Raw genomic sequence first — 1,153,433 nt, forward strand, 5'->3', positions numbered from 1 at the left:
AATTTTGTCGAAATGCTTTTGTCCTATTAATTTTAAATTGCTTTTGTTTTTGAAAACCAAACAACCTAGGCACTAACTTTGTTATTTTTGAGTATGTAACATAAAATCTAAATCGGTTTAGACGTTTTGTAAAAGGCAATGCAGAAACATTTTTTTGACATAATACTCATTACCGTAATAAAGGTAAATACCAGATTTTTCTAAGTTAAGTATGTTGCCAATTATCCTCTTCTGAATATGAGTCTTTGTACGCTTCTTAATAAGGTCATAATATATCACTTGTTCCAACAGCGAATGAAAACTCATTGAATCACGATGATTCAAGCTTGCACGCCTGAGAGGTCTTTAGGGCAGTTCTTGAAGGTATGCAAACTCCTCAGTCCGTAATTGTCTAGCGTGGTGGATTCCTGGCTAAACCCCCTCATTATGGGAGAAGACCCTTGCCCAGCAGTAGGATGCTATTTTTTAATAATTTCATATTCTTCTTTTGGATAACAATTTAAATGTACAATTGCACCAATTTATCAAACCCACTCTAACTAGAGCGCAATAAACAAGCGATACTAAAAACGCGTTCCCGCGAAACACCAACGAAGCTTATCGCTATTTCGCTACAAACTGTTATTCCTTGTTTTAATGAAGTGAATTAAGCGAGAATTCCTCGCTCTAACAACCATTGTTTCCTTAACAAATAAAAGATGAGACTAAAGGGTTTTATTTGCTCAATTGTATGCAGTCTTCAAATTATTTTAGCGTCGTTCGTAGAGCTTGCAGTTTCGTTATTGCGGGGTGATTATGCGGTGGTAAAATTTGTGAGCCTTTTTCTTGTTTGGGAATTTTTTTATGCAGCTAATTGATATGGACTTTCGTATGATGGGTTGGCTTTTTGCATGTCTGTGATTTCGTTTTATCGGTTGTTCAGTTTTACTAAAATATCTTGTTAGAAGCTATAATCATATAAATGATTTTTTACAATAATGTTACTAGAAGATCACCTAAGAAAACCAAGCTAATGCTTTTTGTCTTTATATGAACAAAGCGTTATTATAAAGGTATAAATCGTCTCTATCGATCAACAATAATTTTCGACAATAATTTTTTTTTAAATTTCAACATTATTTTTTATGTAATTTTTCAGAAACTCCCCAGTATCCAAGCCATCGCACGACAAAAGCGGCTTAAGAAAGTTTTCATCAAATTCGCTGGCTTAAGTTTCTGTTTTTTCTCAAAGAGCTTGACACTAAGCGCTAGATCTCTTACCGACTTAAGCAAGATCACGATCTGAAGTGGCAAGTTCGTTTACCTACGAAGAAAATTAATACTTAACGAAAAAAGTGTTTTTCTCGCTGAAATTAAAATGGTTAGTAATATTTTTTATGTGACTGATTTGAGGATTATTCAGCTATCATACCATGGGTTCAAACCTTAAGCAACACGTTAGTAGTTTTAGAATTGGAAATTTTGGACTTGGATTGGAAAAATTGGACAAATTATCACTTGTCCAAACGATGAAGGCCATAAAATAATAAAAATCCTACAGGTGCTAGAAAGTTCAAAGTGCCAACTGCCTCGACTGCTTGGTCTTAAAGCCTTATCTCTACCTCATTATGAAAAAGCCTGGCTCAGTAGTGAACAAAAATGTACTTTTACGTAACCTTCTCAAACGTTTTAACTATAGGGCGATTCTTAGATTCAGTAGTCGGTACTAACGAGTATTAAGAATTCGACAGTACTGAAAAATTAGTTCTTATGGCACCCACATAGCTCCTATAATCCTATTCCTATGGCATCAACATAGAGTCGATCAGGTTTTCATACAAATTTTCTCGATAGTTAGCCGGTTGTCGATACTTAATAGTAGTAGGTAATCGCCTCTCCGGTAAAATTTTATAAACCTGCTTTATTACTCGATCGGTTCCTCCACGACTTATATAAACTCGATAAAATATTAAAGATCTTTAATATGAAATGTCTGACATCGCAATTTTAAAGTCTCAAAGGCTTTATTCTGATTAGACTGTTTGATTCTCAAAGGACCAAGATGCTGTGGTACTTATTAAGTTGAGAATTCTTTATGAGTAAGGTTTAATCGTGGATTAAATTACTTAGGAACGTCTTGATTGCTAGTGATGAACTAAAGGTGAGAAATGGGTGCCTTATTGACGTAACCTAGTCAAACGTAATAGATAAATATCTATTCTTTAAATATAAAAGACACAATCTTATTATATTATTACCGATTTCATTGCATTACAATGAGTATGACTATACCTATGCAATAAAAAACATTTTAATCAAATCACCAATTAAGTTGCCTGTAAACTCACGTTTTCTCGTTTCAAATATCTGTAGTAGGCTTACAGCGGTTACAGCCATAATGCTGAACACATCCACAAATTCCCAGCTACTATAGACGATAATATTTCTTTTTCTTGAACAGAATTTGACAAAACATATAGCATTTCACCTGCCCCAATCATATGAGACATGAACCCAATATGAGGACATAAAGCACAGCATATCCTTAACGTTTAAAAATATATATACCGATAGAATAATATGTTTGTATGTATGTATACTTCGTAAACTAATGCCCGAATTCGACCATTCAATACTAACCATGAATCTTAATACAAGTTAATAGTAGCAAGTGATATAGTGTCAGCACTACCTGGTCTTAGAATATCATACAATGTGTATCCAGGGCACGTATCCCGGCGTAATAACAATAAATCTGTGAATGTTTGTGTGTATCGGCCACGAACTGTGATGCTGCAAGACAATTGAAGGTGTCCCAGTTTCCCTATATCTTTGGTTACGGTGTGGTTTAAGGGAGAATTTGCAAGCGTTTAACTAAAAGCTAATAACGCTACTTTTTATTCACCATTGCAACCTATTATTGGTCTTCACTTGGCCTAGGTAAGAAATTAATGATGTTAAAGTTAACAACATTTGGCTTGTATTTTACTTCCTTAATCCATACTATATACTATATACTATAATATTATAAATGCGAAAGTAACTCTGTCTGTCTGTCTGTCTGTCTGTCTGTCTGTCTGTCTGTCTGTCTGCTACTCAATCACGTCTAAACTACTGAACCAATTTGCATGAAATTTGGTATGGAGATATTTTGATACCCGAGAAAGGACATAGGCTACTTTTTACCCCGGGAAAATGACGCATTTCCCGGGAAAAGTCATAAAATTCAACGAAGTCGCGAAAAATCAATATTATAATGATATTGAATTAACAAAATTCCGTTGCCATGGCAACTGTTTTAATGGCGGATATGCCTTAGCGCGACTTCGTTATACTAAGAGATATAAATAATTTTGAGAATATTTTTCGTGAAAAAAAAAGCATATTTTATATCATCACGCTACGACCAATAGGAGCAGAGTAGGTAACAGTAAAAAGTGTTACAAAAACATGGAAAATTCTGACCCATTCTCTCTTATGTGACGCAAGCGAAGTTGCGCGGGTTAGCTAGTTTAATTATAAAAATTCTTGCCGTTTGCTTGCTGTTGTGCATGGTATCAGCCAACCCAAAAGCCTCCAAAGTTTCAAAGTTGCTTACCAGTATTTGAACGGAGGATTTTCCCACTCCAAAATTCTACTTGAGATATTGTGATCATTATTATGACTAGACCACGGTTTCGATTACTAAAACATTTTTTTTTTGGTTTCCCAATTATTTATAAAGTGAGAGTACAATGACCAACTTTGAACCCTTTGAATATTTTAGACTTTGCTTTGCAGACAGTTATTTGTTGTAGTAATGCACGAGGAAAAGCTTATCAATGTACAACCCTCGCGCTTTCTGCTCATCCCTCGTCCCCAACCCAGACAATTAACCCGTGCAGTGAGAGGTGCAAGCGATTGAGATAACAATGCACTCCACCCGAGCTCTGATTACTTACACCGCGGGTCTCACAACACACATAACTAGATATTGAACTGATACACCACCTCTACCTTGTTTAATTACTCCTCATTTCAAGTTTGTGATACCTTCGTGGATGTATTATACCCTGGTACTTGTGCTAATCAAAATATGATTGCTAATAACGCTATTCACTGTATAGGAAATATTTACCTTATTTACTATAGTCTGGCTACTCAGTAGAGAACCTTGGTACCAACAAATTATCAAGATTATACTCAATAATACTATGTATTTCCAAAGCAAAGTAGCCATATTAAAGAGGCCATCCTGTAAGACTATGAGTCATTGATGTTATGTTTTTGATTTAGTATAGTCGCAAACCTTACATGTAAAGCCATACTAAGTTGTTGGACATTAACAGGATTCTACTCTGAAATTGAGAGAGGTTAAGAAAATCGATGAGGTGGACTCAATTACTGTACCAAATTGGACGAGTATTTATTTCTAGGAGAGTGCACCATGGCAACATGCAAAATTGCTTATCTCAAATATTTTGCGGTGGAATGCAAAAAAGAGTGATTGTTCACATTGCCGATTCATATAAAGGATAGGCAGTGATGCTCTAATATTAAAACAAAACTAAAATAATCATAGTCAGTCTGTAACCTTTGTTAGGTTAAGTATTTAAAATCATAGTGCGTAGTATAAGCTGTAGACAAAGAATAAGTTAGAAAGAAGCTTAATGTATCTTTTAGATGTTGGTCTTATGAAATTTCACAAAAGTTTTGTATGTCTAAGCAAGAGTATGCGAAGAAAGGCATAACTCAACCAAAAGATTTTATTATTTAGGACCGCGATTAAAAAACTTGGTTGGTATTTAGGGGATATTAAATTTTGGGATTAGGTATACCTTAGCGACATGGCGAAAGAATTGTGGACGGAATGTTTCAGTTTTATATTTCTTTATAGCTTTACAACGACAATTGGGGATAATTGTTATATAATATTGTACGATTATGTGAATAATATAATTTTACCTCGGATTGCTTTATCTTACCCAAATGAAATTTTATCTATAGAATATTGTTTTCTTAACAAGGTGATCAGAATCTGATTTTCTAGTCTGGAAAATATAATTGCCGCAAGATTCAGCGTTTGATTCGGAACTTATGTTTTGATTTGCGAAATATATGTTCAGTAGCTTGATTGAAAAAGGCTTGCCATAGCAACCATGAAAAGGATTGCCCCCTTCCTATTAGGCCTAAGTATAGCATGAAATATGAGTGTCAGTATGGGGTAAAGCTGGGTGATACAAAAAGTTTTCACGAAAATTCTACTAATACTTGAGGCGATAGAAATTTCGAGTTCCCATAGAATAAATGTCCCATCATTCTTTTAAAATGGGTTCAATTTTCGCTATACTGCCTAGTAACACGCATGACGATTGGACAGCTAAACAATATGGTACCTTATTACAATCTATATAAGGTGTAATTTTGTATGTGTGGGAGGGAAATTAGAGAAAAAATTGAAGTGTGCTAAGCGCAAATCGTGCCCAGCGGGAATTTGAGAGAGTTATCAATCTTGGTTGGGCGATACTTGGATGTCAAAGTGGCTGGATAAGAAACTGATAAGATCTGGGACCTTCCTGATTGCGTATCTTTTATCAATACCAAAAGGTAAGGATTTGAGAAATGTAAAGACGTTGAAAGGTTTTGCCAAATTTTTTATTTATAGCAAAATGTCATGTAGACTTACTTCTCGAAGCAATTTGGGTCAAAACTAAAACTGCTCATATTTTAATTCTTGTGGGTCTAAATGATCAAATTTGAAATGATACCGATTCCTAGATCAAATTATTTTAAAATTTGGCGTATTTAAGAATGAAATCTGTAGTAATTGCAATGATTTCAACCGTACCCATCATAATCACTGCGCCATAGGCGTTTAACATGCCTTTGAACTACCAAAACATCTTTAAGAGCAACTGTAGGTATATTAAGAGTAAAATAATCCGAAACATTTTACTTAAATCCAAAATGGAGTACCACTTTATCTTATCCAAAGCTAAAGATCTAAGCGGAACCCGTTTCAACGTTTATTTATGTTTGGTCAACGGTTTTTCGAAAATGAAATAGATAAGGGAAGGGTCCCACTCGTTATCTGTTGCGTTAGGGTCCGGGCTAGGGTCTCGGAGACCCTTCGATGCGTTTCGAGTTGAAAATTGCGTCTTTGAACCGAACTTTGAATGCCTTTGATATAAGTTTTTAATATTCTTTTGCAAGTATAAGTGAGGATTCGAAGCAAAGGATGGTATTGGAATCTTTATTTTCAAGGGTTATGGAGGTCGGAGTTTTCTATGGTAATATTATGTATGTGTGTAAGGTTTGATCTTGTTTTCAGAACATTTGGTGCTTTCTGACTATTAACTTCTGTTAATATTTATTTTCAAATCGGAGTACAACGGTCTTTTGGTTTTAAGAACATGAAATATCCTGTTTGGTGTGAAATGCCCAAATTTTAGAGTCTTCTCGAGATCGCGATTTCACGCGTAAATTGTTTTATTTTTTAAATAAACTGGATTGGCCACCTTTTCAAAGTTCATACAAATACCTTTTAAGACCTTTTTTTTTTTTTTTTTTTTTTTTTCGTCAGGGAAACCAATCGGGGTCGCTGTAAAGGTCGACCCACCGGCTAGGTCCCCGCCGCACTGGGACGGGGTATGTGGTCCGCCGTAGAGCCCACTAAAAACCTGACGAGTGTCCAACCGCTTCCGCAAAGACGTGCGCCGGGATAACCGCAATAAGCTAGTACCGCAAGACGCACGCCATGCGCGGCTCGCCCCCCCTAGGGGGCCCTACCTTGGGTGATGCCGCCTGGGTGGATAGTGACGGCATCAAACACCATAGACGATGGACGTGACACCACCCGCCCATCACCTATCTTGGGAACCTCACCTCTCCTGTGGGCGGCGGAAGTCCCGATTCCGTCACCCGGAGGTTCCACTTAAGGAGGAAGGCGGCGCAGATGCGCCACCCGCCTGCGCCCGACGCGGCGTCGGCGGTTTGGGTCAGCGAGGGGATCGAGCTCCCTGACCCGCTCCGCTTCCTCCTTGCGCTTGATCACCTCCTCACAGAAGGTGACCATGGCGCTCCATGCCTCGCCACTGTCGACCATGGCCCGGCACACGGTCGAGAGTGACAAATCGGCTCCGATGGCGTCAACAAGCGCCGCTCGCGGCTCCGACCACGCCGAGCACACGGCGAGTGTGTGTTCCGCCGTGTCCTCGGCACAGCCGCAGTGATGGCAAGCCATCGTCGACTCCCTGCCGATCCGGCACAGGTATCTCCCGAAGCAACCGTGCCCGGAGAGGACCTGCGTCAGCCGGAAGGTCATCGACCCGTGTCGCCTGTTGACCCATCGATCCAGGACCGGTCGGATAGCGCCGATGGTCAAAACACCGGCGCTTGGCTCTACCAACCGCTCGGACCACTGCCGGAGGATCTCGTCGCGGCACTCACGCCGTGCGAGTGCCCCCGTTGGCAGTAATCCGGTCCCCGTGTTCCTCTCTGCTCTCGCCTGACGGTAACGTTCCGCCAAGGCACGAGCCTCGAGGTCCCATGGGGGAGTCCCGGCGAATACCTTTTAAGACCTAGCGCACTCCACAGGATTTATTTTTAAATATCAAATGTCTACGTGCTACTGGAAACAATGTTATGTAACAACAAAACAATCCGTAAAGGCTTCGAATACAGAACCTCGGCCACTAAAGTGAGTCGTACAGTAAACGAATCGATCACCGCGTTATCGCCGATCACAGATTTAGGATCCAATAAGACTCCTTTTTTCTATACTCAACATTTATCTCGCGGAATGGGATCCATTTAGAACTGTTGTGTTATGTATCTGTTTTATATTTAAAGAATTTTGGTTAATACTGCGAAAATATAACACAAAGGACCGATGTTCGATACACTATCAAACATCGAGTAGTTATCGAAACTTAAGAAATTGAACAACTTTGACACTAGGTTGACCACTAACCATACGATGAAGATGAAGATGAAGATTAGCACCCCTAGCTTATTCATAAACACACTTTTCTGTATAAATGTTATCGATATCATAGCACCAAATATAGGAAATCGCCCTACAGTGGCCAAATGCTAATGTATTTACCGACAATTTCATTTCGAACAAAAATATTTAAAGAAGGTTATAAAATATGTTCTTACATCTGAATTTAGCTTTTTTATTGTGAACTTTAAACTACCAAAAACAAAACCAGATTATAACAAACACACCAGATTCATAGGAAAATAAATACATTTCAAACCTCGATAAAGTTAAAAGAGTTTCTTTGCTACAAAATGTGTATTTTCATAGGAGAGGCAATGTTGGTTTCCAAATGATTTAGCCCGTTGCCACACTCGTCGAGCACAGAACACTGAATCAACGTTATATTTAAATATTTTTCAAGAAAATTGTCTGGTTTTGAGCGAAACATATTATTCTTTTTGTACGTTTTCGTGTTGCGAATAATGTGAGTTGTATTTTGTTCAGTGCAGTGTCTTGCCTGATACGGAAGTAAAAATGTGAACTTACTATAAAAACATGGTAAATAATATTTTTTTTATTTAAAAGCTGTTAACATCGCTGTTCCTTGACTGATGGGTACAAATCTCATGAAATGAAAAAGAGAAGTTACGTTTAACACACTGTAAAGTCCTTTAAAAGTGGCTGACACGCTTGGTTTCTATGTCACCTTAAAATATTTTTTTTATTGGTGATTAGAAATGTGTACTGTAGCTGTGGCGCGCTCGGAAGTGTATCCGATTACTGATCATGGGGCTGCGATGTTAATTCCCGGGTTGGGTTAGGTTAAGTTATTGGTCCTTTTCAATTTATGTCAGAATATTTCTCAGTAGAATTCTCGAGTTTGGTGACGTACCCGATACATGGGGCTCTATAACAGGCTCGCCCACTGTTACATAGAACTAACATTATTAATAGCAAAACGTGGGACTATTTCATACACCTCTGCCTACACCTTTGGTTATAACAGGCGGGTATTGTTAGGTCTCCTACAAAGCTGTAATGAACTGATATCTATTTTGGTAACTTTACATATGTAAACGTAAAAGAAACCATAGCTGGAATCACACGAATATTCTTTCTTCGTCGAAACAAAATCGACACCCTGTTAATCTTTGCGTCATGAACACCAGCATGCGTTTTCAAAATTATATCAGCTTAGCCTTTTTTTTTCCAAACTATGTTGGAGTCGGCTTCCAGTCTCACCGGATGCAGCTGAATACCAGTGTTTTACATGGAGCGACTGTCTATCTGACCTCCACAACCCACTTATCTGGGATATAACACTATACCCTTCGGTAAGACAGATTGTCAGACTTTCAAGCTTCTGACTACTGATAACGACTGTCAAAGATCTTCGAAAATGGCAGTCGGGACCCACACGTGCCTCCCAAAACACGGAGGAACTCGACATGTGTAAGATGGTCACCCATCCACAGAACAACCTCGGCAAGCGTAGCTTAACCTCAGTGATCGATGCGCTCGGCTGTCGTTAAGTAAGCCACGAGCTCCTCAAATGCATCAGCATGCGTCTTCAAACAAAACAATTTTCAAACGCCTAAAGTATGAACAGTAAACTAGATGCCATTAATATCCCTCTAGGGGTGTACTTAACAGTACGTTGCATTTTATTTAAAGCACACTCGATGTTTCCACGTGATTTAACCGCGGGGAGTCGTTTCCGGCTGAATTTATAATATCCACCGTCACTTCCGGGGTACTGCTTGACGTATGTAACTTCCGGTATCGTGTTTTATTGTTCAAGATGTTTTGTTTGATATTTGTGTGGGGATTTTGGAGTTTTTCATTTATTAGTGAAGTGTTTTCAATTCCTTTGGCTGTTCGAGACAGGAGGAAAGATTTTTTCGGTGTAGGTGAGTTTAAAAAACGTACCTAAAAGTAGATTTCAAAAATTAATTATAAGTACATCACTCCCATATTTATTTAATGGCGAATCTCTTGTAATGTAATGTAATTAACGGTATGGAGAACCTCTTAACCGTTGCACAACAAGACAATCAAATCTGTTTTCAAAAAAATACAAGATTTAGAAGGGATAAACTTCAAAAAAGTTGATAGTGGGTTTATATACTAGAAAAACAGCCAGAACTAAACCGTGTAGCAAACTCTGTAAACAACAATAAGCAATAACATACTACCAAAACAACATACCAAAACGTAAAATATTACCAAACACTTTCAAATAAAAACCAAATAAAAGCAGCCTAATAACAGAGTAGAAAGTTGCAATAACTATTTATGTGGCCGTAAGGTTCCCCTAATCTTTCGCCTCCAAACTTACTTGGGCTCAATTCACTAAATTGCTCCAGTACAACCATTTCACGGCACTGCCCATTTTTTACAAGCGCCAAATTAGGAGTAACTACGTAACAAGAAATACCTGTATATTTTTGCCGTTCCACCGGTTCCACATTCAGTGGGAGGATTTCTTCGTTTCGTAAATCTTGGTAAGACTTGAGTTATGATTATTTTATGTGATATTTTGTTTTTATTTATATATTTACGGCCTGTTAAGGTAGGAAAAAGGGTTAAAAACTAAATTAATTATGAATTAATTTTGACCTTTAACTATTTGCAGTTTTCATAAAATTCGTGATATTTTAGAGTTGTGTTGCAAAAATATCCAAAAGGGTGTTGTTTGAAGGCAAATCTTCAGGTGACAAAAATTTTGAACTATAAAGCCACTGATCGTAGTTTGATCTTGAAATACTCATACGATTTCGTTATTTATCGTTGTATTATAATGTTTAAAAAAAATCAGTAATTATTATAAACTTTCCCTCTTTATTAAATCAGTTTCTGCACTTATCCATTTTTTCCTGCAAAATATGTGTTGCAACAACAATAAGACATGTTACCAAAGCAACACTTGCAACACCACATCCTTTATACGAAATCAGAAATAAACTAGTGTCAAAGAAAACAAATTTAATATTGTTCAACAAACAATTTAAATTATAACGTCAAAGGATATGAACCCGAGTCACTGATCCTATTATACTAGAAGAGCAAGCACTAAAAGGTTGCCTAAAAGACCGGAAGAATTTTTAAAAGCAATACTCTAGCCAGGTTGAGGTACACCAAAGGTATAAGTTAACCTTTTAAAATAACAGAATTATTCACTGGATAGTACAAGTGGTTTGTTTAAAACAATAAAAAAAAAAACATTCCTACACACGGAAACAGTTTTGGGAACGAGTTTACTAACAGCATGAAGGAGGGATTAGACCTTGAGTTTACGCAGGCCATGTGCAGATTGGGAACGATTCCTTCCAGAAACTGTTTTAAAAGCAAAGAATATTGGTGTTTTAATAACCTCCTCATTACAGTCACTATGAGTATTTATAAATAACTATCAATATTAGTCCAAAAAATATTTTAATTATTAACTTTAGGAGTAAGGATACTACCTATCCAATCTATACCCTCTCTACCAAAGTTTACCAGCGTATCAAATTAAACTATAGCAATAAAATATACAAGCGTCTACAAAACTCATCTCAAACAAACTCTACCTTATAAAATAACACTTTTCTGCAACAACCACACTCGTTTATAATTGCACGTCAAATTCCACCTTCTCGCGACACAAAACCTCAACCCCTTCGCGTGCTACCTTTAACAACAACGTTAGCACAATTAAAATAATTCATTCCATTCGCAGCTGATATCATGGCCTCAGGAAGTTCTCGCTAGCTTCCGAATAGGTCCTCTTGTTTCCAACATTAACGAAATTCAATTCAAACAAACCATTTGAAATTATGCCTTATGTATCAAGTCGTAAGGTTGGTTTTCTATTGTGTGGTGTGCAACCTAATTCATAGTTCCGCAACTAGTCTAAATTGAAGCAAAAATAGCAGTTGTATGCGATAAACTGAACTGTGAATGGCTTGTGTGCTAATGACGTTGTTTTATATGCTGTTTGTACTCATTAAAGTGGTTTCGGCTTGTAGCTAATTAGGCTTTGGGAGACGAAAGATTTTTAATTAACGTTTTGGATCTTTTCACAAAGAATTTTCGCGGGTTATGACCCGTTTTTGTGTTTAAAGTCATTTAAGTTCTTCATGGTTAACATGGTAACAAATTATATTACAGGTCATGGATTTCATTGTGATAGTCACCCATGTGCGAAATTACCTGAGTGACTTTGTCTTATGATAATGCAGTTTGCGGCTCTACATCATAAAATACTCTACATCATACTGTATTATAAAAAGTATTTGCGGGGCTACATTTGCCAGTGTACTTATGCCATTCTTCCATTCTGAGATTTCACATCGTGGTCACAGAAGGAAAGTATTTGATACTTTAGCATAGTTAAACATCAATGTATACTGAAGAAGTTAACCAAATATTTCCAATAGCAGTCGCTTTTAAGCACCTGGCGCTTCTAAGCAAAAACCACGAACATAAATCTTACCTCCAAAGTAACCAACAGTGATTACGGGGCACATTTTCTAAAAACCAACGCGTACCCAGCGTTTTTATTTAATACCGTGTAGTTCATATCACGCCTCATGACTACGCCACTTATGTACTACAAGATTTATAGCTCTGGAGTACGACGACTGCGTCCTGAATTTCAATCTACCCTCAGTGGACCGACTGATTAAATTTTTGAACATGAAATATATGCCTTGTAAGGAGACAAAATTGAATGGTGGAATATGTGGGTATTTGATTAAAATTTGGTTTTTGGAGTGAAATACTGGAGAATATTGGTACCCTGGGCTTCGACAAACATAGTTCCTGAGCGTGTTAACCAACAATATAGCACTAACGCACGTATAGTATCGTCAAAATGAGGATAGCAAAAATACTAGTTTGTGGAAGGTTTTGATTTGGTACAAAATCAAAACAAAAGTAGAAATCCTATCGACCAAAAGTTACGATAAAGAAACTACCTTCTAAGAACTTTTAGTTAAAATGAGAACATGTGGACATATGTACGTGGTTAAAGATCACTCTAAAATAAAGAAAAGTCCATCATAAACTTGACAAATCCTCCAAGTTTCCACATTATTTGACCTAATGTCATAAAACCTTAACAATATGTTAGGAAACTTCCACCAGTATTATCTCCCCATAACCGTACGTCAGCTGAGGTGTCAGAAAATATAAATCATACTAATTCTCGGGCCACATTATAACCACCTTCGCAGGAAACAGGGCTTCCCGGAAGGGATATACAAAGGTTTATGACTGTTTTAAATCCCGATGTCGCTGTATCCTTGCTCTGCTTATAGCCGTTTGGCGACATTATCATATATTTTTGTGTAGCCATTTACTTGTTCTCCCGTAGGCTTGTACAAAATTCAAAAAAATACTGGAAAGGTAGCTCAAAATTAAGTTTACTTAAAGAAAATTTTAAAATCGTGATAAAACCTTGCATCCCTAAAATACTATTCGGGAGGAGATCTTTGGCCAGAAGTGGAATAGTCGTTGAATAAAAAAAATATAACTGATAAGAAAATGATAGCAGAAAATGGCACAATTTAGTGTGCCTTCCGAAACACGGAGGAACTCGATATGTATAAGACCCATCCACATAACAACCTTGGCAAGCGTAACTTAGCCACAGAGATCGATCATCATGTGAGCTATGACTAGCTAAATAACACTTCTTCAATATATTGTTTATTAGCTACTAGAAAGTTTCCAAATCAATATGACATACTACTGCACCTACTTCTGAATAGGCCATTCGACTCTCAATACAAGCTATCCGAGTGTCGAGTGTCGAGCGTATGTTAGGCGCATACAGTCGGCGTGAAAGGCTGGAGTGGCCACACGGCTTCATTAAAATGTCGCGGCACGGCGCGCAGCTCGTGTGGAGAGCCCCTACTGTCCTGCAGGACTTGCGGCCTTTTGAGAGGCTTACGACTTGCGAAGAGCACAGACTAGACGGGTAATGTAAGGTTAGATTTTTAGTAAAGAATTGAAGCCGACGAAGTCTTTGATGGTCGAAATACCAGAAAGCGGAGTTCAGGGATTGGTTTGTGATGACATTCCATTAAGGATTTGACTATAGTGACTTTGAATAATGCTGGGGTTTTTATTTTGTTTCGTATATTCTCATGTTTCTTTCCTTATTTTGGTAATAGTGCCTGTATCTATAGACACTTCTCTATCGATATGCCATATTGTTATCTATAAAATTCGTCAGCCTACTTTTAATCTCTATTCAGTATATGGATCCTTCTTAGGGCGCCGCTTGTTACGGTACGGAACCATTTGAGGTGCTGCAAATTGATTGAGATAAGCACCAGTTGATAACATTGTTACGCTACAAGCTTAACAATTGAATCACACAAAATAAAACCAAAGTTTCAAACAGTTTTTCTCAAAGATTCTCCCAATAAATTTCAAATCAAAAGGCGGGTCTAGCAAATCGTAAGTCCAACCATCACCCGCAGGGTCGCATCATTAAAATGTCGCTACGTACACTCGCGCGAGTGGCTGAACAGCAAAGCACTCAAAGCTCCGGCAAATTTATTATTTTTGTTTCGACACACTTATGTTTCTCATTTGCTTTTTCACTGTAAAGATTTATGGCGGTTCGTGGATTTTAAGAGAATTTGAAATGTTTAGTTTTTGGAGATATGTGTTTTGTGTAGTTTAAGCGCTTGGAAGGTACGAGCGTTTTAGCAAAGTAAAACGGTATTAAACTAGCAGATTACTAAGTAGTAGAAAATTTTACTAGTACATTATTTTAAGCTTGTTATTATTCATACAAGTTGCTGGTTTTCCGTAATGCGGTTACAGACGTTTCAGATTATATTTAGTGTTGGGTAGCAAATGTTTTTTTAGGCGAAATCATAATTCGTTTTGTATTTTGTCTTTATTGAAGAAACAATTAAAACTTTAAAAATAACTTCACAAATGTACCTTAAAACTTTACTTTAAATTCAAATTTGCTATTGGATTAAAATACTATTACTCTATTATTCTACTATTAAATTCATGAGTTTAAAATAATCCTTAAGTTTCAATTCTCATTATTAAACACACATCCTTCTTTAAAAAAACTAACAGTTCGTTCAGTAATTCAAATAAAAGTTCTCTAACCATTTCTGTGGGACGTGGATGGTTTGAAAAAGTGGGAGATTATATTATCATATAAAATATTATGATAATGGTAAAGAGACCGCATTGAAGTACCGCGGGGAACTACGACGTGGTGCCATCGTCGTGCTTTTCCTTTCAAATTATACAATGGTAGAATGTCAAATGTTTTTAGAGTATGTCGTAATACGTAGTATTGAATTATTGAGAAATATGGTGAAATGAAGATAGAAAAAATATTGAAGAGTTATCCGTCTAAAGGAACTATACTGTACCTCGATTCTGTACAACTATCGAGTACCGACAACCGGCTAGCTATCGAAATTTTGACATTTAGAATGTACTGCCAAAATGTTTCCTACGACACCCGCCAGAGGCGCTAATCAGATTTTCATACAAAATTTCTCGATGACAGTTCGGTTGTCGGTAGTCGATAGTAGTAGAGAATCGAGGCACTGTAATTGAGTTTAATTGCATGCTTAAATGTATTATATATTATAATCAAATTTTAAAATGTATATCTGTATCAAACATGCCATCGTCAACTGCATAATACTTTGGGTCACTGAAGCTCTAAATTTTGAATTTCGTAGCTTCGAATGTTACAGACAAAGCTTCCTACTAATTTCTTGGACGATATGTGCAGTGTAGAAAAATAAAAACTTTTGCAATTTAAAAACCAAACCTCAAGTAAAAAGTATCAACAAATTCAATGAAATAATGACCTCACTTAGCCATCAAACGAGCCCATCCAATTACCTACAAAACACCGTTGAGCGATGACTGCTAACAACGTGAACCTCATTACGATACCAAGCCGACGTCAACCAATTTATTATTATTTGCTAACAAAATTAGGACGTTTTATACTATACGGGACGGTGTTGTTACCGAGTCAGCTAGATTTTTAAGCGTTTTCTAAATGGAGAGCGATACCTAAGCAGATGGTTAATGATGATTTTAATACATTTTATTGCGGGATGGAATATGAATCTGAATAAGGTGAAGAATGGAATATCTTAACTCAATATTTTCACTAGCAAATAGTGGATAGAAGGAATACCATGACGCAAAACCGGTTAGATATGTCATTGTGTTAAAATAAAAATATGGCTGATTTTAGACATTCACTCGTAGCATTTACTGTTGTGTCGACTATAAAAAGTACGCATGCTAAATACTAACTTACTTACTCACTGTACAAAGATTACCCTTCACAGTAACAACGAGGATGCATAATCATAAATACAATCATTCTTTCAGTTATGATAATAAACTATACATACTTACTAACTGAGAAGCATAAACAAGCATAACACTAAAAGCAAAGAACACCAACTCGCATTCATTTCTAATCCGAGCGTCGTCCGCGCGTCGCACGTGCTCCGGCCCGGCCCCGCCTCGTCCCCGCCGCGGTCTATTATAAATCATGCTTAATTCCCGCCGATTCCGCCACGACGGTACTAACAGTACGGAATATATTTGCATAATCTCTTTGATTTGCAAAATAATAAACCTCTAGAGTTGTGCTTTTAATAACGTTTCTATAGAAAAGGATTCTTAAACGACCAGTTTAATCGGTGTTTTGTTGTTAGCTTCAAATAGAAGATTGTAGGTACAGGTTTCGCTAATGAAATAATAATATCGGAGCGTTATCTGTTTGGAAGTTTTTGGTTCAGGTATTTGTGTTGTGTCTTCGATATTAATTAATAGAATTGCAATTGGACTGAATTTAATTCTAAATGTTAATTGTCTTATAATAATAATATAGGTAGACTATCAATACACTTATCTGAAATAAATTAATGTGTATTAAGAAGTATATAAGCTTGTATGTCAGATGTCTGTTCAACATAGTACAGGCTTTGCTTATTTTAAAATCTGATGACGGTGTGCGATTGAAACGATCGATCTCTTGTGTCGTGAAAATAGTTGGAATAGAACCCACTTTCCAGGGGTAGAATATAACCTACCAAATATCTATACTATCTATACTAATATTATAAAGCTGAAGAGTTTGTTTGTTTCTTTGTTTGAACGCGATAATCTCAGGATCTACTGGTTCGATTTGAAAATTCTTTTAGTGTTAGATAGCACATATATCGAGGAAGGCTATAGGCTATAATCATCACGCAACGACCAATAGGAGCAGAGTAGCAATAGACAATGTTACAAAAGCGGGGTAAAATTTGATGTTATGTTGTTCTCTTATGTGACGCAAGCGAAGTTGCGTGGGTCAGCTAGTCTGTAATAAAAATATTTCAACACTCAACACACAATTCTGTAGAAAAACAAACTTTGACTGATATGCAACAAACATAAAATATAGCTGGCCAACATTTAACCCGTTTAGCTTAAATTCCGTGTTCAGTTATCGTTATTTAGTGTTGTACTAAACTAGCAAGCTACCGGTGCTTACTGCTATTTATAGCAGCTACATGCTACATACTCTATGACCTGCTTATGAGTAGGTCGGGAACCTTTTCACTGCTATTTTATTACCAAGTTTCGGTTTAAGTTTGTTGCGAATTTTTGTAAGAATTATAAGCTACTTTGTGTTTATAAACATGTATATTGGAGACAAAGTTTTGAATGTTATTTTATATTACTAATTATAGACTTAAGGCCTAAACCCGGTGGCCAGTGCTGCGCTGGAACAGTAACGGGTAATAAATAAATATATGAAATTGACAATGAACAATGACATCAAGAATGTACGTACGTGTACACATGGCTTCAATAGAAATATAATTTTCAGATAAACTAAAATAAGTGTCATGCCATGCGCGATGTAGACAACTATCCATGGGAAAATGATTAATTAAGGTGTGTAGGTATTAACAATATCTTACTGTAGTGTCAGTAACGAATTACATTTACACCACAGTTTATAATTTGCACCAACAAACTCAAATTTCCACAACATCAAGCAAAAGTCACCCTATTCAAGTAAAACTCAAAAATCTGTTGAAATCCATCCAAGTTGTTGAAAGGCGATGAAGTTGGCGTCAACACTTTGGTATAACGGAGGTTTGATGAAAGAAGTTCGCGGCCCGCCGATAGAGCGGAACTGTAAAACAATTAAGAACCGCACCACCGCTTCGGGCGTTCTACACGTAGCTTCTGAAAGTACGGCTAAGAAAACAGCGGGTGAACGTTTTAGGCGTTGTAATTTTATCGATTGACGGGTGACGAAGTTTTGTTACTATTAATTATGGTCTATATTTTACTGTCTAGCTGGATTTTGGTCTCGAAATGACATCTCATGATGTTTAGTCGTGGAATCAGCACCTATTAATAATAAGCCAACGACATAATATCTTAAAAGAATATAATATGTAGCCAAGAGTTATTAGGCCCTCCAGATTACTATGTCTAGACAATTAGAAATATTTGATTAAATTCTAATCATATTCTACGACCATTATTGAACTGAAGCAAGCAAAGCAAATTCAATTACCCGATTCCTGTATCGGACAAAGTACTACTGGTCTTTTCTAATTACAATAACTAACATTATTAATAGTGATTCGTGTAGCTGTGCATCGCCTCTGCTTACACTTTTCTATGTAAGTATTTATAATCCAAACTCTAATTACCAGAAAAACGCCCAATCGTACTTAAATTGTTTTGTTATTATCGCTACAAAATCTGACTTCGTAGCCACACACCATCGCTCAAGCAGTCCACCGCTCATATTAACTCCGGACGGGCAATGATGGCCAACAATTTGTTACAAACGCTTTGTGCGAACATTACCGTCTGCACTGACGTTCATTGTCTGTCGTTATTCACTAATGTTTTTACTTAAGCTCGTAAAGGTTAGAGTGTTATTGTTTTTACTTCGAGCTTTTTGGTGGTTGGGTTAGTTTTAGTTTCTGTTTTACTGCTATACTTTAACAGAATAATTCGCATGCGATAAACTATGTACAAACAAAATGCTTAAAACACCAAATCCAATTTGGTTTGGTGATAGCCCATTTAATATGTTTGGTAAATATTATTGGCTACACCACTGATAGATTTTATAAAATATTTTTATGATTGGTATTTTTTTTTTCTGAAAGCAAACTTTAAATTCACGGGCAAAGTTATTTTTTAGCATATCTAGCCGAGGCCTATACTCAACAGTGGGAGGCGCCCATAGCCAGTTGCGCTTACCGGTCGGTAAACGATCTGTGGGTGTAGCAACCGTTGGCGCGGTCATTCCATAGATGGGTGACCGCATAGTGGTAGTTGAACTGGGCGTCTCCGTGCTTCGGAGGGCACGCAAAAAGTCGGTCCCGATTGTTGTCGATTAAGATAACAGTCGTTAAGCCACGTCAAAGGCCTCTCGGGCGGCTTGAACAACTTTGACACTAGGTTGACCACTAACTATACGACAAGAAGAAGAAGTGGGTGGAATCGGGCTGATTAGATAGATATCTAGCATCTAGTAATTACGTTGTCTATCATTTAAATATTCTCATAATCAGTTTGTCAGTTTCAGAGATAACTCCCTACAACCAAAAAACTACGATACGAGAATTAACGCGAAAGCAAAAGTTATGAAATAACTATCATAATAACCTCAAACTTTAAAAAAGGTAACACCACCTGTAAGTGAAAATGGTATTACAATCCTAAGATATATCTGAGGATACAAATAAAAACGCGATGAGATACGCATAATTCACAACATACCCTCATATTTCATACGATATTGCATACTAAATCATCTGAATCTTTTATTCAATGATTTAGAGAAACAATTTTTAGGACTAGTCTAGGCCTGATTTTTTGTAACCTACCGTTCTCAATGGATTTAGGCTTCAAATTTCGTATTGGAAAACCTTAGCTTAAGTGATCTCCTTTTGTGGGCTTTCAATATAAAATTTTCCGAAAAATAAGGTCTTTAAAAAGCTTAGGAACGAAATATAGTTATATGTATTTCTAGAAAATCCCTTCATTTTACAGCGACGATTTACAAAAGTTTAAAATTTTAAACACGTATTAACACGAAATATTTGTTACCAGTGAAAATTTGGCTTACGACACTTTGCACAAGAGACTTGTAGCAACAAGAGGACCATTCCAAGCATCGCGCGTACAGCTTTCAACTGTACAGTTTTGTAAGAAAATGTAGAAAAAAGGTGCCTCATTATTATTATTAAGTATGTAAATATTTTTCTAGGCATTTATTAACGTAATCATGCCCAAAGTTTCTATGACATTTTTATCATTATACCGCAGGCCTAGAAATTTAATATCAATATATTACGCCAACGTTTTAATAAAGAAAATATTCAAGATACCACTGCCCTAATTCTTGGCCTGGATTCCAAGAAGCTAATATCAAATGCCTTCTATGAAGAATCAGCGTAAAAACTTTTTGTCCCTCCAGAACAAAGATTTGGCAATGGCGGTCCTAATTTAGTGGACCTAAGACAATAGATTTATGAGTTGCTATAACCTTGTGTTCGTCACCATCTTGGTTATAAGATTTTTGTTATGAACACTTCGTTATATTAAATAGCATTTAGATATTTTTAAGCTAATGAATCAGAGTATTCAGAGTCATAAAATCGGTCGATTGCGCTGATAAGTGCAGTTGAATTTCAACGAAGCAAGTGAAATTACGGCTTCTTTGAATTTCTTTATAACATTTATTTGTCATTTTAACAAATATCGTGTACAAAAAGCGCGATAAAATTCAAATATCTATTCCAACACAACATTGAATAACACGCAGCTAATAATATAATCTTGTTTCACAACATTGTACAGAATAAAAGAATCAAATACCCTAATACTTATTCAAAATCTTTCCAAGCCTAAGAAAACCTCCCAACTTCATAAAATCAGGTGAACAATATATGCAAAAAAGGGAAAACAACGAAAAACCATTCCCGAAATACAATTTACACTCAACGGAGACTTTTTTATTAAAACCCTGAGCGAGCAGTAAAGACAGGGGAGGGAGGGGTGAAATTTATTCATTTCGGGACATAATTCTGAGCATATTTTAATAAAAATGTTACTTGAACACCGACTTCGGGAATTTGAATTCTGATGGTGCAATTCCTTATTTCATTTCGTACCACGGATGCTCTGGAGAATGCCGACGTTCCTGTATACATTTTGATGTTTGGAACGCTGCAAATTCAAATATTGAATTGGAATTTGTTCAATTTTCTTGATGGATATTTAAACGCTGTTGAAAAGAATTACGCTATCCAGAACCATCTCTATATTGACCTGAAAGTTTGATAGCTTTAAAACAGTATTTCCTATCCTCATCGCTATTCAGCTTTACAGTGACCAATATTTACCCAGTGTGGATCGTTTTTCGTTACTCTTTTTAGTCATCAAAAAACTGCCGCCATTATAAACGCGAAAGTTCGAGACTATGCATCATAATCCCTCAAACAAAAACTATTTAACGGATTATCTTTTTCTTGCTTTCAACGGGGACACATATTGCTTAATCGAGATGAATACATACTTTTCACAAGAAATATTTCTACACGGACTACCTAGCTAGTAGTAATTATGTAAAATAATAAATAAATATAAATAGTTTTGGACAACTCACACACGGTCATTTGATTCCAAACTAAGCAGAGCTTGTACTATGGTAACCAAATAACTGATAAACATACTTATATACTTCTAAATACATACTTATATAGATACATTAACATCCAGGCTCAGAACAAATACTCGTGCTCATCACACAAAGATTTGTCCCGGGTGGGATTCGAACCCACCACACGCGGCGCTACGGTTGTTGCGGCAAGGTGACCGCTTAAACCACTGTGCCAAACTTGCAGTTAAAAAGTAAAGTAAATATAGTTAAAGTCACATCACCCATCTCTAATTCTATGAACAAATACTTTATAACCTTATTCTTTTAAACTGGGCTTCAGTAATAGGTCTGTTTAGTACCAGGACTACATTATTTTCTAAGCCTAGCTTTCATAGATGCCCTTTTCATTACGTGACACTTTGAGGTCAAGTCGACACTTAAGCTGTAGTATAAGGCCTTAAAACTTTAGCCATTTTAGTCTAAGTACGGCAGTTTACAAAAACTTTAGAAAACAAAATGCAAATTAAGTATAATAAAACACGGTACTAACTGCCGTCTATGAGTTTTAAATAAAATAATTTCGTATATTTATTCGAAGGATTGGACATAGATTTTATTACAGTGCTTATAATACCCACTGGTACTTCATTACACCTACAGAAAAGAATAACTTATTTATATTTATTGGTTTTCAATAGCTTGTTTGTTCAAGCAATATGCAATGTTTCAGGTTTGATTTTCTAATTAGGAAAAGTGTTGTCATTTCATATACCCACATTTGACGAAACATGATCTCCTGCAAACAGTATATTATAATATCGAATCTGCTTGAGTGCCTCTGTAGCGCAGTCGGTATCCGATTCGACTGGTGACCACGATGTCCCGGGTTCGATTCCAAGGTCGGACAAAATACTTATTTGTCTTTTTCTAGTTTATGACTAGCTTTTACCCGCGACTTCGTCCGCAATTTTCCCTTGGGAATGCGTCATTTTCCCGGGGTAACAAGTAGCCTATGTCCTTTCTCGGGTATCAAAATATCGCCATACCAAATTTCATGCAAAGTGGTTCAGTAGTTTAGGCGTGATTAAGTAACAGACAAACATACAGACAGACAGAGTTACTTTCGCATTTATAATATTGGTATGGATTATTCATACACCTCTGATTACATCTTCAGGTATAACAGGCGAGATGTGAATGTATCTAAGTAGAAAATTTATAATCAAGCCCAAGACACAATCGTATCTTATATTCCGCTTTAAGAAAAATATTAAAGGGACTTTATCCTTAAAAGATGTCGTTTCAGCACAGTTATATCAGGGTGGGGGACAGTGGAACATTGAGATGCAAAGACTTGACTTAACTGGATGATATTCCGGTATGAATGGGATAAACCGACGGACTCTTATTTACTTACTGTAAAAACGTCTTTTAAAACTGTTATAATATTTTTTGTTCAGTGTATTTAATTGTTTTTAGTAATTATGTTGGTTTAATCTAGGCAAATCCATAGTTTCGTTTTCTACGATGAAAGCTATTTAATACAGGCAACCTTTTCATGTTTATTATTTTTCATATTAATACATATATCCCATCCTACCAATATTTTAAATGCGAAAATTTGTGAGGATATATAAACAGTATGTAACTGTTTCAAGGAAAAACTACTGAACTTTATACGCAGGATGTATGGAAGGAGCCTCCCCGCGGCGCGCCCTGATAACAAATAGACCGGTAATGCAGGTTCTATGGCGGCCAATCCTCCCAAAAACAAACACTCACACAGGATACTTTTTACATCAGGGAATCGTTTCTTGTAGAAGAAATTGTGGCCAGAAGCTCGTTTAGAATAATATTTTGTTAAGTTTGAATCACCAGTTTGATTCCCATAATTCTTTGACTTGACAATACACCGCGTCTTATACATATTCTGCATTGTACTTAAAAAACCTGATAAGAAATGTTTTCTTTCTTTACCAAGTACGATCCCTCGTAAAATAATTATTAAATTCGTGTATCTTTGCAAATGACATAATTCGCCAAAATATTTGATACATTTGTAGGCTACTTTATAAGCTGAGCTCGTAAACGGATTTCTGTTTTTAACGGAGGCCCGCACTAGTTTTTAAGACGGCTAATCGGCCGTTTATACCAACTTTTATAATAAAAAACTACAACATCATTATTATGAGCTCGCTTGAGTGAATACGGCAAAAATGGATCAGTATACCCATCATATTTTATAAGCCAAGGATACATAGAAGCATATAAAATAAGGTAGATTCTGTTTTATAATAGTTGTTAATGCTTTACCATTGCATATTTTTAAAGAAAAATAAAACTCCTTATCGATTGTGATAAGGAGTAATACACATTTAATTTTACAAATACACGCGATAATATACATTTTTTACTGGCGCCTCTATATAAATAGTATCTGTATCTGAGGCAGCTATTGAATGCTGTATTATACATTATACGCCTAATTCCATCTAGAACAAAATTCAATAATAATTTTGTCATAGAAATGGTTTGTAGAATAGCTAATGAATAAAATAAACTATCTCAAGTTAGACTTCTGGAGCCCACTTTTCTCTATTTACCAAAGTGGGAGAAAGTGGTTACTGTATAATATTCGCATTACACCCCCCTTAACTGGCATTTCTATCGGCTATCAACCGTTGCTCAGCATCTTTGCGGGACTCCAAATGATGTCATTAATGTTTGATGCCCATTTTTCCCCGCCCTCCCCTTTTTAGGGGATAGTTCATTGAATATGTAATAGTTCTATTGATTTTCGCCTCAATTGTGTTAGTTTATTTATTAGGGTTTGACAGCCTGGGAATTTTAGTTTAACTAGTATTAAATTCAGCTCGATAGTTTAAGCCTTAGTGTCCGCCTGAGTGTTATTAGGTAAAGGAGCTGCGTTTTACTAAAGCAATTTTTTGTTAATGAATGGTTATAAAGCTATAACTTACCAAATCCATTGAAATATCGATTTTAATAGCTGTCTTTAAGAATATCTATAATAACTTACAAGTATTTGCATATTTCAAGTAAGCATGAAAAAAGCTTAGTCTCATTTAATTCTGCAAAACCATAAAATAGCTTTACAAGAGCGAATTGTCATGAGTCGGAAAACTCGGCAAGATAATATTTCAATTAAACAAAGTAAATATTTATTTATACAGCGGCTAGAAACGCAGTGGTTTATAAATAAATTTATTTATTACAGGCCAAGCGATGGTTGCAAATGAGATATCCCCTTTTGTTTGCTTTTCTGCGGGCATTAAGTATTGTTTTGTTTTAGTGTGACAGTTTTAACTAATAAATTATGGCTTAGCTTCCACTGTTTGTGAACTAAGTCTGAACGAGAATAGAATTATAAAGCAGCGAAGCGCTGATTTGCATTGTTTTGTAAAGAGTACATTTTTGTTATTAAAAAGAGTTATAATACAGTAGACTGTCCAAAAGATAAGTGTGAGCAAACGTAAACAACTCGTCAGTTTAACTAAGACTTATTAAGAGGTAGAAACATAAATATTGCGTGATGTATATAACTTGGTTAGTGATGATTATAATCTCAAATTACCCTATCTGTTTGTTACAATAATAATGTCTTATTACCAAATTGGTGCAAAAAATACATGTGGACTCAATCTTAGTTAAAATGTTAGTTAAATTTCGATGCTGTTACTAGGAACATTTCAGTATCACATGATATAATGATAATATTTACCAGTATTTCCATAGTAATTATTCTCTGGGAAGAAGAACAAAGTTCTTTGTTTACTTAAACCAACATTATAACTATTCTAAGTCAAGATCGTGTAGTAACTAATATAATCAGTCTAATTGTTAAGAAAACAAAAGAAACAAAGAAAATCCGGAAAAAATTAACACACTAATACTCACACGGAATTAAAACGGATCATTGAAGCGATTGGTTCCGTTCCGTCAAAGATCTGTGCTAATCTGTGGAACCTCGTTATGTGCCTTTATTCCCTATTTGTGTATAGTCCGGCAAATCGACCATAGTTCGCGCGTTAAACATACCTAACGGTTTCAAAGTTTTGTATCAAGTTAATTTTATATTATACGATAAACTAATGTGTACAATGTATTTCTTATATCTTTAATTCTTGCTGATCTGGATATGGTTCTTGCTGATATGGATTCTAGATATGATAATGCCTCTTTGGATCACTCGTTCAAAATTAAGTAAATATCGAAAGCACCTTTCATGAATTGTCGACACTCATACATTATAACAGAAACGGATTTCAATTTTTAAATTAACAAACATGATTTTTCGGAGTTATTGCCAATAGCAATAGATCTGAATATGTTGTCATTCTTTCTTATGACATTTTTACAAAACATTAATTCGTATGTCTGACGACGATTTAGGCTAGTGTAGCTGTCTGTTGTCTTGTTTGGCGATTCAAAATAACATCACAAGTTGCAGTATTACTCAAAGCATCACTCATAAACACTGCATCACCGTATCATGACAATATAGATCTTTTTAGGTACCTATGTTATTAAAGGATACACAGTCAATTTCCACGCGATCATATCACACAGAATTAGATAGATAAGCATCGATAGTCCCCAGATTATCCCGCATTACGAAAACAAACTTAATTTTAGAGATTTTCTTTTTCGTTTGCCGCCTAATCCGTGTCGTGTCGTGATCGTCACGTGCGGTCTAAATGAAATGCTAATACCCGTGGATTAAGTCGAAGTAATGAGGTGTAAAATCCTCTTGTTTAGTGAACTAGTTTCATAGTATATCAGGTAGCTATAATCGTCTTTATAATGTAGGCAATAGGGGTGAAATTACTTCGCACGTATGGCTATTGGAAATGCTTTTAGGGTGTAACGATATGAAGTTGTTAACTAACACATGTTTGTTCTAAGTTTTGATTATGTTTTAGTTGGTACATTTTTGAATTTAATTAGCTTACCAATATTTTGTCCCAATTACTCCAACTGATAACTAGAAGAAACCCTAATTGAATTAAATCCGATAATGAATCTCGAATTTTTATGTCTTTGTTATTATAATGAAACGTTTTCTAGCCTACTGTCTATTTTGGACTATGACGTATACGTTAACAGAATCGATCACATAAGATTCGATTTCGGAAATTTACTGAAAAGTGAATTATTAAGAAAAACACAATTTTACCATCAAAGTTCGGAGTTTTCTACAATTAAGTATACTTCACGCTCACAGCATGAAACACAATTCATCTACTACAACTTTACCTAAATTAGCATCAATATAAAATTCATAATCCCATACTAAACGCTCTATAAATAAAACATTAGCTGCGATACGTGGGCGGTTCATAATAAATTGAACTAGTTACCGCGGTGATGCACATCCGGCGACCGGCAGCGCGGTAATTGAGCCTATAATCATTTTATACAATTTGTCCGAAATATTATTAGAACATCGTTTATTTATGGTGTTTAGAATATAATATTTTCATGCTAGACGGGAGTTAGAGTTATAAATCTTACCTAAAGGCAGTAAATAGTACGTAGCAATATAGCTTCGTTTTCTGTTAACTGTGTAATTAACAGTGATTATAAAAGAAAAACGACAATTATTTCCTAAATTTTCGTGTGACTATTTTAGAACTACTTTAAATTAATCTTTATAATCAAGTTAGTTAGATTTCTGTAAAGATTTTTGTCTTTATCTTAGCGGCATGAGAAATTGAGCCATTTTTCGTTCAAATGCCTTTTAAAAAAACGAAAAGCTAGACCTCAACGCAAATAACACTAACATACATAAACCTCAGTTTTCTTTCACAGACATGACAAAAATGTACTGTATCAAAGAAAATAATCGCCGAAGTTGATAATTCAGTGACATTGTTAAAATCACGCGTGAACAATGTGAACATCAAATTAAGCAGAATACAACAAAATTTAAGGTGGCGTAAATTTTTTATGACCGTTGACGCCAGCTAATAAAGTCTTCCAACAGGCTTTAAATTGTCGCAGCGTTTTAGTGTTAAAGATAGATATGGATTGTGCGACTCTTTTCTACAACTTGCGATGGAATACATAAGTTCAGTCGTGATTCAAATGGAGGCCTACGCATTTTCATTTCTATATGCATATATTAATACACGAAAAGAATTTTGTAGGTCTTTATCAGCAAGTGTATTTGTCACTTTGGAAAAACAGTTAAGTGAGCTAACTTCATTGTTATTTTTGTACAATTGTTAATTTGGATTTAAATAAGTCAAGCTGTAAAAGGCTTGACATAGCAATAGTCTTTTTTCTTTAATGACAAAATTTTAGCAATATTTGGGTGATCTTAATCGTTAATTATGAAACATTGATTAGCTTTTTCGAACAAAAGACACTAGTAGGTAAACAAGAGTATTTTGTGGAGTCAAGATAGCAAATTAATGAGATAAGTCGACAATACGTACAATGAATAGTAAGCCTTACCCATCGTGTCGTTTTACGTACGTTCATACGACATAAAGCGACCTGTTGAAGTGGCGTTTTTGCATATAATTATACTTACTGTTGCGATCGTTTTACGATTGTTTTAATGTCGTAGCTGTTATGTTCGGCGAGGATTTGAAACGTGATATATAGGGTTGCATAATGGTGTTTTGTTTTTACATTCGTTAAAATATCTTTCGAATGTGGCGAGTCATGTCGAGCAAGCAAATACTTGTATACAGAGGCTTTAGATGCGTATTGTTTCTTTATAAAAAAAATGTGTCAATGAAAATACATATTATATACTTAAATAGGTACTATAATATATGGTTACAAGAATTATAGAAACGTTGAAAATTTTTTTTTTTAATTTCATACCGCCACGATCCAAATTTCAAGATAAGCTCAAAGCAGACTTTACAGTTCGAATAATGTAAAATTAGTATCGTAGGTAAGTAACATTTTTTTTCGATACCAATCCGTACACGAATTCTCTTTGACTAGACTGATGATTTCTCAGCTCAAAATATTATAATAGTGACATAATCTTTAACTAAATGAAATAATTCCACATAAACTGCAGACATTTAAACGCACACAATTTTATTTTAAACCCTAAAAAGGCCATCAAAAGCAGACATTTCTAAATCATTCTAATATATAAAGTTTTCTCTTAAACAACGGCCATTACTTTCAGTGCAAACGTTTTCTTTAACTAGTGATGAGAATGATGTATCAAAACAAACAAAACTGAACGTCTAAAACTCGAAGTTACACCGACAAAACAACTGTCAGCATGCGAGGGGTTAAACTCACAAAACACAAGTCAAAATAAACCTTATTGCCTTAAACTTAAGGTTGATGTAATGTGGGACAAGAATGAAAAGCTAACTCAATATTTCATAGCCACGTCGGATACGGGAACTACTAATTGTTCGCGAATTTGAAATATAGTGCGGAATATAAGCAAACTTATTAGTGTATTTGGCAAGTGCAAAAACAGCGCAGTTTGTTAATTTGCTATGCAAGTTGGATGTTGCAGAGGAAGCTGTAATGTTTGTGGTTGTAATACAGTACAGTAGTATAAGCTGTTTTATAGATTAGGAGAAACTTAAGCATTTTTCTGCGTGTATCAGTTTGTTGAAAAATGAGAGGTATTGAACGAGTGATTGGTTTGCAATGGATCAATTGAGGATAATATTTGTATGGATATTAAATACAATAGAGATAATCGTAAAAAAAATCCACAACAAAAGTAACATATACAAAAAATATTATCAAAAGGTTCATTAGGCGATAATTTGTATGAAGATGTAATAAAGGGTTTTCAGTGGAATGCACCAAAGTTTGCTCCACGTCTTGCGTAACTTCTATACGCCATTTTCAGCAAAGTATTTTTAGTTAAACAAGAACCTTGATTTTTAACTAAACTAACTAACTAAACTTTAACTCACAGGATCCCTTATATACCAATACAACATTTGTGATAATAATTAGCGAGTTTGCTTCAAATTCAATTCCTATCATAATCCAGAACAGTTACAAAAGGAGACTCAAAATCAAACATAGTAAGGGTTTTCAAGTCGAAGTTGTAAAGTTATAATTCCATCGTAAATCCTTTAGGACATTAAATTTATAAGTTGGTTCGCGACTCGGAAAGATAACACGCCTGCATTTGTGATGAACTCGGATGAGTTCGGATGGCGGTGAATGAGAGATACGCACTTACAATGTCGGTTTATTTTGTTTATTTTGCTACAGTTATTTCGGAGTAAAAACCGTGATAGACGAATGGAATAAGTATTCATTTTAAGACTGTAATAGACGAGTAGAATAACCATTTAACTCTTATGAAAGCGTTGCTTTTTTATTCTTGATTTGAAAACAAATTAAAGTGTTTTATTATTTTAAATTTCAGTTATATGATCCTCTTTAATTCTTCGTTTTATTTGGTACATGACATACATCATGCCTTTTATACATAAAGGTGTAGGCAGAGGTTAATGAAATACACCCTCGTTTTGCCGTTAAAATTTTGTCCCAATTAATTGGGGTGAGTCTATTGCCATTTTTAGAGACAGTTACTAGATTCCGGGCTACTATTGAGAATTATTCTAAACCAGAAAAGACTAATAGCCCTTCACCCGGATGATCAGCAGGCAGAAATACTACCGACTGTGCGTAGGACAGAGGTGATCACATTCAAATATTATCAATGTCGAAAAATCCACAATATTTAACGCAAAAAGTAATTTATTTCCTAAGGCGTCTACATAAGACCGTCCGCAGTAGCCAAACTTGTCAAGATTTAACTAATTTTCTTATAAACTATGTCTAAGATATAATTTCATGAAACGTATCTTTATGATCCTCGTCCAAACTTTCACTGATAACTGTTATCAACTGTTTGAATTTAAACCAGTTTACGAGCATTTTCAAGGTTGTTTGTGTCAGTTGAGGATTGGATTTATACTTTGATCGTTTATATTTCTTGTTATATAATCGTTTTAACTTAATTTGATTACAATTTCTTAGAATTAGCTATTTGAAAATTCTTTTACACGTTATATTTATGTAAAGATGTCTTCGTCATTTCACGTGCCTCGTAGTTATTAAAGAAAAATATGTAAATAGAATACGAGAATCAATGCGAACACGTAAATAACAACATGTCATATATATGTGAACGGTAGCCATCGACCCAATACGTCAGACAAATGTGAATGCGGCTTAATTCGCACACGGATTCTTGAAAATTAAATGTTAAAATGAAAAAATATGTCTGATTGTTTGAACGATTTTGATGAAAAATATGATGCGTATTTTTAACCGTATACTCTCATTATGTCAGCACTTAATCAAACAAAAAAGATCTTAACTGTCAAAGCCTAAATTAATTAATTATTTCAGCATTAAAACATTAGTTATAAATGTATGCCCTCTCAATGACCTCGCTCGATATTCGTAGCAAATAAGCCGTTAGCTGAATTAATCCTCGACCAGGCAATTTGTACAACGGTATCAATTCCCCTTTTTTAGCTGAGACCCTCTCTGGCCCGGCTTCTTACTTTGATAGACATAGAATTTGGGAGAAATTGAAGAGGCTTGTTATGATATAAAGAGATTATAATTACGAGTTTTTACTTTATTTTTTGGTACGGTTTGTAACGTTATATATTGATTCTTTTTGTGTGGTTCCCGGAATAACCCTTACATCGTGGGGAGCTACTACTATACTAATACTAACAAGAGACTTAGTGTACAACTACACCCAAAGCAAATTATAAAAATCACACAACTTAATTTTAACTTTATTTTCCACTTTTACATAAAAAATGGAGATCTTCGTTATAGTGGTTCCCCACCAAGCAATCTATTACCAAAATATGTATTGAATTGGATAGGTTAATTACCCATAAACACAAAGTAATTTATTTAACACTGCACTACGGTAACCTTTCAACATATAAGTACTTGTGCAGTACTACGGCCGTCTATGCGCGTCAAGAGAAAGTATTCTAAAAGTCGTGTCCATTGCTCTTTCACTTCTAGTGTCACTAATTCAGTGCTGATACCCGCACAGATGTATTGCGAATAATTAATGATAATAAAGGGGTGCTCAACCCACATATATCATGGGGCGGCTGACGGCGTGCGACAAGAAATCACGAATTAAGGGATTTATGATCTACGTTAACTAACGTGCTTCGTAAAAGTACGCTTTACTTATTAGTAGTAGGGAAAAAAACGCCTGATGGATGATGTGATATATCTAAATACTAATATCGTTATTGGCGTATAGTGGGTGTATTTCATACGACTCTACATAAAACCTTGTATGTAACAGGTATTACTCCTGGATTAAATATCTGTATAAATATGACACTTTTGGTAATGATTAAGAACGTAATTAAAAAATGCAGTGAACTTAATTGGTATGTTAAATAAATATTTTCTAGTGTGTATTTCTGAATGAATGCATTTGTTTTCCAGTTCTCTAACATCGTTGAAACAAAATCCCAGAATCGTAAAAACAAACGAAAGGGCAAAGCCTATACGTTTTCGTTATATTTAAAAGAAGACCCCTTTAAAGTCTAATGTCACAACAAACATTTCTAATCCATTTAATTTACAAAGATACTAAGAATTCAATTCAGTCCAACACCTAATTACTCTCACCGCAATTATCTCTTAAATGACTTGTTAATAAATTCAGTATTAACACTTTAAATTCCAGTCCGATTAAATGAAACTTTTGACTCGTGACCTCAAAAATGCTTCTGATCTTAAAGTCAAACTTGCCAAGTTGAGTCCAAGTTACTTTCATGTTAATTAAAAGATAGCTCGAGAACTCTGACATGGCTACGAAATGCACTCAACAATGTTGTAATTATGCTCCTTTTTTCTTTTTCTATATTATAGTTTAGTAAGTTTTTTAGAAGAACTAACTACCAAAATAAGCAAATGTAACTTTGTAACTGTAACAGACATACAAACAAACACCACCATGAATAATAAAACTAAAAATTTTGTAAATCACATAAGTATTAAGTTCCGTCTTACAAAAAGGTCAGGTCCATTGTACTCGTATCCGGTGGTTACGTGGTTACTTGTGTGCCAAGATATAAGGATGTCAATGTTGTAAGGAAAGTTTGTGAGGTACCAAGAAGCGTTTCATAATCGTCTTTACCTACCCCTGAGAGAAGAATGCGTGATTTTATGTATTTAGTTCGGGAGGTATATGTACAAGTATATTGAACTCACAATCCACACACTGACACGCACCATTCGACTCGACTATAAACAAACTCCTCAAAACAAATTTATATTTTATTTTCATAGAATAAAAGTAATATTTTCAATTTAATAGTGCACCGTGTATTTGTTTAGTTGCGAGGTAGACTGCAATAAACTGGCTCCCCATTACAAAAGTTCCGCCATAACTGCTAATAATTCAACCATCATGAATAAAAGTGTACAATTTACTTCGATTACACGTAAATGCTAAAAATAACTGCAAAACTGGGAGAGTCCTTTTTTCAATAAAAGAACAAGTCAAACGAATAAATCATGAAATTCTCCTGAAAGTTTGCGTTGGTCCGGAGTAGTAAGGCTGTGATTTTGTTACCCAAGCGGAGCGATAGTGGCTAATAACAGTTTAATGCGTGCTATATTTTTTTGTTATTGCTTTCTCGTTGACTATGTTTTGCATCCCAGTGTTGTGAAATTCGCCTTAAGCTCTGGTTGATGATTTGTTACATTGTTAGGGAATTTCCTACTGCTGGTAAAAGCTCCTCTTATTTGTCCTTATCCCACATTACGTGGTGTCGACACAACGTGGTTTATCTCAAAAACATGCTGTAAAGCGACTCGGGAAAGTCGGGGTCGCATGCCCGATTGTCTCTCTTTTAGGATCTGACAGATCCTTAGATAGAGGCACTGACCTGACTTACTGCTTATAATTTATAAGGTATATGAAATATCTGGTGAAGCTAAATTTAGCTTAGCTGAAGTTTAGTCACTCTAAAATCCCTCAACGTCATGAATCTAAATAATTTCAAGATGTAATAATGTCACTTGGATAAGCATGTAACATCCTTGACTTCTTTGTCACTTACCATCGGGTGGGATAAGAAACAAACGACTAGGACAAAAGTAAATTTAAGAAGAAAAAATCGCTGCGCTTATGAACAAAAGTACGGCTTGTTCCAATATCAGTCGAGTCTCGTAACTATCGAGACTGGCTAATTTGTTCTGTAAAGAGTGGCTTAACTATTGTTAATTTATGGCAGCACCGCGTGCCACGCGCCACTTATAATATTATTGAAGTACTCTTCTACAAGTTTGGTACTATGTTTCATATTGTATTTTGATTACGATACAATATTGTATGGAATAAACAAAGGTTAGGATACTACTAAAAATACCTTTGAATTTATTAGGTAGATTGTATAACTACGAATTCACTATCATTACACTGAGATTAACATAAATAAGTATACGTTATGCTTACCTTAATACCTTATTGATAGTTATTCCCTGTCTATGGCTAGCCCATTTTTGTACACGCTATTATACAGTTTAATTTGAATGCTTTAGGTAACCAGATTGTTTGTTATGCTTTTTAGTATTGAAGAACAGACCTTTGTGATTTCCCGTAATTTTCAGACTATTTTCAGAATAAAAATGGCATAATATTGTTTATTTTCTATAATAAAACCTTGTCCAAAATCAATCCAGTAGCTCCAAAGACAAGTCCCTACAAACCTCCACAAACATTCTTCACAACATTAGTATCAATAAATCTACACACACATTATTATGATCCGCAGCCTCTATACATAATCATTAAAATCACATCAACATCTGTGATAGCTGGTACACTAAAACCCCTTTATTTACTAAAATAATCGTAAGCTTGTGTTCGTAGGCAGCCGTCTAGACGCGAAGGCGCCGGGCGACATTTAGCGGTCATAATAAGAATTAAAATAAATCTAAAGTACTTATTTATAGTTGTAGTAAAATGTTGACTGCCTCTGCTTTTTGAGCGGTGATGTATGGAAGTGGTGACCGCGATGTCTTAGATTCAATCCTGATTTTAGTCAAAGTCGTTTAAAGTTCATAACTTTTAAACTTTTACGTTGCATGATGAATATACCTGCGCCGACACGTTAGGCATCTCAAGGTAAAATGCTTGTTGGCGTTAAATCCTGTACGTTAAACCCGTATCCTGTTACATAGATTAACGTTTCCGAAATTCTGTTGTATTCTGTATAGTAGCCCGAAGTTAGATGATTATTGACCCTATGGCAATTATTTTAACTCCTTCTTTCCCACCCCTAGGCATGGGTATCCTCTCGAATTGAACGAAGGGTTAAGCTTTGAATCCACAGTGGCTAAGAACGCGCTGGGAACTTTGCACGCCCCTAAAAATGCGTCACACTATTTTAAGGCAAGGTTTCATCTTTCCCCCCTGCATCTTCAAAATTATAAAACGTATATCATAATCAGTTTGGACACAAACATTTTTTGTTATGTAGCATTAATGTAATAATTCTTTAAATCATCTTTTCTTAGTTTCGCCATCTTACTTTGGGTTATTGTACTTTTTCTAGTTAACTACTAAAACTGTATCAAAATTACAGCTTGAAGATTAATCAACTTAATAGGTCTGTAATTCTCTCTCCATTTTGTTATTAAGCACGCACATTGAGCTTTATTTTGAACCGAAATAATTACATAAGAAGAGAACAAATAATTACTCTTAGAAAATAAAATAATTATCGCCTTGAGGTCTTTTATTACTGTTAATTCGAATAAAGTAAGTATAATGTAGGTAGGTATCATTAATAATGTATAAAATGTCTTTTGTATAAAGAAAATTTAAAATTGCTTAATTATTTGAATGAGAGTGCAACTATTTATTAAGACGTCTGAAGATGACATCATTAAAAAATGATATTTAATGTATCTTCTAGTAAAAATTATCGTCTATATAAAAAAAAAATGTTGTAATGAGTATGCCACATAATTAAAAAAAACGTCTCGTCATTGAGTGCCTCATTAAGACATTTGCGAATTCGATTCTCATTTAAAAATAAACACAGTTTTTTATGGTACATACGGGTTTATACACGGGTATTATGAAGTATACCCTGGATCACACTGAATCAAATCTAACGATCAGGAAACCAAAATCTTAATCACCTCCCTAGCCACTGTGCTCCGGTCGTACAGTTCTTAGGTGGAAAGCCGTTTCAGAAAAAAAAATCCTCGTCTTCATAACGAGTCAAGAATATTCTCTACGAAATAATTATTCTTAGCGACTACAATTTCTTGCTTTAAACAAACAAAACACCGCAATTGGCTCACTCCAATTAGCACCTGAACAATACAAAGCTTTAACATCAAAAGTATCAAGTTTATAATGAACGTTCAAGTCGCCAAGTGTCTGTAATGAGCTCTGAGTAAACCAATACTTGTACAAAGAAACGTCAGTGAGACGTGAAATTTCATTGAGAGATGACAAACTATATTCTTGTAGTACAAGCCTTGGAGACAACAGTTAGAATGTGGTACAAGTTATAGACTCTTTTCTTCTTGTCGTATGGTTAGCGGTCAACCTAGTGTCAAAGTTGTTCAAGCCGCTCGAAGGCTTTTGACATGGCTTAGCGATTGATCCCTCCGAAGCACGGAGACGCCCAGTTCAAGTACCACTATATGGTCACCCATCTATGATTGCAAGCGTTGCTTGAACAAACAGATCGTTCACCGACGTGTGAGCGCAACTGGCTATAGCCGCCTCAAAGTTATAGACTGAAAGCGACCTATCACATTTGCTAGGAGTAAAACGTCGGAAGTGCAATGGATAGGATCCAAAACACGACTTTTTTACCGTAAATGCGATGTCTTAGCCATTGACATTTTACCGCACTGCTCTTATTTAAAGTTGACATTGAATTCATTCAGTATCAACTTTTTACAACTGAAGTGAACACACATATTACGCATGTTTTAATCACTGTGCATTTTACAATTGGAATTGTGGTTTAAGTCGTAAACTGTAAGCGGGTTTTTGTCTGCATAGTAAGGGTTTAAGCAGTGAGTACTCCAACGCCTCTCTCACAGGGCGTTATAATTTCTATGATCCACAAATATGTACTAAGATCGTTACGTATCTAAATAAGAACTAAATTTGTTGTAAGTTGTCTTGTCGCACCGACAAAACTATTTGCGTTTAAAATTAGTACACAATATTATCTTTGTAGGTTTATTATAAAGTTAAACAAACTAATCTCGGGTGTGCCAAAATAGACCTTTCATAACTTTCAAACAAATAGTTTAAACTGTACAAGTAATGAGCGCAAGCGATTTTATTACACCAAGACTAAAAGTAATATTTTTTTAAATAACCAAAGGCTTGTTAAAATGTCATTTTTAACTCCTACTTCATTGATTGTTTTTTATTTAATTTTAGAATGTAATATGTGGTAGCCGATACGACCTTATCGTCTACCAAATATTATCATTCATGAAACATGAAACCCAAAAATAACTCGACACCATTGTAAGTCCCGTTTCGTGGAAAATATCCAAAAATACATTCACACCCTTTCCTAATTACCAATTATAACTACTACAATATTCCGAGAAGCGTGTGACAAAACTTTACTAAACATGTACCGCAGGTGTTTATGTACATGTATGTATGTACATAATGTATAATCAATGAGTTGTCTGTTCAAAGAGAGCCAGCGAAGCGTGAAATTTCATCGGAAGCTAACAAACTACGTTCATTGATGTTGCGAAATAGGCCTCAAACTCCCAGACGGTGCTTTGACACGGTGCAAGTTATAAGCGATAGCGAAATGAGTATAAATACTAAATTTATCGTATTACATTATATATAGACATAATATCACTCTTATTTACCCGAAGGTGTCGACAGAGTTTTAATATTCCCGCGTTTCTTCCCGCTTAAGTCCCATGTAAGAGGGGGCGAGTCTATTTACCGGGCACGTTATCAATCTTCAGGCTGCTACTGAAAATAATCTAATAATAATAAATAGATTTTCTTAGCCAATAATTTTATTATTAAATTCTTAAAACCTGGCAACTATATCATCAAGCATTTAAGTGGCACGATAGGCACACTTATTAATATTACTATTCAGGATATTAAATCTAACTAAACAAAAAAATATCATAAAAATCGCAAGTTATTGTTAGCTTTTCGCTTAATTATTGAGACACATGGAGCTCGTGTCCTAAAAAACGCTAAATGATCGATCGCTTATAACTTACACCAAACACCCCAAGGGTAAGGGTTGAAACTTAACCCGAGAACCGCGACTTCTCTTTGAAATATAGCTGTAGTTTATCTCCCGAACTCGGCTACATCTTGATATAATTTGTAAACTGTTGCTTAGAGATAATTTAGTAATTCTCACGACAAATGTCAGGATCTCTCGTGTTAGATTTATGTGTTTCATTATGTGTGTGTTTTATAATTATGTTGTTACGGAATTTAAGGGTAGGGATATCTTGTTTCCTTATATAATGTAGTAAATAAATTGTTTATAAACAGTACAATCTGTGTGAAACTTTTACAAACTAGATAGTTTTGACAAAATTCATCTTTTGATTTTAGTTGTCATATTTGAAAACTGGTTTTGGTGGGTGATAATAAGCCTGGACTATGGAGTTCAGGTGAGTGGTGGGTTGTAGAGGACCCATAGGCTGTAGCTCCATGTAAAATACTGATAATCAGCTGCAGTAAATCACATCAAAATATATAACTTTCTTTTATTTAAGACTGTTTAGATGAAGCAACTACCTATCACGAACTCCATAAATTTGTAATTTAACACATAAAATAAACCATACACGCATTAAACTTTGAAAATTAGCAATTCCCCTCCGATCAATACACACAGGACAAAGCAAAAGGCTTTATTCGGCTCATTTACCTACATTTTAATATTACATCAACCGAAGCAACCCTTTGGGAGGGTCCCCAAACGTTTTTGCGGTCTGATCCGCAGTATCAGTCGGTCATCGTGTGTATTTGAGGGGTAAATTAAATCTACTAGCACAGTTATATGTCTGTATAGTTCAACAACTTAGAAGAGAGTCTTTGCCTGTTTGCATATTTCGCGGCTGACGGAGGTACACAAAATATAGAATTTAGAATATCAGTGAACATGCAGCTTCTTTATCCTGTCAATTGTTTTGTATTTTATTCTTAACTACCTCCAGTTTCTAATGAGTAATAAATAAATAAAGACGGTGATAATATGCAGCCGATGGTGGCCTGTTTAATGTAGCTTATTTAGTTTGGTAATGCAGTCATACATACATAACATCACGCCTTTTTCCCATAGGGGTAGGCAGAGAACAAAGAACGCCACTTGGTACCTTACATACTTCTTCAAATCACATCTATAAATTTTGTCATACAGGACCGCTGGTTACTAGTACGCAACGTTACATACACATTACACATAGATATAATTATTTTTGTTAAGACAAATTGTACCTGCCAAGGCTCTCTACTAAGTTGTTAGACTATAGTAATGTCGTAGAGCGGAATAAGTACTGTTTAAAGTATTAATAGCTGTAGTACATTTATATTGGTGTTTTGGGTTAGTTTGACTTCACATACGCATAAAAACAAGATATTTTCGTGACTAACTTTGTTTAACAGTGACAAGCGAGTGTAAGCACGCGCCTTCCACGAATATGGTCTGGGGACGAACACGAAGCAACAAATTAATAACTTTTTGAACTTATGTATAGCTTATAAATAAATAACACAAATAAATGACATAAAAATTTTGAGGTATAGAATTTGTAAGGAAACCATGATAAGATGTAAAAGTTCGAAACCTGGCATTGCCTAGCGTGGTAGACTAGGCCTAACCCCTCATTTCAGAAGTCATTTAATTACGAAACTGTTACTGTTTGCTTCATACGAAATCGGAGCTTTACTGCATCAGCTGAACCCACTTGAATGAACTTAAACCTTTTCTATGGGGATGTAAACGTAAAGTAATATAAAATAATATAACAAATAGTAAAAAAAACATCGTGAGGAAACCTTTTATGTCTAAAATTTGTTTAATACATTTATTGAGGGCATGCAAAATCCCCAACCCGCACTTGGCCAGCGTGGTGGACTCAAGGCCTAACCCCTCCCTTGTTCGAGAGGATGTAAAAGGTAAAAAAACTACAAATAAAATAAATTATAGTAAGGACGACAGTTAGTTCCTTCATACATATTTATATAGATACAATTTGTTAGTCCTCTGATTGCCACTCTCTATTTTCCTATTAAACGTTCAACCATCAATAATTTCGCCCTTCAGTTTGTTTACCGCTCGGTCGCTTTGATATCAAACATAAATACAACGTTCAATAATTACCCAGTTATTTACTTTAGTATCGGTTTGTATAAATCTAAAACTCATTATCAAATAGTAAACTAATACATCATTTTGTATTTTAAATAAATAAGGCTTTATTTTCATGTTAGGCATCGAAAAACTCAATTACTTGTCAAAGGAATAAAATCTTTACAAATAGTGATGATCGTATAAATAAACAAATAGGAATTTCCTACGAGAAAATGCTTCTCAAGTCTCATTTGATATTAAAATCAATCAAAATAAAAGTTGTGCTTTTTATGCTTAAGTTCAGTCTAAACTAAGATCGTTATGATATCAAAAGTCTACATGAGTACCAAAAATGGCAAACATGAATGCCGTAGTTACCGTTAAATCAAATGCCAATATAACCTACGCTACGAAAAAAAACGACAAAACATTCCCCTTCACAATACAATAATTTCCCAGCAATTTTCTTCTAAAAATTCGTTTCCACCAAAACACCACAACCCGTTCTAAACTGACAACTTAATTGAAGCAAGAATGCACGTTACAGAAATGCCTTGAACAGATATTAAAAACCTCCACTGGATAATTAAAACATCGAATCGTAGTCGAACCGAAAAAAACCGAGACACGGTTGAATAGTCCGAGATTGAATTTTTCATCTTCAGGGCGAACCGTGGAAATTATAATGTCGCTTGCAGCGCCCCCTACCCTCCTTCATCGTCCCAGTCGATTGCTCAATTTATCAATACAGCTTTCTCTCTCAAAGAGTGGGTACTTTTCGTTTTGTGTTCAGATACGACATTGTTTAGAATATTTCAAATAACAATACCAAAAAACATGATAGGTTTTAAAAAATAGTTTCTATTGTAATAAAAAGTTATGCCGGTCATATCATATACGAAAAGAATGAAACTTTTATTTGATGCAATAGAACCTGCGATACTGTTGACATGGATCACTTTTTTGGACGAGAAAAATACAATTCTTTATATGCACCAATTTTTACATTCACTGCGATTGTTGATTACTGCAGCAGTTCCAATAGTATATTTTGGAATCTGTAGTACGATTCATTCATTCGGTTTGGACTTTGCGCTATTGGTTAGTATTGTCATCTTGGCTGTAAAATTTTTGAAGAATTGTTTTTATGCGCTGTTAATTTTTTTCGTTCCAAATTTGTCGATAGCTACGCCGTAGCGCTGTAGCAAAAGTTGTCAGTGGCATAAAACTGTCCCTAAAAAAAGTAAAGTACCTACCCTAAACGCTTTAAGGCAGTGGTTAAAAGGTGCGTCGCGCTAATACCACTGTTTCAGAGGATCTTGGATTCCTTTCGCACTTGAAAGGAATATTTGGAGAAATCATTGATTTGGGTCCGTTTCTATTATAATCTATCTTTTATATGAAAGTGAAATATCTTTTATGTAACAGCAAAAGTATTGCTGAGAGAAAATTCAAGAACAGTTCAACCAATTAGGCTTATTGTTCTTGTAAAACTATTTAAGACTCGTGAAATCGAAAAAAAAAACAAAGGAATGCAGAGAAAATTCACGAGCGGAACTGCGTGGGTCCGCTAGTTGTTCATAGCTATAGTAGTCTCCGTGAAACACATTCTAGTGACTTTTTTGCTAAATCTGCTTTAAATTTCTAAGTCTGTATTCTACCTACTACCACCTCTATGTCTACTTCAAGCCAGGCCGCCAGACCGACCGCCGATTTATTTGGAGCGGGGAGACTGTATCACTTACGTAAGATTTACTCTGACTCCACCGTGGAGATATTGCCTCTGCTGGGTTTGATTGTGACGGCCCACTTAATGAACTATGACGTCATTATTGTGCACTTTTGTTTATATTACTTTTCTAGTCAAAGATTAGGAACTTAGGTTAAATGAGGAAATTTGACGCCTAAGAAAAAAGTAGCTTATACAAAAAAATCTGATAACTTGCAATAAAATTCATATTCCAATTCATTTTTAAAAGTTTATCTCAGGTGTTGATACCATCAATGAAATTAAAAAAGATCGACAGAAGCAGAGTTAACATGAACAATAAAAATGTCCAAAAATTTATTTATTGTGACATTTAAAACAACACCAATTGATAGATATAACTAAGTGTTTTTATAGTAAATTACATGCATAATAATCTAACCTCATTTTGCAACGGCTAGCAGCGACATCATTACGAAAATCCACAACCATTTTCAAATTACTGCTCACCAAAAGTAGTTCGTAAAATGAACTAAAAATTCGTTTAAAACGTAACGCAATTACGCTAAAAGAACTTCAAAAAGCGCTTTAAACCGGTCCCATCCAGTTTTATCTGGTAAATTGCAGTTAGCGCCGGCCGTGACTAGACAACATCTAAGTAAAAACAATGCAAATGTAGTGTGAAATTGGACATTGTGAATTGATTGCGAATTCAAATGTACTTGAGAAAATAAACTTTAGTTGTGTTGAATACGAAATTAGTTTCGTAAGATTGTATTGCTGGTTGTTAAATAAATTGTTTTTTTTTACTTTGCACTTCTTTTACAATATATTAAAGCTTTGCTTTTTCTTTCAGGGGTACTACTTTTAGCACTGTTCAATGTTCGCAACATTAAAATAGAGTGTTGTTTTCTTTCAAAAGATGTTTTGTTGCAGAAATGATTATCATATTCTCAATGCTATTTAGGACAAGCACGAGTATCTGTTCTAAATCTTGAAGAAGCTTTACATACATATGTATGAAAATGTTTCGAATTATAGAAATACGTTTTTACCACTCTGGTTGCCCTCGTCTTAGCTTAATTTGAAATCAACCAACCATGTGTGGGTTGTCCAAAGCTATTAAATTTGATTCACACTCGCGCTCAATTTAATGAGACCTTTGTTATGTAAGTCTATAACTATATTATCAAATAACTTTACTATTTAAACCTTTATCTTCGCATACCATTACCGAAAGCTTTATTAAATATTAATAAAGCGAGGACCAATATAAAGTCGAAAATAACAATCACAACGACATCGTAAGCAAACAAAGTTCCAGCCTACAAAGGCGGCCGAAAAATATTGTCCGGTTCAAACCGGCTGAAAGCCACAAAGTACTGGTAATCTCCGGTTAAAACTGGGTGTTTGCTCGGAGCGATTTATGAGTACCGTAGTGAGGATATTATTTAAATGACCGTATGATTTTAGTTGGGATTTCGACGAACAAATAATGGTATTGCTATTTCGTTCTGTAAATAAAATTGGAGTAAGTAATAAATATTTGAGTCTGTGTTTGAAAAATTAAGTCGTATGTTGTGAAAACTATTTTTGATTGCTTTGAGTTTTATGGAGTTATAGAGTTATATTACGTAAGTTTATTTATATATACTTATTTTTTATGAAAATTCTGGTTTAAATGGAAAAAATTGCATCAATAGAATTTGTATTTCAAAAACTTTGATGTCCTCTCGGTTATTTATGTATGAACACTACAATAAACTTCATACTAAAATCCGTTCAGCGACTAAGTACTGAAGGCGTTATAGATAGACTTTCGCATCTATAATACTAAACGGTAGTATTATTGTTTTGAAAACAATGTTATACCAACATTATGATATTGTACGCGGAAAATGATTTGTGCATTAAAAGCAGATTAATATGCAACTAAATGAAGTACTCTTCTAGGTACCGAACAAAGCTAATTACAGTACACCGAGAGACGTGCATAATGATACTGAATTGATTTTCGTCGAACGCCATAAGGGTGAATGATCAGTATTATAAAGCTGAAGCTTTCTGTGAAACTGTGACGCATTATTGGGACATTGTTGACATATTTATGTATTTACAGCTAGTGGTCCCAGTAGACAACGTGCAAATACAATTTTTTTACCGTTTTCATTTCAGCAACACACAAAACCTTAATGAATTATACACTAAAACTACCGAGAACACTCTGTCTGTTTATTTAAATCCCATAAAAATCTGAACAATTCCGCTCCCACTTATTCTTTTTCCATAATATGTGTTCATACGTATTTTATGTTCTAACATTAGTCTAACAAAAAATAGGAACCGCGCGAACCAGTGTATTCAGCGGAAGACCTATGCAGAGTATAGGGCTAGAAAGCTAACTGACAACTGAATAGAAAGAAATTGATTGATTTTGTGTTCAACACTCCATCTTCAATTACAAATTACAATATGCAACTTTCCGTCTAATTTGAGACAAACCTTTCTACATAAAGCATTCTACTCATAGGCATAATATTAGGTAGTACATAAAATCCGATTTGAAACGAGCTTTTCGTCCGGATTATAACCGCAACCGACTGTGTAGCGGAAAAAGGATTGCGTTTTAAAATTGAGTAATTTTTACAATTTCATTTTTTAAAACTGCTGTTATCTATGCAATTTGTTCTAGGCTTAATTAAAATTTATTGGATGTGGTTTTAGTTGAATAATGTGGGATGTTTTGATATAGTTTACAACGATATTAGGTTTTATTTGTTATTGATATTAGTGTTTCAGTTTTATTGTATCAGATACGTATTGTATTATTTTTAACTGTACGTTTGGCGTAGTGGTTAACGTAGTCACCTCGCCGCAATAACCGTAGCGCCGCGTGTGTTGGATTCGAATACCAACCGGGACCAATTTTTTGGTGATGAGCTTGAGTATCTGTTTTGAACTTAGTTCTTAATGTATAGATAAGTATGTAATTATAAGGAATATAATCATATCCATTAGTTCAAGACCTTGCATACGTGTACTGTGTTACATGACTTTCAGGTATGCTAGGTTTGCATAACAATATTCCTTCACCGTTAACACTAATGATAATTATTTCTAATACAGTCATTACTTTGAAAAGTAATGAGTGTTTTGTGTGGGCTGCGAATGCTTAAACCACTTGGCTATCACTGCTCTATTATGAACATTTTAGCAGGAATTCAAAGATTCTATCAGTATTATTACGAATTCTGTTTTACTAAAATCTGTAGCCAGAATCCGTCTGTAAAGTGAAAGTTGCAAAATTCCGAGTAATTCTTCAATAATTTCCATTTCAATTCACATATTTGAATCAAATCCTTCCCAGAATCGCACCTGTAGCAGATTATTGTAATTAAATCTAAGCCTTTGCGCGTAGCTAAACTAAAGATAACAGTTGAAACGTGTTCTGTGAAATCAGCTGAGAATAACTTTTAATTTGTATGGTTAAGTCTTTTTAATTTTGTTATTGAATTTGATATTATTTATTTAATTTTCTCGTTCTAAATTTAATATATTGTATGTTTTAACAAGTTTAATTCATTACATTTTGAATGTTAATACAAAATCAGTTAAACTTGTCGGAAATATTATCATCGCATGATCAGCCGTTAACAACTTGTCATCGTGTTATTATATAATTATAGTCAAAAAGCTTTATTTTGTAGATAATTCTACAAAGTATCGCAATGTATTAATATTATTCCCCCTTTCATTCCATCTCTTTCTTAACAGGTGACCTCCATATACGACCCCTTATTTCTTCCTCGTAAAATTTCACCACACAAACCTACCTACAAAACTGTAACCCGATTCCCATTCATCTAAAAACAAATGAGGTTACAAAACCAATTTTCGTCTATACAATATCAAATAATTTGACGCTTTCATAAACAAATTACTTACACAAATATCATTTGTATTTGTAATGAGGTGAAACAGCCATGTTGGGGCCGGGGTTAAATATTAATTTTGAAAACAAATTCTTTGTGACAATATACAATGTTAAATACAGAATAAAGCCTGCCATGACCAAATAATTTTATTTGCTATTATTTTACTTTGTTCGGTAAATAATTTAAGTTTAGCTAAAACAATTTTAAGGGTTCTAAGACTACTATCGAGAGTTTGATATTTAAAATGGACGACCTAAATAGTTCCTACGTCGCGGTCGCCCGCTAGAGGCGCTGATTTGATTTTATAGTTAGTTCTAGGTTATATATAGCCTGTTGTCGATAGACAATAGTGGTAGAAAATCGAGCTACTGTTTGACTTATACACTCTCTAAAATATAGAATTACCAGCCAGACATTAAACAATACTAAATCTTGAATTGACAGATTTAATATCGGACCATAAACAAAAAAACTCAATTTTCAATTTCCAATTTCGAATTGCTTGGCACAGGCACTGCACTGAATTCTTTCAGAAGAAAAATTAAACGTACTCGTCGGAATCCGTTTGGATACAGCAATGGAGTCTGCGTCGGACCGCCCGGCATTTTCCTATTAACGTTAGAACATTATTAAATTTAAGTGACCCTTTAAAAAAAATGTCTGGCTGTTTGTGTGGCATTTAATAATGGTTGTAATTTGTTAATGCAAAAGAAAATTTTAAGTAATTAATGTGGTGGCTTGCTTTTCATTTGTTTAATATATTTTTTGTTGAATTGGTAAATGAATGCGTTAATAAAGCTTTTAATAAATCAGTGGACAGACGTCTTAATTTTTTAATCAAGTCTCCGCTAGAGAACTGGGTATAAACGTCAATTTCATAAAACGTAATTACATTTTAAAAAATGAATATAGAAATACAATTGTTGGTGTTTAAAACATAAGATCTACGGAGTTAAAAGGTCTTTAAAGGTATTATGTTCATAATTATGCTTTAGGGTCCGTTTTAAAGCTTAAAGATAAGTTTCACATAAACTCAGAAAAAGTAACACAAAGTGTACAACTACAAAAACTAAAATTAAATGCAAACCAATGCTTACTCAGAAATGATGAAACCGGCCATAAAAGTTTTGTGGGTAATATGAACTAATATTGACGAACCATATTAATAATCAAAACGCTATCAACACAAGTGGAGTTCATAATGATTACAAACAAACGACTGATAAAACGAATCAAAGAAAATCGTCACCCCAAAACTCACAAACAACTCAATCAAAAAACAGTCTGTCACCGGCCTAACACTATTTATTCATCCACCCGTCCAACTACGGTAACAACAAGTAAGGGCGCGCACACACTCATCTATTATTACAAGCACTTAATGTGCGCTCTCGGCTCGACCAGCCCTATAAATAATGTACCACTCGTTTGAAACACCTGACGCTTTAAAACGTCATAAAAAAACATTGCAAGGACGTTTTTACATGTTGATAGGGTGTGACGTCTATATTTAGAATTTAAGAAGGTAATAGACTTATGTAGTACTTTTCAAGTATAATCAAAGAGGCAATTTCGTACAACTTTCAATTATATTAATATGAACAGCCAAAGGTAACGAACATTTTGAATAAAAACCTAGTCAGCACCTGCAGCGTTTTCTGTAGGAACTAATTAATTTGTTTAAAGTAATTTTGAACGTTAATATTAAGCTACTCGGTAGTATCGAGTATTACATGAGAAATTACGCTACGGACTCATTATTCATAGCATTTTCATAAGTAGCGTAATTTACCCATACATCGGTAATGTACTACTCACCGCCAGTATATTTGGAAAATCGGATATCAGTAGAAATGTTTTACTTATTTCTCGAATAAAGTAAATTGATCTATGAAAGGCTTTAATGTGTTCAAAAGTTTTAAATCGAAAACAGTCATCAAAAACGCTCTCCTTCAAAATACTGGCCAGTGTTCATTAAAACTAATTCCAATTTCAAAACCGCCATCAAGATTTAATAGTTGAAGGTTTTAACCTTCTTAACTCGTGGACCGAAGGGTTTTCGGACTAAGCCAACTTAAACCTAATTCGAATGGGCACTCCCATTCAAAGTTTCCAATTATTTTCAGAGGTGCCCAATAACAATATGAACAAAGTCAACCAGTTTCAAAACATCAAACTGTGATTTCGTTAACAAACTAATTTCCCAAGTATAATCAAATTGTTTACGTTTTCATGGATTTGGATTCAGAAAATAGAGTTAAGACTGTAATTAGTTGACAATCCTATTTGTCAGTTTGTTATTTGATTTAAATCTAGTCTCTTAGACGTAATAAAGTCGAGGATCTTTTATCTTGACTGACGACTTATTAGCATTTAATTTGTAACTAAATTTAATTTATTTTTAAATGTCTCTTTAGTACTTTCAGCCATTAATCTCTGTCTTTTTTACAGTAAAATAATTTTCACAAAGTTACCCTCGATATCCATTGTTTTTTTTTATTTAAGCTACATTTTCCCATCAAAGTACTCACAGTACCTAAATCATTAGACGAAATATATGAGATTTAGGCAATAAGTCTGAAAGAGACTGAAAGGTTAAACACCATCGTGGTCTGGTTTTCGTCACTAACAACTCTTGTTTAGGTTTTTTATGTTTCGGACTCTGCACAGGGTCTGTTTGCTTTATTTATTTAGGTCACATTTTAATAACGCGTTTATTACTTAACACAGTACTTATATAAATATCCTTATTACTCATAATAAGCTTTGCTTGAAGCCTACAACATAAAAAAGAGACATACATAATATAAAATGCTCACGACTTTTCACACACAACATAAACATTATCATCAGTCAATCAACTTTCTACCCAATGATCTATCACCAAAACAAAAGGCAAAATAATAATAAAAAGCATAACAGAAAGCCTCCATCGTGTCAGTTTTTCACACAACGCTAATGTTATCCAATAATGTTCTGTAGTCCGAGATTTGTTCGTGCTACGTTTTTTGTACGGCTGACGGACGAAATGATAAATGATCGGGATCCCGTCTGAGCGACGGGTGCTTCAAATTTAATGACCACGGTCGAGGTCGCAATTTATAAGCCTGCTCTATTGTTGAACATAAACACTATGAATATAAAAACGCTTTTTTGACAAAATAAATCATTTATTTACTTTGATCTATTGATGATATTTTAATAGTCACTGTTATTGCAACTACTCTGAAAAAGTAAGTACTACCTATTTTTTATTTCCTTTGCAGTAGTTTGCAATCGAAGCATAAAATGGGCCATAAATGCCTTTTGATTTGTGTTATAAAATATGATACGGAAGCTCGATTCTCTACCACTATCGACTATCGGCAACCGGGTAGTTATCGAGAAAATTTGTATGAAATCGGATTAGCGCCTCTAGCAGGCGTCGCAGGAAATATTTGGGCAATACATTTTAAATGTCAACCTTTCGATATTCGACAGTACCGACTGTAGAGAATCGTGCATCGATCACATGAAATATGTCGCAAACAACTGATACTTAATGTAGTCCTAATAAAACTTATGTTTGTTCAATTTTATAAACGTTTAACTTAGCTATAAAAAAAGTTAATAATATTTTCTTATACAGCGTGTATTTTCTCAGAAGTTTAATATATATCGTGATGAACATAAAGCCTTAATAACTCTATTCGCTTATGCCTTAACAAGTGTGCAACTGAAAAACGATTTGTTTCCCCGTAGATAATTCGCCATTTGTTTTATTTTTACACATCCATCGTATTCACACGCATGTGTCAATCTATTTTTAAACCGCAACAACTTTATTTATTTATTATTTTGGGAGATTTTTTTATTGAAAACTGTGATTTTTTATCATTCATCGATCATTAGGGTTCCGCTACTTAATTGTAGCCATCTGCCAAATCTATTACGGCTTTTTAGCTAGAGCGAGTATATAGGTAGGCACTATGTATAATTATTTATTGGTTTATTTGTGTGTTATGATCCTTACAAACCGCACTGTAGAACAGTTGCGCGACTTCCTACATCAAATGTTAAATACGATGGAGACGCTGAACATTAATTCTATAATCGGTACTATCACGTAACGAGAGTTTGACATTTAAAAAGTTCTGCAAAAATAGTTTCTACGGTGCCCACTAGAGGCGCTGATCGGATATCAGGCAACATTTCGAACGCTAGCAAGTTTTTGATACTCGATAGTAGTAAGGAATTTCCTCTCCTGTTTTCCTCATCGGTAGTCGACAGTGGTACAAAAACGCCTTCACTCAAAAATTCACACACAACGGTTGCACAAACCATGTTGAGAACAAAAATATTGGCACGGACAATACGCAACGGCAAAGCGGCCTTTGACTGGCGGTCAAAGGAACGGCTCAAAAGCCTATGCCATCGGAGCATTGTGTGCGAGTGCAAGCATATTTAGTTGAACGGATTTACGGAATTTACCAAAGGTTGGCCAGTGCGGTTGGAATATGGTGGGGTGCTTGATGGTTGAAAGTTATTCAAGCTTATGAATTACATTTACATTTGCACAAGTAGGATCAAGCATACTTTACACAAGCAGGTAGAACAAATGCACCTCATTTGATATTAATTCATGAAAGGTGACTGGAGAAGGGCCTTCACATAGCCGAAATAAATAAAATATATGTGGGTTATGACTACAAAAAGCAATCAATTTTACTATTTATATGAAACGCTTGATATTAAGAAAAGTATCGAATATTGAATGTTAATATCAACAACCTTTAGCGACGATTTGGACGAACCAATAGTCGGTATTTATGTGCTTTTGTGATACTAGCTAAACAATTTCTACTCCTTTAAGTCACCAAATTATCTCAATTCTTCTTTATTTTCGTTCACTTTAATAATAAACTCTCAGTATATTGCCAAACAAGTTATAAGTAAAACTTATAATCTAAACTGTCTGTTCGTACTTTACCAGCCACTCTTGAACTAAAAGTGTCGCTGCAACTGAAAGTCAGGAGCAGGTATCGGCTGAAACTTTCAATGCACAAGTTTTGAACCCAATACCGTTTAATTTCAACTCACGAATATTATATTGCCAATTACCTTCAATAAGTAAGTAAATATTTCTTATGTTAATAAAGGAATATTTGATTTTAACGGTGCTACTAATAATCGTCGTGTAAACTCTGATAAGTTGTACATTGTTTTGTTTTTTTCACTTATGAGTCACAGGTTATGGATAATACCAAAGATACTGCTAGATAAAACTACAACAAATGTATGAAAACCACTCACACATCTAATAAGCCATCTAATAGTTATCGAGAATTGGTTAACCAGGCCTTATAGATACAAAACACTGTAAATAATAATTAGAACTTACACGACGTTTATTTGTAAGAATATAAAAAAATCTTTTATAAGTTTTAATCACGTTATTTGTTCTGAATGTGATGTCAAACTGACCACAAAAAAGTGTAAAGTATTAAGATCTTCTTTTTCTACCGAAAAAGTTACTTATGTTTTTTTTCCTTTTATAAATAAGGAACAGGTTTTTGTGTGCTTAATATTAAAGTGCTATATTATTTTATTTTGTATTATATATTTCTAAAAGCACTACTTCTTAGTCGTGTACTAGAAAAATCTAATATGTGAAATGGAAAGTTGGGTTGTGGCTAAGAAATAATTCAATAGAACCCAAGTAAGAGCGTTTCCTTAGCTCTATATAATCTAGACTTTTTTGGTGTAAAAAAGGTTGGGCATGGTTTGGAAATACACGGAAAAAGGCTTCAGTATTACGACTACTAATAATAGTTTTCTAGGTCTACTATTCATTCTATAACGTTGGTCGGAGATGTCTCTACCTATGTATCATTCCAATCACAGAATAGTGACCTTCAGGCACGCGGTCCTAACTTACCCAAGCCACTGCAGTCTTTATCAACTTCTACCCCACAGCTGCAATGCTCCAGAGTCCCCACCACTGACCAAATTTCCTCTCAAAATTTTACAGTAAAGTTAGGATTCTCAAAGATATGCAAAAAAAATCTCATATAAATACCTTGACAGCACGTTTTTGTACACATTTTTTTAATTAATATGTCCTCAGTAGGATTTAATTAGTAAACAATAATTAGGATACACTAATACACTAATGTAACATTAATTGAATCTAAATGAGGAAGATTTACGTATAAGCTCTAGTTTAAGGCAATGTACATACTTACCCTCTACACCTGTTTTAAATAAACTAGCTCCTGCAACGGATAGACAACCTACAGATATCCTTTAAATCTTTCATATCTTCAGTGTTGGATAGATCTTGCACTTAAGTATTGAGTGACAAGTTTTTTAAATGCTTTTTTATTCTTCCATTCATTCAGGTTTATAACATGCGTAAGCTAAAGAAAAAAAATACAAAAATAATCGTTGTTCAGCAACCAAAAGTTCTCTTTAATCAATACACCGGTCGTACATATTAGCGATCACATAAACATTTGCGTACACAAAGGTAGGGCATTAACGTGAGCAACACAAGTAACAACAGTCTGCAACTTCTCTCATTTCGCGCGGCGTGTCGTGAAAATCCTTACAACTTTTTATCCGGAGCTCGCGAGCTCATACGAACGAGGTACAAGGAGGGAACTGAAAGCGAGACAAAGTGAAACATTGCCTGTAAACAATGTAAAGTAGTATGTTTTCAGAATGCTGTAAAAAATTGCAATAAATTTATTGTAAGGATTTATTGACCGCTTATAAAGATCAGTCAACGAAGTTAAGTGATCTCAGGGCGGTTGTCTTAAAGATGGGGTGAATTCAATACAAGAAAATTAGTATCAAAATAATTTGTTGAAATTCTTGACAGTTGGAAAAATTTGATGTGGGCAAAGCTGAAAATAGGAGACATAAAAACTATGTTAGTAGTAGTAGACTTCTCCTTCTATTATGATAGTTTTTCAGGCGTAAAAAAATATTAATATGAAAATCACAAAGCATTAAAGAAAATGACTCATTGTTTAACTATCTGGTAAAAAATTGCAAAGGTTTAAAAAAAATAGAGATAGGTACCTAAATGTCGACCTTTTAAAATAAGTTATAAAAAATATTCCAACTACACAGTTCGGATAGTGTTATAACCATTACCGGAACGGTTATATCTACAACAGTTTGTGTACATAAAAATTCAGCTACCACTCATCAAACGCGCCTCAAAATAACGAATGTTTGCACAAATATTTGCGCTAAACTGATGGAAACGCTCCCAACTTTCCACTGTCTACTTTTCCATTATATTTAGATCGTACAAGTTTGTTCCGTAAACTTTCTTATATTGTTGGCTGAAACTTGGGCCAATGGTTGGATCAAACACAGCACATTATATTAATTAATGCAAATAAGACTTGTTACACTAATGGATTGTATAATATTAACATTTGTATTGAAGCACTTGGAATATCAAATAGTATTAATTCTCATCTGCCTGGAATAATTTGGAGTAATCTAGAACATTCTAGGTTTCTGACTGATGTTGTTGCTGTCTTTTGAATGTTAAAACGTATACGTCGAGTTTATTTTATTATTTGTAAATTAATCTGTATCTGTATTTTGGCTCAACAATTTACCCTTAACATAAAACTTAATTTGATTATTTCTAAAGAACACATGCACTAAATCTGTTCCAGAGTGTCTGGACAATATGTAGTTCATTTGAAACTGCAGACTGAGATGGATAGAATAAAAAAGTAATATTGCCACTATTTGCTGTCTTATATAAGCATGGTATTGCTTCCGTAATGATGGCGTTAACTTTTGTGGTACTTAGTAGAAAAAAAAACCATGCTTAGCGGAAATATCGTAAAAACAAAATAAATCTTAATATAAACTTGTTACGTAGCGCCAATAATAAAGAATATACAAAGTAACAGTGTTGAATACCAAGTACTCTTCTATTGTGAACATCACTGGGGAAATAAGACTAATGATACTTTCACACAAATGAAGTGTACTTTATTATAAAAACTAGCTCACGGTACTTTGTACAGATTCGCATAATTTTTTTGAATAAATAAAATATATTTTTAAGATGTTTTGTTAGGGAACTGAAATTGGATTAATGTTTTGTAAATGAAAAGAGACAGAGAGTAAAATATAAGTTGTAAAAAGTATATTGCGCGTAGGTCATAAAGAAATAGTGAACTGATTTAATAAAAAGAATAATGACTTTAAAAAACTTATCGTAATTAGATCATCATGCGTTATCTGTGTTTAAGTTGACAACTAGTGTATGTCATTGTCACTGACACATTTGACATTTTATATTACACAGTTTTATATTATAAAACTAAACAGAATAAAAAAAATGTACGGAATAGTAGATCTCAAACGGCTGTCAACTGAGATACAAAATAACCACCAAACCTTCCTTGCAGCACCCATTCTAACTTGCTTGTTTGTTACAAATATTAAATGAAAATTAGAACCTCAATCTAAATTTAGTAAAAAAATGCGTACGATTGCAAAAATCCTTTAGCCAATTAAATCAATTCCAGATTTTTTTAAACTCTGTATCTTTCCAATTTACTCTTGTGCTATTATGTTCTGAGACAGCGCGACCAGTCGATGCGGTTACTATACAGCATCTTCAGCACATTTTATTTATTCGTATAAAATACTAGCTGACTCGCGCAACTTCGCTTGCGTCACATAAGAGAGAATGGGTCAGAATTTTCCCCGTTTTTGAAACATTTTTTACTGGTACTCGGCTCCTATTGGACGTAGCGTGATGATATATAGCCTATAACCTTTCTCGATAAATGGGCTATCTAACACTGAAAGAATTTTTCAAATCGGACCAGAAGTACCTGAGATTAGCGCGTTCAAACAAACAAACAAACAAACAAACAAACTCTTCAGCTTTATAATATTAGTAGAGATTAGTAGAGATGAAGCATCTTTTACCACAGTTCGTTATAGAAATGTAAAAGCTTGTCGTGTAGTTCTAGAGATTAATCTTGTCAGAGTACGTTGGTGTCTTGTCGACTTGCCTTTTATTTGATGATGCATTGAAAAATAAAGTGCTATTAAAATTTATGAGTTTCAGAAGCAATGAAACGTGGAGGTTGTACCTATAAGTTACTGGCATTTGTTGTGACTTATTTTCATTTCTAAAAAGGAAATGAAAATGACTCGTAACCCGTTGTTCTTCTGGTTTTGTATGGTACGTATAACTCCAGTCAGAATAAGCATATCTAGCTGACAGATTCACTTAGATTAACCATACAAATTTTCAATAGGCGTAATTCCTATGATACCGCAAAGAAAATCAGGGGGGCTGTCACGTATCTCAGTTGACAACCATTTGAAAGCCACTATACTGTACATTGTTTTCTCTCTTAGAATATAGTGATTAACACGTTACATAAAAGAAGCAATGTACTGCAAAATGACCATCAATTTGACGTACACTAGCTGTCAACTGAGATACGTGATAAGCCCACAGGAGCAGTAGCGCAATTCTCTACAGTCGGTTCTGTTGAGTATCGAGAGTTTGACATTTAAAATGTACAGCCAAAATAGTTTATACGGAGTCCGGTAGAGGCGCTAAACAGATTTTTGTGTCAAATTACTCAATGGCTAGTCGGTTGTCGGTAGTTGTAGAGAATCGAACTACAGTAATACAATGGTTGATATATACCACTACCGACTACCGACAACTGGCTAGCTATCGAAAATTTGACATTAAGAATGCACTGTCAAAAAAGTTTCTACGACGTCCGTCAGAGGCACTGATCGGATTTTCATACAAAATTTCTCGATGACAGTCGGCTGTCGGTTGCCGGTAGTCGATAGTAATAGAGAATCGAGTTACAGGAATACAAAAATGTTGGTTGACAAAGAATTAATATTAAAACGCCTATAATATTGCACCGCGATCTCATGATAAGTTATCAGAATCATTAAAGAGGCAGTCAGATAGACGATGACAATCAATCATAATAGCCACAAGGAAACAAGGAAAAACTTGCTGTGTTTGCTGTCCATTGCCAACAATTAATAGAAGATATTGTGCCAATCAGTCGAAGCGCAGGTCGCAGTGATATTGCTTCGTAATTAAGTTGTTGCGTTGCGTAATAGATCGTTAGAGTTTTCTATGTTGTCATTGCTTAAAGGTAATATCAAAAGATTTTTGGTTTTCAAGCCGATTTTTTTTTTGCAATGTAGGGCTAATCGATTGCCGCTTGTAGCTCCAAAGTCCATTATATTTAAAAAAGAAAAAGCGGATATCAAAACCAGGAACTAGTGCAGTATTAGCCCTTGAGTCGTTTTCTAGCTAGAAGTTTCATGTGACAAAGATTGACAATTCCATAAAACTATTCTATATTCTATTGTTTTAATGTGAATATATTCCGTTCAACCCGCATATAAAACCAACATATCTTCCACAACACCAGTCTATTCAAATTACAAAACAATGCATCCTATCCGCAAACCAGCACAACACAACACATTAATATTTATACATCACCGATAATATTCGCAGCACAATGTCCATTACGCATAACAAGCGAGCAATGGATTGGTTGCTAGTTGGTAAACTCGTCAACCTGACTGTTGACAATTCCATCATGGTAAAAATGAATGCCAACACGGCGGCCACTGGGTCCTACTGTATGAATAAATGAGGTGGCCAGTGATTGTCCCTGAATTATTCACAAGGGCGTTCTTTTTTCTCCTGCCAACGAAATACTCATCCGCTATTCAATATTGTAATCCTCTGCTGCTGAATTTAATATAAACTCTACCGCTTTTGATTTTGCTTGTGGAAAATAGGATTATAATTTTGTTGTTCAAGTTTTATGTAAGACTTTGTAAATTTTGTGTTACATTAAACAGGTCAAACTTCTAAAATATTAAATCAGAATTAAACCTGACTATTTGAAGCCCAACATGTTATTAACTGTGATTTATATGTATTCATACAAGTAGCAAGCGAAATTGAAAAATACTTTTTTCTTTTAAATCTGTTGTTGCCAGATTACTAATCGAAACCTGTCTCTTACTGAGGAAACATTGTTGAAACCTGCCTCGTGAGACTACCCTTCGAAGATCAATCAGCCTTATTCATAGCTGCTTACTCGATCGACAATTTTACCAGTTAACTACAATCGTCAGTTAACTCCTCGCTATCACAATCACCTGAATAATAAACATTCAAGAATCGCTTTCAATAATGCGGTTTACCGAATCTGCAATTCGATGCTAAATGTACACGCACGCGCACACATACACACACACAAACACACATACAGAAAGAGTGTGGGTATATACTGTAATAAACCGGTTATTTTACTGTGACAACCAGGCATAGTCGGTAGTAGGCTATTAAAAGGAATGTTAAAACAAAATTTAAAGTATGATAGTGTGTTTTGTATGGAACTATCTTATGGAAGTATTAGAAACTAGAAGAAGGAGCTCATTGGGACTCTAAGGTGATTTCGTTTCTGGTATGGGAATAAATAAAAAATATTCAGATCAGATTATTCCAATTCAGCTATATTATTATATTATACAGCTGAATCGATTGAAAAACATTTAGCACCGAATCTGCAAGTCGATGCTAAATGTACACGCACACACACAAACAGACAGAGACACACACACACACACACACACACACACACACACACGCACACACACACACACACACACACACACACACACATACACACACAAACACATAACATTACATATTAACGTGTGTATAGTTTACACAGTTACAAATGGTTCGATACATCGTTACGGAGCTTAGTCGCGTTACTAATTGAATTCTATGATTTATGGATAGTGTTTCTCTTGTTTGTACTGAACAGATCTTGTTGTGGTTTGATGACTGTATTTAGTAAGTAATTATTGGGAGGGGAATGTTGTGGAGGATTTCTTTTGTTTAACAATATATTGTTCACACCATATAACTTTGTATTTATCAATATAGCACCTAGATACTATAAATACGGCGAAATAAATATAATGCTGTAGCACTCTACACTCTAGTAGATTCTCTACTATTGGAACCATCGAGTATCGAGAGTTTGACATTTAAAATGTACTACCAAAGTAGTTTCTACATTGCCCGCTGGAGGCACTGCACCAATTGTCATACATTTTTTTTCGATAGCTAGCTGGTTGTCGGTAGTGGATAGTAGTAAAGAATCGCGGTACTGTGCCTACCGACAACCGAACTGTCATCGAGAAATCTTGTATGAAAATCTGATCATCGCCTCTGACGGGTGTCGTAGGAAACATTTTGGCAGTACATTCTAAATGTTAAAATTTCGATAGCTAGCCGGTTGTCGATAGTTAGTGTGCAGTTGTCATCTATATTTCTCTGTCTTTAACTTTTATTTTTGTTTTTGCTATATTCAAAGACACAATGAGTTATAGCAACTTTATTCAAACATAATTATGGTATTACGAAGTGATTTTTTTCACGCCAAAAATACACAACACGGTGAACAGTACCAATTTATTTTTAAAATTTTCTACTATTTTCTTATACGTGCGAGATTTTTTCGACTTAACATTGATACTTAAGTGACTCTTTAGGACTTAAAGATAATTACTTTATATAATATCTAATTTCAGTTTTAAATTTACCTAAAATAAAATTATTTTCAAGCACCTACAAAGACTTCTTACAACCAAAAGCCCATTTTGTCCGAGCGTCTCTTAAAACTTGCAACGATTCTTTTATTCAGTCATAAATCACATAGTTCTCCTTTCATCGCATTTTGCACTCAGAATGAGAAAAATAAATGGATTTGTGGACGTGGTGTATTTGAAAAACTCAGTTTTTGTTTGAACAAAAGGGATGCTTGTTTTTCTCAGAGATTTATTATTAGTTTTTTTATTTGTTGCTGAAGAGCTCGTAGGTTAACTTTGCTATGAATGTCCTTCTTAGTCGAAAATATATTGTTTTTGAATGAATAATTGTTTTTTAAGCATCTAGCGCATCTATGCTGGGAAGATTGGAAACACCTGGATTACCAGGTATTACTACTCTAGTCAACTTAGTCAAAGGATATTGTGTTGTGGTGTTTTGAATCTATTCAGCTATATACATTTTTGTTTTACCATTCCAGAATTGAAGTCAAGGCACATTATTCCCGACATCTAAGATACCAATCGACACCAAGATACTTCCATTCAACAACACTGCCGTACTTTAAATTTCGTTTTAACATTCTTTTTAACCGCCTTCTACCGGCTATGTCCGGTTGTCACCGTAAAATAACCGGTTTATACCGGTATATACCCACCGTCTGTCTGTATCACTAAAGCCGTAAATACGTCGATACCGGTTTAACGTTTCATTTGGAGACTTATTCGGACTTTAGTACTTGTTAAAGCATTCTTTTATTTTGGGATCTTGCCTTTTTTGCACAGTCAAGCAGTGTAAATATCCAGCAATATAAGCAAAAGAGTCATTTGGCTATGCTCTTGCTATGTTTTTTTAATACTTACTTTAGATACGCAAAAACTTCTTTCAGCATATATCAGCGAATGTTATTCAATAGTTTATTATTACGGAATTTAAGAAATCACATTACTTCCTTTACTGTTTAATGCATACCGAAATTGTTATACAAATTAGGATTGCATTACAGTTGAAAAGAAACAACTTTAACTCTAGCGAATTTTGCAAGAGCAGCAATTTGGATTTCAGTGAAATATCTAGTAATTTGAGGAGTTGTTTTAGAAAAGAATGTTCTGACATAAAATAAAGTAATTTATTGGCTTCGTCACATTTACACTTCTTCAATTCATAATTTAACAAATCATTTTAAGTGATAGGTGTAGTACCTATAACAAAATAATAATAATAATAATAATATGTTAACTTTTAATAGGTACATTATTAAATTTAATTTTCCTTCGTCTACCCTATAGTTAACATCATTAACTACAACAAAACATCCAAACCAAAACATACTTTCAATTTACCCAACAACGGTGGTAAAAATATCACAGAATAGGTATTTGTAAGTGCATGGCTATAAACGACCATGGGTTTTACTGCGGAGTGGACGTGACCTCGGAACAGACGCCCGGGGGATACCCGGGAACATTTTATTTCACACTGACTTAAAGTGCAAGGTACTACATATTTATGTGTACAAGATTTCACGATTACATTGCTCCGAAATTTTTGGTAGTCTTGTGTTTTGTGATAGATTTATTTTGTTAAGTTTGATATAAGAATTTGATATGTGAAAATGTATTATGGAGTATAGTAAGACAATGTTGTTGTCTTGATTTTTAGGTGTTTACCACCTTTTGTCAAAATAGAGGAAAACACACCGTTGCTGAATGCATTGAGTTGTGTAATTCATTTTTATAAAAAAACAATATTTTTAAGCACTTAATGCTATATTGACAACTTTACTTTAAACATTGTGATTATAATACTCGTAACTATCTTATAATACTAAAAAATAGATAGAACAAAACACTATTCATTCATTAAATTATATTGAAAGTCTTAATTTCTATTTTTGAGGCGCTATGGTTGATTAAACACGTTTATTCAAATTAGGTAGTTTTAATTAGCTATCAAAACTTTACTAATACCAGTTTTCCACTAGCTTAGGTATTAAGCAGTAGTGATCATCATCATAGCCTATCAAACGACATCACATCGTTATCACCATCATGATCTAAAGGATTATCAGCCTCTGAACATAACATAACGTATAACATCAAATTGACTGGCTATTTAATGAGCCATGTTGATTAAAGCTTATTACTTTTGGGTGGAACGTATACAAGACACAGATAGAATCTAACATGAGCTACTATTAATTTCTCCAACTTCACAGAAATGCAGGCAATTTAATCTTCGGTTGTCAGACACATTGAAAATGTTACGTATCGTTAATTAAAATAGAAGCTTGAAACAAATTTTGAATGGGAGAAACTGATGAGATGCGTTATAAGTGTGTTGCCTTTGGTCGGTACCACCGACTACTTACATGGGAGACGGATGCTTGGAAAACGCGGCCACTCACTGTTTTTTCTTAAAACCTTTATTTCTGCCAATCCGTGACTGTCACACTGTTGGACAGGAGTTTCCTCCCTAACGAGAGACGGACTAGGGCTCGCATCCACCACACTTACCCTGTAGGTTTGGACTGTGAAATGTGCTTCCCTTCACCGTTAGTATAAGTAATCATTATGTCTTATACACACTACTGTGAAAAAATATTGGTGTGTTGCCTCAAATTCGGACCATCGACCACGTGCGTGAGAGATGCATAATAAGACAACTCGGTTATCACTGCATTCTCTGAAAGAGGAAACTAAATAACAGAAATCTATTTAAACATTTATTCCAGTACACGACGCGGTTTACAGGTAACTACGGCACAGTGGCCGTTAAACACCTCATCCGTATTACAACTACGGCTATTTCGGTTTATCACCGGTTCGACTCCCGGCCATGCGACATAACCGTTACCTTTATAAGTACTAAACAAATCGTGGACGGAATTGGTATTTGTTTCGGTCTAGATTTTCTAGAATTTTTTTTTTATTAGGATGAGAAAATACATTTTTCAGAATAAAATTACCTTCGTTGTTAAGACGGTATATTATATTTATTAACTGAACATTACAGAAGTAAGACTCGTGGGTTTTAGATGTAATTTTTATACCAAAAAATCATATTTAAAAGATATCTATGGTTACTTATTTCTATTTACAACAAAGTATTAGTAGGGTAGGTCGAAATCAAATAACGCAACTTAATACGCTCTATGCTTATTAAGCTTCATCTATCACTAATACTTACATGATTAAAACCATTATTGGTAAATCTGTCTATTATCTTTTTAGCTAAACTACGGAAGCGATTAGGACGAAATCTAGCAAGAGAATACATAAAGATCTAAGATCAAACATGAGCCCCTTTTTATTTCATCCGTACTAAAAGGAGTGTGGCCCCTGTCAGTTAGATACCTGTGTAATTTCAGCAATATGTAACAAACATAATATAGTAATACCCTCTTATACATAAACACACTACAAACCTATTTTAGTTATAAAGCTGCTATTATATGTTTTCTCTTTTTCATTTCGCTAAAGACTGAAAGAAACAAAACACTTTATAAGCCTTATGAAAAGAGAGTTAGTATTTGAATAGCACTATATATAACATCATCAGATACAAGGTACAATGAACATATGTAAGGCATCTCTAACTCATGGAAGATCACGTTCTCTATGTAATCCTGGACCATTAATCTGTAATGGGATATGTGGGATCCTGTATAATAATATATTACTTAACTATAACTAACTAAACTAATACACTATACATAATGTAGACACTATATCCAAACTAGATATAATCGTATCTAATTACAAATTAAGATAATATGTAATAACAATACCTACATAAAAAAATATTTTTAATCATTAGCAAATGTCAGTCAATGTCACATCTTATAAGGATGTAGGAAATATAAAATTTTGATGCTGAAATTTAAGATTTTAACCTAAAATAGATCTTCGAATAAAATAGTAACTGGTAAGCGTGACTTATGTTCCCAGATCCTAAACCATGGCCATATCTAGAATGTGCATTCAGCGTGTTATTTCCGTCATAGTAAATTGATAATTAATAACATATCAAAAAGCTTTGCAGAATTTTTTGTTTAATTAAACTAAGTTCCCATACTTAAAAAAGTGACTGAAAAATTTTGTAATTCCTTGAGATTTGGCTATAAAAAAATAGGTTCATAATTTAGGGCCAGGCTAGCTTACTGCTTTCCTACTAGCTACCTTTACCTTCTTTTACCGAAAATTCTACAAAAGCTGCAACTCGATTATAGCGAGTCTTATTTCAAATAGACGGTTAAACCCCATAGACGGAATATATTTCGGACTATATTTCAGATTTGTGATCTAATTAACGTTAGTTACCGTTACGTACAATATCTTGACGGCCATAATTATCCGGCTATTAATTGATTCCATTGTCTTTGATGCGTAATCACGTCTAACATGTCAAAGTGAGTGACATATTATATGACAGAATGATTGGAATACATTATATATTACTAGCGACATCTCCCGGCTGCGCCCGGTCTAAAAACTTATTTTACATATCTTTAAAAAAATTTTTCACATTCGCATAAATAAAGTTGCGGGCGTAATAAATACTCTGGTAAAGCTTTTAAACTTTTTCGATGACGAATACGGTATGAAAATGTAATGGTCCGTAGTGGTAGGTACTTCAAATGATAGTAAATCTTGTAAAAGTATAGCCAATATAAAAACCTAGATGGCCTAGGATCAAAGACCATTAACTTCCACAAAAAGACATCAACCTCATACATTTGTTAAAACAAGCACCACTTGAATACAAATGAATTGGCCACCGATAAATATTAGCAGACCATTGCCGTTATTGTTAGGGCAATAACACAAGACACATGATCTATACGCGTAACTGAAACGTTGCAACACGGAAACGCCGTCCAAATAGTTCAGCGCAAATTTAACAAATGGGATTGGCCGCGGGTTGCATTGCAATGCGAGTTTGGTGCAAGGTAAATGAGGCGACTGGAATAATAAGTTTCGGTTTACTTATATAAAGTATGCAAGCAAGCAAGTATGTTTGCATGATAGAGTTAAAAATTATTATACCGATAACTTTTAACCTAAGTACAAGAAACTACCACTCACTGATATGGTGACAGTTCCAGATACAATTTTGTCGTGGTACCTCAGAAGCTTGAAAGTCCTTTTAAATAATCTTCGAGTGAATGTAAAGTCCCGAAGTTACACAACCTTCATTTAACCTATACCATCGGTTGGCTGTTAATCTCTGCTAAATCTGGAATCAGATGTATGTGTAATTTTTTTCTTGACAATATACATAAGAAACTAACTTTTAAAGATTAAAATAATATGAACTTAATTGGGGCCCCAATTTACTTTACTCTTGAAGCAAAACTCAAAATTTCAATCCTTCTTGAAATATATCTCATCTCTTCAGCGTAACTCTTAAACCATACGTTAAAAGTCCGCGGCTTTTCACGCACATTCAACAATTCAAGTGATTTATACAAGCAGTAAACTAAGCCGGGGCCCCGTGGCTTGGGGCTCCGTGCAACTGAACCGAGTCGCGATATTACATGCTACTTTTGAGTTTCAACTGCGCTGTTATTTATACTTCTGTTTATGGCTGTTTAGAATAATGCGATGGGTAATGGTTTTTGTTTGTAGATTTTTGTTGTTCGTGCTTATGTGGTTTTTGGTTTTGTTAGAATTCAGGTGAAATATCCTTTTCTATAACTTTTAAACTATCAAAAAACAGTATGAGAGTTTAATCTTAATATTAGACTTTTCTTTTTTTAAGACAATTTTCTCACCAAGAACAGCTATTGCGTCGTGTGCACTTTTAAAAACGTACAATAACCAGACACAAAGCACGACCAGACCCGACACACTAATTTTGGATTACAAAAATATTTGTTCCATGTGGGATGCGAACTCACAACCTCCCCACGCGCTGGTAGTGGCGTGGCGATGACCAACTAGATTTTTGCTGTTGACTTTTTTTTGCTTACTGTGATTTTTTAAAATTATCACAGTATTAATATTCAACAAATTATAATTATTAATGAAATATATATACCTTCAGTTAAAGGCTAATTTCAATGTCACATTGCACAAGGATTTCAAGAGCAATCAACAGCTATTTATAGCATTGATAAAATAAATATAAACAAGTTTCGCAAGAAGGGCACAGATACAATGCAGTGACATTATTGACCGGATTCAATACTTTTGAATAAGTGTCATTTAGTTTATCAAGTGGAATTTTGACAGTAATTTATATGGACTTTTTTATCACATAGGTTAATCGACACTTACCCATGAGTTGTTAAACTGGCCCTTTATCTAGTTACAACTTTTACTATAACTGCTCTCGAACAAGAACCGTTATATTGGCTCTTATTTCATCGGGGATGTAACTCAGTGGTAGAGTGTCTGCTTCGCATGCTGAAAGTCCTGGGTTCAAATCCCAGCATCTCCAAATGTACTTTTTGGAATTCGTTATTATTATGGCTTGAAGTTTTATTGTAATGTATTTTTTATTGTCACTTTATTTCATGAGAAAAATTGATATAACTTTTTTAATCCATCTGAAGGTTGAAACAGTTAAATTAAAGTACATGTAGAATGCTTTTTATGAACTTTACGTACAGTCAGCATCAAAAAACAGTCTTATATTCCAAAATAATATTCTGATTCGTTTAAGCGATATATATAATTATAATGAATAATAAATAATGAATTACAAATATAATAATGATACGAAGTGCGAACGAGGAAAACGTCTTTACCATAAACATTTCTGAACATTTCATATTTTCACCAAGTTTGTTCTACCATTTAATTGTAGTACAACAAATTGTATTTAAACTTTAAAACAATTACATCGGGCACGTCTAAATTCTCATCGCGATTGTTACAAAATACATTCACGTTTTAAAATAGGATGTCAAACTTTACACTTAAGAATGTTGGAGTTTGTGAAAGCCCCCGCAGGCTCTGTTCGAGTGTCAGCATAAATCATGAGATTTTCACTTTCGTGTTGGCAGCCTCGTAAGTTTGGGTGTTCGGTGACAATTGCTAAGTTAGGTGGAGTAGTGTAGATTCTATTTTGAGGTTGTATTTTATATCTAAATATCGAAACTATACTCCTCATCCTCATCCTTATCCTCATCCTTAATTCCAGGAGGAGGCTCTTGCTTAGCAGTGGGGCAGTAACGAATTAAATTTATCTTATTTAATTGTTTTATTTCTCACCAAAAGAGGATAAAAGCTGTCATACGTTACTTACAAACCAAGTTTTTGAAACGTTTTCTTGACGAAGATACCTATGCTTCGAGCTTGAATTTAATGAGACATTTAGATTTTCGTTTTCGTGAAACATTAATTGGCAGTTATAAAAACATGTGTAGGAAAACCTGGAAAATTATCGTATTTATTATAAAATACTAATTATTATATTTTAAAGTATTCATCATCTGCCTCACCTATCTTTCAACTATTGAAGTTCTATGTATAAGAACTATAAATTATACCGTATTACTATCCTCATTCACATATATTCATTTCATTTGTCGTATGGTTAGTGGTCAACCTAGTGTCAAAGTTGTTCAAGCCACCCGAAGGCCTTTGACATGGCTTAACGACTGTTTATCTTATTGATAACAACCGGGACCGACTTTTTACGGAGACGCTCAGTTCAAATACCACTATGCGGCCACCCATCTATGGAATGTCCGCGCCAAGGTTGTTTAACCCACTTATCGTTTACCGACCGGTGAGTGCAACTAGCCACGAGCGCCTCAACTAGTCACATATATTTTATTCACTAGAAATTATTTTAGTTTTGCTAACTAATTCATAAAACCTAAGCTGCAATAGTAAAATTTAATATCTAATACCACTCCGCCATATTAACACTTAAGCTTTAATGCAGATACACCTATCGTACACAGTAGGAACTCAGTAACAAAACTACGTTATATACGTAACAAAATCTTCAAAATACACTACACTACAACGAATACTAACAGAAATAAAACGAAATAAAGATAATTTGATACCGATCTAAAATTCTGCAACACATATTGCATACGATATTCATACATTGTAGGTGCAATCTTCTGAATTATATGCCTTTGAGATCTAGAGAATGCCATCAGTGTGAAGAACTGAATATTTCAAATAACTCAGCAAGTACAGTCACGGGCCAAAATATCTATGCTATTACGCACATACGTAAAATCACGCCTTCTTCTCATAGGGGTTGGAAACGACTTAGTACGTTCCTTACAAACCTTTCGTCCTTTGCTTCCATGCATCTTGTCATGTAGGACCGTCGGTTACGAGTACTACACACCTGATCTATGACCTCTATATTAATTCTATTAAGGAACGTATTTGCTAACAAGTTCGGAGTGTTATCATCCTTAATTTTAAACTTTTACTAGCTTTTTCTTTAATATATCTCAGGAGCGGTGAGATTAATGTACTGTCTCACTATGAACCATATTCTTATCAGGAAAATAGTATAATTTCTATAAAGTGAAAGTCTATCTAAACCTGACTGTCGATTACGCTCTCACGGTTAAACTTTAGAATCGATTTAGAAGGGAAAATTTAGCATGTAGATAGCCACTTTATTTTTCGAAAAACAACTCTTTTGCTGCTGAAATTATGGCGGAACTTTTTTGCGAAACTGTGAGTGTGTGAGGGCCGTATAGCTTTTTACACATATTTGCTCATGACTGTACTGAATGTTTGCAAGTAGCTCATATACTCATATCGCTGGGATCGCGACGCTCCATGCTTTCAGACGGAAACAATTGAAAGCCTTGTGTGGGAATTTGTTTGTATTGATAGACAAATATCGGGGTTTCTATTGTGTTGTTCAGTAGACAATGTCAGAGAATAATTTTCGAAGAAGGATAGGAATAATTTTAATCTAACATAAACATAATTATTTACTTACAGGCACGTGCCCCTGGATATTCTGCCTTCAAAATCAAATTATTTGATCGAAATAAATAAGTGTTGTTTTACGTTTGATTATGCTATGCTACGTATGCTCAGTTTTTAACTACACAAAACAATTGAAGACAAAACCAGGAACCAATTACCAATATAAACATTCGTCATTTCGTCATGAAATTAATTTAGCTGTTTCTCTCGTAATTCATAGAGTTCGAAAACATAATCAAATAATTTATTTGCTCATATATGGTGAAGATACATAGATGATAATAAGAAAGAGCACATATTCTACCACATGTGACCTGCAAATATTAATATATTTAACTTACAGGAATAATTTACATTTTTTATGCACATTATCATTACTAAGTATAAAAAGTACTTCACTAACTACAACTATTGCTATAGTAAACAGTATAGCATCAAAATTGGCAGCACTTGCAGCAAGACGGTGTGCTGCAAATATTTGTGCTGCCTACAGGTAGCTTGAGGTGTTTGTTCGCTGGAGACAGCTTGTAAATACACACGACTTGATGTCTGACATCTGTGGCAGTGAAATATTTATATTAGGTAGTAAAGTTTGAAAGACATCGTGGATATTACCGATTTCTGCAAAGTTTATAGAGAAATGATGATAAAAGAGGTGTTAAGAGTCTTGTTATTATTTTGTTTTAGTCTAGTACCTTATAACACAATCAACACGATTTGAATTACTATCAGAGATGTTGAGTCAAACCCAAATGGCATTTATCCTACTGCACACGAACAAGGAGGCTATTTAAGGTTTATTCTGGCTTATCGTCTATTTAAATTTATAAGAAAATAACCATTTGTTAATTACGCTAGTTTATCTTAGGACTTAAAGGCGTGATGTATCTACAGACCCCTATCATGTTGAACATATTAAGCCAGTGTTACTTTCAACAATTTTTTACAGCATACGAGACATAACTGTCAATTTGTACAGGCTCTACAAACGTGGTCTTTCAAAATTGTTCCTTTTCTATTCTTCAAATAAAAAAAATTCTCTCACACTCTAGAAAATTCCTTAACTGAATTAAAAATTTCCATCAGCTTGAAGCTACTCTCAGCTGTATAATACATTTCCCAGTTGTCAGCAGCCATGCATCAAGCATCGTGATACGTCGTAAAGTGAATAATATAAAAAGCGAAAAGCACACGAAATCCGTTGGCCAACGCGTTAATGTTTCAACACAATCACTGACGACTTACTTATTCATGACATGACGAGGTCGCCCGTTGATGTACGAGCGGGATATGGGGTTGGTCCTCTCAAACGAGTTGAATGAATCGTTTTAAAAAATATATAATTTTTAAAAAAGTTAATGGCGAGGATGCGATTGCTTGTACATACATTGTTTAGAGCTTAGGTCATTGTTTAGTCATTCTAATGAAAACCCTAAAAAAACGTTTTTTCAATTATAGTTTTAGTTTTAGAATTTATGAATTAATTTATAATTAACTAAAATTAATTTTGTCTGTCTTTAAGTTTATCATTTGAGGATCTATGTAAGTAATTAAATTGTTAAATGCTTGAAATAAGGTATGCCTGGTTTAGACAAATGCGAAGCAAAAAACATTTAACAAAATTGTTTGCTCTAAACCAAATTTATCAAGTGTCAATCTTATCTTATCGTACTTCATGTTCCACATTTCTTTCATTTGCACACTCATTTGTAAAAGTAAATAAACAACAAACACTACATCTCCAACATCAGTACCGCGTCTACAAAAATGCACCAATTTACCAAGACCCCTAACATCACTTCAGCAGCCCCCGCCCGTTCCTTTAAATTTTAACTTGAGCAAGGGGGAGGAGGTCTTGTTACACTGGTCTATTCATGTAGGCTTTCGGGTCAGTCATGAATGTGAGTTGTGTACAAGATTTTTTTGTAGCAGTAAACCAACATACCTGCGGGAGTCAAATAGATTGAGTTTTAGAGAGAATGGAGCCACTCTTTATTATTCTTTTCAAGGTATATTTTTCTTTCTGATTTCAGGATTGGATTGTATTATTAAATTGTGGAAACTTTCTAATCTAGTTAATGCTTTTGTGTAGTTTGTGGGCTTGCGTCAAAGTTTTTGTATTCACTTAGGTATTTGATTTGATTTCACCTCTCTATGATAGGATAGTAAGTAACTTTTAACATAGCCCAAATGGCTTCAATGATTGATCTTGTCTTCATTTGTCTTGTCTCTTAATGATTAACAACCATAAAAATATCACAGCCCATTTAATTTCGCTGTATTATCTTTAACTAACTAATGCGCGGTCGGTAATGTATCCGACTGCTGATCATGAGTCTCTGGTTCAACCCCAGAGGCGAGCAAAGAACTTTAATTCTCTTTTTTTAATTTTGATCAGTATATCTCTTAGTAGAAGCTCAAAGTTTGGTAACCTGCCCGGTAAATGGCTGTAAGCTTGCCTACTATATAAAGTGTGTGTATTTTTTACATCTCTACAACAGCTTTACAACAGACATGATACTATATGTTTAGATAAGTCAATATAACATCGCTTGACTTAATGATATTGCAAGTGACACGTATCAGTGTCGTGTTGGTATTAAGCCGCGGTCCGCTATGTAGGCCGTCACAGACGTGTCACGTCTAAACATCTAGGTCGCAATGTGATTGGACGACTTCTACATCGCTGACGTAACGGGGTGAAGCGATAATCTCGTGTGTTTGAGTTATTGGATACGTATTTGAATTAATTGAGTCGTTATCGAGTTAGGTGAAGTCATAGACACGGTCAATGCTGGGAAACATTTTTTTGTGTCGGAACTGTTTCTTTGTGGTTATGGTATATTTGATAACAAGTAGAAAATTTGGTTTGCTGTAAAATTTTCATATCACCAACAGTAGCTCGATTCTCTACTACTATCGGCTACCGACAACCGACCTGTCATCGAGAAATTTTGTATGAAAATCTGATCAGCGCCTCTGACGGGTGTTGCGAGAAATATTTTGACAGTACATTCTAAAAGTCAAAATTTCGATAGCTAGCCAGTTGTCGCTAGTCGATAGTGGTAGAGAATCGAGTTACAGCTCCCCACGGATTCATGCGCAGACCCGGTAATTACTTACTTCCCAAAGGTCATAGCGTAATGTAGAATAGTTTTCAACGATTTTTAATAATTGTTTGCAAAAATATGTTTTTCTAATCCGGCTAAAAATAAAGAATAGGGCAAATGAATATCAGCATCTCTTCAGAAGTGCGATTTCTACAATTGTTTCTAGCGACTAGCCAACGTTTGACATTTAAAATAGGTCTAATGAAAGACACCAGGGGCGCTGATTAATTTTGCATACAGTTAAAAGTGTACATTTCCCGTATACATTATACTAAATCCGTAGATTATCAATTACAGAAATTTATGCTACAAATATAATTGCTTTCAACAAAGACAATCAGGTCACAAGCTAGCACTGAAACCTGAACTAGTCTCACCCAACTCAACGGGAACATGTCGGCACTAGGCACGAACATGTCTATAATTAATCAATCAGTCGTTTGACGCGACCTGCGTTAGACGTGCTCAGACATGTTGTATTGATACCTTGTATTGTACCTATTTGTTTTGAGATGGGTCGTGCGACAATAGGTAGGTGAAGGAGAAGTTTCGAATCTTTTGAAATAAGGTTTATTTGAGCGTCTAGTGTTGTCTCAAAATTGATAAGTATACATTTACATACCTTTTTTTGGATAGATACAAAATTATGCCTGTTGTATAAAATAGAAGAGATTTATTAATTGCACACTCACATCCGTCGATTAGACGTTGAAATCGAGCAAAAGGAGATAACACAAGTTAATAATTTTATCACTCATTAGAAAGCCCCATCGTCGATCCAAGAACCGACCTCAAGACTAACGTAACTAACATCTGGGCTTTTGTAATGTAAATAAAAAATTCAATGCACCATACTTCCCCAGAATCAAAACCCGTGACGATGCAGTCAAAGGTCACTGTCACTGCCACACGGTTATTAGGCACTAGTATCGTATGTAACTGAACTTCTGATTTGCCCTTGGTGATTGGTTTATATGATTTCCAAGAACTATTTAGTTGTATGTCAGCCTGTACTGAAGACAGAATATAATTTACGAATAGTTCACGTCTGTATCGAATCACAGAGAAAGCCTTATATCTGACGTGTACTGCGAATTCAATTTAAATGCTTCGACGATCATAAATGTGAATGTTACGTGCGAACATAGATTTTAGGTTCTTACAAATATTAGAATTGTGAAGTTCTATGTTAATACCAAGGGATGTTTGTTACTGAAGCACGCTTAAACGTCTGAAGTTCTTTCCATGAAAGGTTCATACATAGTAATATACATATAAGTAGGATTAACCTGGATAAAATGCCGATTTTTATATTTGTTCGATAATATAATTATTCTTCTTAAAGTAGTCTTCTTTTCTTTTTCTTTAAGCTTATTATTTAAATAACCGAAGAGTAAACGTTATTAATAAGCGTCTACAGGAAAAACATGCTTTCCAACAATTAAGATTCCCTGTAAAACAGATTTTGAAAAAAGAAGGTTTTCCAATCTTCAGCTTTTATTTAGCCAAACTACTTAATTTGTTTTTCTAGATACTGTAACGAAGAACAAGTCTTAGCTCTGTATCTTCTCACACAATTACAAAACAGTATGTGGTGTGCATTTCCTCAAAAAAATCTTACCGACTTTATTTTCTCGAATGTACTATGTTCTGTAGTTGCCATGTTTATTTAGCCCAGAGGTGCTAAACCTTTTCATGACGGACCATTGAACTCGTTGATCGTCATAATTATATTACTATGAGTTAATTTCCTATTTATTTACTCTGTAAAAAATATTTTAAAAAGCATTTAAATGAACATTCTTCAAGAGTGTGAGTACACATTCCTGCAATAAATGCATCTTGTATGTATCTTGCTTTCTTTTTAGTCTTTATCATAATTTCTTCTTCAAGCAACATTTTGCTTGATTATAAACAAAAAAATATTTGTAACAAGCCATTAAATGCCGAATTCATTATTTTTTACTGATATCATGTCGTAGAAGTTAAGTAAGGATAAAAAATGGTCACATGTTTTGACTAAAGTTCTGGCTCAACCTGGTTGAGAGCCACTGACTTAACTCGGTACGACTAGTAGAAGTTTTTGCTCCCCACGAGACTACAACGAACTCACAAGTTATATAAGAAAGTAATCAGCGCGCATTTCTTTGGATTCCCTGTTTTCAAAGTTAGAGAATTATTGCGAGACGACCACCTTGAAGGATCCAGTTTTTATTTTTTCTTTAATCTAGTTTGAAAGTTATGAAGTTTATTAGTTAGCAGTTTCAAAAATAAAGAATTATTCAGTTTAAAATAACTCTACTATTGATGAAGAAGAAAAGATAGCTTTATTGAAGATTTCTTTTTAGACAACATAATTTACTGACTGTAGAAATGTTATTTATTTTAGTAGATACTATCTTAACTCAGCAATTTCAGTGTTTGAAAATATTTCTTTCGAACTAGGCGCGAAAGAAAAAAAAATATCCGGTTTACATATTTTTACATTGAATTAAACTAACCCACTAATGAGCTCAGTGCTCATACATACATATATTACATATACATACGTATAATCACGCTTTTTCACATAGGGGTAAACAGAGGCCAAAGTACAGCAGCTACGATCGCTACAAACTTCTCTTACCTCATTAACATCCATACATCTTGTCATGCCATTCTTCTATTTCCATAAACACAAAAATTAACATCTCTAGCCACCAGAGGCAATTTTCCCATATACATATCAAAAGTGTACGCAAAAGATCAAATTAATATAATTATCATCACGCTCGTAAGTACCAAGTAAGTTGGTTCTTACACGCGTAAGTTTTCAGTTAACTTCTATGTTGAATTTGCTTACGATACGTGACGTAATAACTGGGTACAGTTGACAAGATAATGATGAATACCTGTGGAAATAATAATATTAATACTTGAAGGAGTATATGCCTACTAACATTATTTTGCTAAGATTTTTGTTATGAAGGTTGGGTGTACTTAATACATAATTGTGACGTAATTTTTTTATGAAGATAGTAATAACTTCGTGGGAGGTTAAAGGCCGATTTCGCAATTTCTAAATATTAAGGTGTGGTGTACGGAATTTTGACAGTTGTTTTCATACATTTACTATCACTTTATTTGGCAAATAATTTATCTGACGCTTAAAACTAAACTGAAACTGGACTTAAGTTGCATTATAAATGTAAGGTTACAAATTAATTCAAATTATATTTATTGATTTTGATAATACAATTATGTAACGAGGGGTCTAGTAAATTATAAAGACATAACGTGCCGGTTGTATGTTCTACGTTTGATTAACGTCACATGAAACATGACCACTTGAATACGTTTTTAGCAGTTCACGAAAAAAGTAACCTAATGATACATGACATCCATTAGCTTAGAAAACATTTTTCTTTATTTAATTCTTTACAAAGTGTTAAATCGAGCCATTAAGAAAATTAATGAACCGTTACGCAATTATATCCACAATATAAATGAGAATAACATCAAATTAATTATACTCTAACGCCCACGTTTTCTTCAAACGCTACCATGTTCAAACCATTTATTTGCGTATTTAATGCTAGAACATATTTTCAATTAAGGCAGGGATCTAATTAAATCGCAAAAGGAGCCTGTTTTCGACTTATACAACTTCGTCGACGCGTGGCAACACATATGATGAGACCGTTATAACCTGACCTCCCTCACCCTTTCATTGCAAACCAAATTAGTACCTTCCAGGAGCAAATTAATGAGAGATCAGGGGTCAAGTGGACTGGTCTTGTTACGATTTGGTGGGAATACAAACGAGCCCACTTAAAAGTTTTATGGGTTCCGTATAAATTCCATTAACGTTTTATGGTTTTACATTTTAAACAGATGTTTTGTGCGAAATTCACGGCGCCATCGTGTGCTTATGTTAATGTAACTTTAGACAAAGTTCTTAACGAATGATGTGAGAACTAAAAGGATTTATTTACTCTAAAGGTTTGAGAGTCTAAGCACGTGCCGAACCCGAAAATAGTAATCAATCCGTCTGTCTATTTTTAAATTGGAAAATAGTTTTTCTACGCAAAGGTTTCGTGTGTTATTTGCTTTCTAAATATAAATCTAACCTTTGAAGATGTAAGATTGATACAATCTTACAAAATATTTTTTCTCAAATAAAATTATTTTGTAGCAAATGCGTCACATGTTGTCTGGCGATAACAGTCAATTTCAAGATCAAAACGCTAATACGTTGTATTTTTTTTAGCCAGGTTTGGGTTTAGCCACAAAATTTCCTTAACCGGTTTCATTTTTTAAACGTTTGTCAAAGAGGCCACCTTGGCCAAAACTCTCAAGCACATAAGCCATTAACAGTTGTTTTGGGTCTGGTTGTTTGGTTGTACTTTGTGTCCGTTGTTTGTATGTTTATAAAAGTGTCGCGATACAAGAGCAATTCTTAGTGCAAAGGGTTATCTTTTTTAATATAATTACATCTAAATATCTAACGTCTAAATTGCCCCAACACTGTTTCAGTACCTCAATCCTCTATCCACAATTAAAGCTTAAATCACCGATCGGTTACTTAAGCTCTTAGATTTGCATGCTAACTGCAGCATCCATTTGTTTAGATAAACACTTCACTAACATAAACAGTTCATGTGAACTGAGAATGGTAATTCTCGATTCACCTAAATATATCTTGATTGAGGCATACGAGACAGCTAACGACATCTAGTAGCACATGATAACACTTAAATCTCCAAATATATATTTCATTGTCTATCAAAAATAATTAGGCACGGACATAGACATATATGTACAATGTACATAATATATTTATTGAATGTGAAAACTCGATCATTGTAACATAATATAATAGTTTCAACAATTATGAGTTTCGATGTTGCAATTTTAAGGCCACATTTTCTTATACCTACTTTAATCCTACAACGAAGGACGTACAAAATATACCCTTTGGTTATAAAAAAACATCAGCCGTAGTCAAAAGAAATTTTTGGTGATTTTTCGGATCCCAAAAGCAATTATTGTGATGAAAATCCCCAAATCTCTGGTTATCATTGTACAAACTCTGCTCAGTTTAGTTTCTGATGACCGTGTGTGAGTAGCCAAAAGATTTGAACTTTATTTATTTATTCTTGAGTCCTTTCAATTCCTATATATTCATGAAACCATTGTCATTTATATATAGCATTTCGCTATAACGCCCAAAATCCATACAATTCACAATTCAGTAAATGACCTAACTTATTGTTTTAGGACAAACGATTAAAACGAAAGGCCATTCAAATCACGGACATCAGTTGGTACAGACACATGGAAGCGTTTATCGATTCATTTATGAAGAATTTTACACAATAACATTGTTTAGTAAGGATAATACTTCATTGTATTGTTTCGTTGAAAGAAGTGTTAGTTTGTAAATAAACAACAGCGGTGGATTGAGTGACAAGTGATAGTCATTTATTTGTTACCATTGGCCATGGACGGCAGAAAATGGACGATACTGTTTTTATTTCTGATTCCTATATTTGTTGTAAGTAAATTCTACTTTTTATACATTTTTTGGTACCTAATAACGTTTTTAACTGACATTCTGGTAAGTTTTACTAGATGTTGTTTCGACATTCACCCTAAAAGTAAAAGGCACTTTCGCAAGTTTATGAGAAAGCTTACTTAAAGGTGTGTCGATTTTATTCTAACATATTTATTTCGATAAAAATCATAATATTCGTTTGTCCCTAATGAATTAACAGTAATTCTCAATCAAGTTAACATCCGTAAAATTATGTACATATGTGATCTTACATTTATTTTTATGAAAGGATATAAATAAGTGACCGTGTTTAAAAACTGTTCCACAACATAATTTGGAAATGAATGATTAAAGAAATCTTGAAACTCTTGATATTTACCGTGGACACAAGATCTAACTTCCTCACACCAGGTGGCGATACCTGCTTAGCAAGAAGGCAGTAGTGAATTATTTTAAATATATATATGTCTGTTAATATTTTAAACTGGAATTGTTTCCATCTTAAAGGGGGCCTGGAAGTCTTCAAGAGAAGATAGGAGAGGGGAGTCCAGAGAACTACCAGACAGAAGGGAGATGAGACGAGGCGTCCACTACCATAACAAGAGACACATGCTACCAGAGAACGAATCGAAACAAAGACGCTCTACTACGCAGAAGACCAGAGATGTGAGGAAGAAAGTCAAGGTAAATATACCACTTTGAATTTTGCCTGTGTTTTGCACAGCCTCTATTTTAAGTCTATAACTGGTCCAGACAGAAAATCACATGCATACAAAATATTACACCTGTAACCAGTTAGTATAGTAGTATTAGGCGACGAGCCTATTACCTTTAAGTCTATTTTAGTTTTCCGGAATTGTGCTCAACAGATAGCTTGTTAATACAGATATGCAAAATATGCCCATGTTTATATCAATAACTCTTTATCTTTTTCTAATCCTGCAGTTTTGTTGCAACGTAATTGTTTATTTACATTCCACAATACTATACAAGACGGAAAACATAAATCATAACAGTATTAACAATTAATTGCAATAACACACTTACTGTTCTACTCTTAACGATTCATAGAATTCCTAACAATTTCAGCCTTCAGGTCACCTAGCACCTCTTGAAGAAGATGACATGGATAATGATGAAGTGGTTTCTGTAGCTATTGGTCCTCCACCGATCCGTCCAAAATATGAAAAATCTCATTGGAAGCATACCATTACCTCAAAAGTCGTCACCCAGAACGTGACCAATACGACAGCAAGTAACATAGTGAAAGATGTTCTTGTACAACTTGGTAGAGAGCTACTGACGAAACAAGTCAGTGAAGACTTCATATTCGGCCAGTATGTGGGGAATTCGATGAAGAATCTGACATCAGAGATCAAATTGAAGATGCAACACGAAGTCCTGGAGCTGATTGTGAAATACCAGAAGTGGAATAGAGGGGAGACCCCCAAACCTCCTGAGGAGAAACCAGTTCAAGCTAACCCGCTTGTGTTACCGATGCCTCCAAAAGATATTAAGCCTGATAAAAAGTTTATACCAGCGAATGAAACTGAAGACACATGGCCCGATTTTTCGAACCTTGCAAAAATTGTTGGTTGATTTCAATGATTTTGCTATTAAATTCTTTTTTGATCTGTTTATAGCGCTTTGATTCTTTAGCTACACAAAATTCTGTAGTATGTAAGTACGTGATTATTGATTTTACTCGGATCTAAAAATTAAAACCAGTAAGTAAAAATTCAGTCGTCGCAAATCCGTACGTATAAATCCGCATAAATTATAACTTTTGCCTAATTTTAATCTTTCCCTCCAGAAAATTTTAATTAATCTCCTTATTTCTCTAACTTTCGTTCCCAATATCCGCGGTCAGAGATACCAATCCGATTTATTACTGAAATCCTCGGTGACAGAGGCTTATATCCAAAATTTTGTGTAATCGCAAACTGTCGTTATAGCTGTAATGTTTGACTTTGGACCCTCGAAAGTCCGGAGAGTTCACTTATACAGGGTGGAAACTATAGTCGTTGACAGGCCGTTAGTTTTAGCAGATTGTATCTAATTGGAGGTGCTTAGAAGATTTTTTTTTTAGCTTTGTTTGAAAATGATAATGATGATTCCGTTACCTCCTTTGTCATTGCAAGTTTCTCCTTTTTATGGAAGACCTTTTTATACATATATTACTTATATTATTATATAAAAAGTGAGTTAGCAAATGAGCTTCGCTGGCGTCATTATCGTTATTTGTCAGTAATGATAAAATGGCTTTTAAAGTCAAACTATAACTATGTATTAAGTGTTCACTATAAACTAATTAAATTATTAACAAATGAAAATGGCTAACATAAAATTATATCATACATTTGAACACTGAATTTCATAACACAACATATTACAGAAATATCCATAAAATTACAACCAAGCTCCCTGTATACTTTTGTCCAATGAAAATATAACTAGCTTAATCGCATTAACTGTAATAGGATTATAGATGGCCAGTACCATCCAGTAGCGGCCAGTAGTGTTGAATGAAACGAATATAAAGCCATTTCGATTCTATGCCGGGATTTCGTTCTTTTGTTTTACTTCCCTTTGTATAAGGATTAGGGATCCGACGTTTGGTCGAAGGATTTTATACAAGTATGTATAGATTAAAAATCCTGCTTAGGGGCGGTAAATCGGGTGGTTTTTTAGGGATGGAAAAAGCCGAATTATGAAATCATACCAGTCTTTTTGAAATAGATTTTGTGTTCGTTCGTACTTAATTATTTTGATTGATACCTAGTTGTCTTAATACCTTTTGAAGCACCTTATTGGATTTTTATTAAACGAAGCCAATTTATTTTAAAACTTAACCGGGCCTTAATATTTACGTTTTTTTCTCAGCAAGTAGGTATTATCATTATTAAAACATACAGTAGCGCGAATCTTTATCACTTTCGACTGTCGACAACAGAGCTATCAAGAAATGTTATATAAAAATCTGATCAGCGCCCCCAGCGGACGTCGTGGAACTATTTTAAGTACATTTTAAATGTCAAATTCTCGATACTCGATAGAACCGACTGTAGAATATCTCGCTACAGTCTATTGTTTTTTTTACTTGTCAGTGAATATTGACATTTACATTTGTTTACAAAACCACAATAATCTTCGCCTTATTTAGTACAATTCTTTATACATTTTATTGCTCAAAATGACCTCTAAGACCTTGAGGCTCCTTCGGGCAAAGTGCCAAACCCGTGTTCAACTGTCCATAGTCAAAGAAAAAACCTTGTATGAGTATTTTGATTAAATATTACGTTATTTACTATTGCTGAGGCCATTTTAGTGATATATAGACACTTTAGATAATAATATAGTCGTATGTGTTACATAGTTTCGTATTTCAAGTGGTCAAGAGTTAAAGTAAATGCGACATAAACGTACGCTAAATTGAGATATGTTGAGCTGTAAAGGTTCTCGGGTTAAAATGAAACTACGTTTAAGTTTTTAAAAAACTTATTTTCATTGTCATCTTCGCTAGTAGGATTCTAAAGATAATTGTAAACCGTCTAAATCCGGTAATGAAAAAGAAAATATAAGGTAATATTGCCTATGCCATATGACGCATTCCTTTACGCATCAAATAAAATTTTAACGACTTTTAAATAACATCTAATCAGCTTCTTCTCGAAATCGAATAGCAGACATGCCGGTGAATATCAGTATATTGACAATCTTATCCACTAAACGCAAGCCTTCAGCAAATACCTAAAATACGTATTATAATAACAAAACAATAATTATAATCCCAAAATAAAAACTCATTTTAAAATCTACCTTTATTTGCACTACAGCCGACTTTAACGTACCGAATTGCACTATTCGTGTTTACATAATTATTGCTCTAACATTTATGCAGGTAGAGACTGTAGAGTGCTCTAACTAATGGCCCAAGAGTCTCGCCCTGTTATTTTAAATTGCGGCTGCTCTACGACAGAACGAAAATTGCTCCAAATGTAAAATTGTAGTTCCTTGTTTTTAAATGTGGATGCGGATTTGAATTCTTTTTGGAGATATTTTTTTTATTTACTTGTTTATTATGACTATACCTAATAGTGGGTAGAAAAAAGCTGATTAGATATTTAATAAAGATACAGTAGATAGATCATGCTTGAGTGGAAAAAGAAATATTGTAACGCGAAAGAACTAGTCAGGGTAAAGACCCGATCAAAGGAAATACTTATGGGTCCAACAATTAAAATATGTTTCATAGTAATAGTTCGAAAGAATCGTCGTCTACCTTTTCCACTGCCTCTAAAGAGTCTAAAGCCTCTAAATACGCGGCGACTCAATGTTAATAGCACAAAAGCACATTTTAAATACTGTTCAAATGCACAAAACGAAAATCACATTTTCCAAAAAAATAAGAGTTTTCTTTTTCTGGATTGTGACACGTAAGTATAAATGTGGTGCTAGAATTTTCGGGTCTGATGAATTTTTTCGCGCCAACGAATACTCCCATTCTTTGTGTAAGCATAATGATATGAAAATTTGAATTAAAATAATTTGCCTGCTTCCTTTTGTGTTTCGTTCCTGGTGTTTTATCGCAGTCGAATTTCTTTTGTTAAGTTTGTTAGTTTTTTTACCGTCTCGCTCTTTGTACTGGTAAGTGTTTTCGCGCCGATCTAGAGATAATGTTTACATTAAAATACGAAAAGGAGGGAATTTTGTAAATTATTACTAAGACAATTTAATGAGCGTAACTGGATTACGTTGGTTTCATATTGACAATTGTAGCGCAATTCTCTGGTTAATACTGTCGGCATTTTAACAAAAAGTACGGCCACGATAGTTGCAATGGCTCCTGCGAGAGGTGCTGATCGGATTTTCATAAAAAAAGTTGTAGTTAGCCGGTTAGAAGTAGGAAATTTCGTATCCGAGAAGATTCTCGGAAAACAAAATAGTGCATCAGTAAGGTCATATGTATAATTGATGACCTTAGGTATATTTCAATAGAGTTTATGATTTATGAAACACAAATCGTTTACCATAAATATTCTAACATTTATGATCTGACAATGTTATGAAGTAGGCAAACTAAACCGAGTGCAAACTTGTACAGAATTCTGAACTTTCTATATCTTCACGTTTCAACTCAAGCAAATATGACCTGTGGGGATTTGAACTTCACTTCATGAAATATACTGAACTGAAGTTTAATTTTATACTAGATATTTATAATAATATCAAAAAAATAAACTTTAATCATTGAGTGAGTGTCAAAGTTCTACCACACAGGACGACTTAAGTCTTTTGGTTATTTTAAATAAAGCTCTTTAAAACCACATTTAACAAGATAATTCAATGGTAAATAAACAAAAAGACGTCTAATGACACATCTGCGCAAAGTTCAGCAGCGACCACTACCTTAAACACGCTCACTGGGCTATTTACATATGTCACCTAACAGGCATCAGTCAGAAGCGTATCGACGAACCTTTCCGTCGCCAAATATTCAGCGCTAAATTTTCGATAAGTGTGTCTCTACACCTAATGTTCTGTGGAGCACGTCAGGCGAAAGAACAAGGACTTAACATAACACAATCCCTACATGATTTTCCTTGATTTTCATCCACACATGACGTATCAATTACGACGTAACTCAACTCAAACTATCCAAAAACCCCACAATTCAGGAGTGAATTATCCAAATCCTAATAAATAAATAATCAAGGTAAGGTGGGAAAAGTTGCGAAGGTCCAAGATAAACAGATAGAAGGGGATTACAAAACAAACTGAAAGTCAACGTGACAGGCGCTCGGGACAGATTTGGGGACAACTGGCGCAAGTTTTTACGTAAGGATTAGGTATATTGAATCTGTTTAATGGGATGAATGTTATTGTTTACTTTGATAATACTAGATGGCCCGTGTCGCGCGGGATTAAAGTTTAAGCTGTTTCAGCTGCTTGGTGGAAGATTTTTCAGAAAAGAATGTAGTAGTGTCGATGCGCATGACAAACCTGATGTGGGATTTTTAAAACACTTTTCTGGTCGACACTGTTAGGTCGTAATTGTAAACCTGTAAAACCTATAAATTCAGCAAAAGAGTTCTCAAAATGCACTTTTTACTGTTAGCACACCGATGTTTGGTTCTGAGTCAAATTCAGCACGTTGTTTGTAAATACATCAAACAATTTAATTGTATATTAAAAAAATAATGACTATTAAACACTGTACACTTTCGAAATGTTAAATACGCATATATTTATGAAGAGTAAGCACGTGTGTCTCCAAATTAATCGAATCTACCCATGTGTAGGTATTAGTTACTCCGTAAATACCTCTCATTCTATGAAAAAAACTATTTAAAGAAAAGAACAAAGTTTTATAACTAACTATTGCACATATGAAAACTGTCTTCATAATGCCACACAATCGAATGAATTTCCCATTATTTCGAAACAGAAAATTATTTTCCAACGGAATGTTTAAACCAAAACCGTGTTCGATAGAGCAGAAATAAGACAATATTTTTCAATAAAAGCGTTAGTTTTCCTACATTGTCATGTTTTCTATGAAAACAACGCATTCCGGTATTCCACGAACAAAACAAACACACAAACTACAGAACTTATAAGGCAAGTTACATTCTATTTTGAAATTCTCTCGATAAAATACTTTTCTATATTACAGTATAGTTTTCCCAACAAATATGACATCCCGGATAAAAGTTTTCTACTATTATTCTCGCATTATTTTTCTAATAACATTAATTTTTGTTCGTCTGTTTTGATCCTAGTTTCGCGTTAACTATAATACTTTTACGTTCTAACAGTCTGTTTACATTTACTTTTATTCATAACGTGTATATTTAACCTTTTTCTATCATAGAGATAATCACTATTTGCTCATAAATTATGAACATCATGGAAACTTGATTTAAATACCTCCTTATTTCACAGTAGGTACTGTACGACAAAGATTATGTATATTAGAATACGGGAGTCTTTGCGTTAATTTCCCGTGTTTTAATGTATAGTAAACATGCAACGTGGAACTTTAAAAGTTATGACTTTACGATATGCAACTGTACCTACTATGATTTGGTTGAATAATTTAAAAAGCCCGTTTATTTTAAATTTAGTTTCTTTTAAGTCTTCTCATATCTTTTACCTAGTTATTTCCATAATTATAATTGGATTTTGATTACTTACCAATTATTGAACGACTATCATCCATCAGGCCTGTATTATTCTCAATGAATCTCTTTACCACAACAGAACCCCATCATAACTCATCGTGAATTCTCTCCGCGTCAAAATGAACGTCCATTTTGTCCTCACAAAATCGGACACTCACAACGTCCAAAAAGGAAAAGAAAGATAGGTAAAGTCACAAGAAAAACTAGTTATTCGTTTGTGGGTACACAAAGCCACAATAGACTCACTGCGTCCATTACCCGATTAGGGTTCCGTCGGCCGCGAGCGGAGCTTTTAACACTGAATGCAACAAAGGAACCCTGATTTCATTATTGTCAGCATTGTGTTCATACTTTATTGTATTGCGCTTACGTAGCGCTACTTGTCTGACCTTGGTCGACGCAGAATTTTCTTAATTGCTTTGCTTTTATAGATTTTCTCTTTTGTTGTTCATGTTATATTAAAATATCATGTTGATATATAGACTGTAACGTTTCTAGTTTATATTTAAAGGAAATGAAAGGATGCGACTCAACTAAGGTACTATATTCGGAGTACAACGTCAAGGTTTACTCTTTCATGAATAATTCAATCATCGATTAATTTAATAGTCCTAGCGATATGCGACTAATTAATATGACTGGCAAGTATCATTACTTTTAAAGCTGAATTTGAAATATTTTTGAGGTTAATAATTATTTGAAAGACAACGTTAATTTATCATAGCTTTTCATCAAACAGCAGAATAATTGTGATATACCTAAACTAATAAATTAGGTATTTACAGTTTCGATTCAATAAAAATGCCATCTAATAATCATACTATCGAAGTAAAAAGCTTTTTATAAAGGTTTAAAATCCTTCGTTCTCTCATTACTTAGCTTGTCAAAGTTCATACGACAGTCACTAATTAATTACTCCACATTGACGACGTTAATTCACTCTAGTTAACGTCGTCTATTTACCAAAGTTAAATTGAGTTTTTTTACGGCTTTTTTTAATTACCGTCACAACTTTTTTGTAACGATAATGAAGGTATAGGCAGCGGAAATTTAGTCGTTAAGTAGAATAAGTAATTTGTTGAAAAGGAAAATCAATACGTGTTTTGAAAGTATAATAAGGATTTTCATAGAGTAAGTTAAACTTTCTTATCTTGCGCTTCATAAAAAAAATATCTTAAGAGTATTTTTAGTTTTTAAGAAGAAACATCGTATGCCGATCCCGCATGCTATAAGAATAATAAAAAAGGAAATATATGAACTACATTACGGCACCACAACATGGTTTTTGGCCAAAACACTACCATGGTGGCCAGTAGACCCAGTAGTTTTAACGAAACTAGCCAATTGCGCAATAGTTTGTTTACAGTGACCAAGTGTGTGCGCAACAAACTGATACACTCTCTATTCCATCACTGTCATATGCCCAGTTTGTCGTTATTCGAGCACAACTGGCAATAGCTCAGAGTCGGTTATACGCAGGACCAATAGTTACGTTGCAAAACATCATATCTTACTTTTTAATGTCGACATTGTTCGGCGTGACCAACAAATTATTTTAAAAAAATATTATAAGAATAATGGTTTCTCGGCATAACCAACAAATCATAAAAGAAAAAAATTATTAACAAAATCTTTTAAAAGTTTCACCATAGCTTTTTCTCACCTGACCTCCTTCAAAACCACCCTTAAAAAACTCGAAACAGAAGGGTGGCAGGTACAGTGCTCGACCCATTTTCCCTTCAAAATTTGACGGGTACAACAAAAATAATAGCACTCGATCTATACTCAAGGGTAGTCCTAGTCATAATGATGGGTATAAGTGTACGTGAGAGCTGGCTCTAATTAGAGATCGTTTCCAAAACTTTTATAATTGGACTCTTCGCTTGACCTCTGGGTAAAGTTAGGGCACACCGTTCAAGAGGCCGATGATAGGTTCTTATTATTTGATCGGAGAGTTTTCTTGTAATGTCGAGGAAATGTAGGGAAATCTCGGTAAGAAATTTTGAAGTTAGTTTTCCATTGTAATTGGTAGTGCTCACATAGGAAAGATTTTCTATAAGAATTAGAAAGTTCATATACTTAGGTCTCCACGCTTGTATGGATCGGAAATCGCATACTTTCCAGAACTAAAAATGAACTTTTTGTAAAGATTTTTGGGAAACTTTTCCTTCAATGTAAGTATGTAAAAGATATGCTTTAAAACGATCAATCCTGTTTAAAAACGAAGCATGTTACTGTGGATTTTAAAACAAATTAACGACGAATATAATCTATGTACATAAACAACACCAAACACAGCAAGTAATTTCAACCACAAAGTATATTTCAGTATATTCTGTTGGTAACAAAAGCCTGTAGAACCCCACGGGCTATTATTCATCGTTCAAAATTCATTTCAGTCCGTAATGCAAACCGCTTAACTCACAAATCCATTCTAATTAATCATGATTTATTAAAATTAATTCCTTCAATAAAGGTAATTAACTCAACCGAAATTACAAGATGGAGAATATTATCATCACGCTAATCTCTTCTGGGGGTAATCAGGAAGAGAATCATTATGTTTCTACCTTGGCTTTGTGTGAGGATGGTTTTATGGTTATAATTATAGTAGCCTTTGTCTTGGTCTGTTGCATTATTTAGGAAGAGCAAGCTTAATTTATAAAAAAGTGAGACCGCCAATAGAAATTACATAAATTATGGAAATGAAAATAGGTTATCATTTTTAACGGACACTTCTGTACTTATTTAAACAAGCAAAGGAAAACCAGGTCTATGTTTGTTGATTACCTAATACTTACATAAATCTCCTCCGAGTGGACAAATTTTAGGTTTTTTTTTCTAACTGAAATGGTTTCTTAGTATTACTAGAGCTTATTATATTTATTTATTTAAAGGTATACTAGCAAACAAGAATATTTTAAACTCATACTTCAGATTGATTCAACAAACTCGATTTCAAAACGCTCAGAAAAATTTGCTCAAAAATCTACTCAATAACACCACAACGCTCTGCAAAAACACAACAAAGTACCACACTATAATTCCATAGAAAAACCCCTTTCCCTACATTTTCTCCACACTTAACCCTCTCAACTACCACCACACACCGCAAAAAGCATTTGCACATCAAATCTAATGGCGCGCAAACCAATTTGATTTTACAACGCAAAGAGATGGTTGCTAGCTCCGGCCATAATTGCGCTTTAAGCAGACTATAAAATTGTGCCTAAAAGCAAATAGTCATAAAAAGAAAGAAAATTATCGTTTGCACAGAAAGGTTCGCGGGGGCTCACAGCTTTTGTGTGGTTTTATTCTTAGCGTGTTTGAAGTTATATGACGCCTACGTTTTCGTGAGAATTGATTTAGAAAATAAATGTTAGATTTCTTTACATTAATAGTCACTACGATATTTTTAAGGCATGTTACACTATTAGTCTTAAATGTAGTGGAGACGGACATAGAATTTGTTTATAACGAAATTCATAAAAAGATTATACAAACAATTAACAGCAATGTAATCAAGAAAAATGTAATTAGTATAGAAAAGTAAACCATAATGATATTATTAGTTAACAAGACCCATAACATGATACACACATTTTTTAAAGTAATTTTTTGCTTGATACTCCCTGTAAAAGCAACAACATAAAATAACCTTTAAAGTAACAACGACTTTTAACCATTGATGAATTTACTGAAGATTAAAATTAATCGCTGATTTACATACATTTTATATTATTTTAAAATTCGCTAACTCTAAGGCCCCACAAAAAGAACGGCCCACGAAAAACCACCCCACTAAACTGTGTAATGTACTCAGTAAATTAATTTGAAACTGTCAGCCGCGGCTATACACCTTCGAACATTGAACAATATTGTTTTTTTGTTTCGTTCACACACATTTAATGGTGCATATAATAGAGAGAAACGGATTGATAAGTTGGGACGTTGCTTAAAATGATTGGTGTTAAGAGGGTACTAGACAACGAGTATATTCAATTATTTCAAAATAAATTATTTTTATTGATGCTGAGATTAATAACGAAACATTAGAAACTTAAATGGATCAAAATTATGTTTTCATTGATTTGTGTTCACAATAAAATGAAGTGCAAGTTTTTTTGCGTGACTTCTTAGCTGTCTATTCAAGAATTAATAATCTATGAATTGATATATTTAATTATTTAATGTTATTATGTCACTAGCCCCACTTTTCAAGAAAATTCAAATTGAAATACGTACTTATCATACAACCCTTAGAACTGAAAAGCTTGCCTTCATGAATGAACAATGCACAAAGTTGAATGACTGGAACAATTCGTGCTATTTCCCTATATAAAACTCATTCAAAGCCGACGTATAAAATCAAATACATCAGTTTCCATTGTCAAAGGCTCTAGTTAAAAGCACTCTAAAATCTCACTTCAATTTCCACGATCAAATTGCAATTGAACAGTGAAAAGCCTACGATACGTCACCATCGACAGCTCATTCTCAATAGTCACGAAATAATAGCTGTACAAACTTAACGACAGCAGAATCATTCGAAAAACGACCTTATGCTAACGAAATAAGAGTTGATTTAACCGCATGAAAAGGTTTGCAGAATGACATGTAGCGTCCAGCGTAAATATGTCCCCGATTACGCGAACAGCCGTTAAGAAACTCGTACATAGAGTGGTTATTGCGAAATAGGCGAGGGGTCAACGTAGACTGGTCTTTGGAAGCAACACATCACACGTCAGCGGAATCGCAACGTTGGACGAGAACAAAGTGCATGTAGTTAAAGCGGGTTGCAACAATGGCGCCATCTATATTGGCCGGTGCGAACCCCTCAACCCCCGCGATACAAAATGGCGACTGTGACGAGTTGTCGAAGCCTCGACACATTGTGACAGTGAGAATTGTACAGAGTAGGACAGGACAGATCCTGATTCTGATACATTATTTAAGCTCCTGTAGGTGAGCTTGATTTCATGTGGGTGTATTATAGGATTTTCGCAATTAAGGGACTATCCTCGACGTATTTATTTGTTCTTCTTAATACGTACTAATACTACCGAATTATGCTGTGCAAGCTTTTTATTATAAATTTTAATTATGTTTTTTAATAATTCATTGTTATTCTAATTTTCTGAGCTCCAATAGGATACCAGTGAAGATGAAATTATTAGCAACAAAATAAAATAGATCAAATGTAATTTTGGAAAACCTACTTTAACCTACTTTAGTTGTTATTTAAACTTATTTTATGGCAGGAACCTACTTTTTATTTACTAAACAACATATCAATATCTAACAAGAGCTGATACTCTTGTTAATTGCCATTGACTGAAATTCCTGAAAATGTAATATTACCTTAATCATAGGCTATTCTGTGCTGAACCCAGGTCTACAAAATAAAACATGGTGAACGAAACTGTGTCAATATTACCTCGGCAAGTTCAATACAGCTCATGTGCATGGACTATTCAATATTATGGCAACACAAACACATTGTGAATTCTGATCTACGTGAAATAAATATACTGCAGAAAGTTTGTTCTAAGATATCAATTTTAAAGGTTTTGATAAGAAAGCTCGGGCTGAACGGTAGTGTATGTGTCTGCTGATCACGAAGTCTCGGGTTTGATTTCTGGGTCGTACTTTTAAAAGGTCGTGAAATCTTTTGCAATTCTACATAGCAAACTAATTTTAGATTATGTATAAGTAGTAAGTACATTACAATTGTGTATTTGGAAGGCCTGTGACGAATAAATGATTTATACAATTAACTTACTATGTAGTCTAAGCATAATAGATATAGTATATAACTGCTGATCAGATAACATCGATCCTCGAGGCCTGGCGTTCAATTCTCAGGTCAGGCAGTGTTTTGAAAAATTTAATATTATATGGGAGGGACTCGATTCCTTGGCGAGTGGATTTAATACCCAACCTAACTAATTCCTCTCCTTCCGTATCTAACTCATTACGGGAGGAGGCCCTTGCCCATCAGTGGGACAGAAAGGGGTATTTTTTAAAACTGTGTTTACTATTTTGCACTTTTTCAATAGTCCTCACAATACGAAAACGCAGCCTACTTCTCTTAAATAGACGTAATACGTCTATAAATCAATAAATAAGTTCGTGTATTACTCAATAACGTATCGAAGTGTGTTCGGTTGCAAAAAGACAGTAATATCAGATATATCTGGCGCTTTGTCGCAGCGTGTTTGCTCTGTCGCAATATACCAGCGTGTTTACCTCCAGCTATTGCACGCTTCACGTTTATACACTGTTCTAACTTAATGTGCCAGTTTATTGATATTTTATTTGTTTTAAAGGTTTATTTACAGTAACAATATAAGAGTAAAATCTGTCTGTCTAGTACACTTCTATAGCTAAATCACTAAACCGATTTGTAGTAAAATAGATGCAGACCCTAGATTTAATTTAGACTTATCTTTGCAATCTCTCTTTTTTGTTAGTAATTACCAGCAAACGTAGTCAATCTGTCTGTCTGTTTCATTTTAATGGCTCAATTGTTGAACCGAATTTGACGAATCTTAGGACTAAGTTAAGGACTCAGGTCAAGAAAAGGGTACTTTTTAATAGAAAATTATTCAAGTTGAGCTTTGCGTCACCATCGTTTCATAAAATCGGTGTTAATTTTTCAAAGTAGTAAGAGGTTTTCAAATTCCATTAAAATTGGCTCAGTCATTCAGTCATGAAAACATAACCGTGATACACAAACTTTACCATTTATGATATAAGGATACGGTAATATAATTCACTAACTAAAATATTCAATATAAAATGACCATACTACTCAAGTCTCGTCTACTTCACTCAGGGTACTAAGATTTGTATGAGTTACACTTACATTGCGGGCTTAGCTCGTACACCCTGGACGAGCGCCAACGACACGCTGCCATCACAACGCACTGTTAATAAATTTAGTTTTAGAGATGGGACGATGACTTCCGGGTATCGATGGAAATTTAAATACAGTATTTTTACGTTCTTAAACTTCATTAAGGTTTTTAAGATTTTAGCAGTTCATTTTAGAAAATTAAAGTATTTACGGAAGATCCGTAAATACTTTAATTTTCTAAAATGAACTGAACTGAAAATGAACTATTGATTGATTTTTTTATCAATTTTCTTTCAAAATCGGTCAAGCATCTTATCAATTATCTAGCTGTTTGAAAAATTTTTATCTACAACTGTATTCATTTTAAGCTGTTTTCTTACGATTGTCACAAAAATATTTCTTAAACTAATCTCGAGAACAAAAAAGCAATTTCCTATTTTTTGAGATCTCACAACTATTATAAGTCACAAAACGTCTTTGAATAATAGAGCGGCACTCAAAATAAAGTGGCACTTTCCTTTCATATTTTAGTTGAAGTCATGAATAATAATACAATGAGCAACATACTTCTATTAAATCGCTTCAGGCACTTAGTGTCACGCCTACACAGTGTATATTTTGTAGGATACTGGATTATCTGTTAAGCTTAGAAAGGCTCTAAGATGTGATAAAATTATAAATAAATGTATCTGAAGAAATGTGTTATAAACGTGAATTTTTATTTAGCAAGTGTTTTTAATATTTATACATATTACAACGAATACCCAACCACTTATCAATATAAGTGGTTGGGTATTCGTAATAATTCATAATAGAAAGGTACTGTGTTCCAATGAACACAGTACCTTTCTATTATGAATAGAAACGGTATTGATCATGACCCGCATAATGCTAATGAAAAAACTAGTAATGTACACCTACTGTTTTCCTCTATATGTATATGATTTAAAGAAAACCTGAAAAACCTGATAAAATACAATAACCGCTCCTGAAATTTTCCAAAAAAAATTATAAAAAAAATCTAAAATTAAAAATATTTTACCGATATCAATCAAGGACATCCCTATCCCCAGTGATGGCCTCGTCATGTCGAGTGCTCTTCTCCGCTCGGAACGTTGTTATGTTAAAACCACCTCAGCCGAGCACAGTATAAGTAACCTATCAGATTCTGTAATGCACTACTTATCGTAAGATATCGAGTATATTGACTCTAGAGATGGGTAATGGTATCGATGTCTTATACTTAAATTAAATATTTATTGATGAATAAATTTTTATGTTTCATATTTATTGTTTTGTGAATAATTTAAAACTATAATATTTTTCAGGCTCGTCTTAAATGGGTCATTTTTTTAAATTCTTTAAACGTATCTTAAAATATACATACGATAAAAGAAAATAAGCTTTGAGTTGACTATTACGAGAGAATAAATTTGAGGCTTCGGGAATAAATGTTTCGCTCTGCTGCTTTAATATGAACTAACAACTACTCAAGTACATAAATAAAAAATAATATGAAATCATTGTGGATATTACTCAATAAATGAGGCGCCCATAGCCAGTTGCGCTCACCGGTCGGTAAACGATCTGTGGGTGAAGCAACCGTTGGCGCGATTTGAACTGGGCGTCTCCGTGCTTCGGAGGGCACGTAAAAAGTCGGTCCCGGTTGCTAACCATACGATAAGAAGAAAAAGACTCAATATATAAGCCCTACCGATAACATGTATTTCTAAAAATAATTTACAATCAGTAACTACATATTGATATTTTCATGAAACTGACTCATTATCAGGTGATTTGTTTAAATTTCCTGTACAAAATTATCTCCAAAACATACATAGTTTTCACAACAATTCATCGATCATCATAACAAGTCTTTGCTGGTAAATATTGACATCATTATTATAATAATCGAAAAAAACATAACTTAGCTAAACGTGACTTTTAAACTCTCGCGTTGTATGTTTATTGTATAATAGAATACGGGAATTAACTGCGTCTGCAACCACGGTAGTGCAACCTGCGCCGAAACGTTAAGCATGTTAAGGGAAAATGCGGGTTCACGTACTCATCAGGAAAATTAACTAAAAATCTCAGATAAGAAACCGTACAATGCTTGGCACGTACTATTCATCCAGATTTTAAACACTAATTTGTGTAGTTTTCAACTAAAATAGCTGTATCAAACAGGCCACTGTCAGCTTCATAAGCTTGCGAGTCACTGATGTTTTAAATTCAAATATTTGTATACTTCCGCCAGCAGCGAACCTTGCATACTAGGCCCTTTATTCTCTCTTCAAAGACGTATTGTCTTCATGTATTTTATTTAAATACAACAGTAAAAATTGAAAATATAATACTTCGAAGAAAACTATGAAAAGGGGATTTTTTTGTTATCCTTTTTGTCTCAAAGATTTGTACAAACATACAAATCTCGAAGACAAACAATGAAATCAAAAAATATAAACAAGTAGGTTACGCAAATATTTTTATGCGGATTTTGAAGTAAATCAACTTTGAATTGAGACAACAGTGAAAGTGTAATAAAAGAAGTAACTACGTTATTTATATTAAGAATAGAAAATATACAATACAATTAATATATTGGTGCCGTTCTTCTGTTATTTTGATTATAATTTTTTTTATATAAGAATAAAAAAAATACAAAACACCAATTTGCAATATCAGAATTTATTTTTTTTGTACGTAAGTCATTACTAGTAAAGGGTAAGGGGTTTCACGGAAAGGGCCTAACATACGAAAATTTCCAAAAAAATTTAAGGAAGTAGGCTGAACACCCACATTCAAATATAGACTAGTACTATCAAGAAATAGCGAGTATCACAGACCATTTCCTATTTCTATAATAACTCGAACACTCGAAAAGATCCGAATCCTCACGCCACTTCCCTTATTGCGGGAGAAGACCTTTTTAATAACTCGACGAAACAAAATATCCTCTACACAAATCATTAATTTCCCTATAAAACAAACTGCTACTAAACAAACAGAGTGTTCTCAATATAACTAGATCATTGTCTAGGTCATTTATCTCACACTGTATATAGACATTACGACGTTAGAACAAGATAAGTGCTTATCACTGATTGGTCGGCACTTTGACGCAAATAACTCTGATTCGTTCGGACTGTGAGATGGCCAATGATGTAGGATAAAAATGTAATGTTAGAGGCAACATTTTGACAGGAGCTATGTAATTTTTTTCGTGAAATTTAAAAATAATATTTAGGTTATAAAAGTAAGGGCCAATTTCACAACTTATGAATATATTATGTATGTATGAAAACATCTGTTAAAATGTTACATGATAAGCTTAATTAAAATATAAATATTGGTTGACTTATTTAGACAAGTATAATTAACTAGCTGACCCGCGCAACTTCGCTTGCGTCGCATAAGAGACAATGGGTCATTATTTTCCCCGTTTTGTAACATTTTTTATTCCTACTCTGCTCCTATTGGTCGTAGCGTAATGATATATAGCCTATAACCTTCCTCGATAAATGGGCTATCTAACACTGAAAGAATTTTTCAAATCGGTCCGGTAGTTCCTGAGATTAGCGCGTTCAAACAAACAAACAAACAAACAAACTCTTCAGCTTTATAATATTAGTATAGATAGTATATAATATTATAGTATATATAGTATAGATTAAATAAGTATTACAAATTCCTTCTTGGTAAAAAAAAACGTGGAAATCTATAAGAAAATGTCTATGTTATTTCATTTAAACTTTTGTAACAAAACATTACCAACGTCAAAGCAGGTAAATGATAGATACTATGGCTAACCACATTATATAATAATCAATTACAGAAATATGTGATTTACCTAGTTATTTGTTTCATATATTACTAGTTAAAGCTCGTGGGTTTTATAAATGAATATTTATTTATAGATTCCACATTTTTCACTATTATCAGAATTATTTCGCAATATCTTTCTCGTACAAAATACATATTTCTCAGACAATTTTGGTACGCTTACATTGAATTCATAAATTGTAAAATTTAGTCGCATAGCAGAGGTCTCATGAAATTTCCGAAATTGGAATTAAAACTATTCTGTATCCTTTTTCGGGTTTCAAACCATCTTAGTCTAAAAATTTATCTTAATCGGTTCAGTAGTATAGGCATGAAGAATATACAGACTGACAGAGATCCTTTGCAATTATTATATTAGAAGGGATACATAATAATATGTTTGTCCTTCCTACGTCAAAAAACAAACCCACTTGAACTTGTATTTAAGGAAAATACATTATTACAGTTCTGCAACTTCCTTAAACGATAAACTCTAAGTATATAATTAGACGTTTGACTTATATCCCTTTAGTGTAAGAGGTCACACCGTATAGGTCACTACAACGTCTTTCAATATGACTAAAATACGCCTAGTAGTTTTTTGTACGTTGGCTTTCAGCTTCATAAATACAGGGGAATCCGGTTTCCTTGAACAGCTTGCACCGTTTAATTTGGCTTTACAGATAATTGAATGTGAGTATAGATCTCTTTTTAATGATATTCCATATCGTTTACAATGTTTACTTTTATTGTTAAAATTTTAAATTATAGTTATTTATGTGATTATTATGATAGCCGAGTGGTTTAAGTTGGCACCTCCCACGCAAGTGGTCGCAGGTTCGAATCCGAGGCAACACACCAATGACTTTTCGAAGTTATGTGTGTATTAGAAATAATTATCACTTGCTCTAACGGTGAAGGAAAACATCGTGAGGAAACCTTGCATGCCTAAAATTTGTTTAATACATTTATTGAGGGCATGCAAAGTCCCCAACCCGCACTTGGCCAGCGTGGTGGACTCAAGGCCTAACCCCTCGCCCTCGTTCGGGAGGAGACCCTTGCCCTGCAGTGGGACAGATATGGGTTTAAAAAAAAAAAAGTTATTTATGTATAGATATATTATGTTAACTAATCAAATATTTTTTTTTAAAAACGAGTAGTCAATACCATTTTGTCGACCACTTGATAAAAGAATAACATTTTGATTTCTATTCACAGGTGATCACGGCAAATCTGTAAAGTTAAACGTGAGTGAAATGCGTATCTACTTTTACGACTTCGAAAACAAAATAAAGGAATCTTTTCCTGTCGACGAAGCTGCTGAAGGAATTATATCTTTACCAGATCTTGACACATCGAAGAAATTCTACGTGTTCGTCGGTGGCTTCAAATCTGGTATCAAACAAGACACAGAACGGCGTGTAAGAAAAGCCTTTAAGAAAGTAAAGGACAGCTATCTCCTCATTGTTGACCATTCACCGTACACCAACAACGAACTTGGTGCCCAATTGGGCTACGAACGTTCCGTCAAACACGTCCGCTACATAGGAAAAAAGTTGGCCAAAACATTGGTAGAACTTTACGAAGGAGGAGTTTCGCCAAAGAATATGCATTGTATTGGTATAAGCTTGGGCAGTCAGATCTTAGGACACACTGGACACAAATTTACAAAAGCGACTGGTGAGGAAATATGGAGGATAACGGCTTTAGATCCCGCTGGGCCGTGTTACTCGAATGATTTGATTAAAGAGCAAGTGAGGTCTGGTGTAGCGGAATACGTGGAGGTGTACCATTGTAATGCTGGGGGTTATGGAACTTCGAGTGTTCTAGGAGATGTGGATTTCTTCGTCAATAAAGGACGTTCCCAGCCTAAATGTGACACTCCTTTTGTACCTGATATGTTGAATATGTCGAATATAGCTCAGTGTAGCCACAAAAGGTGCGTCTTGGTATGGTTGTCGACTGTGATGGATCCAGAGAGGTATCCGGCATACAAATGCAAGTCGTATAAGAAGTTTAACGATAACAAGTGCTGGGATAATGATAAAACTATGGCCGGATTTCACAACCCTGGGGATGCGTTTGGCGTTTATTACTTTTCCACTGAAGGATATGAGTTTGATTGAGATGTTCTTTCTAGTCACGTAATGGATACACACAAGGAATTATTTCGATAGCCGCTCAAAATGTATGATTATTATGTGTACATATGAAGGGATGTTTACAATGTTTGTTAATTTTAAAATTAAAACTATGCTAAAATATGTAAGTTATCATGAAAACGAGACTTCTTTCATTTCGTTTTACTTTAAATTATTCACTAAATATATTCAGAATATAAACTTATACGACAAAACAGCTGAAAACTGTTTATTATAAACCATTGTTAATTAATGTTAATAAAATATAGTACAATATTCTAACAGTTTGAATAAAAATAATGTAATAATATTAAAAGGCACTTCACTTATTAATTATTTATCCGTCATTTACCTTAAAGGAAACTATATCTATTACTTAAATGAATAAACATTATTCATTGGGCTTAATTTTAGTAATAATAACAAACTGATTTGAAACCCCAACCTTTATCTAAACAGCATTCTAAATTAAACCACTCCCTAATACATTAACTTTAAGTGAACAATTTACCTCAAAACCAACCCATCCTAAAACAAAGAAACACTTAACAGTTGCCCAACAAAATGACTCAAAACGATTTCACGCTTTAAATAGATAGCAGCGCTTGCTGTCACTTCACTTAAATTTAAGCGGTGACGCCGCATAACTGACTCCAACGTCATTGGCGATACTCGTTTACTGCATTTAGTAAATTCGTGGTACATTTTGTGTAGAACTCGAAAAATAATGAGATTGTTAATATTTTTAGTGCTTAGTGTTAGTTATGTTTGTGCTTGGGGTAAAGGCGACTTGGAGAAATATGGACCTTTCAGTATTGCTTTGAAAATGGTGAAATGTGAGTATTAGGAATTTTTTGTTTGTTTGTTTACTAGTTTCGTCGAGTAACTTTCCTATCGTTGGATATCTTGGGTGGAAGAATATTCATTCATTTGATATTCTTCTAGCATTCTATAGGTAGTTAGTTAGTAGTAAGTAATTGATTTGTAAAATCGTATCCAATTTTGTAAGTTTTGTGTGTTAGTTATAAATACTGTCCCTTTATTGTTATGCTGTGTGGTCTACGAATTATATTGTTTCTACAAAAAAATTTAACTATAAAACCACTAGACTGTTTAAGATGCAATTTAATAATAAACATAAAAAGACATACTTAAGGCCACTTTCTATTGTCACGCAAGCCAAGTCACAGTAGTAAACAAAAAAATAAAGCAAATGTAAAATTACTTTCACTACGCGGGCTACTTTTATTGTTAAAAAACAATGCAAATAAAATAACCTACAACCGCACAAAGACGTTTATTTTTACACTATAGGTTCATTCCCCGCTAAAAACATCGAAGGTATTTTTATTACGAAACTCAATGACTCATCTCTTCTCCTTTCCAAATAAGTACGTAAATATTTTGAGGGAAAAAACCTGGCGACAAAATTAAGAACATCCTCCTTTTCAAAGTCGCGTTTAATAATCAGGATTATATTTCATTTTTAGGCGATCGTGGCAAACAATTGGACCTAGACGTAAGCGGCATAGCGGCATATTTCTACGACTTTCCAAACGATGACGTCAGAGACTTCTCCATCAACGAAGCAGCTCAGGGCATACTCTCTATACCAACATTGGACAAAGTGAAGAAATTCTTCATCTTCGTCGGAGGCTACAAGTCGGGCATCACCAAGAACACTGAAGAACGAGTCAGACAAGCCTTCAAAAACTTCCCGAACAGCTACCTCATCATAATAGACCATTCTGCATACACAAACAATAAGCCAGGATACAAAAAAGGCTACGAACGCTCCATCCAACACGTCCACTCTATTGGCAAACAGTTGGCCCAAATGTTGGCCGGCCTTTACCAAGGCGGCATTTCTCCTAAAAACATGCACTGCATTGGCCACAGCTTAGGCAGTCAAATATTGGGCCAGGTTGGTGATAATTTCATTAAAATTACTGGTGAAAAGATCTGGAGAATAACTGCACTTGATCCAGCTGGTCCTTGTTTCTCGAACAGTCTGATTGAAGAACAGGTCAGGTCTGGAGTAGCCGAATACGTGGAAGTATACCATTGTAATGCTGGAGGTTTTGGAACTTCAAGCGTTTTAGGAGATATTGATTTCTTTGTGAACAAAGGGCAGTCACAACCGAACTGCGGGACTCCAATAATTCCAGGATTCTTCGACTCCCCTAAGGCTGCGAAATGTCATCACAAAGCTTGTGTGATCATGTGGCTGGCGTCAGTCGCTCACCCTGATTGGTACCCGGCGTATAAGTGTGATAAGTACAAACATTTCAAAGGAAACCAGTGTTGGTATAATGATAAGACTACTGCCGGTTTCTGGAACCCTGGTAATGCTACTGGTGTATACTATTTCTCCACTGAAGGCTATAAATTTGAATAATATTAATGCAGAAGCAGATTTTTAATGACTGAAATGGAATAAGCAGTTAAAGTAGATGCGATCTCATATACAAACTGTGCTTCTAATTTGCTAGTAGGATAATCACAGACACTGTTTTCAAAGTGCTTTTTGTGTAAAACTGGAGTTTTTATTTATATTCCTATATAAACGATTGACTGATTTTAGTCCATTGTAATTAAGAATCAGCTTATAGTACTGAAGCTACTCGAACTATTACTATAGAAGCATTTTATAATAAAAACTATATTTAAAAAAATGGTTGTAACCTAACACGTACGAAAATATGTTATGTATTTACAAGTATCAAATAATAAAGAGCTTTAATTATTTCAGATAATATTATGTACTGATTTAGTTTGATTGAATCCTGCGATTTTTTATTTATTAAAATCTCTTATAATAATATAATGTAATGTTAATTGAGTAAATTATTATTATGAAGATTTTTTTGTACAACATCTATTTTAGAGCTACTTAGAGGTAGGTATGTAGCTAGTGGTAGTATCTAGATAAGAGCCTTATTGTTCACATTACAATTACAAATAGCTAGACATAATAATCTTCTCATTGCTTTCTTAAAATCTAGAAAACATTTCCTCCACGCATAATAAACGTAAACACAACAGTCTCAAGGTAAGTCATGAACTCAGTACTACAAACAGAACAATCTGTTAGCTCCATTGACAAAGACACGAGATCCGTCGAGACACAGATAAACTACCTCCCACACGCTCATTCATGATCATTGTACATACGAGTGAGAGAGATGGATGATTTACTCGATCTGATGGCAAGACGTAATGAGTGCACGTGTGTATTATGAGAGTGGACACCTCGCGATAGAAGGTAAGAATACTATCTTTATACAGACAACTGATAGATATTGTTATCCCTTTCAAGATAGAATGATACATTCGTGCATTAAATTTCGAACATTTCTATTTAATCACCTAAAGAATTTTACTACTCTAAAACACCGTAAATCGATCGTGATCGAAATATTAGGTAGGTACCAATTTTTTTCCATTTTTCTCTACTAACATGCTAACAAAAGACACTTGTAAAGTACCACAACTAGATACTTCCAAAAATACAAACTAAAACAAAACAAACGTAAACACAAATATCGTAGAACAGGCTAATGGATAAACCAATATCAATTCAACTACTTTTCGCTTTAAAACGCACAAGTAAGTCAATTATTAGGTATTGTACCCCAGCAATACCTAGCGAAACTTTAAAATACCACAACACTCTTACCGAAAAACCAAACTAAAAATAAACAGTACCAAAACATCGTTGTGACGTAGCTCTTACATGCACTTAGCGTCTAAGCACTCCACGTTGCGCCGCACTTTTCTTCAAGAAAAGCCTTTTGTTTTAAAAAATGACATTATTTCTCCTCCTTCATGCCGAGAATGGCTTGAATGCACTCCGTGTGACGGCTACAAGAATATTTTATGCCGTTATTTTACTGTTTGAAGTGTTCCACGAATGTAAGTAGCGGAATTGTGTTGGCAGTTGTTTATGGCACATGAAATGGACTTGTAGAACGACAGATAAAACAAAAATATTTTTTTGGTTAAGAATCAAGGGATCATAGTGGTATTCGAGGTTAATTTAAGAACGTTGTAGATTAGCTCAAGATGTTTGATAGTTATTCTGATTTCAACTTAGTTTCCCAAAACTATTTTAAGTATAGGTACATTGTAATGTAGCAAGGCTATTATTCTAAGCCATGAGTTATAGAAAAATACAAATTTATTGCCTATTTGCCAATCAACAATATTCTTGCAACCAACTGTTTTTCTTTTATTAAAGTTTTCTTAAAGTACAAACTAAACTGTCTTATTATTATGCTACATTTGTCATTATACACGTTAACCAGCAAAAAATCACGAGTTCAACGAACTAAGATCCCATGACACCCAAACATTCACCACGAAATATATTACTCACCACTATTGTTCCAGCAGAAAGCAAGCTTCGGAACAATTTCAATTGAGTGAGCACTATACACAGCCAGTGGCCACAAACATTCAAGTTCAACTCAATATACGTGCGTAGAAGATGTTAAGTATCTGCAGAATTTAATGGAATAACTTGAAACTGTTGAGCATCGCTTCTTTGACCACTTTCATATACAATATAGGGTCGATATTATAAAGCTGAAGAGTTTGTTTGTTTGTTTGTTTGAACACGCTAATCTCAGGAACTACAAGTCCGATTTAAAAATTCTGTGATTGTTTGATAGCCCATTTATCGAGGCTATATTTCATTTCAGGCTACGACCAATAGGAACAGAGTAACAGTAATATACACAGTAAAATGTTACAAAAACGAAAAAAAATTATGACGCAAGCGAAGCTGCGCGGGTCAGCTAGTATACAATATAGGGTCGATAGTTGCTAAGTTCATAAATGACTGCCTTCTTCGCGGGTCGATTAGTTGAAGCTAGGTTTACTGCACTTTTGTACTCAGTGTCTAGTCTCAAGTTTGAATTCTAAGTCAAAGTAAAATAGTGTATCTAAGTTTTAAGAGGCTTAATTTTTGTTCTGAGTCTGGAAATTGGAAGCGTTAAGCTTCGTAGTCCAGGAGGAACGTAAAGCCATCGGCCCTGTACCTGTCTGCTTCAGTAGATATCACATCATAATATTCTAGTCTAACATGATAGGCTTGCTACACACAAACTCGACTCAGCATTAATCGGCGTAGCCGGGCGGCAAAACCGAATATGGATACATGTACCTGATCGGCACAAGCCGAACAAAAGTCGAGTCGCTTTTGTTGTTCCATAAATATTTCCGAAGCGTACGTGCCGGACTGAATATGTGTGTAGCAAGCCTTAAGTAACAAACCGAATATTTGCAAAGCAAGTTTCGAATCTGGCATCACTTGCATAGAAAATGTTATATGTTAAGTATCTCAATTTATGCTTGTAAAACATGAAAGACATAAAAACAGAGGCTTATCTATGCATAAACACACAGTATTGTACTTTGAAGTCTTTTAATTGTGTAATATTTGTGGTTTTTTTCATAAAAACATAATTCACTGTAGGTACTTCCACCCACTGTGATATCAAAGTCCATTCTTAATTACCAAGAAATTTCGTTTTGAAAATAATAATTCAGCTTAATTGTGCGTTTTAAATTTGAATTATAACCGACGTTTTAAGGCTGTTTCGTAATAAATAATATTTAATGTCTTTACGTTGTTGGAGGTGCTCATTCGTTGTAATTATATAAGGCTCGCTTTACTCGAAGGAAATTGACCCTGTTTGTGAAATGAAGAAATACTGGTCTTACGATATTTGGAGGCTAATGAGACAATATTACTGACATTATTTAGGTTGTTTTAAAGGAAGAAATCTTTAAGTTTAAGATATAAACTTGATTTACTGGTTCCGTGATTTGCGAACTTAAATTTAAACTGAACCGAATTTACCAACACAAATATTGATATTGGTTATGGTGGTCATCAGTCGTCAGCATCAGATTAGCATTTTCCAATCTTGTCAATATTTTTTTCTACAATTTTTAGAAACATTTCAAAACGATTTAGTAACGTTGGAAATCGGACCTGAGACCTTAACTGACAGTCACACTTTATCACACTTACAATACATGTAATTTGTAATAGAGCAACTGCATTCATGCATGCAACTTCTTGTAAAATAAAAGTAGTATCGCAAACTCTAGAGAAAAAGAAATCAATAATTTTCAGCACACCAACTACTCGTAGACCAATAGATCTACACAGCGTAGCGTCCGCTACGACCGATCTATCTCGTAGCATACTGCTACGAGTTCGTAGCCTCCGAAAAGCTTTTAAAGTATTTATATAGAGCCGAAGGTATGGAGTAATGATGTACAGAGCTGACTGGAGCTGACCATTACGGTCTGGCGGGATGCCAAGCTTCACGTTGTTCGTTACGTTTTATTATTTAACTAGAGATATGAGTCTGTGGTCTTATGTATGTTGGATATTTTATTAGTATTGAGTTAAGTTATTGTTTGTTGCAAGATATTTTAATTTCTCATGCATTATTGAGAGCAGTGATACTGTGACCTAAGTACTTAGTTCCCAAGAGAATGGTCGAGAATTCCAAACCAAAGGCAACACACTGATCTTTTCCGAGTTATGTGTGGTAAGCAGTAATTGTCACTTATTCATATGGTGAAAGAAAACGTCTTGGTAAATGCTTACATACCTTAAAGTTTATACAGGCAAGCAAAGTCCCCACTGCTCGCAATATACCAGCGTGCTGGACTCAAGACCAAATTAAGGGTCTTCTCCCATAATTCAGAGATGCAACAAATTCAATCAACGGCAACTCATAAGCAATTCAAACGTGATCATAATTCCGTGACTATAACCCTGACAAATTGAGAATGCTCCTTCAAACATCGCTAGTGGGGGGTGAACACCGCGAGTAAATTCAGTGACGGGTTGAATCAAGCCACGTTCTGTTTTAAGCTACATTACGTGATCACGCGCTGTCTGTTCCGAGCAACAGATATTATGTGTTTGCTGTCGTAAAGCTGACTTAAGTTATAAACGGTAATGTGACATTACAACAAGTATTATGAACAAGAATTACTGTGTATAAAGCATGGGCAGTTTGTAAAGATTGTAAAAAGTGGCATTCTTTGGTCTCTGTCTACCCCTGTCGATAAAAAAATGCGTAATGTTATGTGTGTTGTGAAAAGCATTGTTGTCTGTTCCACCAGCTTGCAATGAAATCACAATGGATAATGAAGACATGGATCAGATTGAGCTTTGGATTCGTTTTTCGGATTGCAAAATGTTGGTTTCAATAATTTGAAAGGAGACTAAGCGTTGGCCTATCATTAAAATGTTTTATTTTGCGTCATTGAAAAACTACGCACCCATAAAAGATACCGAAAGTTGAAAAAAGGAAGTTGATTATATTACTATATTGCTAGAACTACCAGAATTTAAAGAAATCTTGTTTCCCGCTGCAGCTCCCAACTTGTTCCATACAAAATAAATATGAGCTAGGTATAATGCCGTCAGAAAGCTCTTTAGACACAGCGTTAGAGATTTCTGAGCGCAACGTGACGTACATTTTTATATGACCACCCAACACGTGACGCTTCCAGTTACTGATTACCGACTAATGTTAAGTGATTCTTGCTTCTTTATGATAATCTGGTAACGGAAAGTGCTGAAATATATTTTTTCTTTTTGTGTTGTAGAAAACGGCAAAATACTTATGAAAAGTTAAATAATATACTCTGAACTTTTTCGTTTACGTTATGATTTTTTTCCGTTGCTGCTAACAACCACTTAAATACTAAGGAGCTTCAAAATTATAAGGAGTGCAGGTCTTCAAATACTCATTTTGCAGCTACATAATACTAGGCGTCGATCTCCTCCCAGAAAAAAGGAGCGCTTGGCTACAGGCAGGCTTCAAAAATTTTATAAATTTTGCGATGGTACTCTTGGGTATAATCACTCAATCACACGAGAGAACATAACTTTTAGATTCAACAACATTCAAGCTGTAATTGCTGCAGCCGTCTATGTGCTACAGTGCGACGTGCTGTGTTGTCTTTAGGGGATAAAACACAAGGCAGAAAGCTCTTAATTTTCTTAAATTATTATAAACTTATATCAAAGATAAACAAATCACTCGCCTGACTGCACAAACACCACTACAATTATTAATATCAACTCAGGAACAAAACAGCACAAGTGCGTATAACGCTGTTTATGTTTGTTTACTACTAAATGCAGTTTCATTAGCGCTGCGACGAAACGAGCCGGATAACTGCCGCCGGGTGAATTCATTAACGTTATTTTATAACTGTTTTAGATACTGCAGTTATTCTAGTTGTGTGGTGGGAGGACTGCTATGAAAGTGTGGGTTCGAATCTCAAATTTTTTGTCGTAGCTTATTTATTTTAATAGAAAATGTTTGTTTTATCTGAACTCGCGTCAGAGGTGTGGCAGAAGGTAAAATACGCTGATGTGTATGGTATTTCATAATTTTGTTCCTATGTAAAATTATGACTATGTTATCACTCCGGGCTACAATGAAGATCATTTCATCAAAATAACACCATACTAGTTTGCCGACTCGGGAATAAAATTCACGATTTCGTTATCGGCAGTGACATACCGTACTGGACCACATAAGCAGCTATTGATTCGAAATAAACGTATCGTTTTAAATGATTTTAAAAACAAACCCTAATCTGGGTTTTGTTTTCATTTCCACATATTACAACTACCATTCATATTTACAAACTAGACACAATCATCAACTCAGTAACCAAACAACCTTGTGTATATTTACCCTTACCCAAATACCCCACTAATTACCGGCTAGGTAAAATAAATACCCCAAACCGGGTTTAAAATCAAATACAAAAGATAAACTAGAGTCGTGGTCATTACCGGGACTCATTACCGAACGGCCGGTAATGTTACCGGACCGGACCGCAAAGCGATTAGAGGTTTCAACCCCTTGTTTATTGCTAAACACTGGCCTTCGTAATTGGAATTTTATTTTTAGGGTTTGTTCGAGAATGTTAATGACTATACGCCTACTTTATGTGACGTAACATTCCGCTGCCTTAGTGTTCCATTGTGTATGCCACGGAAAAACTAGTGCGGAGATCTCGGGTTCAGATGTTGAATGATGCTAAAAATATTCTGTAGCGCGATTCTCTTTCACTTTCGACAACTGACTAGCTATCGAGAGGTTTTGTATGAAAAAGTTTTGTATATAAATCTGATCAGTGCCTCTGGCCGGCGCCGTAAGAACTGTTACAGTACATTTTCAATGTCAAACTCTCGATACTCGATAGTACGGACTGTAGAGATTTAGGTTTATAGGTATTGGTATTCTAATGCAATGTAATGATTTTAAAGAATAGTTAGATCGCCAACAAGAGTCTCTAGTGATGCAGAGTTACAACAACTCTTACCACTTCTGACCTTCAATAATATTCCTTTCGGCAGCAAACTTGTAAAACTCTCTCGTATAATATTCGTACTAAAAACAAAAATTCACGGTAGATTTGACTCACCGACCGCGTTCCGTCGTCATTGGAGTGTTCGTGTGAAAAAACATCGAAGCGACAAATTGAGCGCTTAACCGTTGAGCCGTAAGGTCACCGTTACGATCAGTTTTTTTACAAAATCTATACTAATATTATATTTACGAGAGTCCGCAGGTCTGTAACGTGTTTTAGGCTAACCTGATGAACCGATAATGATAAAATTCAAAATGTATTGCTTCTGCTGCATGTATTTGAAGACCTGGGATTAAAACCGAAATAACTGGGAATTTTGATGCAAAATTTTAATTATTTTTGGATTATTTTTTAAGTAACTGAAATAGGTGTGATGAAGATTTAGCTGAGTATACATTTCAAGTGACCTTAAATTAAGTCTTAATAAAAGAAGAGCAAAATTATTCAATCAAAGTTTTAAATAAATAACATTTTAAACCGTGTAACAAACTGGGTAAATAAAATAAAAAAGCACCGTGGCGTCAAATTGAGCGCACGCCTAGCCGTTCAACCGCGAATTTGGTTTAGCGTGTAAACTAATAAAGTGTCGATCTATTAAATACGTTTTAAACTAAAAATATCTAGCCGCAGTGCGAGGAATTCATGCATACTTAATAAATACTACCTAATACCACACTAAACTTATAATATAAATCAGGAGGTCTGTATATCTGTCTGTGAGCCCGTTTGTCTACGTTACTGTTTCAATGCTAAACAACCTATCCGATTTTTTAACATTAAACACTGGGATCGATAAAAGCAATTTATCCATATAATGAATTAAAAAGAAGTTATATTTTCAAGAACAAAAACTAATTTATGCGGTGTTTATTTAAACCGTTTGTTAATTATCAAAAGTTATTTATATTATTCTAATTATCTGCATAAAGATAGGAAGGTTTTAATTACAATTTAATCCAAACATCTGTGCACGAAACGGAATCTAATATCTTCCCATTAAAACGAAGCAAACGTGTAATGAAATTTCATTCTTACCTAATTAACTTCATTAACCAGATTATTATAATATTTTTTGCCAGTAAGTACAATCATTAGCAAAAACATGTATCTTCATGCATAATAATTGTATCCTTCGCTAAGTAGTACTTTAATAAGACAGCTTTTGACTATATTATACATTGGAGGCCGCCCACTTCGTCCGCATGGAAACCGTTCCCCTGAAAATCCCGATCCCTCGGGAACTCCGGGATAGAAAGTAGCCTATATGTTATTCTGGGTTTTCAGCTAGCTACGTACCAAAATTTAATTGTAATCTGTTCAGTAGTATTTACGTGAAAGTGTAACAAACATACATACATTCTCAGAAACTTTCGCATTTATAATATTAGTGGGAATGGATATTTAATTACTTCTTGAGATATAATATGTCATCTCTCCTTACTGCTTTCTCGTGCTAATCCCATTCAGGCACGCATTGCCTTATATCGTCCACCAAGATTGCTACCAGACACTCCGCATACATTTTGACCGTCATTAGACGCTATTCGGTTAAGACTTGGCTCTGGCTGCCATCACCTGGTCTAGCTGTGTCGTGGCTTATCCAACTACACTTAGATCCCAGTATGCTAATTCTAACGTCTTGCGTGTGACATAGGCTTATGTCATTTTAAATCTAATTTTTATTTACGAAACAGTAAAATGACTGTCGTTTGTTATTGTAAAAATGGTTTTATTTCGGTAGAAGTTATTTTCATACATAGTACCAATAAGAATAAAAACAGAAAAGGTATTTAATGATAAGTTCGAAATTGTAACATTATATATTTTTTTTTATGTTTACATTATTATTTCTCTATGTGCCACTTTTATAATTTGCCATTTTAGAGCCGGACTTAGCAGAGGTATAAATTTTATTTAAAAGAAAGTTTTTATAAGAGTTACCAGTAAAAGTAGTACAAGTTACTGAAAAATATATTTTTATACATAATATATTTTTGCTCACAACTGTATATGATTATAATGAGCGTGCATTATTAACGCGCAAACAATTTGTTCTCGTAGAACTGTATTGTTCTATTAATGAACTTTGTTAGATGATCCCTTGTTTTGTTTATCTATACTCGTTAATTATGATAAATTGTTTTTAGTTTATGTTAGTATTAGTTTGTTTACACGGCTTTGCCTGAAAATATTGATTGAAGCTATTCTTTTCACCAAACATAATCATAAACAGAGAGTCTAGTTAAAGAATGCGTTTTTAGGTGTAAGTTATTACTGAGTTTTCAGTAATTCGTCACATTACTTACTAAAATAGTTTATTTTTTGTTCAAAATTGAGTCACAGCATACTTTTTAAAAACTTAAAAATCAGGTTAGCCTTTATAAATAAAAATAAATTATTACGATCGACTGCAACGCCGAGGGTTGACTTTTCTGTAAAATAACATTTTCTGATTAATATTTTCTTAAAGCTTATATAGAAAAGCCACAAAATAAAAATAATATAACAAAAAATCTGTCCTAAACTTTATTGTTAAGGGTACCCCTTACAAGCTATGAGTTTTAAACAAATCTATAAATCACGCAACTCATAAGTAAAAGGCATCCTTGCCTCATTACCAACTCCGTCATTACCACATGCTCTCATTACATTCCTTACATAGGACTGTATGTATGTATATGTATAGCAATGCATTTAGTTAAGGACGTGAACATGTTGAGAGCGGTTTGTTCTTACAAAAGTTTACAAGAGAAAATATCATTACTAAAAGATATTATTTGAATTGAATTTAAAGGCTCTCCGGTTACAATTCACAGATTTACGGCGATAAAAATAAAAAGGAAGCTTACTTACAAGTGTATAAGATTTTTAATTTGGTCCTACATACGACTCGTAAAATCTTGCTTTCAGTTTACTTGGATTGTGGTGTAAAAATAACCAAAATAATACAGAAACCAATAAATAATTCTGAACTGTACTTCTTTAACAGTTATCGTTACAATAACCAATCCGACAGTATCTAAGCAAACTATTCCTTCATTCAATCTGTTAATCTATACTTAATATTATAAAGCTGAAGTTGTTTGTTTGTTTGAACGCGCTAATCTCAGGAACTGCTGGTCCGAAATTCTTTCACAGTTAGATAGCCCATTTATCGAGGAAGGCTATAGGCTATATATCATCACGCTACGACCATTAGGAGCGGAGTAGTAACGAAAAATGTTACAAAAACGGGGAAAATTCCCATTCTCTCTTACGTGACGCAAGCGAGGTTGCGCGGGTCAGCTAGTAAACTATATTATTAAAATTTGTAATTATGTATATATACGTATGGATTTTTGTTACGCTTTCACGCAAATACTACTGAATCGATTACGATGAAATTTGGTATGTAGGTAGCTGAAAAACCAGAATAACACATAGGCTTTATCTCGGAGTTCCGGAGGGATCGGGATTTACACGGTAAGGGTTTTCACGTGGACGAAGTCGCGAGTGGCCTCTAGTTATTTAGTAATTGCGTAGTCAAAGAGAATTCTTGTCCATATAATCTTCTTTAAAATAGTTTTATTTAAATATCCTAATCACCATCTGTTTACATTACGAGTGGTCCACCAGCGTACCCACACCCTTAGCTCGCCGTTAAGGAAAGCAGTCCCATAAATCTTGGGCCACATGCATTACTGCTAATGTTCCTACAAAATAATTGAGTGCAACATCGACTTTGTACTTCAAAACGAAGATTTAACGGTTCGAGGCACTATGTACTAGTTTCCTGTGTCTTTACTATACTATAAGAATAATTCAATGTTCATTACTTCTTAGACAGATCTTGATGGTTGTGGTTGAAGAAACCAAAATATAAGGGTGGCTTTCGTCCTCCTCATATACACGAAGTCCTGTCATCGCTGCTCCATTCAGCCTGCGACCACGGCGAGGGCAACCTGCCCCGGAATGTTAGGCATTTTAAGGTAAAATACATGTTCGCGTTAGTTTAGTATTCTATTCTATATTAAACATGCGATGCGCAGCTTAAATGTTATGAGATCTTGATGGGATGCAAAGTCATCTCACTCCGGCAAGTAGACTCAATGTAAAGATTTCTCTCAATTAAGAAAGAGACCCGTACTTTTTTCTTAGTCTGTTTTTAACTCTTTTCTGCATACATTATGTACTAATAGCGATATAGATTTTCTGAAATGTTTGTTAATTCTCAAAGCTCAAGAACATTACTTACATAAACATTAGTTTAAAGTTTTTACCATAAACAAAGCTGTCAATATCTGAGGTCAAAAAAATTTACTACTATATATTTATTTACAATCGCAGTGTCACAAAAGTAATCCGAAAAAGCATTTATCCTATTTGAACATTCAACTATAACAATCCTTTTACGAAACAAAGCCGTTGAAACAGTTGCAATCCAAACAATCCGCTCTACATAAAGCTTAACAAAAAAACGCCGCTTAAATTAAACTTTCGTTACAGATTAAATGGGGAATAGTATTTTTATAAAGTTTCGACAGTAGCGAGTACGGTATCAACTCGTGAGGGCGTTGCGCGGTTTGCGGTCGAGACGCCCCTACTATGTGCTTCTAAATACATTATACTAAGCAGTTTTAGTTACAGCTGTTCAACATGTATGTACACTAATGTTTGTTTAGATTAGTCTGTTGTAGCCCTTAGTTGTTCATGAGACGGGCAAGTTACATTACAATTTATGTTTGGTGGGACTCAAATATCCAGTTCTGTGCGAAAACAACTTGTAAAAAATATCCTATAAACTCGTTTTGTGTCGTCTATTAGGTAAATAAACATACTTAAATTTCCATCTTTAGCTATTATATCAGTAACAAGGTTCTATTGGATTATGTACGGAGCCGATTATTTTGCGGATTTTCTTTTACACTGTTTTAAAAAACATTTTGAAGACAAGTTTTTAATCTGTCTGTCTCTGTATTATTTGCGACTGATATTATGCAGATTGTTTTTTAAACGTGGTCCACAGATGTGGGAATACTGATGTCAACATTTGCATCCACATGTGCGACGCTCAATTCGTTCAATCAAATATTATTGCAACAAAACACCCACTACACACAGATGCTAACATTTTTGATCATGTCTGAAGGATATCTCTGCGAGTAAACAATATATCCATAACGATGCTGAATATATGTTTTTGCGTGATCTTCTAAGTAAGGATAGTAAATACCAATAGTGTATTAACTTCTTAATAAAATTATAATTTATTACAGCGCCGCACAAAGTTAGTTCAATCGGAGCGGAACAATCTTTCTCGCTGGCACTGTATACTTAAAGTCTTCAAGTTCCGAAAAAAACGTTAAAATCGGTTTGGTTTTAATCTATTGGCCGTATAGTGACATCACAGGCTCAACATGTCTTGACTTTATGTCCACCAACAACACGCAAACAAAAGAAAAACATCTCATAAGCTACGTACTTATCTTCTTCTTCTATATAAATAAAAATGAATTGCTGTTCGTTAGTCTCGCTAAACCTAGAACGGCTGGACCGATTTGGCGAATTTTGGTCTTGAATTATTTGTGGAAGTCCAGAGAAAGTGTAAAAGGTGAATAAATTAGAAAATGCGCTGTATTAAATAAAAACAAGAAAGCGTGAGCGGAGCTGCGCGGGTCAGCCAGTATAGAATAAATAACTATGTATGTAGAATTATAAAGTTCGCAGTTTTGCACCTATCCTTCACCTTAGCCCAATCAAATCATTAACGTGTTCAGCACAATTGTTCCATTCATGTAGGGAAGTGATTATCCAATGAGACGATAGTAGCATCGCTGGTCAACCGACCTCGCGCTCGAGTTGAACCTGCTAAATTGTTTATTTTTGGACGAATTTTCAATTAAAGTTGGTAGGTACCTACAGCTTTGGAGGGAAAATGCTATAGTTACATTTTCATGACAATTCATACAATAAATGAAAGTTTATTTGCATAATTATATGTTTGATTTTATAGACAGCTAATAGTTGGTGCTTCTAGCCACGGTCGAAGAAGTTTCAAAAAAATATTCCTTTACGGTCTTACCTGAATCATGATGGGATAGTCATAAGCAAATGATTTAGTTACGAATGTTTTACTAAAATATCTGACACACTTATTTATATACTTAAATTCTAGATTACACAAAGAAAGTGACGTGTTATATTTCAACTAGTAAGTCGTTTTAGCTGCAATTTGACGCGATAACTTAAAAATGCAACTACATGGTTCCTTTGACATGATTTTATTCGTTTACCTAATTTATACCGATCGAAAACGTCATCCTGAATTCGAAACTAGCATTTACTTAAAGTAACATCATTCCTCACCATCTTTCAGTCTTGGCACACCACCCAATTCCCAAAACATCTCCAAAAAAACAAATAAGGGATCTTAAACATTTTTCACGAGGTCACATTACGTTTGGCGAACATAAATCTCGCTCACACCATAGCCATGAGTTATGAGCCCCATCATTTCTTCTTCCCTATGTCTTTATGGATGTATGTGTGTATAAATTGAGGGGGGAATACGGCAGATCTTAAATAAGATGTTACAGTTTTTATTGTCTTGCTTCTCTCTGTTATTTAAACGCAGGTTTACTGTGGAGCGGTTATTGCGTCACCCGCGTATCAAATATTTGACATTTTAGAGTACTTGCCAAATGTTAGTTCTTAAAAAAGACGCTAGGGGCGCTGATGAATATTTAGTAAATGTAAAATATCTTGATGGTTGGGTTGATAGTTAAATTAACAAACTTAAATCAACAAATTGGAAGTTTGTAGGGGTACCTAAGTATTTATTTATTTATTTCCTTGAAGGTATAAATGAATTATGGACATTAAATTAAATGGAAATGAAATAATTGTATTACTTACTGCATTCGACTACTTCGAAGTGCTATATTTTGTAGAAAAATCAATAACATTTTGACAATAAAATTATCATCAGAAGTTGTTTTAATTCGATTGTTTCCTCGTTATGTGTCATTGTCTATAGGTACAAACACATTCAGCGAAAAGAATCGCAAATGTAATCAAATAATTGATCATCACGTTTCATTTCAAATATTACGTGATATGATTACAATAACAACTAAGCATAGGCAACCACTGGGCCAAGGGAATCCCAACGTGTTGGGAATCCCTAGCATACTAAACCAGTTGTTTAAACAATATTTTTTTAAGTGAATTAATTTTGAATATAAGAAAGCACCTACTTTCTTATGCGTCATCGTATTATCAAAATTAACTGCCTCTGTGGTGCGGTCGGTAGTATATGCGGCTGCCGTGCGAGAGGTCTCGGGTTCGAATCCTGGGTCGGGCCAAAAAGTATTTTCTGAGATTTTCTGTTAAGAATTTCTTAGAGATTGCCCGGAGTTGGGAAGTTGAGGTCGAAGATCCGTGCCTCGGAGAGCACGTAAATCCGGCGGTCCTGCGCCTGACCTCTCACTGGTCGTGTCGGTTATCCGTCCCACCGAACTATGAGAGTGATGGAATTGATGGACACTCTTGGACACTATAAACAAAGTCCTGCACAGATGGCCAGTTTCAATGAAACTGACCGCCGTAGCCGTATATCGGCTAGGAGGACATTATCAAAATTAATTTTGTTTCACACATGAAGGTACATGTTATACCTGCTAATAAACATCTTAATTCTAGAGTTCTGAACCTCATTTTATGACTATACAAGAGCTCGATTCTTTACTACTATGAACTGCCGTCAACGGTAACGTCCATGAACAACTAATAAACGTGAAATTAATGGTCACTATTCAGAACATTGCTGATTTGACGTGTCACAATAATTAAAGGGAGAAAACAACGTACCTACACCAAAGCGGCTTTCAAATAGTTATAACTGAGTAACAGACATACAAACATACATAATTTATAATCAACTACATAATCTTTTACGTAAGATAATAAGCAACAAAACAAATGATTGTTATTAATAATAATAATAATTAGCAAACAAGCTAACGAAGGTATTATTTGTAAGTACCTACGGTGATTCCTGTAACAAATCTTCAGTAGAACAGGAAAATGCGTTGAGGAAATTCTTAAAACAAACGTGTCTAGTTACTTTAATTTTATTAAAGCGATAGATACCTATAACATTATACCTATGGAGCTGTCCGATAATAATTTGTACTTGCGATACCCGAGCCACTGCAACCTTCACCAACACCTCTCACAGAGCTGTAGTGTCCCATAGTTCCACTCCCACCAATAACCCACATTTCTATACGGGTTAAAGAACCACCACTGCTGTAATGCACGTAGGATTCCCCAAGAGGGTTGGTTTTAACCAGTTGCAAAAGTCTGCCAAATCTCTTTACAACATGTTTTGGAGAACGAAACAATGTTAAACCCTACTCAACGTGGGATAAGGACAGGACCGAAAAGAAGGCATAAGACGTCGCGTTTTTGTAAGTTCTTCCAATCATCTATGATAGATCGAAGTATTTATACAATGTTGTTCGCTGCAGTTTTTACACTTAATTATTCATGCTGTTTATGTGGGTGATTGACTGATACAGAAAATGAATTAAAATACTATAGTTTTGCCCTGCTAGATCTATACTAATATAATAAAGCTAAAGAGTTTGTTTGTTTGTTTGTTTGTTTGTTTGTTTGTTTGTTTATTTGTTTGTTTGTTTGAACGCGCTAATCTCAGGAACTACTGGTCTGACTTGAAAAATTCTTTCAGTGTTAGATAGCCTATTTATCGCGGAAGGCTATAGGCTATATAACATCACGCTACGGTCATTAGGAGCGGAGTAGCAATGAAAAATGTTACAAAAACGGGGAAAATTTTGACCCATTCTCTTAGGTGACGCAAGCGAAGTTGCGCGGGTCAGCTAGTATTAAATAATTTTAAAACATCTCTCTTTTATATGTTTACTAGTTAACCTGTACCAACGTTATTTAAAGCTATTCTGCATCTCTTACTTCTCTTAGTTCAGTCTTTACCCAGTAGTAGTTTAGCCTCGTGCTATACGACTACTGGGTAAATATTGATTATCAACTATTAGAGGCGAATTTGATAACAATACGCCAAAGAAACTACCAACCAGTGAGCTCACCTGGCTATTATATTATACTAATTGAACCTTGAAATAGGAACTTACTTTCTTACGACCTTGTTCTTAAGGAAAACTTTAAAATACATTACTCATAAAAATTATGCGTCATAGTAAACAATATGTAATTAAATGCAACGGTACCGTTCACTTTTATTTGAGTACACACTAGCTAAACCACGCGACACCGCCCGCGTACACACTTTAATCTCTATCCAATAATTCTAGGGCCTGTAACAATCTAACCTTACACCAGTATCGCGGATCTCTACCACTATCGACTATCGACAACCGGAGACTATCGAGAAGTTTTGTGTAAAAATCTGATCAGCGCCCCTAGCGGGTGCCGTCAGAACTATTTTGGCAGCTTATTTTAAATGTCAAGTGCTCGATTCTCGAAAGTAGTGGCTGTACAGAAGCGAGCTACAGGTTTTAAACTATCTCCTTGTAGAATTTCATCAAAATCACTGCAGCGGTATAGGCGTGAAAATCTAACAGACAGAGTTTTGCATGTTTAATCTTTATAAATATTCATTAGTATAAATATGTTTCATGTAATACAATATAACCATTTACATAATGTTACATGTTTTGTCTGGTTTTGGTTTACGTTACCTAAATAATGATATTAAAATCTTTTGCAAACACGTGTTAAGAAATAATGTTTTGCTAGTAATCGTATTCAAACTAAAGAATGTTAGAATAAGGTACAGTATTCTATGCCAATCAAAGATTACAAAATTAAATATGTTTTGTACTATTTCTTTTTATTTGAATGCATAAACAAAATGCAAAAATAAAATATATTTAAAACAACAGTTAAATAAAAGGTAATTTCTTAAAAATATTTATATAACGCGTTGCACCAAGTTACGTTATCACAACAATTTGTTCTAAAAGGCTACCGTGTAATTATTAATCACTATACGATATACATTGTACAATTTCAGCATAAAATTACTTTATGAGCTACCTACATAATTCCTTCTATTTAAGTAATTAACAAATTGCAATGAAAAATAAACGGTTTAGATTCCTATTTAACTTACATTTAAAGTTGAACGTCCAATTTAGGTATCATCTCAGAAGACACAATAAATCTAAGAGAATAAAACTAAAATTAAAATAACTATTCTACAGTAAAATATCACAAAATAACATTAAATCATCACAACTATTCTATACCATACAATTCAGTAGACAAATAGAAAACACCAGTCGCATTCCCTGGGTTATTATAACCAGCAATGGTCACTTCGTTAGCAGAACATTTCCCTTCAGAATAATGGTCGTAGGAATCGCAGGCCCAAGCCAGGAACCCATTCTTCAACTGCACAGACATAGCGTAGTATCTCACACAAGCTTTGTGGCTACATTTCGCTGAATCACTCTCTCCTTTACCAGGGATAATGCCTGCGTGACAAGGAGGCTGTTTCTTCCCACCTTTATTGAAGAAGAAATCTGTATCAGCTAGCACAGATGTAGTTCCTAAGCCTCCAGCATTACAATGGTATACTTCCACGTATTGAGCTACTCCAGATCTGATCTGGTCTTCTACTAATCCGTTAGAGAAGCAAGGACCAGCTGGATCTAATGCTGTGATCCTCCAAATCTTTTCATTAGTTAATTTAGTGTATTTCGTACCAGTATATCCGAGCATTTGACTGCCCAAACTGTGTCCTATGCAATGAATTTTGTTTGATGGGAATCCTTTTTTATGGAGACCAGCTAAGAAGTTTCCAAGAGCTGTACCGATGTAGTAAGCGTGTTTGACTGATCTTTCGTAGCTGGCGATCTTGCCTCCCTTCGCTGATGTGTACATGGAATGGTCTACTATGATTAGGTAGATGTTTGGTACATTGCTGAAAGTTTGTCTGATCAGGTCTTCTGTGTTCTTCGCTATGTGGGATTTGTAGCCAGGATTGAAGAAGATGAGCCGTCTGGTAACGTCTAGATTGTAGCTAGTCGTGATGCCTTCAACTGCACTGTCGATCGGGAAAGATAGGTTGAAATTGTTCTGGAAGTCATAGAAGAATATTTGGACCTCGCTGACACCGTAGTCCAGGTTTTTGTCGTGGTCACCTGGAAAGTAGAACGATTTTCTGTAAGTAAGGTTCATGCCGAAAGTAGTGAGTCATTAGATTGATAAGAGGTATTTCCCCTTTTGATGACGTTAGTTTTTGTTTGTTACTATAGTGCTTGGAGTTACGTCTTACTCATAAGGAAAGAAGCATATCAATAAGCTTATGCCCATTCTTTGACGTAACAAAAACCTTTCGTTTGAGTGACGTTATTAAGGAACTAATGAGCGAAATCTTTTGCTATTACTAATGTAAAATTTCCTAGGATTTCCACTATTGTGCCGTGTTTTATTAAATTTTTGTGAACCCGTGACCACAATCAGTGTTACTCGATCAAAACATTCACAAGGTCAGCGCACTTAAGCCCCGTTGTGCATCTTACATCCTACTAGTATCATGTGTGCAAGGCATAGTTTAAAGTTTAAGTTTGTTTTGATATAATAAATTTTCACAAGAACAGTTTCTTCAAAATCATCTCTCATCGATCCTAATAACTACTCAATAGTCGTATCCATTAGCACTTCATTTTAATATCATCTTTCAAAATACCTAAATTGTGTGAATATTTACTAATTTCCAAGAGTATTGAATTACATACCATTTCACCAAACATCATAACACATCCAAAACAACATTAGCTACATAGAACGAGACAGATTTCCGTCAGCGCTGTTATTTCACAGTCGTAACAATAGCTTATTGAAATCAAGGGAACAATTATGCGTAGTTCCTGACAGATTGATTAGACAACGTTTCACACAATGATCGTAACTATTTGTGGAATCATTTGTTTAACGTGTTTGTTATGTTTGCTCTATATAACATAGAACAAAATATATTCAAACTAGCTTTTGTCCGTCTTCGTCAGCGGGGTTTGTGACTTAAGACATAATTATCGTACAAACTTTCATCCCATATTTTATCCCCTTGGGGACAGAATTGATCAAAATCCTTTCTTAGCGGATGCCTACGTTATAACCTACCTGCATGCCAAATTTCAGCCCGATCCGTCCAGTGGTTTGGGCTGTGCGTTGATACACCACTATGTCAGTCAGTCAGTCACCTTAAACTATCACCTTTGATTTAGACATATATTTAGATATCTACGGTTTGATCTTTAACTGGCAGAGATGGTGCCACAGTCATGAATGCTAAATTAAAGCAGATTGCTTGCATTCATTTTAAATTAGTTGTAGTAGATTGTTAAAATAGTTGAGTAGAGATCTGTCAGTAATGTCCGGTAATTTGGAAGATGGAATCATGGATTGAAGAATACTGGAGAACAAGAATTGGACTTGAGTCTACGTCAGTCGCATGAATTCTTTTTCCCCGCGGCTATGAGAGTACCTAATAGAAAATAGAGTGTAAATAATTGCGTATTACTAAGCATGGCCTTGGGCACGCAATCCTGCGCAGTTAGTTAATTTAATAGAAATTATCTATCCGAATATTGACCGGGGCTTATTTAATTTTCTTTCGTTCGGGAAGAGACCGTTGCCTAGTGAGACAGTAACGGAATAAAACTAAAACTGCATTACTATCAACAAACACAATAACGTTTCAGTTATACTCATTCGAGATAATTGAACATCATTCATGTTTAATAGCTATACATTATACTTTACTAAACGTTCGTTTATGAATAGACAGTAATCTGTACAATTTACTGCAGCTTCATTGAAAAACATCTATTAATGCACTTCATACTAGAATACTTACGTTTTCATTAAGTTAATTTTTAGGTTTACAAAACAATTAAACATAGTTTTACAAAATGTTTTGCTTTTAGATTATGATGTAGGGATTGTCCACCTTAGTTTGCTTGATATTTAGACTATGTTGAATGAGTGGTAGTCTCATAGTGCTATATAGGATCTCGTAAAGTATGGCAGTGATAGCCGAGTGGTTTAGGTTGGCACCTCTCACGCAAGTGGACGCAGTTTCGAATCCGAGGCAACACACCAATGACTTTTCGAAGTTATGTGTATTAGAAATAATTATAACTTGATCTAACGGTGAAGGAAAACATCGTGAGGAAAGGCCTTGCATGCCTAAAATTTGTTTAATATTGTCGATTTCTTTCGATAGTTTATTTTAATTGACTTAGAAACTTGGAGACAAGTGACAGCTTTTACTATACTCCTCATAGATTTGTTATTCTATGCCCACAGCGTACCGAGTTAAAAAATTAAGATTTCGTGATTTATTAGACACGTAAATCTTGATCTTTGTAATTACGACAATAGAGGTAATTAAAGAAGTCAGAGGTCTCCAGGTTTAATAAGCTTTAATAATTCCGACTTATAATTACGTAACAACTATACAAAACTAACGGTAGTTACAATGATTGTTCCCTAATAATACAGAATTAGACGTAGGTAAAAATGCCAAAGGTGCATAGCCATGATTGTTGCCGAGTCAATGAATCTGAGGTGTTTACGGAAAAAGCCTTTGCTACCCATAAACGGCTGCTGCATGGTATAGAACTATAGTCCAACATATAAGGTTCGCGGCTGGTGGATGTGCAGAAAATTCAACATTTTAAAAATCAGTGACCAGCGTGCTTGTCAGCGTTGCTGTTTGATACAGCTACTTTATGTAGAAAATCGTAGAATTCTTTATTCTTATCTAGAAATTGTACCTACACCAAGTCTCTCTACTAAGTAGTCGATCGATATTGGCCTAACGGCCTAATACTCAAACGACACTTAATTTAGTTTTTGATGTGTATTGGTAACGATAACTATAACTTTTAGAGTTACTTAAAATTAAGTGACGTTTTAAGTGTTTGGCTGTAAGCGTACAAAATGCATCTAAAGTTATACCTAAGAAACCAAACATACAATATCTTTCCAGACAGGAAGGAAAACCCACAAAAATACTCTGAATCATAATTATTTACGTTCGTTACATATTTTTTACTTGTACTGTTTTTGATAGGTACCCAAGATATTAAATTACTTGGAAAAATAAACAAATAATTAAATTCCTTTGAGTAATGAGAAACTTAATAACATAAGTAATAAAGAACGGTAGATATTTTAATTAACGTTTGTGTCTACATATTCTCTTTGTGAACATCATAACTGCTGAAAATATTCTTTTGATAAATAACTAGGATTACTCGCTATGGGCTGATGCTTCGCGAACATTTTCGCAGATACCACACAAGGTCTTCGTGTTTGACATTTTGACCTTAACTAGGCTGTAAGTCGACTATAGTGATCACCACGTAACTACTACTGGATGGTCGGTCCAACATGTAGCAAATATTAGAGTGATACTCAAATAGTTTCGAGTCTGATTGTATTTTCTAAACATTATAAAAATCCCCGCGTATAAAGTCAGACATAAACTGTCTATTCATAAAGAAGAATTCAAAACAAAGAAAAAGAGAGTTAATCAAATCTTCTCAGTAACTGGGTGCCAGTTAATGGTCAATGCAGACGCGGTAGACCCAAGCGGAGAGGAAAAGACTTGATTTGACAAAGTCTTTTCCAGCCAAAGTTTTGGGGATCGTAACAGGACTAGACGAAACTAAAAATACTTACGATAAATTAATTAACTCATACAATAAATTGACTAACAAAACACTTTCGTGACTAACAAGTCTATATGTCACAATGATGACGTATTTAATTAATTTTCCGGACGCCTACGGCCTACCTTGATAATGGCCGTGTCATGGTCCTATGGTAAATATGTGACTGGCCTTGAATAAAACATGCTAAAAACTGCTACACTACCTTAAAAAGATGGACTCTCATCGGTAATATTTTTGTTTAAGACTAAGTAAATACGAGGTTTTATTACAAGTCCGATCACTTATTTTAGAATCTTAGCGTGCGTAATTTATCTATATTGTTATTGATAGATTATGTGTATTTTTAAAATAGTATTTATATAGTATAGCTGTATCAAATATGCTACTATCAGCTGCATAAACCTGCAAGCCACTGACGCAACTATATTCAGAATTTTTTATACCTTCCTATTCTTACCTCATATTAGGCTATCCGCTGAGTTGTTAGACTATACGAATAGTTCGTTGTTTGTTGGAATCCAAAATACGAGTTAACGGCCATGTTACATAAAATAATGAACCAGGCATATAAATTACATGATTATTTGTTAAAAAAATGTTTAATTCTTAAATATTGTGTATTTTGTATTTATATAGGTACATGCAACGCGATATTTAAAAGGTGAAAATAGTATTGGTCAAAGATGACTCATGAGAGTTTTGCAATAGCTGTTATTTTTCTGATAACATTATCAAAGGTGTTTAACCCGCCAAAAGAGGTTTGTCAGAGCGTTGTCATTGATAAAAATGAAGAAATATTTAAGATTTAATTTATTTAATTGATGCAACAGCAGTTTTAGTTTAGAAATGCGTTAACAAAAAGGTCATTAAAAGAATAAATTTTATTTTCTTACTTGAACATAAAACGATAGATAATATTCAAATATGTAATCATCTCATTATTATGCTTATGGGCAATTTTATAATCAGTATTAAAAAGCCAAAAGTCGTTGAATTGGAAATAATATAGTTATTCTCAGACGTAAGTATTTTTAGTCGATTATTTATTCTTTAGCGATAACTCATACTTTCTGTTGCTTTGATAAAAGGTTAAAGGAATGACCTTTAACAGATCAAGGCAAATACATGTAAGGAAAAAATGTATTAGAAGTTTTGTCGCTAATCCAGTTAACCGAAGGTAATCGACCTCGTACTATATAAACAGTTCACAAATCTAACATGATTATAATAATGACGTCACTTACATGTTATCCAATCAGAGTAGAGTAACGCACGGAATGGTCCTCCACAAACACACGCGATCAGAGCACTCAGAACAAAACAAAATAAATGATTCATATTGATAACCTAACGACCGCTCCGTCCGGCGGTCTGACGACAAATGACAACTGTATGACTGAGTTTATGCGCGTGCGCAGTTTTTTAACAATCGATTGATCTTATTTGAGGACGTTTGGCGCAGTGGTTAACGTGGTCACCTTGTCGCAATAACCGTAGCGCCGCGTGTAGCGGGTTCTAATTCCACCCGGGACAAATATTAGTGTGAGCACGAGTATTTGTTCTTCGCCTGGTTATAAATTTATCCATATAAGGATGTATTGAGAAGTATATAAGTATGTTATGTTTATCAGTTATCTGGTTACCATAGATCAAGCTTTGCTTAGTTTGGAATCAGATGACCGTGTGTGAGTTGTGTGTATTATTTCAAGTGGTATGTATTTGTGAATCAGTTATCTTGGATGTGATAATGATTTAGATCATCTCGCGGTTTGGTGAGTAAACTAACGGTATGAGTCAGTATGCTGTTTTGTTATGTAAAATACCTGCCTTTTGTAGTGTACAGAATGATTACTTTCCGTGTAAATTACGATTCAATTTAGGTCTATTAATTTAGTGAGGAACACAGTTAAATGAATAGTAGGTACCCGGTAATTCGAAAATATGAAAAGTACAGAGGTAACTGCATAACTGTTATTTCTTAAATTCTTAGGCATCTGGTTCCATTCCCAGTTCAATCAAAACGCATTTCAATTTCCGTCAGTAGTTTCAGAGATTTTTTAACAACACCATAGGTATACCTACCTACCTTCTTCTTCTGGAATAACAAGCGTGATGTTTAAAGAAAAATGTAAAGGAGTAAAAGAGTGCATAATACCTATTAAACTAACAATTATTTTGACTAATATAAACTAAGTAATGTCATCTAGTTTCGTGGAATTTCGTAGGTACCTACTTCAATCAAGATGATCAATGCGTCGCTGCGTCAAACGAGCCAATAATTGGCCGGTCCAATTAAGACTCAATTGGTTGATGGTCGAAGACAAGACGTGACTCGATCAGGTAACTGATTAATAATTAAGTGGTAATTAACCACATTGTTGATGAAATAATAGGAGGTCCGATAGGTCCCAGTAGATTCTATTATACCTACTCGAATTTCAATTCAATTCAAATATGTCGCTCCTTCAATGCAAAAGGGCCACAACTCAAAAAAAAATGAAAATCGTTTTATTGCAAAAATGACACCTGAACCGACTATATTTTATAGTAAAAAAAAACCCCCATCATTTTTGCTTATATTATGGCTGCACTGACTTACTGCTCTTTTTGCATTAGCTCACTTTGACAGGTAATGTCAGTGTAAAACAGCCACTTTGTGAGTTGCGCCCGGAGATTCAACGCAAATGCTCGTCAGTTGCATGAAAAAGTGCCACAATCCATAATATGTCTGTGTTGGGTGCAAAATTTCGAGTTAATGTGATTATATTTTACAATACAAAACTGCCATATTTTGGAAAACGTCCTTTTTGCATTCAAACATTAGTATTTGTTATTTTTTATTTTGTACTACAAAATTGCCATATTTGAAATACGTCCTTTTTGCAATCCAATATTAGTTAAGTATAGTTATATTTTATAATATAACAGTAGCATATTTTGAAATACGTCCCTTTTGCATTAAATTATTGTGGAATAAATAAACATTTTTAGCGTGCTAGAATGGGAAGGCCAGAAATATGACCGTTTGGCATGATAATAATTTTAGTTTTCGTTACAATTTTAAATAAAATAATACATTTTGATGCAGGCAAAGGCAAGAAGCACCCTTTCCTTTCAAATTCCTCTTTCAGGGGCAAGATCCGACCAGTCCTTTTCAAATGCGTCTAGGTCTTCCCGCCATCTCCATTTAAGTCTCCCGCGTCTGCTATGACCATCCTCTGGCATCCAGTTGGTATCTACCAACTGGATGCCAGAGGATGGTCATAGCATGCATTCGGAAAGGTGGGCCCGCATATCTATGCGGGCCCACCTTTCCGAATGCATGTGGATAATGTGGCCAGCTCAGTTTCATTTCAGCCAGGCGGTCTTCTCCCCTACATCGGCTATGCGAGTTTGGGAGCGCAGTATAGAATTTCGGACGTGATCTGTTCTTTTGACGCATAATATACTATGCTCCATCGCTCTCTGGCTCTTTCTGGTTTTCCGTAAGGGACCATGTTTGGGCAGCGTAGGTAAGGACGGGTAGTAGGTATAAACATGTCGACGAGCTTTCACTTCAGTGACAGTGGAAGGTTACCCTTCATTAGCTCTTTCCTGGACCAGGATCTCTTTCAGGCACTTGTGACACGTTTGTCCAACTCTTTGTCCCGTCAAGCAAAGTGCAAGTGCCCTAGCAAGTGTACTCGTCGTCATAGTCTATGACGTGCCCGTCTACCTCGACCCTACGTTTTGTGTTGTTGGTCATAACCTTGGTTTTTGTACGGTTCTTACTCAGTCCAATCTGAAGGTTTGCCGTGCTCAGATCTTTGAGCATTGATTCGAGTTCCGATGCCGAAAAAGAGAAGAGGACTATGTCATCTACAAAACAATGGTTTGTTAACTGTTTACCACTTACAACTATGCTTTTGATTGCCATAACACCGCCAGGCTCCTGAAAATTTCTCTTAGGGTGCTGGTAAATAATTTGGGAGATAGCGGGTCTCCCTGTTTCACGCTTCTTTGGATTTGGAATGATATTGTTGTCTATTGCTTTGATGAGTTTGATGTATGAAGGTTCGATTCTACATAGTATCTTTAAGTAGGACTTGGATGGAGTGATGATTCTATGGCGGAATGAGTAATGCTGTCAAAAGCTTTGGAATAATCCACGAATGCTAAATATAAAGGCTTATAAAACTCAAAAACCTTTTCTATTATCTTATTTCTTTAATACTCCTGCTGCACTTAGTCTACTGGTCACGTAACCCATTGATTGATGATGATGATTGATGTTTAATTTTACTAAATAATGAAAGTTACGCACAAAGTTGATCTCAATAATTTTACTTACTTAATAAAAAGTTAAGATTTTTTAATTTAGATTGTTTAATACAATGTTTTCCTGGTCTATTCAGTTATGGTTTTACTTAGTAATTATTATTAAACTTTTTGATACGGTTTTTTTACCAAAAAAGTACAATTAACCATTTTTATTTGTAAAACTGTGTTTAATTTTTGACATATTTCTCATAATATTGGTTCAAACTTTGAATGCAAAAGGGACTTATATGCTTTTTTCTCTTAATAGGTAACAGCTATTACAAAGTTTATTTTGTAGAAAGATAGAGCTAAAAAATACGCATCTAATGATATATTAACATCTTATATTTAATAAATAAATATATGAAATGTTATAAAAAAACAGTTTCAAAAATTTGTTTTGGCTCTCCTGTAAAATTTATAGATTTCGATTTGTGGCCCTTTTGTATTCAAGGAGCGATGTGTACCTACTTAGGTTGTTACTGCATTTAGAATATCTTTTACAAACTTAAAAAGAAACAATAACGTGATGACAGTCAACTAAAATTACTTATTTCTTCCAGTGGTCCGTCTAGTGGTAATCGAAACCGTGTATATTATTACTATGGCTAGGTATATTAATACACGACGACTAGAAAAGACAATTTTAATATCTAAGTAGGACTCTAGGAAGTAACAATACAATATTTACTTTTCTGCCCAATTCTTCGGGTAAAAGGTAGCACGATGTTATACATTAAACCAATAATCTCACTTAAACAAAATATAGAAAAACATAATCCCAAAAATAATAATTACATTTCGCAAACCAATTACAGATCAAAAGAACGCCATCACGATGAATAATAAAATGTATAGGTAATTTATTAACTTAGCCGCTCAAACAAATTCGTTAGAAAAAAGTTTACAAAGACGCGAACGGTAGGGGAAGGGAGAAGGTAGAACAATTCTTCTAAAACTTGTAATTAAGTCGCCAGAACATTGGCTACGGAAGTTTTAATTGACTTCAACGCGATTTCTGAACTCGAGTTGAGAATAATCTGATTGATTTAATGCTAGTTAGAGGTGGAAGGGCTTTATAATATTGGTTTTGAAAGAATTGAAGCGGTAGTTCTTCAAAGACTAGCTATGGCGTCGGATTTGCGATCGTCAGATCATGGGACGGGTGAAAGACCCGTATTATTTATGTGAATTTGTAAACCCACTCCCAACGCAAACTTTCGACCTGCCCTTCTTCCAACGCTGACGTCGATTAATAATTCCGCAAACTGTGGCATATTCGCAATACGCATCAGATAATGCCTACACGGCAGATATTTTGATGAAATATACGACCGACGTTGCTTTCCCGCCGCTGGGACGATGACGGACATTGGTATGACACGCCGATGCCGACGTGTGCTACCAATGTTAGCGCAGGACGAAGAGAAGCCCAACAGAAGTTTGTGTATTATGTAAACACACAGTGCTGGTATAAGCTTGAACGCTTAAGCGTGGACATTATGTATTAAATGGGTATTTTCTTCCTACTTTTATTCCCCGTTGTCACCCCGGGGGGGTAGAGGGGACCACTGGGAATATTCCGTTTAATAAAACAAAAGCGTTTTTGATAGTCACGTTTATTAATTATGTATTACTATTAGGTATGTATAGATTTCAATTTGAATATGCACGTTACAATATAGTAAGTAGGTATACAAATATCATATAGATTTGCATTTTCTACAACGTTACAGTGTACTTTATATTATTATTATAGATTAGGTAATTAGTAAAAGTTTGAAAAAATAATATATTTTTATTTGTTACACATCTTTACGGGTAGGATATTTAATAGTTAATTTCCTAGTAAAGAGTAGTTACATATACACACATAATTAGGTACATTACACAAATTACTTACTTATTTTTTTATTGTTCTTTGGCTTTATTTTGGTAAAAGGAGTGGTTCACAATGTCGAACAAATGCTTATCTAACATATTAATGTCCTAAGAGTAGGCAAGAGTGTCCCTATCGGAATGATGTTGGGTTACACGATAGGAACCTATATAGATTTGTCTAAAAACTCTTGCAAAGATGAAATTCACCATTTATTATATTTTACACTAGTTCATTTTAGTTTATGATTAATAAATGCCCCTAAAATAAGTGTTAATAGTCACAATAGCCGGATCCACGTCACATGATCCATTTTGGATCGGCGACATGCAATTATACATCTCAGATATCTTGCTCTTCAACTTGGTACTTTGAATCGCACGCGATACGTCTCTCTCTCACACTCTATCAAGGGCTCCAGACCGCAATTGTGGTATGATGGACGTTTGGTTCGAATCTAGCTATGACATTTTATCCATTTCTAACAGTTATGTTTACAAGAGAGCTACATACATAATTAAATACGTTTCCCTGTACTCTTTCATTCCTTATAATGCTTTCACCAGCCTTTATTCACTTCCGATATTGCCGTTCCATTACTATATAGTTATACTACAATATAATAGTCAAAAATATACAGGTCATACAATTTTTTTCAAAGGACAATACATTATACTTACTATAAGAATATCTTAAGCCTGGTTCCAGCGCGAGCGGAACGAACCCATTAATGACTTCGTTAAAATCACAAGCGCAAACTTGTATTTGTACCAAAATGGAGTTCCGCTCGCGGTGGAAAACTGGCTTTAGGCTAGATTACTTCCTAAGGTAGGTAGACTTCTTTTGACGCTGGTGGCGTACACAATGCTTTAAGTGACACTGTATACTCTACGATGTTTCATACGATGCACTGCATCCGATGTTTCCCACGTGCTCAGCGCCAGCGAATTAGTAACACCACGTAATAATCCGGGCCCCGGCGCGGTCCCCCAGACCTCCACGTGCACATACGTACGTGTTCACGGAACGGGTGCACGACGCGGGCGTCCGTTCGACGCACTTTTGGGCCTTAAGCTACAACAAATTATAATTACCTCATTGTATATTATAAGCTCCGATTAGTTATACAGTGTTTTGTCACTTTCAATCAATTTTGAACTTATATAAACTGTAAAGTGATAAAAAAGAGCTCGTGGCTTAATAACACAGCCGCGCGGATCTCTGAAGTTACTACGATTGCCGTGGTTGTTCTGTGAATAGGTGCCCATCTTATACATATAATCATGCATCCTGGCAGTAATTTCCAAAGAACTTTGACAGTCGTTAACAGTTATCAGAATCTTGAGCTGGCGGGATTGCCGCCGGCATGTGTAAGTGTAGTGTGTGCATAAGCTCATCAAACCTGTCACTACCCAGCACTACCGCTCGAATGCTAGAAACGAACTGCCGAAGCCGCGTAACCCGCCGGGGCCGCCGGCCCTACGGGCGGCCATGCCCCGCGGCCCTGCCACTGGCACTGTGTGTAGGAGCCCTTACGTATGGTATCGTGTTTATAACCCTAGTAACTCGTTTGGAGGTTCGATAGGAAGTCGCTCTATGTAAAATATTGGTATCCAGTTGCATCCTGTGAGACCAGAAGCCGACTCTAACTTTGTTGGAAGAGAGGCTAAGCTGATGATATTAGTGAAAAAGACTAAACACTGCATAACTAATCAGATATTACACTACGTTTAATATTAAGACAGTAAAATAATAATAATCATACACAATAACTACCTTTTACTTAACTGAAATCCGAAAAACATAAAATTTTCAAACTTAAACCAAAAAAGTAAAGCAAATAACATTTATTATATAAAATAAATCACAGCGCTTAAAAACATTCATAAAAATAATACATCACAATCACAAAAGCTGGCCTTTTTCCCATTAGGGAAGGCAGAGACCAAAGCAATAACAAATTAATAATATGAAAAATAAAAGTTCCTCGTATACTATGGTTTGACCGCGGCGTCTCTCGACATGGCGTCGTGGGCAGCATCGTGCAGTTCAATCACTTTGTTCAATATTGGCGACATGTTTGTTCGCAGCCATTCGTCTGTACTTCGCTTTCCCGTGATACTTAGGAGATGGGCTGATATGTTACTTTGTAGAGTCTCTAGCTCTTGGCGAAGGCTGAATACGAAAAAAAGTAATAAGTTATTAATTTTAATAAGCTAAGAAAACCGATTTTATAATCTCCTACGGAACAAAATAGCCGGGGGTTTGAAGTCAAGACAACAGAGCAGTTTAAAGTTATGTGTATTTCCCACCACTGAGCAATTATTTACTCCCGGAATGAGTAAGAGCCCAGGTTTGAGTCCAACACGATAACCAAGTGGGAATTTGAGACTTTGCAAGAAAAATTAGGTAATTTAAGAGTTTCTGATACACACATAGCTTCGAAAACCCATTGTTGAGTTGCTTCAGGTTTAGACGCTAGAACACTTGCGTGAGAATTGCATTTTAGACCACTTGGCTATCACCGATTACTATATTACTAGAATTATATTTTAAAACCAATACTTACATCCTAGCGGTATTCTCAATAGCCTGGATATGTGTACATACGGTATACTTGCGCTCCCTCTGCCACGGGTTCAGCCATGTTGCCACCCTGAAGTGAAATTATATATTTATTATTTACCTATCTCTTGATCTGAATGAGCATAGAATAGAGAAATTCTATGATCCCGGCTGACCCGAGCCACTAAAGCCAACTCCTGTCCCACAACTGCAGTATGCCTCAATCCCACCCAAAACCACCTAAATCCCATATTCATATACGATTAACCCGCATGCCATCCCCACCTCCCCCTAATTTTCTCTACAAATTTCCTATTGAACATAAGAATCCCATGGAGGGTTGAAACACGCAGCCAGTCGTAAAACTATTAGCCAAATCTCTTAATTTTTTTTTAAATGTTTATTATTTCTTTATTATGAAATATTTTTGAGAACGAAAGCATGTTGTACTGCCTCTCCTCGACATGGGATAAAGACAAGATAAAGAAATATGTAACTCACTGTTCGCCATTCAACAGCGCAAAGCAACGTTCCCGCAGCTGTAAGAACGAGTGCACGCAACGAGCGAGCTCTTCGCCCGCCCACTCTTCAGATGGCAGCACTTCCTTTACCAACTGATCTGTAATGTGGATTTATTTTTTAATAATTACACCCGATTTTCTACAATCCAAAGCGCGATTCTTTATGATATCGACAACCGGCTAGTTGTCAAAATATTTTGTATGAAAATCTGATCAGCGCCTCTGGCGGGCGTCGTAGGAATTATTACTGAAGTACATTTTAAATTTCAAAATTTCGATTAGCGTTAGTATCGAATGTATAGAATCGCGCTACAGATAATGTTAAGTTAGGAATAATGTCGACGTTTTTGGAGAAAGTAAGTAACTGGAAGGGATGTGTGAAAAGCGACAAATTATGGTTTACTTATCGTCTCAACTTTCTGTGAATTAAGTAGCTGTAATTGTGACAGGCGTAAATAAAAATATTTGAACGAATAGCGTAAATGCTTTAGTTGCTTATGTACCTCTAGGTACATGTTCGGACTGCGTCACCACCCTGAGGCAGCTAGCGAGGCTGGGCAGCATCACTGGCATCAATTCACACAGCGTTGCGAAATGGTCATATCTGAAATAAAACAACTTTACTTTTATAGCTCGAAACTCTCTGTGGCGCAATGGTTTAGGTCGCTACGCCGCTACCAATGCGTGGGTAGGTCGTGGGTTCGATTCCCACACGGAACAATTTTTATTATTCGTGCGATCTACAAATAATTATTTCGGGTTGTACTTTGTGTGTGTATGTCAAAATCCCCACGACACAAGATCAAATCTTAGTACGGGAGTTGTCTTTTAAAAAGAAAGAAAAGTTCTCGAAGAAATTAAAACCCTCTAATGATGGACTTAAAGTTGAAACTCTCGGAAGACCCTCACCCAACAGCGACAATAAATTTACATTTATTTCGTTTTTCTAAGCTATAGTATATCAAAACCAATCTACCTAGACCAGCCGGTGAGTATGATGCCCATGAAATCGATGCTTTCCTTCATAACCTTGATCTCTTGAAGCCACGCGTCGTGGTTGCTTACGTACCGGGCTACTGGTGCCAATATCTGCAAATAAAGTATAAAGAAGAAAAATTAAAAAGTCCTTGTCCATGGTAGTGATAGCCGAGTGGTCTAATATTACACCTCCCAGGCAAGTGGTCGATAGTTCGAACCCGAAGAAACATAAAATATCAATGACTTTTCATAAAATATCAATAATTATCACGAGTTCTAACAGTGAAGGAAAGTTCTTAAAGCAATGAAAAGTCCCCAACCCGCACCTGGCAAACATGGTGGAGCTCAAGGCCTCATCCCTCCCCTATTACGGGAGAAGACCCTTGTCCAACAGTGGGACAGTAATTGGTTTTATTCATTACTAAGTACTAATTAAATATTAATAAAATAATTAGCCAAGAGTTAATAATAATTATTCATGATAATTAGTACTTTTTTTTATACAGGATAATTATTGTAACAGGATATATTTATGTTCATTTCAATAATATAATTATTAATACAAACTATTATCAATTCGATTAATTATTTTATAAATATATAGGTAATTATAAGGTTTTAAAATAAACCTAATTAGTGGTAAAATTATTACTTTCCAAGCAATCTATACTAATATTATAATCTATACAAATATTATAAAGCAGAAGAGTTTGTTTGTTTGTTTGTTTGTTTGAACGCGCTAATCTCAGGAACTACTGGTCCGATTTGAAAAATACTTTCAGTGTTAGATAGCCCATTTATCGAGGAAGGCTATAGGCTATATAACATCACGCTACAGTCATTAGGAGCGGAGTAGCAACGAAAAATGTTACAAAAACGGGGAACATTTTTGACTTATTCTCTTAAGTGACGCAAGCGAAGTTGCGCGGGTCAGCTAGTTATGGTATAAAGCAAATTCGGTTCCCGCGTCTGTCCCTATTTCTGTGTTATGCGGCTTTTTGTAATAGATAAGGTGATTCAAAAGGAAGTTTTGTATGTATAATAACAAGCTTAATATATTAGAATGCGAAGTCGTAAATAAACACATCGAGACAACTCTACGAGATAGATTTACACCAATCATCCCTCAGCGGTTAGAATAGGTGGTTAAAGTAAATTTTTATTTTTTCTAAGTTATAAGCGTGCGAAGCCGCGCAGTTCTACAAAAACATTATAAATCTCTTATGCCTTTAAACATTTAGCATTATATTTCAAAAGTATACCTTACTACTGCCATTAGCTCCTTTGAAAGCAGTCCCAGCCCATATCTTGCGGAAGAACTGGGAGTATCTCTGCCACAGCATGTAGTTTAAATGGAAGTTTTCCTTAGTATTGTAGTCCCAGTACACTAGTTGGATGTTAGACAGGTCGTAGGCTGAAAAATATGTATAAAACTTTTTATAAACAACTTATGTCCATTAATGAAATAGGACAGTTTTGATATTTAGGTAGCTTTTAAGTTCCGGTTCCATAAATATGAGTCTTCTTGGATTACCAAAAAGACTCATATTTATGGAACCGGAATTAAATGGAACTATATGGAAAAATTATTTTAGTAGGGTTATTTTTACAAGCGATCATAACGCCATATTGATTCTAATTCGGTTTAGTATGTAAACATAGTAAAAAAAGCGAGGAGGTTTTTTACGACAAAGTTACTTGAGAGGTATGAGTTGCTTATTTATTCCTAAATATATTTTTTAAGAGTGTTCACTCATCTCTATCCCAAATGTATAAAAAAGTCCATCATAATTTCAGTTGTTAATTTAACCAATAATAATGAGTTATGCAGTAGCATAATGGACTTACTTTTAAAAGCTTCCACATTGACATGACGTAGCATGTCATCCCACATAAGTATGGTCAAATCTGGCCTCTTTTTCTTGAGATATAAGGTCAAGTTTTGTATGTACTCCAAGAATAAAGAATCAGTACCAAATGGACTATTTGCTGCCCTCCGCTTACAATCTGGGCATTCTCCTTTATGCCACACCTGCAATATACAAACACATAATAATGTTCTAGAATTGTTAGTGTCACAGTGTGCACAATGCTAAGGTGCATTTTATATTCCATCACTCTCATATTCCAGTAGGAAGATAACCGACATGATTATACAGAGGTCAGGTGTAAGACTAGGCAACAATAGGTCTCTTCGCAAAAACGATGTTGCACAGCAATAAACAATTCATAGACAACTATCGTAAATGTTAGCGGTATGTTGGGAAAATATTCGTGGTGTGTTGGGATGATATAAGATATTCCTCGGAAAGCAAGTAAGGCTAGCCTCCATGCTTTCCGAGGTACGAAGGTCTGCCATACTCTCATACTTTAGGTGATCAATAAATAATACAGGCTGGAAAAAATCAGGAGATTTATTTTCTTTTGTAGCCCAACACAAAACTTTAAGGTGTAGGCGATGGGAATTTTTGGCAATGTTAAACATCCCATATCTACTATAAGATTTGAGATACCTAAAAACCTGGCAAAATGATAAAATCTTACTTCATCAGCCCCAATATGAAAGAAGCGAGCATCAGGTTGTACTTCCAGTGCTTGATCCAACATAGTCATGACAAGTTCAAATGAGGCTTCCTTAGATGGGCAGAGTACAGCTGGTGAACTGGCAACCTCTCGGAGCCCACGGAATGAAGGGTGTTTGAGAACAAACTCTAAGTGACCAATTGTTTGGACCAACTGGATCTGGATATGATAAAGAAGACAATCATAAATTAGACTTAGTTAAATAATTGTAAATGTATTTATTAAAGGAGAGTAATTATGTATGTTTCTGGTTTCGCAGCCAATAGTGTAACTACCATATAAGGGCTAGGTGTTGTGGTGCAACACCCTCAGCTCCACAGCCTTGTGGGGCCCAAAATCATTTCAACAAACTATACATTTTAATGGCATTATGTATTCAAATTCAAAAATTATATTGCTGACATGTATACCATTAGGCACACATAAAACAAATAAATCTAAAACTATCTACTACTAACCACTTGGCCACTAAATGACATGTAGGGTGGCCAATGCAATTACAAAATTTACTTTTTCTTCTTAATGTGTAAGATACTCACAGCCTCCAAGCCATTTTCTCTTGCAAACTGGAATATCTGCAGGACTTCAGGCATAGAATACATTCCTTCCCCATTGGCGTCCTGATTACTGCCCAGCTCTGATAACTGGGCATAGTAAGGAAATGTGTCCTCCCACTCTATAAGGAAGCCTGTTGCACCCCATGACTTGGCTTTTAGCAGAACCTGGGAAAAATTACTGGTGTTAAAGAATCTGACTGACATACATATTGTGTATCTCAGTAAGTATATTATTATGTATCTTTTATTCTGAGGCAATATTGGATGAACATGCTTTATATTCTTGTATCATAATTTGCGCTAGATAGAATTATGATAAGAAAATTCAATGAAAATTCTATTTTGATGATTATTATAGGTACCTACATAAGACAATGTGCATCAATGTACTGTGCTCAATCAGTCTAATATTAATAGCCCTTTAATGAGGAAAAACAATGCACAACGAAAAATTGACATCTGAGATACATTAGCCTTTGTCTAAGGTCCAAAAGAAAATAATTAAACTTAATTGTACTATTTTGCTAACATTAATTATCTTGTTGAAGTCGCATAAAATGTTTAATATGGCATAACAAGTTACTATGATTCCGCTTAACTACTTTAACCGGCTATGACCTCACTCATTGAAAAGTATAGAAAATCTTGAGATAATTTTTAATGAATGAAATTCAGAAATCATTGAAATTATAATCCAACAATCACCTCTTTTGTTTATAAATTATTGACTAATTAATTATGGTAGAACTATTTTGATAATAATAATCATGTAAAGGAAGAAAACAATCACCAAATGTCGGCGGAACATGAAATGAAATTTTTTATTGAAATACTTGTCTTCCCCTGTACCCTTGAACACCGATTAAAAATAATAGAACAAAATATTCAATTTGCCACTCACCTGCTTCAAATATGGAACCCTCAGAGGAGCGCCTTTCAAATCTAAGTGCACAATTCTGTAACAATACAATTTTATTATATTAATAATTATTTAACTGCAAATATACGGCAGTTAATTTGATTAAATGTGTAAAACATTCAAAACGATTGAACTAACTTATGCATTTTAATCGAAATTTGTTTTCTTTTTAAAAGTACTATACTCTCTCGAGCTTCGAGGAAAGTAACACCAGCCAGTAATAACAACTACTGAGCTGTTTGATCCGTTGCAGTCATTTATTATTTGGCGCAATCGCCGGTAATTTCCTTTTGGTTCATGATATCATCATCAGTTCAATTTGTGCCACCTATAACCAGTCATCGTGACATAATGGATTATTTCGGTTACTTCTTAGTAGCACATTTAGACAGTTTTGCAGCGAGGATAATACAACACTGATTCATTCATTAATAGTTTTTCTTTTTTAGCTGAAACCTGGAAATCAACATCAACAGTGCTGTACTATGCACTGACAGTTTTGACAATTTGCCAAAAATGTTGCCAACTTTAGCACGTTTTAAATAAAACGTAATCGGTTTTTTGTGGGTTTTTTTACGTATCAAAATTCCCACATTGACTCATAGACCAAATTAAATTAAAACTTAGCAGTTCCACATACGAAACGAACTTTATTGGTATTCTAGTTTTGGTTGCCTTTGTGTTATTCGGCTTTGTTATATTACTAAAGATTACAATTCACACAGAAAACGTATGTGTGTTGGGCGCGGGCGGGATGGAAGCAAAAAGTAAAGTAATATATAGTTGGAAGCACGGTAGGTCTTATTAATTGTGTTCGGTAGTCCGGCTTTGGCGGTCCACTTTCTGTGTGAATCGCCCTTTAATGTCGTGGCTCTCGTGCAATAGGCTCGCCATAAATTACATGGGAGCAATACTGTTCATCGTGAAACGTATTTCATGCACTTCTGCCTACATGTTCGGGTATAACAAGCGTGTTATTATATGTGTGTAAATAAAACAAAATATCATGGAGTAGCAAAGTTTAATTTCTATTAATTCGTATATTATAATAATATGTATATAGATAGATACATAATTTTAAGTCTAAGTAAGTAAACAAAACTTATCATCTAAAATACTTTCAAAACATGTAAAGAATATAAATTCATCTGGATGTGTCTGTTTAATGGCAAGTGGTATAAGGCAACAATACAAGATACTCTGTATCTCGTAGTAATATGTTATAGAAACGTACATTCATATATTAAAAGCTTCGCAATCATTATAAAGAAATCTCTGTCACTATAATCACGCTCACTTTAAAGTACGTAACATGTATATCAAAGGCACACGGTAAGTTCGTTTAGATTTTTCTGACTGTGCGTCTGTCAACTCAAACATTTAGTTCTCTGTTGCTTATGCATTACTATTCTGGTGTTAACGGACGTACAATTAGATAAATCCAATAATTTTAAACTTCTAAAGTAACCCTTCTTTGCTTTCGCTCAGTCGGATGAAAATACTAAATCTCCTTAGGAGACTTTTTATGACAAAAGAATAAATAGTATGAGTGAGAACTATACGATTACATATTATTTTTCTAAGATAAAACTCTCAAACACACGTCAGCTTCACAATCACAATACAATCTGATTGACAGCATTCATGTCCTACAATAAAAGAATCTAAAACTAATTAAGTGACACTATTAATTAAAAAAATAAGCACACGATAATAACATACGAATAAAATACGCATTACAGCATCAAAAGTACGTGTAAATTGATTTTTATACTACAGTATAATGTAAGTTACATCAAAATACCAAACCCTAAAGTTATAAAAAATCATCCAAAAACCACAAGCAATAGAATTTATCAAAATGCATTTTAATTTGAAATCATTAACCAAAAAAAAAAATATCGACCACCGAAAAATTGATTTTTTTTGTAATAAATTGACGTTGGATTTTTTTAGTGGGCAATAATGATTTTAACTCCAGGGTCGGGTTCGCCAGCGACATCTTTTGCCAATGGCGCGTTTCCACAAATACGGAAGTTTTCTGTGTAGGGTATAACGCCCACTAGGAATCCGGAAATAATGACCCATAGTCCAGCCACGTAGAATGCCGCATCCCAGTAGCCAGTCACGTCTTTAAGAGCTCCTGAAATACGGAAAAGACATAATTAGTAAAATGTTTCTTACAAATTATTTGGATAGATAAAATTAATTTGGTTGGCTAATGTTTGTTTTTGTATAGGCATCAGAGCCAGATTGCATACAGTTTTACTGCTGTTTAATTATCATTTTACGATTTCAGTTGCCACAGATAAAGAACCATTAAATTACTGTTTTGAACCGCTTTTCATCAGTAAATTGTGATACCTTGGCGCATTTAGCAACAAGGCTCGTTAATATATTGTAGACTTTGTCAGAGCATCTCCCTCGGTGTAACCGAGGTAGATGCTCATTAAGTATCCTTATTTTGAACAAATTAAAAAGTAGGTGGAATATCAAATACTAGGTAACGCGTTGGATGGTGATCATCCGTCCGCCTTTAGATGAAGTTTTTATAAAGGTGTCTCACCAAATGAAAAAAAACCTAGATGAAACTATCACTTACCAGCCATAGGTGGTCCAATAAGATGTCCAACGCCCTGACTGAGGAGTACCAAGCCGTAAGCCATCGTGAACCTTTCAAGAGCAATCAACTCGACCAGAATACTCGGCGTATACGAATACGAACTGGAAAACATTAGGCCGAACATCACCGCGTTCAACGCTAGTATGTAGAAACTGTACGGAGATGTTGGGTCCATGGATCGGATGAGCACTGGGAACAGGATGATGGTGACTCCGCAAAGTATGAGACAGATGGCGTATGTTTTTGTCACGTTCACCCAAGGAAGATCTCCCATCCAGCCTAGGCCAACCTGGAAAAAGAAACGACACACGGGTATAAAAATTTTTTGGAAAGAATAGGATAGTTTAGGGGTTACAGATATTTCATTCACATCATGTCCAATTATACACTACAGTGTTTGATAACGAGTGCAAGGCCTAGCGTAAACTCTTTTCAACTTGCACGCTGTCGTAAGAAATTTGCCGTTTAAGATATATAGAAAAAATTTAATATAACTTGCTGCTGTACAGTACTGTACACTATATGTATATGTTAAGTTTCTCTATTCGAAACCATAAGGAGTATAAGTTCTATTCACTGTCACCGTGAATTCATACTACATACCTAGAATAAGCCTAGAGAATGGAGGAAATAGGCTATTAAAGACCTTGCCCTTAATTATCTCAGACCAATATGTCATCTATCTGGCAGTATTTGGATTAAGTCTATACTAAAAGAGAAATTAATAGGATTAAGCCGACCTCGGCGTTAATTAACGGTTACAACCTTCATTCTGAACTAGGAGACGACATAGATAGATAGCAACGTCATTCGATACATAATTAAATTATTTCTACCTACTACTAACTTTTGGGGTATTATTTTACTAAGTAGAAATCGATGAAATGCTATAATGCTTAATGGATTAGTCTGACGAACAATCCAATCATTGAGAATCAACCCTTTTTACTTGACTGAACATTGCTACAATAATATTGTGTTTACTGTTTAATATCATTAAAAGTATGGTATCACGTACTCACGATGAGCCAATATAATGGATTTAATTTGAACATAAATATTGTACAACCAGAACTCTTCGATACTATACTTACGTACAAAATATTGTTCCAGGTTATACTAACTAAACCCTTTAAATAGCTATAGATTTAAAATTTGAAATTGAAATTACAGTTATAAAAAGGATACTTACAATACCAAAAATAGTAGCAACACCGAACACACTCAACATCCAAGTGCCTTGCGTCTCATTGTAGCCACTCAGTTGCATGAAGTTAGAAATATAGAAGTACGGAACAATGAACCAGATGAACAACACCAGGGTTGAAAGATTCATCATTAAGAAATGGAACTCGGTGAACATGTTGAAGTCGAAGGTCTTGCTTATGATGTCTAGGAGACGCTGGCCCCATGTCTGGAAAATAAAGAAAATATATTTGTAAGGCTAGTGACTTGGAAATGCGATTAACTTTATAATTTTAGTGCCTAAAACTAGTGCTTTTGTGAAAGAAGAAGATGATTATTCTGTGGTTAAAAAGTATTGGTGGATCTCACTATTATTTGTGCGGATTAGGTACCGTCACACACGATATAGGTACAAAGGTTACATTCAGAAATGCGGATTTGGCACAATGTGACTATGTACTTTTTACTCTAAAAAAGACACTTGACATTAGTAGGTATGTATGACAACAACGTTTTAAATTAAATTTCAATTACCTTTTCCTCTTCAACGGACCACATAGAATTCCTATAAATATCAGGACAGGACGAAGCCCTGAGCTTGTACTTAGCAATATTCATCATAGCTCCACGGTGCATAATAGAGTTACGATGCACTCTGATACCTCTCAAGTAATGGTGATCAGTATGGAACTGCCTTGTCCACCAGTCCTGGCGGGGCTGGATCACGGCCGGCTTATTTTCTGGAATAGGCTGTAACAGCTTCTCTCTAACCATATCCAATTTACTTTCGAATTCCTTCTTTCGTTCCTTCTCCTTCTTGTTAAGTTTGAACTTCATAGACATCGTCACTGGTTTAGACTTCGAACCTTCGGGGGCTGGTTCGTTTAGTTTCTGCTCTGAACTGCTCCTCAAAGCTAGGAGGGATGGATAGTTCTGCAAGATGATGTTGTAGAAACGCTTGTTGGAGATCAACTGGTCTAATACTTCTGCGGGAACCTGGAAAGTTAAGGATATAATTAATTATTAAAAAAATTAAAAAAAATTTCTATTTCGTATTGAATTAATAGTATTTTCCTCAACTAAACAGACAAGGTAGTATTTTAATGATAAAATTTACCCCTATGGGAATATATTAATGTAAAACAGGATTGTAAACTATGCCCAGAACAACACCGGGTAATTATAATAATTATCATCATCATAATAATAATAGCGCATAAAATAGTATACAAAATTACCTTTTCACTTTGTTTCAAGAATGTCGGCAGATTGATCACTGAACTGACTTTCTGTTGCGACATGTCAGCATTTCTCTTAGTCGCTGCTTCCAAATTCTCCGCTTCGGCAATAGTACTAACTAAAGCTGTGAGAATGTATTCTGGTGTTTCTCCGCTCTTTAGTAAAGTCTTCAATTCTTCCGCATTCGGATACACGGACTCTCCACCACCAGATTTAGCAGAAATAGACATAGAACTAGAAGCCCTCTTTGACTTGTTCAACTTCCTTTGTTTCTTCTGTTCCAGTATCAACCATTCTGGGTCTCTCATCACAGCGCCACATACGCACACATTAAGTACAGTACCAGCTAATAATATTAAGCTACCTCTCCATCCAAATTCGTCGAGTAAATATGTAGTCAGTGGGGAGTAAATAAAAGTACCAAAACCAACTCCACACGATCCTAAACCAACAGCCAAATTTCGTCGCTTCTCAAACCAATAAGCGATCGACACTACGGCTGTGACGTACAACAAGCCTGTCCCCAAGCCCGCCATTATACCATACGTTATATACAAAACTTCCACAGAATTACTAACTGAAGCAGCCAAAAACCCTATAGTCGACGCTACTCCGCCAACTATTGTCATACTTCTGCATCCATAACGATCTACTAAAGCACTCATAATAGGTCCAGCTATCAATGGTACGGAGATGAATAAACTTCCAATCAAGGATGTCTTTGCTTCGCTTTCTTCGAAAAAGAGGACGAATTTTTCGTGCATCAAGCCGTAAGAGAAAGCGAGTCCGTCAGCCACAGTAGCGATGAGGAATGAGGCAGCGACCACCACCCATCCCCATCCACCGTCAGGTATTTGAGGCGCTTCCGGGGCCGGCGGCTTGCTGGAACAAATACTGTCATTGTCTCCGAGACCGAAGAACTTAACACCCTCATTTGTTGAAACCGCATCTTCTTCACTCTTCGTATCCTTATGATAACCTACAGAAAGACGATTGTTGGGATCCGTTTTCATAGAGTTCACGGTGTCCAAATCGTCTTTAGGCTTATTCACATCTCGCAACTCATTTTTCTCATCATTCACTCCATCGATATACCTGATATCGTTGTTTCTCTGAAGAAGGGGAGACGTAGTCTTCTCCTCTTCAGACGGTACTTTGTGTTCATACTTGGTAGAAGGTTCTTTACCTGGAATGCCATTTGCGTAAATTCTTTGCGATTCCATTAGTCTCTTAAGCGAGCTCTTCTTTAAGTACGGTCTAAGTACGTACTTGTTTGTAGCTAATTCAGTCCTCTAACGGACGTCGTGAAAACTACCAGAATTGGATTGTGAATCCAATTGAAGAAATTTCTTCTACGTCGAAGAAATGGCTAGTTCTCTCGACCAATTTCTTAATCTTGGGTCTCTAGCGGAGTAGCGACAGAGTCTCTTCGAAATACAAAGTGTAAGGGCGCAAGGGTTGTAGCTTGTCGAGTACATCAAGGACCGGCTAGTCCTCGATACCACACTTTTGAAAAATTCACTTTCTATATTGTCACACGTTCGTCCTCTGAACGTCGTGTACCTTCTTGACATTAATTAAAGTTTTATAACTTGGAATAAGTGCAGCATTTCCAAATCAAGTCGAAACAGGGTTGAATCTGAAACAAGAGAAAGAAATTGTAAGTCAAATTTATTGATGCCATTCATTTCAGGTAATAAAAGGAAACACGACACTACCTCAATCTCTGAGGATTTAAAATACACCGTTCTTTCCCGTACCTAACGTTCAACTGAGAGCTGAAATATGTCGAATTAATTATTTATAGTCCACCTATCGTCTTCTCAATGAATAGGTTATTGTTTAAAACCGCAATTTATTAAAATTCTACATCTTTAGTATATTTCCTAAAAGTGTAAAAGGAAAATATAAAACCTACTGACTGGCTGACTGTTTGAATTTTATTTACTGTGTTATTTACAGTGTTTATAATTTTAATTACGAAGCTTTGTACGATTTATTATTCGTTAAAGATAGTACAGACACATTTAAAAGCATAGATTTAGTGCTAAAGTCAATGTACATGTAGTAAAAAGTCAGTTTTATTTAAAAAGTAACGATTTTCTGGAATACATCGCGAAACTAGGTTTTTAGCTTTTATTGTGAAGATAAATGTGTCAGCGTAAAGAAAAACTACAGCAGTGATTTAATAAAATGTATGTATCTAAAAATATATACTTAGGTAAAGGTACTTAATAACACTATTTTATTATTAAAATTTGTGCTTGATGATTCTATTCAACTATGTATTATATTTATATAAATAAAGCGGCAATACTTAGGTATTACAAATAAATTAATACATTTTTATCCTTACAATATTAAGAATTATTTACTATTTAATAGGACATATATGTAAATTAAGACAATTATTACAAAAACTACGTCATTCGTCATATTCGTGGTCTAAAAATAAAATATTATGTAGGTATTGAAGTATAGTCCTGTAGTACATAGTGCTGTACATAATATCGCAATTTATCATTCCAATGTTGCTATATTTATCCTGTTGCAAAAGGGCATCAGCAGGCTTATCAATAATGTATGTTGTTTTGCTAATTAGTGCACTTATGTACCTTTGTGATTTATGTTATATGTCCGCAGAAATACTTTAATGCACTTTTTGAATAACAACTTTTATATTATCTTTTGAAGAGATACTAGTTAAGTATATATACAAAATAAGCTTATTTCCACTTTGCACTTAGAATTAAGATATTTATTTATATTATGTATACCCTGGTACCCTTATCAACAAAAACGATTTCTATTATTGTGTCTTGTAATTTAGGTGTAAAGGGCCCTAGTTTATTTTTTGCACTCAACTGGTAAGTGGTACGAAGTTCGCTGGGTCAATCTATACTAATCTATACTAATATTATAAAGCTGAGGAGTTTGTTTGTTTTAACGCGCTAATCTCAGGTACTACAGGTCCGATTTCAAAAAACGGGGAAATATTTGACCCATTCTCTCTTTTGTGACGCAAGCGAAGTTGCGCGGGTCAGCTAGTATATTATAAAAGAAAACTCCTAAATCACAAAAGCCGTGAGCATTGCGTCCTTGACTCGCAACTAATAACCTTAAAAGTACAATCCTTGTACAAACAAGTTTTAAAAATTAACACTAGCAATAAATACAGTGTTTGTCTACATAAATATAAATGAAAGAGAGCAAACACGAGTGTACGGGACCCGTGTTATCAGTAGTGATAAGGTTTATGAAGCGCATACAACAGTGACGCATGTTTCAATTGGTATGAGCCAACAAGTCTGCGTGTAATCTGTTGAGAATTTGAACGGCTTATTGTGATGAATTGATATTCCGTAAAAGGTAGAAGAGTTTCGTGAGAAAGAGTGATAATGTAAATACTACTTTTTTGGTTGATACTTGTCAACCAATTGTACGTAATAAATACAAGTCATCTATTAACAAATATCATCAAATAGAACAGGTACTAAAAGGTACACTTTAAGTGCATGAAAGCAACTTCAGAGCTAATAAAGTGCTATCAATATTTACCCGAAAGAATAAAAAAAAATATTGAAAATCAGTGGCCAGTCCCATTTTTTTCGATTACTTTACATTTTTTGACATAACTATTCGTTTGTTTCAGAATTGCACAGAACTAATGTAAAAGGCGTCATACCAAACACAAAGTAAAAAGAAACAAATTAGGTAATTATTTGAACCCTAGAGAATCATAAAGTTAACACATTGTCTGGACCAACCCATATTATTATACTCTACCCTACATACTTATATTTATAGTAGTCCAGGTTTTAGTACCAATATTTATTACAATAATAAACTGTATACATCCCTAGAGGTGCGTGCGACCGGTCCCTCTCCAAGGCCTACGGGTGTGCCCCAATCACGGCCCGCTAGTTAAGTAGAACACCAACTTTTGTAGCCTAGCATATGGGAAACCTAGACTTAATCACTATAAATTGTAATTAGGTGTGCTATTCTACGATAAGGCAATTGAGAACATTTCTAGTTGATTTGTTTGGTAATTGCCATTTGCTTTTATGTGGAAATTGGATTTCGTCGGGAAAGTTGTTGAGGCTTCATTTGAGTAATAGGTATACCGTTGATTTGCTGATATTATAGGTACCTAAGTGTAGATATAAGATTAAATTATAGTGGAGGTTCCTTCTCTAGCGCAGTGTTAAATATACTGAGGTTTACTTTATTACTTATTTCTTTACACACAGTTCCTAAACGAACGAAAATTACGACCAACCACCCCTATCTTCGCGGTAAGAAAATCACTTTGAGCACTTATAGCAAAAATGAGTCAATATCACATCCATACATCCTATATAACAAGATGTATGGATATCAATAAAGCAAGGAAAGTTTATAAGGATCATACTAAGTGGCATTATTTGATCTCTGCCTATCCGGAATGGAAAAGGCGTAAATTTATGTATGTCAACTTATACAAAAATGTAAAGTGTTAGTTCAAACTTTGTACGGAAATAATCTATGAAACATGTGCTATCTCAACTCCTAGTAATAGTAGTTACTCACGTACTAGCAGTATAACCTAGTAATTCACAAGTACGACACTGAAAGATAAGGTTTCATGCGTGTTACTAAGTGCACATGAAAAAGAGAGACAAGTTGACTGACTGAATCGACTGGTGTAAAATATATTTGATTGATTAGGGTCAGTTTTTCCATTACGAGATAGTTTTCTTCGAGCGAGTTAAGACTTTTAGATTATTTTTCGAATAAAAATATATTTATAATATATAAACAATTCTGGCTATAAATATTTCGATATGGTACTGTCTAGATCAGCCGTGGTTATGTTTATACTCGTAACAAACAATAAAGCTTTAGCCTGCCCTTCTCACTGTCTGAAAGATTTCCTGTGGTTGTTTCACAGTCCAAGATAACGCCTACCAAAGATAGAGAGAAGTTTTTTCAGTTTCAAACAGCTTCATATAGTATCATAATTACTAAGGTACAACAACAACCTATTTAATGTGTCCTAAAGCCAGTTCACGAGTGTTATATTTCTCAAAATAAGTGGCTAGGGAACTAAAATAATTATTTTCCTATCAGAACAGTCATTTGTATTCAATGGGAAGTAATCAATAGCAATTCTTGAGGTGATTTGGTCACGCGATTCAATTCCCTTGGGGATATTCAAATCAGGTCAAATGGAGATACCAATTGATGGAACGTGCAAAAAACAATACTATTATTTAGGTTTATTTATGGAAATATAAAAGTTCAGACTTCCTTATATTATATGTACTAGGTATCTGACACGAGCAGCTCCGTAAATCGATTTGAAGGTAAATAATTAATGCATTTAAATGTGAATTACACGGATTATTATTAATTTTCTACACCATTTGATTGCTATAAATTAGCTTATAGCTAACACGTTTTTTAACAAGAGTTCTATTCATATATTATGTTAATTTAGACTTGAGATGTTAATGGAGTAGTAAAATAATGCCTCCAAAATTAGCGATGGTCATGTATGCAACATAAAAATAAAACAATGAGACTTTAACCAGTCAATTTGAATAACAACATCGACTATAAGTTCTGCCAGTATATTTCCACTTGCATTCATGTTATTTTGTACAAATTGTAAAGGTAACAACTCAATGCGGCGTAACACGATGAATTTCAAAAATGCAGTGTCAAGCAGCTGTGTTTTGAAATTTATCAGTTGAGAAACTATAACCTGATTATGTGTGTTTACCGAATATGATGTTTTTCGAATAACAGAACAAACTTAAGGTTTGTGAATGAAATTATGTCATGGGAAACATTACAAACAGATTTTTTTTGCAGACAGTGAACTAACCTTAAGCGACTATCTGTAGAGTAAGTACATGAATAATTATTTTCTTGTGATCCAAACTATTCCAAACTCACGAGATCTAATACAATAATAAATGATAGCCAAAAAGGGAACATCTTTGCGAATACCGTTCAACAAGCCAATAACTTCAACATTACATCCAGTAATAATAACAAAACTAACAGCTGATAGAATAAATTGAATCACAGCAGTCAAGGTCGATCGTAATAATGACGAAACTGCGATAGCAACCAAATTGATTGTGTATCAAATACCTAACCTAACGTAACTGATTGTGAGTGTTTCTCGGTCAAAGATTAACAAGCGTTTTAGTACACACCTTTTTAAAGATTATAACATTAAAATTTTCTGTAGTAGCTACTTTGGCTACTAGACCGCAGAAGAGATAGGATGACGATATCAGACAAGTGGCAGGAGTAATGTGGAACAGAGTGGCTCAAGAAAGAACTGAATGGAAAAGGTTGGAGCAGGCCTTTGCCGCCTGGCAATTAGATCTACCAAGGATATTAATTTAAGTAGTTTATTTAGTTTAAGGGTATGTATAGTTTTAGATATTAATTTATTGTAAACATTTAAGATCTGAATAAATGGCTATATTATTGATATTATTTAACTACTTTGGCTAGCTTTTTCTGAAGTAATTTAGGCTTAGGCCTTGAATGAGTTCATATTCCCACAAAAACAAAAACTTGTTAATACTATAGAACATCAACTGTTCTGAAAAACCACGCATTTCTACATAAGAAAGGTACATTGTAGGGACTAAAAGATACTAGACTACGTGAAAGACTCTTAATTAAAATAGTGCCTAAACAAGCACCAAGCAATACAAAAATTATGTTCAACATTACAGTGTAGCAGTTTTATCTTTACAAATTACGCTGTAATGGCCAAAGACCTTTAGTTGCATGATGTCATACAATAAAAATATCCTGGTAGTGCATTTTATGGAGACTGTGCGAGTGATTGGGGAACATGTATGTGTGTTATCAATATAACACTGTATGTGTGTGTGTAAGCAAACAAGTTGTTGAGAAGCGTCGATAAATAAAAAGTATTTTTAAAAGTTCACATTGCAATTATGATTGCATGTTTGCCTTTTTGTTAGTACTTTTTATTTGACTTTTTATAAAATAGCTATATAAGTTTAGGTTCATACGCGACTCTCGCGTTGTGCTTCTTTGCAAAAATTGTAGGAACATAAGTAAATAGCGAACCCTAGTTAGGTAGTTCTACCATTTTGATAACAGAAGGACAAACAGACAAGTACACATTCATTATAACCTACCTACCTTATTGTAAACTAGTAATCAGTTGCCTTTAATTTGCTTCCTACCACATTAAAATATGCCTACTTTCAATCTCAAATAAATCAAGTCTAAATGCAATTTATGCAATTAGAGATGCGCTCGGGAAACCCCGGATCCGAGAATAAAAGGGAATCCCCGGAATCAGAAATCAAAAAACCGGTACCGATTTTGCAAGGCCTAATTATTATTGTCTTACACGTCGGGTCAACATCCTTAAGTAAATAGCAGGTAAAACATTGCGAAACATTTCTGCTAATGATTTGTTTACAAATCTTATTGATGCATTGTTGATGAGTTGTTTTTGTTTCGGTATTCGCGGTAACAGGTCTTCATTAAAACCGCTATTGTATCGGTTCTTGGTAGTTTACGTCATTTAATATGAGATGATTGGAAAGATTTGACGGTGAGGTTTCTTTGAATTGTTATAAAGTCGATTTGGATGGAATCCTAATGCTTTTCTTTTGGTAAATTACAATATTTACTTATTTAAACTTCATGTACCGTAGTGGTACATAAGAGACCTTAATGCATCAAGGCATTCTCCACTAATGAACTATGGGGTTATTTGAAATATAATTTGTTTTGTTACATTTCTAGTCTGGATCCAGAAATTATTTGAAGGAGAGGCACACAGGCAAGAATAGACACCTCTCCTTCCTTATAATATTATATTGATATTATTTTCTTAGCTACCTATTCCTTATAATAAAACTCAAGTGAACGTGGCTTGTTAGCAACCGAACCAGCACTGAGACTAAACAAATACTACAATCTATTAATACATTCCCATTAATATAACATGACATCATTAAACTCGCACAAAACAAGACAATAAAACATATTTTTCATCATAAGATCACAATATTTCATACAAAAACAAATTCTAATTCAATTTTAAACATTAGCCGTACTACATTTTATTGTGTCAAAGCAATTTTTTAAATGAAAAAATACCGGTATTGCGTCAGTGAGCTTGAAAAATACCTAAAAGGTTGGACATTGTCCAAATGGTTCAAAATCTCGTGACTTGTCTAACAATTTGTCTTTGTTTTCAATAGTTTTAACGGAAATTACAAAGGTCGTGAAATATTTTTATGATGTCAGCTTTTAGAGCAGGAAAAAATGTGGAACTATTAATATAATAAGTTTAAAATATTGTTTTGATATTCCTAAACCCATTCTCACTACCAGACGTGTATAAAACATCAAAGTTAATGTAAAATGTCAAATACCTATTCTCTAGTAGGTATATTTGTTTACACCTTAGCTCGATAGATGGCGTTGTGCCTTTTTCTGAATCGCGCTATGGTTTCGTTACCGCGGCGAGTATATAAGCCCCGGTCGGTCCTTGTCGAGCTAACTCTGGTTTCCCTTCAAAACGCATAAATCTTTCGCCTTTTACTAAAGATTTCCGTGGAGGGGAACACTCAAATGAGTCTTTCATATTTTTGTATGTTCTGCTCAGTGCAGAACTAAGAATTACTACTGTATCTTTAGACTGAACGTTTGTTGATTATATCAAGTAAAGAATTGATATAGATGGCGTCACTGGCTCCGTATGTTTGTTCTTCGCTGTATTAAAACTGATATTCTTTTTCAGTATTCCGTACTATTACTCTAAAGTAATTTAGCAATTAAATTAACATTGCACCCCATTTAATAGAATAATAATAATTGTTACTCTGTTAAATTTCTAAACAAATTATTCAGATGAACTTAAGTATACAAAAACGATTTTTCCTTCCCCAAAAATTTTAAACACAAGAATTTATATAACCTGAGAGTACAGGAAATTATATATCATAATACATGATGATAAATAACATAATATATTCGCACGAGATATTTTATTACGAGATATATTATATATTACAAAACCGGTACCGGTCTATAAATACATATAACAATTATTAGTAGATCGACTTTTTATATTCTCTCTTAGCCATAATAATTAATATCCTAAAAATAAACTACAAAGCAGTAAATCCATTAAAAGTTTATTTACAATCCAAACCATATATGTACATAATTTGGCGTCAATATAAAAATAATGTCCTCTTCTTACTTTACTATAACAACACTAAAAAACCGGTACAAAACAATTCCGTTTGTTAATTCCGGAACGGGGTTTTCCCATACCTACAAACACTATTTACGGAGAGGTAAAATCTGCTAGAAATTCTCATTAATTATTACAAGGAAATCTTTCAATAACATTAATACTTATGACGGTATGCCGGTGCCATTATTCTTGTGTAGTTAGTGTAGTCGGATACGGAAGACAATGACTGCATCATCGCTTGTTATAGGCTCTATTTGCATTATAATTGTGTTAGTCAACGTTTAATATAACTTACTTTAACCGATGTTTATACTGACTTGTTATAAAAATAGTTACCCGTCAGACTAACCCCGGTTTCTGTGGTACATTTAGCGGTAGTTTATCTATTCAAACTGTCGTGTTTATGTGATCTTAAACGCTATTGAAAAGATAAACTACCGCTGAAAATGTGCCACAGAAAACGGGCATAAGGCTCGGTTTTATAATTTCTGGATAACTATCAGATTCTAATGACAGTTGTTTCCATACATTTGCTGACACGTTTATCTGACAGGTAAGTTATCTAACATATATTTTAAACAGCGAAACTGGCCTTTAATGCCAGGTTAAGGCATTTAAACAGTGGATAAGAGTTTTGAAGGCATTTGATAGATGAACGAACATTTACACACACTCTCTTTACTAAAAAAGTCCCGTACAAAGACTCATTAGACTGGACCATGGTCGTTATACAGTAAGTAATATAACACAAATATAATTTCAATTCTGCATTCGCACAACAAAGAATAATTCCAACAAAAATCAAAGCAACGTTTCAATTAACCTTGTAAAGGGGCACCCTTCATACAACAAAACTTTAAAATAAAAAAGACCGGCTTGCAAAAAGCTCTATTGAAACCACCCTTTGCAATCTCCACTTAGAACCGTATCATTATCCCCTGTACAATAAAGAGTACCGCACTAACCCAGTTTGCCGTATTACCTTTAATAAAGGAAGCACATAATAGGCATACGGGTAAATACAGTCATGTCGCGATCATTTCAATCCATGCCAGTTTTCGCCTGACAGGGTTAGGGATGTTCCGAACATGTTATACAGATACTATACAGACACCATATTAGCTTATGAAAACGAAAGTAACTATGTCTGTATGTTAGTCACAAAAAAATATTCTGACACATAAAACCATTGAACCGACTAAACTAGGATTTGGCAAGTTTATCGACTTTAATCCGATTAAGGACATACGCTAGTCCACACAAAGCCTACCATACAAAAGTTAGTTGTTAATACTAGGAATGATTTAAGATACAGATACGAACACGAAATTATTTTGATCATCTTTGAGTTTTGAGTAGTATTGTTTATAGACAATTAAGTAGTTCATACAATACTAAATTGCTACGATACCTTGTTCGTTGCCCGACGTTTACTTATAGTAGTTACTTATATACTTCGGATATAAACTACTAGCTTTTACCCGCGACTTCGTCCGCCATTTTCCCTTGGGAATGCGTCATTTTCCCGGGGTAAAAAGTAGCCTATGTCCTCGGGTATCAAAAAATCTGCATACCAAATTTCATGCAAATTGGTTCAGTAGTTTAGGCGTAATTGAGTAGCAGACAGACAGACAGACAGAGTTACTTTCGCATTTTTAATATTAGTATGGATAATTGGTTACACAGTCATATAAAAACTTTTCATTTATCGTCTAGTTTCAATTTCATCACAACCCTGTTCACTATGATCAGCAAGTCACTAGTTATTGGCAGTTGACACACATTGACAGGTGGTTTGTATTTCCTCTACGCATAGTAGTTTCATCTCGTTTTATCCAACATCGTTTACATATCCAACAGATTAAAAGGATGATGTTATCCAATGACTCATGGTAAGTATAGTTCGACAACCTCTTTCGCGTTAACGTAAAACACTTTTACTAGTGTAAACACGTTCTTACAAATTTTGACATTGACAGGTGCACAGTAAAAATAGTCACATTATTATAAGGGTCTACTGGGCAGTTCACATCTATGTATGCTTAATCCTTGAAGTGCTTTTTAAAGTATGTAGATTGATGCTTCATTAAACATTTAATTTTTTTATTAAACATTTTAAGGTTTTTTGCTGCGGTCGCTATTTAGATTGATAGCCGTTTATGATTCACACTACATGACTGCAATTTCTCCAAAGATCTTTTGCGAATTTTGTTAAGCTTAAGTAAACATTTATAAATGCAACTCATACATTTTTGTACAGAAAAAACAACAGTATCGAGTACAAAGAGTTGCGATAAATCGATAACATGTTTACTATAACCTTGCAAAGGACACGTATTGCTCAGTTCCTCGGTTGCTCAGTAACTGTACGTAAAGGAAAACTGCATTATAAGTGGCATTGATAAAAGTGTCTGTTGTATTCAATGTCAATAATAGATTTTGTATAAAAAGGTTTGAGTAATACCAGCTGTTTGTCTTTAACAGGATAAAAATAAAATAAATTATTAATTTAGATATAGTATGTTGCGTAAATAAATACTCAGAATATGTGAATAACAAAATATTTATTTAGGTATATTATGTCAGTAGGCTCGCACCTTCTTACATGGGAGAATATTTTTTTTAACGGCGAAACGTTAGTGTAATTTCGTAAACATTTGCTTACACCTTCGAGCGTAACAGGCTTGATACTATGTAAGTATGGATTTGGTCATAATAGCTAAGACAATAACTGGTCGAAAATAAAGCCGGGAATATTTTTAAAACTGACTAACGAAAACGTTAGATTACGGCAACCGCCTGTATTTTGAAAAATCTTTCGAATTGTATCAACGTACGAACTACTACTAACAAATCAGGCCTCTAATTAAACGGATTAATAAACAAAATAAACTTTCGCAAACACCAAAACAAATCAATAGCAAAAACCGTATCAATAAAAATAAAATCAATAATTACAACTAACCTCAGGATATATTTATCCTCACTATTTATCAGCAAAAAACCAGTTACTATAATCCAAGTTATCAATAACTGCTTTCTCGAACGTTCTAAGATACGAATCGATTCACTAGAGAATAATCTCACGAAGGACTTTTCAATACACTGAAGTACGGAAGGTTTAAGGCAGAGTACACAACTAAAGCCGAAACTGATCAACTCGCTGTTTTATAGGTTTGGTTGATAAGAGCGATGACGTCATTCGACACAAAAAGGCTTATCGGCATGGCTGATTCCTTTTTGATGATTACTACGCGGTTTTTCAGAGTCAAGTTTATTAGTTATGGGAAGCTTGTTTTGGGAATAAAAGTTTATTTTTTAACCATTACTGTCCCACCGCTTCTCCTTCAGAATTAAAGTGAAGGGTTAGACTTTAAACCCACCCACCACGCTGCATGTTATGGACTTAAAGTTGAGTTTTTTACGTAGGCTTTTTTAGTTGCAATTTGTCTATTTTTTGCTATTGGCGCCGAAAACCACATTACCTAAGAAAACTACACACTTATAACAAATACCGTTTATTGCAACTATCGTGAATGATAGCAGAAACTGAACTACAGCATTGTTCAAGATTATCCTTTGCAGCTAAGTTATTTATAATTAAACTTTTTATCTACCCATCGTTAATAAATGAAACATTGATGGCTCGTTCTCGCAGTTATTTTTCATGGATTATTTAAATAATCCATGAAAAATAACTTTTAAAGCTTAAAACATGTGTCAGAATACTTCAATTATTATTAAGTAAAAACATTTCGATATAAAACATAAAATCCTCTTCAAAGCACATCAACAAAAAACTGCAAATTCTTGGAAAAATAAATAAAAAACATTACGGAATCGCTACTTATAAACGAAGCAGATTAATATTTAACTTGACAATTATCAATTATCTATGTCTAGAATGTCATAGACATAATAATCCCGCCATAAAAGGCTTTGTTTGTTTATGGCGAGTAAACCTATGATGATTATCTTTTCCGGTCTTCAGTTTGGCACATTTGCCGTTTACTTTTGCATGGCAATATAAGTAAAACTTATAACATTCAAAGCTCAATTTCATAGTTTTTAATCGTATAAGAATTGTGCTATCTGTTGACAGATAGGCTTAACACAAATAATATACTTAATGCCATTTTATCTATCAGATATGTTACGGTTATTTGATTCATAAAATAAAATACTGATTTAAACTTTTTCTTCTGTTAGAAAGTAAAATTAAAATCCCAAACTATATACAAAATATATTTCAAAATGTTTTCTGGCTTTAAAACCGATAAAAAAGAATAATGTAAAGTTAAAGGAAACTAAAGAAAAGATTCCTAAATAATAATTTCTTGTCACTATTCAACTAACGAACGCTAAGTACCGCTAACTGCTGCAAAATGCACATTGTAAACAAGTCATTGTGTCGTTATATGGAATGTATTGACTTGCACAGGTACAACAGGTAGCCATTTTTTGCTAACAAAATAAAGGCGAGAGTAAATCAGCTTGAAGCCTATTCATGTATAAATAATGCCACCAAAAACATTCTGTAAAAACCTCAAGTCTCGCCGTAAAAAGTTGTGAGATGTATATAATACCAAGTCGATTAATCTATTTAGTCTCTACTTAAAGGACCTTCTGTCTTAAGTTATTACGTATGTTATTATCATGCCAATTAAAAAAAAATACCTTTAAAACAAATAGACCGACCTGGCCATCGCATGATTTAATTATTAGTATGTATCACACTACACAGCACGACGAGAAGTTAATGCTCCTGAAATGTTAATGGCGAATTTGTGTTTGTGTTTTCTTGCGATGGCCAAGTCGATCTATTTGTTTTAAAGGTATTTTTTTTAATTGGCATGATAATAACATACGTAATAACTTAAGACAGAAGGTCCTTTAAGTAGAGACTAAATAGATTAATCGACTTGGTATTATATACATCTCACAACTTTTTACGGCGAGACTTGAGGTTTTTACAGAATGTTTTTGGTGGCATCTCACTTCTTTTTGTAAAGCGAACATAAGTCCAATTTGTATGGAAAGATGTTTTTTTTTTTCATAATTCAACATATTTTCCTATGGGAATGTTGTTTAGTTTCATGGGCTAAACACCCTTACCCACCCTATACCCCCTCCCGTTATGCCTCATATAGTAGGTACCTATTTACACCTATTTATTTTATTTTCTACAGTAATAATAATTCATTAACTGCAAATGTAACCTTGTAATCTTATACATTTATATGGGATTACAAAGTTATTGTTGCAGTTGATGTATTTAGAAAACTGGACCGAAATTAGAAAATATTAAATTTTTCCCATGATTAAGACACTAAACCCTATTTGAATTCTAAATTTTAAGCTTCTAAGTCTGCTAGAAGTACCTTAGACTTTTGATGATCGGTGAGTCAGTGAGTCAGTGAATCAGTGAGTGACAAAATTCAAAATTTTAACAAGTTGTCATTCTTAAACTACTGGTGGAAATTGACTGAAATTTTAAATATACCGTGTTTATACAATGACTAATTAGTTGCTGAAAATCCAGGCTTCTTGTTTGATCCACAACGAAATTATAGGGGTGTCAAAAATAGCCCGAATTGCTTCGAGAAAAGGATGTTACGGCCGTGCCGCTTTTTTTTTGCTCGACTTGCGGGGGCACGGAAGTGCCCCCAGATACTACAGTCAATAGAATAACTTACTGCTTTTATTAAGTTTTTGCTTTTTGAATACATTGAGTCTAAAAGCTTACAAACATACACAAAAATGAAAGACCTTAGATAACTTAATTTCTGGGAATGAGACCCTTGTAGAAATTTTACCTAAGACCCTTAAGGACATCTTAAACCCTTAGTCATAAATATAAAGATGTCAAAGTTCCAAATTTTGGTTTACTTTTCAACTCAAAACATAAATTTAACATTACTGGTTATCGCCTGATGTGAGCAAAAAAACGCCAAAATCCGGTACTACAGAATAGTACAATAGTCCTATAACAGCTTAGAGTCTATTCCAAAATAAAGTAGATGTATCAAACAGGCCATCGTCAGCTGCATAAGCCAGTGGCTCACAGACAGTCACCGATGTTCTTAATTCTGTAGCACGATTCTCTACAATTGGAATCAACGAGTATGGAGAGTTTGACATTTAAAATGTACTGCCAAAATAGTTTCTACGTCGCCCGCTAGAGGCGCTAAACCGAATGTCATACATGACTTTTCCATACTAGCCGGTTGTCGTTACCCGATAGTGGTAGAGAATCGAGCTACTGAATGTTGTATACCTCGAATAACTCCACTAACATTCCACAGAAGGCTCTCTACTAACTTGTTGGACCTTTCTGTTCTAGTCGTCCTTAGTACAAAGTTCCAACACTTTACCAGTACAAATACAGAAATAAAACAGTTATTTTTTATGACTGGTTAGTGTTTACTCGACGCCGTGCTGGCGACGCGCCCGCGCCACTGTTTACTAATATCAGTAATACAAGTACGTGACGTCTTTCAAATTAAACGGCGTTTAAATGTAGTCGTTTTGAAAGAAAATTATTCTGAATATCATTTGTATAACCGAAGGCTTATTTACTTTTTAGGACGGATTTGGTCGATTATTAACAACATTGTAAAAATAAGTTTAATATGAGTGTCTCGCATAAACATCCAGTCATAAAGAACCTAGGTATCCCATACAAATAAACTGAGAAACCAGTACATCTTGCTTTGGTCAAGAAAAAAATACGCTGAAGTAGTCTATATGTTGGTCAATGTTGTAATGGAGCATGCCTTCTAAAGCAAATTGTGATCTGTTCACTGTCAAACTGTTTACACAAGCTTTTTGTTCTTTATTTAGCCGTTTAACAACAATCGTCTTTCTAACACATTAAAGACAACTGTTGCTTTTCAATTTAATCACCCATAAAGTACGGAACTGCTTCACAAAAAAACCGAGAATTAAACATCGTACTGACAAAGAAACTTTACTTACCCTCGGTTTCATTACTACTGGATAAATAGCAGATAACTTGTCAGACGGAATTTAGACAATAGATTGCACACATTTGCCTATATTTTATCTAGCAGGTAGGCTATCTTACACTTACTTATAAGCTGTGAAACTCCTGCAAAGTTTACACAAACTTAAATACCGTAACATAAATCCCTTAAAGACAGTGGTACTGCTGTATATCTTCTACCTGCATTCATAATGTATCAAAGAATGTACAAGGCGCTTCGTCGGCCAGACGGTGAAGCAAAAAACTGTTTTTTTATACATTTTTTGCATGTTTTTTATAGACACTTGACCGTGCGTCTCGCGACACAGTGACTAAAATAGTTCTGTTGCGAATTTTAAAACGTTTTCTGAATAGTTTTAAGGTAATTCTATTGTTCTTGGGTAGTAGATTTATTAGAATTTCGTAGAATGGTAGCTAAGATTTATGGATTATTGTATTGTAAAACGAGTCGGTACACGCATTTTGTATAGTATTGAGATATTTTCTTACAGAAAGTTATAGTTTATCCCGTCTTAAGGCCACAGAAGAAAGGAAAAATAAGTGTAAGTATGTACTTATTTACTTTATAATGGGTTTACTCTTTGTATCATAATTTCTGGAATACCCGTCTATATCCAATACTGTTTAAAGTAACGGACTTCAGTTTTATAATGTATACACTCTCAATAAGATAATAAATAATAAATTTAACCCACTGCTGGGCAAGGGTCTCCTCCCGTAATGAGGGAGGGGTTAGGTCTTGAGTCCATAAGAGAAACAATAAATCAATTAGCAGCTAGGTACTTTCTCTTAATACTAGTGCTAATTAATAATACGAAAACCTCGTGGCTGAGGAGGAAAACTTTAAAGAAAACTCTTAAATTATCTAATCTACTATATCACTAAGGATTAGTCTGAATTAATCTGATTGATCATTACATCCGATTGAAGAAGTATACAAGATTTACTTAATGTAATCGGGCAGTGATTTGCAATATCAGAATGACTGGGCAAAACGTGGAGGCGCTCATAGTTTACTGTCCCACAGCTGGGTATGACAAAAACATAAGCACGTCCACTGCAGGCTGCTGCTTTTTTTTACTCGTTGCTATTCCTCTCCTGGGAAAAGGTCTTCTCCCGTAAAAAGGTAAAGTTCGGTAAGGTCTTACTGGTCGGTAATCGATCACTGGGTGAAGCAACATTCGTCGCGGACATTGCAAAGATGGGTGGTATTGGAGTTGTGCTTCTAATACCTTTAGCTTTACTTCAAAGAGCAATCACAGTCATCATTTACCACGTCCGGTACGTTGACACTCAATGCACTAAAGATGTCATCTCATTTCAAGTGATGAAACGATAATTCAAATATCTTTTGATCTTTGACAGGCGATCAATAACCAAGTAAAATACCTACTTATTTGATTTATTATCTTTTAAGTAGCTGATAATATCTCGTATTATCTTAAGGCACAGCTGATTTTGTTCACATAATAACGTATTATCGCTCTTATGACAGCCTAGATTCTAGAATCTAGATACAAAATTGTAAACACCAAATTTGGTATCTGATGTTGTTATCGATTTATGGATACCTATTTTTTTAGTATTTTTGAGATCAATACCTAACACTATGAAAATGGTTTTATTAGTCTTTATTTTATTATAAATACGGTTTCAATTTCGGGTAATAAATTGTTATAGAAAATTTACCCTTCATAAGCAGAGTAGCAGAGTAAATGCAGATAGATCATTGAAAACGATGGTAGAGACTGGTGGAATAGTTTGGGGAGACCTTTTCCCTACTATGGGAGAGTATATCTAAGTTAAAAAATATATATACATTTATTTGTAGATACAGAGCAAAGACGGAGAAGTTTTACTCTAAAAAGACCTTTGGGTTTTTAAACAATTAGTTGTTGCACAACATTAGAAAATCAAAGAAATTGACGGGTATAAAACCCACATAAGCACTTAATTTCTATATCAATTACCACGATTACGCAAACGATGATTTAAATTAAAGACATTCATTGATAAAATTAGTAAAATCAAAGCCTTGTTATCAATCAATGATAACAATTATGTGACCGCTGATACCAGATTAGTGCTTATCTTAATCTTTGAATTAAATATTTTAAGTCGTTTAAGATTTCTATCAGTTTAGGTATAATTATGCTGATAGTGATCGTGGAAATATTTAAGAAACCCAAGTATTACCCCCTACAGATACTATTTATAGGTAAAATAATTATTGATGGTATAAGATTACAGACTTGATCATTAAAGTTCTAGGTATAATTACTTTTGACGTACTTTCTCTGCTAAGTGCAGAAAGTAGATCTTGTTAAGCTTCTGATCGGTGTAGGATTGCCCGTATTAAAATTGATTTATGCGATCACTCACATATCGATGAGTCCCAGAAATAATTTTCGATTAAGTTTATAACTAAAACATGTGTGAAAGTTTCATTGTTGTCGCTAAAAATCGGACTAAATTCCCATATAGTCCTTCTTGGGAAGTCTATGCTTCCAACCAACAAGAAATTTCGAAGAATTAATTACGGTGGTTCGGAGTAATTAAGTACGGGAGGTTCGTAGTAAGTGGCTTTCTTCGGAGCCTAGCCTTATGAAAAAAAGGCGTGATCTTATGATTTACGACAGTTTTAAATACATGAAATGCCTGATAGTAAAATTGGCACTTGTCTAGTTCAAACAGTTTACTGGAGTCTGGCAATGCCAAAGACGTCACGGTGTCCACTCTATTTCTGAATCGCCTTGAAAACGAAGCTTGTTCCACAAATGTGAACATTATGAAGGGCTTCACGTAGACAAACAAATTAACTGGATTACGTAAATAACGTGTTGATGAAAATATCGTTTGATTTATGGCTGACTTACATACGATGAAACTTCGAAGATTAATTTTATTCAAACCCTTGTTTTGCATAAGTCTCTAGCAGACGTAAACGAAGGTCTCTTTTCTTTTATTTGACTGGTAAAGAGAGAATGAAGCGTATAAAATAGCTCTCTTTTTTATGTTTGAGCGAAATAAAAAGCAAAGTCTTAAGGAATATATCCTTGGCCGAGAAAACTGAATAGAGGATGTAATGAAAATTACTGGGAAGTGTACTTTCAAAGGAGTTTGAAATGACAGTTGATGATCCTTTCTCTGTCATTATTATGCGTCCTAGTTTTTGCCTAGGGCTTGATCTTTAGCAGAAAAAAAGTCCGTAAAGCATTATTATAATAAAGTAAAGACACCTTAATTAAATCGCACTTAATCATAATAATGAATAATAATGTTTGTTTAACATCACATCATAAACAATTACGAGTATGAATAAATTATGTTAATGACTGTACTGTAGTTATATGTGTCATACTTTTCTTAGAAAGAGATGACACGACTATGAGACAAGATAGAAGTATTCTGTATTTTGTACCTATTTATTCATACCTATTGAAGGTGCAACAGTTTAGTGGAATTACAGAGGCGAAGTAACGAATTTCCTGGAATGAGAGCTTAGGTCTTGAATTCACCGCGCTGGGGACTTTCTTCATTTTCAGTTTATAAAGAAATCGGTCTATATCCTTGAATTAGGTACGTAGGGATAACGGTAGGTATATTCATTGACTGTTTTAACATTCCTATCAATGTGCTGACAAAGTGACCCAATGCTAATAGTACTTAAATTTTCATTCATACATTCATATCATTCAAACACTCAATTTCCATCCCGTAGAAGTCCTTCAAAAATCCTCTAATACCATACATTTGAATACACAATTTCGATATTGAGACACTGCATAGACAATTCAAAAACATTTACCTCCGACAATATGATAACCTCTCTTACTCCTCAGGACTTAAGGTTTAAAATTGAATAACACATGTCAATCATCGGCAAACTTTAAAGAAACACCGCAGTTTGTAAAACATTTAGAACAATGCACTTCTTAAAGGACGTTGTTTAAACGCATAGATTATAGACAGTCGATTGTAGAATGGCGTGCGTTTGTAACCATTGTTTTAACAGTGAGTGACTGTCCTTATACATACATACATACATTCATACATACCTACATACACACATACATAAATAAATAATGTCGCGCCTGTTATATCCTAAAGTAGGTAGAGCTGTATGAAATACACTCGCGTTACGCCATTAACAATGTTAGTGCCATGTAATAGAGGGCGAGCCTTTAGCTATATACCGGGCACGTTACAGAACTCCAGACTAATATTGAGAATAATCCTTATACATTTCAAAATGACTAATAAGACCAATAAACAAGATCGGACATAGGATCTAAAAATCAAACCCGGTACCTCGTGGTCAGAGGACACAACTGCCACAGTCTGGTCTTAAATACATTTAAATATGGACCCCGTATACGCGTACATTGATGGCTATCTATTGTATATAATGTGCATGTATTTGCATATGTATTGTATGCTTTAGCCGCTTTTATTTTAATACCATTATTAAAATGGTTGGTATTTACTTATCATTTTATGTAAATGTCGAAAAACTACATAAGTGATAAGTTGTTCTATATGTAGGTGTTTAAAATGCGCTAACCATTAATTTAATTTAAAATAAAATGACTTAAGTTACTCTCTAGAGGTTAGAGACACCTTTATTGTTATTCAAAGTACGGAATAGTATTGTAAATAATTGTATTCCGGATATTCTACAATATCTTACAAATATTAATAACCACAGACATCGACCGTGTTATTATAAAAGGTATATAAAACAATAGATTCTATTTTAAAAGGAATTTTGTACAAAAATTAAAAAATAAATCTTTCCTGCCCTACCTTCGGATGCAACAAGCGTGATGTTATATACGTCGTGTATGTAAAAAAATTGAGTGTATTGTACTCTTTTACAGTAAATGTAAAACTAATATTTCCACGCTATAAATATGTTAATACCACGGCAGACATGTTATATAACATCTGTTGTATTACAATAGTTATAATTATAATAACAACACATGTTTCTTGCAGGTAAATAAACTTTAATTAAATGTGAAAATTGAAGCAAGCGATTTAATACACAAAGAAAATTACGTTGATTTATTAAAAAGGTTTCTTAACACCCTGATCACATACGTGAGCTCTTGGGTTAGGCGTTTATAATAACCATAAATAAGCCTGAAAAATCCAAACAAACAAACTTACAAACTTGAAAAAGCAATAACAATTTAATTGTAAGTAATAATAGAGGGCGAAAAATTTATATTTTTTATAGTCATTCATTATCATTATTAAACATCAAAACAACTTGAAAAACAGTTTTAATCTAAGTAACCCAAAAATATATGTACCACTCAGGCACTCACTACTTTAATTAATAGAAAGACAAGAAAAACAACAAACAATTTTCTTTTTCTAAATTAGGCACACCAACAGTTCGAAATTCAATTCAAGTAACGACGGAAAATACTTGGAGGAAACTGAAGGCCGATAGCAAACGATCAGATGTTACTCTATTTTTATGAGCAAAGGCATCCATTTGACTGCCAGTAACAATTGTCCAATTAGACTACAGAGTGTAGGGTTGGCGATGTTTTCGCAATTTGAGGCGCCACTTACGTCTTTACCACTTACTTCTATAATACTAGCTTCTGCCTGCGAAATTGTTTGCGTTGAGAGGTTTCCTGAGCTAAAACGTATGTAATGTGTTAATCCAAGTTATAAACTATCATCGTAACCAAATTTTATCTAAATCTGTCCAGCAGCTTTTTCATAAGAAAATAACAAACATAGGTAGATCTCATAAAATTTGAACTTATTATTAAATGTTTGTACGCGGGATCGAATCGACGGGGTCAAAATTCCTATGGGAATGGTATAAAATTGTCCAATACAGTCTGCTAAATGTAAGTAGGTATAATAAAGTTTCAATATACATCATTATTAGTACTGGCGCCACTGCAATAATGTACGATCACTCGCCAGCCCTAAACGATATTGGTAACAATAAACGTTTGTCAGCGCGCAAAGCGATCCCAACAGAATTGATCCAACTCCATTCAATTAACCCAGTGTATTGTTACTTTCCAGAACTTTCTGCGTACGTCATAACATGCATACTACTTGTATGCAAATTTTACTACATGTTTTCGAGGCGCCCATAGCCAGTTGCGCTCACCGGTCTGACAACGATCTGTGGGTAAAGCAACCGTTGGCGCGGTCATTCTATAGATGGGTGACCGCAAAGTGGTATTTGAGCAGGGCGTCTCCGGGCTTCGGAGGGCACGTAAAAAGTTGGTCCCGGTTGGTGTCTATTAAGATAACAGTCGTTAAGCTATGTCAAAGGCCTTTCGGGCGGCCGAGCAATTTTGACACTAGGTTGACCACTAACCATACGATAAGAAGAAGAAGACATGACTTCGTCCGCGTTTAAAAATTTCCCGGGACAAGAAACAAACTCTCTTTAACATAGAACTAACATTGTTAATGGCGAAACGTTGGTATATTTCGTACACCGCTGCTTCCACCTTCGGGTATAACAGTCGTGATATTATGTATGTAAAAAGTATACTTTTCGTAGTTATGTGATTATTAAAATCATCATATTATTATCACGTGTTATAACGGTTAAAGAAAATATCTTGAGGAAAAGTAAGCTAGTACTTTCGTTCAATATGTTTATTGGTACCCGGCAGTGGGTAATCTGTTACTATTTTATGTAATAAGCCTTCTATGTTCCATTAAATTCTGTAAAGTAGTTTTAGCGAGAAAGAATAACAAACATCTATCAATCCTCACAAACTTTCACATCTATAAATAGTAGAAGTGGAAAGTACCATAGAAATGATTGGATCTCCAGAAACGGTAAGGTTTGTCTGAGCTAACATTGTATTGGTAGCGAATCGAGAGTTCAATTCAAAGTCCAAAGTACATACTACTTATGAATAAAGAAGTTTACTCTCAATATTGTAGGTATTGCTGTGCCACTCTGCCGGGCGAAGGCCTTTTCATTTGGATTTTCAATTCCTTTGGTATTTTGTTGCATCGTCTGAAAACATGTTCAAGTTGCTTTACAATAGTAATGATCGCTGAAACAGCCAGCAACGTAAATATGCAGGAAAACTTAGGTATTGTAAAAACAATTATCTCGTTGTCTCCACTAAAAACCTAATAAACTATGGTCGTTTGGTTTCTGTGCTACTTTTGCTCTATCTAATATATAAAATTTTCGCTTCACAGTTTTCATTGCCATACTCCTCCGAAACGGCTTGATCGATTCTAATAAAATTTTGTGAGCATATTGAGTAGGTCTGAGAATCGGCCAACATCTATTTTTCATACCCCTAAGTGACATTTTTTTTTATTCATATGGCAAAACTACGTTTGCCGGGTCAGCTAGTATTATCTACCCCTTATCTTTCTGTTCTCTACTTTATCCAAAGATATGTTATTGGGAACTATCGTAATAAAAAACAACCATTTCAAGCAAACTAATTCGTATCTAATAAAAAGGCAGTAATAACAGTAATATACTCATCATTTTACTGACAAAACAATTACTGAAACAGTCCTATTACTAACCCAACCCAACTAGCACACAAGCTGCTTACACAGTCGTTATACAGCCTGATAGTTGCATAAGAGTCGTTCAAATGCTGTACAATTCTCTATAAGTTGTATACTAGCTATTTAAAAAACCCTTTAACAGCTAGGCGGGACAGTAGCCGTTTAGTAGGAAACTAATGACTTATAGTGATATATGAGCATGTAATTGCATCGCTAGACAGCCTAGGGAAGTATAACTGAGTTAATGGAATCTTCTATAACACCGTTAACTGTATAAGGGGACTTTAGGAGATAAAGGAGTTTAAACGGAGTTATGCGTTGCGCTTATAGCGCTCAAGAGCGTAAATAAGCTTTTTGTAATGCCTTAGGTTCTATAACAGATTTTTTTAGGGCTAGTGTATTACTCATCTATAAAAGAGTTGCGTAGGTCTTTAATAGCGCCTTGAGCGTTATATCAGATATTTATATGGCTTCTGTACGGCAAATAGATGTATAAGGTATCATTCGAAACATTTTTACAGCCATGGGGATTACAGAATTATGTTAAGCACCTAAAGCGCTATAACCGAGTAATATACCTTTATACTAAAACTTAAAATTATTATCATAATATATTTAGGTGCAGTGGTGGTTCAGTCTGTCAACTGTTTTTAAAGAAAAAATAAAATAAAATAAAATAAAATAAAATAAAATAAAATAAAATAAAATAAAATAAAATAAAATAAAATAAAATAAAATAAAATAAAATAAAATAAAATAAAATAAAATAAAATAAAATAAAATAAAATAAAATAAAATAAAATAAAATAAAATAAAATAAAATAAAATAAAATAAAATAAAATAAAATAAAATAAAATAAAATAAAATAAAATAAAATAAAATAAAATAAAATAAAATAAAATAAAATAAAATAAAATAAAATAAAATAAAATAAAATAAAATAAAATAAAATAAAATAAAATAAAATAAAATAAAATAAAATAAAATAAAATAAAATAAAATAAAATAAAATAAAATAAAATAAAATAAAATAAAATAAAATAAAATAAAATAAAATAAAATAAAATAAAATAAAATAAAATAAAATAAAATAAAATAAAATAAAATAAAATAAAATAAAATAAAATAAAATAAAATAAAATAAAATAAAAAAGATTTTCAAACTATTTTAATATTCAACGACTGACCCCTAAAAGTACGAGTAAAATGCTGGTGTGCGACCAAAACAGTTATATTGAAGCACTCCTATGCCACAACTGCAAAACCTTGAGGTCTACAACAGCAAACACTAGAGCCTTTGTACAGCTTAAGGCGCTAGAGCAGATGTAACCAACTCTGAGAGCTGCTTGATCGAGACGCCATTATAGCATTTGGTAAACATATTTTTTGAGGTTATTACGATCTTTTGAAGATCATATAAATCTATAGCCTGGTAACGTTAACATAATTAAAATCATTTTTTATTACCTATAACCCTAATTAAATTATCTGTAACCCTCAAAGTCTTATTTATGTTCAAAATACAATTTCCAAATCCACATATCTATATAATTTTTGCACTTAAAACTGAATATTTTGAGGGCGCATGAAAATATTGACGATAATATACATATATATTGACAGCAAACTTGAACTCGCACTTTCATATCACGTACACAAAGAAATAAAAGCGATAGACTACTTGTTATTTTAATAATCCAATCCGTAAAAATAAAATGTCTCCTCATTTGTCACTGATGATTCATTTTAAAAAAATATATTTAGTTTACACCATAATAAACCGACTATATTACTAATTTAGAGCGTTAGCATTTATAACCGTTACACAGTAGCGCTAAAATAAGGTAAAGGTGGTATAATCGCGCTGCAAGAGCTTTTTCGAACGCTCGTGGCGCTAACCACCTCTGTACAACAGCTGGTAAGCGCCACGAAGCTGCGAAAAAGCTCTTGTAGCGCGATTATACCACCTTCATCTTATTTTAGCGCTCCTGTATTACTACTATACTACGTACTATTATAATTACTATTTACGACCACTGTAGATCCAATTTAGAGCTATAAGCTGGACAGTATGGGCCTATTTGACGCTACAAGAGATCTGTAGCCGCTTATAGAACCACTATACTCCTTACTAAGGAGCCTAAGGCGTTATAAAAATCCTTTAACCGGCCATTGTACAGCTTGTTATAGCGCTTGTGTGCTAGTTGGGAATGACATACGAATTGTACGGGTCGTTGCTGAAATTTGATGCCTCATGTAGATCATAAAAACACGATTAGTGTTGTGTATGAGTGGTTCGCAAATTGGACAGTCTGATATGTAAATGTTTATTTAGCTATTAGTGCTTTTACATAAATTGCACTATAGATAAAGAATGGCACTTTCGTTTGATAACAGTCATAAAGTGAGCCCTGAAATGGGAACACTATATGAATTGACGGTGATTGACTGGTCAGAAAAGCAAGGAAGGTTTTACTAGATGAAAACAGATAGTTATTAAAAGTTCTTCAGAGACTATAACGTTCATAGAAATGTAGCTTTTCACTAATATAATGATGAAAGATTTTCTAAAATCAATTCAGTGGTTAATTTAAAAATCTTTACCTCTTTGGGGATCTATTACAATATTTGGGCCAATCAATACAAACGTGCGAAACAATTCCCAAATTGGAGCATTTCAAATTAAAAATAAAGCTCAATGACATAACTTCAGTAACAAATTGTATCTAAAAACTAAGATTTATTGTCGTCTCATTTATTTTACTTGACACAATTAACACTGGCAGTTAAGACAATTTGTCACAAATCAGCTTCAGAACCGTGAAGAATTGCGATTGACTTGCGTTAAATTACTTCTTACACGGCTGTCGTTCAAGTAAATATGTGAGCAATCACGTGATTTTCAATTGTATATAACGTAGACGGAAATAGAGAATAAATTCTAGCATTTTATTATGTGTTCTTTGCAATAAAGTTATACATTTTAAATGACATTGTGTAAAGGACAATAAAAGTGAGTTTAAGTATAGAATAAATGAAGAATATCTTTGTGAACTATCACTATCAATTTGTTTTCAGTACTCAATTGAAAGGATAAGTATATAACCTAGTCCTACTCAACTGATTTTAGGTCTTAATTACAGTTGATGCTGTGCGACGTGCGTCTCTTCGGAGGACATCGTTTGGGAGGATCGCTCCCATTGTCACTTATCAACATACGAGTAAGAAAGGTCTTTGGGGCGTTTGAACCAATTTAACATGAGGTTTACCAGCAATCTTACTAAACGATCACCAATTCTTACTAATATAGATAGTTTGATTTTTTTTACTCGTTTAAATATAAAGTAGAGACTATACATCAACAAAACATCAAGGGAACTAAACAACTCAGGGATTTTACAACCTTGAAGAAACGTCTAAACAAGCAACAACAATCGTTTCCACTCACGAATGCGGTCAAACCCGCAAGACTTAGCTAGTACATAAACCAGTACTAACGTAAACGGAATACTAAAAGCTAAGAGCCAAGGACTGGCCAGTACTTTTCCATTGGATGCTTCGTTACATCAACGGGTCAACGACCTCACCAGTCAGACGACTTGTACGCCAACTTGCATATGTTCTAGGTCAAACGAAAGTGCAAATGAGATGAGATTATATTCAAATAAAGTAATTAACATTATTCAAACGCGTTTTTCTTTTATGGAATTCGGTGAATACTTTTCAAATACGATTGCCTATTTTATTTTAAATTGAAAAAAAAAACATATTTCCTGTATGATGCATGGATGTCGGATAAATGAGGCAAAGAAAATTTGTAAGGATAAGTACCAAGTGGCGTTCTTTGGTTTCTGCCTAATAAAATAATGTATAATCTACTATTTAGAGAGTAAAATGGAAGGTCTTTCAGGACTTGTAAATACGATCTCGGGTCCCAAAAAACCCTGTAAAGAAAAATCTAAAGTTCAGAAACGAAAAAGGAAAAGAGCACGCCGATCAAGTGAGGTTTGGCTGTTTTGTGTTCCTTCAAGAACTGTTAAAAGATGTCTAATGGTAAACCTTACGTTTCCTCATAATATTTTTCTTCATAGTAAGAACAAGTTATAATTATTTGTAATCCGTCTAGTAAATTACCTAGGAAGCAGTAAGATACTAAAGATACATTAAGTTACTAAGTACGTAATCGTTCACTTTTAAACCGTAATTATGGATTTGCTTGCAACGTTTAAATTATGTGATTACGAGATGACAGCTAGTATATTTATTACCTAACATACTATAAAGAATCTTCTAGATATAGGCTTTCACTTTAATAATAAATAACTTAAAGTAACGTAGAAAGTTTCATTCCCTATTTCAGCTCCAGGTGATGTTTATGAAAATAGGAACCTATGGTCCCGGGTCCTCACTAATCTCTACGCTATATTTCACGAAAATTATTCAACAAAATAAAATTGTAATATATTTGTTGAGCAATTTATCAAATAAAATGTTTATACAGAGATCAAAATATATGCTTAAATACGTTTCTGTCGTAGTCATTATCCGTTTAGCCGTAAAAGCGTAATAGACAAACAGACATTTGCGGTTATAATATTAATGGCAATTACAACAAATGCATACGTATAATTATTCTGCAATATACTCATACAAAACGTCAATAAACACCTACAAACAACAACGTAAACTCGATAACTATTATGAAATCATTTTACCCTACTGCACTTGTTATCTCACAGTCCAATTTAGACTTTACTCCCTTAACATAAGGTTAATTTTCTTACATCAGTGTAAAGTATTATGCGTTCAACTTCCGTCCTAGAAGTGAATTATGTGTAGTATTACAAACTAGGCAAGATAACACCGCACGTGTCCAATCACGTTCGAATAAACAGAATAATAACGTAAAGTTGACGATTTGAGACTTAGTGATGTGACACTATTGAGGAAAATATCGATAAGTTACTCCTGACTGTCACCAAGAGAGTCTGTATTGTATCGATACTCTTGTAAGGCCCCGGTACCCATTATTATCGGCCAGATTTTGAGATGACAAAAAGCTATACGTAGGTAGACATTACAACAAAGTTTGAGAAGAGAAGAAAAGTAGTTGGAGAAAGAATTCGCAGCAAGAAAACTACCGCTTCGGTCTGTTTGAGACTAAAGAATCCTTTGCCTGTCCGATAAAGATTGTAAACGACAGGCGTAAGACATTATTTTGACATTTCACGTTATTGTTCAATTCGCAAAAAATAATTTAGAAGGCAGAGCCATTTAATAATTGTGGGAAGCCGCTCTTCACGATTGGTCCCTGTACATTCTGTACACATAGCACAAGTGTTCATAACACAAGTTACTGCTTATGCCAAAAGTATTTGAATAACGGTAGTACACCATGTTTACTTTTATGTTCTAGGCCTACTTTTAGCGCAAAGGTGAAAGCTATAAATCGAGATCTTACGATAAACGTACGATATTGGCAATACGTTACTACGCTTTCAAAATAATATAACGAAAAAGCCTCAATAAAGATGTTCTTCTTTTCATTTTATTAATTGAACCCTTCTATTGTTGGGATGCCAAAAGTTATTCAACTTTCTAATTCTAATTAACCAAACTGAGTCAAATATCCCACATTTATGGAGATAGAAACATAATAATATGAGATAAATAAATAACATTAGTAAAAGTCATACTCTTTTATCAAAAAATATCGATAAACATTTTTCTTTTAACCACATCACTACATCAAACAACAAATCAGCTGTATTGTTAATTACCTAGACTATTAAACAAATATTGACCCAATACAACTCACAAACGCATACATTCAATAAATTACAACAATTACATATTTATGTTGACAAAACAAAATTAATGGTTGCTTCAATTTTACCGGTTAGCAACAGTAATTATAAAGATATCATGTAATTATTGACTTTGGTATTGCGTCCACAGAATGTTTAAGAACTAAATGAACTTTGATCGGGAGACTTTTGAATTAATCGATCGATGTTTTGATCTAAGATTGCTTTTGGAAAACGAATGGATATTGGACCTTGGACGTATGGTATTCGTGGATTATGACTTCATACCTATACTACTGACCTATAATGTTATTTACTAATAAACATATATGATAATATAAATGCAAAACAAAGTAGTCGTTGTCTGTAAAGATTCTACTGGTTAATTACTGGACCCTGCTGTGCCGCAGACTATATTCCAGGCGTTTCCAGGAAAGGACATTCATCATTTTGTTTTCATTTATCACGACCTTTATCTTTCTATAGATATACATACGTAATACGACGCCTGTTAGAAAGGAAGGTTGAGGCAGAAGTGAGAAGTAGTCCATCTAGAGCACCCGTACGAATAGCACCTAGACGAAAAGCCTAGTTCACGTAGGGCACCCATCAGTATATGTATTTGGCAGGTGCTATCCGAACGGGTGCTCTAGATGGACTAACTCGGAAATTACCATATAAATTTAGTAAGACTTTTCTTAGCATGACCCGGCTATCGAGCCCGAGACCTCATGGTTAACAGAACACTACTGTCTACGCCACAGAAGCAGCCTGTGATTTGATTAAAACGAAAGCTATTAACACACATTCGCACCGTTGCCACGCGGTTAATATCAAGAAGCCTGCTAACAGTTCAATAGATAAAATCAATATCATCACATACCTATTAGCCAAATAGGACAATGACCTTTCATACGATTCTTTTAAACATCTTTAGCGTATCAACGATTTGACACTACATATTGTTTTTATTGATATCCCTTATCATACGATCTTTAGCGGTCACAACTGATAAGTTGTGTTTGTTTATGTTTTACATATCAGTGAGTGTCTTTAAAAATATCGAGAGATGGATAAGATGGGGAGAGTTTGATATTCTGTAGCTACGATCACATGAGTTGAGGAATTGCACTTATGAAATACATACATACATGACTTAGTAAGAAAACAGGATTTTTTAGCTTTCAGACTAATTTTATTTTCTTGCTATAGGTACCTAAGTATTAACAACCAAGTACAGGGCCTCCCTTCCCATGGTATGCCCTTACGAAGGCTTGTTCTTGAACGAAACACACATGTTTCGTTCAAGAACACATGAAGCACACAATAAATAGAACGTAATTCATATACGTGTAAATCTGTTTAATTTTTCAGTAGGTTCTATCATTTTCTTTTCCAGTGTCATGCACAAATAGTCAAATATCGTTCCTATTAATATATGTTTAACGCTATCACGACTACATAGAAATCCTCGTTCCACGAACACGTTTCCGTCACGTTGTTCTTGGAAGTGTACGTTGGAAGCACTTGAAGTGTTAACTCGTAACATTACGACTATTACGAGAATCAGCCGTAAGTCGAGGTGACGGCCGCAAATTATTGCCAACATTTAATACACGACCTTTGCTGTGAGAATATTAAATAATAGACTGATAATATTGGATAATGCTTAGGGCATTTCTATTTCAGGTATTAAACATAAATAAGTGTTATTTAAGTGGGTTTTACCTCATTAAATATGCAATATTTAAAGCATTCCCAGCGAATTTACAGTCAATGAATGCAAAACAAGGAAGATTTTCCATTCCTTATCAGGATTTTAAGAGCAGCCAAGTTGGTGCTAACGCTTCGACACTTCATCCCAACCAGTTCCCTTAAAAAATCTTTACCAAGAATTTCATAGAAAATATTATAATTTCAATCACTTCTGACGTCATCATCCACCAGATTTATAACCATGAAGAAACCACGATCTTAAATGGCATATAAATCTGCCCAGATACTCAGAATCTCGTGAAAGCTCGTGCAATATTAAAACGTAAATATAAACAAACAGTTTGCGTCAGGGAAGCGTATCTTCGCTCGTATTTCAGTCAGACCGCGGTCTGGAATCATACAGTCATGACTTATGGCTTTATACTGGGTATTTTGAACGCACGCATACATAAGTAGATGCAAAACTACAGGTACTACAGAGATTAAATGCTGGAAGCCAGTGTTATCATAATAATGAAATATTCTGAATAGAATGTAACTTCGTTTTTAAAGGTAACTATTAACAAAGCTAGTAACTACTTCAGAAAGAAACTCATTTTAAAAATAAACTTTTCCGATAGATAAAAATTGTTAAATCACATAATAATTTTCATATGTAGTCATTGTCATTTCATCAATATACCTAGCGCAATTGTTGCGAAGAAACGCTCTGTTAAATAGACGGAGACCAGAGTGTGTCTGTCGAGTCCAGAGAATTAAATCGTATTAGAGTAAAGTAGGGTAAGTAAAAACACTTTAAAGTCTCTATTCTGTGGTTTGTAGGTCTTATTATACCAAACAAAAGTCCGTTTCAGCCAGCAACAGCGCTGAAATATCCGTCTCTTTTCAATTACTATTAATACAAAAAACAAAACATCAATCAAAATCTATTAACTACTTAATCAGACATATTACAAGACAAACATATCTATTAGCCGACCGTCAAAGCTATAGCCACTGTAGCCAGTATAGTTCAACAACTTCGTAGAAAGCCTTCTATGCAAGGTTCGCAATTGGCGAAAATATCGAAATCCAAAATTTTATATGACAGTTACCCTCAGATTTATGCAGTTGCCGGTAGTCTGTGTAATAGAACTTCTTTATTTTGGAAATACATATAATTAATTATTAAAATCAAGATAAACCGTACTCTATTTACTCCTAACCTATTTTTTTTTTCTTCAAACTACTTTTATACACTTACTTTGTACTACTTTTGCATGAAAAAAAAGATTTTATATTTAATTTTATTTTCTATAAACCGTACTCGGTTAATTTTTTCTTAAAGAATTTATTGTTTGAAGTGCCACTTTGTATCGTAAAGGACAATATAAGCTTCATCTGAAGTAAATCTAGTTACCAAGACTCTCTACTAAGTTGTTAGACTATAATAGCGAAGTGTTTGTATGACATCACTAATCACATATAGATTCAAAAGTTATTCTTTTTAATTATAGTGTGTACGTCAATTGTTCGGGATTACGTTTGAGATGAGGCCCATCTGGTATACCTACACATCTATTGAGGAATAACTAAAATATGTATCGCTACTGTTTTAAGATTTTTTTTTAAGGAAGATAGATAATATATGTACCACGATTTTACTTCCACCTTTTTTAACTTAGGCACGTCAAAGGCTGCTTCGGGCGGCTTTAACCACTTTGACACTAGGTTGACCACTAACCACACGATAAGAAAAATATGTCTTTTGTATTTCGGAAGCTTGGAGCTATTTGCAATAGCACTGGATCCAGTGTTTTAAAAGGTAAACCAAATTTTATAGGTAAACTATAAATTAAACTTAAAACCACGCCTTGTAACCGACAAACGTCACTTAATTGTAACAATCTTTACAAAATTATTTGCTTCAATCACATTAATCTTATCAAACGCGACTACAATAGATAATTTCTTTCAGTCAAAATACCTGTAACATAATGTATGTGCATGTGATTAAATACACATCCACACATCATCTGAGTATTCTAATATAAAACTCCCATATGGAAAATCCCACATCCTGTATCCTAACATACCTAATACAGACATACAGTCAAAAACCCAAACATCAAAAGATTTTAAAAGAACAAACGTAATCTGTCCGTGGACCGTCAACAGGATAATTCTATAACTATGTTCTAAGTTCTAATTTAATTATTCTTAGTTCAGTTTCCGCCTTCCAGACAATGTGGAATAAACTTAAGTACCTATAATAATATATGAATTAATATTATTTATTTATATCCTTATTATTATTGTAAACAATTTTATTGTCGGCTTATAAAATCTAACTAACTTGTCCTAGCGTGTAATTATTAGGTCGGGGAAAAAGTCTTTTCGCATTACAGTATGTATGAACTTGTAATAAAATCTCTTTGGCTTCAAGAATCACAAATGAGTACACGGTTCTTTAGGTTTCTTTCAGTGAGCTCGTGAGGTACCTAAATATCGAGCTTTTTGTGTAGAGAAAATATTTTATTGCAAGTTCATTCGTACTATAATGCGAAAAGACTTTTGTCCCGACCTAATAGAATGAAATAATATAGAATTTGTGAACAGAGCGTCTGATCCCGGATCTTCAGCTATCTTCATGCTAGACTTTGACAAAATCGGTGAGATAGTTGAGCCTTGAAAGCGTAATACACGACACAAACAGTAAAACAAGTAAAGATGTTTTAATTTTAATGTTTCATGATATTTCACTTATACGACTTAATACATAAAAACCAGGACCTCTTCGAAATGTAACATTATTAATTTACTTTAATAATATACTTAATCGCTTAACGGACCTAAAACGCGATACCGTATTTGTTACCCGGAGTTTACTCTTTTCTTTAATATTCTATTTTATTCTACAAGAAAAGACGCTAAGCAATATTCATATCTACTAGTATAGAACTGACGTTTTTAACTTTACTCTCAGACCATACATCGAGTATACCTCCCGTAGAAATCTAAATATACTAACAATACGCGACGGCGTCTGCATATGACGTCAGATGCGAAAATAAACCAAGAATACGTGAAACTGTACGTTTTGTGAACCATAAATTCTGTGACGAAACTACTGCACTGGATTTGATATGATTTCGAAGTAATTTATTCGCGGCGTGTGCATATACCTACTAATGAACATATTTTTTAATACTTTAAAGAGTCTCCTGCGCCGGCGAGCTATGCTATCATAAACTGTAGAAATAATAATGTTCTATTTATTTAATACTTCACGCCTCTCATACCCGGAGGTGTAGGCAGAGTACTAAAATACATCGATCTTATAGGAGAGCGAACCTATTTCTATGAAACGGGATGGTAACCAAATTCCTGACAAATAACCCATTCGCACATTGACCGAACTAGAATTGACCCTAAGACCTAACGATTTGAGTTCGCATACTGAATTTGTAACTAAAGAATTGACTATTTTCTTCATAAAAAAACGTGTATTGTCTAAGAAATACAATTTTATTCTATTTTCTCGGTGTCAGCATAAAAATTGCAAGTCGTTTTTCAAGTTATCTTAATGAATTCATTTAAGGCTTTAAGGACATTCTGCACCGAATGACCGTCACAAAGGACGTGAAAACCAGTTCTTATTTATTTTTACTTAATCTACGTTTAAGATAAAAATAGTTTATAAAAACTTTGTTTATAAACATAGTTTGCACTACAGACACTTAATTAACTCAGGACCACGTGCGGTTCGAAATAATTAATAACAAGAAGAAAAATAACTAGGTAGGTACCTACCGTTTTCTTTGAATTGAAAAATAACTAGGTATTCCTAAGTCCAATGAAAGCAAAAGGTTTTAAGACTGACGAGTCTTAAGAATCAACTAAAGAAAAAAATATGAATGACTCGTTCAATAGCGTGACTAGTAAAATCTTTTTGCTCCAAATGGTAGCACAATAGATGATAAATAACACTAAACAAACTGAACTTTTATACACAGTAGCAGGTAAAAAGCTGTTACATTGAATTAAAGATTACAAAAATACGAGTATTACTGCTAAATATAAAAAAATAAAACACATTTTTTATATTCAGACGATTTTTCTCATGAGCTAAAGGCTAAATGACTTTATTATAGTCATAAATAATTGTTTCAAAATAGATTTCAGTAACCTACCAACTAATCGACAACGACGCATAGGCTTCCTACAGTTATGGTTTTAGACAAGTTAAAAATTATAAACTAACTTTAAAACTATAAACTATTATAATTTCTGGTAACTAAATCTTATAATTCCAAAAAACACCACCCATATTTTTTTTCCTTCTTTGGCCAGTATTCGAAAAAAAACATTTCAAAACATTCAGTTAAGACACTGATCCTATTTAAATAAAGCACGAACAAAAAAATCATGACACTGACATTGAATAAGGGAGCTTACACAGTTGAATGCGCTTACGCATCGCTTATGGCGAGACAAAGAGAGAGCTAAATGTTCTGGAAGTTTCCATTGAGTAGCATTCACTGTTACGAGTTTCTGTAAGCTGCTCTATGGCGGTGTATGGCTATTGGGTTGAATTCGTTTTAACTGTAATTCACAAGAAGTAAGTTGAAATTGTCCGTTTTGAGATTATTCTGTGTGTATGCCTACTGTCTTTAGAAGATATTCATTGCCAACATTTTAAAAACCTTATTAATTTAGAAATTTTAAAAACCTTATTAATTTAGTAGCGTTTAAAAATATTTTAAGGGCATATCACAATGTATATTCTTCGACGTACGTTTTTGTCCTCCATAATACATTTCCAACTATCGCATTGAACACATTGTTCAATGCGAATACGAGAGGTGTTAAAAGTATCGCAGTTTGTACAAACTCTTATTATTTATGATTCAGAAATTGTTTTCTCGCTGGAGCTTAATCTTACCTAATTGTTTTTAAAAAGATAAATTATACCTACAAAATGTTGACTAACTCCGTGACAAATAATAAACAGTATGCCTATTTTGCGCGTTCGGTAGTGTATCTGTATATTGTGCAGTCTCTTGGACACTATAAACAAAGTCATGCACAGTTGGCTGTTTTCAATGAAACTAGCCGCCGTACCCCCAATATCGGCCAGGAGGGACATTTATATGTAACTCTTTACTTGTTATACTGTAGCGTCAAAATCAAAAGAAATAGGGTGCCCTTTGCCATTGACAAAGAAACTAAAACATGAAGGTCATCTAAACGTGTGCGGGGTTTCCCAAATGTAAGATTCATTTATTATTATTTATAACCGTTGGATTCTAAGTATTATAGCTTTACATATGATACCTTTGTAAATATGTTCGTTGTTCAAAGAATAACGCAAGATTCCTCTTCTATGAATCGTGGAATTCGTAATTTTAATACGTTTTCATTAGAAAATCGGTTGACACAAAATACTATCTTTATAGCTTGCTTAAAACTACAGCAAAATTTGAGTTACAGTAACGATATAAGTATATGGGTCAATTTACAAAACAACAGATAGCTTAGTAAGTAGGTAGACTATAGGAAATCCACTCTATACTGGTGATGGTAATGAAAAACGGCCGTAACAGAGCAGTTGTTTTAACTACAACACTATTTAAATCACTGAATAGACAGTCTCATTAGTCATTATAGGTATTGTGTTTAATATAATCAATTAACAATGTAGGTTAAAGCACTTTCGGAAAGATCTTAGCGTGGTAATTGTAAAATTGAAGTGTAATGACACGCAATGACAAGTTTGGCGGTCTAGATGACATGCGAGATGAGCCACAGCATCCGTTCCGTAAGATAATGCTTGCATCCTATTTGGAAGTCTTCCCAGTCAAGTAGGTATTATTTTTCGTTAATTATTATTTTTTACGCAAAGTTAAAAGCCAAATCTTAGTTTGAATGTTTAACATAAATAAACGTCTTTAGTCGGTATTGCTGAAAAACACTCGGATAATAGGTTATTTTTAGTAAGAAATACACATGTATGAGTCAATCTAAGTTTCATGTACCTATGAATTAAATTAAGTACTAATACATTATTAACCTAATGTTATTCAGTAGTTTTAATTTGAAACAGTTAATTTGTTACCGTCTGACATCTTCACAAACTTTTTAATTTATGTAGTAGGTTATAGGATTTTTATTATCTTACTGATCAATGAGAATTTTCCCTTTTAGTCTTCTTTCCTTTTCTACCACACCCTATTAAAAAGAGAGGTAACTAGGCTGTAAAATCAGTGAGCCACTAGAAAGTAGAGAGTGTCAAGTGGGCTGTTATCACTGGATTTCCCACTATCTAATGATAAGGCTTATCTAATCTATATATTGTTTTAGATGTGGCTCTTATATCTTTATATGAATTACTATGGCTTTGTACCTCATCTTGTAAAGATTTGTTGCTTTATCAAGGCTGAAGTAGTATTTTTTATTGTAGGTATACACTGAATTTATTTGATTGTGATAATTGGACTGTCTCTGAAAGATATCGGGCTCCGAATGAGCAAAAAATTTTAACAATCTCGAGGAATAGAGAGGTTGCAGTCGTAAGCCCTTGTAGCTCAGAAAGCAGGTAAAGCAGTCTGTCCGGCACCAGATCTATCTAGTTCTAGGTATTGACGGTTATCTGTTAGTTCAGGTTATTAGAGGGAATAGAGAGTACATTTTGCTCACATCATGCAAACACTTGGACAAACATTCTCCTACTTTCAGTGAAAGTCACCATGGTCGAAAATCGGTTAAGAAGACATTACTATTGCATGAATTTTGTAACCATGATATTAAAAAGAGAAAATAATTCGGTTGTTTTCTTCTAATACGTACAAAGACGTCACACAAACTTTTATTCTTATACTGTATCCGTCACTAACGTGTAATGTAGCGACAGAAATAATTTCGAACGTAACATAAAATACAGTGACGCGATGACGGTATAATTTTTGGCCGTAAAACTGAGAGTGTACTCTAATTCTACGAAATAAATAATATTAGATGAAATATTGTGGGATTCCTACCACTATTCCATTAGTTTGAACTAGAGATGTGCCAACTAGTAGACTCTAGTTTGCTGGTACTGGAACATCCTACTAATATTATAAATGCGAAAGTTTGTGAGTATGTATGGATGTTTGTTACTCTTTCACGCAAATGCTTCTGATCCGAATACGATGAAATTTGGTATGTAGGTAGCTGAAGACCAGAAAAACACATAGGCTACTTTTTATCCCGGAGTTTTCGAGGGATCAGGATTTACAAGGGAAGGGTTTCCACGCGGACGAAGTCACAGGCGGCGTCTAGTAATGTTTAAATACAATACGATAATGCTCTGTATGTGTATAAAAATCAAAATAACTTAAGTCCTAAGTATCAGAGAACGAGAGTATACTTATTTAAGATTCATGTAGAGACGATGTCTCGAAATTGAGTTATTACTTGTGAACAAATTAAAATGAATCGTTAAATTCGACCTTGGTAACGAGACATACCATATCTTTATGTAAATATTATAAGTAAAATTGTTTTACAATTGAATACACTTGATTTTTCCTCGTCCTAAATTATCCTATTAAGATCCTGACTACATGGTAACTATAGCATTTAGCTACGATTGCATAATTACTTTTGATTTAACACACATACAGTTTTATATTAATGTAAATTAAACTCACATTCCTACATAAAATCACGTCTTTTTCTCATAGGGGGTAGGCGGAGACCAGAGAACGCCACTTAACTTCCCATTAAACTTTGAAATAAATATTAGTATCATGAATGAATGTCAGCTGATTTATACGTATAATCTATGCACCTTAAGGTTTTGCTATTAAGGCAAATCTTATTTATTTATGTGATAGGATTCTTTATTGTTCCAATTTGCGTATAAATCAGCGTTCAAGGAAGTAATAACATCTTAGTATCTTAAGTTCCACGAAGACTACGTAAAGTCTATTTATTACCTTAAGATAAATCGATTCGAAAATCATTAGTCGATTCATTTAAGTTTAACCGACTAATATTAACGATTAAAGGTTAGGAAAATTAACAACAAGAGTTAAAAATCGTATGCTTTCTATAAATTTCATGAACTGTAGATTCGATTTTATATTAGAACCGATAGAGCCATGCTCATCAATGATGTCATATCATCTCAATGACAGTCAATCGCGGTTTCAGTACAAATCACTGTTACGTAGACTGTACTTATCAGACAGATAATTTTAATGGCTGGATTTAAACATATGACAGGAAGGAGATAGTACCTATTACAATAATATATGTTTGAAGACTTACTATACAAACTATTTAAAGTAAGTAGGTACGATCAGTTTTTCAATCTAAATGAACAGAATTTCCAAACTTTTCTTTGAGAATGTTTATTCTAGCGATAGTTTAAAACGTAATTTAACAGAGTTCCTATATCACATGAATGAATATAAAATAGAGACGGTAAATAACTATTTTATTCAATTTCTAGGTCAAACTGATCGAGTTATTTCTCGAAGTTTCATACGTTATAAAACGCCGAAGTATCGATAGATAAAAGAAATATTTACATACATTTTTATAAATAACACGCGAGTGAACCCACTGCCTGTAACTAGTTCAATACAAATACTTTAAAGAAGTTCCAGTCAGCTGTTAGACACTCAAATTACAGTGACTCATAAACATATTTTTAACAATCAAGGGCGTTGACCTTATCATTGACTAGAACACCCGAAACACGACTTATCGATCACAAGATAAGCATACAAACAAATACACACATCGAATTTACATTATTTAACTTAATAATGCACAAAATTGAACTTCAAACACACGGATTCCGGTCGAGCAAAACACAGTTCATTCATAAATTCCATGACGTCGAGACAGTATGAAAACATAAATGGAAACATAGTTTTTTAAGTTTCGACGTTCGAATACGTTCAAATATAACGGTACTTACGTCCTTTATCACCACCAACACAGTGTCCACACAATCAGCTGTTTCCACACGAAAAAATCACACAATATATTTGTAAACGAAGGCACGTGCGGCCGGCTTCACATGCAATACACTTCTGAGTGGTGGGCATTCAGTTTCGGTCGCCGCACGACGAGACGCGGCCAACCGCGCCTCTGGCCATTACACACATTTTTAAAAACAAAAAAAAGAAATTTCGCTTCAAAAATAATGACTTCTTTTTTTCAAATGAAGACGCGCACTCACTCCGAACTTCTGTTAACGAATGATAACATTTCGTGTTAATTATTCTACTGTTTACATTTAAGATATAAGCTCTGTTTGTCTGTAATTGAGAGATAACAGCGGAATTTTACGTAATAATTTTAATACGGTTTGCAAATAACTGACTTTTTATATGAATTTGTCAAGAATTGACGGGACAATGACATTGTCGGTGTAACAAGGTTACGTTAAAAAAGGTTTTATTAATTAATATACCATACTAAACGGGACGTTGTAATTATTTGCACTTCTTTAATAAATTAAGGTGCCTTACTAGAGATTAATATAAAAAGAATAATACGGTTCTTCATTTTTAAATCTTTACTGTGCACCCTTAGATAAATCACTTTATATTACAATTCTTAGTCCTGCAATTAGGCCTAAGAAATAGGTAAACGATTAAAAAAGTATGAGAGTATAATTACAGCTCTACCAATCCGATTTAAGAAAATAGGCGTGATAATAAAGAAAAATAAAACTTTTAAAAACTAAACAAAGAACAATAAACCATAGCAAAACGTAAAACAAGTAATGTATTGAATACCAGGCAATAAATTAAAATGAATTATAATTAAAATCCAGTTTAATCTGGAAATAACTAGCTCGAACTGTACTGCACAAAGAGAAGAAAGGAGAGACTACCACTAGTTACTACTGGTTGCATTATATTATGTAATATTATATAGAGTCGTTAATTACACGGGCAATTATTACTTTTACTCTAATTACTTATATTTATTTAATTTGATGATAATGGGTTAAACAAAAAATCTATAAAATATCGATGTCGTTTTATGCTTTTTTAAAAAGGTTTTTAATAGTAAAAATATTTTCCTGATTTTATAAAATCTTCCCATAAGATATTAAGAGCCAGTTTCACAACAAATGGATAAGTTTCCGGTAGTTTAACTGAGAGATAAATTTACTTATTAAGTGATGAAATCCAGATTAGATAAGTAAGTAAGTAAGTAAAGCTTAGAAAATAGTGTATTATAGACATATCTTTTCTAACATTGACTCTTGTGATTCTATCTACATATAATATATCTTGTATCTGAGATAGGTTGTCCGCTAGATTATATCCAGCTTAAGAAAATGCTTCTCATAAAGTCGTGTGACAAACTTGCAAACAATAAATGATCTCATATCTGTTTAATCGTTTTCTGGGAAGCCTACAGATTATGCGATATTCGTCAGTAAAGAAAACCTTATTACTAGATTGTTAGTATTAATAAATTAATCTTAACATAGCGCCTGACAGTATTTTAATAAAACACTGCACGCGACCCTTTACCGTGTTAATTAATAAATATCAAGAAGATCTGAGAAGATTATAACATTAAAGTCATCAGTCAATAAAAAGTAAAATGGTTAGATACAGTAGTAAATACTTAATTTGTTTATTTTTAATTATATTGATAAACAATAAGCAGAACTTAAGACCCGACACTTCACTTTCAAAGTTTTCTACCAACACTTTCTTGATCGTTTTCTATGATAATAATTAACTCTTATTGATAGTCAAAGACTGCAATTATAGTCCGCCCGGGACCAAGATCGCTGTATGATGTGTATTCACCCAAAATTTCGGCTAGCAAATAAGGTACTATAAATCTTAAAATATTATTTAGTTTGAAGGACTGACAACCAGTCTTACCGAGGGGTATCGTATTATAACCCAGGTAACTGTGCCGTGGAAGTCTGATAGGCAGTCGCTGCAACATATTACCTACTGGTATTCATCTGCGACTGTCAGTCTGGAAGCCGACTCCAACATAGTTGGAAGAAAAGCTAGGCTAATTGTTTGAAACCTTTAAATATTTATAGCATGTGAGGCCCGTCTATAGTAGTATAAGTTGCGATAGTTCAAAATCATTAATTATAACATTAGTGACAGAACACAAGTTCACATCGTACAAGTGATACAATTGTATCCGTGTTTGTTCTCATATCAACGTTACTTCAACACAACGATAAATAATATCGCGTGTTATACCTACTCGTGTATTGCTTGTGATAACTGGAGTTTAAGAAAAGGTGAGGTCATATCGTGGATATAATATTGGAAATAGGCTTCTGGCTCAATATCCTATCCAGGTTTGAGTAGAGTATCGATATGTCTGAATACAATCCATGTACATGTATGTAGAGCCTTTCAGAAGATAGGTAATATAAAGATGCGTAGCTAACACAGATTTCTGTTTCAGGTAAGAATGGGGCTAACTTATTGCCTTCAAACTATGCTTGTCCAGAACTTTACTGACATCCTTTCTATCTAACTAAAATCTTATGCAATTCCATCAAAACAACTCAGATAGAAACAGTTTTGTCCTGTTGTGCTAAAAATATGTAAGGTACGCATAAAACAGTAAAGTACTATTACTTTATATTTATATATTTTCGAATCAACTACGTGTTAAGGGGAAAATACGTCTTAAAATAAAAAGAGAGCAATTTAATGAGAAGACGGGAACAAAATGGTGCCAAACGCTGTTTGGAAATCCCGTCCGTAAGAAGCAGTGGCACTTAAAAGTGTCATTGTATTGTTATTCATCGTGTGCTGTTCACAGTGTCCACTTTCCTCGAAACCTTCGCAACATGACACCGAACTATTTGTTTTATGTGTCGAAACTGAGTTCCAGATAAGAAGAATTCGTTGTTTATCGGATTAGAAGTAAATAATGGTTTAGACAAAACTTATTGCAAATCGAAGATGTCTGTGAATCTACGATTTGCGAAAAGTTGTTGCGGTAGAGAAGTCACAGGCAGGGAGAGATAGCTTTTGTATCTATTTTGAAGTAAGGTATCACTATCTTGTATCATTGATAGATTATATAAACACACAACCTATTTATTATAATTGTCTTACAAACTGATTGGAACTCAAATGTTTCCTTACCAATTTTTTCTTTATATATTAGGCTATGTTATCGTATCTCGCTTATCGACTTACCTTGTCTACCAAGTAAACCATAGTTCGTCATAGCAAGAGAGTAGTACTATACATAAAGGAGTCCCCATAATGTTCTTTTTGCTTTTTCTAATAAATTGTATTACCAGACTCCAGGCTTAACCCCTCCTTCATTCCGGGAGGAGACCTTTGCCCAGCAATGGGTAATTTAGTAGTTAAATTTATTATTTTATAGCTGACCCGCGCAACTTCGCTTGCGTCACCTAAGAGAATGGGTCAAAATTTTCCCCGTTTTTGTAACATTTTTCGTTCCTACTCCGCTCCTAATGACCGTAGCGCGATGTTATATAGCCTATAGCCTTCCTCGATAAATGGGCTATCTAACACTGAAAGAATTTTTCAAATCGGACCAGTAGTTCCTGAGATTAGCGCGTTCAAACAAACAAACAAACAAACAAACAAACAAACTCTTCAGCTTTATAATATTAGTATAGATTATTACAATTTTTACATTAATTAAATGTATTTTACAACTAGCTACTCTAAAATATTACTCATTATAAATAATTGAAGCCATCGCGACACCTCATATTTGTTCTGTTTCGTTAATTACCCGTATTATGCAAAGATAACGCTACATTGTGTCATACATCTGATTTAATCTTGTACAAATATGATTTTAGAATTTTTAAGACGTTACATGATAACGTTGCAGTTTCTGTCACTATGGACGTCAAAGTTAATTTCTTTTACGGTTATTCACGTGTTATTTGTCTCCTAAAATCATGATACAAACATGCTTAATAAAAGGACTTTGACCAAGTGATGATTTGCATTGAACTTTAAATTGCCGATACATGTTCCGTCGGTACAGGGAACAGGCCTACCTATGTTCAAATCACAGTTGATGAATCTTTTGTAAATGACTGAGCTGACTAACCAATACTTTTTGTATAAATCAACTGGTATTTATTACTTCTTTAATAAAGTCATCTAATTGTAGAAAATGCGGCCCTTCATTTAAAATATTGTAAGACCCGGCTCAAATGCTACTAAGTTGAATACTAGAAAAAATATAAGAGTCATTTTTCTGGGTTTAATATGGTACTAGGTACGGAATAAAACACAAATAAATCAACCATGCAATTTTATTAACATTTGGTTAATCAAGAATAACAATAACTTTATCTTATAATATTACAGAGATTACACATCAATATTTTATATTAATGTCGTTGGAAATTTTGTGCAACATAGTGTAAGTACAATTCCTTTAAAATTATTAAAATTTTCTAAATTGTGCACTCTCTATTCCTTACGTGTTCTTACTCTGTGACCATAGGCCCTTAGCATCCGAATAATAGATAATTAATTTTCTAAAAATATTAATTTTATTACGAAAATGTATATATAAATAAAATAAGTGTATCGATGGTTTTTGTCGATAATTTTTTTCACACTTACTCAACCCGTACTTGGTCAGCGTGGACTCAGCGCTTAATCCCTCCCTCGTTTGGAAGGAGACCTTTGCCCAGCAGTAGGACAGTACCGGGTTAAAAAATAACACTTAAAATAGTCACAAATTAAATTATAAGTGGAATCACGCTAGCACAGCCTCACACCCATACATCTAAAGTAACATCAAACCTTCACCTTTGAAATAATGAATCATAAAACCTGGTTGTTCTTAACAAAGCTTCAGAAAATATTGTTGTATTATCGTAAAAAATGGCTTCAATTTAAATCAGCAGACGTTTTCATACAATAGCTTTAAAAAAGTTCGGTTATACATCAAGAAATATTTTGTAAAATGTATCAGTATTGTTCATCAGAGTTATTACGTATACTAAAAGTGTATAATTCAAAAATGTATTATAATATGATGAGTTTAAATGTGTATATTAATATAAGTACAAGTAGTCTTAACTAGGGTCTGGTTATAAGTCTTAGTTCTAGAAAGACACCTGCCTTTTGTTACGCAAGACGATTTTTGCCAGTTTTTTACCAATATGTATAATGTAACAAAAAATAAGACCCTTTCCAGACTTAATAATTTTAGAGATAGTAACGTCGCCTACAAACTTCTTACCGACCTCGGCTTGCCCCGGGGTACTCCGGGGTTAACATTTTCTGAAAACCTTCTTCGAAAATCGCTCTATCTGTTGCTAAAAACCGCGTGAAAATCTGTTGATTTTGGGATTCGCAATAACAGACAGACAGAGAGATATAGTGGAGGTCCTTACATAAAAATATATCCCAATAATTGTCGAATCGTCTCCCTAAATCGTCTTACATAACAAACGATTAGCGTCAAAGATTATTATATGGATTACATTTGCTATGAGTACAATACACTGTGTACATATCACTTGCTGCCTAAATACACTCCTCATACGGCGAGGATTATCTAAATTGCCTTAAATTGATGTTTCATTAAAATAAACGTCGCAATTGACATTCTCGCCTCCAATTGACTAACAAATTGAAATAATTATTTGACTACAAAAAATAAGGCAACGGCGACTGACAGTGTTTGATGGTTACATTGTATATTAATTTTGAAAAAGTAGTTTTAGTTTCATAAGATTGTATATTGCTTGAAAAACTAAGAATATACATTATATTATAAAAAAGGAACTGACAGAGATAGAGTTTATTCTGGTGTTATCATAATATTATTCTCAAAAATCGATTATCGGGTTATCCAATGTTAATAATCCATACAAAGATGCTTTTCCGAGACGGTCAACAAATTATAAGACCATTTCAAATACCTACTTTGTACGAAGTTTACGAAATAAAGGATATTATGTTTTATTGAATTTGATCGATTATTTCGATAGATTGATAGACATTTATAAAAGTCGAGTTTAAATAAAGTTCGATAGATATTGATGGAAAAGTAATACGTGTAATTTAAATCTTAAATTAATCGGAATGTGGGCAAGAACATTTATAATCGTTAAAAAGATAACTCATATTTTCTATCGTAACTTTAAGCACGATATTATTTAATACTCTTTACGATTTCAACAATTTGGCATTTGCAGATTTGGTAGTTTCTACCTCAAATCACTTTTAACGTCACTGGCTGCACCAAAATTGGTGAAACAAGTCAAGATTTTTGTTATAAAAATCCTCTTTCACTTTGAAAATTTAATTCAAAATTACCAATTGTAATATCAAGTACAACTTTAGAAATTAGAAATTACTTATTTATGGGAACCATTTCAGTGTTGCTTAGTGAATTTTCTTATACTGAACTCCTAAACTATCAATGCAATTTATGCCTATGTGCAACTCTTTACTTGTCTTTACGTCGTCATTGCAACGTACCTCCAAACCTATCTGTTCATCAAACCAAACTAATTTCTACATTAAACTGTGTTTGTTTCTTGTTCTTTAAAAATCTAAACCTCTAGTCAAAGTGCCATTTTGAATACAAAGAAGACCTCTAAAAATCGGGCTTAAAATAATCGGGAAATTCATTAAAATTTTACCGTTTGGAGAAATCTTATCAAAATGTCAAATTTATTCGTCGATTAAAGACATATGACGGTAGTAAACTTGACCTTTTGAGTCCTTTTCTTTATATTCATTGAATAAAAATTACAATCACGATATTTTCTTGACTAGCATTCTCAAGCCAATAAATTATTTAAAAAGCTGTGCCCAGAAAATGAGGTCTTACGCCATGGTGATTGGTTGGTTGGTTAATACCATATCTCTTCTTTCCTGGTAAGATTTGACTGGCTGTATGAGTGATATTAGTGCTCCGGACACGATGATCCAGCCACCAGCTAGGTAGAATGACAGTTCCCATGAAAATGTCACGTCGAAGATGAAACCTAGAAAAAATTAAAAGCAAGATTAATAAATTACGGTTTTTTGTGACTGCTTTGTCACTAACAATTTCAAATGCCGAAAAGTTGATTAATTATGTCTATGTTATAATAATACAAAAAAATATTTGAAAGTGATTAAGGCTTTCTTTGGACCGTATTAAACAAGACCTTCGTCATTTCGCTGGAGTATCCTTACCTCTAATTTTCATCGTGTTTAGGATCCGTTAAATTATAATATTATGTGTACAAGTCGCGAGAGTTTAAAATCGTTAAAGGAGTAAAAAATATTTTTTATTATGTTGTTTGAGGTTGATTAACTACATAAACTTTAACTAGTTGTCAGTCAGTTGATCTTGATAATAGGTTTTAATTAGGCAGCTTTCCCGTCATATTAAACTCTCGAATTGCGTTGAACATCTTACCTGACAGAGGCGGTCCAATAAGATGTCCGATGCCCTGAGCGAGCAACACAAGTCCATACGCCGAGGTAAAATCATCCAAAGACACCAGTTTAACAAGAAGACTTGGTGTAAAAGTGTAAGACGCTGCGAAAAACAGGCCAAACGCCCCGGCCGCAGAGACGAGAACCCAGTAGTTGGTGGTGGCTGCTGGTGGGATGGCTGCCACGGCTGCTCCACTCATGACCAGGCATACTGCGTAGAGGCCACCGATTGAGACGCCGGGGAAGTCTCCGATCCAACCTAGGCCGACCTGTAATCGAAATGAATTTGTCATTATCATTGACAGTTCCTCTCTTCCCACTGTATACGTGTTTTACGTACGTATTGAGTCTTACCCAAATATTTAGGTGTTTATTTTAAACAATACTTAAATATATAATTGTGCCAATCAACCCATTCTTCTGCGCAATAGTTCAACAATTTTAGCATTCGGGTCTGAATTCAAAAAGCTTACCTAATTTTGTGTGATCATGTATGTAATCAAAACTTTTAAAACGTAGTCACAGTATTTGAAGTAAAGCATGATATTCAGCCTTTAAACGCGAAAATATTTACGTATTTTCATAAGTACATGGAGCATAAGACTGTCAAATACCGCCTTGAAACAAGAAAACGTATCTACACTAAACATCTGCAACAAAATCATAAAACCCTGACACCTTTGTCAAAATAATAATATGACAAACAAAAATAACATCGCCCATTTTCACGTAAATAACACATTTAGAAATCCGCAACAGACGGAATTTGGCACCACTGACCAACCGCCAGACGTTTGGAAACTGGATATTGTCTATTTTAGTTCCACAACAGTTATATGTCAAAGTCATCAGCTTTGAACCTTGGAGGACCTGCGCAGACAGAGTCCCGTGACTCAAGCGAAGTGGTAAATATCAAAGATTTGCTCAAAATAGACCGATTTATCAAAGGGCTGGCGAGGAAACGGGTTTACGTAAATATGTTAATGTGTCAGAGTACTTAAATTAATTCTTAGTTGATTTATGCTGGGCTCTAGGTGTAGAGTAAAACATGAACGAAGATAGATATCTAATATCATTTAATCATTGCATATACATAGTGCCAGTAAAGCTAAACTTTATCGTGTAGCTGGTCTGGAAAAAGTCTGGATTCTCGATTTCTCGATAAATTTATACTGAAGAGTCTACTCTTGCAGAAGCAAGATACTACTTATTCTTTATTATATGAACGATCGTTAAGAGGTTGACATGTCTTAAGGTACTCTGAAAGGTTCAGATCGCATCAGGGCCTATCAATATTATTTTATTAAAGTCAATCTACTTGAACGTATTAACAGTTTTTCAAGAAGGTACTTCGCAAAAATGGGTTTATCTATCATCGTAAAATAACACAAGCAGTTCTAAAATTGATAAAACATTACTCATACAGGAATTGAAGCGTCAAATGTAACGGCTAGTCCCAGCTGTTGCCGCCAAGGTTAAGTTTACATAACGCCGTCAAATATTATACATATACCACGGATTTTTTCTCCAGTATTGGCTGTTCGCCAGACCGGCGTTTGGTAGATTTTCAGACTTCACTACAGACGAGTTAGGCGACAAGCCAATGAATTACACATTTTTGAGAAAACACGTAGCTTCACTCGTGCAAAAAGTTTCATTCCTCGTTGCAATCGCGTAGGGGACGATTTTTTAATAAAACATATGCCTACGTTTGCCGCACTCCAACTATCACTAAGAAAAGTGTCACTATAATCGGGTCAGTTGTTTACCCGTGAAAGGAAAGAGACAGAGAGAGATCTCATTTAGAATATTAGTAAGAATTTGAAAACGAATTGCGGAAAATCTTGGCTAGTCAAGGGAATTTAGAAACAGCAAGCATTTTTCAGTAGATAAAGAAATTCCTGAAGCATTGTTTTACTGTAATCAAATTCTATTAAGGCGAGACTAGAAGCGTTGAAATTCTTTAAATGTAGATGAAGCCAAAACATTATGAATACTTTGGATTTTTATCTGTAAATATTTGTTGTTAATGTGCCAAGTAAAGTAGTAATAAAGTAGAGTATATTATATCAGTATGAAAGAATAACACGTGGTGAAGGAATGCAAGGAATCATAGCTACTTAGTTGTAAATACGGAATTATTTCAGTGATTCACGATGTCATGTGACTTTCAGTTTATAGTCCCATCGTTTAATGTGCGGGAGAATTAAATACTGAATAACTGAAATATTAGTCACAATTAGCAATATAATTAGCAGGTAGTCTCATAGGAATTCTTGGGACTATGAAGCTGAAAGACGTTTGGATATTTTGTTTGATTACAATGGCTGGAAAACCCCGATAACATTTTGTTCGAGTCAAGATTCTAACTAAACATAAAATGTATGGCATGTATGTACCATAGAAGCAGTCTATCTCCTCTTTTTTCGAAAATAAGGCTAACCTTATCAGTATACATAAAACATGGTTTTCCCACACAACTAAGCTGTTTTTAAGATAAGTTAAATTGCTGTGAGAAAACCATATGATTATGAATTTTCATCATCAAAAAATGAGGAAATTTTCCTTAAATCTTACCTACATTTATAAGATTCATACTCACCATTCCTATAGTATTAGTAATCCCAATCAAGCTGAGTACCCCGGCGCTGTCATCCTCACTGTACCCCACTTGTACCATATGCTCAGCGAGATAGAAGTACGGTACTATGAACCAGATGAACAGAATAATAGTGCCGACGCAGAGCAGGTTGAACGTCATCTTCTTAAAGAGGGATACGTTGAACATGTCTGACAGGCACGTCACGCAGTCATCGGACCAACTCTGAAAGAAGAATAAAAGGCTGATTAGAAGAGATTAGAGTGATACTTAGACTATTATGGCTATAGTTAAAAATTGGCGAAATGGTGATCAATAACGCAATTGACGTCCGCAAATCCTGGGCAACGACTAAGTCATTGCCACGAATGATGATGAACGAAATAGTTCTCTTATGACCTGACTGATGTTTTAGTGCGAGAAAGCCCGTAGTAGATTAGATAGTTAACAAGTTGCCGAATTGAGAACCTATTCATTTTTTTAAGGCGGCTAATCTTTTGCTAAACAAGAGAACAGTAAGCTAGGATGCGCTATCTTTGCCTCCTTAAATTAGCCCCATAAAAACTAATAATGCACCTATAGACGCAATTATTAGTTTATAGTCACGGTAAGTATACTATAAAGTTGTTAACGACTATTGTTTATTTCACATAATTTAAGGTAGTACTGTAATACATTGAAGTAATTCAAAGCCTTCGGTAAGTTCAATAATCATATAGGGCTTATAGAACTGTAAAAAAATAGAGCATCTGCACCTCTACCTACCCTTGAGGGTAAAACGTGATGATAGATAAGATAATATTATTTTCTAACCTTGCAAAGTTATGCTAATTTCCCGCTATCGGTCACAATAGTCAAGATCTTAGCAGTTCATTCCGGACATGTTATAATCTTTGCATATTATAAAGTCTTACGAGATTTCCCCCAAGTATAATTGTTGCAAAATTTTCCGCGTTGCGTAATAAAACAATCTTATATACCTATAGCATTTAGAATTGATTCGGTTAATGCAGTTGCTGTGATAAATTTAAATGCTGGAGTAATTAAATCGGCTATTTGGCTAAATCTTCGAATTATTTTAGGGTTGAATGACGTCTTAGGCGATGGATAAAGCAGATAGGGCAAGAATATTTTTGGCAAAGTGTCGAATTTTAGTATTCTTAACAAACCTTAGCCAAGATTTCGTTCGCTCAGCTATGTAAGACTTTAGTACTAATGTATGTAACTATAAATCTATCTTATTGAAAACCTTGAATATTATAAACGGAATCATCGAAATCGCTGTAGCTATTGAACGTATAGGGTACCTATTGGCAATGTGATTCATGTATTATAATCTTAAGTACTTAGAATAAACCTATTAAGTGCTGGGCATGGGTCTCCTCCCGTAATGAGGGAGGGGTTAGGCCCAGAGTCCACCGCGCTAGCCAAGTGCGGGTTGGGGACTTTGCATGAGCTCAAGAAATGCGCTGATCAGTTTTAGGGCATGCAAGGTTTCATCACGATGTTTTCCTCTATGTTGGAAGAAGTGATAAATATTTCTAATACACACATAACTTCGAAAAGTCATTGGTGTGTTACCTCGGGTTCGAACCTGCAACCACTCACATGGGAGGTACCAATTTATACCACTCGGCTATCGCTGCTATAAGTACTTAACTAGTATTATTATAAAAACGTACCTCTTCCTTCTCATCAATAGTAATCATGGAATTCTTGAAGATATCAGGACATGACGACGCCTTCAACCTGTACCCTTTAATATTCAGCATCGCATTCCTATGACCGATAGAACTGAGCGGCATTTTCAAATCTTTCAAGTAATGATGGTTCACAGACAACTGCTTCTTGAACCAATCTCTCCTATTCACTTTATCTTTGACTATATCTTTGTCATCCCTGCATTCAGACTTACAATGTCTTAGCAACTTTTGAGGAGTTTTCAGTTCATACTTGTCAGATGGTTTTTCTTTATCATATCTTTCGGAATTAGTTCTATGTATCACTTGTTTAGTATATTTGACGATAGGCGGGTCGTTGCTGTCAATGCTTGGTTCTTTAGGCAAGAGTTTGTTGTTCCGATTGATGGCAAATGAAGGGTATTTTATTTCAATGCCGTATTCTCCGCTTGTTTTTTTTACTAGGGTGTCTAGAGTTGCCATGGAGACCTGAAAAAGGGAAAAGTTAAGATTAGTGATTAATAGACTTGACCGTGCAGTAGTTTTTATCGAGCCTTTAATGAAGAGGTAAAAGTTTCCTTTGACAATATTAATGTACCTTCATAAATATTTTTTTTCAGCCTTCTTACAGTGGAACACAACTTCATCGATGTAATAAAATATTTTTTTTCGCCACGGTAAGCTACATAAATAATTATTTTCTATTGGTAGAATATAGCATATTTTAAATATCCAAACATACCAACCTTGTCGCTATAAGTAAGGTAAGTGGGAAGATTTTCGACTGATTGTGATTTAGGCGTTACTTTTTGGCACTTCTTTAGCTTCAGTATATCTTGATGACGTATAATGCTCTCAGCCTCTTGTTTGATCACCTTCTCAGGAGACACACCCCTTTTTATCAGCCCTCCCATACTCTTACCGCGCGTTGGAGCATCGAAATCAAATACGTATGGATTGGAAATAGACGCAGAACTAGCTGACTTGTCATCTTCTTTCTTAAGCTTCCCTTCATCTCTGCTGCTTCTTTGTCGTTTCTGTTCTAGTATCCACCATTCTGGGTCTCTCATGATGCATCCACATACACATAAGTTTAACAGCGTTCCTGACAGCAAGAGAATCGTACCCCTCCAGCCGTACTCATCGATCCAATATTGTGTTAGAGGAGCGTAGATAAATGTGCCTACACCTGTACCACAAGCGCCTAAGCCAACGGCCAAGTTTCGTTTCTTCTCAAACCAATACGCAATAGATACAACAGCTGTAACGTAGACCAGCCCAAGACCCAAACCAGCAATAACTCCAAATGTTATCATCATCATTTCTATAGTGGTCGAAATCGATGCCAAAACAAACCCTAAAGTTGAAATCAGACCTCCCAGTATAGTCATACTTCGACATCCATATCTGTCTACTAAAGCACTCATCACTGGCCCAGATAGAAGTGGGACAGCAATGAAAAGGCTGCCAATCCAAGCTGTCGTCGACTTGCTTGCTTGGAACTCATCCAAAAACTCAATGTAGAGTAGGCCAAAGGAGAAACTGATGCCATCCGCGATCATGGATATTACGAAAGAGGATAAAACAACCACCCATCCCCATCCTCCGTCTGGAATCCCTACTCCCCCTTTTTCGTTTCCTTCGTCACACTTCTCAATGTCGTTTGGATTTTCTGTGATTTTAACTTGACTGCTCTTCTTTGGTTGTGGATTTATTTCAACACTCGGTTTGATCTCTGGTTTATTCTTTGGTACTATCAACAATCGATCTTTCAAGCTGATTTCTATATCGGCACTTGAGAAAGAAGCAGTTCCTACACTGGTAGTATCATCTTCTTCCCCTTTACAGATACCTGAAGTAGATTCAGATAACAATGATTCTCGCACTGCACCGTCTCTAACAATTTCTTTATTTTTCGGAGTTCTACTATGTCTCAAAGTAACTGGTTCCCAATTTGGTTCCATATTAAATTTTGTACTAGAAATAATACCTTGGAAATACTGGCAGTTGTAGGTTTTGCTAGGGCTTTATTTAGTGTCTTAATCTTGGGTCTCGGGCTGAATATCGACTGGCCTGTCGAGCCACACTGTTTAGTTTTAAAGTATTGGGCTTGTTCTGGTCAGGTACCATTAAGGACCAGGTTGAGGGTGTCCCGGGGTCTGTGACGTCACCCATACACGCGTGTTGGCGGTAAGTGGCGCGCTGCGCCACACCAAGCTCCTGAATTAGTACACGAAGGTGTAGAGCGCGTATGACGCGGGTTGTTGATTTACCTGTGAAATAAAAGAACATGGTGTTAGACCAGTTTGCCTTTTAATTTAAGGTCTAGGCTAGGCTCTATTCCATCTCTATTAAAGACCTCCCGCCTAAGGATGTATCATATTATTATCATCTGTACTTATTTCATTATACCATACTACGCAGTAATCGTCTACTTAGATATTCGTTAAAATCCTGTTAGGTATCTGTTATTTGTCTCATAAGGTCCATCCGATATTTATTAACGAGCATCTACACCGAGACTCGTTAAAATCCTGTTTAATTATCTAATAAACAATTTATTGCAGTTTTAATTACATTTAGCGATGGCGTCAGATTTTACACTCGTACATTTGAAAGCCATTACTCTATACCACTATCCGTAACTCCGACATAGCGGAGGCCGGCGGTAATCAAATAAACTTGACGACAAGACGTAAATCTATTTAACGCCAAGTGTTTAGGTGTTGACTAGAGTGCTCGGAACTAAGTATTTTTTCTTTATAGAGTTGGAAACTTTTAGGACATTTTAAGATTGGAAACATTCCGGGTAAGTATATACTTATATCAATAAGCTAGTAGGTAATGATCTACTTACAATAATCATATTAGATCCTTATTCGTATTTTTAACGTCCTTATAAGTATTTGTAACATTAATTTGAAGTCACAATTTCCATTACATCGTTTTTTATGTCGATTAGTAAAGAAATGAAACAAATCAAAAATATTAATACCTCACTTTGTAACACATTGATAATTCAAAACTAGCACTCACTTCAAACTAGTCAATACTCATACTATTTGAGAACTATAAGCTCTATAAGAAAGGTGAAATTCAAGGACGGACTTCCCATAACCCCTTTTATCGTTCCGTCCCCTTATTAAAATATAGGTGCGTCTGTAGAACTTAATATCTTAATAGCTAATACATAAGTTTCAAGGTAACCTATAATTATACCAAGTTAAACTGACGTGACCAAGCATATTATTAGTTGCTATGAGATTGTTCATGGCGTTTAAAATAGAGATGAAACGGATATCCGGTAACTATCCGGTATCCGGCCTATCCGGCGGCTTTAATACTATCCGGCCGAATACCGGATAACTACTATTCGGCCGGATAGACATCCGGCCGAAATAAAAAAAGATCTGGATAAAAAAAATTGTTAAGTAATTATTTACTTTATTTAGTAAGACTTAAGAACTTGAAATTTTCAAATAACAATAGCACAATGAAATAATAACCTAAAGTCACGCACGTGTCTGCACTGCAATCGACACAATAAGTCAATGAATGAAAGAATTGCTAACTTCGCTCATCAACGAAAAGACCCGAATCAAACCGAGGCCACCCGGTCGTTCGCACGTCGCCTACGCCAAGTGTGTGTGCGCTGCACCAAACGGCTAAGGTCCGCCGAATATTCGGCGGCCGGATATCCGGCTATCCGGCCAGGTGGTAGGCCGAATATCCGGTATCCGGTATCCGGCCAAACTGCTATCCGTTTCATCTCTAGTTTAAAATACCATTTACGCTTATTACATACATAATATCACGGCTGTTATAGGAAAGTGCATGAAATACAGACACGTTTTACAATGAACAATTGTATTCCAATTTAGTAGGGGGTGAGCACGTTACCAAATTTCGGGCTTCTATCATCATTGCTTAGCCTTTTTTCCAAACTTTGTTGGAGTCGGCTTCCAGTCTCACCGGATACAGCTGAATACCAGCGTTTTACATAGAACGACTGCCTATCTGACCTCCACAACCCAGTTTCCTAGGTTACAACACGATACTCTTCAGTAAGACTGGTTGTCAGACTTTCAAGCTTCTGACTGCTTTTAACTACTGTCAAAGATCTTCGAAATTGACAGCCGAGGCCCACAATGTAACGTACCTTCCGAAACACAGAGGAACTAGATATGTATGAGATGGTCACCCATCCACATAACAACCTCGGTAACCGTGGCTTAACCTCAGAGATCGATCCGCGCGGCTGTTGTTAATTAAGCCACGATAGTTTCGGGCTACTATAAATTACTATTAATAGTAGCCGTAGAAATGACCGATAGAACTTTGCCAAACGCGGGAATATATCCCGAGATCTTATATTCAGCAGTCGGATACACTACGCTAGTTTATGCTTTTGGGAACTACCACCATCTCTCTTGCTGCAGCTAAATAACTGATTAATTGAGATTTAAATATATCTACGTACAATTAATACTGCTAGATATAGGTAATATTCATTTTGCAAATTTATATTCTGAATGAAGGAACAAGCGATAAGAAAGGATTTTTTAAATTTTGGCTCTGAGAGGGTAAATTTGAATACAAATTCCTAGCGTAGAGATCCGCAGGAAAAATCAAGTTATAGTAACTATATTGTGAAACATGTTTCAAGACACACATAACAAAATAAATATGAAAGTTGCTCCGAGATCTAGCCGAAATATCAGGAAAATTAATCCTTACAATCTTAACAGCATTTAAATCTACTCTTGTGGTTAAATAGTAATACAAGTAATATACATATGTACTTACCAGTTGCGATAGTTTAACTAATATCACAATCACCAAGCATGCTCTCAATAATCATAGAAGCCAAAAGTCACGAAGGATAAACATAATTTTTATTATACCTATCGAAAACACCAATTATAATAATGCTTACCGTGAAATTATACATTAAAGAAGCAATTTATTGATAGCCGATTGACCTTTGCCTTCGAAAAGGCCACGTTTAATTAATTAGGAACCGTTTTTGGCGGCTATCTATTTGATAGGCGCCAGGCTGGTATATCAGTGTATTTATCTTAGGCTGTTTCGAACCTAAAGTGATTAATATTATAACTTAGTTTCGATTACTGACTCTACTTTTTTCGTACTGTTAGGGGCCAGTTTGATTTACTCTGAATAATTTATTATTACCGCGATTCGTGTCGATATTTAGCTGAAATGAAACAACCTATAAATTTATATTGGTTTCATTGTTTTTAAATCACAAATTCTAACTAATCCACTGTAAATATTTAATCCAATATTTCATTTTTAATCATTTATTTTAATTTGAAGTCACTCTGAAGTTTTATTTTATGGTGCCTTGTGAAACATAACGTTTTACTTATTACTTTAATCACTAACTGAAAAGATTATACCCATTAATAAAAACTAATGGAAAACAAAACACTATTATTAAGCCATTATAAACATGTAAGGGTAAATATCTGTTATTTTGTAAATCCGGTTACAACCGGTACAACACACGCGGGAAACCAAACAGCTGATCACTTTTTGGACGTTTCATAACCAAAATCAAACAGAAGCACTTGAGAAATTCATACAAAATTGTAGTAATAGGATTTCCCACTTACCTGAGTTAACCTTTACGGAGCAAACTAGACACAAGCAGTCAAAACGATATCCCAATGGTGTATACGGCCGACATAGAACCTCGATCGATACAGGGTGGCTGGGTGGCGCCTCCACTCACAACCAAACATAGTAGACCTCCCTCCCCCTGCTATCACCATCAAATAACGAACAACTGAAGGGAATTCCCACACAGGTTAGGGTTCTAGGCAAACTGGACGTGTCTAGCGGCAAAGCCTTATTACGTAGCCGTGACGTAGCGAAGAAAATATTGCGTTAATGCGAAAATAGGTAGAATTCTTGTTATTTTTATACCTTTTACTAGGAATTGTATGAAGGCACTGAGTGTGTGGATATTTTACATGATTACTAGATGCATATCTTGATGACTTTTTGATTAAGTGTGACCATGTTATGGTTGATGGTTGAATACTAATCGTTTATTGCTGTGATTGTCGGTTTGTTGAATAATATGCATGCAATAACTATTGTTAAATGAGTGAGCATTTGTAGGCACTACTTAACCGTTTTATAGTTCGTTTTTATATTAGATAGGTTTTTGCATTCAAACTTCCAATCACACAAATATAATACATAATTGAATAACCAATCTTCTTTCTGGTGTGTTGGGGCTGGAACTTGAACCCTCCACATTCGCTTAGTAGGGAGCTGCGTGTCAAACCACTTAACCGTGGCAAGGTTGACGTAAACCGACGTCAACCATAAAAATCTGACCTCTAAGGGAAATGCATCTTACATAATAGTACTAGTTTGCAAATTCGTATCATAAAAATGAAGCAAAGCGCCTACCAAAATAAAAATGCAATCTATCGTTTTACAAGTTGCTATAAAAACAGACAATATTTTTTTATCTTTGCCAGAAAATCTTTTGACGCGTGATTATGTCAGCTCCCTTGAGTACATTATAATAAATTGTCTGTCAATATGTCTACATTATTTGCCTCTATATTTATAAGAATAGTGTGTGCGTCATACAAGCCCTCGTTAACTTAAGCACACATAACAAATAGGAACAATTTGTAAGGCGAATTGTTGACGATATAGAAGCCACAGAAATAAATATTTTATATTGATTTATTTACGAAAAATAACCACCTACTTCCGAACAGATACAAATTACGGCTAAAACTGGGCCTTCGGAATATATTACTATATTGATGTTTTACTGATTTGCTATTGTAATTACAACAGGCGTTTAATCTAACGTGCTCAAATTAAATTATATATTACGTATGAAATCAGATTTCTGAAAGTAGGTAATCATTCACAGTTATATTGTTATATTACGTGAGTTAGCGAATCCCTATAAAGGTTTAAATGTGGTTGTTATTTGGTAATGCAAAAAGTACAGGCGCTTTTACCATAGTATAATAGTAATCTCCCTTTATTATCTGTCGGTGCTAAGTTATAGGTGGTTGTTTTCGAAAACTACCTGCATGTTACATTAAAAGTTCATGAACAAAACAACCATTAGGCCGAAACATCACCTCATTAACTGTCTACTGCTGACATTAACTTGTGACCTCGAATTCCCTTGACATTATGACAGTATACTAAGGGAATCAAATAAGTGGGATAGATATTCCTATTTTTGTAAATAATAGGTATATAAGACATAAATTTATTTTATTTATGTTAAGTATTTGTGAATAATTATTCTTATTAGACATTTAATTTGTTTAGCTTGTATGTGGACTAAAAACGGTTTTGCGACATTTTACACTAATGAAATAAAATATGAAATGGATGTACGTATTTAGTAGATTGCTAAGCAACCGATGTGTTTATAGTTTTATTTTTTACGTTGGGTTTATTTCAATGTCATGTTAAGAAAATTTTAAGATTTTAAAATAATACAGGCCGTCATTGTACGTGAACGCAATCTATACAGTAAAAATAAATAAAAAAGAACGTATTATTTTGTGGCATTGCCATACGCAATAATCAAATATTTAGTAACATAATTCTATAATATTTTTCTTGTTAAATTGGTCATATTATGTAAAATAACGCAAATATATTTCTATATTTTATCTGAGAGAAGCATGTATTTTATTCTTATATTTTATCAAGATGATTTCTGGGTATGAATTTGACGGATTCTGCCATTTGTTAGAAAAAATAAATATCTCTTTTATTACTAGCAACATTGGCACGTTCTTTTACTCCGTAAGTTTTGGAGACACGTGCGTCGTTTACGCCGAAATCTCTAAAATAATTAAAAATGACTGAAGGAACTGCGACAATTCGCACGCGCAAATTCATGACCAACAGGTAAATGTGTAATTCGTTGAGTTTCACGGATGTGCGAGTTAGAATCAATGTGAAAACTTGTTGCCTCGCCATGACAGGTTATGTGTGACAACGTTTTTGATATTTTTGTAGATTGTTGGCGCGCAAGCAGATGGTATGCGATGTCCTCCACCCAGGCAAGCCCACCGTCAGCAAAACTGAGATCCGCGAGAAGCTGGCGAAGATGTACAAGGTGACGCCAGACGTTGTGTTCGTGTTCGGCTTCAAGACAAACTTCGGTGGTGGCAAGTCAACCGGCTTCGCTCTCATCTACGACACGTTGGATCTGGCTAAGAAGTTCGAGCCTAAGCACAGGTTAGCCCGCCATGGCCTGTACGAGAAGAAGAGGCCCACACGCAAGCAGCGTAAGGAACGTAAGAACAGGATGAAGAAGGTGCGTGGTACCAAGAAATCTAAAGTAGGCGCAGCCGCCAAGAAGTGATGTGACGGTTAGGAATGTAAGTAAATAAAAATCCAAAAAACTTATTTTGTTTTTGTATTTTCAACATAACCACAACATGTTAGTGATGATAATTTCTATAGTTACTGTGGAGTGACTAAGCTAAGTTATAGTGTTACCACAAGTGCCTTTACATCGTTAACATTGCCAAGTCAAAAGTATTTCAAAGTTCATGTTGAGACTATTATAGTTAAATTTATTGTTTGCGTGGGTGGTTCCCAAATCTTGTCGCCTAGAATTGATTTCAAGAATACCAGTCTAGGCATGATGTTTATGTTAGTTTTTTGTTATAAGTGAAGATTGATATGCTCTGAGTCTTCAAACAGTGACCCAGTGGTTTAGGACTGTTATCTGAAATGCCTGGAGGTGTGACCTGTGTAACCAGCAAGTCATCGGCCCAGCCTTTCTTACGCCTATGTTGGAGTTGGCTGCCAGTCTGACCAGTTACAGCTGGTTAGAGCGACTGCCTCTCAGTCACTGACAACCCAGTTACCAGTTACAATTTTGAAACATGGCACCCTTCAGTAAGACTGGTTGTCAGACTTTGAAGCTATTCTCTTGTACTTGTTATACCCTCAATTGGTTTTCCTGCACTTGCTCTCAAATAGCACTCTGCAATTAATTGACACTTTTTAATTGTTATAATGCCAAATTTCTTGATTTATATAGCAATATTAGTTGTAGTTACCTCACCCCTGACCTCTGACTTTAACTCTTACAATCTTTGTAATATTGGAATTGTATACTGATCCTTAGATCAGAAAGAAACATCGGTAAACAAATAAGATTGCATTATTATTCTGTAATGAGAAAATTGTTACTCTAGGAAAAAGATAGATTTGTTTTTCATATATTTTATTTACAACAATATTTTGACTAAATTACAAACAACTTATTGACTGCTGCTATATCACAGGGTTTTTAAATTTTAATTGAAATTTCGACTTTCAATACTATATTCAATCCTGTCATTTTGCCAAGTTCATTATTTCATGAAGTCAATTCCTTTGCACAATTAAATGCTACTCTCGTCAGATTTTTTTTTACAATGTGTGCTCAAGTAGATCCCTCTTGCTGCTGTCTTAGATATGTAGGTAAAACACCAGGTCTCATCTTAGGGCGATTGTGTATTCTGATCTCATGTCTGCATATCATTTTTCTGAAAAAATAATACTCTTAGTTCAACTTTGGGATGAAACCAGTTAATCATTTTAGATTTATGGTAAACATGCATTCATAATTCCTTCCATTGTCTGAAAAACTTGTAGCAAATAATATAAAATATTCATTCACAAGGAATTTGGACCAACATAATGCCAATTATTTGATAATTTTGTTATAGAAATATCAAACTGCTAATGTCATACCTAGTCTTGAAGGCTTTTCCGCAAGAATTACAAATATGTGGTTTTGCTGTACTGTGTTGTGTTGCGAGATGGTTTCGCAGAGCCTGTGGATATAAAAGAAAAAGTAAAGTATTCGGTAAAATAGGTGACTGCCATATCTATCTTCTACGACCAAGGTATCAGACACAGTAGTATTGTATCTCATTATTAGATCAACATTACAGCATCCAAGAAGTTAATATGAAACCAATATCAGAAGTTTGTCAGGGAATTTTGAACTTTGACATCTACATTGATTTGATAAAGTTTACAAGAATTATATCTATAAGTACACACCTCTTTAAACTTAAATCCCCTGCCACAAACATGACAATGGTAAGCTGGTGGCATATGCCTTCGCCTATGTGAGGCCAAATTGGATGAGTTCAGGAAAGTAGCAGGGCATTGTGGACAAGCCAATGTTCTTATTCCGGTATGAGCGCGTTCGTGGACCAGTACTGCGTACTTAGTGCGCCCTCGGTAAGGGCACTGCGAGCATGAGAACTGCAGATCTCCGGTGTGGATTAATCTAGAAGATGGTAAGTAACGAGTAAGTATTGAGAGAAAGAGGACACAAGCAAATTAGAACTGAAGGAACATTGTCATTGTGTTTCAATGTGAGTTTTTGAAATCTGTACATTTTTGTAATACCTACAAGATAAAATTTAAATCTGAATAATCTTAAGTCTTGATGAAGCATAAAGTTTTTGTGACCTGTATTAAGTCTTGCAAAGGAAATGCCTTTGGTAATGATAGGAACTGTTACAATGTTAGTAATGACTCATTAGTTATTTAAAAGTTAGAATAATATGAAGAAATATCTAAAATTCAGCAAGTAGTAACAACAACTTTACCTATGTCTCTTCAACTTGGTCATGGTGTTAAGTTCAACACCACATGTTTCACAAATAAAACGTCTCACACTGCACTTGGAAAGCTTTTCATGTTCTGCAAATGCCTCCTAAAAACATAAAAATCACAATATAATTCAATATATAATCTAGAGTAGGCACATGTAAGATTGAAGTTTTAACAAGTAAATGCAAATAAAATTAGTACCTACCTATCATCAAGCTCAGTATATAATAGCAATCATACATAATTTATGTTGCTATTAGTAAACCGCCAGGAGCTGCTACATGGACTTCATCAGGTAGGTACCAAAAGAGTAACTTTATCCTCAATCTCCATTACCTGATATCCGTATACCATGATACTGACTTCAAATCTAGTTGTATGTCATAGTTATACATCTTTAACTAATACTGTTATCCAATTAAATGACGATCTATGCTATTGTTTACCTGAGTGTCGAATGTTCGTCGGCATTTTCCGCAAGACCATCGACGCAACATTTTCGAGCCTTGCTCCTCGAAATAACCACCATGATGATTTCTATGTTGTACTGTTTCATCTTCCGACAATGTGTTTGTGACTGAAATATATTTACTATATTATATTTACCTTCTTTTTTAATAATCATTTATGAACATTTTCAAAACTTCATGAAAACATAATTATAATTAAGGCACATATATTATGATGGAATTCCTATCCAATGAAATCATTATAACAGCCAATGTTTTATTTTAACACCCAAGGAGCCGACATTGAATAAAACATTAATTATAGCTCTGATGATAAGCTCTGAAACTTGTAAAAAAGTATGGATAAGCTTATACCTAGTACTGGTAAAATAACTACTTTGTTTGGCAAACCTACCTATTTCTAGCTCTTGTTGCAGTCTCCACTGTGTGACTTCTGCAGTTTGTTTCAACTGTTCAGCTTTCCTTAGTGTCTTATCACAGGCACTGCAAATATGTTGTGGTTTACCATCATCTTCTTTCACCTGTCAATAAAAAAATAAATGATTATAAAGAAGTACTAGACTATAAACTAAACATAAAGCTGGAAAGTTTGTTTGAACATTAAAGTTTCAGGCACAACTGGTTTTTGTCTCTCTTGTAAATATCTTTGTCATCAGCTGCCTCTTCTAGTTTGATAAAATTAAACAAGTCTTTAATACCTGTACCAACTTCAACAAAGTTATTTGTGTTGTATACCTCAATTTGTAGTATATTCTTCACAGCTGCAGCATAATTGAACTCTTGGTCACCAAATATCTGAGTTTCTCCAGGCTTTAAACACAGCCTGCATGTCTTGTTTCTTATCTGTTTTGACAGTACATTCTTTAAATAACTGGAATAGTAAATAGTGTTACATTTAATAGTGATAGTGGCCATAAACTTTTTGGTGTAACTACAGTATTTATTGTAATCACTGCCTAGTTGTTGAGTAAAATTCATTCAATTCAAACCTCTTAGACACACCGGCCTGGATCACCGATATATCATGATAATTTATAAGTTAAAACGTTATCTGGTGGCATTTGTTAATCATTTTAACTAATATAAAAAGTGCTGTGTCCAGATACTAAACGACATAAGTAGTAATAATAAACTGTATTTACTTACGGTATTGTTTTACATATATTTTCAAAATTATGAGCTCTCAGCGTTTTAATTTTCTCAAACTCTTCTTTGCCTAATTTTACAGTCATTAATTTTTGAGCTAATATTGCCGACGTCATTATAAAACGTAATTCGATGAATGCTATGTTGTTAACGTTATTTTATTATAATAGGAAATATCGTCAAGGCAATATTATATTATTATCTCATATAACATACATGAATTCAGACCAAAATATTTTGAACATTTGACAGAATGACAGAATGTGACAACTGATAAGTTTACCCAGCCTTTTTAACACTGTGGGAAATAATATTTTCGTCCAGAAACAAGAATATTAAAATGAAATCCCGTTTGCTTAGATAATGAATTTACTGGGCAATATTTCTACTATTTTAAATGAGCTTTTAAAGCTCATTTTAAATAGTTAATGGCCAGTCCATTGATTTTTTTATTTAGGTGCAACCACTCCAACCGAGTAACAAAATGCTTCTGTTTCTAAACGTCGACTTAATAAAAAAATAACTGAAAAGATTTGTATTTGTCTATGTTTGATGCCGCCGGAAAGGAAAGTCCCGCCAAGATGAAAAATTAAATCAGTTTACAGTTTGTGTTTTTTAAAGTTGTTGCAGAGCTGAATAGTGTAGATTTCAAGTGAATAGCACAACAGGTAAGTTGTAAAAGTAATAGGTATATTGATAGAATATGGATCCGAAGTTAATCAAATAGGTTAGTCTACAACTATTTATTTTTGCGGCTTCAAAGTGATACCATTATCTTAAACATGAATACAGTCATTATTGTCACTTTAACGAAAAGAAGGCAAACAAAACGCAATTCTACGAAATTATTTATTTACCTTCGTACTTTACAAAATTGCAACCGTCATACGTATTCAATAATAATCTACTTAATTTGTTATGTACTTGTGGCCCGAACATCGGGCATTAAAACGACTTGTTTATATTATTATCATAACTGGCAGTCTATAATTTGATACAAAATTTAATTAGTTACAACAATAATTAATTTCAACATCACATAAATAACTTAAAAACAATATTATAATATTTATTTAGGTACACACAACCTTTTGTACTCTTTATTAATACATAGATTTCTATGAACCAAATCGGTCGCCATACATTCCGTATATTGTAGGACAATGCTTTTCCGCCATTGTGTCATACGGAGAACCTTTTTCAATGTTCATGTCGAAAGTGAGTTTGTTCCAAAAATGATGAGTGTAGGCTTGCTGTGCCTTTTCACTGAGTTCACCGGGTTTGAAATAGTCATCTTTTCTCGAGTAGTGAAGTGGAAAGAAATATTCCGGACCGTAAACTTCGAGGCCTGAAATAAAATAAAAGTCATTAATAGTCAATGGAATAGTACCTAACTACTACCTAACTATTTTTATAGCTGGAGAAAAACTTTAATTCGGTTTTTATTTTTAGACACCAATGGCAATAAAACTAGTTTTATTGTTTACAAATAGATACACAATCGTGCAACTACAAAATTTTAAGTTACTAGGTATACTTAATAGCTTTTGTTTTGCTAATGGGACCGTAATCTCATACAGTGCGAGATAAGGTGTGAGTCTGATTTATTATATCAAAATGAGAGGTAGGTAACATACAACAGATGGCTGTTGATAGGCAACGATATCGCGGATTCGATTTCATATTAATCAAACAGCTAGACGATAAAGAGAGCAGAGAAAGAGGTCCGTAGCAACAGCTTTTAGGGATTAGGGCGTTAGATTACAGGCCACGTTTATAATTTTTAATAATTAAATTAGAACAATTAAAAATCATGTGTTATTGTAATCTATGCTATGCTACCTATTACTAAGATAGGTACGTTTATTTGACAGCCCGAAAATATACGAAAAAATTGCAAAATCCATCAGAAAACTATAACTAAGATGATAGTCCTTGTACTCAAACAAAGCAGTCTTGGCAACCGTCAATCAATTTGCCTAACCGAATAATCAATTCCAATCACATGAGTCCTGTGCTGTATGCCTATCAGCCACTCTAGATAATATCTGTAGATAATTGTTTTTAATTGCTTGCTTTTAACCGACATAGAAACGAGATATACTCATATTATTTATGATGTTACACAGACGCAGTTTTGCGCCGTTTTTGATGAGTGACGGACGACGGTATACTTAGGTGTTGGTTATGTCTGGCTGACTTATCTCACGGGGCAGAATTACTGCTACTGTCAAATAATATAACGATAACCACTATTATGATCTAGTGATCGCTGAAAATCAGCGCTGTCAAGCGCTTGCAGTAATGCAAATGCCACAGCATTATGCTGAGCGATCACCATTGTTTTTGTGCAGCTGCGAAGTGCATATCTACACACACACGCCTTGTTTTTTTACCTATATTTAATTCTTTTTTTTGTTATATGTTGCATAAGCATGGTGTGCAAAAAATAAAAATATTTTTCTTTCTTTCTTTCTAATACCTACATTAATTTATTTATGTAAAAATCAGCTCTCTAGGTAGCAACATTATACGATTTGCATATTTTACTACGAAATTCGTACCTATCTGGCGTTACTAGTCGCTACTCCCAATTACCTATCACCTGTGAAAAATTGTTCTATTCATTTATGTTAGTTGACTGAATTCACGTTATTTTTTGCAACTGTAGGTAGGTACTATTTTTAAGCAATTTATAGTCTATCCTTAGATTTTTTTCGAGAGAACTTTAATGCAAGCCTCATGTTGGAAATGCTAGGGTTTGGCTGTTTTATTTCTTGGGTAGACAGATATCTTAATTAAGGATGGGCGAAAAGTGAATGCCCTGAAAAAGCCATCTACACAAACCGGTTAGTACTTGTAGGGCACTTTATCATATGCGATAAAATACTTTTTGCGTTTGTAATCGTGTTTGCACATTATTTTGTAATTGTTTCAGGTATGTCATTATTACATTGCGAATTTTATAGATTAGATTGTAATATAAAGTAACGACCATCTGGCTGATATAATTATCTAAAACAAACAGTTTAAATCTCTCGATTGAGACGAGTTACACACACGATACCGTTATAATTTAGTCGCCGCGTTTACAAATGTGCCCTAATATGTGTAGGTGGCCCTTGTGCTTGCAGACTAATCCCGTCCTATAAGTTCGGTTTCAATATAAGTGATACTAGAAAAAATAGATACATTAGAAAGATTTTTCTATTTTAAGCTATGTACTTTCCGTCACTTTCACGGTCTATCAGTGTAATTGGATAGATACGTCAAGCAAACAAATGTACATATTGTAGATAAGGCAATAGGCATGATCAGGGTAATCCCCGGTATTAAATAAGTGTAGACGTTGATTATTTGGATAGAAGTCTAGCTGCACACTTTGCTTCTTCATGGATTATTTACTATTTAATTAGAATTCAATTGAATAGGCAATTTTGAAAAAAAACATGTCTAATATTTTTGTAATAAAACATGTGTGCTATTCAAAATTGCTTATTCAATGTATCTAAATAGTGTTTCTTAAGACTACTAACCATCGCAAGTTTTAGAAGACCATTCAGCTAAGTCTTGACTAGAACACATCTTATGAAGCACTCGGGTGATGGCTCCCGGTCCATTATGTATCCAAATGTCTGGCCTGTACGTAGTTTTAACCTCGCTGTAAAAAAAAAAAAACATTTTTGATAAGAAATCGCGGCTAATTATGGAATTGGATTGGCATTCACGATAAAATTCTTGCGTAACATTAGAATTTATTAGAAAACTTATTTTTTGAAAAACACGCCTAGTTCTGTAGGGTAGCGTCTGCTCTGTGTTCCTTTTCAAGTATTAATTACGAGTCGATATAAGGTCCATAAAAGTTTCAAATACAAAATAAGTGTTGTTACATTTCCACTTTATTTCCCACAGAAATGTCATAAACGTTAAAATTTATTTACTTTAAGACGTCCAAGAATGAGCAGAGCTTTGAAGGTGTAAGTCGCTAAATAATATTCTCTTCCAAATTTTAGAATAAGAATTCAGAATTGGATTCACTGTTCGACTTTTTTTAAATGAATTGTACTCTAAACAACAGTTCTATTGTAAAATGAAAATAGCATTTGTTTTTATGAGAAACAACTTGACTTTAAATGCTTCGGATTAAAAGGGCTACAATCAATTTCAAAACTCGCCTTCATCTCGAAAATTACTGAACATGTCTGATATCATAATGAACAAAAGATAATTCAAATAATAAGTATTTTTGAAGATTTACTATTCTAACTTAACTAAATATTTAGAAAATTTTGCCCTATATTATGTAGATATTTTATCACGGGTTTAACCATAATAAAAAAATACAGTCACTGAACAGCAATCGTGTTACTAGTAGATACTTATTGTTAGAATTTGGCAGAATTACGTACTTCATTAACGCGTCAGCTAGTCTCCGACCAAGATGATCATTTGATATAGCAATGGCAGCAGCATTCACCCAACTGTTGTCTTCTCTCGCGACCCAGTTGTGACCAAGAGGCGTCAAAGACTTGGTCACCAACATATCCGTATCGAGATATACTCCTCCAAATTTATACAATGTCAAATATCTAAGCACATCAGAAGTATGCTCCATCCACCACTGGCTTTCGGCGAACGGCTTTTTCGCTACCATTTCTTCGAGAGGGGTCTTCTTCGCATATTCCTTTATGTGCACCCTAGCGAACTTTATGTTTTTAAACTGTTGCAATTTCGCAATACAACTTCTTCGGTAGATGAACTCACTGACTGGAGCACTAAACATCACATAAATCTGTCTTCTCGGATGCGCTCTTGCTGCTGACTCGACAGCGCATGCCTGCCGAGATGTAAGGCCACCCTTACATGATGTTTCGTGAAAGAAAATGGAGTTCGGCCTCGGCAAGAATTCCGCATCTTCAGCCGATGGCAGGGCATCCCCATCTTCTAAGTCGTGACACGATACATTAGTATTAACAGATTCAAATTCAACAATAAACGGCTCCCCGTACACATCTCTTTGGCTAATGTAATAAATAGTAACACTACATAATATAAGTAAAGTTAAACATATAATTATGTGTCTACGTAAAAAGAACTGTCTGGACTGTTTTAACGAGTGCATTATTTCATTATTTTTCCGAAATGCGTACAAGAATAAGGAAACGGAACCATTTTAACACCGCATTATCTTCACAAGACAATATTTCTCCATTAGATTTTTAGGTAGAACATGAGATTACTATTAGATTACGATGGTAAATTTGTAACGAACAACAAAACACACACCACTATAGTATAAACTTAAACATAATTCTGATGATCTGGTATGAAATGAACAGTTTTTATATATTTCCCTTATCACAAGGTACGGGCGACAAGCGATTATTACTGAAATTTTTAACAAATATCCTGTGTACAGTTAGCGTAGCCGTTAAAATCCATTACCTATTCATTTATGCTTTCTTTTCCCGAAGTCCACCACGTCGCGCGCCGACCGATGTGGGGTAAAAATGAATTATTGTACGAAAATGTAGGCGGGCATTTATACGTTATGAATAATAATAGAATGCTTCTGTAATTATTCGTAAATAATACCAGTTGAAGGTACCAAACCAAAACACAGTTTATTTTGGTACTTGTGAGTACCTATTTATTACTTTAATAACAGTAAAATAATTTAACTACAAGGCAAAATACAAATTAGGCTCTTTTAATTAACGGTAAAATAGTTTTACGACAGATTTATCGCTACGCGTCTTTTATTGCATAAAACAAGTTTTAAAAATTGTACAAAAATGATTCTAAGAAAATGTATGCGGAGCGTACTCAGATTTTTTCTACTCGTTTCATTACTGCGTATTATAATGGTTTTAATTCAGGAACATGTGTTTAAATCGAATCAGCCGACAACAATAAGTACAGCAAAGAATGTAATAAATGGGTCCGACGAATACGCGTGTTTTTATACAAATGATGAAGACATGCTGTTAACTTTTGATAAAACACTAACATTTCCACATGGTTCCATATTCTTCATAGTGACTTCATGCAGACGCAGTCTGTCTTCTCGTGAAGCTTGTGCTATCGAATCAGCTGCTAAGGCTAATCCTGACCGGCAAGTTAACTTACTATTCGCAACTCCAGTCTCTCCAAATAAGGTGCTACATAGCCCTCTTACGTTATTACTAACAATTCCCAACGTGGAAGCAATGAGGATTCATCTAGAAAATTTTGCCGAAGGAACACCTTTGTATTTTAAGTTTAAACAAGGGCCGGTGTCTCGAGAAACTTGGAACATGGACATCGCAGATGTCCTAAAGTTTCTGACTATATACAAGTATGGTGGAGTGTATATATCACTAGATGTGATTATTACACAATCTTTTAGAGATCTAATTGACAATTGGGTTGTAAAAGAAAGTCCAGCATCAATGTCTTCGGACATATTTTCATTTTCAGAAAACAATAATGGTCGGTTGCTCGCTGAAATAGCTTTGAAGTAGGTATCTCTGCATCATGCAAATTATATACTTCACACGCACCGCACGCCCTGATAACAATTATGGCAAGAATAAATTTTAATAAAGAAAGAATTATATTTTATTTGTCTAGCAATCTTGTCAGTGACTTGGGCTTACCTGAGAGAATGGACTTATGGAGCTTAGGCGGCTTTGATATAATGAACAAACTAATGCTTCTATGGTGCAAGACTGAAAATATTTTAAATTTGGTCACGAGACTGTGCAAAGGTTTGGTTTTTAACTATGAAATTTACTTGGATAGGATTAAATAGTTTCATGACTGCCTCTTTGGCGCATCGTTTGCTACTGTAGCACATATGTTTCGGGCCAAATTCCAGGACGTGTTAGTCTTGTCTTAGCATTGTCTGCCTTGAAATTCTTAATTAATAGTATGTTACGCCATCAGTTATATACCATCATTTCCTAAGAGTAAAATCGCACTGATGAACCAGATTGAGTGATGACTAAAAACACAATATTCAAAAATCGCCTCCGCATGGGCTCATATTCACTACATCTTCTTATTTATTTTTCAATCAGCTAGTAATAGCCAACGTTTGTTCCAGATTTATTAGTCCTAGAGCCGGAGCAGTTCTATCCAATAACATTTTACAGCAGAAACGAATTATTCATACCTGGTCTTCATAAAAAAAGAAATGAACAAAATATCTTTGGTTATCATACTTGGGGAGAAAAGACAAGAAATATGATGATTTTAAACGAATCTCTGTACGCGCATTTAGCGCAAACTTACTGTCCGAGAATTTATGCTTTATATGGACATCGATTTGGTACATGATTGCAAAATAAACGATGATTTTTTGTTGCATTAAATACTGCCGTTTATTTCTTACTTATCAAAATATCATCTTTGCTTAATAGTGGGGCTTAGAGGCCAGAGGGCCAATAGGGCTCGGTGGGCCAACAGTTTTAAAATAAAATTAAAAAATGGTATCTATACATCTGATTCTGTTCACTCACAAGGCGGCTAGGTCACACGCCCAGGCATTTTTCTAATCAACGACCCTCAAGTCCCTCTCTCTTCAAACTAAAATTCTGGATCTCTTATTTCTTGCTGTAAATTGTAGCGATATAAATATTTCCGCAGTAAGCTTAAGCTTTGTACCACATCAAAAGTGATAATCTATATGTATAGCGATATTAGCACGTTGTTATCAATGACAACAGCACACAATAACGAGTCGCTCGATACAGCTTCAGTGCAATGTCCCACTGACTAATTAAACGACCGTCACGTCCTCAGTGAACAATGACACCTTTAAAATAATTTTATTTCAAGTATTGAAGAATACCTGGCTAAGAATTTGCATGGCACGCTAAGTACTAAGAATCTCGGGATTCAAAGCATGGAAGAGGGAGAGAGGTATTGAAGAAAAATCCGTGAAAACGTTACAATTTGTGTGCAAGTGAGAAATGTATTAGAAATAATATGTTATTACGTGCTTTATCGTGGTAAAACTAAAACGACAGAAGGTGTGTTAAAAACCATTTCAAAAAATCCTTTTATTTTGCTTGATATAACATGATATATATTTCGAATAGGAAATATCATAGCAACAATATTTTACCTAAATAGAAATATTACAGTTAGCACGAGTGCAAATACGCAGTGATTTTGTATTAGGTTAGATAGATAGAATCTACATTATATACTAGTTCCGCTTATGTCGTCATACATAGCAATACTACATTGTAACATTTATACTCGGGCCATTTCAAACGTGTGAAATAAATCATGTCATTTTATCGGAGCTTCTCGCTCGCACTTACACATTGTCACATTCCTATGATCCTTTTGATTATGACGTAGTTCGCACGTTTGTAACGGCCTGAGTTATAATCATAATTATGTGGCCTGAATCTCGCCCTAGCCTTCAAAATTTGTGTTAAAATTAAATACAGAAATTGCAGAAGGCAGACAATTTTCCGGTGAACAACCCGATAATAAGGACAAATAGATAGATAATTACAATTACATATCAATTTGTATGAAACGTTAATTAATTAATTTAATGAACACGTCGCTAAATTTACTTTCGTACAGGTAAACCTAAATATAGGTACCTAATACGAATACGGTATTTCCAAAAAATAATGCAGGTTCGAAAACGTCTCCTATAAATTGTTAATTAAGTATTTCAATATTAATGATCTATGTGTTAAAGCACTTTCGTGCCACGGTTTCCTCACAGAATAATTAGCTTTTATATGTTCAAATTATTGGTTTTTAAATAAATGGTGTTTCCGTCGCTCGTATCTTCCATTTTCAGGATTTGTACACTCAATTTTAATCGCAAACTTTTAAAATATTTACAACTTAGTGGGTCAGCGAAAATTCACAATGTTCAACACACTAATAACTTTTCCTATTCTTTATTATTCAAAAGGTTCACAATAAGTTGCAAAACCACTATAAACTTGTTAATCTCCAAAACGGTCCCCGTACATTTTATAGATAGTCGGACAATATTTCCTCGCGAGTTTCACATATGGCGAATCTTTCTCAATCTTCAATCCTTTTGTCAAGTAATGCCACATGTGATGCATGTATATACCATTCGTACTATCATCTATGCTTCCATTTTCGAAGTAAACGAAACGCCGTTCAAAGTGTATTGGGTAGAGTAACTCTGACGATAAAATTTTCACTCCTGTAAAGAAAAGTCTAGGTTAGTGAAGTTTTGGCTACCAATTCTGCTAATATAGGTTTTCCAGTACCGCACTTTCTACCAGTATCGACTACCGACAACCGGCTAGCTATCGAATTTTGTATGAAAATCGCTTCAGCGCCTCTAGCGGGCTTCGTGGAAACTATTTTGGTAGTAAATTTTAAATGTCAAACTCTTGATACTCGATGATTCCAATATTGTAAAGAATCGTGCTGCAGGGCCTTGGGCTCGTTAATTCACTCTTCGCATTAATTTTGTCTTACTTTTACTTTACTTTCATAGAAGTCATAGATTTAAATCTCGGTTGAGGGAAAATAAACATCTTGGTAAGAAATTGTAATAGTTATTTTATTATTGTCACAACATGGTAATCGTTATATTCATCGTGAGTTCGAAACCTAGCTTGGGAAAAGAAACTCAGGAAGAAATTTAAAAACAGTTAAACACACGGACAATCTTACTTATAAACGTGGTGTAAGCTGATTAGTTACACAGTATTTTGTCACTCAATCAATTATCAATGTCTATAAAAGTCCCCGCGTCACAAGAACAGGTCTTAGTATGAGGCGCCCATAGCCAGTTGCACTCACCGGTCGGTAAACGATCTGTGGGTTAAGCAACCCTTGGCGCGGTCACTTTAAAGATGGGTGACCGCATAGTGGTATTTGAACTGGGCGTCTCCGTGCTTCGGAGGGCACGTAAAAAGTCGGTCCCGGCTGTTGTCTACTAAGATAACAGTCGTTAAGCTATGTCAAAAGCCTTCGGGCGGCTTGAACAACTTTGACACTAGGTTGACCACTAACCATACGATAAGAAGAAGAAGAGTGTGGGAGTTGTCCTTTTTAAAAAAAGAAAGATTATTGATTCAAACATAAAATTTCACTTACCTCCGCAATCGCTAGCAGTCTCCAGCATATTAGGACATATTTTGTTCAACACACGACTGATTGACTTCGGTCCTTTATACGTCCAAACCTCTGGATTGTAGTTGTCATGGATCTCTCTGTTGAAAAAAACAGGAAATATGTTGGTATGCTGAACATTATAATGCAAGGTCTATTCCTATTTGCCCCTTTTGAGGTTGTCGTTTAATGTCATCGTCTTTTCCCCATTTAATACTTGAGTAGGAAGATATTTCTTACGTTCTGAGTGTAATAAGAAATCGATTTTTTTAAACATCGTTGTAGAGTAAAACCTAATTTCCTAGTTATTAAATGACTTAACAGCTAGTGGCAAACCTTTGTATAATAATGTACCTATAAGTATTACATTACGCATATATCATTTAGTAAGCAAATACTCATACAATATCAGATAACTATCGCGAAAATTTAAAATATATCATCGCTTATCACGTGTTTGGCACAATGATAATTATAGATCTATACTTTAAGTTGTCTATTTATAAAAACATCAGTTTTTTTATAATATCTGATTTTTAATCCTTTTGCAATCTTATCGTTTGCGCTTCACTCATCCTTTGTAAATGACTAACTGGTAAAAACCAGACAATTGGACGTCAAATAATTTAAGGCTTCTTACTTTAACATTGCTCTTGTTACACTGGTCCCTATACCGTCACTCGTAAACGCCATTGCACCTATCGATAATTCCGTCTCAGTTTCTTTGGCAATCCAATTATCTGGTAGTGTGTCGAAACTTCGAATAACGATACCTTCAGTGTCCAAGTATACTCCACCAAACTTGTGCAAAGTAAGAATTCTTAGTATGTCCGTCACACGTTCAATTGGATCCGAACTTTTCTTGAGACTATGAGCTAATATTGAATCAACTGGAGTTCCTTTTCCGTATCTCTCGATATGAACTCTGGCCAATTTTATATTTTTAAACTGTAGAAGCTTTGCTAGGATACTCTTTCGTAACGTTTTTTCGGTGACAGGGGAGCTGAACATTAAGTTTATCTGCCAATTTGGATGCATTCTAGCGGCTGATTCAACGGCACATGCTTGCCTTGAATCAATACCACCACGGCATGATGTATCATGAAAGAAAATAGCTTTCTCGCCTGGTGAAAACCTTGGATCTTCCGCAGACGGCAGTTCGTCATTCTCTATTGTAAAATAACAGCACAGTTTGTCTTTTAACTCCGGCAAATATAATATCACTGGTGCTTCATAACCGTCATCAACGGTCCTAAGAGACAATAAATAATATAACGCCCATAATAAGAACGAAATATAGAGGAAATACACTAAACTTGGTCTTTTTCGTGATGCAGCAAGTCGCCGCATTATATGAACTTTTGATGCACACACGAGCTATACATGTTACAGATTGGTTCAGTCTAGGATAGGGAATATCTAATCTAACACTTAAAAACCTTCGTTATCAGTTATCTATCAGTATTGCACTCTAGCCTGTTTATATAACAGATTGATCACACATATACCTATTAATACCAAATCATCTAGCCGCCAATATAGCAAAGGCTCCTTTTAACGAGTTCTTCGACCTAAGTTATTTAATGAGATGTTAAACATGTGTCAAGGTATTAAGACATAAGTAACTTTTTATTGATAAATAATACGTTTCAGCGTTGGTAAATATTTCATTAGACATTCAGGCTTTGTAGTGCAAATAAAAACGTGTTATTCAATTATTGCTTTACTCCCAATAAACAACTAACATGTGTACATACGTCTACTCGCCAAATCTCAAGCCGTACATTTCATAAATAGAGGGACAATACTGCCTAGCGAGTCTATAATACGGAGAGGGCTTCGCAATTGTTTTATTTTTCGTCATATAATTCCACATGTGATGCATGTAAAATTCTTCTGCACTTTCTATTGAAGTATCCTCGAAATAAATAAAATCCTCTTCGTAATAAAATGGGTAAAATACATCTTGTCCAAATATTCTCACACCTGAAAAAGAAAGGAGCTTATATTGACTAGTAGGTTCCATTTTTATAGTAGGAATGCTAATAAGCGCGGCTCCCTCGCGTGTTAATAAAGGAAAAAATACAGCTGTAGTAGTATGCAGCTGTGTAGCAGTAGTTTCTAATAAATAATTTCTAACAGACATTAAAAAGTCGTTTGTCCTATCTTAGGCCTCGACCATTTGGTGAAAGATTTGGGCAGGTATAGGTACTGAAGTATAAATAAAACACCTTTCTCCTAAACATTTTATTATTGAATATTTTGTTATAGTTACAATTGGTTTTCTATTCTCCGAAGCGCGCGCCATACATTTGGAAGATTGCGGGACAATACTGACTAGCAAGTCTATAATACATAGAGGGCTTTGTAATATTTTTATCTTTCGTCATGTAATTCCACATGTGGTGCATGTATAACATTTCTGTACTTTCCATAGAAGTATCCGAGAAGTACATATCATTCGCTATGTAATAATATGGGTAAAATAAATCGGATTCAAATATTTTCACACCTGAAAAAGGGAGCTATTTTAATAATTTCGGTACTCGATAAGATGAGATTTTGTGTATATGAAGCAGATGAACATATGTAATATTATTTACAGAGTTGTAGAGTGACGTATCTTTTGCCAATTTCGTGTATCTTTTTGTTAAAGCACATAATCACCTTTAAAATTTACTGCTTGTTTTGTAAATTTACGTTTAATTTCAAGGTATCGTAATATGTGCCTTACCTTTACATTCACCGTAGTTGGACTCCAGAACTTTTGGGCAGACCCTATTTAGGACTCGACCTATCGCCATCGCTCCGTTGTACGAAAACCAATAGCTACGATACGTGTAGAACACCTCACTGTTGAGAAGCAACGATATAGTTACATTAGATCAAACATTATAGGAGCGTTCCTTAAAAAAGAGCGCAGTGATAACATATCATCAATTATAGATATTTACATATAATAAAGAATGTAAGACTGCATACAGTAACACAGCAAAAATGAATTGATGAACATTAATACGAAAAACAATGATAAAACTTTACTCACGTAAGAATTGCCTTCGTAACGTTAGTTCCGACACTGTCCATTGAAAACGCCATTGCGCCTGCTCCCAAAAGTACTTCAGATTCTTTAGCGACCCAATTGGGAGGTAGCGAGTTTATACTGTGCACGAGAATGACATCAGTATCAAAGTACACACCACCGAATTTATGTAAAGTAAGAATTCTGAGAATATCCGACAAATGTTCTACTGGGTGCCAGCTCAAGGTTAATAGTTTATTAATGACCGTTTCTACAATCGAACCTTTGGCGAATTTTTTTACGTGAATTCTGGCAATTTTCACATTTCCAAGTGAGAGTAGTTTCGCTAGATTGCTCTTTCTTAGCATATATTCTGAGACAGGCGAGCAGAAAAGTAAATGAATAGTCCAGTTGGGATGCAGTCTGGCCACTGACTCCACTGCACACGCTTGTCTGGAATTGATACCTCCTCGGCATGTCGTCTCGTGGAAAAATATTGCCTTCTGTCCAGGTATTAGGATTCCATTTTCTGCATCCGGCAGTGCGTCATTGTCTAAATCGTTATAGCAATCTGTGGATTTATCTATTTTTGGCAAAGTTATTATGATAAATTCGTTTTCTCCATTGAAGTAAATTACAAAGAATGTATAAGTCATCGCACAAATAAGACTGAATGAGAAGAAGGTGTATACTAAGTACCGTCGTCTTCGTATATTACCAGCCTGTAGCTTCATTGGAATTCGTAATTATCGTAATCAACAAATTTGACTGATCTTTAACAATACGCAATTATTCATTAAAAAGTTGACTCAAAATGTAGCTACCTCTGAATCTTACTTCTTATGGACAACATAAATGCTATATAAATTTATTGCTGACGGCAAATTAAAGGCGTGCTACCGACCAAGTAAGTAACAATCAACTGTTACTTGAGTGTTATTATTAACGCATGTCGGATATTGTTGTTTTAAAGTAATTAATCTCACTTGTATATAAACAAAATATGAGAGCAGATATTTCAATAACAAACTTATTAATTTACTGAATACTCATACTTAATATGTTTTTTTTCTGTTGCTGAAAGCATATCTTTTTATGTACGAAAGATAACATTTGTAGAACGTGCCAGTTAACTTTGCATTTCTTAGGGTAGCTACAAGCCGTTGAGGGGAAGGCAACGAAATAATAAAAGAGACGAATTTACCTTTTTTTATTAATAGAACAACAAAGTAATGTAATAAAACAGTCCTTTTTAAATACTTATACACTAGAGTGGACTTTTTGAGCCAATCTCCTCGCGGTATTTTTTATTGATAGTAATTACTTGCTTGTCATCAATGGATTAATGAATCAGATAAGCGAAGATTGCTCTTCTACTTATCCTTTCTGTAATGACATGTGAGTCGACTACCATAGCATTAGCGGCAACAGCCTCTATAACACATTCATGTTCCAAAATCATCCCTATAAGCATAATAAATTGTAGGACAGTACCGCTGAGCTAATCTTGCATACGCGGAATTCTTATGAACGACGTAACTAGAAGTGATTGTGTTCCACATGTGGTAAACATAGGGACCATTGACTGGTGGCCCCAGGTCTCTAAAGTATAAATAAGCAAATTCCAACCACACAGGATAGAATAATTCTGGGCCGTATACTCCGAAACCTGGAACAGATTAAAACCATATCTTAAGTAATCTAGTTTCGTCCGCGTGGACATAATTCCAGAAGAAAAAAGTATTATATAGGTATGTAGTTGGAGTAATCCAGTAAGTTTTAAACTTCAACGTTGCTTAGGGCATTTAACGCAAACATCCATAGTAGGTAGAGGTACCTTGCCTTGCCCGACGTTTCGGAGTAGGTTACATGGGCAATGCTAATGCAACGCTGACAGACTCAGCGATGACAGGACTCTGTTTTTATGAAGAGCATGAATGTTAGTTCATCCTAAACTTATTTCTTCCACTATTCTGTCTGCCTAGCCTGTGTTCTTGCCAATGGCATATCATAAAGAGATTTTGTTTAATTTTCGTCTACTTAACGTCTTCGAGACTGTTATGTCTACTCTATACTACTCTATATTTTTTCATACTCCCTGTATCTCTACGCAAAAGTCCCATAAACTTTACCTTGACAAGTAGACATGGACATTTCCCTGACTGTTTTGGTGTTGCAAATTTTGGATAACACTCTGGTGACAACTCCAGGCCCGTTATGGTTCCATATGTCCCCACGATAATTCTCCTTGAAATCCCTGGAAAATGTGTAGATGAACATAATAATAAATTATTATTATGTTTTAGCCCTTGGAGGTGTATAGTTGATTTAGATACCCAGCATATCATAAGCGATACTGCTCGTCGTAGCCATATCTACGATTCTCTCAAGATGAATGAGGGTAGTTTTAAGCTTATTTTTGTATTGACTATATGGTTATGGATCCCATGAAATAATTTTTAACTAAATGTCTCCTCTCCTTATAATTTTATTTTCGGGCATATCAGGAAGAGCTTACCTTAAAGCAACTTCTGCAACGAATTTTCCTAACGCGTCATTAGAAAAGGAAAGCACTGAAGATCCTACTGACAGATCGTGCTCCCGTGCGGCCCAGTTTGGCACCAGGTCATCAAACGACTTTGCGACCACCATATCCAAGTCTATGTACACTCCACCCCACTTGTACAAGGACAGAAACCTCAGACAATCAGACGTGTGTGAAATTCGCCAACGAGTTCTGTTCAGAGCACCATCATTCACTAAACTCTCTAACGGAGTACCCTTTGCATACTCCTTAATATGTAACCTCAAAAATTGTATGTTCTCAAATTTTCTTAGAATGTATATATTTCCTGAGTTATACATTTCTTCAGAGACTGGTCCTGCGAAGAACACGTTGATTTGCCAGGTCGGGTGAGTTCTGGCCGCTGATTCTATAGAACAGGCCCGTCGACTGTTCAGCAATCCCTTGCACGAAGTCTCGTGAAAGTGTATTGAAGTAGGCGGTGGAGCGAATGTCTCGTCTATCGGCGGCAAAGCATCATCTTTATACACGTAGTAGCATGATGTGTTTTCGTATGACCACGTCAAAAAATACAAATCTGGTGCCATGGTTGAATTCATAAACGAGCCTAAAACCACTAATACGAGCGCGGCTATCACAATAGGCTTTTTTCTCTTCGTTTTTGACGCGACCAGTCTTTTGTATGCGAAAAGCATTTCGACACTCTTCGTTACCTTATCTGATCACAGGAAACGGGGAAATAGTATATCAGTGGTGAATCAACTCAAGAAGTGGCGACAGTAATCATTATCATGCAATTTGTGATGTTTCACTAAGAATCTACATAGGTATGCCTTAATCGCCGATTTGTCTTTGGTCCAAGTTATAGTAAAGTTTATAAGCTTTTGCTTTCTATACCATTGTTCTCTAGTTTCCATTTACAATATTACCTCCACCTAACACTTAATCGACGTTGCAATTTTATGCTTTTGATAACTAACAATAAAGGTATAATTTAAAACTAAAAATAATGGGCATTTTTATCACCAATATTATTTTAATAAAGATTGTAATGTAGTCATTTGAACGGTAGTGTATACGACTAATATAACCACGAGATTTCATGTTCGATTGTCTTGGCACAATCATATACCAAAATCATCCCCATAAGCGTAATAAATTGTAGGGCAGTATTTCTGAGCTAGTCTTGCATACGCGGTATCTTTACCAACAACGAAACTAGAAGTGATTTTGTTCCACACGTGATAAGAATACGGGTGATTTACTGGTAGCTCCATGTCTAAAAAGTAGAAATACGCGTATTTCCACAATACAGGATAAAATAATTCAGGACCGTATACTCCAAAACCTGGAACAGATAAAACCAATATTATGAGTACATAAACATGTGTAAAAAGATTTTTTGAGATAAATGCCATTATATTACGACATCAAAATCCATTAAGCACTTTTTGCTGAAAAGAGTATCGAAATGCATCCGTCCGCGCCCTAAAAAAATTCGCAACTATAGCATTAATAGGGTAAAATAATATTGTTTAGCAGAGAAGAGATCTACAAATACTTTAAATATTTCACATTTCAACGTTGTATTCATGTGGTAAATATGTATACAAGAGTATTCTTTTTATTTTGAAGGTTTAACGATGTGGACTTTGCAATTTTTCTCTCGTAATAAATATTAAATAAGAGAATTTATGGATGTGTAAGTAGTAAATAAAATGAAACTACCTTGACATGTAGACGCGGACATTTCACTGACAGTATTGGCGTTGCACAGTTTGTATAGCACTCTGGTGATGACTCCGGGTCCGTTGTGGCTCCATATGTCCCCACGGTAGTTCTCTTTCAGATCCCTGGAAAATATGAAGAGTGATTTGCAGTTCTTAGAAGATTATTGAACATGACACAGTCACTAGTTGAGTTATAACAAGAAACAAAGCCGTAGCTATTTTCAAGTTATTATTATACGTATGTATTACCTCAAAGTAGCTTCTGCAACCAGTCTCCCTAACGAGTCGTAAGAAAATGAAAGCGCTCCAGCTGCTATTAATTCTTCGGATTCTCGTGCGGCCCAGTTCGGCGCCAGGTTATCAAACGATTTCGCAACCACCACGTCCAGATCTAAGTACACTCCACCCCACTTGTACAACGTCAAATACCTCAGAAAATCAGACGTGTGAGAGATTCGCCAACGAGTTCTATTCAAAGCACCATCATTAACTAAACTCTCTAACGGCGTACCCTTTGCATACTCTTTGAAATATAACCTTAAAAATTGTATGTTCTTGAATTTCTTTAAAGTTTGTATACTTCCTGAGGCAAACATTTCTTCAGACACTGGTCCTGTGAAGAACACGTTGATTTGCCAGTTCGGGTGGGCTCTGGCCGCTGATTCTATAGCGCACGCCTGTCGACTGTTCAGCCATCCTTTACACGAAGTCTCGTGAAAGTGTATTGAAGTAGGCGGTGGAGCGAAGGTGTCGTCTATCGGCCGCAAAGCATCATCTTTATACAAATAGTAGCATGTTATATTGTCATACGACCATGTCAAAAAATATAAGTCCGGTGCCATGCTTGAATTCATAAATGGCCCTAAGACTGTAAATATCAGTGCGGCTAACAAAATACTTTTATTTCTCTTCGCTTTTGACGCGACCAGTCTTATGTATTCGAAGACCATTTTGTACTATTATCTATACATCAGTAAATCACACGAGCCATTGCTTATATTGTCCTCGCGTAAAGAAACGACATTGGTACAGTTTTCACCACGTATTTGTTTTATCACCGGCTTGTCTTAGGACCCTGTCATGACTATGTGACACATAAAGTAACTAATGAAGTCACTTCAATCTCGTCCATTTTGTCGAAGACATAGCAGGCAACTAAATAAATCGGGAGTGTAGATGGCTATCAGTTCGGCCAATATTCAAATATTTTAAGTCTACGTTTCATTTCAGTATCAAACATGGATTGTATTCATTTACATTTGTGCGCGACACGTAATCGAGGTTGTAATTTTATGACTATGGTAACTAACAATAAAGATACAATTTAATTCTTAAAATAATGGGTGTTTTCGTCACCAATATTTAATTAAGATTTTGATGTTGACGATTGCTGCCACTGATAGTGTATACGACTGCTGACCATAAGATCTCGGGTTTCATTTTTGGTTCGGGCAAAGTGCTTTTGAACTCTTTAATTTAGTATTATTTTCTTATACCTACTAGGTTTATATGTTATGTAATGAGTCACACCAATGATTTTTGTTATGAGCATATTTAAAAACTAGGTACTTCAAGGACAAAAAATCTGTTTTTATTTTTTTCGTATCTTCAAAAATGACCGAGATATTAAACGTCAAAGTATGGCCTTCGCGCCAAACTCCGGCGAAGCGGCCGCACGGACGTGTGACGTCATCTCACGACACTGCTATTTCGTCAGTACTTGCCGATACCTACATAGGCTCGTTGCGCTCTCGCGGTTTCGCTTTAAATAATTTGTTTTGCTTATACTGGACAAACAAAATGGTTAGAAAATATTGTATTGTTCCTATGTGTACTAACTCCAGTGAAAAAACGCCCCAAAAATTGTTTTTTCCTGTACCATGTAAACTGTTTTATATTTTTGCTAAAGACACCTAATCTAAAACTTAAAGCCCGGTTCAGATACTGTCAAGCGCAAATGTTAAATAGAAGTTTATTGCCTTTTGAACACTTCCTCAAGATCTAGATGCCATATCATGTTCATACCTACCTAGCAATGAACTTCTACTAAACAGTTGATACTATTTAATGAGCAGTTCAATGACCTCACAGGCGGCGGCAAGCCGAGCGCGGCGGTTGAGTTGGCGTTGGTTTTTTGTTTTGAAAAAAGAATAATATCAAAATTAAAATGTTAGTTTAATTAAAAGTTCTCATTACACGCCCAATCATATAAGACTACCTACAGAGTAGATTCATGCGTTAATATGATAGCCATCAACCTGACTAAAGTCAGAGGCAGGGGTGACAATATTTTTTTATAATTTTATTTTAAAACTATGTTTTCCAAATTTACACTTGGTAGGTACGTAACACTCATTATTTGTAATGCCAGTTGTAACAAACTTTCATTTTTATTGTTAACTACACACAAAAATATTATTAGTAGTATACGAGTTCAACTTTCTTTACCTGGGTCTAGTTGATGATTATGTGCGTGGCGATCGAGATCGAGGATATCTTAGTAGAGGCTTATTTTACAAAAACACGATGATTAAATTTATAGCACATACACATACACAGACTCTTTAAATATTAATTACAAATCAGTTTTCAAATCAAAACTCCGCATCACCCGCAGTCGAACAAGCGTGTCTGTCGCGTCGTGACGTCAGCGCATAGCGCGCGAAGCAACGCAAATTTAAAAAAGCAGTGAAACTTTATAACGCTGTAACTTCGGTAATTTTGACCCGATTTTGATAAAACAAAAACTATTATTATCAGCATAAGTACACAAATTAAATGCAGTATGTTTAATAGTCATATTTTGATGTGCTGGTGTGACTCATTGTTACATTCACTTAGGTAAATTTAAATGCAGAGTTAACTAAAACGAAAGTAATCAGATCAAATGATTTATTGCTTACAATTTTGTATGTGTACTAGTAATATGTTAAAATAAAAAATAAATGTGCCTATTTCATATTCAGGTGTGCTAGCTTATGCCCGCGACTTCGTCTGTGTGAAAAGATTACTCGGGGTTAAAGTATCTTGCATGTTAATCCAGGTTATGAGAGTGAACCTTTCATTAAAAATTCGCCTAGTATTTTTTTCGTAAAAGAGTAACAAACATGCATTCAGTCATACTCGCATCTATTTATATTAGTAGGAAGTTATGAGTATTTTCGTTAAGATGAGTTTTCTAACTTTTCCGCAGCACAATCATGTTGATAAAGCGGTTTATACAACGAATAAGTTGCAATTATTTGTGTTCTTACGGCGACAAGACATAGCATTTTTTATTTTTTTTTATGATTAAATGCCTAGGTTTACAAAATTCGAGTCCAAGTCCATGAGGGGGTAGAGCAAAATACAGATTACCTATTCGTTTCAGTCTTTCGTTTCGCTTTTCCGCGTTCTAAGACTAATCTCGTTAACAATAATAATCTTATACCTACGCTAAGCCTTAAAAAGCAACAGTCACAAAGAACAGCTAGTCCCGCAACCAACCACTTCCTTCCGAGTAGGAATATAACGAAATGCGACCACAATTATTACATTGTCATTAGCGACAACGTTAGCCAGTGTGCCGCGCCTGGAGGTCTAAGGTTTTTTAGCAAGAATGTCATTGGAATAAGGCCTTAATTTGTGTATATTATGTTAATTCAAATAATAAAACTACTATTAGATCTACGTAAATTAAATCTTTGTAATTTGTGCATTGGTTCGAGTGAGTTTTGGCCGCTGACTTTACAGCGCCGCCAGAAGACTGCTCAGTTACTCTTAGCACGTATTGTGATAAAAGACTCACACAAGTGAATGCTGCTTCATCAAATTAGCACGCTAAGGCACGACCATATCGCGGCTATCTCAAAGCGAGTTCATGGCTCGGGTTTGGACAGCCACATAATCATTTTCCAAAATTGTCTCCATGAGTATAATAAATTGTAGGGCAGTATTGCCGCGCCAATCTTGCATACACGGAATGTTTACCAATAACTGCTTTGGCAGTGATTTTGTTCCACACGTGATAAGAATAGGGATCTTTTACTGGTAGCTCCATGTCTAAAAAGTAGAAATGCGCTAATTCCCACACCACGGGATAGAACAATTCTGGGCCGTATACTCCGAAACCTGAAACAGATTATAACAATGTTATGAGTAAAATAATAAAAAAAACGTGAAAAAAATACCCGAGGGAAACAGTATTCTTTGTTTCAATCCTAGTTCAAATTGCCTATGTTTTAAATTTCATTGAATCCCTTGTCTAGATAGTGCTTGCGTGAAAGAATACCGATTCTTCTTATATTATGATTAAAATTGATTTTGATTCTGCAAATCTTTTCACAAAGAAATTGCGAAATAAGAAATAGAGCTTCTGTAGTTCAAAAAAGGGGAATGAAATTACCTTGGCATGTAGACGAGGACATTTCACTGATTACATTGGTGTTGCACATCTTATACAATACTCTTGTAATGACTCCGGGCCCGTTGTGACTCCATGTGTCGCCACGGTAGTTCTCCTTTAAATCCCTGAAAAGCATTAAGAGGAAAACTATAAAGTTTATAATTAGTGTCAGTTGTGTAAATACCAACCCACGGGCCCGCAGCTAATCTATTAACACGCTAGGCGCTAGTATGTCACCACCCAACATGAGATTTAAGGTGTACGGCTATGAGTCTAAGTACTACGCTGGCTAAAGGTTTATTGGGAAATTTCCATTTCTTTAATACCTGTGTAAGCATGTAAGGTTTTAAAGTTTTGTTTTTCCGTAGGATCAAGTGATAGTTTTTCCTAATGCAGAAAACCTTAGAAAAGTTTTTGGTGTACCTACTTAAGTTCTAAACACTCTACCCCCTGCGCGTTAGGTCGAAGCTTAGACCAAGTCTTATGCAAAAAGAGACTTGGTCTTTATAATGACAATATTCAAGGTAAAAGGGTACGTTGTGCTATTATAAATTAATAAGTTAATCAATATGCACGATGCATGTACACGTCCATATTCTACGTAAATTGAAGTCTAATTGACGCCATTATTACTATGTGACTTTGTGATCAATAAAAATGACGTTCTTGAAATCGCTGATTGCAGTTCAAACCACATATAGTCACATGAGTTATAATCTGTAATTTTTGAGATAATATCTATTAATACTATGTTTTATGGCCTTAATCAGCTGTCAAATTCACATTAAAAGATTTCTCAAAATTACTAACTTATACATATGCAATGTTATTAGATAATAAGTTTCAAAAATATTTAGTTAATTTATTTGATATGATTAAAATTTTTGATAATGAATGTTCCTTGAATTCCGAAAAATAAAATTAAATAAAGTGTACAACTAACAAAATACTTCACAAAATTCGTTTTTAAAATATTTATAGTATTTTATCAATGAGTCTGGTAACAAGGTTACTACTGATACTGGTCCTTATATCTAATCATTAGAATAATATAACTCAATATGTATTACACGAAAATAGTCGTGTTTCATCGCGCCGTCATATTTAAGTATCGATTAAATAGCTTAAACCTAAGTAAGATCAATACGTGTCGAAGATTAAATTTACGAATATGTTGGTTTGTTTTTTTACATTAAGAGCTATACACGCTAGCTAGAGTACAGTATAAAAACACTGCTGGTAGAAAATCTAAAAAAAATAAAGCAATTATCATCTAGGTAACCCTAAAATTATAGTTCCGAGATAAATGAAGCTTACCTCAAAGCAGCTTCTGCAACTAATCTTCCTAACGCGTCATTAGAAAACCGAAGTGCTCCAGCTGCTATTGTCTCCTCAGACTCCCGTGCAGCCCAGTTCGGCACCAGGCTATCAAACGACTTCGCAATCACTACGTCCAGATCTAAGTATACTCCACCCCACTTGTATAACGACAGATATCTCAGGAAATCAGACGTGTGAGAGATTCGCCAACGAGTTCTGTTCAGAGCACCATCATTCACTAAACTCTCTAACGGAGTACCCTTTGCATATTCTTTCAAATGTATCCTTAAAAATTGTATGTTCTTGAATTTCTTCAGAGTATGCATATTTCCTGAGTTAAGCATTTCTTCAGTCACTGGTCCTGCGAAGAACACGTTGATTTGCCAGTTCGGGTGGGCTCTGGCCGCTGATTCTATAGCGCACGCCTGTCGACTGTTCAGCCATCCTTTACACGAAGTCTCGTGAAAGTGAATTGAAGTAGGCGGCGGAGCAAAATTCTCGTCTATCGGTGGTAAAGCATCATCTTCGTACACATAGTGGCACGTTATATTGTCATACGACCACGCCAGAAAATACAAGTCTGGTGCCATGCTTGTATTCATAAACACTATAACCACAAATATCAATGCGACTATCACTAAAGGTTTTTTTCTCTTCGCCTTTGACGCGATCAGTCTAGTATATTCGAAACGCATTTTGTACACTACCGGTCACTTATCTTCCGAACGTTGGACTAAAATAAACAACTAAACGCGCAGGAAACGGGAGATAGTGTCTATCAGGAGTAAATCAACATACGTTGATAGTGAATAATACCTTAGCACTGATCGTTAGTCGAGACGTTGCCTGTCTGTCCTCGCGTAAAGAATCGACAGCTGCCATTAACATGCAATTTCTAATGTTTCACCACGTACATGTTATATCGTCGGCTTGTCCTTGGCGTTTGTTATAATGCTGTTTATTCGTTTTTTTTGAGCCAATGTTTAAAAGTGTGAGTCTAATTCATAGACTGTACCCGTTATCAATATTACCGTAATTTAACTCGTAATAGAACTTGCAATTTTATGTCTTTGATAACTAACAATAAAGATTTCATATAATACTTAAAATAATGAGCAAGTTCTTTTCTCTGTTCCATTTGAATGTAACGTGGCTTTAGGAAATGTTATTAGGATACATTTTGCAGAAAGGGTTTGTATATGCCTTGAGATGTAGACATTCGATCGAGTTTAGTTAGTTAAAAATTCATGGCGCGAAGACGGACAGCTGACTATAATCCATTGAATCAACCTTGCGATGGACAATAATATTACTTAATGCTACACACGTGCTCTAATTAATGTAGCCATTTTCTATTTGCCTATGACCAACTAGCACTTGCTAGAAAATTAGAAATGAATTTTCCAATGCACTTGCAAAATTTTCAATATCTAATAATGTCATATCGCTCCTTCAATGCAAAAGGGCCACAACTAAAAAAAAAATGAAAATCGTTTTATTGCAAAAATGACACCTGAACCGGCTATATTTTATAGTAAAAAAAAAACACCCATCATTTTAGCTTATATTATGGCTGCACTGACTTACTGCCCTTTTTGCATTAGCTCACTTTGACAGGTAATGTCAGTGCAAAACAGCCACTTTGTGAGTTGCGCCCGGAGATTCAACGCAAATGCTCGTCAGTTGCGTGAAAAAAAGCCACAATCCAAAATACGTCTGTGTTGGGTGCCAAATTTCAAATTAATGTGATTATATTTTACAATACAAAACTGCCATATTTTGGAAAACGTCCTTTTTGCATTCTAACTATAGTATTTGTTACCATATTTTGTAATACAAAAGTGCCATTTTTCTGAAAACTACCGTTTTGCATTCAAACACTAGTATTTGTTATTATATTTTGTAATATAACAGTAGCATATTTTGAAATACGTCCCTTTTGCATTAAATTATTGTGGAATAAATAATTATTTTTAGCATGCTAGAATGGGAAGGCCATAAATATGGCCGTTTGGCATGATAATAATTTAAGTTTTCGTTAAAATTTTCAAAACAAAATTTAACATTTTGATGCAGGGAAAGGCAAGGAGCGACCCTGCCCTTTCAAATCGCCCTTTTAGCGGCAAGATCCGACTAGACCTTTTCAAATGCGTCTAGGTCATCCCGCCATCTCCGTTTAGGTCTCCCGCGTCTGCGATGACCATCCTCTGGCATTTAGTTGGTAAATATGCGGGCCCACGTTTCCGGATACATGCGGATAATGTGGCCGGCCCAGTTCCATTTCAACCTGGCGGTCTTCTTCCCTAAATCGGCTATGCGAGTTTGGGAGCGCAGTATAGAATTTTGGACGTGATCTGTTCTTCTTACATCTGATATACTACGCTCCATCGCTCTCTGGCTAACCTTCGGTTTCTACTTTCCGTAAGGGACCATGCTTGGGCACCGTAGGTTAGGACGGGTAGTATAAACATTTTGACGAGCTTCCGCTTTAGTGACAGTAGAAGGTTACCTTTCATTAGCTCTTTCATGGACCAGGAGCTCTTCCAGGCACTTGTGACACGTTTGTCCAACTCTTTGTCCCGTCGGTTGTTAAAAGAGGTTATCTGGCTCAAGTAAGTGTACTCGTCGACATAGTGTATGACGTGCCCGCCTACCTCGACCCTACGTTTTGTGTTGTTGGTCATAACCTGGGTTTTTGTCCGGTTCTTACTTAGTCCAATCTGAAGGCTTGCCGTGCTCAGATCTTTGAGCATTGATTCGAGTTCCAATGCAAAGGAAGAGAAGAGAACAATGTCGTCTGCAAAACGAAGGTTTGTTAACTGTTTGCCACTAACAACAATGCCTTTTGATTGCCGCCAGGCTCCTGAAAAATTTTTCGAGGGTGCTGGTAAGTAATTTGGGAGATAGCAGGTCTTCCTGTTTCACGCTTCTTTGGATTTAGAGAGATTGTTGTATATTGCTTTGATGAGTTTGATGTATGTAGCTTCGATTCTACATAGTATCTTCTTAAGGTCTTGGTTATGGAGTGATGATTCTGTGGCGGAATGACTGATGCTGCCAAAAGCTTTGGAATAATCCACGAATGCTAAATATAAAGGTTTATTAAAGTCATAAAACTTTTCTATTATCTTATTTCTTTAATACTCCTGCTGCACTCAGTCTGCCCGTCACGTTACCCATTGATTGATGATGATGATTGATGTTTAATTTTACTGAATAATGAAAGTTACGCACAAAGTTGATCTCTATTATATTACTTATTTAATAATAAGTAAAGATTTTTAATTTAGATTGTTTAATACAATGTTTTCCTGGTGTCTATTCACTTATGGTTTTATTTACTAATAAGATTTTACTTTTTGATACGGTTTTTTACCAAAAAATGTACAATAAACCATTTTTATTTGCAAAACTGTGTTTAATTTTTGACATATTTCTCATGATATTGGTTCAAATTTTGAATGCAAAACGGACTTATATGTTTTTTTTTCTTAATAGGTAACAGCTATTACAAAGTTTATATCGTAGATAGATAAAGCTAAAAAATACGCATCTAATGATATATTAATATCTTATATTTAATTAATAAATATATAAAATATTATAAAAAAACAGTTTCAAAAATTTGTTTTGGCTCTCCTGTAAAATTTATAGTTTTCGATTTGTGACCCTTTTGTATTCAAGGAGCGATATGTTTGCTGCCAAGCAGTGGCATTGAACTTTATCACTTATCACAATCAATGGTCATATCTCATAGCCAGATGCTCGATAAACAATAAGATGGATAAACCATTTTTCTTGGGGACATTACGTAGACTTGCGGCCTGATAAATCAAGACTATTATTTTTAAAGGCAAAGCTCTTATTCTATTTCCTGTTAATTTGACATTGGACGTCCCTGATGCTTCTACCTTTGAATAGGTTTTTATAGGTGTGAGTTTTCTGTGCAGAATAATGGCCAATTTAACGCTCAGGTACGCTTTACGTACGTACTTTAACGTAGCTTTAAATTTCGTCAGATTTTTGTCTAAAATAAGGTGTAATGTATTTATCATTAAGTAGGTACTTATCAGTATTTGATCATTTCTTTAAATAAAAGGTATGATTGAGCACAATCAGTGATTCGTTATTTTGGAATTTGTTTAGAGCACTAAACAAATTCCAAAATAACGAATCACTTGTGAATCATACGATTTTAAGCGTGACACATTATAATTTCTAGTACGCGGTGAGATGATGCTCACCCAATATACAGGGTGTGGCGTAAATAATGGATAATCCTTTACCAGCGGATGGGCGACTTCCCGACTGATCTAAAAATTAAAATTTACCTCTGGCACAAGTATCATAGTTTTCGAGATTTTGGCCATTTTGTGTGTTTTTTAAGAAAGCGATTTACGCTCTTAGTTTTTGATGCTGTGATCACAAATTAAGGTTTTTTTTTAATCCGTTTTTTGCAAATAAATCCTGAATAGATGTGCTATTGAATCTAGAACGCGCTTAGCGTGCAAAAATAAAATTAGTCGACCGGCAAAAGTGTTAATAATTTAAGTTCTTTGTAATATTTTGACAATAATCAGTATTAATGCTGCATGTTATACCAATTTAGAATTCTAATAAAATTTAGAAATTATTTATGGCGTGGGCAGTAAAGCCACCATACATTTTTTTTTTTCACCACAAGTGCTCAAAGTTGCACGAAAGTTGTGAAAGATTATAAAATTTAACTTTGAATGCATAATTTAATTAAAAAACAAGTAGTAATAACAAAACAAGATTGTAGATTCAATAGCACGTCTATTCAGGATTTATTTGCAAAAAACGGATTAAAAAAAAACCTTAATTTGTGATCACAGCATCAAAAACTAAGAGCGTAAATCACTTTCTTAAAAAACACACAAAATGGCCAAAATCTCGAAAACTATGATACTTGTGCCAGAGGTAAATTTTAATTTTTAGATCAGTCGGGAAGTCGCCCATCCGCTGGTAAAGGATTATCCATTATTTACGCCACACCCTGTATATGCTATGCATCAAGTAAGGAGTCAAACGTGATTCAGTCAGATACTCGTGCGACCCGGTTACAACTACCTAGCTGACCGAAGTCTCATATCTACGTGAATCAAAATACCCCTAGAAGATGAAATTCGAAAGAAAAGTTTTAAGTTAGTACCTATAGTTTTCTTGTAAGTTAATATGTAGCAGAATGCACAGCGCTTACTCGTGCCTTTACTTTAGCAAAACCCAAGATAAAGATCGAAATCATATGATTATTATTTGATTATTTAGATAAATACTGATTGCATAGTTGTAAGTGCGTCATGATGATTTAAGATTAATTGCGTTTCGTTAAAGTAGGACTATAGAGTTACGAGTACATAACTTGAGAGTCGTTTTTATCTTCAGATCAGTGTATTAAAAAAGTGTCAATGACAGATAACACATTATGTAGATATGAATTTTATGCATTTCAACTAATATTTGATATTCGTACCGTTTCAAATATAACTTAGATATAGAATAGATAAGTATGTCAAATTGAAAATTCATATAATTGATTTGCCCTTTTAACACAGTTTTCTGAGACTGTTTTTTTTAATTGTTAAGATTATAAATAATAAAACATTGTTTATCAAATCAACTTTTAATAGCTCAATCTTGCGATTTATACTTTAAATTGGGCAAGTAATCTCTAATTTAGTTTTGCTAGGTAACTTACATACAAACAATCAACAGACACAAAATTTGTATAAAAAATATAGCTAGCACACTAGTACTGACATGGAGACAGAAACACAAACCTAAATGATAAACAAAATGCATCGAGTTGACTTATTTGGCAAATTATTAATCTATTCGAATAAGATTTTGTTCTTGAGACACAAAAAGTTACTAAACTACACGGGTACTGTACATTTACTAGTCTAGTGCGAATCAAACTAAAGTTGACTATCATCAATTATTATTAATAATGAATTAAATATAGAGGTACATACATGATATCACGATTGTTACACCCAAAGGTGTATAAATCTTAGTGACCCTATTGCCATTTATCAGGCCCTTTAACAAACTTTCAACTACTGCAACTGTTGGTAAATATTCCAATATAAATGATTAATTAATTATACTTTCAAAATGGCTTTCATACATCGTTGGGCAGTATTTCTTAGCTAAATTTGCATACACTGAACGTCTATCCACTTGATACCCTTCAGTCACCTTGTTCCATACATGATAGGTGTACGGCTCTTTTACTTGCAAATCTTCAGTACCGAAGTACAGTTTAGCATCTGTCCATTTGATTGGACAGAACATCTCGGCTGGGTATACCTCAAAACCTGTTGAATAAAATGATTACCTACGTTATTTTTTTACGTTAATTCGGAGTTAATCATGTAGGTTCTTTTTTCTTTGGTCTCTGCCTTTGTCCGATGGTAAAATGCGTGATTTCATATTTACATCAGTTTCAGACAATGGATGTATACTAAGTATATTTATTACACTTTCACGCAAAAACTAAAGACTGGATTTGCCGCACAGACATTTTATAAGGTGTCACAGAAAATGAAACAGTAATAAGATTCATCCGTATTTATTTACCTTTACAGACAGACGAAGACATTTTTCCAATATCGTTTGTGGCACAAATATTCTGTAACACCCTCGTGATGACTCCAGGACCGTTATGACCCCAATCGTCTCCACGAAAGTTATTACTGAATTCCCTACAAAGAATAACGAAACATTTCAATAAGCACGTATTAAAAGACACGAGTAAATATGAAAAGTGTTACCTTATTGTAGCATTAGCTACAGTCCTTCCAACATCATCTTTGGAAATCGCAAGCATTGCGCTGCCAATACCCGTATCACTCTCTCTAGCCGCCCAATTAAGACTCAGATCTTCGAAAGACTTCGCCACAATTACATCCAGATCTAAGTACACACCACCCCATTTGTACAGCGACAAATATCTCAACATATCTGAAGTATGGGATACTCTCCAAAGAGATTTATTCAACGCACCACCGCTCACTATAACTTCCAACGGCGTACTTTTAGTAAACTCTATCAAATTTATTCGAAAAAACTTCACATTTTGGTGTTTGTTTAAAGTATTTAAGACTCCTGTGGTAAGGTGTTCCTTCGTTACTGGTCCTGTGAAGAACACGTTGATTTGCCAGTTCGGGTGGGCTCTGGCAGCTGATTCTATAGCGCACGCCTGTCGACTGTTCAGCCATCCTTTACACGAAGTCTCGTGAAAGTGTATTGAAGTAGGCGGTGGAGCGAATGCCTCGTCTATCAGCGGCAAAGCATCACCGGCACTTGAATAATGACACGATATATCATCTAATGATGTCCAATTTAACTGAACTATAGTCACACAACACAATTGAAATAGCACGAACAAAATTATTATCTTTTTCTTCACTCCACAGTTCTTAAACAGTTTATAAATCATTTTAACGCTATCTGTATTTGAGCGTAGTAAGACGAGCTAACTAAATAAACTTTAGTGGGTAATGTTAAACGTAGTATGTTGAAACTAGACGACAATACCGTCATTTTAAATTGTAAAGACTTGGTCGGGTTTTGCAACAAAATTGTTGTCTTGTCTAACATTCACATTACACTTAACCGAATTGGTCACATTAAGGTAGATAATTATTATTTGTAGAAATTATCTTCAATACACCTCATATTATTTGAATGAGTGGCATTGAAATTAGCATTGTAGTGTCTGCAGACTGCACATATAACTTGTGAATGGACACTTTTTACAATCTATCTTTAATGATGGATAAAAATTATAATGTTTTCATTAAAATAACTGTTTATTAGACCAATGAAAATAAGTACCTACATTATTTTTTGAAAAGTACTCGTAATTAAATAATGCTATGATACAAGTATAAATACAAATGACGAACACAAATATTACAATCAGAATTATAATTGACCTTATTTCAAACCATCGACTACGTACGATTTCGACTGGGAATCAAACCAATTTCCGCGTAAAGACAAACACTTCGACAATTTCGACTACTGCCTTAGAAACTTTATAAAAGACTACTAAATAATAATATAAGGAGAGAGGTAAAAGACATCTAACGAAGTAATTCCGTGACTACTTCGTTTTATCAACGTTATGTAACAACATCCTACTTGAAGGGATCTAGTATATTCAGGTTAATGCGCTATTATAGTAACCGCAATTATATTTAGGTGTTTCTACCATATGTGCGAAGTTAGGTTCCCTAGTTATGACTGTACTGAACAATGGGAAAGTGTGTTTGTTTATTTTTGTTTCAAGTTAAAAATGAACGGGTTTGTTTAGTCAGATGCTAGATTATTATGACGGGAAAAGACTTAAGCTACCACACCACCTTCGTTCTTCGCTGAAAAATAGAACACAGGGCGTGAGCAGAGTGCCATAAAACGTAATATAAATCGATCAATTAATGTAATTTATCTACATAGTTACTTAAAAACGTGCATTTTGATACTTTACAATTTGTACCAGTTTTTCTCAAACAAATGATTTGATTTTTAAATAAGGATCAAAAGTAATAAAACGGGGTCAAAATAACATTGTATAATTTTATTTTTAATCATTCAATAACTTATTCAATTAAATTACATGTTAATTGAATCTTAATTCAGTTACAATGTATCACTGTTTGTATTGGGACATACAAATATTTTTCAAGACAATTTTTTCATAATCATCCTACCTTTTGATTATATTTAGGGAGTAGATAAAGAGCGAATTCGGAGTTCATTTCTGGGTGGCACAGAGGCCATTTCACTTCAATCATATCATATTTTATTAGTCATCTTAAAAGTTGTAATACTCCGTCTTACACACGCTTTCCTCCACGTTTCGGTTACAGTTTCTTTAAGCTGTTAACATAATTATGTAGTTCTTATGGCTAAGGCTTCGAATTAACAACCTCATAATCCATATTCCCTTGACCGTTCTCAACTAAGTTATATGAAGTTTCATACTAATGCATTCTGGCTACGCCAAACATGTCCTGTCCCAATAAAAACAATTAACTTTGGAAGATACGTTACACAATCTTAAAACTAAAATAATATACATACATATTTGTACCAAAATAAATATTACTATCACTGTAATACGTATCAATTTTGTTTAATATTTCACAACATAACGTATTATGTGGATCAAATTATGTTGCTTGTTTTTGCATTAAAATATGAAAAAATAGTATATTGAATAATTTTGCAAAACTATAATTCTTTGACTATTTGATCCAAAGCACAACACGTAATTATTCATATTTATAGAAGGTGTAGGCGGAGAAATGTATAAAACACACTGATATTACGATATTTCAATGTCGGGCCACATGTTATAGAGGTAAGAATATAGCCATTAATTACCATTACATTACCAAATTGAAGAATATTGTCGATAGACCCGCTATCGATAATATTCTAATAGAAATAAGAAAACCCCAACAGCATTATGCCTGAGCTGAGAACCAAACCAGAGACCTCGTAAAAGGTGAACTATGCTTTGGACCAAAGAATCTAAAAATAGTAACTATCTGTAGAACCAGATCTCATGAAAAAAGATACACAATGCCAAAATTACGCCATAATTGTGGTTTCTACATTTAATATGGCGATAAACATAATGTGCGTATACATATAATTTTATTAAAAAAAACACTAATACAATTATATTTTAGGAAGATAATCCTACTTGAAGATATTTTATCACAATTTAACATGAAAGAAACCTATTTTCAATATTACGAATACATTGCTCGCACATACAATTATATTATCCGAATGTTTTTTGCACATTCAACTTGACTTTGCACATTCGAATGTGAATGTTATAGAAACATTCGCTGATATTCTGTGATGATTACATAAGGAACTAAAATTGGCATAATTATACGAATAAAATAATATTATACTAAATATTATTACTACAAATACGCATATTGTGATATTAAAATATAATTCTTATTAATAAAAACCATCTTAGTCTAAGAATTGAAGGCAATTATAATTTAAATTTGAGAATTTTGATAAGACATATCGCGCTATCCTTTACTTTATGCTTCAAAAGAAAAGAGACAGCAAGATTGCGTAATCGGTCTTACATTGAAATCAAGAGTAAAATTAACCGAAAATTAACTGTATGCACTATATAGAAAGTCTATATTACAATGGCGTGAAAGTATACAAAGGACACTTTATGTCATTGAGCGGACGAAAGGGACGCAGTCATATGTGGAAGGGAGATAGCATGTTAGTGTACTAATACTAGCATTATCTACTAAGCCACTACAAAGGGGTATTTGGATGTCTAATGCTAATCACACTACGGTGTCCTACAAGACTAATGCCATGCGACTTTGCAATTGATAAAAAAACGACATCTTGAGTCTTATATTAAAGATGTCAGCGTCGAAATGCGACGGTTAAATATATTTTAACAAGTTGCGTCACAGCAAAGCATATTGTACGCTCCATTTAATTTTATGTATTTGAATATAGCAACAAGCCTGTGAAAATGCGAGAAAATACAAGAGACGTAGATAATTAATGCGACTGACGTGCATAAAAGAACAATGCCGCCCTTTTGTCCTGTCACCCGAACTCCGTTCCTACGTCTTTTGTTTTTATTCAACACTTTCAGCGAAGCGGTTTGTTGCTATATTTAGTCACAATATAAAATTGCACGAACTATACGTTTATCTCGTAGGACAAAAGGAATGATTGGATATTGGGACCACCAACAAAACCAGCATTTTCATCATCTATCTATCTTTATAACAAAGACAGACGCTGTGGTTGGTCGCCGTACTATCCAATGAAATGTAAGGATACCTAACAGTGCTTTTATTTAATATTATTTCTATACATTTCAAAACTAGTATTGCCACATCTAGGTTCAACTACTGGACCATTTTAATACAAATTATTTTCTACTATTTATTAATAAAAAAGCTACATTAATTACAGCTTTTTTTATTTATGATAGATAAAACAAAAATACTTATTAACAAATTTAAGAAACGGACAAAATAACTTATTTTTCCTATACTAAAGATTCAACGCTGAAACGTTCGTCAACTTTTAAAAACTCAATATCATGTTGTGTTTGCCACATTAACTTGTATCGTAGCAACATAATCTGAGTACTTAAAATTTTAAATTCCTGCATTAGTCTGTTAGTAGTCTACCTTGGAAATAAGCTCGCCCTAGAAATTTAATAAAATTGCTAAATAAATATTTTTATTTCCTCTATCAAATAATTCTCAATAGGACTGCGTTAAAATAAACTGCTTGATATCTTATTCAGTACACAAATACAATTCATCTCGCTTCAAAATTTAATTTATTTACTTCTAGAAAATCGGAGTATGTTATAAGTATACGTACACTCATGCAACAAAGATGGTCATACAAGATTTAAAATATTCAGCTCGCGATTTATCCCAGGTATTTACGTTCTAACTGTATATTTCACTTTAGTTCTAGCGAATTTTTGTTTAAGTATACGAGCGAACTAGATGTCACGCAATCCGCATATTCTTTCGTCCAAGAGAGAGGCCCAAGGTCTAATTCAAATTTTATTTCGAAACCAGACCCGTGGCAAGCTCAACCCTACTAATAACATACTCCAATGTATTTGAGCTGCAAATATTTCTCAAAACTAACATTTTTACAGATCACTATAATTAAGGCATTTTTACACGCGCTCTATATTGCCCTTAAGTTCTTAACTCTAGACATTATCATAATAAGTTCGAATATTCTTACAAATTATTTTAATTAATTTTAGTGCATTTAAAACGGCTGGTAACCGAAAATTTTGAAATAATACTTTTACGCAGAGTGGATGAATTTAACTCTGCAATTCTTCAAGAAATAAATAATTAATACATTTTTGAAATAGTTTTGAGATCTGTATTATTTTGTAATTCCATTTGCAAGATAGCCATATTACCGGGCAATGACTTCTATAGTAATAAAAGGTGCTTGGAACCACGGCCGGTGCAATCGACTTTAAAACGTCAGGCAATCCGAGGCAAAATAGATGTCATTAATTAGATAAAGATGCAACGCGAACATAAAAAAAATGATGATATGTTACCTATTTCAGCTAAAATTATTACATTTAATTGCGAAATGAAAATTTTACGAAAAGACCTTTTATCTGCGTTAATTGACACGTCATCTATATTTCTGTAAAAGCGATATTAGAGAAAATTTATTTCCCGATAATACGACAGTTTCATTAGTAAAATGTCAGACTTTAACACAATTTTTGTAAGCAATCTTTGGTATATAACGTCTAAACGACAAAGGGATTGCAGAGTTGTGTTGAGCATTGTGATATGATATGTCCAAATAATCCAAATATACAAGCGAGAACCGTGTCGTGCCTATGACTTCGGTCCATATCGAATCCTGGCAATTGTTTTGTAGTATCCGATTCCCTCTGATTATTATTATTGCTTTTTCTTCATGTAACTCGTTCTAAAATTAGGAAAATTCGGCCTTAAATTTAAATGTTACGCAAGATGCAACGAGACGACTTAATAGGCATGAAAATTCGCTATCAAACATACATTTTTCATGTTTGACATACCATAAAACAAATGTGTAGCCAATATTCGTAACCAAGTTACAATAAAGTTTGACCAATGTTTGTATCGAATGTGTGTGTGGACGTTTGGCCAACGTTGGCGTTAACGTTGGCAGCGTATACAAGTATAAAGTTAGTCGTATTGCTATTGCGCGTTTTGCGTCTGTCGTGTTGGTGAGTGCGCGCGCGCTGGTTCCGAATCCTTTTTGTTTTGAACGCACCTGTAATATAAAAAAGAGCATTAGTTAGTTATTCTTCTTTTTCGCATTTCGAACGATTTCCAAAGTTATCTAAAAGATCTACGATTTCTAAAAGTTATCTAAAAGAGCTACGATTTCAAAAAGTTATCTAAAAGTTCAAGGTATGCAAAGTCAATAACCAGCGTAGTGGATTCAATATCTAGCCCGACCCCTTCCTCTCTTAAAGCAGACTATTGCTTAATAGTGGGATAGTAATGGGTAAAATTCATTATTATTGATGAATGTTTGTTAAGATTATTCTCAATAAGAGTCAGGAATTTGGTAACGTGCCCGGTAAATCGCAACAGGTTCCCTATTACACGCGGCTAACATTGTTAATAGCCAAACGCGGGAGCACGTTTCATCGAGCTCTGTCTACATGTTCGGGTGTGACAGTGTCGTGTACCGGTAGATGTCGTCGGTGGTCTGCAGCGTGCCCACGGCCAGGTGCAGGCGGCGGCCCGAGGCGGGCGGCACGGCGGCGGGCGCCCACCAGTCCACGACGCGGCCCACCACGGGCACGCGGCGCAGCAGCCCCTCCTGCCACAGCCGCTCCGCGTTCTCGCGCTCGATGTCCGCCTGCGCCGCCTCGATGCCTGCACAGACAACCGTATGTAAACATTATGCTTATAACTTAGAGGAGCTCGTGGCTTAGTTAACGACAGCCGCGCGGATCGATCTTTGAGGTTAAGCCACGCTTGCCGAGGTTGTTCTGTGGATGGGTGACCATCTAACACATATCGAGTTCCTCCGTGTTTCGTTCGGAAGGCACGTTAAATTGTGGGTCCCGGCTGTCATTTTCGAAGATCTTTGACAGTCGTTAACAGTAGTCAGAAGCTTGAAAGTCTGACAACCAGTCAGACTTACCAAAGGGTATCGTGTTAAATCCCAGGTAACTGGGTTGTGGAGGTCAGATAGGCAGTCACTCCATGTAAAACACTGGTATTCAGCTGCATCCGGTGAGACTGGAAGCCGACTCCAACATAGTTTGGAAAAAGGCTAAGCTGATATAATAAATATCACTATGTTAACGCGTGTGTAAGGTTTCCTGCTATCAGTGCTAGGTTCTCTCCAATTGGGTGGGCACGTTTTTCGAGTGCTCTGTGTCGCGTAGAGCGGGATGCGAACTCAGTGTGTGCACAGCATTGCAGGCACAATGCAAGTTCGCGTTGCGTATAAAATGGAACGTCGATGTCGCGGTAAATAGTTTGTATAATAAAAACAACTAATAGGCCAACTCCGCATTAAAACAAAATGATGAAACGCGGTAAAATAGTTAGAATTACACACATTTTACTTATTTTTGTAAGTGTCTTCAGAATACAAAAAAAGAACTTTAATCGTACAAAAGTTGCTTTTACACTTAATCGTAAATCTTTATATAAACACATACAAATGTAAATAACACAATTATCTCACCTTTCTTCAATACTTCAGTCATGTTAGTGAGTGCCCGTGAGCTCTCCTCCACTTCTTTACCGGCTGATATCACTAGATCTAGTAGCTCGTCAACGTCTGTGTCTTCCGTTACCATGCCGAATCTAAAACAATGAACATTACACTTAATATCAAAACATTATTGAGGATGACGAGATATTGACGGATTAGTGTAGACTGCATTCGTGTGCTTGGCGTATACTCGTACGTACATCTTATACGTAATATTACGTACATGCACGGCTGCAAAATGGCTCACTTTTTTATTTTGATTACTACTGCTGCAGTGTCATTGTCTTTATAAATTGTCAAAAAAATCGCATTATTGCTTTACCAACCAATATTATAATCCAATAGATACCTTATAACTGTGAAAGTTAACAAAATATTAAACTTTAAAAGCACAATATAAAAGTTATTAGTAATACCTGACGCAGGTAAGTCCATCATCACCATCACCACAAGAGAATGCTCCATCCGTAACTCTGAGTGTTTCTACTAGCTGTCTGTTTAATGAGTTCAGTTCTTCTGCTGATGCGTCCTCCCAGCCTGCTGGCACGTAACGGACGCCACCTAGACCTGTTAATAACAATATTAATAGTATATTAAAGCGTATGTACAATATACAAACTTAGTAACCGCATTTTACGTTTTATTACTTTTCTACTACAGTTAGTACTACTACAGTTTAGGGTTTGATAATTATTTGTACTATGTTAGCCGCGAGAAAAATATTTAAATGAGTCGTTTTTTATCCTACAGACTTATTTAAGCAATCTATAAAAATAAGTAAACATTTATCTGTAAGATTACTTTCGTCACCGTGCGTGAAAACAAATTGTCATAGAGTTCACAGTCAAAATTAACTACGGGGGAAATAGATACGGTGCCTGCTTCGATACAAACGTAACATAATCGTATACGTACCCGCCCAGCCGGGCACGTGCACGGGTCTCAAACAAGCGTGTGCCGTGAGGCTCCTCTGGAAGGGTTCCCGCAGCGCCACGGTGGCGTGCAGCACGTGCAGCTGCGCGTCCAGCGCCGCGGCCCACGCGCCCACGCCCCCCTCGGGCCCCTCCCCGCCCGCGCCGCTCGCGCCGCCCAGCAGGCACCCACCTGCACCCTCCAGCGGGCAGTAGCGGAGGACCACCCCGTGGGACTCCGTTTCGCATACTTCTATGCTTATCTGTGAATTGTAGTATATGAATTTAGTGATGTTTAAAGTAACTTTAATACATCGTGTGTTACGTACACTTGCATAGAAAACTATTATTATAAGCAGTGTTTTATAAACCCGGTGCGTAAAAGTAAAATGTTGGGCCCTGTCATTAGTGAGCAAAAAATATCGCTACTACAATATCTTCAGAATGCTACATATAGTTCGTAATTTCACCAAGCTAATTTTGCAATCGTCAAATAGATTCACAAGAAATAATTCTGATGTTTACGACAGCCTTCCCTGCATTGCTAAAAATGGTTAGAGGTAGTCCTGAAAAACGACCATTAAAGCGCAAATTATTATTTACTTACCATATCAGCTTCCCTTTGCAGTACTTGTCCGAGCCATGAGTTCAGTTTATCGTAATAAGGCGGCGGTTTCTCTGTACCGGCCGGTGCGAACTGGAACGCTACACATGCTGATGCATGTGACACTGCTTCCTGTGTACATACATTATTTCAGTTAATAAAAGTAATTTTACTTGAGGATTATTAGTAAATAAAATGAGTAGAGCATTCTAGCAACGATCTAGTGGACCCGGGAGGAGGGAAAGGGGTTTTTTTAGGGGCGACCAATTTTCATTTGAACACAAAACGGGCTCTTGGCTACAACATTTTAGATATCTACTAAAAAAATCCCACTTCGCAAATGTAGCGAGCGGAAGCAATAGTTTAAAATCTTAAGAATGTAGTATAAATATGCTCTAGAACGTTTTTTTTTTCGTTAAAATGCTTACCACAACATCGACATTTGGTGGCTCGTCTCCCCCTGGCCTTTCGCTCTGTAAAACAAACAAAAATGTCATAAGATCATATAAAGATAGACATTCGACACTAAACAGCGATCATTTGGTTACATTATGGTGCAGGTTCATATCACTATAAGCTTGTATGTATCGTAAAGAAGATTCTAGAGCATTACTGATGCTCTACATACCAGTAGTGTAAGTCCAGCACTGGCTACGACGGCGTGCACGGCCCTCGCGGCTCTGAACGCGAGCGCTAGTCTCTGTTGTAGCGGACGCGCGCCCGCCGCACGGACACACGTCCATAGGGGAAGCGCGGGGAGACGGGCACCGCCGCCGGATAGACCTGCTAATGCTGCTAGGGCACCTTCTCTGCTACCCACCTGAATAAAAAGTAACTTCTTGAGTCTACTCATATACCTATGTGCGCATGATACTGAATGCGACTGATGTATCAATGATGAAAATGTATTGAGGTTAGTGCCGAATCAGTAGTCCACTAACGAATTAGATTTTATAACGGCCTAAGAATTAAATTATGGGTTTCATTTACCGCTTTGAGGTATATTGTAATCCTAAAAACAATATACCTAAGGCTTTCAGTTTCAATTTACCTAGTTATGTACCCAATAAATTACAATTTTCTTATCAAGTCGTTAACCTATATTTGTGAAACTACTGTATTCACACTTTCACTTATAATATAACACTATTAAATTAAATATTGCTTTCTAAAATGTACAACATTTTATATTGCGAACAAAATTCTGATTCTCCATTAATTATCTGTTAAAACCTATCCGCATGATTATAAGCGCGAAAGTCTCTATACTCCTATTTGTAACGCTTATGTGCCTTAACCGTTCAACATTGTCACAAATAGATAGTTAAAAGTCTAGGGTAAAAACATAGGATTCACTTTTCAAACGGGTATAACTTATTTAGTGTCAAAATTATTCCATAATAACCTTAAAAGCGTGGAAAGTCATTGGAATCGGTTTCGAAGGATTTTTTTCAAACTTAGCCATAATTATTTTTAAGTACGAAATCAGTTATAACTATAATAGGCATTATTTCGTAAATCCTACAAGTGGTTTCGTAACACAGTGCGCTGTGGGAACATAACTAAATGTAAGATAACAAGTACTCACCGCGTTTACACCTTTCGAGTGGTCGTTCGCCGTGATTAGCTCGGGTATTTTGTAAAATGTCTGATACGCTAAGGAAATTATATAATACTTATCAAAAGCATAAATAAGTACTACTGATTATGTCCTACTAATATTTTAAATGCAAGGTTTGTGAGTATGCGTATATTTTTCGCTCTTTCTTGTAAAAACTACTGAATGAAATCTTATTAAATTTAGCATTAAAGTAGTTGTCAACCTGAATTAACACATTGCATATCATTAGCCTTAGACTTTTCGTAGAGATAACATCACGCTTTTAAATCAAATTACGTAACAAACCAAAAAATGTAGGCAAAACTATTGTGCTAATTAATATTTGGTTGCTATTGAGAATTTAAATGATGAAAATTGGCATTATTTTTTTAAATTACGTAAAGACAATATTTTTTTTGTAAATGATTAGATTTTTTACGCCAAATAGTTCTGATATTTTATTTATTGGAAAGGATACGACAGTAGGCAGTCCAGGAACTCCAAACCAGGGTCCCGGCGTGAGTGTGACTGAATCTGGTATGCTGAAGGACTGAAAGAAAATAATTTACTATTACAGATGATTCAAATACAAAAACATTGTCGTATTGAGCAATAACCAGATTTCAATATCAAATAATTTATTGATGTAGGCCCATTAATTAATTTTCACCGTAGTTAGTAAATCTACGGACATTTCAGAAGGTAGTTTACCATTCTCCATGGTCCATTATTTTTCCCTATTCTGTACACGCGTCGACTAGATAACCTCTTTTTTATTGGTTAAAAAGGGACGTCCAACTTTGCTTTTTTTACGTAAAAAAACAGCTCAACATACCTCATCTCTGCCCGTAGCCCCGGGCAACGCCAACGCATGTCCCCTAACATGTAAATGTATGTTCCTCTTCTTACAAATAGCCCCCAGCGCGGCGAGAGGGGTCCCCCAGCCGAGCGGCGGGGCCCCAACCTCGCCCAGCACGAGTAACGGTGACCTGTTAGCCGCAGTGTCTTCATCACATAGTTTTTCTAACGCCTCTATGTCCATGCCTCGACCTATTGTACAATTTTTGGTATTAATGTTTGTTATTTGATAGGAGACGAAGTTCAAAAAAAGAAAAAATATACAACGTGCCACTGTAATGGCTTATTTCCTTCAACGTAAGGGTAGAGTTAGGGTGAGACCCGATACAGGGTATATATACAGGGATACGTCGAAAACAATATCAATATGATTGAGACCAGAACATATTGGTGGAAGGTAGTAAAATATCGATAAGAACGAAAACAACGCCTTCGCTCAGAACTGGATAGTCCGTGGCGCAGTGGTTTAGGTCACCACGCCAAAATCATTACGTCGTCGTGGGTTCGATTCCCAAAGGAGCAATTATTTGTGCGATCCGTTAATAATTGTTTCGGGTCTGGTTGTGCTTTGTGTCCATTGTTTTTATGTTTGTAAAAGTCCCCGCGACACAAGAGCAAGTCTTAGTGCGGGAGTTATCTATTAAAAAAAAAATATTATGCCACTGTTCAGGGGCCGAAACAAGTTCCGAGGTCAAAAATACTGATTTTACTGACCAAAAATTCAAAAATACTGACCAAATACAGACCATTTCTAAACCGTTTTTCGGGTGAATGGTGTGAAATAAAAAAAATACAGTCGAATTGAGAAGTCAAAATCCTTTTTAGATGTCGGTTAAAAGCTTATTTTCGGTTATTGGTCTCCACCATCCCCATAGTCAAGCAGCACCGGCTTTATATTGGGTTAAAGCTAGATTTGATTGAGCTAAAAAGCTTTGTTAGTAAAGTTTTCAATCAGGTCTTAAAAATTTTCAATCAGGTCTTACGAATTTTCGGTCAGGTCTTACGAATTTTCAATCAGGTCTTACGAATTTTCGATCAGGTCTTACGAATTTTCAATCAGGTCTTACGAATTTTCGATCAGGTATTACGAATTTTCGATCAGGTATTACGAATTTTCAATCAGGTCTTACGAATTTTCGATCAGGTCTTACGAATTTTCAATCAGGTATTAAGAATTTTCGATCAGGTATTACGAATTTTCAATCAGGTCTTACGAATTTTCGATCAGGTATTACGAATTTTCGATCAGGTCTTACGAATTTTCAATCAGGTCTTACGAATTTTCGATCAGGTATTACGAATTTTCGATCAGGTATTACGAATTTTCAATCAGGTCTTACGAATTTTCGATCAGGTCTTACGAATTTTCAATCAGGTCTTAAGAATTTTCGATCAGAACACGTGTCCTGACGCGAGTTTAGAAGTTTTTACCAATTACAAAAAAGTGCGCAACGGCGCTGAAGAATTTTCACTCCAAAAATATTGATTTAAAAAAAAATAGTAAATTTTAATTTGCTATTCTATTGAAGTCATGTGATGCTTCAAAACATGTATATATTACGTAGATCATCCACAAAATATCGAGCATCCAAAGCAGCCCTCTGATATCATCACTATGCAAATCGAGCGTGTAAGATTGGCCAACAGCAGAGGAAAACAAAAAAAAAGTCGTTGAGTTTGGAAAAATACTGACTATACTGACCGATTTTCGAAAATACTGAGTTTTACTGACCAGGTCCAAAAATACTGACTTTTACTGACTTTACTGACCTGTTTCGGCCCCTGCACTGTTTCTTCTCCTACTAGTCGCTATTTTGGACACGTGTAAATAAGTATAAATGTATAACATCGGTAAACAGTATCTATACAAATGCAATGCCAATATCCGGCCAAGTTTATACTATTGCTGTAAATATTTCAATACAAATATGTACAGCCACAAGCGTAAAGGTATAATCGCTTTTATGATCAATGCTGTTGAATGGAAGTATTTAAATATGTATGTAACGCTCGTTTTCTTTAATTAAGATCGTTAAGGCTGTCTAATCTAAAGTTATTGATTATTATTATCTCCTCTTTAGAAACGGAACACTCTTTGAGAGAGATTCTTTTGTCTGGATATGTTTTCAAAATAAATAATATTAACACCAAATAACTACACCTAGATCGGCTAGATCCGAAACTACACGATACAAAAATGGACCACAAAATGAAATCGAACCCATGACTGCGGTGACTATATTAACTGTTGCAACAAAATACGTTACTAAAATAAAAATCCGCATTTTACGTATTTTCTAAAATGTAATTCTCAGAGTTGTTTACAGTTATCTGGTCACGACTGTACCTATCTACGTCACACGCACAAAATACCAAAGAATATAAGTTTACAAACAGTATAAGAGTATTCCAAACATCTGTTCTCATATGAAATATCGAAGATTTTGGCCGCGAGCCAGTTGTCCATATATTTTTCATTTTACCTACTTTAGTTCTAGTATTAGTATTTTGTTACTTTGGCCTACATATGCGGCCTTGACGAATAATCGTTCCGATCACGATATTTTAGGGTATATTTAGAAATGTTAATATAATCGACTTTTGGAACTTTTGTCTTGTACTATCATGTACAGTAAGAACTATGTCTCCTTTTCAAATTAATGTGATGATAGTGCTACAATCTTGTACGGAGAAGATCTATCTTCTATTACTGCTTAGAGATGTTTGATACTTCGTAATAAAAACTGCTAAGATTTTTATTAAATATGGCACATGTAAAACATATAGACTGATGAATTAACACATTATCATTATTTTTATACTAAGGTATAGCTCCACGTGACCAAAATAGCAGGCCAAAGAAAATGACAGCATAATATTTGCGGAAGCTTAAAATGTTTCACATCTTTTAATCTATACTAATATTATAAAGCTGAAGAGTTTGTTTGTTTGATTGATTGTTTGTTTGTTTGTTTGAACGCGCTTATCTCCGAAACTACTGGTCCGATTTGAAAAATTATTTTACTGTTAGATAGCCCATCACGCTACGACCAATAGGAGCAGAGTACCAGTAAAAAATGTTACAAAAACGGGGGAAATCATGACCCATTCTCTCTTATGTGAAGCAAGCGAAGTTGCGCGAGTCAGCTAGTTTGAAATATAGGTTAACATAAGAATTATGAAGTCAAGTCCCTCTTGGTAGATAGGGCTTCGGCCCTTCCTTTCCAGCTTACCAGTTCTAACAATCTGGTAGATTGTACCTTGCACAGTAGGTTTTATAAAAGTTTGTTCTTACCTGAAGCGTTAACTGGTACAGGTTTGACACACGCCAGAGGTAGTCCGAGCTGTCTGCACAAATGTTGGACGACACCTAAAGGACTGGCCACGCAGCTGTATATGCATGGCAGCCGGTTGGTGAACGCTAGAGCTGTGGAAGGAAGAGTTTTGTCAGATATCGGGTTTGTCAGATTTAGGGTTATTAAGACCCGATCAGGAAAAACAAAAGCCACTATAAAAAAGGTAAAAGTTTATGCGAGCCTTATAACGGTCTTACGGAGTACAGAACAAATTGTATCATTTTATATAGCCAGAGTATCAGCCTTATAACTGCTGTAAACATTTCTGGTGTGTTGAGGCGGTAATTATTAAGTTTGATAAGATGTAGCTTGCATTGTGCAGTTACCTAAAAAGCGCTTATAGAAATGACCAACAATTACGTATTAAGACAGTGGAAAAGGGTGTAATTTTAATTACTAGGCTACCATTTTATATGCGGGAAGACTGCTTAAAAGATTATTTTAGATAATTCTATATTGTATATAGAAATGTACTTCGGAACCTTTTACCCAAATATCAAAGCACAAATCAAACACGATCGCGTGAGTTTACTGGCTTAGTACGGACAGACGTGTTGAACTATCGAACCTTGGTTTACAAGTTCATTGACCCTATCACCTATACATCACGTTTGGCGCATTAGTTATGTAATCTGATGGCCAATAATACTACTGCGTGAATTACGGCTGTATTACCAAATAGATGTTAGATGTATGTAATTGAGTATATGCAATAATCGTACAAGAATCATAATTGTTCGAGGGTTTATCTTGATCTGATAGTTATATTCTGTCGGCAGTTCATTATTTATATCAGGAACTTGTAACCTACAGTTTTTGAAATCAAGTCAACCACATGGTGTATTTATGTGAAGATTCAACAAGATTCGTAAAAGACAAATATTTTGTTTGTAAAGAAAGGCATTACAAATTCTTGAACCACATATCTTTGGAAACGCAAGTATTTTATTATTTTATAAATATGATATCTTCATTCATCTTTTAATAAGTTTTAAATACGTATCTTCTAAAATATCTACTAACGGAATCTAATCCATTTGAAATACTTCAACCACTGACCAACTCAATTGGCATTTACAAGTTGAACTAATTGATTTAAATGTTTTACTAGCGAGGGATCAATACTGGTGTCACAAGGTCTTAAATACCCACGGGAAACTAAAACTACTAGTTTCAGTTTTAGTTTGCAAGGCCAAAACTTCCATCGAGTTTTACATGTGAAATATTTTGTAAATTAACCTAACAAAGTCTGTTAAGAGTGTCTGGTAAGTTCGTATAAGTCTTTGACTGTACCGTTTTAGGTTATAGAAGTTCTTTGTGTTAGTTATTTTTGTAATAGAATTGTTTCTGGGACTTTCAAGGTATTTTACAAACCAGACTACATTATTACGCACGATTGAATGGTTAAAAAACGAATTTAGGGGCTTGTGTAACGGAAAACTTCAATAATTCAAATAAAGATGAGCTTACAAACTTACCACCATCTTCCAAGTATCGTGGATATCTGTGATGAAGCAGCATACGTGTGACTCTGACGAGACCTTCAAGCTGTTCCTGGTGGTAGTATGCATTGTAGTCCGATAATCTGCAGCAAACAAAATATTTATGTTAAATAAGAGACTACTTATCATAGGAACGACACACTATCCTATCCTATTCCAGGCCAGGTTTTGCCAGATATTTGAACAAAATAGTGCTAGTCAGCTATTTTAAGCACTGATTGACTCATGTCGCTTTAATTGCCGGTAGTTTATAATAAAAAATAACTTAAATCAACGATTTAACATCGAATTAGTAGTTCCTAAGAATAGCGCGTTCAAATTAACGAACGATTTCATTCAGAAAATTTTCGTACAGAAGATAAAATTCAGCAAATACAATTCTTATGGCCATGACGTTCCCAATCATTCCACGTGGGAACGTCTATATTTCCACGTGGTTCTAAAACAGAAGTACGTAATACCTACATAATTAGAACAAAACAATACACCCTCAAGTATACAAATGTATTCATTGTCTCAATGGCACGTTTTATCAGCACAGTACAGTACTCAATGGGGCTTTTACATACATTAGCATGACGCTATTACGTAATATTCTAAATGTTTTGACGTAGAAGAGGCAGTTTTTACGCATTATGAATAAGTAGACTGTCCTTCTCAAATGATCAAAGAAGAATACTTATATTTTGGGTGCAAAAGTTTGTGCGATAATATAATGGCTATAATATGGACTTGATAGAATTAAATTTGGTACAAAGTTCGTTTATGACTAAATTCAACACATACGATTTTTAAACTTTACTTAAGAAAGAAAGGCTAGGCTGATATATTCTTTTGAGGCGGACGAAGTCGCAAGCAGTAGCTAATTAGTTGTTTATATTTCCGTAACGGGAAAACTGTTTACTTTCAAGGAAATATTATAAAAGATGGAGGAAAATTAATACAGAAAATTTGTGCTGATTAATGTTTAAGGAAAATATTATTTATTCGTATTTTTTAGTTTCCTCTTTATATTCTTTTACGTGCCGATTGTCGAGCTGTACAGAAACTACAGCCTGGACGTAGATTGAGCCTCGTTGCTTTCATCCATTCGCACAATTTCTTTTGAGTTTGGGTTTTTGCTTTAGACAGAGGTGTATGAAATACACCCGCGTTTCGCCATTAACTATGTTCGTCCCATGTAATAGCGGGCGAACCTATTGCCATATATTGAGCACGTTACCAAACTCCAGACTATCATTACTACATACGAAATATAACTAAAATTTTAACATTATCCTTATCAAAGTGCTGCACCAATCTCGTTATCCGTAATGGGAAATTGTTAATTATAGAGACCTACTTAGTTTGAAGCTCTATAATATGACCAGTTCATGTTGGTTTTGTTATCACTTTATTTACTAGGGGTTTTTTTAAATTTATAATAGTTCATGTAATTCCTTTGATAGGTATGTAGGTAGTGCCTTTATAAATGTCTCTGTTTCTCTTTAGTGTTCTGGAGAACAGAATAATAGCAATAAATCTGTACCAATTATTATAAGAAAACTTATAACTTAGATGGACGAATCTAGAATTTCTGTTTTAATAAGTTTGAGCTGCTATTATTCTCAAAACTAGCTCATATTTGTAATACATTTATTTGCCCACGTTTTTAAAGTCATCAGAAGAATTTCATCTTTTAATAATGGGATCAATAATGTTCTCCATTATTTTTACCTCATACACATAAACCGCATACCTGGGATTTTTCCTGACTAAATGGCAATGCAAAATAAAAACCCATCAATTGATTAATCACTACACTAATGTATGCAGGACGTACAAATCAACGCATATAAGTCACGGCCCTGACCAGTGGCCGTTTAGACAAAAACTGTATGCGCAACACGCATTCAGCTGCACGATTTATATAGTTTAGTGGGGCATGCGGCTACTGCATAATATACTAACGAAAATAAATAACAATACAAAAAGTAAGGTAGTGAGATATATTTCGCGGCAGTTTATCTATTCAATAGCGTTAAAACTCATACAAAAAAAACGCTATTGAATAGATAAACTACCGCTAAATGTACTCCGAAACCGGGGATTAGAAAATAACATATCGGGCAGCCTTATGTTAGGTTAAAATAGTTTATATCGTAATAGATTAAAAGCTGTAATGCTGGCTTATTACATAAATGACCACATTCGACATACACATAAATGTCAAGAGTACAAACTACGTTATAGTTAAAAGTATTATAGAAATGTGTCATCACTTCACACACACAGGACTTCCTTCCAGACGTGTGAATTATTGAAAGTGTGAGTTGTAGATAGTGATAAAAGTTACATATCATGACGTATTTCGCACGTTTGTAATGGCCCGAGTATAGTGAAGACCTTTTATAATAAAACCTCGAGATAAAAATAAAGTTGTAGGTAAAAAGATCAACACCGTATTCTCTTGGTATGGAGTTCCTTAGGCATACTAAAAATGCATCATTTCACTTCGCAAACTCCTCGCTGACGGCTAGGCGTCAACAAGCGGTCGAGGAGCCGTGACGCATTTCCGTTTAGTGCTATGCTCTCCTCTTAGAAGATTTTATATAAGAGTTATTTTTACTGGTCTATTAAAATGTAGTCAATTTATATGTTGTGTAGGACTTTGTCTATGACATCACGCAATTTTTCAATACGCCACGTTAATTGGTTTAATTGAAAACAAGGTAAAATTTTTTATCAAGATGAACTAAGGTGCATAAATTATGGACCACTTTGATAAGAAAATGATGAAATCAAATCATGTTAAGTTGTATCATGTATGTGCATCGCATTTCAATTATGATTCCATGTTTGAGCCACAACTCTTTTCTTCAACCCATCACTGTTGCACTGCTCGGCAAGTGTCCTCCTCCTGAAGGGCGAAGGCCCACCCAACTGCGTAGTGCATGTTAGGGTCATTGCACAAGAACACAAAAAGAACTTTTAGACATTCCAAGTTTCATCACTGTGTTTTCTTCACCATTAAAGCAACTGACAATTATTTCTAAAACACACTGGTAAAATGCATGAAGTTTTTGCAGATAAGGTCAAAGGCAAAGTCACATAAATCCCCATTATACTAATATTATGCTTAATCCTGCTGTTCAAATAATTCATTAAGATGATTACACATGAGTATTGACTTATCAAACAAATTGAGTCACATCATTATATTGATTCATAATTTTTTGTTTGCTAAGTATGGTGTCAATTTAAATTAATTTATTCTGACAGTAGATGCCTTTGTTTATGAAGCAAAGGTTAACCAAAGATGTGTATGGCTGATGGTCCATTATCAGTCCATGGAATATTCTTTGTATTTATTTTAATTGCATTATTATACTAAATTGCTATATTTAATTTGACCAATACTATAAAGAACCTTGCCTTACAATACCTTGATCAAAAACCCAGCTTGAATATTGATTAACAATTAAATAAGCCCTTACTTTGTTCCAAACTAATTAAAATATAATCTAAGTTCAAGACAATCAATATAACTTCAATCAATTTCACATTTACAGCTTTCAAGACATAGTTATTCTTATCCATCAATTAACACCCAAGGTGACTGATAACCATACTGACGTTATCTTGTTAATCTAACCGTCTTAATTGAAAAGATGTGTAGATTATCTGATACTAAAATAATACGGAAATGATCCAATGGAAATAGAGATTAATATTCCGCAGGATGTTTAAGTATTAGTTTGATAAGCAGGTTTTAATATTTCCATCCATAGTGCTTATAAATTTGTTTTATTTTAATTCAATATTATAATACAATAAGACAATATATATTAATATATAATATGATAACAAAATACAATAAGATGGGCATGATTTGGTTCCTCCACACAAGTAGTTGGCATTTAGAACCAGAGGCAACACAACAATGACTTTGACACTATGTGTGTATTCGAAATAATTATCACTTGTTCCAACTATGAAGGAATTGAGTTACAACCTAGCATGCCCAAAAGTTCTTTTAGAACAGTTCTTAAAGATATGCAAAATATCAATTTTTTACCTATTACTGACCCACTGCTGTGCGAGGGACTCTTCCCGAATGAGGGACGCAATTATCACCAGGAAAATGAAATGATGTCCACATACCCAAATATATTCAGCCAATATTTTGTGTGTTTGTTATCTACATTCAAACTTGAATGGTTTAGATATTGTATGTAAAATGACTCATATAAATGGTTAGCGTCAGTAAAAGTAATCTTCAATCATAAATTTCATAAATACAACATTATCAGTAAATACTAAGTGCTTGGATGAAGTTAAGATTAATGTAGTGATAATACTGGCCATTTTGAAAATGCCACTATTAGGCATGTATATTCTAGTTGATAATTAAAAGAGAATTCTTTTTTTTCACAGATGTATTTGACATTGTTCCCATAAAAATTGGTTGATTGTAGAAGAATAATGCCATTTAATGTCATTAAGACTGTTTGGGTTTGAGACAGGAAAATTAGTTAAATATACTATTAATTTATTATCATTTGCATCAAATATCTTTATGCGAATATAATATGTAGGTATGACAATAATGTGTATAACTCTTACCTGAACATGTGAGCCATCCAGCGGGTAGTCTCTGTAGCAATATGAGCACCAAGTCTTGCTGCATGACTCCTTTCAAGCCTTCCGAAAAGTGCCGAAATACTGTGAGATAAAATAGCTGCCCGTGTCACAGCGTCAGTAGGCAACAACGGCGGCTCCACACTCTCACAACTAGGATCAGTCTTCAACACTAACTCCTCCAAAACCTTCAAAATCTCATCCATTGACGTTTCCTCCGGTTCAAAGAAACCAGCGCTAATTTTGCGCGGTTCCCGCTTCTTTTCCTCTTCTTGGGCATCCTGAGCGTTAACTCCCGCTTCCAGACGACCAACTACTTCCGAAACTTGGAACTCCAAACCGCCGAAAGGACGCCGGTCCTGGTGACAAGCGACAAAGTTAACACTGACTGACTTGCAACACAACAAAAGCAAGACACGAATAGGAGGACTTTTTACCTGTTCGGGGGGAACCTCGCTTCCAGGGCTAGGTTTATTGGATTCCGTATCAGAAGCCGGTGCATCTCCCATGCTGCGTGGCGATTTTTTCGCAAATTTACAGCACCGACATAAAAATGTGTAAACGTCACTTCAATTCCAATGTTTTGACGTGGGTGGCGGAGTAGAGTTGACGCTGGAATAGTACGTTTTCTATGCAGCTATCTTTGTCTATGGTTTGTATAAAAATCGTCGAATAATAATTTATAGGTTACCTACACTATTGAAAGTTTTAAGAAAAATGGACAATAAATTGAAAGTAGAAAAATATTTACGTACCTACTCACTGTTGTTACATTAGGTAAGTTTTCCAATTATCTTTAAATCTTTACGATTTTTATAATCTGTCTTCAAGTGTCACTTTGACTTAAATTTTTGACATTTACATTCTGACGTTTAGCTATTATTTTCAGAATCGATTTAGCAAAACGAAAACGGAATAGTGTAATATTTAGAAAATGTCGCTAGCGAAAATATTTTCGGTGTCTTCCCGAGGTAACGTTACTTTTTCTTCTCTTATACTTGAAAGTGCGGTGTTGGTAGATGACAGAGGAATAAAGTTGTTACGCAATTGTTGTTTATAACCTATATCTTGTATTTATCAGGTGATAGAACTGTTTATAAGAGATATATCTACCAGAACACCGCTCTGGATTAATATCAAGGACGTTAAAAATGCGTAAAATGTGTTATTTAAGTCATAATGACATTGTTATTATTGTTGTTTTTAGTCCGCGCAACTGGGGCATCCAGTTTTGTTGCTCGACATGCCCAGTACAGCACAGAGGGCAAGACGGAGAAGGTATACCCTCCTAAGGTACCCGGCTACATGTACGTGAACGCCGAAGACCCTAACATGACGATGAAGGAGATGTCTAACAGAGCGGCACAGACTATGTTCTGGACTGAGCTTGCCAGAGGCTTTGCTGTCACCCTGGCCCATATTTTTAAGGTAGGTAACTTAATTATGGTCAGAAGTAGCTTAAATGTTGCATATCTAATATATTTACTGTTAAATAGAGTACTCTGTTTACTACTTCAAAATTTTGCTGTCTGTGTAACATTTAAAAAAATTAAGTATTCATAGTGAATGGGATGTTTACTTACTGTGAGTGTTGATTTAAAGTGTTACAAGTAGTATTGATCAATGGAGTGTTAATGGTATAAAATTATTTACACTAAGATTAAATGTAAGAACATGAACTATGAATTTAATTTCTGGTTGAATTTCGTTTTTCATTAAAGGTTGTGCCTTGTCTCAGGCAGTAATAAAACAATAAATACTAAATACTAATTATAAACTAAATGTCTAAGGTTAGGTTTATGTTTAGATGATATATCCAAAATATTCATCTTTAAATTGAGACAGTATTTACTATATTTCTAATATTATTCACCCTTAATTTTCAGGAACCAGCAACTATCAACTACCCATTTGAGAAAGGACCTCTGTCCCCTCGTTTCCGCGGTGAGCACGCCTTGCGCCGTTACCCATCTGGTGAGGAGAGGTGCATTGCTTGCAAGCTCTGTGAAGCCATCTGCCCTGCTCAGGTATTTTAACAGTATATTCTACTAATATATCCAATGGTCTAAGATAAGTGTGAAATCAGATCTAAATTATTTACTTTAATACCAATGTTGAAGGCAACACACAATTCGGAGAATATAACATTCTCGAGACAATTTTATAGACCACAAAACACGAAAAGTCAAGGAAATTTCTTAAAGAATCAATTTACTTACTATAATGATAAGCTAAAATCGCTTATAATAAATCTAATTTTAGGCTATCACCATCGAAGCCGAGGAGCGTAAGGACGGATCACGACGAACCACCCGTTACGATATTGATATGACCAAGTGCATCTACTGTGGTTTCTGTCAGGTTTGTTGGCTTCATTTTTATATATTATACTTTTACATCTATATTTAAGTAACTACTTGTAAACAAAACCCTTTTAAGAGCTATTTTACAAAGCAATTTTAACACATTTTCTTGTCTTAAGCATACAAATTGTCTCTGAGGCATGGTTGATTGTGCCCTACTCCTGATTCTATCCTTTTACATGGGACTAACATTTTTTATTGGCGAAACGTGGGTGTATAACGCCTCTACATCTCGGGTTATAATAAGCGTGATATTATCTGTTAATCTGTCTCAAAATGTAAGCTTGACTAAAATTTTATTTCACTTTCAGGAAGCCTGTCCCGTCGACGCCATTGTCGAAGGTCCCAACTTCGAGTTCTCGACAGAAACTCACGAGGAACTCTTGTACAACAAGGAAAAGCTTCTATCCAACGGTGACAAATGGGAGAGTGAGATCGCATCTAACATTAGGGCTGACCACCTCTACCGCTAAACAAATTATATACGCGTTCCGTTAGTGTAAATAGCACTTTTGAGACCTATTTTGAGGCTAAATAACTCTATCTTCCACAATAACAGTCAGTTCATACAGTATGGTACAGTTTGCTTTAAAAGTGCAGGTGATGCAAATATTAAGGTTAAGTATACAAAATAGGCCTCAGAATTAGGAATAAATAAATTATATTGTTTTTGTGATAAATAAATCATCATCTCAGTTTATAATCGTTTTATTTCTCAGTGCACATTATAAGTAATTCATTTTTAAAATAACAATATTTTATAGTAACATTTAGCCGCAGTAGATTTATAAAAAAATGTAGTCTTATTGTATTCAGTGATGGTCATAAATCATAAATAAATTAATATTTATTAAAACTTTTTAAACATTATTATGTAGTCAACTTTAAAAGGTTTTAACAAATTGAATTAACCTTACTTAGCTGCGTTATAATTGTCTAAAATAAAATAAATACTGTTGTTGGTCAAAATAAATATAGTCATTGCAATGTTATAAAATATTTTCTTTGTAGCCTATTAAACCCAGTCATCTCCTTTTTGTAATAGATATTAGTTAATTCTTTGCCATAGTGCTCCATTGTTATTTCATTGAAGGAGTATACTTTCGTTATTCAAGAGTTGTGAATGAGACAACTAGGAATGAATCCATTTATAAAACTTAATCAGTAATAACATAGAACAAAATAACTATTTTAATAAACTAACTTACCCGTTTTTAGTCCATTAGTATCATTCACTGTTTCATAGTGAGCATTTGGTACAGAAGGATTTATTAGCCCAGCCTACTATAATCAACCTTTATCAATACTACTATTTAAACAATATAAAAAAAAATCCTCTCATTAAAGCAAGCTTAATAGATTTAAAAGTACTAAAATATTAATACATTACAAGCTTGCCAGATTTTATTTCAATCTGCATAAATTAAAATAAGTTAGGTTTAGTCATATAAATTCTAGTGGTGTATTTTTTAAGTTAATTGGTGTGATTTCCACCAAGAATTTTGTAGGAATATCTTTCTAAATCTTCAGTGACACAGTCGAGCCCTCTGTCGGCGTCAATCGTCAACACTTCACAGCCTACGTCGGGCGAACTAAGCCAGCGTTCATATGATTCGTGAACCTGAAAATATACCAAATTGTACACCAAAACCTTCCCGGAGGACCATATTATCTAAAGGTAAAAAACTAAGAAAATCTGTTTAATAAACGTTGAGTCAATCGTGAATAGACAGACAGATTCAGCGAGAGGACTTTATTTTATATATATGTAGTGATAGTGAAATCACCATAAATATTAACAGAATTTAAAAAATAACTCCTGTCAAGATCACACTATAGAATTATGGAAGCCTTTTTTTTTAGTCTTTGTGGGTGATCATCAAAGATACAAAAAGGCTAAGAAACCTATAATGTTTGTTCCTATTGAATACAAATACCGGAAGTAGATACTAACCTCTTTTAAATATTCTAAAGGAACTTCAGATTCTTCAGCTCTTCCACGTTTCATCATTCTCTCAAACACTGTCTCAGGTGTAGTCCTCAAATATACTGAAACAAAAAATCTCTCTTACATTAATTTATATTTTAAACTAGAATGTGTAGTTAGAGGTGATTAAATTACATAAACTACACCTGCATTTCCCATAAACAATTTAATTCTGGGACAAAAGTAGTACTTACCAATAAGGTCTAAGCTAATATCCAGGCATTTTTCAGTATAATCAAACCAGGCCATCAGTGTGCAATATTCAGGATCTTCCAAAAAGTTCTGTTTCTTTGCATTCTCAACAAAACAATGTCTGCTATTTTGTACAGACCTGAAAAGTGATTGAAACATAAAATAATAGTATTACTAAAAATAAGTTTTTTAGAGTTTAATCTTAGATTTCTTTTAGGTATAATTACAAGAAGGGTTACATGGCCATATCTAATGGTTAGGGAGACAAGTGAGTTTTTACAAATGATACACCTGACCAATGATCAACTTAGCATAATTTAAAAGATTATGGTTTATACATCACCTTTCAAACATTTTAACAGTAATATTAGGGCTGCTAGGTGGACTAGTTTGAATTTTCAACCGACTGAGGTGTACATAGTGTTGGAACGGGAATGCCCACTTGTGCATGTCACTGTACATGAGGCCCAGTAGGTTGTGCCCGCTGACGTTGCGCCATTCGTGTAAGGGCTCCTGAAATACAAGATAACTTATTGAAATGTCACAACCCACACTTGGACAGATTGGTGGACTCAAGGCCTAATCCCTCCCTCATAATGGGAGGATATCCTTGCCCAGTTTAAAGGGCATTAAAGTTAAAGGGGTTAAAGGTATTTATTATTTTAGTCTATCAGATTTCATCATCATTTCAATATGTAGTAACATCTGGATATTACTTTTCGTCTATTAGGTACACTGGATAGCTTTCATGTACGTATGGACGTGGTCTGACCAACTCAATAAGTTTTTATTGCACTACTGCACTTCCATGAATACTTGAATTAATTTAATACATGAATAAAAAAACATGGATTTCGGGAACGAGTGGCGAAATGAGTCATTATAATAGTAAAGGTTATCTCTAAGTTCCTCTGTATAAAGCTTGTACTTACGCCATGTTTTTCCACATTGGGATATTTATCGAAGTAATTGATGCACGTAGACTTTCCTGAGCCTATATTTCCTTCGATAGAAACCCTGAAAGGTCTCTTGTTTACGGCGCGCGCTGCGGTCGTGATTGTTTTTATATTCGACATTTTCAACGATATTCTTTCAATTGCTCATAAAACTCAGCTTAATAATACATTTATTTAATAGTTAATGATACACTCAGGCGAAAATATAAACTCAGCTCGTGTGCAGCTAGAATTTGGCGCCAAATATTTTAGTTTATTTGGGCAGTTGTCACTTAACTGTCAAATTGCCATTACATCAGCCATAAACAATCTCATGTTTTGTTTTAAATATGAATAAGAAGCATTTTGTCCATCTACATTTTCATAAAAATAAATATGCATTATGTAAGGAGCTCATTATTTAATCTAGTTTTCAAGTAACATTGAGCCAAGACTTGCAGGTTTCAATTTAAAACTTTGTAAAGTTTATAGATAGTTTAGCTGCTTGGATAAGTGTCTGATAGTATATCCGATAGAAAAAGTGAAAACAGTGTAATGTGTAATTTACAATCAAAACAAATAATCCACCTGTTAAGCTATCTAATACTTATTCAGAAGTAGTGGAATCGGAGTTTAATATTTTTCGATAATTTTACGTTTTCGTTCAATCGATAAAAAGATTTTGTTTATTAATTAGTTTTGAGCTACCTAGCAATAAAACAACGTTGATTGTGTTATCTCAGTTTCCGTACAGCAATGATTATGATAGACATTGAGCGCACTGATTGATAGACCATAAATAGGCAGTCGTGGCGTGGGTTCGATTTCCGACCGGGCCCGTAACGAACTTAGGGCTACTATCAAAAATATACTTTTATTGACAAAACAATCCATTGGCAATGTGTTCAACTCAGGAATCGAACTGGACACCCCGTAGTCAGTACTTATCCACTCAAATAACAAAGGGCAAATAATGCGACGCAAAGATGATAGTAGGTACGGACTTTAGGGGCTGGTAGTTGTAAATTGCTACTATCAGTAGATTTTAAGTAGTATAGCTCAAAACAGCTACTCAATGATACTATAATAATAATGTAATATTTAATTATACAAGATTAATCTGGATTTAAAGAACAGTGATTTCTGAAGCTTCACTTAAAGTTAAACATTAAACACAGTTAATTAACCCAAGCAATTTTTAAAGACAAAACATTTTTCATACGGATTATCCAGTGATTTATAACGGCAGTAAGCTCATTATTTAAATGGAATAATGAACGTATTGTCTGTGCCATGGCTGTATACAGTAACAGGGAAGTTCCGCGAAGCTGGGCCTGACGCGGTGCTCTATTGTCTCTGTAATTTTCATACTTCGTTGCACTGTGGATGAGTGTGGGCCTGTGGGGTTCCGTGGGATGTTTATGAAAGCTTTTTTATTTGTCTAATTATTGTTTTGTGGTTTTTTGATTTATGATTCAGAGTTCTTTGGTTTTTGTTTTGATTGCTTTAGTATTTAGTTTGTTTGATGTGAAATTAAAGTCTCCTGTGTAGTGGATGTCGAGAAATAAATTTCAATGTCTGACTACTAATTATTGATTATATATGTATGATTTTTCATATTTTAAACTATTGGCTTTAGGTTTTAAGGCATGTAGACAAATCCGATTTATTTTCAGCAAGAAGTCAGTTGTTTTTGTTTTTATTTCCTAATCTTTGTTCTATTTCAGATACGGAACTCAATACCTAATAATAAAAGGTAAAGGGTGGAAAGCCAATCTAATTTAAATTGAACGATCAAATTAAAACATGCAAACTATAAAAATGCGGAATTAAAATAAATTTAACTTGAAACCCGTGAATCTGACAACGAACCATCAACGAAATATGAAGATTGACAGTTTAATTAAAAAATGGCGGACGCAGGCGGTACTACGGAATGAATTTATTCCTACACTAGACTTGCAAACTGATCCCATGCAAACGCGAAGTAAATGTTAATTGACGTAGTTCGTTAGCGAATTGACATGGGAAAGTTTGGATAAAATAAATAACGTATTACGTGAACCTGCTGAAATAAATTTTCTTGAAATATTTACCACTAGGAGGCACATAGTGGTGTCGTTAACATAATCGTAATCATTAAAAAATGCTATGTTCTACCTAACACGTAGGTCTGTATGAATCACCAACTCGCATTTGACCAGCGTGGTGGACTCAAGGCCCAACCCTTACCTCATTATGAGAGGAGATAATAATATGGCCCAGCAGTGGGACATTTATGTGTTAAATTTATTCATGTTCTACCTAACATTGATGCCGCCAGATAATCGTTGTCATATTGTGTACTCCACAGCAAAAAAAGGAAGCTCAATAAGACAATATGATGCTAGAGTTGATGATAATGAGATTTTGTTTTTGGTCGGTTTGGTTGTAGTAGAGGACCAAGGGTACCGACTGGACGTCTTTGAAGAAGCCTTTTGCTTAGCAGTTGCCGATTATATATATTACTGTCAAGATAATTATGTTGATAAGCTGTTGTAGGTATCAGTTTATTTCAAAAAGATAGAGAAGGTGAAGATATAACTTCGTGGAAACTAAAACTATTATAAGTAATATCATAGGACAGAAACATTGGTACCTACTTTTCAGTCTTTCATATTTGAAAGCCAACTAAATCTAATTTGTCTCACAATAAAAATAAAAACTTTTAGTTGTCTGAAAGCGTGGATATTTCGAGTAAAAATAACAAATTTTAAATGTTAACGCTAACCAGAGTTGAAAGGTTTTCAAATTGAGATTAATGTGTTCTTTAAAAGCATAACGCGGCCAATAAAGGTCTTAATTCAAGCCTAGATCATTATACTACCTAATTATGTTCTCTAGACTGAAAATTACCAGCTACGAATGATTTATTTTAGTTATTTCAATGGAGGATTTTAAGTGATTTTATTCACTTTCGCTTTCTCCGTCGAGGTCTCTTAACATGTTATTAAATTTATTATCTGACGAAACAGTAAATATTTCTTTTATATAAAAAGTAAATTTAACTCTAAGTTAAATAACCATAAATAAGTAGGTACAGTCCCTACAATGGACAATAGAGCGTCTGTCATTTGTATTTTCTTGATAAATAAAGTTCTTACAAAATTCGCTAGAGGCGTTGATTGACTTTTCATGCAAAGTTGATAGCCGATAGTGGAAAATCGCCGAACCCAAATTATTTCGATAAGCTCACAGGTATCGTTATATTTTATTTATAATCATAAAAAAATGATCCTGTACAATAACTGTGAACATTTTTTGGGTGAATGCTCTCAACATTTAATTGCACAACACAATGGTCGCGTAAAATGATTCGCAGTTTCAGTTTCTATTGTTTCGAAATTGAACCAAAACCGTCGTATTGTGTGTTAGATAGAAATTGTAGATGGCGGGAATTCGATTACATACTAAACGCGAATTATTCGCCATTTTCAAATTAATTTTGGATTTATGTGTTCAGTATCAATACTCTTGTTGTGGTTATGGAAATTTGGATGTAATTCAAAATTAATTCGCACCGAAATTGTACTGAACAATAGAATAGTAAAATAAAGCAAGTAAATTAACCAACGCATTATTATGGACAACGGAAAGTGCATCTTACTTAATTGTTTACCAAATTTTGTAGTAAATAGGTAGTCACATTGTAAACTGCGTCAGAAAACGTTGCTATGTAAAAAATTGAAAAACCTTTTTTAAGTGGAACTCATTGACCATAAGCAAACGTATAAATAGGAAATAAGTTTTTTTGAATATCTTTTTTTTTTAATACTACGCTATCATCAAATCGTAATTAAATCATGCCAGTATTCGAATTTATTCTTACTATTTTGTTATGCATTTCTACGGTCCGCAGTAGACGTGTAATGCGTATAATGAAATGCAAATACTATGCAAGCCTTAGTCCGGCGTCGGAACTCGCTCACACATCTACATGGTTGTATGTGTATAAACTTTAACGACTTTGTCTTTCCAATAGGCTTAGCACGCATCTGTGCGCTTTGAACGATGAAAAAAAACATGTTGTGGGGTTTAAAACGTGGATTCTTTTTAATGCTATTAAGTATGTTCTGTTTGCGGATTTATAAACGTATTTGTGATGCTAAGAAGGATTTTGTGTGTTCATAATTTTTGCTTCTTATTAGGCGGAGGCGATTTAAAACGTGTATAGGATGGATCAATGTTTACACTTTTCATGATCTATTCGTATTTACAATTCTTAAAAAGAAAGGCTGTCTTGCTAGATAAAATCATCTCAAATCACATTATTCAACATTGTGTGGGTTTGTTAGTACGTTTACCAGTGGCCAGTATAACCTGCGCCGAAACGTCAAACAATCCAAGGTAAAATGTATGAACGCGTTAATTTCGAAAGTTTCCGAGTATACACATTTTAGTTCACGTAATCAACAGTAGCGCGATTCTTCACAGTCGGTACTATCGATAGTTTTACTTAAAAATGTATTGCTGAAATAGTTCCCACAGCACCCGCTAGAGTTCAATGATTGAATGAGTCGAATAGCTAGCCCGTAATCAACAGTCGTAGGTAGGAAATAGCGCTAAAGACATCTTTTGAAATGTTTTTTTGGTATAAAATAAAAGTCAAGTTAAATAACTATTCTTAATTTCTAGGTTCTACAATAAGCTGGTATCCATCTGCTGGACGTAGTATGAAGGCTCTTGGGGAGAGTCGTGTTGATGTTTCGATTGCTCTCGTCTTGTATCCTCGGAGGAATTTTGTGAGGAACACTTTAGCTGCTAGGACGGCGAAGCGGGAACCTGAGAACGTATTTTAAATAAATAATTATTTAAACCTATTGAAACATTATACTTCATCCCGAAAAGATAACAGAAAGCCAGTACGTGTATATTTTTATAGGACAGTTGATGATTGATTGGAATTGTTTGATAGGAAGGGACTAAGGGTATCTTAAATGTTGTGGTATATTACTTTATCGTTTGATCACTAGATTATTGGGTTACGTTATACATATATTTGCTTAAGAAGAAGATATTATATCTGCTGCATAATACTAAAACGTGGAAAAAAATGCCTGACGGGAACGCTGTAACAGTTTTCTTCCATGTCGAAGGATCGGTTACAGAGAATCAGGAAGTAAAAAAGGAATGATAATAAATTTCTTACCAATACAATGTCTTGGTCCATTTCCAAAAGGCATATAAGTGTATGGTACGATGTCCGCCTTCCGTTCTTTGGAGAACCTCTCAGGTTCACACACGTTTGGTTCCGGCCAGTACTCAGGGTCTCGGTGGATGGAGTAGATTGGCAGCCATACGTGAATGCCGGCTGGGGCCTAAGATATAGCGAAACATAGGTTATTATATAAATTCCATACATATATTGATGGGTGCCCTTCGTGGACTAGGCTAGGTGCTTTTCGTCAAGGTGCTATCCGAACTGGTGTTCAAGATGGACTTCCTCAAATTCCAGAGCTATATTCGCGGTAACCGTTTGTTAAGTGAAGATGTCTTTTTTCCGGAGTCTTCTACATAAAATACTGATGCATAAGTCTCTCAAAGATTTTTTATTCTTAATATTCATTGTAATAGTGAAATAATAGTTGACACCTTATATAACGGAAGACCAAAATTGAAATGCCTTTTTTAAGAACATCGTCCTCTTCATATTTTGCTTAAACTCTTCGGTTATTTATAGTTATTAAAGAGAAGCCAAACAAATATGATATTCTATCGCAATAAAATAACGCGATTTTGACAAAGCAGTCTATTCTGGTCAACTTTGTAATAAGAATGGCAAAGCTCGAAAATTTTCCTTACACTTAATTAATTTTTAATTATCACACTTCAAAAGCAACTCAATGGATCTGACGAAATTGTTACGAAATTATAGTTCCGTCTCGTTACCAAAAATCATCCCTCCAAAAATGTAAACAGGAGTTTTGAAAGGTTTCACCCCCCATTATGTCGTAAACGGGCTATTAACACAGAATAAAGGAATTCTCCCGGGCTATGGGGCTATTACGATGCTAAATTACCTATTATCACGCGCCAATGAAGTTATATTTACGTCCAAAAAGTAACGTCCTCAGTCCCTCGGTGCGGAGGTTCAAATTAAGTCTTTAAGATTCCGTTTCTGATATTGATATTTATGGGTTTGTAGTTTAAAACTGTAATTTGAGTATGTAAATAATAGTTTCACTTTAAATACCCAGTTGAAGACAAAAAAACTAAATCTTTCCTAGGGTTTATGTCAAATTCTAGAATTTGGAAATTATGGAATTTAGAAATTGGAGTAATAGAGCTGAAAAATAATTCTGTAATACGATGAAATTGGTCTGAAGGAGGATATAGTGACATAAATATTTAATATTTACTTACAATAAGCCGGTGTTTACTGCCAGGAAAAGTGGGTCCAAAGTCGTAAGGAGCTACAGATCTTCTATCCGCTGATCCAACCAAAGGCCACAACCTTAAGACCTCTGCAAATTAAACAAATGCTTGTCCTTTACGTTTCCGTTTACATAATTTTTTTTTACGCACTTATCAGAAAAACGGATCATATTTTGGAGTGTGGCATGTTAAGGGTTGATAGATTGTGTTAGCAGTTGCTAGTGTTGTTCCAACACAAAAAGTATCAAAAACAATCAGTCTTGAGTCTAATTCTGATGAATTGATTGATAAAGCTGAATAACAAATAGTTACTACCTATTTCAATTTACACCACAATTCATCATAAATTGTTTTTTAATGACAAATAGTACTTAGATAAATAGAAATGCAGTATAACCAACTTACCATTTACACACATATCTAAATACTCCAAGCCCTGGACACTTTCATACAAATATTGAACCTTCTCCTCTTCAGGTAAAGTGCTCAGTTCTTCATACAACTTATCTTGTACTCGAGGATTCACAGCCATTTCATACAGGAAGTAATAGATGAGATTCGCAGTGGTATCGTAGCCGGCGATGTAGAAGAGCACTGCTTGGGCTACCAGGTCATCATCGGAGAATTCTGAAAGGAACGTATGAATTTAATATTAGGTCAACTTGTAATCAACTTGTAATAAAATCTCTTTGGCTTCAAGAATCACAAACGAGTACACGGTTCATTAGGTTTCTTTCAGTGAGCTCGTGAGGTACCCAAATATCGAGCTTTTTTGTGTAGAGAAAAGATTTTATTATAAGTTCATACATACTATAATGCGAAAAGACTTTTTCCCCGACCTAACATAAAAATAGTCCGAGAGAGTCGGATCACGGAAATTCTTTCCACGTATTTTGCTGTCAAGGTTAAGCTTGAAAGGTGTTTATGAATTAATGTTGGTACCTCGTGCTGTCTTAATATAGATTTTCCGCAATTATTATAATATGATAACAATTTTCATAATATAAAACATAAATAAAACACTACTTAGTTCAAATCCTTGGAATCAAAAAACATTTACCAAAGAAATACGTCCCCTCATTCTTCAAGTCACTTCACTTGACTATAACGCTTCCCAAGTCATTTAATAGTACATTTAACACCATATATCAGTTGGTAGGTAATTAGAAAAGAGCTTAATTCTTAGGTGGGAACGTGCGGCTCCCGTTCACATTGTTCTAGACGAGGTTAACATTAATTTAAGAGGCAATTTAGAGATGTTAGCGGAAGCAGACAAGGAGCGTTTTATACGAGGTTAGGTAAGTGTTTTATGCAAACCGGTGGCAGTTGCTGTAGTTTAAGGTTATTTAGTTGAGCCTATTTAGTCTCTCTGACGGCGTGCTCGTAAGGTGCCGCTATTATCACGCGCGGGTGTCTTGAGTTCGATTCCCAATTAGTAATATTTTTTCAGCAAAGCTAGTTCATAGTAAGCAATGGTCTTTTAACGATAAAATAATAAAGGTATCTGCAACCATATTTTTGGTTACCAGCTTAGTTTTGAATCAGATGACCGTCTGAGAGTTATCCTATTTTTTTGTTTATGCTTTTTATGAACGGTTCAGATAAGTAATACAGCCGTGGAAAGCTCTGTGATTGTATTTTACGCGCAGTGAAAGGCCAAATAAGGATTTTTCTGAGCTCTTAGGCAAGGAGATAAAAATCCTAAACTTCTGAGCATCAAGAATACTATTTTTGTGCCTTTCACCTTTGCCAAAAACAAGGTTTGCATTTAGTCTAGAGCTTACTTCAAAATAAGGTAAACGCATAGTTAAGGAATCTATACAATACTATACATGTCTCCATAAATGTTCTAAATTTTGTATGTTATCTAGTTGTTAAATACGCTTGTAAAATAGCATCAAACAAGCGCGGTCGACAGCCTTATCCCTTTCATACTGAGATCACGTCAGCCAAATTGCGTTTGCTCAGCAAAGCTCTGAAATACAGCCTTCTCATACGAAGAGAATTCAGTTTGAAAACGCCGTATGACGCTTTGGTCATTGTGGTTTATAGTGCTACTACTATTGCTATAGTGCGGGGATGACATACCACTATTGACTAAGTATTGATAATTTTGTATCAGCGCCTCTAGCGCATTTCCAGAGAAGTATTTTATGGTAATTTTAAACGACAACAACTTGTTAGCTTATGATGCCGAGTGTAGAATCTTGTGCTAATATTTGTGGGATTAAAAGTTTCCATCCGTGCCTGTTATCACTCTTTTACAGTAGTATACAGCTAACGAACCTTCAATAGTATTTTAATTGTGTAGGTTTAAGACACTTAAATAGCTCCATTGACTTAAACAGCTAACGAGATGTAGTCATCAATTGTACAGTTAAAAATTCTCAATATGACGAAGTCAGTAGTAATCATTTATTACCGCTTGGTGCAAAGCCCGGGGATCAGCCAATGAATAAACGTACCTTAAACTTCCTCTTTCGCGATACAAAATTACACAAACACACGAGATTTGCACAACCAAATATTTTCTGGTTTCTAACGAATGACGCAATCCGAGCATACGATTGTTACGTCAAGAGCACGTCATAATTAAATTTGGGCGGCATCTCGTCAATCAAAGTCAGGGGCCGTGTTGAAGGCGTGCCGTCTGAACAACGGTACTACGTTCAACAGTCATTTTCACGATATTAGGATGAATACACCAAGATTTTTTGTTCAAATGATGATTAAGTTTTGATTTTGAAAGGACTCTTGGATAACTTTCTATGGAGATATTTTCGTAGATTTAATAGTACAAGAATTTATTTGTAATTAATTATTGTCGTCTGCTGCCCAAAGTGTAAGCACTTATGGCAAGGAAAAGCCCTATAAAACAGTAAATGACGGATAATAATTGAACCAATTACAATATTGGTCAAATACCCTAAATGTACAGCTTAGGTACCTTTTACTAAAAGTATTATGTTATTTATTATTTTAGTATTATTTATTGGCCCTAAAATCCTGATCCAAAAGTCTATCCCACATCTGCTAAAATACCATTTCAGAATAGCAACCTGTTAAAAGTATGGTTATAATAATGATTTTTCTAAATACAATCGTCAGCCACCATACTAAGCGTAGGTTTTAGTAAATCAGAAGTAACAAGGAAACAATTGCAAAGTAAACAAATTAAACTTAATCTTACTTTCTTCGTTGTTCGTGTTCCCGTCGGTATCCTTCGCCTTCCCTGTGAACGAAACACGTGAACAATGGACTTAATATGTTAGAAATTCCGCTTTAACTGACTGAGGAATCAAAAGGATTATGACTTTGCATGTATATGTGTTCTTTATTGCGTTATACTTGCGAGTATTTGGCGAATGTTGGGTACAAATCTTTCTTTAATGTTGGAAGTTTGTGTATTTAGAATTGCGAGTGCGTTACAGAGTAGGGGATCTTTTAGAGTGCTGCGTTACTGTGGATAAATTTAGAAAGAAAACCCATAGATAGCTTTTAGTTCTTCATTTAAAGTTGTATCATCAATTTTTACAGCAAAATATGCTCTTAATAGCACTTAGTCCGATCTGAAAATCGAATCGGGACCTCGTAGTCGGCAGTCGCTCTGACGTCAATAATTCAAGTCAGTAACCTACACATACTTGTTAAATATATAGTAGATGTATGGATAGGAATTAAGCAGTAAAACATGTATGTGATACTTACCTTGAGCAGCATCTACCAATATTTGAATGAAATCAGGTCTTGGTTGTACCAGTTTCTCTCTCCTTGCCTTAAGAGCAGATTTGAATAACTGGGAGAATTGTTCCGCATCTTCCGTAGGTATGATTTTCACTTGCAGGAGCTAAAAGAAAAAGATTTAGGTTTTTTTAAGTATTTGTCTTGCAAATAAGTTAACAGCTAACAATAGTTAGCAAGTATAATTGACTTAGCGTTAGGTATATCAGGTACTAGAGTCTAAACTAAACTAAAAGTTTAGTTTAGACTCTAGTAGTTTAAGTGGTGGTGGTGGAGTATATTATATTGAAGTATACTAGTGTGTCTATCATATAACATATACTGTATTGGTTTCTGGAATTAAAATGTAAAAGGACGGTAAAGTTTAAGAACGGACCAGCCATCTAGTAATTTCGCAGAATACGTACCTTCATAATACTCTTCATATTCTCATATCCGAAAAACTTCATGACTTGATTAGTGTCTTGAATGACAGCTTTCTTGCCAAGCCTGAAGATACAGTTGTCTGGTTCCTTGAGAGAGTTGACAGCGAAGCCGAAGGCGCAGGATGCTATGACGTCATTCACGTATGACATTGTTATCTGAAATAGATTTAAGAAGACAATCATTATTAGTAGTCGATGTATTTGCTCTAGTTTGACAACGATCACCACTGCTTGAGAAGGTCGGCGATATATTTTTGTGACCTAAGAAATAGTCGTTTCAAGTCTCGTTGTGTGTTTTAAATCTGCCCCGCAAAACATATAAACGGTGGGGAGTAGTATTCAAAGTAAAAGATATAAATTATTGGGAAGAGCAGTAAACTATTTCGTATAATTACATGATCAGCGCTCCTAGTGGATGCAATAGGAATTAAGTTTTAAGTACATTTTAAATTTTGAGTATATTTCTGCACTTGGCTTTGTCAACAATTTATTACTTACAGTATTAATGTCCATAGCTTGTTCTCCTTTGACAGTCTCTCTTAGATAGTTGACTACTGCGCTTGCACTGTCAGCCATAAGAGGCGCCATGCTGCGACAACGTGCACCAGAAAACGCGGGACTTAGTGATGCACGCATTGATCGCCATTTTGATCCTATGTTAAAAGAAAACACATTATTATTGTTAAGACATTTTGCTTTTCTTGTACTTTTGTGTCCATTTTATAGTCTACTAGCCGACCCGCGCGACTTCGCTTGCGTCACATAAGAGAGAATAAGGCTTGGGTCATAATTTTCCCCGTTTTTGTAACATTTTTCGTCTCTACTCCGCTCCTAATGGCCCTAGCGTGATGCTACATAGCCTATAGCCTTCCTCGATAAATGGGCTATCTAACACTGAAAGAGTATTTCAAATCGGAGATCCTGAGATTAGGGCTCTCAAACAAACAAACAAACTCTTCAGCTTTATAATATTAGCATAGATTAGTATAGATTTATCTTAATATCGAGTATAGGCCTCCTCCTCGTTACGTGATACGGTCCTGCGCTTGTCTTATCCGTAGCATCTCACACAAAAAAGTTATCATGATTAAACTGTATGAAAAATAAATTATGAATTAACATAATTTGTTATGGACTATTTTGGCTAGAGACTTTACAGTTATTCCATAAGTCAAAAAAAATAATCGTAATATTGTACGGAAATATATGTCACATACCGAATCCAAAAAGTTATTCAAGATAACAAATAGAATAAAATGACCGTGTGTGAGTTGTCCAATAATATTTATACATATTTATTTATAAAATATTTTTCGATAGTTTCGTTTTTGCAACGAATTATGGTAAAAGTGTAGCATACTCATGGTCATAAGAGAGTGTTTTCGATACGGAACGGTTCAAGAAATACTTTTATTGAACGACAAGAAAGTAGTTTATCGACTATAACCTGTTCGAGAGAGTATGCTCTGTACTTATTATTGGGCTAATGAAACAATTCCTTAAGTAAAGGGCTTGTAAAGTAAGGTGTTCAAACACATTTTTGACTTATTTGAACTCCTCCGAAACGGCTTGACCGATTCTCATGAAATTTTGTGAGCATATTGAGTAGGACTGAGAATCGGCCAACATCTATTTTTCATGCCCCTAAGTGAAACTTTTTTTTAAAAATTATTATGGCAAAACAACGTTTGCCGGGTCAGCTAGTAAGTTTATAAAAATTAAACAACAAAAAAATATTTAGTTTTTTCTAGGATTAGAGATGGGACACAAGCGAGACTTGTGGTATTCAAATAAACATTTGCTTACCAGTCAACATGATAAGGTTACGACCAAACAAAGGATCGCAGTCGGCATCAATATGCACTCCTCTATCCGCAAACGAGTTGAAGTCCCGCACCATGATCTGTCGTATCAGCTCCGGATCCCGCGGGATTAGTGTTGGGACCAAGTACTGGTATAGACCGAAGTATCTGGAAAATACGAAGAAGAACTCTAAATCGCCTTAAAATAATTAACAAAGGAAATGAGTTTGGTTCTCATTGGATTGTAAACTGCAGAGTGCAGATACATTGTAAATCATAACTTTTAAACTTTCGCATTGCATGTTTATTATATAATAGAATACGGGAATTAATGTGAGCACGCATTTTGCTATATAATGGTTTCGCAGGTTTCACTGGTTCCGTGGTTGTAGCCTGACTCAGTCAAGCAGTCAGCCTGCGACAAAATGTGTTAATTCCCGTATCCCATTATATGCAATGTGCATGACAAAGTTTAATTTACCATTAGTTACAGCTGCTAATTTCATATTTTTTGGAAGTCTAGATACCGTGTAGATCAAAAGTTAGGTTGCTTATTGTATCAAGAAATCTATTGTAGTAATTAATATACGTTGAATATCTCATGCCAAACAAATAAAATTTTTATGGTAAGAAAGTATGTAATAATCTGGTTGCGTACTTTATCCATTATGTATCATTGCGTTTTCTATCACAAAAAGCGAAATGTTACGCCAGAAATTTAATTTATTAGTACAGGAAGTAGAATGAAATCTTACGCATATTATTACGCTTACTTTCCATAAAAAGGTAGGCATAAGAGGCTGTTAATACGAATTACGAAACGAGAATCAAATATTCTGCCGCTTGAACAGCCAAAAACTGTTTCCAACTTAAATTACATAATAATTTAATAAGATTTATCTATATAATTTACATTATGAGCAACGATTTTCCATCCAAACACGCACTATTTACCTTTGATCTTTGAACGCGTCATAGCCAGCCGCGATTGCCTCCACAAAATTCTCCCGCCCAAGAGTGACAGCTGTCAGGTTCCCGAGCAACGGGACTGGGGGTAGAGTACACACACCCCTAGATGAAAAGTACTTTAAACGTTTACGGGAATAAAAGTAAAGGCACGTCACTAGTAACACTATTAACCACAACATCACTGCTTATTTTTAAAAAGTAAAAGAATTCGAGTTTTGAAAGTATTGATCACTGAATTAAAAAAAATTAATACACAACTTTTCTTTTTTATTTAAATTCCGGCAAAAATAGCCGAATTTTTACGAAATTTTAAATTGAACAGTACGTGTTCGCGCGCTTTTCGTTGAACGTTTACTAATAGAAACTGACCGGCTTAGAGAAAGTTGTGAATGGCCGCGTGCTGACACACAGAATCGGGCTTACATAATACTACGTCATAATTTAACTAGTTTTTGTGAGAGATGACCTCCTTTTGCGAGTAATTTTATGCTTTTAAGGATGTTATAAGATATTTTTTTATAGCGGATGTTTCTACGCACGACTGCGTTAAGACTGCGTGCGATCGTGTGGTTAAGCAATGTATTTGAGGTCAAGTCCTAGATGGGAGAGGACTGGTATAACCAGTATCATCTCGGTTATCCTTTTGGGTCGCAAAGGTTCGATGGCATGTGTTCCGCGTTACAAATTAGAATATTATTTATTTAATTTTTAATTCTTGTTGTTTTCCTATTGCTTGAATGGCTTTTATAAGCTGCTGCTTTATCTCTGTCTCTAGTGTTGTTGATTACATTTTTGTTTCAAAGAAAAATATAATTATTCAGCATAAGATGATTACTTTTTTCCCGTGTTGAAAGGTTTTTCGTTATAATCCGTCTATTTCCAGGAAAAAATACTTACTTTGTGTTAATCGGAGACGTAAGACTATCGGTCAGTGACTTTGTTTTTTTATGATTTTAAATATCGTATAATAATATGATTTTGAATTATGTATTATAGTAATGGTGAATTTTAGTTTCTGTGTTAAAGGACCGATGATTCAATGAGACTATCAATATGTAGGTGGCAGTTTAATCAAAATATAAACGTACTAGCTGACCCGCGCAACTTCGCTTGCGTCACATAAGAGAGAATGGATCAAAATTTTCCCCGTTTTTGTAACATTTTTTATTGCTACTCTGCTCCTATTGGTTGTAGCGTGATGATATATAACCTATAACCTTCCTCGATTAATGGGCAATCTAACACTGAAAGAATTTTTCAAATCGGACCAGTAGTTCCTGAGATTAGCGCGTTCAAACAAACAAACAACCAAACTCTTCAGCTTTATAATATTAGTATAGATTTGTAAAAACTCGTAAAGTATATTATAACACACGGTACAGACAAACTAATCTCCTGCTACTCCATATCTAAACAACAAATCAGAACAACACACTAGCATACCGAGTATATTTTATCACAGGCAGCATGCAATCGCATCCAGAGATGGTTTATGGTCACAATAAATGCTGGAAGGAGTCTCGCAAAGAAATAGCCGTATCTCGAAACGTATACTAGTAATAAACTAGTGAGACAGACGAGAATGTCACGACTGCCGGATTGGTTAGGGAATTGTTTGGAACAACGCGATTTTGTCCCCTTTATTTATTTTTAGATTATGTCTTTCAAACTGGCTGGTGAGATAGTGTTTTTGAAATCTGAAGTAACTGTAAAAGAACTATAATTCTCGGTTGTCTTAATGTTGTTATGATTTTTTAATCCGTTGCTGTCCTACTGCTGAGCAATGGTCTCCTCCCGACGAGGGGTTAGGCCTTGAGTCCACCGCGCTGGCCAAGAGCGGGTTGGGGACTTTTCATGCCCTCAAGAAATTTATTAAACAAATTTTTAAGCATGCAAGGTTTCATCATGATGTTTACCTTCACCGTTAGAGCAAGTGATAATTATTTCTAATACACATATAACTTCGTAAAGTCATCGCTGTGTTGCGTCGGGTTCGAACCGACGACCACTTACGTGGGAGGTGCCAACTTATACCACTCGGCTATCACTGCTTTTTAAGTTAAATACTAACTTATTTTAATCATTCAGCTTTTCGAAAAAGTGGTGAAAAGATAAAGCCACATTCATTTTAAATTTCAAATTATTCCGCCAAAAGAGTCACACAACTTTTTATTCGTAAACATTATGATTTCGAGGCAAAGGTATTCAATCCAGTATGCCATGAACATAAAACATGCGTTCGTGTCCGACACAATGTTCCACGCTCAATTGAATACAAAACCCTTTTTTGGGTTGACGTTGTGCCTATAACTCATGGACGATGTAACAGGTAGCGTACGATACAAATGTTTGACTTATTGCTCTGTATTTTTCATTCCTGTTGCGTATTTTTTGTTGCCTTCTTTTACATTTGTAAGATTGTACAAAGATTAAAGATTTTTGCCTGAAATTTTGAAATTATAGAAAGCCTAAAAATGATTCGGCTCCCAATGTTTAGTTCTCCCACTATTACAATAAATGCAAAAGTTTGTTAGAATGCATGTATGCAGGTATGTTTGTTACTCCTCCAAACTAGAGAACAGAACATTTTAATTAAATTTGATACATAGATATTTTTTATCCTAGATAACCACATAGGAGACTTTTAACCGTGGGAAATCGATTCCCGCGGACGTAGTTGCGGGCGGACGCTAGCAATCTAAATCTTTACAAATTACCTCATATGTGAGCTTAAGAAAGTTACACACAATTTAAATTTTCATAACACAATTTTAAATCCATCCATCTAATAATAAATCTACGCGTCACAAAAACATTTCAGACATTTAATCAGTTAAATTAATTCCACGTCACATAATATACGCATTAATTATATCTGTGAAACAAAACAAAAAGTTTTGTTTATAACACAAGGGATGGTCGAGTGTCACTCTTTTCCATTAGCCGAACAACAAAACTGGAACATTATTAAATCAGAGCATCCCTAAAGGAAGTTGGGTCGCTTTACTTGTACCCTGTATGCTAATGTAGTATACTTATACTGTATGTACATTGATTTATGTGCTTTTAAAAATTTGTTGTGTAGCGGGAATGTGTGGGTTGTTTTACATAATAAATGTTTATTGCTTGCTAAAAATTACTTGTATTAAGGTAATTGTGTCCCGTTAACCTCCGGTTTCTAAGGTACATTTAGCGGTAGTTTATTTATTCAATCTGTCATTTTTATATGAGCTTAAACGCTATTGAATAGATAAACTACAGCATAAATGTACCTCAGCAACCGGGTAAAGGGTTCAAATTTTGTGAATTTATATGTAACGTAGTAGGTACTGTATTGCCTTAGTGTATCAGTCATATTTCAAGAAGCCTGTCTTAACCAAAGATTATTACTTTTTTTTATCATAACCGATTACAATCCTTCTACTGGGCAGGGTTCTCTTACCAAACGAAGGAGGGGTTAAGGCTTGAGTCCACCACACTGACCAAACGCGGTTTAGGGACATGGCATGCCCTCAAGAAATGTGTATAATATCGTAACCTCTAACAACTTGCCATTTTTCAAACGTTATACAAATAACAAATACACAGAAATAACTAGTCGCAGTACATTAAAAATAATAAATAAACAACAAACAAACTATCTAACGATGGTAACTGTGTGTTCCCAGCTTGTTATATGTACGATACAACTCTATTTCTATTGCTGTTGAAATTGAAACTACCTCAACTTTGTTGTGAAAGCCAGAGTGTCTGCTGACTCCATTTTGGCTTAGTATTTTATAATAGAGACTCTAGTAACCGTTTTCAAAATTCCAAGTAAACTAAATGTGTATAGGATTAAAAGTTCCACGTAATGTTGAAAACAAACCTTACAAAAAGGGACTTAGTGACAAAATTATAAGTATTTGCTTTGATAGTTTCTGTGCTTCCGGTACTTCTACATAAAGGGGTCATTTACTATACTGCCTCGAAATGAAAAAATCTTTTTTAAAATGTAAATATAAGGTATTGGTTTCCTTCTCATCCGATGGTTAGTGACGATGAAGATGGGGATGTTACACGCTTAACCAATCTTTTGTAAAGCGATTACCTCATCTATCTTTTCATAACCAAAAAGATAACTTCCTGATTTTTGTAATGTTTCAATAACCGTAATAAAAAATAAATGCGTTGTTTCATCTGCATACAATCGTATTACATCACCGTACTTAAAGTCTCTCCTTTTAAATGTGTTCAAAGTAATTTACAACAGGTAAAAGCCGTCCTATAATAAATAAACTCTGTCTGTCCTTTCAATATCTCTGCAACTACAGCCGCCATTACCGATTAACACGGAAATGTTGCCGTAAAACACTCATTATAGCTTTCAACAGCCTTTTAATTGAGTTTCTCTTAATGATATACACTATATGTTATTTATTTCTTATTGACGTAATATTAATACTTTCCTACATTATACATACAAACATTTAGACATACATACATAAATATTATGTACATAAGATACATGCATGTATACATGCACGCGCCTGATATACCCTGATATACCCATATAATTGGAGGCGATTCAATTGCTACTTATCAGGCACATTACCATACTGCTGGCTACTAATTTTATATTAGAAAAGAACTTGCCTAATACTAAGATACACAACTAGCCTTACGTGCGTTTAATATTTTGAAGGATACTTTATTTATTACCCTACTTTTTGATCGATAATTGTTACGGGAATGAAACTCGAGACCCCACGATCAGCAATCGGATACACTAGCAATTTTGCCACTGAGGCAGTCCTCCTAAAAGATACAATAATTATTTATATCATTTCTCATTGACGTTATATTAATATGTGTAATGAATTATACAGGCACTGTGAATGAATGCCTTTATACGTGTGTTGTGAGATCGTGATGGATTCGATTGAGCCGTGTGTTCCGAAGTGTTTGAGTTTAATTAAATATGGCTGCTTAGGTGATATATCCGATACAATTTAATTAAATTATTGTTATTTACAGAATGTTTTGTTATTTTAAGCGGCACATGGCAGAATCGGCAGATCTATAAGAGAATCAGTATTAAATTGTTACACAAAAAACGTTCGTTTGATATAATCTCAGTGAAGAACGGATCAATTTTAAATACATTTTTTTCCTAAATCTTAGTAGCAATTATATAAGATCATATTTATTGTGCTTTGGAAATCGAAAGTATACGGGAAATTTTCAATTTAATCCTCATACATTAAAGAATTCTTTGGTTTAAATGTATTAAATCGAGGGTACATAATGCGAACCTAACCCAGTACCGATTCCCACTTAGCTAAAAAAAGAAAAGGTTTTATTTTATTAATCACTAGCTGACCCGCGCAACTTCGCTTGCGTCCAATAAGAGAGAATGGGTGAAATTTTTCCCTATTTTTGTAACATTTTTTACTGGTACTCTGCTCCTTTTGGTCGTAGCGTGATGATATATAGCCTATGTCCTTTCTCGGGTATCAAAGTATCTCCATATCAAATTTCATGCAAATTGGTTCAGTAGTTTAGGCGTGATTGAGTAGCAGACAGACAGACAGACAGAGTTACTTTCGCATTTATAATATTAGTATAGATTATTACTCTCTTTTCATTTTAAACCCTGTGCTACTTCCACATGTCATCCTCATATGCTCTTTATAATCGAAAACTTTATAATGAACGTATCTGCAATTAAAATATCATTACTTAAACCTATCAATGAAAGGCACCTGAATAAGAGCTGTTTCAGATATTTTACAGTCATTATGTAAGTAAATGAATTTAAATTTAATAAGTGTGCCATTCATAGTCTTGTGGAAAACTAGCTTACGTGTATTTATGCTTTTGAAGAAGATTTTTGAAAAATATTTGTGCTCTTATGCTTAATATTTATATGTGAGAGTATTGTGGTAATGTTTTAATAAATTTAACCCATTTCCGTCTAACTGCTGGGCGAGGATCTCCTCCTATAATGAGAGAAAGGCAACGCTTCACGAGTCCACCAAGCTGGACCAAGTGTGGTTGGGGCTGAATGTTTATTACGAATATAGTAATACAATTTCTACCCCTCTATATGATATACAGCCATTTTTCGGAGATAGTTAGATTTCTTTTATTCGTAACCTTAGCTTTTAAAATTATTTTGTGCCTGGTGCTGTGTTTTCAGGAACATGCACAAGTAATTCAATAAAGAAAAAAATACACCCCGATCTTCGGCTATATCAGTCTATATTTTGTATACAAACCTTTTTGGTGGATTACATTTAATTATTGTCATTTGTTTCGTACATTGAATAATTGGGGATTTATATAGACTAATGAGAATGTAGGCCAGTATTATCAATGTATCGCTTCGTTTCAAATTAATATCAACATTATAATGTTTTGTTTTCGATAAATGTTTTGATTATAATCGACGTTTACGTTTTAGAACGGTTTATTTTGTAAAGTTTGATATTTTACGACAGAAATTCGAGCGGAAAATATATTAATTGAATCGGGAGTGATTGTTAAACGGTTGATTTTTTACCATTTATTTATAAGTTACATGGATCTGCCGTTTCATTAAACCATTTCCTGAACATGAAGTGTAATCTTTGCATTGAAAAATCTAAGCGATTGGTTTTATTTTAATTAATTAAAAGGGCTAGAAGTTTTATGCTCTTAATCGAGGCAAACTTGATATATATGGTATGGTAGTAGGTATTATTTTTCTCCACAAACCGTCAAAAATTACGTCATCAAATCATTTTGCATATAAAAATTCGTATTTTACAGAGCACTCAAATATAAATTACGTTCAAAATAAAACCAAACTCGCACTACACCGCATGTGATGCAGTTTAAGACTTACATAGATTCTGAATACTAAATATCATAATACCAGAAAAGAAAACACATTGTAGCCAAGCCAAGCATGATTCTCATCACAAAATCGATTAGTTACATTCCTCCAAAACTTTCGCTTCAAACTAAATTTTTAATCAGCGTATGTAAGTTTGGAAAATCCATGTTCCCTTTCGAGTGAAACTCAAATTCATTAGTTAATTCAAAGTCTTGGGAGGTAAGACTGAAGTATAAGAGGCTAATAATTCATTCCGTTTGTTCTAACTAAATCTCGAGTTAAAATCGCAGTATAATTAATACTTACGTCTACAATCTCGATGTAGTGAGTAATGTGCGTAATTTTACTCACTCGCGCAGTAATTCCCGGTAATTCTTGGTAATTTGCAGTAATACCTAGTAATATAAGCGCGCAGTATTACTGCGTAAACGTGGAGTCAGGTTATATGGGTAAGCTATATTTGTTTAATGTGATTAGGCGTTATAACTTCTATGCTAGACTTTGACTTGGCAAACTTAAAGTCAGTTTGAACTCATTACTGTCCCACTGAGCACGTCCTACACACTTCCAGTAAGGGTTAAATAAGTTTCGAATATGCGAGGTTTCTTCACAATGTTTCTTTTTAATATTAATTCAAGTGACTCTTTGTGTCCTAAAAATAACTTTTACTAGAAGAACCCGGTAGTTAAAATTAAAAAAGCTAGTAAGCCTCAAAGCTATTAACCTTATCAGGTATAGATTATAAAAAATATGTAATGAATTCTATGTGGAGGAGGATTTTGCACCGCATGGATAGTTTTTTTTTTAATCAGCCTGTTTCTATGTCCCACTGCTGAGCAAAGGTCCCGAGTTCCCAGTCCCTTCCGTTGATTGTTGCGTCTGGCCATCCACCCAGGAACGCATCCAGGACATTGTTACTGAAAAATAACTAGTCTATCTGTAAAGCCCTTTCTCTTCACCGTATTAGTCATTTAGCAATTTTTTATCAGTGTTTTACTATGCTTTATAGCTAGAATTATCCCTATATCCGTGTACTAAACCAAAAATGATAGCATCAAAATGTCGGCAGGCTACCGAGCCTTTCTAAGTAATTTCAGTAAATCAATTCCGTACTAAAAGCGTCACAGGTCCCAGTAACACAATTACCATATTAATATACATTATGGAAACCGTTCGACATAGTGATGTCGCGTATACTCGATGAACGAAGTTTAAGAAGTCTAAAGTAACTTATTTCTACTTATTTAAATGCGAGAATTTATGCATATTTATGTTTAGGAGTATGTTTTGTTTTTCTATCAAAACGGAAAAATATATTTAGTTTATTATTTTTAAGTACTCTTTCTCCCTACCCTCCCTTGTGTCGCAAGAGCTTTTACAAACGTAAATAGAACCAACGAAGTACAACTAGACCCGAAATATCTATCTGTGGATCACACAAATATTTGTTCCACGTGGAAATCGAACCAACGACTTCCCGACGTAGTGTTAGTGGCGTAGCTACCTTTGCAGCCTCTACATCAAAACAGAAATAAATAATTGACTTCAGAACATTTTATTTCTATGTAAACTTTAATTTCGATTTTCTAACGGGAGGACTAAACACTCTAGGTCAAAACTAATATAACTGAAACCAACCTCACAAGTAACGTTAAGACACACGTCAAACATTCAGAATGTATAAACAACCCTCACATCTTCATATCTCAGTCGTCAATATAATTAATTCGTCTAACACGTCGAGTGCTCAGTTCTGCACTAGGCCGGATGCCCCGTCCACGGGAGACATATGCGCCACACTGTCCCACAGTTATGATAGCGTACTCCGCGGGGCGTGAAATTGACACGGCCTCCCTGTCTTCACCGTTTTAATTCACAATTACGTCAACATACTGACTTAGTACCTTATTGGTTGAAGAATTGAAAGCTTGAAGGTTATAGCGCGATTGTTATAGTCGGTGTTATAGAGTATAGACAGTTTGAGATTTAAAATGTACGGCTAAAGTAGTTCCTAGCGTGGCCGCTAGATGCGCTGATCAAATTTTTGTACCAAATTTGTCGATAGCTAGCCGATTGTTAATAGTCGTAAGTGGCAGAGAATTGCGCTGCAGATACCTTTTCTATTATAGAAGACTAATTAAAAAGTTTTTCATCAACAACTTTACTTTGTAGGTAGTGTAAATATGTTTCATACTTATCATCACTGACAATTTTGGTAATCCAGACCTCCATATAAGTGTAATACATTGCTAAATTTCGATACGAAATAAGATGAAGATGAGAAGACGAAATGATAAAATCTACTCGAGAACACAAACTCACTATTGATAAAGAAAGTAAAAAAGGGATATAGAAAACCTGACTTCACGGTTTGTATTTGCTGATATAGTGATATCCATGATAACGCCAAACTTCTATAGAAATAAACTATTCTAAGACCCTTCTACAAGAAGCTCCTATTCAATAAGAGCGTTGAAAATAAAAGCAGTTTGCAAGAAGTAGTTCGTTTCATGCAACTCAATCCTTGAGAGCGATATCAAATCACTAGCCTTTGAAAACTTCCTGCAAACTTCCTTTCTCGTTTTACGGCCTTTTGAGATTTTTTTATTAAAACACGGGCTGCACTGCATGTTCAAGCAATCAGTGTACCACTATTAAAAAGGAAGAGGGCCGTAAATTACATATTTTGAATGTATGTTTAGTATAATGGTTGATGTGATCACCCCTCCCGCAACGCGCGTCGTGTTGTCGATTTCCAAATAAATATTTGTTTGGCGAGCACGTACTGTTATGCGATTGCATGTTTTAATTCTAAATGCAATAGCGAGCCGCCCCGGCTTTGTCCGGTTTAAGCAGTAATTTTACAACTTTTGCACTTAAACGTTCCTCTTGAATCACCCTATCTACTAAAAAACCGCATGGAAATTCGCTCCGTTGTTTTAAAGATCTAAGCGTACATATTTACATACATATAGACATAGGGACAAACGCGAGAAGCGACTTTGCACTATGTTGTGATGATTTTATGTATGTATTTAATAGACTTACAGATACACTACACAGGTCAAAAAAATCAGATGCTTAGTACTTGCAACAAGCGGTCTTGTATAATAAGATGTGTGTGAACGAAGCAAACAAAAAATGGTAGGGAACGTAGCAAATGACGTTCTTTGGTCTCTGCCAATTCCGATGTGAGACATTATTTATGTATAAACTATCTAGTAACCTCTAAAAGGTCTGTTTAGTTTGAACCATATCAGTAAGTTGTCCAAAGATACAAGGCGATGAAACGCAACTTTTTCTGACGGTAGACCCTAAATCGCTTTTGCTCGTCATTGTACGGCTACTAAAAGGTATAAGCGAAGAATTCCGTAAGGTTACGATGTTCCAAAACTTCATAACTCTAGTCTATTAACTTTTCTTTGTATATTCGTCTAGACTTTTCCATTTCATTCTAGCCTTATTTTGCCTGAATTATGACTTTAGTTTAGGCAAAAAAGCAGGTGGATTTGTTCAATATTGCGATGGAGTTAGGTGTTTGGTAAATAAAGATCTATATATGACTCGGTTTCATAGCTAAGTTATTTCTTTTATAATCATTACGGTATAAATTAGGACTGACTAGGCTAGGCTAGCTTCAAAAGAGAATTTGATCAAAATTATTTTGTCTATGGAAGCACTATTAAATTTAAATTCTCTATTGCGGACTTTATTCGGAGATAGGCTACAATGGAAATCTATGGGGGAGGCCTTTGCCCAGCAGTGGGACGATACGGGCTTATAATATAATATAATATATATTGCGGACTATGTGTACAGAAATAAAGGTTTTAACAATAGGTATCGGTTCTTAGAACATAGTATAGTTAATCATAAGTTCCGAATGAAATAGGTTAATTAAATTCAAAGATATAACTAAATTAAACAAATAATCCAAACCAAAGCAAGAAACATAAACTCAGTTGAACAATCAAAACAAACATCTCGAATCGATTACGTTTAATTACATCTAAACACCATTGACATTTCGTAGCCGTCAGCTGTTAGTACGCGCGCCATCTTGCTTTCCCGCCAAAACCGCAGGCGTGTCGTTGACTAGGCACTTTCACGCAAGTTTACACATCTCCGCACCTGTGCGAGCCTGGTACTTGGGAATGATTGGAAGCTAATTTACTGTGATTATTTGTGTGTTCGCTCTTATTGGGTCAACGGACTGTAATTATTGAGTTTCATTATACAATTTCGTGCATGGTTTGGTATGTAAAAGCCTATTATTGAGGATAAATCTAACGTAATAAATTTATATTCTGTTTACAGAATAAGCACGTATTTTTGGAGGGTGCATAATTTTTTCGATTTTTTAAATTTATATTCTTGTTTAGAGCAGCCGTGTTTTTGGAAAATGGATATTTTCTCCGCCTTAGGTATGGTAAATTAGTCAGCCGTATATGATTATGCTTGCCTGTACTTGCTAAACTGCTTTGATTTTGCGATGACGCTACGAAAAACTTAATTTTCCGTGGGTTAAAAGTTTTTCTAGTCATTTAAAGTTTCTATTCTAGTTTAAAATATGCCAGAAATGGACATGAAACATAAAATAATGGCTGGATAACGCAGATATGGTTTTTTATTTCGTAGAAATAATTCCGCACGTTCTATTTCCCTTTCAAATATTTGCAGCTCAAATATTGCGTTTACAAATACATTTAGCGAAAAGAAAACTCAACTTTTCAACGAAAACGTGCCGTGGAGTTACGAGAATCCGTTTTTTAATTCAATGACCGTATTTGATGGACACACGAATATTTTAAACAGAATGTATAGGTACAGTCAGTTTTAAATAGGTAATTTCAATATGTTTTCTTGATATTTATTTTGTTTCGGTCCGTTACGGCTTCGTCTAGGGTGGTTTGGCTGTTTTGCACACACATAATAGCATCTTCTCGCTACTCCACTCGTGTGTAAAGATTCATCGGTACAAAAAAAAAAACTACGAGATCATACAGGTTATAAACTATCCAGGTATGGACCAAATGTTATCAGTCTTTGCTTAAAGGAGTAAACACCTAACAGTAGAATGAAACCTAAATGCTTTCACTGTAAATTCCATTACATATTTATAACTACAGTTATGCACTAAAAGTTATAATTTAGTTTTTGAATACGAGATTACCGCAATCATGTAATATTTACCTTAGCTCACCCATCCAATTTTGAAAATTTACAGACGGACAGCTACCCCAGTCCCAAGTGACATAAAATACTTTTTATTCCGGAAAAACGTACGTTCCCCTCGGGTGAAACCGCAGGGCGCAGCTAGTAATAAATTCAGCATTGTTATTAAAGCCGAGTGGAATAATATATTAATATTTAGAACCAAAGGGAGTCGTATTCATAAGATAGTTAGCATTTATGATTCACAGCCACTGTACGGACGATGTTCTGCTTTGTGGGGTGACCACGAGTTATGGGAAGTTACTATGTATCTGACTTAACATATGTTTAGGTTATTTACCAGTTTTATTATTGATATTTTACATGAATATAATAAAAAGGTTACACAGCCATTTTAACTTTTCGTAACACGTTTCTTGCTTTCGTCCTTTACCTTTTTTTTTGCCTTTTGTGCAGTGGTTTGATGCTTTTCACTCAAAAGTTAAATAGCACAACATTAAAATAAATAAGACCAATAGACAAAGAACTAAAATATAATAGGGTATGCTCGTGATGAAAGTCAGCAGTTAGTTGGCATGGCCTATACATAGCAGCAAGCTAATAAATGGTTTGTAAGATGAGTATCACACCGCATCCGAAAAGAGTACTGGACTACGGTCGTAATCTATAAAGTTGCAGATTAAACCCCTTATTTAACAATACTTGTCATGTCTCCCCTATATTATAAAACATAATTAAAAACCTTGAAACCTAGCCCACTGAAATTGTTTCTCCTCAGTTTGACACAGAAACTACGTTTAATTTAATTAAAGCTAAACTCTGAAGGAATTCAAAAGGTATTTATCAATATCCCTATATTTCTTGGAAGCCCTATTTTGTTGTAAACTTGTTAACTTAAAATAATAACAAAATCTTGTTTGAGGGAAGAAACTTTCTTAGTATAAAACAAAATAGTAGTCTAGACAAAATGTAATGTGAAATAATAGAGCCTAATTAGAATACGCTATGTTTTTAGTGGCACGTGTAACAGTGGAAGATTTCATGCGCCTGATACGGTCACAATAGCAAATCGCATCGCAGGACATAAAAATTACTTTTTAGATTATGATTTATGATTTTCAGTATCCATTATATAAAGTGTAGTATAATAGCTGCCTAAAGAAAGAGGCCTATTTAGTGTCCGAATAACCTTTCCAAAAATAAGAATAAATTTTAAACCTAGTAAATCTAAACTGAACGAAATAAAGCACAAAAGATTCACCGTGGCCCGCACTAAAGAATAGACGTAGAAAATCACAGCATCAATTCTTAACTGTCACGTTTTAAAAAGTAAAGACTTCGGGGTGTTGTAAATCATTTGTGATCACGATGTTTTTAAAACCTCCGAGATTGGCCAGACAATGGGGAGAAAAAGAATGGAAACTTATTGGATTTTTCAGTGTCTTGCTTCTTTTATCGAGAAAATTGGAATTGTTATTTTCAATGGACATTTTTAAGAGAAATTTGAGACTGAAAAAGGTTCTTTAAAATATAGATAGTACCATACGATTTTGTATTATAGAGCCAAAAATCAAAAAGAGAAACATTATTGGACTCGTAACCTGTCAAGATATTTAAATTTACAGTCACAGTAGAATAAAAAAAACTATTCTTAGTCGGTCGGCTATATAGATTAAAACCAAAAGTTACCTTTTATACATGAATATTTTCGTAAAAAAATAGTAAAATACCAGAGATAACATTATCTCACGACCTTTCATCGAAAAAATGTCCACACATTTCAAATTCACTTTCGCAAAATGAACCGCAGCCGCCGCAGTAAAATGATTTAATTAAATTCAAAAAGAGCGACGAATTTCACGCATTCAAAGTGGGAAAGCTATACATATAGTTGAACTTTTGACTAGCGCAGCGTTGTCGGAAATACAGAGTTACAGAGGCAACGCAATCTGTAAAATAAATTGCCGTCATAATTTAGCAGGACACTGTCCTAAATATCCCGTTAATCATGGTAAACACAAGCGGGGTAAACAACGCTTTTGATATTCGCTGTAAGAACACTAAACGCGCTTAGTTTGCGCTTTGAAAAATGTGTGATGCCACTTATTACGAGTGCGAATGTCTGATGTCGGGTTTTGAATTGCAAACTGTTTGTTACACGTTGAGATTTACGGTTTAAGAACTTGCTGAATGTCATTTGAATTCTGTTACAATTCCGGTCTTACTTTAGTTGCTAGTTTGTAAAAAAAGAGGAAGAAGTGAAATTGGATAGAGAAAGTGCTTTAGATAAGTAGACTTATTTTGCAATTAATTAGTTGTTGAGATATTATCAGTATGAATTACATCAATCGTCAATGTATGAATTTATACTGATAATTCATGCAGAGAAAAATGTTAAATAAAATGTCGCACCCCATAAAAACGTAATAATGAATGACTGATTTACGTAGGTCAGGAAGGTTCTTGTGATCGACAAAGTTTCACTATTACTTCTAGTTAGGTGGAAATCTAATATAAACTTCCGTAAAATGAACAAGAATATTTATTTCCTTATAAATCTGTAGCACCTATCAGCCCTCGACATGCAGTAGAATGGCCTTAATAAATCTTGTACATGATAGAGAGCCCTCGCACGAACGACACGCATCCAAGTGATCTTCACTTCAACTCTTTATCTGATATTATATTTTTATCGTTGCTGAAGCCTTTTTGTGAGGAAATGGAAAATGACTTCCGCTTAAAGTAATGTATTATATTCAGGTTTTTGACAAAAAACCAGCTCGAATATTTTGGATAATGCATAATGTTAATTGCTAGACAACTTACCAGGTAGAAAATCCGAGATTTTAGGACTCATAAACGACGAAATTAATGTAAGTGGATTTTACACTCCAAATACACCTTTAGGTACGACACGTCTTGTTACAAAACTGTCAAGTCAATGACGATTTTGGTGAAACTAAAATGAACACTAACGTACTCGTAGATAGCACTTGTATATATCCCATTTGCTTTCTCCCCTCCAAGAAATATATTATCCAAGACTACACAAAAACGTCTTCCACCATCAAAAGCGCCTCACATAAAGTCACGAACACATTAATTACTCAGCAACGCAACCACAAATTGGCTTGTCGGCTCAAAACGTCATTATACATAAACCTCTTATACTACAGAAGGGAAATCCATTTAGGTTTGATACATCCCGTTGATAATATCATCATGTAATAATCTCATTAGGGTGGAAATGTAATCGGACGTGAGAAAAGGACAGGGGTCGGTTATGAAGGGGTTGGAAACTCGTTAGCGACTAGTGGCAGGGGATTAAAGTTTCAGGTATGGTTTTTTGATTGTGACTTTAATATTTAAACTATTACCCAGTTCATAAGCAATTTCATTCGCTGGTAGATAAATTATCTCCCAGTTAAGGAACCTTTGACCCGGATATTCTGTAGATGGGTAGACGCTTGCCGGCACTTCAATCAAGCTAGTCTATGCTTGTTAGAGCTTAATATTGCTCTTAGTGTAGCTTGATTCTTGGTTGAACAGTAATCGTTCAATTATTTAATATCCTACTCAATTTTACCACTATTAGTGCAAATACAAAACAACAAATAACGTAAAAAGAAACTAGACTTTAAGTTTCTCGAGCGAATCTTACTGTTAGATGACTATCTTAATTACGCATTACGAACTATGACAAATTACTTCTTAATCTAAAATAGAACAATGCTAAAAGTAATGTAAAAGGAGCTAGAGTTTTGTAAAGCCTGCAAACTGTTGTTGTCACGTATTGTATAAATTAATTAGTCTCATGCATTGTGTTAGTGACATGCTCGCTTTGCAGCCCACTGTGAATAGGATTCTTGACGTTTTATCCTTTGCTAACCTAGCTTCAAACGTAGCCCGTTGTTTATATAGTACGATATTTGACCTTTTATTATTTATATTTTACAACATTTAGAAAATCAAAAATTCAAAATGTAAAATATATTTAATTCCAATCTTAAACAAAAAAAATAGAATGCACTACATATCGCATTTTAATCAATGTTATTCTTATTTATTGTTAACTGAAAGCAATTTTTTTTAAACAATAACAACGCGTTTTCACGCGGCAGTGTAATCCTGTTTTTTTTGCTTGCCACTTTATGATAACTCTTCGCTGTTCATAATCATGAGCCCCATGTACTAAGAGGCGTCGCCTGGCCCGGGCTTCTTATGAAAGTTCCATCAAATGTTAAAATGAATCGACTATACAACAGATCTCAAAATCGAACCCAAGGGCGTGATTAGTAGACACATAAGCTACTAAGGCTTGGATAGCAACCGAAACATTTCTATAATACATAACAATAAAGCTATTTTTAATTTTCTGTAGTGAGTAAATAAGTAGATTAATTGTAATAAACAATTAATTAATCCCTGATCTATTATAACAATACATTGCGATTCTATTTCTAGAAGATTGTCTTTGAAGTTTATCTCCCTAATCAGTTACATTGTTAGATCTGATTTTATAACTGAATTCTGTCTCAAATATTGATCAATTTAGTTTCGTGAGAACGTTTTGAATAATATAGCTCGTCAGACTGGGCTAACTTTATTAGCCGTTTATTTACTTGCACGTACTACTGTGCCGAATATTTCTTCGACAAACTTTGCTAAATAGATATAGCCCATAACTGCCCCACTGCTGGGCAAGGGTCTCCTTCCGTTACGAGTAGGCCTTGAGTCCACCGCGCTGGCCAAGTGCGTGTAGAGGACTTCGCATTTCTTCAAGAATTGTGTTAAAAAACTCTCAGGAATACAAGCTTGCATCACGAAGTTTTCTTTCACTGTTGGAATTAGTGATGATTATAACTTGTACCAACGGCAAAAATTGTGATGAAACCTTGCATGCCTAAAAATTGTTTGGGCATGCAAAATCACCAGCCCGCATTAAGCTAGCGTGGTGAGCATTTGTTCAAATTTCGCGGTCCTTCAAAAGTTATGGTCTATACGCTAAAGTCAACGGAGAGTAATCACCATAAACGCAAATAAAATTGAAAGGCACAGTTGGATGTTTGTACAAACAGAATATCAACGTCCTCCATTCCAAACGAGAAGTTTTAAAGCAATTTTCTTTGTCATTACCAAGTCAAGGGCAGCAGTCCGTCAGGCGTTTCTTCAAAACTCTCTGACCCGAAAACTCGGGCCTTGAAATTCTTTTTGATGCCTCGAGCGAAAGATAAAGACAGCAAAAAATCACCCCTTAAGAAATGCAAGGACAACATTCGTTCACATTCTTTTTAAACCACTACTATTGCTCTGATGAACCTAGGCGACTTCTACCGAAATTAGAGTGGTTGGGTTTTGGGGTTTAAAAACGGTGGCCAGATTTAAAGACCTCTCAGGCAGGTATAGGAGATTTTGTATGCCTTGATTGTCTTAATAATTCTCAGGAATTGCTTAGTCACAATGTTTCCCTTTATCTTTTGGTAAGTGACGATTTAAAGCATTCAAAACTTATAAAATACATTCAATTGGTGTGTTGTATATAGTCTTACATTCTCTACAATTATCACTGAAGGCGAATGCTTACATACACTCGCGTACACACACATTATTTCATGAATATTTTTTGAATACCGTTTGATGTTATTCAGTATTTTCGTTTGTTTTTCAGTCTGTTTTGTCTCTGTAATTGTGTTATGGCATTTAATCTTCATTCTTCCTTTGCTCGGAAAACATCTAAGGAGTTATTGAAAATTTTTTTGCCATGTTTCTCGTATATTTTTTTCTCTTGTTATGTATTTATCGTCATGAAATTAAGGTACCGTGTTCTTAGAATTTAATAATACCGTACCTTTGCGTGAATTCTTATGAAAACAAGATGTATCAATAAATTTATAATAATAACGTTATTTTAGAAGAATATTTAATATTTCGTGGATCGGTGTAATGAGGAATACCTGAGGAAAATGTAACATGATGTATTTTCACTTTGAGCTCTATAATAATTTACCTTGTGGGAAAGAAGAGAGGCCTTTGATAAATTGCTAAGGCGGAGTTAAAAATCTCAAAAATTTCAAATCAAGTTTTAAACGTTTGCTCTTATGACCTTTCAAAAGAATTGAATAAATGACCTAGGAGAAGAACAAAAAAACTTACTATAAGTCTTACTTACTAAGTCGAAGAAATCATATGAAGGCATTTCGATACTAAAAACGGATAAAGCGATACAGAGGTTTCGGCGCTATTACACCTGCATAGTAGTACGGGTAGCACAAGCACGGATGGACCTTTATATGGACATCGTATCGTCCCCGTGTCGTATAAATTAAACAGTCTTCTAGGCTTTTAGGTGATGAGTCAACACAACTTCGTTAGGATGGAAACACATTGTTTATCCATCTTTGTACCGGTCCGCGGTGCCCCGAACCGGATCCAATATAAGGCCTTTGTGCTCCCATCAATCTGAGAGCGTTTCAAATGGACTTATTGACTTCAAACAAAATATTTTAGCCGCTATTTTTCAGGTGCTTTTAGAACATGCTACGTTTTTTCCGATCGGTTTAAGCCTTTGATTTCGTTTGTTGTAGTTCTGTTTTAAACTAAAAAAATGCTTTATTGGTTATTGCAGCACAGCACTATACGTATTTAGTAAGATAAGAAATAACTAAGAACCAATCATGGTGGAATAGAAATATTTTTCTGTACGTCAAAATATTATTTGAGTTCTTGTTGTACTTTTTGTCACTTATTTGTATGTTTGTAAATGTAACAGAAAAGATCAATTCGTAGCGCGTGAATTATTATTTTAGAAACGGAATAGGTTTCTAAAATATTGACATCAAATTCAAATTCAAATCAAATTCAAATTATTTATTTATCTACATACATACAATAAAATGTTTGCAGCCGTCCCTGCACTAAGCCTGTGGTTAGTATCGCAGGGGCCAGATAATACATTTATGCATAGAAGCCTATAAACAGTATGCGCAATCACTATCCTTAATTTGTGTTTGAAGCGCAAACCTAATTTTATTCTTATAATTTTGTTAACAAAAGCGTTTCCACTCCACTACACACTCCATATGTTTACATGAAGGTTATTCACATTATGCATTACAGTCTCTTTGTACTGTTTCACGCTACAAAGTGATCCTTGTTTCGTATAAGAACCTAATTTTAGCTCATTGGACACTCAGGACAGTGCTATATACTTATTATTTCATTTGTCAGCTTCTATGCCCTAAACGGTAGTATTATACTAATTACGAGTTCCGAATAACTTGCGCCAATTTCGCTAAATATAAAAATAAACGAACAAAAATCGCTCAACAATGTCATATTCCCAAAATTTCTTTATTGCAAAATTTTAATTGATACCTGAACACAATCATGAAAAATTTTCTTCGGTTATGAAAAATTTAAAATGGTTAACGACTTTAGCAGATATGGTCAAGAATAATCCAGGATTTTTTATAGTACTCGCTTGTAATACATACTTATGCCATTTATAATGCAATCATGAATATGTATTAAAAAAAGATCAATGTGCTGAATTATGACGTCACCAATGAGAATATCAAGTTACATCTGAAAAACAAGAGTCAACTTCGAACGAAAACACTAGCCCAGTTTTTACAACCTCACCGTCGTAGGTAGAAACTTTTATTCAAACTTCACTGTAGTATTGCTAAGGTACTGTCGAAGACAAAACACACTCAACACACCATTTTTGGGACTGTGATTTTTCTGACTGGTATAAGATTTCATACAATTTTATTACGTAGTGTTTTTCTAGGTATATTCTGTAATATACACGTTTTGTAGTTCAGTAAATAAGAAAACATTATCCATACTAATATTATAAATTGGAAAGTAACTCTGTCTGTCTGTCTGTCTGTCTGTCTGTCTGTCTGCTACTTAATCACGCCTAAACTACGGAACCAATTTGCATGAAATTTGGTATGGAGATACTTTGATACCCGAGAAAGGACATAGGCTACTTTTTACCCCGTGAAAATGACGCATTTCCCGGGAAAATTCAAGTGAAGCCAAGAAGTCGCGAATAATCAATATTATAATGACATTGAAATAACAAAAATCCGTTGTCATGGCAACTGTTTTAATGGCGGATATGCCTTAGCGCGACTTCGTTATATTAAGAGACATAAATAATTTTGAGAATAATTAAGCTTTGTATTAGTAAAAAAAATCGTGAAATAATTCAGTAGTTTGAGAGAAAACCCCACAAACGTATTATACAAAGTTTTTATTAACTTAAATGCAACATTCTTTAACGAGCTGTGTTAAACAACTGTCAGACATGTAATTCCTCATGATTGTTTCTTCCAAACTATCTTCACACAAGAACTATTGAAAAACTTTGATGAAATTTGGTAGACAGATCCTACTAATATTATAAAACCAGACACAAAACAATTATTTGTGGATCGCACAAATAATCTACACTTATATTATAAAGCTAAAAATTAAGGGTCCGATTTGAAAAAATATTTCAATGTTAGATAGCCTGTTTATCGAGGAAGGCTATATATCATCAAGCTACGACCAATAGGAGCAGAGTACCAGTAAAAATGTTACAAAAACGGGGAAAATTATGCCCCATACTCTCTTATGTGACGCAAGCGAAGTTGCGCGGGTCAGCTAGTAATTATATAATTATGAATAACAACAGGAGCTTGTGGCTTAGTTAACAACAGCCGCGCGGATCGATCTCCAAGGTTAAACCATGCTTGCCGAGGTTGATTTGTGGATGGGTGACCATCTTATACACATCGAGTTCGGAAGTTTGTTTCGGAAGGCACGTTAAATTGTGGGTCCCGGCTGTCATTTTCGAAGATCTTTGACAGTCGTTAACAGCAGTCAGAAGCTTGAAAGTCTGACAACCAGCCTTACCGAAGGGTATCGTGTTATCCCAAGTAACTGGGTTGTGAAGGTCAGATAGGCTGTTGCTCCATGTAAAACACTGGTATTCAGCTGCATCCGGTGAGACTGGAAGCCGACTCCGACATATCTTCGAAGAAAGGCTAAGCTGTATAATGTATATATAATTACTAGCTGACCCGCGCAACTTCGCTTGCGTCACATAAGAGAGAAAGGGTCATAATTTTCCCCGTTTTTGTAACATTTTTCGTTGCTACTCCGTTCCTAATGGCCGTAGCGTGATGTTATGTATGCCTATAGCCTTTCTCGATAAATGGACTATCTAAAACTGAAAAAAAATTTCAAATCGGACCAGTACTTCCTGAGGTTAGCGCGTTCAAACAATTAAACAAACAAAAAACAAACAAACTCTTCAGCTTTATAATATTAGTTATATAGATGAATAACAACTTTCTGAGCTAACTTACACGCTTAAATATTGTTTAAACAGCATGCATTGGTCTGAAGAACTATCTGTTTCTTATTTCGGTTTAAATGGGTTAAAGATGTGACTTGAGCCGGCTTCCACTTCATACCAAAAATGGTAGACAATGAAGTGTGGTTTGGTATAATTCAGTAAAAACGTGCATTTTCAAATTATTTTATAGCGAATAAATGTGAGATAGGCTTTATTGACCAAGGTTTTTTAAACGTTTCTAGTCACATCATGACCAGTAATTGATTTCTTTCTTACAAGTACAGCTGTTCTTCGTTACAGCTGTAATAAATCTGTCGTTCACTGTACCAAGGTGCTAGTTATTATTAAAACGAATAACACAAAAAACCTAGAACTTTTCACTTGTATATTTTATGTTTTCAAACTTTGTTACTACTTAGAAAAGAAAAGGTTTTAGATATATTTTATTATGATTTGTTGTTACTAACTTGGCTTCTGTCTTTCTTAGATTTGGCGAAAATATGTTTCCACTTTGATTTAATATAATTTATAGTTTTAACGGTAACTTTAGTGCTCCAGTCAATGTGTTACTGTTTTATTATTGTTGTTAAACAAGAACAATCTTTTTGAAGTTTTACTGCAAACAGTAAGATTGTGTTGTGGTGTATTAAAATTCATCAACATTGGTTCATTAGTTTAGTAGAGAAAGTGTAACAGCTAGACAGACATTTCACATTTCATAGTTTATTTAAAAATGTATGTGCGTTTATCTTTATATATATAATTCTTCTGTAAGTGTGTGTCACTGAATTTCTCTTAAACGAGTGGACCGATTTTGATGAAATTTTTTGTGTGTGTTCAAGGGGATCTGAGAATGGTTTAGTTTCACAATTTTGTCCGCTGGACAATGCTTTTTTAATTTATTAGACAGGACAACGTCTGTCGGGTCCGCTAGTATCAATATAAATAATAAAAGATTTTAATGGATAAACTTAAGTATAGCTGGTCATAGTTGCGTTGCTGTCAAAATGTCAACCTCTATCATAGTTGTCTATCTTATCTCCCATCTTGTTGCGGTTGCAGTCCAGTCCTCAAGTGAAGAAGGTCCACATTGAAACAATAGTTCGTATCTACTATTCACAATAAGGATATAGCTTTTAAGTTTTAAACGAACCAGCAATAACAATGAGTTTTGACAAACACATACTACAACAAGACACAAAACATTATTTTTGTACCATAAAAGATGCCTAATCCAGAGAGAGACTAGACTGCTACGAGTTCAACTCGTTCGTAATACTCTTAACCATTGCGTGTTATAAGCTACTTCCTTCATCGAAGATGCGAAAACATGTAATCGCGAGCATACATACATACAGGTCAAACTGTACCCCCTTTTTTGAAGTCGGTTAAAAACAATTAAACGCCATAAACAAACACTATTCAAACATACAGCAATTGGGTCAGTGTTTGAAGCAAACATTAATTTAGACTCCGCACCGGGTAAGTAGATTTATGCTAGCGAATTCTCAGCTAAATTCAGACTGTCCGAAGTCAGGAGGCAAATAAGTAAATTAAAATATTCAATTGATACTACTGTTTTTATTTTTCCGGCCAGCGTTAGGGCTTATGGATAAGTGCCGGCTAATCTATCTTATAGTTAAATGGGTGACAAATGTATATATACATAAGCCTAGCCTTCTGTCAACTATGTTAGAGTCGGCTTCATGTCTCAGCGTGTGCAGCTGGATAACGGTATTTTACATGGAGCGACTGTCTAACCACAGCTATAAGTCGTGATACTGTCCTTTAGACTTGACATTATAAGCTATTAACCCCAGCCTGTACAAGCCGGCCTTTTTTGCAGCCTAGGTATTTACCTAGATAATCTGCCGCTCTGTCAAATTTCGTCTAAATGGCTTAGTAGTTCAGAGTGGTGAAAGCGCGATACACAAATTAGAAAATATATTAGATTGTGTAAATATATAAGGGATTACTCCCGATTTTTGTGAATTCGAATTCTGTATTAAAGGGTTGCACTCAAAATTAATTTAAAACAGCCTCTCCGGTTTCAATTAGCAAGCGTGTGGACCTTTTAAACAACTTTATTAGGTCCACTTGTAAATTAGCCGGTCATGTCAGCGTCCACGATTCAAAGATAAAAATCCCAGGGACAGCGGAGATCCGGCCCGGGTGCGGCATAATCGACAAACCCGATTACAGATTTCCCTCGACGACGTTTCCCATTGATCCCAAGTCACTAAGAGCATTCGACACAAACTCACTTGCGAGTTCTACACGGTTTTCTACAGACAGTACTATCGACTAGTCAGTACCGCAATTCTCAACCACTACTGACAACCGGCTAGCTATCGAATTTGTATGACATTGGGTATAGCGTCTCTAGCGGGCGTAGAAACTATTTTGGCAGTACAATTTTTTTTTGTCAAACTCTTGAAACTCGAATAGTAGAGAATCGTGCATTCCACATATAAAATCACTCAAAGAAATAGTTCTTGCGGAAAACGCTAGAGGCGCTTATCAAATTTTAAATACAATATTTGTCGATAGCTACTCATTTCTCGATAGTCGACAGTGGTAGGAAATCGCCTCTCTCGTCACGTTTATTATTGAATTTTATTAAAAGTGTTCTTATGGGTACTTTCAACCGTTTGCCTGATTGGGCGTGATGCCGTTTCGAATTAATGGAATCTAATCTAAATTTAAAATTTTATGGCGTTTTAATTTTCTTTTTAATTACGCTTTTGTTGATTTGTTCGCTTCAGTTTTGATGAGCTTTTTGAGGTTAGATAACTTAGTGCATTTTAAACCCGTAGGAGTTAAAGAATGAAATGTGTATGTTTATCTAGTAAATAATAAAATATACATTTACGTGAATAACCATAGTCATGAATTATGAAAATGTATACTTTCGGTGCCTAGGTGGTAAAAAATCGTCGTAACAGTGGTTGTATATTTTGAAATTCCTTAGTACTGAATAAAATTTTGATGATGACTTGTAGGAAATAAATCCATAAAGTAGCAATTTTCTTACCGACCATATTTTTAATCTCATAACAGAAACTTAAGCATTTAAAAGTACTATCAGTCAATTTCACAAATATCTGTTAACAGAGTACAGGTGTAATGAGCTTTCGTGTACAAAATTACGTTTAGTTGGAATAAATCATCACTATTCCGCGCACTCGGCTGGTGCTGTAATTAACTTGCATTTCACGGGCTACGTGACGCGGCCCTGCTGCCCTGTTGTTTTGTATCGAAGGCTGACTGTAGGTAGGATTATATACCGTATTCTCGACAATTTGTTATTTGGACTCTGTAAATTATAACTACATAATATAAAATTAAGTCCCAACGGCGCGTCTCAAACTCAAAATGTACTGGACATTAAAATTTGTTCATTTTTGAGTTTGAATGATTTATTTGAGCATGCTTATTATTAGCAATGTTTCAACACATGTGCTACAAAGTAGCAAATGCTCTATAGTGGCATGCGTTTATACTAGAATTGAGCATCTGTAACTGTAGCTTATTTAAAAATTTACTTTTATTTGTGTAAGAATCAATGCTTTTATACATAAAATCACGCCTTTTTCCTGCAAGGGTAGGCAGACCCCTACAAAAGTTCTTTACTTCGTTCACATACAAAAACATTCCCATACAGAAACATGCTAAATAATATAATGATCACAAAATAAAAATGATAAATCTGTAATAATTTAAATGTTTAATTGAAAGCCACAGAATAACAGTGTCACGTGTTTCACAATCATTTGGACGACCTTTGATAAGTGTCAGTAGTTCAGTACCCTGACCAAAATAATTTGATTTCAACCATAAATTGAACCATATCACGTTATAAACATGGCCGGTCGGTTTGAAAATTGGCAAAGTTGGCGTAGTAATTGACTATTTGGCAGACCGCGGCGTATCAGTTAGTTGTATAATTCTAACTCTTGCCAGTTGTTAGTATATTACAGTGTACGTATTTATTTCATTGGAGCAAATAATAACATAAAAACAATATTTCTGTATAATTAGATTATAGAAAATAGATGCCTACAAAATGATTGAATGCTTGTATAATTTAGAGTAATCTTATAAACTCCAGGGCTGACTGAAAAAGTAAACTATTGAAGTAATATAAATATATTTATTTATATTTTCGTTGGTTAAAAAGTTGTTGGAAACCTGGCAGCGTACAAATCTTTTTTACTGTACTTCATGAGCAACATTTGCACTTAGTATAAATCTACTGTAACAAAAAAAGCAAAAATAAAACCTTCCTAAAAACCTTTTCCTTAAAAGTATCAATATCAAATCGAGTTCGTATTCCACAAGCGAAAGGTCCGTGGTTGCCCCCCCAAAGTGGGGATTTACCAGTGGTTTCCCTTTTGTGTCAGAAATAATAAAAAAGGGATGGACAATCTTCGTATACGTCTCAGTCGGGAGGACCCGAGCTTTGGGTTCCATTATGTGCTTTTTTTTTTCTTGCAAATATTACGCAAATACGGACGTCATATTTTTGAAAAGTTTGTAGGAGTTGGGTGAAATTAATTGTGTTAATATTTTAAAGTCTTGTTATCTAGTGAGAGGGGACTGAGTATGAGTCTGATTTTATTACCAGGTCATGCAAAACGTTATGATGTTTCAAATTTCAATGGCGGTAGAAAATGCATGCTGGAATTACATAAGTATGTTTCTGCGTGCAAATCTTTTCTAGGATAATTTTTAACTGTTATATAATTAAAAGGATAGTGGCATTTTTATCGACACATTCCACATATTACAAATTTCCAAAATCTTCTTTCCGAAATTTAAATAACACTTTACGCGGGACTCGTACGACTCTTCCTCCAGATTTACTCACACGTATTACCGCTCTTGGACCACGAAGACACTTTCAATTACTACAAAATTACAACACTAAAGCAATTTGAACACAATATAATAATATATCATAAGAATGAACAAAATGCAGCTGCCTCTTACAAAGTCCTCCGTATAAAGCAGCCCTGTTTGCATGGTCGCTCAAACATGCGAAATTGTCTAAGTGACTGTCCCAAGCACTAAGTAAACGAAGTGGCTCCATAATAATGAATCAGCTTGGAATAAACGGGGAAGACTATAATGCAAGGAAATACTATAGTCTGACAACTTAGTATAGTCCGACAACTTAGTATAAATCCTTTTATGCAAGGTCTGCGGCTGGCAGAGGGATACAAATTATAGATTAACATTACGGTGGTATGTCAGCTGCGGTTACTTTATTTTAAACATACCAGTGTATATGTGTGAATTATTAATTATACCTTAGATAAAACGTAAATTGTAAGGATCAAGGCGGGCGTCGTAGAATCTATTTTGACAGTTAGTTTTTATTTTTATTTTTGCTCAAACTCTCGATACTCTCGGTGGTTCGATTATTTGCTACAGTATCTCTATTATTCAGAGAAATTCATTCAAACAAAACGGAACGCAAACAGCACGTCGTGACGTCACCGGCAAAACAAAATAAAAACGTCTCACAAAACATTCAGAGAGATACATTCAAACAGGAAAATGGAAAACAAATGGCATTGTTTATTAATATAATTACAAATGAAATGTTCTTTTATCCTTGTTTAAATTGAAGAGGGGGAGGGAGATGGAATGATTGGCGTAATGGAAAGTGGTACTTTAGTTACTGCTTTGTTCTAGGAGTTCCTTGAAGTTATGTTTGTCAAATTATGTGATTGTTAGTTAGTTGTAATTCCAAGTAAGCAATTACCTATTATGACTAAGTTACATTGATTTCAAGTTACAACACCTGTAGCTCGATTTCCCAGTATTAGTATTATTGAGTACTAAATGTTTGGCATTTGAAATACAGTTCCTCAAGAATACGCTAGCGGCGCTGATCCAAATAAAAAATATCCTAATAGTCAATAATCCTGATAGTCTTAGGAAAATCGCTTTTACCTTCATTCTGCGTTATTAAGATTTAAATCTATATTATCGATATTAATAACATTCCGAATGTTTTTTTTTTTTTTTTTAATAACCCATATCTGTCCCACTGCAGGGTAAGGGTCTCCTCCCGAACGAGAGGTAGGGGTTAGGCCTTGAGTCCACCACGCTGGCCAAGTGCGGGTTGGGGACTTTGCATGCCCTCAATAAATGTATTAAACAAATTTTAGGCATGCAAGGTTTCCTCACGATGTTTTCCTTCACCGTTAGAGCAAGTGATAATTATTTCTAATACACACATAATTTCGAAAAGTCATTGGTGTGTTGCCTCGGATTCGAACCTGCGACCACTTGCGTGGGAGGTGCCAACTTAAACCACTCGGCTATCACTGCTCGATCATCTCCGAATGTTATGTACTTAAAAAAGTTTGTTTGACTTTTAGTAAAAAATATTCTTATAGGATTGTGTATGTCCTAGCTGATTGATCAATGTCATTGCAACTGAAGCTTTAATTTTTAAACGTTCGTGTTAAATGTAACACGAACCGTAAAAATTACACGTCTCATTTCGAGAGAAGCAACGGGTAAATTATAAGTAATTATAGATTTACGTGGGTTAGATTTCCACTCGGAACAATACATTTGTGAGATCAACAAATAGTCGTTTCGGGTATAGTTGTACTTAGTGCTAAAGTTGTTTTTTAAAAAAGAAGAAGATATTACTAGATGAAAAGAGAGAGAGAGATAGAGAGAGAGTTGGTATCTAAAAATTCAAAAATACAAAGTTCTCAATAGGCACAATGCAATGTTAATGAAATGAAACAGTTACAGACGTGATAGGTAAACATCGCGGAGTAACATTACATGGACACTTAGGCAAAGTGGGGAACGTTGACGTTTCTTAAGAAACAACTCATCTTTGCAAACTGTAGCGCGATGTGAGAAAAACCGCGCTTTATGGATAAGGAATAAGTTTGGGAAAGAACCTTTAAACATTTTATAACCTTTAACTATTGTTATTGCATAGTTTCATTTTATAATCAAGATTGATTATAATCAAGGTTAATTATAATATATAAGGCGACGTAAATGTGTAATACAATTGTGTAGAAATAAATATTTATTGTACCTAACAAAAATCAGATTTTAGTGAATCGTGAAGTTGTGATATATTTACAAAAGTACGCGACAAATTTGAACCTCCACTTTTTTAGAGATGGTTAGAAATAACATAAGTATTGCTATTAAATGTCGATATTTAGCATAGCCATCATACGATTCCTTATAAAGAAAATCTAATGATCACTACACTTGTGACGTCACTGCGTTAATATTTTGCTAAAACGCGTTTCTACGTTTCATAAAGAGGAGCTGATTTGACGGGTAGTAAAATTCCCGATTTGCATTGTCATATAAAATTTCACCGAAAGCTCACTAAAAATTTAATCGAGAAATATTCACGTCAATACGGATTCTAAAACGTATCATCAGCATAAAACACTAGCATATCCATCGGTTCTTCGTTCACAGTCGTAAAGAATGGAGTCAAACGCTTGACGTCACGGTTCGTTACCCCCTGCCGACATTACGCTCCTCATCAAATTTCCACTTTATTCCCCTTGCCATTCCATTTACCTATAAAATAAAATAATTTTTATGTACATCCCATAGCTTGGTGATTAATCTTGCGGACAGATTATTTTCGTAAGAAAGTTTTTGTGAGCGGCAAATGTAGTGGAAATCTTCTTTGTGTGTATCTTAAGATATATTGTAAGGTCATTGGGTGGTTTGTATAATGTTTTTGTGTTGAGAAAAGTATGTAAAGAGAAATAGTAATGAACGCTTGGGATAGAGATGTTACCGTCGATACAAGACGACTTACCTATGGTAAGTAAGATACTATTTGTCGCATAGTGTTATGTTATAAGACTAAGGATACCCCATCCATACTTCCATACTAATATTATATATGCGAAAGTAACTCTGTCTGTCTGTCTGTTACTCAATCACGCCTAAACTACTGACCCTATTTGCATGAAATTTGGTATGGAGATATTTTGATACCCGAGAAAGGACATAGGCTACTTTTTACCCCGGGAAAATGACGCATTTCCATGGGAAAATTCAGGTGGCGGACGAAGTCGCGGGTAAAAGCTAGTTTTTTTATAAATAGTATCACGACTATTTTACCCAAATATACGTCTATAAGTATTCAGTGTATACGCCTATATACGTTACTAGCTGACCCGCGCAACTTCGCTTGCGTCACATAGGAGAGAATAGGTTAAAATGTTACTCGTTTTTTTAACCTTTTTTACTGGTACTCTGCTCCTATTGGTCGTAGCGTGATGATATATAGCCTATAACCTTCTTCGATAAATGGGCTATCTAACACTGAAAGAATTTTTCAAATCGGACCAGTACTTTCTGAGATTAGCGCGTTCAAACAAACAAACAAACAAACAAACAAACTCTTCAACTTTATAATATTAGTATAGATACGTTATTGTTAAGATGTACATTTTTGGATACTCAATGTAACTTACATTTTGTCAATTTAATATTTCTAATATCTTGTTTTCTGTTTGTTTCTGATTTGTTCTTAGTTCTGGACTCGTTGCGGCTTATGCAAAGATACTATTAATCTAACAAAAGCTTAACTCAATAGCATTTCGTCCAACTGGGGAATGAAAACCAAGATTTTTCAACATTTTCGAGCTACACTACTACTCTGACTATCACGTTAAAGTGACGAACAAATCATAGAAAACTAGCAACTAAAAATAGTTCCTTTTGAGGTTGAATTTAGTCTCACGGGCCTTAATGTTTACTAAACATAATCAGCTTAGTGAAGTGTGGAGGTTTATTTTTAGGACAGCCTCGAGTCCACCGGGACATTAAGGGAACATTTTACTCAATCCGGGTTCGGGCCGGTCCCAGTGTACTTAGTGTAATCATAACCTATGTTTGTTTTCCGGATATTCTCAGGTATTTTAATAAAAAAATATCTATATCGGTACTACCATAGTGTCTAATATCCATTTGAAGTAAAGATTTCTCGGTTTGAGGCCGAAGACCATTACAAAAATCGAGTACCCACAAATTTTGTATGAAATACTGATCAGCGCCTCTGGCGTATTGAATAGGAACTATGTATATTCTTCAAGCACTTTGCTCTCCTGCATAGTGAAGTCTTAAGTCCTAGCCCTAAAAGCTAGTACAATTATAAAATTAAATTTACTTTACAAAATTAAACGAATGTGCATTCAAAAATGTACACAACATTGAAACGAAATTTTCTCTTAACTGTTTGCATACATGTATTGCAATTTGAATTGCAAATGTAAATTAAGCCAAAATGCAATTGCGACGTCCAAAAAATGAATTACAGTGTCTAACAGATGTCTAGTCACGACTCACTGAACATTTATAAAGTTCATAAATTATTTACCACTTGTACCAGTGAGCTTTTTCATGTGGAATTTAGAGAAATTCGATGTATTTTTTATTTTATAAGGCTGCATATTGTTCGTTTGAATGCGCTATCGATAAAAGTACGCATGAAGGATTCTTTTACTATTGGAGGATGACCACTATTCCTAAGCAATAGTTGAAGTAGGAATGCTACTTTTTATGTTATACTATTCAAGATATAATTATGGTTTGTATCAACATGCTGTTGATAAATACTGACTGCCTCTGCGCAGTGGATAAGTTCACCACGCCGCTACCAATGCGTCGAGAGGTCGTGGGTTCGATTTCCGCACGGAACAGTTATTTGTACTATCCACAAATCTTTATTTCGGGTCTGGATGTGCTTTGTGTCCGTTGTATGTAAGTTTGTAAAAGTCTCCGCGACGCAAGAGCGGGAGTTGTATTTTTTAAAAGAATAAAATAATAGTCTGTAATTGGTAGGAATTGGATATTTTATCTCTGAGAGAGGGTAACCGCTGCTAACGTGGGTCCGTGGGTGGGATATAATAATTATAAAAAATATAAAAAGAGAATACTTCTTTCAAAGTTGCTTTAAGACCCTACCTTTTTCTTCAAACCTTTTATTTTTTAGCCTCATGTCAGGAGTCAGCTATATTGACATCTATCGGGTCAGTTTCCGGGCTGCTTCTGAGAATTTTATATACACGTCTCGTTCAAAAAGGTAACACGCTTTCAAAGTGGACTGAATGAATGGAATGGATGGTTCATATGGTGTAAAGTTTATAACTCCTTTGACATTACAAAATAATCAGTTTCACAATTTTAGAGCCACATTTTCCGATGGAAAGAGTTTCAGTGTAGTCTACCAAGCTGGTTAAATTCCGATTATTAGACGTGATAATATCCACGTAAAATTTATTTAAAAATATTTATGTGCATATGTATATTATATACATACATTTCTACAATAACAATAGAAATTAATGTTACTGTATACAGTTTAATAACACAGTAAGCTACAAATACAACCAAAATCTAATTTCCTACTCAACAAGATTATACTTGGTTCAAAATTCCATTCAGTAGTTCACTCACTTAAGACGGGGATATGTTCGGGAGCAAACGCCGGGCAAACCGTTGCCGTTAATACCTGAACAGGTAAGCCCGCAAACCTATCCGTATCTCGTGTAAAACCACTGTTATGCATGTACCTAACTTGGTTAGGGCTGGCTGGAGTGTACAGTTTTATTGGGAAGTATTTGAGAAGAAAATGGGCTTGAATTGAGGGGGTGTTACTGACTAGCTGTTTAAAGAATCCTCACGTACTTATAAATGCATATATTATTATATGAAAGTTTATTTGTCAGCATTATTGCACTTATTGGCTAAAACAATGATCTAATTATAATGAAATTGAATACAGAGAATTAATCGATAAGCCGATATCAAACAAAGACACGACCATTGGGAGGCGCAGGACCGACGGCGTTACGTGCTATCCTCGGCACGGAGGTTTACGACCTAACTCCATAACTTCATAACTCCGGGCAATCTCTGAAAAAATCTTAACAGAAAATCTCAGGAAGTACTTTTTGGCCGACCTGAAGTCAAATTCTAGACTTCTGTGCAGCAGTCGCATACACTACCGCAGTTAACTCTCTAATAATACAGTATCGTACTTACATTATTCACAATATACCATAAAAGCACAATCAATAGCTTCTAATGTTCCGACTGTTTCCAATAGCAGTACAGCCCTATAGCAGGGTCAGTGCATGTTTCACACAACTACAGCAGCCTATTAATTCAGTTTACATTGCAACTAGCCGTACAGGTGAACTGCCCTTCAATTATTTATAAGCTGTTGTCTGTACACTACTGTACGTCATAGCTTGTATCGTATTCTGATATGAATAACTGTACATACTAACCATACACTGAATATATTATTATTAGCTTAGCCTTTCTTCCAACTATTACCTCCTTTTACTTTCGACTAGGCTTCCAATCTCACCGCATGCAGCTGGATACCAGTGTTTTACATGGAGCGACTGCCTATCGGACCTATACAACCCAGTTACATGGGTCATACTATACATACGCATAACACCTTATATACTTTCAACACTCTTTAATGGATAGATGTTTAAAGTCGTATCGCGATTTTCTTTAAAATTTGAATAAAAACATAGTTCTTGTGTTATACAGTAAACTGACATGACATGTGGTATTGAGTGTTCGATTGCTTAATAAATAGTTCCCGTGGAGTACAATTATCATGGTCGCTTTGTACTGGTAATTTTAAAGATTGGATCTGTGCAGTGGTCAGAGATTAGGTCACAGCTTATAATTATATCCAGGCGGCATATAATTTAATAGTCTGACTTATTTTAAAACAACGTTCATTTAAGTTTGATTATAACGATTCGACAAGAAATTTACACAAAATCATCGGTAAATTTGACAAAATATTACCTGGTAATTTGGTCAATTATACAGCAATGTGTTAAAATAAGATTTCACAGAATTGCGATAAATTAAATTAATTTCACTGACATCGATAATTTTAATTTATTTCGCAAGAAAAAGCTTTCATAAAATAATAATACATACTTTTACAACTCCGAAATTAAGCAGATGGATTTCCTTTGTCTCTTTTTTCGTACAGCCGGCTCAAAGGTAAAACGCCATGCTAATGAAAATTCCACTAAAAAGGTCTAAAATATTACGTAACTTTGGACACATTTCACAATTTAAGAAACCGTACAGAATTCACAAAAAGCTTCTTTATATAATGGGGGCCATTTTTAAGACCTTTTCATTTCTGTATCATTCGACAAAGACTGTCCTTGCTAGTTAAATAAAATCTGTCAAGCGTGATACTCGCTTGTTCTGGGTTCCGTGAAACACTTTAAAAGAGTTGCCTTTTATTTTCAATACAATGATTTGAAGTTGATCGTAGAAATATTTCGTTCTCGAGAAAATTGTTATATAAGTAATGTTTCTCAAAGTATGAATTGATATAAAGAGGAATATTCATATTTCTATTTATAACAAAAGTCATTCATCATCTTTTTTTTTTTCTTCGGATCATCCTTCGGATTAGAACATCCAAAGCACACCTTCTAAATCCAAACCAATCAAATTTATTCAAGCGATTTTTTCTCAAACTGTGTGTAAATTATCATCAGTATTTGCTCAGTAGATTTGGTTTTAAAGAGCAACAAAAAATCCATCTAACCATCTAAACTTTCGCATTTATAATATAAGTACAGTAGTAAGTATTAACATAAATAAATGATCTAGTTATCTCACATTCATTAATTCTAGCAAATTAAAGCAAAGGAGAGTCCATTTTTCTACTTTTTACTCTATAAAAATATACATTATCTACCGATGAGGTTTCCCCATACATTTAATATTACAGTATCCGTGTGCTCATAATATTTCACGATCCTTATTAAAATCTTCTATTCTCTTTGTTTGAACTATTCATTTTCTCCCGAGCGGTATTCAATAGCAATGGATTTATAACATAGGTTTATTATTTTCTTAAATTATGTGGAGAAAGGTAGGATATTGGTTGGCAGCGATTTGAGGCAAATTGCAAACGAAATTTAGGTTAGATTCCTATGTCAGGCAATGTTTATTGTATGTATATTAACATTAAGATGAAAAAAAGCCATGTTAAATACTTTTATTTTTGAAGTCAATAACCGCAAAAAGAATTTATCGAAGGATACGATTTTACATACATACGATCAACTGAAACAAAATGTTTCGTGTTGAAACCAAACCTAGGAGTCCAAAGCAGGAGTAGCGGTGTTGAATGCACACAGCTATTGCGACACTGATACTTTTTGTGTTTTTTTACAAGAATATCGAATTGTTTAATAATAGAGTACTTAACCTATTCTTAATAAGGAATATTAGCCTTATTATTCCTAATTTAAGTCTAGTATTATTAGATCTAGTCATTAGAATATTGGTTATACCCTTAGGTTGGGAGGTCTGAAGGCAGACTCGAGAAAATCTGATATTCAGCCTAATCCAGTTAGATTATATGCCGACCCTAATACTGTTAGGTATAGAGGAGGAAGCATTAAAATTTAGTTAGCTTTCGTCTTTAGTGTAAATTGTCTTCGCTTATAGGTATTATTTAGAAATTAAGGATAGCGGAATATAAAAAAAGACTCTTGGTTTATGAGTAGACAGGTTCAATTAATTGTTTGGGTGAATAAAGTTTGTAATTACGGGCTTTAAAAAAAATTATGGATTATTAAAAATAGTAATTTTGAATGGAATTCAGACCAATATTTTCAAATCAGAATTATATTTCACCAGGCATGCTTCGTACACTTTACCCACCATCGCATTGAAAATCGTAGATAAATAAATATTCAAATCTATACTAATATAATAAAGCTGAAGAGTTTGTTTGTATGTTTGTTTGTTTGAACGCGCTAATCTCAGAAACTACTGGTCCGATTTGAAAAATTCTTTCAGTGTTAGATAGCCCATTTATCGAGGAAGGCTATAGGCCATATAAAGTAAAAGTAAAGTAAAGTAAATCTTTATTGTATTGACTGAGTATAGGTACAGGTGTTATAATACATAATACGTTCTAGTATCAATCAGCCTGTTTAAGGCATACAATATTTTATCTTAAAACTAATTCTTAAATCTAGGTAGGTACATAAGTAAGAGGTAGAGTAAAATAATATAGTTTATAAATAGGTTAGTTATTTCTAAGATCTAAAAATTCTTGGATGGTGTAAAAGCATTTTTCAATTAGCCAATTCTTTAACTTTTTTTGAAAAAATTGAAATGGTAGCTCTCTCAGGGTCTGGGGAATTTTATTGTAAACTTTGACACACATAAATATACAATTTATAACATCACGCTACGGTCATTAGGAGCGGAGTAGCAACGAAAAATGTTACAAAAACGAGGAAAATTTTGACCCATTCTCTTAGGTGACGCAAGCGAAGTTGCGCGGGTCAGCTAGTTTTAAATATATTTCTATCCGTAATCCGAATGTTTCAAAAGTTCTCCTTTCAGATTCATTTCTAGCTAGAAAGTCATTAAATTTCCCTTCAGTGCACCCCTTCGGCAAGAGGCCCTTGTCCAGCAGTGGGATAGTGGTAGGTTAAAAAAAAATTAAATGAAAGTTGATTGATGTATCGTTTTAATTTTCTTTCAAGGAACCCTAAAACTCGGGTAGGTAGGAGCTATTTACGTACGGCGCGAACGTTATTGTTATAAATGACTTTAAACGAATCGTGTCCCCAACGCCCTGATATCGTGGATGAGATAAATGCTTTGTATTATACAAACACTGTCATGGCTGCAATACATTATAAGCTAGCAAAGCGAAGGCAAATATTTATATGCCATCAAAAACATCCTGTAAAAAACCTCAAGTCTCGCAGCGTAAAAAGTGGTGAGATCTATGTAATACCAAGTCGATTAATCTGTTTAGTCTCTACTGAAAGGACCTTCTGTCTTAAGTTATTACATAAGTTATTATCATGCCAATATTAAAAATATTTCACGTTTAAAACAAATAAATCGACCTGGCCATCGCATGATTTGATTATTAGTATGTACCACACTGCACAGCACGACGGGCCAGCAACCGAATTCCTCACTAGGGTCCTTCCGAATGTAATGATTGAGATGAGTATCTTAAAGAAATTAATGCTCCTGAAATTTAATGGCGAATTTGTATTTTCATGCGATGACCAAGTCGATTTATTTGTTTTAAACGTGAAATATTTTTAATATTGGCATGATAATAACTTATGTAATAACTTAAGACAGAAGGTCCTTTCAGTAGAGACTAAACAGATTAATCGACTTGGTATTACATAGATCTCACCACTTTTTACGCTGCGAGACTTGAGGTTTTTTACAGGATGTTTTTGATGGCATCTCACTTCTTTTTGTAAAGCGAACATAAGTCCAATTTGTATGGAAAGACGGTTATTTTTTTCATAATTCAACATATTTTCCTATTGAAATGTTGTTCAGTTTCATAGGCTAAACACCCTTAAGTTATGCCTCATACAGTAGGTACCTATGTACACCTATTATTTTCTATTATACTACAGTAATAATTAATTCATTAACTGCAAATGTAACCTTGTAATCCTATATAAATGTATAAGATTACAAAGTTATTCTTGCAGTTAATGTATTTAGAAAACTGGACTGAAATTAGAAAATATTGAAATTTTCCCATGATTAAGATACTAAATTCTATTTGTATTCTAAATTTGAAGCTTCTAAGTCTGCTAGAAATGCCTTAGACTTTTGATGATCGGTGAGTCAGTGAGTCAGTGAATCAGTGAGTGACAAAATTCAAAACTTTAACAAGTTGTCATTCTTAAAGTACTGGTTCAAATTGACTGAAATTTTCAATATACCGTGTTCATACAATGACTGATAAGTCGCTAAAAATTCAGGCTTCTTGTTTTATCCACAACGAAATTATAGGGGGTCGAAAATGGCCTGAAGTGCTTCGAGAAAAGATGGTACGGCCGTGCCGCTTTTTTTTGCTCGACTTGCGGGGGCACTGCCGTGCCCCCAGATCCTTAAGTATTAGGTCGGGGAAAAAGTCTTTTCGCATTATAGTATGTATGAACTTGTAATAAAAGCTCTTTGGCTTCAAGAATCACAAATGAGTACACGTTTATAAGGTTTCTTTCAGTGAGCTCGTGAGGTACCCAAATATCGAGCTTTTTGTGTAGAGAAAAGATTTTATTACAAGTTCATACATACTATAATGCGAAAAGACTTTTTCCCCGACCTAATATAATTAGTTTGTTAATTAGTAGTAAACATGAGGTTCCAGGTTCGATTCCCTGTGCAGACAAAGTGCTATTTGTCTTTTGGTAATTTATACTTGATTATTCACAATAGTAGTCCAGAGTCCAGTTTAGTTTGATAACGTACCCGATATATGGCAATAGACTCATCCCGTATTACATAGGACTAACATAGCTAAGGACAGAACGTGGGTGTACTATATACTGCTCCTAAATATTTGGTTATAACGGGTGTGATATTATGTACTAGCTTTTACCCGCGACTTCGTCCACCACCGTAATTTTCGCATTATGCGTCATTTTCCCGAGGTAAAAAGTAGCCTATGTCCTTTCTCGTGTATCGAAATATCTCCGTACCAAATTTCAAGCAAATTGGTTCAGTAGTTTAGGCGTGATTGAGTAACAGACAGACAGACAGAGTTACTTTCGTATTTAAAATATTAGTATGGATGTATTTTAGATTAGTTGACGCGTCACATTTTACAATATAACGTACACACAAACACCACACTCACACAACCAATTAACAGAATAAATCTGTCGGTAACATTTGAAACGGGGCAGAATCAGCTTAGCATGTATTGTCAGTGATTGATTCAGAGTGTACCACAACGTACGGCTATGTACGGCTATGTACGGCAATGTACGAGTGTGTTACAATCATTTGTTCTACCCGTATAATGCGATACACTTTGTACTCATTGCTGCAGATTGAAATGCACTGCTGAGTTACAGGTTAAAGTTGAATGATTTTGTTGTTTGTTCTGAGTAGAAGAGACGATTCTTGTGTTGGGAATTAATTTTGTGTTACTGTAAAGTTTGCTATCTAAATATTACTAAAGTCTATAGTTTTAAAGGTAAATGTTGCATTGTACTAAATAACGATTGTGTTTCAAGGCATTCGGAAACAATACATATAAATATAATGTTGGAATCAATTCATTCAATTCGTAACAAGAATGGATCGTCGAGTAAATATATAAAACATTGGCCTTATTTTCATAATATGTTTAGAAGACTTTAGTTGTTAAAGTACTTTCTAGAAAACAGTTTATTAAACACTGTTTCAATGGAAAGTACTTCTTAACAAAATTCATAATACCTAATGTAAAATCTTTAACGCGGAAGATCGATAAAGCTGTCTCTTATTCACTCATTCACTCCCTTTTAAATCAACGAACTTCTTCATTTAAAAAACTTATTAAAACATTCAACTAAAATATAGTTCAGAACATAACCAATCTGCTAAACAACTATTCAGTCACGAGTTGGCTAAGTTTAAAACGGTTATTGGTTTCTCACAGCTACCGAAGCTACCAACAAATCGATGGTACACAGCGTTGATAATAAATTCTTATTAAAAATGCATGGACACGCTCCGAGGGGACGCGATGCAAAATTCCGGTGTACTATGTAGTTTAGGTTTACTGTGGATAGTTTTTTTAGAGGAAATAGGTGATTTGTTTGACGTGGTTTGTAGGTTTTTTTTTGTCTGGAAACTTATTTTAGAGCCTGGGTTAGATTTAGTTTTTTCTTTGCCTAGCTAAAGATTGTGAATGGTAAAATTTTAGTAGTATAATATACTGTAATTGAGGAAATTATAGCAAATCGGCGGATAACCTTACCACTCTTTCCTGCTTTTTAACTTCTCTGTGTTTTTTGCAACATAGAGAATCAGTTTGTGTATAGATTTTTTCACGGCTAGGATCTCAGATGAATGTAGATAATTAAAATTTTGGTTGCATAGTAGATTACTATAGCCGTAATGACAGAGCTATGCATCCTATCTACGTATCCTACTTCTAAGCAATATCTACGTCATATAACCGAGGGGTGTGGCCAGCTAAATTATGAACACAAAAATATCTAAACGCCTAAAGACAGGAGTAATCTTCGTAAACGAGGGCGACACAAAATTAATCAATAAACAAAACAGAACCTTGAAACTAACATCAATAATTTGCCTAACAACGTTCCCATAAAGAAGAAGGATGGGAAAGCTCGTATTAAATTGGAAGGCGTCCAAGGCTAGTTGGTCTATATAAATAATAGTGGGGAAAAATCGCTGTCGGCCCGCGGCCGGCCTGACAGATCCCTCAATTAACTAACTGTCTTGTATTAGTGCGCAACATTCAATATTTCATTCTGTTAGGTGATTTACGCGGTGCGGTTTAAAATTGTTTCGTTTTCAAACTTGTATCGTTTAGAATTTTGGTTTTAGGTGATTAGTTTGTAAGTGAATTTATTAAAATATTATAGCCATGGGTGTAAACAAAACAAAAAAAACTCGGTTAACCCTAAAATAGTCTGTAAGTTATTCTAGTATAATTGAACATGCAAGTAACAAAAATACGGTAAATGAGAGTGTCGATAGTTGACATCAAGTGAATGCTAATCTTCTGGGACCTAAATTTTCAGAGACTCTAAATCATCGTATCATAACAACATTTTTGTTTTGTCTCACTAAATTGTTGCATTAGAAGAAATATTTCTACAGATATAATACTTATCTAGACTTCTAATACGAAGTAAATAGACACTAAATTAGCTCTACCCACTTCTACCCTATTCAACGGTTAAACTCAATAAACGGAATCCAAATCGAAAGTCTATCAGCGTTTCAATGTGGCGCGGCTTAACCAAACCAACAGTTTCTTTAAGCTAAATGAGGAGGGCAGAGAACGCTTTAATTACTTCCTTTGGCTTACCAGATTAGTGGACATAGAGCCTTGGAGCGAATCTTCGGAGCCCCATTGTTGGCCGGCCGATATTAGGTTTCCAGTTTTAAATTCGGAAAGTTTGTGGACGTTTTTATTTGTGGTTTTTAGATTAGTTTAATTGGTGGAGACTGTTGGCTGTGTTGTATTGAAGTTGATGTCTGTGTTGCGGGTATTTTTATGGTTTGGGCACTTTTGATTTTCATCTGGAACTGTTGCGTGATATTATACGAGAAAAGAACTTTTTAAACTAGACAGCCATTTTTTTTGTATTTTAAAAAATAATAATTCAAATATTATATACTTGTACAGTGGTACAACAATCTGCAATTTTCTTTCGAGGAATTCGTATTCAGTTGTTTTACAATTAAGCGTAAATCAATTTTTGGGTGCATACAACAAAAGCCCGAAAATACTATTCTGTAGAACTTAAATTAGGTTAAGTTTATTAACCTCATTATCTATTTAAAAAATATACCTTGCCACGCAAGAATCACTTAAAGCAACATATTTCAGCACATATAACTACCTGTTTTAAACCTGCTGATACTCGGAAGTAGTGTTCTGAAAATACCTTATCAGTTATTTACATCGTGAAGCTTCTGACGTAATTCCCGAGGTAACTCTTATGGCTACAAGTTGGACTTAGGTATATTGTATTCATAGTTACGGTAACGGACGCTAGGCTGATTAAGACTGAGTTGTTGAATTATGTTGGGACTTGAAGGATGCAAAATTTTTACATTTTAGGTCGCTGTAGTTAATGTCACGTTTTCTCTTCTTTTGTTGTTTTTAAAGACAACTCCCGCATTAAGAATTGCACTCGTGGCGCGGGGACTTTTACAAGCATACAAACAACGGACACAAAGTACAACCAGACCCGAAACAATTATTTGTGGATCGCACAAATTTTTATGATTGTTCCGTGTGGGAATCGAACCCACGACCTCGCGACGCAATGGTAGCGGCGTGGTGACCTAAAACACTGCGCCACGGAGGCAATCAAAACGTCTATAATTAGTGGGTACATAAATTTAAACGCGTATCTTGCCACTGCTTGGAAGGCGCATTAAATATTAATATTCTTTGTGTCAAACCGTATTAAAAACATTCTTGCTTTTTGATTAACTTGCACACCAGGTTGACTGCAAATAAATAACGCTTTAAAAAGCAAATTACTGCAAATGTATCTAGGTTTATCAAAGCTAAACATATACTAAAATGTAATAAACAAGCACATTATTTTCAAAAACAGCTATAACCAATAACAAATCAGTTTCCTTCAGTTACTGTTCAATAAATCTCCGAAGCGTAATGTAGTCAGTTGGCTGTATTTCACGTGGAATCTTTCTCAAGACAACTCCTGGTTTATTACTACGAACGATGTTGGAGTACGAGCTTCTTGTTCCGAGAGAAAGGTTTATTAAATAGTTTAGTTCTTCCGTGATGTTAGATCACGTGGCTAAGGATCTCGGGATTGGTGTTAAGAGTCTCTTTGATGTTTTGACCCTTATTTAAATAGAACTGCAATAGAATAGAATTTTTCTAGCTTATTAGATTTGCAGCACAAAAAATCTTGTGACATCCCTAGCATTTTTTGTGCTGAGTGTTAACTAAAGATGATGAACTTAAAATCACAAGTTATGTAATTCTTATAAATAATCCATTATCCTATTAGAATGTATAGAGTTGATGACAAGTCTAAAAATCTTCGTCGAATGAAGTCATCTAACGATTAGAAACCGTAGGTTCTCCCTATAATTTGACACGGATAATACTTAACTATTATGAAGTTTCGGCCTTTAAACAAAAACTACATTGTTTTTCTACATTCTTAGCCGGAAAATCTGGATAACTAAAGATAAATTCAAACAACTTACACAAAAAAATACTTTTTCGACAAAAACTAACCTAAAATAGAAATTCAAATCAAATCACCACATAATCTCTGCGGTCAGGGCTAAATATTCAATGATAGATCTTCTTTATTACTATCATAATTTAGGACTGGCCCCAGCGAAGACGGGTCAGTACTTTAATTATTCACTGAACCCCAGATCGAAGACTTTGCTATTCAAATTGAATCTCCAATGAGAGGTCTGAGTAGTTTACGTCGGCCTTCGGTTACGAGTGTATATTTTAAGTTGGCGATATTCCAGTATGTTTGTCTTTTGATTTAGTGAGTGATTGAGGAACAGATGTCTTAGGAATTTGTATACCTGTAAGAATACCATAGCGCGAATTGTATATATGCTGAGATTAGCGATTAGTGATTTTTTAATTTTTAAGAAATGTTAAATAAAAACTAATTCAACGTTCTCAGAATTATGTCATATGTTCAAGTAATTTTAAAAGTCAAACGCTACCTCATCATGCATAATTTATGTTTTGCATAGCTGTTGGTCGTTAACTAAGTCAAAGATTATTCGTCTTGATGGTTTTCTTGCGAGTTACTGAAGATTTTAGATAGGTTGCAGTAATGGATTTTACATGAAGTTCACTGACTGATAACATGCTTCCCTTAATAAATGTTGCATAAGGTTACAATGCTATTTAGTGATCTGTCTTTTAACTGACAAATAGTTCAAACGTAAAATATATTTTCGAAAAGTTCACACAAACATCCAGATGTTCTTTAGTTGTAAGTACATGTGTTCGAAACCTATCAAAAACGTACCCAACAAGGTTTTACTAATCAACACGGCACCATACTAATAAACACAAACGTAGGGCATTAATTAAGAGCTAGATTAGCCAGTGGCACCTACAAGCACCACAATGACTGTGTAATCACGCCGCATTGTGGCTACGATTAATAGCCTATTAGTTGTGTCCGTGGTTGCATTGTTGCACTGATTGTTTCCCGGTTTTGGGTTGCCAGTTGTGTTTTAGAGGGCCTGACGTAACGTGCTGCGTTACGTTTTGGGAATGTTAAGTGTTGTGTAATATGATTAAGGTGTAATAGCAATATAATAGATCATTGCTGAATCAGACGCTTACAACTTGTGATGAAACATTATGCAAAATAAACGTGCTTGATACATCGATAACTTCATTCAAAGATTAAAATTAACAGTTTGACAGATTATGAACTCAGCTGGAAAGTATGTGGTCCATGAATATTTCATTACTGAGCAAGGGTCTCTTCAATAGGTTTCCACTCCCCTCGATGCATTTGGCTATTAAAATATGTCAATATTTTCTGAAATACAATTGTCTGTTGATGCAAAAGTCTGCTTTTATTTTGTTAATGTTACACCATTATGGTAGACAATATAACTTCCTTCTAATATCAAGAAAACATCGTTTCACGAAATCTCTTGAATAATACATATTCCAATACCATTAGGCAACGTAAAAGTCGATTCGAAGTGATCATTAGCATACAGGGCACGTACGCGAGTGTCGTCAATCTACATTCTTAATAAACTTATTATGAAGAGCAGAAAATGTCTCATTCATAATGTAATTAGTTAAGATTCGTGGAAGTATGTACGGATAACGAAATGACTTGTTTGATGAGTATAACTTTATTATGAGATACATTAGTTGGAAGTTTGTTAGCATATTTTATTTGCACAGATTTATTAGGACGTTTTCGGTGCGTATTTTTGTTTCAATGTCTTATTTATAGTCCAACAATATAGTAGGAAACCGGGGCATTTTGACAGTTTAGTATTACTTTATTTTAACGTTGATATTACTTTAATGAGGTACCTATCAGCCTTTTTCTATTTATAATGAGTTATATCTATCAAATAAGACCATTAATTATTTGGTTCTTTTACACAAGAATTAAACAGATCGATTTCGTAAATAAAATGTCGTCATTATTAAAATTCTTTAGTTCTGATTAATGGATCAGTTTAACGCTTACCTTGGCGTCAATACATATCAGAATTTTTTTTCGGCATAATCAAACAATTTATTTACAATTGTCCATAGCTTGTTTGTCTGTTTTCAAATCCCAGCACTATTCTCTTTGACACAATAACATACGTATATAATAATACATATAATACATAGCCAGTGGTTTAACGCCTGTAATCCCTAGAGCGAGATATCTGGATGTCAAGCCTGGCTGTCATGCGCCCCATCGAATTTGCCTACCAATACAAATGTAGGTATTTGTCATCAACAATTTATAGTAGTCATTCTAGTCACTATTGTGGTCATTCTGAAATGTCAATCAGAACCTGTATTTGATTTCAATTAGTACCTACTATGTTTTTTGAGTAAGTTACAATATTTAAATGTACAATTGGTTAGTACAGATTTGCATATCCATTTTGTATTTTTTTTTTAATTGTCTTATTCTTATTCGAACAAAAATAATAGCCAGTCGTTTACCATTTCGTAAATGATCCGTGGGTTAAACTCATTGTATATGTTACTGTAAAAGCCCGAATGGTGGTAAATCCTAAGATTTTCCGGTATAACCTAAGATTTACCAACTCGCAATGGTAAAAGTCCAGTGAAATGCTTCGCAGGGCACGTTAAAAAACACTATACGACTAGAAGTCAGTCTATAGGTTCATCTGTATTATATTGATTTTTCAACTACTTTCAATACTATTACAAAACGTAAACTTTCAATTTACGAAAAATATTTCAACGACATTCCAAAAACTAATTTTTTCTTTGAGCAAAAATAAATTCTAAAAAACAGAATTTAAGCAAAAAGGTCTACCAATGTTTGTATATTTGTCCGTTTCGTATCGCCTCAAGGAATCGACCAATTTGGATTGAATTTGCAATTGAAGATTCAGAAATATCTTCAGGCGTTTTATTAACGTTTTCTTTTACGAAGGCTGTTATCGTAAAAAAGGCATTGATTTTCTTAAGAAAAACATCTTCAATTCTTTTATACACGTGTTCAGTTTTAAAATAAAATTATTTGCACAAGTTATTATGTAATCGACATAATAAAAACAAAATTGAAAATAGTCTGAAAAAGAAAAAATAGATTTAAGGTTTCGAAAACATTTTGCCATCTCTTAAATTAGGTAACCTTAATTATTGCCATTTTATTACGAAATAGTTCTACTGTGATTATCTACAAAATAATTATATGACAAAATCTCCACAAGAAATAAACATCAGCACAGAATATGAAAACTAAACCTAAAGTAAAGCACACTTCTTCCCACAAATTGTTATAGTCACTAACTAAAAAGTACAATCAGTTTATATTTATTTCATAACAAACGATCTTAAACTTAACCTCACACTAATCTATCCTTAAACCAAGATAGATCAGCCTAACTAACTCCTCGAACGCAGTAATACCGATAACAGTAACGCGTCCACTAATATTAGGCCTCGGCTTATTGGCTGTAGCGATGACCTCTTAACACCTGGGCGAAAGCCTGTGGTCTGCTTACTGATAACGTACTAAGTTCTAGACTAATATTGCATTAGGTGAGGCTTTATTAGTTTGGAGTTGGAAGTCAAAATGTCAAACCCAAAATTTATTTGGTAGCTTTTGGCTGTCAGTGTGGCGTATAAGCAAGCGTTTGAGATTCAAATTAAGTCGAAAAAATATAGTTTTTGCGATTTTTACTGGGAGGGGGCAAATCACAGTTTGTTATACATATTTTTGACAGCTACTTATGCTTTCATGGTGGGAGGAAATCACACCTCTGATCCTGCATTTGTTACAGACTTTGTAGGTAGATAATAATTAGTAAAACTTGCAGTAATGTAAATAGTTTAAGTGACCTTGGTCCTAACATATTATAATATAAAGATAGCTATATCCAGTTGTTAAATGATAACAATAATATGTGGTTCCTATCACATACGTCTACGAAGAGTACATATTTTCAAAAATACGTATCGTTCATACATATTCTTTACATTGCAATTTTACAAAAAGTTTGCTTAAAAGGCGGTGAGACCTATAAAAATTAAAATGAGACTAAATGTATTACATAGGAGATAATAACAAACAATAGTAGTATGTTTTTTGGCACTCACGAGACAAATCCAAATAACAACGCAGGAAGCACTTCATCCCGGTGAGTAACAAAACCTTCCGGATATACAGATAGAAGCACGACACCAAAACTAAGTACCCACACTTATTATAACAAGAAATTACTACCATAAGAACTTCCGAATGTAACAAAGAAAAATCAACCAAAATTGGAACATACGGGACTATCCACCTACCTTTATAAACCTCACCACACAAATATACACCTTATGACATAAACTTTAGAGTTTAAATTTGTATGGCAAGATTACCTTTTCGGGATAAAGTAACATGCCATTTTTAGGAACGGAAACGCTCATTTGCTATGATTTTGTCCTCATCCTCATTATATGTTCCTGGGACGAAATAAAACAATTTTACACGTAAAAGAAATGTCTTTTGAAAGTATTTGCTAATATTTTTATAGGAAAAATAGAAGGTAATTCGCTAGTTGCCTTGTTTTATTGGTTGTGGAGTTAGATATCACGTTATTTGTGGCATAAGTGTTTTGACAAATTGCATATATGTATACTGATTATGAGAGTAATGAAGTCTCGCAAAACAAGCGACTGTAATCTGTACTGCACTGTAATAATAATTGAGGTAATCAGGAGATCAAATTATTATACCGTAATATATCCTTTATATGGTGATATGACGCTATCACAAAAATATACTTCAAATATTACATTTAGATGCTGGAGCTTCACGATTTTTTAAAATATAAAACCTTTTAATATTAACACTTGCAACAAATAAAGATTACTCACAAACATAACCTGCATAAACAGCCAGCTATCCCAAATCCTATTACCCGTAGCGCGATTATAATAAATACTGATTAAACCATCGCCGCGTGAGCTCTAAACTAAAAAATATACTAACGTTTTGAACCGGCAGTGTACACCAAAATGAAGAGTAACAAAGCAAGCTTTTATCTAGTTTTTACTTGTTTTGTTACGTCACTCGATCGGGAAAAGCGAAAAATGATTGGAGAGTACCCTCGCCAATGGCACCGTGTTGATAAAAGTTTTTTTGACAAAAATGTATGGAGATATCGTATTTACGTGCGTTTGTGGTTTTTGTTCCAACTGTATGTTTTTGTGCATTTTTGTAGTGGAACAACGGTATTTGAATAGTGTTATTGTTCTGTAACTGGTGTTTTGTTTTGGTTAAACTTTGAGTAAAGTGATGTTATTATAAAGCAATTTTTGACTTCGTAGCGCTGATATTAAAGTTTGATTCGATAATATTAAAATGAAAAGCCTTAGGCGAGACTACCTTATCGTTGGTAGATGTTTTAATTTGCCGTTTAGTATTGGTTGTAATAAAGAGTGTACCTTTGTATTGTGCACATACTTGGACAAATGGACGGACTTGGGAGATGGATGAAGTTTCAATGAAACTGACCGCCGCCGTAGCCGATATCGGCTAGGACATTATTATTGGTAATTTTTAGCTGAAAATATTCGCAAATATCATATCTTTGATTTCGAGTCCTGTATTTGATATGGGTAGTTTAGTCTTGGAACAGTAACCGACAGACAAAAAGACGTATTTTATATTAGTATAGATTCGTTACACTGAAAAATTGCTCTTGTTTATCAAATAATGACACGAAACTAAAGTATCATAATGGTGTTAGCAAATATAAAGCGTTATTATCAAATATTTAGCTAACACTGAAAGGCTGTATAATCTATAAGGCTTGTGGCGGCGAGTAAACCGCGGCCATTGGGAGCGTCAACGTTGTGCGATATTGTGCATTAACCATTAAATACCGTTCGCTGTTTAGTGTTTGTAGTGGATATGAAAATGAAACCATATAAACTTTAAAAGGATATTTTGAATTAGTTACTGTATGAAAACACCGGTCGGAGCGCCTACGAAAGACAAAATAAGTTTGTATGTATGTAAGCTTACTTCCGGCCGGTAGCTTGGTAGTTGTTGATGTACTCAGTCGTTTTTTGCAATTGGTATTAAAATCATAGGATCAGAATTATTATTTTTTAAAAGAAAAAGTTAAGTTATCTACTGACTACATCAGTCTGCATCAAATTAAGACAGCACTGTGAAAACTATAGTAAACGAATTTCGAGTCGACGTAAAAAAAAAGAATACACAATATTTTAAAACATCTATCTTGAGAAAACTACACCAAACTCCTCCTCACTACAAAAACGTCGTAGCCCAAAAATTCCAAAAAATCGTCGAAGACAACCTCAAAAGTTCTGTGGAACAGACCCGTTTTATTAACTTCACCCCGTTTGTAATTGAATTGGGACTTTTTTCCATCGATCCTTGCCACTGATTGGGTTTTGAGTGAGTCCCGGCTTGTTTTCTGTTGTACTGATTGCCGGGCCATTGTCCTAGTGCCGAAATTGAGGTGGAAGTAATGGCTACAGCGGAGATTACTGCAATTGCAGCTTCGAAATGATTTTTTGGTCGTTCCAATTAGGGGAAGTGATTTTGCAGTTGATGGGAGTGAGACGATAGGGATCAAAGAATTTTCGAAAGTAGTAGGTATGAAAATCTAGGGACGTTCGAACATCCTGTTGGCAGAATGATGACCATGTAAAGCCTTTTCTCAACAGCGGTATGACGCAGGCAAAGTAGGATAAGCAGCGTAATTAGAATAAGCATTTTAAAAACTAGATTTTCGGTTTTAAATAAAATACATTCAAAGGACATTTTTATCGTTCTTGCATTTAAATTTGCCTTTGGCACACATTTAACTTTTTGGTAATTTAGAATAATACGAATACAAAGTGAGTATATAAAAAATATTATTTTCGATTTTCATTACCTAAAATCAAAAGCATTTTAAAATCATAACAAAAGTACACAGCTAATTAGACAACGTCGTACCCACGCACAACCTCCCCACAATTTATTTTCCGTAAGCAAAGATTCAAACAAATTGTCAAAGGAAATAAATAGGCTTAGTTCCTTCTCGTTTGCAACAAAGAGAGGCACCATTAACATGGATATTCGATAATATATGAGAAAAACCAACAAATCATATCAGACAGAAATATATGCGCGCCCAACGGTCCGGAAAAGGTCTTCAACAAGAATAAAACAAAATGTTTTCGTCTATTTGCAAGAAAACTAAGCGAATTCTTCATTCTCCGTGCCTCGTTTACATATCCTATTACTGGCGGTTAGTCCCCACTGGGAGTTTGTGCGGCTACTCTTGATATAAGCTTAGATATGCACGTACAGACTGACACGAAATTATGTATGTAGTTCGTATAACAACTAGTTGAGGTGATATATGGGTGGTTAAACTAGAAAATGGTTTTGGCAGTTAGTAATCAGCTTTTTTTTGTACTTTTAGGGATTTTTAGAGACATTGAGTATGACGTAGTATCTCCTATGCCGCATAGTGTACAGATTTTGAGTCTATCGTGTAGTTATAGAAATATAGTGTTAGAGCAGTGCTAGTGAGTGCATAACATATTCAAAATTGTGTATAGTTATAATATTCTTTTATTGATTTAATTTTATCGAATGCATAGACTTATAAATAAATGAGTGCTTAAAGACTTATAAAAAGTATTCGTATTGCATTTTAACTGAATTAATAAAAAAATGATTTACATTTTAAAAGAGTTTATCACTAACAAACTACTTTAAAGTAGCAATTTAAAAAGTTATCCAACTACAAGCATAAACGCAGCATTATCACAAAGCAACTTACCCATTCTAAACACAGCACAGGCATACTCGGTGTACAGTGAAAGTAAATACTGCGTGAAATTGAAGGAGCATCGATCGAGAGTTCCCGGATCAGATGTTCACTCGGGACCGTATCACGGCGCATTACACTCGATGTACTCACTCAATGCGAGTGCTTGTCTCTCCTTTTACCTGAAAAAAGGTTAATTAATGACTCACCTTGTCTTTTTATTGGCTTGTCTTCGGGTTCTTGGTTAATGGGGTATTCGGATTGTTGCTAGTCAATGGAATGTGAACGAGGCATCGGATTTTATTTTAATGTTTGTTTTGTGTGTTTGTTGATTTGAATTTTACTCAATTTAGTGTTTATAATAAAAATATTTAGTGATTATAATATCCATAAAATAATAAACATTTACAAAAAGTATTATAACAGACAAGTAACAGGGCGTTGGCAAGTCTGCTAGAAGCTCAGACATAAATCTTCTCCAAATAAAAGAAAAAATATGGATCTCGTAATTACTACGCAGTTACTCAGTCTGCGCTAAAAACGTTCACGTTTTAAAGAATGCAAAAATATTCACTACTCGTACGTTTTCAGTATGAAACGTGGTCAGTTAAGCCACCAACGAAAAAAATACTTCTATAAAATGTAGGCCAATTTTGCCAATTCTCACCATAATATAACCTACTTCGTGGTTCAGTAAACCCACAAAAATGTCCCAATCTAGCATCTGAAGCGAGGCCAATTCGATTGTTAAGTAATTCGTACAAAGGGCTAGGAACGTACGCGGTTCGTTCGTGTGAGGGTAAGTGGTGGCCACTTGAACGTTTTCACTCGAGCTCACTTCTTTGAAGGCTTTAGTGAAAACATTTTCATATTTAGGGAGATTTGTTGCTTTTCAGTGTTGTTGGAATAAAATGGTGTGTGGTTTGAGGGTTGGCAATTAAGGAACAACAGCGCAGATAAAAATATATGTTGGCTGCTGAAATTTTGTCATCATAACTAGTTTAGTTGCATTTTTTAAGTGAGTTATTAGAATCATAAGTGATTGTAGTATTAGATTATTTCAGCAAAGTGAAAGAAGATCAAAAACGTAATATAGATTTTTCATTATGTACGGAAAAGTAATGAATTGAAAAAAAATTATGTTTAAGTTAAGTTGTGAAATTTATAACAGCAACAAATGTCGTAGCCAATTCTTACTTCGTGTGACGAACAATGGTGTGTTGCAGTGCATTTCAAAAAACCCTGGCAAATAATGCCTTCAATCTCAAACTATCCGTGAAAGTTGAAATAGAAACAATCAAGCAAACCAAGCTGTTCAGCATCGTGTTTCAGTATCTTAAGTCACGTATCCGAGTAACGACTATTGGTTACGGCGTACGTGCCGCCCAAATTAGCTGGTGCATATATAAAGTGGTAGCCTTTGAGTTATATTGTAGCACTATTCTATTTACGTGATACTAACGAGTATCGAAAGTTTGACATTTACAAAATGTTCTGCGGAATTAGTTCCTTTTGCGTCCGCTAGAGGCACAGATTCATTTATTTTTTTACAGCTAACAGGATATCGATACTTGATAATGGTAGAGACTGTTTATTTTATGAATGCAAAAGTGTGTAATGTGTTACACTTTCGCAACTTAATCGTTCGTTCTCGTTCGTTAGAAGAAGTGATTTCATATATGTATACACATACATATTATTATATGAGTTCACTTCTTCTCGTATAGGCAGCGACCAGAGAACGATTAATTCGGCTTTCGACGACAGGCAAGCTATCGAGATATTTCGTATAAAAATCTAATTAGCGCCTCTAGCGGGCATTGTAGGAACTATATTTGTAGTAAATTTTAAATGCCAAACTCTTGATACTCGATAGTACCGTCTGTAGAGAATCACGCTACTGACCGCACCTGTAGTAAACGTGAGTAATCTATTTTTAATTACATTTAAAACAATGAAAGTAAACCTTATTCTACAATTAGTACCTTAATCCATACATCGGGACATCAGACGTCCACCTCAAAGTTATTCAATTGATGAGGGTCCAAACTTCGTACCTTTTCAAACCTTTTGAATTAAATTTTAATTCATATTCTAACTCAAAATTGATGATGAATTAAATTAATTAGTAAAATGGTTCGTGTGATGTGAAATTGATAAATATTGTTCGATTACTTATTTACTGATTCGCCATTTAACTGTTTTAGTTAATTGATATGATCTGTTGGAAATGTTTAGTCTAATTATATTGGTTGCGCTTTATTTCAGTTTGGTTTGTGAATTATGACGAAAGGCTATGGAAAAGTAAATAATATATGTAAATTCACCTACCATAGGCACCTACAGTATTTTTTTCGCGAACTGCGAATAAAATGATTCAGATTGAGTTTGGCTTTTTATGAATGCTTATTTTATGCTAGAAATAATTTTGCTTTCTAAAATAATTCTAATTTCGGAATCTCTGGAAGTACACATGAAACCACCCACTCTCGATCAATTTGACAATACCTGCTATTACGTTACAATATAATTTTCGATGATATGTTTATTTTCTGGAATTTAAATTGTCAATTCATACATGCATTATGAGGAGACGTATGAACGTGTAGGAAGCAATAAGAGCGTAGAACCGTAATAATACGCATTCTTGAGTTTCTGCATACCTCTACATAAATACACCATGTTATGTGTCATATATATAATATATTGTACTGAATTTCATTCACTTCATATTGCACTAGGTTTTATCTTCGTTCGCAACCATAGAAATCTGATGATTTTATGGTCTTAGCCTACAAGACGGTAGGTCAGCAGTACAGAAACGACGTTTTCACTAGCTCTTCCAAAGCACGGAGTTCTGCAACCTCAACTTCCCAATTCTGGGCAATCATTGAAAATTTGTTGAAAGCAAAACTCAGGTACAATATTTTGGCGCAACTCGACTCTAGAACCCGAGGGTCAGTCGTTTACGCTACCGACGCGCCACTGTCCGTGGTCAATATATAATAAGTAAGTATAAAAAACACAATTTAAATAGCAACTACTTCAGTAGCAAAGGAATTATTATTCTATGAAATGAGCAACTTGAAGAATGTGCTTGTTGATTCAACGGTAAAGCACTCGTTTGTTACAAGTCTTATGATGAAATTATGTTTTATGCAAATTATACGAAGAAATACTTGATGCAGTTCCACTGCTTTTCAAGAGTATAAAGAAAAAGATTTCAAAGAATCCATACAAATACTATAAATAATGTATTCTGTTTCTCTGTCTGTCTGTTTGTTTGTCTGTCACTCGTAAACTGGACAAGTGAATTCGCCACCTTGCTACCGAACATTATGATTGTTGATTTAGCATTCTAAAACTTTGAATACCCTACTTATGACCATGGCTAAGAGACAGCAGACTCATTGTCCAAAACAATAGAATTAATGTTATAAACTCTTAACTCTAGCTAACTAGGCGCTGAATGGAGTGTAGTTCCTTGTAGGACAGTGTTTATGTTTCTTATACAATTAACAACAACACAAGGCAATTCTATCCTTATTTTTAGCCATAAAAGGTAGGTTTTCAAACGTCATGTTTCAGGATTTCAACCCTCGAAATGTTCCTGACACAAATACATACAATTAAAAACAAGAGACCTTTCCACATTAAAACAACTGAGTTAATCCTTTAGGAGGCTCCCATAACTCGATTCTGAATAATAACAAAATCCACAAACAATGGAGTGACGGAATTTTGTTCCTGTACAAGTTAAAATGAAAATTCACCGAGCCTAAACTTAATTACAACGTTAGAAGCTCTCGCCAAATACTTTGGATTCAGATTACTTTTCTGTTTTGTGCAATTTCTGGGTTAATCTTCCTTGTGTGTGATTAAATGGATTAACATTATTTTATGCGCGTTGGAAGGTTATCGATTTTGTGTTGCAAAGTTTTTGGTATGTGGGTATATTTAATTTAATTAACTACATTTTGTGTCATGTTTTGCTATCTTTAACTTCCAGTAAAGCCTTCCTTACACTTATTCAATGAAAATCTTCTGCTTCATAATTGTTTGCAGTTTTTGTGAAATCCAAGCTAGGTAAGCTTATTCGACCAAATAGTGTTTTGATTTATTGGATGGGAACGATAACGAATCCCAAATTTGCCTCGTTACTAATAATAAGTGTACTTAAATATTATTTGGCACTCGCCGTAAAAATGCAATAATATCATTTAAAGAGGTACTTTTTTAATTCCCACGCGCGCTTTGAACAGTACGTTTTCGTTAAAAAATTTAATAAGTTTCCTTTTTGGTCTATGACGACAGAAATAACATAATAATATGAAACTCCATTTTTGTTTTAATTACATTACTTCGACGGGATAAGCTTTTTTAATATTTTAAAATATTAAAATTAAGCTTTAACATTTCGAAGAGAGCGATATTGGCAGTCACGTGAAGTATTTAAGAACGAAACTTAAAATTTTATTATAATTTATATTAGGTACTCATTTGATTTACCAGACATAAATAAGAAATTGGAAACTACAAAACACTTTTAATAGTTCTAAAGGCGAACGGCAGGTTTATATGAAGAATTCGTACAGCTTATAAAATGTCATGTTTAGGTTTACTTTTTGTTTTAATTGGTAGCTAATATGATAGACAAGCTTATTTTAAAATTCTTATATTTTTAAAAGTTGGGAGGTAAAAGTTATGTCCATTTTTAGAAGCCCCGATAGTTCGCTAAATTGCTCAGATGCTGTCATAACCACAATCCAAAACAACAGCAAATTAGCGGATGCGTAGACGTCAGACGAAAAGTGACGTCTCATGAGATTTTCTTTTTCTTTAGTTGTCAACAAATATAAGCCATAGACCAAAAATTATTATTTAATTAAATAAATACTTTCTTATTAATCCGGACTTCTAAAAATAATACTCCCAAATAAAAATAAGTGACTTAGTCCCCTAAATAAGTGGTACAAATTCTGTTACGAAACAACACAAACTTTAAGCTGTACGAAATCTGCCGATCTCCTTTAAAAGAGAAAACTTTAATGATAGCGTTTTATGTTATTAAAAAGAAGAACAAATTAAAAATAAATCTCCAGCGATATATCAAATTACATTCAGCCATAGTTTGTGAAGTTTTGCACCCCTTTCAGCAACTAAGGAGTTCAAATGTCTTTACTAGGGGTTCACAGTATATCGATATCAAATTTCATCAAATCGCTTCAGTGGGTTCATCGTGAAAGGCTTAACGGTTAGTTACTTACACATTTATTGTATTACTAGTAGCCATAATATACAAGAGGGAATATAACCTATCTCAGTTCACAACTAGTGTACGTCAAACTGATGGTCACTATTCAGTACATTGCTGATTTGAAGTAACGTGGTAATCACTATATTTGAAGGAAGTAAACAATGTACACCATAGTGGCTTTCAAATTGTTGTCAACTGAGATACGTGAGCCCGCTGGTAGCCTTTTCAAGGGTGTTTTTATTGATAACCTGAGTGGCTGGCGACATTTAGACTGAGAACAAACTGAGACTGAGAATTTCATACCCGACTTTGAAATGAGAACTTTTCTCAGACGTATCATAGTTTTTATCAATTACTTTTGCCCAATGATTGATTAACCTATTGTAACAGTCAAATACTAAAACATTTTCATACTTTTTCTATCATGTGTACGACATGTAGGTACCGAAGCAACGGAAAGATTTTTAATCATTAATAAACGTCGCTATTATACATAATTTACAGCCGACAACCAGAACGTAATTCCAGCAATACATATTAATCTCTCACAATTTAAGAGATATCAAAGTGACATAAAATATCATCAAAAAAGCTAGATTTAAGTTATAGTCCGTTATAAAATCTAGGAGAATAAACGTGCGCCGCCTGCCAAATTGTCTGTAAGCCAAATCGAGTTTAAGCGCGAAATAAAACGGCTCTATCCATCGGTTTGAGAGATGTTTTATAACTTCGTTGTGTGAGCTATCGTGTGCTGCAAATTTTTATTGATTGGTTAAACATTTGGTTCAAATAGTGTGTCACTTTACACAACTTAAAAATCAATTAACGCTACATTTCTTTTACCTTAGAATCCCCGACGTTTCGGCGTAGGTTAATAGGCTGTCATATAATAAACACGCAATGTGACAATTTAAGAGATATAGTTATTCAACTTACCCTATCCTTTTTGAAACTGTATAATGGCCGATAAAATACGACAGAATAGAATAAGATGATATGTGGTCTCATCAGGCTATGTGGAAAACAAGAAACCCAGAAAATGTTTTCAACTATCTTCATTATTCTCCATGCTGTATTTCATCCAAATCGGTTCAGTGATTTATACACAAATTCGAATCAGACGGACTGACCAGTTTTCGCACTGGCAATATTACTACAGACAGCAAAAAGCTTAATAAACTCCAGTCACTGTATTAAAATATTCAACCAAAGTTTGTCACAAATTTCCAATTGATATTTAACCTTAACTCAATCCGTTCTTAAGCTCAAAAAAGGTTATAAATAATTTGCAAATTAAAGGGTTCTTAAGAGCTTAATGCGACTGACCTTTACCTGCGAAGAACGGCGGAAATTAAAATACCTTGAACTCTGACTTTATACAGACGATTTGAGAAATCTTTACAGGTTCCTTTCAGAATTAAGTACGAATTTTCTTAGTGATAAGACAGTTTTGGTTAAGTTCGTTTAATGAGGATGATACTTTTACTTTAAGATAATAGTTTAGTCATTTGGTAGTGGAAACATGCTTTATAGATTTCTGCGAGTTCATTGGGAGTTATTTGATAGATATCGGTGTGCTTTTTAGGAATTTTAACTTGACTATCTCGCTTCTTTGTCGACCCATGTTCCCAAGATGACAATTAATAAAGTGGTTATCGATTGGATTCCTTATAAATTAAGAATATAGACGAGTAAAGGTATTGATCACCAATACTACTACAAAACTACATATACCTATTATTCCACAATAGATGTTTTATTTTCTTATTTTTGATGTCGATTCGCATATTTTTACATAAAGCGCCTATTATCCAATTTTTCGTGAGCGAAATTCAAAAAGATAGATTTTTCTAATGCGTTAAGACTGCATTTTACACTATAAATAAAGTAGTAGCAATATATCGACGCGGATACAACGCTGGCCAGATTAAAACGAATGTACTGCTACGATTGTAAATTTAACTTGCTAGTGACGTAACATTGAAAATACGTATGTTTCTGATATTTAGTGTACTTTGTGATTTTATACTTTGATAGGTCAATATAGTATCCATAACTGCCTCTGCCAGTCTATTGCGCTGTGCACTACTAAATTGATAAAGATACATTTTACTCTTTAGGTAAATATAATTTTTATTTTTTAGGTAAAAGTTAAAATCTTACATTATTTTTCTGTGTCTTGGTTTCCTCAATATTAATCTGGCTATACATACATAGTCAGAAATAGGACGCAGTTAACTAGATTATTAAAATAGTTCACGAAAACTGGAAATGACTTTCTCCAGTGAAGATTACTAAAAAATATCCAACTGTTTCAAATAAACTAAAAAACAACTGAATACTAAAGATTAATCTAGCAACGTAAAAGTTATCTTTTCACTTTAAACCAGTACAAGTATTAGTTAAGAAAGCTGAATGTAATAGTTCCATGGTTCAATGATTGCGTCACTCAAGTACGAGCGGTCGCCACCATCTGACTCAATAACGTTATTATCCCCCTAGTAGGGACTCCATGATGAGCTGAGAAAATTTATTTCGAATTACAAAGACTATAGAAAATCAAATTTTTAGAAAGCGATTGCTTTGTATATGTTTAAGGTGCTTTAACGCAGTTGCGCTTGTTCATCGATGAGTGATAAGCGGGTTGAGAAATCCTTTGACGAGGATATACCTACTAAAGATGGGTGATCATTTAAAGGTTTTTTAGTCTAGCGTCACGTATGAGGATAAGTTAGTACTGGTTCTTTGTTATTTCCCTGAGGCCGCCTGAAGGTGTTTAACAATTCTTAGTCAACTTTGAATCCAACAAAAAAGTAGCAGCTACCCTTCTATAGAATGTCCGGGCATAAGTTGCTTATCTTTTTTTGCGCGAAACTTGAGAAAATAAATGCTTTAATTTGATAAGCGATGGGATAAACTTCACTTCTATACAAATAGGTCTCATCAACAACCAATCTACAACATTTTATCATCAACAATTTACATGAAAAAGCATCATACTCTCATACAAACTTATCAAAACGGGCAACATGTTGTAAAGTTTTACGACGCGGTCCGTTATACCACGTGTAAGACGTTTTAGGTTAACGATAACTGTAATGCATTAGCCGTGAGTGGTTACTGTACTGTTTCTTTTAATTTTACGATGAGAACAATGCTTACTAAATGATTACAGCTGTCTAGGCTTTTATAAGATAGACTAGTTGCTAGAACAATGACTTAAATGATAAATTGAAGGCCCGATGTATTTGAGCAAGGTTCGCATTCTTATTACCCGTGATGGTGCTAGGCAAGATTTTTCACCTAAAGAGGTAGAATTAAGCCTTGAGTCTACCACGCTGGACAAGAGCGGGTTGAGGACTTTGGATGCCCTCAAGAAATATGTTAATAAACTTCTAGGCCTGCAAAGTATCATCACAATATTTTCGATACACACATAACTTCGAAACATCATTGTTGTTTTATTGTTTTGGATTCGTTACATCGACCATCGCAAATTTAGACCACTCTGCTGTCACTGTTGTTTACACTCGGGTATCACCTCTGTTTTAGGCTCCTATTCCTTTATTTCACGGTCATGTATTCGCAACCAATCAGACACAAGGTCCTATCTATCTACTGATCTACGAGTCAGATGTTTGACATACCTTCCATAGCAGGGACTTTTTAATACTAAATTAAATCTCGAAGTCATCATGGTGTCCCTACATAAAGTCTTTGATGCTTACACTTAACTCCGCTGGCTACTCTCGGCTTTATCAAGAAAGGATTGAGACATCGCCTCTCTTTGAGCAGCTCGATAGCTTTTAATGAATTTTTCTTCAGCAACGGATCACGTCTTATAGGTCACGTTTATATTGCTTCTAGTGATTTTCTTAGATGTAATGCTTTGTGTTTATAATGACATATTTTACAATAGTAGTTCTGAGTTTGATAACGTGCCTGGCAAACGGTAATAGGCCCCCTGCTACCCTTTCCCTCGAAATGTGGGTATATTATATACACCTCTGCTTACACTCTCGTTTTTAACAGGCATTATGTATGTATATTTTATCGTATTCTTGAATGATTTTATGCGGTACTCATATTGTCTAGAAAAAATGGCGGGTTAACGAAACCAGAACCAAAATTTCCATATTCATACATATAAAGTGTTTTGAAAGTCTTGCAGTGATGCAATTGTCCGGAGGTAATTTAAATCTTATATGGGGCATCTTTGTGAACTGTAGACTTGTAAATCTGTATCTTTATATGACAGAGAAACGGATGATTAAATAGCAGAAACAGTGAATCCAGTTTTGCGACAAACAAAGCAATGAAGATAAAACGCTAAACTGACCGTAAACATTAAAAGTCTAACCTAAAAACATGTTTTATTTACACTTAAAACTCCAAAGAGTTTAAAACTGTGAATGTATTATCCAAAAAGCGGTTACTTTTAGAACGTTACAAATAAAAAGAGACATTAAACTATTAAACTTTGACTATACTTTTAATTCAAGCAGTTTAAACATAAGTAATGCTCTCTAGTCCAAAAATGTGGTAGAGAGTCTTGTATGCAAGGTACTGTAGCTCAATTCTCTGCAATCGGTACTGTTGAGTATCAAGAGTTTGACATTTAAAAGGTATTGCCAGAATAGTTCCTATGACGCCCGTTAGAGGCGCTGATCAGATTTTTATACAAAATATCTCAATAACTAGCCGGTTGTCGGTAGTCGATAGCAGTAGAGAATCGAGCTACTTTATACAAAATATAGAATTTAGTACATCAATAACCGGTAGCTTACGCAACTGACTGCGGTCTGTTTGTTACAGCTATTTTATTTTCAAAATATACAGAACTATTTATTTTAATCTACATAGATCTTGCATGCCAAGACTCTCTACTAAGTTGTTACACTATAATAAAATTTACGAAGCACCTTTATTTCGTGCGCTCAAATTTCACAGATTCGGAAAAATTGGAAATAAAATTAACTGAAGAGTTCCTTTCGCTGGTTTTTTTTGCTCGTCGATAGATTTATAAGATTCAATCAGTGTAATGGTAGAAAATCTGAGAACATTTTAGCATTCGAACGTGAGAGTTGGCTCTTAACGTCGAACCTGTTACAGAAACAATCTTTGAAGCAGGATTATTCTGGTTCATAGAGTTTATATTGCTTTTACGAGCATTTATTTAACTTAACGTGATATTTAGGGATATAAAAAGACACTTTTTTCGAATGGGTATATGCTAAAACGAATGCTCTGAATTGAGAGATGTGAACCAGCAATATTTGTTTAGTGTTATAAAGGATTTTGTACGTGATTGCAATGTGTATAAAACGCGATGTTGACGTTATGCTTAAAGTAAAAGACATGCATTTTATAATAATGTGGAAATGAAATGCTTTTGTGCAAGAACTGTGCACAAAAGCATTAAGCATACAGAATAGTACAGCAGTCATATTGTTTTGCCAGTTCTTGAAATTTGCGTTATCTTTGTCATTTGACGCTTCTGATATTACTTATTTTGATAAGATTGACAATGCTTTTGATTGAAACGTGAGAACTGTATGGTTATATCATAATTTAGATAGTGTTTGAGGACTATAATATTATGTCCTCGGTACTTTTCGTATTGGCTAGGTAAATCCTTGAAAGATCAGTGCAGTTTTAAGTCGAGGCTGTCTCCATTTTGTTTTGCATTCTATATCTTGCAAGACATCAGTGAACCAGCCAGAGCAATGATTGTTACTTGCCTTGAAAACCTCAAAGAACTATACATTTTGGATCAGACAAAGTTCAACGACCTGCCAAAAATCATAATTCTCGGAATAAGACCGCAGACAGTGTTCTATCTCAATGTAAGTTGTAGCTTGACGCTCAGTAATAGTATCATGCGGTTAGGATTTAGTACTAAACGTGCCTTGAATGTCGATATTCTTAGGCTTGGCATCCACGTGTTTGGAACATGTATTGTGTAAGCATGCTAATTTGCACAAATCAGTCTAGCTGTTTTCATGTAAAAGGGTTACAAACAAGCGATCAAAACATGACATTTATAATATTGGAGTGAACTTTTTGCTTTATTTTACTAATGAAAACCGTCTTTGTGGTACGAGAAGAGCAATTATCTACTACAACCAACTGAAGACAACCTGCTAGTTATCGAGATATTTTGTATGAAAATTTGATTAGTGCCTTGACCAAACCAAATTTTTCAGTATATTTTAAATATCAAAGTCTCGGTACCCGATAGTACCGAATTAGAGAATTGCGCTACTGACTGATAATCACAAGGTCCCAATTTTGATTCTTCGGTTAGTGTATTTAATCTTTCAGACTACTGTTTGAATTAACTTACAGCTTGGAGCCTTTCTTATTTATATATTTTTGCTTATTTCCCTGCTTATGACTAGCGTGATAATAAAGTTTAACACATTTCTATGCTCATCGAAAAGTAACCTTCATATGAATGTAGTTCTTTGAAGGTCTTATCTTTATACCGTCGTTCTTTCAGTAGACCTTGAAGAGACTTTGCAAAAGTACAATTGTAGGCTCATATTTGTGAAGACGTGATTGTAATTATGAAGTAAGGCTCTACGTGTGGGTGGCCTTTGTTGCGTAGAGTGGGTGTTGTAGTTCTTTCTGAAGGGATTATCTTTCAGAAATGTAATTCTAATTTGCAGGAAGAAACGTGGGCGTTTTAATCTTGTGATAGGATGAGATTTGGACCGAAATATCGTTGGTCATGTGGGATTATATTTTTTAAAAGTTTATGTTGCTATAGTCTCTTAGCGTCTCTTAGATTTGTTATAAATTTTCTCGATGTTTTCTCGATGTTCTGTATTTCGGGATCGAACTTAATTCAACAGAAAAACATAGCCTGTTAAACAAAATTCGTATGTTTCTTACCACATATTACTAGTATTATTTATAATATTTCCACTGACTACAACGCACGCAAGTCCAGCATCTCAGGGGTAAATTTTTGAAAAAGACACAAAATTTTTGATTACATCATTTGAACTATTCTCGCAATTTCATAAAAATCATGAAAGTTGTTCCATGGTTTAGCCGTGAAACCGTAGTAAATAGATCGAGCCTTTAGTATAGCTATTTATAATATTAGTATATCACTATAACATAATGTTTATGTTATTCGATAAATTTAGCGGAAAATTATTTAAGCTTATATTCGTAATTATCTTTAGAGCAAACAAAGATTGTTATGTTATTATTGTATTAATTAACTATTATATCGTGCTAATATTGAGTAACTTTACTATCATAACTTAAAATCATTGACTATATTATAATTGATAAACAATGGAAGGTTGTATGCGATTATACACACATAATAATAGCGTAAACGTTCATTATAGTAGCCGTATACCGAGGTCTCTCATACAATATGATCTTACAAATAATCCCATTCTGGGTAAATGTAAAAACTTGTGAACTTAATTGTAATATTTATTAAACACTAGATTTGACCCGCAACTTCGTTTGCAGTAAGCAATTTCCGCAGTTAAAGTCTCATGTTTTAATCTAGATTATAAACTACCCTTGTGCAAAATTTCATCATAATGTAATGTTAACTTTTTGCTGGAAAGATTAAATAAGACTTACATACTTCTCACACATTTCTTAATACATACCGGTAGCTCGATTCTCTACCACTATCGACTTCTACCACCACTATTGAGGAAATTTTGTATGAAAATCTGATCAGCGCCTCTAACGAGCGTCGTAGGAACTATTTTGGCAGTACATTTAAAATGTCAAACTCTCGATCCTCGACAGTACCGATTGTAGAGAATTGCGCTGCCTTTGCCTATGAGTTGGTCAAACAAAATCACTGTCACTGTCCATTTCACAATACTGTTAAATTACAAAACATTAAAGATATACCTAGAAATCCACTTCGATCACTCGATTACATCCCACTGTTGACTTATCACCAAAAACGTAGATGAAAATAGTAATTACGATTATAATTCTATGAAAATTACCAAATAGCCTTTGATGTACATTTAATATCGTTTCTCAAAGGTTTTAAAAGGATGTATTATACCGGTTTGTAGACAAAGTAAATCGAATATTTAATTAAATGTCAAAAGCGAGACCGCGGGACTTCTAAATTGATTTATGTTCAGATCGATGGTATATTAATGATGGTTCTCAGATATTAAGAGTATTTGAGTTCCACAAATAGTTTTGAGATTGTGGTGTTAAATTCCATTTAATTGTAAAGTTTAAAAAACTAGGGGAATCTATTTTAAATATGGGTTATTGGGTTGATATAATAGAAATGGGTTGAAGGGACAAATTATTTTGATGAATAAATAATTTATTTATAATAAATATTATAATATTATATAATTATTCCAATACTTTTAGTTTTCAGTTGCAAAGTTTAAGTTTACATGTAACGATCTAAAATTAATATTTTTTAATTACTACTAACTAAGCTTATGTAATTTTTTTTATAGTATTAAAATGTGTTGTGTCCTTATTTTGCATCAAAGCAATTCGACAGAATTTAGCCTGATGTTGGATTAAAATCCGGAGAAAAAGATAAAATATAACGCCATTGGAACCGCAGAAAAAAGCTCGCAGCCAAATATAATTAAACATCTACGAATGAGTTGAATAAACATTAAAATAAAACATGCATCAGCTATTAAAGGCAGTAAATTATCAGTAAAAGCAATAAAGCAATTTCCAAAAAGTCGAAAAGCTCAATTTTCATACAAAAACCAATTAAATTGACAATCACTTCGCGAATCAACAACGTAGACTGACTAATTAATCCGGCTATCCGACTAAATCGAGTTGGTCATGCATTTTGCGACGCCAGCGCCCCTAACGGCGGGGATTAAAACTAAATTGTGATGAACCACTAATACGGAGGCCGACAAGCGGACAAAACGCTTTGAATTGCCTGAATTTGAGTGTAGTGTCAATCACGGATTAATGTATTATACTCCTTGTTTATGTGTTGTAGGTTCAGCATGTATGTATGAGTGTATGTATGGTAGTTTTTATAATGTGTGTATTCTGTTTGATGTAGATTATAGGCTTTGTAAGGAAGTTAATATGAAGGAACTTTAAAATTCTTTCGTATGTTTTAGTTAAGAAAGTCAGTTAGTTTTTATCTGTTGCCGTAGCGATGCATGTTTGGCTTGATTTCGATATGAGATGCACCTATAAGACAACTGCCGGATGGAACTGCAAACTGATGACTGCAAACTGCAACGGCTAACTGTAACTCCAGACTGCAACAAACGTGTTTTGTGACTAGCACATAGTCCTAATAATGAAGTGAAAAAAATGTAATTAAAATTTCATTATTATGGCTTGCGATTTATTCAGTGTCCACTATAAACTAAAATCTTTAAATATACCTTTATTTGTTAAATATTAATGAAATCTATTTAAATGTGTTTATCTTTGATGTTATCTCTTATTTACATTAAATACCTGCGATATTTTGTCAAAGAAACGTTAAGGAAAATTTCTTTCCTTGTTACGTGTTTATGGCCGCAAAGGAAAATATTTGGATAACAGGATGTTTACGTTATTACGTTAATTAATGACAGGAACGTCTAATTGACTGGAATATACATGACCACGAGCTTAGCTGAGGAATCTTTATTAATAATATTAAGTCAATGGCAAAGATAAATAGTAGGTTTAGAATAAGTGTTTTGTACATTTTATTGACAATTTGAAGTAATCATTTTATTAAGCTAATTTAGACAAAACTTATGTTTTACGTGAGCGACAGTGTTTGTCAAATGTATGTGCGTTAGGTTAGGGCTAGGCCACAACGCTGCATGGACGCATTGCTAAATTTTACGTTTTTTTTTTCCTATGATATCTTTGCTGTTTGACGTTATTTTGGTGATGCGTCTTTGCAATGCAGTGTTGTGGCTTCGACCTTACAAGGCCCGTCGCTTCCTGTCGCTATTAGCTACAATATGACGCAAGAACGCAAGACGAAGCTTTGTTATGATTTCGTTCGTCGCTAATGTAGTTTTGCGTCGCGTTACATTCATGATTTGCCTCCTTATTTCCCGAGATTACTATAAAATGAATATACTACATAAACCAAATAAATAGCAAGAGAAAACTAAACAAGCAGCACTCCATCATAGGCACACACACCATAAATACGATCACACAGAACAGGCGCCGGCAACTACCATTTAAAGAACAATGTAATATAATTTATACTTCAATGTTGGCAGCACTGGCCCGTTAGACTTGGATGTGTTCCAGAATTTTACATAATAAAGCTCTTAATAGCATTCTGGTTAGATTTTAAACATCACACACTGCTGTGTGTCGCACTTAATGTGGTATGTGGGTTGGCTAGAACAAAACTTGCTTTGCAGATGACATAGTGGTGTGCTTCATTTTTCTGGCGTAATTTGCTTTTTCATTTTAAGGGGTAATAAAAGAGAGTTGTGGATCAGTGTCAAATAAAATCGGTACTATCAAGTATCGTCAGTTTTGACTTTTAACATTTACTGTAAAATAGTTCTCACGGCGCCCGCCCTAGGAGCTGATGGGACTTTCATACACTGTACACACGCGACGCACTGTGACGCGACAAACGGCGCTATATGTCAAAAGGCGTTGAGCTGTCGCGTCTCGCCTTTAATGGCAAAGTAGCATACACGTACGACGATGTCTTTTTGTTATAGCTCAAAGCTTGAGGCTGTCTAGCTAGTTCATAAGGAAAGGAATACTACACAAAAGGATTTTTTCTTATAAAACGAATGATTAAGATAACATATTATAACGTTCAGAAGTTTTGGTGTTTATTACGAATCCACGTATAAGCGAATGAAGCAAGAAAATTTTGTAGGGATCGTTGCAAGTGGCGTTCTTTGATCTCTACTTTCCTCTATGGGAAAAAAGACGCGCTCATAGCCAGTTGTGCCCACCGGTTGGTAAACGATCTATGGGTTAAGGAACCGTTGGCGCGGTCATTCTATAGATGGGTGAGCGCATAGTATTATTTGAACTGAGCATCTCCGTACTTCGGAGGGTACGTAAAAAGCCGGTCCCGGTTGTTGTCAATTAAGATAACAGTCGTTAAGCCATGTCAAAGGTTTTCAGGCGGCTTGAACCACTTTGACACTAAGTTGACCACGATAGATAGATAGATATCTATGGGAAAATGACGTGATTTTATATATGTTTGTGATATTTGATACCATTAGACCATAGACCGATTCTATGTGGTTTGAATCATATTATTAGTACTAATATTCAGTTCAATAGTCCTGTAATTTACAGCACGGTGTCATGTTACAATAGGATTAGTGTTACAATGTTGACGCACTGAGATCTGATGCCGACTAATAGGGTGTTGGTGATTACTGACTGATGGCTCTAATTTGTTATTACATATTAGATGTTATGTGTATGCCAAGGAAGAAGGTCATAAGTGGTCATTTCGTTAATGCATTTTAGGTCTTTGTTCTATTGGCCCCATTTTCGGGTTAAGGTCTACCCTAAATTTATGAAAGTTGATTTTTTGGGGTGACAGAACTAAATGTGTTTAACTGGTAGTCAAGAAACTAAAGGAAACTGGCATTGCTCGTCAACTTTCTTAAGTATTTTTATTACGGAAAAGACAAGGTTTTTGAAAAACGGAAACCTTTATTAAACGGCCATCCATTTAGAACATGACCAAAGCTACAATGCATAACCATACAGTGATATCTACTTAATAAGAAATCCAATTATTCTAGCATATACTTCTTCAGCGAAAAACAGTTCAATCACGCTTTTCATACCCAAATCTCATGAAATAAAAGGAGACTTATAGATTTTCTGCAAGCGACGTTCTAAGCGGATAAGGATCTTATTTAATAGGTCCATTGTACGATTTGTAACTGTTGAGACAGTATTTGAGAGTTATGATAATGTCTTTCTGGCTCTGATATGCTTCTGCCAAGTTTATTGGTACCAATTTAAATATTTTTCAGATAAATGTATGTTTTTAATGCTTTTTTGGTGATATTCTTAGTCTAGCGCAAATAGGTACAGGTGGACTATACAGAATTCAAAATCAAAATCAAATCATTTATTTATTTACGTCAAGTGCTTATGATAGTCAATGATACAGAGAGTGAATTTACCGCCAGTTCGGAAGGTAGGGCCAATGAGAAGAGCTGGCAAGAAACTCCTGGCCACTCTTTTTAATCGCCAAATGGTTTTAACAATTTTTATTTAGTGATCCATATACAGTTTTCTGTTTTAGTTGCACTTTGTGTCCGTTATTTTTATGTATGTAAAAGTCTTCACTATGTAAGCAAGACTGATTCTAATTGCCTGTTTTGTCTTTTTTAAATAGAAAACAGTTGATAACAGAAGAGAGGACTAATACTGATAAAGACGTTTGACCGTGCGGAAGTAGCCAAAAATATGAAAGAAGTCATCACGGAAAGACTACCACCGTCACTGGTTAGTTCTACTGCACATATATTATATATTATTATGATGCATATTACATTATATAACTGAATGCATACTACAGCTAACCAATGGCGGGCCTGTAATGTGAAAAGTATGAGTGTAAATAAGGCCGAAGAGAGCGCCAAACAATATTTAAAAATTACTTTAAAAAAGCGAAAAATAACTTAATGGATATTTAATTTTAAACACATTTCATGCAAACTTAGGAACTGTTATTGATATGTGCTTCCTGGTGGTACGTTTGAAGTCGGTAAAAACAATAAATGATAATTTTCATACATGAAAAGTTAATTGCTATAATATGATAGATATAAATTGTTATCGATAAATGAATGATTTAACTTGAAAAAGCCAAAAGCCGTTTTAATTATCAATTTAATGTACTAGTACCGATGAACGAAATTTTCGTAAAATTATTATTATACAGAAATTGTTTTAAGCCGTGCTTTCATTTTTGCATCGATATATTTTAATTTTATTAATCCTTATTTGATTTTGTCAATAACATATTTAAATTTTATACGTATTGAACTTTTAAAAGCTAATAATACTTCATAATAATGAATTATTTCGAGAAAATAATTTTGTTCGTCTTAATTGGTTTTCTGTTTATCGTAAAATTAAATGGATGATCATAGTAAATAGCGTTCTTTGTCAGAGACATAAGGTGGCTTGTTGTCATATGACCTACTCTTATAGGTACCTGGTCTTTTTTTTGTGTAAAATCAATACATTATTACTTTAAGATACTTTGAGAGATAATATGATAATGTGAAACCAGTTATTTGTTAATATCTTGTGTCATGACTATGAAAAATTACAGGACGTAGGAGTAATTTGTGGCGCAGCGGTTAAAGCTGCCACGCCACTACCAGTGAGTCAGGAGGTCATGTATTAGATTTTCCGACAAGACAAATATTTGTTCATGTTCATGTATTTCGATCCACAATTAGTAAATGATTCCGGTTGTAAAAAGTCCCCGCGACATAAGATCAATTTTTATTGCGAGAGTCTAATGCAAATTGCGCTTTAAGATTTCTCCATAATAAAACTCTGTAGCTCAAATGTGTCAACACCATCTCCACAACATCGTCTATGTTTATAACAATTGAATCCTCTAGAACGGTGCCCATTGACCTCAGATGTTGTGTTCAGTTTCATGTGTCAATAGCCGGCGCAGGCTGTAAGCAAATATAATAGTGGGGCGGCTGGTGCGTTCACATGTGGCCATGTTTAATCGAACCACTGCTAAATTGTTACGCTTTTGGTCTAAGTTACTGTAGCGTGATTCTCTACAATGAGTACTGTCGATAAGAATGTTTGACATTTGAATTGTACTGCCAAAATAGTTCCTACAACGCCCGTTAGAGGCGCTGATCAGATTTTCATACAGAATTTTTCGATTACGGTTGTAGATAGTCGATAGTGGTAGAGAATCGAGCTACTGAAAAACGTATCGTATCTGTCAATTATGTCAGTGTAGTCAAAGTGCTCATTCACGTTGACTCGCGGGCGCGGTGGCGGGCGCGGTCGCGAAATATCATGGCGGCTCCACATTATTGCCGTGAATTCACGCGCGTATTCTCGCCGTGAATTCACGGACCGACTCCATGCCCTCCACATTCACGGAATGCTCACAATAGTTCGAAGCCCTCCGCGAAATGGACGTAGAAGCTGCTGCTGCGATAACTTTATTTGCTGTGTCCCTATACCACTATATAGATGTCAAAAACAAGAAAGTTATTAAAAGAAAACGTTCGAAAAGAAGATGGTGGATGACATAAATACATCGTAATTATATAATAAATAATTATAGTCCACAGTAAACTGCGCCGGAGCGCCTTGTCACGGGACTAAATACCGACTCTGATCGGGGAACAGGCGTGAACGCGCGTGGACCCCGTGAAAACCGTCCACATTCACGTTCGCGTCTGTTCACGGAGCTTCACGGCAATAATGTGGAGCCGGCATCAAACATATGGCGATGTACCGAAGTGTTCATGTACAAACCGTTCGCGCGGTCTAATGCCGGCTCCACATTATTGCCGTGAAGCTCCGTGAACAGACGCGAGCGTGAATGTGGACGGTTTTCACAGGGTCCGCGCGCGTTCACGCCTGTTCCCCGATCAGAGTCGGTATTAAAGTCCCGTGACAAAGGGTTCGCGCGGCGTTCACGCATACACATACACATTCACGGCCCCGGCGCAGTTTACTCTGGACTGTTTCTTTAATTTATCCGGTTACGATGTATTTCTGTCATCCACCATCTTCTTTTCGAACGTTTTCTTTTAATAACTTTCTTGTTTTTAATATCTATAGTGGTATAGGGACACAGCAAATAAAGTTATCGCAGCAGCAGCTTCTACGTCCATTTCGCGGAGGGCTTCGAACTATTGTGAGCATTCCGTGAATGTGGAGGGCATGGAGTCGGTCCGTGAATTCACGGCGAGAATACGCGCGTGAATTCACGGCAATAATGTGGAGCCGCCATAAGTCGCGGGCGAGCTAGCGGCGTCGCGCGCGGCCCGCGTGGCGCGCTCGCGCCATTATCAAACAAGTGAAGATGTTCGTGTGTGTTCACGTCAAACTAGCGGTGGCGGGCGCGATTCACTCGCGACGTCAAGTAAGTTCAACCAGTTTGAGCCAGTTTGAGCCAAACGCCCGCCTGGCGGCCAACGTGAACACAAATCGCCACGTCCCCGCGCTCGCGACCGCCACCGCGCCCGCGAGTTCCAACGTGAACAAGCACATAGACACAATCTGGCTATTGGTCTTTTACGGCTATACTATTGTACTATTGTACTATTTACTTAATGATAATGCGAAACATTAAATCCCCGGAGCGTTCTACTTTAGTCAAGCCTTTCGATAAAATTTTGACGTATTTTACACCAACAGTTACCAATTTCACGTGTTGTTAAATAAATCCTTATATTCACTTTAAAAATTTCAATCGATACCGATTTAATTTTATTTTGTTTTCGCCATTTAAATCCTTTGTTTACGGCCAGATTGTGTAAAATTTTATACAAAAATATAACCTTAATAGTTTTTTTCAATAAAGCTCGAGCAATAAAGCGATTACGTAAATAAATTATTTGGAAATATTAAAACAATGAAACCGCAATAATACCTCGCAGTTATTCGCAGTTTATTTTTGTAAATACACGAACATAATAAAGAAACCAACGAAATGTTCAGTAGTCGGAAACCCAACATATTTGTTATATTTTGTGATATGATTAAATTCAATAAAATTTTGAAGTGCATGGTTACTGAAATATTCCCTTACCTCATTTGTAAATTATAGTCCGACAACTTATGTAGTAGAGAGTTGGTAGCTGTATCAAACAAGACACCGTCAGCTGCATGAGAAAAACCAAGTAGGAAAGCTGCTAGCAGAAGCCAAAAGTCAATAAAAATAAATATTTCATGGACTATAAACTTATCTATAGCTCGTACACTACAAGCAAAGTCACAAACAAAACCTAGTGCACAAAGACGTATTTTCCCTCTACCACTTGCTCACTATTTGCTTTCAGACGAAGAATGGAGGAGGCGATAAAAACTTCCGATTATGAAAGGATCTTGTTGAGACGCATTTCTACTTGTCTGTACAACGCATAATACTCTGAGAATAAAACGCTTTTAGGAAAATATTGCTCAAGCTTTTTTGTACGGAGATATTTCCTGTACGCTTTAGTCGGCATGTAAGAAATAGTTATAGGTTTTGTGTTTTATAAGTAAAAATATCTTCAATTAATATTTAGTTTCGTTAAAATAGACGCTCAGTTGATTGATTTAAACTATTGACGTAAATAACAAATTATCCGCTAGATAGATTTTACATTAAAGTTAAGGGCCATGAGTGTAATTGGCTTTTAGCCGTTATTAGTACGGTAGTATTATTTATTAATACGGCTAAAAGCCAATTTTATATTATATTTGCATATGCATATTTGTAAATATTTATTGTCCAAAAAGATAGGTAGTCAATTATTGATGAGTCCCTAGTGCACCACGCTGGCGGTATAGGGACTTTGGATTAATGCAAGAAACGTTTTCAATAAAAACCTTTTACTCTATGCTGCACTATACTAAAGTATTATTAAATTCTAATAAACTTCAAGTAGCACATAAGGGCTCAATAAAAACGTTCAAATACGTCCTACAAGATGCAGTCAACATGAGTGAATTTAGAATTGGGCCGTTCATGTATAAAGTTTTGTAAGTCGTTTCGATCTTGTTCCTTTGGCCCGTTCCTTTGACTCGCCTCAAAGGAAATACCAAGTATGAGACGTTTCAAGAGAATGCCTCTGTTGTTCAACACGTGCTTTAAGGTGTGTGAAAATTTGCGTGAATTATAATGATCGGTGGTAAAATATTTTTGAGTAAATTTTTTTGATGTTCGACCCTCGGAGTGGAGTGGAACGTTGTACCAAATTGAGCGGGTTTGAAATAATGATTTTTATTTTTTGTGATGTGTTCGAATCGTTTTGAAAGTCTTTAGATTATGCGGCTTAAATTATGAAAGCACACTTCGGATAGTTAAGTCCCAGGTTAGATTGTCGAATTTGAAGGACTATATTATGTATCTCAGTTAACAACGTTATGAAAGCCACAATGCTGTACATTGTTTTCTCCCTTAGATTATGGTGACTTACAGATTACATTGAATGAGCAGTGTACTGAATAGTGACTTTCAACTTAACCGTACACTACACAATAAAATATAGGCATGCAAATGCTCATAAATGCATTAAAATTAAAACGCAAACTCGATCCCGATTTTGCGTAGCACAGGATCGAGTTTTGATCCTCGCTATACCTGTCGAGAAATCCGAAAAGGTTTTTTGAAAACTACAGTGAGGCTGTACAAACAGTAAGGATAACTTTGACGTCTGAATTCAACTACTGGCTACTATATTGATTTTTCGATACGGTTTTTTCGCAGCGGAGATTGGAATCACGTTCCGTAAATGGCAATAAGTGTGTTTCCTGTTCCTAGCAAAAACCTACAAAAATTTGTTTGTACGTTGTATCTACGTTTGTTATATTCTTTTTAGGAAAGTATAGGAGCAAGTCGAGCACATTATATTCTCTCTTTTGTCAATTGATGGAAGGTTTGGTTAAATCCCGAACCTAGTGAGTAACACCAAATCAGGCAACGTAATTCGTATTATGCCCTCGTGTGATTTTAGTATGTGTCGCAATACAGAGCAGGGTCAGTTTCGTGAATGATTATTTAAATTACAAGAAAAATGCTCTATTAAGAAAAAGGTCACAATCTTATTATTCAAAATAAATACATTGTCCTGTTCCATCAAACTGCGTGAATAAACAATGTGTTTGGTCCGTACGAGTGCTAGCAAATTTTAGGTTAATAGCTTTAGCATAGGGAATTGAGTTTTTTGAAATTGCAAATTCTATTCATCATCAAACGAACTCCTTAGTCGTCAACTTCAAGGTCAAGGTTAAGGTCAAAGTCTGAAGTACAAAATAAAGTCATCACAATATGAACGAAGGTCGTATATTGGCATCGTCCTGTTTCATCAATCTGCATGATTAAGCGATGTGTTTGGTCCGATGATCGATGTTTACATTATGTCGGGGTGTCTGCGCCCCGGGGGTACGTCGGCTGTTAGTCAGTTATGGACGGTTTAAACTGTTCATGTGGTAGCTGTTTTTGATTAGAGATATAAAGCTATATTTAGGTAAAAGGTAGCTTTAGCAAACAAAGTTTTGTGAGGTTTATTCCGTTCTTTGATTGTCATTGAACCACGTATGTATGTAAGTAAGTGACAGAACTGGCATAAACTGAAAAAATAATAATTTGATTAAACTTTTTAATTTTTGTTGAAATTATTACCTCAAGCTGTAAGGCCATGTGTGTCGCAAAAAGGTTCTGAAACTGAAAATTTAAATACATACAAAGAATTATAGATAAAGTCTTATTCAATTATTCAAGCCGCAAGAATTTTCCAACGCCAGCTTTAAATCCATCAATACGAAACAAATCATTGCTAAAACAAAACCTCTATCCAACACTGTCTGCATCACACCTGCAACAGACTCCAAGGAAGTCATAAATCTTCATCTTTTATTTATACTCCCTCGAAAACGTTCCAGATACCATCTAGAACAAGTTATTTATTCGTTGTGCTGAATTTTGGCAGCAAATCTGTCCACTATATAAGCTTGTCAAATCTTTATATCCTGGCAACGACATACGTCTTTATCTAATGCCATCGTTTATCTATATGCAAAAACGTTTTTGTTTGACTGCTGATTTGAAAAATTTAGGGAAAAATACCGCTGTTGTTCATTCTCCTATACAAATCAAGCAAACAAACATTTAAAATTGTGATCTTTTCCGTAATGTTAAACTTTACAGCATCCAAATCGCAATTATTGATTTATGAAGACGGTCAGCGAATGTATGCAAACAGTTAGTCAACATATTTCTAGAAGTTTTCTTACTACATCAAATATTTTGCAGCCACTAAAGACCTTGTATATCGTGACAAAACAGCCCAAATTTTCATTGGTGACCAAGGACTCGGCTAATAAAAAGAGCGCGTTGGTCGAATACACAAAATAGTGAAACAAAAGCGAACAATACTGCGGTTTCCATCTAGTCTAGTATTAATTCAAAGCAGATTCAAGGCTACGTCGTAATTTATTTTAGTTTTATATCTCTTGTCTAGAAAAAGCGTCCGTCTTAAGCCTAGTGGAATCTTGTCGTAAAATGTTGAAGGACACTCTAAACGGTGGAATGCTGGTTGAATTTCCTTTGCCTCTTTTAGGATGCTTTTAAAATTGCTGGCCGATTTTTTAAGACTGTTATGTTAAATAAAAAAGGAAACCTAGAGGAAATAATGTCGAGACGGTATTCAAAGTTCGTTTGGGTGTGAAAAATAAAAATAGCAAAGTTTCTTCGAATCTTAAATGAAGTTAGGGCGTTGACCTTTTTAGGAGATCGGAGTTGGTGGTTTATTTTATTTGAAATTGTAACAGCTCATCTACTCGAGTATACAGATGCAGGCTTTCTAAACTGCTAATAAACATGATTTTCCTTAACAGATAAAATATATAATGATAGGTATTTTAGTACTGCAATTTACGATATCTACAATATTTCATCGATATAGAGTAAAGTTCTAGCATTTTTCGCTTAGCACGATAACCAAATTGATAGTGTTTATTGTAGATCATGTCTCAGTCTCTTTTTTAGGCGTCTCACCGCGTCAACTTTTAACTTTTTTATTAACTGCACGTTTGGCGCAGTGGTTTAAGCGGTCACCTCGCCGCAACAACCGTAGCGCCGCGTGTGGTGGGTTCGAATCCTACCCGGGACAAATCTTTGTGTGATGAGCACGACTATTTGTTCTGAGCCTGGTTGTCAATTTATCTATATAAGTATATATTTAGAAGTATATAAGTATGTTTATCAGTTATTTGGTTACCATAGTACAAGCTCTGCTTAGTTTGGAATCAAATGACCGTGTGTGAGTTGTCCAATAATATTTAATATATATTTATTTTAACTCATAAATATAACTTACCAGGAAAGTTCAACACCCTTTTGTTTAACCTGTAAGCCATCCCCTGAAGTACACCCTAATCAAAATAATTAAAGCTCAGTCAACGTCTGTAAAGGCAATCGCGTCTCAACGATACCTTAATCTCTGGACCACCAAAAAGGTGTGGACATTGGTCGCTGTAATTGGCTTGTAAAAGAACGTAAGTGGAAGATCCGACTGTACAAAATAGTTCTTGCGTTTTCAAAAGAGATTCTTGGACTTTAGTGATATGATAATAAAGTTGATTTTTGTTTGGCAGATATGTTTGTGTGGTAGTATTTCTTGGCGTGAACGACGGTGGCACGTCGGGCAAGTTTGAGATAACGTCCTAGGGAGTGTTATCAGCCAATCAGGAGCGACGTGTTAAGGGGACGACGGGAAACCTTGCTGTTTGTGTGAAACTTTTTCTACCATCTTTTTTCTTTTTTTTCTCGATTTACTGCCTTGTTGATATCTGGTCTTTGATAGTTTTGCGGCCAGTGTTGCGTTCTGATTGCTGATGTAGAATAATTCGATAAAATCTAAATGGATTGTGAAGTACTGTTTGTATTGGTTTTGTTTTAATTGATTTCCATTAGCATAATTTAGTTAATTGATGATCATATTTTAGTGAAAATGTTTTGTGAAAGGTTTATTTTGTATCAATTATTGTTATACTTACTAAAATATAATTGTGGAAACATTATCGGCACAAATGGATCGCATTCTGCTATACCTAATGGCACTTAATGAACCAATGTCAGAAAAATACGAAAACTAATTGCCTCCTAAACGTAATTACTTAAATTTCGGATTGATCCCAAAATCTTTGAAATTCAAAGTTCTTTTTTATGTTTAACATAAGTCCGAAAATGATATAAAATCATATAATTTTCCAATGTGTACTCAATTGTCCTGGTGACATTATTTACGCAACACGTTTAATTAAAGCGCCGTATGGACTTTGCCGGGGCTCGTTTTGTTTTATAACCAATATTTGCACTTATACCGTTGCTTATTACGTACAACGGACTCATTTTGATCATTGAATCAAGAAAATAATCCAAGTTCTTCAGTTAAAAATATACAATAACACTATATAAGCTAAAATATTTGCCTAAAATCGTATACGAATCCCTGTACTATATTTTCAGGCAATTTTGCTTTTAATTCAAACTTAATCAACCAAACTGCATATTTGACTAAAAATCGACTCCTCTACAAAATAAACTACAAGAACAATCCAAGATTTTCATTTTCACGCATGACGTCACACAGTACAGCTTTAAAAACCCACATATATGTCTGTATACATCTCCAGCACATTAAAACACGCGCTCCAACAAATTACATTTCACTACAAACCCAACCGTCTGTAAAATAAGCCCGTCAAGTCGTCGCCTTAAGCCTGCCAGCGACAAGACTAATCAGTGGTTGCAAAGATGAGAGATGCAGTGAATCTGCCGCCATTCAACCAATCTAGAATAAAACGAGTGCAGTTGAACCGATTGGAAATGTTTGGCGCCTCTGCTTCGAAATGGTAATTGAAATTGTGTGAGATGTTTTTGATTTGCAAGTGATTGTTTTCGAGTCGATTTTGAGAAGTGTCAAATTTGAGACTATTGATATGTTATTGACGCAATTGTAACTTCATATCTTATTGAATTATTTTGAGGTGAGGTTATGATAATAATTGTATATCGATTTATTAGAGAGGTTTCTTCCTATAAATAAGGACCTATTGTCTTTTTTATCTGAATCAATACCTCGCCGTCTGATTTGACACACTGAGCGGATCGTAATTTAGCAGACGTCTATCCGTCTAGGACTTGACTCTTTCTTTTCTTTTATCGTATGGTTAGTGGTCAACCTAGTGTCAACAACCCGGGCCGACTTTTTACTTTCCCTCCGAAACACGGAAACGCCCAGTTCAAATACCACTATGCGGTCCATCATCTACAGAAAGACCTGAAATAAAATCCTAAACATATTCAATAAAACATTTGGACCGTATTCCAGACACCGAACTTTCTAAACGACAGCAAAAACCGTTGTAGAGAATACTCTTGATATTTTAAAGTTTTTGTCTTGTCGTTCCACTTCCATCTCATCAATCACTGTCACGTCCATATCTCGGTGTTTACGAGCACTTCCGAATATAAAACGAAGTTTATCGTTCATTATTAAAATCTTTATATCGATTGTACATAAATTACCAAAATGTAAGCTCGTAAAATGTTCCACTTTATGGTTTTTTGTCAAGCTGCGAAAGTTTGTACGTATTTACAGATTCATGATTCATTACTCATTTTGTAAAAAGGGAATATTCATTTCTTAGTAAAATAGAGAAATAATGTCGTTGTATAAAAAACATGTAAGCAGTAGTGTGATTCTCTACTCCTATCGATTATTGACAACTAGCCAGCGGTCAACATATTTTGTATAAAAATCTGATCGGCGCCTTTTAGCGTGTTCCGTAGGAACTATATTTGCAATGCATTTTAATCATCAAACTTTCGATATTCGACAATTCGTAGCGCGGGAAAAGAATTGAATTTTAGCAGTTGCTATAGTAGAGATTTTTCTTTTGGACAGAGTCAAAATTACAATAAAAGTGTGAAGTGTACTCGTATTATTATCAAATTACTACCCTTGTGGGATATATATAGCTCGATATCTATATGCAATACAAAATAATGTAAAATATTCTTTAGGTGTGGCATCATACGAGGAGTAGTAAAGCAGTGACGATGTACGAGTATGGTGAGTATTTTTTTGAGCTGAAAGTGCGAAATTCAGACAGCAACAAGATTTATAAAAATCGCTATCCATAGCGATCTACAGTCAGCAAAAAAGCGAACAATACGCTACTTATTTCCACCAGCCATTGTCAAAGAAATATATCGGCGAACTTTAATTTCATTCCTAAAAAAGTGAAATAAATCGAGCGTCTTTTCAGATTCCTTTGTGGAATTACATCGAATCAACAAGAACTTTGTTTAAACCCGAAGCATTTAGATAAGGTTAAATTACGGGGCATTAGCATCGGGATTATTGTCGGACACACTGGCTCCCTCTATCATCGCGGGCTGGAAGCAATAAAAACAAAGTCTTTTCCTACCACTTACACGTTTATACCCTCGAATTACCACCCAATAACAATTGCTACGGCCGACCGCACAGTTTTCGTTTTGCGTATGGTTTAGAACAAGGAAGGTAGCGACTTTCTATTCATGTTTTAAGTGTTTGAATAATATTCGTGCAATGTCGTCTTTTCTTGAAGGTAACAACAATGTAAAATGCTTTGATCCGTTACCGTCTATTCACCGCAATGTACTTTAGACCGGCGAGTGGATACCAGTCTATTGCTGGACTGGTATCCACTTGGAAACTCAAAGCCATTTTACGGTCTAGAATAGGTTCTCATACTGATGATGAGCAGTCCATTCATTCAGACCTAAGTTTCAAATGCTTAGTAATCGAGTAATAAACTTAAGAGCGTTTACGTTACACTCTGTTATTTCCTTATATTTTATTGTACTTTCATTTTTTTTGTAAGCTAGTTTTTGCGTTAAAAGATGTATCTTTCTTTCTTTTCTTGAATGATGCGAAAAGCAAATTCGCGTTCAATTGAGTGTCCAGTATCCATCTACACTCGCTACCTCTTCATCCTACAGCCCGTACCTCACAAAGAACATGACAGTTAACGCCTCCGTCGTCTCGTTAGCGGTGGTAATGCGATTTTAACTTTCGCCCGCTCTCGCCAATGATAAGGGCCAATTGTTTCTATTAGATGAGTTTGTACCCGTAATTGTTCTTCACTCACTATGAATGTTCGGACAGCAGATTACTTTTATTGGGGATAAGTGCTTTTGTATTTTTCGTTAGGCTTTACTTAATGTCTGGGTCTATAAAATATTTTAGGAATCTTGTCTAAGGACTTACGGTTTTATGTTTAGGTTTGTTGAGGGAAGAAAATTGGGTATGTCTGATTGCGTCTGTAAAGAATCGGTGAAAGATCTTCGCAATGCTGGAATGCGTTTGTTTTGTAACTCAATATGTTATGTTATGTAGATAAATGAGGCTATGTGACAAGTTCTTCAGTATAATAAAAAAGCAATTACTTACGACAAAAATAAGTTCTTTTTAGTTTTAAAACTTGATGAATGAAGTTTAAGTAACACAATATGAACAAATTTAAGAAATAGTTTTGCTTAGATGATAAACAACAATATTTTTTTCAATTTATACAAAAGTAATTTCACTTTTATTCTTTATAGCTATAATTTTTATTTTATCCATTTTAATACAGTATAAGTGGTCAATTACTTAGATAAAACAAGCTCTGGTAAGAAACATTTTTCGGCTAATAACATCAAACATTTACTTATTTAAGTCAGTCAATATTTCTTTAAGCAGCTTAGCTTATTCGGATTTAAGGCAACAGATATTGAATACCGTTCCTTAATAAGAAAATCGTCGAAGAATTTATTATAAACCGCTTAAATTAATAACAAATAATCTGGGCCTTTTCAAACTTCTCACGAACAAACATTGTAAGGAATTCTTCGCATTTGAGTAATTTCGCTGGATAATTAAGGATATCTCGTGTTACAATCAAGTGAAGAAGATTCTGGGGACAAGGGTTCTGTAACTCGATTCTCTACCACTATCGACTATTGACAACCGGCTAGCTATCGAAATTTTGACATTTAGAATGTACTCCTAAAATATTTCCTTGGACAAACGTCAGAGGCGCTGATCAGATTTTCATACAAAATTTCTCGATGACAGGTCGGTTGTCGGGAGTCGATAGTAGTAAAGAATCGTGCTACTGTAACTATAAGGGTATAAAGAGGCGTTACATGTGGACGCGTTTTTCCAAGGATTTTAGCCAAGCGAACATCCTGTACGTTAAACACAACACTCCAAAAAAAAACAGTGTAAAAGTACATACAGAGTTGTTGAGCTTGAAATGAAAATTCGTGAATCGCGTTGTCGGACTGTTTACTGTAGATGACATTAAAATTTATATAGTAAATGTACCTAAGTAGAGAGATTTTGTTGACGACTTATTGTAAGAGCGGTGATAGCCGAGTGGTATAAGTTGGGACATCCCACGCAAGTGGTCGCAGGTTCGAACCCGAGGCAACACACCAATGACTTTTCGAAGTTATGTGTGTATTAGAAATAATTATCACATGCTCAAACGGTGAAGGAAAACATCGTGAGGAAACCTTGCATGCCTAAAATTTGTTTAATACATTTATTGAGGGCATGCAAAGTCCCCAACCAGCACTTGGCCAGCGTGGTGGACTCAAGGCCTAACCCCTCCCTCATTACGGGAGGAGACCCTTGCCCAGCAGTGGGACATTAATGGGTTAAATTTATTTATTTATTTACTTATTGTCATCTATATTAACAATGAATAATATTCACTATGTGCAATCAACAGTAAGCACTTTAAAATAAATATTAGTTAGCTTATCAGGTAGAATTTTCACAGCTATTTTCATAAATTACCTATCACATTATTTATCGGATAAGTTATTCCATACTTATCTATAAGTAGTACGAAGAAGTTGCCTTTGCCGTAATTCGGTTACAAAGGATGTACAACATTTCTTGGAGTTTTAATGAATAGAAAGGATGGTAAATTAAGTCATAATGGTCGTTCACCTGTAGCGAGATGGCCAGGATTAATTAGTCGCGCACTTTCCTCTTAGCTCCGTCTTTTTTCTTTAAATAAACCAATTTGTTGGAGTGTTTGTCTCTTTTTATAGCCGTGCTTAATTGTGTTTAAACGTTTCATGGTTTGTTGCGTACTTTTTGCTTTCTTTGTCGTTCCAGTTTAAGGATGGTTTAGTTTTATTGTGAGTTAGGAATGTGTTTTTATTTTTGATGTTTGTTTAATTTTTGTTTCTTATACAAAAAGCTAAGCTGACCTGAGTCTCTAAAAGTTTCATCACATATTTCAGCTACTTCATCGATCGATTAAATAAAGTAATTTATGTTTGGTATTCTAATATGTAAACGTCAAACAGCAGATTTTAGCAATTGATATACTATGGAAACATAATTTGTATAAAAGTTGTTTAAAAGAAAAAAAGGTAAACATTGGAAATCGTTTTCTATCTTTAAGCAAATAGTTTTGTATGACCATAATATATAGTGCTATATCTGCCTGATCTTATACAAAATGGGATCAGGCAGTTAAAAAAATATTTTTGATATTCGATCAGTCTTTTGGATTACTAACCTTTACTTATAATAATTACAATCCGTATTTATTTACTGAACTAGCTGACCCGCGCAACTTCGCTTGCGTCACATAACAGAGGGTCAAAATTTTCCCTGTTTTTGTAACATTTTTTATTGCTACTCTGCTCCTATTGATCGTAGCGTAATGATATATAGCCTATAGCCTTCCTCGATAAATGGACTATCCAACACTGAAAGAATTTTTCAAATCGGACTAGTAGTTCCTGAGATTAGCGCGTTCAAACAAACAGACAAACTCTTCAGCTTTATAATATTTTATTATATTATATTATATATATTATTTACTGAATAAAATCGAAGCAACATACAATATTGATGTGTTAAGTACTGTATGCTCTTATTAATTTACTGAAATGGCGTGCAAATTAGAGTCGTGAGATTCAAAGCTGAACGCATGAAAGGCACCACAAAAGGGTAATGATTTATAGACCGAATAATGTGTGGTTCCATTGCGAGAGACGAAATAATAAGAATATAGTATATTTATCTTAATATAGTTTTTGTTAGAATAGATGTAATTTATTGGATGTATTTTAGTTTAAAGTTCTTATCAGGTCTGAGTGAGGATTTTCTTATTAAAAATATATTTTACTTTTGAAGATATTCATTGAGAATAGTGACTTTTAAAGCAATATAGAAAAAAAAGAACTGGTGTGTTGTAAAAAAATATGTTCGTTAAACTAAACCTACTTTAAAATATTCTGATATTAATCGTATTAATGACGTGCATTGCACTCTTTATATCACAATTTTTTAACAGTTAGAAGTAAATTTTCAGTTTTAGTTAGCATAATAAGTTTATGTACACCTTTACTTGGCTGCTTATGTACAGTTGTTACAAAAGCCATATTTGGGACATCATGCAAGCAACTAAAATCAAAGAAAAAATATTTTAAACTATTAATGTTTTTAAACTCTCGCGACTTGTACACTTTATATTATAATGGGGTCTTAAACGTCAGTCAGCCCGTGACCACGGTGGATGTAATTCGATCGAAACATCGCGTAAACAAATAAAAGAGATCCTAATCTTTAATTTTCAATCGCGTTTAAGACATGTTGCTTATTATATTTTAAACTATTTATTCGCCAGTTTCAAACAGTGGAGCCCATCACTTACCCGTACAAAACAAACACGTTTCGCCATGGTGTCGACGGCACTCGCTCACCATAAACAAATGAGCCCCCACAAAGAGTTGTGGAGATTTACTTGACTTGTCTTTGTAAACGTAAACTGACTGAGAGTACTCACTTATAGAGATAATGGTACTATTATTATAGTTTAATAGTTAAACGTTTTGTCAGTGAAAGCAAGAGCACAAGAACGTGAAGTTAATGACTTTATTTGAACTCTAAAGTCCTATTAGAAGTTGTTTTTGGATGATGATCACAAGAGCGATTTTCTACTACTATCGACGTCGTAGTTATCGAAAAAATATATATAGAAACCCGATTAGCGCCTCTATCGGGTGCCGTAAGAAATATTTTTGCGGTACATTTAAAATGTCAACTCTCGATAGTCGCAAGTACCGACTGTAGAGAATTGCGCTATTTATTATAATTATATATTATTTAATTACATGTAAGGTTAGTAAGGCGTATTTTTCTGATATATAACTAGGTAATTTTTTAGCAAGAGATAATAACAAAAGTCTAATGATACTTTTAAACTCTCGCGTTGCATGTTTAATATGTGTATAAGATGAGTGTTCGCGTTAATTCCCGTATACTATTATATATTAATGTATTGCATGTCTTACAAAATACAATCGTAAATAACAAAACAAACCAATCTTAAATCCTTTCCCTACATACGTTGTTGTAGAGAGGGTAGGTAGTAAAAACCGTGTGCTGCAGCTGACAGCAGGTTGATTGTTAATGTCGCGTCGACCGCGGCTTGACCGACGTCGACCGATATCCCACGTATTGTACGTTTGTTTGTGTTTGTAGAGTAAGGTTTAGATTGTGTTTTATGTTTTTAATGCTTTAATTCTTGGTGTCTTTTCGTAAAAGTCTTTCTAGAGCTGACATTTTCGCCGTTAAGGCAAGTGATTATTATTTCTAATACCCACATACCTTAGAAAAGTCATTACTGTTCACTCGGGTTCGAACCGTCGACCACTTGCGCGAGAGATGCCAACTTAAACCACGACTTTAACTGTAGAATTAGTATTAGTAGGATTTAAATATTAGTAGCTAAAATTTATTTATATTGCTAGATACAAAATAGACGAGATTTAGTAAATTTTAGCCCAGACATCACTTAGATAATAATGATGAATTTTGAATGGCATACCGTGCGAGTTTCGGTTGACAAGTGCTTTTAAAGTGACAAGACCAAATCCAGAGTTCCCGGGAATTTGAGAATTACCGAGACCATATCTATCTTTGTGGCTACGTGCGCTAGAACTTTCTTTGCTTTGGTGATACTTTGTGATAGTGACATTCCAAGTAATGTGCTCTTTTTTGTGATAGTGACACTTTACTGCTAAATGAGCAGGATTTTTTTTCAATTTGATTAATTACAATTTACGATGCCGAGGAGAAGACAACCTACAATAGTCCATTTGGCAGTCCATTTAGAAAATGGTCAACGAGTTTATTTTAATGAATCTAACGCGGCAGACAGAGCGGCACATCCACCGTCGACAACATTAACAAGTTTCTTCACAGTCTGTCAAACTGATGATTTTGCTCGCACTTTGCTGTATGTTGACATGCCACGCTATTACACATGGAACGCATCATCGAAATCGTTTCAGCGTCGAAAACAAGGAACACCAGTTGAAGGACATCCAAATGTATTTGCTTCAGATGCTCTGGGTCGCATCTACACAGTACATCCAAATAACGATGAATGTTATTATTTGCGGTTGTTGTTGGTGAATGTTCGTGGTCCGACATCGTTTAAACAACTGAGAACAGTTGATGAACAGCTGTGTGCGACTTACCGTGAGGCATGTCAACTGATCATGTGATTCCGTAATATCTTCGTCGCCGCATCAAATTCGTACGTTGTTTGCGATTATCATATCGACATGTTTCCCCTCGAATCAAAAGATTTGTGGGTTAAGTATAGAGATGACATGTCTGAGGATGTTTTGCATCGTGTGCGCCGTCAAACTTTGAATCCTACAATACAAATGAATGAAGAAATTTTCAATGACACATTGATCATGATAGAAGATATGTGTTTATTGATGGCAAATAAAGTATTGTCGTGTTTGGGAATGACAGCACCCAATCGTCTTATGCACGATGCATTAAACCACGAGTTGCAAAGAGAACATCAGTACGACATTGAAGCATTGGCCGAAACAGTTCGTACAAATGTTCCACAATTAAATCAACAACAAAGAATTGCGTACGACACTTTGATAGAAGCTGTGAACAGTGGATCTGGTGAAATTTATTTCCTTGATGCTCCCGGAGGAACCGGAAAAACGTTTTTAATTTTATTGCTTTTGGCGAGGATCAGATCGCGAAATGATGTTGCTCTAGCGTTGGCTTCACCTGGAATAGCTGCAACTCTGCTAGAAGGCGGGCGAACTGCACATTCTGCCTTGGAATTACCACTAAACATGCAAATCACCGAAACACCAATTTGCAACATCGCCAAAAATAGCGCAATGGCCAAGATCCTACAGGTATGCAAATTTATAGTATGGGATGAATGCACAATGGCCCATAAGAGGTCACTCGAGGCACTGGACAGAACGTTGAAAGATCTTCGTGACAACAACAACAACAACAAACAAAATATTTTCGGTGGGGCCATGATTCTGTTGTCAGGTGATTTTCGTCAGACTCTTCCAGTTATTCCCCGATCAACTGTAATCAATCAACTATCCCACTGAGTTCTTAAATTCACTAGAATTGCCTGGATTGCAATTTGCAGTTAAAAGTAGGATCAGTTGTCATCATGCTGCGTAACAATAATCAACCTCGACTATGCAATAGAACAAGACTGGCTTTGAAAAGACTGATGAATAACGTCATTGAGGCGACAATCATAAAAGAAAAATACAAAGGAGAGGATGTCTTGATCCCGCGGATACCGATGATTCCAACGGACTTACCATTCGATTTTAAACGCTTACTTTTTCCAGTACGTCTGGCCTTTGCGATGACCATAAATAAATCGCAAGGACAGTCGTTAGAAGTTTGTGAAATATAGTTTATGAGAAAGCTTTAAATTAGTAAACAGACTGTATTTTAACAGTGTGTGTCTGTTAATATCAACTTAAAACCTTATAAATAGCCAGTATTTCAGGAAAACTCTGTTTTCTAAGTAAGCAACATGATGTATTGAAAATAATAATAAAACTTCATGCTTTATTCAATAAATACTTTTTTATTAAATACAGATTCGATTTGTTTGTTTTAAAATCATTTTATACAAAAGATTAGGTCTTTTATTTATCGATGAGGCAGTAGGTACGAAGTCTGCCGGGACAGCTATAGAAGAAAGCGTGAGCGGAGCTGCGCGGGTCAGCTAGTCTATATATATAAAAGAAAGTCGTGTTAGTTACACCACTTATAACTCAAGAACGGCAGAACAGATTTGGCTGAAAATTGGTAGGGAGGTAGCTAAGAGCCAGGAGATGGACATAGGCTACTTTTTACCCCGGGAAAATGACGCATTTCCCGAAAAAAATCAGGTGGCGAACGAAGTCGCGAATAATCAATTTTATAATGACACATTGAATTAACAAAATTCCGTTGTCATGGCAACTGTTTTAAAGGTGGATATGCCATAACGCGACTTCGTTATCTATATATATAAAATGAATTGCTGTTCGTTAGTCTCGCTAAAACTCAGTCACAAAATACATAGTACATAAAAAACGAAAAAAAGAACAAATATCTAGATATTTTTAAAATAGAACAACATGTCAAATCCAATCTGTATTTAATAAAAATGCATTTATAGAATAAAGCATGAAGTTTTAAGAATTATTACAATATTATATCTATCTTTGTGGCTACGTGCGCTAGAACTTTCTTTGCTTTGGTGATACTTTGTGATAGTGACATTCCAAGTAATGTGCTCTTTTTTGTGATAGTGACACTTTACTGCTAAATGAGCAGGATTTTTTTTCAATTTGATTAATTACAATTTACGATGCCGAGGAGAAGACAACCTACAATAGTCCATTTGGCAGTCCATTTAGAAAATGGTCAACGAGTTTATTTTAATGAATCTAACGCGGCAGACAGAGCGGCACATCCACCGTCGACAACATTAACAAGTTTCTTCACAGTCTGTCAAACTGATGATTTTGCTCGCACTTTGCTGTATGTTGACATGCCACGCTATTACACATGGAACGCATCATCGAAATCGTTTCAGCGTCGAAAACAAGGAACACCAGTTGAAGGACATCCAAATGTATTTGCTTCAGATGCTCTGGGTCGCATCTACACAGTACATCCAAATAACGATGAATGTTATTATTTGCGGTTGTTGTTGGTGAATGTTCGTGGTCCGACATCGTTTAAACAACTGAGAACAGTTGATGAACAGCTGTGTGCGACTTACCGTGAGGCATGTCAACTGATCATGTGATTCCGTAATATCTTCGTCGCCGCATCAAATTCGTACGTTGTTTGCGATTATCATATCGACATGTTTCCCCTCGAATCAAAAGATTTGTGGGTTAAGTATAGAGATGACATGTCTGAGGATGTTTTGCATCGTGTGCGCCGTCAAACTTTGAATCCTACAATACAAATGAATGAAGAAATTTTCAATGACACATTGATCATGATAGAAGATATGTGTTTATTGATGGCAAATAAAGTATTGTCGTGTTTGGGAATGACAGCACCCAATCGTCTTATGCACGATGCATTAAACCACGAGTTGCAAAGAGAACATCAGTACGACATTGAAGCATTGGCCGAAACAGTTCGTACAAATGTTCCACAATTAAATCAACAACAAAGAATTGCGTACGACACTTTGATAGAAGCTGTGAACAGTGGATCTGGTGAAATTTATTTCCTTGATGCTCCCGGAGGAACCGGAAAAACGTTTTTAATTTTATTGCTTTTGGCGAGGATCAGATCGCGAAATGATGTTGCTCTAGCGTTGGCTTCACCTGGAATAGCTGCAACTCTGCTAGAAGGCGGGCGAACTGCACATTCTGCCTTGGAATTACCACTAAACATGCAAATCACCGAAACACCAATTTGCAACATCGCCAAAAATAGCGCAATGGCCAAGATCCTACAGGTATGCAAATTTATAGTATGGGATGAATGCACAATGGCCCATAAGAGGTCACTCGAGGCACTGGACAGAACGTTGAAAGATCTTCGTGACAACAACAACAACAACAAACAAAATATTTTCGGTGGGGCCATGATTCTGTTGTCAGGTGATTTTCGTCAGACTCTTCCAGTTATTCCCCGATCAACTGTAATCAATCAACTATCCCACTGAGTTCTTAAATTCACTAGAATTGCCTGGATTGCAATTTGCAGTTAAAAGTAGGATCAGTTGTCATCATGCTGCGTAACAATAATCAACCTCGACTATGCAATAGAACAAGACTGGCTTTGAAAAGACTGATGAATAACGTCATTGAGGCGACAATCATAAAAGAAAAATACAAAGGAGAGGATGTCTTGATCCCGCGGATACCGATGATTCCAACGGACTTACCATTCGATTTTAAACGCTTACTTTTTCCAGTACGTCTGGCCTTTGCGATGACCATAAATAAATCGCAAGGACAGTCGTTAGAAGTTTGTGAAATATAGTTTATGAGAAAGCTTTAAATTAGTAAACAGACTGTATTTTAACAGTGTGTGTCTGTTAATATCAACTTAAAACCTTATAAATAGCCAGTATTTCAGGAAAACTCTGTTTTCTAAGTAAGCAACATGATGTATTGAAAATAATAATAAAACTTCATGCTTTATTCAATAAATACTTTTTTATTAAATACAGATTCGATTTGTTTGTTTTAAAATCATTTTATACAAAAGATTAGGTCTTTTATTTATCGATGAGGCAGTAGGTACGAAGTCTGCCGGGACAGCTATAGAAGAAAGCGTGAGCGAAGCTGCGCGGGTCAGCTAGTTTTAAAATATATCGTAGTGACAGAGCGAATCCGAATTCGCGGAAACTGCTGTGATGATTGTTTATAGCAATTATCATTTGAACCGTTCCCGGGAAATATTAACTAACTGTTGCCCCTGGCACTGCCTGCGGTAAATGATGTCACTGTCCGGGATATTATTTATCACCTTGTCAGTTTTATTTGATACAAACACATTTTCAAATTGATAATGTTAGTATAGGTGTACTTTTTTACGAACCTAGCGACACATGTACATAGCTGCTAGTTTTACCTATCTGGAAACTGGAAATATCAAAAACTACTTACGTTAATATCACTACCCAGGGTTTCAATTGCCTCAAAGTAGTCGTAAAAATAGTTAAATACTAAAAACTATTAACCAACAGCAAACTAAAACTAAAGGAACTATAAAAACTACCTCAGAAAGCTGATGAAAGTTCAGGTGGAAATTGCCTATTACGTTCGTGTAATGTCAGGGAGGAATTTCGCTCATACTCCCGACTTAAGTACTTAATAATTCCTTTAAGGAAATGTTTTCAAACGGTGTACCTTTTAGTTAAATAGTTTTGCGAGAAGTAGGTACTGCAGCCTCGGGTGTCACTTTGTGGAGTGGTCCATGTTGAAAGAGAAGGGGTGGAATAGTTTCATAACGTTTTACGGCAGCTTTTGTGTTCCGGTCTATGAACTCTTACTTATAATGTTTTGTAGTTAAACAGTAATGGATAATGGATGTTTAAAAAAATCACTGATTTATTGCTAGACGGATTGACGATACCTTATATGCGTGTCAACACAATCCTTTTTTTATTAAAAAATATACAACTGTCTTTCTCGTTCGCTGGTCTCTCTGCCTACCCCCTATGGGAAGAAGGTATGATTATAATACAACTATGAACTTTTTGTTGAGTGATTTTTAATCAGTTAATGCCACTTTTTGTTTCTTATTTCATCTATACTAATATTATAAAGCTGGAGAGTTTGTTTGTTTGTTTGAACGCGCTAATGTCAGGAACTACTGGTCCAATCTGAAAAAATCTTTCAGTCTTAGATAGCCCATTTATTAAGGGAAGGCTAAAGGTTATATCATCACGATACGGCCAACAGGCGTAGTGTACCAGGAAAAATGTTACAAAAACGGGAAAAATTATGACCCATCCTCTCTTATGTGACGCAAGCGAAGTTCAGCGTGTGTCAACTAGTTTAAAATATAGTTTGTTTAATAAATTTGTTAGTAAAATAATTAATGAGTAAGTCTCATAGCTTTAAGCCGTTAAGATGATCAAAATAATACATACTTGAGGTAAATTTTCTTTGAGTCTCTTTGATAATTGCGCGTCTGTCATATTTCATATGATAGCAAATACATTCATTTTCATTTCATAATATACGCATCATTAATTTGTAATTCGAGAATGTCTTTTAAGAATAGAAGTGGAATATCAAATATTGTCAAAATTCATATGTAAAGTTGAACGACACAGAATGACTTTAATATAACCTTAGATCAGTATTAGAATATAATCCTTTGTAATATTATTAATGTAATAGTGAAATGAGTGTCAGTATGTCTGTCCCCTTCTTCATTGCCGTAACTAGAGAACCGATATGGGTGAAATTTTGTACAACGATACTGCGGATGAAAAATAATATAGAATCGTTTTTATCTTGCAAATCCCACGATAATGGTAACTCTGTAATACGCCATATAGTCCACGTAGAAAGAAACGCAGTATGGGTGAAACTTTGTACAAACATAGTCTGAGAACTGAGAAAAGACATACTCCTTTTATCCTGGAAATCCCACTTGAATAAGAATATTTTGCGATAAAGCTGCTCTAATTTACTCTACCCGGACAGAGTAGCGGACAAAAGCTAGTAGATCATAAATTTTAATCTAGCACACACGAGACGTATTAAAATTGAGTAGCTATTAATTTAAAATAATGCCTTGAGATAGTGCGCTAGTAATCGTAGAGTACGCTAATTATAAAGCCTTATGAGAAGCCTTAGGGCTATGTGCAATGTTTGCCGATAATATTAACCTCATATTTATCAGCTAACTAAAGGACTTAGCTGACTTACATACTTTAAAAGTCTGTCTACAATATTCTGAATAGATAGGTGTTGTATTTGTGTAACTATATAGATTCTTGATGCGTTTGACAGTTAGAATCGTATGCTATGTTCCTTAGTTTCTCTAAAATAAGTAGGCCAAAGTAATTCTGTGTTATTTTGCGGCTGGAGTTTGTACAAAAAGGAGTGGTTATAAAGGTGGTAAGAGGAGTCAAATGTCCTTAAACATTTCGTTTATAAAACAACCAGCGGTTTTTTTCCCAGATTGATTATAACTACATCGAAATTAATTCAACAATATAGCAGTGAAAGCTTTAAATACAGATAGACATATTTTCCAATATATTTGTTTAATTAAGATAGGTAATACATACCTACATACACAAAAATCACGCCTTGTCCACAAGAGTAGGTAGAAATTAAAGAACGCCATTTGACATAATAATATGACGATTCTACGATAATAAGTATATAGGGCCTTTAACAACTAATCTCTACTATTTAAATATTCATCTCCTTTTTGCGCAGATAAGTCGAGGTGAAAATGTGTTTTTAATTCTATGCGTTATTGCTGATACAATGGAAAGATTCTAGCAATATTCAAGTAGATAAACCTTTTCATAAGCAGAAAAGATTACATACGTAAGGTTATATTTGACTTTGTTCAACTAAAGGGGTAATTTTTGTATGATGTTTAAATTACTCGTGAAAATACTCTCTACGACTTCAAACGTCTTTTTAAAATCCGTATTTATATTAATTAGCCAATACCGATGGGGAATCAAGACCTTCTTATGTTTCCTATTGCACAAGAAGGCACCTGCCCTGCTGGATACTGTTGGTAAATACATAAATAAAATCACATAATTTTTCCTACAAGGGAAAATGGAATGGAAAAAAGTACAGAAATAAGAAAATGAAATCTATTATACCCATGTATAATAGATGTCATTTTCTTATTTCAGTACTTTTTTCTGCAGGTCACAAAATAACATCTAAACCGCAACGTTTCTCGCGTCACTTTATTTCAAAGCGTTTCCTCCCCCGCTACTTGTCATACCTTTAGCCGTCGCGCATCATAGTCGCGAAGTTTGTAATGACATTACGTACTTGAAACTCCGCTTTGTGCGCGACTCGCACTCGCGATATGCTATTTAGATATTTCCGTTGTTCCACAAGCCTTCGCGGTCGGTATACGTGCTATCAATGAGATCCGTATTGCGATGAGTGTGGAAAACTTTGGAAAATTGTTCGAATATGTGGAGTTTGTTGTGTATTCTTGAAACGTAGAACAACTGTCTTGAAGCGTGTGCTCATGGTTATGAGCCTCAAGGGTTTTGTAAGGGGTTTAGATCCTGGAGGGTATTATATATTAGCGAATTTAATGATATGTCTTGGTCTGTAAATGTGTTAGTTTTGGACTCAAAAACGAAACGGACAAAACCATTATATTAATGGACATATTGCTAATTATTATTGTATAAATCTGCAACTTATTTTCATGATGTATTAATAAACTGACTCCTTACTAAACTATGCACCGCTTGAGGTACATAAAACATATATTTTCTATCAATACTTGTACTACAAAAACAACTTACCAATGTACAATTTCTATTCCCTATTATGAAACGCATCCAATAAAACCCTGTACACCAGGCGCAAAAGAAGCTCAACAATGCTCCGTATTAGCGTTACTTTGAATACATTATTTAGAGACATCCTTTATCCGCGTGCGTCGTAGTGTCGCACTCGCGGCTTATCTATTGTGAACGTGAAGTCTATGTGATCGCTCTCCTGTCGACCGCCCCGCAGAATTCCCCATCGTTTTGATTTATTTCCACCCTTCGACAAAATGAACTCTGATATTTCAGATTGGATGATGCAGCGGGTCATGTTTTGATTTCTGGTTATAAGGATAAGAGGAATTTTGTTTGATAGGATTTTTTGTTTGGTTGAGATATTTTTATTTTCTTTTTAGACGCTTTAATAGAAATTACTAGTTGAGTTTCATTTGTGGAAATCATCATTTTAAGATGTGGAATTTTCTCAGACTTTTGCTGTATATATTTCTTTCCCAGAATTAGCTGTTTTTCTATGGCTCCACAAACATTATTTTTTTCATCTGGAATCCCTTCTTCAATATTCTACACCAATGCGCTATGCCCGCTTGCAAAATCTCTTTTATTCATTGATACAAACCGTATGCAATATTCAAAATTACCAAAGTCTAAAAAAGATATCTTTTCTTTGATGCAAAAAATAATAAACCTAGATTTCTCTCTCTTCTTGGCAACAAATCCCTAAAATTATCTGTTCTAAGAACATTATAAATAGCGAAAAGTGGGTCAATTTCAATGCATCTTACCAACGTAATTTAGTACTAAGCCGTAAGTAATGAAACAGGTCACACACAGTATCGGGAGATATTCTGTTGATCTCAGGTGCATAGTGGTGACATACTCCAATGTTGATTGCGTGAACGTTGCTTGAGAATTTGTGGTGTACAAATAAACAGTGGCCAGTGAACTTTGAACAAGGTTAAGATGTCTTTGATGCGGTCTGATTCCAGACTAGTTATGTGAATTTGGTGACTGGATTCTATAGAGAATATTGGCATCTTGTATGCTTTTTCATTAAAGTACTCGAATAAGAATCAGATTACACAGCACGTTTGGTGCAGTGGTTAACGTTGTCACCCCGCCGCAACATACCTAACGCCGCGTGTAGTGGGTTTCTAATTCCACAGAGAACAAAATTTGTGTGATGAGCATGAGTTCCTGTTCTGAGCCTGGTTGTAAATTTGTACTTTTAGGTCTTTTAAAGTACATAATACATTATCAGTTGTCTGGTTGCCACAGTACAAGTTCTACTTAGTCTGGAATCAGATGACCGTATGAGAGTTGCACTAAAATGTTTAAAATAAAATGGGCGATAGCATCGTGATTCCGGAGAGTTCCTGTAACAGTTCAGGCGAAGTGCAAAGTCTTCACATTTAGCCAGCATAGTGACCTCGAGGCGTTACCAGTCTCTTAATCTGGGAGATGGTCTGGGCAAGTGTGCGACAGTAATGAGTAAGCATACATAACACTTTATATGCCATACGTTCAATACAGAAACACTCACACCGAAAGTTCTTAATATTTCGTGTCAAATTATGCATCATATTTATCCCATAATTGATATATCATGTCAGTGAACAAGCTTTTACGAGGATCACACGTCGGTATCCGCCGCGGCGAGGCTGACGTAAATTATCGGCGGCATAACCGGCAGGCGCAGGCTACAACTTTGAGTCGCCGCTACTTCACAACTACTTAGTTGTGATACATACGGAACTGTGATACTGAGCGCAAGAAATTACTTAAAAACTAACATTTTCTTTAAGCAGTTGACTGCTAAAGGCGCTGCAAATATGGGAGCGCTGGAGGTCTTAGGAGAAAATTACGGGTAGACGAAAAGATAAATTACATTTATGTGTTTTTTCAGTACAGTTGTTCCTTGTGTTTGTTTATTAAACGGCTGTTTAAAGCAACAGTGCTTTTTAGAAACTCTGGTAAATCGGTTTTAACTGCAAGGAATCTTCATGCATTACAATTCGACTCTCGACACAAAACTGTCACATAATTTGAAATACTTATTTGAGGTTCAAATCATCCGCTACACCTATGAAGAGACATAAGTCAGAGACAGGCTAGAAGCCTGAGTTCAAAGATAATTTTGTAGTAAAACAACAAGAATCGACATTTACTTGCCTTTCGAAACATTAGAGACACAGCGTAAGTGCTAACCGTTAACTTAAATACCATTACGTGGCCACAGTAGGCAGACCGCAACCAAGCACTGAATCTATCCCATGTTTAGATCAACAGGGATTGAGACTTGCAAACGTAGCATTGAGTCAAAGTGGGATTTTAACCATTGAACAAGAAACTCTAAGCATTGCTATAACTTCCAAATAACTCTCAAGTACTAAGTTATATGTATGTACATTAATTTTCTGTAAACCGTTAGTTAAATTTCTTTAAAATAAATCAATTTAATTAATAAAAATGTCAATTTGATAAATGAAAAAAAATACATCGCGACTATTCAATATTTGCGTTGCTTCATAAATGCAATAAGCAAACATTAATCCTCCAATCTTAAATAAATATACGCATAGTGAAAGATAAGTAGAATAATAGTTTAATATCCTAACCCAATAGATATCATAAATATCTCCGAGAATAAAAGGGATATAAGTATCTCCATCTCTCTCTAACAATAAACTGCAATGACAGCCGATAGCCATAAAATTTCCTGCTTGTGTCATTACGAAACCGTATGTCACGATTTTGATCACCAAATACACTTGCTATAAAGCCAAGCGATTTTCAACTTTATGTCTTAGTATGTAAGGGTTATCAATAGTTTTTTGTGTACAGGAAGTAATATTGTCGCTTTATAAGATTGCTCTATTGAGTTTGAGGTCTCCACTTCAGGGAATTTGGGATGCGGTTTCAAGAACTTCATCGTGGTATTGTTACGAAGGCATTTACAGATCTCAAATGGTTATGGACTTTCAATCAGTATTATGACGTTCTTGTTCAGAGATGAAAATGCTGTTGGAGGCAAATTGGAAAAACAGCACGGCCTGCGTCAAAAATATGCATCACTTTTTCAAAAGTTTATTTACCAATGAAAATAGTGGAATGAGTATTGTATATTATATTAACTTAAATTAAATTTTACAACCACTACTTTAATTAGTGTTAAGTAGTCAAGAGTAAAGTAGTAATAGCAATAATTAAATTGATATTTATGTTTAAAAAGTACGATCAAAAACGTGGCAGTGTATACATATGTGTGATCCTCACTGTACCTACATGCTCTGTTAATATATCAAACAAGGTATCTTTTCGTTCTTTCGTGTTGTTAGTGTTTAACATAGCATCAAAGTAATTAAGGATTTTGAAAAGCTTTAACACTACCACTTTTAATGACAATAACTAAGACCAAATTTAAAGGTACAAAAGCGATGATTTTCAGCTCAAATACTATTAAGCCATTTTCTATAAAATATTTAATCTAAAAGACTTTGAACTCTATGATCGTATTTTATCGACTGTTGAAAGCAACTGGCTACATACGCCTCCATTAACTTAACAAAATAAAACCAGATAAAAAACGAAAACCATGACTAATCGACCGTGTTCTAATTAGAACAGAACGGAATTTTTCCCATATCGTTTCCTAATAACAACGGAAAATTCCCAGAGTAGGAATTTTCCCACAATTTCTGCAACACAAATATTTATGCGTTATCTGCGTCGATAAATATCGATAAGCCTGGTTGTATTCGAGTTTAAAAATAGCCTTGCATTCGCGATTATTTTGAGCGAACATTCGTATGATATCATGTAAATTGAACAATAATACCTACGGCGGTACATAATACCTTTCATAAAAACTTTAATATTCGTGTGATATGATTAAAAAAGCGCCTTTGATTACGATGTGGCTCATTTAGACCAAGCCTAGTAAAATTCAGCTCTTCGAAGACCTGTCTCTAAATGACTGTCTAACTCTTACTACGGGTTAATCATGATGCGGTCTGCCATACTGACTTTAAGATCTTTTGCCTTTAATCGTGCCTTGTGAAGGTCTTCTCTATAAATAAAATTTTAATCCTTGTATGTTTACCAGTCTATGAAATAAAAATCTAGGCAGTGAAAATAAAATACTGAACAAAACGTGCCCTTTGATAGCGATTCAGCACGTTATAACCGCACGTGTATTGCAAATAGAAAGCCTAGGAAATATCCCATTCGCTGATCCACACCTCATTAAACAACATCGAGCAACACTAATTAAAAACCATTCAGACCGCACTAATAACGTATAAAATTTACACTTGAGTGCAAAATAAAATATAAACCCGGGCATTAATCAACGTGTCTGGAGAGGAGTGGGGCGGAGTGCGGACGCACTTACCGCTACTAATGCACAGTGCACCTGCACTGCTGCTAATGCTGTTCCCGTTTCGCTAGCCGATTTTTTTTGCACGTTTTGTACACTTACATACATTTTTAAAGGATGTTTTTTTGTGTGTTTTGTACATTCATTTGGCGGTTTAGGCTGCGGACGCATTGTCGCTGTTGATTTTTACTTTTACTGGTGTTGGATACATTGGCCGTGGACGGTAGGTTTAGAGTGGTCGTAAGCTGTCAGAACAACTACGGCCAAAAATGTACAAAAACTTAGATATTTTCACAATATTACATGATAGAATATCGCATTTCTCTCGTAAATTTCAAAACTCAAATAATTAAATACGATTTGTAACAAAACCGGTTAATTCAAGCTATCTCCCAATTCTTAAAACCCAGATTGCCTCGAAAAACCTAACATATGTGCCAAAATCAACAAGTATATATTATAATGTATTCTCTTCGTTAAGTGCTTGTATTTTTTCCCGTGACACTACCTGTTTGCACGGATAATAACGCGTCGGAGTGGCGTGTAAATGGAACTATAGATCACGCGGCAGGCACTCCTCTTTTATACGCAAGCATCACTTATAAAGTGTAACGTGTGTGCAATTTTGACTCGGATTTATGAACTTTTTTGGGGGTGTTATAAGTATAATAAATATTCATATATAAAATCACGCCTTTTCTCATAGAACAGGCAGAGGCAAAATAACGCCACTTATGGAATAATTTTACTATAAAGATTTTGTAAATGTTTTAAAGACCACTTATGTTCTTTTTATGTAAGTTTGATCTGGAGGATTGAAAAATACACTATTCTCTTGCTGCCTAGTAATTTTTAACGGAAAAAAATCACTCTACAGACTTTCACAGAATACAAAGATATTCCAAAAGATACTACAATAGAAATAAGGACGCAACTTAACGATTTTCGCAATACTCTTCACATGAAACTGTTACGTTTTTAATATAAGCGTAGAATAGAAATAAAACTAGCCTTTTTCCTTCAATATGCCGTGGCCAGAAACGAACGAACAAAACTATTAAGCAAAGCGGAAAACCCAACGTATCGGCTTCCCGTAGTTAGAGTTCCACACTACGACCGCAAAGTGCTCAACTGCACAGACACTTAAATATCACTTTATATTTTTATCCATTACAGTATATGCACTTGAAGCTTCGATGATTGAACGAACTAAAAACGCAATCGACTTAAAATTTTAGGTGATTGTGAAATTGTTGGTTTTTAGTGAGGGAATGAATGGAATTGAACAGCAAATTGTCGTTTAATAGATTATTGCAGAGATAGGGAAGTATGAAATAATTGGCAAGCGTTTTCACTTTGTTATCGTTTTAGTTTTATAAAAGTAAGACTTTTCTAAATACCATACCTTGGTTATTTTCGTTCTTGTTTATTTAATTAAGTGTGGTTCATACGTGACTCATAATAAAATAATAATTTAATTAATTCTTTATAGTAAAGATGAGAGTTTTAAGCGATCAGATACAAACGAAACAGCGCTTGTGCATGTTAGGTTTGATGTCGATTTCCTATTAAGCAAATTGGGAGTAGCAAAAATACAAACAATACACACATTCAAATTACATATTTACTTTTAAGACACCTTATTTAATGAACATTTCAAAACACTTAAACAATATTATTTCTTGTGTAAGAGTAAGATATAATTACCTATAGGCACAGCCCACACAGTGGTTGAAACTTACAGTATGAAAACTTAGTAGAGAGCCTTTTCATGATCTATCTAGACTGTAATGTTTAGTTTAACTTATTTCCAAAATAAAGTAGCTGCATCAAACAAGTCACAGCCAGTTTGAAAGGGCTGCGGATCACTGATGTTCTAAATTGTGAATTTTATTTACCTCCACCAAAAGGGAATCTTACATGCAAGAACTCTACTAAGTCGTTGGATTATACAAACTTTATGGTTTCTGGGGGGCTATTATAATTATGTATCTGAGTTGACAACTATTTAAAAACCACTACGCCGTTCATTGTTTTCTCCCTTAGATAAATGCGATTAACACGTTACGTTTAAGCAGCAATGTATAGTGACCTTCAAAATGATATACACTGGTTTTCAAATGAGATACGCAATACGCGTAATCTTGTATCTCAAATTCCAAATTGATTGCCATACAACTCATAGATACTTGGACAATGTTTTCTAGCTAGTACAGCGTAAACAGAATCCTTCGGTATGGACATTTGTTTAGTTATAAAGTTCCACATATGGTGCATATACGGTTGAATCCCTTCCAACAAAGGCTCTTCAACGAAATACAAGCCGTAAAGTGGGTAAAATACTGGATAGAAATCTTCGCTTCTATAGATTTGCACTCCTGGAAACATTGAAAAATATCACCTTTGAATCATTTACCGTTCTTCTACCGAATACAACATGACTTGATGACTACTTAAAGCAGAGAATTCATTCAAATACGAGTATTTATATTTGTCTAAAGCAAATACAACAACAATAACAGGAGTGCAAATCTTCTATCAAGCTTTGACCTAAAGATTGTGTTTTGTTTTGAAGAAATAAAAAGGTAGACATAAAAAACAAAACTATTATTGTCACAAAACGAATGAATACAATTAAAATCATGTATTATTTCAGAGATTAGTCAATTGTCTTGGACTGAAGTTATATGGCGCTAGACTTTTAACAAATCCCTCTTATAACAATAGTTATATTAGTTTATTTATAGAATATCTTCAACTACAAAATATCGCATGTTTTCACGCTGAATTATGTCCTAATCTATTTCTCATGCCGACAAGAAACAGTACCCAGCAATAACAAAACAATGGGTTGACTAATCTATTTTTAGTCTCAAACGCCAAATTCCTCTTCGTACATATGATAAATACTTGGACAATATTTCCTAGCAAGATTCGCATAAACAGAATATCCTCTAATAGGTACATTTCTTGTCAAATGATTCCACATGTGATGCATGTAAGGATGGTACGATAACAGTCCGTTTTTATCAAATGGCTCGCTAAAGAAGTAGAGGCGATGTGAGACGTAATGCAACGGGTAGAATAAGTCTGACCGAAAAATTTGCACTCCTGTGAAGAAAAGAACATTTTATGAATTTAGACGATGTATTTTTTTGCTTACTTTAAAGGCTGACTAATCATCAACAATAGTTGTAATGTTTTTTGCAGATGATGACAAAAAAAATGACGGCACATAAAACAGCCCTCAGAAGAATGAAGATTGACATAGTTAACTCGTATTTCTCCAAAGGATTGCAAATCTTAAGATGGTTTTGACTCTAAATTAGTTAATAAAATTCCTATAATATTAATTACGAAATGGAAATTACATTACTATTATTTCCAAACTCTAAACGAAGGTCTTCGCTAGCTAGGTATGAGTTGTGCGTCGATAATTTTTCTAGGTTCTTAAATACCAAACTTTTCATTATACATATAAAAAATAGCAGGACAATATTTCCTAGCGAGTTCAGCGTAAACAGAAAATTTTCTAACAGGTTCGGCTTTCGTCAGATGGTTCCAGAAATGATGCATATAATACGGTTGTCCACTTCTATTCAAGAATGGATCGCGGTAGAAGTAATATTTGTTAACGATATAATACATGGGGTAAAATAAATCCGACCTTATTATCTGCAAGCCTGTGAACATAAAAAAATAGTAGTTTCAGTTCACGTATAAAATTTATAAAGTTATGACAATTTGGGACCAAAAAACGCCATTTGAAGATCCCAACAAACATTTTCTGTTTTATTTATATTTAAACATTACACCTTGAATTTTGAAAACAAAGTAACTTAACAAAGATTGGTATAAATAGAAATTGCAGTAAATATTATTGTCATTAATGAAGTCCCGTTTTTAAATTCATTAAAAATACCGGACCTAAGATTTGCAATCCATGAACAAAGAACATACAAAAACCAAAAAACAAAGGAAAAATGATTGCTTCAACTTTAAAGTCTTACCGTCACAGTTGCCATGAGTCCTCAGGACATACGGACATGTTTTATTCAGAATTCGCTGAATTGCTAGCGGACCATTGTAAGACCATAATTTGGGTGCATATGTGTTTCGGATCTCGCTGTGGATGTAAAAGTAGATATCAATGAACAAACGAAAATCGAAACCAGGCCAATGAGTCAAAATAAAATGATGACAGATGACGACGTATGTCACATAGTCATCTTATTCCTGACTACTAAGCAGAACTTGTACTACGATAACCAGACTACCTTCCAACATTTTAAATATCCTAAATGCATGTCAGATATAACGTTCAGAGCCGGATCAAATACTTTAGATTATATAGACTTACATATAGATATAGATTTACATCCATCACATTAACAATTGCCACTGCCAGACGTACAGTCAAAGAGAATATTAATTTGCTACAAACTTACACCAGTATATCAGTTGTAACTTTCTCTCCAACCTGATCTTTAGCAAACGCCATTGCTCCTGATGCCAAATTGTAGTCAAACTCTTTAGCAATCCAGTTAGGTGGTAAAGGGTCGAAACTTCTTGAGATCACGACATCAGTGTCTAACGCAACGCCACCAAATTTATGTAAAGTTAGTACTCTTAATATATCAGCTAAATGTTCTACAGGATGAGTACTCTCTTTTATCTTCTTTGTAAGTACTGTTTCAACAATTGTACCTTCACTGTAATCGTCAATGTGTATTCTTGCAAATTTAACGTTCTTAAACTGAAGAAGTTTTGCGAGGTTACTCTTTTTTAGTATCAATTCTTCTATAGGTGAAATAAAAAGTAGGTTTATCTGCCAGTTTGGATGCATTCTAGCAGCTGATTCCACTGCACATGCTTGCCGGGAGTCTATTCCACCACGACATGATGTCTCATGGAAGAATATAGCTTTTTCTCCCGGTGAATAATCTGGGTCACTAGCAGAAGGCAGCATGTCATCAGCCATTTTATATCGACAAGTAATATTTCGCGGTTCTACCGGCCAAAATATTAATATTAGGTCGTCGATGTCATTGCTGCGGTTCATGACGAAGTAGAAATATGTGTATGTGAAACTTATGATAAGAATTAAACATAGAAGTAAATAAAAACGTAGACGTAGCATCAAATATAGTCGCATTTTCTTAACCAAAACACGATAGTATTTTATCCGGTATTATTGTCATAATATTAATATGCTTATAGTTTGAATTTCTTAGGTCTGGGACCTAAGAAATGGGGTAAGAAATAGGTCTTTGTGAACTTGAATCCTTTAACGATTCTGTGGAATGAATTTCGTCTCGTTCCAGTTTTTCAAATTGAAAACACATTTTGAATGTATCTTGATGATATTGTAAACACCATAAATTCACTCTTCATTCATTTATTATTGTTTTTACAAAACTTTAAAACAAACGCTAGAAGTTAGATCACTCTGATTCACTATTTTATGTTTTAATCGTGGTAACGCAAGACAACTTTGTTTTTATAGACTTTTTGATTTCCCTTTTAAATTTAGCAAAAATTTATATATTCAAATGACGACTTTAGAAACACAGATGCGAGTTTTACGACTAAACTCGACCATGTGTGACGATTGCTATAAAGTACGATTGAATAGTTTTTATTGTTATTTCTTTTTGCCATTTATAATGATATAGATGTACCCAAATAGTTAGATATAGGCATAGATATATTAGGTCGGGGAAAATGTATTTTCGCATTACAGTATGTATGAACTTGTAATAAAATCTTTTCTCTACACAAAAAAGCTCGATAGGTATTTGCGTACCTCACGAGCTCACTGAAAAAACCTAATGTGTACTCATTTGTGATTCTTGAAGACAAAGAGATTTTATTACAAGTTCATACATACTATGATGCGAAAAGACTTTTTCCTCGACCATAATTTATGCTCAATATCCTGAAAGTAGTCGGTGACATGAAAGTAGAACATGTACGTAACTAGTGGTGTCAAATAAAACAATGACATTGTGATAAAATTAGTGGTATTCAAAGAAAAAGTAATTAAATAAAAAAAGTAAAAAAAAATACCTATTTTATTTCGTCTTTTCCGAATAAATAAACGTTGCCCCTGTATTGAAGCATGAGAGTTTAGTTATGGGGGTTAATGGCGTCAGAATGTAGCATGGACTGTACCAAACTGTGACGTCACGATACTTCAAGTACCGCGTATTTATTTATCTACTGTTCAGAAAGATACATTAGCTATCATCCTCGTTGCCGATATTTTATTTTTATCTCTGTAATAGCCTTTGAAAAGGTTAGTGAAGATGAAGATGATGGTGTAAAGATGTATGTGAATGAATCAAAAGAAGTTGGCAGCAAGTGGCGTACTTTTATCTTTTCCTCCCCCCATGGGCAAAATGCGTTATTTTACGTATGTATGTGAGTGTGTTCCCATTATATGTTTACGTAATGTAATATTATAATATGTTCTACATTGTAAAACTGTTTATAGCAGTCCTCGAAAATATTATGCCTTTTAGTTATGACATTTGAGTTTAACGCGTTCAAAATGTGACGACATACGGGACATATTCGCAGGAATTATTGCTGCGTTTTATTGAAAGTTAACATGATAAATAGTTTAAAGAGAAAAGACTATGCGGTATGGTACGCCGAAGAAACATATGATCACTTTATGTTTTTTATTATTTTAGTACTTTATCCTTTAGTTAGCTTGGTAATAAAACAAAAGGCAACCATCTGAGGGTGATATAATTATGATTATATAAGTTTTTTTAAGTGACCCCGATCGAGCGGCAGATCACCTACGCGCTGGACTGATCAATTGAAATCAGCAGTGGGAAACCGTGTGTCAGACTGTGCCAGACAGTCTGCAAACAGAGAGAGATGGCGGGAGATCGTGACAACAGCTGTGGATGCCTCAACGTGACCACGGCTGCTCTGCCAAAATCGAACGTGAACGACAGAGAAGAGGAAGTTACCCTGCAACCTGGTGAAAGGTATTTAGCAAAGCGTTCCTACACACATTCCAAATTCGTATATGTATGCAACATCACCGGAGGGATACAGTTTCAACGTCATGTATTATTATGACGTCACGTTACCTCTGTTCCATATTGCATATAACCTTTTTATAAACAGTAAATAGCGTGTTAGCGTTACTGTAGAACTCGTATTGAGTTTGAGACGTCATGTCATGAGATCGTGATGTGATATTGTGAACGAGTTTAAAAGTTTTTGAAATTGTTTGAAATTATATATGATGTAGTATTTTGGTATGTGTTGTTTAGAAATTAAATGAAATGATTGATCCGTTAGTTAAAGTTATGTAATCTATACTAATATATAAAGCTGAAGAGTTTGTTTGTTTGTTTGTTTGTTTGAACGCGCTAATCTCAGAAACTACTGGTCCGATTTGAAAAATTCTTTCAGTGTTAGATAGACCATTTATCGAGGAAGGCTTTAGGCTATATAACATCACGCTACGGCCATTAGGAGCGGAGTAGCAACGAAAAATGTTACAAAAACGGGGAAAATTATGTCCCATTCTCTCTTATGTGACGCAAGCGAAGTTGCGCGGGTCAGCTAGTACACAATATATTGCACTCAAATACAATTAGTTATTTGTTTTTCAAAGCCAGGAAAACCCAATAATTAAGCAAATTTTGCGTTTTTCAAATAATCATTCCTTGATCTAACAGTAAAGGAAACTTTTACCCAAGAGTTCTTAATAAATAGATACATAAGTCCAGTGTTGGGTAAGTAATGGTAAAAGGTTAATACAACTTCGTTAAGATTTTCCTAATTCCAAGCGTATGTGTGAGAAAACAGCGCGATAAAAGACACCCCTAACAATGAACTAGATTTATCTATCGGTAGTACACTGGAAGAATAAAGGTTTATAGCAACATAACTACCTGTAAAAGACTAAACATTTAATAAGTGCAAATAGCACTTTCGGGAAACTAGCGTAAAAGCTTCCTCGCTTCCTATACAAGTTAACAGGTTGCCAATTCACCCCACCCGACTCAATGCTCTCTAAAAACTGCTAGAAAAATGGTGCTGCCTTTTAAAAAGCTATCTAACTTTGATATAGAAGTCTCATTATACTAAAGTGTATTCTAGTGCTAAAAGCTAGTTTTACGAGGTTTATAAGGTTGTGTATGTTACTGTTAATAAGGTCTTGAGTTTGATTCCTTAGGGTTGAACTTAAGAAAAGTATTTTTATTATCAGTAACAGTTCATTGCGAAATATAATATGTATCGCTTTGGTACCTTTAATTTTGCTTGGCATATTTGTTAGACTAACAAATAAAAGCAAAAAAGGCGTCATTATTTTTTGCAAATTGAAGGGGAGTAGCGAACACCTTCATATACTTAAATGTTGTATCAAAGACGTGTCATTGTTAATTATATAATTTTTTTGACAAAATACGGTGATACTAAGCTAAAAGTTAATTCCCACTTAAATACTTCTGAAAGCATTCAGTCTCACCGTGAATTCATTATTCGGAGATATTCTAAGAGTTTCTTCAGAGCAGATGGGAAATGGAGAGCGGGCGCATGCGTGACGGGAGACTGAATTATTACCTACTTCCATCAAACGAAGTGTTCTCAACAAAAATGGTTGTTTAAAGTGCTTTGCTAGTTGTTTTGGTAAATGCTGAGTGGTTGAATGTGCACGCTATTTGTGTGATGCAAGAAACAGTTGTATGATTCTTGAATGAAGGAAATGCTTTATGATCTGTTTGTATGAGTTATGACGTATACCTATTTACTATCATACATTTAACGATTTTAAACCCCTGCGACTTGTTCTCATAATATTATACTGCAACGGGTCTAAAACGCACATACATCGTATATTTTATAATTATATCGCAATAATTTTGTCTAGAAAAGTAGCTCCGAAACTGAATCTTAACTTTTACAAACGTAAAACACAAAGCAAAACTTGTACATATCAATAATATTTTAGTATTGAGAGTAACTAAACTAAACGATTACATCCTGAATTCACAACTACTGTTTTTTTTATAAAACCTTCCTCTCGCCACGTGAGTTAGGTGACTTAGATCTCATCTTAGATGCTTAAAATTTATAATTAAATGGCCGTTTATCCATATCCATATGCCAAAGATCGATCGAGTACTGGCTGCAGTAATATTGAAATTTCCATTAAAGTTTATTTATTTAATCACAAATTAATTTCCATATACAGAAACGTCACAGGAAGTAATTTACGAAAAAATATCACCGAAATTAAAAAGTTAATTAGTTTTATTACTTTGACATTTTAATAGGCTACCAATTAACTGAAGATCAAAGTGCGGTGTTTGGGAGGCAAGTTGGGGGACTTTACGTCGTTTCTCTTTCATTAAAACCTCCTTAGAGCGTTACTGGACTCATTTCCGTTAGGTAAGGATGAAAGTTCGTGTTTATGTAGTGTGTTTCTGTACATTTCTGGATAACATTTTTGTTTAGGTACTTTAGGTGCGTATTCGTATTAAATTAAAAATAGAAGATGGTATATATTATAGGCTACATTATTGAATATTTTTCTAAAACTACTTTTGTCAGCAATATAAATGACTTTGGAAAAAAGGTACAAAAATATACAAGGGAAAGAAAAAACCTAATAAAATCGAAAACAGAAAATGAAAGTTATAAAAAATGATATTATATCTACCCAGAGCTTGATAGGATAAAAATTACTCTCCAAAACAGTTTTTAGACAATCTAATTCAAACCAGAAAAAGCTACCTCACACATGCCAATTCGAATTCAATTTTGCGAACCTGGAATACCTTTAAAACCGAGTATCCTCATTGAGCTTCCAATAAGGCTTTTATTTTCTCAGACACGGTACGGTTCTTACTAGTCAAGTAAGTAAGCAAGCTCACTCGCTAGCAACTGGAACGCTATTTGAAAATGCTTTTAACAAAATAGACCGTGGGAATTTTTTAAAGTAATTATTTGCACGAGAGATCTCCTAATGGTTTTCAAACGTTCTTGGAATGCAATAATTGCGAGGCTGAAAGGTTTAGAAGGTTTTATCTGACGGATTAGCTGGGAATTGTTTTAGTCAAGGAGTTGAAGTGATTTTCAGTGGAAAGTGCAGATTAGTTTGCTGGAGTGCTTGGATTTTGTGATTCTGACGTCACGGTTTTAGTTGTCTTTGTAATGTTACTGAATTAAGAACTAATTATGCGGAGGGGCCTGTAGATGTGGTAGTTACCTTAATCAGTGCGCCAATGATTGATGTGGTTACGTATTATTTTTGATTAAGAGATTCGAAATTTGGCTAGTGAGTCAAACAATGTATTAACAATCACACATAATATTACTTATGTGTGATTTGTCAATTTTTGGAACTAACCTTTGGGTTTATTGTATTTGACATCAATTTCATCTTTTTGGTACCAACAATACCTATGTACGAGGATGTAGATTTCATATTCCTTTGTATATACTTTTGGTAATAAATCCATTACGCTGCAAACAAAATATCAGTATGTATTTTAATTACATTTACAAAACTTACAGATTTCATTGAAAGTGTGTAATATGTACGTATATCTCCCATATTAAGGCAAAATAATAAGGTTTATATTTTTACAAGTTTGAGTATGTTTTAATATCAGTCCGGACCCGAAGCTTGTTAATTTAACTTTGTAGATGGCGAGGCTGTGTTAAGGAAAGTATAAAATTGTATTGCTAAAGGTTTATTTCGATACATATTTTATTATTAGGCACCATTTGTAAAGGAAAAGTTGTTATGAATATGTGGTTTTTGTGTGTGTTCGATAAAAGGATTGTGTTGAGGTCTTATTAACTTTATGTTGTTATAAAAGTTAGCAGTATTATGTATTTCTATAATATCTCTTCATTGTTAGTTAGCAAAAAGTATGTTTCATACTGAAATATCATGTATGTATTAAAATAAAATAAGGTCTCAAAACAGTCTGCGACATAAACTTCATTTATCTGTAGCACGCTTAGAGAATCTCCCAAACTTTTGTATATTTACAATAGTAGCATAGTAATCTAACAAAAAACAGGAGTCGATTCTCTTATTACTATGAACTATTAAGACGACAGTAAGTGTGATTTTTATAGAAAGCTTGATCAGCGCCACGAGCGGGAGTCGTAATAACTAATAGTTCAGTAAATTTGAAATGTCGGATTCTTGACAGTCCATTCGTAAGGATTATAAAGAATTGCGTTACAGCAGTATAGGTCTTATCATCGTAATGTCAACAAGAAAACATTCAACAAAAAAATACACTTTAAATATAAACACATAATATTGCAGTAAGCAGTTAATAAATACGGCACCTTTCTATCACGGTACATCACAGTCGTGTAATAAACTAGCGAAAGAATGAGTGACACGAATTCTCTCGTATATTGTGAGCATGTTCTTACCGATAGACACCAATAAGAGTGTGATTGCTCGAGGGAACTGGGGAACGAATGCACGCGTCTCATACGTACCGCCGTACCGACTATCCGTTTTATCCGGTTAAAACAAAAGCTTGTTGGAAAAAGGTCATTGTCAGCTATAATGTAAAAGCACCGACAGGGATAGCTAGCTATTGCTATGTCGGATGCAATGGTCAAAAAGGTAAAAACGGACAGTCAAAGACCGACTCTTTAGCGCAAATTTTTTGTTGTTTTAGAACTGTGATAACTGAACTGTTAAGATTATGAACTTTACTTATATGACCTAACTGTAGAATATTTAGTGTAAACTGAAAAAAAAGATTGGTGTTAGACTAGCGCTTCTTACGCGCTTCTACCGCTGTGCTACATAGGTAGCTAAATAAAATGAGAAATAAATTGGAATAGTAGTGGAAAATAAAACATTTTTTTCCCAAAACACTATTTATTACAAACGTAACTTCTGAGTGGTTTTGTTCTAGCACAAAACAAAAACCATGTTTATCAGTAGTGGTACGTATGAGTGGGTGCCTCGACGATGCATCGATTACGTGAGCTTCGAAGTAATGCAATCTTGTTGCTGTCGTCAGTGAGTTGATGTGCGGAAATCTGATAGAAAATTCAATTTCGTTTATTGACATCCCGACTAAGATGTGCAGGAAACAAGGGTTTTACATCCTCGAGGTGAATTGGCGGGGAAATTAGGGAATTCTTTGTCAATCTTCGTTGCTGTTGAGTGAATGGAATGTTGAAGTTTAGTACCGGTGTCTAGGTCTGGAATTGGATGGTTTAGCATAGGCGTAGTAAAAAAATGGAGATACCTACTTCATATATGCTTGTTGCTTTTGAGTGAAAATCATGTTGAAATTAAGCGCAATGGTCTCGGTTAAGAGGTGGATTTGTCAGTTTTTGGTTGTATGGTGGGGATATGAAGAAAAAATTTCTTTATAATCGTCCAATGAATAGCAGCTAATAACTAAGCTTTCGTGTTAGAGTAGAAGTAGGTACATTACATACCCACGGTTTCTTAGGTACATTTAGCGGTAGTTGATCTAGGTAAAAAAACCGGTTTCTAAAGGTACATTTTATCCATTCAATAGCGTTATTTTATGAGTTTAAACGCTATTGAATGGATAAAATGTACCTTTAGAAACCGGTTTTTGTATTTTATATTTTGCATGTATATCTTACATTTACCAGAAAACAGATAAATACACGTCCATATTTATCTAATGCTCTTATAACCTCATACTAAAAGTAAATAATCGTAATACATTTTCCTCAATAATAATCCTGTTGGTACAAATGCGGAAAACGTAAAAGATTTGTAGCAGATATTAATAATAGATATGACCACCTCTTAACTTTAATTATTGGTTAATGTAATAATGATCGGGTGAAGAAGGAAGTAAAAGGAAAGATAATATGAGATAATATATCTATTTAGTTATGCTGATAAACATTTATTTTGTTTTGTTCTTACTATCACGTCTCTCGCAATGGAACCACACATTATTCGGTCTATAAATCATTACCCTTTTGTGGTGCCTTTCATGCGTTCAGCTTTGAATCTCACGACTCTAATTTGCACGCCATTTCAGTATATTAATAAGAGCATACAGTACTTAACACATCAATATTGTATGTTGCTTCGATTTTATTCAGTAAATAATATATATAATATCTATGCTAATCTATACTAATAATATAAAGCTGAAGAGTTCGTTCTTTTGTTTGGTTTGTTTGTTTGAAGGCGCTTATCTCAGGAACAACTGGATCGAATCGGATTTTTTTTTTGTGTTGAATAGACCATTTATTGAGGAAGGCTTTGGGGTATATAACATCACGCTACGGCCATTAGGAGCGGAGTAGCAACGAAAAATGCTACAACAACGGGGAAAGTTATGACCTATTCTCTATTATGTGTGTAAATCTTACTGTAGATTTACATACTGTATTTGCGACTTTGCAAACGAAGGAGGTAGTATGTTCGAATGATTTTATTTTTGTATGTTCTTTACTCCACACATTATTTTTTCAAATACTTGTTGTGTTTGTTTATTACAAGTCCCCAACTCGCACTTGGCCAGCGTGGTGGACTCAAGGCCTAACCCCTCCCTCATTACGGGAGGAGACCTTTGCCCAGCAGTGGGACATTAATGCGTTAAATTTATTTATTATTTATTTAACTTCATAATCATGATTATTTTTGTGATACAAAATCAGAAACCCACAAATTTATAAACGCTTTGATTAATGCCAATGTAGCCACTATGTTAGTGATAGAGGTGTTGCATGTTGGAAGGAATTATTCTGTATTGTCAAGCATAATGTAGACCATCTAACCTTTTTTGTACGTGAAAAGAATACCAAGAAGAATGTAAAATTTAATTTTAAATTTCTATTATCCTAAAAAGATAAATCACACATTTAAATTAAATACGGGCGCTTAAAAATACATTACTTTCAATAAAATCTCAATGACTTTCAAAACAGTTTTAAAGCATTCAAACAAAACTAATAATCGAATTACTCAAACTAAAGTAATAACTCAGAGTTGAACATTCAAATATCAGTTCAAGCACTCGGAGTGCAACTATTAGTTCGGAGGTCTTGGTCAATATCTAGTGATCTAAGTGAATGGACGTGACTAGCCCGAGTCTTGGAATTCTATAGGTTTGTATTTAAGTTTTTGATCCGAATTTATTCATTGTCATGGAATTTTTGATCATTGTAGGCTATTTATTGGATATTTATATTTATGTACTATTTATTAATCATTCGATAGTTATCGTCGACGAAAAAAATATTTATATTTCACAATAAGGGAAACTCATAATCTATAAAATGTGCAAAGCTTGAATCAGTCATAAATGTAATATTTAAACTCTTACCCCCTTATTCATAAAAATATATGAAGTTATGAAAGGCTTATAAAGTGCTTTCTTTCACTCATTAGCGAAATGAAAAAGAGAAAACATACTATAGTAGCTTTTTAACTGAAATAGGTTTATAGTGTGTTTATGAATCAGAGGGTAAGAGTTCGAAATGAAGAGATTGGCAGAATTTATATTATACGTATTTATATATATTTTATTATACACAGGTAAATAAGAAAGTATGCTATAAATAAAATTGTATGTACAATGTACTTTGACAATGTGAGTATAAAGTCTGTTGTATTGTGAGTCATAGAGAGCTTATTGTCATTTACTGCGGTGTTTCGCTTCCTCCCATAATCCCTTTATGGCCACTCACTATACCCATAGGAAAGGATTATGGGTTTTATTCGAAAGCAAAAACCGCGAACATGTAGCTAAGGATTTGGTTTATCCGATACGGAATAAAAAATATGCTGGAGAGACCATTATTCCTATCTACAATACTACTTCCTTATTTTAAGCCGTATGTCTTTACCACGAGTATTATTGTTGGATTTTAAATCTATCATAGGTTAGTTTCCCTATTCCGGTGTAACGTTTACAAGGTATTACAAGTATCATATGCTTTGGATCATCTGAAGTAAAAGTACCAGCAGTGCCAGTAACCAGACCTGCCACTCTCTCCGAATCAGGAACCATTCCCTTTTACCTTTCTTATCAATCTCTTGAAAACGAGTTGTGTATGTAATCAAATGCTGTCAAGAATGTATGCTACTTGCATACATTCCAACGAGAATTTCAACAAAAAATCAGGAAAAATTACATCAGTTTCCTACATCAAATATAAAATGGAAAAAATTAAAGCAGAAGAAGCACCCATTGAAGAATATTAAGGAGATTCTCTGAAGGACCAGGAGTTCATGAATTTCAAGGGGGTAATCGAAATGCATTAAGTGAAGACGGAGCGAGCGTAGATGGCCCTCCAATGATTTATGCGAACCTTTTCGATACCAACGATATTCCAATCGTATGGATTTGGGTAAGAGGACTGAATTTGAATTTTGAATTCGTTCGCAATTATCTTGGCGTGATTAACCTTTGAATTGAGGAGTTTGTGACGTAACTTCGGAGATAAAGATTCGGAAGTGCTTCGACTTGAACGAGATAAGAATTATTGATTAGTTCGATGTTTATTGTGAACTATTACAGACAAGATTACATAGCTTTAATTTTTTTTATTTTGTTTTTCCTGTAATCCTATTCTGTAACAGTTCTTCTGACGGTGGTATCTATACCATTATTTTAAACTGAAGGCTAGTTTAGTAATTGTAATTTTGGCTAACAAAACTACAAGCGTAAGTTAGCCAAAATAATATGATATGTTTACTATTGTTTACATGTCTTCATGAAAACTGTACATACGCTTGAAGTTATGTTAGCGTAAGGTCCAAAAAAATTATGTGTATGCACAAAGATTTACTTTCGATATGTTATTCTGGTATACATAGATAATGCGTGAGTACAAATCTTCAAACTGTTTATTAAGACCGTATTTTTTAATAACAGAGTAGACTATAAAAATGAGCACCTGCAGGCATTAAATCTTGCACGGGTGTAAAATATGTGCGAGCAAACAGAATTTTAGATTTTAAACCCCTCTGCATGCTAGAAAAATTAAATAAAGTGTAATATAGCCTGCTTATTTTTAACTGCTTCCGTGGCGCAGTGTTTTATGTCGCCACGCCGCTACCATTGCGTCGGGAGGTAATGGGTTCGATTCCCACACGGAATTTCAATTTGAACGGAGTTTCAATTAATTAACAATTATTATTTTGTGTCATCCTAAACAAACAAACTATTGTTTCGGGTCTGGCTTCGTGTCTGTTGTTTGTAAGTTTGTAAAAGTCCCCTTAAAAAAAATCAAAACAAGAATATTCACAATCTTTATATTTTGTAAAAAATAAAGAAATCAATGCATATTCATTAACTGCATCTGTGGTCTCGGATTCGATTTTAAAATTTGCAACGTGCTTTCGGGTTTTGTTTACAAATATGTATAGAAATTTTCTTCCCGGTATTTTAAAGAAGCTTGAAGCAGCGAAGTGTCTATAAATATTCTTGTGGCTACACTTCCGATTCTAACTATCTTAGTATTTTATGAGATGCGTCGTTTAGTCGTTATGATAATACAAGCTTTGTTTAGTTTGGACTTTGGAATCGGATGACCGAGAGTGAATCAATCTATTTCTTATATTTTTATTTTTCTGAATTGTCTCAATTCCTTAAGATAAAACAACGTATTTTCCATGTGTAAACAAGCGTTTCACAAACACCATTGCTAATAATGTTGCTATACATAAAGACGGTTTGAAAGGCTTAAAGCAGTTTCGTATTATTACAAGAAAGGGAATACTGTTGCCCGTTCGCCCGATGTAATCCTTTAATCGTCTCTTATGAAATTCGCAGGAAATGAAGGGATGGTACATTTCAACGCCACGTGTTGGTATTATGCAAAGTTATATTCATATCGTTACGTTATATTGAGGCGGTATTTTATTAAGAACTGTTTGAAGATATTATACTTTTGGATATTAAACGTCCATGTTCCGCAAAAATACGTCTTGTTACGATTGTTTTACTAAATTGAAACTAATGCGCTGTCTTAAGAGGAACTTAGACGCTAACTGCTATTTTTTTTTAATACAGCAATCTGCTATGGCTATTTATCTGTTATTAATAAAAGCTGGCTGCTAATACCAAAAAAGTGCGGATTGTCCTCTTTTTATATAGGTATCAATAATTCACGAACGTATAAAAGTAAGCTATTGTTTGGCATTTCAGGCTTATTGTATTTGGTGGTTCCTTCATTACGAACTATAAGCTTAGAATCAATATGATAATCGTTTTCATGTAGTTGTAGCTGTAACTTGAAAAAATATCAACTTACTATTGTTACGCCTCTAAATACAAAGTGCCCATACGTATAATAAGTAAAATAGTATTAGTCAAACATTGACACGGACCCGAAACTGCTAATATAATTAGTTTCATAAACACCGGCGTCACATTGACATTCGGCATAATTAGTTTGGGACAGTTTCGCACCTAGTGTGATGTTACTATTTCAAATGCAGATGTAACGAAACAATGACACGTGACAAAACATACCGTCGCGCGTCGATTAAACTATCTACTTTATTAACGCCTTCTTAGTTTTCGGTAACTTCTTTAATAATGATTAAGTCGTATGGCCGATATCCATTTTAAGAAGTATATAACAGATATAGTCTTAAAACAACGCTAACTAAAAATACTAGCAATATAATAGTGTAATTAGTTATTCACATTACGACAGTAGTTGCAAGGTTAAATCACAAGCATGAATACGGATATTACGAAACCACAAGTCCACAATTTAATGTTCTTGTGTAATACTTATTTGAAAGAAATATCAGTTTAGATTGATTATGTCATTAATTAACTAGGAATTTAGTTAATTGTTCATCAATACCACGATTTCAAACATTACCACCAAACTTACACAAGGCAAAAATCACCATCAACAAAAAGAAACCTTAATAAAATTTCCCACCCCTGGCCTAGTGGTGTGGCAGTGTGTCCCTCACTTTACCGAGCCGACTCGTACCGACCGGATCCGGATGTGGCGGGCGGCTCGTCCTGAGCTGTGTAATTTCGCGCGCTCGCTTTCCGCATACTATTTTTGAATGTTAGTATGTATTCCGGTTTTTCTGTTTTATTCCGCGGTTCTTTATTCCGACCTAGTGACGCTTGTTAGTCTTGCAATTGGAGTCGTGTGGAGAATACATTAGTTGGTATATTTTTGCTGCAGTTTGTTTTATGTGGGGCAATGTTTTGAGGGCTTTTCTATATAGAACAATGGCTGTGACTTTCAGTAGCACGATTCTTTACAGTCGGTACAATCGAGTATCGAGAACTTGTCATTTCTGGCATAATTAAAGAAGTTTATTATCTTTACAGTTTTCATAACTTTACTTTACTTTGTTTGTCATTTTAAATGTACTGCAAAAATAGTTCCAATGGCACCGGTTAGAGGCACTGATCACACTTTCATACAAAATTTCTCGATTGCTAGCCGGTTGTCAAACGTCGATAATGATGCAGAATGTTCTACCGATCTGCTCCTTCTAATTTAGCAAATAGATTATTTGGAATAATAAACTTTATTTTAATGATATCATCAAGCTTACGGTAATCCATCTATACTAAAATTATAAAGCTGAAGAGTTTGTTTGTTTGTTTGTTTGAACGCGCTAATCTCAGGAACTACTGGTCCGATTTGAAAAATTATTTCAGTGTTAGATAGCCCATTTATCGAGGAAGGCTATAGGCTATATATCATCACGCACACCAATAGGAGCAGAGTACCAGTAGAAAATGTTACAAAAACGGGGAAAATTGTGACCGATTCTCTTATGTGACGCAAGCGAAGTTGCGCGGGTCACCTAGTTAATTATAAATTTATTTTTATATTATTTCTATAAGACACCAACATTTTAGATTATAGATTAAGAGCAAACATTAATTGCAAAATACCCATGATGTCGCAATTTTACTTTAACTACACACCACTGAAAACCTAGAAACATTTTCCTAACTTTATTTTGTTGTTAAAACCTTTAGTTGTTGACCAACAGTTGAAGTTGTAAAATTTGATTGAGGGTCAGGCGTGGTTTTGTTTTTTATTGCGATATCCACTGAGTAGGTTACTGTTACGAGTAATACGGGTCACCGTTGAAGGGTATTCTTATGGAGATTTTTATTTCCCTACATGGGGGAAGAAAGGGTGTCTTCGGCAGGTTTTTTTATTTCCATGGTGGTAGAGAGATGTCTAAGTTAATGCCTGGGACGTATGCGTAAGTTAATGCTGGCAATAAAAATGACGATGTTATGGTTAAAAAAAAAGGGGGGGGGGGGGCTTTACGAAAGCTGGGCTATCTGGTACTCAGAAGTCTATTTGACGTTAAAGACCTTCATCAAGAAATATAGAACACACAATTAAGAAGTTAAGATATTCAGGGCTTACACCTCTAAAATTTTATTTCTAAAAGGTCTGTAAATCTATTCCAAAAAACCACAAATAATTATTATTTTGAAATGATCTACGCACGACAGCAGGATAAAAATCTAACAACAACAAAAAAATATGGTGCTGCACCTTTTGTATACAGATTAATTTCATAAATGGTCTATTTGATTACACCGAATCCTTTATCAACCTGAAACCGTACAACCCCAAAATACCACGAAACTGCATTGATTCCAGTTTATTGTTCCACTAGTTAATTAGTACAACAATGGCCTCTATGAAATCAAATTAAAAGCAAACTTTGCACAATACAGTCACGCCGATGTCTAAATATTTGGTTACGATGCTATTCATTGAACTTTAGCTATGATTTTTGATACAATTGTTGAATGTTGATTAGCTTTTATCCTAGCTTTGTTTGTTCGATGATGTCTTGTGTATAGGTTAGGTTCATAGTATCTGTCACCAGTGGTCCTTTTTGACGAAGTGTTTGGACACAATCTAAATAGTTTTATAACTTAATTAATTATCTATATGTATAAGAAAAAAAATAATCAAAAAAAATTAAAATAATTAATTTATATTAAAATTTGTATAATACATTTATTGAGGGCATGCAACGTCCCCAATCCGCACTTGGCCAGCGTGGAGGACTCAAGGCCAAACCCCTCCCTCATTGCGGGAGGAGACCCATGCTCAGCAGTGGGACATTAATGGGTTAAATTTATTTATTTTATTGACTGGCTGACTGACATAGATCTACGAGTATCAACGAACAGCCCAAACCACTGGACGGATCGGGCTGAAATTTGGCGTGGACGTAGATGTTACGCCGTAGGTATTTGCTAAGAAAGGATTTTTATCAGTTCTACCCCCAAAGGGTTAAAATAGGGAATGTAAGATTGTATGAAAATTCTGTCCCAAGTCACAAACCACGCGGACAAAGTCACAGACAAAAGCAAGTTACATATAAGAAACGAGTCGATTATCACGACCCAGTACGTTAGCAATCTTCAGACTTTAATAACTATAGAAATTGCTTTTGTGTGATTTATTTAGTTCTGGGAGACACAAAATTAATTTCCGTTTTAGTTTTAACATTCTAATAAGCACACATAAATGGATAAGTATGTCCAAAACTTTATCATAATACCTCTTTAAATAAACTTAACAATAACACACTTTATAGGCTGATATAAAATAGCCATTTTCTTAATTACCACAGACTATAAAAGGCGGGAAATGAGCCGTAACTGACACCATAAAATGACTTAATATGGCCGAATATATTTTATGACTATATCTGTAATAAACTAATAATTTTGTTAGCCATGTTTTATATGTATATGTATATTATTATGTAGTTGGAAACTAATTAGAGCGTCTGCCGAATTATATATAATTTGAGTTAAAATTTTGTCGATAATTTTAGCTCGTTGGTTGAATTTTGATCGGCAGATTGTTTGTGCTTAAATTATAATTTTATATGTTAAAACATGATACTCTAATTTTGATATTACTTGAGTAACTTGCGGTAAAAACAGAGATACGCTAAAGGATGATGTAGAAAATTCCGTAGACACTAATTAGTTAATTATTGCCTGCCTATCTTTTACGTTTGCACGACTAAAACGCTGAACCGATTTTTACAAGGAGATACGAGTAGTTCACGATCCATTGATGGATCTTTCCATCAGCGACACCACAAGATGTTTTATTTATCCATTAATATTCCATTGCTGGGCAAGGGACTTCTTGAAAACGAGAGAGAGGTTAACATAAGAAAAAAACGTTCCAAAAATCAATATATGTATTTTGCCACAATTACACTAGTGAGCTAGTTTTAATAAAACACCAGCATACCCAACCATTAACTTCTTCACCTAGAATAAAACCACACACTTCAATCTTTTAAACTCAATTCGTGTCCAACTATCATATAACACGCTCTAAAGTCGTGTGACGTCACGGCACGTCACCGGCCTGACGCTGGTCAAATAAAAACATCTGCCATTTAGACTGTTCACGATCCATTGATGGATCCCTCCATCACCGACACCACAAGATGTTTTATTTAATCCATTAATATTCTATTGCTGGGCAAGGGACTTCTCGAAAACGAGAGAGAGGTTAACATAAGAAAATAAACATTTCAAAAATCTATATTTTTGCCACAATTACACTAGTGAGCTAGTTTTAAATAAAACACCAGCATACCCAACCATTAACTTCTTCACCCAGAATAAAACCACACACTTCAATCTTTTAAACTCAATTCGTGTCCAACTATCATATAACACGCCTGAAAGTCGTGTGACGTCACGGCACGTCACCGGCCTGTCGTTGGTCAAACAAAAACAGGTGCCATTTAGAATGCAAATGGAAAGGGTGACATACGACCTAGTTTTGTGCTATATGACTAACTTTTCGGCTGTACATTCGACAATATGAATTGTAGGCTTTCGGGAATGTTGTATGGAAATATTTATGATGATAAAAATATGGGAATAAATTGTGATTTATTTTATGTAGAGTACACAAATGACGTCATGTCATGTGACAGTATGGATATATTTTTGTTTTATAATTCGTAGAGCTTGTAGACAAACACCGTCTGTTGATAATGGAACAATTAATCGTTAAGTAAAGCATTTTGTCACTGGGACTACCTATTACACGACTAACAGGTATTGGTCAAAAAGCCTTTTGGAATATTTATTGGCTTTTATTAAATATTTTAAGCTATGTGATCTCCTTTTTCCACATATCACACCAACCATTTCGTTGTTAAGATGATTTTCTCGCTACGCACTTTCGGTTACGGGGATTCAGTTCCGATACAGAAAAATATTCGTGCTTTTTTTTGTTTCTTTTTATTACAATTTTTATTAAAAGTGAAGTCTTAAGGAAATGTCCTTAAATCAAATTAAAATTTAAACTAAACTACATCTCCAACTCACCAAGAAAATAAGCCTAAACGTGCACACAATAAACGTTCATTAGAGGTTCATAGAAGTACAAAGAGGCCTTTGACGTACCCAACTATGTGTACACTGCCCGCATGGTACATAATCACACATGTTGATACTTAATAGAAGGCTTTATGTAGTCACAATAGGTTACACGTGTACTGAATTACTGGTCAAAGTAAGTTCTCGCTTTGACGTACTTAGTTTATGTCAGTGTTCAAGAAATTATATAAGGTATGGGGTATTTTAGTGAATAATTATAACCCACTAGCTTTTACCCGCGACTTCTTCCGTCATTTTCCCTTAGGAATGCGTCATTTTCCCGGGGTAAAAAGTAGCCTATGTCCTTTCTCGGGTATCAAAATATCTCCATACCAAATTTCATGCAAATTGGTTCAGTAGTTTAGGCGTTATTGAGTAACAGACAGACAGACAGAGTTACTTTCGCATTTATAATATTAGTAAGTATGGATTACTGTTCCACTACTGGATTAGATTAGAGTCTCCTCCCGTAATGACGGAGGGGTTGATCCTTTGAGTGCACCGTGCTGGCCAAGTGCGGGTTGGAGACTTTGCATGTCTTTAAGAACTTTTAAGAGCTCTTTGTCACAATTAATTATATAAATGATTACGTTTAGTATTTGGTTCAAAAGATCATGATCTCAAGCTGAAACCGTCTTTTATTACAACCTAAACGGGGGAAAAGCAAAGACTAATTATAACTCAATGTATGTGGGCAGTTCGTCGCCGGTACAGAACTGCTATTACGATTAGAAAGGCATATCGGGGGTGTAACTCAGTGGTAGAGTGTCTGCTTCGCATGCTGAAAGTCCTGGGTTCAAATCCCAGCACCTCCACGTATGGTATAATTTTTGCTATTAGATTATGGGACTGACTATTTATTGTGGAAAAGCACATAATTTTCAGTAACCTATATATATCATAAATGTACTTCTGCATTAATAATATTACGTACAGAATACGGAACAAATTTATAATAATATTTTATTCTCAATATTTCTGAGTACCGACACATTCTCGTAATTGGTAGTAAACTGTACAACGCTTTTATTTTATCGGAATAAATATTAAGTATTGAATTAAAGGCTGATATTCAAAATGTATAAATAGATTAAAAACGTGCATTTTGTTGTGTTGTTCAATTCTTGGCAATAAATAATCTCAGAATTTGCGCTTGGGATGCTGATAACGAGGTCTCGGGTTCGATTCCTGAGTAGGGTAACGTACTGTACTAACGCGATTACAAGCGATAGTTATGAACGGCAACGTATCGAGAAATTTTGTATGAATATCTGATTTAGTCCTCTAGCGAGCGCCGTAGGAACTATTATTGTAGTAAATTGTAAATGACAAATTCTCGATAGTCAGTGCTGATTGTCGAAAATCGCACTACGGTTCGGTTATTCTATGTCTGTGTCTTATACATATGTGTACGTATGTTTAAAACTACGCAACGGATTTTGACGGATAGGGAACAAAAAGGTTTTAGTGTAAAATAACTGTTTAAACCGGGCGAAGTCGGGGCAAATCTTGATAAAACAAGCATAAAAAGTAATATACAAAGCATGTCATATGCAAGGCTGTACATATTATTATGTGGTGCACACAAGGTGTCGTGAGAACAATATGTTAAATTTCCCGGAGTGCACTCGGGCCGGGTAAACGTTAACATCAATGACGGGACTACACGCTGTGACTGTCACGCAGGACCGGATTTACACGGTTAAGGAGCTGATGAGAATACTAATATACGGTTAAGGATTTAGGAGTAAAGCTTGTGGTTTGTTGTTGCTAGTATTCTGATAGTGCCGTTGAGTGCTAATTCTAATCTATACTAATATTATAAAGCCGAAGAGTTTGTTTGTTAGTTTGCTTGTTTGTTTGTTTGTTTGTTTAATCGCGCTAAACTCAGGATCGACTTGTCCAATTTGAAAAATTATTTCAGTGTTAGATAGCTCATTTATCGAGGAAGGCTATATAACATAACTAATTCTCTCTTATGTGACGTAAGCAAAGTTGCACGGGTCAGCTAATAGTGTTTATAAGTACCAATTGCACATGGCAACGATTATCAACCACCGAGTATCTGTCAAAAAAATTATGAGGAACTATTAATCTCCTCTAGTGCATTTTACAAAATCAATATTTCTCAGTAATTTTAAATGACAAGCTCTCGTTAGACGATAGTAAAATGAAAAGAAAACCAGACTTTCGAACTTCTGAGTAGTTCTCTTATGAGAGACTTTAATAGCTTGGTTTGTTTGATTAAAACTGGTACCTTGAGGTGTACAGCTAGCTATAAAAAAAATGTTATGAACAATGCTAAAAGAAAAAAACTAAAAAAAATATTTCGTCATTGTCAGCCAAATATTTAAGTACCAAACGTCAATTTAAAAAACAACACGAACTATTACTCCCTTTAGATTGCTGTTAGTTAGTTATAAACCTCTTCAATAGTAACTAATACTACTCAATATCTGCTGTTTCACACTTCAAGTCTGTGCCTGAGTTTAATCTAACGTTTCTGAGTCGATAAGCCTGTTGCCTGTTTTGAGGCGGCAAGTAATTCTTGTACTTCATTGATTATGTCTTGAAGACGATGCGTTCACTCGACCTGTTCATTGAAGCAACACTGTCTTGGTTGAGGCAATAGATTGGATCTATTGTAAAGTTACTTGTATTTTATTGCTTTGGGTTTGAGTGTAAAAGATTCTGTATAAAGATGTGGTCTGTGTTGAAATAATGAAATAATGGTAGGGATTAAGCTATTCGATCGAGTTTTAGTATAACAGTCAATATATGGGTTAAGAGTAGTATTAGAGTGAATAAATGCGTATTGAGAGTGTTTGATGGTAAGCAAAAGAAAAGATATTGAAAAATTTTCCGACTACTATGTTCTTTCTTGAACACGGAAATTTGTGCCGGAACTACGCGGACACGATTTTTTGATACCTAATTACATCTGCGAAATGATTACCACAGACAGAAGTGACAGAGGATCTTTGAAAAAACTGTCAAAACGTCTTAGAAAATTATTTGGTAGTGAAAAAATCTGTCCCAACTCCCAAGTGATAAAAATCACAGTTCGCAACGTCCAACTTTGTACAATATGAAGACCGCTAATTCTGTGACCTACAAATGAAATACCCGTTGTGAAGCCACGTTTCATTGAAGACATAGTTGGGAGATAAAGCCGAGTGCCAAGTCAGCAAACGTCCCGACCAGTGAACTTCGTTGGTTAATTAAAAACGTATCTTGACGTTAAAAATCACAAAAGCTTTTCGGCTCGAGGCTATTAAGGAAGCGATTTGATCAGAAAATTAAAATTTTTTTTGGGTTACGGACAATTTTATTACATTAAGAACTTATAATAATGTTATCTAGCGTATGATTTTGAATCCCCCTTTTCAGAATTTATACCTAACAATATTAGTTTATAGAGTTAGAAAGAAAAACAATGATTACTCTGTAGTGGCAGGATATTTCCCTCTACTTTACCTACTGGCTTTCAAGACCAGTAACTTTGAGTAGCAGTAAGCAGTAATACCTAGTAATAAATAGATGGAATGTTGACAAAAAAACATTGCATTAAGATAAATCATTTTCAAAAGTGCCTAAAAAAATTATCGCCATATTTACATAAGATCGGGAAAGTCTTTCAAGCGGTACCCTGGATTTCGAAGCCAAGGTTTTCGTACTGGTCTCATAGCAATTTCTTTCTGATGAACAGTCCGTATTCCAACCAATTTCGTTTCAGGAACCTTAAAATGTGAGTTATAAAAAGTACAGTCTATTACATTGAACATTAAGGCGAGTTTTATACCCATCGTAACCTTCTGTTATAGTGTATTTAAAAAGTTTCACTCATTACCGTTGACGTACCAAATTATCTTTCAAACTTTAAATTGAGCGAAATTAAATGTCTTTTTTATTTCAGTACAATTTCGCATGTTTCCTGGATTTATTTGTCGTTACAGGACTAATGAGTTATTTAATTATTTTCATCATCGCAATGTTTAAATTATGTCGTTTTATATAGCTTTGTTCATGAATGTATGAATGAATAAAAAATATAGTTTCTCACGTTATTTAATCCTAATTTTTACATTGTTTGAGTGATGAATTGAAAATGGTGCCTTCTACTAGTAATAGTTGGGTTGCATCAAACACATTAACTAATTAATCACGCCACAATTCCACCACTTCACTAATCATTACAGCTTCAAATAGACACATCAATCACGAAGTCGAGTCAAACACGTAATGGATATGAAACCACGAGTAAATCTCATTGCGAGTCCAATCCATGCAAGCAAATTCAGTCAGTAAATACCAGCTCTAGTATTACGCTCGAGCGCTCATTTCGTGGCCCCACCCCTAGATTCTGATCACGTAAGCAAGTCGAAACTTGGCCAGTTTGGTCGACTTTTATTAAGCACATTGTTGCAATAGTTGAAGTTTAGAAAAGTAATAGGAAGCATTGCTTTACGTTACTTATTGTAACTTAATCTTTTACATTGATTGGATTTTGACCTTTCGTAAACTTGTCAAGGCAGGCACGAGATACGGATAAAGTAAACTCTTTTAAATGTAAGTACTTTCGGTGGAGTTCAGTGCTAGAATTTTTCTAAAAGTTGGAATTTTATTTTGTTTTTTTTTTAAGTTAATGCAGACTTATGGTGAACAATGCAAAATATCAAAAAATGTATATTTGGCCAGGTGGTGGCATCGAAACCTAATCTGCTTAGCTTTACCATTTAAATATCTCTTAACAAATAATTAATAATATAAACTATACAACGTCGTTTCCCTAACAACAGTGAAACACCGACCTCAAATCTCTCCACACCAATTTTGTTCAAAAACAAATCTCGTCATACTCATTGCGAGCAACCTGACCTTCCAAACAAGATTCCCAAAATTGATTGTCCTTTGAACAGACCCGTACAAAGGTACCAAACCAAAATTAGTCCAATTTCATCCAATACACGATATCTTGCCTAATTCCAACGAATCTTCTTACCAACCGGATAATCGATTCGAAAATTTCAATCAGTCCGACATAATCGATTCGGTGTGAGATCGAATGTGAATTGGGTAGAGGGAACATTCGTCCGTTGGGTGCGGAAACTGTGCCTCAGTCCTCACCCCATAACGATTGATTGGACGATTCTATTCGATTTGAAATTTGACGACCAACGCTCGGATACGCTTTGACGGCTCTTGATTACGAGCGACTTTATTGTGCTATATGTTCTTATGTGTTAGAAATGACGTTACTTTTTTTTTAGTTGATGGGACAAAGGTTTTTAGCGAGCGTTTGAAATGTTGATTTTAAAACTAAACATTCAAAAGAGTTACGTAAAATGAAAAAAGAAGCAACTGCAATTTAATTTATCTGCCTTATTGTAAGTGGTTATGTTTTGTTTGCAATAATTGATCATCAGTCAAAAAAATACTGTTATAAGTGATGACAAATGTTAGCTTGATTACTCGACATGAATGACCGATAATAATCTTGTTGTTGAGAATAACTCATGTCATGATTATCACAACAATTTCGAAATGTCAATTCTTATACCAAACCCCTTGATGCCAAAACACACACTACACTCAAGCCGTTACAAACGTCCGAACTACGTCATAATCAAAAGAATGAAACGAATGTGATAATGTGTAAGTGCGAGCGAGAGACTCCGATATGACATGACTTAGTTCGCACGTTTGAAATGGCCCGAGTATAGCATTCCAATTACTAAACCACAAAACGAAAGTAATGAATCTGCAACACGCGATGATGCTAAATTCAGCCGCCGTTGATGAAACAAGTCAGATCAAATGAAAAGCACTTAGCCGAGAAGCCGCTCACGCCAATATGTAGCACATGGAATCGAAATTGTGATATTACTGCCTCACGCTTCTAATCTTAGTGGTACGTGCACTGATTGTTTTCAAACGTATGGTATTAAGGTTATTATTGGATACGCTGATGTAATGTATCTGTCGTAATTTAACGCCCACACAATGCCTACAAAGATGATATATAATTACCGAATATCTCGTAGCACCAGCTCTACTCGAAACCAAAAATTAACATTATATCTAATTATTACAATGAGACTTATAATTTATTTATTTCATCGGTCAAAATATTGAAAACACCGTGGTCTTTAAATCTTTTATGACATTGAAAATATCGGGGCTAACTCTATATCGTTTAGTAAAGTTTCTAGACAGCTCTGAATTCTTCTCTTCTAACATATTCTTCTTAGCATTTTATTGGTAGGTACTTTCAACCGAATTAAAGAGATTCTAATAAAATAGCAGTATCACCCAATCGACTCCTGGAGAATAAGAACCAAGTTTTATCTGTTTACTAACTGTCAGCAGTCCCTATCTCTTTGGAGTCGATACTTGCCGATTATCGATACGAAGAAGGGCCTTATTCTACCGCATATCTATACTAATATTATAAAGCTGAAGAGTTTGTTTGTTTGCTTGTTTGAACGAGCTAATCTCAGGAGCTATTGGTGCGAATTGAAGAATTATTTTCCTGTTAGATAGCCTATTTATTGAGGAAGGCTACAGGTTATATATCATCACGCTACGACCAATGGCAGCAGAGTAGCAAAGAGAAATATTACAAAAACGGGGAAAGTAATGACCCATTCTCTCTTATGTGACGCAAGCGAAGTTGGGCGACTCAGCTAGTTCAATATATAAGTTTATATTCTGTGGTACATTCCCTTGCGGATAAACACTGAACACTACGAGCCTCAATAGCTTGCTTATCTAAAATCATACAACCACACATTAATAAAAACGACTCTATACCTAATAGGCTAAGGTTTAATTTCTTCTGGTGGTACAAAAAAGACAATTTCTTCCGTGACAGAGGTCAAGTTGCATTTGACGTGCTATAGGGATGTCACTCCCTCAATTTGGCATCTCATTGTTAGAATTATTTATTTGTTTTCTGCTTGAAATACTTGACATAGATTAAGTTTGTGGAACAAATGAACGTAGGAAACTCCGTTCAGACAAATGTGAGGACTTTTAAGGATTTTTGACTTTTGAATGTAATAGCTGACTCGTACGACTTTTTTAACTTTCATATTTTATATATTTTTTTGATATTTAAGGTGTTAATTTAACAAAAATGCTAGCTCCATGTTTGTACTTGGATCGTATAATAATATGCCAAGTACTTAGTTCAGTTTGGTCGTCAAAGTAAAGTACTAAAGTGAAAGTAAAGTAGTAAGTAAATGACTAACTCATGGACAAATTACGCATTTATAAAAAATAAATGAGATATATCACTTATATTTCACTCACATTAAAGTTATAAGCTTACTGACCAAATAACATCACGATCGGGGTATTCTATACCTCGCGTCGTGTCTACCCAATGAATAATATTTAATCTACGCAGATTTTCCCTACAATAGATGGAGCTCCACTTCCCACTGTCAAAGGAAGAAATTACATAGTTGTTGTGCGAAACAGAAACAAACAGTATGTCAGTTAATTGAGTCGGGATGATTTCTGATACGAGTGGCGACGGGAATAAATGCCCGTAATGATTTACTATCTTATTGTTTATGAATAACAATACCTGTGACATGTGGTATGATTGTGGACTGCAGATATAAAAGTGAAGTTAGTACGTTGGCACGACCATATTTTTATTAAATGCTTTATTTAATAAAAATATGGTCGTGTAAAAAAATATTCTTATTAAAATTAAATGCTATATTTAATAAAAATATGGCCGTGTTCATTCATGAAGTCTTTTTCGGCGTAACAAACAACTTAATTAGGTTGGATTAGTAATGTATGTCAAAGAATTATTAAATTACCTAGGTACTTTTATATACCTAACCAGTTTGCCACACTTAATTGTAAGATATGAAATTATAGGACCCTAATCAAGTCAGAATTTGTATTTAATTACCATATCAGTAGAACTATTTTGACCAATTCTTTCGTACTTTTGGTGTCACTTTATGTCTTTTTATGTTTTTGAGCTACAAAACAAATACAAGTTTACGCTACTACATATTATGACGGCACCCTAAATGTCGTCTGCATTTGTCCCAAAAAGGAAACATCGAATTATCAATTCCTGCATTTTGATCCCATATCTCGCTATCTGCCATATTGAAGTACAATAAAATTCATCATAATTTTTATGTGTTTCGAGTACTAAAATATTTTATTTGATTCGGCCGGAGTTTTACGATGGTGTATGTTTGTGTGCATATGTGTAGCTGTAACGACGTGGGACGACTGACCTGAGGAGCCTATTTTCTCGGATATTAAGATATACGAGTACGACTCGGTTTTTATTGTTATTCGGTAGGTTAGTACGGGAGATAGAGGTTGGAGGCCAAGCTTTGTTTAAAGAGATTGAAGCGCAGTTCTAAGGGACATCTTTTAAAGTCTCAGTCAACCAGTTTAATATTATAAGTGTGAAACTAAGCAACTAACGGCAGGTGGGTCTGGAACAGGGTAGCGGTCTTTGTTGAAAAGTGGGACGTAATCACAAAAATATAATGTTTGTTATTTAACGTTAAAATAGTTAAACAGAATAAACTTATCATTAATTGCGGGTTCATGGATTGTATATAAAAAAAGGCTGCCTCTTCTCCTTTTCGAAACCGCAAGCGCTAGTCAGTGATACAAGCAAGCCATCAGAAGAAATTATTCATACTGTCTTTTTTTAAATTCGGCATTGGAAAACTGCCATTGTACTATTGTGATGTCAAGGATCTATAGGCTAGTTTGAGTGGCTTAAAAATAAACTATGTTAGTGGATAAAATAAACTTGTTCTCCATACGTTTTTAGCAAAAGACGTTACAACGTAGATAACATCTTGCGTATGTGACTGATACAATATTTATATCTAAGTGTTTTAGTAATAGGGTACCTAGATCCGACCGCGAATGTTACCGCATTAACTCAGCCTTTTCACTTTCTGATACACCACACCGTAAGGAATAAAAATATACGACTTTTTTACTTTTTATGTGTGTTTGTACGATAATTTTGTGGTGTAGGTTTTTATTACATTAAAGATGCTGAAAAGTGGTAAGGCAGGTTTTAAGAATAAGGTTGCTTTTGCTTTGAACAGAAGTACGTAGTGTTGATTACATAAATTTCTTGCTACAGTGCGTTTTTCTTACTGCTAGCTTGCGATTCCCAAGAATTTAATTATTATTATCATCATATGGTTAGTAGTCAACTTAGTGTCAAAGTTGTTAAAGCCACCCGAAGGCCTTTAACATGGATTAACGACTGTTATTTTAATTGACAACAACCGAACCGGCTTTTTACTTGCCGTCTAAAGGACGGAGACGCCCAGTTCAAATAACACTATGCGGTCATCCGTCTTCATGATTTGCTTAACCCACAGATAATGGCTTTACGAGTTATGGAGGCCAACCTTTTAATGAGTTCTGAACTGGATCTGGCTGCCATGGGAAGTATTGCACAGTCAGAGAAGTAGTTTAGCGTTTAACATAGACAGCCTGTGTGTTGTATCATAACAATAAACTGCTTTTGAGTAAAAAAAAAATACCTGCTAAATATTCAAACGGCATACCGTAGCGTTTTACATTTTATTTGATAAAAATCGCTATTTAGTTAGGACAAAAAAAGTCTAGTGAAATTTCACAATTAGTATTTTTATTGGTACCCGAGTATTTGCTTTCTGTCTGTGTTTGATCAAATCATGTACAATTGTATTGATAAAGGGCTATTCAAATACAAGGTTTTATTGTTGTTAATTACTGACAAAATGGTTTAAATGAAAAATAAACTTTTGGTACGTTTATAGAGGTCAGTGACTCGGAGTACGCATAAAATAATGAGTACCTAATATAGAAAATTTACTGTTTATAAGAGTACCTATTATGTGCATTCACATGAAGTGTTATGTTATATTAAGGTTTATCCTTTATTTTACCGAAGTTTTAAGTAATATTAATCTCCTTTTTAGAATCAAATGAAAGATGACTTTTATATAAAGAAATCCTCAAAGTCTACATTTTTCTTAACATCATATTAACATTACTTTTTACTCTGAAACAAAATTTATAATATGCATATTTATTGAATATACACTGAAATACTTATCCAGTATCCATTTGGCTTCAAAAACTCGATATACAATCCTTACACACGTTGTAAGCATAGTATAAAATTGGCCATTCTGCAAAACAGCCAACATTATCATATTCTGTTCTGTAAGTAGCAAACAAACTACTTGTGGGCGAGCGTGTTATCGCCTCTTGCACCACCAGAGCCCCTAGCGATGGAGTTGGGAACTAAATTTAGTAACTATGGGAGTTTATCGGTCTTTCATTGTGTTTGCGACATGCAAAGTAACTAGAAAGTTTTGTTTGGAATAGATGTTTAAAATGTTTTATGACATACAAACAAATAATCATTGGTTCTTCGGGTAAGTTGAAACCAAGGTACATCACTTTATTTTTACCCGAATGTGCAACGCAAATAAGAGTTTTTTTATGAAATCTTTTTTAAGTACTTACTGGTTGACAACCGCCATATCACATTAGCTCAGATCTTTATCAGGCTGATAATGATGCATAAAATAATAAATTAATAAAATACCTATCTCAACGAAAAAACTAATGCTTATCAATATTTAAAAAAGATATACAGATGGCAGCGACGTCCTTGTGACGTAGCACGATTCTTAATGCAAATCTATGGCTTTTTCTCTCCTCTATTAGTCTCTATGGTACCATACTTCCTAAGAAAAAACATTTTACAATGTACTCCCAAAAACCTTACTTCCATTTTAATAAAAAAATCTTCCGCCAAAACTTGCTAAGTAAAATATACGCCGTGGAGATCCCTATCCGTAGAGAACTCTATAGGGACCCTCAAACCGATCCGCGTTATTTATACATAATCATAACATATTTCAGCTGTTTTCTTCCTTCAAAAACAAAAAAAAACTTCCTTCCCTCAGCAGGCATATTTCCTGAAATATTTTTTTGAGAGTAAAGTCCCCTAAAAGTTCTAAACATCGGAGCGTCCCAGAGGTCACATATTGTAACCACTCGATCGCGGCACCTCGTTTAAAGGGACGAGCTTTGAAGGCGTCAGCCATATACTAGGTTTGAGACGAAAAAGAAATTCCTTCCCGATTTTTTTATCGGATGAATGTTATCGTACATTTTTTTAACACATTAGGTTATTATTGTTGTTAAACATATTATTGTTCTTATCTGTAGCATTATAAGCGGAAGGTAAATAAGCATTCTAACTTATTAATAAAAGTCATTAAGTATAAGTACATTTATATCGCCCTTCACTTATTTTATTTACAAAAACTACAATTAAGGAAAAACAAAAAAAAATATAACACCACCGTCAGTGCAAATAAGCAATCAACTCAAAAAATGCACCAAATTTTTATCTTGCAACTACTCCTTTATGAAAATTCCAACATAATTTTTAATCAAGATATCGGCCGCTACGATTTCCGTAAAATTCCACTCTGTTATTTTAATTAAACAGAAAAATTTATTTCGGAATAAATTAATAAGGATTTCACATATTAAATGGGTGATCCTTTGGACGGGAGCCCTTTTGTTTCAGATCGCTGAAGGCTTTGAGGCGATACGTGCGAAAGCGTATAAATATATGCCGACATGTGATCTGATTTTCCCTATTTTTTTGTATATTTCGTGATTTTTTCGTGACACTTTACAAATATCGTAAAGATGATTTTTCTTGGAACACTACTGGTTATTTTGTACGTGTATTTTGGTGAAAGTTTTGAAGTGTTACATGATTTTATGTTATCGGAGTGGTGTACGAAAACAGGAAGGAGATAATCAGGACACCTCAGTAAGGTGGTCGATCAGTAAAAATTATACGTGAGGCCTGAGCACTGGTGCCACGAAATATAGAAATCCTACAGTTTTGCTAATTCTCCACTGTAGATGATAATGATATGATTCATTATTACACGAACTTGTTGTTCTTAATTTCACGTAAAGATTGAGTAGAAGATTATTCGTATAGTGGAAAGTAATTCGATCTTATAAAATAGATACGCGGTCTTTTCGCCATTGCGCTTGTACACATCCCGTTAAACTTTAATTGATTGTTAGTGTCTAGAAAGTTGGAAACTCTTTGACTACTTTTCTATCGACCTTTTACTTGCAGCCATTTAGAATCAAATCGCATTAAAGTTTTAGAGATCACGATCACAAGAAACAATCTATACTAATGTTATAAATGCATAAGCTTGTCTGTTACGTACTGATTACATTTTATATGGGCTATTTTGTGCGGTATCAAACATAGGTTACCAGTTTGATATAATCAACCCTCAAATCAAATTATATGCAAGACAATCGCGGGGCGGGTCGAATGCAAAAATATCATGAAATTCAAGTGATCTTGAACAGTATTTCCGTCATAATATGCAATAAGTTGTTTAAACATTTTTGTTTGTGTGCAACATGTTTATCATTTGGACAAGAGTTGCTTAAAATTGAGAAACGTCTCTGCAATCGGCATTAAATCTCTAGAACATCTGCTTTATGAACTACCATCTATTCATAATATTTATTTATTTAAACTCAAACTGTCATCACCATGTACCGTTAACTGTCTCCGTCGACGTTTGAAAGCCGTAAACCAACGTCCGGTTCGGCCTTGTGCCGGAACTACGAAATTTATTGCCCACTCGCTTATTCATGCGACATTTAATATTAACTGAGAGAGACAGCAATACCTTGGTTTGCGGTCTAGACTGCAAATTAGAAGTTTATGGATGAGTTACTTAGAATACTAAGTGGGACACAATACATGAAGCTGAAGTCAAATTGTACCAAATAAATATAAGGAATGTTCCCAAAATGTGGATTTTGTTAGTAATTTCAGCTATAAGCCAAAATTACTATGCAATGCTGCCGGACTTTGCGCGACAAGCTAGAAAAGAAGTCAAAGATGTCGCCAAGTACGTCAAATGAAGTCGCCTGATTTCGACACCTGTCGTATGACATTTTTTGTCCCCTATTGTATCTCTGCCTTAAAAGATACATAAGATATTGAATGATGCACTTATCGATATTTCCGGTGGTGTCACAAGTGAAATAAATTATTTAAAATTTTATTTCACAAATGGATTGTATAATTTGCGACTGCAGATCATGAGGTCTCAGGTGCAATCGCCGACTCGGACAAATGACGGCCAAGTTAATGAGCCTTTCCAATTTTCTTTATGCCCTTGGTAACATGCTTGGTTTGGATTAATAAGCTCTGAAGCATACACTCTGTCATACGGTCGACACTCCAAACTATAGGGTGCCGAGAAAATGTATGAAAATGAAAGAAAATGACCTTAAATTTAGTTCCTTCGGGACGCACTAGGGACGCTGATTAGGTTTTGAATACAAAATTTGTCGCTAGCTGATAGTAGGGTAGCGTCCTACGGGTACTAATCGTACAGTACATTTTAAATATTCAATTCTTGATACTCGTCAGTAATGATTGTAGAAAATCACTTTCTAAACCAGTTCATCACATAATTGGAATCAATTTAAAATCAGTTGAACTGAACATCTTTGAAGACTGAACTAGGTAGGAGGGTGCACTATAAACAAGCACTTAGGTATCCGGTCACGTCTCTAAGCACTGCGAATCTATTTAGGAAGTGGATGGTTACAAATGTATCCGCGTTGGTTCATGGATGATCTTATTGTTACAACTACTTTAAATTATGGTGTAGAGTGTTTATTGAATGAGTTTTACAATCAGTCGTTTGCATTTAAATCTAGCTAAACTGCATGGACTTTTTTTACTGTTATCTAAGTTTAAGGCTCTGTTTATTACCATTTCCTTGCAAAATGTTATCAAAATTGATTGTGTGAGTTTAGAGTAGAAAGCTTAATAAATAGAAGAAGGATAAAGTAAAGGCATCATTTTGCATCGGTTTTTCAACTACTTTATCCAGTGTTTTTGGGGGTGTGTATGTGTATTTGAATAATGAATAATTTGCACTCACGGTGAAAGAAAACCACGACACGAAAACTTACCTGACTAAAAGTTCTCCAAAATAGTTTTTGAAAGGATACAAAGTCCCTAACTCAAACTTAGGTAACTTAGGTGGACTAAAGGCTTAGAAACACTCGCCCAGCAATGACATAATAATAGGATTATTATGTTAAAAATCTACAGCGTAATTTGTCCAAAACAGAGCAATTTTCAAAAATTCGCCCACCATAATCAGCATGCAGCGGACAGAAATTCTAACTAGTTGTGAGTTAAAGTAATTATTGTTCTTTGCTCAGTCAGTTAGCCACTTGTTAGTGATGTCAACTCACTGTTTACTTGAGAAATTGTGGCCGGAGTGTGAACGTGGACCTTAGCTTTGGGACATTCATTATACAGCTGCAATTTTTGGTCTCTTGAAATCAACTTCGAGTTATTTCTTGTACCTATGTATTTTGTTTTGAGACGGTATAGATAAGTCTGTGGTTGCGTAGATAAGACGTATTTGTAGGTTGAAAAGTCGTTGGTTCAAATTAGTCCCGTTCTACTATAAACGTGTGCCATCATCTGTTCTCTAGATTTTGATCATGATTGCCATACAATATTTTCTTGTTAATTAAACATAATATAAAAATTGTGAGCTTAAATTAAGCCACAAACCCGCTTTTAGTTTGCCTGTGAACTAAATCTTCGATCTACAGATATCCTTGTAGAGATAATATTCATTGACTAAACTAATCAAATTATCTAATTAAAGATCTTTCAGTAAATATGTACAACGACTAATAAGGATTTCTAAATATAGCCTACTTAATCACCTAAATGCAACGTTCAACAAAATGAGGTATTCCAGGTTGCAAATCATTTCTAACAGACTTACGTTGAACGGACAATTTGATGCGATATTACTCAAACCTATAAACTGTTTGAGTTTCAAACTGCAGGATGTGTGCGGAGAAATCGTGTGTTATTCTAGTTGTTGATTACACTAAATTAGTACTCTAGTTTTGTTTTAGTTGTTAGTCAGTGTGTTTTGTAAGTCAGGTAATTATAAATACATACATAAAATAACGCCTTGTTCCCATAGGAGTGGGCAAGGCCAAGTCCTTTGCTTCATTCATGAAGGTAATTATATACTTTCGAATATTAAACATTTACTCGTTCAGCTTTTGGACACACTTCGACACTGTACATATAATAAATACCTATGCAGTTGATTACTTTCAATAAAACAGAGAGGTAAATTTTTACCACTATTCATTATCGACAACAGGAACTACCGAAAAAAAATGTATGAAGCGCCTCTAGGGGGTGCCGTAGGAACTACCTTGTAAGCACATTTACAATGTTTGACTGTTCGCTTGTTAGTGCCGACTGTGAAAAATCACGCTATCAATAGCTGAGGCCAAATATGAGCTAGGAAGACATTGTTGTTATTTCGGTCAGCTAATTTCGAACAGTATTACGTATCCATCTTCTTAAAAAAGCTTATACATACCCGAATCCGGATTTTAATGTCAAACAACTTATACAATCATAACATTCAAACTTAATATAAAACAAACAGCTATTCTTTACGAAGTTTTCTTTTCATAAATTCGCATTGGTATATTATCGATGGCCGTGGAGCAAGTGGTCGCGAATGGAATGATAACAGGGTATGTTTACCCCCATTACGAGGAAACATGTCCCCGCTTGTGGCAACACGGTGTGACGTGTCGCGGGCTTGTCAGCTTCTTTGAGGCTAGTGGACGGAGATAACTGGCAGAAGGCCAAGTGTGTTTACTTGACAATTTTTAGGTTATTTTGTGAGTAATTTTGAAGTGTATTTGTTTTAAGTTAGTCATTGTGTTGTTTTCAATAAGATTGCAATGAGATTAAAAACTGAAAGTTGTAAGAGATGTTGGTATGCATTAAAGATAAGTATTTTTTAAACTTGTGGAATTTAAAATTACTAACTTTAAAAGTATTAGTAATATGGAGATCATGTTATGTAATAAAAAAACATCTCTAAAGCCAAATTTTTATTCGTTACTTAAAATCTAGCTTATTAGTAGTATCTATTTATGTTTGTTTTAAGTATGAACACTTAAAACAAATAAGCTTTTCCTGCCATCAATTCCAAGCTTTGCAAACAGTTCTAAAACGCTTTTTTCTTTTCTTTTTATTTTGATGTACAGAAATAAATTCGTAGTCACGATTCTTATCTGTATGGTTTTCAACTATAACATTTTCCACTTATGATGTAACCTTCTTAAACTATAAGCAATTTGTTCTCACTTGACTTTCTGTTGTTCCCTATAACACGTCTCTGGCGTATAAGAGTCCTACGCTCGCAGTTTTATTGGCTAGTTTTATTTGAGCAGCTTTATCTAGGTTGGCGAAGGAGTTTTATTAGCTACCTAACTGATTTTATGTTGTGATAGGTTGTCCTAGAGAAGATAAGCTTTGTTGAGAGGCCGTGTTTGTGTTTAGCTGAGGACATTTTGATGAAGTTATGTGGGTCACGTTTTGGTATGTTCGTGTAATATTGTTTTGTTGGTATGTGAAGTCATACACGCAAGAAATTTCATACACGAGACAAGAAAAATACATAACTCTTGTTCCATAGTCGGATGAAAATAAAAGAAACTGGAAATTTAAATGACCATAATATTCAAAGTCGACTTCACGGAAGAGTGTGGTGGTTCCTACACTATAACAATCGCACGAGCAGGTACCATTCCTAATGTACTTGGTAAGTATAAATAATTCATAGTTTATTTTAAATTAAACCCTCACAATACATATAAACCGACAATAAAATTTTATCCCTAACCACGCTTTCATTAAACATCCCAGTGCTAAAAAAAACTGTATCTAAGATAGTTATTATGACACTCCAAATATTAAATTCGTTCCTTCATTTGCCATGTTTTGTATCCATAAAAGAATATTACCTCTCCACTTAAAACTGTGCAAAGAAAATCTCGAAAAGCGAAACCTATTACATTTACTACGACTTCAATTGGCGGCCGACAACACTTTTTAATTTTTATTAGGGCTGTACCGTCCAGCAATAACGTTATAACACGAGTTGTTTAATAAAGATAACGTTATTGGCCTTTTCATTTTAGTGAGCTTTGCTGAAACCTGTTGACAACCCTAAGGGGGAGTTCAGAGAATGCAGGGCGGTTTATACAATAGAGTAAATGGAATTCTTGTTATGATAATGGTGGAAGTAGTAGAATTTCATATTAACTAAATAACCATTGTTTTGCCAAACTAGACCGGAAAATAATATTAACTACAAATCTCAAAGCAACTTCACGTAAAAATTTTAGATCTTAACTAATTGACTAATTTCGATAAAATTTGGCGAGGAGATTGGTCTTATCCCATGGAACCATTAACATTTCTAAAGGTTCATGGTTGGAACTGCTATCTCGAGAATATGTGTAACGTAATCACTTACACTTAGTTTGAAAATAAAACCTGATGATATACATATGTATATATCTACTAAAGCTAAAAAAAATACTGATACGTGCGCTGATTGTTGATCTATTATCTATTCCTAAACTCAAACAGACAAAGGTTATCCATGAACTGACTATTTCAAAACATTGCTCAAAACAAACCATACCTAAACAAAACAAAAAGCAGTTGACACCTTTCAATTATTCAGAATTATCTGGCCAATTAACATTACCCAAATATCAGCTGCTGCAAAACATAAAAAAGGTACATTAAATAAAATGGAACCCTTGCTACGGCCGTTAACCTCGTATTAGACATGGCTGATGATGTTTCACGGCAACACCTTGTTCCGTAGAGATAATGCGCGGTATTAATTAGCCGGACCTTTGGGACGAGGATTGAGCGTGATACTTAGTTTATAATGGTTCGGTGGAGATGTTGACAGGTATTTTTTACGGTTTGGACAGTATTTTATTCACGACTAGATTTTATTTTCATTTTTCGTTTGGTTTGTCTCTAGTTTCTACTTCTCGATGTAGGCAATTACTGTGTCAATTTGTACTTTACTTCTTTGAGTTGTTATTTTTTTAATAAAAAGAAGAAGAAAAAATAGTACACAGAACTAAATTGCATTTTAGTCGACGTTATGGTTATGTACCATTTTGATTTTTTAATGTGTCGTATAAACGTTTAAGAAATGCCGTTGTCTTAGAATCTATGCTTTCTAATTTCACAAAAATACTTCTTTTAACTACCTTTTTTTGTTTCTAGACACAATATGCTTAGATGTTTTTTTTAAATAAATATGTACACGTGTGTATGTAATACAGTCAAACAGTTGTATGGTCGCTCTTAGTGGCAATTGTTCAATATTACTTAGCTTATAGTTCTCTGGTCTTTGTCTACTCCTGTGGAATAAAGGCGTGATTTTAGGATTGCATGTATGTACTTATAGCCAGCGGGCGAAACAACAGTGTGAAGAGAGTAATATAACGAAAAATTGTATGATCTCTTCCCTAAAGTATAATACAGGGGTGAGCACCACTGAATAAATAAATTATTTATTACAAATTTAAATGTTAACTTAATGTTGTTCTGCCGGTAAATTAACCAAACCCACTGGGGGTTGTATGGAACCGAGGGGACATGAGGCTTCATAATATAGCAGAGATTTTCAAATATACAAGTTATAATGTGTGGATAAATATTTGTGTGAGGTTGTTGTCCGTTGAGATTGTTTCATTTATACCATTCTAAATTGAAGATAGAGATCATTACGTTTACGTAGTATGTATTTGTAGTATACGGTTAGGGCAGAGATGGATTAATTACCTTTCTGTTTCGCTACTTAATAGTCTAAATATGATGTAATGAGAGTCTACGTTATTTACCCGGTAAGTTAACAAAGTCCGGGCTATGCTTAACGGAACAGATATTAGGAATAATTGTCACTAGCACTACACCCGATCCGAAATCGGACCCTTAACTAAATAATCTAAAGTCATAATAAGAAGGAATTTGACCTTACTGTGATGTTAAAATGTTGTTAAATATTCTTCAACATCTAATAAATTAAATTACCACTAACTAACAACCTAATAAAACCTCATTAACCTTAAAACAAGTATTCACAGCTCATAACACGATCTTAAGCATAGATCGTTACGGCAAGCCTTACAAAACCTATTAATTGAAGAAAATTGATCTTCTTAACTCGCAGATAATGAATCCATAACCACGCGTAATACTATATCGAAACACGCCCTAGTCTAAACAAAAGATCAAGTTACATTCACAAACAAAAATCGACTTTACAACTTAAGAAATAAGGTTGTTTTTTCTGTACGTGAAATATTACACTTGGGGGTTAAACTAAGTACACATACTGTTGGAATGGCAAGCATGTGAGCGAAGAGAAGCGAAGCTTTTACAGAATTCAGAGAGAATGGCACCTCTGGGAATGAAGCCAGAGAAATGGCCACGGCAGTAGATTATATTTAAAACATAAACCACATAAGTAACCACTGTTTAGTCTAAGAGGTTGAATGTTTTAATGAAAGTTTAATGTTGTACGGATTCACGCAGTGTAACTTGTAATGCACGAATTTGTTTGCCAACAGAGTAATATGAATGACAATGCAACCTCGTAGTAAGTACGCTCAAAAGACTCTAAGTTGCTTTTGACGGGCATGCTGTGATGTGTAGTAAGTATAGCTATTAAGATTTCTACTCCATTGTACGAATAATAAATTGTAATAATAGATTTTATGACTTTCAAACTTCCGCGTTGCATGTTTATTAATTAATAGAATATGGGATGAGGGAATGACTGATTCTCAGCTTGCGACCACGGCGAGTGTACTCTGCGCTGAAACGTTAGACATTTCGAGGTATAATGCGTATTAGCGTTTATTCCTGTACTTATTAAATTATACAATAAAAGATTTTTTGTTCATTTCAATTATCACGATTACTCCACATCTTGTTTTAACTGCTTTTCAAGTGATTTCAAGTGATGAGGAATTTCAAGGCGAAGTGAAAACGCAAGTTGTTCAATTGAACACAATGTGTCTAATGTATGTATCTATTCTGAATGTTTTGGCCCATGTAAAGTGTATTATTTTCAAAGTGTGTCGAAATGTAAGATTTTGAAGCAACAATCGAGTCATGTTTAAGCATAGTTGTGTATGTGTTTGGTTTAACTTATTCGTCAGTTATACACACACGCTAAAAGTTCTATTGATTTTTTTTACTGAACAAAACTGTTCCAGTGTAATGTTTTTTTTTGTTCCTACACGTGTTTCTTCTTCTTTATCTCGTAAAAAACGGACCTTTGAATCAATAATTAGGTTTGTTTGACGGTATAAAGTGAGAAATACGGGCATGAAACAATTTGATTTGCTATATTATTGTTGGATAAAGACACTATTCGAAAGATATACATATACAGATATATTTAGTGCAAAGGATCAAGATTAATTTAAGTATTCGTAACTGATGGTCCTGTATGACAAGTTATAGGCATGGATGTGAATAAAGCAAGGGAAGTTTGTAAGAATCGTACCAAGTGGCGTTCTCTGGTTTCAGAAACCAGAGAAAGCCACAAGGCGTGATTTTCTGTCTGTATCAAAATATAAGTGAACAATGTGCAAAATTGCAACTCATGAGTCCCCGGCAAACAGCCTAGGACTCATGATTCGAGCGGCTAATTAAACCTTATATCCAGCATCATTATACCTACAAATTAATTTACTAAATTACAATATATCCAGAGGAATCTCGCTACAGTCATCTGAAATCAAATTGTCACAAAGTCATTTCCCTAAAAGCCTTTGTCCGTCACAGAGGGTATTGTGCGAAACAGCTGCAGTACTAAACAAATCTACTGCAAGCAACAAAGCTAGGCTATTAGCGCGATCGTTTCGGAGAATAGAATGTCAAATGCCAACCATTTATGTGGTACACTAATTGATATTCGTTTTCCAGGAATTATTCTTGTAGTGAAATTATCTGCGTGTAAATGTGATTTGGTGTTCTGTTTAAACTGAATGTTTAGTTGCTTAGGTATTATAGTTAATGAGTTGTTGTTTTGCATTGCTAGTCAACTAGTAGTAATAAGGATTTTAATGAAAGAGAAAGCAAAAATATAGAATATGTTAGTTTTTAACCCGATTCTACAACACTACATAAAGACATTATTATACCGATGTGTTCTATGCGCAGTTTTTTTATCTACTATAAATTTTATATATTTATGATATTTACTAAAGAATGTGTATTTGAGATTTTAAAAATCTTAAATACAAAAACGTAAACTCTAATCTTTTACCTTTATCTCGATACTTTACCACTATCGACTACCGACAACCGGCTAGCTATAGAAAAATTTTGTATAAAAATCTGATCAGCGCCTCTTGTGGGCGTCGTAGTAACTGTTTTGGCAGTACATTTTAAAGCCAAACTCTCGATACTCGACAGTACCGACTGTAGATAATTGCGCTACTGTATCAGATCACTTCTGAACTAAAATGTTTCACTTTCGTTTCACTATCCCATAATCACGGCAGTCATTGTCAAAAGCACTAAGCTTGTGATGACGTGCCTGTGATCGAATAAACACATTAAACTCATTGCGTGTCACTGTGTCAGGACACAATCTGTTTGTCTCACTGCACTGTAGTTGATCGTGTTGGTTTTCAACGGCCAAATCAGGCCTGTTTAATAGCAATGGTGGGTTAAGTAAACCTTGCCGCGGTTATTCCATAGATGGATGACTGCATAGTGGTATGTGAACTGGGCATCTCCGTGCTTTGAGGGCACTTAAAACATCGGTCTCGCTTGTTATCAATTAAGAGAATAGTCGTTAAGCCACGTTAGAGTTCATATGGCTGTACAAAAATGGAGTTGATAATATGTTTAAAAATTGACTGTTAGTATTCGGCGATTACTCTCGCCATTTTAAGCTTTAATTTATTTTATTGTTGTTTATTTTATTAACAGTCTCTTTTAGTATCATATATTACTATAATTTAAGCAATTATACAACTAAAAAGTGACAAAATAATGATGATGCATCCGTACCTATTCTCAACTCCCACGCGGACGAAGCCACGGTATAAACTGTGTACGCAAATATTTGACGGGAGCTACAAATATTGAACTACAGGGCCGCCGGCTGTTTACTTTGAATTAATTTTCTAATTGAATCAACGTGTATTGAGGGAAGTACTTCAACAACATGTCTCAAGATGGATAGAACAAAATGTATTAATTCTCATCCATATTGTATAAAATTACTGTATAGTTTTTGTGATATTCGGACAATTTTGATAAGATAAAGTTAAAAATGTACTAGAAATTTATTTATCGTTCTGCGTTTTGATTTCGTCTATGTCAGTTTTTTTTGGCGTAATTGAGTAACAAATATTTCGAATTTATAATGTTAGTACATATCTAAGATAAAATTCTACAGCGATATTTATTAAGGGTGTCTTTAAATCCTCACAGGTAAACTGCTGAACGGATTATGGCAAAATTTAACAGGGTGATAAGACTATGACAAGAGTAAAAAATAAACTTCAAAATCCAATTTTAATCCAGAATTACTGCAGAATATAATAATATGCATTTAATATAATAACATCAGAGTGGCATAGTATTCTACTGCATAAGAAAACTGCTGTTGCGTAAAAATAGAAAATAATCCTTGGAAATTGCTTTTTCTTAATCCTGAGACGGACTTTGTATAAACAATGTAAAATGAATACTTGTTTGTTTGGTGAAATTCTTCAGAATGATTACGATGTTCATGTTATCAAGTGTCCACGTCCCTTAGATAAAAAAATATATTTTAAAGATAAATATCGGATATTTGTGATGAGGTAATTGATACCAACATTCCAATGATGTAACTTGAAGATGAATGATGTCCCTTTTATACACTTTCTGTGCGGTTGCACTTTATAGCAAAAAACAACCATTCAAATTGCAAATCTAAGATATAAGCAGTAATATTAGGTAGTTTTCTGCAGTATTTTCTATGAAAATATTAAAGAAAGTTTAAAAGTCAAAGATAGAATTTCTAAAAGAGTGTGTCCTCGTTCAGTAACTTTCAGATTATCACCTATCGACAAGTTAACATGAAGATTATGGAAGATTTGGCAGCAGTCCAAACATAAGAGTCAAATATCGTATATGTTTGAAGCTAATGGCCGAATACCTAGCTTTAGAAACGGTGATTTTCCACGATCCTAATCTATTTAAATGCGCTTATGAAAACTCATAATATTATTTCAAAAATGTAATCTGTGACTTGTACCACTTGCACAAATGATTTTAAAGCAATATGAATTGGTTTTTAATTATGCTTTTTTTTATTTACGCAACAAATGATATCTATGTACATTATTGTACATAATCATTCTGCAAACCTTAAATGCCATTATATTTCAATTTTCAATATCAATGCTGCATAGCATCTCGTTAACAGGTAGCTAACGCTCTATAATTGCCCAGAATAAAATATTAAGTTCTTTGAATGATCGATCTTTCTTTTGAACACGGGTTTTATATCCTCACAAAAGCAAAGATTAAAAGGTGCCCGATACCTAACTGCCTTAGTGAAAATGTGATTTGCCCCAACAGATTCCTTTCCAAAACCTAGTGAAAAGCGAATCGACTAGAATTTCATTAAGCAAACGCCACTCTCGGCGCATTCGCTGCAAAAGGCTAGTGGTGACGGTTTGAATAGTACCAGGCGCCCAGATACGCGCGGAGATTGAATAGGAAATATCCAGTACTTCGGTTTTAGGATTATTACTTGGATAAAACATGTGGAAAGAAGTCTTCGGGTATATGCGAAAATATCGTAGGTATTAGGCATTTTATATATCTACATTCAAATAATATATGCAATGCAGTTTTATTTTTGAAGTTGGCAAATATTTTCGACAAGAATTTTCTAAATAAAAAAACGGTATTTTTATTTTGACCGTACCTTTTCATACCATAATTTTACTAAAAGATCCCGATAGTACTTAATCTCTTAGAGATTCGTTAAAAGAATAGTAAATCAAGTGTATAAGAAATAGTTATTTATTCTACACGTAAGAAGACAAAAGACCACACTCATATAACTTCAGCGCATAATTTTCCCTGTCTCTCCACATACAAAGACGGTACAGATACAAGGATAATAGGCAAAAGAATCGCTGATTGTTCAGGCGCTTTATTTATTCCAATAATCAGTACATCCCATTGATATGCAAAATGGTTCCTCGTCTTATTTTGCCTAAAGGATTGAGCAAATTATACAAGTACATACATACTTACTGGGAATAGGGGTTCAAATCAGCGCCATAAACAAAATCTCGATACAGAATTACGGAAGTGACATTATTGGGGCAGAAACAAGTCAACAATCCTTGTTTGTTTGAGTTCAGCCGGGATCGGAGAGGATTCCGATTCAAAGGGGAAAAAATCAGCCGCGTAGAAAATTGGGACGTCGACGCTTGTGTGGCAAAATAATCTACTTCTAATGTACAAACGTATTGATTCATAATGAGGGTATTTTTAGATTTGCGATCAAATTGGATTTATTAACTTCTTACCGAATTTGTGATTGTAATTTTTCATGACTGAAAGCTATTTAACAAAACGCACGTTTGAAAAAAAGATAACAATGTTTTTGCGCAAATCTTTATTTCATATTTAATCTGACAGCTTATTATGGTAACAAATTATTTATTTGATCATCTATTTCAACTGGCGATAAAAGATTTTAATTTTACCATAGCTTTCAACTAACTAATCGAATCACTACATTTTTCTACGTAACCCGATTCCCGCTCTAGCGCTACTATATCGTTTAAAAGCATACAAAGTGCACTACTATACGTTTTTCCCCTACCGCCAAGTTTAATTCCCATCTGTATACAAAGTACATTAACAGTGGCATCACGTCTTCGCCCGAGGTCTTCATCTTTTGAAATATTAACTCCTACCAATTTATGCGGTCCTAGTAGCTGACGCTGTAACTGATACGGTTATTGCTTTGGTTCAAAATGTTAATTTTATCTGCTTTTGTTTTACAAGGAAAATCTTACTGATGTTGTGTTATTGTGCTTGAATTGTCAAATGGCGACTTAAAAAAATTATAGAAATTGCTTATAGTAGCAATCAATTATTAGTGAAAAAGCGCAAGGTTTTAGTAAACTTCTAGTAAAAACAACAATATTACGAAATTGGTTAGAGCGCGCGTATTCATTAGTTGGTTTAATAGACTTCGAATAAAAAATTGGGTGATTATTTTGTTCCTACCTTTTTAAATTTGTCTCGGCATAATCTTGAAACACCGTAAAGCAAACCATTAAACGAGCATAGAACATAATAGTGGATGTAAAAGCAACATTATTGATTCCACCGTCGTATACCAAATATGAGTTGTCGTAAAATTTCCACGTTGAATATAAAAATATGTCGTTTCGTGGTCGCTACCGTTTTATTGCGAATATATTTATGCACCTTTCTGTCTTATAACTTTAGATGTTACAGTTTACTCGCGTTTTTAATAGATTAGCTTCTTTATGGGACGGTGAAACGATAAATTTTTGTCGAGAAAATACGATATTTAAGGGCTTGTCGTAAATTATTTTTCTTAGATGGGAATAAAATGTGTTTTATTGTGATATAAATATGTAAATTTCGGTAATGATATTGGTATAGGAGCTTGTTAAAAAACAAATTTGAAAGTTAAATGTTATTTCGAGGGATTAGTTTCGAATTGTTAAGTGTATTTTATTTATGTTTTACTTGCTTGTTAAGTAGTTTTTTTAAACAAATAAGTCTTGCTGTAGAGAACAGTAATTGCGTGCAATCGGTTTGCAACGCCAGCATTTTCTACGTAGTTTCCGTGTCGTTTGTGTACTGCGTTTTATTTTTATGTATGCTCGATTTTCAGTGATTGAAAAAGGCTGCTAGTTGTCTGTTCAGTACCAAGTAGTATTTTTGCTTACAAGCAACATTCGTAGAATAAACTTGAGCTCCTGTGAGGCCATTAAATAAATTGTATCAATCTTCCGGAATCTAATTTGAACTAGGTTAAAAAAAAAAAATCTTTTGCTGAACATATTTTTTTTAAGTATAAATATAATATATAATTATAAGATTGAAGGAACGTGGTTCAAAATTTAAAGCCTGGACGTTTTAAGCTTCCTGCAGTAACCTAAAGATGATTTTTTATATAAAGTCAAGGTAAGCATTCTGACTAAATGAGTAAAAAACCTACATTCACCAGTTCTTTTCAAAGCCTTGCCGCCGGCGGTGACAATACGGTAATGAGAAGTTAAGTTGCTAGCACTGAAAACATTATTTTCAAAGAAATTGTGAAAATTGTTTGTAGTGTTAATGAATGTTTTCTTTAAATTGGTTTTTAGATTACCTAGTCCTTAGAATAGCTAGAATATTCATTTAATATTTTTTTCCATGTTTAGTTTTCTGAAGATTATGATATGAGTGTTGTAATGCGTCTTAGCTGATTGCAGAAAATTTTGATCATGATTTCGTAGAGCATGTAATTGCTACGCCGCTGCGCCGTAGAAGTGCCGTAGCGCGGTACCATTCGTGCTACGCAATGAAATGTTAAAAGTGAAGTGTTTATAGTACTTACTTTAAGAAATGTTTTATTGACCACCTGGCTAATACAAATCAGCTTTCTATAACTGAAACTCAAACTTTAACTTCGCTTTTCTTTTAAAACTTTTGTATTCTCTGAGGTGGGGTGATTTTAAAGTGAATTCTCGTGTCGTTTTGAAGAACAATTCTGTAAATTTTTCTTTTGCGATTGAATCAATATTGGAAGCCTCCAATACTGATTAAAACACCCACAATTTTATAGACCATAGACAATAATCGTAATATATTTTTTTGCGTAATAATCATTGCGCAACAACAACAAACTTGCACAACAAATATACGTAATTTGCGCAAATCATAAGTTTATAATGACTTGCTAAATTATACTTATAAAGGTAAGCTACTGATATGAATTCCATAACAGTCGAGTGTACCAAACTATCAATAAAATATATTCATATAATATCAAGTAGAAGACTCTTAAGTGGTTGAATTGTTGACCATAAGATACGCAAATAGAAAGAAAGAAGAGAACAAAACAATTTTCAAAAGTAAAAAATCATAAAAAGTATTGTTTATTTCTCGAGCCAGTCCCATCTAAAGTTAACAAATTTTATTTATCCCAACATATTTGGGAAATTGCAAGAGCGATCTCGTTTTATGACCGGAAAGTATATTTCTTCGCAAAGCTTTTAAAGTAACTCGCAACTTATTGTCAGGGTTTGTTTTGTTGAGAAAAGTGCACGATTTATGGTAATTGTTTAATGTTAAGACGAGTTTAAGAATTGTAAGGAAATGGCTCTTTGATGATATGTTTGAGACTGTAAAATACTGAATTTAGGGCTCTTTCAATTTAGCCGTATCGTGTCGGACCGCAGCAGTGCCGAAACGGTGCGTTTGTCGTACGGTGCACGGACGGTCATTTGTTTTCATACAAATCGCACGGTGCGGCAACAGTGCGGTGTCGGTACCGAGAACGCACGACGACAGGACGGCAACGTCGCAAGCTCCACGTGTTCATTTCGCTGTTGAATAGTGCGGTGACTAAACGTGACAGCTAATTTCATTGAATTTTCATGTTTATTATTTGCTTAAAATGGATGATATACACGTGGAAGAATTTATAAATGAAATTGAATTATTGAGTAATTCGTAGAAACATTCTCTTGACATTCTTAAGTAATTAAAAAATTAGCTTGGGTCTTGTTTTAACCTAGGATAAAGAATATGGAAATCACCAAAATTACATGTTAATGAAAACATCGGTAGTGTTCTTTTACGGGCGCGGCGTTTTTGTTTCTGTTTGATATTTTTTAACAGGAGTTCTAACAGTAATGTTTCTTCGTCAGAGTCCATGGCTACACTGCTGTCACATGAATTTAAAACAACACTAACATACAAACGCACGGCAGTCAGATACGCTTTCAATTTAGGCGTTTGGTGTCGGACGGCTAACGTACCGCAGCGGTACGGCAGCGGGCTATAACCAGCGGCACGGTTAACGTGCGGCAGCCGTACGACACGAAACGTCTAAATTGAAAGAGCCCTTAGAACGACATTTGGCTTTGTTTTTTTTCGATTGATGCAATATATGACTTATTTACTTAGTAGTTAAGTATTTATGCGTTAGTAATACAGTATCTTGCACTTTAAGGGTACACTTTGAATGGCGAATAGATCTTTGGGATTAAAACGAAGAGATTGATTTTATAATTTGTACTTTTAGCTAAGCTCTTTTATTATATAAACCAATAAAAGAACCATTAACAGGTTATAAAAGCAAAATAGTTTTTATGTAATTAAACCAAATAAAATATTTTTCAAACTTAAACATTACTACAGTAGATTGCAAACATGAAACTAATTAATTCGCCAAACATTGAAATAGCTTGTAAACAAACAAACCTTTAACAGAAACTCGCGATGCAATCTCACAATTGCTTGCAGTTTCCAACTTACTTCATTTGAACATTAATTGTATAATTGCCACCTGGATGAACTTTTGTCTTGCGCTGGGACCAGGGTAGCAGACGAACGCAGTTTTATTGTTAACTAGAGAATGTGTTTGCTTATAACTGTTGTACATGAAGTTTCCTACCTCCTCTGTTTTCTGTTATCCGGGTCAAAAGATAAAATGGAATATGTCTTTGTTCATACTGTGTAATAAAAGGAAGTCATTTTGTTTGTGTATTCTTTGTTGCCATCAAGCTTTTCTGTAAAGGAAAGACTTGTAGATTTTTGTACTAGCAGTATAGTATAATTAATATTTTTACTTAGGACTAGAAGGATAATTTTTTTTACCAATATGCTCATGGTTTTGTAAGTCCCAGAATAAAAATACAATATCTACCAATATTTTATACCAAATTAGTCTACAGTCGAGAAATTAAGATCTGCACCAGGCATTACTTCATATTTGAAGAATAATTTTAAAATAATAATTACATTGTAATAATTACCATTAACTCCTGCTTCTTTAGTCCTAAAAGGAAACATCAACACAAATAACGACACAATAGAAACCAAAGTATTTTGAAAACTATCATACAATTCACATCACATAACGTATGATTTACGAGACATTCACACAGACGACGAACTTCCACCGTGAGTGCGTATCTTTTACACGTTTCAGTTCAAACAACGTTACATGGTGTTACTATGTAAGTGAAAGAGATGTGAGTGACTTCGAATTGTGATATGGCAATAATATAATTGTTTAATGTACAATATAATACGGGAATTAACGCGAACACGCAGTTTACCTTAAAATGCCTAACGTTTCGGCAAAGGTTGCACTCGCCGTGGTCGCAGTCAGCCTGCGACCACGGCGAGTTAATTCCCGTATTCTATTATACATTAAACATGCAACGCGAGAGTTTAAAAGTTATGAATAATATAATTGTGTTATTTTTGTCGTTATGTTTAGAAACAGTTGCACAGATCCGCATTTGCGCAAAATTTTATGATGTAATGTTATTATTGCGCAAATTTAGCTCTCAAATAATATTAATACACTATTTCATTATGTTACGTACAGTCTAAATGTGTGTGTTATATTCAGCTATTGGTTGTTTTATATATTTTAAATAAATAATTATGTCACATTACGCTTATAGTGGATTGGTAATAAAAAAATATGTTACATAATAGTCTTGAAAGTTAGTCGATACCCGATATTCAACACCAACTACTAATAGGAAATCGCCCCTTTGGAAACATCGACAGGTAATACGACAATAATGTGAAACTTTCCTCTTGACTTAACACAGTAACCGTCCGTCAATAAAAATATTATATTTTATTCCCCACCGCATCCATAACGCTTATTAGCTCAGAACGCCCAATATTACTTCACGAAACTTTGTTATTACTTCAGCCAAGTTTATTTGGGAAATGAACTGAAAACTGGCGTCCAGCGACGCACGCGATTTATAACCCCATACATTACGCGCTAACATAACCTTGCTATACAATATTAAACCTTAACCCATCGATATAAAGGTCACTCAACCGCTTCATCAAAATTGTGGATTGTGAGTCGATTTACCAAATTTTAATACAGTTACATTACTCTAATTTAGACTTTATACAATTGAAATAGAATTAGATTTCGCCTGGTTTTAAACCTGTATTCATCTCAGGAAAGTTCTAATTAGCTAACCCGTAGGGCTCGCTCAGGTGAGGGTAGAATTAAGTCATAAAAAGTTTGTGATTTTCACGATTTTAATGTTTAATTGTTTTGTTTTATTTTTCAACGTTTATTTTGCGTCGGAGTCCCGCGGGTGTCGTGAGAGAGTGCTGAAGCGTAAACCGTAATTAAATATTGGACGGATTTAAAGTTATATTTATTATTTACATTGTATTGTTGGGGCACTATTAAATATGGTTGAATGTCAATATGGCTGCGACCACGCGACTTATATATTGTGTAATACTCGAGTCAGTAAAATTAAATATGTTTGTTTATTAAGGTAATTCAGCTTGGTTTAATATGAAAAAGTCGTTTATCTTATCACGCTTATAATTGTTATGTTACCAGGTACGACACTAATCGATCTATCGACGATCAATGGTAGATTTGAATTAGTGATATTGATCAATTTATTTTGAAGTGAAAGACGTATCACCGTTTGATCAATCACCGTCCTTCGATTTATGTAGCAACACTGTAATTGAGTTTTAGATCTACCTTTTTTTTGAATCTATAATAGTAGCCCAAACATTTATAGACGCAGTTGACACAGTAAGTTGCTACAATTCAGTTATAAAGTATATAAAATGCAATGAAGGCGATCAGTGTCAATTATTCTCTTTAAATTCTAATTTATTTTTCAAGCCGAATTTTCAAATTAATTCAAAAATGAAAGAATCCGAGTCGTTTTATGGGCAGGTGAGTAAACAAATTATGATTAAGTTTTACGAGCGGGCCCATGAAAAGCGCGTATAAACAATTGTTTTAGCGCAAAATGCTTAGCGTTTATGACGGACATTTACGACACAAACCATTACTGGATTGTGTTTTTAAAGTTTTCTTTTTATTGTATTGCCCTCAGTGGACAATGATATAATAGGCCTGAATTTTTATTGTTTAGATTTAAGTTGTACAAGTTTCTTTCATTGCTGTCAGTTCGTTTGGACCATGTGATGTACAAGATAGTGTAGACCGAGGTCTATACAGTTTACGAGTCTACGGGGTAATTATAAGATTTGATTTTTAGTTTAAGGTATTTCGATATTTAACAATTTCACTGGTATTAAATAGTAAAGCTAAACAAATACTCATTTAAAATTACCTGCATACTGACACTTGTTAACAATAACATAAAAAAGCCGATCTCCTTTTAGAACGCTTACTTACCAAATATTGATTAAGTGATTTTAAAATTTAACTGTATGCGTGAAATGGTTTCCTTAATGCACAAATATATTAGCAATCAGATTTTTACAGTAACCATAACATAATTCCATCCATTATCCAACTCCGAGAAATTTCCCGTTTTTTATTTCATTATTAATATTACTCAGCTTCAAGCCATATATTTTATTCCGAACAACAATCTGACACCGCGTACCCAAACGAAATAACAAAATAAGTTAAACAAGCCCGAAAATGGCCCCTTGGATCCCAATATTTCTTTACTTTATAAAATTCCCATGACGAATGTGACGACGTCGTTGAGTGAATAAATCCAACGTTTTTGGAAAAGTTTTCTACAATTTATTATAGCTGCCATCGCGCCACTGTTTAACAAAATGAAATATTTAAAAAGTTGGACACGACTTGGACTTTATACCCAATAGTTTTCAGTTTTGAATGGTTGTTTACAAAGCAATGTTTGAAATGAATATAATATGGAAGGTGTGGGTTTGCTATTATAATTGTAAGTTTTTGATACTAGGGTATTTATAAATATTTAATATATCAAAGCTATGAACTGTATTAAATCCATAATAGGAGTAATTTTTTTTATTTCATTTACATAATATAATTTGCTAATTATCCTGTTATCACTACTTATCTTCTAACACTTATAAACTATGTATACATTTTACGTCAATGTAAAAAAAAAAAATATCACCACATTTGACTCTGTAAAGCGCTTAGGGCTTAATAAATTATAATAAACAAGTTTTCTAACCCGTAACTTCTCTAAAATGTAGCATAATATCTAAATATTCCACATTTCATAACTAAAACTAAGTCTCACGGGGAAGCCTGACGGGAAATGCACAGTTAAACAAGTATTTAACCACTGTCCGTTGAAAAGTCACTCTGTGAAGTTGCTATACAGAATTAGGGAACTTGTACACTGAGACACCACGACTTATAGTCTGACAACTTAGCAGAGTTCGTATGCACGATTTATCTACGTTTTGACGGCCTCTGTGGCTGTGGTACTGTGCATTCTGGGAGGTCGTGGGTTCGATGTTGACACAGAACAAATATTTGCGATACAAAAAAATATTTGTTTTGGGTTTGGTTGTACTTCGTGTCTGTTGTTAGTATGTTTGGAAAAAGTTCTAGAGGCATAAGGGCAATTCTTAGTGCTTTACTCTCCATAAAAGTTCTGTATAGTCGGGAGTCTCTTAAAAAAAAACTGTCCATAATTTTGGGTATATAAAAAAAGCTTAATTAAACAGGCCACCGGCTAAGCAAGCCTGCAAGTCACTGATCTGTCTAAATTCTGCATTTTGTATACCTCCACGAGTCGTGAACTTTGCGTACAAGGCTCTCTACTAAGTTATTTGGACTGCCGGTACTGACAGTCAAGTTGCAGCGGTTTATCGTGCAAGTTTGACTGCTAGACGAATGAATACATGTGCGATGTTAATTAATTGATAAGTACCTCTTGATGAGATAGTTTCGATGCAGTAGACTGAGCAAAGGTTGAACTCTAAACTGTGTCTTAGAAGTGAACTAAGTTTGTATCATTGGTTGATAGATATCCATAAATAATATGTTTGTCCGATAAATTGCTCATATAATAACAGATAACAAATTACGCAGTTTTGTTATTTTCTTACATAAACGATGCATTGAATTGGTTTTACACCTTCAATAGTCCGAAAAGCTTAGTCAATAATCATTATTGTCTTATTTTCAGATTGTTTGGCGAAATTGCAACGATGCATTACAAGCTTCTACGACACACTTCTACCAGCAACGATTTTTTTTATTTCTTGTCCAATTTTATCTAAATTGTTTCAACAGTTTTGACATAAAAGAATAACAAATAAAAACAATTGTATAACTAGTTGCCTTTACTAGTCTATCCCTAACTAGTCGTAACACCCAGTGTAAAAGGTCCCCTTAACCCTATGAGAGCAAACTATTCAGTCGGTATGCAAGTTTGAACAAAAGATTGACTACCTTAGCGTGTTATATCGCTCCAAGTAATGTTGGCTGATGTTCTTCACAAGTATGTGAGCTACCGTCATATTGTGAGCCTTAACAATGGGGTTACAGAGAACGCGCCGTTTGTACGTAAATAAGAGGCATTTTTATTTATGATTTAGTTATGAAATTATATATGTTTTGATTTTTGAGTTGTATTTCATTTATTTTGTAGAAATGTGAGTGTCAGTTTATGTAGAACATGATTTGATACATTGTTGATTTATAAGTAGGGCCTGCCTGAAAGTAGACTATACTTTTTAAAGTACTAGTTTAGTGTGATTATGTAACAATACATACCGACTGATACCTATAGACACTGGCTATATTATTATTATTATGGGATTATATAGATGTCAAAATATCAGTAATAATTTTCAGTCTCTTAGAAAAATAAAACAACAATTTTTTTTAAAGTTTGAAAATGGTGGCAGATATTAACAGAAGTAATAAGTACGTACCAAATATAGCGAAACAATAACTTAACAAAGACGAGTACGTTATATTTTATCCACATTAAACATAGATCTTATTTGAATAAAATAAAAAACTTTCTCAATAATTACTATCGTTTATGACCTTTCTAAATGTCGTAACATCAAGGTCACCATTATACGACTCTCAGTTAATGGGTTAAGCTCCGAGGTGGAGGCTTCGACAATCCCTCTATCGCTCACTCACACGTGGATCCTATTAGTACCTTTAGAACTATTGTTATAATAGTAGGCTCTACTTAGTTAAGACGTTAGGTAGACACTAATTAAGGACACTAAAATCTGAATAATCTAAGTGACATTTTTACTAACAATGAGTTTTTTACAGAATAAAGTAGAAAAATCATAGATCCTAAAGGCCTGTATATGATACCCTAGTTAGCTCATTGCTCATACACTCTAAATAAATACATAAAATCATGCCTTTTTCTATAGGGATTGGCAGAGACCAGATATTAAAATAAATTTTAAAATAATTTATTAAGCCTTATCATCGCAAGGTTAACGATATTTCAACTGACTATCAATCTAAAATAATTAAAATTGCTTCAGATAATTGGAGATTTTTCAACACAATTCCTATGATATGTTTTTGACCAATTTGCATTCTATGGTTTATTTCGGTGATATTATTTCTTGGAACGGGTCACTAACCTATGGATTTCCATTTCAAAATTAACAAAGAACTAATCTGACTCCGGGAAATATCTAGTTCGCAGTAAAATATATATGACACGTAATTTTCAAAATTGAGCACATTTCAAATTAAATCGTAATTCCATATGGAATTAGCGATTTCGAAGAGACTAGACTTTTTATTATTATTTTAAATAATTCTGCTTTTAAATATGTGTGAGGACACAGTTCTATTAATTTCACATTTAAATTCACAGTTTGGTATATTTTAAGTGTAAACTACGTGCGACACTTCATTGAAATACTCATAAACATTACACCGTCTACTAACTGGATTCTACCTTAAACGAGCCAAGAATTGCTTCTATTACCCCTCTATTGACTAGAACTAGTGACTAACAACCTATGATAATCTCATATCTTTGAGAAACTTGGACCTGTATGAAAATTTTCCTCAAGCAATTTTGAGGCGTACCACTAACCTACTTCGAGACTCCAGGTAAACCAAAACTAAGGTAACTTTTAAACATCTCTATTTATGATAACTGCACTATAGTGTAAATCCCGAACTTACCACTACGGGATGAAGTTAAAATGGCCGCGGCTAGTGTTGTGAAGTATCGTTGTCCCGGGAAATCTTTTATCGAGTTACCCCATTATCCCGGGACCCGTGGGGCGTACGTGGCGCAATGAACAGCCGGCCAACTACGACCGAAATTGCGGTGCGTACTTACAGCCTCTGTTGTGTTTTGTTGATATGTGTTAGAGTGTTCTTGTGGTTATAGCTTATGGACCTTTTATACAGTTTCCACGAAGTGCTTTGCACGTTTCAATGCAAGTCACATGCGGTTTTTTTCTTTTTTGTTGGAAGTTTCAGGTTTTTTTGTGACTGTTGCATGTTGATGTTTGGGCCTTTTATTTGGGTCAACGACTGTTGCTTTGATGACACCTATAGTGTTGATGTATTCTACTGAATGAATAACAACAAAGGTGGTATTTTTGATGCGCTATTTTAAGCTCGGAACTCTATTCTAAATATCACATCACATTATTCAAAGTATCTTAAAAATACTATATATAGCAAAACTTAATCTACCTGTAAGAGCAGCTCATCGAATTATCTATCAGTAAGCGCAAATATGAACGTACACACGCTAAGGAAAATATTGCACAGATATTGTAATTTATGATCGCAGAATGACTATGAGACAGGAGCAAAATGAAATGCATGTGGCTTAAAGGGACACACTTAGAGGCTATAAAGTTATACGACGAGTAAAACCTCATGAGAGCGTCATTTTCTAAACCCTTTTATAAGAATTTATTAAAAGCTCGTACGTTCGTGAGGATAATAGAGTCATATTTTTGTACCTTTTTACTTATTTTTTTAGGTTAGCGTTACGCTGGTTTTTAATTAAAATATTTTAGATAGTTCCGGTTTTAGTTTAGTTGAAATCTTTACAACCAAAGTTCAAATACGCAAGTGTAGTCAGAACATTGGGAGCATGTGCAGTTAACTAACATATTTAAACGGTTATAATTGTTAAGTTCGCTTTTATTCGGTCTATAGTTATCTGACTGTCGTTTCGCAGCTAAATAATTTATGTATGCAGTTTATAGTATCGTCTTAGTATTATTTACAAGACAATACATAATACAAATACTTATGTTACTTATAGCAGTTCGATACAAACGGCTAAAACAATTCAAAAACTATCATCAATTTAGTCAACATGACCTAATAACCATAACAACATATCTACTACTCACAAAACATAACAAAAGTAAGTAATAACGTTCGTAATATCGTAACAAAAGTTGCCGAACATCCAACTGATGACTAAATATAATATTTTATTACTTAGAAGTTTGGTGTGTTGTGCGCATGCGCGGTGTATGCCGCGGGACAAACGACCGCCCCGGGAAATCTGTTATCGAGTGCATTAGCCGGGATCTGCGGGGACGACACTAGCTTACGTTACGTGCGCGTTTTCTAGTGATGTGATTGATTGCATCTTCCAAGATAAGGTTTGAATTTTAAAGAAGATTGAACATTGATTTTCAGGTTTAAATTTTTAAAAGATAGTTGTTATTATTCTGGGCGAAATAATAATAGTATAGTTTTAGAAACGATGTGTCAGTCGTTTGTAACTGCAGAGTATTGCTTGCTTTTTGTCTCTCCTTTTTCGTTCCATTGATTGAAACATAATATCCGTATGTTTAATTCAGTTACCAAGTATGTAAGTTTTATCGAATCTACATTAACATAAAATTTATTCAGTTACAATTATAAATTAATTAAAAACATGTTCATTTCATAGAACCTTCAAAAATAAAATCATTCTCCATAACATGCCGTGCCTTTCCTTACACGCGAAGCACAAGCCATAAGTTACAGTAACAAAAATAAACACTTCAGTTCAACTCTCAAACTAAAACTAGCAAGACGTAGCGACAAATGTACCAGATGGTCCAAAGAACATACTCCTTTATAAAAAAAGGTATAGAAAAAAAACTGCAGTATATCAAAACTTTCCAAAACTTAGTCTCAACAAGTTCACAATCATTTTATTTTTACCGGGAAATAGGAATGGGAAAAAATAGTTCGTAACTGGATGTTCCCCGTTGCGGAGTTGGTACAAAAATTGGGACATTTTAACAAATAAGTTTGCGGTGTGTGTTTGGTTAGAATATTTTTTTGTTGTACTTTCTGGAGGTGTTCTTTAAGTTTTTAATTGGTTCTAGGAGACGTGTTTATTCTTAAAACGCTAGAGAAAAAAAAATACACGTAGCATAGCCAAGCTTATTTCACTGTCGGGAGCAAAATTCAGATATCTGTGATGAATGTATAGTCTTCACAAAAATATGTTTGAGAAACTATCTCTGCGGCGCGATTGGCAGTGCCTGATTATGAAGTCTGACTCCTGATTATGAAATCTCGGGGTCAATTTCCGGGTCGAGCAGAGAACTATTCTAATTAACGTTAGAATATTCCTTATTAACACCTTAGATTTTGGTAAAGTACCCGATAGGTGCGCTTAATATTACATGGGAATTTACTAACCTGGGTATTTCTAAAACCTCGGCCTACACCTTGGGGTATAACAGGCATGATAATCTGTATGTACGCTCATGAATAAACTCCTTCAAAAAATAAATTACTTAACCATAAACAGCGTTTACGATTTAAGCACATTTAAGTTTGATGACCTTAATAGAGCCGCGGTGTAGCGTATAATGCTGAGCTAATTATCACAAGCGACGTATATGGTAACGGTATTTGAAGTGCCTGCGGATATTTGCTTTACGGAGGGTAATAAACATCGAATAACCCTGTGTTACCCTTCAAGGGTTAAGTACTGTGATAATGGTTTAGTCATTGTTGCGTGAAGTTAGTGTATTGATCCCGTCGTAAGATAGAGTGCGATTTTTTTATATTGTGATATTTATTTGCAGTCAGGAATATCTGGTTTGAGAAAACTGCTTCTTTGTACTCTCTAAGAAATGTCTGAATTTTTTAATAGAATTTTAATAGCCATATAATTAGAAAAAAACTAACTTCAATTTCGTTTACAGATGTGATAGTTAAGTTAACATTGTTTTTTTAGTTACTATAATAATATAAATTAATAGACAAAACCTATTTCTGTTGACCACGGGTTTTTAATTTGTGCAATAATTGTAATTACAAAGCTGACTCAACGGTAAATATTGTTTGGTACTGAGAACTCACATAAGGCTCAACACCAGACACACTAAAACTTAATAAGCCTACACAAAGTTAACTCCCATTTCAAGAAAATCTAATCTCCAATCATGGCCATACATTGTAGACAACGACAACCAACTGACCTAGATCTCTAGCCGTGCTATAACTCGCGTCTAAGTATCAAAGGGACATCTACTGAAACAGTAACCACAAATAAAAACCTCGTTCTCCGCAGACGATAATCAGACCGAAGGTTTCTAAAGGCTAATTTTCCCGAAGCGAGAATGGCCGAAAAACAGTTTTATCTCGCCCAAAAGACTAGTAAGGAAGTAATTGTACGAAACAAAGAGCCCCAATAACGATCGTCGTGTTGTAACATAAGATATGCTCTGATCGGTCCAACGGATAAGTCCTGTAATGCTATGGGTAAGGGTTGAAAGGGAATCGGAAAATATTTTGCTGTGTGAAGTTTCGAAGTTGGTCGCAAGCGGTGGCTATTCGATATAGATGTCATTTAATTAGGAGGTCGGTTATATTGAACTTATTATTATGTTTTTTAACGAAACCATTGAGGTGATAATCCATAGATTATTATACGGGGTCTTCTCATAATCGCTAGTGATATTTTGGGAGGCGATACTTGCCATGAATCTGATCACGATTCCGCGAAAGCTATTATGAAGAGACACCATAATAATATGTCTGATGTTTTTTTAACATGTTACTTGTTACTGTCCTACTGCTAGGCAAAGGTTTCTTCCCGAAAGAGGGAGGAATTAGGGGACTTCTTATTCTATCAATAAATGTATTAAAGACATTTTAGGCTTGCATGGTTTCATCACGGTGTTTCCTTCACTGTTAAAGCAAGTGATCGTTGTTTTATCTACTTTCTATTTTTATAATTTTTTACATCTAAATGATTTGGTGATGTGTATCATCATACTAATATAAACACTAAAAACTTTAATTGAAACCTTTTGTAGTTGAAATGGTTACCTGAGAGAATATTTTTTCACATCGTTTTTATGAGTTGTAAATATACGTGGAATTGGGTCAATCTTTTGTCATACATTTGCTTAATATACTTTTTCTCAGAAAATACATTTTCCGACTTTACTCGGAACTGGCATATTGTATAAATACAAATGACACGGAAAGGATTTCATACAGATTATAGCCAGTGGCACTTCTTAGACTATCTTACCTCATGGGTATGAAGCGTGACAATCGAACATATTTAGAGATAATTATTACATGTATAGGTGTACAACACCGTTTATTTTTTATCTGCTGATGAAAATGATCTGATAGTTAGAAATAAGCATTCTCTCTTTCATTTTAAGCTCCACTGTTCCGAAAGAATGGTGATATGACAAAACTACAATGTTCATGTTGATAAAAGAAGAAAAATAAATGATTCAAGCAAGGCGATCGTCAGATAGTTTCAGGTACGCAAGCCAATTTGGATATTATTCCCAATGATGGGTAATAGACATATTTCTGGATACCTATTCTTTTTTATTCCTATCTCTGGGTACATAGATAGATTTTTTATTCGATTTATTTAAGAGTTTAGAGAAGCATCTGTTCGATTACATTCCTAAGATGTAAATTAAATTTCCTTAACTTATCAAACAATTCTGACATACCGACCAGAGAACGCTACTTAGTACGATCCTTATAAACTTCCTTTGCTTCATTCACATACAAACATAATATAAGTCATAAAGTTTCTTACACCATACCAAAAAAGGCATAACTAAAACACAGTTCTATACTGATATATAGAATACAGATCCAATATTAACTCAGACAGGCGAAAACCTAAGTCATTTTTTGTGGGAAAAATATGCCCTATATACATCGATCCTTGGTAAATACTAGGATTTCATATATCGGTTATATTTTCCCGGCCCACTTCGTCCGCGTGGATTTCATGGACGTCCGTTCGTTGGTACACTCTATTACCTTTTCCGACTCGGTACGTAATACCTAAGATTTGGAATACGTATATCATGTTTGGGGGTTTTTAGGATGAAAACCTCAAAATGGTTTTTGATGTGCCTTTTTGAAAGAATTAAGACGTTTGCATGCTTCGTGAAAGAATTGACGACCGATGTTCCATATTTCATATAGAATTTTATGTGGCAGTTTTTAACTTAGCTTATACATAAAAATGAATGGCTAACCCCCGGTTTCTGAGGTACTTTTAGGGGCAGTTTATCTATTCAATAGCATTAAAACTCATACAAAATTATTGAATAGATAAACTACATAAATGTACTCAGAAACCGGGGGTAAATGTGTTGCTGAACGCAAAACTTAAGAACAGCTCAACCAATGTGACTTATTACTTTCTTAGAAATTGTCTTTAAGACACGGGAAATGTTTTCACGAAGGAAAAATAGTAAACAATATTTGTGAGCAGAGCTGCGTAACTAGTATTTTAAAATTATGAGTAGATATAATAGTTTCACTGTTACCGATATAGGTTAAAGTATTTAAAAAAGTTCTTTAGATATTTAATTCATCAACAAAAACCAGTCATCTATTTACAAAATCGTACTTTAGAAAACATTTCATCCCTATTTTCTGATGGCAAAGTCTGAGGTTTTGAGCCTTAAAGTTTTGCTATCCACAAAACCGACGAGTTTTTTGTTCAGACAATATAATATATGCGTAAGGAGGCGGTCTGAAAGGTTGAATGGTTGACAATGCGGCGCGGAACACAACGCGTACATATAAACAGGATATAAAATATGTCACCAATAAGCAAGTCCAAATGTTGAATGGGGGTGAGGGCAGAGAAACTATGATACCGCGGAAAATATTATATTAGTAACAGCTATGGAGCGTGCTGGACTAGTCCTATGGTTTTTGATTGTTCGGGAGGAGACCCTTAACCAGCAGATGGACAGTAATTTGTTGAAAAACCTATGGGAATTCTATGGGAACTGTGGGAATATGGGGTTCTCACCCCGCACTTGTCCAGCATTGGTTCAGCTTAAGATCCAAATCTGCCTCGATCGGGAGTGGAGCCCAGTCGGCCAGTTGGCCAGTAATGGATTAAAAAAACCTAGGTACATACCTTAAACCTGTTGAAGCAAATCATTTAAAAATAAGCTTTTCTTTTTTATAGGGTATATATTTCACGAAAAAAAAAAACAATAAAGTTCTGACAAAAATTACATTTTAAATGGCACTGTAATTTTTCCTTGAGTAAACGCTATCTAATAAAGCGTAGCAAGGCAACCACTAATAACCACTTTTCCAATACGAGAACGAGTTAAACGAAAACGACAACTAATCTACTAAACGACACGTCATTCCAATCATAGCTAAAGAAATCAAAATCAGTGTGTAAATAAGAATGTAAATCGTCGCTCCCGCTGTCGCGACGTCAAACACCCTCAGTCACAGAGCAACAGTTAAATGTAGCGTAAAAAGAAATCCTTGAGAGGGCCAATGTCGATCCTTATTTATGAGTCAGCGTATTATTATGACTTGCCAATTTTCCGGAAAATAAAACCGGTAACGGCCCCGATCCGGCAACGTGACGATGCCGGAATGCGTTCAGATTTTACTGGCATTCTGTATGATAATTTATCGGGATGGTAATGTATGATTTGATTTTAAGGAATGATGGGGGAATTGGCCCGGTTTGATTTCGCCGGATAACCGAGAGATTTCGATTAAATTATGTTAAATTTATCGATGTGGATAATGTAAATGTAAAAGATAAATCTTATTGGAATTTGAAATGTAAAATATGAAATGAGGATTAATGTAATCATGATAATTTTTACTTAAGGTATTTTCAACATCGTCTCAACGTCAATTTTTTCCATGGTCAAAAGCCTCAAGAATATTTTGACAGTTTAATGCAATCTAAGTTCTGGAAGCGGAGCGTAGGCGAATCTTGTAAAGTAAAATCATCTACTCCGTCTTCACTTCTGTGTTACCCTTGTATCATTGTTTGCTTTCGTCAAAAGAAATTACTCTTATATTCGAAGCATTATTTAAATCAAATTTTATTTGCACACTTTCTAAGTTTTACTCTTATTCCTAAGTAATGGTACTTAAACCTTCATCGTGTGTGTAAATAGTCATCGAAGAATATAATTACGTCGTGATGATGTTAATATGGCACATATTGGATGATGTCCAAACAAATTTTGTTTGCCGTTACAGCTCATCGTGTTTGCTTTAAATTAAATTATGTTTAACAATATTTAATTTGATGAATATGAGTGTCCGATGAAAATCATATGCTTGGTTTAATATAATTAAAATTATCATCGTTATTTCACTGAGCGAATTATAATTATTGTTTTAATTGAATTTGTAATATTTATATGCTTTGAACCGTTTTTTTTATAAAACAATATAATTATTACAAGTTTATTATACAACCCTAAAGCTACAATATACAAAGGCTATACCGGAGGCGGAGGCGAAGCGAAGGCGGATATTTTGTTTTAAAAACGTCGGTGAAAAAAATTGCCAGTCGCGTTATAATTTACTGTTTGCGTTTAGTCAGTTGTATACAACACCAGTATTACAATCTTCTAATATAATAATAGCCTTTATAAATCCAGTACGGCAGAGTAATAATACCGCCTGACGACACATAAATCGTGAAAAATATTCTTCTATGGATACCTCGTTTAGAAAGAGACGGATACGAGTATATCGTATCCGTCTCTTTCTAAACGAGGTATCAGAACGTACCTTTACTAAGTCCACTTCACAAAAACTACCTAATTCAGAAAACTAACTTTTCAAACATTGAAACCTCATTAGATTGCGTGGCCTGGCTCCCAACATTTTTCCATTATGTTTTGGCGCGAAAACAATCTTCTCAAGGACCCCAAAAGATTTAGGGGACACCTTTTTCGCCTCTCAAAATAGTTTTCGGCATGTTATGTAGTTTTGAAACAGTGGCGAATAGGATTTGGGTAATCTTATTGATCTGCCTGTCGTCAGAAAGTGTACGTACTTTTTGTATGGTTTTGTCAAATGGTACTTTTAGGTTGGCTGCTTTAATATACTGTCGTTTAACCCATTACACTAAACAGTGATAGCTATGTCTTCCACTCATTGATCGAGAGTTCAAACGAAAGCAGCAGAGGTAAAAGTGACTTTTCGAATATGGCTTGAAAATAATCATCATTTGCGCTACTGGTAAATGAAAACATCTTGATCATCTCTTTTTAAAATATACTCCTAAACCCGCTCTTGTCCAGCATGGTGAACTAAAACCCTCTATATAACTAACCTCTAACCTAAAACTCTAACCCTCTTTTTCATAAAAATATATGAAGTTATGAAAGGCTTAAAAGTGTTTTGTTTCTTTCACCCCTTAGCGAAATGAAAGAGAGAAAACATATTTTAGTAGTCGTTTAACTAAAATAGGTTTATAGTGTGTTTATGAATAAGAGGGTATGTGTTTTTTCATTTCGAGAGGATCCCTGTACCCAGCGATATCAGTGTTATGGATTAAAATTATTTAAAAGTTAAAATTTTGTAAGATCGATAAAATATTCCCTATTTTCTGTCTACATGCCATACGTACCGAAGTCGCATCGTACATTTACGTTCACATTTATTGCGTAACATTCCCTGTGGTACATTTTTATTGCATTCTGTGAAACGTCGGACAGGCATTCATTCTAGGTATCTAGGTTATCAGTAAAAGCACGGCCACTCGTTTTTGGGAGCATTGTGACACTTGCAGAACATGCATTTGTCTGATGGAATTCTATGGAACTGTTATTGACATTGATGAAATTGATTGAAAAGGTTGAATGACGTAGATTGTCAATTGGAAAAGTTTGTCGCGTATTATGAAGTTCGTCCATACGTGTACTGAAAAAGGATTTTTTTTATTGAGTGACACAGTAGCTTGGATTCATGAAGATTGAAACAGTGTTTTATAAAAGAAATCAAGGCAAATTTAATTGTAAGGAAGTCACACATGTTGACTCAAAGACGAACGTCGACGCCATTGATACCTTTTTATTGGTTACTTCATTTTCATTTAAGAAATAATCGTCTGCAATTTCAAAATTGCAAAGATTTTAAATCGGGTAAACTTTTAGGTTTGTATAATTATTACCAAATACCTACACACAACACACACTTTTAATTTTTGCCAAAATTTTTTTCTGTTTCTTTGCATATTCGACTTTGAACATACTGGACGTAATTTCAAGCTAGGTTACTGTGATCTTTAAACCATTTGATCAAATGAACATAAATACCTCTCTATATTAATCACTATCATATCACTGCTCATAACACCTGCGATTGCATTAACAATTTATTACTACAACTAATTACTATTACCTTGTATAATTAGATTGTATTACAAATAATATAATGCTGCTGAGTTGATTAGATTCAGTTTAAACCACGCGCTTGTGGCTCCATCTATAATGAAACTTAATCTAGATTGCACTTACAATATCATTGAACCTAACCAAGCGTGTAATTGTAATTTGAAATTATATGTATTTGAATCGAGTATCTATACTAATATTATAAAGCTGAAAAGTTTGTTTGTTTGTTTGTTTGAACGCGCTAATCTCAGGAACTACTAGTTCGATTTGAAAAATTATTTAACTGTTAGATAGCTAATTTATCAAGGAAGGCTATATATCATCACCACGACCGATAGGAGCAGAATACCAGTAAAAAATGTTGCAAAAACGGGGAAAAATTTACCCATTCTTTTTTGTGACGCAAGCGTAGTTGCGCGGGTCAGCTAGTAAATAATAATTATTGTGTAAGACCGAGTTATTTGGTTGATTGATTGGTTCATGCAAGTCTGTCTTTACCTGCAGGTTTGTTTGTTCAAAACTTGTGTGAAGCTTGCTTAATTTGACAACATTTTGTTTTAATTGAAATCTTTTTCATTCATCTAAGAGAGTATATCTATGACCATATAGTCACTGGGCAGACAAAAGACAGCATAATATGTAGTTTCGGAAGACGACGTCAAGGATAGAGCCAAGTGGAGGGAAAAAAGAGAAAAGGCTAGGGTATCAGTATCATTTCGTATCAAGAAATTAAAAAAGCCTTCATATTTGCTAAACGTTGTCAATTCAAATACTCTCATAAAGATTGTAAAATTGCTTTCAAATTTTTAACCGATAGATAGCGTTTAAAAATTTGAAATTATTAGAGAGATTATGAGCTATTCACTCAGTTTTATCGATAAAACCGCGTAATTTTCAAATGAGTGGTACTTAAAATCCTATATACCTCTCAAACTCACTTTTTAAGTAGGTACCTAAAATACCATCAGTTTATTTTCGGTGTCAGTATCCCAACTAAGTCGGGCTTCTAACAAAATTGCTGGTGAGGCAATCTCATCCCAAGTGGCTGTAAAAATGATGAACGCCGTCGAAGAGGTCGGGGATACGAGGATACGATATATCATTGTAAATTCGGAAGGACACGCATTACTGCCCGTTGTATACGAGTTAACTGCAGATTGTGTACTTTAGTCTTTATCCTTTTTTTTCTGTCACTGTTAATCTAAAATGTTGAACAAATATTGCGTTATGCAAACTAGCATACCTGAGAATTTTTGAAGGAATGTAAAGTGATGGACTCTTGGCCTGATGTTACTCACTCTAGGAGAGAAAAGGGACTATGACAATGGTACCACTCACTTGTTTTGAGCTCTCCCACAGCCAGTGAGTTAGAGACGTTAGGTGTCCAGTCGTGGTTATGTGGATCAAAGTTATATATTTATACATTAGGTTTTTTTTTCATTTTGCACACTAAAAACTACGTCAGCTAAAATTCAGATGAAGATAATAATGTCAAACGTCAATGTTGACACGATCATTAAAGTCTCTTCGTGCTCAAAGTTAGCTTACTACTTTTTGGAACCTTTTTATCGCAGCCCTATTGTTTTCCTTTCAAAAACAAACTTTGTACTTGTAGATAAAAATAACAAACTTATTTTCACTCCTAAATCTTTTCCAGATTAGCTCTCGCTTTTGTCCAAGGACAAACACAAATACTTTGTCAAAAAACAGAAAACTCATTTCTATTTATGGCCGGTCCATACAATTTCCATGCGTGTACATATTATTTTTTGTATTACATGGGAATAAGGTCCGAGACGAAATGAATGACCATAATGTATTGCTACTGAGTTAGCGGGGCCTGGTCAAGTGGGGTCATAGAATTTTGGTGATGGATTCCGTATAATTTGTGACTTTTTTTACAGTGTTTTCAATCGCGTTTAAGACCCGTTTTTAACTGAAGTTTGCCTACATGACCTTTTTTTTAAATTATTTATAAGCTATGGTCTCTATTAGTTCATCCCATTTTAGCGGTAAAATATAAAACTATATTCTACTAACTAAATTCTTCACTTTTTTTGTAAATGACATTTATTACTTAGCCTTATCATCATCAAAGAGCATAAAAATAGTTATATTCAAAGCTTAAAAACACAAAACTAAACTTTACAATCACAACTTAAACTTATGATACCTTCTTCGAATGCTCTCAAGTAACATCAGAAGCTGTCAATTTTAAACGAGCAGAAGACTTTGAGTACAAGTTGGAATGTCGGGTACAACTTAAAGTTCGTTAATCAGAAAACGACGTCTTTTGAAACACAAACTTTTAAGCTGTTAGGTTAGGTTTTCGGTCTCGGTCTTTTACTGAGACGTGGAATGATTCAACTTGTCAGTTTTCCTACTATGTTGATTCTGTTCTTATATTTTCTCCATAACGAATTATTTGCATTGATTTTTGCTATTGCAATTTGCTTTATGCTGATTTAATCTGCTCTTTCGTGTGGTTTATAGTTATACCTTGTACCGGAGTTGTGCAAGCAGTTGGACGGCTATTAATATGACTTGACTTTTGTAACATTTGCGATAGTCGCAAATACCGATAAATATTTATAGATACTCACTTGTGGATTGCTGACTACCTGCTTTGAGCACCAAAAAAAAAACACTCTCCAACGATTCTTTAAATAGCTTCAAATAACGATTTGTGATACATAGCAGTCGATGCTAAGCGATTTCATCCACAGTACTCAATCAATATTCAACCACGGAACTCCAAAAAAAGATAGACAAAAGCGTCGTAAACACACATTCAATCCGGGGCCAAATGTTAACTTCATAATAAAGTCATAAAGTGCTGTTATCTGATCATCGTGCGTCACTCGAATCGCTCCATGTCCCATATTGTTTTCTGTTTAATTCACAAGACTTGCGATGCCACTGAAACTTCTCTTTTATGGGCGTAATAAGTTGGTATTTGATTGTGCGACAAACTTATGCTGTAAATAAAGTGGTTGGTACTACTGATATTGTATGGAGTGCGAGAAATTTTGTGTTAGCGTTTTCTGTTCGTGTATTATTTTGCTCTTGAAATCTGGAGTAAATAGTAGATGATAATCTATCTACAAAAATATATTTTTTGGTGTTTTTCCACAAATATTGTTTTGTTTTTTGTTATTAATCTATATATATAAAAGAAAGTCGTGTTAGTTACACCACTTATAACTCAAGAACGGCAGAACAGATTTGGCTGAAAATTGGCAGGGAGGTAGCTTAGAGCCAGGAGATGGACATAGGATACTTTTTATCCCGCTCGACCGTGTTTGAACATGCTAGAAGAACAGAATATGGAAATAACAACACCAATTAGTCATGATCTCCTGGTAGCTGTGGATCTATTTTCCGATCAGAATTAGGCCTAAAAACTCCAAAAACTCTCTATAAACCTTTTTACAGTTACCAGGAGATCATGACCACTTGCTTGCTAAACAACTTTAATTTTTATAGATTTAGTTAGCTTCAAAACCGACGTAGTTTCATAGAACCTTTTTCACCCCCGTTAGGGCAGAATTTCCAAAAATATTTATTGCGTCATTCTTAATTTCTAACTATATAGCCAAATATTAATTTTAATCGAATTAGCTAACAAAACTAACGGAGTTTCAAAAAACTTACCCCCTCTTTCTACCCCCCTAAAGAGCGCCCAAAGAAAATAGCCTATATTTTAGCGAAGACTAATAATAGCTATATAAAAAAAAGTTTCATCTAAATCCGTCCAGTTGCTTTTGCGTGAAAAGCAAACAAAAAACAGACAGACAAAAAAAAACATATTTTTGGCTTCTATTGGTTGCATGAAGATCCCCCCCATTTTAGTTTTTCTTTAATATCTATAATGTGCAGACATGAGGTTGTTATAATTTTATTATATGTATAGATTTACAAACACTTTTTTAAAATAATAACATGCCATTTTTATATGGAAATAACAACACCAATTAGTCATCATCTCCTGGTAGCTGTGGATCTATTTTCCGATCAGAATTAGGCCTAAAAAACTAAAAAAACTGCTCTATAAACTCTAAAAACTCTCTATAAACCTTTTCACAGTTACCAGGAGATCATGACCACTTGCTTGCTAAACAACTTTAATTTTTATAGATTTAGCTTCAAAACCGACGTAGTTTCATGGAAACTTTTTCACCCCCATTAAGACAGAATTTCCAAAAATATTTATTGCGTCATTCTTAATTTCTAAATATATAGCCAAATATTAATTTTAATCGAATTGGCTCCAAAAGCGACGGAGTTTCATACAAACTTACCCCCTCTTTCTACCCCCCCCCCCTAAAGAGCGAATTTCCAAAGAAAATAGCCTATATGTTAGCGAAGACTAATAGCTATATAACAAAAAAAGTTTCATCTAAATCCGTCCAGTTGCTTTTCCGTGAAAAGCAAACAACAAACATACAGACAAAAAAAAACATATTTTTGGCTTCTATTGGTTGTATGAAGATCCCCATTTTAGTTTTTCTTTAATATCTATAATGTGCAGACATGAGGTTGTTATAATTTTATTATATGTATAGATTTACAAACACTTTTTTTAAATAATAAAATGCCATTTTTATTTTAGAGACAAATACAGAAATCTAACAAACTACATTCAAGATTTTTTTAACAATCATCTATATCTATTCATCTATTCATCTATTCATATTATAAAGCTGAAGAGTTTGTTTGTTTGAATGCGCTAATCTCAGGAACTACTGTTCCGATTTGAAAAATTATTTTAGAGTTAGATAGCCCATTTATCGAGGAAGGCTATAGGCTATATAACATCACGGTATGACCAATACGAGCAAAGCAGCAGTAAAAAATGTTTCAAAAACGGGGAAAATTATCTCTTAGGTGACGCAAGCGAAGTTGCGCGGGTCAGCTAGTAATATATAATTCTTCTGTAAGTGTGTATGTCACTGAACTTCTTTTAAACGACTCGACTGATTTTGATGAATTTTTTTGTGTGTGTTCAAGGAGATTTGAGAATGGTTTAGATTCACAATTTTGTCCGCTAGACAATGTTTTTTTATTTAATTTTTATGGCAAAACAACGTTTGCCGGGTCAGCTAGTAGGATATATTAATAAGATATTATTTCCTTCTGATTTAGCTATTTTTAAATATAATAAATACCAGTTTTCGATAGTCTACAAAGTACATGTCCATGATTAAAAAGAAGAAACCTTTTTTATCCTTCCATTCCTTCACCGCTAAAGTTACATGTTTTTGTTGATGTATTGATTAGTTTGAATACAAAAAATCTGTTAACATTTTTACAAACACACATAACAGGATCATGATCCCTTTACAGACTTTAAGAATTCCCGCGAAAGTCACACATAATAGAGAGCAACTATTCATCAAAAAAGTTTTATAAACTTTCCACATCTATATTAAAACTTAAAAAGTTATTTTGACATAAATAATAACTAAGTATATGGAGCTATTTATCACCGAATTCACTTTAATGTTTTAGAACTTTTAGTTGATGATTTTTAAAAGAATTTGTGAGTGAAGGCGTTGTGTGAGGGAGCAAATATGTATTAATGTCGGTACAGACTTTTGGTTCCATAAGATTGTTTTTAAATTTATAGACATTGAGTTTGTTATAGAAGTATCCTAAATTAAGAATGTGAATCAGGATAAGAACTAAATTTAATGTTGATATATTGTTATTTTTTTGTTTAATACATACTAGCAGTAGGAGCAGTGGTACCCCCCACGCAAGTGATTGCAGGTTCGAACCCGAGGCACACACCAAGAGAGTTGTTGAAGGTATACAAAGTCTCGCAGTTGGCCAGCGCGGTGGAATCAATGAATAACCCCTCCCTCATAGAGACCCATGCCCTGCAGTGGGACATTAATGGGTTAAATTTACTTTTATTTATCTAGTCCTTTTTAAATCAATATACCCTTATTTCTAGTAAAGCTTATGTAGCTCATAAAACATATGTAACACACGTATCTAACCCTATAAAATATACGTCCAGTAAACCAGTCCATTATTTTCTTATACAACTGACAGTTTACGGCCCATCGACATGAAGCAACAAATACACTTGATATATGTCTAGATTAATAGCTCCTAGATTTGTCGAAGATAATTCGGATAAGCACTGGTTTTCTGCTACATAAAACTAGGGTAATAAAATTGTAAGTACGTCTCAATATTTTAGTACTACTAGAATAAGAATATGTTGAGTATAATTAATTGCTATCGGCGCTACTCCACTTGTAATGTTTATCCCCGAGTCTTGAACTATCCCTATGTCAAAATTCATTAAAATGTCCAGCAGTTTAGCTGATGAGCGTAAAAATCAGAAAAACAGACTCTTGCATTCACATATGTTATACTTAGATTTATATAATTACTACCTGACCAGGCAAACGTTGGTTTGCCATAAAAATTAAAAAAAAGTGTCACTTAGGGGCATAAAAATAGGTGTTGGCCGATTTTCAGACCTACTCAATATGCTCACAAAGTTTCATGAGAATCGGTCAGCCGTTTCGGAGATTCTTACCATTATGATATATTATATTAACATATTTATTATTATTTTTAATCCTATATTATTTCCGCTTCATCGACATCGTATTTTAGTCATTTATAAAAAAATACGTGTTTTATAGAATATTGTAATACAAATTTTGCAGCAGTTTATTTTGTTGACGAACAAAACTGAACCGCTTTGAAAGACCAAACAAAAACATTTGGGATCGTGTAAGACTGTTTGAAAATAAAATAAAAACAAGATTAACTCCGTCAGTATTTTTGGTAAACGCAGTAGTATCAATATTTCCTTAGCGGTTGTAACACTGTAGCTGTTGGCTACTATAGTATTCTGCGCCGAAACGTATAGTAAGAATTATTTTGTAATTTACTAATTTAATTATAATGTAATAATAAACTAAATTTTGCATTTTATTCAGATTTTTATTCCGAACGATTTTATAATTATAAAGAATCTGTGTATTACTTCATTGAAAAGACAAGGCTCTATGTTCTATAAGGAGCTATTTTAAAAATGAGTTTATTTTGTCTAAATTGACAATAACGATAGTAAAATACGATTACGACACATTTTTACTTAAATACGTCTTAACGTAATAGAAAAATAGCGGTAGGCGACAGCTAACTCGCAACAGCAAAGCTAAAGTTCAGAGTTAGTATACACATCTCAAAAGCATTTTATTTTACATTTAGTTTTTTTATTTAAATTACGAGTACTATTTGCCCATTTCGATACTGAAATACGCCAAATTTTTACACAAAATAATACGCTTGAAAGTAAAAAAAGACGCTACAGAATAAAATTTAAAATCCCTTAAAAGAAACGACAGCTAACTCGCAACAGCAAAGCCAAAGTTAAAGCGAGAAGCTGCCTTCTTAATTTTTAACCTGCATCAGAGTTGGTATACAAATTCGTTTGGTCGATGCAGCGCTGCATAGCGGTTGTAAAGTGAATGTGAAATGAGGCAGTATCTTCCCCTTACTACGAATACCAATGAAACGTGTCCCCAAAGGTCTACTCTGTAAAGAACGCTTGATCTTTGAACTAGAGACCTGAAGCAGGTGGAATTTTTAGTCGGAATTCCAGTTGAAGTTTGTAGTTGTAGAGTTAAATCTGTTATACCGAATACGTTTTAGATGTATAGATTAATATTTACAGTTGGATGCGGTTTTATTTGATTACTAAAACGCAAGTACATATCTGAGATTGTTATTTTTTTGTATTAGATAATTTTCTATTAAAACTGGTGTATTATTGACTATTAGATTATCTTACGAAAATTGTAACCTGCCTAAATTGGCAACCCAAATCGGAAAAAAGGGCAAATCGAACGAAACGACAGCAGCGTAGCGATTTACTTTAATATACAAGTGTAACTATACCTGTAGCTCGATTCACTTCCACTATCGACTCGACAACCGGCTAGCTATCAAGAAATTTAGCATGAAGGTCTGATCAGCGCCTGTAACGGGCGTCGTAGGATCTACATATTTTGGCTATACATTTTAATTGTTAATCTTTTGATACTCGACATTACTAGTTGTAGCGAATCGCGCTACTAAATATGCAGTATAAACTCTTTAAAACAGTTTCAAATACTTTCAGTACCTACCTATTCTAAGCAGTCAAAACACCTCAACAGATATAAAACTTCTCAAGTCTTAACAAACTCCAACATAACATCAGTTCAAAAACGCGGCACACACGGTAAGAGGTTAATGAATAACTAATACACGAACATGAACGTTTAGCGGCGTATTAAAAATGCATTTATGTTTAAACACTTGTTTTGTAAGTCGTTTAACTGATCTTTTATGAGTTGTCTGAGTGAGAAAAAAATATGATATTAAAATCAAGACGGTTGTGTGTTAATTAATTATCGATGAATAAATTTTGTGATATTAATTACAACTAATTCATAATTGAGACGATTCTCTTATGATTGATTCTTTATGATGGGCTTATTTTTTTTTAACCCTTTACTGTTCCACTGCAGGGCAAGGGTCTCCGCCCAAACTAGGGCGGGCTAACCCCTCTTAGAGTATTATTGTATTTAATACGAATTAATTTTTAAGTCGCTTTTCTTATGAATCGATTTGTCATGTGTTGTGAAAGACTGCGTAGTTGTTTGTGACAATAATGAACCGTGCAGAAACAGGTTACTCGGTCTACTTTCTTGTTTTTTTTTAATTCTATTGCACAGCTAATCTTGCTTAGCCGAATGATGTAAGGATTCAGTTTAATAACCTACTGACCTCCCAGGAAAAGTTATATTTTATACTCATTTATCACAAGTATTGTGCGTCCTATTAGCACATGTAGAACCTTCTCAGAAACACATTTAAAAAGAAACCTTTATCCAAAATATTGTAGATTTTGATGGGTTACTATTTACCCAAAAGACATCGCGGTCGGACGCGCTCATAACCGAAGGGTCCCCAAGTTTGTTCGCAGCCCAGAGCTAATATTTGCATCGCCTACACATATTTGTACCGAGAACCTCTTGTTTGTGTTCATAAATATTTAATATACTAAAATAATATCATTGTTCACGTAAATTATTTGATGTATAATCGAGTTTGTAACATAATGTTATGATTGTGTTCGTCTGAACAGTGTTATTGTATGAATTTGCTACATTTAGGTCTTGTTTAGTCTGTTTAGCTTTTCGTTAAACAAACTTTATTAAACTAGGCTGTTATTTGTATTCCAAATGATAAATAGAACTCAGATTAAAAACTGCTGATGATGATGAGGTCTCGTATACAATTCTCAGAGCAGGCAAGGTGCTGTTAGGTTTATAATTTGCACACATACTATTACATACGTTCATAAAGGGTTTTTCTTTTAGGAGTTGGCAGAGACCAAGTAACACTACGTACTAAAATCTCTACAAAGTTTATTTAAGTCATTCACAGACATCTCGTCATACTGGGTCGCTGGTTACGAGTGCTACTCACCTGATTTTTTTGCAAGGCATCGTCGATGTAATCTATGTAAATCTGTCAATAGCGTCTCTTCCTGGCGATCTCATTACTTTCCACAGTCGTTTTTCTAATTTCTGCAAGTATATTCCCATTAATAGTCCCAAGCTTGGTAAAGAACCCGGTAAACAGCAATAGGCGTCATATTATTTACGTTGTAGATGGCGGAACGTGGGAATACAATAAGTGAGAAGCTACACAAAAATGAAGAATTATAAAAATACATTTTCCACAAATATCATTATTGATGTTTTCTAAATCAGAACATTTGTTATCCTAATCTTTGTATAAGCCATTAAGTAATTGCCCATCTCGCATTAATAGACTCGCAACTTCGAAACTTGCAGATAATTCCAGATAATCGCTCTAAGTAACAAACGTTCTGTGTATTTATAGAGAGCAATTTCTAACATTTTGAGGGTAGTATTACGGAAACTTAGTAAGTTGAGTTTAGATTAATAAAGTGCTGTATAGCTAATGACTGAGGGTTTAGTGCACTAGTTGAGTAGGTAATCTTGTCACTAGATCTACGTTGGGTAAATAGTAGGTTCAACTATGACGTGACAATAATGTTCATAATACAAGACAATAATCTAGTCTGTAACAATATTTTTATTATGTAAATATTTTAAAAATAAATAAATTTATATTCAAATAATTCGTCGTAATTATCATAGTACAAACTGCGTATTGAATGAGATAGCAAATAATATAATGTTGTGCACAGATAATATAGATCAAACTTTTGTTACGAACAGGAGTGAAAAGACATCCTTTTTTATATACCTAGTCTAGTACGTTTCGAGCCAGTCGCAGGCAAATTACCATCACGGGAAAAGATTTGGTCCTTATTTAGACCAATTCTTACACTTACCTCTGCGTATTTGTCGTTAAAATAAAATGCCATACAAATATCGCTCCTTCAATGCAAAAGGGCCACAACTCAAAAAAAAATGAAAATCGTTTTATTGCAAAAATGACACCTGAACCGGCTATATTTTATAGTAAAAAAAAAACACCCATCATTTTAGCTTATATTATGGCTGCACTGACTTACTGCCCTTTTTGCATTAGCTCACTTTGACAGGTAATGTCAATGCAAAACAGCCACTTTGTGAGTTGCGCCCGGAGATTCAACGCAAATGCTCGTCAGTTGCGTGAAAAAAAGCCACAATCCAAAATACGTCTGTGTTGGGTGCCAAATTTCAAGTTAATGTGATTATATTTTACAATACAAAACTGCCATATTTTGGAAAACGTCCTTTTTGCATTCTAACTATGTGCCATTTTTCTGAAAACTACCGTTTTGCATTCAAACACTAGTATTTGTTATTATATTTTGTAATATAACAGTAGCATAATTTTGAAATACGTCCCTTTTGCATTAAATTATTGTGGAATAAATAATTATTTTTAGCATGCTAGAATGGGAAGGCCATAAATATGGCCGTTTGGCATGATAATAATTTAAGTTTTCGTCTAAATTTTTAAAACAAAATTTAACATTTTGATGCAGGGAAAGGCAAGGAGCGACCCTGCCCTTTCAAATCGCCCTTTTAGCGGCAAGATCCGACTAGACCTTTTCAAATGCGTCTAGGTCATCCCGCCATCTCCGTTTAGGTCTCCCGCGTCTGCGATGACCATCCTCTGGCATTTAGTTGGTAAATATGCAGGCCCACGTTTCCGGATGCATGCGGATAATGTGGCCGGCCCAGTTCCATTTCAACCTGGCGGTCTTCTTCCCTAAATCGGCTATGCGAGTTTTGGAGCGCAGTATAGAATTTTGGACGTGATCTGTTCTTCTTACATCTGATATACTACGCTCCATCGCTCTCTGGCTAACCTTCGGTTTCTACTTTCCGTAAGGGACCATGCTTGGGCACCGTAGGTTAGGACGGGTAGTATAAACATTTTGGCGAGCTTCCGCTTTAGTGACAGTAGAAGGTTACCTTTCATTAGCTCTTTCATGGACCAGGAGCTCTTCCAGGCACTTGTGACACGTTTGTCCAACTCTTTGTCCCGTCGGTTGTTAAAAGAGGTTATCTGGCTCAAGTAAGTGTACTCATCGACATAGTGTAAGACGTGCCCGCCTACCTCGACCCTACGTTTTGTGTTGTTGGTCATAACCTGGGTTTTTGTCCGGTTCTTACTTAGTCCAATCTGAAGGCTTGCCGTGCTCAGATCTTTGAGCATTGATTCGAGTTCCAATGCAAAGGAAGAGAAGAGAACAATGTCGTCTGCAAAACGAAGGTTTGTTAACTGTTTGCCACTAACAACAATGCCTTTTGATTGCCGCCAGGCTCCTGAAAATTTTTTCGAGGGTGCTGGTAAGTAATTTGGGAGATAGCAGGTCTTCCTGTTTCACGCTTCTTTGGATTTAGAGAGATTGTTGTATATTGCTTTGACGAGTTTGATGTATGTAGCTTCGATTCTACATAGTATCTTCTTAAGGTCTTGGTTATGGAGTGATGATTCTGTGGCGGAATGACTGATGCTGCCAAAAGCTTTGGAATAATCCACGAATGCTAAATATAAAGGTTTATTAAACTCATAAAACTTTTCTATTATCTTATTTCTTTAATACTCCTGCTGCACTCAGTCTGCCCGTCACGTTACCCATTGATTGATGATGATGATTGATGTTTAATTTTACTGAATAATGAAAGTTGAAAAAAGTTGATCTCTATATTATTACTTATTTAATAATAAGTAAAGATTTTTTAATTTAGATTGTTTAATACAATGTTTTCCTGGTGTCTATTCACTTATGGTTTTATTTACTAATAAGATTTTACTTTTTGATACGGTTTTTTACCAAAAAATGTACAATAAACCATTTTTATTTGCAAAACTGTGTTTAATTTTTGACATATTTCTCATGATATTGGTTCAAATTTTGAATGCAAAACGGACTTATATGTTTTTTTTTCTTAATAGGTAACAGCTATTACAAAGTTTACATCGTAGATAGATAAAGCTAAAAAATACGCATCTAATGATATATTAATATCTTATATTTAATTAATAAATATATAAAATATTATAAAAAAACAGTTTCAAAAATTTGTTTTGGCTCTCCTGTAAAATTTATAGTTTTCGATTTGTGACCCTTTTGTATTCAAGGAGCGATATGTGAGGAAGAAGTACTTTAAGCAGCGATAAAACACACTTGCAGCCATACTATGTGCCAATTCAGGTGAAGAGAACAGTCTCAAATACCGCATTGCAGTTTATTAACCGGCAAACAGCTGATCCGTCTTTAATTCCAAGGAGTTTCCATTCGTCTAATTTGTTAATCGTTTAGTACAATGTACCGCGTAAAACTATTTAGGGAGACATTTTATAACCATTCAATTGTGAATCTTGGGTGTTAGGAATTAAGGTTGGTTTTTCTTTAAAGGTGTTTCTGAAGATTCTGATCGCTGAATGTACAGAATCCGTGTCGTGGGGATACGGGCGTTGCCAATTTTCCGCTAGAAAAGCAACCCCTTCCGGTAAACGGTTAAGTGTTTGATACCTTAATTGCGTTTCTTCACGGTTCGATGTCCGGACGTGAAACACGTGCTTATATTTATTTTGTACGGCTTTTGAATATTGTGAAACGAAGTGTGAGTTGGGATAATAGGATATTGTTGGCCATGTTTGCTGTTATGTTATGATTTATTTGAATTTTATTTTTGAAAAATCTTTTTTCATATTAACTACATGTTGTGTATATAGGTTGTGAACGTACTGTTTTACGTTTTTTTATGAATCACTAGCTGACTCGCGCAACTTCGCTTGCGTCTAAGATAATCATAATTTTCCCCGTTTTTGTAACATTTTTCACTGTTACTCTGCTCCTATTGGTCGTAGCGTGATGATATAATAGCCTATAGCCTTCCTCGATAAATGGGCTATCTAACACTGAAAGATTTTTTCAAATCGGACCAGTAGTTCCCGAGATTAGCGCGTTCAAACAAACAAACTCTTCAGCTTTATAATATTAAGTATAGATTTATATTTGTCATTCATAAATTTAACTCTCTATTTTTTCCTCCCTATCCCTATTTTAACACAAAATACAACTTTAGTACTCGAAACTATTGAACTTGTCAATGGTTCAGTATATCCCTGAATAATATTAAAAAATAAACTTCTACTGCTAGTTTGATACAAAAAAACCCCTTACAATTTCAACATTTTAAGATCTGAATCAATCCAAAATCTTTCATATTCCAACCGACTTTTAAAACCAGAAATCCATAACTGCAATAAATATTCATTTGAGTAGATAAAGTGGTAGTAGGAGTGGAGTATCTGCAACAGCATAATGTCGGAATTCTTCAGTTCGTGTTACAGTAAGTGGCAGGAGGTCACTGCCCTCCACTATCATCCCCCGAGGAAAAGTCTGTCGTAAGATATGGTAAACTTTAAAGTGGAAATATACGGGGAAGAAAGAAAGAAGAAAACGTGGCGATTTTTAAATTTTATTTTTATCTATCCGCAAGCTTCTGTAGCACAATTATCTACTGTCAGTACTAACAAGTATCCAGAATTTGACATTTAAAATGTACTAAATAATTAGTTTTTATGGCACCCGCTAAAGATTAAATAGAAGTTAATCAGGTTTTCATTTAAATTTTTCCAACAGCTAGGAGATTGTCTACCGTCGATAGTAGTAAGGAATCGCCAATCTAATAAGCAATTAAAAAAAAAAAACGAGACATCTCTATTGTTTGCTATGTTCTTTGGTTAGCTTTTTGTAAACCTGGATAATAGAATGAAAGAAGAAAATTTTAAAAAGTCGTTACTCCTTAACACTTGAAGCTATCTTTCATTACAAGAATGCAAGCCAATAACTAAGCACTGAATAAGAATACTTTATACAGAAGCAATAAATATTGTTCGAACCAATATTGGATTTAAATCCTTCAAAGTTCCCGGCCATCTTCCACACCCATATTTTCCCCAAGTGCATCCCACGCTCTGCATTCGCGGAGTGGTCCCCCTCACGCTTCGTTACCCGGCAGCCGCAACGACAAGGGTTTTTGTCTCCTCAAAGGAACGAGAAAATCTGAACATTTCCACACGTTTTTTTATTTCCGTCATCTCTGTCTCCAAGAGCTTGGTTTACTTAATTAGTCATGTTGGCTAAGATGTTAATGAGCCAGTTTGCTACATAAATAGTGCAACTTTGCAAGGTCTTATGCAAAGCTTTTATAATTTATTTACTCTGTGTTCTATGAAAATGTAAATATGTAACGGTGAATAAATTAGAAAAATATCACTGTTTAAAGTGAAGAGAGTTGTTTATTGGCTATGTGAAATTTTAATTTTTCTAGTTGCATGGTGGAATAAAATAATATAAAAAAATGCAGGCGTAAATATCAGGTGTTTTTCTCAAAATATCGCACTTAAATCTATAAATGAAAATGATATGAAAAGTACCATAGATATAGAGAATAAGTGTATTTTATAATACTGATTTTCGACGCATTTTTTTGATTAAAAAGAAATCTAGCACTGCTACAATTTCCTAGACCAATAGCCAAAGGCGGTAGAGTTCATTAAACTAGATGCAAAGTAATGTAGAAAAGGTTTTTATCAACAAATTAAACATGCTGAAATATTCTAAAGCTTAATGCTTCAAAGGCTCTATTAACACATTTCCGCCACAAGTTTCAAACAAAACAAAATCCAAATTCAAATTAAACGAGCACACCTAAACACTCCCGTGCGAAACATTTTTTAAAAAACAGTACATAATCTGAACAAGAGAAATACATTAAAACAAAAAACATAGCACTAATAACAAAGTTCGTTAAACAGACGTGGTTTGTAAACTAGGAGTAGAGCCAAGAATGGGCAAATGTGCCCCTGTAGTGACATTAGGGGCACTAATGCCACGTTGGGGCACAGAGGCTCTTTCACTCGTTATCATTCTAGTTTCGCCGTCTGACTGTGTGATGGCCGAATATCTCTCGGTGGAAGTTTTCGACATTTTACGGATTGGACTAAACAATGAGACTTACAGGTGGGGAGATAAGGCAACTTTTTTTGGAGCTCAGTTGATAAATGTGTTGCGACGCTTTTGTAAAACGTAACTGTTTTTGCTTTTTTATTTCACAGCGTTAAGATATTTTTAGACTAAAATCAGGTCAGAATGTTTTGTTTCCGGATCTAAATGTCATCTTTTCTAACATTGTAAAGTACCTAATTTACATTTTATTACAGGTCAGACCTGTAATAAAATGTAAATTATAGACGACTACAGCAGAACATGTTTGCCAACCTCAAATGTCTTGTGTCACAACTAAATAGAGCCATAAAACAAATTATCAACTCACTCGCGGTGTGTAACGCTCATAATGATAATTTTAGTCAGATTAATAATATTTCGGGGTCTACATATGAAAATGTAGCAATACAAAATAAAACTTAATAAGTTTATATTGTGGCTATAAACCTTCTATTATGGCTAAAGTTTTAAAACCAAGCTTGTTAAGTAAGTACTGGTAAGATTAGAATTTAAACTAATTTATTCACAATCGGGATTAAACTCGAGTTTAAGTTGAAACTTAAAATAAAGGGGTTTAAAATCTCGATCCATTTTAAGAAAATGGTATTGAAAGGACGCAAAGACATGCGTAGAGCGTGTCGGTTACGTCCTTTTAGAGGTCAGGTCGGCAATACGTGAATATATTGAATCAATCTCGAAGGAGCAAGAGAAGTCTCTATAAATAAATATTTAAAATGCTCTCAGGTCGAGAGATTGTCTTAACTGTCTGCAACCCTGCATTCCAGTTCAAACTTAGATCATTAGGCTACTACGTTATGGCTAGCTTTTGCAGCAGGTCAATAATCTTGAAATATTAAAATATCTGCTAGTCTCAAGTTTATATTCATATGACTGATTACGCCTATACCGTTCATTTGCTTGCTGATATTAAGCTTTGGTATGCATTTCTGTAGTAAAAAGTAGCATGAATCGTTTTACATTCCCTTATCTGTGCCTTTCAAGTTTAATTAAAAAAGAGGCGTCTTCTCCACAAAATACATTCTACCGCACAATACGTGCAAACATGGCTTTCAACACTTTGTTAACTTCAATCTGTTGTTGTTTTCAAAAGTAAAACCACGGAAGGCAACAGATTTTTTCACCTCAAAACCTAATAAAGCACCTACGTCGGCGAATCCTAAACCAACATAAGACATTGACGCAGCCGCAGACAACAGCACAATGAAAAATGCACTCAAATTTGAACTTTGCGGTTAAAAGAATAAGGGTGTTGGGAAAATTGATGGTACAATTTGACGCCAAACTAAACAAGACTTTCTTACGTGTTGTACGGTCTATTTCAATTTTCGCTTCGTTACCTCGTCGGGACGCGTTCCTGTTTTATTTTTTCTTACATGGCAACTTAAATTCTGTTTGAGCTGAGAGTGATTTCGTTCGTGTTTTTTTAACGTGTCCCATTTGATCGCATGATTCGTCAAATGTCAAGGTTAATGCGAATTAAGATTGTGAAAAATTGGCGCTCTTAAACATGGTAGAGAAATCTTCGAGGTAAAAGGTTTTAGGTTGAAGATTTTTATTGAGTCAATAGATTTTTTTAAATAAAATGATTTAACTATTGTATAAATAACAATGTATAAAACAGAACTTGCTTAATAACAGATTGTTTTCGAAGAAATCGCACAAAATATGTATAAAAGTGCCGGTATTCAATAAAGTGATCGTGAGCGTGAAATGAGAGACGAAACGAAATATAATTTCTATTCATAACATAATACTTTGTATGAAATGTATCCGAAATGTTACACAGAAATGTCCCATTCAGCAGCTTTTAAGTAATAATTACGTACGCGTGTACATTATTCCATTACGATTCAGCTAAAAGACGTCATTTGAATATTACAAACCTACAATTTGATTACTTTTACAATTAATTTACTTTTGCTCAAGTGTATGTGAATTCGCTGATTCTTTCGGTTAGCTTTAAGTGAAAGATGACTATCATTGACTTTGACAAATGCGATCTTTCAGAGCGAGACTTAAAAACTATATTAGAATTATATTTTTTTAAAGAATATTTTGACGTTGTTAGAGTGTTTTAAACATTCAAGAAAAATATTGTTTACCTTAGTCTTATTTACCGCTACAAATGTACAATTTGAACTTAAAGCTAATAAACCCATATCCCAAAAACCGTTCCTAATTGACAGCATAAGGTCAACAAAACAAACTTAGGTTTAAGCCAACTAACAAGCGTAGTATTCGAAAAACTAAAAAGAAGATTCCACGATTCGAGTAATGATCTAAAATCCCTTTTCGCATTAAAAGTTACAATCTCTCTTCAGAATTTATTGCACATTGAAAGTCATAATCCGACCCAATGTCGAAGCTACACTTATAAAGGTCTATTGCAAAAATTCTGAGATTAATTACTTCTCTGATCATCCCTTTAATGAAAAGGGTACGGGTGGCATTAAGAGATTAATTCGAGAAAGATTCCCCGGGGACTTTTTGTATAGAAAATCTTATTTACTTCAAGTGAGTTCTAAGAGGGCCGCGAGTTAGAGGCGTGGGAGAGTTACGATCTTAAGAAGTTTGCATCACTTCATTTGAATTACTAATTCGTTTTATTATTGCAAGTATTATGATAAAACTAGCTGACCCGCGCAGCTTCGCTTGCGTCACACAAGAATGGGTCAAAATTTTCCCCGTTTTTTAAACATTTTTTTACTGTTACTCTGCTCCTATTGGTCGTAGCGTGATGATATATATATCCTATAGCTTTCCTCGATAACTGGACTACCTAACACTGAAAGAATTATTCAAATCGGACCAGTAGTTTCTGAGATTAGCGCGTTCAAACGAACAAACAAACAAACAAACTCTTCAGCTTTATAATATTAGTATAGATTATTATATATCATATTTACACTAATTTGTAGTAGAGTGAGTTGCGCTCGTTCTAAATAAATAATGAAACGCACAAGTACATGCACTGTTAGTTTAGTTTTTATAATTATTATCGTTTTATTACCTTCACTTAGCCAGAACGTTTAACAGGATATTTTAGGAACCGGAACAGGATTTCTATCATCAAATTCGATATAGCTATTTCGAATCCATTCAATAATGGTCAATCTAGGAAAAACTGTATTTCCACTCGTGAAAAATTCTCCGGAAACACCTTTATTTGCACGCGGCTCACGCCAAAACTAATTGACGGATTTCAATAGAATTTCGGTATTCGTAAAGCTAGAGTTTTTGATTGCATTTTATTAAAAATTTTCCGATTTTTCAGTGTTGGGAAGATATTGATTGTAATTTATTGAATATTCATGAATTGTTTTGATGGATCGGCATGAAAAACCAATATTGGCAGAGTAACGAGTAACTTAATTTAAAATTGTTATTTAGATCGAAGATACATACATTGTGAAATATCGGATTTATTTTATGTTACGGAACGTGTACATTGATATGCTCATCTTAACTTTTTATTAATAGTAGTTGTAGTGTTATATAAAGTTTAATTAACTTGATCTGTACTAAGTAGATCGTGTAGAAAGATTCCCGCACAATCTTTTGTTTTGTGCCACCACAAGTAGCAACTTTGATCGCGCTGCCGAGTCGGACATTTTGTAGTTGATTTTTATTGAAGCAAGAATCGAGAGTGTTATTTCCTTCCCTTTATTTTTGACTCGAAACAATCGTGGAAAGAGATTGTATTGATTGCTTTTATCTTTTTGCGCTCGACCAATAAAACCTTTTTCAATATGGTAATGAAAATGTTCTTTATCAATCTGCTTTATTTTGTCAAAGGCTTGACTAAAGTCCAGATCTAGGTTCGTTAAAGGCATTGTTTTGGGGCTACTTCAGGCTAATTGGCGTCGTAGCACTTTGTTACGTAGAACGAAGAAAAGAAAAGGGTAATTGAAATATGTATTAAGTAACATTCTGGCATAAAGCGTTATTCTAAGTCCAAGGATGTTTGGATTTTGAAGTAATGTTTACTAAATTATTTGACATTCTTTTAAAGAAATATTTAATTTCTTAAGTCGTAATTCCTCTAGTAACGCCGCCTTATGATTGGTTTTGGGTTTAGACAGCGATTACAATTAACAGTATTTAGTACATATACGTCTAAAAGCCTTTTGCTGTTTTTTGTATCAAATAAATTGTACTAACATAATAAATTACGTTCATGTCAGTGCCTCTATAAATTATGCAGAAATAAAATGTTCACGTATTCAAAGTAATTCAGTATAGGTCAAAACATGTTAATGTATCTTTTTTGATGCCAAGAATTCATCTCGTCATTTCAGGTAAGTACTAAAGAGAAAAACGTTTGTCCTAGAAAATAAATTAGATTAAATTTATACCAATTGAGGCTGAAATACTATGAAGAAGGGTCTCATTTAGTGTTTCAGGTCTGTGAAATTGGATCTTTTATTTTTGGGAACGGACGGGGAGAACTTGAAAATCTTTTTTCTCAAGTAAATTAATATTAATAACGACTGGCAGTTTCCTCTCTCTGGAAGTATTAGACTCCCACGGAAAGGAACCTGTCCGTATCTTAAATCTTATTTGTGGAAATAAAGAATCAGTTTTTAATAACTTTGGTCTATATGAACATAAATGACCTACTTATAATATTATTAAAGTTAATATAGAAATTAGATAACAATCCTTACCTATTCCTTGTTATTACTGCGTGGAAATGTGTTTGTTTCTCGTTTTATTAGTTCAAAATAGTTTTTCAAGACGATATATACGGCGATCAATAAATTATACCCCGGGTAAGTAATGGACAAATGATGTAAAATATTTTATAAGATAATTATATAAAGTAATTTTAGTTTATAATTTTATCGATTCTAGAAATTAATTAAGTAAAACAATGTTGTAACAAAAATAAAAATAGCCCATATTTTATTTAATACTGAAGCTTTTTGGAACGCTTCTTCGTAAATTATATCACATTCTAAGAGTTTTAATTAAGCAAATATTCTGTAATTAGGCTCAATATCTCGTCTTAAGTTTACACGGAAAATAATTCTAAAACATATTTATTGTAATTGAAAACTATTTAAATTAAAATCCTCCAACAGATTTATATTATTAAGAAATTGTTGTAAAACTTGAAAACTTTTAGGAATTCGGTGAAGACGATGAATAAAGTTGAGAATTTCGATTATTTGAACAATCTCGTTGGTTTTTTGTTAGCTTGTTGAATTTAATTATTGCTAAGTAGAATCATTTGGAGAAATGTTCTCGTGTTATAATTCGTTTTTATTCTGCTTGACTAATTTAGCTGTTTTGATATCTGATATACTAAATGGAACAAGATAATGTGTGGTGAGATAAAAGTTCTTCAGCAAATTGCGGCTTTTTTAGTACTCTTTAAGTCAATAAAATTTTATAAATGGTCGCATCATAGTAGCTGAAAACCTGTTCCGACATAAGTGTCATTTATGAAGTAAACCGATCAATGATTTTTATATCAAAAGCGCTTTTTTGGGTCATTTTTAGTTTTTCTAAGCATAGTTAGTCTTTGATGTTCATTCTCTCTACTTGACCAACCCATCTTTTTACACTTTATTTCAATTCAAACTATGTATAATGCTAATACTTAACACGCTACTTACAAACGATTTTACAGACTATCGGATTTATAATAGAAAAAAAAACACACATTAAGACCGTGCTGCTGGAACAAAGGTCTTTTCCTAGAACGAGGGAAGACTCAGGTCTTGAGTCTACCAAGCTGGCCAAATGCGAGTTGGGCTCTTTTATATAAGTATTCGGATTCATTATATATTTCCTTATCACGATCAAAATTTAGGTATCTCTTGCCTTCCACATGGAAGTAACTAATCATAACATCAAATATTATGTTCTATAGAACGACCTAATAAACAGTGCCTAGTAATTGATGTGTGTTTGAAGTATCTAATTAATGTAATAGCTGTAATTTAACTTTATATCTTAAGATCAGTATGTGTGTCATACACTCAAGTGCCTTGGAGTATGGGGAAATGGGCTGATATGGTTTGTGTAGGTATGGCTTGGTTTATTGGTTTCTGGAGAGATTTTAACAGCTTGATAAGATTATTTTGTCGTCTTTACTGTCCTCTATACATATACATACATTGAATATGTTAATTATGTCGTTTTCTTGCGGTAATAGCGTTTTCAAATCGGTATCGTTTTACTTTTGTTACTAAGTCCAATTGAGGATATACATATGAATGCCTACGAGATAATGCTTTTTCATACGACAGTTATTAAGAAGTAAAAACGTTTCTATTGTTTTTAATAAAATATAGTTTCACTGTAGTTAATTAACAATTTAAGTCCGTGATTAAAAATAAACAATCTGCGCAGGCATTGTTCTCTCGTTAATTGTTCAATACGATGGCAGAAGTAAAATATGAAAGCACTTCTTATATAAAAGTGATAATCATAATCTAAAGGAAGACATAACGATTACCGTAAAAGGTACTACTTTCGTACACTCTACACAAGCAGATATTAGAACCATTAGGCCTATAATAAAAACCTACCGTAATCCCTGCATATTGTACAAGACAATACCTTCCAATATTGAATAGTTACGAAACCAATTACTACACCTTGCCGAACAATAATGAAACATATATGAAAATAAATAAAAGGGAGTTGGGATTTAATGAAAAAATAAAACCGACCGATATTAATAACGCAAGATATGGTTTCCATCGAGAACTGAACGTGTTGCGAATAGGAATTGTTTATCTTACGCGGACTTATTCAGTTGCTGTCGATAGTCGATATCGAGTAAGGTACGATATTTGAAAAGAGTTTTGTAAGGTGTTGTTGTTAATTTGTCAGTATAGGAAGACATTTTTTGTATCTTTTTGGTGTCGCTTCAATATTTATAATTAAAACTAGCAACTTTCGAAAATTAATAATGAAATAAATCTTATGATATAAAACAATGGTTTTTAATTTGGCCATACCGGCGACTAATCGACATGTTATAACGTCTCAGTCTGAGAAAAAATAACGTGGAATGAAGAATTCTTATAATTTCTAGGTAAGCGCCATAATAGTATGTTACTATGTAAACTTTTAGAGGTGAAAATACCTCTTTAATAATGAGCCCATATTCTAAAACTTTTCATGGTCAAACAGAACCAAAGTAACACAATTCTGATTTTCAGTTTCACGTCAAGCAATAATCACAAACCATCATAAGCAGGTATTAACAAATGCACCGTGTTTCTCTTCAGTACGAGTATCTCTAAAAATAGAAAATCAATTGAATTTTTATGTGCACACCAACTGTTCAGAACTCAGATTTGCGAAGATATGAGACGTTTTATCGATATTCAAAAATCGATTAACAAGACTGTTTCAAAAGCTCATATTGGACGGTAAAAAATAAGGTGGGAATGTAGTTCTTGGTTACACATTGGCAATACAAAAAAAATATAAAACACCTTGAACGCAACTTCCACAATGAAGGCTACAATTTGACTGCCTTACCATCATCATCACTTTGATTGCTTTAAGGGACAACGACGAAAAATCTGCTAGTTTTCCACTTGATAAGCTGACTGACTGATACAGAAGTGGGGACCGGTTTATAATCTAACTTAAAATCATTGTCTTACAGATCTTATCTATACTAATACATATAATAAAGCTGAAGAGTTTGTTTGTTTGTTTGTTTGAGCGCGCTAATCTCAGGACTGTTGGTCCGATTTGAAAAATTCTTTCAGTGTTAGATAGACCATTTATCGAGGAAGGCTATAGGTTATATATCATCACGGTACGACCAATAGGAGCAGAGTAGTGAATGAATAACGCGGCGTTCAGTTCAATGCGAATAAAGGCGTGGTCGTTTTAGACGTACTAAGTACCTTATATTCTCATATATTTGTATTTATAATAATACCAATTCAACTACAAACATGTTGTACATATTAATTTTAGTTTGTTGAACCTCCCCTTAACAATACATATTTGCATGATCAATTTCTAGGAATAAATATTAATTTGTTTATCTAGTAACAGCGGATAATTAATCAATTTTCTGGTTACAAAACTTTAAATAATTGGCGTATATTGGAACAGTTACTATAGGAAAAACATTATTTACCGTTTAAAATTATAATAAAGGGTCATCTCGACAAATGGAGTCTACAAAACTATAACATACACTCTTTATCTGCGCTTTTTTCCGATATTTGTTTAGATGGACATTGCAAGTAGGTACTAGCAATAAAATGAACGTAAAATTAACAACTTTATTTACTTCTAAGGCACAATTATCGCGTATAATAGGCGTTATATTATGTATGTTATCCTAATTTTCGTATTCTGAAAAACCTTTTTTTGACATAGGACGTCTTATTGCTCCAAACCAGGATGCCAACCAACAATCTCTATGAGACGTACTCACAAAGGCAGTTCTAATTACACAATTAACATGAACTATTCGCATCTCTAGTTTCCGTAATACGGCCACTTCGTGTTATTGGATAAGTTGGTTTTACGCGTGATTGGTGCAGACCGGTCACAATATATTGCCATTGTCGTATGGAATACTAACTAGGAGGCGATTAAACACGAACCAATATTTTGGGAGATTTCGTATACGTTTGTCTTTTCGGGGAACTGATTGAAGGTATAATGACTAAATCCAGATTGGATATGGTAGTAAACTAAGTAAGATTGTTTATGTATGCGATAAAATATTTTTTAAAATAGTTAAAAAAAGATGTTAAATATGTAGAAAATAAATAAAAATTGCCGAGGGTACCTATGCTAAAGCTTTCCAGGTTGATAGATCACATGATAAATCAGTACATTGCCGAAAATTTCGCGTATATGTAGGTGAAATATTGAATTTAATTTCAATCCTAACCTTAACATTTTCCAAACACAATTTCAATAAAGTACAAAATTGACTTGCAATTGAATATAACACAGCTTAGCCTAAATAAACTCTTAATAAATGCATAAAGTAATTCCAAACGTAAATACCCAGTTCGCACCTCGTATTAAATCTATCTTCAATTGAAACACAAAAGAAAAACGTCTTGTTCAACGAGTCATTAAAATCTCAACAAGAGCCTCCTTTTAGCGAAATATGAAAGAAACGTGTAAGGAATTATTTCTTAAACAAATTGTTTTAGGTTTTAGTGACCTATTTTTGGCCGGCCGAGGTTAATTGACCTGTCAAATAAGTGGAAAGTGTAGCTATAAATAGATTGGGGCGAGTTCCGTGAGAGCCTTTGATTGCTTATGTGAGAAAAAGGGGTACGGATGCTTTTAACAGCTCTTTCTTTTAAGTCCCCATTTTTTTTCCTTATAGGGATAGATAGATTAGAAATGTTGTTAGTGAAAACTGCAAGCAGGACATTTTTCCAAACACTGCTATACTGTAGTTTTTATGAAATAATGACGTTGCGGTCTACAAAAAAACTTCATGTCTGCTCATGTGAAAGAAAAATATTTACCTACGATATTTACTCCAAATTGTTGTTTAGGTAGGTATCGTTGTGATTTATTGTGATTGGCAGCCACAATGGTGCCGCAATAGCATATATTTTAGGCTTGGATGATGGGCTAGGTACCTAAAGTGTTTGAACCTTTCTGTCAATACATTCGAGAAATTATTATGTAAATGAAAGTTTGAGTAGCTTTATAATAATAATATGGTAGCACGTAAACCCTTGGGTTGTAAGACTAAACAATACCTTCGTATTTTTGATACGGTTAAGGCTCACAATATTTCTCGAGTTAGATAATTACTTTCATTTTCAGTGACTTTATTTAATTTAAATACCCACAGGTACTTACTTCAATTCATAAGCCGACTTACAGCAGTCTGACGTCAAAACCCAGTAGCTTTTTGACAGATGTATAAAAGCTCAGCTTAACAGCCATTCCGCAAATTGATCCATCTTCCTGATTGAACGACTCAGCAGCTTATTTGGTGCATCTCACTAATAAAACTTTTGTTTCAATCACCCGTTCAAGGTGATCATAGCTAGATTACCTATAGGTGAACGATAAGTAGGTTAAGCAACCTGTAACGCGGTCAGATAATAGATTGGTGGATAAGTTATTTTAGATGAGTTTATTCTTATTACAGAGGGCGCGTTAAAATTCTGTTGGAAGTTACACAATATAAAAACAACAAAACTTCTCACTACAAAACAACAACATCCTATATATAAATATAATAATAATTACAGCCGCGTCACTCAGTAAAGGGTAACCTATAACTAATCTAAGTTAACAAAGCGCTCTAATTAAAACTTTGGTTTTAGATAGAACAATCGAGCGCCCCAAGCATTCGTTTTCAGTAATTATTCTCTTGAAATGGTAATGAAGTAAGCACTTAGAACATTTTGTTAAACCAAACAGATCGAAAATGTAGATTTTATTAGGAAATACTTGGCTTATCAACGAGATATTGCTTGATTTAATGCTGTTTGATTATTTGAATATTTCGATGAAGGAACTCAATTTTCAAGCGACTTGAAATGTTTAATTAATTTTCTAAATTAAAAGAAACATTTCTTATATTTATCTTGCATAACTTACGATGACCTTCTGTACTTATTACTGTAGCAGATTTAGAAAATCTATAAAAAAATCACAACGAAAATGTCGCTTACTTTAATTATATTTTCTTCTTATTAAAGCACCTTTTTGGAACTAGATCTTAACGTTTATTATATAAATATTTGAATTTAATACATAATTATTAAATTTTGAAAATACCATAAGTAGTTTGACGTAAGTTCACTCTAAAATTACTGCACTGATTCAACTGATGCTGAAAATGTAACTGAATAAAACTTAAGAATGAATACAATGTTTAATACACATAGTTTAAGGAATAAATTTAGAAAAACTGTTTAGTAATTTGTGTAATATTATATTTATGTACCTAAATATAGCAATGATAATGCACGCAAGTGTTAAAAACCAGCGTATTAAAAGCTTTACAAAAAAACCGCGTATACTACGACAGCTAGGGAGTCAATAAACTTCTAGTACTACATTTTCTATCTCAAGTATTCTCCAACATCCTTTCAAAAGGAAATATTATACTCAAACGTTCAATGGCGAAATTTCTTTGTTATTTACCTGTAATATTTATAAACAGCGAATATCGTAGATGTTATTCGATACTAACAATAGAACAATGTGGTCTTATTTTACGGAGACGAAATAAAATCGTGTTACAGCGAACTTTTTGTCTCGAATTGAATTAGCGTAATTAAGTGGCGTATTTTCGGAGAATTTTTGTAGTTATAATGAGGGAGATTGGATGATTCGTTTGTATTTCAGTGTGAAAGAATCACGTTAATTTATTCCAATACTTATTTGTGTTCGAGAATTTGTCCCCTTGAAAAGATTTCACAAGATAAAAAGTTTCTAGATTACCTTAACATAACTATCTGTTTGACAAATTTCATCGGAATCCGTCAAGTTGTTCTTGTGTAAAAAAGTAACAAACATACATGTCACAATTATCCACTATCACCAACTTTTGAAATTATATATTGGCTTAGCCTTTGTTCCAAACTATGTTGGAGTCGGCTTCCAGTCTCACCGGATGCAGCTGAATACCAGTGTTTTACATGGAGCGACTGCCTATCTGACCTCCACAACCCAATACCTGGGTTATAACACGATACCCTTCGGTAAGACTGGTTGTCAGACTTTCAAGCTTCTGACTACTGTTAACGACTGTCAAAGATCTTCGAAATTGACAGCCGGGACCCACAATTTAACGTGCCTTCCGAAACACGGAGAAACTCGATATGTATAAGATGGTCACCCATCCACAGAACAACCAACAACACAACTTTTGAAATTATAATATGAAATATTAGAAACTTAAAAAAATATTTATGTTTTAAATGCATAAACTATTTATAGTAAAGAAACAGCTACACTCGCCCAAAAATCACTGCGTTGTACATTATAAAAATGACTGTCAAACACGCGTTCCAAATTATTACCAGTTGACTTCAGTAAATGCCAAAGGGATTCAGAGTACTGAACATAATCAATAACTAGTAGAACGTGGCAGATATTATTAAAGGTCAAAGTGCACATCATACTTGCTCAAGCTCTGACTATGTAAACTGTATTTAAAAATAGCTGCCTTACCATCACTCGAGTTTAGTATGTTTTACAAATGCTCTTCTAACCACCGGTTTCTGAGGTATTGGCGGTAGTTTATCTATTCTAATAGCGTTAAAACTCATATAAGAAACGCTATTGAATAGGAAACTACCGTTAAATGTACTCCAGAAATCAGAGGTAAGTCCCGCTTATCTGTTACTGTTGTACGCAAAAATTACTGAATTTCGATTTTTAGCATACATAAATTGAATGGATCTAAAGATATGGGTCTTTTTTCCAGAATTTAATTCTTAAACTGCTAGTAGGCAATGGGATATTATACTAGAGCGAAGTCGCGCGGTTCACCTGGCTGCTGGAACATAATATTATGAATCCAAACATGAGCTGATTTGATGTATCTTTGAAATAACGATACCTTCTTAAACAAGTCCAATGGTTTTAAAGTCCGTCCCCGGCGTAAACATAAGTCAAAAATATTCGCATCCTCTTTGCGAAAGTAGAAGACTTTTCCTGGAAACTATGCAGATGACAAGTTGAGACCTATCTCAGGTATAACACCTCCGGGAGGATCAAAAAGGCCGGGATAAGCCCTTGTCCAATAATAGGACAATACGGCTCCTGAATAAAAAGTAGGGAAAGTAACCTATCGCCTCGTCACAAGGGACCTTTTGAGGGAGATTTTTCTGAGGATAGCACTGCTTTGAAGGGATAATTATACCTTTTGTAATGTCTTTTTTATTTGTTGCTTTACTGTATTATGTTGAGAGTATTTATTGTGAGTTATTTATAAGAAAAGTAATTGTTTGAAGTTCCTCCGAATCAAATGACTGTGAGGAATTGAAGTAACAGATTATTATTAGTTCTAGATAGTCAATTTAACTATTACGTGCGAGCCTTGTTTAATTCTTTCGTGGTATTAATATTTAACCACTTGTGCCCAAAAAACAACTACACATTGTTAACATGACACATAGCAACAAAGATAGAACTAATTTCAGTCTCGTCTGGGATACGAATCTACTTAAAGACTTAGAGAGCATCATAACTTGATCTCCTACCAGAGACATTGTCGTCAGTACTACGACGAGCATGAATGGCATTTGGATAGGAAAAGCTCATACACATGTAACAACAGCCACATATTAATACAAAATCATTTGAAAACAACAAAACCTAAAAATAAATAACCCATACCCAATTCTTGAAAAAGCAAACTTTCGAATATGTAACATTACCTTATTAATTCTGCATTAATGAACAAATTGGTAGGTAATGTACGGTCGTGCGTGCCCAAGGCACAACACACCCTCGTCACGAAACTTTTAATTGAAAATGACACTGAACAATTTGCCGGAGATAGAATATCATTAGTAGGAACTATAACACCTGATGCTGAGATAACGGGTAAAAGCCTGTGTAAATATAGTCTGACCTTTGTTTAGTTTATTACCTAGTGAAGGGTTGAAGGTTATTTTTGGTATTTTATTATTACTAGTGGTCGCCCAGTAGTCGAAATTTGACTGTAATGAATTTAATATGAAATAATGAATAAATTACATAATATAAAAATGTATGACTTTCAGTAAGACCTCATTAAATATACCAAACGGTACACATAAACGCCTACGTCATATCAGTGCTCTATGTATGTAGACAAATGACAAATGCATGGTAGTTTGTGTTTATTTATAGATTGAATGTAAGTATACTCTATAAGCATTATTATTAAAAAATATTAACGTTCTTACTCCTCCTACACAAAAACTGTGAGTGTGCCAAATTTCATACTTCTGCGTCCGTGCGTTATTCGTAAAAAGGGACCCTAAGTTTTTGCTTCACGTATTAATATATAGATTATAAGCTCCATTGAAATCTGTGTGTCTGAATGTAGCAACAAACTGTAGCGTAGAAGGCGCAATACGAAACAATGAGACTTTGCCAAAGAGCGCGATTGACTGAATGGGAAGATGCCATCATTAGGCTTTCTGCTTTTGTGTGTCGATAACTTCCAAAAAGTAGAAGTAAATCATCAATACTTAAAACCTTCATGTTGATTGATTAATCATAATGTTATTACATTGATGTAATCTAGTATATAAGTATATTTATTCATTTACTTTCAGCCCGCTCTGACCTACTACAGGTTAAAGAATTTCCTTCCAAGTATATTGAAAAGGTAGAAAGATGATTTCAAACTAAAACACTATCTTTAATACCGAAACATTTGCTTCCAAACCTTCTATTTACTAAGACGTACTAGTAAATGCAGTCGTGTATATAAATCACTACAGTTTTAACTCTCCTTTCCCCTTGTTTTCTTAAACCACGGAAGCTCGCAATTTATCACAGCCGAGATATAGAAAGTCGAAAAAACAGAGCTTGCAGTTTGTGGGAATCTTCGTACAAACAACGCGAGACAATTAATGGAACGTCGCTTTAGCTCGATCTGAAAACGAATCTAATTGTTGGTATTTATTTATGCAAAAATGTTTTTTAATGTCATTATAGATTAGAATAATGTAGTCTTCTAACCCCCGGTTTCTGAGTGGATTTAGCGGTAGTTTATCTATTCAAAAGCGTTTAAACTCATACAAAAAATAACGCTATTGAATAGATAAACTACCGTTAAATGTTCTCAGGAACCAGGGGCTAGTCTTTTATTTTAATACTTTTGATAGTTAAGTTTTAAATGAATCGATTTTTAGCTAAAATTATGAATAATAAAGTAGGTGTGGTCGAGCAGTATGCGACTTCAACCGAAATATTTTCTGGATTAACAAAACATTTTCTGAGTAATAAACTTTTATCAATAAAGCAATCTATCAACATCAATTAAATCAAATCTATCAATAGTTTACTAATAAGAGTAACGAACATTGATTAAAATTTTCGCGTACTTAGTTAGTAGGAAGTATTATTGGGTAATTAGTAGGTCTATAACGTGGCTATTAAAGGGCCTTCATAATCATATCTGTATTATCAATTAAACGTGCAGATAATGTAAATTAATTACTTGGATCGTAAATCGTAATTACCATGTAATTTGGTGTATTCAATCGATTCAATTGAGCCAAACACACTAATTGCAAATGAACTATCTACTACATCAATTCAAAGTATGTTTATACCTTTGTTAGGATGTATTATCTTAAAATATTGCCCCAAAAACAACGATATCCAAATAGAATATAAAAATTGTACAGAACACAAAAATCAATGCATCTAATCAACATCGTAATGCAATCTTCCGAACCTGAAATACGTTTTATCAGGCTTAGAAGGAACGCAGTTGGTACGCATTTGGCCAGCGTGGTGGACTTAAGGCCTAACCTTTCTCTCTTTCGATAGGGGATCTTTCCTGCCGCTAATTACTTAATCGCTACGAAAGAAATAACGGATTACTATTAGTATGATATCTATCCTTTTAAAATTGCAATGAAATAACCTAAAAAGCACAATATAAAATAAGCCACACAAGGAAATCCTTACCCAGAAGCAGGATACCATAAAGAATTGACGAAGAAAAAAACTAGACCAACGCAACTAAAACCGGCTTTATAATTTACCCCACCATAGTCCGTTCTTTACATTTAAAGGCTATTTTGTACGATGTATTTTGGGCTATACGTAAGAGGCTTAGGTTTTTGCATTCCGTGTTTTATCACTGTTCGTCCAGTGTTCTGTTTTTGTTTGTTTTGTACTACGAATGTAATCCCGTCGGCTGCCTTTTGATGGTGACAGATTTTTCATGCTATATTACTTTTGAATAGTGGGCCTGTTGTCTCAGTCTGGTTTGCAGTTTATGCGTGAAAGGCCAGAAGTTTGATGTCCTTAAAGAATAAATTAACAAATGGTTATTACCAATATACCTCTATTGTAGTGTATTTGGTAAAATTTCACAGAGTCTTTACAAAGGTTGGTGACAAATTTCAGCAAATCTGGTAGTGCCTGATTTGCTTTGGCGACATCGCTATAAATTGTCAAAATTGGTAATTTATATTATGTACCTAAATTAACCTACTTTTTGCTCAATATTTATATTTAAAATAAAATATTTTCACACGCCTCCCTCGCAATAATTTATGACGAGCATCGGTTAATCCGTACCGTAACTTGTTACTATAAAAATGTGATTTATTGATAACACTGTTTCATATTTTTTTTTATCGGAATTTAAGCTGAATATTAAACTTATGCATAAATAACGAGCAGTCCCTCTAACTCTCACTTAAAATACCTGTAAGTAGAAAAAGTCTTCGTAACTTGTGCTCATATCTTTTATATTTAATATCGGTGCCTCGTTCATTGTTTAAAAAAGCGGAATAATCCTACCAACTTATATTAAATTCAAATCAAAATAAATATTCGTTTCAATATTCCAATTACAAGAATAATATCTGCTAACACATTTTTATTTACTTTTTCAATCATTCTATTACCTAAAGCTTATCGAAATTGAATGCCCACAATCCGGTCTAAGCCTGAATGAAGTCTAAACCCAACAAACAATGAATTTATGAAACCAGATTAGTCGATTCAGTGACTCGGTTGAAAAATACACTACACAAATGATTCGACCGAATACGGAATCAACTGTGCGTCAATCGGTTGAATGGGAAACTCAAATCGATGAAAACTCTTTCAGCCGTTACATACGAATCAATTTTGAATGTTTTGAACGAAGAATTTTGAAAGAATAATAGTTTTGTTTGTTTATTCTTTTAGGACTTCTATTTTTGTTACTATAGCAATTTTTTGTAAGAGCTGCTCCTTTATTCAGATAATTTTGTTCGAAGAATACTCAAATATTAATCACAAAATTAGAATTGACCAAATTCCGGATCTATCACAATATACTTAAAATTATCAAGAAGACCGACACTTAACATGGGATAAGGACAAGACAAAGAAGAATGTTTGTCTGGTTATGTAAATACATCAACACCCCATTGTTAAATATATCAAATTACCTATCAATAAAAATTAATCCATGTGTATGATATAACCACCCCACACTTGGCCAGCTTGGTGGACTAAAGCCTTAACCCCTTCCTCATTACGGGAGGAGACCCTTGCCCAGCAGTGGGACATTAATGGGTTAAAATTTTTATGATACGTTATGAATTGAAAATTTTAAAGGGTCGCTTCTTTTAAAAGATACAGTAAACAACCAAAGCAACATTTATAATTCAGTCTTCTCGATTTAACAAAATTCCAAGACTGTACTTGTAAAAGGTCGATGTCTAGTATCGCAGTTATCTCGTCTAGCTTGCAAGTAGTGTAGTTTCTATGCATATGCTTCTCTCCATAATGAGTTTACACTACAGATTCCACAAGGTACACCGTTTTAAAATTCATACGCGCACGTGGATAAAACTGAACGTTCCTTTGTATTGCGCAAGTTATAGTCAAAACACAATCATGTAAAAATATTCTAGACTGGTGTGAATTTAATTCGATCATATAGACTGTAGACTAGTCTATGTGTTTAAAAAATCCTAATCTTGCTTTTTCCTTTTACAGCTAGGACGTGGTTAACCTGTTAAAAAAATTATTATTGCCTGCAAACAATTACTTATTCTAATATCACGAGAGTCTTCTGCAAATATGAAGACAACGTACACAAATTCAAAATATAATCAAATGAACTTGTTACAGGTATCATGTTCGATACACAGATTTAGGAATACTAGAGAAAAATACAGAATGGGCTGCCTAAAAAGACGTAAGTACGTTTAAAGCTCATTGTAATAATTGGAAATAATAATTACTTTTAAGATTATTTTCCAAAAGCAGTTTATTTCATTAACTCATTACTTCTGTGAAAATTGAATTAATCTTTTTTTAAAAAAAACACTTACTCATTTTACTTAAGCATGATTGTAAAATGGGAGCCTTTTTTATCGTTAAGTAACTTCATAATACATTTCCAAGTATTCGTCGTGTCTTGATCCAACTACAAGGCAATAAGGTGAAGATTTTATGAAGCTATTTCTCTATAAAGATGGAAGCCAAGCTTAATGAAGCGAGAGAACCGCTGCGTTAGACAGGGACGGAAGAACGCGCGTCAGTTGTGCTACAGAATGACAATACCTTGTGTCGTTTAAGTACAGGGTGATTATAATCTTATTATTATTATAGATTAAGTTTGGATTTGTCGTTTTTTAGAAAGTATAGTATACATTTTGATTACTTAGTATAAAGTTCACTAACTTTAGGACACTTCTGCAAAGTTCACACTTTATTCATACTTTTGACTAAGACATGTTTGATTAAAATGCTTCATTTTTATTCTTCTTCAGGCCCTGGATCAGGAAACTTAGAAGATTCATCTTTAGTTAATTTCAAAATAAGACTGCATGCTAAAGTGAGACGTGAGATTAAAAAAAATAGCACACAAAAAGAGAAACCATTTTTCAACCCCTATCAACCAAAAATATTGTTTATTATATAAAAGTTTATTAACTTCACTAAACACAAACATATTATCAGATTTTCTATGAAAAAAATATGCCATACACATTTTACGCTCTATTTCTAGCCACAGGAACAGCAACGCGCTACTAAATCAGGGCAAAATTTCGTATTTAAATTAGGCATAACGGACGATGGTCACAAAGGCGGGAAATCCCGCATCGGTCCTGTTGTTGCATAACAATACTTTATCCTACGTAGTTTAGATTTATTTACAGAGCATGTAGTGCTAGTGGTATTTGAATATTTGTGTTGATGTTTTGTTTGTTGGTTTTTGATGGCTGGTCTTTGACCGCTACTAATGTTGGCCTGCAAGCTTTAAGATCCAAATTAACTGACACACATGCATACACATATAAAATCTCGCTTTTTTCCCATATAGGTTCACAGAAACTACAAACTTCCCTTGCTTCATTCACATCCACACATCATGACATACAGAGGAGCAATAGTGATAAATACGAATTATGATATGCCGGATATCACCTTTAACTTTTACTAAACACTTGCATAATGAGGTGACTGCTAGGCTTAGATAATAATATGATTTTTCATTGTTCAAGTATTGCCATTTTTTAACTACGAGTATTAAAGATATCCGTTTCTGCGTCTAAATTCTACAGGTAACTAAAAATTTAACGAAATCTCAAAAATTACACTATAGTACTAGTGTGAATGAGTACACTCACGACTCTAACTTAGATTGGTAAGCTTTAAAACTTTACGACGATACATTGCCATCTAGCGGTAGCACACTCAAACTGTATCAAGTTTCCACCCGTTTTATTTGCATCAGTCAGTTGGAACAAGGCGGGTGATTTTACAACTACAAAGTAACCGTTAACTCATTATAAGTTGCGCTCTAAGATAAACAAACCCCTTTACCTGGAGTGAAAGTTGGGTAGAAATAATTCTGACGTAATCCTGAAACGTTAAGGCGAGCTCTTTATAATTATAAATGGAAATTTGAAACAAGTTTTTATGCCATTTGGGAACTCGAGAAGGAAGTTCGTAATGGAGAGTAATATGTAATTTTAACATCTTACATACTTAATCTCTGAAATTAGGTAGGTACATTAACAATTAATAGTACGAGTAGTTCTGTTATATTATGACTCGAAGGAAAAATACAGCCTTCGCTTCGCTTACGCTACTTGCGACATAAGCTCTCGTTTATGCTTTTGCACAGCGCCTTTATTCGATACAATCACTCTAGAAAAAAAAAGTAATCCTACATTACATCTGTTTAATATTCTACTTGTACCTTCATTCTAAGATTGCAATAACTGTTTTGGAACCTATGACATATAAATTCAAACTGACTTGAGTTAGATGCTTGACATAGTATAGCATGTTTTACCAAAGACTCTTAAAGTTTTTTTAAGCTTAGCAAAGGCGTAAAAAAAGTCCTTCAAACTATAGAATTGAGAAACACTATTTCTAAAAGTGATATCTGAAACAGTGAACCAACAGTCCACCCTGTGAACGAATCATGTGTTTGTCGTTTATTCGGACCGCACAAACGTTTGCTTTGACTGAGCTGATCCCGCTGAATCGAACCTGTATTTACACTCCCACGACTGCGACGCTTGCACTAACCGTAATAGGGTTTGGAATGGGAACTTACAATAGCATTTTGCAATTAACCTATATTTAAATTAAAGTAATCATAAAAAGGCCACTCTCGGATCGAAGGAAAGGTACCGAAACCGGATGATTTTAGGAAAATTTGGGTTGCAATATCACATTGATAAATTAATGAATCTCACAAAAAGTTAGCTTTGAGATCAACTATCTGGTCTTTAATAACCTTTAATTAATAACTTTCACAAAAGTTAACTCTGGGATCAATATCCAGTAGTTAATAGTATCACCGTGAATACAATTGTATCATTTAAAATGTTAACGTACTGAATAGTCTTAGTCACCTCGTATTACCGTACAACTTGAGTGTCATCTGCCTTTGATAGGTGATCATCAAACCAAAAATCTACAGGAAATTACAACAATTTGCGTATAATTCGCAAATAAACTATTTGCCTCTTGTACCTTTCAAGGCAGAATGAATGAATAATTTCTTGAAAGGCAGCCTATCATTGTGACCCATTCAGCTATTTACTTTCTTCCTGCCAAAAAACCATCATTATATTACCATTCTTATTTCTTCTCCCAAACTAAACCCTAGACGAGAATAATTTGGAAGTGTTTCAGTAAACTGAAGTCCAACTCCATTAAAAGATAATCAAAGGCAAACAATAATAAATGTTTATGGCGTCCATTTTTCCGTCGGCCCGTTATTTATGTCATTATCATAAATAAGGAGCGCTTTAATTATGCCCCGTATTGTTGCTAGGGATTACTGTCGGTTAAAATACCACTACTATTGTAAGACTTTTCACTAATGTAATAGCGACTTCGAGATATCTTGATGCGAGTTTTTCCGATGACCATTGAAAAATATTACTTATTAATGTTTGACGTCAACGTTTTATTGATTTTTATTTAATGTTTAATTAATGCTGATATTTTTTGTTAGAATTTTCCCTTTTAATTTTTTTGTAAACATCATATAAACTAGTGAATCAAAGCCTTTTATAAGCATGACAAAAACAGTCAATATTATATTTGAAATTCGAAACAAAATATTTCGTATTAAATTTAACACGTATTGTTTATTTGTGAAAATAAACAGGACATGTAACAATAGTAAATATATATGCCGGTGACAAAATATACAGGCAGGGGAAAATTTTGGCGAGATAAATCATCAAACTCACATTTCACATTTCCAGAACGTCTTATAATCGAGTTTCCATAGTAACATCTAAGATCATAACTGCACTATTGTACACACAAACTTATAGGGGTATTAGCCGAACGGGATTATTTCTTAGCTAACATAACGTGCCTTTCTCTAACTCTTTGTTGCTCATAATCTCCTGGTATCATTCGCGTAAGGAAAAGCTTAGGATACTGTGTTTAAGGAAACATTTTGTCTTATAACTTCACTGTATTATTTTCTTTGAATTTACTGAATTACGTACTTGTTGTTATTTGGTAAAGATACTTTAAAATTGTGAAAAACACGCATAAGCACTCGATAAATCAAATGGTATTTATAGTGAATTGGTTCCACACAATTCACATGGTTCGGTAACGCATTAGTGGTAAATATTGCAATGGATGGGTTAATTGCTTATTGGAATTAAAATTCAGTATCTAAATGTTTCGTAAGGGATTTTAGAACATTGCGACTGAGACAAACCAGGTGACATTATCGGATGATCATAGTCGTTAAACCGTAAAAAAAGTCGCAGGGCTATTATTATATGACACTGTACTGTAAAGCAACACCAAACTATTATTCTTCAATTTTTATTATAGTAGTCTTAAATAGAAAAGAAAAATACCAATAGAAAAACGAACAAAAGAAACAAAATCTAGATACAAACCAATCAGAACTAGATCCCAATTTCGTACAAACTTTATTAGGCCCCAAATACATGATGACGCAGATGAACAACCAATAGACTGGTATCAGGCTTACCCTTAGACCTACCTCAATAAAACATCATAGGTAAGTGGCTTTATAAAGAGAAACGTTTTATCTGTGCCGTTACGTGTTGCGAATTTGTATACGAAGGTCTTGACTAGGTCTTGTGAATCAGTTTTGGGTTAGGTGTGAAGTTGTTCTAGAAGGTACTAAATTTTAAGTAGGTTAGGACGAAATCGTATAGTTTTTGTGTTTTTACGTGTCAATACTGAGTGTTAAGAGATAGGGTATTTTTGAAAAGAAGATCAGAATTATGGTATTTACGTATTTAAAATCTTATTAATATGTTAAGTTTACGAATACACTGCTTTTGAGGAAGAAGAAAATGACACTTTTTTCCTGTAGTAATACTTTTCTTATAGCTATCTAAAGTTAGTCAAGCTGATAGGCGAAGTGTGAAATTATCTACATCTGATCTTCTACTACGCTTCTTAGATTTTTCTTAAAAGGAATCAGGCATAAAATCTACTAAAATATTCCCAATTGCGTAACTAGAAAACAAACATCACTAGCCACAAAAAGTAACTTCAAAAACCATTCAATCAAAAATATAAACAAGAGTCGCACTCAAGAACTCCCCAAAAATTGCAATCAAAATATCTATATCGAATTCTAAAAAGATACTTGTAAGTGAAGGAAATTTCATTGCGACCATCTGGCGAACGAGCGGTACTACTAAAAGCTTTTCAGTGTTTGCTTTGCTACAAATTTTGCGAGCCCTTCAATAATTGATTTTGTTCTTGAGGTGGACGACTTTTCTATTCAATAATGTAGATACGCCAGTTTCGGGATAGTGACTAGTTTAATGATGGGGGTGGCTAATGGATGGTTTTAAAATAGTAATGGACTCATAGGCCATCAGTCGATTGATTATCTATTTATAGCTGGTATACTAAAAGGCAAAGGCAGAGATGAGGGTACTGATATAGCTTGTATATGTTGTATGGTGTTGGTATTTTGTTTCCGCAGCGTTGGTACCATTTGGTAGGCTACTGCCAAGATCGCTAATAAAATTAACTTATAATGTCAAGAAGTCACATACGATTAAACATTGCACTCGCAAATACGTAATGGCAACCTAACAACCTGAATATTAATCAACCCTTGAAAACAGGTCTAGAATCACGCAAAGCAAAAACACAGAGTTTTTTTTTTCTTAATTACAACCTTAAAATTCATTTGTATTGTAAATCAGAATACCCATAACTCTTAGAACATTTTTTACTTTCTTTAAACATTTCCTTAACCACAGAACCCTATCTCATAAGAAGCTTCTACATAATATATTAACCCAGTTAATCGTAGTACTCGCAGGGGTAATATCTTAAGCAAAAGCCGGACCGATGTTGCGGGGAACCTAATTGATACAAACGAAGTTTAGCTGAACACCCTGTGGAATGTGCGGTGTATGGGAAATTCTTGCCTGTGATGCGATTTACTGTAATATTGTGTGGAATGTTATGTACCACATTTGCCTATTTACCCACAGTTTATTAAAATTTCTTTGTATTGTACCTATCGTATGGTTAGTGGTCAACCTAGTGTCAAAGTTCTTCAAGCCTCCCAAACGGCCTTTGACGTGGCTGAACGACTGTTATCTGACAACAATTGAGACCGACTTTTACATGCCCTCCGAAGCACGGAGACGCCCAGTTCAAATGCCATCTATGCGCGCCTCAGTTTATTAAATAGATCGAAATGTTTTCTTGTTCGGGTGAAAATAATAGGATTCTTAGTTAAATAAATTCAACAACTACTAGTTTTGTAGTATCTGGAACACGAAATACAGTAATTTTTTCTCAATGCATCCAGCTTCCGGCTGAGCTCGAAAACAACGATTTTGGGTGAACTTTTATAGACTTCGATGACGGTCGCAAGCCGCTACAAGAATATAGAATAAAAACATGTATAATGGAAAATATATGAATCTTTAAAAAACAAAATATTTTTCATTATATAAGGTTTCAGAAAACATACAGAAATCAGCAATTTTTTGTTGATAAGTAGTAAACGATGTGATGTTATGAGTTTCTGTACTCAATTATACATATAAACATGTTTCAAATTGCCATTTATAATGTTTAGAGATTAAATATTAAAAGTGACCTAACCAACAAAGTTAATAAATTATTATCACACATGAAAATATATAAAATAAAGCTATGTATACAAAAGTTATGAAATTAATTTAACAACGAGTTATTTGTTACGAAAACTGTCAGAACTTTCAAACACAGTTTATGTCATATAAAAGTTTAAATAACATTTATTTTTGAACATATTATATGATAATATCGACGGTCCCTACGTACAATAACCTAATTGCAAAACGCAAATTTTACAGGAGAGCGGTTTGAAGTTTCAAACACTTGTATCTCAAGTTCTATCAATCGCAGAGCTATGAAATTTTGCACGAAGTCTTTATTTGTTGTCTTTTATGAGAAAATAAAATAAAAACGTTAAAATATATTCATTTTATGTTCCATTGGTCACAACCGTCGTTTTACATTGGAAGTGTTGTAGTTCTGGGGTTTGTCGAGTGTTGATTTAGGGTAGAATTAAAGCATTTTTACTAAATTTTTTTTAATCAATCGAAAGTATATGACAACCGGAAGGTCACGGAAACAAAAAAGGCAAATCCCGTAAGTACCACTTAAGGGAATGTACGTAGGGACCGTCGATATAGTTAGACAAGACTGGCCAGAACTGGAATTCTACCCCGATTGGTCTTTACTCTTCTTCCTATCGTATGGTTAGTGGTCAGCCTAGTGTCAAAGTTGTTCAAGCCGCCCGATCACCTTTGTTCATTTTTTCATGAATTACAAAAATTCATTTGCTAGATCCGACAATTTAACCCGTAACCGAAAGTGTTTTTAACTTCATCAGCAGTGGTAAATAATATTAATTGGAAATCAGATAATACATAGATACTCGTGTATCATAAAACGTAGATAGTATTATCTTGAATTAATTATTTGATACATATTAATTAATAGTTAATGAACCTAGTGATGGCCACAATATTGAGATAATTAATCATTTGGCGCCATTCATTTATAATTTACACGTAAATTATTTGTTCGTGAATTAATTCTAAGTATTTGTTGAAGATAATTACTGTTGATAATGGGGTTCAGTGACCTGTAACATGCTATTGTATTAATTGCTAATGATAAGCAATAAAGCATTGAGCCCCTGCAAGTACAAAAAGTTTCTAAACACACCATAATAGGGAAGAACAAAATATTGTGGATTTTACATAGGTAATTTAATACAGTTTTTAATTTCAGGCAATCGTCCTGTGGTTATATATGGAATGAGAAATACGAAAACAATCACTAAACTAATAGTAAGACCAGCTCCACTTCGCCTACGTGTAAAAATATAGTCTTATATTTGAGCTTAAGCCCTGTGTTAATTTAGAAATTTAAGGTAAAATGCGTGTTCGCGTTAATTCCCGTATTCTATTATTCATCAAACATGCAACGCGAGAGATTATAAGTTATGATAGGATGTAATCTTAGATACGCATTTAATATACATTTGGTAGTTTAATCGTAATTGCATAAATAACATAATATAAGTACATACTTATTTAATTTATTTACTGCTGTCTTCATAAATATCTTTTTCTTGGAGAAGATTCTCAATTCCTAGAATAATGAAATTTTCCACTCATAACGTGGGCAAGTTTAATACATTTAATTAACCTTTCGACAAAGTTGAAGAGGTGTTACAGAGTGTCTTCTTTCTCAATCAAGCCGCATAAAAACTATTTTACACCCACGAACTTGATTTATATTTCATTTGTTTATAATATCATGCTTGTGATACCCGACGATGTTAGCAGTGATGTATGAAACCAAACTATAATTCACCGTTTACACTGTTAGTCCCATAAATTAGGGTGTGAGTCATAAACTGGGCACGTTATGAAAGTCAAAACTACATACTGGACACGTTAACAAACTCCGAGCTGCTACTAAGAAATATTCTTATACTAAAAAGAAAATGATCGGGAGCATTTTGGTCGACCCAGGAATGGAACCTGAGATTCAGTGATAAGTAGACTTACAAAAACAGAGCCTATACAGCACACAACACCAGAATAAATTAATAAATACAATGGCATGGATAATAAATTTGATATTTATAAGTAAGCAATAATAAGTTTTCTACAGCTTTCATGAAGGCATTTATAATATTAGTATAGATAAGTTCAGATAACACAGCTGTAGAGTTATCAAATTGCTCACGTTGATGACCACTTTTTTTTTTCTACTTAAACAAATGAATCTTTGTCACTATCATAGTGTCTTCTCAATCAAGCCTTAAAAACTATTCCACACCCAAAGAATTGAAACAGTCAAACCAAAAGAAACTAAAACGCGAAGATAAATCGAAGTTTCTCAATGAATTTGCCGAGATCTCATTAAAGCTAGGTTAACTTCAGAACAGATCGTGATCAGTTCGTAGTTGAGTTCCAACTTGCAGTCAACTCTGTTACTTCGTTGATGTACTGCGTGCAATTTTTATACTGTTTATTGATAGAGAAGATACCACAAAATGTTGCAGGGAGATATTTCTTCTTTAGATTTTCTACTTAAATATATAATCACGCTTTTTTCTCATAGCTAGTAGATATGACATTCACATCCATTTATCGTGCATTTTATTTTCTCGATATTAATTCTCGTTTTGACTTTCGTTTTATTAGTTCCATACAATAATTAAAGAAAGCGATTCTATTGCCATGCGCCAAAGTAAGGTATTGTGTCTGAAATATTTAATCACTATTTTCTAAATCTATTTATCTATTCAGCCCCTATCTAGCCACTATTAAGTATAGGCCTCCCCCTCAGTACGCCATTTTTTACAATACTGCACTTATCTCATCCATTGCCATTAATGTAAAATTTAATTTAGAAAACGTAAATACAGTTAACATCCCTATTAATTATAAATAAAACGAACCACAATAAAATAACAATTACTCTATCACCGTTCGTTATCCGAACTATCTACAAAACAAACAATTAATTAAAATAATCACTTCACGTTTACACGCGGTTACAAATTGTTTTATTATGCCGGTATGATCGCTATCTGTTTTATGTACACCCCTATTGTCACGTTATAATTAACGCCGGTACGTTTGAAAAGGTCATATCTCACTTTATAAAGACATAGTACATGTGCCCTTTTGAAATTGCATATACAATTTTACGGTAATCATTTTTCTGCCTGCAATATTTTAACGTATTGAAAGACTATGTAAGACAATTTTCAATCATAAAATCATACCGTAATAATAAAGAAAAAAGAGAGGTTTGCCAGTATGATACACAATCAGTTACTTATAGATACATTAAAACCAGTTTTACGACTCATCGATATGTGTCAAATAACCTATCCGATAGATAAAAGAATGGCAAATAATTTGTCATTATACCACAAGTGGTCAATCCGGGTTTTAAAGTTGTCCATGCCTGACACCTGACAGGAATATAAGCTTAATAACAATATACATAATATAATAAATAAACCTCTGTATAATAACAGTTGTGATAAGTATTAGTACACAAACCTACAAATAGTTTTAATTATGAGTTCATTGTAAATCTGTTGATTGATAAAAATGGCGTACTGAGGGGGAGGCCTATACTTAACAGTGGGTAGAGTTGCGCTGAACGGGGAGATAGATCAAAATCAAATCATTTATTCATAAGTCTAATGCTGATAGTTATGATAGTCAATGATACAGAGAGTGAATTTACCGCCAGTTCAGAAAGTAGGGCCAATGAGAAGAGCTGGCAAGAAACTCCTGCCCACTCTTTTTAATCGCCAAATAGTTTTAACAATATTTCTATAAGGTATAAATCATTGATTATGTAAGAAGCTGTTACCAACACTATCGAACACAAATAGAGATAGATATTTAAATAAACAAAACATTCAAATTTTAATAAACCTACTATATGTTTTTTATCCAAAATTACAGCCTCAAACTAAAACTCTTGTCCATTTCATAACATGTTCATCTCATTCAAAATTTCGTTCATAACATTTCAATTCGCAGCTAAATGTAAAAATAAAATTTAAATAAATGAATATTCATGGTCGTCAGTTTTGTCGTCAAAATGAAAATTTGAAAATAAAATGTAATACATCACTGGTATTTGCGACTGTCAATTTGTGCAGAAATATGTCAGTTCGTATTAAACTATACGCCTGTCATCGTAGTTAATAAGAACCTATTATCGTATCATTCGATATTTATTTTAATTAGGTAGTTTGTTAGTTACATTGAGTTTTGAAAACACGTTTCCATGTTTTACCCGTAGATGCCTCAGGACTAGCTTGTAAAATAATACATAATTCCTTTAATAAAACTATTCTTATAAAATTTTAGTAAGTAAACGAAAATGCATAAAAAAATACATATTGTTGTGGCCACATGGGTAGGATAAATGTTAAAAGGTAGGTATTTTTTGTGCATGAAAGGGAACATAATTATAATTATTCAAAACGGAATTGAAACACTAGTACTAATGAACTGAACAAAACAGAAATTTTTGATAAAGATGATATAAAACTTTCGGTGTTGACCTCTGTCAACGTATTAATATGCAAATCCATCTCAAACTAGACCACGTTTTTAATATAAAAATGTCAACAGTACTAGTTTTATCTCGCAAAAAATGGTTCAGTTAATCAGGGCACTTTAATCGTCTCCATCTAAAAATTCGGCGCCGCTACAATAGCTTGTTACATCACAATGACGTCATAAGTACTTATTGGACTACCCTAAGTGTAGACTTAAAAAATCGCTCTCATAGCTGGGATTAAGATCTTTATGAATCTCTAATCAGGTCGTTTTATCGCTCCATTTTCATTTATGTCCTACTATATTTCCAATGAGGGTTTAGGTCAAACAAAATCACCTAAAGTTTGAAGAAAAAGAAATTATTTTTTATATTGAACTTGGGTGCTTAGTAATCTTAATGTTGACTGTAATAGCGGTAAAGGAACTTTGAACGGTGCTAAAACGTTATCCGTTGAAAAATTGTCGTGTAGTATTATTAGTGCTTTAGTCTGGCTTGTTCTAAGTTTTGGTATAGTAGTGAAGGTCAGCTTGTGGGAATGAGTCTAGTGGGAAACGGCTTTTAGAGTGTCTTTGTAGTTGAAGTTACACATTATACTTTTAAAATGGTATGTGTTATGTTCAGTACAGCTAATTACAACAATATTTCTGATTATTTTTTATCTTGCATAAAGTTGATAAAAATATTATTATATTTTACTCTACATTATATACCTTAAGGCTTTTATTCACTATCAACACAATAAACAGCCTTTTCCAAACCTTATAAAAGCCAAAATATTAAAGTATAAAACGTTCAACTTTACAACGTGCTGCATCAATATTCTAAACACAAGCAGGTGATACTTTCCACACAATACAACCTCTCCACTTTAAAATTGTCACCCGTTGAAAATTCCATTTTTACGTCACTTTATGCGATATTCGGTCGTACGACGAGATGTCGAGCGAGATGACAATAGCCGCCCGTACCACGTTAATGAAAAATGATATTCGTGCAACTGGCGGTGTAATCCCTTAATTTTAATACTTTTGCTGCAATATATTATACGGCAAGCAATATTTTTGCGTCATGCCGCGAAGGCCCAGATTGTCGCTGTCGTTTTAATATAATATCCAATTTGGTTCGTGATGAATGTATGCAGTAACGAAGCTATACAGTGAGTTAGGTATGTTAATGACAGTTACTTACCAGTGAATAACAGCGACCTGAAAAAAGAAAAAAATATTTTAGAGATGTATCATTAAAATCTGCACCCTTAAAATCTTACGGTTTTTCGATTCTGGTGTTTCCTATTTCCAGCCAAGAAATCATTGGCACTCAGAAGCCGTTTTTCCACTGGTAAATGTTTTTTTTTAGGGTTCCATACACTAAGGGTAAAAACCCTAATACTGAGACTTCACTCACTAACTATCTGACTGGCTGTGTGTCTGTTGCCAGGCTGTATCTCATAAACCATTATAGCTTTTTTGTGAGCTATAGGTAGGCGCACGTGAATAACCTATCATGAAAATAATTCGACATGCTCATTTCATAAATTAGGCAAAAGGTACAAATTATAATTTGTGGGTAATAACCGCATTCCGAAACCATTGAATCCATTAGACAAAAGTGGCTATCGAATATCAAAAAATACATTCACACGTATTAATTAGTTGCGGTTAGAATGTGAACAAAGACTAATTAAACTGTACAGGCGTGTGATTATTTAAACTCATTTAATTGCTATGACACGGGTTAGGTGTACTTATATCTATACTAATATTATAAAGCTGAAGAGTTTGTATGTTTGTTTCAACGCGCTTATCTTAGAAACAACTGGTCCGATTGAAAAAATATTTCAGTGCTAGATAGCCCATTTATCGAGGAAGGCTATAAGCTATATATCATTACGCTACGACCAATAGGAGCAGAGTACAAGTAAAAAATGTTACAAAAACGGGGAAAATATTGACCCATTCTCACTTACGTGACGCAAGCAAAGTTGCACGAGACAGCTAGTTTGATATAAAAAATATTTAGGCTTCTCCAGGGTGCGGGTCAATATAGTGATAGAGGGATTGAACCTGAGTCAAATTCGCTGGCCAAGTCCAAGTAAGCGCTAATTTGAGCATAATCGAGATTTAAGCATAGTTAGGCATGTAACGTTACACCACGACAAATTGATGATTATTTATAGATATAATTAATTTTTATGAAGTCATTAGTGTGTTGTTAGTCTTTGGGTTTGAAGTTTAATCCCTCGACGACTGGCCATGCAGCCGAGTGATTGAACCACTTGGTATTATTGATTTCTATTTCGGAATTAAGTTTGAACTTTTAATCATTTTATACGGTAACACAGTTTTGTGTTTCTTACAGTTTTTCGACAGTTAAAAATTGATGCATAAATATTTTTCTAGCATCAAAATCTTTTCGTCTATGTAACTTAAATAAAGGTACACAGGCCCAACTATTTTAACAAGTTTTGGATTTCAAATTAAGACTGCAACTATAAACTCAAGTCACGTATAAAGTTTTAATAAGCTAAATTATATTTACGAAACTTAATTTAGTTTTCGTTTACCAAAAATTACATTAAAAAAAGTCGTTAGTTGAGAAAGTTTACTTTGCGGGATGGCTGTTGTCTTAATAATGCATGAGTACTATCCACTATACGCCTTGACTGGGTTGAAAATTTTGATCAATTGAATGATCAGTAAGTACGATAAGTGACGAGTAAGAATATACATTTTTATGACTCCAAAAAAAGTTTGTGTGGAATATAGCCCATAGCCAGTTGCGCTCACCGGTCGGTAAACGATCGGTGGGTTAAGCAACCCTTGGCACGATCATTCCATAGATGGGTGACCGCATAGTGGTATTTGAACTGGGCGTCTTCGTGCTTCGGAGGGCACGTTAAAAGTCGGTCCCGGCTGTAATCTTCTACGATAACAGTCGTTAAGCCATGTCAAAGGCCTTCGGGCGGCTTGAACAACTTTGACACTAGGTTGACCACTAACCATACGATAAGAAGAAGAAGATGGAATATGTGTGCACAATAAATAGAAAGACTCTATACACAATAAATATTCGGATAGCTCGATTGAAAAATTTACGACCGATAGAATTTTACTTTTACTTATTTAGAAAGTCTCAGTCTAATTCTTAAAGCTGGCAATAATTTACAGTATTTCTGCTAAACTCATTGATAGTTTACCGACCGGTGAGTGCAACTAAAAGTTCCGTATATCCACATGTCGGTATATCTTTCAGTTAATTCCTAGCTCAGTTGAAACCAAAACATAAATCTGTGTTTACCACAATATACTAGCTACTACTGATCCGTTGCTAAGATATTTATTGTGGCACGATGAAAGGGGTATATCTGATTAGAGAGTTTGCTTGTAATGTAACTTTTTATTAACTATCGACATTGTATTGTCATGGCATAATGGTGTCTCAAGATTTTTTAAGATAGGTAAAAATGTAATGCTTGTTCATTATCAATTCAAGAGAAATATAACGCCAATGTCCCAGTACTGGATAATTTGATATAATTTACGACTCACAAGTTTTTGTGGTGTTGTCTGTAGTCTAATATGTTAACGTGTTTAAAACTCGAAATTGGTTTATTTAACAGAATCAATATAGTTTAACATAGCTCTAAACTGCATCTTGACAGTAAAACTTACGGTTAAATGTTCGATCTATTGAAGAAAAACGTTCGTGGGGAACCGCATTATGTTACACGTGAACTGTCTAATGTGTATCCCCCCGTATAAAACTTTGCACGGTGAAGGGAACAGAATTTATCAGCTTGATATTCTACGACGATATTTTATATTGACGGTAAAGAAACACGATTTGTCTATGATATTGGGCGTTTTTACATTAACCGACACGACATAATGACATAAGTCCGAAGCTTTAACATTTATGTACACTTTACATAAATTTTGTACATTAGATTTTATATTAAGTTGAGTTTCACAGTATATCTAATTTCTGTATATTATTATTAATTAATTTGGTTTCAGCGTATATCCTAGAAATAATCATCACTGAATATTTGCGTCAGACGATTCCAATTCGTTCTATCACGGTTGCACTATGCGTATCTGAAATTAAATTTAAATATAATAGCTTATTTCTTGGTTTTGTTAGATCCATGCCTAAGCGTACAGATTCAATTACAACTCTTCTTCTTTCCTTCTACTATAATATCGGTTTCACGTCGTATCGTGGTCGTGTCGTATACTATAAAACGCTCATATAAGTAAGCTACGCCAGCTGTGTCAATATTTTTAAACTGAGGCATCATAACGCAACGTAACATGAAACTTATAAGTTTTGAAAGCAGCTAACTTTAAGCTGTTTTCACTCAGTAAAGATATCTTCAACGCTATTACTCTTTATAAAGACGAACTTTGTTTTTAATAAACGTGGAGGATTATAGATCGATGTTTCATAAAAATGTTTTAAAAAATGTTTTTTGGCTGCTGGTTGATAAATGATTAGTAAAAAATATTCTACAAGTGGAGGTTTTAGATGTTTCGTTAAGTGGTTCACAGAATACATGTTATGTAGGTAGCTCTGTAAACACAGTCTATGTATCGATAGGAATGTTGTGGTTACTACGACTATGAAGCAAAATGTTAAAATAATTTGTTTATTTGAATATGTGAGACACGTCATATAAAAATAATATAATAAGTTTCGATATAATGTAGAATATCTTTTTACGAATGGTATGAATGAAATATTCCTATACATTTTTTACATAATTGCTTTGCTACATAAATGTCTACGATGACATCAGCTACGCTCTCCATCTGCTACGAAACACCGACGCTTGCTACGCAGTCTCTACAGTTGCTACGGATATTGTAGCTGTGTTCTACGTCATACATTTATTATCTACATAAATCATACTCTATTGACAATGTCTTTAATAGCTTTGTATAGGTTTAACCGGGGGCTACGAAGTTCTGTATGACTGCGGTTGACATTATTCGTAGCCATTTCTCAAATAAACTACTAGAGTATATGTACGAACTAGCCGCATAGATCCGTTTATAAATTGATTTTTGAGAACTAAAGTATCCAAAGTTTAACTGCGGGTGTTTAACTATCTTAGTAGTTTTTATATTTTCAGCAAACACACAGTATTGATCAGTATGGAGGATGGTAGTTGGATTTTATTTTGTAAATTAAATCAGTAGAAAGGATTAAATCCGTGAATACACTGTGACAGCCTGATAATATTAAACATGAAGGGAGCAAGGGGAGTTTGTAAGGTTCATACCATGTAACATTCTCAGATCTCTACACTCCTACAAAAAAGGCGTTATTTTTAACCGACTTTAAAAAAGGGGAATGTTCTCAATTCAGTTGTATTTTTTTTCCTGATTACATTTTGCTGGGTGGACCAACTTTGATGATTTATCTTTTTATTGAAAGCTCATATGTATGTATGAATCATATTAGACAAGGCTCTTGACATACAATTTTTATATTATTGTCATAAGATATCACCAATATGAAACAAAATAAACCGCGTGTAAACACTAATATGATCATATTAATGGTGTTTGTCCATTCATCGGATTTCACATAATATTATTATGCAATCAGAGTTTTACAATTTTAACTTTTAGCACTTTTGTATTCCGATACAATATTGGTTAAAAATACATACTATTTTTCGTTGTGCAGTAGTTATTAATTTTGTGAGCAAATAACAAATATTATGCGACAAATTCAACAGTAATAATATTACGGATACTAAAATTGATTTGAACGGATGTATGAATGTTTGTCACTCATATAAACATAACATAGCGCCTGTTATACCCAAAGTTATAGTCAGAGGTCTATGAAATATAACCGCGTGTTGCCATTTACAATGTCAGTCACCTAGGATTGAGCCTATTGCCATATTATATTATATTATCATAGTAGATAATCTGATTTAAATAAGAAATTTTACGGATCTCTCAGGTCACGGAAAATGATCTGAGAGATCCGCAAAATTTCTTATTTAAATTAAATTATCTATAATAATAATATAATAATATAATAATTTAATAATCGAATCTGAAACCTCGAGGTTAGCAGTCAGATATCCACACTACCTACCGCACTACAAAGTCATTCAACAAATTGTTTGTTACAGTTTCATACAAATAGTTTATCATTCGGCTTAGCAAATGATATCCATCCTGAGTTATTCCTAGAACAAATTCCACATAAATAAAGTCCTAAGCGGAAACTACATAGTTGAATGATATTTAGTATTTACGGTTAATTAATTAGAGTATTTAATGATGTATAGCCAAATAAAGTGCAATTTTCAGTTAATTATTTGCACTTCAATGTTTTCTAGTTAAATTGATTTTATGTATTTGTTTATTAAGCGACATTTTATATGAATTAGTTTACATTTGCAGCAAAATTTACGTTTCAAAATCAAATAGGAGCTCGGTAAATGATTTAGCACATTATGAATCGATAAGGTTAAGATATCTGTTCAAATTAATCAGAAGCGTACTAAGAAGAGTTTATCGTTTGCTAAGATCGTTGTTACAAATATAATTATTTTGTTTCTACTTACCTTCAAAAGTACTAAGTGCGATGTTTTTATGCATAACTTATATGCATGTAAACATATAGCTTACATGCATATAAGTATACAGGCAAATGCTATAAAGAATTTCACAATTTTTGGTTTATATTGAAAATGTTATATTATTATGTCAGTTGTTTACATGGTATACTTTAAAAACTAAGAAATATGTTTAAAGAGTTAAAATAAAGAAATATATAACATATATTATACTTATAGTTTACGAAATCACGTTCTACGACGGCAAACTCAAAGCTAAAAACCTTTCGATACATGTTCTCTCAGTAATTCGTAGTTCACCTTCACGCACTTGTTATGTTAATAAGATCGTAGCCGTTCAATTCCAACCATTTAAATACTCGATGCTCGAACGAAAGATAAAAGGAACTGTTTTCAGATAACCATTGAAGCTTAATATAAAGGAAACTGGCGGAAAATCTGTTTAGAGGAGAATTTAGTGGCTCCTGATGCGCTTGAGTTTTTTTCTGGTTTGGTAAATGGTGACTGGAAGGGGTTGCAGCGATTTCGAGTTTAAATTACTATGTATGGGTATATTGTGGGTGAAGGTATGAAGGCGCCACAAGCCGTGACTTTTGTATTCGGTGATTATTACTTTTTTTTTTAAACTCTGTAGACGGGGACTTTACGAGGATGCAAACCACTTTTTTTTAATGGCGTGACTATTTTTTTGTCTATTAGTACTCATATCAAGAACTAACGTACAATTGTAATCTTAGCCTATGCAATCGATGTCATCCAGCTAGGACACCAAAACCGAAGTTATAGATGGACTCCGAATGAGGCAGTTACCTTCGTCATGCTTACGATAATGCTTTGATTGCTTGCTTTAGCTACTTCAGCGTTAAGACTTGATAAATTTTAAACTTTAATTTCTAATACTCAAACTGATCTCTTATAAAATTGCCAAGTATCAAAGTGTCCGCTTCACTTGCATTACCATTCATCCCACGAGGCGGGGCAGAGACGGTAGTCAATCGATCAAAATTGTACGATCTAATCGCGCTATCAAGTGCCGGAGCCAAATGGCGATCGGAGATTTACATAACAACGGGACGGAATGTCGCCCGACCTGATATTGGAAGGAAGTGATTATTTGAGAAATGATTTTGCTTTTAGAAGCTTGATATTGAGGAATTTTCAAATAGATTGGTAAAATGTTTAATGTAATTAAACGTAATGTATTATTATCCTTTATTTTATATCGTTAGCGATTTTGCAAGAGGCGTGATATTACGAAAGGTAATGTGGCGTGGTAATTTAGTGTGTCTTTGGGGTGCATTTGAAACCCAAGTCGTAGAGTGGTTTCGATTTCAAATCTTGGATCAGACTAAAAAGTTATATCTGGATTTCAAAACGTTTTCAGAGATGACCTATAGGAGTAGATATAGGAGTATGAAGTAAGTAAAGCTAAAGCTATTGGTCCTGCGCCTGACCTCTCACTTGTCTGGTCAGAACTAAACTACTGTCCCACTGGACTATGAGAGTGGTGGAATTGAGAGTGTACTGTATTGTGTTCACACTCTGATACTTTATATGAGCGCTTATTAAGCAACAGTCTTAGTTTAAAGTAAAGTTTAGGACAAATCTTTTCTTGTATGGTGCCCACATTCTCCTAGACGCTTCATCACTGGTTCTGTCAATTGTAGACAAGGTCTATTTTCAAGCTTTTATCCACCTAAAACTAGACAGAAGCCTACACACACATCTCTGAAACACTAAAATCAGTGGTTAAAGTAATCCAATTTTAGCAAAGCGAAAGACAATTTCTTTTAGCAGACTATTTTTTGGAAAAAATCACAATAGAGAGGAAACTCGAGTGGAATCCCAATTACGGGAAGGCTAAACAATTAGAAGTAAACAAAACAATAGTACATAATGAGCAGCTCATTACCACTGGATGTTTGTAGTAGGCAGCTTGTGACGTCACTCGTCCCAAGGCGACCGCACTTGCCTCTCGGTACAGTCTCAATCAGTGTCGCTGTGTTGGACACGTGAGTGGCGATTTTGGTTCGTTTCTGTTCTAAGTGACACGCGTAAGCGATATGAAAAGGGAAGAAGGATCTTCTTCGCCACATCGACGTTACATTTGCTTTCTACTTCATTAATTTGTGGTGAAGTCATTGGGCGGCACTTATATCCTCTTGAAGCTATTCATTCGTTCGTCATCGTCCTCACCACCTTTACTGTTAGGAAGTTGGGGGCTCAGCGAACTTAAAACTATAACTACACTAGTTAATGTGTCTTGGATTATACTTGTCTTGTCTTGGATCTCAAAGGTACGCCATAATAGTGAAATTGCGAATCAGTACCATGATCTTAGTGTAAGCCATTTCATGGATAATAAGAATGCAAGGCAAGTTTCAACTAAGCTATGGTGTTGTGACGCGTCTGAATACTTTCGCACGATGCTATTATTACAGCGGCACTCTCTTGTGACTGGCACCAAGCTATCGTCCGTATATTGGTCATATTAGTTGTGGCCCGCGGGAACAGCGTACTGGCCGTTAATTAATGAAATTGGATGTTACGCAACGAATGGCTGCTTAGTTTGTTATCAAATGTCCATTTATTTACCTAGTACCAGCTATTACCGCACTAATGACTGTTGCCCAACATTACTATTAATATTCATATTATTAGTTTTGCAATTAATGTGTTTCGACCCTCTTGGGATTAAATATTTATGGAATTGTCAATGAAATATTGTTGCATGTTCAATTAGCGCCATCTGTTGGTGATGTATTGTAACATTTGTGGTAGATCGGTTTCCTGATTTGAATGTTAGATCTGTATTGTTTTTGTGGAAATCGAGCCCTCCCTTGGTATGTTAATTTTTCAAAGCATTTTATTAAATAATTACTATTTAGCAAAAGAAAAAGCTGCTAAACCAAGCCTTTGACTAGCAGTGGGAGTGAGTGAGGTTGTATTATACGCCATAACTCAAAAATACACATAGTCAAACTTTGTAACATCATGTTCATTCGATATTCGATCAAACAGTATCAATTTCATTGTTAAGTATATTAAAATAATATACGTGAATCAAAAACTAATTTGTTGTTTTCAAACGCCACATGTTACGCCCAAATTCTTCCGTCAAACGTCACGGCGTGACCTACAACTATTAGCAATAACTAAACGAGCTCAGCATCGTCACTACAAGCTCCCAATAAAAATATACCATAGGATTATAGCGACAATATCGTGTCACAAAACTAGCTGCTGTACCTCGAGAGCGCATATAAAATATAATTTCACGATCGTTGTCATCCTCCGGCACCCGGTACGAAAGTATCAAAACCATTGTCATACCACAAACGCTACAGGTAATAATCACCTTTAAAGTTGAAGGGCTAAGGTTGATAATCGCATCAAATGAAAGGTAGTTCTCGATAGATATAGGTGTGGTTATCCGTGCAGCGTAAATGGAACAATATACAAGTATTATAGAATGTCGTATTGCAAGCAAAGGACAGAAGTTTAAACTATTATTGTGGTTTTATTGTTAGGGGTGAATTAGTAGGGGCTCGTTTATTGGTGAGGGAATTAATATGGAAGGTTTATATTGCAGTCATTAGTGATTCGGTTTGTATTAATGATGGAGTTGATAGTGATTTTGATATCAATTTCAGATTCTTGATTTACATAATTACTTATTAAAAAAGCTCTTTTCCATTTGGGTAGGCAGAACTTAAAAATGCCATAATTATTATATTATGTTCTACAGCGATGGTTAGTTCGACACATAGTTTTTGTTAGTTCAAGTCCTTGTTTGTTGTTTTTTTTAATAATTCCAAACAAACACAATATTACGTCTGGCCTACCTGAAGGCGTAGGCAGAGGTGTATAAAATATACTGGCATTTTACTATTAATACTGTTAGTCTCAGGTTATAGAGGCGAGTCTATTGCTATATACCGCGCACGTTACCAAACTCCGAGTTAAAAATATTTATTTTTAATTTTTATTAAAAATAGTTTTCAATTTATATTTAAAATATTATTTTAATATAAATTCAAAAGATCGAAAGTACTTCGCCGGACCCTGGAATCTCATGACCAACAGTTGAATGCCTTGCCATGGAGGCAGTTCATCGTTTCCAGTGGACAGCGATGCCAAAAAGTACTTCCACGTACAACGCACTTTCCATACTCCTTTTCTTTGACTCTCTTATTTTTTGTTTACTTTAGCGTAGTTATATTTTCATTTCTATAATTTGTAAACTCATTACTTCATAAATAAATAAAGGTTAAACTAAATAGGAAAATAAACATAAAAATATGATAAATGAAATAAGTTTCGTAGACTATTAAATTACCACGTACGTACGTTGAAACATAGAGGCGTAGATTAAATCGCGGAAGGAGCATATTTTGGTCGCGAGATAAGAAGGTGCCAAGTTTCATAGGCGCACGGTAGCTCTTGCCAAGTGCACGGTTATCGTGCACAGTATTTTAGTTAAGACAAATTCTTTGGAGTTATGTTTTTCTTTACGGCTCTTCTGGTTTATTGTAAAGTAACATTATGAAGTAGAAATTTAAAAGTAGTTATGATATTTATATGATTGCACTTCTTGTAAATAATATGGATTACTTTGTTCTTGTTTCTTTTTAGTTGGAAGCTTTTTTTCTAAAACTAGAAGTCTCTTGCAATAACAATCCACTGCATGCTTATTGTAGTAAGAATAGATAAATATATTATATTTCAGGTTTCAGGAATTACAATCATTCGGATTCACGATAACTTCCCAATGACTATTACTCTTTCCTTGTAAACACAAGTAAAATTCGTTATTAAATATATCAGACAGTCAGTATACGCTTTCAAAATATTAAAGAATCAACGCTATTTGGCGCCCTAACTAATACAAAATAATTCCGTCACAAATCTAGCCAGTCATAAAATATAATCCTACATCGTAAAGCAGATTATAACAAAACACACTGATAACATCAAGTATAGTACAATATACAAGTTTTTCACAAACATACTTGAACGACGCAACAAGTGCGCTGCAGGTGTAAGGAGCTTTAATACCACTTCAAACGCTGTGAACGCTACTTTTTCAAGTGATAGAGCCTTCAGAGAAAGAATGACGTGAAATTGAAACAACATTATGTAACTTAAGCCTTTATTCGTCTGACGTATTAACGCATAGAACGTCTTTAGAAACAGCTTGGACGTATTTGCGCATTAATAGTTTGTGAAAAGTTACGAAGATTGTTAATAACTACAGATCATTTAGTTTTACTATTATTTCTTGTATATAATCAGTCTGTTGAAATGTTTTGCTGAAATTTACCATATATTTATCTGTTACGCTTTAACGTCTTAACTGCTAGACCGATTTTTATAAAAATGTACAAAAATATGATATGAAAAGGTGTTCAAACATCTGCTAGAAAATAATTTCGTCCCTTAGCAGCTGTAATAATGTACGAGGGGAGTTCCTTTCACGTAGAATAACAATACTTTAAAAGTGTATTTAAAAACTGTAATAAATCTAGGTATAAATATAATACACTCTATACAGTACACCGCCTTGGTATATAATACATTGAACATCATAATATTCAAAACTTCTATAACATAATCAACTAATATATTCAATATCGGTATTATCATTAATATCAGAGTACTTATACAAGTTGTTTCATCTCAGGCTCCTTGCCAAAAAGACGCGATTTCATTAAAATAAACAACTTGGATAAAACTTAGGGTAGTTTTGGAAAATTTTGTCGTAAATTACAATACTTGTATAGTTTTTTGGAAAAGTCTGTAGCAAGTTGTAGTTGAAACTTTGGCGTAATGAATGAAATAAAAATATTTATTTAATCAAATCTATTTTATTCGAGATTATAAACTGTACTTGTTGTTGTATTTAGTTAAGTGATTAAGATAACAATAAGACAAGGGATATTTTGTACTACCTATGTAATTAGGTAAAGCTGTTAATCTTTCTTTGTTATTTTTGGTCTGTAGCTTTTTTGGTTACGGAAAATGTTTCATAAAATGTGTAACATGTGATGAGACTGAGTACACATTTTTCCTTATGTAGTACGTTTAAACGACATTATATATTTGAGATAAATATAAAATATAATGGCACAGTCTCTAGTGTATCTGACTGCTGGTCATGAGCTGTGTATATGAGGTATCAGACAATAGGCTCGCCTCTTATTACATAGGACTAACGTCTTGTTAATGAAAACAGTAACTAAGAAGTGGACGTATTTCATTCAATTCTGCCTACAAGTTCGGGTATAAATAACATCCGATGTAATCGATATAAGTGCAAACATAAAATACTTTAATCAAAAAATAATTTAAATTTTTAAAAAGCTCCGCTTTAAAATTAAATGAAACTCGTTTACCAACATTTGTAAGGAAACAATTCAAGTTTTTCCTTCAGCCTCAGTTCAAAGTTGAGAGTAAATTGTTTCAGAGAAAACGTTAGTTAATTCAACCGGCGACGTAATCAGTGGACAGACAGCATCTTGTTAAGTTGTAATTAGCGTCCCCTTTGACAATCTGTGTAGTTAAGTAAGAAATTAAGTACGGTCCAGGAAGATTGACCTCCCAAACAAATTTCAACTTTATCACTTAAATGCTAGAGTCCATTTTCGTGTGTTGTTTTCTTGTTACTTATGCCAATTGTCCATTCTTATTAGGCTTTAAGGTTTATGTGTCTGCGTTTTAATTTTAGAAGCCTTGATATGTGGGGTTCTTGAATTTAGGGTCGAGGATAAAAATAGTGTTTTGAATGCCGGCGCTGTGAAATAGTGTCGTTTGGTATTTACGGGTCGGGTCAAATACTTAAAATATCTAGTAGTCTGACCTGTGAAATAGTAAGCTTGTTAGCAATAGGCTTTGGTGTTGAATTAGGTTTCAGTTCTCGTAGGTACGTTTTTCAAGACCGAATTTTTAATGATTTCAAAAGGTTTTTTTAAATTAAATGAAGTTTAGAACAGCAATGCCTTCCTCTTATTTTGATAATACAAAATACAAACATTTTTTGGTTCTCTGGCTCCCTGCAGCCAACTCTAGAATAAGCAAGCTAGGACTCGTTATTACCAATACTTTAATATATTTTAGGAAGACTGACACTGGAAGAACTTGAAGTACCTATTGTCAGATTTCTGATACAGTTTTCTTGGAGGCAACCGTCCGCTGCACTTATCATGGGGTTCTGAAATTCTAAATGTATTATAACTCCGTCACACGCACACCTTGCACACAAGGCTCTTCATATTCAGGAAACACTTAACCACCAAAAAACCTTATACCTTTACTTTTACTATAACCACCTAAATGGAGCATTACTGTCATTCAATTCACCATCTTCAAGTCGACCACAAAAACCTTCTGAACTAAAAACCCCAATCCTTCTCAGACCGTGACAATCTGGTCCCGTTCATCGTTCGTCACGTAACGGCGTCAGGCCAACCGGCGCGGCGTTGTTATGCAAATCTACCCACTCCCAATGCCGATTCAGATTGAACTCTACTTTCCAAACCGAAGAGGGAAAATCTGTGGGAATTTTTGATTTAAGAATATATTATACGAATGTATTGTTATTTTAAAATCGAATGTGTGACTTTATTTTAACGTTTGCGTGCAATTTTCCTATCACGTCAATAGAGCCCGGCTCTTACCCCCAGTTTTTTGAGTACATTTAGCTTTAGTTTTCAATAGCTTTTTTTTCTATATGAGTTTTAACGCTATTGAATAGATAAACTACCGTTAAATGTACCTCAGAAACCGGGGGTTAGTCTTATTGGCTAAGATGGCTAGTACTATAGTAGGTAGGTCAGGTCGTAAGGTAGGTTGTAAGAGCTCGTGGCTTAATTCACAGCAACCCCGTGGATCGCGCTTTGAGGTTAAGCTACGCTTGCTAAGGATATTCTGTGGATGGATGGCCATCTCAATTTATCTCGAGTTCCTACGTGTTTAACGTGTTTAATTATGAGTCCTGGTTGTAATTTTCAAAGATCTTTGATAGTTATACTCGTAATACAATAATAATTGTCGATTACCGGTGCTGAAAGAAGTTTTTTTATCTGGGATTTCAAAAAAAAAACTGCAAATGTCTTCACCCTTTAATAAGAGTTTAAGTAATAAAAATTGCACTTCGAATTTAACTAAAGAATCTTTAACTTTCCAATCAAACATGCAGTCCAAACTTTCTCGAACTTAAACACTTTGTTGGCTATTATTCACCGAAGTTTAGGCCGGCTGAAAACGAGAGTGACCTTGAAAGAGATCCCTTTAGTCATGGCATTGTTATGGTAATGTCGTTTGTAGGCTGCCAGCGATGGTGGGAATATTCCTTGATTGATAAGTCTTAACTGGTGGCATGTAAATTGACAGTGATTGGACGGTTTCTATTAGAAACACAAAGGATGGGTTATTCTTCGCTTTCTGCGCTCATTGTGTTTTGTGTTATTAGTTTAGTGAAGTCGTTTATGAGTTTTGATTGTTCTTGGAATGCGAATAACCCAACGGGTAAAAACATGTGGTTGTTGGAGTTCAAATTCTAACAAAATGTTATATTCATTTTGAAAGGACTTTATTTACTTTTTTATGTTCTTTAAACCTCTTTATCCTTTTGAAATTTAGATGCAGTACGACAGTTAAGTGAGTTGATTGTGAGTTGAATACCTATATGTTACATATTTGTCGGAGTTCCCCGTAAAATGAGAACAATTTCTCGTTCTAAGAATGAACAAAAATGCAATTCTGCAAACTACTTACGAATATGTTAACTATTAGCAAACTTAGTATCGCAAAGCATGCAAATCACGAGTCCACTAATTTAGTTTTAAATTACCTGTCTTATACGAATGGCGAATAAAACAAAAATGGGACAGTCAGAATTTCTTATCGCCTTTGACATGCTAAACTGAAAAAGTGGAGCAACAAAAATTGTAATTACTTTCGGCTTCAAGCGAAATTGAAAAATTTTCAAAATTCCACACTAAATAGCGAGCTTCATGAAAAATTCGTTGCACAGAGAACGATGGAGCGGAAAAAAACACGACCTAGAGTTATCCCCTTTCGTAGAGCTCGCGTTTAGAAGTGAGAAGCTCAGAGTAGAAGTACTCTTTACACCATTTTACTCGTACCTACCTACTCTACTCTGGATGATTTTATTACTCGCTGTGAATCTGGTCTAAGCAATAGTATGATGTTTATGTAATTGTAAAGGTGGTCTTTTGAGAGTTACTACAGTGATGACTAACGCTGTGTTTATTGACATACTTGTTTTCAGTTTGTTTTGAAATGAAAAACTCTCTTATTAAAAGATTATCTTAATGCAAGTCAACTTTGTTTTCATCCATATGTAAAAATCAGATACTAAACAAATCATTGAACGATACCACGTGTATTTGCGAGACGAATATATATAAACAATAAATATGTATGTAAGACAAATAGCTAAGCAAATTAAAGAAAATAGATTTGTACAACACAAATGAGCACAAATAAAAGCCTACGAAAACACGAAGATTGCTATTTAGACAAAGTCCGTTGCCAAAAATGTTATTTCTCTACACACAACATCAAAAGATTCAAAACGTTCCTACTTCCGAGATATTCATTAATATCCAAACTTTATGCGAATTCTCCTTGTTCTTGTTTCAATTTCCATAAATATTTTCGTACTCGTTATTTTTTTCTTTTGGCAAACATTTATTTGTGTAATTACGGAAGGTATAGAGGCTTGGAATTCCTACGTTGGATTACTGATAATAAAAATATAACAAGCTTTTTTCCTTTACGTTGTCAGGCATCGTTTCTCATTTATTATTTATACGATCAACGATATCTTCATTAGGTTAATTTTTGTTCCGTCTGTATATTTTATACCAAAATTTCAACTCGTATTCGTTGCGAATAACTTTCCATATTTGTGATTAATTGCAGCGTTATTGACTTTCAGATAAATCCGGTCCACAATTCGGAGCGTCGAAATTATTATACACCCATTGGGAGAGATTTACATGTCGCGTTTTAAATTTGTAATATCCGTGTACGTCTTTGTAATTTAAATATTACGATATGACTTTTACTTTAAATAAAAAAGACATGAAATATAAAAGCTGCACGTATATGATATAAATATGTATTTCAGTAGGAATCTCAATTATCTGCATTATATGTGTGTAGTGTAAAACGTTTGCCTTTAATTCTATGAGATCGTATTAGTATTCATGAACATAAGACCATAACAAAACCTTACATGCCTAAAAGTTATAAAAACGATTTGTGAATTTACTATAAGTTTATCGGTGGGCGTGATTCACGTAGTGAGAGATTTCAATATTGAAGTACGTGTGTTAAAAAAAGTATTATCAGGTACTTTTCATGGAAAACAAGGCGCATGGCTACATAAGAGAGTCATAGGTAAATAAATAAAGAGAGTTTGTTTGTTCTATTTCCACACATTTCCAGGAAACGTCGCTGTCGTCATTTGACTGTGTAATTGAAAAGTACATCCCACATTTTCATGGAATCAGTTATCATGACGAGACTATTTTGAGCTCGTAGTGTCAAATAAAACTGATTTAAGAGTAGAGCCAAGTTTCTAACCCTGCATGCTCATCTTAGGAAAGATAGGTAGTGCCCTTGTGCTTCGCTTGACTCGTCAGTTATATTAATTCATTACATTTTTATTCATTACTACAGTTGTATAACACTTTTGTCGAAAGCCAAAAACAATCTTGAGAGATTCGAGCATTATCAAGAACTGGTTTTTAAATGAAATGTTTTAGATACATTCTTTCGTTATTACGTTTTTGGTTTTAAATAATTAAAAAATAAATAATTTGAATATTTGCTCGAATCCCTTACCACTAAGCTAGCAGAACAGCCTGTGGATCCTATATAAAAGTTTATCTATGCAATGGAAGCGGCGACGCTACTTTGACAACAATTGGAACTTGGACGCTTGTATGATAGCAAAGTGCAATTTTGCTAGAGGCTAGCCGACTACTCAAGGACATATACAAACATATATACTTGTATGAAACCTGTACTATATGCGTTAAACTAGGTTATGAAGTTACAGAGTGCCAAAGAGTATTTGCGAGTATAAGCAGCACTATCTATATCATTGTTTGTATGGACACTATAAAGAAGAGTACACAGTAAGAAATCTAAATTAGGATAATTTGGCAAAGCAGCAAGTCCCCCTTAAATCACCCTACAATTTATCAAAGACATAACAAAAAACATTCCAGTAAGCTATTATTTGCATACAATAATTTATAATAAACTCCGAAACCAGCTGAGTCTCCTCAAATATTTGGCCCACTCCTGAGTTGATTAAACAGAGCAGCCCATTACGACAGCCAATCTGAGATTTAATTATTCAAAAATAATTTCACCGGAATGATTGGTGAATGATCTACCCTTTTATTAAATGTAATGAGAGAATTAACTGAGACGGTGGTTTTCAATTCAATACGCCGTACTTGGATTAAATATCAAACAATTTTCTCGGATCGAAATGGTTCTTTGTTTGATGATAAACAATGGATAAGGGCTTAGTTACACTTAGGCTTAGAAGAATATTGAGGGTCAGATTAAAATATTTTTAACATAAAAGTTTTACGTAATGCTATTGCCATGGATGAACTATGAAAAATGATTGAGAAAAGTTCTCGAAAATCTGTTCTCGTTATCCTTAAATAAATGTCTTAGGTCCTTTAGCTATTATCTTGTATAAAAATCTTATGTATTAAAATGAAATAAATATTCGTTGGTATATATGTATGTATTAAATAAAATAGAAATAATTTAACTACTCTATTAATTCTTTTAATTAATTTTCCATTACAATATCAATTGAAATGACTTCTCAGTGCCACATTTCACGCTCCGATAGCTTCCAACACTTCGACTACAGCGATTAATAAATCAAGCAAGTTGATCCTCAATTTCAAAAGCTGAACAACTTATCTCCGGTCTTCAGAGTAAAGTTTAAATTTCCACTTCTACCCGCGTTATGACAGCCTAGTACCCATCTACTTTACGGCCAAGTTAGTTCCACTTAACTCGATCGTGTTTCTGTAAAAGATAGTCGGGAAAACTATGAGTTTTCCTGAATTTTCGTGCCAATTGAAAAAAAACTGTTCTATTGGTAACTTTGACTTCCTTTTCTAATTGAAATGTTTGTGAAAGAAAATCTCAAGATGTACGTGTCAAAAGAATATTTTCAGGTGAAATTGAGTGGTAAGCAAAAGTAGGAATATTCCACTTATTTACTTTTTGCATTATGTATCAAATAAGCTGTTAAAAAATAGCATAATATAATTTGTATTTTATCTTAATTAGACTCACTGCAAAACTTAGTAAATTACAATAACGTAACGTCTCACATTTATAAAACAACTTTCATGAAAAGATCTTGTTGACATAATTCCAACAAACCCTAATATTTTTCCTTAAGCACCTTTCCCGGTACCCACATCTCAGAAATTCAAATGAACGTACTCTCATCTGAATGCAACTTGCAACCTTAATGTTCCGTAATGATTACTTGGAGCACGCGCGAGATAACTTTGTGTGTCTGAAGCTAGTCGCAAGGCGTTGCACTGAAGTAAAGTAAAAAATATCAAGAATTTTTCGAGAGGAGTGTGGGTGGAATAGCCGTAAAAACGACAGTGTCCATTCTTACGCGGGCTCTTCTTCATTTTTAGTTATCAATAATATTCTACTTCTTTTCAGTGTCTACTTAAGTTAATTCAAAATGTGTGAACTAAATATATTAACTAAAAATGTATCAATATTTAAATATCCTTGACATGAGCAAATATTAAGTTAACAAAGGTATTTTTATAAATATTATTTAGAAATATTATGTTTCCTCCCAGAGGCTTGAGACTACATTCAGCTACACAAACTTACTTGGCGCGTGCTATATCTACGAAATGCAAATCCTTGTATAAGATACAGACGATGTGCAGACGAATTATTCATTCCGAATACATTCTGTTTGCAGGGACGCGCTGATTAACCGTCACCTAATTGAGTAACGAAGTCTCCTCGACTTGCTAAATAGTCGACGGCGACTAGATGATGTGGTGTGGTGTGGAGAACAAGACGAAGCGGAATATAGACGTCTTTCGTCCACCACATGGTCAGTAACCTAGTATAAAAGCCAAGAGCCAATAAATTGGTTGGCAAGAAAAATTTTCTTTCGTCATCTCTAAAGCATACCATTACTATAGATTTCTCCGCGAATGAAATTTAAAAAATAACTACTAAATTATAATCCGATTAAGTAGAGAATGTTAGGTAAGTAAGAATATAAAGGGGGTGGCGGAGGCATGCAACAATTAGAATTAAGAACGTTCCTTATTCACAGATCTAAACACCCGACGGTTGCCTGTTCCCTACAGTTATTTTTTCTATACATACACCCAAATCTCATTTATATTAAAAAAATAACAAATAATAAAACTATAGTTGATCACCCAAAGCGAAGTCAGTAAAACAAAGAAAATATTGATTGAAATATAGACTTTATACAGTATGATATAAACACAGTATTTAGAACACAAACACGAATATTTGATCGTCATTTGACATTCAACGTTCATGTTGATTTATTTATATAAATAAATAACTGTTGCCAATATTGAATTAGGATTAGTTTACTTTGAAGATAAACATCTGTTGTAAATATTTACTTTGTAGATTATCATAACAATATGTTTTGTTTGTTATATTTTCGCTTTCGATAAAGTTTTATAATATTAGGATTTTGAGAATGGAGAGTCGGTTCAACGTAAATTAGGTACTATGAGCCAGTTTCACGGCTTAAGGGTAAGTGTTCGATAAGTTATCCGGTAAATAAAGTAATAGATAATTTAATGGAATAATGGAAATTTCACTCGATAAGCTATCCAATACTTATTCGGAAGTAAAGCTTAGGGGCAATAAAACCTAGCACACTGTTTTACGAAAAATTAACATAATAAAAAAAAAATATTTGGCTGTTATACTTTTAAGCAGCATTCAAAATCAAATCTAATCAAATACTTAGTACTTACCTAGTTTAATTGTCGATGTAGGTATATTCGGAAGTTATCTATAAAAAATACGATGAAACACAATTTTTAAAAAGTACTTGTTGAGTATTTCAAATATTTAACTGGAAGTGTGTACAAAAAATTATTTTCAGTTTTTAGTAACATAAAACAACCTATTTATTGTTTCAGAATTATTATATTTTACCACAATATATCTGGAGATGTATGTTACACATACGCCATATTTTTTAATTCTCAGAATTTAACAAAAAATATTTACATAAATCTGTTAGTAACACTGAAAATTTACATAAAAAATTGAATATGTTTATTTGAAAACGTTCAACGTTTATTTATATCCGTTTTTATAAATTGAAATAATATTGATACAGGTTTTAAAATTTGTCTCGTTTTCGTGAAAAAAGATATGTAAAAAATATACGTAATTTTTTTTTACAATTGGTAGGACAGATGGCCATTTTTTAGCTCTTTCAAGATATCGAAAATGTATACTGAAGGTTCTTCTTTCAGTACCCTTTTTTTCAGCACCCAGGCCGTTTTTCTTTAGCACATATAATGCAGTATTTTCTGATGATAGTACGACTAACAATCTAAGGTTTAGAGTTTCAAATGTTTATATCATTTTAATAATAAGTTACCTTATTTCTGTTATTTTACATTAGCAGGAAAATGTTTCTCAAAAGTAGTTAAAAGCTTCCAGGAAATAATTAAGTCAAAATCAGAGATTGTATTGCTAAAAATGATCATACATGAAAACTGTTTTAAGAATTACCGAGGCTTGTAGATTTCTTTTACGTTGTTGCCCCTAAACGTTATAGCTAGTAAACTAAAACAAAACTAGGAATGTCATTAGTTTGTTATCTTATTAGTTGACAGTCGTTATCAGTAGTCATATTATCAGTAGCTTGAAAATCTGACAACCATTCTTACAGAGAGCTATCGTGATACAACTCAGGTAACTTGGTTGTCAAGGTTCGATAAGCAATCGTTCCATGTAAAATACTGGTATTCAGCTGCATCTACTAGACTGGAAGCTGACTCCAACATAGTTGAGAGAAAGGCTACTCTGATGATGATCTATAGAATACAAGTTTTAGTACCACAATCGCTTTCATCTTGTTCCAAACAAGGACTCACTATTCGCGACTGTGCAAATTCGTTATCACAGCTATTCTTGTTAAATATATTCGAGTTCTAATTGTGATTATGTTCCACAAACTATGGTACGTTTTATTCGTTAATGGTATTATACATACGACGGTTATCATGCACGCAAATATCGTTAACATATTAGCTTTAAGTACCAGGAGGATATGTAGTTATAGGAGATTGTAATTTTTTTATTGAACTGTATTAGAGTAGTTTTATTGTAGCTGATATGCGTTTTGTAGAAATATTCAAAGTCGTTGTCTAAATGATAAATTGTGGTGCAAGTTATCTATTATATCTAATCAATGTTGATGATCGAAATGGCTCATTGTATTAATTTTATTTTATAGCTGATAATAAATATCAGCAAAGTACCTCATTGATTAATAAATAGTAAACGGATTTTTCTTCCTCATCAAAAATTATAGTTATCGTTTAGAAGGAAAAGAAGATAAATCATATTTCAACTATCATAATCTTTTCTGTATTATCTTTTCAAAAATTTGCAGTCACAATTCTACACGAAACGCCGGAATGCCACTGAGCGACTTTTACCAACCATCTAATTGAACGGTTTTGAACCTTTGATTAGCCTCATAATAGAACCAAACTTATGAATTTAACGTGAGAAAACTACAACAGTAACACGATTCTCTACGATTGAAACTATCGAGTATTGAGAGTTTGATATTTAAAATATACTGCAAAATTAGTTTCTACGACACCCACTAGAGGCGCTGAACCGATTGTCATATTTTTTTTTTCAATAGCTAGCCGGATGTCATTAGTCGAAAGAGGCAGAAAATCGCGTTATAGTAAAGTGTTTCTATATCTAGTCTATTGTTGTAGTAGTATGCATTTGTTCGTGGTGGCCATTAAAATAAAATATTTTTGTTAAAACAAAAGACTGACTCGTGAAGGATTTGAACCTCCGCCCTCCGATGATCAAGCCGAGGTTTATATCGGTGCTCTAACCTACTGAGCTAACGAGTCTCGTACTAGAAACGGTAAAACACTCGACTATTTTCCTCGCCGTGACGTCACTATCAATCAATGAGGAATTACTCACAGGCTGTGAGTCATATACGTTGTCTGTTCAATGTCAGACTGATTACATTACATGATACATAGATATGTTATTTCATACAGTACTTTCGATGGCGTATCGCCAAATTTACGTACTCGTATGCGGAATGTGAGGAATGCTATACGTGTAATTTCTCATAGTTACATTATCTCTATGATAGTTAAAGAAAAAATCTTGTCGAATCTTGGAAGGGTGACTGGATTACGGGTATTGATATAGTTTTGTTCTAATTTTCGTCATTCAACACATTATCCTTTTGTTACTACAAAACTATTGCACATTTAAATCGAACGTATTTCCTAATTCGGGATTGCCTTGAACAGCAAAGAGTTGTGGCTATCTCTATGCCTAAATTGTACAATATTAATACTATTACAACCAAACCTTTCAGACTTCAAGCAAAACTGTATGACTTTTACTTAATCAGATGCAAATTAGTACATTATACTCATGATTCATTACATACTTTAGATAAGTTACCGCTGTCACCATTAAACCTCCACACTATCCCAGCAATGGATCACTAACAAAATTACTCAATCCTTTGAAAGTCAAAGTCAATCATTCAAACATCATGATTCCTCGAGTTTAGCAAAACTTCCAATGCTGCACACACACCACTGTCACCACTAAACTCCCACACATACCCAGCAATGGATCACTGACAAAATTTCCCGACCCTTCAAAAGTGAACTCATCAATACATCAAGTTAATACATTGGCGGATCATTTGATTATCCCGATGGAGCGCTTAATTCAATCATTTACGTCCGCAGTATAATGAATTGGCGTGGTTACAGGGTACTCGACAATCGTGTTTCACTGTATTATGAGAATGAACTTTGCATAAACGATACTGTTTTGTTCAAATTATAATAAATATTTGTATCCGCAGCGCAATTCTTACACTCTGTATTATACAATTTCTTCTTATCATAGATGATTGACAAAGTGATCTATCTAGTATCAACGCACAGCTCAAACCACTAGACGGATCGGGCTGAAATTTGGCATGCAGGCTGATGTAATGACGTAGACATCCGCTAAAAAGGATTTTAATCAGTTATAGTGTCCCTACCAAAGGGATAAAATAGAGGATGAGAGTTTGTATGAAAATTTCGTAAACAGTCACAAACCACGCGGGCGAAGTCGGGGGCAAACAGTCACCACGCCGCTACCATTGTGTCCAAATCCCACACGGAACAATTATTTGTGCGATCAACAAATTGTTTCGGGTCTGGTTGTACTTTATGTCCGTTGTTTGTATGTTTGTAAAAGTCGCCGTGACACAAGATCAATTCTTAACGCGGCAATCGTTTTTTTCAAAAGAAAGAATAAATACATTTGGGGGAAATTTCATAAAAATGTAATTTAAGTTATGTTTTTTGTAACTGCCCACTATTATTTATTTATTAAGTTATATTAACTTAAGCAATTTATTTAAATTATAGGTATATTTACTCGTATTATTTTACTATTCCATTTTTTAAGTTAAAATATATCAGCTTAGCCTTTTTTCCAAGCTATGTTGGAGTCGGCTTCCAGTCTCACCGGATGCAGCTGAATACCAGTGTTTTACATGGAGCGACTGCCTATCTGACCTCCACAACCCAGTTACCTGGGATAACACGGTACCCTTCGGTAAGACTGGTTGTCAGACTTTCAAGCTTCTGACTACTGTTAACGACTGTCAAAGATCTTCGATATTGACAGCCGGGACCCACAATTTAACGTGCCTTCCGAAACACGGAGGAACTCGATATGTATAAGATGGTCACCCATCCACAAATCAACCTCGCCAAGCGTTGCTTAACCTCAGAGATCGATCCGCGCGGCTGTTGTTAACTAAGCCACGAGCTCCTGTTAAAATGTATCATAAATATTAGAAAAGTTATAAAAAGGTTGTCGTGTAAAATGCCTAGTCATGACTCGTGAAGGATTTGAACCTCCGCCCTCCGATGGTCAAGTATAAGCTTATATCGGCGCTCTAACCTACTGAGCTAACGAGTCTTGTAGTACAAGTTTCAAAATGTCGACTACTATCCGCGAAGTGACGTCAACAGTATGAATGAATGTAATGGAGTTTTTCATCGAAATTAATGCTGTTTCTGCCAATGTTATGAAACCTAGCATTCTTGAATAAAAATAGAAAAGTGTGCAATATCGCAATGAATTTGAAAATTGGCGAGAGTACGGAGTGAATATAAAAGTAAGTATATCTGTAGTTATGTGTAGCGCAGGCATCAGTTTCGCTCACCAGTCGGTAAACGATCTGTGAGTTAAGCAAACCCCGGCGCGGTCATTACATAGATTGGTGACTGCGTAGTGTTATAATTATAACTGGGTGTCTGCGTGCTTTGGAGGGCACGAAAAAAGTCGGTCCCGGTTGTTGTCAATTAAGATAGTACTTGTTATGCCAAAGTAGTGTATTTGTTGTTATAACGGGAACGTAAGTACATTATTTGTGAAAATTTCGGCTGCGTAGTTATTACGGCTTATGCGATACAGCCTGGTGACAGACGGGCAGACAGCGGAGGCCCTTTTTTATCTTCTTAGGGTTCCGTAGCCTACGAACTCTAAAAAGTCACTACCGAAAATGCCTTTGTTTTTTCCTTCCAAATAACACTCAAAAGTTCGAAGCAACTTTCGAATTCGATAGTCGTGTGTTGTATTATTTAGTGACACGTTACAATGGAACTTGTAACAATGGGACGGTATATAAATAATAAGAAGACAGAGTAGATTTCCCCAGAGCACTACGTGAGGTATGTCTACGAATACTGTGTGTCATATCTAGATACACTTGAGAGAAAAATATTTGGAATTTGAAAAGGGCATGGTTTGAAATGCGTTCTTATAAAACGTGCATTGAACGTCTCGTATTCAGTTAATTGTATGCGGCTCCGTTTACATACAAAGTTTCATCGCCTGTTTCAGAAATTTTAGGGCTTCAGGGCCTATTTTAGGAAAAAAGGTAAGTTATGTCTTCTCCCTGTTTTTCAGCATTTTACGCGGTTATGACCTGTAAGTGTCACAGTTTAACAGGCTGTGGAAAATTAGTTTAAAGCAATGTAATATAGGTTGACTAGCGATCAAGGGTATAAAGATTTCGCTACATTAGATTGATTATAAAGAAAGACAGGATTACTTTTCGGGTTTATTAAAATAAAAAACATTTTATTTTATAACAAACTTAGGTAAAATTATGAGTTTATAAATGTCTCGCATACTTAAGAAAACTGCAGCAATACCTCAAGGTGTTTATAAGTTTACAAACGCACATACTTTGGAAACAACCCGTGAGAAGGCGCGCTATGAGCATTTTGCTCACACAAAATATCATTGCAATTTTTTTCTACGTTAGAAACACTCCAACACTGCGAGCTTCTCAGTACCTTCCTAACATTTCACCCCCCTTCCCTTGATGCGATTTACGCGCCACTCTGTGCCGCTGCGACCGCGCAGTATGGTGTTTGTGTGCATCGCGTCGTGCAGCGCGGCATTTTGCTCATCACGCGCCTATCTACGTAAGTATTTTTTGTAAGGAATAAAATTTATTTTAGCGTGTAATTTTGTTATTTTATTTATTTATTATATTATATATATTTATTATTTTGCGTTTTTATATAATTTACCTCAGTAAATATATTGTTAATATATTCGGTCAATAATTTTAGTACAAAAGCCAAGATGGATGGCCAAAGGGACGCTCAAATTCGTAGTTGGCTAGAAGACCCGGAATCGGAGGAAGAAGAACCATTAGACTTTGAAGACATAGACGTGAATCGTGCTGATGATGTTGAAAGCTACGGTCCTGTTATATAAGGGTTACACGACGACGATACTGAACAAAGGATCAGAGGAACTAGAGAATGATGAGTTGCAAAACGCTCTAAAAAAGCATGTACTTTGTGCTAAAAATTACTCTGCTCTGAACATGTGATGTATATGTGCCATACGTGTTACGATAGTTATATTAATCAAAATAATACGGAAGAATAAAAAATCCTATCTTTTCTTTTACTTTGCTTTTTTTAGTTTATTTTTGTTAATTAGCCCAAAGTTAAAGCCAAAGTTAATTCGTTATTTTTCTTTAAGCATAAGACTGCATTTTTTGTTAATTAATGATAATTAAACTTAATATATAGTAAAATACATGTATTTTATTTCTTTTGATACTATTAAATGTGTATCATTAACCAATAATTGATTAAAAAACCTTATTTGAAATTATGTGAGCATTTTGCTCGCGCGCGCCTCCTCGTGTATTTTTTTAAGGCGCGCCTTCTCACGGGTTAAACGTGTTTGGAGTTTCAACCGAAAGCATTCAGTGTAATGGCCTTTACACTTTACACTGTCTGTGTAGTTAATTTGTTTTATTCTTTATGCGTGTCACTGCAAAAATGCACTAGCAGTTAAAGCAACTTCAAACTGCCAGGTGTCTAAGCAGTCTATCTGCAATCGGCCTGCATTACCTATTCGTCTATACTAATATTATAAAGCTGAAGAGTTTGTTTGTTTGTTTGAACTACTGGTCCGATTTAAAAATTATTTCACTGTTAGATAGCCCATTTATCGAGGAAGGCTATAGGCTATATATCATCACGCTACGACTATTAGGAGCGGAGTAGTAACGAAAATTGTTACAAAAACGGAAATAATTATGACCCATATATTCTCTTACGTGACGCAAGCGAAGTTGCGCGGGTCAGCTAGTTTATTATATGGCAACGCATCTTTCATTGTATTGCTTAATTATTCATTTTAATGTTAAAAGTCTTAACGTGAAATGTATGTCTGTACGTAACAGTATATCAATATTATGCGACGTTTAATTCTAAATCAGCGACCCTAAAATATTTGAAGAACATAAGTCAGTGTGCATAATTTGTTCATTTTAATATTAATCCTAACGTTCAAATGTTTTTCTTTTTAATTCTATTGGAATGTAGGTTTATATCATCTGTTAGGACACAACTACCCAAGATCAATTGCATAAATCATCAAGTTTCAGTACTAACTATCAGATAACAGCAACAGTCCAATCAATAAATCACACTTGAACTAACCGAATTGAGAACTAACCAAACTTACTAATAGTCAGCAGATCGATTGCTAACGAACCGTGGCGACCGTGACTTGTGCCCAAAGAGGTCTATTACCCCACTAACTTGCCATAAAGACGTGTTTGTATACAGCAGAAAGTTTGTGGCTAATAATACGCTCTGCTGAAGAATAATCTATATATATAAAAGAAAGTCGTGTTAGTTACACCACTTATAACTCAAGAACGGCAGAACAGATTTGGCTGAAAATTGGTAGGGAGGTAGCTTAGAGCCAGGAGATGGACATAGGCTACTTTTTACCCCGGGAAAATGACGCATTTCCCGAAAAAAAACAGGTGGCGAACGAAGTCGCGAATAATCAATTTTATAATGACATTGAATTAACAAAATTCCGTTGTCATGGCAACTGTTTTAATGGTGGAAATGCCATAACGCGACTTCGTTATCTATATATATAAAATGAATTGCTGTTCGTTAGTCTCGCTAAAACTCAGTCACAAAATACACAGTACATAAAAAACGAAAAAAAAAACAAATATCTAGATATTTTTAAAATAGAACAACATGTCAAATCCAATCTGTACTTATTTAATAAAAATGCATTTATAGAATAAAGCATGAAGTTTTTAGAATTATTACAATATTATATCTATCTTTGTGGCTACGTGCGCTAGAACTTTCTTTACTTTGGTGATACTTTGTCATAGTGACATTCCAAGTAATGTGCTCTTTTTTGTGATAGTGACACTTTACTGCTAAATGAGCAGGAAATTTTCTCAATTTGATTAATTACAATTTACGATGCCGAGGAGAAGACGACCTGACTTAGGTCGTCCATTTGCGATCCATGAAAGACAACCTACAGTAGTCCATTTGGCAGTCCATTTAGAAAATGGTCAACGAGTTTATTTTAATGAATCTAACGCGGCAGACAGAGCGGCACATCCACCGTCGACAACATTAACAAGTTTCTTCACAGTCTGTCAATGATTTTGCTCGCACTTTGCTCTATGTTGACATGCCACGCTATTACACATGGAACGCATCATCGAAATCGTTTCAGCGTCGAAAACAAGGAACACCAGTTGAAGGACATCCAAATGTATTTGCTTCAGATGCTCTGGGTCGCATCTACACAGTACATCCAACACTGAGAACGGTTGATGAACAGCTGTGTGCAACTTACCGTGAGGCATGTCAACTGATCATGTGATTCCGTAATATCTTCGTCGCCGCATCAAATTCGTACGTTGTTTGCGATTATCGTATCGACATGTTTCCCCTCGAATCAAAAGATTTGTGGGTTAAGTATAGAGATGACATGTCTGAGGATGTTTTGCATCGTGTGCGCCGTCAAACTTTGAATCCTACAATACAAATGAATGAAGAAATTTACAATGACACATTGATCATGATAGAAGATATGTAATTATTGATGGCAAATAAAGTATTGTCGGTTTGGGAATGACAGCACCCAATCGTCTTATGCACGATGCATTAAACCACGAGTTGCAAAGAGAACATCAGTACGACATTGAAGCATTGGCCGAAACAGTTCGTACAAATGTTCCACAATTAAATCAACAACAAAGAATTGCGTACGACACTTTGATAGAAGCTGTGAACAGTGGATCTGGTGAAATTTATTTCCTTGATGCTCCCGGAGGAACCGGAAAAACGTTTTTAATTTCATTGCTTTTGGCGAGGATCAGATCGCGAAATGATGTTGCTCTAGCGTTGGCTTCACCTGGAATAGCTGCAAGTCTGCTAGAAGGCGGGCGAACTGCACATTCTGCCTTGGAATTACCACTAAACATGCAAATCACCGAAACACCAATTTGCAACATCGCCAAAAATAGCGCAATGGCCAAGATCCTACAGGTATGCAAATTTATTGTATGGGATGAATGCACAATGGCCCATAAGAGTTCACTCGAGGCACTGGACAGAACGTTGAAAGATCTTCGTGACAACCAAAATATTTTCGGTGGGGCCATGATTCTGTTGTCAGGTGATTTTCATCAGACTCTTCCAGTTATTCCCCGATCAACTGTTGCTGATGAACTAAATGCATGCCTAAAATCATCAAATTTGTGGCAGTACGTAAAGACACTCCACTTAACAACTAACATGCGACTATTTTTGCAACAAGATGAAACTGCAAATGTGTTTGCGAAGCAGTTGTCAGACATTGGAAATAATAAAGTTGCAGTGGACACCTCGACCGGATTAATCACATTACCTACAGATTTCTGTCACATCACAGACTCAAAAGTGGAGCTTATTCAGCGAGTTTTCCCAGATATAGCGCAAAAGTTTAATAACCATAATTGGCTGGGTGAACGAGCAATATTAGCAGCGAAAAATAATGATGTCGAGGATCTTAATGCAACCATTCAGAATTTTCTTCCAGGACAGTTGGATTCCTTCAAATCAGTCGACACCGTAATGAACCAGGATGACGTAATCAACTATCCCACTGAGTTCTTAAATTCACTAGAATTGCCTGGATTACCACCTCACAATTTGCAGTTAAAAGTAGGATCAGTTGTCATCATGCTGCGTAACAATAATCAACCTCGACTATGCAATAGAACAAGACTGGCTTTGAAAAGACTGATGAATAACGTCATTGAGGCGACAATCATAAAAGGAAAATACAAAGGAGAGGATGTCTTGATCCCGCGTATACCGATGATTCCAACGGACTTACCATTCGATTTTAAACGCTTACAATTTCCAGTACGTCTGGCCTTTGCGATGACCATAAATAAATCGCAAGGTCAGTCATTAGAAGTTTGTGGAATCAACTTGGAGTTTTCCTGTTTCGCGCATGGACAATTATGCGTCGCGTGTTCGCGCGTCGGAAAACCGTCTTCTTTGTTTATTTACGCACCACAAAACAAAACAAAATATATAGTTTATGAGAAAGCATTAAATTAGTAAACAGACTGTATTTTAACAGTGTGTGTCTGTTAATATCAAATTTAAACCTTATAAAGAGCCAGTATTTCAGGAAAACTCTGTTTTCTAAGTAAGCAACATGATGTATTGAAAATAATAATAAAACTTCATGCTTTATTCAATAAATATGTACTTTTTTATTAAATACAGATTCGATTTGTTTGTTTTAAAATCATTTTACACAAAAGATTAGGTCTTTTATTTATTGATGAGGCAGCAGGTACGAAGTCTGCCGGGTCAGCTATACAAGAAAGCGTGAGCGGAGCTGCGCGGGTCAGCTAGTTCAATATAATATTTGATGTATGATTTTGTGGTAAAGACGTGTGTACATGGCAGATAGCAGCTTATTGAACACAATCAAGGTGGACAACCCACCACCTTGATTATTGTATTGTAGAATACAAAACAATTATCAAGGTAGGTTTGTGAATAAACTATCTTTGTGATAGGGACATGTCTATAATATTCAGTAAACAGTTACTGACTTAGTTATATGCTGCTTGAAAAGGGATTTAAAGTAATATAAAGCCAAAGCAATATGTACGAGTCGTAGCAAGTGGCGTACACCGGTTTCTAGCTACTCCCCCGGAATATCTGTTATAATCGTCAAAAAATGATTTTTCCTGCCGTGTACACGTCCTTAAGTCTATCTAGACTCGGCCAAATTGGCTATTGCGTGAACAATTACGCTATTGTCTTGGATATAGCTCGTGTACAGCGAAGTAATCTGATATGCAAACAATATACCGAATTTAGTTTGCTGAAACAAAAGAATTAAAATAGTTAAAAGGAACTAGCTTTGGTTTTTAATGGGTATTGAGATAATCTTGGATGCTGTTATTGTAATTCTAAGTTAATTACCTAATTGTAAAAATAAGCAACAATAAATGAAACATGAAAAGGAAAAACTAATTGAAGAATTTAGATCGAGATTGAATGTTAACTACATATAACATGGGTAATATAATAATCAAAATACAAAACTATGAACGCATATTATATTCAGTCAAATAATTTCATCGCATACATTTTTTTTAAATAACAATATAAATGCAATAATATACTTAAAAGCATTACAATATTCAATACGTCAAGCGTCATCTCAACAGAGTAAACTTTGCGTGATCATACAAAATTCACGAGTGAATACGTCTTTTCATTATTATTAGATACACTATATGAATTTCTTTCTACCACCACGGCACGCTCTCAATAACTTATTAGACATATATCACAATGCTTAGTGTGTATCTGAGCAATATTTTCTTATAGAAATATTGACACAAAATATATCATGCAATATCAAGGAGTAAATATCGAAAACAATATCGAAAATAACTTACAACCTTACCGTCTCACAAATAACGTTGATTATCGTCTGGCTTGTATTCAGTGAACAGTAAACATAAGTTGGTGGCTCTATACTTTCATTTTCTCCTAGTACGACCTAAAGCTTTTAGCGGTAAGACTGTAATGTTTTTATTAGAGCAGGGGCAAAAGGGGGGCAAATATCGGTCCAATATTTCGGCCGATTTGTGGCCTCGCATTGAAACAGTACCTGGCTATTCTGTATGATACATGCACGGGTTCAATTGAGCGAACATTTGGACGTATTTGTTTTGCTCACTGGGATGGAAATGTGACCTGAGGCAGATAACCAGATGACCGGCGGGAAACGCGTCAGCTTTTATAATTTTTAGAAAAAGGGGTACCTATTATGCAGAGCGTTATTTCATGGTCCGTTAAAACGAGCATTACCAAAGGATTCGCATTAATCACTGGCTTCTGTAGGCGGATTCGGTTTTGTCCGTGAATTCGTGTAGCTTAGAATTAATCTCGTGAACTATGCGTAAATCTAGGCCTTGATTTACGCATGTTTAAATACAAACAAGAACAATGTATCAAACTTTTTTGTATTGTTCATCTACCGAATAAAAGACTATTGGTTCTTTTGCTTTGCATACTCTCTTAATGGTTTTTGGTGAAAGGGTCTCAAAATGGAATTAGAGAGAGGTAGGCCTTGAGCCAACCACAGTGACCACGTATAGGTTAGCAACTTTGCATTGGCAATCCTCTGAGAACCGTTAATTTTACAGTATCCTTAAGATGTTTTCCTTCACCGCAACAATGAATGGAAAACAAATGCTTAGTTATTGTTTGGCTATTAGCTCGTAGTCGTTTTATTTTACAGAAAGAGTATCATTCAATCAATTACTACAGACCTAAGCTTTTAGTGACACGATAAAATAAGGGAGGTTTGTATGTGGCATCTTTACGAAGAAAAGGTGTGATTCTATGAATATAATGAACGGAATACAGCTAAACAAGCAAGCACATTTAAAACACTTTGTGCCGTCATATTTTAAATCCAACTCGTATATTACACAGCGTTTGCTAGTTGAAAACAAGGAGATACACCAGCTTATAGTGAAAGAACTTTTAACACAACAAACTGCGTGCAAACTCAACTCTCACCATATTTGAATCTACAGTCTACAGGAAAACCCAAGTCGAAAAGTAACCAAAACAGATAGCTGCAATATAATTTAAGTTTAAAATTGCCGGCAACTTACGAAACACAAGTCTGTACCAACTATTGTGTGGTAGTGTTGGAGGTTCACGGGATTTCCCGGGACTTTGTAAGACTTTACGGGACGCGATGTGTGATGCAGTTTTGGGTTTTAAGTGTTCCGTCTTTGTAGTATATAGTGATGGAGAATATTTTGACTAATTAAACCGATACAATGCGAAAGAGTATATAGTAGAGTACAACAGTACATGTAGAACTGTATAAACAAGGCCAAATAATATACGAAGTGTAACTATGAAAATTAAAGGTTTCGTTCGTAAAATGCGTGTTCGTGTTAGTTCCCGTATACTAATACACATTTTTTTTTTGTTATTAAAAGACAAATCCCGCACTAAGAATTGCTCTTGTGTCGCGGGGACTTTTACAAACATACAAACAACGGACACAAAGCACAACCAGACTCGAAACAATTATTTGTGGATCGCACAAATAATTGTCCCGTGTGGGAATCGAACCCACGACCTCCCGACACAGTGGTATCGGCGTGGCGATCTAAACCACTGCGCCACGAAGACAGGAGACAGTCATTTATACTAAACATGAAACCGCAAAAACTTAAAAGTTATAAAGGTTTCGAACCTTTAAAGTATGTATTCATAAAAGAAGAGTCAAATTTGAACACAAAACAAATTGCGAACATAAATCTACTACAAATTAATTTCAGTGACCACTAAAAAACGGATTCAAAACGGTTGTAATTTATCACGCAGTGCATTACTCGGCATTGGCATTCCCGGGATTCCAACAAAAGTATGCGCAACACTACACCGTTTCCGCGGCAGCTGGTACAACTTTGTCGTACAAAACAGTCCGGGATATATTATAATTAAATCCCTTCGTAAATACACGTATTTGTCACATGCAGTGGTTTAAGCGGTCACCTTGCCGCAACAACCGTAGCGCCGCGTGTGGTGGGTTCGAATCCCACCCGGGACAAATCTTTGTGTGATGAGCACGAGTATTTGTTCTGAGCCTGGATGTCAATTTATCTATATAAGTATGTATTTAAAAGTATATAAGTATGTTTATCAGTTATTTGGTTACCATAGTACAAGCTCTGCTTAGTTTGGAACCAAATGACCGTGTGTGAGTTGTCCAATGATATTTTAAATGATATTTACATACGACAAACGTTAACTGAATGTAACATAGTTGAAAAAAAGTCTCATCACTGTTTCGTAGAAGGATCGAGGCATTTTCTCGTTTTATTGTAATTGTAAATATTTGAAAAGTTCTTTATGAGGTACATGACAGATATTTGGTATTAAATATGCCAAGTAGGCATATCTTTAATTTATTCTACGAATTTCATTGAGGGCAAAAGCAATGAAATATAAAATTTCAAAAAGAATAGGAATTAAGATTGCGGATATCAGCTACATTAACAAACATTAACCTACATTTTACTTTCATTGCCGGACGTTTCAACACAATTTACACCGATCTTAGTCACAGACTGACTGTGCTGCATCCTTACTTAAAATGATAAACGAGAAAATAACACCTTACTTTTGTGACTAACCTACTAATTCAATTGAGCTGATACTTAGCAGTTCAATACATCTCAGTAAAATACGTCAGCAACATTGTACCTACAAAACAACTACACAGTACCTCGATTCTCTACCACTATCGACTACCGACAACGGGCTAGCTATCGACATTTTGACATTTAGAATGTACTGCCAAAAAATTTGCTACGGCGACCGTCAGAGGCGCTGATCAGATTTTCATATAAAGTTTCTCGATGACAGGTCGGTTGTCAGTGGTCGATAGTAATAGAGAATTGAGCTACAGTTTACCACAAACAAATCAGCCAGCATTCGCCAGAGGCGCGATTATCTCTCCAACATTCCCCACTTTAATTAACTCACAAGTTCATAACGCGATGGCATTGCAATGGTTTCGTAAATTGCAATATTGCACAGTACCCGACGATCTCATCTTGACCCAATTCCTTCAGATATCTTCCACTTGAGCGGTTAGATAAGCAATTGTGACAATCTGGGCTTTCGTTTCTAATGCCTTCAAGTGCGGCTACTTCGCTGATTGTATTCAACTGTGTAACTATGCTAGATTGTGTGAGTTTTAGCACTTGTAGATTAGTTAGGTATGACTGATAACTATTTACAAGTAATTGAACAGGTTCTCATTAGTAGCTGATAATGACACACATATGATTTTAAAATTTAAACAATACACGATTTCTTAAACAGATCTTTGGTAAAATAATAAATGTATTTAGTGAGTTTTTCACCGTATGCTCACTTGTTCCCACGGTGTGCACAAAAATGCCACATTTTATCGGGTATCACGGCCAACATACGAGTAAGAACTAGAATTTTCGAAAAGACATGACTTGTCAACGGCATGACCAATAACATGATTGCCAGAAGATATGCAGTTGAAGTCAAGTCAAGTTGACTTCAACTTCATTACTTTTGGCAATCATCGAGAATTTCTTGAGAAAAAATAACAACAATAAGTAACTGCTAATATGCCTGCAATTCAAAGTCTCCTACGCAATCATTGCGTTTCAGAAGCAGTTTATACATAATACTGTGACCCAAGGATGCCACACTACTTCATACTAGACTAGCTTATTCAAACAGACCTTTGAATCCGGAGAATTTCCTAGAAGGCTATGGGCACAAAGCCTTTTGGAAAATCGCCCCAAGCATTAATAAGGCTGGTTTAGTTAGTATCGTTGTCAATACGTTTTGAAGGTGTTCGTGGTCACAAAGGGTGATGGCTATCACACCTTAAGGGGTATTCGTAGTATAAAGATCCTACACTTATGAACAGTCTTAGGAATTGGAGGAAAGATTTTGTTCAAGCGTTATTTGTATGTTAAAATGACTAAACATTAGTTCAGTATTTTGAGACAAATGTAGAAAGAACGTGTTAAAAAACTTGCTTTCTCCTTTATTTATCCAAACCAAGAAAGTATAAAAAACAAGTGACAACAGGGCGTGGGAGCGGACTATGGGTCTCAGCACATATATGGGATCGGAAAGGGATCGTAACCGTAACGCCTTTCGCCTCGCTGTCAACCAGGCGTCAACCTACCGTATGCACGTAACGAAAGCGTATCAGCAGCGCCTGTACGTCAACTCGGCTACGGCTAGGCGACACCGCGCTTACGCCTCGCTTATGGATATTGTGGTGAACCTAAACTCCACCTAAACTCCTTCTACTCTATGGTAGATGCCATATATTAATCATATAACGATTTGGCATTCTCTGTCAATAAATATATCAAACACGTAATGCTCGTATTTTATTAATACATAATATTGGCGACGAGGAAAAACTGAACCTAAATGGAAAAGCTACGTAAAAAACGGAGCACCCTACGTGGGATGCTCACCAGACTCGATACCTACATCGAGCAGAGGGCGACGATGTCTGACGAGGACATCACCGCTCGCTCCGCAGCCTTGAAGGACACCATAACAGCACTGCGAGAGTTACAAGAGAAGATAGAAAACAAAACCATAGATGATAACGATGAAACAGCGTATTTACACGAACAAAATTACGGCTACGAATTCGAAGAACTTCACACTATTTTAGTATCAAAACTTTTAACAAAAAAAACCATTATTCAAGGTCAGCGACAGGAAGACCAACATAGAATATACCAATACCATAAGATTATACCAAAAATACAATTTAATCCTTTACATGAATCAGAAACGTTCAATAACTTTAAAAAACGTCTGGAAGTGTACTTTAGACTTAATGAAATTACTGAGCCCCACATGAAGACAAATATTCTTCTGTCTACATTATCACCAGAACTCCATGAAAAATTATGTGATTTAATAGCACCAGACGAACCATTGAATAAGACATTTAACGAAATTACTGAAACACTTGACGACTACTTAGACCCAAAACCTAGCAAATGGGTTCTACAACATAAATTTATATCGAGAACTCAAAAATCGGATGAAACAGTAGCGCAATACGCCGCAGATTTAAAAAAGCTCACTACCAACTGCGAATTTAAATGTCAACACTGCCAGAAAAACATTTCAGAAAGCTTTTTATCTCTTCAACTCATAAGAGGATTGAAAGATAGCGACGCACGTACAAAAATTTTACAAGAACGAACAGTATGTACATTTAAACACCTGACACAGATTGCAACATCTATTGAAATGAGTAAAGCAGAAAATACATCAATGCTTCCGAATGAACAACCAAGTAGTGACAATATCAATAAAATCCTTTTAGAGGAATCACACCAAGAGATTTAAAAGGGAAATGTTTCCGCTGTGGTTTAAATCACGAAACCAAGAAATGTAGCGCTATAAACATAACATGCTATAAATGCAAGAAGGTCGGACACTTAGCTAGTGTGTGTCTACAACGGCGCTCAGATGCGAAGCCCAGTAAGACTACACCGGATATAAATCAATTAAACGACTCAGCGATAAGCGATGATGATGAATGGAATGATATTAATGTTATATCTGGTGAAACATCCGAAAAATACATGATAACGGTACACATTGAACATGCTAAGATGAAAATGGAATTTGACACTGGAGCCACACTTACTTCTATGTCATTACGAGACTACAGAAAATTGAAAATCGGCAAAAGAATCTTTAAAACTAATATAAAACTCAAAACATATACCGGCGAAGTAATCGAACCTGCAGGTGTTGCATACGTTCAATGCAGATGCCAAGGAAAAGAATTCCACGGTAAATTATACCTCATCAACAACAACGTTGACCCCGTTTTTGGCCGGAGTTGGATGAAAGAACTCGAAACTCTAAATTTAGCAGACATAAAAACTTTACAGCAATCAGAAAATCTAGAATTAGACCAGCTTTTGGAACTTTACAAGACATCAGTATTTCGATCCGACTTAGGCGAAATACCCAATTACAGAGGACACCTAAATCTACAAGAAAACACAAGACCAATTTTTATCAATATTTTGTGTTTGAATCGAACTTAAAATTTTAAATAAAACATACGCGCAACACGAATGAAATACTCCTTGCGAATGGCGGCGTCTTTAGCAGGCAAGTCGCGGGAGGGGAAAGGGGAAAGGGTGGACGAAGAGATGTGAGCTCGGGTACGGAGAGACGTAAGCGCGGGGACGGAGAAACGTAAGCGCGGGGACGATGAGCCGTAAGCGCGGGAGTTCAAGTTCGGAGCCTGTTCCGAGGCGAGGCGATTACGTTATTATTCCGATTAGTGTGCGTTGCAGTAGGGAGTTTAATACAAACCATTCTGAACGGCTCGAGGCGATACGGTGACGATCCCTTTCCGATCCCATATGTGTGCTGAGACCCTATGGGTGATAGAGACGGCGATGTCAATCGATGACGTCCATCCGTTCCGTCACTTACACTTTAACATGTATTATTTATTACTTTTAAAAGTCATTGGGATGTTGTCTTGGTTTCGAGCTCCGGACTGTTTGCGCGGGGAAATGGATACTTATTAAGGCACTCTATGATAAATAACCTGCATGCGTGTTCTACAGTTTATTTCCTAAGGTAAACTTCTGTCAGACGATCGACTGTTAAGGTGGCTAATAAAACAGTTGATCTCTATACACTCTAAATTCTGTAAAAAAAATGTTAGCGTATTAAAAATTTGGAAACAAGAGAGACAAGAGTGACCTGCTAAATAAAGCGCAAATTAAAGCGTATTTTATTTATATTTAAAGCAAATAATACGCACTATTTTATTAAACCGCAAAGTGGGCAGAAAGCCAACCAGTTTCGGAAAAACTTTTTTGTAAATACGTTCTGTGGTTACATTATTGTCCATCCGGTTAACCCCTTGAAGAACGATTGCCAAGTTTCATTGTATTGGTTTATTTGAGAACAATGGAAACTCAATGACTTCTTTACAGGTTTTGTGTTTTTGTTACTATATTCTTACTTTAAGTTTACATAAATTGCAATAAATAGATATCAAGTTCTACCATTTGCTTTTGAAGAAAAAAAAAGAAAGAACGATCATTTAAGTTACGGACTTTAAAAAAAAAGTAATCTCGTTATGTGAAACTTTTGACGGCGTTTCAGATTTTACTAACTGGTTATTGAATATTTGTATGTATCCTTAGTTTGACGCATATTGCCACCTATTTGACACCATCGTCAATTAAAAATCGTTTCATTCTGTTTAAGTGCATCCGGTATGTTACATATCAAATCACCAAAATGTATAAACGCGCTAAATTTTCAAGAACTTACTCAAATTGGATTGGATAATAATAGAATCAACGTGATAAAAATGTACTTTTACCGGACAAAATTGGACTGGTCCGCTAGCATTTTCGAAAATTACGTTTAATATACTTTAAATTTAAGTAAGGTCAGCCAAATATAAACAAAGGAGAATGGGCACTTCTGGGCGGTCGGCGGCCATTAATGAAAGTAGTGTCAAATTAAAGTAATGATAACTAGGAACAAGTTTTACTAAGAACGTTTCGCTGCAATCCTTTTAGGGAACAATATATTTACATGTAAATATAATAGAATTTCATAGAACATAATAACGCTTATTTCGTGTCTGTAATGCATTTAACGTTGTGTAATTACGTTACATCTTCTTATAACGATTGCAATGCCATCAACATAACAACCGTAACAATATGAATAGACAAAGAGCAGCATTCCAACGTATCACCGGCGATCAGCCTTTTTTCGACGATTTTCCTAATCTGTCAGAAGATGATGATGATGTATGAAGTGAAGTAAGCTCGTAGTTAGTATGCTATCTATCTATTTATTATATGGTTAACCTAGTGTCAAAGTTGTTCAAGCCACCCGAAAGGCCTTTGACACAGCTTAACGACTGTTATCTTACTTGACAACAACCGGGACCGACTTTTTACGTGCCCTCCGAAGCACGGAGACGCTCAGTTCAAATACCACTATGCGGTCACCTATCTATAGAATGACCGCGCCAACGGCTGCTTAACCCACAGATCGTATACCGACCAGTGAGCGCAACTGGCTATGAACGCCTCGTTATTGAGCTGAACATTCAAGACAGGCTTCTTCTAATAAGAAGAAGGTCATGAACAACAGATAAGTCGTCTCAGTGAATATGTTATAGAAGAGCAAGATGTTTACTTCTTACGATATTTGTATATTTACTTGTTATGATTGTTCGAATATTAATAATGTCTATATTTGTATGCAGTATAAGAAATATTTATTTTTATTTAATCTCTGAATATAAGCCAAAATATGTTTTTATACTATTAAATGTGCTCAAAAACAAATATGTATTTTATTCGTCATATAAGTGCGTCGCGGCAATAAAACTTCTACACAGTAATTATAGGACCAAACTACATTAAAAAAAAACAAAATCAAGTTTGGCCGCTGATCGCCCAGGCTCCATACTATTTTGCCCATTCTCCTTAGTACAAAATGCAATCATTTATTCCTGTGGTATCATCAAGGAATTAATCAGACTGCTTCCTATGTCGTCGATATTCTATTATTAGTGGTGTGCTATCAATCGGTTATATGAGAACCTATGACGTAGTAGGCTTAGAGCTAGTCTATTTAATGGAACATTCTAGGAAACCGCCTTACTCTCTGGTAATAGATTGAAAGCTATTATAGAGTTACATAAGTGCTTTATTTATTGATTTAAAGAAGACAAGATTCACAAATGATGTATTGATGTTGCCGCTATAACAACAAATACTAAAAATTAAAAATATAATATATACATCGCTCCTTGAATACAAAAGGGCCACAAATCTAAATCTATAAATTTTACAGGAGAGCCAAAACAAATTTTTGAAACTGTTTTTTTATAACATTTCATATATTTATTTATTAAATATAAGATGTTAATATATCATTAGATGCGTATTTTTTAGCTCTATCTTTCTACAAAATAAACTTTCTAATAGCTGTTACCTATTAAGAGAAAAAAGCATATAAGTCCCTTTTGCATTCAAAATTTGAACCAATATTATGAGAAATATGTCAAAAATTAAACACAGTTTTACAAATAAAAATGGTTAATTGTACTTTTTTGGTAAAAAAACCGTATCAAAAAGTTTAATAATAATTACTAAGTAAAACCATAACTGAATAGACCAGGAAAACATTGTATTAAACAATCTAAATGAAAAAATCTTAACTTTTCATTAAGTAAGTAAAATTATTGAGATCAACTTTGTGCGTAACTTTCATTATTTAGTAAAATTAAACATCAATCATCATCATCAATCAATGGGTAACGTGACGAGTAGACTGAGTGCAGCAGGAGTATTAAAGAAATAAGATAATAGAAAAGGTTTTTGAGTTTTATGAGCCTTTATATTGAGCATTCGTGGATTATTCCAAAGCTTTTGACAGCATTACTCATTCCGCCATAGAATCATCACTCCATCCAAGTCCTACTTAAAGATACTATGTAGAATCGAACCTTCATAGATCAAACTCATCAAAGCAATAGACAACAATATCATTCCAAATCCAAAGAAGCGTGAAACAGGGAGACCCGCTATCTCCCAAATTATTTACCAGCACCCTCAGAGAAATTTTCAGGAGCCTGACGGTGTTATGGCAATCAAAAGCATAGTTGTAAGTGGTAAACAGTTAACAAACTATTGTTTTGTAGATGACATAGTCCTCTTCTCTTTTTCGGCATCGGAACTCGAATCAATGCTCAAAAATCTGAGCACGGCAAACCTTCAGATTGGACTGAGTAAGAACCGTACAAAAACACAGGTTATGACCAACAACACAAAACGTAGGGTCGAGGTAGACGGGCACGTCATAGACTATGTCGACGAGTACACTTGCTAGGGCCAGATAACCTCTTTTAACAACCGACGGGACAAAGAGTTGGACAAACGTGTCACAAGTGCCTGAAAGAGATCCTGGTCCAGGAAAGAGCTGATGAAGGGTAACCTTCCACTGTCACTGAAGTGAAAGCTCGTCGACATGTTTATACCTACTACCCGTCCTTACCTACGCTGCCCAAACATGGTCCCTTACGGAAAACCAGAAAGAGCCAGAGAGCGATGGAGCATAGTATATTATGCATCAAAAGAACAGATCACGTCCGAAATTCTATACTGCGCTCCCAAACTCGCAGAGAAGACCGCCTGGCTGAAATGGAACTGAGCCGGCCACATTATCCATATGCATTCGGAAAGGTGGACCCGCATATCTACCAACTGGATGCCAGAAGATGGTCATAGCAGACGCGGGAGACTTAAATGGAGATGGCGAGATGATCTAGACGCATTTGAAAAGGACTGGTCGGATCTAGCCCCTGAAAGAGGAATTTGAAAGGAAAGGGTGCCTCTTTACTTTGCCTGCATCGAAATGTATTATTTTATTTTTAAAATTGTTACGAAAACTAAAATTATTATCATACCAAACGGTCATATTTCTGGCCTTCCCATTCTAGCACGCTAAAAATGATTATTTATTCCACAATAATTTAATGCAAAAGGGACGTATTTCATAAAATGCCACTGTTATATTACAAAATATAATAACAAATACTAGTGTTTGAATGCAAAACGGTCGTTTTCAGAAATATGGCACTTTTGTATTACGAAATATGGTAACAAATACTATAGTTAGAATGCAAAAAAGACGTTTTCCAAAATATGGCAGTTTTGTATTGTAAAATATAATCACATTAACTTGAAATTTTGCACCCAACACAGACATATTTTGGATTGTGGCACTTTTTCATGCAACTGACGAGCATTTGCGTTGAATCTCCGGGCGCAACTCACAAAGTGGCTGTTTTGCACTGACATTACCTGTCAAAGTGAGCTAATGCAAAAAGGGCAGTAAGTCAGTGCAGCCATAATATAAGCAAAAATGATGGGGGTTTTTTTTTTACTATAAAATATAGTCGGTTCAGGTGTCATTTTTGCAATAAAACGATTTTCATTTTTTTTTGAGTTGTGGCCCTTTTGCATTGAAGGAGCGACATATTAAGGAAAGTTTACATACAATAAACTTGGTGCGCGAGTCCGACTTGCACTTGGCCGGTTTAATTTTTAAGCTTAGCTGCTGAACCAATGTTAAAGAAATTTTGCAAAGAGGTAATTAGAGACCCGAAATTAAACATTGGCAATTTTTTTTCGTATCATCTGAAATGGGAGATAAAATTTAACAAGTCAGTCATCAGTCATAGAATGTAGAAAATACTTAACTACTAAATACTTACTTACTAATAATAATTTGACTCCAAAATTCAATTTGCTCTCACTCAAACTATTTTAGTATCTAGTACTATTAGTCCCATTACTACTTGATGTCTCTTGTCTACAACACCTAGCCAAAGTTCACTTGTCCTGTTTCTAACTTTGCCCCTAACATGGACTGTGGACAGGTGATCGATGGCTATTCCCGTCACCGAGATAGATGGCTAGATGCCGTGTGGAGAACTCTGGACCTGATGACGTCATCTTAGTGTGGGTTTGCTATGAGACTGGAGATGAGATTTATACCACTACCAATAATTGTGCCTTTTTGTTTTTGGTGGTCAAAGGACGTACATAGAAATTTATGTAAAAAGACATAAACTAGGTTTTTCTGGCAGTGTATTCCTAGTGGATATAATGTGATCGGTCTGTCAGTCAACCAGAAAACAAAACCAACTGTACGACCTGTTTAGACTGTTTAAAGAACTCGAAGTATTTTATGAGGAGTAAGTTTTTTTATGATAATATTTCACAGGGTGAAGAATAAGGTTATATTCTTAAGATTTGACAATGAGAAAACCACACAATTACTAAATAAGGCGTACTTTAAATTGACACTACGAACGCATTTCATACAAGTCTTTTCTCAACACCAAGAGATTCATTTCATCTTCATATTATGCATGCAATCATATTCCTTTTAAGATAAAGCACAGGTGATAGGAATGTAGCAAATCCGTTCATTCGGTATCTACAGACATTTATCTCAATACCGACAAAGGTATCAGCAATCAATCTTACAGCGCCGTCTCTGTTGAAGAGTAATTTGAATAAAAGACACGTTTCTCTTTTATTTATGGGTTTTTCAAGTAATTAGGAGTTTATTATACTTTCTTTTCGAATGATTGAAGTTGATTAAGAGTTTTAAAGAAGTGAGATTGAGAATGGAAGTTTAAATTATGTTTATAGCAGTTTTCTGATTGAGACTATTTATAATGTTTTAGTATATAAAAGTGGAGGTGAGCCTAGCCTTACACAATACTCGAGACTGATGTACTTATACCTTAGTTCCATAGTAAGTATCCTGAGCTTTGTGTTTTCAAGTAAAAACTTCATTTAGATTTGTATTAAAACTCTGATAACAGTTTTAGAACGAGCGTAATATTATAAAATTTTATATATTGTAATATATATAAAATGGGATATTAAGAATCACTGTGGTTAGGTAACCAAAAGCAATAAAGCGTAATTTTTAAACGTTAATAAAGTAGGTACATACAACGTGATGTTAAAGGGCACAGAAACAAATAATAGCTAACCAAATACACATATACAATAAAGTTTGCTTCAACATAAAGTGTCACATTCATTTAAACTCGACATTTCTACATAAAAAGCTTTCATTTAAAATAAAAATGTTCTAACAAGTATGACATTTGCCTTTGTTCAAAATACCGGGAAAAATCCTTAGCAACAGTTTTTTCTTAATAAAACTTTCCATTTTGTTTTTCCTTAAAATATTAGACGAGCGAATAATGAGAAAGCTTATCTTGGCCATACTTAATAACAACAAAGTACTTACGACAAAAAATTACTAATTTTTTCTGTTCAGTTTTCGTGTTTTTTTTTTGTACCTCAAGATCGTAATTGTTCGGTTGATCCGTTTGTTACAAATTGTTGTAGTTTATACAAATTTTGATGGACATTCTTTGAGTATGAACGATTATTTAAACATTTAGGTCTTTATCGTACAGTATAATATGTCAGACATATACTATACAATTGTAGCGCTTCATAAGGTACTACAGTATCACTTTTATATCGACTATTGTAGCTTAGTTTTTCATTTCCTTTTTTAGGAGCTTCTTGTTATTAATTTAATTTATAGTAATACTAGCTTCTGCCCGCTCTTCGTCCCCGTGGTTTGTGACTTAGGACAGAATATTCATACAAACTTTCATCCTCTATTTTATACCTTTAGGGTTGGAATTTTTCAAAATACTTTCTTAGCGGATGCTTACGTCATAACATCTACCTGCATACCAAATTTCAGTCCAATCCGTCCAGTGGTTTGGGCTGTGCGTTGATAGATCACTATGTCAGTCAATCAGTCACTCAGTTAGTCACCTTTGAGTGTTATACGTGTATAATAGATCTCCTCTATAGCACGCTTGCTAGTAGACCCTCCTCTGAGGTTGGTATTAAAAGACTTTTATCAACTTGAAAGGTTGATTTTAATAACCTATTTAAGTACGACTTCGGTTCTTAAGACCATTCTTCTAAGTTGCCACCATTCATGAATACGAGCCTGAATGTATGATATTCATGTAAAATGAAACCTAACTATTACCTATCCATCTACACTAGTTGCACTGTTTACGTCTCTGCTGACCTCATTGATCGTTCACCGACCGCTTAGAGCTGCCATCAATGGGAAACCAATAACTGTACGCTATTGCCTATTATTATAGCTTTTGATGTTAGATATTAGCTAAGATTTTGAGCCATTATTTAAATGTACACGTATGAAGGTTATTTTAATTGTAAAACAATGGAATTATAGGCTTTGTTATTCATAATATTCTGGAAACTTATTGAGCAATCCGTTTTTATTCGGGACATTGATTTGTAGATATATAAGATATCACTATTTATCATACAACATATTATGATAAGAAATGATTGCAGGATTTGTTTTACATTATAGTTTTTTTAATTTTAATGTGTGTTTTTCTAGCTGATTATAAACTTTTACGTTTTCTAGGCCACGTTTACTTTTACTCTTCAACTGAAGATTACTTAGAAAGCATAGTCGCTTATCAGTCACAATATACTCATAGAAAATGTAACCAAACGCAGGTTCAGCGGTTTAGCCGTGAAAGCGTCACAACAGACAGACATTGGCATTTATGATATAAGTATGAATTTAGGCAATTTTCTAGCACAGCTAAACTCTAACTTTATGGCCTCTCCACAAATCTTCCGGTATCGGCCAGCAACCGACTGTTTATGTCATTGCATTTGGAGACCCGCCAGTGTGGTGTAGCCTTAATGGACTAATGGAACGAAGATGGATGTGATCACTTTGCTGGATAAAATAAAATTTAATTTATTTCCAGCTTTAAGTGAGTAAACGTTTTAAGAGCTTATTTAGATGTTAACGTTTGGGAACTAATGGAAAATGAGAGGTTATTTTAGCTCGGTGATTTTGACGTTGATCAGTCTAATGACGGTGTAAACTTGTTAATTATAGAGTAGCAATAGGCAACTATGATGCGCTCATAATAGGTATATGAGAAAATAATTTTATGCATGCAGATTGAGTCATTTGAACTGATACCAAATCCATCATAATTATTTGGAAGCTACATAAATAAACAAATGTAGTTAAGAATCAGTAGCAAATATTGTACAGAACCTACGGTTTTTCCTAGCTTTTCTTACAGCCGTAATTACGGTGGAGGAAATCATCGTGGTGAAACCTTGCTTGGTCGTGGTAAAAACTTGCATGGCCGTGGCGAAACCTTACAAAGCCATTCAGAAGAAGACCTTGCTAAGCAGTAAAACAACAGTAGTAAGTTAATTGAATATTATTTCGATAGTCTGACTATCAGTCTTACCGATGATACCGTGTTATAACCCAGGCATTGGGTTGTGAAGGTCAGATAGGCAGTTGCTCCATGTAAAACAATGGTATCCAGCTGCATCCGGTGAGACTGGAAGCCGACTAAAACAAAGTTTGGAACAAAGGCTAAGCCAATATATATATGACATATATATGATAGTTTCATAAACATATACTTACATATATAAACACAAGCGTACATAACATAATATACAATATTCTCCCGTAAATAGATTACCACGTATTGTCACCGGCAGCGCCAGTATTTGAATAAGTCGTTAGCTTCGCTCGTATGCGCGTATCATTACATGTCAAACACTGAATTAATGGCAGTCGCTTTTAGGCGGCTTTATGTACAGCTTGTTGGGGGATGTTTTAAAATGATTTTTTAAGGGAGAGTTTTGGAGTTTTGTTATGATTCACGCACAATGCCAAGTTGTAAGAAAATATTGGTGCCCAGTAAAAATCTAGTGATGGTATAGTTATTTATGATTTGCATTTGATTTAGTTTATTGTTGTTGTTAATAATGTATTATTGTAATTATTGATAAAAATGCAATGTATGATTTTTTTATTTGTCGTTTTTTATTGTTGTTTGTTGTTTTTTGGTTAGTGGTCAACCTAGTGTCAAAGTTGTTTAAGCCGCCCGAGAGGCCTTTGACATGGCGCAACGATAGTTATCTTAGTAGAAAACAGCCGACAACAGCCTTTCAGACGTCAACCAAGTTTTTTAGCCGTCAAAATTTGTGCTACGAGTTTTTAAAACATCATCTATGAAGAAGCCCGTAGGCTTTTTCTTCTGATTTAATAATAACAAAATGAATGTATTGATTTATATTATCTTCTATCCTCCTGCCTACCAGGGTCCCTTTTTTTGTAATATTCTGTTGAAATTTTAGTATTGTGTTGACAATAGGAAATGATATACCTACAGGAAAAATAGTTTAAAAAATCCTTCATCGGGAAAATCGGTTTTTCACTATGTCCTTTGTGTAGGACAAAGTGACTATATTACTATGTGATTTATGTAGGACATAGACTAGTTTTAAGGTAAACAATGGGTTTTGGAAAGGAATATAACACAAATTAAACATTGTTTTAATAGTTAGAATTATAAGTCCGTCTCACAAAGTTAAAAATAAAACAAAAGGAATACTTCTTTCAGACAAAACTATCAAAATTAAACTTTCCTCATCTTCAACAATTCTCAATAACTAATCGGTCGTTAATTAGGAACATAATTAAGGGATCAATCAAGTTTCATTAAAACCTATACCTATAAACTACTCTATTTTTTGGTGGAAATCGAAAAAACTATTCTTGTTTGGCGTAAAACAAAAATATCCGCACATTTTTTGCTAAAGACAGTGTTTTTTTATGACATTAACTTTTTCTACATCGCGACTGTTTTGCTCCATGATCGAGTAAATGTGCAGCAGCTTTTGGACGGCTTTCTCTCTCCCTCTTGTGCTTAGACTCTATTTCCTCGTACCCATCGTCCTCCTCATAGTCGTCATCTCTTCCTTCATTATCCGAAATAAGCTAAATCCAACTTATATTTGCGCAGCTGCATGACATAACTCTTATGTTTACCCTTTTCAACCTGAAAAATGCGATAATGCAGCCATGCATTTACCGGCAAGGTCAAAAAGCTATGGCATTGTCATATAATAGCCACAAATATGTTGAAATATGTACTTACGTACTTTATAAAGTACATCAGAAGTCTAGGTACTAAAACTTTTATTGTCTACATTTGTCCTCTGCAAAGGACATAAAACAAAAAATCATGGTGTATTGAATATTTTATAAAATTATATCAAACTACCAGTGCACATCATCATTTTATAGTCTTAATTTATTAATAATAGCATAAAATCCAATAAGAACCAACATTTCAATAAGATTCAAATCGATTAACTTATCCCTCCATGCACGCACCGACACACGTCCATTTTCTGTCGCCATTACGCAAAAAGGGAACCACACGGCAATTGACATTTACCTATATTTAGTAACCTAGATATTCGATAGATGTCACCATCTAAATGTTTTGGAACTACCAGTTTAAAAAGCGGCAAAATATTTTTTTGAAATTTATCCGGTCTTATGTCCTATTTGTAGTACAAATGTAGACAGGAGGCTATAAATGTCTAAACATTTCATTGTAACATTATTTTTACTTCATAAAACCCTTAACACGTAATATCTCCCCTTCAAAAAGACTAACCGGAAAGATAACATCGTTATATCAATAAGGCCCTATCACAAACCGCACCGAGAAGGAAATAATATAGATTAACTAATAACAAATCAGATTTGATCCCCTCATATCATTGGGTATAATCAACGTAGATTATGAGGGACAACCCTATGTTATTGATGCTCCGAACCAAAGATTATGAATGTGCTTTTGCATATTGTTATGTTTTTGTTAATTGGATAGTGATATTATGTTACTTTAGATCAGAGGATCAATGATGGAGAGAGACAGAGGATGTTTCGTGAAAACGTAATTTTGTGAAATGTTGAAGGTTATTTTATGACCTTTTCTTACTCTATTTTGACACGGAGTAAGGTAAGTATCTGATAATCATGCTTTATATTATTAGTAATTGTGTGGTAAGAAACTTAATGGAGAAGAAGTATATAGGAGTAGGAAATGGCGGTCTTCAATTTCTGACCACCTCTTTAGACCTCTATCTGGCTATCGAAATGTATTAATGTGGGGAATTTATCAGCGAGTGGATTTTTAAACACTTAAAACGGCGATTTGTAAACACTTATTTTCATTGGAATAAGGCATGGGATAGCAAATGTATTAGGTTTGTAAATAGCCAAATACTTATGACTCGGCTATCGCTGCTGCTTTAGAGCAAGTTTTTTAATCTTCAGATAACTTTATTTGAGGAAAAAACTTTCACGCAAAAGAAAATATTATGAAATAAATCTAATCATAATTTAAAATTAACTGTATCTATGATAGCAAAACTAAAATATTCACAAGTATAGATTCAAATAATCTGATTCAAAATTCACGTACGGTCGCACAATTTGATACATTATCAGCCCCTATTCGATGCGGGTTGAGCCGCGTGAAGGGTTCGCGGTCCGCCCGTAATTGTGGTTATGGGGGTTCGAATCCCGTACGAGGTTTTAATACGGCTCTGTAATGATTATGTCGAATCGTGAACGTGAGTTATGAATTTAAGGACGTTGTGGACATGCCTTGAATTAATTATAAATGGAGTGTTTGGGAAATGTTGTATTTAGTCTTTGGTGATGTTTGAAGGGTTTTGGACATTTTATAGAACTGTTTAATATGCTTTTATATGAAAATGTTAAATTGTCCTTGTTAAAAACAATTATGGAGAAATACTCGTAAACTAAAAGTAGAGGAACAGCTACTGAATAAAGCTAGATCATTCTAGACCACAGAAAATAGTGTTAGAGAGTGAGTTTCAAAACGTTCTTGTATTGTGCAACAAAACTGGATCTTTAAAAATAAAAGGGAATTGCACATCAGAATGACATTCCTGTTTCGATTGATTATCAAAAAACAACTCGTGTTCGACAATTCGCAGCTGGCACCGACTGTAATATTTTTAAAGTACATTTTAAATGTCAACCTCTCGGTACTTGGTAGCCAAGTCAAGTCTTTGGAGAATCGTGCTACAGAACAGGTTAAGTTTATTCATACCAATCAAAGCAACATCAATATTCCTACACCTATCCAAACAAACATCTCTATCGAACAAATCGTATCTGCGCCTTCAAATTAATACACGAACTGTCAGAATTACGTCATGAAATATAACAAACTATCTTTCGTCATCATCTATTCAATTAGCGCCTGTATTATTCGTGAGATTATCCGAAGCATTTGAACTCGAGATTAATATACGTATAATCGGATTTGTAGTAGACCTTATGTTTACTTGTGATATGAATTGTGTGTATGTGTGTTATTGGGACCGTACTACCGTTTCTGTTGATTATTTCATTTGATCTTCTGTGATATTTCTATTATTTTCCGGGAACAAAATTATTTTGTTATTTTTCTTTTTTTTATGTAATGCTTTGACTATATTACGAGATAAAAACAGTATATGAATATAGATAGAAACAATCTAAGCCTATACATTTATTTTTTTAACAAAATACTTACTTTTACTTCCTAAAACTGATGAGTTCTCACTGACTGACATTCACTTAAAAAATCATTGTTCTACAATACGTAACAGTTAATAATACATGTTATCGATGACGATAACAGTGTAATAGGAAAATGTACCACACCCCTTCAGAAGCTATTTTAATGACTAATTAAAAACACACTGATTGGTTTCCTTCACCCCTCACCCTCGCCCACGACATCGGTGTGGAAGCACCCTTACAGGCATGACCGAATGACCGTGTAACCTATATTTATAAATGCTCAATATATTAATAATTACCCTTATTTAAAGCTAGAGGTCTTTGACTCGCTTTAGTAACAATAGATTGGAGGGCAATTTTATGATCAACGGATAATTATTATTTAAGGTTTTTTCTGTTAAAATATGTAAACATACATTTAGTAAATAAAGTGTATATTAATGATCAGAAAGTTATGTAGTATAGCATAAAAGCCGACAAATTACATTTTTTTAAAATTAAAACTAGGTACAAGTTACCTTCGACAACTTATAAAGACTCCTAGAGAGATTTGAAATGCAGAATTTATCTAGATTATGGTGACTAGTTCTGTGTGTTTTCAAAATAAATCAGCTGTACCAAACAGGTCACCTTCAGTTACATAAGCCGGGGGGTCGCTGATGTTCTAAATTATAAATTTAATAAACCTCTGCCAGCTGCGAACCTTGCATACAAGGCTTTTTTACTATAACGTTCAACTATACCTTACTGCCTAAAAATGAACAACAAAGGTATAAATAATGCGATACAGAATAAGCACTACTATTTCACAAAAACAACTAATTCACACTTATGCATCGTAAACACGCTAAATTGCATCCCAAAAACATTTAAATTCAAACTTTGAAAACAAATCCCAATTGCTTTATGATTTATAACAGAACAACCTCCTAGATATTACATACGATGTTTTTCTAGACAAATATGTCCCCAGGCGTTAATAAATATTAGGCGGGGTTGTTTCTGTTCCAAATTGTGTTGATTTCAACCCCCCTAGAGACTCCTTAACAGGTTAAATGAGTTAATTACGTTTGAATTAATGCCTTATAAGTTTAGTTTTCGGGTGTTTCATTAGTATGGTTAGTCGAAAGGCCTGAATCATCGCGACTAGTCCTTCCAAGAATTCTGTTGTAATCGAATTGATAGTTTTGGGTGGCGAACTCGTGGTCAATTGAGTCAGCTTCGGAAAGTCTTGTAGAGAGATAGTTAGAGGTCTTAGTTGAACAGTAAAGTGATTGTTACTTTCTTTGACTTTGAAAGTCATAATATCGGTCCCCCGAGAAAATGTGTAACAAAATCGTTTTTGTCTTGTAATACCTGTTATATTTGTATTAACAATTCATTAAAGAACGTATAAATCAGATAAAAAAGCCCCTTTCACATCTGCAATTGACAATAATAAGCCAAAAAACATCTAATCTCAACCGCGAACTCAATGAACACCCCACTTCCAGACGGATAAATTGCAAAAATACAACTTTTTCAATCTCGACAAAATCTTTGCAATACATGTACAAAACGAATGTAAACTCGACAATGTTCCGAGTTACACGCCATTCACTCGGGGTCGGACAACGCGTGCGTTCGTGCGGAATGCGTGCGAACGCGTTCATGCGTGCGTTGCGTTACGTGCGTGCGTTGTCTTGCGTGCAAAGGGGATGTTCGGCGACTTGTTATTCTAATTTGTTGATTTTTTGGAGATTGCGTTTTTAATTTATAGCCTTATTTGTGTGGATGTTGAATGTCTTTATTAGTCTTTTGCATAGGATTTTTATTCGAAGTCGCAAATTGTGATAAAAAGAATCGACACAAGCAGCTTACAATCAATGAACGATGTGTTACTTAAACAATTCAGTCAATGCAGGTTGAATACTGGAATTCAATTATGATGAAAGTCTAAACCGGAGTACCTTTACTACACATATCGAACAAAAAAAAAAGATTGGTGGAAAAACACCGTTTTTTAACACGAGTAAATAATACATATATAATTTTAATAAAGAGGAGTATTCTAATAACGACTGCATACACAGTCGTGACTACTAGTTTATGCGAGTGCATAGTCAGTCTCACTTGTCAGGATGTTTGATTGCTGTTTGCATAATCAAGACGGTCCTGGAGCACCGAGTACCGCACAAACATTATCAATGGTAACTATGAGTGCTAGGAGTCGCTGTTTTGAATGCGGTTCGTGTATTATAAGGAATTGTAGAAAGGTTGAGTATGTAGAAGACGGAATGTGTTTAATGGAATAGCAAAATTGTAGCTTAGTTTGTGCTTGTGTTTAACACTGCGACATGAAAAGGGCTAACTAATAAGTTGGATAAAATTATGCAATATTTTTCCTCAATGGCAACATACTGAAAATTTTAATTAATTTTCCGGTACCTAATTAGTAAGTATATTAATAATTTAATTGAGTTTTCGTTACAGCATAGTATAGTAATTTCATTAATACAAAAATGTTCCAAATCATCCCTTGACGTACATTCAGTCATGTAGCTCCTACGCACCTCACATATCTAAGTTAGTATATCAAGAAAATATCATAAAAATAAAAAAGATACCAAAAGTACCTCTCAATTTTCCCCAATTACATCGTCCACGGTCCCCAAAATAGTTCTAAATCCCTAGTTTTTAGCTCTATCGGCGTGGGACCTATCTCACAGGCATGAGACACTTTTGACAACGACCAGACGACAGTTTAAACACATGATAAGGGTCCGTGTATCTGTGGAGCCGATCTTATGTGAAACTGAACTTGTTACGGCTCACGGTCAAAGATATTTTTGGTATAGAGATTATAAAGTTTATACCTAGTTTTACTACACTTAAGTTACTTATGTATGTACTTCTATTGAAAAGTATTTACACATAAATAATAAATAAATATCATTGGACAACTCACACGCGGTTATTTGATTCCAAACTAAGCAGAGCTTGTACTATGGTAACCAAATAACTGATAAACATACTTATATATTTCTAAATACATACTTATATAGATAAATTGACATCCAGGCTCAGAACAAATACTCGTGCTCATCACAAAAAGATTTGTCTCGGGTGGGATTCAAACCCACCACACCATAAAGACACTGACTATTTGTGCTGTACAAATAAGACGAGTAAAATGATAGGAAAGTTAATAAATAATAATAATCTGGGTCAACAAGTCGATATTAAAAATTTGTAAATAATTGAGCTTGCAACATTGCATTGTTATCACACATTGGTTATTACTTACTTGAGCTCTAACATAAACGAAAATGAAAGTTGGTGTAACATAAATACGTCATGATAGTGTTAATCTCAACCTCGTATCAAAGAGTATTAAAGAAAATATATAAGAAAAATATTTTCTATTATTATTATGTTTCCTCAGAAATGTGTTATAACAAAGTTCTAAACAAGTATTTTATAACGTAACATTTTGTGTCGAAATGTCACGTGTCTTTCTACTGCAGACAACCATGTCAAAAACCAACCATTTCCCCACTACAACAGCTTAAATACCAGGACAACATAATCTGCACAGAGGTACGAACGTATTTAGTAAACGCATGCGTAGGTGGTTGATGGAGAGAACACATAAGAGAACTTCCTGACATGAAGCTATTAATTCATTTCACGAGCAATATATAATTATTATGAGTGACATTTCGAGGATAGCCTCTGCTAAAGAAATTTTTGATAAATGAAACATGCGTTACTCGTAATAACAATACATAATATATTATATTATAGTCAGTAACTGGCGTGCTTTCTGCTGTAAATATAACGACTAATATAACGAATGGACCAATCTGGTTGAACATCTCCGGTTGAAAAAATAAAATCAACTCAATGGATAAACATTCCTGCGTCCATTCGCTCTGTCATCTGCATTTTTCTGCTAAATCTAGATTGTAACTAAGATAAACCTATTGACTACAATACATTATTTACTTACAGACGATTCAAGAGCAAATACAGAGTGAGGCAATATGACGAATGCGAACATTTTTTCAAACACATTTTCCTGTAACGTTTCATTACTTTGTTCTAATATATATTTCCCTTTACACGAGGTAGTCTGTAATCTAAAAGGGTTACGTGAACATTAGCGTCGTAGGCGGACGTTTCAGCTCAGTTTACAATTACTTTGTGCTACGTGAAAATAGACAGAATAGTTGGCTATTTACTTCAATTTCAGTGTTTAGCTGCTTAAAGTTTGAATAGGCAGGTAGGTTTATAGGTATTAAATAAGTTGATATTTTAATTCTAATAGCGACCTGAAATTTTAGGAACATAAATAATAATATTTAACTATATAGACGCATGCTCGTATAAGGTTAGTTGGTTTGATTAAGTGAAAGTTGGATGTACTTTCTCACATCATATTTGTTTACACTATTTTGGTGAATTACAGTGTATTATAGACATCTTTATAAAGATTTGAAAATACTTAGTTATGTCCTGTCTCGGAGTATAATTAATTATCCTACCAAGTTTTATACTCATGGGTTCTTTTGGTTTCAGGTGAAACAAATCAAACAAAGATACTTCTGCATATTTTACTATATGCATTAAAAAAAAATTGTATGCTAAAATCATATCAATGATATTATATGTAGTATCTTCTACACGTACTACCATTACCATCTACCATTTTTCATACATGGAGTTCATAATGTTCACATTTCATTTTTGACTAACAACGCTAACAAAGCCATAACTGACTAACTGTTGCGTTATGTGTGGGAGTTTAATGGCTCGCAGGCTTTACAATAAGCCAAGCCGTAAGTCGTGTCGTTTAGAAGTAAATGAAAACGTAATGTCAAAGGTGTTAGTGTCACGGGGATATAATTTTAATAAACATGACCGAAAAATATGAATTTGTTGGTTATTTTTGTCAAATTCTACTTTTCTTTTTAGATCTAAGGGTTATGTCGTTAGTTGAAGAATGATTGCTTTATTCTTTATCATCAAAAAAAGATATATTTGTCGTAGTAAATAAACGTTGGTGTCGTTACATAATAACTTTTAATATGTTTGATAGCCGAGTGGTATAAGTTGACACCTCCCACGCAAGTGGTCGCAGGATCGAACCCGAGGCAACACACCAATGACTTTTCGAAGCTATGTGTGTATTAGAAATAATTATCACATGCTCTAACGGTGAAGGAAAACATCGTGAGGAAACCTTGCATGCCTAAAATATGTTAAAAACATTTATTAAGGTCATGCAAAGTCCCAACCCGCACATGGCCAGCGTGGTGGACTCAAGGCCTAACCCCTCCCTCATTACGAGAGGAGACCCTTGGCAGCAGTGGGACATAAATGGGTTACATTTATTTTTTAATTTTATGTTCTGTTTAGCTTGTATGATAAAATGGATAGGGAAGTTTGTAAGAATCGTTCTAAGTGGCGTTCTTTGGTTTCGCCTTCCGCTTTAGGTAAAAGGCGTGATATAAAGCAGTGATAGCCGAGTCTCCGTAACACAAAACTAGTTGTGATTGCGCGAGTTAATATCTTTTAGAAAACAAATTCTACCCACACAAACTAAAATAGATATTGTGACGACTCAACAGAACGTAATAATAGATTAATTTACGTTAAACGCGTAGGAGTCTAAGTAAATAAGCTTTTAGTGCAAAGTTTCATTATTCATGGTATCTGACTCATAGTATATTTTTAAAGATTTTAAACAAAACTCCTACGCTAGGATTTATGAGGTTTGAAACTAAAAATAGTTAAAAATACAGCGATATAAATCCTTTTTCACTTAATAACTCTCTGTGGTCTCTTCGAATAAAAGAATGCTGATCACGAAGGCGCGGGTTCGATTACCGGTGCGCGCAGTAATATCAATGGAGTATTGTACCTGGTATATAGCTTATAAGCCTTGCCCTCACTATATAGAACTTATATTGGAAATAGTATAACGCGGGAGTATTACATGCTTATATACGCTTGCCGTGCCTGAAGGTGTTGCTTACACTTTTAGCATAGCAGGTATCACTACATAGTATAAAACAAAGTCGCCCATTTTGTCTGTAGTCCCTTCGTATGCATAAAACTTTAAAACTACGCAACGGATTTTGATGCGGTTTTCACTAATAGAAAGAGTATTTTCTCCGACAGGTTTTTATATATAATTGAAATACATTGAAACTATATTAGCTGAGTTATAGCGATTTATGTCCAAGAAGTCAGAAAAAAAATCTAATTGAAGATTGCATTTGTGCGTGCGCCGCTTATACCGTTGGAAACAAGTAAGAACAATGTATAGCAAAAACATTGGTCTTTATTAGTTCTACAAAAAAGTCCGCGATGACATATATCCAGCTTTTTTATTTAAGTCACAAAAACGACTTTTCTGTATTAAAAAAACATTTAATTCGTTGGGTGATGTTTAACTGGTGATATAACCAATAATACATATATCCTTATCAAAATAAGTAAGTTCATCATCACGAGCATTTAATTTAGATTATTTTTGCAGTTTACAGTGTGTTATTTAGACATATAGTTTAGGAGATATCACGATATTAGTATTGCGGCACGGTACGGGCCGGCCGCGGCGGCGGGGGCAGCGTCCCTATAATTTTAAATATATGGGAAACCTTTCTCATCGTTAAAATGAAAATGTATGTATACCTTATATTATATTTCAAAAAATGTAGACAAAGTTAATCTTCTTAAAATAAATGTAAATAAAAAATAAGTAAAAGTAATAAAATGTAGAATGTAAATAATTTAAAAAGTAAACAAGAAAATAATAGTTAGATGTATATAACAAAAGTAGGTAAGTACATAAAAAAAAAACAAAAAATATAAAAAAACGGTACATAAAAAATAAATAATATTAAAAAGTAGGTACTACGACTTTGATCTATACATTGACAAAAAAAAAATCTGTACATTACTTAAATATTTTTTCCAAAAACTGATAGGGGGGGCGATCAAAGAAGAGTCACAGAAACCAAAAAACATTTTAATATTTTAAACGCGGTTAAGGTAAAGAGAAGTTATTGTGAATTGAAAATTAGTATCCAATATGTGTTGGTGCGTTGACTGTATTTGTCGAAGTAGCGGGATACACGCAAACGAAGTTGCGCGGGTCAGCTAGTAATGTTATAAAATCTATAAATACTCCAATTAAAGTATAATCCTTCCCTTACGCTTCAAGTTTTATCTAAAAATAGAAGCGTAATTCATTAGTATTAACTCAATCACAGTTATTATCATAATTAAATTCTGGTCAAATAAACTTTGACTCAGGTTTTAATTAAAACTGACACTCTGACTTTGGCACTTTTTAAATCCGTTCCTGCATTGTTATTTTCACTATTAATTTTCATTAAAACATTATTACGTACCTAGGTACATAGATAGAATACATGAATTATTCTTCTTTTTCTTTTTCTTTAAGTTTTCTAAAGACCATATAGACACGGATTCACTTATTCTGGATAACTATCAGATAGCTCGTGAGACGACATTTCGACAATGGTTTTCACACATTTATCATTGCTACTTCTAACAGATTGTTTATGTGACACTTATTTTTAAACTGGCCCTTGGTCTACTCCAATCGTTTACTAAGCTTTTTTCACCCATGAATCGTATTTGTCCCAGTCGTTCTCGGAGGAGACCTTTACTAAGTTTAACAGTTTATATTCATGAACGATAAACAAATAACGTGAACAAATTATACATTATTAACACAGTAAATCGGTTATCCAAACCCTACAACACCAAATGCGATAAATGATACCACAAAATTATTTCCCCATTACAAAAATCTATACTAATATTATAAAGCTGAAGAGTTTGTTTGTTTGTTTGTTTGTTTGAACGCGCTAATCTCAGGAACTACGGGTCCGATTTGAAAAATTCTTTCAGTGTTAGATAGCCCATTTATCGAGGAAGGTTATAGGCTATATATCATCACGCTACGACCAATAGGAGCAGAGTACCAGTAAAAAATGTTACAAAAACGGGGAAAAATTTTACCCATTCTCTCTTATGTGACGCAAGCGAAGTTGCGCGGGTCAGCTATTACAAATAAAATACAACAAAAAGGGATAAATAAATCAGTCCATTTCGAAATAAATGACCGATGTTTTCTATTCAGTTGGACATGAAAACTATTGAGTGGACGTTTGAATATTGTGCCGGCATTACTGCATGCCATTTATAAACTTGTTTGTGTACTTGTGAACCGTGAAACAACGTTGTCATACGCGAATGCTTGTTATTGCTGCTATGAGTTTTTAAATTACGACTTTGAATGGTATTTCTAGATATTTGTTGAATTTTTCAAGCGTGAGTAATTGAATATGTGATTTCTAAAAGGGTATATCTAACTTTAGAAGGTAATAGACTTGTGCCTTTTTAAAAATTGAATGCAATTATGTTTCGTGTTTGCTTCTTCCTCTATCTTATGAACGTGGAATGGAGATGTCGTAAGACTTAAAAATGTTCACTAAAAGAAGACAGCGAAGTATTATTTCACTACAGTTTACAATCATAGCTTACATTCTTAGAGTTCAAAATAAGTGTAATAATGTTTTTGTAATTTTTTCACGTCACAATAATTACAAAAAAAAGTGGTCATAGTTTGCATCGTAAAAGTCTCAATTACAAATAGCCTAAGATTAGTTACAATTTTAATTTAAAATCACAGCACATTCGTAATTGCACAAGCTATAGCTCAATTCTCTATTACTAGCGACTACCGACAACCGAGCTGACATCGAGAAATTTTGTATGAAACTCTGATCAGCGCCTCTGGCGGGCGTCGTAGAAACTTTTTCGGCAGTACATTCTAAATGTCAAAATGTCGATAGCTTGCCGGTTGTCGGTAGTCGATAGTAATAGAGAATCGAGGTACTATATCATATCATATAGCACCCAGTTGAGCTCATTATTCACATTAGTACTAATTCAGTCCATCAATCACAAACTATACTCCATAACAGAGCAATACAGCTATTAAGATACAAGATAATAAGTTATCCAATAGTCCATTGTAACTCAAACAGCCGAACTCGAGAGTTAACTCAATATTCAATCTCGACAATAGTTGATAACACTAAATTACATTACGAACCGCAACATAACACTGACTCATGAAATATTTAACGAGTTGATATTTTAGTTGTATTTTGTCAACAGTATTACTAACTAAATAATAACAATGATATTCAAATTGTATGTCAGAAGTTGAATAGTACTGATATAGCTTGGACCGAGTATAATAAGCACTGTTGGTAGAATTTTGATTACGAATGGCAGTATTGTAAATGCCATACCATCGCTAAAATAGTCACCTTGCGATGGTCTGTTCATCGAGGACTAAAATTCCGGTGGCCCAAGAATGCAATGCATAATCATGTATATCGTTAATTTTCTTTAATCCCGCGGGTCATACATAGTCGTTTATACAGCATATTATACATAAAGTAAAAATAATCTTGATAAACCAACAAAACTCTAAACTTCAAAACACATTATATTTGCTATGTTGTGATGTTTGACAGCATCGCTTTGATAAAAGAACTATTTAGATATCTACCAAAAATCATAAAAAAGGGAAATGGCATTGTCCTCTCTCGAATCCTAGCGAAAACTATATGCTAAAGAAAGTGATGATAACATAGTTGCACTCAAAACATAACGACAGAGAACTTTCAAGATTTACACATGGACACAAACATACCAAGAACAGCACGCTAAGAACACGCTGTTTTGGTACATACCATCGCATCGAAAACAATTGCCACTTATATTTTCACGAAACCTCTAAAACAATTGTCACAACTCAGAATCGCGTTGTCTTCTCTCGAATCTCGAACCGAAGAAAGTGATGGCAACTGCAACTTAATGGTTATCCTAACGTGGTGACTGTCACAACTAACTAACTTTCCAATCATACTCATGAAGATCTCGCAAAACAGAACGTATTATCGCATCTAAAACAATTGCCACTTATTCTTTCCAAACCCCTAAAACCATTGTCAAAGCTGAGTTTCAATAGTACCCAGGCATCCACTTCACACCTAACTAGATGCTACATATTTGAATACAATCCGCGGAGCAGCGATAACTTGAACTAACGTTCCGTTAGAGAGGTTCGCTATTAACTATTCAGAGGCTTTAAATAGAATCGAAAACGTGCCAAGTCGGTTGTATCCTGACCATGTACAGGCGGACGACTCGAGGTGTCATATTATATTAATGCTGGGAGACTTATTCTGATGAGATAGAGTTAAATGTCTTGATAACTCGATGACTATCGATGCGATAGTATCGAAGTCGTATCGTTTGAGGCGCCCATAGCCAGTTGTGCTTACCGATCGGGAAACGATCTGTGGGTCAAGCAAACCTTAGCGCGGTCATTCTATAGATGGGTGACCACATAGTGGTATTTGAACTGGGTGTCTCCGTGCTTCATAGGGCACGTAAAAAGTCGGTCCCCGTTGTTTTCAGTTGAGATAACGTCTTTAAGCCACGTCAAAGGCTACCGGGGGCTTCAACAACTTTGACACTAGGATGACCACTGACCATACGATAAGAAGCAGACCGACTAAATATCAAACTTTGACGTTTATTTTTATTAATTAAAATACGGTCATAAATATACAAAGTTGAAAAAATGTTTTAAGAAATGTTAGGAACTGAAAATGACGACTTATTTACATAACACTCTAAAGACTGCTTTAATTTATTCAGATAAATACATATTTCGTGATATTTCTCATTAATTTCAGTAGACAGACATTTTTACTGTAATATACAAATTTCTTGTATCATAATATTAAATATCTTACAAACCATCAGTAATTTAGTTCTCGCAAACAATAAACCTAGTCTCAGACTAATTTCATTATGTTCCTAGACTATACAAACTACTTAATTAAATCTTTGAATATTTATCAAACGTTCTGTCTAGATTACATCCGAAATGATCTATTTGATTTAGACCCAAGTTTCTTGTTTTGTAAAGATGTTCATCAGTCCTTAATAATCCCTAATTGTACATAAATTAAGCAGCTTTTAAATCAGTCTAGCTTTTCTTCCAACTTTGTTGGAGTCGGCTTCCAGCCTTGCCGGGTGCAGCTGAGTACATGAAGCGACTGCCTATCGGACCTCCACAATCCAGTTAACTAGGTTTCAACACGGTTCCCCATCAGTAAGACTGGTTTTCAGGCTTTCAAGCTTCTGACTACTGGTAACAACTCAGAGGTATTTTTAAATTAACGTCGAGACACACAATTTAACGTGCTTTTCGAAACACGAAGTAACTCAGAATGAATAATATGGTCACCCATCTACGGACCAAACTCGGCAAGCGTCTCCTTAACCTCAGAGATCGAGCCGCGACCAGTTCTTACTAAGCCACGACCTTCACTTTCTTGTTTTGTAAAGTTGTTACATTAATTCAAGATGTTTATCTGTCTACCATCTTTTTCAACTAATTGTACAAATTAAGAGTCATTAAGATAATTATATTATTTCTAAGAAACACTCTAGAATTATTCTTATTTTCTAAGAATTATTGTTTTGGGAAAATTGTTTGTATTTATAAGTCTATTATTGTCAAAATAGTCATTTCTTTGGAATTTTGCTTTCCTGTTATGAGTATTTTAATTTTAAATGGACTTTTAAGATTTTCTATGACCTTTAATTTGTTTTCTTAAGGTAGTCATATATTCACGTTTTATGTAGCGATATATGACAGCTGTAGAATTAAATGTATAGAACTATAGATAGATATATAAATAGGCTTATTATAGTTAATCAGGACGTTGACCTGAAAGCATCTGCATGTTACAAACTTAATATTTAATAGGCCACTAATTAAATTTAATCAAAATCATTATGAAATGTTGTTATTAAAACGACGCTCTAACATCCGGAAACTGTTTAATTTCATAAGAGTTCTCGCATAGTCATAAAAAAACAATACTTTATCATTTTTATAATCCTAACCTAGGGACCGAAGTTATGTGTGTATTAGAAATAATTATTTATAACTTGCTCTAACGGTAAAGGAAAACATCGTGAGGAAACCTTGCATGCCTAAAATCGGTAAAATACATTTATTGAGGGCATACAAAGTCCCCAACCCGCACTTGCGTGGTGGACTAACCCCTCCCCATCGTTTGGAAGGAGACCCTTGCCCTGCTGTGGGACAGTAATGGGTTAAAAAAACCTAGCGATATCGAACCGAGATCGCCCAAGACGTTCAGAATAAGGCTTCCACATGTTACATTATGAAGGTAGTGAGGTTGGTTAGCAATAAATTTAAAAATGTATGCCGGGACGTCGTGCTCGCCTGTATTTTATTACATAGAACCCAATTCAACGGATATATGGATAAGATTTTCATCTTAACAACTTTTCATGTTTAAAGTTTGGACGGAAGTGGCGGTTTCAAAGTAAATTGCTTTTGGAATGCGAATAAGACTTTGTATTGAAGTTGGCTGGTTTGTTGCCCTGTCAAATATTGTTATCGTGTTAAAATTGTTATATTTTTTTGTGTTTTTTGTGTGAATAATAATGAAGTGTTCTTTGATTGTATTACAACTTATACATAGATACAACTTTTTATTGTATTATTTGATTTAAATGTAAGCTTTACGACGGACCATTTAAAATTTCAGAAAGTATTGCATCATCTCAGAATGGATCGAAATTTGGTAATGAGCAGTCTCAAATTATACAAGACCTTTTGACAGTTTTGTACAAAGCACCTATGCACGCATTTTTGTTTAAAAATATTAACCTATGTCTTCTTTCTTACCAAGAATAAAAATATTCTCCCCTACTTTTTTATTAACCTTCATTATCACATGCGCATTATCATGATAAAGCAAAAAATAAATTATCAGAATAATAACATAGTAAGTATAATCAATATTAAAAAGCAATACTAATATAAAATGCATCAAGCCAATCACAGCGACATATAAGTTCGATTTGTCGTTCACTATCGCTCGCTGGCAGCGCAGCGTTGATACGTTCCGCTTGAAACATCCATCAATATTACTGATACCATCTTTTGCATGTCGCCGTGATACGTGCCCCTAGTTTAACTTTAAAGAGTTATTTATAAGGAAGGAGAAGACTGAAGATTGCAGTAACTGGTTTAAAACTTCTGCTCAATGTTTTCTAGTTCAACATATTTCGGTAAAATCATATATGTTACCATTTGCCTCGTGCTCTACAACAAGACTGCAGCATTGATAGCCGAGAGGTATAAGTTGGTACCCCAGGCAGGTGGTCGAGGGTTTGTAGTCAGCAACAAACCATTGACTTTTCGAAATGTGAATATTAGAAATAATTAATCATTTGTTCCAACGGTGAACAAAGACATTTTGATGAAACCTTGCCTGCGTGCGAGTTTTTTAGAACAGTTTTTGAAGGTATCCGAACTCCCCAACACACACTTGGCCAGCATGGTGGACCAAGGTCTAAAACTGATTCTGTAAGGAGACTCTTGCCCAGGAGTGGAACATTAATGGGTTTAATTTACGCTTCACTTTATTTTTCAAAAGACGTCTTTCCAAAACTTTTAAGACGCACTTATTTCTATTTCTCAAAAGAGAAAATCACCTACATATAAGTGTAGCGTTACATCAAAACGTTACCTCCACGTTACCCTTCTCACAAGTTAATTCGATTTCTCGTGCCTAAGGTTCCCGAAGTATTCGGATATAATATTCTGAGGATAGACAAGCGTTTCTTTGTGTCAGTGATGTATTGGGTTCATTGTGACTGCCGACAAGGTGAGCCTTGTAAGACAGTGTGTATACCGGCTTTCGGAATGTTGACGCTATGAGATATGTGAGACTTGCATTGTATTAAAAAAGTTTAGCTTTTTTCTTAGCACAAGAGGTGATAATGGTGTGAGGTATTTTGCCGCGACCTAAATGTACCTTTGGGGCTTATAGATTTAGGGCTGGAAGTTAAAAACTTAGCTCTACATGAGATCTCATTACTTGACACTGAGAATTGTAAATATGGTCTGTTTTTAGCTACATTTTACATGTAAATGATTTTTGTGGGATTAGATTATTCTTATTAGTTGCTTGGAGGTTGGCAACGTGTTTGGTACAGGGCAATAGGCTCACAGGCTCACACCCTACGAAATGAAACAGTTTCATGACCGAATATTCAAGACTTCAGAAAGAGTATCGGTCATCCTATCCTTAGGTATCTATCAGATAAATTATCCAACACTTATCCCACAGTGGTCCTCTAACTCTAAATTATTGAAATAATGTAGAATACAGAGAATAAGAGATCGCGCATTATTACCCGCCGTACTTAAACGTGGCATGCGAGACTACTTATAAACAAACAACCTTTGATTATCTAATATATTATCCTCTCTCAGTTCAACAGAATTGACATGATGAGTAATTAGGGGCGGTTTCAAGTTCGAGGACAGGTAAGAAATGAGTGTTATTGTGGATAGAAACCTTTTTGTCCTTCAGGCATTTTGTAACAGATTCAGACTTTAGATTTTTTTCTGTTAACTGTAAGGTCTCGGGTTTGATTCCCGGTTTGAGACTTGTCTAACTGACATGAGAATATTTCTCCAATATATCCCGGAGTTTTGTTAAGTGTTCGATCGATAACGTGGTGGATTGCCACCTATTATGTATGACGAATATTGTTCATAGCTGACCCGCGCAACTTCGCTTGCGTCACCTAAGAGAATTGGTAAAAATGTTCCCCGTTTTTATAACATTTTTCGTTGCTACTCCGCTCCTAATGACCGTAGCGTGATGTTATATAGCCTATAACCTTCCTCGATAAATGGGCTATCTAACACTGAAAGAACTTTTCAAATCGGACCAGGAGTTTCTGAGATAAGCGCGTTCAAACAAACAAACAAACAAACAAACTCTTCAGCTTTATAATATTAGTATAGATTACTAGTGGCTGTATTTCTAATACTTCAAGTATAGCCGAAATGATGTTATGATTAAATTATAATCATTTTAATTGAAATTAGTTCTAAAAACTACCTATTCTATACATTAAAAAACAAATAACAAACGCATATATTTTTCCTATTCCTAATATTGCAACGATACTGTCTGATCAAATAACACGTGCTATTGGAAACGTTATTCCACGATATTTCATCTGTTTAGGTATTTACACTATTTATTACGTTATTGTTTAAACTAGAATATACAGCTGGTTATAAATTTAATACAGAATCGATTTGGAAACAAAGTTATTCAAACTACGATGAGTATCCATATCGCTGTAGCTATTATTGTTCTCAGCCATTTGCGATAATATTACTCTCTATTATCATTATTGGCCAATAATATTAGTATTTTGAACAGTTTTATCATTATGTAACCCGTTATTGTGCTACTGGTATATTGGTCTATGATCTATTATCTATCCGACCGATTTCGGCCATGGCGATCACTTCGACTCCTAATCAAATTGCTGCTGATGCGCACGGAGATGGCTTATATAGCCAATTTTAGCAGAAAACTCACGTGTACAGTCGGGTACTGGTATATTTATCCCTCACTACTCCATCTTAGTCGCAGAAGATCAACAGACGAAGCAACATAAAACTCTTCAAACTATTTTACAAGCAAGTTTATAATTATTCCTTTGCTTGTTCCAATTTCTTACCGAAAACTATTCTATATAAAGTGATTTAGGTAACTTTAACAAAGAGAGAAGAAACAGACATGCAAATATAGCGGTCTTTTTTTTATATGGTGGTATCTTAATATGGTGTCTAGTAAAAAAAAATCTTATTTAAACATGTTTTTTCTGGCGAGTTAAAGGCAAGTTAACTTAAGTTCGTCGCGCCTTTGCCAGCGCAATTGAAAAAACAATACAGAGGTCGGTTAAAACCACATACCACCTATATGATTCCGATATTCAAGTACCAGGCTCGCATAGAGCTACGATAGTTGGCGCATAGCTCTCACGTTGAGCGTGAATTAATTAATGTCGCAGGCGTGTTTACATCGAGTGAACTCCGCACGGTTGACTGACACGCGGTCCAATAACTACGGCAACTACGCTGCCACCGCAGAGGAAACGGCATCGTATTGTCATGAATTCAGAATTGAGGAGAAGCCGCTGGAGAGCACTTTGCTTGTATAGTTTCGTGAGGTGACTTAATAGTGCATTTAACGATAAGCGTTTGTTCAAAATTGTAAAGGATAAATGTTTTTTTTATGTTTATCGCGTTCTATTTTGCTGATTCGTTAATTGTAGTGTTCTAATAAATATTTGATTTGTGACATTACCCAAGCACCCCTACTATTTGCATCGTAGTAACAAACGTTTCTACAGAACAAATATTTCCGTGATATACTTTTTTTCCTTCTTAAGTATCAGGCCTATAGTACTAAAAACTAACTTGAAATGTAATACATGACCTTCTTTGCTAGAAACTTGACCTTTTCAGCAGTTTAATGTAAAAAAATAACAGAAAAAAGAGGTACTCTGTTCACATCAAAGAAGAGAAAAACACCTGGTTTTCTAGCGCTCTGTATTTAACATACCAGGGACGCATAACAACTAAGAGACAACGGCGAGCCCCACTCGTTAAAGTTCTTTGCGCAACCTAAATTCTATTCAGTATGTGTGTGTGCGATAAAAAAAATACCAGGGTAACATGAAGCGACGTAGTTCTGCGATAAAAAACCGCTCTATTCGGAGTCCCCGACCCGTAAATCGTTGCTTGCGTCCCCTTTTCTTCTAATACGCGGTTGGTTTGCGATTCCGTGTTATTGTGCCCGTTCAGAATGTTTGCCGGCATGAATGGGATAAAAATTGCACAGTGCTGGGGTTCGTGCAAAAATATATTTTTAGTACTTACCTGTGAAATGCGGAAACGCTGTTTGCGTGTAAAGATGCTTCGCTATTGTTGTTTGCAAGTCCTGTTTTACAATTTACGGGATTACATTATTCTGATAGTTATATTTGCGCACCACTTTATCTTGTTTTTGAAGTATTTACTTTTATGACTAATATAAGAATATTTTTGAAATATTTAATATAACATGACCACCACTTTAGCACAATTAAGTAAAAGGTTTATATTCCAAGCTATGAGAACTTTCGAACTAAAGTTTATCTTAGTTTTTAAGGAAGAAATCACAAACACACACGAACACGCATATGACAGGAATACCAGACGATTTGGCGCAGGTTACACTGTCAATAGTTGCACGCTGACTGACTCGGCGATGGCAAAACTGTACCTACTTAAAGCGGACGAATGTTCATCTACCCTCATATTTTAACTTTTCTTCTAAGGACCGTTACACACTACACTATCCGTGTCCCTATTCTGTTAACGACTGCAAATTATAGCAAGGTTTAGTAAAATTAATCACTAGATTAGAGGTGTATGTCGGGCTTAATGAACATAGAGCGCTATAGTTTAAAAGTTATAACAAACCTACACATAAGATTTTTTAAATTACGATAGTTAGTTTGGGGTTGATTGAAATGGAAAAATAAGAAAACTTGTACGATTCTCAATTTATTCAAGTCATGAATATGTATGTTTTGTGATGCAAGTTGCATGTATGAAACTTATGCTACCAGTCTCGAACATTAATTATGATTATAGATGATCTTGATGAACTAGATGATCATTTATTATCGACTGTGCTTTATAAAAATACAGAAACAATTTGGACATCTGTTATTTTTGTATTTGGCTATTGTACATATTTATATGTACTATCGAACCAACTGAATCATGACCCATTTTGCCGATAATTCGCTTGACGCCGTCAAAACAGTAAGAATTTCATCTCTATCGTCAAAGTTGCACTTAGGACATTTTAAACATGCATACGACTGTGTTATGATGTATTACGACTACAGACAACTTTGACCTTTGTTATTACAGTACGTAGATACAATTTCGATAAATCACTCTTAATTTGAATCTAGAACGTAAATAGATTAAACTCTTTTCACTGTGAAAAAACCTATTTGTGTCAAATATCAAATAGCACGTCATTTAGAAATCTGTGAAACGATTAGGGTAACCAATATAGTCATTGCCCATCATACAGTGATTGGCAATGTTAAGGAATAATACGTTTATTTTAATTTCTAAAGTAACCAGTTCAAATTTATTGCGATATATGTAACTTTCAGAATATTGGTAACATTTTTAATTTATAGAACTCATGTCCGACGTTTGTGCGACAGGTGTGTAGTTCGAAAAGAAAAAGTAAGTTTATTGCACTATTTGTTAAGGATAACACATTTGAATTAACAGTATTCGCTAGTATTTCTTGTTTTTAAGTGTTTTATATTGAATTAGTATAAAGTTATTGAAACAAACGACTGATGTTCTTTTAGAAAGAATATTTAAGTTGCGTTTATAATAGAGTTTAAGTCAATGTTTTACTAAATAAAGATACTATTGACCAACATTGTGTATCAATTCCTTAACCGGGTAATAACTATGCTGGTTACCCTATTTTATTTTAAATTTTTATAGTAACATTTTTCCTATAAGGGCCGAATAAACCATGTCCTGAGTGGGTATCGAACCCACTCCTGACGCGTCGCAGTCGTAACATCAACCCACTACGCCACGGAGCCTGTTCAAAACGGTAGCAAAGCATTATTGTATTGGCGCACAAAGATTTGTCGCAATAATGACAGATAACAAATTCATTACCAAGGAAACGTAGGTGCAAGCCAATTTCGACCTACGCGTACATAGACGTGTTTTAGAAAATGAGCACATGGTGGGTCATGATTCAGTTTGTTCGATAGTACTTTAAAATGCATTGTGTATGCTATTTACTTGAAATACTCGGGCAAACATTAGATATGAGGTATTATTGTTATATTTGTGGTACAAATAAAAATGCATACGATTCATTAAATACATTTATTTATCGCCATTAAGAACGTGACACCCAATGACAATATTTATATGTTACATATATTTATATAATGCAATATCAAACTAAGAAACACATGTATCACAGAACATTTTGATAGTGCAAAATTGACCAATATTTATACAATGTGGACGATCACTAAAAATGAAAATTACAATCCTTAAGGTCACGTAAAAATTAAAAAAGTTACAATAATAATTTTTATTTTAAATAATTTGGGAGACTCGCCCCAGGGCAGGATCCCAGAGTTAAATAAATTTGCAGAAATTAACATTTTAATTGAAAATGAATGAGGAATAATAGTCAAATATATTACTTTTACGAGTTATTATAACTTAAAGTCAAACTTTGAATATATAATATATAATTAATATAAACGAAATAAAAACAAGTTATATTGAAGACAGAAAGTTATGAAATAACGATTAATTTACTATTAAACGAACTAGATTATTTTGATTAAAGAACTTTTAGAGTGGAACAAGAATTTTTTAAACTCTGGGGCTCAACACAGATGACAAAGTGCGATTTTATCAGAGCTGCATAAAGCCTGCGTATCTTACAAACAATTAATTATCACGGACTTTTAGCATGTAGTATGTATTACTTATCTTCCTGTCTGTCTGTGTTACCCCTTCCAGTATATCTCCGTCTCCCAATTACTTAAAACAAATTATCGAAAGAAAAAATCGATAGAATTTCATAGATTTATTAAATTTAGACATTTTAACTACCTAGCTGTACTTAATTTTATATACAATTTTACACAATAATAATTTAATATTTATAGTTTGGCACAAGGAGTGACAAAAGTCGTTGGCATCTTTTGTACAGCTGAATGCTTCTAGTCCTTTCTAGAGTGTCGCAATTAGCACTCTTATTAACAGGAACAATTTAAAGCAGTGCCTTGTCTTAGTAATTACCAGGAAAATTTTAAGTCTTGCTAACTACTTCAACAAATGTAGGTCATCGAAGTTTTTATATAACTTAAGATTTTGCTTCGTCGTTGACATTTTAGTAATTATTTCATGATTTATTTATTTTATATTTATTTCTTTTAGGTTTAATAATTAATCATATATCAGGATCAACTTTAAGGCCAAGCTCAAATCATTGATAGCCGAAGTTTTACTATAAGTTTAACAATATCACAAAAAAATATCCAGCTAAGTAGAAAAAAAATCAGTTGAAACTTCTCTATAAGTGCAATCATCTCCACCATTGGCTGCAAAAGTCAGATTAAAATTCAATACCAAAGTCAAAAGCTCAAACTAACAAAAGAACATCATAGAAATGTCATTATAATATTCTCCGTACAACTAATTCAATTCGCCTTCATTTAACATGTGAATCAAAACTCGAGTCTTCTTGCAGACAATAAGGCGACAATCCCGTGCCGTCATTTGAGCCCATTGTTACGTCACGCCCTACTACCTCCAACCTTGTTACTGAGCTCGATAGAAATCAAATTTATGCCTTCATTAGTACACATGTGAAGGTAATATTCAAAGAATTCTCAAGTGTAGACGCTGAAATTAGCTTTGGAATTTAACTTGAGATTGAAAATTTTGTTGGAGATCAATTGTCCTCCAGATTTTGTGACTTTGTAAAGTTATCAGAAAGTAATGAAGCAGAGATGACATTATATAGATCGTAGATGTCAATAAGTTAGATGACTGCAATCATGAGGTAAATTAGAAGATAAATACATACATGCATAGAATCACGTCTTCTCCCCATACGGGTAAGCAGAGACCAGTGAATATGTACATATATAAAAAGTACTAAATTCCATTTTTAGCACTTAGAAACGAAGCCATATGCCTTATAGAAGGAGAAAAAGTGACAGAAATAGAAGAAATTTAAATGGACGTAGTAATCCAGAAGCAGATAGAAGTACAAGTATAGATGCATTAGAACTAACGCATTCCGCCCAGAAGAAAATCTAGGAACTAGATCCATTAATAGAAAGAGAGAAAACAAGAGATACTTTCATCATCTTAGCATAGTTTCTAAAAGTACAAGCGTAAAAATTCTCCACGTCTGTTAGGCTAGCGTCCTTAAAAGGGGAAAATCCCTTAATCTCGAGGAAAACGGGATGGGTTTCCTTTACACTTTTATCTTGGCTATGCTCAGTTTACCATAGCTTTGTTACATTCATATTTACATCGTCGTGCTCAAATGATAAGGTATTATCTGATTTCTATTTAAACTTATATATTTTCGTGTAGGTAGTATCAGCAAACAAATTTTTTGACAAAGTTATTTTAGGTGTAATTATGTGATTGACTTGTATTGTTCCTATTTATTGAAATTTATTATAGCTGATCTTTGATTTCACTTCTTAAGAATTGTCTTTTTCAATCTGCTAAAAATGTTGTGAAGCTACGATCCTTGCTTTTAGTTTTATTAAAAAAAATTGTTTGCCGTCACCTGCAGAACAAAATGTTAATAGGTTTGCATGTTCTGTTTGAAAATTCTCTTCAAAAGTTACATGTCGATGACGTCACAGGACCCAGCGTGCGCCGCGTCAGTCGTTTTTAAATCACATTACGCACGGGATTGTTCGGTTTCATGAATTTTGATGACGCTACTACAGTTTCACCAGGAAATCTGCGCTAGCTACCGTATATGTAAAATATTGAAATTAGATTCTGAAGGCAAATCAAATTAGGTGACGTTTTCGAAAATTGGATGCGAGAATATATTCCTATCTTATTTTTAATGGTGAGCTTAGTTTTTTTATTTGATTTTATACGCTCCTGTTGGCGGAGTAAAGAGAAATTAACTTTAACGACGCCTGTGCATTTCTTTAATGGCTTTACCCGGACCTAGATACTGCAGTTCTTTTTTTGCAATTTTAATAATACTGGTTCCCATCTAAGCTTCAATTAAATATAAAAGCTACCAGCCAATATTTTGATATTGTTCAAATTTTTTGCCAAAATTTTACTCATCGTTTTAGTTTAACTAATAATTTATAGATTGTCATTGACGCTTTCAAAGCAAAATTTCATTTTTGTTACCAACACAAAACACATTTTTGTATTCCGTCAATAGAATAGCTGAATTGATCGTCTCTTCACAAAATTTACTGCCTTTGTCTGCTTCAGAAAGGCCCATTCAGCTGTACAAACATTAAACACCTAGACTAGAATTTGAGTGATTTCGCTATTAACAAATACCTAGAATTTGGCACCAAAAATAATATAACACTATATACAATAGAAAAACTTTTAGGAACGTTTACAACACGAGTACTAACAGATGAAAGAAAAGAAGTATTGAGTTAGCTTAATTTTAACAATAGTAGTATAAATGAAATGGCAATAAAGTACGAAATAATATACTTAGGATAGATTAATATGAAAATACAAAAAAGTAATAAATTCGTTGCATAAAACTAAACAACGTATAAATAATGTACAATAACATGTATTCTAACAACAATGACGTCATGTTGACAGTTTGCGGTAAAATGGACAACTGGAAGCAACAGATGATGACAATACACAAATAAATATTGGGAAAATACGAAAATCCTGTTTCGTATATTTTTAAAACTATAAAACATCTAACATGCCCATGACATGTCATGTAGTATCAATGACTCATGAAATATAATACCATACATTATTTCCCTTTATTTCTCATAAAAATATTTTATATGCACATGCATACTGCCGAAATAAAATTTCATTTTATATTTTTATGACTTTATTTATCGTCATCTGTGCTTTCAAGCTGTCAACCAATAAAATTATCGTTACAATTCTAATTACAATACAAACGAAAACACTGGCATAACATTTTCACGTTATTATTGCCTCTTGAAACCTGGCTATTATGAGTCGGGAGTTTCTCTAAGAACTTTATTTACAACAGGGTAAGCCTTTAAACTCAATACAGCTACACTTTCTGAATAACTTAAGCGTTAACTGTCAACACGACACTTCCCGGCCTTACACTGTATATTACTTACTTATAACTTTATCGTATTATCAGCCCTCCCAACATATGTAAATATTACAAATTTTTATTTTCCGTGACATAAAACATCGAAATTCAGTGCTTGCTATTTATAGAATAATTGATTTTATAATAATATTTTATTTTATACGACATTTTTTATTACAATTATCACTATTCAGGCGAAGCCGTGTGCTGTCGTCGCTTAAAAATTCATCAACAATCGAAGTGGTATTTCTTTTGTCCAATTTTTCTCTCAAACAGAATACTACGACTATTGCGCAAGAGGAAAAAGAGAAAATCAAACTAGAATCTACTTTGACTTCCAAAATTGCTGCTATTCCCCATCAAAAGTCTCACGACATCAAATATAAATGTGATAACAGAAAACAGCGTGTTATTGCGAGTAAAACAGTGTACGGTCAGAGTGCTCTAAAAGCTTATTGGGCCTGACAAAGGATTCGAGGCTCGAATTCCCAACACTGCAAAAGGCTGTTACAAACGGGCCGTTACGCTGCGAAATTCAAATATTTAACATATTTGAAATGTGATGTTTTACTCCCCGTTAGTGTTGTCGTCCTGGTAGCTTTTAAGTGATTGCTTCAATATTTTTTCATTTGATGTCTGAGTTCTTGGTAATATTTATAAAAAGAAAACCAACATTTAGCTAATAGCAAATCATAAAATCTAAATAAAACTAACGTACTTCTAGTTTCCGATCAAAACTGAACTATTCAATGTTATAATACTTAATTAAGGAAAATACACCATCATAACATAACAAGCCATAACGAATATAATGAGGTAATTATATGCAGAGTTTTTAATGCGAGCCTGTATTATAACCGATATTAGGGGTCATTTTACTATTATGAACTGAATAGCCGATAGAGAGACTATTCGTTAATGTTTATTAGAAATATTATTTCTAAGGCTCATTAACTTTATTAAACCAGTTACATAAAAATAAATAATAACGAGAAAAGCAACCTTTTCTATAGAAGAGGGATTCATGAATGTTTACGAAATAAGCCAAGATGTCGAAATTAAATTTTAGGCTTCACTGTATTCATTAATGGACAAATAAACCCTGAGATGAATACCAATCATAATTATACCTCAAAATAAACAGATGAATAAATAGAACGTAAGTAAGAATAAATTCTATTCAGTCTGTAATTTAGCGAACGACAGAACACAGCTACGCAATACAATGTTTACACGCCAAAAGAGATTCCCATTTGATTGTACCAGGGCAACATAAATATTGAATGGTGAAAGGAAACAAAAGATCACTGAACGATCCTACGACTCTCCATATTATGTATTTACGAGGATACAATTGATATGGAGACTCTTTGATATTCTCCGCATTGTATGAAGCATTATTGATGTATTTATAATTCCAGATTTTATTGAGGACATAGAATATGTACCGTTCATTTGGGAAAATAAAAATATAAGAACTCTGGAGCTGTATTATTTTTCACGAGCTCAATTTCAGGTCAAATAGTAGAGGAATATTGGCTTCGCTTTATGCAGTTTTAATGATATAAATATTGAGCGTATTTTTTAACTCTAAAATATGTCACTTGATTCAAATTACATAATTATTTATCGTGCAAACTGAAACGTGATACGTAATAAATGTTAATTAAATATTTTAAGGAATTTCGTAGTAGTACTTTAAGTCTGTACTATGTTACAATTACTATGCATAAGGATCACTTCCCATCTATTTCCTTTTCATTGTCGATACAAACACTTTAAGTTCTAAAAAGAACAGAACATTGTCATGTTAAATAGTTAGGTATATCACAATGTAGCGTGATGTGGATTCAGAGTACATTTTTACGACCGAGTTCGTATCGTTCAATTCGATAACAATGACCATCTCACTTTGACAGTTGATTCTACAGATCAACGTTTGAATACTAACACGTATCTCAATTTAAATATATTTCTGTCCCTATAATACACTTTGAATTGATAAGGACAGAATTATATTTTAGTTTTACAAATATTAAAGATGGATAGACTGGCGTAATATCCCATAGCAGATAACGGTGCAATGTTATGGAAGAAGCTACAATAGTACAATATTAGCCGCTTGCTAGTATGAACAACTAGTGGTTGTCCAGCGGTAGACATTCATCTATAATTATTAATCTTTTCCACGACAGAGACAGTTCCACTGCTGGGCATAGGTCTCCTTCCGAGGGAGGGGACTGTTATGTTTCCACGAACTTTGCTAAGCTTCACATTCCCATTTATTTAAAATATTCTTCTAAAGAACAGAAAAGGTGTTCCTTGAAGTATAAATAATATATTTCTATTAAGACACGTTTCAGTATTCGACCATCAAACGAAGATAAAATTAGTTTAATCCACATTAATCATTCAGTGATATATTTGGCTGTTCCCAATGCATAATAAATTGACGTTTGTGTTACGAACAGTTGGTTTTAAAGCTCCGAATTTGTTTTAAAACTCTCACTTTGTTTGAATTGCAATGATTGAAATTCTGCATCGTTCATAACAATGTTGAATGCTATGACAAAGTTATCAATCGACACTTGTCAATACGGCAATCAACTGAAATCTGAGTATAGTAATATGTTTGTTCAAACCACTGACATGGAAACTTGTAATTGATATATTGGGAATGCTGGGAATGCATTCTGTTTTAATAATTTACGTCAATGTTTCAACAATTTTGATGTGCTTGACTCACCATTGTACCTATATTGAATAAAGTGCTCAGTTTATATATTCTACAGACACAAATCTGTAATATATAATAGACAAAAACTATCACTCAAAATTATTTAAGATAATTGATCTTAATGCAACATAAAGTAAAGTTAAGTAAGTAAAATTACGTGCATATGGTTATCAGTGAAAGTGTTTGCCTATACTGTTATGACTTGTCATTATGCATCTGAACATATGAACAGAGCTTCAAGCAAAGTCATATATTTGTATTTCACAAACCATACAGAATAACAATATATTACCTTGTCTTACCATACTAGTCGATTGGCGTGTAAACAAAGAGTGATACAATTCATATCTAACTATGCTAGATGCTCGATACTTATCCCATCTACCGTATCGATTAGACTTCACTCAAGGCACTGCATTTAGAAAATATATGTACTGACACGCACAATGTGAGCATCAGAACTGTTGCTTCCGACATAGTTGAGCTGGATCCTGTGGACAAACGAAAACTATTAACATAATGTCCTTCTGTCATATTTAGCACTTTTAGCTATAACGAATAAGGTGCCGTCGATACTTCTTCTTCTTCTTCTTTTTATCGTATGGTTAGTGGTCAACCTAGTGTCAAAGTTGTTCAAGTTACCCGAAGGCCTTTACCGTAGATACTGAAAAAGGAATTCTCTTATATTCGGATACAACGGCCAGGTTTTTAACAAAAATACTAGTTTTTTTTCCTGGGACGCCTCGGAATTCGAACTTATGACGGCAAGGCAGGAAGGGCAGACAAAAAGCAGCCGCATATGATACAATTTCAAGTGCGCCAAAAGATAGTAACAATTTTAGAACATTGATAGTCGGGGGTCTTCGCATATATTTGCTTCTCTAGAATGTAATCAAAGGTGATCCCGGGGCCACTCGACACTATAATCCTAGATTAAATTGATAGATGGCACGTGTCCACGTGTTTCAAATTACTTGAGCGATGACATATTATTTTCATGAATTTCAATCAGACCTATAATACTAAGCTTTCAGTAGTGGTCAACTTATGCTAAAGTTGGCCCGTAAGCCTTAACATGGCTTTACGAATAATGACTATTATCCTAATAGATTACAACAGATCGGTCCCAGAGACATTTACCTCAACACGGTCACCCATCTATAAAATAAACGCGTCAAAAGTTACTTAACCCACGTGATCGTTAACAGTGAACAAGACTTTGAAATTCAAAATGTACGGGTAAAATAGTTCTTACGGATCCCGGTAGAGGTGCTAAACAGATTTTTGTGTAAAATTTCGATTGCTAGCCGGTTGTCGGTAGTTGATAGTAGTAGAGAATAGAGAGAAAATTAGTCTTTACATCCAAAAGGCCTATTCGGATCATCAAACAAGTCAGGCCTCTTAATAACAAAGTCATTCAACCGGTAACAGATTTGTCATCGAACACACAATACAAGGTATTTGTAAATCGTGTGCTCTCATGCCGACAATTCGCTGGCCGATTGAATGTCTATTAATGCGTGAAATAGCATATGCCTCGATTACAGCTCTTTGAAATGACTGTATTCTGAAGTAAAAATATGAGCAACGTGGATTTTAGTTTATGGGAGTAAATTAATAGGATTATAATTATAGCATTAGGACTCAAAACCCATTGAAAACATTTTAATCTTTATTTGGACTGTAGGTACAATAGTATCTATATTGTTATAATTAGATTATCAGAAAAATAATAAGATGTAAATATATGTTAACTATCGAATAAAATTTATGATTTCTTTAAATTCAATTAAATAGTTTTAAATTCTTATCATTTGGGTATGTATAATGTTTAAAAACCACGTACAAACTCTTTCTTGTACTTATAGTTTCCAATGTTCAAATGAAACGAATCAGGAAATTGTGTAACGTCTGTTACTTACAAAGATTATAACATTATAGCTTAGTAGAAAAGGAAAGTTAGTAAAAATGCTAAGTAATCATTTCGAGACGTAACTCAGGCCTAAAGTACACAATATAGCTTTTAATAAAACTAGCTGAATGCGAGGGAAAAGTGAGATCCGAGCACTTTAGGAATTAAGGCAAAATGCCAGGTTTTCCGCTTTTGGGAATAGGAAACATTTACCTATAAATAATCATAAGTATTTCCACATATTATTATGGAAATACTTATGTAAGGAAATTGATGACATAAGCTTAATAACTTATTTTTATTTTTTATACACCTATTATTTCTTGCAGTAAATGATTTCTCAAGGACTTTTATAAACCATAATTAGAAAAGAAAAGTTCAATATGGTTGGTGAGAACAGCATTATTATTGACTTAATGAATTTATATTTATGTTCCTGGAATTGATCTGCAACGGCACAGTAGTAGTGGTACGGAATATTCCTGAAATAATTATGGAAGCCGCCTTGAAGAATGATTACTGAAACCATTCACAATTTTTTTTATTTTACCAATTATTTTATGCATTGAATTTACCTTATCTATACTATAATATTATAAAGTTGAAGAGTTTGTTTGTTTGTTTGTTTGTTTGTTTGTTTGTTTGTTTGAACGCGCTAATCTCAGAAACTACTGGTCCGATTTGAAAAATTCTTTCAGTGTTAGATAGCCCATTTATCGAGGAAGGTTATAGGCTATATATCATCACGCTACGACCAGTAGGAGCAGAGTACCAGTAAAAAATGTTACAAAAACGGGGAAAATATTGACCCATTCTCTCTTATGTGACGCAAGCGAAGTTGCGCGGGTCAGCTAGTTCATTAACTATAATAAAATTAAATAACCTTAATAAATCGCAATAATGTTCCAAAATAATAACACCTAATCTCGTCATCGTGAAACTCATGAAATCCCAGCTAATTAAACTTAAAACAGAGTCAACATGCGCCTGACCTCACACCAACTAGATAGACGATAAATAGATAAACTAGTGGTACAAGTATCTCGCGAGCTCTCGAATAGTTCCAACCCACTTTAACTTGAGCAGACGGCGAAACTTATCGCTATCCACCCTTTACGAAATTAGACGAATAACCCTTAAGAGAATTAAGGGGTTCGTGCGAAAATCGCCCGACGGAATGCAAGTCATCCCCCGACATGGCTTAATTACTACTTTCAGGGTGCCATAGCATGTTAATTAGTAGCCAGATGAAATGTACGTGTTCTTTTGAGATGTTTTGCCTTTGACTTATAGACCCACTGTTGAGGTTCTTAGTCTTATTACTCTGTGGTATAGGAAGAATGAGGATAAAGGATCCAAAAATGTAAGTACCGAGGTAGGGTTTCGCACTGGTCATTTCTAAGCCGGTTTTTCATTATGACCTTTGTTCATGTCAAGTCTTTACGATTTTAACTGTTCATTGTTCGTAAAGTTATCTGTATAAAAGCGATCCTAAGATTTACTACTTAATAGCATGCAATGTCTTAATACAACGCAAGCGATTTGACAACTATCGATCATAAATCAGAATGAACCTTAAATCAAATCAATTTTAATCTTCAACTCAAAGTTATTCAAACTATAATCCAAAACTATATAACACCAAATTACTCAACAATCTATAAACAACTTTAGTTTCACAGATCATTTAACAACTGCAACGAACGTCTAGCACAAATTATTTGCAAGAGATCCAATAATGGTCCTCAATAATTTTCGTCCGTGCAAGATGGCACTACAGCTTGCTTGGCGCGCAATGCACTGAAAAATTGCGACGACTTATATTAGAAACGTGTCGAGCGCTCGATCGAAAATTTTGATAACATTTGTAAAATTAATCGCTCGGGATATTTTACAGATCCGTGCATCCGTGCCGGTGTTTAGAAAAAGGAAGATTTATTGCAAATTGAAATACGTTACGGTTGTATGGTGAAAGCAATTTGGAAAATAATTTACTGTTAATGTTTACGGAAGAAAATAATGAAATACTTATTGAGTGCTTTTAACATACTTAATTATTATTGCTGGACTTTTTACGCTGATCTTATCATTGTTAAAGTTGTTTAGGCTTAAGAAAGAAAACTATTTATTTTGAGGAAAAGCCTGATGGTTCGAAAATATTTCAGTTCTAAAGGACTGTCTGTCTTAAATAATATTATGACTTGTTGTATACCTACTATTACACAATCGATTTCTAGAACCAGGTCATACTCGCGCTGAAAAAATATCTATCAAAATCGAAATAATGTATCAGTCCCCGAACCATGTTCTATAGATACTCTTTTTTGGCTTTCGAAATAAAAATCAATATTAACTTAGCGAATTCAGAAAACCACGTGAGCATAATTCTTAGAAGCTCTGACAAACTGTAAGATTTTTGGCCAAGTACGTGCCAAGAAAACTTGATTATACACAAACATCCCGAGAGATATTCAATATAATGAAGTCCTCTTAAATTCACGCTCAATGGGAAAATTCTTGCAAAAAAAAAACGGAATTTGTAATGAAAAATTTTTACGATTCTCGTAACTAAGATTTGGGGTTTAAAATCAAACCAATTAAAATTTTTCGAACTATCTGCTGTCGGTACACACAAATATTAAAATGGTAAAAAATCATTTTAAGATAGGTAGTTAGCAACAGCCACGCGGAACGATCTGTGAGGTTAAGCTACTCTTGCCGAGGTTGTACTAGGGATGGGTGACCATTTTATACATATCGAGTTTCTCCGTGTTTCGGATGATACGTTAAATGGCGTTGTGTGATGTTAACAGTAATCAGAAGCTAGAAAGCCTGACAACCAGTCTTACCGAAGGATATTGTGTTATAACCCAGGTAACCGGGTTGTGGAGGTCCGATAGGTAGTCGATCTATGTAAAACACTGGTATTCAGCTGCATTATCTGAGACTGGAAGCCGACTTTAACATAGTTGGAAGAAGGGCTTATATATTTTAAGATAAATAAATAAAAAATACTTTACCCTACTCTTATTTCATTCAACATTGTAATCTGTCCAACACATTTCATTCTTAAAGCTCAAAAGCCATTTTAACTTGGGTAATTAAAAGGTTTTCATTTTATTTCAATCGCATTTAACGTTAAGAGCTTACATTGAAACACTTATGACTCAGTCCGATATTATTTATGAGTTTTTAATGGAACTGAATTATTTCATATTTAATTATTATTCAACCACGATATAGAATTTAATGAAAATGGTGGCATTTTGTTACTAGTTATTATTAAAAGGTCTGCTGAACAGTTTTTGCTGTTACTTTTAGCATGTAAATGTCCAATAAAAATAATATTATTTATCAGCAGTACATAACATAAAGTCACTAGGTGTATTTTTCCCTTCAAAGAAAGATAACGTAGCATTTATAAATCACAGCTTTCGCGGCGCAGTGATAAAGGTGGTTACCACGCTCCTACCAGTGCTTCGGGAGATCGTGGGTTCGATTCCCAGACGCAACAAACATTTTTGTCATCCACAAATAGTTGTTTCGGGTCTGGTTGTACATTGCGTCCGTTGTTTGTGTGCTTGTAAAAGCCCCCACGACAAAAGGGCAATTCTTGCCCCAGGTTTCTGAGGTGCATTTACCAGTAGTTTTTCAATGGCGTTTAAATTCATATAAAAAAACGCTGTTGAATAGATAAACTACCGCTAAATATACTAAAAAACCAAGCATTAGTGAGGTAGTTGTCTTTTACAGAAAATACAAGAACAAATAATATTAATCTTACCTGCTGCTGTAAACATAGATAAATGTGGCGATCTCGCTATTTCTAGGGTCTTGTTCGTAGACCTCATGTATGGAGGAAACATGGGCTGCGTGGCCTCGCACCTCAAGGCCATGTAACTCTTCGTCGTGGCGACCCTCAGTCTCAGAGACCTCCAACTCGACCTAAGGCCGAATTCGTTTGGCGCTGAGACCTGTGTGTTGTTTATCATCCAGGATTCTATCTGTTGGCAAAATGTACTCGTTTAAATTTATACAAGTGATTCGTTAATTTTTATTTTCACGGAAATCAGTACTATTTCAAGATGTTTTGACGAGTGTGTTATTTTAAGACTACTTCGATGCTTTCTGACATAAATGTATATGTATCCATTATATATACTCAAAAATAAATGGATCCCTGTTCATTTTTTCTACTCGATGGTCTAGATAATTACAGCACCAAGATGTATGTAATGTATTTGAATTTTAAAATCAGATATTCTCAATTTCATTGATCGAAATTTACCCCTCCTCATATTACGTCCTGATACTACCACTATAATATTTCCCACTGTATTTAATTCTGATACTGCCACTATACTCGTAATAAACTTCATTTACACATCCTCATAAGTTTACATTTACCAGATTTCCCTGTACCCCAAACAAAACACCTACGGGAGCATAACAATTTGTTAGAATGTTGTACGAGACGACAACGTTCAAACACTCGGTAACGTTACAACGGTTACAAACAGTGCTATGAATGTATTACCATAATTCTCACGTTTGATCACACTAATGTATGCTCGGATTCACTCTTTGATTTACTCCCTTTGCTTTATCGAGTCGTGTTTCTACAAAGGTATATTTTTTTATTTTCTTTTTTGTTTGCTCCAATAGATTTAGCACGTGTATTTTATGTTTGGCTAATTTATGAAGTCATACTTGGCAACTTTTTATGTGACATTGGACTTACGTAAGTATGATAACTCAATAACTGTTTGCTTTATTTCATTATCTTCATATCAATAAAATAAATAAAATAAAAATTGTTTATTTTGCAATCCAATGACACACATTTACATGTTAACAGTAATAGCCACACTAGGCAGAGCCTGTATAGTGGCTTATCAATGGATCAAAGAAGTAGTAATAATTATTATGAATACGATCCATAATTATCGCCAAAGAGATACTCGTAAAAAATTACATATTTGTGTATTAACGTAGCAATTAAAGTTTATTTCAGGAAATTTCTACGTAGTGTTAAAATTTTTCTCTTTACTAACCTTTTCTGGTCTTCCATCGATGAACCAGATAATATTAGCTGGCGGCATCGCCGCTTGTGTGGTGCAATTGAGCAAAATATCCTCTCCCAGCTGCACCGTGCCGGGCACACCCAGTATCACTGGGTCTTCTTTTAACGTTACTGTGTACAAAAAGAAAACAATTAAAATGCTTTTATAGGGGAATATTAATAGCTTATTATAGTGTGGGAGTTCATGGGTTTGGTTCCTACATGGAACAATAATTGCATGTGCGATCAGCAAGTGGCTTCGGGTCTGATTGTACTTTGTGTTCGTTGATTGTGTGTTAACAAGTCTTAGAAATTCTTAGTGCAGGAAATGTCTTTTCGAAGAGAAGAGAGAATATGCATACATTATAGTACTTTTATAAATACTTTTTTGAAAAACACGTGACGATGGTAAATTTCATCGCCATTTTTGCACAAAATTCACTTGAAAAGATGCTGTTGTGTACTGAATAAAAATGATTATAAGTAAAATCGAATGTCAAACATGTTTTCATACATTTATTTCAAAAACTCTCAGCAAGAGCAAGATAAATTACAAGCTATATGTTCTCTGATTGGTGCATCAATCTTGCTGTCGATATTAGCAGTAACTTATAAGCAAGTTAGTTTATATTTCAAACTAATCTGGTAGAAATCTGAAAGTATAAGGTTGTTGCCCAACAAAATATTCTCTATCTTACTAAAAGATATTTGACTAGAATATGTAAAAACCTGAGCAGTATGTTGAAAGCATATTTTAGTATGAGCAAAATATATTTAACTGCCCTTATAGTCAGAGCGGAAATGAATGAAATTGCTGATCACAAGGTTTTGGGTTCATCACTTAGTACGGTTTCAATTCCTGTTAGAATTCTGTTAATTATAGCCCTAATTTTTGTTAACTTGATCAGTATATATATATTTTTTTTATTTATTTATTATTTTATTTCAGGCAACTGAGGCCGATAGAAAATACAGTAAACAAAATACAGCTTAAACATAAAAATATACTAATACATAATTAATATAACCTATAATTATACACGATTACTACTGTGTAGCGTTGGCGTCGTGTATATGGTTCGGCCAACAACAACAACATAGGATTAACATTATTGATTTCGAAAATAGGTGTATTTTTTCCTCCTGTCACTAACTGTCGGGTACATAAGATATAACGCCACATATAAAAATAGTTATTAAGTTGGTACTTACCCGCTATAGTCAAGTTCTTCGTGTCCTTAACAACAGCGAACCTAGGACCTTCGGTTGAAACTTCACAGGTGAAGGAGATCTTCGTGGTATAAGACCTCGGTAGTATGACGCTGATGGCGCAGCTGTTGTGGTTGCAGGTGCCTTTGGTGACGCCTCCCGCTGTCGAGTTGAATGTTCTTGTGGGAGGCTGGAAAAAGATGTACTTGTTATCTTATGGTATAGGTACTTAAGTAGTGGTAGTGGAGTAAAATATAAAGATATTGAAACTCTTCAAAACAAGCTTGATTTATGGTAGTAGTTTTAAAGGTTTCAATTACAGCTCAAATTAATAACCCTACAAAAAATACATATCTAGGACATTCTCAAATTAATAATAAGATAATGAAACTTCAATATTTTAGACCTTATTATGTAACAGACAATGGCTAGAGAAATCTATAGTTATTATGGCGCCCGCTAGATACACTGATCAACATTTTCACACTATATTTGTCGATAGTAAAACAGTTACTAGTCAATCGTAGTTGACAATCGCCTCTCTATGTTGAAGCCACAGGCTATCAAAGTAAATAATGGATTTTTTTACGCAGAAATTACAATGTTGTATTGACCCGTCTCTGTCTTGCTAACTTAATATTCTGGTATAGAATCTCTAAATTATATTCTAATTACTCAAAACTTGTATGTAAGTAACCTATTTACTCTCTAATTTATTACCAACAAAACTCCGCAGTATGTCATACATAAGGAAACTTGGTGGGAGTTTTCTGCAGCAAACCTTTGAGCAAGAGAGAGTTCAATATCAAAGAACAAAGTTGTTTCAAGTTTTGAAAGCCAATTATAACATGAAATATCGTTGTTGAAATAAAATGTTCCAACATATCCCCGAGGGATTGATAACAGCGGTATATATTAAAGCTCAGTTTATTTTTTGTGCCACGAAATATAGCCGAAATGTTTAAATTGTGGGAGTTTTTTATGTCGTTTTGTGGAGACTATTCTCATGTTATTACGTCACTGGGGACTTTGCAAACATACATTTATATACTAACGCAAAATACACCGAAACCAAACCATTCCAAAGGGAATAAACAGCTTTAATAAATGTGTCACACCGTCCAAAAATATAAACATCACATTATACAAATTGGTTTCAAATATTGTTAAAGTAGGCTATTATTAAATAAAGATTATCGGGCCTTATAAGCCACAAACGAAAGTGAACAAATCCTGACAACAACTTAATCATCTGAATTCTGGGCCAGTAAATTGTTAAAAGTTAAAGCGAGTGTAACCATAACATCTGAAAAATCTAACCAAATATTAATATGAGAGTGTGAAAAAGTACAAGTATTTGAGAATATACATAATACCTGAATTCAGTATACTCAACTTCCAAAATCGATTGATTTATATCGCTAGATGACTTTAAAAACATGATTACACCAAAAAAAATATATAAAATGTCTTATAAATTAACACACAGGCCGAATAATACAACGAAAAAATGTCGATACATATTAGACCATTAACTTTAACGAGTGCAATAGAAGTAATTGTTGATTACAAAAACTACACTCACAATGTAATGTTCTAGTAAATTCACTTAGTTGTAAGTTTCAATTTATTTTTTTCATTGTGGAATGGTTTTTGTCAGCATATTGTGGTAGGCTGACCACGGTCAAAAATCCTAACAAACTTTGGTTAGACTTTGAAATATCATGTATAAATTTTTTGTCTATATAGTAATGCGTATTAAAATTAAAAACAAGAGACTGGACATTACAGAGCGCCACTTGCTACGATCCTAAACGTCCCTTGCTTCACTCACAATCACACATTTGTCATAACGGACCGTCGGTTACGAGTAATACGCTAATCTATACTAATATTATAAAGCTGTAGAGTTTGTTTGTTTGATTGTTTGTTTGTTTGTTTGTTTGTTTGAACGCGCTAATCTCGGGAACTACTGGTCCAATTTAAAAATTCTTTCAGTGTTAGATAGTCCATTTATCGAGGAAGGTTATAGGCTATATATCATTACGCTACTACCAATAGGAGCAGAGTACCAGTGAAAAATGTTGCAGAAACGGGGAAATTTTGACCCATTCTCTCTTATGTGACGCAAGCGAAGTCGCGCGGGTCAGCTAGTACAAGTAATATTATGATTTCTGTCTGTCATTGACTACCCCGATAGTAAAAAGACGTGATTTTATATAAATATTATGTACGTAAAAATCTAATTGGCGCGTCTTGTGGGAGCAAAAATATAATGTTTGCTACAAGATCCAAATGTGCCAGAACTTCTATTCATTACTTTTACTTAATATTTTATTCCGAACATACATTAAAAACTCCTAATGCGTATACTCCTTAAAGATTCACTAACAACAAAATGGCCTTTCGGAATATTTCTCCCAACGAGTGCGTATTCATTGCCCCAGGGTTTTTCATTAGCACCTCGCATTCCCTCCATTACTGTAATGTTCGAAATGTTATCACGTATTACAGAGAATGTAGCAATTTCACCAAATCAAGACTGGTTTTGATATGAGAAAAAGAAAAAAGGTTTTTCTACTTATTTTATGTTTATATGGTCTTGTGGAATTGGATCAATGGGTATTTGAACGTAGTGGCCAGTCAGGGATATTTGAAGTAGGTATAGAGATAAAGTGATTGTGTTAGGTGGTCTGACCAAAAATGTACGGTAGAATTTCTTGAAAAAATCTAGTAAAAACTATTGACAGTCTCAGAGAAAAAGAGAAAATGAATTTTAGTTCTTTCACTGTCATAAATACTTAGGTAGCTACTTAACACGACAAACGCTATAAAATACAAAAAAAAAATATTGAAGCGAAAATCAACCTAGATAGGTCCTAAGCTGTCTGAGTTTGAAGTATTATATATATACAGGGTGTCCCAAAACTCAACGATAATCCGAGACAGGATGAAAGGCCAAGTCATACCGGTTATAGGAAAAATAAAAAAAAAATTCCATATCACTTAGTTCAGCAATAATAGGCACTTTTCAAAAAAGTTGAAATTCCACACCCTTGGTCGCATTTTCAAGTCCTGTGATCACCAATGTCACAATTTCGCTGTGTTTTTTTTAAATTTCGTGACCTTAATTAAATATGCTATTAATCGTTTAACAAATAAATATTAATTAATTTAATGAAAAAAGTTAAGTTTTAGTGAGTAATCTTTCTCGAAAATATCGTTAGTCACATTTGACGCTTCATACTGAAAAAAAAATGTACTACACTACCCTTGGCAAGTTATTGCAAAAGTTGGCGCATTTAATCAAGATTTCAAAATGGTATAACACTTGCCACTTTTCTTGCCATTAAAAATGTTATTTTTATTTGAACGAAGAGTATCCTCGCAAATGGATCGGACGCAGTGGTACAATTTTATGGCATCCTCGTTCTCCCGATCTAAATCCAGTAGATATTTTTTACTGGGAATGCATAAAAGAAAAAGTTTATTCGAAATCAATAGAAAATCTATCAGAACTTAGCCAGAAAATTGACACAGCGTCAGAGGAAATAAATGCAAGGAATTTTGATTGACTGGTGCAAAGAGGTCTTTTGTAAGGCGTTGCAGAGCCTGAATTCATGCCAGAGGAAAACAATTCGGAATTACTTTAGTTTAAGGAGAATAATTAAATAAGATCGATGGTTCGTTCATTGTTTTTTTTTTTAATTGTTATAACCTATAATGTTTATTACAATAAATATTTGTTATGGACTGACTCAATTACCTCTTTACTAAAAATAATTGCTTTCCTCTGGCACGAATACAGGCTCTGCAACGGCGTACAAAAGATTTTTTTACCAGTCAAGCAAAATTCCTTGCATTTATTTCTTCTGACGCTGTGTCAATTTTCTGGCGAAGTTCTGATAGATTTTGTATTGATTTTGAATAAACTTTTTCTTTTATGCATTCCCAGTAAAAAATATCTACTAGATTTAGATCGGGAGAACGAGGATGCCATAAAATTGTACCACTGCGTCCGATCCATCTGCGAGGATACTCTTCGTTCAAATAAAAATAACATTTTTAATGGCAAGAAAAGTGGCAAGTGTTATACCATTTTGAAATCTTGATTAAATGCGCCAACTTTTGCAATAACTTGCCAAGGGTAGTGTAGTACATTTTTTTTTCAGTATGAAGCGTCAAAGGTGACTAACGATATTTTCGAGAAAGATTACTCACTAAAACTTAACTTTTTTTATAAAATTAACGATGTTTTGTGCATTAATTTGTTAAACGATTAATAGCATATTTAATTAAAGTCACGAAATTCAAAAAAACACAGCGAAATTGTGACATTGGTGATCACAGGACTTGAAAATGCGACCAAGGGTGTGGAATTTCAACTTTTTTGAAAAGTGCCTATTATTGCTGAACTAAGTGATATGGAATTTTTTTTTTATTTTTCCTATAACCGGTATGACTTGGCCTTTCATCTTGTCTCGGATTATCGTTGAGTTTTGGGACACCCTGTATATATTCGCTTAGCCTTTGTTCCAAACTATGTTGGAGTCGGCTTCCAGTCTTACCGGATGCAGCTGGATACCAGTGTTTTACATGGAGCGACTGCCTATCTGACCTCCACAACCCAGTTACTTGGGTATTAACACGATACCCTTCGGTAAGACTGGTTGTCAGACTTTCAAGCTTTCTGACTACTGTTAACGACTGTCAAAGATCTTCGAAAATGACAGCCGGGACCCACAATTTAACGTGCCTTCCGAAACACGGAGGAACTCGATATGTATAAGATGGTCACCCATCCACGGAACAACCTCGGCAAGCGTAGCTTAACCTCAGAGATCGATCCGTTCGGCTGTTGTAAACTAAGCTACGAGCTCCTCTCCTAAGTATTATATTATAGATAATATTATCTATACTAATATAATAAAGCTGAAGAGTTTGTTTGTTTGTTTGATTGTTTGTTTGTTTGTTTGTTTGTTTGAACGCGCTAATCTCAGGAACTACTGGTGCGATTTGAAAAATTCTTTCAGTGTTAGATAGCCCATTTATCTAGGAAGGCTATAGGCTATATAACATCACGCTACGGTCATAAGGAGCGGAGTAGCAACGAAAAATGTTACAAAAACGGGAAAAATTTTGACCCATTCTCTTAGGTGACGCAAGCGAAGTTGCGCGGGTCAGCTAGTATAAAATATACTTATTACAACTAAAGTATAAAAAGTTTGTCAATTTCTGCGTGTTCCACGTAAACAAGGCATGATTTTATGCCAACAAAACAATCAAATGAACGAGTAAAAGCACTAACACAGTGACAATGCATTTCAATTAGATACATTTTATGCATTTCTGTCAAAGGACTCTATTCCACTTTTTGCATGCATCTTTACAGTGCTACATTTGTTGAAACAATTGTGAGTGAAAACTTAATTACCCCTTCACCCACCTGTTGTCCTGGTGTATATCTGAATATCTCGTTGCTGCCTCTGTACCATTTCACAGAGTGTAAGGCCGGGTCGCCCTGGTCACTGATGTAGTGGCACACGAGGTTGGCTTCTTGATGAGGGTCCCCGTACTGCGGGACCTCTAAGAAGGTGATGTTGTGGGCTGTGGCTATCACTGTGGAAGAAAGTACCAGGGTTATAGAACTTGGCTAGAGATGTACTAATTGCTAATATTTTAGTAGGTTTAGTACTGAACGAAAGTATTATACCATTACTTGTGGAAGTCATGGTTGTAGTCATTCATACTGGTATCAGACATACATTTGATATAGCTCAACATTCATTCATCTTTTTTTTTCAGTCTAGAATCCAGCTACCAAATATATGATCTGAAATATCACGTAAATACTTTTGTTCATTATGTTTCCAATTTATACTAACATCAATTTAGTTAAGTATTCAAATATCCAAGGATTCGTGAATTGAACGCCACTAAGGATAATATTTTCCAATGTAACGAAATTAGTTTTAACCTAACTAAAACATTCTAAGTCAACACTTAAAGAAATGGAAGTAACTAACTTTTAAAGAAGACTTCATTTTAAATACAACAAACATTTCATTCGCCATGAGATTCTATTACAGGAAATAGTAGCAAACGCCATAGATTTTTACGAGCTGTTTCCACAAAGAAAACTAATACTGCTATATAGTGCAAACTATTCAACAAAATGTGAATGTACTACACCGATAACATTGTGCAATTTAATATAGGTTGCACAAGTTGCACAGTTTGCCCAGTTTGCACAGTTTTTGTTAAGCGCGGACCCTGATTAAGAAGTTTCAAACTAATTTTGCACAATGTTGCACAAATTCTCGTTAAGGAACCGTGTATCGCTGATCAATTTTGTTTTAAACCAACTTTGTGTTCGGATCCGACGTTTCTTTGTTTTCAATGTTGTCAAAAGAGGGAAAATCTTATTTCCTTTTTTAATGTTTTACGCCTAATTTTCCTCGTACTTTTTATCTTTATTTTTCCTTCTTAACTTTTGCTCTTAGGGTTATGAGATGAAAACGATTTTAAGGCGTTTCAAACTGCCTTCTTGGAGCAGATTGAAAGTCCAAATCCAAACGTAAAATTCTACGTTGATATTGTTGTTGTTTACGAATTGAGGTGTATCAAAGTACCAGGTCCGCATAAATAGCTAGGCGGTTTTTATTTCAATACGGTAATAATCTCTATTCAGCAAAATCGCGTTCATATCATACATGACATAGCAACTACCGCTAAGCTCGTACTTAGCAGATTGCCAGCTCAACGCTGAAAGCGCTAGTTCTAGAATTAGCATAATACCCCAATTTTGCCGTAGTATGCGATAGCTGGCTAATTAGAGCCGAGCACTGAATAGGAAAGCGATTTAATAGGATACCGTGCATGGTGACTTTTAATCAAATGTGGAAATTTTGCAACGCACGGCAATTTTGTTATGCGTGGCAATTTTGTTTTCAATATTCTGTCGGTATTTTGTGTAGGGTATTGGAAAAAGTTTATTAGTTTCCGCTTTATTGCACATAACTTGCAGCTGCATTCAATTTGACTAATACATTTAGGAAAAGTTTTTTATAAAATTGTTCTGGAATTTATTTTTACATGCCTTTTATTTCGTATCAAAAGCATGTTTTCTGGATAATGTTCGCTTCATTTTAGCTTGCAGTTCTGTCATAAATATAATTACAAAATAGTCGGACAGGAGAAAAGGTTTTTCATGCTCGATTATTATATTTTTCCTCGCTCTGCCTTTTGTGTTAATTTTCTATAGTGCTTAAAGAGTTTGCGGTACATTTCTCTTGTTATAGAATTTTATTTTAATTTGAAGATAAAAAATAGTAACAGTAATATAAATGACATAAAAAGACGGTACAAGGTTTAAAATACTAACAACTATGTATTACATACACCATGTTTTTCACGATGCAAAAAGGATTAAAATGTAAATACATTATTAATTCAATATATTATGTATGTGTAGACTCTTTTAACTATAGATTATAAGCAGCACTTATATAGACAATCTATAAAGATAATCGACAAAAAGAACTCAAACGTGAATTGGATCTCTAATTTAAGTATAAGATCTTTAAAAAAATAAAGCCTCAAGCAGCAGTTTAATATATCTACAACACTCGTCTCCCGACCTATTGACCTCAAGTATCGATTCCATAACACTAAACTAGGTCCGAACAAAACATCGCCGAGATATATTTAATTTCAGTCTCAAAAATAGGCACTAATTTGCCCCCAGCGGTACACAATAGGTCTGCTCGGAACGATTCGCCAATTTTCTGTGATAGCTGTCTAAAACATCGGCTGGGTTGGATAAATATTTATTTAGCAAGATTTATATTATTGTTCGTCTTAATTACCTATCTTGAACGCTGAATACAGATGGTTATAAACAGCGGGTAGTTATTTTTGTTTGAACAGCTTTCTGGCAATTAATGAGTTTGCTTATGTTTAATATCCCTGGATTATGTATAATGTTCGAAATATTTACACTAGGACTAAAACTGCAGTCATACATTTAACTAGTGACAAATTTAATGTAATGCCTTCATTGATAACATACGAACATTTTACACTGTTGACTACAGTGCTTATCTGCAATTATGAAAAGTTTTTCACAATTAAAAAGTAGCATTCTTAGGTTTTGAGGGTCCAACAAAATGATTAAATAAATACATTTTAATACCAAGATAACTTAAATAAAGGATCATTTTATGGTGACATTATTCGTTACTGTAGGGTTATTCGTATGCTGCACGGATCAATATAAGATCCGAAAAACTGCATGTATGTTATCCAAAAATGCTTTAGATATCAATTTATTTACACGAAATCATTCATAAAGCCATATGTTCAACAGGGATTAACGTAAATTCAGAACTCATTCGGTTTTCCGAATTTCAACCAGTCAGTGACAATTTACAATAGTGAAAATGTTTACTAAAAAAACTCGGTGGGCCGTTATTTGTCCAACTTTAGTGTCCGACATATTGAAAGACTATACATTTTACTATACATTATTTTGAAGCGGGTGTAGAATAAAAATTATTATTAAGCGGCTTAGTATAATTATTATTATCCTCTATTATGAAACAGGTTGCAGTGAGGTTATAGTAGAATATCTAAATTGGGACTTAGTTTCCTAACGTAATTCAATTTGACAGCAATGAATAACACAGAAATGCTGGTTTTACCAAAGAGACTTACGAAAATATTCTACGCTGAACGTAATAATAAATATCAGAAGCAATGATTTAAGTAATAACAAGGTTATTCAGCTTATAAACCCTTTCAATAGTACTCGAGGCATCTTCATCATCAGCGTCCGACGAATATCTCAACAGTAATGAAGCTACGCTTAAAAGAATTCGAAAAATCTCAACAACGTTGCTTGCAAGCATAATATTAACTCTTTTAGACTCTAAACAAAAGAAGGCAAGCAATTTCTCGTTGTAAATATAAAGTAGTTTTCAAGAAAACATAATTAAAACGAAACGTTTGAAGTTTCAACGAGTACACTACCAGGAGCGTATAAAACCAGAGGAGCATACAAACAATGAATACAAATTAATTTATGAGATACAAGAAAACAACGTTCGCATCGAATCGTACTCGTATTATTTCAATTTTTCTCGTCTGCTGCTGCTACTAATGGGAATATTAGCTTGGTATTATTTCTTGTTCAAATGAAATATTGCACATTTATTTTATAAGGTTTCCACAATTGTTGTCATTTAAGTGGAAGATTTGATTTTATGAAATGGTTATTTTAAAATAAAGGTTTACTGTCACATTGTTGAAGTATAGAACAAAATGTTCTCACCAAAGAAAAAACAGTGCGACAAATTTTAATGCATTTCAGAAATTGGGGTTACTGGTATCAAAGACAAACGTATCGTAACTGTTACTAATACCCAGATCCTTATAAGAGATTGAGGCAAACCCTCTGAGGCCATATAATATTTCCTAGATAAAACGGTTATAATAATTTAGTTCAACGAAAACCTTTATTAAATTTCCACGAAAGTTTGCATGGATAATAAAATTCAGGGAAAAGATTGCCGGCACTGAAGATCTTAAGGAATAGCTCTGTAGGAGTTTATAGAACCATTACAGGGGCTTATAGCACTCACCGGACGGTATATCATCTGTGAGGTCAGCTACCTTAAGTGCGAGCAGCCCACGCGGTCGCTTAGTTGTATACGAGCTATAGTATTAGTATAGATATAGATAGAGCAGAGATGGAAAATAATGCTAGTCTTTTCGATGTATGGGATTGCCATACAGTTAATGATATTATTGCAATCAATGGTACCTCATCCACAATATTAACTAACAACGAGTTACAGAAAAGAATATGAAGACTAGTATATCAGTAATGTTTTAAAACAGTGTAGATTTTTCGGCAAACGTACCTCTCTTATTTACAGTAATTATTACTAGTTTGCTGACAAAACTACTGAATCTCACGCAAGAACAGAATAAATCACAATTGATAATGTTTTTATAATTCAACCATTCCTATTTATAAATCTGTTTCGGTATCTACGCAATAGATAGACAAAGTAAAATAAATACCTTTTCCATAATTACGATCAACATACTTTACAATCTTATTACTATCTTATTTCTTAACAAGGCTCGCAACAGAAGCCTCGAGACGACTATTACAACAAACTTATGAAATAGTCTCAGTATTTACAAAGTTTTCGTCTCTAAATATATTTTATCTAGAACAAAATTATAAGTACTTCTTTGTATTATTTTTGAATAAGAATTTTGCTCAAGTTTTTATGACGTAAAATAAATTGGTAACAACTCTTTTTATAGCTTAATGTATTAAGATAAGTTAGTAGGTGACCCTGGCGAAAAGGTCATTAAATTGAAAGAACATTTGTACTTATAAAATCGTCCTGAAGAAAACCTAACTTAATTTCTCCTGGTAATAGTAGAGACAGAACATAAATACACAAATATGTGTCATTTAACCTCAAAAAAATGCAAACCACGTAAGTAAAACACAAAGTGCAAACACGTAGTACTGAGATAATATTTACTAATTCACGAATTTCACGAATACGGTATTTCTATTCACCTACCCATGCAATCGGATTGGTTGAAGATATTGATTGTTCTAAATAATGTCTCCTGAACTATGTTTGATATTTTGGCTAGTCTAAGCCAACTGTGGCTTTTTCTCTCATAAATATCTCACTTAAGGTAAACCAAACATGACTCCTCAACGATTAAAAACACTTCGGAACATCATCATTAAAACCTCTGAGACCTGACTTACTCAATGTTATCAAGTAAAACGATGATGTTTTATTACCAGCATCACATCTTACAGGAGATTACCGCCTATGACTACACGACGTAATTCCACCCTCCCAAGCATAATTTATGAATATTTTATTCAGTAATGTTCTTTGTTAAAAGGCACGGAGGTACTTGATAACTTTTCTTAAGTCCCACATAAATTATTAACAAAGATTTACCAGGTTAAGTGGTATAGTCGGAGGGAAGGCGAAATTTTCTGATGAAATTTTCATTATAACGTTACGTCAGAAACAGTGAATGTGAGACTCTAATCTTTTACGTAAACGTGTGATGTGATATTGGGGGTTTATTCCACTTTGTTCCAGATGAACAGAGGTAATATCCAGGCGAAATTTTCCAAGGTCAAATGAAGGGAATCAACTCTTCTTTAGTCACCTGGGCGACAAAAAAAGAAATACTAACTGAGGAGTAAGAAATATTGCTAATGTAATAAAAAGTGGTTCAACTTGTATATAAATAATATTATTACTGGATGAACAAAGTGGAATAATACACATAAGTTTGCTAAAATAAAGTGATGTTATTTTTATTATATTCATCTTAAGAGAACGCCATTTCAATTAAATGCATCTTTCATTGGCCTGTATTCATGCAGTACATTGTAGTACATTTAACAGTACTTTATCTATTCAATAGCGTATTTTTTAAATGAAATTTGACACTATTGAATCGATAAACTACCGCTAAATGTACCTCAGAAACCGGGGGTAAGTGCACTTTCGTTCAAAATTACCTCAATAAAGACACTCTAACGCTTTATAGAGTTACGGTCACACGCAAGAGACAACTAATTACGTTCACGTATTAGCATCAATGCTCTCAATCAGACGCTAATGAGCTCGATTGCATACCACGACGCGTGCGTCAAATACATCTCGCGCTGTGACGTCATCATCGCACATCAATCGCTCTAATACTATTAATACTACCTGTTGGTATTGGATTAGTTATTAGCGCGTGATTAATTTTAGTAAATATAACGATTAGTGGAAGTGCATTGGATCAAATTGTGCTATGTTATAGGTGTGGTCCTAAAGATGACCTTTGTGGAACACCTTACAAATTATTTTTTAATTTATGGAGAAATTAGTTTTATCATGATGCTATTGAAAGAATTGATACAAGCAAAAAAGAATGCCACTAATGAAAATTTAACGATTTGAAGAGTAAGTGTACGACACGATAAAACAAATGACCAAAGATACCATATCATCATTGTACGTAAATTATATTTTATGGTCAACAATGTCTATCTTTGAATAACAATTATTATAGGTACAGTAAACTTGTCAACAGAAAGTTTACGTACATAACATCTCTTCTGTCATACCGGAAGGCAGCGGAAGCATTTCAATCTTTTGAATTATTCCAAACATTTATACCCATAACCCAATTTCACATCTTAGCCTCAAGATGACCCAAATTAATATGAACATTAGCTACATTAACTGTTATCTCAATTTTGAATCCTCGGTCCTTAATCACTCACTGTCATTCGTATTCAACTACATGAAAACGCTATTTCTATGTTCCTCGACCCAGCTTGCTTAGCAGATTTCTGCTTATGCTATCCGTCACCCGTCCTTGCCAGCCTTGAAAATCCAGGTTAATTGTGAAATGTTGTTGATAGGTCCTAACCCGGGCAAGATTTTAGCCCGGGCAATCGTATTTTTAGCAACAGGTTCTGGAATGTTGGTATTATTTAAATATTTCTGTAGTGAAATAATACGGTCAGAAGTATAAAACCCCATATTTTCAAATGACTCTGTTATGAGGACATAAAAGTTTTATAAAAATAAAAATAATAATATGTCTCGGGGACTTTTACAAACATACAAACAACGGAAACAAACCACAACCAGACCCGAAACAATTATTTGTGGATCGCACAAATAATTGCTCCGTGTGGGAATCGAACCCACGACCTCCTGCAATATATAGTAGTAAACGTCGAATGTAAAATATTATAAAACACCATGAATGGAACAATACTGATTTGACTCACCGACTTTACTTTAGGTCTGAGACATGAATCAAATTATGAAAAAATGTAAAACATAGTAAGCAAGATATTTCATTTTGCATTTGTTTAATATAGCAATCTCATTAGCATTTTAATATTTGAATAGACAATGTATTAAACATTATTTATGCTTTCAAGGTGTGATTATGTGCCAAAATATCAGTTTTAGTTCCATACAAGCTAAAGTTATGATCTTTTTACATGCAGTCATAATATTACGCATATTATATAACCCTTTATAACGCAGGGTATAGACCTAAGGTATAAGCAATGGTATGAAATACACTCACGTTTCGCATTAACTATGTCATCCCAGTAATAGGGGGCGATTCTTTTGCCAGTTACCAAACTCCTGACTACTATTTTGAATAATTAAATATCAATTAGAAAAAGACAAATAGCGTTTGTCTAACCGAGGAATCGAGCCTACAACCTCTTGTTTGACAGTATACACTACCGACTACGACATAGAGGCAGTTATGTTCTATTGTGATTGCAATAATAGTATATTGTGTAATCTTTAAGAAACCTTGAGTCCCAGTTGTAGTTACTGCGGTTGTAGAGTTCGCAATAAAACCACGTCATTTGATATCTATACAAGTAAGTACAGTGGCTCATGAGTTAATACTATTGTGTTGTAAACCTTGTAATTTTAAACTTTTTTTATAGATATTTAATGTGTTTCCAATATAACGTAAATCTGCAAAAACCTTTGATTACTTTATCGTAGTGTTTGGGTTTAATAGTTACATTAAATGAGCTTTTAGCCAGATGTTTTAAAATAATGTGTATTAGTCATGTAGATTAAAATTTAAGGGATAAACGGGAAAGTTACCTTATTTGTATTTTTTTCATAAATAATATCAATGATTGTTAAGTACAGAATATAACAAAAAAGCCGTCTATTAAATCGAAAAAGCAAAAGACTGTCATTGTCAAAATAACACGTTGATATATTTTCTCCACTGTAATGTTATTTATGTACAAAAATATACTTCAGGTCACCTTAACCATGCGTAAATAACATAACAATAGAACTATTACAGACGATACTGTTCGGTTTTTCCAAGAAACACTCATGTTTGGGCTCGATGTGGCTTCCCTATGTACATTTTCTATACAACCAATAATGCTCTTGCTATTTTAGTTGCGGATTTTCAGAAATACGAAAAAAAGTATTCTAAGCGCTTTAATATTTAAAGCTTACAGTTGCTTAACCGTATCTAAACGAAATTGTGCGCGAGAATTGTTTTAGTTTAAAAGTCAAACTAGCAATCTAAATCAGGCTGATCCTGGAAGTAGTAGTATTTTCAATTTTAGGATTAGTCATTTCAAGATACTGCAAGGTCATTAGACAATCTTTTAGAATTAAAGGTTATAACTACTCGTTTGCAAACTTCTTTAAAAAAAAAACAGCTGTACCATTTTAGAACTGTACTAAAAATAAATCAATGATTTGATTTACAGCGGATGAGCATCGTATTGAAGGTCTCATTGGGTTCAAGACTCGTTTTTCTTAGTCAACTTTAAGAAAGTAGGAGTTTTGTTCAAATTATTGTTTTTCAGATAGGTAACCATTTCAAAACCTTAAAATCTGCTTATTGTACATACTCTCGTAAGTTAGTAATATTGTTCCAGTATACATTTCCTCTAAACTCCGGAGCCCGAAGATGCAGGGTGTGTTTGTCACTTAGTCAACGAATATGATTTATTCGTCGACCGAACCCGAGATCAAAGGGGTCACTGGGCAGAAGCAATGGACCTTTTTGATGTCCTCGCGTTAAATGGGACGTAATATATTTTACTTTTGGTACTGTCTAGTTTTGTTCAAAAGTTTCAAATATGTTTTGTTCTAAATAGAATTAAGTTGGTGAATAGTTTTCTACTATTAATAGATAAGATCGATTTTTCTATTGAGTAATAAATCTATTGAAATTCTTTGATGTCTTAAGAAATAACGTACGTAAAGTACGATACCTGTGTCTGTAGGATAGAAAAAAAAGATTCCTGGAGTAAATATATTTTTAACAAAAATAGAGATTTTATTTATTATTCTCTCATGTTCTACATCTATATTCTTATAATGTGCCTTCTGCCCTAGAAAAGTTACCTAAACTAAAGTATTTATTACTTTTATACGCCTATTCACACTATCATCTTAAAGTGTGCGAATCAAACAACCACAATTGTAATATTATGTCTTCCTACAGCCAATACTTTCGAGTATCGAGATTTTGACATTCAAAATGTACTTGAGGGGTTCATCAGTTTTTTGTACAATATTTGCCGATAGCGAGCCGTTTGTCGATACTCGATAATAAAAAAATATGTACTACGGAAAGGGCGATGGCCCCTTGATTTGATGTCTTTTCTTTATTTTTTTTTACAGGCAAATGCCGCACGTTAGTCATGTTTCGCGGCGACTTAGTACAAACATACAAACAACGGACACAACGTCCGTGTGGGAATCGAACCCACGACTTCTCGGTGCAATGTTAGGCAGCCGGCTACCATCTTAATCCCTATTTTACGTGCTCTGTTAATCAACAGCTTAACATCTTATTTTACCTATAGTAATATTGAATTAACAAGAAGATAAAAAGGGTAAATTTCGCTAACAGCTTTATTAAAGAATGTCTGCTGTAATTCTTGTTCGTAGGAATATTTTCGCTAGTTTTTTACGACGCCGTTCCCGGGCTAAGTCAATAAAAGTATTCTATGTTGCCAGTTTTATGTAACTAGTACTAAGTTTATGTCTTAGTTAAATAAAATTATGTTACAGATATTATATTTAACAGATAGTAGTTCATAAAGTTGTTTATTATAACATCAAACCTTTTATACCGCAAGGAGTAACAGAGAACACGAAACGGGCCTACCTGTTGTCATTTACATGTTAGTCTCGAGCAGTAGGGTGTGAAAAATTTGACTCAAATTATACCATTGACTTCACCATTATCTAATTAACAAAATCCAAAACTAAACCCAGACCTTATTTGTTCAACCCAGGAATCGAACGCGAAACCTCACGATAAACAGTAACACAGTCCTAGCTTTTTAAACCATACTGTCCATAATTTAGACCAAGAAATAAAAACACACTCCATCACCACGATCGTGAGAATTAGGCTACGTCAAAATTTCCATTTATTTTCCAATATTTTTCTAACTTTTCTATTATCATCCCATAGATCTTACTAAACACTAATTGATGAAAAGTCCTCTTGGAACCTGTAAGTGTTCAAAACACAAACACACTAGCCTCTCCCAGTTACAGTGGTGCCAACATAAAAAATACGTTTGAAAGCTAATGGTACTTAAGAACAACTATTTGTAGGTTGGTAATGGCTTTCGGGCTGTTTTCGCTCTCCACTATTGTTTTCAGAAAAACTTGTGTAATTAATGATTCATTAGCAAATAACTTCGAAAACTATTGAATAAAGGGGCTTGGTTAAAATATGGTTTAGTTTTGGGTTTCAGTTGTAGTTATAATAATGCAGGTAGGGTTTTTATTTTAGAGTATAAGTCAAGTGAAAAAGGTTATTTTTTTTAATCCGGTTACTTTTTTTATATTGCGTAGGATTTGGCAAATATTTTTAATTAAATGTATTACAAAAATATGAAATCAAAATAACTTTTGGTACACTCAAATATTTGTCCAAAGTCAAATCTAGTAAGTAATCCCATTAACCATTACACCATAAGATCATCAAAATTTAAACATGCAGTAGAAATTAAAATACTATAAACACCGACTCAACTATTGTTCAAATCCAGAAAAATCTGTTTATTAATAAAATTCCACATTACAACAGAACACAAAATACGTACTTTTACCTTAAATTTTGTCAGAGCTTTAATTAATTCCCAAAGTTTGATTAAAATGCTTTTACTATGAAATTTACTGTATTTCTCGGAATATTTTCGTATGCAACACTCGAATTCTCAAATCCCTAATGAATTTTGTTGAAATACCTGTTCAAGTATGCGTTGAGTAACTAACACTACATAAAATATTATACAGGGGTATTTACAATTTAGCAGGTACAGTCAGCTCCAAAAGTAGCTGAACATATTAAATTTTTCGCAACCGTGTGTTTTATAGTAATCAATAATGTAATTTCATCGAAAGAATATCGGAAATTAATCAAAGCGTTAAATTCCAACTAATTCCATCTGATTTCGTTTAAGAAAATTTCGTAATGAAGTGGTTGTGGAAATATTACAAGATAAAGCAACTTTTGTACCGTATGTAGGTATATTAATAAGGTATCTTCAAGTTTCAACCACGACTAGACTTAGGAAAATTTCGTGACTGACGTGATTAACGGGAACTCGCAATATAATCTTAGCCACTCATGACCGTACACCATAGACCGTTCCTTAGATTTTGAAAAACAAGGAGTATAATATTGTTATGCTTCGACCAATTTTTTTGAAAACTTAAACGTAATGCGAATGTCATATTCTCTGTATTTCAACTTTTGACAAAAGCTTTAATTAAATAACCATGCCAGTTTGTCCTGTATCCACCTACCAACCAGTAAAATTTTCTGCCAAAGAAAAGCCACCTACATAAACTTCCAAAGTATAAAAAAGACAAGTATAATATTATTTCATGAAGTTCTGTAACTAGTTAAACAAAATCCCCACCGCACCCAATTCCCCGATATTCGCAAACTTGATAAATCTTCTTCAAAAAGATTTCTCTCAACAATCTGGTCACATAGCGACACATGTACAAGCTTTCTAGCTCAGATTATCTTTTAGGGTACGTTTGTATTATGCTTTTAGTATTTTATATTTTTTTACACATTAGAAAAGGCTTAATTCAGAAGTATAGGAAATACACCTTCGTTTAGCTGAAAATAATGTTAGTTCCGTGTTATAGGGGGCGAGCTTATTTCTCCCGGCTACGCTATTGAAAAGTATATAATAAAAAAAATTGTCAGTATTCTTTTTTAATAATGATGATATAATATATGATCAAAATACAAAATCTATTTTTTTTTTATTGACGCTTTAGATAGTTAGTAAATTTACCACCAAGTTAGAATGAGAACTCTCACTGGTCCTACACCAGTGAGAGTTCTCAACAAATAATTTTCGATAATTTTTCTATAACATCTTTGATGATGTAGGGAGTTGCTACCAACACTAGCAAACAAAAGTCATACAATCAAACAACCATTAACTTAAAACCGATGGTAAGTTTCTGTCTGAACAACGACGCTTTATAATACTATCTGCCATCGCCCTTATGGTCACTCACAAGACAAACTTCGCTTACGTCATCAACTGTATTAATACTACGTGCTCAGACAGCCTCAAACTTGATCGTAAATAGAGCACTGAGTTTGAGATAACATCTTAAGAGTATAGGTTCTCAGCCGATAGGAAAGGGATCAAAGGAATTTGCCGGTTAATCAATGTTGTGGAATAACTTATTGTTGTTACGTGTTTATGGTGTAGGCATTTGAGGATTGTGAGCAGTGATAGCCTTTGCCTATGTCGAGGGTCGATTGCTAAGGCCTAATACTTCATACTTCGACGTGACGTAAATTGAAATAGACTATTTTAATAAATATCACTTTATAGTTAATGGAAACTATAAACAACATTTTTTTCTAAAAGCCATAACTGAAAACAGCAATCAACAACCATAAAAAAATAACCTGGAGTGAGGTTTGGGTCTTATCTCTTTCCCTCTTAACTGCAACACAAATTGAGCAGAATGTAGCAGGTTTATAACATTATATCCTAGTGTCTTCCATGTAACAAACAGGCAGAGTTTTAGCTACGCCCTAGGCAAGCAATTTAAAAAAAGTACCTTCTAGTATTTAACAGAAACGCTGTACTAAAATACAGGTCTCAATTTTACTTAACATTTGTTCTTAAATATTATATCTTGCCCTCTAGGCAACATCGAGACATAAATAGAAATCTAGGCTCTTTACCTTGTTTTTGAATACACAAAGTAAATTGAAAAGGATAAAGTTACCAAGTTCCTAGAAATTCTCGTAATAGAAGTAAATGTACAGTTAGTTACTTTAGCTGAAAGGTACAATAATTAGTTCGTTATTATTATAATATCATTTATATCCATCTTGTATTTCAATTTACTAAAAATATGCTAAATAGAAAAGTTTAATTTATTTGATCTTTATTACTTTAAGACGGACTTGAGTGTTGATTGCTTTCTGTTTTGGTACTCGTTAACAAATCGTTTGATTTACTTGTGTATGAGCCATTCTTATTACGAGTAACCTGTCAAAAAAAGAGTGAGAAATAATACCTAATTCCTGTGAGAAGAATTACTTCTGTTCAGGTAATAAACGATGTTAACGCTGCATTTAATATAAACTCGTCTGTATGTAGATTAGATAGCAAAATTGACCAACAGGCACAATGGGGTTATGTCCATACATAAAATCACGCCTTTCTCCCGTAGGGGTAGACAAAGACCAGAGAACACCACTTGATACGATCCTTACAATAATGCAGATACTCATTTACAATAATAATATAATTGTAAAAGCATCATCATCAACAATACCATTGTATCATACATCAGTTATAATAATCAGAAACTACTAAAAGAAAAATACTCTCAGCAAAAATATTATCCCTCAATGTTTCAGAAGAGATACTGAGTGGTCCTATTAAACTTCTACAAAGGTGTCACGGTATTCGATTCCAATATTCCCGAGGGACACGGTCTATCACAATTCGTTGGGCATAGTTCCAACTGTAAGTGAGAATTTTCTTAGAGATAAATCTGATTGTACCAGGCTGTCATAAGGTGGGAGCTATGATGTGTAGTCTTCGGATTATGAATATTTTTGATACGGATAGAAAGTTTCAAGATATGGATTGTAGATTTAGATTTACTTTTCACTGAAAAAAGAAAATTATGACGCCTTTTTTCACATTTTTAGGGATCATGGCAAGTTGCGTTTTTGGGTATCTACTCATCCCCTTGGCAATACGAAATATTTTATACGCTATTTAATAAAGGAGATCGGCAGATTTCGTACAGCTTAAATTTTGTGTTGTTTGGTAACAGAATTTGTACCACTTATTAAGGGGACTAAGTCACTTATTTTTATTTGGGAGTATTATTTTTAGAAGTCCGGATTAATTAGAAAGTATTTGTTTATTTAAATAATAATTTTTGGTCCATGGCTTATATTTGTTGACAACTAAAGAAAAAGAAAATCTCATGAGACGTCACTTTTCGTCTGACGTCTACGCATCCGCCAATTTGCTGTTGTTTTGAATTGTGGTTTTGACAGCATCTGAGCAATTTAGCGAACTATCGGGGCTTCTAAAAATGGACATAACTTTTACCTCCCAACTTTTAAAAATATAAGAATTTTAAAATAAGCTTGTCTATCATATTAGCTACCAATTAAAACAAAAAGTAAACCTAAACATGACATTTGATAAGCTGTACGAATTCTTCATACAAACCTGCCGTTCGTCTTTACAATCTAATTTATGTATATTAATATGCTTTAGTTATTAAAATTTGTTGTTGATTCGTTGATGGATCTAAATTAGTTATCTAAAATCTTAATCATAAATCATTAATCTAGCTCATTAACTAGATACGCTTAGTTTATCCACAATGGATTCAGAAATAAACGGCTATCTATAATTATATTATCAATTAAATAATTGCCTGTAACAATTTACGCAGGAACCAATTCAAACTAAAAATATCAACTTATTCGGTCGAGCTAAGGTCCGGTGATTTTCATGTGCATGAAGAAATTACATGATACGTGCAATTAAACAACAAACTTGACAATCAAGCCTTTTCTTCATAACATTTTATTTATTCTAGTAACCAAATAATATATTTTCCATAATATTGAACAAGTAGACATTGTCAATATAATAAGGATGAGAATGATTATTGAATCACTCATTGGAGCAGGCAAGTGAATAAGTGGAGATGATCGCTGCACCCCTCTCGACAATGTGGGTCATCGTATAAATACACACTTTATTGACAATGCAGTATTGAAATGAACGTCATTTAAACGTCACTTGAGTGTTAGTGCTATGCAGTTTTAATGTATTGAAGTGATGTGTCAACGTTTGTTTTAGTTTATAATAAGGATTAGACAAGGGTTGGAACTTAGGCAATGATATATAATATAGGCAATAATATACTTATGACATTTCGAAGTAACGTACGTGTAAGAAATAATAACAAGTTCAAATATTATCAAACCTTAAATTACTGAGATACTCATTCACAGTTTTCAAAGGATGGATATGCAATCCGTCTGTATGCTTTATACTTAGATATCGAGACTTACATTAAAATTATAGATGTACAGACAATAATAATGCAATGCATAAATAATTCACTTATCCTTTGGTGGACTTAGGGCCCAACCTTTCTCTTGCTCCGGAGAAGACCGCCCTGACGAGCAATGACACAGTAACGAGTTAAAAAATACTTTTTCGTTATGATGTTGCAATGTTCTATTAATGGTTAATAGCGTTTTACATGCGCCAGATAATGATCTCCTAAGTAGTCTTATTGTGCATGCAATATAAAAAAAACGATGTGCTGTTATCTTATTAAGTAGTGTGTAAAGATGACAGGTTATTGTATAAGATAATGAATATTAAAACGATTGTTAATATTCCCAGGGTGATTATATTGTTGCATGTGCTTTGAGTATCAATGGCTAAACGAAAGGTGAAGCAATATTTTATAATATCGTGGTATTGAGAGCGTCTTACGTCAAAGATAAAGTCGTAATTGAACATGCTTCAGAAATATTTTTTAAATATAGTAAATTTTAGATATAATAGTACGTTATATTTATGTTATTTCTATTGAGTCAGCGTATAAACTGTTTATTATAATTTACAAGAATTACTGTAATTGGAGAACAAGTTACCAAATTAATTAAATTACATCACAGAACTTCATTTTAAATATCTGATTTACTTCAAAGAACTTTAAAATTAGTTTTAATAAAACTAAAGAATATTATTAAATGACAATGAAAATTTCGTAGAAATTAATAAAATTATAGAAAATAAAATAAATAAAAAACATGTACATTAAAAATAAATGTCAAATTAAAAGTCTTTCATAGATCATTTATTTTATTTTATTGTATGGTTAGTGGTCAACCTAGGGTCAAAGTTGTTCAAGCCGCCCAAAGGTCTTTGACGTGGCTTAACGACTGTTATCTTAATTGACAACAACCGGAACCGATTTTTACTTGCCCTCCGAAGCACGGAGACGCCCAGTTCAAATGCAACCCATCTATGGAATGACCGCGCCAATTTTTGGTTTACCCATAGATCGTTTACTGAGCAGAGAACGCCACTGACTATGGGCGCCTTTGATAGAAATAAAGATATAAATATGAATAGTACAAGACAAAGAAATCCCACGTAAGTGGCCGGAGGCTAACGATCTTAGACAATAATTGACATCACAACCGAAATAGGCTTAGCTTTCATAATACGCTCTTAATGAGGAATAAAATAGTATTGGTTGGTAGCTTTTAATAGGGATTATTGAGTGTTTTGAGTCAGATGTAGAATTCGCGGCGATTTTGAGTTAAATGGAATGAAAAAATAATACGAGTCAAATAAAATTAAACGTTTGTAAGATTTCATTGCGTAAAATTATTGTCATCTTTGAAGATCATAAATATTTTATTAAAAATTAAAATTATTTTGAACACAGTTATGAAATCGTTGGTTTACTTAAAAAAATTGAATACAAATCAGATGGATCGGGTATGAGTTACATTAGTTAGTGGAAGGTTTGCAATAAAACGAATAAAAATAGAGTGACTGCCGACAATGAGGAGATAATTTGTGATTTCGTATAAATGACTAAGTACCAAATTCTACGAAATACCCGCAGCCGATGTTATGACTTAAAAAGAACATATTTTTCAGAATTTCAGAAATATAGCACATATTTTTGAAATTCTAAAAAATGCACAATAATACACATTCATGGAAATGTTCAGTCAGTTCTATTACAAATTCTAAACAACCCTCCAACAGCTTATAAAAATGCACAAAAGCTTGAAAAAAAAACATGACTTTTTAAATATAAAATAGGGGCATGTTACATACTAACAATTATTGGGCCTTAGTACGTGATGGGACTTATCAAGCAGAACTTTTAACTTTTAAACTATCTCTCATTGGGAATCATTTATCGAACTCTAAGTAGTGAAATCGAGTTAGGAGATTGCAAGACTAGAGATAGTTTAGATAAATTGATCCAAGTTTATAGTCTGCATACTTGAAGGACAAACATCTGTCAATACTGACAACTAGACATGACATATTAGAATGTATTGTAAGTTAGCAATTTATTTGTTGGAAAGTTATATTTACAGCATTTTTAGCTAGAAGATAACCTTCAAAACTTTTTTTTTTTTTTTTATTTAAAAAAGACAACTCCTGCACTAAGAATTGCTTTTGTGTCGCGGGGACTTCTACAAACATACAAACAACGGACACAAAGCACAACCAGACCCGAAACAATTATTTGTGGATCGCACAAATAATTGCTTCGTGTGGGAATCGTATCGGCGTGGCGACCTAAACCACTGCGCCACAGAGGCAGTCAAACTGTTTTGTCGTAAAAAGTAAAAATGTAAGTACAACTAGAATTAACACAATTACAGTTATAATACAAATAGAAGGTTCTATATGAGAAAAACATAAGATTATAAAACGTTTTTTTACTGTCATGGTGACGTGAATTGTGAAAATGTTCCTATTTTTTAGTTACTATTTTGAGTATAATTCAGTATCCCTCATTTTAGATTATCATTAATTATCAATCTACAAGTTAAAGGAATACTTAATATGTATATTATATTGTAAGATGTAATTATCAAAATAATTTCAACGGTCGTTAAGACAACAGCCATTTCCAAAATGTATTTGAATTCTACTTTAAAATACGTAGAGAAGAACAGAATTTCCTACAAAAATGAAGTGCAAATTGGTGATCCAAGTTTAATTCACAGAATAACGGCCAACAAAGGTGCAGTTACTGTTCGTTCAGCTAATAAAACTCATTAGGAAAATACTACCCCCGGGAGCAAAGGGCGCGACTCAATTGATTGAAAACGATTTTGTTTACTTCCCACCTTTTGGGTTAAAAAGTTGAAATCAGTGACGAAAATTCTCAACGAATTAAAATTCAGTTCATTGGAAAAGCGCTTTTAGATTTTGTGTATTGATAAAATATATTTTTTTGTTTGATTCATTAATTTGATAGGAACATATTACTTTGTTAAAGTTAATTGGTTAGTCTACCTAATTGCAATGAAATGCAATGAACTATTATTCATACAAATAACATTTTTTCGATGCCTTTAATCCACAGAGGTAGGCAAAACCAAATAATACTACTTACTAAGATCATTACAAACTTCATTCTTGCTTCAATTACATCCATAACTTGTCACACATGACCGCCTGTCTATCGAAAAATATCTAGAAAGAATATCTATACTTATATTATAAAGCTAAAGAGTTTGTTTGTTTGTTTGAACGCGCTAATATCAGGACGGTCCGATTTGAAATATTCTTTCGGTGTTAGATAGCCAATTTATCGAGGAAGGCTATAGGCTATATATCATCACGCTACGACCAATAGGAGCAGATAACCAGTGACTCCTTATGTGACGCAAGCGAAGTTGCGCGGGTCAGCTAGTCAAAAAGTTGCATTAAACGACAAACGCAAATAAAGCATTATTCTTAATGGCTTAAAACGTGACGTTATAAGTTTTTTTTTTACCACTAACAAAACAAGGATTTTCTGTCTGCACTAATTAAGTGACGTAATACTGCAGTGAATAGGAGACCAAAACAGTTTTATGTTAAATTCATATTTTTTACCATGGTTTACAATGCGATTTAATGAATGCGATATCGTCATATTGGTATCAAGCCAGCTACCAATTTTTTATTGACAATAATTTATTGTAGAAAATCGATCAGATATCCCAGATAATTTTGAAGTAAAAATCTTGATTGTTTTAAGTACTTAAGGACACTTAGAAAGACGTGTGAAACGCCTTTGACTCGCATTCGTATTTCCCCACATAAGAAAAGTAGCCTCAAAAGTAAAGTGCCAGCAAATTAATAACATTGCTAAAGTTCCACTCATCAAACGACACCCTTGAAGTATTGGTGAAATTAACCAGAACCAAATGATGAAGAAGACATAGTAATTCAAACGTTGAATGTCTAAATTATGATTTCGGAACTATTTGGTCTAACTAAGACGACTATGTAATGTGTATTAATTTGTGTAACAACTTCATTAAGCTTAGCGTATTATTTGAAGCATATAATCATAGCTATGTATTTTATCTAAAGGGTTTAGTAGACGCAATATTAGGTACCAGATATTGGATTAGCCTAGAGATGAATCGCCAACCACTAAAAGTCTAAGCAACAAAAAAGTATAACAAATGTGCAACGCGTGTTTTGGCAAATGTTTGTAGAAAATGACTAGACACGCATTTAACAGTTGCCATTCTTATATGTGAATGTTTCTTGTAACTAACTGACATTTGCTATCATAAATTAATAATAACCAAGACCAAATTTAAACATTACCCCATTTACCGAAAATTGCCCAATTTAAGTATTATCATTAACCTCACCAATCAATGGAATGTCAGCGCCAAGGCTTGCTGAACCCGCATATCGTCTACTTAAAGGTCAGCAACTGGCTACAAGTCATTAGAGAAGTAAGAATTACACCTGCATTTCGCGTTTTTACAATTTTAGTTCTGTGTAATGACGAGCCTATTGTCATATACCACGTTACCAAATTCCAGGCTAATCGAGAATATTCTCATTTAAATTTAAAAGATCCAAATGCTCTTTGCCAAACCCGGGAATGGAATACGAATCCTTTCGATCAGTAGTCGTATACACTACCACTCAGACTAAGGTATTCATATACAAATGTAGATGCGATATAATTGTTTAATATTTTCGTTTAATTTTTATGATTTTTGTGAAGCAGTTGCACAACATTAACACCGTGTTAGCAGCTAGACTTAATTACTCAATTTTATTTTATACACCTTTGCATAAACCTTCTGCTATAACTAGCGTGATGCTATTAAGCCTAAAAATATCCCATAGACAGTTGCGCTCACTGGTCGGTGAACGATCTGTGGATTAAACAACGCCTGGCACGGTCATTCCATAGATGGGTGACCGCATACTGGTATTTGAGCTGGGCGTCTCCGTGCTTCGGAGGGCACGTAAAAAGTCGTTCCCGGCCGTTGTCACTAAGATAACAGTCGTTAAGCCACGTCAAAGGCCTCTCGGGCGGGCGGCTTGAACAACTTTGATACTAGGTTGACCACTCTAACCATATGACGAACGAACGAAGTAACGTTAAAAAAAAGAAAAGGTTTTAATTCGGTAGTTGCAATATCTTCCACTCATTAAGGGTTAAATGGAGATCCATTAGTAAAAGGAGAATCGTATTTCACGCGTTTAAAGGTAGACTGTTGTAAAAGGATCCTGTGATCTTAAGAGCCTTGCTTGAGGCTCTATCCGTATCCTAGATCTCAACATAAGGTTTAGTAGTGCATGTAATAAACATGCAGATTACTTAATTAACTGTAGATGCAATCATGTGATGATTCCAAAGAAATCAAAATCAAATAATTTATTCATTTACGTCAAATTTTGACACTTAAGTTTTGGATAATCAAGGTACATTTAGGATTTACTGATAAATGCTGGATATCCTATTCGATTGGCAGTAACAGGGTTTAAGATCATGTTATAAAACCATCCCAACTAACAAGACATCGCTTATCTGGAGATTTAATAAGGTCGTTTATTTTGCTAACGATCCTGTCACGATGTGATTTACTACTAGTTAGACTAGTTAAAAAAAAAAAACTAAAAATCAAAACATGTGGTGACCGTTTCTACATTGGGAAAATTAGGTTTCTTTTTAAGACATCATTAACAAGAACAGTTCGATAAAGTACCAAAATGGAAGATGATGAGTACTGTTTGAAAATGGTTTAATCTTTTCTTATTAATTTATTTAATCAGTAATTAATCATTAGATGCTGACGAATTTTACTATGAATAGTCGGCGAAAGTAATGAGCAGGTTTAACATAATCATTTTATTAATTCGTCTTTTCTTTAAGTATCTGTTGAAGTATTGTCAATTTTAAACCATCGCGCATCGTATAAAATATACGCCGCAATTTATCTTCTTCACAAGAAGTATCACAAACGTATTCTTCTATTATTCCATTAACGGAATCTCGCAGGATATCTAGCTTAAAATTCCTCTGTCATTCTTTGCTTCCGTTCATAAGTTCATTCGTCACAGTCACTCGACGTCTTCAATTTAACTCCTACCCGTTCATTCAACCATCCCAATAACAAGATGACATAATAATAATCCACTAGAAAAAGAACCCGGGGACGGCACTGAAAAATATAAAAAATATTAATTAAAGTTGAGCAACTCACCCACAAAAAGTCCAAAAACTAGGAGTACAGGCATATTGAAAATAAAAACTAAATATCCGTAACACAGCAAAAACTTTTTCCTTCACTATACATTTCACATTTTTAATCAAACGTCGCGCTCCATTTTTTCACTAGCCTAACTTTTAATGACAATCAACACATACGATGCCATGGACAGGTCAGAATCACGCACCGGTACAACGGGAGTATATTTTCGCAACACGAGATCGACTGCGAAAAATCCAAGGGTCGCGACGTGCGGGTGACGCGGGTGCCTTCAGCCGACTGCGGCACAGCATCCAGTCGTGCACCTCCCCCTGCCCGCTTCGAATTTCCTCCTTTACCCACCCCTCACGCGCCCTTATCGCGATCCCGTAATTAGATAAATGTCATTGCTTTTGTCTGTGTTTTTTTGCTCTTCCCCCAACGAATTTTGTCGGCCAATGTAATAGACTCCACGTCGTTTGAGACGCTCATTTACGTAAATGCTGTTTGTGCTTGTAGCGGCTCGCTTGTGTGAGTGTACTTCAATTCCGCGCGAAAATATGTCTCGCCCGTATTGCTAGTAGTTTATGAGTCTTCCGTCTCGCAACTCGCAGTTTCCACCCACTTCAGATTTGTTTTTATAGCTATATTTTTTTGACAGACAACATTGTTGGCATACTTCTGCTTTTGATGGTAATACAAGTTTTGTGAGCGCTTATTAACAACACGCATTATCTTGTTGGGACACTTAACAAGAAACGTAATGAGGAAATGAAAAAGCAACTTGTGTAGGCAATAATAAGTCTTCATTTAGATCTTAATAAAGTAGTTTATCTAGTGAATATCGGTGGGAAGGGAGGAATGAACGCAGGAAAAACGAAGGGTAATTTATTTGAAAAGTTTTCTTATATTTATCGACTGATTAAGTTCAATTCGTGTCTGCATCTTTATAGCTGTGGATATGGAATAAATAAAAGTACGAAATTTCCTTGAAGCTGCTTTGTATTGCCAATTAGTATATTTGTTAAGTTATTAAAGCGTTTTCGGGAAACCAGAACTCTGTTAGCCTGTAAGGATGATGAAATTTCGACCGAATTCTGGAGAAATTAAACCAACAAATTTGGCATTGCTTAGCAATTTCATATGAAGTTGTGGTCAAGCGAGTATTTGTAAAGGGCAGAAATAGGAACATTTTATGACCACCGATCTATTTAAGCAGAATATTTTGTCACCACCCGGAACTGATTACAAAGTCAATATTGTACTAAGTTATCTAAAATACATAGAAGTAAGAAATCCTTCGAGACAGTTGGCCAAATATTTTGATAATGTTTAAGTAGTAATAAATTGGTGTGCTATCGCCCACGCTTGTCCCATTCCCTTAAGTCGACAAGTTAAGGAGCCGATAAGCAAAGGAAGCTGTCCTTTATTTCTTTGATGAGATATTAAATGATTTTCATTATTGGAGAAATATTGGTAGGTGAACTCATTTCATTTTAATCGATCTGACCTGAGTTATGGCAATCTTTTTCTTAAGTTGTTATGTAAGGTCTATATTTTCTAATTTTTTTTTTACTCCATGCAAAAAAAAACTACTACTACTAATAGTCTGGGAAAGTTACAATTTAAGGTCATAGCAAATTGCACTAACGATTGAGCTTAGTGAGTGCTTATGGCTATCAGTGACTAAGATTCCAAGAACCTGGCTAGTCTATAGATGTTATTTGAAAACCTTTGCTTTTGAAAACGAACGAAAAAGCTAATCCTGGATTACGTCAATTAACGGAGAGTTCTTGGATTTAAATAGCTCTTCTCCTGCCTAGAAATATTATATTAATTTCTACTTCTAATAACAGATACCAACACAACAGAAGAAGAACAGTTGCCAAGCGATCTGTGGGTTAAGCAATCCTAGGCGCGGTCATTCCATAGATGGGTGACCGCATAGTGGTATTTGAACAGGACGTCTCCATGCTTTTGAGGGCACGTAAAAAGTCGATCCCGGTTGTTGTCAATAATAACAGTCGTTAAGACACGTCAAAGGCCTTCGGGCGGCTTGAACGACTTTGATACTAGGTTGACCACTAACCATATGATAAGAAAAAGATAACAGATATTAACCAGTGATCAAACATTACATGTTTTCTTATGTAAAGATACTCTAAACTGCCGAAAGGCTGCTTCTGTGGCGCAATCAGTAATGTATCCGACTACTTACCATTAAATCTCGGGTTCGATACCCATTGGTTCGATACTATAGGTCTTCTAATGCATATCAGAATATTTCTCAATATCAGCCCAGAGTTTGGTAACGTACCCAGTATAATATATGGCAATAGTGTCACTCCCTATTACGTGTTATTAACATTGTTGATGGCAAAAAGTGGGTGTATTTACTATTAATGAATAATATGTATGTATGTTTCCGTCTAAAGATATGTTACAGAAACCAGCTGCAAAAAACTACCAGTCATTAAGCCGACTGACTTGAATAACTTAGACAAGTCTGTCTTTACAGACGCAAATTTTTATAAACAAAATTAAGGCCAGAGTGAAATGTATCGTGAACACTAAAATTCAGACTTTTGTCTAAAGAAAAGAAAGCTAACTTACGAGAAAAAACTTGACCATTGACCGGAACTAAATAAACAATGATATTTATAGCAGAACAAGAAATAGTATTTTCTTTCTGTTAGTTCTATGTGAAGTTGACAGTGCTAATTTATTATTATTTCTGGGTTGTATGATTTATTTTATTCCAGCAATTTGAATGGAAAATTGTATTTTTTATAATTTATTCTTCGTCTCAGAAAAATTATAATCTTCATGACAAAGAACCAATCTTTAAGCATTGCAGAAATATTATTATTAAACATTATTATTTAAATTTGAACACAGTTTTAATATACCGTACCATTTTACCTTTTTTATTAAATTGTTTTTACTTTTATAAATATAGCAAATACACAGAACAGCAAGTATTTTCATATAAATCTCCAGCGTACTCATGAATGGTACTAATTATCTATTTTTTAAGTAAGCCTCTTATCTCCAAAGAAAGCTGGGAATGGTGTGGAAATATCTTTCGCACAAAGGAGGGTCGTTGACGGCGGTCACGTCGGCTCTGTAGTGCTATAAGATATTCTATAAGGTCGAGGATCACGTACTAGGACATTTGGGAGCCACCCTAGAGGGCACGAAGAATGCGCCGTAATCACTGGGAAATAAGTTTGTTTTATCTGCGGTAGGTATAGATCTGTGTTGAATTGTGGCTTCAAAAATATAAATCTGGTTTTTTTAATATTTTTATACCAAGAGGTAGTACACAAAAAAAAATACGGTGTAAACGGTAGTGTATACGACTGCTGATCGCAAGGTCCCGGATTCGATTATAAGAGTCACGAAACATTCTTTAATATTTATCTAATTTGTATTAGGAATTTCATTTATTAGTGAAGTTTAAATATATCTCATGAATAGCAAAAAGTATGTTAACGTTCCCGAAAAATGACAATTGGCACGCTCCTAATTATTTAGGACTTGCATTGTAAAAGTCGATAAAAAGGTTTCCATATTTATAACTTCGTAAAGAAAGCTTCTGTAAATATATAACAAAAGTTATTAGTAAAATCTTCTAAACAGCAGTACAATATATCTTTATGTAAAAATGTACATCGAAAAACGAACACCTTCAATGTACAAGTATAATTCAGCTACTAAAATGTCAATTTCAATGGATAAAGAACGGCCTCTGCTATTATAGTCAGTGAAGGTCAAACTTAAAATAGTAGGAGGTGACACGAATAGGCATAGTACTTAGATCGTATCATTATAATCGACGTAATTTGCAGCTGTTTTTATAATCAAGTTCGTACACACACGAAATTGCCACACTAAGGGTATACAAAGTCCCCAACCTGCATGTGATTAGCATGGTGCCTTACTTATCCAGCAATGGAACAGTAATGGATTATTTATTACATTTTTCTCTTCCTCCGTTGTGCTGTCGGAACCTTGTCTAAGATCAAGAGGTCTCGGTTTCGATTTCCAGTGGGCTTATCACGTATGTCATTTGACAACTAGCGTACGTCATTGAAGGTCAGTATTCACAGTCAGTATTGACATGGTGGCTTTCAAATAGTTGTCAACTTAGATACGTAATAGCCCCCCTGGTCGGGTAAATTATTATTTTATTATTTACTATTTCGTAATTTTAGCCCGGGGTTTGGTAACATACTTAGAATACGGCAATTGGCTCGCCGCTTATTACATGGGACTAACATTTAAATGGCAAAACCTGGATGTATTTCAAACCTCTTCACCTCTGCCTACCTACTAGTACTTACTAAAATGCTCTTTAAGTTTATTACATAGTATAGATGTCTATTAAATATTATCTCATATGCAAAAGTTGCCAAAAATATAATGTTGAATATCCGGTGCATTCTGTTTACCCAACGGTTTAGGAATGTGCTTGGCGCGATGCCATTCGTCTGGAGTTCACACGAATCTGTTTAGATACACTCCAATTGTTTTATTGTTCTTTATTTACTTCTTATCAATATTCATAAGTATGTGACGTAATTGTAATATATACGCTTATGTCAAATAAGTAAATTTAACCCATCGCTGTCCCATTGGTGGGCAAGAGTCTCCATTAAGAGAGAGTGGTTGGGCCTTAAGTCTAATGCTTAAGTTACGGTTAAAAGTAACTACTACTTCAACGATAATATAAATAAATACAGACAGTGGTTTTATAAAAAGTCATGTGAACGGTCTTCAACAACTTTGACTGACCTTGGCTTGATGACTTGGCTTTACTTGATTACTAATGAAGCTAGAGTAAAAGTCACAGTAAAAGTAGAGTAGCTCTTAAACACAGATATCAAATCAATTTGGGAGTTAGACAAAAAGTGCCTAGTGCGAGTTTGACTCAGCATTAGGCACACAGACAGTGTATACCTGAAAACCATTTAATTGGTTAAAATCAAGGATAAATACAAATATACGTCATATTCGTCCGAAATTAATGACAATAATTATTATTCTAGTAATTGACTTAACAGGAAAGTTACTTAATCAAGAATGTTTCAATATTCAGAATTTTATCATAAATTTTTTGGTAAAACCCATAATAGTACGTTTTATCAATTCATTCATAAAATAAAGCCGCATTTGATTTGAAGGAAAACCAACTTTATCTCGCTGGGAATAGTGTTTATAGTTGCCTCGCATAATAGCAATGAGTGAATCATAACGGGAGGTCGGAGAGTCGGTTGTATGCGTCACGATGACGTCACTTTGAGGAAACAGGTCGAATATTCCATCGCTTTGCAGCAAGACTCGTTAGCTCAGTAGGTTAGAGCGCCGATATAAGCTAAATCTTGACCATCGGAGGGCGGAGGTTCAAATCCTTCACGAGTCAAACCTTTTTCTTAACTTTTCTGAATTTGTTAAATATTATTGATCAACATTGCCAACAAATTAAAACGGGGAATTCACCATTTGAAGTCATTATTTTCGACGTTGTGAACTACAATGTTTAAGAAAAACTTTAAGGCATGTTTATATGAAAAACTACCCTCAGATTGAAGCTTTTGATTTAAATACTATGGCAATTAAGTATTCTGTGATAACTCCATGCATCCTATAAATTCTATGTACAAGCATAAAATACTATGCTATTCTGCAAATTCTTTACTTCATTCGGGAAAAACCGTCTTACCTGACCAGAGTTTACATTTTTTTTGTGAAGACAAACCTTTTGTATAGTCTAACATCTTAATGAAGAGCCTTCTGCAAGGTTCGCGGCTTTTGGAGGCATACAAAGTGCAGGTTTTAGAACATCACAGACCTGCAGACTTATGCAGCTGACCGTGGCTTGTTTGATACAGCTATTTTATTTTGGAAATACACAGAATTATTAACTACTAGCTGACCCGCGCAACTTCGCTTGCGTCACATAAGAGAGAATGGGTCAAAATGTTCCCCGTTTTTGTAACATTTTTTACTGGTACTCTGCTCCTATTGGTCGTAGCGTGATGATATATAGCCTATAGCCTTCCTCGATAAATGGGCTATCTAACACTGAAAGAATTTTTAAAATCGGACCAGTAGTTTCTGAGATTAGCGCGTTCAAACAAACAAACAAACAAACAAACAAACAAACAAACAAACTCTTCAGCTTTATAATATTAGTATAGATAATTAACCAAGATAATTGTGCATACTAAGTTGTCGGGCCATAATAGATATTTTTCTATTCATCCGAGCTACGTTTTAGATTAACTAAATTCTTAAATGCACCAAACAGGATCAGAAGATTTGATGATTTATTTCTGCTTACAATAAGAGCTATACTGACTGTGTAAATAATATGCGTGGACTTTACATTCCTTTCAGACTTATGACTTATCATGATATTTTGCGAATCCCGTAGACTTACGCACTAGATATTCTTGATGATAATGTAGCTATCCATCTACAAGCAAGCATTTTTTCCTCTTAATAAATTGTAGATTGGATTTCAAAACTTGGCAGCACTGCCACTTGTAAATACAGTGCATTTTTAAACACTTTATGACTCAAATGTTTTTGTGTATTTGATGTCATAGAGATACGTCATTTTGTAGATAGTAGTGCGATATTAGTGTTTGTGAATCACAAGACTCGTTAGCTCAGTAGGTTAGAGCGCCGATATAAGCTTATACTTGACCATCGGAGGGCGGAGGTTCAAATCCTTCACGAGTCAAACCTTTTAACAGAAACTTTAATTTTTCTGCGCATTGATCTACATTTTCTAGAATGATATAATTTTGATGAGAAACGCAATGAAATACCTAGCCATCGGTAGTATGTATATCTAAGGACTTAAATAGCTCCTCAGGAGACTATTGTACTAGATTACTAAAACACCATAAAGACCTGTTTTTGTTGTCTTTAAGGTATTTTGTAATATTGGTTTTACACTTTGTAGTAAGTGGTTTTCTCGATGCAACAATTAAAGTGTAATATTGTAAAGTAAATAAAAATCTCGATTTCTACCTCTGGTTCAGCCAAATCTTGAGTAGGTACGTATGTAAGTAAGGTTAAATTTTTTACCGATTGCTGTCCCTATTTTAGGTAAGAGTTCTACCAGCATGTTTAATAGGTTAAGACTTCAATCAGTTCATTTCAGGGTAAGCACCTTGTATTATTTTAGAAACTGTTACAATTGTTACAAAACTATTTTCTATTACTACCTCGCATTTGGCAATACTGCAACTTTTTTATGCAGTGCATTCGTAAATATTCTATGTTTCAGGTGATTTACGCGTATGATGTCATAGAGATACGTAATTTTGTAGATAGTAGTGCAATATTAGTGTGTGTGAATCACAAGACTCGTTAGCTCAGTAGGTTAGAGCGCCGATATAAGCCTATACTTGACCATCGGAGGGCGGAGGTTCAAATCCTTCACGAGTCAAACCTTTTCCTAAGTTTTTTTATATTTCACTTATATTTTGTAGAAAGACCGAATCTCCGTGCAGAGAAACCCAATTAAATAACTTGTTTTTTCGGTGGGATTCAGGATCTGAATAGCTACTTATAAGACTACTGTACTAGGATACCATAACACTATAGAAACAAGTCTTTAATATTGTCTTTAAAGTGATTTGTAATACTTGTTTTACACTTCGTAGCAAGTTGCGCTTTCTTCTCGGGTTACCTCTATGTCAGTGAGACGTTATGTTTTAATTTAAATTGAGGCCTTGAATACGTACCTACGGTTCAAACAAATTCAGACTGTATTAGGTTATGATTCTAACCCACTGCTGGGTAAGTCTTGCCGGAATCAGGAACAGACTATATTCCTGTGAGAACTGTTTTTTAACAACTAAATATTTTCTATTTCTATCTTGGATTTGGCAAAACTGCAAGTTTTTACAAAGTGCATTTGTAAAAAACCTTAGACTCACATAATTTTGTGTATTTGGTGTCATAGAAATACGTCACTTTGTAGATAGTAGTGTAATATTAGTGTGTATGAATCACAAGACTCGTTAGCTCAGTAGGTTAGAGCGCCGATATAAGCTTATACTTGACCATCGGAGGGCGGAGGTTCAAATCCTTCACGAGTCAAACCTTTTACCATTTTTATTTGTAATATTTTGTAGGAACATCAAATCTCTGTGGAGAGAAACCAATTGTAACTTGTTTGGGGGGTGGGATTCGGGATCTAAGTATCTCTATGGGAGCCTTGTACTAGGAATTAGGATATGAAAACACCATGGAAATCTGTTATATTTTCAATGAAGTATTTTGTAATATTCGTTTGATATTTCGTAGCAAGTGGCTTTTTCCTCTTTGGCTTATCGTATGCAGAAAGAGCGTAATATTATTATGAAGACTAGGATCTGCGATATTTACCCATGGTTCAGTCAAATCCAGAGATCCTGTGGAAAATACTTTAGATAAATATTAACTCAATATAGTCCCACTGCCTCGCAAGAGTCCCTTACAGAAATGGAGGTAAGACCTTCAGTTCACCACGAGCCAAGGTTTTGCATCCTTATTAAAAACTCTTTTTACTGAACTATTTTTGATTACGTGTATCTGGAACTTGGCAGAACTGCAACTTTTTATACAGTGCATTTGTTTTTGAATGTGTGATGTCATACAGATACGTAATTTTGTAGATACTAGTGTAATATTAGTGTATGTGTACCACAAGACTCGTTAGCTCAGTAGGTCAGAGCGCCGATATAAGCTTATACTTGACCATCGGAGGGCGGAGGTTCAAATACTTCACGAGTCAAAACTTTAACTACTTTTAATATTTTTCTGTTTATTGCTCTTGTTTGTTTGTTTGTCGTATGGTTAGTGGTCATCCTAGAGTCAAAGTTGTTCAAGCCGCCCGAGAGGCCTTTGACGTGGCTTAACGGGGACCGACATTTTACGTACCCTCCGAAGCACGGAGTCGCCCACCTCAAATACCACAATGCGGTCACCCATCTATGGAATGACCGTGCCAAGGGCTGCTTAACCCAAAGATCGTTTACCGACCGGTGAGCGCAACTGGCTATGGGTGCCTCTGAGCGCAACTTTATTGCTCTGTATTTAGTAGAAAGACTGTCCAGAGATTCTCAATACAATGACTTGTTTAAGCGTTGGAACCCAGAATCCAATTAGTTCACAAGAGACTATTATACTGAGATACCAAGACACCATACAAACCTGCTGATATGTTGTCTTAAAGATGTTGTAAAATATTTACTCTTCGTAGCAAGTGGTGTTTTTCTCACGGATTATTCTGCAATTCTTGGTTTGGATTCCGGATCAAGATATTTAATTGGGTTTCTCTGCAATTTATTTTGACTTTGTAATCAAAATTCAGAGTAAAACACAGAAAAAAAAAGGAAATGGTGAAGTACTTTGACTCGTGAAGGATTTGAACCTCCGCCCTCCGATGGTCAAGTATAAGCTTATATCGGCGCTCTAACCTACTGAGCTAACGAGTCATGTGCTATAGGGTTCAAAATGTCGACTACTATCCGCGACGTGACGTCATAGTGATTCATTCCTCAAATAATTTCGTAGATAGATTATTTACAAATGCAGTGCATGAAAAAAACAGTACTCGGTGCCAAATTTTATCGCAATGTATAACAGCTGATATGCATTATCTTTAACACTGTGGAAATGGTTGCCAACCGACTTTGATTGCATTTAGAAATCTATGACCAGACATTAAATTTTAGTATTTATGTTCCCCTCTAAACTATGTATACTTATACTTTATATCCAATATTTTAATAACTTATTGTTGACTGTTTTTGTAGGGTCGGTAATGTTGACTGCTCGTAAGGTTTCGAGTTCGAATTTCGGGTTGTGTAAAATGCTACGGCTTATAGTTTGTTTAGTAACATGCCTGGTAAATGGCAAAAGACTACCTTTTATGATGGACTAACTTTTGTTATAGGCGAAAATTGGGTTTATTCAATTTCATACTGCCTTCACCTTCAGGTATAACAGGCGTGTAATTATAATAGTAGGTTTGGTCAAAATCACCGCGACACAAGACTAGATGGCGTGGCAGTTGTTTCATTAGTCTGTATGACTGTCCCACTGCTGGACAGAAGCCTCCCACATTCAACCTTTAATGTTTTTTATTAAGTAGTAATACTGTATGGTTATCTTTCATGTCCTAAATTAGAAGGATTTTCGGATAGTTAGATGCGAGGCTGATTGTTACTTGTGTTGCTTTGTGGGTATGTTTAGAAAGTTCCTTGCGACTTAGCCAATTATTTATTACTTTTTAATTAATATTCTTATTTGCCTTGAAGGTTGGCTTGTGCTTCAGTAGTTTTCTTAAAGACAGTTTAAGCACCTTTCCATAAAGCAAGGATAAGATTCTAGCGGCTTTTACAACTTTAATATAATTTGACATCAAAATAACAAGTAAAACTCAAAAAGGACAAAGATAAAATCTGACTCGTGAAGGATTTGAACCTCCGCCCTCCGATGGTCAAGTATAAGCTTATATCGGCGCTCTAACCTACTGAGCTAACGAGTCTTGTAATTTTTGCACACTAATATTGCACTACTATCTACAAAATGACGTAGATATCACTATGACAGCAAATACACGAAAACATTTGACTCATAGAATCTTTACGAATGCACTGTATTAAAAGTTGCAATACTGCCAAACTATTAATACAGTAGTTTTTAAAAACAGTTCCTATCAGAATGAAAATTCAATGGCCTGCACTCGACTTCCGTGGTAGTCTGAAGGCCTAACACTTCTCCATTTTGGTACAAGACTCTTCTAATATTAGTCTAAGATATAGCTAACAGGTCTTGTTGTATAAAGTTGATATTTCACAGCACTATCGACAGTATGACGTGTACGTAGGCTCGTGACGTCAGCACAGCGGCGTTTCTGATTCATGCATTGTTTATCAACAACGATAGATAATTATATTATTTTGGGTATTTCTGTATTAAGACTATATCTACGCCCACTTTTTTGTTTGTATTTGGCTGACTACTCAGCTGGTATTAGCATTAATTTTAGAAACAGTAAAATAAAACTGATGTCATGATCTCTGTTCCGAGTGTTTGCGATTACTAATGTCAAGGTTTCAGATTCGATTTTCGAATTGGAGCTAAATTCTATTTCTTCTAATCACTGTTTGAATATGCTCAATAGTTCGCTCTTTCATTTAGACAATTTATGAATGTTGAAACATATGGTACAATGAATAAACGCGAATGTTTTACAAATAATATTAGTGTTTAAGTACTCATGTTTTATCTTTATTTTTTATCCGTATTACAAAACTATCTTTATTGAACTGGTGCCTTCAGTGTGCTATTATGCACGGGGTTCTCAATATTTCGCTGTAGAAATAATGACACAAAGATCATTATTGAATCCAATCTATACTTCTATACTATATCTATACTAATATTATAAAGCTGAAGAGTTTGTTTGTTTGTTTGAACACGCTAATCTCAGGAACTACGGGTCCGATTTGAAAAAATCTTTTCAGTTTTAGATAGCCCATTTATTGAAGACGGCTTTAGGCTAAAACTTCAGGGTAGGGCCATTAGGAGCAGAGTAGCAACGAAAAATGTTACAAAAACGGGGAAAATTCTCTCTTATGTGACAAAAAGCGAAGTTGCGCGGGTCAGCTAGTCTAATATATTATAATATTATCTTTGGTATTAATGGATCCGACGGGAATTATCTTTATTACATGATTCATAAATAAAACCTATTGTCTTCAAACATACTTATGATTCATTGTGATACAATAAGATAAGATATACTCGCTGATTCACGTATAAACATATTATTTACAAAAATAATTATCAATGCATTCTTTAGATAAAATGACAAATCATAAAAATATTGTAAAAAACTAAAATATTAGTTAACACTTATCAGAAAGGGGTAAAACCCATTGGCAAATTTATAACAACAATCAATACAAAGTAAAATTAATTATGTCAGCCTGTTACATTATGTAAGTGACTAAACGGTAGATCCGAATAATATAACATTTGGCTGGGGCACAGACCAAATCCGGAGAAACTTGATTGTAGCAGAATAATTATGAAAAAATATTTTGCGACTAAAAAGAGTGGCCTGGAGTTTCTTGACAGCTTTTCGCATTGGCCCGACCTTCGGAACTAACGGTTACATTCTCCTACTGTATTTGACCACCGTAAGTGTCTGTACTTAACTACATACCTAACCTTTAAATGAATAAATTATTTGATATTGAATTTAAACTATAATAGCTCCTTTTTTTTGGAAAAACGAATAAACGTTACGGACAAAAACTATTCCCAAAATCACAAATACTGTAGAACACATAACTCTTATAGTATTAACTATTATTTAACATTTTTCAAAACAAAACTAAGCAATTAATTTATATTTATTAACCTCTTTCTATTCGTATTTTAGTTTTCTCGTCGTTAATATATAGGTTACTTCCGGGACGAGCCATTAGAATTTCTTTTAGAGCCATTTGGAGAATCAACTCAATTCACCGTGAATGATATATTGGCTGCTCTTTTACCCCTAAGCTTGTATCCTATTAAGTAAGACTGTATGTACTTAAACGTGTATTTATTATGTCTAGTCTGTAATGCAAAGTTACTACTTAGATACAGTCGGTTTTTATTGATAGGTTAACAATAATTACTATCAAAAAATGTTGTATAGAAACCTGATGCTGTGGAATTCATTTAAAATCATTTTGTGTTTTTTTGAGTACTCAGTTTCCTTTTCAGGAATAATTATATCAATTGTTAATCGGTTCGCATCGCTAAGACCCCTTTGGTCAGGTATAGATAAAAAACAGTAGATGTTCTTAAACGACTCTAAATTCATCTAATAACCTGATACTTATTCAGAACTAATGAATAAAGCTAAGCCTTTCAAAGTCAAGCCAGCGAGCTAAAGATTTAAGCGACTTATTGCAAGAAGGAGCACCTTCAACTGTTTATGCTGACCATTTATTTATTTAAAGCATCTGTCTAAGAGCTTCAACGCTAGGTTGTAAGATATTAACTCACGTAGAGAATCTAGGCTTTTAGGTTAATCCGAAGTCAAAGCAGAATTACCCCCGCTGGCGATGCTTGAAGCCATAATTAATAGCGTTCAAGTTAGTGTATTCCAGCTTGTACTGTGATAGATAACGTATATTGTATGAGTTGTGATTGTTGTAGGGATGTCTTAATGTTGACCATGAATGATGTTGAGGAAAGAGTAATAATTTCCTATCATTATCGAGCAGTTATAGAGTTTATTATAATGAAAATCTGATCTAAGCCTCTAGCGTTTTAATGAAGAACTATTTTTAGGGTAGTTTAAATCTTAAATAATCGCTGCTTGATAAGGTATACCAGGCGGGAAATTATGATTAATTTATTTAGCCGGTACTTCTGAGTTTAGTATAACTCGAATACTAATTCGTACCTATTTTAACTTTTACACACGTATGTATAATTATGATGTCCATTTACTGCTCGTAGGTTAAAACATGAAGTTCTTTCACATCTAGAATGCTTTGAAATCGTTTTAGGCATTAATTACCCAACCCTCGGTTTCTGAGGTACATTTAGCGGTCGTTTATCTATTCAATAGTGTTTAAACTCGTATTAAAACGCTATTAAATAGATAAACTACCGCTAAATGTACCTCAGAAACCGGCGATAAGTGAGTCAAGTTTATAATGTCTTCAAAGTTATGTTTCTTATAATGAGAAGGCAATAACAAATTTTTTCTAACTAGTTTCGTTTAAAAATGTAGGTTAAACTAGTAGTATTAATGAGGTGTAACAAACTTGAACGTGGTCAAGCTACGAACAGATGGCCGCTGTAAAACTTTCTGTCCGTTTTGGAACTTCTTTTTCCTATAGTTAGTGGACAACGTACTAGGTTCCTTAGTTGGTATTCTACTTAACATATTTTATGTTTCTGTAGAACTTGGGTATAATTTGCTTCATAATTTGTGTTATGAGACGAGAGAAAAACAAAACAAATCACAAGAACAAATAGTCGCCGTAGTTAATTACGATCGTTGAATGATCAATTCTCCGTTACAGTTTATACAAATATCGAGCAACTATCGATAATTTGAATTTTCTGATTAACTAACGTTTTTATTTATCGTATCACGATATAGTTATTTAAAAATATTAAAGGTCTATAATACATGCACAAGTATGTGCCAAACCGGTTGATAACTTTAGTTCTATGGAAAAATATAGACACTGAACAATTTTATTGCAAAAACATTTTTAGCAATGCCTCAAACAACTAAGAAATTTACTTTTACAAGGATAATTTTACAAATACAAATCAATATTACTACAAAGCCTTTATATTCAAACATACTCTATACCACCATATAATGAAATAGCCAGCCATCTCTTAATTTAGATCTCGTAGCAAACATATTTCAAATATTATCTACGGCCATTCATTATCCAACATGCTGGTTATGTGCAATTATGCAATGTCCTACATAGCTCATTGGCAGTAGACTGCATATACATCATCATTGCTTTTCAGAAGGATTAATATGCGATGCATATTTCGAATAACTCATTTTCTTTCGCACAAAATATGCTTTTGTTTTATTTAAAAGCTCATTTTATTTTGATTACTTCGTATTTAATTTCCATACATACCATACAAACGTGAAATTTCAGTTACGAAAGAATGCCACTTTTTATATATTGAAATAGTTGTACCAATACTGTTACCTACTTTAGTATATAAGCTTTAGAGATGGATTTGTATTTCAAAATACATATTGGTTGTTAGTCAAAGTATTTATTTATCATTTGAGTATCTTGGGTTACGATTTTTAACATTTATACATAACATCACGCTTTTTATGCTAGGCCCGTAAGCTAGGGCAGAAGTATATGAAATACACCTACGTTGGGCGGAACGTAGATGTTTTTAAAAATGACAACCTTTATAGTTATAAAATCAAGCACAGTAGTAAAATTCCTTGATACTTGTAAACTACCAAGTATCAAACAACCCAGTCTACACTATCAAGCTCCCAAACAATTGAAGTACACGAGCTGGAAGCAGTGAGATTTTTTTCCAAAATAAAGTAGGACAACACAACATGACAGGAGAGCTTGTAGACTGACAGCCCTCGCGGCGATTTGTCAAACAAAGGGAGTGAAAGAGACGGATATAACCCTCTCACTCACCCAAGGACGAATAAAGGACGATTAAATTAAACCTCAATGTTTGAATCGGAACGGTTTTCTGTAGTATACGCGGTCCGATTTGCAATTCAAAATGTAGGAATAGTGTTAGCTAAGCAAGCAACTGGAGTAAACTAACTGTGAGTTAAAGTGGGTGTAAGTTGCTTTTATTTTTGTAAAGTGCAACACTAGAGATATTGTGATGGTCTAAAGTAAAATAAGTACGAACATGGCTATTTATGGATTTCTCTTCTATATAAATTCGCATTTTTAATAGAAAAACAATCACAAATGATGTGGGTACTTACTTACAATTGATGACGTCCATGACGTTAAGATTAGGGTACTGCTTCCACTGCATTTTGAAATCGTGGTTTTGATTGTAACACGTATATATAATGGATATCTTAGTCAATAACTAAGCATCTTCTAAAATACAATAATTTTAAGTAATATTATGCTATAATACACAATTTAAATAGACGAAGTGCACTGATACAAACGCCTACATTAATAATATCTCACGCTGCCGCAATGCGATAATTACAAAATCTAATAGGCTCGTATGCTTTTTTAAATTTTCACACTTTAAACTAAACATTGATTGTTATTCCCAATTATAATTGTTGTAAAACAAAAATTTTCTTCTCTTTATGTCTTGAAAAACGGCCAGGTGCGTAGTACTCGTAACCGACGGTTCTGTTTGACGAAATGTACGGCTGTGATATGGCAAGGATAGTTTATAAGGATCGTACCAAGTGGCGTTCTTTGGTCTCTGCCTATCCCTGTAGGAAAAAGATGTGGCTATGCCTTAGGCGTGGATTGTATTTGTGTATTGTAAAAATGTAACTCTTATTGTATGTTTAAAAACTAAATAAATAACAAATTACACTTCAGCCATTACGTTGTCTGTCTGTAAAAGATGACAAAAAAGATATTCTCGGCTACGAATTCAAATAAACGAATCACGAGTTCTTGGTGATTATGTAAAAATACCTCCGACGCTTGGCAAAGTGTTATACCTAATCCTTAAATAAATAGCGTATATTATGTAAAGCGACCTTTTACTTAACCGACCGAATGTAAGAGGTTTGTTCTGACACTGTATTATGAGCAAATGGTCACAGTTGTATGAATTGTGGATTAAATATAAAATTAGAAAAACATCCTCCAGTTTTTAATGATAAAACTGAGATTTATAATGTGAAAACTTAAGCTTATGAACGTACAAAAGAAAATACAAAGAGACCATTACGATAATATAATTATAATTAAAATGTGTATAGTGTGTATGCCAAACAAATTGTTTTTAATTAAAGATATGTCATACACTGAAGGAAAACGTAACTGGATATGCCAAAGATGGCCACCCATCTACAGGCAATCTCGGTAAGCTTATCTTAACCTCAGACATCGATCCGCGAGGCTGTTGGTACTTAGCCACGAACTCCTCAAACTATAACACATTTTGTAACTTGCATACCGTACCGAAATCTATAGTTTTGCAGACAAAATAACCAGCAAAATACTTTATGTATATTCTAAAAAGCAATAATTTAATATGACAAAGGAACGTCTGCAAACAAAACAGGGTTTGTCTGTGAACACATAAATCTAGTTAACGGGTTCAAGTGGTATTTTATGGTAATACCAGCGACGACCAACATTTACCATTCATTGCGCCAAACAGCGATTTACACAATTCATACACGTTTGTGCTTGTTGCGAATTTTACTCAGTTTTTTTGGATAATAAGTTTATTTCGCACTTATATAGAATAATAGTGAGCTCTTTAAAGTTCTTTTTGTTTGAAATTATCCGTTTTATTTTTAATCACATTTTTACCTATTACATTTATAAGTAGACGTTTCCATGTAAGGTAAAATGCGTGTTCGCGTTAATTCCCGTATTCTATTATACATTAAACATGCAACGCGAGAGTTTAAAAGTTGTGATTGTCAATATTATTTTTAATCACATTTTTTTTACCTTTTACATTTATAAGTAGACTTTTCCATGTATTTTGGAAAGTTGTATGTCACCAGATTTCGTTAATAATTTTGTCTTATTGCACTTTAATAGCTATCTCATAAATCATTATTTGCATTAGAATAAATTTACCTATTAAGTTTTCATTATAGCGGGAAATATTTCAAAACTATTATTGTATTTCAGATGTTTTATATCATTTTGACTCTTGACTAACCGTGAGCTTTTTGCGTTTTGCCTCCAAAAAGAATAATAAATAGAACGTAGATTTCAATTCTCAATTATTTTACAAGCAAATAATTGACACAGAAATAAACAGTACTGATTACCTTTAATAGTAATTAATTATATTCCATTCCCTTCAGTTTGTTCCGTGTATTTATTTTGTTTTGCAGCTTAAAGAGATTGCTGAAGTAATTATAAAGTCATTTGCGTTCTTCTAACGCTATCTACAGAGGAATTTTTATGCTAATATTATTTTGTTTCCTTTTATTTGACGTTAGAACCTATATTCAGTGGGGTAATTAGAACCGAGGGCTTTTATTTTCCTTAAGAATCGATTGTTTCTTTTAAATATCTTCATTTGACGTATTAATTTGGTTTTATTTGATAGAAAGTTTGTTGAATAAATAATAAAATAATGTTGAATCTGTCAATGATACTTATACTACCTTCAACGCATGGCTTAGTTTAAAGATTAAAACATAAATACCTTTTACACCAAATAATCTTTACAAACGTAGAATATCGTAGATATTCATCTAGATTTATATTTATATGCGAAAGTCTGTTCTTTGTTACGCTTCCATTGCTAAACCTGGATTGAACTGGTCAAAACCAATTAACTGTGTGTTTAATAAGGCTAGTCTTAAGACAAAAGTCGCATAAGACTTAGCTTAAACCGATAACATAATTTTGAAATTTATCTAAATATAGTCCTACATAAATATCTAAATTAATAACCGTTCTTAAGCAAACGTAAACCGCATAGAACACACGATACCGTTATCTTAATAACACAAGATTCTCATTACATTAACAATCTGACACGATCGGCCATATTGTTACTCTCCCGTAGGCTGCCACGATGCTTTAATTTCCGCCTGTCTGTTTAAACCCAGCCTGTCTTTGTACACAATATGTTCTGTGTTTCTTTGTGGCGGTTTAAATATTTCATTGAGATTATCCTTGGTTAAATACCTCGACATATACATGACATTTCATAGTAAAAGTTTCATTCCTATTTTATTTGCAAACTGGTATTCCAACTACCCAAGTGCAAAATTTTCTGAAAATTGATTAGGTAAGCCACTAAGACATGACCATGAAAGCTATAAAGATAAACTTAAGCATGTGTTGAAATAGTGTAAACTCCAAGGCACCTACATTAATAAATTAATTCTTGAAAAAACCTGACTTTGCCTGAAACCTTTATATGGCAGCCGAGGTTTAAACGATTCTTTCCATTAATAAAAAAAATATTTAATTCATTACTTGTACATGCTTTTGGCAGCGAAGGTCTCGATGTGAAAATGTTACTTATCTCACTAATAGTTTCACTATCGATGTGGACAATAAAGTTCTAAGAAAAAGAAAACGATGTCATCTCGTTACTTTGCATCAATAGTCGTTCGTCGATGCCCACACGGTACCACCTACAGCGCAATCACGGAGTGGGTAGATATGAAAAATTTTTAATACTTTGCAAAGATAAAAATAAAAGCTTGTCGTAAACTAGAAAGCTGAATATTAATATCTCCTTGCAAACATAAAAACCTATTTTAATAAAGTAAATATCATTGGATAACAGACTCACACACGCTCATTTGATTCCAAAATAAACAGAGCTCGTACTATGGTAACCAAATAACTGATAAACATATACTCTTAAATGCATATTTATATAAATCAGTTAACAGCTATGCTCAGAACTGATACTTGTGCTCATCGCACAAATATGTATGTGTCCCGGGTGGATTTGAGCCCATAACACTCGGTGCTACATTGATTGCGGCGAGATGACCATGTTAACCACTGCGCCAAACGCGCAGTTAAGTTTTATTTTGGTAAAATTACAAGTTCTAAAATTATCTTAATATTTTAAGTCAAATAGCAATATTCTTTAGCTTCTTAAATTATAAAAAATATTTCAAAATATTTTCGCATTAAAATGTTCATAGTCACCTTCGATCAAAACTTTTTATTTGAGTTGAAAATTTCAAATGAAATTCCTTTCATAGACATTTTTAAAATGGAATTTGAATTTGTGGCGCTTGTCAATTGTTAAGCTTAGTTCTCATTTATGTTATCGACTTGCTAAAATCACCAATAAAGAAATATTAATTGGTCACTTATAATTGTAATTTAAGTTTAGTATTTATTAATTTTACGTTTATGGTTTATGTCCCATTGCTTAAATAAATGACAACAAGGAATTACAACTTGAGCTATCAAAGTCTTCATTATGGAATTCCACGTTCTTGGAAGAAATGGTTGCCTTCTGTGCGTTGTTTCAGGACTTTCAGCTGCAGTTTCTTATGAGTTAACAGACGTATTCTTACATGCAAATTATTTTATTTCCTCTTTCAAAGTAAGAACTAGGTAATTTCCCGAAAAAGATACTACAATTTCAGCTCTTTGAACAAACTGTAGAAATATTTTATTAAACAAAAATAAAGCCAAAAATACTTGATAATTTCCACGTGGATCCGTGTGCCGGGGGCGTGTTTCAAGTGAAATGGTAATGACAGCAGGAAATGAGGTTGCACTGCCCGGTGTCGGGATTATAGAGGGAAGGCGCATCAAACATACAAGCTACCTTGCTGTATATATATATATTTTAAATTTATACGCCTGCATGATTTTTTAAAAAAAGTTTTTTTAAAATATCAATATGAGATTTGAGATTCTTGTAGCCAGGTGTGAACACCGCAAACTAATTAATATATATTTTCTTTGATTGCGCCTCCCAAGCAAGTGGTCGAGGGACACCGAGGCAACGCACCAATGACTTTTCGAAGTTATGTGTGTATATGTATAAGAAATAATGTTCTCTATACTTGTTCCAACGGTCATAAACAACAAGGTCTTAAAGGTATGCAATGTCCCAAACCTGCACTTGGTCAGCGTGGTGCACTCATAGCCTAAACCCTCCCTCCTCCATTCCGGGAAAGGAGACCCTTGCTCAGCAGTGAAACATTAATGGGTTAAATGTATTTTTATTATATTCAGTTGCATTCAATGAGACTAATAGCTGATTCCAAAATAGTTGAAAGTAAGGCTAGACTAAAGATGACCTTAAAGAAAATGCAACTAAAACCCACGACAAAATATTATTTTTCTATACCAAACCACGAATCTCGATGCAGTGCAAGTCTCCGTTAACCAATACTCCTCCCCTTTGCCCACTTCATCAACACGTGTACGGTTATCTAACTACAGTTTTCGTTTATCGACTTGTCAAAAACAGATTTGCTATCCTCTTCTCTATTTTTGTTAAGAGCTCGCTTCGTTTGTTTCGATGTTATTATTTTTTGTTTCGAGTTTTTTAGGTTAGTTCTCCACTGGTATTGTGCGACGTATGATACAAATTGGATATATGAAAATGAGGGGACTATAGATGGGAGTTTTTGCCTAACGGAGGATAATTTTGCTCATTATTATGAAAATTGTATCTAGTCCTAAAAAAAATATATTTTTAAGGAATATAAAGATTTGGCATGCTCCATAGTAACTGGTATATCTACTATGTGCAGTACTCTATACCGTATACACCATATTCGACCGTAAGAACGCAATAGTTGTAGTTACGTATCCATTCTTGCCTGCGTCTCTTGGGTTCGGGTTCGCCTTCAGCATAACGGCTGGTTGCCGTATTCCGGCACACAAAGTTATATGACGTGCTCTGCTGAGATTGAAAACTTTGTTGCTTTGATTCATACTACCAAGGCTTGTAAGACCAGTTTTCTAACTAAGCTTTGATTCGCACTCTCTTAGTGGAAAGCCAGCTTTAAACCACAGTGTTGAATATTTTCAAGTGCATGTGTGATTGGATTTTGAAGGTTGACGCTTCAAATATAATTGGGGGCGATAGTTCGGTTACAGTTTTGATTTGATCATAGTATTGTTATATTCAATAGAGTTTGGTTCAGCACGTACAGAGACTAAACGACAAATGTTAGCTTAGATCGTAATAAATTCAATTTAGAGTTAAAATCAGTAGGAATATCAATATTTATTTGAAAAATATACTCATTAGATCATTTATCTGTACAGCTTTTATTAATTTTAATATTTCATATGCGAAGAAATTAAATAAAATCGAAAACTGAAATTAATTATGTTTGACGTCAGGCACATAATCACGCTGCTGACTGCGGAGGTCGTGTATTCGATTTTCACACGTTTTAAATACGTGTGTTTTCATGAAGAGTTATTTTACATAATATCCCTTATATTCGGCCAATGTAATATGAACGATGTGTGTAGCTGTGTATGTTTATTACTCTTTCACGAAAATACATATAGACATGTTTTACTCAAATTTACACTGATATAATTTGAACACATAACTTTTCTTAGCGTTAAAAGTATAATATATAACACATAGCATGTAACATATATTATACCTTTAACGTTAAGAAAGTCGCGGTACTAACTAGTAAAGAAACTAGTATAATAATATTTGTATCTATCTCTAAGACCGCAACAGCCCAAAACTAACCACATTCAATTTTTACGATACAATAAATCAAAGAAATTAACGCACATAGCGAAGGTTCCGTGCGACATTAACAGATGGCGTGGCAGTCGCTCCTCTCACTCGCTACTATCAATCACTTGCCTAAATTACCTGAAGACGTACTGTTATATCAAATGGGACTGAACACTATCTTATTTTTGGTTATAAATGGTATTGTGGTCAATTGAATAATATTTTGAAAAGAAAATTTTCTTCCTATTATTAAGTTGAATAACTAACTTATTTGTCCAGTTATTATGATTCAGAGTTTGGATTTCTTGGCATGTTTGAGTCCCAAACCTTTACTCGGCCTGCGTGGTGAACTATAAGTCTAACTCTTTCTTTGCGGGAGAAGAACCTTGCCCAACAGTGGAATAGTGACAGCCTTTTTTCATAATTAAAGTTAAACGTTAACTTTAACGTTTTCTTACTCTGTGATTTATAAAATTCACAGTGGTTAAGTATTGTCACACAAAACTTTACCCAAACAAGAAAAACGAATGCTAATTAAAAACCAGTAAAATTCTTAAAACATCAAACTTCATTTAGTACTTAAACGTTTTATTTTCTAGTAAATAAATCCCAGTCTAACTACAGTTGATTGACCGGTGACCGGTCAGACACCGAGACAGTTTCACGACAGATGCTTATTTAGTCACTAGTCTACTGGGATCAATCTCTGAGGGATATAACTCAAATGATATTAGAAATGACATGTATTAGTTATTTAATATGGTATCTGCTTGTGTAGTTAGGTTTTCATAACATTTTTAATGACTTTGTTAAGCATTAATTGGCTTACAGCCATCTTCAAGAATTCAAAATAAAAAAATTCTTTATTTTGTAAATACTCAGATATTAAATTTTCTATCGATTAAAAAAAGCTCGTGAGAAGAAATGACAAAAAACTTACGGCTTGCTATTTTTAACCACAAATAAAAATAAATAATTGTGAGTAAACTCATAAAATATCCAAAAGAAAAGTGAAGCTACATACAAAAGATGATTTGGTCAGCTTTGTGCATACCTATCTCAGTGGACCCGACCCAGAAGAACAAAAATTTCCTTGTTCTTCTAGCGCCAAAATGCATCCACAGTCCATAATCATTAACCAATCCGTATGTCTAGTTTGTAGATACACTTATACATTGTCCTAGTGTATATATACTGCTACTAGTAGTAGTAGTAGTGTATATAAACTTACATATTAAACGGTACACTCCCCCATAACGGCCCAATCACGATATAATGGCCGTCCCACAGCGAAGCGTCAGACATATCATAAATAGTTTACGTGTCTTCGACGTGGCCGGTTTATGATTATAATATACCTTGTCTTCACAGAGATACATCAGCACAGAAATGTCTCTCGACAATGTTACTGCGACATGCTTAAGGTATCTGGCGACTCGTAGCGACTTGTGTTCTTAGTGACGAGCTGAGTCATAACATCGCAGTAAGTCACTCAACGTCGCTGGCCATACCATAACGTTAAGGATTTTGGCATGTTTAATATGGTCAACCACGCACTGAACACAAGCGTAGCTTAATTTAATCGATCTGCGCGGCTGTTATTCCTTAGCCACAAGCTGTTCATCATACGCATGACCTACATGAGCAATATATTTAAACGAAACATAATAATATTAAAGACAAATTTAACTACTTAGAAAATAAGCATTAACGCTAAGGTTCAAATGTTAACCCACAAAATATTCTCTATCGGCGAAATCACCGCAGTTGTATACAGCGTGTTGTCAAAGTAACAGCCATGTTCGACCGCTATAAACAAGGCTCTAGTTACATGACGTCATCGGCCCAACCTCCGCGATCCGATCCGCTTTATAGCTATCGGTTAGTGCTTTTATAGTATAGATACGAAATAACAATGTACAGGACAAAAATGTTTTTAGAAACATTCTAACCTCTATCTAAAAATATTTTTCCAACGAAAATGACACATTTGTATCGATTCATGTTTTTCGAAACGCAATCATAAAGCAAATCAAGGTACAGAAAACTAAACGATAAAATACTATATGACAGTGTTGTTCCCCGTATTGTAAAATAATACTCAAATAAAACACATCGCATGAAAACGTAAATGTCTGTGAGAACTTTAAAAACTGTCTCCAGGAAAGCTTAGTCTTAACACACGCTTTTCCATAGTTAATTAGGGCTTTGTAAACATTTTCTCATCTGAGAAGAAGACGCATGTGACCCTAGAAGTGGAACAGAAATTGATTAAATTAATATTTTGGTTTCGTGGTTGTTACTACAGCCTGTACATAAATAATAACCAATAACCGTCATTATACAGGGTGGGACAGTTTGCAAAAACACATCAATACCGCATCGCCTGGTGACCAATATGAACAATATATCATAACCGAGTTACATCGCGGTGGTCGTGGTCGGTTCCAATTTGCGCCGACCATCACTCTGTGGTTGGCTTTTCTATTTGTTTTAACAAACTTTTATTAGCCTTGCTGTTTATATTAACATTTTTTTTTAACTTAAGTACCGATTGAGCAGAATTGAATTATAAATGATATTAAAGTAAAACAATTCAAAAAAGGATTGGAAAGCGTTAAACGCCGTAGACTCGTAGAACTTTTCTAAGTCTCTGAAAAGAGTAAAGACTAAGAGGACTACATTCGGTCTTTTGGCTTAAATAAATATATTAAATTAATAAATATAAATTAATATTATACCACAAGCTTCTGAGCAGCAGATGAAAAACGAATACATGAAAAGTAGGCTGAGGATGACAGAACGTAAAAAAGATGTTGGTTTATACGTATTTAAAATATTATTCCTTCTACATAAAACTATGTTGCTTATCAAATACAATGTTTTATATAAAAATATTTCTCATCACATTAACTCAACAACACAAAAAATCTCTTACAAACAGCCATCTAATAAATACGAGCCTTTAATACAGTTAATAAATGTACAGTGGCGCCACCTTTTGTCACAGTAATTAACTAATTAGCTGCGATTGTGTTCAAATGTTAATTAGCCGAGCTCTCGCACTCGTTCATTAAAAATACTAGCACATTAACGTTCGTAACTGTAGATAATATTATGTTTGTATGTATGATTATTAAAGGGAATGGAATTATTTTGTTGTAAGGAATGAGGCTGGAAGCCGACTTTAATTGAGTTGGATGACAAGCTAGGCTGATAATGAAATGACTTGACAAGAATAAAACTTGGATGAAAATGTCTTTATATAATAATCTCTTATTTTGACAATGTATAGAATAAATAAATACAATCTATAATTATAATTGCGGTAAAATCGGCGGCTTTATAACACAGAAGTAATGCTTGGCGTTCGAGGTGACTGTGCTTGTACTTGGTCAGTGTTGTAAACGAATAAATCTGGCGATATTGGCCTATTGTTTCCTGCCAGCCCTTCCAATAGATTTAGCCTTCGGGACTGCGTCTTCGTTGAAATAAATTGAATTATTTATTGATAAACAGATTTTGTAAGTAATGAAGAAGACATGCCTTATTTACTAGTGTTTTTCTCAAACCTTCACAATTTATTTAAAAATATACATTAATATGTTTGTTACAATTTGGTACAATATAGTAGATACAATAGGAATAAATGTTAGCGTTATATACAGGGTGGCTGTAGTGTCAACGGCCGGAGATCAAGACACACCGCCCGCCAGGAAATGAAGCCGACTTAGAGAACCGCGCTTATTATACTTACACCCCCTGTATATATGAATGTTGTTGTTTTAAACATGTCGCGATATTGAGAGTGAAAAGACAAGGATTTTTATTCACGCTTTTCTTTAACTTATGTTTTTTTTTTCAATTTGTATAGAGGTTTTATTTTTATTTTTAAGCTACCTAGGCTACTTGCTGAAGTTGCGTTTACGGTTAGTATCTAACTAGATAGGTAACTTTAAGAACCGGCACATTTGATTTTAAATAAAACATTCAAGTGTTAATGAATTGTTGCCATTTATATCGAGATTTTCATTAATCGGTTGTATAAAAAGGCAGATACCTATTTAATGTTTGGCTTCTTTAAATTTTAACTAGAAAAATCATTGTTCAATAATTAATTTAAAGCTACATAACGTATATTGCCAATATCCTGTATACATTCGGTATTTCATACAGCTAAATATCAAAATTTAACAATTAATATTTTCTTTTTGTTTCGAACTAAACATTAAAATTGTATCCCCAACTGCAAACATAATCACACATGACAATAAACAAAGCTTAATACAACATTCACGACACATCCCTTAAAACAAAGCCCAGGAACATTCGGTACAAGTAATAAAAAATGGTCCTCTCCTATATCCTGACAGTAACAACGTTTTCCGTCATTAATATATCAGATTACAACAGAAAAACACACGGCGGAAACAAATAAAAGCCAAGTTTTGTAAAGTTACGTACACTGTATATCTTATACAAAGATATTGCTTAATACTAGATACCACAAATCGCAATCAGAGTTTGCACGGTAACTGCTCTGAAGAAAAATCTAAATTTCTCGGCTATGCTGCTTCTATGTTATGCAGTAGTCCATTTTTTCTCCTTTGTAGATATTTTGCGTGGATAATCATTTATGCCTTGAGACGTAAGCTACGTGCCAGTGGAAGTTCAATCAAAATCAGTTCAACCATTACGAGAAATGAAAAAATTAGAAGCTGAAACAAAGAACGAATTTAATACTTTTTACAAATAATACTTTTTACTTACCTGAGTAGAAAATAAAACGTACGAATTTAATATAAGTATTTGAATTTGTTACGAAAACAAAATAACAGTAACCGTCTTTGTGATATATCAAATTATTTAATCAATAGGCAGTTCTAGTAAACTTATATTTGTGACCTTACGTACTCACGTGAGCTTCTGCTATTTTGTAACCAAATTTACTTGAGCTCCCTAACCTGGAACATCTTCTCGTAACTCTATGGAGTTTCTTAGAACAAAGGGAGGGGTGAAAGGTCTTTGTCAAGTGGTCGTTAATCATATATTATTCAATATCGTTTCCCCCATTATGTGGCTTTTTCTATGTTTTTTGTCACCGTAAAAGTATGAAGGTGAACGGTTTAGGGCGTGTACATATTTGATGGTTCGGAAATTTTAGCTCGTGAAAGATATTCTGTTTGGCTTATTAATGAAAGGAATAAAATGAGAAGACTAAATGATAACTGTAACAGGGATCAGACATTTATTAAAATTGATTATTTTAGTAATTTTTTTATCTACTAATCTTCAATCCGTACTTTTACAATTTCGTTAATATCTTATAATTATTTTCTCTTTTTTATATATTTTGATACAGGAGATTATGGCCAGTTGTGCTCTCATCGGCGAATGAGTAATAGGTTAAGCAACTTTAAGTGCGGGTACTCCATGCAAATTCATGGGTTTTCGAATTAAAAATTGTCTTTTAAATCAAATATCTATACTAATCTATACTAATATAATAAAGCTGAAGAGTTTGTTTGTTTGATTGTTTGTTTGTTTGTTTGTTTGTTTGTTTGTTTGAACGCGCTAATCTCAGGAACTACTGGTCCGATTTGAAAAATTCTTTCAGTGTTAGATAGCCCATTTATCGAGGAAGGCTATAGGCTATATAACATCACGCTACGGTCATTAGGAGCGGAGTAGCAACGAAAAATGTTACAAAAACGGGGAAAATTTTGACCCATTCTCTTAGGTGACGCAAGCTAAGTTGCGCGGGTCAGCTAGTCTATACTAATATTATAAAGCTGAAGAGTTTGTTTGTTTGATTGTTTGATTGTTTGATTGTTTGATTGTTTGATTGTTTGATTGTTTGATTGTTTGATTGTTTGATTGTTTGATTGTTTGATTGTTTGATTGTTTGATTGTTTGATTGTTTGATTGTTTGATTGTTTGATTGTTTGATTGTTTGATTGTTTGATTGTTTGATTGTTTGATTGTTTGATTGTTTGATTGTTTGATTGTTTGATTGTTTGATTGTTTGATTGTTTGATTGTTTGATTGTTTGATTGTTTGTTTGTTTGTTTGAACGCGCTAATCTCAGAAACTACTGATCCGATTTGAAAAATTCTTTCAGTGTTAGATAGCCCATTTATCGTGGAAGGTTATAGGCTATATATCATCACGCTACGACCAGTAGGAGCAGAGTACCAGTAAAAAATGTTCCAAAAACGGGGAAAAATTTGACCCATTGTCTCTTATGTGACGCAAGCGAAGTTGCGCGGGTCAGCTAGTTTTTTATATTTTGCGTTCTAATCACAGACAAAACTGAAGTAAATGTATGAACATCTTAAGTCTAGAATTATTAAACTTCAAACGTCTCAAGCACGAAAACAAATAGCCCGCATAACCTTCTCCCTATTTACCGATAAGTAAGTGCAAATGGCTCGACACCTCAATACGACACTCTATGCTCCTTAAGTGTCATTATACCCTGGTACTTTTGCATCTAAAAACTGTTATCGCTCGGAAAATATTACCCGTGAAACATCCCTAGCTAAACAAGGAAATATTAGGCTGAATAAAAAAATACAGCTATATCGTATTTGTAAAATTTTGTTTTGATGTGTTAAACCTTGCTATCTTATTAAATACAATGTGAAGAATAAGACATGAATCTACAATCTCATCATTCGCTTTTCTTATGCTCTTCATTATCAAAGCAAAAATAATTATATTTGATGGCAACGTACGTAAATCTTTAGTTTTAATTAGTTCCTTTGAGTATCGCTAGGGGCACAACTGAATTAAAAACTGAAAACAAATTATGCCAAAGAAGCCACTGAATAAATTGCAATTATTCATTGCATTGTTTATTTAAACATATGAAACGTTTTCTTTGCCGTTAAAGCAATTGATAGTTAATTTGTTAATACGCCACGAAACTCACTTTTAATTGCCCTACTTTGTTCGCTCGCCTATTGAGTTGAGCCTGTTATGTAAACTAGGACATAGCGCTATAAGCCTCGAAGAGAAATAATTAAAAACAAACATAGTTTGAGATAAACTCAGTTGTTGAGAGAAAATGTCACTCTTCTAGCCAGTGGTCAAGTCTATACGTATATTATTTCCTGTTTTACAGAGAATAGAAATCAGTTTGTATGTAAGTTACGCTATTTTGTTGGTTATTAGTTATAGTTACGGTTATAATAACCAATTGTTTTGTAATGTATCACTGCCCCACTGCAAGGTAAGGTTCTTCCCCCGAACGAGGATGGAGTTAGCCCGTGAGTCCACTATTTATACTATTCACTAATAGTCTTAAAATTTGGATTTTAGTTTACATGCACATGCATGTTTACATTACGTGAGAATCGACAACATAGTAAAATATTTTAACACACATTCTCTAAGAGGTTACTGAACTGAGTGGAATTTTATTATCAATCAACCTTCCATCATGTCGTAGTAAAGAACCATCCCTTACAGAAATGTTGTCAGTCGACTGCATAATCGTGAAGCTCCTCATTTTTCACGACCATCATAACATCAAGTAAGTATCTGCTTAGTTTTCTGTGAACACATCCGAAAATAGTCTAATCGTAAAAGACGATGCGCGAAGGAAAGGTATAAAAAACTTTTTTTTCAGGTTTATGAGGGACATCAAACTGGAGGTACCAGGGAGTTATGAAGCTTAAGGAACTATATAAGCAATATCGGCCGTGAGGTGCTGCGACATGGCTTAACTTGTAGGTTAACGCGCGGATCGCAAATTGATGGGTATATCGTGTGAATTTTAGTGATATTGGTAATCTGTTTATTGAAAGTCAGTGAATTTGTTGGGGATTTTGAGGAAGCCGCGGCTTACGAAGTGTGTTTTTGAATTTTAGGAAATTGGTGCCGTCAGCTGAATAGCAACTGTAGACCATTAATATTCTAACTGTTGTTATTTTATACAACTGATATCATAACGAACAAATTAGCTATCCATACAGCAACAACATAACTCCCTCAAGCCTAGCCCATTTTTCTGACTCCGGTAATGAATCCAAGACAATAAATACCCGAAAACCTTCTCCCAGTTTATTCAAACCGAAAATAGAACTAACTGCTACACAATCCAGCATAACATCCTGTACAAAAAATAATGCGCAACTTACCCTAATTACTTTACAATCTTCCCCATTTTCAGTTTCACAATGCACAACACAGGGAGCTTATTATTTGGAGCGTATTATTTTAGGGTGAATAGTCGAGTGCCGCAGACAGCCGGAAATAAAACCGCGGCGTCGCTTTCGGCACTAATGCCACTGGTAATGGGGTAATGTGGGTATGTGTAAAGATATATGATGAACATTGGGAAATTGTCTTGGAGTTAACGATTTGTTCCAATTTGGTGACTTCTGCTGTTTTTTTTCTGGATCAAGCAACGTCTAATCTATTTCGTTTAATATTTTTCTTTTTTAATTGTCGTTTCCGATTTTGGTTACTACAGTTTTTGGATAACTGGAACCGATTGCTTCAGGTCCGCGGGTCTAATTGACAGTATGATTGTACCTTAGTTTTGATTGACATTGTGTTCACTGTTCTGACATTCCGATAAGATGATCGTTGTTACGAACTGACTGACTGATTCTTCACTTTGAAGATTTGAAAACCATATTTTAAAATGTATAAGCAAAAACAATTTTCTGCTTCTATAACTTTCTGGGAAGCAATAATCCTGGAGATAAACGACTAGAGATAAACAAATCAAATTCTAAGAAAATATCAAAGTTCGATAAAAAATACTAGAAATCTGCAAGGAAAAGAACACCAGAAGGAAAATAAAGAACTATTTTCTATTAAAACTACACAATATTTTTTCATCCAAGCAATTTTCTCACTATTGTGAAGTAAAACGCAATGGTAAACATAATTCGATATACAACTACCCTTTGCGACGTGACAGCGTGATTATGACACAAATTGATGACGCGACGTGACGCGAACAGACAGACTGTAGCAGACAATGCTTTGTTGAAGAAAACTGGTCTGTAATAACTAAAGCTGTTAATAGACTAGAAGATGAAGGATGATGGTGATTTCTTTTGTAGATATTAGGTCTTTCGGAAATCGTTTTAATAAAGACTTGTCTGGTGTATAGTAGTTACACTCGCTGGTATACGATCAATGGGTTAAGCAACCTTTGCACGGACAGTCTATGGATTGGTGAACGCTGTGGTATTTAAGCTGAGCATCTCATGTTTCGAGCTCTTAAAAGGAAAAGTTAAGCCTCCGTATTGCTCGATTGTGGGTTTGACTAATTTTCGATGTTGATAAATATTGGAAGCATCGAAGAATACACTTCCGAATATTCTTTTTAGTAATTTTTGTCGTATGTGATAAAAAAGTGGTTTTAAAGTGCACGTAACAATGCGAAGTTAGTAAAATACTTTTAGAAATAAAACAAAAAATATTTCAAGTAACTAACTGCTGGGCAAAAAGTTTTAGTTAAGATTAACCCGGTTAGCAATCGGAGCATGATTTATTTTAGAGCTAGTGACTTTCATCGGAAGTAAGTGGGGAAGACAAACAGAGGGATATGCCGTTTTTATTTTATTGTAGTTTGATGATAGTGAGGGGGGGAAGGAAATAATATTGACTTCGGGATCGCAAGCTGATCTGAATTATATTTTGTTAATTATTTATAAAAAATCAGTCGATGCTGCTTTCTGGTGCATGGAATTAGGTAAACTTTACGATATTATTTTGTCAGCGCAAGTACTTACTTATACGAAAAAATGGCAGTAATGCTGTAAAACATTCGAGTAGAATTTTACAAACAAATCTTGCGGTTTTGAAGAAAATTATAAATGTTTATTTTTTCAGCCGTTTGCCAACGCAATGGGTAAAAAATACCTTCCATTTGCATTGCGTAAAAAATCTAGAAAACTAAATATATTTTTCTTTAAGAAAATAAACGAAACTCGGTCCCCATATAAACGGTAAGAAGGAAAAACTACCAGGCTTACATAACAATACAGAAGTTATAAGCCCACCTGCAGATTTATGCGGAGTCAATCTATTCCGGTCGCGTGCCTCAAACGCGCCCCACAAACATAACAGGGAATAACTGAAAAATACAGGAAACGTAGCAGACGTGATACGACGTGTTTCAACCTATCTTCTGCAACGAGTTTTCGTTTGAACGAGAAATATAATAATATTGGTTTGCTTTTAATAGTTTTTAGATTGGTTTTTGAGTGTCTGTTGGAGGGAAAATAACTTTCGTGTATGTTTTTTGGTACACCATATATGAACAAAAATGGCACTAGCAATATAGGCAACTGCAGAAGTAAATTTCCTTACCTATTTTTTTGCCTGTACCTTATTTCCCTGCAGTGCTAGCCGAGTGGTATAAGTTGTCACCTCCCACGCAAGTGGTCGCAGGTTCGAACCCGAGGCAACACACCAATGACTTTTCGGAGTTATGTGTGTATTAGAAATAATTATCACATGCTCCAACGGTGAAGGAAAACACCGTGAGGAAACCTTGCATGCCTAAAAGTTGTTTAATACATTTATTGAGGGCATGCAAAGTCCCCAACCCGCACTTGGCCAGCGTGGTGGACTCAAGGCCTAACCCCTCCCTCATTACGGGAAGAGACCCTTGCCCAGCAGTGGGACATTAATGGGTTAAATTTTTTTTATTTCCCTGAGATAACATTTCTGCTAAATATAATGTTACAGTTTATGTTTACATTTTCTGCGTGTTTAACGTAAATTGTGGAAAGGTAAAACGGTCATTGTGAATGTGATGTATTCTATAGATCAAATAAATTTATGGAAAGGTGATAATTTTATTCAATTTTCTTTTGATAGATAGATTACGCAAATACAAAAAAAACTTAAATGAGCTACTGTCCAGCGTCATTTTAAATACACGAACAAACACTAACACAATTTGAAGTTAGAAGAATAATAATAAAAGCTACACCTACTTCGAGCTGCAGCATATTGTAAGCAAACGGTCCCCAGCTCGCAGTAAACGTTCTTCTTTAAAACTGTAGTGTATACGTGCCTGCTGGACCGACCGTGTGCCATTGTAGCAAGATAAACAACGAATAAAATATCGCACTGTGTGGAATTTTCTGAAAATGTTTTTGTAAATTCGTTGATGTCTTGGGTATTGGTAAATGGAGTTATTTATTTTATACCAGCAATGTGGTACAAGCTGACAATAAGAACTTGTCAGTAAGGCTGTTTAGTATACGTTGACAGCTATAATAATAAATAATAAATAAATAAATATCATTGGACAACTCACACACGGTCATTTGATTCCAAACTAAGCAGAGCTTGTACTATGGTAACCAAATAACTGATAAACATACTTATATACTTCTTAATACATACTTATATAGATACATTAACATCCCAGCTCATCACACAAAGATTTGTCTCGGGTGGAATTCGAACCCACCACACGCGCCGGTTATTGCGGCGAGGTGACCACTTTGACCACTGAATCCGTAGACCTTCGATCTAAAGCCGAAGAGGCAGTCTATACAAAAGTTACAATTACAGGTATGGTAATTTGTATCCAAAGATATTTCTTGAACGTTAACCGTGTTTATGAAAGCTCCAATGAAAACTCATAGCAATAAAAATATAGCGATGAATGAATATCATTTAAGAGCGTCAACCACCTAATATAGCACTTTTTATTCTCACCACACTACAGATATGTATTTAAATAATACGTATTTCGCATTATTTAGCGTATCATGCATGCAATAACCCATCTCAGTAGATAAAGTTACGTTCTCAAGTCACGTCTGAAGTTGCAACCTTCGTCTTAGCACGTCTCCACTTGATAACCTAGAGGTACAAACTTTACATATTTTTGTTTATATTTATGTTGTATGTGGGAAATTTTTCAAAACGTACAAAATGTTTAGATGTGAAATATACAATAGAGAATTCTAGTATTGTTGGCGCATGAGTGTTGGTTAAACATATTTGTAATGCAATTTTCTACAGTTAGTACTTTAATATCTAGATTGACATTTAAAATATACTTAAAATTAGTTCTTACCGCATCCGCTTGGGGCGCTGATCAGGTATTTATTCAAAAATATTTTTTTGAACAAACTTCTGCGGTCCGGCTGTCGGTTATCAATAAATGTAAAAAACCATAAAGTTTTGTAGTAGGCAACGAAATTTGAACTCCTGTACATTTTGTAGTAAACAATGAGAGTAAGGATAGTTTTTTTCTGTTTACTAGATAGGCAAATTGAAACCCCTGTTGTGAAAATGCGATAACAAAAATCTCATTGTAAGATTAAATGATCTCTATTCTAATTAAACTCCTAATTCCCAACTCAGAACCAGTAGTTATCTAAACTAAATTTCTCTATTCAATTACATTCACATAACTGGTAGTATTCTATAAAACTGTTGTAATATTCGATTAGAGGTCTCAAGATAAGAGGAAGAGTAAGAATGCCATCTTCTAATTGTGCCCGCGCGACGTCTAAGTGCGCACATAAAAGTACACGGTAACAGTGTATCACTGTGATGTGTTCTTTACTGCACCTTTGAACACACTCTTGCCCGGTTTGTGAGTACATTTAGCGGTAGTTTATCTATTAAATAGCGTTTTTTTAAACTCATATAAAAAAAACGCTATTGAATAGAGAAACTACCGCTAAAACCGGGAGTAAGTAGCGTAAATTTCTGCAAACCATACTATTATTGTCTAGTAGCGTGTTTCTGTACAGTCGGTACTATCTAATGTCATGAGTTTGACATTTTAAAGGTACTGTAAAAATAGTTCCTATGATGCCCGTTAGAGGCGCTGATCCGATTTTCATACAAATGTTCTCGATAGCTTGCGGGTTGTTAATAATATAATCAATAGAAATAGTCAACTGCAAGACTGATCAGTAGTGCAATATCCGCAGTAAGATCAGTAGTGCAGTATGCAATATCAGTCGGTACTACAGACTAGCGAGCATATGATGTTGAAGTTATTTAAAGAAAATAGTTTTGGGAAAATACGCTAGGGGCGCTGATTGACTTTTTCACACTTTGTCTATTAATAGTCGATACTGTTGATAGTTATAGAAAATCACTAGTTTATTAACTTTATAAGTTATCAATTCTTGATGTGTTAGTGTTTACTCAGGCTGCTTACAAGATCGTCAAAACACTTGATAAAAATAGTATCGGTATCTTTTGTTTATAGGTTTCAAAATAAGAAATTGTTTTTCTTAATTCTATCTACGTTTATCTTAACAACTTGTTAAACCATTAAACAAAAATACTTCAAAAAGTCTTCTAATTAATATAGATTGTAAATATCCTTTAAATTATAGTAAAGAAATATCTTGCATTTTCAAAGAGAAAAATCGCATACTTCAAAAACACTAATCAAGCTGCAACGCAAACCAAAAAGCATTTCCAATAAAAAACTAAGAACTACCCACTCAATGCCGCAGCATAAATCCTTAAGGAAACTCTTATAGTCCCATAACTTAGTAGAAAGCATTGGATGCAAAATTCGCAACTGGCGCAGGTATAAAAAATTCAGTATTCAAGACATCAGTGACCCGCAGATTTATGCAGCTAATGAAGCTAGCCGGCCTATTTGATTTAATTAATTGCAGACTGGCCTGATTTTGTCCTTGTTAAAAAAACAAATTAATTTAGTTTAGTTACTCAAAAGTTTAGCGCGTACATCCATTTCGGTGGTTCACTTTTATTTAGATAGATAATCTAGATAAAATTACACTTTGTATCTAGATTGCCATGTCAAGGCTTTCTACTAAGTTGTCAGGCTAGGTCATTCAGATTCTTGGTCCAAAGAGGATAATGAGTAGAATATTAATTGTGAGGACTTATTCAGGTCATGTTGGCACGAGGCGATCGGAATTTTTCCCTTAATGGAATTCCACTCTTGACATGACGCGTTTCAAAATGGAATGTAAAACGGTCCAACTTTACATTTTAATTTAAAAGCTTCTAAGCTTCAGTTAGTGATGTGATTAATTAATGGAATTTGATCGGATATTTTGTATTTTAGGAGAATTTTGGATTTTTTTAGTGTAAATTGTTGAATTGATAATGATAAAGATGCTGTTAAATGCAGTATTTTTATGAGGCTGTATTTTTAATTTTTTCGAAGATTTGGGCAGTGTTTGATTCTTATTAGATCAAAGATTTATGTATTTTTAAACTGTGCAATTATATTCTGTTTCTATTTGATAGTGATCTGAATTGTTTACCATGTAACATACATTTTCATAGAACAACACTATTAGTTCCAAATAACAGTTAATTTTCATGGAACACCTTAATATTCAATTCTGTTTGTGCAAATATCCTAAAATATAATAGAAAAGTTCCAAATGAAACACACCACACAGATTGCACTTTCGGGCACTTAAAGTAGAAGTCAAAACGTAGAGCGAAACTTAAAAGCTAGTGGCTCAAATTGTTCCCGAGGGATTCCGATCGTCGCCGAATAGCCCCGAAGCTGGACGAATCCATTTTAGCTAATGTCGAGTTTGACGCAAGGGAGAAGTGACAAAAGTGTTGAATTGTGTCACTTTGTTGCTTTTTGTTTCTTTGTTTGAAGGTTTTTGATTCGAAGTTGTCGAGGTTTAAAGCTTTGTTTTGTTTTTCTTTCGGGGTCATAATATTTTTTATGACCGGTTGCACTTACAGATAGATAACTATAGCCGATTCCCTACTACTGTTGAGTACTATCGACAACCGAAAAAAAGCTACCGAATAATTTTGTGTGAAAATCTGATCAGCGCCTCTACTGGACGTCGGAGGAACTATTTTGGTAGTACATTTTAAAGGTCTCTAAGGGCCAATTATAGGGAACTGCGCTACTGTATAACTGCTACATTGTTTTATTGCTAAAATTATGCGTCGTATTTTATCTCGGTACCAAATAAACCAAATAAACAGACTTGATAGTTTTTTAACTATCAGTGAATTGACTTTGCTTGTACTCGAAACGTTAAATAAATTAAACAATTAGCTTACCCATTCTTTGCAGACACTAAAAGAAACCAGTTGCTCTTGAATGCAAATTTAATAAAAAATACTTAGATAATTATGATTATTTCCATATAATTTCAAAAAAATCGCTTATAACTTGGAACACCGTTGTCTTTTGGTCTCAACGTGGCATCCCCACTAGTGCATCTTTTTTTAGTAGCGACCTAACCTAATCTCTGCATTCTTTATATTAAGCTGTTTTAAATTACCTCCAAATTAAATTGCACATTAACAAAAATAGAGATAATTTTTATAGTTACACTATATCATCATAATCTAGACACAATATGTTGGTTTTCTTTTTCTCCGGAGATCTTTATTATTCGATAATTATTTTGGTTAATAAAAATATTTTTAACTTCACGTAACAACTTAATGTCTGCTGATGTACCTAAACCTGGTTTACGATTTTGATTTATACAGTTGGATCCGTATTATTTGAGGGAGCCCTCTAATCGTTCTGTAGCAACCATTCATTCCGTGAATAAATCACATAAAAAGTAACCGCTTCCTCTATACATCCAATTCACAGTAAAGCAAATCAAATGAACGCCACAAACTGTAAATTTACTAGGAGAGCAGAACTACATAACAGTTTTTTTTCGCGTTCCATTGAAAATTCGTGGCAACACGACCAGTTTTGATAGAACTCCCTCTGTCTAAGCTTAGACCCTTCGGTATGAACAAACTGCGAACATGCTGGGAGGAGTGGGAGCTCAAGATATTCTGGTACCTGAATTTTGGTACGGACCGCGGGTTTCGAATAGTATCCGTGCCTTCCGGCGTCAGAAAACGTTCCTCTTTTCATGTTAGCTTGGTACTCCGTCACGTGATGCACTAGCTGAAATATATGTATTTAAACACACAATATTGTATACACATTAATATGACACTTTTTCCCATATTAAGGCAGAAACCAAAGATCGCCACTTTCCACGATCCTTACAAACTTATCTTGCGTCATTCACATCCATACATCTGGCGGTTATGTTGTCATACATAACCGCCAAGCACGAGTACTACGCATGATGCCTTTTTGCAATACATTAAGTTTTTAAAGCAATACAACTACCTGAAGTGTTTTATAATTCTAATGAATACAATTCAAAATATAAAACTTTGAGCTTAGTGAAAGTTGGCTTGTTACTCAAAATATTTGTCGAAGTAAAAACTTGTACAATACTCAGTGGCGCAGGTGTGTCTGTCGAACTACGTAATTACATGAATTCTCTCTCAAACTTATATAGTTTTAACATTTTTATCTGAATGTTTTATTTTCTTAGACTTGTCTTTGTTTTTTAAGTTATCGTTTGTTACTTTTAATAACCTCAACACTATGCGTTTAGCCATAGGGCTAGCTATTTAGTGATTATGAGTTCGAGCCCCACCTGTTCTATAGATACTTATGTGTATCCTTAACTTACAAAAACCATCAAACTTAACTTACGGGCTTAAGACGATTGCTTGTTTTGAAAACTACAAGAAACATAAATAATACTAAAAATATGTGTCAGTCAAATGTTATTCAAATAGTATATTATCAACTTACTTACGCTTTTATAATGGTATAATATAAAAACTACACTTTCGTAAAATAAATACAGGTACAAATAAACATTGAAATCTACGATTTTTAATCACGAACATTATGTTTGCACATAAGCTGTATAGAAAATGTTTCATATATAATGCAAAGTTTATTAAACGTTTATATTTTAAAATCATTAACAGCAAACAATCGACGCTGAACAACTAGTTATTTCCCAAACAAAACCGTTCAACACCGATCCAATTAACTTTAAACCAGAAAATACTGGTTGAAAATATTTTTCAATTGAAAAATCTCTATTGTCCCAGTATCGCAAATAAGGTAGTTGGGTAAAACAAACGAAATGTATGGATTATAATAAGACAGCCGAATATTACCGAAGATAGTCGATGAGAGCCGAAGATGACCGAAAAATGAAAGTTCTTTTTTATCGTTGAGTCGCGAAATATGGCTAAATTTGTATTCTTTGGGAAGTCTTATTATGTCTTTTCTACAGTAGTTAAGTAAATAAGTCTTGGGTCTGGACTCAAGCCCATGACCATTTAAAAGACACATTTAGTTTATATACCAACGTATCTTTTGACATCGATAGAGTACGTAAAATGTCTTACATGCCGTAAAACATATATTCCATTTCTTGAAAATATATAAGTATTAATTTATAATCACTTCTAAAGCTATACCTATCATTAATTTGGAGCACATAACAACTAATAAAAAGCTCTTCTATTTTCTAGCGTATTTTATAAGCCACACACATTCTGAAGGCAATGAATAAAAAAAATCATCGAAGTAAACGTATTTTTAGACCACGCCGGGTCGTACAAAAATAATCCCCGTAGGGTATGGGCATTGAAATCATAAATAGTGTGTATTGAATGTATGAAGTAGGTAGTACTAGTCTATGAAGGTCTTTGAGTACTAAGCCTCAAAGGCAGCAGTGAGGAGGACACAATGAACTTATATTTAGTTAGGCTGCCTATATGGTGTCCACCTGTATGGTCACCGTTATTGTAGTCAGCCTGCGACTACGGCCATTATAGCCTGCGCCGAAACATCAGACATTTCAAGATAAACTACGAGTTAATTTCCTTATTCTATTGTTTAATAAACTGAAGTTAATGTTACTAATATTGATTTGGGTCGATTTTTGTATTTACTGATCAACCCGCATTTGTAGGTCGGGAATTAAGTAAAAATCTAAAATATTTCATTAGATTGATGATTTGCAATCTGAAAAATTATCGTATGCTTCAATTGATGTGGTTTTTCATCATTATTTTAAAACTGGGTTCAGTAACTCAGCGTCCGTGGTTTATTCCTCTTAATTAGAAACACAATAGTAACCTGGGTTCTTAATCTGTAGTAAACCTTTTCTCGACTGAAAATAACAAATCGCAGCTTCATCAATAGTGCAGTACCTCGACTCTCTACCACTATCGACTACCGACAACCGGCTAGCTATCGACATTTTAAAATATAGAATGTACTGCCAAAATATTTCCTACGACACCCGTCAGAGGCGCTGATCAGATTTTCATAGAAAATTTCTCGATGACAGGTCGGTTGTCGGTAGTCGATAGTAATAGAGAATCGAGCTACAGAATTGGTGGGTTATAGACCACCCGTCAGCCTGTTTAATACTAGGATAACAAAACCACATAAAAAAATAATCCAACGTCCTCTCCATAATACGGCTGCCATTTTGTTTTCCCTCATTTTAATGTTAGCCAGACGCGGTTTATAGACAGTTAGCGATGCCGGAACAAGATGCTTTATTGTGATTGCGTACAAAAATGTAATATTGTTACACGACCATGATTTGATTGGACTGGTTTATGAGAGACCTTGGGAACATTTGTTTCGTCTTGTAATTGTGATTACTTGGATTGGGAATGGAAAATAAGATTGACGGATGATGAATGGGAAATTTTTTGTGTGTATTTTTCGGGGATGTTAATATTTTCTGATACTTTTTAGTGATCATACTTAATTTGTGTTGGTGATACATATAATGGCATTTTGTTCGCGTGAGTATGAGCCGAAACTACGAAAATATTACATAGAAACTACGCTGATTGAAATATGTCTATATGTATGTGGTTTGCAATTGAATATCCTCAAGATAAACTTCGTTTACAGGCTTTGATAGTAGTAGTATTAGCGATCTAATTAAACTATTAGTAGACATTTTTTCAATGCTACAGGTATTATTAGTACTTTTCCCATTAAATTCTGTTAATTTTACCAATGGTTTTTGCAAAAAATTACAAGTACTTTCGAACTTCCTCGTTATATCTCCACGTGGTACTCAAACTTCAAAGAGGAACGAACACACACACGCTAATGAAACAAACAACATTTATCAGTTAAACTGTTATCTTCAAGTTCAAAACATTCACTGAACAAGACACGTGTCTCTGAATATGGGAAATGAATAATTTATGGAATAAGTTTTGAAGTACTTCTTACATAACATGTATAAAAAATGCTGGAAGGTTTGAAGTCATCTAAATGTAAAAATTTGATAAAAATATGTGTTAATCCCTGGTCATACAAACTATCTGACGGTATGTGCGAATCATACTTTTTACTATTATACTGATACTAATTTTACTACTCTTTCTTACATAAAAAATGCGAAGGTTCTGATGTTTGGATCGATTTTTGTTACCTCATCATACCAAATATCACTTGATCCTTGAAAACCTATTTCATAAACTAAACAATGAAGTGAATTCTGTCTTTCACAAATCTTTCTGTCCGATTATTGATGTATCACCATAATTTGAGGCGTCCATAGCCAGTTGCGTTCACCGGTCGGTAAACTATCAGTGGGTTAAGCAACCATTGGCGCGGTCATTCCATAGATGGGTGACCGCATAGTGGTATTTGAACTGGGCGTCTCCGTGCTTCGGAGGGCACGTTAAAAGTCGGTCCCGGTTGTTGTCTACTAAGATAACAGTCGTTAAGCCACGTCAAAGGCCTCTCGGGCGGCTTGAACAACTTTGACACTAGGTTGACCAGTAACCATACGACAAACAACAAACAACCATAAATTCATAACATTACACATTTCAAGTCTACTAAAACTGTATACAATCACCTCGTTCACCATCCACAACAATCAAACAACAAACAAAAATAAACTTCATTTTAAAATCACGCCGTAAAGCGATGCAATTTTCAAAAACATCACTTAGAATGTCTTCTATTGGGATTTTTATTTGCCAACAATGTATACCCTCTTAGGGCTTCGTCGTGAAGCTCAGACGTAGGTACCATAACAATACAATTTGATAATAACAGCGTAATAAAATGAGATATCGTGAAACAGAAGATGGTGTGTAGGGCTCGTGGAACCGCGATTTGTAAAAGAACCAATTTAAAATCTTACGTTGCAAGACTCGTTCAACATTTCGTGCGATTGCATTACCTTGTTGAATTATTTGGCTATCTCACGCAAGTTAAATTAGTCTCAAGAGCAAACCAGCAGCAGAAAAGAGTTTCAACATAATATCTAAACTGCAGACGATGTTATTTTAATTTTTGCTTCTTTATGAAAGTAAGTGCCCATTTTTGTCGCAAGATATTCGACAATAACTTTTTCATCAAATTGTATATGACGCAGATCAATTGTATCGAAAAATATAGTATTAGAAGATTCAAAATAGATCAATTACAACCAAGTTCCGCGATATCATTCTCTTACTTTATAGCCACATCGGGTGTGGCATCTAAATAAACCACAGTGGAGGGCAACTCGGGTCGACGGTCGCGCCCTCTACAATCAGTTTACAGCACCAAGCACAGGACCTTCGTAATACACAGTTTTTTTCATCTCATGCATATTTTAGACGAATTGTTCCAACAGATTAAGGAAAGTTTGTCTTGTTCCAAACTAAATTATGAAACGAAACTGTTATTTTGCTAAGTTTAAATTACAAGTTATTTATTCTGAATTTTGAAGTATTATTTAGTCGGTTCGTTTACCGCGCTGTGAGTATTATGAGTGTCGTTAACATTGTCTGAATTTTAATTTAAACTGAAAGCATTACTGAAATGTCTGGGTTTGAAGCATCAAAATCTTTTAGGTTTTATTTTTACTTAACGATGCCCGTGACTTTACCAAATATTAGAAATGAATCCAAGATTATTAAAAAATATTTTTTCTGCCAAAGAAAACATAATTTCTCAAAATAAACATAAAAAGTGAAGTTCTCCATGTCTTAGCTCGATTGCATGGCAATACGTAAAGTAATCAAAACCATTTATAGTTTACTAGCTGACCCGTGCAACTTCGCTTGCGTCACATAAGAGAGAATGGGTCAAAATTTTACCCGTTTTTGTAACATTTTTTACTGGTACTCTGCTCCTATTGGTTGTAGCGTGATGATATATAGCCTATAACCTTCCTCGATAAATGGGCTCTCTAACACAGAAAGAATTTCAAATCGGACCAGTAGTTCCTGAGATTAGCGCGTTCAAACAAACAAACGATATAGATTATAAATTTCTATATTTACTGTACAATGTTTTGTCAATAATTCTTACCACTCCTACTAATTTCTAAAGAGTAAAGAATTAGCCTGCCTATACATACATACATTAATCGTTTCGAATCCATAGTAATTCTTTTCCACTTATTACAAATTATTGTCTGCAGTCTTAACATTTCCAAGCCTTGCCAACTTGAAATACAGACATCTCATAATAATACTTAATGTATATTCAACATAATAATACGAAACTTAAAGATAAAAAATACTCTGTGCTTTTAGCGTTTATTTACGTTGTCATGGCCCCGGTGCCATTAAACCGACCGTTGAGAGGGTGTAATGTTTTAAACTCGAAACTCGACTCTCGTTACCTGTGCAGAGTGGGCGACTGAAATGTTGGCAATGTATCGGTATTCTGTTGCTTAAAGTTGTCTCGTTTGTCTTGGAAAACGCTTGTTGTTATTAAAATAAAATTGTAAACTCAGCTTTCCGAGAGGTATCTTAGGAGAGGCAAGGGCAAAAGCCTTTTCATAACGATTTTTTAACAATGCCATACTGTGTGTAAATATTATTTTCACACAAAATTGTATAATTTATTTGTGGGAGAAATTTATTTTGATTGCGTTATAGTTTCTTCATAGGAAACAAAACTAGGATTTCTGAAACCAGTATAACAACTTTGGCATTTACAATAATATTTAAAATTCTGCAACCGAAATCGTTTAAACTTAACAGCGTTCCCGCAACTTTCCATCGCCTAGTCTGCTCGTACTAAAATGTTGAACAACAAATGGGGTTTATTAGGCATAATGGGTGGCGTAGTCGTACATTAATGTATTATTTGTGACTCCTGCGTCAACAGTCGTATATACGCATACAAACACCTTTATGCTACCTGTATAATTCAAACAATTTTTCAAAAAAAAAATATGCATATGTTTAGATAAACTTGAAATATATTGCTGAGATTTTATATTATATTTTCTGATTATCTATCTAAGTGTATACACATAAACTGTGTATTTGGTTGTCCGCTGTTATCTATAGAAGGACTCTCTCAATTTTAATGAGTTTTTCGTATTATTTCTTAAGAAAAAGTAGTTTGTAAGCTGACATATAAGTTTCCAATATTTTATGACAAAATATAAGACGATATAAACACTTAAAAGTACGCAAAACTAAAATCGAGACAAAATAATCGCGTACAAACCTGCGCAGGAAATGTTAAATTAGTCCTATGATTTTTTGATGTATTTCCTCTGTACCTTATAACTTTGTTACGTGTCTTTGAAATTTTGTTCAGCTGTGACGTATCGGCTAATAATAGGACCGCCCGTATTTCTTTGCGTAGGTGTTTCTCGTAATTCTACAAAGGAGGTTTTAAGGGGACGTTTCGTAAGGAACACCTGGGTACCTTTTGCTGACTTAGCTATATTGTGACATTCGCTTTATCATTTATCTAATAAGTCTAGTGATACCTGTATTAGCTTTCGATTTAGGTTAATATGGAAAAAGGAACAGAAAATATTAGGTTTTGGGCCTAACACTTTCTGAAGATAAGCAAGTGTGCCATGATAAAAATATGTATTGGTAGAGCATAGTCTTACTTTACCTACCTTAAATACAAAAGCCGAAATTATTGAAAAGAATATTCTTTCACTCACTGGTTCATACCAAAAGTTATTTGCTTTCTAATTTTTGCAGAGATGAAATCTGAATATCATTCAAATGTCATCCTTCGCATGAAGTAATTTTAACATGGGAGCAGTGTTGAAACTAGGCCCACATCTCCTGTCGGTTACATAACTATCTTGTGATTACACAAAATTCTCACAATCAACGTACCAGGCCATCATAAATAAGAGTTAATCTAACGTAAGCGGCCATAAAGTAGCCAAGTTATAGCTATTAAGTCGTATCTCCTTCGAAACTGCGTCTCAGAAGCATCTAAATTCGATTTAAACCCAATAATCTTTGCAGATGGAACTTTAAATTGCAGTTTTGCTATTAAGTTTTTGACTAGTGGCCAATTTATTGTTTATTTGGAAGCGTTTCCTACTGACGTATAGTTTTATTGTACTTGCTCATACTTTTTTATATTTTATGGGTCTATCTTCGGGTTATGGTTGAGAGTTAAATGTATTGGCACTGGCAATATTGGCATCGATAGTTGTGTTTGTTGGTGCTTTACTTACTGTTGGTTGTATTAGTTACATCAGAATATGATGAAGGAGGTTAGCTTTTGAAATTGTGTCACTCGGACTTGTATTTTTTTACATTAAGCTTATAATGTTTACTGTTTCTGAGACATTTTTACGTTTACAATCACTGTCTATGTAATAGGATGTAAATCTATAGCTAACTTTATGTACGAGATGATATTTTTATATGAGAACACGAAACCAAACTTAATTAAAATGAAATTAGGGAAACGCAATATCGTCCCCGTAGAGCGAAAAATCACTAACTAACACCTAAGTGATTTTGAGATACGAGGTGTTTTATGACAAAAAATGACTTAAATGACAAAAAAAAATATAACTTTTTTCGAAGATTAGTTATCGATGCATGAAAGGTTTATTTTTGAAGATATATTAATTAAGTATATGTTATATGTATTAAACCACGAAAATAGTATATAAATTATTAACTGTAAAGGATAATTTGTTTTACCCCAAGTTTTACCTATTTATCTGTCACTTAGTTACTTTTCACATGTAGTTAGTTAGTTTTCGCATCAGCATTTAAATATTATACTAGTAACTAAAATCAGTTAGTTATTTTTGGAGTAAAACATATTTTACATAACTATGTCTAAATAAAATACCCAACTAAATAGACTTTGCTTATTATTAATTTATTGCCTAATTTAAAACTAGTGTCCTATCAGTTGAAAAGTTTAAAGTAAAACAACATTCTTAGGCAACATTTATTGAAAAAAAACTGTCTTTAAGTATACAAAACCTAATTAAAACATAATGAACAAGAACACGTTACAAAATCATCAATAGAACAGCATTAATGATGTAGCCACATCATTTTCCTCTTCTTCCTCGAGCTAAGTGACGTCAGGCTCACATAGCCTATCCACCACATCGTTACTAACAGGTAAAGATTCATACCAAGGATAAAGTTCGCTTGGTATGACACCTTTGACACAAAGATTTAAAAAATCTTTCCTTGCAGGGGTGTATTTACCCTAGGGCTAGAAGGGCTATAGCCCGGACCGGTTTCCTCTCTTGGGTCTGCATCTTGTCGTGGTCAGGGGGCTTAGTAGACTCCCCCGACGGGTCTCCACCTTGCTGTGGTGGGGGGGCTTAGTAGCCGCGAGCCTTGAGGTGAGGGCGCACTTCGGCCGCGGTGAAGCGAAGAGAGACCCATTGGAGAGGCCGCTTCCCTGTCTGGGCGGTACCGAACTAACCCGGGGGACCAAAGCGGCCGGCCGGCTGGGCCGAGGCGACGTAGGTCCGGCTGGTTTTGGAGGGGCTAGTCGCGGAGGAAGAGGTGTTCTAGTGTGTCGTTGCTGGGCACCCTATCCTCCGCGACTGGGCGGGGCCGCACCGCGTGATGCGGCAATGGTGGGGCTGCCGTGGGGAGTCGGGGGTCGGGCGGTCGGACCCGGCACTTAACCCATGGCGGCTGGTGGTGGGACCGCAGGGCCTGGGAGTGGGCAGACTACCACTCTCGGGCTCGTTGGTCGACGAGGAGGTGGCGGCGGCCTACACACCTTTCCGCCGCCGGCGGCCGGGACATGCTGCGCATCTGCACGTGGCCTGTCCCGGCTTCCGAAGGCCCCCTGGCTGGCGAACTCGGGGGAGTTTTCTGGCCACTGCACTAGGGGGCATGTGGGGGGACGGCACCCGTGTGTTGGGGTGTCGTCCCACACTGTGGACGGGTCCACATTGTGGACGGCCGCGTCGAGGCCGCGGATGTGTGCCTAAAGGCGTTCCCGTGGCCTCGGCACTAAGCGGCGAGGAGGCAACACCTTGGTGGTTTAGTGGGTAGGCCTTGCCCTTCTGGTTCGGAGAGCCCCACATACCCCAGCGCTCCCCCGGGCGTTGGGGATGCAATTTCATGCATTAACCAAGTAAAAAAAAAATAGGGGGCTTAGTAGAATTGAAAGGTTGGGGAAACAGTGATCGCGAGTAATAAAAAATTACTGTGCGTGTCCCTCTGTTTGCAGAGGACATAGGTGCGGGACAGGTGAGCCGTCAGTGGGAGGACGGGCTCAGTAGGCACTCACACTGCCCCGAGCTGACGAAGAGCCAGGCCGCTGCCGCCCTCGTCAACCGTCGGTTATCGTAAATCCGTCCATCCTTGACCGAGGGCCTTGCCTTAACCGGCTGGGTCGCGAGGAGACCACCTCTGTGAAAATCCCGAGTAACTCCAGCAGTGGCGCCCCCTTTAGGGGCCTTGCGTGGTCAGAGTTCATTCGCTTTGCGGGGACCCCCGCGCCAGAAAAACCAGACGCAAGCGGCCACTGGGGCACCTCCCGCCCTCCAGTAGTATAAGGGTCACCGGATTATGGGGCCTCTATCTCGGTGGAACGATACTTGCCACCACACTCGCGGGAACTGTTTGGATAATATACATTTGAAAACGAACCCAAATGATGTAAGTGGGAGAGGCGAGAAGCTCAAACCCGAGAAGATCGGGGGCAAGAAGCCCAGCCGTATTGACTGCATAGCATAGTTGCGGAGGGTCGGAGCACGCCCAGTTTTGCGCGACCCTCGTCGGTGAGGCGAAGGTCGAAGGTCACTCGGGAATCTGGTGTCGAATCCAACACTGGCTCCGACATGAGCGTAGTTTCGAATGCAACTCATCTATCCGAGAGTGGCCGCCTTTGGCGGTAGAGACGACTGCGCCCCGAGTCCGAGGAGTCGGAAGGGTCGGGGAAGAAAAAGAAAGCGCCGGGGAAGCAAGTGTCAGACAATGACCCTAAGGACAAATTCACCATCCAGCTGGCGGACACCATCCTCACTCACCACCAGGCAGTGGTGGAGGTGGCCGACAAATCCGGTCACCTCAAGGGTGACCTTTATAAAGTCCCTCAAAGACGCTGCCAGGAACATCAAACTGGCAGTGTTCGAGTCGAGCATTCAGTATGCCACGAAGGAGAATTTGGCGCGTCAGGCCCAGAATTATCGCTTGCAAGAGGAGGTCGATCACATGTCACAGGCAACGGCATCAACCCCCGCGCCAGAAAAACCAGGGGCAGCGTCCTCAGCTGTACCTGCTAACGCATTCGCCACGCCACCGCCACCGCACCGCAGCTCACAGGTCTCCGGACCAAGGAGAAGCAGGGTAAACAGCCGCGTCTTACAGTGCAGTGGCTTCCAAACCGCCGTTCACTAAACCGACGGCTGCCAAAGAGTAGCAGTTCGTCGGGAAAAATAGCAAGGCGCCCAAGGCTACGGAAGCCGACAATAAGGGCCGATTTAATAAATAAAATTGATCAGGACAATGTTTTTTTTTTTTTTTTATCTGTGCCAATCTGCAATCAGTAGATGAAAGTGCTACTTTAAGCAGATTTGTTTAGGGTTACTGTGGTGTAGAGTGCGATCTCCAGCAAGATCAGCTACCCTGTATTTATATTCAGGAGAAATTAATTTAATATGTCCTTTCTCTTGAGGCGTTTTTGGTAGGTGCGTGAAACCAACTCCTTTGCAAGGGCATTAGGGTGTTGTTCTATTCGGCTATGGTACTTTTCCTTGTTGTTTAAGATCTCCTCTGCTATAGTGTACATGTTCAGATGTTTATGTATCTCAGAGCCCGTGACGAACCATGGTACTTGTGCTATTGCTCGTAATATTTTGTTCTGCATTCTTTGCAGTATTGCGATGTTTGAATTGCTTGCACTTCCCCAGAGCTGAATGCCATACATCCAAATTGGTTTCAAGATGGCCTTGTATATTAGAAGCTTGTTATCTAATGACAACCTGTTGTTTCTACCCAACATCCAGTAAAGATTTCTGTGTCGTATGTTCAGTTCCTCCCTCTTAGCTTTGATGTGCCGGTTCCAAGTCAGACGACGATCCAGATGTAGGCCCAGGTACTTAACACTGTCCTGATGTGGTAGAGTGGTGTTTTCTGTGTGCACTGAGGGACAGTTTTCCCTACGAAGGGTAAAGGTCACTTGGACTGACTTTGTGGCACTAACTTTGATCCTCCACTTTTGAAGCCACCCAGCCACAGCATCAAGCCCCCGTTGCAGTTTCACTGATGCTATTTCCGGATTTTTATTGCTCACCATCATTGCCGTGTCGTCTGCGTAGGTAGCAATCGTAACTCCTTCCGATTGTGGTAAGTCTGAGGTGTATATTGTGTACAGGATTGGACCCAGCACAGAGCCTTGAGGCACTCCTGCTTTTATGTTATGGAATCTGGAGGTTGATTCCATTTCTTTCACTTGGAATATTCGATCTGTAAGGTAGGATTTTAGTAGGAGGAAATAACTGTGGGGTAGACTTGTCCTTATCTTACAAAGAAGACCTTCATGCCACACCCTATCAAATGCCTGCTGGATGTCCAGGAATGCAGACGAACAGTACTCCTTTTCTTCTAGTGCTTTTCTTATCTTGTCGACAACGCGATGGATTTGCTCAATAGTGGAGTGTTGTTGTCTAAAGCCAAATTGGTGGTCAGGGATGGTTTTGGTATTTTCCAGAAGGGGCATTATTCGATGGAGGATCAGTTTTTCACATAATTTTGACAGGATGGGCAAGAGGCTAATGGGCCTGTATGAGGTCGTTTGATTTGCTGGTTTCCCTGGCTTATGTACCATAAGGATTTGTGATACTTTCCAGGCGTCTGGAAAATGTTGTACTCGTAGTATGCCATTATACAGCATCGTAAGGAAAACTATCGCTTTTCTTGGGAGTTCTCTTAGGATTTCTTTCGTAATAAGATCATACCCAGGTGCCTTTTTATTTTTGAGGTTTTTGATAGTCCTCCAGACCTCTCTTACTGTAACCGGTTTCGGTGGCAAAGACATTTGCAGAGCTTGGCCAAGGATAGAGTTCACCTCTGTATCTGATTCCACATTACTGGCGTTGTTAGGCTGAAACACATTTGCTAGATGTTCTGCAAACGTGGTTGCCTTTTCCTGCGCTGTTCTGGCCCAGCCGTATTCAGTTTTAAGTGGTGGCTTAGCTAACTGAGGCCTGTCACACCCCTTCGTAAACTTCCACAGTGAATAGTCAGAAGCTGCAGTACGTGAGAGAGATTCAAGTTGAGCTTCTAGAGTCTCATTGTGCCAGGTCTTCAGCAATTTCCGCAAATATGTGGCCTGTCTATTGAATTTAGATTTGTCGAATGTTGCTCTACTCTGCTGCCAGACTCGTCGCAGCCTTCTTCTTTCCAATACCATTTTTTTTATTTCGAGTGGGTAGTTACATGTCTTCTTGGAAGGCTCTAATTGGGGAGTACTTCTCCAACAGGCTTCCTGAATGAGGTTGGTTATATATTTGGTTGCGATTTCAATGTCGTCAATGGTCTTGAGGGCAACCTTTAGCTCGATATTCTCATTAATGAATTCCCTGACTGAGTGCCAGTCCGTTTTCCTGTTGTACAATAGCTCTGGTTTCTCATATTCGATTACCTTTGTACTCAAGGTGAGGAGCACTGGCGTGTGATCTGAAGAGCTGTCAAAACAAGAATCACACTTTAGGTAGTGATTAGAGAATCCCTTAATGATGAAGAAGTCAAGCAAGTCTGGAATTTTTGAAGAATCAGTTGGCCAGTATGTGGGTTCACATGTGGATGCCGTTGTTAGCTTATTGATATCTATACTAAGCTTTAGCTGCCTACCTCTGGTGCTAGTCAGCCTTGAGCCCCAGTGTGTATTTTTGGAGTTCCAGTCTCCACCCACTAAGAAACGGTTCCCAAGTGTTTTAAAATAGTCTGTAAACATCTCCTCAGAAATAGCATATCTGGGTGGACAATATACTGATGAAATATTGAAGTAACCATTTTTGTCTTCTACTGCAATAGTAGTGGCCTGAAGATGGCTGCTTCTATATTCGGGCATTAGGTGGTGTTTAAGTGATTTCCTTACTACAATTGCAGTACCAGCATGTCCAGTTCCATCAGGGTGGAGGGTGATGTAACATTCATAATTACTATATATAGGGTTACTTGCAGCGGTACAATGGGCCTCCGACACCAAGAGTATGTCCAGATTTTGTTCTAGCATTAGCGTTTCTGTGTCGTCTTTGTTTGGAATCAATCCATTGGTGTTCCAGGTTCCTATTCGAATCACAGTCATTTTGACAACTTGTCCACAAGTTTTGTCATGAGCATCATTAGGGTACTCATTTGTTGAAGGATGTTATCGAATCTCTCTGTTTGTTTCAGTAGTATCTGTTCCAAGTTCAAAGGTGGAGGTGTTATGGGCGTCTCTAGATCATCTTTTTTGTTTCGTGCAGCGTTAGCATATGATTTATGTTTTGGTTTTTCGTTAGTCTTACCATTTAGGTGTGGATCTTGGATATCACAAATTTGAGTGGATATTCTTGGACTTGCATGTTGGATTTTTACTGTAGTGTCTATTGCTTTTGTTTTTGTCCGTCTTTGCAGGATTTCCCTGTACACTTCGCATCCTTTGTAATTAGCCGGATGTGGGCCATCACATAGAGCGCATTGTGCAGGAGTTGTGCGGTCACGTTTTTGGCACTCTGATGTCTTGTGTGACTGTCCACATTTGACGCAGCGGTAGGGTCGCATGCAATAGTTCTTAGAATGCCCGTATTGCTGGCATCTGTGGCATTGTACTATTGATGTGCTCTTTTTCGGGTCTTCTATGATGACAGACTGGTGGTAAATGTACTTCAGCTGTTTGACAGCCTTATTATGTGGTCCAGGTAAAAGGTTTACGAAAAATGTGGAAGTTGGTTTTTTGTTTTCTCCAAACTTTGCATTAATGATTTCGCCTGTGACTGTATTACCTGTGGCTTCTATTTCTTCTCTTATTGCACTAATGGGAGTTGTTGGGTGAAGGTTTCGTATAACTATTCTGAAGTGCCTCTGGTCTTTACGATTAAAAGTATGCCCAATAAGTCCATGCTCCCTAACCACTTGTATGATTTGTTTATAGTTTTCTATATCTGCACTACTTATTCTAAGCTGGCTTCTGCTGACTATTTTAAGCGTAAACTGATCTCTTTTAGCAACAGTTTCCAGTAATTCTGTGAGCTTATTGACATCTTCTACACCATACAAGACGATTGGTGGGGGCTTGGACACTCGCTTTTCTTTGGGTGGTGGTACTGTTTCATTATTATCTACTGTTAGTTGTGAAAACCTATTAGTAGTTTTTATAGTGTCCGATGGAGGACTGTCTGAGATCTTTTTTCTTTTAGGGTTTCTACTCAGAGGAACTCTCTGCCATGTTGGGGGACAATTCTGTCTGGTCTCTGTTTCTGTCTGGTTAGTCAAGAGATGATCTTCGGAGACAGGACAAGCTTGTGTTAGTTGGATACTCCCCAGTGAAGAGGATCTAGTTCTTGTGAACATGCTAGGATGGAAAGCTTGCTGGACAAGTTTTTTTCCGCTGCTGCTGCTACTATTGCTGCCAGGTGCATTCACCAGCACAGAGGCCTGGTCGCCCACCTCTGTACGGTCTTCGGTAACAAATTTCCCACTTGCAGGCCCGGGTACCTGCAAGCGCCGGGGGTTAGCCGGATCGCATGACATCGCATTCTCATTATCTGACATTTTCATTTTTTTTAAAGGGTTGGGAGAATAAGCATGATGCTTTCCCAAGGCATCTTGTCCACACTTTTAGAGGAGATTTAGTTCCTCAAGGCTTGTGGTTACCAGGATACAGGTTAATTGACCGCCGCCTGTTGTTCGGCGTTGTTACTTGTTACTCTTTTAGCACCACCCAGGGGGCACGTGTAGGGTGGGCCTAGGAGAAGGTGGTAAATCCTACGGACGTGAGTAACATAGCCCCCCTTCAGGACAATGTAAAAAACTAATTTGTTAAAAATGAAAATAAAGTTTAGTTTTTTCATTCCTTGATGGGGCGGAAAGCTAGCGGAGCCCAGGGCGCGCCATCTTAAAATACGCCTCTGCGAGTGACTGCAATAATGCGCGGGCGCGGCGAGGGTCCTAAGGTCAAAGGGCGTAATCTCACTAAGTAGCATCGTAACACGGGACATACATAGTTACCAACCTTTAATTTAGTAATGTTTTTGCTGAGTGAAAAGTAGCCAAAACATTTTAATTATAATACTCTAATGTGTTATGTCATCTACAGTCAGGGAAAATATTAACCAGAACACTATAGTTAGTTGTCGTTTTTTCTTTTAAACGTCTGGTCTTAAATAATATAGCTCGAAAAATAATTAATGGTAGTTAGTTACTTTTCGCACAAAATATCACATACATTAAAATTACTAAGTCACTTTGATGAGTTTTCGCATTACTATGTTTTAAGACATGCCTATAGGGAGTAATGCGGAAAAAGTTGATAAGGAACTTTAATGCGTAAGTATCTTTTTCAACAAAGAAGAGAAAAAGTAATCAGGTGACTTAGTTACTTGTAACCCAACTGTCACAAATCAAATAATGTACTTAATTAAGTCTCGCGATTTACATTTTTCTAAATAAATACGTTATGAATACGAGAGTAAGACAGAAATATGGAGAAAAAATTACTGACTTTATTGGTATTTATAAGTCGATTTTGGACATTTTGTTACTTAATGACTTTTCGTTCTACGGGGACGATATATTTACAAGAGAGGCCTTTGATGCGATAGGACACATAAAGGAACATACAGTTAAGACCAGAAACTTGACTCGGAATTTCAACGTGTACTGGGCGTAGAAAGGTCGGTTATATTCTGTTATCATTTATAATCTTTCTCACTATATCATCCACCTTTCTGTAGCAAAATGCAAATGCGATTTATGAGGCCAACTCTCCAAAGGGTGTTCAATAATAATGGCAGCCAGTAACAGTTTATTTGCCAACAGAGCGGTGACATGCCGAATTTATAGTCTGTGGTCGACCATGGCTTCTGCCGCTACTGAATTAACATTAAAATAACTCGCAAATTGCACACTAACTACTTAGGGTGGCATTCATTAATGAGATGTTAGGATATGCGTTATTTTTTTCCTAATTAAAATAGTCTAAGCTTTCGTCATCCGTGCAAGTAGTCCAGTATTTGGACCCAAGGCAACACACAATTAATTTTCGAAGTTATATTTGTATTTGAAATTATTATCACTTGATTTAACGTAAGGACCAAACGTTGTGTTGAAACCTTGCATGCCTAGAAGGTTTTTTCTAGGAATGCATATCCTTAGATATAGATAAATCTCGCATTAGACCAGTGTACTGGCCAAAACTAGCGTATTAAATCATAAAAAACATGCAACATGATGTAACTCTGCGTCTGCCTTACAATACCTTTAAATTGTATAAGATCATAAGATTTTCCGGTTTAACTAAACACATAATTTAAACTCTTCCTACATTAGTTTCCTCCTTATTTACTCAACGAACAAAAAGGAGGTTATATTTTTTAATATACGGTACAACGCCTTGTAATAACCACAAAAGATTGCAGCTTGTTCCTAGACTATTATCGTACTAAACAAGCCAGTATTAATTTAATAAAAGGGAATCCTGGTGTATCTAAAGTTATGGCCACGCTAAGCCACCTCGGCGCGGCAAGTTAAAATGTGCTTGTTCTAAAAACACGATGAAAGCCTGCCAAACGTACGTTATTTAGGTGATGGAATGTACGGGATTATATTGTGGAAGGATACGTTCAATTATATGGAACTTAGGTATTATAAAACATCACATCGCAACATTGAGTAAGTATATAAACTAACATTTATGTATTTACGAAAAAGCAGAGAGGCGGTTTAATATCAATATTGAATACCAAGTACCTACCCATTATTTGCTATCGAGATTTTAATAGACAGAAGATTATTTTTGTTACAAAAATTTGACGCCAATTAAGAGAATCCAATGCATCTATTCTTAAGAACGAATTGTCAAGACACTGTGAATAATTATAAATCCCTCTTAAGGAACACACAAATATATATTAAAAATAACATTTACATTGTTGTAAGTTCTTGCATTTTTGTTTTGTGACGATCTACACTACGTTCAAAGATTTGGGCGGCAGTTTTGAACAAAATACAATTCCGTGTGTTTCACTGTGTTATGTTGATAAAACGAATGTTTGTTTTACGGCTTTATTTTGAAAAGTTTTAATGTGAGATTCAATAGGACGTCACTACAAAATGTACTTTAAAAATGTGTATTTTTGACTACACTTTGAGTTACTACATTGTACCAAGTACTGTTGTAGTAATATTATATTCTTTGGTGTTGGTGTAAAAACGTGTAAAGTCAGGAAAAGAAAGTATTTATTGTGTTGAACTGCAAGAGATAGAGAGCAACTCAACTTGTAATAATACGTCTTTTTGGTTTAGATAAAAAGTAAAGAAAATAAATTTATTCATAATTGTTTTTCTTTATGTACAAAAAATACTATACACTAGGTACCTAAATAAGTACTCTACAATATCTAGATAATTAGACATAATAAAAGCCAGTTTCACAGTTGCTAAATAAAAGTGTCAGCTAACTTATTAAACATCTGTTAAAATTTCATCTGATAAGCTATCTGATAGATACTTAGAAATTGTGAAACTAAGCCTTAACCTTTTAATAAACTAGATTCACATATCAATTACGATCTAGAAATATCGATAATTTAATACAAAACTTTCAATTTTATACACGTACTTCTCAATATAATCAGACACATTCAGTAATATCGATACGAAGTGTCAATGGCAACAGACCCTTGTCACAATAGCCTGAAGATATTTCTTCTACCACTTATTAAAATAGTCTATAGTAAGTATTTGCTTTTAAGGCATAAGTTAAAAAATATCATCACTGTAAATTACATTTATATTTACACAAGCTATCTGTTTTACATAAACAGTGTTACTAAAAAACGCTATGTAAGCTCTGATTAGTTATAATAATAATAGTTTTGTCATTTTCTATCAATTTTAAGATTGGCCATCAATGAAAACGACTAAACACTGTACAGCTAATGAGAGCTTGCACGAAATTTAACAGCAGGTTCCAATAAGTTATCGTCAAACATCGATAGCTTTACAGAGATAATCACAAACATGGAGAGCCAATTAATAGAAAACATATGCCTATTTAAAGGTGCTCCCACACAGCCGTTATAATATAACGTTAGAAACTGACTTATAACATTTGTTTTTTAACAAATTTGTTTTAAAATTTTATAAAAATAGTTTTGTTATCGTGTTACACAATGTTGTATAACGTCATATAACTGCTGTGTGGGAGCACCTTTAAGATAGTTATTAAAACAACAATATAACGCTTATATTATCATGTGCAGAATGTGCTTCTTTCACGCTCTAGATTGGAACATAACGTAGGTTTCTCCGACGGCTCTGTTGATGATGTCTCCAGGCTGTAATTTCAAAGGATCTGTTGTCTTCTTACATCTTGTAATCTTGTAGTTCAGGACTATGTGGTATAGGAGGACTTTCATCTCCAATGTGGTGTATCTCAAACCTAGAAAAAGTCAAGTGTTAAACATAGAAGTATAATTCTATATTTCTGGAATATTACTTTTTAACATCAGTTTTCTAATTAAAATCGACAAGCAAACCTGTTATTTTCAGTTGAAAAACTAAATTCTATCGAATGTTTGTTGTTATATCTTTTAATTTTTCGGAACTGTTTACCTTAGTAAAAAATTATTTGAACATGAACCATGGCAGCTCTATACATTCATTCGTCTCAGAATCAACTCAGTTCAACATATTTTACTGTATTACTAATAAACGTTGCCGATATACATAAGTATACTCTAATTAGCCAATAATGGCCCAGTATTTCGTTTTGTTGTTTAAGGCTGCTGATGTTCAAGTATTCAAATCAAGTGGTACTTACCAATACAATTCCTAGGTCCCATTCCAAAAGGCATGTGCGTGAATGACTTGATATTGTCCTTGTTTTCTCCATAGAATCGGTCAGGGTTAAATGTGTCTGGGTGTTGGTGGTATTGAGAGTCCATGTGTATTGCGTTTACTGCACCGTAGACCGAGTCACCAGGATAGACCTGTTATCAAACCATTTTGACACTAATGAGATTTCAATCCTGAAACAATATCTTTAAACCTATTTCACTAGCGCAATTCTGTATAATCTGTACTGTCGAGTATCGAGAGTTTGACATTTAGAATATTCTGCCAAGTTGTTCCTACGACGCGCGTTAGAGGCGCTGATCAAATTTTCATACAAAATTTATCGATGACAAGCCGGTTGTCGGTAGTCGATAGTAGTAGAGAATTGCGTCTCAATTAAAAACACTCTGTCTATCTATACCTCCGCTTTGAAACTATCCAAGAAGAATGATTGATTGTCATTTTGTAAACTTTTTCGAAAACAGCACAAAATTTATTATCTCATCAAATAAGATTTAGAGCTCTCCCAATTTTATTGACACAGAAACACTTAAATGGAAACTGTATATTTTTTATATTTACCACATAAGGTTCAGCACCATCTCTTGGAGGCGGCATTGTATAAGTCATGGAACACACTCGATCCATGACTAAGGCCACTGACCACTTTCTAGAAGATTCTGCAAATAAAAAACCTGCTAAAATTCTATTCCTGTAACATAACACAACCAGGCTATCATAAGAACGAACAGTTACCATTTAAAACGCAGTCCAAGTACTTCAACTCTACAATATTCTCAAACGTCAACTCTTCATAGTTCTCCTGATGTTTTCTGATCTCCTGGTACAATTTGTCTTCACAGTAAGTGTGTAATGATAACTCGTGGATGCACATTGTTAATGTTGATGCGACAGATTCGTAACTTGCTATAAAGGCGAAGAAAATTTGCCCTGTGATGTCGTCTAAGGTCCAATCTGGAAGTGTATATATTTATGAGTAACTAAAACCCTAAAAGGGAGTATTAACGGGCTCATAAAGTGATGCAACTTATTAAACTTTTACTTCAAACTATTCAAGAGACACTATTGCTTACTTTGTTGAGGAAGTAACGATGTTAAAAACGTACAATGAAAAAATCTATTTTCAGGTAAAATATATTATTATTGTACGAGCCTACAATGTAACTTGTGTAATTGTAAATATAATAAGGTTTTCATAGCATATATATAGAAAAAAGTGTACAAAGTTTTACTCTAAATTTCAAACAATCCAACCTGTGTACTCTTTGAATACTTTCAATCCAATCATCGCGAAACTAAAAAATATTCGACTAAACCTATTACGTGTTTGTAACACAAATGTTTTTAAAGTGAATTTGTTTTTGTTAAGTTTACCTTTGAAAACAGCCATATTAACGAAAAGGCTATTACAAAACGCACACATTCTTGCCTGTGTGTATATTTTTTAAACATTTATTATGCAAATAGCCGTATTTTTTATAGAATATTTTTTGTTGTATAGTCTGTTCAATTAACAATTCATACTAACTAATACTATAAAATATTAAAGTCTTTCTGTCGCTTTTGCCTATACCTGAAAATATATAACCAAACCCCGTAAGAAACGTTTTATGGAATATTGTTTGTATTATATTATATGTAATAAACAAACCTTCTGCAACTTCCATTAATAAGTTAATCATGTCTGGACGTTTCACGTTGTGTTCTTTCCTACGTTCGATCGTGTCTGCTACAATCCTTCTGAAGAACTCGGTGTCTTTAGGAGATAGGAGTTGTATACCTAAAAACTGTAATACGAATAAAATAATAATAGGTTAAAAGAATGTCCCACGATTTACTGACTACCTCCTTGGCGCAGTAGTTAAAGACCATATCATTGTCAAAAACCTATACCCACGGGCTAATATAACAAACTAGCTGACCCGCGCAACTTCGCTTGCGTCACATAAGATTTACCTGTTTGTGTAACATTTTTTACTGGTACTCTGCTCCTTTTGGTCGTAGCGTGATGATATACACCTTATAGCCTTCCTCGATAAATGGGCTATCTAACAATGAAATAATTTTTCAAATCGGACCAGTAGTTCCTGAGATTAGCGCGTTCAAACAAACAAACTCTTCAGCTTTATAATATTAGTATAGATGTGTTTTTACCTGCATAATTTTTGCTACAACAGGAAACTGCGTTGTAAAGAAATGGTACAGCCTTTTAGACGTGTCGAAGTGTACTGCTCTCTCTCCAATAGTATAGAATTTGTTGTCTCTTTCTTTCACAGAGTTGATGAGGAGACCGAACCCTGTTGATGCTATGACGTCGATGGCGTAGCGACGCATCAGGTCGATCACATCTACGTCTTCTGATTGATGATCTATCAAACAATTGATAAAATATCAGATACTGTTTCAGAAAAAAATGTTTTATGCTATTAGGAGAAGCTTTACTTAGACATATTATATGGAATACACTTGAAGAGTCCATATGTCTCAATGCTTTATAGCCCACAAAGATCTTAGGAGCAAAGAGATATTGGGGCTGTTGCTTAAAAATAGAGAAATATTTTTGTTTCGCTTTTTTTAACGCCTAAAAAGAAGTCTTTTGGAGTAGCAAGACCAAATAACTTCATTATTCAAAATATTCATATAATTAACTGCTTACCTTTAAGATAATCCACAATATTGTTACTAATCTGTGTCATAAACGGGAACATTTGCTTCAACTTAGAACCGCTAAAAGCCTGAGTCAGTCGGCATCTCATCTCGCGCCAGGCATCATCTAAATAAAAACGAATTCTGTTAACGAATATTATCATCAAAAAAAATCAATCAATGAGTCTAGGCTTTCTTCCAACTATGTTGGAGTCGGCTTCCAGTCTCACCGGATACGGCTGGATACCAGTATTTTTCATGAAACGACTGCATACCGAACCTCCACAACCCAGTAACGTGGGTTATAGCTCGATACCCTTCGGTAATACTGGTTGTCAAACTTTCAATCTTAAGACTGCTGTTAACGACTGTTAAAGATATTTGCTAATGACAGCTGGGACCCACAATTTAACGTGTCTTCCGAAACATAGAGGAACTCGACATGTATAAGATGGTCACCCATTCACAGAACAACCCCGACAAGCGTAGCTTAGCTTCAGAGATCGATCCGCGCGGCTGTTGTTAACTAAGCCACGAGCTCCTCCAATATCCCCGAAATGTATGAAACATGTATTTTGAACATCGACAACTGTGTTATGTTTATCGAAATCAATTAATATGGAGAGCGAGTGAAATATAATTATCACTACGATATGATACAAACAGATTTACAATAACATCAATTGTAATCTACCACGTGTGGTTTCGGTTAAATTCATTAAAATTTAATTAACGCGCGTGTTGTATCGCCAAAACGATTTATCAAAATTCATACGAATTTTATTGGTCAAATTGTTAGTGTGTTATTTAATTTCAAAAATGAATTTTTAGATTTTGTCGTGCAGAAAAACGTTTTATACTTTTTCATGATCAGATTAACGGACTTATATTCTATTTGTTTCTGTCAAATTCATCTGCCTTCGTAGACTGAGAGCTAGTAAGAAATAAAATTGTTTATTTATTTTACATGCGGCTGCTGATGAGGATGAATTCAAATCTCGAGTTGGGGAAAGGGCTATAGGTTCTCCTAAACATTAATAGCCCGGAGTTTTGCAACTGGTGTAATATGACATGAAATTTGCCCTCTATTACATGGAAATAATATTCTTAATAGCGAAACCTCCTAGTCTCATCCATGTCAACCTAAACATGTATTATTAAAGATCCAAACGGCTCAAAGGTGACTGACTGACGTAGTGATCTATCAACACACAGCCCAAACAACCGGAAGGATCGTCCTGAAAGTTGGCATGCAGATAGATGTTATGATGCAGGCATCTGTCAAAAAAGGATTTTGTTCAATTCTACCCCGAAGGGGATGAAATAGGGTATGAAAGTTTGTTTGAAAAGTCTGTTTTCAGTCGCATATCACGCGGACGAGGTCGCGGGCAAAAGCTAGTATTTTTATAAGAAACCTACCTTTCATATTCAAAAGACTGGAACCAAGTAACGGGTCTATTTCTTTTGGAAATAGAACCTTGCGGTTGACGAAGTGGTTAAAATCTTTGATGGTGATTAGCTTCATCAGGTCTGGATCCCTCACCAAGATAACAGGCTTACTGCCTTCTATAAAGCCGACGTATCTGTGAATACAATAATATATCAGTATAACATTACTTATCCATATTTTCCATACCTACTAATATAAATTTTTAGGAGCAAAATTAAAAAATAAAAAAACATTTATTACCAGTCCAGTATTACAAAATTATGCTTATATCTACGACAACCCCACTAGTCGCAGCCTGTACTTTAATATTCTATTTATTATGTTTTTTCGGATGAACGGGTTAATTGGTTTGAATGACATTTTGTATGGTTATAGATTACATTCATTGACAGGGATAGCAGTAGGTAAATGTGGAACGACTGTGAGCTAGGATTTTTTTACAAACGTTTTTAGCTTTAGAATATTTTGACTGTTCTGTTTGTGGTTTCGACAACAATAAACTTTCAAAACGCCGCAATTCAAAATAAACTAAAACACAAAACGTCACCATTCCACGGAACATCGAGTCGATTTATGGTGATTAGTGCCTGCAGTATAATCCGGCCAATGCAAATAGGTAGGTTTAAGAGAGAGCTCATATGACGGAAGCAATAAACGCAATTCTGCCGGCTAACACTGGTAATCATCGCTATGGTTATGGTGCTATTTTGTTCGTGCAAAATGCACCGGTGCAAAATTTGCATGCAGTAATCAGACTCCTTTAAGTGGCTGTTTCATATGAATTGTTTTTCCCTGTGTTGGCTTAATTGTTCCCGGGTTTAATTCTAACAAGGTTTCAGGGCAACTAGAACGTAATTGTGTTATTATCTTAATTTTGAATAAGGATAGTTTTAGTTTGTAATGAAAGGCTATGCTTAGATAAAGAAGAATTTAGGAAAATAATAACTACTACCTATCTGGTAATAGTCTGGCGTCTATTAATAGACACAAAAGCTGCAACTTAAAAAAAATTAAGGTCAACAAATGAAGAGAATGTTGTGCGCGACCGGAGAGGCACAGTTCACTTTTTTCATAAATGCGAAAGTTTGTTAGGATGGATTCGTGTTTATTAGGTACTGTACTGCAAAAACGACAGTGCCAAACTGGCAATTTTTATTGGTACACGGATAGTTTAAAACCAGATTAACACATAATTTTACTATACAATTTATCAAGGAAAATCATTTCACGTCGACAAAGACGGGGGCAGAAGCTAGGCATATCCGAAATATAGAAATAAAACATAGGTACTTACTTTTCACCAGGAAAAGCCCTGTAAACAGCTTCCAAGTCATCAGCAGCGTGCGTTAAACCAAAAGTACTGGAGAATGTATTCCCAAATACTGGGATACCAGGCAGATATTTCACACCATGTTTATCAAAATGACGGTGAATCTTCTTGTAAATATAAATATGATAGCTTATGAGAACGGTTAAGATAAATATTAAGAATTCTATCACCATTTTTATAAATTTTTTGATGATTTTTTTTTATATCGGTGACTTTGAAGGTTGAAGATGCTCAGTTAACTATGTCCAGCAGATTCACACAGGAATATAAAATGAAACTCGGAACTATTGAAATTTAGTACACATTTTAAAGAAACTTAGTACACTGATAGCTTAAAACCTGGATTAACACATAAGATATAGATGAAGTCGCGAGCAAAAGCTAGTTATTATTAAAAAATCGGTGTTTGTTATGGCTATCCATGTATCTATGTTGAAAATTTCAAGTCCCAACTGGCCGCTTCAGAATCACGTGTAATATATTCAGCTTTTATTAGTCTAGTGTTGATTACCTGGTAGTATATAAATGTATATAAGAGTACATAACGCGTCGTCTTTAAAAAAGTACCCGTGCTATTATTTACTTTAAAATATTATTTATTACTTATTTGATCAAGTGTATTAGAGGCTAAATGGATGAATGGAAGGCATTGCGCGAGTGACGGTTTTTAAATAGCTATAATATTTACAAAAAATAATAAAAGTGCCATAGATAAAAGGGGTAATTAATTTTGAACAAAATATTCTTTAAATATATTTTAAACAAAATCTCTAGGGCAATTGGTTTTATTTAGATAATCTGATGACATCACTCTTTTAGGTAAAACTACGGAATGAGTTTTTTTGTCACGGAAATTGTTTTTTTGTTTGCTTTTCTTCAGGTTGACACATTAGGACCAATTTCAATTATTAATTTTAATTTTATAGTTTAGCGATGATAAATTGTATCCCGTTATAGGACGTAAGTTTTTACTATTTTTAACATAAGTGACGTCTTTTGACATTTCGGCGCAGTATAAAACCTACATTGAAACGTTAATCACTCCAAGGTTACCTAAAGGGTAAAATACGTGTGTTGATGATTTTATTATATTAAATATGAAGCTACATATATAATATATACATATATATATACCTAACCTACCTAACGGCGCTTATAAATAGTTGCGAAGCACTCGTAGCTAGTTGAACTCAGCGGTGGGTCGATCAGTGGGTTAAGCACCCCTATCGCGGTCAATTCATAGATTACCGCATAGTTTTCAAGCTGAAGATATCCATGCTTCGGATGGCACACAATAATTGTTCCGGTTGTTATCTATCATGTTAGGTATCAGTCGCTAAGCCTTGTCGAAGGCCTTCTGGTGACTTGAACAACTTTTGACTTTGATTGAACATATTACTTTGAATGAGAGAATCAAATAGCCGGTAGCTAGGGGAAAATACTCGCATTTCCACGTGTAGAAAGTCGCGGTCAGAGGGTGGTGTAATATAATGTGGGTAAACAGACATTGTTATCATTCCATCCGTACCCACTCGACCGGCGGACTGTCATAACACGACTCATGGAAAAAGAGATCGCTACTCAAACATAATCCATACTTATAATAAAATCGTGGGGAAAAAATATAAGCTGCTTTGAGTCCAGTCACGTGGACGTGAGATAGCCAATGAGTATCTTGTGTTTGATGTAACAAAATGTTACTTGGCTGGTTGCCTGATAAAAATGTAGAGTGTAAAATAGTAGGCAGTGAGAGCCGAGAGCCAGTATGTGCCTTCCTTGCATATGGTCGGGAGTTTGAAACCAAGGCAACACCCAATGATTTTTCGACGTTACAGGACCAGGAGTATTCAAAATGTACTTTCTTCAACGGCGAGGGATTGCCTGCCTGTCAATTCTTTAACACAGTTCTTGAAGGTACAAAGTCCTTAACGCTCTCCTGGCTATCGCGAGTGGACTCAAGGGTCATCCCCCTTTATCATTCGGGGTGGAGGCTTGACCAGGTTTACAGTAATGGTTTCAATTATTAATTATTGTAAAAAAGGTAGCCTATATTTGTCTTTGGGGATTTATGTATTCCAAAAATCTACATTATTTTTTACTGCAAAATAGAACCTTACCTAACCACAGTTATAATCTATCACTACAAGAAAAGTGCTACGCTTATTTCGTAGCGCCTACAAATAAAATGAATCGACCAATCTGGACTCAACTGTTTCTCAATAATATTTGTCTATCATTAATAAATATAGTAGTGACGTCATCGAAGTCAAACAAAGTATACACGTGTAAAGTAATTAATGATAATAATCATTAAGGTTGCTGAGTAATATGTATGTTTAGTACGTAGTAGTTTCTGAAAATATTAAACATATAGAAGTAAAAAATATACATACGCACACAATAGTACATTGTGGCAAAAAGTTGCATCAGTACGTCACAGTTCAGTAAATTTTAGTACAAGGTTTTATTTTATTAAACAATTACTATTAATTCTATTATGGTGCTTTGGTTAAAGTGGTCGCAGCGCTGCTACTACTGAGTCGGAAAGTTGTAGGCTCGATTCCCGTTCAGGGTTTTGTGTCGTGCACAAATAGATGTTTTTGTGTTGTAATTGGTGTCCATTGGATATATGTTTGTAAAAGTCCTCATGACACAAGAACAATTCTTAGTGCAAGAGTTGTCTTTTCCAAATACCTAAACATATTTCTCTTAAATCTTGAACTGTCAACATTCCTATTAATTACTAATGTAATTAAAGATTACAATATCATCTACCTATCTTGTTATTGTTTCTAAATATTTCGACCCCTCCTACGTAAACTATGGTAACCCACAAAAAATCAAATTTTCCTTTTTTACGGAAATGCATATAAAATTAGTTAAAGAATGTATAAAAAAAAAATTGTAACGAATTTCCATAAGGAAGTCTATTTTCTCAGTCGTATAATATGGCAAGTTCTGAACGTCCACGATGTAAAATATTGCGAGAGTCGATGCGACCGTTTACGAAGGGTGCGCGGGGAAGCCGTGCGGTCGCGAGCGCATTGTAAGTATCAGTAACCGTTGTTTACGCCGGACGAAGCGACTTGCGCAGTTTATTTGCTGAGTTTTACGAAAAATTGTTTGTACGTGTTTATAATACTTTTATAATGACGGATAGATATAAAGTGTATAGTACAGGTAAGAAAATTTCGTCTATGTCAGACATTATATTTAATTTAGCCGTCAACCGATTTAATGTTAGCGGTGAAACAGAAGATAAACCAGGTAAATATTAGCTATGGGTATTAAATTATTACTCATTTACTTCAGTAATTACTTTTTTATAAATATTTAAATACTTAAAACGTAAAGAAGTCGAAGCTGTGTGTGCTATATTACTTGCTCATATCTCCGACGTATTTTATGGTTAGTGATACATACCATAATGTACGTCGGAAATCACATTTTTTCATGTAATGTATGTGATAGTTGCCATATTTTCCATGGGACCAAATAAGGAAACCTTATGTTGTACAATCACTTGCTATACTTTACACCGTAAATTACACCAAAAAAAATATTGTATCTAATACTTACCATAATTCACAGTGGATAGATAATTAATATACGATATATTACGTTCCTAAATATTATTGATTTATTCATATTATATTGATTTTTGTTGGTATTATTATATTTCAGATTCTCCTTTGCCCCCCGGAGCAGATTTAGAAGAAATAAATAGTTTAATGGATAATTTGCGACCCACTTGGCCGCTTGGTGTTGGTGACATTGAGATCTAATAGTTTAGTAGATGTTTCTGCTAATACGTGATTAACACTTGCAACCAATCCTTTAATGATTCTATTCCTAACAGTATGTATGCTTCTTTATTTACTAATTTTAAAATATGTACCTATTTTTGTTATTTTGTGTTGGTTTGTTTTGCTGAGACTTTCTTGAGCTACGAGAATTTATTATTTACCTACATTTTTGCATTCTTAAACTGATAAACTACATTTATATTTGAAAATAAAAATCATCTCTTTTTTTCCTAGTGCGAGAGATGTAGGTTTGGTATGCGTAACGAAAAATATTTTTAACTGCTTAATATCGAAAGGTGAAAGAGATGCATGCAATAAAATGTACTAAGTTTACTCAAGCTAGCTATGACCAAACTATTGTTTATTGGGCATGTTGCAGTGTTTGCTTTCCCTATTTCAGGTTACACAGAGAGCCATGGCAAAAGTTGTTACATTCCAGATTCGGAAACTGAAATATTTTAGCTAATGAAAACGATAATTTAAATACTCCATGCCCATCCACAGAGTGTGATTTCATTAATCACCTAGATAGTGACTGCCATAATAATTTATGTCCATGGTTCGTTTCAAATAATACGGAAGACATTATGTCCATAGACTCACCATTTATGTGACAAAATAGTTATGCTTCTACTCCTCAAGCAAACACTCCACTCTAATGCTCATCTGTAACGGCTACACCTCTGTCCAATAAACGAAAACTTCCAAGAAAAGACAAAGCAGATATAAGAAAAAGACACGTCTCTGAATGGATTGATGTTAAAAGAAAAGCTTTAAGGAACACCGGCAAGTAATATACGAGTCGTAATGGAACTATTAGGCCAAAGAAGTCTCAAACATGTCGCATGAAATGCTGCAGCAAAATTGACGAACAAGAGCGATTAAACATTTTAAAAAATTTCTGGGACCGTAAATATAAGTTAAAAACATTCATCATCATATTAACTTGTACTTGTACTCTTGTTCGTCAATTTTGCTATATATTACTTGCCGCTGTTCCTTAAAGCTTTTCTTTTAACATCAATCCATTCAGAGACGTGTCTTTTTCTTATATCTGCTTTGTCTTTTCTTGGAAGTTTTCGTTTATTGGACAGAGGTGTAGCCGTTACAGATGAGCATTAGAGTGGAGTGTTTGCTTGAGGAGTAGAAGCATAACTATTTTGTCACATAAATGGTGAGTCTATGGACATAATGTCTTCCGTATTATTTGAAACGAACCATGGACAGAAATTATTATGGCAGTCACTATCTAGGTGATTAATGAAATCACACTCTGTGGATGGGCATGGAGTACTTAAATTATCGTTTTCATTAGCTAAAATTTCAGTTTCTGTATCTGGAATATAACAACTTTTGCCATGGTTCACTGTGTAACCTGTAATAGGAAAAGCAAACACTACAACATGCCCAATAAACAATAGTTTGGTCATAGCTGGCTTAAGTAAACTTAGTACATTTTATTGCATGCATCTCTTTCACCTTTTGACATTAAGCAGTTATAGATCTTTTTCGTTATGCATACCAAACCTACTTTACCTAACCTTACCTTACAATGTCTACTATTAGAACTGTTTTTTATTGAAATTTGATGAAAAAATTTCCGAAATTACAATTTGATTACTTGTTCTGTTTTATTATTTTTTTTTATTTAATAAGTAAAAAAAAATTGTTTATGTTTGACGGTACTTTTTAAAAGGCTGATTTTGTTGTTGATCTCAATGATTATTAAAAGTATAACTTTATAATTTAGATATAAAATATAAGGTTAACACATATTTTTTATATTGTTTAATATTTTGTAAGAATGAAGATAGTGAGAATAAAATAAATTTGATTGAACAATATTTTGTGTTTTACAATATTTGGAAACCTAAAAATATTCCAACGTATATTGTAGTAAGTGTTACTAACGACTAAAATCCTTAATTAGTTTACCATGTAAAAAGTAGTAAGTTGTATATACCATATTAGCAGATATTTATTTTGCGATGTAAAATATGGCAAGTAGTACATACGATAAAATTACTAACATAATGCACGAAGTAAAATATGGTAACATCATTTTCTCAAAAACTAGTAAAATAACCTTATAAAATATAATAACATCTTGAAGAGCAATTGTTAACTAGTCTACGTAGTAATTTTCAAGTCAATATATAAACAGAACAAAATTTTATACAACTTTATATGTTCAAACAGCTCTACTGTAAAATTGACACTTTGGGGTTACCATAGTCTACGTAGGAGGGGTCGATTTATTCTGAATCATGGCACGGTTGATCAAACATTAAAATCAAACAAACATCCATATAAATAACCTTAGTGCGTAATTAAAGAATAAATAAATATCGTCACATAAACGTGTGTTCTCAAGCTCATTCAATGATTAATGTTAAATAAACTACCGAATTTTACATCATATGGTATAACATCTATTATACCTTTACTAACTTCATATCTAATAATATCATTAATCATCGATTTATGCAATTAATTTTATTGGTAACAATATTTATTTTTCACTTCATGGCTGTTATGCCCAAAGATGTGCCCAGGGGTATAAAATAATGTCCGTGCTATGGAAAATGGGGCGAGCACATATACAATTATACAACGTATAGGCTACATTACCAAATGCAGGTACTTAATAATGAAATTATATTACTTGTGACAACATATTTATTCATAATAAACTACTTATTAATAATTAAAATTAAATGTTAACCTAAACAGTCTTTTTCAAAATCATCGTTTTTCAAACCGTACATTAGTACCGTCCTTCGCTTGAATATTTATATTATGTGGTAACATCGTGATGGGGTCCATAGTTTTTTCCGTTTTCACTATTCTGTAGTTCAGAATCACGTGGTACAAAGCTACTCTGATCTCCATAAGGGCGAATCTCAAACCTGTGGAAAAAATCTCTTATTAGTTTATGATGTCCTGGTACATTTGCTAAAGCAAGTCTATAATAGTAGTGTAAAAAAATTAACACATGTGGTCAGTGTGGTCATCTAACATTTAACTGTCACCACAATCAATACTTATGTATTGTAAAATATTAGTCGGATGACGAACAGAACAGGTTCGATTCCCATTTAAAACAATGGGTACCTACTTAATTTTCTGGATTTTATCTAGCGGTAATAGTTTGATTTTTGGGTAGCTGAAGCTTCTGTTCAAGATATTTTTCTGTGCCTAAATAAATGATTTCATAAAATATTATGTTTGTAACGAGTTTCTTACCAATGCAAGCTCGTGGTCCAACGCCAAAAGGCATGAAAGTAAACGGCTTAATTTTATGCTTGTTTTCCTCAGAGAATCTTTCAGGGTCAAACTTGTGAGGTTCTGGCCAGTATTTGGGATCCATTTGAACTTGATCGACTAAGTTGTATAAAGCTTCGCCGGGTTTAATCTGCAAAAAATATAAATTTAAATAATTCTTACCAAAAAATATAATACAAATATACGTACTGTTATATCCGAAATTAGTTAATAAGTTTTGCTGTGCAAGCAATACATAATTATTATAAAAGCATCACCGCCACGCGGCCAGTAGTCAGTTGTTGTTAGCAGTTAGCATCACTCAGTAATTCCATTAACATCTCCCGGGTGCAACGGTTTGAGTTCGTGTAGTAGTGTAATTTTGGGTCTCTTAATAAATATATTTCGGGTTTTAATAAATAGTTTTTTTTAAAAACTCGCTAAGGACTTCGCGCAAAACATTTGGTGTCAGAAGTGGGATGCTGTTGGCTTTCTGGACCCGTGTTCAGACCACAGCATTCGGACAGTTCTTAGTGAGTGTGTACTAGCAGCGCAAGGTCGACGGTAAGCCTCAGCTCTTGCAGCGTGAGCCCGCATCACGTCAGATCGACGATAAGTCTCCGCCCCACGCAGCGTGAGCCCGCATCAGACACGCAAGTACACCCCTTAGCCGACTGTCAGCCTCCGCTTTGTAGCGTGAGCCAGCGCTAGCCCGTCAACCAAATTCTAGTCTTGACCTTGACTAGACTGCAGTCGACCTTCAGCCTCCGCTAGTAAGCGTGAGCCGGCGCCGCAGCAATCGAGACCAATTACCTACGTCTTCAATCTGAATTTTTTATACTCAAATTCTACTGAGCCTATAAAACCCTCTGGGTGTAGAGCAGCTCCGTGTTGTCAACGTCTTCAACTGTTGCCAGTTCCCATGATGCAGCTAACTCACCTGATCCTCTTCGCCTTCATCTGGAACACGAAATCATCATCAACGTAAGTCTTAACTTTCTGTGTTGTGTGTGCAGTGAAATTTTGTGATAAAAGTATTCGAAATAATTTGTGCATCGTTCTGCAACCCTGAAAAGAAAATCTTATTATAAGACTTTATTTTAAATTAGCCGTGTAACAACAAATAATCTGTATATCTAAATCTTATAATCTAATTATTATATTAGAAATTTATATCTACTAAATCTCAAGGTTATCTAAACATATACCTATTATTATTATTGTTGATTATCAATGACGGATTCCGAACTTTCAGTAAAATCTGAAAAGGAAAATAAAAATCCTACAAAAATGTCCAATGCTATAACTCTTAATTTCCTTACCAAATTTATTAAACCATATGATGGTAAAAGGGAAACGCTCCCCGCTTTTCTTACAAACTGTGACAATGCCATTTCACTTGCCTCCGTTGAACAACAAACTATCTTATGTAAATTTATTATTTCCCAATTGGAAGGTAAGGCACAAGTAGCATGTTCTTTAAAAACTTTTAGTAAGTGGTCAGAACTCAAGGATTTCTTAAAACAGAACTTTAGTGAGAAGAAACATTCATCACATCTTTTGTCCGACTTACAAAATTGCAAACAAAACTTGCCGTCGGAGACAGTCACGCAATTTTCCTTGAGAATAGAATCATGTCTTACGCGGTTGTTAGCAGATGTGCATTTCTCATGTGATAAAAAGGACGAATTAGTCGGTAGAGTCGCCGGTATTGAAGATTTAGCACTCAATACCTTCCTTATGGGTCTAAATCCGAGTTTTTCGCATATAGTTCGATGTCGTAACCCTAAAACGCTAAACGAGGCGGTCACACATGCTATTGAAGAAGAAAAATTATTTAACGCTACCAAACTCTCTTCTAAATCACCGAAGACATGTTCGACGTGTAACAAACAAGGTCACTTGTCTTCAGAATGCTATCGAAATAAGAACAAAAATGTAAAATCTTATAATACAAATTTTTCTAATTCAAATCTTTCAAATCAAAATCGTTTTCCCATGCAAATTCAATCGTCACAAATTCCTAATAATTTCCCACGTAAAAGTTGCGCATATTGCAAAAGACCCGGTCATTTGATAACCGAGTGTCGCAAGCGGCAGTACAATAATCAACACCGTAATAATACTCATGCACAGAGTAGTGATGTACATAGAGGCAACGCAAATGTAAATTTTTGCCATACGAATGATACGGCCATGAACCATTCAAGCGTTAATGAAACATTAATTCCCGAACCTTTAAACTAAATCGGATTCCGAATGCGTGTCGATCGGAATCCATAGGATTCAAAAATGACACAATTATTTCTAAATCTTATACAAAATCATATGATAATCCTAAATCTTTTACTAAATCGTATGATAATCCTAAATCTTATACTAAATCGTATGATAATCCTAAATCTTATACTAAATCGTATGATAATCCTAAATCTTATACAAAATCATATGATAATCCTAAATCTTATACTAAATCGTATGATAATCCTAAATCTTATACAAAATCATATGATAATCCTAAATCTTTTACTAAATCGTATGATAATCCTAAATCTTATACTAAATCGTATGATAATCCTAAATCTTATACTAAATCGTATGATAATCCTAAATCTTATACAAAATCATATGATAATCCTAAATCTTATACTAAATCTTATAATGATACTAAATCTTATACTACATCTTATGATTATCTTAAATCCTATACTAAATCTTACGATAATTCTAAATCTTATGATAATACTAAATCTTATGATAAATCTAAATCTTATAATAACTCTCTTAAGTACTACACAAACGACTTACCTTGTAAGGAAAATGATGATAATTCAGCAGGCAAACTTACCTCTTTTCCGTCGGATGATTTGTCCCAGTCCTTAAAATGTCCCAAATCTTATCAAAATAATATACCAGTTTACGAAACGAGTTCGTTTAATAAAAAGGTAACACTTCCGCATGTTTTCTTATTAACTAAGCATACTAACCGGTCACTCGTTCTACTAATCGACACCGGATCTAGCGTTTCTTTAGTAAAAGAAGAAAGTCTTTATCAAAAACCTAATCTATCTCCAGAAATAGTGAGACTTAAAGGAATCAATGATAGCGGTACATATTGCCAAACATTAGGTACTTTTCAAATGCAATTCTATTTATCTTCAGACGTGTTTTCTTATAAGTTTCATGTTGTTAATAATGTTCATCTTGAATATGATGGCATAATCGGTACTGATTGTCTAGGTTATCTTAAAGCTGTCATAGATTATGATAAGCAATGTTTAATAATGCAAAATCATACTTTACCTTTACGTTTCAAACTGCCAATTTATAAAATCCCTGCTCGTTCCGAAGCTGTAATCGAATGTGGAGTGTCAAACAGTGCAGATGAGTTACCTCTTCTTAAAGAAGCCTTAGTTCTTGATCATAAAATATCTGAAGGAGTATATGTCGCGAATTGTGTTGTCACCTTAAAGCCAAATCGTAGAGTAAATGTTTCAATTCTAAATACAACTGAATCTGAAATTGAAGTTAATAATTATTCCGTTAATCTCACACCTGTGGATAATAGCCTCACAGAGTGTCTGCCAATTTCAAATACCGAAACTGTAAATAAAACTTCTCCTTCTCTTACTGATAGACAAAATCTAGTTCTAAATCAAATACGAACCTCTCACTTAAATCCTGAAGAAAAAGCAGCTTTGTTAGACTGTTGTTCTCAATTCACAGATATTTTCCATCTCGAAGGTGAACCCCTCACCTATACAAGCACTATCGATCATTCTATAAATACGGGAAATGCCGCTCCAATTCACGTAAAATCTTACCGCTTCCCGGAATGCCACAAGGAAGAAGTGGACAATCAAATAACTAAAATGCTGAAACAAAATATCATACGCCCCTCTCAATCACCATGGAGTGCCCCTGTATGGGTGGTCCCAAAGAAGGCAGATGCCTCAGGTAAACGTAAATGGCGTATCGTCATAGATTATCGTCGTCTTAATGATGTCACGGTGTCCGAAATTTATCCTATACCTCTGATAACAGATATTCTTGACCAATTAGGGCATTCTAAATATTTTACAACCTTAGACCTTGTAAGTGGATTTCACCAAATTTTATTAAATCCTGCTGACGCAGCAAAAACAGGATTCACAATTGTTGGCACAAATGAAACATCTGGTCACTATGAGTTCAACAGAATGCCTTTTGGGCTTAAAAATGCCCCTAGCACCTTTCAGCGTCTTATGAATACAGTACTATCTGGTCTTCAAGGATTACACTGTTACGTCTACTTAGATGATTGCATTTTGTACTCTCCAGATCTTCCTAGTCACCTCGATAAGCTAAAATTTGTCCTTGAAAGATTTCGGCAACATAATTTAAAACTACAACCAGACAAGTGCGAGTTCTTACGCCGAGAAGTGACTTATCTCGGTCACGTAATCACTGATAAAGGTGTCTCGCCTAATCCCGACAAAATAAAAGCCATCGAAGGTCTTCCATCTCCCAAAAACGCCAAGGATATAAAATCATTTCTAGGCTTAGTCGGATACTACCGCAGATTTATCGAAAACTTTTCAAAGATTACTAAACCTCTTACTTCTCTTTTAAAGAAGGACGTTAATTTCCATTGGACGCAAGAACAAGAACTTGCTTTCCAAACGTTAAAAAATAAATTAGTCTCAGCACCTTTGTTACAATATCCTGATTATTCAAAGCCATTCATTCTTACCACTGACGCATCTAATTATGCCATTGGAGCCATTCTTTCCCAAGGTGAAATCGGCAAGGATAAACCGATAGCCTATGCGTCAAGGACCTTGAACAAAGCAGAAGGAAACTATTCCACAACGGAAAAAGAACTTCTAGCTATTCTTTTCGGTGTGAAAACGTTCCGCCCCTATTTATATGGCTACCAATTCAAAATCGTTACGGATCACAGACCTTTAGTTTGGTTGTTCAATGTCAAAGATCCAGGTAGTCGTCTTATACGATGGCGACTTAAACTAGAGGAATATAATTACGAAATCGTCTATAAACAAGGTAGACTAAATTCTAATGTCGATACTTTATCTAGATATCCCGTAAACGCCTTAACTTCTAACTCTAATTTAAATAAATCAACTTATGAACAATACTTCAAAAAGCAATTTTTAAAAATCGCATCAAACAACGATACTGTCATAGAAGAGCATAGTCAATCCCTTCATTTAGCCAAACAAAAATGTATAGCATGCCCGATGTCTCTGGACCTTGATTACTCTATGCCACATTGTGAGCAGTTGTTATCACTTGTAGAAAATGCTGACGAGTTACGCGCTCGTGAACGTGAACTTGAAACCGTTCACACTGTAGATTCTAATAATAGAACGCTTTATTTTCTTTATACTAAAATACATCATTACGACGAAACAAGTTATAAAATAATATATAAATTACTTATGGAATTACGGAACAAAATTATTTCTAACGAAAATTATGAAAAAGAATTAGCTATATCCGATTTTTCAGAGCCTTTTACAAAATTAGTGTATGTTAAAATTTATAATATGATATCGTATATTTTCCATGGCACTCAAATTAAAGTGCATATCTATAAAAATAAAATCATATATCCTACTCCCGCTGAGGTCCCGAATATTTTAAAAGAAAATCATGGTACCACTATTGCTGGTCACCCAGGCGTAAAAAGGATGTACAATAGGATAAAAGCATCCTATTACTGGAAATCTATGCGTTCAGATATTGAACGATTTGTAAAAGATTGTAGGCTATGTCAAATAAACAAACCTATGCGCTCTTCAAACAAAGCACCAATGGTCATTACCTCCTCCAGTACCAAACCGTTTGAGAGATTAGCTCTCGACATTGTCGGTACTCTGCCCGAAGCTGGCCTTCAAAAATTCAGGTATATACTAACGCTTCAGGACGATTTGACCAAGTTTTCTTCCGCTTATCCTATGATAACATGTTCGACTGACGAAGTAGCACGAAATCTAATTCATTTCTTTTCTCTATTCGGTTTTCCAAAAATGATTCTTACTGATCAAGGTACCTGTTTTACCTCCGATCTCTTCAAACAATTAACAGAAATTCTTAAAATTAAAAATCTATTTTCAACCCCGTATCACCCTCAAACTAATGGCGCTCTAGAAAGGAGCCACGCCACTCTCAAGGAGTATCTAAAGTCGTTCGTAAACGAAAATCACGACGACTGGCATTGCTATTTAGCGACTGCCATCTTGTCCTATAATACAACGCCTCATTGTACAACAGAATATACTCCCTTTGAGTTATTATTTGGCCACAAACCTTCCATACCCAGTAGTTTATATGAATCAAATGATAGCACTACCTATCACGACTATATTCGCGCCTTACAATACAGGATGCGTTTTGCTCGCGAAAGGGCCTTAGAAAATATAACTAAAAGTAAAGAAGCATCAAAGAAATATTATGATACAAATTCCTCATCTAAAACTTACAAAGTCGGCGATATGGTCTATTTAAAACATCATCATAGGTTAAGGAAAGCCTTATCTCCAATTTGGAAAGGTCCCTATAAAATAGTAAAAATTCATGGTAAAAACAATGTTTCTTTAAGCATAAATAGAAAACATGTCAAATATCATGTTAACGAAATTAAACCAGCGTGATTTGCCATTGTTACAGATTGGTTTTGGCTGACCCCATCGAATATATCTCTCATAGTCCGGGTATATACTTTGACCCGTCATCAATTGCATATTTTTACAACGACTTCTGGAATGTGATAACTCACGTCGAAGTCGCCCCTATCAAACCTTATTTAGATAAAATCCAAAAATCTATTTTAAGTGTATCTGCTTTCTGTGAAAAAGCAAAGAATTTAGCTATAATTTCGTTAGATTGTAAAAATGCGATTGACCCTTTAGAAATATTAATTAATGCTAATTTTCTTAAGTATAACTCTTTATCTCACCTTATCTCCGAAAGATTCAATGATCGTTCTAAAAGGTCACTCGAATTAGGTGGCGAAATATTAAAGTTCTTTTTCGGTACTCTAGACGCAGATGACGCTAGAAAATACGATGAAGCTATTACATCTTGTCAAGAAAATGAAAATCAAATATTTTCCCTCATGAAGGACAACATACACGTCGTTCAGTCCACCATCAATAACTTTAATATTTCCATACACAAATTAAATGAAAATGAAATTAAATTAGATAAGCAAATACAAAAACTTAATTACATATTTACTGAAAATCATAAAACAAATACTAATTTAATGAATATTGAGAAAATTAATTCCCTATTTAATGTCTTAGAAGGATCATTATTGTCAATCTCTAATATTCTTGATACAATTTTAAATTCTATTTTATTTGCAAAGGCAAATATTTTACACCCCTATGTCCTATCTCCTACAAAATTATATAACGAACTTTCAAATAGTAAACAATTTAAATCGAATGTTGAATTTCCTGTTACCTTATCTTTACAAAATATACATAATATTATAGATCTGTCACAATTAATTGCGTATTATTATAATAATAAGATTATGTTTGTAATCCAAATTCCTCTGATTAACCCTATGAGGTTCAATGTGTACAAAAACCTACCGTTACCTACTCCTCAAGAAGGTAATAACTTTTTAACATATGTATTGATTCACCCATCTAAACTCTATATAGCAATAACTGATGATAGATTAAACTACGCAATGTTAGATGATATAACTAGTTGTAAGAGTGTCAATACAAATTATATGATATGTCCTTTACCTTCTATTCTGTCAACGATCAATAATCCTTCCTGTGAGTCAAAACTGTTAACGGAAGTAACCTTGTCACTTCCTGATATTTGTCACAATAAGCTTATTTATGGTAACATTAATATTTGGCAAAAACTAAATAATGGAAAATACATATTTGTCCAATCCAAACCTAATAAGTTAACATTAAAATGTAATCATAATATTAAAGATTATTCTCTGCAAGGCACTGGCCTGTTATCTTTGGAAAATGATTGTATTGCGTATTTCCAAACCTTGCAATTCTATCCATCACATACTTATAAAAGAATTTTACCGAGTCAATTGTCAATCAATTATGACATAACAGAAGATGATTGTTGCAAATTTAATATACTAAATGACAGTTTACACGAAATTTCTCCTATTTCATTGACAAACATAGATTTAGAATCATTTAAATTAGCTTCGCATAAATTAGACAGTTTAGAAAACCAGATAAATAATGTAAAGAATCAATCTCACATTATTAAATATGGTCATTACTATTCAACATTAACTTATGTAATAGTTGGTATAATTGTCATTTACTCACTATATAAATTATATAAAAAATGTTTTGCTAAATGCATTAACCCATCCTGTTGTATACAGATATATAACCATTGTTATAATGATAGTAAAAGTAGTAATGAAACTTCAATAAATCACTCTATGGAATTAACTAATGTATCCGAAAACTCTGAAGGATTTGACAGAAGGTCAATTCAAAGCTTACCTGAAATTGAAATAAATAAAATGAATAAGAATGTAAAATTTAGACCTTTTGAAAAATCTAATCGCAACCTAAGCATTTATTAGGTAACTACTTATAATTACTATCTCTAATCTATATTCTAGAAGTAAAATTTACTTTTCTATTTTGTTTCATGATTTATCTTAAGTTTCATTATATAAAGTGATCTTTTATATATATCACTATGATTTTAATATAAAACTAATGTTTTCTATTTCTTAGTAATAACTTTAATGTTTATATGATTGTAAAACTCAAGCTCTTGCACGCTGTTTAGTTTTTAAAACTTCGCGTTCTTCTTATTTAAGATGAAGCTCCGTTTTCAAGGGGGGACGTGTTATATCCGAAATTAGTTAATAAGTTTTGCTGTGCAAGCAATACATAATTATTATAAAAGCATCACCGCCACGCGGCCAGTAGTCAGTTGTTGTTAGCAGTTAGCATCACTCAGTAATTCCATTAACATCTCCCGGGTGCAACGGTTTGAGTTCGTGTAGTAGTGTAATTTTGGGTCTCTTAATAAATATATTTCGGGTTTTAATAAATAGTTTTTTTTAAAAACTCGCTAAGGACTTCGCGCAAAACAGTACACCTACGTTTTGCCATCGATAGTTATATTAGCCGCATGTAATAAGGCAAAATTGCATATATGGCATGTACCGAGCATCTAACAAACTCCAGTGTAATATAAAATAACTATAGCACTTTGCTCGAACTGGGAATTGAACCCGTACTACCGAAATCGCCACAGAAACAGTCACTCAATTGAATATTTATACTATAAGAACACAATTGTAACAGTCATGGTAAAAAGAACTTTGATATAAATATAAGCACCATGAGAGAACATCATATCAGCTAAATATAACAAATGATCGAAAGAACCACATAATTATTTACTATTATCTTCACCCTCCTACCTCCCATCCCATGCCAAAGCCTTTGCTATGGGAAGTATTACTAGTCAATTAATCTCTATTTATTTGCCCATACAATATTTTACAAGTTACGGCCGCTTTACTGTTTCTTAAATCTTCTTTTTCTTTTAACAACCAATAATCTATTTGATAATTAATTTGGACAAAGATCTATTGGAATTTTCCAATTTCTGTTGCTATATTTCCAGCAGTATTTCTTGTAGCCCGGTGTTTGTGGCGGGTAAATCTTACACACCTTCGGATACAACGAGTATGATGATATAATAACTTATTACATTTAAAAACTGTACGTACCACGTAAGGTTTGCCACCTTCTCTAGGAGGAGGTAGTTCGTAAGTCTTTGTGCAGGTTCTGTCAAAGATGATAGCTGGAGACCATTTACGTAGACTTTCTGTGAACAATAAACGGGTAAGTAAGTAACAGTATTGACATCTTCGTAAAATTTATAAATATCATGATAAATCTCATTCTAATAAATTAGTGGGTACCTAGTGTTTTAAATGACAGCATTTATTAAAGCAAAATAAAAATATTTCTACCTGCAAATCCTGCCTTTACTTTTTGAGAACTTGTGCATTTATAAAACGAATCAGGGTTGTGACCATTAAAAAAAACAAAAGCTTGTTTAGATTTTAAGAACAAAATACGCACCATTAATAACAGCATCCAAATATTTTAACTCAGACATATTTTCAAATGTAAACTCCTTTTCTTCACTGAACTTCTTGCAGTGCTGGTACAATTTCTCTTGCACGTCTGTATTGAGGGCCAGTTCATGGATAGTCAGTACTAGTGAAGATGCTGTGGTTTCGAAGCCAGCTGTGAAGAAGATGAATACTTGGCTTGCGAGCTCTCCGGGAGTCCAATCTGGAAGTGAAAATTATATTTTCAATGCAGAACTGAAGCACAGAATTAACTGTAGCTCGCGGGCATTCGTCTTATGATATAGCAAATGTATAGTTTCTGAAAAGAGTTCAATCAAACTCTTGCGCAGCTCATTTAGATTACGCTTTAGACTGCTGCAGACGCTGTAAACGATTCTTTTCTTATTAAAATATCCCTTTCTTAGATTCTACGGATTGGAATGATGAATGTCACGTAAATTGTATGTTGTACCTTTTTTAGCTTCCATCAGCAGTTGAATCATATCAGGTCGTTCTATGTTCTCTCTCCTCCTATACTCCATTGTAGTAGCAACGATGCTCGAAAAGAAATTGTAAATCTTTTCCGTGAAGAAACGGAATCCTAAACGCTGAAAAAAAAAATTGTCTTTAAAGACTTATTGAAACACTATCTTAGATTGATTAGAAATATTCACTACATAATCACAGATAGAAGAGAAGGCAATAGGAGACTTAGAAATTGCAGCTTGTTGGTTATAGTAAGATTTTGTTTGTTTTATCGTATGATTTGTGGTCAACCTGGTGTCAAAGTCAGTCGTCAAGCCGCCATGGCTTGACGACTGTTATCTTAGTAGACAACAACCAGGACCGGCTTTTTACGTGCCTTACGTGAATGACCACGACAAAGTTTGCTTAACACAGATCGTTATAGTTAAAATTTCATATTTATCTACCTTTCCAAGCTCGGGGAACTGCGTGACCAGCATCAACAGCATCCTCTGTCTGAGATCAAAGTCAAAGATGCCGTGACCAGTGTTATAGAACTCATTGTCTCTGTCCTTTATAGAGTTCACTTGGAGACCAAAGCCAGCTGATGCTATGACGTCATTCGTATAGCGACGGAATAGATCGTCCACGTCAACATCTTTACCTTGTTGTGCTAAAACAAAAAGAGTAAGAAATATGTAGGTAAATGATGACTTTTCGTTGCTTTCGTTGCTTATATAAGACAACTCCCGCATCAAGAATTGCTCTTGTATCGCGAGGATTTTTTTACAAACATACAAACAACGGACACAAAGTACAACCAGACCCGAAACAATTATTTGTAGATCGCACAAGTAATTGTCCCGTGTGGGAATCGAACCCACAACCTCCCGACGCAATGGTAGCGGCGTGGCGACCTAAACCATTGCGCCACGGAGGCCTGGTCAATTTTTCATTTGATATGAAACTGATAATGCATCTTTAAATTTTTTAACTGAGCTGTCCACGCCTGTTCAGATGTATGCGATAATTCAGGGACGTGTTGATGAGGACAAGGTTTTATTTGGTAATAATAGGTGGTGGACAAAGTAAAGGAAAACACCGGCTATATTTCCCAAGAACAATATAAATAAACAAAAAAAGATTAAATAGTGAATTGATCAAAAGAGGTTTGTAGAAATCGTAACAGGTGACGTCACTATATTTATGAATTTTTAAGATTGTCTTATTTATAAACGCTATTTATACCAATGAAGTAAGTACGTACCATCCAAATACTCCAAAACATTGTGAGTAAGGTCCACAACAAAGGGCATCATGTATTTCATTTTGGAAGCTGTAAATGCGGGACTCAGTGTTGATCTCATGTGACGCCATTTTTTACCTAAAGACAGAGAAATGTTATGTTAAATTTTAAGTGCTATTTTTTAACCCTTTACTTTCCCACTAAAGGGCAAGGGTCTCCTCTTAAACGAGGAGAGGGGAGGGGTTAGGTCTTGAGTCCCCCGCGCTGACCAAGTGCGGTTTGGGGACTTTGCATGCCCTCAATAAATGTATGAAACAAATTTTAGGCATGCAAGGTTTCCCCACGATGTTTTCCTTTACCGTTAAAGCAAGTGATAATTATTTTTAATTCACACATATCTTTGAAAAGTCATTGATGTGTTGCCGCGGGTTCGAACCTGCAACCACTTGTATGGGAGGTGCCAACTTAAACCACTTGGCTGTCATTGCGTATCATGCTAGTATACATTCACCTTCATCTTTGTTTAAATGAAGCACAATTTCAAAAGCAATAAATACCTTTCATTAACAGCAGACTGCCAGCAAACAGCGGATCTGACTCCTCACTAAAGAATTCTCTATGATCCGTGAAGTGGTCGAAGTCTTTCACGACTATACTCTTGATAATCTCAGGATCACGTACCAGTACCACTGGTAAAGTGAGCTCGAAGAAACCTACGTATCTAGGAAAAAATATTGGTCATATTTGGTTCTTTAAGAAAATTTTGCAAAAGGTTAGGGAAAAGGACTAACCCCCGGTTTCTGAGTTCATTTAGCGGTAGTTTATCTATTCAATAGTTTGTATGAGTTTTAATGCTATTGTAAAGATAAACTGCCGCTTAATGAATCTCAGAAACCGGGGGTTAATCAGCGATTTAAACAATATCAAGAAAAACACCAAACTTAACCTTATTAAATATGCATTGATCTAAAAGCGCCTTACATATTAGATTATATGAGTTGTTGTACGCAGTAGATATGCGTATTTATCGATAATTATTATGTAATTAATAAATATTCATTAATAAATGTATAACATTATGTTTCATTAAAAACTGGAATAAATCTTTATTTATATCAGCGGCTTCGCAACAAACAATTAATATGCAAGAAAGTGCAACCAGACACAAAACGATTAGGTGAAATGAACAATTTATAGGTAAAACAAAATAAAACAAAAATAAAATAAACAAATCTAATTGTTGCTCGTGGGAATCAAACCCACAACATGACACGAATGACCCAGGACATTGAAGCTATCAATCATACTTAAAATATTTAAACAAAAATTTAAGACACATAAATTATTAAACACTCACTTTTCATCCGGGAATGCCTGATATACTTCGTCCAAATCTTCCAGAAAATGTCGTTTCTGCAACGAACTTTGTAACATATTCCCAAACAACGGTACACCGGGTAAATACTTAACTCCTCTTTCTTTAAAATGTACATGAAGCCTTCTATACGTATAAAGGTAGTAGAACAAAATAAATGTTGTTATAAAAATAAGGCCTTCGAAAATCATGATGGCAAGTCAACTGCGGGACTGATGAACAAATAATGAATGAAAATCGAGTGAGGATTTGAACTAGGAAGAATGGGTCGCGTAGAAGGAATTCCCATATGCGTAACGAAGAACTTATTTGTCCTGTTATAAGATACGTAATAAGTTGGTAATTATGACGTAGATGATGTTACTTAAGTGAAGGAACAGAGGAAAATTTATGACCTAATAATAAAAAGGCCTTTATAGTTCAATGTGTGGTGACTGCGGTGGCTGATCACATAGTCTTTAATTCAGTTCCTGCCTCAAGCAATGTAGATTTCGGAAATTGTTTCTATGCTTTTAGGATTGTCCTCTTCCGTGATGAGTAAAACTACTCTTGCTCATGATTCCAACCACGTAGACTGCAGTCGCATGTACCCGTATAGTTTCCATTCTCATGAGATTTCAAGTATAAAAACTATCCTATGTCCTTTTACTGGTTGATTAGAATTTGATTTTGATTTTTGATTTTTGTCTCAAAATGTCTTTGTACGAAAATTTTACTAAATTGATCGAAATTGGTTCTAAATCAGTAGATATGATATAAATAAGAGACAGGATGTTAGCAGAGATTATAAGTTAGGTAAGTAGATCAAAAGGTTATTAAATAAAACAGTTTGTTATCCTAGTCAATAGTAATAAAACCACGTCATTCTCAATAGCATTTTATTTTTACCACTGGTTTTACTTCACATAAATTTTAAACATGATATAATGCAAATTTGTGAGAAACCGAATTCATTATATCTAAAGAAGTAAATGTATTTTTTTATTTTTACAATCTTTTCTCAAACTGGACACTGGTTCCACCAGTTACCCTGATGTTGAAGTTATGAGGCTTCAATTTAATAGGGTCCTGAGTTTTGGGTGTCTTCACAATCTTGAAGTTTATGATCAAGTAATGCAGGACTACTTTGAGTTCCATCATCGCGAACCTCATCCCTGTGGATTGAAAACTCTTTTAAATTTATAACATCCTGGTAGTTTTGGATATACCTGAAACTATGAAACTTATGGTTTTTACTTAATGTCTTAACAGACAATGTATGGAGGCGATCGGTTCAAAATATTTTCGTTACCACTATTGTCAAGTTAACAGGCTTCGGAATTAACTTTTTCGCTGTGCGGGAATAATAATTTATTTACAGTATATTTTAAGGCTGCAATTACATACCAATGCAGGCACGTGGTCCGAGTCCAAAAGGCATGTAAGTGAAAGAGTTGATGCTTGATTTATTCTCATCCAAAAATCTGTCAGGATCGTACTTATGTGGTTCAGGCCAATACTTTGGATCCATTTGCAGTTGGTTGCCAACGTTGTAAACGAGTTCTCCAGGTTTAATCTGAAATTAATTCACTTATAACTTTTTTCTGTATATTTTTGTCAATTGTGTTCTTGTATTATTTTGTAGTGTTGTGTCTCACCACGCAAGGTTGACCGCCTTCTCTTGGCGGAGGAAGCTCATAGGTTTTTGTACAAATTCTATCTAATATAATAGCAGGAGACCATTTCCTCAGGCTTTCTGCGAAAAACAAACCAATATTTCTTTACAAAATCTTTATGAGTCACAGCACATTTTAAGCCTTCTTAAAGGAACGTACCATTAATGACAGCGTCTAAATACTTCAGCTCGCTTAAGTTGTCGAACGTAAGCTCCTTGAATCTTTTGCAGTCCTGGTACAATTTATCTTGAATCTCCGTATGTAGAGCCAGTTCATGGATTGTCATGACTAACGCAGACGCAGATGTTTCGAAGCCAGCAGTGAAAAATATGAACACTTGACCTGCAAGCTCAGCTGGGGTCCAATCTGAAAAAAACTTAATTTTTTTGATGGAAAAACTACAATGACCTTAGTGATAAACGATAGTATAATTCTGATACCGACAATCTCGACACGATTGTTTAGATTAGCTTATCAAAAGCAATCAGCCTGACAACGTGTTGGTTTGATTGTAGATAATCAAGCTCATAAAACAAAACCTGTGTAGCTTTCATGTTACAATATCTTACAACGTGCTTTGTTTTGTGTAACATATTAAATAAATAATATTTTTTTTAACTTGACACAAGTCTCTCATAGACTCATTTTTAAGACCATAGTCCAGTTTAGGCGATTCACAAATAGTTGTTTCGGGTCTAGTTGTACATTATGTCCTTGTTTATATGTTTGTAAAGTCCCCGCGACATAAGAGCAATTCTTAGTGCGGGAGTTGTTTTTTTTACGAAACAAGAAAAAGAAAGACATAGTTGTTTTTTTGAGAAAGTACCAACGTATGTCACAAATTTGTTTGGATCATTCTAATAACTACTTATACCTGCTTTAGCCTCCAACAGTAGCTGAATCATATCAGGTCGTTCCACCTTCTCCTTTCTTCTGTAATCCATTGTAGTGGATACAATAGTTTGAAAGAAATTATAAATCTTCTCTGAAAACAGCCTGGTCTTTATGACCTGTAAATTATATAACACTATTTACTTATAACAAAAATCGTGTGGTCAAGGGTTCGATTCCTACACAGAACAATGATTTGGGGTCCGTTGTTTGTACTTTTGTAAAGTCCCCGCGGCACAGGAATAATTCATAGCGCGGTAGCTGTGCTTTTAAACAAAGAAAGAAAGAAAAAGCGTATAAAGGAATCGAAACACTAGATTTTGGATCTCAGACACACACACTCTATCGCGCATGATACAGCAATCGCGGGTGTAAGAGCGTGTGTAAGAAGAAAGGAAAGAGCGTGCGCCGCGCTCATCTGTCAAGCCCGCGAAGAAAATCGCAAGCGAAGAGCGCGCTGTCTTTCCCGTGCGTCATCCTGTATGCTGCTAAGAACGCGCGATAAAGCGTGTGTGTAAAGGCGGCCATTATGTAACAATATTTTTTTATGTGACTCACTTTTCCGATCTTCGGGAACTGTGTAGCGAGCATCAGAATCATCCTTTGCTTGAAGTCAAAGTCAAAGATACCGTGAGCAGTATTAAAGAATTCATTGTCCCTATCGCGTATAGAGTTCACTTCGATGCCGAACCCGGCTGATGCTATGACGTCATTGCTGTAGCGGCGCATCAAGTCATCAACATCGATGTCTTCTCCTTGATGCTCTGAAAAAAATAATTATGATGGATTAAGTAATAGATGGAGGAGGTCGTGGCTTAGTTAGCAACAGCCGCGCGGATCAATCTCTGGTTAAGCTACGCTTGCCGAGGTAGTTCTGTGGATGGGTGACCATCTTATACATATCGGGTTCCTTGAAAGTATACTACCAAAATAGTTCCTAAGAAACCCGGTGTAGGCGCCGAAGAGAGTTTCGTGTAAAATTTCAATATTAGTCAAGAATCGAGCTACAATCCGTAGTACTCTTAATCGCTGATCCTGTATAACAAGCCTTATGCATGGGAATGTGGCAAGTGTACCTATGTAAGGATCATACCAAGTGGCGTTTTTGGTCTCTGTCTACCCCTATAGGCAAAACGTGATGTTTTTCTAAACAAGCACATTATTTACACAAAATGCAAGTCATTAGCATTCGTCAGACGTGTAATGATTATGTTTTTGATATTTTATCTTACTATAATTTTATAATGGTAATAATAGTTGAGATTGCAACTATCGCATGATCACGATAAAAACATTAGAGGACAAATTGTAGTTAATGCAATTATTTTTCCTTCCATCATTTTATTTCCATAGATACAGATTCTTTTAAATTGAGAGGTATGACTTTAAAACCAAGTTTCTAAAGTAAAGTATGGCGTTTTCCAATCCATGTAGACCGTATTGTACTTTGAAGAACTCTCAGACATGCGATAGCACTATCTTATCTTTAGCATTTTAACAACAAAAACGTATAATTAATGAATAATAGAAGTAGTGTAAGAAAAAAGAGTTACCGCCACATCAAAAGCCAGCCAAAGAATAAGGGTATAGTAAAAATTACAGTCAAAATGTGTTACTTCTCGAATTTACTGATAGCTTTATGAAGAAACTTTGCTTTTACTTCGCAAATGTCAAAGTTCATAGCTTTAGCGGTTACTTTAGATGTGTATGAATAAACTGGCCGTAAGACATACAGTTCATTCGTGAGAGGCGATGGTGTGAAATCAAGAATTATTTTGAAAACAATTTAATGTTACCATTCAAATATTCCATAACGTTGTTAGTTATTTCAAGTAAAAACGGCAACATAAATTTCATTTTGGATGCAGTGAAAGCCGGGCTCAGGGTTGTTCTCATGTGACGCCATCTGTCTCCTGAAAATAGACATTAATATTGAATAATCATTTTTTTAAAATGGGAATGTAACGTTCCCAACCCGCACCCAACTTGGCTAGTGTGGTGGGCTGAAGACCTAACCCTAACCTCAATCAGGGAATAGAATCTGGCCTAATAGTGGGACAGTAATAGTCTTTAAAAGTCCTGTACTAATTCTGCAGTTAAAGTTACCACAAAAGTATGTCCGACAGACAGACAGACACACAGACTTTTGCATTTGTAGTATTGACTATACAAATTACTCTCGCAGGTCGGTAGGATATAATAGTTCATTCAATTGGTAGGTCAATTACAGTATACGTATCTGCACGTGCATATAGGTCAAAATCGTCAGTAAATTGCTAAGATTGGGCTGTGGGGGACGAGTTATTAGGTTTTGAGAAACTACATACCGTTGTTTATACCAGCAAGTTTAGTTACACAAAGGATCAATGTGCTAGCGTGCTGCTCAGAATTTTTCCTCTATTCAAAAGATAAGACAAAAATACTAGCTGTTTTAAAAACAATCAGATCATTATGAAAGAGGATGTATATGCACTAGGGGCCAAATAATTGGGTGATTGACCGGGTTAAAGTAAAATAATTAAACTTGAAGTAGTAAAAGGTTCACCTGAAACTCCCAAACTTTGAATTTATTTCGTAAATAATGTTAAAATTGTAATTATTACAGACTGAAACATCTTATTAGGCACTCATTATTATATCAACGAAAATACGAAACTGTGACGTCACTGTATCGTATTTCTATACTTAAATGTGTTTTTGACATTTCATTAAGAGTAGCTGACTAACTTGACTGGTAGTGGTACCCAATTCCGAAGAACTGTTGTAAAACGTAAGTCTCGTTAAAATCTACTACATCGATTATTTTCCTTGCCAAAATGCTTACTCTGTGAGTTATTGTATTATTTCTATATAAATATTTATAGAAATGCTTCAACGCAAAATTGTGCCTACAATTATTTAATGATATCAAATGACAATGTTATCATCTGTTATGTACAAGCAAGTAATTGTAAATACTATAATCGTACATAAATAAATCGCACTCGATCTTTGCTTTGCCTGATATCAATATTTTTTACAACTATATACTATACATATATATAATTTCAGTTGTATATTAAATAGGTATATAACCTAATTAAAATAAAGTTTAATATATTTTATAAAATATTTTTTTTACAAGTATAAAACCGTCTTCAAACCAACATAACACGTTATTAGCTCCAAAAAACACAAAGTACCATATCATCTAGATAATTAGGCAAAGCTATGTAATTGTAAATATTTTTAGTAAAATCTAGATCCAATTTAAATAGAACCATGGAAGGCATAGGCATTCAAATAAGAAAAAGACCCACAAAAATCAGACCCAGACAAAAGTTAAAGAGAACTAACATAAATAAGTACGGCTGGCTTGAGCATTTTCTCCTTGTTATTTGAAGTCGGTTAAAAATATCTCTTATCGGCATTATTTACTACAACTATATCAGTTGTGTAATATAAACATTCAACTTTAATGTCAACATCATAATAAATACTAATCAGATGTTTATACTCAAATTAGGTGAATCACAGCACGTGTAAGATGTTTTATCTAAACAAAATACTCGGCCGTAGACATTTTTTATCCATGAAGAGCTCTTTATATAAAACCACTATTTCACTAAAATCTAAAGGGAATTTAACGTTAAATTGTATTTTTAAAATATAAAAATAAACATAAATAATATTTGCCATTCAAATTACATTGATCCTGGTAACTGGGTGACTCAGATAAGGTATCATCGTAAACCCTAAAATTATCATCGCGTTTAAGAACTGTTAGCTATTTTGTATTATATCAGGTCGGTGAAAAAGTCTTTTCACATTATAGTATGTATGAACTTGTAATAAAATCTTTTCTCTACACAAAAAAGGTACCTCACGAGCTTACTGAAAGAAACCTAATGAACCGTGTACTAATTTGTGATTCTTGAAGCCAAAGAGATTTTAAACAAGTTCATACATACTATAATGCGAAAAGACTTTTCCCCGACCTAATATGAACAAATGACAATAGTTCAAACATTTTCACTAATATACATTTCCCGATATCTAATATTCTGGTATTACGGACCAAGGCAAAACCGTTATAGTTATATTTTTTTGAGTTACCTTTCATCAAAAACAGACTGCCAGCAAACAGCGGGTCTAATTCTTCTGAGAAGAATTCCCTGTGGTCTGTGAAATGGTCGAAGTCTTTGATCACGATGTTTTTCACCAATTCTGGATCACGGATCAAGATAACTGGCATTGTGAGCTCGAAAAATCCAACATACCTAAAACAGAAATAATGTAGATATTTTTTTGCCGTCTGTTTAAATATTTTCTGGTGTCATGCCCGTGACGCTTGTGCGTCTCACGGTTAACTATGATAGAGTAAAGCTCGATTGTTTACAAACATTATTATTAGAAGATTTAAAAAAGAACTGTAATTTTAACTTGACATAAAAAATTGTAAAGCGAAAGTATTTTCAAAAACAAATGTAAGAAAAACTGATTTGGGACTTACTTTTCATCAGGAAACGCATTGTAGACTTCCTCTAAGTCCTCCAAAAAGTGTTTCTTCACGAACGAAGTGCCCATAATATTACCAAACAACGGTACACCGGGAACATATTTAATACCTCTCTGTTGAAACGAGTAATGCAGTTTCTTATAACAGTATAAATAATATACCGCTATAGTTGTTAGTAGAAATATCAGTATTTCTATTATCATGATGTATTGTTTCGTTGCCGGTTACAAGTACACTGTGATTTTTAGGAGATTGCTAACACTGTGGTCTATCTTAGAAGCGTTTTGTCGATAAATACGATATACGCCTATTGAAGCCTGCAAACAAAACGGCCTATATAAATCAACACGCAAAGTAAAACTATTGGAAATTAAACTACATACTACAAGTGATGTAGCTAAACTAAATGATTTTATACTACGTGCATCTAACTCGTTTGTTTACAAAGTTTCCACGGCCCATATGCTGACCTCTCACGCTCTAATGATTAGATATGTCATCTATGACCGCATATCAAAATAGAACAGTTTAAATCCATTTCAAATGCATTTACCTGACATTTTGATCGAAGTTCTAAAATTATCTTTATACCATAAAAAATAGTGTAGTTTTGAATTTCGCCATGTAATGATTGCCTCTGCAGAGCACTCTTTAATGCAACTGCCGCTCAACTTAGAATCCCGGGCCGGGTAAGAAGTTGTTTCTGAGTATTTCTTTAAGAGTTTTGTAAACCGGCCGCCGTAGCCAAATACCAGCTAAGAGGACATTATTAGAACTTGCTTTTATTTTATTTTAATAATGCATGATTTCTGCTAAACACTCTTTGCTTCGTCGCTCTTCCTCATGCAATGGAACACAAACCAATAATTTAACATCAATTGATAAAACTACTATGTTTTCAAGGTACTCCCTACTAACCCGCTGTCGTTCTATTTCTAACCGTACTTCACCTACATAAAGATTAGTTTCGCTTTGCTGTTTTGTATTGCGTTGCAGATATCATGTACACGAGTCCTTTAAATTTTGCATATCCTGGCTACTTGCTTATCCTTTCTATGATTGATAAATATCATCTTCAAATAAAGTTTGATACCATTATTTTAAACGTGTCTGCTTAATTGTTTTTTATTTATAACTGTAAGTGTTTTGGAAAAATCTGTGTTACATGAAAAATCTGAGTTACATTGTATACATGAAAGACTACTACGTGTCTCTTAAATTGAATTGATATCCTTCAAAAATGTAATTAATTTCCTAAACAAGCCAGCGAATGTTGTCTTTAAAGTACATGGAATGGCAACAATAAAACAATGTTTAATCACAAATATGTAAAAAGTTTATTTTCATAAAGTAACTTACTCTAGTGCTAGCAGATTAATACAGCAATCTGAATATTTTCATCATCATTAACAATACTTTGTCATTCTTTAATCTTGTCGTTTTACAAATTTAACTTTGGTTCCTTCAACGGCTCTGATGTTAAAGTTATCAGGATATAATTTGATTGGGTCCATCGTCTGCTTAGTCTTCACCACTTTGTAGTTGACGATCAGGTTAAACATTAGTACCTTGAGCTCCATCATCGCGAACCGCATACCTGTGAATTATATACAACTCTTTTTGATTCATTGTTGCCTGGTATTCTAGACTCGGTCAAAATGAAAATTGTCGCGCGTTTTATTGTCATTTACATTTACCTATTATTGTGTACCTGGCTGACTATTATACTAGGAATATTATACACCAGGATTGTAACCTGGAATTTGATTTTATTATTTAAAAAGTATTTGTAATCAAGGCATTTTTTATCGGAAATATTTGAATCATAAAATGTCTATTTTACCAATGCAAGCTCGTGGTCCAAGTCCAAAAGGCATATATGTGAATGGCTTATTGTTGGCCTTGTTTTCGTCCAAAAATCTCTCAGGATCGTATTTTTCTGGTTCTGGCCAGTAGTTTGGATCCATTTGTAGTTGGTTAACCAGGTTATATACGAGATCACCGGGTTTCAGCTGTAAAAAAAATAATTCGGTACTTATAAAATTATTCACTTCTACTACAAGACAGTTTCAATATGATCAAATTTTTTCACCTTGCAAGGTTGACCACCTTCCCTAGGGGGTGGCAGCTCGTAAGATTTTGTGCAGACTCTGTCCAATATGATAGCAGGAGACCACTTACGGAGGCTCTCTGCAAATAATCATAAATTATCTAATAATGGAAGAAATATATGAAATGTATACCATTTAAGTGTTAGTGTACCGTTAAAAACTGCATCCAAATACTTAAGTTCGCCCAATGTTTCAACAGTCAATTCTTTCGCTTCCTTGAACTTTCTGCATTCCTGGTACAATTTTTCCTGAACTTCTTCATTCAGAGCCAGCTCGTGAATGGTCATGACTAACGCAGACGCCGTAGTTTCAAATCCAGCGGTGAAGAATATGAATACTTGACCAGCGAGTTCCATCGGCGTCCAATCTATAAAATAAATTAATTAAAAAATAGATCTAGCTAAACCACTGTTTGTAGGCTTGTAGGCAAGTTTATTCAAGGCAAAGATACTTCTAAAAACAAACTAAAGCCAATAAAAACAAATTTTGCAAGATAGCTACGTCCTTGAATGTTTATTGCGTTGAACAATAGAATCAAAATCTAAAGTACAATTACAAGAGTACCATAAGGATCCATATTAGGACCAGTCCTCTTATTGAATTACTAATGCATTATACCTGTTTTAGCTTCCAACAGCAGTTGAATCATGTCAGGTCGTTCCACCTTCTCCTTCTTCCTGTATTCCATTGTACTTGTCGTAATGTTTGTAAAGAAACTGTAGATTTTATCGCTGAACAAACGGAAACCAGCCCTCTGCAATAATTACATGAAAAAATTAGTACAAATATTTTCTCCAGAATTTAAAATAATTCAGAATCAAAAAGGAAGTTGACTGCTGCATTGCCTTTCACATTTCTGAGTAATTAATGAAAAAATAGCAAAATTATTGTACCTAATAAATTTGCCTTTTACGTTGCTGTTATCTTACTTAATTAACAAAAATAACCTTTGCGATTTCCGGGAACTGGGCTGCCAAAATCAAAATCAGTCTCTGCTTGCCGTTAAAGTCAAAGATACCACGGCAGACCTTGTAGAATTCATTGTCTCTATCCTTTATAGAGTTCACTTGGAGTCCAAAACCAGCTGACAGGATGACGTCATTTGTGTACCTTCGCATCACATCGTCTACGTCAACGATTTCGCCTTGATGATCTGATGAAATAAAGTGAAAATTCTTGCAAGCCACTTGAGATGGAGACTAACACTTGAGACTGAATATGTTATTGATATGATGAAACATTTTATGATAATTACTGCACTTTCGTACAAGTACAGCTATTATGATCGTAGTACTTCACGTTGCCAATCTAACAAAGCGCATTTTTTTTACAGAAACTTGTCTTCATAATGTCTGCATGTAGAGTTGAAAAAACAACATATCTGAATTGGTATGGGCTCACTTTCGCATAACCCTTAACAGAAACTCTGTAAGCTATGAAAGGATGTCTCAGTATCGATAGGTTCACTTTTGTATAAACCATCGCAGAAACTTCATTAGCTGTAAAAAAGCCGTCGGTTACCATTTAAATACTCCATGACATTATTACTACTGTCCACTAAGAACGGGTACATGAATTTCATCTTGGATGCAGTGAAAGCCGGGCTCAGGGTGGTCCTCATGTGACGCCATCTTTCTCCTGCAACAGAATAACAAAATAACAGATTAAGTTGCATTTTAAATATTAAAATTAAATAGTTAAGTTACATTTAATCAGGCATAAACTAGTATAAGACAACCTCAGACTATCTTGTATTTTTTATTCGTGGCCATTAAAATCTTTACCTTTCATTAACAGAAGACTGCCAGAGAACAGTGGGTCCAATTCCTCACTGAAGAACTCTCTGTGGTCAGTGAAGTGATCGAAGTCCTTGACGACGATGCTCTTGATAATCTCAGGATCACGGATCAGGATGATTGGCGTTGTCATCTCAAAGAAACCCACATATCTAGGAATAAACATATTTATTATCGTGATCATAAGTGCCCAATTTGTGTGAACGTGCGCGGTGGACTCAAGGCCTAACCCCTTCTTTTTTTGGGGACCTTTATCCAGAAGAAGGACAGTAATGGTTTTAGAAACAAATTATTTTTAAGATTAAAGTTTCAAAACTACATTTGCAAGTAAAACAGGACGTACAGTTTGGAAGACGTTTTTAAATTCAGAGATTATCCTGCGACAATTTTCTTTGATTGGAGGTCTCCCGAGAAACCCAAAGGCAACTACTACTGTGTCTTAATAAAATACCAATTACATTTTAAAAAACCTCCTCATAACTCCCGACCATGCAATTGGGGTGTTAATAGAAAAAATGGCTTATCAGTAGTTATTCACAATCATGTAAGTGGTTTAGTCATATCGGGAAAGTGGTCCCATTTGTCATAAACTGATTCAAAGCGTGTCCTGAAACCAATGACCCCTCGAGGTTATTCTTTGTGATTCAATTGTTTCAAATTTGACTGTAACCTGCGCCAGTTCAGTCGCCACTTGTTTTGTTGCACTGTTTTTTTTATTTTATACGAAAAAGTATCATTGTAATCAGCAAAACTTAGCATACTAAACTGTTTTTGTCGGCCTGATGTGAGCAGAAGCGTTTTTTTTTTAAACAAGTTCCACACTAAGGATTGTTCGTGCCCGTGGGGACTTTAACAAACATACAAACAACGGTCACAAAGTAATACCAGATCCCAAAACCATTATTTGTGGATCACACAAATAATTGTACCTTGTGGGAATCGAACCTACGACCTCCCGACGCAATGGCGTGGCGACCTAAACCACCATGGATGCCATGGAGGCAATTTTATTACATAATATTATTAATTCACAACTTGTATTAAATTGACCAAAGAAATGGGTCCCACCATTTCGAACTGGATATTATTACGAATATGTATCTGTGCTGACACTTTCTTCCTAACCATTAATTGAGGAAAAGCGTGATTATTGAAACGTATTTACTTATGTAACATAAAAAAAATATATTGGTAAACCACTAATTACATAGACTATGACTAACTTAAGACAATGGCTTAAGGAATACAAAATCTGCAAAATATAAGGGGAAACCACCAATAATATTTTAACATAATAGAAAAGGAAAAGCAGAGAGGAAAATCCTCTTAAAGTCATAAAGAAGTAATTATTGCTGTTATTGTATTTTGAACTACGTCACATAGTAATACCGGCGTGGCAATATATGTGATAGATAAACAGGAAAATACTTAAGCATAACTTAGAGTAAGGTCAAAATAGTAATGATACCTTTGAACACAAGCCTTCTATAAAAATAGAAATCAACATGCAAAACAACAATAAACATGTTAAAGACAATTTTATGTTATCCTTTGGAAAGAAAACGCTGGAATTCCCGAAACTCAACTTCAAAATTAGATTTTGATAATCCAAATAAGACATTTCAAATCCATACGTATTAACGTATAATTACTATTATTTTCAAATATATCTTTTTTTATGTCGAAAACACCGGGGGTGTCTACTGTAATGTATAGATTTTTAATTTTTTTATTTCATTTATTCCTTCATTTAAGGCAACTGACGCCCATAGATAATAAAATAAACAAAATACGGCTTGAAAATATAACTTTAGAGACACCCGGTGATTTGATTCGCATAATTAGACTTTAGAAATAAAACAACAACATACAATAGTTTATACAAAAATTGCTTGTAAAAACTCACTTTTCATCCGGGAACGCATTGTAAACATCCTCCAGTTCGTCCAAAAAATGTTTCTTCAAGAACGAAACGCGGAGTATATTCCCGAACAAAGGCACACCAGGTAAATACTTTATACCTCTATTCTTAAAGTGATAATGAAGTTTCTTATAAGTATACAAATAATAGAAAACTATAGTTGTTAGTATGAATATTATTATTTCCAGTATCATGTTGTACTGTTATGATGCGCTCTGAACGTAAACTGTGATTGACAAGAGATTGTGTTGTTTGGTTATAGTATAAGCGTAAACGCGATAAGACGTCGCGAGTCACGAGAATTGGAGATTTAATTAGGGTAATAGGTTTGATTAATTGATTTATACTTACTTCTTTTATGTATCTCCATATAGTTTAACGGTATGTTTAGTTATTAAAAGTTAAATGTACCTAATTAAAATAATAACAATTGATTCTTGAAGAACGCGGTTTTAAAAAATATTTTGTCACATTTCTGACCTGCAGCGCGATTCTCAACAATTGGAACGATCGAGTATCGAGAGTTTGACATTTAAATGTACTACAAATCTTTTTTTACGAAGTCCGCTAGAGGCGCTAATTAGATTTTCATACAAAATATTCTAGTATCGAGTATCGACAGTGGTTACCATTGTCGATACTCGATACTAGAAGAGAATCGGGCTACTGCTATTTCAATAATTATATGTATCTAATCAGCCTATTTCCACCCACTGTTGAGTATAGGCCTCCCCCTCAGTACGACACTTTATACGGTCTTGCGCCAGTCTCATCCATCAACGGGAAATATAACGTGATTCTATTGCCACGGCAACCACTTGTAAAAAATAATAAAGAAAAATACACATTTTAAAGCGAATAGTTAAAAAAGCATTTCTGTAGAAGAATTAATTCCATAAAGGTTTACACAACATTGCCGCAACAGCAGCAAAAAAATACATTTGTTCATAAAAGTATTTAACAAGATACACGCTTTCACTCACAAAATGCAATGTATCTCAATAATTCAACTTCAATTGATAAAACTCCCATGTTCTAAAAGGACTCATAACCGAAGCACGACCGTTCGATTATCTACCTTAAAACTTGTACATAAAGTTGACTTTTTCTTTTTCGGGATCGAGTGTACAGAAATAGATAGTATAAGGACTTTATGCGTTGGTGCTCGATGCACTTTTAAAGGATGTCGTACACTTGAATGGTTGCAAGTTGACTGAAATGAGCCTTTTTTAAAGTCAAATGTTAATTGATTCTGGATTTCATACTTATAGTTATTCACGCAATCATACGTTATCTAGATGAATTGTATCTATGATTTTTCGACACATAGATAGCAACAGCCAGGCCCGGTCAATACTAACTGATTTTTGTCTAAAATACTCACTGTAGTGAAACAATGCCTTACATTTCACTACATAATACCAAACGAAGTCGCCTGATGCCTGTCTGTTCGCGGTTAACTCAAAATCTAATAAAAGGATTTTCACGCGGCAATCATCAATAGAGAGTATTCGTAATAAGTAACTCAGTATTTTTATAGCAGAATAGCTGCAAATGTTACTATTATAAAAGCCACACTATAGTATAAAATAAAGAGATGTCAATACTATATAGTGCGAGTCGCCCTTTATCTGGCCGAAGGACCATTTGATAACAGTTTATTCACTTGATGCTTTCAGATAATTCATTTTTGTTTTGATGACAAAGCGTTTTGTTCAATAATTACAAGATTATTGTTTGTTATCAGCAAATATGTTAGTTTCATCGTGACTGGCGTTTTCATCGAATTTATCATAATGAGTTGCACTTATTAGATTTATTGTTAATAAATAGAATATTTTGCACTTTCCAATAAGTATTATAGTTTCTTTGGCTTTCTGCTTATCCTAGCCATTACTTACTCAATGCTGTTACAATGGAGAACATGGTGTACCTCATAGATCTGAAACTAATTAAATATTAACTATGTTGTTGGTTATAAGGCTGATAAAGTTGAGACTTAGAATTAATTGAACTTGTAAAGCTGAATTTTCTATTTCTTAACTGAGACAGGTTATGCAGCGTTGACACTTCCTTCATTGTTCGATAGGTATTGTTGAGCTAAATAAAAGTTACTGTTGCACCAAGTTTCAAATCTAGGACTAATGTATTAACAATTGTAACATAAGACCAAAATTACCTTCCTTCTTTGTCATTAAAGTAACTTGTATAGCCAATCACATTCTCATACCATTGATTCTCTAAAAAAAAGGACACGTGCAAAATAAAGAAGTCAGTCAGGGGCTTAGCTTGTAAACGTAACTCCTACTATATGTATTAATAATTGATTTTAATTGTAACCACTTATTATGTATTTAATTTTTTAAGGTACCAGTCATGTTTTCCTGCACAGCAACTAAACCCATGACTTAACCACCATAATACACCGTGGGAAAAACGTAATAATGTTATTAAACAAATTAATATTGTTAGGCAGGAAATTCCACCTATTGCGTGTTTTCGATATGTGGTGTATATTGTAGCCGCTGTGGCGAAGGAAATAACACGAGGAAATGAACTTACGATTGAAAGTACTTGAAGCGGGATATTATCTATATTTGTTCGATACTTCATGAGGTTTCTTTCTATAGTAAACGTTTGTAAAGATATAATTATGGATACATTTCTGAAGGTTTACATTCAAATTCAGAAACGAACTCGAAAATTGGCAACTGTTGTTACCTATTTATATTTTTGAAGTATCAAGTAATCAAAACATTTCTTGATTACCAGGTTTGATCCCTGGGTAGGAAAAAATACACTCGATTTTTTGCAATTTTGTTCAGGTTTTTAAAGAAGTATAGAATCTAGCAACCCGTCTGCTATACCAGATATATCACAACATAATCAATAACGGATCGTAAAATACACAGCCCAATACAAAAAAAAAATGGATGTGTGATATCTCTGCTTAAGTGCTTAGAGCTTTATATCAGGCGCTAGGTGTGGTATTTATTATATTCTATAGTTAGCAATACTTTTTCATACTTCACAAGCTTCAAAACCTACTTCCGTCATTCTCGATAGCTCAAATAATTAGAGCTTAAGTATAACGTACTATCATTAAAAATGCCAAGTAAGAGAGTGCTCAAATGCATTCAAACGCTTTGATCGGAAACACCGACCCTCGTTCACAAGTTAATGAGGAAATTTTGTAATGAACCAGATATTTCTAGTTTGACCTATATTTTACACTGAGTTACACTATTCTGATTAATTAATTACGGTGTTTTAATCTTACAGGATTAAGTCATTAGTGTATTTAATTGCATGGATAATACAACTGCACTTCATAATCATTTTGCTTATGGTTTATTATATAAATTAACATTTAATAGATTTAAAACCTTTGGCGTGGTTATTTTATTGATGTATGCCCATTGTGTATTTGAACAATGAGGCATCGGGCTTAGGAAAGTACGTTAAAAACATAGTTCTAATACTTACTTAGGATTTTAGATTCCGGTCATTAATCTATACTAATATTATAAAACTGGAGAGTTTGTTTGTTTGAACGCGCTAATCTCAGGAACTACTAGTCCGATTTGAAAAATTCTTGTTAGATAGCCCATTTACCGAGGAAGGTTATATTTTATATATCATCACGCTACGACTAATAATAGCAGAGTACCAGTAAAAAAAATACAAAAACGGGGAAAATTATGACCCATTCTCTCTTTTGTGACACAAGCGAAGTTGCGCGGGTCAGCTAGTGTATTATGTACCATGCCACGACAACCACGGCGCCACCTGTTATGATTCAAATCCCAAATTCCCAACCAAATCCCACCATAAACATTTTTATAATGTACACAAGCATAGTTACCGACCCTACTTGAGGAGGGATAAGGTTGAGACAAATGTAATGAAAAATCGCATAGATATCTCTTAATAGCTTAGTTAAAGCTCAGATATAGCTAAGCCGTCTATTCTATTAACATCCAAAAAAACGCTTCTATATTTTATCTCCACCGCATAAAAATATATAAAGTAGTAACGTCTAAGGCAGATAGGTAGCCAGACGTTCATATAGTCGTTAGCTACGATGACGCGGGCGCATCGATGCGATAATCCGTTCAGACGGCTTATTTTTCATCCATCGACTAACACGTGGACCGTAGATACGGCATTTTTGAGGATTATTTTGTAGTAGACTGCTAGTAATCTTCTGCTGTAATCTTCTATTGAAATGATATGGTTTCTGATTCAGTTTTGGTTGAGAATTTGTGTGTTTTGCTTGTTATGTCGCAATGCAGACAGTTTAAGCCCAAATACAATATGTAGGTATTCTTTCTTATTGGTAGGTTTTGAAAATATTTTCAAAATAAAACGTAAAATCTTTTGTGCTTTATTCCAGATACTCATATTGTAATTTTTTGTCTCCATACTACAAGATAGCGCCTACTATAATTATTTAATTACTCATACTAAAATGATGCCGTAACTTTTGCATAATTTTACAAAACACGAAACAATTTCTATTGCTTAATCCCTCTCGTTCTTTTAAAAAGATAAACATTTGAGTGTATCGTCTTTTTCTATATTATTCAACACAAAACAAAAAAACCCTTTTAGAAATTCTTATATTCCTTACCGTATCCACATCTTCAGCGATCGTAAACAGATTTCCTTCAGGAATGACTGGTAGATTTTTGATAGATGTGCTCGTCCGAAACGTGGGAAGATGAGACATATTTATCTGGTCCACATAACAATTTCTGGCGATATTTTCTCTCCCCTACATGATATCCCATATATTGAATAAACAGCTCGGTCAAATGAGCAAATAGCGAACGTTGACGGTAACCTTTAGCCTCAACAATCAGATCTGTTACTGACGTTGGCAGATTATGCGATATTGTAATATATAAATGGATTTTTCGAGTATTGTTTTCGGTTTTCCTCGTGACGTTTTGTTGCGATATATCTATAATATAAAAATAAATCGCTAAATTCGTTGTTAAGCAGATCTCGAGAGTATCTGAACCGATTTCGCTCATTCATTTTTCATAATACTTATTCCTTGATAACCAGGATGGATCTTACGAAAAGAAATAAGGCGGTACGAAGTTCACAGCGACAGATAGTTGGTACCTAATATTTACAAGTTTCGCTTTAGCATCATTGCAATCAAATCTTATAGCAATCGTTTTTGGAAAAGTAGCTGTGTATACATGATAATGTCGGTCTGTATGCATCTGTATGTAATTTTGAATCTAATTGACTATTTATTTTACGCATATTTAAATGTGTTATAATAACGCATTAAAATCACGCTTGTTCAAAATTTGACAAACATTTTTTTCGATGAATTTGAGCAATGCGTTTGTAGCAGTATTGCTATAACTTTTCTTGCAGGAGTTTTGTTAGTGAAAGCTTTCAATAAAATGAAAGATCGTCATGATTGAAATTCTTTATTAATCTAACAACTGTTTACAGTAGTAACAGGGAGGTATGTAAAACAAATCACATAGTTTCTAAATGTATTATTCACAGCCAACGCTTAGAAGTCTTATTATAATTAAAGTGAAAAAAAAATAGTAATTAAGTAAGTGCAAGGTAATTATTTGTTGAAGAAACATTAACAATGAAATCAAAATGACATAAGTAAAGTCAGCTCCATAAGTCGCTTTACACCTTCATATTTTTAAAACCTCTTTTATTATTATTATAATTAATTATTAGTTGGAATTAATCATTTCAATCACTGTCTGAAGTTTTCTCGTTGAAATAATATGCTACAAATATAGGGTTTTGAAATATTGAATATGTTCAGCGACTTTTGGAGCTGACTGTACATGACGAATCTAATCACATGAGAATAAATAAATAATTATTGTTTTTCTAATAAACTTCGTGTAACATAGCTCTAGTTAGTTATACAGTTTTTTGTCTTTTTCACTCATGTACAGTGTCAAATTAGATAGAAAGTGACAAAACACTCTTTAACGTAGAGCGTATCTTACTATCGATCTTATTTGAAAGACATTTAATGATAACCAAATGATTAGTTAGGCTTGCTTCACACATTCAATTCGGCATTAATCGGCCTAGACAAGCGGCAAAACCAATGTGTAGATGAATGTACGGCATTTTTTTCATCAGAAAATACTACTGAACGAAACGTGCCGACCCAAATATGTGTGTAGCAAGTCTTACTTTTACGTTACTTACCCCCGGTTTCTAAGTAAATTTAACTGTAGTTTATCTATTCAATAGCGTTTTTTTTGTATCAGTTTTGACACTATTGAATAGATAAACTACCGCTAAATGTACCTACCTCATAAATCGGGGGTCAAAGACCTTTTAATCATCAACACTTCTTCTATTCATCTTGCGTACAGACGCAGGCGTTGCATTACCACCAGAAGAATTAACCATATCTAATTGCATAGCCTCCTCTTCAGCGTTGCTGACAGATTCAAACACCTCTCTTTGCACCCTCAACTGCAAATATTTCGGCAATTCTCTCGTCTTTTCACACAAACTATCAAACAGTTTCGACAAAGGATCGTCACGGTTCATATCAAAAGCTTGCTGTCTCATTTCATCACGATGTTGTTCCTTTTCAGCTCTCATTCTTTCTCTCTCATCATTATCTTCTATTAAGTCCTTTTTGGTTATGGATAAAGGGTCTACTAAGACTTGTACAGAATCATGTTTGGTTTCCATTTCAAAGACTGTATTAGAGTCTTCTCCAACACTTTCGTAATCAGTAAAGTCTGTGTTTTGTGGTACAAGAAATTTCATTTCGTCTTCGTATTTCCATTTTCCAAGGGTCTGTGCTGATGGCCCATTCTCTGGATTTCTACGGCGTAATGCTTCTCGGTGACTGTCGCGTAATTTCTTCCAGTTGGCTTTTGCTTCACGAGCTGTGAAATAAAAATAAATTTACATTAATAAGTAGTCAGGTACCTAGGTATATTACGGTGTGCGTTACAAATTATTTTTTTAAGTATCCTTTGTTTTCTTTTTTCATAGAGAGTTACTTTTACAAATACACAAACAACGGACAAGTATAACCAAACCACTTACAAATTATCACCATATTAATAATTGCCCTACATGAGATCGAAACCTTAAAAATCGAAGCGGTGATAGTGTGGCGACCACTTTAATTAACATACATACATAGACTCATAAATATATTATTATTACCCTCCTTTGCATCGCGCATTCGGGTAAAATGGCAACTGTCATGACGTCATGTCTATCTGTTACTCACACAATCACACACTCACCACGCGCCAAGCTACCTATGTAATAATACCACGCTAGCTGCGTGTGAGCATCGAAAGAGACAACGCTATACAATAGTGACCCTGTCCCTCTCGCACACAGATAACCGACGCGATGCGCTGACACGAGGGGAGTTGAGTTTTACATTTCAAACTACGTTACGTTTTAGTTGCGCGTAAGTATTCCTATTTCTAATATTAATGTTGTTGTTATAAACAAATAGTTTATCTGAATACCTACTTTCTTTAGTTAAGCCAATAGCACAGTTTTAATATAATACAAGTTAAAGCTATATAAGTTGGTTTACTTACCGCTTGTCATTCCACACTCTTTGGCGAGACGTGCCCAAGCGGATTCCTTCTTTTTATAATCTCTGTAAGCCACATGATTTGTATTCCACAAACACGGTTGCCTCTGCACTTTTTGAATAAAAAACTCCACAGAATACTCCATATTAAGACGAATAATTGGACTGAAGTACCAGGCCCGCAGACAACGAAAGAGAATAAATGCGGCAACAACCGTCCTCAACGACGCACGGACACGCTATGCACGCGTGCCTGGGCTTGGCGGCATTTATCGTCCGTTAGTTCATTGTATTATCGACTTTAAGACTGAGCGGGAAGGTGTATATTAACTATAAATAGAATTATCGATCGTTCCGTTTCGCCGCTACGTACACGCTGCGCACGAATGGTAGTATTGTAATGTCGTAAGATATTTTCTTTGTGTTAGTTCCTGCGAATTTTGAGTATTTAACAAAAATTAGTAGTAATTTTAGAATTTTAATAATTACGTTCGGAATATGAAACAATTGAAAAAAAACAAAATAGTTGAAAATTGAAAAAATATAAAAAATAATATAAACTTTACATTATGTATACCTAGTTTAAATATGTCTTTAAATTGTAAATATTCTTGAGTAAATTGTAATATTAAAGAAAAAAACCATCAGTAAAAAAGATACAAAGGTACTTATTTTTTTAAGATTTATTAGAATGTTTTCATTAAGTACGTAAATAAGAATAATAAGTCAACAGTACGAAATACTTTTTTGTCATTTATTCCTAGAATTAATAATTTCATTAAAACAATTAAAGTTTGCTTGCTCCGCTTCTTGGCGCTGTAGTGTATAACGCCGTCAAGAATTATTTGATAGAATCAAATAAGTATTAGAAACTTAAAACTTATAGGACGATCATTATAACAAACTACTACTACATAGTATAACCACTGTCTGCTCCTATGTATGCTTAGATCTTTAAAACTACTCAACAGATTTTGTAACGATTTTTTTAAGAACAGAGTGATTAAAGGAATGAAAGGTTTATGAACATACAAAACACGGACACAAAGCACAACCCGACCCGAAAAGCTATATAACACAAATAATTTTTCCTTGTTGTCATTCAGTAGTAAAAATTGTGGTTTAGTTGATTCAAATAATAGCCATAAGCTAAGGTCATGGGGTCAGTGCATCAGGGTACTATGAATGTTATAAGTCAAAAGCGGTTGTAACAAAAATCAGTAAGTATTGGACAGGCTGAGCCTCGCACGTTAACTCTCTTCGGAGTTCAATCGTGACCGGAATTTTAGTAATAGGTCTAATGTATGGGATATAGCGAGTTTTATATGAACGTTATATTATTTAAAACTTTTTGTTGTATAAGTATTATTTTTAATTATTGGTGGGTTGTTTCTCTAAAACAAACGTGCCGTTTTTGATGTAATAACGCAGATAAGTAAATGAATATCATTAGACAACTCACACATGGTCATTTGATTCCAAACTAAGCATAGTTTGTACTATGGTAACCAAATAACTGATAAACACGCTTATTATTATGTACTTCGCAATACATACTGATATAGATAAATTTACAACCAGTTTCGGATGGAAGATCACGTATTGTCTCACCAAATTTAAAACTCCAATATTTGGGGTAGGTACCTACAGATGTCACTCATTTAGACGAACGTGGTATTTAAGAAAAGAAAATAACATGGTTAAGTTACATAAGCATTACATATTATTACATAAGCATATTTTTATTACATTTCCTACTAAATTAACGTCATTACTTACTTATGTTATTAAAGAGAAATTTGTATGGATTTCAGCACGTGGTATTTTTACAATTTGTTTGGCATGTGATTTTATGTATGTATAATTCCTTCGCCACTCCTGCTACCCTAGTACATCCAACTCGCGACCTCCAGTGCCTTGCAACTGAACTCTGGATACAGCCACGGGCCGGATACGAAATCAAACAAAATATTGTTTTGTTCCCTCTTCGGATTCTGTTAGTTTTTCATACAATCAAACATTGTCTTTATCAGCTGTTCACTGGTTAGATAAACTGCAACTGTTATTGGTGTTATTTATTGGGATATTGATAGTGTTCTTAATAATATTATTTATTTGCGGGTCCATTTGTTAGATTCCTTTTTCTGACATAATTAATTGTGCCAATGGATGCAAGATTTGGTTTCTGAAAAATCTAAATTACATACTTATTTAAATGAACATACATATAATCACGCCTGTTATTCTCGCTTGTGTGGACAAATGGGTATGAAATACATTGCCGCCTACACCTTATTATTTCAACTTAAAACCTGCCAATAGAAGCTTTAAAAAAATGTTTCCATTATACTAGAGCCTGAAAAATTATTCTTAGCAATAAGTAGCTGTGCCTCGATTCTCTACCACTATCGACTACCAACAACCGGCTACCTATCGACGCCCGTCAGAGGCGCTGATCAGTAGCTCGATTCACAACTACTATCGACTACCGACAACCGACCTGTCATCGAGAAATTTTGTATGAAAATCTGATCAGCGCCTCTGACGAGCGTCGTAGGAGACATTTTGGCAGTACATTCTAAATGTCTTAAATTTCGATAGCTAGCCGGTTGTCGGTAGTCGATAGTGGTACAGAATCGAGGTACAGATTTTCATACAAAACTCGATGACAGGTCGGTTGTCGGGAGTCGATAGTAGTTGAGAATCAAGCTACTGAATTAGGTATTATGGACTAAAATTTGTGTGCATTTTATGCCTGGCTGGTTGTTTTACCACTTGTGGATAAGTATCAGATAGTATATCAAATGTAATTTGATAGTTATTCTCAAAAATATGCTGTTAATTTATGAAGCTGTTATTCATTATGATAAGCTCATTTTTTTAAATAAGTGCTATAGCTAAAGGATCAAGAATTCCTTTTATTGATACTTTTTCTTACAAAATATTTCCCATATTGTGATGTTTTATTCTAATGTATAATAGTAGGTAATATTTACATATGGGAAACGTATCCTACATGTGTTTATTTAGGAATTCTTTTATTCTACGTACAAGAATATTTGCCTGATCTTTTATTTGTATTAGGGCTAGAAATATGTACTTGTCTCTTTTTAAGAAAGGTATAACGTTTATTTGCTAAGATCTTTCAAAAAGGCGTTGTCACAAGGATGGTAAAATAGTTTTGGTATTTAAATATAATGTTTTGTATTATTTAAAGTTACCCAACGTACTTAGGTATTTGTTACGATGATCAAAGAAATTGGGTACTTGACTGGGTTAACGTAAAATTATTAAACTGGTCCTCGTAAAAGGTTCATCTAAAATGCTCATTCTACGTTATTTTTTTCGTAAATAATGTTGAAATGGTAATGATTACAGGCTGAAACATTATATTAGGCATTCATTTGATTCCAACGAAAATACGCTATCGTGACGTAACTACACTTTATGTCTTTAAATAAAATGTATTTTTGACATTTTATAAAGAGTAGTTGATTTGACTGTTGTCAAGTACCCCATTGCTTAAGCGATAACCAATAACAGAGTCCAACGTTTAATGATAGGTATGGAGTGGTCAACCTTGTCTCAAAATTCTTCAAGTCACACGAAAAGCCTTTGACATGGCTTAAAGACTGTTGTTAAGTGCAAATACACGGCCACCCACCAAAGAAATGACTGTGCCGAGCATTGCTAAACTTACAGATTGTGTATAGACGGGTTTCCGCAATGATTATGAGCGCCTCGACATATTATATGAAGTAAAGTTTACTATAAAGATGTTATTTTTAGCAAAAATACGAATAAACACTGTACTAGATTTAGTTACCAGACTATTCATAGCTTAGCCAATAAATAAGCTCAGTCTAAATAAATCTCCCATAATTCGCTACATTATATTAACACGAAACCAACACAATTAAAACTATAACAGAAAATAACTTGCATTTCAAACATTGCCAGCACTCAGGCGACCATACTAATGATCCCTGGAGGAGGCTTTGTTTGCACTCTCCAGGCTTGTCAATTAAAAAACGAGAATACTCGTTAATGATGAGCAAACAGATAGCTTGTGTTGGCCTACGTTGGCGTATGTTGGCGTGTGTTGGCGTTTGTTAGCCTGTGTTGGCTTTTGTTGGCGTGTGTTGGCTTTTGTTGGCGTATGTTGGTGTGTGTTGGCTTGTGTTGGTTTGTGTTGGCTCATGAAAAATTTTATTGTATTGTATCGTTATAATTGTGTAAATGAATCTGTTGATTTTGCTATTGAGGTCGTGTTGCTGAATTTTGTGTAAATATTTCAATGTTTCTGCTTAAAACTGTTACCTTGATAAATGCTGAATTGAAGGTTTTTGAGACCTAGATTTTCGCGTACATTTAGTAAAATATAATAAGGCTTTTAAACCATTTCCATTATCCAAATACAAATGTAAAAAAATAACCTCAAAAGTTCTTTCCTACTAGACATATTGGGAAAAATATAACCAAGCCCCGATCTAAATATCTGTGAAACAGCAATCAGAGGGCCAATGACTAAGTGCCCGTATTTAAAATCTAGTGCAGCACGTTTTTTTTCCTAACGCAACAAACAACGATCGATCCACTGTTTTATTCAGCCAACATAGAAACATAAATATTTTCAGTCAAAAGATAAAAATATCCCATTTATTTGGTACTAAAAATCGCAAACATTTAAAAAGACAATAGTTAAAAAAATCACGAAAGCGTCCATAACTCACGCATTGTGATTCTAACTGCAAACATCACGCCAATTATTTCGCGGTGCGGGACAGAACACTCGGACCCAAAACATTTGTCAAACGGGTACGCTTGAAAAATTTCAACTGAGGCAATACGGCACGAATGAAAGATTAAATCGGAAACTACAGAGATTTAAAGATGCTGGAAGATCTATTGAGTTATAGGTGATAAATATTTTTATAGCATCATGTTTTAATAAAATGTGAGGCGTGTGAAGGTAAAATATAATTCTTCAATGATTTGTGTTTCCTACCAATTCAGGAATACTCTATTACCTGAGTCAGTTCGACTAAGGTAATAGAGTATAGTTCGGCAAAAGCCAAGAAATGTTGATAAAAATGGATTGATGGATACAGTTAAATTTTTAAAATTGATTTTTATGTTAACAGCTGCTGTTATAGCGCCTACAGTTACCAGTATCTACCTATTTATATCACCCGATAAAAATACTGAAAATTTATTGAGACCGTTACAAACCATTTTCAATAAGAGATTTAGTTTCAAAATCATATCTTTTTATCAGAAACAATAAAAACATTAATCTAGAGCCCAGACCACCCAGTATGATTTAGTTGGTTCCTGGCTAAATGACTAGGGCGACATACAATGACCAGAGTTAGTACCCAAGGCTTACCATATCGTCCCCGTAGAACGAAAAGTCATTAAGTAACAAAATGTTCAAAATCGACTTATAAATACCAATAAAATCAGTAATTTTTTCTCCATATTTCTGTCTTACTCTCGTATTCATAACGTAATTATTTAGAAAAATGTAAATCGCGAGACTTAATTAAGTACATTATTTGATTTGTGACAGTTGAGTTACAAGTAACTAAGTCACCTGATTACTTTTTCTCTTCTTTGTTGAAAAAGATACTTACGCATTAAAGTTCCTTATCTACTTTTTCCGCATTACTCCCTATAGGCATGTCTTAAAAAATAGTAATGCGAAAACTCATCAAAGTGACTTAGTAATTTTATTGTATGTGATATTTTGTGCAAAAAGTAACTAGTTAGTTACCATTAATTATTTTTCGAGCTATATTATTTAAGACCAGACGTTTAAAAGAAAAAACGACAACTAACTATAGTGTTCTGGTTAATATTTTCCCTGACTGTAGATGACATAACACATTAGAGTATTATAATTAAAATGTTTTGGCTACTTTTCACTCAGCAAAAACACTACTAGATGAAAGGTTGGTAACTATGTCCCGTGATACGATGCTACTTAGTGAGATTACGCCCTTTGACCTTAGGACCCTCGCCGCGCCCGCGCATTATTGCAGTCATTCGCAGAGGCGTATTTTAAGATGGCGCGCCCCGGGCTCCGCTAGCTTTCCACCCCATCAAGGAATGAAAAAACTAAACTTTATTTTCATTTTTAACAAATTAGTTTTTTACATTGTCCTGATCAATTTTATTTATTAAATCGGCTTTAATCGACCTTCACCTCCTCTGGGCAGGCTGAGTCGTCAAGATCTGTAATGCTCAGTTCCGCGGTCTTTGTGGGCCTGGACACTCGGAAGGTGTCCTCCCCGATAACTTTCCTCAATTTAGAGGCCAGGGCATCCGCTTTTCCGGTCCCTGACCCCTGGGAGCTCAACATTCGAGCTCCCGTAGCCGCAACCCCGAAGCGGACTATTTCATTGTCGGCTTGGTTTATTTTGTCCTTTGCGTCCCTAATAATGTCTCTATATGTCGCACCGCTTTTTGCCGCCTTCAGCTGCAGCTGGAGCCCGAAGATTGGGCGCCTTCTTCTTCCTCCTTCTTTTATTACAGAATTGATGAGTATCTAAACGACAATAGCTCTTGGGAATAGTCGCTCGCTTGATTAGGATTGTTTGAAATTAGGGAATTTTGCCATAAATTGTATAAACTCAGTAGCAGTAGGTCTAAATATTGTAAAATATGGGCACTTAATGATGCAAATAGGTGATGTTACATACAATTTGATGTTAATCATAAAACTGTCACTTTTTTTCTTTTATATTGTTCACAACCAATGTGCTCACTTGTTGCCCATATTCTTATTATCACATGCTAGTAGGTGCTCCCAACATACGGTATGATCAGAGACTAATAAATAACCTAACTATATTCATTTTCCTTAATTGACGTTTAGTCTATATCGCTGATTGTTGGCAGCTCCTCGCATGATCAATTATTGTATCAACCACATTGTAAAACTTTTGGCGATTGAAAAGAGTGGCCGTGAGTTTCTTGCTAGCTCTTCTCATAAGGCTCCACCCTCTTTCCGAGCTAGTGGTAGATTCAGTAATTGTAACGACTATCATAAGTGTCAATATTTGACCCAAATGAATAAATGATTTGATTTTGATTTTCTTGCCCTTTTTGTCGGCTTCCGTAGCCTTGGGCGCCTTGCTATTTTTCCCGACGAACTGCTACTCTTTGGCAGCCGTCGGTTTAGTAAACGGCGGTTTGGAAGCCACTGCACTGTAAGACGCGGCTGTTTACCCTGCTTCTCCTTGGTCCGGAGACCTGTGAGCTGCGGTGCGGTGGCGGTGGCGTGGCGAATGCGTTAGCAGGTACAGCGGAGGACGCTGTCCCTGGTTTTTCTGGCGCGGGGGTTGATGCCATTGCCTGTGACATGTGATCGACCTCCTCTTGCAAGCGATAATTCTGGGCCTGACGCGCCAAATTCTCCTTCGTGGCATACTGCCTGCTCGACTCCGACACTGCCAGTTTGACGTTCCTGGCAGCGTCTTTGAGGGACTTTATAAAGGTCACCCTTGAGGTGACCGGATTTGTCGGCCACCTCCACCACTGCCTAGTGGTGAGTGAGGATGGTGTCCGCCAGCTGGATGGTGAATTTGTCCTTAGGGTCATTGTCTGACACTTGCTAAAACTGGGCGTGCTCCGACCCTCCGCAACTATGCTATGCAGTCAATACGGCTGGGCTTCTTGCCCCCGATCTCCTCGGGTTTGAGCTTCTCGCCTCTCCCACTTACATCATTTGGGTTCGTTTTCAAATTTATATTATCCAAACAGTTCCCGCGAGTGTGGTGGCAAGTATCGTTCCACCGAGGTAGAGGCCCCATAATCCGGTGACCCTTATACTACTGGAGGGCGGGAGGTGCCCCGCAAAGCGAATGAACTCTGACCACGCAAGGCCCCTAAAGGGGGCGCCACTGCTGGAGTTACTCGGGATTTTCACAGAGGTGGTCTCCTCGCGACCCAGCCGGTTAAGGCAAGGCCCTCGGTCAAGGATGGACGGATTTACGATAACCGACGGTTGACGAGGGCGGCAGCGGCCTGGCTCTTCGTCAGCTCGGGGCAGTGTGAGTGCCTACTGAGCCCGTCCTCCCACTGACGGCTCACCTGTCCCGCACCTGTGTCCTCTGCAAACAGAGGGACACGCGCAGTAATTTTTTGTTACTCGCGATCACTGTTTCCCCAACCTTTCAATTCTACTAAGCCCCCTCACCCCGACAAGATGCAGACCCAAGAGAGGAAACCGGCCCGGGCTATAGCCCTTCTAGCCCTAGGGTAAATACACCCCTGCAAGGAAAGATTTGTTAAATCTTTGTGTCAAAGGTGTCATACTAAGCGAACTTTATCCTTGGTATGAATCTTTACCTGTTAGTAACGATGTGGTGGATAGGCTATGTGAGCCTGACGTCACTTAGCTCGAGGAAGAAGAGGAAAATGATGTGGCTACATCATTAATGCTGTTCTATTGATGATTTTGTAACGTGTTCTTGTTCATTATGTTTTAATTAGGTTTTGTATACTTAAAGACAGTTTTTTTTTCAATAAATGTTGCCTTTGAATGTTGTTTTACTTTTATACTTTTCAACTGATAGGACACTAGTTTTAAATTAGGCAATAAATTAATAAATAAGCAAAGTCTATTTAGTTGGGTATTTTATTTAGACATAGTTATGTAAAATATGTTTTACTCCTAAAATAACTAACTGATTTTAGTTACTAGTATAATATTTAAATGCTGATGCGAAAACTAACTAACTACATGTGAAAAGTAACTAAGTGACAGATAAATAGGAAAACCTTGGGGTAAAACAAATTATCCTTTACAGTTAATAATTTATATACTATTTTCGTGGTTTAATACATATAACATATACTTAATTAATATATCTTCAAAACAAAACCTTTCATGCATCGATAACTAATCTCCGAAAAAAGTTATATTTTTTTTTGTCATTTAAGACATAAAACACCTCGTATCTCAAAATCACTTAAGTGTTAGTTAGTGATTTTTCGCTCTACGGGGACGATATAATGTAATTAGTGCGAGACGTAGTTCATTCAACAGGTGAACAACGTGGCCATCTATCTTAGCGGCCACTAAGACATGTGTTCACACAATATATTAATTTACTTGTACCATTATAAACGGAGGTGGTTATAAATAATTGCCACGTTGCTAATGTAATTAAAATTTGAAGGTGTAAATATATACGTTTGCTTCCACCAGCAGAATTTTACTTAAAGATACATTTTGTTTAGCTTAACATATAGAATTTTCAATAACATTTTCTCTATTTAGATTTTTATAGCCTTAAAATACGTCATATTAAATCCAACGATAGCATAGGAAATTATTTCTTCCAATGTTATAACTATCAGGAAAATAAGCAAATCAGTTTGATTATTAGTAACTTAAAAACTCATTGTGAAAAGGCGGACATGAGAGAACCCCTAAACTAAAATCCTCTGGAATCATTAGACATGCAGTCTAAATTGGCCAATCAGTCCTACCATTGTCATCGTCATTCGCCCTTGGACATCATCCACCCCTCCAAATCTAAAAGTAGTCGTACCCAGGTAACAAGCAGACGTACTTACATATTTATTTTACAATCCCTGTCTAACAAGCAACGAAATATAGCTAAATATCTACCTGACAGGCCTACTTGTGTTCTTCGAAACAGATTTTCGTACACGAATGAATTGATACGATCGAGAATACTTTTCTCCAAACCAGTAACTGAGTTAAATTACCGCTATAGGTAGCAATTTACATATTTTTACAATTAAAACAACTCTATTTTATCTTGTCATGTCTTGCTGCAGAGAGTATGTCGGGCTCTCTGGCAAGACGTTCCGGCTTAAATTGGGCATGCCGAGTCAAAACTTGACGGTGCTCCTCCAACTGTTACCATAAGTTGGCCAGGACTCGGTACCTCCAATCGGATACTCCGCGTTTCAAGTGTACTATACCTACCTATTTCACTAATAGAATATCCGAAACGGTGAGTCTTAATTTAAGTTTAATGGTACCAACGTATCAGCAGCAGTCCACACCAGATGCCTAAATTGGACAACCGTGTGCCTAACTCCCTCTACCTACAATGCCTCATTTAGACTAACCGAACCAAATTTAAGTAAGTAGTAGTGGCGCGGTCGGTTGTATATGCGACTGCGGTGCGAGAGGTCTCGGGTTCGAATCCTGGGTCGGGCCAAAAAAGTCTTTTCTGAGATTTTCTGTTAAGAATTTCTTAGAAATTGCCCGGAGTTAGGAAGTTGAGGTCGAAGACCTCCGTGCCTCGGAGAGCACGTAAAGCCGTCGGTCCTGCGCCTGACCTCTCACTGGTCGTGTCGGTTATCCGTCCCACCAAACTATGAGAGTGATGGAATAGAGAGTGTACCTGTGTATTGTGCACACACTTGGACACTATAAACAAAGTCCTGCACAGATGGCAAGTTTCAATGAAACTGACCGCCGTAGCCGTATATCGGCTAGGAGGACATTATTATTAAATTGTGGTAAATGTACACAACATTTTTGACAAATTATTCATTTTCGTTAAATCACAGTAGACCTCCAGACGATCCTTAAAAAATACTGGTGAAACAAAAGAATTATTCAAGGGCACGGTAAAAGGAATTCCATCCCTTTTATTTAGTGAGTAAACAACTCAACTGGGGTGAGGGCGAAATATTGAAATTTGAAATATGTCGCGCGCCGGGGTTTTACGTATGTGAATAAGTGGGTGAATTGCGTATCTTATTGAGGGGTGCCGTGTGGTTCAAGTGATTATGATAATTGGCTAATACAGGGTTGAGGGTGTTTATTTATTTTTTTGTAATAAATTGTTATTAGTAATAATATATAAGGAAAGGGATGATTTTTTGTTGTCAGTACCTATTTGGTAATATGTTAGTCCTTCATACATACATAATATAACGACTTTTTTCTTACTTTTGAACTGGGTTTATCTTCTTGTGTTCTAAAATTGGTTTAGCGGTTTAACCGTGAAAACTTAATAACGAACGTAAGACAAACTAAAAGGCTTAGAGAATCTTATGAAGCATGTAAGACACAAATCCTAAAATTATTGTTGTCACATCTAGTAGCAAAAGATCACGGGAACAAAATCCCGGACGCATCGCTTTATCATTTTAATCGGTTTCCGGACCGGCAGGTGCGAGTCGCGGCGTTTCAACAATTTCATTTAACGCCGCTGCGATCAAACTCAGCCGTAACTGCTCCGTTTTGTCTTATCTGATCTCATGACTCATCTAGATATTTATTGATGCAAGATATTTGAAGCAAATGAATGCTGTATAATCAGTTTTTTTTGGCCCATTGCTGTCCCACTGCTGGGCAAGGATCTCCCAAATTAAAGGAACTTGAGTACAGTAATTAGTTTATAGATAGTGAACCTTATTTGTTAACTCGAACCATATCCAAATGTATTAATTAAAGCTTCTAAGTAATATAACCAAGTGGAAAATTATTTATTCAAAATAAATATACCCAATATGTATAAACAAATGTACATCTAAACTCGGGATAAAAGCTCATGCGCTAATATTTTTCCTGAAATTCAAATCCCTGATACGCTGCGGCTTTCTTAGTATGTAGTAAAAAAAAATACCTACGTACTATTTTTCACTGTTTGTTTTATTTTTTCATAATAAATCTTGTCCGATTTTAATGAACAGGGAACTGTATTATTTCATATTTCGTCGGATATAAAAAAAGCATTGTGCAGTTTACTACCAATTATGAAAATGTATCAGTAGGTACTCTGAAAATATTTTGGAATGTTTTTGTTCCGGAATAATATTTTTATATAAAAAAACACAAAAGTGCTTAATTTCTGTTTGACCATTACGGAGTTCTCTTTTCTTAAATGCTAATGAATAGTGAAATTCATAAAACGAAATTAATGTATTTTTATAATAATACGAAGAAATGTTACTATTTTAAAGAAATATATGATCGTAGTTTTCATTAAAATGTTGTCCGTGATTCATACAAAAAATAATCGCAATATGGAGGTGCTGGGATTTGAACCCAGGACTTTCAGCATGCGAAGCAGACACTCTACCACTGAGTTACACCCCCGATGCAATGTATATTCGAAATAGCTGTTTCATACCAGCAACAAACTACATACATTGAATAACAATTCATCGGTACTTTCACTTTTTGTACTATGTAACAGTGCGGTGTCCGGCGGTCCTTTAATCGTACACAATATATTGTTTTATAGTGTGCGTAATATTGCTTAATTTCTTCTTGATGGATGGGATGTAGAATAGCACCGTATATTATTGTGCATTTTAATTCTTTGAATTACTTAAGTATTTTATGTTTATGCAATTGAACAAGTTAAAAAATACAGTTGAATTGAGAAACTTTTCTTTTTTTTGAGTCGGTTAATAAAAGCTTTGAATAACAATGCTATTCAAAGCTTTTATTTAACTTTGAATAACAAGGTCACCTAATTTTTGGTAGAGACATATTGCACATGCATTTTGAGCTTAGTATTTTTAAGTTTTGATTGTAATTTAGTATGTACTACTAGTTGAAATAAAGTAGGTAGACTCGTTGATGATGATCCAAAGCGTTATAGAAGAGCCTTACCTCGAACGATGTGAGGCCATATTTCACCTATAAAAATGTTAGATATATCTTGATACCTAGCCAGTAAAACTGCCGATCTGACACATATTGGCTGCCATAAAAACCCCTAACACCCTGAGCCATCATTGCGCAAATACCAAAGTACTCTCGATTTCAAGTGGAGCTTTAATCATTTGATTTGAAACGAGCTACCAGGGCGGCAGTGAGCAGTGAGAGATGGCAATATAACTCGGAGTAAGGCGGCAATCGAGGTCCGTATCGTAAAAAAGACTGAACGATCGACGTCCGGGGCTCCCGCCATTAACTGAGCACGGTTTGTGGCTGGTGTAAGAGAAGAGATCCAGCGAGAAATTCTCAGCTGTGACTGATGTCTTATGATACCAGTCAAAGACTATAAGAATAGGAAGTCGTAAGAGGAAAAAATAAATTAGAAGTGTATACCCCGCTAGACCCTTGTCGCAGAAATTTATTTTGTTATTTTTTCAACAAATACAGTACGAGAAATGAGTTTAATCCCGTAGTAAACATTAATACTACATTTTTATTCGATTACCGCCATACAAAATTCATATTCTGATTTTTTTTTATGTTGAAGAATTTGCACAAACTTTGAAAATCATTGAAAATATTTCCACCATTAAGCAAAACTCTAAATCTAGATATTATCTAGTCATGTATGTCTAAGAGATTTAAAAACTGTTCGAAAGAATCTCATCTCTATAATATTATCTGCAGTTGGTGGAATATCGCGTCATAAAAATGTACTATCTATCGGAATTCTACAACATTCAACTATATTACTTTTACTGGCCTTAAGATAGGAACTAAAGCGTATAGAGAGAAATATTTTAAAGTAACGGAAATCAAGATACATAAAGATGTAAAACACACAAGAAAACACTAATTTTAGAGTAGAAAGTTTCTAACATAGAAACTGTGAGGTAGAAATGAGTAAACAATGAAATAACAAACTAAAATAACTCCTATTCTGATCAAAAGTGTTCAAGGACCTTCCTCATTTAACTAGCCTTAAAAAAATTGACAGTAATTAATTGATTAATTACTTTCAGGTTGTACTAAATTACAAAACTTTTTAAAACCTTTAACTTTCGTCCTTGAAAAAATATTATAGTCTTTTCAAAGTAGTTACTCCGACAGGTAGATATTTTAGCCCTATTGTTATTAGTTACCTATTACCTAGTAATTTGTATTAAACTTTGAGCATGTTATATGCAAAAAAAAATCAAGTAAGTTTCAGGTTTTGATTTCAACTCTTGAGAATTAATCACTGGAAGGATATAATGTATGATTTCTTAATGTCATTAGAAATGCTACCTAATAAAAACTCGCTATGCTTACTTACAACAATTAAGAACCAATAAAAAATCTAGCAGTTATTCATACGTTTGTATATTGAACACTTATGTTTTGCTTCTGTATTTCTAGCTATACAAAAATCGCTGAAATCTTCTACCACGTACTTCAATCGTTAGCAGAATCCCATGGACTTAAACTATGGAAACGATTCTTGAAGTAACGCCTTCGAAATGCCTCCGCGTCACTTCCCAAGGATTATTTTGCGAAAAAAAATAACAGGAAATTGCTTTCCGTGAAGTGAAATGAAAAGCTTGATTTTAGATTCAATTGCGTGTTTTAAAATAATATACGTTTTGTTTTCATTCCAAGAATGGTTTTCGAATTCTTTTTTCTTTTTGTTTTATACTTTTTCCAAAATGTATAAGCTATATTATCAAACTTTTGGAATGGAGTAAGGTAACATTATTTCTTTTCGAACTATCAAAAGCATAATCAATATGTGTAGGCTTTTGTCAAATAATCTATAGATAGTCAGTCCTTAAGAGATTAAAGTGATTGATTATAAATCATCAATTTATAGAAACCTTAGTTTGACGCTCTTATAGTAGGTATATGAAATATCCCCTTTTAATAACATCATTTGCATTATAAACATTTTTTAACATGTTACAAAACATGCTCAAAGAAAGAGTACCTATATTATTTACCCCAACAGTCCCGAAGGCCATAAAAGATCTTCTACGAATTGATATAACCCTGGTGATTACAGTTCAATGCACTTTTGATAAATAAGAACTGGCTGCTTCAAAATACCGGTAAATATTCAAAGAAAACCTTTGAATTTCTTTAGAAAAGTTCAAGAAATCTTTCGTTCAATTACTGGGAAAATGTAATTGAGATTATCTATAAAGGCTTTCCTGGTAGCAGTTGAAACTAGAAACTGTTTGTACCAGAACTTAAAGAGAACCATAAAAGACAACACAGAAAATGCAACGTTTAATACCGTTTTTAATTTTAACATTTACTTTTTACATTATAGTGGTGATTTTAATGTAAACGATAGTATAAATATCTGCACTAAAATATCAAAAGCTGAATGAACCCATTAAAACAAATGCACCAACCAAATCAACCGCTCAATTAAATAATTTAACGAAACGCAGTCATTAAACCAAAAATGCATGACAATTTTCTCTTTTCATAATCTCTTAAACAAATTAAGCAGAATAACGGAGCATTACAATTAAAAAAGCCAATGTGACTCCGCTTAAAAGCGTAAAAAAGCACTTTTATAAAATAAATCACGCTTAAGTGGTCCAAATTAGGAACATTCACCCTTTTTATTGCGTACTATCGACAGTGAGTGGAAAAAACCTGCTATTTGTGAAGTCTGGTGCGATTGTTAAAAAGAACGGGTCTTGAAATAAGCCTATCATTTGAATCTCCAATAACTTGAGACCTAGATAATAAAGCTAAAGATAGTTAAGATATTTTCACAGATGTGTTTGGGAATGAACTGACACTTTTACGTGGTAAAATCTTTCACCTTTTTTGAAACTATTGCTTGTCTTATATTTACTAGGGATAAAGATTTATTCGTTTCTATTAGCGTCTGAATAAAGAATAAAAAATGCGCTTGTTGCTCCATCCGAAGATGCCAGGCATGTCAAAATACAACCACTTTTCAACCTGTGAATAATAAAAACAAATAGTTCAGTGACCAAATTGACTAGATCCAAAAACCTCAAGTTCTACGGTCGCATTAACTTATAATATCAACAATACTAATAATTCTATGAAAATCAGAAAACGTAACACAAAACCACCATTTTAATCCTATTTGAAATCCTTCAAGAAACTTGCGTCCGATCGAAGGAAATTACAGTAATTATAATTAAATAATCCTTACGAAGGACTTACTCAGTTTGAAAGCATCAAAAGCTCAAACTGTAGTGCAACTGGATCTCGTACTAATTAAAACTTTCGACCAATCGACAAGACTAATTCTCTTGTACGAGTTTACTTATCCATTTGGACTTTGGCGCCAATTGTGCAGTCTCTTGTTCAGATTGCAGTTCTTGGGTTAATGTGTTTTAGAATATGGGTTGATTAGCTTTGTATTACCTACACGAGGTTTATTTGGGTAAATAGTTTTATATCGTAGCATTAAAGTAATACCATAAAGACCGTTATCTATTCTCGTTTTCTCACAAATTGGAATTGAAATTCCTCGAAGTCGATTGATTAACCAAGATTTCTGTTGAAGGTATGTTTTTTACGTTTTTCAAGCTATCAAAACTTTATGTGATTCTGTTTCAACTGGTTACCAGTTGAATGAAAAGTGAAAGAATTTTAGATTTTATACTGATCAGTTTACTTGATCTAGCCTTGATCCTAATAAAAAAGGACTTGGAAAACTCCGAAAACAATTGCGAATTTTACTGTTCGACTTTATAACAGTATTTATTACTACAATCAACGTAGTACCTCTTGATATCTTCTGGTCCCCTGGTAATCAAGGGAGGTTTACGACTGACAGAGTACCAGGAAAACATGACTATAAAGGAGTACTCAACCGAATCTAAGAAGATAAACGAAGTCCCCTACTCAGTTAAAATAATTTAATGACGTCATAGTTCTTTTGTTGCGGATGTTAATGAAAATGTTGAGGGGGACAACAAACCTAGGACACATCAAGGAATAAATAGAACTTTAAAACAGGTTCTCTGGATTTAGTGTAATTTAAGGTATTTTCGAAGATTCCAAGTATAATCGACACTTTTTATATTAGCGATAATATTATAATCCTTACTAACTATACTTATCTGCTTACTTTACTTTTCCTTTCATAGTATGTTAAACTAATCATCACTAACGTTATTGCTTTCAACAATCGTTTAGTACCTTATAAAAGGTAAACTTTTTCAAGTAACGGAGCTTAAATAAAATTTTACGTGGTTCTTATTCAATTTTGTTCCAAATTGTCTCCGTTGGCTTCTTAAAGCCCAATTCCCAGCCAAGCTTAAATAAAACAAGCCAAGACTTATAAATAAGAGACTAACTTAGATAATATCCTCGATCCCAGTGGGGTAATCAAGCGTAGTTACGAGCTAGGTACCAGGATAACATGAGTATATAACGAGGTATCCAGTTGCCCTCCTCAGAGCGCGCTCTAAAATATTTAAATGACTGTGTACTTACGTACTGTCTAGATGGCTACACCTGAGCCCAAGTAATCGAGGCTTTATTTATCAAAGTTGCAGTAATGTGGCGATTTTACTTGGGGACGCTGTTGTTGTTTTTAAGTGTACAGTGCAGTTTTAGTACAATCATTGACATAACATTTCTTAATTACTAAAGTATTACTTAGCTTATTTACTAACCCCTAGCAGTTTTACGGCCTGTTCATTAAAATGTATCATTTTTACTAATATTATTTAAAAAACAGTTAAACTTTGACATTCAACATTATGTAGATAATTAGCATTTTATAGATAACACAGGCAAAGCCGCGAGTAAACGCTGACAAAAAATGTAACAATATCCTAACAAACCACTTTCTCTAAATATCTACAGATACCAGGGGACTATAAGCGTGAGAAGGTTTATCTGAGCCGTACATACAAGTTATTATTACATTACATACAAAGTTCTCTCATGTGCGACCGCTAACTCGACTTACATACAATTCGCAATTACACGTAATTCTGTTATAACTAAGTAATGTAAGTATGGTATGTAAGAACGTGTAATTTTGTTAGTATAATGTACTTTGGAAGGAATTATAAAGGCATTGACATAATGCTAAAGCTTAACTTCCATAAAACTTATTTTGGTAGAGCTCCCATAGAGCTGTTATCAAACAAAATGCTGCCGGTTTTTGACAAAGTTAAATTCTATATACGTACTTTGGAAGACACGTTAAAAGTCGGCCAGTTTGTTATCAATCAATAGTTTCAATCAATTAGTCAGCCAGTGTAATGCAATGTCAAACCATTTGGTTGACATGTGACTCATACACCCAGTTGTCTGACGAAATATTAAAAAGTAAGTAGTATGTACCAGTTACATATTATTATACATACTTGCCTTACCTTGACGAATTGAAGAGTGAAAGTACTCTAACTAATTGATATTCAATGTAGTTTGTCGCGTGTATAGAACTGTTATTTTGTAACTGTGTCTCATCGGGGGTGTAACTCAGTGGTAGAGTGTCTGCTTCGCATGCTGAAAGTCCTGGGTTCAAATCCCAGCACCTCCAGATCAATATTTTTTTACTATATGTAAAATAGTAAACATTGTTTTGACATTATTCTTTAAATACCACAAAAGTGCTTTATAGAACATACCGAAATTAACGTCCGCGCTAAATAATTATATAATCGTTAAAGATATCTAGATTAAACTGATAACAAGTAAAGAAAATCTTATTTATTTTTCCATTTTCTACATGAAATCTCAGCAACAATTGTTTCACCTCAACAAAAAGACGCTGCCAGTGATGAAACGACAAAGCCGTGAATAAATGAGTCGCGTGCGGGCACGTTTAATCAAATCTCAGTTAAATCACACTTGATAGAACTTAGTCAGAGTGGAGCGGTACACCGAGCTGTGTACTCTTACTTACTTATGTACTCCTGGTACCGTTCATGGATTTGATGCAAAAATACATCAATGTCTCAACCTCGGGGAGTTTGGATGGTTCGTATAACCATACGGTGTATTGTTGTTTCATATCCTTGTGCCACGTAGGTTTGACTAATATCTCTAATATTTTGTACAAATTAAAGAACAAAATGAAAATACAGGTCAGTACAAAAAAAGCCCATTATTATCTCTCTTTCTCTCTTATGAATTCCATATGGTAGTTAGTGGGGTCAGACTTTCTGATTTTTATCCTCCAATTCGCTCTGTCCGGACGTATTTCTTCATTTGCAATAAAACTGTGGCAAAATCTTAACATCATTTTATATCTATTTCATTCAAGAAATTCCATACAAAACGGTATCAAAGCGAGCAACATACACGGAAGCACCTACAAACTTGTACTTAATCTGAATTTATGAGTTGCTTGACGCCTCGCAGCGCGTATCAGACGAAATGAATACAAAGTTGCTGTTATGAATGAGACGTGTCCTTACGTGTACAGAAACACTATAAAAATGTTGCTCTATATAAAAATATTACTGTTCCACAGTGGCTCTCAATCTTAGAGGACTTATGGCCACATGTTTTTTTCATGTTTTATCCCAACTTTCTCTAAAGTATTAGATATAATAAGCTCACTATTAAGTAAAAAAAAAGTCTGCAACCCATAATTTTGCTCAAAGAATGCTGGATAATTGTGAAACGAAAGAAAATTATTGTCTTATAATTATTACAAAACTATACCAGAGTCATGAATTTTCGCTTTTTACGTGAGCCAAATAATTGTAATATAAAAGCTACAACGATGGATTCTTCAGTAAACTGTCTTTATGACGTAGATGGTAGTAGCAAACAATTTATTTCGGGGTCTTTACCAAAATCTTTGAGAAACTTTACTAAAGAAAATGTATCTAATGGTGGCGTGTAAGGAAATGGCCAGGATGTGTCAATTTGTTAGGATTTTTTGCGGGAAACTGCGTGTTTAAGTGAGGAATTGTCTATTATGGCGGGTTTGTTTTGATGCTTCTTTAAGGAAGCGTGTTATACGGCGGGTTTTTTGTTTTTATTTGATACCTTACGAACCTTATGCTTCATGTAAATTAGTACTGCGAAACGTGATCTTATTGAAATTTTCATTTATCGTAAGTATTTACTGTCTTAAATTCTTTTTAAACCAATTCTCTAGCAGTAAAGTATAAATTAGCTGTTTTTATTAATAAATAATAGGTTTTTTTCTCTTAAGTTTGGCCATTTTAAAAGAATATATGTATGTGTATTACCTGTTCTAAAACGGTCAAACTGTTATGCACCCATCTCCTCCAAACATCACTGTTTTCTGCAAATCCCTTTGAAGTATATTTTAATTTCCCTATCGTTTGAAACCAGGTGAATTCCTAGATAACAAATAAGACATAGTTGGTGGTCGTTAGGCAAAGGCTCAAGGCTTTAGAGACTTCTGTAGACTGACAGAGACAGATGGCTCGCTCTCTAATTTGTCTTCGGTACGATTCAGACCAACCGGCTCGCGTCGGGCCGGGCCGGGCGGCATTTTACAATGCGGTAAAGAACATTGAAATGTATCAACAGTAAATACAGTTCATATTTGCAAGCAACTTACGCATAGCTATCTCCGTCGGCATCCCGCGACGCGTCGCGACCTGCCGCGACCTGTCGCAGAATGCGTTCGGCTGTCGCGACGGCCGACCGGCCCCGACCGGCTCCGAACGGCGCCGTCGGCATCCAATCGGCTGCCGTCGGGTCCGTTCGGAGCCGGTCAGCTGTGCGTCGTGAAATACGAACGGAGATTACGGTGCAGCAACTAGCGAATCATTGAAGTTGTGTTCTTCAAGCGACAGTTAACATATTAAAATCAAAAATGGATGCGGAAGAAAAACTAATTTCTTTAGTCCAGACATATGATTGGATTCCAGCGGACGCTGTCGGCTGCCGCGGCACGCGTGCGGCTACCGCGGCAGCCGTACGCATACCGCAGTAGCGGTACAGCTCCGACGGACGCGTTCGGCTGCCGCGGCACACGTTCGGCTGCCGCGGCACGCGTACGGCTCCGTTCCGAGGCGGCGCGACGCTAGCCGGTTGGTCTGAATCGTACCTTCTGTTCCTAGTTCCTAGATCAACATCTACGGATACATAAAATTTTAAGAAATTTTTCGCGAATATTTGCTTGAAGTAAAGCCGACGCTTATCTAAGTGGCAGTGTATACAACTCCCGATTACGAGTAACTGGGTATGGCAAAGTGCTATTTTTTAATTCTATTGTAATATTTTTGATCGGCTTGGATAGACTAGTAGAATAGAGCAATAAGGCCTAAAGAGCCCCTGTGGCATAGTGCAAAAAAAAAACCTCAAAACTTGTACAAATAGCTACTACACCTATGTGTTTTTCATTTATTTGTAGTTGCGATAACTTTTTAAACAACCCATGTAAAGACACTTTCAACAAGATGCAATTAATTCTGACCAATAGAAACACCATGAACTAATTTCAAACACTATAAGAGTGTCTTTAAAGAAACAATCCAAGAGTAGCAAAAACATGAAAACAGGACATATTTCGTTTTAAAGCAGAACAGTTTCTTTATAGAACAATAACTTATGACCTCATATTGTAGTTCATAATACAAAGGACGTATGTACCAGAGTTTAATTTAAAATGAAACTGACCGACCGTCATTGACCGGCCATCGCAAAGTTGCGTTCAAACTAGTGCACACCAGTTAAATTTATCACTTAATTTATTGTACCGTAATAGGGAAACTGGACTTTAGTACCAAGGCATTAAGTGCAGTTTGATTTGTAAGGTACAGGTTTCAATTTTTGAATAGTTGAAGCTTTGAAAGTAGCGGAAAAGTGGTAATTAAAAAATAATCACGTTGTTTTTACTAAGGCTTTTGTGATGGACACTTTTAACTCCAAAATGTAGAACGCGATTGGTGACCGATAAATTAATAATTTGAAATATCAATATTTTTTTCTACCTGAAATGATTCAGTGAAAAATCATTTGCCGCTATTTAAAGGCTATGTACATTTTACTTTTTGTTCTTCCCGCCGGTGACTGTTAATAATCTGCATGTATTGTGTTTTTTCATATTCGTTGTACTTGAAATAACACGTATTACTTTCTAACATACTTAACTGCCAAATTGTATTATAGTCATTGCAACCCTAGCGAAAACAAAAAAAACAACAGTTCAATTCCTAATTGTAACTTTGACAACCACAGGTATTCAGATAAGTCAATATTGAATATGAATATGTGCAATTTAATATTCTCTTCTGATTTAAAACCCGCTGTTTTAGCAGCTACAAACAGTAAACTCTAAACGGCTGCGAGGGGCCAATTAAAAGTTGAACCAATTAACCGACGCCAATGATGCTGACCTCACGCAGTTGCACTCTCTGTGTCTATCATACGAATTACATGATTTACACCTAGTTTTCAGTATTATTACACTAAAAATGCTTGGTAAAAGCTTTTAAATATTTTTTGCTAAGTATTTAAAATTAGTAAGTAGAAAAATAATCTATACTAATATTATAAAGCTGAAGAGTTTGTTTGTTTGTTTGTTTGAACGCGCTAATCTCAGTAACTACTGACCCGATTTCAAAAATTCTTTCAGTGTTAGATAGCCCATTTATCGAGGAAGGCTATATATAGGCTATACATCATTACGCTACGACCAATAGGAGCAGAGCACCAGTAAAAAATGTTACAAAAACGGGTAAAATTATGGCTCTTTTATGTGACGCAAGCGAAGTTGCACGGGTCAGCTAGTAAGTAATATTAATTAAATAACTGACACGGGCTTTCTTGCAATTTGGGTTCGACCAAATAAAATTAGTTTTTTTTGGAATAAGAAATACCTTACTTGCGTATGTTTGCTCTACACCCTAAACTATCTTCATGCTAAGTTTGCCAATAAAAAAAGTTGATAGATTACTACTATATTATAAAATCATTTATTTGGGATCAGAATTAGGAAAGATATCAGGAGATCAGAACTTAACTATCTTCCTTAAAGTACTAGGACCTCATAAACTAACAGTAGTGTCATCTGCATCATTCTACTGCACAGAGTAGATAAGCTCTAAGAGAAATAAACGCACTCCATTAGCGGGTTTGTATAAACACATCGCGCCCTATTAGCTAAGCAGGACAGACAGGCACCGTCGATTAGTGCTAGTTACCTGCCACGCACTGAAATAAATTAAACATTGAGCCAGGTAATAACGGAAGGAAATGCAGTAGGTAAAGTTAGTGTAAAAATGTTTTATGAATATTTTTGCGTGAATATTGACGCAAGATGTTGTTACAATATAGATATGATTATAATATTTTTATTTATAAGTCAAACGTATTTTAAGGTCATATCTTACGGAATTAGAAATTAGGTGATTAATGTGGCAGTATTTAGTTAAATTCATAATATTTTTAAAAGTAACACTTAATTACGCATAGTTTTCACTTGATCTTAACATAAATACGATCCCAAAAATAATTGTATATGTACTAAGGCTACTTACAATATTTACTGTTTCATAAAAAAACTACAAGAAAAACCTCTGACGATACTGAAATCCCGATATTTATTATCACATAAATATTACAAAAAATACGCATCAATCTCTCTACCGAAAAAATCTTCACAAATTCGTTACAGTTGACTTACTATCCCTTCGTCTCGGTATCGGGGGTTCGTTCAAATTCAGCACTACCGGCGTCCGTGGCGGAGGATTTTCCCGGGATTACGCTAGATCCCGTGACGTCATCGCCCCGTGGCTTATACCCGGCCGACTTATCCGGGCACGTTTTTTTCCTCTCGGAAAATATCGTCTCCTCAGTCGCTTAGCCGTTACCCGAGTGACGCCTCTGAATTCTAATTAACCTACGCATTTCAAATGATATTTATGAATTTGGAATATTGATTATGTTTTTTTATTTCATTGTTTTTTTCTTAGCATAAAAGTTAAACCACAGAGTTAAAACATGCATAGAAGTTAATTTAACTTAAAATTGCGAGTGTTAATTATGTACCGATATTTAAAGTTTATAATTACTTGTGCGAAGTTTTCTAAACGAAGAAAATGTTCTTAGTTAAGCGCTTTCATTGAGAGCGGTTTGGCTATAAAAATTATTTTGCAATACTAAAAACAAAAATTATGAAAATATACAATAGAGTATACAAATTTACTACCAATTTCCGAATTAAAACTTTTAACCCTTTGAGACATCATGGAACGTTAACCATCAGTTACCTTATCCAACACCTATCCATAAGTTGTGGATTCACAATATTAAACGAAATATTTTTTTTGAACTAATAAAATGGTATAAAAAGGAAAATTCGCGTATAAATGCCATTTTTCCCGACGGATCTAATAAAAAATATTTGATCCGCGTCGCAGAGTCAATTTGACGTTTGACGTGTTTGTACATATCACGAGATTATGACGTCATACCCCGTGTATATTAACGTTTTAGATGATAAAATGTCACACTAATATTATACATTTCCTGCAATAGATGCTATTTTATATTGTATAAAAAATGCTGATTGTTAAACTTTATCTTATATTGTTGTTTAGCATATCAACCGCCTTAAAAATATATAGTATTGTGTTTGACTCGTATATATGTAGTACCTAATGGTCAATCTAGAATTCTCTGTGTATGTTTGTATGTGCACAATATACTCAAAACCTAAATCGAATTAGACGGAGATTCTTTAAGTAAAAAAATCTTATAATAATCTTATAATCTGGCAAGTCCCTAGTTACTAAATTTCAAACACTCACTGTTTTCTTTCCTTGATACGTAGGTACTTTATAACCAAAAAGCAAAGGAAACCATGATATGAGTAAAACTATCGACACTGCCCTTCCTTCCTTAAGATCATAGAACGGTAGAAATAATAAATGGTGGGCTATAAGCCTGTTAAGCCGCCGTGAGCCGTCTTATCCTGTATACAGGAGGTGTATTTAACTCACGGTGTTTTGTATTCTTAATGATAGTGGTTGTTACATGAGGTTGTGTTGGCTTATGGAGATATTTTGTAACTTGTGCTAGCTAAGATTATATTTCATTCTGTTTAAAATTGCTGAAAATGTAATAAAAATTATGTGTATTTGTGGTCCAAGCCATAGTAAATGGGAAGAATGCTTTTCCTGGATAAGACTCTCGTATCGGTCGTACTAAGTACTAAGCTATATTTACCGTTTTCTATGGGAATATTTTTAATAACGTTCCCAGTTTTTGGCACTTTTCGGGAACTAGTTAATATACAACAAAACGTGGGATAGTATACGATTCCGAGGATACGCTTCTGTCTCCCCTATATGGTACTGTTAGAGGAAGAAAAAGAAATGCCATATGTATTAGAGGAAATAAATAAATGTGACGTTGGTCACGTGACCGAGTCCATAAAAGGGCTGCGAGCTCATTCTGAGCTCTTTTTTCCATAGGATTCACTAGCTAAGGGGTACCTCTGCCCGTTTGAATGGTCACGCTGTATTTTTCTCATTATTTATTTGTCTGTAATTGATTTTTGAAGTGATTCAGTTTGTATGTGTAAAGAGCTTGTTAATTTGCTAAAGATTGTGACTTATAGTAAAACTGTTCTATGTGTTTAGTATTTTCTTTTATTTGCTTCCACTTCTGGTTATCCTAAAATCAGAAGTGGGATACACCATACGCCTTCTATTCCGCTCTGACCATTGAATACGGCAGTTTGACATTTCTTTTGACATTTTCGTTTATGAGATTTTACAAAAGCGTATTTTATTGTTATAAATACGGATTACGTGAGTTGTTGAGCTACATGTAAGTATCGTGTACCTCCGTGAGATCTGGTGAGTGTTCCAAACTTATTCTTGTGCCCAACATCGCTATTGAAGCTAATTGTAATTGTGTCCTAAACTTTCGCTTGCTTGGTGTATAAAGAAAAATGTTGTAAATATGCCCAATAGCGGTTGTGAAAGCAGGAGCCGCCCTGGAAGACCCGAGTTGCGTTGTCATTGGCGTGATTTACGCTCTAGAAATGGCGAGTTCTGTTCTAGAAGTCGCGATACGTGTTGCGGCTGTCATAATTCAATGGCAGACCATATGTTTCTCTAATCCACTTACTAATTCAACAAATTTAACATGTTCTAGATCGTTTGTCGATGTCTATGATGGTTGGGGAACAACAGCGTACGCCTTGCGAGCCGACGGCTGCCAATGTGTCACATGCAACTCCATCGCTGCAATCACCGCGGCTGCGGCAGCGCGCGTGCATGACGCAAGCACGGTTGGGTGTGGTGCGGTGCTTCTTCAGGTTCATGAAAACGGACTCAAGCGAGTGGTTGGCTATTTTAGTAAGCGAATTTAGGGAGCGGTGTCTTGATACCATTCGTGTGAGCTCGAGACTCTAGCAGCTGTTAAGATCTTGCAGCACTACAGACATTATTTAGGCTGTATTCTCTTCAAAGTGGTTACTGACTGTAATGCACTTAAGTTCACGCAACAGAAAAATAAATCTATTGCTACGTGTTGCCGGATAGTGGATGTATTTACATGATTTTAACTCTACCTTGGAGTACCGTTAGGGTAAAGGACATGAATGTCACGTGCAGACTATTTTAGTCGTAATCCAGTTAATGTTTAGTCTTCTTAGAATCTTCCACGATGAACATGGACTTTAGAGATTGTTAGAAATAATTTTTGATTCCCTTGCTTAAGATCATTTGTGCAGAAATACACAAATCATTGTCTTATTTGTTACACGCATAGAAAGGTACCGAGTGCTCCACAACAACCAATACACTCTTGGTATAAACCTTATGTCTCTTAGACATACATAGTTCATGCAGATGTATTAGGTCCTCTACCTCAATCAAATGGTTAGCGATATGTTCTGATTGTAATAGATGCTTTTTAGGGTTCTTACCCAAAGGGTAAAACGGGACCCTATTGCAAAGCCTGCGCTGTCTATTTGTCTCCAGGCAGTATCTCGTAATTAGATCAGTAGTATTTGTGTGAAAGAGTAACAAACATGCATACATACGTTCATACGTACATGCATACATACACGCATTCTCACAAACTTTCGCGTTTATAATATTAGTAGGATGGTGGTACGGAACCCTTCTTGCGCGATTCTGACTTGTATATAGCCGGTTTTTAAAAAATATTATTCGCTGTGTCCTGTGCTTGGTCAAGGCACTAATGAGTTAAAGCGACTCTTTACAATTGTTGTTTCTTTATTCGGTACACCAGAATTAATAGTAACAGACTGTGGTAGAATGTTTCAGAGTTCAGTGTTTTCGAAATTTGTATCAGAGTTAGGTAACGATTCATATGTCATTATACCGGAGATGCATCATTCAAACAGGCAGGTAGAACGTTGTCGTTGAACGTTACTGAACGTGATCGTAAACATTGTAATTATCGTCGAGATGAATGGGCAGACATGTTGATCCTTAGCTACTGCGACGATAGTAAGGAACCCTACAGCAATATCACATGACGCGACGGGCTCCATACCCGGCCTGTCGTGGGACGAGGGGCGGACGAGCCTTCTGTGCGATGGAGATCAACTCGGTTCGTCATGAGGTTTTGTTGACAAAAGACTTGAGCTAGCTGTCCACGGTCCATGATGAACGTTGACTATGGATTGAGTTATTAGTGTTTAAAAAATAGGGCAGTACGTGTCATCATTGGCCTGTGTTCATCTATTGCAGATGATTCAGGTGGCGTCAGATAGAGGAATGAATTAGTAATGAGGGAACATCTTCGTTCGTGACTTAAAAATGTCGTGGTGTCCGTTTATGTGCTAACTTGTTGAGCCAGGTGCTGTCGTGAGTAGTGACGCCGTCAGCTAGTGTCCTTTTCCATGCATTATGTTCCTTAGCTTGGCTCACCCAGGTCAAGTGATCAATGCCAAGTGATGCCATGTCGCGTTTGGTGCAAACGAGAAACGTCCATCCGATGCACGTGTCCTAGCCAACGAAGGTGTCTTTGTTTTAGTAAAGCCATGACACTAGGTAGCTTAGCGATAGCAAGTATCTCGCCGTTTGTAAACTTCTCCTCCCATTTAATGCCCAAGATTTTGCGAAGACAGCGCATGTGAAAGTTATTGAGCTTTCGTTCCTGCTTAGCATATGATGTCCACGTCTCAGCTCCGTACAAGAGTATGCTTAAGACGCAAGCTTGGTAAACAAGCATTTTTGCGATTGTGCGATTTGTTAGATGTGGCTATGGTCGCCACGCCGCTATCATTGTGACGAGAGATTGTGAGTTCAATCCCCACACAGAACAATTATTTGTGCTTTGCACGATTAGTGGTTTTGAGTCCAGTTATACTTTGTGACCGTTGTTTGAATGATTGCAAAAGTCCCCGTGACACAAGAGTAATTCTTAATGCGGGAGTTGTCTTTTAAAAAAGAACTCAGTAGGATAATTAGTCCATCGCGTTCATATCCATCACGGACGAACGCGGACCAGCTCGCGCACGACACTCCATGGGAAGGGTCTTGTCCGTGGTAGCGCAGATCGTCTGTGGCTGTGCGCCGGTATCCGTCGCGAGGCAGTAACTTCAAAGGTGTGGTGCGACGGGATCCGAGTGTGTCTCATATTATGATAAGATTTTCCGAACCCTTCTCCATGATCTCACTGGAAGGATCACAGAACAGAGAATGTTATCTACTGTGATCAAACAAGGTTTCGTTTTAATTTTGTTGGAACGCATAATAGTTTAGTAATTGTTAATTGTTATTACAGCCGCAGTTGCTGCGACGATATGTACTTTCATTTTGGAATGAAGATTTACACAGACCAACGTGTACCGTTGAAAGAGCCCTGTCTGTGTGCGTTGCCGTCCGTGGTCGTCGGCTGTGAGTGATCCAGAGAACCACGTACCGTGGCAATCCAGCGTAAGAAAGATGGGTGTCCGTGTGGCGGCTGTCCTTGCGGCACCGTGTGGGCCGTGCGCACCCTGCGGTCCTTGCAGGCCTTCTGGACCGTGCTGCCTGTGTGGCTCAGGCGGTCAGTGCAAACCGAGGTGGAGTGGCTAATTGCGGTTATGCGGCTTTGTCTTCGTTCGGAAGTTGTGTGAGTGTCGTCACTGTACACGATGTTAGCCTGATTGAGCGACTGATCGACGCTATACTTTTTGGTCAACACCACAGATGATAAAAGTCATGTTTTATCTGGTAAAGAGTCAATGCCATTTTCCTACTTATTACTGTGTATTATTTTCTGGTAACGGAGGTAATGTAAGGTATGGTAAGGTATGAGGTATTCTGGTAATGATGGTAAATAATTATGGCTACAGCTTAGTTTGATACCTACTGTGCTACGAGTAGGATTTCATCATCTATAGAATGACTGCGCCAAGGTTTGTTTGATCTACAGATCCTTTGCCGACCAGTGAGCGCAACTGGCTCGCCTCGTGATGACTGGAGTGACAACGTGTTTGTCTCGCAATGGTGGTTGCGAGTGGATGGCCGATGCGGCGTTCTAGATGACCTGATGAGAAGTGCTTTCCTCGCATTGGTGGTTGCGAGTGGCTGGCCGAATCGGTTTCCCGGATGACACGGCATGTTGGCGTTTGGCTGCTGTCTACGTCTGCTGTTGTTGTGTGAAGCGAACGTCGTGCTTCTGTCTATATCTTCCCTCGGTGTGATGACCTGAGGTGGTAACCAGTAGTTGGTGTTGGTGAGAAATATGCGAGTGGCCTCTATTTCTCACACCGGAGATAGCGAACGCAGGGCTTCCTCTCTGTGGTTTGTTTTGACTTTATAGACTTTATTGTGTGTGACTTTATTGACTTTATTATGTATGACTTTATGACTTTGTATATGACTTTGTGTTTGGCTTTGTGTTTGGCTTTGTGTTTGGCTTTGTGTGGCTTTGTGTGGCTTTGTGTTTGGCTTTGTGTTTGACTTTGTGTACGGCTTTGTGTACGGCTTTGTGTACGACTTTGTGTACGACTTTGTGTACGACTTTGTGTACCTACGACTTTGTGTACGACTTTATTGTGTATAACTATATGTCTAAAACAAAATAGATTTTGTCTTCATTGTTTTACAACTGGTGTTATGTTCTCAGATGATGTCAAGGTGACCTGAAATCAACGTCTGGGCTAGCTGCCACGTACGAGAGATTGACTAGGCCTATGCCTAGCACCTCCGTAGCTGCGAAGCCCCTGCGGAGCCCCTGCGGAGCCCCTGCGGAGCCCCTGCGGAGCCCCTGCGGTGCCCCTGCGGTGCCACTGCGGTGCCCCTGCGGAATCTAAGAGGAGTCCGAGAACGTCCTCCTGTCAGGAGAGGCCGTGTTAGAGGAAGAAAAAGAAATGCCATATGTATTAGAGGAAATAAATAAATGTGACGTTGGTCACGTGACCGAGTCCATAAAAGGGCTGCGAGCTCATTCTGAGCTCTTTTTTCCATAGGATTCACTAGCTAAGGGGTACCTCTGCCCGTTTGAATGGTCACGCTGTATTTTTCTCATTATTTATTTGTCTGTAATTGATTTTTGAAGTGATTCAGTTTGTATGTGTAAAGAGCTTGTTAATTTGCTAAAGATTGTGACTTATAGTAAAACTGTTCTATGTGTTTAGTATTTTCTTTTATTTGCTTCCACTTCTGGTTATCCTAAAAGTACATAAATCAGACTAAAAATTTTAAAACAAAATCTGCCATTTTTCACCGAGCAATCCATACTAATATTATAAATGCGAAAGTAACTCTGTCTGTCTGTCTGTCTGTCTGTCTGTCTGCTACTCAATCACGCCTAAACTACTGAACCAATTTGCATGAAATTTGGTATGGAGATATTTTGATACCCGAGAAAGGACATAGGCTACTTTTTACCCCGGGAAAATGACGCATTTTCCGGGAAAATTCAGGTGGCGAACGAAGTCGCAAATATAATCAATATTTTCATGACATTGAATCAACAAAATTCCGTTGTCATGGCAACTGTTTTAATGGCGGATATGCCTTAGCGCGACTTCGTTATATTAGGAGATATAAATAATTTTGAGAATATTTTTCGTGAAAAAAAAGCATATTTTATATCATCACGCTACGACCAATAGGAGCAGAGTAACAGTAAAAAGTGTTACAAAAACGTGGAAAATTCTGACCCATTCTCTTTTATGTGACGCAAGCGAAGTTGCGCGGGTCAGCTAGTAAATAAATAATATCATTAAATTCACAACAATTTTCCTTTGTACTAGGCCTTCATATAAAATAGTAGTCGGTAAACAACAATGCGAATGGACAGGGAAATCCCTCAAAGGGCTTGCCTCGGGCTGAGAGTACCAAGAGACAAGTAATGTGAGGAGATAAAAAACGTACCATAGCTCATAATCAACGCCGTGCGGGTACAAAGCGAATGAAGACGAAAAGGATTATGCTCGGAGGTACTAGGGCAACATACATGTGTAAGTGGTACAGATAGGAAAAAAATATTTTAATATTTAACTAGCATAAAATTAACTAAGATTTTTCATCATTAGTCCTCTTTGTTAAATTAACATTCTAAATGGTGGTAAGAGTCCACGTCGAAACTGCTGAAACGTTTTAGATAAAATGACTTAAACATATCCAATCCTGAAAAAGACTAACTAACTTTATAATGAACCACATAACTGCAATCGCGACTTAAAAATTTGCTGCTGTATAAATACCACACTAGACATAACTAAGTTTAAATATATTTGAAAACTAAATCTAATCGTACTTTAATTACAAAACACAAGATCTTACATTTCACTTCATACACATTCATACATCTTATCATACATGTAATATTACTTTGACTAGACAGTGAAGACTCACAATTGCTAAAATCTCGACGTGATGTGCGCTACAGAAATGATTTAATCAGAGAGGTCGTTGACCTCGCACAACGGACACAAAGATTAATCAAATACTAGACTTACAAAGGGATTTACTGAAACCTTTGTAAAAACGGTTTTATTTATTTAAGTGATATTTGTTTATTGTTTTGTTTTTCGGATGATTAACTGTGCGGTGAAATAATTATGTTGGTCTACAGAACATTTGCGTAGCTTAATATTGTAACCCTTTGCTACGAAACGCTACGCTAAATCGGCTTTCGGTGCTTAATTTTTTAAAACCACAATTTGATTTCTGTAGCTCATTTTTTATGAGATTTATGGACTGTCTCAGCATACAGAATGTTCAGGTAATTGGGTAATATTGATACGACCATTTCCAATTATTAAGTGAGTCTTTACATTTCTTAATAGGTTGGATTCTACTTAATTCCTTGATATAAAGCACTTACTTAGGTATTTACCTGCACTTGGTTTTTTTTTCAAGGCCGTAATGATTTTATTTTAAATCTTTTTAATATATTTTTTTATAGTTTTGTCTACGATTTTGATCAAATTTTGTACATACATAGTTTATAGCCTGGGACTGGTACACATATAGTATTTATACATAGTATATTATATACTGTGGAATATTTTTCATACGGGCGAAGTCGCCGACAGAGAGTAGTACTGTATAAATCGATTTTCTATTCGAAATATTTTCGCATCTATCGCAATATGTAATCTTCAGTGTAAACATTATATCCTTGCCACGAAAACAAAGTCCCTACACCATACATCTAGCATTATCATGGAGTTATCCTCGCACACGTGTCATTCGTTCTGATTACAACCACCATCACCCGCCGTGACACGTCATGAGCCTTGAGACTGAGGCTTGTAATGTTTCGTGTTATTTATATTAGTACAGGTGAGGGATCATGGGAGGGTGTAGGAGTAAGTTTAGAGGTGTATTTGAAAGTATGGTGGTTGTAAATGATGGAAATTATTGTAGGTGTGATTTAGAAAAAGTTATGCTTTAGAATGCCGTTTCTTTTTGGATGTTAGAGCAGAATTTTAGCTATGGCCTGTACAAGAAAAGTAAAGTTTTTTGGAAATAAGAATGTATACTGTATAGCATTATGTATGCTCATCCTGTCTCAATAAGAGTGAGCAATTACTGTCTGTAATTTTGTTTTCTAATAACTATCTGCGAAACTAAATAAACAATTTACTAAGAAATACTAAAAACGAAAACTTTTGTGAGAATGTAGACCTTCAGATCGTATACATTATTTTTCACTATTTCAAAAAAGCACATGTATTTTTTTTATTCTTTAAATTTTATTCACATTAAAAACATACTTAGAAATATCTTTGAATATAAACACAATGCGTAATCTCGTCAAACTCGTGTCAGTATTGCTTGAGCGTTGACGTACACAGCTCAGACATCAGCCATCAGTCGTGAGATTGTGGTTTATAACGCACCGCTGAGTTTATACTTAGAATGTTTATTTCTAAGGGTTTTGTTGCATTTTATTATTCAAGCTTTTATGCAAGATGTTATTGTTCTTGAATTTTAAAGAGTAGATAGATTTTTGAACCTTAGAATAACAGTCCTGTAGCGCTACCATGAGTTGGTAACTATAGTCTCCCGGAGACACTGTAGTTCTCGTAAAACTCGAACAGCGCCTCTAGAGGATAGTTTAGGTACCAAAATTGCTACCATGGGTCGCCATATTTAATAACGTGTAGTTAAATTAAACAACAGTGAATGTAGATTGGCTTTGTCGTTCATTATTTCCCTATTTGAGCCCACTGTTGTAGTTGCGTTCTCACGTTAACTACTCTAGTTTTTAACTACGCCAACTCATGGTAGGGCTACTGCTGCATAAATAATTTTAACCTCGCGTAGAGTTTAAACACAAAGTACTATACGAACAAAAATAACAATGTACACTTGTTTATCACATAAATTCTAGACCTCTGCAGGAAGCGAACTAACTATCTTCGCAACCGTAAGGACATAGTACTTTTGAAAACACAGTGAATTTGACACCATTACACAGATTACACTGCAGGTATCTTCAAAGTTGTATCAAAATAGTATAGTAAAACTGTTCAAATTGTACAATAGTTTTTCATAACTGATTTACCAACTTTTCAATCAGAAACACCATTACCATTTTTATTTATTTTTATCAAAATTAAAACCATAAACAAACCCCAAAACCACAAAAAAGCCCTAATCTCTATATCACAAACTAAATGGTCAGTCCAGGAAAGTGACAAAATGCTCCATTCATATCCGCCGACCGCCATGTTGTAAATCTCCCGCGTATTGTCAAATTACGTCACAACTAATGGCTGCCAGCCTTTTATATTATTTGGCGGGAGCGCTCAAATGAGACTTTATTATAAAATATGGCACATGTACAGCACTCTCGTGTGAAATGTAGTTTTGAATGTATTTACTTCTATGATGTATTCCTCTATTTCGTGTGACGTGTGCATTTGGAATGGTTAAAATTGTTCAGGGGACATTTTAATGTTGTTTTTTTGTTGTGAAATAGGAGGGAACTTTAATTACTGTGTGTCAATTGGTTAAATATCGAGGTTAGGTTTATTAAAAATAGTAAAAAGTGCAACCCACCCATTTTGAAAGGATACGAAATCAGACACCATATTAAGCCAACTTAGTGGACCCTTTTATACCTTTGTAAGTTTACTACATAATAGGTACTAATTGAAATACCTGCACATTTTTAACACTGAGGAATAAACAATTAAAACGAATATTTTGATATATTTTTGATTTCGTTTTACCGGGATATAAATTATTAATTTGCGATTCCAAAGTTATCTACAGTCACATGCTATCACGGTATTTTAGTTTTTCCAATAATCATAAACATAGCGTATCGATATCAAACAATACAATAATATAAACATATTCATACTAATACTGCATCGGAAATATTTTTCCATTATTCAAAAAATCGTTTATCACGAAATCTCAATCCGTGAAATATGATAGTTTACATGCAGATTTGTAAAAAAGTTATACCATATATCAAAGTTTTCCATCATTCGTAATATGTCAAATATTGTGACGTATGTTTTATGGCAGGGGTGACAAACGTATTGTATACCTGTCGAAAGGTACCAAATCCGAAAAAGGCAGTTTTATTAATAGAATAAATTCTGCAATTCTTTCAATTTATACATAATAATTTTCCTCGTTAATTATCTTTTAATACTTATTACGACTTAGCTCTGTTATACACGTATACATATATTTAAAAAAAAAAGACCATTTTTGTTATTGTTTTCAAGAGACGTATAATCCGTTAAAATAAGAAGAAAAAGGAAAAGTAACATAATTTACGCAAATCAACACAAATAATTTCAGATAAAGGTATAAAAAAGGACCGTAGCAAGTAGCGTTCTTTGGTCTCTGCCTAACTCTATAGGAAACAACTCGCATATTTACATGTCTATGTATATTTATATGTATGAGTACAAAATTATTAAATTCTATTTATGTTTGTTTATATGTATGTACGCGTACAATATTATTAAAACAGCAAAAGATTTGCAACCCCTATCACATAGTGTTTCAGCTCCACACAGCGAAGCTATTGTAAATTGTATACGATTAAACGTAGGAATATCTGTAAACCGACAGATATTTGTGTATCGTTTGTTTTAGCCGTAGGGCACTGAACTTGATGGATTACGAGCTTAGCTTTTTGTTTATGATTTCAAACTTGTTTGTGTTTACTAGCGTTATGAACGATGGGCCAGATTAATACAGTTTTTGGATTTTTGGAAAGGTATTTTGTTATAAAAAAATAATAGACATTTTTACGTTAATTGCTTTGTTCAATGTTTTCAATTCTTTGGTTAAGTTCTCACAGGAGAAGTCTTTAGCTGTTTGAAACCTCGGCAAGTTCAACGTAGTTTAAAACGTTAAAAAATAAGGTAAATTGCCATTTATAACTTAGACATAAAAAATGCTAGTGCCAATTGCTGGTTGCGGTCACCCATCGTCAAATATCTGTGGGTCAAGCAACGTTTAGCGCAGTTTTATCCATAATTTTTTTCGATAAATGGGTGCTTCAGGTGACTCATGAAATGATCTTGGTTGTTGTCAATAAAGATAACAAGCGAAGCCTTTTGAGCGGCTTGTACAATTTTGTCAGTAAGCTGACCACTAACCACACGATAAACGAATTTAAAAAGATGTAGGGCAATTAGTCCCGATTACATTAATTTCAAATTTTGCTATAAAACATAAACAAACTCTGTCGAAGAACAAATATCTCATACGTGAACATAATGTCGCGCCGCGTCGTTGGCTGCCAAATCATATAGCATAAAACACACCATTATTCCACAGTAATATGACAACGGGCGCACCACACCACATTGTATGCCAACATTTATCAGCGTTTTCCTGCCCTTGCTAGTGTTTGCCAGCCCTTGCCAATTTATGCCAGACTTTGCCAGCATTTGGTTAATTTTGCCAGCTATGTTTTTTTGCAAATGCAATTATAACTGCTGATACTTTAAAATGTTTACAAGTACTTCAAAAATAAAGCTGTTGCCTTCTACGTAACATTTTTAGGGTAACATCAATGGCTGGTCTTTTTGTTTCAAAAGGTAATAACAAGTTGAGTAAGGTAATCCGTGTCAACGATAAAAGAGTACTAGAAACATTCTAATTTGCAATTAGTTAAAATTACATGTATTTCGTCTTAAAAAAACATTCCTTCTAAAATTTTAAAAGTAAACTGATTAGTCGAAATTAATTTAACCAAAAATGTTAATGTCAATTAAGAATGCCCTAACACCTTGAACAAACTCGTGACAAGTAACCCTAAATTAATTTACCTCATTAGCATGCACGTACAATCCAAGTTTTACTAAATTAACTTAGAATTAACTTACAAAAGATATTCGCATGCAGTAAGAGTAAAAACCTAACTAACGTTGAACAAACAGCCATTTTGTTTGCGCGCGAATTCAAAATGGTGGCTGTCGGTCATAGAGCGCTTCGTTACGGTAAGGGCGCGAATAAACACATGTAAAATTTTAGTTAAAATATTTGCTTTTTTTATTTGAACAAGTATGTTTTTATTCGGATTTATGGAGATACGTACGTGTTATCTATACTAATATTATAAATACTAATATTATAAAGCTGAAGAGTTGTTTGTTTGTTTGAACGCGCTAATCTCGGGAACTACTGGTCCGATTTGAAAAATTTTTTTCAGTGTTAGATAGCCCATTTATCGAGGAAGGATATAGGCTATATATCATCATGCAGAGTAACAGTGAAAAATGTTACAAAATCGGGGAAAATTATGATTATCTTAAGTGACGCAAGCGAAGTTGCGCGGGTCAGCTAGTGTTTGAATAATATTATGCAGCGTCTGACAGTGAATTGCATTGCCCTATTCAACTTTAAAACACGTGGCATTTAAGTCATTTATTTTGAGGAGTGTAGCATCGTTATACCAATTGATTAAAGCTAGTTACTTTGTTTTTCAGTACATGTATAATACTATACCAAAACTTACGAGAACCTATGGTTTACTATTCTATGTTACTCTTACAAATAATATTTTAGTCCCGCAAATTGGCGCAATGAAACTTCATATGATCATGATAATATTTCAATTGAACCAAACCAAATAATTTGTTGATTTGAGTCGAACTCAGTTATTTTTATGATTGTCATGTTGCTGGACTTTGAAATCGAGCTCAAGACGTTTGTGAACCAGTCGTTGCCTACATTCCAGTCCTGTTTGAAAAGCAATAAACTCTCATACAAAACATTCATCTCAATTCACAGATAAACATAGCCTTCACCTATATAAGGAAATCTTGAGGAAAACGAGATAGAAACGCGTTAACACGTGTGTAACGTTTAATAAAATAAACGTTTTGTACATTGAAATGTCTCAGAGCCGCGGGAATATAAAGATATTCAGATTCTATGGAACATGGGAAACTCCATCTGGTTCTAAATTATAAGTAGAAATAAAAGTGCTTAATTTTAAACCCACTCTGTAGATGGGTGACCATCTTATACATATCGAGTTCCTCCGTGTTTCGGAAGGCACGTTCAATTGTGGGTCCCGGCTGTCATTTTCAAAGATCTTTGAATTGTCTCAGAATCTTTGACACCATGGTTTTTTTTATTAAAAAACAGTTCAGTGGAATAGACGTGAAAGTGTAGGACAGACTTACAAATATTGTGTACTTAAACAACTTTTAAAACGTAGATAATAAAGCTGTCGAAGATTTATGTACGAAAAATTGATAATCGTCCTTAAGCATCTTTTATATCCAGATAACTGCCTTTCAATAGAGGTGTTTTATTGTTTTGCAGTGAAGCCACAACCGTTGTCTTAAATATCTTGTAATTTATTACAAAACGGTGTCTGGTTTTATAATATTCTACATAATACGTTCTACATTAAGTAAAGTGGAGTTAAAGCAAATATGAAACATTACGTACTCCTTTATTAACATGATACGACTTCATTTATTTATTTGTTCTTACTTCACTTTTATTGCGCACTTTATTTATGACGCTTTGTTTTCATGCTAGCCTGGTACTTGTGTTGTTATTTACATACATATTTTAATTACTTTGGCTGTATACAAATGTAATAAATAAGTTTAATCCAAAGAGATAAGTTTAATTAATGTCCCGTAAGTAGAAAATCTATTTAATTATAAATGCTGGAAAACGCAATAACCACAGCATCGTCTTTCAATACCTAGATTAGACATGAGAGCTTACTTTATTTGGACCAACGTTAAGGTAACTACTAAATAACTAATTTCATAATTTAAATACAAAAAACTATAATTGTAACTAACAACTGAACTATAGCACACCAATAAGCAACTGATTGATAGCCTAATCAATAGTAATAACTAACAAATCAGTTATCATTAGTAGACTAAATGCGAACTATTGCGAACGTCTGGATGTTTTGAAGGTTTGAAACCCGCTAAAACTACTGAATGTAGCATAACACAAAGGCTAAAATACTATCTTAAACCCGTGGTTCCGTCCGCAACATGAGCTATATAACCATAATCCACGTATAAGAAGTCGAAGGCAAGAGCTAGTCTCTGCATAAAATCTTGTTCAAATCCGTCTACTTTAATCCTAAACTAACAGATTGTCATAATAATAAATGGTACAAGTCTAGCTAAAGTTTGTTGAATTATCGCTAATTGGAATCACATTAAGATAATAAATAATAGCCGGTCACATCTGCCAAAATGTCGATAGCTATTTGGAACAAACAACGAATAGTAATAGCCCTATGAAATAATAGAATACAGAATCAAATTGTTTTACTAGATATTTTGAAAAGGGATTTTGCTTTTTAAAACTGTATAAAGTATGATAACGTTACAATTAAAATAAATTGTTTTTTTTTCTAACCATACAGGCCCGAGTTTCGCAACTACTGAATAAAACGTTTGTTGGTTTATAAGGTGAAATTTTAAAAAGTTGTTTTATTTTTCTTTGAATATTTGTACTTATCCATAAGCCGAAAAACTGGCCTTTAATCATTTATTTTATAAAGGCGAACGGCAGGTTTATATGAAGAATTCGTACAGCTTATAAAATGTCATGTTTAGGTTTACTTTTTGTTTTAATTGGTAGCTAATATGATAGACAAGCTTATTTTAAAATTCTTATATTTTTAAAAGTTGGGAGGTAAAAGTTATGTCCATTTTTAGAAGCCCCGATAGTTCGCTAAATTGCTCTGATGCTGTCAAAACCACAATCCCAAAACAACAGCAAATTAGCAGATGCGTAGACGTCAGACGAAAAGTGACGTCTTCAAGAGATTTTCTTTTTCTTTAGTTGTCAACAAATATAAGCCATAGACCAAAAATTATTATTTAAATAAACAAATACTTTCTAATTAATCCGGACTTCTAAAAATAATACTCCCAAATAAAAATAAGTGACTTAGTCCCCTTAATAAGTGGTACAAATTTTGTTACGAAACAACACAAACTTTAAGCTGTACGAAATCTGCCGATCTCCTTTACAAGTTATCGTTGCCAATATGTCAAAAGCTTCCAGAAAACGCACTAAATGTTAGAGTGTATGTATTATGCCAGTTGTCAGTTGGTAAGTTAAGCAACATTTGGCGCATATATTCATAGATGGGTGATCTGGGCGGATGTAAGATGAGCGTTCCAGCGGTTAAAAGGGTTCGTTTAATGTCATTTCTAATTGATTTGTTGTTAAAAAAGCCTTGGCTCAAAATATTTCTACCGCATTGAAAATAGGTTCAACTAAACGAAAGTAACTGGAATTAGTCTAAACAGAATTCAGGCTAAAACACATTGTTGTTTATCTTAAACTCAGCTCATAATATAATGTTTGGTAAATATATGAAAACTAAATGAGTTGAGGACGTTCTGACGGGGTCAATGACTGACATCAAAGCTAAAGATTAACTTAGTTTGAAAATTGACAGTCAATTTTATATAAAAATATGGTTACGTTATATTTAAGGTGAATAGATGAATTTATTATTTGAAATGGTAAAACAATGGGAGGATTGTTGCCATCTGTAATGCAGAGATTGACGTCTCTGCTCACTCGTTGCGAGGTTTGGAGTTCTATTCTCGTGGAATAAATCATTGTTTTGGATCTGGTTATATCATTATAGTCGTACGTATGTATGTAAAATTTGTGGATGTACACTGATCATCTATATTAGTATGGGAATTATAAAAAAAGAGGAAACATTGTCGATCGTGTTCATAGTTGTTTTGAACGACTTACTTAATAGAGAAAATGTGTTCAGAAAAAATTCGCTACAATAAATTAAACTTTCATCCTCTCAATTCTCTCACCTTACATTATAATTTAATCGTTATTGTCCCTTAAAATAGCCACAAAATAAACAATAACCTACTTACACAATATTCTTTAAGCACACACTCGGAACGAGGCAGACACTGTAAAAAAGAATACCCAAGTAACTGCAATTAACAACCACTTTTTAATACAAAAAGTTGATTGCTGTCTCCCTCGCACTAATTATTAAGTGTTTAAGTGTGAAGGGGACGGTGAAACATTGTCGGCTCGCATCTGCGTCCCCACTTACAGTTTTTCCTGCATTTTTCCCACCTACAGGGTGTTTTTTATGCTGGTATGTCGGTTAAATGATACTCTCATTAAGTTTTATACATTGGACACATGCAACCTTACTCCAAAAATTTTCATTTGGTTTTGATGCACCACTAAATATTATAAGTACAAAAGTGTGTTCGTCAGTCTGCTACGGCTGAAATGCTGATCCGATAAAGACGAACTTTAGTTTGGAAATATGTGAATATTATGGTGGATATGCACGCGAAAGGGTATGCGTGCAGCTCAGCTAGATTTCTTTTTTAATATAAAAAGTACTAAAATTCACTTAAAATAGTTGATTGATTTTTTTCTAATTGATAAAACCATTTACCATTCGTTTATCCTATTTAAGCCTAGCCACCTATTGTACCCAAAGTTCCAAACAGTTTATGCAATGACAAATATAACTCACATCACCGATATAACTACGAAATGGTACAAATATATTAATTTAAAATATTATACCCCTGAGGATTCAAAGCTTTACAATTTATTTATCAGAAACTTGATATTTTCAAAGGTCAGACATAATTGAAGTGTCCGAAAATAATAAGTACATTCACATGTTTTAAAATTAAATTTATCTTCATAATAATGCAAAATTATAATTTATATTTTAATGGTTTGAATAAGAAATATGACTTTGTACCTTAATGTTAATTAGTACTTACATAAGACATGTATATTTAATTATTTTATTTGATGAAAGCGATAATTAGGAGTATTGAATAATTTTAGACTTTTGGGTACAAGAAGACTATTTGTAATATTACAGTAGAAATTATGAAATAGTACATCGACGGTTACTGTTATTATCGTTGAGGGTACAAACTTTGATTGAAAAATTATTATAAATATTTCAGTGTTACGTTCATAAAATCACTTCTTCTTCGTATAGGGGTAGGGAGTGACGAGGGAACAATTTCAATAACATTTTTAGTTTCTTCGTATAGAAACCACTTACGCTACTAGTTAACATTAAAATATATATTTACTTCTTCTTTATTACAAGTAAACATTCCACAATCGGTTAAGAAAACCACCATCAACCATCAAGTGGTCGGTCTCCTAGTAACACCCATTTCGCCGTTTACACCAAGCACTCACAATAAAATTTATAGCCAGTCCTAAAGTATATATCTTTAGTACAAAAGATTCCCCCTATCTGCCAATTTCTAAAGAGAAAATTATGTCTTCAAGATCTCAATCGAACGAATTTAATGCTATGTTATCAAGATAAGTATAAAATAATGGATTTTTCCGGCTGTCCCTTCTCTCAAATTTATTTCTGTAACATTTATTTTATCAAGTTATGTATGTACTGAGATTAAATCGTAATTCACGGCTCAATTTGAAGTTAGTTTGAGGGATGACTTCAAAGAAACTCGTCATATTATAAGCTCGTCTAATATTACAAGGGAATTAATGTGTTCATGTATTTTCACCTTGCTCTGCTACGCTTGCTACATTGCCTTACGTTCTTTCAACCTATATACCCTATACAGTTTTTAAACTCTCGCATTGCACGTTTAATGTATAATAGAATACGGGAATTAACGCGAACACGCATTTTACCATAAAATGCCTAACGTTTCGGCGCAGGTTGCACTCGCCGTGGTCGCAGGCTGACTAGATACCCTATATAGGTTGAAAGAACTTGTAAGTAAAAATAAACCTTACATGTAAAAATAAGGGTAAACTGTTTGTCATTACCGCGAGTAGCATCGTGTTCCACTTTTCCCCACGTTACCCTACCATTACTCTATTATGATGAGCGAATGTTTTGTCGTGTGCACGCCTCTCCGCGCCTCTCTGCCTGCATTATACTTTTGTTATATTTTTAATATAAAACATATTTTTACTTAACATTCGAAGCTCGCTAACGCTTGGCTAGCTCCCATCGTTCGGAGAAAGGCATTTTTTTTGTTATTTTGACAATGAGGTAACAATTGGGGGTTGGGGAGAGTGGGGTGAATTGAATAAACGTTTTTTGGAATGTTCGCTGAAATGTTTTGTGTATTATTAAGGTAATGTATGCGTTTTAATTCTTAAGCGGGCCATCGTTTATACATCGACAGGTCGTCGGCATGAATACCACCTTATCGTGTAAGTAATTCAGTAGCACGGTACCTACCGTACCTAGTAATAGTAGAAGTTTTTGGCCGTGATTTCGTTCGTGTAAAAGATTTCATAGGTTAATTAATCTAGGATGAAATCTATAAGTGTCTGTATTCCAAATGTCATCAAAATCCATTCTACGTGGCAAAGCAATAACACTTTCACCCTTATAATATTAGTGGTATATTTAATTTTATAAATGTTTAACACGATAAATAAAAACAGCCCAGCGATTGTATAATTTTTTGAAGCAATAAGTTTCAGTTATACATGTAAACATAATAAGTATGTTAAAAGAGATCCTGAATAAAGTTAAGTTGGAGCTTTGAGCCGCTATATTTAGACGTTTGACAGTTTGCCAATTCTGTTGGTACTCTCTTATCTCCGAGTTAATCAAGCTTGTGGAATATTGTGAAGATGAAACACGATATTGTGGGATATTTTACATACCTTGTTGATAGAATTAAGGTTTATCTACAAATAAGGGCACGGTTTTTATTCCCATACATTATTGGTCATAACAAAATTATTCGTACCTACTATAAGACTATCTGATAATTAAAACATCAGCTCAGAAGATGGTTGATGGTCAAAGTCCTACAAGGACATATTTTATATAAAAAAAAGGTTTAAAAAACTGCAGTTGATGATCATCATCATAATCATTTTAACTATTTCGGAATACAATTAATCATGCGACATACTTCCTTAGGGACAATAATTGGTCGAGATTCTACAATGACATACAAATTCTTTATAAAAAAGTTGTTAAAAATCTGTCATAAGTTCATCAACATTCATTAGTTTCAAAAAAAGCAAAGATAATCTTCAACTATAACACGTTACTCCATACTAAAAACAGTTTCATTTCATCTAATCCCTCAACTCAAAATCAAACGTTTTACTACCTTCCTAGCTAACAGCAACAAACGATGTGACGTAACAGTGTAACACCATGGAACCTCGGCGTATGGCGGATTATGGGATAAACAAGATACCCCGTGTAAACCCCCTCACTACAACCAGATTGAGGTATGTAAATAATGTTAACGTAGGGTTTGGTAGCGTTATTCATTCGCTTTCGTCTATTAGTTAGATATTTTGTCAAAAGACACGTAAGTGGAATATATTAAGTTTTTTTTTTTGTTATAATGACAACACCCGCTCTGAGAATTTCTCTTGTGTCGCAGAGACTTTTACAAACAACGGACACAAAGTACAACCGAACCCTAAACAACTAATTGTGAAAAAATAGTGAAATAAACCCACGACCTCCCGACGCAGCAATAGTGGCGTGGCGAGCACCTTAACCACTGCGCCACGGAGGCCGTGTATTGTCGAACATTATACATATGTACATAATTATTATGGTACTTACACGTTGTTCAGTATAACATTGTATTATACATGAAACATATAACATGTCGTTATATGTATAATGTATATATTCGCACCATTGGAGTTTAAGATGAAGAGAGAAGTTCAAGTTCTCTAACCGCATGGAAAATCGAAGTTAGTGATTGAGGAAGCAGCTCATAAGACGATTGGAATCTACTACTGGTACAGTGCAAATCTATACTAATATTATAAACCTGAAGAGTTTGTTTGTTTGTTTGAACGCGCTAATCTCAGGAACTACTGGTCCGATTTGAAAAAATCTTTCAGTGTTAGATAGCCCTTTTATCGGGGAAGGCTATAGGCCTATATTATTACGCTACGACCAATAGGAGCAGAGTACCACTAAAAAATGTTACACAAACGGGGAAAATTTTGACCCATTCTCAATTATGACGCAAGCGAAGTAGCGCGAGTCAGCTAGTGTTTATATAATTATCCAGAACAAAAGTGTAATTTGCAAAAAGTTTAGAGTAAGGTTTAACATAGCAAGCCGAGAATGTAATCCCGTCTAAAATAAAACTACATCAACAAAACTTCCTCTACATCCATTGTTTGTTTACAATACTCTTTCCATAAACATCCCATGCATATCTAAGTCAAATAAAACAGCGAGGGGAGTTCCTCGCTGAGATTTAGCGACATTAAAACATACAGCAATGAATGAACAACTGTAATAAATAGGACAATAAAAAGTTGGCTAAGTTTGCTAAGTTGGCCAACTTTGGTAGGTCGCGCGACGAAATATTTTGACAAGGCTTTAGTCGTGGAAAAGTTGGGAGACTTAAGGTAAGAAGACGCATACAGTGTACGTTCAATTAGGTTCTTTAGGTGTATTCAATAATATGGACTGAAGGCTTTACCTTCTCCTTCATACGAGAGAAGAACCTATTCCAACAGTGGATCAGTAATTAAAAAATATTAAAAGTATTGGTATTTGAAACAACCAAACCCGTAGCAGCGTAACAAGCATTTGTGTGACCGAGCCCACTTATTCAACCGCAGTGTCAGTCTTTGTAATCGATATTGCGATCCCAAGTTATGAAAAAAATACGATGAGTTTAAAAAATATTTATTTTAATTCACATACAAAATTATCGCAACCGCTGTAAAACTAAATTGCATCAAAACTAGCGTTAGACGACTAATGTTTAATCCCATTATGCTTAACTAGACTAAAATTAATGACATACAAACCAAACAATAAACAATTTATACAAGTCCTAAACATACCTTAATATTTGCAAAATGACCTTGGCACTAAACTCGGCTTCCATCGCCTGAAGGCTTAAAATAAAATGTTTACACAAACCGTCGTCCAAAAACCAATTACAGTTGTGTCTTTTGTCGTGAACTTGGGAAACGGTTCCTGGAATAGGTGTGTGACCTTCACTTTGACCTTGGGAACTGTACGTTTGAAGATGTGCTGATGGATATCAAAGTGAGGGGTCTTTGTAAGGTGGGTCGTTAAAAATATACCTTGCTTATTCTATATTTTACTTATGATTGTTAATAAAATATATGTTAGCTGCTCTCGCAACACGTGCTTCGCGATAACCGATCGCGAGGTCCCTGGTTCGATTCTTCGGATAGACAGTGATATTATACTGTTTTGTATTACGATATCGTCAGCCGCTGGGACTGTGATGCAACGTACCCGTTTTACGATTAATGGCTCTATTATGTATACGTGTAATCAATTTCGAAAACTTTAACCTGTTATTAAAGAAGTGTGTTTGCTGTACAAATACATAAAGTAGCAAAAGCGGCACCTAAGTTAAACTCATCGCTATATGAGCGGTCAATGCTTTCTAAAACACAAAAATCTTCTATAAGTCAAAAAAGTTTATTCAACACTATAAAACTCCTACGACTCAGAAGTGCTGTATTTCAGCCCAAAATCCTATACGTAACGCGATTATCACAGCTTTTCAAATTATGACAATATTTTTCTAAAAGCAAGTCTATACGTCATGTCCATCCCCTTGTAAAGACAAGATAAAATAAATAACTCTCATGATGTCAGTCAACCTTCAACAACGTGTGGTGCGAGTCACTGAGGAACTTTGTCCTCTCTTTCATTGCGGAACTTGAAGGACGTAAAACAGAGTATGATGAAGTTGAATCATTGGGGTTTTAGGATCATTAAGTTTTCCATGAAGTATGCATGCATTTTAGTAAACAAAAATTGACTACTGAATTAGTTGTGACAGCGACTAGTAGTTCATAAAGACAGAGAAGGTATTTTCGATTGAGACGGATTAAAAAAACATAAGTATTGGTTATACATTATCAAACAGAAATATACCTCAGATTAGGTACACTTGACCATAAAAAATGATAGATTAATCTCATAGGCATAAAAGACTTGTTTTTATACAAACGCGTACATACTAAACGGTAGTTTGAAAACGAATGCAAATGTAGAGTAATTTTTTTGAGTGCAAGAAAAGTGTCTAAAATTTAATTCAATCCTTCCATTATCAATTAGGTACGGTAGTAACTCTCTCACAAATATTATAACCTGCCTAGTTGGTTCGACCTTTTGACATTTAATTTCTACTACGCACATAACCTTAAAATTAAGTTTTAACGTAAATAAATCCTAAAATATAATTATCTTATAATTTGAATCTAGATTATTATTATGAAGCGTTTAGTGTTACAAAGCTTATAAAATATTCATTATTATGACATTGTTTTTATTCATGAGAAGCATACTAAGCAAGACTGCTCTAGACGGTTTACTTTCTAATAATAATTTGCAAATTTATAGAAGCTTTATATAATTTCTTAAACAAGTAATTAATTTTAATAAACAATTTTATGCCTAAAAATGCGTAGTCGAGAAAATATTATCTACGCACTCGCACATATTTATTTATATAGGTTCTCAGAAACTCAAGACTTGATTCGATAAACCATCGCTAACAACGAAAAGCTGCACTATTATTTTATAATATCATTGAAAATTGCTATATTAATGCCCAGTTTCGCTTCTGAATACGAATTTTATTAACGTACGAGTAATAAATTATCAGATGGATGTTTATTGGATAAGTTATCTAACGCTTGACGAGAAAGCGTGAAACTGATTTTAAAACTATGAATCTTAGTGAATTGATTTACTACTTGATTATACAAATCAACACATAGCTTTGCTAAACTTATATAAAACACCGTGTGCACTGCAATAAACAAACACATTTTTACGCTCAGGAAGGAAGACAACAGAATAACCTCACATGTTTTATTCACGTTACGCAAAATTTTATTCCGAGCTGAAATTCTCAAGAAAATAATACACAGTGTTCAGTTTTAATTAAGTCACTTAATTACCTACGAGCGCGGCACACGGAGGGTTAAAATTTACCAAAATACCACTTTATAATAATGTGGGTAGCTGAATAAATAAAAAGTTATGTAAGTAGTTCCCATCATCTGGGACTTTCTGGAATGTTCTACAATTTTTATTTATTAACTTTTAGTTTGAGAGGATTTATGCGACTTTAGCACGATTCAAGAGAATCCCAGAGCTGCGATAGTCCTGAATAAATTGTTTTTGTGAACAAAAAATATTACTTCGGAAAGTTTTTTCTTAGGAACAGTATTGCTTCCACGTCATTTTTCTCAAGTTGTTTTGTTGGGTTTTACAAGGAAGATAACATAAGTATCCTTTCTCATAGTATGTAATATTTGAATAGAATATGTACTGGTCATAAAGAATGGTATCGCTCAGTGGTGCAATTCTCTACTACTATCGTCTACCAACCGGCTAGCTATCGAATTATTTTGTAATAAAATCGATCAGCGCCTTTAGCGGGTGCCATATCAACAATTTTTGAATGCCACATGTCTAACTCTCGGGACTCATTAGTACCGACTGTACAGAATCGCACTACTGAATGACTCATCTTATTTTGATCACTAAGGTTGACATTTTTTGGTGAACATGCTGGTTATCCTTACCTATAAAAAAAGTTGCATTAAGAAATGTAGCACTGCATATAATGTCATTTTTAGTAGCCCAACAACTCTTTAACTTTTTTTATGATTGTACGAACTTCCCACACTTAAACAGGAAAACCCTAAGCATCAATACACAGTTTTGCTTGAGGCTTACATGTTTCTCCATTACATATGAAACAAATATTGACCTTTACTTACACGTGGAGTGTAGTTCATACAAGAGAAACAAAACATCATGCTTGTCATATCCGAAGGAGAGTATGAAATACAATGTTAGTTGTAATACCCATGTAACAAATAGGAGCGGGCCTATTGCCATATAAAACCCGTTACTAAACTCCAGGCATAGAGGAGTATTCTAATTTAGATAATTCCAATATCACTTTTCTCCGGAAATTGAACCTGAAAACTTAACAAGTATAAGTTTTAGTTTCTTTCCTCGAATAAAAATCCATATAAACATAATATTGATCAAACAACAATAATGTACGAGTAACAGGCATAGATATTTTCAAATATTTTATAAATAAACGGTCAATCAACTGCCAGATTTCGGTCCTAATTCATTTTCGTATATAAATATGTCTGCAAAGTAATCTTAAATAGCTTGAGTCACAACAAGAATTACTCGTAATCAATTACGCGACGAAATGTGTATAATTTAATGTAAAAACGACAAACTCGGAATCGTCGAAGTCAATTAAATCCGTGAAAGTCCCGCGTTCATCCACTTTGATTTGTGAATATAAAGGCGTAACACACACTTCGCGTTTGCGGGATGAGTGCGATTCGAAACGGGAGTGTGGCGGATCCGATACTTGCACTTTATGCCTACTACTGTTTCTCCTTTTTGCAGACACAGTAAACTATCGCGTAACTGATAACTACGCACTCAAAGCTGACTGGTGGTTGGAATAATCACGAATGTGCATGAAGCATGAGCAGTTACAGTTTGCATTTTGCTGTGTGTGAAGACCGCGAAGTTCACGCATTGAAAACGACCCGCTTCCGCTGTCAATATGTGTCACCCTTTATACTCCAGCAACAAATGTCAAAAGTTCCAAGTTTTGTAATTAAGAAGGATATTTCCGTATTCCGTAATGAGGTTCTATGACATACAATTTTCGAGTTATGTATGGATGGATGTAATTGTGCGTATGACGCAGGCATAGTGAAGATTTGCGATACCATTTTAGTGTTAAATTTTAACTAAAATTTAAATGACTGGCATATTTCTACATCAAAGGTACTTTATAATAAGTTAAGACACCTATCTTCAAGAAGAAGTATCTTGTTGATCAGTTCAATAAAGGTATTTTAAACAAAAAGCATTATATAATTTTATTGTGTTACTAACCTGTAGGAAAACGTCAAATAATTTAATATTACCGAAGGTTAAAACATTGTACAAACATACATATCGATGTATAACTTCGTCGCTGTGGGACGCTAGGAATTTCCACTAACTGTTACCAGGGTATTATAAAAAGTAGGTGGTTTGATGTGTCTACTACGCCTCTATGGAGATATTCCATAATATTTGTTGTTTTTTCTCATGGAGGGGAAAAAAAGTCTTACATGATCTTTTTAATAACTGGCTGTCATTATAAGTTAGATTTCAAAGCTGCTTTAAATCAAAAGTGTAAAAAGCATAACTATCTTCGTTTGCCTGTCACTGCGCCTTAACAAAGAGATTTCAATTTAAGTAAAGCAATCCAATTTCACACGGCCGTGGATACAAATGGGTGTAATTTTATACCGCGGGTGTAGGCTCCGTTTAAAATTAACGACTGTTAGTTATGATGACCTGGTACATGTTGGCTGATTTTTTATTAGGTTTCTCAGTCTTATGAATTTGCAAGATAAGAAAAAAACAACTTTCTAATCTATCCATATTTTTACTAAGAGTCAGTTAATAAGACTACTCTTATGTTATTATAGCTTATACAAATCATTAATTCCTAATTTAAATTCATATTATGAAAGCTGTACGTTTTTAGATCATCATCTAAAAATATAATAATGTTCGGTTCATTCATATCTTATAATAAACTCAATTGACTTGCCAATTCATAGAATAACGTAATTGCTGATTCATGAAGGTTTTCATTCAATGGAAACCGATAGTCACGGCTTATGGATCTTCATGTAGGTAGTAAATGGCAACGTTTTACTTACTCGAGTTAGAATGACGAAGGAAAACTGAAAAGTTAGCTCATCATTCTGAAAACGTGATAATAGCGAACGAAACACTAAGATATTTTATTAGAAGCAAAGAGTTCAGGGCAAATTAAAGCTAATAACTCCTTTTTATGATTTTTCTAACTATGATGTTAAAACTTAATAAACAATCTATTCAGTTTTTTTACCAGGACTACAGCACAAAAGAAAGGTAGTACGACTATAACATTTAGTTACCAGGCACACAGAAAGCCGGAGCGTCGTTCGTTGAACGGATTAACGTTACGTCACGCGCCTCGATACACCTGTTGGGTGCAGGCTGCAGTCACCGCAATGTGCAATGTGCTCGAATATTTCCTGTGAGCATTGTCTCTGTCTGTTCATGTCACCCTAGTAACAGTTATATGGATCGAGTGGAACAATAATAACGCGATATGAAAGACTACGGTTTGATTTATTGCTTGCGTGAAAAATAAGCAGAAGATGGAGTTTATTCTATTTAAATATTTGATAGGGCAAACTATTTTACATGGTTACTAACCTTCTAGACCAGAGAAAAAAAGAGTTGCAGGATTGGTAAACTTACTCTTTGCTCATAATAAAACATGTTGAATTTGTGTCAGACGCTAACAAGCCTTCCCACATCAGTTTCAAAATAATATCACATTCGTAAACAAGCAATGAGCCGAATTTCAGTTCATTCATCGTACACCCCTCGGTATTTTGTATAAAAAATGATATTACACACATTACGATAGTTGAATTGCGCCCTCTAACGGGTGACTGATGTATTCACATTTCCGTACACGCAAATAGCTTTTACACACACCATCGTTCATCGTTCATCATACATCAAAACTGACAAATGTAATATGTATAAAAATGTCAAATGACTGCCTGGTAAATGCTGTCAGACGGTCATGTCTTAGGTTCGATATTGGGGTTGAGCAAAAGGTCAACGGGATTAGCAAATTTTTTAAAACCTAAGGATCGCTTACAATAAATAGGATCTTCACCATTAACGAAGATTTAATTGATCTATGTCTATACGTATAACATTAGTTATAAAAAAAACTTTGTTAAGGAACTAATTAACATTTCTATTAACACAGACGTAAAGCTTTTTCCAACAGAGCTTTCCGGATAAAATTTGGTCAAACTATTGTAGATTTCTATTAGAGAACATTTTTTGAATACTAGTAATAGTTTAAAATGCAACCATAAAACAAACTACAAACCAATAGATAAAAAAGAAAGAAATTAAAAAAATGTGCAGCCATTTTTCAGTTTTTAAAAGCGTAAATCGGAATTCGTATTAATCCGATAGGTTGTTAATTGAAACTGTTATTACTCACAACTAATAGTTATTGTATATCGTTCAAATATAAATGTATCGTACAATCGATTATAACTCCAAATTGTTTATCAATCTAATCGCTTGATTGGTTCTCGAATCGATTAATAGGAACCAGTGTTAGGACAATTTAGATTTAACAGGATTTTAGGACACTATTTCTTTTTACAACTTTAAATGCAATGTACAACGTAATTCACCCTATTTCTATTTATGTATTTTTTTCTGTTACTAGGTCTTTATATCTAAACCTTTTCAGCTGGGTATGTATAACAGACAAACTAAATTTTCCATTTATATTATTTATTTGTCTGAATAACAGGATGCTTGTAATGTTTTCCGAGATACGCTACTATTCTCAGTAACTTAGCTTATCTATTCCACAGAATATTGTACAAAATAAAATACATTTAAATTGCGAATTTTAAATTACCCAAGAACTGAACTAAAAGAACAACAGTAGTATGTAACAGCGATAATTTTTCAGGGAAACTTTAGCGTTCGCAACGTTGCCCTAACATTCACAACTAGTTTAAACTAGGAGCGCAGAAGTTTAAACGGGTATGCTATTTACACATTTCGTCGACGGCCAGTGGGTACGCTAGCTGTAGGAGGCTACTTGTAATCATGTTTCTTGTCGCTGTATTCCTTGTACCTCGTACCTCGTACTGTGGAATATTATCTCGGCTCCATGATACGTTTGTTAAATAAATGGAAAATGTCGTTGTTGCAAAGTGTTGAACCGATTTTTGGATAGAGATGCTTGCTTATACTGTAAAATCAAAAAATTACAATTTATGTTTTCAGTAAACAACCTCTATAGTAGTGTACCTGTATATTTGAATGAATTTGAGCATGCGTATATTTAGAGTAATTAAAAGTCTAAATAAAAAGTAATAACAAACCTTACATTATAATATCAAAAACTTAAATAAAAATACTCTATTATTAAAATCTTCTTATAATGTTCCACTTTAAAAAGCGTCCCAAAGAAATATACCGCATGATCATTCCGACGGATATTTTCGTAGCACGTAAGCACACGCGTAGAGCGTTCGTAGAGGTTTCGTAGCGGTCCATAATTCTGTCAGGGAACAAGTGACACGTAGGCCCACTCGACACAATTATGTCTTGCTACGTGACGCCCTTGTATACAGCCTACTGATACCTATATAATACTACCTACTCGAGGGAACGTACAAAATTGTACTATTATTTGACATGTAATGATAAAAATATAGAAAAGTAAAAAAGCTGCGTAAAATTTTATGATAATTGGTGTACCGTTTGTCTCATTTCACAAATAGCGAATAGAATCATTATTGTACTGAAATAATTCTATACTTATAAGAAACCATTCTTAGTCTAAAATATGAGTTATGAAATATTTAGTTGAAACAGCAGACTGGAATAAGAAATAATAATATGTATATTCTAAAATATTGTTTTCATTTTATTAGATCAAACTATCACAATCGCCACCTCCTGCAGTTTCGACCGTACTCCTGGTAACTGGCATCTGTGAGCTGTCCGCGTTATTAAAGTCCACAATATGTGATAACGACACCATCGGTGCCACTTACCGCTTTATTATGTGAATAGAATGTCACCACCACTACGCTATGTGCGCCTGGTATTTCATTGCAGTTTGTGTTGTCTGATGTTTGTAATAAAGACAAAGCTTTGTTTGTTTGTATAAGTTTGTTTGTACATTTTTATTAGCATTCAAATGTATTTGTAAAAAAAATAAACGTAAATCGATAACATTAAAAAAATTTTTATGAGAAAGAAAAGTAAAGTACGTCATTTAAAATTTTAAATATAGCAGCGAAACTTATATTTCCCTCAGGAAATCAATGAAGGAAACCTACTAAACTAAATAAGAGTGAAAAACTTCTTCATAATCTTACGCTGGTTACTTTAGAATTGCATTTTTTGTACAACCGTCAGACGTATTTTAAAACCTTATTTATATGCCATCAAAAACATTCTGTAAAAACCTCAAGTCTCGCCGTAAAAAGTGGTGAGATCTATATAATACCAAGTCGATTAATCTATTTAGTCTCTACTTAAAGGACCTTCTGTCTTAAGTTATTACGTATGTTATTATCATGCCAATTTAATAAAAAATACCTTTAAAACAAATAGACCGACCTGGTCATCGCATGATTTGATTATTAGTATGTATCACACTACACAGCACGACGAGAAGTTAATGCTCCAGAAATGTTAATGGCGAATTTGTGTTTTCTTGCGATGACCAAGTCGATCTATTTGTTTTAAAGGTTTTTTTTTAATTGTCATGATAATAACATACGTAATAACTTAAGACAGAAGGTCCTTTAAGTAGAGACTAAATAGATTAATCGACTTGGTATTATATAGATCTCACCACTTTTTACGGCGAGACTTGAGGTTTTTACAGAATGTTTTTGATGGCATCTCACTTCTTTTTGTAGAGCGAACATAAGTCCAATTTGTATGGAAAGACGGTTTTTTTTCATAATTCAACATATTTTCCTTTGGGAATGTTGTTCAGTTTCATGAGCTTAACACCCTTACCCACCCTATACCCCCCTCCCGTTATGCCTTATATAGTAGGTACCTATTTATTTTATTTTCTACAGTAATGATAATTCATTAACTGCAAATGTAACCTTGTAATCTTATACATTTATATGGGATTACAAAGTTATTGTTGCAGTTGGTGTATTTAAAAAACTGGATCGAAATTAAAAAATATTTGATTTTTCCCATGATAAAGACACTAAACCCTATTTGTATTCTAAATTTTAAGCTTCTAAGTCTGCTAGAAGTACCTTAGACTTTTGATGATCGGTGAGTCAGTGAGTCAGTGAATCAGTGAGTGACAAAATTCAAAATTTTAACAAGTTGTCATTCTTAAACTACTGGTTCAAATTGACTGAAATTGTAAATATACCGTATTTATACAATTACTGATTAGTTGCTGAAAATCCAGGCTTCTTGTTTTATCCACAACGAAATTATAGGGGTGTCAAAAATAGCCCGAATTGCTTCGAGAAAAGGATGTTACGGCCGTGCCGCTTTTTTTTTGCTCGACTTGCGGGGGCACTTCCGTGCCCCCAGATCACAGAGAGTTGGTACACACACACATAAGTAATGCAATGTACGAAATTCGAAACCATGACGTCACACACCGTATCTATCTGTACGCGCGTAACTTTTCACAAGTAAACTAAATTGTATTTTTTTTTCAATATGTTCAAAACTGTCACCACAAGGTTTTGTACGAGATCGACGGGATCACAATTCCCACGGAATTGGAATCAATGGGATAAAATGGCGCCCGAACCTAGTCGGAACAGTCCGCTAGTTTATTATAGACATAGAAAAAAAACAATTCCAAATACATGGTCAAAAAGAAATCAAAGGCCAGTAATTACCGCACGTAGTGACGTCACAACATATCGACCCTTCTTGAAGGGCCCTCACAATAAGTGACAATTGCGAAGGGCCGCCGTATCTCCAGACCTCTGAGTGACACTTCCTTCTCATGTATTTGTAGGAAAAATACTCGTGACGTGATTCCTGATCAGTTCTGAAAAATATATTTGTATTGTTGATATTTGTAATATACGAGTATACTGAAACATTTTTCTAGACTTGAAATTATTTATTTTTATAGTACCTAAATAAGTAAATTTTCATATATAATTTCTAAACTTATATTATACAAAGAGAAATGCGTCACGCGTCGTAGTGGGTAATGATAATGTAGGTAAGTGTATCTCATACTAGATACATCTTTTAGTTAATAGAAAACAAGTTAGCCGAGAAATTCTACCTGTCCAAAGTTCCATTTAATTTCGATAAAAACATTTGTTTCGTATTTGGGTGCACTAACGTAACTAACAGTAATACTTATGTATTACTGTTAGTTACGTGTTGGAAATAATGTTCACAACAAACATTTTTTATCCAAATTTTCTACGCGTGTATGTCGCATGTAAAGGCTATTATTACGGTACTTTGAATATTATGTAAACTCAGTAAAAATACGCAAAATTGTAGGCAAACTCAATACAAAGTATTTCTTTGAAAATCGGTACATTAAGCTAGCTACACGCAGGTTTACAGATGATTTCACAATATATACAGCGTTGCTAATATTCTATGATCACGGCAAAGCTCTTATCAACGAAATATTGGAAAAATACTCCAACAAAATTTATTTCCATTTCTGGAAAATAGACGCTTCGTTAGTCTAGAACGATATCGCGAATTATCGGATTCTGTTTCCAAGTCAGGTGCTATTTGGCTTTTTGTTAGAAAAAAAATCTTTTGCAACTGTATAACTAGGATTTCTAAAAATGTTTCGAAGAAATTCTCTTCTCATCAGTCCTAATGAACATACTATTCCAAATCTACGTCATGATTTGATTCCTTATGTAGTATCGTTTTAGTTTTTGTTTATCTTAACATTTTATTGTTTCTGATTTTCTATTGTGAAACTGGTATTTTTGTCTCCTTAAAAATAATTATAAAAATTCATGGGAATTAAAAAAAATGCCGAAGTCCCTCAACTATTGAATTCGAATTTGATGTTCATTTTATGCTCGCGGTGGAATAATCGAGAGTTATTTCTTATCACGTTGCCCACAAAAGGAAAACTCCAAGCCCATTGACCGCAACCTCGACACAGGTTTATAGTAACACCAAGAAGTTTTTTCTACAAACGGTACAAACCTCCATTAAACGTATCATATGAAATTCTCAAAGAAAATAAAACCTGCGACGGCAGCCATCTTTATCCCCTTTATGACAGAGCGGGCACAGAGAAAAAAATACAATATTTCTTTCATGAAACGAATGTGCCCCTCAAATCGTTGAAGAGGAAAATACAAGTTTTCATATGAAATTGTGTGTTGTATAGAACTTCGATATTATAGTTTAGGGCCGCTATATTAAAATGTTGAGAGGCGTGACATCCTTGAGCTTATGAACACCCAGTAGTTTCACATTCAATCCACGGTATGTAGATGACTGACATGTTTTTTTTCGAAACTGACAGGCGTGATGGTGGCTTTCTATTGGAAATGACCTCACGTTTATTAGACAAGAATGATAATATGTAATCGTCATAAATTTATATATGACCTATATTCGTGATTGCGTTTGAAAAAAGGCATCGTTATGAAATTATTGTATCCAAAAACAATGTGGTCTATACGTTAATAAACCGACCAATACGCAGTATTAAGTCCCGATACCAGGGCGGCAGAAACTAAAAGAAGTATCAGCTGCATCTAGTGCATCGGTTTGACGGGGGATAGTTTTGAGCTCGTTACATTGGAGCCACCGCGCGGCGCTGGCGGCTAGCGGATGTAATAGCACGAAAACTTTGTGATTTTATCCGTTTCTTTCCAAAGTAATACGATAGCTGGGTACGACGTATTCGATAAGAGAATTCTTATAGATTTTCTCCATTTTATTAACTCATGCTAAACTTGCTTCATATATTTTTAATATAGGTACCGACTCAGTTGGAATCTAATAGTCGATTTATCCGCTTAAATAAGCAAAGCGAATGCAATATTCCACTACCGCGCTATGGACTCATGAGAGAGGTACGGTGCGAATAAAGAAAATTATATACAATATTTTTTCCGTTGCTGAAATTGAGATTGCTTTAATGTTTGTATGATCTTTCATTTTAAACGCACGTTATTACATGTGGCTTGTTGTACCTTGACTAAAACACCCGTTTAATTTTCCTCGCTTTTCCCTCAACTCTAGGGCACAGGCGGTCTGCATTCGCGAGCAACACTCAATCACAAGTTGAACTCGAACCCAGTTCGGAACGTGCACAATTATCTACTAACTAACCAACTAACGAGAAAGTTAACCAGCACTTAAACAGCCACTCCGCCTCGGGCTTTTTGTTTACGATAGTACTTGCTTACTTCGTGTTCAGTTCTATAACACGAGTACAATTTGATTTGTTTATGCATCTGCGTACTTCTTGCTAGTTGCTGCTATCCTGGTACTAAGTTTGAACACGACGCATTAATGTGACAACAATACAAATAAACTAGTAGCATAACCAAATACGGCTCCAAGTTTATCCATTTAGTTTCATCCACATTCATACATACCCCGTCATATAAACTTCAAATAACGAGGAATATGCGACTATACTCGCGCGAGAAGATTTCCTGTGATCCCAACTATTCTCGCAATAAATTGTTACATTAACTTGAACAAGGTCAGCGAAAGAGTTTTAAATTGGTTTAGTAGTTTCTTAAACACACTCTTTCCAACGTTCCTGACGAGAAGTAACTAATTTATTTTCTAGGAAATGGAAAAATACTGATCCAAATAGTGGTTACGAAAAAACCATACAATGATAAATCACGATAACTAACAAATCGCGATATTTTCTTTATCAAATAAAATAACATTTTTAACGAAATAACTTTATCGTTTTGTCAAATCTAATGTACATAAATCTGTCAGTTAAAACAATTCATCGAATAAGATTGAAGCATTAGCCCTTAAAGGGCATACAATAAATCATTTCTATAGCATACGTCTGAAAATCCAAGATGGCACCCGTCCAGTCATTGAACAAAACAAACAATATATCCTTATAAATCCGCTCCAGTTTCTTCACAATATTTATAAGTAACACATAAACAGATCATACAGTTTTCTGCGTGACATCACACAACAAAGTTGGGACGACAAGCCAACTTACGACTTACTTTCCCCTTCGGAGTGCCTTAAAAGCTTCTGACTTACCTTGGAAACTAACATTACTTTGTCACATAGTTACGAACTATAGTTTAATGTTCCCTTGTAGGCAGGTATGTGAAAACTCCAACATGTTAGAAAAACGACGGCTGAACGTGAAACATATTCTACAGAGACTTCAAGACTTTTTGAACAATACGAAATGTCTATACGAAATGAAATTATCTTCACTGTAATGAAAAAGTCTCTCGCATGTGTCAGATTGTTTTTAAACAAACTACGCAACATATTAGATTTGCTTTTCAAAAAATCACAAAGTTTACGTGTGTATTTTAAACGTCATGTAAATATAGATCACAAATAAAAAGCCTCTATCAGTATAATTCATTAATTTGCGTCAAATGCTTAATTAAGTAGCGCCGCTTAAACACATAATTTATCGGAAACAAGCCGGTAGGCTGTAGAATACATTCACAAAAGCCTCATGCAAACAAAACGAAATAAAAAGCTCGCAATAAAACAAATGCACCAACATTGTACGAAGCGCATTGCATAGAAGGGGCTCATTACAGCCGCCAATTTCATAGCGTATTGGAAAATTCACGCGACGCCACCGAATAGATTGGATTCAATAATAACGCGGTTTTATGAACAAGAGCGACTGGGAATACAGCGCAGCGAGGAGGTATAATCAAAACAGTTTATTAAAGCCTATATCCATAGACGGAGCCATCCAATTATTTTAAAAAATATTGCTTCATTCCGCGCTTTACTTTGGAGCTTGCATTTAATTTTGTTTTCGCTTTTTTGCTTGTAAAAACTTTCTTTTTGAATTAACCAGATGCATATTTATTTTTTGGTTTAGACAGGCCAAGTTATAAATAATTTTTGATTAAAAAATATACATAGCATACTTGTTTTTATTCGTGTGCCTTCATAGTACATACATGCAAACTGAGAATGTTATTATCTCAAGAACAGTGTCATTTTCACTATAAAACCATTCTCAAAGCCTGACATCACACACGCAGCCTCATACAAGACAATAACTCCAACTGAAGCGACTTTTCTGCCATCCAACGTACACGTCCTACACTATACCATCTTTTAAACATAAGAAAATTTCAATTACGATTCCCATAAATCGATATTTGCCACTTATCGGGCGCTACGAGCGTGTCCTAGCATACTAATACAAGAGAAAGGCTTTAAGGAACATTTCACGAACAATTTTACCGCAAAATTTTACTTTTTTAAAACACTAATTGGTTTACACTGCGTACTTTTTAATTGAACGTGTTTTTTTGGTGTAAACAAGAGTACCGTCGACGATTTATAGGTTGCACTATGAATTGGGCAATGTTCGGCGTTTACTGCTTCTATGTTATGTTTTCCTGGTAGCAAATGGATGAACAAGGGAATGGCGCAATGACGAAAATGACTACAGTATTGTCGCTAATAAATTCTGGAACATATCTTTTCGTGAATATGTCATGTCGGCATTATGTCTTCTGGAATATTACACAAAATACCGCTTTATTAGAATAAATACAGGTGTTAGAGTAGAGTAGGCCGAACAGAATTATAACAAACTATAATGAACTTTTAAATGACTGGACTGTGTCTAAACTGTTAAGCAACCTAAAACAATCAAGATTCTCTCTATTTCGTGTTACTCAACAAAACTTAACTACGTATTTGAATTTTTCACACAGATATTATATTAATAAGTTTCCTACACACGAAAAGCGTGTATTGCAACAGGATCGCCCACGACCAACCTTTATACGTTGTAGCATGTTCTACCTACGTCGGCTCAAGTACTTGAAGTATAAATAATAAATACTTGTCTAGACTTTGTTCTCAACAAAATAAATAAAGAAACTTTCTGTCTGCTCAATAAAACTCTTACTTGACAACAATAAATTGGATTTGACTGACTTCAGGCTCTCGTGCTGAAGCTGAAATACATTCCAAAGAACATTATTCCCATTTAAAATTAAACAATATACGAATTAAAAGTCGAAACGGTTATCTCACCACAAAAAGCATCGTTTATTTAAAATGCTCATTCATTTTAACGAATCAGATTGCGACTTAATCAGAATAATCAGACCACCGAATCACAATTTCAAAGAGCTGCATTTAACATAACAGTACAATTAAAGAAAATAATGTGACCAAATAATATTCTCTTGAAGAATTCCCAACTTTGTACGCCTCTAAAAACTTTTTTATTTCGGCAAACTTTTAAATCCGTGTTATCTGAACTTGGGTAATGAGAAAAAGAGAAAATATTTGTTACAAAAAATAACAAAGGAACGTAAGGAGGGAATTCAAACTGGGTGATGAAATGCAGCTGTCAGTAACTCACAATTTATGATAGCCTGGTGTTTCAACTTTGTAACTGCACTTTCAAGTTAAATAAAGTTTGAGATCTTGACTGGATTTTTACGTCACGTTTTCCTTCTTTCGTTAAAATCATACATACATACAAAGATACAAAGATTTCTAAATAATATCGGATTTCTTCCTCTTACCCGATAGCGGCGACTCTTTTTTCGTTTAGCATGAAGTAAAATTTCCTTATGGGGTTTTCCTTCTTAGTTACAAACGTCTGATTGATATCGTTACCATGAAAAAGTTCGTAGTGTGAGATTAAATTTATAAGTGAAGTTAATAAGTAGGTATATAATAAAGAACGTAATATAATATACTCTCACGTTTTTTTAACTATTATCTACGTAAACCCATTTTTTCAAACATGAAACAAATAACTAAATTAACATTCAGTTAAGACAGACATAATCAAATTCTCAATTTTGTCGAAAGTTAAAACGAAACATAATATTATTTTGCAAAACACGAGTATATTACACACCCAAAAAACCTCTATTGAAGTCCCAAACATAATCTTGAATCCTTTTCAGCGGTTACCAACAAGATGATCCATACAGCCATAATTAACGACGTTGGCAGCCATCAATCTTTCCGCTCGATTTAGCAAGTTAATCAGATGACGGAGCAAATACGCTTGTGTGTAACGAGTCCTCTATCCGGTTACGTAGTCATATGATGCGTGGTAAAGATATAGCCTTTTTGTTGTACACAAGAATAGGCTGCGCTGGAAATTGTTCTATGATACTTTTGTACATAGTAACCGCAATTTGACCTACTAGAAGAATAAAATACTTGGAAAATCTCCAATAAGGGCTTGTAACGTATCGTAGTGTATAAAATAAGAATGTATTTCCGACAGCCACACACCATTATTTACTTTAAAATACCAGGCTAACATATCAGACAGGAGATATTTTAAGCAATAAAACTTAAGAGCAAAACAACAAATAGCGAACGTTGCAGCAAAGTAACGTATTTGCATCCGGCGTCCGCCGCAAACAATAGCAACGAGTTAAATGCTCCTTGATTTACTGCAGTCCTGGTATTCGGGACAAATTAGTACTATGTTTTAGTACTCATAGCCTAGGTGATTAAGACAAAACCATTTGTATTCATTAGTAAAATAATCGTAATCGTTAATTCATTATTACGTGTTAATTGCCTATGAAACACAACATTGACCACACTTTTTTTACGAAATAAATAGACAAATCATTAGTCATCCCAGAAGTTTTATTTTATTAAGATTTTGTCATAGGAACGTTTATTGATTAATTTCCAAATGCAAGCAAAAGCAAATCATTGTCGGTAAGTTTAATTCCTGAAAATCTGGTATTTAGGGTAATTCTATATATCACTTATTTTTATTCCTATACGAAAATATTTTTCTCAAACTACATGAAGGATACTTACTATACTTACTTCATCTATTATTTTTCCGGAATTAATGTCAACCTTGTAATAGTGATATTCTTGTGTTAAGGCCTTGTTATAATAAAATTAATAATACACAACATGACTTCTGAATATACAAGCAATTTTGTCATATAACGCAATAAATCGTGCCAAGTATAAAACCCCTTGGGAGAGCTACGAAAGTAATAAACAAAAACTTCATCTTCAAGTGTTCCGTCAGCCGAATGCTAGCCGAAATAGTAATAAATTCAGATTAAGTGAACGTCCCCGGGCAAACGCCGTAATGATATATTTCATTGGTGTAACTCACATACAAAGTTGGTGGGGCGACCGCGAACAGTGTTGAGTTAGGTCTTAAAAGTCTAGGCCGACAAGCTATTGACGCTTTAGAGAGAACTAATGAAAACTTAAAATCAATCAACTATAAATACAATATTGTATTAAAGGCATTTTATTCAACAGAAGATTATAGTGGAAGAAACTTATTATAAACAAAAACTTACGAATTGGCCGCCTTCTAATTAAAGGTCACGCATAAAAACTAAGCAACGTACTAGAAGCCGTCATTCTGGCAAGAGATGATATTTATCTAAGTCGGAAGTCGGGAAGACTTAAATAAGTTTATGGCAAAATAGTTAGACACCAGATAAGATATAATTTGCAGATTTACAAACGAAAAAACTTCTAAAGATTGCTTAATTTGTTCTTAGCTTCTCCCATTAAGTAGTTGCACTACCCGGGAACAGAATATTTGAATACCGCGCATCAGGGCGTTTATACCCTGTGTGTATCGTGTATATGTGTGGGACAATTTAGTATTCATTTCATTCATGTGCAAAAATTCCACGCAAATTGTACTAGGAAAACATAGCGTGGGTAGCGGTCAAAAGCATTTTAGTGTAATAAAACGGTTTGGAGAGCATTCAATGGTTTATTTGAAGTTAAAATGGCATTTCGCATGGTAATACAAAGTTGTATAAAATACATGTGTTTGCAGTCATGTTTTGCTTACATTATTACGCATTCAACATAAAAGCATTTGGTTCGTTTGGCAAGTAACATTATAATTGGCACAGTTTTTATGAAACGGAAGCATATAATTATATGTAGTTCATCTCAAAATGTTGGATTACATGCCAAAATAGGTGATGAACTGTCTATCAGATGGAAAGAAGTATGGATTTGAATGAGGCAATGGAAGTTTGTAATGACCGTAGCATGTGACGTTCATTGAGTTCTGCCTATGGGAAAAGGAGTGATTTTGTATGCATGTAAATTATAGATAGAATCGTATAAATTTTATGGATGAATAGTGGTTTAAGAATGCTATTGCTGAACCGCGGTTACACATTTACGTATTCTACGCGTCAAATGTTACAATTTGATCTTACCTTGCTAATTAATTCCTGCAACTTATTATGCAGTCTATAAAAATACCTACACAGTTTTATCTCAGAAGATATTAAACAAGGAATATTTGTATGCACGAAGTAGAGGGAAATAATTAATTGTTGAAGTACAAAATGAGAGTGTAACCGCGAGACGTTGCCTTATTACGACCTGTATTTATCTACGTGTATATTAAAATGAGCTACGAGTTCGTGTCTTTACAAATATCACGCTTATTTTGTGAAAAATATAATATTTCTTGAGGTTCTTTCCTTGGCTTGTTTAAGTGCTTTGCTGGTCACTGGTGAAAATGTCTTGATGTATAACCTTAACGTTTACGTGCAAAAATACCTAATTGGTTTAGTAAGAATACCTGAAATCTAGCCTTCACACTGTTACACAATTTATCACGATTAAGTATAAGTTGATGAGCAAACAATTTAAGCTAAATAGGTATTCCATACTTTGCCTGTCAATGGTATTTATGTAGAGGTGTTTGAATTCAATACATACCTACCGATTACCATCAGTTGCCACCACAGCTCGATTTTTAGGCACAAAAAACTGTCGCACTATGACTTTTTCAAAATTTAACTTAAAATAATTGCTCAGTCAATATTTCATCAGCGGAATAGATATTCCAATTTTACTATCTTTCCTAAAAAGAAAATCATCAATATTCAACCGAAACCTATTTACCGAGGTGTCAAGTTTAAATATTTTTTAATAAAAGAACTTCGCCTATCTATAAATACGGCGGTATTTAATTTCCTTTGGCTCCTAACTTTGGTTGGCCAGCTTTTTTTAATGGAAATACGAATTGTATAACTTCACAGTCCTTTGTGTTAGTTAAATGAACGATTGGACTTGGCTAACTTTGGAAGCTTATTAATTGTCTCAAAGAGTTCTTGATGACGTCCTTCAACAATATTTAGTATGAGAGCTTTAGAACTCTTAGCGGTTCATGGTGCCTTGGTACTGCGAAGGGAATATTATTAAAAACGGGAAAATTAATGCAGCAGATTAACTCTTCTAAAATTTAACATTGTAACCGTCTCCGATTGTACCCCAATTCGGGTGTTTGTAGTTTTAGTGCGATTTCGTAGTCAGAGCAATTAATGTTGGGAAAAATGCCCATTTTAATAGTATTTCACTAGTTGTCTAACCGTTACATTAAATTTTATTGGTCTTAAGATATTTTTTTTATACATTAAAAAAGTGCGTCGCAAAGACCCTGTTGTCCGTTATAAATATTCTAGTTTCCATAAGTACTAGGGCACTAGCAATGTAAAGCCTAAGAACAAACAAATGTATGTGTGTGCCAGTTTTCTCTTTATGTTTCGCGATGCGCGGGGCCCGTAAATTACTGCGCTACGTGATCTGACTCAACTATATCCATACACTGACTTACTCGACGGATTATTTTTTATTTTACTTAGTAATTCTAGTAGTTTGCCCAGTGTTAAGGGCAAAGAGTGGTGACCCTTAGATAATAAATGTGAATTGTAGAAAATATTGCCAAAAAAAGAGTACATAACTGTTATCAAATACACTTGGGATACACAAATATATTGAACAATTTGTAGAAGATTCTGGTTTACAGTCGGTTAAACCGGTGCAGATCGAGAGAGATGAAAAGCTTGATATTTAAATTTTACACAAAATATTTAGTTAAACAATAATAATATATTCCGGACGCATAGTGTCCCGTGACTTTCGTGCCGTTTCTTCTCAAAAGCCACACTAACTTTTCCGAAACTATGGTAGATTCAATTAATTTAGTTCCTTTCAATATATATAATTGATAGGAAAGTCGAATATTCGTCGAAAGTCATATAGTCGAATATACCAGGCGCACATAAGCAGCAGTTCTATTTTTAGTTTCATAGCCAAAATACATGTCTAAATATACACCCCGGTGTAAACGATGCCGTTAAACCGGCACGTCCACACTGACGGATCGCTATCACTTGTATAAAGGTACGTACAGAATATATGATCAGTATGTGAAACGACTTCCTTTACTTTACGAGATGAAAATGTGTACATTCATGTTTTAAGGTGAATTTTACATGCATACTTACAATATTACCGCCTTGTTTTCATGGGTTGGTTAGAATTGAATCACCTTCATGTTTCGTTAACCCTTTCACCCTCAATGCAATGCTGTGAAGCTGCATTTTTGAGACCAGATAATTTATGTACAAATTACATTATTAAAAAGGAATCTACCATTCTTCTATCGCTATACTTTTAACAAACATGAAAACAACGGGACAATCGTAACTCTTTCATTATCGTGGAAAGCGAAACTAAACACGGTAGATGGGTATTGGGTATTGTCGGCGAAACTATCTTTCAGCAAGATAGACGTAAAACAAGAAAGACCCCAACCAAGAGAGTACCAGGAACGCATACATTACGAGAAGATCACTTATTCTTCAATGATAACAAACGTAAATCGTTGTACAATTTCAGCTTTTGCTTCACAACAACACAATAAATAAAGAAAATGAGCACCAATAATGTTAATCCGTGAAATTTTGAGCGATGTTGGCAATTATCCGGCTTGGTGAAGGCTTAGCAACAAATTAGTAACGGAACAGACGGCCGTGTATTTATCGGTTTATTTGCTAAAGTTATGGACGTCGCTAGCGATCGCTTCACATTACTCAGATGGGCTTAACTCACTGAATTTTAACTGGGATTTAGTTTAATGACCGTTTACGAATACGGATTGTACTTGCGCTAGTAACTGGAATGAAAACGATTCTCATCGTGGTTAGCGCCTATATAATCTGTGTTATAGAAATATAATATGTGTTGCGAAGTAGTATTTCTACTAGCTGGCTCTCGCGTCAAATAGTACCTTAGTGCAAAAAGATCAATGCAATCGTTAGAAGCCTGAAAATGTTTAATTATCAGAGAACAGTACAACAATGAAACAAAATTTACAAATAACAATTTTCTTCTGTTTTAAACTTAAACAAATAGATTTTTATTTATTTCTTTCTATGTTTTAAAATTAGAAGCCATTTCAAGGAAAATACAAAACCCTTTACAACTATAGTGCAAATACTAATGTGATTCCTCAAATAATACAACTTTTCCGTTTAAACGACCAGACAGCTCGCCATATATTCTAGGAACCTTGAATAATAGTCTTCCCTTACAAGATTTACTTAGTGTTTGCGAGAAACTAGTCAATTATAAGTTGTGTTAGCTTTGCAACAGTTCACAGTAAGTGTGACTTCGAGTTAAGCTGTTTACACAACTACTACACATAGGCTAACTAGATTTCAGCCTGTATTCATGAATACTGATAACGCAATTGCAAAAGAAACTGGAGTGGAGCGTGGAGCTTTTGTGGCTAAACTACTCGTTCGATTTAGATCTTTGGTGTATAGTTTTAATTCGCGCGATCAGAGCCGATGGCAAACTATAATGAAATAGGTATTAGATTTCTTTTAGAGATCATATTGTGAACGAGAAATATATCTCGGGTTTGAATTTTAGTGACTAGATTTTCAAGCTTTTTAATCTCTAAACCAAATTCCCACTTAAACGATGGGGTTAGAAGGGTGGGTCAGTTTATTTAAGTTTAGAGTTAAGAAAAATCTTTATATCATTTTGTAATGTTTCACATTACATGGGCTGCTATTTATGATGCGACTTGAATTAATTCCTTCGGTTTCGAGAAAAACAAAAGTAGCAATAAACCTGAAGTACCTAAATAAATAATGGAAGTAAAATACCTTTACATCATATCCAATCACTAGGCGAGTAACTCGGCTAGTTTAAACGAGGCATCGAACGAAGCAACGCAAGACGAAATCCTTGCTTCGGTATTTACGATTTAAAATAAATGGTAGGGATTGGCGGCTAATGCCGTATACACCAACGATGTTTTGAATGCGAACAAGACATAGGATAAAAGCGATACCGAATGCATGCGATTATTATTCAGAAAATCATTTTCTGATCTGATTAGTCGATTTGCAATTTTAATAAAATTTACTACCCTGCCAAGAATTTTATGTGACACAAAACTGACGTACAAGTAATAGTCTAACAGGAAAGTAACACTCCTGAAACAACTATTCGTGAATCATCTAAATATTGTTCCGCACGAATTTAACTAACGACACTGTGTCAAATAACGGCAAACTTTAAACAAATAATTTGGTTAATTTCCTTAACTTTAGCTTTGAATTTCTTCCGGCCAGTTTCTTCATCAAAAGTAACAGCCAAAATATAGGAAAACGTTAAAAATGACAATCAAAGCTTCTTCACGAATTGAAATTAGGTACTCAGAACTGAAATAATCGCTATTCACTCAGACCTTGAATAAACAACGTACAGTTTCCAAATGATAGAAAAGGGCTCATCTTAAGTTATTTACCTAAGTCTCCTTACTCTCGTTACACAAACGGCGCACGCACTAACACTTTGTGCCTAATTTATATACTAACTTCTACAAAACTGCGCCTACGTTATAAATCAGGACTTTAAGTTATACTTTTAGAACTTAGAGTGTGTAGAAATGTTAAAATACCGGTATTTAATGGCTTATATGTATGTATGAAAAACCGACAAAGTGCGAGTTGAACTCACCCACGACAGGGATAACATTATTAAAAAAAACACCATAATAATATAATTGTTTCTGTTGCACAGAAGCCCTTAAATACATATATTTATTCTATAGTGGTTTTTACAGATCAGATATACACCATATATTATTAACGATTTTCAACTGTCGCGACTTGTACACATAATATAATAATTAACGAGACGACGCTTAGCAGTTACATCAGTCAGCTCGTGACCACGGTCGATGGAATTCGATCGAAACGTCGAATGAACATACATGGTATTCAAACCTTTAATTTTCAATCGCGATTAAGACCCGTTACATTATAATACTATATATTATCTTTGTTGGTTCATGAGATACAGTACATGGTGACAGACAGATAGCGAAGTCTTAGTAATAGTGTTAATGTTTTACTCTTTAGGTACTAAACCTTAAAGTGGAGATGTTTAAAACTAATCGAATAGCTGACTCGACCGGCTCACAAAGGTTTGTCCCCTTCTTCAGGTGAGTAATGTTTAAAAAATCTTTGATCCCGGGTATTGAACTGAGTTAAAATCCAAATACGCTTCAGCGATCGTAAAATGAAGACTCACACATACGACATTAAATAGTATAAATTCGAATCAATCAGTGGTATCAAACTATTTGTATGGTCTAACATATAGCTTTTACTCTGTACCTTTAGAGGTACAGAGTATAGAGGTATAGAGAACTTATAGTTGCATGAGAAATAAATGTCATCAACCGAAACAGCGAACCTCTGACCATCTTCAAGAATTCTCCCTTTAAGAGTCGGTAGCACCAGTGGTCTTAAACGATAGCAATAAAAAGTATATCGTCCCGTCTAGTCAAACGTACAACGAGCTCTCGAGAGCGTTCTTTAAAATTCATCGACACTGCACCAAACGTTAGGATTTTATCTATTTTTTATTGTCAATGGCTTTTTAAATTATAGTTTTAGCTTTTTTCCGACCGTTTTATGAAAGCACTAGTATATAAATTTAAGATTTTTTATTCACTATCTTCTTATGTCTCTGCCTATCTTTTTTGACAACAAAAAAAAAACAAGTAGAAGACATTTTAAAAATAGTTTATTCGTAATTTTTCATGATAACATGAATCAAAGTTGCTGGTTTGTTGTTTTATCCGAATGTAGATTAAAAACAGGTAAGGTATTTTTTCGTTTCGTAAAATGGTTTTTTTGGTTTTTATTATACAACTAGCTGACCCGCGCAACTTTGCTTGCGTCACATAAGAGCATGGGTCAGTTTTTTCCCCGTTTTTGTAAAAATTTTTACTGGTATTCTGCTCCTATCAGTCGTAGCGTGATGGTATAGCCTTTCTCGATAAATGGGCTATCTAGCACTGAAAGAATTTTTCAAATCGGACCAGTAGTACCTGAGATTAGCGCGTTCAAACAAACAAACAAACAAACTCTTCAGCTTTATAATATTAGTATAGATATTTGTAATGCATAATGTAAATTGATCCGTTATTTATTGAAATAATAAATAACAGATCAATTTCCACTATCTAACCATTGTGGTACTTACAATCGTCGATTTCAATCGAACCCAAATAAATTTCATAACCGGAGACAAGCTCTAAATCGGTTCAATGCATTTAACGAGGCAGATATTCCGTCGTTGAGGTGAGGTTAATATAATTTGACGTACTTCTGTCAGGATTATCAGCTAACTATTTTAATCCACCAGGGAGGCTATCCACTATGCTGTCCATTGTTTTCTCCCTTAGATTATAGTGATTAAAACGTTACGTCAAAGCCGCAATGTACTGAATAGTGACCATAGATTTGACGTATACTAGCTGTCAACTCAGATACTGATAAGCCTGCAGGTCCGTTACAATTTAGTACTCATTTTTCCATATAAACTGAAGGCATAAACCCTGCCTCGTTCGGGAGCAGACCCTCGTCCAGCAGTGGACTTTTACTTGCTATAAGGATAATCTTAATCTTTTCAAGGTTATGTGTGTATTATTTTACGTCGTGACGTTATGTCGTGATGAATCCTGGCATGCCTAATAGTTGTTTAAGATTAAGTATTTTTGAGGTAGTCAAAGTCCCCAACCCTCATTTGGCCAGCGTGGCCGTGGACTGTAGTGGACTCTAGGATAGGAGGAAATAATTGTCTTCAAAATATAAAACTGACTTACTTATCAAACATTTATTCTTAACCTCATAAAATATTTACAAAACTCAACAATTAGAATTGTACTAAACAATAATAATGATCAAATATTATTATATTCGAATGTAAAGAATCAGATTCCATGTCAATTATATTCACATATTTATCACAATTATTATCACTTAAACGTTACTACAAAATAGTGATTAAAACACTCTAGCGGTGAATTTCAGAACTAAGTAGAAATAACGTAGTAGAAACATCAGACAATCATTTTTAACCTATGTCTTACAACGCCATCTAGTTGAATAAAAGGGGAAACATACTGAAACTGTGGTTCATAGAAGCAATGATAGGTACGAAAATATCGTGTTTTCTTTTGTGTCTGGTAAAAGAGTTCAGGTATTATCAACAAAAAAACATAGGGAACTTGGCAAAGCTTGTTTTATCTAAAATATGCAAATATGTTGCCTAAATTGTTTGTAAAACCAATCAAATTATATATCTAAAAACATTTACGGATTATCATATTTTAGAAGAATATAAACGTAATAGTAAGTAATCATAATAGTTCTTCGTAAATTATCAAACGTATAAAAAACGTAATGTAATTTAGTTTAATGTAAATTAAAAGTCAGTCTGCCTGGGACCACGGCGAGTGCAACCTGCGCCGAAACGTTAGGCATTTTAAGGTAAAATGCGTGTTCGCGTTAATTCCCGTATTCTATTATACATTAATGTAAATTAGTTCCAAAAACATCCGCTAAAGTAATTCAATCACAACTAATATTGGAATGTAGACAATGACATAAAGGCATAGAATAAGAAATATAGATTTAAACGTTCCTAAACCTTTCACACATAGTTACATAAATTTACTAACGAAGTATATTACAATAGATCGGAAATACCACTAAATTCCAGGGGGGGCTATCACGTACCTTAGTTGACAACTATTTGAAAGCCACTATGCTGTACACTGTTTTTCTCCCTTAGATTATAGTAATTATTATTAATACATCACGATAAAGCAGCAATATACTGAACAATGACCATCAATTTGACGTACACTAGTTGTCAACTAAGATACGTGATACGCATTCAGGTCCTACCATAGATTGAAACGTACCTCAAAGTATTAGCTATGTTGTAACTAAAAATGACTTGTATAAAAGGTTTAGAAACGAATTTATACATGAAATATAAAAATATTAAAAATACATTAACTGCCATATAATATACAGCACCAATAAGCTTACAGCTTAAGTCAATACCTAAAAGAAATACATAATAAAATATATAATTACTTAATAACTAAGTAAATTCACTGTAAAATGATTACACCATGACAATTATAACATTATAAAATTGCACAGAAAGTCAAAAGTTCACACAACCTCACACTATCAGGTGAACTGCAAACCTGAAAAGATATTTATGAATAAAATACCATAGAAGCGTCTACGCACCGAAATCATTGAACAATCGAATGAAAAGTCGGCTTTTCTACAGATTACGAGAAAAGAAGACGCGAGAATGCGTCGGCAAGATATTCACTAGATTACTTCATTTGTCATCATTTATAAGTGCAAGTGCCATAGATATTTTCCTCACACAACACTACAGTATTTTCATACGACGCGCTAAATGTTCTTCAGTGTGTAAACGCTCACATTATATTTATTGCAATTTAAGTGTGTAAAAACGTGCTTTTGTGCTTAATTTCCTATGGTGCGTGTGCCTCGTGATTGTGCAGGACAGTATTCTTGTCATCTCGGTGATATCTTCGCTATAAAGTACTACTCTAGCGTACTCCTTTATAAGTGCGCCACTTGATGCTTATCTGCTGTCGAAGAAATTATATAGTTTATTTATTGAAAGCTATCTACAATACGCTTTAAACCCCTTTCTTTATATATCTGTGTAACTTGCCTTACTGTATTTGGATAAAAAGCACAAAAATATTAAGCCAACTATCTACAACCCGCACTTGGCCAGCGTGGTGGACTCAAGGCCTAACCCCTCCCTCATTACGGGAGGAGACCCTTGCCCAGCAGTGGGACAAAAATGGGTTAAAAAAAAAAAAAAAAAAAAATCTACATTGCAAGCTTTTTCATTAGGTAACAGCCCAATCTTAGAACGAGTACACTTGTAATACGGATACCGTGTTCTATGTGCAATTTGATATATAAACAATAATAAACAAATTTTTTAATTAATCTGATCTCATTTTCTAAGATTACCTTTCAAAATTCTCCCTTTTGAGTATTAAAAATATTTTCTTAGATTATTGATTGATAAGTTTAAAATAGTTCGAATTATTTAGCCTATCTCCCATCACCATACTATAACACAATTGGATATTTACCTAATATATGTTGATCAATACTGGGTCCGTCCACGAACCGGCTCTCGAAGCCATTGTGCAAGTCTTGGAACAATTTCTGTAAGCTTTCCTTGAAGTTCCATAGTAGGAACCTATGTCCATCTTTTTCTAGGTCTAGTATCACAGATATTAAGTTCTGAAAACAAGTAAAAAGATAAAATAAGCTATGGATTGCTTGTGTATTTGTGTGAGTTGTAAGCCGGCAAAAGTCAGTTAGCTGAAAAAAAGTAGTTGTATGGTATCGGGCGCCATAATTTAATTATAAGAAACTTATAAATAAATATATGAAAAATGCAAATATATTATAGAAAATCAATAAAGTTAAAGAAGACGATAGATAGCAAGCATATTTGGCAAAATGTGAAAACTCGACTTATTTTCACTAAAGATGTCTTTTGAAAGTGTGTAGGTACAAGGATAGCATAAATTACAAAGAGCTTCCTCACCTCAGCTACTCCCAGGTCGATGGCGTGCACGTGGCGCGCGTCCAGCACGACGAGCGAGAGGTGCGGCGGCACGTGCTGTCTCACTCGCTCCTGCACGTGCTGCGAGCTCGAGTACGACAGCGCGCCCGTCAGTGTGATGGACACGCAGTCCTGGTTGCCCACCTGAGGAACAAGTTAAAGGTATTTTAAATCTACTTTAATGAACAAATTCGTACGTATTTTTTAAAGGTTTTAAATAACTAATAAATAATAAGAAGTTAATAACCAATGTCAATCTATGAGCAAGGACCGTAATAGTACACTTGTGCAGTGTGAATTTTATCGTACACTTTATTTAAAAGTTCAAGTAGCAAAAAACTATTCGAAGTTGTGCTTAGTCTTTATCTTGGTGGAAACAACATTAATTTTTATGACCTAGATTTATGTGTATGTAAACTTGTATATTGTAACAGGTAGATACTGCGCAGATTTTTCTCCGTAAATATAGTTAATTTTTTTTTACATTAATAATACTGTTTCATCTACATCACGTATTCAATTAACAACATGCACAATACCTTGAACGACTGCGAGTGAAGCGGAGGTCGGGCGGCCTGTGCTAATGCTCTAGCCGCATCGGCTGCGGCACCACACAGTATGCCGTACTCCAGACCGATACACGCACCTGACACTACCGTCAGTGTGTAGATTAACAGCTCCACCTCTGTTACGTAAAAAGAAAATGTGTTAAAGTGTATTTTATGATAAAGGATCAAATCTTTACAACTTTATTATAATTGTTCTTGTCTTTATACACAACAAACTTCCGTTACCAAATGTTATAACAGTAACTTAATCGTAAATCTTTTTATTAAACTTTTGAATGCATCTGATTCTAAAGTGCAACTGTACATAGGAGTATGAACTCTCTGCTTAAAGTTACCAATAAATCAAAATACAAAAACAAATATTATAAATAGGTAATACTTACTGCTATTCCGCCACAGTTTGACGATAATATCGACCTCCATGAGTGAGAACATGGCAACTACGATGATACCGGCGAGCGTCGCCCGCGGTATGAAGTAGAACGCGTCTGCTAGGAGAGTGACCGCTAGCAGTACTAGCATGGCTGCGAAATACAAAATATACACTTTTATAACAACTGAAGTTAAAGCCAACAAACCGTGGCATTCAAATACCATCTATCTGTAGTATAATCTGAGCTTTGAATTGTTTACATTCGAATCTAATGCAAACACAAAGTTTTTATTACATTAATTTTGAATCCTATGTACATTCATATTAATTTTATAGCTTCAGTTCAACGAATAACAAAGTTTACTTTAATTGATACAGGTAAGCTACGTTTAAATAATAAAAAAATAAGTCAAAAAAATAATTAAGAAATAAAGGATGTTTTGAATTTGAATCTAGGTTAAAATGACTTAATTTCATAATAATTTTTACCCATATATCAAAACCCACATATCCAGTATCTTGTGCATCTAAGTTACGTGTATCAAAATCAACACATTCACAATATGTACACACGTGTGCACACAAAGTCCTAGCATGTACCAGGAGCGCATACCTTTGAAGAAGCATCCGGCCGGCGTAACAACGCCACTAGCGTGGTTGAGCGCGTACACACGTGTGTACAAAAAATATCTAGCATGTACCAGGAGCGCATACCTTTAAAGAAGCACCCGGCCGGAGTAACAACGCCACTGGCGTGGTTGAGCGCGGTGCGGGTGAAGGAGCCGGTGGCGGGCATCGACTGACAGAACGACGAGACCAGATTACACGCGCCTATCGCTAGCATCTCTTGTGTCGCGTCTACTGTTGCACTGCCCGCTGTGAAACAAATAAAAAATCATTAGGTAAATCTTTACTTTAACCTTTACGATATAGATTAGTGTGATTACTAAACAGAGACGGGATTTTTATACTATTTTACTATGAGACTAATTTTTATTTCAAATGTTGATATATATTTATACGTCCATAACACATACAAAAGTATAGGTGGTACATAAACTAAAGTATATAAAAACCGGGATGTAAAATAGTAGGTACTAGGACATCACGCGCACGCAGACAATAGATGAAGTTAGATAACAGTCTAGCAAAAGAAAAACTATTGTATAGTTACAGAGTCTATTATATGTGTCTTGCAAAACTTACCAAAAGCCTTAGCAATAGCAATACTCTCAAGTATAGCAACTAGCGGCATGACGAGTCCTTCAGCGCCGAACACGGACAGCATGCCGTCAAAGTCCACGGTCTGGTTGTTCACCACTGTGTTGAAGGGAGGCGGGCCGAAGTTTGGAAGACCACCGTGAATTGTGCCTGGAAAACGAGTGATAAATTATAGCTATTCACTTACTGTGTTGAGCTTACTATAGAAGAGCCAACAAGAACCAAAAAAATGGTAATTTTTGTAACTTCTGAGCGAAGTATCCAAGTTATGTCACGGGAAATTTGTCAAAATATACAAATCTATATTTTTACAGGTGTGGGAGTCAAAACTATGTAGTAGCGTAGCGGGAGCAGCCATTACGCTCATGATTTCGTTGAATATAAAGACTCTGAAATCCACTGAAATACTAATGTTAAAGTTATTGAAGCTATTTTTTTTGGCAAATTAGAGCATGGATTTTAAGTACGATTAAAATTTGTCATTAGAACTTCAATTTTATGGAGTCAGCCAGCTGATCGTATTACACCAATTACCAGGGCAGCATAACACACAAAGAGTTCTCACCAGTCAACGCGAAGGGTGTGATATCGTTTGCCTTGAGCACGAAGGCGAGTATAGCTGCGGCGAACACGACGAGCGCATTACGAGCTCGGACCACGTACAACCAGACTGCAGCGAAACGGGCACGGCACGGTGGAGTTGTTGATGTTACTGGGATAGTAGCGCGCTAAGGAGGTACAATATAATGTATTACTTTACCCATAAGAAAAAAAAGGACAATAAATCAACAACAAAAAGCAGGTACTTATTTGTCAAAAAAGTCAGTCACTAGTGGCAAGTGACGTCATAATCATAATAATAACTTAATTATCTTTCCCACGACAAAACCTTTATGAGATGTTAATAATGAGGTCTATGTACCCAAAGTCCTACGTGATTAAAATAAATTACGTAAATCGCTATGATGATTCATGTTGAATAGATTTACTTTAAAGTGTATTTCTTTTATAACCTTAATAATGTACTTATGAACTACTTTTTTATAGGAAAAAAGTTATTATTTACTTACTTTTAACAAGACCAAAGCTACAATAGTAGCTAAACCAAGTAGTGTGTCCCAAAGTTGTACCGTCTTAATATTCTTGAAGAAATTTATCACTGCGTGGATGAAAGTGTCTCCTGATGCTCCTACAAACACATAACAAACAAATATACCATGATCTTGTTATAAACATCATACATTAAGTTAAAAATTAAACAAGACGAGAAGGGACGTCCTGAACTTTCACGAAAGACGTTATGTGACCAAAGAAACTAAGACTTGTCATCTTAAGCTAGAAATATTTACGTCACAGATATCGTTGATTGTAATGCACCCTTTAATCCCTTTCTTTTGCTAAAATATATGTGTGAATTACCTTTTATCCTAAACAGTGACTTTAATTGTGAAGCACTAATTTGTAACGCAGCTGCCGTTGTAAACCCACTGATCACTGGTTTGGATATAAAGTCTAATAAAAAACCTGGAAACAAAAAACACATACATACGTTATATGTTAACTTTCATCAGTTTAGCTGTAAAAGTGAACGTAATTTCCTGGGGTAAAAGTATCCTTTGTGCATTCAAGTTAAAAACTTTTTGTGTACATGTCATCAAAATTCTGGCGTAATTGAGTAACAAACATCGATCCTAACTTCTAAACCTTTGCATTCATAATAATTACGTATAAATGCCTATCAATGTTATAAAATAACTGTCCAGTCATCTCACAAGAATCAATAAGATATATATCAGTATGACAATATTAGCATAGCTCAATAAACAGTTTCACATCAGCTGTGGGCGTGCAAACAGAGAAAGTGGAGGAGCATTTATGTAAATGTATGCAAGTTGTTGAACCTAACGCGATCGATGTTGTGTGAAACTTTATACGAAAGTAAATACGAGAAATGCCTTTACAGTAGACCTTATGCATACTAAGGTTTGGGTTTTTCCCGAACGCAAAGTCAGCAAACAAGTTTAAATGACACGAAAATTTGAATGTGCAATTTCAAAAGGGGCTTATTTTCATACAATATACATTCCTTTTAATTTATTTTATTTGATATGTGAGTTTTAAATAAGCAAAAACGTGGTCGAAAAGTTGTAAAGCTATTTCTAGTATTTTTTATTTACCCCATACTATCCCATTGCTGGGCAAAGGTGTTATCCCGAACGAGAGAAATGTTATTGCTAAAGTCCACCATGCTGGCCAAGTGCGGTCGGAAGCTTTGCATGCCCTCAAGAAGAAATATCTAGTATTAGATTTATGATATTTCACCATACTTATGAAGAATTAGGTATCTATACCAATGTTCAGGTGCTTGCTTTCGATTAGCATTAATTTTTTTGTCTACAAATGCTGGGACTCATTTGGCTCATTCCCACAGAAATTAAGAACATTAATTTCCTCCATTTTAAGTAATTCCCCTCAAAACATAAAGAACGGATGCCGCATATAATAGAAAAGTTATCGTAATCTCCACTCACCTAACTGCAACACTCCCAGCAACAGTATCAAGCAGCCAGATAGGAAAGACGCCAGATACGCGAAGTCAGCGGAGTGTGCCACGTACTTAGCGAGCAACGCCGCGAGGATGGCAGTGGGGCCGACCGTCACGTCCTTGCAGCTGCCGAACATCATGTATACTAACCCTGGGAATATGCTGGAGTAGAGTCCTACCTGGAAATAAACGACTTTTTCAATTTGAAAATCTAAAATATTCTATATCAATGGTTTCATTGATATAAGTTTAAGTAGAATATTTGAGACTGCCTATGTGGTCTTGCCGGTAGTGTATACGACTGCTGAACAAGTGAATACTAGATTCACGAGGTCTCCACTTCGATTGCCGAGTCAACCAAAGGACTAATTTGTGTAAGAAAGTTTTTAATGTGTCGCTCGGAAATACCTAGCAAGGTATATGCTACAATAGGCTGGACCCCTATAAAGCTGTGTGTATATGTAGAAGTAAAGAAACATAATATATGTAGTAGTAATACTAGTTAATGATTTCATTAATCATCATGAAGGTACAGATCATAAAAATATTAACCAAAATTATTTTACGTAATCAAAACTTTTACTTTGGGCGGATTGTTCATAAAATATTCATCAAAATAAAAAACAACAAATGTAAGGTTTCATTTTACCTGTGGCGGTAACCCAGCAACCATGGCATACGCGATGCCCTGCGGTATGGAGGTCAGTCCGACTGTTATACCTGTAAAGTTACATCAAATTGAGTCATTCCTTTTAGGACAAGGATGACTACACGGTAAAACTTTTTACCTCAATAAATTCGTTACTTTTAAAGTTCAATAAGGAATTTTAAAAACATTCTGCTCTTGAAATAATCCTTATAATACCGGAGTTGTAAGTAAAATGTGATCTAAAACAGCAGTAGTGATCCGTCTGCTCATCATAGGGTCTTGGTTCCCGTTTGGTTTGGTTTGGTTGGTAGGGTTCGATTCCCGAGTCAGCCAAAGTACTGTTGGTCTTTTCTAATTGATATCAGAATACATATATGACTCGGAAGAGGCGAATTGTCGGCTCAATTCATAAATTAAAAATAATTAATGAATTTGATATGCCATCGAGAAATAAATAATATATAATTTTCATTTTTAATGAACCTTTCGGAATGCGTAAAGAGCGACATTCCAACCAACATACGGGTAATCCATCTAAGGAATGAACTTTCTTCACGTTGCACACCTTGGAGGTTAACAGGTTATTACTTTATCCTTCAAACAATAAGTAACAAGAAGGTATTTTATTGTACATGATAAGAACTTAAAGAACACAGTAAAAAATATTTTTCGAAATTTTAATATATCAATCACCTACAAATAGCAACACTCTTGAAAAGAGACTCTCAAATGAAATAATCGCTCTAACAGTCATTTTATTTTGAGCCTAGTATCACAGCTATTTGTTCTATAAATAAAAAGTAAACAATATTGTACTAGACATTTTACGCATAGTTTGTAACACGAGCCAAGATGGCTGAACGCCAGACTCAACGAAATATGACTCGAATACATGATATAATTTAACTAAACTCGCGCTATTACAAATGCGCGAACTACGTCATAATCAAAAGAATTATATGAACGTGACAATATAAGCAAGTTAGGTAGAGAGAGTCCGATAAAATTATATGAGGTATCCGTACGTTTGTAATCACCCGATTATAACAATACACTTTAAATGCTTATAAAATAATATATCAATCAAATCAATAAAGGCATAGTTACGGAAAAATAAAATAATGATTTGTAATAAGGAATTGAATTGATAAACTGTTTTATTTACTCAAGTGTGAACGAAACCATTTCTTACTGAAACGAATTATAGGTGAAAAGGAGGCATGTAATGCGAATAAAATGAATAACCTAATATACACAGATGAATACATGAATTTCATTATTTTGAGTAAACCATATGATGTTGGTAACAGAAGTCTAAGAGTCTATCAGACTAAGAGTCTTTTTCCTGTAGTGCATATTTTCGTCCGCAAAAAGTAATGGCTAGTTCATCAAGTGGACAGTTGTTTCAATACATTTGCCAACTTTATCTATCGCATAAGTTATCCAACAGTTAACCATAAGCCGTAAAACTGGCCCTGGCTGTTAAAACAACTGTCGGGCGTGAGGAAAGTAACATTTGCAAGATGTCTTTACCAGACGCTATAGTGTACACTTAGTACTATAATTTTGATATTCGTTTTAACTAATTAACTTGTTTACACCGAAACAAGCTGAACGAAAGGTGAATTACCCACAAAAAATAACATGAGAACCTTTTGCAAATGAATAATGTATTCACTCATCAAAAACATTACCCAAAATCAGGTTTTCCCATCACTAAATCAGGCTTTTTTGCAGTACATAAAAACACTACGTTATAGGTATATTACCATGAAAAGAAACGACTTATTATCTAAGAACCATAACCGGTTACATGTCGGTCAGATACGAAACGTGTTTAAATATTAAGGTTAAGAACTTCGTTATTTATACTACTCTGCTCCACATTTTGGTACTAAAACCCTTAGTTGGAATGCCCTTGGATAGTAGTCTAATCACTGACCTAACAGGTGTCAATGCAGGTCAAAGTATTTTTTAATATTCATGTCAATTTTGATCAATATCGCTACAGAACGGATTGGAAAAAAATACGCATACAGTATACACTGTCATATTTCAATCGCAGTTTTATCAATCAAACGAAAAATTGCACCGCAGTTTGATGACTCCAAAATTAAATAACAACTAACAGATTTTTTAGAATTAAAAATAGACATTTTTATAAACCTATTTGGTTTATACAAAATTACTTTGAAAATAAACAAATTTGATGTTTGAAAATACTTAAAGGACCACAGATTTTTTTGGTTTTGAGAGTTCAATGACTCCTTGTAAGTTTCAACCTACATACCGACGATGGTACTGTACATTCTGTGCCGATGAGCAAGTTTCTTCATAATCATTACAAGAATAAGTCGGTTAAACGCGTGATTTAACTAATCGGTTGTTGATCTCTAGTTAATGATGGCCTTAATTGATGTTGAGTAGATAAGATAAAAGAGATTAGGGTAAAGGCAGTAATTTACATTTACAGAATAGTAAACGAGCTAACAAGAATCAAATATCGATATGATTCATCGGAGATACTGAGGCAACATAAGAGATTGAGAGGTTTAAGGCTAATGAACCCGTTACACTTCAAAGACGTGAACCACTAAAGCCATAAATTACGACTTGTTATTGCTATGGCATAACCACGGAGAAATTTTTGTATTATCTTTTACAAAAAAAAATGTATCTCCTTGCGGTACCAGGGAAACATTAGAACAGAAGAGGTATCTCACCAGCTATAGCATCTCGCAGTAGATACTCGAAGCTGTACTTCGGCAGCCATATCGTGATTGGTAGCCGTCTCTTCCATGATTCCACGCTGCAAAGCTTGGAGGCTGTGCGGCGAATCCTGCCGCTTTGGACTGAAGAACCTGAATAAAAGGAGAAAACAAAATTAAAAACGCCATGCTAGTTTTCCTGGATAATAGAGGTAGAAGTATAAACACATAGCGTCAAGTATGTTACGTATAAAAAGTTCTATTCTTGGCAACGTTCTTCAACGTCAAACAGAAATAAATTATCTTTCAAAGCGTGGCTGAACTCGGGAAATGAACGAGGGACTTTGCATACACTATCCCTTAGACCTCACTTAAATTATATTAGTAGTTTATAGCAGAATATTGCTCCAGCTTTGTCACCTTTTTCTTCTTTAACGGAAAAACAGGCCATTTGGTTTTTGGTTCCCAACTCTCAAAACAAAATTAACAACTTATTTTTCTACTGCACACTTTTATAACGAAACGTAGTGATGCTAGCTAAATATATTTCAAAGTACTTAATCACTATTACGACGACACGTGTTAATTAGAAGCTAATGTTCTAGCCGATTAAAAACAATTAAATCAAATTACATCGCGTCGGTAAACTACAGTGACCAATAAAAATCAAATCAGCGAATTTCACAAAGACTGCTTCATCATCATTCCTTTGGCAAGTAATACACGAACACGTGCATGTATGTGGCTTATTTACTTGATGTTAATGACCTTTACAGCCCAATTAGCAACACCGGCAAGGATTAGACTTGATGCCGGAATTTTTCGGGCTTCAGAACGTGCCAATAATTTCGCCTCCTGATCAAACGGTTTAAGTAGCTAAATTTAGTACCTCGGTAAACGTTGGTACTAAGTAATCTATACTAATATTATAAAGCTGAAGAGTTTGTTTGAACGCGAACTGAAAAAATATTTCAGTGTTAGGTAACCCATTTATTGAGGAAGGCTATAGGCTATATATCATCAAGCTACGACTAATAGAAGCAGAGGACCAGTAAAAAATGTTACAAAAACGGGGAAAATTTTGACCCATTCTCTCTTATGGGACGCAAGCGAAGTTGCGCGAGTCAACTAGTGTTTATGATAAGTATTAGATGTTATTTGGCAACTAAATTTGATTGTTACCGAAACCGGATCTACTGACACAGCTTCTACAATATAATAATATGTAGTTTAACTATTAGGTACCGCACCTCCTAGACAAAGGCTCATAAAATTGTGACGTCTTACTATGCCATTCGTAGGTAATGAATTTCTGTGATGACACACAGCATCATAAAAATTCATTCAACAATACATACTAGTTACCGAAATCGAGCTATTTTAGAAAGATTTATAAATAAACCGTGGTATAGTTTTTTGTTTTTGTTTTTCCATCATTTCTTCTAACTATGTTGGAGTCGGCTTCCAGTCTCACCAGATGCAGCTGCTTATCGGATCTCCACAAGCCGGTTACCAGAACTATAACACGATACCCTTCGGTACGACTGGTTGTTAGACTTTCAAGCTTCTGACTGCTGTTAACAACTGTCAGGCGGGACCCACAATTTAACGTGCCTTCCGAAACACGTAGGAAATTGCCATGTAAATGGTCACTCAGATCAACCTCGGCAAGCATAGCTTTACCTGAGAGATCGTTCCGTGCTGACTGAAGGCTGAACGAGATACAATGGTTAAGCAAGCCTTAACCATTGTATCTCGTTCAGTCTTAGATTTGTTATATAATTCGATTAATCTTAGAAGAATTAGGTCTTGTTTACATGCTAATGATTTTGTACATGCCTCACAAGGGAAATACACAATTAAACCATCGTTATTAAATCAATTATACAGTACTCAAGCTGTTTTGATAAACTAATAAAACCTGATTGAGATCAATTTAGTTTATATGAGATGAGAGATCACTATATTTCATGCGTTTAGTAAACATAACCACGCAGAAAAATTATAAATCTTTATTTTAAAGTGAATAATCTCAGATACTCACGCATCTAGTGTAAATATTATATGTCCAATATAAATATAAGACATTGTCGTTTTATTACGTTATACTTTTACCGATCCAAGTGCTGTTGTTAGTACGAGATAGCTAGCCCTATAATACCTCTAAATCAAACTTAAAAAGAAAAAGAAACAATACACTCCATAATAATTTTCAACATTTTCATTGTTCATGTTATTTTGTCTATTCAAGCCGGAACCGCTGTGGAAAACTACATAGTTAAGATTTTTATTCAAACTAAGGTGCCACATTTAGATTAAGTGTGTCTATTGTTTTTTATTTTTAAATTCTATACATGTTCCCCATATAATATAGTCGTTTTGTTAAAATAATGACCGTGACACAGAAAATATTACGCAAGACTTTTTTTAAGATAGATATTAGAAAACAATATGGACGCGAATTTTATGTAACTAGGTTAAGTTTTACGCTTGTCAATCTCGCTAAACTAAGCCCAAATTGAAACCTAAAACATTATTTTACTATTCGTTTAAAAATTATTTCAGTTTGTAGTATCTCTCTCCTGACCCTAAATCCTGATTTGGTTTACTAGGGCATCAGGAGTTGAGAAAAGTAGAAGCTATTGCCACTCTTATAATTAATGACTACAGACCCGCAATGAGCATAGAACATTCCACTAAACATGACATATAACCTAAATACAATTGATGCAAAATATTGTTACAATTGTTTTTTTGCACTTGCAATTTTATTAATTGAAATAGATCTGAGTAATACATAGGATTTATTTGATATTAACTAAGAATAAGAAATATAAACAATAAGGATTCTGACACCTAGAACTAGTTGCCCAGAGACAGCAAGAGACCGAAGGATTTGAAAGACTACGCGACAAGTCTTTGCCCAGCAGTGAAACATAGATATAGGCGCAATCAAAATAACAAAAAGAGGAAAACATAATGTCCATGAGAACAGTAACACAAAGCAATAGATGGGAAATCTTTTATTTAATGTAATATAGTTCATAATAATATAAAGACAAAAGAGTTATACATTGATGTATATTATGGAAATAATATAATTGTGTCGATCAAATTAAATACATGTATTATGTATTACGATGTATGCAAATGCAACGATTATATCAACAATGCCACGTGTAGCAATATGAAAAGATACAACAAAATTATAATCTGTATTAATCTAAATCAAATCATTTAGGTCAAATGCTGACACTTGTGATAGTCAAAAATACGTGAATTTACAGGCAGTTTGGAGGATAGGGTCAATGAGAAGAGCTGTCAAGAAAACTGTAGCACGATTCTCTACGACTGGAACCATCGAGTTTCGAGAGTTTGACATTTAGAATGTTCTGCCAAAAATGATTCTACGACGCCCGCTAGAGGCGCTGAACCAATTGTTATACAAAATTTTTCGACAGGTAGCCGGTTATCGATTCTCGATAGTAATAGAGCTATAGGACACTATATAAAAGTCTAAAAATATTATTAGACATCACGAGTTATTCACGGCTAAACTGAAGCATCAAATATGATGAAAATTACAAAAAAAAAGTTGGAGATCTAGGATCAAACAAGCGCTACCTACTTTTACAGAAAAGTAGCTTTAGAGCTGAAAACGAGCATGGAGCGAGCGAGACCGGCGGAGATGCGGGTCAGCTAGATAACAATTTAGAGTGCCAGTTTCACGGCTGCTGGTTACCTTTTCCACCGGATAAGCAAATTTTCGTGTTGCATGTTTATTATTTATTAGAATACGGGAGTTAACGTTCGTGTTGTACAATAAACCGATACTAACCCAGAAGTGGTCAATCTGGATCCAATAAGGATAATCAACATCATCAAACCGAAATGTTATATAGTGTCACATTTCCTCGAATCTGCTAACATAATATTGAGTCACACTATCCACGTTTGGCTAGGAGGAAATTCGTTTAATTTGTAAATTTTATTATCCCATCAAAATATTATTCTTTATATTTTGCGTCATATACCATAATTAGGTAAGTATATTATGAGTCAAATCATGACGTTGGGAATTAATAAATAAATTATCAATAATGCAATTATTTTGATTGAGTTAATCATATTATTTCTGTAAATATCCTTAGTCGTTAGAATCGTTTATTTACCTAATTGATTCCTAAATTTTCAATTAATGATCGTTAATTTTTATTTTTAACAAGCAGTGAGGATTTTTTGCATGCAATCCATACTCCATACTAATATTATAAATGCGAAAGTAACTCTGTCTGTCTGTCTGTCTGTCTGTCTGCTACTCAATCACGTCTAAACTACTGAACCAATTTGCATGAAATTTGGTATGGAGACATTTTGATACCCGAGAAAGGACATAGGCTACTTTTTACCCCGGGAAAATGACGCATTTCCCGGGAAAATTCAGAAAATTCAACGAAGTCGCGAAAAATCAATATTATAATGACATTGAATTAACAGAATTCCGTTGCCATGGCAACTGTTTTAATGGCGGATATGCCTTAGCGCGACTTCGTTATACTAATAGATATAAATAATTTTGAGAATATTTTTCGTGAAAAAAAAGCATATTTTATATCATCACGCTACGACCAATAGGCGAAGCGTAGGTAACAGTAAAAAGTGTTACAAAAACATGGAAAATTATGACCCATTTTCTCTTATGTGACGCAAGCGAAGTTGCGCGGGTCAGCTAGTAATATTATAAATGCGAAAGTAACTCTGTCTGTCTGTCTGTCTGCTACTCAATCACGTTTAAACTACTGAACCAATTTGCATGAAATTTGGTATGGAGATATTTTGATACCCGAGAAAGGACATAGGCTACTTTTTACCCCGGGAAAATGACGCATTTCCCGGGAAAATTCAGAAAATTCAAAGAAGTCGCGAAAAATCAATATTATAATGACATTAAATTAACAAAATTCCGTTGCCATGGCAACTGTTTTAATGGCGGATATGCCTTAGCGCGCCTTCGTTATACTAAGAGATATAAATAATTTTGAGAATATTTTTCGTGAAAAAAAAAGCATATTTTATATCATCACGCTACAACCAATAGGAGCAGAGTAGGTACCAGTAAAAAGTGTTACAAAAACATGGAAAATTCTAACCCATTCTTTCTTATGTGACGCAAGCGAAGTTGCGCGGGTCAGCTAGAACACAATAAATAAAACGTTCATCTTTAAAGCAATATGGTTTGCATGACACCTGTAATGCGTAACTACAAAATATTAAAGGATAAAAACGACACTTCTATTGATAGACAAAAGGTTGAACAACCCATTAATCATCATTCTAAAGTAAATAATTTGCAAATTTAACATGAAAAAGAACTAAAGTTAAAAGTAACTGAACAGTTAAAAATAACCTTGTTATTTATCAGTAAAATTTAAATAGCAGATAAATAGACAATTAGCATTTGAGTTCACCTAATTGCACACGCATAACATCACGCCTATCGTTCAGTGTGCAGGCAGAATTTTAATTAGATGACTACTGTATCGTGTACAGTCAAGAGCAAAAATATGTGCTTAGACTTTTACACATGTCACAATTACAAACTATTAGAAGCAAACTTCAAACAAGCTTAGTATCATAGACAAGTCTGTCTGAAGTCAGTCTTTACTAGTCTGCACTTAGTCTAAGATTATATTGAAGTCAACAACAATGAGCAGTAATTTTAATGTTTTGCTTTACATTTAAAATTGGATTGAAAATGAAACAAAGTGGCATATTTTTGTCGGTTACTGTACAAAATAATAATTTTCTTTCTTTCCTCTTTCTTACTGTAACTGTAGTTGAAGTTGTATGGTATTCTGCTATAATAGATTTTTTGTTAGGTAAGTAAATGTGTCGAATGGCACAGGTGAATGTCCTTTGAGAACACAATAAAGAATGTTATGTAATATATACAATAATCTACATAATACAACTTACTATACGTAGTCAGAATTTCCATGGAACTTATAAAGAGTTTATTAAATCAATTTAATTTTTCATAAAGACTCTATTTTTGGCTATATTATTAAGGACATTCAGAACACCTAATCGTCATGCGATAGTATTAACCAACATACAAATATCTAAAATTCTAATACTCTATTTTTTCTATAAAACTAGCGGACCCGACAGACGTTGTCCTGTCTACACGTCAAAAAAACATTGTCCAGCGGACAAAATTGTGAATCTAAACCATTTTCAGATCCCCTTGAACACACACAAAAAATTTCATCAAAATCGGTCCAGTCGTTTAAGAGAAGTTCAGTGACATACACACTTACAGAAGAATTATATTTATATAAAGATTACACAATGTAGTCTCAATTGTAAATCGAACGGGAGCCGGATGCTTAGAAAGGGAAAATCATAATAACAGATTGTCATAATTGTAAGAATAATAAAAGAATTACTGCTAAGACAAAATATATATATAGGTACACTGGTACAACCTTTTTGAAAAATGTTAATATTATTCACAAACTTGCACTTCGCTTAATATTCCGAAAACGTACGTAAACATGCGTCACAAAACAAAAATGGAGTTTGATGAGGAAGGTGGTTTAAAGTTTAAAGTATCTTGTCAGTTCTTCTCAGTGGCCGTAACCTAAAACTGATGGAAAACTCATTATCCCACTAAATTTTTAGAGGCACTCATAGCTAGTTGCGCTCACCGGTCGGTAAACGATCAGTGGGTTAAGCAACCCTAGGCGCGGTCAATCTATAGATGGATGACCGCATAGTGGTATTTGAACTGAGCGTCTCCGTGCTTCGGAGGGCACGTAAATAGGCGGTCCCGGTTGTTGTCTACTAAGATAACAGTCGTTAAGCCATGTCAAAGGCCTTTCGGGCGGCTTGAACAACATTGACACCAGGTTGACCACTAAACATACGACAGAATAGAACTAAATATTTTGTTATCTTACGTTATGATATTTATATTTTTATACTAATACTCACCAAGCAACTTATGCGTAGGTATGACCTAAATTGGTAGATTTTAAAATTAGACAAATGGGTAAAACATCGGTGTACAATAGTTATAAAAAAAGAAAATGTAAACCAGATGAATATTTGAGAGACACCAGATCGGCAAATCAGCTTGCCTTAAACTGGTTTCTAAATGATCACAAACTTAGGTACATCATATGGACCTTTTTTTTTTTTTTTTTTTTTTTTTTTTTTTTTTTTTGCGTCAGGAAAATGCATTACTGCATGTCCCGCCCCAGGGAGGAAAGCGGGGGTCTGTCGGGCTCTCCCGCCGGCAAGGCGTTCCGGCTAACTTGGGCATACCGACTAAAAACCTGACGGTGTTCCTTCAACGGTCACCATAACGTGGCCAGGACGCGGTACCTCCAATCGGATACTCCGCGTCCCAGCCGGTGACGGCCCGCTTTGGATGCGGGCCCTACTTCGAGTGGGGGCGGACTTGAGGATTGTCCCCCCCTAACTCTCCACTTCACGGGGGTGCGCCAGGAACACACAGCGCACTCCCCACCTCTCGGACATCATATGGACCTAACATTAAAAAACGGCCGGCATATATTTTATATTTATTTCATCTGGTATATCTAAATGTTTATCTATGCTTTTAAATTCCTCTAGGTTTTCTATACTTCCTTAAGTTTTTTTTTTATAAATATAAATAAACGCAAAAAACTTAGTCCGGTACTCTACCACAAAAAGATGACTCTACTTCTTTTTACTACCTTTAAAACCAATTGATCAATTTACGAAATATTGAATCATTTAAAAGCAATCAGCGAAAAAAGACAATTAAAACTGCATTTCTGAGTTAAACTAATCAATTTGAACTAGCCATCGTTTCCGCGTTTTTTATAAAGTGTATTCTATAAATAATCTAAAGTGGAGATCATGCGATGATCTTTGCACGTCTACAACAGAAAAAAAAAACAGAGTTTATGAAAAACTTCGAAGTAGTGAATGCAATCCCGATCTCGCGGGATCCCGATCTCGCGAGATCCCGTGTATTTTTTCGGGATCAATCCCGAAGCATAATACGACGAGATCCCGTTCGGGATTGTCGGAGAGGGCATTTTCAGCAGCTGGCTACATTGCAATAGACTTAAGATGCCGATTAGAAGCTCGTACTATTGATACACTTTGTATTTTAAGAGGCTACTTTCAAATACTTTTTATTTTGAGAGCGGTGATAGCCGGGTATATTCCCGGTGACCACCCCCTGCTTGTCCACCCCGGGTGGACAGAGACACAAATCTTTTAAAAAGTTCTCGGTGTCCACCCCTGGGGGACAGTGAGAATTAATTTTAAATTATTCCCGCTGGCCACCCCGGGTGGACAAAGATACGAGTTTCATATTACAACTCTAGATCTCCACCGCCGGTGGACAAAGCCACTGCTTAAATAAACATTCTCAATGTCCACGCTTGCTAGAATTGGGTGTAAATAATTATAACAAAATTAATTAAGTAGGTACATAGTTTAATCATATTATCAACATCTCTAGGGTAAATAGAAGTAGGTACACTATCTATTGTGTGTTTTCTCATATAAAATTGACATTGAGAATGTTTATTAAAGCAGTGGCTTTGTCCACCGGCGGTGGAGATCTAGAGTTGTAATATGAAACTCGTATCTTTGTCCACCCGGGGTGGCCAGCGGGAATAATTTAAAATTAATTCTCACTGTCCCCCAGGGGTGGACACCGAGAACTTTTTAAAAGATTTGTGTCTCTGTCCACCCGGGGTGGACAAGCAGGGGGTGGACACCGGGAATATACCGATAGCCGAGTTGTATAAGTTGGTACCTCCCACGCAAGTCGGAGGTTCGAACCCGAGGCAACACACCAATGACTTTTCGAAGTTATGTGTGTATTAGAAATAATTATCACATACTCCAACGGTGAAGGAAAACATCGTGAGGAAACCTTGCATGCCTAAAATTTGTTTAATACATTTATTGAGGGCATGCAAAGTCCCCAACCCGCACTTGGCCAGCGTGGTGGACTCAAGGCCTAACCCCTCCCTCATTACGGGAGGAGACCCTTGCCCAGCAGTGGGACATAAATGGGTTAAATTTATTATTAATTTATAATAATTTATTGCATTCACCACACTATCACACACATTATTACATTAAACAAGCCGTTCGAATTGTATTATTTTTACTAACTAGACGGGATCCCGAAAATCTCGGGATCCCGCGGGATTGATATTTCTGATCGCGAGGGATCTCGAGTTGACGATCTCGAGTCGGGATTGCATTCCCTACTTCGAAGCCATGGAAAATAAAAATACATTGTAATTATAGTAAAATACGAAACATTCATAGAATTAGCTCAAAAGTTGACCCTGTGTGAGCCGTAATAGTTACAGAATTTACTACCGGCTCGGAAAGTAGAGCCTTATGAGAAGAACTAGCAAGAAACTCGCACCTCTTCTTTTCATTGGCAACTAATTACAATGTGGTTGACACAATACTTAATTGGGACGGTCAAAGCACGATGGGACCTAGAGTTAAGCAAACTACTACGACAACATCGAAACCAATGCATCAAGCCAAAGGAGTACCCTACACCTGTCTAACAGTTAAACATAAATAAAATATAAATAAAAACAATAATTATAATGTGGTCGACACAGTACCTATCGGGCCGATCTAAGCACGATGGAAACCAAGAGTTTAGCAGACAACTAATACAATACTATCAAGACCAATCAAGCCAAAGAATCACGTTTTTAACAGTTTGAAACAAATAAAATAAAAACAAATAATTACCAATAACTTCAATCATTTTCACAATAATACACTGAACATGTAACTATAAGTAACACTGGTTACATCGCGGAATGGCTAGTATTATACGAGTTACGAGTGTGATATCGTAATAATTGCGATTTGCGATCAATCGTACGCACGTCCGTCTCACACGGCTCGCCGACACACACTGAGACGAGGTGATCATTTACGCCAAGCGCATCATGATTGTAAAGTTAAGTTCAAACTGGTCAGTACCTAGATACAATTTTTGTATTGTACTTTTTTGACAATCGTAAAATCTTAAAGTTTTGTAAATATGCTTATTTTCCTCCTTATAAGGTTACATTAAATGTATAAATCAATTTTATTTTGCTTTATTATGTGCCAAACTAGAAATCAAAATTCTTCCGTGCTGAGACAGTTATGAGTTTACTAAACTAATAGTTAGTAACATTTATTCTGTATTTTAAGTGCGATCTAAAGAAGCTGTATTTTTCTACATTTCCTTGAGTGAGTAAGAGTAAGAGTGTAGTGCCACTAGACTAAAGAAAGTTGCACATATAAGAGGTAATTGAGACTAAAATATCCAAAAACAGTTCGTTTGGGATCCAATAAAGTATTTCGAATTAGAAAAAAGTTGTTGACAAATAAATGGCGAGCTACTTAGCAAAGACAGGTGTAAAGTATTACCTCAGACAGTTGACTTATCACAATACTGGATAGCCACTGATCGGTTACAAAACCAGTCATTAACCCTCTTTCACTGCACCACTTGTCATCGACATGGTGAAATTAATTAGTAGGTTGACAGGCGGAGTTAACGATAAAAAACTTGTTTGAATTGTTTTTGTACGACTCAGGTTAATACGCGAGTACCATATTTTTTCATGCTGTGTATTAGTTTTCACTACAATACCAGGACACGCATAACTTTTAACTGTACCTATTATGCGGGTATCAGGAAAGAAATGTTTAGAAAAAAAGGATGACGTGAAAAAGGCGACGATCCATACTGGAAACCTACAGACTTCAAATTCCTACAAATACTATACGAAAGTTGGTATGAATGTATATTCCGCATTAGCACATTCACGCCAAAACTTAACTGAGTCTCATAATTTGGCAAGGTGATACCTTACCTATACCCGGATATAACACTTAAGTTATATTAAAATTAGTTTACATCCTTAAATATGTTACTGTATTTCAGCTTAAATGGATTACAAACAAACCTAAATTGAACACATAAATAAGAAAATAAATCTACTACTACTAAATGCAATACTAATAGCGCTAAGGAATTTCTCATATTGCAGATAGAGACTTGAGACTATTTCCTAGACTTTGTATCAAACAAGATCTCGTATACTGGTCAGTGTGCACACAGTCTTAGTGTCGATGTTATTTACATGATTGTTTGTTTACGTAATAACCAGCGATGGAGTAGCAATGGCAATGAATTTGTGACTTGTGGTGAGGTTATACGTAGCAGTACATTATGTGATGGGAAACGCGTTTAGACAGAGTATGATATGGTGAAAAGTATATAAGACGTTTCTACTATCTTGGTAGTGTGTAGACTGTAGAGATTGCTATTGTAACTGGTAGTTTTATCTGCATGGTGGGATTTTGAATTAGATTGAATAGGATTTTGTTGTAAGGTTGTTGTTTATAAAGGAGTACTCCTTAGTTAAATAGATTTAAAAACTTCTTAAATAGGGTGTTGGCAAATAAATGTAATCTGAAAGCTACTGAATTACCTGGGTGTCTTAATTATACTTTCAACAAATTCCAAAGAATATTATTGTTACTATCTACAACAAATAATACAACAAACTACTTACTACTACTATCATAACACAAAAATTAGGTAGTTACATTATATTTTATATTCCCACAGCACTAATAGCAAAAATACCAACACGTTAGCTTCTACGAAGAGTCAGGTAAAAGAATACAACTAGCTAGAACAAAATACAAAATTAGATAAACATTTTACATCAATAGGGTACAATTGCCAACTCTTATATGGAAGCCAAGAAATGCCTAGTTCCCAAGTAAAACACTAACAGAATCCTAAACAGTTTAGTCTTAATAAACTCCAATTCTCAGTATTTTACGCGAAGGTCAAATTTATTTTAAGATGCTTTTTTTTTCATGAACAAGAATAGTTTGTGCAGTTTTTACAGTGTTAAATTGTTTGGAATTTTGTGGTTGATAAAATAAATATGTAATTTTTCATAATGAATATTTCGATGCATGGTCAATATCAAGTATTACGTAGGTATTTCATTTTCAATTAGACGAAGGCTAGCTGGTAATATAATTTACCTTTTTAATAAGGACGATTTTTCTTCATCAGACTACGTCGTCGACTACGACAGCAAACAATGACAAGCTTTGACTGGCTACAGATTCACATGTTAACCGTTTCAAAATATAAATAGAAATCCTAGAATAAAATTCAAATAAATATAAATATCGATCTCTTTTTTTTTCCTTGGCCAGTTCGAGTGTCTCACTGCTTAGGCCTATCTTAATCTATCCTTAGAAGATAAAAATTCTACAAAGTGTGTGTTACAATAACCGATAAGGAGTGAAATCGTTTTAACTAAAAGTAAATATACAAGGATAGTTCAACGACTTATCTTACAGGCCTATCCGTTACAAAAAATGCCTCGATAAGCTAACGAATACTTATCTGGAAGTTGTAAAAACTAGTACATTTACTGTACAAATAAAATTGCTTGTTTATAACAATCGCAGTGTATAAAACAAACAGATATAAACTTATAAAGTCATCCACCTGTACATAACACAGAATATTACATAACACGTTGGTTATAACTTAAACTGAGTAGGTACACAGAATACCCAGTGAGTCCAGTGACATTTCTCTATACAACGACTTGGCAAAGAACCTTGCAGGCAATATGTTAGCGGAGGTGTACGAAATGCTGATTTCGATCATCAGTGAATTATGACGTCAGACTATAGTTATAGATGGTATAGGAATAGAATTAAGTAGCTAATTTTCCGCAGTATAAACATAGTGTTAAAGTTGTATCACAGAATATATTTGACTAGGCATAATAAGAATAACAGGAATATTAGCTTTCAAATATTGACAAGTTACGGTACTGATTTAAAAATGGGAGGATGAAACGACAAAATAAACCTTTATTCCCATCAAAGAAACTCTTGCTATTTTTACCAGGTTAACATAAATTCAAGACAATTAGCGGTAACAATTTAAAACGACGTATCGGTACACTACAGACGGGTTACGGAATCTAGCGAAGTTTTACACCTAAGCCCTTTTCTATTTAGTCAACGTCCTACTGTTGTACTCCACGATCATTTTATCATCTCAACCGTAGCTCGATTCTCTACTATTATCGACTACCGACAACCTGATCAGCGCCTCTGACGGGCGTCGTAGGAAATGTTTTGGCAGTACATTCTAAATGTCTAAATTTCGATAGCTAGCCGGTTGTCGGTAGTCGATAGTGGTAGAGAATCGAGGTACCGTTTGACGTGTGTGCAAGAGATATAATTTATTATAACTGGTACTTTAAGTTTTTGCTCTGCGCTAATACCTCTACGTACAATAAAGACCAGTTTTATATAAATTAGTGGCACGCGCGCTAATCATGTCTGTGAACAAACTAAGGATACATTTGTTGAGCTGTGTCTTAATCCATTCATATTTGTCAAGTCTACTTGATAACTAGTAGGTACTAGTAGTGTTTGTAACGCTGTGACGTCATAACTAGCTGTCTATTGACACTTGACAGTGATTTGCAAGAATATTACATGTAGACTATGTAGACTGTATAGCTTTAGAAAAAGGTTTAAAAAGGGATTTTATTTACTGTTCTTTTATTACTTTAAAATTGTGCGCACTGCCGTATGTTAAATACTCTTAGAAGCGCGGTAATCTCGAAAGTATTAAGGTTTTAAAGCTACTTGTATGTATATTACACTGGTACTGAGATATTGCTACTTGTTCTGAGTTTAGACTGCGATGATTTTTTTTCTTGATAGTATCAAAAGTTATGTGTTGTTAAGTGTTGCGGCGAGACATGAAGGCATGTGAGGTTGAGGAAGACGACGTCAAGGATAGGGCGAAGTGGAGGAAAGGTGTAAGGAAGGCTGACCCCACAACCATATGGGACGAATAGCCAGGAAGAGAGAGAGAGAGAGAGTATCAAAAGTTATGCTTATTACTGAATTGATTCAGTGATTTATTTAATACATTGATTTTTGAATACGTTATTCAAAAAGGTAAACAACTAAATGTCAGTTGTTTACTGTCGAATTCAGTGCCTTCATCATAGTCACCTAACACATTGTTTATTTTTTACAGTTTTCAGTTTGCAACAATTTAATATTGGATTGAGCAGCGTTGAGAAACGAAACCTTGCAAAACTTGCAAGGAGAGAGTCTACAACAATAACAAAACAAAAAAGAAGTTGCAACATGAAGAAGTTAAAATTCTTTTGATAAAAAAACGGCTTCTTTTTAACAGCAATACATCAGTCACTTGATAAGCAGACAGACAGACAGACAGACAGACAGACAGACAGACAGACAGACAGACAGACAGACAGACAAAAGTTAAATTTATACCTAAGAAGTCCTTTGAAAAATATTTCTAGTAAATAGTACATTAGATCTTCAATGAACTCAATTGCAATTGTTGCAACAGTCCTTGACATAGAAATAGAATACAAACACCTATTTTATCAAACACTTAACTCATTCGTTTCAATATTCCCAATCAATGACATACCATTATTATAGCGGAAAATAAAATAAAAATCACCCATAATAATACTGACGTATTCTAGATCAGAATGAAATAAATGAATACTTAGTTACGTAACTATGTTTTTTTTTAATATTAACACACTCGTAATTTATTGTAATACGAGCTGAAACATTTTTTCGTCAGAAAGACAACTAATGCCCAGACATTTATAACTATTGGTAAAAAATTATGGTCCTCACTCAATTTATTGTTATATATACAAATGTATTCTATATAGAAATAAATCTGTTTCACTGAAATGTATGTATTACATGCATAGTACTTTTGATGAACTAAACCAAATTAGATAATTCTTTCTTAATCTTAAATCTTTGTATCAGATCTATGGAATCAAAATTCCCACAGGAATGGAAAAAAATATAATAAAATGGGGATAAAATAGTACTAAACCCCGACGAATTCGGTCCAGTCAGCTAGTAAATAATATTAAAATAAAATATAATGTGTAAATATGCAGTATTTTATAAGCTCAATTATTATTTGAATAGCATTGTGATTAAAACAAAATGTATTGTATTTGGGCCTGAATTTTTAAATCTTGCTCCCTTATCGTATGATTATCATGATTTCCGCTGTAATGAGAAAAACAGGAAATATTTTTTGAAGCGACTACCACTTTTCCAAAACAAAATTGTTATGACGAAGTTTTATTACATAACATACAAAACCATAATCTATTTACTACCGCACCTGGTTTACAGTCTCACAAATTCACTGTAAGAACAATACTTATAAAAGATTACTTTCTTGACTTTTTAGACAAAATTATGTACATTTTATTGCAAAGATAAAACTCAAAAATGCATAGTACTTCTAGCCAGTAGTCTTGTATGCCAGGATGTATGGATGTTAATAAACGAAAAAAATTTAGTAATCATAGCATGACGGGTTTCTTTGGTCCCTGCCTACTGGTTGAGGAAAAGGTGTGATTTTACTAGATACATATACATAAAACTAAAATTTCATCATCATTAAAAGAACATTTTTACAGTGTACAAGCTTATCAGAGTACAAAGTATATTTTTTATGGTGTTACAAAGTATTGCATTTATTGACAGCATGAAACTAAGTAAATAATTTTAAATACTGCGATAATAAAGAGAGATTGCGGCACAAACTAGATAGTCCGCTTTTTAATTAAGGTATGATTAAGAAGATAACAGATTTGTTTATTGTATTTGTTTATTGTATTTGTTGTACTTGAAAGTAAAATGTAATTAGGCCATGGTTTTAGATAAATCTTTTTTATTTTGTTTTTGGTGCAGGAGACTCCAGAAACATACAATTTAGATTGAACAACTATATTTGCATCAAATCATTGCTTGTTCATTATATATTATGGTTGAAAGGCAATCATCTTGAAAAGGATTACCACAATAATAAGATATCAATTTTAAAGTATCATAAAAATTAATGTTTTTACAATACAATACAATGTGACACATGGACTTTTGATTTATGTTCTGGTCTGCCTTTGTTCAGTTGATGAGTAATTTATTGATAACACAGAGTGCTCGCCAATTAAGGCTACAATTTGTGCAATTTTAGTGGCATAATAAAAATTTCGTTTTATGATAGCCATTATATTACTTCTAACCTTCTTTTACTTTCTTCTTCTGTATGAAACTAGCAAAATAATAAATGAATTGCATTAAACTAAACAATTTTCTGAAAAGTTCCTAAGAAGGAAATTATAGCAAATCTCTTAACTGTTACTTGTAAGATAAGAGCAATAGCAGGCATTTTTCAAGTATGTTTTCAAGTGTTAATTCACTTCCTATAAGATAAACATAAAACTACTGTTCAAAGTGGCTTTAAGTGGAATATTATGAATTAATTTTCCATATAATATTATTCATACAAGCTAAAAAAATATTAAGACAATGTATTAAATGTATGGCATGGAATAAAATACCACCAAACTTATGAAACTTAGTTACCAGTGTTGAAAACTATGTCTAAGTAATTTGCAATTTAAGTTTATAATTCTAACCACAAAACGATTTCGTTGCCTCTCATGTTTTCACAATGACTAACAATATAGAACAAAGGTCGTTTACCACACACTTGATTATACAAATGCACGGAAATTGGTAATTAATCAGTAATAATTTAATAACTAATTACTTACCCAATAACGGCGTTCGTTCATCGTTGATGTCCATTTTTCAATCAGTTATAACATCGCAATACACGTGACACTTCTCATCTCTGTCGTTTCATTAATAATCTTATCTATTCAATGATTAAATAACATGTTTTGTTATTGTTTACTGCAATAGTCAAATTAACCCTTTTGACATTTATCAAACAATGGACCTGGTTGACAGTTGACATTGACTTATCAATGACAGCGATTGTCAGTTCGGATATGTGTCCAAAACAAGTACAACAAGTTTACCAACATGTAAAAATCAAGATTAAAAGATAAAAATGATAATATATAAATGATTCTTCAAATAAAAAAAACAAAAATTTGGTCTCCAAAATACTATCTATTAGAGTAACAAAACAGCGATATTGTTCGATAATCGTTGTGCGTTTACAAAGCTGGTTTTATTGTAATTGTGACACAAAATATTGCTATCAGCATTAGGTTGCTATTCACTTTTGAATGTCAAATAATATCGTATCATCAAAATCTCATAATTATAATATGTTATCATATTTTAAAATTGTGAACAAAAATTGACAACATAAATATTTCAGTACGTAATCAATCTAAGTGATAACTTCGATTGTTGAATTCGGCAGGAAAAAAAATGCTTCTAAATAGGTCTGTAATTAATTAGTGGTAATAATAATCGAAATTATAAACAAACACATAAATAACTGAACGAATAACGTTTAATGAATATAGGTTGCGCGTGGCGCTAGAACTTAGGACTTGCACAGATAACCCAAGATCTTTGGCAGTGCCACGATCTGAACAAAACTGGATTAGAATAGTTAAAACTGTAACTAAAGGGTTTCACCTTACTAGAGTAGGCAGATATTATTACCTACATATTAAATTATTGCTATTAATTAGCTATATGGAATAGGCAGGTGCTTCAAAAATATCTGTTTTCTACGAAATTTGTGATGCTTTCACCAAGAATCACTAAACGGGCAAGCAAAATAATATTTTCTACAAGTATAATTTGCTCAGGAATCGATCTGAAATCACTTCATCATCCAATATCTTTAATAGCACTGAACCTACAAAGCAAGTAGTTCTTATAGTCGTTGAAATTCAGCTTGTGTGTCGTAATTTGTTGGTTTCTGACGTGGATAAAAGTTCATCGGTGATCTGATAACATTTGTCCATTATTATGTTCAATGTGATAATAATATGGTCTGTTCCTAACCGTTTATTTACGTCATTGAGTCACGTCATATGATCCCACACCTCCCTAAAAATAATAACTGCTTATTTATTCATACCCATAATTCTAAGGCTCTATAAGAGGTTGGTATGCAGGGTAGGCTTTGTGCAACCACTATCTGGATATTGTTTGTCTCAAAACATGGTTAAAACTGCAGTTCGTTTACTCCTTATCAACAACAAATTACTTAAAATAATGAAAACGCAGTCAACTTACTATAATCTCAGATTCTTCCGTCTTTCGTACGTGTTTCTCATTACTGAGGGTCTTGAATCCCATGAATGAGTTTGATAGTTGTTATTTCTCAAAAAGCTCCAAATTTCAGTTTTCCTATAAGGTCTGTTTTCCGCCTATTGTAGATACACTCAGCAAGTACTTACATATTCCTGAAACAAATAGTTGTTTACGCATATAATATTTACGTAAAAGTCAAGAGTCTATCGTAGTTCGTTACAAACATGAGTGTTTGTGAATTCATTGGAATTAAAATTTTCCTTACAAATAATAATTATGCTGTAAACAATTTATCATAAGTTTTGTTGTTACAATGACATCATGTTTATCTTGTTGTCTTAATATGAAATTCTGTACCACTAGATTGGTCTGGAAAATATAATAATGACTTGTCTAGAAAATATAAACCGGACTGCCTCTGTGGCGCGGTTGTTAGTGTATACGACTGATGTCTCGATTTCGATTCTCAGGTCGCGCAGGCAAAAGCGGTCATTTTAATTTATGCTAGAATCTTTCTAAAATGGAAGTTTGGTAACGTGCCTTGGAAATGGCAAAATGTTCGTCCCGTATTACATCTGGTTAGACGTTTTGGATCGTAACTAGATTTATCAGGATTATCATCCATAGACATTGACCAACTTGAAATGTTTACTTTTCTCTCGTAATTCATTACTGACCTTTTAACTTAGGTAGCAGTCCCAAAGCTTTCGATACCTACTAATAAGTACGACGTGGAGATTGAAATACAACCTATATCTCTTTTTTAAAGTAACTTATAGATACCTACCTAACAAGCTACTCAGACTACAGATAAAATGTTGGCCAACGAACCTTAAAATTACATCCAATTATTCATTAAGTGTAATAAATATACAAATGTTTGATAACAATTTGAACCGTGAAGATTATTTCGTAGTAACTAGGTGGATACTAAAGATGTCAAATTGTTGTTGAGTCTTAATTTAATTAGTAGCTTTAGTAAAATTGGATTGGTATCATTTTATCCTCATTACTATGTCGTGACGTAGTAGTTAAGGTACCTAAGGTGAGTTTGATTCCTGGACGTAACAAAAACTTAACGTAATAACGACAGTCGCTTTGAGTCTGATGTCATCTCTAAGTATTATTTGTATTTTACGAGTATTTACTTCTATACATAATATACTCTGAGATCCACAATTGGGGACTCATAGAAAGTGATCTGCGCCAGGAGCGCACTTCATTCAACGTTATTTTGTTATGACATTTTAATGTAACGCATAATCGAGCTAAAGATATGTTGTCTAAACTTTGTTAAAGCTTTGTAAGGTGCAGACTTTTGGAGCCTAAATAATAACACTTTTTTTTTACTTATATAGTAGTACCTACTATAGTGTTTTCTCGTAAAATACTCAGATAAGAAATGTTCCATAGCGATAAACATTAATATAACTGTTTACAAATTCAAGTTTGTTTTCCGTAACACCAAGTAATAATATTATTATTTGTGATTCTCTCACTGCCGGGAATGTTCTTGACCACCCTTACTTTGTACAACACGGTCAGTTAGGGTCAGTTATCTAAGATGTAATTGGTAATTTTGAAAACCAATTTCTACTCGACTTGTACATTTTTCTAACTGGAACAATAGTAGCAAGCAGTGTTCTGTTCTGTCGCCTGATTTTTTCTTATTTTATAAACGTATGAATGGCGTGTGTATTGCTATTATTTTTCATTGCATTTTACGTGTTCATTTCATGTTACGTGTTCATTTAGGCCGAATATTTGCGAGTTTTTCTAGAGGTCCCCTCCCCCCGGTTCAATTAGCTTGACTGTTGTCACGTAGTGGGTACTTTGGGAAAACAACGTCTGTAGGTAAATAACCACAGATAGTTTGACGCCTAATATATAAACTATTTGTGTCATTAATCAAAATGATGAATGAATGAATGTTTTAAAACGAGACTAAATATTATTATTAAAATTTACGTTTAAAAAAAGGCTTCGTGGACTATCCTATACATGGATTTATACATATTTTACTAAGGAAACATGAAAACGAAGAGGTGTTTTTTGATGAAGTCACAGACTAGTGCTAACGTAAACAAACATCGATCAACTCCGGCGTTCTCTGCGCGCCTGGTGCAAAGGTCTTGAGTGTTACATCATTACTTTACATGTAATTTCTAATATATCTACCCACACTCGAAGAAAAGTTACGAGAAAATCACGTTACGTTCTGTGATTAACCTTTGCAAGTTCTTTATCAATATGATTGAGAATTATTTGTATTATTAAGGGTCATATTGCCTAGTTTAATAATTTTTCCCTTTTGAAAACCAGTTTCCCTACCAACTTCTAAATCTATCTATTAAATAACATCACGCTACAGCCATTAGGAGCGGAGTAGCAACGAAAAATGTTACAAAAACGGGGAAAATTATGACCCTGCATTCTCTCTTATGTGACGCAAGCAAAGTTGCGCGGGTCAGCTAGTACCTAATAAATAGCTTATGAGATTTATTTTTTAACACTAAGTAGTTTTCAAACAAGCTGTTTCTTTATTAAGCAGATAGCTTACTTGACACTTATTTCTATACTGAGAAACTGGTCCTAAATATTCTAGCTAACTAAGCTAATACAACAACATCTAATGAAGAATTGTACCTACATAGTTTTCTTTCTCTTATCATGCGAATCATAAATCTAATTTTATCACAATCATTAACAATTTAGTAGATTATTAGTTACAGTTCACTAGTTCATTGTACTATTAACTATTACTTAATATTTGCACTAAAATGTCATCATTTTACATCAAATAAATGTCAACAATTTTATTTATAAGAACTATATCTCGTATAACCAGCTAAGAGTTAAAAATGTTCGCTTCTATCAAAACAATACTGAACAGCAAATCTCTTGTTATCATTATGCATTATGCAATTAATAACTTCGATACTTTTTTAAAAAAGATTAACATAGATAACTAAGTAGTTAATTTTAATGTCTGAATTAAAAACGTTTCCTATACTCATAGTTTTCGTAAAAATAATAACTTACAACAATTTGTACTTAAGGAAATTTCAAAGCCAAACACGCTAGTCGCTGACCCAATACTTCACGACAACCTAATTATTGGTTCACACTGTAAAATTTCCATTACGGTAAAGATATACTTAACATTTTACAGTAGGTTTTATTCATTAATTTACTTAAATATTTTTACCAGTACTTAACTAATAACATACATTTATAAGAAAATAAACTACCCCATATAACAATAGACTCCACCGTCGACAAAAAAAAGCTATGGTAGCAAAAAAAGGTCCCCAAATCTGACGTAATACAAACCTTCTTTTACTCTATCCTCCGTGCCCATAGTTCCCATTTCTTTCTAATGCAAGCGTTAGTCACATTGCATCAGATAACACAGTATCAACATATCAACTAATTTGTGTATCAGCATAATTATGTATGCGCGTGCGTTTCGTAACGCTAACTGTAAACCGTTTGTTTCTTACATCAGATTTATGAATGGGAAATGTGTTAGAGAGAAAACAACAAATAGATGGGCATTAATTCACAATTTTAACCCAATTTTTTCGAGTATTTGATAAAATTTAGATTTGTCTCAGTGGATCCAGAAGGTCCCCAAAAGTTTATGAATTTTATTTACCATTTGAACTAAGCCCCAATTATTTAATAATGCATGCTACTATTCAGGACTGTCGGAACACGAATTGAGTCTTTTAAATCACTTAAATTCTTCGGTTGTCAAAAAAACATTGTAGTGTTTTCAGCAGTGTTGCTTTTTATATGCGATTAAATTCTAAGTAGAACAAATAAAAAAACAGGGCTGTAGCCGCCAATCAAACCCATTGCAGTGATTAAGAGTTCCTACTATTAGAATCTTTTGACTGGAAGTAACCGAAAAGTACTAGTTTCTGTATGAATGCAATTAATTCGTAATACCTTATTAATAATGTCATCGAAGTTCACAGACGATCTCTGATAGTTACTTTGTAATGTAATTGGATAAAACCTGTGTTAAAATGTGATAGTACTGCGGTCAAAGTTTCGACCGATCATCGTAATGTCAAGTAACGTAACGACTTATTACACTACGAATCCAATAATTGTATATTTATGTTACCTATCGACTAATTAATGTGTTTGATTAAGACAGTATTAAGAAACTGCTTCTCAAAAGAGCAAGAACGTTGTGGTATAATTCGTACGAATAAGTGACACCGTACCACTTAATTATCATAATTCTTGCTGTACTTTTAAAGATTGATTGCAAGTTAAAATAACTTATCGGACACTGGAATCACCAAGAATGTCCCTGAATGCAGTAGTGCATTGCAGGATTATATGTACATACTCTGAAATGATACACAATAAATAGATCTTCAATGATTTACATTGAAAATTTTGTTATTGAGAATTACTTACACATAACCAAAATCTATATTTTTCAATGCATCTCACGTGTCATTGCAATGATAACTATCTGACCTCAGTACACAATATGTAACTTTTTCTTCATGAAAAACATTTTATTAACTTTTTACTTAGAAATAAAGCAATATCGAAGCCTAAATCCTCAATTTTCTGTCAATATTACTTAGTTATTTTCTCCTGCGCTCGCGCCGGTGGGTTGTAAATAAAACGGCACCGCGCATGCGCCCACCTCATTTGCTTACCCAACGCCGTGTTGTGTGGTCGTGAATAAACTACCCTCAGTTCAGTTGTAGTGATAGTTGGTGCAGTTTTAGTTTTGTGGTTTTAATTAATTTATTATTAACGGTAGGTACAATATTTTAACTTTTGTTTGTTAGAAAGATAATTGCGGAAGTGAAGTAAATTTTCGGGATACGAAAAGGCATTTTCTCTGGTCTTTTGATAAATGATTTTTTTTCGTAAGATTGTACAAAAAATTCGAGCGCATATCACATATGTATATTGCTCATCTAAAGTTGTTTAAAGTGAAAACTTTTTTGCGGAAGTAAAAACTAATTTTTAAATAAGTAAGTTTCTAGCGTAACATGAAATTTAATTGTTTATAATAAAACAAATCTGTCGAACTTTATTGAAAACAACCGGAACTTCATTGATAAATTTTCCGCAGCAGACAGTTGATAAACACGCAGCTTTACAATAACAACTCAAACTTTAATTATTATCACGCTTTGTTCCCATAAGTATAGGCAGAGATAAGAAGATAATTACTATGACTCTTTAAGTGAATTTAGAATATAGTCCCAAAATCTCTAGTAGTTAAATCGCTATTACTAGTTACTACATATTATAAACTAACATCCCCTCAATCCACCTAGATATAAACTCTAAATCAACTGAAATGCGCTTCCACTAATAAAAAAAATTCGGAGAAGGCTTTGGTATATAATTTGTTGAAATTAACCCAGCGTACTTCGGGCGAAGCTGAGACGGGCTGCTAGTAAAACTAGGTACCTAATTTAGCCATTCTTGTCTTGACTGTTGAGCAGGAGTTTCTCCCAAAATAAGATCAGTTAGATCTTAATTCACATTTAAACTTTATAGCATAATAAAGTAATGGTTTACAATAAATATTTTACATGTAAAAGTCGTTATCTACGATTTATATATTATTATGTACTTAACTACAAATCTATAAATACTTCAGATATTATTATTAACGTATATTATGCATTCCAATAACTTACCCCGTCAATGTCAGTTGAAGGTAAATATAGTTTTATCGTTCATGTTCTATTATATGACTATAGTAATACCGGAGACTATACAATATACATACTTAATTAGTGATATACATCATATGATTAGTTAATTGTATATTAACTGCACATAAGAAAGTAGATCATGAACTATGAATCCAGGAGTTTTTTTGCCTTCAAAGTTAAAAAAATCAAACTATCGAACATAGCTGATTTAGGGCCAATTTTCATATTACAGGAGTTTTGGCTAAAAATAATTTACGCGTTTTCGATAGCTTCTCCGCTCATTATCATATGTTATAAACCTGAATAATTTCTTGAATAAAATTGTATAGCAATTCAAAAGCGGCCCCGGGAAGAACTGAAAATCTCCTTTGATATGATAGCATTATTTAATTAACTGCAGTTACAGCGCAATGTAGTCGGGTATTTTTTTCTTTCTGAAGAGTAAATAAAGGCCAATTCTTTATTTATTTATTTTTATTTATTTATTTATTAACTTCATATACAAAAGTTGTATAATGGCGGACTTAATGCCAATGGCATTCTCTACCAGTCAACCTACGGGTGATGCAGAGTTAAGAAGAAGTAGGTGTATAATAGAAGTGAAGGAGTGAGTTGAGCAAAATAAACAAATAGTTAAGAAAGATTAATATCGAAAGAGGTATACAAAAATACATAAATATTGATAAATACACATAGCTACATACATACAAAATATAATACTAGGTACATAAATAAATACGTTATAATACATATTAGGTATTATAAATTATAAAACAAGTAAAATAATAGAAACCTATATAAATACGTTCGTTATTCGTGAAAAAAACATTTTTGAAAGATTTTAATGGGAATCTTGCGTTGATTTAACCCTAAGGGTATTAAACGTTTCGTAACTTGCATTCATCAAAAACTCATTAACTGCAAGCCTTGCAAGCGGTTGCAATGTGAATGTTTACTAATCTAATAGTTCAGTGAGGTCGTTGACTCCGCTCGCGTTCACCTAACACTAGATAAAACTCAGTCAGATTGAACTTTGGTTTAAGTTTGAACTTAAGATTAAGGCTGAAACACGTGGGAACGTGATATATAAACGTGTTTTTTTAATTTGTTAATAATCAACTCATTTTGATATCACTGTCGCAAAGACAAAACAAAATTTTAATCAATACGAGTATCACTTCGTAGTATAAAACAAAGTCGATTTTCGTTGTCTGTCTCTATGTGTGATTAAAGGCGAACGGCAGGTTTATATGAAGAATTCGTACAGCTTATAAAATGTCATGTTTAGGTTTACTTTTTGTTTTAATGGGTAGCTAATATGATAGACAAGCTTATTTTAAAATTCTTATATTTTTAAAAGTTGGGAGGTAAAAATTATGTCCATTTTTAGAAGCCCCGATAGTTCGCTAAATTGCTCAGATGCTGTCAAAACCACAATTCAAAACAACAGCAAATTGGCGGATGCGTAGACGTCAGACGAAAAGTGACGTCTCATGAGATTTTCTTTTTCTTTAGTTGTCAACAAATATAAGCCATGGACCAAAAATTATTATTTAAATAAACAAATACTTTCTAATTAATCCGGACTTCTAAAAATAATACTCCCAAATAAAAATAAGTGACTTAGTCTCCTTAATAAGTGGTACAAATTCTGTTACGAAACAACACAAACTGTAAGCTGTACGAAATCTGCCGATCTCCTTTGAACACATATAGAACGTACTTTGATGCGTTTTTTTAATAGATACAGTGATTCATGAGGAAGGTTTGTGAGTAAAATTATATATTTTTTTTGTAAAATTACTTTTTAAAGCCGGAGCAGGCCGCTTGTAAAAATATGTGAAGATAAAAAGGCTCTGATGGGAAAGGATGTGAGATAGGTTAGGCCTTGAGTCCACTATTTTGCCAGAAGCGTGCTGAAGACATTTTGGCACCTTCCTGACAGATTATTCTAAAGTAATCATCAGATTAATTTAAATCAAAGAAAAAATGCCTGACAGTGAGTAGCATGAGCTATGGGACATTGAAACCAGGAGTACTAGGGCATCAGGAACATCACGGATGTATTAAATGCACTTTTTTATCAAACACGTACGTAACCCGCTTGTTAACTCGTCTCTGCATACAACCGGTTCGATTTGCCTCTTATCTCTTATCACTATTGTAGTGATCAGCTTTCTGATCTTATTTATTGTTGAAACATTAACCTCTTTTGAAACACGTGTCATAAACTAGTCAATGAATTAGTTTGTGAATATTATGGATTGATAATTCTTTATTATTTCGATCACCACACGATTGAATTATCAATATTTATAGTATCGCAGCTAGCTTTTTAATTTGATAAATCTATTTATTCATAAATAATTCATCCAAAGATTAATCAAGCAAAGTCTATTTATTGTGCTTGGTTACTTCGAACGGTTCTTAGCGATAACCCATCTACAATCTAACCGCACTTTTACTTGCTTAACTTTGCTTATTATCTTCGACTATGTAAAACAAACAGACACATCCTCATCCACACATAATATTTTTTTTAAACAAACTCAACATTTCCATGGAAAATGTACTTCAAAACATTTTTCCATAATTACTACATACTCGGCTAATAGCAGTGTATTTTCTAGTGAATAGCTAATGATTAGCTATAAGGCTATGTCCTCATTGCTTGATGACTTCCTTCACCTTATTGCCATATTGGGTAACGATCACATGACCAAGTGAATGGCCGGCCAGTTCCGCGCGACGGAAGTTTACGTTGTAACATGTTATTATGGAAAATCTTAGGTTTTATGCGTAGACCTAGGTAATGTTTCGTTATTAAGGCTATATTTAGTAGGTTAAGAAGGCTATCTAATAATTTCAGGAAGGAATTAATAGGATCATGCCTTTTACCTTGATTTGTTTGACGTGTCGACACAGCGTATTCTCATTTAGTGGTTTTTTACACATTTCTAGGTCCTATATAAAAAAGAATTACAAACTGTTATAACTATATTTGAAGTTAGCCTCTTCAACAACCTTCACAGATTTCTCTCTCGAACTAAGAAACTTAAATAAAACTTGAGATCCGTATCTGCTTTTTTATTTCTTAAAATTTTGTCTAATACGAAATCCTGTATACAATCAAGAAACGATTACTAATTTACAATATATTCCCACATCTAACATAATACTAACAAACGTATCCATTCTACAATATTTTGAATAATAACATTTATCTTTCCTCATATTCCAGCGATGGCCCGAGTATGTGTGATCGGCGCAGGTGCAGCGGGTCTGTGCGCGGCGCGGCATTTACTCGTGGAGCCGTGCGTGGCCGTCGTCGACCTGCTCGAACAGGCTGGACAGCTCGGCGGCACTTGGGTCTACACTGAAAACGTCGGATATGATGACTTCGGCTTACCCATTCATACTAGCATGTATAAGAGTTTAAGGTGAGGATTTAAAGACTATTTTGTAGATTGCCGTGTAAGCATGATATATTTTGGACAGATTATCTTGTTAAAACATGTGATTTTGGTATTTAAATAGTAGTAGGTTGGTAAAATGAAATTGTTCTTCCACCTAGATCGAGAATAAAACGAAATATTTTATAGTCATCGCTTACTAAATCGTAGTATGTACGATACACGTTGATTTCACGTGGAGTGCCACCCTGATATACTAAATTAGTCTGATCTTTTTATAAAGTTTATATTTTAAGGCCAACCATCCGTGAAAGACAAACAAGCTGTTAATAAAATTATCAAATGTATCATTAATTAAGACAAACATGGAAGTTTTTATAACAAGCTATCGAGAAACATCCCCGCGAATCTTTACACGGTCTACCCCAGATAAGTGATTACAACATTTTTATCACAATATTTATTTATTTAAATACCAAAAGCATCATAGCAACAAGTAAAATGAGTCAGTTTGCGACACCAACGATACTAAGGTCGGGGGCTATCTACCAGGGTGCCATAGGTTGAAAGAGATATTGACGAGCATTTCGTACATTCTAGAAATGTGTGCTTAGACGCGTGATTTGTGTGGCCTATTTGTAGTTGATGAATGAATTGCTTAGTCTGAAAATAGCTTTATCAGTTTCTATGAAATAGAGTAAGCAATATAACTACATTGTTGAGTAGAAAATAACTTCTGCCTGCGACTTCACTAAATCAAAAAATATTATGACCCTAAGCTTTTCGAAAATTTAGTGTATAAAAGGTAACGTAGCTTTAGTGGCGTAAAATATGTTTTTTTTGCTTAGACAGAAATTATTGATATAAATCTACGAATCACGTTACTCAAAATACTTCTTTGATTCGAATTGATTTTACAAAAACGCTTAACTAGCTCAGAACAATAAAGTAAGCAGATAATTAATTACCAATCCTATCAAAATCAGGTGTGGCGATATTAGCAAACAAAATACCATTATATATTAGCCTTAAAATCTATACGACGCGATTTACTCAAGTGTTAAATCAGTGATTTTTAGGTTAAGTAAAAATATGCCCATACAATGTTATTGTTCACACGGCTGTTTATATCCCCGTAATTATGCGTCCCTGGTAGTTCCGTATCGATATCGATACATATTTACCGTTCAAGGTAGCGCAATATCATTAATGAGAGAAATGTATGGATGTTTACGTGCAATTGAGTGATAGTGAAACAAACATCGTTGAGTAAACACTTGTTAAGAAATGTATTATGTCTAATGTGTACCAAACAAAAACATGTATCCGTTATAATTCTGAGCTAAACTTCTTCTAGGCAATTAAATTTCATCAAAATTGGTTTTTCATTTTAGTTGCCAAAATCGTAACAAAAGGACACTTAATGACACTTTCTTATCTATATTAATTTATATATATAAAATATATTTATTAAGTTACATAAGTTTTAAAATGGAAGATTTAACCATTTTAAAATCGACGCTATTTATTTATTTTTTCAGAACGAATCTCCCAAAAGAAATCATGGGTTTCCCAGACTTCCCAATTCCAGAGAGTGACAAGTCGTACCTGCCTGCCAAGGACATGTTAGCTTTCTTACAAGACTATGCTGACAAACATGGAGTTACAGACATTATCAAGGTAAAAAAAAAATCATATATTGTACCATGTGGAATTAAAAAACACACAAAAATAAAAAGACACTCATGATGTGTGGGACTGTAGTCTGGATATGACCGGCAAGTGACAATTGGCAGAATAGTTAGGACTTTAGGAGTGCATACTGTACTTAATAAGTCTAATTTTATTATTATTAAATTAAATGAGTAATTTTTGCTGTAACTCAATTTCATAACGATTTTATTTAAATGTACCTATTTTCTTACAGTTTTTCAGTTTATTAGATGTTAGTTAGTTACTTAGTTGTCTTTCAAAGCGATACCTTTGATGGAAACGTATACACATATCTATTTCTTTTGTAGAAGCTTGATGTTATCATTAAAGTTTAAACTTTACACGTAAAGTTCTCAGATTTCATCTTTACGCTAGCGAATAAGTTATACTAAAGCAAACTCTCGCATCACGACCGCCCTGGGTTACTTATTGCTATGATTAATCTTAAGTGTATTATTTTTTCTACAGTTCAACAGCCACGTTCAACTAGTAATACCGAAGCAGGGACCTAATGGTGAGCTCTGGGACGTGACCTTCAAGAACCTGAAGAACGGAGTCTCGGAGACCAGGGAGTACGACTACGTGTTCGTCTGCAACGGACATTATAATACACCATTTATACCTAGTATACCAGGGCTAAAGGAATTCGAAGGTATGGACAATTTAATACAAACATTAGTAAGCTTTATAATAAAGGATGCTTGCTGTTTTTATTAATTTGCTTCTCAAATTCCTTTTTTAATAATTTATATCATAGTAAAACAGCTTTTATTAAACAGAAAACAGAATTAATAAATACCTCGGAAACGTTAAAAAACTGTCTCTAAGTTTTATACTTGAATCGAAATAGTTTTAAAGTTCATGACTTCTATACTTAATGCAAAAGAGTTTTCACATTGCAATTATTTTGTCATTCAAACAATTTCCGAGGTAAAACTCATGTACTGCGAGACTTACGAAAAATTTGTAATCTCTTACGAAAATATTCATCCTTGAACATAGCACGAAACTACCTATAAAAACCTGAAACACCTTAAACTATTTTCACAAAACAGTTGCCTGATTCATCTTCTTTCTTTCAGGTGACGTAATGCACAGCCACGACTACCGTGTCCCAGAGATCTTCACGGGCAAGCGTGTGCTCGTCATTGGGGCTGGACCCTCAGGCATGGACATTGCTCTAGAGATCACCAGTGTAACTCAGAAGGTGATCCTGAGCCATCATCTGAAGACTCAGCCCAGGACCGTGTTCCCGGAGAACTTGGTGCAGAGGCCTGATGTGGTGCGGCTGGATGGAAGGAAGGTTTACTTCCAGGATGGGAGTGAGGATGAGGTTGATGTAGTGTTCCTGTGTACTGGTGAGTAAAAACACAATTTTTAAGTCTTAGGGCATAAATTAGGAATGTTGAAAATTTGTTTATGATCTTGATTTTGGAAACTCGGTAATATTTGATGAGTTTTCTTTACGAATGTTCTTAATCAGTCTCGAACACCTAAGTTTTTTAAATTACTTGCCATTGACATCGAAACACGGATTAGGATTTTTTCAAACATTCATAAGCGACAAAAATAAATAAAGTCTGATTAAGCAGTAGCAATTATTACAGCAGTTTCGCCTTTAATATTAACTAAGAGCTGGAATGTGGCACTACGATATACCTTATGTGTTATAGTGATGCCTTTATGTATAAACAAAAAATAACCAATAAATCAATCAAATAATTTATTCTGCCTTGAGCATTTTCAAATATCTCTGAATATTTTAACAATCTTTCACTGCATAAAACAATTTCTTCTCATCCTCAGGCTACCTATACAACTTCCCGTTCCTCCACGAGACGTGCGACATCGTGGTAGAGGACAACTGCGTGGAGCCGCTGTACAAACACCTGGTCAACATCAATCATCCCACCATGTGCTTCATCGGAGTGCCTTACTACGTGTGTGCCTTCTCTATGTTTGACTTACAGGTATATCTATCTATATCTATATATTATATAAAACTCAAACATTACGGACTGAGTGACATAGTGATCTATCAACGTTGCTAAACGACGAAGACGCGGGCAAAAGCTAGTAATAATATATAACTTAAGTTCTATATTAACATCTTGATGCATTGCATGCCTGAGAGTTCCTTAGAACAACTCTTGAAGGTATGCAAAGTCCCCTACCCGCACTTGGCCAGCGTGGTGGACTCAAGGCCTAACCTTCCTGGAGGAGATCCTTGCCCCGCGGTGGGACACTAACGGGTTAACTTTAATACTCTTTTTTAATATTCTAACTTCTACCCGAGACTTCATCCGGCCCAATAAAGATGTCTAATAATAATTTCTAGTCCACATACTTAGACAAGTTTTAAATATACCTTATACTTTCAAGAACTGTATCTAAATCGATCTATTTTATGGTAATAGACGCTTATTTATGAAAACCTCGTGGGCCACAAATCTATAAATGTTAGTATCAGTCTGTTGTGTTGTTTTAAATAGCCTTACGATTTCCTTTCCGTAATACTATAAACTGTTATTGTAAGGGTTTCCTTGTTTACTTGCGTATATCCGTCGTGTTAAGGTCTTGGCTACCTTCACCTGACTAAAATGTACCGATTTAATCATATTGTTTGCATAAAAAAATATTTTTGTATTGCTCATAACGAAAGAAAAATCATTTAACATTCAGTTTCATAGTATATTTTATAATACCATCCCAAATAAATTAGTTTAACCTATAATACTATTTTTAGATGCCCAGTATTTTTGCCCCATGTGGTTTTAATGAAAGTAGTGCCACAATGAGCTGTCGTAAAATAATTTGTCGTATTGCAGAATCTTATTATTATCCATTGCGTACACTTACGGCCAAATATTAGCTCTAATTCTCAATTCATAAACCAGTTCTTAGACTCCATCTTACCTCATTTTTCCCCCAGGTCCGTTACTACGTGCGCTCAATGAACGGCACCTTCAGCCTGCCATCATCAGCGCAGATGACGGAAGACTGGGAGGAGGAGAAACAAGACCGAGCGGCTAAAGGATACACCAAGAGACAGGCGCATATGATGGGACCTGATCAGGTAAATATGGACTTTATCTTAATTGATTTACGAGTCCTTTTTGCAGGTTTGGTGATATAAGATCTATGGCCAGTTTCTTCATCTAAAGAAAAAGCCAAAGTAACAATGACATTCAAATTAGTCGAACTTTGACCGTCATTTTTATTTTACCCCTATGTTTTGGCCGTTAGTAATGTATAGGTACCTCCGCCTTTGCTTGCATAAAATTCTAAGTTATAAAGGTATTTCAACTTAAGGGAAATGCGTAAGCGAAATTAGCACGTGTAGCCCAATGACAGTTAGTATAGATACAGCAAAAGAAAAAGTATGTAAGGATGGTAGTAAATAAAATAATGGAGTCCTCTGAATAAACCGAGATATAACCTACCTATATGATACGTTAGTAATCACTAACAATAAATAAAACAGACTTTTTACGGATCCTATATACCTAGCCCATCTAAAAACTGACCGCGCTTAATGTTGTTTCGTCATCGACCCTAAAACACAACTGGTTATTAGTGCTAGATTAATATCAATATTAGACACCAATTAAATATCTTAGCTTAGTATCTCTTACGTCGTGTAGTAGGTACTAAACTGACCCTAGATACTATGACGTATCAAGTCACGAGACAGGATAACATTATCTTTATGTAAATAACAAAGGTTATCAACTATAGGAATTAAAAACACGTTTATTATTAAAAAGTGCATAAACTAACAATAAATAGGTCGCTGCGATACGTTTGCATTGCAAGGGCTTAATGTACTTCATAAATATTTATGTTTATAGTAAATTTCAATGAAAACAGGTTTCTCAATATTGGCCGGAAGTCTGTATTTTTACACTTTTGTAAAGCTGAATCTTTGAGTCAAGTAACAATTGACAAAATATAGGTACCACTTTATATGACTGTATATTTTTGTGGAGGCATTTTTTAAATTTACGTTTGTAATGATTTTTTGAGCGATACAGCCCTTTAGCGTGAAAATATAATTAATATCAACCACGTTCGTCTTAAAATGAATAATTTTAACCCGTGATTGTCCCACGTCTGGGCAATGATCTCCACCCGTAATGAGGGAGAGATTAAGCCTTAAGTTCACCACGCTGGCATTGTTCGTTCGTTTTCGTATTACTGACCTTTTAAAAATATATACCATCTTGTTAACATTTATGCAACGCGAAAGTCTTACCCATAGAAATGGAACATCATGTATAAAGTGTAAATCCAGGGCGGCTACTACATATCGCTGTCCGTGGAGTCCGGCGCGACACCCCTAGCGCCCGTGTTCACGAAGATACACAACGACAGCAGCGAGAAGTTCATAGACAACCTGACACAGTACAGGGATGACAGATACAGGATTATTGATGATCAATGCTTCATTTGTTATTGAGGGTGTTGCTTTTTTAAGAGCCAGTTTTACAACTCATAAATAAGTGTCAGATAATCTTGGTATTCGATATATTCAGTAATATTACATGTTTGGATAAAACTGTCAAAATCCGTCCGATAAAAAAGGTGAAACTGGAGCTAGGTCTTTTATGCTTTAGAAGTTTTTAAGCAATTTATAGGCGTTTATAGTACATGCCTATTGCCTAATAATATATTATGGTCTGCCTAAATTTAAGCAAGCCGCTGCAAGGAAAAATATAAAGACGTAGGAAAGAACTGAGGGTTAGGTACGGAAAATAAGTCATATTTCTACAACCGCACTCCTTGTCTTCTATGTCTTTTGTTTCTATTACTTATACTATAGACTAGCTGCTATATTCAGGCACATGTATAAAATATGCCCAGTTTTTAAAACTCTTTGATGCGCTAAAGGATAATATTATCTATGTAAAAATAAAGTAGGCTGTAGTAAGATAACATAGATTTATATTTAACACTAGGCATATACTAGTTTATTTTAAACTAACATAACATAGGTATGCTTAAGAATATTATATTAATATTGCAAAATAAATAATTATGACAGTATTTTGTTTCTATTACGAAGTATAAAATGAAGATAGAAGACCATTTGAAATTTTACTTAAGTTTTCAAAAGGAAAATAACAAATGCATTCACAATTTTTCCGAGACTTTGGTTATAAACACCTCTGTCGCGCATTGGACATTATAAATTTAAAGAAAATAGTTCTTGCAAATTAGGAGCTGGGGCCGCTGATCAGTTTTTCATGGTCAGTGATAGAATCTTTGCTTAGTTTTTGCTGATATGAATCCTTTAATTGCCAGTGTCAACTCTTTAGAGACTAACGTTGAAGTTAAACAAAATGATAGAAAAACTTGACGGGTTGCCTGAAAAATCGAGTAGGTACTGTACCTACCTACTCAAGACACTATTTAAAATGCTACCATTTTAATAACTGCTCTACACTTGACGTCATTAATTTTCACATTTCCTTTTGTGAATTATTTTCTTTTCATTTTATGATGTTCCTACCAGCTGATGCCCACAGTTTAGCTCTGTTTTTTGTTGAAACAAAATCATTTGTCCCTTTTCGGGATTTAAACTATCGCCGGTTTATTCGGTTCAGTAGGTTAGGCATATTAGCGAAACCGACAGACTGTAGACACTAGAGGCATGTTGTGTTGACATTTTATCCAGTTAGACTAGATGCCTATCCAAATACAGCATACTTACTTACGTTAGGAAAGAGGTATCACGTGGTCGTATTGATTACGCTGTTTAGGTTAAAAGTATCTATTTTCGGATGTTCGTTGGAAAAGGGCTTGCCGCATCATGAGTTCAGGTGTCTCTTCCTTGATAGTTAATGACGGAGTTATTTAGTAACTATATTCCCTTTCGGGCTATTCGATTCATGGGCTCAGATTTCTATAACATTTAATTTTGCCCTATTTTACTTAATCATCTTGGAATACTTACCCATGACTTTATCCTTCTTGCTTCAGAGTCCAGACTCCTTCCCGAAAACGTATTGCAAAATAATATTGTAGCAAGTCTCTATTCTTTGTTTAATCATATAGTTCAAAATGATTGTGTGCCCATGTGTGTACGTCTAATAGTATTAGGTTTAGGTAATTGATCAATTGCCTAATTAAGTATTTATTATGAGTGACTAATTTAGGTATTGAATGTCCTTGTTGATAATCTAAATATTTGGTTCAGTTGTTACAGTTGTGTAAATAAAACAAATAATGCTACTAACCTTACAGCAATCGAGCAAACCAATAAATTCACAGAGTTATTTAAACGTTTAAGTAAATACCTACTCCAAATTAAATATGTGTAGAAATAATTTTTAATTTAAATAAATAATAATTAAACTTACCAAAGGGGGGCTTTATAATAAAAAAACAAACGAAATAATATTTTATTGTTGTTATACATAACAATAACGAGATTACAAACTACTAGGAGTGCAGAACGCGCGAGGAGTTGTCACGGTCGAATAACAAATTATAGTCCGCACGCAACGTCTTGATACTATCGCAGCTTGTTTGGCACTGGGCGGCGTTTACTTGAATAGTTTAATTTAATGCAGCACACCTACAGTAACGAGGTTATCGAATGTTTAACTTGTACTGTTCGCGCACTGATGCCTTCCTTTATTAATTCAAAACAAGGATATTATGAATAAATATAGTAAACTATAGTATAAGTTCCCAGTAACTTCCATTGCTTACTTTTTGTTATTTCCTTTGACAAGCCATTGAATATCTGTGTGATTGTATGTTTTTACTACGAAATATTCATATGTCCTCCATGATAGGTGATTATAATTATGTCGAATGATTGGATGTCGAATAAAACATTTTCACATGTGGTTTTTGCAACCACTTATTTGGCGGCCCATAAAACAATAACTACATTTTTTAAATTATTATTTTCTCTTGTTACAGGAAAAATACTACGCCTCGCTAGCAACGGAAGCAAAAACGAAAAACCTGCCTTCAGTCCTCACGAAAATACGAGAAGAGAGTTCAGAAAGATTCCTTCACAATCTGAAGAATTATCGGCAAGATATCTACAAGATAATTGATGATGATACTTATGAAATTATCAGTAATGGAAAGAGGGAAATTCTATGTTGACCTCAAACTTAAAAACTAAGCAAATAGATTTAAGGTTAGGTTTAGATTTTAGAATAACTACTTATAATTTAGATAGATTCGTTTCGGTGTTTTTTTAAACTTTTATGAAACAGAATTCTTAAGTTACTGTAGTAATTGAAGTCTTTTTAGTGTTAAAATTCAGTTCAGATGCTCAAAATTGTGTTATGCCTTGTGCCTTTAATACATAAAAATATAAGTCTCTATTCTAGGTCATAACCAAGGGATTCAAATAAGGTCACCATTAATTATATTTTGTTTAGTATAGGTCAAAAATATTGACTCGTGTCTATGTCACAAAATAACCTAATACCTTTGGAAATGAAGTATCCTTTATGCTAGTATAATCATTCGTATTTTTTTAATCTGAATGAATTTTAACATTGTCGAAAGAAAACTAAGTTTTTATTTGTAAGGTACCTGGTCCATTCTGCCTAAAATATTGTTGTATTTGTGTAATATAATTTATTAATAATTAATATAGATATCAGACGTGTATTAACAGTAGCATATCGTATAATAAAGTCTGGTGCGGTAACCTGTTGTTTTAATATTTAACCTCTAACTAGAGTTATTGATAACTTTAGTAAATACTTTACTAGACAACAACTGTTATAAAGCAAATAAAATACCAGTAAAGATAAAGGAAGTCGATAAAAGGTTTATTGTACTGAGTATTGTTTGTAGAAAGGTAAGCAATCTCTAGCCATACCTGTTTAAAGATGGATGTGCCATTTTTTTATTGTTATTTAAATAGGATGCAGTTGGTAAATCATTTTAAAATCTTTAAGGATACTTGAACACTCAATACTGGGTTGATGATTAACTAAAGAGAAAAAGAGTAAATAAAACAACCAAATCAGCCAAAAATATTTTATTTAAGCGTATTTATAATCTTTATATTATCAATGCTGATATATTATTAATCTTTAATCTAATATTTTTATGGCTTCCCATTCTATTACACGCTAAAAATTGTTAGGAATAACTCATTAGACCTACAATATACTTACGGCATAGTTGCTTATACTGCATAGATCGTGATATAAGTATATTGTAGTGTTTAATGCATTATTCCCTGGTGTTAGTATACGTACGTTGGGCCGAGCCAAATATCTTTCATCAACAAGTTTGTACTTATTGTAATAATAACTTCGCTTCACATACTTTTTAGTTTAAAAATAAAAAATGTTACATTTACGTTTAATATAAAAATACCACATTTTTCTCAATATTGTTACCGAAATTCGCACTTTTGTTTCTAATATATTTGTCTCAATTTTGTCACCAATATAGTACTTTTTGTCAGTATGTAAAAATTATAATGAAACTTAATTTTAAACTTATAACGTAACTTACATCTAAACCTACATTCGATAACAGAAAGTACGACGCACGCCTAAATAATATATAATCGTGTTTTATCAAATAAACAGTAGACTGGATACTTACAAACTTAAATAACCGACCGCTCGCTAACATTTGGCCACTCGCTCGCGCTTGCACCGTCTCTGTCGTTCACTAGTCTCGTGAAGCTCACACACACTACGATATTAACGTTAAGGCTGAATCATTTGCAACGTTTTCTTATAAACTCGATTGGCCAATCGTACAAAACCTACCCTACTTGCCTACCCTTGGTCGACCTACCTACATCCCTGTCTTTTCAGTCCCTTAAACTCCAAGATATGAATAAAAGGATCAAAAGAAGGGCTCAATCATACCCTGTCCAAATAATATAGTTTATGCACTAATTAAAAATATATATAATAGTAGATTTTATAGTAAAATGGCAACGTTTTAGGAGTACAAGCAGATGAAATGAAAAATTCCGAACGAATTACATACCAACTAGGATTCCCAACTTATTTATATACAATCTTAAGTTACTACGGCGAACGTAAACGTGTAGTATTAAGCGTCTAGCACCATTTCGATATAAAAGTATACTTCATTAACATAAAATTATCAACCAAGAAAATATAAAAAAATGATTAAAACAATAATATAACAAACAGCTCCAAGAACTACGCAAGACTTTATATTTCACCAAAATTATCCAAAAACAAGGACTAATATAAAATCACTGGTTAATTTTGAATAAAACAGGGGACTAGCTGAGAAAGTATTGCAAAAGTTAATAGACATTTATACCAATGAAAACTACGTATACATAAAAATCTAATTGAATAATAATATACATGAAAAATACATCTATACACTGAGATTACAGCGTTACACGTATAAAAAATAAAATCACATATCATCACCTTCGACCACAAGCCTTTCCACCACTCCTGACCACACTCGACCACTGGTGACCACCACTCGGCCCACGAACCATAACATTCAACATTCTGGATACCACTAAATATAACGTAACGAGGGTAACTTTCAACATAACTGAGTCGTATTACGTCAAATCGTCTCCTAGGGACGGTGAATGTGAAATAATTGTCACAATTTGAGCCTCAAAATCTAGATTGTACTTTAAGACCTGTATAGGTGAATCTCCAAGCTAAAAGTTGAATGGAAGAAACACATATATTGCAAAAATCTATCAACACGCTAACACCGATATAGATAAAATGTGTACTTTTTAATTACCTGTCACTGGGACTGTACTGTGTATAAACAAATATTGTAAACTATCAAGATTGTTTGATTGCACTCGGTAAACTAAATAAAATTATTTTACAATAATACTATGACGCCACATGAGTAAATGCCTTTGTCATTACCCCTTTATAAACATAATGGCAGTTTGTCGCTTCATCTCTTTCTATTTTACTGTCTATTCGAGGGCGAAAAGAGACACAAACATTATTGCTTATACATTCCATTATTTAATAAAAGTGCAGTATTAAAACGTTGGCACTACGATCAACACACTATTTAAATAGCGCAACAGGACTCTAACACCTATTTTTATCTCTTTCCCTCACATAAAATAAAAAGAGACAAATCAACATAAACTCATGTTAACATCATGTGAGTACCAGGCTGTCATATCCGGTTAAGAGGCCGTCTTGTTCACGAACGGTATGTCGGGTTCCATCTTCAACTGTTGCTGCGTTGGGTCGTAATGTCCCGCAAGATAGTATACATCGTTGTTGTCGTATACAGTGCTGTACCGCGCTGGGTCATCACCCATGCGTTCCTTGTATTGGGCTAAGGGTAGCACTTCGCATTTGTGTGATATTGTTTGAACGTCGTTCTCGTCTGTATGCGGGGATTCGAAAAGACCTCCCTGGAAACAACAAAAAATAATATTAATTTTAATCTCCTTAAACATAATCAATATGTTTGTCTTGACAAGTTAGCCTGACTTGTAACAAAATGTAGCCTACGATTGTACTTGATTATGAAATGGCATAGTACTTCACATTTTTAATCAAACAACACACACTTGATACCCATCGTATTTTTGACCTTACGCTGGATTGCATGACAATATCAAATCTACCAGGCCAACATAACACCGAAGTAGTAAACTCACCGGATAATTCAGCTGATCGGTACATCCCACAGTCTCCTCTGGATGGTAGAACCACTTGACTCGCACTGCCATGGCCCCGCGAGCCTCCCACAACGCGATGATGCGACCGATGTAGGGCCGATCAGGTCTGCCGGTAGACAGGAAGACCGCTGCATCACCCACCTAGAAACATACGAGCGAAAAGATATAAATACTGTCTAAAAGTTATTGAAACGCCAATGCCGTAAGTGTAGCAAACAACTTGAACAATAAGATTGTAGTGAACGATTTTTTTGGTCCCCTTGTAAAGAGGTGCCTGTTTGATAGATCAGTCAACCTAGTGCCCTATGCACTGTATCTTCGTTCTATTAACTTTCGAACTCAGCAATTTCTGTTCAAGTTATTTGGCAACACTTATACTATAAAGTATCTAATAGCTAGACTATATTGAAGTATCAATCGCGCTTTAGAGATGATTTAAGTACTAAGCTACATTAGTAGGAAGCTGCGATACAATAAATTACCTGCAGTGGAGTTATATATTTTTATAATACATATACACGTAAAAATAATAAAGCAGACAACTTATAAGCCTGTATGTAATACTCAACTACAATGGTGAAAAATAGACTAGAATAGGTTCTAGAAAAGCTTAATGTTTTTAATCTAAGAACTATTTTACTAATGAAATGTTAAGAAGGTAAATAATATACAATGACATACATAATCGTGTAGTGATAGAAAAGTTACGTGCACAATTTTCTAAATTTAGGTAGGTACTAGTAATATGAAAGGAATTGCTAAATTACTAATGAACCTACACAGCATATTAGCATAGGAAACGACTAAAACTACAGGAAAATAGACTACTGACGACATATATAAATATTATATACTATAGTACGCCTAATGTACGATAAATATATATTCGTTACTCGGCATTGAGCAGGGTTCCCACTATTCGGTATTCGGCCGAATATTCGGTTGGAAGGCCGAATATTCGGAAGAATTTTGCATACTCAAAATATCTAAATCCCAAAAGACATTTTGATTAACAGGGCCTAAAACACAAGATCGTTTTATTAGAGAAAATAAAATAAAATTGTGGAACAAAAATATTTAGAAAATTTTTCGTTAAGTCCGCTCCGTCTAATGTAGAAATCCATAGGAATCTTTATGTCCAACAATGGACATACCACGATGGAAAGAGTTAAGGAGAACATCTGTAAAATATCCAGGGGTTTGATAAACCGAATAGTTCGGCCGAATATTGTTATTTTACCGAATATACAAAATGGTGATTTCAATACGACATTCAAGGAAAATTACGCAATCACTTTACAAAATTTAGATTAACTGCACCCCAAATCGATTGCAAACATAGCACTAAAATTTCAATTTCTCAGTGACGTCAAATAGTACTTAAGTGACATGACATTGTGAAATTACCATGTCATCTATTTTCTTACTATTACACTATACTATGCAATATTTTCTTTTTCCCATTCCAAAAACCCTTATTATCAAAATTTCATTGAACATCGTATCATCACCGTACATAACAAATTCTACCCTCAAGATCCGTGCACTTACCGAGAGAGTTTCTTCTCCCCTCTGAATAGCTCTATAGAACAGTTTCCTATGTCGAGGGCGTGCAGTCCGCCGGTACGCGGCTCCCAGCCACCGCCAGAGTGCGCCACCGGGGAGGAACGCTGCCATCTTGCTCACCCCACAACCACCCTCTGATGATGTTGATGATACTGTACGGCGTTTTGCCTTCTGTAATAGAAATAAGTATTTATTACCTGTATAGGTGTTCTACTTCTAAATCTCTTTTTCAAAGCTCAAAGCATTTTTTTCTTAATGGTCGGCAATACGAATCGATTATTACCGACCAATGAATTCAGTTGGCAATTCAACAATTCCAAAAAGGTTTTTAAGAGTACTTTAGAAAAAAAAATGGATAAATAAGTTATCGTACTAAAATAACAATGGCTGTAATCAGTTCATTAACTCTTAAAAATATGATTTATCTTATCTGAATGAATTAATCCATCAAAGTCAACAGATGATATCAAAACATTAAACAAAACTGCTAAACATAAAAATATAGTTTACCTTCTTAGCAGCATCACTGGTAGAAGCAGTAGCTTCATCTTCCAATCCGATGCCGCTGTCCTTCAAATTGTCTTTCACCTCCTCGTCTTTCTTTAGAGCAAGCTTGCCCAGGTTACTAAAGTCCAACACAGCATTCTTCACCAGTGTCTTTTTGGACAGTACAGCTTTCTTTATCACAGTCTTCATTTTGTCTTCCGGAGACTTCTCCATTGCAATCAAAGTGGAAAGTCTGTCGTTAGAATCAACGGAATCTTCATTCGATTTGTTCGAATCAATATAATCAGAAGAAGACTTGTGTCTTTGATGATCATCTCCCGAAGAACTAGAATGTTCTTTGCAGCTAGAATGGTGTCTTTTCCTATGTTTCCTATGGTGTTTCTTATGATGTCTTCTATGCTTACAATGTTCTTCACAGCATTTATGTTTTTTCTTCTTCTTCTTCACGTATTCTGCTGAAGCAGGATCGTCTTCACTCGAATGCCGTTTGATTTTGTCTTTTCTGTGCTTTTTGAGTTTCTTTCTGTCTTTTCGATCATCTTCGTCTTTTGGCTTCACTGGTGTCTCAGATGTTGTTGGTTTGACGTCTGTTAGGGCTGCAACTGGCGGTATTTTCTTCTCTTCTGTGCTTACGCTTGTGTTTCTTCTTCTTTTGCCGAGAGTGAATAGCGGGTTCTCGTATTCTGAAAGTAAGTTATTTAATATTAGGACAAAATATTTAATCATAAACATCTATTAACTTAATCAACGAGTCTCAGTGGCTTTGCCACTTCAACAAAAGTAGAGTTCGTATCGTTACTTATGAAAATAAGTTAAGTTTGGCAAAGTCTTATAATATACCTTACGGAGTAACAAGGGTCAATACTAACCAACAACAGGATAATTCGGTTCCAAGAACCTGATATCCTCAATGGCAATTCTCCCGGAGTCTCCATCATCAAACTCAACTGCCACAAACTTGTCGTCGTGTGGGTCTGGAGACGAGACCGCCACGGTGCCAGGGTACAGACACCTGTACTGCTGAGACCAGTACGCACATACCCTGGTACCTGACGGCAACTCCGTGACTGATGATGGACTTACTTCTAGAATCTGGAAAAGGAGAGAAGTTAAGATTTTGTTGGGTATTTCATTGTTCTTGGTACGTAAGTGATGGCACATTTCGAAATGAAATATATTTAGATTATTAGAAAGATAATCTTGCAAATATACATAGAATTTACTATGTATGTGACTATGGATCACGAGATCCAGTTTCGCTTCAATAACGCAATTCATAGATTTTATTAAAACTAAATTAATAAAAAAAAATTACTTACAGCATCCCTTAACGTTTCCTCTCTCGATAATATATGAGGCTTATTCCCCCTTTCCCCATCCAATGTTATCGCGTACACATCGGGTGCCTGCACCGCACTCAGTTTACCAGCATAGAACAGCCCTCCCATAGCCGTCAGTACTCTCGGCGAGGAGTCCAGCTTGTCCTCAGTTAAAGTACACTTGGAAATCTGCTGAGGAACTGTCTCTGCCGGCTTGTCTTTAACTTCCTCATCTCGTTCCTTAGATTTGTGACTCTTTCGTCTCTTTTTAGCACGCCGCCTCTCTTTCTCACTATCACTCGAAGCGCTGGCACGACGCAACGCGAACTCTAATTCGGGAATATCGTCCCTTGAATGTTTTCGAGCTAGTCGGTCTACTTTCTCTCTGTTCTTCTGTCTCACTTCATTCAAACTCTCCATAGACGAACTCGCTGATCGATTAAGGCCCCATTCTCCATGATCATCCTCTTCAGAACATATCTTCATGATAGGTTCTGCTTTCAACTTAGGACGTACTTTGCTTGTTCGATTCGGCTCTTCTCTTGAAGGTTCACCTCGAGAACATAGTATACCTCCTTTCAGCTTCTGCTTTGCTAGTAGGTAACCCACAAGACTGCTTTTAGATTTGGGCTTCTTTGCTACTATGGTTTCGGTTGAATCTGGACTGGAGACCTTACGTGGTCTTCCAACTTTGCGTTTCTTAGATGATCCTCTGTCAGAATCAGGTGATAACGCAGGTGTGGAAGGTGTAGTAGAAGTCGATAAGGTTTGTAACGGAGGCGTAAGAGCTTTTAACTGCGCTTTCCTTTCATCGAATTGTCTTTCCAAGGCCAGCAGTCTTTCTCGCATGTCTTTTTCTATTGCACTGGCGAGCGCGTGAGCTGATCGGACGGTAGGAGTATGAGTACACGTCATAGCGTTACATGAACAAGCCGTCACTCGTCGTAGACTTGTTTCTAACTCCCCTCCACTACTTCTACTTTCATCTCGTTCTCTCTCGCGTTTGTGACGCCGCATCTTCTCTATTTTATGTCGTAATCTTTCTTCCCTATCTCTACTGCGTTTCCTTCTCCTTTCACCAGAGGAATCAGCATCTCTATGCCTATGTCTGTCTTTTTTATTTGTCGCTATTTCCACTGATCGACTTCTCTCGGTGGGGCTCATTAACGGTTCGGTTTTGATAAAAGGACGGGACGGTACGGGCGCAGCGGCTGGAGGACTTTCTACTTCCTCCATAAACCTTTGTTCGGCTAAAGCACATAGTAGACCTAAGCCGTCAAGCGAAGGTTTACCTTGTTCGACAGCATTAGGATCTGTGGGTGGAAACTCGAATCTCCTATGAGGTTCTGCTTCCGTTCTCGGAGGAGACTTCGGCGATGTCTTTATCAAAATGTTCAGTTTTGTTGGAGTCCTTGTGTCGACCGTTAGGGGCGCCTGTTCTAAAGTCGGCATGCTAGTCCCGGGGGTAGTTCGTTCAAACTGCTCGATACTGTTTGACAGTAGTTCTAAGCCGCTCACGTCTACCGGTGGCCGGGGCTGTGGTGTTGCCGTCTGAGGAATAGGCGTCGTTCTCGCTGTGTCTATCATCAGATCGTTCGATGCGCCGCTACTCGAAGTATCCACTAACGCGTCGTCTCTCTCTATCGCATCTATTGCTTTTTCTACTGCACCAACAACTGACGTCGAGCCAAGACCTTCAGAAGAGGAGTCTTCAGCGCTGTCTAATGACGAGGTTTGCATCATTTGTGTTTGTGTTTGCATGGACATCATATTTTCGTCCGGGTAATGTGCAACACCTACACAAGCCACGTCTCTTTCATCTTCATCAGCGTGATTGGGTGATTCATCTTCATCGTCTATATGGTCTGTTTGATTTGACGCATCTCTATGTGCTGGGACCTCAGGAGCCTCAGGAGGTGGCGTGGGTGGCGCAGCCGGTGACGTCGCCTGACTCCTACACGCTTGTTGCTCGGTATAATCCGGCTGGTAATACAAGTGCGTAGTAAGAATAGGTTGTTGAACTGGTTCCGGAGCGTAAGTCGGTTGTGGTTTCTCCTGAGGCGGTTCTGGTTCTATTTTGATTAAATGCGGCGTGATCAACGGTTGGATGATTGGTTTTCTTTTGTCTGCGGTATGGGCTGGGTGTGGTTGTGGCGCAGGTGCTGGCGCAAGAGTTACCAGGCGAGTAGAATGTGTGTGGGTATGTTGTAACGTCGCCGTAGAAGCGAGGAGGTCGCCTGGGAGAAGTTGTAGGTGATGGGAATGGTGCGGGGCTGGAGGGAGTAGTAGAGGTGCGGACGGGTAGGGTACCCCGCCCCAGACAACGGCGGGTTGTAGGTCGGGGGGCGCGGGAAGGAGGAGAAGCGCCCCAGAGGTTGGTTCTCGTACGAGTTGGAACCCGCCGACGGACGGTACACCACCCCCCACGGTGCCAACACCGCCGACGCCGACACCGCCGACCATCATGCTCTCCATTGACACCGGAGCTGAAAATGACAAAGAACCGATTATAACGCCTTGTTTGTAATATCTATCGAGTGTTAATTTTTAGGCAAATTTATAAGTGAGGGAAAGAAATACAAGTTCAGTGCAGCGTAACCAGAATATTTATGGACCTAGAGGCCCTTGTTTATTACCAAATAAAATATTGGTAAACATAGAACAATGTGTGTAATGAGAATATTTTTCTAACTCACATTCATTAATTTAAAAGCACATAAAAACTACATTTACACTCCGTTAATCTTTGTTGATAAATTGTGTAATTATGCATATTGAAATAAAAGGAACAACGATAAAATAATCTCATAAAAAGAATTAGCATACAAAGGCGCGGTACCAGGGCACGATGAAGGTATAGATGTGTCGGCACATGGTCTGTGCGCTTAAACATCTGCTACGGGACTTATTTAAGGTGTAATTCTATTACAATCGCTAATTACAGTTGTTTTTACGACTTTTATATTTATATACAACTTTCAGACTGTGAAAACTCTGTTTATACATCCCTCCTATATAAAGCATTAACAGCAGATCACCCATAGGTCTCTCTATAGCTGGAAGTCAATTTGTTGTAGACTACAGTTCTTTTACAAAACTGATTAGCATTTTAATCGATAACATTGAGCAATTTTGCCACAGAAACCTTAGAGTAGATAAAAAAAAGTGTGAATAAAGCAATTATTATCTAAATATCTAATACTCATTTAGTAGTGGAACAGCCCCTTAACTAAAGCGTCTTAGTCACGATACGTGAAGGCACACAGCAAACGTTTTATATTCCGCGCTCGCGTTTCCGGAGACGCGCCGGTATGTTAATGTTTTTGTGGGAAATTAGTTTAACATGTGCTCATCATACGTAAGAAAATTGAGATTTATTCTAATACTTACCTAATATGTTAAGAAAAAGAATGTATTTATGTAACTATATAGATTGAAATTTTTGAATTCATCATCAGTCTAGCCTTTCTTCCAACTATGTTGGAGTCGGCTTCCAGTCTCACCGGATGCTGAATACCAGAATTTTACATGAATCGATTGGACCTCCACAAGCTAGTTACCTGGGTTATAACACGATACCCTTCGGTAAGAATGGTTGCCAGACTTTCAACTTTCTGATTACTCTTCACAACTATCTTTATATCTTTCGCATTATGATGGGTAAATTTTGTAAAAGGCTACAAATGTGAATGACATATTTCCGACAAAATAATTACTAACAAAGCTATGTATAAAATTTCCATACAAATTAAAACTGTAGGGGCCCCGTCAACCATACATTGGTACAACATAAATGCATAGCTATGGGCATTAACATAAAACGTGTAAATTATAACTCGTTACCTGCTCAGCGGTTATGTCGCCCTGGTACATACAGGTGTTAAATAACGTATGTTACGAAACATTAATTTCTTATAAATAATACGTCTAAAATAAGGATGGGGAATTTTTGATTACTATCGAACAAGCTATCGAGTATTTATCGAGTAGCTATCGATAACTTCGATCAACGCTGCTAGCGTATTTCACACGAATTATAAGATGTCAAGTAGGTAATTGTAAATTAACTTTCAAATAACTAGGTACTTGACACGAAAGCTTAAAGTACATGACCGTAGGCCATCGCGTTACAGGTGTAACTGTCTTGTGTAAGTATGGGTTTATTAATTGAAGTAATTGGGTGTTATTTCAAACCGTTATCGATTATTATCGAAAAGCTATCGAGAATTTCTGCGGCCTTGCGTGCCAGCGAAATAACTAGGTTCTTTTTTCCAGTGATATTAATTGTGAAACATACTTCGTCCACGACTTTCTTTCCCAATAAATGAAATAAATAAGTAACTTAGGTATGTAGTACAACACCAACAACCCAGTTGAAAGGTTAGGCATGCACGATTTATCTTAATAATTAGATATTATGATTAGGGTGTGTGAGTATTTCCAAATGCAGCCGTATAAACAGGCCACCGCCAGACGCATAATCCTACGGGTAACTGATGTTCCAAATTCTGAATCTTGTAACCCCCGCTAGCCTGAAACTCTCTCTCTGTTAAGTTGTCGGGCTATAAACATCTGCTGTCTGTAAAGTGCGCTATCTAAAAAATGTAGTCATCTCAACAAACTTTGCATTAATTTCATCGATTTCAAAACCTTATCGTACTTATGATGCTTAGCTTTATGATCATATCTACCAGAAACGCATGTTTTTTACGTACTGTCAAATTGTGAATAATTTGTGTTTAAACGAAGTTAACCAACTAACATAGTTTGAATAATCAATGAAAACAAAACAAAACAAAGCTCCCATAGCTTAAAACATTAAAATTCATCGCCATAAATACCTTTCGGAACATCGAAACACGCATTAATGACTTGCATTTCACTCGTCCAATTAATTCATTATTCTTTTCACAACACTACCGAGACGGCAGATACGTTTTCTACGTGTTAAAAAGAGATAGCTATATGTTATTAGTACAGCTTTTAATTTAAACGTTAGTGATGTTAGTAGTTTGATTCGGTTTAGATTGAGTGATGCGTTGCATTCGAAATGGATCGGTTTTTTTGTATTTGTATTGATGTGAAAGGGTTTGATGTATGGCGCCTTAGTGTGAGGTCAGTCGGTTCACGGGAACTGGTTAAAGAAAGGTTTTAGTATAGTTTAGTTTTTGTTAAGAATTCTCGGTAGCAAGCGTGTTAGTTGGTTAATGAGTTAAGCGATTCGAGTGGATACCGCCAGATACCAGTTGATAGGATCGTAAGAGATTAACACGAACTGTTATGATATTGGGCTTAAATAGGTATCAGATATGACCCGAAAATACTTAGGTACTTAACGAAACCCTGCTTAATAATTATGATGACTAGTAGATTTTTTGAGTTTTTATGAGAGCGAACGATAAGCGCCAAGCGTGAAGCGCGATTGCTTTTATTTCTATTGCCTTTTCTTTTTTATGCCAAAAAATAAGGTATTTTGCGTTGGTACGTACGATCAAACCTAGAGAAAAGCTAATTCGCTGAGAGCTAGCGCAACGTTTGTGAACGCATTGTGCACTGACTTAGGGCATCCACTCATCCAGTGCCTCACGTACCTACTTCTACCTATAAGTAGGTATACATAGGTAGGTATGTCAGCGCAATATGATGCACTATCTTGAAAGCGCCTTATAGTGTCTGATTACGCGATTCTCGTAAATTAGTTTAAGATTATATTATTATGGCGACACGCGGCTTACATCTAACGGTGACCAAGCCTTTGCTTCGAGGGTTAAGAATTGAATACTTACAAATTATTTTGAAATAGTTGCTTTTAGTTCAATAGCGATCTCTATGAAATAAACCTTGCGCACTTCAAAAATTTCATTGAAATTCCTAGTATAATTTGATGATGTGCCTATGAGTGCTATTAAAACGTGATCAACGCGCAAATTAATGTTAGGTACCTATATTATTGACTTAATTTTCATTTTATCGTATCTACCTTGTTATTTATTGGCATCTTACAATGGCAAAAGCGCAAATGCAAGATACCTCAGAAGAAGTTAAACTTTTTCTGTCATCGACAATAATTGTCGATGACACTACCTACCTAATTATTACCTATTAAACAAAACATGTCGGTATACAGTGAGTACGTCTAGGTAGTTCTAAGTATTTATTTTATTAATTCACTGTATACCGACATGTTTTGTTTAGGACCTTTGCTTTACGCACTTTAAATATGTATCTTTCAGATCAAAGCCACCTGGAAAAAAGTTAACGGCTTTCGAAACAAACCTTCTTAAAAGTCACCTAAGTTTATTTGAACTGAGCTCTCTGCGCATATACGATTAAGATAGAAGCAATTAGGTATGTAGATAAGACAAGCCTTTCCCTACCAGCGATTTGTTACATATCTATCTACTAATTTATCCATATTTAGACAAAAGCAAAAGCTATCTACTCATTATCAGAACAGACAATAACATAATGTTAACAGGTGTAGGTAAATTTAGAAATCGCTACCAGCTACTGAACTCACGTTTTGTAAGTAAGTATAATTGATAATCATGATAAATGATCTATCTACCCACTAATCTATTAATTACGATCAAAAACACAATTCAAAAGTAATTATCTGTATAAATGAAGCATAAAGTAATCGATCGTTTGCACTAAACAGCTATTAAATCATATTTAACTTATCAAATATATCAACTAACAATTACACTATCAATCATTGAACCAACGTTATTTTTTAAACGTCGCGTGAGTGTCAAGAGCGAACGGCAAAAATCACCATTACCACGACTTGTTATTACAAGAAAAACATAAATGCAAAAAAGTCGTTCACAACACTAAAAAGTGTGAGGCGGCGAAGATGAAGGCCTGCCTTTGCCGAGCCGCTAGCTTCTTATTGGCCGAGACGTAAAGAAGGCGGGGCTTTGTGGGCGGCGCGCTAAACATTAGGGTTGTACGTAAGACGAGTTTCGTTTATCGATAATTTTTATGTTGTTTTTTTATAGTGTTATAATTTATGGTGTGGAAGTGAGTTTTGTTCGCGGGGATCGTTTGGCGGATGGATGTGAGATGTGTCCGGATGATGCGAGTCATTTGTGATGACGTCATGTTTTTAAGTTGATGACTGTTGATATTACTGATGTTGATGATTTTTGTTTGTTTGTGTATCCGCGAATGATTTGAAGCGAAAAAATATTAAGCCCGGTTTTTTGAGCCTTTAACAATTCAAATTTAAGGCGAGGTTTTTTTCTCTGTATCGCTGACGCGGAACGTCCAGGGACATGTAAACTATGCCTATTTCTTAATCTTTATCATATTTCTCTACCCTACCCTAAGAGCAAAGCCAGATTACTCTGTGGCTAGACAGTAACCAAGGTAGGTGGCAAAAAACATTTACTAAGTATATATGTTACTGTAAAAGCCCGAACGGTGGTAAATCCTAAGATTTTCCGGTATCTATAACCTAAGATTTACCAACTCGCAATGGTAAAAGTCCGAACAATTCTTTTGTTTCGAACTTTTACCTATATTTACTTTATGATGTCGAGATGTCGCCGGCGCCCCGCTTCGCGGGGCTCCTCCTACTGTGTGGTTAAAAAAAAATAACCACGAAGGCTAAGGTGGGAGCTTCGCTCCGCTCGCTCCCACCTTAGCCTTCTAACCTAACCTACCCATGTCGCTGTGCCCAAAACTCCTTCTTTATAACTATGTCACAGTATATAATTATACCGTGAAATAGTTATAAACATAATTATGAAGAAGGTTTTTTTTATATACCGTAACATAGTTTTTCAACTCCGGCTTGTTCGGACTTTTACCATTGAGAGTTGGTAAATCTTAGGTTTTACCGGAAAATCTTAGGATTTGCCACAGTTCGGGCTTTTACAGTAACATATATATAGAAAAATATAATCTACGTATCTCTATTTTATACTGCTATCAGCAAGATAAAAACTAATCTGATGGCGCGGTCAGCATCATCGATAATGTCCAGTAGCTCGGAGATAAAAATATTCACATCATCCAATTCCTTTTCTAGATAAAAAACTCTTTATCAAATTGTCTAAAATATCAAAAGAATCGGAACCAATTAATGTTTAAACCTTATTAACAAATCTATCTTAATTGATAACTTACTGACGTATCTTACTCTTACAATAAATTTTAATTTATTTAATTACGTAAAGTTTTATTTTCCAAATAAAGTTTAGGTAGATATAGGCAGGTATGTACTGCAAGAAACTCGTGTTTCACTAAATTCTTAACTAGATTTTTTTATAATTTTACGCAATACTAAACTACCGCTAGAAACCACAACTTTTAAACTCTCGCGTTGCATGTTTAATGTATAATAGAATACGGGAATTAACGCGAACACGCATTTTACCTTAAAATGCCTAACGTTTCGGCGCAGGTTGCACTCGCCGTGGTCGCGGGCTGAGTCAGCCTGCGACCACGGCGAGTACCGCTAGAAACGCTCAGAAACCGGGAGTAAGTGGCTCGTGTAAGTTCCTAGTCCGAAACACAATGTTTACTTTAATAAATACATTAATAGCAATTTATAAATACAGTTCTTTTATACGAATGCGACATACGAATTTTGAAAAAGCGTCTTTTTTACATCGCCGAACTGATTCACTATTTTCGCGGAGACACACAGTGCACCGTGCGAATAAAACAATCCATTAGCGGGTACAGACTTATACTAGCTTATTCAAATTCAAAATAGCCTCTAAACAATACACCGGTTAAAAGTTTTCATAAACTTTAATATCGTCATAGATTTTTTAATCTCGGAAAAGCTGTTTCTCGTGAAGAACTTCTTAATTAACAATATTTGTGTACAAAGAACCACTGTATGATAATTTATGCCTCCCTATAAGCATGTGCATACCTATCTATGCGATTTTCAAATAGGTACACTTTTTATAGCTTCCGCGGCTTCTTTTTCTTATCGTATGGTTAGTGGTCAACGTAATGTCAAAGTTGTTCAAGCCGCCCGAAGGCCTTTGACATGGTTTAACGACTGTTATCTTGATTGACAACAACCGGGATCGACTTTTTACGTGCCCTCCGAAGCACGGAGACGCCCAGTTCAAATACCACTATGCGGTCATCTATGGAATGAAGGACGAAATAAATTTTATAACTACCTACCTATTTAATACACATTTTATTGACTTCTAAGTATTTAAAAGTTGTTATTTTAATAAAGCTTTTATTAACGATAATTTATTGTTCATTCTAATAAGCATTCTTTCGTCTCTAATTTAAAGGTACAATTTAACAGTCATTTAATGTTAAAATCATCGTTATACAAATTGAAAGCAACTCATATTACAGAGATCAAGTAAGGCTACCCTTTTTGGGCGCCAAATGAACGTTTCCGATACTGAAATGGATTGTAAAGTTATGCAGTTGCAAAATTACAGGCAATAAATAAATTTTGAGCACTTAACAAATTAAATAGGTACCAGCGGCAAATACCAAGCGAAACATACTGTCACGCACCCTAAAACTTTTTACGAAGTATAGAAATCCAATTACAGTTTTTTTACAGAAATCTTCACGATTTTACTATTGTACACTTTTCTATCTATACCTATTCTATTAGCTTATAAATAAAGAATAAACATCATTTAATTTAACTCAATCGTTAATATTGCCCCAAACACCGCAAAAATGATCCAAATGCCAAAAACCATTCACATAAAAGCCCGATAGCCCGAAAATTAACTTAGTACGCGAGCATACATTCCATACAAAACTACAGCCGAGTGCGAAACTCAACACTTCATAAAGGATTTCATTAATTTATACCTAATGAGTGAGAGAGAAAAAAAACCAGCCGAATGAAAAGGACCGCGACATAATAAACGCGATCGGGTTACGCGGGTAAAAAGACCTCCTCGCTTTACTGGACGCCCGGTGTGTGGTTCTGCATATATTAATTTTATCGATACCAATCGGACTAAATTAGACGACAAATGTGATAATTTGTCTGTTTGTTTTGTAAAATGTTATTATGATTGTTTTCATTTAGTGTCTGTGGTGTGGTTCTCGAATAATTTCTAATAAAATATATAATCATCTACTCCCTGTTTTCCGTACCTAGATACCTGTTAGATATTATAGAAGAAATATATTTTGTCAATCGATAAACACTCTAATAATATATCGTAATCGTACTTTCTTAACAACCTGCTGATATAACAGGAATTTACTCTAAATTAAGAATCTATCGTTCATTTCTTTAATTTGAAAACAGGAATGCAACTTAAATGAGCTTCTATTTAACTATATAGCAGTACGAGAAGTTGTTTTAAAAGTTTGGGATCAACTCAAAGCGAATTAAACAGAATTTAAATACTTTTTGAAATTGTCAACCATCACAAACTGATCTGCCATGAGCTAGCGCTTGTGTAGAATGGACAGGTCTACTTATTCTGGACATTAAGAGCAAGGTAATTCAAGGTATATTAATCATCGGAATAATTTCATAGGGAAAGACAGTTATAATAATGTGTTCCGATTCCACATGTTATTTTACTAATAGATTTTTTATTATTAATAATATTGAATATGAATGAGTTTATTATACCTAAGACGTTAGCAGAAGTAGATACATAATACGTAATAGGTTCTAGGTAAAATTTAATTTAATGATAATGGACAAAAAGGAATTGTTATGTATTTTAACGGAAAATTGTATTTTAATTATTGTAACGAATACGTGTGAGTAATTTTTAACTTTTTACTTACTAAAAGGATAAAAATACGTACTTTTTGTTCGTCACTTTAATTAATTAAGAAGCTACGGGCAGCTTGCGTTCTTATAAATATTTAGATATTGTATTATGTGACGAGCATTAAATTACTCAGTTTAAACGTTAAATTAGTTAAAAAAATAAAGAAAATAACAACTATGAATAAATTCATTAACATTTGAAAGGCAAGTTAAATAATAAGTAAAAATAACTACATAATTTGATGATAACATGACTTGATGCGGTAGGTATAAAGCAGAAAAACTACGAAATAAAAGAAAAAAAACATGAAACCTCGCAAGGAAGCAACGCGCAAACGCGTAAAATGAAAGGCGAACTTAATAAATAGATGGGTCCTTTTAGCTGCTCAGTCTCAATTCGGCTACCAGCCATAATGGCCGTTTCGCCAAAACCGGTCAACGTCGACTATTGACCGGACGAGCACAGTTGCAATGCTGCTACCAAAGCACCATGACTCAAGAGGTGGTATACCCAAACGGGCGGGCCATCCCGCCCGGAATTAGGCGCCTTTTTTTTACCTTATCTATCTCACTCTCACACGAGGCATAAAAACGAGATAAGTGTACCGGCTTTAGAAATTAGTTTGATTGTAGTGAATTTTCATTTCTGGCCGGGGTCCGGTGTAGCTGAAACGGCGGTCTCGCAATGTTGTTGGCGCGTAGCTACCAGGGTATCAGTGGCGTGTAGGAGGTGACTCACCGGGGTAGGGCCAGAGCGGCGCGGGGGGCGGGGCGGCGGGCGGCGCCTGCCACGCCAGGGGGGCGGGGCGTTCGTCGCAGAGCACGTTGGCCACGCCGACCGTCATGGCCGCTTGCGCCGCGTCTGCACAACAACACACTATGATTTAGCGCTGCACCACGTCGCACGTGTCATCATCGATGTTACACACGATATTATAATAAGATGAAGAATATTAGATAATATCTAAATTATAACCTTATTTATTGAACATGAAATAATAAAATATGATCGGCTTTTATTTATCGAGCAGGGAAAAAAATTGCCCGAAGCTTGCGTAAGATATTAATGAATTTACCAGTCCCATACAATAAACAATAACGAATCGGGAAGTAGGTACGCCACATTTTTCGCTTGACAAATTAATAATTTGGTACATTTTTAGCTTAACGAATACCCATTTAAACGAAAATGTTCGCTAGATAGATAATTGAAATATCTTTTTATGTAATAAATATCGTCTATCCACTATCCAGCGTGAACAAGAATCTAGAATAAATACGCAATTTTCTCGAAAGGCAGTTATGCAAGGTAACCTATCTCGTTTTCCGTCTTTCTTTGATCCGTTTCGATACTTTGAAACAGATTTTTACGAAATTCTCCTGCATCGCTAGGATTTATACTATAAAAACAAATTCAAATTATCTATTCATTTACTAGGTTTTAAAATTCTCAAAAAAACAATAACCACCGGGCAATGGGCATAATTAAGAAATGATAACCTAACACGTTGAATTACAATGCAGGCCTGGCGACCCGATTAACATTCTACTTATCCATATTTTTTCGATATTTTCGACAATTATCAGCGGCATTAATCATAGTTTTATATGTAGGTATATCGAAACTTTTTAAGTATACGCCAAAAGTAGGCAAAAGTGACAATAAGAATCGAATATCATCAATTTCTGAGGTGAAAAGTAAATTTTTGTTTATGCGTTATCTGGTTTCTGTTTGCACAAAAAAAACGTAATCTAATATATGCGCTTTCCTCCGATATTCATTTATGTTATTGCTATACGTTGAATTAAGTTTATAATCGCAAAGTTCGTCGCAGTTTCAATAGAGTTTATTGTGATTGCTCAGCTCTCGTAGGTGCTAGCGTCGTGTTTGATAGCACATAGTCTACCTAGTGAATAGCACTATCTAGGGTTGCCATCCGTCCGGGTTTCCCCGGATTTGTCCTAGTTTAGAGGGCATCCGGGGAGCGTCCGGGGAAGGTTTCATTTGTAGACCGGGTTTTAAAAAATCTATAATTAAAAAAAGTTGCTCTTCTTGTTGACATGTCCGGCTTTCGAACTCTAAAACCCGGGGTTTTCACGCGTCTTGTCCGGTTTTCCAAATTTTAGAGATGGCAACCCTAGCACTATCGAACTCATTTTAAAACATTCTCCTATCCCAACTAATAATTGCAGAAATTATCGGAATTAAGCCGAAATAAGAAATTTACTCTCTTATTCATAAAAATACTTATACGAAGTTATGAAAGGCCTGAAAACAGATTTATTTCTTTCACTCCGGGAAATGAAAAAGAGAAAACATATCTATTATAGTAGTTTTATGACTCAAATAGGTTTATAGTGTGTTTATGAATAAGAGGGTAAGTATTTTCTTATTTTAGAGAGATATTATTTTTTATTTATTAGCGGGATATTAATATTCTCGATAGACGATACATGCCATACATATACAATATCACATATTTTGTCAACAAGGAAGGCAGGATATCTATCAATACGTTATTTAACTTTACGTGTTCGAATATTGCGAAAAGCTGCTGGAGAAGAGGCGATAAATATTAGAAACTAGCTGACCCGCGCAACTTAGCTTGCGTCACATAAGAGTGAATGGGTCTAATTTTTACCCGTTTTTGTAACATTTTTTACTGGTATTCTGCTCCTATTGGTCGTAGCGTGATGATATATAGCCTAAAGCTTTCCTCGATAAATGGTCTATATAACACTGAAAGAATTTTTCAAATCAGACCAGTAGTTCCTGAGATTAGCGCGTTCAAACAAACAAACTCTTCAGCTTTATAATATTAGTATAGATAAGTATAGATGTAGCCATGTACAAGTAGCGAAGATGTAACGACAGAGACGTCATTTTTAATACTAAGAGCTAGTTCACAGTTAATAATTATAAGTGTTAGATAACCTAGTTGCTAAGTAATTTGGTCTCTGCCTACCCCGACAGGAAAAAGGCGTGATTTTATGTATTTTTATGTAAACTCACTTATTAAAATCTATATTTATTAAGGTCTACACCATATATCAAAGAAAGGTTAAGCTTACTCTATTAATTCTCACAGCAGATATTGTTTTTACGTGTGTGATGTGACCGCACAGCTGATCGTCAGACCGGTCGGACAACCGGTCGTCCGATCAGATACCCATGTTTATTTGAACCTAATATGTGGCCCTTTATTAATTGTGATAATTATTATTATTCTGAAATAACAGATTATTTAGACTCACTCCTATAATATTGTACATGGAACTAATAGCTATCTATTGCACTTATTTTCTATACTCCTATCGACACTGTCGGGAAAGACAGGCGTGAAGTTAGAATAGGTATATAATATATTAGTTTTACAACATACTTACCAACATACTATCCCTCTTATTCATAAAAATATACCTATAAAGTTATGAAAGGCTTATAAAGAGTTTGTTTCTTTCACTCCTTAGCGAAATGAAAAAGAGAAAACATTTTGTAGTAGTTTTTTAACTAAAATAGGTTTATAGTGTGTTTATGAATAAGAGGGTAAATGTATAGGTAAGTACTTAGTTGACGATTTATCTAAGTCGCATGCTTTTAAAAAACTTCGAGAAACGAGGCATTATCAGAACACTTGCCCAAAGTCAAAATATTCAAATATCAGTTCCAACATTTACCAAGATTTTCAAAAATTAATAAAAATAATGTTCTATATTGGAATCCAGAATGCATAGAAACACATTTCACGTGAGAACAGACACGATTTTTACGCGATTCAGTCCTAGTTTCGACACTTCTAAGTATATAAGTAATCTTTTACATTATCATACTAGTATGTACATATAATGGCATACATGGAATTTTGACCGAAGCTTTCATATATTGGTTGTAACTTTATCTCTCGTATAAGTTATGTGACACTTATTTATAAGTAATAAAACCATTGAACTTAATATCTTATGTGGATACGAAGTATTAGACACATCAAACGCTTTCTCGACAAAGCGCGCGATAAACTGATGTTTAATTTTGATTTGCAGTAGGTTTCCGATTTTAAAGACTTTTAATAGAACTGCTAGGCCACCATTTGTCTAGTATTCTGTAAAAAGGCTGAATCTTTAATGATAAAAGCATTATAAACACTCACTTATAAAAATAATGTGTAGTAGCTAGTTGTTTCAACTTACACTCAGAAAATAAAAAGAAATTATGTAGGTACATTTCGGAATCTTATTCAATTCCATAAATAGTTCAAACCTAACTTAGGTACCTATATGTTATGCTTTAGGTTATGTCTTAATCCTTAAAGGAAGTTTATTTTCCTACAAAATCTCTCTCAAACTGGGAATAGACTTTTAATAGTATATTTCCTGTGTAGGTAGGGTATATTGTTAAGGAAAAGGTGTGTGAAAATATGAAACATATAGCTAGTTATATCCGTATATTTTTACATAAATGAATGAAAAAATAATATTTTTGCATTTCCTTCAGACTCATATTTTAAATGAGCTTATCTCAAAGTTTTCATTTACATACGACTTCCTGTCCTTTCCTACGTTTGTCCTACAGATTGCATAATTTATACCCCAAACCGCTTTAAACCAGTTTCAATCGCTTTTGTTTTTACAAACAAACATGAACCTTTTAATAAAATACCAGGAAAGAAAAATAAATTAGAAAAAATAACTGATATTTCTCACGAAAACAAATTCCCACAATGAGATGAAATATTGGAGTAGCAGCGGCCCGAAGAGCCAAAAAGAAAATTATGAAAGGAAGCACGTGCTGTTATCCTCATCCCGCTCCAACCTGTAGCGCCGTCTCCCTCACACCCGCTCAACGTACTACAGAGTAGTACAAATAAACTCCAGGTCGTTTAAAATGTAAGATGCAGAAAATAGCGTCCTGTTTAACAACAGTTTAGTCCTATTTTAACTTTGAAACAACATTTTCTTACTTCTTAATACTTGCTGTGAACCTACATTTCTATAAAAATCTATTAATTTAATACTCCCGCCTACTCATTTATTCAATGAAAATACAATAAAAAAATAGTAATGGAAAAAATACCTACTACATATTTATTAAATAAAGTACCCGACAACTTATCACGTCAATAATCTTGATACGAATGTTTTATCTATGCTTGAATTACACTATGTATCGTATCAGTTGACCTTCACCGTGGCGTCTCTGTCTAACATTAGCATTCCAACCACAAGTGTCTCTCGCTCGCACCTACGGTTACACTCGACGCCGCGTTCTGTACACCTCCTCAGGCTTACTGCGAGCCTAGTATCACGCGCGCTGAAGAAAAGGGTTTATCCGACGCCGAGTGACCCGGATGCAACTAGGATTTTCCGACCGAAGAAACTATTTTATTTTCCGCGGTAAAAACTTCATTTTCCGATGAAACGAGTTTCGATGGATTTTTTTCATATTTATGACGTAATATACTATTTTTATTGAAATTTCCGTGACCTATTGGTGAATGGGGTTGAATTGCAGTAAGTTAAAGTTACATTGTACACTACATTATTTTTCGCGTTAGAAAATCTAGGCCAGAGTTAATAGCGTCCCTATTCTAGAATTAAAATAGCTGCACGTCGCGTTGCGTGGTCAGCGTAGTGAAGCGTAGCGTAAATAGAATGGCTTGACGATGGACGACAGGCTAGTGCTGCACTATGCGATTCTACCGATAATGTTTATTAATAGGCTAGTCAACGCGACTATTGTTACAATTTGAACTATTTAGTATTGCAAGCAGGATTAATAAAAATATTAATAGAAGGATAATATAATAAAGAGAATTGATGCAAAAAATAATAAATAGGGCCAAATTAAACACCGTAGACGAAATAAAGCCATAAACTAAGTCTACACAAAAAGGAGAGGAATTGCTATGTCATTAGTTCATTACATTAACGCAGTTAATGAGAAGTACTTAGTGCGATGCGAAGTCCTTTTGTGATCATTTTCGGAATTTAAAATCCTGTTCTAACCTAAGTCCGGTAACTAATTTTATTTCAAAATATTTTTTTTTGTTTCTATAAATAACGAAGTAGTTGGGGTAGAAAATAAGATTACGTTGACTCTAATCTACAAAGAGAGAATATGAATGGAATCCGGTTTAAAGCTGTGAACATCAATTAAATTTAAGTAGGGAGACCCTAACACTACGAAATCCATATAAAAGTGAATTTTAAACTTCAGCTATAAAGTTTAAAATGCATTAACAAGTTTTTATTCGATCGTATCCAAGAATTTATTCGGATTCGAAAGCGAACATCGAACGGACTTATACAAAATTCTACCAGGGCAGCATAAAAAGTGAGAAGGCCGCGTGTGTTGGAGGCGTACTCAATTTTATTACGGTTGATAAAAACGGTAATGGTCTTTATAACAATGGCATAAAGTTCAAGATGCCGAAATCAAAGGAACAAGTGGGTAGGTGAAGCACAATTCATGTAATAAATAGTGTTGTGCTTTTAAAACAATACTCAGTTAGATACTCGTAACAGAATAGGGATGTGTAATTACTGCAATTACCGCAGGTCTAATTAAGTAATGCAAAGTTTTAATTGTTAGTATAAATGGTTTGTAAACTTATCCTTGTGTTTCGTAAATTGCATTTGTACAGCAATATTTTAAATGTATGTCTTTGTTTAAAAATCCTACAATACGAATACAGGTGTATTTCTTTACCTAGATAAAATGGAAATGGTAATAATACGGATACGAAAAAAATTGTTTCATTTCCTTATAACTACTATTATAGCATATCAGATTTACAATACTTTTGTGAGTGAGGACTGAGGACCTACGAACCTACGTGTTTAATTTTAGAATTATAATAAGGGTAATTTATGAATCAAATATTATAATTTTATTTGATATCTCCCCCAATTAGTACATTGTTAAACCAAACACTTGTGGGATTATCTAAAATTACAATTGTAATACAAATAAATGTCAACATGCACATTAAAAGCAAAGTCAACATTTTTTTGTCCAAACAACGTCGGCCGGGGGTGAGATATGGCACCCTCTTTATACCATCCCTCTCGTTTTATGGCGCCTTAGTAATTTAACTTTTATAACAAGACCATAAGGTCGAAATTTGCTACGACAGTAAAGAATAGGGGTTCCTTTAGTTTATTTGAAATTTTAGGCATGCATTTACGGAATTGAAAACTTTATGGCAGTGCAAATTTTCTATAAGTAAATGCCGCTAGTTCACAAAGGTTTTGTACCGTAAATTCTCTTTGCATGATGAACATTTTTGGATGAAATATGCGAAATAGCGAACTAAGCCATACAATTAATTTGTTTTGACGTGACACTAATAAATAAAGCTTGCGAAACCTGCGCTACCTCTTAAGCGATCATGATATCTATACTATTAATCAAATAAATACATCGAAATAAATAGAATCGCATAAATAATGGGATTAATCAGCATTTAAATGCTCGTTTGATAAATATAAATACGGTATTAATGCACATAATACTTAGTTTTCTCTACAATAAATTGTTTTAACGACCGATTGGAGACATATTGGATTGCATGCTCGTTAGAAAACCGCCTTTTACGGGTGTTATACATCAACTGGCGGCCATTAAACCGATTGAAACATGTTTGTTAGTCATAATGTGAAGGATCAACAAGTAAAGAGTTAATTCTGCTATTTGTTTCGATGTTTTTACAAGTAGTGTGTCGATAAATGACTGTGTTATACGCAATTTGTAAGGCTTTATGAGTATGCAACTAGAAGGACATTGTAAAAGGACAAAATAAATGTAAGTAAAGGTTCTCTAGGTTCAGCTTGTTTTTAGACTGACTGCATAATGCCAGCTGTAGAAATACATCTAACTCAGGTACATTCAATGACTTGTAAGTGCGCAATAGTTCGCATACTACATTTTTCACGTTTTGTTTGATTTTATCAATCAAAATAGTGTTTTCACTTGCAATATACAATTTTATTTATTAGATAAATATCTATCAGCGCATTGCGCGAAAATGTCAAAATGCAGAATATTATTATGCAATTGCAAGAAAACCTGGCATAATTACTTCGATAATAATAGTAAAATATTAACTTCATGAAATTACTTCATTGGTTTCGGTACATACCAACTAACTACACTTTAAAAACTGCGTTTAGAAAAATATAAACTTTTAATTTTATGGAACGGTAACTACACCTCACAAAAATTCGATCAGGATAACATAATTAGTGAGGAGTTAATAACGAAGCGAGTAATTACTCCAACTATGATTGATGCGTACTACGAAGAACTAAATTAGTGTTAACTGGCGGGCGTCCGTCCGCTTGTAACGTCAAAACTTAAACCAATTCGTAGCAGTAAACCATCCTTCAATGTAAAATGTTACTACAGATCAACTAAGAAAGACAAGTTTTTGCCATAAACATATTTAGAGGAATAATAATATATCCAGTCTTATTCATGATTTCACTTATTTTTTCAGAATAATTGATATTTTTTACCCGTCACTGATTCATTTACGAAATCGTGCTCGCACTATTTATTATCTTTCGCGTCAAATCAGTATTGCGTAGCCTCCCCATTCGCCGGCTGCTATCTTCTATACCTATCCTTATCCGTCGTTTCGTGTCGGCGTAGACGCTCGGATAGAAACGTCACGGAATGTACTAGGGCCGCAGTAGCGGGCAGGAGGTATGTGCCGGCGAGCCGCTCGGCAGTCGCGACTGGGGTCGAGTGAGGGTCGCTGTGCGGGGGAGACTGTCTTGTGTGATATGTTAAGGGTTGTCGATGTACACTTAGACGTTACATAATTGTTAATAGTATTTTATTTATACGAAAGAAACTTATCATTTTTATGTTTAATATTTCCTTTATTTGTACTTACTCAACTAGCAAACTCTTAAAATCATAAATGATTACTATGTTAATTAAGTTTCTCATAATCAGACATAAATAATACAAAACGTGCATAATCTGCATAACTCACATTATTTCATAAACAACAGCAATTACATAAAACTGGTTACAAGACAACTCATAAAATACGAGAATTATACTTGTCAGCGTAATTTCTGTGTCATCGTACGGAGCATTCTTACATAAACCAGGGCGACATAGCGGCGAAGATGTGTGACTATGTGACTAATGCAGAGTAGTAAAAAATGTTGGTTAATAAATTGGCGTGTGTTGGCGTTGGCCAGCCCTGGTGGCACGCTATTGGCGGGACGCGCGCCAAATGTTTGTGACGGGCGGTCGGGGGCCGAATTGCCGCGACGTGATTAGAAATATTCCTCTCGTAGGATGCACGCCGCTGGCTACGTCGCGTATTAGATTCTTTGAGGTCCTTGTGCCACTAATCACGATTCTTATTTTAGAGCGAATGCGTAGAGTGTGATTAAAAGAGTATATTTAGACAGTTTATTTGAGAAATGTATTTGTACCTTCTCAAAAGGACAAGTAAAATGAGACGCTTTGAACGACGACTATCGAATTCAGTATTTGTATCATTGCTATTAAAAAATAACCCTATTAGTGTTTATTTCTTATCATAGTTTAGCTATTTAATTTTGTTTTATCCTGTTTTTATTTCCTTTTCTAAACAAACAATGGCTCAATATGGTATGTCGCAGCGTTTTCGAAGTAACACGAATCGCATGTAAGTACTCTGATCTTAACGTTATTCGATATTCAACCTTTCAGGTAAAATCCTTGAGTAACCCAACACTAGCTCTATTATGATTACAATAATAGGTTCTCGTAAACCAATCACAGTAATGTTACTAAGAATTCATACAAATAACACTACAATGACGCGATGTAAGACAAAAACGCATTAAATGTGACCTTTTGTAAAACATGACTCACATTCAGTTTTAAAAAATCAACTTCGTAATAAAATAAAGGAAAAATTTGTAAAAAAAAAATTACTGGCACACCCCTACAACAAAATCCTGAATAGGTAAATACTCGGACACTTCATATTCGTGCATTCCCAACACTAAATGGATCAAAATACAAGGAATTCATAATAAGATCGTCAGTTAGCCCACATGTTTTCGACCACTTGCTGTGTGGCATTTATCTAATCTTTTCTGTACAGTAGAATATCAACTTTATTGCTATTATAATAAAGATAAATTTACAACAGCTGTCTTCTTTGTTTATGCATCAATCAACTAGTTACGAAACTTATAAGCACTTCTCGAATTCATGTTGTCCTGGTATTTGAAAGTCAACTTTGTTGTTGCGACATAGAAGTGTTTTTTGTATGGTGGTCGGTGAAATGATAAACGATGCATTTGCTCATTGCATTTGAGTGCCTGAGGGTTCATAGGGGTGGATAATGACAATCTCTAGTATTGATTTTATATTTAAATCGAATACTTTCGAAAATGTGTTGCGACATAAATGTAAATGCATTTTCGATTTTAAACCATTTTTTAAATTTGTTATGGCCGGTTTAGACTTTAGATTAAATTCTAACAGTTGGTATCCGACACTTATCTATCCATATAAATATGGGATTTATAATTTTTAAAAAAACTTTTGTCGTCTAAGCCTATTCTATAAATGAAGGTGCGCTAGGTATCCTACACGTACCTACTTGTGCACTTCTATAAATAAAACATAAAAAACCCTCAAACATTTCTAAAAAAACAAATTGCATTTCGCATGGACCTACACCACGCAAATACAGAGTGTTCTAAAAACATAAAACGAAAAATACGTATTTTTTGTTGTGTGAAAAATTCATGAAGCAATAAAAGAGCACGTTTATTGTAATTGTGACTGTGATTAGCATGTAATTGGAGCCGGTGTGGTTTTTGCCGTGTAAATTTGAACATGATAATATCCGAGTGCTTTCACGATGCTATCTGTGTAGAACGGGAGCGAGGTCCGACCGTTGCTTCATAAAAACGTATGATTTCGATGTTGATTGCTGTTTATTTATTTTTAATTGAAATATAACGATTTAATTGTTGGTGAAGTTATTTGTTTATGTACAATTTTCACTTTGTAAGTGTGTGTGTTGTGGTAGAGAATGTATTATTTAAGGTCCAAAAGTTACGTTCGCATTTTTTATTTTGCACGTTGATTGCAAATATCTGCACTTTGATCATGGGTTCATCAGCTTTTAAAATAATATACAGAAGAGGAACTTATAAACAGATATACGGTTTACTAAAATTGTAAAAAAATTCAAAGATTTTGTTCCAAAACTCACTAAAAAGTAAATTAATTAGTTTCACGTGCACTTATCGTTAGTACCGCTATTACTTACTCCTGGGTTCTGTCCCCGACTCCCCAATAAAAAGCACCGACACAAAATGTAAAGTGTCACATAAAAGTTAACGAGCCATCGTTTATATTTCACAATGTGACGTAATTACAGAGTACAACTAACTAATTACGAAGGCGCACCAGGACACCGGCATTATGTTTGGAAAGTTACTAAACGTCACCAGGAAAACATAGCAAATGAAGAATTTTGTTGCAAAGAAAAATTTGCCTACCGGTAGAAATTGTAGTGCAAATAATGTATATTGTAATTGTTCTCCAATTATTGTCGACAGGATTTTTCTTCCTTGCCAATAAAGGATTCAAGTAATGTATTTGGATACTTTTCGAATGAATATGCCAAGGTACTAAAAATTTAAATGCACCGGCAACAACAAAAAACTATGCACTGCAAACGCAATCGTGATTAACATAAAAATTGCTTTTGAAGTACAATAGCTTCAAAGAACAAAGGAACGGCTTATAAATATAAATTAAAAATTACCAAAACTGAAAATATTGAGTCAAATTGTTATTTTTTCCGGTGCATTCACGGGGAAATTGTAACAAAATGTGCAGCAATTTAGTCATTGAATTAACCAACATAGTTTACTTGTACGTCAATAATTTCAACGTTCAAATAGTCGGCAGGTGTCGGAATAACCTCCTATATTATTCACTCTTCACTGTTCAGCCCCTCGCATCGATTGAGTCATGCAATTGCGTACTTGTAACTTTAATACGATTATTTTCCTCAATATTTCACTTTTTGTTTGGTCTTTTCATAAATATGTAATTTTTTAATTGATATTGATTATACAAACATCAGTAGATACCTACGTCTTCTTAGGTTTTTTATTGGGGTGAGAAAATAGGCCCGGAATGTTGTCAATACCATTAATTTTACGGATGTTCAGAGAGAGAAAAAGTAGTCACTTTACTCATGATCGGAATCGGAGAGTTACGTGTACATCACTTATTTCTTAAACGGAAATATCAACAAATATTACAATAAACTTTATAGTACGCAACATTATATTATATTAGGTTTGTAACCAAACTAATTATATATGAATTATATAATAATACAATTTTAATTCCGCAATAAAACGTAACTGCGTGTAAAATATTATAAACGTATTCAGCTCACGACTCTCGATACCATCTACGGCGGCTGTTTACAATAATGAGACCCTAGAATATTAAATATACTGATTATAATTGCAATTTACAGCCGAAACAACGTCTGGTACTTTGTAATTATAAAAAAATCACCTGCTCGCTTAGTTAATTGATTTTTTTATAACTTTTATTGGTCTAAGTAAAATTTATTCACCTTAACTCTCAGAAGTCGTTTAGATTTGTATTCGTTTTTAAACAAGCTTGTATTATATTTTTTCAGTTGATACGTAACGTACCTATAACTAGTATTTGCAACACTTAGAGCGGTGCATACGTTACGAGCGAGCAATATCTGATTAGCATATAATTGTCGGATACAGACGCGCTTTTATGCCATAAATCTCTTGTACAAAGGCCGTTGCACACACACATAATTAAAACTATACTTATTGACCATAAATTAAATGTCAAGCTTGTAGATCGTGGAATTGTGGAGGAAAACCGCACTTACATAGTTATGACGATCAGCACGATCGAACAACTATGCGAGCTTGTTATACCTACACGGAAAAAATGCTTCGTGAAATTCGTTAGCGTTTCAAGGGTGTTCCGAAATGATTACGTACGACGTACAGGGCAGAATCTTTCATTCTGACGGATTTACGTGAAACTGGGCTATGAAATAAAGATATAATAGAAGTAAAAAAAAATATCTGCCTAAACATTTTTAAGACTATCCTCAAAATGCTTTCCTATTTGACGAGAACAATAAAGAGTTACTACTCTATTTCCAACTGCAAAAGTAAGAAGGTACTAACTTTTATACTCGTAAATCAATTCTTGCTTTACCGGAATTTTGTATCTAATTAGTAACATTAAGGATTAAACTGAAAATAAACAATACATTGTATAAACGGCACGTTTTCGTTAATATGTACGGTATTATTTATATCAATTAAATCCTGTTGACAGGATTATGAATGTTTACGAACATTTTCCGCAACATATTTGCAGTAGCATTATAGTATAATCAATTACTCCTGTTGAATTTCAACTGTCAAATGGGACATTCGCGATAAAATCCAACATTTTATTGGATCACAAATTCATATTGGTAATTTCGTACACACAGACGGACACGCGATGCGGAATACAGAAGCTAATTCGAAAATGAAATGTTGGCTATTCCGATGCCAAAATATGTCGGGATTTTCACATTCGATCGATAATGACTAAGCGATGCCTAAAGGCAATATCCTGAACGGTAGCAATCGATTTATGTAAATTACGATGCAAATTGAAGTCCTCCAAATGTTTATAAAAGTCGGAAACATTAAAATTCCAGTTTCTAAGAATTAAGTTAGAAAGAGGATTGTGAGGATATTATAAAGTTTAGATGCTTGTATTAGGGCAATACTTACAAAAGTCTTCAGTAAATCTTTAGTTTTGAGCAAGGACTACAATCCTTTTGAGTATTGTCGTTTGATACATACCTACTTTTAAGTGTAGAAATTGTAAATACTTGTAAAAAGTCGTTAAAATCGTACTCCAAAACTAATAAGCTGCATGTTCTAAAAATATGCAGCCATGAATCTAATCTCTGACAGGTTGAGAATTTCTAGCGCAAGCTAAGTAATATTAATTAACAACCATATCATATTAGATATTATAATATCCAATCAATATTAAATGTTTCACAGTTTCACACAAGCGCAAATATCCAGCTACTGCATCAAACAATAATAAGCTTCGATAAAATCGTGACTAACTATTGATAACATTCTAACTTTAATAGTGTAAACAATAATATAGAAACAACCAACCATTATTATTGTGAAGTACTTGCTAGTATAAAGTTCACAACTTGTAAGACTCACTAAGTGCACACGAATAAATGTGTTTTATGTAAAAACAATGTTATTTATTCATTGAAAGGCGCTATAATTTAAGGTGGTATCAAAAACTAGTCGCGTGATCGAAGCGATTCGGCGCGACGATGCAACGATAACAGCGCGATTTCATTTCAAACGCGCAATCAATTAAACTAGACGTTTGACTTACGAGTCCAACAGTCGATCCTGTTTTTATTGGTTTCACCGGAACGAAATATAGTCTAACTCTATTTTTTATAAAACGAATAATAACGGAACACGGAAGCTTTGTAATAAACAACAAAAGTGGAGCAACCTGTAATTTGGTCAAAATGTGCCAAGCTAAATTGTGCCTTATGTCATGGAGATTACGCATACTTCCCAATTGGTCTGTCCAAATTCGGCCTTCAATAAAGTTTAATTTACTTTTTTTCATTACCAAGCGCATCATAGTAAATACATAGTAGTACCAGGCTGACAGAAACAGCAAAGAGATTGTTGAGAGCGCCGATGCCGCACTATCGGTGCTATCGATATCGTGTCTGCCAATGACAGCGAAGATAAAAACCGTTTCTAAACCTACACACACATAGATGTTTTGATGTGTACTATGTATTTTCGTGATAGGGAAATGGCATTGTGTGTCTGCAAACAATCTTTTTCTTCTGTCTACTGTCTACGTTTAAATAACTTACCGATATCGTGCATTCGCTGTTGGTTGTCTTTTTGAGAGAGCGCCGCCAGGAGGCCGGCATCGCCTACTCGTTGCCGGGCGACCGCAATACCGACGGGGATTGAACCTAGTAGGGATAATAATTCAAAAATATTTATAAAAATATCTCGATTGATTGGTATTTTCTTTCTTTCAGGTCATTTTTTACATAGGCGATAAAAGCTTATGATAATAAAAAATAGTATTGTTATAATAATAACTTATTAGAAACCTAATAAAATGATATTTAATTCGAAATAGTATTTATCTATCTGTAAAGAAAGATCACATTACAAAAGCACTATGGATACGATAGAGAAGGAGGAAATTATACCGTCACGCGAGAACATTTCATCGCTGTCTCGCATAAATACCGTACCGCAGTACCAGGCGAACATGACACACAAAGATATCGACTTACCGTTGTTGAGCGAGGCCGGTATCGCCGGCGGCGGGTGGTCGGGCTTGTTACCAGGGGACGCTTGCTCCAGCTTAACAGCCACGAGTTCTGACACCTGCATGTGTTGCGGTTCTCGTTTGACTTGGACCTGGACATTTTGCCCCGCGACCCCTAGCCAGGTGACGGGATTTGTTCGACTACAACCTCCGTCTGTATGCACAACCTAAGAGAAACCAAAAAAATGCAATTGAAACGTCTTCATTGATCATCTCTTAACAATTACGCTATAAATTGTACAATGTGACAGATTATTAATAGTAGTTTAACATAAATCATGTTAAATTATTAAAATGACGACAAATTAATAACCGAACACGGGATAAAAAGTACTTAGGCAGTGCTTTTATTAAGTAATTATTAGATAGCACGCAAGAAATCACAATAGCGAGACCAAAGATAATTTTCCCTTGGGGTATTAGGTTGATCCCAAATTAAGGGGGTTCTGTGATGCGCGCCTTCCCCGTTATTTCGCCTGTAGCTAATATTAATTGCCACTTACGTTTACCGAAAGATTTATGAATTAAAGCGTAAAGAATGAATATGGATGAAGATATTAAATAAACACTTCTTAATCCTGTATTCCTGGTATTTACTTGATACGTTTGTAACGCAACAGGTACAACCACCAAACAATAAATATTATTTTTGTACTTAGTATTTTCATAATACTAAGACCCAATGGCCTACGTAAAGGTAAGTGATTATTGTATTCTCCAGATTAAAATTTGTGAATACCTACCCGACTAATAAAATTCATTCTCCTTCGTAGATTTTGGTTATTGTATGCTATAATTGACGCACCAAGATAAACACATTTAAGGATAGTATCAATTTTAAACTTCAAATGAAGTACCTTTTTTCAATCTTCATATAAACAGGGGAGATTGCAACAACAAATAAAAAACATTGTCTCTAAACTTCACTACCGGTCTATTTTGCCGAAGGGAAATTAAGCGTGCACCGCTCTAGGGCTTTAATATCATAAATTACAGTTTTAAAGTGCTGTCTCGCCACGAAAACTCGCCAGAGGGTGCCAATTACTGCGAGCTACGTAATTTTTAATAGACGTAGTACAATGCTAGCGCAATTTCCAAGCCAATCGCCGGTAAAAGAATACGAAATTCTAACAGAGAAAATATTTTTACCGAATCCAGACTTAGGTTGTCAGGTCACTGTTCCTCTAACACGTTAGTTTCTTGAACAAAGGTAACTTTTCTAAGCAATGTTTCCGCACAATAATAAAACTGCGTGCTTAACAACCGCTTCCGCGCATTTCCGCGCGCTTTGTGTTAACCCAGATATGACAGTGAGGTAGGCGCATGCTCCAATCCTGTAGGTCACCCTCAAGCCAGGAGCCGGCTTTCAGTACAAACACGACGCTTGGCTGAAAGACTCGCTTCCAATTCTCATCGCGTATTGTTGATGTAAAAAGTTGTTCAACTCCTTTCCGAACCGCCAAAATTTAAGTAGTTTACAATCAACTTTTATACAACATTTCAATGATAAAACTATTTAATAAATTGTCTGAATAAAATCTTAAATGATTACCTCTAATGTGAGAGGACTAGCGTCTTGTTTGAATAATTTATTGTATGAAAACTGTACAAATATACATTTCCCTCTCGATTTTTCAATCCGCCATGTCAAGTCTATTTATTTTTCTAAATGAGTCTTGACTCCGTGAAGGTTAGTCATTTATTTTAATAAGTTTTTATGTCGTACTTTGTAGGTTTGGTTTTTCGCACGAGATTTAGGTTTTATGAAATAACGTTATTATGGAGAAATTTATAAGTAGGCAATCTTTTGCCGGGTGTCGTTTTCCCTTGAGGCTCAAAATTTAGTTCGTTTCTGATTGAGGTAGAGTTACGAAGATTTCAAGAACCGGTTAAATATATGCACTAAGATCTTTAATAAATCAATTTTCGCATTATATATTTTTCTTTTACTAATGAAATACGCGATGAATAGGAATATGAAAATTACATAACACATCACATACCTTTTTAGGCGAATTTGTTAGGCAAGTATTGCAGGACCGTTTCGCCTGTTCGGTCTTGATGGTGAGGGGTTGCATGACGCTGATGCCGTCTAGCATTTGTCGTTGATCACCAGGGCAGCATAAACTATCAGGAAGACAAGCTTTGCCCAGTTTAGCCTCTTCCATCTTATTCGGGTCCCTGTAAAAAAAAGATTTATAGTTTCCATGATATTGGTTTAACTAGTATTAAAATCCTTGCTGGGGTTTTTACCTATAATTTTCGAAATACTGATATTTCTCGGCGCTTATTCCACTCGTAGACAGAGTATTAGGCGCCGCTGTGATTCCAATGAATGGAATCCATGTATCAATTCTATAAAAATCCAATATCATGATAAAATACACGAAATAGGTTAACAGTATCGCGAACATTCCCCTCGAACATTTTAGAGGCCGATAGGAAAAAGCCTGGGAGATAAAAGTTTTACGACTAAAGGCGCGTGTCTTCTAAGTACCTACACTTTCTGAATGCTGAGGGACTTATTTCTGTTAAAAGGTATTCTGGAGGCGTAAGTAAAGTGAACTTTCGGCTGTATTTGAAGCCGAAGAGTTGTATTAAATAATTGGTAAGTAAACTAGTAACTGTTCTATAATCGTAACTTATAATAATACAGTAAGCCCTCTACACTACGATCAAATTAAGTATAGCAAGCGTTTGCAAAAAATAATTGTGAAAGAGTAAATAAAAGACAGATAGATTGATAGATTGAGTAAAACAACTCTTAATTTATCAATACAAACGAACTTTGCGTGACTTTAACAAGCATTTAAATTATTTAAAGCTGCAGGGCCGCAGTAAACATGTCACCGCACTTTGCTTGTTATCTACGAATGACAGGTACTTCACACTTGCAAGAAATACGAGCACTCAAACCAACAGTTACCTACTTCACGCGTTTTTTTCCTACAAATGGACGGCCAAGTACTGGCAAATGGTAAAACTCGAGTAGCAAAAGAAACGGTAGCGTAAAAAGCAAATGAAAAAGGCTGAAATGTTAATAAAATGTGCACTGCTGTGTCTTTCTTTTAGAAGGCTTTTTGTGAGGCATTTTAATGTACATAAAGTGAACATTAAAATTTATAGTATGTTTTGTTCTAGAGAAGGTTATGGTTGAACTATCTGTCGTTTGCTAGATTAGATATCACATTTCATGCATAAGACATTTAACTAGCAGGAACTGACAGTGTTCTTTCGACTAATATAAAATAACTACTAATCTAGAAATCAGCTAATAGATTACATTATCGAACATGTCGTATTTTATACGCACAGAGATTTATTAGAAATCTTTAATAAGCAAAGCAAGCAGAATTCTAAAAGCACCTCCATCGTGATTTCATGGCACCACAATCTGTCCATCAAAATGTCAACTAGGAAGCACTTCAGTTCACCGGTACCAGGTACACAGAACAAAACAAGAGACTCACTTGTCGGTGACGAGAACCCGCTGCGAGCAGTTGAGCAACTCCAACTGCAATGGCGAGTACGGCGAGTTCGGCGGCGGAGTGGGCACGCCGAACGTTGATAGCGACGTCGAGAACAGACTCTCCGTCACTGGAACAACGTGATTGATTAGATCCTGGACGCTATGCTGCCTTGGTGCAGATACGGAATTTCTACGTCGGTGATATAGGAAATGACGAACGGCGATTAAGAGGAAATTGAAAATGGTGGCAAAAATATTTTTCCATTTTTGGGCTCCAGTTCAATTCTTGGTTATTTTTGCGAACACTGAATTTCATTTGAATTTATTAGTAAGATATTTATGTACGGCAATTAAATGACATGCAAACATTGGCTGAAATATGACATCGTTACGTATGTGTATCGTAGATGACGTATAATATCCATCTTCAAACACGCTAAGTCTACAAGATTCATATTGGTTTCTTGCTGCAAATCAAACATCACCGACCAACAACATTTCACACCAGGCATTAACACTGAGCCTCTTCCAGATCTCAACACAATATCTAAAATTTTCTCGTTTGTCATTAAATACTCATTCATCTTCCATCTCTAAAAAGTACAATAAATCACCCAAGTTCTCTCCAGTACTTGTAACAACAAACAACCTAATACTCAAATCTTAAAAATACAATCTAAAACGGGCGAACGACTAACAAAATAAACTATGAACTTGCGCATTAGCGAACAAAGAATTCTATTTCTGTCGAGGCCCAAGGGATCTAAGACCTTAATTACAGAGTGTCACTCGACAGTTGCGACTCCCGCGCAACACATGTGGCCATGCCATGTCATATTTATGTCGCATACTTGCCGTGATGTACGATCATACTTTATCTACATTACTCATTACGCTTGGCAAAAACAACTGCTACCGTTACGTTACAAAAACAAACTGCCGTATGAAATTTCAGAGCTGATAAGCCTTAAAAACTACAAACAAGTTTTTCGAGCCGTTCGAATAAAGAACTTTTTTTGTCTAAAGATTGTAAGGTCTTATAATGGCTCAGTGGTTTTCTTTTAACTTTTTTATTTACAACTGGTTTTGTAAATAAAATCTTGTTCGATGTTTAACTCTGGATTACATAAATTAAATTATGATGTCATCGTGTCTATGTTGTAAACGACAGTCTTGTTACATTTGTAATAGAGTACCAGGCGAGCATATATCAAAAGAGCAACATTTTACATTTCACGCGAGTAAGTAAAGGCACGTACACACATTTAATTTGGTATGTGTAATGTAAAGAGTAGCGATGTTGTCTGGTACATTTCACGGGTGTCACTCAGGCCGCGCGTTGGATTGGAACCAATCGTTTTAATTTGTATCCCTGATGCAACGCCGTGATTATACACGCATGTCTTACATTTAATCTTAAAATATGTATTAAAAATAATAAAAGGATATTTAGACTCCTGGGAAACGAAAGTCCAAAATATTTTTTGCCCTAAAAGATAAACCTAACTAAGGTCTGACAAGTTGAAAATTAAGTACATATTATGATCATTCGCTGTTTAGTTTGTTATGGATTTGCACATCAAACATGTACATTGTACATATTCCTGAAATATTCGGTTTCAAACAAGGTGTCCCATTTGTATTCAAACTTAGTGACGTCGGCGAAGTTTGTCTTTGTAACAAAGTTTGTCAGTGACTTCTATTTGATGAAAGTAGTAAATTGAACCACATTTTTTTATTTTAATTTGATAATAAATTAATGATTTCATATTTTTTTATCATTTATCAGTTAGGTCGATTAAATTCAAATCATTTTAAATAGATGCCCTTATCAGACTGACAAATACATATGTAATTCATTTGCTGACATCACTATTTTTTCTAGTTACGTATTGTACATATTCGACTAAGGCACCATAAGCCACAAGAGGTAGAACAACAAAAGTTTCAATACTCGTAAAATTGTCTCGATATTAAGTGACAGAACTTGTTTGGCCTGTACCCCTGCATTTATTCCAAACAATGTAGGGCCAGCTGAGGCCCGGTGAGCCGTCTGTCAGAAACGTCATGTCAGATATCCTCACGGTTGTCGCTCCGGGCGTATGCAGCGATCACGCTATGTGTAACCCGGTTACAAACACGTACGTTTCTTTGTTCGAATTTTCTACTGCAATTAAACGTGAACCTTCTAGGTGTTTATGTTTACCTGGTAGTTCATGACCAACTTTGTATTGTTACATAAATATTGCCAAATAATTATTTTGACTTTTTGTTTGTTTCGGGCACAGCTCGTGTCAGACGTTCTTTAATACCGCCCGTGGGTTTACGAAGCTAGATTATTATTTTATTCAATCAAAATCATATTGTTTACAATCATCTATGAATGAGGTAATCTACTGATTGGACAAGGACACTAGTGGCGCTAATTTATTAAGCTTCATTTGATAAGATTGTACCTTTCAAACGTTTTGTTAGTATGGTGACTTAAATTCTAGATAAATTTACTGTTTTTATTAAATACAAAAAGAAGGACTCTTATACCTATTCTTTTAAATTCAACTTGATTGAAAGAACACAGTTCTAATACAAGTAAGTTAGGGTTTATCTCAATTTCTAAAGACGACAAATTGGAGCCTTCCCTTCGAACAAACATACGCAAAATCACGCCTCTTCCCATTGGAGTAGACACTGTAGACAGAGACCAAAGCACGCCACTTGGTACGATCCTGACAAACTTCCCTTGCTTTATTCACATCCATACATCATAACGTACAGGACCGCCGGTTACAAGTACTATTTTAGAATATACCTTCGTACAAGCTTAGTAATTTCTATTATTTTCTATTTCAACAATAAAGGTTTTGAAACAAAAGGTGAGTACACACAGTCATTGTTACATTACGTTTTGTTATAGTCATATTTACCTTTGTGTATGGTGGGTCTGTTGCCAGTCTGGGTCGGGAATAGCGAGTATAGCGGGAACCGAGCAACACCTGGGGACAAAGTATGTATATTTAAAACAAAAAATGCATTTTTAAGATATTTATGATGGTGTTAAAGCCTTATTAATTGGCTTAAGGGAATAAGTATTAATTAATAGCTTATATTTCGATAAAGGATTAACCACTAATTAGAGCAATCAATTAGTAGTTCTCGGTAAAGCAGTAGTAAGATATTTTGTGGGACAGCTGAGCTGGCTTTCTATTGTTTGGAATGGAGAATGTTACTAGGTATGCCAAATCGCTTGAAATTTTGACTCAGTAAAGCCTGTACATGTACATGAAAACTAGTTTTTGTTTTAGTCAAAAATACCAAGTAGTTTTGATTTTACAAGCATTCAAAGTTTCAAAAAATATCGAGTCCCGCTAACAGCGTGACGTCATAGTACACCATGCCGCGCGGGCCGCGTCCCGCTTAATATCAAGTCTACAGCCGTAGATGTAATAGCTTATGCAGTATTTTGTTGTGTTTTCGTCTGTTTATTACATTTAAAGTGTAATAATAGTAAATATTATTAAAAAAGACTATGTGAGCCAGACTTAGCGTAATGTACAATGACGTCACACCGATTCGCGCGGTTACAACTTGTTTTACTTATAAATCGGAAACTAATTGACGTATCAAAGTAATTCTTTCACTAGTATTTTTTATTTTTAACAGAGAATATGGAGAGCTAATAATCCAAATTTGTTAACATTCTCCATTAAAAACATTATCATTGAATAGTAATATACATTTCAATATCTTGTGTTGCGTGAGTACTTATTGCCTTTATAATATTCAAAATTATATAGGGGGATAATTAACTATACTTTTGCGTACCCTTTACCTCAACCAAAACAAGCCTCTCTGAGAAATCATTATAATGGTTTCGCAACATTTCTTCATAGGAATTGAAATTGCGGTCTAATTGATCAATTTAATTGTATAATTTAATCGCTTTTTTAAGTATATAAACTATAAGATATCGAGAGAGTTAAAATTTATTATTTTAAAGATATAATTAAACCTATGAACCAGGTGTTTTTACTCTAAACATTTATTAAAACATGTGTCGTTTCAAAATAAATAGTTTTTGTATGTTAATTAAGCATTTCCATTTGTGTACATGTTTTTAAAATGTTAATAGCGAATTACTAGGAACGAATTTGAAATTTACAATACACGCGTGAACCGACTGCCTGTAATATTTTATAAAAATGTCCCATTCATTTAATTAATAGGAGACAATGATCATTATTTACTTGGCAATATTGTTTACGACTTTTTATCGATAAGACAAGGATAAATTAATATTATTATGTCAAAATTAATCCTGAAATATATTATTTAAGTTAATAAACGTCTGCCTATAAAAAAAAATCGAAAAATTTATACCCAAATGGGATTCATAGATAGTTTCTACTTTATTTAGAAAATATCGTTGCCTTTCACGACCTAACTTTCATTACAAAAAGTTGTACAGTATGAAAAAAATAAAAATTGTACTGTTTTAATAAAACTGTAATACCAGGAGCACATACCTTGCTGGAGATCAGAGGGCGGGCGGGAGCGGGCGCCCCCCGCCGCCCCGCCCAGCATCGCCTCTCGTGTTGAACCACCTCACCACCTGTGAACACACGCACACATTAATACACACGTTATTACGCACACACACACGCAGAAACGTTACCACGTATTATTACTACGCACACATCAGAATAAAAAATCTTTCAGCAGAACAATTTTGTTCTAGCTAGGGTAGTTAGTTACTAGTTATGATATTTTCATTTTCATTCCGCGAATTGTGAGGTTTTGTTAAGGCGTATTTGACTAAATAAACTGTTGAGAGTAGGTAATTCAATAAATTATTTTCATAAAGTTATCTCGGTTGTCTTTAACATTACCAAAGGAACATTGATACAAAGTGCATATAAATGAGTTAGCCAACAAATCAATAAAAAAGGAAACCTCTTAATCGTTAAAATAAATACATTTGGCTTCAACATTAAGGGTGATCTATGCAGCATAAAAATATCACATCAGCAAAAATAGCATAATTTATACAAAAACAATGTATATATTCACTTAAAATTAATAACTGAACTACTTCATACATAATTCATTACGACATTTGGCATAACAATAACTTAATAAATTGTAAACAAACCAATACTGCCGTCGTAAATGTAAACACAGTAACTTAAGTTACTGTGTTTATAGTTTGTTTAGTTCTTTGGAATCAGGAGACCGCGGGCTATTTGAGAAAGTTTTCGGTTTGTTTGTACGATAGATAGTTACCGAAATACATTAAATAAAAACACAGTATTTTTACAAAAAAATATTTTTTTTTAATAAAAAATACAGTATCTGTGTTATTTTTAATTAAATAACAGTATCTCACTACTAACTGTGTTTTTTTAACGTGAATAGATTTTAATTTTTCTTTTTTTGCTTGATTGTAACACGGCTTCTTCAGTTACTGTGATTGCGTATAAAATATTGTTCAAAGATAAACAACAAATACTTGAATAAATCACAGTATCTCATTTACTGTATTACTGATTTTATACGTATTTCTAAGAAACATAGTTATAACACAGTATGTACATACTTACTGTGTCGTAATTCCCCTAATGTTAATATCTTTACAAAGTTACAACACAGTAATAGGTAAAACTTGGTTACAACACAGTAACCGTTGAGTTACCGTGTTGTAACTTAAAAAAGAAAAAAATATTATATTATTACCCTAGCTTAAAACACATTATCTAATTTTATTATTTATACAATAATAATATACTAGATATATATATACAGAATCAAAGATTTAACTATATACTAACATTAAAAGTTGCATGAAATAATATACAATAATTAGTATCTTCATGAGAGCAAAAATTAACCATTAAACTTCAACCGCGTTTTTCTCAAAACGCATATTTTGAAGTTACTGTGTTTAGATTTACGACGGCAGAATATTAGTGGCTAATTCAGTTGATGCGTCACGCGCAGGCCACGCCATCTAACAATACACGTAACAAGTATTTTAAGTAACCATACCTCCTTTCATAACTGCCGCCCTAGTACGCTGAGTCGTCGTTCACTTTCAAATTTGAGATTATTTAATCCAAACGTCACCATATTTTTTACGCTGTGGTTTTTACCACCCACAGAGTAATTAAAATGAAATATATTTTATTCGGTGTTTCGTCTCAATGAAAGTAGTGTTAATAAATAAATACTAGATTCTTGAAACCTAATTAATAGGTCATTGGCACCGGAAATATAAATAATACGAGTTCTATACATAAATATTTGTTACTCCATTCTTAATTGAAATTCAATTAATAAAATTCCTTTTTTTAAAAGACTGTTAATAGTTATATCAGGTTACATCTACAGTAGGTACTTAATCACAAGATAAGTACTATGAATTGTTTAAACCTAAGATCCCTATAATAATATCTCGTTGATCCCAAATAGAACTCTTCCAATATCGTTGAATCTAAAAGGAAATACGTTTTTCAGATGAACATGTAAGAGACATGCGGTATCTTTGTTCAAGTTGAGAATTCGCTGAGATCGCACTCATTCTCGAGTGGCTGACAACCGACCGTCTGTGGTGGCAAAATTGACACAGAATTGAAGGAAAATTCACAATTTTCACATTCACACAGATCAACGACTTCCTACAATACGACAAAAGACCTTTTGATGCTTTTGATCATTTCTTTTTTCTTAAAATGAATTCTTTATGTTCACAATGCAGACGCTTACATCATCGTAATATAATACTAGGTTGATATTCGATCCGTAGATAAAATTAATGTGGTTATAAGCGATTAACCGTAACTCTAAACCAAACTATCGGTGATACAATCAAATAACCGAGCAGACAAAACAATCCACCATAGCACGTCGGTACCGAATGCACCAGTACAACAGAAACGATAAGAGCTTCCCAATTTGGCGAGGTCATTGTGCAGCGCTGACGTCACAGATATAGGTGCCGAATAGCCGAACGATATAACGGTGTAGGCACTGTGAAAGCTGAAACAGCAGATTTTTTGTAGTACCCTCGAACGGACAAAGAACTAAATTGTAAAATACAGGTGGATGAAAATGTAGCGAAGTTAAAATGGCGCCAGCAATATTGCGAACAATGACCTTTATCGGCGTCGTTAAAAATGTACAATTATGACCGGACGGTATTATCACTTCTATTCTAGTAATAGAACGACGGGCGGCTTCCTTTTTTCTAAAAGATAAAATATTTCCTTTTTATGCTCAAAGAAAATACTATACTACTCAAAGTTAGTATTCGGAATGCTCGCACAAAATATCTTATGGTACAACTGTAGTTATTACGCTAGTATTTTGGCAAACACTACTTATCACATCACCCCTAGCGTTAATAAGGGTTGTGCCAAATATTGTGGGTGGTTATCATTTGGAACAACATTTGGCCTAAACACGGAGGGTGAACAAAGGGGTTGGTAATGTTTGGAAATCTGTTTAGTGAGAGGAGAAGCTGCAAATCTGCTGTAGCTTTAGATTTTACTGGCTTTTAACATACGATTTTAGTGTCCTGTTCATTACATTTATTTAGTTTAAGGTAGATACATATTAAATACATTATAATTAACTGAATTTGACTAAATGCAAGAAAACAATTTAAAGTAAAATTTACTAGTAAGCGACGATTTTGACAGTTCGTAGCAAAATTAACTACATAAAATAAAGTCAAAGCCGTTGAATTTTCGTGCATTTAATGCGAGCATTAAATTCAGAAATTAATTCTTCATTCTATTCATTTAAAAATTAACGCATTTAAAGCAAACTTATGGGATAATAATTAAATAAATATATTAAATATAATAAGTACTAAAGCCAAACAGGCTAATAGCCTAGTACCTATTTGAAAAGCAAAATAATACTCACAAACACTTATCTTTACAATTTCTCACAATATCAATAGTAATCCGATAAAAGAGTGTTACATACTCAATTCTAACAAAGTAACACGTTTTATTTAGAAGCAATTATCAACTAAGCTGGCGAAACTAAATGATGGGAGCTAACGGTATGGAATATTACAATTATACTGTATTAACATATTAAGTGGATACGTAAAATGTATTGTGACAGCTCGAGGCGCCTACACTATGTGGAATCTATGTACTTGTTACAGTGGTTCTAAACCTTTGGGTAAATGCTTTAATACTTGTCAGAATCTTTAAACCTTTATTATTTATTTACTATATTATACTTTATTGAAGGTACTTTGCCTCCGTGGCGCAGTGGTTTAGGTCACCACGCTGCTACCATTGCGTCGGGAGGTCGTGGGTTCGAAGGTATTTGTGCAATCCCCAAATAATTGTTTTGAGTTTAGTTGTATTTTGTGTGTATGTTTGTAAAAGTCCCCGTGACACAAGAGCAATTATTAGTGCCGGAGTTTAAAAAAAAATTGTACCTAGATTGATCGCTCGTTTGCTAATCACAAGCTCCATAGTATCATTTTCTGTTATTATGCCTTCGCTCAATTAATATTTTTGCTAGTTTATCCATTCGGAATAAGAACTAAAAATTTCTCCCAGAAGAAGTCTTTTGCAAAATATTTCCGTAAACGGCTAGGGTTGGAAAAATTACAATATTTTTTAAAGTTCCCTTACAGTAAAAATGTTTAACAGCCTTTGATCTTCAACTACAAGGTGATACAAAAGACCTCAATAAATAATACACACGCAGCAGATATGCATCTGTACAATTTATTCAAATACCTTCGAGATCAATCGATTGTAGGAATACATTAATACGTGAAGGTAATCTAATCTTTGAAGAATTTATCAAAAAATGTGAGATCGAAGAATTTTCGGGGTGTTTCGTTTCATTTGTATAAAGTGACAGATTGTAGGCGTTTAGTTAATGTGGTCACTAAACCATTATAGGCTGGGGTGTACCTGTAGTCGAATAATGAAACATCAATCGATTTCGGATAAAACTTAGACCTCAGTACGATATTTAAGTCTCCGATATTTTTGTGTTATTTATTTACTGACTTTACATACAAAAGTATACAGGAAGATTTAATACCTTAACCATTCTCTGACAGTCTACCTCAGGGTGTTGCAGAGATAAAATGAAATAGATGGTAGGTATACTGTAGCTTTATTAGTACTACTGATAAATTACCTATATTTCATTACGCGTTCGATTTACTCTGGTTGCTTCATTTTCGACAAGCCTATTTTGATTTTGCCATATCAACTATGTACATGTTCTGCATATTTTCACGTTCATAGCATGATTTTCTATCAATCTGTTGAGATTACAAACATACCTATCAAACTTTTAGTAGCGGATATGAAACTTAAAAATCACTAGTTCTGAAACTGTGTAAAACCGGATTTGCAACAATACAATTAGGTCCATCCGCGGTTGTCACAATCCGTCGATCGAATATCGATTGGCGATGCGATGTTCTATAAATATGAGGTGACCACTTTCCTATGCATCATAGGACGTTCGTAGCCGATATAATAACGATCAGTGGATTAAATAATCTATAGTAAGGCGTTTTCTGATGGGTGCTCGTTACTGGTATTTGAACAGTGTCTCTTTCGGAAGGCACTTGAAATCCGGTATAAGTAATTGTCTATTAAGATAACTAATTTTAAGAAAGTTTTTAACCTTGCTTAAACCGGCTTCTAGCTGATGAACAGAGATACTATATACTAACAAATAATGTCCATAGCTGGCGGACGTATAAGTACATAATTCTGAATTTAAAATCGCAGTGACAAATAAACGCAAACGCAAATTAATGCATTTGATGATGGCCTGCACGATAAGAATGCTTCTTTTTTTTCGAAAAAATATTTTTTTAGATAAATCGGATAAATGGTGCAAGACGACTCAAGACGTAAATTGTTGGACTACACAAACATAAAGAAAATGCATCACAAAGCGAACAATTGTCCAACAAGCAACATTTCTACGTTAAACTAAAACAGTCTAAAAATCTAATCACTCGAAATTGTAAAATAAAAAGATCGTCCTTCGTTTAGAAATACGAGTAAAAAAACATCCAGCCTATTAAACAGTGAGGCTCAGGATATAATGTTAACTCATTTGGAGATCGTATTAGAAACCTTCTCGGAATACCGACGCAATACAAATGCTTATTAGAATACCGTTTCGAAGTTCCAACTAGTTTATGCCTGTCTTTTTAAGGGTTTCGGTTATTGGTCCTGTTTTGTTTCTTTGTTTTTCTTTTGAGTAAATGGCGTCTGGTCAGCTAAAGGATCTGCTATCGAAGGAATAGTATAGCTGTCAGTAAAATGTTTATCTGTATACTAGTTTTGGAGAAATAGATAGTTCGGACAAAGAAAAGATGGTTAGATTTTAAGTATTTATTTTAAATCAATGTAAATGAACGCAAAATGGAAGTTTGTCCATCATTTACATCAAAACTATTGCCTATATTTTGATGAAATTTAGCGCTCAGCACGGTAATTCGTATCCTATAGCATAAGTTACTTACATAGGGTACTTTTATGTTCGGAAATATTTCCACTTCAGGTCGTACGTAAATACCGTTTTGTAGACAAAATAAAGTTGAAATATCTTCAAAATAAAACTAAAGTTTAACCTTTAAATAACATTTAAGGTGAGCTTGTCATATTTTCAGGCGTGTGACTGAGCGTAACGAATGGTGTATTTTATTTGACAACTGCATCCGACAGCTTCAGATTGTATGATAACGTCCTGATAGTGATCTCGACTTTATATCTAACTGTATAATATGTATAAATTAATTTGAAAATATGTGTTTTATCCAGTGTTAGAGATAAAAACATTTGTAAACTTTGACTCTGAAATAGTTGATGTCGTGAACGAGTTGAGAAAATGAAGTTAATTTTGATATTAATAAACATAAGAGAAGAACAATTTATGAGAGTTTGTCTACACTATTTATTCCTAGAATCGACTGATTGAGTTTTGAAGAAAATTATAAACATAAATAGTATTTTTTAATTTTCCCTCTTTACCTGTTAACTATCTATTTATTTACAGTAAAATAAAAAAAAACACACACACACGCCATACACTTTTAAAAAAACTTACATACAAAGCCATATTTAAAAGCTTCTTACTAATAAGAAGATAAGCAGAGTTGGTAAAGTCAAACGTGTGAGGTCTGTCGTCGTAAAACTCCGATTGTCTATTCTCTTCACAACAATGACACATTCATTGCGTACTAAAGATATTGTAGCTGCGGTCGCCAGTTTGCTTCCCCGGACAAGTAATTGGATTTTTCTGATGACTGTCAGAAGCTGAAGGTTTATGTGAGAAAATAAAATTTTGCATTTGCTTTAAATAGTTAAACTACTTGAGTAAGCATGGTTCTTTTAATATTTTTAGGTTCATCACACTAACTACCTCCATGTTTTCTGGTGCTGTGCGGTGCGGTCTGGGGCCGTGAAAGCGTAAATGATAAAGATTTTCGCATGAACATAGCCCTTTTTTTTTTTTTTTTTTTTTTTTTTTTTTTTTTCGTGGGGAAATGCGTTACGCATACCCTGCACCCTGGGTGGAGCACAGGGTTATGTGGGACTCTCCCGCCAGAAGGGCGGGCATACACCACTAAAACCCCACGAGTGCCTGCCTGTTCCGCGTGTGTGGCGTGCGACGGGATGACTGCTTGCGCTTAGAACCGCAAGTCGCACGCCACGCGGTTGCCCCTTCCACGGGGGCCCTTCCTAGGCCAATTGGCTCGATGGACCGGACACTACGGCCATCGGCCTGCCTTGGAGTCTCACCTCCGAGTTGGCAACGGACGCCCAGTCCGCTGCCAGAGACCCAATTTAGGGTGGGCGACGATTATGCGCCACTCTCCTTCGCCCGACGCGGCGTTGACGCCTCGGGTCTGCGTTCGGGTCTAGCTCCCGGACCCTCTCCGCGTCCTCTTTTTGTGCGATGACGGTTTCGCTGTAGGCGAGCATCGCGTTCCAGGCCACGTCGCTGCCGAGCATGGAGCGAATTACGGCCGGCAGCGACAAGTCAGGCCCTATCGCGGCAACCAGCGCACCGCGCTCCGTCGCCCAAGCCGGACACTCGGCCAATGTGTGGGTGGCCGTATCTTCAATATGCCCACAGTGGTGGCATGCTGGGGAAGGCTCTCTCCTAGCGACTGCAAACAGGTATCGGCCGAAGCAGCCGTGGCCCGTCAGAGCCTGCGTCAGACGGTACGTTACTGATCCGTGGCGTCTATTTAACCACTCCTCAAGGACCGGTTGGATAGCGCCAATAAGTTGAGCACTAGCGCTGGGGTGCTCCAACCGCTCGGCCCAAGTCCGGAGGATGTTCTGGCGTGATTCACACCTCCACTGCGCGACAGCCTCCGGGTCCGGACCGGTCCCCCGGGTCCGAGCTTCCGAGGTCTGGCGGTATACATCCGCTAAGACTCGAGCTTCAAGGTCCCACGGGGGAGTCCTTGCCAACACGCACGCCGCCTCGAACGATACGGTGGAATACCCTCTAACCGTTCGGATGGCCAGAACACGTTGCGGCCTGCGCAGAACTGCGGTGTTCTCTCGCTTGAGGGCATCCACCCATATCGGTGCGCCGTAGAGCGCCATGGAACGAACGACACCAGTGAACAAACGCCGACAAACATCTGACGGACCACCTAGGTTCGGGAGCAGGCGACCCAGTGCCCCGGCGGCCCCAATAAGTCGGGGTGCGAGGCGACGGAAATGCTCCCGGAAATTCCATCGGCTGTCAAGAACGATTCCTAGGTATTTCATGGATCGGCCGATACCTATCGACACGCCGCCGACAACAATTTCGTGTGCCTCTGCCGGTGGGACATTGCGAGGCCCGTGGAAGAAGAGGGCCTCAGATTTATCCAAGGCGACAACCAGACCGAGACGCCGGATACGTTGGACCACGTCGGCGACGCCAGCCGTCGCGAGGTGTATGGCCTCGCGGTACGTGTTTCCGCGGGCGGTGACCAATGTGTCGTCCGCGTAACATGTAAGGTTGACCCCGGGTATAAGTGGGCCCCTCAACACCCAGTCGTAGCCGATGTTCCACAGGGTCGGGCCGAGAACCGACCCCTGTGGAACACCGCACGACATTGACCTCTCGCGCCATTGATCACTCACGGGATAGACTACCGACCTTTCCGACAGGTACGATGCAATCACACGGCTTAAATATTGTGGCACACGGTGGAACTGGAGCGCAGCTGTTATGCAGTCCCAGGGGAGGGTGTTGAATGCGTTTGCGATATCGAGAGACACCGCAACGACCACTCCCCGCCCTGCGACGGCATCCTCCGTCAGGGTCCTCACTCGCGTGATTGCATCTATAGTTGATCGCCCTCGGCGAAAACCAAACTGATTGGGGCTCAGATCCGGACCGTGCTCTTCCAGGTGTTCGACGAGGCGGGCTGCCAATAGGCGCTCAAAGAGTTTGCCCACCTCGTCAAGCAGAACAATAGGACGATAGGCCGAGGGCGATTCGATCGGACGGCCTTCTTTTCTTATGAGGGTGAGTCTACCCGTCCTCCATCTACGGGGAAAAGTGCCTTTTGAGAGGCACGCCGAAAATAGCCATATAAGTCTCGGCTCGAGCGCGTTGGGTATGGCGAGCACCCAAGCGCGGCCAGGGACTCCATCGGGTCCCGGGGCAGTGTTACGGCCGCGGAGCCTGGCAACCGCCCGGTTAAGCTCGGCTGGGGTAATTTCCGGGATAATATCTTCGACGACCTGACTAGCCAACTGAAAGACACCCTCCGAACTCACCGACATTAGTGGGGGGGAGAATTCGTTCCTGTGTGGGAACAGGACTGCCACCACCTGTTCCACAAGCTCCGGATCCATGGTTTGTGTCACTGGGGGTGCCCAGGGACGAAGTTTTGCACGCACCAGCCTGTACGGCCGCCCCCAGGGATCACGATCCAGGGTTTCTATGAGTTCCTCCCAGGCTCTGCGTTTTGCCTCTCTGATGGCCACCGAGAGAGTTTTGCGGGCGTCTCTGTATGCAGCATAAAGTTCGGCCTCGCGGGCTTCATTCCGACGGCGACGACGACTTCTGGTGTATCGGTGGCGCGCCCTCTCGCAGGCAGTGCGTAATTGGGCTAATTCTGGCGACCACCAGTACACCTGACGTTTGGGGGCACGGTTTTGGGCCCGGGGCATAGCCGCATCACAGATACGTCTGATACTGTCACCAAGTTTATCGGCTTCGTCCTCTACGTCTGCTTGATCGTCTGGCAGTGGAGACCACGACTCCACCAGCGCCGCTTCGACTAGTAGGTCTCGATCGAGTCTTCCCAGGACCCACTTCGGCCCATCCCCTCGCGGGGTTCTACTCTGGCTGTTCAAGGCATCTGGAGTGGGGAGAATCTCGTACCGGATATACCGATGGTCGGATAATGTCTCGACCCTCTCCAGTACTTCCCAGCCCTGAATTCGGCGCGCAAGAACGGCGCTGGCCAAGGTGACGTCAACAATTGACCCACCGTTATGCCGCACGCACGTGTGAGTTGTGCCTCTATTTATGAGAACAAGACCAGACGAGACGGCCCAGTCCTCCAAGGCTCTTCCACGGGCGTTTGTGGCTGGAGATCCCCACATCACCGACTTTGCATTGAAGTCCCCGGCTACTAGTACTGCGGCGGGGTGAGCCCAACGAACCAGTCTGCCGACCTCAGCCAGAAACTCCTCAAATTCACCTATACTACTGTTAGGAGAGTGGTAGCAGGCGATAGTGACCACTGCTCCTGTGGACGCCGCCACGCAGCCCTTGCCTTTAGCCACTCTGCTGAAGGAGGGGGAGCTGGATGTTGTTTGCCTAACTATGGCCACCAAATTGTCAGTGTCCCCGATCCAGTTGTCGCCTGGCAAGATTCTGTAGGGTTCGGCAATTACTGCTATGTCAATCAACCACTGCGCCATAGTCTGGATTAGGAGATCCTGAGCTGCGGCGCAGTGGTTGATGTTTGCCTGCAAAATTTTCGTGGTGGCCATTATTGTTGATCGATGGTCATCGCTATTTCCTCATTTGCCAGCCCGCTCCGGTTGATGGTGGATTGGGGGGCTCTTACTCCGGACGATCCTTTCAGGACTTTCCCTCCTTTGGATTTAGGGGCCTTACAGGCGGGGCCTCCAAGACGGTGATCCGCCGGCTTTTTCGCCTTCGCGCACAGAAGACAGCGAGGGCGATCCGCGGTGCACTCCGCTATTTTGTGCCCTGTGAGCCCGCAGCGGTAGCAGCTGTCACTGTGGTCGTTTTCGGCCTGACACATGGCCTGAGCATGGCCGGTGCCAAAACAACGGAAACACCTTAGGGGGCGGGGCTCAGCAACGGTGACACGTGCCGAAACCCAGCCCACGAGAAGCTTGCCCGATTCAGCAATCTTTTTGGCTGCTGTCGCCGGGCACCTGACCCAAGCCGAGCCGAGACCCCACGGGTTGCGGCGGACCTCGCTGACTTTAACAATTTCCGCGAGACAGTCGCCGGCACGTGCTACAGCAATCGCAACCTCCCCAGGCGTGGTTGAGTCATCCAGGCCATTAACACGCATTTCAGCCGTTTTGAAGGGCCTGGAGACGATAGCGTCGCCTGCAAGGACTTGCCTGAGGCTCGTAGCGAGGGAGTCTGCCTTGTCATTGCAGTTCTCCCCCGCCAGTTCTAACTTTCTTGCGCCGGTTGCAGCCGCTCGGATTTGGCACCCTCCGGAGATGCCGTGGTCACCTAATACGATCTTTTGTTTTGCCTTGTCAATGATGGAGGCATAAGTGATTCCCCGAGCCACGGCCTCCGGAGTCAGCGTCAGAATGATCACTGCAGAATTCGGGGGGCGCAGCGTAGCCTTCTTGGTCGGCTTGGGTTTGGTGACTGAAGCCGCCGTCGCACCGGTCTTTCCTACTTCTTTCTTCTTTTTTCGAGCAACAGTGCTCCATCCACTCGTGAGGGGTGGGGGAGCAGACGATGGCGCCGAAAACACAGCAGTGGCTGGAAGCATCAGTGAGCCACTTCCGGAGCAGTCTGCAATGTTCCCTTTCTTGTTTTTCTTTGATTTTTTCTTCTTCTTCTTCTTGTCCTTGGGCTCCGGTGGTGGGGATTGGAGAGCCACTGGTTTGGGCGCCGAAACAGTCGCCACGTCCGTCCTTTTATCTGCGGCTAATGGGGGACGAATACGGGGCTCCGGGGGAAGCCGGGCCTCAATTGCCCCAAATCTGGCGTCTATCATGAGTCTGAGGTCGCTGATCAGTCGGTCGACCTCAGAGTTCGTGGCTGATGGCTGGGAAGCCTGCCCCGAAGGCAGTGCTTGGATCTGATGTGGCGCCGGGAATGTTTCCACCTTCTCCCTCAAAGCTGCCACTTCTTGTCGCAAAGCCTTTACCTCTGCAGAGAGGCGGTGGTTTACCGCCGTTAGTTTTATTGTCTCGTGGTTGGCAGACCGCCGAGACAGCTCCGAAGTGGAGATTCTTATGGCTTTGGCCGCCTCTTTTAGCCGTTTCTTAAGAGCGCCTTTTAAGTTCAACGAGTGGTCGGCAATAATAGCCACGTCGTCCAGACTTTCATAGATTCGAACAGCTAGGTCCGCCGCCGGTAGGTCTTCTGTTGTAACTGTGTCGAGCCCAACCATAGAGCTTGCTGAGTCACTCATGAGGGACTCTGCGTCCCCTTTGGATACTTTTCCCGTGCTTTGTTGGTCAGTGGTGACTGTGGGAACACGGGATGACGGTGTCCGTCCCTTTCGTACCTTCCGGCTTTTGATCGGAAGCTCTTTGGTTTCTTTAGAGGGTATTAGGTATTCGTCAAGAACTACGACTGGACGTTTTCTCAAATACCTCTTACGAGAGTCCTCTACATGAGCTGATATAGACTCAGCGGTGTCCGAGCATGATCCCTCCATGCTTAGGTCCCCTACTGACTCGCTGCGCCAGTTCTTGCCCTTTGGTACTTCACCTTTATCCTGTGACCTTCCTTGCCCTTCTCTGTTAGGTAGGCCTTCCTTGCTTCGTTTACTGGTGCTATCAGAACTATGAGCCACCATAGTGGCTCTGACACCGGTGCCAGATGAGATTGGCACAACGAAATCTCTCTCTCCTCCCTTGCCACTTCTACAACCTCCTTCAACCTCACTCCTCACTCCTTCTGCCTCTCCCAACCCAGGACCTCCCGAGGCGCAGGACGGTCCATCGACAGCCGTACTTTTCAGCCGGCTGCCGGAACGCAATTGTTGCCCCTCCCCAGAGTACGAGGGGGCTCTGCCCGCCGAAACGGCGGGGCCGGATTCTCCGGCAGCGGCGCTGCCGGTACCGACCTGGGGTACCACAAAGTTACAGATTGCGTGCTCCATGTTTTGGTTCCTTTTTTGTAATTAGGGTTGGTCCCTACAGAATCTTAAAACTATCTTAAACCTAATGCCCGCTAACGACCGAACCACCTGCCGGCCACGCACCGTCTCGGCACGGGCAACCTTACGGTTAGGGTGATTTTTTATAGAGGTTTTCTTCCTCGCAGCCGCTGTCTCCCCAACCTCCGACAAACGACCCCCGATTCTGACCCAGCAACTGAGTCAGAGTTGCGGTTTGGGTCCACCGAGAACGGTACTCGATGGACACCCCCACCCCGGGCAGGACACGAAGATCCGCCCCCCCTGCGGTTTTTTAAAGAGGTTTTCCTTCCTCGCGACCACCACCTCGAAAGAGACGGCAGCCCCCGAACCCGACTTACGTCAGGCCTTACGGGTTGAGTCCCTCCTAGCTTCACCGTGGCTGGATTGCCACGGCTACTGAGCCCCCTCACCACGACAAGGTGGAAACTCCCCGAGGGGGATGAACATAGCCCTGCTTCAAATTAAACAATAACACCTTATTTGACAATAACACTATCTATGAATGAAAATCGCATAAAAGTACGTTCAATAGATTTTGAGTTTATCGCGAAAAGAAAAATAAAATTGCATTTAAATATTAAGCTCGAATTAAAGTCAATTTAAACAGTAAAAACACCACGAAACACACAAAAGCGTAAACTACATTTCCTCTACACGGTGCCCTATAAAACATCAATCTATATTAGATCAGAAATCGCTCATTTAGTCATAATGACTGCGGCACTAGTATATGGTAACGTATGCAGATGTATGCAACGCTGGCCCAATTTGCGGCGTCATTTCGCGAACGTGACTAAATTCATACATACATAAACAATAGCACTTTCAGGCTTTGTGACGTAACTAGGGTATTTCGTTCGTTATTAGTGAGCCTGAGGAATATTAAGCTGTGGAGTCTATAGGAAGTACGATAGCAGTAGACCTGTTCAATGCTATAGTATAGTTTGATAACTATATTGATGAACTTTGATGTTTTTTGGTGGTATCAGACGAAAATGTCAAAATAGTTTTTCAAATGAAATTATCTGATTGCGGACCACTAGGTCCTTAGAAAAGCTAACTAACATAATGGTAAGAATTGGGATATATTCATGGTTGACTCTACAATTTTGTTTCCAGAAAGATGTTATGAGTGATAATCGGATTAGTGTGTATTTGCGATTCTTTTTTGATTTGGCCTCTTAAATAATTAAAAAACAATCTCTGATTTGTCTAAGCAACACATTTTGTTTTAGTATTCAAGTTTGTAAGTATCTACGCATGTTACAGAGAATTGAGTCTGATATCAGAAAATAAAAACCTCGGTAGATCTTATAAGAAGCGAGACTTAAAACCTCCTACTTGACGATCACATAAACTACACTTTACGAAGTTATAATCCAAATAAACATTTCTCTACTCTCGTAAGTAAAATCAACACGACAAGATAACTCATAGCTGGACTAGCAGAAATAACAAAATATCCAGCGCATTTCGGAAACCGTCAGCTGCAAAAATTGACAAACGTCGCTTCTGTGTTTCGTTTCACTCTTTGAGTTTCATATTAATGTTGAAACTGCTTTGAAATAGAACTTTTTAAGTGCACCTGTGAAGGTATTAATTTTTTTGGAAAATTTTTGTTATACGAAAAAAAATTGATTACCATTTTTGTTTGAACGGGTAATGATAGCGTATGATTCTGTAAATAGATCCGTTAAATCTATAGTAAAATTTATTCGGCTTAACCAAGGTGCAACTATTAACAAAAATAAAGTAATAATGTTTGAGTAATTTTAACGAATTTCTATTATTTTCGAGATACACGAGAAAAAATCTTCTATTCTCAGTTTTCACACGCACTTATTCAAAATGTAGAGCTTATTCTCACAAAAAAACAGAACACTGAAATATTCTATTTCTTATAACTTACCCTACACCCCAACCCGTTTACAAAACAGACATAAAAATCCATAAACACAGGTTTTATCGAAAGGTTTTGTAGTCCAATAAACAACACCAATGTATTAGCTATAAAATCTTAGGGTACAAGGGACCATTCGGACCCTATCTCTCTTTGCCCCATTAAGGTCCCTTTTGACAATTTTTCCCGGGCGGGCACCGAACCCCGAATGTAATAAAGGCCAGCATTCCCGGGACGTCGTCCGAATCGCTGGAATATGCAATTAAAATAAGTTGGTGCGTTGTGTGTTGTGCAAAGTGTGTGATTAAACCACATTTGGTCCTAATATTTCGAGGGTGGAATTTGTTTTGATATTTTGTATTGTCTAAATACAATGTAAGTACGTATGTACGTAAAGAAAGTTTTAAGCGGCTACAAGTAAGTAATGTTTTATGCAGCATCTTTTGCTCCCGTTCTGTGTGTTATGCTTTCTATATAAGATAACTCCAGAACTGATTTTGATAAAAAATTTAAAGGCAATGGAAGCATAGGCTACTTCTTCACAAAAATCAATAATTGCAAACTTTCCTCCAAATTCAGAAAAATCTGTTTAATATAATAAATTATTAAAAACTTAGTTTTTTCGCGCGCGTGTCAATTAATAGCAATAAAATGTAAAAGTATTGAACACGTCATAGTGACGTGCTAAACGCAAGTTTAAATCGATACTAATGATACTGTTTTTTTCTATTTGTCGGTCGTTGAAATCTGTCAAATTACAATGCTGCAAAAAAATTGTAAAAAGACACCTCACGTTAATGAAACGCACGGCTGAAAAGTGACTTACACTTCAGTCACTACATGTATTGTTTAAATGTTATATAGGTATGTGTCCGTACTACAAAAGTCTGAACATCTTAATTGCGTATCTCTTCTTGATTAAGAGATCGTGTCTGTTGTTACACTGATTGCTTCTACTGATAACATCTTTGGTTGTCAATTTGATGTCCAATTCACATAAATATTTAATCGTTGGTTACACAAATCCTGTTAAGTTTAGCAAATTTTGGGGTGGTTAGTTAGTTGTTAGTTTAGACTTTTTTTATATCCAGATTTACCTAAGTCTCCATGTTATATGAACAGTATATTTAAAGCAGAAGCAATTTTGCGATATTTGTACGGTCACGAATAATGTTTATCGCTATAACCAACTGGAAACTAACTTAGAATTATTTCGGGAAATTAATAACCGAACCTTTCCCGAGAAAATATTATCTAGCTTCAGTGCACATTCAAGTTCATAAGTATAAGCGCACGTTATGTAATGCACTTAATTCATCGGATAAGGTACTACTCCTTGGTAATCTTCGAAAAAGCCTCTAAACATAAAAAATCTTCAAAAATCTAGTTGGCATGAATAACGGAGTAACCCGGAGTTTTAAGGAGGTTAATAAATATTTTAGCGCTGCGTCAAGGCACCAGGCGCCTATAAAACGGGAAGAGTCGTTATCTAGGATATTATAAAAGTTAAACACAAATATGTATGCGGCGCTCTAATGTTAATATAGGGATAGAACCGATCAAAAAGTTTTAAGTTTACTCTTAAGAATAACGTAGTTGAATAATTTGAAAATTCGTATGCGTTTTAACTTCAAAAGAATAATTTTAATGGATTTAGACGATTTGATAATAATTATAGATTAATGCATGTGTGACTTATTTAGAACGAAAAATTGAAACGATCAATACCTATGATAAAAGAGAGTAGTAATAATTCTTAAGATTTCCACTTAGCAAAAAGATACTATTTTTCTCATTGGTACCAGTAATTTTAGCGCACCAGCGTTCCTTGTTGCGGACAGTCGTTAAAAAGCATATGAAAAATCATTAAAAGTTAATTATTACGACAGAAAATATTACGGTATATTTTTTAACTTTTAACAAGCTGCGGATGGACTTTAATTAATGGTATATTTTTTATATCAATAACTAGGTACTAATTATAAAAAAACAGGCTTTCCTTGAATTGTATCTTAAAAGTCGTTGCAGCTTTTACAATAGTATTTAAGTTCTTCATTAAAATATAATTCTTAATCATTTTTCTAATAATACACCCGTTAATAAGTTAAACAGGGATCATGATAATCGATTAGGCGGACTGTTACGCGATAATTTTGGCTCAATAAATTGATCAAAATTACAATATCATCAATACGTATAATTTGTAATATTTCACTGAACTTCACAGCATTGGATATGCGGGACCCCACTTAATAATCTCTATTATCACTACATAGTATAAAACAAAGTCGCCCATTTTGTCTGTAGTCCCTTCGTATGCATAAAACTTTAAAACTACGCAACGGATTTTGATGCGGGTTTCACTAATAGAAAGAGTATTTTCTCCGACAGGTTTTTATATATAATTGAAATACATTGAAACTATATTAGCTGAGTTATAGCGATTTATGTCCAAGAAGTCAGAAAAAAAATCTAATTGAAGATTGCATTTGTGCGTGCGCCGCTTATACCGTTGGATACAAGTAAGAACAATGTATAGCCAAAACATTGGTCTTTATTAGTTCTACAAAAAAGTCCGCGATGACATATATCCAGCTTTTTTATTTAAGTCACAAAAACTACTTTTATGTATTAAAAAAACATTTAATTCGTTGGGTGATGTTTAACTGGTGATATAACCAATAATACATATATCCTTATCAAAATAAGTAAGTTCATCATCAGGAGCATTTAATTTAGATTATTTTTGCAGTTTACAGTGTGTTATTTAGACATATAGTTTAGGAGATATCACGATATTATTATTGCGGCACGGTACAGGCCGGCCGCGGCGGCGGGGGCAGCGTCCCTATAACGGCCAAATATGTGAAACTGTATTATAAATAAGAACTCTGAACCATTTGAAATTTGAATTTTGATAATATTACTAGGTACAAACATTGTGTTTTATCACTTTCAAAAAAAAGCAAAACAACAAAAAACCCCCTAAATAAATTGATTAAAAAACATTTATAAAAAACCCCGTATTTCAACCCTTCCATGGGATTTCACAACCCTTATTAATCATCATGGCTTTGTTTATATAAAATTATTATAAAACCGTGTTGACTGGAAGTACATAAATCCTCCATACTCCATACTAATATTATAAATGCAAAAGTAACTCTGTCTGTCTGTCTGCTACTCAATCACGCCTTAACTACCGAACCAATTTGCATGAAATTTGGTATGGAGATATTTTGATACCCGAGAAAGGACATAGGCTATATATCATCACGCTACGACCAAAAGGAGCAGAGTACCAGTAATTAATGTTACAAAAACGGGGAAAAATTTCACCCATTCTCCCTTATAGGACGCAAGCGAAGTTGCGCGGGTCAGCTAGTTACAATATAATCGATTAATTCTGCAACACGAAATATCGAAGCGTCTCCACGGGGTTGCTATGCAATCCCCTATGCGGTCATGCTGCCCTAGTAGCCAGCCCCTCCGTTGCTGGCCACCCCAAAATATTATTTATTTGTTTATTTCTTACCCAAAGTTTCTATCATAACGATCGTTATTGGATCTTTGTTTGTTTCTGAGCGTTTCGTTTACGTTTCGTTCGAATCATAAAAGTACCTACAAAACTTAATATCGGAAGTAGTTCTTATAGAATTATTGTTATGCCTGCGCTTAAATATGCTACAAATGTGATTTTGCTGAATACAGAATATATTCATAGCAATTATGTTACCTACCGTGTTAGCCGAAGCGCTGAATGTTCGGCGTAGAAACCGCATGCAGTCATAATCTATTTCATGCCTAATCCCTCTAGCAGAAAGTCTACTTACTATCTCTCCCTCATAATAAATACCCCCTTCGCTTTCGTTAAAATATCCTTTTTACCATATTTCTTTTTACACAAGCTATTCTTTGTTACACACAACAGTAAAAAGCATATGAAAGATTATCTAAGTTAAAAAACTGTGGACTGTCCCGTGTGGTCTTTACACTTTGACGAGTATTTCTATAATTACACAATTTCTCCATTTCACTTTTTTACTGTACGAAGCGTTCGCGCGAAACTATAGCTGTTATGAGCCACCCTGACTGTAATCAAGTAATTATATTTAATTGGCGACTAAGCAAAGTGTGAATTAACCAATTGAGGTTAAACGCCGTGGCACAATTGAATGCCAGACTGTTGGAGCGGCCGACTCGTCCCTTTGGTACCAGGCTCTCATACTTATAAAGAATGTGTATAATTAAAATGAAATTTGAGATAATTGCGCAAAGAAATCGAAAAGGTATTCAGTAGGATTAGGCAGATTAAGTTAAAGAAACTATGCAAAGAATTGATTTCGTATCATTGCAATAATTTTGGTTACATAAGTTGTAATACAGAAAGTTAAAGTTTCCATCTCAAAAAACAATATTGTAATCTATCAACAGTTGTCCGTAGTTTAAGTTTAATCGTACATTTTGGTAAGCATCGACTTCCGTTCAAAAGAAAACACAAAGTTACTTTATTTCTTATAGTCGCAATGCATTTTTTTGCTAAACTGCTCGATAGTATACAATAGTCACCCCTCATCGTAGACGAACTGTTTATGGTTAACCGTAGTTATGGAATGTACGATCGTGACTCAGCGATACAGTTCGTAACTTTGAGAAACTAAGTTTAAATCAACAGTCGGCGACTTTGCGAATACTTTGTGAGTAAACTTTATTTGTTCGGTTTGTGAACAAAGAGAGAACGTGCTTTTAAACTACGTTGTTATATTGCATAATACGATTGCATGTTACGAAATAAACCTATCTAAGTACAAACTATAGTACTTTATATCAGAAACTGTAGTTCCATTACTAGTTGTTTATTACGAGCTGTTATTTCGCAATTTCGACTATGACTTATTTTATTTTTGTGTCATAACAAGTGGTGTACTATTGTCTCTGCATGATATATCTAGATATGTATGATATATCTAGGTTCTAGGGGCTTTTTGAGGCTTTTATTAAAATCTTTTATATCAACTTAAACAAGAAGCAAAATTCCAACATATTTTTCACGTCTTCGTCTTTTGTTTTCCCTCATCCATCTATCCTTTCTCTCACTCGCATCTCCTCGCTCAATCCTTCCGTCTGGAAACGCATACACAATAGCACATTCTATCATCTTACACATTACCTGACGTTCGGATAAATGCCAAATGCATGCATTTAAATAAATCGTTACTTAAAAGATTAATTTAATACCTATAACATTGCACTGCTAAGTATTTTCAGCAGATTAACTATGAAAGCTTAATAAACCAGGTATTTACTCCGGTCCGGTCTACGATGTTCTACATTTCGATATTGATATACATTTGCCAGCCGAACCCAGTACAGACTAAGTTGGACTACAGATATTTGTATATAACAGCACAGGAAAAGTAAAAGAAATTGCTTATGTTTCGACTATTGTTCAGCGTATAATACAAGTATATGTATTCAACTAAAAGTTATGTGGGTACTGGGAAGTACTATCTTAAGTCATGTCTCAAGGGCTATCGGGAGTCGGCACAAATCTCAGGTAATATCAGAGGATTTACGTTCACCACTCCTTTACACGGAAACTAATATCACACTGATGTTACTACGCTAACATTTTGTATGGAACACGTATAGAAAAACTAAGCTTCGATTTCATCTTTTACATAGAATTCCTTTAATTTTGTTATTTCCGACGACTTTCAATCACAATTAAACTATTTTAACACTATTTTAACTTAACTCCATTTCATTTCAGTTTTGCTCTAAATAAATAAATTATAATCATTAGGGACCGATTGTACAGTTAAATATTTTTCATGAATAGCAATCCTTTATTTTGCTTCAATCACTTTTATCTCTCTGTAAATAAATAATGGAAGCAGAAGGTGACGCGAATTTCAAATGCCTTTAAGCGATCACCCATCCATGGACTAACCTCGTTTCATCGTAACTTTTTAATCGTTCACGATAGTTCGCATTTCTACACAAAGCAGGTACTATCGAGTAATGACCGTATGGCATTAATCATTACCTGAAAAATAATAGTTTTCGCTTGTTTGCTGGACAATACACACACACACAGACACACACACGCTCACACATACAAACACACACGCTCACATTTACACACACATACACGCATTTTTCCTCATAAATACATAAATGCTCTTACCTTTTGTATTATTAATAAGTAAGTACATTTTAAGATTAAGTTAACTAGTCCGATCAGGCTCATTATATTGATAGCCCCGATACAGGCTACGCCTAGTGGGGTTGTCGTAGTTATAAGCATAATTTTATAATACTGGACTGGTAATAAATGTTTTTTTTTTTATATGCTAGGGCTAAGCAGTTTCAATACAATTTCACAGGTTTATAAGTAGATAGTAATTTGCTTTAGTATTTCATATTGGTGTGTGGTATCGTTTGAGTTCCGTATATAATGTTATCAGCTCTCCGGAACTGCTGATAACTGTTATCACTTTGGTGTGTATTATTGTTTATTATTGCGGGAATGACAATACAATCAATTTATTATTTGCATATTGACTAACATTATTACAATTTGATGGCCAATATTACTATTAGCTAATAAGCTTAGTTATCTGTTTCAGAATTAGTGATTTCGGGTCCATTAAAGTTTGAATGATATTTAATATGTTAGTAGTATGTGTCTGAATGTGTAATTTATAAATAATAATGTCTGGTGTACAAAAATTGAAGCTAATATTTTTTTAGTTTCATAAAGCTAAGTATAATTTTTTTCCAAAAATTAGTCCCATATTTAATCTCAGTTCAAAAGATACTCTTCTCCTTAAAACACACATTAAAGTCCCTAATCTTTCTGCTCATATATTTAGGTACCTGGTCTATGTGGCCGTAAAATGCTTCGCTGCACACATAAAATGATACTATCACATAATATATGTATGACATTGGACCCTAGGGCTATGAATTTACCCAGTAGGTCGATGGAAATAGATAAAAAACCCAGATTTTAGTTATTTATATGTTAAATAAGTGGGTATAAAGCGCTTGTTACGGTAAAGAGTCGAATTTCTTGGGTTGTTATCAAAATATACTGTTATGATTGTCAAAGTTTCTGTTAATGAATTTACCCGGATTCTGTTATTTTTTTTTTCAGACTATAATCATATCACCAAAAGGTTCGGGCTGACGTCGATTGAATTATAACAACATCAAGTGGTGATCATAAGGAATTTAACTATTTTGCACGTCGAAATAACAAGATTACTTAAAATATGTTTATTACCGAATCAGTTCTCTGTTCTCACAAGAAACAAAATACTATAATTTTACAAAAATCAGTTATAAACCAGGCTATAGTAGAGAAAGGGTATACTTCACATGGTTGTATGAGCCCAGCCATTCCGGCCTGTCGATATGAATGACTTCATACAATGCACGAACAATGCCGCAGTGGCTCACTGCGCACGAATTATTTTATCTTATACCATAGTAAGTGCGTATGCAGAGGAATAATGGACTTTATGCAGCTTCATTTAAAGCACATTAATTGATAAACTTATGTAAACGGATTATCGATTACTTGTGGGTCCGATCGCGGCGCCATATTTTTTTTCGACAACTATAACTAACTTCATCAATTTCAGCCAGAATTATGGAGTTTATTTCATTACAAACTGTTTTAGTCACTCTGACTATGGGTACAAACACTGTTGTTTTTGAGTTTCTCGAAAACAGACAGACACGAAACCAAACATACATACTTACATAAATTTACGCCTTTTTCCCATAGGAAGTAGACAGACACCAAAAAATCCAATCTAAAACCATAAGCCAAATAAACCTAACAAAACCACGTTCAAACGAAAGGGAGACCGCATAAAATTCGTTTTAAAATTCAATAATATCTCCTAAAACTGTGCAGACAGTAGTTATTACATTAAGTAGTAGAGAGCGAAGGCTTTAGATGTCTATGTATACTTGTCTATGTACGTAGGAACGTAGACACAGTCGGGACACGAGCGAAAGTCCCTCGCCACGCCATAATTCGCATACCTATAGTACTGCACCGACAGCAAAAAAAAAAACGTATGGAATCGAAAATTTGACACAATAAGTATGTTTTTAAGTAATTTGGTAACCATAGTACAAGCTCTGTTTAGTTTCGAATCAAATGACTGTGTGTAAGTTCTCCAATAACCATAGCGCGGTCATGATTAACTTTTATTCTCTTATCAGTACTTTTATTTAAGCGTTGAACTACCATATGTTAGGTTTTTAATATACACATCTAGACTGTCTATAGATGAAATGAATGTGAGAAAATCTGTAAAATTGTGCTTAACTTAACCATCTACTCATATAGAGTGATTTAATTGATAATGTTTAATGATAAATGCGTAATCCGAGAAGTAGTTTTATAAAAACGCATTAAGCGTCTCTGTTTTTCAGAGGGTGTGTTGAAAGTTAAACCCACTGTCAACAAAAACAGTTACAAAGTGAGGCCTTTGAGCAACTTGGACATTACACTAACGATGCACAAGTACTAGTCTTGTAACGATTACTAGTAAACCACTAACCACTGGTTACAGGTCAACCTAGTCGTGACTAAGAAAGAAAATGAAGACATTGCATGTTCCAGATAAAAATCTTAGCGAGGAAAAGCAACCATTTACTGTTAGTGATTCTTCTTCGAATATAATTACCGCATAGAAACAGACTTAGAGTAAAATAAATAAAATACCCTGTAATTTCATAAAAGATAAAAACAAAAGTACCAGGTTACAAGGAACTCTAAGAAGTACTAAGAACCGATTATGTTTCTCATTGGAATCGTAAACGCTCGAACGAAATACGATTCAATAACTCTCGAGACGTTTTGACACTTTTATAGTGGCTGTCTCGTTTCAAAGCGGTGATCATTCTGCTTTTACCTATCGTTTGCTAGACAGATTTGCAATTAAAATGTGCATTTTTCGTCACTTGCAAATAAAGACTTTATATAACTTTGTAAGTAGATACACAATTACAAATATTTAACTGTTTCTGCTTCAATCGTCGGAAAACGGACTTGCCTGTTAACTATTTGAATTCTATGCAAACATTTTTAATCTAACATACAAGCATAAGCTTATGAAATATTTCTTTTCCACATATTCCTACATAAAACAAATGAACATTAAGCCACAAATACTCACATATTCACAATTTCCTTTTAACGCAAGTCCGCTTTTATAAAAAAAGAGATTCTGAATTTATGTGCGGACGTTACCTCCTCCCTGCGTAGTTTTTCAGCGCAGTGAGAGTGGAGTGGGATTATACATAATTGTGTGTTTATTTAGGGTTTCCTGCCAGACGCTGCCTACTACGCGCCTATGCGCTCCTGGTACCCGCTCACGTAATTATTACTGGTGGGGCACTCGGCTCCCCTTGTGTACTCACTTATTATATGTAGGCCTTAGTTACTGCCTTTGATAACGACTACTAACTACCTGTCATGTGGTAAGGTGCTTATGTGATTTTATATGATTTAATTATAGCGTAGGTAGGAACTTAAATGTCTACCCTGTACATAAAAATATGGAACAATTACGACGATTTCTACATAATTATTAATTTCTTTACCTTCATCCATGTTCTAATCACCGTTAACGCCAATTATATCCGTATTCAAACTGGAAAATTGACTAGCCTTTACAAAAACAATATTTTCAGCTTGATCGAACTTTAAAAATATAGCGCAGAAAGAAAATTCGCTCTAAACAATACAATAATCCAGCAAAACAAATTATAAATCACTGGTCTAAGAACGGTTCCTTGTGAAACTCCGTTCGAGTGCGGCCTACGCTCGCGGCTCAAGCAATTAGTGCAGTTGTGTTTTGAACTAACGACGAGAAACCGTACAAATAATCTTTAACTATGTAATTTTTGCTACGGATTTCTCCACGGAATGAGTTTTACAGAAGTGCGTACTTAGTCGAATGGCTTTGTTAGGTTTACGACGCAAGTTTTCATTTCAATTTGAAAACCGACGCTCACATAGGCTATTACTCAAAAATAATTAAAGTGAATGGGAGTATTACGTTATGTGCAACATGTAATTGTATTTTGTAAGTCGCAACGTTATTGGCTACGTTTATCGAAAACGCCTACTTGGTACTCGTAGACTGAATTGGAATGCAAGTATAATGTTTGTTTAGTGTGAATGTGATTTCATTGAAATTATAATTAATCATTATGATTAATTATAATTTCATTTCATGACAAATTATGTCATTCTATTGGGTGTTTTCATGTTACTGATAACAGCGTTGCCGAAGATCATTTACAAAACAAGAATGTTTGATTTTGCAAGTGCTAGGTTGCATTGTAGTGAAAAACATGATGGATCCAAGTATACAAACTTATTTTCTCAGGCTAGCATTCTTCTCACATTAAAATAACACATCTAAAATAACCAATTATATTATAATTAGGAACAGCTATTAAATCGGTACGGTTCCCGTCACATATCACGGGGTACGTTAGGTCGCGTTTATCGTTATCAAGTGTCGACGGTTCCACGAAACGCCTACCTCGAAGCCGCGGGCGTCCAGGTAGCGCCTGAGGACCACAAAAAATTATAGGGATGTGCTTCACACGTCGATATCACCTCCTATAGTTTATGTTCACCTGGTAGGTATAGTTTAATTGTTAAAATCACTGAGTGGATGTAGTAACGGTTAGTCATTATTAGTATTATTTATTATCCTGTAGAGTAAAGTTGAACTTACTTGTTTCAAAAGAAATGATAAATTCATGATATATGTAGAGGATTTAACAAGACAGACGAAAAACTGTAAAGTTAATAATAACCTCATAGTATCTATACTAATATTATAAAGCTGAAGAGTTTGTTTGTTTGTTTGATTGTTTGTTTGTTTGATTGTTTGTTTGTTTGTTTGTTTGTTTGAACGCGCTAATCTCAGGAACTACTGATCCGATTTGAAAAATTCTTTTAGTGTTAGATAGTCTATTTATCGAGGAAGGTGATAGGCTATATAACATCACGCTACGGCCATAAGGAGCTGAGTAGCAACAAAACATTTTACAGAAACGGGCAAGATTATGACCCATTCTCTCTTGTGTACGCAAGCGAAGTTGCGCTGGTCAGCTAGTTACGAATATAGCCTTTACGAAGGCAGAAACTACCAATAATGCCCGATAGCTGCAGATTTTTTTTTTAAATATATTAATCTACCATTCAAAAGCACCGTTGTGTTATAAAATAACATATTTTTATAAGGAAAATAAATTTTCTATTCAAAATAATCTCGAAAAAATATCGCAGAAAAAATTATAAATGCATAGTTTTTAATACTAATCTATACATAATCCTACAATATATTACTTTAATTTCAAATAGCGCAGAGATCAGTGATCGCATATTTTCAAAAACCAGTTTTGCTTCACATGTATCCAGTATTTCTGGTGTTGGTATAAAAAAACGTTGAATGATCGTAGCAAGTTTTTGCACCGGTCGTCGTAAATCAGAACATTTTTTTAGAATTATAATCGGTTATCGATAATTAAATCGATTTGTTCAACCGGGCGTCTAAATATTTTTCGATTTTGAATCTAGATTTAATAAGAGCTAGAATCTAGAATTAATAACAAAAGAGGACTTGATATTCGTTTGGTATTATTAAGCAATTTCGCATTGCTTAAATTTAAAAATCGATAAACAGTATAAAAATATAATTTAAAAACGTATGGATGATGTCAGTCATGGGCATATTTTTTAGCTAACAGCAAAGTTATTTATTCTATTAATAACACTAACGTGAATGAATCCACAGCACTCAGCATTCCTAAAAGCAATTCAATAATATTATAAATACCACGATATGATATCATATCAACTAATAACATTTATCTTTACGACATAGCGATAAAATTAATCCATTTTTTTATTGAGGTAGGCCGAAAGTACCGAATATCAAACACTTCCTTTCTCAAACGATGAAATTTTACGTAGAAATGGGCAAGTAAAGATATAGTAAGTCTATAAAGATATACTTTAACTATAACTTTGCTCTGTAATGGTATAATTTAAAGTATTTCGTGTACCTACTTTTTCGTATTGGATAAGCTATGCCCCTGTTATCAAATTTTGTAATCTATTCTGTGGGCCCGTGACCAGCTTACGCACTTATTCATTATTAACACACTTAGAAAGATGTTACTGAAAATAAATTACAACATACAATTTCTTCGAATTTTTACAATTTCGGTTAAGCTACAACTAAAGTTTTCATTTCAACTCGAGCGCGATCGACTAGCAAATTCCTGTAAAAACAAGCCACTGACCTTTCAATTACGTCACCGATAGTTTTAATTCTACGAATCGTACTATCATTAAAAATACGTAATTAACCGAATCGGTATTATCGACATATGCACGTCACTAGTCCGCTATTCCCTCTTCCCAGGTCGGGTTTTTTTCTTCTTTTCTATCGCACGAATAATAAGTATTGAATATTTTTTATTGAGGCCTTGGCCGCTTATCTGCCGGTCCTATCCTAACTTGAACGCTATGAATTTGAATTAAGTTTTTAGGTCCACTTTTTTCATTCTTAGTTAGAAGTCACAAGTTTAGCTGGTATATTCTTTAATAGTGTTTGTGGTTGTTCCTTTGTACGCTTACATAATTTCACGCCTAGTTTGTTTGGGGTGAAAGAAATACAAAACTGTATTTCGATGTCTTTAATAATACACTTTTCTTTTGTTAATTAATAACTAATTTATACTCGCAATGAAACCCCACTTAAAAACATCTAGCACATGTATCACCCCAAAAGAATAAACTATCTCCATGCAACATTCCACTGAAATCGCTTCAGCTTTCGGTCTTCATTCGATTATAGTAAGGTCTTCTAATTAGTAAATATTCATAGTGCACTACAGAAAGGTAGGCAGTAAGTGACACTTACCGCTCGTTAAGTGATCAATGAAGTTTGGTCATTACATAGTTGATCGAACACGACATGATGGCTAACTTAAGTTTTGCTTTTCGACACGAAAAATCGTTGGACTCGGTTATGGTTAATTAGACATCATTATAGAGTTGTACAATGCATTCCTAACGTAAAACTATAGTAGGTAGAGGACTAAGCAAAGGGGCGATTTTCTAGAATTATATATCGATCTAGCTATCGAGAATAGTGTTTTTAATTAAAGGTACCTGAGGGCGAATTAATTAGCGCTTATGTCCAATTTCTACTATCATATGTAGATACGATAGAACCGCGTTTTAGAAAATCGCGACATTAAACATTAAGCAAAACTAACAAAAGGGAATTAATAGTAAATAGTCAGATTACAATTGCAAAAGTCTCTATATCGTGTTTTCACGGCAAAAGCACTGAACAAATTTTGACCAAATTAAGCATGTTTTAATTGTGAACCCGGGATCAAAGATAGTCTTTTTCAAAACTCAACCCATAAGCTTCATGCTCAATTCATAAGCTATCAAAATTGTGTTTCATACACAATTTTAATAGTAGTTCGAAGCCGTGCGGGTCGATTAGTTAATGAATTATCAATGAACAAAATGCCTAGAAATTGATATAAGCTTTTAAAATCAAAAACAATCTCTTAAATTTGTTCCATTAATTATTTTCCCACAAAATGGAAACACGTTAATTAGTTCACGCTATCAACTGTACAGAGTAACAGCAGAATACTCGTGTCGTAAACCAGAACGGTATAATGAATAATGACAGAGAGAGAATGATGGCTTCATTAGTCCCGAATGCAAGCCGAATAAAGCCGAATTATTCCGATTTAAAAACCAGTCTGCAGCAAGCAGGGGTTTTAATAGTGATGAATAGGGATCATCAACATTTTGTATATTAATAAATACTGAGATAAATTATTGGAGTTTACGTAAATAGTAGCGTAAAGTTTAATTTCAGTTTTCGTTTGTGTAAATTATTTACGGATGCAGATGATATTTTGCTTTATTAATTACAAAACCGTATTTTTGGGAGGCTAATCCTATCCAAGTCCGGCAAGACCTGATAAAAACCGGGTAGTGTACTAAACTCCGGATAATTTAACAAACACCGGGCAACGAAGATACCAATGTCGGGCAAATAAAATTTCAATACCATATTACTAAGAATTATTTAAAAAACTAAGCAGTTGTTTTAAGTGTACGACTTAGGAATCAAACCGTGTGCTCTTCAAAACATTACATTCCTATTATAAATCATCTAATATGGTACTTTAAGCAAGATATTCGCCCCCTCAATCTTGTACAGAGGCGAAAATCTGTTACGTTATATAAGTACTTGTATTAGGTTACATATAGCCGTATTCCTGAGATTACCCCGGGGTTCAAGGAGGTATGATAAATTGCTTATTAGCTCCTTTACATGGTTTGGTATTCAGTTATACTGTGTTATTAATCTATGTACATGATTGATAGATGATGGCTGGAAATGCTGCTTCGTATGGAAAAAAATATTAACATTAACAAAATTTATTTTATTGTTCCTCTATTAGCAATTAATTACTTTGTAGTTTTTACAAATATACATAGTATCTATAGTAGTAGATAGAATCACGCTTTTTTCCATAGGGGTAGGCAGAGACCAAAGTAGTAATAAGCAGTACGATCCTTACAAACTTCCCTTGAATCATTCACATCCATACATCCATAGTTTTCGTTTATAAACTATAATTTAATCGTTATTTTGTTACTAATTTATATTTTAATTTCAGTTTTGTAAGATATCGCTATCAAAAGTCTGGAGTGAAATAAATGGACCGATTCAAACATTCATTCAATATATTCATTCATACAGAATATTCTTCATACGATAAAACCGGTATGTCCCAAGCTTTCATAAATAAATACATGTCTAACTTTAAGTGGTTTCAGATAGAGCGACAGATCAAAGGCGCCGCTCGCGGCTAGCTGCTAACCAACTCATATTGACTCGCGAGTACCAGAACATCATCTGTCACGAAGATGTCGCACAACCGGCCAGTGTTTACACTTCACATAGTTCAATGAAGTGCATTTCACTAGATAATTTAAATGGAACTCCGCCGAATTTATGATAGCCTAGTAGTTGGTTGTGCATTTTGCATTGTGACGTAATGACATGGCCAGACTGACGAAACTAGGACTTGATTACATTTTTGCAATTCTTGGCAAGGAAAATGAATGCTCTCTACGTTAGTACAACTTACCACTATTTTAAATTGATTTTATTGAGATTAAATTATTGTGCAAGACTTGCTCCCAAAAAGATAGACAAATAAATAATTCAAAGTACGAATATATAATCGCAAAGCTCCAAAAAGACAGCCAATTGTATAATTAAATTCAAATTACGAAAATATCATCGCAAATGAAAAACCTGTTATTTTGAACTACAGCTGGTACAACGATGTGTAACTAACTAGCAAGTACAAAATTAAACGTTTAACAAGAAACTTTGTAAGAAAACGTCTGCAACAAAGTTGCGTACACAACACGTGATTATTACTTACTTACACATACATTGTTGAATAGAAACTACTCATAAATAATTATGATTTTTTTACAACAGACAATATCCATAATACTTATTCCATAATCGGGGAACTTTATAGCTTTATTTCATTATCGTTGGTTTTGTTCGCATATCGCGCATATATCGTACTTTTTTGTTAAACTAGGTATTAGTTTGAAATACACTACAATACTGACTCGAGTAGTAGGTAAAGATCATTAAAACATCACCAGAAAAATCATTTGAAGTGTGTAAGACCAAGACCTGCTACAAACAAATTCGGTTCTGCATTAATCGGTTTACCCCAGCGGCAAAAGCGAATCTGTGTATCCGATCATAATCGGCGCAAGTCGAACCAAACGTGCCGAACCGAATATGAGTGTAGCAAGCCTAACATAAATACTTATTAAGCATTCGATTAAGTTCATATAACTATCAAGAAATCAAATTTTAGCACATCTAATTTCTTCTAAATTAATAACTATTTTCCGAAATGACAATTCCTTTACAAAACATTCACTACACAATTTAATATCAAACATTTATAAAAGCTCTACTGAACTGGGCCCGGAAATATTTAGGCGCCGGTAAACCTATTGAACAATATTACTCAGTCATCATTCGAGATTGTGTAACAATTCAACGTTGTAATAATTGAGTCCTAATTTTACGGAGTTCCGTTACTGAGACATTGTTTTAATAGAGAATCATTATTTTGACACCTTCCTTTATTGATCAATGAAGTAAATTTATACTTCGTTGATCACATATAATTTACGGGTTATTAACGAGAATTGCGTTCTTTTAATATGGTCTTTCACTTTTCGCGTCTGTTATTTATATGATTATTTGTGCTATTACCCTTCACTCTTGGTAATAGTAAAGAAATAACTAACTAACAAAAATCATTTTCTTTTTCAAGGACGCAATATTATTAATGTATTGGCAACTGTGTATCTCAAAAATTGCAAACTATACACCTGTTTTGCTAAAATCCTAAACAGACCTGGAAAATTGGCGCATTTTCTAACCATTAAGTAACAGGGACGTTTACCCAAAACCAAAAGTTTACAGCCTTAACAACCGCTAAAACTTAGGCAACATGTATAAACCATAGGTGCAGTAAAAAACACGTGCACAAGTAAGCTACGTTTGAACACGATTGCAGCGGGTTCGACCCTGCATTTTTTATGGTAATGCCGTAGCCCGCGGCCTCAATGTTCACTGTTACATTGTGATCCGTCTGAAATTGTACTGCACTTTTATACAGGAACTTATTCAGTATTCATATTGCGCTTGCCGATATCGATTTTGTAGTATTCGATGACTTTGACCTGTGTTGACTAAGCCCCATTTCCCTGCATTCTCTGGCCACTTAGGTATTGGTCGACGGACACGGCTAAATGTGTAGGACTGCAATGGATGATACAGGCGCAGGTTTGTAAAAAATAGCTACCAAAAATTAACAAGTAACTCACACTCTTTATTATTCTTTTTTTTATACGTAAAAGTAAGTTCACTATGCGATAAAATACTTTATATAGTACCTAATTGTAACGCAAAGAAAGGTACATTCTCGACAAAGACCGCCATAATTCTATAATTTATGGTATACTATTAATTCTTACTGCACATAAACATTCGTTATTATATAGCAATCAATGTTTCATTCCCGAACAGGTATTCTGTAATTAATACAAGGGGTATTTTTGTAGTCGGCTAGAAACTAGCTGTGTTTCCGTTCAGCCTTTAGGTTTAAATGCAAATTAGTCAGCCCTTAGGCTGTTACTTGTGCACGTTTGTAAGGGTATGTACGATAGTGCTGCAAATAATTGTTGGTTGTTATGCTTAAAATTAGTCTTGCTTCAGTAAATTATGCCTTGTAGTTTTTCCCTTTGAATACGAGTTTTTTAAAGACAATTTTTCGTGTAGTGAACACTTGATTTGTAAGGTTATTTTCTTTGACAAAATTTTTGAGTTATCGTGGATTAAAATAATAGATAAAATATATTAATTTATGAATAAAAGTGTATAATGTGACTCGTATGAATAACGGTTATCGTTGACAGAAAACGGAAATTCATTGTGACTGTTGTTTTTACTTTTATATTATTTTGAATAGTAAAATGCTCTATCATGAACATTCGGCTCTTTAGAATTTTAAATGTCATTAATAGAAAGTATATTATTAATTTAATATCCCGAAAGGCGCTTCCTGAGCTTACTCTATTGTTATAAAACGTATCATAATACAAATACAGACGCAACTAGTCTTTAGCCAATCGTATAGGTATAGGAATCAAAAGTTTTACAACAGACATTTTCCCATACAACTCTTTGTATGAAAGTTAACTACAAAACAAACCTTTACACAAGCTCGCAACTACTGTCAACAAGTTCTCGATCATTCGATAAGTTCGCGTTACAGTTAGTTTACACAAGTTCAGTACCAGGGTATCATGCCAGTGCAGAAGTTACTATTGTCCTGCGAACTATGAACTCGTGTGGTTTGTTCCATAGTCTTTTGTGCTAGTAAGGGTTGTTTAACTTCTAATGGTTTATGATTCACTGGTATTCGTAGTTCCTCTACTGGGTATGTATCTAATATCAAAACATTTGGATAACAATCCCGAGTTGGGGTAGTGCAAGGCTTCTTTTAGGACCCTAGGAGTGTAAGTTTATTCCCTTTAAACTTAGTTTGCGAAACCGAGAAAAAAGTTGCTTATATTTTTAAGTTCTTATCTTTATAACGTGCGTATGATGTCTCTTTACAAGACTATATTTTTTGTTAATAAAAGTTTTTAATGCTATAAAAATATTACCATATTTTTATGAAACATAATAAGGTAGGCAGGTGCTTATAAAAAGCTGCAACTTTGTACTTACATTTGGTTATTAAACGATTTTATTTCGTAAGCACTTACCTAATTTACATACATAATGTCAAGGATGAAATTCTATGACACAAGTCGAACAGTTTTCAAATTTTTGGTTTGACTTGAAAAGCTAGAATTGTGCACTCTAGAAAAACGTACAGGAAGAAAAAGAATACCTTGGCATTCATTGCATGGCAACAGAAAAATAGAGGCTTAATAAAAAAATAATTTCATGGTCTGCGTGGTGTCTTCATATTTCTTTTGCTTAATTCAAATTCACACAAGTTGTCAAACAAGCTCGTTGGATATATGCACCTGTCTTTAATCGGTTAAGCTAATACTAGACTGTGGGTCCTGCGTGTGGTCACTACGTCAATGTGGAAAGACCTTGTGTAATATAATAGAGCCTATGTTATTTATAAATGATATAGCTTTTTATAAGTAAAAGAAAAATTTACGTTCGATAATTGAGTACTTTTATTTTTTAATATAAGTGTTTAAAATAAAAACATATGAAACAGTTCGATAAATTATTATTAAACCTGTTTTTGAAAGCATATAAATAAATAAGAATAAACATGAAATCACCTCTCCTTCTGAAAGAGGTAAGGTAAGAACTACTTAGTACGATCCGATACGTAAGTAGATACTAATTTATTTACTTTTACTAATATATTTCTATGTGATTTTTATTCAAGCTCATGACTATACATATTTCTTCGATTCATAGTTAATGAGTAATGATAAATAATCAATAACGAACTTATCATAACAACTTTGCCATGAGTCCTCAGGCGCCAACATTGCCTTCAACTCGAAGTATTCATTAGAATAAAATCGTGCACATTGCATACTCGTTATATGCAGGGTTAGGCGCATAAACCGGCTTTTAAAAACACCTGTTTTTATAGTCGATAAAAAATATTAAAGTACTGAATAATAAAATATGTCATAATTACTCATATCATTTTCACAAAGAATTAATCGAATTTCATATAGAAATTTAAAATCATTGATTTGTATGCTAAAGGAGTTTATAACTAACATACGTGATATACATATACTTTTTGACATATTATTATAACCTGTATGACAAGATGTATGGATCTGAATGAAGCAAAGGAAGATTGTAAGGATCGTTCCAAGTGGAGTTCTCTGGCTACTCCTATGGAAAGAAGGCGTGATTTTATGTGCCTATATATTTTATAGAAAAGTATTTTTTACAAACCACATAAGTCGTTAATTGTTTTTTTACATTATCATGAGTGTTAAAGACGTCATAGCTACCTATGTATGACTCACAAGTGCATCAAATTACTATCGACGATAGGTATATATAATACTAGCTGACCCGGCAAACGTTGTTTTGCCATAAAAATTAAATAAAAAGACATTGTCCAGCGGACATAATTGTGTATCTAAACCATTCTCAGATCCCCTTGAACACACACAAAAAATTTCATCAAAATCGGTCCAGTCGTTTAAGAGAAGTTCAGTGACATACACACTTACAGAAGAATTATATATATAAAGATTGATATAAGTAGTCAAGTGCACAGCTAGTTTAAAGATTGTATCGTTTATAAATGCCGTTCGATATCTTGACAAACTAGTATATATTTAATCAAGATGTTTATCTGTTATCGTAATTATATTTATAGTATAATCATCGATTATCGGCGGGCAAAGTTGTTGTTATGCCTGTACACCAGGTGTCGTAGTTTCATTCGAACTAAGAATTAAAATTATAGGATCCAAAGTTTGGTGTCTGGTCGTATTTTATGCCTACGAATTTTGTTCATAAAAGTCTAAGGCCCGGTTTGACCACATATGGATAACTTTTCGATAACTTATCAGATGAAATTTTGACATCTGTTTTCATACATTTGCGGTCACTCTTTCTATCAAATCTATCAAAAAGCTTTCCTGCCACTTATTTATAAACAGTGAAAATTACCCATACTATTTTAGTGATCACGAATAGTTGTTCCGTCTTGTTGTAATTTCTGCCTATGATTTGTAAAAGGAATCCGAATATATTTAGCAGAATTACTAGCGAACTTAATATATGCGAGAAAATGGATTTTATGCCAGATGATTAGGTATAGATTTGATCTACATTACAAAACTAGGGAGATCGAAACACATAAACGAACGAAAAAAGGATGGAAATAAAGATGAAATTTGTATTGATTGACCATGGCTTATATAAGTTCAGATTTCCGCGGCTCAAAAGCGATCTAAAATTGATTCCTAATGCAGGAAATGTCTTTAAAAAATCGTCATTACATCGGTATTTTGACGAGTATACGAATGACGTCATCACGTCATGCGATGATTCATTTTAAGTGCAGTCGTTATTAGCGTAGGTTGAGTAGTTTTTGTGAGTAATACCACTAGTCAGTGCTTAGTGCACCTAGATACCTATGACGAACAATAGACTGTTTAGTTCTTAGAAAATTCAAAGTGCACTTGTATACTGAATTAGTGTCGGTTTTAAATTATCACTAGCTGACCCGGCAAACGTTGTTTTGCCATAAAAATTAAATAAAAAAACATTGTCCAGCGGACAAAATTGTGAATCTAAACCATTCTCAGATCCCCTTGAACACACACAAAAAAATTCATCCAAATCGGTCCAGTCGTTTAAGAGAAGTTCAGTGACATACACACTCACAGAAGAATTATACAATATACAAAGATTTGTATGTGACACTTATACTAATTTTAAAAACTAGCTGTAAGTCTAAATTTTTTGTGCCTTTGAGAATTGAACCTACGACTTCCGATACCTAGATAATTTATAAATGTAACATTTAGGAGATCATGATAAAATATTTATTGTTCTAATCTAACTTAAATATAACTTACGATAATAATTTCATGATGAACTGCACATTTTAATACCTGTAACAAAAACGATTTAATTATTAGTTACAATAAAAAAATTAAATAGCTCCAATTAATTGTTATATATCTTTATTATTACCACATTTCTGGCAAATAAATGATTATGATGATGAAATTGTTGAAAATCGACAGTGTGGTAGCATATTTTATTAGATAACTACTTCCAAAATTACCCACACATTCAAAGTCACGGGTTAAAGCTAATGAGAAAATAAAATAAATGAAAAGACATTGACGTAAAATTCACCGAGATCAATACAAAGGCAGCGGCAACTTTATAAGAACAGGTTTCAAAAGCTCAGGATATAAGAATTACTATAGTTCGTAATATCAATACTTTGCATACTGGAACTCAAAATCAAAATCAAAATCAAATCATTTATTCATTTAGGTCAAATATTGACACTTATGATAGTCGTTACAATTACTGAATCTACCACTAGCTCGGAAAGGGGGTAGAGCCTTATGAGAAGAGCTAGCGAGAAACTCACGGCCACTCTTTTCAATCGCCAAAAAGTTTTACAATGTGGTTGATACAATAATTGATCATGCGAGGAGCTGCCAACAATCAGCGATATAGACTAAACGTCAATTAAGTTAAATGAACATAGCTAGGTTATTTATTAGTCTCTGATCATACCGTATGTTGGGAGCACCTACTAGCATGTGATAATAAGAATATGGGCAGCAAGTGAGCACTCTGGTTGTGAACATTATAAAAGAAAAAAGTGACAGTTTTATGAATAACATCAAATTGTACGTAACATCACCTATTTGCATCATTAATTGCCCATATTTTATAATATTTAGACCTACTGCTACTGAGTTTATACAATTTATAGCAAAGTTCCCTAATTTCAAAGAATCCTAATCAAGCGAGCGACTAATCCCAAGAGCTATTGTCGTTTAGATACTCATCAATTCTGTAATAAGCTTTCCTAACGAGATGTTCCTTAACAGCAACTTTGAATTTTGGCAGGGGTAAATCCATGATGTGCTTTGGAAGCTTGTTGAAGAAACGAATGCCGAGACCTACAAACGAATTGTGCACCTTGTGTAAACGATGATGGGGACCTACTAATTTGTGTCTGTTTCTAGTGTTGTAATTGTGTCTATCGCTATTTGTTGCGAAAGTCCCTAAATTTTGTTTTATATACAACAAGTTTGCAAGCACATACTGTGATGACACCGTCAGTATCCCTATCTGCCCAAAAAGCTCTCTCAAGGAGTCTCGCGCTCCTAAACTATAAGTTGCACGGATAGCTCTTTTTTGAAGGACAAAAATAACATCTATATCAGCAGCCTTACCCCACAGTAATATACCGTAAGACATGACGCTGTGAAAATAACTAAAGTAAACCAGTCTTGCCGCATCCACACCAGCAAACTGTCTTACTTTTCTGATTGCGTACGCGGCGGAGCTGAGTCTCCCCGAGAGATGCGCTATTTGAGTGCCCCATTGGAGCTTGCTATCCAGACTGATACCTAAAAAAGTTGCCGAATCTACCAAATCGATAGTTTGCCCATTTACGACTATGTTAGTACCTACTAACTATTTGAACATCCCGTCTAAAAGATCATCAAATAACAATATAATAAAGGTCTAGTTAAAGACTATGAATTGAAAATTGAAAAAAATAAAAGGTTGTCTTTTCGCGATTAATTCAATAACTACTGAACGCATTTTGATATTGTTTTCAAAAATAGACAGAGCGTTTTATGAGAAAGGTTTTGGTGTTCATTTCAATAGATTTTTGTGTAAATTGGCTGATATCTGAAAATGATTGTTAGAATAGTCAAAAATAAACATAGAGCTGCTATCGAGCTTTTTGAAATGCATGACGGCTATGCTCATAACTGTTTTTTTCTTAAACATCTCTTTAATAAAACCATTTTATTGAGTAATATATATAGTTATATATTATACACATGTACAGAACTATCACAAGATACAATTCCCATAGTTATTCAAAGGGAACAAAACGAGGCACATACTCTAGTCGGCTGGCAGCGCTGGCACATGTGGCGAATCGAATTACCCACACATTAGACCAGTTTAATGTTTATTTGTTTTTTGTTTCACGCGGCGCCGGCGCGTCCCTACTACTTTATGACCACTATGTACGCTCCTGTGCGCTTATAACCCCCTGGTATATCGACGAATTACTTTTATGGAGGTGGATTTTAACTTTTACGAGGTTTTACGGTAATTAGACGACTGTTTCAGGTTAATTAGTTAAAAGTATACGTGGAACAATGGCTATTTATTGAGAAATAAAAACAAGTAGGCACAAATAAGTGTAGAAGGCAATAATGTTTATTTTCTACCATATGCGTAGTAGAGCTTTGGCAAAAAAAAACTTTATATTTCTTTACAATGGGGACATTTCATTATGGGGGCGATATAGCCGGGCAAGCCTTACTAGAAATACGCACCATATCCTACTTTTAGTAATTCCTTGCAACTTAACGAAATATACATTGTGATTTGATTTAACGGTAATTTATCAAAATTCGGCGGATATTGAACTGAGTTTCCTCAGGCGTAAGTTCTTTACTGTTTCAAGCGAAAACTACCGAGATAAATTTTATCACGTCTCTTGTGTTTCTCCATTTTAAAATCCTTTAGCCATCTTTCCTCCTTTTTTATAGAGTTTTTAGCCCTCGAATGATGAATCCAGTCAGATGACACTGCGGGCTAGTAAATACAATCGAAGATTGTATGCAACTAACTTGCACGTTCTAAATATTTCAGCAGTGCTACCACGTAATAAACGTCAAATGACTCTCGAAATGAGTTTTATTTAAACAAATGGTGCTAGTTGTAAATGTCAGGCATAGTCGCATATCTATCACCGAATAGTCGGAGAGCCAGCGGTTAGACAAACGATCACTGTGAATAGTCTAGGAGTCAGTGAGTTATTGTACTGTGTTGAATTTGATGTAGTGCGCATTCATCTTTATTAGTGTTAATGGCTTCCGTAATAAATAGTGGATGGTATTAGAAACGATTACTTGGTGGAACTGCTTAGATGCTTAGGTAGATAGTTGAGATTTACGATCGAGATTCGATTTGAAAAGGAACTCGATCAAACGCCGTTAAAGGACCATTATTTTCAAAGACAAACAGAGAAATAAGCTGCTTCTTACAAGATCAACTGGCTGATCCACATGGCATGTAAATATAACATTCTTTGGAGCCCCTTACAGCAAGTATGAATTAAAATGGTAAAACTTTAACGGAAAACCGCCGGTTGTGTCGGCTTATTTGTCATATGCCATAGTTTACCTTCAATAATTCGTCGTTTTAGTAAATGCGAAAGAAAACACAAACCCATGATCACAAATTATTTACCGATTGAAAAACAAAACAAAACTTAAGTTTTTGCACTCCCCAGCGTCTTATTCACTTTAACAGAAATAAAAACTAAACGAAAGAACTCTCTCACTTTGAAACAAACTTTTAATCCTTTTCACGTGAAGTGTCGTCGAAATCTCTCTGGTTGTGTGAGAGAGACAGGGCTATGTGTTGTCCCGCTCTGTCCCAGAGGCACACTTGACCGATGAGTAATGTCGCGATGTCCCGGGACTACCGACGAGCGCCTTGGGACTTCGCAGACAGACGTGCAAGGTATAAGAGATAGTAAACGAAATAAACATAGATTTACGGATGTTTTACGTTAAAGTTAACTGGGATTCCACTCTTTTAAACGTTTGAACTTAATGAATTAAAAATCAGCTTTTATTAAGCTGCTCACAGTTTTGGAAAAAAGACAAGTCGAGCATGGTTTCCAAGAACGGCAAGGACATAATTCTGAGCCATTGATATGTTTGTTTATCATTTCAGCGATTCTGCGATTCTAACTCCATTGACGTTTAAAGACTTTTATTAAGTAGAAAATCCTAGATACCTAAACTTCCAAGAGCAACTTTAAGATTCCCTGATTCTAGTTACTAGAACGACACTCGCTTATCGCTCATATCTTGCATCCCTCCTCCAGTAGTGAGGAAAACTGTTGAAATGATTGCGGTGCTTAAGACGCGTCGCAGTGACGTGTCGCCGCGGTAATTGTCGCACTCGTACCGCGCGACATTACGACGCGACGACATTGCACCGTGGGGACATCGAGACACTTTACTTTTTACTATTAAGATGTTGAACTATATGATTTCCTACTATTATTATAAGCAAAAAGACTGTATGTTGTGCATTTATAGATAAACCGTTGAATCCATTTTGAAATTAGCATGAAGACAGTTTAAGACCCGGAATCAAACCTGGAAGGTCCAGGATCATAAGTACAGTTAAACAACTTGTTGTGTAGTAAAGTTACCGAAATGAAAGTTTCAAAAATGTATCAAATGGCAGAGGCAGACTCTATGCATGCAAGTTAAAAGCGAGTAAATTGTATAGAGCTTTCCTTTTTAGCCCGTATACTTATTATCAATTGAGTAACTCTAATTATTTACCTTTCTCTAAAACCTAGACATAATAATCTACGTATTACCACGTTATATCTACAGTAGGCAGCTTAATGATACAACCTCCTACTCAGTGCTACATTCCTGGTACCTTGGTACGTCACTCAGTACCGTAGCCGATAATTTGCGTTAGCTAGTGTGGTATTATGGCAGACATCGTAATATGCGGGTCGCATGGATATCCCTTGACGTGGCCTGCATATCGTAAGAGCGGGTAAAAGTGAATTGACACCCTGTTATAAATGGTAATTGTTGATTTAATAGTTGTTTTATACGCTAACAAACTGACACGCAACTCCGCTAGCTAGTATTTTGGCACTTTAGGAAGAGTTTATTAGGTTCTATCTTTCTAAATCCCAGTTCTTCAAGTATTTTTATGCAAAATTTTGTCACAGTCGATTCAGTGGTATAGCCGTAAAAGAAACAATAGCCGTGATAGGATTCTTTATTTTAAACTTTACTGAGTAAATTGTTCCCAAAGTGCTCAATAGTGCGATTCTCTACAACTATCGACAAACGACTAGCTATCGAAAAATTTCGTATGAAAATCTGATACGCGCCTCTAACGGGCAGGTAGGAACTATTTTTGCAGTACATTTTAAATGTCAAACTCACGATACCTACTCGATAGGTAGGACGACTGTAAGAAATCGCGCTTCAGTAATATAATACAGAAATAAAACATTCGGTTGTAATTAAAGGCTGTCGAGACTTCAAGACAAAACAGGTTTGATGTTTTTTCTTTGCATTTGTCCCAATTTGGTTCGTCGGAGAGAACTCGTTCAGATTTTTTGCGTGTTGTTCCGTTTCTTTTCGCACTGTGTCGCTGACTGTCGCACCTTTCTGACAGATTTAGAATGCACCGTATAGGACACGCCAAATAACTTCGTGCATCTGAATATACCGGCAAGCAATCCCGGATAAAAGCATTAACCATTCTCTAAATTATTTGACGATTAAAAACAGTGACCGTGAGTTTCTTCTTAGTTGTTCTCGTAAGGTTTTTCTCCTTTCCAAGCTATCGCAAGATTCAGTAATTGTAAGAGCTTATAATAAATGATTTGATGATCATGCTGCTATATTCAAGCACTCAGAGTTATTTGGCGTGTAAGTACTATATTAGTCAAATGCGTCACTATAAGCAATGAAAATCGTAATTTGATCCGCTCAGTCACGTGTAGAGTCAACAGCTCGTTAGTTACAAATTAATGTATCGCACACTAACTTCTGTTGTTCAACATTCGTTCCACGTAAAATGTAATGGACTAATGGAAAGATGAAGAGAATAAAGAAGTATTTACTCTGGTACCAAGGCGTCAATTTCCTAACACTAATGTCTATCGAGATATATAATGAGAATCTATCGAGAATTTTTAAATGAAAACCCGATAACAGCACCTTAGTGCATTTTGCAAGAACTTTTTGATGACGAGCACGAGTGTGAGAGTAGAGATCTGCGGCTGGTTGTAAGTTTATCTATATAAGTAAGTATTAAGAACAATAAAAATTGTGTTTGTTAGTTCTCGGGCTATCATAGTTCAATCTCTGCTTAGTTTGAATTCAGATCACAGATGACCATGTGTGCGTTTTCCAATGATATTTACGAAACCACGAATAGTTCAATTTTTATTATCCCATAAGATGTTTTGCAGAAAACATCTGCAAATAACATAATATATGTAACTAAACGATGACAGGCGAAAAATATCTAATAGTATAACCAAGGCCATCCCTTTAATACAGCCTTATCCTATGTTTTTAGAACGAGTCTTATACAAATGAGAATATATGAAAATATGCCACAACACAATATGGTTACGCCTTATTTTAGTATATTTTATGCAGCCATAAGATGTTAGCATTATGATTCGTTTAAGTTGGTAATAAGTTTTCGCTAGTAATGCCTTGCTTATTCTAATGGTGAAGGAAAATATCGTGAGGAAACCTAGAAAACCTAATAAATAGTTCTTACGAAAAAAAAAAGGTTTTTGGTTATATTTCTACTACATAATCGGTATCTGTAAGAACCTATATCAGCAAAAGCAAGAAACAGTTCTTTATCTACATCCTATTTGATCTTATCCTACTCATTTTCACAAACTACTTACCCGTTTTCTGCATTTTGAGGAAACATTTATTTAATAGTTATCATTAAAGGGTTTAAGGACATTGAGTGCATTCAGTGCAGTGACTAAGTTGTGGTAACTGACGACGTAATACTACCTTAATCGCAATGTGTAACCACAATGACTCAGGTAGGCAATGCGAAAAAGTATAATTTGATAAACTAATTACACTTTTGCAAATATACTCAAGTCCCCAACCCGCACTTGGTCAGCGTAGTGGACTGTAAGTCCCCTCCCTCGTTTGGGAGGAGACAGCAGTGGGAGAGTAATTGTTAAAAAGCATAGGTATAATAAGAGTCTATTTTTTCAGATTACAATGCACAAAAATGTGTCATGACAATGTAGAGAATCAGATGTGTAATTAACATCAAAATTGTTTCATATAAAGTTACCTGACGGCGTAAAAATCGAACCTTACTCTCGTAAAGACTTTTGAACAGCATATCAAAAAAGCAGGTAGCAGACACCCTTAGAAATTAATCAACATGATTCTCCCGAACCGTAAAAAACGGACTTCTAGGTATTCATATTTACAGTCGGTCGTAAATACACTGAGATTAAGGTCACTAAAGTTCTCGGCTTGAGTAATTAAGAGCAGACGGAATCAAAGCCGATCGTGGGCCGGCTTTTACGTGCCGGCTTATTCACATTTTGTTGCTGACTGTATTTGTATGTTATGATGTAGTAAAATAGGATTTGAGATATGATATGATGAAGTGAGACTATTGTTATCGAACATTGGATTTTCTAGATGCAAATATGTATTTGTTGGTTTCAGAATTGTTGAAATCTATCTTTGTACCAGACCAACCAAGTAGCTAACATGAAAAAAAAAATTATCAGCCTCTCGTGTATTTTTGTGAAACTATTTATTTCAAGCAAATCAGGACAGCTGTTGAACTCGCGATACTAACGCCAAATACTACAATTATTAGACAAAGATTACCTACGTTTTAGTTTCACTTGACTCAAATAAACTATTTTACCTTCTACCAAGAACTTTAATTAGAGTAATGCATCAATTTTGCAAATTCGCAGACAATAATGAGTACAATGCAACACTTCATAATAAACATATTTCACATAGCCAGCCTAACAAATGTAGCCATCAGAATTCAAACACCACATAACAAATACCTTAGTAAAAGATTCTAAGTTATTTACAATTAAATTCTCAAAACAAAAAGCTTACTTCAATTTACGTTGTGATTCAAATTAGTTTGTCTCCAGTGGTTTTATTTCAGTAATTATCACTTCTTTATAATGGTTTCTTCGTAAATCTAAACAATGAACAGTTCTTTGCTTCGGTGGACAAAGGATTTTTGATATTTATGGTCAACTGTTTTATAAAAATGTTTCGATACAGGACTGGCTAATCACAAGGTTTTGGGTTTGATTCCCTAATCATGTAAAAGTTATCAATCTTTACTATTTAAGTATATTAGTATATTTGGCCTGTATGTGGGAATTAAGGCCTAACTCTTCGTTCGGTAGGAAACCCTTGCCCAGCGATGGGACAGTCATGTGTTAAAAAAGTAGACTTCTTAATAGTAGTCCGGAGTTTGGTAACATGCCCAGTACATGGCAAAAGGCTCGCCTCCTACTACATATTTTCATATAGTTTTGTGGTCTTCTTTGAGTAAGCTGGGCGTAATATTTTGTTTACATGCCTGCCCCCTATTACATGGGACTGACATTGCGAATGGAGAAACGTGAATATATTCTTTACACTTTTGCGTACACCTTCGGCTGTAACATTCCTAGTATTATGTATACATTAACGGCCAATTAAAGTTAAGGAACGAATACTATGATAGGTGTAAATCTGACTGGATGCGGTACGTTAACAAAGCAATAAATACTAAGGTAGTATACTGCCTTTGTGAGAATTAGCATAGCCGCCGTCAGAGTTGGTCTGTACAGCAGTTCTTAGAATTTATTGGGTATTAAAACGTCTTGGGATTATGTGTTCATTAGTCGCCCTTTAAGAATTATACAGTACATTTGTTATTAGTACTTAATAAATATACTAAATGACCCGCGCGGCTTCGCTTGCATTCAAAATTCCATCTATTCAGCTGCTTAAGAAATAATTTTGTGAAAAAGAATTGTAATGTTTGATCCAGGGTCTTCAACTATCGCCATGCTCGATTTTATAACTTTCGTGTCTAGCAATTTAGTCTTGAAAACGCAACAGATAGACAGCTTACGCTTTTATTGTAGAATGTAGATTGTAACAGTGGCCTTTGTTTGATTCTGGGTATTCAACAATCTCCGTGCTGAAATTCATCATATTCTGACTAGCAGTTTAGCCATGAAAGCGTAGCAGATAGATAGCCTTTCGAATATAGATTATTAGAATGAGTAATACCAATACAGATCGAATAAATATTAAGGTTTAGTAAAGTCTTTAGTAAGAACGAATTGAGGAACTTGATTCTGAAATCCACAAGTTGAAAAGAAGTGGACTTAAAGTTGGTCCCTCGAGCGTACTTTTAATAAGTGCTCCCAAAATTGATCCTTGAGGAACAATCCTCTTACCTAACTATCAAAGGTATTCTTTTACTTTTTTGAAAGAGTGGAGTAATTTTGAATAATGTGCTAATTCTACTGATATCGTCACAGATTTTACAGTAAACCGGAATATTGTTTTACACATGCATCATTTTTAACCGACTGTCCAACGAAAAGGTGAGTAAATTGGGTATAATTACAAGTATTCAAGATTTTTTAAAACAGCAATATATGTAGAAATCGTACTACGTATTTCTTATTATTACGATTTTTTAATGTTCTATATTTCGCATGCGGCCTACGTTCATAAATCGAGAGAAAAACAAAAGATTGCACGTGCAATGTAAAGAAAAACGGAAATAGATACGTATAAAGAAAACTATTAAAGTCTGAGTAATGTGGAGATAACGGTCGGACGATTTCTTCAGATATTTCCTGCAAAAAGCTTAGCACGTAGAAAATAGTGTTGATTATCAAATACCTGCGTTTTTCTACGTTATAATGGAAAATGCTATAATTTATTTATTCCTGCAGCTAATGCTCCGTTACTTTTTCCATTCCATATAGATATAATATATGTAAGTATTAATTGTAAACATATAGGAATTGGCGCGGTCGGTAGTGTATGCGACTGCCACGCAGTGGTTTCGGTTTATATCCCCGGGTTGGACAAAGTGCTATTATCTAATGGTATTAAAATATTTCTCAGTTTATTATTTACCGGGCTTTGCTTAGTTTGATAACGTGCCCGGTAAATGGCAATATACATGGGGTTGACATTGTTAATGAGCGAAACACCTTTGGCTAACATTTTTGGTAGGTAGGTATAACAGGCGTGATATATTATTATGTAAGTATGGTCAAACTGTTGATACGAAAAGCCCGATAAATAGTTTTTATATGTGACCGCGAGACTTCATTTAATTTTGACAAATTTTTGTTTAACAAAAATACATTACTTAAGAAACTACTTATGCAAGTTATTTAATAGTTTTTCGTAGACATCAGTTAATAACTAAATCACGATATCAAATTCCGTTTGTCAGTCCATCATTAACTAGCATCAAAAGGTTTTAATTGCGCCGCTAGTGAGGGGCTCCTAGACAAATAACATTACAATACAAGGGGCGATGTTGTAAACATTTGATCGTTGCCCGAGGCTTAAGCAACGCCGGGGGACGATACTAGTGTGACAGAGGGTTGTAGCAAATGCTATACTATTTTAACCTAGAAATATGTCTGTGAGATTTGTGATAGTTTAAATGCAATGTTTTTCTTCTCCTATATGTGGTTGTCTTCTCCTATATGTTTCCATAGTGCAAAAATGTTTTTTTTTTGGACAATTATTAACGGTTTCGTGCAATAAGAAATCTTTAGTATCCAAACAAACAGTAGATTACTGTGTTTTTGCCAATCCCAAAGATTATACGCTCTTTAACTTTAGAGTCGGTTCTTAAAATTATTTCGCCAATAGAAAGATACTTAATCTTTTTTATGCTTTTTTCACAACAAAGCATATTTTCATAGTAAGGAAAGTCCATTAGGTGTAGTACATGTGCCCTTTTAGTACACTTATAGCGATCTTGAAAAGGTTTAAGGAAATCAAATTATGAATTCCAACAAACCCAATCATTTCAACGCGAACAAACTCCTAGATAAGTTAGCTTTACTAGTTAAATGAGCTGCCCTTTAACTAGTAACTAGTACTAAATAGACATAATAAGATATCACTGACCTACATAACAAACTGTATTGTTTATATTCTAATGTTTCAATGAACAATGTCGCAACTAGTTGCGCAACTTCCTCTTATCAAAGGGCATGGTTTCATAGTTTTGTTTATTACATGATTTTAGTGTATTGTTGCATAAGGGTAATAATTTATTTATTTATTTATTTAATAATAATAAATTTAACCCATTACTGTCCCACTGCTGGGCAAGGGTCTCCTCCCGTAAAGAGGGAGGGGTTAGGTCTTGAGTCCACCACGCTAGCCAAGTGCGAGTTGGGGACTTTGCATGCCCTCAATAAAATAACAAAATATGCATAATAGGCATAAGGGTAAAATTGTAGAAAAAACTGTCGTTTGTCTAGTGACACACCTTTTAATATCTTATTTTACTCAATGTCGTCGTAAGGTTTGTAATCAACATAGTGTCAATATTGTTCAAATCACCCTAAAGGGCTTTGACATGGTTTAAGGATTGTTTTACTAATTGACAGCAATCACCCTTTTACGTGCCCTCTGGAGCACGGAAACGCTCGTTTCAAATTTCAATAAGCTATAATCATAACTTTCACGCTTTTTATATCCGAAAGCCTAGCAGAGGTGTACGAAATATGTGTAGTACTCACATTACGCCTTCTTTAATGCCCTCATAAGGGGCAAACCTATTAAGTATATTACCTTAGGTTACCAAACTCCAGGTTGCTATTGCGAATATTTGAATGAATTAAAAAAATCTTAACAGCATTTCGCTTGACCCAGGTATTGAACCCGAGATCATAGAAATATGTCGTGAAAAAAATTGCTCAGATTAAAAATAGTTGTGTTCGTGTCTATACATAGAAAGTTCCGCCCATAGTGTGCGGTGGAAAGTGACGTGCATCCCCCTCCGCATTCAGGAGGGTACTGAATAACTGAACCGTGGGTCTCAGGTGGTGCTTCTGAGTTCAACACGCATGCGCAGAAGGTACCAGGGCGGCATGCGATCAACCAACAATATTCACAAAACTGCCATGGAGCTTTCAACTTAAGTGAGAAAGATATAAGGGTGGGAATGGCCTGTGGTGCGTTCTTCTATATCCTTTAAAGGAGGTTATGCAAAGGTTCAGAGCGCCTGTGATCAGGTGATGGAAACATCGTGATAACTGGAGGTTTTCTCTGAATGCAAAAACGTTTCACAGCTTTTTGCCTATTTGTGAGAATGGAAGCAGTTTTGGTTGGGGACAAATAATCGGCATTGTGTTTTGAAACGAGAATGTCAACACTATTCTTATAGGTATTTTACTATTCTATTGAAACGCTGTGATATTCCAAAACACAGGTTACTTTAAGAGTGACTCAGGTGTGATATGTTTAAATCCATTTTACGATTTTAACTAAAAAGCAGTAGTGTAAATATATTCGACCACGAAGCTCTGCAAGAAACTATTAGTTTTTTTATTAATCAACCATTTCTACGATAGTAAAAAAAATATAATTTTTATTTTCTAGAGCACGTGGACAGTTATATGGTCGTATTATTTTACCTATATACCAATGAATTACATTTGTCGAAAGAGAATCGGCAAATGGCGGTCAGAAAAACTTTTATGCCTACGACATAAGGGTGTAAATGACATTGCGAACACTCGTAAAATTGTTTTATACATCGACCGTATTTCCGATACGGTGACACATTCGATTTTTTGTGGTTGTGTATTTTCTCTGGTAAATTTGATTGCGTAAGCCTTTACCTATACAAAAGTTTAGTAATTCTTTTAGGCGCTCTAGCCGTGTTTGAGTGATAGAAAATAGTAAACAAATATATAATTATATAATTTAAAATTTAAACTCGTTTCGGAAAACTTTATTGACGCATAAAACAAACAAAATGTACAACAAAAATAACAAGTTAAACTGATTTCCTCATATGAGACTCGAACTCACGACATCTTTTGTGCAAGTCATTCCGCTTGACTACCAATCTAAATACTTCATCGAAAGAAAATCGAATCCACAACATTCGAAAACATAATCACTACGTCACAATCTACTACTATACATACATACATACACATACAACGATAAGTACATCTATACGTCTGTATGGTAATAGACAGACATACAAGTGGTAAATAGGCCACAAGCACGAGTGATGTCATAGGACGTGTCTAAAACACCATTAAACACTTAACCACAAGCTTTCAAACAACTCTGTCCTTCAACATTGTGTATTGTTCTTGTATGTGATTTTGTAGTTAACACTATACTTATAGCTATGTATAGTATATAGTTAGAACTATAGTACTACGCTGGTAAAAAGACATGGAAATAAGTATTAAAAAAGATTAGAATAGATGCGAAATTGTGTTTGTACGTCTGCCGGCGTCTTATTTTTAAGCCGAAACGGCTGTATTGATATGTATTTGGTAAGATGATACGTACCGTCCGTCCCTGCAAAAGTGCATCAGTTTTTTTTATAGCACTAGAGACTCTATCCCGAATCTCAATGAAAAAATATCGACAATATTCGACTACAGACAAAATGGAGAAAATAATCTAAAAAAAAGTAGGTAAAACTAATTCCAGTTCAACATTTTTAAGATTGAAAAATAACAAGACAATCTACGACGTCGACGCTACAATTTCCTTTCTTACAAAATTGATTCAATAATTTTCATTTTTTCTTTGCACATGTAAAAGTAATCTTGTATATTAGAAGTTAAGTTTAAAGCCAGGGGAACTAAGTAAATAAAGTGCCGACAAAAAGGGGAGACAAAATTGATTAAGGAATAGGGCCCTTATGTCTGGGCTTTACTTCCGTCAAGTCGGGACGATGCGTATACAGGGTGAAAATTGCCATGTGAAGCCAAAATGTAACTACTAGCTTTGCGGTTCGTGTGCGTAATTGAAATATGTATGTTCTTTTTAAATATAAATTGCTAATTAAGAAGGAATACAGTGTTGGAAAGGTAGTGTTAAATATAGAAAGTGTCATTCATTCATACCTGAAATGATTGCATATAATATTCTGATCAATTGTTACACTGTGTAACTATATTCGATGTTCTCAAAGCTGCGTAGTACAATCGATTTAGCCAAAACGTCTATGAATCAATAGCGACAGTTTATCAATTTCCTTCCTCTTCATATCATAAAAAAATTATACCGTCTCCTTTTGAAATCGTTTCAAAATATAATTTCAACGGAACTCTAGCAATCGTGAAAACTAATTGCCATCCAAGCGGAGTCTTAAAGCCTTTTAATATTGCACATACACGGCATCCAAAGGCAGAGTAAAGAAACCTTCGCCTTTGTAGATAGACAAAATTAAATGCAGAGTAGTTGGGCTTACATGGCAAGCTTAAGGTTTTACCCCTTATTGGGCTGATACGTCTAACGCAAGCCTGAACCTTAGCATAATGTATTGAATTCGTAATGTGTAGAAATGAAGTCTGTATGCAGATTTTGCCTCCAATTCCCCAAATTGGGGTATTCGGGAAGCTTTAAACATATTATGCGATCCAAAATGCCTGCTGGCTAAAACAGTACAGGTTTTCAAGTAAATTGAAGAGCGTATGTAATCAGCCTTAAGGCAGAACGGTCAAGCTGATTGCGAGCGAAACTACTAGCTTATGAATGAAATTAATTCCGAGTGCAGGGAGATTGTCATTTTTTTATCATTCATATTGAGAATATTGAAATTGGTGTTTGTAGCTATCGCCGATTTTGTTACTGAAAGTAGTTGAATGAGAAAGAGACTTTAATTTTAAAAAATTAGCTGCAAACTGATGTCAATTTGAGTATCTATTAGAAACCATTTTATATTGCCAATATTGCCATATATGTATGTAACAAGAACCGGAGCTTCATACGGGCACTACAAAGTACAGGCACCTTTATAAACCTGCCGGAATTTACACTTTTAAATGTCCGATGCAGTTTTTGATATAAATTCCAAACGTTGCAGCCTAACGAGTTAGTAAAAGTGTAAAACATTGTAGTTTTGTTCAGTATTTTGTTTGTGAGGTGTACACTCACTTTGTGTACTATGCAGTATGCAGGCTTCAGGACTGCTAGTGTTGCCAGTTTAATTAAAAGCTCTGACGTAAATTGGAGTATAGAAAGCGTATCAATGTCAGCTGTTAGGATTTTTGTAGAAATAACTCTTCAGTTTTGCCGGTATCAGAAATTCATAAAGCAAAGTGAGTGTTTTTTTAAATGTTGTCTGTGCTTTTATCGAAATTCGAAACTGTCTGTTATGCATTTTTTAACGCGTAGATATATTGAGGAGCCTAAAGACAACGATTACTTTACATTTTTCTCTAAAAAATATATTTTCGAGATTCAAAAATTACAACTTAAGTTGAATCCCCAACCTGCCCTCTCTCTCTTGATTAACCCCTAATCGTTTGGAACCTTTAAACCGTTTGCGACCTTTGCCCAACAGAGGAATAGTAATGGTTAAAAAAACTTGATGTAATACAACATCAGAAAATAATGTCAGTTAAGAAATGGGCCTAAAGGCTTCTCGATAAATGAAAACTACGCGATCAGATAGACTTGTCGAACATCATATGTAGAGGTGTATATCATTCAGTTACAGAACGTCAGACGACGCCGCCGTATCGTACGTGTATCTAATCCAGTTAACTCAATCAACTTGGGCATGACATCAACATGCATACTCTGAATGATTTGAATTTTCAATGTATTTGCTTACGTTGAGTGTCCGATTACGTTTACGAGAATTTTTCAACTAAAAACAAAATAACTTTTAGTAGGTGTCCCATCTTTGGCTCCATCGTTGTAGCCAAATTTACCACCAATTCAGGACTTGGTATTCCGTCAAAAACTACCAGGCTTTCGCACTTAGCTTGTAATCGATTATATTAGGTCGGGAAAAAAGTCTTTTCGCATAATAGCATGTATGAACTTGTAGTAAAATCTCTTTGGCTTCAAGAATCACAAATGAGTACACGGTTCACTAGATTTCTTTCAGCGAGCTCGTGAGGTACCCAAATATCGAGCTTTTTTGTGTAGAGAAAAGATTTTATTACAAGTTCATACATACTATAATGCGAAAAGACTTTTTTCCCGACCTAATACACCTATAGAAGATATAGTAGTCTATTATCATGATAAAGAATAATCGTTCCAAAACGTTTTAGAAATAATTTGGAAACAGATATATTTATTACAGGTTATTTAAAAACCAACATCTAAATTTTAAAATGCGACGCTGGTTTAGATCATAAATTCTCGATTCAAGGGTCAAATACAATCTATAGTTGCATTTGGTTGTATTTTGTGAGCACAATGACGTCACAGCTAGTGTTATCACAGGCGCATATCTATCATCCGGCATTCGTGGTACGAACAAGGACTTCCAGTTCACTGCCTAACGCGTATCTGCCTCGGTGAGGACATTCCAATGGAGTGGTGACGTCATGTAGCCGACGAGTACTTATGAAGGAACGTTTACTACGCTTCTATTTTCTTTACTTATTATTGTGTTGCTTTCATTCCGATCAAATTGTTAATAGTTCCTTTGGTTACCGGATAGTCTTAAAATTAAATTGTTCAGCTTTTGTAAAATGTTGATACGTTTGAGTTTAGAGAAACATTGTTTTATCCATAAAACAGTAGCTCGATTCTCTACCATTATCGGCTATCGACAACCAGCTACCAATCGGATATTCTGTATGAAAATCTAATCAGTGCCTTTAACGGGCGACGTAGGAACTATTTTGGCAGTACATTTTAAACGTCAAAGTTTCGATACTCGACAGTACCGCCTGTTACCGCGCTACGGATTTACTACGTCCGTGGTAGAAGTGTCGTATCTGCATCGTATTGTAGTGCACTGATCTATGTCGGTCGCGATCTCCATACAATAGGGTGTGCGCGGGCGGCGACTGCGGCGAGTCAAGCGCGCATTACTCCGGCTGGCTGCGCGCGCGCATACGCGCTGATCGACGCGCGTCGCCCGCCACGCATTACAACTACGAGCATATTCCACGAACAAGTATAAATAAAGCCGTCATATACAGCATAGTGCTGCAATTTGCACAGCTTTCCGTGAATCGGCGATAATTATAAGATAAAAGTCCCGTGTCTTTAGATATTTTGCCGAGGAAATTGCCGATATGAATCGCGATAAGTTTCTACTTAAACACATTGTTAACGGTTGCGCTTACTTCTTAGGAGCGTGCTTAACTTAGTAGAAATACCGAACTTTGTAAGTTGACTTTGTATAGAAAAGGCAGTATTATTATTATTTTAGTTTTTTCGTTATCGCAGCATCTTCAAGTAATAATGATAGTTAGAATCGAAATCTTTCGCAATGTGCAAACTGTCAGGATTTCTTAAAGATTTCGTTCATCTTAAAGTTGCTTAGCAGAATGTTTCTTATATCAAGTTGATTCATAATATATTCACAATAAAAAAATAACAACGTTACTTGATACCTATAAAGCCATTGAGGAACCGGTTTCAGGTTATGAACGAGACTTGAAACTCGTTTCGTCTTTGGGAAAAGCTCAGAATGTTGGAATTCCCGAGAAAAAACTAGTCCATATAGATCATGGCTAGAGACAGTTTCCCACGATCTTACTTCATCTTAAGTTGGTGTAAGAGTAGTTTGGTGACCAGGGCGTAAGAAATACTCAGGAAGCCTAGGGACTCGTATGAACGGCATAGTACTATCTAACTCTTAGTAGGTCATGTTGTCCTAGTAACGACAGATGACTCTCAGGTTAAAATGAAAGAAACTAATTTTTTAAGCTACGTTTGGGTTCTTTGGATTATTTATTCCGTAGTTTAAATTTTATTTTGAAAACGCTATTTAAATTATTTTGATTGCCATTTGCCAGTTTAGAGTTAACCGAGAATAATGTGCCGCGATTTTTATTTCACTCAGACATTTCTGGATTGAGCCTGAGTGTAAACTGTCCAACACGTCTGGAATAAGTGTCAAAAACATTATCCACGGTCGGGAAAGTTACAAATTATTTAGGTCAACAAATTCACATACGAGTAGCTATGATGTTAGGCCTTTTATCCCTGAGTGACAATAGGCTGGCTTTGTTTCCCAGGCCGAAATAAACTTTCTCGATATTGTCAGGTCCCTTTTCAACCTTTTTTCCAGTAATTTTCTGGTCATACGTTACTTTTGCATTATCAACTAGTAGCCTGTTTAAAAAACTAGACAGCCTATTTAGGGACTGGGCTACATTTATTCAACTTAATTCAGGCATCTATAGAAATTACTAATTTTGCTTGAAGTCGCCACTTTTCCTCTTTTCGTGACCCAGAGGTATATAGGTACACTTGGTAGGTGCCACCACGAAATGGTCCAGTGAAGCGAGAAAGAACTTGTAAGAAATCAAAAAGTTTATATATTAAATATTTTATTTTTTGAAAGATGAGTAACTAAATCATCAACAATATCAACTAAGTTATGACATCTAAGGTGCAACATTACCAAGAAATATCAGTAAGTACATGACCCCAGTTGTTTATGTTTAGCGCAATCTGCGTGATCAATCAGAGTGAGTAGTGAGTAGCGGCCATCGATGGACCTTTGATCGTGAGCGACATTAATAGCCGCTTACGCTATAATTATGAAAGCGGAATATGATATCCGAGTTATGAGCTGTTGACTGATGCAGCTCTTATTCGTGTAATTTTGAAACGCAAAGTAACTATGCAAGTTACAATTTTTATTTCGAGTTTGAGTTTAACTTATTTCTGGCAATATCTATACGTTAAGGTTGATAATTGGTAATCTCACCTTTTAATGTAATTAACAAATCTTTTTTCGAAGTAGGTAGTAGTAATAGTAGCATGTTTATATTTCAATAAAAAGCCTCAATCAAAGCTCCGCAAAACGTATATTGTTGAGTCCTATGAAAATTTTGAGAAATTACGCATTCCAAAATCATTTCCGTGAGTCGCACTCGCATCTATCTCGATGATAAACTTAGGAATTACGACATGTCCTATCACATATCATAAAGCAACTGTACTCACATAAACAACGTTAATCTACTACACTACATCCGAAAGATTTATAGTAATTAAAGAATAGTGACACAAAGATGTAAGGTTTTCGCTCGAGTTCCGAGAAACGTTAACATTGGAGCACTAACTACGCATTTGTGGAAATGATTAAGTTCTGGGAACTTCGTTTGTTGTTTACTCCCCGTGATGTATGAAAGTAAAACACCGCGTCACTTTGTTACGTTGAACAATCTTTTTATATCGCCACCCACCGCTGTTGTCCTGGTAGCTGGGAAACGAATTGTTAGGTCATGGTAATTTTCGTAAACATTCAGGGTACTAAGTTTGTTCATATTTCAGTATTGTTTTTACTTTAAAGCTTATCTGAAAACGAAAAAAGATGGCGGAATTAACTTCGGTGCTTAAATAAAACTGAACAAATCGATAATTGTAAGTATTTTTGATGTTATATAACTTTTCCTACCATATAAAAGAAGAAGCTACCAAAATAGTAGAATACTTTATTAGTTAATTCAAAAAACGGCGTAGGAATACAGCTCTTGATTGAACACGGAAACCATACGAAATGTGGAAATATACCAAACTTTTGATTTATAAATTTAATACAGGTACTTTTCCTTACAAGACAAAATTTTTAAATATCGACAGCATTTGACGTAAACTGAACATTTTTAAATCCCTTTTTGATTCAAAAAAGCTTCTAATTGTTATCTATCCAATTATAATAATACATTTTACCAACTCCTAAAAATAAATAAAGTAGCCTTCTATAATATTATTATACGGAGAGTGCAAAGTTCACATTTTGTTAGAACATCGCAATTCCGCGAAAGGAGTATGAATAAATATCGGTGATATCAAACAAGTATCATTCATGGTATCACTAGTCTAGTCACGGAGACGACTGTGTGTTGAATACCTGTTATTTGTACCTGTTATGTTGAAAAATACTCAAGAAATTACTATAAGAGATCTTTCTCTTGTTAGGTAGACTAACTACTTACGTTATTTAAACCCTACGGAAGGAGATAGATATAAAGACTGTTGGTTTTCGACCACAACCGGAACCTATGTTTCGAAGATGTGGCTGTGGCAAAGTTCAAACATTGCTAAACCAGCTGACCAAGTTACATAGGAGAGGACTTAACGAGAGCTGGCCGTCGACGTTATGACTCCATTACCCGCCCTCTTCTATGTTTTTCACTTTTATTTTTTCTTACTTGCAACTTGCTGCTATATTCCGACACACAAAGATAAGCAGCGCGGACGCGTATTTAAAAGTATTGCAAGAAAATCATAATCCTGCACCACAAACTATCAACAACTATTAAGGTAATAGCTTCAATTGCATTCCTCCATAATGTATTCTTCGTCCTATTATCTCTATGCAAGTCCAAAAGTAGACTGTATTTTTTTTTCAGTCAGCCTGCGACCACGGCGAGTGCAACCTGCGCCGAAACGTTAGGCATTTTAAGGTATAATGCGTGTTCGCGTTAATTCCCGTATTCTATTATACATTAAACTGTATTTTCTTCAAAAATTTGTCGTGTTCACATCGTGACTATAGCATAGCTATAGTTGGTTATAGTTCGCGTCATGTGCGTTTTATATCGTAAGTGGCACATCTGGTGTTTCATCGTCTTACATGAATTACGAGCGTATTACTCGCGAGACTTTTATTAACTACTGCAACAGCTGAACTCTGATGTGCGGTATAAAACTACGCGGTTTCTATATTGTTGGGCATTTTCTTTTAGGTATATGATTTGTCTTTCTTTACAAGACTAGTATAAATGGATGGCCTTTAGAATATCTATGGATACAAATTATAACTTTATATGAAATAATTATTTGTCGATCACATCTTGTCGTAAGTAATGTTTTTAAAAACGAGTAATGATAGCTGAATATCTGTTTCACTTCTCATGCAAGAGGCTGCGAACTGAATTTTATACATTTCGACTCATTTCGTAAAAAATGCTTCTGTTTGTACTCTATCTACAACTTTAAAATAAATTGTATATGAGTTCCTTTTTCAGAACCTTTTGATTCCGACTCTGACTTCCATTTAGGGAAATATTTTTTGGGAGTTTGTTCGTCCTCTACATCGAGCAAAACTAAGACGTAATATTCAAACATAATTTTAATGTTGATAGCCAATTCTTCTTAGCCAGTGAACTGCCACATACTTCTTTAGTCTACAGAATTAATTACTTATAATTAATGTTTAAACACCTCACTCCTGAAGGTGATCAATACGCCTTGTCTGGCATACGGAGTTGGCTCGTCTTTCCTTTCAACATTAGTATTCAAAACATGCCTGTTTTAATTAATTCAGGACTAGGATCTATGCCTAGACGTGATTAAACAATGGTGGAGACTATTTTGATACTAATAAATTCATTTTGAAGATAGAGATAGCTGTTGTTGTATCAAACCGATATTCCTGCTATACTTATAGGACAATTTTTGGAGTAAGAAACTAGTCTCATATTGTGGGACTTTCATAAAAACATATAAAGTCAAAGCACTAGAGATGTTAAGTACCATCAGACTAAGACGGCTATCACGTGTTACAGTTGACAAATATTTGAAAGCCACTATGCTGTACATTGTTTTCTCTTAGATTCTAATGATGAACATGTTACGTTTATGCAGCAATGTACTGAATAGTGACCATCAATTTGGCGTATACTAGTTGTCAATACGTGGTAAGCCCGCAGAAAGAATATCGATGGGTAGACTGACATAGAGATCTATCAACGCACAGCCCAAACCACTGGACAGATCGGGCTGAAATTTGGCATACAGGTAGATGTTATGACGTAGGCATCCACTAAATAAGATTTTGATCAATTATACCCCCAAGGGGACAAAATAGGTGATGAAAGTTTGTATAAAAATTCTGCCCAAAGTCACAAACCACGCGGACGAAGTCGCGGGCAAAAGCTAGTTTTAATATAAACGTGTTTTAGATGTACTATTGTTATTTCGCGCACCACAACTATCAGGTTCAATTCCCGCACCGGACATTTGTGTGATTCACAGATAATTGTTACTAGCTGGGGTGCATTTCATATCCGTGATTGTATCGAAACATGGGAGTAGTATTTGTTACTTCTTTTGTTAATTGGAAATAATTATCTAGGGTTCTAAAAGGTCTTTATTACTGCTGATTATAAATCATTCTATACAGTCCAACCTCCGGTTTCTGGGGTACATTTAGCGGTAGTTTATCTATTCAATAGCGTTTTTTATATAAGTTTAAACTATTAATTTACATATACTCAGAAATCGGGGGTTAATGGTTATTGGGAATCAGCAAAGTTTGCAGTCAACTTACAACTTAGTAGAACGAAAAAGTATCAGAGAACTCCACTAATTCGAAATACCGTAAAAGTAAGTGCGTTCTGAAATTTATACGTACTTCATAATATATGTATAAAAAATGTTAAATAATACTTTCCAGTTATATATTTACGATACACCTAATATGTATATTAGTTATTTAAGTATGCGAATACAGGCACAGCTGCCAATAGCGGACGTAAAGCGACCGAATGGACGTTTTTACAACTCCACGTTTTAGTGCCCAGTCGGGGCTCTAAACTTATTTACTGGTGGTGTTGTGGTACAATAGAGAAGACATCGCGACAAGCGACAGCGGAAAGCGGGAAACTAATTACGATTATTTTTAAGATATCATGTTAATGTTTTAGAAGTGACTTAACTCAGAAACTATCTAACTATAATATCTATCACAAATAAATAAAGTTAATTAAATGCACAACGTAGCTATCACGTAGTATGCAGTCTGAATTCAAGTATGAAATGGAATGTTTAATTTGCAAATCTAAGCCTAAAGACGCTCAAATCGTTTTATTTAATATCCTAGTTGTCATTACATGCTTTTACACCCTGTTATGTACGGAATCGATATTATTATTACCACGTAATAAAATAATTTATTGTTAATCAATTATGATGATTGTTACAACGACTTTAAGTACATAGTACATTTTAAATGCTATCTTTTTTGACAACCTATAATCATGACTATACCAAGAAATTTATATAGTCCTTAAAATATATTGTAAGAGAATGAGATTATTACATTCTAAGTAAAATAACGGTTATAATTGCAGAGCCGTTTTCAATTTAATGTTAAACCGGCCCGGAGTCGAACTCGTTAGTGTCAAAAGGTTAATTTGGGCACATTCCAACAGAGATAAAACAGATTTGAGATCTTTAATGGAAGCACAGAACCGAACATTTTATGGCGATATTATTTTTAAATGTTATTTGTAATGTTATGTATTTATTATATTACTAATGTACATTTACATAAATATATTTTTTATTAAAACAGCATTTTGATTTTAATTTCTTGTATAAAAAATTTTAAGTCGCTTTTTTGCCCGGAACTTTTGCCATATAGATCGAATTACAAAGGAATCGTTTTTCATTTTGGAGATGAAAAAATTACTTTCGACTTTTCTGGGATTTTAAGTATCTCATATCAAATTCTTCAAACAAAACCATTAATTTTGTAACATGCAAATTCCATTTAATGAACAAAGTACCCAGATTGTCATATTTACCTTAGTAGTACTAGGACAACATAGTAAAATAAGAGGTCGCTTATTCATAATGTGATATCAACGAGTTATTCCGTTCGGATCCCCAATACTGATACCCTAGTATTTTAAAATTATTTTCTATTCCGGTCTGATCCCCCGTATATAAACAGTCAGGGTATCCGATCGGAATGAAATATTTAAATTTATTATAATGTTTATATACGGGGGATCAGACCGGAATAGAAAATAATTTTAAAATACTAGGGTATCAGTATTGGGGATCCGAACGGAATAACTCATATCAACTTAGTTCTCATAAAAAGTTTTTTGTACGTATGTCAGTTAAAATCTTACTTTCATAACTTAAACAATTTACGAATTTAATCACAACTAGGATACTAACTAAGGATGCATAAGATTCCAGCGTTATTTATCTATTGATAAATCTTTTTGTGTTTTGTTTCATACAAAGTAGCAATACGAAAAATTACCCACAATAATTTACTTTTCCTTTCTTCGCTATACTTTTATATCTTGTACCGTACTTTAAACTAAAAATTGGTGGCTGTCGGTCCCGCCGCCCGCATCGGTCGGACCGCCGCATTATTACGGCCCGACGCGGATTGCCCAACTTTACTACATGTTATTAAGTCATTTTGTTTTGTTCCCGTCACTGTTCTCAACTAGTCCCGTCGTCCCTAGTTTTGAAAGCATTGATTGATTTTTCAATGGCATTTTAATCGTGATTTTTATTGGTAAAGAGAGTTTTTGATTATCACTTTTCGAGTTTTCTTTTGATCGTGTTTGATAGTAAGTAAACGGGTTCATTCAATAGTTTAAGCGTTATTTTTAATCTCGTGATAGAGTGATTATAATCATACGGGAATTAAATAAAATTTTGACACAAAGGTAACAATGTTCACGGTTCATACTCTTAACTTTAACTCCAAATGTTTACTATAATCGCTCTATAATTATTCTTCTTTGTAATTTTAAGTTCGATTTTTCTCCTTCTTGTCCATACATATTTTCTATTTTGAAGTGAAATTTATTTTATATAGGTATTTTAAAAGTAAAGGCGGATGTTTACGATAAGTTAACGAGATACAGTAGTATCTCACATTTTGAGATTATTTACTGATTTATAACACCTGCTATCTAAATGAATTAAACGTAGAAATTATATTAAGCACGTAATCTTTCACATTACGAGAAGAATGTTATCATTTTGGCTCTAATTACACAACTATATGAAACTTTTGATAAAAATATAATTATGCTTAAGTTGTTCGGAATTTTATAATAACCAAAATTTTAATTTATTCAAAATATTTACAAGTAGCCTTGGTGGTCTAAGCGCTTGTGTAACGGACTTATCTGGTAGTCGTAGATTCGAATCCCGACTGAAGATCGAAAGCACAAGCATGCACAACTAATGATTTAAAAAACAGTTGCTATAAACTTTCTGTTTAAAAAATGAGCATTCACATTTTCTTAAGCCGTGCAATCAATCTGAGTTACCAGGGAAGCATAACATCGTTGGATATAACACAAATAATAATCACACACTCTCCGTGTTCGTGGAAACGGGTATATTTTACAAGTTATCCACGGGCGTCTAATAAAAAAGCGAGTGGACGGCGAACGTTGGTTTCCTGTGCGATAAGCAGCTGATGGATCACTTCCTACGGATTAGGGATGCTCGATACATTGTCGACTGGAACTACGCATGCTAGGAATATGGCGCCAAAGACGCCGAAGGAACTTTGCTTTACGTGTACTTTTTACACAACATTATGAAATTAAATGTATGTGGTAACATTTTGCAATCGTATGGGAAACTACAAATATACATACTTAGTTTAAACTTCCTGTTTCCTTTAATATAGGCAGATTTTTGCATTCAGAAATGCTTAATGCGCGGGGACGATTGCAATTGTAGCGTACCAGACGTCAGAAATTCTATTAACGATAAACATGTGTAATCTCTGTGTAAAATAATGTACCTCTCCACCCAGTACAATGTTCCAAACTTAACCACTTGCAGACAATTAAAAAAACAGTTTCACTAGCCCCATAAAAACGTTGATATTATCAATATATCTATCTCACTTTCCCAAAAAGGGGAAGAAAGAGACGGAAAATTGAATGTAATATTTATTGTTCGGGCTCTGATTAAACAGTTTAAAAGGGTGTTCATAATTAAAATGCTTTCTAAGCGCCTCTGTCGATAACCATAACAATGCAGTTAATGAGAAAATCAGAATAAGGGACTAACAGGGGAGCATATATTGAAAGATGTAAAGTTATTTACACTTGTATTTCATTTTCCGTTGAAATAGGTTCTTGAGCAATCATTTGTGTACATTTTATCATATTTACTACAGGTTTTTATGGATTAAATCCTCACGTGTAGTGTAGATAAACTAAATAATAAAGTTCCCTAACAAAGTACGGGTTTATTGAGAGATACTGTCACAAGTATTACGAAATGTTGGCCACACGCATGCGATATAATATTTTTATTGACGTAGCCATGATAAGGATTTATCAATGAAAACACTACGATGTTTACCATCCATATAGAGCATATTACTTGCATACAAAATGTTATTTTATAAAATTATTTGTGTTAGTGTAATATGCATTCGTTAGGAATTAGAACGAATTATATTAGATTCAGGTATTCGGAGATAATTATAATTAATTTAAGAAGGTTGACAGGCGCATTTATTTTTCATTAACGCCCAGGGCTTTCAATGCACTAGGGATTCATAAAAAAAATTAAAATGCAGTGGAAAATGTGTTATTAATGACAGTTTTCTTGCAAAATCAACACAGCAAATCTTAACAATCTCTGTTCCCCGAACCGAGAATCCTACACGTCCCGATAGACTATCGCTCTAACGGCTACTAGACCAAACCTGTAATTAAAATAACTGCGCAGTAAAGGTGCAAAGATGACACCGATTGATGGGCAAAGATGCAACATAACAATTTCATCACGCAAGTAAAATGTCAGCTATATGAACAAAAAAGTTATTATGTAATTAGTGCAATTTTACGCGCCACTAACAGAGAAAATTATTTAAAATGATTAGAAACAGATGCTCTTAACTGTAAGGCGTTATTTTTTATAAAGTACCAGGAGATAATAAATTCGAGTTAGTTACACCTAACTCTACTTGTAAGTAAAGCGACTCCCGCTAGCATTTAGAAGACAGAATACCTACATAGCTGTACTGAATAAAGAAGCAATGCAGGTTTGATTGCCGGAATCGCTCCCAATGGATACGCTCGGAGTTTGACAGCGATTTAGAAATGGCGCTTCAGAAAGTGTTCCTTCTTTGTAATAGTCAATCTTGGGAGCAACCGAATGCAGGCAGTGTGTATTTATTATTGTTATTAATGCCACTGCGTGATCAGCTAAGAGCAAAGGTAACGGTTTCCCTTACGTTTCAGTTCTTTGTTTACCAGGTTAACATAAATGCAAGGCGTTACAATTCTTGCGAAATTGCTGATTCATTGCGTAACCCGAGTACTCGCGGTGTTTAAAATGTTAGCACAAATTATGTGCCATTCCGCACATAACTTGCATATAGTCAGAAAGTATGCAAAGAAAACAAAACACTAACATACTTATTTTAAATGGAACTTAAAAACGCATTCTTTAGGAAATAATAAACATCGTCATAACATCATGAGTTTTTATTTAAAGTAGAGCGGAGAAAGGTCATGCAAAATTTAGCTATATTGAGCTTGTGTGACAGGGGTTAACATTTTTAGTTTCTTTAGACAAACCATGCGGTGTAAACTCATTATTGAGAGAAATAAATCTAGTATCTGGATGGTAGAGACCAGAGCAAGGCGCCCGCCTTGCTCTGGTCTCTACCATCCAGATACTCTTGATACTCCAGATACTCAGATTCTCCAGATACTCTCTACGATACTTCTCGCTCTTAGACGGAATATGGCGATGGACTGTAGCATTTTACCATGTAGACCATATAGTCCCGCATATGACTTCCCAAAAATATATTGTATGGTCTCTAATAACAGTGGTAAGATCAAAAAAAGAAGTATAAGGTCTAAATCTTCATCATTCATCCACACTTTTCTAAAATGAGGAAACAGGACAGTATAATAATAAAACCACTATGAGCGAAAGAGAGGCGACATACGACGTATAGAAGTAGCTAATGCTTAACCTGCAACTTAGCACTGTCTTGTGTGATGAAAAGTACGTAATATAAATTCAATCGAATTCTTTCCACTAACTTGTTAATTCAACAATCATGAATACGTATATTATTGTTGAATGCAATGACATATTTGTGCTGAACCACTCACAATAATACATAATACGGAGTTATAAATAAATGATATCGATGTAATCATATTGCGACAATGATTTTAATATTAACATTTACATATTTTATGAATCATCATGATTCAGTTTAAAAGATAGTGTGTATGACTGTTAATTATAAAAGACTCAGTTTCCATTACAAATAGTTTTTGTTAAGTAACTTTCGTAGTTGGCCAGCGTGGTAGGCTGAAGGCATAACTCCTCATTCCGAGTGGAGACCCTTACCCAGTAAGACTAATACGTTGAATTTAATTATCAATGGTCGTAGTTGAAACGTGCTTCTTCCATTTTTTTTTAAAAGTAACTATCTTATAGGCAACTTGTAGATAGTCGTTTTACTATAGGTAACTTTTTACACAAGGAATTAGACAAAAGAATAACATATAAAAAATTAACAAATTTAATGTAAATAGCCTAAAAATCTCTCTCGCACAAAGCCGTGGTCGGAAACTAGTATGAAAATAATTAAATTTATTTACAAGCAAACTGTTTTTCTTTCCCACGGCTAGTTATACTTATAGCTTTTATATGCAAAAGTATTTTTTTTAACCATTCAAGATTATTCGTTGAACGGAGATATACCTATCATAAATATCAGAAGTGGATTGTATAATTTTTCTTTATGAGCTCCGAGTATGTGCTCCGACTTATGTTTCCTTAGTATCTTTTAAATAAAATAGTATGTGCTTTTGATATAGTTTTATGGTAAACGCGGCATTTTAATATGTCATGATATTTAATATGAATAAATGTGCTTTTTTAAATGACAACTACCGCACTAAGATTTGCTTTTGTGTCCCGAAGACTTTTACAAACATACAAACAACGGACACAAAGAACAGCCAGACCCGAAGCAACTATTTAGGGATCGCACAAATAATTGTTTCATGTGGGAGTCGAACCAACGACCTCCCAACATAATGGTAGCGGCGAGGCGGCTTAACCACTGCACCACGGAGGCATGAAGCATAAAAGGAGGATGAATGAGAAATATAAAACTACTTTAGGTAGATGAATTTTTAAGAGAATATTTATACCTAAGTTCAGTTATTTATACTGTTCATTTGTTGAACCGTATTGTAGAGTGCGTGTATTGCTTCTACTCTCTCAATTAATGGCGAAGTCTTGTACCAATACTGCATTATCTAGGAGTAAAATCGATAAGTCTACGATACATCTCTTCGCAGACAAAAGGCTAGGTGACAGCTTAACATCTGAGCATAGTTCTAACATTGTAGAGGTAGACAGAGCATTTTACGGCGAGTCAGCCTTATTAAATAGAAACTGATAAGCACTATTTTAGACCGAATTTAGAGTACTTATCATGTTTTTAGACATCTTCAACAATAATTTCAATGTATCGGATAATCTACACAGACCTTTAACGAACTTTAGTCTGAAACCTTTCTTCATGTATTACTCTATTTATTGGTCGTTACTGAACAATACGCTCAATTCTTTCTTCCGCGTAAATCACTTTTGGTGTTAATAGCAAAGAAATTAGTTCTGTAATTTTTAAGTTTATCCTACACTAACAGATTAGCAGACATAGCGAGGAACTTAGTATGTGTAGTGACTATAAACACGTATAGAAAATTAATATTAATGCTACTTAAACATTGCTTACGTAAAATAAAAAGCCGATCGAATATCGCCATCATTATATTCCGCATTCAGTAGCAATATAAATATAATAATTAGTATACTCAGTATCAAAACCACAAAAAGCCACTCCTCTTCATTGAAGTTTCAACGTTCAACTCAAAAGCAAATTGAATACTTTTAATCCCACTTCGGAAAATTCTCTTTGTTCTTTCGCCGTACGTAAATACAATTTTTATGTACTTAGTCTATAAAGGATGTTTTAATTAGAGAGAAGTATCTGAAATTTCTGTTTTAGCTATGAAGCTATTGAACAGAAGCTAGAAAATCATAATCTTTTGAAGACAAAATTAAATATTTAATAACTTGTTAACGTTTAAAACGTAAGTCAATTATACCCTCTTAAGAGTAAGTCATTAATAATACCTATAAATATTTGAAAACTAGAAAGAAATGGGCTTTTCCCTAGAGAAGAAATAGGCAACATATTGAAAAAAGTAATTCGATACACGGTCTCTTTGAATAAAAACTGGTTTAAAAGAGAGCCTCCTTTAGAAGAGTTAGTTTTACACACACAGAGCCTCTTGATCGAAAGAAATCTTGCTTGATTGGGATTGTGAGCCTTTTCAAACCTAACGACAAATAATATAACTACCGAATCAATCAAGCAATTTAACCTGTAGATTGTATTTTCACATACGCTACAATTAAACGTTGTAAACTTATATTACCATGGCCAATCATCTGATTGGCGAGGTGAATTCTGATGCCCACCCACTTGGTACAATAACAGAAAGGAATTTGATGGTTCGTACAAATTTTTACGTAGAAAAATTTTGACATAGCTGTCTGGGTATGCAGAATTTTTACGCTACGCTAGCAAAGATTGCAGCTAAATGTATAGATGTAGCTTTTTTAAATGTTTGTCTTTACTTAATTGAAATATGTTGATATGGTACTTATTCATGCGTTAACTTAACAAAATCAGCTCTTTACTGAGTAAATCCGTATCTCGCTATATCTGGCGAACATAGTATTCTCAAACGCCTGAAAGCCACAAAATGCGCTCAAGGTATAAACGCCCTTAGTATTATTTCTATTCAAACCCCAACACCAAAACGAATCTCGCGACTGTATCCCAAAGCTTTGAAAGCTCCTGATCTCTAAATGTTCCAAGTTACCAAGGCAACAGCACTCACAAGGAGGTACTCCTAGTCAATTCTATAGGTATAAACTAAACAAATGACTTACGTTCTGAGCTCGTTTCTCAGAAGGCTCAAGGAAGCTTGCGGTTTGTTTACAATGCTCGGAAAGTTGCTTTATCATGCCATTTATTTACAAACGCCTATTAGTTCGTAGAATATTTACTTTAAGGTATTATTTATTTCCTTATTGAAAATAACGGATATTTCTATATTAACCTTCAAAAGAGAACTTTGAAAAAGACTTTAAATAGTAAGTAACAAATGTAAAAGTTATCTTACTACGCCTAGACTCGTAAAAACTATCTGCTTTGTTACTAATATTTGATCTATTCCAATTAAGGTGTCATCAAGTCTGATTTGAAACAATTTGATATGAACATTCATTCGTTAAAACATCGTAATAATAGATCTGTCAGACATGACAAAGCTTCGACCGAAATATTCTCATCATCTATTATTAAACATAGAGAAAACAACATGGTTAGGCATTTTAGGCGGTATACCTACATACCTGTCCGAACAAAATAAAATGTTCCTAGAACAAACTAAAATAAACTAGTTGGGGTATTTAGGTACCGCAATATTACTTAGAAGGTCTCCGAAACCAATTTCCTCTAGATTTTTACCTCAACCCAAAACACGAACATACTCTCCTATAAGCCTCGCACGAAATGAAGTTAAGCTAAAATTTTAGGGGAAATTTAATAGAAATATCTAGCTCTCGCATGTTCGGGGAGCGAAGCTGACATCATGCCGGTCCCGAGGGGCTGAGAGCGCGTGCCGAAACAGCTGATTGCCGACCGTCCACCATAAAAAATCATATAAAAACATTACCAACCAAATTTCGACCTTAACCTGCGCTTTTAGGCATCAATTTTGCATGCTGCGTTCTAAACGACCCTTAACGTAAGTGTCTTCAAACGACTCTCAACTTTAACGTAACCCAAATGGGTCTGAATTCCCTTGCTCACTTGTTTCCCTGTACACGTCACCTCTAGAATAAAAACTTTGGTGTTGGAGATTTTGAGCTCTATGCGAAGGCGTTAAGGTTATTTTTTATTCGTAGTATGAAGTTAACGAGATAAAACAGAATGGATTTTGTGCATTTCACTAGGCTGGAGGCCGACGGTGCGTGCCTTGGGCGATCGAGTTTGGTGCATTCGGCTCCGTTGGGTAATAAATGAGAATATTTCTTATGAGATGAATTGTTCGCTGTAATTTGTTATCAGTTACTTGGTTACGTGCGAGATTAGGCGTGGTTTGGAGAAATTATATGGGCGTTTTAATAATCAAAATGTATATTATTTTTTATAAATCGTGCCTATAAACTCAACCAAAAAGTAAAACGAATAAAATTTATCGAAGAACCACAACACTTAAAAGTTAAGTACAAAAAATTTAGCTTAACACGCAGAATACCATCGGAGTTTATTTTAAACTACAATTTAAAGAACAAACTACATTTAAACAAAAATAATAAGATCCTATAAGTAAGACAAAAGTATCCATACAGTTAAAAACACAGCATCACATGATCCTACCACGTATATATAAGTATTTACTAACGGAACAACGAAATGCCTCCTTTTTCCTCATCTCTGCTATTAAGAATCATAAAACCTAATATTTTCTTTCATCAAAGCAACCAATTAAATTATTTCTAAGTCTAAAAATCGCAAATAAAACCTAGCCATCAATATACAGAGTTTCTTTACTCCACAACATTTAGTTGATTAACATTCTGCATGCGTAATAAGGTATTCTGTCCAAATACCCTATTGTTTCACATCGCACTCGCACTTGGCTGCTGAAGACCTGTCAAATGTACCACTCTGTAGGGAACAATGGCTGAGTATTATGCTATTAAAGTTTAGTGCGAAGACCTTTTGATTGCTGGCTACAGACTTTTGTAATAAAATGCAAGCTGGGTTCTAGCTCTTCTTATTGGGTCTACCTTCCGAACTCGCGACAATCATTAGTGACCAAAATTAATTTGTTGTTGTAATTTGATTTTGTTTGATATTGAGTGGAGATCATACGATTGCTTGAATGAAGGAATCTTCTGTTCTCCAAGACTAGAATCTAGAACTTATTTCGTAGGAACAGTATATACAAAAGACCAGCAAAGTTAAGGCGAGGAATCGACGGTTTCATCACTCTCTTCGTTCAATAAGATCAGCAAATGTTAATTGGAAGACCGACGGCATTCCGAAACAGAGGCCATCAACTTCGATCTCCTAGCAATCATCGAGAGATTTTCTATAGAAAATTCAGTAACAGTATTTTGGGACGATTTGACTTTCTTCACCAAGACCTGCTATACGCTGCCTTAATACAGCTTATATAGTAGTATTATATTCGAGCCAGAGATACATTCAATATACATTGAATAGCCATTAGTTTAGCTTGTACGATTGAATGGAGATTCAAATGCTTTTTATGTCTCTCGACCTGGGTTTTAAAAGGATCAGTAATTTATGTTTCAATGGATCACCGTTTCTTTAAAAAACCAAACAACTTAAAAAAACATTCCTCTCTTTAAATCGTTATAGTTATAGTTTGTAGTGGCAAACAAACATACATAAAATCACATCTTCTTCCCATAGGGGTAGCAGAGTCCAGAGAACGACCATTTGGTACGATCCTTACAAACTTCATTTGCTTCATTCACTTCCATACATCTTGTCATACAAGACCACCGGTAATAGTAAATGCCTGCCAACTACTAGAATCGTAAAGCAATTTTCCATTCCATACTAAAACAATTTACTATGTAAGGAATAAATCTCCTCGTAATTTCGTGTTTAGTTTTTCGTCAGCCCCACGCGGCACCTCTTGGTCCCCAAATCACTTTATAATGCAAAGAGGGAAGCTTCCTCACTCAGTAAGAGATTGATAGGGCTGCATTTTGGAAACCTTTTAAAGGAGCTTCACTCAAATAATGTCTTTAAAATGAATGCACGTAACATTGTCCTGTGATAATAATATTTCAAAAATATGTTGTGCTGTTAGTTAGATAAGTTCAACAGCAAATCAAGTTTGACAGAAATTCAGAGTTGCAAAATACTTTTCTCGAATAATAATTAATCTTCTGTCAGCTGACAATTTGTGACTGCAATCCTGAGATTTGGTGTCCGCTTGAAGGAAAGAGCACATGTCATTTAGATTTGTTTCATTCTAAATAATAATTGTTGAAATAAAATGAGCATTATCTATTGCAATACGTCCCTACTGCAGCGCGAGTCTCTACAGTCGATATTATCGACAACCGGCTAGCTATCGAGAAATTTTGTTTGAATATCTGATCAGCGCCTCTAGCGGGATTCATAGCAATGATTTTTACAGTACATTTTAAATGTCTAAATCTCGATACTCAATATCACCATCTGTAGAGAATCGCGCTACTGAATAAGTCTCTCAATGAGAAGTGTCTTAGACTCCTAGAATTCCATGACCTGCATGTACACGTAAACTACGGTTATTACAATCATTAGATTGAATAATAAATGCGCATAAACAAAGTGTTATCTCTTCCTTATAATCTGATTTATGTGAAAACATCTTGATTTATACCAACCAACCGGCCAACCTGTCGACATTTGCATCGCAAACAGTTTTATAATACTTTGCTGGTTTAAGCCTAACTTGGTAAAAGAACTTTGAGAGAAGTTTGTATTGAAACATTTGATAGAAAATTTAAGTCGTAATGGAAATTATATCTTCTGCTGATGGCAGATAATGATATCCTTCGCTCCTTAACTGTTTATAATATAATATAATAAAAAAGACTATCAATAAATAGAGGTAGTGGTTCGGTACTATCGGATCTTTAACTCAATATTAACAGTGAAACTTTATTGAAATATACTGTAATGAAATCCAGAAATTCAATTTCAGTTGACGTAGAAATCTTCAATCATCATTTTTGTAAATACAACCTGACCAAAACAACTATCTGCTGAACACACACACTTGCTCTGTGAAATGGAAACTCAAAATACCCTATACATTGTACCATCAAAATATATAATCTTCTTCTAAAAGCACTAAAACTAAAATATCAATTACTATACATTTGTTTCGTACATTGAATATAAAGCATTTATAATATGATCATGAGATGAGTCAACGGTATCCGGCGCGGCATTCGTATTGTTGTATTATCGACTTGTTTCCGGTTCGACTCCTTCATATAAACGATGTTTGGTGACAGATGTGTTAAACATTAAATATACACTCATGTACTTAATACACATAAAGTCTTTAAATAATTTTCCTTTAGTTTTCTTGAAAAGGTAATATTAGTTGATTCTTTAAACTTTGCGACAAAAATATTGACAACATTCACTCGTAGCAACGAATAAAATATGAGTATAATGCAGGATAGGATTTTTTTTTGGTAAAAATCGTAGGAACAAATACTACCTGATCAAAAGTTTTTAAAGTTTTTTTTATTAAAAACTACCCTCGCACTTACTATTGCTCTTGTGTCGCGAGGACTTAAACAAACAGCGGACAGGAAGTACAACAAGACTCGAAACAAAAATGAGTGGATCGCAAAAATAATTGTTCCTTGTGTGGTTATCGAACCCATGACATCCCGACGCAATGGTAGCGGTGTGGCGACCTAAACCACTGCGCCACGAAGGCAGTCACAAATATAACACATAATATTATCCTCCCGGAATCATCACTCAGTGATTGAAGATAATATCGTTGCCATATTACGTTGTAGTGATTGCACTGCCTTCGATGACTAACTGTGTTCGGTTGCGAAATCAAAATTATAGGGAAAGTCAATGCACTCGCCGAGCCAAACAAATGTGGCTAAAGTTTATAACAGACTCTAGAAGTAGTTGTACCTTTACTGTTGGATGGTTCTATTATAGTGGTCAACCTAGTGCCAAAGTTGTTCAAGCCAAAGGACTTTGAAATTGCGGACTTATCTTAAATGACGACTACCGGAGAAAATCTTTCAAATGCCTTTCGAAGCAAAAAACGCTCAAATCTTTTACATACAAAGCATGAAAAGCAGCTACGCATTTGTGTAGAATCTGCGTCATTGATAAGCTAGCTACTGTATATAACTGACTAATGAACGCAACTGGCTGTGAGTTCCTGAAGGTACCAGGGTCCCAGAAACACAAAGATCTAAAAAAACCGATTTCAAGTATATACAAGATGCACAATTTCATTGTCACTGTATGTAAGCCTTCTAAGTTTGACTAGAACTTGATCGATAACTGAACAAGCAAATGCACTTTTCTTACCGCATATTAAAACAGAAACAGCGGGGTAGATGAGTGGAATTTCAACTTTGACAAGCCTTGAGGGGTTGTGACTCATAATCTCGAACCATGGTTACAGAGTCTACCGTAGGTAAGGGGATTGATAAATATGGGGAGTGTAGAATACCTCGTGAGTGATTACCAACTTTCGATCACATGGAGTGTTTGATTTTTAGTTGAGAATGAAAGAGCTATTTTTGCTGGTAGCTGGTTGATCGTAAGTAATCTGTGGTGCCGATTTAGTGGTGACCTTAGTAGACCATTTAATGCCATTGATCTTTATAAAGATAGTGTTTTTTGTTTTCCTTCATGCGAAAATGAGCAGATTTGGGGCTATAAGTTTTGTCCTAGGAAAGAAAGTAAAATTATAGCTAGTTACTTATTTTAGGAAGCAGACACAGTCATGGAAATAAGCTTGTTTTTAATTAAAATTGAAGAAAATTATATCGGTTTGTTTTTTTTTACGTTTAATAGTCTTGTTTCTTTGTTTAATAGACTTGGAAAACTGGTGGTGTGCTTTGAGTTTGAAAAGTAACCTCCTGCGTGGGTGGTGAATGGTTTATACCACTGTATTATTTTCTTTTACTCTTGTATGGGCAGGAAGACAATAAAGTTTTATGAAGAAAGGGTAACTAATGCACGTCTCGTTTCATTTGAAACTATGGTAACAGTCCCTTTTCCTGAACAAATAGAGAAAATCTACATCAAATATTATTGATTTCTATTAGCAGCGTTTTGTGTTTTGTCTCTCGATAAAGAAACTCGCAACTACAGCGCTGATAGAATAACAGTTAGTACCTTTCGAAAGTCATGTTTGCTAATAAAAATCACTTGTAAAATATTACAGAAAAGAGGCCTAACATAGTGTCTAGTTACAATACACTATTTTTTCTTTTACCGATCAACGTCAAATCAACGGAGCGAAACAAAAACGTAATCTGAAAAGCCTTTCAATATCAGGTGCCTTCGATACAGAACAGTTTTTTTCTTCATTGTACAACGATTCATATTGTACCTTACTTGTATGTAGTGAAAAAGTGCATTTGTGTATGTGCGTATGGAGTTGCCGATTGGATTATTTTAAATTTGAGATGACAGTTTTATTTTTTGTGTTTTTTTGATATGCATTATGCGTTTGTGTGCGTGCGGTCGTAATTAGAAAATTGTATAAAATTAAAATAAATCTGTTCGGATAGCAGGTGTTTTTTCTACCACGTATGTTGGAGCAATAAGGTGCAGAAATTTATAGTATCTTTTCTATAAAAAAAAAACTGAAGCTGTTATATATAATCGTTATTTTAAAGCTTAGTTTGTTAAACCACATTGCGAACTTATTTCTTATAGGAAGTAAGTAACACACATTCAGATTACAATATTCTACAGTTAACAATAAAGCCTAAAAAGCAATAATAAGAACCGTTTTGCGTGGTCATCCTTTGCAAAAGGCTGTAAAAACGCAATGTAGATAAAAAGATGGCTACCGTAGCGGAACTAGTAACGTAGATAGCGACTCCTTATCACGCCAGGAATTCATGCCTGATTACCACAATATTGTCAGTGTTGTGCACTAATGGAAAATCACAAAAAACATCGTAGGAAGTCACGATAAATTGACAAAAAACATGTATGATATGTATTTCTTTAATAGGTAACGTGGCACGCCAACGTTGATTTGACAATTCGGAACGGTCTGTGCAGTAAATAAACGTCATTTTCAAAAGAGAAAACAATGATGTATGTTGTCTTGTCGCCCGTGACAAGAAGTTTATTTGACAGTCTTATCGTCCGCGACAAGACTTTTGTGACACTGGCTATTCTTTTGTTAGTTTTCTGCGTGATTCATATATGCGACGTAGAACCCTCTATTAGGGTCCTGTGATGACGTCAGCGTGGGTTTCGAAGCGGCTTAGAGGATATCTCCCGGGACCGAGTAATGGTATCTTACTCATGCGTAATATTGCAAATTCTGACGATGCGGATAGCACAGTGATTAGGTGGTCACGGCGCCTCTACCGTCACACTAGTGGAGCGATTTCCTAGCTCTATCGATATATTTTGAATGCAGAAATACCGATCAGCCCAATGAGTTAGAACTATTTTCTTCAAATCATTTTAAACGTTCGCTAGCCGATAGAATCAGCCTTAGAAAATCACTGTATAGTAGGATAAAAATCAAATTATTTATACTTTTCGTCAAATGCTGATACTTAAGATAGTCAATAATACAGACTGACACGGTAGACACTAGACACTGTAACGATATTTAAACTGGATATTATACGATTTTACGTCAGTATTATTGATTGTAGTTTATATGATCTGTAATTTGTTTCTGTCTTCAGAGAGAAACCTTAATAATTTCCTTTCTGAATTTTGTGTAAGAAGGATTTTAAAATGAATTTAATAATTATTTTTACAAAATTCAAAAAGGTAATGATGTAAAGGCATCCAGCTAAAATACCGGTTATATGTACATTTTATTTTCACGAGTGAAGTAAATTTTTCAATGTTTCTTAATCGCATAGTCGGATTGATTTGTACGGTAGCCTTTCAAATCGCTAACTGACTGTTCTGTCAGCGTCGATAAATATTATGGGAAGGAATAACGACTTGTTTCGGCTACGAGACTATAGTTAGAACTATATGTGAACGTCAGTTCTCATCTGATATCGGTAAGGATACAACTGATTTAATTTTTTTATTTTATTGAGCATGAATATAAAAAAACAATAAATAATTATTGTATCTGCTACTGTCCTAGTGCTAAGAGCGTAGGCTATGAGTTTTCTACTTTGGCGAAGTGCGGGTTGAAGACTGCAGACGTTTGTAAGATGTTAATGTCGCTAAACCTAATTAATGTGTAATTTCAAAATACTATAGAAAAAATATTTGGCTGAAAAATGCATTACTTAAAGAATCATAGACAGTTTTTTTTCTCATATACGAATCTGTGTCTATCATTATTTAGCGCGTCTGCAGCGGACACGCAATTAGTTGCAAAGATTTATCAGTTTCATTACGTAGGAATTCGGTATTCGGTCATCTGACTCAGGGGTTCAAAACGACGCAAAGGGGAGCGGCAAGTGAACGAGTGCGATTTACTGGCAATCGCCGCTTCGACTAGGGAGGGAAAATTATCAGCTGTGTCGTATCTCACGCAATCTCCTACTGATCGCTGCTCCCCTGGTACAATTTTGCTCTCGCGTAGAGCTACTGAGATGAACGGAACTTGTTTCGTAGAGATGATGTTATCTAGAGATTTTTTAAATTAAAGTTGCTTTTAAAGTATTACAGTCACGAGTATAATATAATATGTTAGTAAGTTCAGTGTAAGTAGCAGTTTTTGTAACTAATTTTTACGGTCTGTATTTTTGTTACCAAATAAAATTTCATAAGTATTTTCTGCGATTTTTTAATACAACAGCAGAATAGACATTTATGTTCATAACTGTACATAAATCATTATATTCTTAAGTAGTCACATTAACAGTAAAATCAACTTTATTATGTTTACTTATATAAAGTGAATGTAGAGTTTTTTATAGAACCAAATCTCACAAAAACAGTCAACTACTTAAGTCATTCTTAGAAATCTTGTTTTTCGGGGAAAAGGTAAAAACCCAAAAAATTGGAAGACAGACTAAACACTGAACAATCAAAGGAAATCCAGTCTTGTTTAAATGAATCCTGAAGTCAAGGTACACAAATATTGGTGAGCTTATCAAACTACGGCAAACAAATACGGCATATCTACGTATACACACAACTTCCATACATACATATAGCTACATTAAGTCTGGCTGCCTCCTTAGAAACCTCGTACAATTTCTACTACCCACAAAAGCACGGCACGTTCATATAGGGGTACAAATCTGTGCATGTATATTGTATAGTTACTGTGCGTATGTGTGTGTCTATTAACATGCGTGAGTGCGTATGCGAAATATTCCAAATTTGAAAGCTGATTATTTCTATTTGTGTGTAGATCAAAATATGTATGTGTAAGGATTATTCAAATAATATAAAATACGAACACTGACATTTGAAAAATAAAGAACTTTTGCATTCACACAAAAAAAGAACTCTAAATCGCAAAAAAGAAACAAAATTAAAAACTAAGTTAACCAAGTTTTTCCCATCGTGCGAGCGAGAGATCCGACACATAATTGAAGATAAGAAAAAGAGGACGAAAGGAGACGGTCTTAGTTGTGTATTGCCCTCGGCTACTCTAGACTTAGATCGAGACGTTAAAGGTTTTTTCTATTTGTCAACTTCCTGCAGAATTAAGGAAAAGTCTTGGGTTAGTCTGGGGTCGGCGACTAGAGGAAATTAAGAAGTATCGATTTAACGTGACTGCCGCACTTCGGCTGTGCTAAGACCAGTTCAACTTTCCTAGACGTGATAAAGATTGTAAGAGCTTGCTTTAAGTTTTTGTATTAATATTGGTTAGGTCCTTCCGTTCAGATAAGCAAGTCTTTTTGCCGTTAAATTGGGTAAATAAGGATAAAAAAATTATGAGCAAATGCTCTTCGGAAAAGTGGAAAAAGTTTATGCGAGACTTTAATTTCGAAAAAGGACGTTGTGGTTCCTTATACAGTTATTACGAGTATTAACTTCGAATTCCTCTTACGCTGATGTTGATTGTACCATTGCTCTCACAATGAATGCACATTGTTAGCAAGCATGGCTTCATATCGATAATCAGCAACACTTATACAATAGACCATAGCTATCCTAAGTGGCTGGAGTATGAATCCAGCGTAGAAGATATCCAGGCTTACCAATTTGACTACCAAGTCCTCATTGATTCTAAGCTTCACTACATAATATACAAGTCGCTTCCCGCGTCTGTCCCTATGTCTGTATGTACATATGTACATTGATATTTAGAAAACTACGCAACGGATTTGGATGCGGTTTTGTTTAATAGATAGAGTAATTGAAGAGTAAGGTTTATGTGTAAAAGATGTAGAGGATTTTTTGTAAAATAACTGTTTTAACTGACGGACCGCTAGTCATATAATGTTAGAATTTTCTTGTCAGTTAGGCTCGATGGTTCTGTCTACAGTTTTCTTTGTTCATGCTGTCATTACTCACGATTTTCGACCTCGGGCAAGCATCGCATGTCTTATTACATTTTATAACATAATTTACTTTTTCTAGTCAAGCGATAGTTTGATTACTAATAGCGACCACCACAGACGTTCGCGTGACGGCTCTAAAACTTTACACCCACACACGAAGGGACTTTGTAATGAAAAACTTATACTATACTCCGTGCTCAATAGTACTCTAAGAAGAGCAAATACTGTTTTTATAAAATTACCATTTTTATAAAATATTTTCGCCTTAGCCTTTGAAATATCGTGTATGCAATACTTACACAACATCACGTCTGTTATACTCGAAGGTGCTGGTAGAAAGTGTTTGAACTCTGATGTTATAGTTCCATGTAATAGGGAGCGAGTCTTTTGCCATATAACGGTCACGTTACCAAACTCTAGGCTACTAAATATCATCAAGTTAATTATCATGATAATCATCATAGTGAAGAACCCTCAATAGAATAAGGAGTAATAATATCAAGGAGCACCAAATTGCTCACACACACATTATCTAGTTTGTCTTATTGAAAAGACCAAGTCAGGAGTGGCATAGAACATTGCTGACTGGCATCAATGGAAGCAGGCACGGAAATGATACCAATTTTATTGCAGATTATACAGGTAACTTTAAAGAAACAGATGATAGGAGTATAGCAGAGTTTTCATCTGAATAACCTCCATGATTGCATTTAAAAGCAAGAGTTTAGAAGCGTTTAGTTGATGGAAAACCTGCCTTCGAAAAGAACAACCAAAAGAAGCGGTAAAACTTCCACAACTCAATACAAGCATTATCTAACTTTAAACCAAATCTTTCCCAATTTGCTGCACAACGGCCTTTTAAGATTGTTAGTCGTCTACTGTCTGTTTGTTCTATACTTCCTGTCAGCGATTAGCGGACCTCCCGCGAGTTCTTACTCTTCAAGTTTAAGAGTAAATATCAAGTATATTTCTGACACTTTTTTGTTCTTGTTCTTTCATAAAATAAGTCTAAAGTTGTGATTGTTTATTCTGTCACAGAATGAATGTCATTTGTTTTTGTAGCTTGAAAAAGTTGGTATAGACAACGTTGTCTCCGTATAGCTTGAAGTGTATTAGATTCCCGTTAATCCAGACTATGAAACCTAGTACAGGTTTGATTGGACGAATAATTTTGTGATTAAAATATGCATTGGTTTATGCCATAGTCTATTTTTATCCATAAGTCAACGGTTATTAAAGTCTACGGCAATACAAATGATTTTATTTCCAGCAACTTTCTTCCTTCAAAAAAACAAGTACAAAAAAGCTTTCTTTTATAAAGTTTCGTCTCTATTTGTTTCACAAAATCTCCGGATGTGTTTAACAACTTCCAAATTAAGAAATGAAAATATATTTCGAGGCGGTGACAGAATTATTTATAAATCATTTCATATTCGGTTTGTGTGAGTGAAACAGAGTGAAGAGGAAAAACAATGCATTCGATACATTAAAGGTTAAATACCAAGCAAGTAGGTATTACAAAAAGGTTGTAATTAAGCTAAGGTAACAAGTAAATAAATCACAACCGTCATTTGTGAAGTTTGTAATTTATTTCTTTACCTCCATCGTTACCCAAAATATTTTTTGCTTAGTATCGTCCAAATGTCAAATTTTCTATTGTATCGAAAAAGTGACGTAGAGATGATTGCAAACACTCTCTACTAAAACAGAGACTATTTTCAAGTGACCATCGTCATTTAAAGAATTATTGTGGCGAATATAGCTATCTTACTTTCACATACATAAAATCACGCTTTCTTCACATAGGGATAGACAGAGACCAGAGAAATTTAAATGTCAAACATTGACACTAACTCGATAGTATCGAGACTGCGATACAGGAAAATATTTTAGCGAAACGCAATTGAAACTTACATGACTACAGTGCCTATTTCAAGTGGATATTCTAGAATTGTTTTCAGGCAATAATGAAACCACATTAGTCACGTTAGAATGTTTATTTATAGCCTTTTAGCGTGCATTTCTTTTTCCTTCTGTACGTAGGTATTCATTTTCCTTCTTTTGTATAATTTAGTAGTCTACCTGGTGTCACATTTGTTTTCTTTTTACTTATATTACGTATTTTTGTCTGCCTCACAATAATTAATTGCCAAGTACTTAAATTAAAACGGTGTTCTTTTCAACATTTATACCAGATATTTCTGCAAGTTATTTCAATATGATAATGTAGGTATTTTCACTTCTTTAAAGATAGCCTGTTGCAATCATCATCAGAGCATAAAAGTTAGTAAAATAGCTGCTGCTAGGTAGAACTGAGCGTATCTAATGGAGATTCCAATACTCTTCATGTTTTAGGAAGCAAGATAAAACTGGATACCGGCTCGTTAGACAAGCCGGTAACTATTTAAAAGAAAGAAGTAACTAGGTTCCGACACACCGATTTATTTACACTACAGAATACAAGTATTTCATACTTCTTCTGCAAATGAAAACTGTGGGTTGTTATTTGTTTAATATCTTCCAGGTAAGGAAGCTTAAGACAGAAACCATATCTAGATATTTTGTTAAGTTTTAAGTTTGAGTTTCACTTGTATTTCTTCAAAGGGAAAGCGCTATGGCGTTAAGTGGCAAGTTATGTTTAAAAATATAGTCCAATAAAAAGTTATTAACGATAGAGTTATTTATTGCGCCCGTTTTTATGATGACGACATTATAACTGCTATATAACTCGTAATTCTGCGAATCCTCCGAAGTTATCAACAATTACGATTTCTGCTAAATTACATAAAGTTTATTTCTGACGTAGGAAGTAGGTACTGGCTATTGAATATCCACCCTAGCTTACTTTGTAAGTCTCGTATTCCTAAAACAACTTTGGCTGGCATTTTCCAAAAATACTTCACCAGCCTTGTCTACCGAAGCTGACGTTGGCTATTTCTACCGGCTGGCAAGGTTCCAGTGTCTACCAGGGTTACTCATGCGCCACAGACTATATCACCAGCTAATGACGTCACACCTATTACTAATGTTCTCTGTCCAAACACTAATCTGTAACTCTACGACGTAACTTACATTATTTATTATGATTAAAATACTACACTACATTGTCCACTAGACTAAATACGCCTCACTGAGCTATATTTACACCGAGAAAGTATAATATATTTTCAAAACAACGTCCTTTACTTTACACAAACTTGCGACTCGATTCTAATTCTGTTTCCAACTTTGTAGCTCCGAGTTTGTCCGGAATATCAAACTAGCGAAACTATTTAACTAAATTAAATGATTTATTCACTTATTTGATTAAATATGTTGTAGAACAGTTCGTTGTAAAAGTTTACGGAAACGCATCTGAGCGTTCGCGGGTGCACGATTAGGCCTAACGGGCAACGCTGCGCCATGCGAGCGACTGCCGCTACTTGTAACGCATTTTTAACACACAAACACTGAGAAATATTAGTAAAAAATCATTCTTACCTTATAAACAGGACTCAATCCAAATCCTCCAAGAAAATCCAATTTAAAAACCACAATTTTACACCGAATTTTGAACTACACCACAAGCACGGTGCACTGATCGCGATGCACAGTAATCGTTCAAAATGCAATTTATTTATTTTTAATTTAAAATATCAAAAACACGAACTTATAGATCCACAATATTTTTTCAACACTCACTAAAACACAAAATTCTGGTAGAGAGTATTGTAAACTCACAAGTTTTTTTTTTAATAAGTCACTTTACAGTAAATCGTGTTTATTTTATTTTTGAAAGTATTTTTCGATAATATTTCGAACTTCGGCACTTGGAACTCTCGTCAGAAAGAAAAAGTAAAACAACTACGGTCGGGCAGTGAACCGCTTCCGCATCCCCAAAACAGCTGTTCGGGAGTAGTGACGTCAAGAAATCGATAACAACCGGATTAGGACAACCGTAATTACACACCACACAACTTTTTCACAACACAGATTACCGGTTTCACTATCCTTTAATGCATGCCTTGTATCAGTTGGGATGTAAAAATAACGTTGATGTTATTATTTATTCGCAACCGGTTCCCAAATAAATCGGGGAAGGTATCACATGGTACGATGAAGAGTATGTAGAAGTTAGAAATCACAATAATTGTTTTGTTTATGATGGTGATTGTTTAGTGAGCACATTTTAGTAGTAGCTGCAGAGCGCACGCGGTCGCGCTCGGTCGCGGACTGGCGGCGTCGGCGCGGGGCGCGGGGCAAGGCGGGGGGCGGGGCGCAGGCGGGCCCGAGCCAGCGCGGAATGCTATTGTAGGCGAACTTGCCCGCCACTTTTTTTCTCAATTCTGGTCAAACAAGTTTTGTATACAACCTGCATTGTAAGGATTCCGCCATTCTTCGTACGAGGCAACGGTCTTTCTAAACTTAGAGTATAAGGTTTCGCTGAAATTTCAAAATCGTTGAACCTAAGTATACGCCTACGCTGTAAGGTAATCCTACAGAAAGGATTAAACATCATAGTGGCACCGTGTAGGAAGTTAATAATAAGTTATAGCCTCTTAAATAAACATCCAATAACACGTTTTGCTATTAACGACTTGTAAAGTAATAGTTAGTAGACTCTATGTCTAAGTAATTTAGAATTAGCAATGCAAACGAATTAAACAGAAGTCCGAAAAAAACCGTAACCTCTCACTAAAATCTCACTTAGTGTCTTCTCACTATTAAAGTACAAAGAACCACAACATGTCAAAATGACAGTATTTTTTGGCATTCATTATATTTTCGGACCCCATCCTGGAGGGGACCAAATTGTATGAAATCGTTTGCTCCGAATACAAAAGAATTTAGTACATGGTTATCAAGATGTAACAAATAAGAATCCTATTCAAAAGACTCAAAAACTTAGGACTTACGGCAATAAACCGAGCTTTACGAGTGTGTACACAGTAAAGGTACATAGACAATGATTTGATAGCAACCTTTGTAAACAACTTTATCAGTTCCAAGTTTTAAAAAAATAATTTGAAGCTATCATGTAACTCGGTAGAGTCCAGCCCAGCTACATAACTCTTTGGTGCAGTCAGCAAAATGACACCTACAGTCTACACCTTAGGATTCAAATATAATTTCATAGTTTCCGAACGATCAGGTAGGCAAAGTATATTTCGCCCGAGAATTCCAACCTTCAAGGTTAGAAGGGAACTTCTAAACTTATTTGAAGAGCGATAAACGAACTTACACGACGTCGGATAGACTCGGGAACGAATGGGACGGAGCTATACCAAACTCTACACGCTAGAAAGAGCTAGCACGATTTATTTTATTTATTGCCATATCAAGTTGCGGCGGGTTCTGTATCACGGTTGTGTGAAAGAGACGAATATAAATATATTGTTCCCCTTGACCTCGTAAGGGAGATGTGATCAATTTTTTTTGGAAATTAAACTTTTTTAATTAGTTGGGTTGAAACTGGTTTGGATTGGAATCTATTAATGAAGTATCGGTGTTATGTGTATCGGTATTTTAAACCGTAACTAAAGGTTTGCAAACAAACGGTCTTTGGAGTAACTCATGAATATTTGTAGAGCTTGTACCATTTTCACAGTGAATTATATTGTTTGATTAACTATCCAATTCCTGGATTCCCCGGGTCAGGTAAAGTGTTTGTGGGTTTTTCTGTTAATTCTCAGAAGAAGCCTGGAATTTTGGCATAGTTTTGTTGAAGAGCATTAAACTCGTCCTATCGTAATAATCGTATCGTAAAAACTTAAATCATACGAAAGCAAACATGATTTCTTCTTCTTCTTTAGCGTGTACTTAATTTGTGAATTAAGTTAAGTTTTGCGTAAGAGTCAAAGTTGGCCAAAACAGCTTTGGATTTAGCATCTGGTGAAGTGTTTGACCCTGGTTTAAAGAAATTGTTGCCCAGATTTTCGCTCTCCGAAAGGTAGAATCACTCTACTTTAAAAAGGCAGCAAGCACAAATGTAGACTTGTAGAGCTTAAGTCAGCTAAACTCGTAATCTTATTCCTCAATCTGGAAAATGAAAGTCAAAACCAATATTATTAAAATATTATATCGCTAAAAGTTGCTGAATTAGGGTACTTCATAATTTCACTGGTTGTTCTTTATTAGGGGGTAAGATCATTAATCGATCGCACAAATATAGTAATCGAACCCACGACCTCCCGACGCAATGGTAGCGGCGTGGCGACCTAAACCACTACGCCACGTAGGCAGTCAAATCATAATCAGACGTTATTTCGGTCTTTAGTTGCGAAGTTCAGGTGCGTAGAAATATCTTTACCCATATCAATAGTTTTATGCAGTTATAGAAATCCTACGGAAGCCAGCTTCACTCGTCGCGTGCGCCAACCGTATTTGCGATGATTTGTAGACCACAGATAATAAACATTCTAGGTATGTCGTCTGTGGTAGCGAACAGATTGACTTTCCCGCGTGATTGAGGAAGTACAACTCCTACAAAGTTTCATAAAAAGTTTTCATTACAATGATAGAACTTTTTACCTTGTAATATTGATCGAAAGAATAATTTATTTGTATTACTGTAGTGATGTTACATGACTTTATTGAAAATGTTACAAAACTACTATTTTGCGGTTTGATTTTGATTTGCAACAATAAAGAGCTAGCGTATTTGCAATATATAGTAACTTGGCAATTGATGGGCATAGTAAGTACTGCTTACTCATCTAGTGCACTTCTGCTTATAACGTATACTTACTATAGAGAAGTACTAGTTTCTGAACGCGATTTCGTCCACTTGAAAAGATCTTCTGGGGAAAAAAGTAGCAGTTTTAGTTCAGGGTTTAAAATCATCAGTGTACTAAATTTCATCAAAATCCGTTCAGGAGATTTGTCGTAATTTATTAACAAACATTCATCTGAACGTCCAAACTTTCGCCTTTATAATATTAATAAGATTCGCGTCATTATCTAATATCTATGCAAACCTTAAAAGGCGATTTGATAACTTAATATTCCTATAAAACCGGTATGAACCGGTTCCACGCATACAGGGTTATCATCCCCTGTGCAGGGGTGACCGCGACTAAATTAAAACCGGCCGTGCAACCGGTTGCATCACCGGAAATCACCTCTTAAAACCATACACGTGGGTCGTATTGCACTTCTGCATTGTATTTACGCATTAGTTTTTGCTGGCTTCTCCAATCTAAATATGTATAACTCAAAGGTGACTGACATAGTGATCTATCAACGCACAACCACTAGATGCTATGACGTAGGCATCCACTAGGAGAATTGTGATCAATTCTACCCCCAAGGGGATAAAATAGGGGATAAAAGTTTGTATGAAAATTCTGTCCTAATTGACAAACTACGCGGACGGTGTCGAGGGCAAAAGCTAGCAATTATATAAAGCTGTATACGTCTCTTTTTCGACCCTTAATTCTTGGTTAAGTTTTATTATTAAATAATGGTTGTCAATGGTCACACACGTGCTACCAATGACCGAAATTACGTTTCATTAGCGCGTAATTTAAATCGAATATTTAAATGTGGTTCAACTCTCCCACCTGGGCAAGTCTCCCGGACTCCCCCTCTCCCCTCTCTCATCGTCTGCGAACTAAGATAACCATAATCATTCGTTTTCTGAGTTTTAGTTGCGTAGTTCTGGTGCGTAGTACTCGTAACCGGCGGTCCTGTTTAAGAAGATGTGGCTATGGATGGATGTGAATGAAGCAAAGGAAGTTTGAAAGGATCGTACCAAGTGGCGCTCTTTGGTCTTTGTCTACCCTACGTGAAGAAGACGTGATTTAATGTATGTATCTTAATATTCTTCTATCTAATTTTAATAAAACAATTACCCTCTTATTCATAAACACACTATAAACCTATTTTAGTTAAAAAACTACTATAATATGTTTTCTCTTTTTCATTTCGCTAAGAAGTGAAAGAAACAAAACTCTTTATAAGCCTTTCATAACTTCATATGTTTTTTATGAAGAGGGTTAGATTTCAAGCTTTTTTGCCATTTAGCAAAGGATTCTTTTCATTTTGTCGTTTAAAGACATGCTACGAACCACGACTTATCCATCTCTACGCATATGTTGTTCAACTCTTCATCCACATACATAATTGGATACAATACAGTAACAGTTACGCAGTAGCAACATGTAGTGTGACAGTAAATACACACAGCACTCGGAAAACTTAGCGCAAACACTTGAACACTTTCCAACTTTAAGTTATTTACACAAGTTACTTCATGTACTAAATGTTACTGCTTTAGTTGACAAATAATGTTCTGATCATTCTATCTTTAAGGTCAATACACATTGAGTAACAACTTTTGTCTGTATGTTACGTTTTTACGCCCAAAACGCTGACCCGTTTGAAAAAACATAATTTTGTCAAAATTGAAGTTTTGACACTTTCCTTTCAGAGGTGAAATAATATTAATATATGGATTGATATTGGTGATTCCTATTAATAGCAATTTCTTTACCTAGTGCGTAGTACTCGTTATCAGCGGGCCTGTATTACAAGATATTTGGATGATCCAATAATATACGTCTGGTAGCACTGTGCGTATGTATTTTCGAAATATCTCCAATATTAACATCTTTATAAGCTAGAGGATAACATTTTTTCTACATACATACACCTACACACTTACACACTTACAATTTGTAACTCGCGGTAGTATCTGTTGTCATGCTCCGAGATCATAAAACTCGGTAAATTCGTAAACTACAGTCATCAACACATTGTATTCAATAATATGCACATACACGTACTATACCTACCCGATATAACAATATTGTATGAGTCCATTTGCATATATCATCACCCGTACGGGGCCGTACTTAACATTTAGTAATACGATGCTCCGTTAAATTGATAACGGTAGTATAAAGAAAAATGTGGAAAAGTACCACCAATAATGGCAAACTTACTTCATTTTTCTTGCAAGTCTCGTGTGTAAAGTCATGGCAATAACTACATCAAATATTGATGAAAAGGACCGTAAAATTGTAGTTATTAATTTGGTTTGAAAAGTAGAGTTACTAAAGATAGTAGCCAAATAACCTTCATTCGTAATATTTTAATTCTAAAGACTTTTTTTTATCTATTTCTTTATCCTTATTTGATTTATTTTTGAGTTAGTTAAAGGACAGTTAAATGGTAAGTAAATAAGCTGCTGAAACGGAATGTGTATTGACTATTATTGACTTGACTATTATTAATGGCTATGGAGAATGTTTATATCCAAAATAAGAACTCAGAATTAATTTTAAATACTTCTTGAACAGTTAGCTTTAATTTTGACCAATTCTTCCTAATATTTTTAATACCTTTAACCCATAATCGAGTCTACCCGTTGTTGCAAAAGCTCTCATAAAGTTATCCAAAAGACAGGAGAGTATGTTTTTATTCGACCCCGCAACCACGAGTTATATGGCAAGACATTTAATTTCCACACCATACGTGTTCCATTGTCTTATAAATCCATCTCATTCCCACACCATAGATCTCAATCACCATAGCTAAGGTTACAGTCCAATTGTTTTGTTCTAGAAGTACTAGGCTCGCATAAGTAGCAAGGAGTTCAATTAAAGCGAACCGTGCCTTGAATTAAGTATTGGGCAGCAACAAGTTATTCGAGAGCTTTTCTTTATTAAGGACTTGTTTAATCAATTTCGTTGTTTCTTTTATTTATGAGTTTTTGGTACGTTTCTGTTTACTTCTTTAAGAGTATGGTGTAATTGTGAGTATAGTTGGCGCCGTCAACAAACACCTGAAAAACAAAAAATTTTTTTTTTTACTTAGAGTTCCGAATAATCGGATATATGTATTAGTATAGTTCATGCAGAAAAATTGTATATTTAGTTATAATATGGGGCTTGGATTAAACTCATGATTTATAAATGTAAATAATAAAGATTATAAACAATCTATACTAATATTATAAAGCTGAAGAGTTTGTTTGTTTGTTTGATTGTTTGTTCGTTTGTTTGTTTGTTTGAACGCGCTAATCTCGGGAACTACTGGTCCGATTAGAAAAATTCTTTCAGTGTTAGATAGCCCATTTATCGAGGAAGGCTATAGGCTATATATCATCACGCTACGACCAATAGGAGCAGAGTAACAGTGAAAAATGTTACAAAAACGGGGAAAATTATGATTATCTTAAGTGACGCAAGCGAAGTTGCGCGGGTCAGCTAGTAAATAATATTGAACACAAAAAATCTAATCGTAGCAGAAAGAATCCTTACTTTACGCTATCATGTTGTATTATATCTTCAACTGCTACATAGAGATTCAAACCTACAAATCAACAACACACCATAATTTAGAACACACTCCAATAATGTGACAAAATTGAACCCCATTTCAAATCAAAGTAAAGCTTTGATACTCAGTATCTTTCATAGAATAAACAGAAAATCGTCACCATTCAGTCCGCGCCACGTAATTCTATAGTTTAGTATCAATTCACTCAAATAACAGGTTATTTGCTTCAAAGAATAATGTCAACAGGTTGTACCGATCGCTTGAAACGGATGAAAGCTAGACGTTATTGTAGGGGGTGGTTTTGTTTGGGAAATAAACTATAGGTTTTTACACAATATACTACAAATTACAAATGATATATTATTTCTAATTTTATATTTGGACCAGAAGTTGCCGTCTCTTTTAAACATATATTTTTATATAGGTATAAATAAGTCTTCACATTTACTTTAGTAGTGATAAAAGTAGATGTGACTATGACAAACATTTGTTTATTTTATGTGAGATACGTACGTACAAATACGCATCGAACTGAGTAATATAGTTTTATTAGCGTACCTGAGGAACCATCTTTACTACTACCTAAGTAAACCTAAGGACTTATCTTTCGTAACGCCAATCCTGTGCTAGTCTCTGTCATCATCTTCAATTTATTCATCGATGTATCTTCCTGTAATCATCTACAAATCATCATCACTGGCCCATGCGCGTCAATTCGAGATAAATTACAATTAGCAATTAGGTGTATTTAATATAAGTATTATTTATACGTTATCATAAACAGTGATAATGATATCGAATCGAATATGCGAAAACTAATCTGAAAATTTCAAATACGAATTACCTTTTGTACTCATCATAACAAACAGTCCTACTACAAATTACACTGAACTTCACATTAAGCTCGTGACAGAGGGACTGAATTAAAAAACCGCAATGTATGACAAACTTTTAATTTTAACTCGGCGTGGTAGGTGCAACTGCAATGCTCATTAGTGAAGGAACATAAGCGTAGTGTTTTTATTAGTGATATTCCTGATCAGAAAATGTGCTTTATACCTGTGCAGTTCAAATTGTACTGATTTTGAATATTCTATACCACCAAAACATTTCATGTAAAATGTTGCCAAGACGATCATATAAGGTTTGCCCTGTGAAAAAGATATCAGTAGCGCGACCGACCCCAACTTCAAAAATTCGACATATTGGTAAAAATAAGATTCTTAAGGTAGAGCGTAATAGAGCTTTTAAACAAAAGTTACAAACCAATTTATTTGCTGCTTTTGTGTCAAGATGAGTTTTTTCCTCGTGATATCGTTCAACTACCATAATCACCACCTATGGAGTAAAGGCAACACTTCAGCGTATCAATTCTCTAACTGAAATTCTGGTTGGCTAGAAAATGTCGATATTTTAAGATGACTGCATACGGGGAGACTGGAAGCCGACTCGAACATTGTTGGAAGAAAGGCTAAGCTGATGACGCATTTGCTTAGAATATAAAAACACATTTATAAGCGTAAAATAAAAGGTAATAGAAAAAGTCCCTTTACATCACTTAATTAAATAACTATAGCGTGCAGGACTTCTTTCCCTTCGTTAGATCGAGGGCTATTCTTTGATGTACAATGGCGATCTGTCAGTCATTGTGTGGTTCACTTCCGAACGGACCAGTGATTGTCACTTGCACTCGTTGAGTCAGCCATTGTTGGTTAAAAACTTGGTGGCGCCAATGTAATGAGAGTTACGTTTTCTTTTTATGAATCATTTTGTAAATGTTTAATGCTGTATCTACCTTTCTGGTAATGAAAGTAATGCGGCCGTTGCTAGAGGTGTCGGGTTCGATTTTGGAGTGAGCTAAAAATTAGATGTCGTCGCTTTCAAAATCTTACTTTTATAATAATATCGTTATCAAAAACGTAAAAAGTTAAATATCTGACAATAAATAAAGTGTGAGTAAATCTTCACTTCAACGACTCTACTCTTGTTTATTTCATAATATTGTGCATTTAAAATTCTTACTAATATTGTACACAGATGATTCATAATCTATCTGTAAATAGTTATAATTATAAACTAACAATAGTAGGTAGGTATATTCATGCCGATAGTATAAAAGTACCTAAGTTAAACTTTAAATTCATGAATGCGCCACACGCGAAATAGTGTTCAGTTTTTAATCATGCCTTCAGTATAATTATACACTACATTTACTAAGTATGGTAAATATGTATTCTGTACTATAAGCCTATAACCGCCAGGTAGTTCGTGTAACGATATCATAGCTTTAACCATAACCTATCTCAACTCATAATCCATGGTTTATTCCAAATATTTGAAGTGATAGAGTAGGTGGACAAAGTAGGTAGGTACTTCTGTAGTTAAATTATTACAAAAATATTTTAATACACAGTGATATTTTAATACATTTTTTATTATTGTTTAATATAATAATGAAACAGAAGTCCTAATATTACGCCTCGCTTTTCCGTAGGCCTTATACCTAGAGGTTCTAAAAAACATTCTATCTACATACAAAAGTATATATTTTTCATCCACTTTCATACAATACACCTCATAAAGATCCGACATAATATACGATATAACTAACAAGCATAATAAGTAAGGACACAAAATATAATTTGGAGAATTACCTCAAAAAATATGTATAAGTAGGTAGGTATAACGAATCAATATATTACAGTAGCCCATACCTTTAACAAAATAAACTAAATCACTACAATATTCCAAATAAAAAATATCAGTAATTTATAGTAATTAAGGTTTTAGTGCTTTGAGAGTAAAACCTGTGGTAGTCGGGCCGAGAGCAATCGATTCACAGCGCGACGTTGCCACTTCGCCGCGCGTATTTTGTTTGGGTTGCACGCACCGGCAACGTCGCAAGCCCGCGTTTTAAAACGTCAACCGCTTTATAAAAAGTTTGAAAGCTAAGTTGCAAAGCAAAGTAATGCATTTTTTGCCCGTATTTTGTATTGTTTGTAAGTAATCGAGGAATTAATCGGTTTCTTTGATAGTAACAGCTGTTGTTGTTTAAGTTAACTGGGGTCTTTTAGCGATTATGTTGCGTAGGCAGAGGTAGTATTATTTTGGTATAATAACTACGAACTAACTGCGCTACGCTGTTCAATACGGACTGAAGTTTTTATGTACCATCCAATCAATCATAATTAATTCATTAAGAATAGCATACGGCTATTTTAAATACAGAAAAATCGGATCGGAATAGTTTTTTTCATGATAACACAACATCAAAGTATAAACTCAAACTATACGTTCTCACGTTAGTATACACTCTAAAATGATAAAAAAATCGCAATTCCTTGAAAACTTGAAATAATTCTCAGGAATTATAAGTAGGTATCTAAAACTTACTTAAGTTATTACAATAATCCAGAATACTTTGAAAAAGCTCTACCTACGCAACAAAGCCACTTTTAGAACATACATTTTTCTAACAAGTCGAAAAGATATCAAAATAAAAGCAACATAACACAGGCTGTTTGTGTTTATTGTATTTATTGTAAGTTCACAATAAACCTTGAAAGTAAAGGTGAGTCGTCTTAGAAGTTTGTTAGAACTTAGGAATAATATTCTACCTAACTTTAAGATAACATTTCTATAATATTCTATCGAGTTTTTCAGCAAAATTAATAGGATAAGTTAAAATAACGATAAAGTAATACAAAATTTAATTTAAGGAATAGATTTTTGGATTTTTTGTTGAATCGAACCAGTGTTTTACATGGAGCGACTGCCTATCTGACTTTCACAACCTTTACCAGGGTTGTAACACGATATTCTTTTGTAAGACTGGTTGCCAGTCTTTCAAGCTTCTGACCACTGAAAATGATACCCAGAATTTATTCAGTTTAATACCACCTACCTATATCTACAATAAATAATTATTCAAAAATAACTGTTACAATGAACTGTGAACTGACGCAACAGGAAAAATAAGTTAAAAATCTTTATTGAATCAACTATTTTATTGGAAACTTTTACAAAACAACCAATGATTCTCACTTTATAACGTAACAAACAGAATCAAATATTATACATTATTTTGCATAATTATATTGCCATCTTCAGTAATAAACGTATTATTGAAAATTAACGTAACATCACTTAAGCTTTTCTTCTTCTGACAGATTTACTAAGACAGGTACTTTAAGCAAAAAACGTACTGTATTTTTATTGTAATAAAGGCGTAACAGACATAAGGCTCTTATTGTATTAAAAGGTGGGATAAATATATTATTGTAATGAAAATACATAAATAAATAATATTGTGTATATTTTTTACACGTACGTCACAACTAGTTTCGACTTTACATACATAAAACACATTACATAATAACAGTCATTTACAATATCTGCTTCACTGTCTGTCTTTTGTTCATTTAATAACAATTGTTACACCTATTCATAATTGAATCAACTAAATTAAAACTTAAATTAACAACCGCGCAATAGAACATTTTACGCATTAATTAAAAGTTCACAAAAGTTTCATGTGCGTTTATCAAATACAATCTCTATAGCTGAATCACTCTGCAGATTCCAGAAAAATAGAAATGCAACATCTATCCGTAGAAATCAATAATATAATTAATCAATACAAATACACTTGCAAAAAATACTTTACAAAAATACGATAGTTACTAGGAATCTAGCATTTTCCTAAAGCTCTGATCACTATTTTAACATTTTTATTTGTGCGAAAAACATTATATAGTACTCGCCAAGTAACTTTGTGTGCCTGAAGTTAGCAACAAGCCGTTGAAAAGAGGAAGGAGTGCGTTCGGTCCATCCAAACCGATCCTTCATCGGCAAGCCGCAATTCTCTTCTACGTCACTTGCTTTCTTTCCATTCTCTCAGCGGCTTGTAGCTATATTCAGGCATACAGAGTGAAATAGCTTGTATTTGCTAAGATATTATAAACTATTAAAAGTATCGCATACACATACTACTAAGATGATCACGTACCTTATGTTTCTTGGTCGAAACGTCAGGTAATAAAATAAGGTACCTATTATACATTCAAAATGTTCACCGTCCGATTCTTATACATAACCTTTTAAATGTTCACCGCGCACATCTTAGTATTATTATAAACTATTTTCAAATATAACGATAAGTATCACTTTCATATAACTTATGCTACCCCTGTACACAATAGAAATTCGCGTTCAAAACTTAAGTTTAGCATCCTACGAAGACTTATTCACTTCACGATTCTTTGATAAACTTTGAAGCGTATCTTGACAATTTCTGAAGATCTCTTTAAGATGTCTTTGAATAGAAATATCGCTATTTAGACTACCTATAGTCTATATTTTTATATTAACTATAGATTTTAGACTCATATTCCTGTTGAATCTTCCTCTTTCCGTATTCTATATTTATAGAATTATCTTCACTTAAAAAGCGTTGAGAGCGTATTCTTTAGCGTTCTCTGGTCTCTGCTCTATGGGAAAAAGGTGTGATTGTATGCATGTATGATAAAAATGCCATCAATTTATGCGCTAGTCGCTAGTTAGTCTTTTTTAGGGGGATCTTATATAAACTTTAACTACAAAACACATAGGTATACTCATTCATTTGGTGTAGTAATCGGGCCGAATTCGTCTTAAATTTCACGCACCAATTGTAAATATGTGGCTATTTTGCTGTGAGCGGAGCGTATCCGTATGTGCATAGAAGGCAGCGTCAAAATACGGCCCCGAAGGCTTTAAAAACTTTGACACTTAGAAATTCAGCACTTGGAGTTCTCCGAAGTATCTAACTTCCATTAAATATCAGATATTACACGAGTCTTTTCTTTGGGAATGATTTATTATAGCATATAGCTTGTCTTAGTAAGCTCAACTCTTCTTCAACTGATACTGCGTAGTGGACGCTTGCGCCGCGATCTCATTCAACAACATATCCTGCATTTTGCTCCTAACCACCAACTTTCGTATCGGATCCAGTTGTTTGAAATACGGAGCTAAGGATTTGAGGAACATGACGTCATAATCTTCATCCATACTAACTTTAGCTCGCTTTTCTGGTAACGGATCGTCGTAAGTTTCGTCGAAATAGACTTCTACTTCGTTCTGTTCAGTCTCTCCATTCTCTATATCTACATACTCTTGCTTCGTCACTGGTTCTGGATCACAACTGTTCTCTTCATTACTTTCAGATACATCATTATTATCGGATCCGTTTCCTGTGGCCGTTGTCTTGTTCAAAAAGGCTAGAGCTTCAAAATGTCGCCATTTGCCGTTATAAGCTTCAACTACGCCGTATTTCCTCATCTCTTTTTTGAATAAATCGCGCATGTTCTTCCATTTTACTCGGATGCAGTCCTCTGTGAACAAAATAATTTGCTGTTAGGAATTTTGTCTTTTATTTTATCAAACCGTAAACGACGAAACTAGTTAGTTTTCCTATCTACGTACCTAACTCAATTTCTAGTATACACGCAATGTATGCGTGAAACATAGATTGTACCTATGTTAATCTAAAAAGTGTAATTTTCTGCAAAGGAACTAATTAACTAACTCTTTAATATTATATGGAAACCATAAATTAACTGTCATGAGAAGTTTCTATGTGGCTAGAAATAAGCTAAATCAGGACCTAAATGAGTTGAAAACCTACCTACATATTTCTTTTTTCTAGTTAAGTCCATTTTTATCCTGCGTTAGCTAGTAAAAACACCCCTAATATCGGTGCGAATATTCAATTATTTCTAACGTTTCTCGAGTGCAATGTGCATTGGATACAGAAAATAAGTTAATATTGAAATTGATCGTTAACTTTTTGTTTTAAAAACATTTTTATGTGGTAAAACAAAAAAAAACCCTTAAGTTAATAGTTAAACGAATTAGGTATAAAATATACATATTATAATAAACAAACTATAACAACATGTAGGTACAAAAAAGTAATTTCAAACAATCATTATACTGAATGTAATCTAACTTTGCTCTACCTAAATCACAATAATCTAGGACAAAAGCTTTAACTACCCAGATCCAGTAGGTATCTAAGTTTTTAAAGGCTAATGTAAGTATAGCCGGTAATAAAAAAAAATAATACAACACACATCGAATACCAAACAAAACGAACAATCAAAGCACGAGAATCTACGCACATTTTACTACTACTAACGCCATCTATACTTCAAACTCAAAACTACCAAGTGCAACACCACGTGATCTACTGACCGGGCATGTGTACTATATCCGCTATCTCGCACCAAGCCCTCGCCATGTGATATCTATCGTTGTACCGATCGTCATCTGGATCCCACAGACACCCGCGCTTTTTCACTTCTTTTATTAACGTTTTAGCCGCATGATCGGATAATGCCATACGTCGTGGCATCGTGATAGTTTGAAAGTAAACCGCGCCGCGTCAACGGTCCGCGCGGCGAGAGTACGCCGCGGCAACTGGCGTCTGACGACCACGCGAGCGTTGCTAACGATCAATGGATTTCTAAGGAAAGGGACGGACTGCGCGTTCGAGCGGTCGCGCGTTCCGGATTTTCAATTCTAAGAATTTTACACTCTGTCACGTTGCACAACGCGTGTGGTTCTTTTTACTCAGCAATTGTTATGTATTTCATTTATTAGTCGTGTTATTTTGTTTTTGTTTGAAACTGGTTTGTGGTTTCAGCTTGTTAAGGTGTCATATCGCCTTACACCAGAAAAATACGTCTACATAGACTTACTTAACTCAAGCCAAATCAGGCTATGTAGAATTATACATACGATACATATGAGGTATTTGTTCTTATTGTTGTTAATATTAATAATTGTCTTTGATATTTTCCTTTGCCACTCAATCTACTTACAAATTTATTAAACCAAAACAATTGATTGTTAACTAAACAATTCTTTTTCTAACGGCGAACGTCACTATTACCTGAGTCACATTTTATGGATTTAGTCAATCTAAAGTGTTTGAGTAATGCTGAAAGGTTAGGTAAATTAAGTTAAACATATCTCGGTTTTCGTTCTTTACTGAATCCATTAAAGTTTCGTTGTAACGTAATACATTTCACAATTTACATAGGTACAAATTAATAAATTTAACAAAAGGAACACTTTTCGACACAATCTAGATTTAATTAAACGTCAAATTTTAATATAATCTATATTATGCAGACGCTAAGTCAGGCCGGGTACTTAGGCGCGTCCAGCGAGGCGCTCGAGGCGCGCGACGGCGCGAGCACGCGAGGCGGCGGAGAGGCGACGTTGCCGCGTTGTGCGAGCGTGCCACCGCCGCGGTTTACCGCGTTACTTCACTACGACGCACATTTAAACATAGTAACATACCAAATATTTTACGCACTAACTAGAACAATTTTTACTGCTAGGTTTGTGAAAATTATCAGTAGTTTGTTTTTTCTATTATGAAGGATATTATTATGTTGTACTTGCGATAATACCTCAATGATTAAGCTGGAAGTTTCATACTGTTACTATCAGATTAGGCAAGATCTAAGATCTAAGTAAGAGACCAATCCGTTCCGAAAAACTTTTGTTTCAATAAGTTTCTTGCAAAGCTTTTGTATAAAAAAATTATTCCTTATTAACAGCAACAAAAATTGTATATAAATATTTTTTGCTGCAGTTTAGATATACTTGCTAGTTTTTTTACATTTGTAATCTTTTTAAAAGCGCTATCTAGGGTTTTCAGGTTACACTACTAACCATTTAACTATCCTTGCAACATTTGTACGACAGCGCCATCTATGTATTGCCCGCTGCACTACTTGACATTGTGACGCTCATAGATATTCAATAGTTTCAATCATATCCGCTAGATGTCACTTGTCGTTCTGTCAAAAGAAGATTTTATTATCGTGAAAGCCTTATTTTTAATTTAATAAAGGAGAATGGGCACTCCTGGGCGGTCGGCGGCCATTAATGAAAGTAGTGTCAAATTAAAGTAATGATAACTAGGAACAACTTTTACTATGAACGTTTTGCTGCAATCCTTTCAGGAAACAATATATTGATTATTGACATGTAAATATAATGGAATTTCATAGAACAAATACAATTATTTCGTGTCTGTAATGCATTTAATGTTGTGTATTAACGTTACATCTTCTTATAACGATTGCAATGCCATCAAAATGAACAATAATCGTAACTCGTATCTATCTATCATATGGTTCACCCAGTTTCAAAGTTGTTCAAGCCGCCCGAATGTTATCTTAGTTGACAACAACCGGGACCGACTTTTTACGTGCCCTCGGAAGCACGGAGAAGCTCAGTTCAAATACCACAATGCGGTCACCCATCTATAGAATGACCGCGCCAACGGTTGCTTAACCAACAGATTGTTTACCGACCAGTGAGCGCAACTGGCTATGAACGCCTCGTTTTTAAGCTGAGCATTCAAGACAGATAAGTCGTCTCAGTGAATATATTATAGAAGAGCAAGATGTTTACTTGTTACGATATTTATATATTTACATGTTATGATTGTTCGAATATTAATAATGTCTACATTTGTATGCACTAATATAAATAGTACTTTTTATTTAATCTCCGAATATAAGCCAAAAATATGTTTTTATACTATTAAAAGTGCTCAAAAACAAAAATGTATTTTGTTCGTCATATAAGTGCGTCGCGGCAATAAAACTTCTACACGGTAATTATAGGACTAAACTACATTAAAAAAACAAAAAATCAAGTTTGGCCGCGGATCGCCCAGGCTCCATACTATTTTGCCCATTCTCCTTTTGTAAAAACCTGGATTTATTTAATCGTAAAAGGGGTAACAGCTACGTTCGCGCTCTTAACCGCGAAGGGCAGAGCGCTTAGATCAAACGCACGTGTCTTTGTTAATATCTATTTAACGCTAGATATACGGAAGAATAAAAGAATAGTAAGATAAGTAGCGAACTGGTCGCAGATGGTAGAGAAATTGTTTCTAAACAATCGATTAATGAGACTCAAAAAAATAAAGAAAAAAAGTATAATATGCGATCAAGGAAGGCGTAGTTATGCTCTATGGGGTTGAGAAATAATATTTAATTTTATAACTCTTTTAACTAACGACACAGATAAAACTTTTGCTGGAAAACTGTAGCCTCATAATAAAACATAATACGAAAATAATTCTGAATTTATCTATTGTTTATAGTGGTAAGAATATGTCTTCTACACCAGCAGGTGTTTTCTGAAAACTTGCTATTCAACTTTTCCTACGCGATGTCTATATTAAATGTTAATTTAAAAGTAACCGCCAGTAGCTAACTTTTGTGAAAAATGTTATTTTAATAGCTAACTCTACAAATAGTGACTGGTTTCAAGTTTAAGTTTTCTTCAGTATACCTACCCTGGTATACCTATACCTACCCTTTGAAATGATGTGCCTTAAAAGCTCTACAAAACTTCGTTCGAATTCTTATCTAATCTATTCTTCTTTAAATAACTACGTAATGAATATAATAATGAATACTTACTTTTAATGTTGGAATTTCTAAAGATCTGAAGTTCAGTATCTATAGTCATTTTATTTCATTTTGTGTAACCTGCCCCTCTGCGTTCAGGTTAACTTAATAAGCTATATTATTATATATTATATAAATATATAAATACCTAGTATAATTATCTGGTATGAAGCAAGTTTCAAATGGTGAAGTACTCATATTACAATACCTACTGCCAATTAATGTGTTTTTTTCCTTACTAATTGGAATATACTAGCGAATATAATTTGTATATTAAAATAGTATCAGCAGAGAAGGGTGAATTAAAAGTCATTTTATCATGTTCACATTTTATTTAGAGACATCGGTATAAAATATATGAGATATAAAACAGCACAGTCGTGATAAAATTAAAATATATCATAATATACGATAATATAAATCCTCAATATATTAAAATCAATGTTTTAAAGTGTAAGATTTTCATTTAGACGTGGGCTAATCGAGTGAGGTCAGCTTAAACATAAACAATTTTCACATTTTCTCTACAGAAACTGACCTCAGAAGATAAAACTATAAACACTTAAATAATATAATATACATTTAAATAAAACTGAACGATATTTGGACAATAGGCGTAGAATTAAATATTTTATTCACTGTGATATTATTAAAGTTTATAAAATTTTTCATTTTGTCAATCGAAAAAACTGCCGTAAACGACGGAAGTATAGAAAAATTATACAAACATTTTATATTGATTTTTTTAAATTTAATATTTTATTTTTAATCTTACAATTATTTTATCACAGTGAATAGAGCTTAGGTGTGGGGATTAAAAGTGTAGGGATTCCAGATTAAATTCCTAAAGTGGTATTTAATCGAGAACAGATATATTCCGTCGTAGCCACGGATATGGTAACATTAATTACATATGTATGTTATGATAATATATTGTTATATCCTAGACACTAACTAATGCGTTTCACATTATAATATACGTTTATACGGCGATCAATTGAAACATACAAAGCAGCCGCGGAATGTCTCATACAATACGTTGTCAAAGAAAACAATGTGGACTGCAAAAACAGACCTTTCAAACATTATATTATATCTCTACATACTCGAACATCGATAATAGCGCAGCATTCATCTATCTAGAGCGTACGTTACAGTAAAATATAAAAGTATTATCAAAATTATAACTAAAATTATACAAATGTCCGAGACGGACAAACTAATTATAATTACAAAATGATTACGTATATATTTATAATTCTGCTACAATTTATAATAATACTTATTCACGTTGTCAGTTAATAATAAATGATATATCGTTATAACATTTGGCGTCTTAAAATAATGTCAGAATTATCAATTTGCAATCAACTCCAAGTAGATAATTTCTATAAATTCCTCTGTATTATAATTCAATTCACATTTCGTAATAATATGAGAAGCTATAATAATAAATATTTATGAATAAAAATAAAATATTTGTCTAAAATGTTCATATGGTCAGACCACGTTAACTTTGGCACGGCAATTTATTTAACAAAACAGCTAACATCTTAACACAAGTTATAATATATCAAATGCTATAACAATTTTAATTCGGCTTTGATCAATCAAAATGCATTGGTTCAAATTCAGCTGAAAAAAAATTACTTCAACAATGATATTATGACTCATTTATTCTCATCCAAATTAAGTTATTAAGTATGGTGTTTTCTCTATCAGTAAATGAGACATGACATGCAGGTCTGCTTCAATTATCTTCATCGGTGTATATTTTTGTAGTTTTGAATAGGTTGCACATATATTTTATTATAATATCATTGAGTGAGTATTACTTATTATCCAGCATTCAAATTATATATACTGCCTGAGTATTTTGTAAATAAATAATTATATTTTTCGACTATTTTTTCTTGTTTTCTGAATGTAAAACCAAAGCATTTTGTCTCTCATTCAAATATAATAAAGCGTGTACAAAATAAATGTTATGTTTGGCAACGTTTCTTAAGCGAAATTCTGGCGCTAAAGCTCATAATGCAGATTTAAAATAACTTTTATAATATAATATACTATAATTACCAGTTATAATACAGTAACACTAATTTGTTCTTATACTAACACATCGACGAACGTAATATCTTTATATGGAATACTTTATGGATGCGACTGGCGAACACTTATTTCTCGTGAGGAAATCAAGTTTTTTTATCGATAACCTAAAATATAAAATATATGAATATACTTAGGAAATTAAATCAAGACTTATAAATTACATAATTTTATGTAATATTTTAAAATGGATATTTTTTCTAGAATCACATACATAAATAAAAATAAGTTCTAAATAGATATTATTTTCTTATTACATCAAACATACATACATACATATATTACACAAAATGTATAATAATCAACATACATACATATATAATATATAATAATAATATATGTATAGTCGATGTAAGTATTCGCCAATCGTGTCCATAACTTAAATAAACATTCATTAAACATTGATACCAGTACAACATACAATGTCTTCATAATTAAGCCTAAAGTAATCAAACTGAACATTCCATGCAACACGATCTATCCGTCAAACATGTATAGAGAAGCGACCACGAAACACATACGATCATAAAACCCCTTTAGTTAATCACGAAAAATCTAGATAGTTCAATTTTCCTTTAATAATTCCTTTGGTAGGCAGGACTTTTTTAAAGTACAACTGTCAAAGTGACATTATCTCGATACGATATCATCGAATGTTCGTGATCGCGCTACGGTCGTTCTCGATGGCATCGAAGTCAATCCACACATTTTTTCGTTTGAAAATATTACTAGATTCAGCGTTTTTTTGTTATTTCTTGCTGATATTATCTTCAAACATGTAAATGGATTGATTCCCACAATACATTAGTTCCCTTTCATACCATAGATGTCATACTCTTACAAAAATAAACTAGATAAATATATTCTCAATCAAATACATGGCGTTACATACAAAATTAAACGAGCATTCTTAATTTTTCCAATTACATACATATTTTTGAATTTTCTGGACCAAACATTGGACCCCGAGATGGTAGTGAATTCAAACCGTACCACAAAAATACATATTTCAAAATGATACTTTGTAAATGGATGATTATCAAACAATTGCATCATAGAAGATAAATGATCAAAACTGATAAATAATGATTTATTTGAAATTTACTTTAGAACACTCTTCTCAGTCTCTTAGGGTAAAAATTCCAAGGTTTTTCTAAAATATCGAAATAAAAAGAATGTTAACACCCTACTGATATATTTTGAATTAATGCAAATATGATATTTCCACATACAATTACAGTGACATTATAATTAATATTATAATTACTTGGTGATACATTGGTCTATGTTACTGTGGTTACTCATAAAACATCGAATTCACAACATCAAATGTACACAAACAGCTATTGTATTGATATCGTGTTATATAATAATGAGATAAAACGTTATATAATGTACCACGTACATGTCGTACATACACGTAGAGAAGATCAGCATTGTCGCTTGAAAAATGGGACTCGTCGCTTGGAATGGAAGAGAGAATAGCATCCCTGTCTGACTCGGAGTATAACGAATGTTATACACGCATATACACGCCAAACAGATGTACCGTGACAACATATACCTGTACTACAGTCATGACAGATCTTTATAAAATATCTACTGTTAATAATTTATTATTGAAACTAATGTGAATGGCCCGTGGCTAAGAGATGGCACTCAATAATAAGATGATACAATGTCGCGTTTTCAAAGCCTTCGTGTGAGTGATTGATGAGTGTCAATAAATATACGAGGAGGGTTTATGAATTTATATAATTTATATATTACATTACTAAGCTCTTTTATACTAACTGCATGCAGAACAACTATACATATTGTACATGGTCTTAAACATGTGTTCTATATAGTTAAAAATCTGTTTAAATGTTCATTTATAACGCAGTTTTATTAAAATCCATTCTGTTCGTACGGACGGTAAGGCTTTAGAATGTTTATTTATTATTTTAAACAGCTTTTTATTGCGAAAGTTTGTTTAGGAGTCACTAAAATCAAACATATTTATAATGAAATACATCTTTACATAATAATTTTGAGTTCTGATTGTAAATTTTTCAAAAATATATTACTTAGAAATTATAAATAGTCCGAATTTCTAAAATTTTGACGATTCATAAATAACGACAGAAGTAAACGTTTTAAAAAATAAAATGTTGGGTGTGTGCTAGTGTGGGTACATGGTAGGTCCTAATCAAAATGATATGTAACCAACATTGTTTATATAATTATAATATATACTTATACAAAAGACAATTATTATGTAGATACATTACAAAATATGTACAAGATAAATTACAGCAAGGAATACTAGAGAAAAGACTGGAAGTTTTAAATAAAAATTTGAGAATCGTAGAATACGAGTAAGTGACTATGTTTACAGATGAAACGGAAACATTCGCTACGTTGAACCACGCGCTCGCGCCGCGCCCAATATGGCGGCGTCATTACCAAGACGTTACAAGAATACATTATAAAATAAAATATACATAGTTAATACTAAAAATCTAAATACTAGAATGTTTACGTAACGTTACTTATAAGAAAATAAATAGCGTAGATATTTAACACAGGTATTACGAAGTGTTTTTGAATAGATTTCATTCCACAATGTTATAATTGTGTTTTGTTCGTATAGTGAGAGTTTGTTGGGGCTCGTGGGTCGTGTCGTGCGACTATGTTGACAACGCGACTGGGAATTCAAGTGCCACATCTACTGAGGCCTAGTTTACAAATATAGTATTGAATAAACCCACTGTTACGTACAGAAGTTTTGAGATTTTAGTCGTGTGTTAAATTTATAACTTTGTGTATTACTTAATGAAAATTTTACTTAGATTCTTTACGAATGAAATAAGGAAATCGATATACATTTATAGTACCTACTAGTTTTTAGAAAAGAAAACTTGCGATAGAATATGTTATTAAACTAATTAATAAACTAAGTAATTATGACAAAAACATTTATTTCACGATCTTTAGCGAATTATTCTCGGCAAATTTACAAGCCGTTATCCTGACAATACAATCTACAAATGCTGAAAAAATAGACCATATACAACTGCACGACTAAAATCTCCTTCCGCACAAACAGCAAAAGACGAGTAAGAACAGAAAGCCGACTTGAATCAGAAGTCCCATAGTGAAGTAGATATACGCCTACACGTAAGTGTAACCTATTGTCAAGATACACGAACCCTTAAATATGAGTTTAACCGGAACATCGAAAAGTATACGACAAAAGTTGCAGACGCAACGCTTAATGTAGATTACATCATTAGTACTAGTGGTCGGGACTTAGTTTAAGTGTCGCTGGCGGCTGATGGCTGTTTGATGAGGTCCATGTCGCGTCCCACGCTGGCCTGAGCCTTCAGCTTCGGCTTGTGTTCTGCCTTGCCGTCCTGCGCCTTGTCATGTCCAGACTTATGCTCATGATGCTTATGCTCGTGGTGCTTGTGTTCGTGGCATCGCTCCACTGTGCTCACTCCGTTCTTGTGCTGAGTGGTGTGCGGCTCCGGGTCTTCCTCGACGTCGTGGCGGAATTTACGGTTGTACCAGTGGAGGCATATGCACCTGTAAGTAGCAGAATATAAGCTTAGTATACGTGGTACAGTACTTCGATTCTATATTTCTATCGACTGCCGGGAACCGGCATAATCGAGAATATTAAATGAAAATCTGATCAGGAACTATTTTGGTAGTACATTTGATATGTCAAACTTTCGATACACAACAGTACCGACTGTAGAGAATCGCGCTACTGGTGGTAAAATTATTTTTAAATTCTAAGTTACAAGTTAAGTTTGTTATTTATGCGTAAGTTCTTTTTATAATTACCCAAGCTATAGTGTATTCAAGTGTAATAAAACCAAGGTAAGTTTTATACCTTTAAAAATAGCTTTAGGTCAAGGTTTAATCGCGTAGTGTACTAGCCAAGCTGCCCTTTAGACCAAAAATAGGTCATCGCACACTCAAAATAACGAAGTTAAATTTCGTTAAAAAAATAGCAGCAATATAAGTGGTGAGGCTATTAGCGGTAACAATACTGCGCTGGCAATCGTTTTGTTTGCTTTATTCAAACGAAATAAACGTAATTAACACCGTTTTTCTCCGGAACCTTTGAAAATACGGTGCTTAGTCGCACAAAAGAATGCTTTTCAAAAAAGTCGAGCCGTAATCTGCGTTTGAAAGAAAGATTTATAAGTATTTTCGTTTCTTTGCAAAGTTTATTTTTACCTGAAAATAAGGGCAGTAAGGGACCAATAAGTTGTCCTAATTCTTAAGAAAATGAGTGAGCGATTTCCATTGTAAGTTTTTTAGACGTGTTGTTTTCAGTTTTCAGCGATTATGTATGACGAAATAAATGAATATGAAATAAGATGTAAGATATTGTAAGTGACGTGTTTTGCCTATACACAAACTGAAAAAGATAGTTAAAATAATATTATTTCAGAACCAAACCCACGTACATGTTGTGTAGTTGGAAAAACACGTATTCTTTAGACTCGATCGAAGCAGGAAAACATTAATATAATTGGAATATTATGTATATAATAGATGACTAGAGTCTATATCAGCTTAGCCTTTCTTCCAAGCTATGTTGGAGTCGGCTACCAATCTCACCGGATGCAGCTGAATACCAGTGTTTTACATGGAGCGACTGCCTATCTGACCTCCGTAACCCAGTTACCTGGGATAACACGATACCCTTCGGTAAGACTGGTTGTCAGACTTTCAAGCTTCTGACTACTGTTAACGACTGTCAAAGATCTTCGAAAATGACAGCCGGGACCCACAATTTAACGTGCCTTCCGAAACACGGAGGAACTCGATATGTATAAGATGGTCACCCATCCACAAATCGACCTCGGTAAGCATGGCTTAACCTCAGAGATCGATCCGCGCGGCTGTTGTTAACTAAGCCACGAGCTCCTCTAATAGATGACTAGAGTCTATGAAGTGATAAAACAATTGAAATTTAACGTCTGTTCTTGTCTATATGTGTTCTTGAATGTTAAAAACTACGAAACGGATTTTGATGCTGTTTTTTTTAGTAGATAGGGTGATTTAAGAGGAAGGTTTATGTTTTTTTTTTAAGTTGTAAAGGTTTTTTGTAAAAGAACGGCCGTAAGTAAGACAATAATTTATCGGTGGTATCAATCAAACGTTTCTTAAAATAGACATGTCAAATGAAATCCTGATAAATCTTGGAAAATCCTTTCATGTCATCGGTGACTAAAATGTCGTCAAGTCATCAATCAAATAAATGTTCGTGTGTAAGCCTGTGGTACCAGGCCAGCATAAACGAAAGTAGTTCATACGAACGACACCCTATATAATAAGGTACGTTATCTTTACGGCATTTTCCTTTACTACTAGGGAAACTATCTTAACTGTGCGTATTATACTGCAGAGTGCGGAGTTATCGGGTTTTGAAAATATGAGTCTTTTGTAGCCAATACCTATATGGTTTGAAACAGAAAATATTGTTAAACACACACACTATTTTTTCGGAAACTAATTCTCTTTTCCAATACTTTCAACATGAGATGCAAGTTACTTCTTACTTACATTACATAAGTAGGTATTATTTCGGCCGTATTATTGACATGGTATAAAATACATACACATTACACATATACATAAAATCACTATTTTTCCCAAAGGGAAGGACCAGAGAAGCAAGGTGCATAATAAAATGATCATTTGGTAGTAACAACTATTGAAGTTACAACTACAAGTAATGATTTTAGCAACAGTTCGGAAAAGAAACTAGCTTGTCTAATAAAATTATTAAATCATCACACAAAGAATAAAAAAATGACCCAGTAATACCTGCATAATTAAAGTGGCACATAATACTCAGTAGGTACCCAAGTGGCACCTTCTGACGTGGAATTAAAAGCATTGCTGGAGCATTTCATTTGGCTAATTGACCGGGGAGACTTTATCACTAATCTACTAAGTGAATACCCCACTTTAATACACGACTACCGAGTCGATGTTTTAAAGAGTTTGTATAGAACATTGGCTAAAGAAAATGGTGGAATTAAGACTGTCTCAAGAGTATGTAGAATTGTGTTTTGTTCGGCGTCTAGTATAGTCAGAAACCAGGTCAAAAATTTAAGCCAAACTTATAGACAATAGCAGAGCTTGCTACTTTGAAGGATGTAACCGAAAATAATTACATGTTTCAAAATATAGGGGACATATTATAGATGTTTGAAGTTACGATGGAACAATGCTTAAAAAAATACCGGCGAACAGAGAATCTCTTTATTTGGAAGTCGGTTAAGAAGAAAGAGTAAGTAATTTCAACGACGATTAACAGTCGCAAATTGCCTTAATTTTTTAATATTGTATTACAACCACTTTGGTTTGCATAAAGGACTTATGCGATTTAATCAAACTGTTTTTATACGAGCTTAAACGCTATTGAATAGATAAACTACCACTAAATGTACTCAGAAACCGGGGGTTAAAGAAGAAAATAAGGTTTTGAATGGCATTGCAATGTTTCTTAGTGGTATTAACACGTAAACGTCGCAGGTAACTTACCTATCTTGCAAACAGATTAACAACTTTCAAACTAATTTGTACACACGTTACGTCACTACTGTGTTTACGCTGTAGGGGTTGACTAGCTTGTTACACCTATATCTATAAATATAATAATTGTAATAGATAGGACAGATGCAGTAGTATGTGTTACTATACTTTATTCAGTTTATAAAAGTCAAGTTTAAAATTATCTCGCCTGTTTTTCTGTTTGATGAAGTTTTAAATCCGTACTTTCTTTCATACTGATTTTATAAATACCAGAGTCTGTCTTTATGTGATGCTGTCGCGGCTTAGCTACTGAATTGTTAAGTTTGTCAGAGTCTGTCTGTACATTAAGCTGTTACGCTAAAGTACTGAATCGATTTTAATAAAATTAAGCGTGGCTTTGGTGTCTGCCTACCTCCAAAGGCACAGGGCGTGATTTTAAGTTAATGTTTGTATGTAAGCTCGGATATTGCAAAAGATTAAGAATTTAAGAGAGGCTAGCCATCTTAAAAATCAACTCTCAAGAGGATAAAATAGGGATCACACATCGTTATATCAAAAGGCTTGTATTATAAACAAAAATGTTTGACTCTAGAAATAACAAATCACAGTCATTACAGACCCTACACCGGAATCAAACTTGTAAATGAACTAAAGGGTAATTTCCTGAAACGATCATTTAACCACTGTGTTGATGGTGACCGATGGCCGGATAACCTTTAAATGTCAACCATTATTTGATAACGAACACGACATTATCGAAAAGCGGCTAGTTATAGTTTTCTGTGAAAATAAATAAATGAATACGTGAATGAGTGTTAGCGTAGTGTACGTGTTGGTTGAAATTGACATGCGAGAAATAAATTAAAGGTAATGCTGCTTTTTAATATGACTTTAACTTATGTTATGAATATAAAAGTTTAGGTGCCTGTTAAACTATCGTGGCTAAAAGTCTTTACTAATTTTAGCACAGAAATAATCTAAAAACAGAAATCAAGAAAAAAAATAAGGTAGCTTAACCTTTCTTTAAATTAATCAATTCCTATATCCTATATTTCAATTTTTCGCATAATTATAAACAATCAAAATTGTGTGGGTCAGTTGTATAGTCAGTCAGTATACTTTAAATCAAATTCTATTAATAACTCTTCGAAAATTGGCCCACATTTCACAATATTACAGTGTTGGTGTCTTTTCTAGAGGAAGGAAGCCTGTTGCTAAATTGATCTGGCACGGTACCAAACTTTAGGTTGCACTGTGACTTTATCACACAGCTTTATAGTCAACAAAAAATCTTTATTGAATTTGAAGAGCAACATCTTCCGAGTTAAGTCAGACACAGATACGTAAATCACATTGTCTAGGTTTATAGAACGTCACTCGCTATAATCACTACAAAATGTTGCTTTTTTCATATTAATACATCTTTTCATACATGATCGCCGGTTACGAGCACTATGTACATGATTTATTTGAAGATAATTAGCGATATGTTATGTGTATGTGTCTTATTAACCCCTCCCCGCATTTCTAATACAGTGCAGCCAGCACACCAAATGCAGAAACATAAATTTTGACTGATATATAAGTTTTTCGGTCACTACGATTCCCGTCAATTTGACAAAGACAGCATGATACTTAAGAGTTGATTAAATTTTACGGACGTTTTTGCATTCGGCTCTTAAACGAATTCAACTTCTACACAATTCATGTTCTCCTGGTACCTACCTCAGCACAGCGCCAAGTACACCTGCTCCCACGAGCGCGGCGCCTGCTCCCATCAGATAGTAGCGATGCTGAGCAGCTTCTGCGCCCGGAGACAGCTGCACCAGCCCCACCACCAGCACCACGATGCCCAGGAGTAGGGAGCCGACCACGGCGTGGAGGGCTGCCACCTGTGGGTCACATGGACTAGGTAGTCAATGCAGTCGAAGCAACAAAGTATCACGTGGAAGGTTTCCGCAGTAATTTTTTGTATCGAAGACGCTAAATAATATCACAAAAGTTCGTTTGTAGCGCTATTTATTGCGCGGGTAATAAATGATTTATTTTCTTTATGTTGGAGTCTTTAGAAAACTTTGGCTTGTCTTATTGGCTGTCCAAAATAAATTGCTTTTGTATCGCTCCATTTTTGGGCAAAATTGTACAGTTTTCAAATTTATATGCAGAAGAACTAATTTTTGAAGTAAATCCAGTCAGTTATTTCAAGTCTGCATTAAAAAACATTCGGTATATCAAACTCTATCGTTTGTGCTAACTATTACTAGGTTTTTAGAGATTTTCTAAAAGTTATTTTCCAAGATCTAAACATTAACACCTGTTTTTTAAATGCTATTCATCTATGCTATGCTTCTATATGATTTTCTTGCATTATGTACATAAGTACACTAATAGTAAAGATCACATATAAATAATTTGTACTAAGAACATTTAATGTGTACTAACATTGATCATGCACTCACATTTACTACCAGAAGGGTTGTGAGGATAACATTCAACAGTGAACAGTTATCTAATAGATAATTTCAATACTAGCTGGGACAAAAGTGAACGAAAAAGAAGATATAGGTAAATAAAATCTAGATTTGGACATACACCTCTACTTAGAAGATAAGGGTATATTGTAAAGAAAGGTTTTACAGTGAACACTAAGTAATATCTCACTGAACACCTAATAAATGAGTTGCTTAAAATGACCGCTAAAGAAAAACTTTGTTAAGTCTTTATTTTTACGATGTATCTATTACAAATACTAAACTCAATCATATTTTCATTAGTGAAACTATAAGAAACTAAAACGTTACTACTTAAATGACTGGTGTCCCTAATGTCTTCTTTATCTCAGTAATTAGTAGCAGTAACAAGAACTGAAATAAAATGGCCGACTGATGCGGTAATACCGCCTTGACACGCAAATGTCAAAGATGAGAAAAAACGCAATCTATGTAAGTTCAAGTAATTACGTTCTGGAAGTTTCCACTAGACTTCCAAGACTATTTGACTTGAGCGCTTTATCAAACTTGATTATGTTGAAAGACTTTTATTGAAGTAGCGTGTTGTTTTTTGCTGACGTCATATTGTTATACAAATACTAGCTCTACTGTAGTTACTGCTGAGTTTGCTAGTAAAATACACAGGGAGACAGATTCTAGCTAAACTATTTGGTATCGGAAAACATCAATATAGTGCACTTATAATTAAAAATTTTAGCTGCTTTGGAACCAAATCAACCTGTACGTCTTTTTATAATTTACGCTCTTATTCTGATAGTTTCGTATTAATATTATTTATGTTAACATGTGTTTCCAAAACAACTAAATACGGTAATATCATTGCATTGCTGCTATTTGGACTTAAAAATAAAAACATATAATAAAACAATAGAAGGTGGACACAACAGTCGGATAGGGTCACGACACCAAAAAGTATTTTTTGGTATGTCCACTCACTTCACTCACCTTGCCGCATACGTATAGCTCATTTCTGAGCCGGTGGTGGTCCGGCGAAGGTGTGGCGTCGGCATCAGGGGCCCTGCCCAGCTGCAGGGGCAGTTGGGAAGGCCTGCGACCCCCAGCGCCACCTCCTCGCTTCTCTGCACGCCGTCGCTCGTGGCGCACCGCCACCGCTGGCATCGCACCGATCATTTTCGCTGTAGAGTCGAACCGTCAATCATTTTATGCAGCCCTAGTAGCTTTATGAGGTTTTTTTTTTCATAGTCCCCATGAAACCACTAGAGTAATGAATACTAAATTGATGATCATGATAGGGTTCTACGTGGTTGTTCTGTAGTTGTGCAAATCGGTTTCTATGATAAGTATTTCATTCATTTAAGTTGCACTGAAGTCGTTTTTAACTTGATATATTGAAATGCAGCTTGTAGTTTGAAAGCAGAAACTAAATAAATCTAAATAGAGTGGTAGATACTGATTTGCATACCTACGTGATGAAAGTGCGGAACAGGTAAAACTAAAATTAATTACATAAGTGATAAGTAATTAATTGAACTGAAAACTTAACATTTCCACGTGTCACGAAATAAATATCTACATATTCTGATCTACCAGAGCATCATATCCGCGAAGGAAGTGTTCTCAAAGCTCTTAGAGGATCTATTGAATTACACTGAACGTCTGTTACCCACACGTGTTTCCTTGTTAAGGAAAGCTTGTAGAAATATCGTTGGGAAGCCACGTGTAACTAAATATTCATAACATTGCATACTATATGGCACGAGGCTTTTTATAGAGCTGTCGTTTTATACCAATTTGTTATAGATTTTTAAACATTAACTGTCATACATTGTCTTATTGAAATAAATAGAATACTCAGTCATTTTTGTTCAATGCTTTGAAGTTTGTATTGTAAACAAGGATCGTAACAAGTTGCTTTCTTTGGGAATACAGTGGACTGTCATAATTCGTATGTAATTATGAAAAAATCTAATTAAAAATTGTCAGTTTGATACGTTAGTGTTTTTGGATTTTTTTATTAAGAAATTCTCAGTAGCAACCTAACATAGCGGTTATAAAGTGTGCTAAGATCTTTCACCCTGCGTTATGTAAAATACTTATAAAATATACACTTCATTTTAACCTAACCAAGGTTAAAATGAATCAGCTTTAAAGATACGTGCTTCTCCATAACTTCGCATGAAAAGATTAAATCAAAAAGTATCCTTTTCAATAAATTAGCAAACACATTTTGTCAAATTTTATTCAAATGAGTTCAGTAGTTTTTTACTGAAGCAACTAACATATTATTATCTTTATAAACTTTCGCATTTACATTATTAGGATAGAATACTTACTTAAGCCTCCAAGCTCATAACAATGGTTCAACGAACTCTTCTCATATCAATAAATCAAAGAAACTGCTTTGTTTTTCTGTCTACAATATAGCCAAGTTGTCTAAGTATGCCGCGAAGAGTGCGTGAACGATGTGACGATTTATATCATACTAGCTGACCCGCGCAACTTCGCTTGCGTCACTTATGAGAGAAAGGGGTAAGAATTTTCCACGTTTTTGTAACACCTTTATACTGTTACTCTGCTCCTATTGATCGTAGCGTGATAATATAAAATATGCTTTTTTTTCACGAAAAATATGCTTAAAATTATTTATATCTCTTAATATAACGAAGTCGCGCTAATGCATATCCGCCATTATGACAGTTGCCATGACAACGGAATTTTGTTAATTTAATGTCATTATAATATGATTATTCGCGACTTCGTTCGCCACCTGAATTTTCCCGGGAAATGCGTCATTTTCCCGGGGTAAAAAGTAGCCTATGTCCTTTCTCGGGTATCAAAATATCTCCATACCAAATTTCATGCAAATTGGTTCAGTAGTTTAGGCGTGATTGAGTAGCAGACAGACAGACAGACAGACAGACAGAGTTACTTTCGCATTTATAATATTAGTATGGATCATGAAGATTGGGAGTTAAAGGTTTATACCATCGGAGGAATTCACGGAAGGGAATTGCTTGAAGTATTTTTTACGTTTTTTTTATTAGGTTATATTTGTTTTCAATAGGGATACGTAAATGTATTGATGTTCTTTTTACTAGTCTTGTTCCTAGTTGTGTAGGAGTCTAGATCTGAATCGATCGGATTAGACTGTTAACCAGATGTTTGATTTTTAGAATTGTTAAGTAATAATGTCCTAGCCGATATACGGCTACGGCGGTCAGTTTCATTGAAACTGGCCAGCTGTGCAGGACTTTGTTTATAGTGTCCAAGTGTGTGCACAATACACAGGTACACTCTCTATTCCATCACTCTCATAGTTTGGTGGGACGGATAACCGACACGACCAGTGAGAGGTCAGGCGCAGGACCGACGGCTTTACGTGCTCTCCGAGGCATTGTTAAGTATGGTAATAATAAAGGTTTTTTTTTCTTTTGAACTTTGTAATTAAAAATCAAAAGCGATATTCGATTTGAGAAACCAAGGTATGTAAGTATATCAAATTAATAATATAACAGACGATAATATTAGAAATGCAAAAGCTAGGATATTTAATGTTGTTCTTCAATCACGCCAAAACTATTGAACTGAATATGACAAAATTTTGCATATTGTGGTTTATAGTTAATCTGGGAAATACATAGGATACTTAATATCCTGAGAAATCTTTTTACTCAGACAAAGTCGCGGTCAGAAGCTCGTGCACGATAAAAATATAGTTCAAGCTAATATTGAGAATTTCTTAAAAGATTCGTTAAGAATTCTAAGGTTAGAATTTTGAGAAAAATCTACAAGTCATAGTTTCTAGGAAGAGCTAAAATCAATAGGTTCTTTAGGTGAACATGTTTCGTGAAATTATAAGGGTGGTAATACTTACACCGCTGATTATCTCTTGGCTGTAGTAGCGATTGGAGCATATCTGTAACAGAAAGAAAAAAAAAATCAAACACGTTTAAAAAGTTCAGTTAATTTAACCAATTACTATCTCATATAAGGCTTTAGCCCGATCTGGGATTTCACCTGAGACCTCTGCGTAGTAGTCGCGGTGGCTACATCTGTGCTAAAGAGATAATGGAATACTGGACTTGGCTTGAACACTGGACTTTTGCATAACGGTTTGCATTTACTATCTTTGCCAACGATTTATTTAAATAGAAACAACTGCCTTGTCGACAAGCGCCTAGCTATGGAGAAATTTTGTACGAATCTATTCAGCGCTTCTAGCGGATACTTTCGGAGTTAATATATTGTGTTACTATTCATGCAGTCAATTTTAAATGTCAAACTCTCGATACTCGATAATACCGAATGTAGAGAATCGCACTATTGGTTGTAGAATTTCAGAGATATATTACACCCTTGTCCGACCCCTAAGGGTGTATGTACCAGCTATTATTATTCAGTTTAAGATGGCCATCTTTCAAAGGTATAAAGTTCGGTGTCTCGTAAAAAGTACCAATAAACTTGTCTTTATGTGCTTACAGTATACGTTGCAGAATTATACATGTAGGTACGTGTATGACTTTTGTTACTAAAACAATATTCTTGTAGTTTATAGTACTACTGAACTTTCGCCGGGTGCTATGATACAATTTTTATTTTGAAGCAATAATTAGATAGAGTCGTCCTTTTCAAAGGTATATGGCCTACCCTTTAGGAGTAAGGCGTAATTTTATGCAGACCTGTATATTAATTAGATTTAATCATCAAATTGGTTCTACGTTTTATATGTAAAGGCGACAGATTTAAACAGATGGAGTAAATTTCACATTCACACCATTAACGCAGATTGTAGTAAAAGAATTTCAATCTAATTTAGTATTAAGCGGAACTAATATGATCTACTCGTCGCCTTCTGCGTGTAATTTGTTATAGTGGTTATCCCAAAATGTTTCAACTATCTCTTCACAAAATTACTTCAAAATCGGTTTCGGAGTGTAAGTGTCACAACGTAAAGACAGAATGTCGCATAAATTGTACAAGCAATGCTTTATACTTTCTGTCTATCGACTAATCTATAACTTTTGTAGTAGCATAAAATAAGAATGATTTAATGCCACAGGCCTACATTGTAAACTTAAAGGCTCAATACATAGTCAGTTCACATTTCGGTCACGACAATAACTTGTGGTTAAAATATAGGCCATTGACTGCAATTAGCAGTTCCTGTTTACAAATGGGTCAATAGGAATACGATTATTTTGTACCTTACTTGTTACAAAGGTCACGTATTTTTTGTTAAAAATAGAAAGGAAAAACAGTTATTTTTGGTCGATCAGTCCATTATCAAGGCTATGTTTAGAAAGCTCTTAGTCTACCGAAACTGGGTTTTTGTTAAAATATTACGATACTGCCATGTAACTATCAAATTAATACATTAATTAACTTCAATGAGTAAATTGCTAATATACAAGGTTTCCTCACAATATTTTCTTTCGGACGTTCGGAAATAGCAATAGTTTCACCCCCTATTACATACGACTAACATTGTTAATGGCGAAACATGGATGTATTTCATTCACCACTGCCTAAGCCTTCGAGTAAGACATGAGACATTTGAGGTTATATGTGTGTTAAATTTTATTTAACACACATATAACCTCAAACATTATGATTTATCTATGAATTTACACTTAAGAAGTGGTGAAGTAAAAATCAGGGCATACAATAAGAACGAGAGTTATTTTTCAAGACTCGTTCCCGCACTCGTATAGCACGATAAACATACATCAAACAATCTTTATCTGAGTCAACAAGAGTCTAGCAATGAAACAGTAACAGGTATTTAAAAATATGATTTATCATACACATCTGACTCAAATCTAACAATACAACAAGTTATTTTCGCATTATTTACGCGAATACTACGCATAATTAAATCTGTTTTTACGTTTGTATCTGCAGTGTCGATATTACCGCGTATGACGTGTACCAGGTATTTTGAACGTCAATAGTTCTGCAAACAAGTTTGTTTTATTTATGTTGCAGCTATTTCTGATATATGTGTTAAATACAAACGCACTGTTTTGTTGCGTGATTATTATGTATTCTGTAAAGCACCGGAATTGACGTAAGACATTTATCACGGCTTTTTTTAAGAGAAATGATAGTGTAAGTTGTGTGTAAGAACTAGGTACCGTATATTTGTATCCTAGTCGACTTTTTTATTAAACTTTAAACATGTGAAAGTAATAGTTTTTCAATGATTTGTATCGATAGTAGCATCGGAGGTACCATCGGTGGCACCTGTAAATTTTAGGTCAGTCTGACCTAAAATTTACAGGTGCTTTTAGGATGACTTTCAGATGGAATTCTGACAGTATTTTTATTGATCTATAAACTTACAATTCAAAATACTCTTACCACTAAACTCGCCAAACATTTAGTGGTTAGTTTCATACATTTTTCGTCACTTTATCTAGCACATAGGTTATCAGACACATATCCAAGTAAAACTGACCCTTAATCTTATTAAAGACCAAAACACTATAATTTCTAACCTCTCACTTCCCTAGCCACTAACACACACCTTTAGTAACGTCTAACCCCTCGCCACAGAGGCTCATCCCTCCCTCACCACGTCATCCGCGTCACGGAGGTAACAGAGGGATATCCGCGACATACGACCGTAATTACCACCTGACAGATAGATTAGCGGAGACAACGGTGTTTGTTATGTGTGTGGTATTTTTACGTGTTTGTTTTTAGTGTACTGTTAATGGTCTAAAACGTAAAGTTTAAGTTTAGTTAAGGAAGTCTTTTGATAATAATCTTCTGTTGAACAGGTTTTTCCTGATAATTTAGAAGATGGGCTAGTAGTTGCTAATAAGTAGCTTTATGATATAGTCCCCCAGATCTCCTAGACTTTTTATGCTACTATTATTATCTTAGGTGACTTGGTTCATGGTTTATAATTTGGTTTAGAGTCAGCTATGGTTAAAATATTGAGACATAGATTATGTGATAAAATTGAGCTGAATTAATTACAATCAAATCATAAAACAACATTGCTATACAGACATACAAACCCAACTATCTATAGAGAAAATGCGTCGTCGTTTAGTCATTTAAATGCAATTATCACATTAGAAACATTTGCATAAGAACTTCAATTCTATCTTGTTTTCTAGCATATAAGGTATATCATTCATTCATCATTGAGTGGTAAAAAACCACTCCTATCATATGACATGGAGCGGAAACGGCGCACATATTTCAGAGGGTCAGGTTACTAAATAACGACAGTAACCCTTATAATATATAATATATGACGTGTATAACATATAAATAAGCCTCCTCTATCGTGAGAAGGAAAATGTCGGGGGAAATTGGACGCGACGCGATGGATCAAATGTTGATTATAGCGTTTTTGTAATCAGTGTGGTCTTGTTTTGGACTTGTTTACTGTAATTATGTATTTTTTGTTAAATAAATCTTCTTCTTTCTTGTTGTATGGTTAGTGGTCAACCTAGTGTCAAAGTTGTTCAAGCCGCCCGAGAGTATAAGAAAACGAATAAGTTTGTATAAAGATTAACTACATCGGCACTATCGATCCAAAAATTGGAAAACTCGAAAACATTAACTGATAAGGCACGACAGGCAAACCTGAAGAGAAATCGACTTTACAGTACCTACCTACTTAAAACCTGCCAATATTATGTGATGGCGATCCTTAATTATTGGTCCATATTAATGCTTTACTTTACCATCATATCAAATTTAAATGATTTTCTTAAATCCAACAAGAAAGATATACCGAACAAAGATTTCCAAATACCTATTTTTTGCCTTCACATATTATCCAAGAATATGTACCTACTTCATCAAGTTACTAGGCTTTCAGCAACATAGAAGAGTTTATCGTTGATCAGACTGGCCTTCCGAGCATGATTGAATTACAGCCAATATTCGCGCCAACGTTACTTAGTTACTACAAATATAATCCCTACGGAGTGCTTCAGTCTAGTGGCACGAACGATAATAGATATAACTTATGTTTTACTGGTAGATGGCAACAGGCATTATCTCATTTCATATAAAATACTTCGCAATTTTGCTGGCGTAATTCGGAAAACATGTTTCTTCTGGCGAAAGTTCTTAACAATTAAATAATTAGCCTCATATCACCTTCAGCGTCTATCTTTATAATAATACTAATAAGTGCCAGCAGTAGTATTGCTCGGAAAAATAGCCTTTTACCTATTTTAGCCTGAGTGTAAGCCATATAATCTTAATCAAACATAGATTCACAAAAAGAATCGGTCTAGATGTTTTAGAGAAAGAGTCATAAATATACGTAGGTATAGAAGATTTTTTATATGACTAATTAATTATATTATTTGAAAGGGGTTTAATCCTTGTATTCTTAATTCCTATTTCCGTATTACCCAGTGAATTTAACGCAACTAAATATAACTCGTAACTAAGGAAACCATGTTACATTGTTAAGTGGATTCGTTATGGACAGGAAATTGACATTAGCCTCTACCCTGGCTGCTTTCATCACTCCCCTGTTAGGATTTCATAACAATATTATCGATAGAACTTCAACCACAAACCTTTGGTCATAATTTACTTACATTATTTAAGTATTTATAACCCACAACCTACGTACCTATAAGCCCTTCCTTAGGATATAATCTACCGCTCTACCAAATTTCATCTTAAACGATTCGAGGACGTTTTCACTGACAATAAAAAGGACATACAACCGCATGCTGACTAATTAAAAGGGTGGAAAATACTTAATTCAAATATGGGCAACGCCAACACAATAGATAGCGGGATGACTTGGACGTATTTCAAGACAACTGATCGGCACACAATGGTCACAGCAGTGGGATACTCAAACAGGCCAAGGAAGTAGTAATATAAAGTAAAATGATTTTACTCTCAAAGTAGATAAAACTAAACATATTTGAATTGCAATATGCTTTCAATTAACCCTCAAACCAATACTCTACGGCTACATAAACATAATTCGATCATTGGCTCTTCTCTCGTAACCGTATGTATTCAATGTCCACCACGTTGAAGTTATACACAAACTTACGATATTGCCGCCGCACAACTTTGCCAAATGACACGCACATTTGACAAACATATGACATTCTGTTAGGGTTGCCTCGTCAAACCATGTTTGAAGAATGTTTTAGAAAAACAATAACAAAATCTTTTGTGTCTTTAATTTTAAGTAAAATATTTCAAGTCAAGTTCAATTTTCAAGTATAGTAAAACTGTTGAGATGTCTTAGCTTTGAAGTATTTATTGGCAGTCAAATCTGGGTATAATCGTATTCGTTTCAAGATTTTTAAGGAATTGAAACGCTTTATATTTTTGTTTTACGTGGTCTCAAATTTGTCCCTATGGTTGATTATCTCTGCAATCATTTATCAACAGATAATTGCACTCTGTTTAACGATAGTGGAAAGCCAACATAACAAGTTCCTATAACTCACGACACTTAGAAATAAACACCACATTACAAATTCATATATAAAAGTTTATTCACCCAGTGTTTCTGTCGTAATAAACCCATGTCCTGTCAGCCCTACATATATTGGAACACGGAAGGGCAGACGTATATGACTGTTGACGTACAACCCTATTGGTTCTGACTTCTATCGACGTATTGCGGTACAGTCACTATGAGATGAAATACGATATTTGTTAGGAATATTTGAAAATATTGCTTATAAAGAAATTTTAGGTTATTTTATTTTAATAGTTAGGTTATAATGTTTTATAACTGGTGCGTATTAGCTCCTCACAAATATTTATCTTGCTATAGTTTATACCACCACAGATTATTTTTATTTTATAGTTTATAAAATTATACGGCATGGCACTAACCTATAGCATGTTTATTATCTAAGTATTTATTTAAAACCTATATGTACTGTGCTCGACATTTTTGCGACAGGAATAAGATAATATCGTATCGAAAGTCTATATTTTTAACAATACTGAAAGCTTAGTGTTGACTTAACCTCAGTCAAACAACGATTGCAAATGCAAAATCTGCTTATTATACTAATATTTATTTAGGCTTCATTAAGACACTGTAAGAATATTCAATGCACTTTTCAAACTAACAGATGCAACTTCACAACTGTTGTTAAGAGTTGTAAAGTTCGTAGTAGAAACTTTTAATTTAAAAGTGCTGTGAACTTTGAGAGTCCTTCATCAAACATTGATCAACTACGGCAACTTCGAAAACAAGAATACGTTTATATTTTACACTTTTCCTGATGTTATTTGTATTTCAATGTATTGTATAGACACAATATTTTATTTTTTCTAAGTACCACGTTCATTCGTGTACGCTATTTTTTGAGATAAGATGTACTTCTATAAATACGCGGTTTCTACTTAAATGCAATCCGCACGAATAAAAGTTTTTGTTGCTGGCAATTACAATAATTTACGGTACAATATTTAGGTTAATTATCGAAAGAATTACAATAAAAATGCAGTATACCTTTGTAATAATTACTTTATTATTAATAAACGTGTAATAAATCGAGTGAAATAAATAATAGTTTGTCTAACGTGGAATGATTTGTGGAATAATAAAACCAGCTCACCGAGGGGAATACGGGCAAACCAACGTTTTTACAATTTCACGCTAATTGGTAATAAACTCGTAAATTACCGTTTTGGCTTTATTTCTTAATTTATGGGACAGAGATTTAAAGTTAATGACCATTAATATATTAACCAACGTAATAACAAAGCCTGGATGGAGGCTATTCGCTGTAATATCGTATTCTCCTCGGTTGAGCCGTGTAAAATGAGAGGTATAATTGACCACCAGGTGGAGCCACTAGGGTTACAGGTGTTCATGAAAATATGAAATATTTTTGTCTTCAAACCATTTAATTATTTCGGTGTAATGTTTACATGTTGGTCGTTATTTTGATCAATATAGGAAACATAAAATGCAACTATTTCTACTTTCAGTGTAACACTAAATTTTCAAGTGAAGGTGAAATTCTTAAGAATTGAGATATTTTTTATGAGATTGACTAAAACATGTGTCACAATAAAGCCTGAAGTAGTTGCAAACGAAAATCCTTTGATACATTTTTCTACAATAAATATTTTTTGCCTCTAGCGCTACCTGGCGGACTATATCAGAACCTCTCATTCTTTAATACAAATGTTTTGTCTTTACACCGAAACGATCAAATTCAAATATTTTTTCAGTAATTTAGTAAGGGAGGAACGATAATTCTCATTAACATTGCAGTCTAGGTATTTGTCTATTTTTATAATATTATAATCTTAGAAGAGTTATTTTGAAATTATGATCGTCGGTGTAATAACATTTTCATTTGTATGGTGAAAACAGATTTACAAAAAATCGATCATCCGTACATTTTGAAAACTAGATTGAAACAGAGTATAGTACTAAATTCCTTCTTTTAGAATAGGACAAATATATTGAGTTTAATAAAGTTACTGGAATTCGATTCTCAATCTAGTAATTGTTTTGACTTTAACATCAACCGTTACGAGATGGCTACGCCTTCTGGATTTTAATAAAACTATTTTTTAGTAATTTTCAGAAGAAAATAAATGATAAATCTCTTGATACAGAATAATATGATGCATTAAAAACAACGGTTTTAACTGACTTAAAAAAAGAGAGAGATGTTGTTGATCTGTGGTTTACCTGAAAATATATTTGGAGATAATTTGTCGTGTAGGAATCGTATCAGTTGATATAAAAGCCAATTCTTACAATATTGGAGTTTAATTTGCAATATTTCCTATGATTAGTATCACTTAGTGACGAAAACAACAACCGGTGTATGTTCAGACTCAATGTTTCAACGATTATGTAAAGATAAAACAAACTTATGTCGACATGTTATAACTAAATATTGTGTCACATCAAAACTTTCAAAAACTGTAGTAAAGACAATTTGTTAATGTGATTTGTAGGTGAATCAAAAAATAAATTAAAATTTCAAACATTTTATAATATGTGAAGGGGATATTAACATGCTTTTAAGTTATTTATAAGGGTGTAAAGTCTATTTAAGAACAAATTAGTGGGTAGTAAAAATATGACATAACTGCAATGTACATATTGCTTGTGGCTTGCTACAGACATATTCGGTTCGGCATTAATCGGCCTAGTCGGGTGATCAAACCATGTGAAGATGAACCCGATCGGCATAAGCCGAACAAGCGAGTCGATTTAGTTTTTTTTAAGTATTAAGCATGACCTCATCCCCATCACAAATTATAATACAAGGTGAAACCTCAAAAAACATGGCACTTGTACTGTCAAACAAAAGTGTCACATCTATTCAATTCGATTATAATAAGTGCTTTACGAGTGTATAGTTTTTTTTATTTAAAAATGCGCAAAAGCGTTCATAAAAATCTCTCCACGACATCGAAATGGCATAAAAAAATCACAACTAACACGTTTTGAGCTTAAACACGACACCAAAACATTGGACAAACAAACGAACAGACACTACAAATTATAAACTACTTGATCAATCACAATTAGGTATGTATGTGGTACATTTGGAATGTTCTTTCGAAGTTTTGAAGCTTAGCAAAGCTGTCTCTTTTGAGGTAATACATACACCACGTTTTGCCAAAGGTGAAGTAATACATCGAATTATTTTTATGACAGAATTATTTTTAATTCATTCAAAAAGCAGGGCGAGTGGTTAGATTCACGGAAATGTTTTATAGTTTTTAGGTCAATCTTTTTTAACAAGCTGCATTCTATTCGGATCTATAGACAAGACCTCATATCTCTTTTTTATTTTTTTGCTCATCTCACGTGCATCTTTGACAAAACGCTATGTATGCTTCCACTCTCTTAGCATATGAATATGCCAGTCATCAATAAGTACAAGTAATGACGTCACGAAGGCATATATATTACAGGACATAGTGACACGCATGATATATGTACAGATGATACTTACAGCCAAATATATCAATTGAATTATCCTATCAAAAATACCTAAATATAAAAGTATAGGCACAAGAAATTTCATAATTAACGTGTGCAAATTCTATATTTTGCGCTATCATATGTGCGATCAGAATGTAGTTTACAATAAAGTAATTAATTAATATTAAATATTATTATATTATATGCTTAATAATGCATTATTATAGCAAATATAATTATAATAATTGCTTAAACATCTTGTATAATTGTTAGAACGTAATAATATATTTTTATGTAATATAATTAATTATTAGATAACATTATAATTAAGTGTATAGATTTTTTATTGACTAAATAAAATGAGATCAATGACAAAGTTGTACAACAACCTTTTCCTATAATAATGCATTATTAAAGCTTAAAATTTAACTTCTTACAAGTGATATTTTAAAATAGATTTTTTACAAAATAATACTGTCCCCAATATCGTTCAAGTTATAACAGAAAGGTGCACAAGATAATTATTTATAATAATTAATATTATATTCAAGTTCAATGGATCTCTCTTACGATATAACACGAAGCTAGCATGTTCTAGACATTCAGGCGACAGAATATAAATACACAACTATATATAAAGTGTTTGTTAAGTAAATACATCGACCACTTAGCACTTTACAGCTCCCCGTACATTCCTTTATTGTTATAGAAAAGTAATAATATAGTGTGTTGAAGCTGGAAATTAAAGATTTATAATTATAGATAATTAATTATGATATAAATTGACTTGATAGTGGACCAGAATTTTGTTAAAGTGTTATTGAATGTTTTAGCTTCAGCAAATGATTTCAATGTTGCTCAAATATTTGCTACACAAACATTTGTACTTGAATACAAACTCATGTTTGAACGATTGTATTTCCACTCCTTCTAAAAGCATCACAAGCTTGACCCCATTTCTGTCACGGTAGTCGAGTATTTACCTAATAAACCTTAACCTATCTAATAAAATTTACCGAAAAATTGTGCTGTTACAAATACACAATACGATACTCGTGAAATATTTATTTAATAAGGCAATGTTTTATAGACAGCACTTACAGTTAGAGACAGATATCAAATACCCGCTAGTAGGTAAACGTGACGCGAACGACATTCTTTGCCAAATCAATTTTATTATATTACATTAATTTTTAAGTAATTCTTTCATTTATATACCCTTAAATTATACTTGATTATTCTCACTTTGAATGTTACATACAATTTGACAAAGAATATCGATTCATTCTAATAATAATAAGAAAGATTAAAAGGGAAAAATACTAGGAGAGAAGAAATGGAAAGGGGTGTAAACCTAATAATTCAAATCTTGAGCATTGTGAAGCTAAGCTCGTGTGTTTAAGCTTAATATTAATATCAATGTTTAATAATGTGTACATAATATATTATATTTATATAATAATTTGACATCTTGATTAATATTGGAAATTATTTCACAGCCCCAAATAAAATTTAACCTAACGATAACTAAGACTATACATAAACGTTGGGACGTAAACATCTAAAGAACGACACAATTCTCTTAAAAGCGACCGTTTTATATTAAGTTGGTAACGGAATGTTGCAAGCATAGTTACTTGAAAGGCGTATCGTCAAAAAGTTTTATAAGAATAACGACTTTAAAAACAAGTCTGTTTTGAAAAAGTTGGGTCGGTTTTAAGAAAATAATATTTGCTTCAAACTTAAAGCTGTTTTTATTTGTTTGAAAATAAATGTAATGTAAAAATGATGCCATGAAGCGTTTGGCACAGTTCTGCTGGAAAACAAAAGCCCACTGGGTGGTGCATATGATTATGTGTTTATAAGCTATATTATAATATTTATGTAAATGATTATATCGTATATCTTTAGAGTCAGATTGACGCGTGAGACTGAAGATTTGAATAAATTGACTAGAATCGATTATAACGCAACTTAGTGCCGTCGTCTTCGAGGTTTCGCTACAATTTAAGTACCTCCTGACGTTCGAAAACATTTCAACATTTGATTAAAAACTATTTTTTTTAATAAAACATACTATTTTCCAGATTTCTCTACATTTTCTTAAACACATTACCTACCAAGCAGTGGTTAAGAATTAAAGAACCTACGTTGTAATATTTTCAATCTCACGCATCAAAATAACAAAGTAAATAGCAATTGATAAATAGATGAGAAACAAACATACAATATTATATAAAATCGTCAGGTATAAGAACAGTTATAACAATCAGTCTCAAGCCAATACATGCGGAATCCCAATCGTAATATAATTAAATATACACATCACAAACTCGTTTATATCTGCAGTATATAAAGGAAGACTAAAAACTTATAAAATATAGTATATAGTAAATATATACTCGTTTATATTTGACTCGAAAGTAGTCGAAAGGTAACCCAAGATAGTGCTTAGAGAAAACCCGTGTGATGTTCTGTTGCGTGTTATTTGCGTCACAAACTAGATGGAAGCAAAAGAATTGGGACAGTAAATTGACGAGGAAATTATGCCAAAATTACTGACCTTGCGAATACGAAAACTTTCACTGATTCCTGTCATTATGTTATTCTAGTTTCTGTGATATACTTTATGACTGTATTCTTATTCTTTTATTTTGGCTCTATTATGTCATTTTCCCTTCTCACAGATCGTATTCAACCCTATATTCATTTCTCCACAACACAAGTCGTTACAACAAAATTATTATGTTCGAACATGTCGTTACATAGACGCAGCTTTTTCATTTTCTTATTTTCGGCGTCGTATTTACAATCAATTTTATTCCCGACGGAGCGACGTGCACCGCCCTCACTCACAATCTAGGTCAAATATGTTTGTTCCTTGTTCCCGAACAAAAATGCTTCAAAATGAAGAAAGAAGAAGTCACGCGATCGCATTGATCTCGTTAACGATACTTCTACAGTTACTCGTTTCAGTTTTACGACTGCAGCTATAAACGAGCTCGTACTACAACTTACTGCTAAAGTCTACCAAAGAGTTGGTCCGTCTGTTAAAATATAATATAGAGAAGCGTTCCCTGAATATAAATTAAATATCCATTGAAACGTCGAAGCGTCGAAGCTCTTTAACGAAATAGCGGAATAGTTAGAAACCTTGGTTAACGAAAGTAGCGGTACGTGCGAGTACCGTCTCGATCACAATAGACATTGAGTTCATTTCACTTTGCCGCAGTTCACGTGCAGAAGAAGCCAATTTTCGACAATTCTCTGATTCCGAGCATATTTGAGATTAGAGAACGGAAGTTGAGGAAATGGCCGCTAACTGTAAAGCTTCCGTGCTAAGAGCCGCGCCGACACGCCGCACACATACGAGAATGGCCCATCTTTTATTCTGTATGGCGCTGTACGTGCACTCGACGTGTCTTTACGAGCGCCAGGCACAAATGTGATTTGTGGACGATTTCTGTTTTGTTTTGCGAACATTATACTGCTTGCGTAAGGCCGGTCGCGAAATAGGAACCTGAATTTTGGGGCATGTTAACTGGCCATTATTTAACTAGATCAATAAAGATTCTCATTCGATATGAGAGAGCTCGGAATCAGTGAGCTGTCGAATCTAGCCGGCTCACATCCGCGACATGATCATGTACCGTCCGTCGGACAGCAGCTCCCGCGTGTCGCTGGGCGAGCCCGGGCTGAGGCTGGGCGCCACCGACGGCGACGAGTACGTGTCCTTGTTGAACTTGCCGAGCCGCCGGTCTGTCTCGGACGCCACCGAGACCTCCTCCTCCACGATCTGCTCGAGCGGTAGTTCCCGCATCGCCTCCCCATTGATCGCCAGGGCGTTTACGAAGCCGTGCGCACGATCCGGTGGCGGCTCAGTGTACGTTTCGGTGATGGTCTCCGGTAACACTTCAGTGGCTCGTGCCCGACGTGCATTCTTTGTTCGCATCCCGCCCGTCTCCGCGTCTCTCTCCAGTCTATGTCCCGAGCGGGATCTCGTTAGCTGTCTCTGCACGTAATCCTCGAGGGCCTCCTCCTCGCTCTTTGTGAGGTACTTGTGTAGCACGATCAAGAATATTCCGATCGCCAGCGCAAAGAGTCCCGAGCAAACCAATTCATTGAACCAGCTGACGGAGCCGATGCTGCTCCAGGAGGTGACGTCATCGGGCAGCCAGCCAGACGCGATGAGGAACACGCCGAGCACTAGAAACACCACTCCGAGGTGGAGCATGCCCACCGAGGAGACGACCTCATTGTCGGTGGCCCTGTTCTTCCTGTAGCGACGTCGTTCTAAGCTGCCGGTGGAGCAGTGCGGGGAAGTGACCCCGGATTCTGAGGACTGTAGCGAGTATCGGCGCTCGCGGGCTCGTTGCTGCTCGGCGCGCCGCTTGCGCTCGCGGCGGATGGCGAGCGCCGAGTGCAGGCCGACCGCGTGCATCCTGCAAGCACGGGCACGGGTGAGTGGTGACGTCACCTCGCGTCGGGAACGCAGCGCCTCCACCGTGAGGCGGGCGGTGCGTTGCCGACGCGTGCAGTGCGGGGCGTGGCCGCAGGCGCGGGTTGCCGCACGCCTAGCGGAGTACCACCACCCGTGCCCGTGCCGTGCCGCGAACGTACCAGGATAACATAACATGGAGGAAGAAACTTGACGTGCGAGAACAATGCACAGTTCGCTTATTGTGAGCGGCTGGAGAGAAACATTCAATTAAACATATACAAAGGACGTTGCAACTTGAACCGGCGGCCGCCATGTGAGAACACAATAGAACGAGTCACATCAAGTCTGTTCCTATCTTATTTATGTATGTATATCTATTTGTATATTATAACAATGTAACGTAATAATACTCTTATTTTAATGTAACCATTAGTATCAATTCGCAAAGATGAAAGCGTTTATAAAGGGAATAAATCAAAACACTCGAATTTAACAAAAATACGAGTGTATTTCTAATGCATTTGAACATTGCCCGTAAAATATTAACAAAGTTCGTGTTTTCCTAGAAATATTCAACTGAAAATACGTCGTAGGACAATTTGTGAGGTCTCGGGTCCGCAAATGATGGTCCCCGTTAAATTATTCACAGAGCTTGTCCTCAATTTTCACAGGTCTTGGTGAAAAGGGAAAACTTGAGCGAAGCGCGTCCGAATATAAACTTAGTGAATACAACATCAACGGAAAATATAATTTACAGTAAAAGTTATTGTCGCTCCAAGACTATGTTTGTAGTTGGTAGTGTTTGACATTACAGCTATGTAATATAAACTCCGGTGAGAGTTGAATAAATAATTTAAGTACATTTTAGTTTAAGTCTAGACTAACAATGGCGCCTAAACAGTGCAAAAATATTATTTGCACGAAAATATTTAAACTAAACATTAAAAGCTAACTTTTGTGTTGTAAGTATTTAGCCGATGTACCAGGCCATCATATTTCTACAGGAGATATATCTGGAACGACACAACCGGTGCGCTTCAGCGGTAAGCACGTAGTTTTCACAAAGGTATGTTTTGAGGCGTCCCCAGCGTCGGCACATTGAAATGTTTCAGTGAATACCGCGGCTGAATACAGCCTACGAAATGAAAGGCTGAATGCGTTTGAATCTCATTATGTTGTGAAATGTTTAAATAAACATGCTGATTTAACTGGCGGGTTTTGAGGTGCATGCGACGCAATTAAGTTGAAGGACACAGGTACTATAGAGAATAGTAAAAGCAGAAACTGTGAATAATACGTTTTTACAGTTGAATAAAATTATGAACCTATTTATGTGATGTAATAGACTACGCTTCTCTTAGTTTTATGTGAATGTCTTTTCAATGTAATAAGTAAGTTATTTGCGTGTTAATTACTGGCGAGTAATAGTAGGCCTTTGAGTAGACCTTATTTACATTTTAAAATTATGCCTAATTAGTGGATCCAAAGTTTTTTTTTTATATTTGAAGTTGCTTTGAACGTGGAAGTTCGTTGAGACAGCATTATTTCAACTTAATCAAATAAATTACAGCTTTATTACACTTATCAACACTAAATCCTCAAAATTGGAGCATATTCATTCAAAGTCTCACTGAACTTCATCATTTCAATTACCAGCAGACAGAACAATTGGAGCATGATTCACATCTGCGGTCACAACTGGCTCCCTCGCGGCTCCCATACTAACTATAAGATCATTCATCACGAGTTTATGCCTCCCTGGTACAACCGACTGGAACTGCGCCAATTGAAGCCATCACTAAAATTAATCTTATCATATTCTAGCATAAATTACTTTGTACGTTTAACGATTTTGGCTCTTTAGATTATTGTATGATCTGATTTTATTGGAAATTATAACTGGTATTATTTACGACTACAAGTTTTGATGACATCACAACAATAGAGCGCGCAATAAATAAAGTATTTAAGAATGTTATTAGTTGGCAAGAGAAATGAGCAGATAATATATTTAGAGGTTCTGTAAAGAAGTACCTACTAAATTAAAAAAATACTGCTGATGCAAATGATTTAGCAAATGTACAAGCCGAGACTTAGTACTCCTTATAGACACAATAGTCATCATACTAAAAATTGTCTATCATCGTAGAAAAGAAAAAAATACAGGCAGATGCAATAACATAAGAGCTCTGTTAAGACAGAAAGATTCTTGTAACTCAACAGCTCCAACGGAAAACTCAACAGCCTTCATCTTTTAGATATAAACACCAAACATCTCACAGCTTTGTTTCTTCATATCTAGGCGCCTCATTCATTCGTTACAAGTACAGCCTTCGCTTGGAAGCCGGCCAACTGTTCTAGTATTAATCATATTCACTGATGCATAAATTAGCTCTGCTATTGTAGGGACCAACATTATTTACCATTATCAGTTAGTTGTAGAATAGGAACACCATTAATTACAACGTTATTTAAGAGGTCGAGGTAGGGGTTTGTACGTGCTTGTCCTATTTACATATGTATTTATGTGTAAAACGTTTATTTGAAAAGCGTTATGTGGCTAGATCTTAATGTTATCTTCTAACCAGTAAATAATATTGTCAATGTGATAAATTAAGTCTCGGATATTGAACATAATAAACAGTTAGTAAATAAAATATCACAAAGAAATAATTACTTGTGTTGCACGGTTCTCTGCAGTTCATAATTATCGAGTATCAAGTATTTAACATTTAAAATGTACTGCAAAAATTGTTCCTACAATACCCGCTAGAGGCGCTGTTTGAGTTATCATACAAGATTACTTTATAGTCCGTTGTTACACTAGTCAGTTGTCGATGGTTGAGAGTGGTAGGAAATCGCAATTCTGTATGTCAATTATAGAGCTTAGTTAAAATTTTGCGTAGTATAAGAATTCTATTCCACATCAATAGCTAAAGTATTCAGTAATTACATAACACCAACAAAAAAATCATCAACAAGCAACATTCCTTCTCAATTCTATAGTAAAATATCTAGAATTTCTTATAATTCAAAACAATAACATCGCTAGCATTGCCAATTAGTATCGTTATTCGTTAGTAAGACGGTATTATCTTCTCTATTGACAAACAATAGGTCGACTGCACTCGGCACAAGTCGCCATTCAACTCGGCTTGTACTACCGACGTTTGTAATTGGATGAATAATCGATACGCTTCAGCATCTATTAATTGGACTTGTTGAGAATTTGTAGACTGTCAGATTATTAAACTTGTATTGTGGTTAAGAAGAAAATTCTGAGGTGATTACGTCTTGAGGTGATGACAAGTCTCCACTAGAAATGTGAGAGGCAGGGATTTGACATACTTTTCAAAATAATGAAAAGACCTAGACTATGTATAAACAAAATCATTAATTTCTAACTAACTGACCCTTAAACGGCTGCGGCTTAAACTTAACGTTTAGGGATAGTTTTTGGAAAAAAAAGACCCAAAGTATTCTAATATCCTTAGGCAACAATCACATAGTTTGGCCGTTGAAGCATAGCCACAGATACACAGGTTTGCATTTATAATATTAGTATAATAAACATAAACATATTATGCATTGATACCAAATATGTGATTCGGTCCCGACCAACCTATGCAGAAAACTAAAAAGTTACACCGCTATCTCAGTTATTTCTTGCACGTGAACATTATAGGTGATTTACTTCCGAACATATAATAATGTACTCCCACGTTTCACCCGGTATCAGCTGTTTACCATACCACGGAAGTCATAAAAGTCGGCAGAGTAAAACGGTAACTATTATAATAATATTAGCGGCGAGCCAAAAACCAACACTACGATACTTTTAACTAGTTTCAAAAACCATTTCATGGTACATTATTTTTTGGGATTTTAGTTAAAATGTAGTTCAAGGACTTGTTTTTAAGTGCCAACTATTACTTGGCTAGGATGGTGATAGTTAATCCTGATTTGGAAAAAAACAAGAACCATTCTGAAGAATTTATAACCAGTTAGTAGATTTTTGGCACAGTGCGCAAATGTTAGACTGGTTGCTTTAAGATAAATATGTATATCGCATATCTGCCTGATATATTGCATCTCTTGGTCCCGGCTGTAGTCGGATGCGTAAGATCAATCACATCACGTAACTAGATAATTGATTGATTAAGATGATTTGGAACTAGACAATAAACACAATATGTCCAGCATAAATGAGGCTTTTGATCACAATTTCTAAGAAAACAACATCATTAAATAAAAACAATAATGCGACAAAAAACTAAAACGTCTTTCAGATATGTAACAAAAAAATATGCTTAAAGTTATACGAATCTTGCCAAAAGCAAAAGTGGATAAGTGAGACGTTTTTCTCACAAACTTTCAACCATAAATAAACAGTTATATTAGGCGTATTTTCATCTCCTATGCCGACGGATGTCTTACTAGGCTGGACTTGAGGCTGGCGTTCTGCCAAGTCCCTGTATCGCTGAGACCTCGTTCAATTGATATGATGAGGGATAAGGTAGACCTCTGTCTAGACAGGCCACTTGGAGTCGAGTGGAGTGGAGCCACTGGAGATAGCCCTTCGACTTATCTTAACGTTTGACGGATATTGGTGTACTTAGATGGTTTTTTTTCTGTATTTTCAATCTTATCGCACATTGATTTCGATTGCAATCACACAATGAATTGTAAATTTCGTCGTTCATATTGTAATTCCTTTTCTGCTACTTCTATTTTACGCAAGAACTCAAGGCACGATCCTCATTTATTCGAGAGAAGGGAGATGGAGACCCTGGGCAGGGGTCTCCTTCTCCCTGTAGTGAAACTATTAATGGGTTACATTAATTTATTTTAATTATTTGATTGTCGGTTACATTTTGTTGTGACAACAATTAAAAACTGATTAATTCTTGAGGTATAAATATTTAAACTCTAACCTTTTTTCAAATTCAAATACCAAGCGGTCTTCCACAACAAGCATGTAGTTAACGTGACGGAACAAACCATAATATTGTAAAGGGCGTATGTACACTGTAGCACAACAATCAACATTTCCTTTTCCTATCTTGAAAGTTCTTACATGTACACTAAAAGGCATTTCCTTATGGCCTACTTGGCGTGATGCCAAACCCATTGTTTTAGCTGCTCTGCCCCAGATCTTACAATTTTAAACGTGGATGGTTATGGAACCTTTAAGGCTTGTTATACAGTTCGCAGATCGTAGGCACAGCTTAAAAGATGTTACATTCTACTTATACTACGTACTCTCCACTAATTCCTGGCAGCAAAAAGCTATGTTAAAAACATGCGCTTACCATTTGCGCTACATAAGGATAACTAAATACGTTTTATAGCGTCTACGTCGTACTGCAATGAGTTTTTCTATCATTACTAGCAGCAAATGTTTATTTTCAAGTTAGTTTATTGTTAAGTTCGAAACGACTCAAAGAATCAATCACAGCCTATATTTTTAAATGCAAACGAAATAAACTCTAATTCACATTGGATAACTATGCGCAAGAGCTTGTACGCAGTTGAAAGAAATATTGTCGAAGTGCCTTTGGCTATAGCAGAAGCTACAATGTGCAATAGCCTTAAACCAGCCTTAAAACGTTATTTTTAAAGGGTATTCATCTACTTCACGGAGAGGGGCGACAGTAGCCTCTTATTAAGTCCTTGATAGCCTATCAAATTGTCAACACTCCACGAGGTCTCGTTCAAGGGCGCTTCGTAATTAAGTGATTTCGTGTTTAAGTGACGGACATTTTGTTACGCGTGTTTATTAGGCTGTACACTTGCTGATTTAGGAGCAAAAACCGAAAGTATGGGTGCCTTCAGGGGTCTTTTAAATAGCAATATTTTCATAGTGACAAATATGCGATAATAGGCAGAAATGTATTGATTCTGGGCAGGGTCTTGAAAAGTAATTTTAAAATCGCTATTTTTTTACTAAATACGCTTACAATAACCCAATATGTACATTTTCATGGCTGAGAGCAACAACCAAAGCATTAAAATAGAAAATGAAAACGTAAATAGCAACCGAACACAATACACAAAAAAAAACAATGATTAGGTTAGGTAAAGCTATTTTAAGATTACGCGTCGATTAATTCGTTTTTTCGGAAAAAATGTTATATAAGGATAGTAAATATAAACAAGTTCCAAAATCACAGTACCTTGATTAATTCGTTTCAAATAAACAAACTACCAATTTTTATAATAAACATATTAAACAGCTTCATTTTTCCAAACAGCTCAATTCATTACTGAATGAGTATATAAAACACAGCAGTCATCAATCATAGTTATTCGTACTGACATCATGATGTACGGCGTTAACCTATATTTTATATACTTAGTTTATATTAATAACTCAGACTGTATGACGCCTAGTCACTTTATTAGGTGTGAGGTTACTAGTAGAGTAGTAGGTTCCATTCCCAAGATGAAACAAAAATGTTGTGTGATCTACAAATTGATGTACATAATATATGTATTAGATCAAATTATGATCCTGGGTCTCGAATAATTTCGAAAATGTCTCTCTATATTCAGCTATCGGTGAATTTTATCAAAAATCGGTTCAGCAGTTTACCAGTAATTATCATTCTAAGGTATAGTCCACTATAACATGCATATAATCATGCAAAAGATTTTATTCTTTATTCACAATTACATACCAAAATCACTTGGGAATTTTCAGAATTTGCTTCCGCAAAAACACAATTAAACTTTGAACGCTGGGGAATTAAACCCGGAACCTCGCGATCAGCAGGCAATTAAATATTAAATAACAAATGTATTAGCGATGCATGAAACGCCTTTTGTAAATCATCATCATGATTAACTGCGTGAGATTGGCATAGCATCGGAGAGGGTGGCATGAACAAATAGAGGCATATAGCATATATTTCCAAATATAATATGCCTATACGTTCATTTTGATATCAAGACGACACCGTGCATATCGCAAGTACTAGTCTTTATTATAGAATCGCTATCGGTGTCTGTTCATCAGTGGTCGTTCTTCCTTATAACTACAATACATACCTTATAACAACTTGATAATAAGCATGGTGTTTGTTCTACATAGAAAAATGAATTCTTAATTTTTGACACGAAATTGTTTGGGACTTGGTGGTGAAAAAAAATATCTGATAGATTTAGTAGAATACACCGTTGTCTATCTTTTTATCAGATGTCTGAAGATATATTCAATTAATCTAATTTATCAGATGTTCATATGGAAAATTCTACCGATGTATTTGTTAGAAAAAAAAATCTGTTAGAACGTTGATGGTGCCGTAGTGACATCTAATACACATACATTTCACATGATTACATCATACTTTTCACTTGGATTACGTTTCCGATAGGGTTTACTACCAGAATGTGATACATAACAGAAGTCTGTCGTAATTAATGATACGTCGTGCACACGATATAATCGCTATTTATCCAGTGAGCGAATTTAATACCACTGTATTGTTACGGCTTCAATCTGACCTAGACGTTTTATCTATAACTAACTCTTACCCGCGACTTTTATGAAAATATCCTGTGATAAAAAGTAGGTGTGTCAAAATTTGTGTGTCTTTTATACAGAAAAACTTATGAACACAATGTTATGATTTCACTTATTTAAGAATGAATCCTATGATTATCAAAGTTATAAAAATCAACTAGCCGCCTTTCTAGAAGGTAGAACAAACGCAATGCACTGCTAAAAAACTTTTGACTTTGAATAGCCATTTTAATCGCTAGCTATATAACAATAATTTTGTAACATGATACAATCATTTACCTATTAGCTCAGCATCTACTGCTTGGATAATTTAAAAAAATAAAAACTTCTGGATACCTCAAAAAATACTAACTCAACACTAAACCGAATTCAAAAAGGCGGGGGTTTCCCAATTCGTCGAAATCTTTTTTTTTTTAAATATCATGTACACTGTACAATCAGCAACAGTTATCTGTCAGGTGTAGTATGATAGGTGTCCGCCAGGTGGCGCTGTCGGTTGTGCAAGCTGGCGCCGCGCCAGGGAACGTCTTGTAATAACTGCTTAGGGTTGAACGACCACGTGTTACTGCACTACAGAATAAGTTTCATGTTCTGTGATGGTTATGCAATTTAAGTAGTGTTTGTTGTTTTTAACCGACTTTGAAACAGGAGGAGGTTCTCAAATCAAAATTTATATTATTCGTTATATCCGAAGATATATGCAGAATTGAGATTGTTTGTCACAAGTAATTTGCGAGCCCGTTGCTATATACCGGGCTATACAATAGAAATTGGAAAACGCAATGTCAATTTACCCGACTACGGAATGGAACAAAATTTTTGGGTTCAGTGGCTGCATGCCCATTTCATGTTTCCAGTCTATGTATAAGCATATTTCTCCAGTATAAGTACTGAAAACAATAACAGCGGTAGCTAAATAACATGTCCAACTAGCAAAAACCTTAACCTTTCAATAAGAACATATCATAAATCACTCCATATTAAAGACACTATAATCAATTCAGCAGCCCAAAACAATACGCTAACTAATTATTTTCCTATTATCATCATAATATATCTCATCTTATAGAAAATCCTCTTTCAATTTGTTCCATAACATCCGGCTAGGCACCGCAATTTACCGATCTACATAATAGTATGGAAATTGAATCCGACGAGGTTTTGTCATTCACCATCAGTGGGCGACCGAGCATACTTTTAATCACTTATAGAAAATGGTAGGTATCGTCGAGAGAATTGAAATGCGAGGAGCCGATAGCTTCTGGGAATAAGATTCGTTTAAATCTCGATATTGCAGTGCGATTAGAAATCCGTTTTATAGGTGGGTAACCGACAAATGTTATTAAATTGATATATTTTGTGAGTTTAAATGGCACATATCTCTTTGAAGAGGAATATTAGAGTATGAAAGGCATAGTTTAGTTAAGATTATCATACTTTTAATCGCTTATAGAAAATGGTAGATATCGTCGAGAAAATTGAAATGCGAGCCGATAGCTTCTGGGAATAAGATTCGTTTAAATCTCGATATTGCAGTGCGATTAGAATTCCGCTTTATCGATGGGCTACCGACAAATGTTATTAAATTGATATATTTTGTGCGAGTTTAAATGCCACATGTTGTTTTTAAAGAAAATGAATAGTATATGAAAGTTAAAGTTTAGATTAGATAATGATAATTATTAATAGTTTGATACAATCGTACGAAACGTTGATAAACTAATGCTTATACTTCAAGCTATCATTTTTTTTTCTATTACATTGAAAATTAGTAACCTAAAAACACATAAGAGAGCTATAGGAATTACCTACTCTAAAAGAGATTGTCAGTGAGTTCAAATTTTCAGAGAGTACTAGTACTATGACGTCATTTTGATCCGTAAATGCTACTGAAACTTCATTCGCAGAAAAGGCTTACTAATGAGTACCAAGCAAATATAAAATACTGCAGCAAACAAAATGAGTTTCACCTATATTTCCTCGTCCAAACAAAGGGCTAGTAAACATTTATTTAATTAAAATATCGAGTTTTTGGGATTGAGTTGTACAAAACAGATGTGGATTATGTTGACCCTGTTTCGTTTTAAATCGACACCGGTGTTGTTAGTATGCGGTTTTTCGAAACATTTTCGCGAAATTTTAGGTCACGATGTATTTGAACTGAATTTACATGGTCTAGGTAGCATGTGTGACGACGGAAACCAACTCTAAACTCCAAAATTTGCGTGTTGCAAGCTCAAACAATTGATTGAAATTTTAGTATAATTTGTTGGTCTACGAAATTTTTTTGAAGGTATATGAATGAAAGGGAATATTACAAACAATTGAAGCTACAATAACAACAACATCAACTGTACTATGGGTTCCTCTGCATATCAAACGCGCAAACTTTTTAGGCTAAATTCATTTAACACTACAGTTAGTCATCCGCCACAATTTTTAAGCGATGCGATGTCTGACGAACACTGTCTATATTTACTTCTGATATCAAAATAACTTTTACTCCCATCTTTATCGTCGACTAATAACGCAGCCTAGAAATAACTACATCCAAATATTCTAAACAATATTAAACTATTAAGAATGAAAACAGTTTTTATAACTTCCACGTCAATAAAACGTTTAAAAACAGGCCTTTATATTCGTAACCCGAAAACCCATATTAAAATTTCCCATATTATTTGAGTGCAGTGATAGTCGCGTGGTTTAAACATTATCACATATTAGTACCTAGGGAAATAATAATCGATGATTCCTTCATTTAAGTAAAATTTAAATCTTTTATTAAACTTACTATAATTCGCGAAAATAAGAAACCCATAATCTACTTAGACACGTGATAGTTACTGAACATGCAAATTCTTAAACCTCACATTGCCATTGAATTTTAATTTTCCCTTATTTCAGGAAGAGACTCTTGCCCAGCTTTTGGAAAGTAATGGATTAAAATGTGGCAGCCCTAATGTGAGCGATGAGTGACTCACGCTCGCTCGAGTTGATCGAGTACATCGAGAGCTTTGTTTGGACCAGATACATTATCAACAGACGCGTTTAATTTGAAACATTAATTGATATTCCGATAAATTATGGGAACTTCTCGCGGGGATTTGTAGCTTTCAATTTAACTTTAATTTGTATATGAAATTGAGTCGTGCCATTATCAATTCCAATATAATTATATCATCTCTTTATCATTTCTGCAGCGGTTAGTATGTACTATTGATGAAAGAAAGACAGTTTAAAGGCTTTGGTTTTGAGGTAGCTAGGGATATATAGATACCGAAATGAGAGACGCGCGATTTTACAAAAATAGCGTTATTTTATTTCCACATACTGAATCTGGCACTGTTTTACTAAAACGTGTTTTAAATATGAAAGTTTCAAGTAATTCCCGCTGGGGGCTCAAGTGTTCACATATTTAAAGAAGTGTGAATTTTCTTTGAAAGGCGCGAACGATGCATGAACGGATTAATTAGAGGGGAATGAAAAGGCTTTAAAATTAAATTCCATTGAAAATGTTCAAGCTATGCGGAGGAAATTCTCTTAGACATGTGATTTTGATATTTTACGAATTAAAACCCTCTTGCAAAGGATCATTTTGTTCGTATAGTTTTGGTAAGTCTTTGGTCAAAATTGTTTTTTTTTCTCTCTTTCGTGGCTTGGTTTTGTCTTGTTCTTTTGTTATATCGATGAAGTTAGGCAATGCTGTCATGTCACTGAAATATTTTTTTTTGTTTAACAACTACAGCTGTCTTAAAAAATAAATACAGTTGGGTTAATTTTAATTAGCACGAAAATAGACCATAGCTACAGCGATCCCAATTTAAAAGAGAAAGGGCTCAGACAGAGATGAATGAGAGGAGGAAACATATTGCACCATTTACAAATAACACGGGATAATAGCTGTAGAATAATGATACGCATTTGAACAACCATTAGCGAATATATTTACAAAATCCCATAAACAATGACTTCCTACACCATGGAAAATTTGCAATTCGCTCCGACCTTGCGAATACACTGACATCTGAAACACATCACAGTTCCGCCATTATCTAGGTTATGTGGTAATGGACATAAATCTATTTATACAACTTCAATCAAATGTTACAATAAAACGTTTGTGTTACATCGCCGCGTGTGTACGTGCCAATCTCACGTCGCGACGTTTCCGTGTGGCGATGTATCGTGAACAATAAACTGGGTCGTTGGGGATACACCATGCGTGCTCAACAATTTTACATGCGGTGTTGTTATTGTGGACTGCGTTCGTTATTTTTGATGAATTGACTGATATGAAAGGGAGTATTTTTTGCCAAAAAAAAATATTTTCCTGTTGCATCATTTTTTTTAATTCCTGCCGGATTGTCAAATAGTTAGGATTTTGAAAGCAGTCAGGTCAGTAGTTGATACAGGGGATACTATTATTACAGTGGAAATAGAAAAGTCGGCTTATTACAAGCTACATCAAAAGAAAATATCAGTTTATTAAAAAAGGAATTCCCAGTAGCATTTCTCTTTTGACCGATTTAACGAATTTTCCTTAAACACTTTTATTTGTACCGATATCGTTTATGAAAAACCCATTTTCTCTTGAAAAGTTTAAAGACGTCTTCAGATATTATCCCGAGGCATTCACCTGAACAGTTTTTCAACTTTGCAACCCCCAATTCAAATGCTACGGACCGTTATAATCATCCCCATTGCGGAACACTGCTTTCTTTAGATAAAAACTCGTAGATTTTATGGGATATTATATTATGGTGTTATATTATGATACTGGTTCGTTGCATTTTTATTAAAATTGGATTCATAGAGATGATAGTAGAATGGTACATGATATTTTGATGCGATTTTTGTACCTATTAGATACTATTATTGCGCAAATGGCGATCTTTTACGGCTAAACAGCTGAACTTATTCAAATTAAGTATATTTCGTTGTTTGGCACGAGTGAAAGATCCACGCAATTTAGCACCACATATTTGACTCAAACAGATCCTAAGGCTAAATCACGGGTATATGTGAGTAGTATTCATATAATAAATACAAGAAAGGGAGCAATGCAGATCCACAGGCTAAATTACGAGTAGTATTCAAAAAATAAATACAAAAATAGGAGCAAATAAAACCAGCAATTACGTCCTTTATAAATTTACAGCAAACTAAAGTTCCTACATATCGACAAACGTGTGGTAGAGTTCACGAACTCTCTAGAGTAGGATGTAGACCGACTCTCAATTACGTAGCACCGACCTACTTACTAAATAGACTTGAAGTGCAAACCAAATAAATATTGGACTCAATGCGTTCCGTGAAACGATACCCAGAAATTATTGTTTGTTTACAAAGATACGTTGAATAGAAAGGGAAATTTACAAGTTTTTTTTGTCTATTAACTAGACAACAAATACGTTTTATAAAAGGGTTTAAGGAAAAAAGATCAAAGATATAGAAATGCTTCAACTTTCTAAATGTTTTTAAATTAACCCTTATCACTAACCTGACATCGTCTATCATTCATATTTATTCTTGTGGTGGAAAAAAAGCTAACAGGAATGCTTACAAAAAATTTGTTTTACATGACATAATTTTATGTTCTCAAAGTTATTTTTTCCTACGAGTTGTTGGCACAGTAAATTAAAAGTAAGTACCAGGGCCGCATGAAGTACTAGGAAGTGAATGCGACACAGAGCTTAGCACATTTCCGCAGGGATATGTTTTTAAAGCAATTGGAGCGTGACTAGATCTCTCTGCGTGCGAGCTTCGCAAGCTGCAAGCTCGTAAGTCCGCATTAAATAAATATTACATTGCGTATATGATACCCTGGTACTTATACATGTAACTGCAAGCTACTGAGAAAAAAGGAAGTCAAGTGAGGTTTGAGTTTAATTTAAAATTGTGTTATTTTCATCAAATTTTTAAGCGATTTACTCCTTTTATGGAGGTCTTACTGCGATACAATAGAAACGTCTGCAGCGTAAGCTAACGTCAGTACTGTCTAATCGCTAGCGTGCATCAAGTATATAGTCTCTTCAGTTAGTAGGTATAAACACACTCGAAGTCAGTTGTAATAAACTATAACCGAAGGAAGCTTATCTGACCGCCGTTTGACTATACACTACATAAAGCCGGCCAAATACGTCCAAAGATAAACCCATTTACAGAATATGAAAACATATTCATTATCAACGTCACGGCGGGAGGGTAAAAGCCTCGTCAATTCACATTAGAGCTGATAATACCGCGTTGTTTGTGCTACACGGATTTTTACGGCTTCACACAATGATGAATTAACGAATAAAATACGGATTAAGAGATGAAAATAAATGATATATTTTGTGAGAATTGTCGTTATACACATATTCAATTCAGCATTATTTGGCTTAGCCGTGCGGAAAATCCGAATATGTGTAAATGAATGTTGGGGAACAAGTGCATTGCTTCGAGTCGGTTTTGTTCGATAAAAATTGCCAAACCGAACGTACTGAAACGAATATGTTTGTAGCAAGCCTTATACATAGAATCGCTTCATAGGGCGTTGGGCACCAAAATAGTGTCGTCATTTGTCCCGTGGGATAACTAAGACAACGCAGTGTCGGTTGCCTCATTCAATGGGGCTATTGGGATAGGTTGCTTTTGTATCGAGCTACTTAAATTGTAAAATTTAATACCCTACAATCTATTATCTAGTTTCTGTGCGCGCTTTCTTCTATGTAAGCCGTACATCCAAGAATATAATAAACTGTTTACCAAGTTCGGAATCTAATCAGGTGATTTAGCGAAATTGAGGATTTATAATCTTAATATGTGCCAACTTTCACATTATATAATATGTAGGTTAGGTTCTAAATAGAAACGAGGTCCCTTTTCTTTGTCCTGGGTTTATTTGGGTTAGCGTCTAGTCTAACCTACTTAAGCTAAATAAATATCAGTAGGTTATAGATGAATATATTTATATTATTTATTCAATCAAGGCTAACATGATAATAAAGAAAGAAAGTAGCTATCTCACTTTTATTTCGACTAATTTAAAAAAAAAACTTATCTTAAATCAATCATGCCTTAAATAATCGCCCCTCCTATGTTCGAAAGGAGATCGTTGCTCAGCAGTGGGATAGTACCTAACGATATAAAAAAAAACCTGTGAAAAGGTATGCCTTGGAAATATGAGTTCAAAATTATTATTACCAGTGTGCTATTTACACAAATATTCTCACAAACATCGTATTTAGACCATAGAGTATTGTACTCTTTCATCAAGTTTGACATTGTTTTGACACATTGTCATAGACAATGTTTACATTTTTCTTTCATTGAAAAGCAGAGAGTTGAATGAAAAGTGTAGGAGTTATTGTTAACATCCGGGTGACCTTGTGTGTTGTGTGTTATGATTATAATTAGTTTATGTTTACTTATTTTCATACAACTGTGATGAGTAATTCGACCTGTTTTATTCGCAGTTTTATACCCTTTAAGAATAAAATAGAATTAGGTATATATGTAGCTTGGTGAGCAGCTCAAATCAGTAGGATGATAGAATGGTTTTACAGTAGGCACATTTACCACATAAATAATTTTAAAAAAAGCACCATTAAGATACTCCTTAAAATTAACCCATGATTTTTAAATGTTTAAATACTACAATCTCACTGCTAAGCACAGAACCACTTAATAAACATTTATATCCCAAATAATTTCTTAAAACATGAGTTTCCCGCAAACGACCCTAATAAGGATTTTGCCGATAACCGTAACCAATTTTAAAGAAGCGATATAAAAACTGGCAATATACGAAACCACTGATAAAAGAAAATTGCAAGACTCGGCCACACTCGGCTAAGATCGGAACTGATCGGGCGGCTTCGTAACAATTCGGGTCCGATGGCAATCTTTGTCGTCTGCGTAGGACGGAAGAACGGCTTGATAAGGTTTATTGAGACATCAGCCTCAGGGCTTCATAAATAATAGTATCTTTGATAACCAATGTAACCTTAAAGATGAATCATGGGCCTTGGGTAAGGAAAATACAGGTTCTGCTGAGCTTTCATACTGTATGATAATAAAGGTCTTTTCTCATGGACCGCACACTTTGCTAAAATTGTAATCCATAATGATATGGGTAGTTGACTTATAGTCAAATGAAGACTTGTTTATAGAATGTCGAAAAGGCTATCTTATTTATTATGCATTTTAATGTAGAATGCCAAATAAATGTAAAGTTATAAAGACAACAAAGAAACAATAAAAGATAGTTTTAGTTTTTATACATTTCCCTATGGTAGAAAGAAGAACACTGAAATATCAAGTTCTTGAACAAACTTGACAGTCAACAAACAGTATTAATTAAGCAATCATAAAAGCTCCACAATACGTACCAAAACTATTCACTTATAAATAAACTACCGCACAAACCATTTTCAATTCGGATTCAATCGATTCATGAATCGTTAGTAACAAACCGCAGACCACAGCAGGCTAGCTTCGGTAAACAACTAACCAAAGCTTTCAACAAAATATTTATTTCGCTAAAAGGCCAGCTCAAATACCAGGATAGCAGTAAATATTGAGAGTTTCCCGGAGCGAGGTCAACGGCCGGTCGTCCCGAATGTCACATGGAAACCGTGACCACAGCTAGACAAATGTATGTGTTTACGTAATTGTTTCCATAAGTTTGGCTTTTGTTATTTGTCTGGGTTTCTGCAAGCCTGGTAGATAACAGGATGCTTACACGTGGTAGAAAAATCACACATGAACTATTTCTCAACGGAATATAATTGTAGAAATTCAGTGTTAACATACCTAGTTTCATGTAATTTTTGAGACTTTTCAATTCATTTTAATATGGTAATACGGGACGTAAAACATTTATTTTGCAATTTAACAAGCTAGTTATGTCTTTTAGGATTATTATGTAAAGCAAAATTTTCATTTTGAAACTGTCCATACCCCTTTAAATAAAATAAAACACTGCGTTATCTTAACGATACGTTATATGAGTAATCGTGTTTACTGTGCGCGGTGAAAATATTGTTGAGAGGACGTACCGGACAGACTAACGCACTGTAGATAAAAGAAATAATGAGAAAATTGTTAATATGTCTGGACTATGTATTGAAGCCAGTTGCAAATCATCAATGGGGTAAGAAACAAATAACATTCTGTTGGACAGTCGTTCTCGTTTTTGTCTTCACATTTTTTAGTATTTATGGTAACCAAATAACTGATTAACAACTAGGCTCAGAACTGATACTCGTGCTCATCACACAAATATTTATCCCGGGTGGGATCTAACACGTGTGGCGCTACTGATACGAGGTGACCACTTTAACAACTGCGCCAATCATATCATACAATCGTGTACATGACTGCAGGTTTAGAAATTTTTAATGACTAATAGATTTTTCAGAATACGCACTATGCAGGATTTTATCATGACATTTCTATTCTTATCCTTTATTTGTCTTTACATTAATAATTCATTAATCAAGTGATAAATATAAATAACAGGACATGTTTTTCTCAGTTCACATGCTATTCATTCTCCTAAATATCGTATAAACCATTTTTCTATCCAAAGAAAACAACGAAAAGCCTTAATATCGTTATCTCTAAGGAACAGTAAACTATTTTGGTGAAAGTAGCGCGTGACAGGTGGTCCTCCTCGGGGCCCTGTTCAGATCAGGCGCCAACGATATTTATTATTTACACTCCCTGGAACGAGGGAGGCTTTTAGCCGATAGACTAGTAATCTGCTTACTATGGTATCTTGTTAGTCATGGTGTTGTGTTTATTTTTAGTTTTGTTTTGAGAAAAATAAGGAATGATGGTTGTTTTTAGCTAGAGATGTGAAGCCACAGCAGGCTTTTCAAATCAACTGAAAATAATATGTTCATGCTGTTTTTTTATTTATTTTGATGGATTCGCTAACTGCTTCTCTCTATTTCTCTCTGTAGGTCGTGTGTCGCTTATTAGAAAAAAAAACATTATAAAACCTATTATTCTATAGACAGATTCGTCAACCTTAAGGCTGATTTTTCGGTAACTAGTGAGTTAAATTGATGTCAAGTGGTCCAGGGAATAAGTTTTTTTTTTTAAGTTTTATTGCAAAACTTTTTTTTCATACATACATTATGCTATAGTATTAAATCCAGTATATTTCCCAAGACTATAATACCAAAACTTCCTCCATCAATCGTGTTTAGACATAATATTGGCACAACGTGTTTCACACTGGATTATGTAGAAATGCAATAAAAATGACAAGTGGTGACAGGAGGCTTTGCTCTAAAGAGGCTGGTGAGATGGGATGAATATTAATCTTGTGTGGAGACAATGACCTCAAGTTACTTACGCGGTGAATAATGGTAGGTTTTTAGGCTGAGAATCGGAATATAGACGATTGGTATGGTATGTGGGTTTTGTGTATGGGCGTGTGCAATATGTGTATGAAATTTCTAGGCATTTTATGTCAATATTTACACACCCTAAAGCACGTACATTTATGTCGATCAATGAGGCTCAGTGGATAAACTAATGAATTTGCATTTTTGTACGGTGTTACTTTTGGTAAAACTTTGATGTATTTTTAGCTATCCTTTGCTAAAATCTTCGTGCAACAATCAAGTTAAAAATGAAAAAATGTAAACAGTGCAAAAACAAACGTGGACAACACAAATACAATTCCTCCGCGAACTAATAAACTACACTATAACACAATAAGAAATTAATACAGCTGATCCAATACAACTTATTGGCAATAACTCCTGACTTAAGTTACAGCAAATCAGCTTACGACTGCCAATAACACTGAACTGTTGGTAAGTCGACGTACTCCGAGTTAAGTTGTAACTTAGACCACTAGTTGAGAATGTTGAGACTGGGGGAAGCGATTATGATAGGGGGGAACTGCAGTATATTACTAAGGAGAATAGATTAATTTGTATTTTAAGGTATTTGAAAGCTTCAAATAATTTAGTAGACAAGAATCTTTTGTTCGTTTAATAAAGATTGTTATATCACTTCTGGGCACAGTTACTTCTCGGAATGAGAGAAGCAACTCCTCAAGTCGGCAAAATATAATCAATTGCATTTTTAATGTTGATGATAATTTTGAAACATACTTCAATACGTTAAACTGCTATGGATGGATAAGTGAGTTTCTGACCGATTAAAAATGTACAAATTAATATCTTATAACTAACGACACTAATATTGACAGAATTCACCAAACGCAAGCATTAATTTTCATATTTTTTTGGAACAATGATGGATTACTCTACCAACACTCCGACAAAACACCTGTCAAATTTTCACAGCAAACGTGAATAAATGGTTTCATCAAAGTATGCAACAATCACATCAAACTTATCTCTGAAAGGCAAGTCTTAACAAACGGTGACTCAAACCTGAGAGGCTCTCTACCTCTCCCCTATTTGTTCCGCTCAACTGACTCGACTTATCTCGTTCACTAACTTTGAGTGCGGACTCAGAATATTGAGTTGGATATACTTTGATCTTTTTTTTCTTTGTTTACAGTTGTGTTTGATAACAGGAAATGTGGGGTATATTATCCTTGTTCTTTTAATGGTCAACTTGTTTTTCAAGATGTTACAATTTTGAGTAATGAAGGACTGATGATGTCTTGGATAAAAATTAAATAAAAGTGAAATTTTCAACAGACCTATCGCAAGATCGGGAGGTAAAAGCAAGAGAGAAAGAGAGAGAGAGAGAGAGAGAGAGATTTAAAATATTTGATTGTCAATTAGTCCATTGAAATGTTACAATTTGAGGGCCGAATATTGCATTTCTTAGAGGACGCAATTTTATTTTTGGGACATGTAGGGGGGTCAATAGAAGCTTAACTTGAAGTTTGTGGGGTCGCCACCCTTGTCCCCCGGCCGCCATCTTGGAAAAGGGGTGGAAGCACTTTTTTCGCTATATCTTGGAAACTATGCGTCTTACAATAAAATTGTAAAAGCATAATTTGTAGCAAATTATTTTGTCTACAAATATGTTTATAAACTTTTTGTCCTAAATTAACAATTAAAGAAGTTATGAGCAAAATAGTGAATTTTTTTTTACAAAAAATTTCTTTCCGAATCCGGTCTATTTCGGAGCGCTGTTACTGAGTTTCTAATTAATGAAATTAAAAAAAATATAGGGCAAAATTTTCCTCGCAAAATTATCTACAAGATTGGTCTGAGTTAATTTTTTTAATATATTCATATCAGCTTAGCCTTTTTTCCAAACTATGTTGGAGTCGGCTTCCAGTCTCACCAGATGCAGCTGAATACCAGTGTTTTATTTGGAGTGACTGCCTGTCTGGCCTCCACAACCCAGTTACCTGGGATATAAAACGATACCCCTCGTTAAGACTGGTTGTCAGACTTTCAAGCTTCTGAGTACTGTTAACGACTGTCAAATATCTTCGAAAATCACAGCTGGGACCCACAATTTAACCAATTTAACGTGCCTTCCGAAATAGGGAGGAACTCGATATGTGTAAGATGGTCACCCATCCACCAAACAACCTCGGCAAGCGTAGCTTAACCTCAAAGACCCATCCGCGCGGCTGTCGCTAAAAAAGTTATAGAGCAATAAAGAAAATAACTATAAAAAAATTGCACTTTTTTGCTTATAACTTCTTTAATTGTTAATTTAGGACAAAAGTTATGAAACATATTTGTAGACAAAATAATTTGCTACAAATTATGCTTTTACAATTTTATTGTAAGACGCATAGTTTCCGAGATATAGCGGAAAAAGTGTTTCCACCCCCTTTTCCAAGATGGCGGCCGGGGGACAAGGGTGGCGACCCCACAAACTTCAAGTTAAGCTTCTATTGACCCCCCCTACATGTTCCAAAAATAAAATTGCGTCCTCTAATAAATGTAAATCTCATGTAACATTTCAATGGACTAAATATGAATTAACGGATATTACAATATGGTAATCTAAACCATCGTGGCTAAAATATCTTGCCTCATCAACTATTCCCTGATCAGCAATGAACTTGAATGCTTATAGATTCATTATATTTTTTATAAACAATTTTATTAATAAAATATTTAAGAACAACATCATATTTAAAATTATCCAGCACATTTTCGCAACCCAAAATGAAGCTATCCAAAGAAACGTTCACCAAATGCAAATGAGTCGATATAAATGCGAACATACAACGAAAATGATCCCTTTCGCGCATGTTCTGAATCCCGACTGTAGCAATAACAGGCGGGCAATTAATATGCGGTTTATACCACCATTATCGAGATAAGATATAATAGCGATGTTACGTCAATAAATGTTATAAGCTCAACAATGAGAGTTAAATGTACAGGGTGAAATGTGAAATTGCATTCAGTGGTTGGTAAAGGAAGACTATTTGAGAATTTCGGTGCAACGTGGGGGGTGATTTCCTTTCACAGTTGTAGCTGTTGAGAAATCTTTGAATGTTTGATCAGCAATTTTAACGTAAATACAGGAAAGTATGTGCATAAAATAGTATGCAATATGCTGACACAGTATTAGGATAAATATTTAAGGTAAGCAAACTAATCCAATTTCACTAAGGTCTTCAAGCTAAACATGCGTTATACACATACATATATTATGTAGTGTATAAAGTGGGAAAGATATAAGACTTTCGTTTGCTTTGTACATTTTTTCTAGCATATTCAACCACTCTTCTTCTCTCTCTTCTACTAACATCAAAAAAGGAAAATACTTACATAATGATTGTAAACTTAAATCTACTAACTACTACAATATTCTATATGCTCTACTATGAAACTCAGTCACGCCAAACAACATGATACCCGAAAATTATGCTCGTGGTGTACGGTGTATAAAGGGGATGCAGAATAATGTAGGTGTAATTAACCCCTGCTTAATCCTCAAGGGAAACTGGGATGATGTTGTTTTATCTCGTATCAGGTTTCATTGTTATGTGGTATTTCGTTCATGATATGGTAGACTAGTGGTTTTGTATGCTTTTGCTATTTTATTTATTTATTAGTGACGATTTCTGTAGATAAATTATTTTTCTAAAGCCTCATCCACCAGATTGTAAATTAAAAAGCATTGTGTTTTTTATTTATATGCATTTCTATATATTCATTTTCGAAGAAATGTGAAGAAACATTTATTGAATTTTTAATATTCATAATAATTTATGAATGTCATTCTAGCCGCGTAATTCTTGCAAATATACAACGTCAAATTAAATGCCTAATATTATACGGAAACTTACACGTTTATCCATTCATAGTTATAGTTTGCCGGTGCACCTAGCACGAATAATCGTGTTGGTTGCACCGGCCGTGGGTACACTTTGTGCCTTTGATGAATTCAGCAGTTTAACTAAGTTTCAGAAACTTAAATTCCATCCTGTATATGAAACTTCCCAGTATATAGCAGGGCTATTAATATAATATCAAACGTGTGCCGGCGTGACGTCAGCAGACTACACAAACTGTGGGTTAATCATGTTTACAATAGTTTACATACATACATACATACATGGACGCTATTCTTGATTCATTACAAACAAAATGAGCTTAGTACTAATATTGATACACTACCGGTATTAATAAACCACTTACTGTTACAACATTGGGGCTATTTGAGACTAAGGCTGAGCTAGATCCAAAATCTACTATGGAAGACTAAAACTTGTACTAAAAATAGCATTGTTTTCCTTAATTATGATCGATTATCACGTATTATTATTAAGTTGACAACTAGTTTACGTAACATTGATGAGCAATTTTCAATACACTGCTATTTTGACATGTTAATTAGTATAATTTAAGGGAGAAAACAATGTACGTGGTTTTGTTAACTTTCGACAATCGGCTACCTATCGAGAAATTTTGTATGCAAACCTAATCAGCGCCACTAGCGGGCGCAGCAGGTACTACTTTTGCAGTACATTTTAAATGTCAAACTCTCGATACTCCATAGATAGTAGTACCAACTGTAGAGAATCGCGGTACAGCAGTTGGTTTCAATTAGTTGTCATTTGAAATACATGATAGCCCCCTGTCCTTTAGTCAAATGTAAAGAAGAAGTTAGTGTCTTACTCAAGACCGAAAATAGTATTTAGTTAGTCTTCGAACTACAAAATCGAATACACTATACTGTATATGGTTCAAGAGAAAGTCAACGGCCAGTGTATTAAGTCTACCGATTTGAACATGAAGCATGTTTTAGTAAGCTTTTAATATTTCTCTCAAATACATTTTACTCATGATATTTTTCTGTATATTTATTTCTAAACGTACTAAACAGGTGTTTATTACGACTAAACAGAGCTTGATAGATGTGAAGCACAAAGAGAATCGTATAAACTAGCGGAGCGATGAACTCACATTATAAATATATGAAACGTAATTAAAACTGGTTTGAAATGTTCTAGGAAATACGCTTTCAGATGCACTCGGTAGTAAATATGTAAATAATCAGGACACTGAAGTGTTTCTTGTTAGTCTAGTTAGCAATGCAGTTGCTGAATAAATGAGTATAAAGCTAAAACTAAAGTACTAGTAACTACACACTTAAGTGCAAAGGGTACATATACATTGTTAATGAGAGACAACGTAAAATATAGGTACATACATATATTATTAGCAACTGTGTTACAGGCATACATAAAATGAACATAGTTTACATAATAATTATAATTTAGCTAACTTGTAACATATGTATTTGTTATCTGTTCTGTCTTCATATTGGTAAAATGTATAGTAATAATTTCTGTAATTGGATGTATCAAGAATAATTAAAAAGAGAGAATTTTAATTGCTACTATAATTTGGAATGTATAATAGTTCAATAAACATTCCAATATCTACCCAATAATTTTACATTATTACACCTCTTCCGCACCACTCTATAATTTAGCCATACTCAACTTCATCAAACAATAAATCGTAATTCATAATTATAAAGTAAATCAAAAGCAACTAACTATGTATGCGTAATGAGAAGGCAATATAATAATATCCGTCGATGAAAGGAATCTCTATATTTGTACTATACGTCATTGAAATGTACAATGTACTGAGTGGTATATTGTTTTCAAATAAACAAACTACAACATCCTTTAGTAAATAATAATAAAATTATCGAACATGTTTTAATACGGGCAGTTTCATCGCCTCTGAACAAGCATTGCTTACCCCCGGTTTCTAAGTACATTTAGGGGAGGTTTATCTATTCAATAGCGTTTTTTTACATAAGTTTATACGCTATTGAATAAATAAACTACCGCAGAATGTACCTCAGAAACCCGGGGTTATTAAAGTAGAACTGTGACTGATATTTTTATACATTTAAACTAATTGTTATCAGCCGTTTCGTGGGTTTGTCGCCTGCAAACGCTTGTTCAAATCTTAATGCTGAACTTCATCAAAATTGACTTAGCTGTTTAGAGAATGAATTTGCTTGAAAGATTATTGATTGATTTGATTTATTCCGTGGAAAACTGCTACGCCATTTTACATGGTCATTTATTCCCGTCGGTCCTATTCTCCTAGTTTTCCTGGTAAAACGTAGAAATTTCTGTTGTTCTCCGAACTAACCTTGCGTATGAAATGCAACGGGAACCTAACTAACTTCTAGGAAAAATCCCGTTGTTATAGAAACATCGCGTTCGGTGCTTTCCGGGGCTGTTCCAAAATTTCAGTAGACAACATTTTTTTATTTGCAGAAAAGGACAGGCTTATTCGACGAAAATGAATTCTTAGGAAACACTACTAAAGAAAAAACGTGAAAAAATGTAGAATTGATTGTGATGAAACTGCTTTAAAGGAATTTTGAAGACATTCAAGAACTTACATAACACAGATTTAGTTTTGCTAAAAATATATACTTGTTTATAAAAGTTTTATCGTTGCTACCTATTTTTCGTTTGCCTAGTATTTTTACAAACATAAACAGGTACAAAATATAGCTATATATAGCTACATATAAAGCTACATTTCAAGGAACTCATACTAAATTTTAGAATATAAAAAGAAAAAATTTGTTCCAAAATTAGAATATTCCAGAATTCTGGAAATAGGCCACGTACAGAATGGAATAAAAATACAGCCGAAGTTGGCATATAACCGGCGGACATCCGAACTGAGAAACAAAGGCTACCGGACGACTATTTCAATTTTATGTCCGGGACAAAGTTGCACGACCTTTTCCTTAAGTCCGTGACTAAAATAACTTGATCCAATATGTCAAGTCATACTTTGTTTTAAGGTAGATTGCATTTCCTTGTACCACTCTACGCGCTATTGACGCGAAATAAGTAGGTACATAACTACTTACAGTTGTTGTTTGGCATATAAATCGAAAAGTCTCTATTAAGTTTAAACAAACGGGACTGTTGCGCTATCCTGTATATTCGGTACTGTCAAGTATCGAAAGTTTGACATTTAGAATGTACTGCCAAAAAATATCCTTCGACGCGCGTCAGAGGCGCTGAACAGATTTTCATACAAAATTTATCGATGACAGGTCGGTTGTCGGTAGACGATAGTAGTAGAGAATCGAGCTACAGATTTGGTAAGATTGACATACAAGGTTGGTAAAAACTGCAGAAGAGTATGAAACTTTTGATAAAATTCCAATTTTCTTGTAAGTATTCGATTATATATACACTCACCGGCACGGAAACTTGGCCACATACGAATTTGGCGATATTTTTTATATTATTATATTTTTATTACTAAATCAATGGTAGATTGATTGATTAAGTGTTTGTTAGGATATTTAAAGTGGTAATTAAATGATTAACTCACCAATAATAAAGATTTTAAGTTTTTTACTTTCACGAAAAAAAGTTTCATCACTTTCCACAAAAACAAAAACACTGTAACTGGAAACTAAGCGAAATGTCTTTAAAGTTTTTACATTTTAGTATAGTGTGTTTCCTCCTCGCGCCCTTATAACCGCTTGCATTCGATCAGGCATGCTTTGAATGACGTTTCTGACGTCAACTTGCGGTATACTGTTCCAAGCGGATACTGCTGCACTTCGAAGTTCGTTTAAAGTTAGGGGAGGGTTGGATACCGACTTAATCTTTCTTTTAAGCATATCCCAGATATGCTCTATTGGATTTAGGTCTGGGAATCGCGCTGGCTGTATAAGTTTTTGAATACCGACCTCTTCCAGGTATTCTTCAACGCAATTTGCGACGTGGGGGCGTGCATTATCGTGCATTAATCTCAATTGCTCGTGTGCAATGAATCCAGAATAAAGCACAACATGTTCCTGAAGAACCTCTTCGATGTATCGCACAGCTGTTAGGCGATTATCGACAACAACCAGCTCCGTGCTTGCATCGGAACTAATGCCTCCCCAACCATTATTGAGCCTCCATAAAAACTCACTGTTTGTGTGGTGGTGATTGGTAGAAATCGCTCTCCTCTTCTTCTCCTCACTCGTTCCCGATCCTCAGGAGCACGTAAAGCTATCCTACACTCATCTGTGAACAATACGTTTGCCCATTGCTCATGCGTCCAGTTAGCGTGTTCTCGCGCGAAGCGAAGTCGAGCTACTCGGTGTTGTCTGAGGAGTTGTGGACCTCGCGCTGGCCTACGAGCTTTTAAATTAACTTCCTCCATTCGTCTTCTCACCGTACGCTCACTCACATTCACACCTCTTGAAATTTGAAGTCGCTGGCGTATCTCAACCGCGGTGAGGTAGCGGTTTCTCAGAATTTCTAAGATAATAAAGCAATCGTCTCGAGCCGATGTGCACCTTTGGCCTCCACTACCTGGTCTGCAGGTGTACCCGCCCGTCTCTCGGTATCGTTTCAGGGCATACTGCATTGATGACCGTGATACATTAAGTGCAGCAGCAACTTCACGCTGTGACATCCCTTGGTCAATCAGTGCTACAGCTTGTGCAACTTTTGCAGGCGTAAGGGGCATCCTTTACTGGTTAAAAGCACGCCTACTTACGAAATAACAAACAGGAAATCACAAAAGTAAAAAAATGTAACAGAAAACTTTCAACATCACACAAAATCAAACTTGCAACTTAGTCGCTCAAATGACCCGAACCAACTAAAGCACAGAACTAACGTCATAGTGCACTCAATCGTTATGAATTACCCTCTTAAGCTGAAGTAAACATTTTTTTGACCTACCTGCACTACAAACCGTCAACTGAAACACTTAAAATTTTTGCTATCGCGAGATAAGTGTTTGGCCAAGATTCCGTGCCGCTGAGTGTATTATATATGGTAAAATTCTGCTTTATTTTACTTTTACAGTAATAAAGAGGCTATTAATTAACATTTTATATACAGAAATTTGGATGTAGAAATATAAATTTGCATAATACCGCGCGTCGTTTTCGATTTTCATTTCACCAAAGAGTAATTAGTCCGGTTCAATGTTCCGTTAAGTGAATGCTCTAATGCGCATCTACCTCTGGCTGGTAACCTGTTAAACTGACGTGGAATCAACATTTCCGTCCGAGATCCATTAGGTGGGCGCTTGTCAGTGAAATGTAATTAATCTTTATGGTGTTAAGGCCGTTTCAGCTCAATTTAGAAGGTCTGATAAAGACGTGGGGCCTTTGAAAGCCTTGAACTTTGATATTTTAACAAGCCAGAGCCCGAACCGCGAGAATGCCTTTTTGAAAAATCCAATGTATATTTTTCCCTGGATAATCCTTTACTCCTCAGATTAGCCATGAAACATGCAGAATATCTCTCTCACATAATACTATTTAGAAAAAATCTATGGACATAAAGCTGATTTATGATCCTGTCAAATGCCATCTAAATTGAATCCAAACTTTATTATTTAAGCGTCACAAACACACAAACTAAACTTCGTATTTCCTATCGTTTAGATGTCGGATCTACACAATGTCGGAAACAATTAATTTAACGATACGTGATGGGTGAAATAGAGGGGAAAAGAACGCGATTTGTCTTAAGACCCATGTCACTATTCACACACTTAATGGCAGAGCCAAATGCGTCCAAATGAACGAATCGATAAGTTGTTTTCAATTCGAAACTACGCAAAAAGATGTGTGGCGAAAATTCTTGGAAACGTAAAATTGAATGCGAAATTTCATCGAAGTTTTGTTTTAAATTATCCAGAAGCGATTTCGAAGCCCGCTGGAGGCGGTTTTTATCCGCTCGGAAGCGACCACGTAATTCCTTTTTTTGTTTCGTTTGACACACACTCTCATGCCTAAATATTAAATAAATACCATTGCAATGTCGCATTGTTTGTTGTTGGACTTTAAAATATGATGCAAAGCTATACAAGTTATGGGGCCATTTTATTAATCCTCTTATTTCCCAATGATAATAAAATATCCATTCAAAAACTGTTTATTATATTTCCCTCCAATCCGATTACTATGGAAAAGTACAATTAATACGCTCACAATAGGTTTTATAGAACCCGGAGAGCAGAATTACGAGGGGCTGAGTGGGAATACAAATTGGCGAAGTTGTTGAAAATTCCGCCGGCAACGCGTCTGTTGTGAAAACAAAATGTGTTTACGAGTGCTGGCTCCTTGCGTCCCATGTTGCCCTGGTATTGTGAACGTTTAACTTCACATTATAATACATATTTTAACGGTTCGGCGCAAGGATTTATGCGAGGTTTTCGCAAATAAAGTTAACGGTGTTTCAAGCTTATTTTGGTTATATTTCAAAGACTGTGTAGCTGAAAAGAAAATTTTCGAATAAAGTAGGATTTTGTTTTGAAAATATGGGGGCTCATTCTTTTCTTTACCTTATTTTATACTTATACCTCCTTTTTATGAGTTCTTTACGTTTGCTTATATGAAACCAACTATTAGGTATTAAAATTTTTAAAACTAAAAACTTCTACATTGCGATGAAGTTATTGTGACGGCCAATCTAAAAGATTTTTTAAAATCATTTACCACACGGAGTACAGCAATCAGAAACCCCAATTTATTTCTACCAAGCTATCATAAAATGGCAAGAGCTAACACAAAAGGGTTAATTAACCACAAACAAAACTAAACATTTTACCAGGAAATGAGGTCACAATATTTATAACTATGGTTGAAACTGTATTAAACTTCAACATTTTACATTTAATTTATAGTAAGAAAGGTCCAATAAAAACTAATTGGTTGGGGTAAAGTAGAAGAAATAACTAATATTTCCTTCCCTGGCTTTACGTTAGAAATATGAAGAATATGGAAGGAAAATTGTTTTCTCTACAAATTGCTTGACATTTAAAAACGTATTTATGTCTAGTGCCATCTGTGTTCTACTAACTTAATAATAATCAAGCTATAAAAATGGTGCAGTAGTTTTTAAACAGTGGTTACTTTTATTTTACTTTAGTCTAAGTCCTATAGATGCTCTTGAAGGTGTCTTAAGGGATTAAATATCAAGTTTGTCCAAATTATACATACATAAGTAGAGTTATGGAAGTAAAGTTATAAAAAAACTATTAATTACGCTTTTACGGCCAAACCCGGTTAGTCAATTTTGATTAAATTTAGCAATGAAAGTTAAAAATTTCAAGAATAAAAGGTCTAAGTGTCAGATAGTGTATTTATAATTTGATTTGTATGAGTTAAACAACATGACAAATATGACCGAAGTAACTTAGTACGCAATTATATTATTGGTTATAAACATACTACAATTATCTATTATTCATACACCTATTTTGAGATCAATTTCGTAACCAAATATGTGAGGGAAGCCGTACATTTGTATTGAAACTCATTATGCGTTCGAGTGACAGCTTGTTGGCTGATCGCCGATACATTATTACTATAATGGCTATCGTAATTGTATGGAGATAATCCAGTATATTGAATAATCATTGAAATAATAATATAATAGACCGCCTCTGTAGCGCGTTTGAAAGCATTTTTGACTGTTGGGTTTGATTCCTGGTTTGGGCAAAATTTGGCCTTTTCTACTCTACTCTACTCTACTTATGTAACGGTTAATGGCAATTCGCTCAACGTTACATGCGACTAACACTGTTAATGGTGAAAATAAGGTATTTCATACACCTCTGCCTACACCTTTGGGTATAACAGTGATGTTAATGTGTGTGTGTAAAATTTTAACCTTAGATTATTTTCAGACACATTGTGTTGCTAACAAATTGAAAATCCTTATTTGTTCTCCTTGACTCGGAAATTGAACCCATGACCCAGTTTCCTTCTTAGTACTAAAGCAGCCATTACCAAACTTTATTTGGACATAAATAAACTTTTCATTGTAAACCTCCGTGCCAAATATCCAATCAAACAAATTTCGAACACCACCGTCCCAATTTTGAAATAGCTTCAAGCAATCAATGGATCCGTTTCACGTAGTGTGTCAGTGCAGTGTTCACTGTTCACTCTAAAACATTAATCTTCTCTCATAGTGTACACACGCGGCTAATGGAATGCAAATGTTCAGAAATAGCGTGTTCGATTGCAATGTTTACATGTCGCACCGCAACCGCTAACTACTGATGGTTCATGGTAGCCTGGTACCTTCTATGTAGTTCGCTACCAAATTACATTGTTCGTCATCGGTCTGTCTGTTTGCTTGTCTAATTTAGATCCATTCAAATCATGTTTCTTGCCCAAAAATGACGATTGAATTGAATCTACATGGATTTACTTTTTGTTATGACTATTCCAATGAACCCAATGCGAAAAATAAATTAAAAATTAAGTTTTGCCGCTTCAGTTCAAAAGTCTACAATAAACACAAAAACGACTAACTACGACGAACTAAACAAATTTTCATGCGGTTTTCACTATTCATTAAAGTTTAAAATAAAATTGTCTTCATTAATATGATGGTTACTGAGCCCAGCAACTCGATTATTCCACCAAATTAACTACTAATAAGGTGTAACAGAAAAGAGATACTTCCTTCTACGTCGCTAAACTATATTAATTCATATTATTTTGCCTTAATAGTCATAAATCCTTTCAAATATGTTTAGCATAACGTATATAAAGCACGTCTCCACGGATTATAGCGTTCGCCGCGTTTTCCGGAACTCATGATCGCAGCGATTCTTCGCTTCCTCCCCGCGGCGGACGTCCGACGTCGCCGGCTTGGGCTTATCGCCGACCTTATTATTATCATTATTATAAACGATTCGCGTGAAATAAATACGATAACGAACGGGATGATTCGACGCTTAGTAACAATGTCGTTTAAGGTCATATTTTTTTGTCGGTTGGTTAAAGTCAACCTATTGTAAATAATCACGTCCATTTGAAATCAAAACAACTGCCCATCGAAGCTACGTCCGCGAAAACATTAAATAATTATCCTACGAAACTTACACGGTTGTCGCGAGATAGTCACTTCAATTATTTTGTTAAAAGTCAACTTTAACACTACAACAAATTCTGGAACGTACGAACTTAACTCTTCCGCATTCAAAAATCGAAATCACTGATTTAGTGGTAGTGTGGCGACACCTTATCCACTGTCCTACGAAGGTTATCAAATGTAGAACACACAGTGGCAGTTTTAAAGCTGTATAACGTATAATAAAGCCAAAATCGATGTAAGATATTGATCATCCACACCCTGTATAACGTTAATTTGCGTCATAACTTCACATAGGCTACAAATACCTAGTACATTTGTAATGCGACCCCGTTAGCTAACCTTTGTACAAAGGTTTCTACACTATTTGGATACCTAGAATAACTAATTGATTTTTATATTGTAGTACCAATGTATGCCTATACGCAGAAAACCTTTGTTACGTACAATTCTATCAAATATTCATACTACTTGCAAATATTTATTACTAATGTATAAATGACTACCTATCTGTCTTTTACACACTCGTAGTAAAACCAATTTAAACGAGTAGTGTGAATGAATTTTATTTTATTTGTGAATTACTTGTTCGAATAATACGAATAATGGTTTTATAGGCTAATAAACAGACAGGATTAATATTTATTGTATTAAAAGTTAACCTAATAAGTGAAGCTCGCTGAAAAGCTCTGACAACATGAATTTACTGAAACCGTAGCAAGTTGCTTTCTGTTTCTGCTTCTGCTACTACCTATCAACATAAAATAAACTGTAAATCGATGTTAAAAATGCATTGTTTTCTCAATAATCAATGCAGAATACTGTCGGACTGAGTATTCTGCATTGATGGTTAAGAAAACAGAGGACTAGGAGGACCAGAAGCAGGCTGGAGGTAGACCCAAGGCGGACCGGAGCCAAACCAGAAGTAGATCAGTTTATACCAAAGGCATCTTTTTGCAATAAAAAAAAGACCGTAAAAACTTAACAAAAATAAATGCATCGTAAATTTCCGTTTGGAAACTATTTCTTTACGAAAACCGTGCAGTTTACCTCCCAAATAAGAACTCAACAGGTACACCGTTCGTACTTTGTCCAAATTCACGAAAATGTAGGCGTTTGCCAAAACTCTCGCCGTGGTTGGTTTCAATTGAAATAACGCGCCACATAAATAAGTCGTAAAGAGATACATATAAAATGCACCGGTTTTACGCTTATTTTGTAAAGCTTCTGATTACTATTGCGATGTTTAATGTTTGTTTAATTTGTTGAAATAGTGGTGTTTTTGTTTTGGTGTTATTCTTAGCTGTTTTGCACAAAAAATAAGGAAGACATTTAACTTTTCATTAGTTTGACTACCATATCTCTGTTGTACTCTGACGTTGGAGTGTTTCTCATAATTTAAGAGAGACGAGATATCAGAAAACTTTTTAGAGCAACCAAGCCTTTGATAAAAAAGTCGAAACGAAATTTATTAAATAGTGTTCAAACTAAACTTAGATATGAAAAAGGCTGTACCGTGATTTTGTCAGTAAATTTTAACTGTCAAATTTTCGATACTCAACAGTACCGACTGTAAAGAATCGCTATACGAAACCCTGTTCATATTATTGTTAAATTAAATTTAAATGTCCAAGCTTTCAGGTGGCAACAAGAAGATAAATAAATGGACTACAAACGTCAGAGTCGTCTCAGCCCGATGAGATTGTTATGAGATACAGCTCAATGGAGATGCTGTCGGTTTTCCTGTTCGATAACGAATAATGTAGCCGGCGGTGGAATTGACACGGAATTGAAGTTTTATACTCAATTGAGTTTTGTTAATGTTATCGTTATTGTGGTATAAATGTTGATGGGACTGCCCATTTTGAAGTTAGACTGGTATCGGGTGTCATTGATAGGTTGGTGAAAGCATTATGTACCTAAAGTGTTATACCTATATTATTTCTAGTTGCTTTAGAATCGTACAAATCTTTCCCTTACAATTTAATACGAACAAAAAACTTGCTTTTTAGAGTTGTTTTCAGTTCTGATTTTTTTTAATAATTTTTATGAATCACAAAAAAATAGTTCGATCTAGGAGGCGTGAAAGTAGTCAGTATCCTATTGTAAATTGTTTCAAACAATGATTGAGCCAGTAGGCACGACAATACTGTTCCTTGAATTTGTTCTGATACAAGTGTAATAAAATATTTATGTAAATTAAATAAAAATTTGAAAGGGCAAGACCTTCTGATACCAATATTCACTTACTGAAAATATCTACATATTGTTTAGTTCAAAATCGCAGGTAGAAACTAGTTTAAAATAAATACATTTCACCAAATTCTCGTTCACAAGTTAATCCGAGGTAACGTTTCAATTCACGTAAATAACTGGCAATAAATTAAATATAATAACTGCTTGAGCCACGTTAATGAACGTTTAATAACAATTACTGGCTGAAAATAACTATACTTTATATTTATTTGTGGAGAAAGTAATATATTATATCGTGATGTTTGTAGATTGGGTAATAAAGAGTAAGGGTTATAATAAAGAAAGAAAGAAAGCGAGGCGATTTTTTTTATATCTCATAGTAAATTGTGTTTTCAATTAAAATGTAATAGGTACTATTGATAAAATTATAACGATACCTTTTCAACTAGCATTTTTTAGCAATGTCAGATTAATCAACTTGTTTGGATTTTAGGAAATAAATTGAAATAAGGAAAAACCCAGCTTGAAAATGGTCATGATTTAATTACAAATACAAAAATAGAAAGCTACCTATTTGACGACTCGACAAGTAATTAATTTCTTTAAACTGTCAGCTGTAGGTAATCATTTTAAAAATATATAGTACCATCACCAAATCCGAACATCTAGACGTAAATTCACACATTTGTAATTTAAGTTACTTTATTAGACCTTTTCTAGGTAAACCCTCTTTACACTCAGTAAAATAAAACCGCTTACGCCTATTTACTTTCTCCGCCCCGCTATACGCTCAGCTACTCTCAATATTCACCCTTATATCGATCCGTAGTGATTTAGTGTGCGTACACGTCGCCATCAAATGGAAATAGCGGATAAAGACAAACAACGAGCCGACCCACGTGCTTACGTAATAGTGGTTATGTGTCCTGAATATACTCTGAATACAGGTGTTTTATTAAATATTTACTTATTAAAGCAAGCTTTTCTCATTGCGTGTACTAGTCAAAAATGTTTTTCTTTCTAAATCCCTCCCTCGTTTGAAAAGAGATCCTTACCCAACAGTGAGACAGTAATGGGTTAAAAAAAGTAGTTTAAGTCGCGGATTGGTTGAAAACTGTAATAATAATTAATTGAATGAAATAAATGAAATTATATGAATCAAGCGTTTTTTTTTTAATTTGAATGAATTTGACTTAAGTAACCCATAGTTGTCAGATTTTCTGAGCGCTTATTTTAATTTAGTAGCTTTATTTACGTTCTACAATAGTTGTAGAATAATACATTACGTAATATGTTCAACGTCTCTCACATAAAGGCATACTTTCCCAGCAGTGTATACAGTCTGACGGTGATCTATCACTGTGTATTCAGTAGGGAAGGACTTTTGATCGATCGTCACACGATTAGTCTTTGAGGAATTTTGATAGCAGTATTTTTGGACAAAGAGTAAAGTAAAATGTCATTCTTTATAACACCCCTCTTTTTTTGTAATGTGATTGACATTATTAATGATTAACATGAATATTATTAGTTCCTTGTTATTATATGTAGGTGATGGATAATGTCAGGTCTATTGCATTATTAGGCTCATATCTCAAAGTGAAGAGTTTACTAACGACTTTTTAAATCGAAATAAAGATTTGAAATCATGAAATCCAATTGAACTTTGCCCGACTCAAAAAATTAACCCTGGGTTACGTGTCAGACCTAGGAATCGAACCTTTGTTACTACTGCAGAGATATATTCTTGTTTTCGTATCGCTCGAATTGTAACTGTATCCCGATCATTCATCAATTATTTTTAATCATTAGTTTGGTAAAATAGACAAACTTAGTAATTAAAAGCTTGTAGCAACTTTTAAATAAACATAAAACAATTGAGGCGTATCGAAGGTTGTCATGTACATAATTAATTTTGAGACGATATCGATTGACCTAAAATTAATAGAGCCCTTCGCACGCATCTACCGCACAATTAGGTTAATATCAAATTATACAGCTACCCGCTTTGCTTAATTGCTTGTTAGGAATAGTACGTGTTTGGTCCTGGGTTTGATGCACAGGTTGTGTTAAGATCTATATAGTCTTAATGTTCGAATTTTGGGTTACAATTCATTACCCATAGGATTTTTTTTACAAAATTCTAAATTAATTTAAATGCATAATGACATTTTACTTCTCAAATGTAAACTGTTTCTGATTAAGCTTAGTTAACAAATGAATAAAGACATTACTTTAAGGATCAAAATTTGATCGTAACACTGACCCAACATCGCAAGAAAGCCTACGTGTCTGAAGCAAGTGAATGAAGCATAGGTGGTATGAAGCTCAAGAAGAAAAATCATTCGACAGTTTATGCGGGAGACACGCGTTGCACCGCATTGCGTCCTATTCATTGTCTCACGTAGGACAACGGATATTTCAACCGTTTGAAACAAGTACACAAGTCAAAATAGCAATATAATTTGTCGTACTAGAAGCGTCTTCGCTCATCACCGCCAATAGCCCATGAAACGTTACGATTTGTTTATAGCGCAGATTCCGCACTTTACGACTTATGCCATTGTGCTACACTGTACCGTGTAGTTGTGTACAAAGTATTGACGTTTGGCGGCATTGTTTTATGTATCTGTTTATTGTAACTATTTATTTGTTTAACTACGGTGGTCCAACTGCGATTAAAAGGAAATTTATTGATAGTTTTTGTTAAGCTAATTTTATATTTGACTTCTGCTTATACTCACCCAGGATCGGCGTAAAGGCAGCTTACTACTAAACCCGAGCCGTATACCTACAACATAATATCTTAGCAGAAAAGACTGCTCGCGCTAATTTTGTTACTAGATTAGCAATACAAATTAAAATATTTTCAGACAGTTCAACACATCAATCTTTCAGTACCTCGATTTCAGCAAAAACCAAAACCCAACATGACTCCGGCATCTCCAAAAATAGGCAGCTATCGATCTCGGCAGGTTTTTTTACCTACTCTTCGTCAATTGCGTTACAGTAGTATTTTATTTTTTTACTTTAACTGGTTTACTGGTTTAAAATAGTATTATGCATATGAAAAGGCCAATACATGTCAATATGGACTCTAAGGTGATATTGCTATAGCCAAACATGGGAGCAAACATTTACTTTTCGTTGAAGTACTGTCGACATCAAATGTAAATTCGTCGCCATTTTACGAACAATGCCTATAAAACGGTTTCAAAGCTTACGATCCTATAGACTTTAGCACGCGTTAACGGACGTACAAACGGCTTGTTTGTACACGCCCTTATCAAACGCTTGCACTCACCGGTTGAACCCTTTGATGATAGAATACAATGACTAGGAGCACATGAGCTAGCAAGAGGTGGGAGTTTAACGGATTAGTTATTAGCTTAGCATGGTGCTTGTCAGGTGACAGGGCTGATAAATTTTGATACCCTAGATTTAATTCGTCACGTTGTTATATTACCCGTTCCAGTGTCTAATCTGTAATCTACACTCGGTATTTAATATCGACTAGCGAACGTTTGAAAATGCTTGGAAAAAATAGTTCTTGCAAAATACGCTAGGAGCGCTGATGAGGTTTTCATACCTTAGTCAGATATCTTAAGAAAATTTGTTCGCTTGTGAGTGCAGTGTTGTCTCAGAAAATATTTCAACTCGTTCTTATATTTTTACAACAAGTAAGTAACAAGATTATTTTGTAACATCAAATAGTTAAAGTTCTTCTTTTTAACGAGGAATAGTTGCGGAATCACGGGAAATCTTTTCCACGAATAAAGTTGCGAACAGAAACTAGTCTCATGAAAATTTTATAACCCGGCTGACTTAATCTTACAGCGAATCTTTCTGAAGAAGTAGGTCAGTGAAGTTACCTTTTGAGAATTTACAGTTTTAAGTCACTAGATACAGTTAAAGCCGTGAACGGTTAAAGCTTCACACAGAATTATTTATTAAAGATATTACCTACAGATTCACTGACTGTTTAATGATATTTTATTGAAAAATTACATCTATGTTTTGTCCAAAGGAAGGTGCCCTTCACTTTACTTCCGTTAGACAGCTTAACATCTTGAATCTCAAACTCTCTTTTCTCTTTCTCTTTTTAAAGAGACAACTCCCGCACTAAAAATTGCTCTTGTGTCGCGGGGATTATTACAAACAACTGACACAAAGTACAAAAGTAGCGGCGTGGCGACCTAAACCACTGAGCCGTGGAGGCAACTAAAATCTAAGCAGGCTTGCACTTGTTCTACGGTGACCGGACCACTTATAGTGCAAGCTGAGTTTACACCATCAGTTAGTACTATTAGTGGTAGTACTTTAGTTATTAAAACATAACAGACAGACAAAATTACTTTCGCTCAAATAATATTTGTATATTGGCTTCTCCAAAAACAATATTCACGAATGCATATTGCGCATAAAACAATATACTAAACTAATGAGTCATACATTACTGCGTATTATCCGTAAGCTGACTGTTCGACAGAAGTAAACGCGCAATGTACTTCACATTAACAGCAGGGCTGGCAGCTTAATGCCTTCATATAAGAGCTCTTTAATGGCGATTAAAAATTGATATCAAAGGATTATGAGTTTACTGTGTGGTATTAATGTGAACATTATTAGTGAAAGAGTTCAAGAGGCTTGGCTTTGACTTATAAACTTTATTGCAGTAATTACACTCTTTGTAAAGTTTGGTGCAAAGGTATTGAAGGTTTTTATTTTTCAGTAGAGTAGTATGATGCTGGTAATTTCAACAATAAATGAAGGTATAATTACATTTTGTACATACAAGTACATACGTAAATACAAATAGAATCTGTATCTAAAATATTGAAGTAGAAATTGAAGATAAAATATAATTATAGATAAAATTCAACGAATGTATGTCAAAATCCCAATCTGATTCTCATCAGTATCAACTATTAAATAGCGTAAATGCACCAGTGACGAGCGCAATAAAACATTAACAAAAGTTTTAAGGCCTTTGACAGCCCTACATGATTACAAACTGGGTCACTGCACTCCCGCGCAGCTCGGCCATGATTTACAACGTGCTTTTACGATAATCTTTATTTTTTTATCAAGTACCCGCACGGGTCAGTAATCCATCAAGAATAGACAATTACAAAACGACGTATCCACCACACGTTCTCTTTCATAATATTACGTTTTTGTTCCAATTGAATATGGGATCGAAATAATTGTAGTCTGTTTTATGTCTTAATAAATATATCTAGGCTTTTAGAACTGTGTTTATAATCGACTGAGCTAGTTTTTGAGAGCTTTAGACTGAGAGAATATGTGTCGATGTGTAAAATAATTACCTATATTCTAGTGTTTAAAATTATCTATTATAATACTTGAGGCTACATAATTTTAGCAAGCTTGTCACCTGATCTAGCTAAGCTTGAAGGTTCACCTTCGAAGAGATTTTACGTGTAACGTTCGGGGTATGATCCCTGGATTTCTCAATCACAATTCAGATGCCTTAAGTATTATTTTATTACATTTTTATATAAAAAATACGCTACACAGCAAATAAGAAACAAAATATGCAAGAAGCCTTTTCATTAAAACACTACTGAATTTTCAATTTTAATTAACACTGCCTGTAATCATAATAGTATTCAACTGCATTTGAAACGTGACCTCGTCCACAGTGCACGTTAACTACATATTAATTACGGTCACTTGTCATACACTAAACATCATCCTTGAATACTAATTTACAAGTTAAAAGTATAAAATACGTGTCCAAACCAATGCCAGACTAATACAGTAGCTTTTGCGGTGACATATGTCATAGTTGTAAAAGGAATGCCATCAAAAACAATCTGTAAAAACCTCAAGTCTCGCCGTAAAAAGTTGTGAGATCTATATAATACCAAGTCGATTAATCTATTTAGTCTCTACTTAAAGGACCTTCTGTCTTAAGTTATTACGTATGTTATTACCATGCCAATTAAAAAAAAATACCTCTAAAACAAATAGACCGACCTGGCCATCGCATGATTTGATTATATTATTAGTATGTATCACACTACACAGCACGACAAGAAGTTAATGCTCCTGAAATGTTAAAATAATGGCGAATTTGTGTTTTCTTGCGATGACCAAGTCGATCTATTTGTTTTAAAGGTATTTTTTTTAATTGGCATGATAATAACATACGTAATAACTTAAGACAGAAGGTCCTTTAAGTAGAGACTAAATAGATTAATCGACTTGGTATTATATAGATCTCACAACTTTTTACGGCGAGACTTGAGGTTTTTACAGATTGTTTTTGATGGCATCTCACTTCTTTTTGCAGAGCGAACATAAGTCCAATTTGTATGGAAAGACGTTTTTTTTTCATAATTCAACATATTTTCTTATGGGAATGTTGTTCAGATTCATGGGCTAAACACCCTTACCCACCCTTTACCCCCTCCCATTATGCCTCATATAGTAGGTACCTATTTATTTTATTTTCTACAGTAATAATAATTCATTAACTGCAAATGTAACCTTGTAATCTTATACATTTATATGGGATTACAAAGTTATTGTTGCAGTTGGTGTATTTAGAAAACTGGACCGAAATTAGAAAATATTAAATTTTTCCCATGATTAAGACACTAAACCCTATTTGTATTCTAAATTTGAAGCTTCTAAGTCTGCTAGAAGTACCTTAGACTTTTGATGATCGGTGAGTCAGTGAGTCAGTGAATCAGTGAGTGACAAAATTCAAAATTTTAACAAGTTGTCATTCTTAAACTACTGGTTCAAATTGACTGAAATTTTAAATATACCGTGTTTATACAATGACTGATTAGTTGCTGAAAATCCAGGCTTCTTGTTTTATCCACAACGAAATTATAGGGGTGTCAAAAATAGCCCGAATTGCTTCGAGAAAAGGATGTTACGGCCGTGCCGCTTTTTTTTTGCTCGACTTGCGGGGGCACTTCCGTGCCCCCAGATTATGAAATAAGAGCGTAGTGGTTGAGAAAGATTAGGCAAACTGGCCTACCACTATATGGAATTCATAGCATGGAAGAGAGTAATGAAAGACATTTAAACTGTTTTGCCGATTACAATACAGCACAGTTATACATATATACATACATAAAATCACGCCTTTTTCCCATAGAGGTAGACTAAGGAACGTCACTTGTTACGAGCTCTACATACTTTTCTTGCTTCGTTCCAAACTGCTATTCTTAAAGGGTTATACAAATAGAACACCTTTATGATGTTTAAGGCATCAATGTTCGAATAATAGTTAAATTCGGCATGTTAAAAAAAAATAGGTATGTATACTGGAATATCTGACCGTTCTAGCCTTCTGGTAGGAGGCTCATCCTCAACAGAAAGACAACAATAAAATAACTTCGGGTTGAGCTATTTGAAAGGGTACTTGTATCAACTACTGAATTCTTAGAAACCGTCATAAGTGGCATTTCGCATAGGAACAAGGTGTTACATTATTGTATAAATTCCGCATTGATATAAATGGAATCGAACCTTGAGTCAGCTTGCCAATTCTATCGGCTCATACAACAACGTGTGGCAAAACAAACAAACACGAACAGACGATACCGCACATCTATAAAACAGATGGCACGTAAACGATGAAATAGCAAGTTATATATAGATCGTGTTGTGTCTATCGCATATAGTACATTGTTATTATGAAGATTAAAGGGATATTCTTTTATGAATGGAAATGAGAGTGCATCTCATTCATACGCATGTTTTATGGGAGTGAAAGGAAAGTACAGATCTCAATAACTCGGCCTAACTACCTACAGAATTTTGCTTTCATCAATAAGGATGAAATGTTTGCGTTTTATAATTCTTACTCTGAGAATGAATGTTGTCTTGACTATTAACAAGCCATGGTTAAAACTAGGATTATAATAATAGATCATAAAAATATTTGTGAGAAATGAAAAGAGAAGTGATAAAAGCAACATCAAGTGGCCAACATCATCTTACACCATTTTTAATAAAAGGTGCTAAATTTCATTCTTCTTTAGAAATTCCTAAAGAATCTCCTTTACTGACGATCAAATACAGTAAGCCCTTTATTAGTCACAAATGTTTATGGAAAACCAATATACCAAAAATACTCCGCATAAATCTCTTTCAAGCAAAGCTTCTCTAAAATGAAACTGCAAGTCAGCATGTTTTCCATCAGAGGTTGAGTGTGACTTGAAAAAGTACTCAGGTGCTCTCTCCTGGGTTATCTACGGGACATATGAACGACCCCCGTGGGAGATTAGGAAGAAAACGACATGGTTCCTTGTAGACACGTAATACGGTTGTTTAGTTAAGATTTACACCTACAGCTATGAATTAGGATGGATTTCGTACACGTGTAGGCTTTGACAGAGTGATAAAAACGCTTAATGAGGTTTTAATATTGCAATTTTATTCGGTGATACACTAGTTTTCGGCTGTGAATTGATTGGTGATTGTACGTTTCAAAAGTCTTTCACTGTCTAATTCAAAAAACGCAGCCAGATTATAAAATGAACATCCGAAAGGGGCTAGATTGCAAAGGAAAAAATTGGTATATTTGACCTGAAACTCTTTAAATAAAAAGAAGAAAAAGACTAAAACAGAATAAAAACGTCTATCCAAGATTACAAATAAAGATACTCGAAGTCGGGTCGAATCGATTAACTTTAATACATATTGTATGAAACAGATTGTCTAAACGATAATGTGAGTGATAAACTCCATAATTCTCTAGTTAGGAATAATAAATGAGTTTCCAAGGACGCCGTGTTGGCCACGATATAAATGTTATTGAAAACAGTCGCGTTTTAATATTTAATCGATAGTGTAAAACTGACGTAAGGATGAGAAGAGTATTTTTAAACATTTGCGGTGAAAATGGGAATTTACTCGATTATTACATATGAATAGGTTAACTAGTAAAATTTTCGAATAGTTATTTAAGCATTGGTAAAGGATTGTTATTAAATCTAAAAATTATTGGGATGTTAAGGTATTCCCACTTGCAACTTTTAAAGTCGTAAAAGAAAACAGATTGCCATTGAATATTTTTGTACCTTTTATTTAAAATATAATTTCAGATGCATAGTTAAACGGTCGGCATAACAATAGGCGTCCAGTCTAGCCTCTATTCATTCCACAATACTATTTAAGACAATGTATAAATTCCCCACATAACATAAATATATTAACCGCGGTACATTTGAGACTGAACGTTACTGCCTAGTCGTTCTGTTTTATTTTATTACTCTTTGACGAGAATGTTTGTCGCATCTGTATGCTGTGATCGATATAGTCTGTGACTGTCTGAAACAAAGGGCAAGTGACTCATCGCCGGTTGCAATCGGTAGACAAATAATCAGTTAGGAAAAGCAGTCTTCACCAAGACATGTGCATAGATGGGAAACGTCTTCATGTGCCTACCTTCATGTTTAACCCTTTATATTTACCCATCAGCATTGATGAAACTAAATTGTTGTAAGCATCAGCAATTTCGTTTTCTCGTGTTGTTTACATTATTTTGAATGGATTAAAATAAGAGTTATTTATATATTCGTGCATTCCATTTCTGTTCATTCATCGGGATTCCCCGGGATACTTTCTCGGTAATCAATTACGTCGCTAAATCTCTGGTAAAAGCTCCAAAAAAGGACCAACAAACAAACAGTTACTTATTAGATATCTTTAGTATTGCAAATTTCTACAGACGGTACTATCGTATATCGAAAGTTGAGCATCGAGAGTTTGACATTTAAAATGTACTATAAAACTAGTTTCGACGACAGCCGCTAGAGGCGCTGGTTATTTTTTCTTTACAAAAATTTTCGCTAATACCGACTGTAGGAAATCGCAAGACGGTACTATCGTGTATAAAAAGTTGAACGTCGAGAGTTTGACATTTAAAATGTACTATAAAACTAGTTCCGACAACAGCCGCTAGAGGCGCTGTTTAGTTGTTCGTTCCAAAAACTTTTCGCTAATACCGACTGTAGGAAATCGTACAGTTTAGGCGTTCCACATTGTGCAACGTTATAAGTCCGGTAAACGTACTGGTACATACAGTGTCAGTACAACAGTGTTATATTTAGCACAGCTCTGGTTTGTGTCGGCAACGCTATGTAATTGTTTCGCTGTATGAATCTCTATCGCTTCTGATCGAGACTAGACTGTTTGGGATTTGAATTAGTATGTTTTTTTCCTTGTTGTAGTTATTGTATGTACTTTTAGTATATGTTTAGGCCCAACTGAAATATATTTTCGGTTACAATGATACTTAAACCCAAATATATCTAGGCAACGAAATTGCCGCCAAAAGTTACTAGTAGTGATTAATGTTTTCAATACAATAAATTCCAATAGAAATCAACTTATCAATTGATGGTCTTGTAAAGGGAACCGTTTGATGTAAGTTATCCTAAAAACAGTAATATTTTTATTGCCTATAACGAAATTTGAACTAGAATTCTAGTAAACAGCATGGAGACTACACAACTAAACCATGGAGGCAGCAAACATCCGAAAAAAACAATTGATATTTACCCCAAATACCTAGCACTTTAGCCTCAATAGTTATAGTAAACAACATCAATAAGCCTCTATATACACTATAGAACACAATCCATTACACAAAGTGCGATGGTGTCATATTGCCATATTACTTTATAACACTTGTCTCTATGTCGCCAGCTTTATATGACGTAGAACACTAGACAAACTGACTATATAAGTTTAGGAGAAAAAATAAGAAGACCATTTTGTTTGGTATTATTGATTTGCTTTCTTAAACGCCTAGAATTTTATCCATATGACCATACGTAAGAATATTGAATTTAGAACAGAGTCTTGACATGGATGATTAACCTAGATTAGGTATTCTATGTGTTTCTAAATTAAAGTAGCTGTATCAAACATTCTACCGTCAGCTGCAAAGTCCTAGAGGTCACAGATATTTTAATATAGAATTTTGTATATCTCAGAAAAAACCTGCATATAAGGCTCTCGGCTGAGTTATAGGACTATACGCGATTCCATTTATATGTCTCTAAACGCCCTATCACATAGTTTATCCATCACTTATCTATAAGTCCTAAACCTAGAACCTAAATGTAATCCGCAACTTAAATAGAAAAAAGTATAAATGATTCCAATATCGTGAACGATTTCAGTAACATCGTGAGGGTGGGATTGCGTCCGGCGAGAGGCAATAGATCCGGCCGATCTTATTGCGTCCAACAAAAGATACTGAACATTGTGAGGGACCGCCAAAGTGCATTTGTACCCACGACCCTTACCCAATAGATAAAGGAGACTAGCACTTTTTTGGTGTCGTAATCATTGAAGTTGGAAGTATTGTGTTGATTTAGTATTAACTGCACGTGTATTGTGTCTACCTAAAATTGTAAGTTATGCTCTTTATAAAAGTTATGCGGTTGTGCATTTCTTTGATTGAGCACTTTGAATAACATATTATTTTGTACGTTTTAGTTTCGTATGAATAATCTCTTAAAATGAAGGTTCAACTGATTATTTGATATTCTTTGTCTTCCCTTTGTTTTAAAGTTTCATTTTGATATTTTAAAGCTAAAAATAAACCAAAAAGGGAATAAGGTCACAAAGCTCCTTCACCACAAGTTTCACAACGCAATACAAAATCATCCAAAATCCAGTGCGACATTCAAACCACAAACGAAAAAGTACCAGGAACTCATAAACGCAAAGAGATACGCAAAGCTCTGTATCACAGTGAGATAAGTGCGGAGTATCGCATCAATTGTTTGGAGTGGACCCTTCAACTGTTTGCACACCAGTTGACATCGATGTACATTGTACGTTGTACAGATTATCGTTACGAGCACGTGATGTCATAATCGGTAATGGATATTGTATATTCGAATTCGAAATTGTTATGTTTGAAGTTAATTGACAAACATGATCGGATGTGATAAGGCTGATATGGAAAGGTATTCATTTGTTAAAGTACTTAATTTGTAGCGAAGAGCATTTTATAGTGTAATGTGAATGTTATATCAAATTATGTTGCCGTCTTTACTGTTTCATAGAAAAGTAGGGGCATAATCGCAACTCAGTCACGCAACGCAACGGTAGCAATTACAATTTGATAAATGCACTGGAGCATGTGCGAGTCAGAACTTAAAGATATTTCAAACTTGCATACATTAAAGTATTATGAAGTGCGTATAAGTTTTGTGTATAATCTACTAATATTATTAAACTTGCAAATCCTAATGAAAAGCCTGATTTAAAAAAATCTTTTTTGCCCCGGGTCTACACGTGCGAAGTCGCGGGCAGAGACTAGGTAGTTATGTTATAGGTGGAAGTTATTATATGGTATTCTATGGTATTATCATTTTGTAATTACACTCCATGGTTAAATTTAATACCTCATTTCCTACATAACTGCCTTGATATAATTATACATTTATTAAACTAATAACAACACGGTGTCCGTTCTCAAGCGTCATCGTTATCACGTAGTAATGAACACGTCACGGAAAATCACGTTGTGATAAGATAACACAAGTGACTGATAAGATGTGATGTTTGTTTTATTGTGTACCACCTGACACGATATTGATAAGCTTTAGCGATAGAGGCTTTTTGATAAAGTGAGGATTGATAGGCGTATAGCATTTTGTTCGGTTAGCTGTAGCAAGTGTTAGTGAGTTGAAAAATCTGTGGTATTTGACTTGCACATACGTAATATCACAGAATAAATTTAACTCGCGTTTTGTCATAAATGCTTTCATATAATGTTATTCGAATAGATTTTAGACAAACACAAACGATAACACGCCCATAGTCATATCAACCGTCAATATATTTATTGATATGTTTGTTTGTACGAAATAAACAATGAAAAAAAATCTGTCTTTAAACTTTTGTCTGTCTGTCTTCAACCGTCTGTCACAAAATCCATGCATATATTTTTCTATCTAAACACAACACATAGTCAGTAGATTCACAATGGGGTTTTTATTTAAGGTTTAACCACCTATAATCAAAAACGAAATCATTGAATCAAATTGTCGCTAAGTACCTACTGTTACAAAACCCTAACCTTTGACTTAAACATCGAGTACTTACTTACACCATGGCATATTCCATAACGGTACAAAGTGATGGTATTAACATAATCCTCATGGTGTTATTTCCACTGCTGGCTTTATGGAGCCATGAATAGGTAAGCAGGTGACGACATTGTACCTACAGACCTACAGTCTTACAACCTTTCTAACCTTTTCAATTGTAGTTTTAATACTTTATTGTGTTTTTTTACCGTTTTGTATGGACATTGTTAAATTTTCAATTTTGTGTTGCTGTTTTGACTATAGATTTATTCATATACTATGTCAAAAACGTATAAGATTTGGAATGTTTAAGATTTCTGACGATAAAAAAACGACTCTTTATTGAAAAATTTGATTTTTTTAACATTAAATATTTATTATTAATAAGTAATTATGATAAGATGTATGGATGTGAATTAAGCAAGAAAAGTTTGTAAAGATCATACTAAGTAGCGTTCTATAGTGTCGGTCTACCCCTATGGAAAGAAGGCGTGATTTTATATACGTACAAATAATTATATACTATGACACGCTTTCTCAGTTTACTACTTAAATAAGTGTGTTTTAAAATGACTCCAAGACTTAGCAACGAAACCTTAAAATAGGTTACCAAGTATTAATACAAAAGCACTAGAAATATCGATGAAAGAAACCTAGAATATTCTATAAGCAGTGTATTCTTTCATCGAAAGTTTATCGAAGGCTTTCAGCTAAATGCCACGCACTAACGTTGTATTTAATGCACGATAGCAAAGCCTTGAACCGTTTGCTATTTCATGGAAACATAAGGAGCTTTCTACTAACTTGAAATACACTTAAGTTAAGAGCATAATATTTTATAGTGTAATATTATATCGCACAGCATGCTTCTAAACTGGAATATGTTTTTATTTTATTTTTTAATAGCTTTGGCAGCGGTCCTGCTTGCACATAATGTGATGATTTTTTTATTTATTTCGTTTTGGATATAATGTATCGATCTATCTAAATTTTTAAATCGTGCGTAATTGGTAGATAAAGTTACTTGAACATCTTATAATCATTAAAATATCACGTTTTTGTGCTTCAATATATTTGCATTCAGTGGTAAAACACCTTGGCTTTTCCCATATAAATTGTTGTTAAAATGTACAACAACTAACTTAGTAACATAGAAACGTTCAATACAAATTTAAAATTTAAATAGCGTGCCCATAAACTGACCACACCCAACATCGCTTGCTTCACTTATCGTTTTATATTTTTATACCAACCTTAGTGCTACGTAAATAAGCTACGCTACTTGGTGGGGCATTAAGCTACGGCGTAGGCGTCTACAGGTTACGTAGGTGCTACGACGTAACGCCTTCTACGAGCTTAAGTAAAAGGTGTCTGATTTTGTTTCTTTTGTCAAGTTATTTAAAATGAAGTAGTTTAGTTCTAATTTAATAAGTATGTGGGTTTTACTACATATAAGTTGGATCAAAATATGATGGTAAAAATTGATAAAAACGTCCTATGAAAATAAAATAAAGCCATTTAACTTTATGAACTTCTTCTTTTTTCTAATTTTTCTTCTTGCTTATTACTTCTTATTATTTTTAATTAATTGATATAAACAGTTTTAAGCCTGAGAAGTATAAAATATTGTACCGCCATTTTCAGCTGAATTACATAAATGTATCGCTAATTCATAAGGTGACTATTTCTCATTGCACCACTTATATCCAAACTTTCGGTCTTACAATAAAAAAGGATGTCACTACATATCCAATTCGTTTCTAGTTCCATGTAAATGTAGTGTATTTATAAAACATCTATTTATATAATTGAGTGGCTAATAGCATACAAATGTAAAAGGCTTCACTGCTATTTATAACATGAAGCAATAACACTGCAAATAATTATTATAGTTCACTACTTTCATTTGAAGTTCGTAGTATTTGGTTGAATTTAATTTTGAGTTTAATTAAAACGGACGTAGCGTGGGCGGATTAATTTTCATGATACTGGTTGTTTGTCAATTGGGTAATATTTTGGCACTTATTCTTTAAAATTTGAATGTTTACTTTATATGTTTTTGTTAAATTTGGATTTTTATAGTCCGTATGTTATTAATGATTTGCTTATCTTTATTTAAAATCTAAAGCATTTTCTATGAAAGATCTCTCAACATTGAATTGACAATCAGCAAATCTAACCACCAAATGACAACAATTTTTTAAAGCTTACATTCATTGAGATTTTAAATTATAGACTTCGTAGCCTTAACATTTTCACTTTACAAAAATAATTTTGTAAATTATATATCTCTATCCCTTTAAAAAACAACAAAAATATTCTCTTAGAACTGTAATTAAAAATAAACGTCCACTAAATATAACCAAAAGCCTCCACTACAGACGTTAGTCAATTAATATTGCATATGTACTAGGTCAGTATGACATTATAAGTCACGACCTTCACCGCTGACAGGCCACACTACTACAGTAATGGTTCACGTGGCACGTCCACGCTGTAGTGTAGCTCTTTTATGTTTATGCCCTCCTGGTACTTGATACTCTTAAGATATTGAAAGTGAGTAAGTGATCCTTATGATTAAAGGGTACTTTAATTTGCTTAGAAGGTGATTGGGAAATGATTTCTTTAAGTTTCGATGTTTTGTAATTTAGTGACTGTTTATAAATTATTGGTAATATTGGAACCTGAAATAAGTTAGTCAACTAAGTAACTCATTTTTTTAGTTCCTTTGTCTAAAGAACTGTTCCTTCTATACATTCATATGTACGATTGTTTAGTGTAAAGGCTTAACTTTTGAAAGACCCGTGCTTTTACGTAGCACTTAAATATGACACTAAATCAATAATAATCTGAAACGTGATACAATGATTCCAAAATCCACCACTAAGCTTCGATAACCACGATTCGACCATACTGTCAATCACTCACAATCACGCATCACATTACAAGCTATCACCTATCACCCTATCACACTATCACACTATCACCCTATCACCATAATGTAATGTCCACAAGTAGCGTCGACAATCAGTAGCGCTGATAAGTGAACAAAAAGCCGGATTAAATGTAACACCTACTGATAAATGGATAGAGTTTATCTTCACGGTTCCTCTCTCTGGCCCAAAGATCGATAACGAAGTTTTAGAAATATTTCCTGTTGGAATTTGTAAGATTGATTTAAGTTGCGAAATTTTTACGTAAGAGATAAATTAATTGATTGATATCCTTTAAAGCTTACGTAAACTTGTTCTTAAATACTACGTGTTACGATTATTATTCTTATTTTTCTTCATTTTGTCATAAATGGTAACGAAATTATTACAGTGTAGGCGCGAAGCATTGTGATGCAAGATAATAAAATGTGTGATAACTAAAACGTTCTGTTAAATTCGGAAAAAGCCAGATTGAAAATGTAATATTTAAAATATCTACGATGTTCGGTGGGTGCTTGATCATCATGCCGTTTTGGTCTGCCCATTCAATTCTCTAATCATGATAAAACAATAATCATAAAAGTCCGAATTTCCTCTTGAGGCAGTCGAATGAGACATCATGTAACCCACGCACATGCGTAATCAAAACACAAACGTTTCACTTCTTGATGTAAATTACCACGTAGATGTATCATTTTGATGCAAATTAGCGCGTTGATTCAACTGTGACAATCATTTCGTTTATTACAAATTTCCCTGTAAATACTCCGTGTGTTTTACCGAGAAAATCGTAAATGAAAAGTATGATTCACTATGATTGTGATTCGCGGAATTCGCGTGTGGTGAAAGTTGTAGTCATAATACTAATTTTAATAAACATTTTTGGTGTTTACTGTGAATATTTAAAAGGATTGTTTTGAAAAAAGGTTAATTGTGCATGAAAATATCTGAATCTGTATGATGATGAATGATTTAACAGCTGAACTAATGCCGTCATAAACAATCTTGTAACGCAACATTCAAGTCAAATCCTTTGAGACTTTATCAGCGGCTACTTTTTTAAATTGCCTAAACACCTCAGCTTGCTGTATAAAATTGTTGAATTTATCAGTTTTTTCAGCAAATATCCATTCGTTACATTTACATCAGGATATACATTTTTTTCAAGCAATATCTTTTATACTTGTATAAACTATTTGATATAAAACTAGCCGATATATCCCCTTGAAGTTCACGTTATCAAGAGAACGTAAACCTTGAACCCGGCTGTATAAAATTTTACAGCCACATTAACTGGTTTCAGTGAGGTCACACCTTTGAACACAGGGCCACACTATTCTGTAGTGTCGTCTAAGAAACACTCGTATTTCATACAAAGAATTGTCCTATTCATTATTGATGTAGGTACCAAAATCTACTGAGATATATGTAAGTTTCTGGTGTCCCATATTTTAGATTTAAGCTATATGACAAAAAATACTGTACTGGCAGACAATAAAATTCCTTTATAAAAAATAAGATGTTCCAGAAAATGTAATCTTTTAAAAAAAGAAGATAAAGTTCTAAAAATCATATTTAATTTGGCTTTGAATAAAGGAATACTCTAATTTCCCTCATTCCAAAAACTACCCATTATAGGACAAAAGTCTTAGAGTGAGATATAAAGACCCTAAACTCAAGTGAGTATATTTATTTATTATCTTATGAGTTTCATTCAAATATATCACGGTAAAGGCCCAAACCGTATTATAAAAGTGCCGTATTCACGTAAACATTAAAAACTACTACAAAACTGAATTTAAATACTACTGGACTGGTTCCAAAAATACATTGCACTTTTAAACTACTTTTAATTTGGAGGTTATGATTGATTGAACTCTTTACAAACAAAGTCAAGAGCAATAACAATGGACCATACACGTTCTGTGCGTAATTTCACAAGGACATTGCAAGATTGCATAATTTTACACTTCTTTACAAAATGTTATTACTAGGCGGCATTTTAAAACAGTCGATTTTGTGCCTTATTTTTTAAACGGATAAAGAAACTCTTTGTCCTATATACCAGTTATAATTGAGTTAGGTGATGGTTTATGTATCAGCGTTTAAGTGACGAAAGTATATATAATGTTCAAAATGTCGTTCAGTTTAACGTATGACTAAGAGACCTTTTACCACATGAGCTATGTGAAATATCTGCTTATTTCGCGTATGCAGATGAAATTAGGTGTTAGTAGATTATATGAATTAGGTCAATCTATTAGACATCCTATTGAACTATATACTTAGATAGATAATAAGTATGTACACAGTTGAGAACCTGGGGATAAGATAAACAATGTACCAAGTAAAAACAAAAGCTGGATGACCAATGAGTTTGTATAGAATTAGAGAACAGCTTTATTTATGGTCCTGTCATTTGTTTTATTTTTTTATAGCGTCGCTGTTTTCTTATACAATTTGACTTAAATTTGTATCTTTAATTATTTTAGTTTTTACAAATTGTATATGTAGATAGGTACTAACACAAAATTACTTAACTATGAATCATGGAAAGCAATACGAACAAAATTTATTTACGAAAATCATTAAAATATAGCTCTATACTAATATAATAAAGCTGAAGAGTTTGTTTGTTTGATTGTTTGTTTGTTTGTTTGTTTTGAATGCGCTAATCTCAGGAACTACTGATCCGATTTGAAAAATTCTTTCAGTGTTAGATAGCCCATTTATCGAGGAAGGTTATATGCTATATATCATCACGCTACGACCAAAAGGAGCAAAGTGCCTGTAAAAAATGTTACAAAAACGGGGAAAATTTTTACCCATTCTCTCTTACGTGACGCAAGCGAAGTTGCGCGGGTCAGCTAGTTTCCAATAAAATGTGTTTAAGACATTTATGCTTCGATCAATAAAAATAAAGTAGAAAATAATCTACAACCAATTAAAGTTCAAAACTATTTGAGAAACTATATGAGCCTTTCGTAGTAAAGTTTTCGTTTTAACTGGATAATTAGCCGCAGCTTTAATTCTAAGTACATAGGTACTTTGTGATGTGGTTTATGTCTTAACTAACCAAATCCGAATTCAACTGTTTCTGGCAACATCGCTTCAACTTAACCGGCTAGCACGAACTAGATTAATAAGATTTTACACAAAGGATAACGACAAGAATAGACTATCTTATGTTATTTATGTCGGAGAAGCGACGGCATTACGGAAACATCATCAAAATAGAAAAAATATGAGAGTATAAGAGATACATCTATAAAAGATCTACAGGATATTGACCAATTACATTCAAAAGTAACTAAATCAAAGCAATAAATCAAAATATCTTCTAAAAAACTCAATAACACGTCAAAAATAAAATTTATTAATGAAAACGCGTAAACGAATTAACGACAACGCAAGATAAACTATAATGTTGTTCTTAAACTGACGTGTGACGTAAACATGTCATTAATCATAGTCGGCTAATCAGCAGCTTTATAAATTATATATGAGTCACGAGTAACGCCGCGAGGGAACACTAGTACACAATAGACGGTCGGTCTAAGACGCTCACAAAGGAACTCTAATGAAAATTGTTTTTCTTTCGCGTCGGTGTTTGGCGTTCTAACAAAAAAAATAACATTGTTTGCTTTACGCACGTACGAATTGTATTTAATGTTGAATTGAATTAGATTGTTTAATATATTTGAAATACTATGAGATGGAGCTTCGAAAACTGAGCTTTTAAGCTCGATGTGAGCGCGGTCAATGACGCTGCGCGGAATATCTGTTGGGGCATCTCTTAGTCATAGAAAATGGGATTTTGAACACTAGTCGACCATAAAATTGTGTCAATAACATAGATATTTCATAAAATATATGAAAACTTCTTTCCAAAAGCCATAGACACAAATTTAAGGAGTATTTTGTTCTAAGACGCAGACGCGCAAAAAACGTCTACTTACTCTAGAAAAATCAATCTCTATTTTGGTATACACTAGCCTCTATTTAGTAAAATATCACGTAGGTTCAACTTATTAATTAGCATAACAAGACGCAACAATTACAATAACAATACAATCAAACAAACGTGTATGAAAAAACACATAATTTTGTTTTTAAAATAAATCAAAACGTCAATTTAAAAAATTAATACTCTAATTTTAAAGCAATTAGACATAAAGATTGAAACTCAGATACCGTCAATTATAAAAAAAAACAACACCCCAAAAAAACGATCGATTCGAAATTAAAAAAAAATATAACACAAAACCGTTGAAATAAATGTGATAAGTTAATATAAAAATTTAATCACGGTATTTACCTGAAGCTGTTGTTGTTCAATAGTGCCGGCTTATTGCCGGCAACTGCATGACGGTCACAAGATAATGCACAGACACTTTGTCTTTGGTATGGCAGGGTACCGCGCGCGGGCGAGGTGCGGCCTGAACTAGCCGCCTCGCCCGCTAGCCCGGTCGATACGCTTCGCACAACAGGTCCCTATGCGTGCGCCGAAACGTAAACACTCACACTAACGCGTAAAACACACTACAGATGAACTTAAATCCGTATTGGTGCATAAACAACTGCACATTGGATCGTGTTTTGCTTAATATTTAGAGCAATTAAGCTACGGTTTCAAATTATCTTTCTGCACTCCAATTATTATGTTAATCACGCGATGTTTACACAAATTCTGTCAGAACCTATTGCGTCGCGGATTATACTTGGATACAATTATACCAGGACTCCATAAAGGTATAAGAAGAAGCCTAAAATACTGGACAGTACGTATGTCTTCAGGTTATTGCTAAAGATGACGCAAAGAAGATTAATTAAGTAGAAAATGTTAAGTTCAAGCAATGTCATTACAGATTAATTTACTAACTTTGATGGCAAGGGAACTACGACGTTTCTTTCAAAGCTTTGAGCGTAGTGCGAGCTTTGGCGTCTCTGGACTTGTAAATTGAAATACTTTGTGCAAAACTTATAGTTAATCATTTACCTTACCTAGGTAATTTCTAGGAAAAATATAGGAATAGCTTCAACTGCATTTAGACAATATTAGTTCGCTTAAGAATATGAAAGCATGGTCCTAACACGATGTATAGACACAGGTAGGTTTTTTTTCGTTGCTTCGTTTTTTAGCGGACTGATATCCATGGTGTCAATCTATCTACTTAAACTACTACATAATTTTGAAAATTCCGTTTACCTGTTTTAATAGCGAGTAAACAGTTTAGGACCAAAAGCATCATAAAATATTATTTTATCGGATTCAATATACCTTTGACATACTTCGAATACAGAAGTGATATTGCAAACTCATACAATTATTCAATGGTGGTTGCTCGCGGAGAGTAATTACTTCAACCCATTAAACTGTTTACGTAACACATCTGCTGTTGACAGTGCTGTTAACGAGCGAGTGACAACACCAAGTGCTAGTTTGTTTTTATGCAATTATAGAAATTTTCTTTCAAAACCCACATTCCAGTTACTAGTAAGAAATAATAATTGCGCACAATAGGATTCGCCACAAGTCTAGTACTGAGCCCCTTGACCCAATGGCCTCCAAAAAATTGTAAGAAATGGAAGAGGGCTATAAAAAAATACCCATTTTTTCGTGAAGACTTCACAAAAGATGTGATTTTTTTCCAAAAATACAGAGTTTTTCTGGTAAATGTTAGAGACGGCCAATAACACAACAAACTAACTTAAGCGGGCGAAGTCACGCGGATCAGTAAGTTCACAATACCTGTAATCCTACTAGTATTCCAAAGTACGGACTTTGCTTTGTAGAACTTTAATTCGTTTTGTTTGCATCGCTAGTTGTAGCGCCCCCGGGCGGCGGCGGCTGGAACTATTCTCGTCCTAGGTAAACGGCTCACCAGAAACAAATAAGTTAGATGTACTAGAATTTCGCTCCGTACGTCATCACGTTGCGTCAGAAGAGGGTGAGTATTGCACAATCTACTTTAAAATTAGATAATTAAAGTTTTAAACATGTTATGTAACTTGGAGTGGAATACTACTGAACTAAAAATATGTATGCAAAGAACTGCTGGTTGTAAATTTTCAGTTAGCTTATATATTAAGATAACTTCATGGCAATAACGTAATTTGGATTCTTTCGTTCCTTGAATGAAATATAGTAAACATTATTTTTTATTATGTGCATGAAAGTATGAAGCCAAAAAAATATTATGTTACAAATCGCCAAATAGGCAAATTAGACAATTACAACAATTTTAGTAAGACTACAGGGAAAGGTCCGAGTCCTCTCTGGATCACCAAAGTTAGGTTCGCAATGATTCTATAGCTATTTACTACCAATATTGTGTATATAACTTTATAGAACATGTATTTATTTATATTGACAGTGAACTGCATAATCAAATGTCAGCTTCGCCCAATTGGAGAGCAAAACAAACATCGAGAGGTTCTATACATCAATCGTAAATTAAGTTAATTTGAATATGAACACATTGCGCAACAGATGTTTCGCCGTGAAGCTACAAATTGACGTCATTGGGTAATGTGACGTCATACGGATACTACGTAGGATTTGAGATCGATATTTTAGTGTTATAGACCATAAGCATGATAGGCAGAAAGCTAGATGGTAAAGAAAGGTTAAGATAGTTGAACACTCCTTTATTATGTCTAGTACGGTAAGTTTGAGATAGTTGTCTCGAATTGTACTTTGTGTCAATTGTTTGTATCTTGGGAAACATGAAATTTAATTAAAAACATAAGTGGTGAGTATTTTAAACAATACATAATGAATACAGCGCCTGTTCGAGGGGAATGTAGGGCCTTACTTCAAATGTGAAGAACAAGCCTGCAGTGTTGTGTGGTGGACTTAAAATCGAACACTTCCCTTATTACAACAGTAGACCTAAGGGTACATGTAGGACAGTAGTAAATACTCTTTTGTAATAAAACAATCGGCAAGAATTCGCTCACTCATTTCATTTAGATACTTACGCTAAGCACTTTTCATTCATATACATACATGCAAGTCAACAATTATGTATTTACCAAACTATGTAAATCTTTCATTATCTACTAATATTTTAAAAGCGGAGGGTTTGTTTGTTTGTTTGAACGCGCTAATCAGGAACTACTGGTCCGTTTTGAAAAATTCTTCAGTGTTAGATAGCCCATTTATCAAGGAAGGCTAAAGGCTATATATCATCACGCTATGACCAATAGGAGCAGAGCAGCAGCAAAAAATGTTACGAAAATGGGGAAAATTTTGATTCATTCTGTCTTATGTGACGCAAGCAAAGTTGCGCTGTTCAGCTCTTTATATAAATACAAACATAAATGCTACATTTTCTCCCAGCGTGTCCTTGTTGGTGTTGAAGCGTACATCCTGTAACGACGTAGATATCACAATGGCAGTACGGACCACAAACTGTCTTCAGATAAGAAAGCCCTTCGAAGTAGTGACCTATTGAAGGACGTGTTGTATGTTAGGTTTTTTTATCTTTTTTTTCTATTGATCGATAAGTTACTAGGACTTCTACAATGAATTAACGATTTAAACTGTCGCGACTGGTATACATAACATTATAATGTAACGGGTCTTAGACGCGATTGAAAATTAAAGATTTGTAGACGTGGTAATTTTAAGAAGTAATTTTAGATTGTTGCTTTGTCTTGAGGCATGTTACTTATTTATTAATGTAATTAATTATCTAACTCATGTTAAATTGTAATTTCTTTGGAAGAAGGATTGAAATACTTACCTTTTTTTCAATATAACATGCGTTTCAGGCTTAGCATTCGTGTTTCAACATACACTGCCTATTCTAAGTCAAGGGTCACTTAAAAAATCTTTACTCTTCTTATCGATATTAAGTTAATTTACCTCAAAAAATCCCTCCCACTCTCTCCTATCTTAAATTGACCATCGTCCCAAACTATTTCACCCACATCCATCCATCTCCCTGACACGTCGAAGATTAAAACAAACATTATTATTTGTTCTCATATCTCTGTTATATCCACCTCTAACTAAATATCACTAAAACTAGCAGATATCCGCGTTACGTGCTTGTCCCCACATTTCACGGATATAATGGTTTGCCTAACGTTATTTTTGTAGCATGCTAATCCAGTAACAGTAAAATTTTCAAATTCAAAATATTCTTTATTTCTTTAATTTGTAACAGGTATTTTAAATCGTATTATCGTGTATTTGTAACCATCGTGGTAATATTATAAATGCCTAATAGAAGCACTCATATCTTGTTAATTTGAAGCCATAAGTTTCTAGGCGTTTGTTTAAAAAAACAAATCCTTTTTCTACTACAATTATATATTATTGTTCTTCCATTTTTTTTTATATACAAGTTAATGGTATACCCAAGTACACTCCGGGTTACAAGACTTAGAAGTGAATATCTTGCAGCAAATACTGTAACTCGTACTTGCATAATATATGTTTATTCGATTAAGAAGTTCGCAAGGACTGTACTTCTACCGCATGGGAATTTAGCGTCTTTATGTATGTATGTGTTCAATTTGCTTTTTCTCTGCTTAATTATCTTGTAACTAAACGAGACATTTGTAAAGTAGTGTACGATAAAAGAAGTCAAGGAAACCAATGTACAGTGAGATAACTAGCCCTTACTATTAGTAGAGTTATTGGATATAACTCTACTTATATTATAAAAACAAAAGATGGAAGTATATTGTTCTTTTAGCAAAACTACTAAATGCATGTTGATGGAATTTGGTACACAGTTTATAACTTATATCAGCTTATAGGCTACTACTTATCCCGCGAAATAGTTCCGCGTGGACGAAGTCACAGGCACCTAACATACATATCAAATCAACGACATCAAACAAAATAATAATATATATACAGTAAAAGATACATACTTCGAAAATGTTATCTTTAATAACATTGAGAGAAGCTGCAGTACCTAAAGGAAATCACTACTGCAGTCAATAGCAACAGTTATAAAACGTCAGTAAAGTGAGTTCGTGGCAATTTCCGATACGAATTGACCGACGTTTTCATATCTTCGCTCAGTCGATGTAAAATTCATTTGATTTTATTTTATTTCTTTCAATTTTATGCCACCGCTGACGAACGGGAAGAAATATAAAATAAAAAATACAGGAAGCGAACCTTCCCCTTTGCTTATAATGCTATTAAGTGTTTTTTCTTTTGGTATTAATAAAACTAACGAACCGGTATTGAGTATTTTTATCCAAATGGAATAATATTACAGTCCTAATATTTGGACTTGTAAGATTTGTGACTCTCTTACGTTTTCAAAGCTAAATTACGAAACGGATTTTGATAGAATTTTGTTTGGACAAAGTTGAAAATAGAGATCATAAATAACTTACTTTTTTAAAAAGATCAACCTCTGAAAACATATATTTATTTTACCCGAATAACACACGAGTGGATCGCATAGTTTGAAATAGGTAGGCTAGAGTAATATACATTCATAAAAATGTTATTATGGATAGTCAAGTTTTACCTATACCGGTTTATTCAAAGAAAGCCTTAAAGGTAAAATGATTGAGGTATCGCTGAAGTCGGCACGCGCGAAAATTTGGGTGAGCAACACTCTTTGTTGGCAGTTTTTGATCTACCGAGCTAGTCTTGGCACAGACCCCGTCCTGGGTGCTTGAGATCATGTGTGAACTAGACAAAGAACTATTCGTTTCAAATGGCTTTATTATGTTTGTAGAGCCAAGCTAATTTTCAACGAATGATCCGTTAGCTTTAAGGTGTCATTTGCGTTTTTTTTTATGTTTCTTATAATTATCGTCAACATTAGTAAGTTCTTTTTTGTAGTCAATTATTGCAATTATGATATGCATTCATTTACCTGGCATGTAAGATTCTTAGGTGACACACCTTCAAATGAGCTAGTACTGGCTTCGAATGGGGATAAATCTCTTGCCTTTGTTTCAAGAGTTTCTTACCATCTATAGACTCTCTTTTCCGCGATCCGAAACTCACTAATTGTAACTCTAAAGTTTGTAAAGTTTCAGTAATTGACCCACAATTTAATTTGTTCAAATAATAAAAACTCACCCAAAATTAATATTGCCTTGGAAAAAAACAGTAAAAAAATACATAAAATACGTTTTTTCTACATTTTCTTTCCATTTCGCAACCACACAGTTCCCTAGTAACGTAAAGGTAGTCGAAGGTCCACGCGTCCTTGATCACGTTGCGTCGCTCGTTTAACATTCAGCCAGCGTCTGCTTGACCTTTCCATTCCTACCTGGATTATCTTCGTCTAGGCTTGTATATCACACTTACTAATACTGATGGTTAGATAAGTAATTCAGTTAACATTATTTAAAAAAAATTGCAATCACGCAATGTATTTGTAACTGTGTGAAAATTAGTGCTGTCATGTTTTTTTTTTGGTATACATCATGGAAACATCAAGTTTCAAAACAGTAGACTAGAATCAGCTAACGACTACAGACTGTGCTATGTGTGCCGAAATCTCAAGCGAATTTCCGTAAAATTATAAAAATAACCATTTATCCTCACTGCTCTTATTCGAGTTATGGAACTAAGATTCTGTAAGTATATCGTATTACCTAGTCACCTTTTTCATTTCGTGTAGGTAGTAGCCAACTTAGTATCAAAGATATTCAAGGTGCTTGAAAGCCTTTGTCATGGCTTAACAACTGTTATCTTGCTAACGACTGCGACTGACGTTTAACGTGCCTTCCGAAGCACAAAGACGCTCCAATAGCAGTGTACTGTACCGACATCTAGTCTTGTATAAAGGAGTACTTCAGCTATGATCCAATTAGAACGTTGTATCAGTAAATTATTTTTTACTTCAATCAATCCTTTTCTTCGGAGTTCATTTCAAATAATAGCTGTAGTTGATTTTTTGAGCCTAAGACCGTTGGCTCGATTCTCTACTACTACCGACTACCGCCAACCAGCTAGCCATCGATAAATTTTACACGATAATCTGTTAAGCGCCTCTACCAGGCTCCGTAAGAACTATTTCGGCAGTACATTTTAAATGTCAAACTTTCGATATTCGACAGTACAGACTATATAGAATCGCGTTACTAGCAATAAAATTAAACGTTGTAATATGTTAGTTGGTTATTATACCATAACAGACATATTGTCATCTAATGTTCTGGTACAAGACCTGCAATGCCAGTAGCCGCAACCAATAAACCACATGGAATGTGAACTTTTAACGATGATCTTCAAGTTACGAGCCCTAAAAGAAGGCACTTAACATCAAAATTCTTTGTAACGTAAAGTGTTTTTTCATGCCGGCTTTAATGACGTAAATAAATAATTTCGTGAGGCACTGAAAATTACATTATACTGCCTTTTCTTTCTTTATTTCTTACGTTTAGGATCTAATGTCAGTTATTCAAGCTGCTGAAATACCTTTCAGTTGGCTTAAATGGTGCTGACTTATTGACGACGACCAGGAGTTGCTTTTAACGTGAACCAAAAAAAAAATTAGCTATCATGAAACGTTTACACATTTTCATTGATTACATTTTATACTATCTCTCTGCAAAATTCTCAAACAAATTCTCGCAAAATACATGCCTAAACCTCCTTTTCTTAGCCCATTTTTGTCCCACTGCTGGGCAAGGGTCTCCTTCGGAAAGGGTAACGACAAAATAGATATACATTCGACTATTATTTAAACTTTTTTATTATTTAAACGTTTCACTAGTCAATATAAATAGTCGGAAAATTCCATGCACTTATATTCCATCCTACCATAAATAAGATTACTTATATTGGTGGAAATTTTCCACATCCTATCAAAAAGAGTAAAACCTTCAGCAAAAGTGGGCATAATAATCCAACCTTCGAGAACATATTGACAAATAAAATAAACCATTTGACCTTAAGTTTGTCCTTCAAGGTCTGAGCTTATCAATTCCTTGCATTTATCTCCCTGGGGACGGAAATTTTCCGCGATTTATTCCTTTAGAATTGAATTGTATGGAGAGACGTCGCCGATAATAATTTGATTAGAGCAGATGATACCACCTGTGGTCTCAACTCGTTACCTTATTTACTGAAGGTAATACGAATTATACACAAAGAAATTATATTCCTTTCATCTAGAAGTTTATTTTTATTAACTACGTAATACTTTGTTGTGTTTTTCCGATATTTTTAAGTGTCTGTTTTTAAATTTGTTTGGTGAAACAGCAACGCAATATGTTTTGTTTTACATGGATTAATATTGTAGGCATTTTTAAAATAAAAATCGTGTTTGCATCATTTTACACTAATCCTGGACTTTCGTGGATTAACAAAATTTATTTAACGTTGAATAAATAAAGTTTTAGTCGGATATTGATGTTCATATGTATACTTTTAAATAAATTACTTACAGTTACATAATAAATAAGTAAAACAATCAGATTAAACATCTTTAAAATTAACTCAACACTTAAAACTCACAAAATAACACCCAATCAGTGCTTTAATCACCAATACTACCTAATATAAGCACAACACAACCCTTCTCCACCATTAAGTTTCCCGCTCCCTTCCATAACGGTCGTGATGATGGCCAACAAATGACGTCAACGACACAACAGCCTCACTTAACAGTTATTGAACAACTTTGTGAAACATGCCCACTTGTTTAGAGATCGTAAAACTGAGTGAGATTCAAATCTTTGTTACAATATTTGAAATAGATGTATTATTGCTATTGTGATTTGTTATGTTTTAAAACTAGCTGACCCGCGCAGCTACGCTCACGCTTTCTTGTTTTTATTTACTACCGCGCATTTTCAAATTTATTCACATTTAACAACTTCTCTGAACTTCCACAAATAATTCAAGACCAAAATTAGCCAAATCGGTCCAGCCGTTCACGAGTTTTAGCGAGACTAACGAACAGCAATTCATTTTTATATATATAGATTGGGCGTTGTTATTGTAGTTTGAAGTATTTTAGTAGTGCATATGAATGCAGAGAACACGGGCACACAATGTAGATCGATGCGCACAATTTAATTTGATATTCAAAATCAATGAGTCAAAAATTATTGGCATAAATAAGCATTACAAATAATTCAAGGTTTTGCTTTTTTCTTTTCAGTTTGCATTACAAAACTTAGTCAACGAAAAATCTTGCTCCCTGTTTGTTAATTTTTTTTTTATATAACTACTGCCTTCTTAAAGCACAGCGTTCACGTTCATCTTCACTCCTATATACTTACGATTCCTCGAAAACTAAGTACATATACTGATTCAAATGTACAAAAATTTTGGTAACCCTTTATTCAACGCACACAATGTCGCAACACCATGTAATCCGGTACGGAAGTATAACTGAAGTGTTACAAATCCATGAACACATAAATTTCCATACTAATGCGTTGTGATTTATTCAAAAATCCTAACCGCGTTCTGTTTGAACAAATAACATAAAATTTTGTATGTGTTACAATTTTAATGTAGCTCGTAAATAATGTTAAGTAATCCTTGCCTTTTTTATTTTCAAAGATAACTCTAGCACCGAAAATAGTATTGTGATCCGAAATCTTGAAAAATACATATTTCTGTCTAGTCATAATAAGCAGGATTTTAGTGTTTTCTTTTGAAAGTTAAAGGTAAAAATTGAAATAATTTACACTCAAATTTCTGTTTAATATTATTCATACTTCTAAATTGTAGTCAAACCAAAGAATAGTTAGGAAACTGTCTCCCAAATTAGCAACAAAAGCAGCAAAAAGTAACAGACTTTTCCTAATTAATTTGTTTATGTATTAACTTCATATAACCATGAACAAAAAACCCTTCACAATTCATTATAAAACGAAGACTGAAACAATTCCACCCCGAAGTTCGCGAATAAATTCCCCGATCGACTGCATAAAATACCTGCCAGCTGCCCCCAATTATAAATCGTTTATACTTTTATCTCTTCCCATCTCTTGGGACAACTTCCAATATAAAAAGGTCGGAAAAGGCTTTAAGGTTGAAAAACAAACATTTTCGTTTAATAGACTGTTCAATGTTCATTCATAACGAAACCAGCATGCGTATTGTGTATCTCAGTTGACAGTAACTGCACGTCATTTGAAAGCTACTATGAAGTACATTACTGCTTTGGTGTAACATATTTCACATCATAATTTTAGGAAAGAAGCAATATACATAATAGCGTCTATCACTATTGTCACTAGTCAACTAAGATACACTATTTTATAATCATCCAGGGGTATATCATGTATCTCAGTTGACAACAATTTTAAAGCCACTATGCTATAGTGATTAACACGTTATGTCAAAGCAGCAATGTACCTACTACCTAAATAGTGACCATCAATTTGACATACACTAGTTCTCAATTGAGTTACGTAATACGCATGCTTGTTGGAAAACGTAACATTTTAACACGTATTAACCTATAACTGTATATATTTCAAACCAGTGTGGGTATTATTAAAGACTATTAAGTATTTCTAATTTCTATTGGCATACTCTTCAGTTACAGCTTTGGTAATGTGCCCGGTACATGGCAATAGGCTCACCCCACGTGGGATCAAAGCTATAAATGGCAAAACGTGGGTGTATTTAATTTCTGCCTACACTACCAGGTATAGAAGGCGTGAATCTATCTATTTATGGACTATAATTAAACATTTCAAGACTAGTAGCATAAAATGAAATGTCAAAATCCAATGTGATTCATATATCCCACTCGTTCTTTACCTAACAATATCAATAGTATCAAACATAATGCAACGCCTACATGTACTTTATAGACTTATAGACATCTCCATCATATTTTGATATACGTATAAACCCTTCATTCATATAATAAATAATCTCTACTTCCATACTTATATCTAGAAAATCACACAAAATTTAAACCGCAAAATTTAGCATGATAATAGTTAATGACGCGATATGAAACAGAAATATCGCATAAAGTGTTAAAGTTACCCTTATTTCTGCCGCTAAGTTGCTTACACGAACAGAACGGCGAGCGTTGGCTAGTATGTCAAAAAAGGCTCAGTATTCTCAGTATTCGTGAATCCATTTGCTCTGACGAGATCCGTAGTATTGACTCACGTGATAAGTCTGTAACTATGAGCTACGACTTACATCTTCATCCTATTACCTTTGACACAGCTAGGACTGCCATCAAATCTTGTGGCAGATATAATATTTTGCTATGAAATAATATTATATGATTAGATAGATAGGTTTTTGTGGCAGAAAGAACTGTATATGAAGTCGATGCCGTGCAGTTGAGTATTGTTTGCAACATTTGCAATTTTCACTTGAATGTGCTTTTTTATCATCTAATGAATGTAACGTACGTAAATAAGATACTTACTAGTGGCTGCCTGAATGTAAGTGACAAGGAGCCTGTTGTCAAATTGAAAAAGACTGCTTCTTTGATACGTTACAAAACATATATGCTTAAATCGCACCACTTGAATTTAAAAATAAGTTTAAAGCAAGGACACATTATGAATTGAGCATTTTGGTAGAGAGAAAAACCACACTAAGTACTTTAAACAAACGCCTGGCCAAATACGCATTGCACTAAAACCAACAGCTGAAAAAAAAATTGCAAGTTAATCCTTAAAACGAAACCTAGCATTTTTATACACTATGACGTCACTTTACAAAGTGTAAATACATGAAAGCTTTGACCTTTCTCTATGTAGGTTGCAACGATGTTTGGTATAACACTATTATTCCACACTAGTTAGATTTTTTGCTTCCTTCTAAAACGCTGACAAAGGCTCAGCGAATTTCAGTGAGTGCTTGAATTAATTTAACATTGTAGCTGAATTCATTTTATTATAATGTACTTTTTAGTAGAAAATGTGCTTTAGTTAATACGCCCACGTTATTGTAGTTTTTGCTTCTGTTTGTTTCTGTATTTGTTTAATAATATAAAAACCCACACACGGCTATTTAACATTTTATAAGTTATATATAATAATCATAATTGTACAGTCAACTGTACATAGGTAAGCTATAATTTATATTTTAGCCTACATTGTAACTTATATTATACTTACGGATAAGTTACAATGTTTGAAGGTACAAAGTCCCCAATCGCACTTGGTCGGCGCAATAGATTCAGTGTCTAAGCATTAGCTCTTTCCGAAGGGAGATTATTGCCAAGCTCTATGACGTTCATGGTTTCAGTTTTTTATAAGTGTTAATGACAGGTCTCTAAAATAGAAACAAATTGCACTTTCTTAGGTAATGATTGAGCGCACCCAATATTCATTGCGTAGAATATAACTCTATTGTTGATCAAAAACATTTATAGCAAAACAATACCCAACCCAGAGTCAAATCTGTCACTTCTAGAGTATTCTAGACTAATAAACGCAATTGTCACCACAAAGACAATTGGTGTAGTAACAACATTTTAAAATAATAATTCCTTTTATTTGCTTCTTTAATAGAATATTGTAAAAAGTCGTTCCCATTAATCAATCTATCTTTGTTGGCTCTCAAGTTTATTTTAAGAAAGAATCAATATATCGTTCAAGTCGCTTAGCTATAAGAAGTGTAAAATAATCAGAAACTCATTAGGCCTGTTTTTATTGCCATTTACTTGTGCTAAATCGATTTTATTTTCAATAATAATTCATAATACATTGACCGTCAGTATTTCATTGCTGCGTATTTTTACGATACAAGCAATATAAGTTAAAAACTTAAGACACATAGACACTTAACTGCTAACGTTATTAATGCGAAAGTTTTAGAGGATAAATGTATGTTTGTCCGTTACCTTTACATGAAAAAGATTTCGTAAAGAATTCTGATGTTTGGAACAGATAGATTTAAACCAGGATTAAACGCCTCGAAGTCTTTCCACGCGGACAGAATCGCGAGCTGAAGCTACTATTGGGTGTTTATTTTGGCGTATAGGGCAAATGGTAAAAGCAGTAAATTGAAAGAATTGTAACGTATTATTTTAAAGTGGTTTATTGAACTTTTTCGAACAAGTACAGCTTTATTCTTAAGTACAATAATAACTACTCTTATCATTATTCTTAATTAATTAATTTAACACTTACATATAGTAAATTCGTCTAATATATTTAAAATTATTCAAAAAATATTCTTACGTACGAGTATATCATTTTGGCATTCCACAATGAAAACCTAACTCAGTGCAACAAAAATGTATATTTTTCTATAATTTTCAGATTTCCTTCTTCTTGAACAGCGCAGTAAATTTGCCAGCTTGATACGTCGGCATAAACGGCAAGTATTGTGTCCATTTCCATCTGAAAATGCAAACCAAAGTTAATTTACAATAAGCGCTGATTTTTCTACCGCACAAATGTATTTGATGAACTTATTCCTAGTCTGGTAGAGACGTTTGCAAGATTCTACATGTTATTATATCAAAAGACTCTAAACTGACAGTATTTGAGTACAATCTTGGAGCAAGCAAAGCCTAACTGCTTCTGTATTTGTTTGCTACGCCTGTATGGCATAGCCGCTTAACTGATTTTCATGGAGACAGCCGCTTAGAAAACATCACGCAGATAGTTAAAGACCCATGATCTCCAGTGACAATACAATAAAGCAGTAAGAATACGTCACCTTCTAACAAGAGTCATTCCTACAGGGAAGTCGTACGTGTCCCCGTGCTCGGAGGCGCCCGCCGCGTCTAGACACATCTCCCGCGCCCACGCCGCCAGACCGCGCTCCTCATCTGTACCTAGTTACAATTATGTGGGGATACTTGTGAGTAACAGTAGGGTTCGATGTCCTCATTAAAGTGACCTCTATGGTGTCTTTAGTGCTGTCTTGCTACCATTAGCAGTACTAGACTTTTAAATACCAATAAATAAAGTCGTTAAACATAACTTGACTAACGAAATAAAAGAAAGAAAAGATGCTAGCTGAAGATACATAAAAAAATATTTATACATATATATATATCATTAAGCTCGAAATGAGCTATAGTGTAAAGTGCGTCATTTAAATTTTCATTAAGGAATATTCCTACATATCGCTGGGAAAAAAGGTAAAAAATTATAGGTATACGAGTTCACGTGACGCTTCTCCTTCTTTGCAGCGGCTCGTTGCTACTTTCAGACATATATGTAAACTTAAACAGCGCGTACTATAAGTATCGTCTATATTAAGTAGTGTGAACAAAAATCCCCAAATAACACAACAGCCAACTTTAAACCCTCTTACAATATCTAGTTACCTGGTATCAAATTATCCAGCAAGCAGCCCACAATCCCTCCTACTAGTATAGAGGTAGACAGTAATACTTGCAGCACAGCATCTAGCGCTTCGACCCCGGTCTGTATGACCCCGCTGTGAGCTGACATCCACTTGGTCAACACTAGCGGGAAGAATAAGCTGAACCCTATGATGTACAGGTTACGAGAACTGTTGAGGTTCACGTATTGAAGTGCGGAGAGACCTGTAGATAAAAGATAAATTCTGAGAAAAATGCTGTAGCTTCCAAAAAGTATTCTTGATATGATTTAAATTCATACCTATAATAGTAATGATAACGCGAATAACACTACATACTTACCTAGATACTAATAAGTATAACAGTGGTTAGAATTCAGAACAGAATACAAAAAACGAGTATTTACAAATAATTCAGGGAGTGTCACAACATAGAATTTCTGATGGTGCAACAAACGTGAGCAGAAACGTTTTGACTTACCAAAAGCAGAGATCATTCCAAACATAACACAGAAAAGTCCACCGACGATCGGCTGCGGGATGATGATGAAGACCGCACACAATTTTCCCACGATTCCTTGTATTACCATCAGACCTGCCGCCCATTGTATTACACGGCGGGATCCCACCTAATGCAGCCAATTCGAAGAATTACAAATAAAGTCAACTGAAATATCGGATCTCTTATATCCTGATCAGGGATGACCTAGGCGCGTTCCTGGGTGGATGGCCAGACGCAATTATCGGCCGAGCCGACTGGGAATTCAAAGAACAGGCTTCGGCTCAGCAGTGGGACACAGAAATATGCTAAATATCTAAAGGTTATTCTAATTTCAGAATAAGTTTGCATATATTCTCAATTTCGTCCTGAATGCCAATTGCTCAAACCGATTGCGAAACACATTATGGAAACTTTAAATGACTAACCGCTAATTTCGTTTCCACACTGTTGTTTTGCTAAAGTAGTATTTCAGAGCGAAGCTAATATAGAGAATGTATAAGGCAAGTTCAGAAACATAGAAAAAATAAATCATTAATCTCAACACCAAAAAATCTTACTTTTGTCACACCAATAGCTCCAACGTTTTCACCGAACGTGTTGGTGCCATTACCAGAGCCCCATAGACCAGCAAGAACAGTGCCAAGACCCTCAGTACCGAGGCCACGGTTGATCGCGTGAAGTGGAGGTGGTGGCGCCGCTATCAACAAGCATTAAAAGGATGATATTTTTTGCGGTATACTTTGCAACAATTTTTAACACAAAATCATCTATTCAGAAAACATCTATTAAAAATCTCCCATTGCAAAACCTTTTCAACTCATTAATAATAATAGTCTATCTAAATAGATAGAGATAGATAGAATAGTAACAGTGAAGAGACTTATCCTTTCGATTAAAAAGCCCAAAATATCATACGTATCATACTTACCACACATCCTCGCCGTGGTAGGATAATAGCTGATAGACTCGACAGTACACGCGAGCACACCAGCCAACATGCCCAACACGCCCGCCACGCTTACTGTCGGTATACCCCATTGTCCTGCACAAATTATATTATCGTTACGTAATAACATAGGTAATAGAGGCAGCTCCCTCTAAGGCAGATAACACGAATGGTCCAAAGGAATCATCACACAGTGTGGTTGTACGATCAGTGGCTATGAGTATAATATTGCTATCTCATACCTATTGGGAGATTTGACTTGTATATTAGATCCTAAAATTTAGTTTTTTGGGAAATGGATTACCAGGACCCCAATTACTCACTATTAGGTGCCCCTAAATATAGAGCAAAAATATCACTTACAAGTTTAACAGTTATAGAATATGCCACCAAAAACATTCTGTAAAAAACCTCAAGTCTCGCAGCTCAGTCTTTCTGGCGTAAAAAGTGGTGAGATCTATATAATACCAAGTCGATTAATCTATTTAGTCTCTACTTAAAGGACCTGCTGTCTTAAGTTATAACATATGTTATTATCACGCCAGTATTAAAAATATTTTACGTTTAAAACAAATAGATCGACCTGGCCATCGCATGATTTGTATGTATTACACTACACAGCACGACGAGAAGTTAAATGCTCCCGAAATTTTAATGGCGAATTTGTGTTTTCATGCGATGACCAAGTCGATCTATTTGTTTTAAACGTAAAATATTTTTAATACTGGCGTGATAATAACATATGTTATAACTTAAGACAGCAGGTCCTTTAAGTAGAGACGAAATAGATTAATCGACTTGGTATTATATAGATCTCACCACTTTTTACGCCAGAAAGACTGAGCTGCGAGACTTGAGGTTTTTTACAGAATGTTTTTGGTGGCATCTCACTTCTTTTTGTAGAACGAACATAAGTCCAATTTGTATGGAAATACGTTTTTTCTTATAATTCAACATATTTTCCTATGGGAATGTCGTTTAGTTTCATGGGCTAAACACCCTTAGCCACCCTATATGCCGTCCCGTTATGCCTCATATAGTAGGTACCTATCTACACCTATTATTTATTATTTTCTACAGTAATAATGATTAATTAACTGCAAATGTAACTTTGTATAATCTTATACATTTATAAGAGATTAGAAAGTTATTGTTGCAGTTAGTGTATTTAAAAAATTAAACCGAAAATAGAATCGAATTTTTAATCTCGAGTAAATATTTCAAGCCAGACTCGACAATAGATACTCAATCTTTTTTAAATTAATCAAACTTGTTTTTAAATTAATAAATTTATCTATAAATATATAAAACTCAAAGGTGTTTGACTGACCTAGATTTTAGACCGATCGGGCTGAGACTTTGCATGCAAAGAGCTACAATGACGTTAGTATCCCCTAAGAAAGGATTTTAATAGATTTCATCCCTCAAGGGATAAAATAGGGAATGAAAATTTGTATAGAACTTTGTAAATTTTGAACCGATTGGACTGAGTCTCGCATGCATAAAGCTACTATGACGTAGGTGTCCGCAAAGAAAGGATTTTAACAAATTTCACCTTTAGGGGATAAAATAGGTGTGAAAGTTGTAGAAATCTTTTAGGATTTTCGACTGATTGAACTGAAATTAATCTAGATCCCCACATAGGATACTTTTAACTACGGCAAAACCTTTTGACTCCGACAAAGTCGCGGGTGGAATATAGTAATATACTTATTATTAGTGTTCTTTCTTTCATCGTGGTATTTTCGACCAATTTGGTATATTTATTTTTTAGATTTTGGTACTTAAAGAGATGTCCAATCATGTGATTTTCGTAATCTTTACATAATACATACAAGGGACACGAGAAGGGTCTGTTCAACCCAGGCAACTGAACAACCTTTCTCTAGGAACATAAGTCCAATTTGTATGGAAACACGTTTTTTTCCATAATTCAACATCTTTTACTATGAATGTTGTTCAGTTTCATGGGCTAAACACCCTTAAGTTATGCCTCATATAGTAGGTACCCATCTAGACCTATTATTATTATTATTTTCTATTACTACAGTGATAATGATTTACTAACTGCAAATGTAACCTTGTAATCCTATACATTTATATCGGATTACAAAGTTATTTATGCAGTTAATGTATTTAGAAAACTGAACCGAAATTAGAAAATATTTGAATTTTCCCATGATTAAGACACTAAACCCTATTTGTATTCTAAATTTGAAGCTTCTATGTCTGCTAGAAGTACCTTATACTTTTGATGATCGGTGAGTCAGTGAGTCAGTGAGTCAGTGAATCAGTGAGTGACAAAATTCAGAAACTTTAACAAGTTGTTATTCTTAAACTACTGGTTCAAATTGACTGAAATTTTAAATATACCGTGTTTATACAATGACTGATTAGTTGCTGCAAATTCAGGCTTCTTGTTTTATCCACAACGAAATTATAGGGGTGTCAAAAATAGCCCGAATTGCTTCGAGAAAAGGATGGTACGGCCGTGCCGCTTTTTTTTGCTCGACTTGCGGGGGCACTTCCGTGCCCCCAGATATTCTTCAAATCTATATTTCGAAATTACGTAATACAATAACGGAGGATCTGAATTAATTATCGCCTACCGTTGAATTCAATACATATAGTGTAGAAGCAGGGAGAGCTTAGAACGCGAGCGCCTTGAACCTTGAACTTTAGAGCATTCGTCCTTGCGATATTATATCAAGGAACCACTTACTCCCCGGGGAAATATTGCTTCTTACTGGTTTATTGATTTATCTGACGCACTTTTACTGTACTACACTTCATGTATTGAAAAAATACCATAAGGTCTTGTATATTTTACTGTAATTAATGGTTAGCTAGGTGGACATCAAGACGCTCTGATAATATACGGTTAAACCCAGAATATTGTGTCCTTTAATTCTTGCATGATGCAGGCTGCATCATGCAAGAATTAATATGATATGGATCACATAACTAATACACGGTCAGAAATCGTTTGATCCTTACAGTGAACACGCGAATCATTTTTGTTGCCACCTTCTTTACTACACAGCTCATACAATAAGCATTCACTAGGGTAAACGAAAATATTAAGCATAGCTGTTTTTTAATTAATAAAAAAGTGACTTAGTAGCAGCTTGGAATTTTACACATGGCACCTATATTTAGCGCTAACTATTGTAAAAGTATTAATCTTCAACTTACCTGGGTAAGGCACTCTGAACCAAGGAGCATCTCTTATAATATTTAGTTTGACGTCAGTCCTGGCTGGATGCTCCGGCGGAAACACCCCAGTCGCAGTCAGGATTCCACATATAGCCCACATTATTGCTATTGTTAGCAATACCTAGAAAAATATATTTACGGAGAGCTGGAAAATGATGGATTGTAACTGAGTTTTCCAGGAATGGCATAGCGATGACATTTAATTTTAAAATATTGAATTGAATTTTGTATTATAATAATTATAGGTAATCATTTGAAAAGTCACTCTGACGTCACAGGGTGATTCATTTTAAAGCAACGTGTGACGTCATGACGCCCACACGTTTACGAAATAATTAATGCGTTTTATTGCCACTTTTATTTATTTCAACAAGCGAAACTTTACAAAGAGAGTCTTATTTCATCTGAACAAGCAAGAAATACGTGTCTATTTTTTAGTTGATCTTTTTTAAATTTTATTAATTTTACCTTTTATTCTGAAATTCAGTCATTATCCCTATTGATTGATTCGTAGAAATATTCAGAACGTAGTTGGAAGCTATATTTGAATTTACAGGGATTAATATTACTGGTGCATAGTGCTTTCATAGTAAAACTGAAATGAAGCTTTAGTACTTGGTAGTAAGGTTCATTTTCCAGTGTACTCGTGTTTGTCGAATGAACTAGATCCGCTTAGTTCCTCTTTATCTCAGTTCGCAGAAACAGAGGCGTTTGAGTTCATTTTAATCGTTCCTGTAGTGCTGTTATTAATTTAGTTTGTAAACAAATATGATACTACTCACATTACTGATGCAACTTTCAGTGAAATGAGTTTTGTAATATGCGTTTCTGCTGACCAGGTACTATAAGTTATACTGCGTACTATGCATAGGTGTGTAAAAAGTGGTCAACTTGCCTTTATATTAAATGAAAAGTTAATACCTCAAGTGGAGATGAAGATACTCGAAATAACGTTTTGTTGAACCATAAACCTGTTTCTTATCAAGCATACTGTATGCGCCAGTGAACTTTGTGTGTCTGAGTACAGCAACAAGCCGCTGTACGTTAAGCGAAATATCTACAATTTAGGTAAGTATAGTGCAGGTGATGAGTGAAAAGGTATGACTATTTTTGCTTACCGGAAACAATTTGAAGAGTGGGAACCAGGTAATAGTAATTCCTCTTTCTCTACTCCAAGTTAATGTCGGTATAGTGACGTTGGTCATGCATTGGGAGAATATCGTCAACAAAATGAACGTCCTAGAACAAAAATCAACAGTTAGTCAATTAAATTACGTTGTTTTAAATACACATAATGTTTTATTTTTTACTTCAGTTACTGTATATCAAATAAAAAAAATAGTTTCACTTTAATCTTATCTGAGGTCTTTATTTTATATACTATCTTCATTTTCTATATTTTATTTAATCAAAATCGGATCAGCGGTTTTATTGACTGTTGGAAAAAAGTCACTGGGGTTATATTAAGGATTATCGATTAAGCAACTATAAGGAAAAACATCTTGTCAGTACCTAATGTTATTTAAAGCGGTTCTTAGAAGGATATAAAAAGGGGCTCGATCCCTCTCATATTTACTGACACGGGACTTGATGGGACGGGCACCCAACAGTTGAGACAGTGATGAATTACATCATAGATTACGCAATAAAGTGTGAAAAAAATGCACTCCACTGCCTTCGTAATTCAAGCGGAAGTATATGCGAATGTTTGATCACTTACCTTGTTTGGCAATAGGCTTGTTACAATGGACCAATATTATTAAAAGTGATATTTTAATAAATAGGTGCTCATAGCCAGTTCTGCTCACGGGTCGGTAAACGATCAGTGGGTTAAGCAACCGTTGGTGCGGCATTCTATAGATGGGTGACCACATAGTGGTAACTGAATTGCGCGTCTCCGTGCTTCGGAGGGTCGTGAAAGATCTGTCCCGTTTGTTGTCAATTGAGATAACAGTCATTAAGCCACGTCAAGGAATATCGGGCGGCATGAACAACTTTGACACCAGGTTGACCACTAACCATACCACAGAACAGCACAGAATAGATTTCGATAATTAACTGTCTCTACCAACAATGCAGTTCAGAATAAAATATAAAGCTTAGCAAGGATCAAAGTATATTCATTCATAACTAGATCACGTCCTATTTGCTCCCACGCACTGCCATTGCAAATTCTATAAAATTCCAATTGGATATCTATAACGCAAAGCTCACTGAAGCAGAAGAGATTAGAAAAGACCTGGACTTTTGCATGCATTCAATAGTAAGTAGAACGATTCAAACGTTTGAAGCGGTGCGATAAAGCCTTCAAGTGTAGGCGGCGATGAAGAAATACATTGTGTCGTTTGATGCAATGTAGGGAATTGTCATCTCGTTTCCATTACACGATTCTTATGAATTCTAAAAATGTTTTCAAGAAGCATCATGTTGGAAATTGTGGAAAGCAGTAAAAGTTACAGTATTTGGTATTGACTGCATTTCTAAAGAGATGAGAATTTTGACAGCATGATGCATGATGAGTATCTCCGATTATAATAGATTAAGGATAGAATGATCCTAGAATAAAAATGAAATGTTGTATCGAATGTTTTATCACCAAAAGTAGGTCAATTCTAAAGTTGACTTTGTATCGTTAATACTATTTTTTAATATTTACTAGGCATAACACATAATCACAAATTATCATAATCAGGTAGTTATCATTTCACCCCCTTTCCCTTTCCAAATTACACTCTCCAATTCAGCCAACCGTAAACCCAAGAAACCGTTCAGTCATACAGATAAGATACCAGGAAAACATAAGTCGTTTGGAGCCTTCTTCATATCCACCTCAACAGGTACTCGTATTTATTTTTTAGTTCCGTGAGAAGCGCTCAAAATAAATATGTGCCAAAGCAATCACACGTTCCTTCCCGTGCACTAGGGTTGGCAGCGCCGAGAAAATTACGTTATGCCGCACTACCGGGTTAATCTAATGGAAACTTTATGTAGAGGAAAATTTTCATTTTAAAATTCAGTTTTCTGTATAATTTTTGTTGAAGATGATACTTCATAATATCATATTGTGATGTTTACTTGGTCGTAGCTGTGGCACCGTGTATTTTTTCAACCTACGTCGCCTACGTCGTTTTATTTTTTTCCGTAATATTATTATATCTATATATAAGTTATACCCTTTTAAAAATGGACTTGAAAATATGTCTTGCTTTTATTGGTATGTACCAATATGCTTTGTATTTTACTACACAATATAAATATTTCACTTAAACAATCCACTTTTCTCTAATCATAAGTCACTTTACGAATAACAACAAATTTTCCAAGTTTTATAAACGTCTATTTTCTTCAATTGACAACCACACGACTAGCACATTTAATATTTCAAAGGCAGCCCTACAGAGTCAACGCAAATATTTCCAATCACGAGATTGCACCGCTCACGCAAGCACGTTCCATTCTTCAGATGAAATAAATGAAATTTTAAATCCCCCCGGAGTTGCGGAGCGGAGGGGAGGGGGGCGCTAGTCTCAGACAAATTCTGTACTATACAGATAAGCCGCTTAAAAATATTGTCCGCCCTTGTTTATATTGTACAGAAATTAATTTACGAAGGCAAAATAAAGATTCTTGCTTTGGAGAGAATTTAATGAGGCAAAATATTGTCGTCTAGCGAAGGCCACAACAATATTGGCTTGCAAGATAAGCAGAAGTAAAAAGTAGTTAAATGTGAAAACTAGGCTAAGGCCTGTCTACATTTGGGCCTGTCTTAATTCTGAAAAGAGACCCAAAATTAGCAACGGTACCTACATAGCACGATTGTTAATACCCTAAACTAGGTTTCGAAACCAAATAATCAATTAACTAGAATTGGTTCTTTCGACAAAAAATATTTCTAAAAAGTCCTTCAAAGCTGAAGAGACGAATTGCTCTGAAATACGCCGTTCTTCCTTATTTACTTTTGTTACTTGAAAACGATCTTAAGCGTGACAACGACTTATAAATATTTTAAGAAACTCATCACTTTTGTACACTACTCTACACTTCACGTATGAGATCTTGCATGAATTTACTTTTTACGTTTAAGTTCAAATTACCAAATCGTACTAAAAATCACTAAATATTTTTGTCTGAACGCTTAGCAAATGTTACGACTTTAGTCTTATTAGGTATATAAGACTTAGGTATCAAAAAGCTAATAGCCTAGTAGTGTCCCAAGTGGTTCCAATATGGCAATAGGCTCGCTCCCTAATAGATGGGACAACATTGTTGAAACGGTGAAACGCGGGAGTAGTTCACACACCTCTATCTACACCCTCGGACATAAAAGTCATGACACTATTAATGTATGTATGTTTAGCGATTGGTAATTGATTCTATAGATAGGTAGTCGCTTAATGGTATTAGAACTCGTTATCTCAATCATCTCAATCCTCAGCTTTGAGAGATATGTTAAAGGTCAGTACCGATAGATGCCTTACTGTACTGTACTTATTACAAGTCTTTAATACCATGTCAAAAGTCTCTAAGCAGTTTGAAAAACCTTTGCCAATAGGTTTACACAACCTTAGCCTAAGCCACAATAGATCACTAATTTGTTATTCAGGTCATTACTTAGCGATAGACGAGTCTTCTCTTTGAGATAAAAAAATCGAATGTTTCACAGAGCAGTGTTGGCGGCTTAGTGCATTGTTTGTAGAAAGCTTGCATAATCTAGATGCACGGAACAGCCACTTCAATCCGCGCGATGAAGCTTTTGTTGCGAACTTTCAGATAAGCACTGCTTATGTTGTTGGACTACCTTGCTAATAAGAGAGGTATAAATATTTTGTGTTTGTTGCAACAAAAGTGTGACTCTTGTCTACGGGATTTTGATTTATTTGAAATGACTCTTTATAAACGTTTTAATATGAATTAGAATAGCAGGAAAAATAAAAATGGCCTATGGTGAAACGCTAAGCTTAGGTTTAGTTGCCTAACAGCTAACATTGCACCAAGAAAGTTTTAACAAAAAATATATTTTAAACCAGAGGTTCCCAACCTTTTCTTAGTCCGGGACCACTTTTATATTATTTTTGTTGGCGGGGACCACTATGTTAGTATATTAAAGATAAAGTGTATTATTCATCCTGAAAATTTTAAAGCCATTCGCGGACCACATTTTGATTTCCGCGGACCACTGGTGGTCCGCGGACCACCGGTTGGGAACCACTACTGCAGATAAATTCATTTGTAATATTTTTTCATTCATTTTGAAAATCTAGATTTTTTTATAAGTAGTTATTATAACATTTATATGCTAAACTATAAAAGTCTGATATTAAAAACAGTTTTCTTCCAACATTATGAAGTAATCAAAACCGCGAGAACAGCCCAAAATTCTTTGTTCAGCTAGTATTAACAAAGTAACAGCTAATTTGTAACTCAGAGCTATATTTTGCCGGGAATATTAAGAATTTTACCGAGAAATTCTCTATAGCAAATGCAGTTAGAGTTTGGAACTAGAATTAACTGCGACTAGCGAAATATACTCTAATTAGTCTTTCTAGGAAACTTCGGTACGGATGTGTAGTCGAAATGTAATTCGGTTTGAAGACCGCTCCTTGTGTGTCCAGTTGCAAAAGTTACCAGTGGCTTCCGAGTTTTAATCAAGACTTGAAAGCAAAAGTTTATTCTTGGCGTAAATGTCGATAAGATTTGAATAGACTTCATTGGTCTATAAAATCGAATTTGTACAGCAGTCGAATATACCAGTAAATCTTTGGAGGCAACAGCAGCAACAGATGGTAACAGCTTTACACTAAGTCAATACAAATACATTTAACAAGAAACCAAGACCAACATAGACGGATGTATTACAACTAAATATTATTTAGAAGTATTGAAAATTTTTTGTTAAATTAGAAGTCAAATAAAAAATCAATTGACACAAATACAAAGAAAAGTAGAAACCGTCTATGGATATGATATTTGAAATATACCAATGAAGATACCAATATCGCAAGGTCTATAAAATACCCGTTTTTTATTATAAATTTCTGCAATAAGAATATACACACTATCATATTATTATATAATGCTATTAGTGTTAGGTACAACCAGAAAATAAAGAATTATATGAATAAGCATATGAATCAAAACACACGAATTTCAAAACTCACAAAATTGTTTTATTCAAAGTTTTGTAGCAATTTTCATTGCTCGTGTAAATACTTTGTTCAACAATTCTCTCTTTGTAACAGTAACAGTACTGTAAGCGTTTTAAACACGACGTATTCAGGTAGGTGAGATGCGCACTTCGCTGGCCCTTTGTACCGTGCTCCGTAAATGTTTGATCATATGTTTACACTCACAAAGCTAAGGTACAGTTTGTAATTGCTGTTATTATAATTAAGTGTTAGTTGCAGAGCTCGGTAATTAAAGTTTTGCTACATTTTGTAAAACTTTTTTTTATTACTTTGCTTTGGTGTAGTAATACAGTCGTGCCAAAGTTTACACTTTTCAGATTTGCTGATGGAGTAGACTGTTGCCATATTACCATTTGTAGGACTCAATATCAAACATTAGACTCCTATTAAAATTAGTCGATGAAAAATTCAGTAAAACAGGAACCATTCAATTGTTAAAAGAGATTGATTGGATGAATCAGATAATTACAAACTATGTTTTGTAGACCTAAACGTGAAGATCTATAACAAACATACAGCGTAGACTGTTCATTTTCGCTTATATTTCGTGTTTTATTCCAACAACAATGCAATTTCAATCAGGTATCTAGTATAATTAAACGCACAACTTAAGACAACTAGATCTGCTCCATTTGATTAAGATGCCTTCAATCACTGTAAGAGCTGCAGCTTCCTCTAATGAATCGACGGAAACTTAGATAGATTTGAATAATTGAATCTCTTTAGGGATTATGCGAAAGATTGGAAATGAGGAGGATAAGGCTTTTTGAGGTGGAAATAATCTGAATATTAAGTTCGAGGTTTTGTGGAAATGAATATAAAATATACTTTTTTATTAGCTACAATTTTTTTTTATATTTTATTGTTACAGCTTGTTATTGCAAGTCATATTTGAACTAAAAATTTGATTGTAAAGCTATAGCAAAAATGGAATAATGGAAAAGAAAATCCCATAACTTATCACCAAACTTCCCTTCTGCTTTCAAGGTCTTTATTCTCAAGAAAAAATCAAGTAAAAAGTTTTATTTTCAACGGAAAATTGGAAGAAAAAAACACTTAAAAACCACTGAATCATTTACTACGCATTAGTCTACATCCCAGACGTTTACATTCTAAAACTTTTACCTACACTCAATCACAAAACACACCTTACTACCTTTAAAATAAGATCTTAAATCTCTTGGCAATATTTAATGGTTTCCCACCTCACCACTAAGGTGCGTTTAATTAGAAAACGGCGGCGATTACACGGCAAAGATCAAAGGTAACCCGAACCAGTAATGAACCCGCTCGAATTACTCGCCGAGATTCAGTTTCGTATCGACCAGCGAACTAAACTGGTATAACCACGAAAATTGCTTAATAGATTGTAAAGTAAACGCGAAAAAGTAAATTTTAAAGCCAAATTCCTTGTTTTTGACGTTTCCTGAAAAGTTTATCATCTTTAATCAATATATTATTGTTGTAGCCTGTTAATTCTACGACTCCATTTATGCACTGGCGATTAAGCTTCTGATTGTCTAGATAAATAGATAAGCAATAAGTCTAATGGATATTTAGTTCTTGTAAGCACTAGCATTCACTGAGAGGGCCTTCCCACATCACACTCGTGAACTCCTTTGGATACTAACCAATAACTCAACTAACCTAAAAACTAAAAAACTATAATCATACAATAAACCATCTGAATAAACAACAACTAGTTATATAGAGCGATAGAACGACCATTAGTAGATTAAACTATAATCTACCTATAAGACATCTACATTCACGTCATAGTTGAAGTTTTCCCGTCTCCCCGGTATTCCGGTCACGTTGGATTTCAAAACTTCCCTTTCCTTTCTTAACGATTGCTTGTCTACGTCACCAAGCGTATCGACGTTCTAAATGAATACCGACTATTGCCTACGTCACTCTCAATCGAAGTTACCGCGTTTGATGACGTAAGTTCTAATTTATAGGAAGGAAGATAGTAATTGAGTAGTTGTTAACTGAAAATGATTAAACTTTTACTTGTAAAATTTTCACCGAAAATGCACACTATTGCTCGCGCTATGTAATTGAGATTGAAAATGTTAATCTGAATTTCTGAAACATTACATTCGGCACTCATTTGATTCCAACGAAAATACGATATTGTGACTTCACTATACCGTATATCTATACAAAAATGCGTTTTTGACAGAAAGAGCAGCTAGCTAGTAGATTTGACTGGTAGTCAACTACCTTATTGAATTGGGAATGTCTGAGGACATTTCCGAACTTCTACATATTTTGTTTTAATATGCATAAGGAATGCCTGTATCCAGCAATATGTTAGAAGTCTTCTCACTGATAGTTACTATGATAATATAATGTTTGTATGTATAGCACAACAAACATATGGGGATTATTCGCAGCGAATTTTATACAAATATTTGTTTTTGCAATATGCGGGTTTAGAATTTCGAATTTGTTCGTGAAAATTTAATTGGCTAAAAAAAGAGTATTTTATGTGAAATGTTTTAGCTATCAAATTGATTTTAATTTATTGAATAACTGTATTATCGATGAGTTCAATTCCGTTTCACACATTATGATCGACTGGTTGAAATCTTTGGTTCAACGCCACCATTTTGATATTTTAATAGTATTACTTGTAAATATACTTTTAGAGCTTAGCGTATCGAAATCTTTAAATGTTATAGAGTAAGAATCAACTTACAATTAGGTATGTTTTATTGAAATCAATAGCGACTGTAGACGTTAAGTCACGTTCACAGTTTTAACAGCGGTATTATGAATCACATAAAAAATTATAATACCTAAAGTTGGCTATACTTGGGTATAAATATACATATTACTAATGAATAACAAACTCAAAGTACCCGGCAATTAATAGCTTAGGGTCTTAAGTAAGAAGAAATGCGACGTCTAACTTGTACAAGCCTTATGATTGTTGTGATAAAGAATAAGTAATATAACACAATATGCATTTATTAATATAGGATAAAATTGTAAACGCAATTATACATAAATTATGCTTGCTTAAACTTGCACTGTCCTTGGTGAGCTACATAAATGTAATTTATAATTCAAAGAGGCCTTGCAATTTTCTGTGTTCAAGTTACAAAATTTTCCCTAACATCTTAAGCATTCCACTGTAACTTAATCCTTACTTGCCGAAACTTCTTAAGAGAGAGTTGTCAAGTCAAATTGCGAATTCTCTTCACCTGCGCCGTATAAACTTTAACTAAGTATATAGCAGGTACCTATAAGTAGAGATACTGAGAGGTACTCTCTCCCTTCATCCATTTCAATGCAAAAATTCCCTTTCCTATGCTAACGCCGAGTCGGGACTTTAAAACGTCCCGTCTATGTACTTCTGTTATTAACCCTTTGGGAATATTTAAATACGTTATTTCGATTGACTTTATTTTAATTTTTGTATAATATGTTAATGCTTATGTGAAAAGTTAGGTACATAAGCCTTAATAAGACTATTCATAGGTAGGTATAGAAAATATTTATCAACGCAACTCTGCGTTCCATATTTAATGAGGTTACTGAATATAGAAAAAAATAAAATATAATTAATTATTCAGTTCCATAATATCCTTGTAAGAAAAATGTAAAACATTCCTTAGAAGTAGAAGCGTCATAACTTTCAACAAAGTCAGTCAGGAGGGCAGGGGCAAATTAACATAACATCTCATTAAGCTCTTATTTTTCCTTATACACTTTCTAAGCAAACAACGTCATATTTCCCACCCAAATAAAGTCAGCTAAATAGCTAACCAAACCGAAAAATAAACAATTTAATGCAGTACTGAAAACCTGACCTGAAAATGGCGGCCATCTCCAGAGACCAACGACGGTAATTAATCATTAAAACCTAAAAGCAAAATGGCTGAAAACGAAGCATTACATACACATACTAACTATTGCAGTTTTAATATTAGTTGCATAAAACATAAAGTTGGCGTCGACTGCAGATGGGATCAATAGAGCGCACTTGTTGCAGGGGCGGCGACCCGGGTTGCTATGACAACGGCTCACCTCTGCGAAATACTTGCTGATTGATTATGCTGCCCTGGTACCCAGCGGGTCAGATACAACGTGACTTGGCAGGATTGCCACCAAATTGAAAGTAAATGAGAGTGAAATAGTTTTGCGAATGTTGGAAGTTGGAAATGAATGCTATTTTCAATCGCAGGTTCTATGTATACGATTTACGAATAAACATCCGTGTAATGCATTGGATTAGAAATCAATAAATTCACTGGAACTATAATGAATAAAAAAAATGTCTAAAAAAATATGAAAAAGAAATAGGTGCAAACTAAAACAGCTTATTTTTCTTCATAAGGCCAAGCGTGAAATAGTCTGTTGCAAACTAGATAGATTTCATTTTATTCGCTCTCCGAAGCATGAGTACTTGAACGAAATAACCGTTCCGTGTATAAGGTAGGCCACGCCAAAAAGTCTATTTAATCTTACTAAAGGTAGGCAGGAAGAGCGTCACCTACAGAAATATGCCTCTCTTAAAATCTACTTTGTGATCCAAGACAAGTATTTTATTCTTAACGTAAGACTATAATAAGTTTTACGTGCATCTATTCTTTTCATATTTATCACCTTAGATGCAGTGTCTGTATAAGGACACGTAAATCTCAATCTGCCACGCGCTGTTGAACACTTTGACGTAATTATGAGCCGCATAACTGCACTACAAGGACTTGACACGGTAAGTTTCATCGCACACTATCGGGACTTGCATAAGATGTTTTTGAGAAAGTGAAGAGTAGCTTTCGTAGTGAGGCATTATAATTTGTTTTTAAACATCATACAACTAAGACAAATTGTACACTTAGATATTCTTATTAACTAAATATTCCTAAACAAGTTGACGGTAAGATATTTTTGACAGTTTAAATTCTTCTTAAATTAATTCATTGGTTTCATTATCTGTCAATGTTGTCAATTTTTCATAGGAAGCGAATAAAAAAGTGAAATAGAAGATTTTCTTTGATAAACTTTCGGCACTGAATTCTCGGTTTTTTGAAGATAGTAGCAGAAACTGTTGATAGATGTAAATTGAATGTAAGCTACACATCTATTATTTACGTATCCTATTTTATTTCATTAGCCAGGAAGCTCGTGAATCTTCTGTTAAGTAACTGAACCATAAAGAAGCTTCAATATCAGCAACAGTTTCTGCTTCTGTGCGGTCAATCTTAAAAGCTTTGTACCGTCCACAATCCGATTATATAAGTTGCATCGTCCATGATTGCTCCAGACTCGAGTCTGAAGTACACCAGCTAAATTGTACGTGACGTGCGAAATAACTAACATATACCCGTCTCACTCACTCACGTGTAATATCCGCTTTAAATTCAATCAATATTGTTAATGGTTTACATTATTACTTTGGAAAGTTGTGTTATTATCGCTGGAAAATTACACCTTCATCTTAAGGTTTTCGGCACATTGCCATTGTTTTTACCCGACTGCGCGACGCAAAGGAGGGCAATATAAAACACGTTGTCCATTTTCAAGAAAAAAGAAGAACCAAATTAATTTTCACGCTAGTGAAGCTGCGGGTGTCAGCTAGTATTCGTTTAAACTAGTTTAGTTTTATTCGACAGGTTTCGAATACAATACCATTGTTGGAAAACAGCAAACTATTTAATGCATTAATGAGAATATTTGCACAGGTTTAGGTTTTCATGAAGCGTTTAAAAATACATTTTCCATAACTCCTTAGCGAGTACACATAAATATAACAATTTCAAAGCAAAACTATGAATACAATAAATCATACTTTTGCGATCGCGATGGCAACGACCGTAATAGTGTATTAGTAGTCCCCAAATAACGACAATACAATATAGATGTTATAAGTTATAACAAGTTCAACAAGTGGGCACGTTGCCATTCATCATATCGAGTTAGCATCAAACACGATAACTATTCATTAACGCCTGCCACTTTATTTGACGGCTAACTTTAACGGAAATACTCGTTTACTTTTGGACGTATTGCTTGTAAAATATTGTATTTAGGTCACTATTTTTCATAAATTACTGTAATGTTGTTAGGTAATAGGAACATTGTAGAATCTTTCTGTCTTTGTTTTAAAAAGACAAAAAGATTATTATTACGGCAACGGCGCGCTATTTGTTCTGCACAATTGCAGGTCAACCTAGTGTTATTGGATAGGTGATAAAGTCACCTGAAGGCATAGCTTAACAACTGTTATTTTAATAACAGCAACCGGGCCTAGCAGCGTTGGCTTTCATTTTTCTGCCATGATCGTGTGCGATAAGGGACTAAGACTACACACAACTACAAATATGTATAAGCAATTACATAAGTCTCCTAAGTAAATAAAAAAAAACTTTTACTTTAAAACAAAGGTGTCTACATAGCAACTAACGTACTAACCCTATAATAAATAGTAGGTAAACTTGTGTGTCGTAAATCTATTAAGGTTAATCTATTAGCCGAGGCCTTAACCCTTCGCAGGGCTACTAACCTTACTGAATTAAGTGTTGTTTTCATAGTATATCATCTTTGTTTGGTAAAAAGGCAATTATGAATGCAATAGATTTTTTTGTCTCTGGAACATTTCGACTATAGAAACTGTACGCGGCATTTTCATGGTCACTTCGATTTTGATTTGATTTTATTGGACTTTAAGAATAATAATCTAAATGTAACAGTTAGCATAACAGAAACTCTATCCCCAATGTGATGGACTTTGCAACTAGTTTCCTCTTTACCTACATTCTAATTAAAAGGACCTCTGAAAATTACAAATTGATCTTCAAAACTCAGCATAATGTATGCAACATCAAGCCTTTGAAACAGGGCATGGAAGCGAAGCAAACACTCACTTGCATATCAAACATGCAGCTTAAAAAATTGATCAAAACATCGTCAAAACCGTTTCGCAATCATAATAATGTCCAACTAAATATCCGACCGGTTGGGCAACTAGTCGGCTGGCCTATATTAAAGTGGGTTACGTGTGATAACTAGGTATCGGCGATACAGATCGATGCCTGCAGTGCAATGACCCCTGACCTTCTGCTGCAACGCCCCGAACATGTTTGTAGAACAAAGGAATATAGCGCCCCGAAATTTGTATGAAAAATTTACTTTAAATTATCATCAATTTGTCACCTCTTTAATTAACCCTCTTAAAATTGTGATATTTCTATGAAATACTTATCCATATTGACAAACTTCAGAATTAACCTATCACCTTTTTCTTTCTTAAGTTCGGTCTGAAGCTTTGCGCGGCTATCGAGTTATAGAGATGCATAATAAGAAGGTGTCTTATGAAGCGCCGAAGCAAATACATATATTTAAATACATTCTTAGTATTTTTTTGTCACTACAAAACTGTGTCTTAATAAGCAACTAGCCTATAAGAAAGATTTTTACAGGTACTTTAAGAAAGTCTCAACCAAGGATTCATTAATTGTGTTTTTTATGAGAGTCAACCGCAGAACACCAAAGATCCAAAGCGTTAAAACAAACAAAAAATAAACAACCTTAGCGTTTTTATGGCCTTTGAATTTTGGCGTTTTTATGCAGCTCAAATGTACTCACCCGGCCGCAATACCCCAGTGTTGCGAAGCCGCATCAGCCGCATGATCGAACAGAGTTAATCCGACTAAGGCCACTGTAGGCGCTATCGTCAAAGGCGTCACGAACCGTAGAAACGAACCGATCACTCCGAAATATCCTGGAATTTGAGATACTGTTAGCCTGTTGAGCTTAATACGTAGTACCGAGAATTAACTGCATGTTTGGCGCAGGGGTTAACGTGGGCACCGCGCCGCAATAACCGTGGCGCCGGCTATGGTGGGTTTGAATCCCACCCAGGACAACGTGAATGTAAAACGTCGGTACTGGTTGTTGCCAATTAAGACAACAGTCGTTAAGCCACGTCAAAAGCCTTCGGGCGGCTTAAACAACTTTGACACTAGGTTGACCACTAACCATGCGATAAGAAGAAGAAGACTGCCTTTTTTGAAAACCATAACGAAACTGTATCGTTGGTAATTTTCCAACGGAAGGGGTGATATAAATGAAACACCACACCTACACCTAATGATATAAATTGTATCGAGCAGAAGTACCCTTTCCCAATTTCTAACAAGACTTAACTCCGCTTTCAGTATTTAGTCGATACTAGTTTGAGTTGTGAAGTAGTTAATTCACCTGGCTGAGGGCGTTGCATTGAGTGCCAGTAATATGTGGTTTCCACTTAACTGCACTCTCGTCTACTTTAACTAGTTACGCTTGCGAGCTTCGATTAGATCGCTACAAATACGTATACATATAGCAGGAATTCCATGTTTAACGAACAACTTGTGTGCAAATATTTTGATGCTATTTGAAGGTATATCTTCTTAGCACTAGTCTCTGCCTACCTCTATGGGAAAATCAAGCCTCTAGTATGTCAAAAACATATCTTGCTACACGTTACTAAATGAAATGTTGGTATGTACCATCAATACAACCCATCACCTAGTATAAGACAATTTTAGGCATGAAAGAAAACTCTTGCTTGTAAGACTAGTCTCATCATGAAATCTATTTTTACCCTCTCTCTAAAGCTCGATTAAGCAGAAATTAACTTGACCTACAAAGTATTTTTTCTATTATCGTCGTAGCAACGGCGCAGCGTAACATCAAGATAATTTCGTTACAAATGACTGCAGAGTAAAAACCCTTTGCTCCACGCAAAGGGTCGGGATATCACTTTGTTAGCACAACGCTCCGAGTTTTTCGTTTAACTGAATTCTCTTTTAGGGGGAACAAGGCTTGCGTAAGCTTTTAAAGTTGCTGCGCATTATGAATCTAAGTGGTTCCGTATTGTTTTGGTGTTATTGTACCGTTACATTTGCATATTGTAACTAGGTCGCGATAGATATACCTATCTATTTGCTATTTTGTTAAAAAAATAAACAAACCGAGAGAATATTAAATGATCGAACAGCGATTTTAGGGGTTTTTAGACCTACCAGATTATGACAGCAGTCAGTTATTTACAGAATATGCCGATAATGTTCAACATTATATTGACAGAAGACAATACAACAATTTATCCGTACATCTGTCAACATTAGAGTTTACTTAATCAACAACGTCAACATAATCGTAGAGAAACAGATCCCTGGCACTTACCAAATATCACTTGGAACAGCGCTGACACGGCTATTGCTCCAGACAGCTCACACATTCTACTGGTCCACACCTATAAAGACAGATCATTATTATTAACAGCTGAGTCAAAACTTTGGCTATCAGAGTGTTGGCTGCAATTATCGGTCATAAGGAAAGGTGACTGCTATGCACATTTCGGATTGAAGAACAACTTAGTATGATGTAAGAAGAAACTACTGCTATGAAATAGCACTGTAACTACTGGCATAAATAACTTTATGTTAGTCGTTTCAACAACTGAAAAGTGTCTCGACGCTAGAATTATTTCAAGATATTGAAAACGATATCTTTAGGAAGAAAAAACAGAAACCCTTTTTAAAAGAGAAGGGTAAACGCAAAAATATAGCAACTGTTTTTGATATAGCACGACTCAAAAAGCTAAGTAATATATTGTTAGCCCAAACTAAGCCATTCTATAGAATCCTATCTGAAGTAATCCACCCTATTAATACAAACTCAATAATTACCTAGTCGTACGTCGGAGTGGTATACACAGGAACCCACTCAGCGCATACAGAATGAAATGGATAAAGCTAACTGGCTGCAGCGTACCTGACGCATATCCTAATTGTGTTAGGATTTAACTAATATATGGACTCAAATAGAGAGTTGCGTTTCATGGAGATGGGAATTAAATTAAAGGGGATTCTGCTTTTGTTTTGGTTCGGAAAAAAGTACTTAACTACTACCATATGCAATGAAATAATGTAAAATACTATGTATTAAAAAAAAACCTACCTAGGTACTTTTACACCTAAATAATGAAAAGCCATTCTTTCCATCATTTGCCTTTATGTTAGTGCGTTCTAGGGACCCGATGGTACATGACTCAATATCAAAAGCTGTTTGATGTAAGGTCATGATGAACACGTTACGTGATGTTGAAACACAACTTAGCTTCGTATAGCTTAAGTAAGTTAGTTAAGCCCATCAATATATCAGCTCACCTCTCTCTGTCCATCAGAAGTCATAGCAGCCAAGTCCTCATCACTGGGACACTTCCACACCGGCAGATTGAGGATGGCCAGCGTTGGGACCAGGAACGAGATAGTCCCTCCTTGCACGATCGGGAGACGACAACCAAACGTGGTCTGTAGCCAAGTTACTAGGCCTGGTGATAAAATTGTACATGATTATTCTATCTTAAAAAATACAAATATCACTAAGCTTTCACCTCTACCTGATAACTGTTAGATTGATTATAAAGTGGAATGGACAGCTGTTTTCATACATTTGCTGTCACTTTATCTAGCAGACGGATTATCAGACACTTATTTCAAAGCTGTGACATTACTAAAATAAATAACAAAATGTAACCCATTATTGTCCCACTGTTGGGCAAGGGTCTCCTCCCGTAATCAGGGAGGGGTTAGGCCATTGCTTACTCATATTTATTTATTTACACTCTAACGCACACAAAAAAGGAACCAGAGCCAAAACAACTACTCGTGGATCACACTTATGTTTAAACGCGATTTTTCAATACTTACGCAGATACAAGGTATCGTAAACTCTCGTAAGATACACACTCCTACAATAATAATGTCCTCCTAGCCGATATGCGGCTCCGGCGGTCAGTTTCATTGAACCTGGCCAACTGTGCAGGAATTTGTTTATAGTGTCCAAGTGTGTGCACAATACACAGGTACACTCTCTATTCCATCACTCTCATAGTTTGGTGGGACGGATAACCGACACGACCAGTGAGAGGTCAGGCGCAGGACCGACGGCTTTACGTGCTCTCCGAGGCACGGAGGTCTTCGACCTCAACTTTCTAACTCCGGGCATTCTCTAAGAAATTCTTATCAGAAAATCTCAGAAAAGACTTTTTGGCCCGACCCAGGATTCGAACCCTCTCACCGCAACTCTCGCACCGCAGTCGCATATACTACCGACTGCGCCACAGAGGCAATAGACTCCTACAATATTATCCCGTTTTCCTATACGATTTCTATTAATTGGCAAATATTACTAACCCCTACCAAATATATCACACGTCCTGTACATAATGTCACGTAATGCACCCAAATCTACCTAAAAGTCATGTAATTAGTCTCTATATTACAAAATCATACAATCAAGTAGCACATAAAAATTCAACGCATGTACTACCAAGCTTGTTTCGCCTTGCCTCAGGCAGTGAAAGTGAAGTTAATATTGATCCACTACGAAACACTTGCATTGCCCTCAAACAGAACGTTATATTCGAGCACTTAGTCACCGGGGATGTAACTCAGTGGTAGAGTGTCTGCTTCGCATGCTGAAAGTCCTGGGTTCAAATCCCAGCATCTCCAAAACATGACACTTATAAGTTTTTTTGCGTGACGGTATAGTTTATATTATCACGCTATGACCACTGTGTCGTGAAGTCTTTAGTTCGATTCCCAAGCATAATCAATCATCGTTTTGGATGCGTTTGGACTTTTTGTCCTTTGTTTGTATGTTAGTAAAAGTTCCTGCGACACAAGAGCAATTATTAATGCTGAAGTTATACTTTTATTAAATAAAAAATTGTAGTTTAATTTTAATACACGAACATTTTGAAATCCGCCCTACAATTCATGTACTTACCATTAAAACTTACTAATTCGAAACATGGGATTTTATAATTTGCTAACACAAAAACGTTCATTGTTTTGCAGTTTTAAATTACCCACTATTAAAACGTTTCTACAAAAGAATTTCTCTTGAAATAAAAGCCAGTGTAGTGTGCGGTTGAAACGTGGAATAAAACAAACTTGTGTCATTGAGAAATGCTCCTCCATTCCTCGCTAATGACGTGTATCGCAACTTTCCACTGAGAGCAAACAATTTGTACTGCACGTTGCTATTACATTTGCTTCAGGCGTTCTGCTTCGTTCGTTCCGATCTCGGGTATCATAATAATATAAACTTCATATTATTTTTCTATTTTATAAACGTATATTCGTTTTGTTATTTTATTTACTTTCTTTAATGGAAACTGTATTAGAAGTAGAAGAATCTTCGAAGCAAATCTTTCGATAAATACAGATATAGCTAATAAGCTATCAGATTTGCTGCAATACATACATTTGAATTTGAATCAAATGTGGCTTTGGTAGTTGTCCCGGTACAATTTTTTAGAGTAAATACTAAAATTTATTTTAAAATATACCAAGGTAAGTGTATTACTCGACCCCGCTGTAATTAAGTTAAGTAAAGCTTACAATTTTAATTGAAGTTCGTGTTTCCACATATTTTTCGATGCATTCGTTGTACACGCACAGAATTGGAGCACAATTTTGATTAACTTTTTGCATTTGTTATTTACGTATGCGATATGAATAAAGAATGTTGTACAATTTTCAAATAGATATGAGTTTTGCAACCATTCAAGCGCGCATTCGTATGCAATGCGCGAATATTTTGTAAAATATTTTCAGTTTCATATGTCCCATTGTTTATTGTGATATTTCAGTGCAATCAAGAGAAGAACGCGAAGATCTGTAAATATATCACTATATTACAAACAACAAAATGATAAGCATCCATTTTTCATGAATATTGTAAGACAAGCTTAGTAGATTACTTAAATATTTTTTTTAGGTATATTTGCTCGAAAATCGATTGCACCAATTGGTTTTTTTTAGTAGGTTAACTAAGTTACCTCCTTAACATAAGTTTAAGGACATAGTTAAACTACTTTTAAGTGTTAGTAAATACTTTTACAAATTAAGCATTCTACAATACCATAAACGGCATGTTATAAAAGTGAATTAGCACGTACTAACGATATTTACTAAAAAACATTGTTTTTTTCTTTCTGAAAATTCGCACCGTTATTCCCGAACACACCGTGATAGCAAATACCCGTATTCACGTTCGCAAATATTTCCACAAAAACTGTGTAACGTAAAAATACAGGTCTAAAACACAGATAGAATAGTATCCATATCACGTACCTCCCTATTATCAGGCTTAGAGCCTCGTATAAATTAGCTGCTTAAGAAAATATTTAACACACTTTCTCGGCCACACCTGTGGCCGGTGGCGATCGATACACCCTCTGTAAACCACCTATTATAGTAAGTTAGGTTTATACTCGCGAAAAAGATAGTTCAATGACACTTGGAAGCTTATTTGAGATCTAGGTTATTATCAAAAACTAGCTTACGGCCGCGACTTTCTCTGAGTAGAACGCGTAGCATTTTTGTAGCAAACAAGAGCATTGACTGTCTCCGTGGAACAGTGGTTAAGGTCGCCATGCCGCTACTATTGCGTTGCGAGGTCGTGGGTTCGATTCCCACACGGAACAATTGTCTGTGCGATCCAGAGATTGTTGTCTCAGGTCTGGTTGAACTTTGTGTCCGTTATTTTTATGTTTGTTAATGTTCCCGCGACACGCTTTTTTATAAATAAAAAGTAAAACAGGGTTTCCGTGGAACTATCACCCTGTCAACATAGGTTCATATGTTTTTACGTAAAAGAAGGGCAAACAAACAGACATACCCTAGCATTTATGTAACGTTAGTATTGTAGTACTGTAACGTACTCAAAGTTAATTTCCTCTCCTTGATTTATCATTTAGGAAGTATTAAATAATAGTGCAATAACTACTGCAACTATACAAGATAAGTTATCAGTGCATTATGCGGTTTATTGGATCATAAACTTTACAGCTTGTACGTCCTACGTCATTTGTACTAGGAAGTTTGTTCTACGTTTAGCTAGTATTAGAGTAATGCAGTCGATGCGATGTTTACTCTCTTATGTTTATGCCGCCCTGGTACAAATGCAATTTTATCTTGAAATGCAAATACGGTTTTCTAGCTGTGGAATCCAAGATATTGGTTTTGCTTTATGTGATCGGGTGAGAGGTATAAATGAGGTATTTTGCTTGAAATTTTAAATACTTGGAGTGCGACTATTATCGTGCGATAATGTATTTTGAAGGCCCCAATCTACCTCCATCTTCACTCTGCATCTACTGGTACCTACATTTTAAGTAAAAATGTAGTCAGAGACAGAAAATTATGACGTGTTATTTCAGAGATGGGTAGATATTTTTTTACTCTCGCGACTTGTTAAACAAATAAGGTACAATAAGTTTTCAATTGCACAGATAGAGCTGTTCTTCTAATAATATAATACCTATATGTCTAAGTATATCCGTAGTCAGGGCACTTACCAGTAACAAATATCATAGTAGAAATGATATTGGATCTGTCGGGGTCAGTCTCCGCCATACACAGCGCGGGACACAGGATGAATGGGATCGCCACTATGGCGCCGATCATTGTTAAGTAATGCTGGGGACAAATAAGGACATCATTAATATTTTTATATACTTTCTTATAGTTTTAATAATTCTATTGGAATAAGTAGAAATGTTTTAACTACATCAAAGGAAAATGAACATCTGAAACACCGTTTTTGTTAAATAATCGTACACGAAACCCAGTAAGAGTTCCAAGGCAGTAGCATCACATACATTGCTAGTTAGTCCATAGAAGCAGTTTATAACTCATAATTTATCTCTACGACAATCAATTTGAATGAAGTAATCATTATTTTTTTCATTCATTCGTTAATTGAATAAAACTAATTGAGAGATAAATATAAAATAAAGAATCAATAGCACTCTTAAAACTTCAATTTGTAAGAGAAATAAACCTCCGCTAGTTCAGGCAAGCCAATCAGCGGCATGAAACAACTCTCGGCTTCAAGTATCTATTGCAACAAGCACCCTTCACTGAACACTCATTATAACTTCACTTTAAAACAACGTTCGTTAACATCTCGATACTGTTTCTTCTCTTTGGCATAAATAACAATTTTTACCTACTTAGGCCCTAGGATTTTTTTCTCATTTACACTAATCTTGATGTTTTGGACAGATATTTCATACATCATCATAGGAAGTCGTCTTCATGGCTGTATAATTCCTAAGATATTAGACGATTGAAGACAGCTTGTATGCAGAAATTCCAGTTTATCTAGGTTCATGCGATTGAGATTCAGAAATTGACATTATCCGTGATTTAAATACAATTTTCTTACGTTCGCGAAAAAAGAGCTAAGTTAATGACAGTAACATTGTATTGAGTAACATCCCAATAGTGTTCAATTGATATAGTTCCACGTTTCCTTTCATCAAATATGTATTTGGTTTGCAGTATTTCGAAATACCACATTAAATACGTATAAGCACCTATGTATTTTCTTTTATAAAAATAAATAAACTCGTCGTATTATCACTTGTCTTATTTTTTCAAAAACCACACCTAAAATAAAAACGACAAAAAATAAATAGAGTAGTACATTGCAGAAGTTAGAGGTCATTGAACTCTTTTATCTTAAAAACATTACCATATAAATGCACCTACATCTATTGACACACTATAACGCTCTCGTAACTTGTGTCAAATATAATGATCTTATTTGTTCTAAATAAAAGTATTTTAACGACCGGTTAGGTGATAAAAATATTGGTTAGTTACTTAACTACAGTATGTAACTTGATACAATGTATATTAATTACCTGTAAAGCCATAAAGATGCACAGATACCATGGTGGTACATCGTCGATGCCGTATGTGACGTTGCCTTTTCTTTCATTCTCCTGTTCTCCTTCAGCTGCCTAGAATTGTGTTAAGACATATTACAGCTTAATTTTTCTATAAATTAGATACTTTTACCTAGATTGGTCACTACTGATCCTACGCGAGACTATAAGAACTATAGAATAACATCGGTTTCGCCGCATGTTTAACTTAATTTTGCTGAATAACCAATTAAATTTAAGAAACATAGGTATGACAATTACTCAACTCAAGTACTTGAAGGGGTGCCTTGGCATTAAGAATTAAGCACGGTTTACCTATTTGTTCGATGTTAGAAGTTAGAAGGCTTGATACTTTTTGATGTACGGTGTCAACATTCAGATTTACTGAAGAAAGCCTAAGGAACACATCTCACTGCATCATCAACAGTCCTTTAAAATGTTGTATATTATGGTTAAAAATATAGACACTAATTTGGATAACGTTTTATATCTGCGTGAAATCCGATACAAACTTGAAATATTATTTCCTTGTCTCGTACCTACTTGAAAATTTAGTTTGTCTGTCATTGGAAAATACCTAACGTTATGTGTAAACATAAACATATTAGTTTTCATTAGCGAGTAAGTGCGACTTCCAGCCGTGATACAAACTATGTACAATTGTACCATGTAACACTATGTGCGATGATCTGATAAATATTTATCTTTTTAACGACATAGAGTAAGATTATAAGGTGACTTTAGTTAAAGGACGTAGAGAAAAAAGGTTGTCGACATTCATCACTTATTTCGTTCTAGTTACAGAATAATTGCTGCAGTTTATTAATATCAATATCATTCATTTAACTTCTGAATTGTCAGACCAGTTAATGCAATCATTCTCCATACTTTCTTCTCTTCCTCCACACTTTGCTATGCATCACTCTTGGCAGGCCAATTTCTTACACAATTAAGTATTACATGTTTTAGGTTATAAACTTAGGTACAAGTTTTATCTTAGTTTATACTCAAGTAACAAACAATAAACCCATACCTTATCACTTACAACACTATATGAACACTCACTCTTACTCATATTTTCATTATAAAACTGCTACAAAATGATTCAAATGGTATAACATTGAAATCTGCACTGACCTAATGAATTGCATTGCTTGCAATATGACCTGCAGTGACGTATGTCAACAATTATGTACTTGGTACATTTTTACTATGCTCTTATCGCAAATCCAAGGTGTAATGTAATGTGACCATGACGTGTGTGTGTGTGTCCACTATAAGATTTTTTCTCATATTTTGTGTTAGCTGACCATTATGTTGAATAATGTCTACAACTATGTCCAGCAGATGCTTTAATACAAATTGACGATTTGGGAATAATATATATTAGATCCTGGAAAAATCACACATTTAAAATAAACGCCGGTTACTTAACTGGCGTCTATGATTTATTTCATTGACCTTTTAAACCGAGATTAACATTGTAGAGTATGGAATAGGTTCATTTTTATGTACACTACGTTTTAACCGGAAATGCACTGAAAATTCGAATCCAGTTTCCTTGTTAAAACATGCATTTATGATGTTTTTTGTCTGTCGATATTAAAATTTGTTACTAACTCTACTTCTGTTTTACTGACACGCTAACATTGTCTTAAATTTTGGTAGAGACTAGTCTAGACTATTAAAATAGCACGTGAAAAGACCGAAACAATTTGTAAATAAAAACTAAAAATAGCAATAACACTTCACGGTGATATAATAACATGCGGTTATTTCATGGTCATCATTTTAGCCACAAATATAGCCATATATTTGGTCGCCACTCGCTAGGCTTGTCTCATCAAAACCAAGGTGTTTACTCATTGTTCCTAAGACAATACTTTCTGAAACCACTACAGGGGAAAATATACTTTATTTTAATAGACATAAAGGTGGTATTTCGTGGTTTTTTTTTTAACAAGATGGTTAGCAAGGTGAAGCAATATTCGATGGGAAAGCAAATAATAAATATGATCCTTCTTCTATTTTTCGGTAAAAGTATTTATTTTCCGATGAATTATGTGACGTGAAACTATGTATTGTTTGCTAAAGGTTTGTGGGTTATTTGTGGGTTCCATTGATTGTTTCATGTCCATAATGTTTAGTTATATCATACAGGATTTATTGACACGTATTTTCTACGACACTAGTGTAACCGTATGCGCTACTAATCTAATTGAATCTAATTTACACTTTCCATAATGAAAACAACCATTCTTCTGGAGCAATCAGGTAAAATGGTTTAAAAACACTTGTTCTTTCTTTCATTTAGAAAAGAGCTTAGTCTTTCGACATAAAAGACGATCCACGTTAACAAAACTACGGGGCAACAATAATTAAGTACTTACTATCACTTACTATACTAGATCCACAGAGAATTTTTAGTTATGTCGAAACGTCTAATTTATTCACACAAAGTTATATCATCTTATTAGATGCAGGCATGCATATTTAGATATCATAACTATCATGATAACGTAATAAGCTACCTCTCAGGGCTAAGTATGCACTCGATAATGACAACTATTATTAGTTAATACGTGGGCCACTACTTATATTTTGAGCCTAACTATGAAAAACGGTAAACGTGTGAGTGAAAACTACTTTATCGTGTTCTCGGGTATTCTTATGCATGATCTAGATAGATTTTTATCCGATCGAAATATTTTTTTAATATTTTTTTTTCTTTCCGGAAGACCCCTCAAAAACAAGGTGTTTAAAAGCATAACCTGTTTCTTGAGGCGATGAAAAATCAATGTTTACGATATTTATTTTTGATGTTTTGGATCTAAATAAAGTTATTTGATGTCAAACTGTAACGGCATTACGAGAAACTCATTAATTAGTTTTTTTCGTGCACATAATAGCCGGCTGTTTAGCGAGATGCGTTTCGGCCGGCATTGATTTTATTGAGCTCGACCTGTAAGATTTTGTGATTTTTCCATATTTTAAACCAGTCTTTAGGTAAATTTTTGGTTGTAAATCAATAAGAATTAACCATTCTGCATTTTTATAAAGACACTTTGTGCCGTTATAAAGTTTTTATAAAAAATCAAGGGACCATTTGTTCCGAAGTGCTTCATGCGCGAATATTTTTTTCTGGATTTGGTTCATCATAAAGCGTCCATAAAGTCGATTGGTGTTTATTTTTGGGCTCATGCGCATTAAATCCTAGATCCCTGTTTTATCACAATTTGATACACGTATTTTGAAGCCAAACGATGGACTTTTCAAGCATTTGTTTGCACTAATCGGCGGGAGGACCTTCTCGAATTATTGTAAAAAAAAATTGGTTCAGTTAGAAAAAATCTTCTAATCGGAAATGTTGTTACCCAATATTTTATATCTAAGAGTGGAAATAATGTTGAGGATTGTGTCATTCAATTCTTGTATCAGGAAACTAAAATGCATAATTAATTTTCGCACAGCATCAATTTTTCCGGAGACAACTGGTGACCTTTGACGACCTTCAGGAATTTCATTGGTGATGGAAATATAATCATAATAGAACTCTATTTATTGGCGTTTTAAATTTTCAAAGGATCAGACTTAACACCAAAATAATAAATAAGTCGATATAGACACGACTGTTTCTATCAGTCACGTCGAAACTCGTAAAAAATATTTGCACGAAAATGTTAACATCCTAATGCCATTTTCCCGCACACTTACAATTTTCGATCGACGATATTGAAAATATTTTCAGCGCAGATTTCAAAACTTTCTTAGGAATGTAGTAGTCAAAAAGACCAAACTTTACGATAAAAACGCCAAATGGGGTCTAAAACAATCAGATTCGTCAAGGCTCAAAATATAAATAGTGACCTAAGTACTATAGAGATACTGTCTACTTTTACAAGACGGAAAGTTTTTCTGTTGTCTACATAGCCTACGTTAGGTTGCTACGGAAATACAGAACGTTTTAATCCAACAGTCTTTCGACAATTCGCATACATTTAAATCGCTTTGGCCTATGTAAGATTGTTATGTATCAACTTTAAAGGCTACTGTGGCATACGCTGCTAATCATCTGATTACGGGTTAGATTCCCCGCGCTAGATACTTATTTATTTTCAAGGAGTTTTCTGTTAGCAAACCCTCCCGGCTTATCACGACTTTAGAACATGATACGTACTTACTATGATTATTATAATACTTAAGGAAAACCTTAAACTGTTGTAAATGGTTTTAGGTAAAAGTAAAAAGCAGAACTTACCGAATTATTAAATTCTTCCTCCACACCAATAGGGATATTCGTTATTGGTATTGTGTGCACCATCTTCCGACTATAATTACGAAAATGTAATAAATATCTAAATAAAAAGGTATAAATATATTATTATGCTATCTCAAGATTTTGTTACATAGAATATAACGAGAAACCGACAGCCATAATAATTAAACACCTAGATATCTTATATATCATAGTTTTATTTCAATGGTGTATTCATTGAGATGCAACAATAAAAGCGAAATAAAACAGAACCCATTAACATCAAGGAGTTAGCTGTAACAGAGTTATTTGGAAATCTAACAAAACTACCAGCTACTATTGTAAAGGATTTATTGTGAAGGAATATTATTTTCAGAAACCACACAATAGTTCATTGTTATTGTTTACAGGGACACCACATAAGAGATAAACGAAAATGATTAACTAACTATTGCCTTATTACAGCAAAATCTAAAATCTTGTTAATAATCTAGTTAATATCGACGGTCCCTACGTACAATAACCTAATTGCAAAACGCAAATTTTACAGGAGAGCGGTTTGAAGTTTCAAACACTTGTATCTCAAGTTCTATCAATCGCAGAGCTATGAAATTTTGCACGAAGTCTTTATTTGTTGTCTTTTATGAGAAAATAAAATAAAAACGTTTAAATATATTCAATTAATGTTCCATTGGTCACAACCGTCGTTTTAGATCGGAAACATTCCGACTAGCATTTACCTAAGTGGTACTTACTGATCTTTACATGGGGGATTGAACAACGATCTAAATTGTAACTGCCTTTTACTAAATTTTACGTTGAGTATAATATTAAATTACGGTGTTTTCATACTGGAAGCCATGAGGTATGGGTTGATAATAAAATAAAAAGAAATATTTTATAAACTTTTTTTATTAAATTCACAATAGGCAACCTTTTTCTTCATCATAGAGATATAAAATATTACATAGTAATAATATTGAGCAATCATAATTAGGTACTTGTTGAATATGGTTGCTCGAGAAAAATGTTTCAAGTATACATCAACACTTCCAAAGAAGGAATATGAAGCGGAGATCGAGAAGGATCAAGAAGCATACACGTTAATATGCCTTTACTTAGAATCTCATCTCTATCCGTATGTTCAAAATCTTACTTACGCAAAAGAAGTGTGGGATGCATTGATAATAATTTTTGAAGACAAGGGAATAAATAGGCGCATAACTCTGATGAATTGTCTCTTGGATGAGAAGCTGGAAAACCACCGATCTGCTGTCATGAGTCACGCTCAAAAGCGTAAAGAAATCAATCAAAGTTTCGATGACGATTTGGTTGCCGTGGTACTTTTGCGAGGTATACCTGATGTTTACCGACCATTAAGGATGGCACTAGAGCATTCAGGAATGAAGATTACTTCTCAAAATGTTCGGCAAAAGCTTCTACATGAAGATAGCGCTCAGAGCTCTTCAAATGAATCCTCGTCGAACTCGGCTTTAGTAGTGAAGAAACAAAACAAAACAAACAACTGCTTTTAATGTGGAAAGAAAGGTCATAAGAAGATTGCCCGATGCTAGACAAGGATGTGGTGCACGCTTACCAACGGTTTCCTCGAAGTCGAAGAAAGTTGCGTTATGCTGTTCAAGTGTTCACTGTCGGTGCACACATCCTTCAGCCCCTCGACGTTTTATCTCGATAGTGTAGCCTCGACACACATGAGTTTTCAGAAGCAGTGGTTTAGAGACTTTAAGGTTACTGATAAGAATGTTGTGACGTGTGCAAATTATGATAGAATGTCAAGTGAAGGCAAAGGTGATATTATAGTTAATGTGAAAGGAGTTTTGTTAACTGTAAAAGATTGTTCCTTTGTGCCCGGCTTGAAAGTTAATCTTTTGTCGGTATCTAAGTTGGTACAGAATGGATGGAGAGTTATTGTTGATTCTAATGGCTGTAGGATGTTTCACCAATCGATAAGCGAGATAACGAGTAAACTTGTGGTTACTGCTAGTGAAGTCTCAGGTTGTTGTTTTGCTATTTTAGATGGTGCTTTGGCTACGGTTCTAGTTGAACTAACATAAACAACATGCCCTAATCTACGATGCCAAAGTGCCAACGAGTCGGCACTTTGGCATCGTAGATTAATGTTAACTTGAATGATTTACGGAAGTTGCCTAACATCGAGGTTGGAGGTAAAAGTGTAATGGAACCTTGTGCTACTTGTATAAGAGGTAAGGCACATAGATTACCTTTTCCAAAGGGTGAAGCAAGGCGAGCGAAAGACAAACTCAGTTTATTACATGCTGATTTGTGTGGTCCCATGTCGGAAGGTTCTTATGGTGGAGCTCGTAACATGTTCGTAATAGTAGACGATTTCACTAGTAAATTTCTTTCTCAGGGAGAAAGAAAGTCTTAAGCTTTAAACTTTTTCAAAGACTTCGTGAGGCATGTGGAGAACGAAACACGTCTGACAGACCCAGACAGTATTGAAGATGCGGAGGAGAGCTCAGACTCAGCAAATGTGGATACAGATCCTTGTGTTGAATCTGTGGAGCCTGTAAATTCAAATGAATTTGATGCTGAACATTGTGATACAAGAGTCAGAACAGTAAGTGTGAATATCGAGGAAGAGCCTAGGTATCCTTTGAGGAATAGGCTTCGTAGCGTACAAAGTGGACTATATTGCTACAACAGTACATGCAAGTTAGAGGAAGAACCACGTTCGTACAAAGAAGTCCTTCGAAGACCTGATAGCCATGAGTGGATAGCAGCGATGAAGCGGGAGTTGGAGTCCATGAAGGAACACGATGTTCGGAAGGTGATTGAGAAACCCCCTGGAGCCAAAGAGAAGACGTCGGTTGTGGCGATTCCAATATTTCTACTATACTTGAATCTGACAGTATTTTATCACCGAGCAAATTTGAAGCTAATGGAGCCGAGGGTGGCGTAGGACTCATTTTTGCATGGATTTGAGCCAGATCTTAGTGTTCATCTTTTGATGCTAGCGAAAATGGACTAGAAAAAAATAACAAAAAACAACGTAAAATAACAGAAATGGTAATTACTTACATTTTAAATTAAATATTCCCGATGTAAAATAACTTAAGTGGCAGTTACTTAAAACAGTAGTATATGTTCTCCCACGTAATAACACTTATGTAACACTTAAGACTTTTTGATTCAAAACAATCCCAAGTAAAATAACGTCACTACCAAAAGCGACTAATTACGTCGGAATTGAATAAAGCTTGTTTAGATTACCAAAAAAGTAATTTAAGTTGATAATGTAATTAAAAATAAACTTTTTACTGACTAATAATTAAAGTTGAAGAAGGTACAATAAAATAAAACGTCAAATTCAACATACCTGATGATATTTTGATGGTTTTACCTTTATCTTTTACATTTTTCATTTTCTTTTTTGCGCGAGCGCAACAAGCCCGCATGTGGGAGTTACGGGGGAGGCGCGCGGGGGTGTTGTAGACTTGCCAATGTAAAATGTCTTAACTCTCACTAGTGACATTTTACACTGGAAGTGTTGTAGTTCTGGGGTTTGTCGAGTGTTGATTTAGGGTAGAATTAAAGCATTTTTACTAATTTTTCTTTAATCAATCGAAAGTATATGACAACCGGAAGGTCACGGAAACAAAAAAGGCAAATCCCGTAAGTACCACTTGAGAGAATGTACGTAGGGACCGTCGATATAGTTCTATAAGAAACAAAGTAATAAATAAAAAAGAAAAACTTACATTCACATATAATTCAAATAAATTCCAATTCTATTTTTGTTTATAATTTTTTTCACAACACTTTTTTAAAACGGCACAAGGAATTTCCACTCACTCACAACAATTCGAATCGATTTAAATTTTGTCATCACAACGATATAGATAACAAACAAGAACGAGCGTCAATTAACCGCTGGAGAGGCTGAATGATCGTACGCCTCTGCCTCAAGTGATAATTAAACAAGTAAACTTGAGAGAACTATCTATGGTACTTGTACAATGGCGCGCTCTGTATTGAAATTGAACGACTTATTAAGATCGTATAGATATGATCTACAGGAGAAATAAAACAGTTTCTAAGCGGACGTTTTGTAGAATAAATTAGCTGTGCCAAAATCATAGTTTAGGTATTTGGCATGTTATTTGGTCGTCAATAAATAAGTATGCTCGGTTGTTAACCTCTCAAGCGCCCGGCCACCGTGTCACGGTTGAATGTTCTACCCCCGTCAAGCGCCCCGCCACCGTGTCACGGCAAAACGATCTTGCATTTAAAAAACGTAAAAAAGAAATGCTAAAACTATGTTTATCCCTTTCAAACATATTTGACATTGAAGCTGATGAAACGAGACGACGATCTAATGCACACACTTGAATAAGTGGTTGATATAGGCCAGAGAGCACCTTAAACAACATCTGACCCAACGACATGTTCCTTTATCACCAATATTGTAAATCCTTTTTTTAACTAATTTTAAAGATTTGAGTATATTTTACAGTTGGATTTTAATGTCATTATTCATTAACTACACGATAAGACCTTTCGTCATATTATTTTTTTTGCCTAAAAATATTTTTTAGACTTTCTTCAAACACATGCCTAAAGCACAAAATATTTAGATTAAACCGACTATTGTACTACCACTATCAAATATTATTTGTGGTTTATTTTTTTAATCCATAGCAAATTTAATGTAGATTTCAAATATATAAGGTATGACTAGGGTGTTAGTATTAAAATATGACGGAATCGGCGCTTGAACGCCAACCGCCAATTCAATTTCGCGCGCCATTTTTGGCCCGGACGCTTAACGGTATATTTGAATTTTGACGTTGGGGCGCTCGAGAGGTTAATAAATTTGGCGATATTTTTGATTGATAATTACGAAGATAGACAAAAGTAAAACGTTATTTTTGTATTTGAAATCGTTTTTCTATAATCGTATGCTGGTTCTTAATAATTCTAGACAATACGGGCTAGATTGATAAAAAAGAAAACAAGTTTATTGTATCAGAAGTCTCATTGTAAAATGTATATTTTTCATTTCATCATCATATTTTTTACATTAGACAAACATGCACATTTAAATACCAAGTCCTTAAGTCCTTAACCAATGAGATGAGCTGGCAAGTAAACTGGCCATTTAAGCCAGCCGGTATGCTTTGGTGTGAGCAGTGTGTGTCGCCCTTAAAGTACTTATGATAGTTATTACAATTATTGAATCCACATTTTGCTTTAATCATGAAACATCGTGATGTCGATGTCATCGTCGAGTAAACATGTAACATTTAGGTATTAACCTTCTCTACAATTTAAACATTCACCTTAAAACACTTAAAAATACCAAAATCAGATCGATATTTGGCTTAAAAATTATGAACTCTAGTCAAATACATTAAGAACCTTAATAATAAGTTGTACATTGTACGAAACTTATATTAATAAAATCACATTCATTTTTCATCACGAGCCAAATCTTTAGACACCGGGCATATCTACCGGGCGGTCTCCTTTCAAGTTTTGCGTGCGTGTAAGTGCATTCTCTTAGGTTGCAATATTTGTGCGCGAGAATTACAGTTTTAAGAACTCAACTTTACAAATTTTATTTTTTATAATCACTCCTTATATCCCTAAAAGGGTAGACAAAAATTAAATAAAATATTTTTTAGTCTCTTATAATAAGACGCGATTATCTACTAAAACTATGGGCTGCCGCCAATACATACTTTAAAAAATATTACCAACTAGATATTTTTGGTTCCTAGTCACATTGGATCATTAAAACAAGGTTTAAAAATATTTATGTATAGTTTTCAATTACATATCTACATTTAAAAATATAGCCTTCCAAAATTATGAGACTAGAAGTATTTCGTACCATACTTATTATCATTACAGATTATTATGTATTAATCTAAGTTATAATACTAAAGTAAGGTACTAAATGTAACTACGTCACAAAGTAAATAAGTATTTTTGAAACATATATAGTAACGCATTTTTCTACAGTAGGTAGTATTTAGGTATCTAGCAACATTTTACATTTAAAATTAAGAAACAAATAAATTTAACCCATATAAGTGTCCCACTGCTGGGCAAGTCTAATCCCGGAAAAATTACTTGAAAGAAGTAGTTCTAGCAAAATGATATTTTTATTTAGTTTGCCACTATTTACTTATTTAGTTAGTGGTAGGAGATAGTACTTCTGAGTTTAATACATCAATTCGTACGTCATTAATCAATGAAAAGAGTATTAATTAAGATGGATATGTTTCTATTTGCATTTTTAAAATATTTTGCTTTAAAAATATATGTAATTTTTTGTCAATTACTCCCACCTGCATTACTTTAGCAGTCTTATCATTTCCTCATACATATTCCCTAAAACAGTGCCTTGCAAGCACCCTTAAGTTTCATTTTAAAAACTAAACTATGCGAGTTATTATCAATCCTAAACCAAAACCACTTAAAAAACTAGATCATTTCTTTCCCTGTTTAATTTTTTTTGTCGAGTATTTATTTCCTAATTCTCGAGATACTACATATACAATGAGCATTATTACTCATATTTGACGCGAATAGAGTATAGTTAAACAATACAAAACACTACTAATTACTATGGTAGGTACACTAAAATTATATACTCGTCTAGTTTGCTTGACGTTTTGGCACAAGTTACCATAGTAAATTACAAGTTCATAGAATAGGAGCCGCCAAACAACTAAAATATAGCTGTAGTAGGAATCGAACAGAACATACAGAGTTGTCTTTTTTAAAGAAAGAAACTATAGTTCACTAAACCTACTGTTCAAGTCGTTCGGCGGCACTTATATAACGGTAACGTTTACTTTATTTTCTTCAAGTTAATAAACATATTCAAATTAAATATTTTCGGCGCAGGTAGCACGCAGTCAGCCCTCGACTACTGCGCCGAAACGTTAGGCATTTCAAGGTAAAATGCGTGTCCGCGTTAATTCCCGTATCCTATTATCATATCAAACATGCAATGCTTTAAAAGTTATAAATCTACGTGTAAGTATAAATATTATTCTGAGGTTCATCTTCTACAGTAAAGTGGTATCCATGTTTCGCCGCCACTTTACACACCACGCAATCGTCATCCGTATTCAAGTATATGTGTCTATGGTAGAGTAAGTGCACGTAGTTGAAACCTGAAGAACAAAAAAGAGTATTTTTAAATTCCTATACTAATTTTGTAATTTGTTATAGTTTTAGAATCATCTTTTCCAACCACTTGATTTGACAATAGTTATAGTTAAAAAAAAGTAGTTTGTGCAGTTCAAAACACCATTTTCTATTTCAAAATAAAATAACTTACAAAATCTTATATATTTACAAGAACATCTGCAAGAAATAACATTGTTTTGCCAATAATTTAATTATTCGTGAAAGAGATTAATGAAGTTTCTTTTAATAAGAAAAATTTGGTCAATTTACCTTTTACCAAACTACTCTCGCTATCTGAACTGCTACTAACTGCAGAACTTTCAGAAACTTGCTTCCTGAAATATACAAATTAATTATTAATTAGAACACGCAATAAACAAATAATAAGATAACATGCTTAGGAATTATCAAAGGTTCATCCATTAAATACTGCTTTAGAATCTAATTTTAGAACAATGCCATCTAGTTGTCTACATTAGAACGAGTCAGCACAAAAGTTTCCAACTTGGTTCTGGAAAATGGATGATACTACCTAAAGTAATATGCCACAGAAGCAGTCAAAATAGCATTGATTTCATTTGTTCACAGTTCACTTAGCGGTGAATATCTATTGAACATTATCTATGCAAAGGCAAAAAAACTTTATTAATGCTTAAAGAAAAGTTAAGCCTCATTGACCACTATTTGAATTGAAGTTACCAAAACTCTGCTACTTATACTTTTTAATAAGAAAACTTACCTTTTCTTATCAAGTTCCCTCAATTGTCTCTCAGTTCTTTCCCAAATATCTTCTTTTACTTCTTCCTTGTGCTGGTTGTTTGATAAAAACTTATTATAATACTCATTAGCAAGGTTTGATGGTGTATACTGAGAACCATTTTCTTTGCCATCTGTCAGTAACTGGTCATAATAATCATTAGTAGACTCTGAAGAGGAGTACTGGCCATCGTTTCCATTATTTTTAACTTTTGGTGAATTCTTTTTTCTAAACATATTTTGTGGTGAACTTTCCTGAATGGCTGGCAGGTTTGTGTCCTGTGCCTCTAGTATAGAAGTCATAGCTACATTTTTTTTCTGCCTTCTTTTGTCTTTGACAAGTTGTTCTTTTCTTACAGTTTGAGGTACATATTCTGGAGTAGGAGTGTCCTTGTTGCTTACAGTGGTTTTGTTTTTTTTGTCATGTACCTGTAATTTTATAGCAAAATAATATATTTAACAAACATGTTTGAAAATACTATAACTCTACATTAGATAACTCATAAATATAATTAGTTATATACTAATGCATAGGTAAAACCAACTATTATTGATATTGAAACTTACTATATTAAGCATTTTCTGTATCATGTAGAAGTCAGGAGGTTTGCTGAAGTCAATATCTTCAAATGATGTATGGTAATCAGATTCATCATCTGTAAAATTAGAAAGACTTTTTAACCAAAGAAACTCAAATGATGAATTTAGGAAATGTTAAACCTGTGATATCAATAGGCACAAGTTAACAAACAAGAGAAAAATCGGTTATCTAACAAACTGGCATCTTTGAAAATGAGGATGAACCAAAAATAAAAAGATTTTTGTCATGTTGCTCAGGCATAATGCTGAATATGTATATCCCAGCTAGTCATATCTATACTAATACTAGCTGACCTGCGCAACTTCGCTTGCGTCACATTAGAGAGAATGGGTCGAAATGTTCCCCGTTTTTGTAACATTTTTTACCGCTGCTCTGCTCCTATTGGTTGTAGCGTGATGATATGTAGCCTATAGCCTTCCTCGATAAATTGGCTATCTAACACCGAAAGAATTTTTCAAAGCGGACCAGTAGTTCCTGAGATTAGCGCGTTCAAACAAACAAACAAACAAACAAACAAACAAACAATCAAACAAACAAATTCCTCGGCTTTATAATATTATTATATATTATATATTATATATTATATTATATATTAGTATATATTTATAATATTAGTATAGATTATAAAGCTGAAGAGTTTGTTTGTTTGTTTGAACGCGCTAATCTCAGGAACCACTAGTCCGATTTAAAAATTATTTCAGTGTTAGATGGCCCATATATCGAGGAAGGCTATAGGCTATTTATCATCACGCTACGACCAATAGGAGCAGAGTACAGGGGCCGAAACAAGTTCCGAGGTCAAAAATACTGATTTTACTGACCAAAAATTCAAAAATACTGACCAAATACAGACCATTTCTAAACCATTTTTCAGGTGAACGGTGTGAAATAAAAAAAAAATACAGTCGAATTGAGAAGACAAAATCCTTTTTAGATGTCGGTTAAAAAGATTATTTTCGGTTATTGGTCTCCATCATCCCCATAGTCAACCAGCACCGCCTTTTTATTGTGTTAAAGAGCTTTTTCTATTGTTAGTAAAGTTTTCGATCTGGTCTTACGAATTTTTAATCAGGTCTTACGAATTTTCAATCAGGTCTTACGAATTTTCAATCAGGACTTACGAATTTTCAATCAGGTCTTACGAATTTTCAATCAGGTCTTACGAATTTTCAATCAGGACTTACGAATTTTTAATCAGGTCTTACGAATTTTCAATCAGGTCTTACGAATTTTCAATCAGGTCTTACGAATTTTCGATCAGGTCACGTGTCCGGACGCGAGTTTAGAAGTTTTTAAAAATTACAGAAAAGTGCGCAACGGCGCTAAAAAATTTTCACTTTATACTATTGATTTAAAAAAAATAGTAAATTTTAATTTGCTATTCTATTGAAGTCATGTGATGCTGTAATGGATGTATACATATATTACGTAGATCATCCACATAATATCGAGCATCCAAAGCAGCCCTCTGATATCATTACTGGGCAAATCGAGAATGTAAGATTGGCCAACAGCTAAGGAAAACCAAAAAAATATCGTTGAGTTTGGAAAAATACTGACTATACTGACCGATTTTCGAAAATACTGACTTTTACTGACCAGGTCCAAAAATACTGACTTTTACTGACTTTACTGACCTGTTTCGGCCCCTGAGAGTACCAGTAAAAAATGTTACAAAAACAGGGAAATTTTGACCCATTCTCTCTTATTTGACGCAAGCGAAGTTGCACGGGTCAGCTAGTCTCAGATAACATTCTTTAGTTTCAAATTACACTACCATAAAGGAAAAGAAGTGTATGTTTACAAATGAGGAGTGCAAAGCATTTTGAACTTTATTTCTAGTTATTTACACATACATTTTCCCTGTAGATCTCAGGTTAAAAATGTATACAACACTTTAACATTAATGTTATGAGCCTGTCACCATAACATACTAGGCATTAGCCCAAAACCAAGACTATGTGACTACTGGCACTCTTATCCAGATCACACGAGCAGTTTATTCTTAATTTTGGATGAGAAAATGATTATCACAAATATTAAAATTAACTGCTAAATAAGAGTAAATAAAGTTATTGCTCAGCAGTGGGACATAACAGACGGTAATTAATAAAAAACGATCAAATTTGCTTATATGCATACAAACCTTCTGTGCTGGCAGGATTAGGTGGTGGTTTACAACTTTGTAAGGTCTCCAATGATGCAGGCACATTGCCCTGAGCCACTGACAGGTCTCTCATTATATCACTTAGACTCGACCACTGCGACATTGTGAAACTCTTCAGCACAACCTAACAAAAAATACAAATTGTTTTGCTGTAACAAATATCCTTGTGTTACAATAAGATAATGGTTTACAATTAAAGAAAGTAGGTATATAAACAGCACAATTTGAAAGTAAAGATTATTTTATTAAAAGTTTGTTCATAAATCGTGAGAATTATTTGGTAACTTATGAGCTAATGTTAGGAACAAAGGCTGAGGTCAAAGAGATGATAGGGATAGTAGATAAGTAATAGAAAAGAAAGAGCAAAGAGAATTTGTTTTAAGGGAAACATAACACTTGCTTTCAAGGTAAATTGTTTTACTCTCCTGAGTAAAAGCGGTTTTATCTATCGCTGGAAAATTCTGCCCTAGGGTGACTTTATGTGCATTTTATAAATATTCTGATGGTACTGTGAGTATTTTTTTAATAAGCAAGTTGGCGCAAAACAATCATCTCTCACAAAACGAGCGTGAACTCAAAAATTAACAAATCCTGCTCATCATCACTCAATTTACTATAAAAATTTGGCGTTGCATGAGTACTGTCTAGTATCGTAAAAAAAATATACCGTATACAATTTCTAGTCTAAAGCACAAGCGCAAACTTGTTAGTGCGAATTCGCTTTTAATAATATTCAAAAGTAGATATTAAGTTCTTTACTTACTTGAATTCCCAAACACAGTCAAATTTTTGCTGAACGCGAAAGACTCGCTAAGGACCATAAAACTACAGTAAAATCAAACGAATGTCACAAAGTTAATTAATTAAAACATTAATAATCAAAGTAATGAAGTAATAAATTACAAGGATATCATTTTTCGATGATTTCTCGATTGTTTGATAAATTCACTTTCTTTCAGTTCAGAATTTCAAAAAATATATTTATTTTTGACAGTATTTTGACATTGCCAAATGCTGTTCCGTTACATGCAGTTTTATTGTTTGTTGTAGTACAATTATTACAAGTAATTAAACAATAAAACGTTTTCTGATTACATTTTGAAAAATCATGAGGGCTTTGAGGTTTAAATACTTCGTTGATAATTGTTAAAATAATTATAACCGTAGTACGTCAACTTTAGGTTTCGGGAGAGTCTATTTTATTGTCAAAATATGGTAGGGCTAGAAAAATTAAACAATATTTTAGAAATTAGTTTGAATTAATGAGGAGAATTAGGAAAGTAGGAGATCAACGGCTGATTTTCTATTATGCAATCCATTGAAATGTTGCGTTATTTAGGTACGGGATAAGGGGTCGATAAATAGCAACTTAGGTTCAGGTTTTTGCCCCCCGCGGACAAAAAAAGTAGTTTAGATGAAAGTTACAACAGAAGGTTTTATTTGTATTTATTAGGACTGTATTAAATCTGAACTTAGTATTCACATGATCACATCTGTTTATTCTACATAAATGGTAAAATATCGACACTTATGATTGTCAAAGTTACAACCTATAGAAATCAAAGTGAACCACCGAAAAATATATTTGTATCTCTAATCTAGAAAATACGTTTCTTAGACTGCACACAATTGGGTACTTGACTACCAGTCAAATCAGCTACTTATGCAAGTAATAATACAATCAATCACATCTGTTATGAGGCGAATGGCAAACTCACTTTAAAAAATTAAACTTTATTTATTACACTTAGAAATAATACATGAGTTATGAATTAACACTGATTTACGACTAAGATTTGGAATTGATTTAGAACTGACTATGTTTAGAACTAACTATGAACTGACTGTTCGTACATCGAGGACGAGCTTATATACTAATACAATATGTGAAACGTAAACTTATTAGCTAATGGTTTTAGGGCTAAAGTAAATATGATAAGCGAGTCCTGAGAAAAGACAATAACAAAGTGATTAGTAATTATAGTAAACAGGATACATTAAGATGATGATTATTAAATACAAGATAACATAATGATTATATGTTTTGATTTAGATGATGTTAAAATATGAGGACTTTATAGTTATATACTAGGTTACAAGGATTTATGTATTAATATGTCTTATGTAATACTACAATGTATGACTTATATGCTATTATAACACCTCCCTTATTTCTGAGTATGAAACAAGATCAATTGAGACACGTTCAAATGGTTCAGTGGATTGGGAGGTAATAACCATGGGAGCTTGAAAATTCTTTCTCTGAATTTTATTCCGTTGACAGGTGAGACAAGAGTCGATATAATTTTTGATATCATTGGTCATTCCTTTCCAATAATATTCTTCAAGAATCTTTTTTGTTGTTTCAGAAATACCACGGTGTCCTGAAAGTGGTTCATCGTGGAATGTTTTAAGAATTTTCGGAATTTCTTCTGGTTTAGGATATTTTACTTTGTTTTCGCAAATGATAATTTCGCAATTATAATATTGGCCTAGGTATGCTGAAATACGCAGTTGCTCATTATTTAATAATTTACAAGTTGTAAGTATCATACTTAAGATCGGGAATATAAAGAGTATCTATATTATGGTGTTGTAGACAGGACAAAAGTGCTTTGAAGTAACTTTCACTGTCCCAAGGATCGAAATGGTTGGGTCTTGTATAACATAAATAAAAATTTTGCTTTTCACTAGAAATAATGTGATCTACACTATAGAGTGATTTTGGTTTAATTTGCGGTAGTCTATCACCACACGCCATTTTCGTTTTCCTGAAGCGTCTAGTTTTTTAGGTACTACCCAAATGGGGCTGCTCCAAGGCGATGTGCTAGGTTGAATTATGTTTTGGTCTAGCATTTTTTGAACCTGAGATTTGACTTCTTGCTGATGTACGTAAGGAAACCGATAAGTTTTAGTGTTGATAGGAACATCTGAGGTAGTTGGAATTGTATGTTTTGTATGACTTGTGAATGTAAGAGGCTCATCTTCTATATAAAATATATCTGAGAAGTTGTTGATGATTTTATCCAATGACTGTTTCTCTTCGTTATTTAAATGATCTTGTCGAATTAATTGTTTTACCTTTAACCTCTTATCATGGACGTTGTATTTAATATTTGTTGAGTTAATTGTATGAATATTCTGAGATAAGTCAATAGTTTGAAAACTCGTTGCTTTAATTATAGGAATATTTATTAATTTGTCTTTGTCACTAGTGTTTACGCATGTAATTAGAAATTTGTTATTTTTGACTGTCACTAGTGCGTTTGGAATAGTTATGTCTTTGTTAATTATTTGTTTGTCTATGATTGCGGGACCATTCTGTACATCATTAGTGAGACATGTGATTACTGTTTCGGCCCTTGACCCTATTAACTGGTTTGTATCTGAGGATCCCTTTGTGATTTCACCTATATTGAACAATTTATAGGAACGGTCTCGTACACGCATTGTTTTAGATTGAACATGAATACTAACATTAAATTTAGTCATAAAATCATTACCAAGAATTCCGTCAACTTCTATGTTAAGATTAGCTACATGAAATTTAAACTTAGAGAAATTGTCTAGAGCAATTTGTGCTGTGCCAAAGCTTTGTATTGAAGAATCTTTTCCAGATATACCAACTATAGATACGATGTCCGATACATCTAGAGGTGCGTTACCAATCTTTTCCTTTTTGAGGACAGAAATGGCTGCGCCGGTATCTATTAGCATAGTAACTGGGTTGCCTTCAATATGGAATTTGCAGTGTAGAAGATTTTCAGGAGGTACGTTTAAAGAAGATATTCTGATGGATTTCGTGATCTTTGATTTTGTTGAGTTCAGACGAGATTTAGAATTAGATTTAGTATATGATTTAGAATTAGATTTAGTGTCAGATTTAGTATCAGATTTAGTATTAGATTTAATATTAGATTTAGTTTCAGATTGAGTGTCAGATTTAGTACAAGATTTAGGATTAGATTTTTGCTTAATACTAGAGCTAGAGTTATTAAATGATATAGGATTAGATTTAATTATTGTTTGGATTTCAGCCTGAATACATGCATCGCGAAGTTGTGTCCGATACACTGGTAGACTTGGCGATGTTTGAGAATCAGTCTGAGTAAAAGCGTCGCGAAGTTGTGTCCGATACACTGATAGACTTTGCGAAACTTGCGTGTTTTTTATGTGTCCCCGATGGACTGGTCTAGAAATTTGTTTTGTTATAGCTGGAGATCCTCCAGCGGGACTTGATTTTGGATCATTTTTGTCTGGACATAATATTGAGAAGCGGTTTCCTCGGACATGTCCAGATCCGGGGCCGCTTTGGAGTTTAAATTATGAATTTTAGGCTTAGGAGCTGGAAGCGCACGTTGGTTTACCTGATTCGACTGTAGATTTTTATAATTGTTAAATTGCCTTTTTCGGCACTCTGAAATTAAATGACCTGGTTTTTTACAGTAATTGCAAGTTTTACTGGTATTTATATGATTATGATTTGTTGGTGGAGTTGGGTTTGTTAACCGAAACATTTGCTGTCGAGCACGATTCATTGCACATATTTTCTCCTCTTGTATAGCGAAACGGCCTGCTTCAGAAAGAGTTGTAAAGCCTTTGGTTCGCAACATTACTCCTATCTCTGCGCTTATACCGTTAACGAAGACGCTTAAAGCTGTTTCTTCGGTAACCGCTAATCTACCGTAAAGAGTACTGTCAGTGATTTCTGTGCTTAACTTTTCGACTATTTTACTCCTGCATAGATCTACTCTATTAAAATACTGGGTTATAGATTCATTTGGTTTTTGAAACATAGATTGAAGTTCTAAATTAAGATGCGATATGGTTTTTACGTTTGAAAATTGGCTAATAAGAGAAGATTTCAATGCTGCCCAGTTATTATATTGTCTGCAATGGATATTTGATGCTCCTACACCAGTAATGTTATTCAGGACGTACACTAATAGAATTTGCTTTTGATCCTCTGTGGCTAAATTAAAAGCTGAATCGCAGGATCTGACGAATCCGTAGATCTGGTCAGGTACATTTGTTTCGAATTTGGGAATTAGTTTGAGGAGAGTCGCTATATCTAGAGAAGTTGAAGTTTCGCTTTTGATCGACATTTTGTAAAAAGAATTTTGGTAAATATACGAATAATAAAAAGGTTAAAACAACTTGGATAAGATTTAGGAACTAGGAGTTAGATTTAAGGATTTCAGGCAAGGAAATAGAGCATATGAGTTTGGCCACTTACCACAGTAACATCAATATGTTCAGGAGCTGCATGTTCGGCGAAAACTGTTAAAAGCCGTCGGCTACCACACGATGACTGGGCGATGCTGTCCCTACGTGCGTTTCGTCTTCACAATTGCAGTATCCTACCGACTGCGCCAAATTTGTTATGAGGCGAATGGCAAACTCACTTTAAAAAATAAAACTTTATTTATTACACTTAGAAATAATACATGAGTTATGAATTAACACTGATTTACGACTAAGATTTGGAATTGATTTAGAACTGACTATGTTTAGAACTAACTATGAACTGACTGTTCGTACATCGAGGACGAGCTTATATACTAATACAACATGTGAAACGTAAACTTATTAGCTAATGGTTTTAGGGCTAAAGTAAATATGATAAGCGAGTCCTGAGAAAAGACAATAACAAAGTGATTAGTAATTATAGTAAACAGGATACATTAAGATGATGATTATTAAATACAAGATAACATAATGATTATATGTTTTGATTTAGATGATGTTAAAATATGAGGACTTTATAGTTATATACTAGGTTACAAGGATTTATGTATTAATATGTCTTATGTAATACTACAATGTATGACTTATATGCTATTATAACACATCAAATCATTTACCTATCTTTTTAAGATAAAATAAGACACATATACCTACCTATTATTATGATGGGTACCTAGTCAAAGTTACTATATTTTGCGTGAAAATACAAAATGCGAAGGGACGCGAATTCGTAACGCAACAACCTACGACGCGCGTCGCTGCTATTTGGTATAAGGTATCCCTCTTTCAGACACCTAAAACTACTTACACCGATAAGAAGAGTTCTATCATAATCGTTTTTCTCTCACCGATGCAATTCCTGAAGGTCGTCCAAGGTCACCTCTTTCAGAAAACTAAAATTATTCCTTACTTTCTATTATAGCAGCAGCGCTGTAAGAGAAATACTTCTTTCTAAACGTTAGGTAAGCAATATTTTATTCAGACCGTACATATGATAACACGCTTTAACCTGAATAAAACCACCCAAGGGAAACAAGGCTGAAGCTCTGGCGTGAAAGGCATCCACCTCCATCTGACTTTATGCAGCCAGCCGAGCACCTTCCACCTGGACACGACCGGCAATGGCCAGTCTGGAAGTCCGTTAACCGATTGCGAGCTCAGACGGGCCGCTGTCGGGATACTATGCGCAAGTGGGGTTTAACAAATCAAGGTGGCTGTGATTGTAGTGCCCCATCACAAACCATGGCACATCTGCTCCAGTGCCCTCTATGTTCCACAACCTGCACAATTGAGGACCTTAACTTAGCGACGGATAAAGCAGTTGAGGTTGCCAGGTTCTGGTCAACAATTGTTTAGGTAATACCACGGTGAATCGTTGATACGACAGAAGAAGAAGACCTTTATAAAATGTTTGTAGTTGAAATGAGCGTTTAACGCTTGTCAAGGGAACGGGCTCTTAGGCGTTTTCCTTAAATTGTTAAACCTAATTATTTTTTATCGCAATAATGTCCGAAGCGAATTTGTACGCCAGTTTATGCGACATGTTTTCACGCAGTTTATGATTCAAAGGCCCATGGCAATTTTGTTAGTCCACGCTATAGTCCAACAACTTAGTAGAGAGCCTTGGGTACAAGTTACGCGTCTAACGGAGGTAGGTATACAAAATACAGGATTTAGAACCTCAGTGGCCCGCAAGTTTTTACAGCTGATGGTGGCCTATCTGATAGAGCTAATTTTGTTTGAAAATACTCATAGAGATAAACTATAATCTAGAATTCTATAAATCGTGCTTGATCGGCTCTCTACCTCTAGTTGTCCGACTATAATTACCACACAAAAAAAATATTATAATTAATCAAAATCAAATCATTTATTCATTTAGGTCAAATATTGACACTTATGATAGTCGTTACAATTACTGAATCTACCACTAGCTCGGAAAGGGGGTTGAGCCATTATAATATAACTACGACTATTTCAAATGCTTTGTATGAAGTTTACGAAATAAAGGATATTTTGAATTTGAATTACCTACTTACACATAACATTTCAAAGTACCTCAATCGTTTTTTACAAAAACAAACATTCACATACTTTTTTCGGGCCTTCAAGGCCTACTTGGCAAATAAAATTACTCTAGACTTTAAATCACACTTTCAAGACCCAATCGACTTTCAACTCGAGAGCCGATTGACAATAGACTAGTGTTTACAATATTTCTGAAAATAAGTAATTCTAAGAATACATTTATATAAAATGACACAATTTATTGTTTCATTTTACAATTTCATTCTATATCTATTCAGCCCACATCTACCCTTTGTTGAGTATAGTAATTCACAGTTTCGTTACAATAATAAATTTAATCTAATGATTATACTTATGATATGTTAAAACACTAGCTTATTTATAAAGAAGTGTACATTATAAGAGGATGTCAGTGTTTTGTTTCTTTTACACCTTAGCGAATTAGAGAGAAAAAGATACAGTATTTTAACAAAACAAGGTTTGTATAAGGGGGGGGTTTGTCTATGAATAAGGGGGTCACAGACCACAGTTCTATGAGACTTACACAAAGGAGACTACTGTGCTTGAATGTGCATAATTTAAGTAAGATAAGATTGTAGACACTACTGTTGCATGGCAATTTTACCAATAAGTATTTGTTATTTTATGGCATGGTGAACAATTTGAGGCATTGTCGTCAAATAATACACCTTTAGAGCGCCTATCATAAAGCCATCTTGTGCCCTCAAGATCAGAACCACTCCCAATAGGCCCAGAACCAATAATTGGAGTTGGCCAGTTTAAAAATCTTTTAAAAAAGACTATTTCTTAAACCTTTTTGAACAAAATATTTACGCGGCATAATGGTAGCTAAGTCCGAAAGTTTTGTTTAACTACTGTACCTACTATCGGGATATTTTTTTGTGCCAAATTTAAGTTTCAGTCTGCAGTAATAACAATTTCAACACTATATACCAGCAAAATTACATAAACTGGGCATTTTATATTAACCTTTTACGAATACAAGTCTCATAATTTTTCGTTAACCCAGCGTGTCCGCCACGCCGCTACTATTGCGTCGGGAGGTGGGTTTTTTGCGATCCAGAAATAATTGTTGTTGTTTCAAATCTGATAGTATTTTGTGACCGTTTTTTGAATGTTTGAAAAGTCCCCGTGACTAATAATAAAACCATTTCGTTTGGGCTGGGCCTGGGATCATGGGCATTCTCTTTTCTCCGGCAAATCCATAAAATTGCATATAATAAATATCTTTAAATGACATCCATGAAAATTATTTTAGTTATTTAGTACACATACAAAATTACACGGGTGCCAATCATAGCTATCCTAAGATTAGCACGTTTTATGAAAATATTTAATTTACATACTCTACGAAATTAACAAAAATAGAAAAAATATAATATACCTATATCAACAATATCACTCTGATAAATAGAAAATATATCTACTTAACATTAAAGAAATAATAATTCAATCTACTTTAAAGTTTTTACATAAATAAAAGCTTCTAATTAAAAAAAATACGGTAATCAATGTAATCTTTGGGCATTGACCTTATTAAACAAAAAAATAAAATCAAAGTGAATGTGTCGATAGTGACACCACTTGAATTTGACGTCCATTAGGGTTCTCAGATGTCAAATTCTTAAGTGATGAGTGATAAATTGTTTGCATTTTTCTAAACAGCACTTCGTATTTACAGACGTATTACAGAATAGGCACATAACAATAATCTTATTTTGTTAAAACGTTTATAAAATAAAGAGATTCTGAACTATAAAATATAGTTTTCATACGCACCTATGCCATGGACAGTCAGTGCGGACGGGCTGCGTTCATCAGCCATAGTTTTGTGCCTTTGCTGTCTTTCGCTGGACATAATATTCGTACTACCTAAGTATCTAATTCTGTTGATATTAACAGAACTAAAATAGGCCTCAAAACGGGGCCTGTGTAAATAACCGTATAAGCTCCAATATTATGCCATAAATACGAGTTTATACGATAATTTCTGTACGAATCAATGGCGAAACAGTTTATGTAACGCCATATAATGCAGTTTTTATTTACGCTGAATGAGCTCACAATGTATAATTAATAATACATTTTTATAAGTCACAGTTTCTAGTCTTTTATGCAAAGTCTTCAATACTAAGACACTATTTTCTCCAATTAATCAATTTTCGTCGCCGTGTTCGTTTGCGTTGGTCGTCGTGTTACACAAGGAAGTCACCCTCAACCTTGAGGAGCGTCACCATTACTCCCATTAACCTGTTCTAATCGTTTCTTTTTTATTACTTCATCTCGCTTTTTCAATATAACATCGAGATCGGTCCACATGTTCGTATTTTGGCTTTCTCTAGCTTTACTCCGCTCCATAAATTTCTTGCCCAAGTCCGCGGCGTACTCCGACGGCTTGTACTGAACGTTTGAGTTCACCTCTTTCGGTTCAGGCTCCACGACAGGTGACTTTGCAACAGGTGGCTCCTTCCTCTTAAATTCTATAGGTCCTAAGAAAATAGTTGGGGCCTTTTTTGGTACAGGTTCCCCTAACCAATTATTGACTTTTTCAATAGATTTTTTCACAACTGGGTCTAGTATGGGTTTAGGGCTTGCTTTGCTTTTTTGTGAGCTCAATGCAGGCTCCGATTTGACCTCAGTGCTTGAGCAAGACGGAGAGGGTGAGTGACCGATAGATGGGTCACTTTTGTGTTCGGACGGAAGAGCGATATTTCGCACACGTTGTTGAGTAGTCGACGGCGACTGTACTTTTTCCAATTCTTTCGTGGAAGTTTGTGTCTCGTCGCTTTTGTTATTTTGCTCATAAAAATCAGGCGTCATTAATTTTACAGGTTGTGTTGCTTTCTGAGTGTTATTCGTCGCGTATAGGCGTAATAGCGATGCGATTGCCACATTTTTCTGTTTCTGATCTTCGAACGAGTCGGACTTGGAGGCTATACTTATTTTGTCCTTTAGCTTATTGGCTAATTCATTAACATTCGCGTCTACGACATTACTGTTACAGTCTGTTTTGTTGTCGTCAGTCTTTTTGTCTCCGTTTACGCTTACATCGCTACCCCTAGAACTAGTGGAAGCACTCTTAGGTACGAATTCCCTCACGTGGGGATTTAGTTTGCTAACTTTACTTATAGTAATAGCACCGTTTGATGGTCCTGTTACTTCTCGATTGTCGTCGCAGTCACCGTTTTGTACCTAGAAAAAAAGCTCGTTGAAATGCTAGGGAACAAAGCAATTCAATTGTTCTCAAGTGTGCCCGAAACTGCCTTGAACTAATGAAAGACGGCCATAAATTATATTTTTATAGCCCTTTACAAACTGTGTCAAATTGTCCAAACTGACACCAGCGAGAAGTTGTAAATAATATAACTTAAAAACACGAGTGTTCATTTCTAAGAACTACTTGTCGTTTAATATATTGAATTCCATTAAAAAAAACAGGCACTCATTGTAACCATCCTTTTTGGTACTTCGAACTACAGTCGATGAAGAAACATTTTTTTTTTTTTATTGGGCTCACATTTAAATTAAAATTTCAAAAAAACGTGTTTATGAACCTATTACATTTTATTACAGAAACAGGGTTTCTGCGCGAAAATCCACAAAAACGGTAATAAAATATTAATCATCCAGTATTTGAGAACTACGGGTTATGGTTATTTGTTATTAGCGTGTGTATGTATGAAGACTTACCAATCGTATCATTTCCCTAATGCCGTGTAGATCTGGAGGGGCATTCTCGCACTGAAACCCTCTGCCAATCGAGTCGCCGAACTGAGCCAACATCTCCTCATCTGTAAAATATATATGACATCATTCAAATCATATTTCGACAGATCAACCTAGTGTCAAACATGTTCATGTTCATGTAATGACCATTTATCGACTGTGACAGCAACTGGCGATGGGCACCTCAAAAACCACCTAAGGAACTACCTAAAAGAAACCTAATGAACCGTGTACTCATTTGTGATTCTTGAAGCCAAAATATTTTATTCATAGCTTAAAACTAACTCTAGTTAAGAAAAGCTATTATTGGCACTTTCTATCCTGCCTATAATTATACACTATCATTTGAAAATTCACGGAAAGGTTAAAAGTTAAGTTCCATTTCGAAATGGAAAGATGAAAAGTTAAATAATATATTTAAAATACAAACTAGCAAAATCAAGGGGACTAAACATTTCTTTGCAATTAATTATGCACTAATGGTTACATGACTTCATCTTTGTGGACTTTAGTCTTCTTCCCGTTTGCATAACATTGATTATATCTGCTTGACTACTCTTAGTGACAGTGTGACATTAAACAGCCTTGCTTAATAAATGGATTACTCAACATAAAAAGAAGAAGTCAAACAAACTCTTCGGCATTATAATACTAGTATTAAGCTATATATATTATGTTCAGAAGACATACCACTGGTTTTTGCAAGCTAAACATATTTATCTTAGTGACGTAACTCACTACTGACTACGATCATGGTTAATGGAATGTCATCATGTGGCAACATGAATCATTGACACGTAAAAGTCAAACTCAGCGATTATTTAATACTTAACAATAGGAAGCTTCTTTGGCCTCAATATATGAATACATATTAAGGGATTAGCATACATTGAGGGCCATTTTTTTTGCCTTGATACATACTTTGTATTTTAGGTACATGTTTTTATGGTAAAATAAACATGGCTTTTGACTGCACATAAGGACTAACTTATACTTCTTCTTGAGCCAAATATATAAGTGGAAATAGACATAAAACTATACAGAGCTAAGAATAAGAGAACTAAAAGTATAATGTTCACAGCATGAAAAGGGCTATTCTAAAAACTGTAACTTTACCTTAGTCATAGTGTTTAAAACAAAATACACTTACCTTCAGCTTCTGACATAACAGGAGGTGGTGCATTCCCTTCCAAAACATAACTTTTATCAATCTTCCGAACTGGTCTGCCCATCAACATCGACATGTCCTTCATGAGTTGCTCTGTCGTTCTCCAAGAGTCATTCGAATTCATATTGCACGGATTTCTACAACACTACTTGACTTTTTATCACTGCATTCGATCCGAACACTAAAACTGTAAACAAATAAAAGATTAGCTTTCATAAAACCTTAAAACATTTAAATATATCAGCTTCAAACATGTCGTTACCTGTTTCCTTAAAGTAAAGTGCAGTCTAAGCGGTGGTTCGATCCTCAAACAAGTAATTATTGGCTTTGGACCCCCAACTGCTCTCAAGTGACGATGGAATTATAATAAAATAGTATCGCAGATGTTTTCATTGGGTAAGCGAGCAGCCCTCTGTCCAGTCAAAATAACAAATCAAATTGAATGAAACTCATGCATGTGACATTAGTGACACTAGTGGCAGCCGCAGCTAAGTTGAGAGTGTTGGCACTTGGCAGTATTTATTTGTTACAAATAGTTAGTAACATCGATACCTACTATATTATAGTATAGACTACTAATAGAATTTAAAGTCTTAAATCATTCCGTAGATAATGAAGTGTAAAATAAATTATTTTATTATTTTACAAATTGCTGATTTTAATAACAGGTACGTATACTATAGTGAATTTCATTTTACGGTTTTTCGTGTTTAATAAGAATATTTTGGTCTTGTCTATCACTGTCAGTGTCACTGACTCACTGTCATCTATATAATTGTTTGTTGATGACTTCAGACTTGTTGTTGAGGTTATTTTCTTTCTTCTCAGTGAATCTATTGTTTATTTCAGCTGTTTATTAAATACCAAAGTTCTTCGAATATCTATACAAATGGGTGACGAAAAACAACCAGATGACACTCAATCAGACTTATCTAATGCGACGGAGAGTCTGAAAATTGAAGACCAAAAAGAAAATGGGGATGCGTCGAAATCAGATAAAGTAAAAAGTAAGTTAATATTTATGTAATGTCACATTTTGTGCATATTTTAGCACCTACTCTAATCATTCTCATGTTTTACTCCTGTTTTATATAGGACGCATATGAGAAACTCAGGAATAATATATAAATTGACTGCACGTTTGGCGCAGTGGTTTAAGCGGTCACCTCGCCGCAACAACCGTAGCGCCGCGTGTGGTGGGTTCGAATCCCACCCGGGACAAATCTTTGTGTGATGAGCACGAGTATTTGTTCTGAGCCTGGATGTTAATGTATTTATATAAGTATGTATTTAGAAGTATATAAGTATGTTTATCAGTTATTTGGTTACCATAGTACAAGCTCTGCTTAGTTTGGAATCAAATGACCGTGTGTGAGTTGTCCAATAATATTTATTTATTTATTTATTTATTGTCATTTTAGGGGTAAGAGAAACCCAAGACGAAAGGACAGAATTGAAATTAGAACAGAAGCACTAACATTGTAATCTTTTCAGTTGACATTCTGTTGAAGGCAACAGGCAATGCTCCAATAATGAAGAAAAAGAAATGGGCTGTGGATGCTGAAAAGCCTATTGGCTGGATCATGGAATTTGTGAAGAAATACCTCAAGCTAGAACCTGAAGAGAAATTGGTAAGAATCACCATTTACTACCATGATTTGATTACATATACCTAGTCAAAGAAAGTCCAGTTAAAATAAAATTTAACATGTTAACTGTGAAACTCAAAAGCACAAAAGGTTATCTGACTATACTCAGTTACTTAACATGTTGAAAAATATATTCTTGTAGAACAATTTAGTACATTGAAATACCGGTAGTTGAGTAATGTAGACTGTAGTAACACACAACTAGATTACCAAACTCACACCTCACCTCATATTAGAAGGATTTTGTTTCTATAATTTTTAGAGTTTAATAATTAATTTGTTTGTTTCAGTTTTTGTATGTAAATCAAACATTTGCACCATCACCAGATCAGATAGTGAAGAACTTGTATGAATGTTTTGGAACTGATGGCAAACTGGTGTTACATTACTGCAAGAGTCAAGCTTGGGGTTGATTCTATTGGTACACAACATATTATTGAATATAGCATGTAAATATATTATAATTTATGTACTATGTGGCTGCTGCATTTCTGTCAGACAGATTAAGTTTTCGGTAAATATTCCATTTCCAGGGTGTTAGCAAGATGATTGTCTCTCTGAAATAGCTTGACTAATTCAAATATCAGTTCAAACCAGATACTTGTTTACATATATATACTGTATAATTTACATACTAGCCTATATTTATGTACCGAGTTGTTTTTGAAGATACACAAAAATTTTGCACTAAAATACTCTCATTTGCTCATTCTATAGATTTGCAGACATAAAAACTTTATTACTCAGTAGCGATTCCCCCTATTTTCGTGATAAAATTAAAACCCTGGCTAAATTTAATAAATGCTGGCCAGTATTGAAAGTGGCCAATATGCATATAGAAAGGTTTGAAAAAAAAATGTTTTTGGTTGAATTGGTGTTATAAATATGTAAATTGTTTATTTATATACATATTTATTTTATTTAGTTTCTAGTCACTGAATACTGAATTGAAGATACAGATTTTTTTATTCTTATTATCCCATTGTCTCTAATTTTTATCATAAACCAAATCTGTGTGTACTTATCTCTTAAACATTGTTTCTCCTCCAATCATTCCCTAGACTTAAAGGTTTACATTCTTCTTGCGCTGATGTTAGAGGAGCAATCTGTTGGCCGCATATGAAACTGAAAAATAAAACGCCTACAAATAAACACAATTCTATAAGAACATCGCAGTGCAATGCCCTTATAGAATTGTGTTTATTTGTAGGCTCGATTGACATCAGTGTAGGAAGAAATTAAGCCTTAATCATTGATATACAAAAAGCTCGATAAATATGTTAGTTTTTTTGTATATCAATGGCCTCAGATATCTCCCTTGCATTCCTTTAAATATCCCGTGAAAAATATAATAAATGGAGGCTTGTGAAAAAATCATAATGAAAAGTGCTTGTGTGCATATGTATATGTATTTTGTACATGTGATACTATGTAACATGTTAGATGTTAAGTGTAAATTAAGTTTGTATAATAAAATTAATATATCACGTATTCATTGATTTTTACTTCTCTTGTTAGCTAGTGAAGGCAGCATTGTAAAATGAGAAATTCTTAAAAGTAAAAAACTTTTGGCTAAACCTAGGATACGAACCTTTACTATACGAACCGAGACCTTTGCGCCGCAGTCGCATGCACTACGCCACAGAGGTTGTCAAAGTACTAGGCATTTAGCAGGTTAAGCAGGTTACCATCTCCAAATTGAGAGAGTTATATGACATTAATTCTTTTCTAAAACAGCTCAACTATACTTTCTTTCATCCTTGAAATTAAACTCAACACATGCAAAATATTATTTAAGACAGGGTGGTGAATAAAAGTATATGTTATAAGAACTTTCATATATTTATTAAATAAAAGTTATTTGAACATTATTTTGTCCTATATGTAAAACTGGAAGAAATATGATCACTTTTTATCGCCACTGCCGCTTACATACTCCTTGCTTGTAGTTCGTGTAGGCAAATTATCTGTAAACAGAGCGAAATATCTTAAGATAACTACGTGTTTACTTAAGATATTCAACTTAAATTGTTATTTTTAATAAAATCACGCCCGTTTTACCGGAAGGCAGAGGTGAGCTGCACCTCTCGAAGAGACTGCAGAGATGTATGAAATAATCCCTCCCTTTACTCCCTTTCGCCATTAACGTTAGTCTTATGCAATATGCTAAAATTACATCGTGCACGTCTAAAAATTTTGAACTACCTACGGAGAAATCAATAGCGCTTTGCCTGAACTTTGCGTCTCGTAATCAGCAGTCGTATAAAGAACCGCTTAGAGCACATAGCAGTTAACTCTTAGGGCTAAATAATAGGGTGAGGTTAGGCCTATTCCCTAGATTTTATAGTACCCTTTATTGTATATCCCATATTTTCACAACTATTTCAAGAAAGTGGTATTAAGATTACCTGGTGGTCTACAACACTTGGTACCAGATTTAGTCGGTGTGGACTTCTTAGAGTTGTCGCTCCTTGCCGTTGGGTCGCACGGACAGCACGAGTGTACACTACTGCGTGTCGTATCCATTGCTTCTATTTTCTCGATCTGTGGATGAAAATATAGACACTCATGCATGTTGAACACTTACATACAAATGCTACTATTTAGTTGGTATAGTTCCTGTCATATGAATAGTGTATGAATAATTTATGTGCCTGATTACAGCTACAAGCCGCTGCGAGGAATGCATAAAAAGGTTCGCAGGAGACTGAGTGGATGGACACCGCCAATGTAACAAACAATATCCGAACTCTTCTGTAAGTACCCGCGGGTATTAAGGCCTAGCTAGGGAGATTTGTAATAAAATGAAGAATATCCAATATAATCAACCAGTTTTTATAATAATCAGTCATGTACTTATATTACTACCGAGTTTAAACAAAAAATAGCTTCTAAAGCTTAAAACTAAAACATTATAACACTTTTAAAAAAACGCTGTCTTTAGGCCTTATTATAATAGGGTAAGGTAAAAAGGCCTATACTATAAACTATTCAAAAATCAACTTAAACTAAGTAAATTAGTATTCTTGACATCAATAATCATTAACATAAGGCAATAGAAAGCATAGTAGTCTTAATAAATTAAATAAATTGTCCTTATTCGCATCCATCAGGACATTGAAAATCATCAGTATATTCTGCAGTCAAACCGACACATTCTTCGTGGTACCACTTAAAGCATCGCGAACATTGCCTCGTTGCATCATCCATTCTATCTTCTTTGCAGGCATGACCTTACCGATATTTTTTTTTTTGTGATTTATTTTTGTCAGATCGCCTTCTGACTACAATGCTCGTTTGGGAGGCATCGTGACTGTAAGCACTGAAAACAATAATAAATAAATTGAAAATATAAACTACGTATATACTACCCATTAACAAACATTTTAAAAACACGCTCCTACTTATATAGCAGTTAAAAAAATAGGAGTATAATAAGGCCTATTGTAAAATTTTATAGGCCTTAATATCCGCCAACCACCTAATTACAGAAAAGAATAATAATATATTTTTTATAAATACAAGTCTCTTAAAACGGTAATCTAAGGACAAGCATACGTTAATTAATAAGCGGACAGTCAATACAGGTTTGTAAATATGATATTTTCTAAACAACTTACGTTTTACTGGAGTCAATTTTTATAATTCGTGCTGCTGAACCGCACTTCTGAATGATTTCGATGACATTTCCGGGGGGAGAGGTGCTAGAGTGCGTCCGCCACTTTGCAGCGACTCGTATACGCTCTGAGCTTGTGTGACTGTAATCTTGATCGTCTACTACTGTATTTCGTACGTTTTTTGTTATTTAGGCCTTATTACCCGACAGGCCTTAATACCCGCAGGTACCTTAGTCTTATTTTTTATTTTCTGCCTGACTCACAGCGGCTTGCCTCAAAATCAGACTTACAAAGTTGTTCGTTGTGTTCTATATAAATGTATGACACTTACTTTGTTCGGCGCTGCCGGGACATAAGCTTTGTCTCCCGACGCCTTTTGCGTGGGTTTGTCACCGAGCGGCAGTTTAAGTTCTTCCTGTAACGTCGCCGGGCTTGACTTCTGCGTCGGCTGCTCGCCTGGTGTCTCCGGCGGTGGTTTGTTCAGGTATTGCTGGAATACAGGCAAAAAAAATAATAAATGCAGTCTAATTTGTAACTTATTTAAGGCTAACTGTTAAACCGATAGGTATGATGATTTGCATTGAAAGGAAAATCAAGTCAGACTTGATTTGATTTTTTTAGAAATGCGAACTTAGAATAATTTAACGTCGCGGGAATTCTACCGGCAATAGTAGCCAGGCGAGGTTGACGGCACCTTAACCACTGCAAAGGATTTATATCCAAAATATTGCTCCTATCAGGCAGGTAGATAGTACTTATACTGTCGAGCTGGCACGTACCTCGGGCATCTTCCACACGATGATGCTGCCGGCGGCGCACGAGCTCACGATGTAGCGCGCGTCGGGAGAGAAGCGCGCGCACGTCACCGCGCCCGCGTGGCCCAGCCCCATGTGCGTGTAGATGCCCTCCTGGTACTTCCACAGCTGGTGCAGAACGTTCAAAAATTTTAAGTCCGCGAGAAATAATGGTGGAACTGTACTAACTAAGCTTGTATTACGATACCGTAGTGCGTGTGATAATAGAGTTTTAGAATTACAAGCGGTACGGTACCGAACGGTGTCGTCCACGCATCCTATGGCCTCGCTTATAAAGTGTGGCATTTTGCAAAATAAAACATCTATTACAATACAGAGAGTGCGTGGGTGAAGTCTAGGTAACGATTTAGCAGAAGAGATACTAAGAACGTACCTTGACCATCTGATCGTTACCACCAGTAACGAATAATTCTCCGTTATTTGAGATATGTAGACCGTTGATAGCACCCACTTTGCTTGCTTCCAGCTGTAAAATTACGTATATTATTAATAAACATTAAGATGCCGTACTTGACGCAAATAAGGCCCGGTAAAGTCCGTGCCATTTTGTATGATTCTCACGAACTTTATTTGCTTTATTTACCTTCATTGTAGCTTGCCATGCACGACAGGCGGTTAAAAGCACCACCTAATATTACAAAATTCAGAAGAATCTCATCTTATAGTCAATAAGTACTTACTTCTCTAGCAAGGTTGCCACTGCCGGACTCCCAGTAAGCGACACGTCGGTCCGTGCCGCCGGTGAGCAGCTGACAGCCTAGCGGCTCGAAGCAGACACACATGAACAGTGTGTTCGAATACATCACTTGACGACGGGACAGAGAACTGAAACCAAATCAATATTGATGATGTAGAGTTAAGTGAAATGAACATTTTGCAATTTCGATTTATATACCCCAAATATCTCTCTGTGAATATTGCAACAAGCCGAAAAATCCGTATATAATATACGTATTAAGTAAGCGTATACGAACACATGCGAAGGCGCTCGCAAAATTACGTATACCGAAAAACAAAAGATAATAATATAGAGTTAGACTGCTAAACTACCACATGCGCATAAATGTGAAGTAATCTAAGATACTTACACAAGGTCCCAAATGATACAAGAGCCATCAGTTCCGGCGCTGACTGCCTCCGTATCGTTGGGAGACACTTGTATCGCAGATACGGGGCTCTTGTGTTCCTTTAGCACTTTCTTTAAACTCTGGCATTGTGGCTTTATATCCCATACTCGGACCTAAAAGAAAATAATTACAGCTCCCGATCTATGCTTTGAAGTAACCAAGGTCGTAGGATATTCATTTCGACTTTACCTTTTTAAAATTTTAAGTTCACGATATTCCTATTTACGAAATAGCAAGCAAAACAGCATAATGATGTGAATAATCTCTCATATATTTAGACCGTAATATTAAAATGTACTGCACCTACTTGCAGGAACTAAGAAAGACTAATTTAGTTTTAGTGCAATATTTTTTTTGATACCGTTAGTAGCATAAGTAAAATATTAAAAGCTAGCTGTTAGTTTACCTGTCCCTCACAGCCTCCCGAGATGAGTGTTTTTCCGTCTTTAGTCATGTCGAGCGCGGAGGTGCCTTTGTTATGTGTGTTGAAGATGCAGTAGATCAACCGTCCTGTCAGCGGGGTGAAGGCGCGGATATTGCCGTCGTTCCATGCTAAAAGAAGATGTAACTATAAAAACATAGGTTTAGATGATATTGGGGTCATTAAAAAATACTTATTTAACATAAAACTGGCATCCCTAGATTCGGAAACGTAGCAGTTTTTTTTAATAGAAAGAAGAGAAGACATGTTATAACGTAAGAAAGCTACCTATTTTAAGAGAGTTTATCATTTCCCCATGATGACTGGGTCAACCCTCAAGCATCTCCCATTTTAAAGTTTAAAAAACGCAGAATTCACCTTACAATTCGGGCGTTAGTCTCACTCAATATATTAGTAACTCACCAGTTACAATAGACTTGCCATCGCCGGAGAACAGCACGGCTGAACACGTGAAGTTCGGCACCACGATACGCAGTAGTTCCTGACACGTTTCCAAACACCATACTCGCACGTCTCCCGCACCCGCTGTTGCGAACACTCCGGACATGCCCCTACATAAAAAAATAAGATATACATAGGTATTCCTATACTTTAAAATTTTTATTAGAAATCAATTACTCCATGAAACAGTTTTTTTGGGTTGAGTCATGAAGCTGCCTGCTCTTATCCTGCCAAGATATACTTAGTCTTTGCCCTGAGTTAGAAAGGTGAGGTAGCAAACCTCTATGCTTCGGCGAGCACGTACATAAAGCCATCAGCCATGCGATTAACCAGTTACTAAGTAATGTAGAATTCCTTTCCACCGTATATGAGAGTGACAAAATAGAGAACTCCTGTGATTTATGCACACAATTAGATAATAAAATAAACTCCTGCATAGTTTATGATGTACTTACCGAGGGAAAGCAATATCATTGATAGCACATCTATGGCAAGTAACGACTAGTATCGGCGCAAACGTGGCTATATTAATAGCGTATATCTCACTGGTCTTCGTGCCAGCTAGCAGCAGGCGCTTGTTGCCTTGAAACTCAGGAGATTCCATCAGCTCCAGCGATGTGATGCTGCCTTGCAGTCTCGTGGTTTTAAGCTGGAAACAATATTTTATTTATTTTTACTCTTAAATTCAGGTAAAAGTTGCTCGGGATATTTTTATCTCTGTTGTACAATTTCTTTTATTTTTGTTTCTTTTTTAGACAACTTCGTCATGTAATGTTTAACTATATTGCCCATTCTAAACTTTATAATGAAGTCTGCATGCAGACACCAAACCCGATAAAACGCCGAAATAGCACAATTAAAAAAAACCATGTCGCTGACTACCACGTGGTACTGTGGTGTAAATCATTTGTGGCGAATACAAGATTCTGGATTCGAGAGAAGATTATTTTACATAAGGTGTTCGGGTGGAAAACAGAACATGGTTGGGAGGACTCAAAATGTCTAATGATTAAGGCTACCCAACATCGTTTAAAAATGCACTATTCTGCAATAGTACTTAGTTTTGTATCTTAACAAGTCCGACTTACAGCTTTGAAATTCGGCACGTTAGGGTTGAGCACTTTTCCTTTGGGGAAGGTGCCCTTCCAGTTGATTTCATCCAAAATATCGATAGTACCGTCTCCAGCTCCCACGATCAGACAACCATCGTCCATTATTAAGATCGATTCTATTCCTGTAAAATCAAAGAGTATAAAAAGGACGTTACATTTTGCAACGTGTGTGTTTTTACGGTTTGTGCCTATTTCAATGAAAAGTAGGTATTTTGTCGACGAGAATAAATTTTAGATATGAAATTCTCATTTCCCTCTCCTTGTGTACCAGCAAATACTTAACTACTTCGTCATCGTCTATGGCAACTGACAAGCTTTGAGACTCCGCCCGTGACCACGACCGGTGAGACTCGGTCAAACGTCGGGCAACAAATAGGTACCTACCGTTAACGATAGTTTAAAATCGATAATTCGACAATTGTATTCAAATTCTTAGGAAAAAATATCATGAATACAAACCTAGACTATAGCAGACAGATTCTGGTCGCTTGCCCTTCTTCCACGGGCCGCACTTAGCGTAGCAGCCGAGGAGGGACGGCTTGAACGGCGCTACCGACGCCTGAGGGTCCGGCGGGTAGTTAATTGAGAACTTTATCATGTCCCCAGTGCTGAAGAACGAAGAAAAATATGAATTTAACTTATTTATGAACCAGTTTACAGACAAAAAATAATGGGCAAATTGACTACGTTAGTAGTTAAGGTGGTTTACTATGCTGCCACGCGCGCAAGTATCGTGGTTCACACAGAAGAAAATGATTTGTCTTTATTGAGAGTATTTGTTGATATTGAGCACGCTCTTTTTTATTATTGACTTGCTTTGTCAAACAAGTCAGTCTGCACAGACATATGCTCTTAAAACACTTAAGACTTAAAATCTTAGCTAATAATAAGTATGGTAACTTACGTAGTACCGGCAAAGCCATAGCTATCGTCTTTAGTAATAGCAATACAACGCACGCTACGTCGCAGTTTGCCGAGTGTGACGTCAACCACGTCCAGCGTCTTGCTCGCCGTGTGAATGTTCCAGACCCGGAGATTTGCTGCAAAAAAATGACACGTAAAATGTTATGAATCAATGAAATCAGAATCAAGTACCGAAGTAAAGTGCTTATTTATTTGATACACGATTTTCACTGAGCTCGTGGATTAAAATTTCAACAACTCTATTTAGAGGTTTCTTTATCATAACTATCCCTCTATCTTTAGCCTCATAGCTGCTATCTTTTGCCTTGAAGAGCTTGGGGCCTAGCCCAAGAATCAGATGCCTCTTTTCTTAAAACCTTTTCCTGTACATTCTGCTTGCATATTTATTGGTAAGAAAATAGCTGCTCAATCAAGTACCTAATAGCAAATATTAATACTTACAATCTCCGCCAGTAACAAACGAGTTGACCCTCAGCGACAGCGCAGTGAGAGTCATAGCATCTCCGGTAGTCAGTTTAGAAGCAGCGGCGGTGCCCGTAGCGGCGCCGGCGAAGCAATCCCAGAGGACCACGCAACCGTCGTCACGACCGCCCAGAGATATCATGTAGCGCTCGTCTGATGAGAATGTTAGGGCTTCTACTCGAACCTGGAGAGAGTGAAAAAGTTATGTAGAGGTAACTAATAAGTATTTAGTATCACAGTAATTTATTTTCAGAATCTCTTGCTTTACAAGAAAAAAGATGTGGTTTGTCGACATCTTACTCAATCGCCGAGAGTGTGACGCTCCCGTAAAAAAGGGTAAATCGTTTGGCTGGAGCTCGTTACAGGTTCTTTATAGTCCCATAAGAAGTTGATATTATTGAAAAAACATGTCACAATGTCTAACTTTACCTGCCAGCTATCGTCTACAATTTACTACTAGGTATCTATCGCCGATAGGTGCCTACTGAGCTGAGCGATTGGATTCTGGATTAAAAACACTAAAAAGTTCAATGCCATGAAACATCTAGGACAAAACTTTTGGCGCATACCTTATGCAACTCATGGCTCCCAATCATCACCTTCTTCTTAAAGTCCCAAACCTTCGCCGAAGCTTTAAACCCGATATGATTAATTTGCCCAGAGCCGACAAACGTGCCCTTAGGAGACAGCGCTACGGTAGACACGGCGTTGGTGTGCCCGCTGAGGAAGTACATCTTCTTGGTCTTCCATTCTTGGATGCAGACTTTATTGCCCATAGGGTAGACAATGTGCTGGCAGTCCGGGTGGACCTTTAGGCCTCTGATGGCCGAACCTGTGCGGAAAATGAAAAATAATAGATTTAAATTGTGGTTTGATTTAGGAAGAATCTTGATCTGTGATCTGGTGTCGTAAGAATTTTTAGGTAGGTACCTACAAGCCCACAAATGAAGAAAACAAAGCAGAATCAAACAACTATTTCTCGATTTCACAAATATTAGTGCTGTTAAGACTACAACAACTACGCCGTGTACCTATGTGGCAGCAAACTTTTATAGTTAAAATAGTAAGTGGTGTTTTTGGACCATGATATCATTAAAGGGAGAAATAAATCTCAATACCTATGTTAGCCTTATGTTTTTAGGCTTTTGCTAATAGATAAAATATCCCGTATTATCAATCAAGGTCACAAAATAACAGGTGTATTAATCTTTTGTTTTTCATAAACAGCACAATTTTACATAAGTATCCTTCAATACACTTCAGATAACAGGATTCATTAGAGAAGCCTGTAAAAGCTGCCCACATGTGTTTCAACTGCTTCATAGAACATTTATAGCATCTTACCATCAAATCCTATGATAGCATAAGACTCCAAACTTTTTACATCACCCATATTGAAGCTTCAGTCTTGTATTTATTGTCAATTATAATCACTATCTAATAAAATACTAAAATAACAAATATTACAAAAATATGTCTTGTCAGTCTTTGGGACTTTGAAATGTTTGTTTGTCAGTTGCTTAGCACAATGTAAATAACTGTTGCCATGGTAACCATATTAAGTGAAGTGTGGAGGTTTAATGAGGCATAGTCAAACTTTTATTGTGAACAACTGTTTATAATATTGGCATATTCGACCAACCAAATATCATTTGTTTGAAATCTGTTTTCTGTATTCTTGTAACAAGAAACATGAACAACTCATGTACCAAATAGTAGTTATTCTAGGTACCTATATCATTAGCACAATATTATTCTTAAAACTACAGATAATTTGTTATATTTGAAGTATTTCATTAACCACACCATAAACTATATATATAATAACTCATAACCTGTTTGAGGGCAAAAATAATAAAAGCAATACATAATAAACTTAAAAATAATTTATTCCATTAATCATCATTATTTCTATTGTCAATACATTAAAAATTAAAATCAATTGGAGTCTTGTAAAAGACAAACACAGAGTAATGGCAGTGACATCGGCCCCAAGTCACAAATTTACAAAAATACATTTATATTATTATAATTAAATTCTTAATTAAAGTTTATGGCTAGGGTTATTTCCTTCCAAGGCATCTCCTACGCACAGTCTTAGCCTTCTCATCAATTTGTTCTTTAGCCAGCTCAGCAATGCGCTTTGTTTCATTGATCATGTATTGTTTTATCACTGACAGGAACTCGGACAACTGAAAAGTGGAGAAAGTTTATTTTTAATTAATTAAGTAGCAGCCAGCATTTTCGGTGAGGGATTGGTGATAATAACTGAGCTATATACAAACCAACAATTCATTTCAATATGATAATATAATGATGAATACTTTATGTAAGGAAATAAAATACATAAAGGCTAAAGACGGATACAGCCTTGCAATGGCAATTTAAGTTATAATACTCTTACATTCGATAAGCTTCAAGTTCAAAGTTATATTATTGGTACTAAGCATTATTGAGATCTCACGTCACCTAAGATTTCAATCAAGTCTCATGTTAGCCACAAAACAAGTAAATATTTGCACTTACAAGTAGTTCATCTTCTTTCTTTCCCAGTTGAACAAACGCACATTTAGCAGCATGGCTCTTATGTTCCGCCCACGGGTCGTCGCTGGCTTCCCAACCATCAAGTTCTTTACCACAAAGGAAACATTTAGCGGCGTCTGCATCCTCGGCGCCTGTCGCTACAGAGTAAAACCCTGCTTCCGCCATATTACGAACATTGCACTTATTTTTGTCACTAAACGGCCAATTCTTGAACGTTTTGATTCTTTCTTCCACTAAAAATAACGAAGGGCTTTGCAACGCTGATTTTGCCATGATAATAATTAGTATTTATTTGTTAAAGTGAGTACAGATGCAAGCGGTTAGAAATTTGAAATTCAGGTGTCAACTGTCAGTATTGTTTATTTCTGAATATTGTCATCTGTCGTCGTTCCGTCCTGAAATAGTCCCTACATGTTTCGTTTGATCGACATTCTCGATACAAAACTGAAAATGTCCATACTGTATTATTATATTAGATATTTACTAATATAACAAATTATAATTTAATAAGCATTTTCTTATTTTATATTAACAATAAATTCCAAAATTATTAAATTATTCAGATTTGAATTTACCATAGTTTTAGTCGATTATTCAACCGTTGCTATCGAGAGTTTCTTATTCGATTAGTATTTTGGGGCCTCTGTTTGTTTCAATTCCATTCTTCACAATCGTTCGTCGGAGTTTTTTAGCACAGCTTTTGCGGATTTTCTGTCTATTGAATTTTATCAGTTTTCGCTGCGGTAGAATATATCGTAAATAAGAAAGACATCGTTTTCCATTTATCGTAACGACACGATAATTATTTTGTAGTTAAAAGTAGCTGATTACAATATAGAGCAATCATCAGAAACGAAACCAAGTGCCTAACATTTTACAACCTTTTGTTGTTTCCAATAATTATCGACTTTCATTTGTTATCGTTTGGTGTTTTGTGATCTTACGCGAGTTTTGCAATGGTCCGAGCTGTTTTCTAGCATTGTCCAGTCGAGTAAAGTATTTTGGTAAGTAAATATTAATTAATTTCAATATTTCTAGATGTGTATGAATGTGGAGCGTTTATTGATGAGCGTACTAAAATTAATTAAATTATCATAATTTACGAGTGAACCAGGTGAATGCACTACGACAACGTGCTTTGTTGATTCAAGTGAGCACCGTAAATAGTAATAAAAGTCTGATATATTAGAATTATAATAAATTAAACAGTCTACAAAATATCTATGTATAATTTTGGTTTATGAAGGCAAGGTCGTTGTCGCAGCTGACTAGATATTTGAGATGTCCTCCAAGTCAATAGCATGCCTTACACATTTTGTAATAATCTTAAAATATTCTCAAGTTGAACTTAATAATTTTATATTTTTTTGGTAACAATACTACATTGTACATTATTTAGTTCTAAAGCCTACTACTATTATAAATTTCATGTTTTGAAATTTCTATTGTAAAGGAATAGTTCAAGTTCATTATCTTAATTAAATCAGACTAAATTCTCATCAGAACATAATCAATTATTTATTTAAAAAATCTTTTGTTCATTTATGTCTACAATAAAAGAGGAAATTAGTTACATTCTTATCAAAAACACAATTTATAGCCTCTATAAATCATTTAATAGACTTTTTACATGTATTATAAAAGTATACAGATAAAAAATATCAATATGCATTTTTATTACACACTCAGTGTAATGTGAGGGCATGATACTGTCTGTGTCTGCCTATAATAAAAAAAAAAAACAATATTCTTTCTTATTTGAGTCAAGGCTACAAGGCTTAGAAGCCTTATTCTTACACATGTTTTCTATCAAGCCTTAAGATGTTTTATTACATTATGAAAATGTATATTTGACTTGTATTTAAAAAAATACCAGAGTGTTATCACATCACTGTTCTTTAATATAAGGTAGGTATGTAGTGACTACTGACTGGTCAATTAGACAGCATTTCTTTTTAAACCATAAACAAATCAATTTTGTTTTCTGTAGTCAGAACTTTTGATCCTCTAAAATATATGGTGACCTACATAATGTGGGATCAATAAAAAAAAATGAAATAATGTGATGAACATATAAACCACTTTGTTTCTAAGTTATTTGTTACTTGCCTCAAATACCTATTCCAGTTTATATAAATATGTCTCCCTGCAATAGATGATTCATACTAGGAATGTAATAATAGAGAGCATAAATATATAATACCTACCTAATATAATTTATCTACCCGGTGTCCTGCTTCTAAAAGGTCTCTTTATCTCTTGTTACTATGTTTATTACATATGTAATGTTACTATTATTTATGTGTTATTTGTATTAGTTATCTAATATCAGGAAAATAGTTTGAATTCAATTTGACCTGATACATTTAATACAATATACCTGAATGAATGAAATAAAGTAGGCACAAATCAGTAAAGAATAATTTAGTTCAATTTTCTTTTAGGATTTCCTTTTCTTATGTTCTGTAAGAAACTATTTTTATTAACAAGATTGGCTGGGAATACCTTTGATACTAAAACACATTAAAATAAAAAATGAATTAAAATCAATTTTAATACATATTAAATCACTGACAGAAAGATTGAACTAAAAATACAGGCCAGCAACATTAACTTTCCTAAATGCAACATTGACTTTCTGCAATAAAAAATAAATAAAAAGCATATGGCGTGATATTTTTAGTATCTATTAATCTGTAAGATGCGCATTTGGCTCGAGTTTTAATTCCCTCGTCCACCGTTTTATTTCTGTTTTCGTCGTCCGTCTGGGACATTGGGCGTCGTGACGCGAATCGCGTGTATCATGACGTGTAAATTCTTATACAGCACAAGAAAAGCATAAGTAATCTTAGGCTACAGTTATCATAAGCCCTTTTTAAACTAAAAGAAGGAAAATTTTCGTCAACGGAATCGTACTTGCGGAATTAAAACGACGTAAGTGGTGTGACGATTATTTTACATTACGCCGTTTTTTAATAGAAGTACTGGCATTAAGATGGATATCAGATAGCAAATACATTGTCATAACATAAGCCCTAAAGTAATTTAAACAAAACATAATAAACAAGCCAGTTTTAAACACGTGCTTCCACATGATTTGGCGGACACGTGTTCGTTGATTATCTAACATGTGAGCACCGAAACATCTGTTTGAAAGTGTTTTGTCATTCACTTTCTCTATATCTGTCTCTGTCTAGCCCTTTACCTTCCAGTTAACGCCCTTCTAACACATGTGTCAATAATATTTAACTAACAGTTTAGTTAAGGTACCACCTTTTTTTCAACATTTTGCTTATCATCGCGGGCGGACCCTTTTTCTGACTGCTTTTTTCGTACTGTCATCACCTACTACTACTACTTCATCTGCTACAAAAAGTAGATCTTAATCACAATAATACGTTGGACCATCACACAGATGACCCATAATTACAATCATCCATGATTACATAACATGCCACTTGTATGCGGAATGCATGCAATTTACATCGACGCATGTCATTTCCCTCGATGCATCTCATACGAGTATCTTTACCCACGAGATGTTTATTGCAACCATTTGACGTCAAACACCTTATCGTTATAAGATTCGGTACATTGACTCGTCTCAAGGTAACCAAATACTATTTAAATATTTATTTTGTACTAATGTCGTTACTATTTGATGTCTTCGCCTTGATGACTAAACGTTTCAGCGAACGGTAAAATAGAAGTGTGTTAGAATTATTTAACGCTGTTGAAATCAGTATTACGCTTTAGATCAATATAATAAGAAATATCAATTATTGCAGAATTCTCTATTCACATTGTGCATCTACAGTAAACAAATAATAACATGAAATCAATTTCAACTACTATATTCCCGCGGAAAAGGGCCTTGAAAGCAATTGAGTAACTGATACGGTAGAACATGCAAAAATGCACAACATATTCCACTCTTACAAAACTCCGTCTTATAGAACTCTTATACCTACTTCCTTCTGATCCTAATCCGAAAATCGTTGCATAGAAAATGACTTAAAAATGAAAAAAGGCTTAAAATTTAATTCCATTGTCAAACCCTGAAGTAACGAATTCAAATTTTGATGTGTGAAAGTGAATAAGTATCTATTACTATTGCTGACTTAACAGAATCTGAATCTGAAGTGATTTAGTTTCATATGGATGCACTGCGCAACACTCAAATCAGCTTTTATATTCTCTAAGACCTCTACACAACTCTCGCTTTACACATTCGTACCCATTGTTAGCGAATAAGTACGCACCTGACCTTTAGAAAGGACGCTGTCCATAAGGATCGCGTCCTTCTACAACTACCCTCGAAAGAATGAGAAAATTCTTCATACTCACAAGTCAAGTACGAGTATAATATCCATTGCAAAGGACTTAGCAAAAATGTACATTTTATCAAACACAAATCTTTCAATACAGATACGATACGAATCTTTTCTTATTTCTGGAATTTCCACATTCAGAGCTGTCTCAAAACATTCCTAAAAGACAAAAAAATCCAATTATTTTGTCACCCACGCGGCCACGTGGAGGATCGCTTTTATCAGTTTGTTAGCCATCCACGTGACAAAATTCTACTTTTCTAAATAATTGTCTTCAAATCGTTGCGCAATTTTGTCGTTTGCTCATTTCTTACGGCACGTGCGGAAATCATGCCAAAGGGAAGATCCAAGGATTCACGACATAACATATGGTGCTAATTCTGTAAGGCCGTGACATTGTAACTGGTAAACTATATACACACGAATTTCATGACTTGTGACGTCATAGTACTCTAGAATAGAATATTGTTTTAGGTGAATTATATTATTGGACTGAAAAACTTGTCTTGGTGGCACGTGTTTGGTTGCTCAATGAAATTAACATAAAAAATCTGTGTTATTCGTCATTATTGAATATTTGTTAGTAGTTTGTTTTTCCGAAAATATTGATCTCTTAATCCTTGTTATCTAAATCAATTATTTATATTTACTGTCACGGATTTACCTAGTTAGATTATGTCGATAAAAATAGTTATTTCCTCAATATTATTCAGACATTTCATTGGTATCAAAGTCTAGAAAATGTTTATCTTTGAAGAAAAGCCGTTCAAGTTCTTGATATAAAAAAAAACGTTACCATTAAAGCAATTAAAACTAGCTCAAAAAGCAAACAGACTGATGTAATCAAATGAAAATGCTAGAAGCATTTGAATATTATTGCCGACGCGTTTCAGAAAGTCACGAAAATATGCAGCTCGCTAACACGCGATACATTCAGTTAGTTAGTTTTTACTCTACAATAATAATGGTTTGAAGTGACTTTAAGTGTAGCAATAATTTTTATGTACAACCAACATTTTTTACTTGTACAACTAGGACTGTCTTTTAACGTGCTCACAAAAGCACGTAGCTTACCGGTCCCAGATATCTGCGCCTAAGATGGTTTACTAACCCACATCCAATAAAGCCCTTGCTTTATTAGATGAGTGAGTCCTTACTCAAGGCCTAACCCCTTCCTCGTTTGGGAGAAGACACTTGCCCAGCAGTGGTACAGTAGTAAGTTAAAAAAAATACCCGACTTTTTCAATCGAATCCCAAATAATCAGTAACTCCATAAAATCGACCTGAACTATCAGAATGTCATTGACTACTTATGAACTTTGTATGAAACAATGCAGATCAAATTTCGCCGTGATCCAATCGCGTGTTGACATAACGCGACTGTTCAATGTTTACTAACAATGAAGGCCAATACAGTTGCAGACAATGTAAAGAAGTTCAAACTGTTCAACTTCTCATTCCGAGAAGAGTTAACTGTGACTGTTTGATTGCGTTTTACGACTTTGGTTCTTCGAAACAAGTTAAACTATATCTATTGTTTGTTTAAGACCGTATTCTATTTTATATCAGTAGAAAAGAAACTCAGAAAAGCAACATTTTGAAAGATTTTTTCGAGGAGAATAGAATTGTGAACGAAATTCCTGCACCAAAAAAAAAAAATTGTCTGCTCTTGCAACATCGTCCCAGGACTAAAAAACTCTTCTTATTTATCCATAACACCCAGCTTAAGTCAGTACGAAGAGTGATGATATCGTTGCTAGGTAATCTTAGAGCATGCCGTAAATAATCGTATAATGAGAAATTTCAATGCAAGGTGAGGCACAGGGAAGTTGAAACAGTTCCGTTATTTACGTCCAAGACTGCTATACTTTGAGTTAGTTTTAGTTTACGTAATACTACAGGTTAATTACAAATCTAGTTATAATAAAGTATACCTTAAGGGCCCATGTAATAGGAAACGAACCGATTTTCACGCCTCAGGCTACTATTTAAAAAAAATACGATTGGAAATCTAAAATAATATATAATGAATTACTTAAATGTTACTAACCTTATTTACTTTATCACAAATCAGTAACCCTTTTCAAATCACCTACTTTGTGTTAACGAGTTTAAAGATTAGAAAATTTCTCTAAAGCCGAACAACATTAACAAGTAGAGCATATAATTGGCATTGTAAGAATTGTCCACCCGTGACACGAACGAATTTGATTTGTTTCGCCAAGAACGTGGAAAAGAAATTTCTGGAGAAGGTAATCATATATTTAGGTGTTGACCTGAATTCGTCGAACGGTCGGGAATAGTTTCGATTTGTCAGTTAGAGTTAGTGTTACGAAACTTACTTCGGGCAATTTAGGTAAACTGTTTGTGTCTGATCGTTAGTTCGTTCGTGTTGAGATAACGACCGTGTGTAACCTCGGCTGTGTAGGAAATGAGACTTTATTTACGTAGAAAATATCTTTAACTGCATTCAGGGAATCTTATATCTTAAACGACAGTATTTTCTTGCCCCAATTTCGCTATAGAACAGAAAATTACTAGCTAAAAGATGTTTTCTGGAGATGACTTATGTCCTCCCTAAAACAAAAGTTGTTCTCAGATCCAAAGCTGCTAATAGCCCATAACTAACGGAATATCCTTGCCAACTGGCCTGGCAAGTACTTTCTAGAACCCATGACCTCTGTACACAGCATAAATCAGCGTATCTTTGGCGACAACAAGCCTGATTTATTTTATGATTCGCCACTAAAGTTGTAACAAATATCCTCCAGAGAGAGTCATGAAAGCGGAATGGAACTGCTGCCCGGTATCTTGGATACAAAATTACTTTGTTCGTATTTAGTATTGTTGTACATATTATATTGTTCTTGTATGGTAATTTGTTTTGGTCTTAATATAATTGTGCTGTATTTATGACCGATATGTTTTGGTGGACTTTGTTTATTAACAAAAAGGGAACATTTTGACAACACATGATAAGATAACCAAGGCTTTTACTAAACGATAACCGGCTTATTTTGGTGGAAATCGATGATGAAGAATATTTTGATTTGCGATAACTTTAAACAATGCTCATTTCTATATAAAAGTTCATCCTCTGACAACGAATTTGACCAACAATTTTACCCCGTTAGTAAAACGGTTCAGTTATAATAAAACTTCCGCATTAATTTAACGTTTATTTAGAACAACAATTAAACCTTCATTAACATTTCAAATATTAGTTGAAAAACAAATGTTTTGTTTCAAACGGACGTCGTATGTTGTTGGCAAATACAGGTGTGAATTGAACACAAATATACGCAACTGAACAGTGGTCGCAGCTAACACGTGAGACTTGGTATATAGCAAAACGTTGTGACATACATAGTCTAGAATAGTTACATTTAGGGTTGCGTTTTTCCGACCCCTTTTATCCAAGATGGCGGCTGGGGGACAATTGTGGCAACCCCACAAACTTCAATTTAAGCTTCTATTGACCCTCTTAAAACGCATGCTACGGCCTAAAAAATGTAACTTTTCAATGGAATTTTCTAATAAAACACTAAACATTTTCTGAAGTATTATGTTACTAGGTTCTGTCAATTGATCGCCATGATAAGATTTCCTGTGATAGTCTCGCTACTTCCTGCCGTATTGTTCGAAATGTTATTGAAACTTCCTGCCAGTGAAGAAATAATGCGAATTGCTTCTGTAGTTTTAGATATTATACATCCTAGAAATAAGAATGTACAAACTAATTGCGTGTCTAATAAGTAGTCTGAGATTTTTTTTCAAAAGCGTGCTCGTCACATTTTATCCATATGTTTTCAAATATTTACACCTTATGCTATGTAATGGTAAATTTTCTGCAAAGTACCGCGTACTTCCAAAAAGTACTTGAAAATTCTTTACAGCAATTTTTTATCCCACTCATTTACATTTTCCTTATTTTTTCTTCAATACTCGTTATACTATAAAAGAAAATTCAGTCACATTTCACCATCACGTTTCGCCGACGTCTTTAGCCACGTGAAGTCGCCTGACGGCTTATGTAACGGCTTTAACTGATGCCACGAGATCCTGCCTCGTACTAATTGAACGTTACTTTTCACTATTTGCAACCGTTAAAAACAGCTGTAGCTCTTATGTTAAATCTATTAAAATGATGTGAGAGCATTTATGTATGTGATGGAACATACTTCAACTTGTTAATGTTACATTGCTTATTAAAATAATCATGGCTCTTTACATGAATTTCTCATTTAAGGCTAGTTTCGCAGTATATATTACTAACGGATCTTTACATGACTTTCGGTTTTAGCAGTTTATAATTAGTATAAGATAACCAATCAGCTACATAAAATGACAGTAAATGTATGAAAAGCAACTGCCAAAATTGCAGCTGAATATTTATTTGGTACATATCCAAAATAAATTAAACTGGTCTTTGCTGTTCTTTGTAAATTCCAAACTATACATCTAATATTGCAGCTCGTAAGGAACTAAAAAAAAATTACAACTACTCTCGTTATACTAGCAACTTAATAATTAAAATTATTTTTTACTAAATATTGATCATCTTTCACAATATTTGTGTCAAGGACACATTAGAGCACTCACTTGCTCAGTTACAAGAAATTTCTCTAATGCGTGTTCACCTCAATATGTCGCCTATGGAATGTATAACAAAGGTTATGCTTCTAAGCTCTCAAGTCTTTGTTCCCGTTAATTCTAGTACATTAGCGAAATAAGGCTGGCAAGTAACAGCCCACTCGCTTCATTACCTACTTATATGTACGATCCATAGAATAAGACATACTTAAAGACAGCACTATGTTTTAAAACTATTTATCTTAATTTCTTCGGTTGAAATGAAAATCTTTCGAGTCGTTAGGTACCAATGTAAGGCATCTCTTTTGTAATGAAGCAAGAACGACGTATTTAGTGTCCTAAAGAAAGAACAGCAGAATTATGTAAGGCCACATTGTACATCATTTTTTTTTGTATTTCTTTACAATATTTGTAAAATCTTCGAGTGGTACGTAAACCAAGATACAACCGCAAAGTTTAAGAAAGGTCTTTTATCTTCACCAGAAGAACTGCCAAAGCAAAAAGTTAATGGAAAGCCAGTAAAATGTTTATACGTTTGGTGAGAGGGTTACCCAGGCTGTAGGCGCGGTGGTTTCCGGGATAGCTCGGGATAGGCCTGGCGATCGATGCGCGAACCGCACTGCGGCTCATCGCAGCCTCATCGACTCGTAACTAGCATTTGGAAACGAGAAAAGTAAGCGTATGACCCTATGTCCTTAATTCGTTTTACGACCCGAATTTTCCGGGTCGTCGAATTGAAATGGAAATGGTACTGCAATAACATACTTGGCAGCTTGGCGGCAGCATTTCTTTTTTACTACTAGCACTAGAAATTTTATTTCTTTGTTGCTGGGTCTTCACTAACTTTAAATCACAGAAAATTTTGAGCGAAAATGTTTTGCGGGATTTCTTTGAGTATTAAACATCTCGAATCGAAATCGGTATAATCAATGCATTCGTATGTGCCAATAGGACGTGACAACGAGAACTAATACGAATGCAGTCATATTGCGTCACAACACTGGTGTTCGGAATAACAACAAACATTTCAAGCCACAAAACTGACTTCAATATAAAAGAGCAAAAATGAAACAAAACATGAATAGCAAACAATAAAAGAACAAAGAGAATATTTTGTGAAAGAAGTTGCACTGTGAAACGTTTGACTGTACAATACAACTTGATTCAAGCTTCAAGTGTCTACCAACTTTGTACAATTACTGTTGCGAAGTTGATCTCCAAGTTTCGAGACGAGCTAAGATACATACACGTCCCATTTCAACGTCACGTAATAGAATTTAATGCACGTCAGCATTTTATTGAAGAATATCTTTAATTAAATTGTTTTGCAGTTATGAGACTCTAATAACAAATTTCAGCAAGAAAGACTCTTTACAAACGGGTGACTAATTAGTGGTAGATGTTAAGATATTTGTTTTGAACCGTAACTATTATACAAAAAATTAAGAGGAAGGAAGGAAGACACACACAAGAATTAAAACACGTTTAAAATGGTTAATGGAGTTGAAATTTAAAAACAACACATAGGTGGAAAGCCTGCCATATGTAAAATAATTTGAAAACGTCATCAAACATTAACGAATTTGCGGATAGTGAGTTGTGGCTGCCTTTGGATATAACAAGCGTGATATGAAGTACGAATTCTACGATGTTCTTGTTTCCGAATTTGCTTGTACGATGGTCATTGTACGCTTCGTTGTAAACACGGCTGTTTCATAACTGGATGCGCTCGGTTTTAATATTGTTGTTTACAAGGTTAAGTTTTCAAGTCAATCAATCAATTGATCGCAATGAATAACAATTGGCCTTAACGACCTATTTGCAAGATGGAGTAAGAGATGCATTCAAGATGGTAATATAAGATTTATATCTAAGTATTTATAACACTTCCCGAGTTCAATAACAAGTGACGTTATTTGCTCTTTGCCTTCGTTAATTGGAAGAAGGTGTGAGTTGAATGCATGCATGTACATCAAGTCAATGTGTTCTTCTAGGTGTGTACCAAAGCATTACAAGGGATCGGATCTGGTGCTTTTTCAAGACCTTAACGCCTCAGACACAGACGATTAAATTATTTAATCATTTGAATTATATTTTACCTCTGTCCTCCAGCAATAAGAATGGTAAAGCGTTTTCCCTAGTGCGAAAGTCTTTAATAAATCATTTAAGCAAGTAAAACATTACTGTTTAAAACTTCTCAACTAGGCTGTTTAAGTCAGTTGGGCCTAGAATTTCAGTCTCACTTTATCCAAAAGTATATTTAAGTTTTAGAGCCCTCTCAGCGTTGTCGTGTAGCGGTATCCCTAAGGTTGTCGAAAACTTGAAAGTTTTATGCGATTCCCTGAAAAGAAAACTTTTCCAGTTTATGAATGATTTATTAAGTTTTGCTTTGGGTAAAGTTTCGTTCATCTGTTCTCATAATTGTCGACAACGGTGTTAACAATGTCGGGGGTGACCGAAAAGATCTTAATTTTGTACCGTGTTGCCGTTTTCAGTGGCGCTTTAAAGTTTTTTGCCACTGTGATACACAGAAATGGCATGGCGATCAAAGTTAAGGTTCTTAATATTAAATAACATTTTGTTATTTATACCGTTCAGCAACATAGCACCTGCCGTAAATGACGTTATTTTAGATATTAAATGAATTATATTATGAAAAAACAGGTGGCCCTAAAAAAAAGAATAACAGAGGCCTACTGATTCTGCTGAACCTAACAAACACACTAAAACTAGAACATAAAAACACTTATCTCTACCACATGTAATAAACCCAGTTGGGAAATTATCTCCATTCTAATCCCCAAATTCATACAGTACCGTATCATTACGTTACGACAACATGAAAACGACGCCCACGCACTGGTAAACCAGTATTCTGTGTAACTAAGGAACAAAATGTGTGCTAAATTGAGAGATCATTTAGCATAATGAGCTATTCAATGCGAGGGTTAGGCTCAACGAGGGATTATGTTTGTGATACATAAAATATTGAAACGTACTTGAATACCGCTTACTCTCCAACATTGTTAAGGGCTTTTGGGTGTCTGCGTTTTGATATCGTTACGGTCAAATTGCTAATGTTTTGTGTCAACATTTGGTATAAATAGATACTTGGCTAAATAGCAACTATAGTAATGAACGCAATGTAATATTTGTGTGATATTTTTTCTCCGTATCGTACAAGTTCAAACAGGGGCAGTATAATCTTTATGATACCAAAGAAACGATATTGAATTTTAACGCCACGTTATTACCCAAATATATGCTTCTGAAACCAAAAGGCTTTAAGTGTACTTCGTGACGGCTGACGGTGCTTTGCATGTCTGCAAAGGTTCCCGTGCCACATGAATCATTTATAGCGGGAGTAGTCATAGAAAAGAGCCACGACGTTTGAAGCAGAAAACGTGTGTGTTTGACAACTGAAGACGAATTTAGACGCAATTTGAACAGATATCTTGTTTGTTTTCAAGGAGCAGGCATTTTCTGGAGCCCTTTTCTCAGCAGTCTATATAATTGTGTTATGAGTGAGACCACTCCTGATTGTGAAACATGCAACGGAGTGGTCGCAAAGAAACTCTTTTCTTTTTAACGTGTGCTATCATTGGCAATAAACACTATATAAGAGCAAAACCTCATAAAATAGTGAACTACATCTTCTCTTTCACCAAAATAAAAAATTCCAAAACATCCAGATAAATTTAAGCTCTAAATTCCACTTCTATTTACCAATTCAGATCGAAGATCCAGCCTCGTTGATGGATGACGTTGAACGATTGCATATGCATTCCTGACATTCCATTCAGCTCAGAAATAATAGATTTAACCGAGATATACGGTATCGGGTGTCTGCGATCGGATCTACGATGTAGGTCGACTATTTTCAACTGTCTCCGATAGGCTTCGAGGCTTTGTTCAAATTGTTGGTACTAGAATTCAGTTTGCTTTGGTTTGTTATACTACAAGTGGTGTAGGTGTGACATTTTACTGCTTTGTTTGCTTTGAAATACATAAATTTTAGGTTTAGTGACCTGTTTCGTCTTGTAAATATTCAGTTGCTTTGAGATACGATATGCAGCAAAGAGGTAACAGTTGTGATTAGCATTCAATTCGGTATTTATTCGTTTTATCTTCAAACAAACAGCACAGCAATGCGCAATGAACCTCACGCTAGTGCCATTTTTTGTATATTGTATATAGTTTCTGGTTGTCCGAGTGGAAACATTTTACTCATATGCTTGCAGTCACAAACATATAAAGATTTGAAATAATACTTATAATAAATTCATTATCCATATATTGCCTCAACCGAGATCTATAATACTTATAACATACTTCAAAACCACCTCACCTAAATCAAAGGTACAACAAAAAGTTGGGTCGATTGTCAAACCTTCTTTATGAAGTCATTTAAGTCAAATTGTCCCTGTTCGGGTTGACAGTGAACTAGATTACTCCGTCATTCCGCAAATAGACCAATGGCCTCGATACAAACGTACTGTTTCTAGAATATACGAAAGGTTCTAATTAAACCAATTTAGATGTCCTGTGTCGGGATAAATTGGTACCTTCTCCGATAGCGTATAAGTATAGATAGAAGAAAGTTTGAAAGATTTTTCTTCATACAATTTATTACGATACGTTTTTGTTACTAAATCGTTGAACATTCTATTATGAAATGTAGCGTGGATATTGAAGACTAGCTGACCCGCGCAACTTCGCTTGCGTCACATAAGAGAGAAAGGGTCAACTTTTTCCCCGTTTTTGTAACATTTTTTACTGGTACTCTGCTCCTACTGGTCGTAGCGTGATGATATATAGCCTATAACCTTCCTCGATAAATGGGCTATCTAACACTGAAAGAATTTTTTAAATCGGATCAGTAGTTTCTGAGATTAGCGCGTTCAAACAAACAAACAATCAAACAAACAAACTCTTCAGCTTTATAATATTAGAATAGATTAGTATAGATAGTAAAAGTCTCGGGGTAACATAGGCTTAGGCTTCTTTTTACAGTACTTAACATGCAATTCCCGGTCACACAAAATATAAATTAGATCGATTATTATTTGTCTAGATTTTGAACTTCTTTAAAGTTCACAAAAAGCATTTAGCGACAAGGTGCGTCCACAAGATAAAAGTTCCCAATCTTTTACAAGCTTAGGATTAACCTTACCATTTTTCAACTTTTATTATATCCGACCCTAACACCAACATACTATACTATTGCGTAACGCGATAACGTGAAACAAAGCAATTAGCGCTTTATAACGTGTGTAATAAAGTGTATAATTGAGTGTTAGAGTGTTGTGCGCATGCGCATCTGTTTTGTTTATAAACGTAGACACGTGTAACTGTCGATAAACTCCGAAACAGTGTAATAACATTGTCTAGTAATTGTAGTATAATGATTATTGTCATTGTACACAGTAGTTTAGTGTGTTTGATGAGTAACTACCGGTGTAATGATTGAAATATACAGACGGGCTTTGTTAACCAAGTAAAATTTTCACACGTGTTCATTTCCTATTCCGTTAATCCGTTTTCTATTACGTTTCCAGAATATTCTGTTGCAATTTGGATAGGATTTGCATATGAAACGAAATTCAGGCTTTATATGTGGCCTTTATCTACCAATCATCATCATTGGCCTGTATTCATCTATTACAGATGATTAAGGTGGCGTCAGATAGAATTAGTGCACTTCGATCGTGGTTCTGTTTTGGCAGAGCCATTGAACACAGCCATGTGAAAAAATAATGCTTTAATGATTTCGTCTAACATAATTTATCGTGTGCATATTTCTTTTGTTTGTAGGAGTTCATTGCTCCTTTTACAAATCATAGGCACTTATCATTAACTTGAGAAGACACGATTAATTCATATAATTTTGATTCGATCGTTTAAAGGAAGCACATGTTTGCATATCAAAAGTTGCGAGAATGTTCCCCGGAAATTGAACCAAATAATTCTGAACTATTTATAGACGTCAACCTTGAAAGGATGTAATGGAAGTTTGAAAGGGTATCTATGTATCAATCATGATAATGCGTAAATGTATGATCGATATGTAATTACTGTAATCGTGACACTTTCCATTTGGATTTGGTCGTTACTTTTATCTCCAATAATCCGATAACCCGTTGTCGTAATGTTCTTCTCGTGTATTTGCTACATTGTTAGATCAATATGTTCTAGTAAAATTGCTTTATCCGCGATCTATTTCTGTCTAATACATTGTAATGTATTCTATTTATGCATGAAAGTTATACCTACGTATTATGTCTATTGTAGGATAATAATAACTTATCAATGACTAGATAAAAAAAGTCATATTATACGTTGAGGAAAGTAAAAGTGAAATAATAAGATGATGGGTCGCCATTAAAAGCTATCATTAAAATTCAACGTAATTTTTCTCTTTGATGATTAACGTCATGTTGTGATACAGATTAATTGCAAAAAAGAAACTCAATTATGAAATATTAATTATATCACTTTACCTAACACCATTTTTGGCGGATAATCTTCTGAAAAATATTCGCCCTTCGCCACGGATACCTAATCAAGGCAAGACGTTGACTAATTCATTATCTTCAATCATTAAAAAACGTTGCTTTATTTTGCCTTCTGCGGTGGACTTCGAAACACTGTGTTTTCTATTTAACATAGATGTATATAAGCTACAATTTATTGTGCAGTTCTCTAGCCAATAACAAAGCTTGCACGCATCTTAATTCAAAGACCAAAACTTCAGCAGTACTTCTTTAAATCCTTTTCCAGTAGCAAACTCTAAGAAGCGATTTTGTGGCATGATAAAACTATTCCTCGACTTCGCAGTCCCACTGATTTCTGACAAATACTTCAACTTCAGATGTTTTTCCGTCCGCAGAGTAACCGCCAAATAAAATTGTATTACATTTTTCCAAATATCGTGTATGAAATAGGCTGGATTTTTGTAAAAATTTCATCTCGTTTAACGCGAGCCGCCATTTATCAAACGGTTTGTGACTGACGTTGATCTAAGTGACAGGCAGTCGCGTATCGTTGCAGGATAACTACGTTGAATACATCCAATTTATAAAAATACTGGGATTTTTATATAGGCAGGATATTTATCGACTGATTGATGTGATTTTGATTTGTTTTAGGTTAGGATTCAATTGCTATCAGAACAAAGGCTTTCAAAATAAAATGTATACAAATAAAGGCTAGTTTCAGGACTCGGTTAATCTTTCTGATAAATTAAGAGACAACTATTGCTTAAGAAATTCACAATTCACTTGCTAATCTGTACTCGTTTAGAAGTCTTGAACCAGCCGACCGACCCTAAGTATTATGATTACGTAGATGAATAAACCAAACCACAACCTAAGCGAAGCTAAGAAAGGGGCATGTCGACATAACCCATTTAATCGCTAATCCATATTAGATATTTATTCCATGAAAAGTAAAAACCAACTGTCTCATTTGTTGACTCCTTTGAAAAAGTCCTTTGTTTTCAACATTGAGGCTTTTTCTAGCAATTTTTATGTTCCCTCTGCTCCTACGAGTCCCGTTTGACCTCTATACATCTTTCTGTCATACGCAAGGGTTCTCCCTTGTGGTATTATCACATTTTGGGCTTTGGTCATATGAATTTTCTTTTTGTTATTTTGCGAAATTGTGGAATTCTGTGAACAGTATATGGGTTTCCGATATCGGATTACCATTTTGCTGAAATGCGATTTATTTTTTGTGGTTTAAATTATAGACGCAGATTTTACAGAACAAGTGCTGGGAGTGGGTTACCTCCTGCAATGAAAAGATACTAAATTTCTGAATACATTAGTTGGCAATCAGTATCAAGAAAAAATAAAAAAGGTTTTTGACCAAATGAGCTGTACGGATGGCCGTGCATGACCCTTTTCTACACTTAATTTGAGTACATGCCTATAGAACAATATTCTAATGCAATCTAGTAAATAACAGTTACAATAGTCAATAAATATCATTGTGTAACTGGTCACTGTTATCTTTGAACAGGTAACAGTTACGGTTCGCGAGCAACAATAACACTAGCGAAGTTTCCGCACCATATTTATGTTCCGACCTTTTACCTTAATGCTTTATCATACGTTACTGGATATGTATGTAGAACAAAGAGTATTATGTCACGTACCTAACGTAAGAATATATTGTTTTTATTCTAATTTATCCGCACGGTACTTCATACGGTCAATGTTTCATCCCATATTGCAGTTGCTTAAAAAACTATCCCACTAAAAACAATTCATGTAAAAAGATGCCAAGACGACCACATAAGGTTTTCCCAGTGCAAATGGTGTCAAATGTAATGTAGAGCCAAGTTTCTGGATCTACAGGCCTAACTCTACCGACCCTAACTTCACAAATTCTACATATCAGTAAAAATGTATGGCTTCGCCATTTCGCTAACGCCGTGGAGGTGATGTGAATATTTAGTTTCTGAAGTAAGTAACAAAACAGCCAAGGCCTACATTTTCATTGAAGGTAGAATTTGCGATTTTTGCAAAGCAAGAAATATCTTGTGTTGATCTTCAACTTTCACCATGGAGGATTGCATCGCGATTACTTTTGTCTCTTATATTAATACCATTTTTATTGCAGTCAGTCTGACTTTATTTCGTATGGATCTGTCGCCACTTTGCATATTACGTATTACGTCTGGCTGTTTTTATTATCGGAGTTTTTCAATTAGACTGATGTGGCAGATTGGACATTAAATTAAAAGCTTTTAAGTGATGACATTTATTTAAATCTTGGATAATTGCACTATATTAAGGCGTTTTAATTATATTAACTAGATTTGTAAGTAAGTTTAAAAACGTTTTGCGTTTGGTGAATCTGTAATATTAGTAAGATAACTACCTAAACGTTTTTGTGTAAATAAGTAAATAGAGAATATTTGGGTATTTTGTACTACGTAACAAAAAAATCGCTTCATACATATTCCAATAGGCTTTTCATCATTACAAGACTTAGTGTAAAAGTACCAAATTTTCCCAACATACTAATTAAGGCTAATTCTTTTGAGCAGTTGGGGCCCGGGCCCTAAGTGGTTCTTAGGAAGTTTGTCCTTGAGCTAGTTGCCCTTGACATTCACATAATGGTGCTCAATAGAGGGTGTAAGGGTGGGAATTGTTCGGTGTTTTAGCCACGTTTAACTTGGACTATGTGTTCAGCCTACCAATAGCAAATATAGTGAAATAATTTACAGAAAATACCGTATTGGTAGTTAATTTTGTGACATGCTTAACCAGATAATGTGATATAAAAAAATTACGATAAATCTTTATGTTGTTAAAATGACAATGATTGGGCTTCATATTTATTTAGAAGTTTACGAAAAAGTAACTGAAAATTCCCATATAGGTTATACAAATTTCTTATGTTAATGATGCGGTAAAGCTCTGTTTCGAGCTTTACTTACGTTACAAGCATATTCTACCAATTTGCATATAAAACGAGAAGTATCAAAGTGAATAAAGCAAAACTAATCAGGGATAATATTGCTTTTGATATTAAAACGTTCTTAGAACCATCCCGACGATTTAATACTACAGAGCAACTAACTTACCTCTTTAGAATATTTATAAGCGTTAATGTATGACATATCTAAGTACGTCGGTATGTGAGTGAACATCAATATGTTGACGAAATGTTTAATTAAAGTACTCCTTCCGGGTGACAATAACGAGGTTTATACACCGACTTACTCACGACGTATTGCTACGTCTTCTTCGCAAATATTCCACTGAAATTCTGTATAGTAACTTTGGAAATTACAAGCGAGTTTCAGAAGTTTCCTTTGATTTACAAGATCTTGTTTTACAGAAGTAATTTTCACTCATGTTACTGTTTTCTTGGAAAGGGTGTTATAAGGTAGTCGCTTGAAATTGACTAATCTGGAATGCTATTAATTAAGAGCCCTTAGCAAGAATAGTTCTTGCAGAATACGTTAGGTTAGTGATCTCTCTTCCATGTAAAATTTGTCTACGATAACTCGATATGGATTTCATGAATTCAATTCGTTCGTGATTGCCTATTAATTGCTATTGGCTCTCTATTGCAACTGTTAGCTAAACCTTCATAATAGTTTTGCGGTTTTTCACCGTTCACGTTGTTCAGATCAACATGAGATATTTATACATATTTCAGTGCGGAATATTTTGACACGCGATCACGAGCTACCCATTAATATTTATCAAAATGAAAATTAAATATTCGATACTAACGAGCGCTTTAAAATATGAACGCGTAAGAGAAAATTTAATGCATAGGTATTCAGGTTAAACGGTTATCTGTCAACTGGGCAACCGCTGTTTGAAACTTGACCCGATTTTATGTGGGGCTTCGTATATGATGCATAGGTGATAGGAAAAAATGTTTTTTCATTAAATTTTCATTCATTCTTGTGGTTGTTGGGCAACCTAGTGTTAAAGTCGTTCAAGTAGTTCGAAGGTCTTTGACATGCTTTAACGACTATTGTCCTAGTCCATAAAAGATAGTGTCTATGGAAGACTGGTTTAGAGACTCAGAGTATTAGTCTATTTGTTAGTTGCAGCAGACAAGCATATAACTAACCTACTAATGAACAAAACTAAAAGCAGTTGCCAAATAACAAAGCATTTACACATATACGAGAATTGCTTCATATACTATAATGTATCTAGATTATTCCAAATATCTCAGTTGTAAAACAAGGTCTTAAAGCCTAAATTACAGACAATTTACACAGGTTTATAATGAAAAAGTTCAGCCACGTTAAGCGAATTTTAGATTTTATGTTCATTGCTCAGGCTAGCGAGCACATTCCCATTTTCGCTAGCGTTGTTTCAACCAAAATGTTTGCTTTCATTTTAAAATAGCGTCAAAATCTTTAAGTATCATCTACTAAATGTTGTTTGAAGGCTTTCAGCTGTTTACCGTCTATACAATTCCGTTTTCAATGCAGCTTTGAAAATGTATTTACCCTTTTCACTGATGAAATTACCCGTATTGATGCTCAACGACATTGATCGACGGTTTTTTAAATAAAGCTCTCCATTTTAATTCAAACGAACATTAATTTTGTACTGAAGCAAAATACATGACGATGAAACATTAATCAGAGTTTATATTGCACAAATTCAATTTTCCAACGGACCATATGATATGGCGAAGTCCTTTGAAGTTGGAAGGTCACACGTGCGTGCCATGTCAATTGTCTTGCAGACGTGAGTCGTTAACCCCAGCCACATTTCTGTGAAACAGCTAAGGATTTTCAGCAGTAAAATATTCAACGTCTGCGATTGTTGAACGAAGAGATCTTAGATATTATGACATGATTTGATTATTTATTCTCTAGATAATATTCAAGCTCTGTTGGTTTTATTCCCTCGCGGGTATTTGTGAGTTAAGTTGTAAGTTTTGAGATTTTCACAGCGTCCTCTATTTGTAAGTTTATCGCGTTTTATGTTCTTAACTTACTCGGAGTATGTAATTTGTTTTATGTGTTACTTTATTACTTGTGTTGCTGAAAGTTATGTCTTCATATCGGACTTTAGTATTTTCAATTGTACCCTTTATTGATTTCATATTAGCGTCTTCAATTGTCTGAACACTGTTTTTAGCTAAGAATTAAATTATACGTTTTTGACTTTATTTTGCAAATATATTAGAAGAAGACATAGAAGTTTTATGGAGCTCGTGATTTTACCATAAATTATCCACAGCCAACTATTGTCATAACGTGACTTTCAACTCAAAATCTCACGAGTAAATTCGAAAACTAACTTTGATTTAAACAGACATCAAGTAAATTGAATTTAAAACAGTTTGGTGAAGTTTTTCGTCTGGGTGTCGTTTTATTAGCTCGTCGCAGATGTCACAGGATTTGCAAAATAAAGTGCATTGCAGACACTGGAGTGCGTTCACCTTGTCTAGAGTTCACTATCTGAATCTAGTAATTAGCCTAAGGACTGTCACTTAACGCGAATTCCTTGCGATATTCATATAATAGAAGGAAGACGCTGTAACTTTAAAGCAGCTAAAAAAGTTAATACTATTGGCTGTAATGAGCATTTTTTTAACGAAATTAGTGTCTGTTATAATCGATTCTGAACTATGTAACTTAATACTACCAAAGCACAATTTATTGGCAAAAGCAATACTCTAGCGATACTCCGTAATTTTCAGGCTTCAACAAACACAACAGAAAAAATCTAGATACAAAACTCATTAGCAATTTAGCATTAACAAAAGCAACAAAAATCTAAGTTATTTTTCCATTTGGAGCCGGTCACGGTACATTACTTTAATACAGAGATCTATAGCTTAATATCCTCAGCCAAGTTGCGCAAAGTCTTTGAATAATGGCTGGCGATTGTTCTCGAATTTATTTGAGCGAAAATGCCCAAGTTCTCGATCCATCATTGGTACTTTAATTCGAGTTTTAGTGGTATTAAATCGTCTGTACAGGGTGATAATTTTGACTCTAAAGAGTTTCAAGGATGGTTTATTGTGGTATTATAAGAAGTCGATTAGTACGCTTGGTTGAGCTACGAGTTTGAGAATAGTCGTTTGTTGTAAAAATGAGTAATTGTAGTACCGAATTTATTTTATTTTGAAAAGGCTATTTAAATCGCCGGTTGCATTTTCTTGGTTTATCAAAAATTTTCATCAAATTACTAATTACATAGGAGTCTACTTATGTATATGAGATTTATATGTGTAAGTTAGGTAAGGATTTTTTGTTTCTGACATCACCAAACGGCGATTGAAATACACATCTATATAACTGTTCCAATTGGGTACGATAATAGGAAATTGAGTCCTTGCCGAAAGAAACGTGATTGATTTAAAGGAAATTGGATATCTTCTCGCACTCCCACACTATTTTGGTAACTCTATATTAAATGTTATTATATCTAACGTAATAATGACAGACTTTGAATTTCCTCAGAAATAAGAAATAAAATATGCATTATTGTAATAAAACTGCGTTTTCAAAAACGAAAGATTGACAGCGGTGTATAAATTACTCATTCACGGTTTTCAAGAGGTTGTGTCCATTTCCCTGAAATATGTATATCGGGTAAATGTTCATAATATCGGGCGTAGTTTTTTAAAGAAAAATATGTTATAGCTTTTGTGACTCATTCTGCTTGCAACTAGATCTTTATAAATAGTATTTTAATCGTAACAATGATAAAAATATAAAGCTGGGAATACCCGGTTCATGTACTAAGTCCTTTAATCAATATTAATCAATAAATAGTTTAAGGGGAATCCTTTGCATAGAAATAGACCACACCGGTATTCCACACAATTTTGGCTTGCAGTTCATACTCTAGCTTCAAAGAAAACCGTATTCTGTTACAAGCTTTTAGAACGACGGTGGGTGGTCTCACCAAATAATAAAAACAACCAATAAAACTGTAATCTTGTAATACAATTGCAGTCACAATACACCCATACAAAATGTTTTGTCTAAACATATGATAGTCAAACACACAAACATATACAATAAAATCCACGACAGACATATGTATGTGCACAATACAATAGACGTATATGTGCATGTGTGCGTGTACACATGAACAAAAGACACGTGTGCTATGAATCACGCTTGAAATTGATTCTGATTAACGGTAGTAATGTCATATACTCACAGCAGCCACGCGACTGTTCAGCGTTATTTAATAATAGTGCGATGTGGGGGACAGTTGTGACGTAATAATATGTTTGAGTGACAAACGTAGGAATTGTTAGAAATTAAGTCATAGTTTAGAGGATAATACGCCTACCGTCGGATTTTATATGAGAAATTACTTGACGTTCCTTGTGACAAACATCTATGAAGATCAAAAATATTAAGTCCTTTACTCCTTAGTATTTTTTTGCCTATAACGATCACATGTAGGTACATATGTATATGGACATATGACAAAACAGACCTTAAAATAAGTTAAAGCGAAAAAACATACAATAGAATCCACATTTGACAAACAAGTCAATTTGGTAAAAAGCAGTAGTATTTTTCGTATAGGTACATAATAATAAAAGCAAGAGAAGGAGATGAAAATGTAACCAAAACGACACAAAATGTTATTTATCTATTAGATTTCTTTCGCAAAATAATCTAGCTAAGGTCAACAATTCACACTTTGTTTTGTAAACATAATTAAAATTCACCATAACTGGTTTTCACAAACAGTTTTTATGTCCCGTAACAGCGAATATAATTTGAATTAATTAGCAAGAAACAGTTATTATTACCTTGGAACTGTTACCGACATTTAATTTCTACCTAAAGTTTTTGCAATCATGATATGGCTGTTTTTTTAAGAAAAGACTATCATCTGCCCTTAAAACAGCCATTGTAGCATAATATTTATAGTTATTTGTTGAAGCCAGTGAGTAAATTTATTTGAAACTATTTCCCATGTAGGAGCTTCTTAGTTGATTTTTACGTGTTTACTTCTCATTTCTATCTGATTATTATTATTTCTTTGTCTTAGAGAACATCTTTCTCCTAAAAATTACAATGGCCTATCCAATGGAATTTTATTGAGCAAATTAAGTTTTTTTAATGACTAAAACAAAGCTCTAAAATTTTACATTTGGATGACTAATGACTATTGTTTTTCGAGTCCCGGTGTTCCAATTCAAAGTGCGTATTAAGCATCTCAGTCCATTAAAGCAGTTGAGTACAAGACGAAACCGCTCATATCGTCTTAACCAAGTTAAATAAGAGAAATGGCTTGATGGATAGTGTTTGCCGACAGGAAGCAATCTGTTCATATTAGTTTATGCTCTGTACTGAACTTTGCGAACGAAGGGTTGCTAAGTGGCGCAAACTGGCCGATTGGCAAAGTTAAACAACTTCCGTTGAACTGCGAATGGTACACCGTTTGTAGAAAAGGTCTTGTTTCTTAGAACGACCAAGTTTGTTTGGACTAATTCTTTGTTTTTCTTTTTATTTTGTGGTTAGTTGGCAGCTAATTATCCGTTTTAGTAATATACAGTAAACACTATACACCTATACATTCACAGAAGTATTTGCACTGGTAGACCTCTCCGTTATCCCGGAGCGTGTGTGGCCACCATTAGGTGCAGATCGTTTGGTTACTAGACAAAATCTGTAGCACGATTACTATTTGATTAGCTACAATTGGAACCATCGAGTGTCGAGTTTGACATTAAAAATGTTTTGACAACACAGTTACTACGACGCCCGCTAGAGACGCAGAACCGATTGTCATACAAAATTTTTCGATAGTCGGTTGCCGGTAGTCGATAGTAGTAGAGAATCGCTGTACTGTTCTTTAGTTATGAGAGTCTTTCTAGTGCTTCTTAAGAGTTTTGCATCCTATCTAATACTCTTTTTATTTAACGAATATCAGTAAAAAGTGTAAGATAAGTATATATTTTTGGTCACAAGGCCCAGAAACAACGCTTCCTCAATCGAATGACCGATACAGATAATGTTATCAAAGTGAATTTGTAATCGCTACTGTAACTATGTCAATTACACAGACTCAGTGACGTTTTGTTCTACTATACTTATGTATATTATGTGCATTTGTAATATCTTCTTGTAAGGTTTTACGTTCACTTTTGAATTGAAATTTGAGTACCTTAAATTTTCCTTGATTTTCTGACCACTGTCCCAGTGATAAAGCGTAAAAGCTTCGAAAAAATAAATGAATTAGCGAATTCGGGCAAGAATTGAATAGTCCTAAATGTACATGTGCATTGTGCACATTACTACAACGTACAACTACTAGACACGTGTGAACTACACATATCATTATTTTATCATGGTTAGATAAAATATACAAGCTACTTATATGAAATAAAATCTGAATGAATATATTTTTCCCTAACCAAAGGTATTAGAAGGAAATCGGCTTCAGATATGCCAAAAATAAATTTAATTCCCGTCGCCTTATCAAAGCCTAACGTTATAAGATCTCCTGATTTCATTCTATCAGATTTATGCAATATCGATAAACTAAAATTTCCGCAAGCGATTTCTTCATCGAGATTACTATTATCGTATATTAGTCCCTCATTGATTTTATCAATTAAAGCACTCTTAACTGGTATAACTCCGCGATTTATTTTATCAGTACTGACGTGTTGTACTTTATATGAATTACGTATTTAATTGACACTGGGAATATTGCGTACTTTGTATCACGTAAGTTTAAATCTTTATCAATTAAATGTATCTATTGATAAAATCTTTTTATTTTTATTCCTGGTTACGGGCAGTAACACTATCGCATTATTTCAATATTCACTCTTCCTGGTCCAAGGCTTTCTTTTCTTACTCCTATATTGTGGTCTTTTTTCCGATTAGCCACAGCTCGTCCCTTGAGCAGAGACCTTTTAAAAAATAGACATTAGTAAAAAAATATGACATGAACATTTTTACACATGGATACAAATAATATAGGAACAATAATAAAATGTAATTATCTTAACGAGTGACGGTACTCGTGTTATATAAAACATTATGGTAAACACACTTAATGGTATTCCTAGAAGAAACACGTTTGTAAACAGAAAATAAATTGTTATTATCATTCGTTACCGATTTTCTTTTATGTGCTTCATTAGGCACACTGTACTTTGATGATTATAGATAATTAGCGAAAGTTATGTAAATATAATTATTGAATGTAAAAGTATATTCTTTGTCTCTCTCACTCAAACACAAACTCTTCTTGATAAAAAAGTATTTGAAATAAAAGATTCGTTTCGTTATTCAATAGATAGTAATAAAGAGCCAATTGAATTATTGATATTAAAAATATCGATATGATAGCACAATAAAACAAACTAGAGAACAAAATATCAAATTCGAAGAAAAAAGTTATAAGATTTTTACAGAGGAACGTAATGAATCTATATTGAAAATCAGTTTTTGCCTTGTCAATGTTATACCTACTCAAATGAAGAGATGTTTTTTCGAACAGTATTTGGACTACCATTTCTTCTGCTAAGAACATTCCCGATTCGTTAAATACACATGTGTTATTCCGTATCAATACGTTGTTATTCCAGGTTCTAATTTCTGATCACTTATGTGACATTATGTTATCTCAGTTGACGACATTTATCTTAAGTATGTGTGCCGGCTGCGGACCTTTGGATATAATCACTGTTAGTTTCGTTCCGACATTTTATAGGTTACGTAGTGTCCACGTTTTAGATTAAATTGTAATAAAATTGCAAACAGCGGTCATCGTTCCGCTCTGTAGAAATTATGAGAAGTCTAGTATCGTAATCAGCTGTTTCTTCGTGTACTGCGTGCGTCAAAACCGTGACTTAAAAAAAATCCACGATTTATATCTGAACACGTGGATCTGAAACTTCAGTGTCAATTAATAAGTTAGAATATCGTATTGATATTTCAGCTGCCGGTTTTTTGTCCGGATTCCTTTCAATTCAATTTCCTACTTCCTACATTCGTCGTGAATTCGGTACAATGTATCACAATTTGACGACCTCCTTGGTCATGATAGCCGGCGGTGTTCAGTGATAAATACGTAATTTAATGTCATATTGACCGAGGACGCCTCAATAGATAATCTTTTATCTGGCTATTAAATAATGAGCGGTCGGGAGCGCGCGCGCATCACCGGTCACTTCGCAAGTGCGCCTGCGCTAGTTCGGTGACGGACGCCCGACGGGAGCTCGCATATCTTATTTGACACCAAATACGTTTTGGACTCGAACTTCTGTACCAACGAACCTTGTGAAGTGTCCTGCTAAAGTGAACATCGAAACTTATACAACACTGTGTATCCAAATATATCGTGTTTGTGAACTAGTGACTGAAACGAAATGTGTATAAATTTTATTAGCATATTATAATTGTGTGAGAAATGTGGTTATATACATTGAAAATACCGGGTTTTGGCAACAGCGCGATACACGGAGAGAGTGCCAACATGACACAAACAAAGGTGCGTGTTGTTTTTATTTACATTGGCTGCCGTTTTATTTGTATTTAGTTTGTTTTTGATGCTACTTTCCACATTAAAGATACTTTGAACTAAATATCTAACATTACTGTGAACGTCCGTTTCTTGAGAGGTCGATCCAGATTGTTCTGTACAAATTATATTGTTGCCAACAACAAAAGCATCACTAACTTCTTAAATAGATTAAGATGGTCGTGCAGTTTTATTTTCAGGCTAATTGTTTACGATTTGTTTTAATTTATCGCTACTATTTATAAAGTCCGGAGTACGGCCGTTAACACCAAGTGAACTGTCAAATTTTATTTAACTTGTGTCTGTTTCTGTGATATAAATAATATTCTCTGGAATCGTTTTGTTGTTGTTATCAGGCTCTTTTCGAAGAAAAGTTCGTCTTTCGTTCATATTGATTAATCTACTGTGTGCATATGGTGTGTATTCTGATATTTGTTTAGATTTTCTTTCGCCATTGGTACTTTACATTATTATGTGTAGCATTCTGCCATAATTCTTGAATTTAACTCATCTTTATCACTAACTTTAATAACGGAAATAAGTTTCACATTCTTAAGTCTTCTTAATTTAAGATGTCCACAAAACTTAAGTGACTTTGAAATCAAAATTATTTCCACTATTTATAAACACTTAACATCAATGAACCCTGAAACTCACATTGAGTGTAACAATTTGCTAAAAACTTTTCGACTTTATTGCTTTCTGTTAATGGACACTCACTGACCTCTCGGTAGAATCGTTTTAACGATGCAGTTGTCTTACACTCGATAAAGTTTCATTTCTTAGAATTAAACTTATCAAAGGCATTGAGGAAAATCTATAAATTATTATTTACATAACAGTTAATGATAATGAGTTATCGTAATATGGGTTAAAGACAGACATTGAAAGACTTAATGAAAACAATAATTTTCCAGATTATGTTTTCCGTTGCCGGTATTGACTGCATAATCCTGAACCGGTATTTGAGAGTAATTTCGTAGCCATAATATCTCAGGAAGTTGCTTTTAAAGAGACTTCTCCTGTAGTATTTCCTCGGATCTAATTCTCTTAATTCATTCTAATCAAAATGTTTTAATACTCGACTATTTAAAATTATGTTCTTGCTAAATTATTTTTCTGTCAATGTTTTTCGATTCATTCAAAATGTGTCCGGCTAAAGTTATGTTTCAAAATAAGTAAGAAGTAGTAAGAATATCTTCCCATGTTATGAATAATGTCCATTTTAGATAACGAACTCACTGATAAATTTGTTCTGGAACTTTACTATACTTTTTGTACTGAAATAATATAAATGATAGTTTATGTTGGTCCCTCGCTAGTTGAACCCTTTATTTATTTGGATTAACTTCGCCATTGTTCGTAACTTTTGCTATATTTTATCGTAATCCTTTAGTTTGTTTGAGACAAAAGTTACATAAAGCATACGAGTGTAGTAATTTCCAAATTTTTGGATTTAAATATGGATGCTGCAATTCGAGAGTCTTTTATTTTATTCAGTTTTGGAGGCCCGCGGATCTTTACTTAGAAACAAAATGAATTCCCATACTCAAATTAATATCTATCAATGTACTGAATAGAATTACATTTTGTTCTTTTGCTACTACATATGCTATGATATACGCGGTTGTTTAAATACGAATTGATATACGGTAGATAACTTTATTATTTTAATTTATTCGTTGACCCTTGATGTAGACATTTTTTTTGATACGATATTATCATACGTCAGGATTTTTATGAGTGCGATAAGTACCTTGTGACTTAGCGGCCATGACAGGGGCTTATTTTCAGGAGATATTTTCAGAATTAAACAATTAATTAAACATGATGATCAATCATGTTTTAGGAAAGCGTAACATAATATAACTTATATTAAGAATATTCTACAGGGTCCTTGAGTTTCTAAAATGTTATGAATTGTTATATGAAAAATAATTTGAAATTAGTATACAAAAGACTATTTCTGTCTTAAAGACGCAATAGATAAGTATTTTTTGCGGTACAAAATTAATTTTGACACAAATATGAATGGAAGACACTTTTATATACTCCCATTAGATTTATTTGGTCATCTAAAGAGCATTCGGCCATAATTTGACGTCTTACAGTTAATATCTCTCACTACAGTATACAAAGTATTAATTTAAGTAGTAAATAAAGTGTTTCAATTATAGTACGTAGTCGATGACGTTGCATTGATTATAGGTTATTCGTTATCAGCAGGTTGAGCTTTGAGATGAAGTAATACATCTCGTTATGACTCAATCGATTGAATACATCAACACATTCGCATAATAAGGACGTTCGTACTAAGCTTATAGTTTGTGGCAAAATGTTATATGCTATATAATATATAATTTATTATAGTTTTCTTTAAATAATTGATGAAATTTTGAATATGATGATTGACTTACAGTACTCTTTTGTTCTTACACTGTTAATCGTAGTTATATTGCATTGCAACCAAATATTCCCTTAAAGGTTCTGCTACTTCTTCCGTGTAGACAGACTTCATTTCGTAAATTGTATTATGTGTTAATCGAGATACAGACTGTCGCGTGCAAAATTGCCTTCAGATCTATTCGTTAATTTTATCATGATTGTGTTATACTAGCTTAAACAGTCAAATGAATAACAAAATTGGAAACAATTCGTTACCACCACATCACATAAAGAACACCGTCCAGGTATTTGTGTTGCTATGCAAAACAATTACTAACAAACCATACGCCTAACGTTCCTTGCACCAAACCTACAATGTTTTGCTCGACAGAGGTCAAAACGAATAGTATTTTGATCTCGAATGTACGACAGACTTATCTCTTGTACCATAATAATAACAGTTGAAATTCTCACGAGAAGATAGCATGCTATGACTAATTTCGTATGCGATAACCCTTTCTCACTGGCCACAATTTTCCTAAGTGCGCATTGTGTTTTGACACGTGGATAGTTTATCTTGTTTTAGTAGTGTCTGTGATCTATGCCTGTTTGTATTGTTAGTTCATTCATAATGAGTTGCTGAGTAAGATTTAAGTAATAATCTTTCTAATATTATACGATATTCTGTATTATTTAGCTAAGGCTGTCTGAAGATCCGGTCGTAGACTCGGAAATGAAGTTCTTAAGCTGTTTACTTTCGTACCTGTTATCTAAAACTTTTTAAAAATGTATTAGGTTAAGATCTTTCGTACTTCGCAAAGTTAGTATGTAGTTCTTGGCTGTCCCAAAGCTGTCATAGGGTTAACAGTTTTACGTCCAAATTATGTGGCGTTTATCACTACCCCAAGGTAGGGTACAATAAAGTAATTCCTCGAAAAAAATGCTATAAAAGTGTTACTCAAGTAAACAAGCATTCTTAAGAAAAACCATTTTCTAAGCATGTTTAAAAATAACTTTTCACTTTAGCTTTTACCCTGTAAACATTACTTAATTCTTTGCGAGAGAGGCCGATTATGATTTTTCAAAGCGGAACCCGGAAATGATGGCTGAAAGAGGCTTTTTGCTTCAAATATATAATGGACGTCACGGAAGCGTTGTAAGTAGAGACAACAAGATAATGGAAAACGTTTTCTTCGAACTGACTGAGGCTATGCTATCCGACTATAATGATATTTTTTACTTGACTATGTCCGTAGAGTATTCGTCCTAATAAAATTATTAGTAACTGTAATATAAAACTAAATCTTTAGTAAATATAAATAAAAATAATTATGAATCCTTCAATGAGCTTACGCCACTCACATCTTTGAATTATAGACAGAAAAATACTCGAATTTGAAAATTTGATTTGATAATGAACTTCGCTGTACACCGTACCTACATGTGAAATTCGAATGAAATCCCAAAGGGCTTTGATGAAGGACGGCGGCGTGACGAGCTTATGTTCACGTAGTACCTATACGGTATACCTTATCGTTTTATTTTAGTAATGACTTCTGTAATGTTGGGCTTAAAAGTACCTATCAGAAGAGATTGAGACGTTACTCATATTTTCCAGATCTACAAATCAATTCAGCACATACGGCAGAGCAAAGTTAAAAATCATATAATTCAAAAGATAGAAATGGGTATGGCGTGTACCTATTCTCATAGAGCAGCAAAATGTATTAAAAATCACGCACCACCAAATCCCTACGGACAGTTTTTACTCGTTTTGCTCAATCTCGTTACGCATGCTCGCCGGTTACTACGCAAGCAGACATATTTTTAACAGAATTTGCGGTATATTAAGCTTTCTAGGGAGGTCCGTCCGTATGTACCCAGTTTTAAGTAACATAAAGTTGCGGTAGTCTGATAGCTACAGCATTGAACCTCGCACCCATTGTATATAGTCTTAAATCCACATCTAATACAAGTTTGTGAGTTAACAGAAATAGTATTATTATTTAAGGGGGGGAATGCTAGTCATGTATACGTAAATAAAAATAACGAACAGCTTTTCCGAAAAACCGTAACCACAGTAAAAATCTTCATTTTTAAGCGAGAAAACGCACATAATTCGGAAAATTCGTGAACTAAAATTCCGTCACCTCAGACGCCCATTGAAGTTGGTCATAAAGCCATCGAACTGAACGAAACGTCGAGCTTTACGATAACTCCGTCACTTATGACCCTTGAACTCAGATTGTACATTTTTACTACTTTATTAATAACGCTTATCTGCAATTTTGTTAAGATAACGTATGTGCCGTGTTTGATAAGTGTGTGAAACAGTCAACTATCATTTCGGTATTAACCGGCTGTATTTAAAAATAAAGTTACGATTTCTTATAGGCATAGAAGAGTTGTTAGGTAAGTAACTAAAAATATGAAGTATTAATCATTACTGGCAATTCGTATTGTCGTAGTCGTAGAAAATAAGAAGTCTATTCAAATATGTATTTTAACCGACTTATAACTAAACGTGCAGTAAGCTGCGACATGTTAAACTATGTTTGTCTCTTTAAAGTAATTTTAAAAATATGCGTTAGGGAGAAAGATAAAACGCACCTTACCCTATATTCATTGATAAGGTAAAAGGTAGAGAGTGCTTTTAAACAGAGCCGTAATCACACATCTATCTTTTATCACCGTTATTTGATTTCAAAGTATCTTTGAAGCATATTATTTACCCTCGATCAATCCAAACTCAATATACACCCACTCTCAATCTTTATTGAGAGCTGAAACTGATACCAAGTAATCCATTGTCCATGTTGGCAAATTACAAGTTTCCTTGCCCATGATGGATTGTCTTGTCATAGCCATTGAAGACAGCGGAATTTTTCCACAATTCGTAGGATGTTGTTTGTTAAACAAAGTACAGCCCTTAATAGTCTTTAAGTGCGTATAAATGCTATGATATCCCGTCGAATATTGCTTAACCTTAATATCAACATGTTATATTTTTAGATGTTTTACCAAATATCAAAATAACGTTTACCTTAATTTCCGATCTGTCAGAACCGGAATGAAATGTTACGAACTATTAGCATGTCTTTGTTTGATATAAATCTGGATAGAGTTCATAAAAAGAATGTGATTCTATGGAAACAAGAAAAAATATAACTCATTTCTTGGCAGGGTATGGAGAAATAATATTACACGCGTATATTAGACAGTAGGTAAATGGCGGAAAATTTCTAAACTTCGGCCCGCCCAACGTAATGTTTAACGTATTACGAGAAAGTATTCCTATCTTCACTGACGTTACCCAAGCCTACAATAGCAAATTCGGCGCGCGAAAAAATTATGTTTAAATGAAGCTTAAACCTTACATACAAGAATACCCTTATTAACAAACGTAAATACTAAATACGTGCAAAAATACATTAACCAAGTAAAGTAAAAGATTTAGTAGCCGACATTTCTTACTCTTCGCCATTAGCCATTGAACAACACAAGACGAATGTGCCATAGTAGGGTGGGTTCATCCTTACGAACTTGGCTCGACTTGGCTCCACGCCAACTTCCCCGGGACGAGGTGTTACGTAACTTACACAACTTTACTTAATGTTACTTATAAACACGTGTTAGTGTAATTAAATGCAGTTGTTGCTTTGGGAATTGGTATGCGGTGACGTTTAAGTACTCTGTATTTCTCCTATAAACATTGTGATGCTTATGGGAGAAATTAATCTTTAACCGTCGAGAGTAAAGAGTAACTACTAATGTTTGCATGTTGCTCTGTAGTTAAATGAGCGCGTTGAGATATGTAATATTACCTCAAGCACTGTCGTTAAAAAACGCATGTTACAACTCCATATGATTTCGTTATAATTTCGATTTTACGATGATCGTAAGTGAAGGAAAGATTGAATAAAATACCATTGCTTTCCTATCACTGTAAATTATTACAAAGATTTGTATCCTTTCTGAAAGTACAGGATGGATTATCCATAGATGAATTCAAATTCAAATTTTATTGCTCTCATGTGTTACAAAAGTGTCATGTGTTAATACAATTTAATTTGCGAATTGTACTATTCGATACCGTTTGAAACTCATATAAAAAAACGCTTTTGAATAAATAAACTACCGCTAAATGTACTCAGAAACCGGGGGTAAATCATACATCTACGGTAAAACCCATATTAACAAATCATATAGCGTCTTAATAAATAGTCATAAATAACTAGCAGCTAGTTTAGACAAGCGTGTACTCGTAGATTGTCCATAACGCCGGCGTTATGTCTCGATTGTTTGAACATCCTCGTGACAGGACGTCGGCTGTCACTCAATTGTTCCTGCTGCCAGGTGATTTATGCCCGGCGGTAAATTAGATCAACTTGGCACCGGCATGAGACAATTGACTGGTGTTTTCAAGTGTCTGTTTGTGGTGTGAGTTCTTATCGTAACTGAAGGCTCTTGAAGAAAGGATGAAGGCGTAACATGAGTTTGAAATGAGATAATAGTTAGAGAGAATTAAGTTAAAGTAGAATTGATAAATGACTTAAAAGGAGTTTGTTATAATCGTATTCATGTGTGACCTTTGATCCCAGCATTATTATTGTTTGTAAAATGCTTGACGAGCTTAATAAACTAATACCACGTAAAGACTATTTGGTCCAATTTGATTTCCCTTCAAATGAAACTCAAGTATTAGGCTAAGATATTAGGTACCTAAATTCTAAATAGCAGTAACTTTGAACAACTGCTTGAAGCAGTCAAGTTATCGCAAGAGAAACGTCGAGTGGTACAATTTTACTTTCAGATGAACATTTACAATGCAAATGAAAAGTACAATAAAGATGAAAAAATATCATTGGACGGAAAGAAACACTGAGAAGAATTGTAATTAATTCTGTAGACGTCTGTTTTAATAGAATAAGAGTAATGAAACTAATAGTTAGAATGAGTATTTTATAAGAAAAAGTACTGAGCATTGAAACCAAGTGGTATATTTTTATTTCTTATGATGAATGCTAATTTAATTCACTGTGTTAATAGACCGGATGTTGAATTCGAATGTTTTGTCTTTATTAAATCAATGGCTGCTTGATGCATATAAACTTGGAACTTTTACGTCAAAATAAGTAAAAATAAACTGTAAAATAGTATTGATACATAATTCACAATAAGATTGTAATAAAATTCACTATCACACCTTAAATCAGAAGATGTGGGTGTATATGTAATAAGCATAGGTCAAATATTTTTTGATTTCTCGACGTTATCATTGTTTGTTGAAGGGTATCATACGTTTTTTTCTGTAATACTTCTGAATACAAATCATTATAGCTCAAAATGGACAGTAAAGGAAGCTTGGATGCTATCCCAAACTAAAACTAGCAGAAAAATGTTCTTTTAGCTAGCAATAAAGGTTCTCGTTTTCTTATCCACTTTCAGTTAAAGAGGTTACGAGAGAACTCTACTCCTTACTCCAAGTTAGTAATAGTTTCAAAGCACTTTGTATTTTTCTTAAAGGGATAAACTACTCGACTTGTTCAGTTCAAATCTGTTTAGTTCGTAACAAATACACTGCAATACAACTTTGTTACTTTAATATATAACAAGGAGTTACATGTGATATGTTTTCTCTGTGAAACATTTTCATAAGCTCGTTGCTTGTTCATTGAATTTGATTTCACATTTTCGTGCCTTAGTAATCTTGTTTTGAGGTAAAGATACATTACGAGAGAGTTATGTTCTAAAGAGGTATCAGGAAAGTACGTAGATATATAACTATATGTACTTAAACCTACCTCGTGACGATACTAGATACTGTAGAGTGTATACCTAGTGAGTAAAATTAATGTAGTTTTCGTGACTTTTGTATGATAAGATTTCTGTTAGGTATTTTTATTCTAATTTGGTTAACAATGATGACTTTTCTTTTCTACTCGAACCTACATAATTTAAACTTTCATATAGCGTGAGTTATTCATACCACATTGTGATTAACGTGACCTTGCATTATATCTTTTTATTCATTTTCTATGTCTCCTCTTCACAATGCCTAACGATGGTATCTAATCTCCCTTACAATTAGTACAAACATAGTCACGCACAGACAGACACGCAAGAATCTCGCCACGTGTCTCCTCGCCTGAAATCTGAGATTCCTCTACGTACGACATTCGGACACGTATGTGCGGTTATATTAAATGAAGAGCGACGCATCTGGATCTATTTAATTTATTGCTTGAGATAGTTTATAGACACTTGTTTGTTAGTTGGTGTTGTTGTCTGTTGAATTATTGTTCTATCAAGCTACTCTCGGCTACTTATTGGTAATCGAGCTGATTGAATCCGAACTTTAAAATCTATTTAGGTCAAAAGAAAGTATGATAACAGTAGTTAGTTCAAATCAATCTAGGTATGACTTGTTCAAATGAGTTTATTAAGAGCAGCGTCTAACCTTGTATGGTATTTCTTAATCTTTTAGAAGCCCAGTAGATCAATAATAATTAGAAGGTACTTTGTATAGACATTACGTACAGAATCCAGTTTATTGTCAAAAAAGACTGCTAAGTTAAACGGGAACTTGAAAAAGATGGTTGAAGTTTAATCTACTTTGAAGCTAATTTAACACGAACGGAATATTTCGAAGTTAATTACGTGTTTATGTTTCCTTTCTCGAAGTGTTTAAACATAAATAAGTGTACATCACACACCCACATTTCAGCGTGTTACGTTTGTTGCCAAACATTCGTATTATTTATAATGTTTGACGCAAACTGTTTGTCTGGAATATGGCCAGTCTGCGATGTCATGTGTCTCGCACCATGTGTCTGCTGTAATCACGTTTTTTTCAAATTATTGAAGATATTTAAATTATTCAAGTCGTAAATGTCTTAGCTAAAGTTATTGTTGGTATTAAATGCATTGTTTTATTATATTCAATTTGGTAACTTTCCATTACGATTACTGTCTTCCAACATCTGCTTAAAATTTCGTCTTCAGTCGTCAGACGTTTCAGACGTCTTATTTCAGGTTATATCGTCTACGTATAGTAAAATATGTATGTATTGTTCCGCTAAAAATATCTTTATTAATTAGTTTATTTAAGGCACGAACGCAAATATTCATTAAATTGCAACACCGAAGCACGTGAATTTTAACTCATTCTATAATCCGCAATCAAATGACAGATATATATTTTGTCCGCCGGCTTATTTTAACAAGCCAGCGTTGCGACACAGATATTTTGCATACATTTTAATATCTTTGAACGAATTACGAGGAAGTTGGAAGTCTTCTAACAATCGCAGCTCTGCCGACCTCCGATCAAGGTGAGGCGTTATATCAAGAGAATGTTTTTATTATTTAATAAAATGTAAAACGGAACTATATTAAAATTTGGCCGCGAGTGTTAGTAATAGGTGATAGTTTCCCAAATCACCGGTGTTTTTTTTTTCACTTTACGAATAGTATTCTCTGCATCATGTTCTAGTCACTTCTTGCCTTTGGTAAAGTTCAGGATTTCAATTGCCCTTTAGCCGTCTAATTAAAATCTTTTTACAAAGTCAAGTATTTTTACGTTTACGTCTTGTTTTATACGTAGTTATACAGTAGTGCACGCTTCGGTGTTGCACAC

The 1,153,433-nt window shown here is 34.7% G+C and overlaps 38 protein-coding genes, 1 long non-coding RNA gene and 6 other non-coding genes across 64 annotated transcripts in view; 15 read left to right on the forward strand and 30 right to left on the reverse strand.

Moving 5' to 3' along the window:
* The first annotated feature begins 7,031 nt into the window (after positions 1-7,031).
* Positions 7,032-77,512, forward strand: LOC142974913 (uncharacterized). Its single transcript, XM_076117484.1, has 3 exons — positions 7,032-7,148; positions 76,382-76,552; positions 76,964-77,512. Exons 1-3 carry the CDS (start codon positions 7,032-7,034, stop codon positions 77,471-77,473), a joined length of 798 nt encoding a protein of 265 aa, XP_075973599.1. The 3' UTR covers positions 77,474-77,512.
* On the forward strand, positions 64,677-64,748 carry TRNAA-CGC (transfer RNA alanine (anticodon CGC)). The gene has a single exon. It is a non-coding gene; the product is annotated as a tRNA-Ala (tRNA).
* A 16,775-nt stretch (positions 77,513-94,287) lies between the features above and the next one.
* Positions 94,288-95,991, forward strand: LOC142974722 (lipase member H-like). Its single transcript, XM_076117207.1, has 2 exons — positions 94,288-94,435; positions 94,961-95,991. Exons 1-2 carry the CDS (start codon positions 94,318-94,320, stop codon positions 95,866-95,868), a joined length of 1,026 nt encoding a protein of 341 aa, XP_075973322.1. The 5' UTR covers positions 94,288-94,317; the 3' UTR covers positions 95,869-95,991.
* Positions 95,992-96,522: 531 nt separating this feature from the next.
* On the forward strand, positions 96,523-98,626 carry LOC142974588 (pancreatic triacylglycerol lipase-like). The gene is made up of 2 exons (XM_076117007.1): positions 96,523-96,719; positions 97,374-98,626. The coding sequence occupies exons 1-2, from the start codon at positions 96,611-96,613 to the stop codon at positions 98,279-98,281; spliced, it is 1,017 nt and encodes a 338-aa protein (XP_075973122.1). The 5' UTR covers positions 96,523-96,610; the 3' UTR covers positions 98,282-98,626.
* Positions 98,627-115,159: 16,533 nt separating this feature from the next.
* Positions 115,160-121,440, reverse strand: LOC142975111 (lipase member H-like). Its single transcript, XM_076117798.1, has 2 exons — positions 121,283-121,440; positions 115,160-116,495 (listed from the first exon to the last, which is right to left on the reverse strand). The coding sequence occupies exons 1-2, from the start codon at positions 121,374-121,376 to the stop codon at positions 115,588-115,590; spliced, it is 1,002 nt and encodes a 333-aa protein (XP_075973913.1). The 5' UTR covers positions 121,377-121,440; the 3' UTR covers positions 115,160-115,587.
* A 4,552-nt stretch (positions 121,441-125,992) lies between these two features.
* Positions 125,993-134,832, reverse strand: LOC142975113 (hexosaminidase D-like). 2 transcript variants are annotated; one of them, XM_076117799.1, is made up of 12 exons: positions 134,478-134,832; positions 134,322-134,376; positions 133,403-133,585; positions 132,825-133,022; positions 132,129-132,312; positions 131,543-131,694; positions 130,279-130,391; positions 129,806-129,906; positions 129,283-129,400; positions 128,786-128,872; positions 128,212-128,391; positions 125,993-127,290 (listed from the first exon to the last, which is right to left on the reverse strand). In XM_076117799.1, exons 1-12 carry the CDS (start codon positions 134,483-134,485, stop codon positions 127,236-127,238), a joined length of 1,434 nt encoding a protein of 477 aa, XP_075973914.1. In that variant the 5' UTR covers positions 134,486-134,832; the 3' UTR covers positions 125,993-127,235. The 2 variants fall into 2 exon arrangements, with proteins under 2 accessions (XP_075973914.1, XP_075973915.1); XM_076117800.1 differs by lacking the exon at positions 125,993-127,290 and having other exon boundaries at positions 128,049-128,391.
* Positions 134,833-135,343: 511 nt separating this feature from the next.
* Positions 135,344-179,958, reverse strand: LOC142975114 (monocarboxylate transporter 14-like). 2 transcript variants are annotated; one of them, XM_076117801.1, is made up of 6 exons: positions 179,665-179,958; positions 139,386-141,025; positions 138,682-139,143; positions 138,155-138,376; positions 136,942-137,251; positions 135,344-136,482 (listed from the first exon to the last, which is right to left on the reverse strand). In XM_076117801.1, exons 2-6 carry the CDS (start codon positions 140,607-140,609, stop codon positions 136,292-136,294), a joined length of 2,409 nt encoding a protein of 802 aa, XP_075973916.1. In that variant the 5' UTR covers positions 140,610-141,025; positions 179,665-179,958; the 3' UTR covers positions 135,344-136,291. The 2 variants fall into 2 exon arrangements, with proteins under 2 accessions (XP_075973916.1, XP_075973918.1); XM_076117803.1 differs by lacking the exon at positions 179,665-179,958 and adding an exon at positions 151,614-151,774.
* Positions 147,944-148,060, forward strand: LOC142975172 (U5 spliceosomal RNA). The gene has a single exon (XR_012959598.1). It is a non-coding gene; the product is annotated as a U5 spliceosomal RNA (small nuclear RNA).
* Positions 179,959-183,987: 4,029 nt separating the features above from the next.
* Positions 183,988-197,377, reverse strand: LOC142975115 (monocarboxylate transporter 14-like). The gene is made up of 6 exons (XM_076117804.1): positions 197,059-197,377; positions 192,169-193,695; positions 191,426-191,911; positions 189,747-189,968; positions 187,125-187,413; positions 183,988-186,705 (listed from the first exon to the last, which is right to left on the reverse strand). The coding sequence occupies exons 2-6, from the start codon at positions 193,384-193,386 to the stop codon at positions 186,545-186,547; spliced, it is 2,376 nt and encodes a 791-aa protein (XP_075973919.1). The 5' UTR covers positions 193,387-193,695; positions 197,059-197,377; the 3' UTR covers positions 183,988-186,544.
* Positions 197,378-199,206: 1,829 nt separating this feature from the next.
* Positions 199,207-199,855, forward strand: RpS24 (ribosomal protein S24). Its single transcript, XM_076117806.1, has 2 exons — positions 199,207-199,351; positions 199,463-199,855. The coding sequence occupies exons 1-2, from the start codon at positions 199,302-199,304 to the stop codon at positions 199,809-199,811; spliced, it is 399 nt and encodes a 132-aa protein (XP_075973921.1). The 5' UTR covers positions 199,207-199,301; the 3' UTR covers positions 199,812-199,855.
* Positions 199,856-200,658: 803 nt separating this feature from the next.
* On the reverse strand, positions 200,659-203,940 carry LOC142975116 (uncharacterized). Its single transcript, XM_076117805.1, has 8 exons — positions 203,689-203,940; positions 203,278-203,413; positions 202,937-203,063; positions 202,519-202,649; positions 202,069-202,175; positions 201,512-201,743; positions 201,197-201,279; positions 200,659-200,988 (listed from the first exon to the last, which is right to left on the reverse strand). Exons 1-8 carry the CDS (start codon positions 203,802-203,804, stop codon positions 200,886-200,888), a joined length of 1,035 nt encoding a protein of 344 aa, XP_075973920.1. The 5' UTR covers positions 203,805-203,940; the 3' UTR covers positions 200,659-200,885.
* Positions 203,941-204,607: 667 nt separating this feature from the next.
* LOC142975119 (lactosylceramide 4-alpha-galactosyltransferase-like) lies at positions 204,608-208,979 on the reverse strand. The gene is made up of 3 exons (XM_076117808.1): positions 208,098-208,979; positions 207,225-207,349; positions 204,608-205,036 (listed from the first exon to the last, which is right to left on the reverse strand). The coding sequence occupies exons 1-3, from the start codon at positions 208,808-208,810 to the stop codon at positions 204,807-204,809; spliced, it is 1,068 nt and encodes a 355-aa protein (XP_075973923.1). The 5' UTR covers positions 208,811-208,979; the 3' UTR covers positions 204,608-204,806.
* Positions 208,980-209,152: 173 nt separating this feature from the next.
* Positions 209,153-211,014, forward strand: LOC142975118 (alpha-1,4-N-acetylglucosaminyltransferase-like). The gene is made up of 3 exons (XM_076117807.1): positions 209,153-210,187; positions 210,301-210,437; positions 210,776-211,014. The coding sequence occupies exons 1-3, from the start codon at positions 209,484-209,486 to the stop codon at positions 211,006-211,008; spliced, it is 1,074 nt and encodes a 357-aa protein (XP_075973922.1). The 5' UTR covers positions 209,153-209,483; the 3' UTR covers positions 211,009-211,014.
* Positions 211,015-212,643: 1,629 nt separating this feature from the next.
* Positions 212,644-215,202, reverse strand: LOC142974773 (lactosylceramide 4-alpha-galactosyltransferase-like). The gene is made up of 3 exons (XM_076117282.1): positions 214,442-215,202; positions 213,787-213,902; positions 212,644-212,881 (listed from the first exon to the last, which is right to left on the reverse strand). Exons 1-3 carry the CDS (start codon positions 215,149-215,151, stop codon positions 212,652-212,654), a joined length of 1,056 nt encoding a protein of 351 aa, XP_075973397.1. The 5' UTR covers positions 215,152-215,202; the 3' UTR covers positions 212,644-212,651.
* Positions 215,203-218,076: 2,874 nt separating this feature from the next.
* LOC142974914 (lactosylceramide 4-alpha-galactosyltransferase-like) lies at positions 218,077-219,934 on the reverse strand. Its single transcript, XM_076117485.1, has 3 exons — positions 219,342-219,934; positions 218,956-219,080; positions 218,077-218,492 (listed from the first exon to the last, which is right to left on the reverse strand). Exons 1-3 carry the CDS (start codon positions 219,932-219,934, stop codon positions 218,269-218,271), a joined length of 942 nt encoding a protein of 313 aa, XP_075973600.1. The 3' UTR covers positions 218,077-218,268.
* A 505-nt stretch (positions 219,935-220,439) lies between these two features.
* On the reverse strand, positions 220,440-222,027 carry LOC142975121 (lactosylceramide 4-alpha-galactosyltransferase-like). Its single transcript, XM_076117811.1, has 3 exons — positions 221,327-222,027; positions 221,076-221,200; positions 220,440-220,695 (listed from the first exon to the last, which is right to left on the reverse strand). Exons 1-3 carry the CDS (start codon positions 222,025-222,027, stop codon positions 220,472-220,474), a joined length of 1,050 nt encoding a protein of 349 aa, XP_075973926.1. The 3' UTR covers positions 220,440-220,471.
* Positions 221,767-227,749, reverse strand: LOC142975122 (lactosylceramide 4-alpha-galactosyltransferase-like). 2 transcript variants are annotated; one of them, XR_012959595.1, is made up of 4 exons: positions 226,779-227,749; positions 225,462-225,586; positions 224,865-225,187; positions 221,767-221,852 (listed from the first exon to the last, which is right to left on the reverse strand). XR_012959595.1 is itself a non-coding variant. In XM_076117812.1 (3 exons), the coding sequence occupies exons 1-3, from the start codon at positions 227,474-227,476 to the stop codon at positions 224,964-224,966; spliced, it is 1,047 nt and encodes a 348-aa protein (XP_075973927.1). In that variant the 5' UTR covers positions 227,477-227,749; the 3' UTR covers positions 223,938-224,963. The 2 variants fall into 2 exon arrangements, 1 of the variants encoding a protein (XP_075973927.1); XM_076117812.1 differs by lacking the exon at positions 221,767-221,852 and having other exon boundaries at positions 223,938-225,187.
* A 4,713-nt stretch (positions 227,750-232,462) lies between these two features.
* Positions 232,463-234,348, reverse strand: LOC142974670 (lactosylceramide 4-alpha-galactosyltransferase-like). The gene is made up of 3 exons (XM_076117126.1): positions 233,579-234,348; positions 233,385-233,509; positions 232,463-233,122 (listed from the first exon to the last, which is right to left on the reverse strand). Exons 1-3 carry the CDS (start codon positions 234,244-234,246, stop codon positions 232,899-232,901), a joined length of 1,017 nt encoding a protein of 338 aa, XP_075973241.1. The 5' UTR covers positions 234,247-234,348; the 3' UTR covers positions 232,463-232,898.
* A 1,026-nt stretch (positions 234,349-235,374) lies between these two features.
* LOC142975120 (pyridoxal-dependent decarboxylase domain-containing protein 1) lies at positions 235,375-255,188 on the reverse strand. The gene is made up of 15 exons (XM_076117809.1): positions 255,004-255,188; positions 254,552-254,925; positions 249,923-250,029; positions 248,384-248,515; positions 245,066-245,280; positions 244,709-244,780; positions 244,219-244,278; positions 243,259-243,450; positions 243,059-243,103; positions 242,634-242,762; positions 242,031-242,289; positions 241,532-241,682; positions 241,086-241,207; positions 240,073-240,262; positions 235,375-239,648 (listed from the first exon to the last, which is right to left on the reverse strand). Exons 1-15 carry the CDS (start codon positions 255,073-255,075, stop codon positions 239,573-239,575), a joined length of 2,196 nt encoding a protein of 731 aa, XP_075973924.1. The 5' UTR covers positions 255,076-255,188; the 3' UTR covers positions 235,375-239,572.
* Positions 255,189-255,402: 214 nt separating this feature from the next.
* Positions 255,403-257,625, forward strand: ND-23 (NADH dehydrogenase (ubiquinone) 23 kDa subunit). Its single transcript, XM_076117814.1, has 5 exons — positions 255,403-255,537; positions 255,774-255,994; positions 256,453-256,593; positions 256,829-256,927; positions 257,241-257,625. The coding sequence occupies exons 1-5, from the start codon at positions 255,501-255,503 to the stop codon at positions 257,400-257,402; spliced, it is 660 nt and encodes a 219-aa protein (XP_075973929.1). The 5' UTR covers positions 255,403-255,500; the 3' UTR covers positions 257,403-257,625.
* Positions 257,622-260,333, reverse strand: LOC142975123 (deoxynucleoside kinase-like). The gene is made up of 5 exons (XM_076117813.1): positions 260,041-260,333; positions 259,452-259,621; positions 259,111-259,247; positions 258,884-258,978; positions 257,622-258,550 (listed from the first exon to the last, which is right to left on the reverse strand). The coding sequence occupies exons 1-5, from the start codon at positions 260,182-260,184 to the stop codon at positions 258,404-258,406; spliced, it is 693 nt and encodes a 230-aa protein (XP_075973928.1). The 5' UTR covers positions 260,185-260,333; the 3' UTR covers positions 257,622-258,403.
* A 4,359-nt stretch (positions 260,334-264,692) lies between these two features.
* LOC142975126 (cytochrome P450 9e2-like) lies at positions 264,693-550,240 on the reverse strand. Of its 2 annotated transcripts, XM_076117817.1 has the most exons (12): positions 549,914-550,240; positions 482,692-482,708; positions 323,395-323,564; positions 272,430-272,593; positions 271,122-271,276; positions 270,606-270,779; positions 270,166-270,304; positions 269,648-269,689; positions 266,863-267,084; positions 266,446-266,546; positions 265,232-265,400; positions 264,693-264,864 (listed from the first exon to the last, which is right to left on the reverse strand). In XM_076117817.1, the coding sequence occupies exons 4-12, from the start codon at positions 272,521-272,523 to the stop codon at positions 264,707-264,709; spliced, it is 1,254 nt and encodes a 417-aa protein (XP_075973932.1). In that variant the 5' UTR covers positions 272,524-272,593; positions 323,395-323,564; positions 482,692-482,708; positions 549,914-550,240; the 3' UTR covers positions 264,693-264,706. The 2 variants fall into 2 exon arrangements, with proteins under 2 accessions (XP_075973932.1, XP_075973931.1); XM_076117816.1 differs by lacking the exons at positions 323,395-323,564; positions 482,692-482,708; positions 549,914-550,240 and adding an exon at positions 273,380-273,934.
* On the reverse strand, positions 371,737-375,681 carry LOC142974612 (lactosylceramide 4-alpha-galactosyltransferase-like). Of its 3 annotated transcripts, none has more exons than XM_076117051.1 (3): positions 374,537-375,681; positions 374,099-374,214; positions 371,737-372,466 (listed from the first exon to the last, which is right to left on the reverse strand). In XM_076117051.1, the coding sequence occupies exons 1-3, from the start codon at positions 375,241-375,243 to the stop codon at positions 372,240-372,242; spliced, it is 1,050 nt and encodes a 349-aa protein (XP_075973166.1). In that variant the 5' UTR covers positions 375,244-375,681; the 3' UTR covers positions 371,737-372,239. The 3 variants fall into 3 exon arrangements, with proteins under 3 accessions (XP_075973166.1, XP_075973164.1, XP_075973165.1); XM_076117049.1 differs by having other exon boundaries at positions 372,333-373,199; XM_076117050.1 differs by lacking the exon at positions 371,737-372,466 and adding an exon at positions 373,057-373,771.
* Positions 393,241-393,312, forward strand: TRNAA-CGC (transfer RNA alanine (anticodon CGC)). Its single transcript has one exon. It is a non-coding gene; the product is annotated as a tRNA-Ala (tRNA).
* Positions 550,241-558,897: 8,657 nt separating the features above from the next.
* On the reverse strand, positions 558,898-594,531 carry LOC142975128 (uncharacterized). Its single transcript, XM_076117818.1, has 6 exons — positions 594,261-594,531; positions 572,296-572,468; positions 566,853-567,039; positions 565,633-565,772; positions 564,363-564,582; positions 558,898-559,157 (listed from the first exon to the last, which is right to left on the reverse strand). The coding sequence occupies exons 1-6, from the start codon at positions 594,292-594,294 to the stop codon at positions 559,060-559,062; spliced, it is 852 nt and encodes a 283-aa protein (XP_075973933.1). The 5' UTR covers positions 594,295-594,531; the 3' UTR covers positions 558,898-559,059.
* Positions 594,532-650,704: 56,173 nt separating this feature from the next.
* LOC142974915 (putative cytochrome P450 9f2) lies at positions 650,705-657,990 on the reverse strand. Its single transcript, XM_076117486.1, has 9 exons — positions 657,962-657,990; positions 655,353-655,516; positions 653,944-654,060; positions 653,442-653,656; positions 652,939-653,074; positions 652,023-652,241; positions 651,849-651,946; positions 651,253-651,421; positions 650,705-650,871 (listed from the first exon to the last, which is right to left on the reverse strand). Exons 1-9 carry the CDS (start codon positions 657,988-657,990, stop codon positions 650,705-650,707), a joined length of 1,314 nt encoding a protein of 437 aa, XP_075973601.1.
* A 5,274-nt stretch (positions 657,991-663,264) lies between these two features.
* On the reverse strand, positions 663,265-677,177 carry LOC142975130 (putative cytochrome P450 9f2). Its single transcript, XM_076117820.1, has 9 exons — positions 676,969-677,177; positions 676,169-676,332; positions 675,633-675,749; positions 674,833-675,038; positions 674,373-674,508; positions 673,908-674,123; positions 673,550-673,647; positions 663,766-663,934; positions 663,265-663,428 (listed from the first exon to the last, which is right to left on the reverse strand). The coding sequence occupies exons 1-9, from the start codon at positions 677,175-677,177 to the stop codon at positions 663,265-663,267; spliced, it is 1,479 nt and encodes a 492-aa protein (XP_075973935.1).
* A 796-nt stretch (positions 677,178-677,973) lies between these two features.
* Positions 677,974-690,084, reverse strand: LOC142974917 (uncharacterized). Its single transcript, XM_076117487.1, has 18 exons — positions 689,844-690,084; positions 687,926-688,089; positions 687,663-687,779; positions 687,089-687,294; positions 686,760-686,895; positions 686,293-686,508; positions 686,123-686,220; positions 685,874-686,042; positions 685,461-685,627; positions 684,025-684,251; positions 683,628-683,791; positions 681,329-681,445; positions 680,091-680,296; positions 679,516-679,651; positions 678,801-679,007; positions 678,624-678,721; positions 678,373-678,541; positions 677,974-678,140 (listed from the first exon to the last, which is right to left on the reverse strand). The coding sequence occupies exons 1-18, from the start codon at positions 690,050-690,052 to the stop codon at positions 677,974-677,976; spliced, it is 2,973 nt and encodes a 990-aa protein (XP_075973602.1). The 5' UTR covers positions 690,053-690,084.
* A 5,221-nt stretch (positions 690,085-695,305) lies between these two features.
* On the reverse strand, positions 695,306-697,778 carry LOC142974597 (uncharacterized). 3 transcript variants are annotated; one of them, XM_076117026.1, is made up of 2 exons: positions 697,448-697,778; positions 695,306-696,769 (listed from the first exon to the last, which is right to left on the reverse strand). In XM_076117026.1, exons 1-2 carry the CDS (start codon positions 697,587-697,589, stop codon positions 696,204-696,206), a joined length of 708 nt encoding a protein of 235 aa, XP_075973141.1. In that variant the 5' UTR covers positions 697,590-697,778; the 3' UTR covers positions 695,306-696,203. The 3 variants fall into 3 exon arrangements, with proteins under 3 accessions (XP_075973141.1, XP_075973142.1, XP_075973143.1); XM_076117027.1 differs by lacking the exon at positions 697,448-697,778 and adding an exon at positions 697,056-697,144; XM_076117028.1 differs by lacking the exon at positions 697,448-697,778 and adding an exon at positions 696,933-697,057.
* Positions 697,779-709,468: 11,690 nt separating this feature from the next.
* TRNAA-CGC (transfer RNA alanine (anticodon CGC)) lies at positions 709,469-709,540 on the reverse strand. The gene has a single exon. It is a non-coding gene; the product is annotated as a tRNA-Ala (tRNA).
* Positions 709,541-715,568: 6,028 nt separating this feature from the next.
* TRNAA-CGC (transfer RNA alanine (anticodon CGC)) lies at positions 715,569-715,640 on the forward strand. The gene has a single exon. It is a non-coding gene; the product is annotated as a tRNA-Ala (tRNA).
* A 10,166-nt stretch (positions 715,641-725,806) lies between these two features.
* LOC142974624 (uncharacterized) lies at positions 725,807-727,642 on the forward strand. The gene is made up of 2 exons (XR_012959576.1): positions 725,807-726,807; positions 727,133-727,642. It is a non-coding gene; the product is annotated as an uncharacterized LOC142974624 (long non-coding RNA).
* Positions 727,643-767,788: 40,146 nt separating this feature from the next.
* Positions 767,789-795,603, reverse strand: LOC142975132 (sodium-independent sulfate anion transporter-like). 4 transcript variants are annotated; one of them, XM_076117825.1, is made up of 14 exons: positions 795,425-795,603; positions 778,698-778,835; positions 775,975-776,045; positions 775,312-775,504; positions 774,200-774,304; positions 773,851-773,969; positions 773,346-773,508; positions 772,766-772,930; positions 772,274-772,435; positions 771,570-771,710; positions 771,157-771,302; positions 770,600-770,761; positions 770,136-770,289; positions 767,789-769,190 (listed from the first exon to the last, which is right to left on the reverse strand). In XM_076117825.1, the coding sequence occupies exons 1-14, from the start codon at positions 795,456-795,458 to the stop codon at positions 769,174-769,176; spliced, it is 1,770 nt and encodes a 589-aa protein (XP_075973940.1). In that variant the 5' UTR covers positions 795,459-795,603; the 3' UTR covers positions 767,789-769,173. The 4 variants fall into 4 exon arrangements, with proteins under 4 accessions (XP_075973940.1, XP_075973939.1, XP_075973938.1 ...); XM_076117824.1 differs by lacking the exon at positions 767,789-769,190 and adding an exon at positions 769,209-769,610; XM_076117823.1 differs by lacking the exon at positions 767,789-769,190 and adding an exon at positions 769,209-769,613.
* Positions 795,604-801,538: 5,935 nt separating this feature from the next.
* Positions 801,539-815,410, forward strand: Fmo-1 (Flavin-containing monooxygenase 1). Of its 2 annotated transcripts, none has more exons than XM_076117831.1 (8): positions 801,539-801,686; positions 805,845-806,043; positions 807,558-807,696; positions 808,198-808,381; positions 808,812-809,087; positions 809,536-809,699; positions 810,662-810,805; positions 814,663-815,410. In XM_076117831.1, the coding sequence occupies exons 2-8, from the start codon at positions 805,847-805,849 to the stop codon at positions 814,852-814,854; spliced, it is 1,296 nt and encodes a 431-aa protein (XP_075973946.1). In that variant the 5' UTR covers positions 801,539-801,686; positions 805,845-805,846; the 3' UTR covers positions 814,855-815,410. The 2 variants fall into 2 exon arrangements, with proteins under 2 accessions (XP_075973946.1, XP_075973947.1); XM_076117832.1 differs by lacking the exon at positions 814,663-815,410 and adding an exon at positions 812,024-812,773.
* Positions 815,411-815,731: 321 nt separating this feature from the next.
* LOC142975134 (uncharacterized) lies at positions 815,732-937,274 on the reverse strand. Of its 2 annotated transcripts, XM_076117828.1 has the most exons (15): positions 936,550-937,274; positions 855,975-856,060; positions 854,376-854,444; positions 851,453-851,579; positions 850,236-850,337; positions 849,986-850,163; positions 847,948-848,149; positions 847,510-847,614; positions 833,271-833,393; positions 821,785-824,270; positions 821,335-821,557; positions 820,469-821,148; positions 819,944-820,129; positions 818,372-818,533; positions 815,732-818,122 (listed from the first exon to the last, which is right to left on the reverse strand). In XM_076117828.1, the coding sequence occupies exons 2-15, from the start codon at positions 856,030-856,032 to the stop codon at positions 817,889-817,891; spliced, it is 4,935 nt and encodes a 1,644-aa protein (XP_075973943.1). In that variant the 5' UTR covers positions 856,033-856,060; positions 936,550-937,274; the 3' UTR covers positions 815,732-817,888. The 2 variants fall into 2 exon arrangements, with proteins under 2 accessions (XP_075973943.1, XP_075973944.1); XM_076117829.1 differs by lacking the exon at positions 850,236-850,337.
* A 9,944-nt stretch (positions 937,275-947,218) lies between these two features.
* LOC142975136 (uncharacterized) lies at positions 947,219-950,832 on the reverse strand. The gene is made up of 2 exons (XM_076117833.1): positions 950,569-950,832; positions 947,219-949,706 (listed from the first exon to the last, which is right to left on the reverse strand). The coding sequence occupies exons 1-2, from the start codon at positions 950,726-950,728 to the stop codon at positions 949,219-949,221; spliced, it is 648 nt and encodes a 215-aa protein (XP_075973948.1). The 5' UTR covers positions 950,729-950,832; the 3' UTR covers positions 947,219-949,218.
* A 3,304-nt stretch (positions 950,833-954,136) lies between these two features.
* LOC142975137 (uncharacterized) lies at positions 954,137-1,035,841 on the reverse strand. 4 transcript variants are annotated; one of them, XM_076117837.1, is made up of 5 exons: positions 1,035,692-1,035,841; positions 968,817-968,858; positions 965,918-966,093; positions 964,197-964,363; positions 954,137-959,495 (listed from the first exon to the last, which is right to left on the reverse strand). In XM_076117837.1, exons 2-5 carry the CDS (start codon positions 968,854-968,856, stop codon positions 959,225-959,227), a joined length of 654 nt encoding a protein of 217 aa, XP_075973952.1. In that variant the 5' UTR covers positions 968,857-968,858; positions 1,035,692-1,035,841; the 3' UTR covers positions 954,137-959,224. The 4 variants fall into 4 exon arrangements, with proteins under 4 accessions (XP_075973952.1, XP_075973951.1, XP_075973950.1 ...); XM_076117836.1 differs by having other exon boundaries at positions 965,927-966,117; XM_076117835.1 differs by having other exon boundaries at positions 965,918-966,117.
* Positions 1,035,842-1,048,540: 12,699 nt separating this feature from the next.
* On the reverse strand, positions 1,048,541-1,084,454 carry LOC142975138 (solute carrier family 23 member 2). The gene is made up of 15 exons (XM_076117839.1): positions 1,084,186-1,084,454; positions 1,080,446-1,080,515; positions 1,076,164-1,076,262; positions 1,074,811-1,074,931; positions 1,070,609-1,070,772; positions 1,069,623-1,069,692; positions 1,068,039-1,068,174; positions 1,055,373-1,055,493; positions 1,054,234-1,054,375; positions 1,051,021-1,051,134; positions 1,050,650-1,050,789; positions 1,050,072-1,050,219; positions 1,049,595-1,049,816; positions 1,048,979-1,049,096; positions 1,048,541-1,048,656 (listed from the first exon to the last, which is right to left on the reverse strand). The coding sequence occupies exons 2-15, from the start codon at positions 1,080,506-1,080,508 to the stop codon at positions 1,048,572-1,048,574; spliced, it is 1,743 nt and encodes a 580-aa protein (XP_075973954.1). The 5' UTR covers positions 1,080,509-1,080,515; positions 1,084,186-1,084,454; the 3' UTR covers positions 1,048,541-1,048,571.
* On the forward strand, positions 1,071,884-1,071,955 carry TRNAA-CGC (transfer RNA alanine (anticodon CGC)). The gene has a single exon. It is a non-coding gene; the product is annotated as a tRNA-Ala (tRNA).
* A 1,008-nt stretch (positions 1,084,455-1,085,462) lies between the features above and the next one.
* On the reverse strand, positions 1,085,463-1,098,129 carry LOC142975140 (uncharacterized). Of its 3 annotated transcripts, none has more exons than XM_076117843.1 (6): positions 1,096,391-1,098,129; positions 1,091,134-1,091,278; positions 1,088,954-1,089,042; positions 1,088,370-1,088,815; positions 1,087,901-1,087,965; positions 1,085,463-1,087,614 (listed from the first exon to the last, which is right to left on the reverse strand). In XM_076117843.1, the coding sequence occupies exons 2-6, from the start codon at positions 1,091,255-1,091,257 to the stop codon at positions 1,087,469-1,087,471; spliced, it is 870 nt and encodes a 289-aa protein (XP_075973958.1). In that variant the 5' UTR covers positions 1,091,258-1,091,278; positions 1,096,391-1,098,129; the 3' UTR covers positions 1,085,463-1,087,468. The 3 variants fall into 3 exon arrangements, with proteins under 3 accessions (XP_075973958.1, XP_075973957.1, XP_075973956.1); XM_076117842.1 differs by lacking the exon at positions 1,096,391-1,098,129 and adding an exon at positions 1,091,918-1,095,493 and having other exon boundaries at positions 1,091,134-1,091,303; XM_076117841.1 differs by lacking the exon at positions 1,096,391-1,098,129 and adding an exon at positions 1,091,918-1,095,493 and having other exon boundaries at positions 1,085,464-1,087,614.
* Positions 1,098,130-1,100,510: 2,381 nt separating this feature from the next.
* On the reverse strand, positions 1,100,511-1,103,835 carry LOC142975139 (uncharacterized). The gene is made up of 4 exons (XM_076117840.1): positions 1,103,607-1,103,835; positions 1,103,327-1,103,531; positions 1,102,141-1,102,241; positions 1,100,511-1,101,642 (listed from the first exon to the last, which is right to left on the reverse strand). The coding sequence occupies exons 2-4, from the start codon at positions 1,103,466-1,103,468 to the stop codon at positions 1,100,665-1,100,667; spliced, it is 1,221 nt and encodes a 406-aa protein (XP_075973955.1). The 5' UTR covers positions 1,103,469-1,103,531; positions 1,103,607-1,103,835; the 3' UTR covers positions 1,100,511-1,100,664.
* Positions 1,103,836-1,104,106: 271 nt separating this feature from the next.
* On the forward strand, positions 1,104,107-1,106,484 carry Atg12 (Autophagy-related 12). The gene is made up of 3 exons (XM_076117046.1): positions 1,104,107-1,104,351; positions 1,104,839-1,104,975; positions 1,105,284-1,106,484. Exons 1-3 carry the CDS (start codon positions 1,104,234-1,104,236, stop codon positions 1,105,404-1,105,406), a joined length of 378 nt encoding a protein of 125 aa, XP_075973161.1. The 5' UTR covers positions 1,104,107-1,104,233; the 3' UTR covers positions 1,105,407-1,106,484.
* Positions 1,106,485-1,106,822: 338 nt separating this feature from the next.
* Positions 1,106,823-1,115,434, reverse strand: LOC142974636 (cilia- and flagella-associated protein 52). Its single transcript, XM_076117085.1, has 16 exons — positions 1,115,278-1,115,434; positions 1,114,503-1,114,765; positions 1,113,913-1,114,117; positions 1,113,452-1,113,587; positions 1,113,007-1,113,155; positions 1,112,524-1,112,669; positions 1,111,891-1,112,084; positions 1,111,397-1,111,545; positions 1,110,959-1,111,104; positions 1,110,514-1,110,665; positions 1,110,106-1,110,250; positions 1,109,799-1,109,891; positions 1,109,390-1,109,533; positions 1,108,942-1,109,100; positions 1,107,402-1,107,537; positions 1,106,823-1,106,960 (listed from the first exon to the last, which is right to left on the reverse strand). Exons 1-16 carry the CDS (start codon positions 1,115,324-1,115,326, stop codon positions 1,106,899-1,106,901), a joined length of 2,328 nt encoding a protein of 775 aa, XP_075973200.1. The 5' UTR covers positions 1,115,327-1,115,434; the 3' UTR covers positions 1,106,823-1,106,898.
* Positions 1,115,435-1,115,804: 370 nt separating this feature from the next.
* Positions 1,115,805-1,116,824, reverse strand: Det (baculoviral IAP repeat containing deterin). The gene is made up of 2 exons (XM_076117047.1): positions 1,116,460-1,116,824; positions 1,115,805-1,116,125 (listed from the first exon to the last, which is right to left on the reverse strand). The coding sequence occupies exons 1-2, from the start codon at positions 1,116,748-1,116,750 to the stop codon at positions 1,115,997-1,115,999; spliced, it is 420 nt and encodes a 139-aa protein (XP_075973162.1). The 5' UTR covers positions 1,116,751-1,116,824; the 3' UTR covers positions 1,115,805-1,115,996.
* A 314-nt stretch (positions 1,116,825-1,117,138) lies between these two features.
* LOC142975141 (monocarboxylate transporter 14-like) overlaps positions 1,117,139-1,153,433 on the forward strand; it is a 50,373-nt gene continuing 14,078 nt past the window's right edge. Inside the window, exon 1 of one of the 2 annotated variants that reach the window (XM_076117844.1) lies at positions 1,117,139-1,117,481. The gene's annotated coding sequence lies outside the window, so the exon portion shown is untranslated. Of the gene's footprint in view, positions 1,117,482-1,141,958; positions 1,143,380-1,153,433 lie in introns of those variants that run through there. The other variant, XM_076117846.1, reaches the window with a different exon arrangement.

Source organism: Anticarsia gemmatalis, chromosome 8, assembly GCF_050436995.1.
Source record: "Anticarsia gemmatalis isolate Benzon Research Colony breed Stoneville strain chromosome 8, ilAntGemm2 primary, whole genome shotgun sequence".
NCBI classification, from domain to species: domain Eukaryota; kingdom Metazoa; phylum Arthropoda; class Insecta; order Lepidoptera; family Erebidae; genus Anticarsia; species Anticarsia gemmatalis.

What these genes read in the sequence shown, in the direction of transcription:
- LOC142974913 (XM_076117484.1), top strand. Translation starts at nt 7,032, where the DNA reads ATGGCGCTCCATGCCTCGCCACTGTCGACCATGGCCCGGCACACGGTC. An exon ending in CCGACCACGCCGAGCACACG is followed by an intron (nt 7,149 to 76,381) that starts GCGAGTGTGTGT and finishes TCCATCTTAAAG; the next exon opens with GGGGCCTGGAAGTCTTCAAG. An exon ending in CCAGAGATGTGAGGAAGAAA is followed by an intron (nt 76,553 to 76,963) that starts GTCAAGGTAAAT and finishes TAACAATTTCAG; the next exon opens with CCTTCAGGTCACCTAGCACC.
- LOC142974722 (XM_076117207.1), top strand. Translation starts at nt 94,318, where the DNA reads ATGACTAAAATACGCCTAGTAGTTTTTTGTACGTTGGCTTTCAGCTTC. An exon ending in GGCTTTACAGATAATTGAAT is followed by an intron (nt 94,436 to 94,960) that starts GTGAGTATAGAT and finishes TTCTATTCACAG; the next exon opens with GTGATCACGGCAAATCTGTA.
- LOC142974588 (XM_076117007.1), top strand. Translation starts at nt 96,611, where the DNA reads ATGAGATTGTTAATATTTTTAGTGCTTAGTGTTAGTTATGTTTGTGCT. An exon ending in TGCTTTGAAAATGGTGAAAT is followed by an intron (nt 96,720 to 97,373) that starts GTGAGTATTAGG and finishes TTTCATTTTTAG; the next exon opens with GCGATCGTGGCAAACAATTG.
- LOC142975111 (XM_076117798.1), bottom strand. Translation starts at nt 121,376, where the DNA reads ATGAATCATTTATTTTGTTTTGTTCTGAGTGCTCTGATCGCGTGTGTT. An exon ending in CTACTCTGATTGGATAACAT is followed by an intron (nt 116,496 to 121,282) that starts GTAAGTGACGTC and finishes TCTACTTTCCAG; the next exon opens with GTGACCACGACAAAAACCTG.
- LOC142975113 (XM_076117799.1), bottom strand. An exon ending in CAATGTGGAAGCTTTTAAAA is followed by an intron (nt 131,695 to 132,128) that starts GTAAGTCCATTA and finishes CATATTTTTCAG; the next exon opens with CCTACGACCTGTCTAACATC. An exon ending in GACGCCGCGGTCAAACCATA is followed by an intron (nt 127,291 to 128,211) that starts GTATACGAGGAA and finishes AATTTGTTGTAG; the next exon opens with CTTAAGGCCCAAAAGTGCGT.
- LOC142975114 (XM_076117801.1), bottom strand. Translation starts at nt 140,609, where the DNA reads ATGGAATCGCAAAGAATTTACGCAAATGGCATTCCAGGTAAAGAACCT. An exon ending in GGTCCGTTGAAGAGGAAAAG is followed by an intron (nt 138,377 to 138,681) that starts GTAATTGAAATT and finishes TTTATTTTCCAG; the next exon opens with ACATGGGGCCAGCGTCTCCT. An exon ending in TTGCTACTATTTTTGGTATT is followed by an intron (nt 137,252 to 138,154) that starts GTAAGTATCCTT and finishes TTCTTTTTCCAG; the next exon opens with GTTGGCCTAGGCTGGATGGG.
- LOC142975115 (XM_076117804.1), bottom strand. Translation starts at nt 193,386, where the DNA reads ATGGAACCAAATTGGGAACCAGTTACTTTGAGACATAGTAGAACTCCG. An exon ending in CTATTGATGAGAAGGAAGAG is followed by an intron (nt 189,969 to 191,425) that starts GTACGTTTTTAT and finishes TTCTTCTTTCAG; the next exon opens with AGTTGGTCCGATGACTGCGT. An exon ending in TATTGGACCGCCTCTGTCAG is followed by an intron (nt 186,706 to 187,124) that starts GTAAGATGTTCA and finishes AATTTTTTCTAG; the next exon opens with GTTTCATCTTCGACGTGACA.
- RpS24 (XM_076117806.1), top strand. Translation starts at nt 199,302, where the DNA reads ATGACTGAAGGAACTGCGACAATTCGCACGCGCAAATTCATGACCAAC. An exon ending in CGCAAATTCATGACCAACAG is followed by an intron (nt 199,352 to 199,462) that starts GTAAATGTGTAA and finishes ATATTTTTGTAG; the next exon opens with ATTGTTGGCGCGCAAGCAGA.
- LOC142975116 (XM_076117805.1), bottom strand. Translation starts at nt 203,804, where the DNA reads ATGACGTCGGCAATATTAGCTCAAAAATTAATGACTGTAAAATTAGGC. An exon ending in AATATATGTAAAACAATACC is followed by an intron (nt 203,414 to 203,688) that starts GTAAGTAAATAC and finishes TTACTATTCCAG; the next exon opens with TTATTTAAAGAATGTACTGT. An exon ending in GCAACAAGAGCTAGAAATAG is followed by an intron (nt 202,650 to 202,936) that starts GTAGGTTTGCCA and finishes AATATATTTCAG; the next exon opens with TCACAAACACATTGTCGGAA.
- LOC142975119 (XM_076117808.1), bottom strand. Translation starts at nt 208,810, where the DNA reads ATGCACTCGTTAAAACAGTCCAGACAGTTCTTTTTACGTAGACACATA. An exon ending in CTAGCTGACGCGTTAATGAA is followed by an intron (nt 207,350 to 208,097) that starts GTACGTAATTCT and finishes TTTTTTTTACAG; the next exon opens with CGAGGTTAAAACTACGTACA. An exon ending in GTCTTCTAAAACTTGCGATG is followed by an intron (nt 205,037 to 207,224) that starts GTTAGTAGTCTT and finishes ATTTTATTTCAG; the next exon opens with GCCTCGAAGTTTACGGTCCG.
- LOC142975118 (XM_076117807.1), top strand. Translation starts at nt 209,484, where the DNA reads ATGATTCTAAGAAAATGTATGCGGAGCGTACTCAGATTTTTTCTACTC. An exon ending in CTCGCTGAAATAGCTTTGAA is followed by an intron (nt 210,188 to 210,300) that starts GTAGGTATCTCT and finishes TTATTTGTCTAG; the next exon opens with CAATCTTGTCAGTGACTTGG. An exon ending in GGTCACGAGACTGTGCAAAG is followed by an intron (nt 210,438 to 210,775) that starts GTTTGGTTTTTA and finishes CGTTTGTTCCAG; the next exon opens with ATTTATTAGTCCTAGAGCCG.
- LOC142974773 (XM_076117282.1), bottom strand. Translation starts at nt 215,151, where the DNA reads ATGCGGCGACTTGCTGCATCACGAAAAAGACCAAGTTTAGTGTATTTC. An exon ending in GTAACAAGAGCAATGTTAAA is followed by an intron (nt 213,903 to 214,441) that starts GTAAGAAGCCTT and finishes TTTTTTCAACAG; the next exon opens with AGAGATCCATGACAACTACA. An exon ending in GACTGCTAGCGATTGCGGAG is followed by an intron (nt 212,882 to 213,786) that starts GTAAGTGAAATT and finishes TTTTCTTTACAG; the next exon opens with GAGTGAAAATTTTATCGTCA.
- LOC142974914 (XM_076117485.1), bottom strand. Translation starts at nt 219,934, where the DNA reads ATGGCACCAGATTTGTATTTTTTGACGTGGTCATACGAAAACACATCA. An exon ending in GTTGCAGAAGTTGCTTTAAG is followed by an intron (nt 219,081 to 219,341) that starts GTAAGCTCTTCC and finishes CACATTTTCCAG; the next exon opens with GGATTTCAAGGAGAATTATC. An exon ending in GTCCATGTCTACTTGTCAAG is followed by an intron (nt 218,493 to 218,955) that starts GTAAAGTTTATG and finishes AATCTGTTCCAG; the next exon opens with GTTTCGGAGTATACGGCCCA.
- LOC142975121 (XM_076117811.1), bottom strand. Translation starts at nt 222,027, where the DNA reads ATGGTCTTCGAATACATAAGACTGGTCGCGTCAAAAGCGAAGAGAAAT. An exon ending in GTTGCAGAAGCTACTTTGAG is followed by an intron (nt 221,201 to 221,326) that starts GTAATACATACG and finishes CATATTTTCCAG; the next exon opens with GGATCTGAAAGAGAACTACC. An exon ending in GTCCGCGTCTACATGTCAAG is followed by an intron (nt 220,696 to 221,075) that starts GTAGTTTCATTT and finishes TATCTGTTCCAG; the next exon opens with GTTTTGGAGTATACGGTCCT.
- LOC142975122 (XM_076117812.1), bottom strand. Translation starts at nt 227,476, where the DNA reads ATGCGTTTCGAATATACTAGACTGATCGCGTCAAAGGCGAAGAGAAAA. An exon ending in GTTGCAGAAGCTGCTTTGAG is followed by an intron (nt 225,587 to 226,778) that starts GTAAGCTTCATT and finishes AATGCTTTTCAG; the next exon opens with GGATTTAAAGGAGAACTACC. An exon ending in GTCCTCGTCTACATGCCAAG is followed by an intron (nt 225,188 to 225,461) that starts GTAATTTCATTC and finishes AATCTGTTTCAG; the next exon opens with GTTTCGGAGTATACGGCCCA.
- LOC142974670 (XM_076117126.1), bottom strand. Translation starts at nt 234,246, where the DNA reads ATGATTTATAAACTGTTTAAGAACTGTGGAGTGAAGAAAAAGATAATA. An exon ending in GTAGCTAATGCTACAATAAG is followed by an intron (nt 233,510 to 233,578) that starts GTAACACTTTTC and finishes TATTCTTTGTAG; the next exon opens with GGAATTCAGTAATAACTTTC. An exon ending in GTCTTCGTCTGTCTGTAAAG is followed by an intron (nt 233,123 to 233,384) that starts GTAAATAAATAC and finishes TTTATTCAACAG; the next exon opens with GTTTTGAGGTATACCCAGCC.
- LOC142975120 (XM_076117809.1), bottom strand. Translation starts at nt 255,075, where the DNA reads ATGGGAGATGCACCGGCTTCTGATACGGAATCCAATAAACCTAGCCCT. An exon ending in GGGCTACGGGCAGAGATGAG is followed by an intron (nt 244,781 to 245,065) that starts GTATGTTGAGCT and finishes ATTTTCTTTCAG; the next exon opens with TCCTTCAGCATACCAGATTC. An exon ending in ACCACCGACGACATCTACCG is followed by an intron (nt 239,649 to 240,072) that starts GTACACGACACT and finishes TTTATATTACAG; the next exon opens with GTGCGTTCAAAACAAAAAGG.
- ND-23 (XM_076117814.1), top strand. Translation starts at nt 255,501, where the DNA reads ATGTCGCTAGCGAAAATATTTTCGGTGTCTTCCCGAG. An exon ending in ATTTTCGGTGTCTTCCCGAG is followed by an intron (nt 255,538 to 255,773) that starts GTAACGTTACTT and finishes TGTTGTTTTTAG; the next exon opens with TCCGCGCAACTGGGGCATCC. An exon ending in CCCTGGCCCATATTTTTAAG is followed by an intron (nt 255,995 to 256,452) that starts GTAGGTAACTTA and finishes CTTAATTTTCAG; the next exon opens with GAACCAGCAACTATCAACTA.
- LOC142975123 (XM_076117813.1), bottom strand. Translation starts at nt 260,184, where the DNA reads ATGTCGAATATAAAAACAATCACGACCGCAGCGCGCGCCGTAAACAAG. An exon ending in ACTGTTAAAATGTTTGAAAG is followed by an intron (nt 259,248 to 259,451) that starts GTGATGTATAAA and finishes ATCACTTTTCAG; the next exon opens with GTCTGTACAAAATAGCAGAC. An exon ending in TATTAGCTTAGACCTTATTG is followed by an intron (nt 258,979 to 259,110) that starts GTAAGTACTACT and finishes TTTTTGTTTCAG; the next exon opens with TATATTTGAGGACTACACCT.
- LOC142975126 (XM_076117816.1), bottom strand. Translation starts at nt 273,573, where the DNA reads ATGTTGTGGTTAATAGTGTTACTAGTGACGTGCCTTTACTTTTATTCC. An exon ending in ATTGGTAGATGCTGCTCAAG is followed by an intron (nt 269,690 to 270,165) that starts GTAAGTATCACA and finishes TTTCGTTCACAG; the next exon opens with GGAAGGCGAAGGATACCGAC. An exon ending in GCAGTAAACACCGGCTTATT is followed by an intron (nt 265,401 to 266,445) that starts GTAAGTAAATAT and finishes GCTATATCTTAG; the next exon opens with GCCCCAGCCGGCATTCACGT.
- LOC142974612 (XM_076117049.1), bottom strand. Translation starts at nt 375,243, where the DNA reads ATGCGACTATATTTGATGCTACGTCTACGTTTTTATTTACTTCTATGT. An exon ending in GTTACAACTGATATACTGGT is followed by an intron (nt 374,215 to 374,536) that starts GTAAGTTTGTAG and finishes TTACATCCACAG; the next exon opens with CGAGATCCGAAACACATATG. An exon ending in GACTCATGGCAACTGTGACG is followed by an intron (nt 373,200 to 374,098) that starts GTAAGACTTTAA and finishes TTTTCTTCACAG; the next exon opens with GAGTGCAAATTTTTCGGTCA.
- LOC142975128 (XM_076117818.1), bottom strand. Translation starts at nt 594,294, where the DNA reads ATGCCTGTACTCCTAGTTTTTGGACTTTTTGTGG. An exon ending in AGTTTTTGGACTTTTTGTGG is followed by an intron (nt 572,469 to 594,260) that starts GTGAGTTGCTCA and finishes TTTCTTCCACAG; the next exon opens with TGATAGCCACAGCCCACAAC. An exon ending in GAAGAACTTGACTATAGCGG is followed by an intron (nt 565,773 to 566,852) that starts GTAAGTACCAAC and finishes TTTTGTACACAG; the next exon opens with TAACGTTAAAAGAAGACCCA.
- LOC142974915 (XM_076117486.1), bottom strand. Translation starts at nt 657,990, where the DNA reads ATGGATATCTTCAGCTTGAAAACTATGCG. An exon ending in TATTGTGGATTATCTTAAAG is followed by an intron (nt 653,657 to 653,943) that starts GTAAGCAGTTAA and finishes ATTGTTTGATAG; the next exon opens with ATCATCAATCAGAAGACGTA. An exon ending in TTGTAGCAAAAATTATGCAG is followed by an intron (nt 653,075 to 653,441) that starts GTAAAAACACAT and finishes TTCGTATTACAG; the next exon opens with TTTTTAGGTATACAACTCCT.
- LOC142975130 (XM_076117820.1), bottom strand. Translation starts at nt 677,177, where the DNA reads ATGATTTTCGAAGGCCTTATTTTTATAACAACATTTATTTTGTTCTAC. An exon ending in TGTTTTGGAGTATTTGGATG is followed by an intron (nt 675,039 to 675,632) that starts GTACGTACTTAC and finishes TTTTTGTTTTAG; the next exon opens with CACAACAAGGTAAAGATGTT. An exon ending in TGGACCACGAGCTTGCATTG is followed by an intron (nt 663,429 to 663,765) that starts GTAAGAAACTCG and finishes TTTTTTCCACAG; the next exon opens with GTTTGAGATTCGCCCTTATG.
- LOC142974917 (XM_076117487.1), bottom strand. Translation starts at nt 690,052, where the DNA reads ATGATACTGGAAATAATAATATTCATACTAACAACTATAGTTTTCTAT. An exon ending in TGGACCACGAGCTTGCATTG is followed by an intron (nt 685,628 to 685,873) that starts GTAAAATAGACA and finishes TATAATTCACAG; the next exon opens with GTATGCGGTTCGCGATGATG. An exon ending in CAGTCTGTTTTTGATGAAAG is followed by an intron (nt 681,446 to 683,627) that starts GTAACTCAAAAA and finishes GTCTATTTTCAG; the next exon opens with GAGACAGATGGCGTCACATG.
- LOC142974597 (XM_076117026.1), bottom strand. Translation starts at nt 697,589, where the DNA reads ATGGAGTATTCTGTGGAGTTTTTTATTCAAAAAGTGCAGAGGCAACCG. An exon ending in AGAGTGTGGAATGACAAGCG is followed by an intron (nt 696,770 to 697,447) that starts GTAAGTAAACCA and finishes TTTATTTCACAG; the next exon opens with CTCGTGAAGCAAAAGCCAAC.
- LOC142975132 (XM_076117823.1), bottom strand. Translation starts at nt 795,458, where the DNA reads ATGGACATCAACGATGAACGAACGCCGTTATTGG. An exon ending in TGAACGAACGCCGTTATTGG is followed by an intron (nt 778,836 to 795,424) that starts GTAAGTAATTAG and finishes CCTTTTATTCAG; the next exon opens with GTTCTTCAGTCCAAAGCGGC. An exon ending in TTGCTGGGTTACCGCCACAG is followed by an intron (nt 775,505 to 775,974) that starts GTAAAATGAAAC and finishes GTTTATTTCCAG; the next exon opens with GTAGGACTCTACTCCAGCAT.
- Fmo-1 (XM_076117831.1), top strand. Translation starts at nt 805,847, where the DNA reads ATGGCCCGAGTATGTGTGATCGGCGCAGGTGCAGCGGGTCTGTGCGCG. An exon ending in AGCATGTATAAGAGTTTAAG is followed by an intron (nt 806,044 to 807,557) that starts GTGAGGATTTAA and finishes TTATTTTTTCAG; the next exon opens with AACGAATCTCCCAAAAGAAA. An exon ending in GAGTTACAGACATTATCAAG is followed by an intron (nt 807,697 to 808,197) that starts GTAAAAAAAAAA and finishes TTTTTTCTACAG; the next exon opens with TTCAACAGCCACGTTCAACT.
- LOC142975134 (XM_076117828.1), bottom strand. Translation starts at nt 856,032, where the DNA reads ATGCTGGGCGGGGCGGCGGGGGGCGCCCGCTCCCGCCCGCCCTCTGAT. An exon ending in GCCGCTCTGGCCCTACCCCG is followed by an intron (nt 824,271 to 833,270) that starts GTGAGTCACCTC and finishes TGTCATTTTCAG; the next exon opens with CTCCGGTGTCAATGGAGAGC. An exon ending in GGGGAGAAGAAACTCTCTCG is followed by an intron (nt 818,534 to 819,943) that starts GTAAGTGCACGG and finishes GTATGTTTCTAG; the next exon opens with GTGGGTGATGCAGCGGTCTT.
- LOC142975136 (XM_076117833.1), bottom strand. Translation starts at nt 950,728, where the DNA reads ATGCCACGACGTATGGCATTATCCGATCATGCGGCTAAAACGTTAATA. An exon ending in GGATATAGTACACATGCCCG is followed by an intron (nt 949,707 to 950,568) that starts GTCAGTAGATCA and finishes TTTTGTTCACAG; the next exon opens with AGGACTGCATCCGAGTAAAA.
- LOC142975137 (XM_076117834.1), bottom strand. Translation starts at nt 982,308, where the DNA reads ATGCACGCGGTCGGCCTGCACTCGGCGCTCGCCATCCGCCGCGAGCGC.
- LOC142975138 (XM_076117839.1), bottom strand. Translation starts at nt 1,080,508, where the DNA reads ATGGTGCACACAATACCAATAACGAATATCCCTATTGGTGTGGAGGAA. An exon ending in TACTATGATATTTGTTACTG is followed by an intron (nt 1,070,773 to 1,074,810) that starts GTAAGTGCCCTG and finishes TTTTATCACCAG; the next exon opens with GCCTAGTAACTTGGCTACAG. An exon ending in CTTCTGATGGACAGAGAGAG is followed by an intron (nt 1,069,693 to 1,070,608) that starts GTGAGCTGATAT and finishes CTGTCTTTATAG; the next exon opens with GTGTGGACCAGTAGAATGTG.
- LOC142975140 (XM_076117843.1), bottom strand. Translation starts at nt 1,091,257, where the DNA reads ATGTCGCAGTGGTCGAGTCTAAGTGATATAATGAGAGACCTGTCAGTG. An exon ending in TAATCCTGCCAGCACAGAAG is followed by an intron (nt 1,089,043 to 1,091,133) that starts GTTTGTATGCAT and finishes CTAATTTTACAG; the next exon opens with ATGATGAATCTGATTACCAT. An exon ending in TACAGAAAATGCTTAATATA is followed by an intron (nt 1,088,816 to 1,088,953) that starts GTAAGTTTCAAT and finishes ATAAAATTACAG; the next exon opens with GTACATGACAAAAAAAACAA.
- LOC142975139 (XM_076117840.1), bottom strand. Translation starts at nt 1,103,468, where the DNA reads ATGAATTCGAATGACTCTTGGAGAACGACAGAGCAACTCATGAAGGAC. An exon ending in TGTTATGTCAGAAGCTGAAG is followed by an intron (nt 1,102,242 to 1,103,326) that starts GTAAGTGTATTT and finishes TATATTTTACAG; the next exon opens with ATGAGGAGATGTTGGCTCAG. An exon ending in TTAGGGAAATGATACGATTG is followed by an intron (nt 1,101,643 to 1,102,140) that starts GTAAGTCTTCAT and finishes CTTTTTTTCTAG; the next exon opens with GTACAAAACGGTGACTGCGA.
- Atg12 (XM_076117046.1), top strand. Translation starts at nt 1,104,234, where the DNA reads ATGGGTGACGAAAAACAACCAGATGACACTCAATCAGACTTATCTAAT. An exon ending in GAAATCAGATAAAGTAAAAA is followed by an intron (nt 1,104,352 to 1,104,838) that starts GTAAGTTAATAT and finishes TAATCTTTTCAG; the next exon opens with TTGACATTCTGTTGAAGGCA. An exon ending in TAGAACCTGAAGAGAAATTG is followed by an intron (nt 1,104,976 to 1,105,283) that starts GTAAGAATCACC and finishes TGTTTGTTTCAG; the next exon opens with TTTTTGTATGTAAATCAAAC.
- LOC142974636 (XM_076117085.1), bottom strand. Translation starts at nt 1,115,326, where the DNA reads ATGGGTGATGTAAAAAGTTTGGAGTCTTATGCTATCATAGGATTTGAT. An exon ending in TGCTATCATAGGATTTGATG is followed by an intron (nt 1,114,766 to 1,115,277) that starts GTAAGATGCTAT and finishes TTTTCCGCACAG; the next exon opens with GTTCGGCCATCAGAGGCCTA. An exon ending in GTGGCAACCTTGCTAGAGAA is followed by an intron (nt 1,109,892 to 1,110,105) that starts GTAAGTACTTAT and finishes GTAATTTTACAG; the next exon opens with CTGGAAGCAAGCAAAGTGGG.
- Det (XM_076117047.1), bottom strand. Translation starts at nt 1,116,750, where the DNA reads ATGGCAAAATCAGCGTTGCAAAGCCCTTCGTTATTTTTAGTGGAAGAA. An exon ending in AGAAAGAAGATGAACTACTT is followed by an intron (nt 1,116,126 to 1,116,459) that starts GTAAGTGCAAAT and finishes TCCACTTTTCAG; the next exon opens with TTGTCCGAGTTCCTGTCAGT.